Raw genomic sequence first — 1,147,281 nt, forward strand, 5'->3', positions numbered from 1 at the left:
ATCCTATCTTGGTGTGGTTTAGGGATATTTCTAGTCATTCTCGAACTGTTGCGCGCCTTCACTCAGTGGAGCACATTGTGAAGTGCTGGCTTGTGGCTGAACTTCAATCGAACAATAACTGGCCTGAAGGAAGAAAGAACACCAGAAGTTACAGCTTTGAGCTTGCTTCCCTCGGTTTATTCAGTCAGGTTTTTTTTGCCTTTCCGCGATAGTTTGCTCCACACTAAGACTTGAATCGGCTTTGCCCTCTAGCGGCGGTTTTCCTCCATGTGTTTTCCAAAGCGCTGTACCATATCCTTTTTTCAGAACATTGGTATTTAGTACCAGGAACCTCCAACAAATCCACTTATTCCACTTAGCAAATGATTCGATTTCATTATGATTTTAATTCAGTCTTAGAGCACTAGCTAAAGGATTAGACACCCGGTTTTAGTCCTTTTTTTGATAAAATGTAACTAACAAAGTTTAATTTTCATATACTACTTTTTCAGTTTTGCTTTAATCCATTCATAAATGTTTATCCGTTCAGTTGTTATTCAATTTCTGTTGCAGAAATTCCAGAACAGAATCCGTTATCATATAATTCTTCCCAACTGATATTAACAACATACAATATACTTTCTAAACTTTGGTAAATTATCCAAATGGCCACTGGTCATATAAATATTTTCAATTAACTTATTTAGGCATGTTCTAACTCGCCTCTGGGCCAGGTGTGACTTGAATGTGGACCTTTTAACCGAGAGATCGGGACCTCACCACAGTGCCACAAGAACCCCCAATTTTTATGCATACTAGACATTGATTGTCAACAGCTTTCAGACTATGGAAGGCATCACAGCTGGATTCCATCATATCATCAAACAACAGCCGCACATCTGGATCTTCCAGTAGGAGCCACTGTATCGCTATTTGACAGAACGCTATCACGGTTAATCTTTTTCTGACCCACACACACAAAAAGACGAATCCAATTAAGGAGCAGTCCTGATGCTGTCTGAATTAATTCGGGTGCAAATGTGTTGCTGGTCAAAGCACAGCAGGTTAGGCAGCATCTCAGGAATAGAGAATTCGACGTTTCGAGATGCTGCCTAACCTGCTGTGCTTTGACCAGCAACACATTTGCAGCTGTGATCTCCAGCATCTGCAGACCTCATTTTTTACTCGATGAATTAATTCGGGGCATGTCAAGAACTGAATCTGACTTGTGATACACGTACCTTTGGAGACAAGGCTGTAACCACTCCTAACTGAGAATATTGGGGCAGTGAAACAAATGCAATGGAAGCTTATAACATCCCATCACATTTTGTATCCATTGCAGTTAGCAGCTTAAACAAACCGAGGATAGGTTGTGGGAAAGGTCATTGGTGCGTGATCTTAATATTGAGAAGCATGGAGAAGTACCGACAAGATGAAATAACAAAGGAAATTGAGACCTTTTTGGTCCAGATATATTTGTTTGGGTTGAAAATCCTACCTGAAATAATTTGTGGTAATTTCCAATTATCAATGCCAATTAAAAATGATTGTTTTAAATTTAGACATGGTTATAGATACATGACTTTCTTAGACATAGACATAAATAGAAGATTATAATGTATGTTTCTGATTAAGCACTATGTCTTTATTCTTCCACTGTTTTCTGTTGCTACTTCTCTTTCAAAGTAATGTTATATCATTGCCTTAAGTGCAGGCGTAACATTTCCCAAAGACTTCCCACAGAAGAATACCGTAACCGTCCACCAGGAGGTATACTAGAGTAGCTTGAGTGTTGCATTATGAACCAGTTTGCGTCAAAAAATAAACGCTTTCTAATTCAACCCTCCTGGGGTAAGTTGATTGACATTCAGATCCGTTCCATTTGTTTTAATCATTCATGCGGTGTGGGCTTCAACCGCATTTATTGCCCAACTCTAACTGTCCTTGACAAGATGATGGTAAGGCGTCATCTTGAATCTCTGCAATCCTTGTATTGCAGGAACATTAAGTTCGGAGGTTCAGGATTTTGACACAGCAAGACTGTAGGCGGAATGGTGTTTAGATTGCAGGAGTAAGTGTTGTCTTTATTTTCTGGTGATCGTGATTATAGGTTGGGATTTGTTGAAGATGGAAAGAGTGACAGTTGAACATGATGGCTCACATGGCATTCAAACAGAATGCTTTGGCTTGGGTCGTGTCAAGCTGTTTGAATGCTGTTAGCGTTGTACTCATCCAGCCAAATGGGAAATCTTCCATCACACCCTTGTAGATGAAGGTGAGTAACTTCAAATTACTCAACCTCTGATTTAGTCTTGTAATTTTGGCGTTTGAGAAGCTAGTTCGGTTATTTTATGATCAGTAGCTACCTTAGGATGTTCATGGCAATGGATTTGTTAATGGCCATGACATTGAATTTCAAAAGGAGATGCTTAGATTCCCACTTCTTAGAGACGGTCATGACCTAGCACTGTAATGACAATTGCCATTTATTCGCCCAAGGCTGAATGTTGTCCAAGGTCTTGCTGCATGCAGCCCAAACTGCTTTATTATCTGAAGAATTGAAAATGGAACTGAAGACTGAACAATCATCAGAAAACATCTTGCTTCTGACGTATGACGCAATGGAGGTCATTTATTGAAACAGTTTTGCCTAGGTCACTACCCTGAGAAAATCCCATGCAGATGTGTATTAATACATTGATTACTGGACTTCAATTGGTAAACTTAAGATATACATAAAACAATATGATAATGCAAAATAGTTGTACTAAGGTGATCATTTGTACTAAGAGTTTAAGGAAATTAGTTAATTCTTGTTCTTCTCCACCAGGTCCAATGTTGGCTATTACACGGAAAGGGTAAAAAGCAGATATCAAGCACTATTGCCAGAAGATCAAAATTGGAAAGTAAGGTATGCTAGGTCCTTCTTGTACACCACAATGAGTAGGCTGCAGACAAATATTTAATGGCTGTCTTCCCTTTGGCTTTGTCAAGAGTGTGGTGCTGGAAAAGCACAGCCGGCCAGGCAGCATCTGAGGAGCAGGAGAGTCAATGTTTCGGGCATAAGATGAAGGGCACCACATTCTCCACTCTGATCTCCAGCATCTGCAATCCTCACTTCTTCCTTCCCTTTGTCTGTGTCATAGATAGTATAGAGTGTTAGCCAAATTAATGCACAATTAAGATAGTGCTGTAACTTAAATACTCCATTACATAGTTTTAGAAATTGTAGATGACTAGCAGTAAAAAAAAAGTTGTCATTATTACAATAGCAAAGAACTGGGAACACATTTTAAGGACTCAATAAAGAAAATGTGAGCTGTAACAGTAGAAGTGGAATTCTGAAGTAAAGACAAAAAAACATTCTCTGAAACCTCAGCATGTCTGCTATCATCCATGGAGAAAGAAAGAGTTAATGTTTCATGTCTGTCCCCTATCATTTGAACCCAGACCGAAACCCCCTATCAAATATGGGTATTTTAAAATAGAAATTCATGTGTTGCTAAAGGATTTGCCTCAGTAAAACAGTGGCAAAATAACAAATAAAATGTCTTCCATGGAACAATTAACAAGAACAACTGTTCCCTTGCTTTAGAAATTGTTAGTGTTTATCTGAAAGAATTGTCTATCCAAAGGTCTTGAGATGTTCATATGTATCATAAAATCTATGAAAGTGCATAATATATCAATACAGAAAGTAACGTAAGAGTATTGGTAGCAGTGTGCCACCATTTAAAAGTAATACTTTCTCATCCCAAGTGCTTTTTTGTATATTTTACTGGCAGCATGGCAGTTTAACGCCTGGTAGAAGTTCCACAGTCATGGTGCAGTGTAATAAACAGGCTGTAAATATGCACTTTAAATCTCTTTACAAGTGCTCCGCTCTTTATCAAACATTTGTTTATTTAATGAATGTCTCACTGTTACAAGCTGATGTTCTGTTCAGATCCATTTTCTTTTGGAGGCAATAAATTTATGTCAAATGCAATAAAAGTTCTGAACTGAGAAAGACAGACTGGCTATCAGGTCAGCATAGGCAGATCACTCACAAATTATGCTGTATGCAATTCTCTTACATACCTTGATAACATTTATTTCCCTAGTTGACAATACTATTGAAATATACACCTAATTCTGCTGTTTTGAAATAAAACTTGTTTGTTTCAGAATTTCTAATTGCCAATCTCCATCACAAATGCTCAAAAAACAAAGCAAAATAAAATTTAGAAAAGAATCAATATCACACTATTAATAAAGACTAATGCAAAGACAGCCATAGAATCCTATTGAAATCTAACGTTGCTAAAGGTTGTTAGAACAAGGTAAACAAATCATACAATTTGTACTTGGAAAAGTTTAAAGCAGTACTTTCAAGACATCAAGGTTCAGCTCGGTGTAAAGGAAGATGTAATTCCGGTGCAAAAAGTGAATATCATGAATCCATGATACATAAAAACAAAAACGAGGTAATCAATCATATTGGGAATCTAAGAAATAAGTGTGTCCACGAAGAAGAATAAGGTACAACTAACCTCTGTCTCTTCTAATGAGGAGAAGGAAGCGTTACATCTGAGACCAATCCCATAGAAAATTCAAGATTTAGTTTAGAACACAAGGAGTTAAGATATTGATGAACTCAGTCAGGGTGTCCAGTTGCCACATTGTGCTTATAGCAGCTGAATAATTCTAGGAAACTTTATTGTGTAAGTGCAGTTTCCTCAGAAAATGGGAAATCACTTAGCTATGGGAAGAATCAGAATGGCAACATAAACTGGACTGTGATCACCTCTGACAACAAATATGACATTGGGCTCACAAGCCCCTGCTCAATACAAAGCCATCCTATGGTATCTGTCTCAAACTGCAGACATATTTTGAGTTTACTCCTTTGATGGATGCTCAAGGATATGGGTTAAAAAGCCAATTTGAAGTGATGGATTGTACTAGTTGTACTGGCATTCTCACATATGTCAGTGGGCTAAGGTACCCATGTACACTAGCCTAGATTCAAGCATGAGCATCTGTGAAAATCACAAAGAAGTATGTGATTAACTATGTGTTACAGGTAAAGAGACATTCCTCTCTGAGTTCTGATAATCAGCTAACTAGCATGCCAGAAAAAAATGAAACCAGACAACAAAAGGACTTTCTCTCACCCTCAATGCTGGAACTCATTTATGATCAAAAGGAATTAGAATGATAGGATCTCAACCAACCTGAAATACTAAGAATCTTCAAATTGACTGATCGACTACCAACATAGATGTTATCAGTAATCTCCACTGCAATGACTGAAATGTTCAACTATTCGTTTTTCATGAATAGTTCAGACACTTACCATTTTAAACCGTTTTTGCTAATGAGTGTGTTTCTTTTTTTTACTGTGGTAGTGCTTATATTTTCCCCAGCACCCATGTTGTGTGTGTGCAAGTGTGAGACACAGTGAAAGACAACAGGTGTACAAATCTTTATTCAGTTTCCACCACCAGGAAGAAAGGAAACATTCAAGTGGCCAATGACAAGCAATGCCCTTCTCATCAAAGGGCAATGCTGTGTTATCAACTGTGAAGGGGAGAGCAGGGGTTAAATCAAAATAGAGTTGGAGGGTGAAATAAGACACTCCATTTCCTGCGGTTCCCACCTCTCCCTGAACAGTTCGAGGGTGTTGGTAGACACCACGTTTTCCCTCTCCAGGGACACCTGGGCTCGAACGTATGTGTGTGTTTCATTACTAATTCTTATTCATTAAGTAATTAATACACTCACACTTTCTTAATTCAAGCAAGCCTGTTTAATTTGGTGCCTTTAAAAACATAAGTTTCTTTGGGTCTGGGAGTATATCCACAAGGGGAGGAATGTGGAAGGAATAACTCTTAAATTAACCTTGCTGTGACCAGCTGAGAGGTAAGTGAATAAAAAAGGACATCCTGTATGGAACGATAACAAATTGGGAACCTCAACTGGAGTTTGAGAATAATGTAATATTAAGGATTACAGAAAGGACGATGAGAACATTTTTCTGACTGTAACTCAGTATTGTCAAACACGCAGTAAAGAAGTCTCCACTGAGACCTTCAGTGCAACGGCAGGTCTTGTCAAGGAACAAAAGCTTTCAGTCCAATACGGGTGAACACAACTACTTAATGGGATCACTTTGATATCTTACTGTGATTTTGTAGTTTGAAAGACAATCATTTGACTACAGCCAGCTTGGTTGCTACTTGCAGAAAATAAGGCCCTACTTCTATCCAGGACTTATGAACATTAACTTTTAGTTTATCTTCCACCATCTTTGTATTTTGTCTGCATGTGTGTGTGTGCACTGAGGGATGACTTTTTTTTAATCTTCTAATAACTCTCAATTCATATATATTTTGATGAGGAGTTGGAGGTTGCAGCAGCATTGGTGGCGGTTACACATTTGGATGATCTGGAAACCCATTGAAGCAGGGTCCTTCCTCATCCGTATGTAGAGAGTGTCATGTCCTTTTTTGGCTAGTTGGTGTTCATGTATCCTGGTGGCTCGTTTTCTGCCTGTTTGTCCAATGTAGTGTTTGTTACAGTCCTTGCACGGTATTTTGTAAATGACATTAGTTTTGCTCATTGTCTGTATAGGGTCTTTCAAGTTCATTAGCTGCTGTTTTAGTATGTTGGTGGGTTTGTGGGCTACCATGGTGCCAAGGGGTTTGAGTAGTCTGGCAGTCATTTCCGAGACCATTGGTTTGTCTGTAAGTTTTGTTGTTGAAGGTGAAGTGGGTGGTAAGGCATAGGTCCACGAGCTTGATGATAATCTCCTTGTTGATGAAGTTAGTGGTGTTTGGTGTATGTGTCTTTGAGTCTTCTAATAGTGTAATCAGTGTTTCCTTTGCCAGGTTAATGTTGATTGAAGTAAACAGGGCTGTAACATCAAAGGAGACCATTATTTCATCCTCTTCTATCTTAGTACCTTTGATGGTCTTCAGGAATTCTTGGGTGGAGTGGATGGAGTGGTGGGAGTCTTCTACTAAGTGTTTTAGTCTTTCGTGTAGCTCCTTGATCAATCTGTCAGTTGATGTTTCAGGTAGCGAGACTGTAGGTCTGAGGGGGGTTCCTGGTTTGTGAATTTTGGATAATCTGTAGAAGCGTGGTGTGTTGAATCCGTCTGGTTTCATTTTTTGGAATGAACACAGTCCGCCGATTTCTCAGCAACAAACCCAAACAAGCAGACAAAACACATCCAGAAACCTTAGCCACTCTCCCCTACACCAAAGACATCTCGGAAATGACTGCCAGACTACTCAGACCTCTTGGTATCATGGTAGCCCACAAACCCACCAACACACTAAAGCAGCAGCTAATTAACTTGAAAGACCCTATACAGGGAATGAGCAAAACTAATGTCATTTACAAAATACCGTGCAAGGACTGTAAAAAACACTACATTGGACAAACAGGCAGAAAACTAGCCACCAGGATATGTGAACACCAACTAGTCACAAAAAGACATGACCCTCTCTTATTAGTATCCTGACATACGGATAAGGAAGGACACCACTTCGACTGGGACAATACATCCATCCTAGGACAAGCCAAACAAAGACATACACGAGAATTCCTAGAAGCACGGCATTCCAACTGGAACTCTATCAACAAACACATCAAGTTAAACCCCGTCTACCACCCCCTGAGAAAAGTAACAGGAAGTGACTTCACCACAGAAATAACATCATCACAGGAAATGACATCACCAATCCAAAGAAACCCAAACATATAAATAGAAAGCAGGAATTTTCAGCATTGCTTCGCCAGAGGTCCACTGAAGATGTTACCTAGTAAGGTAACAAAATGTCTGGAAATGAACCTTTCAGCTCAGCGAGTAAACCTACATCCAAAAGGAAAATACTATCTTCACAATTGAATGACTGATATTATTCTTCAGAACTGAAGAGTTACACTGGACTCAAAACATTAATACTGCTTCTCGCTCCACAACTGCTGCCAGATCTGCTGAGTGTCTCTAGCCCTTATTGTTTTTACTACACATTAGCATATCCATTTCACCAAAGGGAAGAAGGGTTACTCCATCAAATATATCTTTCTAATTTCTGTGTATACTTTAGTTTCACTAACTCTTACCAGAAAATAATCTGCTTTTCTATAAAGTTAAAATATACTTCTACAAGTTTTACTAAATTGGATTCAATTACAACTCCAGGTACAGCCACTTCCTTTTTAAACACACCTTTAATGGAATGGTGCATAAATATTTGTAACAAATAAAAGACAATGTTGGGGTGGAGCAGGGAAATGTGAGACAGTGGAATTAATTTTGATTTGCAATAATATGGTCAGTAGAGACAAGATAATGCACAGGAAAGATTGACTAAAATGACTGTTGAATGAGGAATTAGAGAAGTATAGATTGGGCAATCATTGGTTATTTCTCCCGGAAGGTTAAAGGGAGATTTTATAGACGTGGTTAAATGTTTTAATTACTGATAAGTTAATTACCAGAGGGTAGGGGCTAGGACAAAAATCATGAGCCATCGTACTACCAGTCCTGACCCCCTCTTGACCTGAGCATCATTGGTATAATGATGGTGGCCCTGCCTCCAATCCTGAAACTATGAGCCCTCTCTCTTACTCAAGGATAGAGAGGTTGCCGTTGTTATTTGGCCCTGATGTACACCTCCTGTCCCAGCCCCTGCCAGAAGACATTGACGAAAGATAGTTTGCAAAACAGGCTGCTGGAGGAAAAGTGTTTTGTGCAGTAGGTGATTAGGATTTTAAATACATTGCTTGATAGGATAGTGGATAAGGATTCAATAGTTTCCCAAAAAGTAAATTGGATATATACTTAAAGGATAATGTTGCAGGTTGTGGGGGAAAGGGTGGGGAGTGGGATTAACTGGATTGTGTTTAGAAAGAACAGGTCAAATATTCTTCTCTTCTACTGTAGTATTCTGATTCTAAATTTTAAACTGCAGCCTCGAAGGTTGAGCTCCCAGAGGCATAATCATTATGGGCTGAAAATTGATTAAGATTTTGTGAATGGTCTTCAAAATCTAGGTGATTGGCTGTAATTCTGTCCCTCCACATTAGTTACCTGAGCAGGAGTTACACCTTGCTATGTTTATGGTGAACACATATTTCCCAAAGTCAATATGAGAGTAATGAGTAAAGTATGTTGCTAAAATTAACAAACAATTACAGTAGATATTTGCTGATTTCAGAGTTAGCTGTGTACCTGGGAGAAAGTGAAGACAGCAGAGTCGAGAGTGTGGTGCTCAAAAAGCACAGCAGGTCAGACAGCAGCCGAGGAGCAGGAGAATCAATGTTTTGGTCATTCACCATTCCTGATGAAGGGCTTATGCCCAAAACGTAGATTCTCCTGCTCCACGGATGCTGCCTGACATGCTGTGCTTTTCCAGCACCACACTCTTAACTGTACACGTGTGGGTTAATCCATAGTACTTCAACTTAAGCATCTTAAATTTAAAAATTATATTTGATGACCAGAAGTTGAATGTTCTTTGATCTGTTTATGCAGATGACAATGTTCCTGAGTCAGAAATTATTTGTGTTTATACATCTGAGGCATTTAATCTCAATCTGCTATAGAAAAATGTTGTTAAACTTGAAATGGTTCAGAAAATATTTACAAGGACATTACCAGGATTGGAGGATTTGAGCAACAGGGAGAGGCTGCATAGGCTGAGGCTTTTTTCCCTGGAACATTGGAGGCTGTGGGGTGACCTTATTAAGGTTGATAAAATTATGAAGAGCATAGATAGGGTGAACAGCCAAGGTCCTTTTCCTAGGGGGGCATAGGTTTACGGTGAGAGGGGAAAGATTTAAAAGGGACCTAAGGGGCAGCTTTCTCACACAAAGGGTGGTGCATGACTGGAATGAGGTGCCCAAGGAGGTGGTGGAGGCTTGTACAATTACAACATTTAAAAGGACTCTGAATGGGTATATCAATAGGAAAGTTTAGAGGGATATGGACCAAATGCATGCACATGGAACTTGATCAATTTAGGATATCTGATCAGTATGGGCTAGTTGGACTGAAGGGCCTGTTACCACGCTGTATAAGTCTATGATTCTATGGCTCAAAGGATTTCATTGTTGTTTTCCTTTCATCATAAACAATGAAGAATTCACAAACACACCAAGTAAAAAAAGGAGTATCTTATAAAATCCACAAAGTATGTATCACATTTTTGTGATATCATCACTCTTCTCACAGTAACAAAATCAAAATCAAAATCAAACCGATTGGATGGTTTACTGAGGTCCTTGGATCAGCCCTGCCAGTGTTGGACAAGGTCCTGGAGGAGCAAAAAAAAAGAAAAAAAAAGGGACGACACAGTGGCTCAGCGGTAAGCACTGCTGCCTCACAGCATCTGGGTCCCAGGTTCGATTCCAGTCTCGGGCGACTGTCTGTGTGGAGTTTGCATGTTCTCCCCATGTCTGTGTGGGTGTGCTCTGCTTTCCTCCCACAGTCCAAAGATGTGCAGGTCAAGTAAATTGGCCATGCTAAATTGCCCATAACTTAGGTGTGTTAGTCAGAGGGAAATGGGTCTGGGTAAGTTACTCTTCGGAGGGTCGGTGTGGACTTGTTGGGCCAAAGGGCCTGTTCCCACACTTTAGGGAATCTAATCAAAAATGATAGTTGGCATCAAATGTGTCACCAGAGTCCCAATACTGTTGGGAAAAGCTCACTAGGAATCAAATCCCACTCCATTCAGAAGAAGGGTCACTGGACTGATTTCTTACCAGAGATCTGTTCCCAGAGTTTTATCAGCAATTTCTGTTTTTGTCATAGAGTCATAGAGATGGACAGCATAGAAACTGACCTTCTACTTCATAAATGATTCTAAAAGTGTGAATGACTGATCTGACACTAAGATGGTTAACTTGTCTAACTCTGACTGCTATCTAAGATTAAAAAAAAACTCACACCAGGTTTAATCAATAAACATAACTTATTTAACTATAGCGATCTATCCTTTAACAAGTGACAAAAATGGATTATTAATGACTATTATGCAAATTAAACTATACCCCCATTAAATCCAAACAGGCACATAATTATTCATATGATAAGACAGAGAGTTTTCAGAAATATCATGTGAGAAACAAAGAGATAAAAAAGGAACATATTCTGTGGATCAAGAGGCCAAACCACAAAGAGGGATGAGGTGACTTTCTTACAGCTCTTTTATTTTTGGGAATGATATGTAGTTGTCAACCAAGGCAATTCTCAATTCACAAGTGAGTCATTTGGACTTCAACTTTTAGTTGAGTTATGAGTTCTTGTTTTTAGTGTTGGCTTTCTTCCACCATTAGCGGAAGAGAGGTCTAGCTTGCTTGCAGGCATTTGGAGATCTGAGTGCAACTGTCTGTAGGTCTGTGGCAAACTAACTTGCAGCAAATTGATAAACTGTTGCTGGTCAGTTGTTTTCAATCCAAAACCTGGGGACAGTATGTCACACAAAAATATCAAATTCCCTCTGTTACATGCCCTTTGTAACCATTAAGTCCCTGCCAGTCTTCCACTTTTCTTTTGAGTTGTAAAACAAGCTAATAATTCAAACTTTCATATTTTAGATTATATTTCAAAATAAAATATATGTATTCATTACATCAATCAACACTAAAACAATGCCATAAAAATATATCTTAGAATGATTTAATTAACTCTGCCACTGAAGGTGGGTAAAGATAATATTTACAGCACTAATTATCTGCTTGTCTTTAAATATAACTCAAAAACAAATGGTTGGATTTCACTAAAACCTGGAATACAGTTTGGGTATGTTCCAAGGAAGAACTAATTAGTTTTTGGCAAAGATACAACTCTGGATTTGGTTCATTATTTTAATCTAATCCATCCATTAACAACCGGAAATGGGACAAGCTGTTTTTATTTTTAATTACGGTGGATTGTTCCATTTGAATTTATGCTTGCTTTAGAAAGTTGTGAATTCTCTCAGTGCTGTTGTACAATTTGTCACAGTTATCAAAACACGGGAAGAGTTTTCAGAGCAGGTTGTTGAATATGCATTGGTCTGAAGCCTTCTTAATAAGTTGTTCGTGAAAAGAGTTTACCATCAGTTTTTAGAGGCAGAGCCTCAAGTCAGCAGGGAGAAAGCCTCAAGGAAGAACTGTGAAATCCTAATAACAGAGTTAGCATGTTGAGTTGGAGATATGCACACTTATTTCTTTGTTCCACTTTGTTTTCCTTGCATTCAAAAATGACATGTTTTTCAGTTCACTTTTTTTTCAAATTACTATACTGATTTATCTTTTAAGTTATGAACAGATGGCCTGTGGCATTGTGAATGGTGAGTCAGAAGATCTCTTGTTTAAATGCTATTATGTCACCATTTGTTTGAATAAGTCAAATGCTACTTTTAATCAAAAGCTTTGTTAGCAGTATTATTTTGACATTTTGACACTGAATTTTACGTTAGAAAGAATACTACTGTAGCTTAATTATGTTTTGTTTAACTGTGGAGCTTTGACCCTTCATTCATGTCTGTAGCTGCCAGTCTGCTGAACCATACGCTGACCTCTTTCATTGATGCACTAGTCATCGTTAACCATTACTCCCTCTGTCTATTCACACTGGTATATCCTTCCTTATTCACTTACGGATGTGGATGTCAATGTGCCCATCCCTAATTGCCCCTGAGAAGGGGATGGTCAGCTGCCTTCTTGAACTGCTGCAGTCCGTGTTCTATAGGTAGACTCACAACACCACTAATGAGGGAATTCCAGGATATTGACCCAATGACAGTGAAGGAACGACAATATATTTCCAAGTCAGGATGGTGAGTGGCTTGAAGAATAGGTGGTCGACTGATGTAGCTGCTGCCTTTGTCCTTCTAAATGAAAGAGATCATGGGTCATCTCTGCTCGCCTAAGTTCAAATGATAGGAGACTTTACATACATGGCAGACAACTGGTTCAGCCATCACCTTCAATTTTATATAGACCACATAAAACAGAATTAGGACTGCCAAATCTGTGGCCCTTGATTTCATTGCTCATGTTTGCCTGGTACAGCATATTTCTTCCCTCCCTCAGACTTGATTCAATTCCTTATTGACTGCCATGAATTAGTTTATCATCTTTCCTCTCAATTCTTTCAGGATAATGACTCTATATCCTCTGGGCAAAATGCCACCTGAGGCTATTAATTCTTTATGCTTTGAGCCATTCTTTCATCACTACATTCCGCAACAATTGGGAAGTTGTATTTTGTTGGGTACAATTTTGCAAAGTGCTCGTCTGCTAATTTCATTGTCTCTACTAAGTTGATGATGGCCAGAGCAGAATAAGTCACTGCTCCACATTGTATTTGGAGGATTTCACACTTAGTTCTCAGAAGAACTATTCACAACAGCATGACAGTGATGTACATTTCCTTTTGATACAGGATGTCATGTACCAATGGTACTTCTCTAACAAGGGTAACATTCTTTGAAGTTGCTTTGGTGCTGATGGTAGAAACTTCAGCAAAATGCTTTGAAATGGCTTGTGGTTGGAACTTGATCATCACTTTGTCTCTTACAAGAAGTTATTGTTGAAAACATTCACAAGCAAAATCAATGGTCAAGCACTCTTTCTTGATCTGAGCATTGCATCATTTGTGATAATGGCATGCATGCAAATGCAACCAGTTAATCTTGCTGCATTAGGACTGTAGCAAGTGCTGTCTAACTGACATCACACTGCACGGTAACATCATCAGAGTATTTCAACACTGACATTGCCATCAATAGTGTTTGATTTTTGCAAATGTTGTTTCTGGCTCTATGCCCTAATATATCACATCATTGGTTGTGAGTTAGTGCAATGGTTCACAGATGACAAATTAGACAAGAATTTTGTCAAAGGTTTCACAAGTCTAACAAATTATTGTACTGCTTTTATATCTTACGATTACATTGTTGCTACAGTTCCCAACTTTTCAGGACAGAGGCAAAGACCTTTTGCTGTTGCTACACCGCCTACATTCTTGACTTTGGCCATCTTTAATTGTATTTCTTTCTTGTTCTGCTCATGGCCTAGCCCTTAAGTATTTTGGACATTTTAAACTTGTAATCTGCTGTATTTGTGTCTAGTGTAATGCTATACAGAAGGCTGACACCTGTTCACCCAAAGTAACTATAACATGGTGTCACTCTGTCTGCTGTCTGACCTTTCCAGGGGTAGGATGAGGGTAATACGCAGAGGTTCAGTGATGCTGCTGGATTACAGAGAGTGTCTTTTAAGATTTGAAGCCTGGAAGGTCATGGCAGGGGATAGAACCTCTTAACTGTTCACCAGAAAACTTGTCCTTTTACTCGTACATGAACATGCAATGAGCTGAGAAGAATGTAATTGAGTGGGAAAACCTGATCTTCCTCTAAACAGAAATCCCTTCTGCTTCTAAAACTACTTCCACACTTGGAAATTAAATTCTGCTCTTGGTCTCCATCTCTGTCCCAAAAAAGATTTCTCTTTTCTGTGTCAAGATGGGGTAAACTCACTTGAAAATTCAATCAGTTTTGGTTTAGCTTTCACTCCCAGTGACAATGAGATCACACAGACCTGTACAAGCCTCCAATAAACAGAGAAAGTTACCCAAAAATCTCAGAGATTGACATATATGTCTCTGGCCACATGCCTTACCAGGTAATGTAAGAAAATTGACCTCCAATTTGAATCTCAATAAAAGAGCTCAAATTTTTCAGCCAACTAAGAGCACATGGCAGATCTGAGCTTTCAATAGTATTCAGTGAACCATTTTCAGAATAACTAGTCTTAATTCTGTCACACCTACATCCAATATCCAGCTCCTAGCAAGTAAAACTGCTTTCAGTGTGAAGTGATATTATCTCTAATCAAGTTTTCACTGACCTACTCTAAAATGAACTTACATGACAGAATTTGGTTGATGATATTCCTTTGAAGCACACTGAGATGATAGCTGCACTTAGATGCAATATATTAGTAAACTGTCGATCAACATTGTACAACCAGGAGGTCTTGGGTGCCGTGACCGAACATCTGACTGTGAGCCATAAGTTCCAGGACTTGGTGGCTTAGGAACGTGTGCTCAGGAAGTGACAAAACAAGTTAAGTATCAGTTTATAAATCCTTCCAATACACTAATAGCAGGCAGTAAAAGCAGGAGAGACTCTTGGTCAGCCATGTGATGATAAGAAATTTAAGCCTCTACCATCACTATCTATAGCCTGAGGCTAAAACATCAATATAGAAGTGTATTCTTTTGCAGCCACCCAGACTTGCTGGGGGCCAACTGGCTCATTTGGCTGGACATCTGGTGTGGATCAGATTGGTGCCAAGGGCAGCAGTTTGATCCCTGTTGTGGCTGAGGTGGATTCGAAGCTTGCCACTTTGCCAGGCCAGTGGGTGGAGATCCTGGTGCTGTAAGATGGTACTGCCTTCAGGCAGAAAACTCAAGAAGATTACACAATCAGGTTATGATTTTTTTTATAATGCAGAAGTGTTTCTGCTTGTGAAAAAAAAATCAAGACACTTGAAATATCAAATTACTGTAACTTCCTGAAGTTCTCAGACTGTGAGCTAATATGACCTTGTTGCTCACTCTACGCAGCAATTTTATCAATCACACATTTATTAAATAGACTGAAACATTTAACAAGAGAAACTAGACAATTCTTCCTGATTTAAAAGCAGTCACAGCTGTAGTTAGTTTATAATCTCGATGTTTCTCAAGCACCTTTCGACTATAAATTGGAAGTACACCATTTTAGCTGCCTAGGCCTTTACAGGTTTTGCAAAAACACTTATATTTCATCACATAGTGTCTTCCAGAACAAATCAACTCTTCAGCAATCTAATGGACCTAGTTGATGAGCACACTGATAACAGAATGCCAATGCATGGATTTTTAAAATTATCTCTATGGGAAGTAGCATTTACTGGGGAAAGGGAATATTATTAAATGGCATACCCCACTTTTGTACCAGGAAACCAGGGGTCAAATTTAACATCTTACAGGTTTTGGATGAATACATGAGTGCAAGATATCTTGGAAGGCGTTGGCCTGAGGCTCAGGGTATTTTAATTTCTGGCCATTGCCATCCTAAATAGGAGGTAAACATTTGGACAGTTTATATGAAGGCAAGCTCAAGTTCAGGACAGATTTTTGAGAGGGTCAACTTATTATGCTTCAATAGGGTAGCACACTGGAAATCACCTGAAGTCATCACAAGTGTTTAAAAAGTATACAGAATTCCCCAAATTATCATATTTTCAGACTTTTTTCACAGAAAGCAGGGACCAAGCTTCTGTACTTAATTACTATTATAAGTAACTAGGCTCTAGCAACAGGTAGGATGAATTCTATTAGGTTTAACTTTAATTCGCTGATAAATACCCCTTTGCATGCACAAGTGCATCTATACATACACACACAAACCCTGGTATCATGGACAATAGAAAAACTGGGAAAGCTGTTCAGTGGCTTCTGATTACAGCATCTGCTGAGATAGTTCGAGTGCTAATCAAAACGTTGCCTCTCAGTCATCCTTTATCAGATTTACTAGAGACACAGGGTGCCGATTCACTGATACATGTCTCTGAATTATCAAATAAAGCTTACAACAACTACTGAAAGGAAGATAAACTGGTTTACATCAGGCTTAAAGGGGCTTTTATGACAGTGAACAGAAACAGGTCCAGAGCTGGTGGAGATCTGAAGATGCCTCTATATCGTGTTCTCAGTCCCAAACAGTTTAGCTACCTGATTATCAACCAAGAAGTGTTGACAAGCAGAAGGCCTATGTCATTGATAACTGGTCACTGGTTCATAAACCAATCAGCTTTTTGTTGCCAACTAAAGTCCCATTTGTACATTCAACACCGAGTCTATTAACTTTTGAGCTTAATTCCATCGTTCCACACATTTTACTCACCCCACACCCGATCCCATCATGATGTTGGTTGATTTTAGCACCTGATGAAGGAGCAGCATTCTGAAAGCTAGTGCTTCCAATTAAACCTGTTGGACTATAACCTGGTGTTGTGTGATTTTTAGCTTTTAGCAGTCACCCATTATCACATTATATCCATTGTATTCAGTACTGCTCACTCATTTTGTCCTACTCATAGCTCTGATTTCACTTATTCAGCTTTTCTTCTGTTTATCTAACCCTTATTATCTTCTTGTTTATCTAACCCTTTCATATCTCTCTCCCTTTCTGGGCTCCATCTTCACCCAACCACTCACATCTCCTCTTCCCCAAGTTCCCTCTACCCCACCATTTCCGCTTCACCATAAACACTACTTTTTTTTTGAGAAGCTATCACTTCTGATGAAGATTTGAAACATTAATTCTGCTTTCTTCCCGCAGATTCTGACTAACGCGCTGAGTTCCTCCAGCAATTTCTGTTGTTTTGCTCCATTAGTGTGCAATCCTTCAGCTTCAACCTGTCTACAAACTACACTTTAATTACTGCTTGAATGAGTTGTTTGGAAAATTATGCTTGTAATTGATGCTTGCTGCAAGTCAGCTTCCTTGCATCCAAAACATGCAGCAAACCTCTAGAAATCCTTGTTTTTTAAAACTATCCATTTCGCATTTCAGTCCACAATTGAAAATGCAGAAAAGTAAAAACACATTGTCTTTATAACTTGGAATACTGGAATTTTGAAGGAGCTGGGTATGGGGAGATGGCATGGAAAGTTAATGGAGCGGATGGAAAACAGGGATAACAAATAAATATCATTCAGCCATTTGTGATTCTTAAATATTTACAACAAACATTAATAATTAAAAAACCGTTACTGCTGAAGTTTAAGAATTTTATCCATTGTCATGAGCATATCACACGTGTAAATTCATATTACTCATGATAGCTCCCTTTTCTGACTGCTCCGATTGAAAAATAACTAGAAACAAAGCTTTAGTTTTATAAAAAATCAAGTGTTAGTTTATTGCATAACTACTGAAAATTGCAAAGTAAAAAATGTGATTGTTATTCAATAGAGGACACATTCAAGGATTAGAGTAGATTCCCTACAGTGTGGAAACAGGCCTTTCGGCCCAACAAGCCCATACTGACCCTCCGAAGAGTAACCCACCCAGACCCATTTCCCTCTGACTAATGCAGCTAACACTATGGGCAATTTAGCATGGCCAATTCACCTGACCTGCACATCTTTGGACTGTGGGAGGAAATCGGAGCATCCGGAGGAAACTCATGCAGACATGGGGAGTGTGTGCAAAGTCCACAGTCACCTGAGGTTGGAATTTAACTTGGAACCCTGGTGCTGTGAGGCAGCAGTGCTAACCACTGAGCCACCGTAGATAAAGATAAAAGATATTTATAAAGATGAGATTGGCCTATTGTCACTGCATGTCTATATTATTTATTTGAAAATTCGTCTTTGCAAAGTACAGGGGTTAAAAACCTGATGTCAGAATTCAGCAGCTATATAGACTACTCTAGTTGAGTAGTTGAAGTAGTTTCTTCCACAGATGAACTGAACAGAACAACTTCTAGGAGGGAGTGCAGACTCCTTTGATTCACTTTTATGACACTACATGTTTTAGCCCTTGGTGACCTTGTTCATCACAGCAGTTCTCAGTTGGTTTGCCTTTTTCTCCCCTTCCACGTTGAAAACTCTTCCTCTGATACTGTCCCATCAAAGTTCCACTTGGTATTCAGTTTAAAACGGTGTATGTTAACCTGCCTTATTTAGATAAAAACCTAAAATGGCTGTTGTGCGATCTTTGACAAATTGTGCTTTCACATTATGTATTTGGTGAGATAAGAAAAAACACATTTCGAAAACCCCAATGAAGCCATTGTCAATGAGTTTCTGTTTATATCTCGTGGAAATGTGTGTTGAATTTCGAACACCTTTACATGGCTAAATATATCTGTCTGTACTTCATTTATAGCCTTCCAGGAACTTAGTAACACTGCAGTTGCAAAAGGTCAGGTGGCTTTGACAGCCATTTCTCAAGGCTCACTATGTTCATTTGACAAAATGTATAATATCACAGTTACTTGGTTTGTGAAACCAGAAATTTGCTGATTTAGAATCATGGACAGGTGACAGTATTGAAAGAGAGCATTCGACCACAGAGTCTATACAACTGCTGAAAAATGCAATCCACTGATTGCCTTCTCTGTTTTTACCAATAGTCCTGTAATTATTTTACACCTCAGGAATTATTCAATTCTTTTTTGAAGGTCTCAGCTGAAATAATCACCACACTCTCAGGCAGTGAATTTAAAACCTTAACAACTTTCTGCATAATATCCTCATACCAGTCATACATATTTGCTAATCACTTTGAATCAGTGTCCTCTGGTTCTCAACTCTTCTACCAATGGGAGGAGTTTCTCTCCATCTACTCTGTGCAAACCTCTCGTGAGTTTTGAAAATTTCTAACTAATCTCCTAACCTTCACTTCTCCAAGGAGAACAGCTGTAGATTCTCCACCTTATTCATCCAGCTCATTCCTCATTCCTTCTCCTGAATCCTTTCTCTACTCTCTCCAAAGCCTTCACATCATTTCAAAAAGTGTTGTCCCAGATTTGGACAGAATACTCCAGTTGAGGCTGAACCAGCATTTTATGCAGGTTCATCATAATTTTAAAAGAAAAACAGAACATGGCAAATGCTGGAACTTTGAAATAAAGAACAGAAACAACCGGAGAAACTGAGCAAACCTAGCAGCAGCTCTGGAGAGAGAAAATCAGAAGGAACTAACTTGACTGTTCTTCAGAACGAAAGAGAGATGTGGAAAAGTGGTGAGCTTTATACTGTAGAAAAATGTTGGGAGGAGCCCATGTTGAAGCAAAAAGGGAAGGTTAGCATTTGGGAGATTAGAGATCACAGGATTGCAGAACAAAAGACTAAGGGAATGGTAAAAACTGAAAGAACTGTGGATGCTATAAGTGAGAAACACAAACAGAAATTGTTAGAAAAGCTCAACAGGATCTGTGAAGAGAAATCAGAGTTAATGCTTTGGGTTAATGACCCTTCCTCAGAACCACTAAGGGAGTGGTAATGCTCATAAAGAAGAGACAGAAGGATAGAATATCTGTTAATGGTAGGTGTCAATGGCAGGATATAGGCCAGCTCTACTGAAAGCAAAATCATGTAAACTAGAGAATGGTGTGTGCAGAAGACAGGAGAAACAAAAAGTTGTTGAATTCAGTGTTGAGCTTTCACCTTCCCCTGACCTCCCTTTGGTCTGCATGCTACTCCCCACATTTTTCTATCATATAAAACCTATCACTTTTCCGCCTCTCTCTTCAGTTCCAAAGAACAGTCACAATAACCTCAAAACACTAACTCTGAACTGAACAAAAAACTGAAAGAACTGCAGATGCTGGAAATCAGAATCAAAAACAGAAATTGCTGGAAAAGCTCAGCAGGTCTGGCCATAACCGTGGAGAGAACTCAGTTAATATTTTGGGTCCAGTGAACTCGAACTCTGAACTGAGTCTTCCTTTATTTTGGCTGTGTCAATTTTGTTCAGTTTCATAGAGAGTTGCCCTCTGTGAGCCCTGGCAACACTTCACACACAGTTGTCTGCTGTTTAGCTTATTAATTATGCATCCCACCTCCATGGCTGTACTCTACTGCAAGCTTACATTCAACAGAATTGGAAATTTTCATCAGTGTCAGAACCTTAAAGCGTTCATGCTGTGGATGCCATATATAAACACCATTTCAAATGCTGCAAGCTGGGATCTGTCCTCAGTGCGTTGCTGTGCAATTCCAAATGACATGACTGAGAGAGGGACATTGGCACTCTACTTCCGACCTGGAGGTCCTGCTGGACAGGGGAAGAAGAGGGGCCTTCTCACCTCCCAGACTCCAGAGGAGATCACAGTATCTGACCCCGTCAGCTTGGTCAAGTATCCACTACAGTATAGTATCCACAATTAGAAGGAAAATGCAGCAATACTGCCTGAAGATTAATGGCTCCTGTGCTCCATAATGCTAAAATCTTCTCTCTGCTATCTCACACTCACTCTACCTCTGCCACTGTACCCACTTTCCATTTAGAGTTATAGTCGACCGCTCTTGATGTTGCATGCAGTCTTCTCACTCAATTGTTTTGTCCCCACCCCTCACCCCAAACTACTGTGCCTCCTGCCCTCTGCACTACCTACTCAGTCACCCGGGACATCTCGCCACCTTTTTTGATTTAGAACAGACAAGTCCCCTAACTGATATCTTTGCAACTTCCCAACTGTATCATTGGTAATTCCCAGGTTTATTGCACTTGACATGTTGGACTGTTCTGAAAAAAGATTTTGACCTGAAACTTGATGCTGCTCGATCTATTGAGAATTTCCAGCGTTGTTTATCCTTCATTAACTGTTTCCTGTCACTCAGCCAATGATACTGTCACTAAGTGCCTTCCTGTAACTCCATGCTGCCATTTTGTTTTTATTTTCTGGGTTTTAATGTTACTGGCTAGTTTTTGGAAATCCATGTAAACTACATAACCCTCCTCAGCTCTTTTACATTATAAAAAAACTTAAAGTAACTTAAACCCACTATCCTTTGTCAAGTCCATGCTACTTCCCTTAATTATGTGACTGTTAATTCTGTCCCAAATTATTTTTTCTTAAAGCTTTCTCACCATTGAGGCTAAACTTTTCTTGATATCCTGAAGAAGGGCTTATGCCCGAAATGTCAACTCTCCTGCTCCTTGGATGCTGCCTGACCTGCTGCACTTTTCCAGTGACACATTTTTCAGCTCTGATCTCCAGCATCTGCAGTCCTCACTTTCTCCTAGCTAAACTTTTCTTGCAAGTGTTACTGAACTTATCCTCACAGCCGTTAATTAACAAAGGTATAATATTTTGGTAATCAAGAGGTAAGTCACGTCTAAGAGGAAAGCCAGTCACCTTTGCTACAGTGTATATGTACAGAGTGGGACTGGCCTTATCTCTGATGTTTCCTTTGAGTGAATGCCCTACAAATGCTCAATGATGTATCTAGCAACATAACAATAGATGGCTACATCTGTGAAATCACCGACATTAAAAATAAATGATCTTTTGGAAGAGGGACAAAATAACAGGGACAAGAAAGATTAGAATTAATGAAAGATGCATTCATTTCTATTTTTTGTGGCTTTCCAGTGCTTGTTTCTGTCTTTTGACCAAAACAAGGATTGTTGCTAATAAAGGGACAGTACCTTCACTCGAAATGTCATTTAAGTTTGTTTGCTGAAGATCAAGATCATAGAGTATTTCAAAACATATCACACCACTTGTGTGTGATATATCTTATGATATTATCACAGCAACAACTGGATCTCCTTGTTCCCTTTTCCTCAAGGACAATGCCCTTACATAATTGAGGTCCTGATTTATATGTTAAACATACATAATTCCAAACTATTTTAATATCCTTGTTGGCTTTGTTCCTCTTTTCTTGTTGAACTTAAACCTCATAGTTGTATTCTTTTTCACATTCCTCGCTTTCAGCTGTGGCCAACACACTGTTTTTACTTCACAGGTTTCACATTGAAAACCAGCCCTTTTGATTTTGGCTTTCCCACTGGAGAGGGAACGTGTACAGGTTAGAGATTTCCCAGCAGAAAAGAGGTTAAAATCAAAAGCTACAGATGATAGGAAGCTGAAACAAACAAGAAAAATTCTGGAAACACTTAATAGGCAAGTCCACATCTGTAGTGAGAACAAACCAGTTAACCTTTCAGGTGAAAATTTTTATCAGACCTGGAAGAAAATTGCAGATGAACAACATTTGTAGAAGAAACATATCAAAGAATATGGGGGATGTGAATAGGCAAGAAAGACATGCACTCAAATACATATGATGGATGAAGTAAAATTACTAAAGTTCTTGAAAAGAAGATTAGAGATGTTTAAATGATTGGTGATAATAACATGGTATATTAGGATGAAGCACAATATTATAAATTAAAGACATTTAAGAGACATAGATATGTGAATAACTGAAAAATATGGAGGGGGCGTGGGAGACACAAGGTCAATGGTCATCAGAAAGGAAAATAGAGTACAATGAAAAACAGGTGCTGATTTGTCATCCTCTCTCCCATTTGTCTGTATGGAGTGCATTGTCTTTATCCCATATCCCAACTTGACAAGTAGCCAAGACTTGGAAATTAAACCAGGAAGTGCTGGAACTACTCAGCAGATCCTGCAGCATCCGTGTGAGAGGAAATAAAAAACAATGAAACATTTTTAAGCAAGGCAAAGATGTGAAGTAATGGGGGTGAAAGTGGTGTGGAGGGGAGAAACGAAGAAACGGGAAGGACTGTGATAGAGTGAAAGACAGGAGCAATTCAAACACAGAAGAACAACAGTGAGCAGCAAGAAGAAATGGGAACAGGGCCAGCAAGAAATATGTGCTTAGAGATTTGATTGGGAAATAAAGTAGAATCATCACCAACAGTTACAACCTTCCATGAACTCATTCCCTTTGCTTAAAACCTAGGACATGTCTAAGAACTTTCATTCACTAACTTGAAACTCGAACGCTTTTTCTTTTTCCACAGATGATTCTACACCTGTGACTATTTCCAAAATTTCACACTTTTATTTCAGACTTCCAGTATCCACTGTACTTTGTTCTTATAGCCAAGGTAATAAACTCCCTATATGTGAAACTTTAGTTGTGAACACATAGTCCCTTAAGTGGAAACAGCACTGGGGCACCAGTCTAGTGTTAAGCAGAAGTTATGGGGTAGATAATGCTTAGTGATAGCACGTTTACCTTTGAATTACATGATTGTGTATTCCAGTCCCATTCCAAATACTTTAGCACAATGTCCATGAATGCTAACACTTCAGCACAGTACTGAGGATGTTCTGCACTGTATTTCTAATAAGGTGTTGAACTGAGGCTCCATCTGCTGTCTCAAGTGGACATAAAATAATTCATGGAATTATTTCAAAGATGGTCCTCCTCAGTGTCCTGACCAATATTTTTCCCTTGGTCAACATTGTTAATTTGATTATCTAATTATTATCACATTACTGTTTGAGGGACTGTGTTGTGTGCAAATTGGCTACAACAGTCAAAAGATTTTCCAGGTCAGGCCAGGATGACAAGGGAGAGGAAAAGAGATTCAGTGGGGTCTTCTAGTCTCAGGATAATGTGCAAGCCTGAGGCAGACGGGAGGAATTACTTTGGTCAGAGGATATGAATTCTCTATGCTGGAGGGCTCTTCAAGCTCACTTATTGAGTATATTCAAGGTTGGGATAATAGATTTCTAAATATCAATAAATCAAGGGACGGGGTGTGATGATGTTGTCACTTTAAAGGTTATTTTGTCCTTTTTTTTGAAGAGACGTTGTAGGACACAGGTATTGAATTGGCTACTTGAAGATGATTTAAGTAAATAACTTGTGAAGCCTTTAGGATTTAAAAAAAATTGGAACGATGGAAGCATTCTGGGTGTGGTCAGCTCTCACACACCAGGCTTTCCAGTTTTTTTTACTTTTCAGACTGAGTTTTAATCAGAAGCTATTTGGGGTCTCAAAGAATTGGAAGTGTCAGTGAATGTCATTTGGCTGCTACACTTTCTGACTTTTCTTTTGATGTTTCTTCCTCCTGGATTGGAAAACCACATGTGAGGAACTGTGTCTGAATTTGCCTGTTTGCAAACGGATTTGGTTTTGGCAGATTACTATGTTAGAACACTTAATTAGTAAAAGGTACTGTATCTATTATTCTATTAGGTTTTCCAACAGTTAAGTTATTCTAAATTCTTTTTTCTTTTGTCTGTATTGTAATTATAGTGTTTAAATAAATTGTTTTGCTTAATGTCGAGTCGTTTGACAAGTAGCATCACATCACATTTACCTTTGAAATTAGAAAAGGTTAGGGTCTAAGCTACCTTCTGAAAATACTTTGAGGGGGATCTGGTCTGATCCATAACAGAGGGATAGTGCAGAAAAATGGCATTGAGGGAGATGATCAGCCATGACATAAAATGGCCATTCAGCTCTACAAGCCCGCTCTTCCTCCTATGGTTTATATTCAGCCTGCTTATTTTTCAAGCTTTCTAAAGCTCCTAACAATATTCCTACAACATATGATGAAGCTGAATGACTGAATTACTCAAATAGCGATCTCCCTACAAGCGGCTGGCACATTACTTGGAAAATGATCTATTGCTCCAAATAGAGCCTTTTTCATTACTTCCACTTACAATAGCAGGGCCCCCAAACTATCAGCAATTGTGTGATAGTATTCCCAAATTTCCAAAATGCTTCAGTGAATAACTACCTACAATTTCTGTTTCCACCACAATAATTTTCATCATAAACTGTGGTTTTAGAAGGGTTCCTTTGCAGGCTCTAACTTGTTCAACAAGGTGCAGCTGCAACGAAAAAAAAAATGCACGCTGCTTCTTCAAGTATAGCTGCAAGTGCACCTAAGATTCAGGTCAGCACAAATTAATGAATGTGGTGACTGGAAAAATAGATCCCAAATCATATTCGCAACTTGCATTTTGCCTGAATAAATTAAGAAAAAGGAATTAAGCTAATAAATCCACAAGGACCTTGCTTTTATTTTATTCCTTCACAAATTGTAGGCATCAGTGGATAAGGCCCATGTATATTGCCCATAACAAATTGGTAATTAAGAATCAACCACATTATCATGGGTCTGAGATATATGTAAGCCAGACCAGGTAAGGAAGCAAATTTCTCCCTAAAAGGACAGTAGTGAATGAGATGGGTTTTTACAATGGTTGATAGTGGTCACATGGATGGCATTAGTTTAGCTTCTTTACTCCTGATTTTTATTGAATTCAAATATCACTATAATTTGTTTATTGAGTTCTGACATCACCATTTGCCATGGCGGGATTTCAACCCATGTCATCAAAAACATTATCTTGGATTTCTGGATTACTAATTTAGTGACATTATGACCGCAACTGTCTTCTCCCTTAAATCACTGCCAACAATGTGCAAGACAGACAAGATTCAATATATCCTACTTAATTCCACAAAGCTTCACTGTATTACCAAGCACTTAAAACACAGAAATAGGCTACTTGATTGAACAGTTCCACAACTGTACATATTATCTACATGAACCTCAATCCATCTTTCTTGAACATAATCTCCTAATCCTTGCACTCTCCAGAGTGTATCCAGCTGGCCCTAAAATGCACCTCTGTCATTCAACTCAAATACCTCTCTTCACTGCAAGTTCTACTTGTTAGACAATATTGCTAGACAGAATATTAAAAAGAAACAACTGGAGTTTCTAACAAAAGATGGAGTATTAATTGTAAGGGTCTGACTGTTTATATAGACTGAACATATCAAATTGGAAGAGGTATTTGTAGACTGCTTTTGTGACAATTCCCTGAAACATCAGGTTTTGTAATCAACTAGGGATAAAGTTATTTTAGATATAGTATTGTGCACTCAGACAAGATTAATTAAAAATCCTATAGAAATTATCCTCTGCAAAAAACAATCATTATACATTCAAATTCCATATCAGACAAGCTTGAGAGCAATGTACTTCAGTCCAAACTACATAGGATAAGGAGAGAGTCGAGAGATAAAGTCTACCTTAGCTGGAATGGGATTTGAACTTTGCGCTGTTGGCATTACTTTAAATTGCATTCTAGTTGTCTAGATAACTAGGTTAAATTGGACCTTCACTTAACATTTATTCAACGTAATTTAAGTTATGAAACAAAAATGTGCATGCAAGTAGATGCAAATTAATTTTTGATTACGAAAAACAACAAGCTGGTGGTTTCAAAATTAAAATCCTCACTTTTCATTTCATGAAAAATTGAATGTTCCTGTTTAAAAAGATTTTAACTCTTTCACTTGAACAAGTCTGGTCAGAAAATGCAATTTACAATAATAACTTTTTCTCTCAAATTTTTCATTTATTCAACAACTTATGTGTGCAAAATTTGTATTCAACTGTTTAAAAATGTAACATTAAACTGGAAACTTCACACCCCCTAAAATCATAAATTTAGTTTGTACAGGAATGGATAAAGTAAAAATCTTGAAATCAAACTTGTATCAAAAATATGGTATGTGAACTTGGAGCAATGCTACTTCTTCACGCCAATTACCGCATAACATCTTGGGGACTTCAGGGGATCAAACAGCTGTACTAATGCTGACCATGCTACATTTGCCTGCAAAAGACATAAGTTTAAGAAACATTTCAGATGGTTCATTAAAATAAAGCTTCAACAAAACACGTCATTTCACATTGAATACATATGTGTCCCTGCATTTGTACTCATGTGTATAATGATAAAATCATATTGTAATTACAGTAGTTACCATGTGTAGATAATTTATTGTAACTAATACAGGTAATTCACAGCAATCAAGGTACTGTAATTTCACCATTTTATTCTATTTTTAACCCAACCATTGTAAAATATATCTGTCAGTTGGACTGCATACTGTCTTCTGTCTTATAGTTGTATTTTAAATGCCACTTTTTTGATTAAGTGAGATAAACAAATGTAACCATAGCAAATATATAGAACATCTGTTAGCCATACGTTTTAAAGAATGCAAAACTACACAGATCAATTTAAAGAAATAAAGCATTTTCTGAAAATCTCCATAATTACATTAAAGACATGAAATCTTTGGCAGAATGAAGTACCCCATATACACCACCCAGTGAGAGACAGAGGTACCTGTTCTTTGAGGTAGCAAAGCCGGTCCAAGAGAATCAAACCCTCTATACAAGGGGATAAGGCTACCTTCAGCTGAAAGAAAGATGCATACAATAGTTCCAATTGTCGATTTAAGTGTTTCATAACTATCTGTTCATCAGCTATCCAAGTTGAATAATGCAGTCAACAGTTTTAATTATTAATCTATTTAAACAGCTGTCGCTAATTGTATTTAATAGAAAGTATTTTTTACGGAGGTTCACGACTTTTGCTCATATGGAATGGATTCTTATGTCAATATAATATTCTGAAGTTCCAAGATAGTTCCAAGTTCCAAGTTTAGCATCAAGCAGGCCTTAGTAGAAGTTAATTAAGTATGCTACACATAAATATGCCAACACATTATATGAGTAAAATGACCTCCTCCTTTTCCTTGCTCCAATTAACACAATCTTGGAATGCACAAGACACAATATGTCTTGCCCACAGACACAGTATGCTCTTTGTTGGACTCCTCAGACTGACTGCCAACAAAATTTCAAATACATGTGTATAGAGTCACTGTAGCATAGCTGTTAATGTGCTCCCTTCTCACTATCAAGAGCATCTGAATATCAATATTTCTTATTCGGACTATTTTCAGATAGAAAAACAGGAATGTAATAAAGTTTGCTACCCTGTTCATCAAACTCCACTGGGTCAGAGCTCCCAATGGCAAGAACTGGGCATTAGAATTTCCGGAAGAATTTATGGTTTGTTCACTGTGACTGTAAACTTCAGGGTTAAATGTAAGTGTAATTTTTAATTGCTTAATTGTAAAAACTTTTTTATGGAATATGGGCATTACTGGCAAGACCTTAATTTGTTGTGCATTGCTAATTGCCCTTGAACTTTGTGGGTTGCTAGAAGTCAGCCACAATACATTGTAGGCTCAGCTCTGTGATGCAGATTCCTTCTGTAAAGGACATCAGGGAACCTGGTGGATTTTACAATCAATGATAGTCTCGGTAGTAATGACTATGAAACTTTCTTTGCTATTCCAGATTTATTAACTGAATTTAAATTTCCCCAGTTGCCATGGTAGGTTTTGAAGCCATGTAGCCACAGTATTAGCCTGGGCCTCTCAATGACTAATCCTATGACATACAACTATGCTACCATCTCCCCTTGATGTAGTAGCCAAATTTTGCCACCCACGTTTCTCATCACAATATTGACTTAACTCCATTTTTAGCTAAAGAATTCCTATTAACTTACAGAACTGAATTAAATTAAGTCAGACTATATCGCTAGAGATCTAAAATAATTTGTACTGAAATGAAAATTTCTTTAACTACAAGTACACCCAACAATATTATACTGACAAGTGTTTGCCTTAAGTCTTAGAGTGAGTATGGGCAGCAAGTTGACCAAGATATCTGTGTAGCATTAATTGTCATAGTAATTGGAAACTTAGCTCAATTATTGATTTCTGCACCTGCCTATAATTTAAAACAAAATGTTTTTGTTGATCTTTTTGGTTCTGGTTAATGTAACATGTCAGTGCTGGGGGATGAAATGCTCTCTTAATTTTACCACTTTTGGCACCTTGTCAGCACTATGCAATTTTACACTGGTACCCCTCAGCACTAGAATACCAATATGTTCTTTCTTCTTTTCCTCAGTCCCTGTGGCATCTGAAAATGGGATGAACATTTTAGAACAAATTACCAATTTGTGCCACCCTTGAGTGGATCCAAATTCCTTCGTCTTATGACCACATAGAGAGCACCACTTGTCCCAAGCCAGAAACCAATGGACACATTTATAGCCTACAAATAAAGGCCAGTGTTTCCTTTGAATGGAGAGCTGAAATTCTTGTCAAAGGATACTAAACTCCATTAGTCAGAAGATACTAAAAATCCTCTCCTGGTCTGCTTTTGACTGTGCTTAATTGGGATTCATCTTATTGAATGAATTTTGCTTCATGCAGATCTTTATAATGTTAGAAAACTATTGCTATCGCAACAAACTTTTGTTTTGACTGCACTGTCAGGTCAACAGTGTTTAGGGCAGTGATCCTGGAAAAAAAATCGGCATACTTCCCTTGCTTCTCATGTGCAAATTCTTTTATGTTTATTCCCCAAAGCTTACCAGGTTAAATGCTTCCAACTCTTTCATTCGGGGCATGTATCTGTCATAATAGCCTTGTATTAAACTGTCTGACATCTGAAAAAAGGAAAAAAAAAGCACATATCTAAGTCGAATTATAACCATGTGATCAACTGGCATTGTTCCAACTAATATCATAAATATACCTGTCAGAGTACAATTGTTACAATATGTAGTTAGTGTACCCCATACAGATAATAAGACATAGTTTTGGCTAAAAGCTTGTTACTTAAGTTATTTGATTTGGTCGAGGTCAAGTATGTTTTATGCAGACATGCGTTCTTTTCTATTTTGCCAATAGTCAAGTAAGACACAACAAAATATTGTCTGCTTACATTTTGGGACACTAGATTTGTGAAAAGTCTTCAGCTACTGACTGAGTATGGAAAAATCTAGACAGTCCCTTATCACTTTAATCATATTGTTTCACTAAGATTCACTTAAATGGGATTATTTTATAACATTCAATGTTAATAAGTAAATCAAAAAACACACATACAAAACACCACTTTAAAGTATCACTGGCAGCAGTTCTCTAATACTTCTAGTTAATAAATAATCTTTTGGAACATCTTATTACCATAAAATTACCCCATCATAAATGTTAAGTTTAATTATTGCCAATTAGCAAATTTCGGTAAATTCAAAACAGTTCAAACCATATAATTTTACAAGCATTTTGTAGAAGACAAACATAATATAAAATCATTGTATGGAAAAACTCCATGAAAGATAAGATGTGGAAAACAGAAAAAGTAAATAATCAGATTAGTCTCCACAAGTTTTTGTACAGTCCTATCAAATCAAAATAATTGGTTCGTTTTGCAAGGCAGCAAAACATCATTCTTTTCTCAAGTAATTTATGGAGAACTATGACAAACCTCAGGAAGTTGGGAAAAAAAACTACTTTTAAGGATGATTCTGCTAAAAAACAGAATATTGAAATTTTCTTGGATTGTCTTTCAAAATCAGGTCATACTAATTGATTTCAAAGCCACTTTGCAAAAGTGGCAATATAACTTCAGCATAGTTGCCAAACTGGCAGCATTTCACATTCTAATCGTGGTACAAGGCTACATCAAGGAGGTATGGTCAAATGATTTTGATTTTGAGGAATGCAGCAGTTCTGCAAAGTCCCAGACTGGGCCTTGACTGCTCAACGGACATGTCACAGGACATCACTGCAGAAATTCCTCAGGATAGGTATTTGCAATCAAGATGGAAGCAGAGTAGGATGCTCCAATTGGAGCTCCTCCACTCCTTCTGTTTCTTTCTGTTTTATCCCCCCTTTCATCTGTCGGTGGGTCCGGACCCGGTCTCCAGGTGACTGGTGGTGGCTCGGCAGCAAGATGGCTCTCAGCCCAGTCTCTTGATGGCTTGTGACAGGTCCAGGACCTGGTTTCTCGGCAGCTCGTGGTAGGTCCCTGGTCTGGTCTCTCGTCAGCTCCTGGCGGAACCCATCCTGGTTTCTCAGAAGTTTGTGGCGTGTCTCAGCCTGGTCTCCCAATGGCTTAATGTCGGTCCTAGCCTGGTCTCTTGATGACATGGTGGCTCTCAGCCTGGTCTCTCGGCAGCTCATGACAGGTCTCAGCCTGGTCTCTCAGCCTGATCTCTTTGTAGTTCGTGGCAGGTCCCGGCCTGCTCTCTCAGCAGTTCATGGCAGGTCTCAGCCTGGTCTTTTGGCATCTCTCAGCCTGGTCTCTCAGCAGCTTGTGGTAGGTCTCAGCCTGGTCTCAGCCTGATCTCTTTGTGGTTCATGGCAGGTCTTGGCTTGGTCTACTAGCAGGTTGTGGGGGGGTCTCAGCCTGATCTCTAGGCAGCTCGTGACAGGTCCTGGGCCTGGTCTCTCGGTGGTTCCCAGCAGTATGTCGGTCAGTCTGATGGCGGCTCATGGTGGTGCCTCAGCTTGGCATGTGAGTGGATCCTGCGAGGGCATGTTCCCAAGGCACTGGGGGAGAATGGAAAAGTGGCAGTCTCAACAACAGCAACAGTATCTGCTTTAAGAACAGACAGCTAAGGCCTCCCAGAGAGTGAGATAAGCAGAGGATTCATCAAAGACTGTTGAGCTTTTACCATATTCCTTTATTTAATAAGGAATTTAAATATCTGGGGAGTCGTAAATGATGCTGAACATTGTGCAATCATCAATAAAAATCCCTACCTCTGAACTGATGGTGGAGGGACAACAATTGATGAAACAACTAAAAATGGCGGCTATTGCATATCTGTTGACTTTAACGTAAACCATAGTCTATTTCTTTATTTTTCTACTATTCTATGAAATAAGGCTTAACTTTTTAACTCTTGCTTCTCTTACTACTTTGTACCTACATTTTTTTTGTGTATAGGCACTTTTGTACCTAAAATGGCACCATGTGTGGCGACATTATACAATTTTCACAGTACAGAGGAACCTCGATTATCCAAACAAAATGGGTGGGCAGTATTTCATTAAGATAATTGATTATTCAGTTAATTGATTCAATGCCTCTCCTCTGGGACACGGAGTTTTCTGAAGTTTCCTTTATCCTTGCTCTGCTTGCCTGCTCCTTCTGTCTGTATCAGGGTTTGTTTCTGAGCAGACACACACTTGTGTGTAAGGGACCTGCAGCACTGCTGAAGCCCTTTCCCCCAATCAGTTCAATGTGATTGATACAGTGAGCACTTGCTAAGTCCACTCCCCATTCAGGAGACTAGGCAGCAGTACACTGCGCACAAGCCCCCACCCCACCCCTTTCTGCCCCCATAACCTCGTTCCAACTCTGCCCACCACCACCCTTGCCAACTCCATCCAAACCTACCCCCTCCCACTGTCTGCCCCCTTCCCCCCCGCCTCCCACGTCTGAGCCGGACCCCTACTTGCCCTCACCCCCTCTCCGGGGCAGCAGGACTGGACACCAATAGTAAGATTGTTGCTGCCTTTGTGGGATGAGTCTCAAAATAGCGCACGCGCACGCGCGCGCACACACACTTTTTACTGAAACTTTTGACAAGTTCCACCTTTGTTTTGTTGGAGAGATTATCAGGAGGAGAGGTTTAGGGTACACCGCTGTGTAGAACTCCAGGGAAAGTGTGGGGAGAGAGAGAGAGAGAGAAGGCAGTCATTTGGAGATGTGCTTGGGCTCCCATCGATGTCCAGGACTGTTCTCGGCAGCATTTCAGTAAGCCAAGTTCATTTTTAATCATTGTTAACAAAAGACACAATCAGTGTTGGAACACCTCTTTGATGTAATGTTTCTATCGGGACCTTGAGATCTTCTTCAGATACTCCGAAATTCGGATAATTGATATTCGGATACTCGAGGTTCCTCTGTATTCCTGTGCTTGAGTACATGAATGACAATAAAATCTGAAGTCTCAATCTAGTGTCTTAAGCCTAATCCTGTTTAGTAGCTTCATCAATTGCTCTCCCTCCACCATAAGTTCACAGGTAGGAATATCACTGATGACTGCACAATGTTCAGCGTGATTTGCGACGCCTCAGATAGTGAAGAAGTCCATATCCGTACACAGCAAGACCTGGACAATATTAAGGCTTAAGCTGATAACAACTAACATTTGGGCCACATTAGTGCCAGGTTATACAACATGTCCAAAAGATACTCCAAGTATTGACAATCAAAGTCAATACCATCACTGAATTATCTAATAACAACATTCCGTGGTACCACTGACCAGAAATTTAACTTGACCTGCAACATAAACACTGCCATTACAAGAGCAGGTCAGTAATTCTGCAGTAAGTAATTCACTTTATCACCCAGCTCAAAGCCCATCCATAGTCTCCAAGGTATAAGTCAGGGGTCTGACGAAATACTCTCTGCAATGACACTCAAGAAGCTCAATACCATCCAGCACCCCATCCAATACTTTTGACTGCTACTCTCTCCTCTACCAATGCACAGTGTCAGCACTGTGACCATTTTCATGGTGCACTGCAACAACTGAGCAAGGCTCCTTGGACAGCACCCTCCAAATCTGCAATGTGTAAACTGAGAAGGACAGGGCAGCAAGCGTACAATGAGGCAGTATCCAAGGAGCAGGAGAATCAACATTTTGATCATAAGCTCTTCATCAGTAATAATGAAGATAAACTAGACTGGTTAGGACATTATTCATGATAGTTTAGAAGAATGAGGCAGGATCTCATAGAAACCTATAAAATTCCAACATATATAGACACAGAGTAAACGTAGGAACAACGTTCCCGATGACCAGGGAGTCCAGAACCAGTGGCCACATGCTAAACATATGGGTTAGGACATTTAGGACTGAGATGAGGACAAATATTTCTTCACCTAGAGCCTGTGAAATTCTCTGTCACAGGAAGCGATTGACGTCAATACACTGAATGCTTTCAAGAAGCTAGATATAGTTCCTAAGGATAAATGTATCAAAGGGTAAGGAGAGATCAGGAACAGAGTACTGAGTTGGATGATCAGCCATTATCATATTACTGATAGAACAGGGTTTGAGCCTCAAAGGACTTGGGCTGACAATGTTTCAGTTAAAAATCACAAAAACCTGAGTTTATCACATGCATATCAGTGCACCCAAACATGGTAAAATGTAAATTTTCAGCCAAAAATCTACATAACAGTGGTATAAGTTCCAACTTATTATATCTGACTGCTTTTTGCAATGTTTTGCATTTCTATGTGTTCTTTGAAGTTTCTTTTCCTCTCTTCTTTTATCTTCATTCTCAAAGACAGCACACCACTCATGTTCTTTAGCTTTTTTTATTCATTCCAGACAAATGAATAATGCTAGTAGTGGAAAGGATAAAAATTGATGTCCAACCTTAAGTTCGCTTAAGAAGGCAATGGTGAGACACCTTCTTGAACTGCTGTAGTTCATCTGCTGTAGGTACATCCACATTGTTGTTTGAAATGGAGTTCCAAGTTGTTGACCCAGCAATATTGAAACAGCAGCAACATAGGTTGAAGTGAAGAGTGTGTGGCTTGGAGACGAACTTACAGATGATGTTGTTCCCATGCATCTGCTCACTTTGACATTCTACATAGTAGAGGTTGGAGGTTTGGAAGATTTTATTGAAGGACCCTTAACAGATTACTGCTGTTCATCTTGTTGATTGTATGTACTGCTGTCATGGTGCACTGGTTGTAAAGTGAATGAATGTTTAAAGTTAACAATGGGGTTCTGATAGAGCAGGCTGCTTTGTCTTGGATTATGTCAAAGTTCTTGAGTGTTGCTGGAGTTGCACTCATCTAGGCAAGTGGGGGCACTTGACTTTTGCTTTACTGATGGAGACAAACCTCAAGAGAATTATCCAGTTACTCACTGGATAATTCCCTGTCTCTGGCCTATCCTTGTAGCCTGGCCTATTCTTATATGCACTTACAATATGTTGCCTGCCATTCTTAAAAGTGTGGAGTGCATCACAAGGCAATAGATATATACCAAATTTAGAGAAAAGTATCTGGATTAAAACGAAAAGGCAGTTAGAAAGGTGAAAAGATGTGTAGGTGGAAATGAGTTTTACGCTAAGCATTGTGGCCAAGAGGAAGCACGAGCACATGGGAATGCAAGGACGGGAAGAATTAGGGGTATTTTTGGAAATTTTGCTCATGGGACATGGGGATCACTAACTGGCCAGCATTTATTGTCTATCCCTAGTTGCCCTTGAACTAAGTGGCTTGCAAGGTAATTTCAGAAGGCAGTTGGGAGCCAACCACATTGTTGCGGTTCTAGAGTCACATGTAGGCCAGGCCAGGCAAGAATGAGAGATTTCCTTCCCTGAAGGACATTAGTGAGCCAGATGGGTTTTTCCTGACAATTGACAATGATTTCATGGTCATCAGTAGATTCTTATTTCCAGGATTTTATTTTCTCCGCATTGAATTCAAACCTCACAGAGACTAGATTCAAACCTAGGTCCCCACAACATCAGCTTAGTTTCTAGATTAATAGTCTAGTGATTATACCATTAGGCTATCTCCTCCCCCAAATGTAATCTGGAGTAAGGAAGACTTGAGATATAGGGTTACTTGCAGACAAGCTCAAGGGAGGTCAAGCCCTTAAAGTACATCTTTTGGATAAATTTACAACAGAACATCAGCCATTTTATGGGCATGTTTAATGATCGGTAATGACTGATTGTTTTTACATTATAACCTTTATTGCCAACCATATATAATCATTGGCTGAAGAAACAGCATGGTTACGTATGCAAGTTTGACAAAATCTGGCAGTTGCTGTTTCCTGTCTGGCCACTTTGAAAACATTTGAGTAACTTGATCAGTTATTTATTTTTCCAAATGGAGTGTGTTCTTTTGTGTTGGGTAATGTTTCTTCCTTGTCTACATTTCAGCAAATGTATGCAGTTAACAAGCAGATAATGATTATTTTGGCCAATCAAACGCAAGAGAGCCTGATCTTTTAGAACATGAGGAACAACTTCCATAAATGATTGATACAAACTAAACTGAAAACTTTAAATGCTGTATAGGAGTATACATTACTGATAATTAGCATCTCATTGTCCTTCTACAAGTCACTAGATATAGACAGGCTTCCAGGTCATTTTGTACAATTCTCTCCATTTCATAAAACAAAGAACTGCAGAGATCTAAAACAAAGAGAAATTACTGGTAAAACTCAGCAGGTCCGGCAGCACCTTTGGAGAGAAAGCAGAATTCACATTTGGAGCCAGCTGAGTCTTCATTAGAATTCCACTTCAAATTATTTTGCGTGAGATGAATAATTCAGCTTATTAATTTGCAATTTTCTATATTATAGATTGATTGCATTACTTCCTAAAGAGTACTTGCTGATTTATCAAGTTGCACAGTGCAAGAAGTTGAGCTACAACTATTCTATAAATGATCAGATTCTTTATTGGTGTGTGGAAGACAAGGTATAAAAATAACTATAATTACCAACATTTATAATAAGAGGCCTGGGTCCTTTTGTTCTGTTTGGTTGTAACCTTACCATGCTTAATTCTTAGCTTAATTATGTCCCACAGTGCATATTAAACAATAAACAGATTTTTTTTCAGCAAATTATATAGGTTTTGAAAAAAATAACTTGAAGAACAGGAGCAAATAAAAATGTCAGTAAATTTAGAACACTGGTTTTTAAATGTTGTTTCAGTCTTTCCCATGGAGTGACATCAGACTTAACTGAATAGAATATGTGGATTAGATTTAAGTAACTAAGCTCATCAACCTTATAGGAATCAATCTGGATCTGCCCTGCACAGTTCATGTGAATTGCGCATGACGCGACCAGACAAAGGAAAATTGCGTGTTATGCTTTGCAGACAGGGAGGTGGAGGGACAGGTGAACAGGGCACCTCAGAGGAGGTCTGTTCTCTTTCCCCTACCTCATGGACAGGTTAGAGGCTGCCATGGAGAGCTAAATCAGCACATTCAGTGCCTGCAGGGTACAGGCATGGAGATGCACTCCTTCGCTTTAGGCATTGGGGCTCGGCATGAGCAGCAAAGCGACAGAGAGATGAGGGACCTTGACTTCAGACCAGGTTCGTCTGCACGAGGACCAGTGTGGTGTCAGTATGCACCCAGCTGGAGAAGGAACCCCATACAGGCCTCACAAAAGTTTGCGCTCATGACAATCCTCAGGGGGCCAGCTCTTTCACTTCCAACCTGTCTGCTGCCCTCAGCTGTGGGAATTCAAGCCAAGAAGGGTGCACCTGCAAGTCACACACACATTCAGCAAGTCTGGACCCTCTGGCTACAACACCCAGGCCCAGGGATCACCTAATCAAAACTTCAGGCTCCCTCCACTCTAGCCTAAAGTGGGAGACATAGTGGGAGACAAAGAAAGACTAAAACATCTGAGAGCACATAGGTGGCATGGGTGTTGCATTTCTGTAAATATGTTCTCATATTATAAATGTTTACTTTCCAGCATCAGCTGCCTGACTGAATGTCTTTCTAGCAGCAACTACAACATTGCAGATTTTAGCCACCTTGTGTGCTACACAGCTATTATAGTCCAAGGTTTGAAGTAAGCAACTACATCATATGGGGACTTGGTAAGTGCTGACTACTTTGTCAATTGGGGGGGGATCTTTCCCGCAATACATTGCTCGTGTGTCATAGGAATTCATGGGTTTGATTAGTAATGATTAATGTAGTAAGGAGTGTTTGGAGCCAGGAGATGTAGTACAAACAGCAGGTTCATGTTCATATAGTATGCAGTGCCTAGAGGTGTCGTTCACCTGAATTGTATGGATGCTTGTGCAATGCTATTTTGAGTGGCCTCCCATTGCTCGAAAATGAAACCTAACTCTCAGAAGCAAACAGTTAGTCTATTAAACTCCTGATGCGTTGGCTTCTAATTTTAGCTCAATTGCCCACTTGCTATAAGTATTATAATGGAAGAAGACTGCAGTTACACTTAAAGCAGTGAGTCTCACGTTCAGTCTTTTAAGTTGGTGAACCCCAAAATATAGATACTCCCTTCTCAGTATTCCAGTCAACCCCATCGGCTTAAAGTTCCACATGTTCTCAACCAAACGGTCAACTACTTATCTACCCATTTTAGCCCAAACCTGAGGCCTATCCAGTCAACAAGCCAGATATAGTCACCATTGTTGCAGCCAGCTCTTGCAGATGCTCCCACCTTCCAGATTATCCCTCTCCCTGCCATGGTCCTTTATCTCTCCCCTTCATAATCACTATACCCTCTGTACCCCAGCATGCTGCTTCCAATCCGTGAGTTTCACAGCATCCATTTCACAGCATTGGGCCCTGACAACTACCCCTCCCACCCCTTTGTTTGTTAATGGATGAGACCCCAGGACTAAACGAGGTTCACCCCCTTGACTGAGTTGGATGGACAGCCCTGACTGAAGACTGGTCTCTGTGCACCACATGACTTCCTATGATGTCCCAAACCATTTGCACTGGAGCCACAGGGTTAACCTGGCTCACCCCCGGACTGTAGAGGTATGGAGTTCACCAAACAAGCAGTCAACGACTGTACCCAAGCCCCTGAACTGATATCAAAGGATGCTCTTGATTTACTCAACTTGAGTACCTGACTAAAGGCTGTCACTCTAAACTGGACCAAGAAGTACTCCCACAGACTTTGAGACAATAACCACTTGGTTGATACATATAGAGTTTGCTTGCTTTGTACTCCACTGGCACACGGTGCAGATGTGAGCTGATGTAACAACGTGCTATGCAGCAATAAACCCACCCCTTGTCTGATGACTGCTGACAACCATGAAAAGCTGTCCAGGTTTGTTCCTGTGCTGAACAGTAAGGCAAAACAGAAGTACTGTGAGCCTTTAAGCTCTGGTTTAAGGAGTAAAGTGCAAAAATGTGAGGCAAGGCAAGGATGCTGTGAGCATCCAGAATCACCAAGCAAGCAAACTCTACAAGCCAAAGCAATGACCTTGAAAGTTGTTCCAAGTCATGAGATGAGTGCTTGTCCCTGCACACAAAATGTTCTTAAAGCAGAATTTAATTGAAAGTTACTAGCGTGTTCTAAAGTGAAGCATGCAAGCTCAGAATTGTCTTGCAAGTGGATCAGAGATGTGCCATGATGATATGGTGAGGCTGGTAAGGTATTGGGTGCCAACACCCGTGGGCAGGGAGTGCATGTAGGCACTGATCTGGAATCGCTGGGTAACTACTCTTGATTGTTGTATCAAGAATTTTCACCATCTAGCTTCTAACCAGCAAATGTGAGAATGAGAGAACTGCATAATAACCAGGTGTGATTAACGCTTGCAAACAGACCTTTCATTGCTCACCAGTGAGAATCTCATCTCACTGCTCATCGCTGGGTTGGAAAATTAGGCTTTTTATTCTTAATGTCAAGAAGTTTCTTACTGTCTGTTTCCGTGATTATCCCAACTTTCACACCAATGTTCACATTGATCTGTGCGAGGAAATATTCTGCTCTTTGTATCATATAACTGAGAAAACCATAACTATAGGATAAAAATAAGAAATTTGTCAACATACAGGAAGGCCTAATGTCCTTTATCCTTAACCTAGTCATATCCAAATTCAGGTGAGAATGATAATACCTTATTCTGCTTTAACAGAGGTCTGTGCAGCTCAATCCTTTGTTGGAAACCAAAAAAATCAAAGATAGATCTTCTTGCACATCGCTGCAATTTTGCTACACCTTAAAGAAGGTCTTTCTGATAGTTTCAATCCAACTCAAACTTTAGGAAGTCAATTTTCAGCACCCAAAGCCGATACACTGCCATTTTTTGTGTCTTTAACTAAAACAACAGATGCCAATATCATGGATTCTCTGGACAATAAAAATGAGGTTATCATTTATTCCATTTTTATCATTAGGCCATCTGCTCAGAATAAAGTAGTGATTAATGATTGCAATAATCAAGTTAAAGAAGTCTTTTTGTGTTTAAGAATATTCATGAATAAAGCACTTTAGAATGTATTACAGTAATAGAGGCCCTATACAAATGTAAATTGTTGCTGTTGACTGACATGTGGGTAAAAGTGAACCAATTTACATTGTCATTCTTTTGAAAAAAATGAGGAGAGATTGCTTGGTGCAATTTATCCAGTAGGTAACCTTTGCCGCTGGCTTCATTAAAATTCTGTAACAAGAGAGGTACAGAGGAAGGTGCCAATTCTTTCCTTTAAATAAATCCAGATGAGTATCTATTTGTTGAGAACCAATTGATTTCTCCAGTTCTTCTATTATAATTGATAAGTACTTCGCTAATTGTAATAGTTTGGAACAAAAATAAAAACTTCAGCATCAGGACACTCAATTGTTCGTTTACAATACCACAGTAAAAAAAAGCTATTAATTCAATGTGGATTTACATTTAAGTCATTAAGGAGTCTGCTAAAATTAAAAAAAAAGTCTTGTTGGTTTCCTAATTAAGTGAAGGTGAAAATATCTGATTTTAAAATTAGAAACAACTTAGTGTCAAAAACAAACAATCAAATTCAATAGGTTAGTATTCCAAATTTTTATAGGAAGAGGGAAAGGATATTTATTAATTTATGTTTATTTTTACTTTTTCACAACTTGCCACGATATACTCCAAATCCAATTTAAGGGAGTTAGTTATCTGCTCAAGATAACTTAAATCTGACATTAGTAGATTCCTGAAAGCAGATTGAATAGATTTTTGCTTCCTGTCCACAGAAACAAAACTGGCATAAATTCAGCACATTGCTGTAGAAGCAAAACACTGCACATGCTGGAAATCTTAGACAAAAACAAAAACTGCTAGAAATATTTAGCTGTTCATCTAGCATGTGAAGAAGGGTCATCAACCTGAAACACTGGTGAGGGAGACTCAATTAATTTAAATATTTGTCATTTCACTGACTGGATTGAGAACCTCAGTGACATAAACATTATTCCCACTCACTGACAAGGGCTGCCAGTCCAATTTTCCTTTCCAATTTCCAGCAGCCTCATTGGGAACAGTGACTGCCACCACTGTTGCGCCTACCAGAGACCTGGGATCTTTTGACTGACAGCAAGTGTCTTTGAAAGAGGGACCACCCAGGAAAGCCACTGGAAAATCCAAATGCTTTTGCTGAGCAGCCTTCAGGAGACATGGGAATCTATACAAACTCAGGAGAATCCCTGAACCACCACTAAATCTTGGTAGGCTCATGGATAATGACCCCTAAGTGACATATTAGTGAACCAAATTAATTAACGGATGGGTTTCCTGCGTGAGTCCAATTCACCCATTGATTATTAATTAAACATTGATTTCCTGCTGATGGGAAAAGAAAATGTGGTCTTCCCTGCAATTATGCTCACTATTTAGCTCACATCAGTGGGATCCATTAAATCCAGCCCCTTAACTCTCTTTTTCTCTCCATAAATGCTGCCTGCCCTGCTGAGTATTTCCAATAATTTCTGTTTCTATTTCAGCATATTTCTAGTCTGAGTCCTCTGAGATCAGGAGAACAATGACTGCAAACATCTACCAGCACAGTTTGAGGGCATCCATGGAATGGTCTGCAACTACTTGTCAAACTTTTTTTCTGACAGTGTCTCTGAAAGCTTGAAACCAAAAAATACAATATTCATAAGATCATAGTAAAACAATCACCTTCACAATCATCTCCAAGTCTGGCTCTGTCATAGCTTGACTTTATAATACCAGCTGTTTATTGCTGTTCAGTCAATAAGAGAGTACTTCTTTCTTAACACCATTAGGACTATACCAATTAAAGGATGCTACTCACACATTTTCTCATGGGGTTAGACTTTAAGAGGAGCTATCTCCCAGATCCTTTATTGATGAGGATCCCCTCTGGCCAAGATCCTGTTGGTTGCCCTGTAGAAATTTAATGCTGAGAGCAGAGCTACTTGCTTTAAGGAGAGATTTCTGCCCTAGTCCGCCTCAGAAAGCCGCCATTCAATTCCTTTGACCAGCAACTCCATAGTCCCAGTAATGCTGAGACTACTAGCAGTCCCTGATGCTAAGGAACTTGGAATAACATGCAAATCTGGGTTAAAGGGCAATGTAAATGGGGCGACTGGACGATACATTCAAGAGGACCGGAAAAGTAATAACCATAAGATGTAGAAATAGAATTAGGCCACTCAGGTATCAAGTCTACTCCATCATTCAATGAGATAATGGCTGATCTGATAATCCTCAATTCCACTTTCCCGCCTTTTCACATAACTCTCAATTCCCTTACTGATTAAAAATCTGTCTGTTCCTGCTTTGAGTATATTTAATGATTCAAGCTCAATAGCCCTCTGCGTAAAGAATTTCACAGATTCACTACCCTCTAAGAGAATAAATTCCTCCTTCACTCTTCCTTAAATGTGTGATCCCTTATTCTAAGATCATAGTCTCTGCTCCCTCTGGTCCTAGACTCTCCCACAAGGGGAATCGATTTCTGCATCTGCTTTGTCAAGTCCCCTAAGAATGGAGTGAGATGACCTTTAACGGAACTGCTTCCAATGGGCAGAGGTGGCATCCGAAGGTTGTTGCCATCCAGCCCCCTCTGCTACCCAGGCTTCCCACACAGTGTGAGCAAAATACTGGCATCAACAAAATGAGGCACTTAAGTGGCCATTAATTTTCCTGAGGTTGGGTAGATTTCTAACATCTCCTCTGACCTACTGTAACATTTCAGACAGATTGGGTGTAGATGAGTCGCCAGCTGCAATCACCAACTTCAAACTCACTCCTGGGGAAACACAAAATCAGCCCATGGCAACTGAAGATAAATGTAGTTCTATCAGCATCACCGACATCAGGGAATAATTATACAAAATGAAATTCAAAAGGAGATGCTTATCACCAGGGGATTGATATTCTAGATCCTCACACACGCCTAGCATATATTAGAATGTTATGGACAATACACCAACAACATTCGTACATGCTAGTGGCAATTGAGAACTCAAATGTCTAACCTTCTTAGCTGTTCTACAGTAATAGAAAACATAAAATGTGAATATTTGTAAGACTTACTTTCTTACAAATTAGCTTTGAATGGACAGTCTACTATAAAACAAAACTGTTTTCTACAATAAATAACTTTGGATAAACCTCTGCAGATTCTAACAAATCCCCAATAATATGTATAATCTATTCGCAAAACTTTTTTGTTTTCTTTCCCGTTGAAAACAGCTGCAACACAATCCATGTATTAGTTCATATAGAGTGCCTTAGAAGTTGACAATTCTGAATGCTTTTCAACATGAATTTGTATCACCATTGACTCATTCAGCTTTAAACTGGGCATATTCAGGAACTTGAATCCCTCAGTGCATAATTTAAAGCAGAAAATCTGGGGCAAAGTGCGTGCAACTTAGAAATTCTCGGCATATAACTTGGTCTGAATTTTTTTTAAACTTCCAAGGGAATTTCCTATTTAATGATTATTCTACCAGCTACCGGTACACACCGAACCATCACTACCACAGTTCAGTAGCATCAATCACTCTCACGACAATCTGACAGTATTACTTTCAATAATTACCCTATCAATTAATAAAATAGAAAACTGCATTGCACAACAACTTCTCCTGTGCCTTCGAATAAATAGTGTCTTTAGCACATAAATATTTTTAATCTCTTTGAAGACGAAAGGAGCAAACATTCAGTGAGCCTAAAGTCAAATACAAATCACTGATCTGCTTTACTTCACAGAATGGAGAACATACCAAAGAACTGTTCTAATCAGATTCAATATGCATAACTAATTTTAAGCATATTAAAAATAAAACTTTGCCACATAAATGGATCACAGCACTTGGTTTAAAAATAACTTCTAATCATGATCCAGCATGTTAACCTCTTTACTTTTGCAAATGTTATCATATATTTTCTTAAAAATCTTTAGTTTCAAAAACTTCTACTAACTGTCTGTCATTCTAGGCTGAATTTCGCTGGAAACTGACACTGTTATGTTTAGCATATTTCATGAAGAATTTCTGAGAGTCCTCATGGGTTTCTCATGCTGCCTTCCCAAATTTGCTTCATTACCATTGCATCATGCCCCTATGGTGCTCCACTCACCATTTTCCACCACTCACAACAGACAAATATTGGCCACGTTCATGACATTTCAGGATTACTGACACCAACACCATCATTAAAGCCCAGCCACACATCTGTCAAGCACTGGCAGTCCATAATTGCCTTGCAAAAAACCTGTCAATTGCATCATATGTGTTGGACAGAGGGAAATCAGCATCCTGCTTTGCTGATGGTGACCTACATGTCTTGTTAGATGGGGGTGCATGTGGTCAATGTCCACAGAGCATGTCCTGAGATATTGGAGTCTGGTGTCTAAGATAGAGGGCCAGAAGAGCAAATGATGAGCTGAAGTCACCAGATTACTGCTCTGAACATCATGTTAGGAACTGTCACTATTTAGTTCCTAAATTGTGGTTCAGAGAATGGGAAACTGCATCTTAATGAAGCAATGCAAACAGACCTCTCATCACTCGCCATTCAATGCTCGGTGAGAAAAGGGAACTTCTTTCTCTTGACATTGGGAATCTCACTACTTCGCATCTCAGACAATTTTCCAAACTTTCTTTTCAATACCCAAGTCATTCAGAGGTAGAAAAGATTCCACCCTATATGTTTTAACTCCTGCTGGTCATAAATAGGAGTGGAACACCCACCAACCCTCCTGATCACACCTCAGTGAGTAGCTCCCTAATAAAAATGTGCAAATCAGTAGAGCAGAGGGCTGATAAAACTTCAGCTGAAGAGTGTAACAAATATTAAGGTTGACTTCATGTTTGGCTTCTCCTGATTGTGTACTATGATTTTATCAATGAAGTGGTTATAAAAAAACAAAAATTCACCAGCAGATATTCATCCCAACACTGTCAGTATTTACATTCATAATGAATAAGAATTTATACCTTGAAATATATTGGAATAGGTTTGCCAACTTGAAGTTAGATATTTGTTTTTCTATCAGCTTTTCTTTCCTCCGTGTTAAAAGTACAAACTGGAGTTCTCTTGGAAAACGGTAAGAAAAGAAAGTTTGAATTTAAATAATTTGGGGGTGAATTTTACTAGAAATAAGCTGAGTTACATTTTTATGAAGGTTCATGGAGGGTTTCTCACTGAGGCTGTGAGCAAGCAGCCTTGGACTGCTGAGACAAGATTGGGAGCAGGGACCCTGGGGCAGCCGGGGTGGTGAGATTGGGAGCAGGCAGCCCAGAGCGGCAGGGGTGCTGAGAATGGGAGCAGGCAGCCCAGGACACCTGGCAGTGAGAGTGGGAGCAGGCAGTGGGGGTGGTAGCGGGAGATGGAATAGGTTTCCTATGGCAGTGGCAGCAGCAGCAACATACTGCTAGGTGGCGAGAACAAGCAGCCTACGGCAGCGGTGGGAGCAAGGGCAAGATCGAGTCCAAATTGGAGGAGGTTGAGCCTTTGTGAGGAGTGTAGGCCCAGCATGGCCAGACACTTATGGACTGTGCTGCTAAGCTGTTAGCTGTGTTTCTTTGTTTTCCAATTTTTAGTAAGAAGGACTATTTAACTTCTTAAACTTCACTTTCTTTATTTTTCTGCTCTGTACCAAAGATTCTGCACTGTAGCCAGGATGGTGCCGTGTGAGTACATGTGAAAATACACCTTATTCAATGCATATAGCACAGAAACAGACCCTTCGGTCCAACTCATCCATGCTGACTAAGTTTTCCAAACTAAATCAGTGCCACTGGTCTGCATTCGAACCATATTCTTCTAAACCTTTCCTATTCATGTACCAATCCAAACATCTTTTAAATGTTATAACTGTACCTGCATCTACCACTTCTTCTGACAATTCATTAACTACATCCCAATGGTACCATGCTACTTCAATGCTAGCCCAATTCTCTCACTCACGGTACCCAGAAATATTCATTACTGTCAGGATATCCTGTAATCCATGGCACTGGAGACATCTCTAACCCTCAGCCTTGCACCCAGTCAATTGTTGGCAGTCCAGAATTGTCCTTCGCCTTGCACGCAGTGTGATAGCAATCACTAACCAAAGCTTATCACATATGTGGCATGGCTGGCACTTAACACACATTCCTACATCTGTTGCTGATTAAGCACTAGACCACACAGTTCTCATGTCCATAGCTATATCATGTCTTATAATCCTTCTTAAGTCAATGTTTCTCTTTCTCCAATGCCCATGTAACTCAGCACCCTAGCATTGGTCATTGTGGCACCATCACATACAGATAAGTCTTCAATCACTTCAAAATAGTAACTTTTATTCACCAATACCAAAGTGTAAAGAGATCAAAGGGAAATTGTCTTTGTCACTTGGAAATGAAACAAAGTGCTTGCATGTCGAACATCAATAATTCTAAATCAATGAATGATCACTGCACCCAACTCTCAGCTATTTGAACTGGGTGTCGATAAACTCATGTATAGTTTGGAGTGCCAGACATAGCCACTGGGTTCTTGTCCATGCAATGTATTTCCCATATATGCGCTTGATACATGCTGTAGATGTGAGACTGACATGGCACTGCCATATAGAAACATGCCCAATTAGAGTAAGAATCATATAGCACAGAAACAGACCCTATGGTCCAACTCATCCATGCTGACCAAGTTTTCCAAACGAAACCAGTTCCACTGGTCTGCATTCGAACCATATCCTTCTAAACCTTTCCTATTCATGTACAAATCCAAACATCTTTTAAATGTTATAACTGTATCTGCATCTATCACTTCTTCTGGCAGTTCATTCCACACACAAACCACTATCTATGTGAAGACCGTGCCCTTCAGGTTCCTTTTAAATCTTCCTCTTCTTACCTTAAAAAGAGTGTCCCTGGTTTTGAAATGTCCCACCCTAGGGAAAAGAACTTTGCTATTCACCCTATCTATGTCCCTCATGATTTTGCTGACAGGGATGACAAGCTGCCAAGCTTGGTATCAGTGCTAAGCAACACAACAAGACAGAAATATTATAAGCTCTTAAGTTCTAGATGACAGGGCAAAACACAAAATGACAAGGCAAGGCAGGGACGCTATGAGCATCCAGAGGTGCAAAGTGAGTGAGTGCTAAGAAAGCAATTGAGCAGCTCTGAGATGCTGCCTGGTCCCATCCTGAACTGAAACATAGAATCCCAGTACAGACAGAGGCCATTCAGCCCATCAAATTTACACCAACCCTCCAAAGACCATGCCACCCAGACTACATTCCCACCCTATCCCCATCACCCTGCATTAACCATAGCTAATCCACCTAATCTGCACAATATGGGACAATTTATCCTGGTCTATCCATCTAACCCACACATCTTTGGACTGTGGGAGGAAAGGGGAGCACCTGGCAGAACCCTACGCACTCACGAGGAGAGCGTGCAACACCACACAGACCCAAGGCTGGAATTGAATTCAAGTCCCTGGCATCATTAGGCAGCAGTGCTAATCACTGTTCCACCATGCCACCCTATCTTCACAGCAGCGTTGCAATAAAAGATGCAGTTATGTTCCAAAGTACAGCACTGAAATGCAGAAGTGTACTTTCAAAGGTTCAAACAGACAGAAGATATCTATTCTGATTTTCAGGTTGGGAATTCTTGGTGTCATTTTCTATCCAGCAGGTAGAAGACTTGGAGATTAATGAGGTGGGATTAAGTCCTAATAAAGGTAACAATGAGTAACAGTCTATGCTAATAAACTTCTCACCACTCACTAGTGAGAATTCCAACATCCCAACATTTAGTTGGGAAATGAGACTTTCTGGTCTTGATGTTGAGGAGGAAGTTGCTGGTGTCAGGTTGGGCCTTGCTGGACATCATCTTACTATAGCCCAAATTGTTCTGGGACTGAGAAAATTCTGCCCTTGGTTGCACATTACAACCAGTGTTTCAAAACAAAAAGCAAGTAAATAATAATAAGAAAAAGGTTGATTCAATCATTTCCATGACAACATAAGTTTAAAGATTCATTCTATGAAGATTCACAGTTGTAGCCAATCAAAAGAGTACAACATATTAAAAGTATTTTTTTTTCAAATATCCTACAATTCAGTTGAAGGAAACAGCTGGTACCTAAGTTTTGTCATTTCATTATGTAGCTTGATCTTTCATTGGTAATATTTGATTGATCGCTGCATTTGGAGAATAGCCAAAGTAACCAGTCATATTTTAATAATTTCTCCCTACTCAATTTAAAGTTCATTTAAACTAATTAGATTTTCCTATTGAAATTACAAGAAGGTGCAAATTAATTGTGTTTCCCTTAAATGTTGCTGGATTCTGAGATATACCTTTCTTACTATCTTCTCTTTTCAATGAGAAATGCACAAAAGCCATCAGACTGTGTGGTCTGTTAAATTTTAATGGTTCACATTGGCACAAGCTTCAAATTAGATTACATTTGTCTGCTGATTGGTGCTGATGTACTGTGTCTGTGACTAAGCTGAATGCAGGGAAAATCATCTGCTGAGAATTGTATCATTCAGTGTCAGCAGAAATCCAGATTCCAACTCATTCTAACCAGCCCACTTCCCACTCTAGTATTATCATACTTGTACCAAATTTCTCTGCATGCTTTTCAAATTCAAGTGTTGGCCAGTTAATTTTAAACAGAATAACAACCGGTTTTTAAAAAATATAGTGCAAGTTATTACTTCAATCTTGAGCTTAAGCAAGACTAACAGACCACTAAAACACTCGAGCAGCATTTTGTAACAGACAGCAAACAGTGCAAGACAATATTATCATTATCTTGTATGTGATAAAATTGTTACACTGTGCTGGTCTGAAACAAAGAAATAGGTGAAGAAATAAATTAAACAACTAACCTTTGAATTATCCATTCCCAGCTTTTCTACTGATTTTCTGATGTAATCCACAAAGGATGAAGACTTAGAATATATCTTGCCAACGTTTTTGTTTCTGTAAAATACCAAACTTCATAAGATACAATCATTTTGGTTAAATGAGCCATAAACAGTTTAATTGCAATCACTTATTCTGACAGAGGGAATCCTTGTTTAAGTAAATTTGTGTTATTTAACAAGAGATGAGACAGATAGGTAATATGCTATTACTGTACATAGAAATTCCCTGGATTTACCAAGTCCATATTTTCACATTCAATCTCAGTGTTTCTTCATAAAAGTGAAAGAATTAGATTTCCAGCAGCTGCAATATTTTGCTTTTGTTGTATAAAGATGTGAAAGATCTTTCTCAATTAGCATGCAGTTCAGCTGTTCACTCAATATTCATTTTCAAAGATCGAATATTTTACAAAAAGATTTTAGTCTTACAGACTATGGAGAAAGATCCCATCGATGCCAAAGCATTATATTTTTCATAACTGTTGACACTTGCATATGACAAAGCATTGTCCTTCTGGGTGAAATACTTCCAAACTACAGTAAATTTTACAGCACCATTACATTTAAGTCAATGGCTCAGATTTTCTGCCCATTTTGCCACCATGATAGTGAGTGGTCTTCTAAGCAGCAACTGCAGTTCCTCCATGACCAAGTGAGAAAGTTACTGGCCTCTGACTGGTTACCAGTTCTCACTAGGCAGCATTTCCATCCCTGGACTCTTCATTCCAGGTGAAAATCTGCCCAAGATCTCACTAATGCCTGATGGCATTAGATTCAATGTGCCTTCCCTGGAAGATGCAGTGTGGGTTTATGCTAGTTCATCAGCCACTATTGCTCAACAAGATTCCACCAACATTTTGAGCTAAATATGGTTTGTTCATAACTGAAGGAGGGAAGAAAGGGAAGTAACAACAAAAGGGATGGTCTGGGCAGACGATATTAAATGACAAACTTGTCATGGAGCAAAAGACAAAGTGAATGGAAAATGCAGATGTTGGAAATCTCAAATAAAAACAAGTGCTGGAGAAACTTGGCAGGTCTGGCAGACTCTGTGGACATAGAATTTTTCAAGTCCAGTATGACTTAGAACTGAAGACAATGAAGATATTCTATTCTACAGAACAGATGGAAGAAGAGCCACACTGGACTCAAAACATTAATCTTCTCTCCACAAATAGTGCAAAGGGAATGGTATGGGTCACAGTAAAGAGACAAATTATTTTTTCCAGAATGTAAGGCCAGAATAATGAACAGCTCTGTCCAAAAGTCAAAATATTAGAAACAAGACTCAAACTGCAAATAGGCAAACGTGAGGACTGCAAATACTGGAAACCAGAGTTTAGATTAGAGTGGAGGTCGAAAAGCACAGCAAGTCAGGCAGCAGCCGAGGAGCAGGAAAATCGACATTTCGGGCAAAAGCCCTTCATCAGGAATGGAGGCAGGGAGCCTCTAGGGTGAAGAGATACATAAGAGTGGGGTGGGGCTGGGGAGAAGGTAGCAAAGAGTACGATAGGTGAATGGGGGTGGGGATGGAGATGATAGGTCAGAGGGGAGAGTGGAGTGGATAGGTGAGAAGGGAAGTTGGCAGGTAGAACAGGTCATGAAGACAATACTGAGCTGGAAGGTTGGAACTGAGTTAAGCTGGGTCGGAGAGGAAATGAGAAAACTGGTGAAGTCCACATTGATGCCCTGGGGTTGAAGTGTTCCGAGGCGGAAGATGAGGCGTTCTTCCTCCAGGAGTCAGGTGGTGAGGGAGTGGCGGTGGAGGAGGCACACAATCTGCATGTCCTCGGCAGAGTGGGAGGGGGAGTTGAAATGTTGGGCCACAGGGCGGTGGGGTTGATTGGTGCAGGTGTCCCTGAGATGTTCCCTGAAACGCTCTGTGAGGAGGCATCCAGTCTCCACAATGTAGAGGAGACCGCATTGGGAGCAACAGATACAATAAATGATATTAGTGGATGTGCAGGTAAAACTTTGATGGATGTGGAAGGCTCCTTTGGGGCCTTGGATGGAGGTGAGGGAGGAGGTGTGGGCGCAGGTTTCACAATTCCTGCGGTGGCAGGGGAAGGTGCCAGGATGGGAGGGTAGGTTGTTGGAAGGCGTGGACCTGACCAGGTAGTCATGGAGGGAACGGTCTTTGCGGTAAGCGGAAAGGGGTGGGGAGGGAAATATATCTCTGGTGTTGGGGTCTGTTTGGAGGTGGCAGAAATGTCAGCGGATGATGCTGTTTGCGCAAAGTTTGGTGGTGTGGAAAGTGAGGATCGGGGGGTTCTGTCCTTGTTACGGTTGGAGGGGTGGAGTTTGAGGGTGGAGGTTTGGGATGTGGATGAGATGCATTGGAGGGCATCTTCAACCACGTGGGAAGAGAAATTGCGGTCTCTAAAGAAGGAGGCCATCTGATGTGTTCTGTAGTGGAACTGGTCCTCTTGGGAGCAGATATGGCAAAGACAGAGGAATTGGGAATATAGGATGGCATTTTTGCAGGAGGTAGGATGGAAGAGGTGTAATCCAGGTAGCTGTGGGAGTCAGTGGGTTTGTAAAAAGTGTCAGTGTCAAGTTGGCCATCATTAATGCAGATTGAGAGGTCCAGGAAGGGGAGGGAGGTGTCAGAAATAGTCCAGGTGAATTTAAGGTCAGGGTGGAATGTGTTGGTGAAATTGATGAACTGCTCAACCTCCTCGTGGGAGCATGCGATGGCGCCAATGCAGTCATCAATGTAGCGGCGGAAGAGGTGAGGAGTGGTGCTGGTGTAGCTATGGAAGATGGACTGTTCTATGTAGCCGACAAAGAGACAGGCAAAGCTGGGGCGCATACGGGTGCCCATGGCTACCCCTTGGGTCTGGAGGAAGTGGGAGGATTTGAAGGAGAAATTGTTACGGGTGAGGACCAGTTCGGCCAAACGAATGAGACTGTCAGTGGAAGGGTAGTGTTGGGGATGTCGGGAGAGGAAGAAATGGAGGGCTTGGAGGCCCAGGTCATGGCAAATGGAGGTGTAGAGGGATTGGATGTTCATGGTGAACATGAGCTGTTGGAGGCCGGGGAAGCGGAAGTCTTGGAGGAGATGGAGGGCGTGGGTGGTGCCTTGAACGTATGTGGGGAGTTCCTGGACTAAGGGGGATAGTACAGTATCGAGGTAGGTGAGATGAGTTCAGTCGGGCAGGAGCATGCTGAGACAATGGGTCGGTGGTCAGGCTTGTGGATCTTGGGAAGGAGGTAGAATTAAATGGTGCGGGATTCCCGGACTACGAGTTTGGAAGCTGTGGGTGGGAGATCCATGGGCACCCGTACGGGCCCCAGCTATGCTTGTCTCTTTGTCGGCTATGTAGAACAGTCCATCTTCCGTACTTACATCGGCACCACTCCCCACCTCTTCCTCTGCTACATTGATGACTGCATTAGCGCCACCTTGTGCTCCCACGAGGAGGTTGAGCAGTTCATCAACTTCGCCAACACATTCTGCCCCGACCTTAAATTCACCTGGACCATCTCTGACACCTCCTTCCCCTTCCTGGACCTCTCCATCTCCATTAATGACGACCAACTTGACACTGACATTTTTTACAAACCCATCGACTCCCACAGCTTCCTGGATTACACCTTTTCCCAGAGTTTAGATCAGAGTGGTGCTGGAAAAGCACAGCAGGTCAGGTAGCATCCTGATGAAAGGCTTTTACCTGAAACGTCGATTTTCCTGCTCCTTGGCTGCTGCCTGACCTGCTGTGCTTTTCTAGCTCCACTCTAATCTAAACTCTGGTTTCCAGCATCTGCAGTCCTCACCTTTGCCTTACACCTCTTCCCACACTACCTCCTGCAAAAATCCCATCCCAATTCCTGCTTCCGCCATATAATCTGCTCCCAGGAGGACCAGTTCCACCACAGAAAATACCAGATGGCCTCCTTCTTTAAAGACCGCAATTTCCCTTCCCACGTGGTTGAAGATGCCCTCCAATGCATCTCATCCACATTCTGCTCCTCCGCCCTCAAACCTCACTCGTCCAACTGTAACCTCCCTGGTTCCTCACTTTCCACCCCACCAACCTTCGCATAAACCGCATCATGTGCCGATATTTCTGCCACCTCCAAACAGACCCCAGCACCAGGGATATATTTCTCTCCCCACCCCTTTCTGCCTTAGAAGCCTGGAAGAAGAATGCCCCTCCCCCAGCTTATCCCAGTTCCAACTTTCCAGCTGAGCACTGTTCTCATGAACTATCCTACCTGCCAGTCTCCCTTCCCATCTATCCGTTCCACCCACCCCTCTGACCTATCACCTCCATCCCTACCCCTATTCACCTATTGTACTCTTTGCTACCTTCTCCCCAGCCTCCCCACACCCCCATTTATCTCTCCACCCTGGAGGCTCCCTGCCTCCATTCCTGATGAAGGGCTTTTGCCCGGAACATCAATTTTCCTACTCCTCAGATACTGCCTGACCTGCTGTGCTTTTCCAGCACCACTCTAATCTAAACTCAAACTGCAAATGGCAAACAAAACATGAAATTTCAGGGTAACAGGTTCTGGTGTGAAATTATTCAATTCAATGTTAAATTCAGAAAGCTGTGAAATGTCTAAACAGAAAATAAGCTGCTGTTCTTTGAGCTTGTGTTGAGCTTTAGTACAATACTAACAAGCCAAGGATAGAAAAGTAGGTGTGGAAGCAAAAATTTTAAATTAAACAACAAGCGACTTTAAAGTCAAGGTTAAGCTTGTAAACTAACTGGGGATATTTTACACAGGAACCAAAAGCCTGCATTTCTCTCCCTCAAGGTAGTAGAGACCATATTGTGCTTTCAATGTCACACATAAATTTCAAAGAAGTACCAGTAAATCATTGTTCCACATGGAACGAGTGTTCGGGTTTTGAATGATGAGGGAAGAGGCAGAGAAAGGTGATCGCTAGGCAAGATACAATAGAAGAAGACATAGTGTTGAGGGTCATTGACAAGCAGACTAAAGTGTAATGGAGGAAACACCTATTTGCAATGTCGACAGATGACAGCAGGGAAGAGGTGGCAGCATGCTGGAGGTGCTATAAAAAAAGAACAAATGCCGAGTTGAATGTTGAAACTTGAGGGATGGAAAGAGAAGAGAAGGAAAAGCCTCTCACGGATCTGGAAGAGAGTGAAATAGGTGATGTAAATCAGTAAAGATTATAATAGGGTATGTATAGAAAGTTTAACTTGCTCTGACGCTCAAGTCTAAAAGGGGGGGGGGGGGGTGGAGGGGGGTTGTGTGATTTTACTTTAAAATAAGAATCATGTCTTTCAGGTGACATCAAAAAATACTTCTTCATAAAGAGTGGTGGGAATCTGAAACTCCAGCCCCCCAAAAAATTGATGATGTGAGGTCAACTGAAAATTTCAGAACTCAGGTTCAGAATATGCATGTGTAGGTAAATAAATATCAGCTACGGTTCATCAGTGCAACAGAATTTATGTATCTGTGTGTGTGCATGGTGCACTGAATGACCTAATCTTGTTCTTATGTTTCTACAATTTTGGACATATGAGAGTAGTGTAATTGGCAATTTTCTGTTGGTTGCAACACCAAATGACACTGCGACTCTGGACCAAAGATATGTATTAACAAGAAGAACAGATCATCCTTATGCAAAATTCATTTGCAGCAAGTAACATTTGTGCCATACAAATGCAAGGCAATGACCATCTCCAGTAAGAGTCAATCTAAACACTGCACCTTGACATTCAATGGTGTTACCATCACTGAAACCCCCACATCAACATCTTTGGGGTTACCACTGACTAGAAACTCAACTGGATTTTCCATTTAAATACAGTGCCTGTATTTATAAATAAATAAAGCACATCAGAAACTAGGAATATTAGAGCAAGTAACTCGCCTCCTGACATGCCCAAGCCTGTCCACCATCTACAAAGCATAAGTTAGGAGTGGGATGGAATACTCCCCACTTACCTGGATGGGTGCAGCTCTGACACCATTTAAGAAGGTTGACACTATCTAGGCAAAGCCACATGCTTGGTTGGTGCCACATCCATAAACATGCATTACTTCCACCACCAATGTTCAGTAGCAGGAGTTCATACTATCTATAAGATGCACCACAGAAATTTGCCAAAGATCCTTAGACATTATCTTGCAAACCCAGAAGCACTTCCATCTAGAAGGACAACAGTAGCAGGCACATGGGAACAGCATAACCTGCAAGGTCCTCTTCAAGCCACTTTCCATCCTGATCTGAAAACACATTGCCATTCCTTCACTGTCACCAGATGAAAATCCTGAACTTTGCTCCCAGGGGCATTTTAGATCAATTCACAACACGTGGGCTGCAGTGTAGCAAGCAGGCAACTCACTACCACCTTCTCTATGGCAACTAGAGACAGCCAAGAAATGCTAGTCAGCCTGTGATGGCCATATCCCATGAGTGAATAAAAAAAACCTTTTCTGCCAAATTATGAACACTTCTGAGTATAGACTCCTGGACCTAAATTGAAACTTTCCAAACTTTTCCCACTAGGAAGTTGTCACAGCCAGCACACAGAGTTGTTTTCTTGTCCCATCATTTTAGGCTTAATTAATTGGATGTGAAACTGGAAAATACAAGTCAATCCTACCACCTAGTCCTCTAGATCTGTTTTGAATAATCATCTTCAGATGCTGTGAAATAAATGCACTGTTCTCCATTAAATCTATATCAGAAAACATTCATGACATGCTAATTTTAATATTCTTCAAATTTCATGCAAACTTTCAAAACATACTTTGTTCTTTGCAGTGTGGTATATGCCTTTCCATTTCCAAAATGCTCTTTGATAATAACTTGCAGAACTGCACGATAAAATAAGGATTCGGAAGGAAGCTGCCAACAATAAAAGAACCAGACACTGTCAATTCAGGATAAATCAACAAATGTAATTTAGCACATTCACAGCAAAAGGATTAAGAATGTAATAAGTTTAATAATAACAATCCCCAGTGATCTTAACAGCTGGTAAGAATACTGTAAAAATTGCATAATCACAGAAGTACCAGCTATCTACAATGCAGAGTTTATCATTTAATTTTTTCATGCCAAAATCAATCCCATTTTGAGTTTTCATTTTGGCCCTGTTTTGTGGTTTTTGCTGCTGTTTTGTATAAAACAGCCACGCTGCTGGAATCAGTTTGGCAATTCTGAGATATTCTGATTAAAAGATAAGTACCAGATGAATTCTGAAATTTGTCACACACTCGCAGAAATGATGCAAACAACAGTAAATTCTACAAAATGATCTTCTGAAAAATAGGCAACAGGTCCTCAAAATAAGCAATAAAACTAGCAAATAATTACTCATCAGCAAATAAAATCTGAATTTCTCTTTACTTTTACAATAAAATATGTCACAGAGCATTTCCTTTACCATTTGCAGTATAAGTCAACTGTAAAGACTTTGACTTTTTATTTTTCTGTATTTTTCATTGTGAACTGAACTGTGAAAAGGACTGTTTTAAAAAGATTGCTGAAGAACTACTGCTGTTTTTAAAAGCAAGCAACATGACACTAAATATTGTTTATACAGCTTTTGCCCAAAACGTCGATTAAATGCCATCCCGCATTCCCAATTCCTCCGCCTCCACCATATCTGCTCCCAGGAGGACCAGTTCCACCACAGAACACACCAGATGGCCTCCTTCTTTAGAGACCGCAATTTCCCTTCCCACGTGGTTAAAGATGCCCTCCAACGCATCTCGTCCACATCCCGCACCTCCGCCTTCAGACCCCACCCCTCCAACCGTAACAGGGACAGAACACCCCGGGTGCTCACCTTCCACCCTACCAACCTTCGCATAAACCAAATCATCCGCCGACATTTCCGCCATCTCCAAAAAGACCCCACCACCAGGGATATATTTCCCTCCCCACCCCTTTCCGCCTTCCGCAAAGAACGTTCCCTCCATGACTACCTGGTCAGGTCCATGGCCCCTCCAACCCACCCTTCCATCCTAGCACCTTCCCCTGCCACCGCAGGAACTGTAAAACCTGCACCCACACCTCCTCCCTCACGTCTATCCAAGGCCCTAAAGGAGCCTTCCACATCTATCAAAGTTTTAACTGCACATCCACTAATATAATTTCTTGTATCCGTTGCTCCTGATGCAGTCTCCTCTACATTAGGGAGACTGGGCGCCTCCTAGCAGAGCGCTTTAGGGAACATCTCCACGACAACCGCATCAATCAACCACACTGCCCCGTGGCCCAACATTTCAACTCCCCCTCCCACTCTGCCAAGGACATGGAGGTCCTGGGCCTCCTTCACCGCCGCTCCCTTACCACCAGACACCTGGAGGAAGAACGCCTCATCTTCCGCCTTGGAACACTTCAACCCCAGGGCATCAATGTGGACTTCAACAGTTTCCTCATTTCTCCTTCCCCCACCTCACCCTAGTTTCAAACCTCTATCTCAGCACTGTCCTCATGACTTTGTCCGGACTTGTCCTACCTGCCTATCTCCTTTTCCACCTATCCACTCCACCCTCTCCTCCCTGACCTATCACCTTCATCCCCTCCCCCACTCACCTATTGTACTCTATGCTCCTTTCTCCCGACCTCCACCCTCCTTTAGCTTATCTCTCTACGCTTCAGGCTCTCTGCCTTTATTCCTGATGAAGGGCTTTTGCCCGAAACGTCGATTTGCAGTCATTGTTTATACAGCTGTTTGATCAAGCAGTTGAAATATAGTTTGTAGATTACCTGAAACTGAAGCACATGTACAAATGGAGATTCAGCGAGCTGACTGGTCTGTGAACTAGTGACCAGTTATCGATGACCAAGGCCTTCTGCCTGCTGTGTGATTAGTTTTTAGGTAGCTGAACAGCTTGGGGCTAGGAACACAATATTCAGAAGCCTTCATATCTCCACAAGTTCCGGAGCTCTCTATTTTCTGTAGTAAAAGCAACTTTCAGTCTGAAGAAAGTTTATCTTTCCTTCAGCAATTGCTATAATTTGTGACTTTTAATTAATAAGTCACAGATCTTCTGTAACTGAACCAGCCACTCTATGCCTCCAGCAAACTAGTGAAAGCACCTTGATAGGCAGGAATCAAAAGCATTGTTCTGACCAGCACAAGAACCAGCTCAGCAGGTTTTGTGAACAGAGACAACACAACTATTTTTCAAATTTTTCCTCCATCCATAACACTTGTGTCTTTTTTTCCTATCTGTGCCTACTGTGTGGATCAGAAGTTTATAAGTGGACTAGAGATTTAACTTGTAGTGTTGTAGGCTGATAGTTCACAATTATTTACCAGTTGCCACAATCTATTTACCTGTAAATAGTAATTCTGGTTACGTACAGAAACCTGGTCCATGTTTTCTGTCAACCTCAGTCTAACAGACAAATTGTGCAGATTTTAAAACCTTTTGTAACCACTCAGGGAACAGTTAAGCATGATTTCCAGAGCGCTACCCCAGTGCACTTACCACCACACATAATAGAAATTTTTGTTTACTACTGAACGAAGAAATGAACCATAGTTCAAAGCAGGGTGAGGGGAAGGTTTATATTAACCTCTTAACAATTTATTCAAAGGGACAACAAAGTGCCCAATTTAAAAGGGACTTAATATCTTTCTAAGAAGAAATAATGTGGAATTTATATGTGTTCTTGCTTGAGATAAACTTCTTGAGATTTCACATTTGATCTAGCGTGTCCTTTAAGAACTCTTAAGAACAAGCAAATATTCCTACATAGCTTAATCTTACAAGTAATAAAAACACAATGTTTGTCCAATATTCTCAAAACACAGTTCAAGTTGGAAGTATTTTAAATGACATCAAAAAACATTTTTCAACATTTTTACACAACCAAGGATAATTTTTCCTCCAATTTTTGAAGCTGTGTTATTTTGAAGTATGGCTCCAGAAGCACTGACAGTTCTGCAGTACCTCACAAAACATTATTCTTTACAATGGACAAAGTTCAACAATTGGAAACGCTTTATCATCAAACTACACCAATTACAGAATAAATCATACATAAAACAGCAACAAAAAAAATTCATTTACTTTGTAGCTTTAAGACAGAAAAATAGATGAGGTGAGCCTACGTGAAGGTGATTACTCTTGAGAATAAAACAGTTTGTATGAATATAGATTTATAAAATCATGAGGCACATGGATAGGGTAATTAGACAAGGTCTTTTGGAATGGGGAAATCTAGAACTAGAGGGCATAGGTTTAGGGTGAGAGGATAAAGATTTAAAAGAATCTTACATTAAGGGGAAACTTGTTCACACAAAGGGTGGTGCGTGAATGGAATGAGCTGCCAGAGGAAGTGATGGAGGCTGGTACAATTATAGCATTTAAAAGGTATCTGAATGGGTATATGAATAAGAAGGATTTAGAGGGATAAGGGCCAAATGCTGGCAAATGGAATCGAATTAGTTAAGGATATTTGTTTGGCATGGATGAGTTGGACTGAAGCGTCTGTTTCCATGCTGTAGATCTCTATGACTTTATGAATCAATGAATAATAACATGAACAGGCCTAAGCAAAGTGAAGTGAATGGAAATTGAGAGAAAACTCTCCATTGATTGGACTCTTACCCAATGTAAAGGAAGATGGTTGTCATTGTTGTTCAATCATCTTAGCTTCAGAACATCACTTCGAGAGTTCTTCAGGGTCATATCTTAGACTCAACCATTTTCAGACTTCCTCCAGAATTATAACAAAAGTGGGAATGTTGCTGACAACTGCACAATGATTAGCACCATTCACAATGCCTCAGATATGGATACAGCTTGAGTTCATATGCAGAAAGACCTGGACAAAATCCAGGCTCCAGCAGATAAGTGGCAAGTAGCATTGGTACAATGCAAGTGTCATGCAATGACCGTCGCAAACAACAAGTGAGAGAATGTTTGAAGCAAGTTAATGAAGTGAGTTTCAGAAAATTGTATGAGAAAACCTTTGCCTAGTGGAGAGAAACAACCAATGAAACATGCCAAAAATGACACAGACAGTTCCATGTAAGATTCAGCCCATGGTGTTCCAAACAAACACAATCGTGCATTGATTAGATACGCTTGGTCAAACAGCTAGTCTAAAGGAGGATGTTAAGGAGAAAAATCAGTGTCAGACAGAGATATTCTGGGAGGAAATTTCATGGCATCAGTTCTAGAGGACTCAATTGTGCTCTAAATGGTAGGGCAAAGTGACTGGATATTAAATAAAAGGTCAGAATCAGAGGTAAACAAAGTTTTGGAAACATATAGGGCTGGAGCAGATTACAAAAATTGGGAGTGCTGAGGTCATGAAGGAAGATAAGAAGATACCAAGAAATTAATATCTTTAATTTGAGGCAGTGAGGAGGAATTTTGTTGAGGCATTGGTGATCTTATCTAACAGCAGAATCGGTAAGAGTCCCATGCTGCATGTTCTCAGGAAGGCCAATGAATGACAAGCCAAACAGGTAGTGGCGAAGCCAGTGGCAGGCCTTCCCATAGAATTAAGACTCTAAAAGTAGAAGTTTCCCAACTGCAACAGGCCTATGTGCAGTTGCGGCATGAGGCCCTTAAGTGGTCAGTAATTGGCAGTATATACGAATAATGATCAGGAGCAAGAACATTGGTAAACTACACTTCCTCTTTCCTGTTAATGCCCCAGAGTTCAACTGGGTTCAGGTAGCTAAGCGTAGATTTAATCTGGGACTTCCATGTCTCATTGTTCAATAGCATACTGTGTAACATTAGGCCTCAGATATGATGATAAATTGGGAACCCACACATTACATCTATTAGTCCATTCCAATGGTTTTCTTCACAACAAAATGCTTGGTTTGGAGCACAGTACACTTATCACATGACAAGGATTTAAATCACTGGTTAATATGCAGAAGGAAAGAAACTTTGTAATCATTGACTTCATTGGAAATTTTTTCTGACTATTGAAGTCAGTCCTTAACTTTGTTCCAAAGCTGGGAGATTCTCATATCGAGGACATTCTATACTGCTATCAGTATTTAAAGTTACATACATCATTTGATTAGAAAAAGCAATTAATGCTCCAGCAAACATAATTACAGTGAAGTTTAAAATAAAATGGCCAATTCATTTGTTGTCAAAGGTGAAATATGATTGAATAAAACTTACCCCCTGGCCAAATGTCACTCTTTCCAATGGCTACAAAGTAAAATGAAAACAACATTTTTAAGCTCTTTATTGGATGACTCTGCAAAACTATAATTTACTTAAAGTGATGCATCACGTGTAGTAAATTGCAAGATGGATGTGAAAAAGTACCAGACATGCAGACATTCTAGCATTCCGTCCACAACACCAGATACTGCTTCTCAAATACTGGCTCATAGGAAATCCCCATGGCCCATGACAGCATTCTGCAGAGAAAGAAGAATGAAAAACTCATTATTTTTCCTTTTGATGTTTACAATAGACAATAGGTGCAGGAGTAGGCCATTCTGCCCTTTGAGCCTGCACCACCATTCAATACGATCATGGCTGATCATCTTTAATCAGTACCCTGTTCCTGCCTTATCTTCAAAGAACAACCCAGATGGCTTCTTTCTTCAAAGACAACCCAGATGGCCTCCTTCTTCAAAGAAGGACCAGTTCCAATACCGAACAACCCAGATGGACTCCTTCTTCAAAGACTGCAATATCCCCCCAGGCATGATCGACGATGCTCTTCACCGCATCTCCTTCATTTCCCGCTCCTCCACCCTTGAGCCCCGCCCCTCCAATCGCCACCAGGACAGAACCCCACTCGTCCTCACCTACCACCCCTCCAACCTCCATATACATATCATCCGTCGTCATTTCCGCAACCTCCAAACGGACCCTACCACCAGGGATATATTTCCCTTCCTTCCCCTATCAGCATTCCGAAAAGACTACTCCCTCCGTGACTCCCTTGTCAGGTCCACACCCCCCACCAACCCAACTTCCACTCCTGGCACCTTCCCCTGCAACTGCAAGAAAGGCAAAACGTGCGCCTACACCTCCCCCCTTACTTCCCTCCAAGGCCCCAAGGGATCCTTCCATATCCGCCACAAATTCACCTGCACCTCCAAACACATCATTTACTGCATCCGCTGCACCCGATGTGGCCTCCTCTATATTGGGGAGACAGGCCACCTACTTGCAGAACACTTCAGAGAACACCTCTGGGACACGCAGACCAACCAACCCAACCACCCTGTGGCACAACACTTTAACTCCCCCTCCCACTCCACCAAGGACATGCAGGTCCTTGGACTCCTCCATCGCCAGACCATGGCAACACAATGGCTGGAGGAAAAGCGCTTCAATCTTCCGTCTAGGAACCCTCCAACCACAAGGGATGAACTCAGATTTCTCCAGTTTCCTCATTTCCCCTCCCCCCACCCTGTCTCAGTCCCATCCCTCGAACTCAGCACCACCTTCCTAACCTACAATCTTCTTCCTGACCTCTCTGCCCCCACCCCCACTCCAACCTATCACCCTCAACTTAACCTCTTATCACATTTCCAACGCCCCTCCCCCAAGTCCCTCCTCCCTACCTTTATCTTAGCCTGCTTGGCACACTCTCCTCATTCCTGAAGAAGGGCTCATGCCCGAACCGTCGATTTTCCTGCTCCTTGGATGCTGCCTGACCTGCTGTGCTTTTCCAGCAACACATTTTCAGCGGCTTCTTGTTTCTAACTAACATTGTAAACGACATTAGAATAATCTTCTACAGGACCCTACATATTTTAAAATTTTACTTCAAAATTCCTTAGCATGAAAAATATCAATGGCAGGGAATAAAATATTTCCTAAGGTCTTCTTCCAATGTCAGTTTCAAGTACTGCTGTGTCACAGGAGTATACCTTAAGTCAACTTTAGAAGAACACACATTATAGCTCAACTGGGTATTGCTCAAAATTTCCTACCTTATAGTCTCTTTCACAATCAACTAATTTAGTGCCAATCTCTGTGAATTGTAGGAGACTTATGGTATGTATTGATAAATGTATTTAGAGTGCTGCAAATTGCCAATAGACATATGACACATTTATTTTATAGCATAGGTTAAATCCCAATCTGGGGTCTTAGATATTCTGCAGTAATATGAATTTTTTTTTAAACTACGTATTACAAAATCATACTTTTTCTGTGCAGTACAATAAAGTAGCATAATAATAATGGACTGATATGACTGCTGGTTAAACCTGGCCAAATGCAGAATCTTCACTGATCTTCATTTGACTTAAATGCCAAATGTTGAACTGAAGTTGAATAAGTTGTATCAAAAACAAAAGATTGCTGCAAAATCATTTGTTTCAAGACAGACTTAAACTGAAACGTCCTATAATTCTATGTATTAAATGGGAATTATCTACTCGTACCTTTCATCTGTTCCTTACTAATGTATTGTAGAGCATTCTTCAATAGTGCTCCCTGGGGTTCCAGATATGACAAAATAAATAAAAATACAATTTCTGGAGGTACTGAACCATTTAAATTGGGATTACCTCGCAGGCATCTCAAGGTTATGACTGAGTTAACTAATCTTAGCCAGACCAGCAATTAAGTCATTGCAGTTGGTCTGAAGAGAAAGTATAAATCCCTTAACAAAATGCAGTCTGTTAAAAACTGCAAACAACTGAACAAAAGGTATAACCAGGATTGGACTTAGTGTTGATACTTTGACGGTCCAATAGCTCAGTCATATTTGCTTCCTTTGGGTGATGTGCAGTTAAATTGCACGCACAGCACCAATCATCAGTTTGGGGAGAAATCTTACAGAGATAAGGCTACCTCACAGAGATAAGACTTTTAGATCTGAATGTTTCCCCCTTTCTTCTTGGCTCTGTGTTTTTTTAGGCAAAAGTGAGGACTACAAATGCTGGAAACTAGAGTTTAGATCAGAGTGGTGCTGGAAAAGCACAGCAGGTCAGGCAGCATCCAAAGAGCAGGAAAATCGACGTTTCGGGCAAAAGCCCTTCATCAGGAATAGAGGCAGGAAGCCTCCAGGGTGGAAAGATAAATGGGGAGGGGGGGGGAGCTGGGGAGAAGGTAGCAAAGAATACAATAGATTGAATGGGGGTGGGGATGGAGGTGATAGGTCAGAGGTCAACTCAGCACCATCATCATGACCTGTCCCACCTGCCAATCTCCCTTCCCACCTATCTGCTCCACCCTCCCCTATGACCAATCACCTCCATCCCCACACCCATTCACCTATTGCACTCTTTGCTACCTTCTCCCACCCTCCTCTCTGACCTATCACCTCCATCCCCACCCCAATCACCTATTGTACTCTATGCTACCTTCTCCCCAGCTCCCCTCCCCCACTTTATCTTTCTACCCTGGAGGCTTCCTGCCTCTATTCCTGATGAAGGGCTTTTGCCTGAAATGTCGATTTTCCTGCTCCTTGGATGCTGCCTGACCTGCTGTGCTTTTTCAGCACCACTCTGATCTAAACTCTTTTTATATTTCTGCTTTTGGAAAAAAAACTTTTAAAAAAATCTTAGATGGTTGTTTTGGTTTTTGTATCTAGATGGGACTTTTTAATAATTCGGACTTTTGTACATAAAATGATGCCGGTGAGTGACATTTTAAACAGTATTCACTGTACTCCTATAGTTCTCTACTTGAGTACAGTTGACAATAAAACCTAACTTTATTTCTAAATCTGGACTTAAGTGAGAATGCACACATTTGTTTCAAGGCTGGTTCAAACCAGCAGTCTTGAACTGAGATAACATTTTTCCTTGCTAATATTTAGAATCACATGACCTTTCAGTACGCTTCTCCAGTAATATTTGATAAAAATGAAAGTCAATTTCCTGTAATAATAGTTTTTTTTCTAATATAAAAGCAGATCTTGGTAAGCTGAAACAATAACATACACAGCATAGGCTGTAAACATTCTGACAAAACCAAATCCCTCAAAAGGTAAGATATCACAGTCAGGTTACTGACTATTCTCAAGGTACCTCGTGGGAAATAAATGATGGTGGAAACCAATGAAACAGCACAAAGACTTCTACAGGAAGAAAGAAAATGGCTAAATTGTTGCCAGATAAATAGAATAAAAATGAATGCAAAAGAGAATCAACCAAGGATCAGACACAGCTGCAAGTGAGGTAGTAGTCCAAAACTCAGTACATCATTAAATCCAGTTACTGGCAGGGATTATGTTGAAATGAAAGCCAAATTCAAGCTATGGGGAGTAATATGAGAGGGTGGAAAAGCATGTATGCAGCTGAATCCACAAGACTGGAATCAAGTAGTTTTCTCTGCTCTTTAATTATAACAAAGAATTCTTTGGAGGTATCTGGAATAATTTGAAAATAGTGAATTCTATGGTAGAATAGTGTGGAAAGCAATCAGTGAATCCATAAGAGTGGGGTAATACTTAATGCTGTCAGTGCAATGTGATGTTTTGATGTATATTTGTAGGTCCATCTTGAAACTTTAAATGAAATGATGTGGTTGTGATTACGGTCACAATATTAGAGTTTAATCTAAATGCTCATAAATAATGTGCATAAATCTAGTGCTAAAGTAATATCACCACTGGTGAATCATAAGTTTAGTACCAAACTTTAAGAAGGCTTTTGATCTGACAGCAGTTGCAATGAAAATAATGCAAGGGGAAAATGAAGCAAACCTCCTAAATCAGCTCTATATTATCCTTTTCATGACTTCAATTAGTTTTCAGCATGTAATAAATCTAAATTGGAGCATACTCTTTTCTCCCCATCACTCAGGATGAAGGAAAATACTACAACTAGCCTTTTTGATCAGTACACAGTGAACAAAAGTTACAACTCTACACTGCTTGCAGCAAAATAAACTCTAAATCCTCATTTACTTAATTTCTGTTCAAGTGATTTAGTTGCATGTAATATACAGTAGTTGTCAGTTATGCCTATCTGATAATAGTTACTGCACTTCAAAACAATTAATTGCATCAAAATTACTTTAAATGTTGCTCAGAGGTGTTAAGGAGTGCTATAAATGTACAATTTTTTTTACTTTCTCTCTATCCAGATACATAGCGTAGTATCACTTTTGTGATACCTGATACCATCAGGTATCTTTATAACATCACATAGGAAAGAACTTAAACCCGGAATTAGGAAGTCTAAAAGGGGTCATGAAATGTCTTTAGCAAATTTAATATAGAACAGGGTAGAAAGGGAAAGAGTAGGCCCACTCAAGGACAACGGAGGAGCAACAGGAAATGGGAGAGATCCTTAATGAGTACTTTGTATCAGTATTCATCAAGGAGAGGGACATGAATGATGCTGAACTGAAAATGTGTTGCTGGTTAAAGCATAGCAGGTCAGGCAGCATCCAAGGAACAGGAAATTCGAAGTTTCGGGCATAAGCCCTTCATCAGGAATGCCCGAAACGTCAAATTTCCTGTTCCTTGGATGCTGCCTGACCTGCTGCGCTTTAACCAGCAACACATTTTCAGCTCTGATCTCCAGCATCTGCAGACCTCACTTTTTCCATGAATGATGCTGAAGTCAGGGATGAGTATGTGAATACTCTAGAGAATGTCAGTATATTGAATGAGGAAGTGTTTTTTTAGATTAGATTACTTACAGTGTGGAAACAGGCCCTTCGGCCCAACAAGTCCACACCGACCCGCCGAAGCGCAACCCACCCATACCCCTACATTTACCCCTTACCTAACACTACGGGCAATTTAGCATGGTCAATTCACCTGACCCGCACATCTTTGGACTGTGGGAGGAAACCGGAGCACCCGGAGGAAACCCACGCAGACACGGGGAGAACGTGCAAACTCCACACAGTCAGTCGCCTGAGTCGGGAATAGAACCCGGGTCTCAGGCGCTGTGAGGCAGCAGTGCTAACCACTGTGCCACCGTGCCGCCCACACTGGTATCCTAAATTGCATTCAGATAGATAAGTCTCTGCAGCCAGAAGGAATCTATTCCCAGGTTACTGTGAAAGGCAAGGGAAGAAATAGCTGGGGCATTAGTAGATATCTTCACATTTTCTTTGACCACAGGCAAGGTTTCAGAGGACTGGAGATTAGCCAGTTTTTTAAGAAAGATAGCAGGGATAATGCAAGAAATTATAGGCCGGTGAGCCTAACATCTGTGATCTCTTGGGGAAGGTACTGAGGGGCAAGATATATGCACATTTGTAAGAAAATAGATTAGTTAGTGACAGGCAGCATAGTTTTGTCTGGGGGAAGGTCATGACTCACCAGTCTGATTGAATTTTTTGAAGAGGTGACAAAGATAATTGATGAGGGAAGGGCTGTGAATATAGTCTATATGGACATTTGATAGGATTCAAGGTGGGCTGGCTAGGCGGATACAAGGAGAAAGGAAGACAGTGTTGTGCTGGAAAAGCACAGCAGGTCAGGCAGCATCCAAGAAGCAGGATACAAAACTGGCTTGGTCATAGAAGGGTGTTTTTCAGAAAGGAATCTGGTAACTAGTGGTGTTCCACAGGGATCAGATTTAGGTTCTCTGTTATTTGTAGTATATATAAGTGATGTGGAGGAAAATGTGGGTGGCTGATTAGTAAGTTTGCAGATGACACCAAATTTGGTGGAGTTGCTGATAGTGCTAACGATTGTGAAAGGATACCAGAGGATATAGATAGATTGGCGACTTGGGTATAGAAATGGCAGATGAAGCTTAATCCAGACAACTGCGAGGTGATACATTTTAGAAGATCAAATTTAGGTGTAAATTATACCCTAAATGGCAGAACTCTTAGGAACATTAACTTACAGACGGATCTGGGCGTGCAGGTCCACAGTTCCTTAAAAGTGGCAATACAGGTGACCAAGGTGATTAAAAAGTATATGGCATACTTGCCTTCATCAGCCAAGGCATGGACTATAAGAATTGGAAAACCATGTTGCAGCTATATAAAATCCTTGATAGACCACACCTGGAGTATTGTGTGCAGTTTTGGTCACCACACTACCAGAAGGATTTGGAATCTTTGGAGAGAGTGCAGGGAAGATTCATCAGGATGTTGCCAAGTCTTAAGGGCATTGGCAACGAGTAAAGGTTAAAAAGACTAGGATTGTTTTCATTGGAAAGAAGACGGCTGAGAGGAGACCTGATAGAGACCTGATACAAAATTAAGAGAGATATAGATAGGGTGGATAGGCAGGGTTATTTTTCCCAGGCTGACGTTTCAATTACAAGGAGGCACAGATTCAAGGTGAGGGGGGAGCTTTAAAGGAGATGTAAGAGGAAAGTTTTTAAACACAGAGAGTGATAGGATCTTAGAACGCATTGCAGGCATGTTGGGAATATTTTAGAGATATCTGGATGGTTAAATGATTATGGAGGGAGTACAGAAATACAGACCGAAGAAGATTAGATTAGATTCCCTACAGTGTGAAAACAGGCTCTTTGGCCCAACAAGTCCACACCGACCCTCCGAAGAGTAACCCACCCAGTCCCATTGCCCTCTGGCTAATGCACCTAACACTATGGGCAATTTAGCATGGCCAATTCACCTGACCTGCACATCTTAGGACCTGTGGGACAAAACCAGACCACCTGGAGGAAACTCACGCAGACATGGGGAAAATGTGCAAACTCCACACAGACAGAATCGAACTTGGGACCCTGGTGATGTGAGGCAGCAGTGCTAACCACTGAGCCACCGTGCCACCCAGAGCAGAAGGTTTGTTTTTTAGTTTAGTTAGGGCATGATGATCAACACCAACTTGGAGTTCCTGTGCTGTACTTCTTTTGGTTTTTTTGTTCACTTGTCTGTCTCACTGACATGACCAAACTGCCTCTGTGAAATGAAACAATCCACACCTGATGCACTGCCAAAGAAGCTTTATCTAGAAAAAGAGAACATTATCAGATTATTTGGTATATATCACATTTCTATTTGTGGGACATCATTGTATGAAAATTGGCTGCATGTTTCCCACATTGCAACAGTGACTACCAAAGTATTTCATTGGTTGTAAAGCACTGTGGCTACATCATATTAGACACTATATACAAAAAGCCAATTCCTTCCTTTCTTTTTCAGATATACGAATACTTAATCCTCAGAGACAAAACAACAATGGTATCTTCCAACTATTTAGTGGAAACAAAGTTAAAAGAAGGAATGCCAAGAGGTGACACAGTAGAACAGCATGCTGGAGACTTCCAACATACCATTTCAGGAGATGTTGTATAGTCATCTTTGAACGGTCATGCATATGTCATGCACTGATACCTTAGCAAAGGGAGCAGAAGCTTGGGAGCAAATGGAGTTGGGTGGGCAATTCTTTGAGTCATTGAGATATACAAGGATGAAAATATTCATTTTTGACAAATTAATACAGCCCTGATCCCAAAAGATTGGTTTCCCAACAGTTTCAGTGCCTCATTTTATTCCTAGGCTACACCTAGGGAGGAAATAGATTTTTAGAACATCCTGCAATCTATGAGGCCATTTTTTTCCCCCAATTTTCAGATGTCATTTCAGCACTTGAACAACAAATTTAAAAGTGAGTAAGAACATTAGTTTGTCAGCAGGAATCTTCAAGCCATTTAAAATATATTTGTTTGTACCACTTGTACACTAGATATTTCCATCTTCAAAACAGAGGCTGCAAATAAAATGAAAATTATCTTGTGTAGTACACAAAAAGATTTGACTAACAATCCTAAGATTGCTGTGTTTCTATGTCAGCTATGCATTAATCAACAACATAAGAGCACTATATGGGTGGTTTCAATTAAGTCATATGCCTGTGTATTCTGAACTACTTTTAACTTGATAATCACATTAGTGTTACTTTCCCCTCGAGAATACTATTTCATTAAAGGAGAATGACTGCTCCACTGTGCCTTTGTAATCTGACGTTCTGCTAAAACAGACCAAGTTCTAATTCAGGCATTTGTCAGGACTCCACGTTAGTTGTCCTTTAGCTTACATTGTAAGCATAAGAGGTTTTACCGTTTGTTTTTGACCAAAATTTTGCACCTCCTGTAAGTCAACTGGAACTTACATCAAACGTTCACTATGGGCTGTGAAATAACAGTCAAGACATGACACTCGGCATGACATCACTGGCAGCTAGTGTGCAGATGTATGCCTGGCCAAAACAAGCAAATAAATCTTTGTGAATGTACTTCAGAAGAAAATTAGAGCTGAAATTATAGCTGAAAAAAACATGTGCAGCAGCAATAAAACATAAAAGGGATGAACAGATTAGAGAAAATAAGCCACTTGTGATCTGGCCCCGATAAGTACAATTACAAATTTTGAGCCTGCCTGAGTATCTCTGACTTAACAGACTAACATGATCAAAAGCTTGCTTTCTCAAAATTTTCCATTTTGGGCTACAATCCAGGTCCTGACCCTCCATCACTTTGGGAACATGCACCCAATGGCAATTTTTGCAGGACTGGCTGATTATTATGTAGAGAGTGAAATTACCATCTAATTGAAGGGGGCTTGTGAGCTTTCAAAACTGAAAGTCCCATAAAAGCCATCTTGAGGCATCCTCTCAAAACCTTTCACAAAAATGCAGAAAAGCAACTGCCTCATCTGTAGGACCACTATCACGGAGGGAGCCAGGAGACTCATCCATATTCAGGTTAATATTATGGCTACAAGGTATCTCCAGAGGAAAGTGAAGAGTTAGAACCCCAATCCGTCACTACAAAGCCACCTTCAGAAAACTGCTGTGATCTCAGTACCATGGGGGACTTCACAAGCCAACTAGAAAATTCCACTTAACCTCTGATCAATGTTCTTATTTGAATGAACAAGCTGTTCTCTATTTATTGTCAGGTAACCCTTCTGTACCTTAACTGGCCTCCAGGAAATGGTGAAGCATTGGCATAGTTGTGGGGGATCGCCACACTGACAGACGTAGCCAACTTCTGTGACTGCCTGCCTACATTCCTACATCTATATCAACACCAAAGTCCTGTCCGTGGCTGGAAAGGGTGGAGTTGAGGAGTAAAACCCAACATTATTCTTTTGTTTTATGACTTGGATAAAACATTCCTCTCATTCTCCAATATTCTGAAAAAAGTATCAACAATAATTTCAGTCAGTAAAAAGGAAGAACAGATTAGAGAAAATAAAACACTTGTGATGTGGCCCCAATAAGTACAATTGCGGTTTACAAATTGCCTGGGTATCTTGCATTTATTAGCTTGGATAAATCACCCAGATAGATGGACTACATCCCAGAGCTAAGAAGGAGATGTATGATGAGATTGCAGAGGCATTGATGGTGATCTTGGACAGTCCCATTTACAAAATAATCCAAGGTTTCTTCAGGAGTGTTGATTTCTTTCTTAAGTTTATTGGCTAGATTTTACCTGTCTCTTGATCAACAGTCCTTCCAAATAACCTGTAGAAGGTATTATTTGGCAAAGGCTCTCTCTCTGCAGTTGAGTTGCCAATTAAACTATTCTCATGGCCAACTTTTACAAAATTCAGAAATGTGATACAACATAGTGCCTATGTTATGGATACTCAATCCATTTTTTAAAAAATAAATTTCAGTTTCTTGAAGGCACCTGGACTGGTACTTTGGCTGCAAATCCCTAATACATAGCTGCCTTGCAAAGGCTTAGTAAAATTAAAGCAAACTTAACTTAAAATCACATCATTACATAAATTATCACTCAGCACTTAGTTACATAGCTTCATTCTCAGATAATTTATTCAGAAAATCAAAAAGAGGTTTATTCCATGGATTTTCAGTTTTTAGCCTCTTGGCTGCAATTTGAACATTTTCCAGTAAATGTATTAATTAAAATGGTTCAGTGGATGAAAGTACCACATGGCATTGTATTCAGTATACCATTTAATTAATAGTATTTAGGTCCAATTCCTTATCGGTGTTGGATATGTTAATCACAATTGGGAACATTTAGATGCACAGATTAGTCTCAGCAATAGCTGCTTTTCATTTCTTGATTGTGGTTTTATAAATCTTTCTCCCTTTACTGCATCCTTGTCTCTTACTAGTGGAAATATCTTCTCCACATCCACTTTATCCAGTATTCTGTAATTTCAATGTGGTTCAGATTTCTGCCTTTCCCTGTATAGAAAATAGACAGCCTCTATTCTTCCTACCTCACACTTTCACACATTGTATTCCATCTGCCACTTCTTTGCCCAGTCTGTTCAAGTCTTCCACTTACTCAACACTACCTTTCCCTCCACCCGTCTTTATGTCATCTGCAAACTTAGCAACATTGTGCTCAGTTTCTTTGTCCAGATTGTTAATGTATAACATGAATAGTTGTGGCCCTGACTCAGACCCCTGTGCAACTCCACAAGTCACTGGCTGTGGTAACCCCTTTATCCCCATTCTCTGCTTTCTGCTAGTCAGCCAATCCTCCATCCATGCCAGTACCTTGCCCTAACACCAGGAGCTCCTATCTTTTCAGCAGCCTCCTGTGTGGCACGTTATCAAAGGCATTCTGGAAATCCAAACGGATCACCTCTGTTGGCTCACCTTTGTATAACTTGCTCATTAACTCCTTAAAATAATTCTAACAGTTTTATCAGGGCATGACCTCCCCTTATGCTGACTCATGAACTTCAGTATTCTCACCTTTAATAATGACTCTAAAAACTTACCAATAACAGATTAGGCTATCCGGCCTAATTTCTGGTCTTCTGCCTCTTTCCCTTCATAATCAGGGGTATTAAAGAGCCAACTCCAGGTCCCTAACACCTTGCTGACTCCAATGATCCTTGAAAGATCACCACTAATGCCTCTGCAATCTCCTCAGATATCTCCTTCATAGCTCTAGTGTGTAGTCCATCTGGGTCGGGTGATTTATCCACCTTCAGGCATTTCAGCTTCCTCAGCACCTTCATGTTAGTGATGGCCCATACTCACCTCTACCCCTTGACTCCTGAAGTTCTGGTATGCTGCTGGTGTCTTCCACTGTGAAAACGGACACAAAATACCCACACCTTATGCAGAGATGATGGCAATTAAAAGTTGATGGATAGGTGCAATAAATGGCTAATTGTTCTGGCTACCCTCCAACAATTTTTCTAAAATTCTTATATTTCACAATTTATATTTCTATAGCATTCCTAGCATAAAAATGGTTCTCAAGAGCATTTTACAGGATGGAGGAATAAAAAGGAGATTAAATAGGAGTGAACAAGGGAAAAGAATTGCATGTTAGAAAACAGAACAATTCAGGAAGGTTAGGATTGCACTGCAAAGACATACTTTGAAGAAGCTTTTTGTCTTGTGCTAACCAGGATATTTTGCAAGAATACCAACTCAAGCAGGAAACTAATATTAATACTGTATGAGAGGAGAATGTTAATTGGTTGCCGAGAAGAATCTGAAATAAAATCATTGCCTTGGAGACTGCGTGCATTCATGCTAATTGACAGTTAACAGCCAGGCTTTCTTTAAATTTTAAACCAAGCCAGTTTCTTCTGATTGGTCAGGGTACTGTCATAAGAAATGAATCAGCGAATAGGTTGCCACCCAATTTGTTAAGTTGAAACAGGTGCAGTGTATGTACATATCATTTCTGTCTGCAAAGAACATGGCACTGTGTGTTAATTTACACAGCTTTCAGAATATTTAACTGTGAGTCTGACTCAAGTTGTCAGCATAATTTGTTGCACATTCAAAATGATCCAGCAAAATATATCCAATTGCAGAATCACATCTAATGGTAGACACTGCATTGCAGGATTTCCAAGCACAGGCTGGTTGGCCGTGGTCGGTACTTTGCTTGTTGTGAACAGCAGGAGGGACTTGCATTCAATATATCTGGCATCACAACAGAACTGAGATTCATATATCACATTAATCATTTTATGATAGGCAAAACACCTTTTTGGTTTGACAGCAGTATCCTGTTGATGGTGGCCACTCATGTTACTACAGCATAAGCTTCACTTGTTGCACAAACATTTGAAATACATTATCTTTCCAGGTTAAATTGAGGCTGAGTAAAGAAGTAAACTTTTAGGAGGTTTCAGAATAGTATTTACAGTATATGGTGGAAGTGAAGGACAAGCACTAATCAAGTAATCACTGTGTGTGCAGAGATGATGGTTGGAGGGTTTACTGAGGCTGAGTAACCAAGTTTTATGCAGGCTATGAAAACAAGAGTAAGAATTTTAAAACCATAACTAAAATGTAATATTGAATGACCATACCTGGTCCTTTCAGATGTAAATAAGTAGCACAGGGAACAACAAATCTTTACATGGATGTGTAAGTGTTTACAAAGGGGGTGACATGGCCTGTTGCCTTCTGGGTAAGCTGTATGCTAATGAGAGTCATTGTCAGCAAGGTAAAATTGGAATAGGCAAGCATCTTGATGAGTAAAGATAAAATTTTTGAAGTAGTGGAGGACAAGACAGTGGTAATCAATATTTTAGAGAAAAAAAGAAAGTGAAACTTGGTGCTGGTATGATATAGAATACAAGTTCCAATGACTGCAAATCATCACAAATAGCATGTCCCTTCAGCTGTCCACAATAAGCGAGGTACTGACCGTACCCAGACTATGTTTACAAGACTTGCAGTGCAGTGTGTAACCTTTGATGTGATTCTGTAGATGCCAGCTTTTACCAAATAATCTTGAATGTGTGAGGAATTACACTGACAATCAGTTGGATGAGGAAGAAGGTCAGCTAAAGCAATAAACTGAGTATCAAGGTTTCTCATCTCCAAACTAAGCTGTGTGTTGTAACTGGGCCTGTTAATTTGAAGTAACAGCTGCCATCAAAGGTCAAAGAGGTTGAAGTTGGTTTATCAGCATATGGGAAACTTAATTTATCCAAATATATCAATAACATCCAGTTCTAATTTTGCTGCATGTGATATCAGCTTCGAATTGGATGAATTTATATTTCCTTTAGCTAAATATCCAGAAACTGGAGTCACTGACTTCAATCTCCACCTCAACCTCCATTACCATTTCAATGATTTTGGCCTCTCCTTCTATTCTACTTCTCTCCATTGTCCCTATCTCAGACTGAATCAAACTATTAAGAATTTCAGCATCTAAATCTACCCTGTGTTCAGAACATAGCACTATTTTGTCTCCATTATCTGGTCAACCACTTTTAAATATGTTTCAATGTCCATCCCACTACTTGCCTTATCCATTTGCCGTCTAACCCTTATCCACGCCTTTGTTCCAGTCAAACTCAACCCTTGAATATGAATCTTATTAGCCTTCCAAACTCTGGTGTCCATACGTGTCAATTGAAACTTCTTAACTGGTTCTTGTTTTATACAATCACCCTAATAATGTCATCTATTCGGCTGCTAGTCCAATGGCACCAATTTAAATTCCAATCCTTGGGTATATATACTTCCATGGCCCCATACCTCAGCAAAAGGCAAATTCCTGTCACTTCATTTTGTTTCAAAACTTTTAAAACATAAAATTAATCTTTTACAATATCAGAAATTGCTGGAAATGTTCAGCAGGCCTGGCAGCGTCAGTGGACAGAAATCAGAGTTAACGTTTCGGGTCCAGTGACCCTTCCTCAGAACTGATTTACAGCATCTGCAGTTCTTTTGGTTTAAATTCATCTTTTAGTTTGCTAATACCATAAGGTTTCTTGTTTCATTTAGTATACATGGTATTTATTACCTTTGCTGTCATCTGACAATTCAAACTCTTCTGAGAGAAGATGGTAGCAACAGCCCACACTGCAAACAACTTTAAGCTCCTGTTTAGTAACGAAGATGCGCAAAATATCCGAGGCAAGATCACCACAAGTGTGCAGACCGACCAGCATAGAGTCCTGTAAAGTAAGCAGTTTCATCTACATGACAAATTGAACAAAACAATACTGACTGGGAGGAGGCTTCTAAATATTGATTATTTTGTATATTAAATAAAGTAATATTTTTAATTTTAGCAAATCTCTTATTTGTTACAAGTGTTGTCCTCCCAAATATTTCATTTCACATGGTCAATTTTGAGAAAGTGCAATTTCCAGTAGGCAAATACTCTCATTTAACAGGTAGTTAAGATCGTGACATGGAAAGAGTATAGGATAAGTTACATGGACCAAAATCTCACTTATTTGTACTTATCGGTGTACTCCTTTATTGCAACTTTGCCTGATTTCCTTTCCTCCAAGTGAGGAAGAACATAATGGGCTGCTAATCCAGAAATTCCCTGGGTCTATACAGCTTAGTATTACCTGCATAATGCATTTACCCTTGAGCAAACTCAGTCTTTTGACAAGGTTTGACCTAGATAACAACCACATTTTACAATGAGTGAGTGAAGGTAATGCTATGTACTGTTTATTCTAATCTGGCAATAATTCAAAAACTAAAATTTGACTAAATCTTCTCTTTGTGTTGTAGCTATGAAGAATCTCAATATTTATTAAATGAACAATTAAAATTAATTCAAAACTAACTCATATAATTTGTTCAGATGCTCATTAAAGTTGTAAAAAAGTCAAGCATCTGCCACCTTGTGGCAGTCGCTTGACTTTTTTTTACAATTTTGAAGAGCATCCGAACAAATTATCTTAGTTTTGAAATAATTTTAGTAGTTCATTTAATGAAAACTGAGATTGACCTTGTGGCAGTCACTTCAGGATGCATAAATAGCCCATTTTGTGAGATTAGCAATATATGTAACTAACAAATGTAATTTAAACGTTTTGAAGACTTAGAAAATTAAACACAACACATGTCCAGTTAGCAAATTGTGGAGTTCATCAATTTGAGAGATGACGGCATCAAAGAAAATAAATCGTATTTTCTACAATTATATTGCATTTGCAAATAAGAGATAACAAACCTGAAGGAAGGCCTTGTTGACTTTTCACAACCAACAAGACGTTTCAATCCCAGACTCCAAACCTTGGAAAAACCATCTTCTAATTATAGCTGATTGTATATTTTTACATTCCACGGAAACTAACATATGGATTCACTGGTAACCTAATGCAAATGGCATTATTTTGGCTAAGGACAGTGCTATGCATGGCTATACATGTACCACATTTAGTAATCATAATTCAACTTGTCAATGAATGACTGCAGGACATTCTGAAGGAGGGAGGGGCGAGCAGACAGAGATCATGGTACATTTTGGTACCAATAGATAGGTAGAAAAAGAGAGGAGGCCTTGCCAGAAGTTTAGGGGAAATGAAGTAGGTTAAAGAACAGGAACCAAAAGGTAGTTATTTTTGGACTACTTCAGGTGCCATGTGCCATTGAGTAAAGAAATAGATTAGTACAGGTAAATGTGTGGCTGGAGACATGAGGAGGGCTTTAGATTTCTGAGACATTGAGACTACTTTTGGGGGAAACAATACCTGTACTAGGTGGATGGCTTGCACCTAAACTGGAATAGGACCAGTATCCTTGCAGGGAGGTGTGCTAGTGATGTTGGGGAAAGTTTAAACTAAATTGGCAGGGGAATGGGATCCAGAGTGAAGGATCAGCAGGGGAAGATGAATAGCCAAAATTAGAACAGAGGGCAAGGAGTCAAGAGACATAGAGATTATTCGCCAGTTAAAGCATAAAGACATTTGGCAAGGTTAGATGGTATTCATTTTAATGCAAAGAGTTTGATTAACAATGTCATAGAGTCATAAAGATGTACAGCACAGAAACAGACCCTTTGGTCCAACTCGTTCATGCCAACCAGATATCCTAAATAAATCTACTCCGATTTGCCAGCACTTGTCCCATTTCCTTCCAAACCCTTCCTATTCATATACCAATTCAGATGCCCTTTAAATGTTGTAATTGTACCAGCCTCCATCACTTCCTCTGGCAGCTCATTCCATAAACGCACCACCCTCTGCATGAAAAAGTTGCCCCTTAGGTCCCTTTTATATCTTTCCCCTCTCACCCTAAACATATGCCTTCTAGTTCTGTACTCCCCCATCCCAGGGAAAAAAACCTTGTCTATTTACCCCATCTATGCCCCTCATGATTGTATAAACCTCTATAAGGTCACCCCTCAGCCTCTAACACCAGGGAAAATAGTTCCAGCCTATTCAGCCTCTCCATATAGCTCAAATCTTCCAACTCTGGCAACGTCCTTGTAAATTCTTTTCTGTACCCTTTCAAGTTTCACAACATCTTTTCTATAGCAGGGAGACCAGAAGTACACACAGTACTCTACAAATGGCCAAACCAATGTCCTATACAACCGCAACATGACCTCCCTACTCCTATACTCGATGCACTGACCAATAAAGGCAAGCACTTTACTTCACTATCCTATCTACCTGTGACTTCACCTTCAAGGAACTATGAACCTGGACTCCAAGGTCTCTTTGTTCAGCAACACACCCCAGGATCTTACCATTAAATATATAAGCCCTGCCCTAATTTGTCTTTCTAAAATGCAGCACCTCACACTTATCTAAATTAAACTGCACCTGTCAATCTTCAGCCAATTGGCCCATCTGGTCAAGATCCCATTCTACTCTGAGCTAACATTCTCCGCTGTCCACTACACGTCCAATTTTGAAGTCGCCTACAAACCTACTAATCATACCATTGCAGATGAGTTGAGGGCACAAATTACAACACAGGGATGATATAACTGAGAGAGAAGCAGAACTGGCAGCTCGATATTTTATGATATAGGGTCTTCAGGTCAGAAAGGGAGGAAAGAGAGAAGAGGAGGTGGTGTGTCAGTATTGATCAGGACATCAATTGCAGCAGTAAGGCGGGATGACGTTTCTCAAACAAAGGTGTGCAGAATTTACAAACCAAAGATGAGCAATCACATTGCTGGGAGAGTACAATAGGGCTCCTAACAGTTCAAGAACAATAGAAAAGCAGAAGACGTAGGCAGATTTTAGAGAAGTGTAAAAGGAATAGGGTACTGATAATAGGGGATTTCAACTTCCCCTACATTAACTGAGATAACGTGAAAGGTTTATAGAAAGTGGAATTCTTAATATGCATCCAGGAAACCTTTTAAAGCCAGTCTATCTAAGGCCATACAAGAGAGGGGGCAGTCCTGGACTTAATTTTATGTAGTGAAGCTGGGCAAGGCAATGCTGAATACATTTACAGACAGTGATAGTAACTCCATGAGACTCAATATTATGAAAAGGACAAGGATAGACCTGAATACATTTACAGACAGTGATAGTAACTCCATGAGACTCAATATTATGAAAAGGACAAGGATAGACCTGAAATCAAAGTTCTAAATTGGGGTGAGGAGGAAGATTAATTTTAATAAGATCAGGTATGATTTGGGAGCAGATACTTTGAGGTAAATCAAGAAGGAAATAGAGAGAGTACAGGGCCGATATGTTCCAATAAAGACAAGAGATAGGACTGATAAATCTTGTGAACCCTGGATAGCAAGGGATATAGAGGAATGGATAAAGAGAAAAAAGGAGGTTTATGGCAGATACCAAGGGCTCAAAATAGCAGAAACCCAACAAAACATCAGAATGTGCAAGGGGAAATATAAAAAGGAAATTAAGAGAACAAAAAGGAAGCATAAAAGAATAATAGCAGGAAAACTAAATGAAGGATACATATGGAAAACGTAAGGCACATTAAGGATTACAGTGTCAATTTGTTCATGGAGCCAGAGGATGTTGGTGGGGTTCTAAATTTTGTTTTGATGTTTACTAGTGAGAGAGATGATTTGGCTACAGAAGTCAGGGAGAAGGACTGTGATATACTTAAAGAAATTAACGTAGATAGAGAGGTTGCTCTGAGTGGTCTGGTAGGCTTATAAGTAGATAAATCTCCAAGGCCAGATGAAGTGTGTCCCAGGCTGTTAAGTGAGGAAAGGGAGAAAATAGTAGGGGTCCTGACAATAATTTTCAATTCCTCTTTGGTCCAGGAGAGGTGCCAGAGGACTGGAAGACAGACAATGTGTTACACTTACTCAAAATGGGAGCAAGAGATAAATCAGGAAACTATAGGGTAGCCAGTGTAACCTCAATGGGAAACTAATGGAAGGAATAATTATTCTGAAGGACAGAATTAAACTGCAGTTAGAGAGGCAGGGATTGATCAAGAACAATCAGCATGGGGAGGTCATGTCTGACCAACTGATTGAACTTTTCAGAGGTAACCAGGAGTGTAAGTGAGGTCAGTGCACTCAATAAAGTCTACTTGGACATCAGCAAGGCTTTTGATAAAACCTCGTATGGGAGACTAACAGCGAATGTCCAAGAGTTCCAAGGGAGTTTTGCTAATTGGATACAGAATGGGGTGAATAGCAGAAAGCAGAGAGTGATGGTCGAGGGTGCTTTTTTGACTGGAAGCCTGTGTCCAGTGGAGATTACAGAGATCAGTTTTGGCGTTCTTGCTGTTTGTGGCATATATAAGCAATTTGAATTTGAAGCTGAAGGACTAATCAATAAGTTTGCAGATGATACAAATTGGGATGGAGGATAGTCTTAGATGACACAAAGATATAGGCGGAGTAGTCAGATAGGCTTATCAGTGGCAAATTGAATTCATTTTGGATAAATGTCTGATGATGCATTTTGGTAGGACAAACAGGACAATGGAATATATGATGATCAGTAGGACCTGGGCAACACAAAGGATCACAGGGTCGACTGGTGCCTTAAGGGGTCAGAACAGATAGATGAAGTGGTTAAGAAGGTATATGAGATACTTGACATTACTAGAGAGGCAAAGAGTTTAACAGAAGGAAGGTTATGTTAGAACTGTATAAGATTTTGGTTTGTCCACACCAAGAATATTATGTGCAGTTCTGGAATCCACATTAATGGAGGAATGTGAATACACCAGAGAGGGTGCAAGAGGAGATTTACTAGGATGTTATCCGGACTGGAGAGTTTTAGTTATGAAGTTAAATTGGATAGCTCAATAGATTGGGGTTGTTTTTCTTAGAGTAGAGGAGACTAAGGGAAGCATGATCGAGATGTATAAAATTATGAAGGACATAGCCAAGAACAAAGTTTTCCCCTGGTGAAGGGATCAACAACCAGTGGACATAGATTTAAGGGACAGAAGATTTCGATGGGATGTGAGGAAACCTTTTTCATCCATGGGGTGGTAAGCATCTGAAACTCACTGCCTGTAAGACTGGTAGAGGCTGAAATCCTCATAACATTTAAGGAATATTTATATATACAGTTGTGATGCCAGGACAAACTAGGCTATTGGATAAGTGCTTAAAAAATAGGTTTAGAATGGTTAGGTGGTTGCTTTTGAGTGGCAGCCAGTTGAAAAAGTTGCCTTTAAGTCGTCATTGTGGGCTGAATTTAAACTGGGTTCCAAAGTTGAATGAAGAGTATGTTAACCCAATTTGTCACCCACACAATCTTAAGATATTAGTTAAGTCTGTAGAACCATAGAAACTTTATGGCACAGAAAAAGATCATTCAGTTCATTTTGTCTGAGCTAGCTGAATAAACCAGCCACCCATTCTATATTTATACACTGCAGTTTGACTAAGGAAGGCTAACCTTTATGTCAGAAATGATGTCTTGGAGTTCAGTTGTAGAAGTAATATGCAGTGTTAATGGAGAGTAGAGATTAGCTTCTTTGATTTGTTTTGCTTTCGCATCCAAACCTGCAGTTTTCCTTCTCTCTTTCTCTTTATCATCAAGATCTCTTTTTTTCCTTGACAGTGAATTCATTTCCACTGCATCAGTTGACAGAAATTCCAGAAACAGATTGTCAGTACCATCAAATTCATTTTCTATTGATCCCACAAACTGTGTAGATACAACATTGTTACTTCTCTCGCTGGTCTCTAAATCTAAGGAAGTATCCATCACAGGAGTTTGTATATGGCTTGATTGATTTTGTGGACTATTCTCTTGCTCCCCACCAAGGCTAATTTGTTCCTTGGCTTCCTCAAAACTCTCCATTTTATTTGTTGGTTCTTCTTCCAGATTTTGTGGTGCAGCGTTGTGTTGGTTCTGACGCTTTGTTTGACGTTGGTAAACCTTCCAATATCTTTTTAATTTTCTGTTCCTTTCATTTGCCCCACTCGTGTTGGTACTAGAAGAATCTATGCCATACACATTCAAACCATACTGCATGGACAAGTAAGAACTCAAATATCCCTTTCCTGATCCGATATCAATTACCTAGAGGAAATCAAAATAAAACATTCAAGCTCATTATCATAATTTAAAACAACAATGCAATTTATAACACCCTGAGATAAGCAGTATCAATTGCAATCCAAATATATATTCATAACTGAATAACATTTTCATGTTTTCTTTTCATGTAATTCCTTTCTTATTGCGCTCCATACTGGACACAAAGGAATACTTGAAATATGAAGCATTATGCTTCATTTGGAAAAATATAAAAAACTTACATTAATAAATAAAATATTAGCTTCATTCACATCTGTAGCAATAATATTAAAATAGTATTATTAATACATCAAGCTGGAACTGAGACAGGGCAATTAGCACTGTGCAATATTATGCCTTAGACTGTAACATATATAAACATTATCAATGCTAACCCTTCCCAAATAACCAGCTGACTTATTGGACAGGAACTTACCTTTTTGGATGTGACCCTGACAGTGGGGCCATGACCGCACATCATGCGGCAAACAGTGACTTGCACTAATTAAGGGCAGCAGGAGGGCTTGCAAAACTGATTGAACTAATAGGAGGTCCTCCAGTTCAGAATGAAAACAAACTTGCAGTTCCAGGTAAAAGATAAAGAGGGAGAGTCTTCATTTTGAAAGCATTTATCTCCAACTTCTTAAACTGCAGCCTTTTAACCACTGATCCTATCTCTGGAAGAATGTCCTGAGTAAATAATGGAGCTGGCAAACTGGCTTGCCAGCAAAACCTTTTTTTTTGCCTATATGACCATCTCTCATCAGTGGCTGAAAACCCTGCCCATAGTATCTTAATTCTACAATGGAAAATTAAATGATGACAGGATTTTAAGCATATTACAATTATACCAGCAATCAAAACTTTAACTGTCACTCCTGTCAAATCTTGTATCTCTTTTCTCAAGACAACATCAAAGTAATAGAAAGAAAATAAGACAGCGAGGCAAATAAATAATAATATATATAGAATATCTATATTTGGGATAGCCAGCTGGCACAATATACTTTCTTTCAAATACTTATTTGTTATTGCTTCAGTAAAGAATAGCTGAGAACATTACAGCAACTATCAGTATAACGTATATTACACTTTATAGTGAATAATCATTTTTGGTTATATTGCTGCAGTTTGGTAATTGGATCCACATTTAATTTGCCCAAGATTCAAAATAGGGATCATTAGTGTAAACTTAAAAGATTATGTTCAGAGTTTTCCCTGTTCAGTGCTTTAATATACTAAAAATGCATATTTAAATTAATTTTAAAGCAATCTTTATATGCAAAATCAACAGAATGCAGGCTTGAGAATGAGCAAATGTGCATATTAAAGTGTTTTATGTTTGGGAACTGTATGATGAATAAATAAAAGCATTCAGGCAAGCTGTTCATCTATATTTTTTAATTCAAAGAGTAATTGATGGAAAAGATAGCTGAGAAGGTCCAACGGCTATATTCCAGCACATTAGACATCTTGTGCTAACCTTCTGCCAATCCTGCAACACTGACCAAAGCATGTATCAAAATGAAAATGTGGAACACTCATGTCATATACCTGAAGACTATTCCACTTACAGTTCGGGTTACTTTTTTGTGCTACCTAAGGCAGGAAGACATTAAGGAGAAATTGAAAAGGCAAAGGGCACAAATACTCAAAATGAGTGATGAAGAAATTGCTTAAAAGTTTGGTAAAATAAACAGTGTTCATTTGTTGAGTGTGACTAATTATTATGACCACATATTGCAGAAGGAAACAGTCTTACATATAATTCCTGCTCATGACTACATACTAAATCTGCTTCTGTGCCAGATTAACTGTCATTAATGGTATATGGTGCTTATTTTTGATATTATGAAATTTTGTAAGGAAAACATAGCATTAGTGAAGACAGTTGTGGAACATTCAGACGAAAAGCAGTGACAATTGAATCACAGTTCCATTATACTACATGATTTGTACTGCAGTGATATCAAGTTTTACTTCACTACACGTAACACAGTTACAAGGCAGTAATTCAATCAAGCCATTCTAATCACATCATAAACCGCAAGGGTGAAGCTTGAGGGTTCCTGATTCTCAGCAGGGCCTCTGAGATTAAATTACTGCCTTATATTGAATTCTTTTTCATAAAATATATTGAAAAGTCTTGACAAAAAGTTCTCAGCTTTCTTTTTTTAGAGTCCACGGAAAGTGCTTGAGTCCTTACGACAAGTAAATGTAACCAAATCATCTGGGATGTCAGCTATAAAACTATGTAGCACAACATGTGTATAATATCATGGAGTGGATTTTTTTGTGGGGCGTGGTGGGGGTAGAACATTTTACTGGGAAACAAAATGTTGCACGCTTTATAGAAGGCACTTAAAGGAGTTCCATGGAATACTGCTTTATTTCTCATGAGTGATGAAAGCCTACTCATTCAAGAAAAAGACAAACAGCAGCATAAAAAGTTTCCCTCACAACTGTTCACAGCAGGAACTTTCTATGTTTACTTCCTCTTTGGCAACTGATTAGGTGTTTTCTCAGATTGAATAAAGCTGCAGTAGAGTCCAATAAAAATTGATTTTGACAATCAAATTTGTCAAACATAAGGTAAGAGTGTGTGAAATTGGGTTAATGATAGAGCAGCAGATCTCAGGAAGACATGATAATCTCTCACAGTCAAAAGTTAAATGGTACTAAAACCACTACAGTGTTGACTTATCTATATTACATAAAGAAATCCAAACTCTATAAGTTCTAAAAGTAATCCCACAATCTGTATTCTATTTCACATTATTAAACTTCTTCTAATCAGAACTAAAATTCAAAAATTTTTCAAATGTTTTTCAACCAAACCAAAGTAGCACATTATATTACAGTACATGGTTAATTTCAACAAATATTAAGCACAAATTTGAGTCAGCTGTGTGTGCAAATGGAAAGCTAGACCTAGGGAAGGAATGAAAATAGTGAACTAAAGATTTCAAGGATGCTGTCAATTTCAGATAGACAAGTTGCCAGATTAACATTGTTATAAGGTTGAGGATTGGTCACTGTTTCACATATTGTATTGGGTGCATTGTTGAGGATAGGAATTAGCAAACTAACTCACACTAAAAGAAAACTAAAACACAGACATAGTATATGTATGTTACTTTTTAGGAAGACAATGCAACCTGTATTAATACAGCAAATTTAACAAGTAAAATTACCCCCAAGACATTTTACTGAAGCATTATATGGAAAACATTGACATTGAGCCACATAAGATATTAGCACTGGTGAACAAATGCTTGGTCAAAGAGGCGAGTTTTACAAAGCATATTAAAGTGAGAGAGGTAAGGAGGTTTAAGCATGGGATTTCAGAACTTTGATCCAGACAGCTGTTGGGACAAAGTAAATTACAGTTGCTACATAAACTGGAATTGAAGGAATACAGATCTCCGAGGAACAAGGCAGCAGTTTAATAGAATAGTGCACGCTTGACTGAATGAGTGCAACTCCACAAAATGCTGAAGAAACACAATACTATCAAAGACAATGCAATGTGCTTAATCAACATCCCATCCACCAAATGAAACATTCACTCCCTCCACCAACAACACACAGTGGCTTCAGTGTATATTATAGTAAGCATAAAATGAACAGCAGCAAACTCCTTCTCCAAACCCATAACTTCAACACCTAGAGGAACAGGGCAGTACATGCCTGGGCACACTATTATTTGCAAGTTCCCCTTCAAGCCACAAACCACGCTGACCATATTTCCTTCACTTTCACTGGATCAAGATCCCTGAAATTCTTTATTAATAGCTGTGTGTGAGAATCCGAACCTGAATGGTTGCAATGGTTCAAGATGGTGTCTTCCATCTGAAAGGCAGAGATGGGCAACTGTTTGCCTTGCCAGCAATATTACATCCCAATAAAGGATTTTAAAAAGCAAAAAAAGGCTTTAACCAACATATCAATGTCACACTGAATGACCTGAATGACAATAAACTGGTTTCAAAGTGTCTAAATTAATATATAAGTTGAAATCTTTCATAGTAACCCCAATCATTAGCCACATGATAAAAGGATTCACAACGTAACTAGTTTCAAGATTTAAAGTTTCAAAAAGCTAGAATAGTAGGGATACACAGCTTGCCAGTCTTGGTAAATTTTTCATGTTGTGCAAAAATATCTTCAGACCATTAATTCCTTCAAAAGGGAAATCTTACACAAGTTAGAGATTTTTAAGAAACTTTAACTGTGATTCAACACTGCTTATACAGAGGGAAGCATTAGATTGACCTTTGCCCAATCTTATAATCCTGCAGTGAGTAACTTACCCCCTAACTCCCCAAAACCCATCCACCACCTAAAAGAGACAAGTCAAAAGCAATGTTCCCTCTAAAGTGCAGTGCAAACACTAGAAGGTTCCATGGAGGCCATAAGATGGGCTACTGCATAACCTTCTACTTATAAAAGCTGTGCCCTTAAAGATCCATGGAGTAGAAAAATGATTTGTGGTAACATTGGTCAGGGGTGTAATGGAATACCCCTCATTTGCCTGGATGGGTGCAGCTCCAACAACTCTCAAGACACTTGACCATGGTTCATCCGCTATCTCAATGCCATAACCCTGCTTTCTCTATAATCTCCTGGATGCCTTTTAATATCTAAAACATTATCAATCTCTTTCTTTAATATACTCACTGAACCAGCTTTCACAGCTTTCTGTGGTAACAAATTGCACTAATGAAGCACCCTCTGATTGAAGATGCTCCCTCATCTCAATCTTAAATGGCCTACTATTTATTTAGTTCCTGCCTTCAACATCATCTAAATGCTGTGCTGAGGGGATCAAGGACTGGTTTGTGTCAATGTCTGTCAGCAAACCTGACACCATGGATATTCTCAAAATAACTGAAGTATTAGAAATACACAATACAAAAGTGTATGTCCAACAGTGCCTTAGGACATTTGGCTACCTAAAAGACATTACATAAATGCTCCCCTAATTTGTTTTTGTTCTGGTGCAGCATGGTACATGGAACCATTACATCCTTGAAACAGTTGTAACCCGATTAAACCACAACATTTGGGAATTTGAAATTCAATTCGGAAACAATAAAGAAAACTGTTGGAAAGGTTAAATGTATGTTGTATATTTGGATTTAAACTTAGTTAACTCTCAGAAAGAGAGAGCCTGGGGTGGCACAGAAAGGAGTTGGAACACCTTTAGACTATGAAAAATAACTTTGCATTAAAATTAACTACAGTTGACTCAAAGGTCATTATCAAACAAACTCTTTGACATAAAACAGTCTTGATCAGGAATCTTATGTCCATATAATTAAACCATGCAAGTTTATGGCATTGTTTCCATTCTTCTATATTTTTCATTTGTTTGGTATTAGAACCATTATCTTTAAGGAAAATAACAGTTAGATAAATATTACCAGATTTATTTGGAAGGTTGTGCATTAATTTGAAAAACTGTTTCTGGTTATAAGGTTTATGAATCAAATTATTTTTTGCATATTTGTTCAAGAGTACCTCAAAGAACATAATGGGTCATTGTGTGGGACTAATTTTGTTCAAGACAAGTCTATCAAGATAATCTTTGATCCCATGTTGTGAGTTGGCAAAGTACAAAATCTGACTTAAGTGTACTTAAATTATAAAATTAATATCTGGAAACTTATACAAGGATTTTACATAGAACGTTAGTAGCTCGCTGACCTATTAACATACACTGATAATTCCGCAGCATGTGGTTTGATGCAAGTGAAGTTTAAATCCTGAGAATGAATTCCATCAAAAAATAATCCACCCTCACAGAATCTCTCACCTGCAAAGTTTCTAGGCTACAACATTTTTATTTCTGGTTTCTGCTTAAAATGCTCAGCACTCTCTCTCCTTTTTCTGGCATTGCGCAGGTCTTGTTCAAATTGCATGCCTTCATTCTCACATCCTACTTCAGATTTTTAGTCAACCTATCACACCTATAGATTGTATTTTGATACAAATGAAAAACGGGAACTAGTATGACTTTACTGTAATGTAGAAGGTACTAACAAAACTGTGGGACTGCATAGTTTTCAAAAAATAATATAAACATACAGCAAGGGGAAAATTTTATGTAACAATAACACTGCCTGGGTAGCTATTTGATTATAACTTTATAATCAAATTTGACACCGAACAGCAGGCACGGATTAAAACAGATGGTGTATCCAATACATGAAGGAATTGATGCCACAAAAGAGCTTCCTTGGAAGGAAACACCAAGTAAATACTGAGTCCATGGAGCTGCTAAGTTTGAACAATGGTATAGATTCTATAATTTACATAATATGGTAATTGAGTTCTTTTTTTCTTGTTCTTTCTTGGGATATGGGCATAATTGACAAGGCCACAATTGTTGCACAACCCAAATTCCCTTAATTTTCCTTCAGTGGATAAGACATGGAATGGAGATACATACACAGATTCAAAACATAGTATTAATTCTTAAGGCAGACCAAATAGGGCCCAGTAATTGATTGGGTACAAATGAAGAGCACCACACCCCTCACTTCCATTAGAAACAACTATCACCACTGAATCATCTAGAATTAAAAATAGAAAAGTATTTACATTCTCATGACTTCAGGATTCTTTATAACCACTAAATACTTTTGAAGAGCAGTCAGTATTGTAATGTAGGAAATTATGCAGCCTCACTGCAAAACCCCAAAAACAGAATGTGATAATATTCATATCTTTTTTATGATGTTGAATGGTGGATAAATATTGCACTGGACACTGAGGATTCCTTCCTTGCTCTTTCTCAAAATAGTGCAGTAGGACCTTTTAAATCCACTTGAGAGTAGGTGGGTCCTTAGTTTACTATGTCATCTGAAATAAGATACTTTCAACCATATAGCATTCCGTGCAGAGAAAGACCCATTGAAGATCAGAGGAGAGAAGGATTGTTTAGCAGTTGGAGGTACTGAGGCTGATATGGCCAGGTATAAGAGTAAGAATGCATCTCTACCCAAACATAAACAAGACACCAGGGCGTTTCTGGAATTCACTTATGTGTCCAAGCGTACCAAGTACCTTTCTTAAAGATCTACAGATTCCACAAATTCACTGCCTATCCACATGTCTGTCTTCTGACATTTCATCCAAGCTAGCAGTCTCCTGTTTCCCTGTTTGGTGACAATTTCAAGAAAAATTCACCTCAGAACCAAACGCACGAATTGAATTAGTGCATGCCAATTTTCAAACAACCTATGCCACAAGTTTCCCGTCCACCTCTGACTCAACCTTGAAGGTAAGACTTAATTTGAAAAAGGATTTAAGGTACTGACTATTCACGGGATGCAGACAGATTGAAAATAGATAGCAATCACAAAACAATATGAAGCTCAACCCACCTCTGACTTAATTCCTACACTTCACCCCATCATTAGGGTCCCACTGAATTAAGTCTTTCTTAAAGCAGAAGTAGGCCATTCAGCCCATTGAGTCGGTGCTACCATTCAATGAGATCATAGTTGATCTGATAATCATCAATTCTATCTATAACATTTGTTTTCCTTACTGATTAAAAATCTGTCTACCTCAGCTTTGATTATTAAATTTCTCCTCATCCCTGTCTTAAATGTGTGACCCCTTATTCTGAGATTAAGAACACTGGTCTTAAGACTCGACAAGGGGAAACAACCTCTCAATACCTGCCTTGTCAAATTCCCTCAGAATCTTGTTAGCTTCAATCAGGTTGCCTCTTACTCTTCTGAACTCCAATGAGTATAGGTCCAACTTACACAACGTCTCTTTATAAGGCAGTCCCTCCATATCCAGTATCAATAGTGAACTTTCTTCGGACTGTCTCAAATCTTTCCTTTGATAAGGGAACCAAAACTGCACAGAGTGATCCAGCTGTGGTCTGACTAGTACTATGTACAGTTCCTTGCTTTCCCTTTGAAATAAAAAATGAGATCTGCAGATGCTGGAGATCACAGCTGCAAATGTGTTGCTGGTCAAAGCACAGCAGGCCAGGCAGCATCTCAGGAATAGAGAATTCAACGTTTCGAGCATACCAACATTTCTTTTGTCTTTCTTATTACCTGCTGAACTTGGATCCTAATTTTTCTAATTCATGCATGAAGATTCCCAAATCCAATTTTTCTGCAGTATTTTGCAGTCTCTCTCCATTTAAAGATGTGCAGGTTAGGTGAATTGGCCATGCTAAATTAACCATAGTGTTAGATGCATTAGTCAGAGGGAAATGGGTCTGGGTGGGTTACTCTTCAGAGGGTTGGTGTGGACTGGTTGGCCCGAAGGGCCTGTTTCCACATTGTAGGGAATCTAATCTAATCTAAAAAAGCTCCTCTGTTCTTCATGTCAAAGTACTCCTAACGGCCACATTTCCATTTTTACAACCCGAATTAAATATTGCCTAAAGATAAAAGTCATGGAAAATATTACAAAATGGAGAATTTGAAAAGATTACATGGAAAATATGTTAAGGTTTAAAATCAAATCTTCAGTTATGTCCTGTAAACCATCTACTAAAGCTTTAATTCATCAATGTCTAGCATTTGTAAGCTATCACACTGAATTCAAAGTTTCTTTTTCAAAATATTATTTCATGAAAGGGCTCTTACTCTTCTGAACTCCAGTGAGTAAAGGTCCAACTGACACATTATCATTATATGATTATGGTAAACTGATGATCTAAAATAGTGCTTTTCAAAATATACCTCGCATTAATTTATCTCAAGACTAATCTCCTGAAACAAATCAACTGATTAAAAGGGAAAAAAAATTGTCTGCCAATGAAAAAGTCCTATCATAATGAATCAAAATGACAACACTCACCACTGGCCTTTTAAACAGGATTCCCGAGCAGTATATGCATTATTTGACTCCTTCCTCCCATCTGGCTGCTGTATACGTGCACAGCAAAATTTTCAGGGAGAAAGGAACCATTTATCTATGATCAATGTCAGTTTTGAGCTGACTGCAAAAGTAGTCTCTGGAACTCATTCCAATTTCCCTTCTGTGGGAGACACATCTTGCATCTATGTACTTACTCTTTCTGTTCAAAAGCCGAACAAAATTGACTAACCCATGCACCAATAAATTTCATCTACAATTTATCTACGTTTTAAGAAAATGCATACATATTTGCATATTTGATGGGTCTTAATTTCAGAAAACTTCCCAACAGTCAGTTTGTTCTTCTGAAGATACAAAACGATGTCATCATTAGAGCTGCAATCAAATTTATAACAAGTGCTGCCAAATGATATTAGAGCCATTATTTTCTTAAATAAAGAGTATACATTGCATATTAGCAAATGATTATGATATCATGGATGAGGTCACATCTGGAGTTGAGAGCTTTGAATAATATATTGGAAACATCTGGAACCACGATAAATTTCTTCAATTCTTGTTGAAATGTTTTCCAAAATTTTTTGGAATATATTTGGTCATTACATGGATACATCAGCTATAGTTTGGTGACCTTTACTACTAGTTTCAAAGTTAATTTAAACGTACAGTTTTTTTTTATCATAGCAAGTTTTTGGAGGAATGTATATTGCTTATGAAGGGGTCAGTGCTATGGACAGTTTTTAAAAGCTCCTTCCACCCATTATTAGAATGAAACATTATCTGATTATGGGTGAAACTGTTCCAATTGCCTCAATTCAATCAGAAAAGGCATTCTTGTAGCACCACTGACATTTCCATGAGATACCCTTAGGCACTCTTATAATTAAAATTCACAATTGGTCCAAACTTTGGCTGCACTGCTCTTTTTCATTTTATCTAAGAGCCTTCAAAGCTGGCACAGAGGACAGTTCACCCCACAGAAAATGGTGTGTGCTAATCATAGAATCCCTATAATGTGGAAACAGGCCATTTGGTCCAACCAGTCCGCACTGACTGTCTGATGAGCATCCCTACCCCATCCATGTAACCCTGTATTTCCCACGGCTAATCCACCTCACCTATACATCCCTGACAGTACGGGCAATTTAGCAGAGCCAATCCACCTAACTTGCACATCTTTGGACTGTGGGAGAAAACAGGAGCCAACCCATGCAGACATAAGGAGAATGTGCAAACTCCACAGTCACCCAAATCTGGAATTGAATCCGGGTCCCTGATACGGTGAGGCAACAGTGCTAACCACGGAGCTTTCATGCACTACTGCATTACCCAATTTTTTCACTATACACTTCATCTTTCCACATTAGCTAACAATCTAAGATTGGTTAATATATATTTAGAACACCTGCAACTCAATCTATTTGTCAACTTCCATTGACAGACTGGGAGACATAAATCTGATGTTGTAAATTAAGTTTACTCCAATCAATTAAATAAGGGATACATTTTTCATCTGCATTATTCAGTATCAATGGCCAGAAAATCTATTTTCAAATACCTTTACGTAAAAAGCCCCAGTGAGATCCATATATTCTGAAGAAGGGTCACTGGATGCGAAATGCTAACTCTTTTTCTCTCCACAGATCTGCTGAGTTTCTCCAGAAATTTCTAATTTTGTTTCAGATTTCCAGCATGTTTCAGTTCTTCATTTTATTCATCCAGAAATATATTGGCCATTAGAAAGATAAAAGCATTTATACAAATCTTGTATAATTGCACACATTAGATCTCACAGATAGGTATACGTTACTAGGCAAAATAAGTGCAACCAGCACATTAAGCTCCAAATCGTTTTAAGTAATTCATACACCACAGGCTAGTTAAACATCCCTCGTCTTTTTACAGTAGTCTACTTACTTTTCAAATCACACTTCTTAGAAGTAACCTCTGATCTCACTGACAAACCTTACCACAGCACACCAAAAGCAGTATTGTTTTAAACAGACTGTGGGATTGTTTTCTTTGTAGTTAAATGGCCTCACATCATGCTGCTTAATCAGCTATAATCTCTGAACATTTAATAGTTGGTTTCAACATCCATCTTTTGCTCCAACCATCAGCTCATGATTGCTCAGAATCTGGCCCCTATTCTTAAAATTTGGAGGATATTCCTGGTATTATTTTGGGTTAGATCAAACACAAGTTTAATGCTTATTATGGATCAATAAACCACTATTAAATTAAGCTGACTTGTGAGGCAGGGCAGAAAGTTAGGATAGGGTCTATTTCCAAGTCTTAAATATACCAATGCAGGAAAATTTTACTGGCTTCAATGTTTGTGAGGGCATCCCTTTATTATCCCCTTAATTGGCCTGTAGTTGGGTTTGGCAGACAATTAGGGACAAGAGAGATGGGAATGGATGCTTCACTGTACAAGTGTAAAACAATTTCAGCAAAAATAACAAATGGGATGGCTGCAGTTACATCAAGTTGCCTCCTGTTGAAAAGATATCTCAGAAGGAGCAGAGGGCTGATTGCCTTCCTTATCTCAGATGACCCTGAACGCCAGTGCACAACCCAATTTGTGCCTGGCAGTTTTGTGCCCTCTATGAGTTCATAATTCCAAGAAGGTGACAATTTCCTTCACTAACTGAATGCTTATTGACCATTCTCACCTGTGTACTAACGGCTGAGACCCCTTCTTACTTGTATCTCCCTACTGGGGTCCACTGGATTCGATTCTAGCAACTTTCCCATAAAAGACATCAAGCTAATTGGTTCTCATTTCTTCTTTTCTCCCTCCCTCCCTTCTTGAAGACATGGATCATATTTGCTATTTAACAAGTTGATGAAAACTTTCTAGAACATGGTGAACTTTTGAAAAATTAACACCAAGGTGACTATCTGATTAGTCAACCCAAAGTCCATCAGAATCAAGGAACTTCAGCCCATAACTCCATCAGCTTGCACATTATCATGTCCCTGGTGATTGTAATTTTCACCAATTTCCATTTTCTGATTTACAGCTATTAATGGAACATTGTAGGTGTGGGGGATTGGTGCTGGCCAAGGTTGCAGGACAGGTGGAGGGGGGTGATGGACGGTGTTGGGGGGTGGGCGGGGGCGCAGTGTTGGATTGGGTTGAGTGCAGGCGGAGGGCGGGATTAGTGAGCAGGCGGGGAGGCGGTGTTGGACAGCGGGGAGGTTGTGGTGTTGGATGGGATTGGGTCGTGGGCGGGGGCGCAGTTAGACGGAGTGGGGTTGGGCGGGGACACTGTGGATGGGATTGGAGCGGGTGGGGGGCAGGGTTGGACGGGATTGGGGGGGCGGGTGGGCGGAGAGTGATGTTGGACAGGGTTGGGAGTGGGTGGGCAGAGGGTGATGTTGGACAGGTTGGGGGTGTGCAGGTGGGTGGAGAGTGGTGTTGGACGGGGTTGGGGACAGGCAGGGGCGATGTTAGACGGTGTTGGGGGTGGATGCTGGGCGGGATTGGGGTTGGGTGGGGGCGATGTTAGACGGTGGGGGTGGGCGGGGGCCCGCGTGCTGTGTGCTGCAGTCTCCTCTCCTGAACGGGAAACAGACTTAACAGAAAATTCTGAGTCGCAGAGCAGAGACATTGAATCGATTAATCAAATAATCAATTATCTGAACGAAACAGTGCTTGCCCATCTTGTTTGGATAATTGAGGTTCCTTGGTTCTGCTTTGCTTGCTAAATTCACCTATCAGATCTTCTAAGGTAGCAGCGCTGTAGGACTTAAGCGAGCAGAATTAAAGAGAATCCCAAAGCATTTTATTCTTATATAAGAAGCAAGTGGGTAACTAGAGAAAGGATTGGTCCACTAAAGGATAATGAAGGAAGGCTGTGTGTCGAACCTGAGTGAATGGGTGAGTTTATGAATGATTACTTTGCATCAGTGTTCACGGAAGAGAGGAACATGATGAATATTGAGGTTAGAGGTAGAAGTTTGATTAGTCTGGATCACGTTGACATAAGTAGGGAAGATGTGTTGGTTAGGCTGGAGGTTATTAAGTTGGACAAATCCTCAGGACCGGATGGGATCTATCCCAGGTTACTGAGGGAGGCGAGAGAGGAAATAGCTGGGGCCATGACAGATATCTTTATGGCATCCTTAAGTACAGGTGAGGTGCTGGAGGACTGGAGCATTGCTCATATTGTCCCCGTACAAGAAGAGTAGAAGGGATATTCCAGGTAACTACAGACCATTCAGCCTGACGTCAATGGCAGGAAAGTTGCTGGAGGAGGTACTGAGGGACAGGAGCGATTTATATTTAGAAAAGAATGGGCTTATCAGTGATAGGCAACATGTTTTGTGCAAGGGAGATTTTGCCTGACCAACTTAATAGAGTTCTTCGAGGAAGTGACCAAGTTGATAGATGAAGGAAGCGCTGTTGATGTCATATACATCGACTTTAGTAAGCCATTTGATAAGCTTCCCCGTGGTAAACTAATGGAGAAAGTGAAGTCACATGGTATTCAGGGGGTTCTAGCTAGGTGGATAAAGAACTGGTTGAGCAATAGGAGACAGAGTAGTAGTTGAAGGGAATTTCTCGAAATGGAGAAAGGTGACCAGTGATGTTCCACAGGGGTCAGTGTTGGGCCCACTGTTGTTTGTAATATACATAAATGATCTGGAAGAGGACACTGTTGGTATGATCAGCAAGTTTGCAGATGACACGAAGATTGGTGGAGTAGCAGAAAGCATAGGGGACTGTCAGAGAATACAGGAGGATATAGATAGACTGGAGAGTTGGGCGGAAAAGTGGCAGATAGTTTTCAATCCAGACAAATGTGAGGTGATGCATTTAGGCAAGTCTAATTCTAGAGCGAATTATACAATGAATGAAAGAGCCTTGGGAAAAGTTGATGGGCAGAGAGATCTGGGAGTGCAGGTCCATTGTATCCTGAAGTTTGCTACACAGGTGGATAGAGTGGTCAAGAAGGCATATAGTATGCTTGCCTTCATTGGACGGGGTATTGAGTATAGGAGCTGGCAAGTCATGTTAAAATTGTACAAGACATTGGTTCGGCCGCATTACCAAAAGGATGTGGACGCTTTGGAGAGGGTACAGAGAAGGTTTATGAGGATGTTGCCTGGTATGGAAGGTGCTAGCTACGAAGAGAGGTTAAGTAGGTTAGGTTTATTTTCATTAGAAAAAAAAGGAGATTGAGGGGGGACCTGATTGAGGTTTACAAAATCATGAAGGGTATAGACAGGGTGGATAGAGACAAGCTTTTTCCCAGGGTGAAGGATTCAATAATGAGAGGTCACGCTTTCAAGGTGAGAGGTGGAAAGTTTAAGAGGGATACACGGGGCAAGTACTTCACACAGAGGGTGGTGGGCGTTTGGAACATGTTGCCAGAAGAGGTGGTAGAGGCAGGCATGGTAGATTCATTTAAGATGTGTCTGGACAGATGCATACGGAGGTGGGGAGCAGGCGGAAAAAGATGCTTAGGAATTGACTGACTGGTTTAGACAGTCAGTACATTTGGATCGGCTCAGGCTTGGAAGACCGAAGGGCGTGTTCCTGTGCTGTAAATTTTCTTTGTTCTTTATTTCTTTGTTCTTTGATTCCTCAGCCGGAGCTTGTCCGCTCCACCTGTTTCTTTCCTTTTTTTCTCTATATATTTTTATTTTATTGTTACCTTCTTTCTTCTGGCAAACTCCCAGCCTTAACGTAGACCCATCGTAATGGTCTCTTGGCCTGACATGGCAGTCTCCCACTCTGGGGTGACAGTCTCTTAGCCCGACCATCTCTTGGCTTGGTGTGGCAGTTTGTCTCAACCTGTTTGGCAGTTTTGGCAGTTCAATGTGGTAGTATCCTGACCGAGCGTAGCTGTCTCTTGGCGGCTTGGCATGGTGGTCTTTTGGCCTGGCATGGACTGGGCATGAACTTCCAGCCTCAAGATGATTCCAAAGCAGTCTCACAGCCTCATGAGGTGAAGTTCAGTGCAACCTGGGGTCAAGGCCTGGTGTAGACTAGAGGCTAGGTGCCAGCGAGGGCGAGGTTGGATGGACTGTTATTCTGAATTTTTCATTTCTTTATTTTTCTGTTTTTCCGTAGGAATTTGTCCTCAAGAATCTGTACCTAGGTACCTTTGTACCTAAGATGGTGCCATACGTGGTGACTTTTAAACTTTTCACTGTACTAATTTCAGTACATGTGACAATAAAGCTAATTCTAATTCTATTGGATAAGGTTGGCAATCATCAATTATCAGATTATATTTTAGAATTTTGATAAGCACTGCTCAGAATTTTAAATTAAACATCAAGCTCTTTATGTGTCTTGTTGTCACTCAGGGCATTTAAACAGGGCTCTCTAAAATGACAGGTTCCTGAGGAAGCCCTTTACCCCATCCTCAGTTTCCTTTCTTGCCCACTGTCAGTTCACTTCTTTACGGGTAGTCTCATGCCTCTCACAGCTTGTTGCACAACAACAGCCAGCACACAAGTAAAAATAATGAACAGCAAAAGATCTGTCTGCTTATTTAAACCATCCATATCCCTTTGTACGCTCCCTCTGCCCTCTTCGCAACTTAGTTTGGTAACTATTTTTATCTCATCAACAGACTTAGAAACTATACATGCGTCTTTTTACCAAGTCATTTAGATAAATTGTAGATGGCTGAGCCGCTAGCTCATTCCCGCAGCACAACACCAGTTACTTCTTGCCAATCCAAAAATGACCGAATTATCTCTACACCCTGTTCCTTATTACACTATTGTTGTTCCCAACACAATGAGCACTGTTTCTGTGTAGAAGCCATTAATGTGGCATCTTGTCAGGTGCTGTTTGGAGCTCTAGCGTCAGTGTATCCACTGGCTCCCCCAAATCCACATTCCTTGCTGCTTCCTCAAAAATCTCCCATTAATTGAATCAAATATGATTTCCCTTTCACAGAACCATGTTGACTTTGCCTGATACTCTCGAGATTTTCTAAAGATCCACTATTCCCTATAACCCATAGTTTGCTGATTTCTGTTTCCCCTCTTTCTGAAACAAATGAATCATATTTGAACAAGGCAAGGAGGATGTGAGAAAAACCTGTTTCACTCAGTGAGTATTTAAGGTACAGAATGCATGGTCAGGAAATGTGGTGGGCAGATTAAATTGAGGCATTCAAGGGGGCATTGGATGATTACTTGGATAAAAACGGCTTTCAGGGATATGGGGAACAGACAGGGGTTTAGCCCTGCATAATAGAGCCGGACTAAGTAATAGCTGACACCAGCACAATGGCTGAATGGCCTTCTCCTGCAACAAAATAATTCTGTGATTGCGTGATACTTGCTATTTTACAATGCAATGGTACCTTTTCAGAATCTGGGGAATTTTGGAAAATTAAAACCGATGGATCTACTATCTCTGCAGCGAGGCTGAGATCTTTTTTTCCCTGGAGGGTGGAGGTTGAGGAGTGACCATACAGAGGTTTGTAAAATCATGACAGGTATAGATAAGGTGAATAGCTTTTTCTTTTCCCTAGTGTAGGAGAGTCCAAAACTAGAGAGCACAGGTTTAAGGTGAGAGGTGGAAGATTTAAAAGGGACCTGAGGAGCAGCTATTTTACACAAAGGGTGGTGCGCATATGGAATGAAATGTCAGAGGAAGTGGTAGTTGCAATTACAGTTATAACATTTAAAAGACATTTGGACAGGTACACAAATGGAAAAGGTTTAGAAGTATATGGACCAAACATAGCCAAATGGAATTAGCTTAGTTTGGAAAACCGGATCAGCATTGACAAGTTGAACTGAAGGGTCTGTTTCTGTGCTATATGATTCTATGACTCTACAAGATCCAACCTTTAGAAGTAAAGGTCATTCAATAGAACACTGGATGATTCCTTGGATAAAAATAACATGCAAGGATATTGGGAAAAAACAGGACACTGGCAGTTGGTAATGATGTTCATTTAATGAGTTGGTGCAGATGCAATGGGCCAAATAGCCTCCTTCTGCATCATAACATTTTGATGATTCTATAATAGTGTTTATCAAGGTCATGTGTTGAAATAGCACAACGAAATTTCACGTGATCATATGTCATGTAATCAAATTGCCATATGATCAAAGCTCCATTATTGCCCAGAACTAGAAATAGAGTTGGCATTACATTGGCAACATCTCTGACTTCCTGATTTTAAAATGTGAGTAGCCACATCCCATCTCTTTTGATCAGGAAGCAGCATGCTAATTAGGGCTAGCTATTAAAATCAGCAAGGCTGCAAAAATAGTTCCCATTCAATAGATAAAATCATCCCAAATGCATAAGGAGAGTTTAAAGAACAGATTTAGTATTTCATAGTACAACCACCTTTGCATCAAGTTCTAAATTTGCATGATTACTAGATACTAAATTGTTACATCACCAAAATGTAGCACATATTAATTTCATAGAAGTTGAAAATGTTGGCATTCCACCAAAATTACTGTCACACCATCTCATATTTATATGGAAAGAACTTCAATGAAAGCAAAACTAAATTCAGAAATTAAGCATTGTATTTTCCTTGCATATTCAATGTCAGATTTGTAACTTCCAGGACACACTGCTTTGAGAAAACTAGTTATTTAAGCAGACTTGGAAATTGTCCTGTGACTACCTGATTAGAATGATTGGAAGTTCTCTCACCTGTTGAATACTGCAATATTTGGCAAACGATACAATGACTTCAGACATCAACTCAACCTCATGGGACTTCTTTGAACTCATAAATGTGCTGGGTTTTAAGAATACATCTGAGAAGAAAGACAAAAAAAATTCAAATTCTTCTCTTCTGCTAAAATAATTAAAATTGCCTCACCTTTACACAAGAAAATTTCCTATGTTTATCATCTCAGAAAAAAAAACTTGTGATCACATGATGTAATGAAATAATATTTAGATGAAAGATAACTTCATAGCAACATAGAGAAAGAAATTAACTTTACAACAACCTGTAAAATGGTATTAGGTCTCTCAATTTTGCAACCCGTAGTGCCAGATTTCAACAGAAAGGCACTAGACACTATATTTCCTTGAGCTGTCTTTCGTCATCAGTGTTCCAGCAGAACAGTGGTTAGGCTTCTTACATACCGACATACAAATGTGGATGTTGCAAAATGCAATTATGGTATCCAAGTGTGAATGGGATGGGCTTACGGTCTCCCTGGTTGGACCATACTTTGAGTCACCTTCCAGCTATTCTCAAGGGTCCAAGACGCTTGATATGAAGAAATTAAAATATGGAGAAAATGCTGTTTTTGTAAGAACACAGTTGATTGCAGGATGAAGTGAAATGTACGAAACAATGTAAACCTGGAGTTGAGTACCTAAAAATACAATGTGAAGATATAAGACTGGAAGCAATAATAATATTTTTGCTGAGGGCGGCAACGCTTTGAATTACACACAGGGTTATTGATTGAAGCTGTGACAATGATCTGAATTGTCCCATTTTTAGCAAAATGCCACTTTTGTCAAGTTTCACTGAGGATTTCCCTGCCCGAGGCAGCAGGTTTGTCTGAAGCTTGCCTTGTTAACGACCTACCGCTTAGTCTTGGTACCCCCATTGTCAAATGTGAGTCAGACTTTTCATACTCATAGTTGCTGGAAGTACTTGCCACTGTTAGATATCCCCGCATCCTTGATGCCAGGACCATCTTGTAATCTCAGCTATGCACCCAGTCAAGCACAGGCAGTCTGCCACTGGCTTTCACTGTGAAAAGTGACACAGAAGCCACAAACTACCTCTTCTCAGAGCAAATAGTTGGCATGTCTGGCACTTCAATGCACGACACCTATACATTCCTATTGCTATTGCTGTTTGAGCACCATGCCACACAGGTCAACTGTCCTGATCCACCTCCTATCTTACAATCTTCTCTGTGTCAGTGATTTGGTTTCCATAATGTGCACCACAACAATTTATCACTGTTGAATGTGGGACCATCACATAAATGAAACATTCAGTCATTTCAAAACATTTGGTTCTGTTTGCAAGCACCAAAAGCAAACAGAAATCAAACAAACAGAAGCTATATTAACCTTCCAGAAACTAAACAAACTGTTTGCATGTTAAGCATTAACATTTTTTGTAGAATCACTGAAACCAGCTTTCATCTACTGGAACTGCATGTCAATTAAGTCCTGTGTGGTGTGTACTGCCAAATGGTGCTGTAGTCTATAATGAGCAAGGTGGTCTTCCTCCTGCTCAGAGTCCTAATTACCCTTAGAAGAAGACTGCTAAACTCACCTAGTCTGTCAGCATCCAACACATTTCCTTGGTGCCTATTTGAGTTGTACAGAACAAAGCTTGTGAGGGTTATGAGGCACACTTTGTCTGGAATATACTGCAAGAAAACATTAGATTGGTCCAAGCAGCAGAACCTCAGCTGCACCAGGCTTATCATCTGCTCCAAGTCTGATCCTGGTTGAAAAATGGGCTGCAGTGTTTTTACACTCCTTTTCTGCCAAAGAATTGCACAAATTATTAGCCAAAGCTGCAGTGGGTAGCCCTATAAGGCTAGACTCTTAAATGCAGCTGGAACATCAGAGATCTCAAGAATAATGACTTCATGACAGTTGCTTGTCGCAAACTTCTAAGATGTGGTACCAATAATCACAGATGACTTGCACATTGATGGAGTGAAACCCTTTTCAATTGATGAACTCAGTTGCGTTATGATATGGTGTACAGTCTTTTGTATCCTGCATCTGGAGGAAGCCAGCTATGTTGCTGCAGTCCTCTGCCCAACTGCAACACTGACCTCGTCAAGGGGAAATGAGATGAAGAAATGTGATCTGACATAAATGACAACAGTTAGAGCCTTGATGTATTTCTGCGTGAATACGTGAGAGATTCCACACAGGTCCCCAGTGGCTCCTTGAAAGAAGTCAGTTGCATGAATGTTCAAAGCAGCTGTCATCTGACAACCATTGGAGTAGGATGGCCATGCATTTGGCATTGTTTAGGGACTGTGTCCCTTGACATCCTCAGCCTGTGCAAACACTGTGCTTTACTCATCGGGATAAATGGCTTCTAACCTCTGGACATTCTGCAGGGACCTTTAGCTGAATTTCTTCATATCCTCTGCTGGAGGATACCTCTGGTCTTGGGCCTGCCGGTACACTAATTCTTCTCCTATTTCTCTGCACCATCATTGCATTGCAGAAAAAAAACAAGGATAGTCTGGAGCCCCTGACAACTAATTTGTGTGGAGTGCAGAAGAAGCAAAACAGGCCATTAGCAATGTGAGCAGTCACCATTCATATCGCTTACAACTGATGGCTTAAAATATTCCTCCAAGAGGAGAAAGTGAGGACTGCAGATGCTGGAGATCAGAGGCAACAGTGTAGTGCTTGGAAAAGAACAGCAGGTCAGGCAGCATCTGAGGAGCAGGAGAATCAATATTTCGGGCATAAACCCTTCATCAGGAATGAGGCTTGTGGGTCGGAGCTGCGAGACAAATGGGAGGGAGGTGGGGAAGGTCGCTGGGATAGGTGGATGAAGGTTGGTGGCTTGGGACCGGGATAATGTGGGGCAAGGGGAAATGAGGAAGCTGTTGAAATCCACATTTATCCTGTGTGGTTGCAGAGTCCCAAGGCAGAATATGAGGTGTTCCTCCTCCAGGCGTCAGGTGGTAAGGGTTTGGTGTGGAGGAGGCCCAGAACCTGCATGTCCTTGATGGAGTGAGAAAGGGAGTTCAGCCAGAGGGCGGTGGGGTTGGTGGGTGTGGGTGTCCCAGAGATGTTCCTCTAAGAGTGTGACATGGAACATTTTAACAAGGAAGGTCATGGAATGATTTTTTTTTAGAACTACGGCATTGGGCTGTATTCTAATTAATGCACACCACCAATCATGTGGCAAAGAGACTGTCAGAGAGTGCAGTTGCTTCATGAGCACTGAACTCACATCCTTCCAGTCCCACATCATCCACAAGTGGAATTATTACATTTAAGAGCACTCTGCATAATGCCCGTAGTTTAGGTTGAGAGGGAATCAGTTCTGTGCCATTGTACATCCTAGGTAGCCTTGCATTAAGTGGGTGCTTTGAAGCCCACAGAGTCTCTTTTCAGGGTGCCTGGGATCACTTCTGCTTCACAGGGATGTTTATCTGCAAGGTTAAATGACACAGCCAACACTGCTTGCGACCAGCATTTGCAACGACCCAGTTGTATAATGCATTTATTTCATATGCATAATGATATGATTGCCAGCAACTTCAACCAGCACTCTGCAAGTGTCCAACTGATGCAATTACCCTTGAACATACTCCTATCAAACAGAAGTAGAGCCTGCAATTCTGGCCAACAAATGCACAGCCACTCTTGATGTGATTGCAGCCATTTTCCCCTCACAGGTTATATTTAACACTTTAATGATCATGGGAGGCAACATAAGTCTTGTTGGACACCAAAGGTTTGATTGTCAGGTTCTCCCCCCAACATAAAACCTCTAAGAACTGAAGACTGACCAGACCCCTGACTGATCTCTGTGTTGCTAAGATTCTCCCCGTCTGATGATTCGGTAATCTCTTGACCACATGCACAGGACTTACTGAACTGTCCATGGCCACTCCCTAGACTGTAGTGAGATGGACTCTCTGGATCCTGACTGCTCCATGCAGCTGCCTGATCATGATCATGCCTCTGGACTGATAGCATCTGCTGCCGTTGATTATGTGTTCCAGAAACCTCTGACTAACAGCAATCTCCCTTGATTTGAGTGAGGAAAATCCCCTTCAATTTTGAGTTATAGACATTTAGTTAACGGACATACAGAGCATTTGCCACATAGTCTACTGGCACATATTTTGATTATGAGATTGAAAAACCACTGTGACGTACAGCAACATATCCAGCTCTTAACTGATGACTGTTGACCAGCATATCAAACTGACTGTCATTGTGTTGACACGAAGGAACACGTGATATGGGGGTGTCGCTGCTGGAATGGAGTGGACAAAGTTAAAAGTCACACAATACCTGGTTATAGTCTAACAATTTTATTTGGAAGAACAAGCTTTCAGAGCACTGCTCCTTCGTCAGGTAACTAGTGAGGAGCAGCATTCCAAATAAACCCATCAGACTGTAACCTGGGTTGTGCAACTTTTAAACTAAGGAATACAGCAAGGCAGAAGTGGTGGAAGCCTTAAAAGTTTAGCTTACAGGGCAAAACACTATTAGGCTAGGCATTGTCCAGGGATGCTTTGAGTATCTAGTTAAACACAAAGTGAATGAATAATCCAGTCTGTGAGCTGGGTGCATGATGTTGCAGCAAAGTTCCAATGAAGGTGCTCGTATTCCAAAATTCTGAACTAAAGTACAGTGTACTATAAGTGGATCAGAGGAGTGGTGCTCAAAGGCTAGCACATGCTGGATGCCAGTATCTATGGACATGGGGTGCGTGCGCTGGACATCCAAAGGAGCAAGCAGTAATATCTAATCACCAGGTAACTGCTCTGACTTTCATATCAGGAATGATGTCTAGTTTCTATACAGCGGATGGTAAAATAGGACAGTGCTATATGTATTAAACAGGTGAGATAAAGTTATAATGAGGGCAAAAGTTCCTGTTACCAAGCCTTTCATCACTCACATGCAAGAATCTTGTCTCACAGAACATAGAACAGGACAGCACAAGAACAGGTCCTTCGGCCCAACATGTCTTTGCCAGCCATGATGCCATTCTAAAATAATCCTATTTGCCTACACATGATCCATATCCCTCTGTTCTCTGCCTGTTCATGAGTCTGTCTAAATGCCTGTTAAATATTGCTATCATATCTGCCTCTCCCACCTCCACTGGCAGTGTGTTCCAGGCACCTACTACCCTCTGTATAAAAAGCTTACCTTGCACACCTTCTTTAAACATTTCCTCTCTCACCTTAAACATATGCCATGTGGTATTTGACATTTCCACCCTGGGAAAAAGACTCTATCTACTCTATCCATGCCTCTCATACTTTAACTCTTATCAGGTTGCCTCTCAGCCTTCAATGTTGAGCAAAAACAATGCATGTTTGTCCAATCTTTCCATACAATTACTACATTCCAATCCAACATCCTGGTAAACCTCTCTTGCACCCTCTCCAAAGACCCCACAGCCTTCCTATATGTGGTGACCAGAACTGTATACAGTAATCCAAATGAGGCCTAACTAAAGTCTTATTCAGCTGAATCATGTCTTGTCAACCTTTATACTCAATGCCCCAACCAATGATGGCCAGCATGCCAAATGTCTTCTTTATCATCTTATCCACTTGTGCTCCTATTTCCAGAGAGCTATGTACTTGCACCCAAGATCCCTCTGTATTTCAGTGCTTCTAATGGTCCTGGCATTTACTGTATACTTTATTTTTGCACTTGACCTCCCAAGATGCATCAGCTCACACTTGTCCAGATCCAAGTCCATCTCCCACATCTCATCTAACTTTCTAATTGGTCTACATTCGGTTGTATCCTGTTAGCTTTCCTCACTACAAAACTTAGTTGGAAAATGTAACTTGGCAGTCTCAACATCAAGACTGGCCTCACTTGACACCTCATGCAATTCGCCCACATTTGTCACCATAGCACAAATAGCTCAGGGCCTGGGAAGATTCCGTATCATGACAACATTTAAGATCAGCTTACACTGGTTGATGCAAATGCATATGAGAACATAATGGGTGCTTGAGATTAGGATTTCAGCATAAACATTTATTTTGTCTTTTTTCATGTTTCTGTTTCACTTTTGTGTAATTTGATGAATAAATATATATTTATTACAAATAAAAATCAAACAGTGCAATGTGCCAGTTCACTGTTCTGTCACGAAGTGTACTCAGCTTTTCTAAACCTGTGGAGCCTCCAATTTAACTGGCTTTCACAGGCCTGAAGTTCACCTATAATCAGACCCTGTGTCCACTAACCACTTGCCGCTGCCCACACTCCCCCATCACAAAAAAACATGCAGTTCACCCACCCACAAACTAGCTTCAGCAATCAGAAACCACATTGTGAAGAGCAAAGATTGGACTTTCCATTGGGATCAAACTTGTCCTGAGATGGTAGCCCTACTCCTCTCCCCATGCTACCGTACTATATGAAAGACCAGTAAAAAGCACCTCAATCCACCTTTCTCCCAAGTGTTAAGACATGGGGTAAATCCCTCTGCTAATTTAAACCAGCAACACAGATAAGATTCATTCAGTGTTGTAATCTCAAAAGTCACTATTTAAAGTAAAAATTAACAACTTTATTCTTTAGTCTAACAGGGAATATTAATTAACAACTATTTACAACTACTTTCTCTTAAACCTATCTTTTACCTCTCCCTCTACAATACCAGTCTGACAAAAAAAATCCTAATTATGATTTACAAAAAAGTCACATTTCAAAACCAGTCAGCATTGCCAAGTTTCCTCTGTAGATTTTTCTGTCTTCTTCTGTGCTTCTTAGGGATTCTGCTTCACAGCTCTTTGATAGATAAAGGTACCTTTTAGAGAGCAGTTCTGCTGGCAGTCTATTCTAGCTGGTGGCTTGCTGCTCTGGCTTACTGTTCAAAATGTATGATATTTATACACCGAAAGTTGGGATCGTTTCATTGGTTTTAATATTGTCAAAATACTAAATTCAAACTTAATTGGGGTTTGGTATCTTGGGGCATAATTTAAATTGATTGGCCAAATTTGAATTAGTTTTTGTCTCATTGCAACCCAGTCACTGCTAGCTGTTCAACCAAATGTTACATTTTAAATTTTCCAGCACTCTGTGTGCTTGCTAAGTCCTTACCAGTCTTTCAACTCTCTTAAAGGTACAGCATATCTACAACTTCATAACACAAGTTTGGGGCCAATGTCATCCTCAGGCTTAGGGATTGGGCCTACCTGGTCCTGTGCCCTCTATCAGAATGATGCCCATCCAACTATAGCCAAAGCCTGCCAAATCATGTTGGCATTCAAGTGAAGATCCTGAAGTCATACAATGTGCAGTTAGAACACAAGAACATGAGGCAAAACATATAAACAAAATCCCTCAGTACCCAATCCGTTAGTAAATCAAAATTCCCTCCTTGAAACCATATGCAATGTCATAGAACACACCAGGTTCAGAAGAGACATGGTATGCTGTACAAGATGACTTGATATGTAACTGGAAAGCTAGTGATTTATGACTGTGATAAAAGACAATGATATAATATTAAATGATAGAACAGAGGGCACATGAAAAGGTTGAAATAGGTTTCAAAATTAAATTATGTGAAAAAGAAATCAAATATTCAGCAAGATAAATCAGAAAATATGAAATCTGAAAATGTGCAAAATGACATGATGGGTCAAAACTTAAAATTGAGTTTTGGACTAAAGACAAGATGGTAAAATTGATTTTTTAATCAGATTCTGAAACAAAGTGAAAATTATAATTTAATAAATTAACAGGAAAACCAACATAACAATAACAGCATCATAACATAAAAACTAATAAATCATTTTAACTTGAGCATGGCTTACCTAAACCATTTTTAACTACAGATTGAAGGCTAAGGAATAACCTAATAAACGTTTTTAAGTTTATGAAGGATAGAGGTAAAGAAGAACTTTCCCGTGTGGGGAGAGTAGAACTATGGTTCATAATTATAAGCTAGTCACTAATAAGTCTAGTGAAACATTGAGCAGAAACTTCTTTCCTTAGACAGTGGTTAGATTGAGAACTCATTAGTGACAGGCAAAGTTGAGATGAATAGCATCAATACATTTAAAAGGAATCTAGAGTTAGAACTTAAGGCAGAAAGGAATAGAAGATTAAATTGATAGGATTAGAAGAAAGTGGGTGGAAGAAGGCATTCTGAGCAGCATTAAGATGACATTGACTAAATTGAATAGCCTACATCTGTGCTGTACATATGAAATATGTGCAGCAATCCATATTACACAAAAAAACACAACACAGATTTGCAAACCTTTTTGCTTATTTCCCCACATCTCCTGTAGCAGGTCATTCAGTGATGTGCATACTCCAAGGTTTGGCAGGGAGTGATCCTGAGTAACTCTCTTGTAAGCAGCCACATCTCTAAGTTTTTCAGACTCATCCCATACCGAGGCATCGATTTTTTCTGGCCATGAGAAGAGATAAAGTTTAAGCATAGACTAAATCTTAGCTCTAATTACCACTATTGCTTAGAGAAGAAAAACACAAAAAGAGAGTTTTAAGTATTTTGTGCATTCTGGCTCCACTGTATCTTTCGTAGTACCAAATCCACATTTTTTCTGCTTAAGAATCTAAATATCTATTCTTTACATATCCAATGAGGAATGTAGAGTACAAAGCTGTAGAAAATTGAATTTGCCAGAAACATTAGGGGCATGAAAAATTATTTTAGCAGAGTAAAATACTGTTTTACAATATTAAAGCAAAGCTTTATTGAAATTAAGGTTCTGGGTTAATAACCTTCAGTTAGTATTTGTCTCATAATTAATACACGAGAGGGGAATGAAATGACCTAACATTATTGAACAAAAGGATTCTCTGCACAACTGTAAGTTATGCCCAATCAAAATAAAAATAGATTTTTAAATTGATTTATGATGTGACTATCACGGAAAAAAAACAGAATTTCTTTTTATAGTAGTATGGGTTGCAGGTTTAGGTGTGGTCAAATAAGGTTTAGTTAATTATTACTTACACATGGAATAGGCTGCTGCGACTGCATGATAATAGTGGGGGGTGCAAATGTTAAAACTGGTAGGTAGGATGCCAGTCAAGCAAGCTTGCTTGGTTTGAATGGAGTTGAGCTTCTTGAGTGTAGGGAAAACTGCACTTATCCAGACAGGTAACTAGAGTTTTCCTTCACACTCTTAATTCTATCTCACAGATGGTGGACATGCTTTGGAGAGTCTGAAGGTAAATTAGACTTTGACTGGCTCCTGTAACTATACTATATATATAAACTTTCTGGTCAGTGATAAATGCCAGCTGTTGATGGTTGGGGATTCAGTTAAAGTATTTTTCATACTAGTGGCAGATTTTTAAGATTCTCCCTTGTTGGAGACAGTCATTACTTGTCATCTGGTGACATGATTGTTGCTTGTCATTTGCAAGCCTCAGATTGAGTGTTGTCCAGATTTTGCAGAACACTTGCACGGCCTAATTCAATCTGAAAACTTCACAAAAACCAACAAATATCACTACTTCAAAGTTAGGGAATGGAGAAACAGGCATTGATTAAGCAGTTAAAGGTGTTTGTGTCTAGGACAGTTATGAGAGTCAGGAAATTGATTTTTTTGTTTATCAAAAGGCCAGATGTAAGAAATTTGTTGTAAAAATAAATACATCTTAAAATGTAATACTGAAAAAAAAATGTAGGTACAGGTATTGGATTATATTTTAAGATGTATATAATTTTATACAAGTGACAATTTTAGGTTTCCTATGGTGGAAAATTCAAGCACTAATTGATGAAAGTTTGTTTTATATCCTGTACCAAATGATCTCCAATATCTGTACCTACATGTATTTTCTCTGCACAATCAGTATACCTTTAATTGAATGGCAGTGACCAGAAAAACAACTCCTACTTTACCTTGAAATATACAATGTGAGAGCACATTTGTCCCCCAAGAAAATTCATATGTGAATAATTTAAAGTTATTTCACAATGCTATTTGTAACTTTCATCAATTATCTGCCCTGCTTTCAAGATACATCCTTTAAAAGCCTCTGTTACTCTTTTAAGTACCTCTGTGCCCCTTGAAAAAGATTATATTTTGTAATTTTCCTGGAATACAAATACCACTGAGCATATGTTTATAACATGTAATACCTGATAGATTAACTTAGATTTCTAGAACTGGAGCCACACTACACTGAACAAAATTGCTGGCATCCTTAGTGCACTTCACATTTTCAGATCTCCAATCACACGCTTGCCCATTCAGAATAGTTAAGCATCTGGATAGCATATTGCAATGGCCACACTCCTCTTTACTATAAATTTTGGAAGAGGTAAAAAAAGTCAGTTTGAGAATGAGGTAGCGCAGCAGAAAGTAAGCATAGCATAAAGTCATTACACTACCAAACATGAAACTATATCTGGTAGGGATGTCAATCTCAAAAGACAGTTCAAGATAAATTACACTTTAACAATTTTTTCCACAGGAGTTGGTATTTGTCTAAATTAATAACATAATAAAGGTTGGGGGGTGGGTTCTGTTCCGTGATCGGTCAATAACCACTCACAATCAGTCTGGTCCTTTAAGATTTCACACTTATTTAACATAGCCAAGCACAGATCATCCAGAAACACAGAGATTAAACACTTAACCTCTGTTTCCCATAGGAACTGTGCACATGGCTTAAAACAAAGACATTTTTATACTTTTCTTAAATAGAGGTACAGGCCACAATCGTACAGTTCATTCAAACAATTACTAATCAACTTAATGAAATGGTTTTATTGACAGTAATTGAGATATTTCCTGGGAACCAACCTTGTTTTCCAATATCCAAGTTTCTCTTATCACACAAACCTAGTTCCTGCACCTGCACTTGAAGGTCAGTTAGGATAGCCAGTAATGTCTTATCTAATCCAGTTATTTCTATGTGGTAAAGGAAGCATTTTCTCCTAATCTCTGTAGAGGCAGACTGTGGTCAAGTCAATTATGCACCTTTAGCATGTTTAAAAGCCATTTTATGCAGCTTTAAGTAGAATGGTCAATTTGCAGCCTCAAAGTCATTTTGTCATGTTATTTGCATTAAGAAGCCATTTTATTACCACCTAAGTTAATAAGAGCATGTATTAAGTGGTTGTTCCTGACAACAACTAGCTACCTCAGCTTGTACTCAGGTTTCAGATCCTCAAAGGTACACAAATTAATCTTTTTATACTAGACATAACAATGGAGGCATGAATGCTTTTAGAAAACTGAAGCATCATCACTGTTGTCAATTAATTGCTCTCCTGTCTTCCATTTTACCACATATTTCTGTTTTGCCCTTCCCAGCCTCCATATTTGCTTAAACAAACCTAACATTTCCTTTAAGTTTCACAGCCACACAGTTGGGAATGTGATGAGTCATGGACAAAAGGCCACACAGAAGCACTGGTTCCTTTAAAATATGTGTATGTGCAGCTGTGCGGTAATCTTAAGAACAGTTGTAACATCTTTAACTGCTTCTAGTTCTGCTAAGAGGTCATGGATCTGAAATGTTTCGCCCTCCACAAATGCCTTGACCTGTTCAGCATTTGTAGTTTTATTTTCAGATTTGATCTCATACTGCCTATTTCATTCCCAGTACTTCCTTTTGTAATCCAAACCAGGTATAAGGCTTTTTCCAGTAAGCATGGTAATAAAATGCCATTGATCTAAATTTGATTCCGAGTTCAAATCCAGTGTAAGTACAGTCACACTTTATTTCCTTTGTTGTGCAATGTTTTGATGATTCTCAATTTTTATACCACATAGCAACCTATTTGCACACACTGAAGTCCCGAATAAATAACCTGATTATCTGGTTGTGTGGTGAAGATTGAGGAGTAATATGTCCGAAGCAACAACAGAGACCTTCCCTGCACTTAAAATCAGAGAGATGTATAGCACAGAAACAGACCCTTTGGTCCAACTCGTCCATGTCAACCAGATATCCCAAACTAATCTAGTCCCATTTGCCAGCACGTGGCCCATATCTCTCTAAACACTTCCTATTCCTATACCCATCCAGATGCCTTTTAAATGCTGCAATTGTATCAGCTTCCTCTGGCAGCTCATTCCATACATGCAACACCCTCTGTGTGAAACAGTTGCCCCTTAGTTCCCTTTTATGTCTTTCCCCTCTCACCATAAACCTATGTCCCCTAGTTCTGGACTCCCCCACCTCAGAGTCTATTTGTCCTATCCATGCCCCTCATGATTTTATAAACCTCTATAAAGGTCACCCCTCAGCCTCCGATACTCCAGGGGAAATAGCCCCAGCCTATTCAGCCTCTCCCTATACCTCAAATCTTCCAACCCTGCCAACATCCTTTAAATCTTTTCTGAACCCTTTCAAAGTTTCACAACATCCTTCCGATAGAAAGGAGACCAGAATTGCACAAAATATTCCAAAAGTGGCCTAACCAATGTCCTATACAGCTGCAACAGACCTCCAAACTCCTATACTCAATAGTCTGACCAATAAAAGGAAAGCATACCGAATGCCCTCTTCACTATCCTATCTACCTGCGACTGCATTTTCAAGGAACTATGAACCTGCACTCCAAGGCCTGTTAGTTCAGCAACACCCCCTAGGACCTTACCATCAAGTGTATACGTCCTGCTATGATTTGCTTTTCCAAATTGCAGCACATTGCATTTATCTAAATTAAACTCCATCTGCCACTCCTCAGCCCATTGGCCCATCTGATCAAGATCCTGTTGTACTCTGAGGTAACCTTCTTCACTGTGCACTACACCTCCAAGTTTGGTGTCAGCTGCAAACTTACTAACTATATCTCCTATGTTCACATCCAAATCATTTATATAAATGGCACAAAGTAATGGACTCAGCACCGATCCTTGTGGCACTTTACTGGTCACAGGCCTCCAGTTTGAAAAGCATCCTTTTACCACTATCCTCTGTATTCTATCTTAAAGCCAGTTCTGTATCCAAATGGCTCATTCTCCCTGTATTTCATGACATCTAACCTTGCTAATCAGTCTCTCATGGGGAATCTTGTCGAAAGCTTTACTGAAGTCCATATAGATCATGTCCACTGCTCTGCCCTCAATAAACTTCTTTGTTACTTCTTGAAAAAACTCGATCAAGTTCATGAGGCATAATTTCCCATGCATAAAACTATGCTGACTATCTCTAATTGGTCTGTGCCTTTCCAAATACATGTAAGTCCTGTCCCTCAGGATTCCCTCCAACAACTTGCCCACCATCGACATCAGGCTAACCGGTCTATAGTTCCCTGGCTTTTCCTTAGCACCCTTCTTAAATAGTGGCTCACATGAGGTCCAGTCTTCCGGCACCTCACCTGTGACTATTGATGACACAAATATGTTAGCAAGGGAACCAGCAATCATTTCCATACCTTCTCACAGAGTTCTAGGGTACACCTGTTCAGGGCCTGGGGATTTATCCACTTTTATGTGTATCAAGCCATCCAACACCACCTCCTCTGTAATATGGACATTTTTCAAGATATCACATTATATTTCCCCACATTCTATATCTTCCATGTCCTTCTCTACAGTAACACTGATGCAAAATACTCATTTTGTATTGCCCCCATTTCCTGCAGCTCCACATGCAGGTTGCCTTGCTGACCTTGAGGGGCTCTATTCTCTCCCTAGTTACCCTTTTGACCTTAATGTATTGATAAAAACCCTTTAGATTATCCTTAACCCATTTGCCAAAGCTATCTCATGTGCCCTGTTGCCTTCCTGATTTCCCTCTTAAGTATACTATTACTGCCTTTATACTTTGCTCAGGATTCACTCAATCTTTCCAGTCTACACCCGATGTATGATTCCTTCCTCTTCTTAACCAAAATCTCAATTCCTCTCATCATCCAGCACTCCCCACACCAACCAGCCTTTCCTATCACCCTAACGGGAATATGCTGTATCTGGACTCTTGTTGGACCCATTTTCCAGCTGTCGTTCTACCTGCAAACAACTTCAAATAAGGTGCTGATGATTAATTTATTTAATTGTTCTTTGTGGAATGTTGCTGTGTACAATTATGCTGGATTGTCCCAGCCCTGTGGATACATGTAGTCAATTAAGGTGTTGAAGGGCTTAAGTATAACTAGTTTTAAGGCATTGCTGGAAATTTCCCACAGGCACAGTTTCCCCACCCACTTTATGCAGAAGAAGCTAGATTTTTGGAGATGGTAGGGTGAATGACAATGTTGTGGGGACAAAGGGCTGCAGTGGCGATCTGATCAAATCTTGTGGAAAGGTTTCTAATGTTTCTGTCAAAAAGTTTCAGTGCGACACTTCTTGTTGGCTCCTTTCTATGTTGAGGAAAGCCTGCTCAGCAAAGCCCACTTCTCCAGATTGCCTTCTGATTGGACTTGCACCATTTAAAGTCCGATTTGGTTCCTTAAAAGGTTGGCAAGTACATAAGCTGTTGCTTCCTCGAAACTGACCACCTTCTAGAAGATTGTGGTGCCATTAATGCCACCAGCAAACGCAGATTGAGGTTCTCCATTTGGTCTTGACACTGAGGTCCCAAAACCCACAAGAAAATCCAGCCCTTAACTCCTGCATCCTACGTTACTAAAGTGACTACACTTCAAAAAGTGCTTTTGTGAAACAGGGGTGTTCTTAAGCTGTGGTCTATAAATGGCAGACTTCTTGAGTGTTTGTTAATCGCACACATCACCAGATATTCCGTTATCAGCAAAACTCTGTTCCGTTTGCTGATTGGGCAGCATCTAAAGAGCAGGAGAATCGACATTTCGGGCATAAGCCCCTCTTCAGGCTCAAGCCCGAAACGTCGATTCTCCTGCTCCTTGGATGCTGCCTGACCTGCTGCGCTTTTCCAGCAACACATTTTTCAGCTCTGATCTCCAGCATCTGCAGTCCTCACTGTCTCCTCCGTTTGCTGATGGTCAGTTGTTGCAACTAGCTCCTTACCCGGTGCAGTCCGGCCCCCCTGCTGACAGAGGAGCTGCGACATGACAGCTTCAGGCGGCAGGGCCACGAACTGATTCCAAACGTCGTTGGTGTAAAAATCGACTGTGTGCACGTTTGCTATCTTGAGGTAAACGTCCAGGAACTCGGTGAGGCTTTTGATTTTGCTCCGCACCAGGTCTAAGCCGACATCCGCGGGGAAGAGCATCGTGAGTGGAGGTGGCTGCGGGCCCGGCCTCGGCCTCCCAGACTAACCAAGGCACCGGGGGGTGGCAACAAAATGAAGAACGTTGTCCGTAAATCTATTAACAGTAATCGTTACACAAGATGAGAGGGCCGATGCTCCACGTTCCCCGTACCCCCCCCCCCCCCCGGAGTCAGGGATGGTTTGATCGCTCGCGGCCGCCGTCTCCCTTTCCCCTTGCGCCCCCGGTCGCAGGTTGATGACGTTACCATCATGGCGCCCAGCTCGAGGAACGGAGACGGCGGCTCCTTTCGGAAGAAGGTTCCCCCCGGCCCCGGCCCCGCTCCCGGCGGCCGGCAGAGATCGCAACAAAAGCAGCGGTGGAGAGCGAATCACTTCAAGAAAGGTTGGGGCAATGTTAGAGAAGGTGAGGGCTCCCTTTGCGGCCGCAGCGCCGGTCCAAAGGCGCGAGATCCGCCGGTTTCACTCTTCACTGAAAAAGAATCCCCAAACAAATCAGAAACAGAAATTGTTGAGGGGACTCAGCAGGTCTGGCAGCACCTGTGGAGAGAAAGCAGACAAATCTTCTCAAAACTCGCTAAGAGAAAGCAGAGTTAACGTTTCCTGTTAATGACCCTTCTTCAGAAGTTTCTGTTTTTGATTCGCCCTTCACTCACTTGCATTAACGATAATAATAACTGGGTTAAAACTTATAATCAGAACAATCAATCCACAGCAAACCCACCAGTCTTCCCCGCCGAGGCGGTTAGGGATAGTGGAGCTGAAGCTAGAAGATTTACCATCATCTTATTGATTGTTGGAATAAGCTCGGAGGCTGCACGTGGTTCATTGCAACTGCTAAAAATATCGAAAATTACCAGTCTCTCCTAGTCATTATCTCCTTAGGAATTCGTCCCAAGTGACCATTTTCACCTTAGGCATTGATAGTAAATAGTTCAGGTTATTAATACCATCATCATGCCCTGCAGTCCTCCAATGGGTATCTTGCAGCACAGCGCTAATGGCCCTTAATTCAGAGCCAAGGGCCAAGGTTTGAGACTTGCCTCAAAGAAGCGTATTGACACCTGAACTGATTGATTATACATCCCTATTAGCATTGCTTCATTCGATGACTACCAGTTTGAGGAACATTGGATGATTTTACCCCTTCTTTAGCCTGGTGACCCCATTTATGTCTTAGTTAAATTCAGTTGCCTCGCAAATTTGGGGCACTCTAAATATTTCATGTCACTATAATTGTGTAAAGAAATTCAAGATACCTGTTAGGGCATCACAATTTCCTATTGGAAAAGAGCAAAAATGAAGGTCTGTGATTGCATGGGATACAGAAGAGATTAAATAATAAAAGTAAAAGGAGATAATAATGTGACAAGTACAGAAACAAAAAAAAAATGCCCAGTGTTAGTGAAATCAGGAGTAGTAATATTTTTGCCAGCAGCTGTTGGCTCAAAAACTAGGGGCAGTTGTTAATATGAAACAGTTATAGTTAATAATGTCAAAATGTGTGGCACTGGAAAAGCACAGGTCAGGTGGCATCTGAGGAGCAGGAGAGTTGACATTTCAGGAGTGAGTCATTCATCAGAAGTGTTATGGTTAATGTTGAGTCCAAAGAAACTTTGCAGTCTTTAATGGAAAAAATTAGGTGCTGTTCAGATTTGCTTTGAACTCCACTTGAAGTTTGGAAGCTGAAGTCAGGTCAGTTTGAGAATGCAGTGGATAATTAAAGTCAGAGGTCACTGAAAGCATTAGTCACTGAAACTGAACAAAAATGTTTCTCAATAGCAAAGTATGTATTCCCAATACGTATTCCCCAATGTTTGAAAGATTACACTCTGAGTAGTGACTAACTGTATACTAAATTGAATATAATAAAGTAAATTACTGTTTCACCTGAGACAATTACTGGGTATGTGGATGGTGTGAATGGAGTGGGTGAAAGGTGCTGCATTTCCTGTGCATGTCTTCGATAGGAAAGAGTTTTGTGGGTAATGAGGGAAAAATCTATGCAGTGATGCCATCAATCTATAAGTTGAGGGAAATCACAAAGGAAGATCAGTTGAATATGAACATTACTGGGTGAGGGCAAAGGGAGCCATGTAATTTTGGTAGGAGTAGGGGATTTTTTTTGTCTGAATAGTTTAAAATAAATTATTGGAAAAATCAACATCAAATGTATAAAGACCTTTTTTTGTACTTTGTGGATGAAATTGGGCAAATAAACTGTTTTAAAAGGAAGTAACCTGACATATATTATAAGTGCTATTTACACAGCTGCTGATTCAGTCAGTAGTGATTGCCTAGTTCCAGATGAAGTGGAGCCAGCATCTGTGTATACATTAAAATTTAGCCAGCAATAAATAGCTGATTTGTCTGTAGACTACTGACTAACTATCAATGACAAAGGTCTTCTGCCTTTGCCAACACTATGTGATTGGCTCCCAGATAGCTGAATGACTTGGTAGCGTGTATATTTGGAAAATGTCATGGCATTGCAGAAAGGACAGGAGCGAACTCTTTTCTCTATGATTAAAAATTGAAGGGTATTTCCTTTTTCCTTCTGCTGCTGTAAGATGTGGCTCTTGTAAAGTCCTTATTAAATGTGAACCAGCCCCCTGAAAGCAAGAGAAAGTATCTTGAGGGAGAGAATCAAGGAGCTGCATGCACTGTCAAGCCAAAAAAAGGACTACCTCAGTGAGTCCTGTGAATAGGGACTATTGAACTGCCTTCCTCGTCTTTCCCTTTGCCCATCACACGTTTTGTTTTGCTGTCTCTGTGTGTAGGGACAAGTTTATAAGGGGATTAGAGTTTTAATGAGTAGAGTTATTGCTGACTGTTCATAATTGTTTATCTGCAATTAGAGTATTCATTTGTAATAAATAGTAATTCTGATTATGTATGGAAACTGGTTCATGCTTTCTGTCAACGTTAATCTGAAAGACAAGTTAATTGGGGAATTCTGAGTACTTTTAAAATCTTTTAACATTGCGATGACTCTGGGAATTGTAGGGCTTGATTTTCAATGCATTACCCAATGAGATGTGACAAATGTCTAAATTTAAAACTGAAGTTAAAATTAAAATTAAAACAAACAAGGTCAGCACTTATACAATTAATGGTAGGGCCATGGGTAGTGTTGTAGAACAGAGACCAAGGGGTTCAAGTTCATAATTCTTTGATGGTTGATAAGGCATTTAGCATGCTTGCCTTCAATACTCAGATATTTGACCATAGGATTCGGGTTATCACATTTGAGATAGTACTGGACATTGGTGAGGCCTCTTCTGAAGTATTGTATGTAGTTTTGGTAATCCTGTTATAGGAAGGATATTATTAAATTGGAGAGAGTTTGGAAAAGTTTACAAGATGCTGCCGGAAGTGAAGGGTTTAAGTTATAAAAATAGGCTGGAGCGTTTTTCACTGGAGTGTAAGAGGTTGAGGGGTGACCTTAGATTTATGAAATCATGAGGGGCATGGATAAGGTAAATGACAAGGATCTTTTCCTAAGGTAGGAGAGTTCAAAACTAGGGGGCATACTTTTAAGGTGAGAGGAGAAAGTTTTAAAAGGGTCACGAGGGGGGCAACCTTTTTACACAGAGAATAGTTCATGTCTGGAGTTAAATAGTGAATGCTGGTACAGTTACAACATTTCATGCATTTATCCAAATGTCATTTAATAGGAACTGTTTGGGGGCATGTGGGTCAAATGCTGGCAAGTGAGACTAATTCAGTTTGAGAACATAATTGGTGTGGATTACTTGGACCTAAGGGTCTGTTTCCATGCTGTATGACACTCTGACTATTATTTAAGGTCCTATTCAAGCATGCTTCCTTTATTTTATCCGCTACCTTAACTTAATTGGACTGACAGGATCAACAAAGTAAAATTATGTTCTATTCAAACTGGATGAACTCCTTCAAAAACTTCAGTAGCCTGTCAAATTGTTTCCTAAAAGCACATTGTCTAAAATGTTAGCGATTAATCTTTTCCCTTTATTTGAATATTGGTGCTCACCACGTGAGTTCATTATGAAATGTGTGTTACTGTGCTGTCCTTCCAAATTTCTCATTATGTTCTCAGAAATGGGAAAAGTCATGTTAATTCTGTAAATTGTGATGACTAAGGAAATTATAAATTCAGTATTACTATCAGGTTGATAGCAGATGAAAGAAGGTAATCAGGATGCTAATACACTTCTAATAGTATTATCTTCTTACAGGGCAAGGCTTTGCTTTCCAACAGAAGGAGAAGATCAAGCATGACTATAAGAAAATATTGAGAAAAGAAAGGAAAGCCCAGCGTACTGAAGAAGTACAGTTTACTGAGAATTACCCAGATCATTTGCGGCACCTGTATCTAGCTGAAGAAGAGCTTGTTAAAAAACAATCCGAGAAAGCCAAAAAGAAAGAAACTGAAACAAATGATCAACCAACTTTACAAGCAGAGGGGGGGAAAAAGTATGTTTTTTTTAAAAGAATTAATGTGAAAAGAAAGAATGGCACAGTGGTTAGCATGGGTGGCATGGTGGCACAGTGGTTAGCACTGCTGCCTCGTAGCATCAGAGACCTGGGTTCAATTCCCGCCTCAGGCGACTGACTGTGTGGAGTTTGCACGTTCTCGCAGTGTCTGCGTGGGTTTCCTCCAGGTGCTCCGGTTTCCTCCCACAGTCAAAAAATGTGCAGGTTAGGTGAGTTGGCCATGCTAAATTGCCTGTAGTGTTAGGTGAAGGGGTAAATGTAGGGGAATGGGTTTGAATTGGGTTGCACTTCGGTGGGTCAGTGTGGACTTGTTGTGCCGAAGGGCCTGTTTCCACACTGTAAGTAATCTAATCTAATCTAATCAAATAAAACACTTGCTTTTCTGTTAGGCCTTTTACAACCTCAGTTGACCCAAAGCATTTCATAATCAATTAATTACCTTGTTCATTGTTTTAATGTAGGAACTGTTTGAACTTTTGTTTTACTTTAACCACTGCCGTATAATACTTGGCAATTAGTATTCTGCAGTGACATATTACAGTGTTGGACTATTGTTTCCAATGAAGTAGTTTAAAATGGGCTTAGAGATTTCTGTCCAAAGTTCAAAATATTGCATTTGCCCATGTTGAATGACATCTGCCAGATGTGAGCCTATTCATTTAATACCATTTATGTCAGAGGCTGGTTTATTAATTTGGTCTAGATTATTTGCATATTCTTGTGTCATCTGCAGGTTTATAAATGGTCTTAACTATGCAAGTTATGTCATTAAGTATTTTTTTATTTTGATAGATTAAAGGAAAACCTAAGCAAATTGGGCAAATGTTAAATATGGCAAATGTAACTCAATTCAGATAAATAGATAAAGTATATTTTGTGGGGGGAAAACACAATGAGAGCAGGAGATTAAAATTCACTGGAGTTAATAGACAATAGGTGCAGGAGTAGGCCATTCAGACCTTCGAGCCTGCACCGTCATTCAATGTGATCATGGCTGATCATTCCTAATCAGTATCCGCTTCCTGCCTTATCTCCATAACCCTTGATTCCACTATCTTTGAGAGCTCTATCCAATTCTTTCTTAAATGAATCCAGAGACTGGGGCAGAGCATTCCACACAGCCACCACTCTCTGGGTGAAGAGTTGAGGAACTGAAAGCTCTGGGCCTACTGTTAAGGGACTTTTTAAAAAATGACATGTATTATTGTATTGAATACAATTCAGGGAACAGATGGTCAAAACAATTTAAACACTACGAAGCTGTGAGGGGCTGATGGTGGCAAATGACCGAAGTGGACACTTTGAGGGAGGAGTGGTGAAAGAGTAAGATATTATATTATCCTTGGTGGTCATGGGTTTGGAGAAGCAAATAACAAAGTAACTAAGACACTCTGGTTTGCCATGCCTTACCAACTGGTAATAAATACTAAACCATGCTAAATACTTATAAAAAAACTTCATACCAACAGTGAAGAAACCCACTTATTACCTATAATAACCGTAGTTGAAAAGAACAGCTGGGCTAAGGTTAGTTAGAGAAATAACACGAAGAAATTGAAAATGGTATGCTACCTTCATGAGGAGAGAGAAAATTGAAGTAAGTAAATGGTGATGGCATGGTCAAGAAGATTATAATGGTTTAGGACCACATAAAAAGATAGTTTTCATTGACTGGATGAGGGCATCACTGGCTAGGCCAGCACATATTGCCAGTTCCCTAATTGCCCAGTGGGCAGTTAAGGGTCAACCATATTGCTGTGGGTCTAGAATCACATGTAGGCCAAACCAGGTAAGGACAACAGTTTGCTTCTCTAATGGGTGGTTTTTCCTGACAATAGACCAGTTTCATGGTCATCATTAGACTCTTAATTCCAGGTTTTTGTTGAATTCAGATTCTACCATCTGCCATGCCAGGACCAGACCAGAGCATTACTTGCATTTCTGGATTAAAAGTCCAGCAACAGTAGCACCAGAAAATTGTCTCTCCTGTTTTTTTAAAGAGATTGAAACACAGGATTGGAAAAGAAAGACATAACTGACTGGAGTAGATAGAGAAGGGTGATTACCAACAGTGTGGCAATCTCGTGTAAAATGGGAGAAGCCAAAACAAAATTGAGAAAATCATAAGGGTAAACAGAATTCTGCACTTTATTTGTAGGAATGTTGAATATAAGAGCAATGTGGATATGAGGAATATCTGCAAAGCAGCTTATGTTGTCATGTCCACTTCTGGGTACCCTATTTCCAATGGAAAAAGAGCACATAAACTCACTAAAATGGTTCCAGGGATTACTACCAAATAAGAGGTTTAAGGAGCTAGGTCTGTGCTCATTAGGGCAGAAATGAAGCTTTATTTGTGTGATCAACATTTTGAAACAATTTCAGAGGGGAAAAAGAGAAGTTAGCTTCAACTTTTGAAGAATTGATAATAGTGTAAGTGCATGATTATTACTAGAATCACACAGAAATATCTTAGGGCTCTTATGTAGAAGAGTCAGTATAATATGCAACAGCAGCTATTTGAAACTAAACCACTCATGATTCAAAGCAGAGATAGCTTTTTAATCATAAGGAAATCAAGGGTTAAGGAGAAGACAAAAAGTGGAGTTGAGGATTTTAAGGTCATCTGTGATCTCATTGAGCAGCAGACTAAATGGCCTCCTTCTGCTTCTGTCTCTCATGGTGTTATTTTAGAATGCAGTAAGATTTTTTTTATGAGATAACACAAAAGATGGGTTTCTCCTCAGTAATTCTGATCTGGACCTAGCAGAGTGGGACAGTTGATAGCCATCTACTGAAATTTCCATGATTCTGACATTGGACAAATCTGTAAAATTGGACAGAGTTGACTAAAGTTCTGGAAGAAATATCTGATGGATGTCTTGAGGCTGAAGATATTTATCTAAATGCAGACATTATCCCTTACTTTCTGATTTTAGGAAGAAGATTAAGTCATCATATCAAAAGATCATAGAAGAATTTGAAAGAAAGCAGGCGGAAAAATTAAAACAGAAAGAGGTAAGTGTCATACAGTGTTTCCTGGATCTGACCTGTGATTCTATGAACTATCATTTAGATTACATTTCTAATCATGGTTTTAGAAAAGCAAGAATACCCCAGGATTTTGAAGTGTAGAATTAATACATGTTTCATTGACATAACCAACAATCATTTAATGAAATAGTTTTATGATAACTGGAAAGAAAATGTGAATATTTGAATTAAATGTTTTTGCTGGTACTCATATGTACGTATGGTTCTGAATTAAGATATCAAACATTCTTGTAAGAATTCAAATCACCAGTACCATAATGAATATGGTCATGTTATGACAAGGATACAGCCAAACGAAATCAGCCTTTCGCCCTCTGTATTCAGGACACAGTGAAATTAAAACATTCAAAGACCCTCAAAATTGATCAAAAAGGTTGCTAACCAGACTCTTTTTTTTTAATAATCAATCCCAAACTCTGGGGAATCACAAAATTCTCAATGCTAATTTGTAACTTGAACAAAAGACAGCCAGACAAACTACAGTTAACGGATAAATAAAAGAAAATAACAAATCTGGCCAGGTACTTAAGTGGTTTTCATGATGTGTTGTTCCACAGCCATATATGATTATTCCTTGGTTGATTTTCTGAAATTGTGGATCAAGGTAACTTTTTCAACTCATTCAAAGGGAGTCATTAATACTTATAACTTACTTTCTTTTCTCTAAACTTCCAATTGCTCATATCAGGCAGATAGGCAGAGACCTTTCAGATCTTCACACTGCTGCATCAACAACCAAAATCCTTCACCCAGAACTAGTTCAAACCCAGTTCAAAACTCTGGCCTCTTCCTGACAAACTAACTGTCTTCTCATGAGATGCCAGTTACTATTCAACATCTGCCTCTGCTGGAGCAAAAGGTCTGTCCCAGACTTGCTGGAATCATTTCCCAGGTGCTGACCTCATTAGTAGCCAACATCTGCTATCTGTTTAAACATACTGCTCTCTCCCAACTTTGAAGTGTCTATGGAATCCTTTCGATCAACAACTAACCTAGAACTCCCTCCTTCATAGCACTGTGGGCATAACCACGTCATGTGGATTGCAGTAGTTCAGGAATAGAACTGACCATCACCTTCTCAAAGACCATTAAAAATGAGCAATAAGTGTAAACTTTCTCAGTGGAGCACACATCCATAAAAAAGAATTTAAGAAGAAAAACAACCTCCAACAACTGCTTTTGAGACTCTGAATTATACTGATGTACTATATGTTTTGCCAGAGAGTGCTTGCAAAGGATTGTCATAAATCTCTTAATCCCACTGCAGACTATAATGAGGGGTGTAGATAGAGTTAATGGTAGTCGTCTTTTCCCTAGGATGGGGAATTACAAGACTAGGCGGCACATTTCTAAGGTGAGAGGGGAGAGATTTAAAAAAAGACGTATAGGGCAAATTTTTTCCAGAGGGTGGTTTGCATGTGGATGTTTCCTGAGCATGTGGTGAATATCGGTACAATTGCACCATTTAAAAGGCATTTGGATAAGTACATGATAGGAAAGAAAGGAAAGATTTGGAGGGATATGGGCCAGGAGTAGGTAGGTGGGACTAGTTTAGTTTGAACTTATGTTCATCATGGACTAGTTGGACTGAAGAGTCTGTATGCATGCATGCTGTCGGACTTTATGACTATGACTCTACTTGAGATCTAATTGTTAACTTTGTAATTTTCTCATAAAGGCAGCTGAAAAACATCAACGAGAAAAGGAAGAGGCGCAGAGAAAATACAAGCAAGATAAACTAGAGAGGTACAGAATACTCAGCAAAAAAACAAGAAAAGGACAGCCAAACCTGAATCTACAGATGGAATACCTGCTTAAAAAAATACAAGAGAATCAAGGCATAAAATAAAATCACATACTTTTGACCTCAACATTGGCATTATTTTGATCTTCCCCCAGTTCTGATTTTGTTGATACCCAAAATTTCCCCTGTAAATAGTATTGTTTCTACTAGAGTTGGTCCAATCTAAAGAGATCACACAAGACTAAACTACAACTGGAAAAATAACAACAGTAGAAAATGCTGGAGAAACTGAAAAGACAAAAAATCTGCAGATGCTAGAATCCAAAATAGACAGGCAGAAGGCTGGAAGAATACAGCAAGCCAGGCAGCTTCAGGAAGTGGAGAAGTCGATGTTTCGGGTGTAACCCTTCTTCAGGACTGGGGATAGGTGTGGGGGGTGCTGCAGATAAAGGGGGTGATGGGTCAGGGTGGGGAAGTGGGGATAGGTGAAGACAGGTAGAGGGTATGACGTGGTAGGTCAATGGGGGGAATGAGTCTGATTGGTGACAGGGAGCAGTGGAAGGGAGAGGGAGGGTATTTGAAATTGGAGCACTGAATGTTGAGTCCTCCAGGCTGCCCAGGCAGAAAATGGGGTGTTGTTCCTCCAATTTTGCGCTGTGGTTTGTTTTGGAATGGAAGAGGCAAGGATGGTCCTGTTGGAAAGAGAGTGGTTGGGGGATTAAAATTGGCAGTGACTGGGAGGTCAGACTCCTGCAGACCCTGCTGCAATGCTCGGTGAGCTATTCCCCAAGTTTATGTTTGGTCTCCCCGATGTAGGGAGCACCTGATGCAGTAAACTAGGTTGGAAGAGAGGCAGGTGAACCTCTGTCTCATCTGGAAAGACTGTTTGGAGCCCTGGATGGCAATGAGGAGGGTGGTATACAGCAGGTATTGCATCTTTGCACATTGAAACTGAAACGGTCAGACCTGCTAGGTTTCTCCAGCGCTTTGTTTTTATTTCAGATTTCCAGCATTTCTTTGCATTTATTTAACTGGAAATTTATCTTTTTTTAAAAAATAATTGTTCTGCTCATCAAAACAGCTTGCTGGACCTTTGAGATGTACTGGATATGTTTTATGTTTCTAAGTTTTGAAGTATTTGATTTAAATATTTATCCTAAGATCAAGGAGTTTTCTACCATTTTGTTCAAAAACTATTTTTCCTATGGAAAGTATTGTTGATGTTGATGTTATAAGAAGCAATCCACGGGAGTTGGACAACTTTTCTTTGTTATTTGTTATCAAAAGTTTGATATGCAATACAAATGCTAATCTTATACTTGTGAAGTTGAACTATGTCTTGAGTTGAAGAAAGCAGCACCTACCCTGTATTTGCAAGACAATGTTGGAATGGTGTAGTTGAAAATCACCTTCAACAAAGCTAGATGCAAAAAAAATCTTAAGGTATGATTTGAACCCAATCTGAAAAGAACATTCATACAATCGGTCTGAATTTTTCCATCCTTTTTTATATCTATATTCAGATTACACTTTGTGTAATCTGTGATTTTTTTTTCTTGAGAAGGGCCACTCAAAACTGATTAAAACTATGCATTTATTTTCCATAGGATCTAAAAACAGTTTTCATTTCCATCTATCTGGATTAGATTTCAATTATTTGAGTTGAAAGGGAAATGGAACGTGTTAAACCTCAGGCTATCATTTTTTACCTGTTTCTGTTTAACATGAAGAGACACCACCCACTGATTTTTAATAGGCTTAGATTTTATCCTCTTATAAGCCATAATATTATTTTTTTGAATGATGCAGTACAAGAGCTGATACAAAAATGGAAGTTTCAAATACTTAAAATTTGCAAGTGTGTATGCTTAAGCCTGCATATTACACTAATCAAGAATGACAGGTATTATTTGATTTGTAATATTTTGTTTGTGAGTTTAAATACCAATGATTATGCTGGGATTCTCATTTTCTATATATTATCACAAAACCTTTTCAATATGTTTTTGTTTAAGGTATAAAATAATTACTTTATTTCTCTTAATGTATTCAAAAATGCCAAATTCATTAGAGCTTCTGATATTTTGATTTCTTATATGAAATATTTTTATCTTCTGAGAGAGAGAAAACTGGTCACTGCCAGTTTTGTGCTGAGTTTGCATTCACTGGAAAAGGATTTAAACTTCCAAAATTAACTTGTTTGTACAGTGCTACTCAGTTTTCCAGTTGCCAAATGGTTGGTGTGCATTGCTGGCAGTTCTTGCAGGGGAAGCTTTATTTTAAAAGATTTGAGTTATATCTTAAGAAAATGCCTAAATCATTGCTAAGAGTCTTTTGCACCTTTAGTTTCAAGCACAATATAGACAAAATTAGTATAATTCATTTCCTGGTTCTCTGATTGTACTTTAGCTTATTTTTGTTATGTTTATTTAGCCTTATCTACTGATTATAAAAAATTCATAATTGTGTTTAATTTTATGAAGTCTGAAGTATGAAACACACTGAGACGGCAAAGATGTTAAAATCTATACAATGAGACAGAATATGTCCTGTTTTTAAAAAAAAAAACAAATGGAAAGCATGTAATCTTAACATGATGACCTCTAGGATTGGAAGTACTATTTCCAACGCTGATCAAACAAAAAAGCATTTCTGAGGGGCCTCTAGCTCATCTTCCAAGGTACATCTTGTCACCAATCATTTGTAGAGTAAACAATGTGATTTAATCTTTGAAATTAAAAATACAAAAAACTAGAAAGAGGCTGTACAATAAATGTTCTTCAGTGTAGTGGGTTTAACGTTGCTGATACAAAACAAATGTACACTAGTTATGACATTAGACTTCTAACATTTTGGTATTCAATTCCAACAGAGTATATGCATTGCTGCTACAAGATATTAAAATATTTTCTTGAAATAAAGGACTTGTATTTCTCATCGGACTTTTCACAACATCAGCAGGTTCCAGAATATGTCAAAAAGTGCAGTGATTGTGAGAAAGTGCAACCACCAATTTGAACACAGCAAAATATTATGAAAGAACGCAACAAATAGTTAACTGATCATTCATATAAATGTTGCATGTCAAAAGATAACTTTAACAAAGGATTTTGATGGGTCTTTGTTCAGTGGTATGGCATAGCTTTGAGGCAGATTTGTTTGCTCGATTCCTATTGGTTTTCTTTTTACTGAGGAAATGCACCATTCTGCCTCAATTCACTTGAGGCCTTAAAACAAAGTCCTGTCTGTTTAAGATGATGTAAAAAGTTTCATACATTCATCAAAGATGAACCACAATTATGTGTGGATCCAGCCTGGTTGCAGACCAACATCTATCTCAAAACTTTCACAAAAAGATTTGTTATTTATCTCAGCTCTTTTGAACAACTAGCTATCATGTTTGTAAACTGATAATAGATTTCATCATGCAATCCATCTGCTGTGTGACACATAACGAAACCTCAACCTGCGCTACAAACCTTGCACATAACGATATCCTGAAAATATGGTAATTGCAGGTACAGTTTCAACATTTAAAAGACATTTGAACAAATATGTAGAGGGATATGGGTCAAATGCTGAGAGGTGGGATTAGTTTGGGAAACCTGATTGGCATGAACAAGTTGAACTGAAGGGTCTATTTTCCATGCTGTAAGACTTTCACTCTATGTCAGATACAGGAACTCGCTACCTCTGACAATGATGAAAGCAAAAATTTCAAAAGGGAAGTGGGTGGGTACTTGAGAGAAACAAAAGCTGAAACAGGGGCAACAGAGAGCTAGCATGATCTGGATGGACCAAATGCTTAACCTCTGCAGTAATTTAGGGGTAAATGTCTGCACTTTGAAAGAAGATATAATGAAGGTAGCCAAACCCTGCATGGTTCTGAATAACTGCCTCGATTAGATGTGGGAGAAGCTTTCCATTGGTGGAAAGGATAAGAACAAAAGAGCACAGATTTAAGGTGAATGGTACAAAAGAATCAAAAGCCACATAAGTATTTTTTTAACACAGTAATTAGGAATGTGGAATACACTTTGAGAGTGCAGTAGAGCCAGATTCATTCTGTTTTTTTCTGCTTTTTAATATTTGAAATGAGAAATAACTATTTGAAAGCCATGTATTTACAAGGATGGCTGCATGTTTGAAAATAAATAATTTTGTATCTGTTGTGAATACTGTAGCTGTAGATTCCAACAATGTGCAGATGAACCAGAGTCAAGGAATTGCTTACAAGTGAAGATTTGTGGTATAGGGACCAATTATCAATGACTAGGTTCTCTGCCTGCCAACAATGTGATTGGTCTGTGGAGCAAGACAGTGAGTGACACCCAAAAGGAACCCATCAGATCTCCATCAGACACTTCAAGCTGAGGAAAACTAGCTCATCTTTCCTTCAGCAGATGCTGCAAGTTGTGACTTTGAGTTGGAGGATTCAGCGACTTTTTATAAGTGAAACTGCCACCCTGTGCCTCTTGCAAAACAGTGGAAGCATTTGCAAAATGTAAGGTTGAAGAGAAACCTTTGTATCACGGAGAACCATCTAGTAGATCTTGTGAACAAAGAATATACGACCATTATTTTTCGGTTTTCACCACACCCATGTATTTCCCTGTTTGTTTGTATAAGGAATAATTGATAAAGGGATTAGAGTTTACTTAATTGTAGGTAGAATTAAATTACCTGCAATAATCAGTGATTATTGTTTTAGACAGAAACCTAGTTTGTGAGTTTTGGTGTTTTAAAATCTTTAACTTTTGTGACAACTCTGAATACCGTATACCCAGTGACACTGCAAACCAAAACAAAAAATGCAGGACTACCGAAAAGAGCGAACTGGCAACAGCTGAGTTGCTTTTGCAAAGAAACATGCCGAATGACCTCTTCTGTGCTGTAAATATTCTACGGTTCTAAACGAAGCCGTTGGATTTTTGACAGTTCAAGATATCACTCGAGCCTTTCCAGATCTTACAATAAGGACTAAAATGACCGCTGCCAGAACACTAGTTTTGTTTTCATCTTGGATTAATGCAAAAGCTATGACAACGACCATGAATGGGTGTGCAATTAAAACAGTGGGGCCGTAGCCGTTTGATCGGTACAGGGTGATATTGACACCCCGTGTAAGAGTGGATTGGAGCGAAATGCCTGGAAAACCGCGAGTTAAGGCAGCGGGTTCTTTTGGAGTCATAGAAACTGTAAACAATGCTGCAACTCTCTGACGCGAAAAATCACAGCGATGTTCACCAATCGCAAGAGCGGGATTCCCACGGTTGCCGGGAGGCCCCGAATGTTGTCTTTTCTGTAAAAAGGTGCAGAACTCAGCAGCGAAAGTCAGGATATTTCTCCTGAGGACGTCAGCGTCCGGTAGGCACTGTTCTTTCAGTTGGTTATTAAAGATTGAAGAGAAATTTAAAGTGCGTATTTTTAACAATGAATGACAGTTAAAAGAAATAATAGGGAACATAGGAATCAGTCATTCTGAATTGCTAGGTGGTAGGCTGAACAAGGTCAAAAGTCGCACGACACTATATATTTATTTGAAAGCACTAGCTTTGGGCGCGTTGCTCCTTCATCAGGTGTTAGTGAGAGACTACAATGTGGAGCTGGAAAAGCACAGCAGGTCAGGCAGCGTCCGAGGATTAGGAGAATTGACGTCGAGACTTATTTATCAAAAATATGGTGGGCAGCAGAGAGATAAAAGGAAGGGGTGGGGTTGGTCATTTAGGTAGCTGAGAATGCCACAGGTAGATGAATGAGGGGGGAGAAGGTGATAGGTCAGAAAGGAGGGTGGATTGGGTAGATGGGAAAGGTGTTGGATAGGTCACTAAGGTTGTGCTGAGTTGGAAGCTTGGGACTGGGAGGGGAAATGAGGAAACTGGTGAAATCCACATGGGACCCTGCAACCACACAGATCAAAGGTAGAATATGAGGTGTTCGTCCTCCAGGTGTGTGGTGATAAGGGTTTGGCAATGAAGGAGGCCCAGGACCTGCAAGTTCTTGGTGGACGGGGAGTTGAAGTGTTCAGCCATGTGGCGTCAGGTTGGTGGGTGCTGGTGTCCCAGAGATGATCCGCAAATTGGTATCCTGTCTCCCCAGTACAGAGGAGACCACATCGGATGCAACGGATACAGTAGATGACATTGGTGGAGGTACAGGTAAATTTCTGTCAGATGTGGAAGGATCCTTTGGGGCATTGGACAGAGGTGAGAGGGGAGGTGTAGGCGCAGGTTTTGCATTTCCGGCGATGGCATGGGAAGTTGCCGGGAGTGGGGTGTGGGCTAGGGAGGGGCATAAATCTGACGAGGGAGTCACAGGGAATGGTCTCTCCAGAACATTGATAAAGGTGGGATGGTAGTGAGGTCTGTTTGTAGATGGCAGAAGTGGCGGAAGATGATTTGATGCATGTGAAGGCTGCTTGTGTGGAGCAGAGGAACCAGAAAGAGAATTGTTGCTGAAGGTTTCGGATTTGTAGTACGTACTGTTTGTCCTGTTCAGGTCCAAATTCTGTTGCTTTGAATGTAGTCCCACGTCCATGTGGGATCAGTTAGTTCTGCAGGCAGGCACCGAGGAAGTGATGTGGCTGTGGTAGCGCGTCTGCTTCAGGACGTGGCTAAGAGCTTGGGGGCAGAGGAGATGATCTGGAGGGTGCAATGAGAGAGACACTCAATTAGATCCTTGTAGAGGGAGGAGGAGAACTTCTTCAAGGTAGACATCCTTGGAAGAGGCTTCGCAATAGTGTTGAAATCAACTTGGAGATAGTGAAGACTGCAGATGCTGGAGATCAGAGTTGAGAGTGTGGCACTGGAAAAGCACAGCAGGTCAGGCAGCATCCGAGGAGCAGGACAGTCAACGTTTCATGCATAAGCCCTTCATCAGGAGTAGACTTGTGGGCCGGGAGCTGACAAATAAATGGAGGGGGGGGGGGCGGGGGGGGTTGAGGTTGGGTGGAAGGTAGCTGAGAATGCGATAGGTAGAGATGCGCAGTGAGAGACACCTACATCCATCCCCCAAAATCTCAATCAATCAGGAAGAAGCTAGCCCAGGTTTCAAAGTTTAATTTCAGTCTTACAGTAAGAAAGTCTGTCATTCAATAATCAGAGCTTCCCAAAACACTGCTGATTTGAAAATTCCCGATCAGAATGTTGTAATATAGGCAATCAATAGATAAATGTGAGGTGCTGTATTTTGGAAAAGCAAATCATAGCAGGACTTATACACTTAATGATAAGGTCCTAGGGAGTGTTGCTAAACAAACAGACCTTGGAGTGTAGGTTCATAGTTCCTTGAAAGTAGAGTCACAGGTAAATAGGTTAATGAAGAAGGTGTTTGGTATGGTTTCCTTTATTGGCCAGTGTTTTGAGTATAGGAGTTAGGAGGGTGGCATAGCAGCATGTGTTAGCACTGCTACCTCACAGTGCCAGGGACCTGGGTTCAATTCTAGCCTTGGGGGACTGTCTGTGTGGAATTTGCACATTCTCCCTGTGTCTGTGTGGGTTTCCTCAGGGTGCACTGGTTTCCTCCTACAATCCAAAGATGTACAGATTAGGTGAACTGGTCATGTTAAATTGCCCATAGTGTTCAGGGATAGGTAAGTTAGGTGTACTAGTCAGGAGTAAATGTAGAGTAATGGGGAATAGGTTTGTTTGGGATACTCTTTGAAGGGTCGGTGTGGACTTGTTGGACCAAAGGGCCTGTTTCCACACTGTAGGGTTTCGATTAAAAAAAAACATGAGTCAACTATGTCATCAGCAAAATGATGTAAGATGTTGTCTGTAGTAAAAGATTACACCTTTTCACCAACAATCTATGCATCCATGTTCAGTAAAGTTAGAAACTTGAGTGTTCAGTTCCAATTACAACTCCTCATATAATGAAACAATTCCGCTATACATTAATAATCTGGAAAAAGGAACTGAGTGCATTGTTGCTAAGTTTGCAGATGACAAAGGAGGGATAGGTAATGTTGAGAAAGCACAGAGACAGTTGAAGGACTTAGACAAACTAAGAGAAATGGCAGATGGAATACAATGTGGGAAGGTGTTGAGGTTAGGCACTTTGGTCTGAAGAACAGAAGTGTAGACTATTTACTAAATGGGAAAAGACTTTGAAAATCTGAAGCACAAAAGGACCTAGGTGTCTTAGGATTAATTGCAGGTTAACTATGCAGGTTCAAAGGGGTGAGAATGGAGGAGCCATGAGTAAGGGGACCAAGAGTTACAGGGAGGAGGCAGGAGAATGCGATCAAATGGTGGAGCAGACTTGATGGGCCACATGTCCTAATTCTGTTCCTATATCTTATGGTCTTAAGGAAATAATCTGCATCACATTCGGTGAGACTTGGAATACATTCAGACTTTGGCTGAATAGTGGCAAGTGGAATTAGTGTTGCAAAAGTGCCCAACAATGACCATCTCCGAAAAGAGTCTAATCACAATCTTTTGACATTCAATAGCATTGGTATCACTGAGTTTCCCAGCATGCGTGTTCTGGGACTCAATATTGACCAAAAATATAACTGGACCAACCATAAACATGTAGTGTGACAACAAGAGCAGATCAGATGTTGGATATCCATTATCAAATGATCCAGCTCCTGAATCTTTAAAGCCTTTTCACTAGCTAAAAGACACAAGTCGGAGTGTGATGAAACATTCTCCATGGGCCTGGATTAGTGTGTCTTAGAAGCAATGTCAGAATATGATACCGTCCAGAACCAAAAAGCTGATTTGATTGGTATCTATTCAAAATCATCAACACTCAACCCCCTATCATTGGAACATCAAAGCTGCAGTGTGCACCTTTTACAAGATGTAGTCTAGCAACTTGCCAAGACTTTTCCCACAACAACTTCCAACCCATGGTCTCTACCAACTGGAAGAACAGAGTAGTAAACATGTTTGATTTTGATTTTGATTTGGTTTGATGTAGTCACATTTACCTAAGTACTGTGAAAACGTTGTTTTGCGAGCAATGCAGGTAGATCATAGTAAACAAGGAAATACAGATCACAGACTGCTTAGACAGAACTAGATAAACAAGGTAACAACTCCAAATCATACACTACTGACCCTGAACTATATCACAATTCCCACATCTTTGCTGTATCAAAATGCTGTGTCAAATTCCGAACAGCATTGGGAGAATACTTCATTGTGAGATTGGAACCGTTTAGAAAGATGGCACTGCACCATCTTCTCAAGGAGCAGTTACAGTCTGAAATACATGTTGACATTAATGAAACATAGAAAATGGATGCAGGAGTAGGCCATTTAGCCCTTCAAGCCTGTACCACCATTCTGTATGATCTTGGCTGATCATGCAATCTCAATATCCCATTCCCACCTTTGCCCATTACCCCTTGATCCCTTTAGCCGCAAGGACCCTGTCCAGCTCCCTCTTTAAGATATCTATTGAACTGGCTCCAACATCTTCCTGTGGGACAGAATTTCACAGGTCTGAAGGAAGAAATTCTTCCTCATCTGTCTTGAATGGCTTACCTCTTATTCTTAGACTGTTACCATTAGTTCTGGACTTCCCCAAAATCAGGAACATTCTTCCTGTATCTAGCCGGTCCAGTCCTATCAAGATTTTATATGTTTCTGTAAGATCCCTCCTCATTCTTCTAAATTCCAGTGAATAGAAGATCAATCGATCCAGACTTTCCTCATATTTCAGTCCTGCCATCCTTGGAATCAGTCTCGTGAACCTTAGATGGACTCCCTCAAGAGCAAGAATGTCCTTCATCGGACCAGGAGACCAAAACTGCACACAGTACTCAATGTTGAACCATATCCTGTGAATGAGTAGTTTAAAACAAACTTTGTGGAAATTAAAACCTCCCATTAAAATCCTGTGCAAGCCATTTCATTTTGATTATTAGAAGTCCTGTAGATAACACATTACTGTTTTAATCCCTGCCCCCTTCACCGACACACACACACACAGACACAGAAAGGGCAAAGTGAACCTCCACCACTTCCCCAGCCCCAAAGCTGTGGCTTATAGAATTGCTGATATGGAAGTCTTTTTTGCTTGGATCCAGAACTGGCACGAAGGTAGAAAACAGAGGGAAGGTTGTTTATCAGACTGGAAGCCTGTGACCAGTGGAGTGCCACAAGGAGATGGTGTTGGATGGCTTGATACACATAAAAATGGATAAATCACCAAGCCCTGATCAGGTGTAACCTAGAACTTTGTGAGAAGCTAGGGAAATGATTGCTGGTTCCCTTGCTAACATATTTGTATCATCAATAGTCTCAGGTGAGGTGCCGGAAGACTGGAGGTTGACTAACGTGATGCCACTGTTTAAGAAGGGTGCTAAGGAATAGCCAGGGAACTATAGACCGGTGAGCCTGATGTCGATGGTGGGCAAGTTGTTGGAGGGAATCCTGAGGGACAGGACTTACATGTATTTGGAAAGACACAGATCAATTAGGGATAGTCAGCATAGTTTTATGCATGGGAAATCATGCCTCATGAACTTGATCAAGTTTTTTCAAGAAGTAACAAAGAAGTTTGATGAGGGTAGAGCAGTGGACGTGATCTATATGGACTTCAGTAAAGCTTTCGACAAGATTCCCCATGAGGGACTGGTTAGCAAGGTTAGATGTCATGAAATACAGGGAGAATGAGCCATTTGGATACAGAACTGGCTTTAAGATAGAATACAGAGGATGGTGGGAAAAGGATGCTTTTCAAACTGGAGGCCTGTGACCAGTAGAGTGCCACAAGGATCGGTGCTGAGTCCATTACTTTGTGCCATTTATATAAATGATTTGGAAGTGAACATTGGAGATGTAGTTAGTAAGTCTACAGATGACACCAAAATTGGAGGTGTATTGGACAGCGAAGAAGATTACTTCAGATTACAATGTGATCTTGATCAGATGGGCCAATGGACTGAGGAGTGGCAGATGGAGTTTAATTTAGATAAATGCAATATGCTGCATTTTGGAAAAGCAAATCTTAACAGGACTTATACACTTAATGATAAGGTCCTAGGGAGTGTTGCTGAACAAAGAGACCTTGGATGTTCATAGCTCCTTGAATGTGGAGTTGCAGGTAGATCAGATAGTGAAGAAGGTGTTTAGTATGCTTTTCTTTATTGGTCAGAGCATTAAGTATAGGAGTTGGGAGGTCATGTTGCGGCTGTACATGACATTGGTTCAGCCACTTTTGGAATATTGTATGCAATTCTGGTCTCCTTCCTATCGGTACGATGTTATGAAACCTGAATGTGTTCAGAAAAGATTTGAAAGAATATTGCCAGGGTTGGAGGATTTGAGCTGTAGGATGAGGCTGAATAGGCTGTTTTCCCTGAAGAGTTGGAGGTTGATGGGTGACTTTATAGAGGTTTATAAAATCATAAGGGGCATAGATAGGATAAATAGACAAGTCTTTTCCCGAGAGTGGGGGAGTCCAGAACTAGAGGGAATAGGTTTAGGGTGAGAAGGGAAAGCTATAAAAGGGACCTAAGGGGCAACATTTTCATGCATGTATGGAATGAGCTGCCAGAGGAAGTGGTGGTGGCTGGTACAATTGCAGTATTTAAAAGACATCTGGGGGGGTATATGAATACAAAGTGCTTGGAGGGATATGGACCTGGTGCTGGCAGGTGGGACTAAATTGAGTTGGGATATTTGGTTGGCATGGATGAGTTGAACCGAAGGGTCTGTTTCCATGCTGTATATCTCTATAACTCTATGACTCTATGCACAGTTTTAACCTGACTACTAATTGGTTTCTCTTATCCATAATGTCTGCTACAAATTTTGTAACAGTACCTTCAATGAATAAAACTTCACTTCTTCCTCTAGCTGATTCTACTCTTTCTAAAGACCTTATAACATGGAATATTTAACTTCCAATAATGACTAGCTTGCAGCCATATTTCAGTCCTGCTGGTACAATTGCAGTATTTAAAAGACATCTGGGTGGGTATATGAATACGAAGTGCTTGGAGAGATATGGGCCGGGTGCTGGCAGGTGGTACTAAATTGAGTTGGGATATCTGGTCGGCACCATACCCTCTATGGAATTGTACATTTTGTTTATTTTACCTCCGTAAGTACTTGTCTCCATGAAATTTCACTCAAGTTTTTTGACTTGATTGCTGGATCACGTACTTATTATTGTGCTGATATATTTGTTTATTATTTAAGTTGATAAGTAAACATCCGCAAGGTACTTCATGCACATTGTACAAGAGGATTGTTGTACTGCAGTAAAGAAAAGAAGTAAATTATTTGTACTAGAAGCAAAAGGTGAGAAATGGTGAGGATAGAGCTCGAGACTAAATTGAAGAGAACGTAAAGTTCCTGGGCATACATGATCAGTTGAAAGCAAAAACTCATATAAAGTAGATATTGTTCCTTTGTCAGGTCTGGAATTTGTATATGAAGAGAGAAATTCTGAAATGATCCTCCTTTGCTGTCTATGAAAGTTCTGCTGGATCTCCTGTGATGACTGGTGCAAGTCATGTTCCGAGGTTTTTGGAAATTTAGATTGTTCAGGTTACCAGGTGACAATGTGTTCCTGTAGAGGATTTATATGTTGAATTAGGACAGTGTTGAATTGGGATTGGTAGTTTTTAGGAAACTCAGCATGGTCTGGGGAATAGTAAAAGATCACTGTATTAAAAAAGAGCTGAGCAGGCTGTATCATCTTTTTGCCATGTATGCTTACCACTAAGCTGCCAGTGTCAGTGAAAGTATCTAGTAACATAGCTACAAGCAATTGGTTAGGTTATTCTGTCCATGTTGCCTAAGAAGAAAAGTTTTGGTTTTAAGAGTGAAATTGAGAAGTAGAATAGTTATTGTTGAACATTTCAGTTAATTACTTCTTTATTTACAGATATTGAAGGAATTTCAGACTAACACTTTGGAAAACATATAATTAAATGCCTCAACAATCAAAAATAACATGTTACACAGCCTGGGCAAATGTGCGATGTTCATCACTTGATCGACCACTCAGTAATGTATTTACAGACCTATTCACAAACACTCATTTGAAATCCTTGGTAGAAGGTAAGTTCAAATAAATCAAGTTTTTTTAAAAAAATGTCTCCTTAGAATTTGACAATTGGAAGTATAGATGTACTGGGTTAATGCCACTGCAAATATTTCTATGAAATGTATGAAGTATGACTTGGTATCTTTTCTTGAAAACCTGTTGCATAAACATTATTAAATCAATTTTAATCTGCTGAGTGGCTACCATAATGTCTAGTCTACAGGCCACATCTTCATATATACTTTTATGAACATTAAATGAGATTAGCATATTCAGTGTTATTGACAGAAACAAGCGAAGAGGCAGAATTTACTGTTAATTCCCACATTTACTTAAAAATAATTGTTGCACCTTCTCTTGAGAAGATTTTAAGGAATAATATTATGACAAATATTCCTGAATTGAAAATTTAATGTTTGCATTATTTAACTATTGTAAACATTGATTTGATCACGTAAGTAAGGAATTTGACAGAATTTATGTAATTATTTTTCTTTGATAAAGACACATTTTGAGCCCTGATTTTCCAAAATATGTGTTTTATTTCTGCTAATTGTTGATTGAGAGTTATTGAAAAAAAAGATTATTGTCTTTTTATTAGGCTTCACTGGACGGTCACCAAAGAATATGCAGAGCATGACTTGCTGCCACTCAAGCCGACAAGTTGCTGCACAGTTTGAGTTGTTATTGGTCGAACTGCGGACAGCAGGCATTATACCAGAGAATAGCAAAATTGATTGTGGCATAATTGCCAAGAAAAATATTAAACGTGTATGTACCAAGATATCTTCCAACTTTAATTCTCTTGCTTGGGTGACACTATATTAAATAACATTAACACCTTGAGAATTGATATTTTGATAATTCTAGCAAACATGTAATAACTCCTTTCAATGCTATTGGGGTTGATTGAAATCATACTCAATAGACAGTACATGGCTGAGAGAGATAATTGTGCTCACAGATATGGTTGATCACAGAATCAGCTCTATTCATTGAGTGTGGGCTCCCCTGTTGGAGAATTAGTAGTCAGGTGTTCAAATAAATTTGAAAATTTTGATTTGGAATCTGCTACATAACTACAGAGATCTGTGTGATATGGTTTCAAAACAATGTGCCAACACCTTAAGACAATCATGTAATATTGTGTTGGCTTTGCACCTCTTGTGATATGATTGCAATTCATGCAGTATTACAATCAATTTAGTTTTAAAGTGTAAAAGTTTGGCTTTAATGTTTAATGCACCAAAGGTTCTCCTCAAAAATTAAGAATTTTGCTGACATTCAGATTGCACATAAATTGATTTTAAACAGCACTCTTTTACTGACAGGAAACAGAATGAAATCAGCTCAAGCTGCTATTAAAAGGTGCTATTTTTCATGCTTTGGTGAGAAGCTGTTGAGAATTCATTAAATGGAAAGTCGTAGAAATTAGATTCTTAGATGGACTGATGTTAGAAGTTGTAAGGTTGCTTCAGCAAGCCTTTCGATATTCGCTTTAAGACTTTAAATTGCTCATTCGTATTTTCAATTTGCTCCATGGCTTCACCTTACACAGTTCTTGTAACAGTTATAACACAGTCCATTCTGTCCATGAATTCTGCATATTGTGTTTCTGCATTAGTTGTTATATTGGTGATGATGTTCAAGTGGTTAATTTTTTGCTTTAAAGTCAAATGGAATTTTTTTCCTCTATGGTTACCTTGAGTTATTTATGGAACAAATCCACTGCTAATCACCATGTCATAGTTTTCATTACCACCACTGGCAGCTTATGTTTGGGATAGAATGTGGCCACTAGTTCTTCTTGTTCCTCTTTTAAACAGCAAATTAACAATGAGCTCAACAGCATGACACAACACTGAAACAAAAGCGTTATCAAGCAGCTAACAAGAACCAGTCTTTCTTTCCATACTTTATTCTTAAACTTCCCATTTAACCCATTTTCCCCCCAAGTCTCTGACTTCACAAGTTCAGGCTGCCTGAAGGTTTTTCAAATCTTCTCAGAACATGTTCCCATGGACTTGTTAGGACTGGCAAGGATTTGGCCTGAGGATTGTGGATCTTGACTGTGATCTTTGTAAATTATTTCTCCACCGGTATAATCTTTTATCCCTTGAATGTCCTTCCTGGAGAGTGTTGCTCCTGCTAAACCTTGTAGTTGTCTCCTTACCTTATAGAGTAATTAAGTTATAGAGTTGTATTGCATGGAAACAGACCCTTCCATCTAACTTCTCCATGCTGACCAGATATCCTAAATTAATCTAGTCCCATTTGCCAACATTTGGACCAAATACCTCTAAACTCTTCATATTCATATATGGAGTCATAGATTTGTACAGCATGGAAACAGACCTTTCAGTCCATCTGCAAGCTTTTGATCTGAATTACCTTCAAAAGGAACTTTTCCTGACAACTCATGCAGTTGTCCCCAATATCATCTGGAGGATTTTTAATCTCATCAATATCTCTTATAGAAGACAGCTGCACTGTTAAAACTAAGTTAAAAATCACACAACACCAGGCTATAGTCCAACAGATTTATTTGGAAGCACTAGCTTTTGGAGCGTTGCTCCTTCATCAGTTGGTTGTGGAGTATAGGATCATAAGACACAGAATTTATCATAAAAGATTACAGTGTCATGAAACTGAAATGATATATTGAACAAATTTGGATTGTTAAGTTTTTCATCTTTTAGAATGGGTTGAAAGTTTGGTTTCATTCATATGTAAATCCTAAAACTTCTTTTAAGTCACCTTCTCGAGTTAACTTAAGGTTTTATTACAAAAGGTGACATCTCAGCTCAGACAATGCATTAAAGGTATGAGGTCAGAGTCTGTCTGTATCCCAATCTTGAGTCAGACTGGTTCTATTTCCAAAGTGGAATTTACAAAATATTACATGGCTTGACTGCCTGCATTGACTGCCTGCAGACTATGCATTTTTTGAGCAAAATAGAATGTATCTACAAATATAATTCTGTAAATACAAATTCACCCATAGACTTATATATGTGCATGAGAGAGAGAGTGAGTGAGTGTGTGCTTATGGGTGTGCATATAAAACCTCAAGTTATCTCGAGAAAATGACTTAAAAGAAGCTCTGGAATTTACATATTAATGAACCGAAACTTGCAACCCGTTCTAAACGATGAAAGACTTAACAATCCAGGTTTGTTCAATATATCACTTAAGTTTCATGACACAGTAATCTTTTGCTATAAATTCTGTGTTTTATGATGTTATACTTCACAACCACCTGATGAAGGAGCAGTGCTCTGAAATAAACATTTTGAACTATAACCTGGTGTGTGATTTTTAACTTTGTCCACCCCAGTCCAACGCCAGCCCCTGTACGTCATTGTTAAACTAATTTTTCTTTCCCTTGCAGTGTCCTGGATTTTCAGTCTAGACCCTTTCTTCTCAATAATATCCTGAACTATCAGAACAGGAAATGTCTTCTTTGAACTGTATTCTGAATCTGTAGACATTGATCTGCATTTCATGGACTCGCAAGCAGTTCATCTCCATTTTGGTCAAGCAAATCATTACATCCGATCTGATGATATATCCGTGCTGAAGTTCAAAAGCACTTTACTGCAAGTTGTTGACCAGGCTGGATATCTTCCTTTATTCTCTTTATTTCTGGTGACCGAGATATTTTCAGTTATTGTAGTAGAGGATTGCTGTCATGAGAGAAGAAATTCCTCATCAGCTGTCTTAGTTGGGCACCTTTCTCTCAGACTATACCCTCTGGTTCTACACTCTCCAATTACCTTCCCAGTCACCTGCTGATCTTGAATGTTAACTTTTTCTAAATCATTCACAGGACTCCCAAATTACTCTGTGCTGCAGATTTCTGCATCCTTCTCCATTTCAATAACATTCAGCATTTCCATTCTAAATGCATAGAAAGTGCATAACCCCACATTTTCCAACATTACATTCTGCCAAGTTTATGCCCACTCAGTCAACTTTTCTATATCTACCTGTAGAATTTGTATCATCTTCACTGTTTGCTTCATCACCTATTTCTGTGCAATCTGCAAACTTGGCAATAGTATGTTCACTTCCTTCAGCCAAGTCATTAGTATATGTTGTAAGTAACTGTGGCCATAGCATTGATCCCTGTGGTGTTGCCCTGGTTACAGGTTGCCATCCTGAAATTATCCCTTTTATCCCAACTCTCTGTCGTCTATTAGTTAGCCAATCTTCTATCTATGATAAAGCAATGACCCCTAACACAATGGCCTCATCTTATAAAGTAGCCTCTGAAGTACCTTATGATTGCCTTTTGGAAATCCAAATATGCTACATCTACTGTTCTCTTTTATCTAACTTGCTTGTTAACTTCTCAAAGAATATGATTTCCCATTTACAAAGCCATCAAGACTCCATGTGGATATATAATATTTCCAAATATTCTACTATTATAGCCTTTACAAATACAATGTATCTCTGATATGCTGACTGTGCATCACACAATACAATTATTGATCTGAGGTTGATGACAGTAGTGCACCTGGATAGAATAGAAATCAAATTCAGAGCAAATAATGATGTTATTCCGCTTTATCTTTAATCATTTTTCTTTGGTTGGTACTGTGCACTTAGAACAAATCTCAAACATTACAAATATTCATCATGTTCACCTCGTAAGTTCTGTTACATTAAATTCACATTTTCACTCTGTTGTTTCAGGCTAGATGGCACTGGTTCTATCTTTCAGTTAATTCTTTATATTTTCAGAGAAAATATTGTTAAGACCCGTTTAACCAGTGGTTATAGTGGAGGAGATACCTTTAATTAGCTTGACAAGATTTAGAACTAGCCAGAGTTGGAACTGTCAGATAATTCAAGTATGAAATAAAAATGCTGAAAATGGTTAAATGAATTTGATATATTTTTCAATTGAAGCAGAATACTGGCATTTATTTAAATTATTTGACATTTATATAGTCAATCTCTCCAAGCAAAGGGAATATGATTTTTCAATTATCGTCCCTGAGATACTTTTATGTTATGATGTTGTCCATCTGTCACAAATCAAATGAACTCTTAGAAGTAACTTAAAACTACAACTAGCTCCACTTACCTGCTGTGATTCATAACTAACTACTTCTCATCAGACAGTGTTCCATTTGTTGGAGCTATCTTCTGTCTGCCCAAGAACATTAGCCTTTTTCGCTAAACCTTATTTTGAGACTACTAGAATATCTTTATACTCCAAAGATTCTTATGATTCACTCTTTAAGTGATCTGCAATCATGGATTCGAAGTTGCATTGGCATCGACCTGACAATCTGAAATGTTGTCCAGACATGTCCTATACACAAAAGGTAGGACAATTCCAACTCAGCTAAGTATCACCCCCATCAGTTTATTTTTGATCATTAGTGAGATTACGATTCTGCCAGGGCCACCCAGCTCCTGAAGTCATTTCAGCTTTGTTTACACATGGACAAATGAGTCGAATTCCAAATGTGATGTGAGAGTGAGTGAATTTGATGTCAAAATCACATTTGAATAAGTGTGGTTTCAAAGAACCCGAGAAAAATTGGAGTCTTCAGGAATAAGAGGCAAAACTTTTCACTATTTTGAGTCACATCTAGCATAAAGGAAGATGGTTTCGATTGTTGGAAAGTAGTCATCTCAGTTCCAGGACATTTTTGCAGAGTACATAAGGGTTGTTTCCTAGACCCAAACATCTTCAGCTGCTTCATCAATGATCTTTCCTCCATCATAAAGTCATAAAAGAGGATGTTTGCTAATAATTGCATAATGCTCAGCACCAAGCATCAAATACTGAAGCTGTCCATGTCCAAATGCAGCAAGACCTGGACAATATTCTGGTTTGGCTAACAAGTGGCAAAGAACATTTGTGCCACACAAGTGCCAGACACTAACCATCTCCAACAAGAGAGAATCTAACCATTGCCTCTTGACATTCAATGACATTACTATCACAGAATCCCCCACTATCAACATCCTGGGGTTACCATTGAAAATAAACCAATTTGGACTAGCCATCTAAATTCAGCAGCTACACCAGCCGTTCAGAGGCTAGGAATGCAGCAGCAATTAACTCACCTCCTGATTTGCTAAAGCCTGTCTACCATCTAGAAGACATGGTGATGGAATACTCTCTACTTGGCTGGATGATTGCAGCCTAACAATGCCCAAGAAGCTTGATACCGTTCAGGTCAAAGGAGTCCACTTGATGGCACCCCAGCCACAAACATTCACCATGGACACTTAGTAGATGCATTGAGGAAATTCACCAAGGTTCCTCACAGTTTCTTCCAAATGCATAAACAACACCATCTTGAAAGACAAAGACAACATGGTAACACCACTACCAGCAAGTTTCCCTCCGAGCCACACACCATCCTGATTTGGAATTTTTTGAATTCATTCATGAGATGTGGGCATCACTGACTGGGCCCATCATTTATTGAAGATCCTTTGCTGCCCTTGAGAAAGTAGTGTGAGCTGCCTTCTTGTCATGGGTTGACCCACAATGCTATTAGGCAGGGTTTTGCTTAGCTTAATATATCACTATTTTATCAATGCTGCTGGATCAAAATCCTGAAATTTCCTCCCTGATAGCATTGTAAACACATTTCTCTTCCCTGGATGAGACCACTTCAATATTCTAGAAGTTTAAAATTACCCAGGATAAAACTGGCACCCCATTCATCATATTCAACATTCATTCCCCTCATCACTGGATCCCACACAGGATGTTCATAAACAACATGAGAGTTTTTTGGGATTGGGGGTAACATACTAGTGTGGATTAATATGACATTTTAAAAGGTAGGTTTTTTAAAATCATTTATAAATACGAAACAGGATACCACAAGGCTATCCATGGATTCATTACAATTGATTTTGGATTTAAGTATATAACTATGCATGTGCTGGTACTAGGCATTATGATATGAATGCTAATGGTCTTACCATGATTAAAATTGTGAAGGCCAGCCAATGTGCAATTTTTCTTGAATGCATCAGATGATGGCAGTGTTATTTAGTAATTCTTGGCAATGAATATTTGGATTTCATGATGACTTATGTTGTGAGGTTTGCATTTGATTTGTACTTTAGATAACGGAACTACTGTGGAGGTTAATAGTGCATGATATTCAATTCACCTGGGAACGATCCAGCCAACTCCAGCTTGACAATGATAAACTGGTCTGCTCTGTTTGCTTCATGGTATGAGCGTTACTATTTACGTTCTCTATGTTTTCACAGCATTCGCCATATTGCTATAATAGAAAAGGGATATAATCTGTTTGTTTCTGGAATGTTTAATCTATTCCTTTTTATTGGATCTTTTAAATTGGGATAATGTAGTTTGAGATTGTAACAGACAGAATCCTTATATTATTGATTTTAAATGGAACGTTGCAACATTATTCTTGACTTTACTCGATATAACTGTTGCTATAATTCTTCAAAAGGTTTTCTTTTAAATGAAATTTAGTTGTTATTAAAATATTACTGCTAACAGCTCTCACATTAAAGCCAATCCTGTTCTCATTTTAAGAAATACATTTTTCCTTTATTCATTTGTAGGAGGGAGGCATTGCTGGCAAGGCTAGTATCTGTTACCCAACCCTCATTGCCTGTGAACAGAATGGTTTACAAGGCCACTCGAAGAGCTGTTAAGAGTCAGCCATGTTGCATGTGATTCTAGAATCACATGAGGTCTGACCAGGGAAGGATGACAGAATTCCTCCCCAAAAGGATGCAAGTGAATTGGACATTTTGTTAAAACTAAGTGATACTTATTTTCATAACCAAAAGTAGTTGCATATTCCAAATTTATTAATTGCATTTGATTTCCACTGGCTGCCGTGTTTGAGCCTATGTCCCCATAGCATTAGTCTGGCCCTAGAGATTACTAGTCCACTGACATTACCAATATATCTATCATCTCCCATCTTCAAAACAATGTGGATAAACAATAGTGAAATAACTTTGAAACAATGTAGTTAAGAGCAAAGTAGTACACATAGCTTATAATTATGTGACTGATGTATATGGTAATTGTGGACTAGGAATTCAAGCTAAGAAAATTGTTTTATATTTTGAATTCAGTGGACCCCAAAGGTTCGATCACCAGACCAGGAAAAGTCTATACAACAAACAAGCACACCTCTGTCATTTTTTGATGATCTTGAGATATTAATAGATTCCACAGAACAATCTTCTATTTCTTCCCTGATTGAATCATTACAATTGCAGGATTTTGAACCTTTTCCAGGTAATTATCACCATCTTAGTTTTTAAGTACTCATATTTATACAAGTATTAATACAGTAAAACATCCTGAGGCATTCCACATTCAGATTATGCAACAAAATCTGACAAAATATGTCTTAAATGGCAGACACTATCTTACCCTGAAATTATATCCTCCAGTTTTTGGTTCACCGGTAGAGAAAACAATCTCCTGTAGAGTCCGATAAATGCAAAATAATGCGGGTGTAGAAAATCTGAAATGAGGACAGGAAGTGCTGGAGAAACTCAGCAGCATCTGTGAAGAGAGAAATAGAAATTTATAATAAATAAATATAAATATATTGACTCTAAGGGAAGAATTGTTTTGCAGTGTAGTTGTAATTATGTTTTTCTTGAAAGCATGTTAAGACATGTTAAGTAAAACAATTCTTGCTCCAAATCTTAGCCTAAACATTAGAAATTCCTACTTATGAAATGTCATTATAGTTTCATGTTATTGTGGTCAATTTTCAAAACATGAACAATTGAAATGAATAAATACTGCATTAAAAATTATTTAGGTCTTTAGACTAGTCTTGGGACTTTATTGCAATATTTTATATCAAAATATCATTTACTATTATCTCAGAGCAAAGAAAAGGATAAACTGTATCCAGAATAAATTCAATTTATTTTTGGTGATTATGTTTAGTGAGGTAAAAGACTGTGGCTATGGAATCTCTCTTGAAAACAGCATAGAATATTTGACAAGCAACTTCACCTATTGAGTTTTCAGGCAATAATCAGGAGTGCAACATTACAAAAGTTATCATACTATTTCTTTACAAAAAATGCTAGTTGTCCTGTGATGAGAAAAGTGAAAAAAAACTAATTTTTATTGCATTCTGTCTCTAAGGTCGTGAGGTAGCTAAAATTTTTAACAGGAAGATTCCTAAAGAAGGCTGGGATTACTACCCTTCCGGTGTTGAATGCATTCTGGATCTTATTAATGCCCATTTACAGGTGATTTTATTCAACACAGAAGCACTTATTTTTTGTAGAGTCACAGAATGCAGTATCAATACCATAACTGAAACAATATAAAATATTATTCCTGTTGCAATATGAATGAGAGTATATCAATGGATACTTTATGAAAAGAAAAGTTGATCAGAAGTAAATTTTAAATTGTTATGAAAATTCATTTTGACGATTCATGATTTTACCATCATTTTTTCATGAAAAAATATCATTTGTTATTCAACAGTTTGAGCTAAGTCAAAGGAAACAGCTCAAGAAATTTTTAGTTTTGATCTTTGTGTGGCCAAAGAGTTGAAGGAGGCCAAGACAAAAAAATATTGTCTGATGTAAATCTTTGTTCTTGCTCAGCGCTGCTAAACTGTTGCCCTACTCAAAGTTCCTAGACTCTGTTCCCCATCAATACTCATAGATGCTGTTCACATTCAATGCCACTAGGTTCTGACCCAAAGTGGTTATCAGTTCCTTCTCCATAATATAATAATTATCAAATTAATTTCAATCTATTGAAATTCATTCCCTTTTTTCTATCATTTACACAGATTGCATCAGAAGGTCACAAACTCCTTGTGAAAGATTTAAGTGACTTGATAGATAGTCATGTCTGGTGCTATCTGGTAAACTCCTTCATGCCTGGCACGTTCGTTGTGGAAATGCTGCCATGTGACAGGTCAGGCTACTCACTATAAATTATAGCATGGCTTCTTATTTCTCTCTGCTCTTATTTTATTTTTGAATGTGATTGATTTTATAGATGGATAACAAATCTTGCTTTAAAAACGATGGAAGAATTGATTTGTACATCGACCTCTTTTACATCACAAGATCTGCTTGAGGTAACAATATGAAAATTGTAAGGGAAAAGAAAAACAGAAAATAAAGCTACATTTCCTGTTACTGTCATGTAATGTTTTTAAATTAAATATTTTTTTATGAAGGTGGATTCTAAGGCTCTCTGTGCCTATATGTGTTTTATTTTTATGAGCGGCTACAAGTTCAAGCAATCCAAAGCGGTCACAAACTGCATTGTGAGTAGAATCATAGAAATTATCGCATAGTGGGAGAAATTACTGCATAGTGGGAGAAATTACCGCATAGTGGGAGAAATTACCGCATAGTGAGAGAAATTACCGCATAGTGGGAGAAATTATTGCATAGTGGGAAAGTATTTGGCTCATATGGATTTATTGAACAGCTATCTATGTTCCTTTCACCATTTTCTTGTCATTTCATCACACCTATTTTGTTTTGCCTTTTCAAACACTTGACCAATTTCCTTTAAAAATATATTCTCTCCATCTGTATCCATTAGTTGTAATGGCCTTATGAGAGCAATCTGTACTAACTTTTCTCCTACTGATGATTTTGGAACTATGACCAGCATCCTTCCATTTTCTGATTGTCTGAAACTGGGAAAGGTTATTGGAAAGAATCTCATTCCGTATTAGGATTAGAAAGTCTGTTCCACATTCAGGCATCTAATGAGTGGTCAGTGTAATTTCTGCTAGATCTTGGTGACCCCAAGTGAAGGAATCGCACCAACCAAAATCTGCCATTAGTAGAGGCCAGCAGCTCCAGCACTCAGCAGCACTATGTTAGCCACTGGTAAAACATCTGCCTGGCCTCCTGGAATTGATGACTGACCATGTACAGGTGAGTGTTATTGTGGCTGGATCTCACGGGCAGAGGGAGGACCATGGGGTTGGAAGCAAGGGCAGCGCTTTGGCTGTCAGCAATCATCCCCTGTCTCTCTCACCCTAACTATTTTGATCGGTGGAAACAGTCCCTTAAGTGCTCATTAATTGACCACTTTGAACCTCAGTTTGAGGCAGTGCAGGAAATTTAAACAAAGAGCTTCCCAGTAAAATTTAGTCCCAATGGAGGTGAGAGGTGGCGAAGTTTGGATCCACCACCATTCCGCCATTTAAGTTGCTTTCCCATCACCTTAAGGACTGGAAGATTGCACTCTGCATTTCTTGTAACCAGCAGAAATAACCTTTAGCAACTTGTCCTGATAAAATCTTTCATTATTTTGGAAGTCTTTGTTAGATCACCCAATTACCTGTCTGTCCCAGTGAAAAGAAAGCAATTTTTCAAGCCCTTCTTTGTAACTGTAAACTCTTATTCCTCAATGTTCAAATGGGCTTTTGTTGTACCTTCTCCATGGTTCTGATATCCTAAGGAGTTGACAGCTACAATCATACTGTTGTGGTTCTGTTCGCCAAGCTGGAAGTTTTTGTTGCAAACGTTTCGTCCCCTGGCTAGGCAACATCATCAGTGCTTTGGAGCCTCCTGCGAAGCGCTTCTTTGATGTTTCTTCTGGGATTTATAGTGGTCTGTCCTTGCCGCTTCTGGGTGTCAGTTTCAGCTGTCCGCTGTAGTGGTTGGTATATTGGGTCCAGGTCGATGTGTTTGTTGATGGAGTTTGTGGATGAATGCCATGCCTCTAGGAATTCCCTGGCTGTTCTCTGTCTGGCTTGCCCTATGATAGTAGTGTTTATAATACATAAATACCGGAAGAAACATCAAAGAAGCGCTTCGCAGGAGGCTCCAAAGCACTGATGATGTTGCCTAGCCAGGGGACGAAACGTTTGCAACAAAAACTTCCAGCTCGGCGAACAGAACCACAACAACGAGCACCCGAGCTACAAATCTTCGCACAAACCTTGAACAATCATACTCTTGTCTGTACTCTAATATGTACTTGTACAAATGTAGTATTTTTCTTGTTTTTACAATAATTTTCTGCATATATTGAAATCTCGTTAGCTGGTCCCATGATCCTTTCTGCCTATTCTCCAGCTTTTTGACTCTCTGTTATTTTGTTGTATGATGGAACATTTTGACAGGCTCATCCGTGAAACTCATTTGAAAGGAAACAACGCACTATGTTCTTTATTCAGCTCACCAATAGAGGCCTGATGATTTTTCAGCTACTCTCACACCAAGTAGGCCGGCTTAAAACCTGCAGGAGACAACTCGATGGAAGTAGCAATTCCAAGGATGCTTCACCCAAGCTAGTACTATGCACTTTACTTTTGCGGACCCAGCAGGAACACTTCTACTCAGGACAGATTCCTAAAGACGTAGATTTGAAAACAATTGTGTGGTCATTTTGTGAGCATTTCCTAGATTACCCTTTAGGATTGCTGGTTAGATCATTAAATCCCACAGACTGACAACATCCTTGTGGCTCTGACCTGTTGAAAGAAGGTGGACCTTATGTGTCATAACTTCCTACAACCACTGTAGGGCATCAAATAGACAAACCAGCTGCTCTTCCATTTGGAAACTCCACTAGTCAAAGCATTGAATGAACCTTGACTTTTGCCTCCTGGCTACTTGTTTCTTGGGCACAAACTGATGGCAGTGAATTTTCCCCACAATGCATCTTATTTCCTTTAGGATTCAGCAGCAACCTTGGAAACAATCTGCTTAGAAACGTAGGTGGAATGTATATTTCATTAATCAAGGAGGATGTCCCTCCGCTTCCCACGTCTCTTTGCTTTTGTGGTGGAAATAAGAACAACAGAAGCTGGAAAGCTTCAGTGAGTCAGGCAGTATCTGTGGAGAGCAGTGGAGTTAACATTGCAAGTCAGTGATTGTTTATCAAATCTGAACGTGGATGTGAGCTGTAAATATAGCTACATGGTATGATGGGTTTGTTGAGCTGATTTTTTGGAATAAATTATTGTTTGTTTCTTTGAGCCAGAGAGACCTGCATCTTTTAAAGAAAAAGTTAGAGTCACAATTGAAAATCTTCACTGCCAAAGGCCAAGAGTCAGACCAATCTACTCAGAGAAGCGAGTTACAGGAGAAGCTGGAGAAAATCAAAAATGGTAAATGGACTCGTCATTTGTATTACAAAAGCACAAACTGTGTACTGTTTATCTTATGTTTATCATTTTGTGTAAAGTATTTTCTATTGCAGACATTTTAAGTTCTTAAGAGTATGAAACAAGCAAAATTGAAGGATTAAAAGGATTTGTAATTGTCAAAACAGAGAAAATAAGGATCGTTGTTTAGAGAATGTATCTTCTTTATTAAAAAAAATGCAAGAAATTATAGGCCAGTTTGCTTAATGTCTGTCAGATGGAAAATGTCAGAAACTATGATTGAGGACATTAACAGGGTAGATTAGACTTACAGTGTGGAAACAGGCCCTTCGGCCCAACAAGTCCACACCGACCCGCCGAAGCGAAACCCACCCATACCCCTACATTACCCCTTACCTAACACTACGGGCAATTTAGCATGGCCAATTCACCTGACCCGCACATCTTTGGACTGTGGGAGGAAACCGGAGCACCCGGAGGAAACCCACGCAGACACGGGGAGAACGTGCAAACTCCACACAGTCAGTCGCCTGAGTCGGGAATTGAACCCGGGTCTTCAGGCGCTGTGAGGCAGCAGTGCTAACCACTGTGCCACCGTGCCGCCCACTAAGAGTACTTAAGAGAAATGGTTTATAGTATAATTTACTATAAACCGACCGACTCCCACAGCTACATAGACTACACCTCCTCCCACCCTGCTCCCTGTAAAAACGCCATCCCATATTCCCAATTCCTTTGTCTCCGCCGCATCTGCTCCCAGGAGGACCAGTTCCAATACCGAACAACCCAGTTGGCCTCCTTCTTCAAAGACTACAATTTCCCCCCAGACGTGGTCAATGATGCTCTCCACTGCATCCCCTCCACTTCCCACTCCTTTGTCCTTGAGCCCCGCCCCTCCAATTGCCACCAGGACAGAACCCCACTGGTCCTCACCTACCACCCCACCAACCTCCATATACAGCGTATCATCCGTCGTCATTTCCGCCACCTCCAAACAGACTACACTACCAGGGATATATTTCCCTCCCCTCCCCTATCAGCGTCCTGAAAAGACCACTCCCTCCATGACTCCCTTGCCAGGTCTACACCCCCCACCAACCCAACCTCCACTCCCGGCACCTTTCACTGCAACCGGAAGAAATGCAAAACTTGCACCCACACCTCCCCCCTTACTCCCCTCCAAGGCCCCAAGGGATCCTTCCATATCCGCCACAAATTCACCTGCATCGCCACAAACATCATTTACTGCATCTGCTGCATCCGATGTGGCCTCCTGTATATTGGGAGACTGGCCGCCTACTTGCGGAACGATTCAGAGAACACCTCTGGGACACCGCACCAACCAACCCAACCACCCCATGGCTCAACACTTCAACTCCCCCTCCCACTCCACCAAGGACATGCAGGTCCTTGGACTCCTCCATCGCCAGACCATGGCAACACGACAGCTGGAGGAAGAGCACCTCATCTTCTGCCTAGGAACCCTCCAACCACAAGGGATGAACTCAGATTTCTCCAGTTTCCTCATTTCCCCTCCCCCACCTGTCTCAGTCCCAGCCCTCGAACTCAGCACCACCTTCCTAACCAGCAATCTTCTTCCAGCCCTTTCCGCCCCCACCCCCACTCCGGGCCTATCACCCTCACCTTAACCTCCTTCCATCTATCACATTCCCAACGCCCCTCCTCCCTACCTTTTATCCTAGCCTGCTTGGCACACTTTCCTCATTCCTGAAGAAGGGCTCATGCCCGAAACGTCAATTCTTCTGCTCCTTGGATGCTGCCTGACCTGCTGTGCTTTTCCAGCAACACATTTTCAGCTCTGATCTCCAGCATCTGCAGTCCTCACTTTCTCCCAGTACTTAAGAGAAATGGTCAGGGTAGCCAACAATGTCAACATTGTTTTGTAAAAGAAAATTCATATACAACCAACTTATTTGAGTGCTTTATAGAAATAATGTAATGTAGATGGAAGGCACCTGTGGATGTATTGTACTTAGATTTCCAGAAGACCTTTGCTAAAGTGCTGAATTAATGGTTTTTGTGGAAAATAAGAGCTCATGGCATAGGATTAACGTAACGTATATGTAGAAGATTTGCGAGCTAGCAGGAAACAGAGAGTAGTCATGAATATGTCATTCTCTGTTGGCAAGATGTAACAGGTAGTGTGTTGTAAGAATTAGTTCCTGAGCCAAAGGTGTATCATGTGAAATTTTCTATTTTGACACAATGAGTAAAAAGAAGCGAACTATCTGAATATTGAGAGATTGTGGAGTTCTGAGATTTAGCAGCATTTGGGTGCCCAAGTGCATGGTTAGTGTACAGATTCAACAAGTAATTAGAAAAGCTAACAGAGTAATATATTTTTGGCCAAGAGGAATTGAATACAAAAGTAGTGAGGTTATGCTTCAGCTATACAGGGCACTGATAAGACTACATCTGGAGTACTGTGCCCAGTATTGATCGCCGTATTTAAAGAAGAATTGAAATGTGTTTGAAACAAGTGAAAAAAAGTTTACTAGGTTAATACCTGGAATGGGCAGGTTGACTTCTGAGAAAGGTTGAACAGGTTCAGCTTGCATCTGCTGGAATTTAGAAGAGTAAGAGGTGACTTGATTGAAACATGTAAAATCCTGAAGGGGCTTGATTGGGGGATGTATGAAAGCTGTTTCCTCTTGTGGAAATTCAAGAACAAGGAGTCACTGTTTTAAAATAAAAAGCCAACCATTTAAGGCAGAGACTAGGAGAATTTTCTTTATCACATACATAAGCCTTAAGTCTTTAGAACCTGTCTTTCTCAAACATGTTGCAAGCAGAGGTTGGAATCTTACAAAGGTCTGAACAATGTGATCTAAGAAGAAGTGTGGTAGAACTCTGCAAGAAATCCAGGGAGAACATTCTCAATGTTGAATTTTTAACTAAGTTCCAGGCATTCAAAAATTCTTGCTAAACAGCAATAAGCTGTCTATTACGGAAGATTATTACTTGTTAACAACCTGATTAGGTGCATGTTTTGCCTCATTCATGTGCAGCATTCCAGCCTACCATCCACTGTGAGCAAACTAGACATTGGCATTTCTCAACATGCAAGTCAAAGTAGGTATCTAGCTCACTGCCTGTGCCAAAGGATCCCCATGTTAGACAATAGACGCCAATAGTTCAGGGCACAAAAAAATGGTCAGTGGCCACATGCAGCTCACCATCATGGCTCTGGCATCCAATGTGTTTCAGCCTCTGAGGTCATAATAGTATACTTCTGCACATCAATGCTCTACCTGGGGCCACTCCAGCAACTATCATTGTAGTGCTGCAGCAAGGACCCTTGCACTCTGCAACATGCACCCAGCACATGAACAGAACAAAACTAAATCTTCAAGCTGTTTGCTTGCTCTCTTAGGGCTGACTTACTTTGAGTCTACCTGATGCTCATAACATCTCTGCCTTGCCTTGATTGCCTCTCATTCAGAAATACCAGGCTCACAGTGCTTATGTATGCCTTGGCTGTTTAGCATTGACACAAAGCCAGAAGCTTTGACATGGTTATCAGGGTCCTCAATCAAGTCAAGAGAGATAACCTTTGATCAAGTGGTCCTGGCACAGGAAGCCAAGGGCAGCCTTTGATACCAGTCCATGGACTTGGACTGATTATTCAGCCACTCTAGACAATCAGAGTCTGGATACTCTCCACATAATGGGTTAGGAGCTGAATCTCGGAAAGCTCACCACCTGTCTTGAAGTGGTGGGCTGATTTCCTCCTGGAATTAGTAAGGGGCAGGTATTATGGGAGATGAAAGTGTGTGGCACAACTGTTACTGTTGGTGCAGGTGGAGAGGTAATCCTGGAGAGTGAGTAGGCAGTGTAAAGGCATACACAGTTTATAGTGTTGGAGGTTGGAGCAGGTGAGAGTGAGTGAGGGAAGATATCAATGGTGAGAGGGATAGACAATGAAATGTGGTGAGAGGCGGGGACCACTCAAACCATTCTTAAGCAGGCAGCCCTAGATCTACCTTTGCAATTTGTTTCAGTAAATGTACAGTGAAAATTACCCAGGATAAAATAGCTAGGTTGAGTACTAATTTTAAAACAGACAAAAAAAAATTGACCAAATTACACAATGAAACACACAGAACAGAATAAAAAAACTCTTACAGAACTCAACCTATCTAGCTAGACTTAATTATGTTGTTCTGAATACGCAAACAGTCCCATAAGCAAACTCCCTTTAAAAACCAGTATAAATGGAACACATACTTACAGGTTGACATTGAAGTGTAGAAAAGAAGAAAGAGTTTCCACACAGCTCAAGACTGGACTAAAACAGCTTAGGTCAGCTCAGCTAGCTAGAGAGCTGACCACTTCCCTTCCATTATACAGGTTCTAAAAACATGACCACTTTGGCCTGAAGTCTCACCTGTTGACATATAAACAAAAGGCCTCTCAAAATCCTTTTCATCTCTGTACCAAACCAGACTGATTGGAATCCGGCCCAGTTTATTGCCCCTCTGAAAACAATTGAGGGCAGAGTCTCCTTGAGAAAAGGAACAGAGTCATAGAGCCATATAGATGTACAGCACAGAAACAAACCCTTTGGTCCAACGCGTCCATGCTGACCAGATATCCCAAACCAATCTAGTCCCACCTGTCAGCACCTGGCCGATATCCCTCCAAACCCTTACTATTCATATACCCATCCAAAATGCCTTTTAAATGTTGCAATTGTACCAGCCTCCACCACTTCCTCTGGCAACTCATTCCATACACGTACCACCCTCTGCGTGAAAAAGTTGCCCCTTAGGTCTCTTTTATATCTTTCCCCTCTCACCCTAAACCTATATCCTCTAGTTCTGGACACCCCCACCCCACAGAAAAGAATTTGTCTATTTATCCTATCCATGTCCCTCATAATTTTGTAAAATCTCTATAAGGTCACCCCTCAACCTCCAACGCTCCAGGGAAAACAGCCCCAGCATGTTCAGCCTATTCCTATAGCTCAAATCCTCCAACCCTGGCAACATCCTTTAGATATTTTCTGAATCCTTTCAAGTTTCACAACATCTTTCCAATAGGAAGGAGACCAGAACTGCACACAATATTCCAACAGTAGCCTAACCAATGTCCTGTACAACTGCAACATGACCTCCCAACTCCTGTACTCAATATACTTTGACCAATAAAGGAAGGCATACCAAATGCCTTCTTCACTCTCCTATCTACCTGCGACTCCACTTTCAAGGAACTATGAACCTGCACTCCAAGGTCTCTTTGTTCAGGAACACTCCCTAGGACCTTACCATTAAGTGTATAAGTCCTGCTAAGATTTGCTTTCCCAAAATGCAGCACCTCGCATTTATCTGACTTCAACTCCATCTGCCACTTCTCAGTCCATTGGCCCATCTGATCAAGATCCTGTTGTAATCTGAAGTAACCTTCTTCGCTGTCCACTACACCTCCAACTGTGGTGTCATCTGTAAACTTACTAACTATACCTCTTATGCTCGCATCATTTATATAAATGACGAAAAGTAGTGGACTGAGCACCAATCCTTGTGGCACTCCACTGGTCACAGGCCTCCAATCTGAAAAACAACCCTCTGTGTTCTACTTTTGAGCCCGTTCTGCATCCAAATGGCTAGTTCTCCTTGTATTCCATGAGAACTAACCTTACTAACCAGTCTCCCATGGGGAACTTTGTAGAACAAAAGAAAAGAGACTAGATTCGTGACACCTCCCCCCTTAAAAGAAAATCATCAATATCTTCATTTTTAATTCTTCAAAACCTGGTCAGTAGTCTGAACACGCGTCTACACTATACTAACTATAAACTTGCAAACATGCTCAGCCATATGCAAATTAGGCCACGGCACACCCACCACCGAATACCCCCATATCTCATTCAAGTCTTGATTGTGCATCAGTAATGACGTTCTCGCAACCTGCCACATGCACAATTGTCACATTGAATGGCTGTAACAACAAGTTCCATTTAAACAGTCTGGCATTTTTGTCCTTAAATTTTTCCACAAAGGTCAAGCTTTTTGTTTGAGGTAGGGAACCTATACAATCAATCAAGATTCTTGTGAAAGGTTCCTCAAATGCTGGAATAGGTATTAAAGGTGCAGATTTTATTACTCCCTGTGTTTTTCCAAATAGCTGACATGTATGACATTTCTGGCAAAAGTCTCTGAAATGTGGCTGGAAGATTTTTATATCAAATGACTTTGAACTGATTGAGTCCATTTGGCATTACAGAGGCCAAAATTGACTTTTCTCTCTCTGACAGAGGTACTTGCCAGTAGCCTCTGAGCAAATCCAATTTAGAAATGTAAGCTGCCTGTCCCACCTTTTCGACACAGTCCTCAATCAGGGAATTGATATTCATCAAGTTTTGTAATGGCGTTGACCTTGCAATAGTCCACACCCAACCATTGGGTACCATCTGGCTTTGGAACCATGACGATGGGTGAGCTCCAGTCACTGTAACTCACTTCTATTATGCCATCTTGGAGGATGCATCTATCTCTTTCTGAACTTGTGCCAACTTTAGAGAGTTATGACTATAAGGATGTTGCTTAATCGGAACAACATCTCCTATATCTCCATCATGCACAATTAGGTTCAAACTTCCCAGTTTATTTCCGCATATCTCCCCATGACTCTTTCAGGTTGTTTCGATTTTCTTGTGGAAGGTAATTCAATTTATCCCAATTTTTGACAACTTCCTCATTGTCCAATTTGTTTTGAGGAATGTCCAATTCAGAATCCTTTGAACCTGGTTCTCCCTTCTGTGCTGTAATCATTAACACCTCCTCTTGCTTTCCTTCCCTATCAAGATATCTTTTGACTATAGTCACATGACACCACTCTGTGAGATTAGATTACTTATAGTGTGGAAACAGGCCCTTCGGCCCAACAAGACCACACCAACCCACCCTCCTACATCACGGGCAATTTAGCATGGCCAATTCACATAACCTGCATATTTTTGGACTGGGAGGAAACCAGAGCACCCAGAGGAATCTCCACACAGTCAGTCACCTGAGGCAGGAATTGAACCCGTGTCTCGGGTGCTGTGAGGCAGCAGTGCTAACCACTGTGCCACCATGCTGCCCAGATCTCTTCTGGTCTGGAGGACTTATCAAGTGGTTCACTTCACTCAATTTCTGCTCAATTTGATACGGTCCCCCACTAAATCTTTCTTTTAAAGGTTCACCTGTTACTGGAAACACAAATTTGTGCTTCTTATCACTTCCTGTTTCATTATATGCTGTGTTACTTTTAAATGCTGTCTAGTCAACTCTCCAGCTCTATTTAGTCATTCTCTAAAAGTTGACACATAGTCCAAATGGGTGGGCTCTGAACTCTCTCTTATTAATTTCTCCTTAATCAGTTTTAATGGTCCTCTTATTTCATGCCCCAAAATTAATTCAAATGGACTGAATTTGGTCGATTCATTCAGTGCATCTCTGATCGCAAAAGTACATACGGAACTCCCTTATCCCAATCATCTGGATAATTATGACCATCAGTCCTTAACACGGTCTTCAGTGTTTGAAGCCATCTCTCTAGCACTCCCTGCGATTCCAGATGGTTGTTACACAGCAGATTTGAATCTACTTTACTCTCAAGTTATCCATAACCTCCTTGGATGTGAAGTTTGATCCTTGATCTGACTGAGTCTCTATTGGCAGTCCATATCTAGTAAAAAATTTAAGTAATTCTTCTACAACTCTTTTAGCTGTGATGTTGTGTAATAGGATTGCCTCTAGAAATCTAGTCAACACATCCATTATGGTGAATAAATACTTATTCCCACTTTTTGTTTGAGGTTGTGAAAGGTTCCTCAAATGCTGGAATAAGTATTAAAGGTGCAGGTTTTCTTACTCCCTGTGGTTTTCTGATCAGCTGACATGTATGACATGTATGGCAAAATTCAACTACATCTTTGTGTTGTCCAGGTCAGTAAAAATGTCTTTGTGTTTAAGCGTCTGTTTTCCTCACTCCTAAATGACTTTCAAGTGGTAGCTCATGCACCACTCGCAGCACTTCCTTTCTACACCCTTCTAGCTAAAAAACAATTTGATGAATCTCTGCCAAGTTTTCATCAGCTTGAATGTGTAATAGTCTCCATTTCCTCATTAAGAGATCATTTGTTAATTAATAAAACACAGGAATACATTCACTTTCTTTCTCAGTAAATGCCTTTTAATATAACTGTTTTAACTCCTCATCTTTCTGCTGTAATTCAATCAGCAAGCAGTGCTAAAAATACTATCTTGTTTACTGGCTCCTTCTCTGTTCCACTTACCTGATAAAAGAAAGTTTTGAATAACACAACTGTCAGCTTCCTTATCTGTACCTTTTGATCTCTCCTGTTTCAACTTGTGCCTCTGTGATCTTGTGATCATACAATCAGGGAAAATTCCTGGATAAACATTCTCCAGGTCTGCAGTTGCTTGTGTCTCCACTGGCTTTTCAACTAGAGTAGGCAGCACACCTACCGGTGAATCCGTTATATCATTTGCAAGGACAATTTGTATTCCTGGAGCTGAGCGTTTGTCCAGTACTCCTACCACAAATTCTTCACTCTTCTCTGGACTCTCTTGCCTCACTTTACATAACTGAGCACTTTTTGTCTCACCATGTATTCCTGTTACCAGTACCTTCTCTGGCAATAATCTCTCAGGAGTACATATCTCCTCATCCTTCAACATTACAGACTGAGAGTATCCTGTGTCCCCTAATATTGTAACCTCTTTACCTACTACTCCTGGCCTATGTGAATAAACTTTACCCTTGCATGTATATTTTATAAGCAGATCTGACACTTCCTCCTTAATCAGCCTCTGATCATCTTGTACACTCTGAGGCAGTTGTCTAACTTCCCTTGTGCTTTTTGTTACTAGTCTAACAAAACTTCCAGGCTTGTCTGGTTTTCCTACATCTGGCTTTCTCCTAGCCCACCAACACTGATTTTTGTGTGACCCAATGAAAACACCGGAGCTTTTTAATTTCTTTGTCCCCCCTCAAGGTGGTAAGTTCTCCTTACGATCTTCACTGAGATCTACCTTTCCCTTTCCATGTGAGGATTTCTCTTTGCCCCAGTGTCTATCCCTCATGGACTGAAATTGATTCTGGAAGCCAAACCACGTTTTATGGACCAATTCATAATCACCAGCCACTTCAGCTGCAAATCTTGCTGTTTTACCTCCCTGCTCTTCCACATGAGTTCACACTATTTCAGGCAGTGACTTTTTGAACTCCTCCAAAATAATTGCCTCTCTAAGGGCATCATAGGTTTACTCAAATTTTAAAGCTTTTATTCATCTATTGAAATTACTCTGTTTGATCCTTTCAAACTCAAGGTAAGTTTGACCTGGGTCCCTCCTTAGGTTCCTGCAACATTGTCTGTAGGCTTCTGCTACAAGCTCATATGCACTTCAAATAGCTTTTTTTCACCTTTTCATGCTCCCCAGATACCTCCTCTGACAATGGTGCGAATACCTCACTAGCCCTACCTACAAGTTTCATTTGGATCAACAACACACACATTGTCTCTAGCCACTGCATTTGTTTAGCCACCTTTTCAAATGAGATGAAAAAGGCTTCCACATCCTTCTTATCAAATTTAGGCAATGCTTGAACATAAGCAGTTTCTCACTAGGCTTCTGATTACCAAGGGTTTACTCCTCCTCCTCTCTCTTCCCCACTAAGCCTACCCTCAGCCTTTATCTCCAACCTGACTTTCCTTTTTAAGTGTCAATTTTTGAAGTTCAAAAGCTCTCTCTTTTCCTCTCTCTTCTGCTGCTCTCTCTCTTTTTCACTCTGTTCGGTTTTTAATCATAACTCAAACTGTTTCATTGTTGCTGCCCTTTCCTTATCTCTCGCCTCTAACTCAACCTGCTGCATTTGCAATTGAATTCTTGCCATGTCTATAGATTCTGATGCTTTCTCCAGCAAGTTTAACTGCTGACCTACTACTGTAATTATCTCTCCTTTCATCACTGAAGCAGACAGTTCCAATTCCAACTTCCCTGCTAATTCTTGTAACTTGGTCCTATTCACTTTTTGTTAAACTTTCAAAGTCACTGTATCCACATCCAGAAAACTTTTGGCGACTGAAAGAGCCATTACTATCCCAAGCTTTGTCTACCCAACCAAACCAACACCTGAAATAAAGACCCTAGCACCTACCACTTGCTGTTTAAAATCCCGCAAAGAGCCCCCAATCTGTTATGGACTAGCCAGACCATTCAAAATATTTTCAAGTTTGCAGCCCTCGACATAACTTTGCAATTTGTTTCGGTAAATGTATAGTGAAAACTACCCGGAGTAGGATAGCTAGGTTGGCTACTAGATTTTAATGATTTGGAGATGCTGGTGGTGGACTGGGGTGAACAAAGTTAAAAATCACACAACACTAGGTTATAGTCCAACAGGTTTAATTAGATGTACGAGTGTTCGGAGTGCTGCTGATTGCAGAGTCCCAGCAGTGAGTTTGTTCCAGGTGCAGGCAAGTCATAGACTTGGGCTAGAATTGGGCAAGATTGGTGCCATAGGTGTGGGCTAGGTAGTTAATGAAGCAACTATAGTCAGATGTAATGAGAAAACTTGTCAGGCCTCATGGAAAGAAACACTCCATGAAACTCAATGTAATTGACACAGCCAAAAAACGCAAGATTTGGCCCACGGTCTTGAAATCATTTTAAGGCAGAGATTGGTACTGTCTTGATAAACAAGGGGTTAAATGTTCTTGTGGGTAGTGGGAATTTGAAGTGGTCAGATGAGCCATCACCTTATTGAATGGCAGAGTAGGCTCAAGAAACTAAGTGGCTCACTCTTGCTCCTACTTCATATGTTTTTATATGTTTCATTTGTAAAGATGGTTAATATTTCAGGATTGTTTCTATGAATGATTCTATGCCAATAGGACTCATTCCAAGATATAGAATCTACAATCTTTTTTCTATGAAATGAAGCATGGACTAATAAAATAGAATTTGTCTTTTATATACTGCATGTGTCCAGTAATAATTGCCTTTCCTGCTATTTTCATTCCAATGTTTGTTACACCTGGGTGTCAGGCTTAAATTTGTTGGCAGTGAGTTTCCATAAGGGATCTTCTGATTGTTCTGTGGATACCCTGGAGTAATGTTGTAAGTAGTTTTTATGGTGTTTCTCCAGCGTGTCAACTCATCTTCTGGCAAAAGGACTATGGATAATCGGAAAAATAGCCACCCAGATGAGAACCTGCTGTTCCTTATTTTGTTTACCACAGGCTTGTACTTACTACATGACTGACTGCAGATCCATGACCTTCTCAGCTTTTAAAATGTAACACCAAGTAGGATGATGTTATTTTCTACAAAGCAACCCCTTGAACTCTATGAAAAATTAGGTTAATTGTCCAATGCCAACTTCTGTCTCTCACCAGTCCCATCAGCAACATCTTCCCACCTTTTCCTAGCTTCTAGCTAGTTGAACAGTTCATACATCGATGACTGTATCGGCGCTACCTCGTGCTCCCACGAGGAGGTTGAACAGTTCATCCACTTTACTAGCACCTTCCACCCCGACCTGAAATTTACCTGGACCATCTCAGACTCCTCCCTCCCCTTCCTAGACCTCTCCATTTCTATCTCGGGTGACCGACTCAACACAGACATTCACTATAAACCGACCGACTCCCACAGCTACCTAGATTACACCTCCTCCCACCCTGCTCCCTGTAAAAACGCCATCCCATATTCCCAATTCCTTCGCCTCCGCCGCATCTGCTCCCAGGAGGACCAATTCCAATACCGTACAACCCAGATGACCTCCTTCTTCAAAGACCGCAATTTCCCCTCAGATGTGGTTGACGATGCTCTCCACCGCATCTCCTCCACTTCCCGTTCCTCCGCCCTTGAATCCCGCCCCTCCAATCGCCACCAGGACAGTACCCCACTGGTTCTCACCTACTATCCCACCAACCTCCATATACACCGTATCATCCTTCATCATTTCCACCACCTCCAAACGGACCCTACCACCAGGGATATATTTTCCTCCCCCTCCCCTATCAGCATTCCGGAAAGACCACCCCCTCCACGATTCCCTCGTCAGGTCCACACCCCCCACCAACCCAACCTCCACTCCTGGCAACTTCCCCTGCAACCGCAAGAAATGTAAAACTCTCGCCCACACCTCCCCCCTCACTTCCCTCCAAGGCCCCAAGGGATCCTTCCATATCCGTCACAAATTCACCTGCATCTCCACACATATCATTTACTGCATCCGCTGCACCCGATGTGGCCTCCTCTACATTGGAGAGATAGGCCGCCTACTTGCAGAATGTTTCAGAGAACACCTCTGGGACACTCGCAACAAACAACCCAACCACCCCGTGGCTCAACACTTTAACTCCCCCTCCCACTCTGCCAAGGACATGCAGCTCCTTGGCCTCCTCCATCGCCAGACCATGGCAACACCTGGAAGAAGTGTGCCTCATCTTCCACCTAGGAACCCTCCAACCACAAGGGATGAACTCAGATTTCTCCAACTTCCTCATTTCCCCTCCCCCCAACTTATCTCAGTCCCAACCCTCGAACTCAGCACCGCCTTCTCGACCTGCAATCTTCTTCCCGACCTCTCCATCCCCACCCCCTCTCCGGCCTATCACCCTCACCTTAACCTCCTTCCACCTATCGCATTCCCAGTGCCCCCTCCCCCAAGTCCCTCCTCCCTACCTTTTATCTTAGCCTACTTGGCACACCCTCCTCATTCCTGAAAAAGGGCTTATGCTCGAAATGTCGATTCTCCTGCTCCTTGGATGCTGCCTGACGTTCTGCGTTTTTCCAGCAACACAATTTTCAGCTCTGATCTCCAGCATCTGCAGTCCTCACTTTCTGCTAGTTGTAGCTATCCTGCTTTCCTTTCTGAAACACATTCCCAATCTCTCAAATGCTTTGACAGCTGCTGTAGCATTAGTCCACAAACCAATGTGTTCAAAGCACAACGTTCCCCTGACTGAAATCCCAAACCTGACCATTCTCTTCACTAATGGCCCGAGATTCCAGCATTAACTCTGCTGATCTCACACTCCATTGATCACTGCTTCCAGAACTTCAACAAAAAAAATTCCTGCTGTGTCAGAAACTGCTTGACTCCACTTGTTACCATCTACTTGATTCCACTTCCAATGCTTTCACAAAGGGGACAGTGCATGTATGGAATAAGCTGCCAAAGGAAGTAGTGGAGGCTGATACTATTACAACATTGAAAACACACCAGATAAACACCTGACCAACTGTGCCACATTTCATAACTGCCAATCCCTATGAGTCTGCACCCATAAATCTCCCTGTGACCAAAGCTAAAAATGGCTAATGAGCGAGAGATATGAGAACAAATCTCACCAAAGAAAGTAGGTAACTTAAATGCAAGTTAATTAAATAAATTAGAAATGAAAAGCAAGTAGCCAGTAATGATGACCACAAAAATAATGGTTAGTTCCATAAACCCAAATTGTTCATTAAAGTCCATTCAGAATGGAAAATTTGCTATGTTAACTCAGTACAGATAGACAACCCTTTATCCAAAATCCCGAAATCTGAAAGGCTCCAAAATCCAAAGGTTTTTTTTGTGAAATTTTTATCTCATTAACTAGGTTTTTTGGCATGCAAACAGTTAACCCAACTCCATGCGTGTCACTCAGATGTGACATGGGTGGGCATGGCCCAGCACGGGCAGGCCTCAATTCTGTCTCAGGGCCCATTACTCTCACTGAATCTGCTGTTCAGTAAAATTTTTAAAAATTTCACCATTAAACTATCACTTGTTCCGAAAAAAATTCTGAATTCTGAAAACCAGCAGGTCTCAAGCGTTTCAGATAAAAGATTGTATACCTGAATCATAATGTGGGTAAATGTTAACTTCCCTGGAATGATCGAGCAATACCGAGCCTGATGCCATACTTTAAAAGACCTAAGTTGTCTGATGGACAAGAAGGCTAGTTTTGCCAATGATGCCAACGTCACATGCATTGAACGGGGAAAAAAAACACACTAAACTCTGCAATGACATCATTCATAATCTGCCCAGATTCCTCTGCTTTTCCATCAACCTTATATGTCAGTGTAGAGAGTTAATGGATCAGCTATCAAAGTTATGTTATGTTACAGCCTTTTATAGAGCCATAGAGTAATACAGCACGAAAACAGACCTTTTGGTCCAACTCGTCCGCATCGACCAGATGTCCCAATCTGATATAATTGCATTTGCCAACATTTGGTCCATATTGCTCTAAACCCTTCCTATACATATACCCAATCAGGTGTCTTTTCAATGTTGTATTTATACCGTCCTCCTCTACTTCCTTTGGCAGCTTGTTCCATACATGTACTGTCCCCTCTGTGAAACAATTACCCCTCGGGTTCTTCTTAAATTTTTCCCTCTCATCTTAAACCTATGACCTCTAATTTTGAACTCATTCGTTCCAGGAGAAAGACCTTGGACATTTGCCCTATCCATGATTTTATAAACTTTTATAAACCTCAGCCTTCGATGTTCTAGGGAGAAAAGCCTCAGCCCACTCAGCATCTCCCTATAACCCTAACCCTCCAGTCCCAGCAATATCCTTGTAAATCTTTTCTGCACCCTCTCAGGTTTAACAGCATCCTGTTTGAAAGACAACCAGAATTGAACACTGTATTCTAAAAGTGGCCTCACTAATGTCCTGTACAGCTGCAGCATGACATCCCAACTCCTATACTTAATGTTCTGGCTAATGAAGGCAAGTATGCCAAATGCCACCTTCGCCATCTTGTCTATTGTGACTCCACTTTCAAGAACTTATACACCTGCAACCTTAGCTCTCTTTGTTTGGCAACTTTCCCCAGGCCCCTCCCATATAGGTATAAGTCAATTTACCACTTCTCAGACCATTGGTCCATCTGATCAAGGTCCCATTTCACTATTTCACTATCCTCTACTCCATCTATTTTGGTGTCATCTGCAAACTTACAAACCAATACCTCCTATATTTGCATCCAAATCATTCATATAACTGAAGAAATGCAGTGGACCAAGCACTGATCCTTATGCCACACTACTGGTCACGAGCCTCCAGTCCGAAAAGAAATCCTCTGCCACCATCTTCTGTCTCCTACCTTAAAACCAATTTTGCATCCAATTCTGAAATAACGGCACCACATTAGCTAACCACCAGTCTTCCAACACCTCATCGTGGCTGTCGATGATACAAATACTACTCATCCACAAACTATTTGCAATCTGGAACATCTCGCCTACTCCTTTCATTGCCTCCTAGTGTTAGTTCAGAAATTTCTGTATGTTTTTAAACAATAATAGAATAATGATTCAGGCCACAGATTCATATTGATCTGTCCTTGAGTGAGTTTTCTATAATTTGCACTTACTCAAAGACTATTTATAGAAGCATGATTAGATTTTCAGCTATAAGAGGAAAGAAATCTTTTTCTAGTGTTTTCCTGCAATTATCTGAGGCACTTTTTAAAAATATAGCACATTATTTTGCTTAGAATGACATATCTGGTAAATTCCACAAGCAATGGGGCAGAAAGTCTGTCATTATTTAATTGAAAATTAACCATTGTATTGCAGAGCTGAGCTGGCTTCATGCTTCATATGATGTGCCATTCTGCCAGAATTGGAGTGAGTGTGCTTACAAGGTACAAAAAAAGACAAAGGAGACTATTTCTCGGAAATTGATAGAGCTATTTGAAACAGTTATTGTACCGAGGTAATGAATTATATACTTTATCTTCTACAATTAATACGTTTTGCTGATAGTTAATTACTTACAAATGCATTATTCATTCGCACCTGCAAATTGTTTATTATTTTGTGATGTTTACCATTTGCAAAAAGGCAATTCTGTGACCCATTCTATATGATGGACTGGTAGTGCCGCCTCAAATGAGTATATTGGATTGCGTGTATGCAAAAGCATCCTCCTATGCAGCAGCTGGTGCTTTTAATGCTTTTGAAGGCTTGAATCAGTCCCCAGACCTGTTCAGTTTCTGTCCACCTACCCAATATTCTATGTGATATATAACATCAATTGTCAATCCATTTTCTCATGAAGAGATTCTGCCAATTTCTTGATGCTCCCATATCTGATATGAGGTCAGGTCCAATTCAGTCAGGATCCTAAAGAACCATGGATTGGACAGTCTGTTGAAATTACAAATTTTTCTTGAATAATCTGTGTAAGTATCTATTAGGCACATATGCTTGCATTAAGTTCTTTTCTTCTGCAATGTACTCAAAATGGTGCATGAGGTGGATGTAAAAGAAAGAAAAGGGTTAGATTTTTAACTTACAATCCCAGGCATAAAATTGATAATATGGATTTGATACTGTCCAATTTGTATTTCCAATTAAATGTACTCCTAAAAGGAATTGGAGCTGTTTGGTGGGATTTTTATAGCATCATTTCATCTTTGGGAGTATTTAGAGTCATAGAATCATAGAGGTATACAGCACAGAAACAGACTCTTCTGTCCAACCCGTCCATGCCGACCAGATATCCCAACCCAATGTAGTCCCACCTGCCAGCACTCACTCATATCCCTCCAAACACTTCCAATTCATATACCCAGCCAAATGCCTTTTAAGTGTTGCAATTATACCAGCCTCCACCATTTCCTCTGGCAGCTCATTCCATACACGTTCCATCCTCTGTGTGAAAAGGTTGCTCCTTAGGTCCCATTTACATCTTTGCACTCTCACCCTAAACCTGTGCTCTCAAAGTCTAGACTCCCCCACCCCGTGCAAAAACTTTATCTATTTATCCTATCCATGCCCCTCATGATTTTGTAAACCTCTATTAGGTCACCCCTCTGGTGCTCCAGGGAAAACAGCCCCAGCCTGTTCAGCCTCTCCATGTAGCTCAAATCCTCCAACCCTGGCAACATCCTTGTAAATCTATTCTGAACCCTTTCAAGTTTCAAAACATCTTTCGATAGGAAGGAGACCAGAATTGCACACAATATTCCAGTAGTAGCCTAACCAATGTCCTGTACAGCCGCAACTCAATATACTTTGACCAATAAAGGAAAGCATACCAAACACCTTCTTCACTATCCTATCTACCTGTGACTCTACCTTCAAGGAGTTATGAACCTGCATTCCAAGGTCTCTTTGTTCAGCAACATTCCCTAGAACCTTACCAATAAATGCATGAGCCCTGCTAAAATTTGTTTTCCCAAAATGTAGCAGCTCACATTTATCTAAATTCAACTCCATCTGCCACTTCTTAGCCCATCGGCCCATCTGATCAAGATCCTGTTGTAATCTGAAGTAATCTTCTTCGCTGTCCACTACACCTCCAATTTTGGTGTTAAGTGCAAATTTACCAACCAAACCTCTTATGCTCACATCCAAATCATTTATATAAATGATGAAAAGTAGTGGACCCAACACCATCCTTATGGCACTACACTGATCACAGGCATCCAGTCTGAAAAACAACCCTCCACCACTACTCACTGTCTTCTACCTTTGAACCAGTTCTGTATCCAACCTTGCTAACCAGTCTCCCATGTCGAATGCCTTACTGAAGTCCATATAGATCACATCTACGCTTCTGTCCTCATCAATCCTCTTTGTTACTTCTTAAAAAAACTCAATCAAGTTTGTGAGATATGATTTTCCCATGCACAAAGCCATTTGTTCAGAAAGTCTGGAGAATCTTTATATTAACACAAGGATCTGAAAAGCTGTTCTGAGCAAACAAGCTTTCACTTAGTCTCAGGGCATCTAATTGTATTGTTATAGAGTTCATGCGGGTTGGAAATTTCACATGAAATAAATGAGGACAGATGGTTTTAAAGTGCTCAATTCATTGTACTTAATGACGAAGCCATTTCAAGATGAAGCTTGGCATGTCAGAGTGATAATTAGTGGAAGAACAAACAATACTTGTGTCAGTTACTGAGAAAAACTGACCAATGTCTGGTCAGTTGGATGATAGATATCAATATCTAGTTTTTTACAAGGACCACTCCAGCCTTCCTTCAATTTGTAACCTCACCTGAAAGGCATTGTGTGGTACAGTGGTACTTGTGAGCCTGAGATGCTTTGGTTCAAGTAGTCCAGGCAGTGCAGAGATATGCATGTTGGGTACTTGGACCATGCTAAATTACCCATAGTGATCAGGGATGTGTAGGTTAAGCAGATTAGCCAGGGGAAACACAGAGTGACAGGTATAAGGTAGCAGGATGGATCTGGGTGGGATGCTCTTCAGAGGGCCAGTGTGAACTCGTTGGGCTGAATGGCCTGTTTCCATACTGCAGGGATTCTATAGAGTATATGTTAACATCTCTGAACAATTTCATTCGACAAAATCTACGAGCAGTCAAGTGACCAGCAGTCTCAATGTTATGGATTTTCTCATTCTTTCTCAGGGAGTCTGCAGATCATTTAAAGAATCAGGCAAGTTACTTTACAGAGGTAGCCAACTGATAGATTCGCTAACAAAGAAAAATATTTTAAGATTCTTTCTCATTTTTGTGTAGATCTGGACTGACAGTCTAAGCAATATTTAGTGGGAGGTGGTGGACTAGGGGTAATATTACTGGGCTAGTAATCTAGAGTACCAGGTTAATGATCTGGTGACATTTTTTAAGTCCCACCTATGGCATATGGTTAAAATCTATGTAACCACTGTCAGTTATTATTAACAAATCTGATTCATTAATTCCTTGCAGGAAGGAAATCTGCCTCCTATATTTGAATAATTTTCTTGTGCCATGTGCTTTAGTTGTAAATTGCAATGTAAGATTTTTGCCCTGTTGAAGTATGTGCATGCAAGGTAAACAATTAAAAAAAACTTTTAAAGCTCAATGAGGGCTTTGCATGAGCTATCAGCAAAAGTATAGCAGGTTGACAGGCAATGTAATGTGTATAAAAATATATATATATGCCTGTGGTTGGGTACATTGGTAACTTGTTATGGTCTTCTAACCATTTTTAACATTTCCCCAGCTCCTGGCTGTAGGTCCTGTAGCACTGATCCTGGGTGATGACAAGAGTGCCTTGAGGGAGAGCATTTTTGTACCTATTTTATGCCGCAGCATTTCTAGTTCACTATCCATCAAATGAGTTTGTTGTCTATGATTCTGGCGGGTATGCATTTCATGCTTTCCCTTATTTTCTTTTCCTATTGACAAGACTCTGAGCAAAAATGTTTGGACCCCCAACATCATTTTTGTTCATTTTAATTTTTGCCACATAGTAATTTTGGACAGATTTATTGTATTCTCCCCTTCACTTAACAACTGCTTATTGTTAAATGGCCACATCACTGCATTGTAGCAAAACTGGATATGTCGTCCTCCCATTGTGCAAGCTGTCAGTCGAGTGCCCTGAAAGGGGATAGCCTTAGGGTCAGTTATGTGCAGTATGTTAAAGTGCAAAGTTTCCAACACAACATTTACTCTAAATGCCATGAACTTTGGAAAATTAGTCCATAAATCACAGCTATTTGTTTCATAGAGCTATCAAAAATTACAGTCCAGATATTGAAAACTGAGTACAGTCAGAAGGTATTTTTGTGTACTGAATAGGAATTTCTTTTCAATAGTTTTTTTCCCTTTAAGTGTTGATGCTAGATTTCATGAGGAAGTGAAAATTGAAGGGTGAATAAGCTTAAATTACAGTTGTGTGTCAGTGAGCAGCTGGTTATGAAGCATCATTGGTAAAGGATTGTAAATTGTTTCTCAGTCTCTCCCTTTTTATTAAGTACACACTGTGTGGAGGGTTAAGATGATATTGCAAAAGATGGTACATTGAAAAAAGATTAAGATATGTTAAAATAAATATGAAAGATAAATAAAGAAATATTTCACAAAAAATTATGATTTCAAAATTATATAAATAATGGCACCATTTTCTGGTCAGGAGAGAAACAGGGTTCTCACATTGACCACAAAGTAAATCTCACAAAATCTTTCTGATGACCTTTGCACACCTATCCCTGTACAGCAACTGATTGCTATGTTCTTTACCGAGGAGTCACAGTGTGACGCTCACTACGTACCCTGTTTTGGAACCTTGAGTGACAGTTCACAGCTTTAAAATTTATGTGTTAATCTGCGCATGTCAGGCACCTTGAAGTTTTGATCAGTGTCCGAGACAATCATGCTGAATTCTGACAGTTCATTATCAATGACCATACAAGTCTGGCCAAATTACAATACATTCATGCATTGCGAATGACATTCTACACCACAAGGTGGTGCAGTTCTACACTTCTGTTCCATTATTCCCCATTCTCTGATGTTCTTGTTTACAGTTAACTTTACAGGGAAGAACAAGATATTGTTGTGATACTGCTGTGTTCATGATGTCATTATATAGCAGCCATAGTGAAATTGAGGAAATATTCTCGATGATTTCAAGACTCCCATCTGCTACATTCTAATCTCAACAGTGTTGAGACCAGTGTAACATCATAATCGCATCCTCAAAAGCCTGATAAAATCAGAGAAAACATTAAAATGACGAATGGCAAAGAAATTGTCATGACCAGCGGTTAAAGAAAAAGATCCTTCTCCAGCGGGTGCAATATTTGAAGTCAATATAAGATATTACAAATGTGAGGATAAATATAGTTGTGGAGATTAAGTGCTGAATTATATATTTCTTTGACTATGACTGAATTGTGCTGAGTTTCACATTAATTATCTACTCCACCCTATGGCATCTATCACATCGGATTTGCACCCCATCTTGCCATTCCTGAAATGACTCCCCACGCAGCAGATATCTGCCAAAAGACCAACATCTCTTGCATCTCCTGTTCAGTGGGACAAGTGCTGACAGTCCGAAGTTGCCCTGTCCATCAAATGATATGGTTAGAACATGGTCAGAAGTCACGTGACACCAGGCTATAGTCCAGCAGATTGATTTAAAATCACAACCTTTCGGAGTGCTGCTCCTGCATAAGGTGACTTCAGGTTGACTTCACCTGACAAAGGAGCAGCACTCCGAACGGTTGTGGCTTTAAATAAACTTGTTGGATATAACCTGGTGTTGTGTGACTTCTGACTATGTCCACCCCAGTCAAACACCGGCATCTCCACTTCATAGTTGGAACATGGATGAAACGGGAAAGATGGCACTGAGATTCTATGAAAGGGACCCAGAGATCCTGCTGGATGGGGTGGTGAAGAGGAGAGGAGTTCTTTTCCTGGAAGACTGGCAGAGGAGGCTGTGCCATCAGATCCTGCCAGCCTGGTCTACTGTTGTTATCCTGGTCAACACCATCTCCAGGATGTGAAGAATTGGCCAGAAATGCTGCAGCAAAGTCAGTGACCTTCTCAGCTGTGCCTGGGTCAGTGTCACACATTTCTGTCTGCTCCCTTGCACTCACTCTAACTCAGACAATAAACCCACCTCTCACCAAGGTTCATGCTTGCCACTCATTATTACATACAGCAATTTCCCTCATTCATTCCCTGCCAACCTCCCACACTACTAACCCCGCATTGCCCTCTGTGCTGCCTCCTCATTTCCTCAAAACACTTCACTATCTCATCGCCATATGCAGCAGCACTATCAGTCATGTCTTCCACTGATGTCTCACTCACTCTGCTCTTTCTGTTGGTGCAGGAGAAAAGAGCAATTAACAGGAAAGAGCAAAGCTGCCTGTACATGCAAGACACAAGAGAGAGAAAGATGACATTGGAGCCATGATTGTAAGTAGTGTGCAATGAATGAGACCTGCAGTGTATTTAGTGGGTGTGTGGCAAGGGAATGAAGAGTGGTACTTCTCGAGAGAGGTGTGTGTGTGTGTGTGTGTGTGTGTGTGTGTATGTCGCACATAGTGGTGGTAGTTCCCCCAACCTTCAGCTTCTTGCCCCCTACAAGGAGAAGACCACGGCTGCAGAAACATCCATATCCCACCAAGTAGATGAGTTCCACTCTTCATTCTGCTGCCACTCTCCCATTAACTAAACTGTAAGTCTCATTCATTGGTTCCAATGCCTTCTTTGACTTTGTGCCTTGCAGGTACAGTCAGCCACTTGATCGCCTATGCAGAGAAACATCCTTGTCCGGCAGAGGCCATCCCCTGGATGTCTGAAGACATTAGTACTAAGGCCTCAGAGAAACCATTGGCAAGACTACAGCCTGCATCTTGCAACATTCAACCAACCCACATACTGTCACCTTGGTGGGAACATTGGGTTTCAATACAATCTGTGACCACTCTGCAGCTGGTGAAGGATGAAACACCACTGGCCCTTGGATGACTGTCAGAGTCCAAGCAACTGCTTAGCCCAAGGCAGGAGAGGTCCCTATGGTTTCAACAATCAGGGATTTCATCTACAAGCACAGAGATAGCAGACAGGCATCTGAATGCAATGGCTTGCATTAATCAGAAGGTGCATCAGTGCAGGGCACTCCACCTCTATGCTATATGCCATCCCTGAACGCCTTGGAAGCTCAGGCTGAGGATGGACAACTTGCCTCTGGCAGGAAGACACTCAGCATCTGTGACCTGTCAAAATATAAACATCCCCAGATCACCTCACTAAACCTCCAGGGCTAATTGACTCCACTTCCAAGTAGGATCCTTTCCACCAAGCTGCAGAACAAGGAAGTACACTGAGACATAGTGAATGGGAGAAAAAGAATCAAATCTATTGAGGCCATTTTGGTGAAATGGGTGACAATGGCTTGTATTTTATCCTCAATTTATGCATAAATGTGTGTGCTTTAAACATGCATGTGGTCATGAATCTTTCTGTGTAGACCCAAAAGGAATTGTCACACCATCCAGCTTCACTTCATGGCCATGAGTAAGATTCAATGGATGGAGGTCTGCGTTTAGAACCTACTGCACCATGATGGAGGCAGGAGATTGATGCATACGCAAGATGTTGGGTCACACTGACACCTTTGGCCCTCCTTGTTCAACATCCCTAGCGTTTAACTTTCTCTATGCACAAAGGTGTAGGTATCAATAAGTTGTCCAGTAATGGCTATGCATTGGAGATGCAACATATGGAGAGATGCAATGCTACAGAATGTTCAGGGAGTAGGCAGTCTTCATGTCTGTGTGTTGTACACTGAATGTTCTTTCCATTTTTAAGGTCTATGATTGGTGATTGCAGCAGCCGTTTCACTCACATGCCGAGTCACTTACCCATCCACTCTTATTATGTTCCCAGCCATTTTTTTCCCCCATTGTGCATTTTTGCTTTACATCATGCTGGAAGGTGACAGTGAGCCCTCAACATGCCTGACCGTGCTGGTGAGCTCACAAACATTAACATCCCTTTCCTAGTAGACCACATCACAGAAACCTCATTTCACTAAGTTCCAACTCAACTTTTGCACATGAACTTATACCTGCCAACTTTTCTTATCCAGCCCTTACATAGGAGTTGGCCCTGCATGATGTGGTCACCAACTGCACCCACCTTGAAGCTAGGGTGTTCCTGACTGTTCCCTCATTACCCCCTTCCCAGCTAAACATTACCATATCACCCTCTTGCAGATCATGCTGCCACCCACTCCCTTTCACGATTATATTCTGGATATTTCCAGAGCCTGAAGGCCTCACTCCTGAACAGTAACCGGCTGAAGCTCAGTCCCACAATACCATCTATTCTTGCACCCCTCCAACACAAATTACTCCATGCCCTTATATTTTACAGATGGAAATGACCGTGTTCATACACCTCTAGCTGAATATATAGCCCCAAACGCAACATGCTCAGACCCCTGACTGGGGTGTATACATCCCCCTGAACATGTTAGCCCTAACATACCCAGTCTGGCCACTATGGAGCTAAAGGAGTGCCCATGACCCACCCTTTAGACTGTAGAGGCAAGTACCCCTGACCAAGGTCATCTTAGACAAACACATTACCACAGCAGTCTCCTGGGTTGTTGTAGGAGGCTGCCCTTGACATAATCTGACTGTCAGAAAGCTCAATGGACTTCAGTGAGAACTACTCCTGAAATAACTCCTCAGAGACCAGTATCCCAACGTCAACGTCACCTTTTATTTCCATGTGGAGATCCTTGACACTGATCCAGTTTCCTCAGAGCCAGCTCTCAGAGAGTGAACACTGACACTCCTCTTTATTCTTTATTTTCTAGTGTTCTTTTTTATGTGTGTGCAAGTGTGAGACACAGTGAGAGACACAAACTGCATGAATCTTTATTCAATTTCCACCACCAGGAAGATAGGAAAGCACCTGGGTAGGACACTCCTGTTTTTTTTTAAACCCCCGCACTACCGCCTAACTGTGGTCGCCTTATTTTTTCCCCGGCACCCATAGTGTGTGTGCAGGTTTGAGACGCAGTGAGAGACACAAAGTGCACATATCTTTATTCAATTTCCACCACCAGGAAGATAGGAAAACACCCGGGGACACTCCTGTTTATATCTGTCAGCCAGGGGTCCCTGAATGGACCAGGCTAGGAGCCCCAATCAGGAAGCACATTCTATGACGTCCACCTGGCTGGCCTTGTTACAATCACTGCACCGCTCACCAGACTTTACGTTAGTTGCTATTTAATCCTGCAGTGGATGTCTATTCATTGCCAATGCATCAGAAAATTGCTAGGAATTTTCAAAAATCAGTTTCCACTCCATAGTAGCTTCATCAGATTGTGGAAGCAGATACCTCAATTTTAACCTGCCCCACCAACAGGCAAGAGAGATTTGGGGGATAAATTACCGGAAGCAAAATGAGTAGTATCTGTAGAAAGAACAGTTGAGTTCATTTTGTGGTTATGATTTATAAACAAAACACAAATTACTCTGTTTGATAAAAAAAGGCTTCCCTACTGCCATACCTCTCCTCCTGACAATTTTTTAGCTTGTAGCTATGTTGATTGGAACTGGTTACAACTACAAAGCTACCGATAGAGTAAAAAAAAAGGAGAGAAATTCTGAGGTAAGTAACCTGGATGACTCTTCTAGGAGCTACTTAAATGTTGCAGTCTGGGAGTGGTTTTGGTCAAGTTCCTCAGGGAAATTATATACATTTGTAGTGTAGGCATAGAACTCGAGGAAAGAAATAGGAGGAAAAGAAACAATAATAGGAAAAAACAGAAATGTCAATGTTGCCCTCTGGGCGATCCTATTTGAAGCAGTGTGCTTGCAGTGAATCGTTGTCACGGTGATATCCTGGGGGCATTCCCACCAGCAGGAATCGCTGTCAATTCTGTCAAAATAATCCTGTGCCTGGAATAAAAAAGGATGGTGCAGAGCATCTTTTAATGCTTTGCTGACTGTAATAGTCTAACAGTAATTAAACCTTTCTCTAAATCAGACAAGTTTATTGTCATGGTAAAAGGGGGTACTTTGCTTGCAGGCGAATGTTAATTGCTCCCGGTAATGCTTGAAAGCATTTGAATAGATTTATTAAGCCAGGAGAAACCTGTGTTCATGTTCTGTGTATCTGTAATCTGCAATAAAAGCAAGAGAATCCATTTAATATTTTTTATCTTCATTTACGGATTTACAATTTGTTATCTATAGTAATATTGTCTGCCACCAAGAACAAATTTCAATTAGAAAATGTCTCTTATCCTTGATAGAATTTGTATTTTACCCATATATCCATTGTTCAAACAATGAATTAATATTACCACACATTGGAAATAGAATATTTCATCCTACATCTAGCTTGGAATAAGCTATTTTCCAGCACTGAGCTGAGAAACAATGCAATTATCCAGCTTTTCATAAAATCATTATAACTATCCCAGCTTCTATAATCATCTAGCTGTAAACTATACTATATCTGATCCTTTGCAGTTTTCTACCTCTTATAACTGACTAAGGAAACTTCTTGTGCCTTCTCAGACATTGATTTTCTCAAGTGACAGTTAAATAAACTATTTTGGCCAGTAAAATGTTAAATCAGCAAATGAAATAAAATTTATCATCAGCAAGTGGTAAGCAATATTTAGAACATCAGTATTGGTGTATTTGCAAGGAAATAATTTTGAGCTAAAATGGCAACAATTTATTTGCACATGAAATATAGTAATGCACTAAGTCTGCAATTATCACAAGGACTGTATACACATACCATGAGAAAGTGGTGGAACGTTTTCTCCTTGGATCTTCTGAACCTTTTCTACTGAAGATACTTGCCAGAATGATAATAGGATTTCCGGGATTATGCTCGATCAATAACCAGGGCGCAGTAGGGTGTATATCATGATGTGATGTATATCATGATGTATAATTTGCAAGAGAATCAGATGATATGCTCCGTTTTTTTGTCCTTGGTGAGAGGGCTGAAAAGGTTCGTCCAGGTATGTTTGCTGAATTGTTGTACCACATCCTATAGATATTGCATATCTAAAGAGCTAGCAGAAATGCCTAGAAAATTCATACTCTATTCAGGGAAACATTTGGACAATTTAGATGGATCATTAAACCTCATGCAGCTGTTTTTGGCACATACCTATGCATTTCCCATTGAGCTAGTAATGGGTTATTTGTTTGATAATAATACAGGATTAAGGGATGTGCGAGGATATAATATTGTGGTTGTGTATAATCATGCTGTTACAAGTGGCTTGTAACCTCTCATGGATGCCAATTTTTGTATTGCCACGTCTGCCATGCTAGGCAACATAACGCATGTGACTTGTAATTATGACTCATCTCATCATACCTTGAGGATCATTATTGTACAATATGGGATGAGAGGATTAGCAGATTTGGTTTAAGCATCTCCAGTCACTTGCCATTCCTTCATAAGATTTCAATAGTATTTTGTTTAAATTATGTGAAAGAAACCCTATTTCATACTCTGTACTTGGAAATCTCATAAATTTTGGTCTTGCACATTTTCATTGTTGGGCTTAGCGTTGCAATATGATTATGCACTTATTAAAATGATGTTGCTACTATATAAGTTTTCACTGCAGATCTCCATTACATATTCTCACAGCCTACTACATTTTCAAACCACCAGGGTAAGACAAATATTTCACCAGCTGAAAAACAAAAGTTCTACCTTCAGCTTCTAAAAGAAAATGTAAATCCTTACTCCTGTCTTGATTTATTTTCCGGAGCATTCAATCAGGCCAAACAACTTTTATTTAATTCATTTAGCCATTTGCTGTTTAACACCTTAAGTGCATATTTCAATGCCTGTACCATTGTCAATCTTTTCCCAATTCATATCATCTCTGCTGAAAATCTTAGTCCTTATTACTTCATGGTGACTTTTTAAATGCTTTTTCATCATCTTGTATCCCACAATAAATTTACTATAGTCTTGCTGGACCATTGGTTTGCTTTTTCATTCGAGGTAGATATGTGGTAGATTAACTTCAAAATTACCATATCTCAGCTGAGGGGAGATTGTACAACTGGGCAAAGTCAGATCACAGCATTAAACAGCTATCCAGTTCAGCCCAATTGACTACATGGCTAGCTTGCAATGCAAAGTGATCTCAAGAGCATGAACTTAATTCCTGCACAGGCTGAGCTGACCACTAAGGATTCTTCTTCTCAACCTTTCCCTTGCCGATGATATGGTGATCCTCAGGTTAAATTCACTACTGGTTGTATGTGTTTGTCTCTCACTCTCTAATGAGAGAGCAGCCCTATGGTCTGGTAAGACTAAGGTAACTTTATCTTTATCTCACAATAACTTTTTTATTATTGCTGATCACCGTTAATTCTGTGTCCCCAAGTGTTTCAACTTCCTCCTTCTTATTTGAAAATTATGGACTTCAGCACCCCAACAGCCCTAATTGGATTTTTTTCTTTCATTTTTATTTATTTTGTTTTTAGAAATATGTCAATGAATGATCTATGCATGTCATTGGCAATTGCTTTCAAACAAACTAATTGCTTCTATCTCGCAACGGAGAAAGAGACCTTCCCGGAAAGTCGAAAAATAGTTCTTCAGGATAAGAAGACCAAGAAATTTGTTGAAGATTTCTCAGGATATCAACTTAATGGTAACAGTCACAAGTCAACATTTACCAATATAGTACATTTTAAACTGTTTGGAGACAAACTAAATCTGCACATTAAAAGGGTTTTATAATGAGATAGAATGTGCTGAATGGTCATTATTTTCCACTTCTCATTCAGGAATTGACAATTTATTGTATCTTAACAATACATAATCGTGTTTCAGCCTGAAATATACATCATTTATTCCTTTTGTACCTCCTAGTCAGACAGAGTAAAAGAGGCTCCAACCACATTTGAAACAAGTGCAGATTTCTAACTTAGTTACTCACATTTCAAAAGAAGCTTATTATTCTCTTATGTAAGTACAGTCCAGCGACATGTACAACACCATGTGGAAGATTTATTTTGGCCACTTCACTTAGCTACATACATATATAAATATGTTGCACAAAATTGATAGCATATCTCTATTTAAACTTTGAAAGCCTGACTCCAAAGTGTCTTACAGTGCGACTGATGGTTTAGTTATTCACACCCTTACCGCTGAACCTGAAGGTTGTGAGTTCAAGATTTAGTTGAGGGTTTGAGCACAAACACCCAGGCTGACATTCTACAGGGAGTGCTGTAATAGTAGAGGTAATGTTGTTCAGGTGAGATATTAAATCAAGGTTCTGAATGTCATCCCAGGCAGATAAAAATGATCCTGGGGAAATATTTGAAAGAAAAGCTGGGGTGTTATCTCTAGTGTCTGAGCAATATTTACTCATTCATCAATATTTAGACAGACAGCATTCACTGCTGTAAAATGGTTAGACCTGAAGCACACTCAGTATTGATCTGTATCTTAAGTAAATTAGACCAGCAGGCTGAGGAATACTGTTCCACAATAGCTTACTGATGGCACCAATGTAAATTTTATGCCCGCCTTCTCTGTCCTTCCTCTTGTTTATTCCTCAATCCTCAAATTTCATTGGTCATGTTCTGAGATTGGAATTGGGTCATCGGGAATACGCATTTGCTCACATCAAGGTACCTCATTGTGCTCACTGTGCCATAAGGATCTCACACCTCTAGCAGCTCACAGGGCAAAACAACTTTAAGCTTTTGATAAAAGTTGTCAAAAGATACCTTGCTCTAGTAAGTTTTGGAAGAATCATTTTGGAAGGTTTTGGTATCAAGTTTCTGGAAACATTAAAATTATCTAATTTTTTGAATGATGTAAAGATTCTGTGGAAAGATTAGATTTACTGTCATTTTGATTTTGCACTCAGTCTCAGTTCGAACGATCTTGAAACTTCCATTAACTGGTGTGGTTGAGGTTAATCCAAATGCTTATCCAGATTATCATGTAAGTACCATATTGGGTTAACCTCCCCATTTTTGTTACATATTAAATTTATCACATTGCATCAACTAAAGTTTGTTTTGTTTGCTGATAGTTATTTTTTGAAAGTAAAACAAGAAATAAGAAACTGAAGATGAACATGTGGTAAGTACAGAAACAATGATGGAAATGACTTGCATGTGAATATTGTATTATAAGAGATTTGTAACCTTAGTTAACCTCATCCATAACCTCATTGCTTGGGATATCACCACTCTACCATCAAGCCAGGGCCTTAACCCTAGTTGAATGAAGGATGCAGGAGGGCACTTCAAGAGTAGTACCAGACATACGGAAAAATGAGGTGTCAATTTGATGCAGTTACAACAGAAGATTAAAAGCAAAATGCTGTGGATGTTGAAAATCTGAAACACAGGGAATGATGGAGAAACTCAGTAGTCTGGCAACATCTGTGGAGAAAGTTAAAATTCTGAGTCCCATATGACTCTTCTTCAGAACTACACTGTTGCTAGGTTAAAATTCGGGAACTCCTTCCGAATAGTATTTGGGTGTTTATGCAACCTAAGGAGTGCAGTAGTTACAAAATGCAGCTCATTACCATCTTCACCAGGACAATTAAGAATGCTCAATAAATGTCAGCTTAGCCAGTAACACCCACATTGCATGAACTAAGAAAAAAATTTTGTAGTTCACTGAATAGCTTCCGTTTTAAAAATTGTCATGTAGTAAATAACTACAATATATTTCTTTATCAATTTTTTAACAGTGTTTTGTACCAAGTATTTCCTGGTAGCCCAGGCTATTGGCAGCAAACTTTCTTACAAGCTATAAAAAATGGTGACTTCCAAGTTGTGAAAAATATGGTTCAGTTTTTCAAGGACTCATGTATTGATGTTATCCATTCAAAGGAATCAGTCTCTGGCAATGGATCACTGCATCTGGCATGTCAGAGGGGCCATTTTGTACGTATTGATAATATGTTTTATCTCATCTATATATTTTGGTATTTATAAATATTTTTTCCTATCGTGTTTTGCCACCAGCATATCTCAGATTTTGTCCAGTGTACATTCTTTCTGACAGATGCTAACAGGTTTTATAATTCTTCTTTGTTTGAGAAAGCCATTAACATGTACAATGGCAAGCTGAAGAATCATAATGTATGTCCGTGAAACATTAATACTACTTGTGGGAGCAATTTGTTATTTATCAGTCAAATTATAGCTGATATAATATTATAGAAAATGTTGTAAGTATTATATTTTATTAAATTATCATATACTACCACATGTAATGGCCAGAGATGTTCTTTCACATCACAAAGATGTGGAAATGCTAGATCTAGCCTTTGCAATTTTTTCTTCTGATTCTCCCTTGTATCACAATTGGCAGCTCCAATCTCCTCTTAGACCTCCCAGTAGGCTTGAAATTTACATCCATTCCAATGTAATCTGAGTCCTGCACCAGAATTCTGTAGTTTCCTGAGGTGTGGTGTTCATATTGTGTATGTCACAAGCCTAACCATTCTAGTGCAGTAATTGTTCATTTCAGATTACATCAATGATACAACACCTTTGTTCATTGGCAGCCCGATTACACCAATCTCTCAATTTATAACCTATTTTTTGCATAAATCTACTAAGCAGATTCTGAGTCTCAAACAGATGAGGGTAGGACACCTATGGTGATCAGACATAGGTGATCTGATGTAATCTAATAACACTAATGTGCAGTCTATCCATTAGCACTTAGCTATTGATCACACATGCTACACCTCTCCCTAAATTCACTCAACCCAGACACTGTTTACATTTCCATCCTACTCTTACTTCCCACCCTCCCATCAAAGTCTATTTCACTGAAGACATAACTCTCCAACGTTGTTCTTGGCTTATTTTGAGGACAAAGTTAAAAATCACATGACACCAGGTTATAGTCCAACAAGTTTGTTTGCAAGTAAAAGATTTCAGACCACTGCTCCATCGACAGGGAGTTAGTCAAGGGAGACATTATTTTCATCTTTTTAAGAAAAGCACATCAGCAGAGTGAAATGTCAGTTTCTCACAATAGCTGGTTCTTGGATTGAGACACTGATGATTTCTTTAAAGCAAATGCAGTGAAGACTGTTAAAAAAAAAACATAATACAAGAGACTAATCTTCAGGACCTGCCATTAAAATGCCATAAAGGAGAAGTAAAATCACTGAAATTCCCATTTCTTCTTCTGCTTTTCCTTCTTCTCCATTATGCATTGAAAAGAGGTTAAAACACTGGCTTGAAAAATGCAGCATATTCAGCTCTTATGAAGAACCTCACAACTGCATCATTCTCCAGTGTTGTGACAATGAAGGATTTATACAACATCTCATGCAAGAGCAAATCTGGTAAATTAAGAAAGACATTAAAAACATTCTGAGGACAATTCTGAAGATGATGAAATGATTATTTCCCTATAACTGAAATGATATGCATTTATCTTTCTTGCAACAATGTTGCTATTTCAGTATTCTCTTCAGCTTGAAACTGCCCTGTGTAGACAATGATATCTTGGGAGCTCCAGCAGAAAGTAGGGTCTCACCATCATTAATAATTAAGTTACCTTGAAGATTTGAAGAAATTAGAATCTCTTGGACAAATACACCAGGTTTAGGATTATGGGTAACTCTTCCATAGCGCTCTGATCTGCAGACTTGCTTGAAAATTCACAAATTATATCTTACAGAGTATCATTAGCTATTTATTCTGAGGGCCATGTTGATCATGAAGAAATTTAGTTTTGGCACAACTTCACTCAATGGAGTTTCTGTAAAAGATTGTGGAATACTTCCTGCACTCTGAAGTTGAATTGAAGACATTTGTAGAAATTCAGTCTTCAATAATGGTGTAGCATCTAAAAGAATAGCTATGCCAACTCCTGTGTCTAATTTAAAATTAGTTTCCATCTCATTAACCATGATAACATATGTAATTTAACTGTTCTTATGGGTCTTTTATTTTCTATAAGAAGAAATACATCTTGTTCTTCAGTATCATCTACTTCCTGGATGGTTGGTAATTGGGATAGTCTGGTTATAAAGCTGAAAAGTTTCTACTGTTGCTTCAGTAAACCACCTTAAAATGTCCCCTCCAGAGACATGCAAATCACTCAGCATTCATACTTCGACAGGCTGTGCCAAGGGAGTGTTTTGTTGCCAGAACATGGAAACAAAGCAATGCTGGTACCATGCCCTCTTCTCATTTTGTCTTTCTCGCATATTGGCAACCTCCTGACTTTTGAATTGAACCAAGTCAGATTTAGTTATCAGATCCCAGGAAGTCTCGCTGTGCTCTTGGAATAAAGTAAAAACTGAAAATGCTGAAGAAATGCAGCAAATTTGGCAGCATGTGTGGAAAGAGAAGCAGTTAACATTTCAATTCCATTATGACTCTTCTAAGAACAAAAGACAAAGAGAACAAAAAGTAATGGGTTTTTAATAATTGTAAATGGTGGGATGGAGCAAGTCAAACAAAAGGGAATATCATGTGAGGTTGAAGAAGAGAGGGTTTAGAGATTACAGTTTCCACAGAACAAATACTAAGAGAGTGATGTTGTTTATAGAGAAGAGAGATAGATCCAGGGTAATTATTAATAGAAGATGCTAATAGCAGAATATTGGTCAGCTCTGCTGAAAGCGAAGCCAAGTAAACTAGACAATAGAGGGAGTGGGGAAGGGGACAGACAGAAGAAACAACCTGAAAGAAGGAGTTCATAGTCTGAAGTTGTTAAATTCAATGCTGAGTCTAGAAAGTTGTAAAGTTTATAAATAGAAGATAAGGTGCTGTTCCACCCACTTTTATAGGGGGCTTCACTGGAGCCCTGCAGCAGACCTGGACTAGAAATGAACACAGTAAGATGGTGTATTAAAATGTTTAGTAACCAGAAAGTCGGTGTCAAGTTTACAGACTGTGTGGAGGTGTTCTGCAAAGTAGTGACCCGGTGATTGTATTTTTGGTTCCCTAATGGGGAGACCACATCCTAAGCAGCGAATAAAGTAGACTAGATTGAAAGAAGTAAATACAATCAAAGTTACTTGAACAAAATGGAGTCTTGGATATTGAGGAGGGAGGAGATAATAGGACACATTCATGGAAATGTGCCATGCAAGGGAGATGAGGATTAGACTCCCTACAGTGTGGAAACAGGCCCTTTGGCCCAACAAGTCCACACCGACCCGCCGAAGCACAACCCACCCATACCCCTACATATACCCCTTACCTAACACTACGGGCAATTTAGCATGGCCAATTCACCTGACCCGCACATCTTTGGACTGTGGGAGGAAACCGGAGCACCCGGAGGAAACCCACGCAGACACGGGGAGAACGTGCAAACTCCACACAGTCAGTTGCCTGAGGCGGGAATTGAACCCAGGTCTCTGGCACTGTGAGGCAGCAGTGCTAACCACTGTGCCACCGTGCCACCAGAGGATGATAGAGCAGTTAAATGTTATGGATGTTATGGAGGGAATGGTCCCTTCAGAAATATAACAGGGGAACGGGGTGGGAAAGACATCTCCAGTGGTGCAATAATGCTGGAGATGGTGGAAATGGTGAAGGATGATCCTTTGAATATGGATGCTGGTGGATGGAAAATAAAATCAAGGGGAATCCTGTAATTTTTCTGGAAGAGAGGAAAGGTATGAGGAGGCAGGACACAGGGAGGATATTTCCAATGCCCAGGAGTCTAGATCCGAGGGTCACCAACCAAGGATACAGGATAGGTCTTTTTGGACATAGATGAGAAGAAATTTGTCCACCTGGAGTTTAGTGAGCTTTTGAAATAATCTGCCCAGAACAGGGTTGAGGCCAAATTATTGAATGTTTTGAAGAAGGCAATAGACATAGTTCTTTCAGCTAAAGGGATTGAAGTGTTTGGAATAAAAACAGGAATAAGGTAGCCATGATCATATTGACTGGCAAAGGGCTGAATGGCCTATTCCAATTGCAATTTTCTATGTTTCTATGTGAGCGTGGAAGGCAGGATATATGTCAGATACTGATATACTCTGTCCGTCACAGTGGGAGAGAATGAAAAGATTGGATAAAAGTCCTGTTTTGCTTTTGAAGTTCAGCCTCTCAGATAACCTGCACTAACTTAGAGAACATAAGATCCTCTTTGGACTCTAAAAATTCTGATAAACCCTCATTCATCACCCCACTATAATGTGGTCCCTTCTAATTTTATCATATAAAATTCCACATTGGCAATTCTCAGCAAGATCACACAGGTCATATCAATTGAGATAGTGTTCCCTGGCTCTTGACCGCACCAATTAAACTTTACATGGTCTATATTGGGATTGTCTACTAAACTGAAAGAAGAATCAAAGGCCTTAATTATTTCTTTATATTTGGTAGTTTCTTCTTCTATGCCCTGACTGTGGTTGCCAATTCCATAGTGCTGCAATAACAAGACTTGGTTGGGCTTCTGTTCGAGGCCAGAGAGGGTATAATACCTCTAAGTGGCAATGCCAATTAATCCAGTGTGCAGCTACATTTGACCTGATAGCCCTTTGAGTCCTCCCCAGAAATTAGTGGAGGAGGTGTCATTTAATTTATTTAATGCCAAAACGTGGATTTTTGTTAGACAAGGGAGCCAAGATCTGTGGGGGCAGAATGGAAAGTTGGGTTGAGATCATAATCAAAGCAACTGTGATCTTGTTGAATGACCAATCAAAGTTGGTTAACTGTTTGGCCTTCTCCTGCTTTGAAGTTCTATCGAATTATGATGCAGTCTACAGTCATATATACCTAAAAAACATCTAAACTACAATTTTGGCTATCATATCAATTTAATCTGTTCTCTTTTCCCTAAATCATAAATGCATTATCAGGAAATTGGAATGGAATCCACCATTCATTTGTAAAATTTATGATTACGTTGATAATTGCATAAAATCAGCCATGGCAGGGTCATAGTAAACACTGAACTGAATCTAAATTGGACACTGAACAGTATTACTTAACAGCAATAACAAATATTCTAAATACTCTCCTCAGCAATTACAGCAGGCATGCTGCTGTTAACATAATTTCAGCTATCATTCTAACCTTAATAAAATTTGGCTGTGAGCAATGTTGTCAGTATTGATGTATCTTCAGTATTTCTGAGGCTGTATTTGGCTATTTTTAATTCTATTCCCACTTAATAATTGAGAAATTAATCAAAACTTGAAATAAAATAAGAAACATTAAAGTGCCCATTTACATTGTTTATGCAACGCCAACAATAAGACTTAAAAGTAAGGACAGTTTTTGAGATGCTACATGGATAGATCCAGGATAAAGACTAAAGTCCTTGTTCAAATGCAACAAGATCTGGACAGTATTCAGGTTTGGGCTGACAAGTGGCAAGTAGCGTACATGCCACAAAAATATCTGGCTATGAACATCTCCAATAATAGACAATCTAACCGCCATCCCTCAACTGGGCTCACCACATAAACACTTTGTGCTGTTTGTGGGCAGCATGATGGCACAGTGTGTAGCACTGCTGCCTCACAGCGCCAGAGACCCGGGTTCAATTCACGCCTCAGGCGACTCTCTCTGTGTGGAGTTTGCATGTTCTCCCCGTGTCTGTGTGGGTTTCCTCCGGGTGCTCCGGTTTCCTCCCACAATCCAAAAATGTGCAGGTCAGGTGAATTGGCCATGCTAAATTGCCCGTAGTGTTAGGTGAAGGGGTAAATGTAGGAGAATGGGTATGGGTGGGTTACGGTTCGGTGGGTCGGTGTGGACTTGTTGGGCCGAAGGGCCTGTTTCCACACTGTATGGAATCTAATCTAAAAAAAAGATCGGGTGAGAGGCTAGGAATTCTGTGGCAAGCAACTCACCTCCTAAACCATCCACAAGACACTTGCTTGGATGGGTGCAACGCCACTCAAGAAAATTCTTAGACAGCACCTTCCAAGCTCATGGCTGCTTCCATTTGGGAGGACAAGACTGTGGAGACATGGGAAAACCAACATCTGTAAGTCTCCCTCCAAACAACTCACCATCCTGACTTGGAAATATGTCATTGTTCGTTCACCATCTCTAAGTCAAAATCCTGGAATTCTCTCCCGAACAGCATTTTAGATCAACTTACAGCACATGGACAGCAGTAGGTCAAGAAAGCAGCTAATCTACACCTCAAGGGCAATAAATGTTGGGCAGCCAGTAACATCCATGTCCCATGAGCAAATATTTTAAAAAGTAACTTTTTTTTAAAACAAAGGCTTACCAATTAAATGTTTTTCTTGTGTTCTCAGTCTGTCGCAACCCCAAATATTGTTATTTTGGCTCTGATTGCGTTGGAAATGTCCAAAATATATTTTGCCATGTAGCTTATCTTTTTCTGTAAAATGCATTTGTTTTAATTCCTAAATGTTATTGATATATTGAGATACACCACCTCCCTTCCCAAATGTTGCAGTTGTACTGCTTACACTTCTCTCACTGCTGGGTAGTTTATTTGCTTTGGTTTTGAGTGAAAACCAACAAACACTATCAGTGTAATACAGCTTAGAGTGTAATTGCTGGGGAAATTAAGAGTCAAAAATAAAACAACCATTTCTCTTTTGTATTAAACTGTTTTAAGGATAATGTTCACTCCTTTAAAATGAGCTGTTCCGTGGGACTAATGTTTGTGTTATGTTTGATTGACAGGATATAGCTCATGAGCTGTTAGAAAATGGAGTGTCTCTTGATGCAAGAAATCCCAATGGATTAACTCCATTCTTCTTTGCAGCAGGGAGACAGCATCGTAAAATATGCCAGGTGAGATTTATTTTATGACTGTACAAAACAGTTTGGTTAACTGAACTTAAAAGATTAAAGATTTGTAAACAGGGATTCACTGGGAAGTTCCCTCTGACTGTGGTCCCTGAGTTTCTGCAGGGGGAGTTATCGTCACTTGGACAAGTAGAGCAAACAAGGGTATGAGATTAGCAGAAGATGATCTCAGATGCTTCACAGTCCACACTGCTCATGCTAGTCTTAGGTTGGCCTTTAGGTGGTTTAGCTAGGGCTTGCTCATAAAGTACAACAGTTGTATATTCCAGCAACACTGTGACACCAATGTAAATGTCCTGTTAAGGGAATACAGCTCTTCGTGGATGGGAGCAATATTCCAGACCACTGAATGAAGCATGTACCCTTTGCTGTGTTCTTGCATCCACTCCGATGATGCTGCAAGTAACTTTCATGTTTGGATCTCATAAGGTCCTGATCACTGAAGCGAGTCACAGCCTCACCACTTCTTTTATCTTGTGACATTCTAAAAAAAACAAATTGATAAAGAAAAGGGAATGTTTCAAGCCTTGAATGATTACACACATACATCTGCTTCTTTACATAAACTATATTTTTCATTTCATCAACATCTACTATTCAGGGGTTGGAGTTTGGTTAGTTCAGTGGCAGGACAGGTGATTTACAATGCAGAATGATGCCAAAAAAGTGAGTTCAATTCCTACATCAGCTGAGGTTACTATGAAGTATTCTTTACCTCAACCTCTCCCCTTTCCTGAGGCATGCTGACCCTCAGGTTAAACCACAACCAATTGTATCTATCAAATGAGAGAGCAGCCCTGTGGGCAGGTAAGACGATGGCAACTTTATCTTTTAATGTCAAGAGTAGACAGTGGGAATGGTGCTGAATAAACACAGGATGTTCTGGATTTTTTTCCAGTCACTTATGTGTGGTAAATTATGCTCCTGACTACTAACCACCCTCCTCGCCTGCTCTCACTAAGTCACACAATCCTGCCACAATAGTATGTTCTTGTGAGGCTTCTAGTCAAGATTCATTTGTATAGCCACACCCTGAGAGTTGAGTGGAAAGAGGTCGGATGGAAAAGCAAAGATTCATGGCAAATGTATGTCACAGTACTCCCTGAGATATATAATAGTCTGAGTCAATTCCATGCTTCATCATTACAATATGAATAGGCAGAAGCAATAACTATATTTTCCCATGATGTATTATTTCTTGCTGTATTAGTAAATAGTTGCACTATTAAAATAGTTCACAGGTCGGCACAACATCAAGGGCTGAAGGGCCTGTTCTGCGCTGTATTGTTCTATGTTCTATTATTAGTTAGCACTCACCAGATAGTTAATTGATGTCTCCTCTGAGCAACAGAAACACTTGCAACCACTTCCTGTTTCACGACAGGGTCTCCTTGGGCCCTCGTTTTAAACAATGATCGAGTCATGTAGCCCATGCCAGTCTGCCTCTGTATCTATACTACTTATAGGGATGGCAAGCCTAATTCCAGTACATCCCAAAACCCCTACAAAACAAAAATCTGACCATTCAGGGAAATTTCTCCCATGCTGGGCAAGCAACTCTCTGCAATAGAGAAAATGCAGACAAACATTTTAGTGTTCTAAAAAGCTGCTACATGAACCATAAGAATAGTTTTTTAAATTTACACTTGCAGTTAACCAGCCTCAGGAATAAATTACCAATTTAGCTAATGTATGAATATGCTCATGCGTTTATGAAAAATGTTCCAGCTAGGATATCATGAATTCTTAATTAGTTGTTATTCTTGCACATAATGAAGCCATTAAAGCATGCATAAATGTCATTCATATACGGTCTGCATTGCTCAGCAAATTCAGTTGCATTTTATTTATTACATTGATTTTGTTTTATGGTTCGACTTAACAGCTTTTGATTGAATGGGGTTGTGATGTACAAGCAAAGGACTTGAAAAATCACACAGCATTTGATGAAATTCGAAGTGAAAAATTCAGAAAGTTCTTGCTGAGTAAGATAACATTCTTTTATGTAGTTGCTTGTAAAATACATTAATGTTTTGGTTTCATATAGGACTTTCGCCTTGGATATATATCTGATTATCTACTAATCCTGAGAAGAAAAAGCATAATTTTCCAAATTAAAAATCACACAACACCAGGTTATAGTCCAACAGGTTTAATTGGAAGCACTAGCTTTTGGAGCGCTGCTCCTTCATCAGGTGTTTGTGGAGGACACAATTGTAAGACACAGAATTTATAGCGAAAGTTTACAGTGTGATGTAACTGAAATTATACATTGAAAAATACCTTGATTGTTTGTGAAGTCTCATCTGTTAGAATAACCATGTTAGTTTCACTTCTTTCATATGTAAATCACAAAATTGTTATTACAAGTTACATTCTCAGGTTAAACTTAACAATTGGTGTCAGCCCAGATAATATGTTGAAGGTATTAGCCTCCTGTGTTCTCTGTCTGTGCCATAATGTTTAGACTGATTCTAATCTAAAAAATGAGTTAACAGAGTCTTACGTGGATTCATGCAGTTTTTGAGCAAAGTACAATGTAACTCTGCAAGAACAAATTCACCCACAAATGAATATATGTACGTGTACGTGTGTGTGTGTGTGTGTGTGTGTGTGTGTGTATGTGTGGTTGTGTGTGTCTGTCTGTCTGTCTGTCTGGGGTGGGGGTTGTGAGTGTCTGTGAGAGAGAGTGTACAGAGGAACCTCGATTATCCGAAGGAGATTATCAGAAAATCGGATTATCCAAAGGAAACATTACATCAAAGGCTTGTTTCCAACAGTTTACAGTGATTAAACAGGCACGTTCTCCAAATGACTGACTGCCCACCCTCTCTCTCTCCCCACACTTTCCATGGAGTTCTACACAAGGGTGTACCCTAAACCCTGAATTGGCCATGCTAAATTGTCTCATAGTGTTAGTGGGCAGCACGATGGTACAGCAGATGGCACTGCTGCCTCACAGCACCAGGGTCTCAGGTTCAATTCCAGCCTTGGGCAACTGTCTGGGTGGAGTTTGCACATTCTCCCTGTATCTGCATGGGTTTCCTTCGGGTGCTCTGGTTTCCTCCCACAATCCAAAGATGTGCAGGTCAAGTGAATTGGCTATGCTAAATTGCCCCATAGTGTTAGGTCAATTAGTCAGCAGGAAATGGATCTGGGTGAATTACTCTTCGGAGAGTAGGTGTGGACTGGTTGGACCAAAGGGCTTGTTTCCACACTGTAGGGAATCTAATCTAATCTAATCTAATCTAAACCCCCTTTGCCTCCCCATAATCTCTCCAACATTGTTCTGTACAGGGCAAAGGTGGAACCTGTCAAAATTTCCACTAAAAAGTTGTGTGTGTGGCTGTGGCTGCATAAGTTGTGTGTGTGCTATTTGGACACTTACCCCACAAAGGTAACTGCAGCAGTCTTGTTGTTGGTGTCCAGTCCAGCTGCCCCGGAGAGGAGGCGAGGGGTGCAGTGTTGCATGGGATTGGGGATGGTGGGGGTGGTGTTGGGGGCATGGGTCGGTGTTGCATGGTGTTGGGGGCGGGGTCGGAGTTGGGGGCTGGGGGAGGTGTTGCACAGGGTTGGGGACAGGGATCGGAGTTGGGAGCAGAGAAGTGTTGCACAGGGTTGGGGGCGGTGTCAGATGGCCTCAGGGGTGATGTTGAGGGTGGGGCCTCGCGCACCGTGTGCTGCTGCAGTCTCCTGAACAGGGAACAGACTTTAAAAACGCCCAGCCTCAAAGGAAAGATATTTTATCGATTAACCAAATAATCGATTATTCGAACGAAATAGTGCCCACCCACCACGTTCGGATACTCGAGGGAAGTGTGTGTGTGTGTGTGTGTGTGTGTGTGTGTGTGTGAGAGAGAGAGAGAGAGAGAGAGTGAAGGGGTCTACATCTGTGAGAGGGTGCATGTGTAAGTGTAGGAGTGTGTGTGTCTGTAAGAGTATGTGAGAGTATCTGTGTGCATGTCTGTGTATAGGAGTGTCTGCGTGTGTGTCTGTGTGTGTATGTGTGTGTGTAGGAGTGCCTGGGTGTTGTGTGCGTAAGTATCTAGGAGTGCCTGTGTGTATGTATAGTGCAATGGTGGTCACCCGTCATGTGACATGAACCCAATGTCCTGGTTGAGGCCTTCCCAATAGGTATGGAACCTCGCTATCAGCCTCTGCTTAGCTACTTTTCACTGCTGCTTGTCCCAAAGTCCACCTTGGAGAATGGTCACCCGAAAGTCTGAGGTCAAATGTCCTGGACCGCTGAAGTGTTCTCCAACTGTGAGGGAACACTCCTATCTTTTGATTGTTATGCGGTGCACATTCATCCGTAGCCATAGCCTCTGCTTGGTTTCACCAATGTACCATGCCTCAGGGCATCCTTACTTGCAGCGTATGAGATAGATAGCGTAGGCTGAGTCGCATGAGTTCCTGCCACGTAATAATTTACAAAATTATTTTCAAAGTTATTTATGATTAAGTACCTGAATTAGGAAAATTGTTACATCTTTCTACAGTTTCTTTTGACAAATAATAACCAAACCAACCACCTCATTTGCTTTATAGTTTTCAAATTTGAGGGATCATTATTTAGCAACTCTCCAAAAAGGAATTGTACAGTAACTAAGTCGAATCAACCTAGTCACTTTCTACCCTATCGGCTAAACCCTCCTCATGAAATATCAGAAAAATTGATGGAATGGGTCAACAATAACTTACTCTGCTGATACTTATTTTGGAATCTCCTAGAACCACTTACTCCAGATCTGATTACAGTCATGATTTGAGCAGGGACACAAATTCAATGCAGAAGGAAACATCATTTCAAGTGTTTTGACATTTAAGCTGAAAATGTGTTGCTGGAAAAGCACAGCAGATCAGGCAGCGTCCAAGGAGCAGGAGAGTCGACGTTTCGGGCATGACCCCTTCTTCAGGAACTGGAGAAGGGCTCATGCCCGAAACATCGTATCTCCTGCTCCTTGGATGCTGCCTGACCTGCTGCGCTTTTCCACCAACACATTTTCAGCTCTGATCTCCAGCATCTGCAGTCCTCACTTGCTCCGTTTTGACATTTAAGTCAGGTTCAATCATGTATGGCACCCAGAAACTTTGAGGTTATGGAAAATCCCTTCAATGACACAAAGGACAATATTTGTGAATGTCCAAACTCGGTCTTGTATTCTCAATTATGGTATTGATATAGTTCCCAGGATAGATAGTACTCTTGGCATAAACATTCATAAATTTTCTGTCAATGAAGAAGAAAACACTCTGGATGCTGGAAATCTAGCAGAAAAGTATAAATGCTGGAACCATTTGGCACATCTAGCAATATCTGTGGAAGTGAAGGCAAGATGGTGTTGAGTCCACTACCTCCAGAAGTCAGTGCGAGTATGAGATGACAGTAGAGGCCATAGAGTCATAGAGATGTACAGCACAGAAACAGACCCTTCGGTCCAACTTGCCCATGCCAACCAGATATCCTAACTTAATCTAGTCCTATTTAGCAACACTTGGCCCCTATCCCTCTCAACCCTTCCTATTTATAAACCTATCCAGATACCTTTTAAATGTTATAGTTGTACCTGCTTCCACTACTTCATCTGGCAGTTCATTCCATATATGCATCACCCTCTGTGTGAAAAAAGTTGCTCTTTAAGTCCCTTTTAAATCTTACCCTTCTCATCTTAAACCTATGCCTTCTAGTTTTGGGCTCCCCTCTCCTGGGGAAAAGACTTTGACTATTTACCTATGTATAGGAGGTCACCCTTCAGCCTCTGACACTCCAGGGAAGATAGCCCCGCACTATTCAGCCTCTCTCTGTAGCTCAACCCTCCAACCTGGCAACATCCTTGGAAATCTTTTCTGAACCCATTCAAGTTTAAAGGTAGATGGATGTTCAAGGCGGCAGGTTAGTATGCCCTTCCCCATTACTGGTACCCCAGCCCCGTTTTAGTGATGATGTTAGGCCCTCAAACCCTCACTTCTCCACCAATACCACATAATAGCTCCTTGCCCCTTACACTTCCCATGTCACTTCTATGTCCCCTCTATGTCAACTATCTACTCTCCATAATGACTCACCCAACATCTGCTATGGGCTAACCTCTATATACATGCTTTTGAAATGGAGATGAAAAAGAAATTAAACTTTTAACAATCTAACAGAGCTCTCATTCAAGCATACTTCATACTGTAAAAAAAATAAAATTTACACAACCAATTTAATCCTCTCAAGTAGTAAATCAATTATAAAAACAAACATCTATTTCACTAACACATTACAGATAGGTAAAAGATAATCCTTTAGGAAATTCTTTATGTGAATGCAGCCCTCCGCTGAGATGAGTGATTCAGTAGCTCAACCCTCACAGCACCTGAGACCCGGGTTCAATTCCTGACTCAGGCGACTGACTGTGTGGAGTTTGCACGTTCTCCCCGTGTCTGTGTGGGTTTTCTCCGGGTGCTCCGGTTTCCTCCCACAGTCCAAAGATGTGCGGATCAGGTGAATTGGCCATGCTAAATTGCCCGTAGTGTTAGGTAAGGGGTAAATGTAGGGGTATGGGTGGATTGCGCTTCGGCGGGTCGGTGTGTGGACTTGTTGGGCCGAAGGGCCTGTTTCCACACTGTAAGTAATCTAATCTAAAGTAACTTCAACAAATTTAAGTTCTATCAGCTGAGCATAACACGAGACCATGGATTACATGTCCAATGATGCTATCAACATACCATCATTTCTCTCTAAATGGTTGACTGATTTTTAAAAGTTACAAAACCACTTATCTCACCAAGGGCTGTGTTCACTTTATGGAGTCCTTCATCAGCCCTTCCTGATGAAAGGTTTTGTCCGAAACGTCGATTCTCCTGCTCTTCGGATGCTGCTTGACCTGCTGTGCTTTTCCAGCACAACACTGTCATCTCTAATCTCCAGCATCTGCAGTCCTCAATTTTGCCCTGTGTGTTCACTTAATAACAGTTTCAAGAGATTAATTAAGGAACTTCTTCAGTTTTAAATTCATATGAATATAAAAAGTACTCTGTTGCATCTCAACACCTTACTGGTAATCACTTTAATAGTCAAGCTACTTTGAGTTGCAGAATAGAGTCCTACAATCAATCACTGCAGTAAAAATACATCTAACTCTGGAAACTAAAATAAGATAATTTTGTATTTCAAAACACGTCAATGAAAGGGTCCCAGGAACAAGGTTTCCAAAATTGGTACAGATGGTCTCCTATGGATTACACCTCCTCTGAGAGTCTGAGAACTATATCTACTTACAGAAGGAACCCAAATTCAATAAAATTGTGGGGGTGTAAAAACTGCCCATCCTTATCCCAGAAGGTGGACTGCTGGAATGAACTGCTTGTCTTATGAGAAAAGGTTGAGGAGGATGTGCCTATATTACTTGGAGTTAGAAGAATGAATCTTATTAAAATGTGTAAGACACTGAGTGAGCTTGACAGTGTAAATGCTAAATTTATGTTTACTTTAATGGTGGAATCTAGAATAAGGAGCACAGTTTATTAATATGATGTCCATAATTTAGAATGAAGATGAATATCTTTTCTCAGAGGGTCATTTGACTGTGGAAGTTCTCTCAGAGATAGCAGTGAAGGCAAATATTTGATAAACAAGGAAATTCAGGATTTTGAGCTACAGGCAAGAAAGTAGAGATAAGGCCACAAACAAATCAGATCAGCCGTGATCTTACTAAAGGACAAAGGAGCTCACTGGGCCAATTGGCCACTCCTGCCTCTATTTATTATGGACTTATTTATCTTAGGCTTTTCAATATATTTTGTCTCAGAGAAGGTTCGAAGTATCAGTGATGTATGGTTTCAATATAAATTTTGTCATGCTGTATATTTTAATTCAGTTTTAGCATGAACTAATATGGGCTATCAGTAGTTCTTTTAAAATGACTGGAGAAATCAGGAATATATGATAGGCAGCCTGTATTATTTCCAGTGTAGTCCAGTGTCTGAAGGGTTAGTTCTAAGGGATGCTATATCTTGTTTATTGCATAATAAAGAATAAATTCCAACTTCATAGAATATGCAGCCTTGTCTATGGAACTGTCTTTTGTGATAATCACGAATATAATGTTTGGGTCAAGCTCAAATTGTAATATTTCAGTTACCCCCTCACCCAGTAACATTTTCTTTCAACAGAAGAACCTGAGGCTCACCATAAATACACAAGTTTTGTTAAAGTGTTCAGAAATGTTTTGTCTGTGTGATTATCAGCCATTGGTTGCTAGTTGTATTGCTTGAAGGAAGAGACTGCATTCATATCAAAAGTAGGTCACTATTTTTAATTCTTTGGTTATTAATAGAAGTACTGCTGGTGAGACTTACTTTTGTTTGGAAAATACAGTAGTAGAGCTTTCCCATAGCAAACATGATTAAATTATTTCAGTCTGAATAGTGATTTAAATTAACTTGATACTTTACAGTCAATAAATGAGTGCCAAATGGAAAATAGTGTTCTAAAATACACATTATTTCACCACAAATTATTGAATCAAGCTTACGTACAATATGGCATCAGAAAAATGTAACTTCATGCTATTATTCTATTGTGCACTACACCCTTAATGTTTTGAGCTCCCCATGTTTTTATTTGTACCTAGGTTACTATGCTTATTGGTCATCAGCAATCCCCCTGATTGTCCATGGGGACACAGATATTCTTGAAGATATAGTTCACAATCACTTAACAAATATGAGTTTCATGAGTAGTCCAAGAAGCAGGTAGGTTTTCTTATACAGTTGCTACTGAAATCAAATGCATTTATTATGACATTTGTCTGTAGACTATACACAGGACCACATCTTTAGACACACAACAAATTTAATCTATTGCAACTTCCAATCACCAAAAGGCTTTCAGAGAGATCAAATAATTACCATCAATAATCTTGCTTATGAAAACTGACTGAAAGTTTCATGATAAGGACTATGCTCAAAGTGGCAGAATGTGACTCAGGACTGCTTGGAACTGACCCCAGGGTATAGAGGGTATGGGGAAATTTCACATTGTTGAGTTATCTTTAACTTTATCTGAGTCACTGGAGCCTCATATGAGGAATCCACCGATCAGCAGATGTTCAGAATGAGATGACAGCTGCCTGTGCTCAAGGAATGGCTGATGTAAGGGGGCAGGTAGGGATTGGCTAGTGATATCTTGTCCAGGAAATATTTCCTTAGTAATCCATATTAACAAGGTACATGGGACTGAAAATTGCTTTGAAGAAGTTTTTTTATGAAGTAGGAGAGTTCCCAAATGACTGCTTCTGGTTATTGCAGTATTTGCCATTTCCACCAAAATGTGGCACTTGGTAGATTGTATTCACCAATTATCTTTGTCTTTGTTTGCTGATTACCAATTATAAAAATACACCAGTAGAGAAAAAGAGTCAAATATCATCCACATGGAAAATGAGTCTTTGTTTTTCAATAACCATAGGAAGATAATAGTTGAGGAACAATCACAATTTCTGGGTTGCATCCATCCTAATGTTGAGAATCCTGCAGTAGCATGCCCTGCATTCCTAATGATCCCTGACCTGAGCAATGGAGCTAAGGTTGTGATGAACAGGGAAAAAGTAGCGATGGTATAGGGCTGAAGGAGATGCTGAAGAGTTAGATGGGATCAGCATACTTATGGAAACCAACAGTTGTCAACAATTGTCAGGATTTTACCTTTGGTGATGGTCAAGGAGACAAAATGACAAGTAAAACTAGTGGTTATACATTGATCTATGTTAAAGGAAAGGTGTTGACTAGTGGTGCCCCTGCTGCTGTTTCTCCCTGTGCACAGGGTCATCTGAATGCTTTTGTCAAGCAACTCACCTTGCTTGAGGCTCTGAGCATGGAGCCACTTGTGAAACTGTCTCCATGAGCAATGCATTTTCTCATTGCATGCCTGGCCATCTCCTAATACTTCTTGTCGTTACACTGGGAGGATTTTGTACTTCCTCTTGGATGCAAGATGCCCCTCAGTCTTTGCTCCTTCTGGATTATGAGCTACATGTTCTTGTCCTAAACTGGTGTGTTCTGTCTCCCTCACATTCTGGAGCAAACCACCTCTGCAACATTCTGAGATAACAATGAGGAAAAACACATGGGTAAGTAAAATTTCTCACTTTATACTGTGTTTTGTGTATAATCTGTGTTCATTTACATTCTGAGATTTGAATAACTAGTTGAGCACAGACTGATGTTTCTAGGAGTGTGGGATGCATTAATGCTGGGTGGGTGGGGTCCCATTTGCTCAATGCATACCAACCTAGGCAGAATGGTGTGTTCCTGAATACACATAGCCCTGTTGGACTCCTTTCAAAGAACAGTAAGATATTTCCAACTCAGGATGTTAAGTGGCTGGCAGGTGGTAGTATTTCCTTGTCTATGCTGCTGTGGCCCTTCTAGATGGCAATGATCTCAGATTTGGAAGCTGCTATATAAAGAGTTTTGGTAAATTTCTGCAGTGCATCATATAGATGGAATGCACTACTGGTACACTGAGCTTCAGTGGTGGAAGGAAGGAATGAATGTTTATGGATGTGGTGCCAGTTAAGTAGGCTTCTTGGTCCTGATGGTGCTATCGGCCGCTGACCTGCTTCTGTAACCGCGAAATTTAGATGGGCCTTCCAGTCTCTCCACCACTGACAGGCCATAGCAACAATGTGTATCACTTACAAGATGCACTGCAGAAATTCATATCTTCTGAAGTCGTGACCACTTCTAACCAGAAGGCCAAAAACAACATGGGAACATCATCACCTGCAAGTTTCCCTCCAAACAAACCACCATCCTGACTTAGAAATATACTGCTGTTCCTTCAGTGTTGTTGGATCAAAATCCTGGAATTCCCTCCATAATAGCATTGTAGGTCTACCGAGAAAACATGGGCTGTAGTGGTACAAGAAGGTAGCTCGTCAGCACCTCCTCCACAGTAACTAAAAGCGGGAGATAAATACTGGTCCAGCCAGCGACATGCATAAGACCATGACAAATAGAAACAGGAGCAGCTAAATGGGTAATTGAGCCTGCTCCACCATTCAATACGATCATGGCTGATTTGACATTCCTCATATCCACTTCCCTGCATTTTCCCTGTAACTCTTGATTCCCCGACTGAACAACAGTCTATCAATATCAGCCTTAAAGATCCACAAGAACTCTCCCATAGCTCTCCATGGAAAGGAGTTCCAAAGACTCTCAACCCACTAAGAGAAGTAATTCCTCCTCCTCTCAGTCTTAAATCAGCAAACCTTTATTCTGTGACCATGCCCTCCGGTCCTAGACTCTCCCATGAGGTGAAACATTCTCTCAGCATTAACCTTATCAAACCCCTTAAGAATCCTATTTTTTGCAAAAAGACTATTCCTAATTCTTCAGAACTCTGCTGAGTCAAGTCCCAAAATGTTTAGCCTTTGCTCATAATACAATCCCTCCATTCCAGGAAACAAACTCGTGAAACTTCTCTTAACTGCTTCCAATGAAATTATCCCTTTTCTTAAATAAAGGAACCAAAACTATGCACAGTTCTCCAGCTGTGGATTCACCAACACCTTGTACAGTTTCATTAAGACTTCCCTTCCTCAAAAAACTCAATCAAGTTCATGAGACATGACTTCCCACACACAAAGCCATGCTGATTATCCCTAATCAGACCTTGCCTTTATAAATACATGTAAATCCTGTCCCTCAGGATTCCCACCAACAACTTGCCCATCACTGATGTCAGGCTCATCAGTATATAGTTCCCTGGCTTTTCCTTACCACCTTTCTTAAATAGTGGTACCACTTTAACCAACCTCCAATCCTCTGGCACCTCACCTGTGACTATCGATGATACAAATATTTCAACAAAGGACCCAGAGTTCTAAGTAACACCTGATCAGGCCCTAGTGATTTATCCACTTTTATGCGTTTCAAGACATCCAACACCACCTCCTCTGTAATATGGACTTGTTCAAGATATCACTGTCTATTTCCCCAAATTCCACACCTTCCATGTCCTTCTCCACAATAAATACTGATGCCAAATACTCGTTTAGTATGTCCCCATCTCCTGCAGCTCCACACATAGGCTGCTTCGCTGATCTTTGAGGGGCCTTATTCTCTCCCTAGATACCCTTTTGTCCTTAATGTATTTATAAAAACCATTTGGATTCTTCTTAACCCTGTTCACCAAAGCTATCTCATGTCCCATTTTTGCCCTCCTGATTTCTGTCTTAAGTATAGTGCTAGTGCCTTTATATTCTTCTAAGGATTCACCCAATCTCTCCTGTTTATACCTGACATATGCTTCCTTCTTTCTCTTAATCAAGACCTCAATTTCTCTAGACATCCAGCATTCCCTACACCTACTAGGCGTTCCTTTCACCCTATATACTGTCTCTGGACTCTCGTTTTCTCATTTTTGAAGGCTTCTCATTTTCCAGCCATCCCCTTACCTGCGAACATCTGTCAATGGTAACGACAAGGTTGTTGACAGGGGAGGAATCAGCGATGGTAATACTGTTGAATGTTAGCGGGAAATATTTAGATTCTCTCTTATTGGAATTGGTCATGTTTGGGTCTAAGACACTACTCTGTGGAACCCCTACAGAAATGTTCTGGAGTGGATTTGACTGAATGCCAACAACCACATTCATCTTCCTTTGTACCTTGTAGCTGTCAACTGACATGTAAACAAATAAATAATCACTAAATATTCAAATTGTTTTGAATTTGAACATAACTCATTATTGAAGTGCTAGCTTCCAAAATGTGTGGCATCTCTTTAATTATTATCAGCAGATAAATTACTTGTAAATCAAATTCTTAAAAATATTTTATTTGTTACTAATGCACACATGTAATATCTTGCAATGAAGGAGTACAAAACTGGCTTTGCAGATTAAACCCCCATTATGTTACTTCAGAAACTCTTCCCTCCTGAAGTAAAGGGCTAAAGTTGCCTATAAATAATTAAACATCTCTTTCTGGGTCAGATGTGTTGCCTCTAGTTTGGCTGCAGACATTATGGAGTTGATCAGTTGCATCCTTAATATTTTTTATTGTTTGTGCAAGTGGTGTATAAATTGTTCAGAAGGTGTTGCCTACTCTGGTGGTATTGCATTTTGCATCCAAATGTTGAAGTTCATTTATACCTGATTCGAACCAACATTGTTTTAATTTATAACTCTCTCCTAGTAACTTAATAACTGATGTATGATGGTAACTTACAAAATTTGTTTTGCATTAAATTTATTATTTTTTTAAAATTTCTCTTTCTTGTACTGTGACATTTAGTAACCACAATTTTATGTAGCATACTTAAAGTTGAGATTTAGAGTCCATGAACAAATTAGGTAAATCCATCTTCTAGTTTTATTTGTATAAAATAGAATTGCAATATAATTCTAATTGCAACTTCTCTGTTTTAAATAGATGCATTAATGGCAGCACATTATTACATACTGCTGCATACTTTGGGAAAACAGATGTCATTGAAGTAAGAGTCACTCTTGATTTCCATTTTAGCAATGGTAACTAGTATGTTTTCACTTTTATAAATATAATGTAAAATTTAGGGAAGATGTAGAAAAGTTTCAGTGTGATTTGGACAAATTTAGCAAGTAAGCAAATAAATGGCACATGAAGTATAATGTAAATAAATGTGAGATTATCTATTCTGGTGGCAAAACAGATTGGTAGATTATTATCTTAATGAGGATAGATTGAGAACGTGGGACATCAGTGTCCTTGAACATCAGCTGTTGAAAGTAAGCACTCAGGCACAGCAGGTAGTGAAGAAGGCAAATGGTATGTTGAATTCAACAGTGAGAGGATTCTAATACAACAGCAGATATGTCTTACCTCAGTTGTAAAGGGCATTGTTAAGACCACACCTGGAATATTGCTTCATCTGAGGAAAGATATTCTGATTATTGAGGCAGTGCAAAGAAGATTCACCAGACTGTTTACCCAGTTGGTAGTTAAGTCTCAACCACATTGCTGTGGGTCTGAAGTCCCATGGAGGCCAGGCTACAGATTTATGGTCATTGTTAGACTCTTAATTCCAGATTTTCATTGAACTCAAATTCCATAATCTGCTGGGAGGGGTGTTTGAAACCGTGTCCTCAGAACATTACCTGTGTCTCTTGATTAATTCTCTAGCAATAACACAATTAGGCAATTGCCTTCCCTTCAAAAGGGATTCAGATATCATTCTTACAACTAAAGGAATCAAAGGAAATGGAGGGAAAGCAAGACCAGGGTACTGAGTTGGATAATCAACCATAATCACAATGAATGGCAGAGAAACCTCAAAGGGCTGAATAGTCCATTCCTGTTCCTACATTCAATGTTTCTATGTTCTGTTTCATCTGATTTAAGTCAGGGGGCTAAATAGACCTATTGGAAAGATATTAATACATTTTAAAGAGTAAATACCAATATCATTGGGAATACAGATTTGGTATATATTCCATTGCAGATAAATTTCATTTTTCCAAAGTCTAATTGTTCGTTTTGTCATCCTAACAGATTCCCTGTGATGTTGTAAATTTTTCTTTTTGCTATCGTAGCAGACCCCCTATGATGTTGTAAATAATATGTTGGACATTGCATGATTTTATAATAGCTATAGTGTCATACCAAATAATTATGCTAGAATCTGAGTCCTTAAGCTCATCATATCTGACTGTTTTATGTTAGTAAATCTCCCTAAGCCATTCAGAGTTCGATTGCTTGGTTTAGAAACTCTGCTATTTGGAATATCTGTGATTCAAGACCTACGTAAGGTTGATTGGTTTTCTTTCTCTCTTTAGAAAATTTGTTCTGCATTGAAGCAAGGCTATCTTGTTGGAGCAGGATGCATGCACATTGCTCAAGACTTTTCTGTAGCTAAATATATATATATACCACAAAGCCAATGGGAAAATTTTAATTTTTTTGCCATTTTTAAAAGCTTTTTATTATGCCAAATTACATTCCTTTGCTGACAATCTTTGGATATGATTCAATTGGTACCCTGGCCATGATTCAGGTATGAAAGTAATCCAAAGATTAGTAGCAGGCAATTTAAGCCTGTGGTGTATCACAGCCAATCTTTAACCAGTCTTCATCCCACACCCAGAGATGCATATGTCATTGGCTAGCAATTAAAAGCAGTGAATCAGGCTAATTGCTTTTTCTTTCTTGATCCAAATACACTGAAACCAATTAAATCATCTCTTCCTTGAATATTATCAGCTGACTAAGCACAGATATTGTATTTTTTTTACCTTTTGTCCTTTATGCTGAGGAATATATCACTTGGAGACTACAGTCAGAAGGCTTGTGAAAGAACACTTTAAATAAAACTTCAGTATCGATTTAGAAATTCATTGTGGGTAAAAGGCTTGTTTGTTCATTCAAATGTGATTTTAGTACTTCTCATGAGCTGACAGAGGAAGTGGTGGAGGCTAGTACAATTGCAACATTTAAAAGTCATCTGCTTGGGTATATGAATAGGAAGGGTTTGGAGGGATATGGGCCAGGTGTTGGCAGGTGGGACTAGATTGGGTTGGGATATCTGGTCAGCATGGACGAGTTGGACCCAAGGGTCTGTTTCCGTGCTGTCCATCTCTATGACTCTATGCCTTGAAAAATTACATTGTCACAAAACAATCTGACTGATTGATTAAATTTACATTAAAAACTATTATGATGCATTCAAAAATATCAATAGTCACAAAAAATATCACGCGTTGAATTGATATTCTTCAAATATTCATAAAGTCCCTGGAATTGATTCTCCCTTTCCATAAATTGGGCATAAACAATAAATTCTGCCTAGCCAGCAAGTAAATCATTATAGCAATAATCTGATTCCCCCTACCAGTATTTATAAAGAATAAAGAAAAGCAGGGCATATATTTCATCAGAATGATATGGAAGAAATGAGAGAGAAAAACAAAGTGCTCGAGAGGGAGAGACAAATAGTTAGAAAGGCATGAAGCTGACAGTATTTAAAATATATAAGAATAGCCATATGCAACTTTTTATGGAGTTAGTTATGATCGTTCTCATGTTTCAGACCCCTTGGACCTACAAATGTATTGCTCTAAACTTTTTTAGCTCATTGCACATCATTTTTATTGCTCATTATTCTGTAGCAGAAACTTCTTAATGGTGAGAAAATGCTTTGTGCACTTCTTACAAGAGTCTATGGAGAATTAATTGGTGAGTGAGGAAACATTCCTATTAAAATTGTGCCTTTACAAAGACTTTTGCTTGGATTTCATCATTTAGGATAATTAGAAGGTATAGCGCAGCCTCCTGTGAGCTGACTCTCTCTGGGAGTTGTGGGGGGTTGGGATGGAGTAGGTGTTGCTGATGACCCTTGAATGTCTGAAAACCTGTTGACTAATGGCAATGCTTGCCCACCAGGTCCTCTTGATTTCATGAGCCTAAAGATCTAAATAACCTGCTATGAGAGTTTAGCCTTTTGAAACACTGATGTTTAGAATAATTAACAGAGCTGACTCTCTACCTCTGGAACAATGTTAGGGTCTCACAGCCTTTCAGTTGGATCTCAGTGTCCATTCTGTCTGGCCTGTGTGACACTCACTTCATGATTGTAAAACTAATTGGGAAATCGGCACTGATAACTTTTTAAGACACGGAGGCAGCAACATGAAATATTGACCTAGTACTGTCACAAAATTGGCTCTGTGAAGTCAGTTGGCTCTGTTTGTGTTTCTGAACACAATGATCCAGACATGATAACAGTGTTTCTCTTGTTAATACATTGGAACCAGTGTTGGTGCTGTTACATCATTATTGTGGGACCATGGTTCCTTATCAATGACCCACTTACCAGTCCCATCACTGACCCCCACTGGTGAACTGTTTTGCTGCCTTTGTGATTTGCTCCTTTGTCCTTACATTGCTCACATGCTGCTTCCCTGCCATCCCACCTTGTGAAACCACTTTCTGTTTTCCGCATCTTCCCATCAGTTTGTCTCCATCAGGGAATTTTTATCAGAAGTAGCAAAACTTATATTATTCTGTGAAATATAAAAAAACAAGGCGTGGAAAAGATGGTCTTAAAAGATCCACAAACATTCATTATAGCTCACTAAAAGACATAAGTATCACCTTCATAGATACAGAGGTGTCTGGAATAAAGCTAGCTATGAATTTATAAATAGTAGTATGCTTCCATTTGTTTGTCATGCTTCAAGTGATCCTATGTCAGCACCTGAGATATACCCTCAAGTCATATGCACAGATTAAGTGATGATATTATGTGTATTCTCTTAAAGAAACAATAACATATTGTGTCTCTTAAAGGTATACTTACTTTTGGACACAACATGTCATCACTCACCTTCTGTGCCACTTGGAAAAGATGGGATCACATTGGAATCCCAACCTGACTTCAATTACCAATATTTTGGTTGCAGCCAAACCTGGGAATATTTTTCTCAATATGTTTGCAGATATTATATAAACGTCACATCATGGAAGAGAAATTTATAACGTATCCTTTTGTGTCCTCAGTAGGCTGTGCAGTTAATAATAGACACAAGTAGGCTTTCTTGTCAGTTGAAGTGAAAAGCAAATATTACTATCTATTTTCACAACACCCTAGATAGAATAGATGGGGAGAAACTAATCTTGCTTGTAAAAGGTACAAGAACAAGGGACATAGATTTAAAAGAAGCAAGGATGAAATGAAGGAAAACAGTAGGTTTCTCAACCACTTCTCAGCCAATTTCTTCTTTAAAATCAGGGATATTAATGTTGCTGGCTACATGAGTATTTATTGCCCATGTTCATTGCCCTTAAGAAGGTAGTGGTGCCTTTTTGAGACACTGCTGTCCATGTAGTGTAAGTATACCCTCAATGATGTTCACGGTTGACAGTGTTGCATGCGTTATTGTCATTTTGGAGGCCTTGGCAGGTGGTATATATGATTTCATTTCATCATTTTATGACACTTTGTAGCTGTTAGATATAATTGTTTGGCTTGCTGGGGAATTTCAAGGGGCACTTAATAGAGTTTAATTCAGATAAATGCAAGGTGCTGCATTTTGGGAAAGTAAATCTTAGCAGGACTTATACACTTAATGGTAAGGTCCTAGGGAGTGTTGCTGAACAAAGAGACCTTGGAGTGTACGTTCATAGCTCCTTGAAAGTGGAGTCACAGGTAGATAGGATACTGAAGAAAGCGTTTGGTATGCTTCCCTTTATTGGTCAGAGTATTGAGTTCAGGAGTTGGAGGTCATGGTGCGGCTGTACAGGACATTGGTGAGGCCACTGTTGGAATATTGTGTGCAATTCTGGTCTCCTTCCTATCGGAAAGATGTTATGAAACTTGAAAAGGTTCGGAAAAGATTTACAAGGATGTTGCCAGGGTTGGAGGATCTGAGCTACAAGGAGAGGCTGAACAGGCTGGGGCTGTTTTCCCTGGAGTATTGGAGGCTGAGGGGTGACCTTATAGAGGTTTACAAAATTATGAGGGGCATGGATAGGATAAATAGGCAAAGTCTTTTCCCTGGGGTCAGGGAGTCCAGAACTAGAGGGCATAGGTTTAGGGTGAGAGGGGAACGATATGAAAGACACCTAAAGAGCAACATTTTCATGCAGAGGGTGGTACATGTATGGAATGAGCTGCCAGAGGATGTGGTGGAGGCTGATACAATTGCAACATTTAAGAAGCATTTGGATGGGTATATGAATAGGAAGGGTTTGGAGGGATAAGGGCCGGGTGCTGGCAGGTGGGACTAGATTGGTTGGGATATCTGGTCGGCATGGATGGGTTGGACTGAAGGGTCTATTTCTGTGTTGTACATCTCTATGACTCTATGACTTAAGTGTCAACCAAATTGCTATGGATCTGGAGTCTAAATCAGGTAAGGATGGACTAATGTTCATTCCACAAAAACCATGCATGACCTCGACTAGTTTTCAAATACAAGCTTCAGTGGACTTATGGTCACTATTTGACTTGCTCTTACTTCTAGATTTATTACTTTAATTCAAATTATGTTATCTGCTCTGGTCGAATTTTACCCCATGTTTCAGTATCACTAACTTGTGCTACTGGATTAGTACCATGATACTACTACCTTCAAACTTTTGCAGTGTCATAACGTACCGTGTTAAATGCAGGAGCCAGTTGGTACACAGCATTTAATCTGATATTGGTCATATTGGTTGATAGCTAGATTTTGGTCAGGGTATCCCTGCATTTGCAGATACACACACAGATATGTGGAGCTCTCTCCAATATTTTGTCCCAAAGACACAATTCAGAGCAAAACAGAAGGTGTGAATTGGGTTGAAATTATGTTACAGAGGGTGTAGGGTGGCGCGGTGGCCCAGTGGTTTACCACTGTTGCCTCACAGCACCAGAGACTCGGGTTTGATTCCACCCTGGGCGACTATCTGTGGAATTTGCACATTCTCCCCATGTCTACATGGGTTTCCTCTGGATGCTCCAGTATCCTCCCACAGTCCAAAGATGTGCAGGTTAGGTGAATTGGTCATGCTAAATTGCCCATTGTACTCAGGGATGTATAGGTTAGGTGCATTAGTCAGGGGAAATGTAAAAGTAATAGGGTAAGGAAATGGGTCTGGGTAGGATACTCTTTGAGGAGTCAGTGTGGATTGTTCGGCTAATGGCCTGTTTCCACACTGTAGGATTCTATACGGTAAAACTTTCAAAACTGTATGTAAATATAAAGTGTTTTGTAAATTAATACTGGCACTCACATTAAGGTAATCCACATTATATGGTCATTATTTAGAAATAGCAAATAGTGTTCTGTGATATACAATCATTCCCTGAACAATCGATCTTTCAATTCTTCACAATGTGAAAGATTGTTGCTACTTTTCTTGTAGGAACCATTTACATTACATGTTATTATAAATCCCTTTTATTCACCACAATATCCCCTGAATGTGTATAAGGTTACATATTTAGGAGGTAGTGTGGACATTCATCTCGCATTTACTTTTACAATGGAATATTAAAAATCAGCTGCATGGAATAGGGCTGGAGTCAAATGTAGGATAGAGAAAGTAGAGTGGCAATTTCCCTTACAGTTGATTATCTAATTCAGTAGTGCTTCATATTGTTAACAAAATATTTAATTTATTGGATTCAATCCTACAACTTATTACGACTATGAATTCACAGAGAGGTGGAGAGGAAGCACAGAACAAAACACAGCAAAACTGGGTTTACTAACCTGTCTATTGGAGTCTGGTCTTAAATGGATGGAGGGGTCATTCCAAGAAGGAATGAAACTCTATAATTTAACTTGTTCATGTTCTGTGTAAGAAAGGCAGATTGGCAGACATCAAAAAGGATTTTGTCATCAAATCAGTACATTTAGATTAATTCACCGTGCGGGCGGCACGGTGGCACAGTGGTTAGCACTGCTGTCTCACAGCGCCTGAGACCCGGGTTCAATTCCTGACTCAGGCGACTGACTGTGTGGAGTTTGCATGTTCTCCCCGTGTCTGCGTGGGTTTCCTCCGGGTGCTCTGGTTTCCTCCCACAGTCCAAAGATGTGCGGGCCAGGTGAATTGGCCATGTTAGATTGCCCGTAGTGTTAGGTAAGGGGTAAATGTAGGGGTATGGGTGGGTTGCGCTTTGGCAGGTCGGTGTGGACTTGTTGGGCCGAAGGGCCTGTTTCCACACTGTAAGTAATCTAATCTAATCATAGAATGCGCTTGCTGTCGTAATTGATGTGCAAATACAGAAAAAAATCATAGGCATGTTAATCTAAATTACTGTTTCCTCTAATCAGCCAGCAACATGCGGCAATCCAAAATTAATGGAGTTTTGTCTTCTTCACGACAAGTTATGAATGCTTGTTTAATTTACATTCTGCAATTTTTTTCTGCAAAATCTAGGCCAATCTTAGTAGAATTTAATTTGCAGTTGAGATATTGAGGTCACACTATGCCTTAATGTACGTTCAGTGATAATGAACCAGTGTACAATTATGCTTGAATGCATGCACAGACCTTTATGCCTGGCAGTTAACTTTTAAGGTTTCATCTGTGCATTGTCATTATTCTCTCACATTCTGGATGTAAGTAGTCCAAAGGATTGCCTAGACAATTAAATAGAAGTTCATAAGCTTAGTAGTTTGTATCTATTCATTGGAATTCATCTTGCAATTCTAGTTTTCAGAATTTTGGCCTGAAATCATTCTGCAGAGACCAATATCCTGTCATCAAGTCACCCTATCTTTACATACAGAGAGTCCTTGACACTGATCCAGCTCCCTCAGAGCCAGCTCTCAGAATCTCTGACACTCCTATTTATATCTGTAAGCCAGGACTCCCTGATTGGCCCAGATTAACGGCCTCAAATGGGGAACTCGTATTCTATGAAGTCCACCTGGCTGACCTCAATACAATCACTATATCCCTCCCCCTCTGAATCCCAGGATATAGGGCAGTTCTTATTTTTTGTAGATCCTCCTGGGGGATTTTAGCACTGGGCCAGGTTCCTCCAACACTGTCTCTGTTACAGGCAGGGTGTAACATACAATAGCTTGCCTTTTGCACCTGGAGCATCTCAGAGGAAATTCACTCCCCACTTCAGGCGGTAAAGGCATCAAGGCAACGATCTCTGCCGTGTCCATTTCAGATTCCAAGATATTCCCAACCCTTGACAGAGAGAGAGAGAGAGAGACGCCCCCAGGTTCTGGAACGTTTGGAAAGGCAGTGAAGCTGGGCACTTTTTGCTACAGTGCTGTTCACAGGTTTGCAGCTTTCATGTGGTCCACATGCTTGTTCAGGACCATCCGCCTACCTGAACTTTATATGTCACTGGACCTGACCTCAGCTTGACCATGCCTCTTACCCATTGCGGAGTCCAGACAAGGTTCAAGAGGAGTGATCCCAGGAATGAAAGGCTGAATGTATGAGGAATGTTTGAGGACTCTGGGACTATACTCGATGGACTTTAGAAGGATGAGGGGGACCTGACTGAAACTTACAGAATTCTGAATGACTTGGAGAGAGTGGACATTGATAAGATGTTTCCATTGGCAGAAGAGATGAGGACCCGAGGGCACAGCCTTAATGGGAAGCCCCTTTAGAATAGAGAATAGGAGAAACTTCTCTAGCTAGAGAGTGTTAAATCTGTGGAATTCATTGCCATAAATGGCTGCAGAGGCCAGGTCATTGAGTATATATTAAACAGCTATAGATAGGTTCTTAATTGGCAAGGGGATCAAAGATTACAGGGAGAAGGCAGGAAAATGGGGTTGAAAAACCTATCAGCCATGATTGAATGGTGGAGCATTCAATGGGATGAATGGCTTAATTCCTGCTCCTATGTCTTATGGTATCATTCCCGTGGTTCTCACACCAAACTTCATCCCCTGAAATAAACTGTCTCTCACTTAACGGAGCTTTTTGGCTGGCATTGGCATTCATGAGGCCATTTCGCCCTTCTCCCTATGTTCGGGAAGATCAGATTTAATATGGTGCAGGGTCTTCTCTCCATTATCAACTCTGGTGGACCTATCCCTATAGTTGCATGATGGGTAGTCCTATAATCAAATAGTAACCAAGGATGTTTGGGGTTTAGTGAATCTGTAGGCTGTTTCTTTAAGCGTGGCTTCTATGTTTGAACTGCTTTTTCCACCAGACCAGTGGATGATGGATGGTATGGAGCTGTCCTTATATGATGTATACCATTCAACATCAGGCAATACTCAAATTCCCTGCTGGTAAATGGTGTGTAATGATGATGGACCTTGTTATTCTGTGCTTGGCTTCTTTTTTCAGAGAGGTCGTAAAAGCAGTGATTCTGATAAGTCTCGGTTTGGAGCCAATTCGATTATAGCTAACAGATACTGCCTCAGACAAAAGGCTTTCAAGTTTTAAAAAGAACTTGTACGATGAAAGGGAAGTGGCTAGTTCTCCCAGCTCAGCTTTTCTCGGGTTTGGATTGGTTTGGTTTTTAGCAGTCTGGCTGTTCACTGAAAGCAGACAATTAGTTTGAGTCTCCTGTTCCAAGAAACTGCTACATGGAAGAAGGTGTTCCATACTGAATCCCTCTGCCATCTCTCTCTCTCTCTCTCTCTCTCTCGTAAGACATTTGTTTGATTCTTGCCTTTTGTGCCAAAGGTGTTTATAGGGATTGTTGCAAATATTTGGAACAACATCATTCAGTTGGAATAACCTGTTGGGTTTTTGGATAAGTTAAGTTGTTCAGTATTCTGTTCTCTTTTGTTTGCATTTCATTTGGTAATCTTGCAAATAAATTCTGTTTTGCTTAAAACTAAATGGTTGGGCTGGCTGCATCCCTCCTGGAATATACACCGCACACCTGCTTAAAACGACTAGAAAAGTTAGAAAGTAGCCTGGACTTTCTTAAAATGTTTTGAGGGTGTCTGGCCTGGTCCATAACAGATGACCAACACTTCAGGGACTCCTTATACCGCAAAAGATGTGGACAATTTTCCAACAGGTGTAACCTAGTCTTGGCAACTCTGTAGCCTAAGTAGGTCACTTGGGTTGCCTAGAACACACATTTTTCCCTTCTAAGGCGTATGCCCACCTGGGAGAAACATCTAAGGACTATATCCAAGTTCTCTAAATGCTCCTTATTTGTCTTCCCTGTTATTAGCAGGTCATCTAGATAAATGGCAACTAGGGGTAGACCTTGGAAAATGTTCTCCATCATCCACTGAAAAATTACACAGGCTAACAATACCAAAAATGACTGTCTTGGTTATTGGTACAAACATAAAGGTTGCATTTGACTGAGTGTGGCATCACAGAACCCTAGCAATTCTGGAATCAATGGGTATAAGAGAAACCTTCTGGTGGTTAGAGTCATACCTGACGGTTGTGGTTATTGGAAGTTCAATCATCTCAGCTCCAGGACATCTTTGCAGCAGTTCCTCAGGATAGTGTCCTAGACCCAACCATCTTCAGCTGCTTCATCAATGACCTTTCCTGCATCATAAGGTCAAAAGTGGGGATGTTTACTGGTGATTGCACAACATTCAGCACCAACCACAACTCCTCAGACACTGAAGTAGTCCGTGTCCAAATACAACAAGATCTGGACAATATCCAGGCTTGGGCTGACAAATGGCAAGTGACATTTGTGCCACACAAATGCCAGGCTATGACCATCACCAAAAGAGACAATCTAACCACTGCCTTTTGACATTCAATGGTATTACCATCACTGAATCCCCTACAAGCAACATCCTGGGAGTAATCATTAATCAGAAACTCAGCTTTACTCACCATATAAATGCAATGGTTACAATAGCAGGTCAGAGACAAGGAATATCACAGTGCGTAACTCACCTCCTGACTTCCAAAAGCCTGTCCACTATCCACAAAGCACAAGTCAGGAGTATAATGGAATACTCCCCACTTGCCTGGATAATGCAGCCCCAGCAACATTCAAGAAGCTTGACACCATCCAGAACAAAGCAACCTGCTGGATTGGCACCACAGCCACAAGCAGCCACTCTCTCCACAACCAATGCAGTAGTGTGTACTATCTACAAGATGCAGTGCAGAGATTGACCAAAGATCCTCAGACAAATGGAACTCTTTTTCTATCTCGAGTCCAAATACCGGCAGCAACTCCAATGGCTTTCCAACCCAGATCATGAGAAAACTTTAACTATTTAGCCAAGGCTTAGCTTTGTTTTGGGGTTTTGCTGAGGGTTGACCTGGAGTCCTTCTGTTCAGAATAGGTCCTGAGTGAGGCTATGCAATTGCATTCACTTAAGTGGCGTTCCCCAAGTTCAGTCAAACTGGCGCAGGTGTCCACTTTCATTGGAATACCTTGTAACTCATATGCTCCACTTGGTGAATTTTCCAATAATAAAACCAGTTGTAGTGCCTGTTTGACGTCCAGTTGAGCTTCAGCTAGTAGGCACTAATCCCACATACCAAACAGGGTGGCATGGTGGCTCAGTGGTTAGCACTGTTGCCTCACAACATCAGGCTCCCAGGTTCGCTTCCTGCCTTGGGCGACTGTGTGGAGTTTGCACATTCTCCCCGTGTCTGCGTGGGTGTTCTCTGGGTGCTCCGGTTTTCTCCCACAGTCCAAATATGTGCAGTTCAGATGAATTGGCCATGCTAAATTGCCCATAGTGTTGGGTGTATTATTCAGAGGGAAATAATGGGTCTGGATGGGTTACTCTTCAGAGGGTTGGTGTGGACTGGTTGGGCCGAAGGGCCTGTTTCCACATTGTAGATAATCTAATCTAATCAAACCGTCTCTCACCATCTCATTCAAGGTTAAATCAAAGTCACACACCTCTGATAGTCATTTTAATCTCAATAAGGATTTCTGTAGTTCTCCAATTGCGGAGTAAAACTGATAGCATCTCAGAATTAGAGGAGTCTTGGGGTCGTAATATTCCTTAACTAAATCCTTGGAAGTTTTCAGTATCTGGTGCTTCAGGGAAAGTTAAACTCCTAATAACCAAAAACGTTGTAAGTCCACCAGCTGTTTATCATCTGCTCCAATGTCATTTTTCCAGAAAAAATGATGAATTCTTTTTACATACTGAGCCCAGTCTTCAATGGCAGGATAAAACAAGTCTGGCTTCCCCAATAATGGCACGATGCCAGAAATGCTTACCCCAACTCAAAGATGACTATTGTGAGCAAATTTCTTCAGAAGTGTGTTTTATCCCATCACCACTGAACTAACTCCACAGAGGCCAGTATCCCATCACCAAGTCATGCTTTATTTCCACGTGGAGAGTCTTTAACACTGATGCAGCTCTCTGAGAGCCAACTCTCAGAGTGACTGGAACCTCCGACTCTCCTATTTATATCTGTCAGCCAGGGCTCCCTTTTGGACCATGTTAACAGCCCCTATTCGGGAGCTCATATTCTGTGAGGCCCACCTGGCTGACCACACTTGAGGGCCTATTGCCTTTGCTTATACAATGACTTCAGCAATTTCTTGACACCAGTGGATTGAATCAAATTGACTGAAAACTAATACTATTCATGGTGGGAATTCCACTTCAGGAGGAAGCCAAGAAGGATTATTCATTTGGCACGTCTGGCTGAAAACCCTCACAGCGACTTCAGCCATGTCTTTTGCACTGTTGGGCTGGGCTCCACTGTCATTGAAGATGGAGATATTTGTAGAACTGCCCGGTCTGTTGGTTGTATGATTGTCCAGCAACATGCTCAACGGAATGAGAAAGGATAGAAGAGATTTGAACTGATCCTTTGCTTGAGGGATTACTTTGCTCAATCTGTGTTTTCTGTCAGTGAGTTAATATTGTTACAAACACAGGACTATATACGACAGTTTTGTTTTATCTTTATGACTCCTTTGACTTAAGGTCATAACATGGGAATTTCAGTAACAAATCAATTCAGGGACTTGATTTGTAATCTGGCTAGCACGGAGGAGAAACCCAAGCAAAAAGGTTTTAAAAATCAGGTGGTAGCTTTCACAATTAAGATAATGGCATTTTGGAACACAGAGAGAGAAAAGGTAGATGCTATTTTGTAGAGGAACATAGTACACATACTAACCTACAGCTGGAGGGGAAAGAAATAGTGCATTTTCTAACACTCTATACAAACTGTAAGTGAACAACTCATGTTGAGCCCAGGACAGATGATGAATCTCTAAACTTGGCTATTAATGGTTTAGATGGCTCACTACCAGGAATCAATCAGCATAGTTCGTTTCAGTGATAGATGAAATGAAGGTTGAGTTATATAAGCGCATATGTTATATAACCCCTATGTAATGCTCTTTAACTCTGTATTGATGCTCTGGGCAGAAAAATGAATAGGCAGTTATTGATGCATAGGAAATAAATTAACTCACGATTTATGGCAAACAAATTAGCGTAATGTTTTAAATTTATCAATCAAGCATTCCTTTGAGGGTATGAATGTCTGTGAGTCATAATTAGTTCATCATGTTTCCGCTGATGGGTGAGTGCCGAACCAGAGGACACAGCTTAAAAATACGTGGTAGACCATTTAGGACAGAGATGATGAGAAACATCTTCACCCAGGGAGTGGTGGCTGTGTGGAATGCTCTGCCCCAGAGGGCAGTGGAGGCCCAGTCTCTGGATTCATTTAAGAAAGAGTTGGATAGAGCTCTCAAGGATTGTGGAATCAAGGATTATGGAGATAAGGCAGGAACAGGATAATGAATAAGGATAATCAGCCATGATCATATTGAATGGTGGTGCAGGCTCGAAGGGAAGAATGGCCTACTCCTGCACCTATTGTCTATTATCATTCTGATAGTCTGAATAACATTAATACAAAGTGGTCCATCCACAAAACCTAACTACTATTAGATTCTCTTGTGACTAACTGCCTGATTTCACTATTTCCTTTACTTACACAGCATTTTCCTTGTTAATGTTGACTTCTTCAGCATCTCAGAGAAAGTGAAGACTGCAAATGCTGGAAATTAGAGTTGAGAGTGTGGTGCTGGAGAAGCACAGCAGGTCAGGCAGCATCCGAAGACCAGGAGAATCAATGTTTCAAGCATAAACCTGATCAATGGCTTATGCCTGAAATGTCGATTCTCCTGCTCCTTCAGCATCTCCATCAGATTCCTTTCATTCTTATCTGAGTAGACGTGTGGCTGGTCCATCTCCTCTCTTCTAAATTCTCATCCATTGTCAAATTAAGTCTACATGAAACAATCTAGAAGAGACCCACACCAGTGAGTACTAGGAGGTTCCATCTAAACAATCCAAATAACAGAAGCACATCTTCAGAAAACCAATTGTCTTGTCAATGATGGCCCCAAGGGTTACATAGGCAACCTTGTAGTGCTATTTGGCATAAGTCTAAGGGTTTGTACTGTGGTCATTAACCATGTCTTATGGGAGTACACTTCATCCATGAGCCAGCCCTGGGCATGATGCAGAATTGAAGCATTGTGAAAGTTCCCTGAATAGCAGATGCAGACGCAAGAATTGTCATCTTTGGTCTCAAACCAGGTAGACATTGAGGGAATGAAATCCCATCCTGTTCAGAAATCTGGCTGGATGATGTCATGGAATTTTATATGTGCATATATGCAATGGCATGTTGTATTCGTGGGAAGCCAGTGGTGACAGCAAATATAATTGCTTGGGCCATCTGGGTGTTTAGATCAGTAGTGCACTGAACAAACTCTACTGCTTTCTTGTAAAGACAATTGATGAACTCACAAACACACCTGTGGGCTGCTGTTTGGGAGATGTCAGCCTCTCTTGAGAGTTGAAAGGAACTGATGATATGGAAGTATCCCTGCTTCTCTTTCCGTTCCTCTCCCAATCAGATTCCCATGCCCAAATATATTCTCACACCAGGCCTTATTCAGTTCACCTGTTTATTCTCCCTCCCAGCATACCTAAATAACCCCAAATCAAAGGAAGGTACTGCAGATTCTGGAAATCTGGAGATCTGAAATTAAAACAGAAAATGTTAGAGAAACTCAGCAAGTCTGTTATTATTGAAACAGAATTAATGTTTTGAGTCCAATATGACTTCACTTTTGTGTACTCACCAGAGTTTGGAGTTTACTCCGCGAGGCACATGCCTCAGAAACACCTTTTCCATTTTTGGCTTGTGAGTGTAATTTTAGTGGACTGGTATTAATGAGTATTCATATAAAGCCAAAAAGTTCAATTTATAAAGCCAATAAATCGAGAAGCTTGGGAAAGCCAACATTTCAAGAAACTAATAGCAAAACATTAACCCTTTGTCAGGAAACTAAATTTTCAACTCCCGCCCAATTAAAGTTCATTTGCCTGCTTTTTGGAAAGTTCTGGCAGGTGGACATATTCCACCTAATGGGCCAGTGAGTGTGTCAGTCATCCTAAGAACATGTGAACTTGGAGCAGGAGTAGGCGATTCAGATCCTCATTCAATGTGATCATGGCTGATCTCATTTCAGGCTCAATTCTACTTTCCTATCCACTCCCCATAACTATTCAAACCATTGTTAATTAAAAATCTATCTATCTCTTCCTTTAAATTTATTGCCCCGGCATCCCCCACACTCTGCAATAGCAGACTTATCAGATTCATGACTCTTTGGGAGAAGTAATTCCTTCTCATCTCTGTTTTAAATCTGCCACCCCTTATCCTAAAACTGTGACCTGTCATTCTAGATTGGCCCACAACTGGAAGTATCCTCTCTTTGTCTACTTTGTCAATCCCCTTTAACATCTTATTAACCTCAATTAGATCCCATCTCAGTCTTCTAAACTCTGGAGAGTATAGTCCTAAACTTCTCAACATCTCTTGATAAGATAAACCTCTTTGGGATAAATCTGGTGAATCTCCTCTGAACCATACCCCTCTTAAATAAGGGGACCAAAACTGTATGCTGTACTTCAGGTGTGGTCTCACTAATGTCATATATTTGTATCAAGACTCCCCTATATTTATACTCACTTTCTTTAGCACTTGCTGCCAAATTTCTACTTGCCTTTCTTATTACCTGCTGTATGCTCACATACTTGTTTTCTGTGATTCATGATGACAGCCATCCTATTCATTTTTTATTTCTGGAATGTAAGCCCTAGCCCTAGACAGAAGGCTAATATTGTCTCTTCTCACTTGCACATGAGAAGATGTTGATGACCTGCATTTTGAGCTTCTGTAGCCCATAGGGATTATCACACCAGCTATTGCCTCATTGAATGTGAAGCAGCCTTGATGGCCTGAATGATCTGTTTCTGCTCCTATGTCTCATGGTCATAGAATGTAAAACTTGCAGATTCTGTTCTGATGCATTGGCTGCTCTTGTTGCCACAATATGGCTTGTTCAGTAAAGTGTTTCATCAATGGTAAGCCCTAGGATGGAGCAATTTGCCCACAATCAGCGTAAATCCCAAGATGGTGATAGCAATACCCTTGAATGTCAAGGGGTGATGGTATGATTCTTTTCAGTTGAAGATGGCCATTGCTGGCACTTGTGTGGCAAGCATGTTACTTGTCCCTTATCAGCCCAAGCCTGAATGCTGTCCACTTCTTCCTGCAAATGTACACAGATTACTTCACTACCTGAGGAGTAGCAGGTTGTAATAAACAGTGCAACCATCAGTGAATATCCCACTTCTAAGCTGTGATATAAGCAGCTGAAAATGGTTGTGCATAGGACTTTACCCTGAGAAGAACATGCAGCAATGTCCTAGGGCTAATTGGCCTTCAACAATCACAGACATCACCCTTTGTGCTAGGCATAACAGTAAGCGAGAATAAATAAAAATGAAAAGTTAACAATTCTTGAGCATTCTGACATTTACGTGTATATCAACAAAACAGGGATGGTTAAGAAGTAAACGATAGAACTCATAAATTTAAAGTTGTCAATTTGAGCTTTCTGGGACAGATTAAGCTTATAAAAATGTTATAAAAATGCAACATCTGACATTTAGTTCAATTGCAGTTAATGCAGTAAATCTAATCCTACCACAGGAAGGACGTCTACACACCAGGATTCAATTGTCAAACTGGCTGGGGCATGGCCTGAATTAGGGGTGCAGCCAAAAATCCCAATCTCAAGTGCTGCTCGTGGACTGGGATTGTGGCCCACTTGTCAGTACCTGACCTCAACACAGCAGGTCTCCTGTAGCCCCATTATCAAGCAGTGATGTGCTTCTCTGCCTTGACCCTTGAATGAACCAGAAGGAGGATCAGTGCATAGTTTCAAGGGAAGTCTGATTTCTCGTAGGATCGATTCCTAATGTCCAATTTTGAAAGAATCTCTCTCCAATTCTGTAGGTTTAATGTTGAATTTTGGTCGGGTGGCATGTGCCTAAACTTGTGGAACATTGTATCTGGCAGGGAGCTTGTACACAGTGATGGAGGAGTTTGGGATCCAGGAGGAATTCCACAAGTAGACATTTGTTTCCTCTCCAGGCTATCCCTCTTGGTGCAACTGCTAAATTTTACAGGGGATGTTTTGCTGGCTATAGTTAAATCATTAATCCAAAATAGCATATTTAAAATGCCAAACAACTTTCTGTTTGTGAGTTAGTTTCCTGGCTCCTCTTTTACTTCTGAAAAACTCAGGGATATTTGAACCAGCATATTGATGCACAGAACCTTCACCCAATTAATCTTCCTACCTGTAACCACACAACCAAATCCCCCAGATTAAATTTCCCCTGTGGACGTGAAAAATTCACAGGTGCTATTTTTGAAGAAACGTAGATGGAGTTTTCCCAATGTTCTGCCCACCATTTATCCTGAAGCCAACATGATTATAAGCAAATTAATTGTTGTTAATTACATTGCTATTTGTTGGACTCTGCTACCCAATGCAATTCTACCTTTTCCTGTATTACAATCTAACTGCACTTTAAATAATAGACTTAATTGACAGCTAGGCATCCTGGGGTTGTTCAAGATGCTACATAAAAGTAGGCCCTTAATTCTTTAATTGAAAATGTCAGATCAGATAAATGAAATTTCTTCAATAAAACATCTCTTGAATTTTAAAATGAAAATTTGTAGCTCAACAAAAATGAAAATGAAAAAAATCATTATCAAAAACAAACAGTAACATGATAATATAAGGAAACAAAATTAATCCAAAATTAAGGAGGAGAAAACACAGCATTAATCAGGTCAAATGTTGCATTCAGACTAAATACTGCAAGACCATACGGTGAACTTGTTGAGCAGAGCTTTGACATTATGTCATTCTCACACCATAAGGTTTGCCATAACACCCCCGTTCAGGCCCAGTGTTAAACTTGGGACAGTGAATTTGAAATGTAAACTGGGCACCAGGCCTAAAGTTGCTGTACAGTAATACTGCTATTTTTGGTGCAATTTGCCCATAATCAGCATGAAATAATTGAGGGACTTCATATGCAAATTTTGTTAAACGCAAATCAAATTTACACAATCTATTGCACTACTTTAAAAAAGTTATGCTGAAAACCAATCCACTCTGGGTGTAAGTTTGCTTGCTGAGCTGGAAGGTTCATTTACAGATGTTTTATCACTGATGTTACTAGGTAACATCTTCAGTAAGCCTCCGGTGAAGCACTGGTGTAATGACCTGCATTCGATTTATGTGTTTAGGCTTCCTTGGGTTGATGATGGCATTTTCTGTGGTGATGTCATTTTCTGTTCTTCTTCTCAGAGGGTGGTAAATGGGGTCCACATTGACGTGTTTGTTGACAGAGTTCCGATTGAAATGTCATGCTTCTATGAATTCTCATATATGTTTCTGTTTGGCTTGTCCTAGGATGGATGTATCACCCCAGTCGAAGTCATATCCTTCCTCACCCGTGTAAGGATACTAGTGATAGTGAGTCTGCAGTGACTGCCAGACTACTCAGACCTCTTGGCATCACGGTAGCCCACAAAACAACCCAAAACACTAAAATAGCAGCTAATGAACTTAAAAGACCCTATATGGACAACAAGCAAAATGAACATCATTTACAAAATACGTTGCAAGACTGTAAAAAACACTGTATCGGACAAACAGGCAGAAGAATAGCCACCAGGGTACATGAACATCAATTAGCCACAAAAAGACATGACCCACTCTCACTAGTATCCTTACATACAGCTCAAGACATCATTTCAACTGGGGCAACACGTCTATTCTAGGACAAGCCAAACAGAGACATGTACGAGAATTCTGTGAAGCCTGGCATTCCACCAGAATTCTATCAACAACACACATCGACTCAGACCCCATATGCCACCCTTTGAGAGAAAGAATAGGAAATGACATCACAGGAAATTACATTGCCAACCCAAAGAAACCTAAACACATAAATAGAAAGTGGGTCAAAGCACCAGTGCTTCACTGGATGCTCACTGATGATTTTACCTAGTATGGTGACAAAAACGAACCTTCCAGGTTAGCGAGCACACTTACTTCCAGAACCTCAACCTGAGCTACAAATCTTCTCTAAACTCGCTAACTAATCCGTTCACTAACTGGGCTAGATTCCCTGATCAAATCAATCTCAGTGACAAATTTCAGCTAATTGCACCCATTTGCATGCTTTCTAAGAAGCTCTTAAATTAAACTTTTACTGGAAGAAGTGCACTAATAGGTACTTTTTCAAAAACTCATTAATTACCTATTAATGAAACCAGTAAGTGGAAAGTGTACTTTTCACTTACTTAATATTGATTACTCACGGATAAACCAGACACTCTGATTAAAACTCATTTTTAACTGCGTTAGTAAAGAACAGATTATTATTCTCAAATGCATCAAGAAAATTTAAATACACTTTTAAAGGAGAATATTCTATATTGCTGCCACATAACTTTGTTTTATGGCAGATTTTATTTATGTGTCACGCAAATAAGTTTGAGTGAAAAGCTTTGAAAAAAAAATCAGTTCTTGAAACTGGAGCAAATGGCCTTGTATCCCAAAAAACAAACTGTTTGATATGGTCTCTGCAACCCTATTTTTAACTCTTCCCCCTCAGCCAGCTAAGCATCCCCTATAATTTTCCAGCTTCTGCATTTAGGAAATAATTGCATTATATTTCAGTTCCAAAGTCTAAGTTGAGGTAGTTGAATTAAGGACATTTTGCACAGTAAAATAGAAGAAATGTTAAAGTCAGCATCAATTTTGTTTCAATATATTTCAATAATTCTTTGCCACCAAGTATCAAAGTATCTTGATAATCTCTGTCAGATTTCATAAGCTTCATTCTAGTATCAATTAAATAAAATCATTTGTGAAAAATTGTTTACTTTGTGTAAACTATATATATTTAAATATTGAACCACCATTAGCAATGGATTTCTCTTATGTTTTCATTTCAGACACTTCTACAATTGAAAGTTGCCATTAACCTATTGGATTACAAAGGAGCAACTCCATTACATCGGTCACGCGATACAGAGACAATGCAGGTAACTTTATTATAACAAGAGAAGCATTTGAAACAGGGCAATTGAATTTGGTGCTTATTTTTCTTGGTTAATTTGAACTTAGCTTAAACATGGAGTTATGGAAATCTAAACAATGTTTGCTTCTTTCTGAACTCATCTTATTGTTTTACTACAGTTCATTAGTTTCATAAGGATTATTGATGAAAACAATGGATGACAGGAATTTCATTTTAATGGGCTGTTTTGAGCTATTATTTTTAACTTTGTGTCTTGTTATTTCAGTTGTTGATATATCATGGAGCTGATGTAAACAGGTCAGATGCAGACGGCAATACACCATTGCATGTAATATGTTTTGGTGAAATGAATAAACCAGCTAGATTGGACTGTTTAGAAATTTTGGTAAGAATGCTGTTGCTTAAAAAAAAGTTAATAAAAATGAACATTATTATGCAGAGGTATTGTTTTGTAACAGGCTTATCTGTGTGTACATTTCATTAAAAATATATTAAGAATATATTAAAGTTACCCATGTCAGTTTTAGTTAGAAAGAACCAATTTTTATGATACAAACTTTATTGTTTATTTTCAAACAAACCCTCATAATTAGCAGACACATGTGGGAAAAAGAAATGAGATTTGTATATGTTTATAGTGCAATATCTACACCCTGCTTTACCTATCTTTAGTATTCCATATTAATATTTTAAATACATATTTTCAAGTCGATGCATCATCAGTTAACAAAATAAAGATGTCAATATGAGAAAGCAGAATGGGTGGGATGTGTGTCAGAATATCTTTATAACTAATCTGTCCAAAAATGGAACATATGATGTCTTTGTAAGTGGTGCTACTCTGCTATTTTAGTTAGATACAATAACACTCATAAAAATTATTCCATCAACCATTACAAAGTAATTACAACAAATTATTCTATGTGTGTAGCTGTCTTGTAAAGCTGCAATAGATAGATGGAACAATAAAGAGCTGCTGCCAATCCATTGTGCTGCGATGCAAGGTAGAATAGATGTTATTCAGCTTCTCTGCAAATTCGACTCTGAGGAACAAATGGTCACAAAATTAATGAAGGGGAGTGCTCCAAGTTTGCTCTACTTGTCTCTGGCCAATAATCACATTGAATGTGCAAAATGGTAAGATTGTGTAATATTTATTTGCAATTGGAATTAGATTTTTGAAAACTCGCTCTCTTTTTCAATAGATTATCATGAGCTACTTTTAGCACTATTGGAAGCAACATATGGTGTTGCTGCTTGCCTGGTTTTATGAGGCTAATTGCGCAATCATGGAATTTTAAGGCTTTAATTTTTTAAAAAACTTGTTATTGAGAAATATTTAGTGTCCATCAAAAATCATTGAAAATTGTAGTGGAAACCTCTGAATGGAAAATGAAAACCCTTGGTGCAAGCAAACATTTCTATTTGAGCAATTACTCATAATGAGCAAGCATAGTAGAATGGGTGGTAAATTGTAAAGTCACCATTGTCCCATTAGCAAGAGATGACTAATGGTGGTTTAACCCAAAGGTCATCACAAGTCAAGCTACGGACAAGGTTGAGAGAATGGGACCTTCATAGTAATCTCATCAGGAACTGAATCTGTGTTGTTGGCGTTAGTCTGCATTACAAACCAGCCACCAAACACTTGAGTTAACCATCATATCCTTCCAAGAAAATGTTTCTATTGACAACTTCAGACTGCTGTATCCTGGATACCAGACATCTTGCAATTATTCTCTTTAGTTTCTTCAAGCCAATAAGAAAGCCCAGAACAAAAATTGTTCCTCACTTCTTAAACTGCCCCCGTTATGGACAACTCGTCTGCAAATTAGGAGAATCAGAGAGATGTGTATACCTTCAATACCATTTCTCTGTAGCAGGAATTTATTTTACCTTCTGTTGAAATTTCACTGAGGATTTCTGTCTCAATCTCTTTATTTAATGTTTTATCAGAGATATTTTGGTTTGGTACCCTGAAAAAAGACTTTGACTATCAGTTATACAAAATTTTATATTTTTACTTTATTGATCTGAAACTTTGTGGTATAATTTAGTGAAGTACATGAGAGCAAGAATTGTAAAAGGAAACAGGTCTAACAGGCCTGTAATTGGGAGTTTCAGGTGGAATCCCATGGGTGGCAAGAAGGCCTTGTAATGTGGCAAAGCTGCATGCAAGTGGTAGCAGAGAGTTTCCAAGCATTCTCTTCAGTTTCTTCAAGCTAATGAAAAAGCCCTACACAAGAATTGTTCCTCACTTCTTAAACTGTCACTGTTTTAGACGGTAAGTCTGCAAATTAGGAGAATTGGAGAGAGGTCTTTCCCTTCATTACCAATAAATAGTCAATTAAAGTGATTGGAAAGGTTGTTATTTGTGTTATTTGCAGATTATTTGAAGGTACAGCATGGACCTTGTAGCTGCTTCTGGGATTACAGGCTTAGTTAACATTTTATTATAGTGTTATTGCAGTTATTATTTTTCACTAATATAAGATTTTTAAAAGATATTTACATAAGTACATGATTAGGAAAGGTTTGGATGGATATATGCCAGGAGCAGGCAGGTGGAACTAGTATAGTTGAGGATTATGTGCGGCATGGACTGGTTGGACTGAAGAATCTGTTTCCGTGCTGTGCTATGACTCTATCTCAGAATAAGAGCAACTGACATCTTCTCAATTCAACAGGATCACAGGCTAAAAGCCAAAGAACTGTGGAAGTTGGAAATCTGAAATTAAATCAGAAGTTGCTGGAAAAACTCAACAAGTCTGTCAGCATCTGTGGAGACAAAGCAGAATTAATCTTTCAGGTCTAGTAACCCTTCTTCAGAACTGGACACAAAGTGTTAATTCTGCTTTCTGTCCACAGATCCTGCCAGACCTGCTGAGTCTTTTCAGCAATTTCTGATTTTAAATCACAGGCTGTCTGTTACCCAGGCATCATAGAGCGGCCCACAACTTGACAGGCCACTCAAATGTGGATAATTAGTTAGCTGACTGTGATCACAGTCAATTGTAAAAGTGTCTGAAAACAAAAACACAAATCAAGGTGAATACAGTTATATAGCTGTATTTATAAAAAAAAACCCATCAAAAATGGTGATCTCTGATCACAGTTGGCCAGCCACTTCCTGGTTCACTGTTAGGGTCCATAAGACCATAAGTTATAGCAGTAGAAATAGGCAATTTAGTCATTGAGTCGGCTCTGCCATTCAATCACGGCTGATATCTTTCTCAAACCCACTCTCCTGTCTTCTCACCATAAGCCTTGATCCTCTTAATAATCAAGAACCTATCTATCTCTGTCTTAAATACATTCAATAGCTTGGCCTCCACAGCTTTCTGCAGCAAAGAGTTCGACAGATTAGCCACCCTCTGAAGAAATTCCTCCTCATCTCAGTTCTAAAGGATCATCCCTTCACTGTGAGGCTGTGCCCTCAAGTCCTACTCGATCGTAATTCTGCAAATACTTTTTAATGTCCAATCTATCCAAGCCTTCCAGAAGCTTCAATTAGACCTCCCACTCATCATTCTAAACTCCAAGGAATACAGACCCAGAGTTCTTAGTTGCTCCTCTAATGACAAGCCCTTCACCAAGGGATCATTGTAAACCTCTTCTGGAACCCATCCAACACCAGCACATCCTTCCTTGGATACAGAGCCCAAAACTGCTCATATTATTCCAAAGAACTCCCAAATCCCTTTGTACTTTAAATTTCTGAAGCCTTTGCCTATTTACAAAATAGTCCACGCCTCTTTTCTTCTGACCACAGTGCATAACCTCATGCTTTCACACATTGTATTCCATTTGCCATTTCTTTGCCCACTCTCCTAGCCTGTCCAAATCCTTCTGCAGACTCCCTTCTCCCTCAACAAAAGTTACCCTTCCACTTACCTTTTTGTCAAATTACTCTCATTAAATACCACTCATTATGTATGGTAACATAGGGCAAAGTCAGCATGGTTTTATCAAAGGGGGGTCATGCCTGACAAATCTGCTAGAATTCTTTGAGGAAATAATGAGCAGGTTAGACAATGGAGAGTCAATGGATGTTTTCTACCTGGACTTCAGGAAGGCCTTTGACAAGGTGCTGCACAGGTGGCTACTGTATAAGATAAGGTCAAGGTGCTAGCATGGATAGAAACTTGGCTGTCTGGTAGAACGTAGAGAGTGGAGATAAAAGGATCCTTCTCAGGATGGCAGCCAGCGACAAGAGGTGTTTCACTAGGCTCAGTGTTGGGACCACAACTTTTAACTTTATACATTAACAATATAGACGAATGAACTGAGGGCACTCTGGCTAAGTTTGCAGACAATATAAAGGTAGGTGGAGGGACAGGTAGCATTGAGCAAGTGGGGAGGCTGCAAAAGGATTTGGACAGGTTAGGAGAGTGGGCAAAGAAGTGGCAGATGCAGTACAATGTGGTAAAGTGTGAAGTCATGCACTTTGGTAGGAAGAATAGAGGCATGGATTATTTTCTGAATGGGGAGAAAAATTCAGAAGTTTGAAGTTCAAAGAGACTTTAGAGTTTTAGTCCAGGATTCTCTCAAGTTACACTTGCAGGTTGGGTCAGTAGTTAGGAAGGCAAATGCAATGATGGCATTTATTTTGAGAGGGTTTGAATATAAAAGCAAGGATGCACTTCTAAAGCTCTATAACGCTCTGGTCAGATCACATTTGGAGCATTGTGCAAAGTTTTGGATCCCATATCTTTGGAAGGGTATACTGGCACTGGAGTGTGTTCAGAGGATGTTCACAAGAATGGTCCCAGGAATGAAAAGCTTAACATATGAGGAATGTTTGAGAACTCTGGGGTTATACTCGATAGAGTTTAGAAGGATGAGGGGTGATCTAATTGAAATGTACAGAATACTGAAGGGCCTGAACTGAGTATATGTTGGGAAGATGTTTCCATTGGTAGGAGAGATGAGGACCTGTGGGCACAGCATTAGAGTAAAAGAGAAACCTTTGAGAACAGAGATGAGGAGAAACTTCTTCAGCCAGAGAATGGTGAATCTATACAATTCATTGCTACAAAAGACTCTGGGGGCAAGGTCATTGAGTATATTTAAGACAGAGTATCAAGGGATCAAGCATTATGGGGAGAAAGTAGGAGAATGGGGTTGAGAAACTTATCGTCCATGATTGAATGGTAGAGCAGACTCAATGGACTGAATGGCTTAATTTCTGCTCCCGTGCCTTATACTCTTATGGTTTTATTCTTCTGAAAAGCATCTGCACGTTGTTCAGAATTTTTGCTAGCCTTCATTTAATTGATAACCCGATGCCTTGGTTTCTAAGAGCACCACCAATGTCTTCATTCCCATCAACCCCAACTCACTTGACAGGGAAACTGCAGTTGAATGCAAGGATTGATTGGTACATAGAGGTAACCTTGGGACATGATCCCTGCACAATTCAAGCTACATATGCCTAATGAGTCTGATAGCTGGGCCTTTGGACATTTTGCCAAAATTGATTTTTATGGGTTGTATTTTAGATTTAGATTTGAGAAAGTAAACTTTAATCATGATGAGTGCAAAAATGGGTGCAATGTCTGCACTAAATATACTATAATTTGGTTATCTCTTATGTTATTTGAAAGAACATCAATAAAGACAAAACAGACTTAAAACTTTAATTAATTGGTATCTTACGCATGAGCCAAAACATCCAACCCTTCACTATTGTGGTACCTTGATTGTAGGGTGAACCCCATCAACAGGATATACTACAACAACTCCCCATGTGGGACCTTCATCATCTGAAAGGAGAAAGGCATCCAGCACATGGGATCACCAGTTCTCAAGTATCCTCAAAATAGATCCTAATTTCAAAATAAATCATTGTTCTTTCATCAGAGCTGTGTGAAATTCCTAAAACTTTCAACCCAAATGTATCATTGGAGCATCTCTTGAGAATCTGGGCATTTTTAAAATCTGAATTGATTGCATGATTTTGCTTAGAGGAATCTGCAAGGGAAGAACTTTCAATATAATAGGAGCATTTGCATCCAAGAGTTGTTCATTGACTTCCTGACCACATAATAAGTATTTATATTTATAATGGAAAAAGTCAAGATATGCAAAGTTAACACATTTATAATTTCCAAATTTCTTCTTATTCTTCAATTTTTGTTTGGTTTAATTTATAGGCTCAGTGAAAAAGACTTCAGCTTTAAAGCTGAAGAACAGGAAGAATTGATGTTTGGATTACTACATGATGAAATAAAAGTGTATGTCACCCACCAAACTTTTATGAAAGTCAATAAAACTTTGCACATGAATGATAGTGTCATGCAATTGATGTTCTAAAAAAGAACTTGTTTTGGTACAGGCCAGAAAAAGTTGAAAGTCTGGAATTACTTATAAAGAATGGAGTCAATATTAATGCATTTAACAAACATGGGGACAGGTAAAATAAATTAAATGTTACATTTGTTACTTTGATAATCAGACTTACATAGTACTACTTATGTTTACTCTGAGTTGCAGTGAAGAATTTCAGCTTATTGTACTCTATATTTCAAATGAAAAGATTTTAAATAAATCAAGAAAATAAACAACTCAAGGGAACTGATAAGGCATTTTGATATAGCTCAGTTATTCAGGTAAAAGATGTAGCACCTTTAGTGTAGTTTTAAACAAATTTACATCTGATTTGGGTTAAAAGGTTTCACACTCTAACCAAGTAGCAATTACTGAAGATTTGTGTTTCATGGCTACCTGCACTTCTAGCCAGGCTATTACAGTACAGCTACAAAACTGAATCTACCTGGCAATGTGGAAAATTGCTAAGCTATATCCTGTGTACAAAAGAAAGACACAAACAACCTTGCCAATTGCCCCTTTGTCAATGCATTTTCGATCATCAGCAAAGTGATGGAAGGGTTCATAGTACTGTCATGCAACACTTAGTCAGCAATAACCTGCTCACTGATACTCAGCCAGGATTCAGCTAGGGTCACTCAGCTCTTGACCTCATCAGAGCTTTAGAAGAAAGAGCTGAACTCGAGAGGAGGTGAGGGATATGGTCCTTGACATCAAGGCATTATTTGACTAAGTTTGGCATCAAGAAGCTTCAGCAAATGTGGAGTCAGTGGAAATTGAGGGAAAACTCACCACTGATTGGACTCATACTTAGAACAAAGGATGATAATTATGATTGTTGGAATCAATTGTCTTACACCAGAACATTGCTCCAGGAACTCCTTAGGCTAGTGTCTAGGTCTGATCATCTTCAGCTGCTTTGTGAATGACCTTCCCTCCATAATAAGGTCAAAAGTGGAGAAATCACTAATGATTGTATAAGTTTAGCATCATTTGGGCCTCTTCACATCCCAGAACAATCAAATCCACATCAGTAAGACCTGAACAACATCCAGGCTCAACCAGATAAGTGCAAGAAACATGGACACAACACAAATACCCAGTCAATGGCCATCTGCAACAAGAGAGAATCTAAGTCTATTTGCTGAAATTCCAATAGCATTATTATTGCTGAAACACCTACTGTCAACATCCTGGGAATTGTTACTCATTAGAAACTGAACTGTGCCAGCAATATCAATATTGTGGCTACAAGAGCAGAGGCTGGGAATGCTGTGATGAGTAACCTACCTCCTACTTGCCAAAGTCTGTCCAACACCTACAAGGCATTCATTTTCTACTTACCTGAGATGAATGTAACCCCAATAACACTTGAACTTGATACCATTCAGGGCAAAACAACTTGCATGATTGCCACCCCAACCATAAGCTTAAATATTCAGTCCCTTAAACAGATGGATAGTGCAGCAGTGTGCATCACCTACAAGATACACTGTAAGAACTCATCAAGGCTCTTTAAGCAGCAACTCCCAAACATAACCTCTTCCATCTAGAATGACAAGGTGGTAGATGAATTGTAACTGGATCACCTGTATGTTTCCTCTCCAAGCCATACAGCATCCTGACTTGGCACTGTCTTGCTATTCTTTCACTGTAACGGGATTAAATTCCTGGAACTTATTTCCTAATTGCACTACCTACACCAGTTGGGGTTGCAGCAGTTCAAGGAGGTAGCTCAGTTCTCAAAGTCAATTGAGGATGGAAAATAGTTGCTGGCTAGCAATACCTACATCTTTTGAAATAATAAGTTATAAAAAAAGCGAATTTTATTTCATTCTTAATGTGATTAGTATTTTTTTGTGTACAATATTTGTTTAGTTAATCAGTTGCTCACACCTATTGTGATAGAATATATAGATATAATTGATATCAGTACTAATCTAGAATGTTTTAATGATACTTACCTTTTGTAATAACCCATTTATAAAGACAATACAGTAGAATTAGATTTTAGTTTAGAAGAAAAATCTTAATTAAAGTTCCAGATTGCCAGCTTCCCATTGTAGCATTATTGTGCAGCAATTTGTTTGGACTGATTATCTCCATTTTGTAGTACTTTCAAAACATATTTTGCCAACACATCATCCATTTTTATTTTGTTGTTATGTTAGAAATGGTATCAAGTATGGAAAGCATGGATAAACCAGGGGTTCTGGTGAAACACTACAATGGCAAAAATAAACTTGAAAACATGTTGCTGTTGTGACACATCATCACAACCACCCTTACTTTGTCTTTGACATTAAGGGTTGTTATTTTGTCTTTAAATAGATCCACCTCTATTATTTCTCATATCCACCCCTGCTAGGCCTCAGACAGATTTTCAGTGTTACTCAGCCTATCTACTTTAGTTCAACTCCAATCACGCCCACACTAACTCCCTGACCTTCCAGGAATGGATATGGTCTTCGCATGACCATTTGTTTTCTTTTTATTTAATCAGTGATCTTTGTCATTTCAGTAGCCCCTTAATCATAAAATTATACATTTTTGAACATATACATTTAACTTATTTAATTTCCATGAAGGTGCCAGAATGTAACTAATCTATTAGCTTCATTTTATTATATTTAGCTTAACATTTTGTTGTTCTGTGATTTATTCTTTTATGAAATATAAAATAAAGTTTCTTCTGCTTTTTACACACAGTGCTTTGCACCTTGCTGCTGTTAAAGTTAGTTGCAATGAACTTCTGACATTACTGCTATCGAGCAATGCTCAGGTGAACGTATTGAATCGTGATCACTGCACTCCTCTGTTCTTTGCAGTTCAGACATCGAACTATTACGGAGCAAGTCTTCTCATAAAACATGGTACTTGAAAGCATTTTGTTATGACAGTACATACATTCTTTTGTGGCATTGCTCCTCGATAGATATAAAAGAAATGTCTTTCACTTTTTTTTATGTTCCCCTTGTTTGTCACACACTTTTATTCCTTTTGTCTTCCTTTTATCAGTTAATAGTGTTCTTTCAGTGTCTTTGCTGTACCCCTGGCTTGTCTCCAACTGTTTCATATTGTACAAGTTGGCGTTTTCCCGAAAACAAGTACATGGTAATGGGTCACCTACTCCACACACCATTATTCCAGTACAGTTATTCCAGGGTATTATAACAAGAGTGTTATATTATTTTAGGGAGCTTTCTGACATATAAGTCAATGATTTGTACTATAGTTATTAACACTGCTAAATATTGCCTGGTGTGGCCCGCAATTCCACTCTCGCAGATAAGACAGTTGGTTGAGAAAACATCTGTTTCTTCTGTATCCTATTCTTGGCCATCTATGTTTATTGTTTCTGCTCACCACTTCCAGTGTTTTTCCAGACTGTCAGCCTTTTGAGGTAATGACTGTCAGTGACTGTCTCCCACTTATCATAGAGTCAGAGAGTCATAGAGATATACAGCAGAGAAACAGACCGTTCAGTCCACTCTTCCATGCCAACCAGACATCCCAACCCAATGTAGTCCCATTTTCCAGCACTTGGCCCATATCCTTCTAAGCCCTTCCTATTCATAAATCCATCCAGGTGCCTTTTTGATGCTTTAATTGTACCAGCCACCACCACTTCCTCTGGCAGCCCATTCCATACACGCACCACTCTCTGCATGAAAAGGTTGCCTCTTAGGTCTATTTTATATCTTTCCACTCTCACCCTGAATCTATGTCCTCTAGTTCTAGACTCCCCCATCCAGGGAAAATACCTTGTCTGTTTATCCTATCCATGTCCCTCATGATTTTATAAACCTTGATATGGTTACACCTCAGCCTCTGACGCTCGAGGGAAAACAGCCGCAACCTATTAAGCCTCTTCCTATAGCTCAAATTCTCCAACTCTAGCAACATCCTTGTAAATCCTTGTGAGCCCTTTTAAGTTTCACTACATCCTTCCGATAGGACTGAGATCAGAATGGCACTCAATATTCCAAGAGTGACCTAACCAATCTCCTGTACAACCACAATATGACCTCCCAACTCTTACACTAAATACTATGACCAATAAAGAAAAGCATACCAAATGTCTTGTTCACTATCCCCTATCTACCTATGACTCTATTTTCAAAGAACTAAGAACCTGCACTCCAAAGTCTCTTTGTTCAGCAAAACTCCCCAGGACCTTACCATTAAGTGTATAAGTCCTGCTAAGATTTGCTTTTCCAAAATGCAGAACCTCACATTTATCTAAATTAAACTCCATCTCCACTCCTCAGCTCATTGGCCCATCTGATCAATAGCCCATTGTAATCTGAGGTAACCTTCTTCGCTGTCCACTTCATATCCAATTTTGGTGTCATCTGCAAACTTATTAACTATACCTCTTATGCTCACATCCAAATCCTTTCTATAAATAATGAAAAGCAGAGCACCCAGCACCAATACTTGTGGCACTCCACTGGTTCCAGACCTCCAGTCTGAAAATCAACCCTCCACCTTTTACCTTTGAGCCAGTTTTGTATCCAAATGGCTAATTCACCCTGTATTCCATGAGATCTAATCTTGCTAACCAATCTCCCATGAGGAACCTTGTCAAACGCCTTACTGAATTCCATGTAGGTCACGTCTACTGTTCTGCCCTCATCAATCCTCTTTGTTACTTTTTCAATGAACTCAATCAAGCTCGTGAGACATGCTTTCCCACATACAATCCTATGCTGACTATCCCTAATTAGTCCTTGCCTTTCCAAATACATGTAAATCCTGTCCCTCAGGATTCCTTCCAACATCTTGCCCACCACTGATGTCAAGCTCACTGGTCTATAGTCGCCTGGCTTTTCCTTACCACCTTTCCTAAATAGTGGTAACACGTTAGCCAACCTCCAATCTTCCGGCACCTTGCCTGTGACTACCGGTGATACAAATATCACAGGAAGGGGCCCAGCAATCACTTCCCTAGCATCCCACAGAGTTCTTGGGTACACCTGTTCCGGTCCAGGGGATTTAGCCACTTTTAGGTGTTTCAAAACATCCAGCACCACCTCCTCTGTAATATGGACTTTTAATTGTCAATGCCTACCAATTAAATAATTGGTTTGCACACTGGTGATGTATAAAAGCAAACAATTATTAATGAAACTAAATTAAAATTATATCTTTAAAATGAGAAAGGTCTGTAAATTCAATAGTGCAGTTATAAGAAATATGGATTCTATTTCTGCTAATCAACATAGATAAATGTATCAAGATAAAAATAGGAATTCTGCTTAGATTGTATTCCTCTTTTTATTCTACTCTTACATTGATGTAAACAATGGTAGTTCTTCTATCTCCTGGTATAGATGATCCATGTGTAAAACTTGTCTACTTCTGAATAGTACAGCCACTTCAAATCTCCTTGCATGATCACCATTACTGCCTTTATATATAATTAGCTCCATGGCAAGCTTCGTCATAGGATCAATACCGGAGGTTAAGACAAAAAGTGGTCATACAAATTGAGATTATATGGACTTCTGTGTGAGAAAGTATGTAATGGTTGACTTGTATCTCAGAAATATAGAGTATTTTCTAAACTGTAAGAAGCTGGAAATCATGAAAGACAGGAAGATGTCAGGTTGAAATACAGAAATAATTGAAAGCCAGTGGATACGCAAAAATACAATGAAAAAACATGGAAAAGATTAAAATTATGTTCCTCTTGCACAAAATTTTGATTCGACTGTATCCAGAGTACTGTATCCACTTCTGGACAGTACATCTCAGAAACTAGATATATTTGCCTCTGAGCCAGTTCAGTGGAACTTCACTGGTATGATACTTGAGAAATTACAAGGACTAGACCCAGACATAGTTGTATTCACTTGAATAAAGAAAATTAATGAATGATTTAATTGAGATGAGCAAGAGTATCAAGTAGTTTGATTATTTCGATAGTTTTGCTGTATTTCGTTTGGTGGGGTGTTCAGAACAAGGTGAATATCCTTAACATTGGACTACAATCATTCAGGGATGATTTCAGAAAGGATTGTTCACACATAAGGTAATGGAACTCTCAAACTTTCTCTCCTAAAAATCTATTAAGCATGACTCAATTAAACATTTCAAAACTGAAATTCAAAACTGAAACCGAACAAACTGACTATTCTCTTATAAGGGTACTGGGGTCACGGTACAAAAGTAAGTAGAGGGAAAGATTTTCATTCATTTCATGAATGTAGATATTAGTGTGAAGACCTAAGAATCATGGTATTCATTCTCAAGATAGATTCCTTTGACCATTTCCAGTCATACAAATTTCATCTGAAAAATCTGAGAAGACCTAACACATTATCTGCTGCTGCTTGAGGATATTTATTTTCATTGTCGATCTCTGAGTTTCAGTAGCTGTGTTGAGCCGAGGAGAGATCTGATTTTTCCTGTATCCTATGATAGATACTTTTATCACCTTCTTGTACTTTATTTTAATGGGTGCTTCTGTGTGACAACACTATTAATACTTCAGGAGCCCCACTAAGATGTGCACTTGAGCTGGTGGAAGGTAGATGTTAATGATTTGAGGCAACAGAGTGAGTGAATTCCTCTGAGCAGTCTTTCTCCTTGTCCAAAATCACCATCCAAGGGATGTTCAAATCTAAGCCTTTGACAGAATAGATTGAAATAAAACTGACAGGGTGAAGGGGTTCTGAGTCATCAGTATGCTGAAATTCAGAAACAAACACAAACAAAAACTGGAGAACAATATGTCTGGCAGCATTTGTGAAGAGAAAAACAAAGTTAATGTTTCAATCTGATACAACCCTTTTTCACAAATTCCTGTCAGATACAAATGAAATGCTCAACTCTTAAAAACAAAACTCTGACAGATATGCTGCTGAAAGTTTTGGGTTCCCACTGCACTGTTGGCCACCCTTGCTGCGAGCTAACTTGAGTTTATTTCAAAAATGCCCCTCTCTTTCGCCCAGGGGCAATGTTGTTTGGCTAAGTGCAATGAACTCAGTGCAACTGCACCTGACCTTTGTGACCTCTCTATTCGGCTACACAAATCTGGTGCATTTAGCTGCAGAGTTGTCAGAACTTATCATTAGTGTTTTTTAAAAAATTATTTGCGAATGCTGAAATGACTAGATAAAGATAAAGTTGCCATTGTCTCACCATAGGACTGTTCTATTATTAGAGAGAGATGACTGGTGGTAGTTTAGCCTGACAGTCACTGTGCCTCAGGTGAGGGGGGAGGATGAGAAGGAAAGTCCTTTGTGGTAATCTCAGCAAGTGTAGGAATTAAATCTGCACTGTTGGAGAAGAGAAGGTTTAGGGGAGATCTGATAGAAGTGTATAAGATGATTAGGGGTTTAGATAGGGTAGATACTAAGAACCTTTTACCGCTAATGGAGTCAGGTGTTACTAGGGGACATAGCTTTAAATTAAGGGGTGGTAGGTATAGGACCGATGTTAGGGGTAGATTCTTCACACAGCGGGTTGTGAGTTCATGGAATGCCCTGCCCGTATCAGTGGTGAACTCTCCTTCTTTATGGTCATTTAAGCGGGCATTGGATAGGCATTTGGAAGTTATTGGGCTAGTATAGGTTAGGTAGGATTCGGTCGGCGCAACATCGAGGGCCGAAGGGCCTGTACTGCGCTGTATCCTTCTATGTTCTATGTTCTATGTTGGTAACACTGCATTGCAAACCAACTGAGCTAACCAACTTCCTTAAATAACTCCATCCTATTAGAACATAACTTTAAAAGAAAAATTGTTCGTGGAAGGCAGGCATCACTGGCAGGCCAGCATTTGTTCTCCATCTCTAATTACACTGGAAAAAGTAGTGGAGAGCTGATTTCTTAAACCATAGCGGTCCATGAGGTTAGATGCATCTGCAATGCTCTTATGAAGGGAGTTTCAGGATTTTGACCCAGTGACAGTGAAAGAACAGTAAGTCAGGATGCTGTGTGACTTAGACATGCACCTTGAGGCAGGATATATACTGCTTTTGTCGTTCAAGGTATTAGTGGCCGCAGATTTGGAAGAGACTTTGTGAGTTACTGTAGTAGACGGTACATACTGCTGACACTGTGTCAGTGATGAAATGAGTGAATTTTGAAGGTGGTGGATGGGGTGAAAAATGAGCAAGCTGCTTTATGCTGGATGGTGTCAATGTCTTGGATATTGTTGGAGCCGAGCCGATGAAGGCAGGTGGAGAATATTCTATCACACTCCTTACTCATGACTTGAAAATGGTGGTCAGACACTGCGTGACAGGAGGTGAATTACTCAATGGACAAATTTGAATTTTGTGCAGCTCAACCAAACCTGAGGATTTAATGTGAGCATTAAAATCAGATATAACTGACAATATTGGTAGAAACTTTTCAAAGTCAAAAGCCAAGCTGGACCTTTGATTAAATTATTTTGTTTAATAAACTCTCTCTGGCTTTTATGTTTAAAATGAGTCATGTTCTGTCCAGAAAACCAGCAATGTTTCATTTCTTTTCTTACATCATAGTACAGTTACTAGAGTTGTATGGTTTTATCTGCTACAATGCACAAAGAAGCCATCATATACAGTTTGATTAAAGCAGATTTTACACATAAACATACCAAATAGGAGAAGAAGTACACTATATGGCATCTTCCACAATTCAATAAGATCATTTTAGTGAAAAAAAATTAAAAGTGTGATCTTTACAATTTATTTGGTTATTTTATTTCTCTCTAGGGGCAGATATAAAACAAAAAAATAATCAAGGTTTTAATGCATTTGATTTAATTCAAGATTATCATGAATGGATTGAGAGTGGTTGCTTCACAGAGGAGATAGTTGTTTTATTAAAGGGTAAGTAGCAATTATTAGAGTATGGCATCAGCTTATTTATATTTACCAAGGAATTTCTATTGCACAATTTACATTTCATTTTGTATTATTTAATGGAGAAATATTGCTGTACAGTATTACATTATACTCTATCATTGATCCATATTACTCTAGGGTAAGTAAAAGAAAGTAAGTTAATTACAACTTGTTAGAATGTGTTTCTTTTGTTTTCTATTTTACTACTTGTAAAAAAGGAAGATTTGAATCTATATGGCATGCCACAGCAAACCGAGTACTTTTGTAACTGATGTAGTCACTGATGTGATATTCAAAATACAGAAGCCAGTTTGCGTACATGATATCTTTTACATTGATCTGAGAGGGTAGACAGCATCTTTAGCTTTTCCTCTCATTCAAAAGATGACGTCTCTGACAGTGGAGCACTAGATTACCAGCTTTGAATTCTTTTGCCTGAGTGGAACTTTAATGCACGTGAGTCAGAGTTGAGAGTGCTATAGGCTAAGCCACAGCTACCACCAAAACAGCCAAAATAATTGGTGATACAGTAGGTTGAAATTTCTTTTTTCACTTCTGTCAATAAATTCAGCAGTACTAAATTCAGTATATTCTGATGAACTGAAGACTTTTCCCTCTGTTTGTACATATGCACCCTGTTTGAATTTAATATTAAAGTGGATTGTCACAGCATAACAGTAATTTTAAAAATGTCTTGGGTGAACATTGTCTTGTATCTAACTCAGGTCTATTAATGTTGATAATCAGTATTAAAAATGGAACAAGTTCCATTCCTCAGCACTGATACATGTCATCCAAGCATGCAAAATAATCAGAAAAATTGGAAATAGACAAATGAGTTTATGGTGTTAAAATTTACTATGTACAAATGAGTACTGCCAATGGACTGAGTAGTAGTGTATAAATGCAATGGATTTCATTGTATTCCAGAATCTTTGGCATTGATCCAATGATTCTAATCATAGTACAAGAGCAAATAAAAACATGAGTTATTTTGGGTGACTGTGAAAATCAACAGCGGAACAATTTGATCATTGTTAACTCTGTTAGTGGAAAGGCCCTTCAGTTGAGTCATACCAAGTTTCTTTTCCTTCTATCAGCATTAACAACATTGAGCAGTACAATGAATTAGTTCTTCATAAAATTTCTCATGATACTCGGCCTTCAAAAGGATCCACAAGCAGAGGAGCATGAGGGTGGATTTTTACTTGCAGCATCACATAAAAGGATTAAAGGTGTGGAAACTGACCATGTGTCAGGAAGCCACGCCCAACCTGCTGACTTTGGCAAGTTTGGTAGGATCTCAAAATGTGGTAGGTATCACAATTAACCCGGTGTTTAACAAGCAATAGCTACCATCAGCTGGGAACTTGCTGCTTTCGAGCGAAAATTCTACTGCATGATTGTCAGAAGTAAACAAGATGCAGCAAAGTGATTTCGACATCAAGATGGGCTGGACCTAATATCTCATCTAATTCTACCAATCATCTCATCATAGCCCACAATGCTCAGAGCTGAATAAGCTTCTGCCTAACATGTTTCTCAGCTAAAAATAACTCTATGTTCCTTTGTTAGAAAAGAGCTTGATTTTTTTAAGAGTCAAAGCCACCTATTCCAGAATTAATTACAAGGCCATACTATAAAGGATGATGATGAAGCCTGGTCATTGCCCATATCACTTCAAAAGTGTTACTTGGATCATAAATTCAGTGAGATGCATATCCAAAAAGTAATCCGTATACTTTAATGATGATACTCTGCCATAAGCAATTTTCTGTAAATGTAACAATAAATCACCACTCTCCCATTGACCAGAAACCTCCTGAATTAATACATGAAGTCAGTTACATTCTCCATAGAAATGATTGAAGTTGGACGGTTCACCAAAATAGAAGCTCTGATTTATTGGAAGTGGGCACTGACATTAGTTTTCTGCAGCAATGAGTGAAATCACAGCATTTCTTGTGTCTGGATATTGATTAACTTTTTAAAAAATTCATTCATGGAATGCGTGCATCACTTAATAGACAGCAGCTTTATTACCTGTCCTTGGTTACCCTTAAGAAGGGGGTGGTGAACTGCCTTCTTAAAGCACTGCAGTCCACATGATGTAGGTTGACCCGCATTACCATTAGGAAGGGACTTTCAGGATTTTTACCCAGTGACAGTGAAGGAATGATGACAGTCAGAATGGTGAGTGGCTTGGGCAATTTTAGTATGGCCAACTCACCTGACCTGCACATCTTTGGACTGTGGGAGGAGACCGGAGCACCCGGAGGAAACCCACGCAGACACAGGGAGAATATGCAAACTCTACACAGACAGTCGCCCAAGGCTGGAATTGAATCTGGGACCCTGGTGAGACAGCAGTGCTAACGAGTGAGCCACTGTGCCACCCCAACTGTGGTTATGTGGCAAGTCCAATTGAGTTTCTGGTCAATGGTAAACCCCAGGATGTTGATAGTAGGGAATTCAGTGATGGTAACACCATAAATGTCAAGGAGTGGTGGTTGAATTGTCTCTTATAGGAGATTGTCATTGCCTAGCAATAAGCTAATATTACTTGCCAGTTGTCAGCCAACCCTGGATATTGTCCAGATCTTGTTGGATTTGAATATGGACTGCGTCAGTATTTAAAGAGTCATGAATGGTGCTGAATAATGTGCAATCGTTGGTGGAACATACCCTCTTCTGACCTTAAAATGGAGAGAATGTCATTGTTGAAGAAACCAAAGATGCTTGAGCCTAAGCCACTATCCTGAGGAAATGCTGCAGAGATGTACTGGAGCTGAGATGCCTGATCTCCAACAACCACAACCAGCTTCCTATGTACCAAGCATGACTCCAACCAGCACAGAGTTTGCCCCTGGTACCGCTGATTCCAGTTTAGCCAACACTCCTTGATGGCACATTTGGTTCAATGTGGCCTTGATATCAAGAGATGTCATTCTCACCTTTAGCTCTTTTGTCTGTGTTTAACAAGTCTGTAAAGACAGCAGGAGCTGAATGGTCTGGGTGTAACCCAAACGAGGCGTCACTGAGTAGATTATTGCTGAGTAGGTGCTGATTTATAGCACCATTGCTGACACTCTCCATCACTTTATTGAGCAAGGACTTAAAAGACACTGTGCTGAGGCCATGTAGTACTGCAGGGACTCTGTTCTCAAAGGTAGGTTATCACTCTCGAAGAAATGTCAAAAGTGACTCTGGAGATGAAGCGAATCACAGAAAGAGCAGGTATTGTTCTTTGCAAATTGGCCCAAATGATACTTTGTCTTCTGTAACATCAGGTCAGATTACTTGAAGCTGTTACGAATATGATCCTGAGGGATATGCAACAAAAGCAGGAAGAAGTGTGTTTTGCTGGTAAACTGAATTGGATATGTGACAATTATACTCCTTCTACACTATGTGCCCGCATTGGGAACCTGATATGAGGTGTTCTTGATATTGCTCAATGATGAAGCTGAAAATGTGTTGCTGGAAAAGCGCAGCAGGTCAGGCAGCATCCAAGGAACAGGAGATTCAACGTTTCGGGCATAAGCCCTTCTTCAGGATCAATGATGTGCAGGTCTGTCCCTGCATTGCTCTGGTAAACCAAGCTGTTTTTTACTAAATCAGGAGATTGAAAATAGACCATCTCCACAGGGAGCTGATGTACAAGCTTTGGTATAAAGCATGAAGAAAGATACAATGTTGTGCTCATTCTAACAGAACCTTTGTGTGTGGCTGCATCAGGTTGTACATAGACTTTTGGAATGTAAATTCAAAGTGTCGCTACATGCTGAAGTTATATCTGATGTAATGCTGTGAATGATGCCGCAAAGCATGACTGGAGCACACTGTACTCATCATTCCTCATGCAGAAAGGACACATTTGCTGATAATTCCTTCAGGCAATGGTCGACATGTAATGTTCTTCAGACCCTGCAGAAGAAAGAAATGGTGGATCCTGTCGGATAATTTGCTGAGCAGATTGCAAAGCCATTTGGCAGAATACCTCATTGCCATGAAATTTCAAACATGTACATAGCTTAGTTTGTGGTGAGAAGGATTCCTGTCATCAGATTCTTTCTGCACAATCAGAGTCCCCAGCCCTCACTGCATTGTCTGCTCTGGAGAGGGATGCAGTATTTTTTGTCGAGGTTCATCCCAAGTGCTCCATAACATGGGAATCTCTGCTCTATGGCCTGTTTATTTTTCTCCTAGACACTCCACCAAGGTAAATACTCAGTGCAGCTGTTGAAAGGTGAGCAGGTTGATGAAAGACATTCTTGGCTAATTCAAAACTTGTTCCTCTAATACAAAAAGCTGAATGGTGAGATTTTGCAGATACAAATGAAAGGATATACTTAAGCTTGGGGCAGCTTCGACAATAGCACATGGGGAATGGATATAGTCTAAAATTCTCCTGCCAGAGTATACTGAGGGGTTGTTGGAAGTTATCATTGTAATTGTAAATGTAGTGAGGCATGTCGCAGTGCCACATGATGTTTCAAAAGAAATTGATTTCACTTGCATTTTATGTAAAGGTTAGGAGTGACATATCTTTTTGGAGAAAAGCAAAGCAATATCTTTAGAACATGGCCAACTGTGTCAGTGACTCTTAGTGATTAGCACTAGAGTTTCACACCAGAATAGGTTCTGTGGCTATGTTGCAATCAATGTTTTCATCCAAGTGATATTCGATGTGAATAAACATTTACTTTGCAGTACAGAGAAGGGAAAGGTGAATAATTATCAGCAAATTTCATTTCAGATGTTTGACCTGATACCTTGTGTCTTTATGGGATTTAGAGTTATTGTTGAGGTGCCATTCCATCTAACCTGTTCTCTGACTGTGATGCACATCTGCTGAGTCTGTCCTGCCAGGGAGTCATACCAAGGATGGTTAGCTAAAAGAAATTATGCATTGAGTATGAGTATCAAGTTGTACATAATTTGTTAATTGCCACTAGATGAACTCTGACACAAAATTGTGAACCATTTTGTAATATATTTACAGCCATTTTGTCAAGATGCAGACAGGGCTTTTGATTCTTCCTTGTGTTACAGCATGATTTTTTCTGTCCAGCTGAATTAATTTATCTGAACATATTTCAGTCATGCATTCCTGGCTAAAAACACAGGAATTATTCCAATAATGAACCATGTCTCTTAGCAGAATGTGGCAATTTAAAGAATAGAACTCATGCACATTGTGATAGTTTTACTGATTTGTGACATTTGTATATTTTGTATTTTTTACCAGCTCTTTGTCCACTTTAGGCAATATGATCTCTGTCAAATAGTTGCCCACTGCAATAAAATAAATGTTCCATTTAGATTACAAAGTACTTCTGCAAATCACGGCTTCTTATTTTAAATGCCATTGAGTACAGCCAACTATGGGTTTACAGTGTACACTTTCAATTCTGATTAAGCTTCAATTGTCTGAAAAAAAAGTATGTTATACTATTTATATGCCAATCTCCTGTTTGCAAGATGCTCAAATTATTAATATTTGATATCAGGTGACACAAGATGTTTTCTTCTGATACAGTTGAAACTGCAGACTGTCTTAACTATGTCTCTTTGTATTCTAGCTTATGAAATCAAGCAGGCTTGCAGCCTTGTTCGAAATATTAACAGGAAACTGAAGTTAGAGGAAGCAAGTCAGCAGTCATCTATCATGCGACTGAGACGGACAACTTTAAGCCAACCTTGCTTTTGGGTTCAGATGTAATCAAAAACATTCTATCTTCAAAAAATGTAATTTCTGGTGCTCTGATACCCAATGATTATTTTTGGTACTAGTGACATGAATAGACTATAGCAGGAATTTGTGGATATTAAGCAAAACTGTCTACAATACTATTCAATCATTAATTTGAGTCTTTTTTCGATTTTGACATCATTTTGTCAATCTTATTACATTCAAAAACTAAGTTTGGCTTCAACATAAATTTTATTTTGTCCTTGGAGCTTTATTTAATTAAGACTAGAATTTTTTGTTCCTAGCATTGCACTACCAGAAACTATTAAAATATTTTGTGGCTCACTTCCTCTTTAGTCTTTTTTAAGCTTTTGGCCATCATGTCAATTTTGGAAAGGGTGTAATTATTTTTGAAATATTACCATTTTTTTTCCTTCCCGTGTCAGTCAGCAGTTTAAGTAGCTGGGTGAAGCTCATGATAAAGCAGATTCCCAATGGTTTGTGGAATACATTGCTTTGATGGTTTAATAGGTCCTTCATGTTTTTCACTGAGAGATGCTCACCAAAGCTCAGGGCCAGTAATTTATATGTAGTATGTTTAAAATAAAAAAAAACTCATAAAGTAACATTTGCATTATCTGCATTCTAAATTGGAATCCTCCTCCAACCAGCATCACCAAGTGCTTCTGAGAAGTGATTATTTAATCTGTTGCCAGGTTACAAAATGTAGTATTCCATGAGCAGTCACTCCGCCAACATAGATGTAAGTATTGAAAACTGTACGTACAGCACTTATGACTTAGAAGTGGTGCTCAGACTCTCACAAAGATTTGAAAATCAAGGATCAGGTCAAAACAAGATTATTGTCTTCCTGGAGCTCTGCATTATTATTATGACAGATGGTGTGACAATGTTTGCTCAGAATACTCCCAGATATAGGACCATGATTCTGTTTTGAGCATTGATTAGTTTTAACCAAAGTATGAGATGCTGAAATTATATAAAATGTTGATGTTATAGGTCAAAAGTGATTGTAAAAAATGTCAGCTATGATCAGTTACCTGAGTAGGATTTTTATTAACTGCACAGCTAATCAGTATTTTTGAGTTAACAGAACAGTCTGGATATTGGCAAATGTAGTGCCACTGTTTAAGAAAGATGGTAAGGACAAGCCAGGGAACTATAGACCAGTGAGCTTGACGTCGGTGGTGGGCAAGTTGTTGGAGGGTGTCCTGAGGGACGGATGTACGTGTATTTGGAAAGACAAAGACTGATTCCTGAAGAAAGGCTTATGCCCGAAATGTCAAATCTCCTGTTCCTTGGATGCTGCCTGACCTGCTGCGCTTTTCTAGCAACACATTTTCAGCACTGATTAGGGATAGTCAACATGGCTTTGTGCATGGGAAATCATGTCTCACAAACTTGATTGAGTTTTTTGAAGAAGCATCAAAGAGGATTGATGAGGGCAGAGTGGTAGTTGTGATCTATATGGACTTCAGTAAGGTATTTGACAAGGTTCCCCATGGGAGACTGGTGAATCAGGTTAGATCTCCCTGGAATACAGGGAGAACTCACCATTTGGGTACAGAACTGGCTCAAAAGTAAAAGTGGTGGTGGAGGGTTATTTTTCAGACTGGAGGCCTATGACCAGTGGAATGCCACAAGGATCAGTGCTGGGTCCACTACTTTTCATCATTTATATAAATAATTTGGATGTGAGCATAAGAGATATGGTTAGTAAGTTTGCAGGTGACATCAAAATTGGAGGTGTAGTGGACAGCAAAGAAGGTTACCTCAGATTACAACGAGATCTTGATCAGATGGGCCAATGGGCTGACAAGTGGCAGATGGAGTTTAATTTAGGTAAATGTGAGGTGCTGCATTTTGGGAAAGCAAACCTTAGCTGGACTTATACACTTAATGGTAAGGTCCTGGGGAGTGTTGCTGAACAAATAGACCTTAGAGTACAGGTTCATAGCTCCTTGAAAGTGGCTTTGCAGGTAGGTAGGATAGTGAAGAAGGCATTTGGTATGCTTTCCTTTATTGGTCAGAGTATTGAGTACAGGAGTTGGGAGGTCATGTTGCAGCTGTACAGGACGTTGCTTAGGCCATTGTTGGAATATTAAGTGAAATTCTGGTCTCCTTCCTAACAGAAAGATGTTGTGAAACTTGAAAGGGTTCAGAAAAGATTTACAAGCATGTTGCCAGGGTTAGAGGATTTGAGCTATAGGCAGAGGTTGAATAGGCTAGGGCTATTTTCCCTGGAGCATTGGAGGCGGAGGGGTGACCTTATAGAGGTTTATAAAATCATGAGGGGCATGGATAGGATAAATAGACAAATTCTTTCCCCTGGGGTGGGTGAGTCCAGAACTAGAGGGCATAAGTTTAGGTTGAGAGGGGAAAGATATAAAAGGGACCTAAGGGACAACTTTTTCACTCAGAGGGTGGTACGTGTATGGAATGAGCTGCCAGAGGAAGTGGTGGAGGCTAGTACTATTGCAACATTTAAAAGGCATCTGGATGGGTATATGAATAAGAAGGGTTTGGAGGGATATGGGCCAGATGCTGGCAGGTGGGACTAGATCGGGTTGGGACATCTGGTTGGCATGGACTAGTTGGACCGAAGGGTCTGTTTCCATGCTATACATCTCTATGATTCTAAGTATATATTGGATCATGCAATTTTGACTGGATTTTTCTGATGTTTTTGAATTACACTTAATAATGTATTCAACTGCACACCCAGATGGAATTTCAATATACCAAACATATTTCTACTTGTGGTTATTTGAAATTTCTTACTAATCAACGGTTATCCCCTGTTCATCAACAGTCTAAATGAAGCCAATGTACTGCCATAACTGTCTTATAAGTACAGATTACTTTTAAAATGTGTCTAACAGTTTTTTTTAAGAAAAATTGTATCAGTATAAAATTCTAATGTGTACCACTTATTTTTGAAGTATGCATAGGAAGAAGATCCTCAGCACTTCAACATGTCTAAACATATTTTGATTTGTATTTGCTGGTGGTATGAAAGTACAAATGTTGGTGCTATCTGGCATTCTTTAAAGTTGGTAAAATTGATAGGAAGTGTTGTGCCATCTGCAAGTAAACACACAAGTGTGTGAGCATAGACAAAAATAACTCTAGCATGGAAGATGTTTGCTCAGTTGCAAAAGAAGCAGCAAAACTGAAAAGATTCTGAAGAAGTCATCAAAGACTCATAATTACAAACTGACATCTGAGTGCTCTAACAGAATACAGCAATCAATGGTGACTTGGTGACAAAGACTTCCACTGCCTGGGTAAGATCAGAAGGACTCTGCAGCATATAACAGAGTGGTATGCATATTTGAGTGGTCTGCCATATAACCTCACAATCATGAGGGTAAAGCCAATGCCACCAACGCTAAGCCAGAACAGCTGAGGAACAGGACAAAGAGCAAAACCTAGATATCCCTTGTTTGGCGAGGCTGACAGTGAACAACAGACCTGATTGTAAATTTAATGAATGTAATCCCAATTCCTCATACATCAATAGTTCCATATCTTAACTTTGGTTGATTACTGATCATCACAGCATGTATTTGGAGAAAATGCAAATCTAAAAGCCATCATAAAATAAATATTCCAATCCAAAGTTACATACAATATTGGATACAAGCTTCAACTAATCAATCTTGTGCATTCTCTTGGTGGTTGTTTTCTATGCGCATTTGCCTACCCTACTGGTCCCACACAGTGCTACAACTGCAACTACATAATTGGTGGTGGAAAGCTATTGACTTTCTGAGGTGGAGACTTTAAATGGACCTGCTTGGTGGCTTCAAAAGTAGGCAGAAGACACTTCTATTTGAAGCAGTATGACTTAACAGTTGCTAGCCTCTCACAGAGTTGGACCTCCTTCTGACACATGCAGCTTCTCAACAGTGCAGTATTGCTGGTTTCACACTGCAGTCATATTTGTTAGTAGTCACACAACGTTATACTTTCTGTATCAGAAATAAAGGTGCAGCTTGATCACGCATCATGATCTACCCATTCATTTTTGGAGGTTACTAAATTTACCACCCTACATTTTTATTTAGAATGAACATTTGATTAGGTTGTAACAGAAAGTCTTAAAAATTAGGTATTTTTATCTGTAGTTTAGAGAAATCCTGATCTGACAGAACCATGCAATTTCAAAGAAGAAGCAGCTGTGTTTATTTCCCTGTTCCTCTGAACTCCACGCTCTTGTAAGATGCTCAAACACTGATGTCATTTGCCATCAATCAAAATCTAAAAATAGAGTAACAGTGAATTGTACAACAGCAAAGGATCTGCAGTATCATTTCTTCACTCAAATCATGAGTGAATAAAAGTGGGGCTTAGCTATCATATCTACAACTTTGAAATCTGTTGGAATCGTGAATTACTACTTGCTGCTATAATTGGGACTATGAATACAATAGTGACTCATTAAATATTATATATAGTAGTCTGAAGTAGAAGAAAATAATTCTTCTTAATTAAAAAGAATAGACCAGTATTTCAAATATTATGAGATGATTCATAAGTTGAACAAAATATATAGTTAAAGAGATGTCGATTTATCTGATGCAGTTAAACAGGTACTAGACTTCCACAGTTTTTGGGTCCTTTGCTGAGACCTGTGGCCATTCAGAGATGTGGTATTGTCAACTGAATGGCATAATCATGTAAATTAGTAGCCACTCTGATCTTGACATGTTTCCTGCACTGGGTGCTTCTTGATCTCACATCATGATCTCCCTGTTTCTTCTTGGGGTAACTAAATTTAACACCCCATATTTTTATTTTGAATAAATCTCTGATTGGATTGGAATAGAAAGTTTTGAAAATGAGTTTCCTTATCTTTAGTTAAATGTACACTTAAATATGTTTCCGATCATTATTTTCAACACCATAAGTAGACTCAAAACTATTTCCTTTGTTGAATATTAAAGGTTACACTTGAGGGCCTACTAACATAACTTATATCAAGCTGTTGTCATGCAATAAATTACATTCTTCTTAAGATAAGAGCATTTCCTCATTAGAAGACCAGGTCATTTTTTTTCTCCCACATTAGACCAAGCTGTCATTGTAATTCCCAATCAGGAAAGAGGCTGGTGACAGCAAATCTACCAGATGGATCTTACGTAATGATGAGTTGTAGCAAGGATCTACCTTACAACAATTTATTTTATTATTTTACTTAAATGATTAAGTTGTGTTGGATGCTATACCTTGTCTCTAGTTTTCTTTACCATACTCTAAGGTCAACGGATCACACCATAGATGCTTTATCAGTTTTATCATGTTACTAAGTTGCACTCTCATGGTTCTCAATGGACAAGTGCAAAACAATTCTGGTAAACTATGATCAGGAATTTTCAAATGTGGCAAGAAAATATCCAAAGGAATTTGCTCAAGATTTCATCATAAAAGGACATGAATAACTTACCTCAAAGGGGTTGGTAAAATACATGTATAAAATATTAATGAGTTTCAACATTCGAAAAAGTAGGAAACAAAATTCTCCAAGGAGGCTATTAATTTTAATGCCTGGAACTTTTGCAACCAACAGTTGAACAGGCTCAGGTGCAGTTTAAAGATGGCAACCAGGTCTGAAACAGCAAAATGAATGCAGGTCCGACTGCATCACTTAAAAAATACTTTTGCGTTTAAATAATCTCATTGTCATTGGTTAATACATTGAAATCTGGCTTTTGTAATAACTAAAGCTGAAAACGATGCAATGGCACACAGCATGTAGCTTAATGTTAAGGTCAAACTGACAGTGATCTCTCCCTTCATCAGTATTATTAATTGCCAGAAATTGGCTTAATACTCATTCATGACACAAGGTGGTTTTTACTCTTCAAGTTCTGCTAACAGTTCCCATGTATACAGCTCTCCGTTATAGTTCAGTACCTAGTTTGGGGTCAGCACTTTACCCTAAAGGTTGATTATGTCTACATTGTGCTACTTACCATGGAGCTCTTGTACTGGTTTCTCAGCCATCTTAGTGTCCATGAGAGGTTGTAAACACTTATTTAAGTCCATGGATATGTTGTAACCTCACTGTAGCCAGCGCAAGAACAGGTTGTACAGGGTGGTGGATAAATTATTCACTACTAGGTGAAGATGTCCCCAATTTCTGATAAGGTCAGCACCCTTCACTCTCAATTCTTATTGGTTACATTGAGGTTTTCCCACAGGTCCTTGTATTAGTATTATGGATGCAAATGACATCATTCTAGTCAGTGATTTAAGATGGTACTGAGACAAAGGAGAGTGTCATTAAAATTTCAATTTTAACATGCCCTTCTGTAAATTTTTATGGATCATTCAGATTCATGGTTTACAGGATGAAGCTTATCTCCACAATATGGATTCCAATGTAGAAGGGTGGTCACAGAATGCCACTGTTTTCTGGTTGCAGTAATGGGAACTGATATTTGTGCAATATCAACACAGTTTCCCATGGATATTAAAATGTAAGTGTATGAATTTCAACAGGACACCTATTTGCTTACTGCCCTCAGTCAAAACATCAAATTTTGCAAATGAAAACCTTGTTTCAAGTTCAAATGAAGAATTGGAGAGGAAATGGAAAATATGAAATTGGAGCCTTAAGGGTGATTCAAGGTCAGAGCAGTAAATTTTGTTGGAACAGGAGTTTTATTTGCAATTTACTCGTGCACAAGGCAAAAATGTTGAATTTTAAAAATAGCAGTCAATTCATTGCACATATATCTGATGTTATGCTAGTAGGTACTTTTCCTAGTTATATTTTGCAAGGGCTGGAAAGTCTAATGTGAGAAGAATTGAATTTATGTTCACACCCTCATTTCTTTCACCATTTTTTCTAGTTAGTTGTATGCTAAACATTAAACAGGTTTTCAGGTTTTTCTTGTAATCATGATGTTGTAATATGGTCAGCCAGGTGAACCTCAAGGAATATGAGTTTTTTGACTGAGACTGTTAACCTGGTCCAATCAGGGAACCCTGGCTGACAGATATAAACAGGTGTTTCAGAGGTTCTGTTCATTCTGAAAACTGGCTCTGAAGAAGTGGGACTAGTGTCAAATTCTATGCACATGTAAATAAACAGTGACTTGGTGATGGGATACCAGACTCTGGAGTTATTTCTCCTGACATTTGGTATTATGGTCTACATTTCCTGTCAAAATAACATGAAGGGCCATGTAGTAACTTGTGGAAAGGAAGTAGTATTCAGTAAACTGCAAATCACCACAAGCTGCTGGACAATTCAGATTTCCTGCCATTAGATTTGCACATTAGTATATCAGCCTTAACTTTCCCAGTATCTTTAAGACCTTGTTGGATGTGTACATTAAAATTCTAATGAACTTACTATGTAAAGTTAAGACTGGTAATTAGCATGATAAGTATTCTTTTAACGGCACAGTAACTAACGTGAGTCAATAAAATTCTCTGAGCGAGAGTGAATAATTTAAAACAATTCTCAATTCTCCAAATAGTGAATTATTGTCAGAGTTTTTTATATATGTCAAATGATTTCTTTTTAAATTTCACTTTTCTTTTCCTTTTTATATCTTGTTCTTAATCTAATCTTTCCTTTACTCTCTTTATTTCTTTCTGTCCCCCATTTGACTCTAGTTCATTCACTCTAACTCACCATTCATTTCAGTTATTCTATTTATTTCTCACTCTTTACATCTTAATTAATACAGAAATGTATGGTTGATTTTACCATTCATTGGCTCCCAGATTTCCTCAACATGTTATTATTCATTCACACTTCAATCAGCAAGTTGCAGCGCAAATCACTTTTGAGTTGAAGAGTAGAGGAAAATGTATCATTCCAAATGTCAAGAGATATTCCTGTTACAGCAATTTCTGACCCATTGCTCAATCAACTTAGCTCTGTCCAAGTGTATTTTTCCCCAAAGTCTTTCGATAGGTTTACCTATCTCTTAGGCTCAATAACACCAACCCTTGCTTCTTCTAATATCCATCCAAATGCTTCAGAAAGAATACCATAATCTGAAAAACTGTTGGTGCAGTTCACTTCTTATATATCTCTAGTTAATAACGAGCCCATAACTGTTACAATCTTTCAGCCAATTCTTAGAATCCAATGTTTATGTTAAGCACTCACTGCCTTAAGCTTGTGTTACAGTTTTTAAGTGAATCTTTATTCAAGATTTGTGATAATATAGATGTGTAAATGGTCTTGTCAATGTTTGTTAGAGATGTTACTTCTTTATAAATGCAAAGGCTTGTGGGGTAGAATTCTCCACTTCAAAAGTTTGTGATAGTTAGATACATGGCATTGCTAGGTTTATTTTTTTTACAAATAATTCTCTGGTTTTCCCAATTACCTGTTATTTTGCCAGTTATCAATGTGAGCCTGAAACATCTATAGTTACAGTAGTTTGTTTATTTCATTTTTGAAAACACATATAATTTGTGGATTTTTTTTTAGATTAGATTACTTACAGTGTGGAAACAGGCCCTTCGGCCCAACAAGTCCACACCGACCCGCCGAAGCGCAACCCACCCATACCCCTACATATACCCCTTACCTAACACTACGGGCAATTTAGCATGGCCAATTCACCTGACCAGCACATCTTTGTGACTGTGGGAGGAAACCGGAGCACCCGGAGGAAACCCACGCAGACACGGGGAGAACGTGCAAACTCCACACAGTCAGTCGCCTGAGGCGGGAATTGAACCCAGGTCCCTGGCGCTGTGAGGCAGCAGTGCTAACCACTGTGCCACCGTGCCGCCACTAAACTGCATAAATCCATGTAAGATTCTATAAGCCCCACTTTAGAAATAGAATTGACTCAATATTGGTACAGACTTTACCTTCACACGTTTAATGCATTGCCTGAGCTGAGATGACACCTATTATTAGATAAGCTGATGCCATCTTGAGAATGTAATTCTGGGACTAAATATTAAAGAATCTAAACTACCATATACCATTCTAAAAGATGAAAGATTTAATCCAAATTTGCTTAAGAACTATAACCTGGTGTTGTGTAATTTTTAACTAAAGTTGCTTAATATATCATAACTCCATGACACTTTAAAACTTTTGCTATAAACTGTGTGCGATATGGTCATGTTCCACAACTACCTTTGAAAAGGCAGGGCCCCGAAAGCTAGTGCTTCCAAATAAACCTGTTGGACTATAACCTTATGTTGTGTGATTTTTAACACTTTATACAGGAAGTTTTAATGTAACAGACTCCATATCTTTCTTTTTTTGGCATTGTAAACTGAAGTTGAAGTCGGACTGCTTTCTAATTGAAATACCACACGAGGTTTGCAACTTGAAAATCAAGTATTGTATATTTTTGAGCTGTGCTGTACAATATTGGGCTTTTTGAAGTACGGAAGGGGAGAAATTGAGTCTTTTAAGTTAAGGAAATTCTGCCTTCTGATTGATTGAGCTGCACAGTGTTAAAAGCTGTAAATGCCAGGGCAGCAGACAGAAACATTCAGACCAGACAAATTGAAAGCATCCATCTTTCCATCCTCTGGGAAATATACAGAAAAACAAGAAACCCCATTTTTATACTATATTCCCTTTGAAATAAAGGCCAGCATACCATTTGCCTTCCTTCATAGCTGCTAAACATGCCTGCTTTAAGTGATTTTTTATAAATTCCACTGTGCTATAACTTTATGCAATCTTCCTCCATTTCAATGATATTCAACTCCTCTATACTTTCTGCAAATGTGCATAATATCTTAGTATCTCACATTATATTCCATGTGCCAAGTTTTTGGCACTGATTCCCTTGTCCATATGTGTCATCTTCACCACTAGCCTTCCACATATTTTTGTATCATCCACAAATTTGGGTTTAGTATAGTCACTTTCCTCATCCACATCATTAGTATATAATGTAAATAATTGTGGCCTCAGCACTGATCCCTATGGCAAGTTGCCATCATGAAAATGCTCCCCTTATCCCAACTCTCTGCTTTCTATTGGTTAGCCAATCCTCCATCTATGCTACATCCAACATTACAGACTCCTAATGTAACCTAATGTACGGTACCTTATCCAAATATGTTACATCCACCACTTTTCCTTTACCTGTCCTGCTTGTCTGGCATGATTTCTCCTTTATGATGCCATGTAGTCTCTATTTGATCAAATGCTGTATTTCAAAATCTTTCCTAATACATCTTTTATAATAGACTAACATTCTTCCAGGAACAGATTGTAAGCTAACATATCTATTGTTACCTATTATTCTGTTTCCTTCCCTTTTTGAAGAAAGATCTTATACTGGCAATTTTCTATTCATCCACCACATAGGTATTTTTTAACCATCCTGTTCAAGGATGCTATTACACAATTTTGGAGCAGGTAGTGCTTATAAATGACCTCCTGGGTCGTAAGTAGAGACACTACCATTACATTGCGAAAGCACTGCTCCAGCATTAACAACTACAAATTCCAATTCACAACAACTGAAGAAAGAAATTTCTGCCTTCTTTCTAGACAATTCTAGTGGGTTGAAGTGATTTTGCAAGAGTTTAACATTGAGACTGATATAAGATGAACGATGTAATGAGAAATTTATCCAAGTATGCACACTTACCCTTCTGCTCTTCTACTTGGATCAACAGGATTTGCATATTAAATTTAAGTGTAGAGTGTCAGTTTGGGGAAAATAATTAAGTTAGCTGTTAATCAGATTTTCAGAAATTCAATAAAACTAATAAAATATTTGCGTGCTTTTGTATGATCTATCATACAATTGGGATTGCACACATGATTTTGTCTGCTTAAATGAAGAATTAGAAGTTATCGCTTTTGTCATGCTACTTCTGTATCATCAATACTATTATTTCTTAATACTCTCAGTGAACAAGGCTTCAACCTTAGCACCAAGTATAAAGTATATCAACCGCCTTAGATTGACGTAATTTGAAGTCTGGCAACCCCTTTGTCCTTTGAAATAAATCCAAATCTCACATTTGTTGTAGTAGGCAGGATTTCATCAGTTATGAAGAGTAAAGTTTCTGTAACCTTTCCTTTCATCAATAGAATAACTAGAGGATTTGGGTGAATAATTTACAAATACATTTATGACCTCCAAGACAAGTAGGTTTATGTTTTCCAGCTGGAGTATTGATTTTTAAAAATCCATTCATTTTCAATGGGCAAACATGATCATTTAATCTGCAATATTAGACCAGGATGGGAAGTCCATATCTTTCAGGAGAAGAATTTTGAGAAAATTGAATACGTTGTAACATGAAAGCAGAAAAGATCATCACTTTTTAGATGAACACAAATGCATTTGGATTAAACCTCTCCCTCTCCTTTTAGAATAAGGCGCATACTGTTGTGTTTGGGGTCATGGTTATCTTTCACTTCAAAAGTTGAGCTAGTGGATCTAGACACTTTCTTGTCGGAATTTGTTCCTTTAAAGGAAGAAAAGAGAAATTGAATATTATTTAAATGGAAAAAGATCACAAAAAGCTATATTGCAAAAGGGTTTGTAAATTATAAATCACAAAAGGCTAGGATATATGTTCAGCAGCAAATAGGGAAGGCAAATGAAAGTTTGGCCTTTACTTCAAAGCGAATGGAGTATAAAAATGGAGAGGCCTTGCTAACATAATACAAGGCTTTAGTTAGAACACAGCATGAATACCAAGAATAGTTTTGGGTCCTTATCTAAGGAAAGATACACTGGTATTAGTGGCAGTTCAGAGAACATTCACTAAATTGATTCTGAGTAAGGAGGGATTTTCGCATGACAGACTGGGCCTTTATTCATTGGAGTTTAAAAGAATGAGAGGCATCCTTCTTAGGGACATGATTTGGTAGATGTGGGGAGGTTATTCCAGATGCTGGAGACTATAGGACCAGAAAGCACAGAATAAGAGGTCACCTATATAAGACACAGATTGGAGACGTTAGTAAATCAGTGGACTTCATTATCACAAAGGTCTGTCAAGGCTGAGTGGTTACCTTTATTTAAGGTTGAGATAGATTTTTCATCAGTCAAGTAATCAACCATTATAGGGAAAAGACAAGAAATTGGAGATGAGAATTGTCAGATTTTGTTCAATTGTGGAGCATATGCACTGAATCAATTACTTCTGCTCCTATATTTTATGCTGTTACGATAATACAAACAGTCTAGTCAAATTCCAACATTGTGTGTGAAGTATATTTTTCCAAGGTAATCTGGATAACCAAATAGAGTTTTAAAACATCAGGACTCTACTGTAACCACAGTCACTTTTTAAAAAGCAGAATAATTTCATGAATGATTTCACTACCTCTGTACAATCATTATACTGTATCACGTGAAACTCAACTATCTGTTCCTGACTATTGAAACATTGTAATCTAGGTGAGTTGGGTATAAGGATTTTGAGAGGATAGACACAGAAAAACTGTTTACTTTTGTGAGTGAGTATGGACAAAGGAAGCATGAATATAAACTAGCAGGATCACATCAAATTATTTGGAAGAAATTATTTTACACAAAGTGCTGAGAATGTGAAACTTGTTATCATATGGACAGGTTGAAACGGGCAACATTGACACATTTAAGAAATGCTTGATCTGGCTAGTTTTACCAGGCCCTACAGCTAGGATGGGAGAGTACACAATATTTTGCCTTCAGGCTTTACAGGATTGGAGAACTCCATTACTGCACACTCCGCTGTTCTATTTGTTGTTATTCTTTTCAGGAATGTAATTCCTCTCCTTTCTAATATACATCTCCCACTGTATTCTTTATCACACTGCAGGCTATTTCCTGCATTCACCGCAGTTGTATCGTATTTTATTTTTTTACTGACTCATGGGATCTTGGCACCACTTGCTGACCAGCATTTATTGCCCATCCCTAGTTGCCTTTGAGTAGGTTGTGGTGAGCTGCCTTTTGAACTGTTGCCATCCACAAGCTGTACATTGAACCGCAATACTGTTAGGGAGAGAATTGCAGGATTTTCATCCGGCAAATGTGAAGGAACGGGGATATATTTCCAAGTAAGGTTGGTGAGTGGCTTGGAAGGGAACTTGAAGGTCATGGTATTCCTATTATATCTGTTGCTGTTGTCCTTCTAGATGGAAGTATTTTGGTTTTGAAAGCTTGTGCTAATGATTAAATGTCTTATTTTTTCACCACTGCCACACATTATGCTGATGGTTTGGTTTTCCCAAACCTCATAGATCACTCACCATTAGTCATTTCCTGCATTCTGTCTTCATTTATTTCATATTTTGACTTTTTTCTTATATTTCCTGGACTTCATGTTGTTAGACTTCTTAACATCAAACAACAGCCTATACTTTTTAGCCCACTCTTCCAAGTTCCCACACAACTACCTTGGGTGTGACCACTCCTGATGCAGCTCAACAGTCTTGGACCTGAGAACTGAGGAATTTCAATTGACTTCTACATTGAATAACCCTGCAGCTAGATATTGGGAAGTGCAACAGCAAAAGAAATGTAGGAACCTGCATTATTTTAGTGAAGCCAGGATTTGCAAAACTACAAACATTAGAGCTTCAGTGTTACCAGGAAGGCAAGTCCACAGATTTGTTTTGAGACCCTTTCTGTCCAGTTAATGTTAACTTCAGTCAAATAAAATGTGCTTTTCTTTATTGTTACATCTTATGAAAAAGGTTTTTCTAAATTATAAGTACAGTAGATAAGATACTGATTCTCATTCATTTCTTCAGATGGAAAATACATGTTTATTGTATTTAATGATAAATTTATCTTTTATGCATAAATCACCTAGCCATGAATAAAGAGCTGCACTAAAATAGTTGGTTTCCGACTTCATTACCTTTATCAGGATATTTGGCAGATGATCACAGGATTGCCACACCGAAAAACATCTGTGAGAAGATTTTCAGTTGCTCTCTTGGTAAGGCATATGGGAGTCCATCTGGTATCAGATAAATTCAGTTTAAATATTTGCTCTGTTTTGATTATAAACTTTCATTACTGAGTGGGATGAATACGGATTCATTCACCAACTGTTTTTTCATGGTTTGAGAAAAAATAATTACTGGAGCACTTCTCTGAAAGAAAAATCATGGGCAGATGCTATGACAGTAGATTGGAGGGGAAAATAGCAGCAAGAGGCAAAAGTACAGAAGTCCAATGTGTTTTTGCTGTCGGGGAATAAATTCAGGAAAAGGAACAGGTGTGATGTGCTGCCTGCTTACTGGATGTCACAGGTGGCCAAATTACATAATTCAAAAACTAATTGACGACCATTTTGCAGGACTGCTGCCAATTTTCTTGTGTAAGATGGCCTCGTCCTCCATCCCCTCACTAAGTATAAGGCTGCCAGTTACACAGAGGTGGTCTTTGGAGGTTCCATATACTGCAGAAGAGCTCTTCCATCAATAGCAGCCTCCATGCTCCAGGAACTGCATATGGAGGAGTTACCCCTCTCATAAGCTTTTTACAGCTTCTTTCCCTTGCATCTCAGCTACTGACACATTTATTGGTGGTGATGCTGAGGCTGCAGACTGATCAGAAAACAATCTGCCATCCTTAATTGGATGGCAATGCTGTGTATGACCTCCTAATTGGGCATTGCCAATAGACTACTGTTGGAGTCCTGTCACCTTCGCACAAGGATTGTGATCCACATTGGGTCATGATATTGAGAGTTACTCAGGCGTTAGAATAATCCTTACATTTCCTTTTGGACATTCACTATGACATTGATTTGGGGAGTTGCTGGCTAAGATCATTCACATAATGAAATTAGTCAGAGCTAATGTATGTGTCTCATATCTGGTATCATCACAGATGATCTGTAAAGTTAAGGAGCATGACATTAAGACCATAAGACCATAAGAAGACCATAAAATATAGTGGCAGAAGTCAGCAACTTAGTTCATCAAGTCTGTTCTGCAATTCAGTGAGATCATGACCAATGATAATCCTTAATTGTATTCTCCTGTCTTTATCCTATAACTCTTGATCCCCTTGCTGTTTAAAAGTTTGTCCATATTAGTCTTGAAAATACTTAATGACCCAGCCTCTATAGTCTTCCGTGATAAAGAACTCCACAGATTCACTACCCTCTGAGAAAAGAATCTCCTCATCTCTGTCTTAAATTCCTTAAAGATTATGCTTTCTGGTTCCATACACCACCACAAGGGAAAACAAGCTTTCTGCATTACCTTGTCATGTCCCCTAAGAATCTTGTATGTTTCAATAAGTTGCCTCTCATTCTTCTAAATTCAAATGAGTACAGGCTCAACCTACTCAACCTGTCCTCATCAGATATTCCTTCTATATCTGGTCTCAGTCTAGTATAGTTGAAAATGTGTTGCTGGTTAAAGCACAGCAGGTTAGGCAGCATCCAAGGAATAGGAAATTCGACGTGTCGGGCATAAGCCCTTCATCAGGAATGAGGAGAGGGTGCCAGGCAGGCTAAGATAAAAGGTAGGGAGGAGGGACTTGGGGGAGGGGCGATGGAGATGTGATAGGTGGAAGGAGGTCAAGGTGAGGGTGATAGGCCAGAGTGAGGTGGGGGCGGAGAGGTTAGGAAGAAGATTGCAGGTTGGGAGGGCGGTGCTGAGTTGAGGGAACCGACTGAGACAAGGTGGGGGGAGGGGAAATGAGGAAACTGGAGAAATCCGAGTTCATCCCTTGTAGTTGGAGGGTTCCCAGGCGGAAGATGAGGCGTTCTTCCTCCAACCGTCGTGTTGTTATGTTTTGCCGGTGGAGGAGTCCAAGGACCTGCATGTCCTCGGTGGAGTGGAAAGGAGAGTTAAAGTGTTGAGCCACGGGGTGGTTGGGTTGGTTGGTCCGGGCGTCCCTGAGGTGTTCTCTGAAGCATTCCGCAAGTAAGCGGCCCGTCTCCCCAATGTAGAGGAGGCCACATCGGGTGCAGCGGATGCAATAGATGATGTGTGTGGAGGTACAGGTGAACTTGTGGCGGATATGGAAGGATCCCTTGGGGCCTTGGAGGGAAGTGAGGGAGGAGGTGTGGGCGCAAGTTTTACATTTCCTGCGGTTGCAGGGGAAGGTGCCGGGAGTGGAGGTTGGGTTGGTGGGGGGTGTGGACCTGACGAGGGAGTCACGAAGGGAGTGGTCTTTGCGGAACGCTGATAGGGGAGGGGAGGGAAATATATCCCTGGTGGTGGGGTCTATTTGGAGGTGGCGGAAATGACGGCGGATGATACGCTGTATACAGAGGTTGGTGGGGTGGTAGGTGAGAACCAGTGGGGTTCTGTCTTGGTGGCGGTTGGAGGGGCGGGGCTCAAGGGCGGAGGAGCGGGAAGTGGAGGAGATGCGGTGGAGGGCATCGTCGATCATGTTTGGGGGGAATCTGCGGTTCTTGAAGAAGGAGGCCATCTGGGCTGTGCGGTGTTGGAACTGGTCCTCCTGGGAGCAGATGCGGCGGAGACGAAGGAATTGGGAATATGGGATGGAGTTTTTACAGGGGGCAGGGTGGGAAGAGGTGTAGTCCAGATAGCTGTGGGAGTCAGTCGATTTATAGTAGATGTCTGTGTTGAGTCGGTCGCCTGAGATAGAAATGGAAAGGTCTAGGAAGGGGAGGGAGGAGTCTGAGACAGTCCAGGTGAATTTGAGGTCGGGATGGAAGGTGTTAGTAAAGTTGATGAACTGTTCAACCTCCTCGTGGGAGCACGAGGCAGCGCCGATACAGTCATCGATGTAGCGGAGGAAAAGGTGGGGGGTGGTGCCAGTGTAGTTGCGGAAGATGGACTGTTCCACATATCCTACGAAGAGACAGGCATAGCTGGGGCCCATGCGGGTGCCCATGGCAACTCCTTTAGTTTGGAGGAAGTGGGAGGATTGAAAAGAGAAGTTATTCAGGGTGAGGACCAGTTCAGTCAGTCGAAGGAGGGTGTCAGTGGAAGGGTACTGGTTGGTGCGGCGGGAAAGGAAGAAGCGGAGGGCTTTGAGTCCTTGGTGGGAAAGGAAGAAGCGGAGGGCTTTGAGGGCGGGAAAGGAAGAAGCGGAGGGCTTTGAGGGCGGGAAAGGGAAGAAGCGGAGGGCTTTGAGGGCGGGAAAGGAAGAAGCGGAGGGCTTTGAGGGCGGGAAAGGAAGAAGCGGAGGGCTTTGAGGCGGGAAAGGAAGAAGCGGAGGGCTTTGAGGGCGGGAAAGGAAGAAGCGGAGGGCTTTGAGGGCGGGAAAGGAAGAAGCGGAGGGCTTTGAGGGCGGGAAAGGAAGAAGCGGAGGGCTTTGAGGGCGGGAAAGGAAGAACTCGGATTTCTCCAGTTTCCTCATTTCCCCTCCCCCCACCTTGTCTCAGTCGGTTCCCTCAACTCAGCACCGCCCTCCCAACCTGCAATCTTCTTCCTAACCTCTCCGCCCCCACCCCACTCCGGCCTATCACCCTCACCTTGACCTCCTTCCACCTATCACATCTCCATCACCCCTCCCCCAAGTCCCTCCTCCCTACCTTTTATCTTAGCCTGCCTGGCACCCTCTCCTCATTCCTGATGAAGGGCTTATGCCCGAAACGTCGAATTTCCTATTCCTTGGATGCTGCCTAACCTGCTGTGCTTTAACCAGCAACACATTTTCAACTGTGATCTCCAGCATCTGCAGACCTCATTTTTTACTCTCAGTCTAGTATACCTTTGCTAGACTGCCTCCAATGCCAGTACATCCTTCCTCAGATAAGGGGCCCAAACTATATTTCAACTGTCATCTGACCAGTGCATTGTATAATTTTACTTGTATAATTGTAATAATGTGCAGTAACTTTCTGCAGTCTTTCTCTATTTACAAAATATTCAGCATTTTTATCCTTCCTGCCAAAGTTCAAAACATCATATTAGATTCTATCTGCCCAGTTTTGCTGTTCATGTATACAGTATTTGTCCCACTGCAGGCTCTTTATACCATCCTTACCACTTGCCTTCCCATCTACTTTTGTGTCATCCACAAACTTGGCTATAGTACTTTCACATTCCTTATCGGTGTTATCAATGTATATTATAAATAATAGTGACCCCAGCACTGATTCCTGTGGTATTCCATTAGTTACAGACTGCTATCTGGAAGATGTCTTTTAGCCTAACTCTTGTATTAGTTAGTCAAATCAGTATTCAATATTACCTCAATACCATGGGTTCTTATCTTATTAAGCAGACATTGTGTGGTACCTTCTCAAATTTCTTCTAAAAATCAAAATATATTACAACCATTACTTCCCCTTCATCTATACTGCTTGCTATCTCCTAAAAATGTTTTAGTAAATTTGTCAGGAGCCATCCAGTTTTTGGTGAAAGTTGCAAATATTTGCATAATTTTCTCTTCATGAAGCCGTGCAGACTCTGCTTGATCATTTAACATTTTACCAACATCAAATGTTAAACTAACTGGCCGATAGTTAGTTTTCCAATCTTTTTGAACATTTCAAGAATCTAAGGAATCAGTTAGGTGACCAACCAAGATCGTGTTGCATAATAGAACAAAGTAGAAGGGCCGAATGGCCTACTCCTACTCCTGTTTTTTTTAATTTGCAATCTAATTTCCTCCAACATTTCGAAAAAAGATTTAGGACGAATATAAAATATTCATTTAATAAAGTTGCCCACTTCATCCTTCAAAATTGGAATTAAAGAACTTGCAATTATATAATGTCTTTCATCACCTCAGGGCACCTCAGAGAGATTAACCACAAATAAATTAATTTTGAAGTGTAATCTCTCATAGGTCAAAGGCAAGAACAGCCAGTTGTAGAATCAGAGGACAGAAAACTATCTCTGAGAAGGAAGGAGATGCATTGCTACATGCTTCCCTGATTTTTCCACCATCACAGTAACTCTAATGTTGAAACTCTCGTTGTAACTCTTTTGTAACTCTCATCTGAATAACAACCTGTCTCACTAGGGCAGGTGGCAAAGGCTGGGACTGTTTAAGTCACTGTTGATTGGAGGTGTGCTGGAGGACTCAATGATGCTGAGTATCATGCTGATAATATGTCTTTGAATTGTCAGCCAGGTGACAGATGCTGAGATGCTGAGATTAATGGGCGGCACAGTGGCACAGTGGTTAGCACTGCTGCCTCACAGCGCCAGAGACCCGGGTTCAATTCCCGACTCAGGCGACTGACTGTGTGGAGTTTGCACATTCTCCCCTTGTCTATGTGGGTTTCCTCCAGGTGCTCCGGTTTCCTCCCATAGTCCAAAGATGTGCAGGTTAGGTGAATTGGCCATGCTAAATTGTCCGTAGTGTTAGGTAAAGGAGTAAATGTAAGGGAATGAGTGGGTTGTGCTTCGACAGGTCGGTGTGGACTTGTTGGGCCGAAGGGCCTGTTTCCACACTGTAAGTAATCTAATCTATCAAGATATGAGGCAAACTCTGTCAGAGATCCCAAAGCCTATGTACACCCATGCCCAGATGATCGAAGTTCTGACATGTCTCTGTTGTGTGGGTACTTGGCCTCTCCTATGGAGAGATTGACAAACTTTGTGAAGACCAGCATTAAGCAAACCACTCTAGTGGGTGCTAGAAATGTATACAGACCTTTATGCCACTGCCAACTTCTTGAGATTCAAGCACAAATGACTTGGCAAGAGGATCTGGAACAACAAGCAGGTTCTCAAACATTCTAGATAATCAGGATGTACCTTGAATGCCATAAGTATCTAGAAGCTTCTCGCAAAGTAATTCTGATCTGAACAGTAGTTTCTCAATGTCTCTGTTAGTCATACCCTCCCAACTATGATGATGGAGAAAATACCTGCATATGCAGGAGATTCTTCATGTACTGGGTTCCCCATGCATTAGACAGCCAGAGGATAACAGTTAAATTATCCCTCGAAGCATTGTCAGCAGCTTACCTTTTGCACAGCATCAAACCTTGCGTCAAACACATAGAAGAAATTTAAGAACAGCACCTAGCCGCACTTGAGATTCACAGGTCACTTATTTTTGGATTCATAAAGCTTGTAAATTATTGTCATACAATTTTATTTCTAATGTGAGCAAGACGTGAGTTCTCCATGAATCTCAATACAGGCTGTTTAGATATAAGGAGAACTCTGGCTCCTGCATAGAATTTGATGGATGGAAGCACATTAGGGAGGTTGAATCATTCACTATGCCATAGTTGCATTCTTCACTAGGACCAGGTAACTGATTTAAAAATCACACAATACCAGGTTATAGTCCAACAGATTTATTTGGAAACACTAGCTTTCGGAGCGCTACTAATTCATCAAGTGACAACCACCCGATGAAGGAACAGTTCTCCAAAAGTTAGTGTTTCCAAATAAACCCTGTTGGACCATAACCTGGTGTTGTGTGATTTTTAACTTTGTACACCCCAGTCCATCATCAGCATCACCAAATCAGGTAATTGATAACATTAATGAAGTAGGAGGCACCAAGTGCTTTTTATTGGTTTGCATTAATTCATATCTAAGGATCATGTGAACCATGCTGTCGGGTTCTGGGTTGCATGCTGTAATTTGCTGATTTTAAGTGGTTTGAATCACCCCCAGCTCACTGATTCTGACACTGGACTTACTTAGGCAATGTAAAATGAAGAACGTGTTGGAAAGGTGCGTCAGGGCAAAATAATCTCTGCATTTATTGAAATACAAAAAGGTAAGTACAATACATGAAATAAAGGTAAATGTGATAAACAGTGAAATTAACACTATCAATTATACAGAAAACAGCAATTCAATACACTATTAAATTAAACACAGATTAAACACTATTGGAACATAAACAGCAGTTTTAATCACGGAAACTAATCAGGCTTCCTAACTTTAGGGTCCCATGCACTGTTGTCACCCGCCTTTCCTTGCCTGCTAGCTAGTTCGGAACTTTAGGGTCTCAGTAGTTTCACTCACTATCAAGGAAAAGGAAAGTTTTAAAGTTGGTTGCTGAGGCTCTTTCTGTCAGTTCTCATGGTATGAAACAGGCCCATGTCTGGAAGATCTTGTTCAGATAGCACTTAGCTGGCTTCCTCCTCAGATGTCCTTTGTTCCAATGATGCTCTCAGTTGGCTTCCCGATTCAGTTTCTCTGTTTGGCCTCTGTGGGTTTTGGTTCCGAAGCTGCTTGTTGGGGCTGTAAATCTGTGGGGAAACTACTTGTGCGGAAGCTTGTTGTTGAAAAAGGTTCTGTTTCAAGTGAGATCAGGGCTAGCAGTAATACAGACTGATTGCCCTGTTGTCTACCCTCAACTTTGTATTGGTCATTGTGTTTCTGGTGTTTCCTTCTGAAGTCAGTTTGTTTCCCAATAGTTAAGGGTATGTGTGAATGTATTTGAATGATGTTAGTGTTTGGTATCTGTGTAGAGTCCATACTGTCTGTGCTGTGCAGCCCAAGGTGTAAGAATTAATTTCAATCCAGAATGTTAGATTTGGTTGATTGTTCTCTGAGAGTGGAAGTGTAAATTGGAATTCCAGACTAAACAATAATCCCAGACTGAAATCATTCTGGCTCTGTGTATATTTGTTGCAGCCAGAGCTCAGGCTTTTGTTCAGTATTTTAGATGTTAGAAGAGTCCAGGGTCTTACCCAGTATTTTTGGGGATTTTTTACTCAATCTTTCAATGCGTATATTAATGAAGTTAAAAATCACACAACACCAGGATATTGTTCAACAGGTTAATTTGGAAGTACTTGCTTTCAGAGTGATGCTCCTTCATCAAGAAACTAGTGGGGCAGGATCATAAGACACAAAATTTATAGCAAAAGATCATAATGTCCTGCAATTAAAACAATATATTGAACAAAGCTGGAAATGAAAATGTGATGCTGGAAAAGCGCACACCCAAGGAGCAGGAGAATCGTCGTTTCGGGCATGAGCCCTTCTTGTAGAGGGAGGAAGAGAGCTTCTTCAAGGAAGGCATCCTTGTAAGAGGATTCGCAGTAGGTTAAAATCTTCTAGGAGAAAGTGAGGACCTCAGATGCTGGAGATCAGAGCTGAAAATGTGTTGCTGGAAAAGCGCAGCAGGTCAGGCAGCATCCAAGGAGCGGGAGAATCGACGTTTTGGGCATGAGCCCTTCTCCTGCTCCTTGGATGCTGCCTGACCTGCTGCGCTTTTCCAGCAACACATTTTCAGCTCTGATCTCCAGCATCTGAAGTCCTCACTTTCTCCTAGAAGATTTTAACCTACTGCGAATCCTCTTACAAGGATGCCTTCCTTGAAGAAGCTCTCTTCCTCCCTCTACAAGAAGGGCTCATGCCCGAAACGACGATTCTCCTGCTCCTTGGATGCTGCCGGACCTGCTGCACTTTTCCAGCAAGACATTTTCAGCTCTGATCTCCAGCAACTGCATACCTCATTTTCTCCTAATATATTGAACAAACCTAGATTGCTGTTGAGTCTTTCATCTTTTAGAATGGAGTTTCAGTTCATTAACATGCAAATCCCAAAACTTCTTTTAAGCTACATTCTCAAGATAACTTAAGGTTCTATAAAAAATGGTGGTATCTCAGCTCAGACAATGTATTGAAAGTGTGAGTTTAGAGTCCGTCTGTCCCCAATCTTGAAAATCACACAATATCAGGTTGTAGTCCAACAGGCTTATTTAGAAACACTAGCTTTCAAAGCCCTGCTTCTTCCTCAGGTGGTTATGGAGAATAAGATAATAAAACACAGAATTTATAGCCAAATGAGTACAGTGTTACAGAGACGTGATGATACATTAATATTTGATCAAGTCTTTCATCTTTTAGAATAGGATGTGTTGGTTTCTGTTCTTTGATATGTAAATCCCAGAACTTATTTTAAATTACATTCTCAAGAAAGATTTGGAGATGCCGGTGTTGGACTGGGGTGTACAAAGTTAAAAATCACACAACACCAGGTTATAGTCCAACAGGTTTAATTGGAAGCACACTAGCTTTCGGAGCGACGCTCCTTCATCAGGTGATTGTGGAGCGCTCGATTGTAACACATAATTTATAGCAAAAATTTGCAGTGTGATGTAACTGAAATTGAAAAATTGATTGTCTGTTAAGCCTTTCATCTGTTAGAATAAAGTGATAGTTTCACTTCTTTCATGTGTAAATCACAAAACCCTTTTTTTAAAAGTTGCATTCTCAGGTTAGCTGTTAACAATGGTGATAGCTAGACAACATGTTGAAGGTGTTAGCCCCCTGTGTTCTCTGTCTATGACCTGATGTTTAGATTGATGCTAATCCAAAAAGTGAGATAACAGAGTTTTACATAACTTCATGCAGTTTTTGAGCTCAGAGTTCTACATGAACGTATCCAGTTTTTGAGCAAAGTGCAATGTAATTCTGCAAGTACAAATTCACCCCACAAAATATATGTGTGCATGTGGGTCTTTGTCTGTGTGTGTGTGTGTGTGCTTGTGTGTGTAGTGAGTGCAGAGTGTCTGTGAGGGGGGGCATATGTGAGTGTGGGAGTGTGTGTGTCTATAAGGGTGTGTGTGGATGTCTATGTGCGTGTCTGTGTGTACCCATGTCCGTGTGTATGTGAGAGTGTGTGTGTGTATGAATATCTCTCTGTGTGTGTAGTGCAATGGCAATCACCTGTAATGTGACATGAACCCAAGGTCCCGGTTGAGGCCCTCCCTATGGGTACCGAACTTAGCTATCAGCCTCTGCTCGGCCACTTTCCTCTGCTGCCTGTCCCGAAGTCCACCTTGGAGGATGGTCACCCGAAGGTCTGAGGCTGAATATCCTGGACCACTGAAGTGTTCCCCAACTGGGAGGGAGGTGTATGTGTGTGCATATGAGAGAGAGCTTGTGTATGAGAGAGGGTCTGCGTGCTTGTGTTAAAATGTAGGTGTGTGTGTGTGTGTGTGTGTGTGTGTGTGTGTGTGTGTGTGAGAGAGAGCGTATATTGCAGTGGGGTCACCTGTAGTGAGACATGAACCCAAGGTCCCAGTTGAGGCCATTCTCATGGGTACCGAATTTGGCTGTCGGCTTCTGCTCAGCCATTCAGCATTGCCTCTCTCTCTCACTCACTCACTCACTCACACAATCCTACATACTCACATACCCATACAGACCCTGTCTCATACATAAGCTCACTCTCTCACATGCACACACATCCACCCCTCGCACTCACACCCTACATGCACCCTCTCACGTATACCCCATTACCCTCACACACACTTAACCAAACCTACACATATCTGATGCAGGCAGGGATGCCCTGAGGCTTGGTACACACTGAATAGATGCTATGACAAGGGATGAATGGACACCATGCAATGATCACCAGACAGGACTGTTCCCTCCCAGCTGGGGAACACTTCAGTGGTCTGGGACATCTCAGCCTCGGAACTCTGGGTGACCATCCTTCAAGGCAGATTTTGGGACAAGCAACAATACAAAGTGGCCAAGCAGAGGCTGATAGCCATGTTGGATACCCATGGGGAAGTCCTCAACCAGGACCTTGGGTTCATGTCACACTACAGGTGACCCCACTGCACTGTACACTCTCTCTCACTCACGGACACAAACACACACACACACTCCTACATATTCACACACTTATGCAGACCCTCTCTCATACACAGGCTCTCTCCCATACGCGCACACATACACCCCCCCACACTCACGCACTTATTCTCATACAGGCTTATACCCCATCACACTCATACACAAGCTTGCACACACACTTTCACATGCACTCTCATCCACATGCACACACTCAGATACACACATCTACTCTGTCTCTCAAGTACGCATACATATAACTTTATGGGGTGAATTTGTATTTGCCGATTTACATTTTATTTTGCTCAAAAACTGCATAGATCCGTGTAAGATTCTGTAAGCCCCACTTTAAAAATAGAATTGACTTAATATTGGTACAGACTTTACCTTCACACATTTAATCCTTTTTCTGAGTTGAGATGACACCTATTATTAGATAAACTGACACACCTTGAGAATGTAATTCTGGGACGTACATGTTAAAGAACTTAAACCACCATACCCCATTCTAAAAGTTGAAATATTTAATCTAAATTTATTTAAGAATTATAACCTGGTGTTGTGTGATTTTTAACTAATCATTACAATTCCATGATACTGTAACCCTTTCGCTATAAATTCTGTGTCATAGGGTCATGTTCTACAACCACATGATGAAGAGGCAGGGCGTCGAAAGCTTTTGCTTCCAAATAAACCTGTTGGACTGTGCTGTGTTATTTTTAACTTTGTCCACTCCAGTCCAATACTGGCACCACCAAATCATCACAATTGTATACATACACACTCTACCACATGTACTCACACCCACATACACACACTTGCTCTGTCTCTCCTATGCATGCACACATATAAATTTATGGGGTGAATTTGTTTTTGCAGAATTACATTTTATTTTGCTCAAAAACTGTATGAATCCATGTAAAACTTTGTTAATTCCGCTTTAGAAATAGAACCAGTCTAACTCAAAATTAGGACATTGACAGATCTCACACCTTAATGCATTGTCTGAGCTGCAATGGCACCTATTGTTAGAAAAGATAGACCTTTCTTGAGAATGTAATTTAAAATAAGTTCTGGGATTTACATACCAAAGAACAGAAATCAACACATCCTATTCTAAAAGGTGAAAGACTTGATCTAAAATTATTTAATGTATCATCACGTCTCCAGTGACTATAAGTGCTGTGTCTTGTTATCTTATTCTCCACAAGCATCTGAGGAAGAAGCAGCACTTTGAATGCTAGTGTTTCCAAATAAACTTGTTGGAGTATAATCTTTGTCCACCCTAGCCTAACACCGGCACCTCCAAGTCATCCCAATCTTGAGTCAGACTGTTTCTATTTCCAAAGTAGGAATTTATAAAATTTTATATGGATTGGCTGCCTGCAGGTGTGTGCCTTTTGAGCCAAAATAGAATGTATCTGCAAATACAATTCAGGAAAAATATAATGCATTTGCAATTGAACCAGTCTGACTCAAGATTGGGATACATAGAATCTTACCTCATAACATTAATACATTGTCTGAGCTGAGATATCACCTTTTTTATATAAAACCTTAAGTTATCTCAAGGATGTGACTTAAAAGAAGTTCTGGGATTTACATATTAATGAACTGAAACCCATTCTTAAAGATAAAAGACAATCCAGGTTTGTTCAATCTATTCTTTTAATTGCATGACACTGTGATCTTTTGCTTTAAATTCTGTGTCTTATGATCCTGCCCCACTAGTTACCTGATGAAGGAGCAGCACTCTGAAAGCTAGTATTTCCAAATAAACCTATTGAACTAGTACCTGGTGTGAGAGACATTTTGAACTGTGCAACTGTACTAATAGTAGATTTATTGCAAATGCAAGGGATGCGTTAAGCATATCAGGTTTTGTCACAGGGCCAAACAAGAAGGAAAGGCACCCTTTGGCCTAACTTATCCATAGATTTTCTGAACTGAACTAGTCCCATTTGCCCATATCTCTCTAAATCTTTCCTATCTGTGTACCTGTCCAAATACCTTTTAAATGTTGTAATTAAACTACCTCTATCATTTCCCCTGGCAGCTCACTTCATATATGCTCCACCTTCCGGAAAATGTTGCCCTTCAGGACCCTTTTAAATCTTTTCCCTCGTACCTTAAACCTATGCCCTCAAGTTTTGGAGTCTACTACCCTGCGAAAAAGACCTTGGCTATTCACCTTTTCCATGCCCCTCATGATTTTGTAAATTCCTGTAAGGTACTACAGCCTCCTACACTCTAGGTAAAATAGTTCCAGTCTATCCAGCCTCTCCTTCAAAGTCAAACCTTTCAATCTCAATAACATGCTTGCAAATCTTTTTTGCACCCTTTCCAGTTTAACAACATCTTTTCAACAGCAGAGCAACTAGAATTGTAAACAGTATTCCAAATGTGGCTTTATCAATGTCTTGTACATATGTAAACTTATGTCCCAACTTGTGTATTCAGTGGTCTGACCAATGAAGTAAAGCATGCCAAATGCCTTCTTCACCATCCTGTCTACCTGTGATTTCACTTTCAAGGAATTATGTATCTGCACACCTAGGTTACTTTGTTGATAAAACTCCCCAAGGCCCTACCATTAATCATGTAAGTCCTGCCCTGGTTTGGCTCACCAAAATGTAACACGTCACACTTATCTGCATTATACTCTATCTGCCATTTCTTGGTCTACTGGCCCAGTTGATCTCCTGTTGTACTCTTAGATAACCTTCTTCACTGTGTAAACATCCACCAACCATTTTGTAAAAAGAACACTGGTCTCATACTGACAAAAACCAAACGTTTCCAGGAAGTGACGTTTTACAGATACATGCATTTTTCTATTATATTAATAATTAATGGAAATTTTTAAAGACATTAAAATTGCAATGATTTTGCAGAGAATACATTTTATTGCTACATGTTTAAGCAAAATGAAAGATAATTTAGTCATTAGTGAGAAACCTGTGGTTGAATTTCATTGATCTGGATATTCTTTGCATTCTACTGGTTAAGAAACACTGCCTTAGACGGTCTAATTAATTCTAAGATATAATGGAATTGAGGTCCAGAGAATCACTAATTAATTTCTACTTGGATACAAGGTCCACCTGATTCACACTGCCTTGATAGGTTTTAAGGTTTGGAAGCCATTGTATGATCAGATAGCAGGTTTTCCAAAATATTATTGAACCTCACAGACACACTCAGTCTGCAAGAATCTATAAGCAGGAAGACAGAGAGAAGCAGTAGTTCTCTGGTGCTTATAATTCAGAACATAGCTGGGAGCTGATGCTGGGATTGAAAAGACCAGGTCTGCAAGGATTTGAACAAGACTGGATGCTTCCTTTTGTTTTGGCTAAAGGAAATAATTTTAATTTGTTCCTCATCGTGAAAGCCAATTTTGGGATTCGTAGTAACTGGGTATGAAACTTCAAAAAAAAACCCCAAATGCTTGTGAACTAAGAATCACCTTGGACTGGCTCCAGAAGAATGAGTTGTCCACTTAATGGCAGAGTAAATTGTAACCATAGAAGAGGATTTTTAATCATTTTAAGTTAAAGGGAAACATTTCTATAGTTTAGAGCACAAGTTGCCTATTTAAATAATATCTAGTCAAAATTGGTTTTAGGCTATTAGAATGAAGATCTTAAAACTTGAATTCTTGGTGTGTGATCTTTTCAGTTTGTGACTGGAGGTTTGAATTTCTTTTTAAAAAGTTATCAGTCTCTAACAGGATTGTAATACGTTGATGAAGGCAGCAGGTTGGCTAGTGGGAGCCTTGATGGCCACGTGTTAGAAATTGGGCTCACTTTTAAAAGCAAATATTTGTAATATTGTCCAATACATTGTAAGTAAGATTTTATAAAACTGCTGCTACACTTATTTCTTTGTCCAAATTGAACAACTTCCAACAAGTAAGAAATAAAGTTGTCAGTAATGGCCACTGACCACTGAAGCTACTATGTTGTTTGGAATTGACATCAGAGAACTATCTGGCACCATATGTTCTCTATGATCAATGAACTGTTTAAGGAAATAAATGTTTTGTTCCCAAAAGAATGAAAGCCATTCTGAAATTGGGCAAGCTGGTAATCACTATTCGGAAATTGTGAGCAGTTTTCCCTTGTGCATTGGCTAAAAGATTCAGATGATTGACTGCCATAGCATGAACTATCAAGCCCCAGAAATGCCAACAAGTTCTCAGAGTTAAAGTGAGGAGGAGCACAACTCATTAGGTGGTAGTGGTCACCAATTTTACTTTTCATCACCTCACTACACTGTTTTCAGTCTTGTAAACCTAAACCTATTGTGTGCTTTCAAGTTTCTTTTTAGTTTTCAAACTTAGTACTTCGACATATCTGATTGTTATTTTTTAGGAATGTATTTATTCAATTCTCCTGGACATCTCATAATTACATATTTCCACTGCAAATGGATAAACTTGTTTGAATACTTTTAGAGTCACAGAGATATACAGCATGGAAATAGATTCTTTGGTTCAAATCATCCATTCTGACCAGATATCCTAAATTAATCTAATCCCATTTGCTAGCAATTGGCCCATATCCCTCAAACCTTTCCTATTCAGGTACCCATCCAGATTTCTTTTAAACATTGTAATCATATCACTTCCACCACTTCCTCTGGCAGCTCATTCCATATATGCACCTGTCCCATGTGAAAAGGTTGCTCCTTCAGTCCCTTTTAAATTTTTCTCCTCTCACCTTAAACCTCTAGTTTTAGAATCCCCTACCCCATCTAGTTATTTATTTACCGTATCCATACTCCTCGTGATTTTATAAACATCTATAAAATAACCCCTTAGTCTTAAATGCACGAGGGAAAATAGCCCCAGCCTTTTCTGCCTTTCATTGTATCCCATTTTGCTGAATTGTGCCTTTTTATCTCTCCATCACTCTTCATTATAATTGTCAATACTTGCATTGAACTTACTTACATTATGATCTTTATTTCTCAATCACACTTGTATTTTCACGTGATTTGGTGTTGGGCTAGAAATAGTCTCGGATATATATTAGAACAGTAATTTCGTCTTATTTTGTACAATTTTTAAAAAGGGGCGGGGGAGCTTATGGTTTGGTTGTTGCTTCATTAGCAGGTGCATTACAATGTAACTTTTATTCTTACAGAACATCATTCCCATTTGCAAATCGGAATTGCACCTTCCCGGAGTTTTTCGACAGCTGCTCATTTATTTTACGACCGTTGGAGTGTCGTTTGTTCGGTTTTATCATCGAAAACTCACCTGAAAACGCGAACTCAAGTTTTGACCGCGTTTTATATATATATATATATACATGTGTGTGTGGTTTTTTTTTGCTCAACCATATTTAATAGTATGGTGGTATTAACCAGAGGTGGATTAACCCACATGACACGCGACAGTGACATGAGTTTGTTGGCACTTTAATAACATGCTTTCATTGGAACACTATAGTAGCTTTTAGGCGATAAACATCTCGACTCCTTAAATTACCATCGCTTTTCGCGATAGATCAGATTAGTGGGGAAATTTATTACAGTATTCGGAGAACACGACTCGGAATTTTCAAGTGGCGAGAGCGATGGCTATTGCCCAAGCCTCTGGAAGGCTCCCTTTGCACTTCAGACTTTTTTATGCTTTGCATTTTGTGCTCTTTGCTTTCATTGGAATTGCAACAGTCGTTTGACAGGCAAACTATTACTTCTGTGCAACCCTAATGATTTATTTTTCGCGGCACTAAAGGACTTGGCTGTTTGAAAATTAAAGATAACGAAACGCACGGCCACGCGTGTTAGATTAATTCTAATGAATGCACCCAAGATTTTGGATCCATACTGTACAATTACATCATTGTTGAGAAGGGATGCAGCTGCTTTAGAGGGCGCTCACAGAGCAGTGACATTTACAGATTCTACAGATATTTCTACCGTAGTGCTCCAGTAAGTGGCACACGCCCTATATCTATTTTCTGCTGCCCGTTAGATCTTATTCTAACACAGGGCGATGCTTTACAATACCGGGGTCACCGCCAAAGCATAATTTGTTTCGCAGAAGCAGCAAGGAAACAGAAGGGGATAAAAATGTAAAACACGTTCGGGGCGGGGTGTATGAAATGCTACCTGGACATCAATTCTACATACGGTTGTCCCGGTTGAAAAAGAAAGGGAGATGCTAAACAGCTGGATGGAGAGTCTGGAGGAGGTTTGCAGTTCCCGTTCGGGAGTTGACAGCTTCCAAAGCGGGGCATGAGGTAATGCCAAATAAACTCAGAAGCCGCCCAGATTGGCGAGGGCATAACATGAATGAGGATTACCATCACATGTTGCACACATGCACAGACACACGCACTATATATATATATATATGAGGTTTGGTGCATTAAACTGTACGGTGTTGGTAACGATGATATTAGTTGAGTAGGTGAGTGAAAATGCAATCAATTCCAAGGAGCCAAGTGCACACACGCACTCCCTAAACAGGGGTACGTGACAGCAGCAGAAACGTGCCTGCAGGGACGTTGCTTTGGGGGGGCTCACGCGCTCCTCTGCCCCGTCACCCGGCGCGCGCCCTCCAGCTCGAGCCGCCCTCCGGCACGAGCCCACCTCCCAATCGCTCTTCAATTTTTAAATATAAAAACCCACCCTCCTCCGCACACAAAGTATCGGAATGAGAATCATTACCGTCTGATTATTCTTTACCCCGGCTCTCGTTGGTCGCACATTAACCCGTGCACCGTATTAACGCCGTCAGTTCAGGCGGGTGGAGAAAGGGGGAACCAACCGCCAGAGTCTTTCTGGCAGAAGCGAAACATCTGCCACGGTGACCGTTAGCGCCGACCGCGGCCGTTTGTTTTTTAAAAAAAAAATATTTTGGAAGGCGGTGGGGGTGATACCTCCTGAGGTCCATCGGAGAAGATGTGAGCAGAGAAATGCGCAGGAGGAGAGTAGCAGCGTCGGGGGTTGATGCGGCTGTCATTGTTCATCTCTGAAAAGAGAAGGGCCGAGAACGAGAGGTTTTCGTAAATAAATAATAAAAAATAAAGGGTGGGTGCACAAGTGACCAGAGGGCTGTTCAAACGGAATGGACGGAAATGGCGAGCTGAAATATACACCCTTTTGGTGTGAGTGAGTGAGTGTGTGTGTGTATGTGGCCCGAAGATTTTGATTTGCATCTGTTTGTTTTCGGCTGGAAGCTTCTTTGCCCAGTCGCCTGCCCGAAGGACTCGGATTCGGACTCGGCACGACCATGATGTGCGAGGTGATGCCCACGATCAGTGAGGACACCCTCAGCCAGAGGGGCTCCCAGAGCAGCTCGGAGGACTCCAATTTCGAGCAGTTGATGGTCAACATGCTGGATGAGCGCGACCGGTTACTTGACACCCTCCGGGAGACCCAGGAGAGCTTAGTGCTAGCACAAGGCAAACTTCAGGATGTCATCTACGACAGGGACTCTCTGCAGCGCCAACTTAACTCCGCATTACCCCAGGTAGGCACCTTGATTTCTGAAAGCAAAATCTGCAGTGTCGAACAGCAATGTGCATTAATTGCAAACACATAGCCTTCTTTCTGCTTCTCTATTTTATTACTAATGTTCTGTGTTACTCATGACTTTTACCACCAGGTCCAGTTGTTTGCCATTAGGCTTTCTGAACTGGGTGCATCTTATAGCCTGTTAACCTGTAATGCATTTGACTGCTGTACAGCACAGAATTGACCAGTGCGGTTTAGTTTGGCAGATGGATCGCGGTAATATGACTACGCGCAGTATTTTAAAGGGGGATCTTGGTGAAGGAAACATGGCCAATTTGTGAATTTATAAATTTCATTTCTGTAGAGATATGCATTTTTGTTTGTAATCTGGTTCATTGTGATTTCTTTGCATAAACAATTTTTAAAATTTTTTCCAAAGCAAGCTGTGCAAATCCAATATTTAGCAATTTATTAATATACAGTCTAACAAATAATTTAAATTATATGTTAATCAATTGTATTTAATAGATTTGAAAAGCTTCTCAAAGTCCAGAATTTAATTTATTGATTAAAAGCTATGTATAAAATATTAGAAATGTTGAGTTAAACAACGACATATAATTTATGTTTTAATGATTAAATTATTATAAAACTATGCTATGATTAAATATTTAATAGAGAATATATTTCTGTACTTATATAAAATTCTTGTACAATTGGTTTGTGATGGTCCTGCGCAAGGATAATAAACATTCAAGCAATACCTATCATACTTGAGATTTTGAGTTCATTGTTATTGTTCTGTCTATATTCTTGTGAAAAGTGAGGATATAAACAACAGAAATGCATTGCAAAGGGAAATGTTCAAAGGTGAAATCAATGTTTACATGCTGAAGATTCTAAGCCATTGATATGGATGATGTGGAGATGCTGGGGTTGGACTGGGGTGGACAAGGCCAAAAATCAAACAACACCAAGTTGTTGAAATTGCAAGCTTTTGGAGCTCCAGTCCTTCCTCAGGTGTGGTGTGATAGGGAGGTTTAAGATAAAGTATTTATAAGCAAAAAAATTAACAACTTTAAAACTAGCTACCCTTGTTGAATCCTTTAATCAGTTAGGAAGTGGACTGCTGATTAAAGTACAAACTCCAGATTCCTTTCAAGTCTTTCTCTCCAGATAATTTAAAGGTTTTAACAACGTCCAAGGGGTGATATTCAGGTTAGACAATGAACTTTAGGTATGATGCCCTGCTTTGAATCTGTTTTAAGTTGAGATCCATTTTTTTGACAGAAAAAAAACTTTGAATGTAAGTTCTTTTCCGTCAAAATAAAGAAAACAGACTTCAGCTTAAAACATAGATTTGAAGGAGGATCTCACAGCTAAAGTGCATTGTCTAACTTGAGCTATCACCCCTTGTAGATTAGATTAGATTAGATTAGACTTACAGTGTGGAAACAGGCCCTTCGGCCCAACAAGTCCACACCGACCCGCCGAAGCGCAACCCACCCATACCCCTACATTCACCCCCTACCTAACACTATGGGCAATTTAGCTTGGCCAATTCACCTAACCCGCACATCTTTGTGACTGTGGGAGGAAACCGGAGCACCCGGAGGAAACCCACGCAGACACAGGGAGAACGTGCAAACTCCACACAGTCAGTCGCCTGAGTCGGGAATTGAACCCGGGTCTACAGGCGCTGTGAGGCAGCAGTGCTAACCACTGTGCCACCGTGCCACCCATGAACTTTGATAAAACCTTTAATTATTGAGGGAGAAACTCTTGAAAGGAATCTTGATTTTGCATTTTAGTCAATAGTCTGCCACCGAACTGATTAAAGGATTCAACAAGGGCAGCTAGTTTTAAGGTTGTTAAACTTTTACTTATAAATACTGTGTTTTATACCTCCGTATTATACCATACCTGAGGAAGGAGTGGAGGTCCAAAAGCTTGCAATTTCAAATAAACCTATTGGGCTATACTGGTATCGTTTCATTTTTGGTCTTGACATAGATGCTTCATGGAGGTAGTTTTTTATCTTGAGGATCTAAAGATATTTATAAAAGGAACCAACTCAAATATTTACAGGTATAGAATTTACTAGCAAACTATATAAGTATCCATAGTGTATACCTAATTGGCATGGTGCTAACTGAAAAGTAAAACTGATTTGAGAAGATATACAATAGCAATTTAGACTTGGGAAAAGTAGTTGTTGAAATTAGTGAGTTTTAAGAAGATTTGTAGCTCATGTTGAGGTTCTGGATGTATGTTAGCTCACTGAGCTAGAAGGTTTATTTTCAGATGTTTCGTTACTATACTAGGTAACATCATCAGTGAGCCTCTAGGGAAGCACTGGTAGTATGGCCCGCTTTTTATTTCTGTGTTTGGGTTTCCTTTGCTGTTTTTCTCTTTAGTGAATTTTATGCCAGGAAGCGTATTGTTGATGGTGTTGAAGGTTTCCTCTAATTTGTTTCGTTTAATGATGACAAAGGTGTCATCCATGCAGCGGACCCAAAATTTGGGTTGGATGGTTGACAGAGCTGTTTGTTCAAGTCTCTGCATTACTGCCTCTGCTAAGAACTCTGATATTGGAGATCCCATGAATGTTCCGTTGGTTTGTTGTTGAAGGTGAAGTGGGTGGTAAAGCATAGGTCCACAAACTTGACGATATTGTCCTTGCTGATGAAGTTGGTGGTGTTTGCTGAATGTGTCTTGGTTCTTCTAATAGTGTGATCAGTATTTCCTTGGCCAGGTTGATGCTGATGGATGTAACTAGGGTTGTTACATCAAAGGATACCATTATTTCATCTTCTTCTATCTTGGTGTCTGACAGAAGGCAGAGAGTTGGGATAAAAGGTTCTTTTTCGGAATGGCAGCCGTTGACAAGCGGTGTCCCGCAGGGTTCAGTGTTGGGGCCGCAGCTGTTCACGTTATATATTAATGATCTGGATGAAGGGACTGGGGGCATTCTAGTGAAGTTTGCCGATGATTTGAAGTTGGGTGGACAGGCAGGTAGTACTGAGGAAGTGGGGAGGTTGCAGAAGGATCTAGACAGTTTGGGAGAGTGATCCAGGAAATGGCTGATGGAATTCAATGTGAGCAAATGCGAGGTCTTGCATTTTGGAAAAAAGAATACAAGCATGGACTACTTTCTAAACGGTGAGAAAATTTATAAAGCCAAAGTACAAAGGGATCTGGGAGTGTAGTCGAGGATTCTCTAAAGGTAAACATGCAGGTTGAGTCTGTGATTAAGAAAGCGAATGCAATGTTGACATTTATCTCGAGAGGGTTGGAATATAAAAGCACCGTTGTGCTATTGAGACTTTATAAAGCTCTGGTTAGGCCCCATTTGGAGTACTGTGTCTAGTTTTGGTCCCCACACCTCAGGAAGGACATACTGGCACTGGAGCGTGTCCAGCGGAGATTCACACGGATGATCCCTGGAATGGTAAGTCTAACATGAGGAACGGCTGAGGATCCTGTGATTGTATTCATTGGAGTTTAGAAGATTAAGGGGAGATCTAATAGAAACTTACAAGATAATACATGGCTTGGAAAGGGTGGACGCTAGGAAAGTGTTTCCTTTAGGCAAGGAGACTAGGACTCATGGACACAGCCTTAGAATTAGAGGGGGCAAATTCAGAACAGAAATTCGGAGACATTTCTTCAGCCAGAGAGTGGTGGGCCCGTGGAATTCATTGTTGCAGAGTTCAGTGGAGGCCAGGAAGCTAAATGTCTTTAAGGCTGAGATTGATAAATTCTTGATGTCACAAGGAATTAAGGGCTATGGGGAGAATGCGGGTAAGTGGAGTTGAAATGCCCATCAGCCATGATTATTTGGCAGAGTAGACTAAATGGGCTGAAAGGCCTTACTTCCACTTCTATGTCTTAGGGTCTTATAGTGTCTTTGATGGTCTTCAGGAATTCTTGGGTGGAGTGGATGGAATGGCGTGAGTCTTCTACTAAGTGTTTAAGTCTTCGGTGCAGCTCCTTGGTTAATCTATAAGTTGGTGTTCTGGGTAGCAAGACTATGGGTCTGGAGAGGGATCTCCTGGTTTGCAAATTTTGTGTAATCCGTAGAAGTGTGGTGTGTTGGATCCGTCTGGTTTCATTTTGTGGAAGTCTGTCTTATTTATTTCTCCAGATTTCTTAGTAAGAAGATTAAATTACAACGACCAGGATACGGACAAGAACAATTTCTTAGCTGCAGTATAAACAACACTGAAAGACAACAAACTCACAGAAGAAACCCAGCAAACCATCAGACCGACAGCTGCACCAACATTAAGGAGGAAAAAGGAAGGAAGCACACTCAATACACAAAAAATAAAGCACTAGAAGGACTAAAAAAGGATAAAATTGTTATCCTACCTGCAGACAAAGGATGCTTGGCGGTCATTTTAAATCAAAGACACTACATTTGAGAAGGTGAACGTACAGCTCTCAGATACCAACACTTCCCAACAAGTGGCAATAGACCCGACCCCTTAACTAGAGAATCGAATCACAGCCCTACACAAAAAACTTCAGAAATCTGGAGAAATAAGTAAGACAGACTTCCATAAAATGAAACCTGACGGATTCAACACACTGCGGCAGATTACCCAAAATTCAGAAACCAGGTGTCCCCCTCCGACCCATAGTCTCACTACCCGGAACACCAACTTACAGATTAACCAAAGAGCTACATTAAAGACTAAAACAGTTAGCAGAAGACTCACGCCACTCCATTCACTCCACCCAAGAATTCCTGAAGATCATCAAAGATACCAAGAAAGAAGAGGATGAAATAAAGGTCTCCTTTGATGTAACAGCCCAATTCCCATCCATCAACATCAATCTGGTCAAGGCAACACCAACTACACTATTAGAAGAATCAAAGACACATACAGCAAACACTATCAACTTCATTAGCAAGGACAATATTGTCGAGCTAGTGGACCTATGCCTTACCACCCACTTCACCTTCAACAACAAAACCTGCAGACAAACCAACGGAACACCCATGGGATCTCCAATATCAGGATTCTTAGCAGAGGCAGTAATGCAGAGACTCGAACAAACAGCTCTGCCAACCATCCAACCCAAACTTTGGGTCCACTACATAGATAACACTCTTGTCATCACTAAACGAAACAAATTAGAGGAAAGCTTCAAGACCATTAACAATACCCTTCCTGGCATAAAATTCACTAAAGAGAAGGAAAGCAACAACAAACTGCCATTCCTAGAAGTTGCAAAAGAGTGAACAGCCAATGGGGAACTTCAAACCAGCATCTACAGGAAAACAACACATACAGACCAAATACTGAACTATAGAAGCAATCATCCCAACATCCACAAACGAAGCTGTATTAGGACATTTTTTTCAATGAGCCACCACACACTGCAGCACAGAGGAACTACAAAGAGCAGAGAAAAATCACCTATGCATTGAATTCAAAAATAACGGTACACAATGAACAAAGTCTGTTGATTTCTCAGCAACAAACCCAATCAAGCAGACAACACATGTCCAGAAACGCTCGCCACTCTCCCCTACATCAAAAACATCTAGAAAATAACTGCCAGACTACTCAGACCCTTTGGCATCATTGTAGCCCACAAACCCATCAAAACACTAAAACAGCAGCTAATGAACTTGAAAGACACTTTACAGACAACAAACAAAACTAATACCATTTACAAAATAGCTTGTAAGGACTGTAATAAACACTGCATTGGATAAACAGCCAGAAAACTAGCCACCAGGATACATAAACATCAACTAGCCACAAAAAGACATGATCCACTCTCACTAGTATCTTTACATGCAGATGAGGAAGGACATCACTTTGAGTGGGACAACATGTTCCATCCTACAGACAATCCAGACAGAGACATGCATGAGAATTCTTAGAAGCATGGCATTTCAATTTCTGGAACTCTATCAGCAACCACATTGCCTTGGAAACCACTTACCCCCCCCCCCCCGAGAAATAGAACAGGAAATGACACCACCACAGGAAATGATGTCACCAACCCAGGGAAACCTAAAGATATACATAAAAAGTGGGCCATACCAGTGCTTCACCGGAGGCTCACTGATGACTAGTATAGTGATGAAACATCTGAAAACAAACCTTCCAGCTCAGTGAGCAAACTTACATCCAGTTGTTGAAATCTTTGAGATGTATGAAAAATACACTGTTTACACTCTTGAATCTTCAACAGCGGCAATGTATTGAAGCTGTATTGCATGAAATTAGGATTATATATAACATATAACATGGCATGGTATCAATGTTATGAACAATAGTTTTATTTCACACATTCCTTTCCACATTCTTTTGCTTATATTTTCGAATGTAATATGTATTTAGTGGGTCATATGTCCCTTTTGAAAACTGTAATATGGAATGTTTATTTTAATGCTGATTGCTATGTATATGATAATCTGGATGTTGATGTAACATTTTCGTCATATTTGAATTACCCATTATATATTTGTGCAGAAGTAGCTACTAAAGCTAGTATATGTGCGAAGATCTGTTTTTGTGGTATCGGTAATTCTGGTAGTTTGGAAAGTATTCCTTTTCTTTGCATTTCATAGGTATACATCCAAAGGCCTAGATTAATAATTCAGAAATGTGAGTTCAAATCCAATTATGGCAGTTTTAATTTTAAAATTGATGTGATAGGAATGGGAAACAATAAATGGTACCATTAAAAATGTCCATCAAGCTGCTGGATTTTCATAAAAACACAACTGGTTCATTATTGAGAAGGACTATTGCTACCTTTACCTGGGCTGTTTCATATATGACTCTATACTTATGGCGGTGGTTGACTCTTAACTATCTTTGGAATTAACCTGCAAAGTCACCGACTTGTATGCAGCCTTTGAAGAAGGCAGCTCACCATCAAATTGTCTTGGTACGTATGGACAAGCAATTATGTCACCTTTCTTGTATGCCCACACCTTGCAAATGAAACTGTTAACAGGTTATCATCTGTACGATTATGAAATGTGCAAGTGGCAGTACGCCAGCCTGTCATTGGTGGAATATTCCCAATCCACATTTGGAATGTCGACCTAACCTCATTGTTGGCCGTTTTGAACTGATGCTAGTGTGAAATGGACCCATTAGAAGGACAGATGCTTTGTTTCTAAATTCCAAACGGTTATGCTGATATTAATTCATCCCAGAGGTTATTTTAAATGCAAAATATAGAGGTTTGTTCCAGAGGTAAACTTTGTAAGTTTAAACAAAAGTGAGATTGGCTTTACAAATTATCTGATATAACTACATGCTGAATTAAAAAGGCACTCAACTGAAGATAGTAATATCATTTTCTGAGCTTTCAATATACTTTCTGACATTTTTTTTGCTCTTACCTATCTTTGTTAATCACTCTTTTTCATAAATATTACTTTTGCAGTGAAAAGTTGAAGGAAAATGAGCAGCAGCATGTTACGTTTACGAATGTGTATATGAAGTCATGTCCACAAAGGACAACAGGCATTAGAGAAAAACAATTGATTATGTATATCTTGAAGTGAAAAATTATTCGGTGGGGGGAGGGGGTGGGGGACTTAGTTAAGTGAGGCAGACCTTGATGAACTACTGCAGCCAGTGTGGGATTGAAGCAGCACCCTGAAGAAACCAATTCAGTCGAAGTGGAGACCACTCAGAGAAGGCTTGAAACAAAATACAAAATCTATTGGAGTTTTCTTGAGTGATGAAGAAGGATCTTGTAGGTAATCAGGTATTCTGTCAATAGCTTATGCAACTTCCAGAAGTGGAACCTGTTGCTGAGGGTCATCCTTCACTGTTGTTTGTTAAAGTCACTTGCAGGTTTCGGTTGGGTGATCACCCACATCTCTCAGGCCACAGTATAGAGTTGCATTAAACAATGCACTTCTTGCTAGACAAAACCAGTGCATCACCTTTGCAATGGACGCCAACATTAAATTACAGATGGAGGGTGAGAGTGTAAAATCCAGTATCAGTGTCTTGTGCTTGAAGGAGGCTACAATGGGATGAGGGAGGCATTAGCTAAGGTAGACTGGAAGCAAAGACTACATAGTGGGACAATTGAGGAACAGTGGAAAACTTTCAAAGTGATTTTTATTACTGTGCTCAGCAAAAGTATATACCAGTGAGAAGGAAGGACTGTACGAAAAGGGAAAGTCAGCCATGGATAACTTAGGAAATAAAGGAGGGTATCAAATTGAAAGTAAGTGCATAAAAAGTGGCAAAGATTAGTGGGAAACAAGGGCATATGGAAAATCTTTAAAGGTCAACAGAAAGCCATGAGAAAAGCTTTGAAGTAAAGTAAAATGGGTTATGAGAGTAAACCAGCTTAGAATATAAAAACAGATAGCAAACATTTCTATAAATATAAAATGAAAATGAGTGGCTATGGCAAAACTTGGTCCCTTAGAGAATCAAAAAGAGGATTTAATAATGTAGAATGAGGAAGGTAACTATAGATCCGTTAGCTTAACTTCTGTAGTAGGAAAAATGCTTGAATAAGGGATGAAATAGCAAGACATCTGACATCTGGATAGAAATTGTCCAATTGGACAGACACAGCATGGGTTCATGAAAAGCAGCTCATGTTTAAATAATTTACTGGAAATCTTGGAGGACATTGTGAGCATGGTGGGCAACTAGGAACTGGTGGAGATGGTGCATCTGGATTTCCAAAAGGCATGCAACAAGGTACCGCACCAAATGTTGCTGCATAAGATGAAGGTGCATGGCATTATGGGTAATGTATTAGCATGGATAGAAAATTGGTTAACTAGCAGGAAGCAAAGAGTCAGGATAAATGGGTGTTTTTCTGGTTGGTGATCAGTAGTTAGTGATGTGCCTCAGTGATCAGTGTTAGGACTGTAATTGTTTACGATTGACATAGATGATTTAGAATTGGGGACCAAGTGTAGTGTGTCAAAGGTCTTGGATGATACTAAAATGAGTGGTAGAGCAATGTGTGGAGAGGACACTGAAAGTCTGCAAAGGGAGATAGATAGGTTAAGTAAGTGGACACGGATCTGGCAGATGGCGTACAATATCAGTAAATATGAGATCATCTATTTTGGTAGGAGTACCAGCAGAATGGACTGTTGTTTAAATGGTGAAAAATACTGCTGTGCGGAGGGACCTGGGTGTCTGTGTACATGAATCACAAAAGGTTGGTTGCAGGTGCAACAGGGATATTGTCCTTCATTGTTAGAAGGATGGAGTTTAAGAATAGGGAGGTTATGCCAAAGCTATCCAAGGTGCTGGTGAGGTCACACCTGGAGTACCGCCGACAGTTTTGGTCTTACTTGAGAAAGGATGTACTGCACTGGAGGTAGCGTACAGAGGAGATTCATTAGGCTGATTCCAGAATTGAGGAGGCTGCCTTGTGAGGAGAGATTGAGTACACTGGGGCTGTACTAACTAGAATTAAGAAGAATGAGGGGGAATCTTAGAGAAATATATAAAATTATGAAGGGAATAGATAGAATAGAAACAAGAAAGTTGCTCCCACTGGTGGGTGAAACTAGAACCAGTGGATATAGCCTCAAAATAAGGTGAAGCAGATTGAGGTTTCAGTTGAGGAGGAACTTCTTCACCCAAAGGATTGTGATTCTGTGGAATTCCCTGCCCAGTGAAGCACATGAGGCTACCTCATTGAATGTGTTTGAGGCAAAGAGAGAGATTTTTGAACAGTAAAGGAATTAAGGGTTATGGTGAGCAGGTGGATAAGTGGAGCTGAGTCCATGAAAAGATAAGTCATTATTGAATGATGGAACAAGCTTGATGGGCCAGTTGGTCTACTCCTGTTCCTATTTCTTATGTCCTTATGTTCTAACAGCCGAATTAGAGAATTCTGAAATTTGTGCCAACAACTGGCTCCATACATGTCTGGAGCACGATTGCTAAGACAAGCTAGCAGCTTATTTCAATAGTAAAAACTATTCCAGTGTTGTGCAGCTGTATGATCACTGTAGGATAATGCAAATTAGTTGGATTATGCTGACTGGTGCCATGCATCTTCATTTTGCTGAATATCTATGGATGGGTTTTAGGAGATGATAAATTGTCCTTCTGCTCGTTACTAATAACAGCTATTGCAACCCACAATGAATGCAACTACTGCGTGATAAATGGGATACCTAGGGCCACAATAGATCTTCTAAGAATTGAATAATGGCAAGAAAAAAAACAACATCAGAAAGCAAAAACAAATTGCAACTAGAATGGACAGATCAGATTAGATAGTTCAGTGCTTCCAATGATTTCTTTAATTCCCAAATCATGAAAGTAAAACCCAATCATTAACAGTTCACATCTTTACAACTATCTTGATTTGCCTTTCTAATGAGCATGGACATCATTTAGCGAACCTCTGTGTCAATGTATCTGGGGTGGGGTTTAGCAGGAATTACAGCACTTTGACTGTTTCTTAGGCATTCTACCCAATATGGTTTTCTCGTACTGAACTTGATATTGGTTGAGAGGTTGATAATACAGCAGGTGTGCTAATATCCTGAGACCAGGCAGAATTTGCCACTCCTGCTGCAACACTGTCACTCCTCAGGTGCTGGGAAATAGCACTCTTGATAATCATGTGAGAGAGATATAGTTTGGAACAGAGGAACATATATTGGCAGCTTAACCCCATTCAACCTCTGCAATCTGCTTGTGACATTTTAATGAGTCAAGGAAGTCAATTACCTCTGACCTGATATCTGAGGAAATGGAAGTTTTGAATAAAGTTGATTATCTACCCAGCAAAAAGCTATCTGGTTATAATTTTGCATTACTTGAGACTGATTATTAGCCTGTAGAAATGCATGTGATAAAGTAATCAATAATGATCTGAAAGTTTTGAGAATGTACTGACAGGTACTAATTAATTTCTTCACATAAATCCAAAATGTTTAACTAAGACTTCGGATATGTTTGATTTTAATTCTATCTGTAGAGGAAAATAAAATCAAATTAACTATGTGTGGATGAAATTCTCTTTTTGTATCCATAATCTACTATGTAAGTTAGTAATTTGCACATGACACCAAACTGGTGGGAAGAATGGTATCCAGGAGGACTTGGGATAGGCAAAGTGAATGTGTTCGAACATGGCTGGTGGAATATGGTGATAAAATAAAAAGAAAAGGGTAGAATATTTCTTAAATGATATGAGGTTGAAAAGTGTGGATCTCCAGAGGGATCTGTGTGTCCTTATCCATGACATACTAAAAGCCAGCATGCAAGTCCAATAGACTTTTGATATGGAATCATTTCTTTAGGAAAAGCAAGGGAAGAAGTCATGGATGGGAGTTGTCTATAGATCCCTAAAAAGATGCCTCACTTGGACAACGTATAACCCAGGAAATATTGGAGGAGTATAAAAAGGGCAGCACTATAGTTGCCGTGAGTGATTTTAATTTGCATATTAACTGGAAAAATCAGATGGATGGGGTAACATGGACGACAAATTTTTAGAATGTGTGAGGAATACATTGCAGAACCTACCTAAGAACAGACAATTTCAGTTGCAGTAATGTTTAATGAGATAAGATTAATAAAAATCTTGTAATTAAGGATCTTTTAGAGGGTAGTAATCACAAAATGGTAGAATTTCAAATTCAGCTTGGGGGACAGCCAGCTGAGTCTTAGACCAGTATCCTCAACTTAAGTTAGGGTAATTACAGAGGTGTGAAGAAAGAATTGTCTAAAGCGGCTTGCAAAATAAACTAAAGAGAAAGTCAGTGGATGACCAGTGGCAAACATTTAAACAGGTATTTCATAACTGTCAGCAAATGTTAATTTTGGGAAAAAAGATAGAGAAGGGTTAACAGCCTGTGATTAACAAAGGTAGTCAAGAAGAGTATCCAATCAAACGATAAGGCATGAAAAGGACAGACAGAAAATTGATTATGAAAGTAAATTTGCAAAAACTATAAAATCAACAGGTCTATAAAAAGAGATTAGCTAACTGAAGTGCAGAACCCTTGACAAAAGAGGTTCAAGGGTATGTTATGCTAAGGACATAGATAGTCTATAAGGGGATATCGATAAGTTGAGTAAGTGGACAAAAGCTTGGCAGATGAGGTTTAGTGCAGGAAGGTGTGAAATTATGCACTTTGGTAGAAAGAATCAGAGGGCAGACTGTTATTTAAAAGGGGAGATAGTCCAAAAATAAAGTGCAGTACAGAATGATTTGGTGGTTGTACTGCACAAAAGGTTACTATGCATGCACAGCAAGTAATTAAGGAGGTAAAATGACTTTTCACTAATATCTTGTTGCAGTTGTTTTGAAACTTCATGAAGCCGCTTTGGATTATTACATACAGTTTTGGTCTGTTTATCGAAGGAAGGATGTATTTGCTGTAAAGGGAATGGTCAAAGGTTCATCAGATTAATCACTAGGATGGTGGGATTGTTTTATGAGACAATATTCAGAAAACTGGATCTACAGGGGTCCTCAGTTCATGGATGTCTGACTTGTGATTGCAATCTTTGTAATTTTTTAGATGTGACATGCAAACATTGCCTATATTTATGTAGTCTCCTTTATGTTGTTTTTCATTGTTGTCCAACTTGCGTACAAATTGACTTGCAAATGACCTCAAGAACAAAACTCATTCGTAATACACGGATTACATGTACAATGCTTAGATTTTTGAAGAATCATAGAATTCCTAAAGTGTGGAAACAGGTCATTTGGCTCAACAAGTCCACACTGAACCTCTGAAGAGTAACCCACCCATTTATTCCCCTACCCTCTTACTCTACGTTTACCTTACACATCCCTGAACACTACAGGCAATTTAACATAACCAGTTCACCTAACCTGCACATCTTTGGATTGTGGGAGGAAACCAGAGCACCCAGAGGAAACCCACATGGAAATGGGGAGAATGTGCAAACTCCATGCAGTTGCCTGAGATTGGAATTGAACCCAGGTTCCTAGCACTGTGAGGCAGCAGTGCGAACCACTGAGTCACCATGCCACAAATGAGAGGTGATTTCATTGAAACTTCACAAAATCTTACAATTTATGACAGGGTGGTTCTAAATAGGAAATTTTCCCTGGCCTGTTTTCTCTAGATCAAGGGACATCAACTTAGGTTAAGAAGCAGCCTATTTAAGACTCAACTGAAAGTAAACTACCAGAATGTGAAGTGTCATTGAAGGAGCCCATAATGGAATTGCTTTTGTTGGAATTCCAAAGCTATATCTTCCAAAGAAAAAAAAATGGATTCCCTTGTACAGTTTAATGGGATTTGATGACCCATAGTATCAATAATGTCTAGGGAGTTGCAGAGAAATCTCTGCAATAAATCTTGACTGCATTTGTTATTTGACATACTCTATGGAATGCTCACACCCATTTTAATTGTTACCTTAATTGCCCCTGTTAATTTGGGATATTGTAAATAATTTGTAATATATGTACTAAATGTATTACTATTCTAACTTTATATAATAAAGGTTATTTTGTGTATGTGTGTGTGTTCAGAGACAGAAGGGGAAGACAACGAGTTGTAGGAATTGTATACAATCCCAAACTGTAGTGATAATATTGGGAAGGCGGTAAACAACAAATTAGAAGCACAAAACATAAGCCACAAAAGTACAGCTCTAACTATATGTGAATTTCATCTGCACATAGACAATCAAATTAGTAACAACACCGTAGATGATGAATTCATGGAGTGTTTACAGGATGGTTTTCTAAATCAATATATTTGAGAAACCAATGAGATAGAGAGGAAGATAAATGAGGTGAAGAACTTCCATTACTAATCAGGGAGAATGTCACATTAGCACTCAGAGGGGCCATACTGGAGGATAGTGAGATCTGTGTGGAGCATGCTGATTCACTTAGGCAATATGAGTACAGCTCAAAAATAAGGTGGGTGCATTCATTCTGATAGGTTTATATAAGAGCCCCCCCCCCCCCCCCCCCCCAGTAGCCATTGAGACATTGAGGAACAAGGATTCCCTTCGAGCACGACGTTTAGACAGGGTAGAATTTGTTAAGTGCATCTGAGAGTGTTACTTGAAACAATATGTAATAGTCCAACTAGAGGAGGCTTTTGCCCGAAACGTCGATTTCGCTGCTCATTGGATGCTGCCTGAACTGCTGTGCTCTTCCAGCACCACTAATCCAGAATCTGGTTTCCAGCATTTGCAGTCATTGTTTTTACCAACTAGAGGAGGGGCCATACTGGACCTTGTATTTACTAACCAGCCTGGCTAGGTGACTGACTTTTTAGTGGGAGAGCATTTTGGAACCATGATTATAACTCCTTAAGTTTTAAGATAGCTATGAATAAGGATAAATCAGAATCTTGTGGGAAGGTACTAAATCAGGGAAGGACAAATTGCATCAGTATTAGACAGGAGCTAGAAAGTAGATCCCATGCATGTTAATCTTGTGGGTGAGCTGACCACATGGGATGTTGTTGAAAGCCTTACTAAAATCCATGTAGACAACATCCACTGCTCTACTTTGATCACCTTCTCAAAAAATTCAATCAAGTTAGTAAGATATGACCTGCCCCGAACAAAGCCATGCTGACTGTCCCTAATTGGGCCATGCTTGTCCAAATGTGGGTAAATGCTATTCCAAAGAATTCTCTCCAATAGCTTCCCAAAAACCGATGTGAAACTTACCAGTCTATAGATTCCCTGGATTGTTCCTATTTGAACAGAGGAGCAATATTAGCAACTCGCCTGTCCTCCAGGACCTCTACATGAGGATACAAAGATCTCGGTCAAGGCCTCAGCAATTTCTTCTTGTGCCTCTCTCAAAATCCAAGGGTAGATACTATCAGGCCCTGGGAACTTATCCACCTTAATACTCTTCAGGAGACTCAACATCACTCCTTTCTAGATCTCAAAAAGTCCTAGCATATCAGCATGCACCACACTAATCTCACTATCCTCCATATTCTTCTCCTGAGTTCTCCTGGAATTTTAGCCTTCTAAATCTTACATTGGCTTCTTTTTCCCTTTTGACCAAATTCACAACCTCCCTCAGTATCCAAGGGTATATTACTTTGCCATCCTTGTCCTTTGTCCTGACTGGATCATGCCCGTCCTGAACTCTGATCAGTAGGTCTTTAAACAACTCCCATGTGTCAAATGTGGGACTGGCCTGACAATAGCTCCACCCAGTTTAGGAAGCTAAACTCGGACAGACTCTTCAGGAATATAAAGAAAGTAAGAAAGAAATCAAGCAGGGAATTCTGAGAACAAGAAGGGGCCGTGAAATGACCTTGCCACATAGGATGAAAGAGAATCCCAAAGCATTCTATGCATATGTTAAATACAAGATGATAGCTAGGGAGAAGGTAGGACCACTCAATTATAAAGGAGGGAACTTGTGTTTGGAGACAGAGGATGTGGGCAAGATCCTAAATGAGTACTGTACATCAGTATTCAACCAGGAGAAGGATTTGGATGATCGTGAGAATAGTGTGGAGCATGCTATCATAGTTGTGGGTATGTTAGCATCTTAATATGCTAGGGCTTAATGACATCAAGAAAGAAGTAGTGTTGGGTTTTTTGAAGAGCATTAAGATGTAAAAGTCCCCAGGGTCCAGTGGTATCCACCCCAGGTTATTGAGAGAGGCAAGAGAAGAGATTGCTGGAACTTTGACCAAGATCTTTGTGTCCTCGTTAGCCACTGGAGGGTTCCTAGAGGACTGGCAAGTGGCTAATGTTGTTCTTCTGTTCAAAAGGGAAATAGGGATAATCCAGGAAATTGTAGACCGGTGATTCTCACATCGGTGGTTGGGAAACTATTGAAAAGAAATCTTAAGGAGAGGATTTACATGCATTTGGACAAGCATGGCCTAATTAGGGACAGTCAACATGGCTTTATGCCGGGCTCATGTCTTACTAACTTTATTGAGTCTTACTTACTAAATTGAGTACTGCACTCAATTCTGGTTACCACTTTACAGAAAGGATGTGGAGGCTTTGGAGACTGTGCAGAAGAGGTATATCAGGATGCTACCTCGATTAGATGGTATGAACTGTAAGGAGAGGCTAGAAAAACTCGGGTTTTCTCTGGACCGGCCGAGGCTGAGGGGAGACTTGATAAAAGTCTATAAAATTATGAAATCCATAGCTAATCCATGGGAGGTTTATCTAGAAGATTAAGATGCATGGGATCCATGGTGACTTGGCCACATGGATTCAGACTTGGCTTGCCAGACAAGGCAGAGAGTAGTGGTGGAAGGGTGTTTTTTTTTGCTGGTTGTTCGCAACGAGGGGTGTTCTGTCGCGATCTGTACTGGGATCTCTGCTGTTTGTGGTGACTTGGATGAAAAAGTTGCCTTAGTAAGTTTGGAGGTGACACAAAGATCTATGGAGTTATGGATAGTGTATAAGATTGTCAAAGAATACAGCAATGTAGAGATCTGATGCATATATGGGTGAAGAAATGGCAGATTGAGTTTAATCCAGGCATGTTTGAGGTGCTGCACATTAGGACATCAAATGTTAAGGAAAAGTATATAGTTTATGGCAGGACCCTGAACAACACTGATGTACAGAGGGATCTGGGGGTTCAAGTCCATAGCTCCCAGAAAGTGGCCACACAAGTAGATCGGGTGGTCAAGAAGAGCATATGACATGCTTGCTTTCATTGGTCAGGGAATTGAGTACAAGAGTCAGTATCTTTAAGACTTTGGTTAGGCCACACTTTGAGTACTGCACTCAATTCTGGTGACTATGTTACAGGAAGAATGGGGAGACTTTGGAGACTGTGCAGAAGAGGGTTATTAGGATGCTACCTCGATTAGAGATTATCAACTATAAGGAGAGGCTAGAAAAACTCGGGTTGTTTTCTCTGGAGCAACAGAAGCTGAGGGGAGACTTGAAAAAACTCTCTAATATTATGAAATCTATAGATATCAGAATCTTTTTCCCAGAGTTGAAATATCTAATAATAGGGGTCATGCATTTAAATTGAAAAGGAAAAGGGGAAAAAGTTCAAAGGAGATGTGTGGGTAGGAGTCTGTAATATGCTACCTGCAATGGTGATGGATGCAAATATGATAGAGGCATTTAAGGGACTTTTAAATAAGCATATGAATAAGCAAGGAATGGAGGAATATCGACAAAGTGCAGGCAGAAGGGATTTGTTTAATTTGGTATGTTTAGCACAACATCGTAGACCAAAGGACCTGTCACTCTGCTGTACTGTTCTATGTCTAGAATTAGATTCTGGAGTGGGTATTATGTAATCTGAAATGAGTAATTGGATGATAAGCTGTATGAGTCCCCTGGGAAAGAGTGACTATATTATGATTATATTTTTCATTAAAATGGAGAGTAACATAGTTGATTTGAAGAATAGGGTCCTGAATCTAAAGGAAATTATGATGGTATGAGCTGCAAGCTGGCTGTGATAATTTGGGGATTACTTAAAGGGATGAGGGTGGATAGGCAGTGGCAAACATATATTTTAAAAAAATGGAAGAACTGCAACAATTATTTGTTCCTGTCTAGTTAAAAAAAAACAAAATGGAAAAGATAGTCCAACGAAGGCAAACAAGGGAAATTAGAGATATATTTGATCCAAGGATGTGGCATTCAAATTGGCCAAACAAAAAAGCAGGAGACCTGAGGATTTCAAGCAGATTAGATTTTAGCAAAGGAGGACAAAATTATTGATTTAGAGAGGGAAAGTAGAATATTGTAAGCTCATAGTGAACATGCAAACTAATTGCAAATGCTTCTATAATTGTGTGAAGGTCCCTTGCAGCCAGAAACAGGGAAGTTACAATGGGGAGTGAAGAGTTGGCAGACTGATTAAGTATATATTGTTGTTCTGCATTCACAAAGGAGGACACAAATAATACCCAAAAAGTGCAGCGTTTAGTTGAGAAGGAAATGGTGTTGGGGAAATTGATGGGATTTAAGGCCAATAAATCCCCAGGACCCAATAATCTACATCCCAGAGTACTTAAGGAAGTGACTCTGGAAATAGTGGATGTATTGTTGTTCACCTTTCAAGATTCTATCGAGTCTGGAACAGATTGGAAGGTGGCTTATCTCCAGCATCAGCAGTCCTCCCTTTCTCCTGACAAATGTAATTGTACTGTTTTAATTTTTAAAAAGAGGTAGAGACAAAACAGGGATTCATTGAATCCCTACAGCGTGGAAGCAGGCCATTCGGCCCATCAAGTCCACACTGACACTCTGAAGAGCATTCCACCCACTACCCTAGGTCTGTAACCTTGCATTCTCCATGGCTAATCCACCTAAACTGCACATCTTTGGACTATGGGAGGAAACCAGAGCACCTGTTTGCCTGAGGGTGGAATCAAACTCAGGTCCCTGGTGCTGTTAGGCAGCAGCACTAACCAGTGAGCCGCCCCAAGGAGCTATACACTGGTAAGCCTGGTATCAGTAGTGAGGAAAATGCGAGATTCTATTATAAAAGATCTTATAGGAGAGCATTTGGCAAACAGTGACAGGATCAGGCAGAGTCAGAATGGATTTATGAAAGGGACCTCATGCTTGACAAGTGCACTTGACCTTTTCAAGATGTGACTAAGAGAGTTAATAAAGGGGAGCCAGTGGATATGGTTTATCTTGACTTTCAGAAGGCTTTAGCTAAGGTCCCACATAACAGATTAGCATGTGAAATTTAAAGCATATATGATTCAGGGTAGTATACTGACATGGATATAGAACTGATTAGCAGACAGAAAACAGTAGGAAAAATGAGTCATTTTTCAAAGTGACAAGCAGTGACTAGTGTCATACTTTAGCTATCAGTGCTGTGACCCTGGCTATTCACAATGTATATTAATGATATACTAGAATCTAAATGTAATATTACTGTGTTTGCAGGTTACACAGAGCTGAATGGGAGGGTGAACTGTGAGGAGGATGCATGATTGTTTTGGTATGATTTGGACAAGTTTAGTAAGTAGGCAAATGCATGACAGATTAAATATAATGTAAATAACTGTGAGATTATTTACTTTGGTAACAAAACAAAGAGGCAGGTTATTATCTGAATGCAGCTGATTATGAAAGGGAGAGGTACAATGAAACTGGGTATCCTTGTTCACCAGACACTGAAGGTAAGCATACACTTGGAGAAGGCAATGAAGAAAGCATTGTAGCCCTTTACAATGAGAGGATTCGAGTACAAGAGCGAGGATGTCTTGCTGCAATTGTACAGGGCCTTAGGATACCACCCCGTAGTATCTTTGCAGCTTTGGTCTCCTTATCTGATGAAGGATATTCTGGCTATGGCAGGAATGCAGAGTGCAGCAAAGATTTGCCAGACTGATTCCTGGATGGTAGGACTGACGTATGAGGAGAGACTGGATCTGTTAGACTATGTCCACTGGAGTTAGAAGAAGGTGGATGGATCTCCTAGAAGCTTATAAAATTCTAACAGGTCAAACTCAGAAAAGATGACTGAGGAGTTCAGAACTGGGGTCAAAGTTTACAAATCCAGCATCGGTCATTTAGGACTGAGATGACAAACATTATTTCACCAGACAGCAATTAGCCTGTGGAATTTTCTGCCTCAGAAAGCAGTTGAGGCCAACACTCAAATATTTTCAAGGAGTTATAAATAGTTCTTAGGGTCAAAGGGATCAAAGGGTATGGGAAGAAAGTGGGAATTGGATATTGTGAAGGATTATCAGCCATGATAATTTTGAATTGCAGAGCAGGCTTGAAGAGCTCAACTGCCTACTCTTGCTCCTATTTTTGATGTTTCTATGTATGAAAACTTGGTATTCAAAAGCTTTATTCTCTTAGTAAGCACCTGAATTTGTCAACTTAAAAAGGAAACTTATTGCTCGCTAGTTAGATCTTCATTTTTGTGGTCTGATCCAAGCTCATCTCAGTACCGTAGTAGGGAAGTATATGAGGAGAGGATTAACTGATATTTATGAATTGTTTTATTTTGGTATGTCTTAATTCTTGGTACTTTCTGAAAAAAAGTCAACTCATTTTCAAATTAAATTTTACTGAATACTCTGTTGACTATTTTGACTTCAATAAAACAGCTGGAATTGTACATTGAATATTGTTCACATTCACAATTTTATTCACATTAAAGTTCTGAACTGAGAGATATGATGTAATAATGGATTGTTGTGTGTTGATTCAGTGAATCTTGTATTAACTAATTGACATAACAATAGTTTTAAAATAGCATTAAACTGTATAATGTTATATATTATACAGTAATTGTTTGATTTATTTCAAAAGCAGCCAACACATATGATGTACTAATTTTAGGTAATGAATTTACTAAATGAGTATTCATATCTAAAGTAAAATGCATTTCTTACAGAGGACCTTGAGTACAATGTATTGTCCATGTAAAAATCTAATTCAAAACTTTTTTTGTTTTAGACATTAAACAATTTGAACTGGGAAATAGTGTGCACATATAAAGAAGTCTCATAACTAACCAGCCATTATCACCAGCTTTATTAATATATGTGAAATGGGCATTACTACATGTTTGAATTCTTCCATGGTGCTATTTTAAAATAAGAATAGGGTTGTCCAGGTGTCCAGTCCAATGCTTCTCTCTTAATCAACAATATTAAAACAGATTGGCTGATCATTGCCTTATAACAGTTGCAGGATCTGGCTTTGTGGAAATTGGTTCCTGCATATTCCTACATGCATCAGTGACTACAGGTGGAATGCTCAGAGTCTTTGGATGGCGTGAGCATTGGCAAGACATTTGAGAGAATGTGACAAGAATGAAAATCAGATCCTTGATATTGGGTTTAAAAAAAAGTATGATCTTCCCCTTGAGAGTTTAACAGATAGTTGAGAATCTTGCTAGTCAGCTAAAAAGACTTTCTTTCCACAAATTTATATCTCATTATTGGCTAATCTCATCTCAATTATATGCAGTTCATGATTCTCCCAGGCACGAATCAGAAGCAAGACCACATCAATTTCTGACTTGAAATTCAAAGTGGTTACTTGGTGGCTACAGCTGACTGTTTGCTTCTCCAGGCTACGTGTTCAACTTCATTCCCCAACATGTCATGACATGCTCCACGCCAGCAACTGCCCCATCCATTGTCTACAGAAGTTGGCATCTGCAGAACACCAGCTTCATCACATCATCTTCACCTATCTTGAACTAACTCAGAATATATTTCAACACTTTAGTACAGCACTTTGGACTTCCATGGATATCTTACAGTAAGGAATCTGCCAGGCCATTGTGCTGAGGGATGCACACCCATATCATCTGTCTGCACAAGATGTATCTCAAGGTGTTGAGTTTGCTTTCTTAGTGCTTGCTCACTCTGCAGTCACTTCGATGCTTACAGCATTTCTGACTTGTCTTGCCTTTTAGTGCAACTCCAAATATAAGGAAGAGATCTGATTTCACAGGGGATGGCATAGGGTACTGTGGGCATGTGGAGGGGAGAGGCGTGGCGGAGTGGAGTTTTGCAAGTCACTACCATCTTGGTTTCAATGAGGGAACAGACGTAGTGGCAGGGGGCATGGTAGTGCAATAGCCCAGAGGCTGAGAGGGAATATAGGGGATATGGATAATCAAATAAAAAGAACAAAAACGGGTATTTCTGGTGAAACTCAGCAGACATGGCATCAGCTGTGGGGAGAAAGCAGAGTTCTGATGAAGTTCTGAGCTTTGATTAAGAGTTACTAGACTCAAAATGTTAATTGTGCTTTCTCCCCACAGATGCAGCCAGATCTGCTGAATTTTGCCAGCAATTGTTGCTTTTGTTTCAGATCTCCAGCATCCCTTTCGTTTTTCATTCATTTTTGAATCAAATTAAAGATTTGGATTGGAATGCAGAGCATTTCAAAGCTGATAGTGTTAACAAGGACACAAAAGGGTACATGAAGAGTGGGAGAGGGTGTGCAGAAACCTTGATTTTCAGGCAGAGCTCATTCATTCGGAAGCATGACCTGGATTGAGTTCATATTGTACCAATTTTTAATTTCGCAATTAGACAGAAAAATGACATCCAACACATCACAGTAGGCAGAGTAAGCTGCTTGTTTTTTTTTTGTGTGGCTACGATGGACCTGTTTGTGCTTTGAGGCAGAATTTGGATGCTAATTGAGCATTGGAATCTCCCGTCTTTAAATAAGTGTGCATAAATAAGTGTGCATTCCCTTGTAGGACAAATGGGTAAAAGGAACATTTGCCCCGAGAGGAGAGTGCACTCCTGAATTATCATGTAGTCTCATATACACACACTCAGAGCGGCCAGAAGTAGAGGATATAAATGGAGACAAGTACTTAAGACAAGGTAATCATATTAAGTTTGAACTCAGTGAATTTCTCATGATAGTGCTCCATTTGGGTTGAAGGACGTATGAAATCTTTTGGTATATAGAATGTTTTGCCACTCTGACCTCTATACTCCTTGGGGTGTATGAAGAGGCTGCTTAACTCTGACACAGTAGCCAGATAACCAGATATTACAGCTAAGGTGACAGTCATGCAGACATTTAATGATTTAAAGCACACATTTGTTTGCAGATGCGCAAGTGTACTTAAAATGAAGTGTCATCTACGTGCTGTCCGAACATTTTTTTTTTCCTCATCCTCCCACTACATCTAGGTGCAGACTCGAGATCTGCAGCTAATGAGGATGGAACCTCAACACTGTTGGAGCCTGTTGGCTTGAAAGCTGTTGGCAGAGAATCCAAGGGCAATTGTGAGTAGAGAGTCCAGACGTACTGAGAGTATTCTGTTCAGATGCAAGCTCACCTTCCATTGAGTTGGGAGTTGCTGGAAGGATGGAAGTGAACGTGCCTGGCATCACTGCAGTGTTCTGAGAGGAGATTTCTGGGAATTAGTGTAGTTTCTCCTCTGTTTGGGTGCCTGCTAGCACCACCCTGTTTGCTTGAGAGGAAGCAGCACTTGGATGAGATCAAGGTCCCTCATTCCCCTCTCACCTTGCTATTGATGTTGAGGCACCAAAGACTAAAGTAATGCAATGTGGGTCTGCATACATTTTCAACAGCCACTGAATGTTTTACTGGACCTATCTCCATGACAGCTGCCAGTCTATCCATGTGACAGCTAGATGCATGCATTTGAAATCAATATGGTATGGTATATAATTGGTGGACACTTCCAATTTTGGAAGTTCATCAGATCATTCCTGATGAAGGGGTCCAGCCTGAAACGTCGATTTTACTGCTCCTTGGATGCTGCCTGACCTGCTGTGCTTTTCTAGCAACATACTCTCACTTCCAACTTTTGATCCAGTTTAAGAAATTCCTCCAATAAACCTGATTGCTGTTCCTGTGGTTGTTCATTTGCACAAAGTCAATACTGCCAAAACTATGGTGCCATCTTCTGCCTGGGGCTGTGCAGGTTCCAGATCTCTGGGTGCCAGTGACTTGAGATGTTTCTTCCTTGACCAGCTGTGGAGATGTGCCACTGACATACTCCCTAGATTGTGTTTTCAAACCTCAAATAACTCATCAGAGTTAGTCTCTGAGCTGGTAGAGGGTTTTGGTGGTGTATCCTCTGAGAGATTTGTGTTTTCTTCCTCAGAGGTGGAGGAAAAGCTGATAGTGTGAGAGGCTAGCCTCCTTGGGCTTGTGGCCTTGTGGATGCTGCTGGTGCCTGTACAAGAAAGAGAGACCATTTGTTGCTTAATGGACTGGAAGCCTGAGCATATTAAGAATATATTCATGGTGTTGGTAATGGGAGAGCAGCACAGCACAGCACAATGAAGCTTTCCTGGTTGCTTCAATATGGCAGATTCGGCATCACCACATCAATTGTCTCCAACTCCTTTGAGGATCTTCTCCTGATAGGGTGAGGTCACAAATGTTAACCACTCTGCAACCTGTCTTTGCACTCTCCCAACTATTGTGTGGCATTTTTTCTACAATTTGGCAAAAGAAGGAATTGAGCGTGATAAGCTGTTAGTGGATGTGCAGGAACAGGCAAGGTGATGAGGTGTTCCCAAAGAATGAATACGAAGTGCTTAGGACAGGGAGCGTTCGTAGTTGGGGATATGTGAATGAGGGTCATTGTGTGAAGATGCTGTATGCAATAGTGAGAGTGGTAAACCATTGGCCTTGTTGGGGGAATATATGCAGTTACAGAGTTAAAGTGAGTGTGAGGCGGAGAGAGAAGATTATGGTACTTGCTGTTGTGGAGCACAGAAGGTCGCTGATCTTCTTTACACATTGTTAGGCTTTTCTTTTTACATTGGAGACAACACTGGCCCAGAATGCTATCTCTGTCTAGGTTGGCAGTGTGTGGTGCCATGGCTGCCTTGGTGGCCTGGAGAAAACAGCCCTCCTTTCCAGCACACGTGCACCTGGACATCCAGTTCCTTTTCGGAGGAGTGATGTGCTAGCTTCCTTCTTTCAGCCATTTCCGCAGAAATAACAATACAGCAGCAGAGTGTTTAGGTGAGATCCTAGGTTTTAACATTAGAAGTGTTCTGGAATTGGGATTTAAACATAGGGCCTGTCTTTTGAAAGGCAGAAGATCCTGGCGGTAGCAAGCAATTCTGCCTCGATGAACACAGGATTAAATGAGAAGGGCACTGTGGAGGCTCATGCATAATTAATGAGGTGAGCAACAGAAAATTTGCAAAGAAAAGCCACCACCTGGGAAACACACCTTGAAACACCCTGAAAATGACACACACAATTTAAAAAATTGGCAAGTTTAGCCCTCCATTTCAAAAGTACTTCACTGCCTAGAAAGAATATCTTGAAGTCACGTAAGTTCAATCTCAGTAATGTATGTGGTAATTTTAATTGAAGATAAGTAGAAAAACCGAAGACTGAGAACGATGGAGACTTTGTTGATGGTTGAAATGATTATAGTAGTGGAGGAGGCCATTCATCCCATTGTGTTCATGCTTGTATTACTCCCATCCTTGCCTTTTTCTAATCTTTTCCTTTTTTTTTAAATCAAGTGTTATTTCTTCAATTCCCTTTTAAAAGCCATGATTATCTGCCTGAGAATGCGCTGAATCCTAACCACTCACTGCAGAAATAGGTCTTTCCCATGTCACATTACATTTTTTGCCATTTCTCTGCTGTGATTTCTGGTTCTTGAACCTTCTGGTACTTGGAAAGTTTTGTTTTGCTTTATCTTCTTCCATAATTCTCTATCCTTCAAGATAATAAATACCTCTCACCAAATCATCTCTCAACCTTCATCAGCGAACAGCCCAAATGTTACTTCACAGAACTGAAATCTATCATTCCTGGAAACACTCTCATGAAATTTCTCTGCATGCTTTTTAAAGCCTTCACATGCTTTCTAATGCATACTGTCCAGAATTTGACAGTATACTCCAGCTGAGGCTGAAAGTGTTTTCTTTGAAGTTTATCATAGTTTACTTGTTTTTGTACATTTATGCCTCTATTTATTTAAAATCAAATAAACTATACTCTTTAATTATACTTTCTCAATTTACACTCCCATAATAAACAATTTGTGCACATGTATCCCAGTTCTCTGTTTGTACACATACTTTAGAATTGTACTTTTCTTTATATTGCCCCTTCTCATTCTTCCTACAAAAAAATCCCCTCTAACTTCTTTGCATTTATTTCATCTGCCACATGCCCATCCACTCCATTTGCCAATCCTCTCTATGTCCATATTCGGAATGTGGAGCTTTTGAATAAAAATCCAGGGAGCCAAGTATAAATAAGTGAGTTACTAGGCAAAATTTAAATTCTGCACTTCACAAAGTAAATAATTTTAAAACTTTTTGTGAAGATTTGAAACCCAAAATTCCTTGGAGGTTCTGCTAGACTCCTGCCATAATTCTACTGAACCCTCAGGAAAGTTTTGATAATCTGTGTGCCCCTTCCAAATTATAGATGGAGGGCCAAACAAGGGTCAGGGACTTCCTAAGCCTGGAGACCCTCTCCTGATCCACAGTTGGGGCCTTGCAAAATAGAGGTACACAGTTTGTTGAATGAGTGGAGAAGGTGCTAATTTCCACAAGACCTTCATCAGTGAGAGCCAGATCAGAGTTCAGATATAGATACCAAAATAAACCAAAACATGTATTTTAAATTCACAGTTTGTACCCTTTCTTTGAAGACAAAGTAAAAAAAAAGGTGAAGTCAGGGAAACTCCAGGTAATCTATTGCGCCTTGTATTAAGATATATTGAGAATATGGAGAGATGCAAATCTATCCTTATAATGTGAATAGCAACATTTATTAATTTTACATTCTATTCATAAGTTGGTAAGAGAGGGTATTCTTAAACTGTGCAGGTCTGATCCTTGTCCCAATTGTGTCCCCTATGTCAGCATAGAATGATATAATTCATTCACTACCATGAAGTGACTTATCCATTATTTTACATTTTGCTTAAAATCTTTCATTGTGTCCCTTTAAATCATTATAATTCAACCAATAACATTTAATTGTTAACATTTTTCTCAGTAGTTAGCCATTGACAATCTCCTTATTCTCACACTCCCACCATCCCAAATCTGTTTTTGGTCTTGTTCTCAGCTCATATTGGAGAAGGATGTGATGTTAGTGATTTACTTTCTGCCGATAGGAAGTAAGAATCTTGAGTAGGCTTGATGTGCAATCTGATACAACCACTAGTCATGGGTCATACTTGTCACAGTGATCAAAGATATTGGCGGTGAACAAAGATCGCTGAAGGGTGGACTCGAGAGGCAAACCATCAGCACCTGGAAAAAGAAAGAGAAAAATGGAAATGGAAGGTGGCTGTAGTAAGTTCTCTTTGTACTCTTCTCTGTATCCCAGGGGAAATCTTCAACACCTGCTCTGGGAAATGGACCATCTGCATCTCCTGCACTCTCCCATAGGAAGACCATAGAGGAATGACTGAATTCCATCTCTGGGGACAAGAGGACAATTGCTGCTAAAGGTAAGACACTCTAGGAAGTCCATCGATCTCTTAGAGTTGATATGTCAGTTGTAGGTAGTGGTGTATCTCCACTGAGAGGCCTTCTTCTTCGATCCAGGCTCTGCATTCAGGAAATTTTGAGTGCTTTAAAGTGAAGGCGTAACTGTGAAACATTCATCCTCTGGAAGACACATGAGCAAGACTGGATCCTTAAGAAGTATTGGCTGGTTAGTATGAGGAGTGTGGAATTCTGTATGCTCCTGAATCTGAGAGGCTATACTTTGAACAATGACAAAACTCCTGGCCAATGGAATATTTTGCTTCCTCTAGGATACCAACATTAAAATCTGCAGAAGGTGGGCCTGCTGTGTATTAGTGAGCATGCATATATAGTCTGAATAGGACCCTTGTACATTACTCTGAATTGTAATTGAGGATCAATAAGAAGCATCTCTGTATTATCGAGAAGAATAAATTCTACGTATGCTACTGCAGCTTCAGGAAGGATATCCAGATCGATTGTCTCTTAAGTCAAAAGGAGTGGGGCATCTAACTGGCTGCTGTTGTACGACATTCGAGTTCACTCGCTCTGTGCACACCGCTGTATCAGTACAGTTTGTGTTGGTCAAAAGAGAGGACAAAGTATGTATGATAATTGTTGGTTTCTATGCTGTGTTTAAACAGCATGACAGAATCTAGGACTTCCTCTATCAAATCATCAGCAGTGGTTGTGCCTTCCTTCTCATATACTCTGTCATCAAAGAGTAAATTTAGATCTCAAATGGTATCCTGCCGCTGTTTACCTTCATGCCCATTGAGCTCTTGTTCTGCTGCCTGTGGCCCGTCCTAAAAAAAACTAGAAGATGCAGAAAGTTCATATGTGGTCCTGAGGATAGAATACCATTAAAGTAGGATACATAATTGGCTTCTGATGCTGCTGATTAATGAAGGCTCAAGGCAAGATAATGTTCTCTGTTTAGTAAGGAATATCGTTAATTAGAAGTAAAATAGAGAATATTTGTAAACTGATGTTCACAGTCAATTGTGGCATGTGATTGTCCCATGACTTTCAGTGAAATATCTCCTCTTTCTTGTAAGTGTAAGGTAAAGACTGAAGAAACTATGGCTTGACTACTGAAAAAATTGACATACTGGCCCTGTAATCTGATTAAAAATGAAGCTTCCTGCTATTAACAAAGCAGTCTGAATACCAGAGTTATCGTGATGTTCTATAATTTCTCTCAGAAAAAAAAATCATGTTCTTTATTAACATGTATTTCTTTAACAGAAATCAATTATTAGGATTTATTCTTGCTATTTATCCAACTGTTGGCCTGTACTGTTTCTCCTGCATGGTTCTGAAATTGCCTCTACATTACCAACATGGCGCTGGACATTAATGGCTGTCAACTTTCCCTCTGATGTGGATGTTTCTCTCTGTACCATGAACAAATAGCAGTCCTCTTCCCATTGCTTCCAAATTCTATGTGAATTAACTGTCTTGTGGTATATTGAACCTGACAGACTCAGCTTTGGGCTTCCAGGCAAAATCTTTGTCTCACTGAAAAAGGGATTTGTTATGTTTATGGAATTTGCCCACCAGGGTATTTCACCATCCTTGGACACCGTGAAGTCCTCTCTGCAAAAGAAGAGTGAGAACCCCATCCCAGAAACCAACTACAATGTGGTCTTGCATAGGCCCATCTCAGAGAAAGTTGTAGACATATGGTCAAATAATTGTGATTATTTCAGAAAGAATTCATACCCCTGGTTCCTGCCTGTACCAATTAAACATAGCACAGTTGATAACTGCTTCACCTGAGACTGAAATTAGTTTCAAAAGCCTTAACTTTCACAACATACTTTCCCATTTTTTTCCTTTATTCTGAGGCAGCCAAGAATTGCATGAGTCATGTTACCGTTTTGTATTTAAAACCATGCTAACCTGACCTTTATCAGTTTTTTAAGCAAGGCTTCAGATATACTGTTGCCATGACTTACCTACAGGGAGACTGTCCTTCAGGGAAAAAAAATGCCATTCTTACCTGGTCTGGCCTACATGTGACTCCAGACCCACAGCAATGTGGTTGACTCTTAACTGCCCTCCGGGCAATTAGCGATGGGCATTAAATGCTGGCCTAGCCAGTGATGTCCTCATCCCATGAATGAATTAAAAAAATGACTGGGTCTAGATCAATCTTATGGTCGAAAGACTTGGTTGGGATGTCATAAGTGATGTACCTAACTTTTGTGGGGATTGGTTAGCTCAGTTGACTGTCCTGCTCCCTTATAAAACAAAGTAGCGCCAAGACCATGGTTTCAGTTCCCATACTGGCTGAGGTTAGTCTGAGGGGCTCTTCTTCTCTGGCTATTTCCTTGCCTGAGGCATGGTGACCCTCAGATTAAATTACCACCAGTTGTCTGTTTTTTTAATGGGAGAGCAGCACTATGGTGTCTTTACTTATCTACTTCCTGCAGTTAAGTAAGTGTGTGAGTTAATTCATTTGTGTTTGATTGCTATCAACTGAGCTTTTGTTTGCCAGCTTCTGCAACCTGTATTGGAAAGTTTCTAGGCATTCTCCCAGTGCCTGGACATCTACTGCACCTGGACATTATGTGTGGCTGATTGATTCTGTTTATTTCTGTTGGGATCAACCGAGTCTGAGTGTGGTTTGTTACTTCAACTTCGAAAGTTCCTCAGGACTGTGTCTTATGTTATTGACACATAATGTTGATGGGAACATTTGAAGCAATCTGGAAGTTTTACCAAGCAAGCGTTCTACTGGAAGCCAAGTAGTGCAGAGAATGTTGGAAGAGACAAGTATGCCATGATACTAATGAATAATGACCTTTATTAACTATTTAAACAACATACATATGTGAGTAATAGAGGAAATTCATAGAACATTGCAGATGTGATCCTAGTACCAATTCTGACCCCTCTGTAAGTAGACATTACTGAATGCATGCATATATTGTTTAATAATGTAATGGAACTTCCCATTGTACTGATTGTAATGAGGTCAGCCAGTTTGACTTCGTAGAATATAAATTCCCTGACTGGGGTTGTTAACTGGTCTAATCAGGGAGCCCTGGCTGACAGATTAAAACAGGAGTGTGAGAGGTTCTGAGAGCTAGCTCTGAGGAAGCTGGACCAGTGTTAAGTGCTATGCCCATGTGAATAAAAGGTGACGATGATGGACTCTGGCCTCTGTGCAGTTATTTCAGTGGCGATGAGAGTAAAGTATGTTCCCGAAGAAATTTGCTTGCAACAGTCATCTTTGAGTTGGGGTGAGCATTTATGGCATCATACCATTACTTGGGAGGCTTGACTTGTTTGATCTTGGCCTTAAAGACTGGGCCCAGTATGTAGAGAGAATATATTATGTTTTCTGGGTAAATGACGTTGGGGCAGATGAAAAGTAGTGAGTAATTCTCCTGATAGTTTGAGAACCTGCAGCTTTTTTGGTCATGAAGAGACTAACTTTCCCTGAGGCACCAGATACTAAAACCTTTCATGAATCATAAAATCCCTATAGTGTGGAAGCAGGTCATTTTATCCATTGAATCCACAGCAACCGTCTGAATAGCATCCCACCGAGATCCATCCCCCCCCATCCTTTCCCGGTAACCCTGCATTTCCCATGACCAACCCATGTAACCGGCACATCTTTGGACTGGTGAGAGGAAAGTGGAGTAAACACACAGATATGGGAATAACGTGCAAACTAAACACAGATAGTTACCCGAGGGTGGAATTGAACCCAGGTCCCTGCTGCTGTGATGCAGCATTGCTAACCACAGAGCCAACGTGCTGCCCCCAGTGTTAATGGCTTTAGTTGAGGAATATTCTGACCCCAAGCCTCCTGTAATTTCTGCGATGCTATTAGCTTTACTCTCTGATTCGAGAGCCAGAGGAATCCATATCTGGATTTTTAATGAGGTTAAGTCAACTGGCAGAGGCATGTCACTTTGGTTTAACCATTAATGAGATGCTGAGAGACTGTTTGGTATGTGGGATTAATGATGTAACTGTGCAAAAGTGCCTGTGAGAGGAGGCCCAATTGGACTTCAAACAGGCACTACAACTTGCTTTATCATTGTAAAGTGCGGCAAATGTGTTGCAGGGTATTTCAATGGAAGTGGACACATTTGCCAGTTTGACTAAGCTCTTGAAGTGCAGGCAATTGCATAGCCTCATTCAGGACATGTCTTGAACAGCGGGACTCAAGGCCAGCCCACAGCAGTACTCCAAAACAAAGCCAAGTCTTGGCCAAATGGTTAAAATTTCCTTCAGGGATCCAGACTGGCAAGCCATCGTAGTTGCTGCCATATGCAGATTCAAGACAGCAAAAGAGTCCCACTCAACCTAAATTGAGTAAGAATACTTGTAGGCTGGGATCCTTGAAAATCCACCAACATCCGGTTTGCAATAGTTAAATTGCTTGGCAACATGTAAATCAGAACCAATCAAAATAAAAATCTGGTTCAATGTCACCCATTTCTAATGGTGGTTGATAATAGCACAGTTGTGTTAGTGATCGCAGAACCAGTGTTCAAAAAATTTGCTTGGACTCCAATCCTTGAGCTTGCACAAGGTCTTGGCTAGACTGAGAAGTTCAGGTCTGTTGTGAGAAGCAGCTGGTTCAGTTACTGCTGATTTGTAGTAAAAGGCTCAGGCCCAAATTTGATGGGGTGAAATTGGTTATGAAAGATTCACCTAGATTGGCTCAACATTTTCAATGAGAAAATGGCTTCCTGAATGATGTCCGAAATAAATACCCAAAAGCTTTTTGGAAAGGTCTAGGGACTTTCAAAGGTGCCAAGGCCACCTGGCATGTTGACCTGGAAACAATTCCACACTACAGTAAGGCCCATCCAGTGCCATTTGCCTTACAGGCAAAAGCAGAGGCAAATATCAGAAGGCTGGGAAAGCAAAAGAATTGTCATTTCAGTCCAGTTTGCGGAATGGACAGTATCGGTTGTACTGATTATGAAGCCTGAAAATGTGTTGCTGGAAAAGCGCAGCAGGTTGGCAGCATCCAAAGAGCAGGAGAATTGACATTTTGGGCATAAGCCCTTCTTCAGGAATGAGGAAAGTGTGTCCGGCAGGCTAAGATAAAAGGTAGGGAGGAGGGACTTGGGGGAGGGGCATTGGAGATGCGATAGGTGGAAGGAGGTCAAGGTGAGTGTGATAGGCCGGAATGGGGTGGGGGCGGAGAGGTCAGGAAGAAGATTGCAGGTTAGGAAGGCAGTGCTGAGTTTGAGGGATTTGACTGAGACAAGATGGGGGGAGGGGAAATGAGGAAACTGGAGAAATCTGAGTTCATCCCTTGCGGTTGGAGGGTTCCTAGGCGAAGATGAGGCACTCTTCCTCCGACTGTCGTGTTGCTATGGACTGGCGATGGAGGAGTCAAAGGACCTGCATGTCCTTGGTGGAGTGCGAGGGGGAGTTAAGTGTTGAGCCACGGGGTGGTTGGGTTGGTTGGTCCGGGTGTCCCAGGGGTGTTCTCTGAAACGTTCTGCAAGTAGGCGGCCTGTCTCACCAATATAGAGGAGGCCACATCGGGTGCAGCGGATGCAATAAATTATGTGTGTGGAGGTGCAGGTGAATTTGTGGCGGATATGGAAGGATCCCTTGGGGCCTTGTGGAGAAGTAAGGGAGGAGGTGTGGGCGCAAGTTTTGCATTTCTTGCGGTTGCAGGGAAAGGTGCCAGGAGTGGAGGTTGGGTTGGTGGGGGGTGTGGACCTGACGAGGGAGTCATGGAGGGAGTGGTCTTTTCGGAATGCTGATAGGGGAGGGGAGGGAAACGTATCCCTGGTGGTGGGGTCCGTTTGGAGGTGGCGCAAATGACGGCGGGTGATACGCTGTATATGGAGGTTGGTGGGGTGGTAGCTGGGAACCAGTGGGGTTCTGTCCTGGTGGCGGTTGGAGGGGCGGGGCACAAGGGCGGAGGAGCGGGACGTGGAGGAGATGCGGTGGAGGGCATCGTCGATCACGTCTGGGGGAAAATTGTGGTATTGGAACTGGGAGCAGATGTGGCGGAGACGAAGGAATTGGGAATATGGGTTGGTGTTTTTACAGGGGGCAGAGTGGGAGGAGGTGTAGTCTAGGTAGCTGTGGGAGTCAGTTGGTTTATAGTAAATGTCCGTGTTGATTCGGTCGCCTGAGATAGAAATGGAAAGGTCTAGGAAGGGGAGGTAGGAGTCTGAGACGGTCCAGGTGAATTTGAGGTCGGGGTGGAAGGTGTTGGTAAAGTGGATGAACTGTTCAACCTCCTCGTGGGAGCACGAGGCAGCGCCAATACAGTCATTGATGTAGCGGAGGAAAAGGTGGGGGTTGGTGCCAGTGTAGCTGTGGAAGATGGACTGTTCCACATATCCTACGAAGAGGCAGGTATACCTGGGGCCCATGCGGGTGACCATGGCTACTCCTTTGGTTTGGAGGAAGTGGGAGGATTGGAAAGAGAAGTTGTTCAGGGTGAGGACCAGTTCAGTCAGTCGAAGGAGGGTGTCAGTGGAAGGATACTGGTTGGTACAGCGGGAAAGGAAGAAGCGGAGGGCTTTGAGTCCTTCGTGATGGGGGATGGAGGTGTACAGGGACTGGATGTCCATGGTGAAGATAAGGCGTTGGGGACCGGTGAAGTGAAAATCATGGAGGAGGTGGAGGGTGTGGGTGGTGTCCCGAACATAGGTGGGAAGGTCTTGGACTAAGGGGGACAGGACCGTGTCGAGGTATGCAGAGATGAGTTTGGTGCAGCAGGAGCAGGCTGAGACAATGGGTCGGCCGGGGCAGTCGGGTTTGTGGATTTTGGGCAGGAGGTAGAAACGGGCAGTGCGGGTTGTGGGACTATGAGGTTGGAGGTGGTGGATGGGAGATCCCTTGAGGTGATGAGGTAATGGATGGTCTGGGAGATGATGGTTTGGTGGTGGGAGGTGGGGTCATGGTCAAGGGGGCAGTAGGAGGAGGTGTCCGCGAGCTGGCGTTTAGCCTCAGCGGTGTAAAGGTCAGTGCGCCAAACTACTACCACACCTCCCTTGTCTGCCGGTTTGATAGTGAGGTTGGGATAGGAGTGAAGGGAGTGGAGGGCTGCATGTTCTGAGGGTGAGAGGTTGGAGTGGGTGAGAGGGATGGAGAGGTTGAGGCGGTTAATGTTGGCTATGAAGAGATCGAGGGCGGGTAAGAGGCCAGCACGGGGCGTCCAGGTGGATGGGCTGTGTTGGAGGCGGGAGAAGGGGTCATCAGAGGGTGGGCGAGAATCTTGGTTGAAGAAGTAGGCACGGAGGCGAAGGTGGCAGAAGAATTGTTCATGAAGCCTGATTATGAAGCCTGACAGGTTGGTTCCCTTTATGGGGATTTTAAGTAAAGAGTGAACCATTTTTTAAAGTTGGATAAATATCCAATCCCTTACAAGGAGGATGTATTGCAAAGCTGGTAGGGGGGCTGTTCTAGACAAAATTTGACATAAGCCATGCGTATTTATAATTGCAGTTAGATGAGAATTCCCAGAAGTATGCTGCAGTTCATCTCCATAAGGGTTTATATCAATATACAAGACTGCATTTGGGATATTGTCAGCCTGTGCAACTTCTCTGATGATGGAGAGCATTTTACAAGGTTTATTCCAGGTCACCATTAATTTGGATGATGTGGGAATAGCAGGGAAGACTGTTGAGGAACAGTTAGAGAACTTGGACATAGTCCTTAGATGTTTTTTCCAAGTGACCATTCACCTTAGAAGGAAACAATGTGTGTTCCAGGCACCCAATATGACCTACTTCGGCTAAAAATTCAACAAGACTGGGTTATACCTATTGGTGATCAAAGGTGCCCTGCTCCCATGTCTGCAATGGAGCTTAAGTCTTTCCTTGAGCTGGTGAATTATTCCAGAAAGTTTATAAATAACCTGTCCTCTAACCTGGCAAGTTTGAACCAACTCCTAAAAAAGTGTCAGCTTTGGAAATCTTTGCATAGCCAAGCTATAGCTTTCAGGGTATTGAAGAAGCAGCTATCATTCTTTCAGGTGTTGGCTCACTGTGCTCAAAAGTGAAACTTGTAATGACATGCGCTGGCTCTCCATATGGCACCGGGGTAGTATTAGCTCATAGGTGGCCTACTGGAGAGGAATACTCAATAGCATATGCACCCAGGACTTGTGCTATTGCAGTGTGTAAATACATCGAGATAGAGAATGAAGTTCTGGCTGTCATATTTGGAGTCAGTAAGTTCTATCAATACCTCCACGGATGTAAATTTGTCATAATAAAAGACCACAAACCCCTGCTAGGTCTACTTAAAGAGGACAAGACAGTGCCATCAATAGCGTCAGGCTGAACTCAGTGGTAGGCTGTAATACTAAGTGTGTAGAATTACAAGTTTGAACACCATCTGGGAGGATAAGTTGCAAATGCAGATGCATTGAGCTGCCTGCCACTGGTAGATAAAAACAAGCAGTTACCGCCCTTGGAAGAGTCTATAATGGTTTTAAATTTTCTGGAGATATACCCAGTCACAGCTGATAATATCAGACCATGGACACAGATCCAGCCCTGGCAAAATTGAAATAGCTCATGGTGATGGGGTAAACCACAGGACAGTCTCAATCAGAACTGAACCTTTTTTGGACTTAGCAAGTCCAGATTATAGTCGAGGATGGCATATTGTTATGGGGAACAATTGTAATTGTTCCAAGCAGGGTCATCTAGAGGTTTCCAAAATGAAATTATTGGTGAAAAGCTATGTCTGGTGACCAGAATAGGATGCAGACATAGCCATTTCAGTAGGGCAGTACCCAGAATGCCAACAAAGACAGAAATTACCGCCAACAGCTCCCCTACTGGGGTGTGGAGGGCAGATAGAGCTGGCATTGTGATACAGGACACAGGAGGGAGATGGGACACAGGTATGCTGCAAATGTGTTGCTGGTCAAAGCACAGCAGGCCAGGCAGCATCTCAGGAATAGAGAATTCGACGTTTCGAGCATAAGCCCTTCATCAGGAATAAGAGAGAGAGCCAAGCAGGCTAAGGTAAAAGGTAGGGAGGAGGGACTAGGGGGAGGGGCGATGGAGGTCGGATAGGTGGAAGGAGGTCAAGGTGAGGGTGATAGGCCGGAGTGGGGTGGGGGCGGAGAGGTCAGGAAGAGGATTGCAGGTTAGGAGGGCGGTGCTGAGTTGAGGGAACCGACTGAGACAAGGTGGGGGGAGGGGAAATGAGGAAACTGGAGAAATCTGAATTCATACCTTGTGGTTGGAGGGTTCCCAGGCGGAAGATGAGGCGCTCCTCCTCCAGCCGTCGTGTAGTTCTGTTCTGCCGGTGGAGGGGTCCAAGGACCTGCATGTCCTCGGTGGAGTGGGAGGGAGAGTTAAAGTGTTGAGCCACGGGGTGATTGGGTTGGTTGGTTCGGGCGGCCCGGAGGTGTTCTCTGAAGCGTTCCGCAAGTAAGCGGCCTGTCTCACCAATATAGAGGAGGCCACATCGGGTGCAGCGGATGCAATAGATGATGTGTGTGGAGGTACAGGTGAACTTGTGGCGGATATGGAAGGATCCCTTGGGGCCTTGGAGGGAAGTGAGTGTGGAGGTGTGGGCGCAAGTTTTACATTTCCTGCGGTTGCAGGGGAAGGTGCCGGGGGTGGAGGTTGGGTTGGTGGGGGGTGTGGATCTGACGAGGGAGTCACGAAGGGAGTGGTCCTTGCGGAACGCTGATAGGGGAGGGGAGGGACATATATCCTTGGTGGTGGGGTCCGTTTGGAGGTGGCGGAAATGGCGGCGGATGATACGTTGTATGCGGAGGTTGGTGGGGTGGTAGGTGAGAACCAGTGGGGTTCTGTCTTGGTGGCGGTTGGAGGAGCGGGGCTCAAGGGCGGAGGAGCGGGAAGTGGAGGAGATGCGGTGGAGGGCATCGTCGATCACGTCTGGGGGGAATCTGCGGTCCTTGAAGAAGGAGGCCATCTGGGCTGTGCGGTGTTGGAATTGGTCCTCCTGGGAGCAGATGCGGCGGAGACGAAGGAATTGGGAATATGGGATGGCGTTTTTACAGGGGGCAGGGTGGGAGGAGGTGTAGTCCAGGTAGCTGTGGGAGTCAGTCGGTTTATAATAGATGTCTGTGTTGAGTCGGTCGCCCGAGATAGAAATGGAAAGGTCTAGGAAGGGGAGGGAGGAGTCTGAGACAGCTAGGAAGGGGAGGGAGGAGTCTGAGACAGCTAGGAAGGGGAGGGAGGATATTTGGAGGGGTAGATCAGAAAGATTGGATTTTCAGGATCGGAAGGGTTTGAGTGAGGATTAGTTCTTTCTCTTCAGTTATTCTGCCATGCTCTTCCAAATCTCTGCTATCAACACTCTGTCAAAAATGTTATTTTATTCCAGAAAGCCAGTTTATGGGAAAAGATACTGGAGCCAACCTTTACTCAGTCTTCCATTTAATTACAGAATGAGACCTTATATGCTTTCTAACTCAAACACATCACAGTTTCAGTAATATCTTTCCATGTGCTCAAGTGAAACCTCAATTAATGCCTACAACTTTCATTTAATTAGACGTTATTTATATGCAATTGTTATGGTTGCAATTGAGACCATAATTTTTTTAGAATTCAAAAACCTAGTGTTACACCGCAGAGGCCGAACCCCTCTGTTAATTAAAACCAAACACACAGAAAAACTTGCCTTGCCTTGTATTCTGCTAAAATGTAAGTGACAGAGAACTCCTAAATTCCATTATTTAAAGAAAAACAGTTTATTTTCTTAACTCTAATATTGAACACTAACAACAACTAATCACAAGTCCAAGCACCCCCTTTTCTCAACTACTTACTATCTGAATCCAACTTTATAAAAATGCTGTTCTAATAACACACTTATTAAACATTACATTAACTTAATCTCAAGACCACACAGTCTTTGTCTTCTCTGAGGTCTTCAGTCTTCTGACTGCTGACCTCCCTGGGTCATCTTTCCTTTTACTGTGAGCATGTCATACGTGAAAAAGTACCTTTGATAGACAGTGTTTTCTAATTCCTTTGAGAGCAAGATGTTAGATGAGCGGTTAGCTCTCCGGCTCTATAGCAGTTGCTCTGTTGCTCGATGGCAGTTGTTCTTCCTTTAATTTTCAAAATTCCGGGTTCATGACACAGTAAATTCATATAATTTGATTGATTTCCAGGTGTCAAAACAATAAAATTCAAAGTCCATTGGCTTCTGGTATTCTGGGCATAATTTAAACTAATTGGTTAAATTTGAATTGTTTTCAGAATAACAACCAGTACTCACATATCCATTAAACAGCCCATTGTTAGATTTGGAACAGCCTGACCTTTAGCTGGCAGCTTTGGCTGTACTTTTAATTTAGAAAAGCACTTTCTATCTCTAAGTGACCTTACAAGCTTTCGACTTTGAAACACTTCCTCCCTAAAGAAAAAAATGAACCATCATAGTGAAAAGATGGCATCATTTTTTTCTCTATTTGCTAATACCATTACTATGAAAACATATATCATTAACCTAAGTTATACTTTTCATATTAATTCTGCATACTTGTCAAATCTTATCGACACTTTTTCCTTCAAATCCACGATAATGCATCTGCTAGCATATTTTTGTGGCCCGTAACGTGTCCAATTCGTAAATTAAGTCTGTAACATAAGACTCCAACGATATAGTCACATATTTTTGACTTTAAATGTTTACAAAAATGTGAGAGGATTGTGGTCCATGTACACACTCATCTCTGACACATTGTTAGTCACATAGACATTAAAATGTTGTAAGGCCAGTACCAAACTCAATAATTATTTTTTGATAGAGGAGTATTTTTTCTGGTGGATATTGAGTTTTTTTCAAAACATAGCAAATTGGCCATTCAATTCCATCATCATCTTCCTGCATCAATACAGCTAGAACTCATGTATCACTAGCATCGATTGCAACTTTGAAGGGTTTCAAAAAACTTGATGTAACTAAAACTGATCAATAGTTAAAATGATTTAAATTTTCAAATGCCTTCTGGCATTGCTCTGTCCACTGAAATTTCATGTTCTTCTTTCGTAAATTTGTTAGCGGTGCCACCACAATGTTGAAGTTTAGAACAAACTTCTAGTAGGATTCGCTAAGTCCCAAAACCCGAAACACCTCTTTCTTAGAGGATGGTCATGGAAATTCCTTGATAGCCTTCATCTTCGTGTTCCTCTCGGTCAACTTTCCATGTCCAGTTATGTCCCAAGAATGATTCTGCCTTCGCAAATTCTGTTTTCTTTATGTATATGACCAGTTTTGCTTCTCCTAATTGTTCAAAGAGCTCTGCCTACAGTACCATATGATCTTTCCATGACTCGCTAAAGATCACTATATCATGAAGATAAATGCACAGTGTGTTAATCCAGCCACAACTCTGTTCATGAGTCTTTGGAATGTGGCTGGTGAATTCTTCATTCCAAAGAGCATCACTTTGAATTGATATACCCCAATGGAGAAACTTATTTTGTTTTCTCTGATAAAGGTACCTGACAATAATCACGCAATAAATCCAACTTCATGATATAAGTGGCTTGTCCAATTTTCAGTAGACAGTCCTCCAACCTTGGTATTGGATAGGATTCTGATTTAGTTGTGGCGTTGACCTTCCAAAAGTCCACACAAAATCATTGAGTCCCATCAGATTTGGTAACTAATATGATTGGCGAACTCCACTCACTCTGACTCGATTCAATGATGCCTTTATTGAGCATCACAACCAATTCCTTCTGGACATGTGCGGCTTTAAGAGGATTAAGCCCGTGGGGTGTTGTTTTATTGGAACAGCATTCCCTACTTTAACCTCATGCACAATAGTATTAGTCCTCCCCATTTTATTCTGCAGAGGAGAAAGTGAGGTCTGCAGATGCTGGAGATCAGAGCTGAAAATGTGTTGCTGGAAAAGCGCAGCAGGGCAGGCAGCGTCCAAGAAACAGGAAATTCGACGTTTCGAGCATAAGCCCTTCATCAGGAAAGGCCTGATGAAGGGCTTATGCCCGAAACATCGAATTTCCTGTTCCTTGGATGCTGCCTGATATTCTGCAGAGGTCCTCATACTGCTGCAACAAAACTTTCAACTTGATTCTTTGCTCCTGAGACAGAGAGCTCACATTCCTCAAGGACTTCCTCATTATTTAATTATTTTGAAGCACATCAAAATCCATCTAGATTTGATTCCTCACTCTGTGAGGCAGTAACTAACACCTGTTTCTCCACTTCCCTGTCTCTGTTATAGTAAGGTGCCAACATATTCACACGATTTACCCAATACAGCTTTTCTTTCTATCCGGCATCCTTTCCAGCTCGTTTACTTGACTCAACTTTTTCTCAGCTTGATAGGGACCACTAAACCTGGCTTTGAAGGGATCTCCTACCACTAATATGTTATCCCCATGGGAAAACGTCCAAGTTTTTATCTGCCACCTGCTTCATTCTATATCCTTCCCTGTTCAGGTGCTGTTTAGCTCACTCACCCTCTCTATCACTTCAGATATATAATCCAAGTGTGAGATTTCCAACCTTGGTCCTATCAATTTTTCTTTAATTAGTTTCAAAGACCCTTTCACTTCATGTACAAATATTAACTCAAAGGGAGTAAACTGAGTAAATTCCTCTGGGGCCTCTCTAATGGCAAACAAACAATACCAATGGAACACCTTTGTCCCAATCATTTGGGCAATCCTGACAGAATGCTCTTAACATGGTCCTCAGGGTCTGATGCCAATTTTCCAAAGCTTCTTGAGATTCAGGATGGTGCACACTTGACTTAAAGTGCTGTATGCCGAAACTATCCATGAATTCCTTAACCAACAGTAAAATTAGACCTTTGCCTGACTGAATCTCCTTGGGTAGCCCATGCCTGATAAAGAAAGTTACCAACTCCTCCACCACCCTTCTTGCCTTAATACTCCATAACAGAATTACCTCTGGACATCTGGCAGATATATCCATTATGGCTCGCAAATATTGCTTCCGACTTTTAGTTTTAGGGAGGTGACCTACACAATCAATCATAACCCGTGTGAAAGGTTTTTTGAATGCAGGAATTGGCAACAAAGTTGCTGGTTTTATCACTGCCAATGGCTTACCATTTGACACATATGACATGTATGGTAAAATTTAACCACATCCTTATGAAGTCCATACCAATAGAAGTGACTTAATACCTTAGCATGAGTCTTCCTCACACCAAGATGACCTCCTTTTAGTAATTATGTGCTACCTGTAATACTTTCTGTCTGTATGCTACTGGCAACACAATCCAATGCACTTCTGCCCATTTCTCTTCTGCACGAGCTGTCATGGTCTCCATTTTTATCTTAGGATTATGTTCTTAAGGTAATGATCCTTGGGAATAAATTCTGATTCCTTTTCTGAGTAGGCATCAATATGTATATCTTTTATTGTTTCAATTTTCTGTTGTAAGTCCATTAGCCTTTTGGGACGAAACATCTCTACCTGACCCTCTACCTGTTCAGGTTTTTCCTGCACCCTTAGATCAAACAGGGTATCAGCTAACTGAACCTCAACTCCTTGGACTTTCTCTTTAGTTTTTGCTTCTTGCTGTGACTTATGCAGTGATACCTTGTTACTACATAGTCTGAAAAAATTCCAGGGTATTTTTTATTAATTCCTCAGTTCCCTCATTTTCCTTAGGCTTCTCCACCACAAGAGGTGTCACTCCCACCTTGCATCCTGCTAAATTGTTCCCAAGAACAAACTGTATTCCTGGAACTGACACTCTGTTAATCAATTCTACTGTTACTTCCCCCAGTCTTGATTTGGCTCTCTAATGTAATCTTACACAGGGGGATGCTAAATTTCTGTCCATCTATTCCACAAATTATCACCCTCTCTGGTGTCATGTCAGAAAGAGTGCTAAACCTTTCATATCTTACTACTAGAGACTGACCAGATCCCATATCTCTTAAAATTGTAAGTTCTTTCCCTTCTCCATACCCTGTTCTTCCTGAGTAAACCTTACCCACTGATGTGAAGTCTTTATAGTGATCAGGCTTTAACTCAAACCCTAGCCTCTGCAGCTCCTCAACTTTGCCTGCGGTTTCCTTTACTACTTTCACTAATCCCACTGATTCAGCCTCTTTTATCAAACTTTTTCCACAGTACCTTTCTTCAATGACCAGCACTTTGGCTTTGAGTGTCCCACCTTATGGGAGTGAAGACATCTTTTCCCAGTGCCTTTCTTAAGCCACCAGCACTATAATTATGTGTCCCACTCCATTACAGTGAAAACACCTGAGGCCTTTCACCTTCTTTCCACCCTCTTGGGATTCTTTTTTCACCTGTAGTAAACTATTGTCAGTGTGCTCTACTCTTTGTTTTGTAGTGACAGATCTCAGCTTCTCTGAATTTCTATCCTTCACGGGATGAAATTCCTGCTGGAACCTAAAATTCACTTTATGCACCAGTGCATATTCATCTGCCATTTCTGCCATTCTTCTCACTTCTTAAGCTTTCTGTTCATCCACATAAATGCTTATCATTTCTGGATGTGAGTTTTTAAACTCCTCCAGCAGAATTATCTCTCTTAGAACCTCATATGTCTGTGACGATGCTGCACTTTGAACAAGGTTATGCTATCCGTGGCATTTTTTCATTAAAGCAGCGATTCCAAAAGGTCATGGTCTGAAGGATGTTCAAGCCAATTTGATTATAACTAACAGGTACTGCCTCAGGCAAAAGGCTTTCAAAGTCATTAAAAAAACTTGAAAGGGGAGTGGCCAGTTCTCCCAGATCAGCTTTTCTTTGATTTGATTTGGTTTAGTTTGGTATTTAGCAGTCTGTCTGTTCACTGAAAGCAGCCAATTGTTTTGAGGCTGCTAGTCCAAGAAACAGCTACATTGGAGAAAGTGTTCTATACTGAATCTCTCTTCTATCTCTCTCTCTCTCCTGTAAGACGCTGTGTTTGATTTTACCTTTTTTGCCAAAGGGTATTTATGGGGATTGTAGCAAGTATTTGGAACAGCATCATTAAGTTGGGTACTCTGTTGGGTTTTTGGAAACATTAGTTTATTCCATATTCTGTTCTACTTTGTTTGCGTTTCATTTGGTAATCTTAGAAATAAATTTTGTTTTGTTTAAACCTAAATGGTTCGACCAGCTGCACTACTTGTGGAATATTTGTTATAGCTGAAAATGTGTTGCTGGAAAACCGCAGCAGGTCAGGCAGCATCCAAGGAACAGAAAATTCGAAGTTTCGGGCATAAGCCCTTCATCAGGAAACCGATGCCCGAAACATCGAACTTCCTGTTCCTTGGATGCTGCCTGACCTGCTGCGCTTTTCCAGCAACACATTTTCAGCGCTGATACTCCAGCATCTGCAGACCTCACTTTCTCCTCGAATGTTTGTTATACACCTCTTTAAAACAAATAGCAAAGTTAGGGTCTGGGCTATTTTCTTCAAATGTTTTGAGGGATCTGGCCTGATCCAAAACAAATTGAGGGCTCTTTGCAGGATGTGTTCTGTAGTTCCGACTTGGGGTTAGGGTTGCTGGACTTGAAGGCAGCAAGTGGTATGTGTTTGTGTCTTTTGTTTTGGGTATTGATTTCATTTGGCTTAAACAGTGTTTGGAATAGCATTGGCTCTTTCAGTCACTAAGAGTTTTCTGGGGGTGGAAGAAGTGACTTTTGGGGGTTTTGCAAAAAAGGTGATTAAGGCCAAGCTGCTGGAATTACAGACAATCTGGAGTTAAAGCTGCTTCCTTCTGTGAGGAAAGGAGAGATAGTTGCAGCAATAGCTCAGCATTTAAATTTGCTGGAAACACCATCAGAATCTTTGGAGATAGCTAACATTCAATTGAAAATGAAGCAGCTTGAGGTAGAGGAAAAAGTCAAGGGAAGGGCAACAGAAATGAATTATGACTAAAAGCTGAGGAAAGCAGAGACTGAAGAGAGAGAGAGAGAGGAAAGGAAGAAAGGTGGCTCAGTGGTTAGCACTGCTGCCTCACAGCGCCAGAGACCGGGTTCAATTCCCACCTCGGTCTGTCTGTGTGGAGTTTGCACATTCTCCCCGTGTCTGCATGGGTTTCCTCCGGGTGCTCTGGTTTCCTCCCACAGTCCAAAGATATGCAGGTCAGGTGAATTGGTCATGCTAAATTGCCCGTAGAGTTAGGGGAATGGGTCTGGATGGGTTGCTCTTTGGAGGATCAGTGTGGACTTGTTGGGCCAAAAGGCCTGTTTCCACACTATAGTGGAATCTAAGAAAGAAATTTGAACTTCAGAAATTGGCACTTAGATAGGAAAGTCTGCTTAAAAGGATGGAGATGAAAGCTGAAGGTATGCTTAGTGAAGAATCGAGTGAGGATGAGCAAATCCATGGTAGCCAAAGACCTGGTGAGAAACTGTTTAAATACATTAAAACTTTTCCTAAATTTGATGAAGAGTATGTGGAAGCCATTTTCATCTCATTTGAAAAGATGGCTAAACAAATGCAGTGGCCACTGACCATATGGGCTTTGTTGATCCAAACAAAACTTGTCGGCAGAGGTAGTGAGGTATTTGTATCACCCATCTGAGGAGGTATCTGGGACGTATGAGGAGGTGAAGAACACCATTTTAAGTGCATCTGAGCTTGTGCCAGAAGCTGACAGACAATGTTTCAAACCTACATTGAGTTTGAAAGGATCAAACAAAGTAATTTTGATAGGTGGATAAGGGCATTAAAAATAGAGCAAACCTATGATGCTCTTAGACAATTATTTGGGAGTTCAAAAATTCCTTCCTGAAGTAGTTAGAACACATGTGGAAGAGCATAGAGTTAAAAATGACAAGATTAGCAGCTGATGATTATGAGTTGATCCAAAAATAAAAGTTTGGCTTCCAAAATCAATTTCAATCCATTAGGGATAGAAATTGGGGAAAAGAGAAATCCTTACGTGAAAAGGAAAGGTAGATTTCAATGAAGATCATAAGGATAACTTAGCAAGGGGTAAAAAGTAAACCCTTGAAGGGGAAAGAGAAGTTAAAAAGCTCAGGTGTTTTCACTGTAATAAAGTAGGCTGCATGAAATCACAGTGTTGGTGCATTAGGAAAAGCACTGCGAAGCCAGATGTAGGAAAACAGAATAAGCCAGTGTATTTTGTTGGAGTGGTAACGGAAAGCACAGCGGAGGCTAGAAAGCTGCACCAGAATGTACAAACTGGTCAGCGGTTAAAGCAGAAGTGCCAGAACTTGAACCATTTACCTGCATAGGCCAGGATCAAGAGGTAAAGAGGTTACAATATTAAGAGATACAGGGTCCTCTCAATCTGTGATATTGAAAGATGAGGATATATGTACTTCAGAAAGACTAGTGCAGAAAAAGTTCGAGTAATAGAATTCACATTGAGACAAGAAGTGCTGAATTATGTAAAGTGAGGTTAGCGTGTCCAGTGAAAAGTAGCAAAGTCATGTTAGGAGTATTGGACAAGCTGTCAGCTCCTGGAATACAATTTGTCTTTGGTAACAATATAGCTGGTTCATATGCTGGAGTGCTGCTTATTGTGGTTGGAGAGCCAGTGGAAACTTAGGCAACTGAACTATTGCAGGACACATATCTGGGATTTTTCTGGGATGTGTGGTAATGAGGTCACAAAGTCACCAGGAGAGATCAAAGACTACAGATCAGAAGGCTGAAGTAGAATAGGAGAGACCCTGTTTGATCAAATAGTTGAGACAAGCCAGGAGCAGATTGTGAGAAACAAAGCTCACTCACTTCAATAATTTCAGTCCGAGACAAGATCTGAATCAGGTGTCATTTATTTCGCACTTGAAAGTGGGTGTGATGTCCACAAGGCAGGGACAAAACACACTGAATTCAACAAATACTCGATATTTATATAATTTGGTTCCTACATTTTTTTTCTTATTTCATTGTTTCCCCCCTTGTTTACATCCTCCACTTCCCTAAGACCGGTACCCATTACTCCTATTTATCTCTTGTCTTATCCGGCCTTGTCTGTGACAAAATGCTTATTCCTGGTCTCACAAGGCCATTTGACCTCATCCTGTTGTGGATACATCCTTGCCTTACCATTATCTACTCCTTCCATCTGTGCTGCCCCTCACAGCATCTTATCACTAAGCCCTTTTAATTGGGGTTTGTTCTGTAAAAGTGAGAAACAAATGTTTATAGCTACTGTTTATACAGGCATATCTAGTTTAACTGCCTCACTTCACAGCATCTTATCTAGTGCCTGTATTATTTACCATTATTTTGCAGTCCCGTTTCTTTCTTGCATACATTTTTAGCTAATACAAAAAAACAATAATGCATTTCCTCCACATAGTTTCCATTCTTGTTGACTCAGCTGTTGGCTGAAACAATTACACACTGATGTGAGTTCACTTATTTTTATATAATCAATTATAATTGCAGAATTGCAGAAGTAACATTAATTTACCTATATCCCACAATTACCCCTTTTTCTTTAATTACCATTTGTTATCTTCTGCATTTTTCTTTTAAGCATCGCCCCCGAAATTCGCAAGCATCATTCCAGAGATTTCATCCATCTTGGTCTCATTCATCCCCTCATTTTTTAGTCAATAAAGTTCTTCTGCCCGATTTCCTTTTAGGGGCATCTGTTTCATCAAGGCTGACTCAATTAGTCTTTGGGTGAGCCCTCGTATACAGGGTATGATACAACAGCCAATGGCTACCAATACCCCGACTACTACTATCAGGGAAGTAAAGATGGAAACTGCCACCCCCTTCCATTTTCCAAACCAGGATTCAAGCCATCCCGTGAGAGATGTGTCTACTCCTGAATTCTCAGCCAGTTCCTCTGCTACGGTAGTCAATCCCCTTAAGGCCCAAGTAATTGAACCATCAGGTGCAGTGTTATTAGGAATAAAGGTACAACAGCTTCCTCCTAACATCACACACACACACCCTTTTTCTGCTAAAATCATATCAAGGGCCATTCTGTTTCCCCATGCCATCCTACTTGTCGCGTCAAGCTGTTCTGATATTCCTTTAACCGCATCTTTTGTATAATTTGTAAATCGCTGTTTATTATAGAAAATGTAATTTATCCAATCTATATTTTTATTAATTGTTACCCACCAAAAGAGAGCTGACTCAAAGCTTGCTGCAATCTGGTTACGAGCCTTGAACTCATCAGGTACCCCCCTAGGGACTCCTACCGAATTGAGATAAATCCTGTCATCGAAAGAAGTGTCCAATCCCTTATCCCTTCCCCTTTTCCCTACTATCTTTTCCTTCTCAAATGCCAGGGTAAATGGAATTGCCAATTGTACAATTGCACATATCCCTCTCCAATCCGGAGGTAGGGTGGGTCTCAATATTTTGCCTCCACAGTACCACCACAGATCCACTCGGGGAACCTTTAGTGCTGAGTAGTTCCCTCCCTTCTCCGTTTCAGTAACATTTTTAATCCCTGTACATAATTTCAGCTCCACCAAATCTCTAGACCGACTTGTGCCTCATCTACGCACACACGATGTGTGATTTCCACCTGCAGCGGAAAATGTGGGGGGACCTTTTGCATCTTTCTTCTCCAAGGGAGGGAACATCAGAGATAGAGAGGTGCAATTCCTATCATTCCATGCAGTCTCATCCTGATACAGGGCTATCATACATTTCATGCCCTGCCTGTTTCGCTTCCACCCGAGCGGAAAGGGAATCACCGGCCTACCGGAGGCACGTGCATAGCATTTGCTTTTGTTCAGACTTTGTACAGTATACTTTACCCATTCAACCCAGGCATTTGCATCCCTGTCCCCAGTTTCTATTTCGATAGTCTGTTTCCAGTCCTTTACCTCTATAATCTTTACTACTTTAGGATCAGCGGGAGGGGTGAAAGGTTGTATCTCATTATCCAGTAATTCAGCCCGTTTTCCCTGTCCTACGCTAATTTGAAAACAACAGCCCGAGAAGTCCTTTCCATTTGCTTTCATTTCTATCCCAATTGATTCATTTAATTGTATCTCATAGGTGCCCCCCCACCCCCCAAGAATTGCTCCGTGCCATGTGCTTTTCTTTATTGTCAGGTATATTGGGTTACATTTTTTATCGGGACAATTGCGAGCTAGTCAGAATGGTGTCTGGTGAACTGTGACGAGACCATTATACCAAGTACCATTCCCAAGGCCATCCCCATAGGACTTAAGATGTATCTCTGAGCTGTGGTACTGTCCCTGATTATCTACATCCCCACAATTTATTAAACTGCATGCATCAGCGTCTATTACTTGTAGATTATCAGACTCAGGAACCATTAATAATACATATGAAAATGATATTTGACAAATACTAAGAGGGCTAGCATCATAACTCTAAGCATTCCCAGTACTCTAAACATCATGCTGAAGCACAAAACGACTTAGTATACAATCCTACAGAAATAATCCCGCGCTCGCATCGCCACTGTATAATCAGTTTCTCAAAGTCTCTTTAGTCTGCGTTTCAGCGGGTCTTGCATTGATTCGGCTGTCCAGACCTCTTCCTCAACTGGAGATTCCACTGGCCCTTTGATCCGAGTGTAGTGAGTCTAGCCGTTCTCCGCTGTCCTTTTTGCCGTTTCAGTAGTCAAAAGAGCCTGGTATGGCCCTTCCCAGTCCGGCTGCAATTTAGTCTCTGTCCATGATTTTACTAAGACCGAACTCCCGGCTGGATGGGATAAATGGTGATTTCAAGGGGTGGAGTCTGTGCCAATAAACCCTGTTTCCTGAGGAAAGACAAAGAGGAGGACAAGCCCAGTATATACTTCTTTAAGAACAAATCTTTAGTTTCGGGAATTGGCAATTCTCCATTCGTTCCCAGATAAGGTAATCCAAATAAGATTTCATAGGGGGATAGTCCCAAATCTTTCCTCCGCCAAGGGACAAGCCCAAAAGGCATCCTTCAAATCTATCACACTAAACCATTTGTGGTCATGGGGTATCTTACTTAATCTCTAATCAGTCCATCAATTACTGGCTGCAGTCCTTGTTTACCTTCTATGGAAATGGGATATTGTCGCTCACAGACACTGTCCCCTTTCCTTTTTAAATTTACTTCAAGGGTTCCTGGTGGGTCCCTGAAGGCAGGAACCCCTGATACCCCTATTCTTCATCAAAATTCATAAGCGGAATTGCCGTTTCTTCCCTTTGTAGATCAGGACACTCCCACCTAAAATGTCCTATCTTTCCACAATAATAGCATCCTTCCTGTAGAGACCTCCATCTCTGCCCCTGTCGCTTGAACCCTCTATCAAATGCTCCCCCTTGTCCTCTCCCTCTCCCCTTTCCTCTCTGCCCTACATGCTGCCACCCGCTGCTCCGGTTGCTCAATATTGGTTTCATTCTTTTCTTAACTACCTCATCAACCGTAGCTACCATCATTTTCACCTTCTGTTTTTGTCTCTCATCCTCTCTCTTTACAAACACTTTCTGTGCCTCTCTTAACAATTCATCTAATGGTTTTTCACTCCACCCTTCTATCTTCTGTATCTTTCTCTGTATGTCTGGCCATGTCTTTGTCACAAAATGTACTTTCAAAAGACCCTGTGCTACTGGGTCCTCGGTTCATTCCAGAATATTTCCGCATTGAATCTCTTAAACTCTGCAAGAAAGCTGAAGGAGTCTCATCTTTCTCCTGTCTAACTTCAAAGGCTTTAGTCAGATTCTGCGACTTCGGAACTGCCTCTTTTATTCCTTTTAGAATCAGGTCTTTCAATTCCCTCATTTCTTCTCTATGCTCCGGGTTTTGATTTTCCCACTGGGGGTCTCTGAGGGGAAACTTCATCTCATCCTGTCCAGCATCCCCATCACCAATCGGGTGTTCCCTGTCCCATATTTTAATGGCTGCTCCTCGTATAAGTCCCCTTTCTTCCCCAGTCAATAGTATGTTCAAAATAGACATTAACTCAGCCCACGTATACAAACTGGGCCCCAAAAATTGATCAATTTGTTCAGACAACCCTACCTCATCCCCAACCAGGACCTTCATTTCCTGTTTAAATGTTCTGACCTCCCCACTGGTTAAGGGGGCACTTACAAACCCAATCTCTTTGTCCCCTATTGGTACCTCCCGAAGGGGATAAGTCATTACGTTCTTCCCCTTTTTCTTTTTTTAAGAAATATTGCAATATTTCTAGCTCCCCATAACTTCAAATACCAATTCATCAATTCATGCTTGACTAACTTTAAAGCCTGTTCCTCACTTGTAAATATATTTATATATTTACATTCATTTATTCAGTATTTAATATTTAAAATGTAAAATGCATACAGTTCCCAATTTTGAAATTCACTGCAATCACCCAGTTTTATTCCCTTAATTTAAATCCAAAATTAGTTTTCTTAAATAGTCCTGACCAATCATTGCATAATTACAATACTATAGGTCGTGAAATAATCAGAGCTGACTTAAAAGAATCTGTCTATTCAAGTTAAAAAAAACTTCTAATGCATGAACAATGGCCGAATCCAAGGTCACAGATATTAACCATAGGAGTTTTGTTTTTACTACAATCTAATGTTGAACTGAAACTTCAACTGTCCTCCATAAATCACTTTTATGTAAGGATAAAAGAGATTAGTTAGAAACTGATAGTAAGGCAGTCATGACCTGTAAAAAGAACAGGAGTTATCACCATTTTTTTTCATAATCCCTATAGAATCCTTAACCTTAAAAGAAGTCATGTTAAGTTTCCATAATAAAAATCAGATTCAAAACAGTCCTGGAACTCAAGCTCCAGGGAATAAAACGCAAACATTCAATCACCAACAAACAAATGTGCATTTAAACCAAATCACAAAGGGTTAAACTTACTACCAGCTGTCCAGCACTTTTCATTCTCTCTCTCTCACACATTGACATATAAATTCAGATAATTACAAACCCAGTCTTCGTCTGACCTGTACTTTGACCAGAAGACGGCGGGACGAAGAATGGATTTCTTAGTCCATGCAAAGCAACAATATTTAATCATCTTTTTCCTTTGTACAAGTATTATTTTTCCAATTCCACAACATCCTGCCCAACGGATTTTCTGGAAGTATGTTGTAAGGGACCCCGCCTCCATCTCCATTGCCTTGTTCTTCTTTTGTTTTCCCGGAGGCTTTTTCCTTACCCACAGCACAACCCATATTGAGTTCCTTTGTTTGTCCCTTATTAACTACTAACACTCAATCCCAGCCACCAAGGCAATACTTAAAAGTCAATTTTCTTACCTTGGTCTGCGCACAGAGTTGCCTGGCCCCTTTTTGCCGTATTTTCTATCGACCTCCTGTCACTGTCTGATTCAGATGTCTCTCTTGTAGGATTCGTACCAGTCGTCCAAGGGAGCGGACCAAACCGGGATACGAGACCGCTCCTCAATGGGGAACGGGTCGCGTCTTCCCAGTGTCCCGGGCCAGCCACTCCCCCCGGCGATGGAAGAACATCCCGGACGAGCCCCCAGTTGTGAGAAACAAAGCTCACTCACTTCAATAATTTCAGCCCGAGACAAGATTTGAATCAGTAGTGTCATTTATTTCACACTTGCAAGTGGGTGTGATGCCCAGAAGGCAGGGACATATCACACTGAATTCATCAAGTACTTGATATTTATATAATTTGGTTCCTACATATTTTTTGCTTATTTCATTGTTCCCTCCCCTGTTTACATCCTCCACTTCCCTAAGACTGGTACCCATTACTCCTGTTTATCTCTTGTCTTATCCGGCCTTGTCTGTGACAAAATGCTTATTCCTGGTCTCACAAGGCCATTTGAACTCATCCTGCTGTTGGCACATCCTTGCCTTACCATTATCTACTCCTTCCATCTGTGCTGCCCCTCACTTCATCTTATCTTATTTATACCTACTGTTTATACAGACGTATCTAGTTTAACTGCCTCTCTTCACAGCATCTTATCTAGTGCCTGTATTATCTACCATTATTTTGCAGTCCCGTTTCTTTCTTGCATACATTTTTAGCTAATACAAAAAAACAATAATGCATTTCCTCCACATAGTTTCCATTCTTGTTGACTCAATTATTGGCTGAAACAATTGCACACTGATGTGAGTTCATTTATTTTTATATAATCAATTATAATTGCAGAATTGCAGAAGTAACATTAATTTACCTATATCCCACAAGATAGATAACACAGCAGACATCTTTAGTTGAGATAAAATAACTGAGTTACAGTAAAAAGATGAAAATTTAAAGCAATTGTATCAAAATGCTTCACAGAAAAAGAATCCAAGTCTATCCCTGAATGCTGTTATCTTGAAATTGATATTTTAGTGAGGAAATGGAGACCATCACATATTGAGACAGATGAGAAGTGGGCATCAAGTCATATTGGCAGTCGGTTATAGAAAGGAGGTGTTGTGGGTAGCACACGAGTTACCAGTGAGAAAAACACAAGCTAAAACACAAAATCATTTTTTACTGGCCTGCACTACACAAGAATGTAGTTGAATTTTTCCAGATGTGTCATACATGTCAGGTAATTGGAAAACCACTGGTACCTTTAATACCTATTCCTGTATTTGAGGAACCTTTTGTAAGAGTCTTAATTGATTGTGTACGACCCTATCTAAAATAAAGAGTGGGAATAAGTGTTTGTTAACAATAATAGATATGTCTGTTAGATTTCCAAAAGCCGTTCCATTACGCAATATTATAGCTAAATGTATTGTCTAGGAGTTGCTCAATTTTTTCATGAGATATGAAATATTCCCAAAGATACAATCAGATCAAGGGTCAAACTTCTCATCAAAATTATTCAAGAAAGTTATGGACAGCTTCAGAATAAAACAATTCAAATCTACTGCACACCATCCAGAATTGCAGGGAGTGCTAGAAAGGTGGCATCAGGCATTAAAGACCATATTGAGGCGTTATAGTCAAGACTATCCAAATGATTGGGAGAGGGGAATTCCGTTTGTACTTTTGCGATCAGAGATGCACCAAATGCATCAATTATATATAGTCCATTTGAATTATATATAGTCCATTTCGTGGACACGAAATGAGAGGACTGCTAAAATTGATTACAGAGAGATTGGTTAGTCATAATTTTGAGACCATATATTTGGACTATGTGTCAAATTTTAGGGAGCATTTAAATAGAGTGGGGGAATTGACTAGACAGCATTTATAAGTATCACAGCATACAATGAAACAGGAAGCAGATAAGAAATCAAAACCTCACCATTTTGCTAATGGAGGTAAGATGTTACTTCCAGTGATAGTTGAACCTTTAAAAGCAAGGTTTATCAAGGCAAAAGGGGATTGAGTGAGTGGAAGTATTTGAAACTACTCACGCTAGAAAGAAATCTCACAGAATGTGTCATGTGAGTATACTCAAAATGTATTTTGACAGGGAAGGAAAGCCAAAGGAGACTGTGGTAGTGATTACAAATTCAGAGGATTCTGAATTGGACATTCCTCAAATTAAATTGCACAATGCGGAAGTTGTAAAAAATTGGGATAAATTATTGAGTTAATTTCCAGAGGAAAATCAAAATGACCTGAAAGAGTTATTACTATCACATGGGGAGATATGTGCAAAATAGCTGGGAAGTACTAACCTAATTATGCATGATTTAGATACAGGAGCTACTGTTTGGATTAAGCAACTTCCTTATGGGCATAACCCACTCAAGTTGGCACGGGTTCAAAAGGAGATTGAATGTATGCTTCAAGATGACATAATTGAAATGAGTTACAGTGACTAGAGCTCACCCATAGTAATGATGCCAAAAACAGATGGTACGCAGTGGTTATGTGTGGATTATCGCAAAGTCAGTGCAGTTACAAGGACTGATGCATATCTGCTTCTGCGTTTGGAAGACTATATTGAAAAGATGGGGCAAGCAACTTATATTTCTAAGTTGGACTTGGCCAAAGGATACTGACAGGTACCTTTGTCTGAAAGAACAAAGACAATTTTGGCTTTCATAGCGCCAAATAGACTGTATCAGTTTAAAGTCATGCCCTTTGGTATGAAAAATATGCCAGTCACATTTCAGAGACTAACCATTGCCGGATAACCCAATTGTTATCATACATATAGAAGACCTGGTGATTTTTAGTCACACATGCAAGAAACATTTACAACATCTTTCTGAATTGTTCAATCGAGTTCGGGAGGCAGGCTTGGTGGTAAACCTGGCTGAACATGAATTTGCCAAAAACCAAGTTGCCTTCTTGGGCCATGTTATTGGACCTGAACTTATGGCCCAATGGAATGGAAAAACAAAAGAAATTGGAGATTACAATGGACAAAGACCAGCGCTATGATTCCTGGGATCGAGTGGATTTTATCAAAATATCGTACCAAACTTTAGCAGTGTGGCTGCTCCATTCACTGAATTGCTAAAAAAAAGGCAAAAGTTTCAGTGGACTGCGGACTGTCAAAAGGCACTTGGTAGGCTGAAAACTGTGTTAACTAGTATAGGCCACACCTAATTGTGCAAAGACATTCAAGGTGACTACTGATACAAGTGATAAGGGTGTTGGTGCTGTCCTCTTGCCGGGAAATGACGAGTAGATAGAAAGACATCTGGTATTTCTCCAGGAAATTGAACATTCATCAGCAGAAATACATGACAGTTGAGAAGAAGACTTTGAGCTTGGTGTTTGTAAAATCACAATGTTTATGTTACCAGTATTGTATCTGAAAGAATCATATACACTAATCATAACCCATTGATGTTTGTGGAGAAATTTAAGGACAAAAATGCCAGACTGTTTAGATGAAGCATCTTGTTACAGCCATTCAATTTGGAAATTATACATGTGGCAGGACATGAAAACATGATTGTCGATGCATTGTTGAGACTTGAATGAGAAATGGAGGCACTCGGTGACAGGAGTAAAACAAACTGGAACAAAATGTCGTAGTGCATGTTTGCATGATTATTGACAGTGAAAGGGGACTGGCCAATTCCCCCGGATCAGCTTTTCTTTAGTTTGGTTTGGTTTGGTTTTTAGCAGTCACTGAAAGCAGTCAGTCGTTTTAAGGCTGCTGATACAAAAAAAAACAGCTACATGGAAGAAGGTGTTCCAATCTGAATCTCTCTGTTGTCTCTCTCTCTGTTGTCTCTCTCTCTCTCTGTCTCTCTCTCTCTCTCTCTCTCTCTCGTAAAACCCTGCATTTGACTTCACCTTTTTTGCTAAGGGGTGTTTGTGGGGATTGTTACAAGTATTTGGAACAGCATCATTAAGTTGGGTTACTCTGTTGGTTTTTTTGGATAGGTTAGGTTATTCTATATTCTGTTCTATTTTGTGTTTCATTCGGTAATCTTGTAAATAAATCCTGTTTTCTTTAAAATTAAGTGGTTTGACTAGCTGCATTACTCGTGGAATATATGCTATACATCTCCTTAAAACAAGTAGCAAAGTTAGGGTCTGGGCTACTTTCTTGAAATGTTTTGAGGGGGTCTGGCCTGGTCCATAACATGTCTTTGGATTAGTGGTGCTGGAAGAGCACAGCAGTTCAGGCAGCATCTGAGGAGCAGTAAAATCGACGTTTCGGGCAAAAGCCCTGTCTATTTTTAAGGCCCACACCCATCTATTGAAATCGCTCTGTTTAATTCTTTCAAACTCAACATAAGTCTGACCGAGTTCCTTCTTTATGTTTCTGAACTGCGGTCTATAAGCTCCTGGTACTAATTCATAGGAACTCAAAATAGCCTTTTCGACATATCTTGACCCCTCATCTGACAGCGCTGTAAATACCTCATGAGCTCTGCCTACCAGCTTAGTCTGAATCTACATTACCCACAAGTTCTCTGGCCACTCCATCTTCCCAGCTAATTTTTCAAATAATATAAAAAAGGGCTTTGATATCTTTCTAATCGAAATGTGGCAATGTGTTAACATTGCTATACACATTCCTACCTTCTCACTTCATCTCCATCCTGTTAACATGACTTTCCTGACTAGTTCACAGCTTCTGAAGTTCAAATTCTCTCTTTTTCTTTGCTCAGTTGAGAACCTTCTCTCCCTTTCTCTTTCCTCTCTCTGTTTCCTTTTGTGCAGTTAAGAATTTTCTTTCCCTTTCCTTATCTTCTAACTCCAGTTGCCTCATTTTCAGTTGAAGTTTTTCTAACTCTCCTGTACTTGTCTGTTTCTCTGATATACACAAGTGCTTGACCAATTTCATTACAATTTCAGCTTGCCTTTTGTCCCTCGTTAAACCGAATTCTAACCCGTTTGCTAATTCTAAAAGTGTATTCTTTCTCTGTCTTTCTAAACTGCCTTGGCAGATTTGGGAAACATCTTCAAATCCCAAAATCTCTTTAACAATGTTAAAAGAGTCATTTCCCTCACTTTTTATTTAACCAACCACAAGTAATCGAAATTAAACAAATTTTTGCACCTAAGTTTTATTAAAAGATTTAGGACTGTAATTGGCAAGTGTGTAAATCTGCTAGGAGCTTTCATACCCCAAAATTGTTCAAATCTGTCCGAATCGATGACAATCCCCCAAACTGTTACGATGCAGTGTTAATTAAAACCAAATACCCAGAAAATCTTGCCTCACATTGTAATCTGAAAAAAAATGTGACTATAAGAGCTACTTCTTTTCTGAAGTACTACAGATGTTGGAGGTGATTTTCTTGAGTTCCAGGAGCAGCAATTACTATTTTATATGCTGTTGCATTGTTTTGGAACTTTGGAGGGAAAAAAACAACAGCACTTTTAAAAGCGAGAAGGACAGACAAAGACAGCACATGGTCAGTGAAGGAAGAGAGAAAGAAACCGACACCTCTGTCTGACCTAACAGTGAATCTGCACAGCTCCTGCCTCTGTGATTTTCAACTACCTCTGGACATCAGAGTTTGTCCAAGAAAAATTAACCAACAGCAAAATTCACAGCTGACCTTTGAGGAACCTGTGTGGGAGAGCTCACAGCACAGGAATGGATAAGTGCATAATGTTTAAGTGTAGCCTTGCTGTAAATCAACGATAGTGAGTAGAGTGGGTTCTTTCTTGATTATGTGTTTTATTGAGATCTGTCTTTTGATTAAACTTTAAAAATATAAGCCATAAATATTAATTTAGCCTGGAGCAGTGTGTTTTTTAAGAGCAATAAGACGGTGCTATTTTCTGGGTCTGCAGATTGTGAAGGAGCAAGATGGCCTTTAGTAGAGTGATATGCCCTTCTTGTCAAATGTCGGAGTTTAGGGAGAGTTTACATGTTTTTGAGGATTATGTCTGCAAGAAATGTCTTTGGTTGCGAACTTTATCAGATCGAATGGTTCGGTTAGAGTGACAATTAGAGTCATAGAGATATACAGCATGGAAACATACCCTTCCTTCCAACTCGTCCATGCCGACCAGATATCCCAACCCAATCTTCTCCCACCTGCCAGCACCCAGCCCATATCCCTCCAAACCCTTGCTATTCATATACCCATCCAGATGCCTTTTAAATGTTGCAATTGTATTAGCTTCCACCACTTCTTCTGGCAGCTCATTCCATACATGTGCCACCCTCTGCATGAAAACGTTGCCCCTTAGTTTCTTTTATACCTTTCCCCTCTCACGCTATACCTATGCCCTCTAGTTCTGGACTCCCCCACCCCAGGGAAGAGATATTGTTAATTTATACTACCCATGCTCCTCATGATTTTATAGACCGCTATAAGATCACCCCTCAGCTTCTGACCCTCCAGGGAAAACAGCTTTAGCTTATTCAACCTCTCCCTATAGCTAAAATCCTCCAACCCTGGCAACATCCTTGTAAATCCTTTCTGAATTCTTTCAAGTTTCACAACATCCTTCTGATGGGAAAGAGACCCCAGAATTGCACGCAATATTCCAAAAGTGGTCTAACCAACGTCCTGTACAGTTGCAATATGACCTCCCAATGAGCAATTTAGAAGAGCTGGGGCTGTGATGAATGGCAGTTATAAGAGGGAGAAAAGTTGCAGATACAGTCAGAAACATGGGTTAACTCCAGGAAAGGTAGGAATGTTCAGTAGGTAGTGCAGGAGTCTTCTGTGGTTATCCCCATTTCAAATAAGTACACTGTCTTGGAAAATGAAGGGGGTGATGGACTCTCAGGGGAATGCAGCATGAACAGCAAAGTTTCTGATGTTGAGACAGGCTCTAATCTAATGAGGGCACATTGGGTTCTAAGCGATCGATTGTGATAGGAGATTCTGTAGTCAGAGGCACAGGCAGACATTTCTGCAGCCAGCAACGAAATGTCAGAATGGTGTGTTGTCTCCCTGGTGCCAGGATCAAGGATGTCTCAGAGAGGGTGCAGCATGTTTTAAAAGGGGAAAGGGCCCAGCAGGAAGTAATTGTACACAAGGGAAAAGGAGAAGATTCTGAAATGAGAATATAGAAAGTTCGGCAGAATTATAAAGGAGTTTCTCTAGGGTAGTAATATCTGGATTGCTCCCAGTGCTTCTAGGGTAGGAATAGGAGGATAGAGCAGATCAATGTGTGGCTGAGGAGCTGGTGCAGGGGAGAAGGGTTCACAGTCTTGGATCATTGGAATCTCTTCTGGAGTAGAAATTACCTGTACAAGAAGGATGGTTTGCACCTAAATTGGAAGGGTACAAATATACTGGCAGGGAGATTTGCTCGAACTGCTCGGGAGGATTTAAACTAGTAAAGTTGGTGGGAGTGGAACCCAGGAAGATAGTGAGGAAAGAGATCAATCTGAGACTGGTACAGTTGAGAAAAGGAGTGAGTTAAATAGTCAGGGCAGGCAGGGACAAAGCAGAGGACAAAGCAGGACTGATAAATGAAACTGCATTTACTTCAATGCAAGAGACCGGACACGGAAAGCAGATGAACTCAGGGCATAGTTAGGAACATGGGACTGGGATATCATGGCAATTACAGAAACGTGGCTCAGGGATGGACAGGATTGGCAGCTTAATGTTCCAGGATACAAATGGTATAGGAAGGATAGAAAGAGGAGCAAGGGAGGAGGGGGAGTAGTGTTTTTGGTTTGGGATAGCATTACAGCTATTCTTAGGGAAGATATTCCTGGGAATACACCCAGGAAAGTTAATTGGGTGGACCTGAGAATTAAGAAAGGGACTATCACCTTTTTGGGATTGTATTATAGACCCCCTAACAGTCAGCAGGAAATTGAGAAACAAATTTCTAAGGAGATTTCAGTTATCTGTAAGAATGATAGGGTGGTTGTGGTAGAGGATTATAACTTTCCAAACTTAGACTGGTACTGACTTAGTGTTAAGGGTTTAAATAGAGAGGAATTTGTTAAGTGTGTACAAGAAAATTTTCTGATTCAGTATATGGATGTACCTACAAGAGAAAGTGCAAAACCTAACCTACTCTTGGGAAATAAGTCAGGGCAGGTGACTGAGTTGTCAGTGGGGGAGCACTTTGGGGCCAGCGACCATAATTCTATTAGTTTTAAAATAGTGATGGAAAAGGATAGACTGGATCAAAAACTTAAAGTTCTAAATTGGCGGAAGGCTAATTTTGATGGTATTAGGCAAGAACGTTCACAAACTGATTGGGGGGCAGATGTTCGCAGGTAAAGGGACAGCTGGAAAATGGGAAGCCTTCAGAAATGAGATAATGAGAGTCCAGAGACAGTATATTCCTGTTAGGGTGAAAGGAAAGGCTGGTAGGTATAAGGAATGCTGGACGGCTAGAGAAATTGAGTTTTTACCTATTTATTTTAGTCAACAAATCACTTGTTACGGATTCTCCTTTTGCTCCCATTATGGTCTTTGAAGAAATCAGAAACATTTAAGATATAAATTATTGATATTCAATGGCACTACAATTGCTGAGTACCAGCATCAACACCCCAGAGGTTACAGTCGACTAGAAACTGAACTGGACTAGCCCTTTAAACACTGGTTGCAAGAGCAGATCAGAGACTAGGAAATTGTGGCGAATAACTCACTTGCTGTCTCTCCAGTACTTGTCCACCATCTTATAAAGTGCAAGTCAGGAGTGTATGAAATATTCTCCACTTGCCTGTATGGATGCAGCTCTAACAGCAGTCAAAGATGCCAGACACTATCTAGGACAAAGCACCCTATCTGTTTGGTATCACAATCAATGCCTTCAGCATTTGTAGCAGGTGCATAGTGGTGGCAGTGTACCATCTACAGGATATATTACAGCAACTTGCCAATGTTTCTTCAGTGGTGTTCTTTAAACCTGTACCATCTACCATCTAGAAAGTTAAGGACAGCAAATGATTGGGAACAGTACCACCTGCAAATTTTTCTGCAAGCTACAATTCACACTGTATCATAATTTTTCATTGCCACTATATTTAAGATCATAGTATTCCCTTACTAACACCACTGCAGGTTCACCCACACCTAAATGACTATAAATGTTCAACAAGGAGGTCCAGCTCCTCCTTCTCAATTGCAACTGGGGATGGGAATAATGCTGGTATAGTCTGTAATGCCACATCTCAGGAACTAATTTTAAAAAATGAAAGAGTTATGCCATAAGATTACATGTTTGAAACAAACTTCTATTGTAGAAATGTTATACAAAGTACTTCCTATTCCTTACAATGTATTTCATAAACACTGAATTTTAAGTGTTCTAAAAATCTCAATAAAACTCTCTCCATTCTTCTTTAAATTCCACCCAAAAGTTCTCTCTACTCAGAGGTATATGTGTTCTTGGGTCCTTCCATTCACATACAGCTAGGAACCGTTCAATTCTTCTTCATCACCTCATGTTTGTAGATTTCTCAGCTCAAGCATTGACTTCTTTGCCTTCTTGCCTAGTGACTCCATATTTTAACAAAATATTTTTTGGGTTCTAATAAGCTTCTGCTACTATTCCACAGCTTCTGATAGACAGTATTTGCTTTTCTCAAAGCTGCTTCCAGGCTGACTTCTTCTACTTGTTTCCAATAGATAAAATCCAAATCAAAAAGAATTCTCCCTATAATCTATCATCATGGCAGTGTGACACATCTGAAATGTCTCGGGTAACGATTTAATTATCTCAAACATATTCTTTGTTCTCGGGATCAACAAGAAACCATTGAAGGATGACTTCCTTGAAATTTGCATACTTTTTACTGGACTTGACCGTTTGGATGGAATAAGAGTTCCCCCGACTAAAATCAGGGAGCGTAATCTCAGGATAAGGTGCAAGCAATTTAAAGTGAGATGAGGCAGAATTTTTTTCACTCAGGAGGTGGTAAATCTTTGGAATTCTCAGTTCCAAAGGGGTGTGGAAGCTCAATAATTGAATATGTTGAAGTGAGAAATTGATGGACTTCTGGAAATTAATGATACCAAGTGAACTGGAGATAATGCAGGAAAGTGACATTGAGATAAAAGAACAGTAATGGTCTAATAGAATAGGTGAGCTGGCTTGATTTGCTGAATAGCCTATTCCTGTTCTATTTCCCTTATTCTGACAGCTGTCGATTCTCTGTTTCTGCAAAGAAACTCAGAGACGGATCACCTGTTGCTTTGTGTTTCCAATTTCCAACTCTAATTTTATTAAAGTGGCATAGGCCAATCTTTGAATTCCCATTCTTTTAGGTTTGTTTGCCAGCTTGTCCAGCTAGGGATTTTCATTTTCCTTGCATGCAGTGAAGAGGAGCATCAAAGAGGTAAAGTCATAGACAGTGAGATGACAATGACCAGAGAACACCATGAACATGAACCAGGCAGAGAGTAGAGAACTTAAAGAGGATGCATGATGCACACTGACTTCTACTGTTGGAGTCTTAACTTGCTGCAATCCTTGAGCAGCCTGTTGTTGAGGCTTGTGCCTCAGCCGCAGAGTGGTCCCAGATGATAGATGAACCGACCCTATTGGAAAGTTCACTGAGCTATATTGGCTACCATTTAAGTGATGCCTCGATGTAAATAATTTCATCCTAGTTTTGAATTCCTCCATTAACCTTCCCTTCCCTATGCCTAGAATCTCCTTAAGTATCAGAATCTTCAGAGATATCTTTCTTCCTCTAATTCTGGCCTCTTGAGCATCTCTGATTTAAATTCCTCCACTCTTAGAGAAATGTCACCAACCACCATGGTGTTATGGCTTGGAAATTGTTCTGTGATCTGTCTGCCTTTCTACATTACTTTCCTTCTTTATGGTGCTTCTTGGAATGTAGTTCTTGAATCAAACTTTTTATTAATTGCCCTAATATTGCCTTATGTGTTAATTTTAATTCTGTAAAGCATCTTAGGCAATTTATTATGGTAAAGACATTGTATAAACAGAAGTTGTTGGGAAGATAGAAGGATCTTGGGAGATTGGAGGCCACAAACAATCTCTGAACATATGAACATATGAAACAAGAACAACAGTAGACAATTTCAGCATCTTGAGCCTGTTCTACTATTCGGTAAGATCATGGCTGATGTGTTTTTATGCTTTGAATTCCATATTTCCATCTAGCCTCAGTAATGCTTAATTCCCTAGCCTAACAAGAATTTATCCACTTCTGTCTGAAAAATATTCAATGACCCTGTCTCTTTCTGAGGCAGAGAGTTTGAAAGTTGTAAAACCGTGAAAGTAAATTGCTTAAAGGTAAGCCTGCAGCTGCAATAGGTGGCGAAGAAGGCAAAAGTTTTGTTGGCCTTCACTGTGAGAAAAGTTGAGTACAGGAACAAGAATATCTTGCCGCATCTGCACAGGGACTTGGTGAGACCACACTTGAATATTGTGTGCAGTTTTGATCTTCTTTTGTGAGGGAAGATGTTCTGGCAGAAAAGGGAATGCAACAAAGATTACCAGACAGATTCCTGTGATGGCAAATCTGATTTATGAAGAGAGACTGGGTTAGTTAGGACTATATTTACTGGAGTGAGAAGAATGAGGGGGGATTCCATAGAAACATACAAAATTCTCTCAGCAGTAGGCAGGATAAATATAGGGAGGATGTGCTCAATGACTGGGGAGTCTAGAACTAGAGGTCACAGTCAGGATACAGTGTAGGCTAATTAGGACTGAGGTGAGGAGAAATTTGTTCACCCAGAGAAGGGTGAGCCTGTAGGATTTTCTACCACAGAAAACGTTTGAAGCCAAACATTGAATGATTGCAAAGAGAGGTATTGTTCTTAGGGCTAAAGGGATCAAAAGTACAAACTGAGTGTTGAACAGGATGATCAGCCATGATCATATTGATTATTGGAACACTCTAAGGGGTGAATGGCATATGTTCCTTTTTATATTTTTCTGACCTTCTGAGAGAAAAATAATTTCTCCTCACCTCAGTCTTGTTCCTGCAACCAGTAATTTTAAATTGGTGCCCACTTGTTCCGTACTGACTTAAAAATGGAAACATTCTTTCAATGTCCACCTTCCAAGGCATTCAAAATTTTGTGTACTTAATGAAAAAAACCTCTCATTCTTCCAAATTCCAGTAGAAACAAGACCAACTTGTCCAACCTACCCTCGTAAAACCCACAAGTTTCAGGTATCAATCTAACAACTTTCATCTGAACTGCCTGCAATGTTTAACATTGTTCCTTAATTAAAGAGTCCAAAATTGCATACAGCATTTGAGCCATAGTCTTGCCAGTGCACTGTATAACTGAATAACATACTTACTTTTCTGTCCGATTCCACTTGTAATAGAGCAGCTTGGTGGCTCAGTGGTTAGCATTGCTGCCTTATAGTGCCAGGGACCCAGGTTTGAATCCCACCTCAGATGACTGTCTGTGTGAGTTTGCACATTCTCCCTGTGTCTGTGTGGGTTTCCTCCCACAATCCAAAGATGTGTAAGTTAGGTGAATTGGCCATGCTAAATTGGCTGTTACGTTCAGGGCTGTGGTAAATGTAGAGTAATAGGGTAAAGGAATGGGTTTGGGTGGGATACTCTTCAGAGGGTCAGTGTGACTTGTTGGGTTAAAGGGCCAGTTTCCATATTGTAGGTTTTCAATAAAAAATAGAAAGTCATCCCACGAACCTTCTTGATTGCATGCTCCACCTATTCACTAACATTGTGACTCATGCCCTAGAATGCCTAAATCTTTCAACATCTTGGAATTCTTCAGTCATTTAAGTAATAGTTTGCTTTATCATTCTTGTTGACAAAGTAAATAACCTTCCATTTTCCCCATTATATTTGACATTTGCCAGATTACTGGCCTCTCACTGAACCCATCTATATCTGCCTACAACTTCCTTATGTCTCCTTCACAACATACTTTTCTACATACCTCGGTGTCAAAGAGTAGAATCATAGAATTTTGTGGTATGGAAGGAGACCATTTGACCTCTGTACTGGCTCCTAAAAGGGTTACGCAGCCAATGAACTTATTTGTTTTTTTATTTGTTTTAATTTATTTTATTGTTTTGTTTATTTGTCAACTGTGAATTTATCTCCCATGCCATCACTCGCCTCCTTCAAGGCATTGATGTAAATTGTAAAATTAAAGTCCCAGGACAGTCCTGTGTGAGATTCAATTTGTCACATTCTGCCAATCAAGCAAAAATCTATTTATGCATCATGTTTATTTTTTGCCAGTCAGCCAACCATATTTATGATAATAAAACTGAAATAACTGCAGTTGCTGTAAATCAGAAACAAAATCATAAGTTTCTGGAAAATCTCAGGAGTCTGGCAACATCTGTGAAGAGAAATCCAAGTTTACATTTTGGGTCCAGTGATCAATCCTTCCTCATTCTGAAGATCTGTTAAGTATATCTGTGGTAATGTGTTACCCACTACACCATCGATTTTAACACTTCACCATGAGAGATGTAAAGGTAACTTTGCTTCTCTCCCTTCCTGAATAGAGGGGTTATATTTGTGTTTTTTCCAGTCCAATGGACCCCTTCTTGAATCTAGGGAATGTTCACACCAATGGATTTACTAACTAATCAGTCACCAGCATTCCATAGAGTCATAGAGTCATAGAGATGTACAGCATGGAAACAGATTCTTCGGCCTAACTCGTCCATACCGACCAGATATCCCAACCCAATCTAGTGCCACCTGCCATATTGGAAGTCCATATCCCTCCAAACCCTTCCTATTCATATACCCATCCAAATGCCTCTTAAATGTTGCAATTGTACCAGCTTCCAGCACTTCCTCTGTCAGCTCGTTCCATACACGCACCACCCTCTGCGTGAAAATGTTGCCCCTTAGGTTTCTTTTATATCTTTCCCCTCTCATCTAAGCCTATGCCCTCTAGTTCTGGACTCCCCGACCCCAGGGAAAAGCCTTTGCCTATTTATCCTATCCATGCCCCTCATAATTTTGTAAACCTCTAAAAGGTCATCCCTCAGCCTCCAATGATCCAGGGAAAACAGCCCCAGCCTGTTCAGCTTCACCCTATAGCTCAAATCCTCCAACCCTGGCAACATCCTTGTAAATCTTTTCTGAACCCTTTTAAGTTTCACAACATCTTTCCGATAGGAAGGAGACTAGAGTTGCATGCAATACTCCAACAGTGGCCTAACCAATGTCCTGTACAGCTGCAACATTTTCTCCCAACTCCTATAATCAATACTCTGACCAATAAAGGAAAGCATATCAAACGTCTTCTTCACTATCCTATCTACCTGCGACTCCACTTTCAAGGAGCTATGAACCTGCACTCCAAGGTCTCTTTGTTCAGCAATCCCTCGGACCTTACCATTAAGGATATAGGTCCTGCTAAGATTTGCTTTCCCAAAATGCAGCACCTTGCATTTATCTGAATTAAACTCCATCTGCCACTTCTCAGCCTATCTGTTGTAATCTGAGGTAACCATCTTCACTGTCCACAACACCTCCAATTTTGGTGTCACCTCAAACTTACTAACTGTACCTCTTATGCTCGCATCCAAATCATTTATGTAAATGACAAAAAGTAGAGAACCCAGCACTGATCCTTGTGGCACTACACTGGTCACAGGCCTCCAGTCTGAAAAACAGCCCTCCACCACCATCCTCTGTCTTCTACCTGTGAACCAGTTCTGTATCCAAATGGCTAGTTCTCCCTGTATTCCATGAGATCTAATCTTGCTAATCAGTCTCCCCTGGGGAATTTTGTCGAACACCTTACTGAAGTCCATATAGATCACATCTACTGCTCTGAACTCCTTATGGATCTGAGTCCACGTCAGCCTGTAGCTCCCTCAATTTACCTAGTTTTGCTTCTCTTGTGATTGTAATTTCACTAAGCTTCCTTTCCCCTTCCATTTGTCAATGTATCTATTACTGCCATGTTTTTGTATGCTCAGGGCATTTGTTTCAGCCACCATTTCCTTATTATCTACCATTAACTGTCCAGAGAACTAACAGTCACTTTACTTCTTGTTTTCCTTTTTAGATACCAATATATACTCCTTGCTATCTGCTTTTACATCCTTAGGTAGCTTCCTCTTATTCTCTAACATCTTTCTCCTGATTAACCTTTTACTCATTCTCTGCCAGTCTTTCTACTCTGAACAATCATCTGACCTGTCACTCACCTGTCTACAGTTATATGGTTTTCCTTAAATTTGGTATTTCTGTGAACAACTTTAGTTAACCACAGATGGTGGATTTTCCTTTCTCCGAAACATCTGCCTCTATGTCTGTATTGATCTAGTTCTTAGGATGTCAGTTCACTTCAGCTAGATCAGCTTTCATGCCCACATAGATACCCTATTTCAGTTTAATAGACTAGTCTTACACCCAATTTACTCTTTTACAAACTGGAAATAAAATTCAGTCTTATTGTGGTCTCCTGTTATCCAAGGGTCTCTTTGTTCTGAGGTCACTAATTATTTCTGTTCCATTATACAACATTAATCCTTCTATATTTACCCTCAGCTTGGTTCCAGAATGTGCTCCTTGAGGAAATACCTCAAAAGCATTCTATGAACTTCTCATCCAGGCCTCATATTTACACTTTATATGTAGATTGAAGTCATTCATAATTATTGCTGTCCTTTTATGACAAGCACCAAATATTTCTTCTTGTATATTGTGTTTCACAATGTGGTTATAGTCAATGGTCCTGTAGATCATTCCCACACGTGATGTCTTTCTCCTACTATTCCTTATTTCCATCCAAACAATTTGTACACTAACTGATCTGCTGAATCAAGGTCATCTATTGAATTGCATAGATGCCATCTTGGTTAATAGTATTTCATCTCATCTTGAAGATAAAATAATTCTTTTTTTTACTTCAGTTTGTGCAACCAATTCATTACTTCTGTTTTGAATGCCATGCACATTTGGATTCAGAACTTTTAGTTTTGACTTTTTGTTATCTTGGTAAGATATAACCTTGACTGTTGATGTATTCCTAGTTTTTTTAAATCTGTGCCCCTCTGAATCTCATTTCTCATTTTACTGTTTTTCTCACTTAGCTTGTCTCTGCTTTTGGATCTCCTATATCTTTCCACCTTTGATCCCTAGCCCCCTGGTATTTAAAACTCTCCTCACTTCTTTAGTCATGCAGTTCACAAGATAGTTCAGGGTAGACCATCCCATGGTACAGCCCTCAATTTCACCAGGACTGATGTCCCCAGTGGCCCATGCACTGAAACCAATTTCTCCAACACCAGTCTTTGAGCCACATACTCATCTCTCTACTTTTATGTACCCAATGCCAATTTTTACCTGGCTCTGGTAATAACCTCCTGGAAGCCAGGGAGGCACAGTGGCTCAGGGGGCAGCACAGCAGCTCAGGGGTGGCACGGCGACTCAATAGTTAGCACTGCTGCCTCACAGTGCCAGGGTCCCAGGTTCGATTCCTGCCTCGGGCAACTGTCTGTGTGGAGTTTGCAATTCTCCCTGTGTCTGTGAGGGATTCCTCCAGGTGCTCCGGTTTCCTCCCACAATCCAAAGATGCGCAGGTTAGGTGAATTGGCCACGCTAAATTGTCCATAATGTTAGGTGCATTAGTCAGGGGTCAATGTAGGGGAATGGGTCTGGGTGGGTTACTCTTTGGAGGGTCGGTGTGGACTTGTTGGACCGAAGGGCCTGTTTCCACACTGTAGGGAATCTAATCTAATCTAAAACCCAGCAATTATAATCTTTTGAGGTTCATCTTTTTAATTTATTGCCTAGCTCCCATTCACTCTGTACAGGTGGTATTTCCCAGTTCTACCTATGTCATTGGAACCTATATAGACTATGATAACTGGATTCTTCTTCTCCCATTGCAAGTTCCTTTCCAGCCCTGAGCATATTTCCCAAACTCTGATAGCAGACAGGCAGTGTAGTCATATGGACACTATTGGTTTGCTGATGAGAACGGTGCCAATCTCACTCCCTTTATTATCTTCTACTACTACGACTACTACTGTTACATTTCTCATAGCACACTTCACTTGAATGGCTCCTACATAATGATATCAAGTTTACTCATCAATCTTGCAGTCCTCATACTCATCTATGTAGGCTGAGTGAATCTAAAATTGCAGAGGTTAACAATTTTGCATTCCTGCCTTTTGAGTCCCTTTACCTATCTCATTCAAAGTCAAAATCTTCTGACCCTGATTTGCTCACTGACCAAATCTAAGACCCTATCATAAGTGGTGTGACTGCATCCTGGTAGAAAGGATCCAGGCAGTTTTCCCCCTCAAAGATGCTTTGCAATGGTTCAGCCACCAGTTTGTTAACTCAAGAGTTAAAGGACGTTAGTGCAGACATGTTTACCCTGGATCACAGTAGTATCCAAGCATTCCCAGACCCTAGCAGAGGAAGGAGAAATTGAAAAGACAAAAGATTAGAGACAGTGGAGTTTGGAAAGGCTAGATATGAGCAAGATTGCAAATCTGGGATTATGAAGTGTTTACATAGGTGTGGGAGTTACTTGATTTCCGAAGCCAGATACAGGAGGAGGTGTTTGTTTGGCTGATAGCAGGAGTGGTTCAGATGGAGTTTTGGGGGCTGGGAGAATGCAGTCCTGCTCCTTCTAGCTCACAGTCAAAACTTAACTGCTGAATCCAGTAGTCCTCACCTGCTGGGCAAGCACTCATTCAGGCAAGTATTCCATCACACACTTTATTTATGCCTTGCAGATGATAGATAAGCTTGAGGAGTCAGGAGATGAGTTATTTGCTGCAGAATTTCCCGATTTCCTTCTGTGCCCACATTATTTTGTGTGGCTAATCCAATGGAAATGGTGGCTTATGACGGTTGGTGAAAAGTGAGGACCAGGGGAACCCTATCAGTGTAATGGGAGGGAAGTGAAAGGACGAGGGCAGAAGTATGGGAAATTTGATTTTGGTGAGTTGTGGGTAATGTTATTTAATTGGTTCCTAGATTATTGTCTGTAGTTGATAAGGTTCATAATTCAGGGGAACTTGGCCCCTTGGAATGCTCCTCCTGCAATATGTGGGAAATCAGAGGCACGTCCAGTGTTCATGGTAACTTTGTTTGTGGTAATTATGTTCAGTTGCGGCTCCTGATTTGTCACATGGAGCACCTGGATCTGTGGATGATGTAGATATGAAAGTGGTGAAGAAGGCATACTGCATGCTTGATCAGTCAGGCCATTGCGTATAAAAGTTGGCAAGTAATGGTGCAACTGTATATGACTTTAGTCAGAACACATTTGGAGTCTTATGTGCAGTTTTGGGTTGCTGCAGAGTAGAAGGATGTGGAGGCTTTGGGGAGGGTGTAGAAGAGGATACCAGGATGTTGCCTGGATTGGAGTGTATTAGCTATGAGGAGAGGCTGGACAAACTTGGATTGTTTTTACTTGAGTATCGGAGGCTGAGGGGCACAACCTGATAGAAGTATATAAAATTATGCAGGACATGGATAGGGTGAATAGTCGGGGTCACATTCTCCGGGTGGAAATGTTGAATACTCTACATAGGTTAAGATGAGAGGGAGAAAGTTTAAAGGAAATGTGCGAGAAACGTTTTTTTAAACATAGGATAGAAAGTGCCTGGAACATGCTGCCAAGGGAGGTTGTGGAAGTAGATGTGATAGCAAGTTTAAGAGACATTTAGACAGACACATGAATAGGCAGAGAATAGAGGGATTTGGACCATGCACAGAAGAATTTAGTTTAGAATAGCATTATGGTCACCACAGACATGGTGGGCCAAGGACCTGTTGTACTGTTCTAACAAATGGATTGGACATAGCTAAGCGCCAAATTAATCACGGTGTGGGGAATCATTTGTTGAGGGTAAAGATGGACACTAGCTTTGGAGGGGGTCCAGAGAGGTTTACAAGAATGATCCTGGAGATGAATGGCTTGTTATTTGATGAGCAGTTCAGAACTCTGGGTCTGTTCTCAATGGTGTTTAGAATGATGAGGGGCTCTGATTGAAACTTATGGAATGCTGAAAGGCTTGGATGGAGTGAATGTGGAGAAGGTGTTTCCAGTAGAAGGAGAGACTAGGAGTAAGGGTATAGTTTCAGAGTGAAGGGATAATCCTTTTGAACTGAGATGAAGAATTTTTTCAGGCAGGGATTGTGAATTTGTGGAACTCCATGCTGCAGACGGCTATGGAAGCTAAATCTCTGTGTGTATCTAAGACAGAGATAGGAGAGTTTTTGACTATTAAGGGGATCAAAGATTATGGGGAATAAAGCAAGTGAATAGGGTTGAGAAACATTAGCCATGATAGAATGGTGGTCGGAAGTACATAACGAGCCAGACACTTCAGGAAGTGTCAAAGTCGATATTTCAGGTGTAACCCTTCTTCAGGACTCAGGGCTACACCCGAAATGTTGACTTCTACACCTCCTAATGCTGCGTGGCTTGCTGTGTTTTTCCAGCCTTCTGCCTGTCTGCTTTGGATTCCAGCATTTGCAGTTTTTTTTTGTTTCTATCTGTGATAGAATTGTGAAGCAGACTTGGCCAGATGACCTATTTCTGCTGCTATTAATTATAGTCTTATGATAATTTCTGAGCAATCTTCCCTGGAAGTTGGCATGATCAGAACAGATGGTTTTCATTTTTCACCCCACCAGCATCTGGAAACCATCATTTTTTGCCATTTCCAGACACATAATCCCCTCCCCTTGTCAGCATTTTATGAGGACTGTTCACTCAGAGTTGCCCTGGTCCACTCTACTTTTGAAATCTTTAAGATCAGTGGCCAGTTAGTGATTCATGGAGCTCTACAGGCCCTTCTGCCCACCATGTTTATGCCAACCAACAAACACTAAACTAAACTAAACTAATCCCATTAACCTGCATTTGGTCCATAGCTAACTGTGTCCTGCCATTTAAATACTCATTCAGATGTTTCTTAACTATTGCAAAAGTACTTGCTTCCACCACCATCTCAGGCAGCATGTTCCATATTTCTACCACCCTTTGGTTTTTATTTAGTAAAATTATTTTGATTTAAACTATGAACCTTGTGGTTTCATACTATTATCTGGATATCTCGGTATAAAAATGTTGTTGGTCTCTACTGAGCTCATAACAATTGGCCGTCTCATTGGGATTATAACACAACAAAAAGTTAGCTCACACATTTGGAAGCACCTGAGGCCTTTAATTAAAATCTTTGATGATAATAAAAGATAATTCAGTGAATGAATACAAACAAGCCTGTTATTGTGAAACAAGTCTTTTTTAGGACTTTATTTTTGTCTTTTTTGGACATTAAAAATTACTGGTACAGGTAGTTCTTCTATAACACAATAGTTGTGTTCTTGTGTGACTCCATGTTGGAAATGCAGTCAAATTATAGCCAACACATGCTTTAAAGTTTATGCTTTAGAAACAGTATCCGCTATTTGTCAGTCACATTATAGCCAATTTGAATTGACAAAACGTATGTTATAGCAGAACAACCTGTACTGGGAAACAAGTTGAAAGATTTTATTTAACAAAGTATTTTGAGTGCCACCTGGTGTGCAGATTCTGCAATTACATAGTAATAACAAAGTTACAGATAAGTTTCAATTATCGACTTGGATGTATGAGGTTATATGGGAAAATTGTCATATCAGTAACAGTAGAAATTAATGTTATTTAGATGGGAATTGCAGATAGAAATAATTAAGTTTAAAAAAAATTTGTGACCTTCTATTTTCAGATAGCAAGCAAACTTTGCACTGCTCCTCATTTGCCTGATTGTGATGTTGAGCTGAGTGAGAATCATGCTGCAGGTTGACCGAATTCTCAGCAGGTGACTTAGCAATGTGCAGGGTGAGCATGTTTTGTTAACATTCATCTCTTAAAGGCAACCTGCCATTCTTAAAAAGGGCCAAAAATTGGTTTATTTCCACCTTAAATATATTTAGAAATGGACCATCCACAATCCTTTCGTGAAAGAATATCTTCACATCTGAGACCAAAGTCCTGGTGAATGTTGACGTTGGGTCAAAGAGGGGTCAGCATAGGTTATTAAAGTTTCTACAGCATGAAATAGGACAGAGAGTATGGAAAGGATCAGGAATAAAGCTTCAGGCATAGCAGAAAAATAGACAACTATGATGGTGGGTGGGGGGGGGGGGGTGGCAATCAGTGCAGCACTGTGGTTATTGTATAAAATGCATGCTATGTACAAAGCAAGATAAATGAGTTTGTAGTGCAGATTCAAATTGGCAGGTATGATGTTGTGGATATCACAGAGACGTGGCTGCAAGGGAATCAAGGCTGGGAACTAAATATCCAAGGATAGGTATCCTACCAAAAGGACAGGCAGATGGGAAGAGGGGGCAGTGCTTTCTTATCAGTAAGAAATTAAATTGAAAGCAAGAAACAATATAAAGTCAGAAAGTACAGAACCTGTGCAAGTTGAGTTGAGGAACACCAAAGGAGAAAAGACCTTGGGAGGAGTTATGCACATGTGTCCTAGTTATAGTCAAGAGGTGGGGAAGACAATAAATCAGGAAACAGAAAAAGGCATTAAATGGTAGGCATTATTACAGTAATCATGGGGATTTTAGTATACATTTGGACTGGGAAAATTAGGTTGGTGGTGCATCTCAAGAAAAGGAATTCATGGAATGACTACAAGGTGTTTGTTTTTGGAGCTTCTTGTGGTAGATTACACTGGGGAACTGGCAGTTCAGGATTTGGTGATGTGTGATAAGGCAGACTTGATGAGGGAGCTTCAGGTGAAGGAATCCTGAGGTGGCACTGACCATAATATGATAGAATTCACCCTGCACTTTGAGAGGGAAAAGCTGAAAACAGAAGAAATAATATTACAATTGAATAATGGTTACAGCAAACACATGAGGGAGAAGCTGGTTAGAGTTGTTTGGAAGGGAAGCCTATCAGGAAAGACGGTAGATCAGCAATGTCAGGTGTTTCTGGGGTAATTTGGTTGTTGGTGATTTTTGGAGTCTATTATTAAGGATGAAATTGTGGGACACTTGGAGGTGCATGGTCAAGTGGCAGTGAGTAAACATATCTTTGTCAAGTGGTGGTCATGCCTGACAAGTTTTGTTAGAATTCTTTGAAGAGGTAATGAGCAAATGAGATGAAGGATAGGCGGTGGACTTGTTTGGATTTCCAGAAGGCCTTTGATATGTTACTGCACAGGAGGCTTCTAAATAAGATGCCCATGTGTTATGGGTAATATACTGACATAGATAAGAGGATTGCCTGACTGGCAAAAGACAGAGAGTGGGGATAAAGGGGACTTTTTCAGTTTGGCAGTCAGTGATTAGTGGAGTTCTGCAGGGGTCAATATTAAGACAGCAACAATTCATGTTATACCATTAAGAATCTGGAGGAAGGAACTGACATAAAGATGTGTAGATGAACAGGTAATATTGAGGAAGCAGCGAGACTGCAGAAGGACTTGGTCAGGCTACAAAAAGAAGTGATAGATGTAATATGGTGTAGGAAAGTGAGATGTTTTGCACTTTGGTAGGAGGAATAGAGGCATAGACTATTTTCTAAATGGGGAAAGGCTTTGGGCATATGAAACATGAAGGAATTTGGGAGTCCTAGTTCAGATTCCCTCAGGGTTAACATCCAGGTTCAGCTGGCAGTTAGGAAGGCCAATGCAATGTTAGCATTCATTTCAAGACAGTCAGAATACAACAGAAGAGATGTACTGCTAAGAATGTGTACAGCTGTGGTCAGACTGCATTTGAAATATTGTGAGCAGTTTCAGTCCCTGTATCTAAGTAATGATGTGCTGTTGTTAGACTGGGCCTGAGGATGTTTACAAGACTGCTAACAGGAGTGAAGGGCTTGTCATATGAGGAGTGGTTGAGCACTTGATGGCGTTCAGAAGGATAAGGGGGCTCTGATTGAAACGTAGAGAATACTGAGAGGCCTGAATAGAGTGGACATGGAGAAAATGTTTCCACTTACAGGAGAGATTCAGACTCAAGGGCCCAGCCTCAGTGAAGGGTTGACTCTTTAGAACAGAGATTAAGTGGAATCTCTTCAAGGGTGGTGAATTTGTGGAACTCATTGCTACAGAAAGCTGTAGAGGTCAAATCATTGAGTGTATTTAAGACAAAGATAGATAGGTTCTTGATAAATAAGGGGATCAAGGTTTAACAGGATAAGGCATGACAATGGAGTTGAGAAACATATCAGCTATGGTCAAATGACCTAATTCTCCTCCCATTTCTTAGAATCTTATGGTCTTAGTCTGAAATTATTAGCCTGTATATTGTATGACTGTAGCTCCTGTGTTTTAGATTCCCTAACCAATAAAAATCATCCCAAAGCTTCTGTCCTATTAAACCACTTTGGAATGTCTCTCTGAGATTGCCTCATTCTTCTAAACATCAGAGAATATAGGCCCAATTTACTCATCCTGTCATTACAGACCACCCTTATTTCAGAATCAATTTAATGAACCTTCATGATGCTGCCTCCAATGCAAGTACGTCAATTCATAAATATGGAGACCAAAACTATATGTGACTTCATGTGGATGGTCAAAGTTAGTGAATGCGCTTGAAATGATATTACTGCTCACCAACCTTTTTTGCTGCTCAATGCACTGTACCTCCATTATGCCCCCATCACTGATTGTAATCATTATCCCAGGCAAAGGCACCAACAAAGCAGGCACCAAGAAGTTGAACAGGGATGAATCATTAATTTATGTTTGTTTAGTTCAATGTGTATTTGGATGAAGGTGTTAAGAATCATAGCATCCCTACAGTGGCGAAGCAGGCCATTTGGCCCATTGAGTCCACACCACCCCTTTTAAAAGATTCCACCCAGACTTCTCTTATCCTACATTTCCCATAGCTAATCGACCTAGTTTGCACATCCCTGGATACTATGGGCAATTTAGTGTGGCTAATCCACCTAACCTGCAGATCTTTGGACTGTGGGAGGAAAACAGAGCACCCAAAGGAAATGCATGCAGACATGGGGAGAATGCGCAGACTCCATGCTAAAGGTCCCTTAAGGCTATGAGGCAGCAGTGCTAACCACTGAGCCACCATGCCACTTCTTTTTTGGTTTTTGTTGGCATCTCTAATTGCAGAAGCTTAACCAGTGGTGTTAGAATCTGAGTATGCATTCCAGGATAATCTGTTTTGAATAATGTAGACCCTTCAAATGATGACTTCCTGTCTCCTCTTCCTTCTGAAGATACATCAATGTGTCCTCATGATAGCGGGGTTGTGCAGCAAACAACAGGCCGGCAATGAACTTTGATGCACATTTCAGTGAATACTACTGAATAAGTTCATCACTGCGGAATCTGAAGTGTCTCAGCCCTTGCATCTGGATGAAGTAGATGTAGGAAATGTGCGCCCTGAAAGCCAGAGAGTCCTTCCATATAAAGCCCTTCTCTTTTTGCTCCTCCTTCTGTATATTGTTTCACCATATTTGCAGTCTCAATTCTGTTAAACACTATAGTTGCTACTTCAAAGTACCACAATTATAGTCTCTCAAAGTACAAGTACTTGGTATGGACAGGCAACATCCACTGTCTCTAAATGGATGAGTTAACTCAAACTTTCAAAAACAATCAATAATGCTGAAACAAACTTTCCAATAGATATAAGTCAAAAGTAACTCACTTGAAATTTGAATGTCCCTCTTTAAATAAATAGTGCTTGTGGAAGTGAGATTCCTTGTGCAACTGAATGCATGTTCAGCCAAAAATGATTAGCCCTGGATATTGTATGGTGCAAATTCTAAAGCCATGTATCAAATTGGTTGGAAAGGCTGACCTTTATCTCAATCTGAGAAGATCTTTCACCTTCAGCCTGAGCACGTAATGCTCATCCAAGCAGCCTTCCCATATTGGAGTAGACCATTGTATCCACTATTTACATATGTTAGGGCACATGGAACCCAATTATTTGGTCCTTCAACAATTCAAATGATGTTAATGAGGGCTAAGTACATAAATGATCTTCTTCTTAGCCATTTCTAGATATTTTCTAATCAACTTGTTCAAAGATGTCATCATAAACTTCTGGAGTAGGTAGGATCGAGACCCTGACCTCCGAGATCAAGAGGTAAGGATACTACCACTGCCCCACAAGAGCCCCAAATGCAAATTTCACCACCTGTAATTTGATTTCTTTAATTTAATGTCTCGTGGGTATGCTATGTTGATTACTGATCCAGTGAAGTTACCACTATGCTACTGCCTCCCCCTTAGTCATTGCTATAGTATGAATATTGAAATCCTAAATGATCACCCAATTTATACTCTGGACCCTTCTTCTCAACTGCTCTACATTGGGGAGACAGGATGCCCATTCGCAGAGCGCTTCAGAGAACATCTCTGGGACAACCGTACCAACAAATCCCACCACCCTGTGGCCAAACACTTCAACTCCCTCTCCCACGCCACCAAGGACAGGAAGGTCTTGGGCTTCCTCCATCTCCACTCCCAAACCACCCCACACCTGGAGGAAGAACACCTCATCTTCTGCCTCAGGACCCTCCAACCAAATGACATCAATGTGGATTTCACTGTTTTCCTCATTTCCCCTCCTCCCACCTTATCCCAGTTCCAACCTACCAGCTCAGCACTGCCCTCATTGACCTGTCCAACCTGTCCATCTTCTTTCCCACCTATCTGTTCCACCATCATCTCCGACCTATCACCATTACCTCCACTTCCATTTATCTATTCCAATCTCAGCTACCTGGCCCCACCCCCATCCCATTTATCTCACCACCTGTTCGGCTCACAACCTCATTCCTGATGAAGGGCTTTTACCCAAAGTGTTGATTCTCCTTCTCCTTGGATGCTGCCTAACATGCTGTGCTTTTCCAGCACTACGGTTTCGACATCCTTCTTCTCAACAGCTTGTCAGTTTGAGTAGCTGTTTGTACAAATACAATCAGGGTTCACTAAGATATAATTACTTATTAACATTTAAGCCCAGATTTTGGAGCAATTTACTTTGGGAGTAAGTTCAAATTGGGAAGTTCAATCATGGAACTTGTGCAGACCATTTTAAAGGAGAAAGGGAACAATAGAAGTTGTGATCCAGCATAATGACTGTTATCATGTAGGAAAATTTAAGTAGTATTCAAATATTAGTACTCCCAGTAGCACATGCAAGAAAGTACAGAAGGAATGAAATATGGCAAATTAATATATGACTGAAGAGGTGGTCCAGGACTGTATCCTAGGCCTAATATTCTATTAGGTTAACTAGCAGAGGAGGGTTTATATGAGTTTGGCAGCAGAGCAACCTAACTTCTAACCCACTTAAAAACAGACCAGAATTGATTTTGGAATTTCTACCGCATTCTCTGTATCCCAAATTTTTGCTGGTAGGGGATGATGCTGTGAGTAGTGAGCCCATACTGTACATTCCTGACCTGCTGGTTCCATTGCAGTGATGATATCTCCTAGTCATTGCAACTTCTGTGGAATCAAGACAGCTTCCCTATGACTTGTGGTTCATGGCCCGTCAGAGGAGTCATGAACTATCATATGCTTTTAGGAGCCTGTTAAAAGTTGAGTTCAAAAGATCTTATGCCCCCATAATTCTTCTATGCTCACCCATGGACCTGTTCCACTCCAATATCCCTTCAAATCCTCTGTGCCATTTCATGAGTTCTGTTATGACCAGATTCTAGGTGAAGTCTCCAATTCTTTACAGTTCCAAATGGAATACCCCAAATTGCTAACCTCCCAGGCAAGGAGAGGTGAACTGGCTTCTGTTCTTTCTTCACACTGTTGTTTGGTTGCAGCAAGATTAATTTAGAAAAGATCCCTTCCTTTTTGGATACCTTTCTCCCAGACTCAAATGGAAGCATTTAAAATAAGTAATTTAACCAATGAAGTAGCTAGGAGCACAACATACATGCACAAAGATTAGAAATAAGAGACAGGTACGAGATAAAAGGTTATACAGTCTCAGGAATGCAATGAAGAGGAAGTGAGGCAATGTTATAACCAGTTTTCAATCGCACTGTTGATTTTTTTGAATTTCTTGGATTTGTAAGCGGATTTAGATTCCTTGGTCCTGAAAAAGAGCACCTGTACAATTTAAATACTGCCCTGCAGAAATGAAAAGTACAAAATTATTGTCGTTTACCTGCCATTGAATATTTATGTCATGAATGCTAAGGGTCTACAAGTCACCTTCAAAAGTAAAAGGCATAACTGATGCACCAGTTAAAATGCAAGCCAACTATGATCATTTTTGGGCTTGCTAAATTACTATGACAGGTTTGTCACAAATCTTGCAACCATTCTCAAGCAGTTGCACAATTTATTATGCCAAAGTTAGAATTGGAAATGGGAAGATCAATGTGAAAGACCTTTTATCCAAGCCAATAAGGCTTTATTGAAGTCAGAAGTCCTGACCCAAAGTTACCTTTGGTCTGATTACATAAAGTACTGATCTAGCCTTGCAACATTTTTCTTTGATTCCCATAATTGATTCTCAATTTTCTAGAGACTTTTTCCATGCTTCCCAGATCCCAAATGAAAACAATGGCATATTTATTTAGAATTTGTGATAGTTCCGTCTCAGAATCTGGTAAGCAATTTACTTCAGCCTACGTAAGTTTTATTTTCTGCAGCCACATTCTTCCCAATAAAGCTGGAAGATTTCCTTTGACAACGTGTAAGGACAAATCTTCAGACAGATTGTATAATTGGACATTCTCATTGATACAGTCCCTTAAACTCACTGTTTTACCTGTGTATATTCTTAATGCAATTTTTGAGTTGCAGATCAATGTGAGTCAACTGCTTTACATAACCACTTTCAAGTCTGAGTGAAACTGCTGCTCCAATGTCCAACTCCATTCTGAGTAGTTTACCACTCAGTAAATGACTGTCTGAGTATTTGATGATGTCATGCCAATAGCCAGACTGAAGGTCTAACCTTTTCTTAAGCCATTTTTATATAATGGAGAAAGTGAGGATTGCAGTGGTAGAGAATCAGAGTTGAAAAGAGTGCTGGAAAAGCACAGCAGGCAAGGCAGCATCCAAGGACCAGGAGAGGCAATGTTTCAGGCATAAATCTTTCCTGATGAAGAGCTTATGCCCAAAACGTCAACTCTCTTGCTCCTTGAATGATGCCTGACCTGCTGTGCTTTTCCAGCGCTACACATTTTGACCCTTTTTGTACCATGCAGATTTTTTCATACTCTTTTTGGTTTCCGTACTTTTATTGTATGTTGTTCATGTCTCTTCCCCAAACATACCCGTTGAACGTGGCCTTTTTTCTGTCACAATTCCTGTATATAGCTTGCTTCTACCAGCAATTTGCTGCTGCATGATCTGTTTTGTTCCACACCGATGGTAGTTTTGAGTCTGCATTTATGCTCCTCTCTCAGATTCCATTTTGGAAACTCTCTCAGATGTTATTTTGTGAATTCTCATGCTCAGACCTAGCTGTTGAGCATTTTTGGCTACTAGTTCCTTCGAGACTGCTATTTCCATCTTATTGTACACACCAGTCTATCTAATAGCATCATTTAAGTTGTTTACATATTCAGAAAATTCTGCTAACATCTTTAAAATTGCTTCACACTGGGAGATAGATAGATTCATTATCATGTTGATCACATTTGTGGAATCTGAACCTTTCAGCATTGTCAATGGATTTTGATGAAAACTAGTTCCGTAGGATTCCTGCTGTTTTTTCATGAGTTTTGAACCTAGCTTCTCTAGCTGTATCAGACTCCTTAGGACAATAAATGTTTATTTTCCCAGAATACTCAAGAAAGCAGCAATGACTTTATCTGCTTTAATTTTGCTAGCTTGGACGAAATAATAGAATCTCTCTATATTGGTGTTCCAGTTCTCTGTATTTATATCATTTGATCCTACAGCACCAAACTTTCCTGCCATTTTATATATTTTTTTAAAGGCAAAAGAATTTGTGTTGTACATGTACCATAAACATTTTAGTGATGTCTTGCTTTTTTCTATTCAAAATAAGATATTCCTGAGGGTCTACCTGTTTCTTTTGAATCTACACCACTAGCTCAAAACATGTTCCTCTAAGTACTGTACTCGTTGCTCACAATGCTCCTTCAGAGTGAAGAATGCAGCAAACCTTTCTGCACTCATATCTGACCCACGGTGAAACTTTTTTTCTCCTTGCTGACTGTATTTGTCTTATGTTCTGTTCTGAAGTGCCTCAGAGATCTGTAGTAGGACCATTTTTTTGATGAATTAGTGTATTGCTTTAGAAGATGTAAAAGTACTTTTTATCCTAGTCGCCAGTTTTCTTCTTGTGTTACACTCAAAGAAGGCTGCAGTGTTTATAACAACAAGAGCTTTTATTAAGGAGTATTCATTCTACAAGGCAGCAAGCAAGACTGTTTCCATCCAAAATGGCCGATGTTATCATGACATTACGTGATCAGACTTCTAAAGTTCAACATACTTAGATAAATACACAACAGGATATTTTACATTTAGCTCCATTATTTAAATCATTTATATATATTATGAATACCTAAAATGCTAGCACTACTGCCTGCCATTTGGAAAGACAATTTTATTCTTAATTTTTTTGTTTTCTATCTACCAACCAATTTTCTGTCCATCTCAATACACTATCCCCAACAGCATGCATTTTAGTTTACACACTAATCTCCTTTATGAGACTTATTTGAAAGCCTTCTACAAGTTCAAATACACAACATCCAATGGCTCCCTCTCATAAACTCAATGAGTTACATCTCAAAGAATTCCAGTAGGTTTGTCAAACCTGACTTCTCTTTTGGTAAATTTATGCTGATTCTATTCAATCCTGTCCCTGTTTTCCAAGTACTCTGCTGCTGAATCTTTTCTGATGCACGTTGGCATTTTCTCCCCTTCCAATATCACGCTGACTGGTCTATCATTTTTGGTTTTCTCTATACCTCACTTTTTAAATAGGGGGGTTACATGAGCTACCCTTCAATCTGTAGGAACTGTTATAAAGTCTGTAGCATCTTAAAAGATGACCACCATTTCATCTACAATTTTTAGGGCCACTTCTTCAGTACTCTATGATGTAGATTATCCGGCCCAGGGGATTTATCAGCTTCCAGTCCCATCAATTTCCCTAACTCCATTTTGCATAAGACCATAAGAATTAGGAGCAGAAATTAGGCCATTCAGCCCATTGAGTCTGCTTCGCAATTCAATCATGGCTGATATATTTCTCAACCTCATTCTCCTACTTTCTCCCCAAAACCCTTGATCCCCTTGATACTCAAGCACCTATCTATCTCAGTCTGAAATATACTCTAAGGCTTGGCCTCCACAGCTTTATGTGGCGGTGAATTCCATAAATTCACCACTCTCTAGGTGAAGATGTTTTTTCCTTACCTCCATTCTAAAAGGTCTTCCCTTTACTCTAAGGCTATGCGGTCAGGACCTCGTCTCTCCTGCCAATGGAAACATCTTCCCAACGTCTACAGGCCATTCAGTATTCTGTATGTTTCAATTAGATCCCCCCTCATCCTTCTAAACACTGTTGAGTATAGACCCAGGTCCTCAAATGTTCCTCATATGCTAAGCTTTTCATTCCTGGTACCATTCTCATGAACTAACTCCGAACACACTTCAGGGCCAGTACAACCTTCCTGAGATATGGAGCCCAAAACTGTGCAGAATACCCCAATTGCGTTCTGACCAGAGCCTTATAGAGCCTCAGAAATATATCCCTGCTTTTATATTTTCCTACTAACACTCAACTCTTTCAGTTCCTTCCTCTCACTTAACCCTGTTTATTACATATGTCTTCTTTTGTAAACACAGAACCAAAGTAAATATTTAGCTATCATGTGATGGAAGCTCCCCATTGTGAAAAGTTGTGATTATAAGATAATCTATTTGTTACAAAGTGTAGCAACATCAAGAAGGACCGAAAAGAATAATAAATTTCTTAGTAATGACAGTACAAAGTAATTAGTAATAATCTTTTAATTATAAACTGCATTGCTGGGCATGTGATTTCAATGCTGATTTGCACAACGTATGCGTGAGCAGTTTCATATAAATATCTATTTTTTGGAAGAATGGTCAGATAAAAACTGGAATGCGAGTACATTGGGTGTGCTTTACTTCCTTGGTTACTCTCTGGTGGTCAGCATTTGCTCAAATAACTGTATTGCTTTGAAGTACATTTTACTGCTATTGTGTGCATGTGAGTAAACTGTTTTCTGATATAATTACAACAGCTAAATAAAATGATGCTGACCATCACATCAGTTGCTGCTGAATGTATTTGGGCATTGCAATTAGTTTCAAATTTAATAATTTATTTTACCTGTAGATGGTGCTATTAAATCATAGTTAAAAATCACACAACACCAAGTTATTGTTCAACAGGCTTATTTTGAAGTACTAGCTTTCAGAAAGCCGCTCCTTCATCAGGTGGTTGCGGAAGATAAGATCATGCTCACAGAATTTATAGCCAAAGGAGTCCAGAGTCATGGAGATGTAATACAGTAAACAATCTGAGATTAAAACTTTCATCTTTTAAAATGGGATATGCTGGTTTCTGTTCTTTAATATGGAAAACCCAGAACTTCTTTGAAATTACATTCTCAAGATAGCTCAGCTTTTTAAATAATAGGTGTGAAGTCTGTCTGTATCCCAATGCTATGTCAGACTAACAAATCCTCTGGATAGTTTTGTAGAGTTTTGCATAGACTCATGCAGTTTTGAGCAAAATAAAAAGTAATTCTGCAAAAACAAATTCATGCCATAGACTTATATGTGTGCGCATGGAGGAATGACAGATTGAGTGTGCATGTGAGTCTGTGGGTGTGTGTGGGTGTGAGTGCACGTGATAGAGTGTATGTGTATATATGTGTGTGTTGTCACAAAGCTGGTCCTTTTTTGCTAAAAGCTGTTCCTTTTTTCAAGGATACTGTGTCCTTGGTTGTTTTCAGAGGGGTCATAAACAGTTCCCAATTCCAATTAGACTAATTTGGTACAGAGATTAAAGGGTATTGATTGGCCTTTTTATTTATATGTAAACAGATGAGACTTCAAGCCAAAGTGGTCATGTTTTAGAAGTGACCAGTATAATGAAAGGGGAGTGGTCAGCTCTCTAGCTGAGCAGTTCAGTCCAGAACTGGATAGGAATTCAGCTGTATGGAAATAGGCTCTCCTTCTGCCCTTCTAACTTCAACCTATAAGCATTGTTCCATTTTTACTGTTCTTTTTAAGGGTGTTTGCTTATTCAGGCTGTTGTGTCCATTTAGAACAGCATAATTAAGTCTCGTTTGGATAGATTGAGTTTTGTAGGGGTTCTTTATTCTGTTCTTTGTGTTTCATTGTGTAATTTTGTGAATACATTTTTGTAGATTTTAAAAACTGGGAGTCAACCTAGCTAAATTACTCCGGGAAATTTTCACCATACTATTACAGAAACAAGTTGCAAAGTTATGGTCTGGGATGCCTGCTTAAGAATGTTTCGAGTGGTCTGGCCTAGACCATAACAGTGTGTAAGTTTGGTTAAGTATGTGTGTGAATGTGATGATGAGAGAGGATGCGTGTGTTGGTGCGAGTGCGGGGGTGTATGAGTGTGCATGTGAGAGAGAACTCGTGTATGAGGGAGGGTCTGCGCGGGTGGGTGTGTGCGTGTGTGAGAGAGAGAGAGACACCGCACAACAATCACCAGGCGGAAGTGTTCCCTTCCAGTCAGGGAACACTTCAGTGGTCCGGGACATTCGGCCTCGGACCTTCGGGTGACCATCCTCCAAGGCGGACTTTGGGACAAGCATCAACGCAGAAGCTCATAGCAAAGTTTGGTACCCATGTTGATGGCTTCAACCGGGACCTTGGGTTCATGTCACACTACAGGTGGCCCCACTACACGATACACTCTCTCACACGCACACACACTCCTACATAGTCACGCACCAACACAGGCCCTCCCTCATAGAACACAGAATAATACAGCGCAGAACAGGCCCTTTGGCCGTCGATGTTGCGCCAACCTCTGAATTAATCTACGCCCACCAACCTACACTATCCCATCATTATCCATATGCTTATCCAAAGATTGTTTAAATGCCCCTCATGTGGCTGAGTTAACTACATTGACAGGCACAGCATTCCACATCCTTACCACTCTCTGAGTAAAAAACCTGTCCCTTACATCTGTCTTAAATCTATCACCCCTCAAATTGCAGCTATGCCCTCTTGTACAAGCAGATGTCATCACCCTAGGAAAAAGAATTTCACTGTCCACCCTACCTAATCCTCTGATCATCTTGTGTGTCTCTATTAATTCTTCCTAGCTACTCTAATTTTCCATCACTTCATCTGAACCATCTTGCTTGAACGTCGCATAAACCCCCCTCTTCCACTTAACAAGACATACAATTTCTTTAGTAAACCTCGAATCCCTCACCTTATCACCTTATCACTTCCTCCCTGACTGACAGGAACATACCTATCAAAGACATGCAATATCTGTTCCTTAAACCAGCTCCACATTTTGATTGTGGCCATCCCCTGCATTTTGCTGCCCATTCTGTGCCTCCTAAGTCTTGCCTAATCGCATTATAATTGCCCTTCCCCCATCTATAACTCTTGCCCTGTGGCATGTACCTATCCCTTTCCATCGCTAAACGAAATGTAACCGAGTTATGGTGACTCTCTCCAAAGTGCTAACCTATCACTAACTCAAACACCTGGCCTGTTTCATTACCAAGTACCAGATCCAGTGCGGCCTGCCCTCTTGTCGACCCTTCAACATATTATGTCAGGAAACCCTCCTGCACACCTTGGACACAAACTGATCCATCCGACATACTAGAGTTATAGCATTTCCAGTCAATGTTGGGGAAGTTAAAGTCCCCAATAATGATCACCCTGTTCCTTTCACTCCTGCCCAGAATTGATTTGCCAATCCTCTCTTCCACATCCCTGGAACTTCGCGGAGGCCTATAAAAAACTCCCAGCAGTGTAACCTCTCCTCCCGTTTCTAACCACAGCTCAGACCACCTCAGTAGACGAGTCCTCATCAAAAGTTCTTTCAGAATCCATTGTACCGTCCTTGACTAGCAAAGCCACACCTCCCCCCCTTTTTTTTTACCACCTTCCCTGATCTTAATGAAAGATCTAAACCCTGGAATGAATCTGCAACATTCATTCCTGACTTTGCTCTATCCATGTCTCAGAAATGGCCACAACATTGAAGTCCCAGGTTCCTATCCATGCTGCAAGCTCAGGTACCTTATTCCGGATACTCCTGGTGTTGAAGTAGACACACTTCAAACCAGCTTATCTGCCAGCACACTCCTATGACTGTGAAATCCTGTCCATGTCCTCCTTATTCTCATTCTCCTGTGTACTGCAACTACATTACAGGTTCCCATCCCCCTGCTGTGCTAGTTTAAACCACCTGAATAACACAAGCAAATTTCCCACCCAGGATATTAGTACCTCTCTGGTTCAAGTGAAAACCATCCTGGTTGTAGAGGTCTCATCTTCCCCAGAATGAGCCCCAATTATCCATTAACCTGAAACCCTCCCTCCTGTGCCATCCCTGCAGCCATGTGTTCAGCTGATATCTCTCCCTGATCTTCACCTTGCTATCACATGGCACGGTAACAATCCAGAGATAACAAATCTGTTTGTTTTCACTCTCAACTTGCACCGTAGCTCCTTGAAATCCCTGCCTTACATCCCTGTCCCTTTTTCTACCTACATCGTTGGTACCTATGTGGACCACGACATGAGGCTGGTCACCCTTTCCCTTCAGGACTGAAAATGTGTTGCTGGTTAAAGCACAGCAGGTCAGGCAGCATCCAAGGAACAGGAAATTCGACGTTTCGGGCCAGAGCCCTTCATCAGGCTCTGGCCCGAAACGTCGAATTTCCTGTTCCTTGGATGCTGCCTAACCTGCTGTGCTTTAACCAGCAACACATTTTCAGCTCTGATCTCCAGCATCTGCAGACCTCACTTTTTACTCGAAGACTTTCCCTTCAGGACCCCAACTACCCGATCCGAGACATCACAGACCCTGGCACCTGGGATGCAGCGCACCAACCAGAGTCTCTTTCATTCCCAACAAACCTTCAATCTGACCCACCAATTGAATCCCCAATGACTAACACTCTCCTCCTTTCCCCCCTTCCCTTCTGTGCAACAGAGACAGACTCTATGCCAGAGACCTGACCCCCAGTGCAGTTTTAAGTCCCCCCCACCCAAAACAGCATACAAAATTGTATCATACTCAAGCTCTCTCTCATACGCACACACATACACCCCCCCTGCACTCACACCAACACACGCACTCTCTCACACATACCCCATCACACTCACACGCACACACTTAACCAAGCTTGCACACATACACACATATATATGCACACACACACACTATCATGTGCACTTACACCCACACGCACATACTCACAAGCACATTCAATCTGTCGCTCCTACATGCGCACACATATAAGCCTATGGGGTGAATTTGTTTTTGCAGAATTACATTTTATTTTGCTCAAAACTGCATTAATTCAAAACTGTAAAACTATACAGAGGGTTTGTCAGTCTGTCATACTATTGGGACAGAGACAGACTTCACACCTATTATTTAAAAAGCTGAGCTATCTTGAGAATGAAATTCTGGGATTTCCATATCAAAGAACAGAAACCAGCACATTCCATTTTAAAAGATGAAAGTTTTAACCTAAGATTGTTTACTGTATCTCATCTCCATGACTCTGGACTCCTTTGGTTATAAATTCTGTGAGCTTGATCTTAACTTCCATAACCACCTGATGAAGGAGCGGCTTTCTGAAAACTAGTGCTTACAAATAAATCTGTGAGACAATAACCTGGTGTTGTGTGATTTTTAACTTTGTCCACCCCAGTCCAACACCAGCAGCTCTGAGTCGTAGCTATTAAATCATTAATTGTAAATGGGTTATCCAAACTTCCTGAAGCTGAGCAGACAATAATGGGTTACCAAAATGTGATTTGAAGGTCCAGTATATTTTTATTGATGGACTTGGTTTGTATACTGTCAGTCAGCTGTTCAGTCATTTCTGCTAGAAGGTACCAGTTAGTTGTCAGGGAAAGAATGAATAATCAGGAAGTCCAGACATTATTTCCTGATATCAGGAAAAGGATACCACAACAAGGAGCTTGCCTGGGTGGAGAGTGGTTACAATTTTCAGAATCTTGAATTTGATTAGATTAAATTATTTACAGTATAGAAACAGGCCCTTCAGCCCAACAAGTCCACACCGACCCTCCAAACAGTAACCCGCCCAGACTCATTCTCTCTGAATGATGCATCTAACACTATGGGCAATTTAGCATGGCCAATTCACCTGACCTGAACATCTTTGGACTGTGGGAGGAAACTGGAGTACTCGGAGGAAACGCAGACAGTCGCCCGAAGTGGGAAGTGAACCTGGGTCCCTGGCGCTGTGAGGTAGCAGTGCTAACCATTGAGCCACTGTGCCGCCCCCAGGGTTTGGTAATTGGAGAGGAAGACTTAGTCCTGGACAACACAGACCTAGATTCTGGATGTAAGCTTGCTCGCTGAGCTGGATGGTTCATTTTCAGACTTTTTCACCATCCTAGGCAGCATCATCAGTGAGCCTCGGTGAAGCTGATGATGTTACCTAGTATGGTGATGAAGCGTCTGAAAATGAAGCTTCTAACTCAGTAAATAAACTTACATCCGGAACCTCAACCTGAGCTACAAATCTTCTCAAATCTTGCTAACAGACCTAGATTATTTTTGTGACCCTCGAGGAGGACACTTGCTTTTTCTCACTCTTTATTGGGAAGTTTCATACCTTTTCTTAAAAAAAAATTGGATTTGCTATGCAATTGCTCAGTTTTCATTATTTGCACACCCACTAATAACACTGCAGTGTGTTGGATTTTACTGTGCAGGACTGTGTAGGTGGTGTGTTAAAACTGGCAAAGTTGACACCAGATTGTGGATCTGGTTTCAAGCTGTCAGCTTTGGAATGTCAGTGCATTAGCAGTGGTGCATAAATTCCCATCGAAGTGGCTTGTGAATTAGCATATGTTAATGACTAAATTAGGAGATAGTGACACAATCTTTCCTTATTCCATATTGGATCTGTGTGTTTCCTGGTCCCTGAAACATTCCAGTGAAAGCAAGGTACCAACTGAAAGGCCAATTAATCTCAGAGAATGTTATTTACATTTATTGAGGAGATGCAGGCTTTACTGGCCCAGCTAGCATCTATTACCTAACCCTAATTGGTCTTGAGAAGATGATGCTGTTCTGCCTCTTGAACGATTGCAATCCCTTTAATGTAGGTGCATCCACAGTACTCATCTTAATTGAGGAAAACAATTTTAATTATTACTTCAAACTTTTTTAGATTACTGAAGAGCGAGAGATTTTAAGCTTACTTTTTTTTTGCAATCATCTGATTTCTCAGAAGGTTAATCTGTTTTTTTAGAACTTACGACTATCCAGTTATCGTCTGTTGATGTATTTTGAATGGTTTCTTAAATTATTTTTAGGTGGAATGCCATAACAGTCGAACTACAATGCTGTTTTGTTATCCTTCACTGGGGGGATATTCTGAAAATCAAGTCCTACTACCCCTGGAGCAATCACAGAAGTTAAAAAAATGTAATAAACTTCAAAAAAATCCAAAATGTATATCTTTTAGACCTAGGTTTACAGAAAGCACAGACCAGATTTCTCTACTTAACAATCAGTACTATCTATTGTAAATAAATAGACTATAGTTACAGGTAAACAATTATGAAACATCAACATATAACTCTACCAGCTAAAACTCTAACCCCTTATAAAATTTCCCTTATACACACATTCAGACAGATCCAAAAAAAAAGGTGTCATTGGTGAAGGGAAAATCTCAGAAGATAATTCAATGTTCCTCTTCTTAGGGCTCTCTGAGATGATCATTTTGCCTTGTCAGATATGTTGCTTCTCAATCTACCTTTCCAGATTTGCTTTCAGGAGGCAGAGGGCTATTAATTAACATTTTTCATGTCTCTGACTTAAGAGCCACAGTTTACAACAACTAATGAGGGAAAATAAATTGGCTTTCTTCAGACTTGAGGTATCTTTGACTGCAGAGAGAAGAAGAACTCCTTCCTTTCTGGTGGTCCAATTACTACTGATTTAAGCATTCAAACCCACAAGCTGTTCAGCTGTCTGGGAGCCAATCACATAATTGTTGGTAGGCAGAAGATCTTCGTCATCAACTTGGCTCCAGCTTGTCTGTATTGACTTCCTCTATTGCTTGAAGAAACAAGTGTTTTTTGCAGGTACAATGTGTCAGGTGTCTTAAAAAGTGCATCAATCCTTTCTACATCTTCCAATTCTTCCCTGTTTTAAAATAGTCCTTTTCCCATTTCAATCCACAATCAAAAATGTAGAAAAAATAAATTGATACTCTTTTTACAATTTTGACCCAACAACAATGAAGGAATGGTGATTGACTTCCAAGTCAGAGTGATGACTGGCCAAGAGAGAAATTTGCAGATGTTGCATTCTCATATATCTGTCACTCTTATCCTTCTAGATAGTAGTGCTTGTGCGCTTGGAAGTTATAGTTTAAGGAAGTTTGGTAAAATAACATTTTGCTGGTCCTAAACTTCCTTGTAATCTTCAGCACTATTATTGTCATTGTATTGTTAATTCACCAAAAATATTGGAGAAGTTAGGAAATTACCATTTTGTAGCAATTAATGAATTTACGTTAATCTGCAGTAAATTGCACAGAAAGCTTTCTATTTTTAGTTTTATGACTTCTTCTGTCCATCAACTTCCTTTGAGTTTATTTACATAGCTGCACTGTTCAACAGCACATATGTTCTTATCGCAAGGTTTGTGAAGGTTTGTAGCTCAGTTTGAGGTTTAGGGTGTAGTTTTGCTCGCTGAGCTGTAGGTTTGATATCCAGACGTTTCATTACCTGGCTAGGTAACATCATCAGTGGCGACCTCCAAGTGAAGCGAAGCTATTATCTCCTGCTTTCTATTTATATCTTTCTCCTGGGTGGGGTTCCTGGGGTTTGTGGTGATGTCATTTCCTGTTCGTTTTCTGAGGGGTTGATAGATGGCATCTAGATCTATGTGCTTGTTTATGGCATTGTGGTTGGAGTGCCAGGCCTCTAGGAGTTCTCTGGCATTTCTTTGCTTAGCCTGTCCCAGGATAGATGTGTTGTCCCAATCGAAATGTGGTTTTTTCATCCGTGTGTAGGGCTATGAGGGAGAGGGGATCGTGTCTTTTTGTGGCTAGCTGGTGTTCATGTATCCTGGTGGCTAACTTTCTTCCTGTTTGTCCTACGTAGTGTTTGTGGCAGTCCTTGCATGGAATTTTATGCCTCACCACCCACTTCACTTTCAGCAACATAGTCTACAAACAAAACCCATGAGATCTCTGCTATCAGGATTCATAGCAGAAGCGGTAATGCAAAGGCGAGAACAAACAACCCTACCAATCATCAAACCAAAAATCTGGGTTTGCTACGTAGATGACACCTTCGTCATCACAAAACGAAACAAGATAGAAGAGACATTTAACATCATTAACAACACCCTCACAGGTATAAAGTTCACCAAGGAGGAAGAAACTGACAACAAACTCGCATTTCTGGATGTCACAGTAGAAAGAAAGGACAAGGGAGAATTACAAACCTGCGTATACAGAAAACCGACAAACACTGACCAAATATTCAACTACACCAGCAACCATCCCAACACACACAAACAAAGCTGTATCAGAACACTATTCCATGTTCTGATGATGATGTTACCTTGCCAGGTAATGAAATGTCTGGATATCAAACCTACAGCTCAGCGAGCAAACCTACACCCTATATGTTCTTTTGTTTGCAGCATCCAAGAAAACTTTTTAACTCCTACCTTTATCATGTTTGCTCATTGATGTCTGCGCTTCATCTATCAAAGCACTTTCCTCTTTTTGAAGAGTTAATTTGAGCACCTGACATCCTTCAACCCAAACCCACACTCAGTTATGCTTTAGTCACTGGCTTGCCCTGAGACTGCAATTTTATGTTGTAATGGCATAATAAAAGTTTCCATCGTCAGTGTGTCTGAACCAGGAGAATCAGACATCTGTGTGAGAACACAATAGGACCAAATACTGCCCTCAATGACAAATGTGCAAACCACACTGATTCTAAAAAGAATTGTGCGTCTGATTACTGTCTCTCCAAGTATACCATTGGAGATAACTTGCAAATTAATCAGTGTTTTGCAATGCTTCATTGTCTTCAGCAGTTAAAGCACCAGAGGTCTTCAACTATAAAATATATGCATTCTTTCAGAGTGTCACAAGGTATCTTGCCCAGACCTCTCATGGCAGGCATTATGCAACGACAGATAATTGTTTCAGAAAACAGATGTACTTCTTTGTGTGGATACTTTCTCAAGCAGCAGGCTCACAAGGCTGGATTTTATGGCCCTTCCACATGTGTGCTTTCAATGGAGGTTGCACATAATATCAGGTGGCCTGCCCCATCTTCTTCAGTTTTGACCTGTTACCTGTAGGACAAGGACTGGATCAGTCATCAACAAGGCAGCCCACCTTTAAACATCACTGGTCCCTGATGCAGTCTTTACCTTACAGGACAAGGTCTTCTCGCACTTGTTGTGATTTTTTGTTTAGAAGTGCTGCCTTAGCCAAGATGAAAGCGACATTTCATTGTTTCCTCTCTACTCCATTTTGTTGGAGAGGCTGAAGTTAGGATGTCCTTTGAATAGCTTTGGTAAGGAAGAACTGCTTCTTCAGATTTCAGTCCTAAAAATGGTGCTGTGATTGTGTTCGTAGTTTAAAATTAGTTTACACTGCTCATGAATTAAAATCAATTAACTCTCCTTAAGACTTGAAAATATATTAAAGGATGGTATACACATCTCCAGCTTATAATACATTTCCTATGTATGGACATCCCTGTGAACACCAAAGGTTAGCCTGCTGATACAGTACCTACTGCTATAACATGATAGTTGCATTTTTATATGACCTTGTGCAAGGTCATATAAAACCATGCAATAAAGATAACAGGGCTTATGGAAAAAAGAAGGTTGGGGCAGACCACCAAATATACTTCAAAATCAAAACAAATACAGTACTTAGCCTAGGATAGCCTAAAGGATAGCTTAGTTTTAAAAAATGTTAAATTCATATCTAATAATGAAATACTACAGTAAATGTAACACTTTGAAAAATTTGAAAATAACTCGGGGTGAGGAGGGTGGTTTTGAGGTTGCTGAGTTATCAAGGCAGGGACTGAGGGGATCATCATCATTGTCATCATCATCACCATCATCATCATCTTCAGGTGCACTTGTGGCTGTGGGGTAAGGATAAAACATAGTTAATTTAGAAGTGGATGGCTGTGGTTCATAGTCTTCTGATTATTTCTTGGGGGTTAGCTTAAAAACGACGTTTAGTTTTTGCTGCTTTGCCATTTTTCATAAAGAAGCTGTTCATAGAGTGCCAAATATGACCTTATTCCATAAAATGCTTTCCTGCTGCGTTCTGCATTGTAATCATTGTCTTCTAAGAGCTGCAACTTCTTCTTGACTTCCCTCAGGAGAGGAGACAAAAGAGAAGTGGAAAATTCTCATGGTGCTGCATCTTGGACTTCATCTTCCTTGTCTCCTGTTTCCATTTCCCCCTCAGGAACAAATTGTTGTAGATCAGCTATAGAGAGGTTTCACAATGGAAGTCAAGCAGCTCTTCAACATCCTCACTGTCTACTTCTTAAAATCCAACTTGCTTTGCAAGGGCAACATAATGTCCTTTGATTCTTGGAAGCTCCTTTGACGGTTCAAAACCTTTAAAATCATGAATAAAATCTGGGAGAAGCTTCTGCCAAATTGCATGCAAGCAGTCCTTACTGACATCTCCACCAGTATTGGCACCCAACAGCACAGTCATACAATCCTTTGCCACCTTAAAGCCTGGAGTGTGTGCTTTACTTTTAGAAATGTAGGCTCTTGATGGAATTCACTTCCAGTATAAACCTTTCTCATCCAAATTGAAAATTTGATCTAAGTTGCAGCCTTCTTCCTCAATCAATTTTTTCACCATGAGAGGCAATTTTCCATTATGAAAAGCACAGCAGTTCTTAAAACCAGCAACCCAGACACTACTGTCATTAAAGGCAGGCACATCTGCAGGATCTTCAGCTTTTTCTTTAGGTTTTCATAATTTGATAAGTCTTTTTCTTTTATGGTGAGAAAGCTGGTGTCAGATCACTTTTTAGCTTGACCTTCTATCCACACATTTAGAAGCTGCTTCATCTCCTCAAGGAGCTTTGACTGTGATCTCACAGATTTGCTCACAGTCAGGCTTGTTCCAGCAATGCAGTTTGCTTTAATTTTTCTGCATTGTCTCTAATGGTATGTAATGTAGACTCCTATATTCTTGTTACACGAACAATATCACATGTTCTTTCATTACCTTCAAAATGCTTTGTAACATCTAGCTTCTCTTCCGGGATTATGGCCTTTCTTTTACGTTCACCGCCCGCAATTTTATTACCAGGATGCTTCTTGTAAACATTTTTGTTACTTTGTCCTCCCATATTTTTGGGTAGCACAGCAAAATTTGCAAAACAAAGAACGAAAATTGCGAAATATCTCTCAGAAAGCATTTACAAAACACGAGTCAATTGGTCACATGATGTCGATGCAGAGAGTTTTGTGTAAACATTGTATTCCTCAGCAAGTGTGGATGGAATCACATAATTGCCAACACATGGGAAACTTCACATTTTACAAACAAAGTTCACCTATTCATCAATCATGTTACAGCCAATTCGCATTGACCAAAAACATGTAATAGCAGAAAGGACTGTATTTGGAATGAGGTTTTTCTTGGATAATTTAGGACAATCCCAGAATTGACTAGAGCAGAAAACTTGAAACATTTAAACATCAAAACTACAACTGGATTAACAATATTCAACATGTTATATGTATTAAGTTCTGCAAATGGTTAAATCAAAATCATCGAGTTATTACTATTATCACATTACTGCTTGCCTGATCTGTTGCATTCTTCAAATCATGTTTCAAGAGTTCAGCTTTTTGCAGTTTTATTAAATGATGAATTTTCTTTTCAGTATGAATGCAAGGGCAACTGATAATTGGCAAAATAAGCAAGTTTAGCAGAAGAGGTCCCTTGTCTTACAGTGTTCATTTCTGTGTGAACACTGACACAATATTATTGGTTAGATGAGTTCTGATGCTGAGCATAATCACTAGCTGTGATGGAAGCAACTGATTGTAGTTGGGAGCAGATAGGCAGGTTCGCGACACAGTATCAGCATGAGCTTTATTCACAGATGATCTTTGTAATTTCAGCAGCTTCTCCCTTTATTTTTACATTAGCCTTCAATTCCAGTGGCTATTATAAAAGGCGTAGTGAATTTTATCTTTAGATCAAACACATGCTTGTGAGAACATGCTGTTAACATCAGCTGCCGCTACAGAAGACCATAGGCAAGAAAATGAAAATTTAATTTGCACGTAGCAAAGAATCATATATTACAGGATTTTGAATGAACTGAGCTTTGTATATTTTTACATTTGTGTACACTTGTGGATTACATTTCTGTTGCTTCCAGTATGATTTTTTCTGAAATGAGCACGGGTGCTGACTCTGTTAAGGTTCATCCACCAAATGGAACACGATTTTGTACTTTTCAGGTAAGCACAATAGTAGTTACAAAATGTACATCTTAAATGATCATCTCTTCAGGATTATGTAAAACAGCAGGAAATCAACAAAATGGTATCATAAGTACTTTTCCAGTGTGCTATATATTTTAATTTAGTATTGTGGTTTTTATTAAAGAATGAGTTTTTTTCACTAGTCTGAGAGAATACCATTTTTGAAGGACTGAAGGCTGCATGAACAACTTGATTTAATTGATACATAACCGTGGTGGAGAAATTTTGAGATAAATGCAATAATGCATTTTAAACAGATTTTCTTTGTAGCCATGAACTAAGTCGTGCACCCTCTGAAATTGAATTTGTCTTTGTAGAATAATTCAGCTACATCACATCTGTTGTCCATTTTGTGATTTTTGTCTCATGCTTTATAATTGGATGGTAAGATTGTCAGAGATTTTTTAAATGCTATGAGGTTCAGAGGAAATGTCTCAACAATTTTGTGTGGAGCTACATAAGGTTATTATTTAAGTCTTTCTTGTGTGGTTCTTTTAAATAAAACATGCCTTCAGTAACTCTTGCTGTTTTTTTGAAAATTTTTGTTTTGTGGAGAATTGGGATCATTTTGAAGAAATGTCTAATTATTCAGCTTCCATTGCTAAGCTGCATAATAACTACAAAGATACTGACATTTCACCAGTGCAACAAAATTAATCTAATCTGTAAGAGGAGATAATGTTGCAGAAAACAAAATGCAAGGTAGATTGAAAATACTGAATGATTTCTGTGGGCTACTCTGCATCAAGGAAATTTGGTGTATGATATGCTGCTATTTTGTATGATATCCCTTAATATCTTGTACGTTAATTTCAAATCTAAGCAGTTGGGCTGATTTATGTCTGATTGTACTAGTGTTGGCATGGTGGCTCATTGAATAACACTGCTGCCTTGCAGTTCTAGGGACCTGGGTTTGATTCCACCCTCAAGACGATTCTATATTTGGGGTTTGTATGTTCTCCCATGTCTGTGTGGGTTTCCTCCCACAGTCGAACGCTGTGCAGATTAGGTTGATTGGCCACGCTAAATTGCCCATAATGATTTGCAGACTAGGTAGATTAGCCATGGGAAATGCAGGGTTACAGAGATAGGATAGGGATGCAGGTTTGGGTGGGATGTTCTTCAGGGGGGCAGTGTGGACTCGATGGGCCGAATGACCTGCTTTCACACTTTAGGGGCTCAATGATTCTGTAAAATAAATAAAATTTGATTAAGGAATTTATGCTTAAATTTTGTTATTAATTTGCAGTAAAATCTATTCTGAAGTTGTAAAGAATGCTATGTCTTGTGAATTTAGGAAATAAAGGACATAATGATATTACAATTTTGAAAGTGTAAATGTTACATCCTGTACTAGCAGCTAATGATGAAAAGTGGTTAACTGCAGTGTAACAGAAGTAAATCATCTTGATGTGTTGAATCTGATCTATTTTCATCAGTTTTGTTTGTTGTTTATTCTTAGATATCCCGACTTTAACCAAATTTTGACCATTTACAAGTGAAACATATCAGCCTTATCATAGTGAAAGCATAGTTTATGAAGGCAAAGTAATTAATTCTAGTCAAATTGTGAAAAATTGTAAATACACAAAAAAGTACTATTGATATTTATATTTATATGTCCTACTCAGAAATAATATATTTTCAATTAAAAATGTACTCCTTTTGTCCTTCTGATCTTTTAAATTGCTGTAGACTATTCAATTCTTAGCAAATGGGCAGATTGTGTGTTTGAAAGTTTTTTTTGATAGCTCTGTGTAAAGGATCTCTAGAAGGAAATCAAAGAAATATTATTTAACAAGTATTAGTCCTTTCTTTATTTGAAACATTGTTTCTGCTTACTAGTTGCCATTTATCAAGCATCAGCAGAGATAAATTTCTAAAGACCCCTGTACAATTCATTGTCACTTGGAGAAGTAAGGCTTTAAAAGGGTTAAATACAAATCATATCAGACTAAACTGTTCAGCGTCTTTGGAAAAATAAAGGATTGATCGTGGTGAAGTTGATGTTACATTTATGGACTTTCAAAGTGCGCCTAATAAAGCAACTGTAATAATGCTGTCACTTTAACAAGGTTATTTTATCTGTGGGTTTTTTTCAAGAGAGGTTGTAACGGCAAAGGTTCTGAAATGTCTGGAAATGTCAACTTTAACAATTACAGAAGAGTGGCCAGTTCTCCCAATTCAGGTTTTGTTTCTAGTTTGGTTTAGCTGTAACATTGAGAAGCTACTGCAGTCCAGAGAAAGGTTCCAAGCTTTAGCAGATAATTCTTGATTGACTTTTCTCTCTGAAATAACTGAGTTTGAAGTTACCTTTTGCCAAGGAGTGTGTTTATGGGATGTTATAGGAATTGGAACAGCTCCTTAGTTAAGTTGCTGTATCAAGTCGGTTGAGTTTTCAAATAGTTAAGTTATTCTAAATTCTGTCTTCTTTTGTTTGTGTTTCAACTGTAGCGTTTAAATAAACACTGTTTTGCTTAAAGCCAAGTGGTTTGACCAGCTGTATTACACTTGGAACATCCACTCCACATCTACGTCTAAAATAAGAAAAAACTTAGGGTGCAGGCTACCTTCTTGAAATACTTTGAGGGGGTCTGGCCTGGTCCATAACAGATTGGATGGAATCAATTTTGTCATTTCAATTTGGGATTAGGGTTGTTGACAGCAAGTGGTAGTTATTAATGTCTTTTGTTCAATGTGTTGAATTTGGTTGTTTTAAAAAATGCTTGGTGTAGTAATGATACTATCAATCACTAAGAGTTTTCTGGGGGTGGAAGAAGTGACTTTGGGTCTTTATAAAAGGTGAACAAGGCAAAGCTGCTGGAATTGACAGACAAGCTGGAGTTGGAGTTGCCTTCATCTGTGACAGAAGGAGAGATAATTACAGCAATAGCTCAGCATTTAAATTTACTGGAAATGCCATTGGAATCTTTGGAAATGGCTAAAATTCAACTGAAAATGAAGCAGCTTGGGTTAGAGACAAAAGAAAAATAAATAGAAAAAGAAATGAAATAGTTTGAATTATGGTTAAAAGCATAGTAAAGAGAAAAAGAATGAATCGCTTTAGCAGAACAAAAATGAAAAGAAAGGAAAGGGAGAAAGAGAGGGAATTTGAACTTCATAAATTGGCATTTTGGGAGGAAGGTTGGCTGAAAAGGATGGAGCTTAAGGTAGTGTTGCGACTTGGAGTTAACCCCCCACTGCTAATTTAAACCTGCAACACAGAAATTATTTAACTCATGCTGTAATCTGTTAAAATTTGAGAGGCCAAGAACTATCCTAAAAGTCACTATTTAAATACAGAAAATATAAAAACTTTCTTCTTTAAGTCTAACATAGAATATTAGCTAACAACTATTTACAACTGTTTTCTCTTACCTATCTTTTACTTTCTCTTCTACAATACTGGTCCCATAAAATACCCAATTAAGATTTACCAGAAAATTAAATGTCAAAATCAGCCAGCTGTCAAATTTTCTCTTTGTATCTTCCCCTGTCTTCTTCTTTTCTTCTTAGGACTTCTGTTTCACAGGTTGTTGGGAGATAAAGGTACCTTTAAGAGAGCTATTCTGCAGGCAGTCTGCATATGTTGGTGGTTTGGCAGTTCTCCCCCAATTGTTCAATTTGTTTAATGTTTAGACTGCAAAGCATCAGATCGTTTCATCATTTTAATGTTGTAAAATGACCAAATTCAAACTTGATTACAGTCTAGAATCTTGGGGCATAATTTAAACTGATTGGCTAAATTTGAACTTATTTTTGTCTCATAGTAACATACTGCTAGCTGTTGGACTAAATGTTACATTGTAAATTCTCCAGCACTCTGTGTGCTTGCCAAGTCCTTCAATTCTCTTAAAGGTACAGTACCCCGTACACCTCCACAACAGTAGAAAGTAGGCTTCGTGAGGAAGATAATGAGAATGAGGAAATCCATTACAGCCAAATGCCTGGTGGGGATCTGTTTAAATATATTCAAATATTTCCTAAATTTGATGAGAAGGATGTAGAAGCCTTTTTCATCTCATTTAAGAGGGTGGCTAAACAAATGAAGTGGCCAGTGACCATGTGAGTTTTGTTGATCCAAACAAAGCTAGTAGGTAGAGCTAATGAGGTATTTGCATCACTTATCAGAGCAGGCATCTGGGGAGTAGGAGGAAGTGAAGAAAGCCATCTTAAGTGCATATTAGCTTGTGCCAGAAGCCTGCAGGGAACATTTCAGGAATCTAAAGAGGAACCCTGGTCAAACCTGCATTGAGTTTGAAAGGATCAAACAAAGCAATTTTGATAGGTGGATAAGGGCAGTAAAGATAGAGCAAACCTCTTGGACAGATGATTATTTGTGAGGAGTTCAAAATTCACTTCTTGAGGTAGTGAGAACTCATGTGGAAGAGCAGAGAGTTAAAACGGCAAGATTAGTAGCTGAAATGGCTGATGGTTGAGTTGATTCATAAATCAAAGTTTGGCTTCCAGCATCAATTTAAATCCATGTGGGATAGAAATTAGGGGAAAAAATGGGATCCTCACATGGTAAGGGCAGTGTAGATAATAAAGATAGCTCACCACAGGGTAAAAAGGAAACCAATGAAAGGGATAGAAAAGTTAAAAAGCTCCGATGTTTTCACTGCAATAAAGTGTGCCACATGAAATCACATGAAGATGGGTGCAGGAAAACAGGATAAGCTAGTGAATTTTATTGAAGTGGCATTGGAAAGCATAGTGAAGGGTAAAAGCTGCACCAGAATGTACAACCTGGTCGGAGGTTGGTTAAGGAGGAAGTGCCAGATACTCTTAAAGTATTTACTTGTGAAGGTAAGGTTTATTCACAAAGGCCAGGAGCAGCAGGTAAAGAGTTTATAGCATGAAGATATCCAGGAACATGTCAATCTTTGATGTTGAGAGATGAGGAGATATATAACTCAGAAGGACTGTTCCCACAAAAGGTGCTCGTATATGGAATTCATGGGTGAGACAATAAGTGCTTAATTATGTAAAATGAGGTTAGAATGTCCAGTGAAGAAGTGATGGTAAGAGTACTGGAAAACCTCTTGGGTCCAGGAATACAATTTGTCCTTGCTAACAATATAGCTGGGTCACAGGTAGGAGTGTGCCTACTGTGGTTGAAAAACCAGTAGAGAATCAGTCAACTGTGGATTACAGCAAGTATATCCTGGCATTTTTCCTGACTGTGTGGTAGGGTCATAGAGTCAGAGAGATGTACAGCATGGAAACAGACCCTTCAGTCCAACCTGTCCATGCTGACCAGATATCCCAACCCAATCTAGTCCCACCTCCAGCACCCGGCCCATATCCCTCCAAACCCTTCCTATTCATATACCCATCCAAGTGCCTCTTAAATGTTGCAATTGTACCAGCTTCCACCACTTCCTCTGGCAGCTCATTCCATGCATGCACCACCCTCTGCATGAAAAAGTTGCTCTTTAGGTCTCTTTTATATCATTCCCCCCCCCCCCATCCGAAACCTATGCCCTCTAGTTCTGGACTCCCTGACCCCAGGGAAAAGACTTTGCCTATTTATCCTATCCATGCCCCTCATAATTTTCTAAACCTCTATAAGGTCACCCCTCAGCCTCCGATGATCCAGGGAAAACAGCCCCAGCCTGTTCAGCCTCTCCCCACAGCTCAAATCTTCCAACTCTGGCTACATCCTTGTAAATCCTTTCTGACCCCTTTCAAGTTTTACAACATCTTTCTGATAGGAAGGAGACCAGAATTGCATGCAATATTCCAACAGTAGCCTAACCAATGTCCTGTACAGCTGCAACATGACCTCACAACTCCTATACTCAATACTCTGACCAATAAAGAAAACCATGCCAAACGCTTTCTTCACTAACCTATCTACCTGCGACTCCACTTTCAAGGAGTTATGAACCTGCATTCCAAGGTCTCTTTGTTCAGCAACACTCGCTTGCCATTAAGTATAGTTCCTGATGAAGGGCTTTTGCCCGAAACGTCGATTTCGCTGCTCCTTGGATGCTGCCTAAACTGCTGTGCTCTTCCAGCACCACCAATCCAGAATTAAGTGTATAAGTCCTGCTAAGATTTGCTTTCCCAAAATGCAGCACCTTGCATTTATCTGAATTAAACTCCTTCTGCCACTTCTCAGCCCATTGACCCATCTGGTCTAGATCCTGTTGTAATCTGAGGTAACCCTCTTTCGCTGTCCACTCCACCTCCAATTTTGGTGTCATCTGCAAACTTACTAACTGTAGCTCTTATGCTCGCATCCAAATCATTTATGTAAATGACAAAAAGTAGAGGACCTAGCACCGATCCTTGTGGTACTCCACTGGTCACAGGCCTCCAGTCTGAAAAAGAACCCTCCACCGCCACCCTCTGTCTTCTACTTTTGAGCCAGTTCTGTATCCAAATGGCTAGTTCTCCCTGTATTCCGTGAAATCTAACTTTGCAATCAATCTCCCATGGGGGACCTTGTCGAACACCTTACTGAAGTCCATATGAATCACATCTACTGCTGTGCCCTCATCAATCCTCATTATTACTTCTTCAAAAATCTCAATCAAGTTTGTGAGACATGATTTCCCACACACAAAGCCATGTTGACTACATCTAATCAGTCCTTGCCTTTCCAAATACATGTACATCCTGTCCCTCAGGATTCTGTTCAAAAACGTGCCCACCACCAACGTCAGGCTCACTGGTCTATAGTTCCCTGGCTTGTCCATACCACCCTTCTTAAACAAATGCATCACGTTAGCCAACCTCCAGTCTTCCGGCAACTCACCTGTGACTATCGATGATACAAATATCTCAGCAAGAGGCCCAGCAATCACTTCTCTAGCTTCCCACAGAGTTCTAGGTTATACCTGATCAGGTCCTGGGAATTTATTCACTTTTATGCATTTCAAGACATCTAGCACTTCCTCCTCTGTAATATGGACATTTGGCAAGGTGTCACCATCTATTCCCCTACATTCTATATCTTCCATATCCTTTTCCACAATAAATACTGATGCAAAATACTTGTTTAGTATCTCTCCCATTTTCTGCGGCTCCACACAAAGGCCGCCTTGCTGATCTTTGAGGGGCCCTATTCTTTCCCTGGTTACTTTTTTTGTCCTTAATGTATATGTAACAACCCTTTGGATTCTCCTTAATTCTATTTTCCAAAGCTATCTCATGTCCCCTTTTTGCCCTCTTGATTTCCCTCTTAAGTATACTCCTACTGCCTTTATACTATTCTAAGTATTCACTCAATCTATCCTGTCTTTACCTTGCATATGCTTCCTTCTTTTTCTTAACCAACCCCTCAATTTATTTAGTCATCCAGCATACCCTATACCTACCAGCTTTTCCTTTCACCATAACAGGAATATACTTTCTCTGGATTCTCGTTATCTCATTCCTGAAGGCTTCCCATTTTCCAGCCATGCCTTTAATCTGCGAACGTCTGCCCCAATCAGCTTTTGAAAGTTCTTGTCTAATACTGTCAAATTAGCCTTTCTCCAATTTAGAACTCCAACTTTTAGATCTGGTCTATCCTTTTCCAATGAGGTCACAAAGTCAGCAGTTGAAACAGGAGAAGATAGCGAAGAATATAGAAAAGGAAGTTAAAGTAGAATGGTCAGAGACCACGTTTGACCGAATGGTTGAAACAAAACATAAACAGGTGGCGGAAAAAGTGGATATTTTTATCTCAGAGAAATTAAAAGAGTTACAACAGAAGTATGAAAAACTGAAGCAATTGTATCAAAAAGTGTACATGAAAGGAGAATCTGAGTATATTGCTGAGTGCTAATATCTTAAAAGAGGATGTCTTAGTGAGGAAATGGAGACCATCCTGTGTTCAGGCAGATGAGAAATGGGTGGAAGTTCATCAAATCGTATTACCAGTGGTTTAAAGAAAGGAGGTGTTGCAGATAGCGCTTGAATTACAGAGGAGGTAACTTGGGGGTAAGACAACTTCAAGCTGAAATACGAAAACATTTTACTGGCCTGAACTGCACAAGGATGTAATTGAATTTTGCCAGACATATCATACATGTTAGTTCGTTAGAAAATCGCAGGCAGTAATAACATCCACACTTTTAACATCCATTCAGTTATTTGAGGAACCATTTACAAGAGTCTTAACTGATTGTATAGAATGCCTACCTGAAACAAAAAGTGGGAATCAGTATTTGTTAACAATAATGGGCGTGTCTGCTAGATTTCCAGACACCATTCCAACACCACAGCTAAAAGGATTGGAGAAGAGTTTTTCATGAGATATGGGCTACCCACAGAGATACAATCAGACCAAGGGTAAAATTTTACATCAAAATTGTTCAAGGAAGTTATGGACAGCTTGGGAATAAAACAATTCAAATCTACTGTGTGCCATCCAAAATCCCAGGGAGTGCTAGAAAAGTGGCACCAGACATATAGACCATACTAAGGGCTTATAGTCAAGATTATCCAGACGATTGGGATATATGAATTATGTTTGTACTTCTTCCCATCAGAAATACAGTATGTTTTACTTAGTTTTTGGGCAGGAAGTGAGAGGATCACTAAAATTGATTAAGGGGAAATTGGTGATTCAGAATTCTGAGACATATTTGGACTACATGTCAGATTTTCAGGAATGGTTAAATAGAGTGGGGGAGTTGGCTAGACAGCACTGAAAAATATCACAGCATATGATGAAGCAGGAAGCAGACAAGAAATTAAAAACTCGCAATTTTGCTATTGGAGATAAAGTGTTAAGAGTTACTTCCAGTGATAGGTGAACCTTTATAAGTAAGATTTAGTGGATCTTATTAAGTCAAAAGGAGTTCAAATGAGGTAAATTATTTGATAAGGGCTCCAGATGGAAATAACTCTCACAGCGTGTGCCATATTAACATGCCCTAAATGTATTTTGATAGGGAAGGAAAGAAAAAGGAGAATTGTCACTGGTTACAACAGAGTGAAGAATGAAGTTCAGAGGATTCTGAATTGAACATTCCTCAAATTAAATTGGATAATGAGGAAGTTGTCAAAAATTAGAATAAATTATTGAGTTACCTTCCAGAGGAAAATTGAAATGACCGGAAAGAATTATTGCTATCACATGAGGAGGTATGTGGAAATTAGTTGGGAAGTACTAATCTAATTATACGTGATGTGGATATTGGAAATGCTATTCCCATTAAAAAAAATCCTTATAGACTTAATCCTCTAAAGTTGGTTCAAAAAGAACACAGGCTCCAAGTTGACATATTTAAAGTAAGTTGCAGTGACTGGAGCTCACCCAGAATAATGGTGCCAAAACCAGATGGTACCCAATCGTTATGTGTGGACTATTGCGAAGTCAGTGCAGTTACAAAGTCTGATTCACATCCAATTCCATGTTTGGAAGACTCTGCTGAAAAGGTGGAACAAGCAACATATATTTCTAAGTTGATTTACTCCAAGGGTACTGGCAATTTCCTTTGTCCGAAAGAGCGAAGAGAATTTCAGCTTTTGTAGTATTGAATGAATTGTATCAATTTAAAGTCACGCCATTTGGTAAAGCCAGCCATATTTCAAAGGTTAACCATTAAAGTCATTTCTGGATTACCAGTTTTTGTGGTTTGCCTCGATGATTTTTCGTCACACATCGAAAGGCCATTTGCAGCATTTATTAGGATTATTCAATTGACTTTGGGAGGCAAGTCTGGTAATATACCTGGCTAAGAGTGAATTCACCATGCTCAAGTCACATTCCTGGGTCATTTTATCGGACATGGACAGATGGTCCCATGTAATGTGAAAACAGAGGTTACTGGGGAGTTTCCTACACCATCGATGAAAAGAGTAGTATTACGATTCCTGGGATTGAGTGGGTTTTATCAGAAATTCATTTCAAATTTTAGCAGTGTGGCTGCTCCATTCACTGAATTATTAAACGAATACAAGAAATTTCAGTGGATGGCAGACTATCAGAAGGCATTTGACAGCCTGAAAGCTGTGTTAACCACTGTCCCAGTATGGGCCACACATAATTACGCAAAGCTATTCAAGGTGGTTATCAATGTGAGTGATGTGAATGTCAATGCTGTACCCCCATATTAGGCTATGGCACTTCATTACCAACAACACAACATATCGAATGATGAACCTAACAGTGGCAATGAAATGTAGAAGAAAATGATCAGAAGTTGGCAAGGCCTATTGGATACCAACTGCTCTGTGGCTAACCACTTCAATTCCCCCTCCCACTTCCCAAAAGACATGCAAGTCCTGGGCTTCCTTCACCACCAAATTAAATCCACCCACTAACTGGAAGTAGAATGTCTCATCTTCCACCTTGGCACCGTCCAACCACATGGCATCAACATTGACTTCTCCAGTTTCCAAATCTTCCCTCCCCCACCTCATCCCAGATCAAACTCTCCAACTCGACACTACCTTCTTGACCTGTCCTTTCTGTCCATCTTACTTCCCACTTATCTGTTCCATCCTCCCCACCGACCTATCACAATTACTTCCCACCGGCATCCACCTATGGTCTTCACACCTACCTCCCCCCGCCCCAGCTACATCCCACCTCCTATTTACCTCTCAGCCTCCTTCCCCCTCCACATTCCTGATGAAGGGCTTATGCTCGAAATGTTGAATCTTGTGCTCCTCGGATGCTGCCTGACTTGCTGTGCTTTTCTAGTACCACACTTTTTGACTTGGATATTTCTCCAGGAAATTGAATATTCATCAGCAGAAATATTCAACAGTTGAGAAGGAGAATTTGAGCTTGGTGTTGGTGTTACAACATTTCAACCTTTATGTTGCCAGTAATTTGTTTGAGACAATCATATATACTGCTCATAACTCATTAAAGTCTTCGGAGAAATTTGAGGACAAAAATTCGAGATTGTTTAGTTGGAGCTTATTATTGCAGGCATTCGATTTGAAAATTATACATGTTGTAGGATGAGAAAATGTAATTGCTGACACTTTGTCGAGATTTTGACAAAAAACGGAGGTGTTCGGTGACGGGAGTAAACAGACTGAAATAGAATGTAGTAGTGCATGATTGCATGGTTATAGTCAATGTAATGTAGATGTATTGTAGTGTACTAACAGAGTAAGACTCGGGTTTAAAATCAAGCCATCTTTTTACACTGATGGTTCAGTTTTTATAAGGGGGAAGGTGTGACAATGCTGTAACTTTAACAAGATTATTTAGTCTTTGGGTTGTTTTAAAGAAAGTTTGTAAAGGCAGAGTTGCTGAAATGTCTGGAAATGCCTACTTTAACAATTGTTAGGGAGTGGTCAATTCTTCCAGTTCAGCTTTTTTTTCTTAGTTTGATTTAGTTGTAACAGTGAGAAGCTGCTGCTGTCCAGAAAAAGATTTCAAGCTTCAGCAGATGATTCTTGACTGACTTTTCTCACTGAAATCCCTCCTGCCTGTAAGAAGTGGCTTTTGAATTTACTTTTTGTCAAAGCATGTGTTCATGGGCTGTTATGGGAATTGAAACAGCTCCTTAATTAAGTTGCTGTATTGAGATGGTTGAGTTTTCAAACAGTTAGGTTACTGTAAATTCTGTTTTCTTTTGTTCGTGTTTCAACGGCAGCGTTTAAATAAATGCCATTTTGCTTAAAGCCAAGTGGTTTGACCAGCTGCATCACACCGGGAATGTCCACTTCCCATCTGCCTTTAAAATAAAAAAACATTCGGGTCCGGGCTACCTTCTTGAAATATCTTGAGGGTCTGGCCTAGTCCATATCATAACACATTTATCAGACATATCAAATCATGAAAAGTCATCCACTAAATGGATCGTAGTTGAGTGAAGATTAAGAGGTAGACAATAGAGTTGAAAAGTTCCTTTTCTAATGGTAGTATGATAAATATCTAACGGGATAACTCAGGGTTGGTAGAGGGCCCATTATTTTTGTTAAATATAAATGATATGAATTTTGGTATAAGGGGTACAAAAGTCACGGATGATATTAAATTTGATGGAATAGCAGAATGAACAAAATTGTAGTAGACTACAATAGGACTTACGTAGGTAAAATGGACAGATGCATTCAATTTATTACAGATTCATGTGAAATAATGCATTTTGGGGGAAGCAACATGGAGAGATACCATTATAAGGTGTGTTCAAATGCAGATACCTGGTGTACACATTTACATAGATTGATATAGCAAGTATAAAGGAATAATTTCCTCTGGTAAGTAACTTATGAAGTTGTAAGTGCACTGTACCTTCAAGAGAGATGAAAAGCTAGCAAGCACTTAGAGAAGCACAGAGAGTCTGGAACAAGGTAATGTAACATTTAGACAAAACAGCTATAGTAGATGGGTTGCCATGAGACAGAAACAAATTCAAATTCTGCCAATCAGTTAAAATCATGTTCCAAGACACCCATCTCCAATCAAGTTTGAAGTTAGTATTTTGATAATATTTAATCCAATGAAACAATCCAATGTTTTGGGGTATCAAAACTGAATATTCTTGAACAGTTGAGGGAGTACTGCCAAAAGACAAACAGATGTAAGCTGCCAGTTTAAGACCTCTCGTAAAGGTACCTGTCTATGGAAAAAGTTTGTACAGAAGAACACAAAAACCGACCTGGAGAGAGAATTTACAGAGAAAATATACAGGGGAAACTACAGAACAAAGCTGACTGGTTTTGAAACATGATTAATGTTTTTGTAAATCGTAATCAGGATTTTTTTTCATCAGACCTGTATTGCACACAGGGAGGTAAAAGATAGGTTTAAGAGAACAGAGTTATAAATCATTATTAGCTAATATTCTCTGTCAGACTTTAAGAAATGAAGTTGTTAATTTTTACTTTAAATATTTACCTCTGGAATAGTTCTTTGCCTCACGAGTTTTAACAGATTATCGCACGGGGTGAATCTTTTCAGTGTTGTTGGTTTAAATTAGCAGAGGGGTTTACCCCGTGTCATAACAGTGATCATTGGCAAAATAAATCATGGGCAATTAACAGGGTTTCTTTTTTACAGAGATGTTGGTTAAAATCTGTGATGTGTTGTCTGAAAGGACGGTTAGAACTGATTCCACAAGAATTTTCAAAACAACATTTGATATTAATTTGCATAAAAATGGGGGAAAACACAGAGGTTTGAGATGAAAGTGTACAGATTTTTGTAAGGACTCACACATACATGAGGAGCTGAATGGCCTCCCTCTCTTCTTTAAGGGTCTGTGATTCTGTGACTCCCTGCATTAGAATTGTAGAGATGTGTTGCACGGAAACAGATCCTTTGGACTAATTCGTCCATGTCGACCAAATATTCTAACCTAATCTATCCCTATTTGCCAGCACTAGTCCATATCATTCTAAACCCTTCCTATTCATATATCCATCCAGATGCCTTGTAAATGTTGTAATTGTACCAGCCTCCACCACTTCTTATGGCTGCTCATTCCATACATGCACCACCCTTTGGTGCCCCTCGGGTCCCTTTTAAACTTTTCCCTTTTCACCCTAAACCTATGTCCTCTAGTTCTGGGCTCCCCCACCCCTGGGAAAACACCTTGTCTATTTACCCTATTGACGCCCCTTAAGATTTTATAAACCTCTGTAAGATCACCCCTCAGCTTCTGATGCTGCACGGAAAACAATCCCAGCCTATCCAGCCTTTCCCTGTACCTCAAATCCTCCAACACTGGCAACATCTTTGTAAATATTTTCTGAACCCTTTCATGATTCACAACATCCTTCTGATGGGAGGGACACTCGAATTGCAGACTATATTCCAAAACTGGCCTAACCAATGCCCTGTACAGCCACAACATGACCTCCTGACTCCTATACTCAATGCTCTGACCAATAAAGGAAAGCACACCTTTTTCAATATCCTAACTACCTGCAATTCCACTTTCACAGAACTGTGAACCTACACTCCAAAGTCTCTTAGTTCAGAAAGACTCACCATTACGCGTATAAGTCCTGCTCTGATTTGCCTTTCTAAAACGCAGCACCACACATTAATCTAAATTAAACTCCATCTGCCACTCCTCAGCCCATTGGCCCATCTGAACAGGATCCCGTCGTAATCTGAGGTGACCATCTTCACTGTTCACACACCTCCAATTTTGTGTCATCTGTAAACTTACTAACTATACCTCCTATGTTCACGTCCAAATAGTTTATTGAAATGACGAAAAGCAGTGGACCCAGCACCAATCCTTGTTGCAAACCACTGGTCACAGGCCTCCAGTCTGAAAAGCAACCGTCCTCCACCATCCTCTGTATTCTACATTAAAGACAGTTTTGTATCCTGTATTCTGTATTCTCCCTGTATTCCATGAGATCTAACCTTGCTAACCATTCTCCCATGGAGACCTTGTTGAAGGTTGTGTGATTGTCAATCATGATAAACAGAATGGCATTAGGTTATATACTGTATAACCCAGTGAGGTGCTAATTTTGGGAAAGCAAATTTTAGCAGGACTTATACACTTAATGGTAAGGCCCTCGGGAGTGTTGCTGAACAAAGGTAGACATTGGAGTGCAAGTTCATAGCTCCTTGAAAGTGGAGTCATGGGTAGACAGGATAGTGAAGAAGTGTTTGGTATGCTTCCCTTTATCGGTCAGTGTATGAGTATTGGAGTTGGGAGGTCATGTTGCGGCTGTACAGAACATTGGTTAGACCACTGTTGGACTATTGCATACAATTCAGGCCTCCTTACTAGTGGAAAGATGTTGTGAAACTTGAAAGGGTTCAGAAAAGATTTACAAGGATGTTGGCAGGTTGGAGGATTTGAACTATAGGGGGAGATTGAATAGGCTGGGGCTGTATTCCTTGGAGCATCGGAGGCTGAGGGGTGACTTTATAGAGGTTTATAAAATCATAAAGGACAAGGATAGGATAAATAGACAAAGTGTTTTCCCTATGGTGGGGAAAGTCCAGAACTAAAGGCATAGGTTTAGGGTGAGAGGGGGAAAGATATAAAAGAGACCGAAGGGGCAACTTTTTCATGCAGAGGGTGGTGTATGTATAAATGAGCTGCCTGAGGAAGCGGTGGAGGCTGGTACAATTGTAACATTTAAAAGGCATCAGGATGGGTTTATGAATAGGAGGGTTTGGAGGGATATGGACCAGGTGCCAGCAGGTGGGACTAGATTGGATTGGGATATCTGGCCGGCATGGATGAGTTGTACCGAAGGGTCTGTTTCCGTGTTATACACCTCTTTGAGTCTATGACTCTATGACCACCATCTTCACAAGAGCTACTAAAACGGGAAAAATAAATGCACCAGAGTCCTGAAACAATAGTTCTATTCAGAACTTGGTCATGACACGTGACACCAGCTAAACACTTTAAAGGTGACAGAAAGTATTCCCGAAGAAGTCAAACATCACCTCTAGGTTCATGGAAATCACAGGTTTGTGATCAATCAACATTAAGAAGGCTTATTTGAGAAGGTAAGAAACATATTGAGAGATTGTTTTAGGAATATTCAGAAGTGAAGTTGAGGAATTAGAGGGTCCACACAAGTCTCCAAACAACCCATTGATACAACTATTCCAGCACCACCTGTCATGCATGTGACAGAGTCTGTGGATTTTGCATTAGATTTATCAGCCACAATAGAATGCGTCAAACAAGGGGGGAAGCATGTCAAAACAACTGCCTAAGAAGAAGTTGGTAGTGGATTCAGAAATAGCAATATCTCTCTCAATGCAACATGGCCAGTTGATGAATGTCAAGAAGAGTTCCATTGCCTGGAAGTCATGCAGCACCATTGTTACCTACTAGTAACCGGTCCAAGCCTTAATGTTGTCCAAGTCTTGCTGCATGCAGGCATGTACATTTTCAATGTCGAAAACATTGAGAATGATGCTGAACATTGTGTAGTCATCAGTGAGCATCCCCAATTCTGACATTACAGTTGAAGGCAGGTCATGGTTGAAGCAGCCAAAGACGGTTGGGACTAGGTCACTAACTTGAAGCAATATACTAAAACTAAAATGATTAAGAACCAACAACCACAACCTTCCTCTTTTGTGCTAGATAAGACTCTACTAGTGCAGGGATTTTCTCCTGATTCCAGTTGACTTCAGTTTTGCCAGGGAACCTTGATGGCACAAGCAGCCAAATAGGTTTTGATGTCAAGGGCAAAGCTCTTACCGCTTATCTTGAGTTTGGCACATTTGTCCATGGTTGGATCAAGGCTGTTACTGAGGTCACCTGACCTTGTGAACCTATCCTGAACATTAGTGTGCGTGCTGTTGTGCAAGTGTAACTAGATAGTACTATTGCTTGACAGTTCTTCTGTTACATTATTGATAATTGAGAGGAGGTTAATGTTTGATAATTAGCTGAATTGTGAGGAGACAGATTGCAAAGAGGGGACAAAGAATCTGTAAAGGGACGTAGAAACATTAAATGAGTGCACAAAAATGTGGCAATAGTAAGAATAGCACAGTACGGGAAATTGTGACATTTTCCATTTTGGCAGAGAAATACAAAAGCAGAATATCATTTAAATAGAGAGAAACCACTGATGCTGCAGTGCAGAAAGGTCTCTATGTCCTTATACAAGAATCAAAAAAAGTTAGTATGAAGGACCAGAAAATAACCGGAAAGGTAATAAGAATGTTGGCCTTTAGTGCAAAGGAGTTGGAGTATCAAAGTAGGAAAGTCTTGCTATATCTGTCCATGGCATTGATGAGACTGTAACTATAGTCCTGCATACAGTTTTGGTCTCCTTGATTAAGGAGCAATGTGTTTGCATTAGAAACAGTTCAGAAAAGGTATATCAACAGATTCTTGGGAAGAAGAGATTGTCTTGTGAAGAAAAGTCTAGCAGAATACACCTATACTCATTGGAGTTTAAAAGATTGAGGGGTGATCTGATTTTAAAAAAAAGATTCTGCATGCAGAATGTATGCTGAGAGGATGTTTTCTGTCATGAAGGAATCTAAACTTGTTTAAACGTCAACTGTCTGTAAGGAATTATAGGTGACATGCTGGAAGTAGAATTATGGCTACAATGATATCAGCCATGGTCTTATTGAATGACAGAGCAGCCTCATAAGCTAAATGACCTACAATCATCCTATTTCTTATTATTGTCATCTGCAGTAACTATCTTCATCTCAAGGAACTTCAGCTCAGATCAGATGAGCTGGAATCTGAGCTTCAGACACTTTGACACATCTGAAAGGGGGAGAGTTACCTTAATGTTTTGTGCCAGTCACACCCTATAGCTTAAATATGTCTAATTTGGCAATTGTCAAGGACAGGAGGGTGTGAAAACAATTGAATCAGATAGAGGAATCTGAACATAGCATTGGAGGAGCCTTGGCTCATAATCTTATCTAACAGGTTTGAGGTAATTGCTCCTTGTATGAACGAGGGAAGGGTCTGCAGAGAGGATGGGAAAGCTGACCACTGCGCCATGGTCCAAGACATCATTCAAGCAGGGACAGCATAAAGGAAAATAATAGTGGTAGTGATTGTAGTGTGGTAAAAGTAGGCAAGAGCTCCTATTTGGGGAGTGACAGGAATTAGGACCAAATAAAAATCAGGACCTCAAAGATTGTAATCTCTCAATTATTACCCGAGCCATGTGCAAATTAGCAGTGATAAGAAGAATAAGGAAGTAAGCATGTGGCTAAAAAGAATAGTGCAGAAAACATGGGTTTCATTTCGTGGGGCAACAGTATTGTGACTGTACAATTGGGACGGGCTTCACCTGAATTAATCTGGGACCAGGATTCTGGTGGAAAGGCAAAATAGGACTTTAAAGACAAAGATTTTAAACTGGCTAAAGACAGGAAGGACTCAGAAGAGGTTATTAAAGTTTTCAGAACTAGTAATAGGACAGAGAATGTAGAAAAAATCAAGAATCAAATTTAAGGAGCAGGAGATAAAGGGTCAGCTATGAGGAGGAGGCAGTCAATGCAGAACTGAGGGCGTTTTATTAAAATGTGTACAGTAAATGAGCTTTTGATGCAGATTGAAATTGATGGGAACAATTTGGCTGTAGAGGGTTCAAGGCTGGGAACTAAATATCCAAGGATACCTGTCTTATCGAAACTACAGGCAGCTGGACAGAGGGGAACATTGCTCCCATGTTAGTAAGGAATGAAATTAAATCGATTGCAGGAAATAGTATAGGGTCGGAATGTGTAGAATCTGAATGGATAGAATTGAGGGACCGCAGAAGAAAGAAGACCATAGTGTGAATTACATACAGGCTGCCTAGCACTAGTCAGGCTGTGGGGCAGAAAATAAATCAGGAGATAAAAGTATGTAAGAAAGGCACTATTACAGTAATCATGGTGGACTTCAATACACAAGTGGACTGAGAAAATAAGGTTGTTAGTGGGTCCCAAGAAAAGGAATTTGTTGAATGTCTACAAGATGATTTTTTTTTGGTGAGCTTGTGACAGAGTCTACTAGGAACAGGCAATTCTGGATTTGGCAGTGTGTAATGAGGCAGACTTGATAAGAGACCTTAAATTCCAGGAACCAAAGTGGTCAATCAACATATTATGATATAATTCACCCTGCAGTTTGAGAGGGAGAATCTGGAATCAGATACAATGATACAATCGAGTAAAAGTAACTACAAATACATGAGAGAGGAGTTGTGCAGAATTGATTGGAAGGGGAACGTATTGGGGAAGATCGGAGAGTAGCAATAGCAGGGGTCTGTGGGATAATTTGAGAGACGTAGCAGAAATTCATCCCAAGGAAAAAGAAACATACTGAGGAACGACAAGGCAACCAAGGCTGACAAGGGAAGTCAGGGACATCATAAAAGTGGAAGAAAACCATACAATATGATGAAAATTTGGGGCAAGTCAATGGATTGATAAGTCTTTTAAAACCAACAAATGATCACTAAAAAAAAAGTAGTAAGAGGTACAGAAGATGAAGGAGGAGAATAACCTAGCTTGTAAAGTAAAAGAAGACTGCAAGAATTTTTATAGATATATTGTAGGTAATAGGCAATGGTGGATATTCAACTGCTGGAAAATGAGGATGGGGGAGGCATAATGGGGAACTGAATAGGTACTTTGCATCAGTTAGCAAGTTTTGAGAAGATTTATAGCTCAGGTTGAGGTTTTCGATGTAAGTTTGCTTGCTGAGCTGAAAGGTTCATTCTCAGACATTTCATCACCATTCGAGGCAACATCTTTCGTGAGCTTCTGAATGAAGCACTGGTGGTATAGTCCGCTTTCTGTCCAACACATTGACTTGGATCCCATTTACCACCACCTGTGTAAAATAAAAGGAAATGACATCACCACAAGAAATGATGTAACCACAGGAAATGACATCACCAACCCAAGGAGACTCAAATATATAAATAGAAAGCAGGCTACACCACTACTACTTCATGTGGAGGCTCACTGAAGATGTTATCTAGTATGGTGATGAAATGTCTGAAAATGAACCTTTCAGCTCCGCAAGCAAATCTACATCCAGAACTTTGCATCAGTTTTCAGAATGGGAGACACCAGTAGCATACCAGAAGTCAAGAGTTGGGTGGCAAAGGTAAGTCTAATGGCCATCATGAAAGAAAAGGTGCTAGGGAGGCTGACAAGTCTGAGCACGGATAAATCATCCAGCCTAGATGGATGACATTCAGGGTTTTGAAGGAAATAGTTGAGGACATTGCAGAGGCATTGGTGGTGATCTTTCAGGGATCACTGAAGTTATGGGGAATCCCAGAAACTGGCTAAAGTAGCACTCCTGTTTAAGAAGGGAGAACAAAGAAGAACAAAGAAAATTTACAACCCAGGAATGGGCCCTTCAGCCCACCAAGCCTGAGCTTATCCAAATCTACTGTCTAAACCTATCATCCAATTCTTAAGTAAGTGTATTCCTCTGTTCTCCACCAACTCATGCATCCTTCCTGATGCACTTTAAATGAATCTACCATGCCTTTCTCTATTACCTCTGCTGGAGATGCGATCCAGGCATCTACCACCTTCTGTGTAAACTGCTTTCCACATGTATCCCTCTTAAACTTTTCTCCTTTCACCTTGAATGCATGACCTCTCATTATTGAATCCCTCATCATGGGAAAAAGCTTACCTCTATCCAGCCTGTCTACCCCCTTCATGATATTGTAGACGTCAATCAGGCCCCCCCTTCGATCTCCATTTTTCTAATGAAAACAATTCTAACTTACTCAACCTTTCTTAATAGCTAGCAACTTCCATACCAGGCCATATCCTCTTAAAGCTTCTCTGCACACTCTCCAAAGCGTCCACATCCTTTTGGTATTGTGGTGACCAGAACTGTACACAGTATTCTAAATGCAGCTGAACCAAAGTCTTATACAATTTTAACATGACTTACCAGCTCTTATACTCAATACCCTGTCCAATGAAAGCAAACAGACCATATGCCTCCTTGACCACTCTGTCCACCTGTGCAGCCACCTTCAGGGTACAATGGGCCTGAACTCGCAGATCTCTCTGTGCATCAACTTTTCCCAAGGCTCTTCCGTTTACAGTATAGCTCGCTCTAGAATTAGGCTTCCCAAAAATGCATCACCTCACATTTGCCTGGATTGAACTCTATCTGCCACTTCTCCGCACAACTCTCCAGTCTATCTATATTCTCCTGTATTCTTTGACAGTCCCCTATCCTTCTGCTCGTCCACCAATCTTCGTATCATCTGCACACTTACTGATCAGACCAACAATGCCCTCTTCCAGATCAGAGGGAGGGAGGCAGAAGATGGTAAGTTATATGTCAGTTAGTCCAACCTTGGTTGTTGTTAATATTTTGGGAGTTCATTATTAAGGATGAGATTGTGGGTACTAGGAAGTGCATGGTAAAATAGGGCTGAGTCAGTGGCTTCATCAAGGGACTAGGGTGTCCTAGTTGGGATTGTCTGAAGGTTAATATGCAGGTTTTGTTGGCAGTTAGGAAGGCAAATGTAATATTCGCATTAATTTTAAGAGGTCGAGAATACAAGAACAGGGATGTACTACTGAGGCTGTATAAAGTTCTCTTCAGACAGTATTTTCAATATTGCGAGCAGTTTCAGGCCCTGTATTTAAGGAAGAACCTTTGGAGGTGGTCCAGTGGAGGTTCACAAGAATGAGTCCAGACATGAAGGATGTCATATGAAGTGTGGTGGACTCTGTGCCTGTACTTGATGGAGTTTAGAAGAATGCTGGAGGGGGGGGGGGGGGGGGGGCGGGGGTACCTCATTGAAACTTACAGAATACTGAGACACCTGCATACAGAGGATGTGCAAGAGATATTTCCACTAGTAAGAGAGGCCAGGACCTGATGGCACAGCCTCAGAGTGAAGAGATAATCATTTAGAACTGAGATGAGCAATTCCTTCAGCCAGAAGAATTTCTTACCACAGAAGACTCTGAAGGCCAAGTCATTGAGTGAACTTAAGACAGAGATAGGTTCTTGATTGGTAAGGGGATCAAGCGTTACAGAGAGAAGGCAGGAGAATAGGGTTGAGAAACATATCAATCATCTTTGAATGGTGGAGCAGATCTGATGGGCCAAATGGCTTAATTCTGCTCCTGTATAGTGACCTTTGGATTGGATTTGTCTTGATTTTTGTGGGCAGTACATACCGAAGTAATTATCCACATTGTTGGGCAGATGCTAGTATTACAGCTATGTCGTAACAGCTTGGCTCGGATTATGGCTGGTTTTGGAACATAATATCTTGCCAAAAATAACGAATACTTATCAGGTCCAATTGTCTTGGTAATATTCAGTACATCAGTTATTTCTTTATCACTTGGAATGGACTGAACTGACTGAAAATTGGCATCTGTGATGCAGGGAATCTCAGTGGATGCTGAATGGGCCATCCACTCAGCATTTCTGGCTGAAAATGGTTACAAATGTTTTTAGTTCATCTTATGTCATACATGCAGGGCTCCCCAGTCATTAGGATGAGGATTTTTGTGGAGTTTCCTCCAGTAAATTGTTTAATAATCCACCATCATTCATGATTGGATGTGAAAGGATTACTGAGCTTTATTCTGTTTTATTGAATGTTGAATTGCTTAGCTATTTGTATTACATGTTTCTTCTGCTGTTTTGCAGTGTGCTTGAGCTTCATCAGGTTGTGGTCTCATTGTTAAATATGCCTAATGTTGCTGTTGTCTGATCCCTTTTCTTCCTGGTAATAGCAGAGTTGGGACAGTGGTCGAGAGCCATAAAACCTAGCCCCAGAATAGGGGATAAAACATTTAGGATTGAGATAAGGAGGGATTTCTTCAGTCAGAGGGTGGTGAATTTTTGGAATTCTTAACTCCATGAGGACTATAGAGGTTCAGTCACTGAGTACTTTCAAGACTGAGATTTATAGATTTCTAGGTATTAGAAAAATTAGGATTTTGGAGTATTGTGAGAAAATACTTTCAAAAGATCAACCATGATCTACTGGAATGGCAGAGCAGGCCTAAGACATGTAATGGTCTACTCCTATTTCCTATGTTAGACAACATGGTTTGAATGAGGAAACTTCTTAATGTGAAGCAATAAACTACTCAGTTATTAGTTACATCAAGAGTAAACAAGCAGACAGCAAGTACCACTGGAATTTCAGGTGAGCATCTTAAAAAAAGATCTTATTAAATGAATCTCATAGGAGCTCTGCTTTCATATTCAGTTGTGTTTCCATCTTAAATAGCGCTCACTAAACTGAAAACACTAATGTTTTCACCCATGAGGTGATCCGTTATATTAAAGATAAATTATAAGTTCATTAACAAGGGTGTGTGTGTTTGTGTGTGTGTATAAAGTATTTTCTACTAAAAGCAAATGCAATTGATAAATTAGGACATGGGCACAACATATAAACAGATGTAATCTTAGAATGTAGCATTAGAATATCCTTTATTGTCACGTGTACTCAAGTACAGAAATAAAGGAGTACAATGAAAAGTTTTGCAATGTTGCCTCTTATGGTGCCATCTTAGGTAGCTATGGACCAGCCAAACCCCCTCAAACAATTTCAAGAAAGTAGCCCGGACCTTAACTCAGCTAGTTGTTTTAGGCAGGTTGAGAACAGATATTCCACGAGTAATGCAGCTGGTCAAACCACTTAGTTTTAAATAAAACAGGATTTATTCACAAGATTACTGAATGAAACACAAATAAAAGAGAGCAGAATATATATTAACTTCACCAATCCAAAAACCCAACAGATTATCCCAATTTAAAGATGCTGTTCCAAGTACTAGCAACAATCCCCATAAATACCCTTGGCAAAAAAGGTAAAATCAAACACAGGGTCTTATGAGAGAGAGAGAGAGAACACAGAGATTCAGCATGGAACACCTTCTTCCATGCAGCTGTTTCTTGGACCAGCAGCCTCAAAACTGACTGACTACTTTCAGTGAACAGCCAGATAGCTAAAACCCAAATCAAACTAAACCAAACCAGACCAGAGAAAAACGGAGCTGGGAGAACTGGCCACTCCCCTTTCATTGTACAAGTTTTTTTTAAAATTTGAAAGCTTCCTAAAGTAGATCAATCCCAGTTTCGGAGACTGTGTCATTACGACCTCCTGAAAGAAAGCCAAGAAAAATCTAACCATGATAAAAGAGCAGCATGGACATTACAGTCAGATAAACAAATTACAAATAGACATTACATTATAATAACTCAGCGCAGAGGCTTCCACGGGATTTCTGACCACCTCCACCCTGCCCCAGTACGACAACCATCCCTGCTCTGCTCCAAGCCTCCAGTCTGCTCCGTACCAGCTCTTAGCTGTTCAAAGTTACGTTTTCTGCGGGACTTACTCCCCCCACCGGCCTCCACACTAGAACTTAATTTCCTGTGCCAATCTTAACTCCAGGACTTGCTCCCTGCACTGTTCCTCATTCCAAGATTCACTCTCCACAAACAGCATGGGTCCCAGTATGGATATCTGCAGAACACCACTGGTCAGTGGATCTCCAGCCAGAAAAATGCCCTTTAACCCCTACCATCTGTCTCCCTTGGACAAGCCAAATCTGACTCCAAGCGGCCAACTCACCATGGATCCCATGCCACTTCTGGATGAGGGCCTTATTGAAAGCCTTACTAAATACAATGTAGACAACATCCACGCTCTACTCTCATCATTCACCTTTGTCACCTCATCGAAAATTTCAATCAAGTTAGTAAGACATGTGAAATAAAAAAGATTAGGAATAAAAATTGGATATAAACTGGACCTAAGGAGTAACGTTTTCACGCAGAGGGTGGTGCATGTGTGGCATGAGCAGCCAGAGGAAGTGGTGGAGGCTGGTACAATTGCATTATTTAAAAGACAACTGGAAAGGTACATGAATAGAAAGGGTTTCGCGGAATGTGGACCAAATGCTGGCAAATGGGACTAGATTAATTTAGGATATCTGGTCAGTATGGACGAGTTGGATCGAAAGGATTGTTTCCATGCTGTACATCTCTGTGACTCTAAGGGGACCACAGTACTCCAGGTGTGGTCTCACCAAGGCCCTTGTGCAATTGAGTTAGATGTTTCTGCTCCTGTACTTGAGTTTCTTGTTAAGAAAGCATTGGCCACCTTCTGAACCGAAATGTTTATTTTCAGCAACTGATGTGCAAGGAGCCCTGGTCTCATTATCAGCATTCAGATAATAATCTGCCTTCCTGTTTTTGCTACCTCACATTTACCCACATTATACTTTATCTGCCAAGCATTTGCCCACTTATTCATCTTGTCAAAATCACACTGAAGAATCATCATCCTCACAATTGACCTTCTCAACCTGCTTTATGTAGTCTGCACATTTGGTAACATTACATGTAATTTGGTCATCAAAATCAGCCATTCTCAGTGGGGCCATATGGCCCCTTTAGGGGCTCTGGCACATTTGAATTGGGCCACAGACTAAAAACTGAAAAGGGGAGCCCCAAGGACTTATCGGAGCCCTGGGAATTGAACCGGTTACAGAGCAAAAACATTAACCTCATAGATTGTAAGGAAGCCATTATTTCTTTTAATAAGAAACTCAAAGTCTATTGACACAATATAGGATGTCAAGAATTTTTACAATTTTCAAACCTGAAGCCAATCACAGAGGCACTGAAGGATGATAACCTTACCGTTTATCTGGAACATCTAAAGCAGGTACACAAAGATATGTAAGAAACATTTAATGACCTGTTAAACCTCGGTATCCCAGTTTAGATTTTGAATCCATTTGAAGTACCAACCCACACAAGTTGAGGCAGAAATTCCGGAAAGGTTGGTTGATCTTCAGAGCGATATAATTACATGTTGTCAGTTCAGTCAGTTTCAAAAAGACTTTTAGATCAAGAGATATCTGCCAGATAAATTTACAACACTGTGGGGAAAAAGCCCAAATATTTTTTATTGTCTTTCCCTCAACATATTTGATTGAGAGCAGATTGTGCAAGGTGGTTTCCTTGACAAAATCCAGAAACAGAATTGATATCGCAACAAGAGGTGATCTCCAATTGTCAGTGTCTAATTTGGAGCCCGATATCATGAAATTTGCAGAAAAGCACTAAGCTTAAGGATCGCATTAGGCCTAATAGATGTTTAATTTCATACAGTCTTTTTTTCAAGTTTTTTCCACTATGTCGGAATGGTCACATTTTCTTGGTGTTCAATAATAAATGATTTTCTGTCTCTGTTCGTGTTGTCTGCCTGTTTGAAAGGGAGGCCCTGGAACCTGAGAAGAGTTCTTGGGGAGCCATGGCCAAAACACAGTTAAGAATCACTGATCTAAATCATTAAAAATATAATGTGAATAGCTGCCAGCCAAATACTGATGCCTGCAGTACCCATTGAGCCTTTATTCCTATTCTTTGTTTCCTGTCTGCCAGCCAATTCTCTATCCATGTCAGTGCACTATCCCCAATGTGTTGCACTTTCAGTTTACGTGCTAATCTCTTCATATGTGACCTTATCAAAAACTTACTGAAAGTCTAAATAATACACATGTACAGTTCCCACTTACCAACTCTACTAGTTACATCCTTTGTGGTATTATGGGGAACATTTAACATTGCTTGATGGGAAAAACATTGGCCAACTCTCGAGTTATAGATCAGTAAGTTAAAAAGGACTGGGAAAATGTTGGAGACAGTAAACATGACACAAGCTGAATGCATGCAACATCTCTAACCTTGTCATGGCTCCTTATATATTTTGAACTCCAGATTTTAGTCTAAACAAAACGTCCGTACATAGAAACAGTTATGGAATGACGTGAATAATTGATGTTTTGGAAAACTAATAAGTCAAATTTCAGTGTTATGGATGATAGACATTTCATGATAATTTGTCACTCCTGAGCATACTTTAAAGTATATAAATGTTATTCTTTCTTTTGTAAAGGTGCAAAAAACATGGAGAGTTTGGGATCCTTTGGTTTCTCCCTCTCTTATGTCTTTTAACAAAAAAAAGCCGCATGTGGTATTTGTTAATAAAGCCTGAGCATTTTTCAGTTCAAGGTTGTTTTTGAATCTTTATCTAACATGTTGATTTAGCTCTCATAGATACCAGCTAATTAAAATCCAATTCAACACCTTGAAAATTTCCAGTAGATTTATTGAGCGTGATTTCTTTTTGGGTTAATTTTCAGACATTTCATCACCATGCTAGGTAACATCATCAATGAGCCTCCGCTGAAGCATTGGTGTTCTGTCCTGCTTGCTATTTATCTGTCTTGGTTTTTTGTAGTGGGTGACATTATTTCCAGTTCTGTTTCTGAGAGTTTGGTAAATTGGGTCCAATTTTATATGGTTGTTAACGGAGTTCCAGTTTGAATGCCAGGCCTCTAGGAATTCTCATGAATGTTTTTGTTTGGCCTGACCCAGGATGGATGATTTTTCCCATTCAAGCTGATGTTCCTCTTCACATGTGTGTATGGATATGAGTAATAGTTGGTCATGTCTTTTGGTGGCTAGTTGATGCTCATATATCCTGTTAGGTAGTTTCCTGCAGGTTTGTCCATTGTAATGTTTATTGCAGTCCTTGCGGAGTATTTTGTATATTATGTTTGTTCTGCTACCTGTGGGCATGGGGTCCTTTAAATTCATCAGTGGTTGTTTTAATGTAGTAGGAAATTACCAGGACTGAAAGCTTGCCATTTCCTCCTTGCAAAATGTTCATGTCATTTCCTTTTGGAAGCTGCTGAAGGAAGATGTAAGTGAAATGGTGATTGGTAGGAGAGGATGGCAAGGGACAAATATGGACAGCATGGATCAGACAATTAACAGAAAACATTTGTAAAATCATACAATGCAAAAAAAATCACATTTAGCTCATCCTGCCAATAGAAGCACTTTTAAAGAGCTATATAATTAGTACCAATCCTCTTCTGCTTCACAGCACTGATTTTTTTTCCCTGTCCAAGCAGTTATCCAATTCCTTATGAAAAGCTTTCTCTGCTCCAAGAAGAACAACTCCACTATTTTGAGTTTCTCCACGTAATTAAAGTCTTTCATTTTGGATGTCTAGCAAATTTCGTCTGCACTCATCATAGGCTTGACATTATCCTAATCTGTGATGCCCATAAATAACCACAGTATTCAAACTGGAGCCAATGCATATTTTATAAAGAATTAGGACAATTTTCCTATATTTAGGAACATGAATAAACCATACAACCCTGCATGAATTTAGTGAGATGATGACTGATGTATTACCTCAACCACCCACCTTGTCTCTGTATCCCTTAATATGCTTGGGTTGCAAAATGAAATTCTTCTCAGATTTGAAATTAAAATTTAAATAAGAGCATACAACTTTTTGTAGCAAAGAGTTCCACATTCCTAACACCCATTATTTCAAGACAGTCTCACTAACTACTACTTCCCCACTGATTATGAGGTAAGGAACCCCTGTCCAAGATTTTCATGCCAATGAAAAACATTCCTCTTTCTACTCTATAAATTCCATTCAAAATTCTGAAAAAGTTCAACAAGATTACTCCTCAACTTTCTATATTCTGGGGGAGGCAAGGCCAAATCTGTCAGATTTCCTCTGAATCTTTGCTGGTGAATCTTTGCTGTACTCTTTCCAAAGCCAATATATTTTTTCCAATGTGCAATTTATTCTGTTTTAATTTATTTACAATAATGATTTCTGTTGATAAAAATATACTGTTATTTGTTCTGAAATCCATCTCCATTTTGTGTTTCAACAGAACAGTATTTGTCATAGGTCAAAGATTATACCTACTGTCAGCATATAATGTTTGTTCCATTTGAATAATATTGGTAGGGTGGTTGTCTGCTACCTACTTTGACTTTGACTAGGTGAAAGTGGGTACTGCAGATACTGGAGATTAGAGTTAAGGTTAGAGTGGTGCTGGCAAAGCACAGTGGGTCAGGCAGCATCCTTTTGCCCAAAACGTCGATTTTCCTGCTCCTCGGACGCTGCCTGACCTGCTGTGCTTTTCCAGCACACTCTAATCTTAACTACACTTTGACTTTAGTAAGATAAGCTGTCTATAATTTTTATTCCTAGGCAGAAGATGCTGAATTGTTAAACATAATTGCACCAGGAAATGTAGGTTAATTTTGAAAATTGATTAAAATTTGATTTGATGTAGTAGTGGAAGATCTGAATATAAAAAATAAAAATAGCATTTTCAAGTGTCACACTTTGAGACCTGTATATTTTCATGGATATTAATCTAAAAACATTTTTTTCAACAAAGTATCCAAAAGCATATTAATGACACAACTATGGCCATTTCTAAAGTAGTTACAATTTCTAAGGAGTTAAAAGTTTTTAAAAAATCAAGAGCTTGTATTAACAATACTGATGACAGTTAATTCCTTAAGGTAACACTGTTTCAATCCGCCAAGGGACTGATGCTTAGAGCAAAAGCATGGCATACTTGGTGCTTTGGATTTTCAGTTAATTTACTGTTGATCCGAACAATCTTTGAACATTGAAAAGGCACCTGCAACCTTTGCAATGCTGATTTTGGTACCAAGGGACAAATTATTGACTACCTCTCAAATGAGATTGTTGATGATGATTGAAGATAGAACTTTCGTGGACTGGCCAACAACTTTGATGTTCCTGACACTGATTCTCAATCATAACCATGGGTTGAAATAGGAAAACTAATCCACAGCTGTTGCAAGTGAAGGTCAGTATAGGATAACAGTGCAACCTTATTAGCAAACAGCTTTACATACTGTCACTCATTGTCAATGTGTGCAACTTGGGGTGGCACGATGGCTCAGTGGTTAGCATTACTGCATCACAGCACCACGGACCTGGTTTCAATACCGTCTTTGGGTGACTATCTGTGTGGAGTTTGTACATTTTCACCATGTGTGCTTGAGTTTTCTCCAGGTGCTCAAGATTTCTCCCATAGTCCAAAGATGTGCAGGTTAGGTGGATTGTGCAAAATTGTCCATAGTATCCAGGGACGTGCAGGTTAATTGAATTAGCCATGGGAAATGCAGGGTTACAGGGATAGGATGGGTTTGGTGGGACACTATTGATCATCAGATGGCAGAAAAAACAGCCTAATGGAAGGAAGAAACAGTATTTATCTGTGCAGAAGGGACTGCCACTTGTAAATCAACCCTTAAAGCCTCAACAAATGATGTACATTCCAGAACTGACATGCATCCTGCATATAGTCAATAGTCTCCTGAAACAGAGAAACTGGTAACTCTTAAAGTAAATCAAACTTTCAGCTAACAGCTGAAAAAAAATGATATGACTAGATTTTACAGTTAAGATTTTTTTTGTATTAGATGACTAAAATATGCTATTCAGTAATCACTTTTTTGTCAGCAGTTTATACTTTAAGCTATAGAAAGCAACTTCCTCTTATGTGCTTTTCACACATTGTACAGAATTACCATCCTTATACAAAATAGGTCACAATAGCCTTCCAAGACATTCACATTATCCGGTTCTGTGGGATTTTAAAAAATATTTGTCTGTGAGATGTAGATGTTGCTAGCCATACTAGTAGTATTGTCTATCCTTTTAAGAGAAAGATGTATTGTACTCCTCCTGTCTCAATTGTAAACAATAACAATAGGTACAAGTTACATTGACTAGTTAATCATAATTACAAAGAATATCAGAAACTGGAGATGACACGTCAGTCTTCATCAAGACCTTGTACCAAACTGTTTTCTTCAGCCAAAGATGGTGACATCATCAAATTAGGTGGAGCTTTATGCAAGGACTACACTAACTTCAACTCTTTCAGAACCATTATCTTATACAACATCTCACCGCAAGCTTTTCTTTTTCACATACTGGTAGTTATCTACCTGTATGTATAAATTATATTTGCATTTACTACTATCTCATCATCCCTTAAATCTCTGCCTACTTAAATTCAGACTGTAGATTTCACCCAGGCCAAATTCTCCCAGAACAAAGTTTATTTGATTTTGGAAAATTGTTGTGCATTTGGTTTGTGGACGATTGGATTTTGGTCTTCTGTAAATCATTTCTACACTGTATCTTTTGTGGAAAATGTTATTCTTGCTAATCCTGGTCTTTGTGAGAATAGGCACTGTTCTTACTGAATAAGTGTAGTTTACTGCATGATAGCAATTGGTACAAGTTACATTGACTAATCAGGCATAATTACAAAGACTGTCAGGAGGCAGAGATGATGCTTCTGTCTTAATTGGGTCTTCATGTTAGGTGCTCCTTCTCCACACAAAGACTGTGCGTCATCATAAGATTGGGTGAAATTGAATGCAGCTTCAACACTAATTTTTTTCAGACTCATTATCTTTTATAGCAGAATGGAGTCAGTAGCTAGAAAACGGAGTTTGGAGTGTGGACCAAAATCCTAGGCTGAAATTGTAATAATTTAATTCAAAGAATTTTTTGTTCCTGAGGTACTCGAAGTCAGCTTAGTATTTTGTCAATAGTGGATGAGTGAAAAGAGGTGATGGTTGTAATGTAAAGGGTTAATGTCAATATGTAAATATGATAATCTACATCATCAATGATGCAAGGTCACATGACTATAAGAACTGTTGGCAAATAGTTCTATGCGAAAGCTTCATTAGATATCTGGTCCTATAAATACTTCGAAACTGTGTTCAATAAAAGGTTATGTTACCAACAACCTGGTTTCCACAGTCTGTATCAAGCACATACATGGACACAGCCACATTATAACCCTGAGAGTGATAATAGAATTGTAAGACAAAGAGATCTGGATGCATCAGTATAGTTTTGATAACTACTGCCATACACTCATTTGATGACAACTGAAGGTCAGCATTAGATGAAAAATAGCACAGGCTATTAGGGTACATCAGAAGTAATGGTGTGGGAGCAGGATATGAAGCAAATCTAATTTATTTTCTGACTTTGACTGAACATTTAAGAATGGAACACTGGTAAGAGCAGTTCCATCCCCTCGGACCACATTGGAAAGACTTTAGAGGAGGATGGTGTCGTTCACCATATCAAAAGGCTGCAACAGGTCAAGAAGAGGAAGTTTATTTTTATCCCAATTATTCAGGATGTTATTTATTAGGCAGAAACCTAATTGGAGGGATTCAAGTGTGGAAGACTGAGAAAGATGTGACTTGATGTGGAGGTGACAACAAAACACAACAAGAGTAGTTGGACATTAGACTGTAGTTTGAGGATGGTGGATTTGAGCTTTTTTTTGAGGAGGGAGTGATGGTACTTTAAAGTAGATATAAAACACGAGAGAGAACCATTAACAATTTGGGGATGAACTTTGGGGTCAGGAGTGAAAGTTGGTTGATCAGTTTCACAAAAATAGAATTAAAGGGAAAAGCAGCATCTCATTCAAATAATCAACTCGGGGCTTGAGATTAAAATTGGAAGTAAAATAGATATGGAAACTAGAGGAAATGAGTTCAGGATTAGAGTATAGGAGCACTTGAGGAAGTTTTCTCAGGTCAAACTGTGGAAGAGAGGGACATAAAACAGACATAACATAAAGATAAGTGAGTTGTGGTGCAGCTTTGTAGAACTTTAGTTAGGCCACACTTGGAATACTATGTACAGTTCTGGTCACCACACTACAGGTTGTTTTGCTATAATGTGACAGTTGCATTCCTCTGCAACCTCTCGCTACAGAAAATCGCGCTATGGAAAACTGCTGTAGAAAATTGCACTGGAAGATGGCTATAGAAAATCACTATACACGTTCAGTAGAAAGTTCACATTATCCAAATAGCGTCTGCAATTTGTCAGTCATGTTATAGCCAATTCATGTTGATGAAATGTATATTGTACCAGAACAACCTGTATCAGAAGGATGTGGATGCTTTGGAGACGGTATAGAAAAGTTTTACTGATGTTGCCTTGTCTGGGGGATTTTACCTATGAAGAAAGGTTGTATAGACTGGGTTTGTTTTCATTGGAATATAGGAGGTTGAGGGGTGACATACTGAGTTAGAAAAGCTTCCTGGACACACTGCACAAACATCGCCCCGTCCAATCTACTTGATCTAAAGAGCTTCCAATCAATATTTGGGAAGTTGAAATCGCCCATGACTACTACCCTGTGGTTTCTGCACCTTTCCAAAATCTGTTTCCCAATCTGTTTCTCCACATCTCTGCTGCTATTGGGGGGCCTATAGTAAACAGCCAACAAGGTGATTGCTCCTTTCCTAATTCTGAATATTGAAACATCTGTAACCAGGAACCTCCAACAACCATTCCTCCCCTCTTCTATCCACGTTTCCGTGATAGCCACAACATCGTAGTCCCAAGTACCAATCCACGCCTTACACTATATTTCTGATACTCCTTGCATTGAAGTATACACACTTAAGCCCATCTCTGTCTGCAAGTATTCCCTGTCAATGCTACCTTCTACACAGCCTCAAATACATGAATAAGAAAAGAATAGAGGGATATGGACCCTGTAAATGAAGACAGTTTTAGTATGGAAAGGCAAAATGTGTTGGTCCAGACTTGGAAGGCTGAAGGGCCTGTTCCTGTGCTGTATTAGAACATAGAACAGTCCATCTCCGTACAGGTCCTTCAACCCTCAATGTTGTTCAAACCTTTTATCCTACTCTAAGATCAGACTAACCTACATGTACTGTCTTCCATGTGCTTATCCAAGAGTCACTTAAATGTCCCTAATGTAACTGACTACCACCACTGCTGGTAGTGCATTCCATGTACCCACCATTCTGTGTAAAGAACCTACCTCTTCTTTCTTCTTGAAAAGGGGAATCACATTAATCACAATAATCTGTTTGAACACAAACGCCCCCACTATCTCTACAACCACTTCCATTAAAACCACTGATGCAGGTCATCAGGACTTGGTCATTTGTCTGCCTTTTCCCCTTGTTCTGATTGTACGTTTGCTCACTGAGCTAGAAGGGTCATTTTCAGACATTTTGTCACTATAGTAGGTAGCATCTTCAGTGAACCACTGGACAAAGCATTGCTGGTGCTTCCTGCCTTCTATTTATATGTTTGGGTTTCATTGGGTTGATGATGTCATTTCGGGTGGTGATGTCACTTCCTGTTCTTTTTCTCAGGAGTCGTAAATGGGGTCCAAGTCAACGTGTTTGTTGATGGAGTTCTGGTTGGAATGCCATGCTTCTCGGAATTCTTGTGCGTCTTCTGTTTGGCTTGTCCTAAGATGGATGTGTTGTCCTAGTCGAAGTGGTGTCCTTCCTTATCTATATGTAAGGATTCTAGTGGGAGGGGGTAATGTTGTTTTGTGGCTAGTTGATGTTCATGTATCCTGGTGGCTAGCTTTTTGCCTGTTTGTCCAATGTGGTGTTTGTGGTAGTTCTTGCACGATATTTTGGAAATGACATTAGTTTTGCTTGTTGTCTGTATAGAGTCTTTCAAGTTCATCAGCTTCTGTTTTAGTGTGTTGGTGTGTTTGTGGGCTACCATGATGCCAAGGGGTATGAGTAGTCTGGCAGTCATTTTCGAGATGTCTAGGACAAACCAAACAGAGACACGCACAAGAATTCCTAGAAGCATGGCATTCCAACTGGAACTCTATCAACAAACACATTGACTTGGACTCCATTTACCACCCCACCCACCTGAGGAAAAGTAAAGGAAATGACATCACCATAGGAAATGATGTCACCACATGAAATGACATCACCAACCCAAGAAAACTCAAACATATAAACAGAAAACATATAAACATCTGGAGGCTCACTGAAGACGTTACCTAGTATGGTGATGAAAATGTAGCTTCCAGCTCAGCGAGCAAACCTACATCCAGAACCTCAACCTGAGCTACAAATCTTCTCAAAACTTGCTTTGTCACTTGTGTTAAAGACTATTACAAGACCTTTTCTGTCTTTAGACCTTGCTTACTTATTAGCTTTAGGATGTTTATTGTGTCCTCCATCACAAAGATTGATGCAAAGTATTGGTTTAAATTATTTGCCATTTACCTGTTCCCCATTATTAATTCCCTAGTTGCATCCTCCACTTTGTTTTTGCATGGCCATAAGCATTTGCTATCTGCTTTCCTATTTCTTGCCAAATTACTTCCATGATCAATTTTCTCCCTCTTTCTTAGCTTTTTACTCATCAGTTGCTGGTTCCTAAAATATCTCAATCCTTTGGTTTACACATGTTTTCACTACTTAGTATGCCTTTATTTTTGTTGGATATTCTCATTGACTGCCTCTGTTAACCACAGGTGATTTATCCTTCTCATTAAGTATGTCTTCTGAATTGGAGGAAATTTCTGCTGAGCATTATTAAATATTAGTTTAAATGTCTGCCACTGTTCATCCATTGACCTTCCCTTTAATCTATTTTTCCAGACCAGTTAAGACAATTCTTTTTTCATACCTCTACAATTGCCATGATTTAAGTTGAGGGCACTTGGTTGTGATCTGAGTTGCTCCCCTCAAATTTAATTTGAAGTACTACCTTGTTGTGATTGCTATGACTGGAGGATCCTTAATTGCAAGATCTCTTAATGCATTTACTCCATTACTATATCTAAACTAACCTGTCCCGATTAGGTTCTGCAAATGTTCAGATCAAAGAAACAATTCCTGATGCACTATACAAATTCTTGTTCTATTTTATGCTTGCCCATCTGTTTTGTTCAGTCAATATAGAGATTGAAATCACTCAAAATAATTGGTGTCCTCCTTTCATTATTTCCTGATTTATACCTTTTCCTACAGTGAGGCAACTCTTCAGGGGCAATAGATGACTCTGACCTGTGACTTCTTTACCATGCTGTTCCTTATTTACTAGGAGAAAGTGAGGACTGCAGAAACTGGAGATCAGAGTCAAAAAAATGTGGTGCTGGAAAAACACAGCTGGTCAGGCAGCATCCGAGGAGTAAGAGAGTTGACGTTTCGACTGTATTGAGTTCCCGGTCTTGGTCACCTTGCAAACATCTCTCCAGCATAGCTATAAAGTCATATTAAGATGTTTTAATTTGTGCTGTCAGTTCATTTATCTTGTAACAAATGCTGCATGCACTTGGATTAAGATTCTTAAACTTTTACTTCTTACCATCATTACTTATTCTGGTTTGAATTTCTGTTGCACTCTTTTCTACATATATTTTCTACCCATTTCTGTCACACTTTGATTATCATTTACCTCTCCACTACCATATGCCTTGGTTCTCTCATTTTTAAAGATTTTTAGAATACCCTCCACCTAACTAATTAGTAACCCTATTTTTAACAATTTGCCCGGACTCCAGTTTCAGCTGGTTCAAATTAAGCCTGTACAATTGGAAAAGCTGTCTTTTTCCTCAGTGCTTTTATCAGTGCCCAATGAATTGGAACCCATTTCCAAAGAATTGAGCCTTTAATTGAACTTTCTAATCTTATGCCACACTAATTTTCCCATGGCTGAGACAGTAGTCCAGAATGTATTAAGTTTGTAGGTCTGCCTTTTCTGAGCTGAGCATTTCAAAATCCGTGAGCAAAATTGCTTTCCTCGACTTAGCAATGCCATTGGTACCCATTTGAACCATGAAAACCAGATTATTCAACTCTCACTACAAGATACTCTCTAGCCCAGAAGAAATGTACTCAACCTTGTCAACAAATAGGAAACACAGCTTGTAGGACTCTCTGTCTATGCTGAAGACCAACAATGCCATCCACTACTGCTACTACATTTCTGTTTTTACCTCCCTCTTGAATGAAACTCTAGATCAGCCATCCTCAATGGGTGCATATGGCCTCCTTAGGGCCATGGCACATTTGAAGGGGGCCACACACTAAAAACTGTGAGAAGGGGAGCTCCAAGGGTTTATGGGAGCCCTGGGAACTGAACCATTTGCAGAGCAGAAACAGTAATCTCGTAGATTGTAAGGAACCCATGATTTCTTTCCTTAAGAAACTCAAAGTCTATTGACACAATATGGGATGTCGAGAATTTTTACAATTTCCAAACCTGAAGACAATCGCAGAGGCACTGAAGGACAATAACCATACTGTTTATGTGAAACATCTAAAGGAGGTACACAAGGATATGCAAGAAACATTTAATGACCTGTTATTCTTTGGTATCCCAGATTAGATTTTGAATCCATTTGAAGTACAACCCACAAGTTGAGGCAGAAATTCCGGAGAGGTTGATTGATCTTTAGAGTGATATAACTGCATGTTGACAGTTCAGTCAGTTTCAAAAAGATTTTTGGATCAAGAGTGATGTGCTGAATAAATTTACAACATTGTGGGGAAAAAGCCCAAATATTTTTTATTGTCTTTCCCCTCAACATATTTGATTGAGAGCAGATTCTGCAAGGTAGTTTCCTTGACAACATCCAGAAACAGAATTGATGTCACAACAAGAGGTGACCTCCGATTGTCATTGTCGAATTTGGAGCCCGATATCATGAAACTTGCAGAAAAGCACTAAGCTTAAGGATCGCATTAGGCCTAATAGATGTTTAATTTCATACAGTCTTTTTTCAATTTTTTTTCCAGTACCTCAGAATGTTCAAGTTTACTTGGTGTTCGATAATAAATGATTTTCTGTCTACCTGTTCATGTTGTATACCTGTTTGAAAGGTGATGGTGGGTCCTGGAACCTCAGAAGAGTTCTTGGGGAGCCGTGGCCAAAACAGATTGAGAATCACTGGTCTCGATCATGGTGCTGTGTTCACTTTGCTCATCCTTCCTGCAACCTGTGTCCTCATACTTATTGGACGAAGGCACTATTTGAGGTTCCTCCAAAATAAAATTCTGGATCCCAATACATGCCTCACTCGCAGTCATACCTGCCCTGATCATAGACCAAATTTGATGCAATTAATCCAAGGGGTGTGACTGGCCCATGAAACAATGTGTTTAGGTATCTCTACAGTGTTCACAATTCTGACTCTGGTTCATCAACACTCAGTCAAATTTTTTCTTATCTAAGATTAGATTACTTGTAGTGCGGAAACAGGCCCTTCGGCCCAACAAGTCCACACCAACCCGCCAACCACCCAGACCCATTCCCCTACATTTTACCCCTTCACTTAACACTACGGGCATTTAGCTTGGCCAATTCACCTAACCTGCACATTTTTGGACTGTAGGAGGAAACCGGAGCAAACCCGGGCAGACAATGGGAGCACGTGCAAACGCCACGCAGTCAGTCACCTGAGGGCAGGAATTGAACCCGGGTCTCTGGCGTTGTGAGGCAACAGTACTAACCACTGTGCCACTGTGCCGGCAACACTTCTTACAAATGCGCTCACCATGGATTGCATCCGTCTTCTCTAGCTCACATATATAACTGCTGCAGTATATTCCCTGCCCAGCTGTCTCTATTCAATATATTCATTAATTGGATGTTAAATATTTTACACCTAAATTTCTTATCTATATTCTTTCACTGTAATAACATCTCCTGTTTAAAGTAGTTGACCAATCCAAAGAAACATGGAAGAAATACTAATCAACACAAACTTTGTTTTCCTGTCATGTCACATTTGAAAGGTAGAAGCAACTCTCTGCCACCAGTTTATCTTCCGCCACAGTTGCCCTTCTCATGTGGATCTGCTATCTCTGCTCAAATAGGAATGCAACGATAAAAGTGAGTTGGACAAGAAGAAGCAAAAACCAAGTGAGGGATAAACTAATCAGGTCTGGTAGAGAGAACAGCCTGTCAAATTGTCCCTTGACGTTAATATTTTTATCTCCGCAGACGCTGCTAGACTTGATAAGCTTCTCTGCCACTTTCTGTTTCTGTTTTTGTTTCCGATCTCCAATATCTGCAGTTTTGTTTTATTCTTTTGGACAGGAAACAGTTTGGAAAAGTTAGCAGCAGCAAGTGTATCAGCTGGTAAGTTTAACTGGAGAGCGGTATAATGTTATTGGATGGTAACTTGTAATGTGCCTTGTTGAACTTGCCAGAGGATGCCAGGAAAGGTACGGGAAGAAACTGTAGGTTTATCTTATAGGGAGTTAAGCCTGGAATGGCAGGATAATAGCAATAAGATTGAGAGGTACTCAAGTGTTGGGGTAATGAATTACAAAGGCAGAGTACGTCACAGTGGAGAAGTAAAAGGAAGCATGATAACAGAAGAAAACCTGATGGGTAAATAAAAGTAGTTCCGAGGAAGAGCAACGTGGAGTATCGATTGATGGGCTTTGATCTGGACCAGCATTGAAAATGATCACATGAATTGTAACTTGAAGAAATGAATTGTGGTAGTAGCGAAGATTGCAAGGACATCTGCAATACAGTAGACTCAACAGGTGAAAGAAATGTTGTTGACCAACTGCTGAATCCTCACACTCAACTCCATCTCCAATCTTTCTGCAGCTTTTCAGATTAGTTCTAATCAATGTGTTCAGAGATGTTATAACTGGAGCCTCTTGCCTCAAAGGTAGAGCTCTAATAAATCAATTACATCCTACTGATTTTAATTTTCTTCTTTATCCTATCCTATGTTTTACTTTTACCACCTCAACATTACCCATGCTGGTTTTTAAGAGCTTTTTTCTCCACCACCAAATCGCCAGTTCACATGCACACTTATCAGGCCCTCTGCTGCTTTTCAGATATTTTCTAATTAACCTGTTCAGATATGTTACAACACACCTCTGGAGCAGGTGGACCTGAGCCCTTTAGGCTCAGAAACAAAAACAGAAGTTTCTGAAAAAGCTCAGCAGATCTGGCATCATCTGTGAAGTGAAATCAAATTTAACATTTTGGGTCCGGTGACCCTTCCTCAGAATCATTGTGCCACAAGAGTCCTCTCCTGTTGCTTTTCACTTTTTGTTGCTTAGAACACCCCAGACAAAATGCTTACCTCTCTTAGTTAGATATTTTCTCAAACAATCTGTTCAGAGATGTGATGATTCATATTTGGTGCTGGTGGGACTTGAACCTAGGCCTCCTGGCTCAGAGGTAGGGGCACTGTACCACAAAATGCCTCAGATTTAATAGTTTATTTTGCTTTATAATCCAGCTGCTTTCTCTTTCCTTCTTTCTTTTATATCCATAAGTGCTCTTAACATAACTATTTTTTCCCTATCACCAATTCACCCATAGTATTTTTTTTCATTTATTAGCCACTACCAGTAAATCACCCACTGTTTACAATTATATAATTTATATGCAAAGCCTGTTGAGGGGCAATACAGTCTTGCTCCTTTTAATTTTCAAAAAATCAATCTGTTGATATGCTGTGACACACATCTGGAGCAGATGAGACTTGAAATCAGTTGGATCTTCTTGCTCAGAATATTCAGATATTTACTAGTGCCAGCAGGTGGGCAGTATGATTACTCTCCAAATTGCTCAATTGGCATTTACTCGACCTGAAAATTGCATCTTGGTTTAAGCTTTGTATTTGTGACAGATACAATACTCTGAGATTTATTACATTCTTCACTCAATGGCATACACAAGCAAAAGAGTAGCCTCGAATTGGGAGAAGAATGATAAAGATTTACTAGAAAATAAGACACCAATAAAATGTATATCCAAGGCAAAAAAAAATGTTATGAACAGAGAGTAAAAACTACAATGCACTTAGAAGAGATACTAATTGCAAAATGGATTCATATTTAATGGTCGCTTGCCAGATTTTGACCCACTTACTCAACCTATCTATGTTTGTCCACTAATCCCATATGTCAACTTCAAGCATTCTTTCCAACCTATCTTTCAGTCATCTGTGAAGTTAGATTGTGTGCCTTCACTTCCTTCATCGAAGTGATTGATGTGAATTGTAAAATGTTGAGTCCTGAACATAGATCCCATGCCAATTAGACAAAGACCTGTTTTTATTCCGCCAACTAATCTTCTATCCATGTTAATATGTAAACTGCTACACAATAAATTTTTATTAATCCGTTAATATTTTACAGTGGTAAAAGTAGGACTTTGATTCCCACAATTGGTTAGATGTCTACGGTGTGGGATATAAGGCTAATAGCACATGTCAAATTCCATCTGTGGTAGTTCATGGATGCCCTGTCTCCTCACTTTGTTGCTGCAACAGAGTTTTGCCCCTTAAACTACATGTAACCGATTGCTTTTCTCTAAGGACGAGAGATGACAATGATGGAACAACTGCTAAAGTCTGTTCTAACATATAATAAAATCATAGCTGATCTATTCGTGTTTTAAATTCCACCTTCCCATAAGCTTTGGTAAAATATTAAGGCCTCAACAAATCCCTGCAGGATTTCACTTATCAATGCTTGCCTATTAAAAAGAAGACATATTTGCGTGTACAGCCTATTTTCTGTTGACTAACCAATCTTCTATCCATGCTGACATGTAAGTCTCAACATAACGAGATTTTATTTTCTGCAATAACCTTTGATGTGGCACCTTATCAAATACTTTCTAGAAATCCAGGTACTGTATTTTGTAGGTTCTTCTTTCTCTACAGTAGATATTCATGTTTTGTTAAAAGAAAGTTCAAGAAATGAAGATGCCTTTTTTAAATTAAAATCTAATGACCCCTCCTGATCACCTGTGTTTTCTATGATCCTAGAGATTGATTCTAACACCTGCTGCATGACAAATGTCAAGTTAACTGGCTAACAGTCTGCTTCTCTACCTCCTTGAATAGAGAGGTCACATTTACTATTATAAGAATTCTCACTTTTTTTTAATCATTGTGGTTTGAGGATGTGAGCTGAGCACTAAAGGTAAGAAGCAGCTTGTCTTTTTTATAAAGCGAACAAACAAACTGATTTTTTTGATGCCAGGTGTGAAGTTTTTACAGATATATACTTATTCAAATTATGAGAAGATGTTTTGACTCTGGCGAGGCATCGTGCTCAAACAAATGGCAGATGTTTGAATGTTGACGGAGGCATCACAGGGAAGTTGGTGGCAAAATAATGTTGGGGAAAAAGACAGAAACCAAAGTTAGTACTGGTTTTGAACTGTGTATAAGGAGTGTGAATGCAAAATTTACAGGGTAGAAGTTTGATTGCTCCCTGGTTATCCTCCGATTGTCTGCTTATTGTAAGTTCAGAGAGTAAAATTTCAGGCAAAAAGAATTAAGTGAATATTTCTCAGAGCTTGTTGGAAGCTGGTGCATTGCCTTTTGCTTGGTTTCTGAAGACCATTGTCAATCTTCTGTACCTGTAATATTACGTATTGTGGAGATTGCTTCTGTGAACCAGCCAGTTACGTTTCATTTTACTTTTGATTTATCCATTAATTTATCTGTTTGTTTGCCTGTCTGTCTTTGTATAAGTGGGAGATAGGATTGAAGTGAACTGGAAACTTGTGTTAAAAGGAAAACAGACAAATCAAACTTTTGTTTATTCATACCAGGCCTGGACATTAATCTTAGGTTAGTTCCTGGTCAAAAGGCTATTCACAAGGTTAGTATCTAGGAATTTGTTCGATCAAGTCTGGAAAAGACCTTATGCTCAGTCAGATGGCAGATATTTAATAGTAACAGGGATTGATAGAAGAGGTGGTCATTCTGTCAGGGAATCATCAGAGTTTGAATTGGGTTTTGGACTTCTCCTCTGTAAGAAGGAATTTGACTGTTGATATTACGACATGAAGAATTGAAAGCTCCCTGCATAACCTCCCATAAGCAGCTCTTGTCAGCTCAGAGAATAGAAAATGAAGCTATAAGTACTACTATCTTTATCTGAGAGAACTGTAAAGGTGACCCTGACCAACATCTTCAGAAAATCTACCAAGAAACCATCATCTATGCCTTTGGAACAATGCATCATGAAAACTAGCCAGTAATGTAGCCAGTTTTTTTTTAATTTTCTCTTATTTATTCCTGTGTTTGTGCTTTTGTTTTTTGAATGAATAAGGCTGGAAACAAAGATTTTTAGGTTTAAAGCACTGATAAATTAAAGTAATTTATTGTTTAATTTTGCACTGTTAAAGTTACTATATTGTGAATAAATCACAATATCTTTTATTTAAGATACAAACCAGTGTCTGGAATTGATTTCTTGGCAGAGTCTGGGATTCTTTTATTCAAAAGTCTGGTTTGGAAACATTGAGTTCAATTTTGAGAGTCATTGGGTATTTTAATTTTACTGTGTTGCAAATACAGGGAACTGATTTAATTTGTCCTCTCTCCACATCATCACATCATTTTCCAGTTTGAAGTACAGGTAAGGTGGGGTTACTAGTCCTGCAAATTAATGTGGTTGAAATGATGGTGTTCATCATCTTACCAGTTGCATCATATGGTAACCCTTAATTTTGGTATTGGTTAATGACACGTGAGGAAGAACTTTTGAATCTGTTGAATGGGAGATCAGAAGTGTGTAGGAGCTGAAGATCGAGTCACTGCCAGCATACATACTGTTTCCCATTGGCTTTAATGAGAACAGTTACATTGGCCAAGCCCTGACAACCTGCCCAATTCTGCAATGTGGCTAATTAAAATAGCAAAGAAGCATATCTAGCACTCACTGAAGTCCTGTTTGGTTGTGGGAGGAGGGGAAGCAGGGTATGTGGATTGCTTGGTGGATCAATGGCATTTAGAGTCATAGAGTCACAGAAATGTACAGAACAGAAACAAACCCTTCGGTCCAACTCGTCCATGCCGACCAGATAACCTAACCCAATCTAGTCCCATTTGCCAGCACTTGGCCCATGTCCCTCTAAAACCTTCCTATTCATATACCCATCCAGATGCCTTTTAAATGTTGCAATTCACCAGCCTCCACCACTTCCTCTGGCAGCTCATTCCATACACGCACCACCCTCTGTGTGAAAAAGTTGTCCCTTAGCTCCCTTTTATATCTTTCCCCACTCACCCTAAACCTATGCCCTCTAATTCTGGACTTTCCCACCCCATGAAAGAGACTTTGTCTATTTATCCTATCCATGACCCTCATGATTTTATAAACCTCTATGAGGTCACCCCTCAGTCTTCAACACTCCAGGGAAAGCAACCCCAGCCTATTCAACCTCTCCCTATAGCTCAAATCCTCCAATCCGGCAATTCTTGTAAATCTTTTCTGAACCCTTTCAAGTTTCACAACATCCTTCTGATAGGAAGGAGACCAGAACTGCACACAATATTCCAAAAGTGGCCTTACCAACGTTAATGTTCTGTACAGCCGCAACATGACCTCCCAACTGCTATACTTAGTGCTCTGACCAATAAAGGAAAGAATACCAAACACTTCTTCACTATCTGATCTACCTGCAACTCCACTTTCAAGGAGCAGTGAACCTGCACTCCAAGGAATCTTTGTTCAGAATACTCCCTCGACCTTACCAATAAGTGTGTAAATCCTGCTAAGATTTGCTTTCTCAAAAATGCAGCACTTAGCATTTATCTAAATTAAACTCCATCTGCTACTCCTCAGCCCATTGGCCCATTTGATCAAGATCTCGTTGTACTCTGAGGTAACCTTCTTCGCTATCCATAACACCTCCAATTTTGCTGTCATCTGCAAACATACTAACTATACCTCTTATGCTCTTATGCTTACATCCAAATCATTTATGTAAGTGACAAAAAGTAGTGTACCCAGCACCGATCCTTGTGGCCCTCCACTGGTCACAGGCCTCCAGTCTGAAAAACAACCCTCCAACACCACCCTCTGTCTTCTACCTTTGAGCCACTTCTATATCCAAATGGCTAATTCTCCCCATACTCCACGAGATCTAACTTTGCTAACCAGTCTCCTATGTGGAATCTTGTCTACGCCTTACTGAAGTCCATATAAATCATGTCCATCGCTCTGCTCTCATCAATCCTCTTTGTTACCTTTTCAAAAAACTCAATCAATTTCGAAGGTGCATTCACTGATTTTACCTACTCATGAGGTTATTAAATGTATTCTAACACTGAGTCACATCCTTGTGCTTCTCTCCTTGACATTATCTTGCTGACTCACTGTTCACATTTGTTTAGCAATGTGCCCTGTAGACGTGCTGATCTTTTCTGAAAACATAGAAATTAATTTTACCAGAAATTGGCTTAGTGTCAGCTTTTGTGAGTTTCACGGATGGTACCATTCTATGATCCCTAGTGATGTTTCTCATGCTATTCTCCCAGCTCACCTCATTAACTATATGTTGTGTGTGTAGTTGGGGTGCTGTCCGTTTAAGAGATCTAGTCAGGTGACTTAGAGGGGTGGAGCTTGTGTGAAGTCTAGAACTGGCAGTGGAAATATGAGCATCATCAATAAAGTGTTTCTGTTCAGATTTGCCATTTGTCTACCAGTTATGTAATGCCTGGTTCCAAAGAAAGCACCAACATAACAACTAGTGTCAAGGATGGGATGCAGCCTATGAACTGTGTGCAACAGCCATTTTTTTTTGTCCAGAGTAGATGTCATCTAGACTTTGGAAGCAGCACAACATTAAGGAGATAACATCAAGGGAAGCAGTCATGAGAGGACCCAGGCCGCCGTTGATGCCAGGAAAGTACATACTCACTGGGAAGTAGGTGAGACCAATCGTGAGGGGATTTGGGCCGGCAGCAGAAGAAAATTGTATACACTCAGCAACTACCAAAGCCGCTGTGGAAATCGGTCACAAGGAAACTCAGGCTGCAAGTGATACCAGGGAGCAATGGCATGCTAGCTGGTGAGGGAGTGCCCCACATGGGCTGCTTGGAGGAACTCTGGCTGCAAACAGCTACTAGACTGGCATGGTGGGAAACATTCCTGCTGGCAGGAAAATAAAATAGGACCATTTGATGAAGAGCCAGAAAATTGGGTTTTATGTATGAAATGCTTTAATTTCAAAAGCCTGCAGAAAAAGCCATTCCAAGAGCTATGCAAAGTTAGGAAATTATTTTGCAACCAACTTGCTGATGATCGTGGAATGTTTCCATTTTTACACACAGGTACATCCCATTGTCCATGGCTTCATTAAATTGGTGAGTGAAAAATTGTGAATTCAGAGTGTTCCTCCAAGATGCCTTGTGGGACTATTTGGATTATGACATCTGACACAAAGCCATCCAATGGATACTACTGACAAAGGGAGAACTGGATTTCAAGGCAGGTTTAAAAATTGATACCTTGACGGAGTTGGCTGCCAGTAAAGCAACCCAGTTCGCTAACAATGGTTGAGTGCATCAAGTTCTGGAAACATGGAAGAGTGCAGTACCAACTGTAGACTGCCACTAATGTGACAAGAGTGGCCACCAGAAGACAACGAGATCCACCTGAGAGGCCTAGTGTCACAGGTGTAAACGAGTACATCATTTTGCCCGAAATTAGCAGGTACGATCTGAACACGAGAAGTGCAGTCAGAAAGAAACAATCCTGAGGACAATGTATAAAGTACATGCCGCCAGCCAGAGAGTAAACAAGGAGTCAGCTGGGCCTGCAGAAGAGCCAGAGTCAGCAGAGTTTCAGTTAAAAACCCATGTCAGACTCCTGATCATTGTCTAAAACTCTGCCTTCAACACCATTATCGCCTCCAGACTGATCTCAGAACTCCATGACGTGAAGGTGCCGATTTTGGACTGGGCTGAATACAGTTAAAAATCAAGCAGCCCCAGGTTATAGTCCAACAGGTTTATTTGGAAGTACAAGCTTTCGGAGCATTGCTCCTTCGTCAGGTGGCTAGTGGGGCTAGTGACGAAAGGCATAACAGCAATCTAGGTTTGTTCAATATAGCTCATCAGTTATATGACACTTTGATCTTTTAAAATAAATTCTGTGCCTTATAATTCTGCCCCACTAGCCACCCAACAAAGGCGCCGTGGTCCAAAAGCTTGTACTTCCAAATAAACCTGTTGGACTATAACCTGCTGTTGTGTGTGTGCTTTTAACTTCAAAACTCCATGAACTTTGGTCTCAGCACTGCCCTCTGCAAAGGATCCTCAGCGTCCTGACCCACTGATTGCAATCAGTGAAGGTAGGTAACTGCACCTCTTCCATAACACAACACTGGAGCCCTCCGAGAATGCATCCTCAACACCCTACTATACTCCTGACTGTGTTGTCAAATTCTGAATGAATGCCATATGCAAGTTCGCTAATGACATCACCATAGCAGGACAATTATCTAACAACGAGTCAAAATACGGAAGGGAGATAGGGGGCTTGGAGACATAGTGCAAGGAGAACAACCTCTTTCTCAACATCAGCAAAACTAAAGAACTGATCATAGACTTGAGGAAGAAAGGAGGAGAACATGCCCCCATTTACAGCAACGGAACTTAGGTTGAGAGGGTGGAAAGCATCAAGTTCCTTGGAGTGAAGATAACCAATTTCCCAAATAGGTGTGAAGGTCAAGAAGACACAACAACACCTCTTCTTCCTCAGATGCGTCAGGAAATTTGGTAAGTCCATAAGTATCCTCACCAACTTCTACAGATACACCATTGAAAGCATACTGTATCCGTGCCTAACAGCCTGGTATGGCAACTGCACTGCCCAGGAATGTAAGAAACTTCAGACTATTGTGTGCACACCCCAGACCATCATGGAAGTCAACCTCTTTTTCATGAACTCCATTTACACAGCTCACTGCCAACATGTGAAGAAGGCGTTTGTTATGCTTTCTTTTATTGGTCAGAGCATTGAATATCGGAGTTGGGACACTGGTTAGGCCACTTCTAGAATATTGTGTGTAATTCTGGTATCCCACCCATTGGAAGGATGTTGTGAAACTTGAAAGGGTTCAGAAAAATTTTACAAGAATGTTGCCAGGGTTGGAGGCTTTGAGCTGTAGGGAGAGGCTGAATAGGCCAGAGATGTTTTCCTTGGAGCACCAGAGGCTGAGGGGTGACCTTTATAGAGGTTTATAAAATCATGAGGGGCATTGATAGAGTAAACAGACAAGGTCTTTTTCCTGTGTTAGGGGAGTCCAGGACTGGAGGAATAGGTTTAGGGTGAGAGGGCAAAATTTTAAAAGGGACCTATGGGGCAAGCTTTTCATGCAGAGGGTTGTGCATGTGTGGAATAAGCTGCCAGAGGAAGTGGTGGAAGCTGGTACAATTACAACAATTAAAAGGCATCTGGATAGATATATAAATAGAAAGGGTTGAGAGGGATATGGGCCAAGTGCTGACAAATCACACTAGATTAGGTTAGGATTGGAGCGAAGGATCTGCTTCTGTGCTGGGCATCTCTGTGGCTCTAAAACATCATCAAAGATCCATCAGACCTTAGCAATGCTCTCCTACAATCTCTTCCATAAGACAGAAAATACAGAAGCCTGAACACACACACACACACACACACACACACACACACACCACCAAGTTCAGAATCAGTTTCTTCCTGGCCGTTAATAGACAGATTAATGGAATCTGTCTAAGTCTCTTTGATCTGTACATCCTTGCTTGTATGACCTGCCTGTACTGCTCGTAAACAAATCTCTTCATTGTACTTCGGTACACACAACAATAAATCAATCAATAAACATACTGCTGATGTTGGTTGAAACTGGCTGTTTCTAGGTTTTTCCCAAAGGAGAAGACAGTAAAAATCGAAGTGGATTGGTGTACCTACTTCATGAATCAGTCTACAAGGAGAAGTTGAGAGCATTACCATTGAAGCCTGCCAAAATTATATCACAGAAATACACAGAACAAGTGATGCCACTGAAGGGCTATGAACTGGTGCCAGTAGAGTTACGGGACCAAAGTGCAGAATTTCTACTTTCTGTAGTAAAAGGCAAATACTCTGCATTGTTTGGATGGTCCTGGTTACAAAACTTAAAGTTGAACTGGGCTGTGGATAACAGGCTGGCACACTCGAACATGAGTTGCAAGAGACCCTGGACAAGCACAAAAGTTTTTTCAAAGGAACCTTGGGGAAGTGAAAGCAGTCAAAACTAAATAACAATGGAAGTCAGAGACTCGTTCTAAGAGTTTGAAGGTATGTCCAGCACCATATGCCAGCTGACCTAAAGTGGAGGTGGAACTGGAACAGCTGATGAATCTGGGAGCATTGAAACCAGTAACCACTAGTGTTCTCGTACTCCCATTGTTCCAGCCTTAAAAACACATGATGCAGTGAGGATTTGTTGGGACTTTAAGGGCACAGATAACCTAGCCTGGAGTCCGGATCAATACTCCCTTCCAGTCATGGTAGTGAGATGGAGGTGGTTGAGAGCTTCAACCTCCGAGGAGTAAATATCGCCAACAATCTGTCCTGGTCCTTCATGTCTTTGCTACAGCCAAGAGAGTACACCAATGCCTCTACTTCCTCAGAAGGGTAAGGAAATTTGGCATGTCCACAGTGATTCTTTGTAATTTTTATAGATGCACCAGAGAAAGCATCCTATCTGGATGCATTGCAGCTGGGTTTGGCAACTGCCCTGTCCAAGACCCCGAGAAGTTACAGAGTTGTGAATACAGTCCTGTCCAGCCTTCATTTAATTGACTCTCTCTATACTTCCCACTGCCTCAGGAAAGCAGCCAATATGATCATAGAACCCTCCCAACCTGGTTATACTCTCTCCTGCCTTTTTTCTTTGGGCAGATGATACAAAGGTTGGACAAAACATACCAACAGATTCAAGAACAGCTTCTTCCTTGCTATTATTAGACTTATGAATAGACTTCCCTTTTTAAAGTTGATCTTTCTCTGCAACTTCTCCGTAATTGTAACATTTAATTCTTTACTCTTTTCTAGTACCCTGATGCACTTATATAAGCTTTGATTAGTATCGATATAAGGAATGGATAACACACAAAACAATACTTTTTGCTGTGTCTTGGGAAATGTGACAATAATAAGTCAAATCACATCATAAAAGATCTATTCAATGGACTGGCAGGGAGAAAGCAATTTTCAAAAATGGATTTGTCACAGGCCTACTTACAGATGGTGCTTGCAAAGGAGACTCAGCCACAGCAGATGATAGTGACACAGGAGACCTTTCCGCTGCAAGTAACTTGCTTTAAGCTTCACAGTTCTGTTGCCTTGAATATTTATGTAGGTTGCCAGGAATCTAGTGTTATCTGGATGATATTTTGATTACTGGATCCTCCAAAGAGGAGCATTTGAAGAATTTAGAAGGAACCCTAAAATGATTGTAGGAGCATGGCTGACGAGTAAGAAAAGAGAAATTCAAAGGTTGTAAAGACTCCAGAGAGAATTGGGCCATGTAATCGATGGCCAGGGAGGACACAAGGCCCTCAGCAGATAGGTGTTATGCACCAGGCCTGACCCCTCAAAACATTCTTAAGCAGGTAGCCCAGACCATAACTTTGCTATTTGTTTAGGTAAGTGTATAGTGATATTCCCAGAGTGAATTAGCTGATTTGACTGCAAAGTTTAAAACAAACAGAATTTATTTCCAAAATTATGGAATGAAACACAAAGAACAGAAAATAGAATATGGGATAGCTTATCCCATCTGAAAACCCAACAGACTATCTCGACTTAATGATGCTGCTCCGAAAATACTTGCAACAGTCTATAAACAGACCCCTTAGCACAAAGAGTAAAAACGAAACAAACCAGGTTTGTTAGAAGTTAGAGAGAGAGGGCTGGACATGGCCCAGCAGCCGTTCTTCACACACACTGCTGCTGAACTGAATCAAAATGAAGGCTCACTACACAGCTAGCTGGCCACTCCCCTTTGATTATGTCAATTTTTTTAAGACATGAAAGCCTTAGGTGGAGGCATTATCTATTAGTGGTAAACAGGGGTAAAGGGCCGCAATAAACCTTTCAAATCTAGCCTAGATGGAGCCTGGCCAATTTCCCCTTCTCTTGAAAAAAACCTCAAGGGCATAGTAACCTTGTAAAAAGACCAACATTGTGACAATAGAGACTGTCGTGAAAGCCCCGCGACAACAGAATGTGTCTCAACTGAGATCTTTCTTGGGACTTGTAAATTACTCTGGCAAATTTGTGTCTGATCTGGCAACTGTGTTAAAACTTTGCATTGTTAGTTGGGAAAAGGGTAGCCATGGAAATGGACCTGGGAATGTGACGTGGTTTACCAGAAGGTAGAGCAACTCTTAAAAATGTCAGAAGTGTCAACATATTTCGACCCGAAGTTGCTACTGCAGTTAGCATGTGACACTTCACTTTCAGGGCTTGGTGCTGTACTGTTGTTCATCTTGCCGATAAGCAAGTAAAGATCCATTCGAGTACTCATAGAGGTCACAAACAAGGACGGTGGAGAATCATACTCAAGTCAAGAAAGAAACATTGAGCATCGTGTGTGGCATTAAGAAGTTCACCCATTCTCTTTTTGTCAGGCCCTTCATGCTACAGACTGACCACAAATCGCTAACCTCCATTTTTGGCCCATATATGGGGATACCATCTTGGAAGAAGCATGTGTACAGAGATGGGCACTGGCACTGTCAGCTTATTCATGTGAGATCACATACGACTAGCGGAGAAGCATGACAATGCAAATGCCCTGATAAGGCTTGCTGCTTCCAGGCAATAAAGATGTTTCTGACTGAAATCTGAATATTATGTACTTTTCCAGGATGACAAAATTCCGGTGTTATCAAATCAGGTGCAGAATGCGACTTGGAACTAACCGTTTTGAGCCGAGTGGTGGATTTAGTCCTGAGCGGGAGGACCAGTCACAGAAACTAGTCAAAATATATGTCTTTACCTACCCAGAAGTTAGAAATTGTCTGTATTTCATGGGGAAATAAGAGTAAACTCCTTCTCCAGTAAAATGAATGTTGTCAGAGCAAGTGCACCCCAGCATGGTGCAAATGAAACAGATAGCCAGGAGCTATTTTTGGTGGCTGAATATGGACTTCCAGATCGAGGAGAAAGCAGGAGCATGCAAAATCTGCTCATTGGTGAGAAAGGCACTGCCGTTATTGCCCCTTTACCCACGGTATAGGCCTCAAATACCATGGCAACGAATTCACATTGATTTCACGGGGCCAGTAGAGGGACAGATACTACAAGTGGTCTGGAATGCTACACCAAGTAGCCTTAGGTGGTGGTCATGAGGTCAGTATCAGTAAGCAATGATAGATTGACTGGGTGAAATATTTTTCAGGTTCAGGAACCCTGAACAAGTCATGAGTGTCAATGATCCATAGTTTATGGCGCAAGAGTCCAAGGAGTACCTGTAAAATCACAGAATCACACATGTGAGATTGGCTCCGTATTACTCTGCAACAAATGGCCAGGCAGGGTAATTTGATCAAATCTTGAAACAGGCATTAAAGGCTTCACAAGAGGAGGATCGCTAGGACAGTGAATCAACAGGTTCCTCAACTTGTGTAGTAAAACACCACACGCGATGACCCAGTATTCACCAAATTCCTTATGTTTAACTGCGAGCTAAGAACCATGTTTATGAACAGAATGTCTTGTATAAAGGAGGAGTGGTAATTCTTCCATGGTTGCCATGCTTTGGTAAATATTTCTGACTATATACAAGTTATCTTCAATGCTTGTATAATCTTGATAATTGTGGTTTACGTGTATTAATGGGAGTTTGAAGACTCCTCCACCTTAATTTTATGTACCTATTATGGGTGCTGCAACTTTTCCGTGAGGTCATCAGGTGATTCAGAAGGGTGAAGCTTGGTCCACCCTAGAATCAACTGCGGAGGTGTGAAAGTCATCAATAAAGTGTTGTTGTTGAGATTTACTATTTGTTTACTTGTTACGTAATTCCCTGTTCCAACGCAAACACCAATATAACACATTGTAGATGCCTCTATGGTGCCTCATTTGTTCCATCTACCACTCAGCAATAATGGTAGTATACATCATTGCCAGGACCTCCTGAAATTCCCATCTTTGGCACCATTTTTAGAGCTTAGGCATGCATCAGATTCAACACTGCCAACCAGGAATTGCCTTTCACAGGCTCTGTGGGCAGAAAGGTGTTGATATTTCATTGCCTATACAAGTGCACAATCATAAAATGTATAAATAGTTGAGAAGCAAGCTACACAGATTACCCATCACTAGTATCATATCATCTTAGAGGAAGGAGTGCTTTCCTTTCCCAAACACACACTGTTAGGACAGTGAACCCTTCTGTTAATGAAACCAAACATCCAGAAAAGCTCACATTGCCTTGTAATCTGTTAAAGTATGTGTGACAGAGAACTCCAAATTCTACTATTTAAAGAAAAAAAAATCAGTTTATTCTTTAACTCTAAAACTGGACATTAAACTACAACTATTTACAGCTCTATGCCTCCTTTCTCTTAAATGCTTGTTTTTTGCTTCCCACTCTATATAACAATATATCGTTCCCATAAAACCCCACATTAAAATTACATCAACTTAATTTCAAATCCACACAGTGGCCGTTGTCATCGGTGTCTGTCTTCCTCTGGTTGAAGATTTCCCTGGGTCGTCTTTGATCTTTTGCCACAAAGATGTTTTATATGGAAAAGCTACCTTTTATAGAGATTGTTTTTGAATGGCAGTCTCTCTATAGTTGGCAGTTACTTTCTGTCTCACTTTAAAAATGTCTGCTTCTTTATATCCCTAACATTGGATCGTCTCATTGGTTTGAGGTTGCCAAAAATAATAAATTCAAAATTGATTGATTTTAGTATCCTGGGCTATAATTTAAACTAATTGGTTAGATTTGAATTATGGTCAAAACAACTCGGGTATCTAGTTTACAGCCAAATGTTACATATTTTCAATTTTCCAGTCAACTCTGAGACTGCTAGTCAGTCACATGGCAGGTGCTTGTAACCTCTCAGTGCAAACAACATTCATTGTCTCTTAAAGGTACAGTACACACCTTCAACTTCATAACACCCAGTTTAGTCTAACATTTTCTGATCATTTATTATGGAAGTGTCACATACTGGAAAGCCTTCAAACAGTCGAAAACATTTAGTTTTATTCAGCAACAGCAAAAATAAAGCAAAGTCAAACTGGGGTAGGATTTATCAGTTAATTATAGAACAGAGAGACATACATAATTCTTGATGTTTGCATCACATATATGCAGGGAGAAAGTGAGGACTGCAGATGCTAGATATCAGAGCTGAAAAATGTGTTGCTGGAAAAGTGCAGCAGGTCAGGCAGCATCCAAGGAGCAGGAGAATCGACGTTTCGGGCATAAGCCCTTCTTCAGGAATCCTTTCTCTTAAATGCTTGTTTTTTGCTTCCCACTCTATATAACAATATACCGTTCTCATAAAAAAACCCACATTAAAATTACATCAACTTAATTTCAAATCCACACAGTGGCTGTTGTCATCGGTTTCTGTCTTCCTATGGTTGATCACATATATGCAGGGTGGTGAAAAAGGCTTTTAGCACGCTTGCCTTCATTGCTCAGTCCTTTGAGTGCAAGAGCTAGTAAGTCATGTTGAGGTTGTATAAGACATTGGAGAGACCTCTTCTGTCTAGTCCTGGTTGCCCAGTTATAAGAAGGATGTTATTAAGCTGGAGAGAGTTCAGAAGAGATTTACCAGGAAGTTGCCGGGTTTGGAAGCATCGAGTTACAAAAAAAGGCTGGATAAGCTGGGACATTTTTCACTGGAGCATATGAGATTGCGAGGTGACCTTATACAATTTTATAAGATCATGAGGGGTATAGATAGGGTTAATGGTAGGTATCTTTTGCATTGGTCATGCAATTTCAAGGCTGGGCGCACATTTTTAAGGTGAGAAGAGAGAGATTTTAAAAAAAGACACGGGAGCATTTTTTTTAACAGAGGATGATTCACACGTAGAATGCACTTCCTGAGGAAGTGGGGGATATGGCACAATTACAATGTTTAAAAGACATTTGGATAAGAACATGTATGGGAAAGGTGTGGGGGGATATGAACCGAGCAGGCAGGTGAGATAAGTTTAGTTTGAGATTATGTTGGACGAGTTTGATCGAAGCATCTGTTTCCATGCTGTAAGACTCCATGACTCTATAAAAGCTTCATCTGTTCGGGACAATTTGTCTTTCCAACAAAACATATTTACAGTCAAAAATAATTACTGGACCCAACTTAAATCTATGAGAACAGCATGGTAATTAAGCCCTTTATGGCTTGTTGTTTCTAATTGGTAGCATATGAAAGTGAGGTTCCTCCTACTTAATGTCCTCATCTTTTTCCTCAGAAGATTGCCTCTAATTTCCCAACTCTTCAGAGTAAATAACATCCTTTTTGCCCGCTTCAGTTGAGCAGAGCATAGTGTGGTTGGATTGGGCAGCCCATTCTGTTTGGTGCAGATGTCATCACATGTTGATCATGAGTGACTGGTAGTTTTATCACCTGACAGTGAGTTGTGCACATTAAGGTTTGAAAGAACAGCCAGTAGGATTACAGGATTCCGGCAAGATAATTAATTTCCTGCAACAAGCTAGCTTACTCATTGCCAACCTTGTTCCTTTGTGTGTTATTGCTATGGTAACACTGTGAGCTTTCCTGATAGGTAACTAAATTGTGTGGGAAGAATAATCTACTCTTGGTAACGACATGAATGCAGAATAAAGTCCATCCATCAACCAAACAAAATGCTACTTCCACAAAGAGTGGAAGAACATTTTTTGTACAAAAGACAAGTATGTCTCTTTAATCTGTTATTTAGAGTTGCAGTCAGATCAACAACAATGTCAAGAAGCACTTTGCAGTGGTGCACAATGACTTTGAGAAGAAGTTCTTCGAAGAAGCAATTCTACAGTTACAAGCAGAGAGTGACTTAGAAACTGCTTGCAGAAATAGCAACCATTTTCACCAAACCACCTAAGAAAGCTACTGTGACAACAGAAACATCTTCCAAAGTTTTTCATTGTGTTATGGACTAGGCTAGACCACTCAAAACATTCTTAAGCAGGCAGCCCAGACCATAACTTTGCAATGTATTTTGGTAAGTGTACAGTGAAAATTACCCAGATTAAGATAGCGAGGTTGACTGCCAGGTTGTAAAATAGACAAAAATTTATTCACAAAATTACATAATGAAATACAAAGAACAGAACAAAGAACCCCCACAGAACTAGACTTAATTATGCTGTTCTGAATATACACAACAGTCCCAAGAAGCAAACCTCCTTACAAAACAGTAAAAGTGGAACAAATGCTTACAGGTTGAAGTTAGAAGGGCAGAAGGAGAGAGAGAGCCTTTTTCCACATAGCTGAACTCCTAATTGGGTCTGGACTGAACTGTTTAGAGAGAGAGCTGACCACTCTGCTTTCATTATACAGGTCACTTCTAAAACATGACCACTTTGGCCTGAAGTCTCATTTGTTTACATATAAACAAAAGGCCTCTCAAATTCCTTTTCACCTCTGTACCAAACTAGTCTAATCAGAACCGGGAGCTATTTACGACCCCTCTGTAAAAAACCCAAGGACATAGTACCCTCGAGAAAAGGAACAGCTTTTAGAAAAAAGGGACCAGCTTTGTGACAATTGTTTAACCCAAAACATTTACGGATGTTGCACTCTTTAGAATTGCACTGATTCTGATGGCTGAGTCCATATTCTGAAATTTTAATAACAACCCTGAAATTATGTGTATCATTTTAAACATTCAATTCGGAGCAAATGCCATGGTATGTAGAAATCTGTTATCAGCCAATGTCATGGAGTTCTTAGAAAGAAGTGAATTCAAGAGGTTGTCTATTCAACGTGATGCATCAGTTGACACAAGAGGTATTGCTCAGTTCACAGTGGTTGTTTGAAAGATAATAGAAGACTTCACCATCAAGGAGGAATTCTCGATATTACTGCCTCCAAATCCACAACCAATGGAGTTGATATCTATAATGAGGTCAAGGGTTATTTTACAAAATTGAATATGCCATTGGAGACACAATAACCTCTAATAGCATTGCACCAATGATCGGGCAGCATGCTGGTTTTCTAGCAATGTATAAGCAGACTCTGATATCCTTCCTTTCTTGTACTGTCACCATCCCATTCAATAACAACAATTTGTACCAAAGTAATGGGGTTTGTTCATATAATGTCTCCAGTAAGAACTATTAATTTGATTTGTGCAAATGCCAAATATCGCCACAGTTTCATTACATTTCTTAATAATTATTTAAGGGTGAGGCATTCTTTTGCTGCACATTGAAATCCATTGGCTTGGCAAAGGAAAAACATAGTACCAATTTTTTCACATTTTATCAGAAATTATAATTTTTAGGAAGTCAAGAAATGAAGATATTAATCAGTTATCAAACAGTGCATGGCTGCTTGATTTTTCAGTTTTAACGGTTGTGACAGAGAAATTGAAAGTTTGAACTGTGAAAGACAATTTCCAACATGACTTGTTATTCAGTGAAAATTTTCAAGTTGAAACTTAACCTTCTGTTACAGCAAGTCCAGAAAATGAAATACATGATTTTCTTTGTGTGCTGCAAAAGCTGGTGCAAATTAAACTGTTGTTGGGATCTTGTACATAGATAGGTATAGTAATTTGCTGACCAGGCTTGGCCAAGGGTTTAGAGGCAGATTTGAAGATTTTGAGTAGCTGGAGCTTGATAAGATGATTACTCCAAACTGTTTTATGAAAGTGGATATTAGTCCCATTTCTGATCAAATGTGTATGCTGGTTAACTGGATTGTATAACTTTGGAAATAGAGACTCTCAACTTTTCAATTAAATTCAATTGAAATCAAGGCAATCCGCCATTAACTTTTGGAATCTCGTGGATACTGAGATGTATACTCACATGACCAAAGCAGATTTGGTTCTACCTATCTTTGCAAATCTATCTTTTTCAATGTAAACTTGGTTAAATCCAAATTTCAAACCCGCCTGACCAGCAAACATCTGAATGACTCCAACTGAGTTGCCCTGTCATGATACAGACCAGATTAGACAACGTTAGTTCACATTGAAATAAAAGTAGCAAAACACAAAAAGACAAGGTGAGGCAGAGATGCTGTGAGCATTCAATTCGGTGCAAAATGAGTGACTGCTAAGAGAATAAGAGAGTAGCCCTGAGATGCACCATAACTAATTCATGAGTTGTATGCCAGCACCTTGCGCATTGTATCCTGCAGCAACATTACCATTGAAAGGAGGCATCATACTCCAAAGCGCAGTAAGTTACTCCATAACTGCACTGGAAATAAATTTGAGCATGCAATGGTGATATAGTGAGGCTGGTATATGTCTGACAGCCTCCGTAGACAGGGAGCCATATTGTCCATTATGTTGAGATGCTTTCCAGAAGGGAGACCTGAATGATATCTGGGAAGCTGGAGTCTGAAGCTCTGACTTACAGGTAGACAATCATAGTTGTTCATTTTCTCTGTGGAGCCTGGAAAAATATGAAAAAGCATATCAATGAGGTGAGATGACACGATAAGTCATGCAAATACATCTCTCACTAATGAGATTCAGATCTTGCCATTCAAAACTTTGGACAATAATTGTGAAAGAAAAGGGCAACTCAACATATTAGGTAGGAGATGACAGCACATTGGCATACATGGAAACTGTGCAGCATGGTGGTCGACATAAATCAGTGAAATCCTGATGTTACCCTGTCCCATGGCATTGTTCCAGTATAATTTTTTACAGTACTTTTTTGTGCATGTATATAAGACTCATCTTCTGTAATTATGCAAATTTTTGAGCAAAGAATTGTGCTGCTTCATTGCATTGCCGCATCCAAGGGTTTTAAAGCAAGGCTGGGAAATTGGTTGAGTGGCAGGTGAAAAAAAATAGAAATACTGGGTAGGTACTCAAATTCGCAGGATGTGACTTATGGTGTCCTACAAGGATCTGTGTAAGGGCCTTAATTATCACATTATTGATTATCAACTTCGGTAATGGTACAGAAAGTCATATATCTAAATTTGCAATGACCCAAAGTTAGGTGGCATTGTAGACAGTTTCAATGATAGCAAAAAATTACAAAGGGATATTGATAGACTAGGTAAATAGGCAAACTGTGGCAAGTGTAAGTTTATCCATTTAGCACCAAAAAGGATAGTTCAGGGTACTTTCTCGATGAAGTTAAATACAGTGAATGTCCAAAGTGGTAAAAGGTGGAGGGGAGGTGTGGCATTGCTAATCAAGGACAGCATTAGGTTGCAGAAAGGACATTTGAGGACTCGTCTATTGAGATAGTGTGGGCTGAGATGAGAAACAAGAAAGGAGAGGTCACCCTGTTGGGAGTTTTCTATAAGCCTCCGAATAGTTCCAGAGATGTAGAGGAAGGGCTCGCAAAGATGATCTTGATAGGAGCGAGAGTGATAGGGTAGTTGTTATGGAGGAACTTTAACTTTCCAAATATTGACTGGGAATACTATAGTGCAAGTATGTTAGATGGGTCAGTTTTTGTCAAATGTGTGCAGAAGGGTTTCCTGGCACAGTGTGTAGACAGGCTCACAAGGGGCGAGGCCCTATTAGATTTGGTACTGGATAATGAACCCGCTCTGTGTTAGATTTGCAGGTAAGCAGTTTGGTGACAGTGACCACAATTCAGTTACATTTACTTTAGCAATGGAAAGAGATAGGTATATACCACAGGACGAGAGTTATAATTGGGGAAAAGGCAATTACAATGTGATTAGGCAAGATTTAGGATGCAGAGATTGGGGAAAGAAACTACAGGGGATAGGCACAATTGAAATGTGGAGCTTATTTAAGGAACAGCTACTGCGGATCCTTGAAATGTATGTACTGGTCAGGCAGGGAGGAAGTTGTCGAACACAGGAGCCGTGGTTTACGAAGGAAGTTGAATCTCTTGTCAAGGGGAAGAAAAAACTTATGATAGGATGAGATGTGATGGCTCAGTTTGGGCACTTGAGAGTTACAAATTAACCTGGAAGGACTGAAGGAGAGAGCTAAGAAGAGCCAGGAGGGACATGAGAAGTCATTGGCTGATAGGATCAAGGAAAACCCTAAGGCCTTCTATAGGTATACCAGGAATGAAAGAATGATGAGAGTAAGATTAGGGCCAGTCAAGGATAGTAGTAGGAAGTTGTGTGTGGAGATAGGGGAAGCGCTAAATGAATTCTTTTTGTCAGTATTCACACTAGAAAAAGACAATGTTGTTGAGGAGAATACTGAGACACAGGCTACTAGACTAAATGGGATTGATGTTCATAAGGAGGCTGTGTTAACAATTCTGGAAGGTGTGAAAATAGGTCAGTCTCCTGAGCTGGATGGGATTTATCCTAGGATTCTCTGGGAAGCCAGGGAGGAGATTGCTGAGCCTTTGGCTTTGATCTTTATGTCATCATTGTCTACAGGAATAGTGCCAGAAGACTGGAGGATAGCAAATGTTGTCCCCCTGTTCAAGAAGGGGAGCAGAGACAACCCTGGTAATTATAGACCAGTGAGCCTTACTTCAGTTGTGGGTAAAGTGTTGGAAAGGGTTATGAGGATTGGATTTATAATCATCTAGAAAAGAGTGGGCTGATTAGGGATAGTCAATATGGTGTTGTGAAGGGGAGGTAGTGCCTCACAAGCCTTATTGAGTTATTTGAAAAGGTGACCAAACAGGTGCATGAGGGTAAAACAGTTGATAAGGTTCCCCACGTTAGGCTATTAGACAATATGGAGGCATGGGATTGAGGGTCATTTAGCAGTTTGGATCAGAAATTGGCTAGCTGAAAGAAGACAGAGGGTGGTGGTTCATGGGAAATATTTATCCTAGAGTTCAGTTCCTGGTGGTGTATTGCAAGGATCTGTTTTGGGTCCACTACTGTTTGTCATTTTTATAAATGACCTGGATGAGGGCGTAGAAAGATGGGTTAGTAAATTTGCAGATGACATGAAGGTCCAAAGTGAATCATGACAAAGAATGTTGTAGTTTACAGAGGGATATAGATAAGCTGCAGAGCTGGGCTAAGAGGTGGCAAATGTGGTTTAATGAGAAAAAGTGTGAGGTGATTCACTTTGGAAGGAGTAACAGGAATGCAGATTACTGGGCTAATGGTAAGATTGTTAGTGTGTGGATGAGCAGAGAGATCTCTGTGTCCAGGTATAAAGATCCTTGAAAGTTGCCACCGAGGTTGATAGGGTCATTAAAAAGTCTTGTGGTGTTTCAGTTTTTATTGAGGTTTGGAACCATGAGGTCATGCTGCAGCTGTACAAAGCTCTGGTGTGGCCACACTTGGAGTATTGCGTACAGTTCTGGTCATCGCATTATAGGGACGATGTGAAAGCTTTGGAAAGGTTTCAGGGGAGATTTACTAGGATGTTGCTTGGTGTGGTGGAGGTCTTCAGAGGAAAGACTGAGGGATGTGGGGCTGTTCTCGAGAGAGAGAGAAATAAGTTGAGAGATAACTTAATTGAGACATATAAGATAATCAAAGGTTTAGATAGGTTGGATAGTGAGACCCTTTTTCCTTGGATGGTGAAGGCGAGCACGAGGGAACATAGCTTTAAATTAAGGGATGATAGATATAGGACAGATGTCAGAGGTAGTTTCTTTACTCAGAGAGCAGTAGGGGTGTGAATGCACTGCCTGCAACAGTAATAGACTTGCCAACTTTAAGGGCATTTAAATGTTCATTGGACAAGCATATGGACGGGAATGGAATAGTGTATGTTAGATGGGCTTCAGATTGGTTTCACAGGTCGGCGCAACATCGAGGGTCAAAGGGCCTGTACTGCACTGTACTGTTCTATGTTCTATGATTTGGGGATTCTCATACATTGATTATTAAAGTGCCAGAAACAGGTGCAGAAAATAGCCACAAAAACAGAAATTGCTGGAAAAGCTCAGCAGGTCTGGCAGCATCTGTGGAGAGAAATCAGAGTTAAAATATTGGGTCAAGTGATCCTTCCTCAGAACCTCAGATAATAGTCAAGGAGGCTAATGGAATTCTGGTCATTTTATATCTGAAGGATAGGAGTATAAGGACCTAGAAGTCATACTGCAACAATACAAATCAATGATTTCAGCATTGGCTCTTATTTTTGTTAGATTTGTGAAAAGTGAGGAAACTTGTAATTGGTCTAAACATGTGGATTAAACATAAGTAACTTCTTTCTGGTTTTCCCCACACCATACTTTGCAATGCTGCTCTAATACTGTGAGAAAATTCACATTATGAATGTTTCTTCAAGTGGAGAAATTAAGTTAACTTGTCAAACTATTTTTAACATGTTCAGTTTCAATGACTTAAATATTTTAACCTTATAACTGCAGTCCATATCTCAACTGCAAGTTCCCATTCATATGTTTTAATTTTAATTGTTTACTCAATTTTACTATCAATCTCCACCATACCTCTAATAACAATTTGATAGTCTCACCAATCCACTCTTCATTAAAAGAATTGCAGACCTTGCCAACTCTGTTCCTTGCCAGAATTTTGTGGCCTCTTTTCCAATTCGAGAAGTTGGAGAGCCTTGTTCCCATACAATATATTTGGAAAGCTCTTCCCTATTATTCTTGGTGAGATCATCCAATTCTCTTTGCACCCAGTACATGGGTGCACGCCACCCATCACATCAAGATATTTCAGTAGCTCAGCCAATTTGTTCCAGTGTAATGAGAGCTTCATATAACCTTGCCCAATAGCAAAATTTGGCATTTCAAATTCTACTGAAATCATTGAAAATCTCATGCTGCTACTCATAGTGTTTGGCACTCATCCAGTGAGAGCTTTGATACCTCACTCAATCATGGGAGCATACGCAGACTTATCAACTGAGAACATTTCCTGTCCATTTCTCCTACACTATTTCCATGCCACTTTCCATTCATTCTTTTTATCTTTCAACCTTTACTTCTACTTTCTATTTCCATATGTCAGCTGCATCTCTTCTGCCTGCTCTGGTTCCTCTTCCTTCTATTCCTTAGGTGTGCTGAAAATCCAAAACTCTTCAACCTCAGTCCTATCATAAGTCCAATGTAATTATCATGGACCAGAAATGCTAGATTTTGCATGCCACTGCAGTTCCATGGTTGATCTCAGATAGGTGAGTTCTGTGATAAATCATACCCTCATTTGAAGGTAGAACAGAGGGCTAATATGTTGAATTAGAGCTTCTGTATCAGTTTGCCAGCTAACAAAAATATGGATGTAAATGCAGGCCTGAATTGTGGCCAAGAGCCCAGAAGATTGTTAACACTTTTAAAATTTATCATCCTTATGAAATGTTGGTGATATAGTGAGTGTGTTTTCCCTCCCTTCAACAATGCATGCCTTTTACCCTCTCTGGCATTTGCCAAAGGTGTACTCCAATGATTTGGCATCATCCTGTAGTATTAAATGAATAAACCCTCCCAAGCCCTACATATTTGGACAGAGAAAGCATCCTTGGTCACAAGCAGGCACATCCTCACGCTAATACTGTAATGTTGGTGTAAAGGCTACATGTTGAACATATTTAACTTCACGGCAAATTGGCAATGAACAAACAATTTTAATTCTATAGATATTATGTGCAATTGATCTATATATCAGTTTGTTGAAATTGCATTTCTAACACACTTCTACCCATCAATCAATTATTAGTTGGAACTGAAGCTGTAAACCCCCATATTCATCTCAATCCCAGAGCATTAGTATAGGAATTCCTCAAGGCTTGGACTCATAACTGCCAGGGAATGATCTTAATCAAGAGAGAATCTGACCATCTCATTCAAAGCATTACCATTCAATGCATCACTATTGCTGAATTGTTGACTGTCAACATCTTGCGGATTACCATAGACCAGAAACTGAAGTGAATCAGCTATGTAAGCAGGTGTCTACAAGAGCAAGTCAGAGACCAAATACTTTGCTGTGAGTGGTTCACTTTCTGACTTCAAAAAAAACCTGTCCAAAATCTATAAGGATCAAGTCAGGAATGTGATTGAAATTTTACATTAGTCTAGATGGATCCAACTCCATCAACTCTCAAGAATCACAATACAATTTTGTTAAAAAAGCCAGATTGATTGACACCCCATTCATCGCCTTAAACATTCAATCCCTTCACCACCAGTGCACAGTGGCAACAGATTATACACCTAAAAGGTGCACTGTAACAACTTAACAAGGTCATGTTGCTGATGTTGCTCTTAACACCTTCCAAACCCAAGATTTCTACCACCGAGAATATCGCATCATGAAAGTTCCCTTCCAAGCCACATGCATGCTGATTTGCAACAATAACATTCAGTGTCATGAGATCAAAATTCTGGGACTCCCTAACAAAGCTGTGGGTATACCTACACCATGTGGGCTATAGTGTTTCAAGATGGCAGCTCACCATCTAATTAGGGATGGACAATAAATGTTAGCCTTCACAGCAATCCATATTTCCCAAAAAATGAATAAGTAAAAGAAGATGAGGGGATCTACCTGAAGCTTAATTTTGTTGAATTAACTATCTCTTCAGTGAAAGAAAGAAAAAAACCATTATGATGTATCATAGGAAAGCATACTTTTTCCTGACACATTTGGTTCTTTTAATTGAAGAAGTTTGCCAAGACTGTAGATCATTAACTCCAAATATATAACTAATGTCATCTGGACAGTAGAAAATACTCCCGACTCATTCAATATAACCTTATGTTGCTTGTAAAATTGTACTGACAAGAAATGTATCATATCTAACATTAATCTGCAAAATTTTATTGTGAGATATATTATAGGAAAAGATTCGTATATCTGGTTAATTAATCAGCAACAGTAAGTTGAAAAGCATTACAGTTTTATTTGATTGGAAGCTTGATTATAATTTTGAGTTGCAGTGGTTCAAAAATGGATCCATCTATTTTCTCAGTTATGAATGGACAATAAATACTAATCTTGTTACTGAGACCGACATCCCATGAATTAAACTTAAAAAAAGCTGGGCACTATGAAGCTATTTCAGAAGACACCAATACTGCCATGATGCAATATAATAATATAACATAATATACTACAATGATATTACAATGATGCAGACATGGAAACACGAATATGAATTGAGGAAACTATTGGGAATGCCTGTTACTACATACTGTCTTGCAACTTACGTTGTGTACTTCATAGCTTTGTGATTAGACAATAGATGCCCTGGAAGGTGTCAAAGACTGATTATGACACACCTGATTGCTGAAAAGTCAGCCCAGTGATGGTGATTGTTAGACAACTGAGATAGACAGGCTTTGTAAGATTTTTCCAAATAGTTTACTATTTACTTGTCTCCACTCTTGCTATGCTCTGTGCTATAGTATTAAAGTTGTTGTTCGATCAAGCCATCTGATCCCCAATTTTGAGCTTCAATTTAAACATACTACAAGATGGTCAAAAAATGATCTGTTCTCATATAAAATAGTTTGAGTTTAGTACAACTATTCCTTTGTCTGCTTCAAGAGCCTTGAATATTCCTTGTGACCAAGAACCTTTTTCTTTTCCATGCTATAGAACCATTAAAAAGTTATGGCACAGTAAAAGGCCATTCAGCCCATTTTGTCTGCATCAGCTGCTGTAAATAGTTACACATTTCAATCACACCTTTCAGCACCTGGTCCATATCCTTGCAGGTTACAGTATTTCAGGTGGAGATCCATGTATCTTTTATGCAAATTTATGCCTCCACTATCAAACTGGACAGTAAGTTCCAGATACCCATCACCCTCTGGGTAAAAATATTTTTCTCAATGTCCTCTCCAACCTTCTGACTGTGGCGTAATCTGTGTTTTATATCATACTAGCATTAAGTCACTGCTTTTCTTTCTATACGTTACCCAATAATGAAAGTACTCCATATGCTTTCTTCACCAACTTATCTACCTGCCCTGTCACCTTCAAGGGCCTGTAGGTATGCAATTCAAGATCTTTCACTTGCTCTTCACCTTTTCGTCTGAGGCTATATGGCTTGAGATGTAAAGAGTTGCTATGAAATACTATGGCAGACTTGAGATGGAGCGGTTCCCTTTTTAAAGACCTAAAAATTGTGACTAGCCATGGAACAGACTGATTATTTGTCTTGGTTTACTTTGGAGACTTTGCCTGCAAAGATGACAGATTTTAACACTGGGGGTGGGGGGAGTGCAGATGGATTATTCTTTTTCACAGTGCTGCCATGAATGGGAAGTAAATTCTGAGGCATAAACACTTCACTAGAATTGGAAATAGGATATACTTGCCAGTAATCCCCAGGACAGAGCCAACTGAATATTCTTTAGTTACTCACAAATATCTAAGAGGTGTTGCTCAGCATATCTTTCAATTCAGTTGACTGTAGTCTTGAAAGATGGTCACCTAAGACCTGCAAATTTTCATTCAATGGATTTTATTTTAATTCGTACATATGATATTAGCATCATTTTCTAGGTCTGCGTTTAATGTCCATCATTTCTTGCTCTGGAGAAGAGGGGTTTTAGCTGTCTTCTTTAACTGCTGCAGTCCTTTGAATCCAGGAACACCCACAGTGCTATTAGGAAGGGAGTTTCATGATTTTGATTCACAGTGAAAGAAGTGAACATTGAAGATGGTGGATAGGATGCCAATCAGGCAGGCTGCTTTGTTCTAGATGGTGTCGAGCTTCTTGCATATTATTAGAGCTGTTGTCATTCAAACAAGTGATGATTATTCCATCGCAACCCTCACTTAAACTTAGAAACCAGGAGCCGGAATAGGCCATTTGGACCTTTATACCTCCCCTGCCTTTCAATATGATCATGGATTATACCCAATTTCTGCTCTGTCAACCAATTTGCAATCTATGTCAGTACATTAATCTTTAGTCCAGGTGCTTTAATTTTGTTCAGTACCTCTTAGATGGACTGTATCAATAGCCTTGAAATTCAAATACACCACATCCACTGGTTTTCCATCATCTATACCATCAGTTGCATACGGAAAACCCCCAGAAGATTAATTAAGCATGTCTTGCCTTTCATAAACCTATTCTGACTTTGTCTCATCCTGTTCATGCTTTCCAATTTTCTGTTATCATGTCTTTATAATAGACTTTAGCATTTTCCTCACCATTAAGCATTTTTTAACTTGTCGGTCATGGGTGCCACCTGTCCCTAGTTTCCCTTTAGAAGGTAGTGATGCTACCTTTTTAAAATTCACTTCTGAGGTGTGGGCATCGCTGACTGGCCAGCATTTTATTGCCTATCCCTAGCTGCCCTTGATAAGGAGGTGATGAGCTGCTTTCTTGAACTGCTGCAGTCCACATGCTGTGGATCGATCTGCAGACCCACAAATTCCAGGATTTTGACTCAGCGACAGTGAAGAAATGGTGAAACATTTCCAAGTCAGGATGGTGAATAGCTTGGAGGGGATCATGTAGGTGGTGATGTTCCCATGTATCTGCTGCCCTTGTCCTTCTTGATGTAAGTGTTCATGGGTTTAGAAGGTGCTATCTAGGGAACTTTGGTGAATTCTTGTACATCTTGTCGATAGTACACACTGCTGCAACTTATCATCAGTAGTGGAGTGAGTTGATGCTTGTGGATGTGCCAATCAAGCAGGCAGCTATGACCTGGATGGTGTCCAAGGACCTGCCATCGTCGGACCATAGCAACACAATGGCTGGAGGAAGAGCGCCTCATCTTCCGCCTAGGAACTCTCCAACCACAAGGGATGAACTCAGATTTCTCCAGTTTCCTCATTTCCCCTCCCCCTACCTTGTCTCAGTCTCAACCCTCAAACTCAGCACCACCTTCCTAACCTGTAATCTTCTTCCTGACCTCTCCGCCCCCACCCCCACTCCGGCCTGTCACCCTCACCTTAACCTTCCACCTATCACATTTCCAATGCCCCTCCCCCAAATCCCTCCTCCCTACCTTTTATCTTAGCCTGCTTGGCACACTCTCCTCATCCCTGAAGAAGGGCTCATGCCCGAAACGTCGATTCTCTTGCTCCTTGGATACTGCCTGACCTGCTGAGCTTTTCCAGCAACACATTTTCAGCTCTGATCTCCAGCATCTGCAGTTCTCACTTTTTCCACTTACAAACCCAAGCCTGGATATTGTCCAGATGTTTTTGCACTTGAACATGGACTGCTTCAGTATCTGAGTAGTTGTAAATGGTGCAGAAATTGCTATCATTGGTTAACATTCCCACTTCTTACCTTATGATAGAGCAAAAGTCATTGATGAAGTAGCTGAAGCTGATTGGGCCTAGGACACTACCCTGAGGAATTCCTTCGGAGATGTCCTAGAGCTGAGATTTCTGATCTCTATCAACCACAACCATCATCTGATATGCCAGGTATGACACCCACCAGCAGTGTTTGCCCCGATACTCATTGATTTCGGTTTTGCTCAGGCTTTCCGATTCCACACTCAATTGATTGCAGCCTTGATGTCAAGGGCTGTCACTCTTGTCTCACTTTGAGAATTCAGCTGTTTTGTCCATGCCTAAATGAAGGCTATAATGAAGTCAGACGCTGAGTGGCCCTGGCTGCCGCATCTGCTCGGATGAGAAGACATTCCACTCATGAGCATCCCAGATGTCCACCTGCAGAAGAACCTTGATTATCCAGCATTTGATCTCCCGCATATTGGATTATCCGGCAAGATCGCAAGGTCCCGATGCTTGGCTAAACGATGTTATCCAGCATTCGATTATCCGGAATTTGATTAACTAAGTGAAATATTCCCTGCCCGTCTCCTTTGGATTATCGAGGTTTCTCTCTATTTTAAACAACAAGCTTTTCCTCTCTCCGTATTCCAGACAGCCCTCCACCACACCACCTCCATTCCCCATTCCAATTTTCTAAATCACCCCCCACAATGCAATAAAGACAGAGACCCCTTGTCCTCAACTACCCACTCCATCAGTCTCTACAACCAATGCATCATCCTCAAACACTTCAGTCAGCTCCAAATAGACACCACCACCACCACCACCTAGAAGATCTTCCCCTCCCCTCACCTCTCTACCTTCCACAAGGACCGTTTCCTCCAACAATCCTTGGTTCATGACACCCCTGCCTCTGAACACCCAGGTACCTTCCCCTGCAACCAGAAAAGATGCAATACCTGCTGGTACACCAACCCCCTCACCTCTATCCAGGGCTCCAAATAGTCCTTCTAGGTGAGACAGAGATTCACCTGCCTCTCTTCAACCTAGTTTACTGGATCAGGAGCTCCCAATGTTCTCTTCTCTACATTGGGGAGACCAAACACAGACTTAGTGAATGGCTAACCGAGCATCGCAGCCGGGTCCGCAGGGGCCGATCAGACCTCCCAGTCACCGCCCGTTTCATTTCCCCAATCACTCCCTTTCCGATATGACCATCCTTGGCCTCATCCATTGCCAAAACAAGCTACAGCTCCTATTGGAAAAACAAAATCTCATCTTCCACCTGGACATGCTACAGCTACATGCCACATATCCTCCCTCCCCATCCCCCAACTCCCCAGCCCCTCCCCATTTCTTCCACCGCTCCCTGCCACCAACTGGATTCATTCCTCCCATTGATCAACCGCACCATACCCTCTATTTGTCTTCACCTATCCCCACTTCACCATCCTGCCCCTGCCACCCCTTTTATCTGCAGCTCTGCCCACATCCACCCCCAGTCCTGAAGAAGGGTTACACCTGAAATGTCAACTATTGCACCTCCTGATGCTGCCTGGCTTACTGTGTACTTTCAGCCTCCTGCCTGTCGACTTTAGAATCCAAAGCTAGGCATCAGTGAACAGGTTATTGCTGAGCAGGTGCTGCTTGATTGCACTGTTGATGATATCTTCCGTCACTTTACTGATCATTGAGAGTAGATTGAAGGGGCAGTAATTTGCTGGAATAGATTTGTGTTGCTTTTTGTGCACAGGATATGACTGATAATCTACATTATCAGGTAGATGCCTGTGTTGTAACTGTACTGAAAAAGCGTGGCTAGGTGAGCAGCAGGTTTTGGGATAGTAGTTATCACTATTACTGGTGGTATGTTGTCCAAACACAGAGCCGTTGCAGCACTTAGTCTCTCCAACCATTTCTCGTTATTACATAGAGTGATAAACTGAAGACTGGTATCAGTGATGATGGGCACTGCTACAGGAAGCCGAGTTGGATCATCCACTCTGCTCTTTTGGTCGAAGTTTGCTGCCAGTGCTTCAGCCTTCTCTTTTGAATTGCTGTTCAGGGTTCTTCCATCATTGAAGATGTGGATATTTGTGGAGACTTCTCCTTTAGTGAGTTGTTTAATTGTCCACCACCATTCATGACTAGATGTGACAGGACTGCAGAACTTAGACCTGATCCATTGGTTGTGGGATCACTGAGCTCAGTTTATCACTTGCTGCTTATATTGTTTGGCAAGCAGTAGTTTGGTAGCTTTACCTCATTTTTAGGTATGCCTATTGCAATGGAGGGTATTCTCAATCTGTAGGCAGGACTTCATTCCCACAAGGACGGCAGTGGTTACTTTAATTGAAAGTGTCATGGACAGATGCATTTGCAGCCGGCAGATTGGTAAATATGAGGTCAAGTATGTTTTTCCTTCTTGTCGGTTCATTCACCACCTGCTGCAGTCACTTTGGCAGATATATCATTTAGGTCCTGACCAGCTCAGTCAGTGGTGCTGCTGCTGAGCCACCCCTGGTGGACATTAAAATCCCACACCCAGAGCACATATTGTACCCTCAGTGCTTCCTCCAAGTATTGTTCAACATGGAGAAGTACTGATTAATCAACCAAGGGAGGCTGGTACAGGTTGTTCTGGTATAATGCACATTTTATCAATGCAAATTGGCTATAATGCAATTGATAAATAGTGGACCATATTTGGATAACATAAACTTTCTGCTGAACGGGTATAGCGATTTTCTATAACGATCTTCTACAGTGCGATTTTCTATAGCACGGGTTTGCAGAGGAACACAACTGTCACGTTATAACAGAATGACCTGAATGTGGTGATCAGCCTATGTTTAACCTGCTCAACTATATTCAGTCCCTTGCTCCTTCCTGAATTTTCCAGCTGCTCTTAACATGTCTGACTTCCTGCTGGCAGAACCTCATTCTTGTTTGCCAGGATTATTTAACTTAGCAGGCAGTAGGATTTCTGACAGCTTCTTGTAATTTCAGGAAGTGTAATTCTCGCCTGCATTTGTCCATCACATTTGAGAACCAGAATTTCCAGGGCACGAATACAGTGAAAGGGAAATGGATTTCTGATTTTGACATATAAAATTATTTTATTTGAGTTGGAAAAGGCAAAAAGGCAAACTGATAGCAGATCTGGATGTTTCATCTCTCACTATAACCATTGCCTCTTGCTACTATTAACAACAGCAGGAGCAAGAATTACTATTACATTTTATGATTTGAAATGGTGGGGGAAGGCAAAGTTAAAAATCACACAACACCAGGTTATATTCCAGCAGGTTTATTTGGAGTGTTTCCACTATAACTTGGTGTTGTGTATTATATTTTAGATATATTTGGAAATATTATAAAATATCACAAGAGGCATTATTGTATATCACAAAGATGTAGATAAGTGTTACTAAAATATTTTTATTTTTAAAATTACATGAATAAAATGTTACTACAGGAATTAGGAAGCTTCCAGAATTGTAATATGCAGAATATTATGGATATATCCGTGCAGTATTGTGCAAGTGGATAGACTGCCTGATATTGTAGTAGGGGATTAGTGCAATCCTTTATTTAAAATATTAGTATGATGTTACCTGATGTTATTTGACATTAGAATTGACAATGCTGCCCATCATTTTAAAGCTAATTATTATTGATAAACAAAAGGTTACTGGTAATAGAATCAGCCTAAAGTAAGAAATTGGATGCTTGATAAGAATGAAGTGCTCTGTTATTGTGTTCACGTCAGTACTTAAAAATGTTTTTGCTTTTTTTTAAAATAGAGCCTCTCACTTCCTCAAAGTCTTTTGGATTTTCATGACCAATTTTATTTTTTAGCTTAAGATCACAAAATAAATAAATTCATAATAGTGCTCAATCAGTTTGTTTGGTCTAACTGAGAAGAATATGCTTTGCTTTGAAATGTTGAACTGAATTTTAAAGTCTAAGTAAAATGGCTAAACATGTATGCTCTTAACATGTTATTGGAATATACATTTTGGGCAACTATGAATTGCTTTTGAACATTGTAGAAATTTCAGTAATGCCAGTTTAATAAAAGGGAGCAGAGAGCTGAAAAATATAGTCAACGTTACAATGAAGCATTATTTTCGGTAGCTATATAAATCATTCATAATTGATTTTCAACTTAGATGGAAGGCAAAGCATTCTGCATTTGTAAACTGAGGTTGGATTTTTTTTCTGACCTAATCTGCAATCTTCTGTCAGATTCATCCTGCAAAGTCAGGGGAATGGGAAGCTGGCTGACAAGCAGGAGCTGATTGTGGGGAATCTGTAAATGATCTGTATAGTTATGAGAAATAACTGTGGGTGTTCTAGAAGATCAAATTACATCAGTATGGGTGGTCTCGCCTTTCTTTGCTGCACCAAAGGAGTATATAAAGTTATCTATTAAATCTGGTTAGATCAACTAGATTTGAAATACATGTTGACCTGCCTTCTCAGTGGCTCCAATTAAAGTATCAATCAATGATCTTAATGATTGAAGCATAAGAATAAAGATAACTTGTCACAATTGCACAGGGCTTTGTTCAAGCTGCATTTGGAGAATTGTGAACTATTTTGTTGTCCATCTTTAAGAAAGAATATATTTGCTATACAGACTGTACAGCTAAGGCTCACTAGATTGATTTCTGGAATGAGAAGTTGTACCTACAATGAGACACTAAGTAGACTGGGTCTATGTTTCTGGAGTTTAAAAGAAGGAAAGATCTCATTGAAATTCATGATTCTGAAGGATTGACAGGGTATGCATTGTTTCCATTGGCTACACTGAGAGTGCTGTTAGTAAACAAGTGAAAGAACTGACCCAGGAACATTTGAAGGAATGACAATATAGTTTCAAGTCAGGATGTTGTGCATTTTGAAGAGGATCTTGTAATGTGATCATGCTCCCATGCATCTGCCAACTTTCTTCTAGGTGGTAGAGATTGCAAGTTTGGAAAATGGTATTGACTTAACTGTTATAAGTTGCTGCAATTCACTTTATAGACTCGACAAATAAAAGCAAAGTGCTGCAGATGCTTGAGTTTTGAAATAAGAAAAAGTACTGGATAAACTAAGCAGATCTGGCAGTGTCTGTGAAGAGAGATACAAAGTTAACATTTTGAGTCTAGCATGAATCTTCTTCAGAGTGCTGTCTTTTCTGAAGAAGTCATTTTGCACTTGAAACATTAATTCTGTTTCTCTCTAAACAGATGATGCCAGTCTGTGAGTTTCCCCATCACTTTCTATTTTCATTTATAGACAATAGACACTGTTGCTACTATCCATGAATGGTGGAGGAACTGAATTGTAATTAAGGTACCAATCAAGGAGCCTGTTTTGACCTGGATGGTGTTGAATTTCTTAAGTGTTACTGAAACTGCACTCATCAAGGCAATATTCTATCACAATCATGACTTGTACATTGCATATAGTGAACAGACATTGTGGCGTCAACTAATGTGTCACCATAGAATTCCTGGCCTCAGACCTAGCCTTGTGGTCACAATATGTATATAGCTGGTCCAGTTCAGTGCATACGTGATGAATGGCTTACGCCCGCAACATTGATTCTCCTGCTCCTCGGATGCTGCCTAACCTGCTATGCTTTTTCAGCACCACACTCTCAACTCTGATCGCCAGCTTCTGCAGAGCTCACTTTCTCCCAGTTCAGTGTGTGATCAATGATAACTCCCAGAATGTTGACACCTATCCATCTTTCTTCCCACATAACCGCTCCACTCTCCTCTCTGACATATTACCATCACCCAACCCCCCCCCCCCCGGCATCTACCTGTTGCCTTCCCATCTACCTTCCCCCACCCCCCCAGCCCCATCCCCTCCTAATTATTTCTCACCTCCCTTCCCACCTCCCCCACCCAGCCCCACATTCCTGATGAAGGGCTTATGCTGAAAACATCAACTCTCCTGCTCCTCAGATGTTGCCTGGCCTGTGCTTTTCCAATGCCACACTTTTCGACTCTGACTCTCCAGCATCTGCAGTCCTCACTTTCTGTAAAACCTAATCCTGTAAGTTTTGAAGCTGGGATTTAAAGGATTATTCCCAAGGAAACATGGAATCATTGGATTTCTAGTCATCTTCAACTAGGGGTGTTCTGTGCTGTGAATGCAATGTGTCAAAAACTGTGGATTTTACAGGGTTAATTTTCATGCTGAATTAAGAAAATGTATTACATTAAGTTTAATTTATGTTTTATACTTTATGTTTTATGAAGTGGCATATATGGTTTTTGTTCCATTTTAAAGATGTTCTTGTGGATTTGGTGCTTGAGTTTCAGGATGCCTGTTTTTATACATGCATTTTCAATGAGGTTTTACAACTCTTTAAATGAAGTAATGGGTGTAAGTGGATTAATGCAAGGAAAAAAGAGGTAAAAATAAACTGTTGCTGAGTAACAGATCTGGAGACACACAAAGTCAGAAAAGTCTAGAAGGCGTCAATCAGTGTGTGCAAGAGTACTAAACTCTCTCATAACAAATCCTGCAAGATTTCTGGAAGCTGATTTTAGACATCTCATATTAGAACTATACTTAAAGTAATAGAGTCTTAATTGAAAGTTGTTCTAGATGTCTCAGAAAAAAAGATACCAGTTGAAGAAAAATCTCCTAGTGAATGCACAGAAATTCACCAAAAGAAAACCAGCTTGAGCAAGAAGCCTTGTGTCGAGCGGGTAAATCTTATATTCTCTACAGTGTGGAAACAGGCCCTTTGGCCCAACAAGTCCACATCGACCCTCCAAAGAGTAACCCACCCAGGCTCTAATGCACCTAACACTATGGGCAATTTAGCATGGCCAATTCACCTGACCTGCGCATCTTTGGACTGTGGGAGGAAACAGGAGCAAACCCACACAGACAGTGGGAGAACGTGCAAACTCCACAAAAACAGTCATCCGAGACTGGAATCAAACCTGGAACCCTGGTGCTGTGAGGCAGCAGTGCTAACCACTGAGCCACCGTGCTGCCCATAGGTATGCTGGCTCAATAGGGTATTGGTGTTTATAAGAATATTACTGCGATAAAAGGAATGGTGTGAGTTTAAATCCTTTTCCGGTGTTTGTCATAAACTCTTTCCATCTCTTTTGCCTGCCCTAATGCAGTTAATGTTTGACTTGTCCATATCAACACCAGCTGGAATATATTAATAAGGGCATTGTTCACTACTAGCACACCTTCGAAAACATGTTCCTAGCTGATATTCTGTTTGGGAAGCCAAGAGAAAGGATTTCAGGGGTCATGTTGAATATTTACAGAGTGTTTTAGTGAATATTTCAACATACACTGGGGAAAGGGGCCAAACTAGAAAAGATTGTGACCGATTGGTAACAATTATTAGAGCACAACAAATACCATCATATTTAATACATATGAATGTACTTCAATTTGAATATTACACTGGATTATTTCTGTTACAACACATCAAAATCTTAATTTTAGTTTATTGACAAGGGATCTGCAACTCTCCAGAATCTCATTGTACTATTAAAATGTTAGCTCCCATTTGAGCATATTTATTTAAATTATTTGTTAGTCACAAGGTTGAAGGTATTTTAATCCACAGATGCTATTTTTGATTTGCTTTAATTTGGTTTGATTAATGCCTAACATATATGGAGAATGCAGTTTCAAAATGGTATCTATTGATACATTGACCTGAAAATCCGCAAACGTTTTTGAGATGCCCTTAGTGTAATTTTGACAAATGTGCAATGAAAGACACAGAAAATTAGCTGGGTCCTGCCTATCTAAATTTCGGCAGACTTATTTAAGGAATTCATGGAGTTCAGGCTGAGAGAGGTTATTTACATATTACAGGCATGTGTGTTACTGAAATTCAATGCCGTTTATGACTCTTCAGATACTGAAGTAGCTCATGTCCATTTGCAGCAAGAGTTGGGCAACATTCAGGCTTGGATTCCAAAGTGGCAAGTAGTATTCACAGTACAGCAGTATCAAGCAATAATCATCTCCATCAAGAGCAAATCTAACCATCTCACCTTGATATTAGATATTAAATCCCACACTGTCAACATCCTGTAGGTTACCATTGATGAGAAACTGAACTGGAATAGACATATAAATAGTGTGGCTGCAAGTGCAAATCAGAGGCAAGGAATTTTGCAGACAGTTACTCATTGCATTCTGTCCTAGCAATGCCTGTTCTCCACCACCTACACAGCAGAAGTCCTGAGAATGATGGAATATTCTGCACTTTGCTGGATGGATGAAGCTCCCACATCACTCAAAAATCTTGACAAGTGGTAGAAGTGTGTACCATCTGCAGAAACTCATTAAGGCTTCTCAAGTAGCACTTTCCAGACCTGTGACATCTCACACCTAGAATGACAAGGGTAGCAGATGTATGTGAACGCTACCTGTAAGTTCCTCTCCAAGCCATGTACTATCCTATTTTAAAACTAAATTGCCATTCCTTCACTGTTGCTAAGTCAAAATCATTAAACTCTCCTCCTCACTGCACTGGGCACCTATATGCCAAGAACTGCAGTGTTTCAAGACAGCATACTTTCTATAGACCAATTAGGGATGGACAATAAATGTCAGCCTAGGCCAGTAATGTCTGGATTCCATGAATGAATTTTTACAATATAGTAAATAGATAAGGTTCAATAAGATATATTGGTGCTTCGCATTGTGCAGCCCTAGCTCTGCTGAGCATCCATACTTTGATCCATACCAGGCAATGGGAAGCTTTACCCTGACCTTAAACTTACCTGGACCATCTCTGACACCTCCCTCCCCTTCCTGGACCTCTCCATCTCCATTAATGACGACCGACTTGATACCGATATTTTTTACAAACCCACCAACTCCCACAGCTACCTGGATTACAACTCCTCCCACCCATCTCCTGCAAAATACCATCCAGTATTCCCAATTCCTCTGCCTCTGCTGTATCTGCTCCCAGGAGGACCAGTTCCACCACAGAACACACCAGATGGCCTCCTTGTTTAGAGACCACAATTTCCCTTCCCACGTGGTTAAAGATGCACTCCAACGCATCTCGTCCACATCCCGCACCTCCGCCCTCAGACCCCACCCCTCCAACCCGTAACAAGGACAGAACGCCCCTGGTGCTCACCTTCCACCCTACCAACCTTCGCATAAACCAAATCATCCGCCAACATTTTCGCCCCCTCCAAACAGACCCCACCACCAGGGATATATTTCCCTCCCCACCCATTTCCACCTTCCGCAAAGACCATTCCCTCCGTGACTACCTGGTCAGGTCCACGCCCCCCTTCAACCCACCCTCCCATCCTGGCACCTTCCCCGCCACTGCAGTAATTGCAAAACTTGCGCCCACACCTCCTCCCTTACCTCCATCCAAGGCCCTAAAGGAGCCTTCCACATCCATCAAAGTTTTACCTGCACATCCACCAATATCATTTATTGTATCCGATGCTCCCGATGTGGCCGCCTCTACATTGGGGAGACTGGACGCCTCCTAGCAGAGTGCTTTAGGGAACATCTCTGGGACACCCGCACCAATCAACCACACCGCCCTGTGGCCCAACATTTCAACTCTCCCTCCCACTCTGCTGAGGACATGGAAGTCATGGCCCTCCTTCACCACTGCTCCCTCACCATCAGACGCCTGGAGGAAGAACGCCTCATCTTCCGCCTCGGAACACTTCAACCCCAGGGCATCAATGTGGACTTGAACAGTTTCCCCATTTCCCCTTCCCCCACCTCACCCCAGTTCCAAACTTCCAGCTCAGCACTGTCCTCATGACTACCTGCCTATCTTCTTTTCCATCTATCCGCACCACCCTCCCCCCGCCGACCTATCACCTTCATCCCCTCCCCCACTCACCTATTGTACTCTATGCTACTTTCTCCCCACCCTACCCTCCTCTCACTTATCTCTCCGCCCTTCAGGCTCTCTGCACTGCTGCTCGGATGCTGCCTGAACTGCTGTGCTCTTCGAGCACCACTAATCCAGAATCTGGTTTCCAGCATCTGCAGTCATTGTTTTTACCTTTCCTGAAATTAGCTTGCTTATTGAAAGAGAACTAATGCTCATGGCATTTTCTAGCTATGAATGATTGTTCTGTCATGCATTTCTTACTTGATTCCCTACATCATCCTCAGTGAGCACCAAAGATATATATGCAGAATTTAATAATCTCCTTACAGTCTTGATCAAAATGAGGTAACTTGTTATTGACTTCTGACATCTAAATTTTCCCATGAAAGTTCTGCATGCAGACCATTGTGGGAATTACCTGCTAAATTTCATCTTCTGATGGACATTTCCCCGGATTTCTGGGAAATGGAGCAAATTTCTACAGATTTTGCTGACTTTGGACAGTTCAATTCTGCTTACCTGAATAGTACGCAGGAAATGTTAATTTACAAAAAACTATCCAAAGTCCTAGGTAACACCAGAATTGACACCATCATTGATATTGACACCCAACTCCATTTTGAGCCCTTTATTTTAACAACACACTGACCAACCCTCTGACCCCTGAATATTTCTTGAGCCCTAACTATCTGTAAGACCCGAATATGACACTACTCACCTGGAACCCTACCCAGGTGTGCCTTACTCACCTGGTTCCTTAACCACCACCTCCTCAACCATCTAGCACCTCATCAAATGACCCAGCTACTATCTCACCAACTCCCCATTCAACTAACATTCACATGTGACTTATAACTTAGCACAAGGCTGCTAATGCTATAAATAGAGGACACGTTGTGTCTTCTCCCCGACTCAACTCCACTTGAGACAGAGTTCTTTGATAGTTCTGCACTTCTGATAGAGCTGGGTTCTGAACTTCCAATGAAGAAATACAGAATTGAGGGAATGTTTGAGAGATTCTAGGCCAGAAATTACTGTTGTTGATCTTGCTATACTTCTTCAGGCAGAACATTCCAATGGATTTTCAGGGTCATTATCATGTTGTATTTGAGCATGTAATCTTTGCACTCTTGGCATCTTGTTCATTGTTAGTTAGACAGTTGACGCATTCTTGTTTAAATTAACAGAACAAAAATACTTCCTCTTCACACATTTTACACTGAGATGCAAAGTAACTTCACATAAATTAGCACATTGAACACTGAATTTTTATTACTGTTGGCAACATATTAATTATTTATGTACATCATCAACAAAGCTAGGAAGGAGGTGGCCAACTGCAGTATTTTTTACTCACTTAACAAAGACAGAGTTAGAGTAATTTGAATCAATATAAAATATGGAACAAAAACAGAAATTGCTGGAGAAATTTGGCAGAGTCTGGCAACATTGTGGGAAGAAAGCAGAGTTAACATTTTGAGTCTGGTGACTGATCATCAGAACAGTTAGCAGCTTGGGAAAGCAGACTTTATGATGGAGCCCAAAGAGACAAAGAGAGATATGCAAGGGGAACATAAACAAGGGGATAATGGAGAGCAGGCTAGGACAGAGGAAAAACTAAATAAAGGTGCTCAGTGGTTAGCATTGCTGCCTCACAGCGCCAGGGATCTGGGTTCAATTCCAGCCTCTGGTAAGTTTGCACATTCTCCCTATGTCTGCATGAATTTCTTCCAGATATTCTAATTTCCTCCCATGGTCCAAAAATGTGTAGGTTAGGTGGATTAGCCATGGGAAATGCAGAGTTACAGAGATAGGGTAGGATACTCTTCAGAGGGTCGATGTGGACTTGTTGGGCTGAATGGCCTGTTTTCACACTGTAGGGATTCTACGATTCCAGGATATAAGAGTGAAAAAATGGGTTGACTTTTCTGAATGGAAGCCACATAATGTGATAATGAGCCTAGGAGTACCCGGGAATAGATGACTGTGCTAAAAGCAATTTATATCATAACAGGACCAAGTATAAGGTGGGTAAAAAATATGGATGGATGGACTCAGGTTCTGAATTATTGAACTCAAATGTTGAGTCCTTCAGGATCTCCAAGTGGAAAATGAGATGTTATTCTTTGAGCTTGTGCTGAGGCTCGCTGGAACACTGCAGCTCACTCTCTCAGCAGAGCAAGTAAGGGCTGTTTGGCAGTGGCTGCTTGAAGGCTCGGTGACGTTTGTTTAACGGTTTAAATTTGAATTTGTTTTTTAAAAAAGCGCGGAGCGGACCCAGAAGCTGGTGTAGAGCAAGCTTACCTGGGTAAGTTGGGTTTTTTTCCCCTATAAAGGTGTGCAGCTTCAAGGCTTCGGCCTCACTCTCTCAGCAGAGCAGGTAAGGGCTGTTTGGCAGTGGCTGCTTGAAGGCTTGGTGACGTTTGTATGATGGTTTAAATTTGAATTTTTTTTTAAAAAGCGCGGAGCGGACCCGGAAGCTGGTGTAGCGCAAGCTTACCTGGGTAAGTTGTTTTCCTATAAAGGCGTGCAGGAGAGGAACCCGAGGCACTACAGAGGTAGAGCCTCCCACCCGCCCTCCTCCTCTCACCTAATAAGACCCGTTGTGGTAAGAAGGTAAGTGCTGCATTTTGCTTATTCTACTGTTTAGATCTAGTTTTTTTTTAAAAGGTGACTTTTAGAGGGATGGTAGTGAAGGCAGTGCAATGTTCCTCTTGCAACATGTTTGAGGTGAGGGATGCCAAGGTCGTCCCTGCTGATTACACTTGCAGGAAGTGCACCCATCTCCAGCTCCTCCAAGACCGTGTTAGGGAACTGGAGCTGGAGTTGGATGAACTTAGGATCATTCGGGAGGCAGAGGGGGTCATAGATCGGAGCTTTAGGGAAGTAGTAACTCCAAAGATTGCAGACAGATGGGTGACAGTGAGGGGGACTGGGAGGAAGCAGCCAGTGCAGAGACCCCCCTATGGCCATTCCCCTCAAGAACAAGTATACCGTTTTGGATACTTGTGGGGGGGAACGACTTACCAGGGGTAAGCAATGGGGTTCAGGCCTCTGGCACGGAGCCTATCCCCATTGCTCAGAAGGGAAGGGTGGAGAAGAGCAGAGCAAGAGTTATTGGAGACTCGATAGTTCGGGGCACAGATAGGCGTTTTTGTGGGGGCGAGAGAGACTCACGTTTGGTATGTTGCCTCCCAGGTGCAAGGGTACGTGATGTCTCTGATCGTGTTTTCCGGGTCCTTAAGGGGAGGGGGAGCAGCCCGAAGTCGTGGTCCACATTGGCACCAACGACATAGGTAGGAAGAGGGATGAGGATGTTCGGCAGGCTTTCAGGGAGCTAGGTTGGAAGATCAGAGTTAGAACAAACAGAGTTGTTGTCTCTGGTTTGTTACCCGTGCCACGTGATAGAGAGTCGAGGAATAGGGAGAGAGAGCAGTTAAATGCGTGGCTACAGGGATGGTGCAGGAGGGAGGGATTCCAGTTTCTGGATACCTGGGGTTCTTTCTGGGGAAGGTGGGACCTCTATAAACAGGATGGTCTACACCTGAACCTGAGGGACACCAGTATCCTTGGGGGGAGGTTTGCTAGTGCTCTTTCGGGGGGTTTAAACTAACTCTGCAGGGGCATGGGAATCTAGACTGTAGCTTTAGGGTGCAGGACCTGGAGTGGAGGGAGGTTAGGAACATGGCATCAATCTCGAAGGAGGGTGTCTGTAAACAGGAAGGTGGCTTGAAGTGTGTATACTTCAATGCGAGAAGTATACGAAATAAGGTAGGTGAACTTGCAGTGTGGGTTGGTACTTGGGAGTTTGATGTTGTGGCCATTACGGAGACATGGATAGAACAGGGACAAGATTGGTTGTTGCAGGTTCCAGGGTTTAAATGTTTTAGTAGGGTCAGAGGTGGGGGTAAAAGAGGGGGAGGTGTGACATTGTTTGTCAAAGATAGTATTACAGCAGTGGAAAGGAAGATGGATGAAGACTCGCCATCTGAGGTAGTTTGGGCTGAGCTTAGAAATAGGAAAGGTGAGGTCATGCTGTTAGGAGTTTTCTACAGGCCTCCTAATAGTCCTAGAGACGTAGAAGAAAGGATTGTGAGGATGATTCAGGAGAAGAGTGAAAGTAATAGGGTGGTTGTTATGGGGGAACTTTAACTTTCCAGATATTGACTGGGAAAGCTATAGCTCGAGTACGTTACATGGGTCGGTGTTTGTCCAATGTGTGCAGGAGGGTTTCCTGACACAATATGTAGACAGGCCAACAAGAGGTGAGGCCATATTGGATTTGGTTCAGGGTAACGAACCAGGCCAGGTGTTAGAATTGGAGGTAGGTGAGCACTTTGGCGACAGTGACCACAATTCGGTGCCTTTTACTTTAGTGATGGAGAGGGATAAGTGTGCACTACAGGGCAAGAGTTATAGCTGGGGGCAGGGAAATTATGATGCGGTGAGGCATGACTTAGGATGCGTGGCTTGGAAAAGTCGGCTTCACGGGAAGGGTGCGATCAATATGTGGAGCTTGTTCAAGGAGCAACTATTGAGTGTCCTTGATAAGTATGTACCTGTCAGGCAGGGAGGAAAGGGACGTGTGAGGGAGCCGTGGTTTAATAAGGAATGGGAATCCCTTGTTAAAGGGAAGAGGGCGGCGTATGTAAAAATGAGGCGTGCAGGTTCAATTGGGGCGATTGAGAGTTATAAGGTAGTCAGGAAGGATCTAAAGAGGGAGCTAAGAGCAGCAAGGAGGGGACATGAAAAGTCCTTGGTTGGTAGGATTAGGGAAAACCCAAAGGCTTTCTATAGGTATGTCAGGAATAAAAGAATGACTAGGGTAGGAATAGGTCCAGTCAAGGATAGTAGTGGGAAGTTGCGTGTGGAGGCTGAAGAAATTGGGGAGACACTGAATGAATACTTTTCGTCAGTATTCACTCAGGAACAGGACATTGTTGCCGATGTGAATATTGAGCCACAATTAATTAGAATGGGTGGCTTTGAAGTATGTAGGGAAGAGGTGTCGGAAATTCTGGAAAGGGTGAATATAGATAAGTCCCCTGGGCCTGATGGCATTTATCTTAGGATTCTCTGGGAAGCAAGGGAGGAAATTGCAGAGCCATTGGCCTTGATTTTTATGTCCTCGTTGTCTACAGGAATAGTGCCAGAAGACTGGAGGATAGCAAATGTGGTTCCCTTGTTCAAGAAGGGGAGTAGGGATAACCCTAGTAACTATAGGCCGGTGAGTCTCACTTCTGTTGTGGGCAAAGTCTTAGAGAGAATTGTAAGGGATAGGATTTAAGAATATCTGGATAGGAATAATGTGATCAAGGATAGTCAGCATGGTTTTGTGAAGGGCAGGTCGTGCCTCACAAACCTTATTGAATTCTTTGAGAAGGTGACTAAGGAGGTGGACGAGGGTAAAGCGGTAGATGTGGTGTATATGGATTTTAGTAAGGCTTTTGATAAGGTTCCCCATGGGAGGCTACTGCAAAAAATACGGAGCTATGGCATTGAGGGTGAGTTGGAGGTTTGGATTAGGAATTGGCTGGCTGGAAGAAGACAGAGGGTAGTAGTTGATGGAGTGCAGTTACTAGTGGTGTTCCGCAAGGATCTGTTTTGGGACTATTGCTGTTTGTCATTTGTATAAATGACCTGGAGGAGGGGCTAGAAAGTTGGGTGAGCAAGTTTGCGGATGATACGAAAGTCGGTGGAGTTGTTGACAGTGAGGAAGGATGTGGCAGGTTACAGCGGGATGTAGATAAGCTGCAGAGCTGGGCAGAAAGATGGCAAATAGAGTTCAATGTGGGTAAGTGTGAAATGATTCACTTTGGTAAGAGTAACAAGAAGATGGAGTACTGGGCTAATGGTCAGATACTTGGTAGTGTGGATGAGCAGAGGGATCTTGGTGTCCATGTACACAGATCTCTGAAAGTTGCCACCCAGGTAAATAGTGCTGTGAAGAAGGCATATGGCGTACTGGCTTTTATTGGTAGAGGAATTGAGTTCCGGAGTCCTGAGGTAATGTTGCAGTTGTATAAGACTCTGGTGCGGCCGCATCAGGAGCATTGTGTGCAGTTTTGGTCGCCATACTATAGGAAGGATGTGGAGGCACTGGAACGGGTGCAAAGGAGGTTTACCAGGATGTTGCCTGTTATGGTAGGAAGATCGTATGAGGAAAGGCTGAGGCACTTGGGGCTGTTTTCATTGGAGAAAAGAAGGTTTAGGGGTGACTTGATAGAGGTGTACAAGATGATTAGGCGTTTAGATAGGGTTGACCATAAGAATCTTTTTCCACGTATGGAGTCAGATATTACGAGGGGGTATAGCTTTAAATGAAGGGGTGGTAGGTATAGGACTGATGTTAGGAGTAGATTCTTTACTTTGCGAGTCATGAGTTCATGGAATGCCCTGCCAGTAACAGTGGCGGACTCTCCCTCTTTATGGGCATTTAAACGGGCATTGGATAGGCGTATGGAGGAAAGTGGGCTAGTGTAGGTTAGGTGGGCTTGGATCGGCGCAACATCGAGGACCGAAGGGCCTGTACTGCGCTGTATTTTTCTATGTTCTATGCAGCAGGCCTGTGACAGAAATGATGCCATGGGAACATGGTGGTGTGTTGAAGTGGTCAGGCAACTGGAAGATTGGGGTCATTTTTGTGAACAATATAGGGGTTCTGCAAAGTGGTCACTCAGCCTGCATTTCGTCTCCCAATGTAGAGGGGACCACATTGTGAGCAGCAAATACAATAGACTAGGTTGAGTAAGGTACATGTGGATCACTGCTTCAACTTGGTGGTATGTCTGGGGCCTTGACTGGTGAGCTGGTAGGAAGTAAACAAGCAGGTATTATATCTTCTATGAGTCTATGCAAAGTTGACATGCGACTGTGAATAAATGTTGGGAATGGAGCAGGAATGTAGCAGAGTATCCAGAGGGAAGGTACCTGCAGAAACCTGACAAAGAAGGAAAGGAGAATATGTATCTACTTCTGGCAACTCATGGAGGTAATGGAAATAATGACTTATAAGCCTTTGGACATGGAGGGTAGTGGGGTAATAAGTGAGGACCAGAGGGATCCTATCATTGTTGTTCTTCCTAGCTACTAACAGTTCTGATGAAGTATCATCAGATTTGAAATGTTAACTCTGCTTTCTTCCCACAGATGTTGCCAGACCTGCTGAATTTTCCCAGTAATTTCTGTTAATATCAACAGAAATGATTTAGGGTTCATGCTGAAAATTAGATTTGCACACTTAAGGAACTAATAAGATATTAAGTAATCAGTTTCTGGCTTTGCTTTGAGAACTGATAACATCTGAAGATGGGTTTTCTGGAAAATTATTCAGAAGTAAGTAGCAGCATTTGATTGTTTTAAATTAAAGTCAAAACATGATGCATTCAAAACGACAAATGTGGATTTAGGGTATACGATGTAGAGCATATGAATGAACAGTATGTTCAGAAATCTAATTGAGATCAGCAATCAATCAACTGAATGAGAAACAAAATGTTTAAATATCACCATAGCAATGACGAGCAAATAATGTGTAGGAGTTTTCCGGCACACAGCATGAGTGCACCAGCAGTTGCTAAGCATTTTTAGTACAAGAGGCAAGCCATAGAGGACAGTCTTGAAATGCAGAAGACATGCTCCTCATAGAACATACAAATTCAGAATATTCCCTTTGGTGGATCTACTAAAAAAAAAATGCATTTCCTGTATACAGAAAGGAAAACAACAATAATTACACCATTGTCTTATCACCTGCTTCAATCTGGTTTTCAAATCTTTTCATCCTCCTTGTTCTGAATATTGTTTTTGGTCAAGTGTCTTATATATACTATGGGAGACTGACAAATATTAAAAACTTTCATTTTGCTCAGAAGACAAAAATGTAAAAAATCTTAATGAGAAATTTTCATTCTGATCTTTATATGACTTTTGAATGATTGATCTTCAACTAGATATTCAAAAGAAAAACAAAGTATTTTTAATCTACTCACAATTTAGTCAGCAAATGGACTGTAGCTCTGCTAACTGAACCATAATCAAATTACATGAAGCAACATTGGACGTTATGTAGAAGGTTTACTTTCCTGGATAAGTATAATAGTGTGCAGGTTGATGAATGCAGCATAAAATATATTTACAGGCAATTCATGTTAATAGAACAGCTTCAAACTAAGGGAGGGTAAGGGAGGGATTAAATTATGGATAGTTAAAGAGAAAGGACAAGGTAAGTTTCAAGGTAAGAATACAGGAAATTATATTCCGGAAAACAAAAGGAAGGGGAAAGCATACAAATATAAAAGCATGCCAGCATAAAAGGACAGAGTAGGGAAAAATAGTAAAAAGACTAAATTAAAGGCTCTTTATAGAAATGCATCCAACATTTGTAACAAGTTGAATTAATTAACAGAACAAATAAATATCAATAGGGCCGATATGACCATCATTTGAGAATCAAGATTAGTGGGATGAGTAGGGATAAAGTGTTCTTTTTCAAGTCGGGGTTCTACAGAGATCAGTGCTGGGGTTGCAAATGTTTACAATACATATCATTGACTTGGAGGAAGGAAGTGAATGTACCATATTCAAAATTGCAAAGAACACAAAAATAGGTGGGAAGGCAAATTACAATGGGGATACAAACAGTTTGCAGAGTAAATTTATTTATGTGGAGAAAGCTGCAACACAAAGGGACTTGGGGATAATTGGGCGTGAAACCTAGAAAGCTAGCGCACAGTGCTTCATTTAATCAGCAAGGCTAATGCAACATTGACTCTTATTTCAAGGAGATTGGAGTATGAGAGTAAAGAAGTCTTACTGCATCTGTACACAGTGCTAGTGAGACCACATTTGGAGCACTGTGCATAGTTTTGGTCCCCTCATTTAAGGAAATATATTGTTCAGAAAACATTCACTAGGATGATTTGCAGTATGGAGGGATTGTCTTATGAGCAAAAGTTAAATACGTTGGGATTCTACTCACTGTAATTTAGAAGAAGGAAAAGTGATCAATTTAAAACAAAAAGGATCCTTAATAGTCTTCACAGAGTAAATGCCAAGAAGATGTTTCCCCTTCCTACTGTCTAGAATCAGAGGGCATAGTCTCAAAATAAAGGGTGCCAATTTAAGACTGAGATGAGAATGAACTTCTCTCAGAGGCTTGTAAGTCTTTTGATCTCCTTGCCACAGAGCAATGAAGGCAAGAGTCCTTGTGTAAATTTAAAACTGAGATAGATAGATTCTTGATCAGTAGGTGAATCAAGGATTATGGGAAAAGACAGAAAAGTGGACACGAGGAATGTTGAATTATTCTATTATTCTATTGAGTGAAAGAGCAGACTCGCGGAGCCAAATGGCCTAATGCTGTTCCCATTTATTCTGATCTTATTATGGGCTTAAAGTGAATGAGGCTGGTATCTGAGTAATCAAGGGTCTTTGACATTCCAGAAGGTCAAGATGAAAGAAGAAAGTACATAGGGTAGCTATGTTAATAAATAATGAGATCAGTAGAGAGAAATGAACTTTCGGAAGGCCACAGTAGCGAATCTGAGTAGAGATAAGAAACAGCAGAGGAAAGAGGTCACAGCTAGCAGGAGTTCAAATGCTTGCTGTCAGTAGCTCCACTGTGAGTTGAAGGAATAGCCTGTAAGAAAGATACCACAATTTCTATGGAAGATTTTATAAATTGGACACATCAAATTGGCAGATGATTTCATAAAGTGACATTAGGACAGTTTCTTAGAGTACAATGGTCTGGAAGTGAGCAGGAAACAAATAATTTTTGACCTGGTAATGTGAATTGAGATAGCATTAATTATTAGCTGCAAAACAAAAGGTGCTCTCATTTAGAATTATCGTAGCAAGATGGAACTTCACATCAGTTTGAAAGTGAGAAATCTGTGTTTGCAACTAGCATCATAAACTTAAAATCAATTACTAGGCAAGAGCTCAGGTGAATGTCACAGCTGCAGGGCCCTCATGATGACAGAGATTTTTGCCTTGACTCCACTTTCTGGAGGTGAGTGAGACACAATGTAAAAGCAGGCTCTGTGTGTCCCAGGACACTGCAACATAACTGTACCAAATGCTACAGTGGGACCAAAGACCTGCAAGACTGTTCTTCAAGGAGTGACAGGTGACCTGTGTGGGATCTCATAGTCATGCTCCCACAAATGTAACAGGACAGTAACTAATGCTATCTGTGCAAGATCAGATTGGTTCATTTTGTTTCCCCACGATAAGGTCAGTGCTGCTGCCTGGCAGGATTCGGAAGCTTCCTTCAAGTGCAGGGTCCCATCAACTAAAAACAAGTGACAATGAGAGGATCATATCTCAACACTGGAATTTGTCAGTAAGGAAGGGTTCCAATTGATCAATGTTTCTGTAATCTGTGATTACCGTTACTAATTCCTGAAGGTGTCTGCCCACTAATTTGACAGCTGCCATGACTCCTACATCCTGGAGCACTCTTGTCTACCTTTTTGGGTTTAGGTTCCTTATAAAGCTGCTTACTAGGATAAAAGGCTTCCCACTGCAACCATGACACATGACACCATTGCACAACTGCCTGATTGATGTGGAGTGCAGACACAATGTCATCCACGCTTTGAGCAGAGCTATAGCATAACAGATGATATGGCTGCTGAAGTTGCTGTTCCATTGCTTTGATTAATCTAGAGACCTCTCCAACATAGTCTGGACAGAGAATACCACATCATCCTGATGTGCTGTGCTGTGCTGTGCTCTCCAGAGCTGGAGCAGGCAATGAGGTGATGTACTGGATAAGAAGGACTGGAGGAAGGGGAACATTGTTCCAAATAAGGCAGCAAGGATATTGGAGAAAGGAAATCTCTCTTTGTGCATGACTGAACTCAGGTGCATTTGGTGCTACAAGCCAGTCAGCAAAGGACCTGGTTAATATCAGTTTTCAGTAGTTGAGAGTTGGGTGCATTGATGTAAAATAGTTATTGGCAATCATTCCAGTACTTGTTTTTCATTCTGGGATGCATGGCAGCCTCCTCACATTTTGTTATTGTTTATTTTTTTCTGGCTGTCAATAAAAGCTCACATTTGGAGTTGTCCAGTTGCTTGCATGTATGTGATGTTCCCCTACTGAATAATGACAAGATGCGAGTCCACTGTGGTCATTGGGGACAGAGAAACAGTGACTTGGAGGTGAATGTTTCAATGAGATTAAGCATTACCAAGGGTGAGAGAATAGGGTTGTGCGTGTAAGGGAAAGACAGCTTTGCCATCAGCAATTTGGCTTTATGGCTGCTGTGCTGTGACATTGCTGGTAAGGGGTGTTACCATACCAACATTTGTCGAGGTACACAGTGATCTTTTAACAATGGCACATGTGCCAACAATACTGATCTTTTGGCAGATCTCTGGTGAGTGGCAATTGTTCAGGAATTGGAAATGGTAAGATAGGGCTAGAATCAAGTGAGTGGTTTGCCATTGGGGAGAGTAGTTCATCAATGATATGAGTTTGGTAAGACAAGATGTGAGATCTCTCAAGGCTTCACAGAGAGAAACCCTACATGAAACTCAACAAAAGTTACATTTGAGAAAAATAGAGGATTCTGCCCTGTATCTTTGATTCCAAGAGCCAGGTTTTAATGTCATATATGATCAGCAATTTTCCAGCACTGATCTTTGTGGAAGATCGCTTCCCAGCCTTTTACACTCTTGAATAACTATCCTTTATTTCCACTTCTACTCTCTACCATAAAGCAAGCTAACAATTCAATTTGCCACTTCTCCCCGACTCAGTATTCTCTGAGCTTATTTATTAGTCCATTATTTGGCAATGGAATACATCACAATATGTATGTCTTATGACTACGTCATGTAATAATGTAGCACAACATCATTAGATTAGATTAGACTTACAGTGTGGAAACAGGCCCTTCGGCCCAACAAGTCCACACCGACCCGCCGAAGCGCAACCCCCCCATACCCCTACATTTACCCCTTACCTTACACTACGGGCAATTTAGCATGGCCAATTCACCTGACCCGCACATCTTTGTGACTGTGGGAGGAAACCGGAGCACCCGGAGGAAACCCACGCAGACACGGGGAGAACGTGCAAACTCCACACAGTCAGTCGCCTGAGTCGGGAATTGAACCCGGGTCTACAGGCGCTGTGAGACAGCAGTGCTAACCACTGTGCCACCGTGCCGCCCAAACCACTGTGCCACCGTGCCGCCCAAACCACTGTGCCACCGTGCCGCCCAACCACTGTGCCACCGTGAAAATGATAAGCACTACTGGAAAGTGTTGCTATTGTTTCACGGGGTATTGGCGGGATTGCATCTGAACACTGTGTACAGTTTTATTCATGGAATAGAGTCATGTAGCACAACAACAGATTCTCTGGCTCAATTCATCCATGCAGACTAGGTGTTCTAAGCTGAACTAGTCCTATTTGCCCACATTTGCCCATATGCCTCTAAACCTTTCCTATCCATGTACCTATTCAAATATCTTTTAAATGTTGTAATTGTACCCATCGCTACCATATCCTCTAGCAGCTCATTGCCCATGTGCACCACCCTCTGTGTGAAAACTTTGCCCCTCAGGTTCTTTTAAATATTTCCCCTCTCGCCTTAACCCTCTGCCCTCTAGTTTTGGACACCTCTATCCTGGTGAAAAAACCTTAGTTCTTCATATTATCTATGCATTTATGATTTTATAAACCTCCGTAAGGTCACCCCTCAGTCTCCTATGCTCCATGGAAAAAAGTCTCAGCCTATCGAGCCTCTTTGTTTAACTCAAACCTTCCAATCCGGGTAACATTCTTGCAGATCTTCTTTGCACCCTTTCCTGTTTAATAACATCCTTCCTAAAGCAGGGTGACCAGAATTGTATGCCATATTCCAAGTGTGGTCTTACCAATGAGTTGTGCAGCTGTAAAACAACTCCTGTACTCATTGATGTAAACAATGAAGACAAGCATGCCAAATGCTTTCTTCACCACCCTGTCTACCTGTGATGCTACTTTGAAGGAATTAAATAGCCTCACCCCTCAGCCTCTCTGTTTGACACACTCCCCAGGGCCCTTACCATTAACTGTGTAAGTCCTGCCCTGGTTTAAAAGGAGATAAAAGTGCAGAAAAGGCATTATGGTGTCTCAGTGGTTAGCACTGCTGCGTCACAGCATCAGGGACCCAGGTTTGATTCCAGCCTCAGGCAACTGTTGGTGTGGAATTTGCACATTCTCCCCAGGTCTGCGTAGATTTCTTCCAGGTGCTCCAGTTTCCTCCCCACAATCCAAAAATGTGCAGATTAGGAGAATTGGCCATGCTAAATTGCCCAGAGTGTTCAGGGTTGTGTGGGTTAGGTGCATTAGTTAGGGTAAATGTAGAGTGTAGGAGAATGGGTCTGGGCGGATTGCTCTTTGGAGGGTCGGTGTGGACTTGTTGGGTGAAATGGCCTGTTTCCACACTGTAGGGATTCTATAAAAAGGTTACTTTGACTTTTATTTGAAGAAGGCTGCGCAGGTTGAGTTTGTATTGAATTGCTTTAGATGAACAGAAAGTTATGAAATAGAACAGAACTAAACTATTCGGTGTCTTGAGCCTACGACTCAATTCAATAAATTCAGGGCTGATGTTTGCGTTTCAAATTCCACATTCCCAACTACTCTGATATTCTGATTCCCCTGCTTGACAAGAATCTATCCACTCTGTCTTAAAAATATTTAATGTCTTTGCCTGCATAGGCTTCTGAGTGGAACAGGTGGGGTGATAGTTGAGGACAAGTGGAACTCTGTCTTCATTGCATTTGGTGGTGGTGGTGAGGGAACGGTGGTTTAGAACAGCGGAATGGGGAATGGAGGTGATGTGGTGGATGGTTGTTTGGATGACAGAGGGAGGAAAAGTACGTTGTTCCAGATAAGTGGGCATCTGAGATGCTTAAGAGTGGAATGTCTCCTCGTTCAAGCAGATGTGACAGAGACGGAGGAATTGGGAGAACAGGATGGGGTCCTTGTGTCTTTATTGCATTTGAAGTGGGGGTGGTTAGAGCAGTGGAACGGAGAATTGGGGTGGTGGACGTCTGTCTGGGTGACGTTGGTTGTGTCTTCATTGCATTTGGAAGGGCCTTCTTTTGCATAGCCTTCTGAAGGAGAGTTCTACAGTTGCAGAACCCTCTGCGAGATAAAACAATTCTCCCCATCTCTGTCCTGAAATGGTGTCCTTTGCAGGGGAAAGGCCCCAAATTTGGGAAGTTGATGTGAAATAAAGTGAGGAAAATGCAATAATGGAAAGAATTATTATGGGTAATGATAAACAGATAAAAACAGAAAGGGACAAAGAGTGCAGATTTAAGAACAAATAAGACTAGTGGTTTCAAAAATACTAAAAGGGCAAAACTTAAGGCAGTGAATTTGAACGCTTGTATCATTCAAAACAAAACAAATGAACTAGTACAGATTGAAATAGATATGATCTAGTGGTCATAACTGAGATGTGGCTGAAGGATGACCTAGATTGGGATCTGAACATTGAAGGGTATGTGACACTTAATGAGGTTAGCAAGCTAGGCAAGGGTAGAATAGTGGTTCTGTTATTTAAAGATAATATTAACACAATTGAGAGAGATATGAACTAAATTCAGGAAACCAGGATATAGCAGCATTCTGGGCAGGGATAAAGGTAGGAGGTTACTTTTGGGAGTTGTGTATAGCCCACCGAACAGTAACCACATGGTAGGATAGTATTAATGAAGAAATAATGATAACTTCTCAAAAGAGTGCAGCATTTATCATGAGGGATATTTAACCTACATATAGACTGGAAAAATTAGATAGGGAGAAAGTAGTCTAGATGAAGCATTCATTGAATGTTTTCAGGACAGTCTTCTTTTAACAGCATGTTATAACACCAATCAGATCAGGCTATACTAAACCTGGTTTTGATCAATGAGATGGAATTAGTGAGTTTTGAGAAGATTTGTAGCTCAGGTTGAGGTTTTGGATGTAGGGTTGCTCGCTGAGCTGCAAGGTTCATTTCCAGACATTTCGTTACCCTACTAGGTAACATCTTCAGTGGGCCTCAGGCGAAGCAATGCTGAAAATTCCTGTTTTCTATTTATATGTTTGGGTTTCTTTGGGTTGGTGATGTCATTTCTTGTGGTGATGTTATTTCCTGTGGTGAACTCACTTCCTGTTCCTTTCCTTAGGGGCTGGTAGATAAGGTTTAACTCGGATGCTGCCTGGCCTGCTGTGTTTTCCCAGAACCACACTTTTCACCTATAGAGTTGGACTGCCATGCTTGGATGTCCTCAAAATCCCCATGAAATCCCATGGCATGAGGTCAAAGAAGGAAATCTCCAATTGATTTGTGGCTCAGTCATACTACTGACTGAGTTGGTCCAGTACTAACAATGTAGCCGCTGATTGGGCCTGTAAGTTGGAATAACCCAAGAGGGGAAAATATATTTGACCTCATCCTCACCAATCTACCTCTTGTAGATGCATTCATCTCTGAAGGTACCAATAGGGGTGACCACTACAAAGTTCTCATGGATACATAATTCCATATTCACTTCGAATGTACTCTCCATTGTGTTGTATAGCATTGCCATTGTGCTAAATGGAACAGACTTTGAAAAGATCTAGCAGTTAAAACCTATGCCTCCATGAGATGCAATGGGCCATCAGCAGAAACAGCTGCACAATTGTATTCAGTCACAAAATGCAACCTCATGGCCCAGTATATGCCCTACTCTAACATTATTGTCAAGCTGGGAGATCAACACTGATTCAACTCAAAGTGTGTTTTTCAATGAACAATAAGGGTAAGCCAGGAACAGCATCAGGCACACCCAACAATAAGATGTCATGCTGCTGACGGTACAAGTCAGGACTATTTACATTGTAAACAGCAGAAAAGCAGCATGCAACAGACAGCACTGAGCAATTCCACAACCACCAGATCAGATCTAACCTCTGCAATCCTGCCACACCTAGTCATGAATTGCGGTGGTCAATTTAACAACTAATAGAAAATGGACACGAGCCAACTCTGCCTGTTCTCAATGATGGGGTAGCCCAGCACATCAGCACAAAAGAAAAAGTTGAAGTATTTGCATCCATCTTTAGACATAAGTGCTGAGTGGATGATCCATGTTGACCTCCTCCTGAGATCTTGAGCATCAATTACGCCAGTCATCAATCAAGTTGATTCACTCCGTTTGACATCAAGAAATAGTTGAAGACAATGCATAGTACAAAGGCTATGGACACTAGAAATACTCCTCCAGTAGTAATGGGTTCTGTGGTCCAGAAATCTAACTGTTCCAGTCAGCTACAACATTGGCATCTACCCAGTAATGTGAAAAATTGCCCAATATGCCCTGTGCATAAAATTCAAGCCAAAATTATCATGCCTTCCCCTAATCACCAGCAAAGTTGTTGAAGAGGTTGTTGTTAGTGATATCAAACAGCACTTGCAAAGAAATAACCAACTCACTGATGCTCAGTTTGGGTTCCTCAGGGTCATTTAACTCCTGGCCTGATTACAGCCTTGGTCTTACCATGGACAAAAAAAAGAACTCTGGAGGTGAGATGAGAGTGACTGCCCTTGACATCATGACAGGGCAATTTTGGACTGAGTATGGCATAAAGGAGCCTTAGAAAACTGGAGAAAATCTCTGCAAGAGTTACTTAGGATAGGGTCCTAGGTCCAACCACTTTCAGTTGTTGCATCAATGACCTTCCCTCCTTAATAAGGTCAGAAGTAAGGATGTTTGCTGATGATTGCACAATGGTCATCATCTTTTACAATACCTGAGATACTAAAATCATTCGTGCCCAAATGCAGCAAGACCTGGAAATGACCAAGCTTGGGCTGATAAGTAATGTTTGCACCACACAAATGCTAAGCAATGACCACTTCCAAAAAGAGAAAGTGTAACTATCAGCCCTAATCTTCAATGGTATTACCATCGGTTAATCCTCCACTATCAACATCCTGGAGGTTACCATTGACCAGAAGTTGAATGGCTATTATGGCTAGAAAAGCAGGTCAGAGCTGGGAATTCTGCAGCAAGTAACTTATCCCTTGTCTCTCCAGTGTCTATCATATACCTACAAGGCATAAGTCAGTAGTGTGTTGGAATACTCTGCACTCGCCTCAATGATTGAAGTTATAAAAACGTTTAAGATGGTTGAAAAAGCACTCTGCTGAATTTGCACCTCGTCCACCAATTCAACAACCACTTCTTTCATTATCAACACAATTGACATCAGTGTGTACCAACTACAAAGTGTATTGCAGTAATTCATGAAGATTCCCTTGACAGCACTTTCCAGACTTACAATCTCTATCACCGAGAAGAACGAAGGCAGCAGAACACCTCCACTTACAATTTCCACTACAAGGAAGTCCTAACAAATGATTGGGAAACAGCATTTAGAAATTTGATTTAATGCATTTAAAAAGCATTTGATTAAGTTCCACACAAAAGGTTACTATCAATTTCTACAGCAACCTTTCGTACCCAGTTATTGTTTTGAAAGCTCCCAAAACAGGCATGACATACATTTTGTATTTTTCAAAAGTCACAGAAAAGAGCATTAACTTTATATTTTAAACAATATATTCTCTATCATTAAACATTCTGATTTTCTTTGATAAACTACAAAGCTAATGCTAAAACAAAAACAGAAATTGCTGGAGAAACTCAGCAGATCTGGCAGCATCTGTAGAGACAAAGTGGAGTCAACATTTTGGGTGCAGTGAACTTTGATGTTAATGTATGCTGAATTATCAGCAATTTTTGAGATTTGAAATTACATTAATTAGAAACTGGGCTGTGATTGCATGCATTGAGTATCACTTCACACCATTACAGGTAGCAGATGGAAGAAATTTTAATCTTGAAAATGTGATATTTATTCATAATCAGTTTTTTGGAGGTGAAATCTTGGTGTCTTGAACTACTGAGTCACCTATTCTCCCAACAGCTTCTTCCTCAGTAATAGTATTTTCAAAATGTTGTTATAGCACATTGGTTTGTCCCTTTGCATTGTCATTGGTTATCCCATTTTTTTATTTTGCTACTGAGAATGTTTATATCTATAGAATAGTATTTGTATGAAATACTTTCACTTGGCCCAAGGAAATGTTCTAAGTGACTTTCGCAATATTTTGTGATAAATCTGACACAATGCTTACTACAAGAATAACAGGACATCATTAAAACCATGAATTGCTTAACACAGCAGATGTTAACCAATCAGGTATGGTCTATTAATAACAACATTTATTTACTATATAACCACTTTCTCATCATCTGTAATCAGAGTTGCCTCAGCGCCTGGGGCCCAGGTTCATTTCCAGCCTTGTGTTACAACACGCAGTAAACCCCTCTGCTAATTTAAACCAGCAACACAGAAAAAATTCATCCCGAGTTGTAATCTGTAAAAATTCGAGAGACAAAGAACTATCCTAGAGGTCATGATTTCAAGTAAAAATTAACAACTTTATCCTTTAAGTCCAACAGAGAATATTAAGTCCAGCAAATATTTACAATTCCTTTTTCTTAAACCTATCTTTTACCTCCCACTTTAAAATACTGGTCTGATAAAAAAATCCCAATTAAGACTTACAAAAAAAAATCATGTTTCAAAACCAGTCAGCTTTGCCAATTTACCTTTCTAAATTTTCCTCTGTAGATTCTCTCTAGGTTGGCCTTGGTATTCTGCTGCACAAATTCCCCAAAGACCTTTCAGCTAGCAGTCTACATTTGTTGGTCTTTGGCAGTTCTCCCCCTAACTGTTCAAAACGTCTGATTTTATACCCCAAAACATTGATCATTTCATTGGTTTTAATATTATCAAAATATAAATTCAAATTTGATTGGATTTTGGTATCTTTAGGCATAATTTAAACTGATTGGCCGAATTTGAATTTGTTTTTTGTTTCATCGCAAACCATCTGCTGCTATTTGTTTCGATCTAGTTACATTGTTACCTTGTTCAGGACTCTCTGTGCTTTGTCAGTCCTTGCTAGTTTTTCAACTCTCTTAAGGTATAGTACACCTCTACACCTTCATAACATCTCCACCCCTTAAGGAAAAATGAGCCATCATTCTGAAAAGATGGCTTCTTTTTTTTCTCTCTATTCCTTAACCACATATATATAACATTGAACAGATACCAATCTTCTCTATACTTTATCAGTTAAATCCGCGATAATGCCTCTGCATAACATTCTTACGTTCCACAACATGTACGATATGTAAATTGACTCTGTAACATAAAACTCCAATGAAATAGTCGCATATCCTTGTCTTTAAAGCATTCCAAAAATGTAAGAAGATTGTGATCTGCGTACACAACTGTATCTGACATATTGTTTGTGACATGCACATTAAAATGTTGTTAGGCCAGTACCAAATTCAATAGTTCTTTTCTGATGATGGAGTATTTCCTCTGGTGGATGTTGAGTTTCTTCAAAAAGTAACTAATTGGCAGTTCAATCCCATCATTGTCTTCCTGTAGCAGTACACTCCAACTCCTATGTCACTAGCATCGATGGCACCTTTAAAAGGTTTTGAAAAGCTTGGCGTAGCTAAAACTGGTGCTGTGGTTAACATTGCTTTCAAATGGTTGAATGCCTCTTGGCTTTGTTCTGTCCACCTAAACTTTGTGTTCTTCTTCAGCAAATCGGTTAACGGTGCCACTACACTGCTGAAGTTTGGAACAAACTTCTGATAGAATCCGCTTAGTCCCAAGAATCGAAGCACCTTTCTTCGAAGCTGGTCATGGAAATTCCTCAATGACCTTTGTTTTGCGTTTCATGGGATCAACCGTCCATGACCGATGTTATGTCCAAGAATGTCACTTCTGTTTTCGCAAATTCAGTTTTGTTGAAATTTATTCACAGTTTTATTTCTCATAGTCATTCAAAGAGCTCGGCCATCTTTCCAGGTCTTACTAAAGATCACTACATCATCCAAATAGACTGCACAGTTTGTTAATCCAGTCACAATTCTGTACATGAGTCTTTGGAATGGGGCAGGTACTTTCTTCATTCCAAAGGGCATCACTTTAAATTGATGTAGCACATTTGGAGTTACAAATGCAGAAATTTCTTACGCCGTCTTTGATAAAGTTACCTGCCAGTAACCATGCAGTAATTCCAACTTGGTAATGTAACTGGCTTGTCCAACTTTCTCGATACACTCCTCCAATCTCAGAATTGGATCTGAGTCTAATTTTGTTACAGCGCTGACCTTCCGATAATCCACGCAAAATCGTTGCAGAACTTGGCAACAAAGGTGCTGGTTTTATTATCTCCTGCGGCTTACCTACTATTTGGCATTTATGACACGTATGGCAAAAGTTAGCCACATTCTTGTACATTCCAGGCCAGTAAAAGTGTTTTTGTACCTTAGCTTGATCCTTTCATACCTTAGGTGACCTCCTACAAGTAGTTAATGTGCTACCCGTAACACTTTATGCGTGTAAGCTACCGGCAACACAATCTGGTGCACTTCTGCCCATTCCTTCTCTACACTAACCCACCGTGGTCTCCATTTCTGTCTTAGGATTCTATCTTTCAGATAATAATCCTCAGGAATATCCTCTGCCTCTTTTTTGGAGACACATCCACATATATAGCTTTTATCGTCTTGTCTTTCTGTTGCAAGTCCCTTAGCCTTTCAGGACTAAACACTTCTGTCTGACCCTCTGCCAGTTCAAGGTTTTCCTGCACAATTACATCAGACAGGGTGTCTGCTAACTGAACCTCAACTCTTCATCTTTCTCGTCACTTTTTTCTTCATTCTATGATTCATGATAGTGGGATCTGCTTACAACACAGCCTGGGAAACTATCAGGATATTTCTGTTTTAACTCCTCAGTTTCTTGGTCTTCCTCGGGCTTCTCCAAACAAGAGATGTCACTCCCACTTTGGACCCGGCTAAATCATTTCCAAGAACTGACACTCTGTCGATCATTCCCACTATAACTTCCCCAGTTTTGAGTAGGCACTCCAATCTGATCCTCTATAGGGAAACACTAATTTTCTGTCCATCTATCCCACAAATTACCACATGCTCAGGTAACAGATCAGAAAGAGTGCAAATTTGCTTATCTCCTACTATTAGCAACTGGTTAGATGCTGTATCCCTCAAAATTATAACTTTGTGTCCTTCTCCCCCTGTTCTTTCTGAGTAAGCTTTACCCAAAGAGGTGAATTCTTTATTGAGATCAGGTACTAACTCCAAACCCAACCCCTGCATAGGCTGTACACTCTCCTGCAGCTCCTCTGCTTTTTTGGGGGTTTCCTTTGCTACTTTCACTCATGCCACAGGCTGAGCTTCTTTTACCACACCTTTTCCCAAAGTGCCTTTCTTTAACAACCTGCATTGTGGCTTTACGTGTCCCACCTTCTAGCAGTGAATACACCTTTTCCCTGTGCCCTTCTGAAATCACAGGCACTGTAATTTTCTATATCTCACTCCATTACAGTGAAAATACCTGAGGTCTTTCACCTCCTTTCCACCCTTTTTGGCTTGTTTAACCTGTAGTAAATTCTTACCAGTGTTCTCTACTCTTTCTTTCATAGTGTAGGATTTTTCCTGCTCCCAACTTCTGTCCCTCACAGGATGAAATTCTGGCCAGAAGCTTGTCTTATGCACTACATGTATTCATCTGCTAATTTTGCTGCTGTTCTCACTTCCTGAACTGTCTGTTCCTCCACATGAATTCTTACCATCTCTGGAAGTGAGTTTTAAAACTCCTTCAGCAGAATGCTCTCTCTTAGAACCTCATAGGTCCTATCTATCTTTAAAGTCCACACTCATCTATCAAAATGACTGTTTAATTCTTTCGAACTCAACATAAGTCCAACCTGGTTCCTTCCTTATGTTTCTAAACGGCTGTTATCATTAAGGATCCTCTTGGGAGTGGTGACCATAATATGATAGAATTCAAAATTCAGTTTGGGGGTGAGAAAGTCGAGTCCCACAGTGGTGTTCTGGAATTAAACAAAGAAAATTATATTGGCAAGAGGCCAAATCTGGCTCGACTAGGTTGGGCTAGAAGGCCAAAATACAAGATAACACATGAGCAATGGCTGTTGTTTAAGGAGGTACTCAATTCCTCACAACTAAAATATATCCCAGTGAGGAAGAAAGATGGTAAAGGGGGTAAAAAAAAATCCGTTGCTGAACAAGGATGTCGAGGACAATATAAAGTTAAAAGCAAGGTTTACCGTATTGCAAAAGCCAATGGCAGACTGGAAGATTGGGAAAATTTAAAACATAAACAAGGGGTACTAAAAAATTAATTAAAAAGAGCTAAGGTATATTAAGAAAGAAAACTAGCACAAAACATCGAAAAGGATAACAAAAGCTTCTATAGACATATAAAAGGGAAGAGAGTTACAAAGGTGAATGTTAGCCTCTTGGAAGATGAAACCAGAGAGTTAATAGCGGGGAACATTGAAATGGCAGAGATACTAAATCAATACTTTGCCTCAGTTTTCACAGTAAAGTACCACGCCTATTATCACAGGCAAGTCAGAGGCAATAGAAAGGGTAGAACTTAGAACAATCAACATCAATAGGGAAAAGGTACTCAGCAAATGATTAGGATTGAGAGCAGAGAAGTTCCCCAGCCTGATGGCCTACATCCAAGGGTATGAAAGGAAATGGCAGCAGAGATGGTAGCTGGTTACAATATTCCAAAATTCCCTGGACACAGGAAAGGTTCCAGTGGATTGCCAAAATGCTAATGCAATGCCCTCATTCAAAAAGGGAGAGAAACAATATGTGGAAAATTACAGACCAGTTAAATTAACACCTGTTGTTGGGAAAGTGTTAGAATCAATTATCAAGGAAGCAATATCAAGACATATGGAAAGTTAAAACGCTATCCAACAGATTTGGCATGGTTTTATGAAGGGCAAATCATGTTTGACTAACTTGCTGGAGTTCTTTGAAGATGTAACAAGCAAAGTGGATAATGGGAATCCTGTAATTGTAATGTATCTGGATTTCTGGAAGGCATTTGATAAGGTGCCACACAAAGGTTAATTTACAATGTTGGATCATATGGGATTAAGGGTAATTTATTAGTTTGAACAGGTGACTGGCTGATGGACAGAAGATAGAGAGTTGGGATAAATGAGCTTTTTTCTGGATGGCAAGAAATAACTAATGGGGTGCCACAGAGTTCGGTCCTTGGACCACAGCTATTTACAATCTACACTAACGACTTGGATACAAGGATAGAAGGCTCTATAGTCAAATCTACGGATGACACAAAAATAGGCAGGATGGTAAATTGCAATGAGGAAATAAGAACCTTACAACTGAATACAGATAGGTTGGGGAGTAGGCCAAAATGTGGGAGATGGAGTTTAATGTGGATAAGTGTGAGGTCATGCATTTTGGTTGAAATTATGGGAAGGTGACCAATAATCTAAATGGGAAGAGATTTTGGTGTGTTCCTGTGCAGAGGGATTTGGGTGTCCTCCTTCATGAGTCACAGAAAACTGGCATGCAGGTACAGCAGATAATAAAGAAAGCAAATGGAATGTTGGCTTTTAAACCTAAAGTAATAGAATATAAAGATAATGAAATATTGTTGCAACTATGCAAGGAATTGGTGAGACCGTGCCTGGTATTGTGCACAGTTTTGGTCTCCTTACTTGAGGAAAGATGTAGTGGCATTGGATGCAGTTCAGAGGACATTCACTAGATTGATCCCAGAGATGAGTGGTTTGTCGTATGAAGAAAGATTGAATGGTTTAGGCATATACTCTCTGGAGTTTAGAAGAATGAGGGGAGATCAAATTGAGGTATTCAAGATGATAAAAGGTATGGATAAAGTGGATGTGGAGTGGATGCTTCCTCTTGTGGGGCATTCTAGGATTAGATGTCATAATCTTAGGCTAAGGAGTAACAAATTTAAAACATGGTTGAGAAATTACTTCTCCCAAAGGGTTGTGAATCTGTGGAATTCACTAGTCCAACATGCGGTAAATGTTGAGATAGTGAGTAAATTTAAGGAGGAGTTAGACAGTTTTTTAAATTGATGATGGGTTGAAAGGATATAGGGAGAAAGCAGGAAAATGGGGGTGAGGAGCATAACAGCTATGATCGAATGGCAGAGAATAGCGTGGGCGGCACAGTGGCACAGTGGTTAGCACTGCTGCCTCACGGCGCCTGAGACCCGGGTTCTATTCCTGACTCAGGCGACTGACTGTGTGGAGTTTGCACGTTGTCTGCGTGGGTTTCCTCCGGGTGCTCCAGTTTCCTCCCACAATCCAAAGATGTGCGGGTCAGGTGAATTGGCCATACTAAATTGCCTGTAGTGTTAGGTAAGGGGTAAATGTAGGGGTATGGGTGGGTTGCGCTTTGGCGGGTCGGTGTGGACTTGTTGGGCCGAAGGGCCTGTTTCCACACCGTAATAATCTAATCTAATGACCTAATTCTGCCCTATATCTTATGAACTAATTTCTTTCTTGTCTGAGTCCCTAATTTCCTTTTTAATGCATTCCTCAACATTACTATTATGATTTGAGGATTTATATCCAAACCCCATCAGAAATATTGGCTGAGTAGTGGTCCTAAGATCTCCTCACATTTCACCAGAGGTAATATCCATCCTCACTATTGTCTTAAAGCTCCTGAACCAGCAATGCTACCCCACCTTATTTTCCTTTCTTTCTGGCTCTCCAAAGAACTGAATGCCCTTCAATATTCAGTTCCCATTCCTGTAACCCTGCAGCCATATCTCCATACTCACAACTATATCTTACCTGATATATCTAATTGTATGACTGAATTTAACAAAATTAACTACTTGCAGTGTTATAAAAGCTGAAATTTGCAAGCTTGTAGTTAGCTACAGTGAAAGTCTAGTAGTATCAGGATTGGTTCTTTCAGCTTGAAGTCATTAGTTTCGGAGATAATTGCAAATTTGTGTGATGATCTTCAAATAGCTTGGAATCAATTAAGCTAAAACACAACTTCCTGCCTATCAGATTTCCTTTCAGCATGAGAGCTGCAGTAGCTTGGACCTCTGAGGAAGGGAGGAAACATGATCCATCCTAGCAGCCTCATGAATAGGGGCAAGAACAGCAAATGAAACAGTAACATTTGAAGTAACAGTCTGCTTTCTCCATATCCACATGCAGTTACAAAGGACTGGGCTACAGCATAGGATCTAATGGTGAGCTTGGTCAATATTTCAAACCTCAGAAGGCTCAAGCTTTTGTGACAGTAATGACATATGTACGCAGCCTGGTAGCAGACCTCTACTCAAGCAGATCAGGTGTAATGCATTAAATGTGGTTGGATTTCTTTGCTTTCAGCTCCTTCCAGACATTTGTGAGAGACTCTGCAAGACTTTTACACTAATATGCTCCCCACAATTGAATCACTGAGGACACGGATGCCATGTTTCTAAGGTCACCAGTTATTTCCACTCTTTCATAGATGTGGTGACACAAGCCCAGAATATTGTCAGCTTTACAGAAGTGGGAGGGTTTCCACTATCTAAGGGATGATTAATTGTAACTATGTTTAGGCAACCTGAACAGGCATGCTACAGTTCTTATCTGGAACAGGTGGGACTTGAAGCTGGATCTTCTGCCCCAGCCATTACGACTGTTCCACACACACCATTAGAACAGCAGCCAGTTGTGGGGCACGAACCCAGGAACTTAAGATTGAAAGCATCATGCTCTACTGACAGAGCCAATCAGGCTGAAACTTACTGCATCTCATATTCTCAATTGCTCTTCCATCCAAGTGCAAACTGAGTCTGCTTAGCTTCCAAGACCAATTGTTTTCAGACTAGTATGGGCATAACCAAAGGTTTGCATTTATAGTTATTTTTAACCAACTTGTAGAAAGGCACATCTCTGGAGGAGGTGGAACTTGAACCTGGGCCTTCCAGCTTAGTGATAGAGATAATACACTTAACAGCATTCAGAAGAGCGCTTAATTGATTAATTGTACGTATGTGTCATCAGATTTGATCTTCACTAAACTAAAGGGATTCGCTCCCTTAATGTGCAGCTAGTCTGTGATTGCCGCAAGGTCATTTGCTTAGTTGTTCCCAGCCTCACCGTCCTCCAAGTTGAGGTCTGGGCTCCAAAACAGCAATGACAACTATGAACCACAGATTCGTTTGACAGTTTTGATATAGGCTGAAAAAAACACATTTTGCCTGAGGTTTGATTTAATCCAGTGTGTTCTGAGGCCCAACTGCTGATACCAAACAGAACCTGCAAAATGGTAAATGCCTCAGTTTTTGGGCCTGTATCCTCACCATTTGAACCCCTGCTCTGCTTTCCAACTCTTTTCCCCCAGGCCAATTTTAACCCTGGGTTTGTACTTTTGTACAAAGCTTTAAAATGGTTTCACAACAGAAAATAAATTGGAAAGTAACACATGATGCATATCGACATAATAAATTATGGCAAGTAGAAGTGGGCCTAGTATCCTGCATGTGGCCTAACTAGAGCTTTACAAAGGTTCAGCATAACTTGCTTGTTTTTTCACTAAATACTGCTGTTATGAATTTCAAGGTCACATCCACTATGCTAATCATACTCTCCGTAAACTCTACAATCTTTAAATGTTTGTACATATGCACTCTAGGTCCGTCCCTACACACTCTAGAACTGTGCCATTGCATCTATATTGCCTCTTCCTATTCCTTCGTGCAAAATACATCGCATTACACTTTTCCATATTAAATTTAATTTAAATGTCCTCTAATTCTGAAAGTTCATCTGTCTTTTGGAATTTTACTTTGGAATGGTGGTCCTAGCATTTGTGTCACCATTTTCCAGCCTGAAAAATAACAATTTACCAAGTCTCATTGTCTTCTCACCTCAACACGTTTTTTTAAATCCAAGGTGATGCTGCCTTTTATGTGGTATTTTGTTAAATATTTTCCTAGAATCAACATAGACAACATCTATTGTGCTCCCATCAACAGCCTCCTATTACTTCATTATATTCATATTTTATTTGATGTCAAGTTCAGTTTGCCTTTTAGAAATCAGTACAAATTAGTCAGGTGATAAAATTGTGACAGGGTAACATAAATGCTGAAAGGCTGTTTACCTGGTGGAGGAGTCTAGAAGTTGGGACAAATTCTCCGGATAAGAGCATGATCATTTCAGACTGAAATGTCTTCACTAAAAGGGCTGTGAGACTTTGAAATTCTCTTCCCCAGAAAGTTGTATGTTCAAGGATGATGTCAGAAGATTTTTGTACTATGTTTAGATTTGGGAATTGGATTAAAGATCAACTATGATCCTATTATAGCTCAAGATGTGGTATAGTGTGTCCCTGCTCCTGGTTCTCATTGTCTTGCTGTTCATGTGGAAGCATCATATAATTGAAGTCATATCTCCTGTAATTCATTCTTACATTCAACCTCTGAGTAAATTTTCATTGAACTAAGCTATGTGTTATATTTTAATGTATTTCTTAACAGGAATTTGCTGCACTGACAAAAGAATTAAACACTTGTAGAGAACAACTGCTGGAAAAAGAAGAGGAAATTTCTGAACTTAAAGCTGAGAGGAACAATACACGAGTAAGTTGTCAAAATGTGTGGCCGAGAAATTGCTGTTGCTGCATATTTAGGGGAATCAGATAATCAACAGTTTCAGGAAAATTTATTCACAGATTTTTAATTGATGGCAAAAATTTCCTCTAGTATGCCAGTGTATCGACCAATAAAAAGGGAGTTCATTAAATTCACTGTGAACTTTAGTTAAGATCCAAGGAAAACCCACTTTGTTGTACTATAAAATGTTGCAAGATCTGGCTGATAGTGAGAGAGAAAGAGCAGTGTTTTTCTGAGCAAATGTTCAAGAACAGGAGATATGAAATTTCAGACCTTGAGGGTCACCTCTTCAGCTCTCTCTTGCTTAGACTGAGGCATCAAACATGATAACATAGTTGAAAGCAGCAACACAATTAAGTTTTGGATATGACTGAATCATGTGCATGGTCATTTCAATGTGTAACTCACCAGGTTCCAGTTACATCCATTATAAATTTGAAAGTGAACCTCACTTAAATTTGGCTGGTAAGCAGGATGTACCAAAACGCTATAATTTTGTTTTCCATAGCTATTGTTGGACATAAGTTCCTACCTCTATAAAAGTGCCTTGACTGTCTACTCTACATAAATGCTTGTAGATTGAGCTTTCAAAAAATAAAAAAGAACTTAATAAGCTACAAAGGATGATCTAAATAAACAGAAGGATCAGTCAACTGAAAATATTTTACAGCCATTCCTATTACAATCTCTTCCAAACACTTCTGATGGTTCTCTGTGACTTTGGTTTCATTATGGAGCCTGGTTAAGAATTACACCGTTTATGCACAGCCCATAGGTCCTGATAGTATTAGATAACATTGTCCTACATATGTTGTAGACCTGTGAACCTTATGATGTCCATTTGGAATAGTCCTTTTTTCATTAAGTGTCCATTATTACCTTAGTACTAACACATTAATATGCATATATTTTATTACTAACATTGCTGTTTCTATCACTTACTTGCCACATAAACCAACATCTGGTCCTAAGAGTCAGCTTGGATGTTCCATGCACCTTTAATGAATTATCCAAACATGGCAGCTGCTTTCCCAATACATATATCAAGTTCTGCATAACAAGACAGACTATTTATCACCATGCATCCTTGGTAGGAAAATTTAAAACCACTTCCTACACCATGTTTTTTTTGGAGTGATCAAGGGCAGAGATATGATGCCTTAGCCCATAACACTGTTTCCTTTTTACTTATGGTAAGAAGGATAGTTGCAAACATGGAAAAGAAAATCTCTAAGTTTTTGTTCTTGAATTTCCACATCAATCATTAATCTATCATCATAAGCATAGAGGACCAAAATGAGTCTTCTTTTGTCCTCAGTCTGGACAGATGTAGTGCTTAACAGCTGACCTAACATTTAGGTATACTGCTTCCATGTCTGCAGGAATAACTAAGGTCAGGAACATGAAAAAGAAAATACACAGTGGGGAGTAGAACAGTAGAAATTGCCAGAAGTGGTACCATAAAACTATATAATACCATGAATGTTCTCATTAAAATTTTGAATAAGATTCAGCAGCAGCGATAGATAGCACAGCCAATTTTATCCAAAATCTTGGACAGTTTTTGCCTGCTGATGGCATTTAACGTTTCAGTAAGATCTGGGAAATCAAGGGATAGAGGTCTCTGCTCTTTCCTACACTTCTCTTGTGGCTGGTATATGGAGACAACAATGTCCACAATTTCAAGCCGCGGTGCTTTTGCTGGCTTAGGTATGTCCACTGGATGGAAGATGGATGCATTGCTAAGAATCATCTGTAGAGTGAGATAACTGGATCCAGAAGATCAGTAGGACACTGACATTTCACTTCAATAATGCATGCAATAATGATACTAAGCCTCTGAACATCAATGTTCATATCTAGGGAGACTCTAGCCAATGATACACCTAAATGCTGGCATTGTCCATGATTTGCTGTGTGCTACCATTACAATACAATGACCTGACAACAGGTGCCAATTATCAAAAGCCATGAGCCAGATGTCACCTAATAGCCACCACTTGTGACAGAGCACCCTTTCTTGGATTGGTATCTCTAGCTATCAGCAAATGAGCACCATATGTATCTATGCCAACTCCAGTGGATTTGCAATATACCTCTTGTCTTATTCAAATGGAAGCATACCGCGATGACATTGATTTGTCACTAGTGTTAGGTTTTATGCTGAAAGCCATTTATATATTTTAAAAATCTAAATGTGTTTCGATTATCTTTGCCATCTGCAATATACATATTAATAGCAAAAATGTATGTAGTTATTGATTAATAGATTGATTTAGACTGATGCTGAACATTTCTAGAGAATACTGATGGAACCCAAGAGGGATCTGCAACACCTTCCCCCCACCCTCCCATCCTGGTATCTACATTTTTCCCATTGTCTACTAACTCTTTCATAGAAATAACTCTAAGAGATTTGTAAGTTAAAATCTACAACTTATTATACCACTTTGATTTAGTTCTTATATGAACTTATGAAGAATGGCAGTCAGGAGAGTCCATGTTCGTTCAATTTGCCCCACAAAACTGGAATGCTTTGCGTAGAAGTTAGACTCCATATTCTATGGCAATGTCGTGGGAGAAAGTTAGCTTAGATTCCCTACGTGTGGAAACAGGCCCTTTGGCCCAATAAGTCCATACCAACCCTCCAAAGAGTAATCCACCCAGACCCATTTCCCTCTGACAAATGCACCTAACACTGTAGGCAATTTAGCATGGCCAATTCACCTGACCTGCACATGTTTGGACTGTGGGAGGAAACCGGATCACCTAGATGAAATCCACGCAGACATGGGGAGAATGTGCAAACTCCACACAGAACAGTCGCCCAAAGCTGGAATCGAACCTGGGTCCCTGGCGCTGTGAGACAGCAGTGCTAACCACTGAGCCACTGTGGCGCTCCTGAATGAAAAAACAACTTGGGGGAAAGGAATCAAGGAAATTCTTCTTTGAAGCAGGCTCAGTAGTCCAAATAGGCTACTGTTGCTCCCTTGTTTTAATCTTATCACCTTCGGCTAATTGAACCTAGTTCTGAGAATCACTCTGCCCTGATGATGTCATACTACAATCCCATGTTTGTCCTGAAACCTCGCTGTTCTCTCTTTCAGGATATTGTACTGACCACAAGGTGTCAAGTCGGAGGTCTGTAGCTTCCAAGATTATCCTTTCATATATTTTCTAAATTTGCACAATTCATACTTCTTGCCAGGCTCTTGGAACAACTTGCATTAATTGATTCATCTGAAAAAATATGTCTGAAATGTGATCTAAGCTGCTGCATAGCAGTGTTTCTTGTACATTTTATTTTGCATTTAATTTATTAAAAATTATGCATATTTCTTATACTTCTGCAGAGGCATATACCTTTATGATGCCTACGCTTTTTCAGTGTGCCATTTGCATGTAAGCTATGTGCACTTTCCATGACCCAGTCTTTTTGGATGATTATGCCTTCTTCATTACCCATTCATTTATAATCTCTCTGATATATAACTTTGGCTGTGGAAATCCTCAGGTGAATGCTTGCGTACTAGGACTTCAATATGGCAGTCAAGAATTGTGCACACATTTTCAGTTGGTGATAGAACTTGTCATACTTACGAAGAAACCATAAGATCAGACCTGAAAAAAATCATCATCAATCTGGACTCCATATTCCCCTGGTCTTCCCACTTCAGCTCCCTATCCAGACCCATTATTACTCTTGTAAGGAAAGGAAGTATTGACATGACAGAGCCTTCCTCAATTTCTTTAAGACTCTGACAATGTCCAACTGATGTCACGATATAGAACCAGCATTATTTACTTTGATTATGTGAAGGAATTTGATTAAGCTCTATATTTGATGGAATTAATGATATTTTACCCGGATTGAGAACTAGTTTGGTAGTAGGTAGGCAAAGATGAAGATCAGTGAAAAAGCTTAGTCTGGAGGGCAATATTTCACTTAAGTCTGTTTTCGTCCTTCGCTAATCAGATTATTGAAAAGCGAATCGGAATAGAGAAATGTTATTAATTTTTATGAGAATACGAAATTAGGTGAATATGTGAGAGATAAATTATATTCAACATGTAGTTAAGGTGAACAAGTCAAAGAACAATTATATCCTGATTTAGGTGTATTTATAATGATAATCAAAATCAATTATGGTTATTAAATTTTAAAAAGTATGTATAATTTTTATGTCATTTCTTTCAGCTGTTATTGGAACATTTGGAATGCCTTGTGTCAAGACATGAACGATCACTGAGAATGACAGTGGTGAAACGGCAAGCTCAGTCCCCTTCAGGGGTTTCCAGCGAAGTTGAGGTTTTGAAGGCATTAAAGTCACTTTTTGAGCATCATAAGGCTTTAGATGAGAAGGTAAGGGAATAAGTTAAAAGAAGCAATGATTTCATGAGCAATATTTCCCAGTAGGGATGCAGTGGAAATGTATTTGAAGGATTATGAAATAAATATTTTGTATTTATTTATTAGTTTAAATTACAAATTTATTAGGTACAATGTATTTAATTCCACTGATACCTGTTGTTTGTAAAATGTGTATTTGATTTCTGATTATTTGCTGAAGTCCAGATTGTTAAAATCAAATGAAATCAAGAAGTACAAATGTTTCACTGTAAAAATTGAAGGATATTTTGTCCTATTAAATTGTCATTTATTTGAGTACAGTTAGCAATTGTACCTGTATCAAAACCAGAAGTCCAAGATAGCAAACACGTTCTGGATTTATAAAATTGCTCTGCATGCTATATCTACCTGAAATACTTGGTTTGTGTTCTAGCTGTAGTTGTAATGTGTACAAATATATGCTATGTACAGTATTTTCCTCCCTTCAAATTGTTGTACATAAGCTACTGTTGCCAATTTGATACCTTATTTTATCATTCTTATTTTATCACTCTTATTATGATTTGTCTATAGCAAAATAGCTAAAATATCCTGAGGATGTTCCCAGCACTTGGCACATGATGTGTTAGGTATATGTCCAGGTCTGGAGGTAGTTGAACTATCACCGGCAGTTCATAAAGACATTTTGTTTGTTGCTTGAATCTATACCAATGAAAGTAATTAGGAGGTGCGAGGTGCAGTGAAGTTCACTGATGAGTCATTGTGCAACTGCAGCAGTAAATTCTGCAATATGAATAACACCTTTGGAGGAGCAGTGCACCCAGTTACAAAGAGATTTTCTTGAAGAGTTAATTTCATAAATTATAGAGCTTAATGAGCTCTGCACAGAATGCATTGAATGATGTTAGCTATCGCATTGATATATTTATTTGGAAAGTCTTATGAAAAGCATCTTGGAAAGGCATTTCAAGAAATCATAGAATGATTATTTTGCATTTCCATATCCCTTTCAAACTTACGAATTTGTTAAACAGAAAGTATTTAATTTCTATTATCTATTATTTGTAAAATGCATATTTATTGTTTAATATACAATATTTACTAAGTTGAGTATAATCCCAGATTGTTAAAAACAAAATGGACTGAAGAAGTAAAATCTTTCATTGTTAGAATGGAATATTGCTGTGTTATGTTGAATTGCTGTTTAATTGATTACTGTTTAATCTTCATTTCTCATGAAGGTGTCAAGCCTCCATGCTCTATAATATAAGGCTCCTGCAAGTGATTCAAATGCCTATACCTTGTTATGTGCCTTGTAGTGTTTGCAATATCATAGAACAAGCTCGAATTAACTTTTGTGCATCTGAATGTGCCTTAAAAGGAGAGAGAAAAAGTAACTCATATCTTAGGAGGAGCAAATTACTGCAGATGCAGAATCTGTACTGAAAACAACAAATGCTGGAGATCACTGCTGGGCAGACAGCGTCTGTGGAGAGAGAGCAAGTTATTGTTTTGAGTCTAGATAACTCTTAATCAGAGCTAAAATGAAGTGTGGAGGGGCTAGCATTTATGCTTTAGTTGGTGGGGGAGGATTATGGCAGTGATAGGGTGTAGAATGCTGATGGGCAAAGTGCAGCATGGTAGCTCAGTGTTTAACACTGCTGCCTTACAGTGCCAGGGACCCAGGTTCAGTTCCAGCCTCAGGTGACTGTCTGTGTGGAGATTGCATGTTCTCCCTGTGTCTGTGTGGATTTCTGCCAGGTGCTTCAGTTTCCTCCCACAGTCCAGAGATGTCCAAATTAGGTGGATTGTACATTTTAAATTACCCGTAGTGTTCAGGGATGTGTAAGTAAGGTGCATTAACCATGAGAAATGCAGGGTTACAGTGATAGGTTATGGTGTGGGTCTGGGTGGGATGCTCTTCGGAGGATTGGTGTTGAGCCGAATGGCCTGTTTCCACACTGTGGGGATTCTATAAAAAAGTTGATAGTTCAGATTAAGTGATTCGAGTGTGAGAACAGCAGAACAATGGCATATCTAACTGCGAGACCTAAAAGAGAAGACAGTCTCACTGGGGTAGGGAGAGGGGAGAAAGGACATGGTGACAAAGAATGTAACAATTAAAGATGAAAGAAAGGAAAAAAATGGAAGTTGCTTCACAATTTGAAGGAGTTGAACTCAGTATTAAGCCCAGAAGGCTGTAAAGTGCCAAGACTGAGGATGAGGATGTTGTTCTTCCAGTTTGCACTGTGATTCAGTGGAGGACTACAGCATGCTGAGGACAGACAAGTGGGCATGTGGGAAGGATGTCATATTAAAATTTCTCAGCTATTGTTGGTGGGTAGTGCTCAAAGTGTTAAGATCATAGGTACACAAATAGAACTCTCTTAAGTCTTTTTTCTGTTCATTGAGATCGTAGTTGTCCTGTATCCCAACTCCAACCTTATGACATGGTCTATATCTTCTCATTCCTTTAATCAGCAAAAATCTGTCAACCACAGATTCAAAATTATTAAACCTAAAGAGAAGCACTTGCACTTAGCGGTTTACTCCTTCGCTATGCACCTTCAAATCTCTTATGAACTTATTCCCTGACCTCACCTCATATATTCATTATAGGCAAAATCTTATCGGGGCCAAAGTGATATGGCCTTTAGCAAGATTTATGGCAGAATCGCATGAGAAATCCACAATGCCAATCTCAAAGTCGGAAACAACTCACTCCTTCTTTTATAAATTTTTCAAGTGATGGGATGAATTTCTCGCTAGGTAGCAGTGCGTTGCCAATTAAGGAGTATTATAGCTTGTTAAATGCCATAGTGATGCCACAACTCACCTCATAAATACTGAGCTTCTTATCTTACCAAATGTGCCAACCAAGCGAGACATTGTGAATCCTTGACACGGAAGTCAGAACAAGTACCTAACAACTTCAGCTCACCGCTGACGACAAACAACGTTCATGTTGTTCACCATCATAAACATGTCAAGATATGATCTATGGCCACTGGCCGCATGCACCCATTGTCCATGATCCCTCATGAACATTAGGACACCTATCCAATCCACTTGCAGGCTGCTTAGAAAGCACATAATTACTTTACTTTGTATGCATGAACTGTCACACAGCTCACAGATTAGACTAGGCCATGTTTAAGAACTTCTCGCTTACTCTCTTAGCACTCAGCTATTTGCATGATTTTCTTGTCATGCATTACTGGGGCAATTAGCATACTTACACAACGAGGCAGCTTATTGTACTCCATGCTACTTTCTCCCCACCCCCACCCTCCTCCAGCTTATCTCTCCACCCTTCAGGCTCTCTGCCTTTATTCCTGATGAAGGGCTATTGCCCGAAATGTCGATTTTGCTGCTCCTCAGATGCTGTCTGAACTGCTGTGCTCTTCCAGCACCACTAATCCAAAATCAAGCTTCCCTTGTTAGTCAGAAATCTTCAGTCAACAGGGTTTACATCTTGCTGTAGACCACCATGCTCTGTAAATCTCATATCTGCACAGTGTGCAGCAAGCAGCAGCCATGTACTAAATATTTAGGGGAATAGCCCTCTCTGAAGACCATGATGCAGCTGTCAGTCAGTGTTTGCTGCCATCATAAGTTAAGGGCAAATTCTGATACTAGTTGGCCATGGTCAGACATCTGATTAGGATGAAAGTGAGGACTGCAAATGCTGGTGATTAGAGTCGAGTGTGTGGTGCTGGAAAAGCACAGCAGGTCAGGCAGCATCTGAGGAGCAGGAAAATCAATGTTTTGGGCAAAAGGTTTTTCCCTGAAACATCGATTTTCCTGCTCCTCGGATGCTGCCTGACCTGTTGTGCTTTTCCAGCACCACACTCTCGAATTTGATCTTAGTCAGGGAGTTTATGCCACTGCAGGCCAAAGAATGGGTCATGGTCCATAGGTTGGTAGGGTAGGGTTAATGCAGTCAGGGAGAAATACAACCATCAGACAGAGGCCTGGTACTTCTCCACTAGGGCTGTCTGATTAGGTCAATCAAGGGGGTGAGCCATAGTAAGTCGATCGGGTCCATCCATAGAAACTATGAAGAAAGGAGATGGCAATGGGATAAGTGGGGCCACTACACTGGGGAAAGAGACTCTGGATTTTATTTTTTTCAGTATTGGAGGCTACAAAGGGTTGGGAAAGGGAAGATGATAATTGTGAAGGAGGATATTGGCATTTGTAGGCTTGGAAAGAGTAAAGCATGGATGGGAACGAGGGTCATGCGGAAGGGATAATTTGTTCACAGTCAAGAGCATTCTGGGTGCAAAAGGCAGAGAGAAGGGTCCATGACCACATGTGACATAGTCACCTAAAATGGCATGGACGTGGGGATGAGGTGAACAAATGAAGGCTTGCATTGGGTGCAGCTCTGGGGAGATGTAAAGATTTATGAGATTCATGAAATGGGCTCCCAGGTTGGGATCTGGATATTCAGAGTCTCACCAACATGTAGAGGCAGAAGCTGTATGCCCCTGGCTGAAGAGTGTTTGAAGAACATTTATTGTCCTAGAATTTCAATGTATACAGTGGAAAGGAAAATGGCTGCTTCCAAAGTGGGCATGGTAAGTGTCCGGACCTGAGAGAGAAGGGGCTGCAGGACCCACAATATGAACCTCTTTAAGGGAAACAACATTACACCTATATCCATGCACTTTTTAGGGCATAGCTCTTCACAACCTCAAATCCTTACCATTCTAACGTATTAGCGCACCACATGTTGCACATCTCCGTGTCCCAGACATAATTGGTAGCCTCATTCACAACAGCACTTTTGGATGCAAGAGGCTAAGGAAATAAAAGGCCTGTTTTAGGTCAAGAGACAGTGCTGTCAGTAGAACCCATTACCCTGTATATGTCTGATTCATCTTGCTTCCATGTGCTGCTCTCGACACATATTGATCGGGTACATCCTGTGTCGAAATAAAACAGAGTAACATGATAACATTCAGGGCTATATAGAGGCTAAAACAAATAGATGTAGTGCCAGAACAATCAAATTTATACAACATTAAGACTTCATACATTGTACAATTTCAGGCATGCCACCAAAGTGTCTTCATTATTTTTTTCTTCCCTTCCTACTACATCTCATGTAGTCCTTGGTTCCACAACTGGGGTGGAGGAAGCCTGCTTGATAGTAGTGTCCATTAGCCTTAGCCATATGATCAGGTAGCCATGGGGCCATTTGTGCCTGGACAGCTGGACATGCAGAGTTGAAAAGTATAGCGCTGGAAAAGCACAGCCGGTCAGGCAGCATCCAAGGAGCAGGAGAGTCGACATTTTGGCCATAAGCCCTTCATCTCCTAACAGCTAGACATGTAGATGTTCTTATTGCCAAAGGAATTTCCCAGGGTCGGAGCAAGGCAGGCAGTGTGGAGGTGAAAGACCCTGTGCTAATCACTGAGCCACCGTGCTGCCTGCTGAGCCACTATGCCACTTGTTGAGCCACTGTGCTGCCCATGTCTAAGCTGGTGAGGTATGCAGGAGGCAGTCTTTTGCTGATTCTTTCTCTGAGACCTTCATACTCTGGACCTTAAAGGTCAAGGAGGTGACTTCTGGCAGAGCAGCTATTTCATCACAGAAGTTCCCACCATCCTGCTAGTACCTGCAAAACAAAAGAGAAACAAAGCATCACAGCCAGTTGTTAGCAGTGATGTGAAAAAAAATGACACAGTGGGGTTACTGTAAGAGTTGCAGTAGAATGAAGAATGGTACTTAATTGGTGAGACACAGATGTCTCTGAATTCCTGCAGGAGTGGTCTCAGTTGTCTTCTGTGAAGACAGGGAATTTCTCCATGTCGACACTGAGGATTCTTGTGCCAAGTCCCTCTGTGGGCCCTTTCTGCTTGTTGTATGCTGTCTTCTTCTGTAATGAGAGAAATGAGTGGAAAGTGGGTAGCACAGTTGCTACTGCTGGTCCATGTGGGAAAAGTGATGAGATGTTCAGAGTAGGCAGCACAGACACAACAGTCATTAATGTGAGGTAGTGTGAAATGAGAGCAAGTGAGGGAAGATGTTGCATACGGTGATGGGACTGTCAGAACCAGAGCCTTGATAGAAGCTGTGTACATAAGCAGAGATAGAATGGTGCAAAGTAGCAGTAAGAAGAGTGTGACGCTAATGCTGACAGAGTTGGCACTGCTGGCTGTTCCTCCGGACTGAGGGCCCACACTGACCCAGGTGGAAACCTCATGTCAGGCTGTTGTTGTCTGGTGTGTGGTCTCCTCTTCTGATCCTCTGAAAGGAGGATACCCAATCCATTGCAGCAAATTGTCCACCAGGAGTTCCAGGTCCTTATCAGAGAATCATGGCACCATCTTCCCTTTCTCCAACATATTCAAAATCTGTCCATCAATGAATAAGGAAGCTTCAGAATGCCAGTGCTCACCCAGGTGCACAGCATCCTTTGAAATATCGTCAGGGCATGAAGGATGCAAGTCTTTCAGTGAAAATCCAGTGAGTAGCGAGTTTTTCTGGGAACAGCGCATGATACAATGAGGATGAAATTGGACGTGACAAAGACTATGGGGTGGGTTTGTAAAGATACAGGAGAAAAATCTCATGAGGCATTGCAAAGAGAAGTCCTCCAAAATGATTGATTCAACTCAACTTCGCCAAAGGAAAGTAAGATTCAACCCTATAATTCTTTCTGTCTTTCATTGTAGATGTGTCTCAATCTTCCTATCACTCTGTTGTTAATTAGTTTGGCTCAATAACAAAGTTCTGAAAATAATGAAGATGTTGAGAATTTATCCGGCTGATTTGCCCAAGTGCTGGAGACATTTGGGAGGATGTTGAAAAGTATGTTGACTGTATTCACAAAATGGTTCCTTGAATCTGTTCTGATTTTGGGATGCTTCTGTGTTAGCAAGTCAGAGGGTCCCAAATGCAAGGAGTCTGCAGGCCCAGTTGGAACTCTGCCACAGAACTACATCGAGTTGCATATTTGTAAATATGTTTGTGATTTGCATGTAATTTGTGTCATGTAATTTTATTAATGCTATATGTAGTGGACTTGCCGTACAGTTTTATATTGGAAACAGCTTATTTGCTGTGTTTGATAAATTATAATAAAATCTAAATAAATAAACAAGAACAAAAAATAAAAAGGCAAACCAAAATCTTAATTAGTGAGTACAAGTTCAGTAAAATCAAATAGCTTTTTGTCAAATTTTTGAATCTGTTCTATTTTGATGCTATTTTATTACTTTAATATAAATTTAGATTTCTCAGGTTTTCACTTTGCCACAATTTGGTAAATCTGGTCAATGAATGACGTGATATTTAAAATATTTTTGATTCAGTGAATTAATATGAATAAATGGACATGAAGGTGTAAAGATTAGTAATCATTACATTCATTTTTCAGATATAGAACATAGAACATAGAAGGATACAGCGCAGTACAGGCCCTTCGGCCCTCGATGTTGCGCCGACCGAATCCTACCTAACCTATACTAGCCCAATAACTTCCAAATGCCTATCCAATGCCCGCTTAAATGACCATAAAGAAGGAGAGTTCACCACTGATACGGGCAGGGCATTCCATGAACTCACAACCCGCTGTGTGAAGAATCTACCCCTAACATCTGTCCTATACCTACCACCCCTTAATTTAAAGCTATGTCCCCTAGTAACACCTGACTCCATTAGCGGTAAAAGGTTCTTAGTATCTACCCTATCTAAACCCCTAATCATCTTATACACTTCTATCAGATCTCCCCTAAACCTTCTCTTCTCCAATGAGAACAGCCCCAAGTGCCTCAGCCTTTCCTCATAAGATTTTCCTACCATTCCAGGCAACATCCTGGTAAACCTCCTCTGCACTCGTTCTAAAGCTTCCACATCCTTCCTATAGTATGGCGACCAAAACTGCACACAATACTCCAGATGAGGCCGCACCAGAGTCTTATACAACTGCAACATGACCTCAGGACTCCGGAACTCAATTCCTCTGCCAATAAAGCCCAGTACACCATATGCCTTCCTCACAGCACTATTTACCTGGGTGGCAACTTTCAGAGATCTGTGTACATGGACACCAAGATCCCTCTGCTCATCCACACTACCAAGTAGCCTACCATTAGCCCAGTAATCCATCATCTTGTTATTCCTACCAAAGTGAACGACTTCGCACTTAGCTACATTGCCACATTTCCGCCCAGCTCTGCAACTTATCTATATCCCGCTGTAACCTACCACTTCCTTCCTCACTATCCACAACTCCATATGGATATATATGGACTCCAAATATATATGGGTTATATATTATATCAGAACCGAAAAATGTGTTGCTGAAGAAGGGCTTATGCCCGAAACGTTGATTCTCCTGCTCCTTGGTTGCTGCTTGACCTGCTGTGCTTTTCCAGCAACACATTTTTCAGCTCTGATCTCCAGCATCTGCAGTCCTCACTTTTTCCTATATATTATATCAGTTTAGCATTGGGACCACCTACAGCTAATCTACATTGGTCTCATTACAAAAGTCAGCCAATGATTTACTTAAGTGTTTCAGTAGATATCTAAAAGAGTTTTGAGTTATGGAAATTCAGGCTTAAAACCTGTTTAAAGATTCCATCAAGAAAATTGCTGTCAATGAGCAGTTCTGATGAAAATCACGATTTATCAACAGCTGCCAATGAAAATTAAGTTAAAGAAAAGTTGGAGATAGTTCTTTAAAAACCATTCCTTTGGAACAGGAAAAGCAAGAATGCACTACTGAGATCAGTAGTGCGTGTGTGCCCCAATCTACAGGTAGTCTGCTCCAGTACCTTCTCGTGGAACTTATGTGAGGACTATTGTGCGTAACCAGCAGAACATGGACCTTTTCATTTAGATAAATTACCTCTGGAGGTGCATCTAGGATTGGCAGCTCATATGTTTGTTTAGCTGAAGGGCTGCTTTCTTTGGTCCTGTGACTTCACAGTTTTGATGTACACCAGTCATGACAAATCATTAGTGCCGACATTTCAAATATACATTCTGAAATGAAATCTCACCTACTGAGAACATACTTCAGAAATTTGCATTCTGTTTTGTGAGAATTTCTGTTCATTATTTGCAGATAGTCCATGATGGCAAAAATGTTAGCGCTTGAGGAGGGGCTGGGAATCATCAGATAAATCCCCAGGACCTGATCAGGTGTACCCGTGAACTCTGTGGGAAGCTAGGGAAGTGATTGCTGGGCCTCTCGCTGTGAGAGATTTGTATCAATGATAGTCACAGGTGAGGTACTGGAAGACTGGAGGTTGGCTAAAGTGGTGCCACCGTTTAAGAAGGGTGGTAAGGACAAGTCAGAAAACCATAGACCAGTGAGCCTGACGTCAGTAGTGGGCAAACTGTTGGAGGCAATCTGAGGGACAGCATGTACACATATTTGGATAGACAAGAACTGATTAGGGATAGTCAACATGACTTTGTACGAGGGAAATCATGTCTCACAAACTTGTTTGAGTATTTTGAAGAAGTAACAAAGAGGATTGATGAGGGCAGAGCGGTATACGTAATGTATATGAACTTTAGTAAAGCATGCAACAAGGTTCCCCATGGGAGAGTGGTTAACAAGGTTAAATCTCATGGAATACAGGGAGAACTAGCTATTTGGATACAGAACTGGCTCAAAGGTAGAAGACAGAGGGTGGTGATGGAGGGTTGTTTTACAGACTTGAGGCATATGACCATTGGAGTGCCACAAGGATTGGTGCTGGCTCTGCTATTTTTCATCATTTATATAAATGATTTGGATGAAAGCATAAGAGGTATAGTTAGTAAGTTTGCAGATTACACCAAAATTAGAGGTGTAGTGGCCAGCGAAGAAGGTGACCTCGGATTACAACGGAATTTTGATCAGATAGGATAATGTGCTGAGAAGTGGCAAATGGAGTTTAATTTAGATAAATGTGAGGTGGTGCATTTTGGGAAAGCAAATCAGAGCAGGACTTCTACACTTACTGGTAAGGTCCTAGGGAGTGTTGTTGAACAAAGTGACCTTGGAGTGCAGGTTCATAACTCCCTGAAAGTAGCGTTGCAGGTAGATCAGATAATGAAGAAGATGCTTGGTGTGCTTTCTTTTATTGGGCAGAATACTGAGTACAGAAGGTAGGAGATCATGTTGTGGCTATACAGGACATTGGTTTGGCCACTTTTGGAATATTGCATGCAATTCTGTTATCCTTCCTGTCAGAAGGATGTTGTGAAACTTGAAAGGGTTCAGAAAAGATTCACAAGGATGTTGCCAGGGTTGAAGGATTTAAGCTACAGGGAGAGGTTGAATAGGCTGGGCCTGTTTTCCCTGGAGTGTCGGAGGCTGAGGTGTGACTTTATAAAGGTTCAGCAAATCATGAAGGGAATGGATAGGGTAAATAGACAAAGTATTTTTCCTGGGGTGGGGTAGTCCAGAACTAGAGGGCATAGCTGTAGGGTGAGAGGGGAAAGATATAAGAGACCTAAGGGGCAACTTTTTCCCGTGGAGGGTGGTGCGTGTGTGGAATAGGCTGCCAGAGGAAGTGGTGGAGACTAGTACAATTGCAACATTTAAACGGCATCTGGATGTGCATATGAATCGGAAGGGTTTGGAGGAATATGGACTGGATGCTGCCAGGTGGGACTAGTTCGGCTTTGGATATCTGGTCGGCATGGATGAGTTGGACCGCAGGGTCTCTTTCCATGCTGTACATCTCTATGACTCTATGGCTCTCATAAATAGCAAGTATTGTATATATAATCCATTTTGGGATGTCATAGACTTCACATTTGATTTCTGAATTTGTTTGCACAACACCACTTTACAAGTTGCTCATTAGTTGTGAAGAGATTTGGGACATTCTAGGATTGTGATAAGGTGCATTAAAATATCATTTTTTTCCTCTCTGTGGCAAGCAGTTCAATCCAGACAAATGTGAGGTGAATGCATTTCAGCAAGTCTAATTCTAGAGAAAATTATACAGTGAACGGAAGATCCTTGGGATACGTTGATGAGCAGAGAGATCTGGGAGTGCAGGTTCATTGTACCCTGCATAGGTGATAGAGTGGTCAAGAAGGTATATGGTATGCATGCCTTCATTGGACGGGGTATTGAGCTGGCAGGTCATGTTAAAATTGTACAAGACATTGGTTCGGTCGCATTTAGAATACTGTGAACATTTCTGATTGCCACATTAACAAAAGGATGTGGATGCTTTGGAGAGGGTGCAGAGAAGGTTTACGAGGATGTTGCCTGGTATGGAAGATGCTAGTTATGGAGAGAAATTGATGAGATTAGGTTTGTTTTCATTAGAAAAAGGAGATTGGGGGGGACCTGATTGAGGTTTTCAAAATCATGAAGGGTATAGACAGGGTAGATAGTGGTAAGCTTTTTCCCAGGGTGAAGGATCCAGTAACTAGAGGTCATGCTTTTGAGGTGAGAGGTGGAAAGTTTAAGGGGGATAAACGCGGCAAGTACTTTACACAGAGGGTGGTGGGTGTCTGGAACGCGTTGCCAGCAGAGATGATAGAGGAAGGCGCGGTAGATTCATTTAAGACGCATCTGGACAGATGCATGAGTAGGTGGGGAGCAGAGGGATACTGATGCTTAGGAATTGGACGACATGTTAAGACAATAGATTTGGATTGGCTCAGACTTGGAGGGCCAAAGGGGCTGATCCTGGGCTGTAAGTTTTCTTTGTCTTTGGTGCGATAGTCCTTCAATATTAACAGTGAAATATGGTATCAGAATGAATGTTGCTTTCAGAATTGTGCATCACTTTTATTTTAACTGATGTGAAATAAAACAATAATGTGAAAGAACTTGAAAGTGTACTGAGTACACTTTATGTTTTTACCTTGGTTGGTTCAGCATTTTGTATTGGGCTATGAGAGAATTAGAATGATGTGTTTGATGTGCAATGGACATCCTCTGTTTACTTACTTGTAAAATTAAGGTCTCACAAAGTCTCTGATTCATTGTTTTATAGTACAATAAACTGTTTCTTCATCAAAACCATTACGCACATATCATATATAGGATTCAGTGTACTGTAATGTCACTTCTGGAACCAGGAAGGAGTTTTAACTCACAACAAGGTAGTAGGTGTAAGTGCATACAAGCTGTTCAACAAGGATAAAAATATGATCATAGTATGAACCTGGCATAAACCTTTACCCTCATGGGATAAAAAGGTCAGTATTTAAATTGTAAAACAGACAAATGTCTAAGGATATACCCCTGCATTCTGACATAACTACTGTGAATAGGTTTTCTGGGTTGTCATATTCACTAAGTCTCATAGGTCAAGAGCACAGTGGGGATTAACTGGCTATGAAATTACAATTTGAAAAACCTTTAAAGACTGAAACAGGACAGCTGCTTCTCCACCAAAGTGAAAAGTTTTCACTCACATGTGTTCTTCTGAGAGAGTGGTTTCATTGTTTAATTTTAATTTCTAAGACAATAGAAGGTATTTCTGCAAGGTATTTACTTTGAACAGTACTTCCCAGCTGCTGGCTTTCACGGCACAATGGTTTCAGTTTATGCAGCTCTACCTTGTACCTCTGGTGAGAAGCATGAGGAGCGTCATCATGCAATATATGACTAACTACACCAAAATAACCAATAGGAACAATAGCTTTTTAGCAACCTGTTGTTCCAATGCATAGAAAGGGATGAACACAAAGATCTGACTCACAGAGGCAACATCCCCAATACAGGAAATGCCAACTGATAATAAGATTTTTGAACATCACTGAGCACAATTGCCTTAGGAGACTCAACTCAGAAGTCGCAGCAGAGAGCGGCAGGAACTGGGCGGAAGTGAAGTCGGAGCGCAAAGTCGGTCGGGAAGGTAAGTGATTGTTATTTGAGTGGAGAAGGAACCTGAGACACTACACATGTAGTGTCTCCCACCCTCCCTCCTCCTCTAACCTAAAAAAAGGTAAGCTACTTGGTGTTTTTGTTTTGGAGACTAAGTGTAGAGTTATGGCAGCGCAGGCAGTTGAATGTTCCTCCTGCAGGATGTTTGAGGTTGGGGTGACCACCTATTTCACCTGCAGGAAGTGCAGCCAGCTCCAGCTCCTCACAGACCGCATTAGGGAACTGGAGCTGATTTTGGATGAACTGAGAATTATTTGAGAGGCTGAGAGCGTGATAGATAGAAGCTACAGGGACATAGTTACGCCAGAGAACAGAGGTAGCTGGGTAACAGTTAGAGGTGGGAAGGGGAGGAAGCAGGCAGTGCAGGGATCCCCTGTGGTCATTCCCCTCAACAATAAGTATATCGCTTTGGATACTGTTGGGGAGGACGGCCTAGCAGGGGTAAGCTGCAGTGACCGGGTCTCTGGCACAAGGTCCAGCTCTGAGGCTCAGAAGGGAAAGGGGGAGAGGAGGAGAGTGCTAGTTATAGGAGACTGTATGGTTAGAGGGACAGACAGCGGTTCTGTGGACATGGGCGAGACTCTCGGATGGTTTGTTGCCTCCCGGGTGCCAGGGTCCGAAACGTCTCGGACTGTGTCTTCAGAGTCCTTAAGTGGGAGGGTGTGCAGCCAGAAGTCGTGGTGCACATTGGCACCAACAACATAGGTAGGAAGAGGGGTGGGGAGGTCATTCAGGAGCTCAGGGAGTTAGGCTGGAAGCTAAAAGCTAGGACGGACAGAGTCGTCATCTCTGGGTTGTTGCCGGTGCCACGTGACAGTGAGGCAAGGAATAGGAAGAGAGTACAGTTGAATACATGGCGGCAAGGATGGTGTAGGAGGGAGAGCTTCAGATATTTGGACAATTGGACTGCATTCTGGGGAAGGTGGGACCTGTACAAGCAGGACTGGTTGCACCTGAACCAGAAGGGCACCAATATCCTGGGAGGTAGGTTTGCTAACACTCTTCGGGGGTGGGGGGGGGTGGTTTAAACTAATTTGGCAGGGGGATGGGATCCGGACTTGTAGTTCAGCAAGGTAGGTTAGCTGTTTTTCAGGATGTCCAATAATGTAGGGAGGCTGTGGAGAAGGTAGCACTGACAGGGAATACTTGCGAACACAGAGATGGGTTCAAGTGTGTATACTTCAACGCAAGGAGTATCAGAAATAAGGTGGGTCAACTTAAGGTGTGGATTGGTACTTGAGACTACAATGTTGTGGCCATCACGGAAACATGGATAGAAGAGGGACAGGAATGGTTGTTGGAGGTTCCTGGTTACAGATGTTTCAGTAAGATTAGGGAGAGTGGTAAAAAAGGAGGGGGTGTGGCGTTGCTAATTAGAAATGGTATAATGGCTGCAGAAAGGCAGTTCGAGGGGGATCTGCCTTTGGAGGTAGTATGGGCTGAAGTCAGAAATAGGAAAGGAGCAATCATCTTGTTGGGTGTTTACTATAGGCCCCCCAATAGCAGCAGAGATGTGGAGAAACAGATTGGGAAACAAATTTTGGAAAGGTCTAGAAGCCACAGGGTAGTAGTCATGGGCGATTTCAACTTCCCAAATATTGATTGGAAGCTCTTTAGATCAAGTAGATTGGACGGGGCGATGTTTGTGCAGTGTGTCCAGGAAGCTTTTCTAACTCAGTATGTAGGAGGAGAAAGTGAGATCTGCAGATGCTGGAGATCAGAGTTGAAAATGTGTTGCTGGAAAAGCGCAGCAAGTCAGGCAGCATCCAAGGAACAGGAAATTTGACGTTTCGGGCATAAGCCCTTCATCAGTCCTCATGAAGGGCTTATGCCCGAAACGTCAAATTTCCTGTTCCTTGGATGCTGCCTGACCTGCTGCGCTTTTCCAGCAACACATTTTCAGAGCTAACTCAGTATGTAGATTGTCCGACCAGAGAGGAGGCCATATTGGATTTGGTACTCGGTAACGAACCGGGACAAGTGATGGGCTTGTTAGTGGGTGAGCATTTTGGTGATGGTGACCACAATTCTGTGACTTTCACCTTAGTTATGGAGAGAGATAGGTGCGTGCAACAGGGTAGGTTTTACAATTGGGGGAAGGGTAAATACGATGCTGCAAGACAGGATCTGACGAGCATAAGTTGGGAGCATAGACTGTCAGGGAAGGATGTCATTGAAATGTGGAAACTTTTCAAGGAACAGATACGACGTGTCCTTGGTATGTATGTACCTGTCAGGCAGGAAAGAGATGGTCATGTGAGGGAACATTGGTTGATGAGGGAGGTTGAAAGAGGAAGAAGGAGGCTTACATAAGGTTGAGGAAACAAGGATCAGACAGAGCATTGGAGGGATAGAGGATAGCCAGGAGGGAGCTGAAGAAAGGGATTAGGAGAGCTAAGAGTGGGCATGAAAAATCTTTGGCAGGTAGGATCAAGGATAACCCCAAGGCCTTTTATGCGTATGTGAGAAACATGAGAATGACGAGAGCGAGGATAGGTCCGATCAAGGACAGTAGTGGAAGACTGTGTATTGAGTTGGAACAGATAGGAAAGGTCTTGAATGAGCACTTTTCTTTAGTATTTACAAATTAGAGGGACCATATTGTTGAAGAGGAGAGTATGAAATGGACTGGTAAACTAGAGGAGATACTTGTTAGAAAGGAAGATGTGTTGGGCATTTTGAAAAACTTGAGGATCGACAAGTCCCCCGGGCCTGACGGGATATATCCTAGGATTATGTGGGAAGCAAGAGAGGAAATTGCAGAGCCGTTGGCAATGATCTTTTCGTCTTCATTGTCAATGGGGGTGGTGCCAGGGGACTGGAGAGTGGCGAATGTTATGCCCCATTCAAAAAAGGGAATAGGGATATCCCCAGGAATTACAGGCCAGTTAGTCTTACTTTGGTGGTAGGCAAAGTAATGGAAAGGGTACTGAGGGATAGGATTAATGAGTATCTGGAAAGACACTACTTGATTAGGGACAGCCAGCACGGATTTGTGAGGGGTAAGTCTTGCCTTACAAGTCTTATTGAATTCTTTGAGGAGGTGACCAAGCATGTGGATGAGGGTAGAGCAGTGGATGTAGTGTACATGGATTTTAGTAAGGCATTTGATAAGGTTCCCCAAAGTAGGCTTATGCGGAAAGTCAGGAAGCATGGGATAGTGGGAAATTTGGCCAGTTGGATAGAGAATTGGCTAATCGGTCAAAGTCAGAGAGTGGTGGTGGATGGTAAATATTCAGTCTGGAGCCCAGTTACAAGTGGGCTGTTTGTAATTTTTATTAATGACTTGGAAGAGGGAGTCAAAGAGTGGGTCAGTAAATTTTCAGACGATACGAAGATTGGTGGAGTTGTGGATAGTGAGAAGGGTTGTTGTCAGCTGCAAAGGCACTTAGATATAATGCAGAGCTGAGCTGAGGAGTGGCAGATGGAATTCAACCCTGTTAAGTGTGAGGTTGTCCATTTTGGAAGAACAAATAAGAATGCGGAATACAGGGTTAACGGTAGGGTTCTTAGTAAGGTGGAGGAGCAGAGGGATCTTGGGGTCTATGTTCATAGCTCTTTGAAAGTTGCCACTCAGACGGATAGAGCTTGTAAGAAGGCCTATGGCATATTAGCGTTCATTAGCGGAGGGATTGAATTCAACAGTCGTGAGGTGATGTTGCAGCTGTACAGGACCTTGGTAAGGCCACATTTGGAGTACTGTGTGCAGTTCTGGTCGCCTCACTTTAGGAAAGATGTGGAAGCTTTGGAGAGGGTGCAGAGGAGATTTATCAAGATGTTGCCTGGAATGGAGAATAGGTCGTAAGAGGAAAGGTTGAGAGTGCTAAGCCTTTTCTCATTGGAACGGTGAAGGATGAGGGGTGACTTGATAGAGGTTTATAAGATGATCAGGGGAATAGATAGAGTAGACAGTCAGAGACTTTTTCCCCTGGTACAGTAGAGTGTTACAAGGGAACATAAATTTAAGGTGAAGGGTGGAAGGTATAGGGGGGATGTCGGGGTAGATTCTTTACCCAGAGAGTGGTGGGAGCATGGAATGTGCTGCCTGTGGGAGTGGCAGAGTCAGAAACATTGGTGACCTTTAAGCTGCAATTGGATAGGTACATGGATAGGTGCTTAAACTTGGAGAAATGTTCGGCAGAACATCGTGGGCCGAAGGGCCTGTTCTGTGCTGTATTGTTCTATGTTCTATGTTCAACTCTCTCAAAAGGTCATCTCCCATTCTTGGAACAAAGCCTGTTCCCTTCTGGACCAGGAAAGCATGCATTGCCTGTGGTAGTCAAGATAATCACAGTCCTAAATGTTATTACCTCGGCCTACTTCTAGAGATCAGCTGAAGACATCTGCAGGATGTCACAACTTGTGATGCAATGTATAACTTCAAGGTTACTGATGCCATGTTTGTCACTTTACAACTGATGAAGCCAGTCAGCACAAGAACACCCTTGGATTTTCTGCAAAATGTCTGCATTCTCACAGATCCATGAAATCATAGTGTACACCTATGAGGTAACCACAGTATAATGATATGTGGTTAGAAATACAGTTTGATTGAGAAATATATATATAAATATCAAGTCACTTAAAAATTTATCCTGGAATTAACCATTAAAAACACCATTGCAGCTAGCAGGTACAGTCAGAAAGGTCCACTTTGAAAGTAGGATACACCAAAAAGGGGACATGGAAATGACATGCATAGAGTATTAATTAGTTAATAGACTATATCTTTGCTTTGCCTGTGTATTATTTTATTACCTTAATTAATTGTTGTCCACGTTGAATCTACAATGAAGACCTGGAAAAAGACATGACAACATCACACCTGGGCGTGAAAACACAATACTAATTTTAGAAGGAATACAGGAGCCTTTCGACTGGTAAGATATGAGAATGGCCCTCATTAAACAAAAACTGCCGGGAACCAGAGTAAGATAACAAATAAACATAGAAGAGTGAAATGTTTTTACTGATAAATCTTTAATTCAGGATTCTTTCAAAATTGAAACAATAAGAGAGAGCTGAAATGCGTATCCATAAAAGAGTTCAAAATGTCACAAACAAATTCACTCAACAAAAGATCAAATGTTCATAAAGGAATCATCGCTGAATAATTAAGGAATAATGTAAAATATTGCAGTAACACATGAAAATGGGAGCACCTTTACACGGAGGGTTAACATCGACATTTACAATGCAGGAGGAATTTGAATAATATGATAATAAGACCCTTTCACTGAAATTTCAGACTACTGGAAGAAGATATCTTACTTGTTTGGGATTTTAAGGTAACACATTACTTTAATTGTTGATGGATATTCAGTGGTAACTGTTCAAGTGGGGATGTAAGGAGTTGAATCAAGAAAGAGAAATGGATGAAGCAGCAACTTGGGCTGTTCTGAGGAGTTCTGTGCAGAAATAGGCTGGTGAAGACAGAATAAGAGGTTGGCGTTTAGATATAGCATGCTTCTCACCTTTTATGCCATGAGGCCATGGCATTCAACATCATGAAGATTGGGACAGATTATGTACACGGAAATTGTTAAGATTGGTGGAAGGGTCAAAAATCAGAGGACATCAACCTAAGGTATTGATAGAGCCATGACAATATCCCCATCAGTGAATGGTGAGAAATTGGACTATCTGAGATTGTAACAAACTTATACTCAGTGGTTTCCAGTATGAATTGTGATCATGCTCCTCCTTTCATTTGTTCAGACAATGCAGATGTACAATGCTACAATCATGGTTAGATTTAAAGGCACAATCAGTTTGGTCAAAGTTTCTTGTCTAAGTAAAAACTGAAATAGAAAATCAGAAAACGTAATAATTCACAAGTTCATGATTAACATCAGAAATGACCTAACTACCAATAGTAACAATAACTTGCTTTTATGTGACACACTTAACAAACACCCTAAGGTGAGCAATACAATAAACGTATGTTGAAAACTGAACCCTTAAAGGGGAAGAGAGGTCAAGTGTTTTAGCAAGCAACTTCCAGAGCTTAAGGGGCTCAAAAGCATCATACTTCTGGGTTCTCTGAACAAATAGAGTGGGTATGCAAGATCATGGCCTATACTGGAAAACAATGATTTTAAGTGCATTACAATCTCAGGAAGTGCATTCCAGATACAAACCACTCACCACATATGTTTATCCTAATATTGAAATCATGATTATCAATGAAAATCCAAACTTGCCTTTGCTCTTTCCAACAAACGTACTTACCAGTATCCTCTGAGCAAGTCCAACTTAGATCTGTAGACCATTGGGATAAAGTGAGGACTGCAGATGCTGGCGATCGGAGCTGAAAATGTGTTGCTGGAAAAGCGTAACAGGTCAGGCAGCATCCAAGAAGCAGGAGAATCGACGTTTCGGGCATGAGCCTGAAGAAGGGCTCATATCCGAAAAGTCGATTCTCCTGCTCCTTGGATGCTGCCTGACCTGCTGCGCTTTTCCAGACCATTGGGATACCTTCTGGGACAGGTGGGACCTGTACATGAAGGACGTGTTGCACCTGAACTGGAGGGGCACAAACGTCCTGGGAGGGAGATTTGCTCATGTCATTTGGGAGGGTTTAAACTAGATTGGCAGGGGTGTGGGAATCAGAACCACATATCTGAGAGGGGGACAGTTGCAGATGGGCAGTGACAGGATGTAGTGAAACTATCGGGAAGGTTTCTCATTTGATGAAACAAAGGGATTGGTTAAAGTGTGTCTGCTTCAATGCAAGGAGTTCAGAAATAAGAGTGACGATCTTAAAGCATGGATCAGTATCTAGGGATATGATGTGGTGACCAGAACAGAGACATGGGTTTCACAGGGGCAGGAATGGTTGCTTGATGTTCCAGGGTTTAGAACATTTAAAAAAGAACAAGGAGGGTGGAAAACGGGGAGGGGGTGCAGCATTGCTAATTAGAGAGTGGATCACAGCTACAGAAGCGAGGAAGGTCTGTCTGTTGAGTCAGTATGGGTGGAAGTCAGGAACGAGGTAAAAATAATGACTGCAGATGCTGGAAACCAGATTCTGGAATAGAGTTGTGCTGGAAAAGCACAGCAGTTCAGGCTGCATCCTAGGAGCAGGAAAATAAATGTTTCGGGCAAAAGACCTTCATCAGGAATACAGACAGAGTGCCTGAGGAGTGGAGAGATAAATGATAGGAGGGTGGGGATGGGGAGAAAGTAGCATAGAGTACAGTAGGTGAGTGGGGGTGGGGATAAAGGTGATAGGTCAAGGAGGAGGGTGGAGAGGAGAGGTGGAAAGGAAGAAAAGCAGGTAGGACAAGTTATGGGCACAGTGCTGAGTTGGAAGTTTGGAACTGGAGTGAGGTAGGGGAAGGGGAAATGAGGAAACTGGTGAAGTCCACATTTATGCCCTGGGGTTGAAGTGTTCCAAGGCGGAAGATGAGGTGTTCTTCCTCCAGGCGTCGGATGGTGAGGGACCGGCAGTGAAGGAGGCCCAGGACCTCCATGTCCTCAGCTGAATGGGAGGGGGAGCTGAAATGTTGAGCCACAGGGCAGTGTGGTTGATTGGTGCGGGTGTCCCAGAGATGTTCCCAAAAGCACTCTACTAGGAGGTGTCCAGTCTCCCCAATGTAGAGGAGACCGCATCGGGAGCAACGGATTCAATAAATGACATTGGTAGATGTGCAGGTGAAACTTTGATGGATGTGGCAGGCTCCTTTGGGGCCTTGGATGGAGATGAGGGAGGGGGTGTGGGTGCAGGTTTTGCAATTCCTGCGGTGGCAGGCAAAGGTGCCAGGACGGGAAGGTGGGTTGTTGGGCGTGGACCTGACCAGGTAGTCACGGAGGGAACGGTCTTTGCGGAAGGCAGAAAGGGTGGGGAGGTAAATATATCCCTGCTGGTGGGGTCCGTTTGGAGGTGGTGGAAATGACATCGGATGATTTGGTTTATGCGAAGGTTGGTAGGGTGGAAGGTGAGCACCAGGGATGTTCTGTTCTTGTTACGATTGGAGGGGTGGGGTCTGAGGGCGGAGGTGCGGGATGTGGACGAGATGCGTTGGAGGGCATCTTTAACCATGTGGGAAGGGAAATTGTGGTCTCTAAAGAAGGAGGCCATCTGGTGTGTTCTGTGGTGGAACTGGTCCTCCTGGGAGCAGATACAGCAGTGCGGAGGAATTGGGAATATGAGATGGCATTTTTGCAGGAGGTAGGGTGGGAAGATGTGTAATCAGGGTAGCTGTGGGAGTCGGTGCGTTTGTAAAAAATGTCGGTGTCAAGTCGGTCATCATTAATGGAGATGGAGAGGTCCAGGAAGGGGAGGAAGGTGTCAGAGATGGTCCAGGTAAATTTAAGGTCAGGGTAGAATGTGTTGGCGAAGTTGATGAATTGCTCAACCTCCTCATGGGAGAACGAGGTGGCGCTGATGCAGTCATCAATGTAGAGGAGGAAGAGGTGGGGAGTGGTGCCGGTGTAACTACGGAAGATGGACTGTTCTACGTAGTCAACAAAGAGACAGGCATAGCTGGGGCCCATACGGATACCCATGGCCACCCCTTTGGTCTGGAGGAAGTGGGAAGATTTGAAGGAGAAATTGTTAAGGGTGAGGACCAGTTCGGCCAAACGAATGAGAGTGTCAGTGGAAGGGTACTGTTGAGGATATCAGCAGAGGAAGAAACGGAGGGCTTGGAGGCCCTAGTCATGGCGGATAGAGGTGTACAGGGGTTGGATATCCATGGTGAAGATGAGGCGTTGGGGGCCGGGGAAACGGAAGTCTTGGAGGAGGTGGTGTCTCGAATGTATGTGGCGAGTTCCTTGACTTGGGGGGATAAGACAGTGTCGAGGTAGGTAGAGATGAGTTCAGTGGGGCAGGAGCAGGCTGAGACAATGGGTCGGCCAGGTGGTCAGGCTTGTGGATCTTGGGAAGGAGGTAGAACTGGGCAGTGTGGGTTTCCTGGACTATGAGTTTGGAAGCTGTGGGTGGGCGATTTCCTGAGGTGATGAGGTTCTGTATGGTCTGGGAGATAATGGTTTGGTGATGGGGTGGGCTCATGGTCGAGGGGGCGGTAGGAGAAGGTGTCCTTAAATTGGCGTCTGGCTTCAGCAGTGTAGAGGTCAGTGCGCCAGACTACCACTGCACCCCCTTTATCTGCTGCTTGATGGTGAGGTCGGGATTGGAGTAGAGGGAGTGGAGAGCAATGCATTGTGAGGGTGAGAGGTTGGAATGGGTGAGGGGGGTAGACAGGTTAAGGCGGTTAATGTCCCGGCGGCAGTTTGAAATGAAAAGGTCGAGGGCAGGTAATAGGCCAGCACTAGGTGTCCAGGTGGATGGAGTGTGTTGGAGGGGGGCGAAGGGGTCCTTGGAAGGTGGGTGGGAGCCCTGATTAGAGAGATTGAAGAACGCATAGGAGGGTATATTCTGGAAAAATGCAGAGGTAGTAGGTTTGTAGTTATGGGTGATTTAAACTTTCCCAATATCGACTGGAGCCTCCTCAGTGCAGATGGTTTGGATGGAGCCGATTTTGTCAGGTGTGTTCAGGAGGATTTCCTTACTCAGTATGTAGACAGATTGACGAGAGGAGAGGCCACTTTGGATTTGGTGCTCAGCAATGACCCAGGACAGGTGTCAGATCTCATGGTGGGAGAACACTTTGGTGACAGTGATCACAACTGCCTAACATTTAACATAGCCTTAGAGAGGGAAAGGAGCAGTTACTGAGGGAAGATATTTAATTGGGGAAAAGGAAATTATGATGCTATCAGAAAGGATTTGGGAAGTACAGACTGGGAGCAATTATTCCACAGAAAGGGCACAGCAATCATGTGAAGACTGTTTAAGGAGCAGTCGTTGCAAATGATGCACACATTTATTCCTCTGAGACAGGTAAGAAGGGGTAAGATTAAGGAACCTTGGATGACGAGAACAGAGGAGTTTCTCGTCAAAAGGAAGACAGCAGCTTATGTAAGGTGGAGGAAGCAAGGATCCAGCACAGCTTTAGAGGATTACAGGCTTGCTGGAAAGGAGCTCAGAAATGGACTGAGGAGAGCCAGGAAGGGGCACTAAAAAAGCTTTAAGGATTAAGGATTAGAGAAAACCCAAAGGCATTTTACTCATACGTGAGGAATAAGAGAATGATCAGGGAGAAGGTAGCCCAATCAGGGATAGCGCAGGGAACTTGTGTGTGGAATCTGAGCAGATTGGGGAAGCCTTAAATGAGTATTTTGCTTCAGTTTTCTCTAAGGAAGGGGACCTTGTTGTGAATGAAAACTTTGGGGAGCTGGGATACAGGCTTGACCAGATCAAGATTGATGAAGGTGATGTGCTGGAAATTTTGGAAAACATTAAGATTGATAAGTCCCCAGGGCCAGACCAGATTTATCCTAGGCTGCTCCGTGAAGCGAGAAAGGAGGTTACTAAGCTGCTGGCGAAGATCTTTGCCTCCTCACTCTCCACAGGAGTCGTATTAGAGGATTGGAAGAAGGCAAATGTTGTTCCTCTTTTAAAGAAGGGTAATAGGGAAATCCCTGGCAATTACAGACCAGTCTTACATCTGTGGTCAGCAAAGTTTTGGGAAGAATTCTGAGGGATAGGATCTATGACTATTTGGCAAAGCATAACGTGATTAAAGGCAGTCAGCATGACTTTGTGAGGGGCAGGTCATGCCTCACAAATCTTAATGAGTTCTTTGAGGAGGTGACAAGACAGGTCGACGAAGGTCGAGCTGTGGAAGTGGTGTATGTGGACTTCAGCAAGGCATTTGATAAGGTTCCCCATGGTAGGCTCATTCATTGTCAGGAAGTATGGGATATAGGTCGATTTGGCTATTTGGATTCAGAATTGTTTGGCTGACAGAAGGCAGAGAGTGGTTGTAGATGGAAAGTACTCTGCCTGGAGGTCAGTGTTGAGTGGGGTTCCGTAGAGCTCTGTTGTTGGGCCTCTGCTCTTTGTAATTTTTATAAATGACTTGGATTAGGAGGTTGAGGGATAGGTTAGTAAATTTGCAGATGACACAAATGTTGGAGGTGACGTTGATAGTATTGAGGGCTATTGCAGGCTGCAGCGCAACATAGACAGGATGCAGAGTTGGGCTGAGAAATTGCAGATGGAGTTCAACCTGGATAAATGCGAAATGATGCATTTTGGAAGGTTGAATTTGAATGCTGAGTATAGGATTAAAGACAGGATTCTTGGTAGTGTGGAGGAACAGAGAGATCTTGGTGTGCGAGTACATAGATCCCTCAAAGTTGACACCCAACTGGATAGGGTTGTTAAGAAAGCATAGGGTGTTTTGGCTTTCATTAACAGGAGGATTGAGTTTAAGAGCCATGAGATTTTGCTGCAGCTGTACAAGTCCCTGGTGAGACCACACTTGGAATATTGTGTCCAGTTCTGGTCGCCCTTTTATAGCAAAGATACAGAGTCTTTGGAGAGGGTGCAAGGAAGGTTTACCACGATGCTGCCTGGACTGGAGGGATTGCCTTATGAAGAAAGGTTGAAAAAAACTCAGACTTTTCTCTCTGGAGACCTGATCGAGGTATAGAAGATAATGAGAGGAATAGATAGAGTCAATAGCCAGAGACATTTCCCAGGGCAGGATTGACGGGTACAAGGGCTCATAGTTTTGAAGATATTAGGGGAAGGGTATAGAGGAGACGTCAGAGGTAGTTTCTTTACGCAAAGAATTGTGAATGCATGGAATGAATTTCTTGTGATGGTGGTGGAAACAGAGTCATTAGGGACATTTAAATGACTGCTGGACATGTACATGGAGTGCAGTGAGTTGAGGGGTGCGTAGGTCAAGTTATTATATTTTACATTAGGATTAACCCTTGGCACAACATCATGGGCCAAAGGGCCTGTCCTGTGCTGTACGTTTCTATGTTCTAAATATAAGTTGCTTGACCCACTTTCTCAAAACAGTCTTCTAAATGTGGAATCAGAGATGCATCAATCTCTGTAACTGCTTTGACTTTGCGATAGTCCACACATAATGTTGGGTACCATCTAGTTTTGGCACCATTACTATGTTGATCTACAGTCATAGAATGTAGAACATAGGACAGTACAGTGCAGAGCAGGTCCTACGGCCCTCGATGTTGCACCGACCTGTGAATTAATCTAAGCCCATCCCCCTACACTATCCCATCATCATCCAAGTGCTTATCCAAGGATTGTTTAAATGTCCCTAATGTGGCTGAGCTAATTACATCGGCAGGCAGAGCATTCTATGCCCTTACCACTCTCTAAGTAAAGAACCTTCCTCTGACAGATGTCTTAAATCTATCACCCCTCAATTTATAGCTATGCCCTCTCATACAAGCTGATGCCATCATCCTAGGAAAAAGACTTTCACTGTCAACCCTATCTAATCCTCTGATCATCTTGTATGTCTCAATCAAATCCCGTCTTAGCCTTCTTCTTTCCAATGAGAACAGATCCAAGTCTTTTAGCCTTTCCTCATAAGACCTTCCCTCCAGACCAGGCAACATCCTGGTAAATCTCCTCTGCACCGTTTCCAATGCTTCCACATCCTGTAATGGAGCGACCAGGGCTGTACACAATATTCCGAGTGTGGCCGCACTAATGTTTTGTATAGTTGCAGCATGACATTATGGCCCTGGAACTCAATCCCATTACCAACAAAACCGAAAACACTGTATGCCTTCTTAACAGCACTATCACCGTGGGTAGCAGCTTTCAGGGATCAACATACATGGACTTCAAGATCCCTCTACAAATCCACACTGGCAAGAATCTTTCCATTGACCCAGTATTCTGCCTTCCTGTTATTCTTCCCAAAGTGAACACCTCACATTTATCTGCATTAAACACCATTTGCCATCTCTCAGCCCAATTCTGCAGTTTATCCAAGTCCCCCTGCAACCTGCAACATTCTTCCACACTGTCCACTCCCCCTTCCCTCTGATATTAGTGTCATCTGCAAACTTACTGACCCATCCACCAATGCCTGTGTCCAAGTCATTTATAAAAAATGACAAACAGCAGTGGTCCCAAAACAGATCATTGTGGCACACCACTAGTAACTGGACTCCAGGCTGAATATTTTCCATCAATCACCACTCATTCCTTCTTGCAGAAAACCAGTTCCTAACCTAAACTGCTAAATCACCCTCAATCCCATGCCTCCCACATTTTCTCCATCAGACTACCATGTGGAACCTTATCAAAGGCTTTACTAAAGTCCATGTCTACCATCTCAACTGCCCTACCCTCATCCACATGCTTGGTGACCTTCTCAAAAAACTCAATGAGGTTTGTGAGACATGATCTGCCCTTGACAAAACCTTGACTATCTGCCATCAAATTGTTGCTTGCTAGATGATTATAAATCCTATCTTATAATCCTTTCCAAAATGTCTCCAGCAACAGACATAAGATTCACTGGTCTATAATTACCTGGGTCATCTCTACTCCCCTTCTTGAACAAGGGCACAACATTCGCAATTCTCCAGTCCTCTGGTTCTAAACTTGTAGACAATGATGACTCAAAGACCAAGGCCAAAGACTCCAACATCTCCTCCCTCGCTTCCCAGAGAATCCTCGGATAAATCCCTTCTGGCCCAGGGGACTTAGTAACACCTCCTCCTTACTAACCTTGATCCTTTCTCATCTAATATCCTGTATCTCATTCTTTTCCTCAACAATGTTCTCTTTTTCCTCTCAGCCCAATTCTGATTAGGAAAATTTATCTAGCACCTCTCTGACCTCCACAGGGTCCACAAACAATTTCCCACTTCTGACTTTGACTGGCCCTATTCCTACCCTAGTCATCCTTTTATTCCTCACATACCTACAGAAAACTTTAAGGTTCTCCTTTATTATTCCTGCTAAAGACTGCACATGTCCTCTCCTTGCTCTTCTTAACTCTCTTTAAATCCTTCCTAGCTAATCTATAACTCTCCATCGCCTCATCGGAACCATCTTGTTTCAACTTCACATAAGCCTCCTTCTTCCGCTTAACAAGAGATGCAATTTCTCTAGTAAACCACGGTTTTCTCACCTTATCACTTGTTCCCTGTCTAACAGGGACATACCTATCAAAGACACGCAATATCTGTTCCTTAAACCTCCATATTTCGATTGTGCCTATCCCCTGCATTTTGCTTTCCCATTCTATGCATCCTATGTCTTGCTTAATCGCATTATAATTACCCTTTCCGCATGTATAACTCTTGCCCTGTGGCATTTACCTATCCCTTTTCATCGCTAAACTAAACGTAACCGAATTTTGGTCACATTCTCCAAAGTGCTCACCTACCACTAAATCAAACACCTGGCCTGGTTCATTACCAGCACCAAATCCAGTGTGGCCTCCCCTCCTGACAGCGCTTTGACATACTGTGTCAGGAAACACTCCTGCACACAATGGACAAAAACAGATCCATTCAACGTACTAGAGTTATAGCATTTCCAGTCAATGTTGGGGAAATTAAAGTCCCCCATAATGACCATCCTATTCCTTTCACTCCTACCCAGAATCATTTTGCCGATTCTCTCCTTCTCATGCCTGCAACTCTGTGGAGACGTATAAAAAACACCCAGCAATGTGACCTCTCCTCTCCTGTTTCTAACCTCAGCCCATTCCACCTCAGTAGACGAGTCCTCGTCAAAAATTCTTTCAGCCACAGTTATTCTGTTCTTGACTAGTAAGGCCACACCTCCCCCTCTTTTACCACCTTCCCAGCTCTTAATGAAAGATTTAAATCCTGGAACGTGCAACATCCATTCCTGATGGTTCCCGAGTCACTGTAACTCACTTCAATTATGTTGTCTTGGAGCATGAGTTCGATGTCCCTTAACCTGTGTCAACCTTAGAGGATTATGTCTATAAGGATGTTGCTTAATCGGAACAGCATCTATTACATCTACATCATGAATAATTAGGTTAGATCTTCCCAGCTTATTTCCACTTATTTGCCCATGTGATATTAATAAATATTTCATTTTTCTCTGGAAGGTAACTCAATAATCTATCCCAATTTTTGACAACTTATTCATTGTCCAATTTAAATTGAGTAATGTCCAATTCCGAGTCCTCTGAACTCGGTTCTTTTCTCTGTGTTGTAATCAATAAAACATTCTCCTCTTGCTTTCCTTCCCTGTCAAAATATCTTTCGAGCATATTCACATGACACATTCTGTGAGATCTCTTTCTGTCTGGAGGCCCATCAAGTAGTTCACCTCACTCAATTTCATTTCAACTTGATAAGGTCCATTAAACCTTGCTTTTAAAGGTTCACCTATCACTGGAAATAACACTAATACCTTGTCCCCAATAGCAAAATTGTGAATTTTTTATTTCTTGTCTGCTTCCTGTTTCATTGTATGCTATGATAAATTTAAATGCTGTCTAGCCAGCTCCCCAGTTCTATTTAATCATTCTCTAAAATTTGACATAGTCCAAATGTGTGTTGTCTGAATTCTGACCAATTTCTCCTTAATCAATTTTAATGGTCCTCTCACTGCATGCCCAAAAATCAATTTTAGTGGACTGAATTTGGTCCATTCATTGGTGCATCTCTGATTGCAAAAAGCACAAACGGAATTCTCTTATCCCAATCGTCTGGATAGTCTTGACTATAAACCCTCAACATGGGCTTTGATTCTGATTACACCTTTCTAGTGCTTCCTGTGATTCTGGATGGTATACAGTAGACTTGAATTGTTTTATTCTTTAGCTGTCCATAACTCCCTTGAGTAGTCCATATCTACTGAAAAATTTGAGTAGTTCATCTACAATACTTTGAGCTGTGATATCACATAATGGAACGGCCTCTGGACATCTGGTCGACACATCCATTATTGTTAACAAATACTGATTCCCATTTTTTGTTTGAGGTAGGGTACCTACGCAATCAATTAAGACTCTTGGAAAGATTCCTCAAATGCAAGAATAGGTATTAAAGATGCGGGTTTTATTACTGCCTGTGGCTTTCCAATTACCTGACATGTATGACATGTCTGGCAAAATTCAACTACATCCTTGTGCAATTCAGATCAGTAAAAATGTTTTTGTATTTTAGCTTGTGTTTTTCTCACTCCTAAATGATCCCCTTAGAGGTAGCTCATGTGCTAACCGCAACTCCTCCTTTCTATAACCCATTGGCAATACAACTTGATGAAATTCTGCCCATTTCTTATCTGCCTGAATGTGTGATAGTCTTCATTTTGTCATTATGACATCATTTTTTAAGATAATAACGTTCAGGGATACATTCAGATTCTTTTTCTATGTATGCCTTTTGATATGATTGCTTTAATTTTTCATTTTCCCACTCTAACTCAGTTAATTTATCTGAGCTAAATATGTCTGCATTCTCATCTATCAGCTCCTGGCTTGTCTCAACCATCTGATCAAACAGGGTCTCTGCTAATTCCACATGAGTTCTCATTACTTCAGGAAGTGAATTTTTGAACTCCTCCAAAATAATTGTCTCTCTAAGAGCATTGCAGGTTTGCTCTATTTTTAATGCCCTTATCCACCAATCAAAATTACTTTGTTCCTTTCAAACTCAGTGTAGGTTTGACCAGGGTCTCTCCTTAGATTCCTGGAATGTTGTCTGTGGGCTCCTGACACAAGCTCATATGCACTTAAGGTGGCTTTTGTCACATCCTCATTTGCCCCAGATACCTCCTCTGATAGTGATGCAAATGCAAATGAAAAATGTTTCCACGTCCTTCTCATCAAATTTAGGCAATGCTTGAACATATTCAAACAGTTTCTCATCAGGCCTTTGACAACCATGGATTTGTTCATCCTCACTCTCTTCCTCGCTAAGCTTACCTTCAGCCTTCATCTCCATCCTTTTCAGCTGACTTTCCTAAGTGCCAGTTTCTGGAGTTCAAACTCCTCTTTTTTCCTCTCCTCTCTCACCTTTTCTCTCTTCTCTCTCCCTCTTTCTCTCTCTTTTTCTCTCTCTTGACTCTCTCTTCTCTCTTTTTCTCTTTCATCTGCATTTAATCTTAATATCTTATCTTTTGTCTCTAACTCAGGTTGCTTCATTTTCAATTGAATTTTAGCCATCTTTGAAGATTCTGATGGTGTTTCCAGCAAACGTAAATGCTAAACTATTGCTGTAATTATCTCTCCTTTCCTCTCAAAAGGAGGCAGTTCTAGTTCCAGCTTGTCTGCTAATTCCAGCAGCTTGGCCTTAATCACTTTTTGCAAAATCCCCAATGTCACTTATTCCACCCCAGATAACTCGTGGTGACTGAAAGAATCATTGCTCTCCCAGGAACTGTTTAAACCAACCAAATTCAACATCTGGAACAAAAGACACTAACACCTACCACTTGCTGCTTTTGAGTCCAACAACCCTAATCCCAAATCAGAACTATAGAACAAATCCCAGATGAGCCCTCAATCTGTTAAGTACCAGGCTTGACCTCTCAAACCATTTCAAGAGGGTAGCCCAGACCCTAATTTTGCTAGTTGTTTTAAGCAGGTATAAAGTGGATATTACAGGAGAAATGCTGCTGGTCAAACCACTTAGTTTTAAACAAAACAGAATTTATTAACAAGATTGCTGAATGAAACACAAACAAAAGAGAACAGAACACAGAATAATTTAACCTATCTGAAAACTCAACAGATTATCTCAACTTAATGATGCTGTTCGAAATACTTGCAACAGTCCCATTAACATACTTGGCACAAAAAGTAAAAATTAACACTGGCTCTTACAGGAAATAAGTCAGAGAGAGAGTATTCGCATGGGCCTGCTTCTTTAGGACCAGCAGCTTTTCCCACACTTTAAAACACAAACCAAATCAGAGTAAAGCTGAGCTGGGAAAACTGGCTACACCCCTTTTATTGTACAAGTGATTTTTTAAAACTCGAAAGCCTTCTGCTTGAGGCAGCTATTATCAAATTGGCCCTAAAATCCTTTAACCCCAGACCTTTTGGAGTCTGTGTCATTTGCGACATCTCTGAGAAAAAAAGCCAAGGACAGCACAACATTGTCAAAGATCACCTTCGTCACAGTAGCCCACAGTATACTGATCATGGGAAATGCTGTCACTGATAGTAATGGGAACAGTCTTATTCCTTTCTGTCTGGAGATGATCGATACTTGGCAATTATGAGGTGTGAATGCTGTATGCTTCTTGTCAACGTAAACTGTCAGTCTAAGACCTTCATGTCAAGTAACATCTTACTTCTGGGCTGTCTGAACAAAAAAGGTAGGCAGGCATAATCACAAACCACACTTGTCCAGGACTGACTTTAAGCTGGCAAGGGACACTCCATAGTCTGGTAAGTTGTGAATGGAATAGCTCTTGACTTAATCAGGGGCAGGGGCATTGATAAATTTAAGTGTTTAGGCCATGGGTGGTTCCCTGAGGAAATGTGATAGTAATATCGCAAGTTTATAATGGTTGCCTCCATTACTGACTGGGAGAAAGTGAGGATTGCAGATGCTGGAGTTCAGAGCTGAAAAATGTGTTGCTGGAAAAGCGCAGCAGGTCAGGCAGCATCCAAGGAGCAGGAGACTCGGCATTTCGGGCATAAGCCCTTCTTCAGGAATGAGGAAGGTGTGCCAAGCAGGCTAAGATAAAAGGTAGGGAGGAGGGACTTGGTGGAGGGGCATTGGGAATGCGATAGGTGGAAGGAGGTTAAGGTGAGGGTGAGAGGCTGGAGAGGGGGTGGGGGCGGAGAGGTCGGGAAGAAGATTGCAGGTCAAGAAGGCGGTGCTGAGTCTGAGGGTTGAGACTGAGATAAGCTGGGGGGAGGGGAAATGAGAAAGCTGCAGAAATATGCATTCATCTCTTGTGGTTGGAGGGTTCCTAGACCATGGCAACACGACGCCCGAGGAAGAGCGCCTCATTTTCCGCCTAGGACATGGAAGATAAAGAATATGAGTAAACAGGTGGTGACTTCTTGAAAGATGTCCATATTACAGAGTCGGAGATGCTGGATGTCTTAAAATGCATAAAGATGGATAAATCCCCAGGATCTGATCAGGTGTACCCTAGAACTCTGTGGGAAGCTAGGAATCTGAATGCTGAGTCCCTTGCTGAGATATTTATATCATCGATAGTCACAGGTGAGGTGCAGGAAGATTGGAGGTTGGCTAATGTGGTGCCACTGTTTAAGAAAGGTGGTAAAGAAAAGCCAGGGAACTGTAAACTAATGAGCCTGACATCGGTAGTGAGTAAGGCAGATGTGATCTTTTGGACTTCAGTAAAGCATTCGATTAGGTTCCCCATGGGAGACTGGTTAGCAAGGTTCAATCTCAAGAAATACAGAGAGAACTAGCCATTTGGATACAGAACTGGCTCGAAGGTACAAGACAGAGGGTTGTGGTGGAGGGTTGTTTTTCAGACTTGAGGCCTGTGACCAGTGGAGTGCCACAAGGACCTGTGCTGGCTCCACTACTTTTCATCATTTATATAAATGATAATGATGTGAGCTTAAGAGGTATAGCTAGTAAGTTTGCTGATGACACCAAAATTGGAGATGTAGTGGACAGTGAAGAAGGTTACCTTAGAGTACAGCGGATCTTGATCAGATGGTCCGAGGAGTGGCAGATGGAGTTTAATTTAGATAAATGCAAGGTGGTGCATTTTGGGAGAGCAAATCTTAACAGGACTTATACACTTCATGGGTAAGGTCCTAGAGAGTGTTGCTGAACAAAGAGAACTTGGAGTGCAGGTTCATAGTTCCTTGAAAGAGTCGCAGACAGATAGAATAGTGAAGAAGGCGTTTGATATGTTTTCCTTTATTGGTCTGTGCATTGAATATAGAAATTGGGAGGTCATTTTGCCTCTGATCTGGACATTGGTTAGGCCATGTTTGGAATATTATGTGCAATTCTGGTCTCCATGCTCTCTGAAGGACATTGTGAAACTTGAAAGGGTTCAGAAAAGATTACAAGGGTGTTGCCAGGGTTGGAGCGTTTGATCGATAGGGAGAAGCTGAATAGGCTGGGGCAGTTTTCCCTGGTGCTCAGGCCGAAGGGTAAACTTATAGAGGTTTATAACATCATGAGTTGCATGGATAGGATAAATAGACAAAGTCCCTTTCATGGGGTGGGGGAGTCCAGAACTAAGGGGCATAGGTTTCGGGTGAGAGAGAAAGAATTAAAAGGGACCTAAGGGGCAACTTGTTCATACAGATACTGGTGTGTGTATGGAATGATCTGCCAGAGGAAATGGTGCAATTACAACTTTTAAAAGACATCTGGATGATGAGTAGACTAGTTTAGGATATCTGGTTGGTGTGGACAAGTTGGACCAAAAGCTCTTCCATGCTGTACATCTCTATGACGCTATGACTATGTAGAACTTAATGAGATTAAGGATTACTGAGCTATAGAGAATAGCTTTCCTCTTAACTACTTGGAAAGTAACTGAAGAAGATATTCTCTACTCATTGCTTAGGCCACCCAATTACTATCCTATAAACAGATGCAAATTAATCAGATTCAACAATGGTACATTAATCAGTTGCTTAATCATGAAACCACAGAGATTTACAGCATGAAATGAAGCTATTTCACCCATCATTTCAATTCTGATGACAAGTAGTCATCCAGCTTCACCCTAATTTTCAGCTCTTGGTCAATAACCTTCTGGGTTATGGCAAATCAAATGTATAATCAAGTAGTTTTTTTAACTGATATGGTCCTGCCATTATCACTTGTTTATGCATTGAGTTAAAATTCCCACTACCATCTGGGTGAAAATAGATCCCCTTGAGTCCCCTCTCAGCTTCTATAGACTTCCAGAAGTCTATAAACTTCCAATCCAATGTCCCTATGTTCCACTATATTCCTCAGTATTATACCAATTATTATGTCTGATACGGCCTTGTTAACATTTCCCAAATGCATCGTGTCAGTCTTCCTCAGATTGAATTCTATTTGCCACTGTTTCATCCATCTGATTGATTCATTGATAGCTTCCTATGGGTCTACAGATTATTTTCTATATTATCACCCCTATGGCTATGAGTCAGATTATTGACAAGCTTATTAATTATACATTTTGGAATGAAGCCATATTTTTTGGTATCTGCTGCAAACTCTGTTCCCTAGCTTTTGAATCCAAACCTCTCCCTGGTAATAGTCCAAAATTAAGCCATTTTTGTGAGATGAGTTTCTGACCACATATTTAGGTCATTGCTAAGATTGCCTATTTCACTTCTGCTGTCTAACTTCCTTGTACTTCATTTAAACTGTTGCTAAAACCCTTATTAGTGACTTTATTATCCCTTCACTTGAATATTCCAATGCCCTCCTGGCTGGTTGACCAGACTGAGTCCTCTCTAAAAATGAGGTCATCCAAAACTCTGCTGCCTGTATCTTGCAAAAAATCCTGTTTCCTATCATCTCTGTACCTATTTAACGAACATGTTGAGCTGACCCTTTCATTTTTTTGGCTAAATGCAGGTTTCCCAAGTTTCGGAGGGATTCTTCTCATGAGGACTGGGGAGCTTTCTCATGATATGTTACCAACACATCTCATTATTTACAAACTTGTCCCTACAGTGTTGCTTACATCTGGTTCTAGCCACATCTTACCATGTGTCATTCCTGGAACAACTTGCCACTCACCAGATATCCTCCAAAAGACCAGCAACTCTGGTACTTGTGTGTATTTAGAACATAGAAAAATACAGCACAGAACAGGCCCTTTGGCCCACGGTGTTGTGCCAAGGATTAATCCTAATGTAAAATAAAATAACTTAACCTATGCACCCCTCAACTCACTGCTATCTGTGGGCATGTCCAGCAGTCACTTAAATGTCCCTAATGTCTTTGCTTCCAATGCCTCCACTGGCAATGCATTCCATGCACTCACAACTGTCTGCATAAAGAATTTACCCCTGATGTCTCCTCTATATCTTTCTCCTAATATCTTAAAACAATGACCCCTCGTGCCAGTCAATCCTGCCCTGGGGAAAAATCTCTGGCTATTGACTCTATCTATTCCTCTCATTATCTTATATACCTTGATCAGGTCTCCTCTCTTCCTCCTTCTCTCCAGAGAGAAAAGTCCAAGCTTATTCAACCTTTCTTCATAAGGCAATCCCTCCAGTCCAGGCAGCATCTGGTAAACCTTCTTTGCACCCTCTCCAAAGTCTCTGTATCTTTGCTATAGTAGGGCAACCAGAACTGGACACAGTATTCTAAGTGTGGTCTCACCAGGGACTTGTCGAGCTGCAGCAAAACCTCACGGCTCTTAAACTCGATCCCCCTGTTAATGAAAGCCAAAACACCCTATGCTTTCTTAACAACCCTATCCACTTGGGTGGCAACTTTGAAGGATCCATGTACTTGAACACCCAGATCCCTCTGTTCCTCCACACTACCGGGAATCCTGTCTTAAATCCTATATTCAGCATTCAAGTTCAACCTTCCAAGATGCATCACTTCGCATTTATCCAGGTTGAACTCCATTTGCCATTTCTCAGCCAAGCTCTGCATCCTGTCTATGTCGCGCTGCAGCCTGCAATAGCCCTCGATACTATCGGCGTCACTTCCAACATTTGTGCCATCTTCAAATTTACTAACACACCCCTCAACCTCCTCATCCAAGTCAGTTATAAAAACTACAAACAGCAGAGGCCCAACTGCAGAGCCCTACGGGACCCCACTCAACACCGACCTCCAGGCAGAATACTTTCCATCTATAACCACTTTTTGCCTTCTGTCAGCCAACCAATTCTGAATCCAGATAGCCAAATCTCCCTGGACCACATATTTCCCGACTTTATGAATGAGCCTACCATGGGGAACCTTATCAAATGTCTTGCTGAAGTCCATATACATCACATCCACTGCTTGACCTTTGTCGACCTGCCTTGTCACCTTCCCAAAGAACTCAATAAGATTTGTGAGGCATGATCTGTCCCTCACAAAGCCATGCTGACTGCCTTTAATCACATTATGCTTTGCCAAATAGTCATAAATCATATCCCTCAGAATTCCTTCCAAAACTTTGCTGACCACAGACGTAAGACTTAAAAGGCTTCTGTGTCCAGATGAGCACTGACATACTTAAGCTGCCGTACCCAGCCAAGGATGGAATCAGAAGAGGGGAAGGTAACACCCACAGTTCTCCAACAAGGTCCTGGAGGTCCCACTTGATGGAATGGTACAAAGCAGAGGAGATCTGTCCCCAGAGGACCAGCAGAAGAAGCTATGCCACCAAACCAGTCTGGGGTTGCCACGTTAGTCAGTACAGAATGAAGGGAGCAGAACAATATCTGCAAGAGTGAATATAGTGAAGCATGAATAGAAAGAGGATTATGTGGGAGGATGATTCATCCATGGTCAGGAACATTCTGGCTTCAAGTGAGGGAACAGTGGATGATACCGCAGTCCTCTTGTCACCATGCTATTTTGTTCATCAAGGCAGATGACAGTCACATAACTCAGTGCACTCCTGCAGTCTCTGGGTAATGAGGGCCATTATACCCCATATAGTTTTCTACCAACGCTGTTTTCCCTGTACAGAACAAAGTCCTTGATTGCCAACACCACAGTGACCTCTCTTGCCTGGGTTGAGTAGATGACTGGTGTTCAGCAGCCCTCCAAATGCCAGTATCTTGGATCATTTTTTCATTAATTAGCCATGCAGGTGTTGCAGTAAGGTGTTGAAAAGAACATACTCTCCAACTTTCTAAGTCTAACATTTGTACCAAGGTGTCAGTATCTGACCTGATGGGAAATACAGAAGAAAACCTTGTCAATTCTTCCTTTGAGGTCTTGGTTTTATTGACTTCAGAGGTTGAGGAGGTGATTTCTGCCAGAGCTGGCCATTTCGCCACCAAGATGGTTGTCATTCTGCCAGTACCTGGAAGGCAAAAAAAAGTGGTCCTCACAACCAATGGTTAAAGGTCATTTGCAGTGAGTTAGACTGCCATTCGAATCACTTTGAGAGCTGCAGTGGAATGAAGAATACTCGCTCTTATGCCATGTCATGGATGACCCAGCATCCCTGCAGGAGCAGTCCAGCTTTTTCCTGTGAGGGCCAGGATTCTCCCTACTCAGGGGATGAGCAGACGAATGTGGTGATTCCCATCATTCCCCCCGCTTAGAGTCCTGAATCACAAAGAATAGGCCACAAGTCTCATTCCATTGAAAATGCCCCCTTTTCCCCCTCATGAACATTGCCACTAATTATTTTTTTCTGCTGTGCAGATCTCCAAAGTCTGTGCATGACATCTTTTACTGGAAACTCTCAGTGATTCCAATATATTGAACCTTTGAGCGGCTGCACAGCCACGCATCTGAGATTGCATGTTCTTAGAGGGTTGGTGAGCAGGTTAGTGTGGACTTAGTGGGCTGAACGGCCTCCTTCCGTGTTGTAGGGATTCTCTGATTCTATTCTATGAAACAGAAGCTAATGTGTTATCATGCCAATTGGCACGTACTGAACCCTTGAGGGGCTGCACAGCCATGCATCTGAGAATGACTGTTCTTAGAGTGAAGTTTCTAAGGTCAGATCTGACAAATTGACCATTGGCAAACCGCTTGATTGACTTAACCCGACAGCATCAAAGGAGAAGTGCTCAAACCTGTGAAAATGGCTGTATAATTCCCTGACTCTATTAGTCCAACTCCCCAGACTGACCACTATACGGCCACAGGAGTCACTCTGACCTGTTCTCTGGACTGCAAAAACACAGATCCTTGACTGAGTTCATCTGACTACAGCTAATCTTCTGGATTGATATAAGGCACTGCTCTTGACTTATTGTGCTGAGACCCCATAGCTGACAGGTGCCTCAATGAATTTCTATACCTGACATATGCTTCCTTTTTCTTAACCAAACCCTCAATTTCTTTAGCCATCCAGCATTCCCTACACCTATCAGCCTTGCCTTTCACCCTAACGGGTATACTTTCTCTGGACTCTCATTATCTCATTTCTGAAGGCTTCCTATTTTCTGGCTGTCCCTTTACCTGCGAACATCTGTCCCCAATCAGCTTTTGAAAGTTCTTGCCTAATGCCGTCAAAATTAGCCTTTCTCCAATTTAGAACTTCAACTTTTAGATCTGGTCTATCCTTTTCCACCACTGTTTTAAAATTAATAGAATTACGGTCACTGGCCCCAAAGTGCTCCCCCACTGACACCTCAGTCACCTGTCCTGCCTTATTTCCCAAGAAGAGGTCAAGTTTTACACCTTCTCTAATAGGTACATCCGCATATTGAGTCAGAAAATTTACACACTGAACAACCTCCTCTTCTTCTAAACCCTTAACACTGACAGTCCCAGTATATGTTTGGAAAGTTAAAATCCCCAACCATAACCACCTTATTATTCTTACAGATAACTGAAGTCTCCTTTCAAATTTGTTTCTCTATTTCCCACCGACTATTGGGGGTCAATATTACAATACCAATAAGATGATCATCCCTTTCTTATTTCTCCGGTCCACCCAAAAAACTTCCCTGGATGTATTTCCGAGAATATACTCCCTCACTACAACTGTAATGCTACCCCTCATCAAAAATACCACACCCCCTCCTCACTTACCTCCCTTTCTGTCCTTCCTGTAGCATTTGTATCCTGAAACATTAAGCTGCTAGTCCTGTCCATCCCTGAACCACGTTTCTGTGATTGCAATCATATCCCAGTCCTATGTTCCTAACCATTCCCTGAGTTCATCAGCCTTTCCTGTCAGGCCTTTTGCATTGAAATAAATGCAGTTTAATCCATCAGTCCTACCTTGTTCTCTGCTTTGTCCCTGTCTGCCCTGACTGACTCGTTTCTTTTATCAACTGTACCAGTCTCAGATTGATCTCTTTCCTCACTATCTCTCTGGGTCCCACCCCCCACAATAATAGTTTAAATACTCCTGAGCAGCTCCAGCAAATCTCCCTGCCAGTATATCAGTCCCCTTCCAATTCAGGTGCAATCCATCCTTCTTTTACAGGTCGCTTCTACCCCAGAAGTGATTCCAATGATTCAAAAATACGAATCCTTCTCCTATACACCAGCTCCTCAGCCATGCAGTAATCTGTTCTATCCTCCTATTCCTACCCTCACTAGCTCACAGCACCAGGAGTAATCTAGATATTAGTGCCTTACTCTCTTCTTCTCCCCTCAGAATCTCATCCTTTTCCCTTCCTGTGTCATTGATTCCAATGTGTACGATGAACTCCTGCTGGTGCCTCTCCCCTTGAGAACATTCCGCATCCTCTCTGAGACATCCTTGATCCTGGCACCAGGGAGACAGCACACCATTCTGATTTTTCACTGCTGACCACAGAAATGTCTGTCTGTGCCTCGGACACGAGAGTCCCTTAACACAATTGATCTCTTGGAATCCGACATACTCCTCATTGCATTAGTGCTATTCTCAATACCAGAAACTTGGCTGCTCATGCTATATTCACCTGAAAATCCATTACCCCCTACATTTTCCAAAACAGCATACTTGTTTGAAATGGAGATAGCCATAGAAGACTGCTGCACTGCCTGCCTACCACTCTTACTTTTCCTGGAGTTAATCCATCTATGTGACTGTGTCTGCAACTTTTCTCCCTGTAACTACTATCCATCACATCCTCTTGCTCTTGTAAATTCCTCATTGTCTCTAACTGTCTCTCCAACTGATCCATTCGATCTGATAGGATTCACAACCAATGGCATTTATTGCAGATATAATCCTCAGTAACACATAAACTCTTCCTAAACTCCCACATCCAACAAGAAGAGCATATCACTCTACTAAAGGCCATTTTTGCTTCCTTCAGAAAATAGCCCTATCTTATTCCTCTACAAAACATTGTTCCAGGCCAACTTAGTGCTTACGCCTTTTTTAAGCTTAATCAAGAAGCATATCTCACTAAAAATATAATCAACAAAGATACCACTGTACACACTGCAGAATTACTGTAAGACCACAGTTAAAAATATTGACTTATCTGTTTCTGTGCTGTGACCTCTCCCAAAGAGGTTCCTCCAAGATTAGTTGTGAAAATTGGCACAACAACGCAAGACAAGGCAAAGCATAGATGTTACTCGCTCACAGGTAGGCACTAAGTGAATGAATGCATAGAGAAAGCAACAGCAGCACTGAGATACAGCCTGGTCCAATCCATGAGATCTTCCTACAAAGTGCCCTTGCAGCAGCTTTTCAATCCTAGTTGCTAATGTACACTGCAATGCAAGACACTGCTTCCTAAACCTCCTGCAAAGATATTGAAGAGGTGTCCTGGGATGTTGGCAAATGTTGGACGCTTTTGTCCATGAATGAGAGGCGTGTCTGACTAGTGCCCATGGATCGTGCCCTGAGATGCTATTTGGTGCTGAGCAATATGGAGGCACACCGCAGCAAGGCACAAACTGGAGTCTCCAGATAGTTACTTCCACGATGACATTTTTTGACGTCAAGGTTATTTGGTGAGCTTGGTAAGATAGGAAGCTGAATATGAATGAGGCAAGTTGGATTTTCATGAAATATTTAATGAGCATCAATCTCCCTAAATTGGCAACTTGACACTGCCTCGCTAGATACTGCCTACAAGAAACTGCCTGGTGAGAAACGACCCTCATTCTCATCTAAAGTATAAAAGATGTAGTGAATGCTCTCAATTTCAAGGTAGATCTTGTTGAATTCCTTGTCCAACTCTGTCTTTGATGTAGGCACTGCAGTGCAGTGACTTATAAAACTTTTCACTGTATTTTTCATGTAAACGTATATGTGAAATAAATTTCTATTTTATTCCTTTCAAGTTACACAATCAGCTACATTCCTCAGACCTCTATAAGATTTCAACCCTTGATCTTAAAAGTCTCATCCCTCTATTCAAATTCTTTGAATACCTTGCCCCATCTATCTCTGTGATCATCTCCATAGAAATATATCTGTGTTGCTGACATGGTCATGTCTTTAATTGCTTCAATTCCAAGCTATTGAGTATTCTTCCTATTCCTCTCTGCCTCTCTATCTCACCTAACTTCTTAAAACCTAACACTTCAATCAAGCTCTTGGTATTTTTTTACATGGCTCAGACTTCCTTTATTTCATAATGCTTTTGTGAAGTGACTTGGGATGCTTCATTCTTTACTGGTACATAATAAATATATTTTGTTATTATTATGACCTATCAACAGAGATTTATTGTATTTTAAAGATCTGATCGGTTATCTTCAGAAGCAAGATGACACAATCCTGAAGGAGTTATATGTCTTATTTTAATATATTTATAACTGAAGAACATAATAAAGTTGATCTCACTCTGCAAATTATTTTGTCTTAGTATATGAATTATACATAAATAAAGTAGTTATTGGTTTGAAACTGTGCTGATTTTAGCATATCTTTTTGTCTTCTCTTTATGAAGAAAGGCATCATTTATGATTTTGCAAGACCCAACACATGAAGGAACAATTCTCTTTTTAAAACTCTTGATCCATGCAACTGTTTAGTTAGGTCATTGGCAGCGAGTTATCTCTTCCACCACTTACAGAATAAGATAACAGCTTTGTGGACTGAATGTAAGCTTTCAGAACATCAAATGCATTGTTGTTCAACAGTATAATTTTGAGTTTCAGCTGATTTAATCTCCTGCCACTTTCTTTCCAGATTCAAGTTGGAACTGCACATATTTTATTTGGTGAAGTTTGCTTTCTTGGCTTATGCAGTAAATTTGTGTGATGCCAGGTTCTAATTTTCCGGCAGAGTTGAAATTATTCTGTTACTGTCAACCAGCCAATATTAATGATCCTGTTTGTTGCAATTTACAGTTTCAGTTAACTAAGAGTAAAGTAACTTCTTAAAGTGAACTGAATTACTAATATTGTTTAGTCCATTTTTTTGTAAATTTGAAATGTTTGCAAAGATTTTTAGAAATTTCCAGTTATGATTTTGTCGATTTTTGTGTCACTTAGGTTTGATTTCTAGTGTCATGAGATCATTAAAAAATACACACAGAAGGGGAATATTTGGGCTATCATGCCTGTACTGGTTCTTTAAGAGAAACTGAGCCAGATTTAGAACAAGCGAAAATCACACACGGATTGTCACTTCGCTACTTTTTTGTATTAAGAAAGAGCTCTAGTTTCTGAGAGGTGATCTAATCTGTACCCCTTCAGAGATGCAGAGTGTATTTTAAATCTGGCAGATCCTTCATAGTGCAGGTTCATAGAATCATGTAAAGGAGATGCCCTTCTATAGGAATACATGTCTACAGAAATAGTGCCAGAAGCCTGGAGGATAGCAAATGTTGTCCCCTTGTTCAAGAAGGGGATTAGAGACAACCTTGGTAATTATAGACCGTGAGCCTTACTTCAGTATGGGTAAAATGTTGGAAAGGATTACAGGAGAGAGGATTTATAATCATCTAGAAAGGAATAATTTGATTAGGGATAGTCAACACAGTTTTGTGAAAGATAGGTTGTACCTCGCAAACCTTATTGAATTCATTGAGAAGGTGACCAAACAGGTGAATGAGGGTAAAGCAATTGATGTGATGTATATGGATTTCAGAAAAGTGTTTAATAAGATTCCCCATGGTAGGCTAATGCAGAAAATACAGAGGCATGGAACTAAGAGTGATTTAGCGATTTGGATCAGCAATTGGCTAGCTGTAAAAAGACCGAGGGTGGTGGTTGATGGGAAATGTTCATCCTTGAGTTCAGTTACTAGTGTACCGCAAGGATCTGTTTTGGGGCTGTTGCTCTTTGTCATTTTCATAAATGACCTGGATGAGGGCATAGCAGGATGGTTTGTAAATATGCGGTTGACACTAAAGTCAGTGGAGTTGTGTCCAGTGCAGAAGGATGTTGCAGGTTACAGATGGACATAGATAAGCTGCCAGCTGGGCTGAGAGGTGGCAAATGGAGTTTAATGCAGAAAAGTGTGAGGTGATTCACTTTGGAAGGAGTAGCATGAATAAATAGTACTGGGCTATTAGTAAGATTGTGACCATTGTGGCACAGACAGACTCACACAGGATGGTTCCTCAGACCTCTTGGCATCATGGTAGCCCACAAACCCACCAACAAACTAAAGCAGCTGCTAATTAATCTGAAAGACCCTATAGAGACAACAAGCAAAACTAATGTCACTTATAAAATACCATGCGAGAACTGTAACAAACACTACATTGGACAAACAGGCAGGAACCTAGCCACCGGAATACATGAATATCAACGAGTCACAAAATGACATGGCCCTCTCTCAATAGTATCCTTGCTTATAGATAAGGAAGGACACCACTTCGATTGGGACAACACATCCATCCTAGGACAAACCAAACAGAGGCACACATGAGAATTCTTAGAAGCATGGCATTCCAACCTTAACTCTATTAACAAACACATTGACTTGGACCCCATAAACCAACCCCTGAGAAAAAGAACAGGAAATTACATGACCACAGGAAATGACATCACCAACCAAGGAAACTTAAACATATAAATAGAAAGCAGGAAACATCTGCAGTGCTTCTTCCAGAAGCTCACTGAAGATGTTACCTAGTATGGTGACAAAACATCTGAAAATGAACCTTCCAGTTCAGCTAGTAAACCTACAACCAGAACCTCAACCTGAGCTACAAATCTTCTCAAAACTTGCTAGAAAAATCTTAACTTTTCAAAGCTCTTCTCATAACTGGAGTTCTTTCACTTTAAATTTCCTTTCATGGAATGAGGGTGTTGTTGGCTGAGTTACCATGTATTGCCCATTCCTTGTTGCCCTTGAGAAGGTGGTTGTGAGCTGCCTTTTTGAAACACTGCTGTCAACATACATATATTGTGATGTTAAGGAGGACATTTCAGTGTTTAAAACCAGTAACAGTAAAACACTGGCAAAATTGTTCCAAGTCAGGTTGGTGTGTGGTTTGAAGGTGAATTTGCAGGTGATAGTGGTGGTGTTCCCATGCATCTGATGCTCTTGTCTTTCTAGGTGATAGAGGTTGAAGCTTTGAAAGATGCTGTCTAGGGTGCCTTATTGTGTTGCTGTAATGTATCTTGTAGGTGGAAAACACCTGCTGTCAATGTGTGTCACGATTGAGGGAGTGAATATTTAAGTTGTCGATGGAGTGCTAATCAATCAGTCTGCTTTGTCCTGGATGGTATCAACTTCTTGAGCAATGGTCCATATTCTCCTCCCTAACAATATGGTAACCCATATGTACTTTTAATCAATTTTAACAACTGGCCCTGTCATTTTAAGAATTTGCTTCAAAACATTGAAATCTTTCTGCTCATCTGCACTTTTCAAAATGACTATTTATTGTATGCTCTATTTCCATATTGTTTTTTCCAAAGTAAATTTATCATACTGCTTTGTATTGTATGCCACTTATCTGTTTCTGCTTATTGGACCATTATGGCTTTTATTCTGGAGTCTACAAATATCACCATTGCCTTATTTACCAACTTTTATATGATCAGCAAGCTTAATAATGCTTCCTGATATATTAGTTTATAAATGGTATTCATAATAACTGAAAAGAGTAATGCATCCAAAACTGACACTTGGTGAAAAGAAATCAATCTATTCCCACCTTCTGCTTCCTGTAACTAATCCAATTCTATATCAATATCATCACTTTCCCCTTATTATTATTTTTCAATAACAACAATGTTTTGGTCTTGTACTGTAGAGGATTTGGACTGATTGAAGTATTAGTGGATTGACATTGCTAAATTGCCCCATAGTGTGCAGTCTAGGTGGGTTAACCACGGAAAATGTGGAATTATGGAGATAGATTGGAATGCTCTTCAGCAAATCGGTGTAGACTTGATGGGATGAATATCTGCACTGTAGGGATTCTATGATTCTATATTGATTCTAATTATAAACCATCTGTTATGATTTCTGTCAAGACTAGCAATTAAAGTATAGAATTTTGCAACAAGCAAAACTAATGTTATTTCCAAAAATACTGCACAAGAACTGTAACAAACACTACATTAGACGAGCAGGCAGAAAACTAACCACCAGGATACATGAACACAAACTAGCCACAAAACAACCTGACCCTCTCTCACTAGTATCCTTACATACAGATAAGAAAGGACACCACTTCGACTGGGACAACACATCCATCTTAGGATAAGCCAAACAGAGACATGCACGATAATTCCTAGAAGCATGCCATTCCAACTGGAACTCTTATCAACAAACACATAGCGTTAGACCCCATCTACCACCCCCCCAAGAAAAAGAACAGGAAATGACATCACCACAGGAAATAACATCACCAATCCAAAGATACCCAAACATATAAATAGAAAGCAGGAATCATGTACACTGCTTCGCTTGAGGCCTACTGAAGATGTTGCCTAGTAGGGTGACGAAACATCTGGAAATGAACCTCCCAGCTCAGCAAGCAAACCTACATCTAGAACTACTACAAGATCCCTCATTTAGCTTTTAAATCAACTACCCTCTTTGCTCCCCCTCCAGTTCAATCATGTCCTTCCTGTAGACTCAAGATTGGTGTTTAATATTGTCCATTCATCACAGATTGACTTTATGATGGAAGAAAGGTCAATGATGAATTGACTTTATGATGGAAGAAAGGTCATTGATGAATTAAAACTACCTTGAAAACCTCCTGCAGTGATGTTCTGTTACTGAGCTGATTACCATTGTATAACCGTAACCATCTACCTATGTGCTAGATAGCTTTTGCATCCGCTGCAAATGCTTGGTCTCTCCAGGTTTTCTTACTGAATTTTCTAAGGGGAAGAAATTTGTTTGCTTCCTAACAGAATGCATTGGAGCCAGAAGATGTGAGTTTAAAATTCTCTAACTTTATTCATGCACACGTATACTTATACAGTACTGTGAGCTGTACACAGATGATGAGCACATAGAGACTGATAATTGCTTTTCTTTGTCTAAAGTTAAGACAGGATCGATTAACTCTGTTGGCTCAATGGCTAGGATGTGAAGAATAAAGTGAACAGGATAACTTCAATCCACATACTGATAAGGCAGTGTTACCTCACAGAAGCCCAACCTTCTCACCTTGCCACATATTGATATCTGACGGAGGAAGGAGTGGGGGCTGTGAGAGCTTGCAGTTTCAAACAAACTGTTGCACTATAACCTGGTGTCGTGTGATTTTTGATTTCGTCCACCCCAGTCCAACACTGGCATCTCCACATCGTATTTATATAGTTATTACCCTCATAATCAATTGTCTTTCTCTAATGGACACAGATGCCTCTTGTCCTCTGTGGACTATGGCCTCTTACATTATATTAAGACATAGCCATAGTGACAATTGTAGTTCAGTTTTAGCTGACCTATAAGCTAAAATTAAAGAGTTTTCTCTTAGTTTTAGATTTAGCATCCAGATCTTTTGAGTATATCTTGCTTTATTTATACAGCAAGTACTTGCTTAATTGGGTTAGGTGTAGGGTTATTTCTACTTCAGCTGTCCTATACCTTACACAATGTTCTTCTCAAATGCATTCAATTGAATGATTTCATAAATAAATTTAGAAACAATTGCCTCACATTTTTTGTGCAGGTTCTCAATGGAAGAACAGTGTTTTGCCAAGGTTTCTGTTAAAGTTATGACAAGAGTTTGGGAAAACCCTATTCAATTTTTCCCAAAGCTCATGAAATAATTTACAAAAACTAAAATACAGGTAAAAATAACAGATTGATAGCCTGTGTGTCTTAAAATAGTTTGAAAACAGACCGATAATTGGCTATATTTTTATGCTGTAACTAGTGGACCTCATTTCCAAATGAAATAGTATTTGTATACCTTCTGAAATGTCATAAGTGCATACCTGACCTTTTTGCAAAATTTTTTTTTGGTTTGTTGATGCCCGAAATCTTGAATCTGTGTATCGTATTATTATTCATTGCAGTTATGTAAGACAATGGACCAATAACTTCTGCTCTTTTGCTTAAAAGTTAAAAGAAAAAAGGAGAATTAAAGGAAAGAAAAGGTAAGAAATGAAAAGAGAGAATTTCAAAATACTGGTAGCTCAAAAAAATCAGATACTCACAGGGACGTAGGACATTCGGTTCTATTGTTTAGATGCAATGCAACATAAGTGCAATCAATGTGGGCTTCACAGTACCTTGTAACTGCCTACTCAGATTCATCAACAGGAAGGGCTTCCATTCCCTCAGCATTCTAAGACCACTATAGCAGCTTCTTATCTTTATGCACTCACTTTCCTGGCTACCTCTACCATTCAACACTGCCTCAAAATTATTACCACAAAATTGTGTGGTCAGATCCTAGGGGACAAGGAATATTTTTGAAGATATGACTACTCATTCCTCTGGAAATCTTCAAACAGCGATATAGAGGCAATTTAGCCAATATCACCTTCTCAGTAGGACAACCATTGTACAAGCTTCTGAAGATATGGCGTCTGGACAGGTCAGTTGGCACCCTCCAAAAAGGTGCTGCTCTATCACTTTGGGCTGCATCTTTTCTGAGAAGGCTGTTCACAGAGCTGTGGACCTCAAGGAAAGTTATGCCCTGAAAGAAGGAATTTAAAATTTAAAAGAGAGCTCATAAGTGGAAGAAGAAGATTTGAGAGAGGAGAATGAAATAAAAGTGGAGGATGATGATATTGAACATAAATATATTAAGGATCTCCTGATTCAGCAACATTTCAACTGAGTCCCTCTGACCCAGGTTGAGGAGTGTAGTATGAAAGGGAGTCTGAGATACATATTAACACATACATGTAAAATGCAGCTTGGAATATACAGTCATTTAGCACAATGGAAGGAAGCTCATCTGACCAGTCACCTTAACCTCACTGAAGAGTATCCCATCATCTCTTTGACTATCTCATGCCATTTTACTTATCATGGAGATGTTAAACGTAGTTCCAGAAGATGGCTTAAAGTGTCCTCAAGTATACAGTATAAATATAGGAAAACATTGGACGATGACAGAGGGAAGATACCCCGTACTTTCTCAGTGTTTTGCACTGGGCCTTTCTGGACAAGACTGCCCTCCTTCACAGTTTCTGACATTAGATCCAGTTTGGCATCAATGAAGAGAGAGGGAGCCCTGCTTCAGGATTTAGGTCATCAACTCTTCACTGACATCGTGTCTCATTTTCATGCTGTGGAAAATTTCAGCATAATTTGAAAACTTCTTTCTCAGAGCAATCAGCAGTTATGGCTGCCATGGGAGTCCAAATCAGTGACATACTTCTTGTAACCCATCTCCATTCCTGTCACACAGTCTTTTTGAACAGGAAATACATCTTCATATTAGTTAAGGGTTCACACCTCATGGAATCTCAACTTTATTCAGTTTACTACAAGAGGCATGTTTTTGACCCAGTTCCTTTTTCCTGCCTCTGTGGTGAAAATCCAACCAATAGTGTTTGATTGTCAACCTCACAACTTGATCCTTACCATACTATTTGCATGTTATGAGATAACCATAATTAGGTAGTTGAATTCAATTTTTTTACTCTCAATACTTATAAAGGAAAAACTTGTATTGGAGAAGTTATATTTTCCATTGAATGCCATTCGGTTAGATACATGCTTGACAAATTTGAGTGCTAGTTTAAATCCCAAAAGTTTAAACTAAATATTGCTGCGGTACCAGGTTGGAATATTGCAGTATTGTGCTTAGTTTATCAAAGAAACAGCTGAACCTGAAGTGTACTGAATGCATCAGTACAGAATTAGAAGATACCCAAGACAGAGGCAAAAGTGGACTAAACTGAGAAATTTGGATGACTTACTCAGCAGTAACATTGGACCTAATTAATCACTTACGGAACCATAATGTTGAACTACATTAGTTCAATAAGTAGCACTACGATGCATTTGCACAAGAAAATGCCTACAATTTATACAAATTTGTTGTCTTTTGTCTGAAGGTGAGGGAACGCCTACGAATTGCTCTGGAGAGGGTTTCCACACTGGAAGAGGAATTGGCAGCTGCTAACCAGGAGGTAACAAGTTTAAACACAATTCTCTTCGGTTAGACTAATTTTGACTTTATTTTACCACATACCGTCTGGCTTAGAGGACAATTTCATGAAATGTCACCAAATTTTGAGTTATATTCAATAGACTCTAGCCAAGCTTCACTGCTACCAACGTGTGATCGCAGCAACATATTGTACCACCAACAATAGAATCAAATGGGTATTGATAATAGGCAGTTGTATTTGTTTGTAATGTTTCCTTTGAACCTAAACTGTGAAATCTGTTATGGCCACCTATATGCCAGTTTATTGAGACATCATCTATCAGTACTTACAAAGATATTGCAGACATCATTTGTGTAGCATCTAATATTTCAATAATTTTTCTTTGCACATTTAACAGTAGTAAAACCAGTTTCATTTCTAGAAATCAATGGATAATTTCAAAATTGCATTAATTGAATGTGAAAGCCACATTTGAATACTCTGTGGTTCAAACATTAGGATATTGCAGGAAACAAATGTATTATTTAATGCATTCATGAAATGTCAATGTCACTGACCAGGCTGCCTCTAATTATCCCTGAGAAGGTGGTGGTGATTCTTAAACTGCTGTATCCTTGTAATGTAAGTAATCCCATAGTGCAATTGTGTAGGGAATTCAGAATCCAGAAACACTGGAGAAGAGAATGGATATTTCCAAGTTAGGGTAGTGTGTGATTTGGAGAAAGATTTTGGCTGATTTTTTACTTTTGCAATAAAAACAGGAGCCAAGCCTTTGTCTTAATGCCAAGCAGTCACTGTTTGGAATTTTGTCTGGGCTGCTGCTTTAATTGTCATGGAGACAGGTTCCCAATCTAATTAAGGATGGCAGGTGGAGTCTTGAAATTGCATTATTTTCAGAGTGACAGAGATCCAGTCACATAGTATAAAAACATAAAAACATGGGAGCAAGAATAGACCACTCAGCCCTCAAACCTGTTTTGTCATTCTGGTTAGGACTAATTATCTAACTCAATTCCATATTTCCACTCTATACAAATTATCCCTTATTGTCCCTAATAACTAAAAATCTATCAAGTTTGTTTTTGAACTTACTTAAGAACTGAATTTCCACAGTCCCCTGGGAAAAGGAATTCCAAAGGTTTTATCACTGTCTCAATGAAGATGTTCCTCCTCATATCAGTGCTAAACGGCTTACATTTTATTCTGATATTTGCCCCCAGCAATAACACTCATAACCAGAGGAAACATCCTTCCTGCATCTACTTGCTAGTCTATTTTAAAAATTTCGTAAATTTCTATGAGATTGCCTCTCATTCAACTAAATGTGCCCACTTTCCTCAATCTTGACTCGTAGGTTAGTCCCACCATCCAAAGGATCAGTCTGGTTAAATTCCATTGCACCCTTTTTATAATAAGTATATTCTTCTTCGGTAGAGTGCACCAGAAAGGTACACAGTACAGAAAGGTACACTGTCTAACCAGTGTTCTATACAACTGAAGAAAGATTTCTTTGTTTCTGTATTCAAATCCACCTGCAATTAAGGTTAGCAAACCACTTGCCTTCTGGATTGCTTACTATATCTACTTGCTAGCTTTCAATGACTTATGAACACGAATGTCTAGGTCCCTTTGAGCAGCAATATTTTCCAGTCTCACAATTCAAGAAATACTCCAAGCATTCCCCACCCCACCCCTCCCCCAACCCACCCCTTTCCTCCTATCAAGATGGAAAACCTAACATTTTGCAGGGCCTAAGAAATTGAAGGTGCCAATGGAGTGAACAACGACTATGCATGGTTGCAAAAGAGCAGCCTCATGGTTTCAGAAGGTGTTCCAACACTAAAGAATATACTGTCAGACACTCAGCTTCATTGAAATGTCCCAGCATCAATGTCTACATTAAATGCATCTCTCCAGGCTGGTGGTAGAACTGTGTGACATGCTTGGACAGGAGTTGATGCCATTGGAAAATGACAGACAGCTAATGACTTTTGCTTTAAAAGGGAATGGTATTCACCTTTTTAATCCAATTTCTTCCAGAAATTATTATTTGGTGTCTCTCAGTCATTGTCTAATCACTAAAAGCCACGTACTGTCAGGCTGACCAAAACAGCAGGTTGATGATCAATCAAGCCAGAACTTGAGAAGGAAGTTGGCTTCAAGACCTTGACCGGAATTCCTTAGTTGCTGGAGATAATTGACCATCTTCATATGGCTGTCAAGTCTCCCTCAGTGCAACTAGATGTATTTGTGAACATTCCTTGAACGTTCATACCATGCAGTTATGTTGCAAATTTCTGGGAAGCAAGAGCAACTCATACCTTCTTTAACCAATTCAAATTCTTCCATATGAATGCCTTTGTGGCTGTATCCTCAAGGACATGGGGTTTCCTAACTCACAATCCCACAGCACAGGGCAAATGAAATTGCTGTCCTAAAAGTACAAATGGCATTAAGCAGTCTATTTAACTCCTACAGAGAAGGTTTAAATGCCATAATAGATCTGAAAGAAGCCTTCAAAGACATCCCACAAGTTTATCATCTGTTACCTATTACAAAACCTCATGCTGTTATAAGAACTAATGCTGGAACCAGAGGAAGACACTGAGTGGAGGACAGAGGAGCATGATTATAAGGTGTTGTCTCATGATTACTGGAGCTGGAATGTAGTGCCCATGCACCAGACAACATTATGTGTAGAAGGGAGACATACGACTCTCTGATCAGCAAATCCATCACATGAGGTCAGAGTAAGGTCCTATTGAAACAAGAGGTTCTCTTGCAGAGGCAGTTTTGGTGACGTTTTAAAATATACCCTTACCAACTCTCTAAGAAGTAGGAGGAACAGCAGACCACATTATGTGTTAATCTTATGCTACCATTCAAGATAATTGTGTCTGATCTAGGGCTTCACTTTCTCACCTGCTACCTACAGCTGTCTTGGGTAGGGAATTCCAAAGGTTCACAGGTCTTTAAAAAAATTCTCCGCATCTCAGTCTTAAACAATCTGCGCCTTACTAAGAAATTTGTTCCAGATTATCCTTAAAGATAAATCTCTCAGAATCTACCTCGTCAAGTCCTGTCATAAATTTCATAGCATATGTCATGTGCTATGTTTTCTGTCAACATGCATTGTAAGGCATTCACCTTTCCACAGCATCCAGCACATGTAGCCATTGTCAATATTCACAAGTCATTATCAGTTATATCACAAGACTTTTAATTTTCAGCACATTAAAGTCCTTTGCATTGAACAAGTAATTATCATCAAGTGAAATACCAAGTACCGAGCCATGCATTTAAATGTTGACTTATTATCAATTTTATGGTATACTTTCCCTACGCCTATAGTTGGTTTGATGGTTGCCAACAACCTATTTTTGTTCTTATTAATGAGATGGCTGTCATTGGCACCCTGTGATGCCTGACCCTGACAAATTAATGCCATCTTTATCTGTGCAGGATTGATACAATCATTGGATCAGCATTGATGTTTGTTCTTATCATCAGAAAAGTTAAGGATCCATCTTCCAAGATCAAAGTGCCTTGAAAGAGACCATTATTGCTTACAGCCTGCCCTTTCACAGCTCTTCTGCTTGTTCCCTTGCATCCCTGAGTCACCCGTTGCAAAAGGAAGATGAGTAACTGGACCAGCCCACATGCTTATCACCAAGAAAGATGCCATGCTGTGGATGTCTGTGCGCAGCATTACATCCACACAATCCTATAGTCCATTTATCTCATCAGAAGTCTTGTCCCCTCTCAATGTGTTCACATGTGGAAACATGGCACCACTCATGTTTGTGGATGGGAATACAATGCCTATGGAAACTTCACAGATATTCACACATTTCAAGCTGCTCCTTAAACTCCTGCTTTGTTGATAGTACCTGAGGTCCCTCATCTACATGAAGCTGAGTGTGGTTGGGCTTTTCCTCATTTCTCTGAGGCCACAACAGTTATTACCTTTGTTATTTCCTTCTGTTCATCTCGGTCACGTTCAGCAGGTCATGCCTCATCTGTACATATACAACAAAACCAACTTATGTGAATTTATTTGCACTGGTGGAAAATACAATGGAATAAAATTGAAGTGTCCTGATATGACAATAGATTAATTGAGCTGAGAAGTGAACTAAGAAGCCTAATTTCTTCCTCCTCTACCTCAGAATCTGCTGGAGGGACCTGATTTAAATGAAACAATGGTTCCATCAACCGTGAGGATGGCTCATGACCCTTAATCTGAAACTTCTTCTGGCATCAACAATCTATTCTGTATAGCTTGCTCATGGTCGAAGGACTGATGGATGACAGTAAGCACTTTACAGGACTCCAAAGCCACCCCATCATCAGTGACAGTCTACCCTGTTGCAGTTTACCCAGTGTCCATGTCCTCTGCCTCCACTGATGTCACCATCCTGATGAATAACACTCCACCTCCCATGCATTAATGCCCTCTTGTATTGTGAGCAACCCTTTTCAGAAAGCATTGACATATGTACTCTCATTGCGATCTCATTCCTTATCAATGCTGGTCACACTGAGGGACTGTAAACACTAACTATTTGAGTGGTATTGTGTGGTGCATTTTTAACCATCCAAGTTAACTGATAGTGTTAACTGATCTCTGACCATGATCTAGCCATTTTAGTTACAGCGTTGGTGTTTGGTATTGCCTCATGCATCAGTCTCTTATTTCATGGGCTGTTTAATTCATATTGTGTTTCCAGTATGTGGTCTTAAGTGCCACTATCTTTCAAGACAGCAAAAACACATTAAATTTATTTGGTTTTGAATTCATATTCTTGCAACCACTTCTCTGCTACTGACTTCCCCTGCTATTTTCACCTATGCTTTCTTCATTAGGCTTGCTTGCCTCCTCTTCTTGTGTGTTGGATTTAGGACGTCCTTCCTTTGCAGCATCACTGGAGTTTGAATGATTTCTTTAGTTGAAGCAATTTCTCTGTAATGACCATTAATCTATACCACTTCCTTTGAATCTTTTCTCTGCAGCATGCCTGAATACTGCAGACTTCCATTTAAAATGACTATGATTCATCTGCCATCTGAAATAAGTCCATGAAGGCCTGTATTCCATCACAAGTCACTCTTTATTTACATGTACATAGTAAATGATACTGACCCAGCTAACACATTGCCAGCTCCTAAAATGAGCAGAACCCCTGACATTCCTATTTATTTTTTCTTATTTTTACTATACTGTACAGCAGTAGTGCTTATTTTCTCCTCTCACAACACCTACGTTGTGCGTGCATATGTGCAGTGACGCAGTATGAAGACACCATATGTAAAAAACTTTATTCAATATTTCCACCACCAGGAAAGCTACCATGTGCCAGTGAACTCAGCACCGCCTTCTTGACCTGCAATCTTCTTCCCGACCTCTCCACCCCCAACCCCTCTCCGGCTTATCACCCTCACCTTAACCTCCTCCCACCTATCGCATTCCCAATGCCCCTCCCCCAAATCCCTCCTCCATGCCTTTTATCTTAGCCTGCTTGGCACACCTTCCTCGTTCCTGAAGAAGGGCTTATGCCCGAAACGTCGATTCTCCTGCTCCTTGGATGCTGCCTGACCTTCTGCGCTTTTCCAGCAACACATTCTTCAGCTCTGATCTCCAGCAACTGCAGTCCTCATTTTCTGCCAGTGAACCAGTAACAAGCAAAGTCCAATAAGGGTATGCTAACATGAAGAAAGTCAAGGGAGAAGGTAGGTATTAAATCAAAATAGAATTGGTTACGGGAACACTTCTGTTTATATTTGTCAGCTAGGAAACCATGTTGGAACTGATTAGCAGCTCCAATCTATATTCTGTGAGATTCACCTGGCAGACCTTGTTCCAATCGTTATATTCCTTCCCCTCTAAGCCCTGGGATATAGGTCTGTTCTTTTTCCTGTAGCTTCTCCTGGGATGTTTTTGCACTGGGCCCAGGTTCTCCGACTCTGCCTCAGATATTGGCGGCACGTACCAGACCGTAGCCTACCACTTGCACCAGGAGTGTCTTGGCTGAAACTCATCTTCAGGCGATTACGGCATCATCTGCTTGTCCATCCCGTCCTCAGATTTTTTTTCGACATGAGGTGGAGGGGAAGAACTCCCACGTTCTGACAGCCTTGCTGGATGTCCTGAGGGGCCGAGTGTTTTGCTCCTGCCCGGTTTGTAAGGTTGCAGTTTTCATGTCATCGTGTGCCCATGTAGAGAAGGAAGGTTTGGCAGTCATTTTGGGTGTGACAAAGTTCCATTAATATCTTTACCGACTTAAGATTTGTAATAGTAATGGACAACAAACCTCTACGAGGGATACTTAAAGAGAACCACAGCTTCAGGTCAAATACAGCAGTGGGTTCTTATTCTGAGTGTGTCTCAATTACTTTTTCTACCTAAACTTTGTATGTCATGGTACCTGACCACATGTTGAACATGCCTCTTACCCATGAAGGGCCATTTCCTGGTTTTGATACCAAATTTTGTTCCCTGAAATAAACTTGATCTCTTGCATAGAGGAGTCTTGTGTCCAGCATTGGCGTTCCGATGCCATTTCACCCTCCTCTCCAAGTCCAGTAAGATCAAGATTGACCTGGTGCAAAGTCTTTTCCCTGTGAGCAACTCTGCTGGAGCTATCCCTGTAATTGTGTGACTGTGGTCCTGTAATCAACAGGAACCAGGACAGTTTGGTATCAAGTGAAGCTGTAGGCTGTTTCTTTAAGCCTGTCTTCAAAGTTTGGACTGCTCTTTTTGCCAGACCATTGGATGATGGATGGTATGGAGCTGTCGTCACATGTTGAATGCCATTTGACTTTGAGTATTTCCCAAATTCCCTTCATTGGCTGTGACCAACACCTCCAAGAGTCATTGTACCGCGAAAAGGTGCTCGTAACTTTTCAGTTGTCATCCCCGTGTTTGACAAATGGTCTTTGTGCACATCAGCCAGTTTTTATGGGTGTCCACAATAACTAAAAACATAGAGTCCATGAATCGAACTGCATAGTTGACGTGTAATCAAGTCCAGTGGTTTTCCTGGCCATTCCCAGGAATGTATGGGAGCTGCTGGCAGTAATTTTTGTCCTTGTTGGCATTCTGGGCACTGCGCCACTATGCCAGCATCCAGTCCTAGCTACCAGACATACTTGTCATCAGCATCTACATTTTGGAAAACCCTGGATGAGCCTGGTGTGTTCAGCCAGTATCTGGCAGCGACCATTACTCTTGCAGCCCATAATAGTATGCCATCCCCTACTGAGATCTGGTCTGTCTGGGTCCAAAAAGGTTTCAATTCTGATTGTGATGGCCCTTTTCTTGACTCCATCATCAATTGTTTTAATTTGATTCTGTTTGTTTCCACCAGGACGGTGTCCAGAAAGTTTAAAACCAGAAAAGACTCTTGTGGTGGCAGCACCACTAGTGGTGTTATCAACCAATGTGAGGGGGCTCAAGGCATCCACATTTGCCACTTGGCCACCAAGACAGTGTTCCAACTTGTAATTGTACTCACACAGAATAAGAACCCAGTGCTGTATTTGACCTGATGCTATGGTTCTCTTTAAGTCGCCCTAATGGAGGTCTGTTGTCCACGACTATTACAAATTTAAGTCGGTAAAGATATCAATGGAACTTTGGCACACCAAAGATGACCACCAAACCTTCCTTCTCTACATGGGCATATTTTAATTTGGCATCAGCCAAAGTCTGGGAAGCATATACTTTTGAGTGTTCCTCCCTACTGAGCGAGCTGTGAACTGATACCATATGGGGAGGCATCTCATGTCAGTGCCAAATCTCGCTTGGGATTGTAATGTGTCAACATCTTAGATAATGATAGTTGCATCTTCACTTTCTAAAGGATACGAGACCACTTCAAAGGCTAACCCTTTCTCAATGGCAAATGTAGGGGTGTCAGGATGGAGACTAGATTATGTATGAATTGTCTGTAATAATTCACCAACTTGACGAAAGACCTAAGTTCGAGTACAGACATGGGAGCCGAGGCACCTTTGGTTGACCCCACTTTACCCTCCAATGGGTGTAACCCAGTCTCATCAACTCTGCAGTCCAAGTAGGTCATTTGGAATGACTGGAACACACTTTTCCCTCCCAATGCGTGCCCCAGCCTTAGAGAAACATTTAACTACTCCGTCCAAATTGTTTAAATCCTCTTTATTGGTCTTCCCAGTTATTTACATGTCATCCAGATAAATGACAACCTGGGGTAAACATTGCAAAATGTTCTCCATCATCCAATGGAAAATGGCACAGACTGTTGACAACCCAAAGGGCAGTCTCATATATTCGTACAAACCCTTATGGTTTTAATTGTAGCATACTTCTGGGAATCCTTATCCAATTGCAGTTACAGGTAAGAATGGCTCATGTCCAACTTCGTGAAGGACAGCCTTCTGGTCAGTTTTACAGGTACATCCTTAATGTAAGGGATTGGCTATTTATCCAGCTGCAAAAAGCAGTTCACCCTTTGTTTAAAATCCCCACAAAGGTGAACAGACTGATGAGGCTTCTTAATCAATATGACTGGTGCGTTCCATTCTGCAAACTGTACTGGTTCGATGATTCCTCCACTTCCCAACCTCCCATTTTCTGCCTTTACTTTTGCGTATAAGGCAAATGGCATTGGGTGGGCTTTGCTGAATCGTAGAATTGTTTCTTGTTCAACATATAAGGTTGATAGTCCCAAGACGACCATGAAACATCTCTAGATATTTAATTAGGACTTCACTCAGGGAGCCATTTTCTAACTGAAAAATGTTGAGCCAATCAAGCTGAATCTTTCTGAACCAATGTCACCCCATCAAGGTTGGACCTGAGGTTTTTACTACAATCAGTTGTAAATGAACCGGCTGCTTCTCATGGCAGATTGGAACCAAAATTATAGCCTTAATCTGTAGGAGTTTCCCAGTATAGGTTCTCAGCCTGGCTGAGGTGTAACACAAATTTAAGGGTAGAAATCCAGAACGAATTTTGATAAAGACTAGTTCTGCAATCACTTATTTGGCTGTACCGGTATCAACCTCCTTTAGAACTGGGTGATCATTTAACCAGATGTTTATTTTGACTGATTCTGAATTGGATGTTATTAAGCAATTTAACTGTTCCAAACCAGCTGGAGGTGGATTTTCCAGGGTGTGTATTCTCCCAGATACTGGCCTATGAGTCCTCTTACTCAATTCAGACCTACTGGCACTCTTTTGCTGTCTTGAGTCTGCATACTGACAGTAACTACAATGGCCTGCAGGTCCGGATTCTCAAGAAAATTGTAACCGTTTGGCTGAGATTTGGCTTTGTTTTGGGGTTTTGCTTGGGCTGACCAAGGGTACCTTGGTTCAGGATATGTCCTGAGTGAGGCTATGCAATTGCCTTTACTTAAGTGGTGTTTCTTAAGCTCAGTTGGCTTGGTGAGGGTGTCCACTTCCATTGGTGTACTCTGTAACTCATAAGCTCCACTTGCCACATTTTATAATGCCAGCAGTTGTACTGCCTAACTGAAGTTCAGTTGTGCTTCAGCTAATAAGTGATTTTGCATGGACACATGATTAATCCCACACACTGAATGGTCTCTCAGCATCTCACTTAAGAGTTAAACAAAATTAAATGTCTCTGCCAGTCATTTTTACCTCAAAAATCTTGACACAGATTCTCCTGGTTCTCAAGCTGTCAAGTAAAACTGATAGCATCTCAGAATTAGAGGAGGCTTTTGGCCCTAATATCCCTAAGCTAGATCTGTAAAGTCTTGGAAGGTTTTCTTATCTGGCACCTTAAGGAAAGTTAGGCTCCTAGTAACCATGAAAGCTGAGGGTCCACATGCTGTCAGGAGAATTATCATTGCTTTTCATCTGCCCCAATGTTATTTGCCTGGTAAAAATAAAGCATCTCTTCCACATACTGGGCCCAGTCCACCACAGTAGGATCAGACAAGTCAATTTTCCCAAATAGTGGCATGATGTGAGAAATACTTACCCTAATTCAAAGACAACTGTTGTGAGTGATTCTTTTTAGGGGCGTGTTTTTCTCTCATTGCCACTAAAATAATTCCACGAAGGCCAGTGTGGCATCACCAAGTCACCATTTATTTATACATGCTTAGTACATGACATTGACCCAGCTCACACAGAGCTGGCTCCTAGAATGAGCAGAACCCCTGACAGTCCTGCTTTTTTTACCATAAATTCTGATTCTTACTGAAAAAGACTACATGAAGGCCAGTATCCCATCACCAAGTCACCCTTTCTTTACACATGGAGAGTTCCTGACACTGACCCAGCTCCCTCAGAGCCAGCTCTCAGAGTGAACAGGATGTCTGACACTCTTGTTATTTTTCTTCTCTTTATTTTCCCCAGCACCCATGTGTGTGTGTGTGTGTGTGTGTGTGTGTGTGTGCAGATGTGAGACACAGTGAAAAACACACGGTGCACATGACAGTCCTGTTTATTTTTTTTCTTTTTAACAGAACCCCTGACCCTTCTGTTTATTTCTTTTTTCTTTTTTCTTTTTTTTCAGAACCTCTGACACTCTAGTTTTTTTTTTCTCCCCACACTACCGCCTAACTGCTGTAGTGCTTATTTTTTCCCCAGCACCCATGTTGTGTATGCGCAGGTGTGAGACACAGTGAAAGACACAAGGTGCACGAATCTTTATTCAGTTTCCACCAGGAAGAAAAGAAACACCCAAATGGCCAGTGACAAGCAGTGCCCTTCACATCAAAGGGCAATGCTGCGTGATCAGACAATGAAGGAGAGGGCAGGGGTTAAATCAAAATGGAATTGGACGGGAAAATAATACATTCCACTCCCTGCAGCGCCCACCTCTCCCTGAACAATAACAGGGTGTTGGTGGACACCGCATGCTCCTTCTCCAGAGACATCTGGGCTCTAACGTAACCACGGAAGTGAGGATAGTCCTGCTTTTTTTTTGCATTTTTGTCTTTTTTACTGTTTTATTTTTTAAAATTTGTTTTCTCTATTTTTGTTTTTAATTGCCCCCACACTGCAGCCTAACTGCGATAGTGCTTATTTTTTTCCCCAGCACCCATGTTGTGTGTGTGCAGGTGTGAGACACAGTGAAAGACACAAGGTGCATGAATCTTTATTCAGTTTCCACCACCAGGAAGCAAAGAAACACCTGAGTGGCTAGTGACAAGCAGTGCCCTTCTCATCAAAGGGCAATGCTATGTGATCAAACAGTGAAGGAGATGGCAGAGGTTAAATCAAAATATAATTGGACAGGGAAATAATACACTCCACTCCCTGCGGAACCCACCAGTCGCTGAACAACTCCAGGTTATTGGTGGACACTGCGTGCTCCTTCTCCAGAGACACCTGGGCTCTAACATAACTGTGGAAGAGGAGATGGTCCTGCTTTTTTTGTAGCTCTCTCAGAGCCAGCTAGCCAAGTCAGCAGGATGTCTGACACTCCTGTTTTTTTTTGTTTCCCAAACTACCGCCTAACTGCGGTAGTGCTTATTTTTTCCCCAGCACTCGTGTTGTGTGTGTGCAGGTGTGAGACACAGTGAAAGACGCAAGGTGCACAAATCTTTATTCAAATTTTCACCACCAGGAAGAAAGGAAACACCCAAGTGGCCAGTGACAAGCAGTGCCCTTCACATCAAAGGGCAAATGCTGCATGATCAAACAGTGAAGGGGAGGGCAGGGATTAAATCAAAATAGAGTTGGAGGGGAAAATAATGCACTCCACTCCCTGCGGCGCCTACCTCTCCCTGAACAACTCCAGGGAGTTGGTGGATAGCACGTGCTCCTTTTTAGTCCTGCTTATTTATTTTATTTTTACTCCCACATTACCGCCTAACTGCAGTAGTGCTTATCTTCCCCAGCAACAATGTTGTGTGTGTGCAGGTGTGAGACATAGTGTAAGACACAAGGTGCACGAATCTTTATTCAAATTTACACCACCAGGAAGCAAGGAAAAACCCGAGTGGCCAGTGACAAGCAGTGCACTTCACTTCAAAGGACAATGCTGCGTGACCAAACAGTGAAGGGGTGGACAGGGATTAAATCAAAATAGAATTGGATGGGGAAATAATGCACTCCACTCCCTGCGGCACCCACCTCTCTCTGAACAATGCCAGGATGTCGGTGGACAACATGTGCTTCTTTTTAGTCCTGTTTATTTTTCTTTTTTTTTCTGGATGTGGGGCAGCTGGTCCAGAGACAGTTCCCTTCCCCTCTGACACCTTGAAGGAGGAGAGTCCTTGCACACGTACTGATCCAGCTCCCTCAGAGCCAGCTCTCAGTGACTAGAACCTCTGACACTCCTGTTTCTTTTCTTTCTTTTTCTTTTTTTTAATTTATTTTTTCTTTTCCCCCCCTTTTTACTCCCACACTACCACCTAACTGCAGTAGTGCTTATTCTTTCCCCAGCACTCATGTTATGTATGTGCAGGTGTGGGACACAGTGAAAGACATAAGGTGCACAAAACTTTATTCGGTTTCCACCACCAGGAAGAAAGGAAACACCCAAGTGGCCAGTGACAAGCGGTGCCTTTCACATCAAAGGGCAATGCTACATGATCAAACAGTGAAGGGGAGGGCAGGGATTAAATCAAAATAGAGTTGGAGGGGGAAATAATGCACTCCACTCCCTGCGGCAACCACCTCTCCCTGAACAACTCCAGGGTGTCGTTGGACACTGCGTGCTCCTTTTTAGTCCTGTTTATTGTTTTTTTATTTGTAGGTGTGAGACACAGTGAGAGACACAAGGGGTATGAATCTTTATTCAATTTCCACCACCAGGAAGAAAGGGAACACCCGAGTGGCCAGTGCCAAACAGTGCCGTTCACAAAGGGCAATGCTGTGTGATCAAACAGTGAAGGGGAGGGCAGGGATTAAATCAAAGTAGAGTTGGAGGGGGAAATAACGCCCTCCACTCCCTGCAGCGCTCCACCTCTCCCTGAACAACTCCAGGGTGTTGGTGGACACCATGTGGTCCTTTTTAGTCCTGTTTTTTTTTATATTTTAAACCCCCACACTATTGCCTAACTGCAGTAGTGCTTATATTTCCCCAGCACCCATGTTATGTGTGTGCAGGTGTGAGACACAGTGAGAGACACAAGGTGCACGAACCTTTATTCAAATTTCCACCACCAGGAAGAAAGGAAACACCGGAGTGGCCAGTGAAAAGCAGTGCCCTTCACATCAAAGGGCAAATGCTGTGTGATCAAACAGTAAAGGGAAGGGCAGAGATTAAATCAAAATAGAGTTGTGGGGGGGGGAATTAATGCACTCCACTCCCTCTAGCGCCCACCTCTCCCTGAACAACTCCAGGATGTTGGTGGACACCGCGTGCTCCTTTTTAGTCCTGCTTATTTTTGAAACTTTTTTTTTCCTTTTTCCACACTACCGCACAACTGCGATAGTGCTTATTTTTTCCCCAGCACCCATGTTGTGTGTGTGCAGGTGTGAGACACAAGGTGTACGAATCTTTATTCAATTTTCACCACCAGGAAGAAAGGTAACACCCAAGTGGCCAGTGACAAGCAGTACACTTCACATAAAAGGGCAATGCTGTGTGTTCAAACAGTGAAGGGGAGGGGCAGGGATTAAATCAAAATAGAGTTGGAGGGGGAAATAATGCACTCCACTCCCTGTGGCGCCCACCTCTCCCTGAACAACTCCAGGGTGTCGGTGGACACCGCGTGCTCCTTTTTAGTCCTGCTTATTTTTTTTCTTCTTTATTTCCACAACTAGGATGAAAGGAAAACACCCGAGTGGCCAGTGACAAGCATTGTCCTTCACAAAAGGCAATGCTGTGTGATCAAACAGACACTCCTATTTATTTTTAAAAATTTTTTTGTGCAGGTGTGAGACACAGTGAGAGACACAGGTGTATGCATCTTTATTCAATTTCCACAACTAGGAAGAAAGGAACACACCCGAGTGGCCAGTGACAAGCAGTGCCCTTCACAAAAGGCAATGCTGTGTGATCAAACAGACACTCCTATTTATTTTTTAAATTTTTTTTGTGCAGGTGTGAGACACAGTGAGAGACACAGGTGTATGCATCTTTATTCAATTTCCACAACTAGGAAGAAAGGAACACACCCGAGTGGCCAGTGACAAGCAGTGCCCTTCGCAAAATGCAATGCTGTGTGATCAGACAGTGAAGGGGAGGGAAGGGATTAAATCAAAATAGAGTTGGAGGGGGAAATAACGCACTCCATTCCCTGCGGCGCCCACCTCTCCCTGAACAACTCCAGGGTGTCAGTGGACACCGCGTGCTCCTTTTTAGTCCTGCTTACTTTTTTTCTTTCTTTTTCGTAAACAAAACCCCACACTCCCGCCTAACTGCAGTAGTGCTTATTTTTTCCCCAGCACTCATGTTGTGTGTGTGCAGGTGTGAGACACAGTGAAAGACACAAGGTGCACGAATCTTTATTCAATTTCCACCACCAGGAAGAAAGGAAAACACCCGAGTGGCCAGTGACACGCAGTGCCTTTCACAAAAGGCAATGCTGTGTGATCAAACAGTGAAGGGGAGGGCAGGGATTAAATCAAAATAGAATTGTGTGGGGAAATATTGCACTCCACCCCCTGCGGCACACACCTCTCCCTGAACAACTCCAGGGTGTCAGTGGACACCGCGTGCTCCTTTTTAGTCCTGCTTTTTTTTCTTTTTCTTTCTTTTTCTTTCTTTTTTTCTTTTTTTCCTCTTTTTTTAACCCCCACACTACCGCCTAATCCCCAGCACCAATGGTGTGTGTGTACAGGTGTGAGACACAGTGAGAGACACAAAATGCACAAATCTTTTATTCAATTTCCACCCCAGGAAGATAGGAAAACACCCGGGTGGCCAATTAGTCCTGCTTATCTTTTTTTTACCACCAGAATCTCCTGTTTCTTTTCTTTTATCTGTTTTTTCTTTTTTTTTCCAGCTCCCTCAGAGCCAGCACTCAGAGTGAACAGGACACCCAAGATTCTTGTTTTTTTCATCCCAGCCCCATGGTGTGTGTGTGTGCAGGTGTGAGACACAGTGAGAGACACAAGGTGCACGAATCTTTATTCAATTTCCACCGCCAGAATCTCTTGTTTCTTTTTTTCTCTTCTTTTTTAAATTTTTTTTAACCCCCACACTATTGCCCAACTGCCGTAGTGCTTATTTTTTTCCCCAGCACCCATGGTGTGTGTGTGCAGGTGAGAGACACAAAGTGCATGAATCTTTATTCAATTTCCACCACCAGGAAGATAGGAAAACACCCAGGTGGCCAGTTAGTTCTGTTTTTTTTGTGTGATCAAACAGACACTCCTTTTGTTTTCTTCTTTTTTAAAAGCCCCACACTGCTGCCTCACTGCAGTAGTGCTTATTTTTCCCCCAGCACCCATGGTGTGTGTGCGTAAGTGTGAGACACAGTGACAGACACAAAGTGCACGAATCTTTATTCAATTTCCACCACCAGGAAGGTAGGAAAACACCCGGGTGGCCAGTTAGTCCTGCTTTTTATTTGCCTAACTGCAGTAGTGCAACACTCTTGTTTATTTTTCTTTAACCCCCACACTACCGCTTAACTGCGGTAGTGATTATTTTTCCCCAGCACCCATGGTATGTGTGTGCAGGTGTGAGACACAGTGAGAGACACAAAGTGCATGAATCTTTATTCAATTTCCACCACCAGGAAGATAGGAAACACCCGGGTGGCCAGTTAGTCCTGCTTATATCTGTCAGCTAGGATTCCCTGATTGGACTAGGTTAATAGCCCAATCAGGATATTCGTATTCTATGAAATCCATATGACTGATCTCATTTCAATCACTGCACTATCTTTATTTAGCCAACTTCCCAACCTTCCAGCCCCTAATTGGCCCTTTCTCATATTACTGCTGGAAACATCCCACTTGTCTGTCTTACATATTGACAACCCCAATATCCCTTGATCAGTAAATTCATGCCACATTTCTGAAATTAGTGTACTACTTTTACCAGTATATTAGGAACAGTGGAGCTTTTTAGCTCAGGGAAAGAGAAATGCCACAAATCATAGAGAATTCTAAGTTTTGAAAATTAAACCTTCCACTCTCACCCAAATTCCCAAAAGGGTAATGCCAGCCTATTGCATCATCCCTTTCAAACTTTTTTTCGTAGGATATGGCTTCCTACTAGCTGGTGGGAGATAGAGGAATAGATATGTTGGCAGATAATGGAAAGGTGTAAAAATAACAATTGTTGTAGTGAGTGATTTAACTTCGCTAATATTTACTAGGTCTCCCTTAGTGCCAGGGGCTTGGATGGAGCAGAATTTGTTACATGTATCCAGGGGAGTTTTCCTGAAACAGGTTGTAGACAGTCCAACGAGGGAAGGGACTATGCTGAAACTTGTATTGGGGAATGAACCTGGCCAGGTGATCACAGTTTCAGTGAGAAGCATTTTTGGAACAGCGATCATAATTCTGCAAGTTTTAAAATAGTTATGGAAATGATAAGACTGCTCTTTGGGTGAAAGTTGTAAATTGTATTGCTTACAACAATATCAGGGAGGAACTGAAGAAATTAGATGGAGTGTGCTTTTTGAAGGTAAATCCATATCTGATGTGGGAGTCATTTAAAGGCCAGTTGATGAGGGTTCAGGGCCAGCATATCCCTATGAAGATGAAAAAGAAGGACAGAAGGATTTGGGAGCCTTAGCTGATGAGACATGTTGAAAAATAAGGATGTCAAGATTCAGGAACCCTGAAAGATAATATTGAAAATTTAATCAAAAAGAAAATGGAAGCCTATGTTAGGTTTAGGAAACTGAAATCAGACAAGGCTGCTGATGAATATAAGGAAAGCAGGAAAGAACTTAAACAAGTAATTAGGATGCTCGAAAAGGGGCAATGAAATACCCTTGGCAATTTGATTAAAGAGGAGCTCTCGGCATTTTGTATCAATATTAGCAGCAATAGGATAACTAGAGAAAGGGTAGATCCACTCGTGGACAAAGGAGGAAACTTCTGTGTGGAGCCGGGGAAATGGATGAGATTCTTAATGAGTGTTTTGCATTGGTATTCATCAAGCAAAAGAAAATGGATTAGGGAAGGGTATGTTGATAATCTAGGATATGTCAGTATTAAGAAGGAGGAGATGTTGGGGTCTTGAAAAATATTATGGCCCTGATTGGATCTATCACAAGATACTGAGTGAGGCAAGGAAGGAGATCGTTGAGGCCTTGACAAAGATTTTTGTGTCCTCTTTATATCTGCAGGCAATGTCCTAGAAGATTGGAGAATAACCAATGTTGTTCTGTTGTTTAAGAAGAGCTACAGGGATAATCTAGGATATCATAGGCCGGTGAGCCTTACATCAGTAGTAGAGAAATTATTGGAGAAGATTCTTAGATACAAGATTCATTCACATTTAGAAAATAATAGATTTATTCGGGATTGTCAACATGACTTTTACAGATTGGTCTCGTCTCAAATGTAATTGAGTTTTTTGAGGAAGTGATGATGTGACTGATGTTGTTGATGTTGTTAAATGGACTTTACTAAAGCATGAAGATTAAATCACATGGGATCCACAGTGAGTTGATAAGTGGATACAAAATTGATTTGGCCATAGAAGACAAGTATGTGTCAAGGTGTGTTTTGCTGACTGAAGGTCTATTATCAGTGGTCATTGCTGGAACTTCATATATATATATTTGAATGAAATCTTAGTTGATCTGAATAGTAAGTTGGCAAATGACACAAAAGTTGGCAGAGTTGTGGTTAGTGAAGAAGGTCGTCAAAGTTACAGCAGGATATAGATCAGTTGAAAAGTTGGGCAGAGAAATGGCAGATGGAGTTTAATCTAGACAAGTGGGAGGTCAAATGCAAGAGACAAGTACACAGTAAATGGCAGGAGTCTGGGAAGATATATGAGGAGATCTTGGGGTGTAAGTCTGTAACTCCCTGAAAGTGGCAATACAGGTGGGTAAAGTGGTAAAGAAGGCATATGGCACATTGTGTGGAAGAGCTGGCAAGTCATGTTGCAGCTGTAATAAACATTAGCTAGACCACATTTGGAGTATTGTGTGCAGTTCAGGTTGCCACACAATGGAAGGATGTGGAGGCCTTGTAGAGGCTGCAAAATATGTTTACTGTGATGTTGCCTGTATTTGAGTATACTAGCTGTAAGGAGAGTTTGGACAGACTTGGATTGTTTTTGCTAGAATATCGGAGGCTGTGGTGGAGGGAAGGGGGGTGAGTTAGTGCGGGTGCGACCTGATAGAAATTTATAAAATTATGAGAAGCATGAATAGCGTGAATAGTCAGAGACTTTTTTCAAGAGTGGAGATATCAAATACTTAGGGCATAGGTTTAAAGTGAGAAAGAGAAAAGTTTAAAGGAGATGTGCAAGAAAAACCTTTTACACAGAGGGTGATAGGTACCTCAAATATGCTGCAAGTGAAAATAGTAGAAGCAGATATGATAGCAACATTCAAGAGATATTTAAACAGGCACACGAACAGGCAGGGCAAGAAGAATATGGACTATGTGCAAGGATTAGTTTAGACTGACATCATAGTCGCCACAGATATGGTAGGCCAAAGGACCTTTTCCAGTGCTGTACTGTTCAATGTTCTATGTGAAAGTCAGAAAAAGCCAAAACTGATTGTCTATCTCTAACTGGTCTTGAGAAGGTGATAGTGAATGGTGAGTGGCTTCTTGAACTGCTGCAGTCCATTTGCTGCACCATGGAGCGAGTTCCAAAATATTGACTTAGTGACTGAAGAAATGACAATTTTTTTTAAGGTCACAATGATGTTTGTATCAAAACTGATCTTTAGAAGATTTCCAGGTAGATGTCAGTGTTCTAACTATGCAGGAACAACTCGAATAGGGCCATAGCTAGTTCTGAAACACAGGACTTCAGCACGACAGCTTGGATGTTGTTGGGAGCCACTGCTTTTCCTCATTATGCTCAGCTATTTTTTTGACACAGTGAATCAAATTTGCTGAAGATTGCTATCTGAACTGTAAGGAATGTCAAGAAGAGGCTGAGATGTGCCATGTGTTTGGCTCTTTGAAGATAGTTAAGGTGGACAAAAATCAAATAGTTACCCTCTTTGAAATGAATTGTACAAATAGATGGATTTGTGCAACTGAAAATTAATGCTTATTTGAAGTTCTTCTGGCTTAGTTATAACCATGAGAAACCAGCAGAAAACACAATACCGAATATTTGGAATTAGATTTGGCTTGAGGTTTCATTTCTTTTAGAAAGCAGACAATTTGTTTCTATATCTAACCTGGTTATTTTTGAGTTAGAAATATATTTGATAATAAAATTCATAAAATTAAACCAGTAGAGAGGAGAAGCTGGAATCTAATAAAACTATGTTATTATAGGAATCCTTTCTCCATTAACTTATTGGAAATGTTAATTTAGCTACTATTCTTGTTAAATTTTAAGTGGGAGGGGTTTGATATGAATGAGTTAAAGTTCTGTTGATAACTTCACTGACAGTAAATTCCAAGCTTATATGTTAAGATGCACAATGGTTTCACCACATATGGGTGAGCAAGTGTGAAGTATAGGGTAATGCCAAACAATGGCAGATGATAGATATTGCAAGTGTTTAGATTATACCACTGCGTATGTTCTGTACAGTGCATCCTGTCCTGCTGCAAATCTGTGATGACTCATTTCACAGATTCTGAACTACAGCTGATACATTAAAGGGGCTGATTTATTTTACATGTACAATATCAAATATGCAGTACAGATTATTTATCTGCAGTATAAGGCATTTGTTTCTACACATAGCAAATTATTCCCTGAGTTCTTTACAGATTTTTGCTCACTACTGAGGATTTTTAAATATCTGATTATATGGTTATTTGATTGCAGGCAATTTATTGTACTATGGATATTAGTAGTTGGTTGGGTGTTGTAGCTTTTAAATCATTTGGCAGTAAAATGCAATAATTGCTAGATGGCAATTAAATGGAATTTACTGACTATTTACCCAACTAATTAGGAGGGTGTATTTTGTGTTTTGCACTCAAGCACAATGGTTAGTCCTAAAACTTATGTATTCATTTATGAATTAGCTGAGGTCATCGTAACAAATGATATACATTGAACAGAATCTTCTTGGTCCACAGGGCCATTTTGGGGGCAGAACCATGGCGAACTCAGTGGAAACTGATATCGGGCTAGTGGGTGAACATGTTCTGCAGTCTTTGTACAGAGGCTACTCGTCTGGTGAAGATGGGGTTAATCCGCATAATTATGTATCCACATTTGGGTTTACTGTGGAGACTGATGGCAGGAGCCTGAATATGACTAAGCTAGACCTGCTACAGCAACCTCCTCAGAGTCAGAGGCTTCAGCAGATTGTAGTTACTGCTTCCAGTCACCCTCAGGTGGGGTTTCACAACTGTCATCACTGTTTGTTTCATCAAAATGTAGCCTCTTCAGAGACTACCTTAAGATGGAGGCACCCTCCCAACAGTGACAGCACCCATGTCTGTTGGTGAGGTTGGGCACTTCTAAGGCTGCAAGTCCTTTGATTGGTCCTACCGCCTCAGTGGCTCATCAAACAACTTTGATGATCATAGACCCAGCACCAACCTCTTAATTGATCACTTCTGGGCTGATCTCCTACCCAGGTCCCCTGACAGACTGAACAGAATCAGGACTCAAATTCAGTGCCTCAGGACAGAAGATCACCTCTTTCATTGTGTACAAATTGAAAAAGTTAGTTTCCAAAGAACAGTACAATTAAGAAAATATAAATGCTTAGAAGCACAAACTTTTTTTAAACTCATATTGGTGGCATGTTGGATGTAACTGTTCCATGATTCTCTTGTTGAAATTTTTTTATATATACTTGACATGCTTAGATGAATGCTCTCATAAATCTACTAAAAGTAGTCTTGTAAAGTAACTACTGAGAATAATAAGATTTTAGTTAAATCTTACTTTGGCTTCATATTTTATGGCAAAGGTCTTCTACATAATATGTATTTTGCTTTTGTAAGATTGCCTAACCTTTATGCAACATATAACAATGGCAGCAAGGAACAACTCAACTGTAACCTTATTCCTTGGACATTCCTTGGACCCTAAAATCGACAGATAAATAACACATATCTATGAAACTAACTCAGTGGCCATGTGAAATTCGTTATGGCAGTATTCTATGATAGAGCAGGCATTAGATACAGACATGTGGACATGCAAATTAGAAGCAGGAGTACGGTATTCAGTCCCCTAACCTACTCCCTACTCTGTCATTTAATAAAATTGTGGCTTATCTGATTGTGGTCACAAATCCATTTTCCTACCACCACCAATAGTCTCTGACTTTCTTTTTAGTCAAAACACCACCTAAGTTTGTCGTCAAAATATGCAATGATCCTGCATTCACCATTCTCTGGGGAAGACAGTTCCACAGGCTCACGCGGCTGAGAGAAAAAAAGGTCCTCTCCATCTTTGTCATAAATAGGAGACCGTTTTTGTTTTAAGTGGTACCCTTTAGTCCTAGTTTTTCTCACAATGGAAACATCCTTTCCGTATCCAATCTGTCAAGACCCGTCAGGATTACGATCAGCTTTATTCTTCTAAACGCCAAAGGATGTAGGCCTAGCTTGTTCATCGTTGCTTAAAAGATAACTTTCCCATCACAAGTGAATTTTCTTTGAAATGCTGCTGATGCTTTTCCATCTTTTCTTAAATAAGTAGGCCGAAAATATACAAGTTTATCCAGATGTTACTTCACCAATGTTCTGTGCAACTGCAGCGATACTCCCCTATTTTGTATCCCATTACCTTTTCAATAAATTACAACATTCTGTTTGTTTTTTTAATCACTTGCTGTACCTGTCTACCAATTTTATGATTTATGTATCCATACATCCAAGTCCCTTTGTCCCTCAGAGTTCTGCAGTCTCTTTCCTTTTAAATAATCTGCTGCATTTCTATGCTTAGTGGCTAAATAGACAGATTCAGCCAATTAGTCAAAACTATCTGCTACTGGTTGTTTGCCTATTTGTGGGCAAAAGGAACAGGAAGTCAGAGTTTCCACCAATACTTAGAAACAGTCAATTCACAGCGGCTTTCAACCTTTTGTAGCAGCTTCCTTTCAGGGTGCAACTGTTAATAATATCTCATAGTTTGCAATGAGCTGGTGGATCAGAGAAGTAACCAAAGCTTTCTATAAAAGGGAAACATGAACATCTCCTTGCCTATTGGCATAACAACAGAGGACAAGAAAACCTTAGTTTTGCATGCATGCCAGACTTACCAGAATAACTGAACTTATTGCCTGCTTACTTCCTATTGGCAGCCTGGTATTTTTATTAATTGTGTGAGATTCCACTACTTACACTTCAAATTCCTTGAGCTGTACTTCACATTCTATACTTTACCATCATGAGGGGCTGTCCTTATCTTGGAACAACTACAGGTGGGAAAGCTAGAAGAAGAGGAAGAGGACAACGAAGCAGAGGAAGAAGCAATGGAAACAGAAGCAGCTAATAACTACTCGAGTTGCCAGAGACGAGTTGATTTGAAAAGTGCTTCCTCCTATTCATCATTCACCAACATCTGTGTGATAAAACATGTCCAGCCTCATTACTTGAGCATAATCAAATAAAATTTAACACTGAGCAAATATAGATATAGATGATCATAAGATATAAGTTTTAAAGAATGTCTACATAGAAGATTGGACTGTGGGAGGAAACCCACACAGATACAGGGAGAATATGCAAACTCCACACAGACAGTCACCCAAGGCTGGAATCAAACCTGGGATCCTGGTGCGATGAGGCTACAGTGCTAACGACTGAGCCACTGTGCTGCCCAAGTATTGAGAAGTTTCTGTTTTCAACATTATAATGGTGACTACATTTCAGTGAAAATATATCATACAATTCTGTTTGATGAACAGCTCTGAGAGAAGTAAGCCAAGTTTTAGACTGGAGCAATTTTGACCCACTTGTTAAATTCCATCAGTGAAGTCACTGATGGAATATCTAGCTGGTGTCATTGTTTTTACTTTATTCTTTCATGGAATGTAGGTGGCGCTGGCTAGCCCATCCGTAAGTATCCTTGAGAAGGTGAGAAAGTCATGGTGAGTCAACTTCTTCAATTGCCACATAGTAGGTACAACCTACACAATGCTGTCAGAAATGATTTTCACCATGAAACAACAAAGGAATAGCGATGTGGTTCCAGGTAAAAGTGTTGTGGCTTGAAGGGGATCTTGCAGGTACTGACATTCCAATGTTGCTGCCTTTTTCTTCTGAGTGGATATTGCGAATTTAGAGGGTGCTGTCAAAGGAGACTTGATGTATTGCTGTAGCTCAACTTTTATATCACAGGATCACAGGAAAATAATTACAGCACAGAAAGATGCAATTTGGCCTATTGTATATGGGCTGTCTCTCCAAAATAAGCAATTCACCAAGTGTAATTATTCTGCCTTCTCCCTGTAACCTTACAAATCCTTCTTTTTCATATAATTATACAATTACCTCTTTATTGCCTTAAATCTGTGCCCTCTCATTCTCAATCCTTTCACCAGAGAGAATAGTTTTCCCCATGTTTTTCTGTCTAGATCCCTTGTGTTTTTGAAACCCCTATCAAATTTCCTCTCATCAATCTCTTTTCCAAGGAAAGCTATTCTCATATGTTCAGTTTATCTACATAATTAAGTTGCTCATGCCTGGATCTATCCTTGTGAATCTTTTATGTATTCTCTCTAATGTCTTTGTATTTGCACAAAACTGGATGTAATACTTCAGTTAAAGCTGAACCACTGTTGTACAGGTTTAATATAAATTCATGCTCTTATCCTATATGCCCCTATTATTAAAGCCTAAGTTAATGTATGTTTTATTAAGTCACATGCCCTATCACTTTCATTGACAAATGCAGTTATGCACTTATGCACCCACGTCCCTCTGCTCCTGCATTTCCTTTAAAATTGTTCCCTTTATTTTACATTTTGTCTCAGTGACCTTCCCACAAAAGTGGAACACTTAACACTACACTCTTCATTGAATGTCATCTGCCATTTGTCTGCCATTTCACCTCTTGTCTATCTATGTCTTTTGAAGTTCTACATGATCTTTGTCACAGTTCACGATGTTAATAACTTGCATATCATCCGTAAATGTTGAAATAATGCTTCATTTGTTAGGGTCTTGATCATCAATATATTTCAGGAAGAGCCTTAACACTGACCCCTGGGAAACTCTAATACAAAACGTCCTCCACTTTGAAAACTTTTGATTGACAGTGGCCAGCAGCAAAAAATCAGAATGGTGTGTTGTTTCCCTGGTGTCAGGATCAAGGATGTCTCAGAGAGGGTGCAAAATGTTCTCAAGGGGAAGAAGGGCCAGCAGGAGGTCGTTATCCACATTGGAACCAACGATATAGCAAGGGAGAAGATTGAGATTCTGAAGGGAGATTGCAGAGAGTTAGGCAGGAATTTAAGAAGGAGGTCCTTGAGAGTAGTAATATCTGGATTACTCCCAGTGCTACGAGCTACTGAGGGCAGGGATAAGAGAATAGAGCAGATGAATGCATGGCTGAGGAGCTGGTGTATGGGAGAAGGATTCACATTTTTGGATCTTTAGAATCTCTTTTGGGGTAGAAGAGACCTGTACAAGAAGGATGGATTGCACTGAAATTGGAAGGTGACTAATATACTGGCAGGGAGATTTGCCAGTGCTGCTTGGGAGGATTTAAACTAGTAAGGTGGTGGTGGTGGGGGGAGAGAGAACCCAGGGAGACTGAGGAAAGAGGTCAATCTGAGGCTGGTACAGTTGATAAAAGAAGCGAGTCAGGCAGTCAGGGCAAGCAGGGACAAGGTAGGACTAATAAATTAAACTGCATTTATTTCAATGCGAGGGGCTTAATAGGGAAGGCAGATGAACTCAGGGCATGGTTAGGAACATGGGGCTGGAATATCATAGCAATTACAGATACATGGCTCAGGGATGGGCAGGACTGGCAGCTTAATGTTCCAGGATACAAACGCTGTAGGAAGGACAGAAAGGGAGGCAAGAGAGGAGGGAGAGTGGCATTTTTGATAAGGGATAGCATTACAGCTGTACTGACGGAGGATATTCCTGGAAATACATCCAGGGAAGTTATTTGGGTGGAACGGAGAAATAAGAAAGGATGATCACCTTATTGGGATTGTATTATAGACCAACTAATAGTCAGAGGGAAATTGTGAAACAAACTTGTAAGGAGATCTCAGCTTTCTGTAAGAATAATAGGGTGGTTATGGTAGGGGATTTTAACTTTCCAAACATAGACTGGGACTGCCATAGTATTAAAGGTTTAGACGGTGAGGAATTTATTTAAGAAGGGTGGTAAGGACAAGGCAGAGAACTATAGACCAATGAGCCTGACATCGGTGGTGGGCAAGTTGTTGGAAGGAATCCTGAGAGACAAGACGTACATGTATTTAGAAAGACAAGAACTGATTAGGGATAGTCAACATGGCTTTGTGAATGGGAAATCATGTCTCACAAACTTAATTGAGTTTTTTGAGGAAGTAACAAAGAGGATTGATAAGGGCAGAGCAGTAGATGTGATCTATATGGATGTCAATAAGGCATTCGACAAGGTTCCCCATGGGAGACTAGTTAGCAAGGTTAGATCTCACGGAATACTTTTGGATACAGAACTGGCTCAAAGATAGAAGATAGACGGTGGTGGTGGAGGGTTGTTTTTCAGACGGGAGGCCTGTGACCAGTGGAGTGCCACAAGGATCAGTCCTGGGTCCTCTACTTTTCATCATTTATATAAATGATTTGAATGTGAGCATAAGAGGTATAGTTAGTAAGTTTGCAGATGATACCAAAGTTGGACGTGTAGTGGACAGCGAAGAGGGTTACCTCAGATTACAACAGGATCTTAATGAGCTGGGCCAATGGGCTGAGAAGTGGCAGATGGAGTTTAATTCAGATAAATGCGAGGTGCTGCATTTTGGGAAAACAAATCTTAGCAGATCTTATGCACTTTATGGTAAGGTCCAAGGGAGTGTTGCTGAACAAAGAATCTTTGAAGTGCAGATTCGTAGCTCCTTGAAAGTAGAGTGGCAGGTGGATAAGATAATGAAGGCAGCATTTGGTATGCTTTCCTTTATTGGTCAGAGTTTTGAGTATAGGCACTGAGAGGTCATGCTGCGGCTGGACAGGACATTGGTTGGGCCACTGTTAGAATATTGCTTGCAATTCTGGTCTCCTTCCTATCAGATGTTGTGAAATTTGAAAGAGTTCAGAAAAGATTTACAAGGACGTTGCTAGGGTTGGAGGATTTGAGTTATAGGGAGAAGCTGAACAGGCTGGAGCTGTTTTCCCTGGAGCATCGGAGGCTGAGGGTGACCTTATTGAGGTTTACAAAATTATGAAGGCATGGATAAATAGACTAAGTCTTTTCCCCGGGGTCAGGGAGTCCAGAACTAGAGGGCATAGGTTTAGGATGAGAGGGGAAAGATATAAAAGAGACCTAAGGGGCAACTTTTTCCACACAGCGAGTGGTACATGTATGAACATAGAACACTACAGCGCAGTACAGGCCCTTCGGCCCTCGTTGTTCCGCTGATCTGTCATACCAATCTGAAGCCCATCTAACCTACACTATTCCATGTACATCCATATGCTTGTCCAATGACGACTTAAATGTACTTAAAGTTGGTGAATCTACTACCGTTGCAGGCAAAGCATTCCATACCCTTACTACCCTCTGAGTAAAGAAACTATCTTTGACATCTGTTCTATATCTATCACCCCTCAATTTAAAGTTATGCCCCCTCATACTCGCCGTCACTACACTTGGAAAAAGACTCTCCCTGTCCACCCTACCTAACCCTCTGATTATCTTATATGTCTCTGTTAAGTCACATCTCAACCTTCTTCTCTCTGATAAAAACAGCCTCAAGTCCCTCAGCCTTTCCTTGTAAGACCTTCCCTCCATACCAGGCAACATCCTAGTAAATCTCTGCACCCTTTCCAAAGCTTTCACATCCTTGTTATAATGCGTGACCAGAACTGTACACAATATTCCAAGTGCGGCCGCACCAAAGTTTTGCACAGCTGCAGCATAACCTCATGGTTCCGGAACTCGATCTCTCTATTAATAAAAAGCTAAAACATTGTATGCCTTCTTAACAACCCTGTCAACATGGGTGGCAACTTTCAAGGATCTGTGTACATGTACACCAAGATCTCTCTGCTCATCTACACTACCAAGAATCTTACCATTAGGCCAGTGCTTTGCATCCCGGTTACTCTGACCAAAGTGAATCACCTCACACTTGTCCGCATTAAACTTCATTTGCCACCTCTCAACCCAGCTCTGCAGCTTATCTATGTCTCTTTGTAACCTACAACATCCTTTGTCACTATCCACAACTCCATCGACCTTAGTGTCATCTGCAAATTCACTAACTCACCCTTCTACGCCCTCATCCAGGTCGCTTATAAAAATGACGAACAACAGTGGACCCAACACTGACCCTTGCAGTACACCACTAGTAATTGGACTCCAGGGTGAACATTTCCCATCAATCACCACCCTCTGTCTTCTTTCAGCAAGCCAATTACCGATCCAAACTGCTATATTTCCCGCAATCCCATTCCTCCACATTTTGTACAATAGCCCATTGTGGGGAACCTTATTGAATGGCTTGCTGAAATCCATTTACACCACATCAGCTGGTTTACTCTCATCTACCTGTTTGGTCACCTTCTCAAAGAACTCAATAAGGTTTGTGAGGCACGACCTACCCTTCACAAAACAGTGCTGACTATCCCTAATCTAATTATTCTTTTCTTGATGATTATAAATCCTATCTCTTATAACCTTTTCCAACACTTTACCAACAACTGAAGTAAGGCTCACTGGTCTATAATTACCAGGGTTGTCTCCACTCCCCTTCTTGGAATGAGCTGCCAGAGGAAGTGGTGGAGGTTGGCACAATTGCAACATTTAAAAGGTGCTTGCATGGGCATACGACTAGGAAGGGTTTGGAGGGATATAGGCTGGGTGCTGGCAAATGGGACTAGATTGGATTGGAATATCTGGTCGGCATGGACGGGTTGGACCGAAGAGTCTGTTTCCATGCTGTGCATTTCTACGACTCTATGACTGCTATTCACTGATTCCTGTTAATCAATTTCGCATCCATGTTGCTATTTTTATACATGAGCTCTGAATTCACTTAGAATTGTGTTGTGTGACACTGTAGCAAATTTGTTTTCAGAAGTCCAAAATACTACATTAACAATATTGCACTCACCAAAGTTACCTTTTCAAAAAACTCCAGCATGTTCGTTAAACATGATTTTCCCTTAACACATTTTTCTATGCTGGCTTACCACAGTTAAACTACATTTGCCCAAATGACTATTTTATCCTGAATTATTTCTTCCAGAAGCTTCCACCAATGGGCTTGTCTTAAAATGATTTTTTGACTATTTGTGTCATATTTACAATATTCTGACGCTATTCCTGAGTTTAAGGAAGATTGAAGAATTATTATATATTTTATGCACTTCAGTCACTACACATTGATGGTGGAGTGATTGAATGTTTCAGGTGAGGGATGGCACACCAGTGAAAGTGAGTTGCTTTGTCCTGGATGCTGCCTTTTTTTTTGGTTTGTTGGAGCTGCATTCACCCAAACAATTGGAGTGCAATCAATTGCACTTGAATCTCATAACTTTGATGTGATTTAATTTGAGTTACTATTGTAACGTGTATCTCAGTACAGTGAAGTTTTGTTTTGCATGCAGTACAGACAGATATGAAGATCATAGTGGGATTGGACAGAGGGAGGAATACATGTTATGGCTGCAAAGAAGATGCTAAAAAGCAAGATCAACATTAAATTTGAAATTTGAGAGGTCTATTCAGAAGTCTCATAACAGTGAGGAGGAGGCTGTTCTTGAACCTGTTGATACGTGTGTTCAAGCTTTTATATCTTCTGCCTGACGGAAGAGATTGGAGGGGATTATAACCAAGGTTGGGGGTGGCTTTTGATGATGTTGGCTGTGTTTCCAAGGCAGCAAGAAGTGCAGATGGAGATGTTAGACATGTTTGGAGAGGTAGGAAATGAGTTGGCGCAACAAAATTCCTAACTTCTGACCCACTTTTCCATGCACAGTATGTATATAACTGGTTTAGTTCAGTCCCTCGTCACTGGGGACTCCTGTTGCTCTTGAAAGAGAACAGTAGATGCATCTCACATGGAGCCACTCTTTTGAGGTTTTGTCTTGTCACTCCTAATGCCCTGCTGGAGAACAGACTGCTGGATTGATTTTACATAAACTTGAGAGTGTGGTGCTGGAAAAGCACAGCAGTTCAGGTAGCATCCAAGGATCAGGAAACCCTTTTCAATGGTAGCCCTCAAGCAAAGATGGAAGTGATCTATCTTGGATATAAAATTTATAAGAATTTTTTAAATTTAATACGTGTAATTAAGTTTTTTCGTGAAGCACATGATAATGTCACCATCATATACACATAGGACTAAGTATGTTAAGATAATGTTTATATTTGAGACTGATGATGTTACAGTGATATTGCTTTCACACATTTTATTTAGATTGCATCTTGCATGAAGTGTAAAAAATTGCTTTCTTTTAAATGGTTCACTGCAGACAAAAAAATCTAAAGAATATTTTCTTATTGCCATCATTGCCATAATTTTCAATCAATTTCAAAGATTAATTTTAATGAAACTTTATTTTGCTGCACTTAAAAACAGTGATGCTGATTTCATTGCAATCACCTGTTTAGTGATGGCAGATGAATAGTGGTTGTATTATATTCTATTGTAAAGTCGACTAGGGATTAACACATTGATGAAGCCTAGGGAGTGTTTCAACACTCCTCATCTGCACTTCTGTTTCAAGCCTTTTGTGGATGGTGTTGATTAATGTTTTAAAAAATAATGAAAACGTGTTATTTATGAAATTAATTTTAGAAGAGCCATTGCAAACTAAAGAGTATAATTAAATAAAACTATATATAGATATAACATAAGATAACTAAGAATTATTAGAGACTAATGCTAAATTCTCAAAATTCTATACATATCCTTACTGATCAAATATAAAAATAATATGAAGTAATTACAAAAAAAATGTTAGCACTCAGGTACAGCAGTTAATTATGAAGACAAATGGAATGTTGGCCTTCATCGTACAGAGCAGAGAGTTTAAAACTAGTGAAGTCTTGATACAGCTGTACAAAGTGCAAAGCCACAACTAAAGCACTCTGCACAAATTTGGTCTCCCAACTTCAGAAAGGAATTACTTGCAGTGGAAGCAATTCACAGAAGTTTCACTCAGCTAATTCCTGCAATGAAGAGGTTGGCTTATGTGAAACAATTTAGCAATTTGGGCCTACACTCATTAGAGTTTAGAAGAATGATAAGTGCCATTACTGGAACATGTCTGATTCTGAGGGGGTGGGGGGTGTACTTAACAAAGTAGGTACTGTGCAATCTAGATCTAGGGAGAACAATTTAAAATTAAACACTATCCCATTTGAGATGGAGATGAGAGGAATTTCTCAGAAAGTTATTAGTTTATGAAATTTTCTTTCAGAGAGAGCAGTGAAAGATGCCCTAGTGATATTATGGCTAGACTATAAATCCAGAAACATAGCTAATGTTCTGGAGACCAGAGTTGGAAACCCACCAAAGCAAATGGTGGAATTTGATTTCAGTTTTAAAAACATCCTGAATTAAGAATCTACTAATGACCATGAAATGATTATTGATTGCTGGAAAAACCTATCTGGTCCACTAATGCCCTTCAGGGAAGTAAATCTTACATCCTTGTCTGGTCTGGACTGGTCTACATGTTACTCCCACAGAATGTGGTCGACTCTTACTGCCCCTCAGTTTTATCAGTGGCTAATAAAGTCTCAACAAAGAAATGAAGCCAAAACTGGGAGAACTGTCTTAAGATGAGTGAAGCCTCAGTCGGAATATAAAAATTCTCATAGAATCATACTTTACAGACAATGTCGCAGACTCTGCCATCACCATCCCTAGTTATGTCCTGTTCCACTGGTAGGACAGATGTAGTAGAGGTGGCAGCACAGTAATATACGGTTAGGAAGAAGTTGCCCTAGGACTCTTCAACATTGACTCCAGACCTCATGAAATTTCGTGGCATCAGATCAAACATGGGCAATGAAACATGCTGATTACCATGTACCAGTCCCTCCTCAGCTGGTGAACCAATATTCCTCCATGTTGAACATCACTTGGAGGAAGCACTGAAGGTGTCAAGGGTGCACAATATGAGGTGAGGGATTTCAATGCTGGCCACCAATAGTAGCTTGGCAGCAGTACCACTGATGGAACTGATCAGATCCTACAGGACATAACTGTTGAACTGGATCTGCAACAGATGGTGAGGGAACCAATAGAGGGAAAAACCTACTTGACCTCTTCCTCACCAATCTGCTGGCCAAAGATGCATCTGCCAATGGCAGTATCAGTAAGAGTGAACACCAGACAGACCTTGTGGAGATGAAGTCCCAGCCTCACATTGAGAATACCCTCCATTGAGTTGTGTAGACCATCACATCTATAGGACAGACTTTAAACAGATCTAGCAATTCAAGATTGGGTATCCGATCGGTGCAGTGGACCATCAACAGCAGCAGAATTGCAAGACAATCTTCAACCTCATGGCTCACATATCCCCACTCAACTATCACCATCCAGTTAGGGGATCAACCCAGGCTCAATGGAGAATGCAGGAGGACATGCTGGATGCAGCACCAGGAATACCAAAAAATGAGATGTCAAAGCTACCAAATAGAACTACTTCCATGCCAGACAGTATTAGCAGAAGGTGGCTGACAGAGCTAAGTGATTCCACAAGCAATGGATTAGATCTAAGCTCTGTAGTCCTGCCACATCTTGTTGTGAATGCTGGTGGATAGTTTAAAAAAAGTCACAGGAGGAAAAGGCCACATAAACACCTACATCCTCAATGATGGAAGAGTCCAGCACATTAGTGCAAAAGATAAGGCTGAAGCATTCACAACAATCTTCAGCCAGAAGTGCTGAATGGATGATCCATCTTGGGCTACTCCAGTGGTCCCCATCACAGTTGCCAGTCTTCAACCAATTTAATTCACCCATGTGATATCATTAAATGATTTGAGACACTGGATACTGCAAAAGCTGTGGGCCCTGACAATATTCCAATAATAGTATTGAAGACCTATGCTCAAGAATTTGCTGCTGCTGTGGCAAAGTTCTTCCAGTACAGTTACAACACTGGCATCTGCCTGACAATGTGGACAATTGCTCAGCTATGTCACAAAAGAAAGTCAAATCCAACCTGGCCAATTATCTCCCGATCATCAGTAAAGTGATAGGCGGCTTTATCCGAGCATCAGTTGCTTAGCAATAATCTGTTCATTGACCCCCCACCCCGCAGTTTGGTTTCTGCCACAGCCATTCAGCTACTGATCTCATTAGAGCTTTGGTTCAACCATGGACAAAACAGTGAAGTTCCAGAGGTGAGGTGAGAATGACAGCTGCTTTGGACCAAGTGTAACATTTGGTAAGGCAAGTCAGGGCAGGACTTATACAGGTAGGGGAGTGTTGCTGAATAAAGAGACCTAGGAATGAAGGCGTATATTTTCTGGAAAGTGGAATCACAGGTAGACAGGATGGTGACAAGGGTGTTTGACACACTGGTCAGAACATTGAATACAGGAGTTGCAATGTCATGTTGTGGGTTTACAGGACATTGGTAAGATAACTTTTGGAAAACTACATACAATTCTGGTCATCCTTCTATGGGAAGGATGTTGTTAAATTTGAGAGAGTGCAGAAAAGATTCATAAGGGTTTTGCTGGGACTGGAGGATTTCAGTTACAGGGAGAGGCTAAATATGCTTGGGCTTTTCTTCCTGGAGCAAGGGAGGCTGAGGGGTGACCTTGTAGAGGTTTATAAAATCATGAGGGACATGGATTGGGTGAATGGCCAATGTCTTTTTCCTAGGTTGGGTCAGTCCAAAACCAGAGGACATAGGTTTACAGTGAGAGGGCAAAGATTTAAATTGCTGAAAATGTGTTGCTGGTTAAAGCACAGCAGGTCAGGCAGCATCCAAGGAACAGGAAATTCGAAGTTTTGGGCCAGGGCCCTTCATTCCTGATGAAGGGCTCTGGCCCTAAACGTCGAATTTCCTGTTCCTTGGATGCTGCCTGACCTGCTGTGCTTTAACCAGCAACACATTTTCAGCTCTGATCTCCAGCATCTGCAGACCTCACTTTTTACTCAAAGATTTAAATTGGACCTGAGGGGTAACATGTGTGTTGCATTGTGGAATGAGCTGTCAGAGGAAGTGGTGGAGATGGGTACAATACAGTACAACATTTAAAAGATATCTAAATGGATATGAATAGGAAGGGTTTAGAGAGATATGAGCCAAATGCTGGCAAATGGGATTAGGTCAGATTGATGTGGACGGGTTGGATGGTAGGGTCTATTTCCGTGCTGTATGACTCTATCTTGACAATATATAGCCTTGGGCTGACAAGTCGCAAGTAACATTTGTGCCACACAAATGCCAGGCAATGACCATCTTTAATAAATGTCAATCTAATCATTGCCCCTTAACAATCAATGATGTTACCATCGCTGAATCTCCCGCTATCAAGATCCTGGGGTTTATCTTTGACCAGAAACTCACTGGACCCACCATATGAATGCAATGTTTGCAAGAGCAGGCCAGACACAAAGAATATGGCAGTGAATAAGTCATCCCTTGACTCTCCAAAGCCTGCATCTGCAAAACACAAGTCAGGAGTAAGATGGAATACATACTACTTGCCTAGACTGGTGCAGTTCTCACAACACTTAAAAAGTTTGACAATATCCGACTTAATAGGCTCCACATCCACAAACATCCAGTCCTTGCACCACCAACTCTCAGTTGCAGCAGTGTATACTATCTACATGATGCCGCGCAGAAATACACCAAAGATCCTTAATCAGCACTTTCCAACTTCATGACACTTCTCTCTAGAAGGTCATGGGAAGCAAATACAATGCATCTGCAAGCTTGCCCCCTCCCCCCCTCCAAATCACTCAGCATCGTGACTTGGAAATATATTGCCATTCCTTTACTGTCTCTTGGCCAAAGTCCTGGAGTTTACTCCCTGAGGGCATTGTGGGTCTATTTTCAGGACATGGACTGTAACAGTTCAAGAAGGCAGTTCACCACCATTTTGCATGGGCAACTAGAGATGGTCAATAAATATTGTACAGTAATGCCTAGTCCCACAAGCGAATTTAAAAAAAACAAGTACACTTACTATGCCAAGGCATAATGGCTATGGGCCAAGTGGTGGAAAATAGGATTAGAATGGTTAGGAAATTGTTTTTGATTGCCATGGACACAATGAAATGAAGGGCCTTTTTTCTGTGCTGTAGATCTATATGACTCCATGACATCACTAAATGAGGTAGCACCGTCACCCTTGAAACTCACATGCAACCTGAGATATTTATTATTTGGGATTCCCACATCGTGAGCACCTCTTCCTCCATTTGCCACTGGGTATATATGAAGTCCCCTAGGTAAGCATTGATAACTTTGGGACCTCAAGTGGTGGGCGAGGCAATGTCACCAACTTAATTGAGCATGGCAGGAAGGCAGTGGGACCTCACGTGTATTTAACCCATTTTCTGATCAAAGTTACTCCATAGAACTTGGATTTTCATATTTCACAAGTATGTTAATGTGTGATTTGGCACAAGTAATATGTTCAGTTATTTAATTGGAGAGGAAGCTATGAACATGCACCAGATATCAAAGCTCTGATAGTATTGGATAGGCAGGAATAGGATGAAGTGGTGGTTTTTTGATGAGAGTGGATTGGTGGATGATTATCACAGAATAAAAAGATTGTGGGAGTCACTAGTGAAGAAGTTTTGTTATAAGTAGGAATATCGTACACTGTTCCTCAGAAAGTTTTGGAAGTATTTTTATCCAATGGACATGTGGATTGTACCTGGTATTTGATGAGCAATTCCCACACCTGCTATTTTTCTCTTTCTTGTTTCTTGTGATGGCAGGAAGAGGTTGCTGCTGCTTGTTACCTTCCTTCAATTGTTTAGTCATTCAAATGAACCAAACAAATACAGTATTCATGGAAAGCAGTGTTCTTGATAAAGGTATGCAAGAGGAAAATGGAAAGATGCAAATGACTTGCTTTGAACTGACCTGGAAATTTACTACTCACAATCACAAACAAGTCTTGTTGATTCAATTGCCTTCAGAAGATTGCCTATTTAAATGTAACTTTTAAATATGTCACTTATTTGTACTTAGAATCCCATTGGTGTTGATTTGACAGTTTTTCCAATAAGAGTCGCAACTTCAAATATGTGACATTATCCTTAAGGCATTAAAAATCCCTAACGTGATTTACTAACAAGATATCTGTTTTTATCTTGTGGGTGCTTTAGGAACCTCAGTTACCTGCTATATTAGGTTTGCAGTCAGTGAGTTTTCAAAAACAGTATGTCACTTTTACAATTTCCAGCACTTGTCAAAATCCTGCCAGGTGAAAATGGTTCAAAACAGGGCCTTGATGTCAAACAAGCAGAAGAGGCACAATTAACATTCCATTAAAAAGTGTATTTTCTTCCTCCTAACATCCAGAACATGATGTGTTTCCTTTGAGCAACCATGTGTTATTTGGACCAAGAAAGTGAAAAACAATTGACTTTTAAAATGTTGTTGATGAAATAACATCGACTCAGTGAAAAAAAACATTGGGTTAAGATTTGGTTTTCCTGAGGGTTGAAAATGTGTTGCTGGTTAAAGCGCAGCAGGTCAGGCAGCATCCAAGGAACAGGAAATTCGACGTTTCGGGCATAAGCCCTTCATCAGGAATCCTGACGAAGGGCTTATGCCAGAAACGTTGAATTTCCTGTTCCTTGGATGCTGCCTGACCTGCTGCGCTTTAACCAGCAACACATTTTCAGCTCTGATCTCCAGCATCTGCAGACCTCACTTTTTACTCGAAGATATTTTCCTGAGGGTGGCTTACAAGTCCAGCAGTGTTGTACCTTGCAGGACCCATCCATTGAGGTAATTTATGAGACAATTAAAATGCTTTTCAAGCATAGAATCCCTCTTTCCAATAGCACACAGATCACACATATGCTATGTTGAAGAAGCTGAATACGCAATGGAGACTCAGCATGTAGTGAAACTCACCGGATAGGAACAGTATAAAGGGTGAAATTTACAATCAGCCACAATGAAAGATTTATGTTGACTAGAGCAGTTCTCTCAGTTAGTTTAATGAATTGTTGATGGCAGTAGTTTTATGCAAGTTGTATCATGTGGTTTGTATCATATCACAAGAAAGTAATCCTACCTTTTTGCCAGGAGGGAGGAAGTAATGCTATTAGCATAAAGTCTCTATGCCAAATATCGTATATGTTAAGCTTTCTGAACAGCAGTACCTACAAAGACTTAGGTTCTCATGGTAGGTCATCATAGATCTCTTCAACCTCTTAGAATAAAACTTCTATCCAAAAGGAGTGGATAGACATTCACTGTATGTTGTTAACTTTAGCTCTCAATGTTTTTATGAAGTTAAAACTCTCACAACATCAGGTTATAGTTCAACAGGTTTATTTGGAAGCACTAGCTTTCGGAGCACCGTTCCTTCATCAGGTGGTTGTCAACCAGATGAAGGAGCGGCGGTCCAAAAGCTAGTGCTTCCAATTAAAACTGTTGGACTATAACCTGATGTTGTGAGAGTTTTAACTTTGAACACCCCAGTCCAACACCAGCATCTCCAAATAATGTTTTATTACTGATTCTGCCAGGATTCAGCTGCTGACATATGTAAGATCTCATAATCTGCAATCAACAACTGCATTAGCACCATCATTGATGCCCTGTTCATGTGGGTTGCACATCAATCTTGAGACTATCTGGTCAGTCAAATCAAGAGAGCTGTTAGCTTTACTTTACTTATAAAATTTCTACACATTCAAGGGTCATAGATTGAAGGGGAAAGACATATGTAATCAGACCAGCCAGGCATGTTTGAAAGGGATTCCACTTTCTTAATGAGTAACCTTCATTTGACATCTCAATATCTGACTGATGACGCTAATGAGTAAACTGTCCACAAAAGCACAGAAGAGGTAGAAGTTAGAGCCACCAGTACTACAACAGAGAATGCTGTTGGGTAGGTTCAAAATGAACTTCTTTTATGTTGTCTAATCTGGAAATACTCTATAGTATGCCCCATTAAACGTCATCCAGACTATAATAATCTGCTGTGCTGTACGCAACATGGTGCAGCAAAGAGGACAGGATTTGGTGCCTGCAGGAGGAGCAAATCTAACATTCCTGAAAGGGGAAGAGAAAGATCTAAAATTATCATTTATGTTTACATTTACAGAGCTGCCTGTCAGAAAAGTTCATGATACTATCAACCTTAACATGAAAAGCGTGTTTACTACTTTGAAAACTTCCCATATGATCCCTGTACTAATATCTACCCACACATCCCACTTCTATAACAGTAAATCTTCTCCCTTCAGTCATCCACACAGCTACCCATCTCTTTATCAAGGCTGCTTGTGCCATTCAAAGAAATGAACTGACCAGTGTCAATATAATTCCACAAAAAAGGCTTTTGCAACAATTAGTTCAGAAAACCTATTTGGTTTTCAGAAAACCAAAATGAAGAACATCACTGAAGTATTGACAAAGTAATAAGCACCTAATCTAGAACCCTTTTCTCATACTTTTTTCATTTACTTCTATGTGGGTTACTTCTGTGACTTCAACAGAATTATAGAAAGGTGGCTTATTATCCTGCTCTGAAGAATGAGATGCCTTTAGAGAACATCTTCTGGTTTTGAAGCCCACACAGACTTTGCCAAAGACTGTGCACAGATGTTAGGTGAGGCAATCAGATTTAATCACTGGCAGGACATAATATATATGTATGTTAGATATATGATGTGAACTGGTGACATTTTGAGTAGAGCCCTCACTGCAAACAATCTTTTTCCATCTTTGCTCGCAGGGCCCATCTACCAGCCATGAGCAGGAGAACACTTCGCTGTAAGTGTTCAGCCATTACGTATTGCTTTGATCAATGTTATGCAAATTAGAAGTCATAATGGTCAGGATATTACTGTGTCTGCATGAATTTGATGACTTGGCACATCTGACCCTCCATTAAGTAGGCCATTGCATCAAGGGAGATTGTTATCAGTGAAAATGCCTGAGACATTACAGTGCTCATGCCAGGGATGGATCCTCCATTTCTATGCAAGGCTGTGGACTGCCTCTCGAAATTGTAACATTTGTTACTATACAAATATCTACCCATTGTACAACCTGTGAGGCTCACCAGCTGTGTCTAGCTATGCAGAGTTGGAAGTGTCTGATTGGTCTCTGACAAGGTCTCTCAACTGCTGTTCCTATCTCCAACATGTGCCCCCACTCTCATACTGTTCCCCTCACCATATGCTATCCTATCTATCTGAGAAGTTCGACCTGCCAGTATATATGCATCGACACTGGTGAAGGGTGCACAGGAACCACATGATTGCATATCATCAGGATACTGAAAAAGATTTTCAAATAACCTTGTGCAAATCATGAAATTTAATGAGTGACAGTTGAATGTCAAGAATCAATACTTATGCTTTCACCAGGTTACCGGTCCTGCACTATATCACCATCAGGAAAGAATTGTATTTATGTCACCCAATCGATCTCCGGGACTTCCTCCTCCATCGAGGTCAGGTTGGCAATGACACTCACTACTGCACCATAATCCAAATGGAGTACTAGCCTTAGCATTGTTGTGACATGAGTAAGAGAGTGGTAAGAGGATGGAATGCCTTGCCTGCCAATGTAGTTAACATTAGGGATATTTAAACAATTCTTGGATAAGTGCATGGATGATAATGGAACAGGCTTAGATTAGGTTAGGTGGATGGGCTTAGGTTAGTTTACTGGTCAGCACAACATCGAGGGCCAAAGGGCCTTTTCTGTACTGTATTGTTCTATGTTCTATTTAAAGCAGCTACACAGAAAAGATTTATACCATGCAGTAATCTGTAAAAATCTGAGAGGCCAAGAACTATTTAAAGTAAAAATTAACAACTTTGTTTCTTACTGTGAGAATAAATAACTCACAACTATTTACAACTCCTTCCTCTAACATTTTACCTTCCCCTTCTACAATACTAGTCTAATAAAACCCCCAATTAATATTTACCAAATTTCAAATGTTCAAAACCAGCCAGGTGTCTATATCTTCCTATATCTTCTTGCTATATCTTCCTCTTTCTTCTTTTCTTCTTCTTAGGGATTTCTGTTTCATAGGTTACTGATCAATAAAGATACCTTTAAGAGAGCTATTTGTCAGGCTGTCTCTCCATGCGGATGGCTGGCAGTTCTCCTCCCAACTGTTCAATTTTCCCCAGTCTTGTATCGGATTGTGTTATTGCCTTTTAAGATTGTCAATATACTAAATTCAAACTTGATTGGAGTTTTTTTTTGGAATAGTGTAAACTGATTGGACTAATTCAAATCTGTTGTTTCCAGGCAACCAGCTACCCTAGCTATTGGACCAAAGGTTACATTATATCTTGTTCAGAACACTTAGTGCTATCAGTTAGTTTTGCTAGCTTTTAACTCTCTTAAAGGTACAGTACAACCACATCTTCATAACAGCCTGTTGAACTCATGCCTTCTTACTGAGGCTGATTGGTCTCCTTATACTGTCTGAAAATGTAAGCGCAGCAGGTCAGGCAGCATCTAAGGAGCAGGAGAATCGACATTTCGGGCATGAGCCCTTCTTCAGGCTCATGCCCGAAACATCGATTCTCCTGCCTGACCTGCTGCCTGACCTGCTGCGCTTTTCCAGCAACACATTTTCAGCTCTGATCTCCAGCATTTGCAGTCCTCACTTCCTCTTTATACTGTCCTCAGGGAAGAGAACTTCACACTATGTCATCTCTACTTGAATCTTCACCTTCAAATATGTGAGCCTGTAGGCAATGTTTTTGTGTCTTCTACTCGTGTAGCACCTCTTTCTTACTTCATGTTGAATGTTTCACTATAATTACTGCTGCCTTTGTAAGGTTTACTGGGGTTCCTATCAATAGTGATCCATCCTGCTGCTATTCTGAAATGACCCCTGGAGCTGACATATGATCACTTCCATAGACCTGTCTGCAAATCAGCCATTTCAAGGGGTGATGCCTTGTTTATATACCTTACCTAGAAGAGGATTTTGCCTCCCCACTACAGCAATATAAATCCTCCAGTGAACCACAGAAGACCATTTAATGAATCACGAGACTGTACTCACCAAGCCAGATGGAAAGAGACCACAAAGAATCTGAATTTTATACTGAAATCTGAAATGTGGTGAGTCCTACTCTATCTCGTAACAACCTAACAATCAACAATATCCTGCCCATTGTATTTGTCTATCTGGTAGTGAATAATTTATTCACATGGGGAAAAAGAACACTGGAAAGAAACAGTGAAGAAACAAATTTGAAGTAAATTAAGATCCTTCCATATGCTCCACAATTTCAGGCCTTCACCTTCCTGGAACTAGACAAATGACACCAAGGTAGTGGCGAGACTGGTCATGTTGAGGAAGTAAGGAGGATGCAGAAGGATTTGTACAGGCTAAGAGAGTGGTCAAAGAAGTGGCAGACGGAACATAATGCAGGAAGGTGTGAGGTTATGCACCTTGGCTGTAAGAATAGCGGTACAGACTATTTCCTAAGTGGAGAAGGGCTGTGGAAATCTGAAACACAAAGGGATTAGAGCTTTAGGTCAGGAAGCTCTTAATGTTAACATGCAAGTTCAGTTGGCAGTTAGGAAAACAAATGCAATGGTAACATTCATTTCAAGAGGGCTAGAATACAAGAGCAGAGATGTATTGCTGAGAGTGTATAAGGCTTTGGTTAGACCACTATTGGAATATTGTGAGCAGTTTTGGGTTCCATTTAAGGAAGGATATGCTGGCAATAGAGTGAGTGCAGAAGATGCTCACAAGAACAATCCCGTGGATTAGTTGCTTGCCATATGAGTAGCAGTTAAGAACTTTAGATCTTAACTCAATGGAGTTTAGAAGGATGAGAGGGGAATATCACATTGAAATTCACAGAATACAGAGGCCTGGATAATGTGGAATGGAAAAAATATCTCCACTAGTAGGAGAGACAGAGACATGAGGGCATAGCCTCAGGCACCACCCTTTTGAACCCAAATGAGGAGAAATTTCTTCAGCTAGAGGGTGGTAAATCTGTGGAACTCATTGTTGCAGAAAGGAAGCTGTGGAAGATCATGTCATTAAGCTTATTTAAGACAGAGATAGATAGGTACTTGATTAGTAAGGGGATTCAGGATTATAGGGAGAAATCAGGAGAATGAGTTTGGGAAACATATCAATCATGACCAATGGTGGAGCAAACTTGATGGGCAAAATGGCCTAATTTTGCTCCTATAGCTTATGATGTTACGGATAAAGTACCCCAAACTGTCAAGCTGAGCGCCGCTGCTGGCTACAAAAACATCCTCCCTGATTCCAAAAAATTTATGTAAAGAAAATCAGCCAAACTCATCACATGTTTAAAGTTATCGGCCTCCCAGAAGAAGCAAAATTGTTTTCAAACAATTGATGAATGTTTCTACTGTCAGGATGTTCAATGTAGTAGAGCTCCTAATCCTGTAGTGAATCATGTCTAAAGTTGATTCCATCCAGAGTGAACCTTTGACTAAGAAAAAGCACTTTTTATCAGATCCACGTTCATTAAGAATAATTTTGAAAGGAATCTCAAAACAGGGCAAATGCTACGTATGATTCAGTCTGATATTTTGGCCTATTTGTCAAAATACCAAGAGGTTCCCCTCCCCAGGTTACTGACACCATTGAACTAATACTCCAAGGTAGATGCTTCAGGGTGCATATAGGTTTCAAGACTAGTGCCTGGAGGAGACAGATAAAAATGCTACAAAAAAAGGGGAATTGACAGAGAAATTAAGCAGGTCTGGCAGCATTTACAAAGAGAAAACAGGTAATGTTTTGAGTCCAGTAAATCTTCTTCAGAATACCTGAAAAAGCCACCCTGGATTCTATCCTAACACCAACACTGGTCAACATTTACACCCACAAGCTACCCTCAACTTAGTCCCAACTTAGTCTCAACTTACCATCAACATAGGTTTTGATCTATGCTGACTACATCAGACTATTCCTGCAAGGAAATAACAATATCTCAAAGCTGGTGGCTACTATTGCTGGTGGCTACAGTGCCTCATGGATGGTCCAGTCTTGAGGTACTTAATCTGTTTGAAATCAATCCTATTCAGCATGGCAGTAATGCAACACAATACAATGGAGGTATCCTCGATGTGAAGGTTGGACTTGTTCTTCCCAATGATTGAGCAGTGGTCATTGCTACTGATACTGTCATGGATAGGTACATTTGCAACAAGTGGATTGGTGAGGTGAAAATCAAGTATATTTTTCCTCCTACTATCCCCTCCCCCCTCCACATCACCACCACTGGACCAGTCTAGCAGCTATTTCCTTTAGAATCTGGTTAACACAGTAAATTGTGCTATTACTAAACCATACTTGCTGATGGACATGAAATTCTGTCTTTTCTTTATGGAAGGAAATCTGCCACCTTTACTGGTCTAGCCTGCATATGACTCCAGACCCACAGCAACATAGCAGGAGGATTGGCATGAGAAAACATTCACTTGAACCCACTTTCTTATTATAGGGCTCTTTGTTTGTTCATTTAATTTTGATTTCACTTGTCAACAGTAAAGCCACCCAACATCAGTGGGGTCATTATGATCATACAGGCTGCAGCTGTGGTGCATCCCAAGCAATGATCTACAATGTAAAGAAGTTTCTGCGAAACCTGAGGGTGAATTTGAAGAATCCAATCAATTCACTAAGAGTGCTTTTGCTTGACATTGTGATTCTGTAAGTTGGCTCTATAAATAAATAAATGCATAGATGATTTAGACATGATTAATCAGGGTGTCCAGAGGCAAGTTGATAATTAGTTTGCTGTAGGCAAAGCAACTAATAAAAAAAATTCTCAGAACAAGGAGAGATTGCAAGTTTATTGTCATTGCTACCCTATAGTTCAGTTGCAGATGTCTATCTTATTTCTCGAAATGTTGCATGTAATCATCTTTCTGTAACAGCATAATGACTTTGTGAGAACAGTGCATTGATTTGAATTATTTTTTATTATTGACCATTATCCATTTTGAGGCATCATTGAAGTATAGAGGATCTGTAGTTCATGTAATACTTTATCAAAGGACCCAGAGAGGCAGTTCAAGAATTTCAGAGTCCTGCCATTCTGCTGTCATATTTTTCTGAACATTTTGAATGAATGTATTTCTGTCCTGAATAATGACTGGTGGTTTGTTTGACCAGTGAGGCATATGACCCTATGAAAATCTGAAAGAATCAGTAAACATTAATATTTTTGAAATTTTGACCTTGACTGCCGCTATCTTCAGATCAGAAAACAACAGTTAGCATAGTTCCCTCATGTCGTCCCTGGGAATTATTGCCTGTGAAAGACGTTTTCTTCTGACAATCCCAGACAGCAGTGTCTGAACTTGTTTTAACAGTGTAATTATTAATGCTGGGAGTAGACCATTTCTTTTATTGGTTAACCATGTTGGCATCCCACAAACTATTTTCCTTGCCTCCAAACTTCAGGGATGAAAAAGCAGTGAAAGCTTTACTTATTTTCAAAATATAAAAACAAAATGCTCGGATATTGAAAATTTTAAATGGAATCCAAAAATGCTAGAAATACTCACCAGATCAGGCTGCATCAATGGACAGTAGATGGCACTAATTCAGATATTTTACACTGGGAGTGTGAGTTTTACACTGGCATTGCTGCATGGTATTCATAGAAGCCCTTTGAAAAATCTTGCTCTGAATTAAAGGAGCAGGGAATTGGTGTAATGTGTGCCTGTTTATGGTTTCACATCGGTGAAACAATGGAAATGAAAAGGCAACATTGAAAATCCAATCCCATGCTGGAACTTTATAAAAAAGTTTGTTAGGCCATAGGGAGGTGTTGTCTGCAGTTCTGGAATCCATGTGATAGGAGGAATGTGATTTCTGTGCTGTGGAGATTTGCCAGGATGTTGCCTGGGGAGGAGAGTTTTAGTTACGAAGAGAGTTAGATAGCTTGGGGTCATTTTCCTTGGAACAGAGGAGACTGAGGGGTGTCATGGTTGAGATGAATAAAATTATAAGAAGCTTAGTCAGAGAAGACAGGAAGGAACTTTTCCCCTGATAGGAGGATCAATGAATAGGGGAACATAGATTTAAGGTAAGAGGCACGATGTATAAAGAGGATGTGAGAATTTTCTTTTCACTCAGAGGGTGGTGGGAATCTGGAACTCACTTCCTGTAAAGGGTGGTAGAAGCTGTAATGCTCACAACATTGAAGAGAGGATTCTGGGTAATCTAAGATGGAGGACGAGAAAAATTTATGGCTGTAACAGCTGCTCCTTTTTTAGAGGTATTTTAGGTGCTGAAGGTGATTTCCTCGAATTCCAGGAGCAGCAATTACTGTTTTATATGCTGTTGCATTGTTTTGGAACTTTGGGGAAAATAAGTCAAAACAACAGCAGTTTTAAAAGGGAGAAGAACAGACAAAGGAAGCACGTGTTGAGGACAGTGCAAGTTTTCTCTCTCTCTTATTTCTTCTGCAGACAGAGCAGATGAATGTATAGCTGAGGAGTTGGTGTATGGGAGAAGGATTCACATTTTTGTATCATTGGAATCTCTTTTGAGGTGGAAGTGACCTGTACAAGAAGGACGGATTGCATCTAAATTGGAAGGAGACTAATATAGTGGCAGGGAAATTTTCTAGAACTGCTTGCGAGGATTTAAACTAGTAAGGAGGGGGGCAGGGGGAAGAGAGAAGAGGTGGGACACAGGGAGACAGTGAGGAAAGAGATCAATCTGAGACTGGTACAGTTGAGATCAGAAGCGAGTCAAACAGTTCGAGCAAGCAGGGACAAGGGGGGGACTAATAAATTAAGCTGCATTTATTTCAATGGAAAGTGCCTAACAGGGAAGGCAGATGAACTCAGGGCATGGTTAGGAACATGGGACTGGGATATCATAGCAATTACAGAAACGTGGCTCAGGAATGGGCAGGACTGGCAGCTTAATGTTCCAAGATACAAATGCTCCAGGAAGGACAGAAAGGGAGGCAAGAGAGGAGGGGGAGTGACATTTTTGATAAGGGATAGCATTACAGCCGTGCTGAGGGAGGATATTCCCGGAAATATACCCAGGAAAGTTATTTGGGTGGAACTGAGAAATAAGAAAGGGATGATCACCTTATTGGGATTGCATTATAGACCCGCTAATAGTCAGAGGGAAATTGAGAAACAAACTTGTAAGGAGATCTCAGCTATCTGTAAGAATAATAGGGTGGTTATAATAGGGGATTTTAACTTTCCAAACATAGACTAGGACTGCCAAACTGTTAAAGGTTTAGAGGGGAGGAATTTGTTAAGTGCATACAATAACATTTTCTGATTCAATATGTGTATGTACCTACTAGAGAAGGTGCAAAACCTGACCTACACTTGTGAAATAAGGCAGGGCAGGTGACTGAGATGTCGGGGGGGAGCACATTGGGGCTAATGACCATATTCTGTTAGATTTAAAATAGTGATGGTAAAGGATAGACTAGATCTAAAAGTTGAAGTTCTACATTGGAGAAAGGCCAATTTTGATGGTATTGGGCAAGAACTTTCGAAAGCTGATTGGGGGCAGATGTTTGCAGGTAAAGGAACAGCTAGAAAATGGGAAGCCTTCAGAAATAAGATAACAAGAATCCAGAGAAAGTATACTCCTGCCAGGGTGAAAGGAAAGGCTGGTAGGTACAGGGAATGCTGGATGACTAAAGAAGTTGAAGGGTGGGATAAGAAAAAGAAGGAAGCACATGTAAGGTATAGACAGGATAGATCGAGTGAATCCTCAGAAGAGTATAAAGGAAGTAGGAGTATACTTAAGAGGGAAATCAGGAGGGCAAAAAGGGGACATGAGATAGCTTTGACAAATAGAATTAAGGAGAATTCAAAGGGTTTTTGCAAATACATTAAGGACAAAAGGGTAACTAGGGAGAGAATAGGGGCCCTCAAAGATCGGCAAGGCGGCATTTGTGTGGAACAGCAGAAAATGGGGGAGATACTAAATGAATATTTTGCATCAGCATTGACTGTGGAAAAGGAAATGGAAGATATAGACTGTATGGAAATAGATGGTGACATCTTGCAAAATGTCTATATTACAATGGAGGAAGTGCTGGATGTCTTGAAACGCATAAAGTGGATAAATCCCCAGAACCTGATCAGGTACTCTGTGGGAAGCTAGCGATGTGATTGTTGGGCCTCTTGCTGAAATATTTGTATCATCGATAGTCACAGGTGAGGTGCCAGAAGACTGGAGATTGGCAAATGTGGTGCCATTGTTTAAGAAGGGCGGTAAAGACAAGCCAGGGAACTATAGACCGGTGAGCCTGACCTCGGTGGTGGGCAAGTTGTTGGAGGGAATCCTGAGGGACAGGATGTATGTGTATTTGGAAAGGCAAGGACTGATTAGGGATAGTCAACATGGCTTTGTGCGTGGGAAATCATGTCTCACAAACTTGACTGGGTTTTTTGAAGAAGTAACAAAGAGGATTGATGAGGGCAGAGCAGGAGATATGATCTAAATGGACTTCACTAACGTGTTTGACAAGGTTCCCCATGGGAGATTGATTATCAAGGTTAGATCTCATGGAATACAGGGAGAACTAGCCATTTAGACAAAGAACTGGCTCAAAAGTAGAAGACAAAGGGTGGTGATGGAGGGTTGTTTTTCAGACTGGAGGCCTGTGACTAGTGGAGTGCCACAAGGATAGGTGCTGGGTCCTCTATGTTTTGTCATTTACATAAATGATTTGGATGCGAGCATAAAAGGTACAGTTTGTAAGTTTGCAGATGACTCCAAAATTGGAGGTATAGTGGACAGCGAATAAGGTTACCTCAGATTACGACAGGATCTTGACTAGATGGGCCAATTGGATGAGAAGTGGCAGATGGAGTTTAATTTAGAAAAATGCGAGGTGGTGCATTTTGGGAAAGCAAATCTTAGCAGGACTTATACACTTAATGTTAAGGTCCTAGGGAGTGTTGCTGAGCAAACAGACCTTGGAGTGCAGGTTCATAGCTCCTTGAAAATGGAGGCACAGGTAGATAGGATAATGAAGAAGGCGTTTGGTATGCCTTCCTTTATTGGTCAGAGTATTGAGTACAGGAGTTGGGAGGCCATGTTGCGGCTGTACAGGACATTAGTTAGGCCACTGTTGGAATACTGCGTGCAGTTCTGGTCTCCTTCCCATTGGAAAGATGTTGTGAAACTTGAAAGGGTTCAAAAAAGGTTTACAAGGATGTTGCCAGGGTTGGAGGATTTGAGCTATAGGGAGAGACTGACCTGGCTGGGGCTGTTTTTCCTGGAGCGTCGGAGGCTGAGGGGTGACCTTACAGAGGTTTACAAAATTATGAGGGGCATGGATAGGGTAAATAGGCAAAGTTTTTTCCCTGGGGTCAGGGAGTCCAGAACTAGAGGGCATAGGTTTACGGTGAGGTGGGAAAGATATAAAAAAGACCTAAGGGGTAACGTTTTCACACAGAGGGTGCTACGTGTATGGAATGAGCTGCGAGTGGAAGTGGTGGAGGCTGGTACAATTGCAACACTTAAGAGGCATTTGGATGGGTATATGAATAGGAAGGGTTTGGAGGGATATGGGCCAGGTGCTGGCAGGTGGGACTAGATTGGGTTGGGATATCTGGTCGTCATGGATGGGTTGGATGGAAGGGTCTGTTTCCATGCTGTACATCTCTATGAGTCTAAGTATTTAGGTAGGCACTTTCGATACCAAGGCATATAAGGCTATGGGCCAAGTGCAAAAAAATGTGTTTAGAATAATGGGTGGTTATTTTTGACTGTGGCGGATCCAGTGGGCTGAAGGGCCTTATCCTATACTGTGGGCCTCTGTGACTTTTTGGATCTGAACCAGTGGCTTTGTCTGATTCAATGACAAAAAGTTCTATTCCATGGATAAGCAGCTGTTTGTTAATAATGTATAGGTTAGTTCCCAGTTCTGAAGCTACCATCACATTATGCATTTGAAAGAGAAACTACGTTGCAAAGATAATCACATAGAAGTTCTAGCAGAGAAGCAAACTATTGAACCTAAATGATCTATGTTCATATTGTGTTTTACTCCAGTCTCTCAGCTGAGTTAATCTAGTCCTATGATCATAACACTATATTCTTTCATCCGTCATATATTCATTTTGCTTCACCTTTGAGGTCTATTTGCATCCTTTATGCCATGAACTGACAAGTTTCACATTCAAAACACCCTCTCAGTAAATTTCTTTGACATTATATTTGCAATACAAGTTAGTTAAATATTGATGAAAGGAGTGATATGTTGCCAAAGCTTTGTGTATTGTACCCATCAGGAAAAATGCAAGAATATCAAATTTCAAATTTTCATTTTTTTTCTAATATGACAGTAGCAGTAGCAACTTGCTAATTAGTATATATAACAAAGAACAAAGAAAATTCCAACACAGTAACAGGTCCTTCGGCTCTCTAAGCCTGTGCTGATCCAGATCCTCTATCTAAATCTGTCAGCTGTTTTCTAAGAATCTGTATCTCTCTGCGCTATGTCCATTCATGTTTCTGTCTAGATACATCTAAAATGACACTATCATGCCTGCTTCTACCTCCTACACTGGCAATACATTCCAGGCACCCTTCATGCTCTCCATAAAGAAACTTCCATGCATTTCTCCCTTAAACTTTTCTCCTCTCACCTTGACCTTGTGATCCTGAGTAGTTGACTTGCCTACTCTTGGAAAACGTTTTTTTCTATCCACCCTGTATATCCCTCAATGATTTTGTAGACCTCAATCACATTCCCCCCCCACCCCCCCCCCCCCCCAACCACCCACCAAATCTCTGTCTTTCTAATGAAAATATTCCTAATCTACTCAATCTCTCTTCATAGCTAGCACTCTCCATACCAGGCAACAACCTGGTGAACCTCCTCTGCATCCTCTCCAAAGCATCCACATCCTTCTGGTAATGTGGCGACCAGAACTATACACAGTATTCCAAATGTGTCTGAACCAAAGTCCTATATGACTGTAATGTGACCTGCCAATTCTTGTACTCAATGCCCTGTCAATGAAGGAAAGCATGTCATGTGACTTCTTGACCCTCTATCAAGCTGCGTTGCCACATTCAGGATACGATGGACCTGAACAACCAGATCTCTCTGTACATCAATTTTCCTCAGGGTTTTTCCATTTACCATATGGTTCGCTCTTGAATTGGATCTTCCAAAATTTATCACCTCGCATTTTCCCAGATTGAACTCCATCTGTCATTTTTTTTGCCAAACTATATATGCTGCATTCTCTGACAGTCCCTTTACTATCCGCCACTCCACCAATCTTAGTGTCACTTGTGAACTTGCTAATCAGACCACCTGTACCTTCCACCAGGTCATTTATGTATATCACAAACAACAGTGGTCCCAATACAGATCCCTATAGAACACCGCTAGTCACAGTTGTCCATTTTGAGAAACTCCCTTCCACCACAACTCTCTGTCCTCTGTTGCCTAGCCAGTCCTCTATCCATCTAGCTAGTACATCCTGGATCCCATGTGACTTCACTTTCTCCATCAGTCTAATCTGGGGAACTTTATCAAACAGCTTACTGAAGTCCATGTACATGACATCTACAGCCCTTCCTTCATCAACTAACTTTGTCACTTCCTCAAATAATTCTATTAAGTTGGTAAAACATGAATTTCCCTGCACAAAACCATGATGCCTATTGCTGATAAGCCCATTTTCTTCTAGCAGCTTCGCTACCACTGACATCAGGCTCACCGGTCTGTAATTACCCAGATTATCCTTGCTACCCTTCTTAAACAAGAGGAAACATTAGCAATTATTCAGTCTTGCAGGATCTCACCCATGTTCAAGGATGCTACAAAGGTATTTGTTCAGTCCCCAGCTGTTTCCTCTCTCACTTCCCTCACTACCTGGGATAGATCCTATCTGGACCTGGGAACTTGTCCACCTTATTCTAATACCTTATGGAATACCAAACACTTTTTCCCACCTTAATAGACAGTAGACAATAGATGCAGGAGTAGGCCATTCTGCCTTTCAAGCCAGCGCCACCATTCATTATGATCATGCCTGATCATCCTCAATCAGTATCCCCATAACCCTTGATTCCACTATCCTTAAGAGCTCTATCCAACTCTTTCTTGAAAGTATCCAAAGACTTGGCCTCCACAGCCTTCTGGGGCAGAGCATTCCACACTCTCACCACTCTCTGGGTGAAGACGTTTCTCCTCAACTCTGTTTTAAATGGCCTAACCTTAATTTTAATCTTGTCCTCTGGTTCGGGACTCACCCATCAGCAGAAACATGCTTCCTGCCTCCAGAGTGTCCAATCCTTTATTAATCTTACATGTCTCAATCAGATCCCCCCTTCACCTTCTAAACTCAATGGTATACAAGCCCAGTCTCTCCAATCTTTCAACATAAGATAATCCCGCCATTCCGGGAATTGACCTCGTGAACCTATGCTGCACTCCCTCAATAGCCTAGAATGTCTTTCCTCAAATTTGGAGACCAAAACTGCACACAATATTCCAGGTGCGGTCTCACTAGGGTCCTGTACAGCTGCAGAAGAACCTCTTTGCTTCTATACTCAATCCCTCTTGTTATGAAGGCCAGCATGCTATTAGCTTTCTTCACTGCCTGCTGTACCTGCATGCTTGCTTTCATTGACTGATGTACAAGAACACACCTAGATCTCGTTGTACTGCCCCTTTACCTAACTTGACTCCATTTAGGTAGTAATCTGCCTCCCTGTTCTTGCCACCAAAGTGGATAATCACACATTTATCCACATTAAACTGCATCTGCCATGCATCTGTCCACTCACCTAACCTGTCCAGGTCAGCCTAACATCCTCCTCACATTTCACCCTGCCACCCAGCTTGGTATCATCAGCAAATTTGCTAATATTACTTTAAATGCCATCAACTATAACATTAATGTGTATTGTAAAAGGCTACAGTCCCAGCACTGATCCCTGCAGTACCCCACTGGTCACTGCCTGCCATTCCGAAATGGAGCCGTTTATCACTACTCTTTGTTTCCTGTCAGCCAACCAATTTTCAATCCAAGTCAGTATTTTGCCCCAATACCATGCACCCTAATTTTGCTCACTAACCTCCTATGTGGGACTTTATCAAAGGGTTTCTGAAGGTCCAGGTACACAACATCCACTGGATCTCCCTTGTCCATCTTCAGAGTTACATCCTCAAAATATTCCAGAAGATTAATCAAGCATGATTTTCCTTTCATAAATCCATACTGACTCTGACCTATCCTGTTACTGCTATCCAGATGTGTCGTAATTTCATCCTTTATAATAGACTCCAGCATCTTTCCCACCACTGAGGTCAGACTAACTGGTCTATAATTCATTGCTTTCTCTCTCCCTCCTTTGTTAAAAAGTGGGACAACATTAGCCACCCTCCAATCCACAGGAACTGATCCTGAATCTATAGAACATTGGAAAATGATCACCAACGCATCCGCGATTTCTAGAGCCACCTCCCTCAGTACCCTGGAATGTAGACCATCAGCTCCCGGGGACTTATCAACCTTCAGACTTAACAGTCTCTCCAACACCATTTCCTGGCAAATATAAATTCCCATCAGTTCCGGTCCTTCAGCCACTGTTACCTCTGGGAGATTGCTTGTGTCTTCTCCAGTGAACACACATCTGAAATACCAATTCAACTCTTCTGCCATTTCTTTGTTCCCTGTAATATATTCACCTGTTTCTGTCTTCAAGGGCCCAATTTTAATCTTAACCATTTTTTTTCCTTTCACATGCCTAAAAAAGCTTTTACTGTCCTCCTTTATATTTTTGACCAGTTTACCTTCGTACCTCATTTTTTTCTCTGGGTATTTCCTTCTTAGTTATCCTCTGTTGTTCTATAAAAGCTTCCCAGTCCTCCGTTTTCCCACTCATCTATGTTATACTTTTTCTCTTTTGACTTTATATGTTTCTTAACTTCCCTCGTCAGCCACAGCTACAGCCACCCTGCCTCCCTCTTAGGATCTTTCTTCCTTTTTGGAATGAGCTGATCCTGCATCTTCTGCATTATACCCAGAAATACCTGCCATTGTTGCTCCACTACCATCCCTGCTAGGGTATTGCACCATTGAACTTTGGCCAGCTTCTCCCTCATAGCTCCATAGTTCCCTTTATTCAACTGAAATATTGTCACTTCCAATTGTACCCTCTCCCTTTCAAATTGCAGATTAAATTTTATTGTATTATGGTCACTACCTCCTAATGGCTCCTTCACTTCGAGGTCCCTGATCAAATCCGGTTTGTTGCACAACACCAGATCCAGAATTGCCTTCTTCCTGGTAGACTCTAGCACCAGCTGTTCTAAGAATCCATCTCGGAGGCACTTCACAAACTCCCTTTCTTGGGGTCCAGTACCATCCTGATTCTCCCAGTCTACCTGCATGTTGAAATCCCCCATAACAACTATAGTAATATCTTTGCAACAGGCCAATTTCAACTCCTTATTCAGCTTACTCCCTACATCCAGCCTACTGTTTGGGGGCCTGTAGATAACTCCCATGAGAGTTTTTCTACCCTTAGAGTTTCTCAGCTCTATTATTACTGACTCTACATCCCCTGATTCTAGGTCCTCCCGTGCAAAGGACTGAGTACCATTCCTTACCAGCAGGGCCACCCCACCTCCTCTGCCCGTCAGTCTCTCCTTACGATAGCACGTATAGCCTTGAATATTCATTTCCCAGGCCCTGTCCACTTGAAGCCACGTCTCCGTTATCCCCACAACATAGTAACTGCCAATTTCCAAATGAGCCTCAAGCTCATCCACCTTATTTGTAATGCTTCGTGCATTCATATATAATATTTTTAATTTGTTACTGCCCTCACCCTTCCTATCAATCCCTATTTCACTTAACCTTACGACATGATCCCAAATTGAGTTTTCTGCTACATTGATACCGTTGTCTTTCTTGGCTTCCCTTGTTCTAACTTTCCCTTCAATTTCCTTCTTAAACTTCCAGTTTGTCCCCTCCCCCCCCAACTATTTAGTTTAAACACAGCTGTGTTGCAGTAGCAAACCTGCCTGCCAGAATGCTGGTCCCCCACCTATTACGGTGCAACCCGTCCCTCTTGTATAATTTATCCTTACCACAAAACATACCCCAGTTATCCAAGAATTTAAATCTTTGCTTCCTGAATCAGTTCCCCAGCCACAAATTCAAGTCCATTAAGCTGACTTGACCGAGAGTAATCAAACATTTCTCCATAACCTCAGCATCCATCATGGCCCTCTCCTCAGTGAATATCGGCACCAAGTACTCAAAGAATCTCATGCATTTTCTCTGACTCCACACATTTTCTTTGACTCCTGTGTTCTTGAGTGGATCAACCCTTTCTCTAGTTATTCTCTTACTCCTTATATATGAGTAAAAGGCTTTGAGATTTTCCTGAACCCTGTTTGTTAAAGATATTTCATGATCCCTTTGAGCCCTCTTAATTCCTCGTTTCAGATTGGTCCTACTTTCCTAATATTCTTCCAAAGCTTTGTCTGTCTTCAATCATCTAACTCTTATGTATGCTTCTTTTTTCCTTTTAGCTAGTCTCACAATTTCACCTGTCATCCATGATTCCCTGATTTTGCCATTTCTATCCCTCATTTTCACAGGGACATGTCTATCCTGCACTCTAATCAACCTCTCTTTAAAAGCCTCCCACATATCAAATGTGGATTTATCTTCAAACAGCTGCTGTCAATACACATTCCCCAGCTCCTGCCGAATATTGGTATAGTTGGCCTTCCCCCAATTTAGCACTGTTCCTTTCGGATGACTCTTATCTTTGTCAATGAGTATTCTAAAACTTAGGGAATTGTGATCACTATACCCGAAGTAATTCCCTACTGAAACTTCAACCACCTGGCTGGGCTCATTCCCTAACACCAGGTCCAGTATGACCCCTTCCCAAGGTGGACATATTTTACATACTGCTCTAGAAAACCCTCCAGTATGCTCATTAAAAATTCTGCTCCATCTAGACCTCTAACACTGAGTGAATCAGTCAATGTTAGGAAAATTAAAATCGCCTATCACTACCACCGTGTTGCTTCTACATCTTCCCATAATCTGTTTACACATGTGTATCTCTGTCTCACACTCGCTGTTGGGAGGCCTGTAGTACAGCCCAACATTGTTACTGCATTCTTCCTATTTCTGAGCTCTGTCGATATTGCCTCACTGCTCAAGTCCTCCATAGTGCGGTCCTTCAGCACAGCTGTGATATTCTCTCTGATCAGTAATGCAACTACTCCACCCCTTTTACCTCCCTCTCTATCCCGCCTGAAATATCTATATCCTGGGATATTTAGTTTCCAATTTTACCCTTCCCTCAACCAAGTCTCAGTAATAGGAATATTATCATATTACCAGGTACTAATCCGAGCCATAGGTTCATCTGCCTTACCTACTGCACTTCTCACAGTAAAACAAATGCACCTCAGACCACCTGTCCCTTTGCGTTCATCACCTGCTCCTTGCCCACTTTTTCCCTTAGTCACACTGACCTCATTATCTAGTTCCTTACAGGCTTTAGTCACTACCTCCTTACTGTCCACTAGCCTCCTCCATACCCTTGCTACATTTGTTTAAACCCTCCCCAACAGCGTTAGCAAAAGCAACCCTTTGGATATTGGTTCCAGTCCTGCCCAGGTGTAGACCATCCAATTTGTAATAGTCCCACCTCCCCAGAACAGGTCCCAGTGTTCCAAAAATCTGAATCCATTCCTCCTGTACCAATTCTCAAGCCACTCCTTCTTCCTGCCTATTCTTTCATTTCTACTTTAACAAGCATGCGGCACTGGTAGCAATTTTGAGATTACTACCTCTGTTGTTCATATTATTCCCATGAATGTCAATGCATGTTATTATGACCCACTGGGGTAATGAACAGTAAATCAAGTCCCGCTGTTCCTGGAGTGATACCAAATGTTAAAGTTTTTTTAAATTTAAGCACATAATCTGTAGGCTTTTATTCCCACTTTCACAAGCTTTACTCTACATATCAAAAACCGAAGGCAGTTCTAACAAGAGAATATACTCAATATTCTTTATTAAAGCAAAGTGCACTCCAAAAAAAAACTGCAAAAATCTTACCCACACAATGCTTACAGTCACTAGTGAATCAGTTTACAGAGACTTGTCTGAAGATCAGACCAGAACATGTAATCAGCATATTTTGTCCCAATATCTAGCCATTGACTCGCAAGCCTATTCTCCAACCTAGCTAAATATGCTGTAAGGCACATTGTTCTCATACACTTTCCATACAATGAAGTCAGGCATTCAAATATTTACATTATTCAGACTCTCGCAGATGATCAGTTTGACCACTGGCAAACACTAGAAATGTGCTATGTGTAATGGACCAAGCCAGACCTCCTCAAAACATTTCAAGAAGGTAGCCCAGTCCCTGACTTTTCTAGTTATTTTAAGCAGGTGTGATGGTGATATGCCAGAAGTGATGCAGCCGGTCAAAACCCCTTGATTTTCAACAAAACAGATTTTATTTACAGAGTACCAAATTAAACAAACGAAAGAGAACAGAACACAAAATAACTTAACCTATCCAAAACCCAACAGACCATCCCAACTTAATGATGCTGTTCCAAATGTCTGCAACAGACCCCATAAACTCCTCCTTGGCAAGAAGGAAAAATCAAACACAAGTTCTAACAGGAGAGAGAGATGGCAGAGAGATTCAGCTTCTTTCATGTAATTGTTTCTTTTGATTCCCCAGCTTAAACTGGCCAGTAACTCTGAACAGCCAGACTGCAAAAATCAAAACAAACCAGAGAAAAGCTGAGCTGGAAAAACTGGCTACTCTCCTCTCATTGACCAAGTTTTTTTTAAACTTAAAAGTGTCTTCAAGTAGCATAATCAGACATCTCAGAAACCATGACTTTATGACCCTTCTTAAAAAAACAAGGACAACATAATCTTGTTAAAGAAGCAGCATTGTCAGACCTCCCTTGAACAAATGAACCTTAATATTCAACGGTGGCTTCATTTTAAAACTCCTTAATCTTACAATACCCATATACATTACATTGACTATAAACTTGCAAACATGCACTACTACATTCTGTTTCAGTCCATTTACTCCTGCCACCGAACGCCTCCATTTTCATCCAAGTCTTGACAATGCGTCGGCAATCATGTTTTCTCATCCTGCACCAACACCCACATCACTTGCATTGATAGCCACCTTGAATGGCTTTGCATAATTAGGTATGCCTTATCCTGGGGCAGTGGTTAACACAGCTTTCAAGCTGTCTAAAGCCTTCTGACAGTCCGCTGTCTACTGAAATGTCTTGCCTTTCTTCAGTGGAGCAGCCACACTGCTAAAATTTGGTATGAATCTTTGATAAAAATCCACTCAGTCCCAGGAATCGTAGTACTGCTCTTTTTGATGATAGTAGGGGAAACTCCCCAATTAGCTTTTGTGTTCTGTGGTGCTATTTGTGCATGTCCAGTAACATGGCCCAGAAAGGTGTCTTAAGCTTTGTCAAATTCACTTTTAGCTAGGTTTATCACCAAGTCTACCTCCTGAATTCAATGGAACAATTTGGATAAAATTTCCATGTGTGACTAAAAATCATTAGATTATCTATATATACACAACAATTGGGTAATCCAGAAATTATCTTATTGGTTAGTCTTTGAAATGTGGCTGGTGGATTTTTCATACCAAACAGCATGACTTTAATTTGATATAGTCCATTTGGTGCTTAAAAAGCTGAAATTGTCTTCATTCTTTCAGTCAGAGGTACCTGCCAGTATCCCCTGAGCAAGTCCAACTTAGAAATATAAGTTGCTTGTCCCACCTTTTCAATTCAGTCTTCTAAATGCAGAGTTGGATATGCATCAGTCTTTGTAACTGCATTGAATTTGCAATAGTCTATACATTTGGCACGATTATTATGGGTGAGCTCCAGTCACTGTAACTAACTTTGATTATGTCTTCTTGGAGTACACGTTCAATCTCATTTTGAACCTGTGCCAACTTTATAGCATTATGCTTATAAGGACTTTTTTGAATTGGAACAGCATCTGCAAAATCTACATAATTCATAATTAGGTTAGTGCTTACCAGCTTATTTCAACATAGCCCCCTATGTGAAAGTAATAACACTTTAAGTCATTTCAATTTTCCTCTGGAAGGTCACCCAATAATTTATCCCAATTCAATTTGAGGAATGCTGAAAATATGTTGCTGGAAAAGCGCAGCAGGTCAGGCAGCATCCAAAGAGCAGGAGAATCGACGTTTCGGGCATGAGCCCTTCTTCAGGAATGAGGAAAGTGAGTTATTCCTGGAGCTGAGGATTTGTCCACTACTCCCTCCTCTACTTCTCCACTTCTCACAGGACACTCTAACCTCACTTTCCTCAAGAGGAAAGTGAGGTTAGAGTGTCCTGTGAGAAGTGGAGAAGTAGAGGAGGGAGTAGTGGACAAATCCTCAGCTCCAGGAATAACTCACTTTCCTCATTCCTGAAGAAGGGCTCATGCCCGAAACGTCGATTCTCCTGCTCTTTGGATGCTGCCTGACCTGCTGCGCTTTTCCAGCAACACATTTTCATCTCTGATCTCCAGCATCTGCAGTCCTCACTTTATCCTCAATTTGAAGAATGTCCAATTCAGAATTCTCTGAACTTGAGTCTTCAGTCTTGTAACCAATAACACAGTTTTCTTTTGCTTTCCTTCCCTGTTAAAGTACATTTTGAGCATATTCACATGACACTCTGAGAGATTTATTTCTGTCTGGAGTCCTTATCAAATAGTTCACCTCACTCAACCTTCTTTCAATTTGATAAGGTACACTAAACCTTGCATTTCAAGGTTCACCTATCACTGGAAGTAACATTAACACCTTATCTCCGATAGCAAAACTGAGTTTTTGATTACCTGTATGCTTCCTGTTTCATTGCGTGCTGTGATACCTTTAAATGCTATCTAGCCAAGTCCCCCGCTCTACTTAATCTTTGCCTAAAATCTGACACATAGTCCAAATATGTGTTCTCTGAATTATGACTTTCCATTTTCTCCTTCATCAATTTTGGCGGTCCTCTCACTTCATGTCCAAAAATGAATTCAAAGGGACTGAATTTGGTTAATTCATTTGGTGCATTTCAGATGGCAAAAAGTACAAATGGAATTCCTTTATCCCAATCATCTGGGTAGTCGCCTATAAGCCTTTGACATGGTCTTTAATGTCTGATGTCATCTTTTTAGTGCTCCCTGCGATGCTGGATGGTATGCAGTAGATTTGAATTGGTTTATTCCTAAGCTGTCCATAATTTCCTTGAATAATTTTGAGGTAAAATGTGACCCTTGATCTGATTGTATCTGGTTGTAGATAGTCCATATTGCATGAAAAATTTGAGTAACTCCTTTTAGCTGTGACATTGCATAATGGAATGGCCTCTGGAAATCTAGAGGACGCATCCATTATTGTTAACAAATACTAATTTCCTTTTTTTGTTTTTGTCAATGGTTCCTCAAAATCAGGTGTGATATTAAAGGTACAGTTTTTATTTCAGCCTGTGGTTTTCCAATAACCTGACATATATGACATGTCTGGCAAAATTCAACCACATTCTTGTGCAATCCAGGCCAGTAAAAATATTTTCATATTTTAGCTTGAGTTTTTCTTACCCCTAATTGACCTCCTACTGGTAGTTCATGTGCTACCTACACCCCCTCTTTTCTATAACTCACTGGCAAAATGACTTGATGAACTTCTGCCCATTTCTCATCTGCCTGAATATATGGTGGTCTCAATTTCCTCATTAAGACATCATTTTTTAGATAATAGCATTCCAGGATACATCTCGATTCTTCTTCTGTGTATTCTTTTGATATAATTAGTTTAGTTTCTCATCTTTCTGCTGTAATTCAGTTAATTTCTCTGAACTAAACATGTCTGCTTTGTCATCTATCTGCTCCTGTTTTGTCTCAACCATTTGTCAACCTGGGTCTCTGATAATTCCACTTCAACTTTCTTATTGGTACTCTGTGATCTTTCTTGTTTCAACTGGTGACTTTGTGACCTTATTACCATACAGTCATGAAAAATCTTTGGATATGTTTCTTTTAATAGCGGATTTTCAACCACAGTAGGCAGCACTCCTACTTGTGAACCTCTATATCAATATAGAGGTTCACAAGGACAAATTGTATTCCTGGAGCTGAGGATTTGTCCACTACTCCCTCCGCAACTTCTCCACTTCTCACAGCACACTCTAACCTCACTTGCCGTAACTGAGCACTTGTTGTTTCACCGTGTCTAGTATTTTTCCTGTTACTAGCATTTCTTTTCTGGCAATAGTCCTTCCGAGGTACATATCTCCTCATCTTTCAACTTCAAAGCTTAAGTGGATCCTGTATCTCTTAATATTTTAACCTCTTTAGCTGCTGCGCATGGCTCATGCGAATAAACTTTACCTTTGCAATTATATGGTTTAAGAAGATCTGACACTTGCTTCTTTACCATCTCTGACCAGATTGTACATTCTGATGCAGCTTTTTAGCCTCCACTGTGCTTTCCATTACCACTCCAACAAAATTCACTGACATCCTGTTTTCCTACATCTGTCTTCCCAAAGCTTTTGCTAACCCACCAATACTGTGGTTTCATGTGGCCTACTTTATTATAGTGAAAATGCCAGAGCTTTTTAACTTCTCTTTCACATTTTTACCCTGTGGTAAGTTATCCTTATTATCTTCACCGAGATCTACCTTTCCTTAACCACGTAATGATTTCTCTTTTCCCCAATTTTTATCCTTCACGGTTTGAAACTGGTGTTGGAAGCCAAACTTTGTTTTATGAACCAACTCATAATCATCAGACAAATCAGCTGCTAATCTTGCCATTTTAACTCTCTGCTTTTCCACATGAATTCTCACTCCCTCAGGAAGTGAATGTTTGAACTCCTTCAAAATAATTGTCTCTCTCGAAGAGTGTCGTAGGTTTGCTCTATTTTTACTGCCCTTATCCTTTCAAACTCAATGTATGTTTGACCAGGGTTCTTTCTTAGAAGTCTGAATCATTGTCTTTAGGCTTCTAGTGTAAGCCCATATGCACTTAAGATGGCTTTTTTTCACCACCTCATATGCCCCGGATACCTCTTCTGATAGTGAGGCAAATACCTCACTAGCTCTACCTACAAGTTTTGTTTGGATAAAAAAAACCCACATGGTCACTGGCCACTGCATTTGTTTAGCCATCTTTTCAAATGAGATGAAAAAAAGTTATCGCGTCCTTCTCAGCAAATGTAGACAATCTATTTAAATATATTTAAATGTTTAATTAAATATATTTAAACAGGTTTGCATCAGGCCTTTGGCTACCATAGGTTTGTTCATCCTCACTCTCTTCCTCACAAAGCTTACCTTCAGCCTTTATCTCCATCTTTTTAAGCTGACTTTCCAGTCTAAGTGCCAATTTCTGAAGTTCAAATTCTATCTCTTTCTTCTCTCTCTCTTTCTTTTTGTTCTCATAAAGTGATTTGTTATTTTTCTCTTCCCTCTGCTAGTGTCCTATTCTCCTTTTCTTTTTGTTCAGGTAAAAACCTTTTCTCCCTTTCCTTATCTTCTAACATGATTCTTCTCTACCCTTCTTTATCTTCTAACTCCTGTTGCCTCACTTGCAATTTCAGTTTTTCTATATCCACTGCATTTCTCTATTTCTCTAATATACCCAAATGCTTGACCAACTCCATTACAATTTCAGCTTTTCTTTTGTCCCTGGTTAAACCTAATTCTAACTGGTTTGCCAATTCTAAAAGTATATTCTTCCTCTATCTTTCTAAACATTCTTGGCATATTTGGGAAGCAAACCCCAGTACCTCTTGAGCAATGTTAAGAGCCATTTCCAAAGATTTCAATGGCCTTTCCAATTTAAATTTGAGCTGTTTTGATAATAATCACATCTATTCTCGTAGACACCTCCAATTTCAGATCCAGCCTACTTGCCAATTCCAGCAGCTTTGTCTTGTTTACCTTTTGTAAAACCCACGAAGTCACTTCTTTCACCCATCAGAAAAGTCTTAGTGACTGAAAGAGCTATTGCAATAGCAAGCACTGTTTAAACCAAACAAATCAACACCCAGAGCAAATAACACTAACACATACTACTCGCTGCCTTTGAGTCCAAAAACCTTAATCCAAAATCAGAACTTTAAAACGAATCCCAGATGAGCCTCCAATCTGTTATGTACCAGGCCAGACCCCCTTAAACATTTAAAGAAAGTGGCCCAGATGCTAACTTTTCTAGTTGTTTTAAGCAGGTGTATGTGGATATTCCAGGAGTGTTGCAGCTGGTCAAAACTCCTCGATTTTCAGCAAAATAGAATATATTCACAGAGCACCAAATGAAACACAAACAAATGCAAACAGAATGCAGAATAACTTAATGTATCCGAAAACCCAACAGACTATCCCAACTTAAAGATGCTGTTCAAATTCCTGTGAACGTTCCCATAAACCCTTTTGGCAAAAAGGAATAATCGGACACAGGTTCTTACAGGTGAGAGAGACGGCAAAGAGGTTCAGCAGGGAACACCTTCTTCCATATCTCTGTTTCTTTTACTTAGATTTGATTACTTAGATTACTTACAGTGTGGAAACAGGCCCTTTGGCCCAACAAGTCCACACAGACCCGCCGAAGCCCACCCAGACCCATTCCCCTACATTTTATCCCTTCACCTAACACTGCGGGCAATTTAGCATGGCCAATTCACCTGACCAGCTTAAACTGACCAGCATCACTAAATAGCCAGACTGCAAAAACCAAAACAAACGAGAGAAAAGCTGAGCTGGGAGAACTAGCCACTCTCCTTTCATTGTATGTGTTTTTTTTTAAAAGCTTCTTCAAGTAGGTAAACCCAGACATCTCAGAACCCATGACTTTATGACCCTTTTGATAACATAGCCTTTTTTAAGGAGCAGCATTTTCACACATGTTTTCCATGCCAAATTGATTCATTAATTCACTAGAACTTGCTTGTGTCTCCTGGGAAAGAGGCTTATCTTTTGCTTTTAATGCAATTTGACTTCAGCTTTAATTTGCTCTCACTTTACCTCATCCACTCAATTGTATGATATTTACACAGCGCAATTCTGTGATAGTCATAAATTCAGCTGATAGATGGTTCATTTCCATGCTGAAACAATCAATATGTCTGACATTTCCCAATTTATCACTGATTCTACAGAGAGATGACTGAGACTCTCTTTACAAGGAGAGTGATTTCAATGTGCTCTGTCTAAACAGGAAGAAATGGATGTAATGCATCAGGATAGCCAGCTTATCCATTGCAGGATACCACTGATTGCACCTGCATATCTTTGTGTGCATCTAATCCCAATGCTGAAATATACCACAACTGCAGGGATTATTATCTGCTGTGCAATTGGCTTGCATCCATATTCTGAATATTGTACTGGTGCTTCCCGCTAACCCAGCAGAAGCCGTGTTGCATTTTGTTTTAGCCACTATGTCAAATTAAAGGATGACTGTTGGGCATCCAAGAGGCATCTGCTCTACAACTAGCTCATCATTCATTTTCACAACCCAATCACACATGGCCAGCATGCAATCAATGCAGATGGCTTTGCAGAAAATTCTTAAACTGCTTTGAGCCTAAAAGATCCAGCTTTTTATTACAAAATGGGTCTCTGGTTGATAGGAAAAGGTCTACCACAAAACCGTTGTAAATCAGATCGTTGAGATGCTAATACAATTAATATGCTTCTTTGGTTGAACTAGAGATCATCTCCAAAACTAGCTGAAGCAGTTGTTTCCATTTATGGAGTTTTGCAGGTCTACCACACCATGAAGACAAAGCTGTTACAACAATGGATTTGGTGGCTACTTGAAGAGGAACACAAGGAGGATGAGAGATGGGAGGATGAAACTAAAATATCCATGTTCCATGAGCGCCTCATGCATAGAGTCATAAATACAAGTCTATTTTACAACAGTTCCACTCATCTCTGTTACAGGACATCACAGGATTCCCCAGACCACAATCCTGAAATAAAAGCCACTACAAAATGACCAGTCCATGTCACCTTTATCTAATAGAATGTGCAATATCCATACAAAACTCAACTAATTACCTTTAGATGTATCCTTTGTGGCAATTAGTGGGCATCTTTTTCTGGTTTTGTTCTCTTACACAGTGCACCCTATGTCTGGTGGAAGGCGACTGAGTTATTGGAAAAAGATTGTAGATAACCTTACAGGAAACCCTCAAACAACTCTTGTGCTTAAAAGACCCAGCTTTGGATCACACAGTTTTAGCATGGGTGGCCACCATCCAGGCCAGATGGCTGACAGGACAAGATCTGTTGAAAGGTCATTGATATGAAGCTTTAGCTCTGTTACTCTCTAAAAATGATGCCAGACCTACTGAGTATTTGCAGTATTTTCTGTTTTAGTTCAGATTTTTGGCATTCATAAAACTTTGATACGAATGTCATTGGTGAAGTGGCAGGGATTTGGGCTTCATGGAACAGCTGTCATTACTTTGGGTCAGTGTTTCAACAATTCAAGCAATATGCTGCAGTACACAGTATATGTAGATCTCAGGATGCAGCAAAAATAGAAGTTCAAGGAACATTGAATGCCTTGGAGATACCTGTAATTAAAGTGAGATTTGAAATACAAAGAATAATATTTCAGTTGAAATTCATGTAGAAACTGTCTTGAACTGAATATTAACTGTTCCTCTCTCCACAGATGCTGTTAGACCTGCTGAGTTTTTCCATCATTTTCTGACTTATTTCCAGCATTTTGTGATTTATTTCCTGCATCTCTGCTCTACTGCTGCAGGATACAAATTGTTGGACAGCTATCAGAGAAAGTAGCTTCAGCACAGGTATCTAAAGCTATGATAGCATGAAATTTTATTACTTCAATCTGAACTCCCATTACAGCACTCAAACACTATGTGCTCTGCTTGTGCTGCACTGGAAGCTGAGACGTTACCCATCAGATGCTGCAACTTAGTTGGGTCCACAAGTTCCATGTGGATTTGGTCAGCACTTCCATGCTAGAAAGGTTAGATTCCAAGACTTGCAAGAAGTCTAGTGCCAAGTTGGAGCTACAACCTTCTTGTTCTTCAAAAGCATCATGAAGTTTTGGACTGGCTTTACAATATGTAAGCATTTCTCTGTATTCATTACCTTTTCCTAAATGTCATTACAATCCTCATCTGAGTCTTCTGGAGCAGAATATATGTGTTTCCTCACCTTTCATAGAACTTGCAAATATCTATTCTTTCTCTTGACCCAGTTACATTCTACTGATGGTCAATGACTCACTACATACAGATTGCACCTCTATGTTTACCATTTAATATTTGTAGAATGCCAGAATTCAAGCTGACTTGGTTGTCTATGTGGGATTCAGTGAAGCAAGTGATACATAGTTACACCTCCTGTGGCTTGCAAATTACAACAGATTATTGGGATAACAGTGAAGTGCGATATGAGGAGGATTAGGTAGGCATATACTATTGATAGCTTATTCCATGCACTGGTTGTGTCCTCAGTCGTGGCGGCACCAATGGGACTGAGTAACCATTCCAGTTATTTGAGTTCCAAGTATGATCCACAATGCCCAGCAAGACTTCTCTCTACGTATGTCAGTGAATCTGCTGCATTGTGTTCAAGTGATGTGACTGTCTGAAGTATACATAATAAATGTCAACTTTAGTTAGAAGTGTGCATCTGCAATACTAAGTATGAGAATGAGATGAGGTATGAGTCATAGTTGGTAAAAGTTGTTGTTAGATTCATGAATGGAATGTATGAATGGTGGTGAATGGAAGCTAGTGGTTTACAGTAATGAAATGGCATGTGAAGATTTATAAACTTATTGAGGTACTACATATGGATCAACAGAACTAAATTGTTGAAATTGATTATGACAACTATCTGGTCCCATTGTCTTCTTAGCATTTATTTGAAGGGACACCTTTTGAGGGGTTAATGTTCATGTTAAAACAGCTCCACTCATTGCACAGATATCACACACAGTCAATAGGTGGAGAAAAGGAATTCTGTTCTAGCTATCAGAGAAACAGACATATCTGCACAAACTGTGTAATTATGTCCAACCAGAAAAACCTTCTTATAACCCAAGAAGTGTCTCTTCTGTAGATTCTCTACAGTGGTGTCTCCTCAACCATTAATCACTCGATATGCCCAAGATAAAGCAATGATAAAAGAGTGAATCACCTCAAACAATTCTTACCATTAGTATAAGTGACAAATACCGTTAGATGTCAGTAGTGACAATTGCCCCCTACACAGCTGATGCACAGTATTGGTAATGTGTACCACCTTCGAGATGCACTTCAGCATGTTACCAAAACTTCTTTGATAGCACCTTGTAAACCCCTGACCTCTACCACCTACAAGGATTAGGGCAGCATATTCATGGGCGCACATAACTACTTGCAAATTTGCCTCCAAGTCACATGCCATCCTGACTCAAAACTATTTTCCATTCTGTCACTGACACTGAGTCAAAAGCCTGAAGCTCCCTTCCTTACAGTGCTGTGAGTGTACTTAGACCTGAAGTCTGGTGCAGTTCAAGAAGGCAGTTTCAACATTTTCAATACAAATTTGGAATGGGCAATAAATACTGGATCAGGAAGTGGCACACACATTATATGGTATTATAAACTATATCATTTCCTTTAACTTCCACGTTTTAAAAGTATGATTTATTTAGTTAGCAAAAATGATGCCTTATTATAATTGTGCTATCTTTGCGAATGGTTTGCACTTACTGCAGGCCGGATGGAAGAATGGAGCGGGGACAAGATGGTACTTCTACCTCTTGCCCCGATCCTACCTTGACCCTGATTCAGTTTGCTAGGTTTGCACATAAGTAGATTTCTGGAGGAAATCCACTGCCATTCCACCATTATTGGAAAGCAGTATTTCCTATGTGCTTACAATGTTAAGAATCCACTAGTGGGCATCCAAAACCATTTTATCTCCTATTGCAGTTTTACTGCTTAACTACAGCTACAGTTGGTATAATAGAATTAAGCCAGACCTATATACTTTTCCATCCAAATTCAAGAAGTCATGGCTTCACTGACAATAGAACATTTAAAAAATATTTTCAAATTATATGTTGTCTTCGAGATTACATATTTCTTCTAAGCTGTGTTGTAGATTAATGAAGTTTAATTATATAATGAACATTGATTATATAAGCTGATTTTCTTAAAATTCTATTTAATTTGATTTGTAATAAGGTTCTTAAAAAATTTACATTTACAAAACTCTGTTTGTTGTATCTTTAATGTGCCAGTAAATATTTGTCTTATCTCATACTTTATTTGTGAGAGTAGCTTTGTTTCATTTATTTACAGATAGCAATACAGCAAGAGCAAACAGTCCATGCCCAGAAGAATGAAGAACTAATTGAATTGGAACCTACCGAGGGAGTGGAGCAAAGTCAAAAGATGCACGGAAAGGTTAGTAAATAGTTACTTCATTTATAGCTATTATTCTTTTTATGGACATCAGATTGTTTTGCAGACATGTAGTTGATTTTAAATGTCTTATATTCCAAACAATTTTTGCAAAAAAAGTCTTGACTTCGTTATTATCTTATCAGAAGCATAAATGTTTGTATTTGTATATAACAGTAATTACTTACTGATTTCATTTCATATTCTCAATTAACTACTCTTCATTACTGACAACATTTACTTCAACTATCTGTTAAACTTCCATCCACTCAACAATTGCTCAAGCATGAGGAAAAATTGAGAAAATTCTTTGGAGCTGCTTCCCCTCTGCCACGATAATTTGGCAAATACTGAGCAGGATTGTTATTTGTAACTGTAGCACATCCTGAGAACCTACTACAATCAAAAGAGAACACATCTGAAGAAATTACCAGCGCACAAATTTTAATTTTAAACTTAATTTTTCAGGTCTGTGCAGTGGAGATTTCATGAAGATAACATTTCCCAGCGTTGAAAGACAATTGCATTACTGTAATTTATAATCCTAGCTTATACTATAATTTTTTGAGAACTAAATCTGAAAATGAAACTAGTGTAGAATGATTGTTTGCATTTTTCAATGATTATGCAAGCATGAACCTGACACTGAAGTAGTTCTTTATCATGTAGGAGCAAATTACTGTAGAAACTAGAAACAGCAAATGCTGGAGATCACAGCAGGTCAGTCAGCATCTATGTAGAGCAAGCTAAGGTTTTGTTTCCAGATGACACTTCATTAGAACTGAAGTGAAGTTTGGAGTGGGCAGCAGTTATGCTGTGGTTGGTGTTGGGGTGGGGGGGTGGTTTTGGGGATGTGGGGTGTAGAGTGCTGAGGAGAAAAGATGTTGACAGTTCAGATTAAGTGATCAGAATGTGAGAACAGCAGAACAATGGTGTGTCTAACTGCCAGACCTGAAAAAGAAGACAGTCCCACTGGGGAAGAGAAAGGGTAGAAAGGCCATAGTGACAGAGAATGTAACAAGTAAAGCTAAAAGAAAGGGAAGAAATGAGAGAAAATAACAATTGAAGTTCACCATGAATGTCCAATCCTTCTATAATTCCATTCTCCAACCGGACGGTTTGCAAGCTCTCGCCTTCTTCCTTGACAAGAGGCCTGAATACTCTCCATCCACTATCACTTTCTTCCATCTGGCTCAACTTGTTCTCTTATTGAACAATTTTTCCTTTAATTAATCTCACTTCTGCCAAGTCAAATGAGTGGTTATGGGCACCCACATTGGTCCCAGTTATGCTTGTTTCTTTATGGGGTAACTTGAACAGTCCTCATTCCAGTTCTACACTGGTCCCCTCTCACAGCTCTTTTCTCAGTACATCAATGACTGCTTCAGTTCTGTTTCATGCTCCCACCAGGACCTTGAAAATTTTCATTTTGCCCCCAATTTCGACCCTTTATAACTTTACAAGACTTCTGTTCCTGTCCTTGACCTCTCTGTCTCCATTTCAGGGAATATACTGCCTACAACCATCCACTATAAAGCCACCGACTGCCATAGCTACCTTCAATGCAGCTGTTCACACCTCACATCCTGCAAAGACTTCATCCCATTCTCCCAGTTCTTTTGCCTATGTTGCATCTGTTCAGATGATGCCACCATCTAAAACAGCACTGCTGATGTGTCTTGCTTCTTCCATAACCATGGTTTCCTGCCCATAGTGGTTCTCTGGGCCTTCAACCACATCCAACCTATCACCTGTGCTGCTGCCCTTTCCTGTTCCATCACTCAAAACAGTGTGATCCGGTCTCCCTTGTCCTCACTTGTCATTCCACCAGCCTCTGCATTCAAAAGATCATTCTCCATCATTTCAGACAACTCCAGCAGAATGGCACCACTAAACATTTCTTTCCCTCATTCACTCTATCTGTATTTCATAGGGATCGTTCACTCTGGGAAATCCTAGTCCGTTCCACAACCACTAACACCTAAACCCCTTACCACAGTACCTTCCCATGTAACCACAGAAAATGCAACATCTGCCCTTTCATCTCCTTCCTGCTCACCATCCAAGGGCAGGTGAAGCAGCATTTCACCTATACCTCCTCAAATTTTGCGTATTGCATTCACTCCACCCAATGTGGCATACTGTACATTGGAGAAACCAAACACAGATTGGGTGATCATTTTGCAGAACACCTTTGTTCTGTGTGCAAGCATGATACCGATTTTCCTACAGCCAATTGTTTTAACACAGCATCAGCTCGCATGTTCATTTGTCTGTTCCCAGCATGCTGTAGTGCTCCTGTGAATCACAGCACAAACTCAAGAAACAACATCTCATCCTCAGATGAGGCATTTTACAGCCTTCTAGACTTAAGATTGAGTTCAACACCTTCAAATTCTGAACCAACTCCCATTCTTTCCCTTTCTTTTAGCTTTAATTGTTACATTCTCTGTCACCATGTCCTCTCTCCCTCCTTCCCCTCCCACCCATCCCAGTAGGACTGTCTGTTCTTTCAAGTCTGGCAGTTAGACTCACCATTGTTCTTCCATTCTAACATTCTGATCACTGAATCTGAATTATCAACATCTTTTCTCCCCAGCACTGTAACCCTGCCGCCTGCAACTATAGCATAAATGCTGCCTCCTCCACACTTCACTTCAGTTCTGATGAACAGCCGTCTAGACTTGAAACCTTAGCCTGCTGTCTCACCATGGATGCTGTCTGATCTGCTGTGATCTCCAGCATTTGTGGTTTTCAGTAGCTCTTTATCATCATGGAATTAACCGTCATGGATTAAAGGTAGCCATGATTTGGAGGTGCCAGTGTTGGACTGGGATGTACAAAGTTAAAAATGACACAACACCAGGTTATAGTCCAATTGGTTTATTTGGAAGCATTAGCTTTTGGAGTACTGCTCCTTCATTAGGTGGTTGTGGAGTATAAGATCGTAGGCACAGGGTTAATGGCAAAAGCTTACAGTGTGATGTAACTCAAATTATATATTAAAAAAGACCTGAATTGTTTGTTAAGTCTCTCACCTTTTAGAATGACCATGTTGGTTTCAGTTCTTTCACCCTGAATCTATATCATAACTAAGTTGATAGTGGTGAGTAAATCCCTTTCTTCTCACTCCTGAAGTTCATTTAAAAGAGTTTTGAAGTTTTCAAAAGTATTTACTTCTACTTCCATCTGCATTTGAACTTGCATTCAACCTTTGAAGTACGCACCAGACAGATCTCCATGAGTCCTGAATTAAATGAGTTAGTTTGTTGAAACTTATACAAATGAAATAGAAAATATAGTTAAGCGGTGGAATCACACAAAAGAGTGACTAAGTCTGGATAAGATCTATGAATCCCTGCATGTCTTGATCATGCCTGTTCACACTCTGAATGATGATATGTTTGGAGAATTAACTTGGATTGCAAGACATTTTTGTAGCTCCTATTCTGGGTATTAGATTTTATGGAGTTGATTCTATCATCATGAAAATGTATAGATACTTTAACTTATATTTTTATATACTTGGTCATATACAAATTAACTCACAAATAAACTGCTCCTGAAATCATCCAATGCTCAGTTAGCTAAAATTGTGATCACTTTAAAGTATGTCCAGTGTTTAGCTTTCTTCTTTCCTTTAGACTAGGTTATGGCAGTTCCAGTTGACTGATAGAAGAAAGGTATAAACTGAAACAGAAATTGCTGGAAAAACTTAGCATGTCTGGCAGCATCTATGGAGAGAAAGCAAAGTTAATATTTCAGGTCCAGTGACCCTTCTCTCCACAGATGTTGCCAGACCTGCTGTTTTTGCAGGAATTCAGTTTTTGTTTCTGATTTCCAGCATCCACAATTCTTTGGATTTTTTTTTGTTTAGAGAAAAGCTAGCTATTGCTTATCACATTTCTTTTGTGAGTCTCATTGGCATACTCTGTTATTTGCTTCTTCACGTATGCCTACACCTTTTGTTTGTCATTTACTGGAATTACTTGATTATGAATGTCACTTGTAGCAACTTAATACAGCCCTCTCTCCTCACACCAGAATAACTTAAAAACTATCCATGCTTATAAGCTGCATTTGTATGACAGATAATGTCCACTAATCTTCCTTCTTGTCAACTTGTCAATTAATGTAGCTTAGCTCTAATTAAAGATCCTTTTAAAAAATCACATTTCCAGCATCCTTGTTATTTTGCTTTGCATTAAAGCTTTCTTTGGCTTTTCACTGTTGAAAACAGATTTTTCTTTCATCTTCCTGGCATTATACACAGCAATATGAGCAGCTGGTGTTAAATTGGCATCATCACCTTCCTCCTTCTTGTCTTCCACCTCTTCTGATTTACCGAGGATGACGTGCACCCTGCACTTCGTTTCTCCTAAAAATCCAAACTTAGTCATTGCAAAATGTTGTGTACAGTGTGGCACACCATAACCATTCTGAAAGCACTGACTAGTGGAACTTCAGGTCTTTTACAAATCTGTTCATGTACTTGAAGCTATCTTAATCATGGTGATAAGTTGTTCATTAAAACATCTGGTGCTTATCTGATATTCATAGTAGCATTCTTTGGCTTCATAGTTTGCATTTCTCATGTATCAACAGTCAACTTTAATGGGTGTACCTCTTATCAGAAATAGATCAGAGAGCATGCTTTGTCATCCAGAAACTATTGATAGATCTGATTCTCTTATGTGAAGATGTCAGTGAGAGCCAAATCATAAAGTATGGAGAAAGTATGGTAATTTTATCTATTTTGGATGATAATCTGAATGCTTAACAGGTGTTTTCACACACTTCAAGAACATTGAGGCAACTGGAGTCTAAGTTGTTTGATTTTGGTTCCTTACATAGTGTTTTGAACCCTTACATAGTGTGACTGCCATTGATTGGATCCTGAATCACGGAAAAAGCCAGGAACCTCATGAAAATACATGGTTTCTTGAAACACCTTCACAAACACTTGTGAATTTGCCTACCTGCTATAAATCCCTCTTCTTTTGTTTTTTTTCTAATTTCTCCCTTTTGAATTACTTTAAATTTACTGGCAATCCAAAATTTGTCATGGAAATAGATACTTGTCAACTTGAAACATTGGTCGGTATTGAGTCAATGGTTGTTTTACACACTGGTCAGAGAACTGGCAGGGAATATCTATCAGTACCATGGGAGGAGGTCAATGGAATCAAGTAATTTTCAGTAATTTATGTGATAGTTATTGAATCATGCAGAATCATCAAGTGCCAAGAGCTGTTGGCAGATCAGAGGTTGATGTTCCTCATATCACTAGCACCAGTGGAAGGAATGGCTGTTGGTGACAGTACAAGTAGCAGAGGCTGAAAATCATTATATAGTCCCCGACTAAATGTGCGTGAAGGCAGGATAGGACTGACTAAGTTGCAGAAGAGAACAAGATAGACTATCAGAGGCAATGGTAGTAGTTTCATTGGCCCTCTCATGTAAGGTGTCAGGACCCAATGGACTTCTAAGAGAGGCTGCTGATAAGCACAAAATAATTTGCTGAGCAGTCTTCTGAGGACATGGAAAAGTTATGCAGCCCCCATTCACTTAACGCCTCTGCGGGCAGTCAGTTAGTTCAGTTGGCAAGTTTGCAATGCAGATGATGCCAACAGTGTGTGTTCAGATCCCACACTGGCTGAGGTCACCGTGAAGAACTGTCCTTCTGCAACCTCTCCTCTCGCTTGAGGTGTGGTGACTCTCTGGTTAAGCTACCATCAGTCGTTTCTAATGAGAGAGCAGCCTGGTCAGGTAAAGGCAACTTTACCTTTTATTTTAACTGCATGTTTAAAACTCTACGAATTTGTCTTATAAGTAAATTGATGTTTTATTCTATTTTATCTCAATTTCTTTTGCTTAATAAACAGCTGTTTTATTGTTAAAACAAAATCTGCAACATTGTGTGCTCCTGTCTCATTGAGAGACCGATTTGTTAAAAGCAAAACAAAGCAAAATATGGTCTACCAAGCTAGATTTCAGTCTAGGATCTGACTTGTCTGGTAATAGCATAATTTGACAGCTTAACAAAAGTGTGGTATTCAGCAATGAACATCAAGTTCTAGCTGTCCTTAAGTCCAGCCTGTACAGGCAAAACCTAATAGCTGGAGAAGAAGGAAATAATCAATAAACTGTCAAATCCTGCAGAGTGGCATAGCTTCATTGCGGCAGTGAAACCTGGAAAGCTGAGAACATGCACCAACCCAAACGATCTAAATAAAATTTTGAAAAGATCCCACTATTCCATACTAAGCATTAAAGGAATTTTGCAATATCCTCACTACTGTAGATGGGAATGATGGTTACTGGCAAGTGAAACCAGATGAAAACAACAGCATTCTACCTACTTTCTTGGTACCATTCAAAAGATAAAAATATTTTGCATTTTCACAGCTCCAAAGGAGTGTCAACTCAGATAGTGTAATATAGTTGGTTTTTACTTCGGGGAGATCACAACAGTGAATAACCTGCAGTTTGTGAATGCAGAGACACAGTGAAGAAGCCATTGGTGACCACAGAAAAATGATTGCAAGGCAGAACTCACCAGAAGAACGTGAAGTGAACAAGAAAATATTGCAGTTCAAGACATCCAAAGTCAACTACATAGATCGTGTCCTGACAGCAAAAGTTATTTACCCAGATCCCAAAAAGGAGACAGCTGCAGCAGTGAAAGAGTGACAATGAAATGTAAAAACAGTGCAATGATTTGTTAGATTTATCAATGATTTAGCAAAATTCTTATGCAATTTCTTGTCAGACTGTGAACCATTATGGCAATTCACAGCCAAGAATGTCACGTAGTATTGAGGAATGCAGCAGCAATCATTTAAATCAAGCAACAAGTGATACAATGCCAGAACTCACATAGTACGACATAAATGTTGAAGTTGCCCTGCAGTCTGATACCAGTGAAAGAGGACTTGGAGCAACCCAGTTTTTGTGCAAGGACAACAATTTGCATTTACACCCAAGTATCAATATAAAGGGAACAATGCTGTGCCCAGGTTGAGGAAGAGTAGCTGACCTAGCCAGATTGGTGTTGTGGGATTGTAATGTCATGGGCCAATAAAATGTCACATTGGAAAAAAACACAATAGGTAAGGCAGCATCTGAGGAGCAAGAGTTGGCATTTCAGGCTTAACCTTTCATCAGTACTGGGGAGAGGGAAGAGGGTTGAGAAATAAATGGGGGGGGTTGGGGCTGGGGGGGAAAGGTAGTTGTGATGGCAATAGATGGGCGAAGATAGGAAGTGACTGTGATAGATTGGCAAAGACAGAGACCTGGCTGAAGGAAGAGTAGGTCTGATTGTTAAATATTTCTGGTTACAAAGAGTTCATAAAAAATAAGAACAGGAAACAAAGGAGGTGTTATGTTTTTAGGTAAGGAGAGCATTGAAACTGGAGAAAGAAAATGTTTCAGATGTTCAAGGACAGAAACAAGAAATAAGGAAAGTGCAATTACATTACTTAGTGGAATCTATAAAGTACCAACTAATGGGAAGGTTATGGGAGAACAAATCTGCCAAGAAATTACAGAGAGGTGCAACCATCGTCGAATAGTTTTTTTTCATAGATATTTTTATTGGGAATTTAACATTTTGACAAATTTACAAAAATAAGCAGAATTTTCAAGCACAAACATTAATATAAAAATAGATCTTAAATATATAATCATCAAAATTCAACTAATCCACAATCATCCAGAGTGTATAGTTGAGTCACTTACATCCTTCAAATAAGAGAAAATGTTCTCTAATACACTCATAACAGTATGATAAAAAGGAAGCTATTTCCAAACAATAAGAACAAAAAAACAAATTAAACATGTTTGAATGGAGATCTTCCCCCTTGTTCTCAGGGGGCCTTACTACCTTTCCAACGTTCCACCATATCCTCTCCCAAACAGTGTCCCACCCTCGACCTGGGCGCTCCTTAATAGGATTTAGATATAATACCGAGCTAGAGTTAACAGTGAGCGCCGCACCCCCACCCCTCCCCACCCATACCTGAGTATATCTAATAGCATCAATGCCACGTACAAACACACATAACTATAAAATTACAACTCCAACAGATTACAGTTAAGTATAATAACATAGCAAGGAAGACAACCCCGCTCCCAGAGGCAAAAGTAAAGTAGAATAAAGTATCCATTTCTCCCCACGGAGTGTGGGAGAGGCAAGCCAACATAAATTGTCTCTTACGATTTATTTAACCGAGTCTAAAAGTTTCTTGACCTCTTCCGATGATCTAAAATTATACTCGGATCCTTCGTGGGTAAAGCATAACGTCGCTGGGTAGCGTAAGGTGTATTGAATATCTAAGTCCCTTAAACATTTCTTCACCTCATCAAACGCCTTCCTTCTTCGTGCCAAAGCCGGGGAGAAGTCCTGAAATAACATAATCTTGGATCCTTCATGAATCATAGCTTTAGGATCCTTTCCAAGCTTTCTGGAGGCATCCAGGAGTATCTGCCTCTCCCTATAACTCTGCAGCCGGAACAGGACCGGGCGTGGGCGCTGGTTTGGGCCAGATCCGCGTACTGCGACCCGGTAGGCCCACTCCACCCTTACCCGATCAGTTTCAGCCCCCAGGTTTAAAAGCTGGGGCAGCCATCGCTCCAGAAATGCTGCTAACTGTCCTTTCCCTTCTTGTTCTTAAAGGCCCAGCAACCGAATATTCTTTCTCCGATTTCTGTTGTCAATATCATCCATGTAGATTTCAAAGGCCCTGATTCTCTGCTCGAGGGTTCGCACTTGTTCTGCAGCTGTTTGAGCTGCAGCCTCGGAGGTCGTGGCCTTTAGTTCTGCCCCCTCCACTCGGCCCTGTAATTCTCCGATAGTTTGATTCTGTTTCTGCAGCTTTTCTTCGAATGCATTCCATCTCTGTCGGGATTCTGCGATGAAATTGACGAGTGTCGATTCCAATCTGGCAATCATCTCTATAAGGCCTGTTTTTACATCAGCTGCAGCCGGAGGAGAGGAGGGTGGGGGAGGGGTCTTTGTTTTCTGAGAGCTGCGGGGTCCCTTTGATTTACTCATTATCCACTCAGTATTAGACTATTTAAATATAATATTCAGCAGCTAATTAAGATTAAAGAAATTTTTTGGGTGGTTTGGCAAGTGTGGTGGGGGCAGGAAACCCACTTTTCCCAGGTTTTGGGAAGGGCTCGTAGACTCAGACTTGCTGAGTCGCCGCCATCTTGGATCCCCCGTCGAATAGTTTTAATCGGGTCTGCATTTACTGATTGGGATAGTACTGTCAGGATCAGTAGGGAATAAATCATAATGTTTTGAGCTCAATATAACTCTTTGGAAGTAGAGTCTCTTTCCATAAATGCTGGCAGTTTTGCTGAGTTTCTCCAGTGCTTCATGCTTTTAGTTCAGAATTCCAGCATCCACAATATATTGCTTTAATTTGAGGGACAAACATTCCTGGATTGTGATAGGAAACTTTCCTATAACATATGCGTCCAATCCAACTGGAAAGGGTGCTCTGATAGTCTGCGTTCTTGGGAATAAGGTGGACCAAGCAGTTCAAGTGACAGTGAGGAAACGTTAAGGGAGAATGATCATTGTAGCATAAGGTTCAGGATGACATTGAAAAATGACATTGGTCAATTCATAATAAGAATAACTAACTGGCAAACAGCCAACTTGAAAGGGGAAAGAACAGAGCTGGACTGGACACTAAAGGTTGGCAGGGAGAAAGTTATTGAAGAATGGCTACGTTCAGAGAGCAGATGGAATGGAAAGTCAAGGTTTATTCCCTTAAGAATAGTCAGTGTGGATGAGTTAGACCGAAGGGTTCATTTTTGTGCTTTTTGACTTGATAAAAGGCAGGTCAACCATATCCAGGTCTTCCTGGATGACAAAGAAATGGAAATTAAAATTAAAGAAGAAAATGTATGCTGTTGACAGTTTCAAATAGATAATACAATTGAGAAGCAAATTGAATACTAAAAATTCAGCAGGGAGGTGAAAAAACAAGTAAGGGGGGATTCAAGATGGTGGCAACCCAGTAAGTCTGAGTCTGTTAAGGTCTGCCCAGAACCCAGGCAAAGTGGGGTACCTACCCTCCCCTCACCTTTTAAACTCCTAAAAATATTTTTTTTTCCCAGCAGCTACAGTCATTTTGCATCAAACTTTAGCAGTCTGATACATTTTAAAATGACTAAAGGTAAAAGGTAAAATTCGTAACAGGCAGGGGCCCCTCCCCTCCTGCAGCAACAGATGCGTCCATGGCTGGCCCGGGGGACTTACCTGCAGAGGCAAGCCTGATCCCAGAGTTTGTCAAGTTCCGAGACAAGATTGACGTGTCGATCGAAGAGATCTGGTCCAGGTGGGAGTCGATCTCGGTCATCCTGCAGAAGCAGGACCGAGAGATCCAGAAACTCAGGCAACAGTTGGAGGGGTGGAGCAATGGGCCGCGGCCTCCGAGACCACTGCTGAATCTTCCGTGGGTCAGGTCCAGACACTGGAAAATCGAGGTCGTCGGAAAAATATTTGGTTGCTGTGCCTTCCTGAACGTTGTTAGTAATATACGATACTAAAGTTTATTTTTATATATAGAGTCTTCTTTCTTATATCGTATTTTGTGTTTTGGTAGTTTGCAGAGTATATTAATAGTTAGTTTTCTTAATTTTATATTGGTGCTGTTATTATACTGTAAAGTGGTTGCACTATTTTGTATTAATTTTGTAATTTTGTAAAAAAAACTCAAAAATCTTTTTCTTTTCAATAAAATATTTATTTAAAAAAAGCAGATAAGAGAAGTGAAGAATGATAATGAATAAAAGACTGGCAAAAGAACGTACAGGAAAGTCCTAATGCCTTCTACAGGCCCTGCAGAAAACTGCTGACCTGTCAGATGTTCAAGCTCTATTGACTAGCTGAACAACTTAAAAGGCAGTGATTGTCACTGGTGATACACTCAAAGGAGGCCTAGGTTCCAAAGTGACAACAGGTAACAGGTTAGTAATTGGAGGAAAGGGGTTTCGAGGGAGAGACTTGTTGCATGGGACAGGGAGAGGCTTTATTCGTCTCCTGATCAGGCATTGAGTGCTTTTGAGTGAGGACTCTCTCCCTGGAAGCCTGAAGACAGCCTTGCATAGATTTATCTTTATCCTTTCTGCCCACTACTGGACAAGTACCAAAGAAAGCAGATGGGGGACTTAATGAGCATTAATTTCCCATCTAAGAACACCAACATCAAAATGGGCAAACCAATCATACACAGACTTAATCAGGGTGGAGATGGTCCTCACATCCTAAGGTGCAAGATTCCATTCAGTATCTTGAATTACAATCTGGAATATTAATATTTAATCACTTAACATTTAATTTTGAATCAATCCATTGAAACTCTGCAACACAATACAATCTGTTTCTGAATCCAGGAATGCTAGAAGGATATATAATGAAATCAAGAAAACAACAGGCTTGCTCTGAGTGAGACCCACAGAGCTAGAGAAGGGCAACTAAAGAAAGAGCAAGGTGAATATACCTTTCTCTGGAAAGGACTTGATCCTGAACAGTTGAAGATCCATGGAATAGGTTTTGCCATCCTAAATAGCCTACTCCAGAAGCTGATAGAGTAACCACTGGGAATCAATGAATGTTTCATGACTCTGCAAATCCAGCTCATCAAGAACCAACATTCCACCATCATCAGTGCCTGTGCTCCAACTCTGGACGCTAAAGACGAAGTAAAGGAGAACTTCCATGCCCAGATAAGGAAATAAGGAGAAACTTCTTCAGCCAGGGAATGGTAAATATATGGAATTCATTGCACAGAAGGCTGTGGGCGACAGGTCATTGAGTATATTTAAGGCTGAGATAGATAGGTTCTTGAGTTGAGTATCAAGGGGATGAAGGGTTATGGGGAGAAAGCGAGAGAATCCGAGAGAAGTTGATGTTCATTTATACTGCTGGCAAGTTTTCTGCCTGCTTGTCCAATGTAGTGATTGTAACAGTTCTTGCAAGGTACTTTGCAAATGACATTAGTTTTGCTTGTTGTCTGTGTAAGGTCTTTCAAGTTCATTAGCTGGTGGGTTTGTGGACTACCATTTCTACCAAATAGTCTGGCAGTCATTTCCAAGATGTCTTTTGATGTAGGGGAGAGTGGTTAGGGTTTCTGGGCACATTTTGTCTGCTTGTCTGGTCATGAACATCAACTAGCTACAAAAAGACATGACCCACTCTCACTAGTATCCTCACATACAGATGAGGAAGGACACCATTACAAATCTTCTCAATACTCACTGACACCTATAGGCGCAATATGCTAAAACTGACCTGAAAATGGGAAACCAACAGCATCCGACAGAGCACCATCCACGAACAGCTGTACTTCCTGTAAGAATGTTTTAGGAAACAGTTCTACCCAAATATCTTAAATACAAAACTCCCCTTAATACCCGACTAGCCAAAAGAATAGCAGAGCAAAACGACGCAGAATGCTTAGAGAAATGATTAATGATACCCACAACAGGCTCCGTAAATACAACTGGGAAATTTCATGCCAAAGACTTTACTCGTGAATGCAACCATGAATGGACAGACACAGTACAACATGCCATTGACATTCGACAGCGACAAACTCAGAAAATGAAAAAAAAGTTAGGCCTGCAGACAAAAACTAGACAAACTCACACAAAATAACAACACAGAAGCATGGATGAAAAACTTACCTGACTGACCCTTAACAGACACTGAAAAAGCCGTCTTAGTAAGAGGATTAAATTACAACTTCCAGGATGCGGACAAAAAATATTTCTTAGCGGCATTAGAAACACCATTGAAAGACAATGAACTCACAGAAGAAATCCAGCAAACAATTTGACACAGTCGCACCAACATTGAGCAGGAAAAAGGAAGGAAACACACTCAATACACAAGAAAGGCAAGTGCTAGAAAGACTGAAAAAAGATAAAAACATTGTTCTCCTACCTGCAGACAAAGACGCTCGACAGTCATTTAGATTGAACAGACTACATTAAGAAAGTGAATCCACTGCTTGCAGATACTAATGCTTACCAATAAGTGGTGATAGACCTGGCCCCACAACCAGAGAACCGAATCACAGCCCTACTCAAAAAACTTCAGAAATCTGGAGAATTAAATTAGACCGACTTCCGAAAAATGAAACCAGACAGATCCAACACATTGCGCTTCTACAGATTTCCCAAAATTTACAAACCAGGAGTCCCCCTCAGACCCATAGTGTCACTACCTGGAACACCAATGTACAGATTGGCCAACAAGCTACACCAAAGACTAAAACACTTAGTAGTAGACTCAAGCCACGCCATCCACTCCAGCCAAGAATTCCTGAAGACAAAAGACACAAAAACAGAAGAGGATGACATAATGGTCTCCTTTGATGTAATAGCCCTATTCACATCCATCAACATTAACCTGACCAAGGAAATACTGACTACACCATTAGAAGAACCAAAAACACTAAACACCACTAACTTTATCAGCATGGACAATATTGTCAAGCTAATAGACCTATGCCTTACCACCCACTTCACTTTCAACAACAAAACCTACAGACAAAGTAATGGAACACCCATGGGATCCCCGATATCAGGGTTCTTAGAATAGACAGTAATGTATAGACTTGAACAAACAGCTCTGCCAACCATCCAACCCAAACTCTGGGTCCACTAGGTGGATGACACTTTTGACATCACTTACCGAAACAAATTAGAGGAAACTATCAAGACCAACAATGATACCCTTACTGGCATAAAACTCACTAAAGAGGAGGAAAACAACAACAAACCACCAATCCTAAATGTCACAGGAGAGTGAACAGCCAATGGAGAACTTCAAACCAGCGTCTACAGGAAAACAACACACACGGACCAAATACTGAACTACAGAAGCAATCATCCCAATACTCACAAACTAGGCTGCATTAGAACATTATTTCAATGAACCATCACATACTGCAGCACAGAGGAACTACAAAGAGCAGAGGAAAATCACTAATATAGCGTATTCAGAAAGAATGGAGACCAAATGAACACAGTCTACCGATGTCTCAGCAACAAACCCAAACAAATAGACAATACACTCCCAGAAACCTCAGCCACTCTCCCCTACATCAAAGACATCTCAGAAATAACTGCCAGACTACTCAGATTTCTTGGCATCATGGTAGCCCACAAACCCACCACTAAAACAGCAGTGAATGAATTTGAAAAACCTATACAGACAACAGGCAAAACTAATATCATTTACAAACTATCTTGCAAGAACTGTAACAAATACTACATTGGACAAATAGGCAGAAAACTAGCCAGCAGTATACATGAACATCAGCTTGCCACAAAAAGTTATGACCCACTCTCACTAGTATCCTTACATGCAGTTGAGGAAGAACACCAGTTTGACAGGGACAACACATTCATCCTTGGTCAATCCAAACAGAGATATGCACGAGAATTCCTAGAAGCCTGGCATTCCAACCGGAACTCTATCAATAAACCAATTGACTTGAATCCCATTTACCACCCTCTGAGAAAAAAACAGGAAATGACATCACCACAGGAAATAACATCACCAACCCAAGAAAATCTAAACACACAAATAGAAAGGGGGTCGCTAACACGAATTCTTCACCGGAGGCTCACTGATGATGCTACTTAGTCTGGTGATGAAGCATCTGAAAATGAACCTTCCAGCTCAGCGAGCAAACTCACATCTGGCAATTGCTATGATACGAACATTTTGGATCTTTAGTTATTTATTCATGGGATGTAACCTTCAGTTTCAGGGCCAGCATTCATTGTCCAACTTTAGCTACCCATGCGAAGCTACCTACTTGAGCTGCTGCAGTCCATTTGATCTAGATACACCACAATGCTATTAGGGAGGGAGTTCCAGAATATTGACCCACAATACTGAGCAATATATTTTCGAGTCATGCTGGTGAGTGGCTTGAGGGGAAACTTGCATGTATTTGTGTGCCCATGTATCTGCTGCAACAAACGCAAAAAATGCTGGTGAAACTCAACAGGTCTGGCAGCATTTGTGGACAGGCAAATGGATTAGTATTTCAAGTCCAATATGACTCTTCAGAATGCAAAGGGGTTAGAAAATGGTATAATATGTACCATTGACAGAGCCAGAATAGTAGTGTGGGTAAAAGATGTTGTAGAGCCCCGATGCAAAAGACAAAGGGATTGTTCATGTGGTGAAGGATAAATAGATATATAAAATGCAGATGTATCTATTGCATTTGTCCTTCTGGATAATAATAATCATAGGTTTGGAAGATGCTGTCTAAGGAGTCATACGTTAGTGCATCTCATTGAGTGTAGTGCATTTGTAGATTATGCATTGGTAGTGGAGGATATGAAATTGATGTCAATCAATTTAGCTGCTCTGTTCTGGATGGTGTCATGCTTCTTGGTATGGGAGTTGTACTCATCCAGGCAAGTTAGGCATATTCCATCATACTCCTTACTTATACTTTATAGATGGTGAACAGTTTTTTAAGAGTCAGAAGGTGAATTACTCACTGCAGGATTCCTAGGCTTTTGACCTGTTCTTATAGTTACAGGACTTATATAGCTAGTCCCGTTCAGTTTCTGATCAATCCTGACCCAGTGATGTGTGTAGTTGGAGGGACTCAGCAATGGTAATGCCATTGAATCTCATGGGATGATGGTCAGATTTTCTCTTGGTGGAGATGGGCATTGACTGGCTCTTCTGTGGTGTAATATTGTTTGTCACTTGTCAGTGCAATTCCTGATATTATCCAGGACTTATTGCATTTGGATGTATACTGTTTCAGTAACTGTATCAATATCACAAATGATGCTGAATATTGTGCTATCAACAGCAAATGTTCCCATTTCTAACCTTAGGATAGATGGAAGGTCATCAGCGAAGCAGCTGAAGATAATTGAGATGGTTAGATATATCCTAAGGAACTCCTTCGAGATGTCATGAAGCTGGAATTGTTGATCTTAAACAACCACGACCATCTTTCATTTTGATAGGTATGACTCCAACCTGTGGAGATGATGGCCTCTGATTCTCATTGAATGTAATTTGCTCACTTGGTAAGTGCAGCCTTGGTATCAAGAATGGTCACTCTCATCTCCACTCTGACATTTAGCTGTTTTATTGACATTTCAACTAAAGCAGTAATGAGATCAGAGTGATTTTGCCAGAATCCAAGCTGAGCCTTAACAAGCAGGTTATTGTTAAGCATTGCTGCTTGATAGCATGACCCCTTCCATCACATTAGTAATGATCGAAAGTAAACTGATGGCATGGTATTTGGTTAGGATGGATTTGTTCCACTTTTCATGCACAGGATATACCTGGACAATTGACCATGCTGTTGGATAAATATCAGTATTGCAACTGTGGTGGAACAGAGTCGAAAAGTGTGTGCTGGAAAAGCACAGCCATTCAGGCAGCATCCAAGAAGCAGGAGAATCAATGTTTTGGGCATATGCCCTTCATCAGGAATCACATTCATCACATTTATGATGAAGGGCTTACGCCCAAAAAGGCAATTCTCCTGCTCCTCGGATGCTGCCTGACCTGCTGTGCTTTTCCAGTACCACACTTTTCGACTCTGATTTTCAGCATCTGCAGTTCTCACTTTCTCCTCACCAAGTACAGCTTGGCTAGTAGTATGGCAAGCTCTAGAGCACAAGTTTTCAGTACAATTGCTGGAATGTTGCCAGAGCACATAGACTTTGAAGTATCCAGTGTTATCAGCTGTATCTTGATGCTACATCTGTGAACTGAATTCACTTAAAAAGACTTCTGCAATGTTTGGAACTTCTGAAGGAGGAGAAGGATGATATGGATCATGCACAATGCACTACTGGCTAAAGATTCTAGCAATTGTTTGTAACATTATCTTTTCCACTAGTCTGGCTCTCCCAATACTGAGAGTAGAAATATTCATGGAACCTCCTCCGGAGTTTACTTATACACCACCATTCATGACTGGATGTAACAGGACTGCAAAACTTAGATCTGATCCGTTGGTTGTAGAACTTCTTAGCCCTGTCTATCATTTTCTGCTTAAATTGTTTTGTAGCTTCACTAGATCGACACCACATTTTCTGATATGCCCCCTGATATGCTCACCTGCACTTTTCATTGAAACAGGATTGACCCTTTGGCTTGATGGTAGTTACAGAGTGAGTGATATGCCAAGTCATGAGTTTGCAGGTTGTTTTGGAGTATAATTCTGCATGCTTATAATTGATCACAAAGACTCATGAATGCCCAGTATTGAGTTGCTAGATATATTTGACAAAGTCAAACAATACAAAGGACATTATGCTCAATGTGATGTTAGAACTGTTTGTCTCCACAAGGACTGTGCAGTGGTTATTATTCTTCATACTTTATAGACATATGCACCTGTGACAGGCATATTGGTGAGAATGATGTCAAGAATATTTTTCCCCCTTGTTGGTTTCTTCACCACGTACCATTGACCCAGTCTAGTCACAAAAGGATATGACCGGCATTGTTAGTAATGCTGCTACCGAGCTGATCTTGATGACGGGCTGAAGAATACGTTCTTCTTCAGTAATTCCTCCAAGTGTTGTTCATCATTGGGGAGTACTGATTCATCAGTACAAGTAAAGGTGCAATAGCTGATATTGAGCAGGATGTTTCCTTGCCCATATTTGATCTGAGTTGAAAAGTGTGGAGCTGGAAAATCACAGCAGGTCAAGCAGCAGCTGAAGAGCAGTAGACCTGACCCATCGAGCATAAGCCCTTTATCAGGAATGATGAAGGACTTATGCCTGAAACATTGACTGAGTCAATGTTAAAGACTTTGGGCAACTTACACCTGATTGTATGAACTGTGCCACCACTCTGCTGACATAAAGAGGACATACCCAAGTGATGGTGATAGTGATGGTCAGGGACATTTTCTGTAATGTACAATTCAATGAGTTTAACTATGTCAGGCTGTTGCTTGACTCGTCTGTGATACAGCTTTTCACTTGCCGCCAGATTTGATAAGGTGGACATCGCAGGATAGATGGGGCTGAGTTTGCAATTATTATTTCTGCTGCCAGGTGGTCTGTCTGGTTTCATTCTTGTTTGAAATTTCTTTGCCGTTTTCTACGGCTGAGTGGTTTGCAAGGACAGTTCAGAAGTCTGATAAGAATCAACCGTGTAACTTTGAATCTCGAGTCGCATGTAGTCTAGATCAAGTAAGGATAGCAGTTTTTCTTCCCTGTTAGTGAATCAAATAGGTTTCATGACAATAGACAATGGTTTATATGATTCAAACCACTGATTTTGCTATTGATTTAATTCATGTTGAAACATTTGAAGTGATGCTATGATTGCAAAGAGGCATTATGGTTGTATATCCAAAGCTACAATTGTTTGCAGTGATTATGGCTGGAGAATTATTTGGAGTTTCTTGTGCTCTGTCAGCACTGATTTGTTGGAAGTGTAATGGAAATCTGATTTCACATGTAAATAAGGTTCTCATCACCTTTCTGATGAAGGGTTAGCAGCAGATGGGGAGCAGTTCCCAAGAATACCAAGGCCTATTGATGTGAAGGGAAAATCTCCCCCATTCTCTTTTAACTAATCCTAAAATGACCAGATGCATCTTACTTTGGGTTACTAATATTTTCAGTCACTGAGTATTATAAAACTTGATTCTCACTGGAAGGAGAGAGACATTGTCAAAACCTTTGTCTTGCACTCATCAAAAGAGACACAAAATAAGGGTGCTTATTGAGTGGTGCATCAATTCAATTCAGTTTTGATTTATTCTTCATGTTCAGTTTGTCCCTGAATAATAGAAGCTTTATAATCTTTCACTTAACATTGTGTTATTGTGTTAGATTTTACTGTGAATTTTTTTCTGCATTAAATGTTTGAACTCCATGACTAAAATAATTTACTTTTCCTTTGCAGCCTCTTTCTAATGGTTCTATTGACACTAATAATAAAATGAATGAAGTTGTGGAACTACAAGAATTACTGGACAAGCAGAATTATGAGATGACACAATTAAAAGAGCGACTATCAACATTGTCTGGTCAGTTAGCTGAAGTGGAACAAGATCTAGAAACAGCCAGAAAAGACCTGATTAAGTCAGAAGAAATGAGTACTAAGTACCAGAGAGATATCAGAGAGGTAGGAAATTGAAAGCATTTTCTCTTGAAAAGAAGTTAAACATTTTCTCATATCACCTTTGTTTCTTTTATTAATCACCAAAACTCTCTGTACACTTTTTCTTAACCTCTCTGCTAAAGAGAATTTCTCCTCTATTACTTTGCCTGGACCACTCAAAGTTAAAAATCACGCAATACCAGGTTATAATCCAACAGGTTTATTTGGAAGTACAAGCTTTCGGAGCGCCGCTCCTTCATCAGGTAGCTGACAAAGGAGCAGTGCTCCAAAAGCTTGCACTTCCAAATAAACCTGTTGGATCATAACATTGTATTGTGTAGTTTTTAACTTTGCCCATCCAAGTCCAACATAGGCACCTCCACATCATAGACCACTCAGGACATTGAACACACAATGAAATCCTCAACCTTCCCTACTCAAAGGCGATCATTCATGGTTCTCTAACCCAGTCATGTATCTGAAGTCTCACTCCTGGACCCATTCTGTTACATTCCTTTGTTCAACCTGTCTAAAGTCGTCATTCCAAAATTATACACTTTACTCCAGTTGCTTTTTTTTTTGCTTTTCTACTCCACGTCTCAAATTATAAAACCCAGGGTTCTATATGCCTATACATTTAATTCCAAGTCATTAACATATATCACAAAATCAGCAGTCTATCGCCTAATGTTTTGCCCACTCATTCAATCTATCTGTACCCTATTGCAGATTCCTTATGTCTTCATAACAATATGCCTTCTCATTATTTTTGTATCATCAGCAAATTTGGATACATTACATTCTGCTTTCCCTCCAATTCATTCATATAGGTAGTAAATAAATAATTGAGGCCCTTGAACCGATCCTGTAGCACTCCACTAATTACATATTTCCAACCTGAAAAAGACTCCATTAATTTTAATTTCTTTTCATTAACTCATCCTCAATCCATGCTAATACAGTTTTCAATTCATTCATGAGGCAATCACTTATGTTTGCCCATCCCCAGTTGCTATTGAGAATTTGGCAGTAAGCTGCCCCAGTTTCATGAGCTGCATGTTGAGCAATAATCTTTTATATGACACCAAGATGAATCCATACTGAACATTAAAATACACTTCATTGACCAGTTCCCCTTATCCACCCTGTTTATTATATCCTCAAGAAAATTATCTGTCCATGAAAGCTGCTGACCAATCAGAGGCCAGCAACTCAATACTGTCATGAGGAGCTGTGGGAACTGCCAGTAATGCATGTGTCAGAGGCCCAGGACTGTAGGCGTACCCAAGCAAACATGAGGGCAGAATGGGAGGTAGTGCACATTTTGGAGGATATGGTTTATCATCACACTCCCAAGCACCTATCCTCCACCACAAACATACACACATTCTGCTGCCACCTATCAGGAATCCAGTGTCAGTTTCCTCCACCATCTGACTTAACTGGGAGGCTTTGATAACTCCTGTTGGCTGAAGTGGGCCCGCCTCTGCAATTAAGTGGGCCCCACCAGCATTAACTTCCACCCACTCTTTATGTCTATTATCATCCAGGGAGTTTTGCCTATAATTGCTTTATCTTTCACCTTGCAGAAATATTGCTTAATGACACACAAGCTCTCTTATCCGTAAAGGTAATCCATTGTTCCATTATCATTTTATCTGCCAGTTTTTCACTTCAACTTACCAAGAACCAGTCCATTCTGAGCAACTGAAGTTACCTGTCCTCTGGCTGTATATTTTTGCTTTCGATGGCTCCTTTTTATTCTATAGTTAATATAAACAGTATGATACTATCAAAACTGTTCCCTGAGGGATCTTTTTACTGACTATTGATAGTCTTGACTCATTCCCTGGAACCAGATCCAGCCATGTCTTCTTCCTTGTTGAGTCAAAACATACAGATCAAAATAATTCTTCTGAATGCACTTCAGGAAAACTTTCTCCTGCTCTGATTTGTACACTATTGTTATCACAGTCTACATTGAAATAACACCATTTTGCTTGCACCAGAATGTCTAAAAATAAAGAAAAGTAAAATTGGCTTCATTGATTTTCTCTAGGTAATCGCACAGAAAGAGGATATGGAAGAAAGGATAACCACTTTGGAAAAGCGGTACCTCAATGTGCAGAGAGAATCAACTTCATTACATGACATAAATGACAAACTTGAAAATGAATTGGCAAATAAAGATGCATTCTTACACCAGGTTCAGTAAATTTGTTCATTTGAGGTCATTCTATGAATATGTCACTTTCAACATTGAATTTTAAAAGGAATGTTCGAAGTTGAAAAAAAAACATACCAGCCAAGATCAGTCTATTTCCTTGTCTCTGCTGAAATATTCTTATCATCAACTAATTGTATGGAATATATTTTTAGAGATTTTTTTTGAATAATTCAGTAGACAAAGATCCCAGTCTGTACTTTACCAAACATTTCCTAGAACAGTAATTCATAAGGAACTCTCTATTTTCAATGGTTATGTATATGAGGTGCTGGCAACATTCGTCCTTTTTAGTATATTTAACTGCTTATCTGTTAAAGGTAGGTATATTAAGGTATGTTAATAAAGTAAGTGCAAAAAGTTTGGAAAGAATAAGAATGCAATTGGAAGCTATGAAGTATTTTGTATACAAGAGGAATGAATAGAATTTATTCTCCAGAAGATGTTTCAGGATTTCAGACATAGTACTTTGAAGATTGTTAGGTCAGAATTACTTACAGCTGCACGCACTAATCAGCATAAAATAGGGGAGCAAAATGCATGGCTAGAAAGACATAGGACAAAATGTACTTTGCAAATATCTTTTTTTTGTCAGTAAAATTGGTGGCTGGCAGGCGAAAAATGTGGGCTGAGGCACATTAGTTGCCTTTTGGGTGACTAAGGCTTAAATGTCACATTTTTAAGCACGCCAGTGAATGGATGCACACATGGCCACCTGAATCAGATAGGATTGCTCATGTAAACAAGACTGGAAGAGCTTGTGTGGTGCTGTGGTAGTGTCCATATTTCTGAGCAAGGAGGCCTGGGTTCAAGTCCCATCCGCCTCAGACGTATGCCTGAAAAAGTTGATTAAAATATCTATGCATGTATAAATCTGAAGTTGTACATGGTTTTGGCATGGCCATGTTTGTGTATTGTGTAGAGTTAGCCACTTCATTACAGAAAGGACATTAAAATACAACACTAATTAAAGCATAGATTTACTTGGAATATACTATGAATGTGTTGAACATACCATAGTTTTTTCAGGAGGCATGGCAAGATGGAAGGGAACACTTTGCTGGGCGGAGAGGTGGGGAGGGGCGCTTGATAACCTCCTGCTGCAGCAAGAATGATGAAGATTTTGAAGCCCTCTTTAAGTTTCCATTTTAAAAACTCATTTAGGGGTTGTAGCCTTTCCAGGCTGGGCCAATATTTATTGCCCACCCCTTGTAAACCTAGAGTGCCCTTCCACCTCTATGGGCATTTTGCTGAATGTAAGAACAATCCTTTCATTTTGCCAGCTTTCCTACTTTCTGCCCCTTAGGTTTCCTCAATGTTTTAGCCCTTTGCTTATTCACTATTTCTGAAATGCAGTTTTTCTAATGAGAAAACAAACAAACTATTTGATGATATCTCCACTGTCTCCTGATTCCCCTTGATAATGTTTCCTATCTCCACATCAAAGGTACCCATGTTTGCTTTTGCTACTCTCCTTTTTGTACACTTGTAAAAACTCTCTACAATTTGTTTTTTTTTATATGAATGTCAAGTTTCTTCACAGTTTTTAATGTTTTCACTTTTGTGTAATATTTTGATTCCCCTTACATTTCTCTTGATAGAACGCTCCAAATCTTCAGACTCAATACTATTCTTTGCAGTATTATAAGTGTACTTAGAACTTAATGAACACCTATAAAATGTTAACTAATTCAATTTCCAATATTGTTTACATCATAGTTCATACATGTTGATTAAACTTGTAAAAATATAGATAGGCATGCAATGATAATGCTGCATCAGGAAATTTGCATCAGAAGTTCAAAAGACCATATAAACAAATTAAATGGGATAAAGCCACACTAATCATAAAGAAAGTTGTTTGTTACTTATTACTGATTTGATATATAAAAGTAAGGTCACTCTACTTCAATAAATAAAACTGTCAATTTCATCTTTTGTATATTGTAGATTAGGGTTAGTTATTTCAGTCAGCAGCTGATTAGCATGCAGTTCAAAACATAAGCTGTATGAGTTGGATTCCAGTTACTTGGGACCTGTCTCCTCATCCTACTCCAGAGATGGCAGGCAATGACACAACATCACTATCAAACGTTGTCAAGAAAACAGCTCATGATGAAATGCCAGCAGACAATAAGGTGACTTCAGAACATGACTTTAAGCAGAGTATACATGAATGAGTAAATGAATGTCGTACATCATCAATCAGTTCCTTTTTTTATTATTATTCATTTATTGCCCATCCCTTATTGCCCTTGAATTTAGTAGAGTTCTAGGCCATTTCAGACAGCAGTTAAGAGTCAATCATGTTGCTGTGGTTCTAGAATCACACTTAGGCCAGACCAGATAAGGACAGCAGATTTTCTTTCCTAATGGACTTTATGAACCAGATGGTTCATATATGACAATTGGCAATGGCTACATAATTGCCATGAGCGAATATTTTTAGATTTAGCAGTGAGGTTATATGACACTTGGCATTGGCTGCATAATTGCCATTAGAGAATATTTTTGGAATCAGTAGTGAGGTCGTGCCATTATTAAATTGTGAGATATTTTTGAGGTGAAAAATATTTTTTATCGAGCACAAAATGTAATTTGTTTGATTCTTCCTCATTTTTAATGATGGTGTATACAGCCATTGTAATGCTTGATGGGATTCATGAGTTATATGTCCATATACAGTTTATATAATGTTCACATTTTTAAACTCAAAATATTGTGAAATATCATGAAATAACAATAACGGCTCTCTGAAACCAACACAGAGTTCTCTGTGTTAAGTGCCAGAAGAAGGTGCTGGCTGTCTTGAGCAACATATGTTAAAAATATTTTTTCAATTAGCTATCAATAAAGGGATACTCTACTCCCACCACATCTTCCCCACAACAAACAAACTGTGCTTAGTGAAGATATAAGCCAGTCCAGAAATTACTCCTTCCAAAACTTTGTTGGAAATCTCATCATTTAGTCATAATCATAGAGTTATACAGGATGGAAACAGACCCTTTGGGCAATTGCATCCGTGATGACCAGATATCCTAAACTTATTTGCCAGCATTTGACCCATATCTCTCAAAAACCTTCCTATTCATGTCTCCATCCAGATGCCTTTTTAATACTGTAATTGTACCCAACTCCACTACTTCCACTGGCAGTTTGTTCGATACATGCACCACCCTCTGTGTGAAAACGTTGCCCCTCAGGTCCTGTTTAAATCTTTCCCTCTCACCTTAAACTTATGCTCTCTACCTTTGGACTCCTCTCCCCTGGGAAATAGACCTTGGTTATTCATCTCATCCATGTCCCTCATGATTGTATAATTCTCTGTAAGGTCATCCCTCAGTCTCCAACGCTCCAGGGAAAAAAGCACTAGCCTATTCAGCCTCTCCCTATAACTCAAACCCTCCAAAACCAGTAACATCCTTGAAAATCTTTTCTGAACCCTTTCAAATTTAATAGCATTTTTCCTATAGCAGGGAGACCAGAATTGAACACGGTATTCGAAAAGTGGCCTCACCGCTGTTCTGTATAGCTGCAACATAATGTCCCAACTCCTATACTCAGTGCATTGACCAATGAAGGCAAGCGTGCCAAAAGCCTTCTTCATCACCCTGTCTATCTGCAACTCTACTTTCAATGAACTATGCACCTGCATCCCTAGGTTTCTTTGTTTGGCAACACTTCCCAGGGCTGAAAATGTGTTGCTGGAAAAGCGCAGCAGGTCAGGCAGCATCCAAGGAACAGGAAATTCGACGTTTCGGGCATAAGCCCTTCATCAGGAATGAGGAAAGTGTGTCCAGCAGGCTACCCTACCATTAACTGTATAAGTTTTGCTTCAGTTTATCTTACCAAAATGCAGCACTTCACATTTATCAGAATTAAATTCCATCTGCCAATCCTTAGTTCATCGGCCCATCAGATCAAGTTCCCATTGTGCTCTGAGATAATCTTCACTGTTCACTACACTACTAATTTTGGTGTTATCTGCAAACTTAATAACCATACCTTCTATGTTCATATCAAAATCATTTGTATAAATAGCGAAAAACAGTGGACCCAGCACGAATCCTTGCAGCACATTGGCCTTCAGTCCAAAAAACAACCCTCTACTACCACATTCCGTTTCCTACCTTAAAGCCAATTTTGTGTCCTATTGGCTAGCTCCACCTGGATTCCATCTTATCTAACCTTTCTAACCAGTGTACCATGCAGAACTTTGTTGAATACCTTGCTGAAGTCCATATAGACAACATCATCCTCTCTGCTTTCATCAATCTTTGGGGTCACATCTTCTCAATCAAGTTAGTGAGACACGATTTTCCATACACAAAGCTATGTTGACTATCCTTAGTCAGTCCTTGCTTTTCCAAATGCAATTAAAACCTGTCCCTCAGAATCTCCTCCAGTAATGTACCACAGGCTCACCAGTGTACAGCTCCTTGGCTTTTCCTTACCACCTTTCTTAAATAATGACATCACATTACCTGCGGCTGTCCATAATATGAATATCTCAACAAGGGAAAAAGTGAGATCTGCAGATGCTGGAGATCAGAGCTGAAAGTGTGTTGCTGGAAAAGTGCAGCAGGTCAGGCAGCATCCAAGGAACAGGAAATTCGACGTTTAGGGCCTGGCTTGTGCCCGAAAAGTCGAATTCCTGATGAAGGGCTTGTGCCCAAAACGTTGAATTTCCTGTTCCTTGGATGCTGCCTGACCTGCTGCACTATCTCAGCAAGGGGCCCAGCAAACTTTTCCCTTGTTTCCCACAAAGTTCTGGGAATACCCTGATCAGGCATTGATGACTGCCAGCATCTCCTCTTATGTAAAAAGGACACTTTTCAAACATCACTATTTATTTCCCCAAGTTCCCTAGCTTTCATGTCCTTGTCCACAGTAAATACTGACGTAAAATATTCATTTAGTATCTCATTCATCTCATGTGGTTCCACACATAGATGTCCTCATCAATCTTTAAGAGGCCCTATTCTCTCCCAAGTTAACCTTTTGCCGTTAATGTATTTTTAGAATCTCTTTGGATTCTCCTTAACTCTTTGCTAAAGCTATCCCATGTCCCCTTTTTACCCTCCTGATTTCCCTCTTAAATATACTCCTACTGCCCTTATATTCTTCTAGGGATTTACTCAATCCCAGCTCTCTATACCTGATATGTTCTTCCTTTTTTTTGACCAGAGGCTCAATTTTTCTAGTCATCCCACATTCCTTACACCTACCAGTCTTGCCCTTAGTACTAACAGGAATATGTCGTCTCTGAACTCTCACTACCTCATTTTTGAAGGCCTCACACTTTCCAACCATCCCACTACCTGTGAACAGCCTCTCCCAATCAACTTTTGAAAGTTCCTGCCTAATACCATCAAAATTGATCTTACTCCAATTTAGAACTTTAACTTTTAGATCAGGTGTATCATTTGCTTTAGCTATTTTTAAACTAATAGGATTATGATCACTTGGCCCAAATTGCTCCCCCAGTGACACCTCAGTCACTTGCCCTGCCTTATTTCCCAAGAGAAGGTCAAGTTTTGGTCCTTCTTTAGTAGGTACATCCAGATGTGGAAGAAGACAGTTTTCTTGAACACACTTAACAAATTCTTCTCCATCCAAGCCCTTAACACCGGCAGTCCCAGTTCCCTATGTATGGAAAGTTTAAATCTCCTACCATTACACCCTGTTATTCTTATAGATATCAGAAATGTCCTTGCATATTTGCTTCTCAATTTTCCGCTGCCTCTTGAGGGACCTGTTGTACAATCCCAATAAGGTGATGATCCCTTTCTTATTCCTCAGTTCCACCCTTATAATTTCAGTGGACGTTTTCCTAGGAATATCGCCCAAAGTACAACTGTAATGTTATCCTGAATCAAAAAATGCCACTCCACCTTCTCTCTTGCTCCCCCTTCTATCCTTCCTATTGTATCTATGCCCTGGAACATTAAGCTGCCAGTCCTGCCCCTCCCTGAGCCATGTTTCTGTAATAGCTATGATATCCCAGTCCCATTTTCTCAACATGCCCTAAGTTCATTTGCCTTACCTGTCATGCCTTTTGCATTGAAATAAATGCAGTTTAATTTGCTAGTCTTACCTTGTTCTTGCCTGTCTTGACTTTTTAACTTGATCCCTTACCTACTTTACCAGTCTCAGGCTTATCTCTTCTTTCATTATCTCTTTGGGTTCCTCCATCCTCCACCCCACCACACCCCCGCCCGACCAGTAGTTTAAAGCCTCCCGAATAGCACTAACAAATCTCCCCAAGGATATTCACCCTCTTCCAATTCAGATGCAACCCATCCTTCTTGTACAGGTCACTTCTACCCCAGAAGAGATCTGAATGGTCCAAAAATATGAATCTTTGCCCCTTACACCTGCTGCTTAGCCACCCATTCATTTTCCCTTTCCTCCTAGCCTTACTCTCACTAACACATGGCACTAGGAGTAATTCAGATACAACCTCGAGGACCTATTTTTTAACCTCCTGCCTAATTTCTTATATTCTCTCTGCAGAACCTTATCTTTTTCCCAATCTCTGTCAACATGTACAGCCTTCTGCTCATCACTCACCCCTTTCAGAATGCATGAGAAACTTCATAATGTCCACACAAAAGGTCCCAAAACTTTACCAAGCAATGTTTATTTACTCTGGTGCAGGTCAAACGCTTAAAATTCCTCACCTTAATGCTTACCTTTAGATATGAAATATTTGGTACCTTTTTAAACTTTGGCTCCTGCATGTCCTCCATTGCTCCCAAGTAGAACAGATTTCTAGTACACCATCGTTACATGTTCTTGTGGATACTAATTTACCTACCTTGTCAGCCAATCCTGACCATTTATGGGAAAGTATTCCTTAACTTGGAGCATTAAAGTGCACTTTCTACTAATGGAATGGAATGATTGGAACATTGGTCTCTGGGTCTTTTAATAATTCAAGATCTTAGAATAAATCCAAGCTGTTATTATGTACTGTAATTGGCATATTGTTAACATTATTCTTAATGAACACTTCAGTCAATTTATGAAGTCACAAAGTTATTTGTTATGCTTTGTTATTAAGTCTTAGGTTCAATGTACTAATAATTACCCTGTAAAAGATTTGAATAGTTTTGACATATTAATACTTAATATAATTTTCAGTAGTTCGGGTAATGCATGTCGTAAAAGCTATAAGTTATAGGAAAACTACATTACAGATACAATAGTATTGGGATTATGTTGAACACATTTATAAAGTATATTCATTTTAGATAATTATAGTTTATTTATAAATATTAAACTCTTCAGTGTAATGATGTAGGAAAAGCCTATCATCAGATACTTATTTAAATTAATATTCTTCATTTCTGTTACATGGAAATTTAGCTCGAAGATAAAAATAGACAGTTGCAGGAACGTCTGGAGCATGCTGAACAGAAGCTACAGCAAACAATGAAGAGAGCAGAAACATTACCAGAGGTAGAAGCTGAACTTGCCCAGAGAATTGCAGCTCTGACAAAGGTAACTGCGCTGATTTGAAGATGACTTTAATCAAGACCTTATTATAATATCATATTACTAAGGTCTGTGCCATTTCCCCCAAAAACCTGTTGATAACTTGTTTGATAAATTGTTATAAAGATTTTAAGGAAGCTTTTGTGTACTATTTCACATTGGTCACATTAGGAGAACTACCATTTATAAACAAATGATACTTCTTGAATATTGTTCATGTGAACTTACATATATTTTGAATCCCTATGACCTGTGGTGCATATCCCAAATGTCTGATCCAGGAGAAAGTGAGGTCTGCAGTGGCTGAAGAATCAGAGTTGAAAAGTGTGGCACTGGAAAAGCACGGCTGATCAGGAATCATCCAAGGAGCAGGCGAATTGACATTTCAGGCATAAGTCCTTCATTATTTCTGAAGCAGGGCTTATGCCCAAAACATCTACTCTCCTGCTCCTCAGATGCTGCCTGACCTGCTGTGCTTTTCCAGTACCACACTTGCTGTGTCAAATTCTGACCCTCTTAGCCAAAATATTTAAGTGCCCGTGTCCCTGTGATAAATGCGGAATCCAATAATAGAATCTTCTAGTGATAGAATTGAACCACATTCATTTTATTTTAAATTGGGTTCTTAAAGTTGTAGGATTTATACAATTATTTAAAAGTACATTATATTTCAGGAAGCCTTCTATGATTTTTTTTCCCAAAGACAAAAATGAAATATTAAGAGAAGTTGTTGATAAACAGTACTGGATGAGCTAAATATCTTCCAACTAAATATTGGAACGACAGAAACCAGTATCTATTTAATTCTAAAATGCAAGGAACATGGGATCAAAGGTAGCCAACTAGAAATTCTAAAACAAAAACAGAAGTTGCTGGAAAAGCTGAACAGGTCTGGCAGCATCTGTGAGGAGAAATCAAAGATAATGTTTCTGGTCTAGTGCTCCTTCTCTTCTCAAATGCTGCTGGACCTGCTGAGCTTTTCCACAACTTCTGTTTTTGTCTCTGATGTACAGCATCCACAGTCCTTTTGGTTTTTAACTAACAATTATACTTTGATACAATGGTAGTATATTTCACACTGCCATGAAGAAAGGGCAGCGGAAGCTTTTCTTGAGATCAATTTATAGGCTTCCTTCCAAATCCTTGAAGACGACCCAACAGACAGATCTTTGGGGTTTTCTAAAAGCACGTAAGATGCACAGAACAAGAAATAGAGGCACTATTCCTCAACCTGAAACAGAGAAAATGCTAATTTTGTTGACCACCAGGCAAATGTTGATGGGAGCTTGTGGTCAGATTGGAGATTCTTCTAGCTTAGAATTAGAGGGAAAGAATCTACAGAGTGGCCCTTATAGTGTAAATCAGATGTTACCCAAACAGGAAAATTAAAAATAAGCAAGCCACTAAGAACTTAGAGATTTTTAAGTTGGTTCCTGGGTAATGAAGTGGCCACCTTAAAGGGCAATCTAACATATAACAGTAGATTTTTAATTATGCTAATTTCTCTTCTGGAATTTAAAGTATAAACTGCCACAGAAGCAAAAATATGGCTAGATTTTCTTTGTGTTGAGAAGACTTCATGAAGGAGTGAAAATGGCAGCCTGGAACTAATCCCAGGATTCCCAACCCCTTCCTGGGATTTTCAGTTTGCAACAGGACTGTTAATTGCAGTTGATTTGATTTTAAGTCTTACTTGCCGTCTGGCCAACTTCATTATAAAAGTAGAGATGCTGTCCTCCACAGTTTTCATGGCATTGATCCAGCTTGAAGTACTTATGTTTCATGGAATATCAAGCGTACACCTGTTTCCAACTCCGCAGCATCACTTTATGGTACCATACCTTAGCTCAATTCTGCGGAAACCATCATGCATACCTTTGTTGTTTGTAAATTTGACTATTCTAGTGTAGGTCCAGCTGGTCTTCTATGCTCTAGCTATCAGAAACTTGAGATAGCCAAACCTTACTGATGATGTCCTAAGTCACAATAAGCTAAGTGTATCCATCCTTCCTCTACTTCCTGATCTATATTAACTCCTACCTTTACAACCACAATTTTAAAATTCTAATCCTTGTTTTCAAATTACTCCATAGCCTCATCCTTCCATATCTCTGTAGTTAGTTTTATTTCTATGTCCTTCCTCCTTACTGTCCTCTTAAGTATCTTAGTTACACCATCATTGATCGCCATAGCTTCCACTGACAAGGCCTTAATCTCTATAATTCCCTCACTAAACCTCACCACATTTTTCCTCTCTTATTTTGAGGCACTCTTTCTAATCTCCTCCTTGCTGTTCTAATATTTTTATGAGGCACAATACATTTTTCTCATGCTTCTGTGAGATGGCTTGGAATTTTTACTAGTGTAAAGGTACTGTTTAAAGAGAATTTTTATTGTTGATTGTCTGTGATATCCTTCAACAGCACCAAAATATAGACTTATGAGCAGTGTAGTAGTTTTTAACTTGACAGAGCATGGAATTCAGCATTGGAAGTCTCAGTAAAGCAGACACAATAAAACAAAATTTTAAACATTACTATTTACATTTGAGTTTTTTTAGGAGTAAAGTTAATATGTTTAGCACTTTACTACAAATCATTTATTTTAGTGTGGCAACTCCATTCAAGAAAGAGTTCAGGATATCCCTAAGCACAACCAAGTATTTTAGAGATCATAGACTCAAAGAGTTGTCTCGCATGAAAACAGACCTTTTGGTCGAACTGTTCACGCCAACCAAGTATCCTAAATTATTCTAGTCCCATTTGCCAGCATTTGGCCCATATCCTTATAAGCCCTTTCTATTCATGTGACCATCCAAATGGCTTTTAAATGCGGTAATTGTACCAGACTCCACCATTTCCTCTGGCAGCTCATTCCATACATGCACCACCATCTGTGTGAAAAAAGTTCCCCTTAGATCCCTTTTAAATCCCCTCTCATCTCAACCCTATGCCCTCAAGTTTTGGATTCCCCTACCTTGGGAAAAAAAACCTTGGCTATTCACCATTCAAGCTCCTCATAATTTTATAAAGTTCTATGTGTCACCCCTCAGCCTCTGACACTCCGAGAAAAAAGCCACAGTCTATTCAGCCTCTCTCTATAGTTCAAATCCCCCAATCCCAGCAAATTCCTTGTAAATCTCTTATGAATCCTCTCAGGTTTCACAATATCTTTGCTATAGCAAGGAGACTAGAATTGAATGCAGTATTCCAAAAGTGGCCTAACCAATGTCCGTACAGCCATATTATGACCTGCCATCTCCTATGCTCCATACACTGACCAGTAAAGGCACACGCACTCTTCACTACCTGTCGACCTATGACTCACTTTCAAGGAACTATTAATGTGCACCCCTAGGTCTATTTGATTAGCAACACCAACAAGGATCTTACCCTGCCCTGATTTGCTGTACCAAAATGCAACATCTCACTTTGTCTAAATTGTGATAACTTTTTTAAAAATTGTCATAATGCAGGAAAATGTGCAAGCCAATTTGCAGATAGTAAAGTACCATATGCAATGCTGAAAGAAATAACAAAAAAACTATGAAATTTGTTTTGAGTTGGAGATAGATAGTGACCAAGAAATCTGCAGTGTTCAAGTAATGCAATTAAGTCTTCTGTACGTACCTGAGTTAGCACACAGGGCTTCATCCACAACTGATACTTAGATGGGTAGTTCATTTGTCGAAAGCAAATTTTTATTTTCTCAGCATCCTAAAAATTTGTATGGGTTTCAAGTGGAGACCAATGGATTTAACCAAATAAATGAGAAGAAATTAGTAATATTGTTTTTCACTTACAAGGAACAGTAATTAATGTTACCACTGGTATGGGCTCTCTATACTGAGTTCCTGCTTCAGTTTCTAATTGGGAATTAATAGTCTGAAAGAGTATACCAACTCCTGCGAAATAAAAGAAACCCACATAACAGGACAGAGTCCACAAGATACCCAAAGAAATCTGTGTTTTAAAAAAAACCTTTTAGGCATATACATACTCTGGTTCAAATCTGTAGCACAACAATGACAATCCCTCCCAATGAACAATTGGCAGGCACCAAATTTTCTGCATTGGACCAGAAATGCACTCACCGTGATCCTTCAGTCATTGTTCATTTAAATTAGGTACACTACACCAATCTTATAAATTCCTGCCAGGTAAATTCTGGGAGACACCATCAGGCATAATTCTGGTACAGTTTTGGCTCCCAGATATGGAGGGTTTTTAAAGTATTACACTGAGTATTACATTTAGAAATTGAATGCACACATGCACTGCTGTGTGGGGAAAAAATACAAACAATTTCAAACAATTTTTATTTGATGCCTGGTGATCTGCTCCCAAAGTTACAGAAAATGCGTGACTATCCTCATGAAAGTCCATCCCAATAAATTCCACACAGAAAATATATTAGGTATGTTTGATGAGGCAATGGCCTCTGGGAATTAACACTGGACTGTTAATCCAGAGACCCAGATAATGTTCCACTAACCCACATGCAAATTAAATGCACACATGCAGTGAGGTTTCCTTCCCCCTTCTGTGTGCGAACATGCAAATTAGAAGTAGGAATAGATCATTCAGCCCGTTGAATCTGATTCAATAAGATCATGGTGTCAATTCCACATTCCCTCGTAGCTCACTACCTTTCACTGTTTTATTAGTCAACATGTTTTCTATCTCTTCCTTATAATTATTCAATAACACTGGCTCCACTGCTGTGTGGGGAAAAAAATACATGCAATTTCAAACAATTTTTATTCGATGCTTGGTGATCTGCTCCCAAAATTACAGAAAATGTGTGACTATCCCCCTGAAAGTCCATCCCAGTAAATTCCACATAGAAAATATACTAGGTATGTTTGATGAGGCAATGGCCTCTGGGAATTAACACTGGACTGTTAATCCAGAGACCCAGATAATGTTCCACTAACCCACATGCAAATTAAATGCACACATGCAGTGAGGTTTCCTTCCCCCTTCTGTGTGCGAACATGCAAATTAGAAGTAGGAATAGATCATTCAGCCCGTTGAATCTGATTCAATAAGATCATGGTGTCAATTCCACATTCCCTCGTAGCTCACTACCTTTCACTGTTTTATTAGTCAACATGTTTTCTATCTCTTCCTTATAATTATTCAATAACACTGGCTCCACTGCTGTGTGGGGAAAAAAATACATGCAATTTCAAACAATTTTTATTCGATGCTTGGTGATCTGCTCCCAAAATTACAGAAAATGTGTGACTATCCCCCTGAAAGTCCATCCCAGTAAATTCCACATAGAAAATATACTAGGTATGTTTCATGAGACAATGGCCTCTGGGAATTAACACTGGACTGTTAAGCCAGAGACCCACATACAAATCCTGCCACAGCAATTGCTGAAATTTGAATTCAATAAAAATCTGGAATTTAAAGTCTAATGATGACTATCAATCCAAAGTTGATTGTCAAGAAAGAACTATCTGGTTCACTAATGTCATTTAGGGAAGGAAATTGCTGTCCTTACTTGGTCTGGCCTACGTATGACTCCAGACCCAATGCAGTTGGCTCTTAAATGCCCTCTGGACAAGTGGACTAGCAATAAATACTAGTCTAGCTGGCAATGCCTTCATGCCAGGAATGAATAAAGCAAATGTAAATTGATTTTTGTTTACAGCTGCGCAGAATTTTAAGAACAGATTTATGTGGGAAATATTTATTTTGATTGTTTTTATTTGGAATGTGAGCATAACAGGGAAATTTGTTATTACCATAATTTCTAATAAAATCTAAATGTGCTGTTTTGGAATATTTTTATGATTTTGTATAATAGTTAACATAGAAAATCTTCCAACAAATTTTGAAAAGCCCAATTGGAGTTATTTTAATTTACAATTTGCTCCATGTGTTGATTTTTTAATCTTAGTGGTCTTACTGATCTTGCATTCTTATTTTACTTAAAAATTTTTCTTTAGTATTCTTGCCGCTGCTGTAATTTAAATTACACCAAAATGCCATGGGGTAAGGGAGATCATAAAATAGGAATGGATTTCAATATCTAGGGGAACAGGATGCCATTCTTTGGCAAAAAACATAATTCTAGGATGGTTTGTTGGCTCTTTGGTTCCAGAATCAAAGGTGTCACTGAAAAACATTCTGGGACTGGGAAGAGGGAGGTGGGCAATAAACGATAATCCTCTACATAAATGCCACTGATACAGGTAGAATGAGAAATGTACTGGCAAATTTTAGAAAGTAAAGTAAGAAGGTAATTAGGTTGAATAGATTATCCCTTATGACACACACTAGGAATACAGGAATTAGAGGAGAATGGTACAGAAGGCATGGTTTTATATTCTGAGAGCTTTGAACCCCATTGTGGGAAAGGTGATACAAAAAAGGTGGTTTGCACCTCAACAGGGTTCAGACCAGTATTGTCATAAAGACATTTCTTAGTTTGTTTTAGAAAGAATTTCAACTACCTTGACAGGGGAATGGGAACTTGAATATAGATACAGAAGGTAGGTACGTAAAGTTTGAAATTGAAAAGAGGAAATCATTAAGAGGATATGGAAAACTATAAAATAGTTAACAAAAGAGGTTGAAGTAAATACCATTGCACCTTGACAATACAAGGAGTTGGATGGGGGTAGGGCTGGTGTTGGGGGGGTGTGGGGGGGGGGGGGGGTGGGGGCGGCTTGTTTTGGGGGTCGTACTCTCACACGTGGTGTGCTGCTGCCTTGTCTCCTGAATGGGGAGCAGCCTTAGCAAGTGCTCACTGTGTCAATCCCATTGAACTGATTGGGAAGTGCTGGAGGCTTCAGCAATGCTGCAGGTCCCTTACACACAATTGCTAACCTGCTCAGAAACAAACCCTAATACAGACAGAGGGAGCAAGGCAGGCAGAGTGAGGAAAAAAGAAACTTCAGAAAACTCTGAGCCCCAGAGGAGAGGCATTGAATCAATGAAGTGAATAATCAATTATCCAAATGAAATTGTGCCCGCCCATCTCATTCGGATAATCGAGGTTCCTTGTAGTTGCATATGATGTTATGGCTCCCGAACTCAATCCATCTACCAATAAAACCTAACACACCGTATGCCTTCTTAACAGCAATATCAACCTGGGTGGCAACTTTCAGAGATCTATGAACATGGATTCCAAGATCCCCCTGCATATCCAATTGCCAAGAACTTTTCCATTGACCCAATATTCTGCTTTCCTGTTATTCTTCTCAAAGTGAACACCTTACATTTATTTGCATTGAACTCCATTTGTCACGTCCCAGCCAATTCTGTAGTTTATCCAAGTCCCCCTGCATCCTGCAACATTCTTCTACACTGTCTACTACTCCACTGACTTTAGTGTCATCTGCAAACTTACTAACCCATCTACATATGCCTTTGTCTAAGTCACTTATAAAAATGACAGACATCGAGTAACTGGACTTCAGGCTGAATATTTTCCATCAACCACCATTCGCTGCATTTTCTAATCCAAACTGCTAAATCATCCTCATTCCCATGCCTTTGCATTTTCTCCAACAGCTTACCATGTGGAACCCTTTCAAAGGGCTTACTGAAGTCCATGTACACTACGTCAACTGCCCTACCCTCATCCATATGTTTGATCACCTTCTCAAAAAATTCAGTGGGGTTTATGAGACATGACCTGCCCTTGACAAAACCATGTTGACTATCTGCAATCAAATTTTTGCTTGCTAGATGATTATAAATCCTATCTCTCATAATCGTTTGCAAACCCTTTGCTAAACAGACATAAGGCTCACTGGTCTATAATTACCCAGGTCATCTCTACTGCCCTTATTGAACAAGGGTACAACATTTGCAATCCTCCAGTCCTCTGGTACTAAACCTGTAGAGAATGATGGTTCAAAGATCAAAGCCAAAGGCTCTGACACCTCCTCCCTAGTTTCCCAGAGAATCCTCGGATAAATCCCATCCGGCTCAAGGGGCATGTCTATTTTCACTCCTTCTAGAATTGATAACACCTCTTCCTTACTAACCTCTTCCTTACTAACTTCAATCCGAGTTAATGAGGGAATTAATTTTGGCAAGGTGGAATAGTTTATGGGGGAGAGTATTTTAGTGATACGGTCATAACTCAGTTATGTAGAAGGATAAAGTTAGATGAAGAGTAAATTTCTCACTTGAGGAAGCACAAATTTAACTAACCTGAGATGTGATTTAATGTAAATGAATTAGAAATAGATTCTTGAGGGTAAACCAGTTCCAGAAAGGTGGAAGATATTCAAATGTGAGATAAAGAGTCTTCGGAACAAGTATGTTCCCAGAAGAACAGAAATACTAGAAAATCTATACCTTTAGATTTCCAGAAACATGCATGGTAGTACAGAGTAACACAGGGAACCTTATGTCATATAGTAAGAGCTCATTAGACCAGTAAGTCTACAGAAGTATGGATAATAGTGCAGGAATTACATTTTAAAAGTTAAGAAGAAAAGGAGGGGGATCCAAGATGGCGGCGACCCAGCAAGTCTGAGTCTACAGTGCTCCTCCCAAGACTTGGGCAAAGTGGGTCACCCGCTCCCACCACACTCACCAAATCATTTAAAATAGTTTTTACTTAATGTAATTAGTTGCTTTTTTTTTGTAGATATTTTTATTGAAATTTAACATTTTTGCAAATTTACAAAAATAAACAAAATTCTCAAATACAAACATTGATGTACAATTAAATCATATATACAATAGTCATAATTTAACAAAGAAAAGAGAAAGAAAGAAAACAAAAAGAGAAAAAAAAAACGAAAAAAGAAAGAAAAAAAAAACTCAACTTTCTACTAATCTAACCTATAACTAACCAGAGTGTATACCTAAGTCTCTTACATGCTCGGAATGTATAAACATCAAATATAATAAAACCCGTATTCGCACAGGATTCCTCTCCCAAGGGGCCCCGGAGCAGCCCGGTCTGAAATCTTCACTAAATAAAAGCCCTTGTTAGGATAGCCGAAATATCTGCATTTATATGATTCAAAAAGGGCTGCCATATTTTATAAAATAATTCAGTCTTTCAGTGCACCATATTTGTGAGGAAGTCAAGGGGAATATATTCCATAATTAATCTGTGCCAATTTGAAAGTCCAGGGGGCCCTCAGCCACCCAGTTCACCAAAATATTTTTCCTTGCACAGAAAGAGAGAATAGAAAATAGTCTCTTCCCATGCATATCCAGAGATGAGAGGTTCGAAAAGCCCAAAAGGAGAGATACAGGGTCCACCCTAATTTCCGTTCCTAAAATTTCTGTCAGGGTATTTGCCACTTTAGTCCAGTATCTGCGGATTTTCTGACAAGTCCACAGACAATGTGCAAGAGTACCCACCTCTATTTTGCATTTGGGACACATTGGAGATGCTCCTGCCTTAAATTTTGCCAGTCGAGCCGGAGCTATATGGGCCCTATGAAGTATCTTTAGTTGGATAGCCTGAGTTCTGTTACAGATAGCAATTCTTCTAGCATTTTCCCAAATGTCATTCCACATATCCTCAGAGATTTCTAGCCCCAAGTCCTGCTCCCATGTTTTAAGCAGGTCATCCATGTCTCCTGAGACTCCATCATGTAGCAAATGGTATATAGTACTAACGGAGGATGCCCCCGCTGGTCGTAAGACATTACGTTCTCTGTCTGATTTATAAAGACTATCTATTAATGTAGTCTTCCTCTGTATATAATCTCGAACTTGGAAGTATCGAAAGAGATCCCCATTAGGTATTCCGAATTTCAGACGCAGCTGCTCAAAGGACATCAGGATCCCATCTTTAAATAGGTCCCCTAAGCATGAGATGCCCCTGGATCTCCAGAGTTTAAAGGTGGCATCTGTAATCCCCGGTTGGAATCCCCATGCGCCTACTATTGGTGCATGGGGGGATGTTTTATGTGAGTTACCCTCATTTTGCCGCATTATATTCCAGGCCTTAATTGTGTTTAATATTATGGGATTTTTACAGTGGCCTGTAATGATTTTCCTCTTATCTGAAAATAAAAGGTTAATAAGTGGGTATTTTACTTGGGAGGCTTCGATATCCAGCCAAATTGATTGTGGATCAGATGAAACCCAATCAGCTATGTAACTTAGTAGGGAGCTTAACTGATATTTCCTAAAGTCTGGGAAGTCCAGTCCTCCCCTTGCCTGTGGAAGCTGTAGCTTCTTCAGCTTAATAAGGGGCCGTCTATGGTTCCAAATAAAGGAGCCCAACCAGCCATATAATTTACGTAGGGCTAGCCTTGGCAGCATCAGCGGGAGCATTCTCATAGGATATAAGAGACGGGGCAGAACATTCATTTTAATTAATGCTATTCTCCCTAGCCAGGAAGTCAGAAGGTCTCTCCATCGCTGGAGGTCCTGCCTTATCCTTTCCATTAATTGTACAAAATTAGCCCTATACAGCTGATCAAATACTGGCGTGATAAAAATACCTAAATATAAGAAGCCCTCCAGGGATCAACGGAAGGGAAAAGGGGATCTGTCCATTAAGTGGGGTATCATAGCCAGACCACCCATTGGCATGGCTTCCGATTTTGAAAAATTAATTTTATAGCCTGAGAATGCACTAAATGTATTAATAACTTGAATTAGACGAGGCACTGACATTAAAGGATTACTGAGGAATAAGAGAACGTCATCTGCATAGAGGGTAATTTTGTGTTTACCTGTACCAATCCTCGGGGCCGTTATATTAGGATCAGTCCGGATGGCTTCTGCTAATGGTTCGATTATCAGTGTAAACAACAATGGTGAGAGAGGACATCCTTGACGGCAGCCCCTACCCACACTGAAGCCATCCGATCTTAACCCATTAGTAATAACAGCTGCTTTGGGGTCATTATACAATGTTGAAACCCATTTGGTAAACACCTGTCCAATGCCAAACCTTTCCAATGTGTAAAATAAATATGACCATTCAACCCCATCAAATGCCTTTTCCGCATCCAATGAAATTATTACTCCTGGTATCTTTCCCTGATGACAGGCTTGGATCATATTCAAGACCCTTCTGATATTATTGGATGATCTGCGGCCCTTAATAAATCCCGTCTGGTCCTCCTTTATAATATATGGCAGTACCCTTTCTAGTCTTAGTGCTAACATTTTTGAGAGAATTTTAAAGTCTACATTTAGTAAGGATATTGGTCTGTAAGATGCACAATCTTCTGGGTCTTTTCCTTTTTTGAGGATAAGAGAAATATTTGCTTCTTTCAGCGTGGGCGGGAGACAGACCTGACTATGCGCAAAATTATACATATCCATAAGTGGGTCAACCAATATTCCTGTAAATTCTTTATAGAATTCAGCTTGAAAACCATCCGGGCCCGGTGCTTTTCCGCTCTGAAGTTGCCTAATTGCCTCAAGTATTTCTTGGACTGTTAAAGGGGTATTTAGGGCCGACACCTGTTCCGGAGTCAGGCGCGGGAAGGTCAAATTTTTAAAAAATGACTGCATCCTCCTAATCCTATCTTTACAATCCTGCGATCTATATAGTTCAGAATAAAATTCTTTAAAGGTCGCATTGATCTTTTTATGATCATGAGTCAGGGTACCTGTACTTTCCTTGATGGTCGGAATAGTTTGAGGGGCTTTCTTTTTCTTTGCAAGAAATGCTAAGTATCTACCCGGTTTGTCGCCATATTCATATAATCTTTGTTTCGCAAATAATATTTCCCTTTTAGCCGTTTGAGTAAGCGCGGTGTTTAAAGCTGTCCTAAGAGCTGTAATCCTCTGCAATTTTGTGATAGAAGGTCTATCAGCGTATGCTGTTTCGGCTGATTTTAGGCGAGCTTCGAGCAGACGCTGTTGCTCTCCCTTCATTTTCCTCTGGGTCGCTGAATAGGAGATGATCAAACCTCGTGCATAAGCTTTGATGGTCTCCCACATCATTGACGGATTGCTAGCCGTACCAGTATTAATTTCTAAAAAAGTTTTAAGTTCTTGGGAGAAGTACTTTAAAAATTTGCTATCTTTTATCAGGAAGGGGTCCATACGCCAATGCCGAGCGGATGTCCCATTGTTCTTTACCTTAGTTTCCATGTATACAGCGGCATGGTCAGAGATTGCTATAGTACCTATTTTACAGGTTGCTATAGAATTTAGAAAAATTGATGGGGCAAAAAACATATCAATTCTTGTGTGACATTTATGTGGATTAGAGTAGAAAGAAAAATCTCTACCCTGTGGATGGAGACATCTCCATACATCTACCAATCCTAATTCTTTATTCAAGTCCGCCAGTTGTCTAGATCTGGGAGATACTCCAGCAGCACTCTTGGGAATCCTGTCTATTTCCGGATCCATAATACAATTAAAGTCTCCCCCTATAATTGTATGACGGGCACCAAAGGCCATCAGTTTTGAAAAAGCTTCTGTTATGAATTTAAAGGGGTGTGCCGGGGGGCAGTACACATTTAAGATCCCATATTCCTCTCCATTTATGAGGGCTTTAATCAAAATATATCGTCCAGATTCGTCTTTTATCTGATTTAGAATTTTCAAAGGGAAGTTCTTCCGGACAAGGATAACGACTCCCCTGCTTTTTGAATTAAAAGAGGAAAAAAAGGCCTGATCAAATCCGCCCTGTCGTAATTTTAAGTGTTCTTTATCCGACAGGTGTGTCTCCTGTAGGAGAGCTATATCAACTCTCTCCTTAAGATTTGATAATATTTTCTTCCTTTTAACTGGCGAATTACTCCTCCTGACATTCCAGGTGCACCACTTAACCGACTGTTCAGCCATAATCATCTGGACAGATCCGAGACCCCTCGGGAGGGGAAACCCTATCTAGAACATCCCGAGCATGGAGCATACAAGATTTACAAAAGTAAAGACTCTCTGATACACTCAAAACAATATAACAAAAAACTCTTTCTAAGTATAAAAGATATAAAACATTCCGAATTGGAGATTTTCTCCCTTGTTCCCAGGGAGCGTCACTTCCTCTCCCACAGTCCATCTTACCCTCTTCCAACCAGTGCCCCACCCTTGACCCAGGTGTTCCTCAATAAAATGAGGAGAATTCAAATATAATATAAAGCTAGAGTTAACAGTGAACACCCCAACCCCACCCACACCCACATCTAAATATATTTGGGAATATTAATACCATATATAACTATAAGATTACAATCTCAACATGTAATACTTAAATATAATACCACAAAATAACAGGGGAAAGAAAAACAACCCCGCTCCTAAAAACAGAAGTAAAATAGAATAAGGTAACCACCTCTCCCCATCAACATTAACCAAACGCCCCAACATATATATATATATATATATATATACATACACACATAGGGGGAAAGATAAGAAAAGATGAAGGGATGTAAACCAAAATAATGGGAAAGGCAGACCAGCGTCCACAATCTCTTACAGTTTATTTAAGAGAGTCCAAGAATTCCTTAGCCTTCTCCGGTGATCCGAAGTTATATATGGATCCTTCGTGGCTAAGGCGTAGCGTCGCTGGATATCGTAAGGAGTACTGAATATTTAAGTCCCTTAAACGCTTCTTCGCCTCATCGAATGCCTTCCTCTTTCGGACCAAAGCTGGGGAGAAGTCCTGGAACAGCATGATCCTGGATCCTTTGTGGGTCATAGCTTGGGGATCTTTTCCCAGATTTCTTGAGGCTTCCAGGAGCATCTGCCTCTCCATATAGCTCTGCAGCTGGAACAGGACCAGGCGTGGGCGCTGGGTTGAGCCAGGCCCACGTACTGTGACCCGGTAGGCCCATTCCACCCTTACCTGGCCTGATCCATTATGCAGATTTAAAAGTTGTGGCAGCCAATGCTCTAAGAATGCTGTCAGCTGACCTCCCTCTTCCTGCTCGGGAAGGCCCAACAACCGAATATTTTTTCTATGACATCGATTTTCGAGGTCATCAATGTGGTTTTCTAGGTTCTGGACTCGATTCTCGAGAAAACGGATGTGGTCGGCTGCCGATTTTATCGCAGTCTCTGAGGCTGCGGCCTTCGACTCCACCTCTCTGACTCGGCACTCCAATTCCTGAATGTCTCTGCCCTGCTTCTGCAGCTCGGCTGATAGTGCTTCTCTGCTCTGCCGAGACTCATCGATAAAAGCATCAATCTTCGCCTCCCACCTGGCAAACATCTCCTCAAAGCTCATCTTCATTGGTAAATCTCCTGAAGTAGCTGAAGACACCTTTGTTGCAGCTGAAGAGGGAGAGGGTGGGGGAGGGGTCCCTGCTTTCTTAGAGCCGCCTGTTCCCTTCCCTTTACTCATTTTCCAGCTAGTATTAGACTATTTAAATGTACTAATAGGTAACTATTTAAGGTTAACAACTATTATAAATGGTTTAGTGAGTGTGGTGGGGGTGGATAGCCCACTTTGCCCAAGTTTTGGGTAGAGCACTGTGGACTCAGTCTTGCTGGGTCGCCGCCATCTTGGATCCCCGTAATTAGTTGCTTAGTATTGAATTTAAACAATTTAATCTCCAGTAAAAATGACTAAAGTGAATGGAGCCCGCAGCTCTCAGCAGGCAGGAACCCTCCCCCACCCTCTCCAGCTACAACAGAGGCGTCTGGAAGGACTTACCTAAGGTGGCGAGCCTTGTGGAAATAATCTCCAAACTCGATGTGAAGATCGACGCCTTCATTGAAGAGTCACAAAGCTGATGTGACTCACTCTCGGCCGCGCTGCAAAAGCACGACCGAGACATCAAGGAAATTGAGCGCCAAGTCAGAGGGGTGGAGCTAAAGGCCGCGACCTCCGAAACCACAGCAAAATCGGCGTGGATCAGGTCCGGACTCTCGAACAGCAAGTCCGGACCTTAGAGAATCACATTGATGACCTCGAGAATCGAGGTCGTCGAAAAAATATTCTTTTGCTGGGCCTTCCCGAACAGGAAGAGGAAGGCCAGCTGACAAGTGTTCCTTGAACAGTGGCTTCCACAGCTTTTCAATCTGGAGGCTGGATCAGGCCAGGTAAGGGTGGAATGGGCCTACCGGGTTGCAATATGTGGGCCCGGCTCGAACCAGCGCCCCCGCCCAGTCCTGTTCCGGCTGCAGAGCTACAAGGAGAGGCAGATACTCTTAGAAGCCTCCAGAAATCTTGGGAAAGATCCCCAAGCCATGGTTTATAAAAGATCCAAGCTCATGTTATTCCAGGACTTTGCCCCAGCTCTGGTCTGAAAGAGGAAGGCATTTGATGAAGCAAAGAAGTGTTTAAGGGACTTAAATATTCAGTACTCCTTGCGCTACCCAGCAACGCTACGCCTTAACCATGAAGGTTCCGTATATAACTTCGGATTGCCGGAAAAGGCCAAGGAATTTTTGGACTCTCTTAGACAAATTGTAAGAGTTAATTGATGTTATTTTGCTTTCCCCCCACTCCGGTTTACATCCCCCCTTTTTTAATATATTAATCCCCTTTTTTTACCTTACTGTTTAATATTATCTTGGGGGGGTGGGGAGAGGGATTTATTTATTTGTTCTCTACTTAACAATTTTCTCCCCCCTTTTTAACTAGACCCCCCTATATATATATATATAGGCCGGGGGGTCTAGTTAATGTCGGTGGGGGGAGATGGTTACCTTATCCTATTTTATCTCTCTTTAGGAGCGGGGTTGTTTCCTCTGTTATTTTGTATTATTATATTTAATTATTACTTGTTGAAGGTGTTGGTATGGGTGATGGGGGGTGGGTGCGGATGGGTAGGGTGCTCACTGTTAATTCTAGCTCTGTAGTATATTTGAATTTTCTACATCCTATTGAGGAGCGCCTGGGTATAGGGTGGGGCACTGGATGGGAGAGGATACAATGGACTTTTGGAAAGAATGTGATACCCCCTGGGAACAAGGGGGAAAATCTCCATTTAAATACGTTTTTTTTAAATTTAGAAATAGTTTTTTTATTATATTGATGTGAGTGTATTAGAGAGCCTTTATTTTTGTGAATTTTATATGCTCTATGCTCGGAATGTTCTGGATAGGGTTTCCTCTCCCGAGGGGTCTCAGATTTGCCCGGATGATTATGATTGATCAGTCGGTTAAGTGGTGCACCTGGAATGTCAAGGGGAGTAATTTACCAGTCAAAAGGAAGAAAATATTATCAGACACACTTACTGGATAAAGAAAACTTGAAATTACGACAGGGTGGATTTAATCAGGCCTTTTTTTCTTCTTTTAGCTCAAAAAGCAGAGTTATTATTCTTATTCGGAAGAATTCCCTTTCAAAATCCTAAATCAGATAAAAGACGAATCTGGATGATATATTCTGATTAAAGCCCTTATAAATGGAGAGGATTATGGGATTTTAAATTTGTAATGCCCCTGGCACATCCTTTTAAATTTATAACAGAAGCCTTCTCAAAATTGATGGCTCTCGCTGCTCGTCATACAATTATAGGGGGAGATTTTAATTGTATGATGGATCCAAAAATAGATATGATTCCCAAGAGTACTGCAGGAGTATCTCCCAGATCTAGAAAATTGGTGGATTTGAACAAAGACTTAGGACTAGTAGATGTATGGAGATGCCTCCATCCACAGGGCAGAGATTTTTCTTTTTACTCCAATCCACACAAATGTCATACCAGAATCGATATCTTTTTGGCCCCCTTGATTTTTTAAAAATTCCATATCATCTTGTAAAATAGAAAGTATAGCAATTTCCGATCATGCTGCTGTATATATGGAAATCAAGGCAAGGAACAATGAGACATCCCCCCGGCATTGGCATATGGACCCCTTCCTGATGAAAGATAGTAAATTTGTAAAGTACTTCTCTCAAGAATTTAAAACTTTTTTAGAAATGAATTCAGGTACGGCTAACAACCCATCAATGATGTGGGAGACCATCAAAACTTACGTGCGAGGTTTGATCATCTCATACTCAGTGACCCAGAAAAAATTAAAGGGAGACCAACAGCGTCTGCTCGTAGCTCGCTTAAAAGCAGCTGAAACAGCATACGCTGACAGACCTTCCATTATCAAATTGCAAAGGATTACGGCCCTTACAACAGCTCTAAACACCACACTTACCCAAACAGCTAAGAGGGAAATATTATTTGCAAAACAAAGGTAATATGAATTTGGTGACAAGCCTGGTAGATACTTAGCATTTCTTGCAAAGATAAAGAAGGCCCCTCAAACTATCACGTCAATCAAGGAAAGTACGGGTATTTTGACTCATGATCGTAAAAGGCTTAACACAATCTTTAGAAAATTTATTCTGATTTATATAAATCGCAGAATTGCGAAGACAGGACTAGGAGGATGCAGTCATTTTTTAAAAACCTGACCTTTCCGGACCTAACTCCGGATCAGGTATCAGTCTTGAATGTTCCCCTAACAATCCAAGAAGTACTTGACGCAATCAGGCAACTTCAGAGCAGTAAAGCACCTGGCACAGATGGCTTTCAAGCTGAATTCTATAAAGAATTTACAGGCATATTGGCTGGTCCACTTACGGACATGTATAACTATTCATGTAGTCTGGGCTGTCTCCCGCCTTCACTAAAAGAGGCGAATATCTCTCTTATCCTCAAAAAAGGAAAGGACCCAGAAGATTGTGTATCATACAGGCCAATATCCTTACTAAATGTAGATTTTAAAATCCTCACTAAAATGTTAGCATTGAGGCTAGAAAGGGTATTGTCACATATTATAAAGGAGGATCAGATGGGGTTTATTAAGGGCCACAGATCATCCAATAATGTCAGAAGGGTTTTGAATGTGAGTCAAACCTGCCATCAGGGAAAGATACCAGGAATAGTAGTCTCATTAGACGCGGAAAAGGCATTTGACATTGGAAAGGTTTGGCATTGGAAAGGTGTTGACCAATGGGTTTCAACATTATATAATAATCCCAAGGCAGTTGTGATTACCAATGGATTAGGCTCGGATAGCTTCAGTGTGGATAGGGGCTGCCGTCAAGGATGTCCTCTCTCGCCATTGCTATTTACGCTAATAATTGAGCCACTAGCAGAAGCTATATGGCTGACCCTAATATAACGGCCCCAAGGATTGGTATAGGTAAACATAAAATTACCCTTTATGCAGATGATGTTCTTCTATTTCTCAGTAATCCTTTGATGTCCATGCCTCACTTAATCCAAGTTATTAGTACATTTAGTGTATTTTCAGGCTACAAAATTAATTTCTCAAAATCGGAGGCTATGCCAATGGGGTGGCCTTGCTAGCATCTCCCACTTATTGGACGGATCCCTCTTTCCCTTTCAGTAGTCCCTGGAGGGTTTCTTATATTTAGGCATTTTTATTACCCCAGTATTATAAAAGGCTAACTTTGTGCATTTACTTGAAAGGATAAGGCAGGACCTCCAACGATGGAGAGACCTTCCAATTTCCTGGCTAGGTAGAATAGCACTAATTAAAATGAATGTCCTGCCCCGTCTCCTATACCCTATGAGAATGCTTTCAATGATGCTACTGAGGCTGGCATTACGTAAATTATATGGCTGGTTGGGTGCCTTTATCTGGAATCATAGCTGGCCCCTCATTAAGCTGAAGAAGCTCCAGCTTTGAGAAGAAAGTGAGGGCTGCAGATGCTGGAGATCAGAGCTGAAAATGTGTTGCTGGAAAAGCGCAGCAGGTCAGGCAGCATCCAAGGAGCAGGAGAATCGATGTTTCGGGCATGAGCCCTTCTTCAGGAATGAGGAAAGTGTGTCCAGCAGGCTAAGATAAAAGATAGGGAGGAGGGACTTGGGGGAGGGGCATTGGAAATGCGATAGGTGGAAGGAGGTCAAGGTGAGGGTGATAGGCCGGAGTGGGGATGGCGGCCGAGAGGTCAGGAACAAGATTGCAGGTTAGGAAGGCAGTGCTGAGTTCGAGGGATTCAACTGAGACAAGGTGGGGGGAGGGGAAATGAGGAAACTGGAGAAATCTGAGTTCATCCCTTGTGGTTGGAGGGTTCCTAGGCGGAAGATGAGATGCTCTTCCTCCAGCCTTCATGTTGCTATGGTCTGGTAATGGAGAAGTCCAAGGACCTGCATGTCTTTGGTGGGAAGCTGCAGCTTCCACAGGCAAGGGGCGGATTGGATTTCACAGATTTTAGGAAATGTCAGTTAAGTTCCCTATTAAGTTCCCTAACTGATTGGGTCTTGTCTGACCTGCAATCAATCTGACTGGACTTTGAGGCTTCTCAAGTAAAATGCCCACTTATTAACTTTCTATTTTCAGACAAGAGGAAAATCATTATGGACCACTGTAAAAACCCTGTAATACTAAACACAATTAAAGCTTGGAATATAATGCGGCAAAATGTGAGCAACTCACAAGAAAGATCCCCCTATGCTCCGATAGTGGGTGCATGGGGATTTCAACCGGGGCTTACAGATGCCACTTTCAAACTCTGGAGATCCAGGGGTATCTCATGTTTAGAGGATCTGTTTAAAGAAGGGGTCCTGATGTCTTTTGAACAGCTGTGTCAAAAGTTTGGATTACCCAATGGAGACCTGTTTCGATACTTCCAAATTTGAGATTACAAACAGAAGAAGACTACATTATTAGATAGTCTTTATGAATCAGACAGAGAATGTAGAGTGCTTTGGCCAATGGGGGTATCTTCCGTCAGTACTATTTATCATTTATTACATGATGAAGTATTGGGAGATATGGACAATCTGCTTAAAACATGGGATCAGGATTTGGGACTAGAAATCTCTATAGAAACGTGGAATGACATTTGGGAAAACACTAGAAGAATCACCATCTGCAACAGAACTCAGCCCATTCAATTGAAGATACTTCATAGGGCCCATATAGCACCGAATCAATTGGCAAAATTTAAGGCAGGAGCATCTCCAATATGTCCCAAATGTAAAATAGAGGTGGGCACTCTTGTACATTGCTATGGACTAAAATAGCAAGTGGTCTGACAGAAATCTTAGGAACGGAAATTAGAGTGGACCCTGTATCTCTCCTTTTGGGCTTTCCCTGGATATGCACGGGAAGAGATTATTTTCTATTCTCTCTTTCTGTGCAAGGAAAAATATTTTGGTAAACTGGGTGCCTCAGGGCCCCTCTGGACTTTCAAATTGGCACAAATTAATTATGGAATGTATTCCCCTTGACTTCCTTACAATAGGTGCACCAAAAGACTGCATTATTCCATAAAATATGGCAGCCCTTCTTGAATTATATAAATACAGATATTTCGGCCAACCTAACAAGGGCTTTTATTTAATTGAGATGGTGAACCTGGCTGGTCCAGGACCCCTGGGGAGAGCAATCCCATACGAATACAGGTTTTGTTATATTTGATGTTAATACGTTCCGAGCATGTATCTCACTACCCAATTTCTGTGTTATCCGTCGGTTGTTTTTTTCTCTTATTTGAATAATGTAAGAGACTTAATTATACACTCTGGTTAGTTGTAGGTTAGATTAGTAGTTAGTTGAGTTTTGTTGTTTTTCTCTTGGTATTTTTCTTTTGTTACATTTTGGTAATTATTTATTTAAGATTTAATTGTATATCAATGTTTATACTCTGGGTTTTTTTATTTGTAAACTTGTAAAAATATGTTAAATTTTCAATAAAAGTATCTATATAAAAAAAGAAAAGGAAAGCACAAAAGTTAGTGAATAAAACCAAGGAAAACCCTTTTAGAAATTTTAGAAATACATAAAGAGCAAGAAAATAGCTAAGGAAACAGTGGGGTCCATTCGCAAACAAAAAAGATAATGTCAATGAAGACAGAAGATATGAGCAATATTATCATTGTTAATTGTATGCTTTCCTGAAACTGGGCATCATTGTTGAGGCCTGCATTCATTACCCTTCCCTATTTACACTTAAGCAGGTGGTGGAAAGTTGCCTTTGGGTGTAGATGGAGAAGTGCTATTGGGGAAGGAGTTCTGGGATTTTAGTTCTGCAACACTGAAGAAACATGATATAGATCTAAGTCAGAATGACGTGTGGCTCACAGGAGAACTGGCCAGTAGTAGTCATGATGCTTATGCTGTTTTATACCTTATGCAGATCTTACACCCGGTTGTAAAGGTTGCAGATTTGGATCATGGTTGAAGATTTTTGAGTATGAAAAACATAGCTCCCACTGTGCACCAGTGGTTGAGAGAGTGAATTTTTTTTTGGTAGATGGGGATGTTGATTACGCAAGTTGTTTTTCTGAGATGTCATCAAGTTCTTGAGTACTGTTACAACTGCATTCCTCCAGTCAAGTGGAGAGAATTGTATCACTCACCTGACTTGTGTCTTGTGGAAAAGAGGCCAGAGGTGGTTATTTGCGTCAGCAGTCCTATCCTCTGACCAACTTTTATAGCCATCGTAGTCATATAGTTGGTATAGTTCTGTTTCTGGTCAATGGTAGCTCCCAAGATGCTTATAATTGAGGATTCAATGGTGGAATTATTATTGAATGGCAAGCAGTGATCATTGGATTCTCTTATTGGATGGTCATTTTCTTCACAAGGAAGGATGTGTCTCTTGCCATTTATAATCCGAAGCCTGAATGTTAGTCAGGTTTTGCTGCTTTTGGACATGGTCTGCTTCAATATCTGATGAGTTGTGAATGGTTCAAAACATTGTGCATTCATCAGTGCAAATCCCCACCTCTGACATAATAGCATGGAAGGCATTGATGAAGCAGCTGAAGCTGTATAGGCCCAGAACACTACACTGAGAAACTCCTGCAGTGTTGCCTTGTAGGGAAAACGATTGAACTCTAACAATCACAATCCTTTGTGCTCAGTGTCATTCCAATCAATGGAGAGATTTCCCAAAATTGTCATTGACTTCACTTTTGCTTCGGCTCCCTGATGCCAAGCTCAATCAAATGCTGTTGCAATGTGAAGGGCAGATGTTCAGTCCCTCAAGCACCCTTTCAGGCAGTGAGGTCAGGGTTTTCTCAACTTTGTCCCCATTGAATGGCATGGCCATTTGCAGGATTGAAATTTTGTGAAATCCCCCACAGGTATTTGCATGGCAATCTGACTGAAATTGTTCCCTGCAATCAAATTGTAGTTCCAAGGACCCTTTAACCAGAATCATAAAGAAATTCAATGACTTCCCCCCAACTTAGAACTAACAAGGTTTCAATTTCACTTTTAGTTGACAACAGACCTTTTAATTGCACATATTTATTTCTCCTCAGATGTCTCCTCAAATGTTGAATACTGACACACCACTCAGACTTCCCCTCATCCTATTGCACTTCCATATCAGTTCCTCATAATCATCCTCCTCAAGTTTGTTAATTTCATTATCAACACTCATTCTTAAAGTCAAGACTCTCCAACTCTTTCATGGTAGAAGAAGAAAAGCCATAAGGAAAGGAAGAAAACTGGAGGTGAATTTTGAGCCATTCCCAATGGAGAAGGATATTCTTACTATCAACAGAATGGCTGAAGTAAGGGGAGAGTCCTGCATCAACTCTTACTGAGTAATTTTCCACTCACTTTCTTGACCAGCAAGTGGTAGGCCTTTTGTCAGGATCAAAAACCCTAGGAATAGAAGTCTTGCCTGGAAAGAGCTACTTACCAATAATAGACCAGCAGCTCTATTGAATCATAGCATCACCAATTAAATTAAATTCCTTACAGTATGGCAACAGGCCATTCAGCCCAACAACCCAGCCAGACCCATTACCCTATATTTACCCCGAATAATGCACCTAACTCTATAGGCAACTTAGCATAGCCAATTCACCTGATCTGCACATCTTTTGGATTGTGGGAGGAAACCCACACAGACACAGGGAGAATGTGCAAACTCCACACAGATCGTTGCCTGAAGTGGAAATCAAACCCAGGTCTCTGGTGCTGTGAGGCAACAGTGCTAACAACTGAGTCTCCATGCCGCCCTTAGGTACAATTATCACTCACATGGGTGGTTCCTTGGCCAGAGGTGCATCATGTGGTGGAGGTCATGGGAGAGAGGAATGAATGGGTCTCAAGCAAGACAGGACATTGGTCTCAGTATCTATCTTCTCCACATCCCCCTCTTCCATTACCCTTCCCTTAATTAGGCACTGAATGACTTTGAACAAGGGATGATCCCAAGAGCCAAGAAGCAAACATGTCAGTTCTGCCTTCTTATCGTGAATTTGGTAGAGAGTAGAAGCTGAAAGTAGTATGGACCCCACTCACGATCTTCATAGCTGACTAGATTTGCCCTGCCACCTAATTTACCAAAAGGGGGAACACACAATTCCAATCAGATGTGAGCTAGATCAAATGATGGAGTCAGGGATATTAGTGGAGAGTCCCAATTAAAGGGATCAGGATGTTCTAAGTCTGTGCAACTGGGCACATGCTGAATCTCAGGGGCCAATGCCAAAGAGGGAAATTCTGAAAAAAGGGGAAAACGTCGATGTTAATCCAGAATTTCCCGAGGCCATGTATTTCCTTAAAGAGGGATCAGTTCTGATGAAAAGTCATTGACTTGAAATATTGGATTGGATTTTCACAGTTGCATAAATTCCACAAAATTCCTATATAACCCAAGTAAAATTATTGAAGTAACTGGCAATGTGATGAAGGAAATTGCCCATTTTCAGTTTTTTTATATGAAGAGCAGTTGAATTTCTTTTTAAAGGTTCTGGGCTTGGTTCATGGCAACACTTTTACTTCAGAGTCTAAAGACCATAGGATCAAAAGCCAACCTAGAAGTTTGAGCACACAATTCAGACTGCACTTTGATGCTATACTGAGGGAGTGATGCACTGTTGAAAGTGCAAACCATTGAATGAAACATTATACTGAGACCCGTTCTGCCCTGTCAGGTGGATGTAAGTGATCCTATGTTCACGAAGTGCCTCTCTCATTATCTTCATCCACATTCTTCAAGAAGGAAGTAGAGACAATCCTGGTAATAATCGAACAGTGAGCCTTACTTTGGTTGTGGGTAAAGTATTGGAAAAGCTTATAAGAGATAGGATTTATAGTCATTTGCAGAGGAATAAGTTGATTAGGGATAGTCGACATGGTTTTGTGAAGGGTAGATCACGCCTCATAAACCTTATTGAGTTCTTTGAGATGATGACCAAACAGCTGATGAGGATGAAGCAGTTGATGTGGTGTATGTGGATTTCAGTAAGGCATTTGAAAAGGTTGCCCACAGTAGACTATTAAAGAAAATACGGAGGCATGGGACTGAGGGTGATTTAGCTATTTGGATCAGAAGTTGGCTGGCTGAAAGAAAACAGAGAGTGGTGATTGATGGAAATTGCAGTTCAGTTGCTAGTGGTGTACCATAAGCATCTGTTTTGGGGCCACTGCTCTTTGTCAATTTTATAAATGACCTGGATGAGGCCGTAGAAGGATGGCGCTAAGGTCAGTGGAGTTGTGGATAGTGCTGAAGGGTGTTGCAGGTTACAGAAGGATGTAGATAAACTCTAGAGCTGTGCTGAGAAGTGGCAAATGGAGTTTATTGCAGAAAACTGTGAGATAATTCACTTTGAAAAGAGTAACAGGAATACAGAGTGCTGGGCTAATGGTGAGATTTTTGGTGGCATAGATGTGTAGAGAGATCTCAATGTCCATGTGCACAGATCCCTGAAAGTTGCCACCAGGTTGATAGGGTTGTTGAGAAGGCATACAGTGTGATAGTTTTTATTGGTAGAGGGATTGAGTTTCGGAACTATGAGGTCATGCTGCAGCTGTACAGAACTCTGGTGCAACCGCACGTGGAATATTGCATACAGTTCTGGTCACCGCATTATAGGAAGGATTTGGAAGCTTTGGAAAGGGTTCAGAGGAGATTTACTAGGATGTTGCCTGGAATGGAGGGAAAGTCTTATGAAGAAAGGCTTAGGGACTTGAAGCTATTTTCATTAGAGAGAAGAAAGTTGAGAGATGACTTAATAGAGACATATAAGATAATCAGAGGTTGGATAGAGAGAGCCTATTTCCTTGGATGGTGAGGGCCAACATGAGGAGACATAGCTTTAAATTGAGGGATGATTGAATAGAGAATAGATATCAGAGGTAATTTCTTTACTCAGCGAGTTGTAGGGGCATGGAACACACTGCCTGCTACAGTAGTATGCTTGCCAACTTTAAGGGCTTTTCAATGGCCATTGGATAGACGTATGGATGAAAATAGAATAGTGTAGGATAGATGGGCTTCAGATTGGTTCCACAGGTTGGTGCAACATCGAGGGCCGAAGGGCCTGTGCTGTGCTGTAATATTCTATGTTCTAAATTTATCATTCAATAATCACCAGAAACAATCTTTCTAGTTATTTATCTCATTGCTGTTTGTTTGACTTTACTGTTCACAAATCAACTCTAGCATTACTTATGTTTTAGCTGCGGCTATATTTCAAAACTACCCAATTGCCAGCAAAATATTTTGATCATAGAAAAAGGAGAGAAAGTAGGCCTAGTGGCCTGTTCAGCCTGTTCAACATGTTGAGGTTTTAAAAGAAAATATATAAGTTCAGGTTATTTATTTGTTCAGGAAATAGTTATAACAGTAATCTAAACAAGAATTGAAACATGACTAAGTAAATATTAAGCAGTTCACCTACTGACTCAACTGAAGCACATAATTAAAGTCCTTTGTGGATTATTTTGCTCTATGATGTACATTGTTTAATGTTTAGATGGACATTTTAAATGTTTAAGTCCCACAATAGTTATCGGTATGGATATAAACTAACCAAGTATACCACGATAAATGGTAAACAATATTAGTAGAAGATTTGTGATTATGAAAGTATTATACCATCAATAAATTATTCATAAAAGCAAACTACTGGAAATACTGGGAATCTGAAATACAAACAGAAAGTGTTTTGAAGTCTCAGCAAGGCAGACAGCATTAGTGGGAGTGGAAAAAGAAACTAAATTAATGACTGATTGATTTGATGTGCCCGTCTAACAGCTAGAGGGGTGGTAGCAATTAGCCAGAGGCCTCAAAGACATTTAATTCTAATTGGGCAATCTGAAGGCTATCATTGGGGTTCCTAGCCCCTGCAATCTGAATATCCTAATTTAGGGTATAGCTTGATGATCAAAGGCCATCATTTTTTCAACACTGACAATGAGGCCGTTATGTAGCCTGAAGTGGCCAAGTGGGAAGATTGATCTCAACAATCCCTAATTTTCTTGATCATTTCCCTTTACCACCCTCATATCACCTCCCAGCCCAATTCCAGGGCAGTGGGGATTAAATTCCGATCAATGTTTCTGTTCAGTAACATTTCACTAAATGGTCCTAAGCAGAACAGTAATAAACAAATGTTTATATTAACAATTAGCAGTTGATTACAGGAAAATGCTGCATCCATCATTTGCAATAAGTTTTTATTCACAGAGGTGACCAAATTGTTTTCCCTCCATAAACTTGCATTGAACCCCAGCTTACATTTTGAACTTGCTATAGAAAAATTAATTACAGAAACGAAAATCATTGCAACAACGTTTTGATATTTGTTTCAGTTGGTGAACCTCCATGTAATTAACTATTTTTGTATAACTGTCATGATTTTAGAAATGCTACTGTTTGTGCAGTTAGTGTTTGGCTTTTTAGTCATTCTTTTTGTTTTCAACATTATGTGTTGTATTTTATTAAGCATTGGTGTCTTTAGTTCTGATTTTCGATTTGTCCCTCTTTTCCTTGACTTGTCAGTCTGACCCAACCTCTTCTACTTCATCTGATGATTATCCCTATGTTTTGGAAGCAAACCTGCAAGAAATGATCACCATGCTTAGGAAGGTAGTCTTGCTGGTTGATAATTAGATTCTTTTTTTTTCATTGTGCAGCTTTGTGCTTGACAAGCTTGATTTGTTAAAAATAGCAGGATTTTGGTTTAACCATGAAAATCCAGCATGTTGTTACATATGGCTGAACTCATTCATTCATGAAAATATTTTTGAAATTTATAAGAAAATATTGCTAATGCTTAGGTGTTATAGACTACAAGTTCACAAACATTAAGCAATTATCTCCAGCTGCCTGCTTAAATCTGAACATGAGTCCTCGGACCGCGTAGGCTTGAGCTTGGCTTGTTTCTTTCTTGTTTAAATTAATCACATGTACATTGACTTGGGTAAAATAAAACTGAGGTTTATTCAGCTTTTTCAATTTGTGTTACAGGCTGAAGAGAGGCATGGCAGTATAGAAGAACGTTTGAGGCACTTAGAGACTCAGCTTGAAGAAAAGAATCAGGAACTTCAGAGAGTAAGTCATATTAAGAAAATGAGACAAAAGAGTGAAACCTAGATTACGCTACATTAATTATTTCCATTTTTACTCATTGTATTATTAGTTAAAGGGTTACTTCTATAAACGGTTGTGAATGGATTGTTTCTACTCCCAGACTTGGGAAATATGCTGACGGTACTATATTTTGAATTTAATTTGTGGCTCCTGTGTAATGCTAATGTTTGAGATACTTTGACAATAATTGGATGAGTTTCAAGTCTCAGGGCTCTTATGGTGCAGTGGTGTATCCCTATCTCTGCCTATTTTTCTGGGATGTTGAAGACCCTTGCAATCATCGATCACCATAGCCCATTCCATTAACAATATCACCGTCCTGTCCCCCATGTTTTTCCAATAGCGACTCACCCAGTGCTTCACATTCCATACATTAACAATGGAAATTGCTTTATGTTACTTTTCACTTCTCACCACTTAGTAAAATCCTTTACCTCATGGATACTGAGAAAATGATATATTGCGCAATGTGAATAAGACTTGTAATACTTGTAACACTTAGGTGGGAACTGCAGGGGATATAATATTTTATTTGTCCCTCCAATTCCATTTGATTTAGACTCCTCCATTTCTCCACACCATCCATTGATGTTAGCACTGTTCTTAATAGGCTTTACCTGCAAATATTCAATAAGTCACACAAGTGTTTTCCTGGTGGTGGAAAAAATATATAATAGTACTGTCTATTCACAATGCTGTCTTCATTTTTTGTCTCACTCTAAAAAAAATTTAAAATCTAACCACCATGATTTGGAGAAGAAAAATGTAAGGGAGCACATGTTTAATTTTTTTTCCAACTGTTGTAGCTGTTTGTTTTTTTATCAGCCAGCCCCATTTAACTCACAGCAAAACAGATGACAGCACTGCCTAACAGGACATCTTATAACATTTTTCAATGCATTGTGGTACCTTTTCCATTGGAAAAGAACTGCAAAGTCTGTGAACAAATCAGTAAGACTGGTCAATATAAGGGACAACTTGCATTTGAAAGACAAATTCCACTGATGAATAACATTTAAAACAAATCAATGCTACCTTAAAAGTGGGATTTGAGAAAATGCTTTATACTCACCTGTCAGAATGTTCTAGTGGAGAAGGGATTCAATTGAAGAGAAGGTTAAAAATATCAAAGAGAGGAGAGTTGCAGTGTCATGGCGATGTCAACAAAAATCAAAGTGTCACAGGAAGGGGTTGAAAATCTATGGAGGTTGGTTAGCTCAGTTTGCTGGTTGGCTGATTTGTGATCGAAAATGCACCAACTGTATGGGATCAATTCCTGCACCTGGCTGAGGTTACTATGAAAAGCTCTCCTTTCCAACCTCTCCTCTTATCTGAGATATGGTCACCCTCAGGTTAAAATATCACCAGCTGTCTAATGGGAGCGTAGCCCTATGGGCTGGTAAGGATATGGCAGCTCTACCTCTCTTACTGTTAGGAAAATGTAAGCAGAAGAGTCCAGCAGTATTTGAGTAAATAATAATGGCAAAAAAAATCAAAGCTTAAGTCTCTTTATCTAAATGCACGCATCATTTTTAACAAAACAGATGAATTGACAGCACAAATAGAAGTAAATAAATAACACTTGATAACTATTATGGACATGGGGTTGCAGGTTGCCCAAGACTGGGACTCAATATTCAATGACATTTGACATTCTGGAAAAAAAAAGGAATTGACGTGGCATATCATTGTTAATAAAGAAAGATATTGGTATGGTGGTGACTTGTGATATAGGTGCAATAAATCATGATATAGAATTAGTTTGGTGGAAATAAGAAATGGCAATGGAAAAAAATGGGTGGCAATCATCGAAATGCCCTCAAAGATTTTTCTCACTCTAGGACAAATTAAGACTCAGGAACTAATAAAAATGTATAAGAAGGGCACTTCAACTGTCATGGGTGATTTTCACCTTCATGTTGACGAGACAAGTCAGATAGAAAAGGTAACCATGGAAGACAAATTTGTGGAGAAATTGTTTCTTAGAGTATACTTTGCAGAATCTACACAAGAACAGGTTATTTTAGATACAGTAATGTGTAATGAGGTAGGATTAATAGAGAATGTGGATTAGAAGTGGCTGTTTGAGAATAAATCCACGTTTGGCATATGGAATCTTTTAAGGACCGGGTGATTAGTAGTGGGAGAGCTATGTTCCTGTGAAAATGAAGGACAGGAAAGGCAGGATTCAGGAACCTTAGATGACAGGGGAAATTATCAGCTTAGTCAAAAAAAGGAAGCACATGTAAGGTCTAGGCAACTAAAACTGGATGAAGAATATAGAGAAGTAGGAAGGAGTTAGGAGAACTAAAATGGTCTATGAAATGCCCTTGGCCAGCATGGCTAATGAGAAGTTTATTGGGAGAAGGCATTATATTAGGAGCAAAAGGGTAGCTAGAGAATTAGTAGGCCCACACAAGAATAAAGGAGACAAGTTATGTGTGGAACCAGAGGAAATAGATGAGATACCTAAAGAGAGGGGCACGAGGACTGTTGAGTTTAGGGAAAGATGTGTAAATATTCTTGGGCAGGTATATGAAAAGAAGGATGAACTGTTGAGGGTCTTGAAATACTTTAAGGTAAACAAATCCCCAGGGCCAGACAGGATCTATCCCAGAATACCCTGTGGGAGGTAAAGGAGGAAATAGCTGGGGGCTTAACAGATATCTTTACATCCTTTATGGCCTCAGGCAAGCTTCCAGAGGATTGGAGAATTGTCAATGGTGTTCTTTTGCTTAAGAAGACAAACAATTATTCCAGATAATTACAGGCCAATAACCTTATGTCAGTAATGGGAAAGCGGTTGTAGAAAATACTGAGAGACAGGATTTATTCATATTTGGATGCAAATTGACTTGGTCCTGATAGGCAGCATGGATTTGTGTGGGGAAGGTCATCTCACCAACTTGATTGAGTTTTTTGAGGAGTTGACAAGAATGATTGATGAGGGAAGGGCACTGAATGTTGTCTGTATGGAGTTTAGTAAAGCATTTGATAAGATACCTCATGACAAGCTGAAACAGAAAGTAGTATCTCAAGGGATCCAGAGTGAGCTGGCTAGATGGATGTACAGTTGGTTTGATCATAGAAGACAGAGAGTAGTGGTGGAAGAGTGCTTTTTGGAATGGAGATCAGTAAATAGTGGTATTCCCCAGGGATCAGTGTTGGGACCTTTTTTGTTTATAATATATAAATTATCTGGAAGAAAATGTAGGGAGTCTGATGAGTAAGTTTGCAGATGATATCAAAATTGGCAGAGTTGCAGACAGTAAGGATACAGTGGGAAATAGATTGATTGCAGATTTTGACAGAGAAATGGCAGATGGAGTTTAATTGAGACAAATGCAAGTTAATGCATTTTGAAAGATCAAATTCAGGTGTGAATTATACATAATTAGCAGAACCCTTAAGAGCATTCACATACAGAGAGATCTGGGCATTTGGATTCACAGTTCCCTGAAAGTGGCAACGTAGGTGGATAATGTGGTCACAATTGCAGACAGCACACCAGGGCATCGAATATAAAAGTTGGCAAATTATAGTTGTACATGACTTTAGTTTGGCCACATTTGGAATATTGCTTGCAGCTCTGGTTGCCCCACACCACAAGGACATGGATGCATTGGAGAGGGTGCAGAAAAGATTTCCCAGGATGCTGCCTCTGGAGGGTATTAGTCATGAGGAGAGGTTGGATAAACTCGGATTGTTTTCACTGAAAAGGCTGAAGGATGATTTGCAGAGGTCTACAAAATTATTAGAGCCATAGATAGGCTGAGTAATCAGAGGCTTTTTTCCTAGGGTGGAAAGACCAACTAAAAGAGGACAGAGATTCAAGGTGAGAGGGAGAAAGTTTAGGGGAGAACTGCGGGAAAACTTTTCACACAGAGGATGGTTCAGTGCCTGAAATGTAGTGCCAGTGGAGGTGGTGGAAGCAGGCACGTTAAAAATATTTAAGGTGTTTCTTGATAGACACTTGAATAGGAGATGAACAGAGGGATAGAGGCCGCGCACGGGCAATAAGTAGGGGTTTAAATAAGCATTAGGAATCAGCAGAAGCTTGGTGGGCTACCGGACCTGTTCTAGTGCACTATTGTATTGTATGGAAAGAGATCTCATATTTAAGGATCTGCCAGGAGGCTGTGATCACAATATAGTAGAATTTTATGTTAGAATTTGAGAGAAACCATTCGGGTTGCAAACCAATGTCTTCAACATAAATAAGGGCAATTACTGAGTATGAAGTAACTCTACTGGGAAAATGGACAAAGTACAAAAGTAGATGAGGCAGACCAGTAAAAAAAAATCATAACTGTGCAATAATTTCTTCCAATCAAAAAGAAATTGAACCATCAAAACCAACATAAATGTTGAATTCTCCATTGTTAACAGTGGTAGTCAAGGAGAGTATGCAATCAAAAACTAAGGTAGACAATGTGGTAAAAAATTTGTGGTAGGTCAGAGGATGGCAATTTTTCAGGAATGAGCAACAATGACTAATAAGCTAATAAAGAGAGAGAAACTTGATTATAAAACTAAATTGGCAAGAAACACAAGAAAAAGGCAGCAAGAATGTCTATGGGTATGTAAAAAGAAAGAAGCTAAAATACATGTAGGATCTTTGGAGGATGAGGAACAGGGAAATAGCAGATAATTTAAATCAATATTTTACATCAGTTTTCATGGTAGAAAACTCTATAAATGTCCCAAAAGTTTCAGAAAAGCAAAGTTTGGATTGAAAAGACTTGGAACAGTCACTTTTGTGAGGGACAAAGTGTTTAACAAGTGAATGAATGACAGACAGACAAATCATCAGACTGGATGGCTACATCCAAGAGTTTGAAGGAAGTGACTGTCGAGAAAGTGGTGACATTGCTCCAACTTTTCCACAACTCACTGGATTCTGGGAGGGTTCCAGCAGATTAAAAAAAACATAAATGTAACACCCCAGTTCAAGAAGGGAGGGAGACAAAAAGCAGGAAACTATAAGCCAGTTAGTCCAATGTGTCATTGGGAAAATGCTAGCGTCTATCATTGACAAATAAATTACAACACATAAGATCATTGGAAGTGGGAGCAGGAGAAGGCCATTCAGCTCATCGAGTCTGCTAGACCATTCAACGAGATTATGGCTGATCTGATAATCTTCAAGTCCATTTTCCTGCCTTTTCCCGATAATATTTAATTCCTTTACTGATGAAACATCTGTCTATCTCTGTCTTGAAGATAGTTAGTGACCCAGCCTCAACCCTCTATGGTAAAGAATTCCACAGAATCAGTATGCTCTGAGAGAAGAAATTCCTTGTCACCTTTGCCCTAAATATATGACCCCTTATTCAGAGATTATGCCCAATGATCCTGTACACTCTCACAAAGGGAGAGTGTTTTGCATCCACTCTGTCAAGTCCCTTGAGAATATTGTATGTTTCAGTAAGGTCACCTCTCATTCTTCTAAATTCAAGTGAGTAGAGGTCCAACCTACTCAACCTCAGCTTGTGTTGTACTATTCCATGGTCTGTTCTTGTGACCCACTGTTGATTTTAGAAATTACTGCTCAAAACAAATTGACTTAGATTATTCTTTTCATAAAATATCACATTTAAAATTTACTTTTTTTTTCCTGACCTCATAGTTTGGATTCAGAACACATGAGAAAATCTGTGGTGTACTGATGGGATTCCATTAGTTTTTAGTTTAGACAAGTACAATAGGAGCAATACAAGACTGTAATGATCATTGCAAATCTGGGATATTTAGTCTGAAACTAAAATATGTCACCAGCAAATCAGTGACAAGTTGATGCCTTCAAATAAGTGGAATCAAAAGACAATGAAAATATAAGGAAGCAATCTAATTCGAAAATTTGTGTCCAAATGCATATCAAATGAAAAATGGTTTCATGACAAACGCAATACCATATGAAGACAAATTGGTCTTGCTAAATTGTAATAAAATATAGAACACTATATAGCAAAAAGATTCATCCACAGTACTGGCTGAATCCAGTTTGAATAAATGACAGAATCACCAAGTGATTATAGTACGTAAATTGCTGTTTTCTTGGACTTGTCAAATAAATTATGAAGTGTAATTATTCAAGCCTGTGATTAACTTTCAGCATAAATTTAAATGTTTTGGAAAGCTGCTTTTTTAACTTTCGTGCTTTAGGCCCATCAAAGAGAGAAAATGAATGAAGAGCACAATAAGAGACTGTCTGACACAGTGGACAGATTGCTCACAGAGTCAAATGAGCGACTTCAACTGCATCTAAAAGAGCGAATGGCAGCATTAGAAGACAAGGTAATACTTAAAACATTTGATATGATATTCAAACTTTTAATGTTTAATTTCAAAATAATAATTTACTTTTGCAATGTTGACATAGAAGTTAGTCTGAAACAGTATTAGAAATTGCTGAATTCTTGACAGGCCTGACTTTTTGTTAATCATATTCGTGTGCTTAAATGATTATGAACCATCTAATATTGAGATGGCAGCATAATAGGATTCTTCAGCCAGAGGTCCTAAGTACTTTTTCTGTTTCTCTTTTGTTTCCCTTTTCTGAATTTTTTTCAAAATTTTTAGTTTAAACTTGCAGGTAGTTCTCCCATAACACACATTTAATAAATGTGATTTGTCTGTAACATGGTTTGTGAATTGCCAACATTTGTTTTATAAAGCGAACTCTGTTCGCTGTTATGCGATTCTCATCCCCGGTGCTAGGTGTCATGCTGTGTAGAGAATAGGACTCCACGTGTGTCAGCATCACGTGATCAGTCTGCTCGTGCCCTTTCCCCTGAAGAGCTTCATGAAAGGTATTGTGAAATGTTTGTGCTAGTGGTCTTGGAAAAAGCATTGTGAAAATGTCTCTACAGCCTGAGAACTAGATGCTGGGAACAATCTGTAATTTAAAACCCTAAAGAGTTGAGATAAGAGTGAAATTTACTGGAATTGACAGTAAAAGGACAGTATTGGGGAGCAGTTTGAAACTTGGCTTTGTTGTTTGTATTAAGAGCTTTTATCTCTTTTTGTTTAAAAAAATGTTTCGATGTTAAAGAATATCTGTAAATTCATGTGAATCTCTTTCGATGACCAATCACAATGGTAACCAATTGCAAAAAACTACCAGTACAAGGGCTTGGATATGGTCAGTCAGCTGCTCAGGGTGGTCAGAGTCAAGAAACTTGACACATAATGTGTGTGGGAGAGAAAGGTGGGTGGCACACTGTTACTTCTGATGCATGTGTGGAGATGTCCTGAGGGGGTGAGTAGGTTGTGCAGAAGATATTCAGGATCAGATGTTAGCGAGGATGATAGTGAGTGGGGAAGATGTTGCAGGAAAGGGTGGGTACAGTGGCAGAGATAGGGTGAGGTATCAATGAGAAGATGGTGACACTTTCACTGGCAGAGTGGAGGAGGTTATTGATCATCTTCGTACATTCTGTGCATTCCTTCAGATGGTTTAGCCTGCACTGACCTGGATGCTAACCCTGGTCCAAGTTGGTATGGTTCCAGAAGAGTAGTGTCGTCTGTTGTCCTGGAGAAAAAGACATCCTGCCTCTGCATCACCCCATGCCATCAGCAGCATCACTATTTCCCTGCCCACAAAGAGAGGCACCAATTTTCCATTGTCTGCCATGTCCAGGTCCAATGTCAGTAACCATGCAGGCTGCTCTGGACTGACAGCGCTTGACTGGGTGCACAATATCTTTTTAAAGATGGTGCTGCACCACGGATGTTAGTCAATTCTGGACTATCCAGGAAGTGGTGAGTTGTTTTGGAAATGGCAAATGATATGATGGTGCTAGAATGTGAAAGAGAAGTGGTTTGGGTAATAAATCAGGTGGGTTTTGTAAATTATGGTGATAAATGTCCCCAAGCAACTTAAAAAACTTGACAAAATTCTCACTTAACGAAAGAGATTAAGGTTCAGCCCTTGAAATGTCAAGCCAGGTTTCATTTTGGGATCTGACTTGCGCAGTGTTACCACTGGATGAGATCAGAAGACTGGCTAGAATGTAGTGCAGCCAGCAGATATAGATGCTAATCGAGAGTAATCAGTTGAAGATTGCACTATATATTACCATACAACAGGTCAAAATTTACTTAGACTGTGCTATAGTTTGTGTTAGGCTAACAACTAATATTTTTGTTTCAATTTTTATTGGTATTTTTGGTGGTTCACCCCAACCTTGTTTTTCCCATGGGCTCCATTATTTCTATTGCATGATTTTCTATAACACAGTATCACAAGGGAATGCAACTATGGCGTTATAGGAAAACTGCCTGTACTTGGAGTGGAATGGAGGATTTGACCTGCAGACCGGAGCCTGTCTGAGGAGAGTCCCAGACCAGGCCGGCATAGAAGGCAAGTCCCAGACCAGGCCGGTGTGGAATGCGATCCCCAGACCAGACCAGAGAGGAAGGTGCATCCCAGAGGCGAATCCTGGTCTGGAGGCTGGTACAGGAGGCGAGTTCCAGACTGGAGGCCGCTGCAAGAGGCAAATCCTGGATTGGAGGCAAGTCCCTGAGGCAAATCCCACATTGGGCCACAGTGGGTGTCAAGTCTTGGAGCCGAAGCCAGAATGGGAGATGAGTTCTGGACTGGAGGCCGACGTGGGAGGCAAGTCCCAGACTAGAGGGCAATGTGGGAGGCGAGTCCTCATTCGAGTGCACTTGGCAATAAAGCTAATTCAATTCAATGGAGTCCAAATTAAGGCATTCATCTTGTGTGTTGAAAAGGAATATTCAGCAATCATTCGACAAATTCATGGAACACATCTACTAACCAATGTAGAGTAACTGTGAAATGAAAGAAATGGTCCTTTTTGGATCAAGAAAATAATGTATTTAATTTCACAAGTCTCCAAGATTTGGGGATTTGAGCTGTATGGAGAGGCTGAATAGGCTGGAGCTATTTTCTCTGGAGCAACAGGGCTGAGCGGTGACTTTGTAGATGTTTATAAAATCACGTGGGCATGGATAGGGTGAATAGTCAAGGTCTTTTCCCCAGAGTAGGAGAGTCCAAAACTAGAGGGCATGGGTTTAAGGTGAGAGTGAAAAGATTTAAAAAGGACCTAAGGGATAACTTATTCATACAGATGGTGGTCTGTGTATGGAATGAGCTGCCAGATGAAGTGTGGAGGCTGGTACAAATACCACCTTTAAAAGGCATCAAGATTGGTATATAAATAGGCAGCTTTTAGAGAGATACAGTTCAAATGCTGGCAAACGGGACTAGATTTATTTCAGGTGTCTGGTCAGCATGGACGAACAGATGACCATGTTTTACAGCTCTACATTGTAAGTGCCATTGTCTTTTTACTGTTCACTCACACATAATCTAATTCTGCCACTGCACATTAACATCACCCCAAGATTAATAATCCAAGATATTCAGATTGTGAGTGGCATCTCTACTCAATGATTGTTATCCACCTCATCTTCTTAAACTATTAACCCTTCCTGCCTTCTTCACTTCCTATTAATTCATTGAGGATCTCACCCCTCTCTTATTCCAACACTACCAATGGTCTTCCTCCATTTTCATCTCACTCAATCCCTCCTTTTGTCTCATTGAAGGAGAAAATGTCTCATTACTGGGCAGGGAGGGTCAAGACAGTGTAGCTGATATTTGATTTCTCTCCCCTTGTGAGGAGAAGATCCATGAGACAACTGGAGAGGATTGAGACCAACTATGTGGGAATGTGAAGAAGTCCATGTCTAAGCAACCCAGCAAGTTTCTTTGTCCTCTGGGTGTGTGCGTGCTATGCTGTCAGCTGCAACAACCCCTATTTTCTGGAGCACTCTCATGTACCTCATGTGTTTGAGGGTCCAGGTGCCTTAAAACATTGGTTACTGGGACTGAGGGAAGTCCACTGCAACCATGGTTCACATTATAATTGTACAGTTCCCTAACTGATGCAGAACACTGATATAATGGCACCCAAAGATTTGACCAGGCCTTTAGAGGAGCAGTGTAGAGGGCTGTTGAAAATACTCTATGTCACTTGAACCAGTCTGCAAAGAACCTTCTATTGTGATCAGGATTGAATGTGCTGCATTATCCAGACACTCTGTGCTGTGATCAATTGGAGCAGGAAATGAGGTAATGTGCTGGAATGCTGAGAAACCAGAGGAACTGGGAGCAGTTTTCCAAAGAGGCAAATGAGGTCATTGGAGAAGGAGAAGCTTTCCTTCTATTTGACAGAGTTCAGCTGAATTGATCACAATGAGGCAAGCAGGATGTGATTCACACCTGGTTCAAATACATATCGATCTGGGTGCGGAGACAAAAGTGCATTATAAAATAGTCGTTAGTCATAATGGCAACATTTGGTTTGCAATGTGAGGGCAGACTTTCAATCTTTTTTTGTTTTTTTTAGTTTCTTTTTGCTGTATGGAAATAAAAAAAATCTAATGTTTGGAGCTGACTGACTGCATGGCTGTGTGTGATGTTTCCTTCTGGACAACGACAAGCTGTGTGTTTGTAGTGGGCACTGGGAACTGAGCAGTGGTGACTTAGAGTGTGGTGCCATAATAGTGTACATGCAGTAACAATACACTGCCAGTGATGGGCAACACTGGTTTGCCTTATAACAGAAAGCACTAAAAAAACACAGCAGGTCTGGCAGCATCAGTAGAGAGAGAGAGAGAGAATTAGAGTTAATGTTTTGAGTCCAGTGACGGTTCATCAGGATTGTCAAGGTACAATAGCCTTATGATAGCTTGGTTGGATTGGTCTTTTCGCAAATATCTGCAGAGTGGTGAGTTGTTCTAAGAACTACATGTGGGAAGAGGCAGATGGAAACGAATGTAAGGGGCACTCTGGGTGGGCAGGTGGTTAATAGGTTGTGTTTGCTAAGTTACGGCACAAGGTCTTGGCAGAAGTCTCCTGAGACACTCTGTCCAAAAAAACTCAACACTACTCTCATGTGAACAAAAAAAAGTAAATTTCAGCCCCTTAAGTTTCACCAGATATTCTCTCCTTGCCTTTCCCAGGATAAGTATTAATTAAACCAAAAGAGTGAAATAATGAATAAGTAAATAAAGCATCAGTGCTGAGGGACAGGTTATATTGTATAGCCCAAATAAGAGTTCTGTACACAAACGCACAGAGTGCAAGGAATATATCAAATGAGTTGCAGACACAAATTTAAATTGGAGATAACAATATATTAGCCATTCTGAGACATGGCTACAGGTTGCTCAAGATTGGAACTAATTTACAAGGGTGGTAGATTTACAAAACAGATATGGAAAATGGTAGAGTGACTGCTGTATGGAGTACCCTTACTGATTAGGAACAAAATTAATTCAATGGTAAAGAGGGATATAATAAGGGAAAAAACATCTAGTGAAGATCACATGGGTGGAACTGAAAAAACTGTAAAGATTTTAAAACTGTATAGTTACCCAGTAGCAGCCCTAAAGTGCTAGATTGTATAAATATTAGACAAGTGTACAGCAAAGGCATGGGGAGAATTTGAATTTTAATAGATTGGGAGAGGCAGACTATAACCTGTCAGAAAGATAGTGATTTTCTGGAGCATATCTGGAATTGTTTCTGACAGCAGAATGTCCTGGATGCAACAAGCGGGGATGCAATGTTGGATATTATAATAATAAGACCACAAGACATAGGAGTGCAAGTAAGGCCATTCAGCCCATCGAGTCTACTCCATCATTCAATCATGGCAGATGGGCATTTCAATGCCACTTACCTGCACTCTCCCTGTAGTCCTTAATTGTTTTCGAGATTAAGAATTTATCAATCTCTGCCTTGAAGACATTTAACATCCCACCTCCACTGTGCTCCATGGCAATAAATTCCACAGGCCCACCACTCTCTGGATGAAGAAATGTCTCCTCATTTCCATTTTAAATTGACCCCTTCTAATTCTACGGCTGTGCCCACGGGTCGTGGTATCCCCGCCTGAAGAAAACAAATTCCCAGCGTGCACTCTTTCTAAGCCATGCATTATCTTGTAATAATGAGTAATGAGCCAGATTTAATTAGTAACCTAATTGTGTGTCAACATTTCTCAAACAGTGATTTGAAAGAGTTTAGTTAATATTTGAAAGCACAAGGCACAAATCAACTACGAGAGTTTTAGATATAAGGAAGGCTGAGATGAGACAAAGACTGTCCACAGTAAACAGAAAATTTGTCAGTCCGTAAAACAATTGAAGAACAGTGGAGGATGTTTAAAGAAATATTTAACACAATACAAAACAGTTTAAGCCCCTGAGAGAGAAAAGCACTATTCACAGTAAAAACAGCCTGGGACAACTAAAGAGATAAGGACGACATAAAACTAAAAAGGCTGACAGAAAGTCAAAACTCAGTGCAGATACTGTCAAATGGGAATGATACAAAGACGAGCAAGGCCACAAAGCAGCTTATATTAGCTACTAAAAGGGATGATGAAAGGAAAGTTGCAAGGGACATAAAAATCAATAAGAAGTTTTATAGTTACACAAAGGGAAAGCAGGTAGTCAGGAACGATCAATGTTGGCCTGCTAAAGACTGAAAGTAGGGATATTGTCAATAACTTTGGGAAATGGCAAATATGTTGAATAATCATTTTGCCCCAATTTACAGTAGAAAGGATAGCTTGCTGGAAGTCAAGAAGAATTAGTGGATTGGGGACTAGGACTGAATAAAATTAACGTAAATAAAACATTGATAATGAGGAAATTAATGGAACTGAAATGTGCCAAATCCCCAGGACCTGACAGTTTCTGTCTGAGTGTGTTAAAATCTCCCATTGTGGATACCGCAATTATAAGCTGTCCGAGTTCCCTAGATACAGGAGTTATCCCTCAGGATTGGAACATTGCATGTCATTCTGCCTTTTAAAAATGATGAACGACGAAAACCAGGGAATTAGACATGATTTGGAGACGCCGGTGTTGGACTAGGATGTACAAAGTTAAAAATCATAAAATACCAGGTTATAGTCCAATACCCGTATTTGGAAGCAATAGCTTTCGGAGCGCTGCTCCTTCATCAGATGGTTATGGAGAATAAGATTGTAAGACATAGAATTTATAGCACAAGTTTACAGTGTGATGTATCTGAAATTATACATTGAAAAAGACCTTGATGGTTTGTAAAGTTTCTCATCTTTTAGAGTGACCATATTGGTTTCAGTTCTTTCATATGTAAATCGCAAAACTTTATTCAAAGTTACATTCTCAAGTAAACTTTAACAATTGGTGTCATGTCTGACCAGATAATGTACTAGTTCACCTAACATTTGTGGTGGGGAAGTTGTTGGAGTCAATAATCAAGGATGGGGAGTAATTGAAAACCTAGAAAGGTTTCAGATTATCAGGGAGACCCAGTATAGATTCATGACAGGTGCATCATACCTCACGAACCGCATTTTGAAATGGTGAGTCGGCTAGTAGACAGGGGAATGTCTATAAATGTTGTTTATCTAGACTTTCTTAAGCATTTGATAAAATTCCATATAAGAAAATATTAAGTAAGGTAGAAGCCCATGGAATTGAGGGCAAATTAGTGACATGACTGGGAAATTGGTTGAGTGGCAGTGGACAGACAGTAGGGATAAAGGGTTGGTACTCAAACTGGCAAGATGTGACTCGTGTACCACAATAATCTATGTTAAATTATTCATATTATTTATTCATAACTTGAATAATGCCATTGAAAGTCAGATATCTAAATTTTCTGATGACGCAGGTGGCAGATTAGAAAGTATCAAGATAGTCTATCAATATTACTTTATAATGTTTTGCTTTGTGGATGAGCAAAATTGTGGCAGATGGATTTCATTGTATACAAGTGTAATGTTATCCATTTTGGACCAAGAAAGAATATATCTGGGTACTCTATAAGACCATAAGACATAGGAGTGGAAGTAAGGCAATTCGGCCCATCGAGTCCACTCCGCCATTCAATCATGGCTGATGGGCATTTCAACTCCACTTACCAGCGTTCTCCCCGTAGCCCTTAATTCCTCGGGACAACAAGAATCTATCAATCTCGGCCTTGAAGACATTTAGCGTCCCGGCCTCCACTGCACTTCGTGGTAATGAATTCCACAGGCCCACCACCCTCTGGCTGAAGAAACGTCTCCGCATTTCTGTTCTGAATTGACCCCCTCTAATTCTAAGGCTGTGTCCACGGGTCCTAGTCTCCTCGCCTAATGGAAACAATTTCCTAGCGTCCACCCTTTCCAAGCTATGTATTATCTTGTACGTCTCTATTAAGTCTCCCCATAATCTTCTAAACTCCAATGAATATAATCCCAGGATCCTCAGCCGTTCCTCATATGTTAGACTTGCCATTCCAGGGATCATCCGTGTGAATCTCCGCTGGACACGTTCCAGTGCCAGTATGTCCTTCCTGAGGTGTGGGGACCAAAACTGGACACAGTACTCCAAATGGGGCCTAACCAGAGCTTTATAAAGTCTCAGTAGCACAACTCTGCTTTTATATTCCAACCCTCTTGAGATAAGAGACAACATTGCATTCACTTTCTTAATCACGGACTCAACCTGCATGTTTACCTTTAGAGAATCCTCGACTAGCACGCCCAGATCCCTTTGTACTTTGGCTTTACTAATTTTCTCACCATTTAGAAAGTAGTCTATGCTTTTATTCTTTTTGCCAAAGTGCAAGACCTCGCACTTGCTCAAGTTAAATTCCATCAGCCATTTCCTGGACCACTCTCCCAACCTGTCTAGATCCTTCAGTAGCCTCCCCACTTCCTCAGTACTACCTGCCTGTCCACCTAACTTATGAAGTTAAATACAATGCATGTCCAAAGAGATTTGAGGTTCAGGTGCAGAAATCTTTAAAATGCCATGAACAGGTGCAGCAAATTATCAAAAATGCCAAATGGATACCAGCCTTTATATCTGGTGGAGTGGACTATAAGGACACAGATGTTATGCTGCAGCTATACGAAACCCTGGTTAGACCCTACTTGATGTATTATGAGTAGATATGGGCACCACACCTTGACAAGGATATATTGGCCTTGGAGGAGTACAATGTATATTTATAAGTATGATATCTGGTATTCAGAGGTTAAATTATGAATGGACTATTTTTATTGTCACTTGTATTTTACAGTGAGAAAAACAGTAAAATATAGTGATAAGCTTTTCCACTGTGCGATAATCCAGTGCCATTTTGAATATTTTAAGAATAAGAAAAATAAAGATATAACTTAAAAAGAGCCCATCAGTCTTGAGCCAGCTCATCATCAATGACACCTGTGCCACCATCCCTCCCCTAGAATTTAGAAGATTAAGGATGATCTGATCGAAGTCTTCAAGACATTAACAGGAAAAGACAGAGTAGAGAACAGTAAACTATTTCCACTGACTGCAGATTCCTTTTAACAAATTCCACTTTAGCCATTGTTGGCATTGATTGGCTAGCATGTTATGATGTCAAAGGAATCTTGTGATTATAATACATAAAGTATTTACATACTTTAATAAGAGCACAGAATAGTTCATTGGCACCTCTCATAGTATGAAACCATTACTAATGGACTGGAGTGAGAAATTTTTTTAACACTTCATTAAATGTATGAAATGGTTTGTCTTAAAAATTTAATCTATGCCAACTGTTGAAGTCCTTCATATACAAATCTTGATAACAAATGTAAATGTACTGTTTGATCGAATTTGCCATTGTGACTTAATTTACAAATAATTATGCTTTGTTACCTTAGAACATGTTGATTCAAGAATCTGAACTACTAAGGAAACAATTAGAGGAGTCGCTTCATGATAAGGTAATATCTTTAATACATAAGAACATATGACATCACAATACTTGTTGAATCCCCATAATAGATATGAAGTTTCAGTGAGATATCAATGATTAAAAATAATAATTTATTTTCTTACTGCAATATTAAACATAAAGTACTTGTGAAAAATTAAAACATATATATGCAGGATTTTTTTGCCACTTAGCTCAATAGCAACTGAAATAATTTCCAATTAACAGAGTAACTTGGGTCTGCTAGCTTTCACAATTATGTCAAAGCCACCTAAAAGAGAAGGGTTATTGGACTATGTAATAAAACTGTCAGCTGAATGTTGCTTTGAATTTTGATAAGCATGGTTTTTAAAAGTTCATTCAGGAGATGTGGGCATCGTTGGCTTGGCCAGCATTTATTGCCCACCCTAGTTGTCCTTGAGAAGATGGTAATGACCTACCTTCTTGAACCACTGCATTTCTTGGGGTGTTAGGACACACACAGTGCTGTTAAGGAGGGAGTTCCAGGATTTCTGTAGAGCGATACTGAAGGAATGGTAATATATTTCCAGTCAGGACAGTGAGTGGATTAGAGGGAGTCTTGCAGGTGATGGTGTTCCCATTTATCTGTTGCCTTTGCCTAAATGATAGTGGTTACAGGTTTGGAAGATGCTGTCTAAGGAGTCTTGTAGGTGATATGTACTGGTGCAACTGTGTTCAGTTTGAAGGGACTAAATGTTTCTGAATAAGCTGTTTTGTAATGGATAATGTTAAGTCTCTTGAATGTTGTTGGAGCTGCATACATTCAGGTAAGTGTAGAGTGTGCCCTCATAGTCCTAACGTGTGCCTTATAGTTGATGGATAGACTTTGAGGTGTCATGAAGTGAGTTACTGATTACAAAATACCTAGTCTCTGATTTTGTCATGTCACCACAGTATTTATATGGTGGTCCAGTTCAGATTCTTGTCAATGATAATCCCCAGGATAAAGATAAGTGGGATTCTGAGAAGGTAATGACTCTTCTTGGAGATGATCATTTCCTGCCATTTGTTGCAAATGTTACTTGCCACTTGTCAGTCCAAGTTTGGCTATCATCCAGGACTTGTTATATTTGGACATGGACTTGTTCCTTACCCAAGAAGTTGTGAATTGTGGAATGATCAGTGAACCTGCTCACTTCTGACCTTATGATGGAGGGAAAGTCATTGATGCAGCAGCTGATGATGGTTGGACCTAAGACATCACCCTGAGTATCTCTGCAATGTTGACCTGGGATTGAGATGACTGACTTCCAGCCACAACCATTCTCCTTGTACTAGCTATGATTCTGACGAGCAAAGAGCTTTTCTTCCACTTCCTGGTGACTTCAATTTTGCTGGCTCCTTGATGCCACACTGATTCAAATGTGGCCTTAGTGTCAAGGACAGTCACTCTGAATTCTTTTCTGGAATTCAGATTTTTTTTCATAATTAAATCAAGGCCGTAATGAGGTCAGGAGCTGAGTGGGCCTTACAGACACAAAACGGAATGCCTGTGAGCAGATTATTTCTAAACAAGTGCTGTTTGGTAACACTTCCTGATGAAGAGCTTATTCTCAAAACGTTGTCTCTCCTGCTCCTCGGATACTGCCTGACTGGCTGTGCTTTTCTAGCACCACACTCTTCGACTGCTTGATAACACTGTTGATAACTCTTTCCACCACTTTATTGTTGATCAAGAATACACTGTTGGAGCAGTAATTGGCAATATGAGATTTGTTCTGCTTTTTGTACACAGAACATACCTGGACATGCTACCATGTTGCTGGTTAGATGCTAGTGTTGTTGCTGTACTGGAGTGTTTTGATTATTGAGGAGAAAGTGAGGACTGCAGATGCTGGAGATCAGAGCTGAAAATGTGTTGCTGGAAAAGCGCAGCAGGTCAGGCAGCATCCAAGGAACAGGAGAATCGACGTTGGGCTTATGCCCGAAACGTCAATTCTCCTGTTCCTTGGATGCTGCCTGACCTGCTGTGCTTTTCCAGCAACACATTTTCAGCTCTGTTTTGACTATTGGCACGGCAAGTTCGGGAGCACAGGTTTTTCGGACTGTTGCTGAATCTCAGGGTCCAGAACCTTTTCAGTGTTTCTTGACATCACATTAAATGAATCAAATTGTTTGAAGACTGGCATCTGTGATGCCGTGAACCTCCAGAGGAGACCAAGATGGAAATCCACTCATCACTACTGGCTGAACATTGTTGCAATTGCTTCAGCCTTATCTTTTGCATGATATGCTGTGCTCCGCCATCATTGAGGATGGGGATATTTGTAGAGCTTCCTTTTCAAGTGAGTTGTTTAATTATCTAACAACATTTGCAATTCAATTTGGCCAGACTGAAGAGCTGAGGTGTGATGCATTGGTTTTGAAATCACTTAACCCTGTCACTTACCCAAAGTTGACACCTACTTCATCAGAGTGGCACATCTTGTTTTAGGATATCTATTGAGACATGACTTGCAAATTTTTACCAATTGAACTTTTAGATATAGTTAGGTTAAAGTCAGATGCCCAAGCCAAACTTGCCACCAAACCACTCACTGCCAGATGAAACTGAAGTTGGAAGACACGTAGCAACCAACTGGCTCCTCTGAGGTGATTTAGCACATCAAGTATTAATAATAAAGATGTCAGCCTCATTGCCATTTTCTGTTCACATGTAACTGCAGTCAGTCAGATGTTCTGATGTTGGGAAAAGTGGCGGTTCATCCGGGCAAGATAATGGCAATTCTAGGAATGAATGAATTTACACCTACCTCCTTCATCCTGAGTGCCTGCTGGAAGTACTTCTGATCAGACACGAACCCTCCCATAACTCCTTACTCCAGAACTTTTTCCACAATGCCTCCAATTCTCCTATTAATATTCCATCTAGTTATTTTGTTATGATAACATTTATGTTATTCATGAATGACATAACTTCCTGGAATTATAGTGGTAGCAATAAGGCCTTCATTACTTTTGTGTTGATGAAAAAAGACACATTGTGTCTTGTACTTGTCAGTGTCTTTTGTAGGATTGCAAATTTAAGGAAACTATCAATATTTATACTGAATAAGAAAAGAATGCTGATTGGTAGAGGTGTTGCAATGGAGAATGCACATGTTAATAATGATTGACAACTAACTGCAAAGCTTTGTTTAAATTCTGTACCAGATAGTTTGACTCTAATCAGTCAACCATTGCCCTGACAATTGCAGCAGCAAATGGCTGCCACCTATTTTGTTGAGTTAAAACACGGTCAGCATGTTTAGATTTTCTTTCTGTCTGCAAAAAACAGAGTTTTGTATAATACTTATGTATGTAGCTTCCAGTGCATACAATTGCAACATACTGCAAACATCATTAACATACCTAAATTGGTTGGCAGTATAATTCTTCATACATTCAGGATGATCCAGAAAATGTAGTTTTATTGCCGAATCACATCTAACAATGAATACTGTGGTTGCAAGTGTGGATTAATTGGTAAGGACCAGTCCCTTGTGTATTGTAAGCAATCAAAAGGATATGCTGTTTGATATGATCCTCTAATCTTTAGGGCCTACAGCTTACAAAGATTGCACCATACCAGTGCTGAATCTCCTCAATTATTGTGTTTTACAGGAACGATTAGCAGAAGAAGTTGAAAAATTTCATTCTGAGGTTCAACAAATGAAAATGCAATCTGTTGCTTTGTTGGAACCGTCCATGTCCAGGTAATTTGAATGTAAATAGTCAATTAAAGGCAAGTGCCTTGTAACGTAAAAAAAATCACTTCTCAGGTAAATGAAATCATTCATCTACAATTCTAATAAAAATACAACGTGTGTTTCTTTATCTTCATGTTACCTACTTCTTATCATGGGCTGGATTTTGCCAGCCCTCTGGAGAAGAGTTGTGATGTGAAAGTGGCAGTGGAAGGCATCTGAAGACAATGTGATGTTTTCCCTTGCTACAGGATTTTCTTAATGACAGGCCAATTAAACCAATTCAATTGCCAATCATTGATCACTTTCTGGCTCTCTTGGCATTTTACCAGCATCTGAAGGAGCCACTACAGTATGGGGAGACAGCCGGATAAGTCACGATGGCCTTCTACCAGATTTCACCAGCACTGACAGTGAAAAGTGCACCCCTCTGAACATGGGTTTGCTTGTATGAGACCAACACATTCAATTAAAATTTTATCTTGTCTTTGAGGGCATCTCAACATAAAAGTGCCTTCTACATCTCTATGTAGCCATTAATGGCACTGCCAAGGCTTGCAGGTTGCTGGCCCACTACATTCTCAGTTCAGCAATCTTCCTAGTAGCAGCCTCTCAATTGCTTCTGCTAATAAAATGCTACCCTGAGTCTCATCACATCAAGTACAGGCTCAAATTCTGCAAGACTGCATACTTCTTTGTGTCACAGTATCAGTCCATTGTGTTATTCTCATTTGTCACCTTTTTTCTCTTGAATCCACGATTATGAAACACTTTTCTTGTTGCCTCTCTATCTACTAGCAGTCATGTTTTCTTTCATTCATTTGCTGCCTTTTTTGTGTGAATGTTACCATTCATTGATTTCCTTTCACTTCAATACATGTTCAGTTAATGTTCCTGATCTCTTGTAAATTATCAATCAACATTTTTCCCAATAAGTCATTGTGTTTTTATAAGTCAGTGTGCACCACTTCAGCAACACTATGCATCTGATTGTGTTGATGTCATCAAATGCTACTGATGGACATGACAATAGTACATAGATTCACTATAGCATCAGGCTGCAAATGTATGAAAACATAGCAAAATAATACATTATAAGATACATTACAGGAGGCAAAAACAAAGACTAAGTGATAGTGAAAGGCCTTTGACAGTAGTATTGGCAGAATTGGAAAATAAGCAAGAAAAATAGTAACATTATGCATTTTGTTTTATGTTTTTTAGGCTCTTTAATTTCTTTCAGATTTTAATAGGATACATTTTATTTTTGAGAGTAAAGAACACAATGGTTGGGCAGTCATTGCCAAGGAGTTGAATTTAACGCACACCAGAAGGAAATTTCTCCTTAGGAGGGAGACTTCAACTAGGAGACATTATTTAAGAATAGGAGGTATCCCTTTTAAGATCAAAATGAGAAGTTTTTTTCACTCAAAGAGTAATAAAATTATGAAATTCTCTTTCCAAAGAGCTGGTGGAGGCTAATTCTTTAAATTTACTGGTATAAGTTATAGTTTTTATAGACAAGGGAGTCAAAGATTATAGAATGCAGTCAGGAAAGTAGAGCTGCGACCACAATTAGATCAGCCATGATCATATTAGATGGTTTGAAGGCTTGAAGGGCCAAATGATATTCTCCTGTACTGTTTTACTAATCTGATCCTGCCTGACACTAGATATTCAAAACTAATTATCTACTCCAAACTATGTAATAGCAAGTGTTTATCAGGAGGGCAGACAAGACACTTCAAGAATGTTCTCAAATTCTTCCTGAAGAATATTCAATATCTCCACTAATTCATAGGCTCTCTACCCTAAGACCTTTCAAAGGAGAGAAGGAGCATCCATGAAGATGCCAAGCTTTTCAAGTGTCTCCAACAGATGCAAATGGAGGCTAATCACAAATAGCAGAGAAGCAAGTAAACACCACCACCTACTTCAATAAACTACATTCCCTAACTATGACAGGGTTTGAGGATTCTTCATATGTATGAGATATATGATGCCCTTGCATGAAAAGTGACCTGGCAAAAACATGTAACTCAAAGATTTCCATCAGCTCCAAAGTGAATGATTGAAAGCCTAAAATGGTGGCTGAGTTGCTCCAAGAGCTTCTGTGGTGAGGCTAGTGGTTTGCCAATGTGGAGTTGAGAAGTTGAGATGGATGGGGGCCCTGGAGCAAACAGGAATGATGTTCAGAGAAATAGTTGTCAGGATTAGAAATGCAAGCCCCTTCAGCTCAAACAGAACAGCTCCAGCATTGTATTGAGAGCAGGTGATGAGACTTTGTATTTAAGAGCTGTATTCTTCCTCAAAGGGATGTTGGCTTCTATAGAGGGAAAAGGTTCGGAAGGCAAAAATGGAAACTGATATTTGTGCTGAACTATAGGTTTATAATAAGCCCTTGTAAATCTCTGAAATACCTTTGCTGCCTAATTCAACATCTGGATATCGATTTATGAGGTGTGATAGCAGATTATTAACCTTGATTTCTTCAGGTGGAAAGGTAAAAAAGGCAGAAGGTAACTCCTGTTTTTGGCAGAAGCAAAGACCCTGGTGATTTTTCAGAATGAAATAGCTGTGTCATGCTTCAGGTTCACAAATTATGATTATCTACTGGTGTTTTCAGAATTGGAACCATACAAGCAGTGGAGAATGACATGAAAATGCAGTCTCAGTTCACTTCTCTAACCAAGAAGAAGCAAGGTATGGTTTTGACTTTATCCTTGCCAGGAAGGAGTAAAACTAGAAATAAAGTATTTTTGGACTGAATATAAAGAACACCTGAATATTGAACAGGAATTGAAGATTCTTATATAAGTTATGGACAGAATTACAAAAAGGATGACTTGTTGGAAGTCTACAAAGTATCGTTAGTATTTGATAAATTTAATAAGGTGGACAATCAGTGCATGGAAGAACATGTCATGCAGGTTTCATAAAAGGCTAAAGAAATTCAAGCTAGAAATTCCAGAGTCTGCTAGAAATTCCAGTGTCTTTCAGACCATGCACAAATCTGCAGGGATCGTGCACAAGTAAGCAGATGAATATCTTTGTTGATACATTCAGTCGTTTAATATCAGATAGTGGCTGTATTTCAATACTGAGTGGTGTCAGTTGGCTGAACTATTATTTAGAAATTCTAGACAAAACAGCTAAAAATAAGATCAAAGAATACAATAGCTTGACCTATTTTAGATTCAGTAATAATTTCTGCCTTGGGAAAAGACAAGAAAATGGAGTTGAAGTTATCAGATTAGCCTTAATCTCATTGAAAAGCAGAGCAGACTTGATGAGCCAAATGGCCTAGTTCTGCTTCTATATCTCATGGTCTCATGATTATATCCTTTAAAAAACTGGTTCTCTCCTGTGACATTGCAGGACTACATCATTTCTTAAGTACTGATGTCTTCCAGAGTGACACAACATTGTTACTGAATAATGCTTTGATAAAAACAGGAAAAATGCATTAGAACATGATGAATGATTAAGTATTTGTGTTCAGTTAAACTGTCAACTTTCAATTCATGAGATCTGGACATTATTGTATTCCATTGAGGAAACCTGGATATTCTCAGTAAGGTGTCCAAGAAATGTTATTGACCTCCGCAAATAAGAGTCTGACTGAGAAGGAGAGGATTTATATGGAAATTGCATGAACAATGGAGGTTGGTGTCCAATGGTGTACAATAGGGACCAGTGTTGGATCCATTATTGTTCATGGTATGAATAAATGTTCAAGAAGAAAATGTGGAGTTTTGACAAGTAACTTTGTGGATGACACAAAGATTGGCTATCCACATGAACAATGAAGAGTGGTTGAAATGAGGAAGATGATCTTAGGTTACAGGAGAATAGAGACCGATTGATCGGATGGGCACATCAGTGGCAGATAGAATTGAACAATGAAAAATGTGAGGTGATGCACTTTGAAAGAGTTAAAAGACAAGGAAGAATTCAATAAATGGCAGGAGACTAGGAAGCTCAGAAGAACAAAAGGATTTTGGGGTGCTTGTCAACATATCAATGAAGGTAGCAGGACAGATTAATAGGGCAATTAAGAGTGTTGAGAACATTTGTAGCTCAGGTTGAGGTTCTGGATGAAGGTTTGCTTGCTAAGCTAGAATGTTCATTTTCAGACGTTTCATCACCATACTAGGTAACATAATCAGTGAGTCTCTGGAGAAAGCACTGGTGGTATGGCCCAGTTTCTATTTATGTGTTTAGGTTTCTTTGGGTTGATGCCATTTCCTGTAGTGATGTCATTTCCAGTGGTGATGTTATGAATATGGAACACATGCCTTTTTCAGTTAGGCCTGAATTATCAGAGCAGGGAGCTTTTGTTGGAACTGTATGTGCCTTTGGTTAGGCCACAGCTAGAGTACTGTGTCCAGTTCTGGTCACCACACAATAGGAACAATGTGAAATCATAGGAGGTGATGCAGAGGTGATTCACTAGAGTGCTGTCTGTGAATTAGCACTTCCACTATGAAGAGAGGCTGAATAATCTTGAATTATTTTCTTTAAAGCAGAGAAGGCTCAGAGATGTATAAGATAATGAAAAGCATGGTCAAGAATGATAGGAAGCAACTGTTCCCCTTACTAGAATGGTTAATAACATCAGGCTCAATTTTAAGGTCAAAGGCAAGAGGTTTTGAGGAGATTTGAGGACATGATTTTCGACCCAAAGATTGGAATCTGCACTGCATTCTATGGAAGGATAGTTGCTTCAGGAAACCTGCCAATCTTTAAGAGGTATTTGAATGAGCACTTCAGATGTCATAGCATTCAATGCTATGGGCCAAGTGCTGGAAAGTGGGCGCAAGTGTCAATTTAGTGCAGTTTTGTTTACTCAGACTCGATGGGGTGATGGGCCTGTTTGGTATTGTATGATTTTATAAGTGATCTTATCCTTCCACACAAAAATAAAGCTTCTGTTAAAGAATGCTGGACTTGAGGATAAAGAATGCAAGTTCCTTGTAGAATCGAGCCTGTTATGAATTAATATATGAACTAAATACAGTCAGACATCACTCCACCTGTTTCTAAGTACTCCTTTAGCTCAGGAATTTAATGAAGTTGGAGCACATGTCTGAAGATGTGGGACAAAGAACTGAATATCTGTCTATTACATTTACAGAGGAACCTCGATTATCCGAATGAGATGGGTGGGCAATATTTCATTCAGATAATCGATTATTTGGTTGATTAATTCAATGCCTTTCCTCTGGGGCTCGGAGTTTTCTGTTAAGTCCACTCCCCGTTTAGGAGACTAGGCAGCAGCACACCATGCATGAGCCCTGGCCCCAACCCCATCCCACACTGTCCCCTGTCCACCCCTCCCACCCACTCCTGCTCCCCTCCCTGGGGCAGCCCGACTGGACACTAACAAAGCTGCTGCTGCCGCCTTTTGTGGGGTGAGTCTCCAAATAGCACACGCACGCGCACACACAGGCACACGCACAACTTTTTACCACAACGTTTTGACAGGTTCCCCCTTTGACAATGTTGGAGAGATTATTTGGGAATGGGGAGTGTACTTAACAGAAAACTCCGAGCCCCAGAGGAAAGGCATTGAATTAATTAACCAAATAATTAATTATCTGAATGAAATAGTGCCCACCCATCTCGCTCGGATAATCAAGGTTCCTCTGTAAATGTAATAGACAGATATTCAGTTCTTTGTCCCACATCTGTATAGAACTCCAGAGAAAGTGTGGTGAGAGAGAGAGAGAGAGAGAGAGAGAGGGCAGGAGGTCAGTCATTTGGAGATGGTGCTTGGGCTCCCATCAGTCCAGGACTGTTCTCGGCAGCATTTCAATAAGCCGAGTTCACTTTTAATCACTGTAAACAAAAGATATGATCAGTGTTGGAAACACGTCTTTGATGTAATGTTTCTATCGGGACCTAGAGATCTCCTTTGGATAATTCGATATTCGGATAATTGATATTCGGATAATCGAGGTTCCTGTGTGGTAGAAAAGACAAACAGTTTAAGATATCCTCAGTGATAAACAATAAGAACAGCCAGATAGAAGTGGACAAAGTAGCCTTAGAACGCAAACAAATTTTTGCTGGACAATGATTCTGTGAATAGTGAATGTCAGGAAGTATGTGAGAACTTAAAATTACACTAATGAGTACTGCTAAAGAAAAACCATACAGCAATGGATTGTGTGAAAGGATCCATGCAATATTGGAAATGTTGCATAAAATAGTAGCAAAACAATCAAACTATAAGTTGCAAGCAGCACTGATGTCAGCAGTAAATGTAAACAAAATCCTTATCGATGTTTAGTGGATTTAGCACATTGCAATTAATATATGGTTGGAATCCAAAATTAACTTCATACTGCATGATGAGCTTCCAACACTAGTAGCAACAAGTTAACTCAAATTTTTGCAGATTACAAAGGCCAATTCCTCACAAATTAATATATGAATGCTGAGAATGTGGGAGGAGGTGCTGGTGATAACACACAATGTACTTCGCATACCATCGAGCTGTACAATTTGGAACCAGAAAATCAGAACTTGCCATTTACACTCTAAGGGAATAATCAGAAATTTTTAATATAAAACAGTCTTTTAACATAAAACAGTTTAAAAAGAAATAAATAGAACCTCTCTTACATAATTTAAATTGTTTTGGTTTGGATCAGTTGATACACCCTCATACCTCTGAGTTATAGGATTTTGAATTTCGAGTATTGTCCACCAAACAAGAGACACTTCAGTGTATTTCTGGGATATTATTCCATTATCTGACATGCTTTTGTTCAGATGAGATATTAAAGAAGGCCATTTAATTAGATGGATATTGTGATACTGTTCGAAAAAGAAATGCAGAGTTCTCCTCGTATCTTGAACAATTTTTCTCCCGACAGCAATACCAGGAAAGAAGATCAACCCATGATTCCTCCTTATTTGCTATTTGTGTCATTGTATTGTTCAAATTGTTTGCCAGGTTTGCTTATATATCAAGAATTATTATAATGCAAAAGATTACATCAAATGAATGTCTAACATTTATTATCTAAGCTGAGATGTCCTAAACCAATGGCTTCAAAATGCAATTTCAAGTCAATCATCTTGGTGAGAGTATAGAGTCACTAATGTTGCAGACTAGGTTTAGAGTACCAAATAAATTCTTCCTTACAAGATATCAATGAATTAGTTGACCACATAAAAACTCCTGGACATGTGTTTTATATACTTATTAAAATGTTTTCATCAATTGATTGATTTATTGTCTTGGCTACCTAAATACAATGAAAAGCTTTGTTTACCAGCAGTACAGGCAAATCATAGGAAGTAAAGGCATACAGATCTCAAGGTGAAAAGAAACGTAGACAAAGGCATACAGATTACATCGCATAGGGCATGCACTAGGCAAAATCAATATTAGCAAGATCAGCGTTTTTTTAAGTTAGAGAGACCATTCATTAGTCTGATGACAACCAGGAAGATGCTGTTCCTGAACCCACTGATCCATGTGCTTAGGCTTCTGTATCTCCTGCCTGACAGAAGAGGTTGTAGGAGAGCATTACCGGAGTGCGATGGGTCTTTGATGATGTCGAAAGACTTTTCGCGGCAACAAGCCATGTAAATGGCGTCCATGGATGGAAAGTTGGCTTCCATGATGGTCTGGGCAGTACACGCAACCTTCTGTAGTTCCTTATGGTCCTGGACAGAGCAGTTGCCATAGCATGCCCTTATGCACACGGACAGTATCCTTTCAGTGGTGCACCTTCAGTAAGGTTGGTGAGGGTCCTTGTGGACATATCAACTTTCCTGAGGCGTCTGAGGAAAAAGAGGCATGACTGTTCCCTCTTGACCATCACATCTATTTGGAAAGTCCAGGACAGGTTGTCAGTTATCATCACTCCTAGGAACTTGATGCAAAACTAAAGAACCCTGATCACTGATTCAGAAAGAAAGAAGGAGAACATGCCCCCACCTACGGCAATATAGCTGAGGACGAAATGGTAGACAGCATCAAGTTCCTTGTGGGGCTCCAGTATTAACTGTTATCATGGAGGAGGTGCAGTTATCTTTAAAACGTTAATGAAATACTACCACATAAATCCAATGTGATCCTGCATACATTCACCTTTAACTTATGCACATAGGAAACTCCTGTGGAGTACTGAGGTCTGAGATTTAACCATATAGAAAGACGATTGAATTAAGTTTCAATCCCATAATCTGTCTAATCCCATAATCTGTCCCTGTTTGCCAGAGGGTTTCCAGGTGGCTCAAACTCAAGATCAACAAAAGGGGTTAACACATTTGATACCCTTTAAATATCAAAGCAGCACAGCTACTTCCTTGCCTAAGTCAAAGGCATTTGCTATCAGTGCTTCTTTAGAGCATGTGCTTTCACAGTCCTTGAGTTAGATTCCAGTTTTGTGCAAGTTAATTCTACTATCTTGGAATTTGTTCACCTGGATCTACATTTCTCTGTTGTCAACTTTCACTGCAGTGCAATGGTTTTCACAGTTCTACTTTAGGTCTTAAGTAAGGTTCAGGAGGAGGAAGAGCAGTAGCGACAACAACACTAAACACTCTAGATCATAGGACCATCACTAGCAGCAGCATCTATTTCCTGCTGAATCATGTGCGACACCAGCGGACAGAAAGGGTGGACGCAGAGCTTCTGCTGTAAGGAGAACATACACATGGCTCATTATCGACAGGCAGATTATCAGCTTTGAAAATGTGTTTCTGGAAAAGCACAGCAGGTCAGGCAGCATCCAAGGAGCAGGAGAATCGACGTTTCAGGCATATTCCCTTCTTCAGGATTCCCTTCTTCTGATCTCCAGCATCTGCAGTCCTCACTTTCTCCTAGAAGATTGTCAGCTTTCCCAATGCAACTGAACAAAAGTGGTTCAAGAGACTCAGACTCCCATGGCAATTTAGCTCTGAAATCTTCAGCCTCTTGGAATAAGATCTATTCTTCAGGGGACTGGGTGAATATGAATTGCCAGTCATTATCAAGGTCACCACAGCCCTGAATTTCTCTGTCACTAATTCCTTTCAGGGATCTGCTCATGGAATCTCCAGGACTTCACAATATGCTGCGCAGAAGCACATCTGCTTGGTGGCCTATGTCATGCTTGACTAGTCTGTCAGTTAAATCCATTTTGATGAAACCAGTCAGAAGGAGAGGAGCCTCTCAGATTTGATTCACTGGTTGTTTTCTCTTTGATTCTTTGACAGTGAGCAGCAGAAGCAAATCTAGAATTTGTTGCATATCATAAACTGCTTACATGGGCAATCAAGGTGTCCTCAGTATTTTTCATTGATGGAATGAAATCACTCAATTAATGTTCAGCTGGGATGTGATCACCAGAATGTGCCACATGGCAGTGTGTTACCTAATTTTGTAAGTCAGGGATTGCTTTTCTCTCGTGACCCCAATGTTGGGACCAAATCTGATTCCAAACCTGGTACTGGACCTGGTGATAGCTGCCCAAAAGGATTTTCAAAGAAATGGCCAATTAATGGCAGAAATTAGCTCTTGACACTGTAGTAGCAATAAGAGGTCTTCCAGGACTTAAGGAGCCACAGGCTAAAGTTGCAGATAGGGGAGAAAGAGTGTGCCATAAGGTATTGTTTCTTTTTTAAAAAGGCAATTACAACTGCAAGCCTACAGTAAGCCAACTTCTGTGTAAGTACTCCAACTGCATAAGACCTCAAATTCATCCTAGAACACTGATACTCCTGTTGACCTCCAATTTTTGATTTTACTAAACTTTCTAACTATATTACAAAGCTGCTTGTCTTTTGCTCCCATTGCCCAGACTGACTCCTTAAAAATGGCCTAGAGGAAGAAAGATGCCCACAAATTCTCCTCTGCCAAATGGCCAGCAATTCATGAGAACCTTGTGATAAATATACCTACAGACGTATACACACCAAAAGAAATTATCTCAGGGTCCAGAGAGAAAACTGGACAGAAGAAAACTCAAATAAAGCTGTTGCTGTGTGTTTCCACAGATTTTCTTTTCATGGAATGAAGGCTGAGCCACTTTAACAGGCAACACTTACGGTCATAGTGGAACTTGATGGACTAAATGGCTTCTTACTCTGCAGTTATTTTTCTAGTTGCTCAGTGATTCTTGGGTAAATTGTGGGGGGTATTTTTTTTTCTGTAAAGAAAGAAGTGACTTACAATTAATACATTTTTGACCTCAGGACATCAAAAAAAAAGTTCATAGCCAATGAAATATTGCTAGGGTATACAACTGTTGTAATTTGCATTAACATTGCAGCTTTTACAATATAAAAATAATACAATTGCTCTACTAAAACAATTTAATTTTAAATACTGAGAAGACTGCTCCATTATTCTTTCTACAAGATAATGCAAAAACTATTACTTTCCAGGCAACGTTTGGATACTTCACCTGATATGCGATATTCCATGGGCTCATTGATAGATAGTCAGTCTGACCATTATAGGTCTTCCAAAGTGCGAAGAAGATCGCAGAAGGGGCGTATAGCAGGACACAGAGAAGAACCAAAGGTTTGCACCTTATATTTGAATTAATATATAATTGAATAATCTAAAAACGATTATTATTGTTCCTTGAATTTTTCAATTAAGTTTGAAGTAATAAATCAGAATACTTACAGCAAAATATTGATTTGATTTATTGTTGTTACATGTACCTAAGTACAGTGAAAAGCTTTGTTTTGCATGCAATACAGACAGATCATACATACAAGGACATACAGATCATAGGGTGATTGAACAGAGCGAGGCATACAAAGTTACGGCTGCACAGAAAGTGCATTAAAACCAAGATCAACATTAGATTTGAAATTTGACAGGTCCATTCAGCAGTCTATTAACAGTGGGGAAGAAGCAGTTCTTGAACCTGCTAGTACATATGTTTTAAGCTTTTATATATTCTGCCTGAGAAAGACGTTGGAAGAGCTTATAATTGGGTGAGAGGAGTCTTTGATAATGTTGGCTGCCTTTCCACAGCAACAAGAAGTAGCAATGGAGTCAGTGGATGGGAGGTGGGCTTGCATGATGCTCTGGGCTGTGTTCACAACTTTTTGTAGTTTCTTATGGTCCTGGGCAAAGCAGTTGCCATACCAAGCTGTGATGATGATTTATACCATGTTTTACCTTTTTTTTCAAAATACAATTTTTCAGACATTATGGTCAAAGCAAACTAATGTAATTTGCAGTCAAAGCAGAAAGAAAACAGTTTCAAAAGCCTTCAAGGACTTCAACTGCATAAAGTTACCATTGGATAAGGTGAAGGAAAGGTGTGTAATTGATTTCTTACTAACAGATGTGGAAGACTCTTCTATAGGGTTCTCACTAGCCTCTAAGGCCCTTAGTATATCGGCTATCAAAGATGCAGGAAGCAGCTTTGAATAGTTTCCACTTTGTGATAACCATCTTCTTAAGTCCATGAGTAACAGTATAAACTCACAGTAGTAGTTTCTTAATGAGGTGATATGTACAAGAATATGGTCACTCTGCCAACAAATACTCCAATGTCTTCCCATGATTGTTTGAGTAAAGCTTCCAGATGCAGCAGAGATGTCCTTGAGAGTTATGGTTTTGTGCAATTTCCTCTCTCTGGTTTATGGCATATGATGCAATACCTTCAAATAAGTTATCTGATATGGCTATCAATCTAACCCTGACTACCCAGGGACACCTACATGTGATCATACTTTGTTTCTAGCAGGGGTGTCTCAAGGTATAGCAATACAGGAGATGGATATTGTTTAGGTCATTTGCTGTAGACAAATGTCTGTATGTGTATGTGTCTGTTGTGAATGTGCATTTTAGTTTAGTTCAACGTTGTTTTTTTTTGTCTCTTCAGACCTGACTTTAAGCTCAAGATGGCCCACCTTACAACATTTTAACACAAATCTAATTGCAAGACATATTTTTAAATGATCTTATTGTGCAGTATGATAGAAATACACAAAAATGTCAAAAAACTCTTACACCATAAAAACATGATAAATACACAAAATATAAAAATACCTTGGAGTGGAAAAATACAGGAGAAAACTACACATCCAATTTTTTTTGCTTCTTTGATTTGTTTCTATTCTTAGCTTTTATCTTTAATTAAAAAAAAGAAACAAATGCTATTTAACAGACAATGTGTTCAAATATTTTTCAGAAATACTGTTTAGCTTTCATATATAAAAGTTGGTTGATATCTCAGAATTGCCATCAAAGAGGCATGGAGAGTGTGTGGTTGCAGTTTATCACTCAGGAAGAATAGATTTCCCTTGTACTTTTATTAAGTCCCATGTTTAGAATACATAACAAGTACTCTGTATAGAAATTCTTTCTGAGGTGCAGGTAACAATCTGAGAGCCTGGTTGGTTGTTGGATAGTATGCAATCAACACTGGGGTGCAGCCGAGAAGCCTAGGAAGACTTGAAGAGACCAGGAATAAAACTATTAACTGCAGATGCTGAAGGTCTGAACTAAAAATAGAAATTGCTGAAGAAACTCAGTAAGTCTGGCAGGGTCTTTGGAAACAAAGCAGAATTAACATGTTGATTCCAGTGACCCTCCTTGAGAATATGTGTTATGTTAAAGGTTATGAGAAACACTGTAGAATTTTGACTTTTTCTGTATTTCAGATACAAACAATTGGCGACAAAGAATGGAGCAGAACTCAACATATTAGCATGCTGAGCAGCCAACAATTTGAGAGTGACACTGAAATGTCAGACATCGATGACGATGACAGAGAAACCATATTTAGTTCCATGGATCTGCTTTCACCTAGTGGGCACTCTGATGCTCAGACTCTTGCGATGATGTTACAAGAACAACTTGATGCTATTAACAATGAAATAAGGTGACTACTGTTCTTTTGTCTATCTGCCATGTTATATTTCATTAATGAGCTATAATCTTACAGATTGCCTGAGGAATGACAGATACATCTTGATGTCGATATTCATAGGATAATGCTTATTGCTACAGGGTTGTAGAAATAGGTACAACGTGAAAGGGTTCTATTATATACATAGAACATAAAAGAATACAACAGAGGAACAGGCCCTTTGGCCCATGATGTTGTGCCAAACATGATGTCAAACTAAACTAATGCCCTTGGACCATATCCTTCCATCCTTTGCATATTTATGTGCTTATCTAAAAGTCTCTTAAATGCCCATATCGTATCTACCTCCACCACTACCCCTGACAGTGTGTTTCACACTCCTACCACTCTCTGTGTAAAAGAAATTGCCCCTTACATCTTCTTTGAACTGTCTCTATCTCACTTTAAATGCATGCCTCCTAGTTTTAGACATTTCAAATCGGAGGAAAAGATTCTGAACCATCAACCCTACCTATGCATTTCATAATTTTATGGACTTCTATCAAGTTTCGCTTCAGCTTCCACCACTCTGGAGAAAACAACCTGAGTTTTTATAGCTTCTCCATATAGTTCATACCTCATCGGCATTTTCATCCAAGTCATTTATATATATCACAGACAGCAGAAGTCCCAGTACAGACTAGGCACAGACCTCCAGCCTGGAAAATAATCTTCCACCACTACTCTATGCATGTTATGGGCAAGCAAATTCTGAATTTGTGCGCCAAGTCACAATGGATCCCATGCATCTTAATATTTTGATTGAGGCTATCATGATGGACCTTGACAAAAGCCTTCTTAAAATCCATGTAGACAACATTCACTGCTCTACCTTCATGGATAATCTTCGTTACCTCCTCAACAATTCCAGTCAAGTTATTAAGACATGACTTGCCCCACACAATGCCATGCTGGCTGTCCCTAATTAGGCCATGCTTCTCAAAATGCACATAGATCCTATCCCTAAGAATTTTCTCCAGTAGTTTCCCAACCATCCGTGTGAGACTCACCAGTCTATTAGTTTCCTGGATTGTCACTATTTCCCTTCTTGAACAGAAGAACAACATTAGCTACTGGCCAGTCCTACAGTGACCTCACTAGGATACAAAGATCTTAGTCAAGGCCCAGCAATCTCCTGTATTACCTCTCTCAATAACCTGGGGTGGATACCATCAGGCCCTGGGGACTTATCTACTTTTGTGCTGTTCAAGAGACCTAACACCACTTATTTCTTAATTTCAAAATGCTGTAGCAAATTAACATTTTCCAACACATCTCACTATTCTCCATATCCTTCTTCTAGGTGAATACTGACACAAATAATTCATTTAGGATCGCATCCATATTCTCTGCCTCCAAGCACAAGTTCTCTCCTTTATCCTTGAGAGGTCCCACCTCCTCCCTCGTATCCTCTTGTTTATAGTGTATGTATAGAATGACTCTCTTTAACCTGACTTGCCAAGATCATTTCATGGCCCCTTGCTCTCCTAATTCCCTGCTCGAGTTCTTTCCTGGTTTCTTTACATTTGTTACAGGCCCTGTCCAATTTTAGCTTCTTAAACCTTATGTATTCTTCTTTTTCCCTTTTGACTAAATACATAACCTCCCTTGTTATTCAAGGGTCCCTTACCTTACTATATTTGTCCTTCCTCCTTACTAGAACATGCCGGTCCTGAACTCTCGTCAGCATATCTTTAACCAATTCCCACATATCAAATGTGGACTTGCCTAATAACAGCTCCTCTCAATCATCACTCTAGCTCCTGCCTAATACTGATGTAATTTGCCGTCCTCCCAATTTAGTACCTTGCCACAAGGTCCTAACGTATCCATATAGCTATCTTAAAACTTAAGGAGTTGTGATCACTGAACTATATTAACAGCTGCAAAAGTTTTAAATAGGGACAAATTTGAAAGGGGAGTGTGTCTGGAAAACAATCAATTAAGAGTCATACTTGTATCAACTAAATGGTGAGCCACATTTTGGTGTATAATATATAGTCTAGGTCAGTTTATTTCAATAAGAATATAAGTGCCTTAGAAGAAAATCAGAACAGCATAAACAGGACATTTCAGGAAGAGATATTTGGGCACAGCTTGACTTGTGTGGAGCTTCTTAAAATATTGGAAAAATATGAACTTGGTAGGCATTTTCTATGTTTTAAGATGGCGCTGGAGAGTGGCGACACTATACAAAACTTTTCACTGTATTTTGTAACATGATACACATGATAATAAATCAATAAATTCCATTTTCGTAGTGAAATTGATTGTGTTGAATGTTTTATCCAAATGAACCTTTTCAAACTCTGCCGAAATTCCTTTGATATATCAGTTCCACCAATGAAAACAACAGCTTGCTTTTGATTTGTCATTTTAACACAGGAAAATCTTCCATGGCTCTTCACAGGACTGACAAATATTGAGACTGCACAAAAGCAGGAAATACAGCTGTTCAGGACATTGGTTAGACGACTTTTGGAATACTGCATGCAGTTCTGATCTCCTTCCTATCAGAAGGATGTTGTGAAATTTGAAAGGTTTCAGAAAAGATTTGTAAGGATGTTGCCAGGGTTGGAGGATTTGAGCTATAGGGAGACGTTGAATACGCTGGGGCTGTTCTCCATGGAGCATTGGAGGCTGAGAGGTGACCTTATAGAGGCTCATAAAATCATGACGGGCATGGATAGGATAAATAGACAAAGTCTTTTCCCTGGGATGGGGGAGTCTAGAACTAGAGGGCATAGGTTTAATGTGAGAGGGGAAAGATGTAAAAGAGACCTAAGGGACAACTTTTTCACTCAGAGGGTGTAACATGAATGTTTGAGCTGTCAGAGGAAGTGGTGAAGGCTAGTACGATTGCAACATTTAAAAGGCATCTGGATGGGTACATGAATAGAAAGTGTTTGGAATGATATGGGCCGGGTGCTGGCAGTTGGGACTAGATTGGGTTGGGATATCTGGTCGGCATGGACGGGTTGGACCGAAGGGTCTGTTTCCGTGCTGTACATCTCTATGCCTCTATGACTCTATAACATATATTGGTCACTTTTAAAATAATCATTCATGAACTTGCTAGAAATTGATGACCTATTTCTTTTAGTGCTTTTGACTTTATTTTCTATCAAGTTCTTGACTTTATTTTCACATTTTCAGAAATGGAATGGCTCTTGCACCTTCTAATAGCTTTTAAATTGATTATTTATATTTTTCTGCTGCCCCAAATTACTTTCTTTTCTGTTTCCCCCTTTTTCATGCCAAAGTAATGAGATATTACAGGCTCCCTTTACGTGGTGTCTTTCCTGTTTTAAGCTCGCCATCAGGAAATCAAGAGCCATCAGACCAAAACTTGCATAACAGTTTCTGGGGTTTTTGTTGTATTATCTTTGGAAGTCTCAAACCCCTGTTCTGGGGAATATTAAAAAGCTTGTGAGTTCACAGTACAAAGAATGGGCATAAGTCAGCATTATAGCTCTTCATGGCACAGTGTATCGATAATTTAATTGAACTTCATTGAACGACATTTTAATGAATTGAAAATGTATCTTTAGAGCTAATAATAGTACAACCTATTGCTAGCACATGTGATAATTTTATAGGTATGCACAGTAATGCATGATTTTCTTTCTCAATTCAAACCATTGTGGATTTTCCAGGTTAATTCAGGAGGAAAAAGAATCAACTGAACTTCGTGCTGAGGAAATTGAGAATCGAGTGGGTAGTGTTAGCCTTGAAGGTCTAAATTTGGCCAGAATGCATCCAGTGAGATCTATTACAGGTTCTGTCACTGCTTCATCATTAGCCAGCTCCTCCCCTCCAATCAGTGGACATTCAACACCCAAATTCAGAGCTCGTAGCCCTGCTCGAGACATTGATCGTATGGGTGTCATGACATTGGTGAGTTTGGGGATGACGCCTGAATCAATACACTATTTTTAAATTTTAATGCAAATGCTGACATATGTTTTTAATAGCACTAATATGTATTTTTGTGGTAACTTATTTATGATCACATAAGATAAACGACAGATAAATCTTGTGTATTTCAACTTTTTAGATCACAGAAAGCATGGGCCATCATCATAGTTCAAGCTTAAAATAGAGACTTACATGATATTTTTGAATGGAAAACCTAGGAGTCAGGGTTCCTAAGCATGTTCGAAGCTCTGGTTATAAACACCTCTATTGGCTTTTTATGTATGACACATGGTAAACACTTATTCAATGTCAAATTGTAAAATGAAATAATATTTTCACTGGCATTTTGCACTTCAGTCTAATTTATGTTTTTGCTGTTTTGCAACCATCAGCCTAGTGACCTAAGGAAGCATCGGAGAAAGGTAATTACATTAACAACATTCCATAAGAAAGGTGTATGTTTAGATTTTCAAGATAGTTATTCTTTAAGTTCCACATTTATAAACCTTAAAGGATATTTCCATACTTATCCAATGTCATTTTTTTGTTTAATATTGCTGAATGTATTATTCTCAGATTATTTATGGTCATACGTGAATAAACAAGTGTTAGTTATCAAATTCTTGTCATATTTAAATAAACTTTCAGCAATCACTTGCAGCTAAAACATTGCATGATTTCAGAACGAAGTTGGATATAGCACTTGGAGCTAAAGGGATTGAAGGATATGGGGGAAAGCAAGAACAAGCTATTGAATCAGATGATCAGGCATGATCATAATGAATGGTGGAGCAGGCTTGAAGGGCTGAACGGCCTACTCCTCTTATTTTCAATATCAGAATATATGAATATAAGGAGTTTTAAATAACAAGCGAAACGAGTGTATTATTAATGCTTCTTTTTACTGCAGATTGCAGCTGTGCAGGAAGAAGGTCGTGAAGATAAAGCCACAATAAAATGTGAAACATCACCACCATCAACACCAAGAGCAGTAAGAATGACACACACCCTGCCTTCCTACCATGATGAAGTACGTAGGTAAGCCATCTAGAACAAGGATCTTTGCTGATCACTTGATTTGATAATTGAATTGATAGGTTTACCTATTACATCATTTGTTAAAGTGTAATATGTAATAATGTATAATCAGTATATCAATAAATTTATTGTATGTGTAGGGTAATGTACAGAATTATATTAAATTATTCCCAGAATGTAAGTGTTTTAGTGAATCATATTTTTCTGCTTAATGGAAGGTTATTTTTGGAATAAATGTAAATGAGACACTCCTGTGAATTGTTCTGTTTATCCGCACTGAACTTATGGTTAAGAGTTTAGTTCAGAAAATATATTTTTAAGTAATTATTTTACATCTTTTTAAGTTTGAAAAAGTTTGGACGAATGAATTGTTGATTTTTTTAAAACTTTGAGTGTAGTTATATTTGTATTTTGAAATTTTCTTGGTACTTTATGACATTGCATGATTTATGAAGAGTAATGCTTGGTGATCCATTCATTTGTATACATTTACTGAAATCTTTTTAACATCAGCAGAAATATACAACAGCAATATGTGAAACATTATTTGTAATAGTTTGAATGAGAAGAAATAAGACAAAATGAAAATCTTTGAACTGATTCTTTACAGTTTTTCAGCATCGATAGAAGCAGAAATGGGCAACTATAGCAGTACAAGTAGTCAAGACTCACTTCATAAAGCACAAAAGAAGAAAGGAATCAAATCTTCTATTGGCCGTTTATTTGGCAAAAGAGAGAAAGGACGGTTAGCACATCTTAACAAAGACCATTTGGCCTCGGTTCAAGGTCAGCAACTGGTTTATCAATAGTCAGTTTGCTATAGTGGATTAATTATCTTTCAATTTTCAAATCTGTGTATGTATTTGTCTTCCTTTAAATTAATTTTGTTTAAAACTTGAGAATTTGGATTGCTAGAGAGAAGCTTTTTGTCCATTTAGATATCCTAATTTAGAAAGGTATAACTGCTGCAATTGTTTTTTTTTAGATACTATGACACTTTATTTATCAGAATGAGCTAATAAGTGAGAATATTTTCAAGTGTTAACTTTAAGCCATTCTTTGATATTTCTTGTGAGATAGCAATTTTTTGTTGGGATCCAATTTGCATAAAACCTTAATAAAAATGAGTTCTGATTAGCTCTATATTTCCTCTGTGAGGCAACCTGAAATAAATATTCCTCATTTAAAACTAATCAAAAAATACTTATGTATGATCAAACTTGTAATATTCTGTAATTCTTTAATTCCTCTCTCCATAGTCTGCAGATTTTCACTTTTATCTCACTACCTTTACGTTCCCAGTAGTTTATACAGAATAGTATCCTTCCTTTTTGTTTTAAATGTATCTGTAGAGATTATGTCTTGATAAAAGTAGAATATCCTTATATTCTACTGTTGTAATAGAAACACTTTATAATATCCTAACCACTGTTTTTACTTCCCATCTCTGCTGAAAATCTTAAAACCAAGAACATTATAATCCCAGTTTTGTCTCCACCTAAACCATGTTTACATTAAAGTCACTACATTATAATGTCTGGAGGTCCGATTCAAATTTTGCAGTTTTGATTTGGATGCTTTTTTGCATTTACACAAAATGAAATCAATACAATATTTTTAGAATTCCATTCCTGATTCTCCTTCCTGGTTTACTCATTTAAATTCATTGCTTCTTTTATTACAGAGGTCCCTGCATTCTTGGGCTTGAAATGGAAACAATTTTGCTAGAGTAGTGAGGAGACAAATTTTAGAATGGAACTTGGCTGCTCTAAGTCTCTGCCTTACGTAAAGTGTAACCCAAATTTGCTTGTTTACAATAGCAGGAAGGAAAATACCCATTCACTAAAATGTGCAACTCCTTCCAATCACAACCATAACCCATGCTTCCCTTGTCGATGAAGTATATGTCTAACTCAGCCTTGAATTGATTGAATGATCCAGGGAAGAGACACAGACGCACTTATCTGAGGGGAAAAATATTCATTTCCAACTTAAACAGGAGTTGTTTATTTAAAACTGTGTCTCCAGTTCTTAGTCTCTCCTGGTATCCATTGTGTCAAGTCTCACAATCTTATTCATTTCAGTACAAAGATGTGCAGATTAGGGGGACTGGCCATGCTAAATTGCACAAATTGTCCAGGGACGTGCAGGCTGGATGGATTAGGCATGGGAAATGCAGGGTGCCAGAGACAGGGGAGGTTGGGGTGAGTCTGGATGCGATATTCTTTGGAGGGTCATTGTGGACTTGATGGGCTGAATGACCTACTTCCACGCTGGCAAGGATTCTATGCTTCTTTGATTGCAACTCTCATTCTTCTAAACTGTAATGCGGTTAGATCCAGTGTGTTCAATCTGTCTTCATAAGGTAAACTCTTCTTCCCAAGAATGAGTTGACTAAACCTTCTCTGAACTGTTTTGAATGAAATTATATGCTTTTCCAAATAAGAAGGCTAAACTGCACACTGTATTACAGATATGTTGTTACTTAGGCCTGGTACATTTGCAGCAAAACTTCCTTACTTGTATATTCCATTTCCCTTGCAATGAACTCCAGCACTCTTTCTGCCTTGCTTAGCTGAGTTTGCATGATTTTTCATTTTGTTTCAATGTACCAGGACACCAAAACTTCTTCATACCATTTAGTTTGTAGTCTGTTTCTATTTAGGTTTCTTTATTCTTCTTGCCAAATAAGCCATGTTAACATTTTCCCATGTTATGTTCCATCTACCAAATTTCTGTCTACAGCTTACTATCTTCCTGTCCATCAACAAATCGAGTTCCCACTCCTCCAGTCCTTTTCATTTAAGTAATTGACATAGATTGCAAGTAGCTGAGGCTCCAGCATTACTACCTTGGCACTCTACTTGCCACCCTGAAAATGGCATTTATTTTTACTCCCTGTTACCTCACACATCCTTTATCCATGATAATATGTTACCACCTAAACCAAGAAATCCTGTTTTGTGTAGTAACGTGTGATGTGGGATCTTATGAAATGTCTTTGGAATTCCAGTAACACCATATTTACATGATACCCTTTTCCATTTTCCTTGTTATTTCCTCAAATAATTCTGTCAATTTGATGATTCCCCTTTCATAAAACCAAGTAGACGCTGTAGAATCACATTATGATTTTATGCTCTGCTATAACCTCCTTTAAAAATGGATTACAGCAATTTCACTGTCAGATGGTACACTAATTTGCCTTTGTTTCCTGAATCCTGTCTCCTCCTGACTTGAATGGAGGTCTAGCATTTAGACCATACGAAATAAAAACAGGAGTAGGCCATTCAGTCCCTTGATCCGCAATTCAATAGGATCATGGCTGATCTGACATTCCTCACCACCTCTTTCCTGTGTTTTCTATGTAACCCTTGATTCCCCGACTGATCAAGAATCTATCTATTTTGGCCTTAAATATACACAACGAGTTGACCCCCAAAACTCTTGTTGCCATCGAGTTCCAAAAACTCTTAGCCCAGAGAGAAAATGCATTTTTGTCTTAGTCTTAAACTATGCCTTCTGGTCCGAGGCTCTCCCATGAGGAAAAACATCCTCTCAGCATTTACTCTGTCAAGCCCCTTAAGAATCCTATAAGTTTTAATGAGATCAACTCATGCTTCTAAAATTCAAGGAGTAGAATCTGAACCTGTTTAGATCTTGCTTATCAGACAATCCCTTCATACCACTGATCATCCAAGTGAACATTCTCTAAACTGCCACCACGGGTGGGCAGCACGGTGGCACAGTGGTTAGCACTGCTGCCTCACAGTGCCACAGTGCCTGGGTTCAATTCCCACCTTAGGCGACTGACTGTGTGGAGTTTGCACATTCTCCCCGTGTCTGCGTGGGTTTCCTCCAGGTGCTCCGGTTTCCTCCCACAGTCCAAAGATGTGCGGGTCAGGTGAATTGGCCATGCTAAAATTGCCCGTAGTGTTAGGTAAGGGGTAGATGTAGGGGTATGGGTGGGTTGCGCTTCGGCGGGTCGGTGTGGACTTGTTGGGCCGAAGGGCCTGTTTCCACACTGTAAGTAATCTAAGTAATCTAATCTAATCTAATCTAATCTAATCAATGCAATAATATCTTTCCGTCAATAAGGGGACCAAAATGGCTCGCAGTACTCCAGCAAGTTTGTACAGTTTCAGTAAGATCTGTTCACTCTCATACCCCAACTCTCTTGAAGGGCCAACATTCCATTAGCTTTCTTGATTCCTGCTGCAGCTGCGTGCTAGCTTTCTATGTTTATGCACAAGTACCCCCAAGTCACTCTATGTTGCAGTTTTCTGCAGTCTTTCTCATTTAAATAAGACTCAGTTCTTTTGTTCTCCCTTCCAAAATAAATAACCATGTTTTCTCATATTATATTCCATTTGGCAATTTTTTGCTCACTTCACTTAATTAATTTATCAATAACTCTATAAACTGTTTGTATCTCTCTCTTTCTCAATTTGCCTTTCCACCTATTTTTGTCATCCCCAAATTTGGAGATGGTAAGTTTGCTAACTTTTGCCAGATTGTTAATATATATTGTAAACTGAGACAATGACCCCTGTGGAACCTTCCTGATTACAGGTCGCCAGCCAGACAAAGAATCCCTTTATCCACTCTTGCTGTTTCCTGCCCATAAGCCAATTCTCTATCCAATATACTATCTCCAACTTCATGGGCTCTTATTTTATGACCTTTGTGAGGTCGAATGCCTTCTGGAAGTCCAAATAAAACAAATAGAAGAGGAACTGGTGACTGCACAAGAAATTTACCATATAATGCAATGCCAGAGAAGATCCAAATCAACTCGTTTTGTGAGTTTGAAGTCCTTTTCAAGTCTCTCTGGAGTTATTTCCATACTACCCTATTGGATATTTTCATGTCAGAAGTCCAAAACATGCATCAGGCCCTTTTCAACTTCCAACATGCACATTAAACTCACTTTGCGTCAGGTTGTGTCTTTTGAGTGCAGATGGGTGATGGATACAGATGCAGCCTGGTTAGAAGGACTGCATAAGTTCTTGGAGACTGCAGCTCAGCTCCCCATGTTATTCTGTATATGTCATCTAAACCTGACACCCAACCCTTTCCCGACCCATCAATCCTCATGTCCTGTCAAACTTCCTTTGCCTCCATATGTCTGTCATATCCCCATGTTCTTTCCAACCCACTAAGATCTGCAACACATCTCATTTTCCCTCTATATCCCCTCATATTCCTATGCCATCCTTTTCCCCTCCATGCCCCCATGTTTCTTCCAAAGTGACTCACCAAGTATATATTTGCACAATCATCAGGAGCTATGAAATAGCAATGGAATGCTATTTTAATGCAGTTTAAAAATAATTAAACTTCCATCAATTTAATAAAATTCTCTTTTGAAACCATTGTCATTAATATTATAAAGAACTGTTCTCCTGTTGAAAAGAAATAGAAAAATATCCCTTCAGTGGCTGTGAAATTATATAAACAACCACATACTCAGAAAATGCAATGAAGAAAAATTGTTAATATAATTGTTCTTAACCATTAACCTTTTATCAGATGGCTCTGTCATTCGTAGCTGTTGGGCTAAGCACTTCTGAGGAGCTTATAGAACTCTTCCAAGCATTCATAATAGCCAAAGCTTTCACAATATTTAATTGCAGCTCCAAGACCCTGAATCTGAAATAACAGATGGCATTATACTTCTGTTTCGAAACAATTGGAAGGAAGGAAGTGCTTAGATTTATTTTAAAACTTGAACAGCAGAAACATTTTTTAAAGTAAAACGTAAAAGAATATTTAAATATCATCACAAACATGGCAGAAGAGTTTGCTAGCACATTGTTTTGGGAATTTGAATGAATTATGGCACTTCCTGTATTAGGAAACATATAAAAATGCTTGTCAATGCTTAAATAATGCTTAATATAATGGTCTGACCTTTGCAGGACAGAGCGCTGATCGACAATTTTATTAAAGACACAGTACATTACATTATAGCCTATAATAGAGACATTTTACAATTACTTGTCACAGTGTCACTGTCTCTTCAGCAAACCTCTCCCAGTAGCCTTGAATTTTCCAACCAAGTTTTTTTTCAGGGAATGGGGAGGGGTTCCAAATCTGCACCAGCAGATAAAAATAATTTACAGGACAAATCCAGTTTTCCTGTGGTCTTGATAATGGGGAGCATGTTTTGTACCCAAAGCCTTCCTGAACAATGAAAAGACCACAGAAAAATGGCACAAGAAGCACAGAAAAATTTGGTCAGCTGCAAACAAAAATATCTTGTCCATTTTGTTAGCCAATTGATGCTTCCACAGGAGATGGAAATCTGTGTCTGTGTTTCATCCGTCAAAGTCTGGAGAAGCTAGCAGTCCTCATGCAGTTCATGGACCTGTTGTTTTCAGTAGCCTTGCTTGCCCCAACTTAGCTTGTTAGATGCAAGGGTAGTTTGAGAAAAATTATTAGCACAGTTACGCTGTCATTGAATGACATGCACGTTAGCTCATACAGCCAACAATTTTATTACAGCACTGGTCTATCTCTCATATGTTGCTATTGTTCCAGGATTTCAATTGTGCCTTATGTAACCATAATTTAACATTCTCAAAGAGTATGTCTCCTACTACTAACCCCACCTCATTGTTAAATTCATTCTTATATTGAACTTTTATAGACTCTGCACACCTCTAATCTCTTACTCACAATTTCATTGAACTTCACACACAAAATGCAATTTCACATCAGTGTGAATCCAGAATTGTTACGGCTATCTGGAAACCCATTAACATAAATAATTTAGTGTTCTTTAAGATGGAGTTTGATTGAATCATTTGCTCCTTCCAGTAGTTCTCAAACTAACAAGGACAAAGCAAATAAGATTGAAAAGCATGCCATTTTTATTTCTGCAGTATACCATTTATACTTAATTGGCTAAGCATATTGATTCTGCTGTTCCTGTTGCCCTGACCTTACACTTTCTTTCAACAGGCATTTTTGACACAGAGATTGGTAATCCAGATTCCCTTGGGCTGGGAAAACTCGGAACTCAAGCTGAAAAAGATAGAAGATTGAAGAAAAAGTAAGTGTTCAGCAAAGCAAGTTTATTATGAAAGAGAAGCTTTGATAAAATTCATCTAAGTATAATCATAAGATGTTTAGACAAACATATGTCTGGTTTGATTTAAGGTGGCATATGGAGGGTTGGGGCTGATTAGGTGCCAAAAGGGGAATTTACACGAGTCACCCTTGGATACTTTATTTCTGTCTTTACCAAGGAGGAAAATGCTACTGATGTCATGGCAAAAGAGTAAGAAGTTTAATTGCTGCAGGATTTTAAAATTGATAACATTGGGGCATTAGATAGGCTTTCTGGACTTTTATGATAAGAAAACAGGAACTGATTAGATACACTCAAGACACTGCGGGACATGAAAATGGAAATTGCAGAGATACCAGCAATTTGTTTTTGCTCTTTGTTAAACTGGGGTAATGCCAGAGGACATTATGTCCTTTTCAAAAAAACATGGTATAAGGATAAGGAGAAAGCGAGGACTGCAAACGCTGGAGATCAGAGTAATTAGGAGTAAGGGATAGCCAGTTTTATGGGGAGGGGGGAGGGAGGGGAATATTGGGAGGAAGTGTAGTCCAGGTAGTTGTCCGTGTTGAGTCGGTTGCTGGAAATGCAGATGGAGAGGTTTAGGAAGGGGAGGGAGGTGTCTGAGATGGTCCAGGTGAACTTGAAGTCAGGGTGAAAGGTGTTTGTGAAGTTGATAAACTGTTCAGCCTCCTCATGGGAGCACAAAATGGTGCCAATACAGTCATCGATATAGTGGAGGAAAAGGTGGGGAATGGTGCCAGGGTAACTATGGAAAATGAACTGTTCCACATACCCGACGAAAAGGTAGGCAAAGCTGGAGCCCATGCAGGTGTCCCTGGCTACCTCTTTGGTCTGAAGGAAGTGCGAGGATTTGAAGGAGAAATTGTTGAGGGTGAGGACCAGTTCAGCCAATCAAGTGAGTGTGTTGGTGGAATGGTACTGGTTGGGTCGATGGGAGAGGAAGAAATAGAGTGCTTGGAGGCTTTCATCATGGCAGATGGACGTGTACAGGGAGTGGATGTCCATAGTGGAGAGGAGGCATTGTGGGCTGGGGAACCAAAAGTCATGGAGGAGGTGGAGGGAGTGGCTGGTGTCCCGAATGTATGTGGGAACATCCTGGAGCAAGGGGAACAGGATGGTGTCAAGGTATGCGGAGATACGTTCTGAGCGGCAGGAGCAGGCAGGGACAATGGGTCGACTGGGGCAGTCAAGTTTATGACTTTTGGGTAAGAGGTAGAACCAGGCTGTGTGGGGTTCCTACACAATGAGGTTGGAGGCTCATCACCTGAGGTGATGAGGTTGTGGATAGTCTGGGAGATGATAGTTTGGCGATGGGAGGTAAGTTTGTGGTTGAGGGGGCAGTAGGAGGCGATGTCTGTGAGTTGGCATCTCGCTAAAGCAAATTCAGCTTAACTTCAGTAATTGGAAAACTTCTGCAAATAATAATTCAGTACAAAATATTAGATGTAAAAATGTGGATTGATTAAAGAGATCAAACATAGATTTCTTTAAAGAAAATTATGTTTAACTAACTGACTGATGACAGGTAACAGAGAGTGTTGATCAAGGCAATCCTGTTGATGTGATGTACATGGAAGGCATTTTATACTGTACCACACAACAAGCTTATGAGCAAAGTTAGAACTAGTGGAAGAACAGAGAGAGTAATAACATGGGTTTAATAAAAGTCTGAGCAAAAGGAAACTGTAATGGTTAGTGAATGTTTCTTATGTACAGGCACACTTCTTGTGAAGTCTTCCGAAGTCTGTTTTGGAAGTCTTGCTTTTTTTTGTGATATATATCAATGATCTAGATCTTGGAATACAGGCCACAGTTTGAAATTTGAAAACCTGCAGGTATAGTGAACTGTTCAGGGGATAGTGTAAAACTTCAAAAGGATACAGTAAAATTGGTGGAGTGAACAGATGAGTTGCATATGAAGTTCAGCGTGGAGACGTCTAAGGTAGCAGATTTTAGTCAGATGAACATGGAACAACAATATAAAATAAGTGATATAACTCTAAGGGGGGATACAGAGACAGAAAGGGCCTGTGTGAAGCTACAGAGACAGAAAGAGCCTGTGTGAAGCCCTTTAAACGTGACAGTACAAGTTGAGAGAATAGTTAATAAAGCATAAAGTTTCCTAAGATTGTTTTAAGTAGGATATAAAGTACAAGGGAATGGAGATTATGTTGAAGTTAGACATGATATTAGTTCAGCCTCATCTGGACATTGCATCCAGTTCTGGTACCATGCTTTCGGAAGGCTGTAAAGGCATTGAAGACAGTGCAGACTGGTTTTGTGGGAATGCTTTCAGGCATGAAGAATTCCAGTTATGAAGATAGCTTAGAAAAGGTGGGACAATGCCCCTTGGAAAAGAGAAGGCTCAGACAAGAGCTGGTTGAAGAATTCAAAATCATGAGAGGCCTGGAAAGAGAAAATAGGGAGATAATATTCCTACCCATAAAATAATCAAGAATGTGAGGGCTCAGATTTAAAATTACTAGTAAAAGATGCAAAAATGATGTGAGGAAAAGTTCTTTCACACAGTCAGTGATTAGGGTCTGGAAACTACCACTTGAGACTATGGTGGAGGTAAGTTCAATTAAGAGATTTAAAAGAGATTTGGACTGTTATTTGAAAAGAAAGAACATGCACAGTTAAAGGGAGATGGCAAGAGAATAGCACTGTGGAATGCTCACCTAGAGAACCAGCGCAGACACAATAGGCCAAATGGCCACCACCTGCACTGTAACAGTTCTGTGAGTTAACATCTTTCTCACTTATCCATGTAATGTGGGCATCACTGTCAAAACCATTATTTAGTGCTCTTTACTATTTCCCTTATTGGATGATGACTTGCCATTTTGTTGAAGTCTTTGTGATATAGGTAAACCTGCAATGATGTTCGAATGTGTCAGGAATAAGTAAGCAATAAATGCTCACTGATAATTATTAACAATTTTTACGCAGATTTCTCACAGACAATTCATGACATCAGGAATGCATTTTAAACTGGGTCAAAAATTGAGGTATTAATTTTGACAATTATCTTTCCAATATCCTCAGTTCTCTTTTTTTCTAATTCTAAATTTTGTTTTCTGTCTCACCCAAACTACATATTTTTCAGCCTTTATTTTCCCTAGAAAACACAGTTGAAACCTTTAACAAACTATTTTCTTCAGATAGTAATTTACAATTATTAATAAGCTTTGTTTTAAACAAACCTTATTGTTTGAAAATTAGCTTCAAAAAAGTTATTTTAATTAATCAAAAAACAGCACTGAAAATCGATAGTTACATAATGTAAATACATCACTATTCTCAATATTTTTATGTGTGAAAATATACTAAAGTATTCAACCAATTTGCTGGCAATCCCCAAATTCCATCTACACACAGGGCGAATGTATTTTTTCAATTAAAGAGTTTTGTTGAGAGATTCATGGAACCTGTTCACATCGCTTGGAATGACTTTTCTCATGCAACCTTCCACTCATCAAATCATTAATTAAGCATGCAAGTACTGTGGCACATTTCTTAGGAAATTCTGTGGCTGGAATGACACAAGTATTCGCCACTGGTGGGATTTTCCAGCATTCATGCAGTTGACACCATATTCAATGTCTAGCTGCACACTATTTCAGATGCTGCACCCAAGGCGGCAGTGTTCAAGTTTCTGCATTCAGGATATGTCCCAGATAAAATAAAGTAAATCTTGCTCCTTGCTTCATGGACAAGGATGTGGAAGTGTTGATAGAATGGTAGTGAAAAAGAGGGTAGTTGTTTTTCCAGTTGGCCAACCCAGGAGGCCACACCAGCAAACCAAACCAACCTGGGCAGAAATTGTAGCCTAGGTCAGTGCTATTTCCTGAATGAAGCAGAACACCCAGCAGTGCAGAAAAAAATTCAATGATTTTCTGGGCTCTTCAAGGATTGGTGCCACTGTCTTCTCTCTGCTACCAGAAGCTCATAGGCCATCATGCCACCTCGAAATGTGCCATTACACTTGAATCTCAAGAAGGCTCCTTGGACTATAACTCTCAGTATTGCATGCAGCATATCCATTCAGCTGGACTCACCGCCTCATTCTCCCATATGTTTAACCCTTCCTGCCCCCTGCACTTCCTACTCACTCACTGTGGACCTTTCATCACCTCTCTTGTTCATGTATCACCACGAACTTCTGTTTCATCCACTTCCATCACAATTAATCCACCATTTGTCTCATTGCAGGAAGGCCTTGTCCATCTCCTGAGCTGATAGATCAGGCAGGGTACCATGGAGCTAACTAATCCATAGAGTGGTAACACTTGCTTGCAGGACTGACTGTGCCACAACCCTATAATGCATGGATATGGAGTCCTGCAGTTTAGTAGAACCAAGTGCCTTACTGGCCATGGGTAAAGACCCTGGACTGGAATCAGATGAGCCTGCTGACTGACTATGGTAGTAGCCCTAACTGACCACAGTGCCCCTTCACCCCAAGAAGGATTGGTTACCTTTGACTTTTAGTGATGGTTGTTGTTTTACAGTAGCGGCAATGTGTTTGCCATGTATTCTACTGGCAAATGCTATACGCATGACATTGACATAGCACTGAGCTGCATTGCTATGTGTCCACCTCTTTGCTTGTTCAGTGCTTCTCATATAATAAGCCTCTCTTTCTGCACAAAGAAGCAATGCAAACCACAGAGACCAGTAGCCCATAACTAAGCAGTAAAAACCTTGTGCATTAAGAAAGCAAAGTGAGCCACACATACACTGTCAGCATATCAGTCAATATTGAAGTCAGTGAGTGTATGCTCAGAAAGCAATGTTAAGCACACGGAGGCTTGATAGCCCCCAAATAAGCACAATGTGAGTGAGTGCTAAGAAAACAAGCTACAAACTGTCTGTGAGAAAGCATGAGATGTATTTATGTCCTTTTACATATATAATGACCTGGCAGAGGTCTCAGTGTTCCTGAATTCCAGAGTAAAGTGTTAAAGCACAGAAGTGGTGTGGAAATTGGTTGAGGACCAGTGATGTGGTGGAGCTGGTGGCTTGCTGATGTTGATTTGCATGGACAAAGGGTTGAGGAGTATGGTGACCATGGAGGATGCAGTTACATTGTTATTAAGAAGTAGTTGGATGATGGATGGGAGAAACACCTAGCGAGCTGCAGTAGCCAGGTTGCATTTTTTCTAATTTACATGTCAGAAATGTTCACCTTCTAGATTTTCAGGGAAGGAAAAGAGAATTGGAATTGGCTTACAAACAAGGTGATCTGAACCTTTAATGAGATGGAAATGCATAGAAATAAACTAATTGCTGCAGACAGCATTTAATGCTTGACAGGCTCATTATGAAACTTTTTCTCACATCGAGAATCAGATTTTCTTAATTCTCACTTTATTATTTTCCTGTTCTCAGCATTACTAATGCCATATTTGGAAGAAGAAATGTCTGCCAACAGCCAAAACTCATTCATTTTTGAAACTGCTAGAGCCAAAGCACAACTCATTCTGAGCTGAAATATTTTGATAATTTAATTTGTCAACTTTAATGTGCTATTTGAGGAAAACTGTATATGGTTATGAATGTCTCAAATTTAAAACTATTTCTGTCTTTTATTATATTTTGATGTATCTGCCATACATTTATTACATTTTCAATTCAATATCATGATATGCTGATAATTAAAAACTAAGGCCTCAGCTATGTAATTCTTCTTGATCTCTTCTTAAAATGTTTCGTAGAGCCCTGTAATGAATACATGTATAAAATAGTGAGGAAGGTCAATCAGATTAATATTTCCTAAGATTATTGACAACTGTGTCTTGTAATTTGATATTTCCCCTTTTTAAATAACAAAAAATAAATCTCTTCTCATTCAGCATTTGAACTGTGATTGTAACACATTCAGTTCTATATACATCAAATAATGTAAATGTAAATCACAACCAAATAAGACCATAAGACATAGGAGTGGAAGTAAGGCCATTCGGCCCATCGAGTCCACTCCGCCATTCAATCATGGCTGATGGGCATTTCAACTCCACTTACCAGCATTCTCCCCGTAGCCCTTAATTCCTCGAGACATCAAGAATCCATCAATCTCAGCCTTGAAGACATTTAGCGTCCCGGCCTCCACTGCAGTCCGTGGCAATGAATTCCACTTGAATGGTCCACTTCCACTTCCAATGGTCGTGTAGTGATTGTAACGAGGTCAGCCAGATGGATATCGTAGCATGAGTTCACTGTTTGGACTAGCTCAACAACCCCGATCAGGGAGCGCTGGCTGTTGGTAAAAACCGGAGTGTCAGACAACCTGGGGGTTGACTCCTTCAAGGATCTACCAGAGTTAAGGACCCTCCATGTGTATATAAAGGTTAATTTGGTGACAGGACACTGGTTTCTGTGGGGTTATTTCAATGGCGATAGGAGTAAAACATATCCTGAAGAGACTTGCTTGCAACAGACATCTTTGAGATGTGGTAAGCATTTCTGACACCATACCGTTGTTTGGAAAGCTTGACTTGTGTGACCCTGCTGTCTAAGACTGGGCCCAGTATGTGGAAAGGATGTATTATTTTTTCTGGGCAAATGACATTGGGGCAAATGAAAAGTAACAAGTAATTGTTACTAAGTAATGAGGTGCGGCCTCATCTGGAGTATTGTGTGCAGTTTTGGTCGCCATACTATAGGAAGGATGTGGAGGCATTGGAACGAGTGCAGAGGAGGTTTACCAGGATGTTGCCTGGTATGGTAGGAAAATCGTATGAGGAAAGACTGAGGCACTTGGGGCTGTTCTCATTGGAGAAAAGAAGGTTTAGGGGAGATTTGATAGAGGTGTACAAGATGATTAGGGGTTTAGATAGGGTAGACACTGAGAACCTTTTACCGCTAATGGAGTCAGCTGTTACAAGGGGACACAGCTTTAAATTAAGGGATGGAAGGTATAGGACAGATGTTAGGGGTAGATTCTTTACACAGCGGGTTGTGAGTTCATGGAATGCCCTGCCAGTAGCAGTGGTGAGCTCTCCCTCTTTATGGTCATTTAAGCGGGCATTGGATAGGCATTTGGAAGTTATTGGGCTAGTGTAGGTTAGGTAGGATTCGGTCGGCGCAACATTGAGGGCCAAAGGGCCTGTACTGCGCTGTATTTTTCTATGTTCTATGTTCTATGTTCTAATTTTCCTGATAGCTTGCAGACACAAAGCTTTTTTGATTATTAACTTTCCCTCAGGAACCAGATACTAAAGCCTATCAAGAGGTCATGGATTTAGTTAATACATGTATAAAATAGTGAGGAAGGTCAATCAGATTAATATTTCCTAAGATTATTGACAACTATGTCTTGCAAGTTACGAGTTGTCTCGTAAGCATTGTTACGACCCCAAGCTGCCTCTAATCCTGAGATGCGATCAGTTTTATTCGGCAATTCCAGAACCAAGGGAATTTTGGGAATTTTGACTAAGTTAAAATGACTGGAGAGGCATGTGACTTTGGTTTAATTCTTAATGAGATGCTGTGGGATCTGTTGATAATGGGATTAATGATATAACCATAAAAAAGCACCAACTAACTGAAGCCCAATTGGACTTCATACAGGCATGACAAATTCTAGTTGGACTAAACAGGATAAACAGAGAAAGATGTTCCTGATGACCAGGAAATTCAGAACTAGGGGTCACAGTTTAAAGATAGGTATATCTAAACCCCAAGGACTATGGCAGTTCAAGGAGACACCTCACCATGATTGTATGCACTGTAGACCAAACCACTACCAGCTAATGAGTTTGTAGAGTGCTGCCCCCAATCATGATTTCCATACTTGGTCTAATGGCCAGCTTGCCTAACAATGTTAGGGGATGAACCGTAGTAAGTCTTAACAATAAGACACTTATCTTAACAAAAGATGTAGCTTATTATGTGATAGCAAGAGGCACAAGTGATATTGGTTTTAATCTTATGAACCTATGAGTAACTCACTTCCTGTCTCCTCAATAACTGACCAACATCCACAAGCCATATGTCAAGAGTGTGATGGCATATTTTCCATTTGCCTGAATGGATGCAGCACCAACAACACTGAAGAAGGTTGACGTCAAGGAAAAACCAACGTACTTGATTGGCACTTTATCCACTACTTTCAGCGTTCACTGTCTTCACCACAGACATACAGTGACAGTAGTGAGTAGCATCTACAAGATGCACTGCTGTAATTTATCATGCCTTCTTTTACCATCCCTTGCAAACCCACAAGATTTACCACTTAGAAGGACAAGAGGATCAGTTGTATGGGACCCATCATCTTTCTAGGTTCCCCTCCAAACCACACACCAAAACTAAATTGCCATTCCTTTGTTGTCAATGGGTCAAAATCATTGAAATTCCTTCCTAACTCCATCATGGGTGCCTCGACATTTTTAAGTACTGCAACATCTCCATAAATATTTTAAACTTATATAAAGGTAACTATTTGGTCATGAAAAGGAGATAGCTGAACTGGCACATTAATCTAAAAGATAGATTATTGGAGAAGCAGGCGGCAGACATTTAACGGGCTATTTCAGATTACTCAAAATAACGGTATTGCTACTATAAAGAAAGGGAAAACCACCATTTGTGGTTGATTAGGGAAAGCATCAAACTTATGGGAAAAGCATATACATGCACTACGACAAATATCAGGTCAAATGATTGTCCAGAAAGTAAAAAAAAGAAGAAAATGACTGCAACATGAATCAGGAGGAAGAAATTACAATACAAGTGAAACTATCTAGCAATATAAAAACAGATAGCGAGAGCTTCTCCAGGAATTTAAAAACAAAAAGAGTCATTAAAATGAGTTTTGGTCCCTGAGAGTTCACAATTATGGAGTTAATAGTAGGTAATAAGGACATGGTAGATGAAATGAACAAATATTTTGCTCCTTTCTTCACTATTAAAGCATTAAAAAAATTCAGTAACAGCTATGAATTCGGAAGTGAAAGGGAGAGAGGACCCTCATGAAATTATATGAGTAAAATGGTGTTTAGAAAGGTGAATGAGCTATTAGCTGACAAGCCTACTGGTCCATATGAATTTTATCTTAGGCTTTTAAAAGTGTGACTAATGACCCAATAGATACATTGGTGTTCATTTTTCAATGTTCAGACTGGAAAACTGTAAACATATTCCATTCAAATAGGGATAGAGACAGAAACAGGACACCAGAGGCCACTCTGTTGTGGCCTATGCATTTGTTGTAAGGAAGGCATATGAATTGACCATTAAGGTGATTATAGCTCAGCACTTCAAAAATATTCAAGATAATTCTGATGAATTGGAATGGGATTATCAAAGTAAAATCATATTTAACCAAGTTATTGGAGTTCTTTGAAGGAGTAACGTGCAGTGTGAATAAAGCGCCGTCTTTAGAAGTACTGTACACTGTATTTGAATTACTACAAGGCACTTGATAAGGTGCCCCATCAGATATTATTGTATAAAAGCTCCAGGTACAAGGGGTAACATAGTAGCACGGATAGAAGGTCAGCTAGCTGCAGGAAAATAATGGCATAAACGGATCCTTAGGCGAAAGTAAGGACTGCAGATGCTGATGAAGGACTTTTGCCCGAAACGTCGATTTTCCTGCTCCTTGGATGCTGCCTGACCTGCTGTGCCTTTCCAGCACCACATTCTTGACATAATGAGTCCTTGTTTGATTGATAGGATATGATGAATGGAGTCCTGCAGTCTGTGCTGGGTCCTCCATGTTTTACAACTTACAAATTACTTAGAAAGGCACAGCTAAATTTTGCAGATCATAGAATTCCTATAGCGCAGAAAGTGACCATTCAGCTGATCGAGTGTGCACTGACCTTTCAAAAAGCATCTCATCTAGACCCAGCCCCCCCACCTAATCCCCGTAACTCCACATTTTATCATGCTAATCCACCCAGCTTGCACATCGTTGGACTGTGGGAGGAAACCAGGGCACCCAGCGGAGCCCCACACAGACGCAGGTAGAATGTGCAAACTCCACACAGACAATCATCTAAGGTTAGAATCAAATCCAGGTGCCCAGTACTGAGACAGCAGTGCTAACCAGTTCGCCATAGTACTGTTGTGTCATCAAAGAGTGTCACCAAAGAGGTAGGAAAGTACCCTGTGAGGAAGACATAAGGAGTGTGCAGATGGGCATAGATAGGTTGAGTGAATGAGCAAAAATCTGAACCTGGCATAGTTCACGACTCAAGATGTTAGAATGCAGGTCATGTACACAGTCAAGAAAATTATGGGATGGTATCCATTATTAAGAAAGGATTTGGAAATAAAATTAAAATTGTATGCTTCAGTTATACAGGGTATTGCTGAGACAACTTTTCAAATTCTGCAGTTCTGGTCTTATTTAAGCAACGATGTAAATGTATTGGAGGTAGTTTAGAGAATTAGATTGATACCTGGAACATATGGGTTGTCTGATAAGGAGTTTAGAAGAGTGAGGGGATTTCAGGTACATATATTTGGAAGCGGCTAAACCCCGAGATATTACATGTGTAGTGTCTCCCACCTGCCGTCCTCCTCTAGCCAACAAAAAGACTCTCGTGTTGCAAAGGTAAGGCGTTTCAATTGATATTTCTTGTGTTTCGTGTGATTGAGTAAAAGTTTACTATTAGTTGGTTATTTGAATAAGACCATAAAGAACTATTAACAATTGTTTAACTCATAAATTTGTATAAAATTAATAGGTAGAGATGACTGGACAGGTGATGTGCTGTAGCTGTATGATGTGGGAGCTGGCTGATCCCATTGTGAACAGCAGTGATGACATCTGCAGCAAGTGTTGGTTGCTGGAAGAACTCTGGATCAGAATTGATGATCTGGAATCTGAACTTCAAATGCAGCAACACATCAGGGAGGGGGAGAGTTTCCTGGACGCCTTGTTTCAGGAGGCAGTCACACCCAGCAGATTAAGTAATTCAAATTTAGTCAGTGATCACGAACAACAGAATGTGACTGCAAGTGAAGCAGGTAGGAAGTTCTGAGTTCAGGAGAAAGTGAGGACTGCAGATGCTGGAGATCAGAGCTGAAAATGTGTTGCTGGAAAAGCGCAGCAGGTCAGGCAACATCCAAGGAGCAGGAGAATCGACGTTTCAGGCATGAGCCCTTCCTGAAGAAGGGCTCATGCCCGAAACATCGATTCTCCTGCTCCTTTGATGCTGCCTGACCTGCTGCGCTTTTCCAGCAACACATTTTCAGCTCAGATTCTGAGTTCAGCAGTGGAGGAGCCTCAGCCATTGACCTTATCCAACAGATGTGAGATTCTTGCTGTGTGGATGAGGAAAAGGGCTGTGGGGAGGAAGAGCCAGCTGACCACGGCACCGTGGTGCAGAAGGCCATTCGGGGGGGGGAAGCAAAAAAACAAGTAGTTGTTATAGGGGATTCTATAATTAGAGGGACAGATAGTGCTTGATAAGCTAAAAAGTCTAAAAACTGATAAATATCCTGGTCCGGATGGGCTACATCTGAGAGTTCTAAGTGAGGTGGCTGAAGAAATAGCGGAGGCATTGGTTGTAATCTTTCAAAAATCACTGGAGTCAGGGAAAGTCCCAGATTATTGGAAAATCACTGTTGTAACCCCCTTGTTCAAGAAAGGATCAAGACAAAAGATGGAAAATTATAGGCCGATTAACCTAACCTCAGTTGCAGGTAAACTTCTAGAATCCATTGTTAAGGATGAGATTTCTAAATTCTCGGAAGTGTAGGTTCGCATTAGAACAAAACAGCATAGAGTTAGTAAGGGGAGGTTGTGCCTGATAAACCTGTTAGGTAACAAGTAGCTTAGACAGGGAAACCCAGTGGATGCTATCTACCTAGACTTCTAAAAGGCCTTTGATTAAGTGCTTCACGGGAGGCTGCTGAGTAAGGTGAGGGCCCATGGTGTTCGAGGGAAGTTACTGGCACGGATTGAGGATTGGCTGTCTGAGAAGGCAGAGAGTTGGGATGAAAGCAAAGTTTACAACCTTTATCTTTCTCTGAATCATTTTTCAAAAAAAGGTCTCCCAAATTGGGAAATCAATGCAATGCAAATAGGAGGGAACGATTTGTTTGCATGTGTGTCTGCACAATGCAAACACACCCATTGGAGGGAATTGAAACAGAAACTAGCAAATACAATTACAGAAACATATGTTGTAACCACATGCAACTATTTCTGTAGTTCTGTGTACACATTCCAGAAAGCTCTGAATGCTTACATTTTGCATAACTTCCAGATTCCAAGAATGTTTGCAATCATCTCCACACACCTGCACCATTTTTTTGCATTTGCTCATGTGTTATGAATAAAATTATGTTACTTCAGAAGGTATGGATAATGACCTCAGTGCAAAATTAGCAGTCCAATGGCAAACATTGCTACAATGTTTTCCTTTTAACTTCTAGAGTTTTCATTGAACAGAATTTTTAAAATGTGCAAAATTTATAAAAGACGGAGAGTAAAACAATTACCAGACCTGGAAAGGAAATCAAGTTTAAAGAAAAATTACTGATTGAATCTGTTGAACTGACTTTGCAAAAGTTTTGACTGAATTGCCTAATTGAAAGCTGAGGTACTGATCTTCGAATTTACATAGAGTTTTATTGGAAGTTAATAATTCTGGTCTTGCAATTACATTCAACTGAGGTATTCCTTGGATTACTTGATAGCAACTTAATCTCTGGCCAGACTGTTAATTTCTTTTCCACATCATGACTTCAGTTTATTAAAAGCATGCAGTATGTCAGGAAGCTTTGTTTAGTTGAAACTTTCGAAGAAGTCATAAGAAAGTGATCTGGTAAAAAGATTTCTGTTGCCCAATAGCATCAAGAATCATTTGCTGATAATTTGCTGTTTGTATACCTTTACTGAGTACAAATAGGCTCATGTTTTTGCCAATAATAGTGTAGTGATTACTCCTCAAGAAGCATAAATGGCAGCTTTGAAATGCCCTGAAGACATGAATGCTGCTACTTAAAAACAATGATAATGAAACTATTCCTCCAAGGTGATGCAAAATGGATGATCATGAATTAGAAGTCTATGCAATCCTGTTTTGCTTGTCATGGTAAATTAAATCAAATGGGGTTAAAAAAAACGCTGTTCAGTTATTTCTCCTGTTGTGCTGTGCATTACATTTCACGTTTAATTCTTATAGAATCATACGGCAAGTAAACAGATCCTTTGACCTAACTTGTCAATGTCAACCAGGTTTTCTAAATTGAACTCGTCCCACTTGACTGCGTTTGGCCTGTATCCCTCTAAAATTTTCATATCCCTGTACCCATCCAAATGCCTTTTAAATGTCATAATTGTACTCACCCCTACCATTTCCTCTGGCAGCCCGATCCACATATACACCAGCCTTTATGTGAAAAGGTTGCCCCTCAGGTCCCTTTTAAATCTTTCACCTCTCATCTTAAATGTATGCCCTCAAGTTTTAGACTCCCTGACCTTGGGAAAATAACTTGGCTATTGCCCTTATCTAGGCCCCTCATTAATTTATAAACCTCGTTAAGTGTCCTGTGCTCCAGGGAAAAAAAGTCCCAGCCCATTCAGCCTCTCCTTATAACTCAAACCCTCCAGTCTCGGTAACATCCTTGTAAATCTTTTTGCACACTTTCCAGTTTAATACCTTCGATAGTAGGATGACCAGAATTGTATGCAGTCCTCCAAATGGAGCCATATTAATGTCTTGTATAGCCAGAACATGAAGTCCCAACTTCAGCATTCAGTGCTCTGCTCAATGAAATCAAGCATGCCAAATGCCTTCTTCACCACCAAGTATACCTGTAATGCCACTTTCAAGGAACTACGTGCCTGCATTCTAGGTCTGTCAGTTCAACAACACTCCCCAGGGACCTACCATTAACTGTGTAAGTCCTGCCCTGGTTTGTCTTACCAAAATGCAACACCTTGCATTTATCTAAATTAAACTCCACCTGCCATTCCTTGGCCCTCTGGCCCAGTTGGTCCAGATTCCATTGTATTCTTAGATAACCTTCTTCACTGTGCATTATACCATCAATTTTGATGTCATCCACAAACTTACTAACCACGCCATCTACATTGTCAACCAATTTGTTTATATAAATGATGAACAACAATGGATCCAGGATGGATCCTTGCAGCACACTGCTGGTTACAAGCCTCCAGTCTGAACAACAATTCTCTCCCACCATCTTTCTTTGTTTGAACTGAGAATCGTGTCAAAGTCAAGCTGCGAATAACGGCTATATATAATTCAAGACCAATTTCAAGCTGTGGCTTTTTGGCTTTCTTTACAGGCATGATTTGTTAGAGGAAGCTCGGAGAAAAGGTTTGCCATTTGCACAATGGGATGGACCGACAGTTGTCGCATGGCTTGAGGTAGAACTGAATAAAAACAGTGCACTCACAAATTGTTTCACTAATCTGTATGAGCAATACGTGCTATTTATAAACAACGGTGCATTTTTAAAAAAAAAACGCCTCTGGCATTTTATTGTTTGTTTTATTGACATTATAAGGGTAACTGTGAATTTCAGTCTCCAGAAATTTGCATCTCAGATTGTTTGAATGAACTTGTTCAGCCAACAACCTCCCTGCCCTACCCAATTCAAAAAATAATTAATTAAATTAAAACCATGGTGTTGCTAATATCAATTCTCAATATATATCCTCCCAGCTGGTAAGACTTCACAACAGAAATATAAAGCTATAAAATTGCTATAACAGATTATTTCTCTGGGAGGATAACTGCAAAAATTAATTTTATTTAAAATGGACCTTTATTTTACTTTTGTTGTTATATACTCTGGTAACACAAAACAATGTTATTCCATTACAGAATAATTAGTTTTTGATAATGCATTTATAATATTAATTATACCATTCATAAGATTCCGAAATGCTTCAAAGCTTTTGTTTAATGCTCTTAAGATGTTGATGAAGTTGATTTACATCTTTTCTAACCTCCAGGACACCACTCCCAATTCCAAGACACTTGGAATTCCAAGTGTAAGACACTTGGAGTGCTGTTCTAGCTTCTGAGATTACTGATTAGGTTCTAAATGCTCAATCTTGCCTCTTGCCTGAACTTCAGTTGTGAGGAAAGTGTGAGAAAAGGTCATAAGAATTAGGATTTATAATCAGCTAGAAAGGAATAATTTGATTAGGGATAGTCAACACGGTTTTGTAAAGGGTTGGTCATGCCTCACAAACCTTATTGAATTCTTTAAGATGTTGACCAAACAGATGGATGAGGGTATAGTGGTTGATGTGGCACATATGGATTTCAATAAGGCATTTGGTAAGGTTCATGTGGTAGGCTATTGCGCAAAATATGGAGGCATGGGATTGAGAGTGATTTGGCAGTTTGGATCAGGAATTGGCTGAAAGAAGACAGGGGGTGATGATTGATGGAAGATGTTCATCCTGGAGTTCAGTTATTATTGGCCTCCCGCAAGGATCTGCTTTGGGGCAACTTGCTGTTTGTCATTTTTATAAATGACCTAGATGAGGGTGTGGGAGGATGGGTTAGTAAATTTACAGATGACACTAAGGTTGGTAGAGTTGTGCATAGTGCCAAAGGATGTTGCAGGTTACAGAGAGAAATAGATAAGCTGCAGAGCTAGGCCGAGAAGTGGCAAATGGAGTTTAATGTGCTAAAGTGGAGGTGATTCACTTTGGAAGGAGCAACAGGAATACAGAATACTGGACTAATGGTAAGATTCTTGGTAGTATAGATGAGCTGAGAGATCTTGGCGTCTATGTGCACAGATCCCTGAAAGTTGCCACCCAGGTTGATAGTGTTGTTAAGAAGGCATACAGTGTCTTGGCTTTTATTGGTAGAGGGATTGAGTTTTGGAGCCATGAGGTCATGTTACAGCAGTACAAAACTCTGTTGCAGTCACACTTGGAGTATTGTGTACAGTTCTGGTCATCACATTATAGGAAGGCTGTGGAAGCTTTGGAAAGGGTACAGAGGAGATTTACTATTTTGTTGCCTGGTATGGAGGGAAGGTCTTATGAGGAAGGCTGAAGGACTTGAGGCTGTTTTCAGAGAGAAGACGGTTGAGGGGTGACTTAATTGAGACATATACGATAATCAGAGGATTAGTTAAGGTTGGACAGTGAGAGGCTTTTTCCTTTGATGGTGATGGCAAGCGCAAGGGGTCATAGCTTTAAATTGAGGGGTGATAGATATAGGACAGATGCCAGTGCTAATTTCTTTACTCAGAGAGTTGTAGGGGTGTGGAATGCCCTGCCTGCAACTGTAGTAGACTTGCCAACTTTATGGGCATTTAAATAGTCATTGGATAAACATATGGATGAAAATGGAATACTTTAAGTTGGATGGGCTTCAGATTGGTTTCACAGGTCGGCGCAGCCTGTAATGCACTGTAATGTTCTATGTCCTTTATTTTTAATGTGGTGACCCTTGGGTTAAACCACCACCAGTTGTCTCTCTCAAATGAGAGCATTGAAGACTGGGCCCAGAAGACTGTGGAAAGAATGCATTATATTTTGACATTGTGACAAATTAAAAACAATGAGTCATTCTCCTGACAGTCTGTGGAGCTGCATCCTTTTCTGTCTTATTTTTCTGCCTAGCTTTCCCTGAGGCACCAGATACGAAAACCTTTCAAAAATTTACTGACACAAGTAAAGAATATTACAAACCCAAGTTTCCTCTAATTCTGAAGTGCTATCACTTTTACTTGGCAATTTGAGAAACAAGGAAATCCGTATCGGAATTTTTGACTGAGAAGCCTGCGAATTTGGTTTAACTCTTCGAGCGATGCTGAGAGACAGCCTAGGATGTGGGATAAATTATAAAGCTGTGCAAAAGCGCCTGCTAGCTAAAGCTCTACGGAACTTCAAACAGGTTTTTCCACTGGCTTTATCAATGGAAAATGCAGCAAGTGCAATACCTGAGTTGCAAAGTATTCCAATGGAAGTGGACACTTTTGCCAGTCTACCTGAGCTTGAGGGACACCATTTGAGTGCAGGCAATTGTATAGCCTTACTGAGGATATATTGTGATCAGATGGACCCTAGATCAACCCATGGAGAATCCACAAAACAAAGCCAAGCCTCAGCCAAATGGTTAAAATTTTCTTCAGAATCCTGGCCAGCAAGCTATTGTAGTGGTTGCTGGTGTTTGGACTTGAGAAGTGTCCTACTGCACCTAAATTGAGTAAGATAATTTATAGGCCGACACCCAAGAGGATGTCCGGGAGAGTTCATATCCTGGAAAATCCATCTGTGCCTGATTTGGAACATTTAAATTGCTTAGCAATACCCAAATCAGAGCTAATCAGGATAAATGCCTGGATAAATAATTGTCTGGTTCTGGTGGAGCTCAATACTGGTACGGCCACATCAATGATTGCAGAACCAGTCTTTAATAAAATTTACTCTGGACTCATATTGATTTTGAAGCCCGATGGATCAGTTTGTCTTAGTGAGGATTTAAATAAACAATAAACCAAGTTTTTGCAACTGGATAAATATCCAATCCCTCAGGATTTATGTGCAAAGCTGGCCAGGTGAGTGGGAGTGCTGCCCTTGACAAAGATTCTTGAGACGTGCTTGGTTGCAGCTACATTTCAACCAGGATTCCCAAAAAAAATGCTACAATTAATACCCATAAAGGTTTGTGCCAATATGTGGCACTGCCTTTGGGGGTATCACTGGCCTGTTCAATTTTTCAGCAGAAGATGGAAAACATTTTACAAAGTTTACATCAGGTTGCCATTTATCTCAATGGCATTCTGATAACAGGGAAAACTAATAAGAACACTTAGAGAACTTGGACATAGTCCTAAGGCATTTTTCCAAGGCAGGCATATGCTTTTGAAGGGAAAACTGTGTGTTCCAGGTTTCCTAAATGACCTACTTGGGCTACAGAGTTGACAAGGCTGGGTTCCATCTATTGTAAGATAAAGTGTGAGCAATCAAAAGTGCCCTGGCTCTCACAAGAGGCCAGGAGCATAAGTCATTTCTGGGCCTAGTAATTATTATGGAAAGTTAATAATAACCTGACATCCATCTAGCACCTTTACATTAACTTCTAAAAAAGGGTCAGCCTTGGAAATGGTCTCATTGACAAGCCCTAGTTTTCAATGAAGAGAAAAATAGCTAACATCCTCGAATGTGTTAGCATGCTGTGATCCCAAGGAGGACCTGGTGTTGACATGCGTTGCCTCCCCATAGGGAATCGGGGTGGTATTAGCTTATTTTGTTGTCCACTGGGGAGGAACATCCAAAAGCTTATGCATCCAGGACTTTGGCAAAGGCAGAGCATAAATACTTCCAGATATAAAAAGAAAAATTGGCAGTCATATTTGGAGTCAGGAAGTTTCACCAATACCTTTATGGATGGAAATTTGTGATAATCACAGACCTCAAACCCCCTCTTAGTCTGCTTAGAGAGGACAAGACATTGTCACCCATTGCTTCGGCCTGTATTCAGCAGTGGGCTCTAATACAAAGCGCTTATAATTATAACTTAGAACACCATCCAGGTGGCCAATCAGTGAATGTGAATGCATTGTGCAGCCTTCTATTAGCGTATGCATCACTGGTTTTAGCCCAAATTGAAGCGTCTGTAATGATATTAAATTTTCTGGACACTCCCATTCACAATATCTGACTTTGGACACAGAAAATTCCAGTCATTTCTGAACTGAAACAACTGGTATTAATGGGGGAAACCAAAAGGCCATCACAAGTAGATTTGAAAGCTTTTTAGACCAAGAGAGATTGGCTCACAGTAGAGAACAAAATATTTTTCTGGGGAGCAAGAGTGACTGTCCCGAGCAAAGGTCCCTATCAAATACTGGCTGAGCTCCACCAGGGCCATCCAGGGGTCTCCAAAATGAAGATGCTGATGAGAAGTTATATCTGGTGGCCAGATATATCTATGTCAGTGGGCAGTGCCCAGAGTGTCAACAAAGACAAAGGTTACCACCAGCAGCTCCCCCACAGCTGTGGGAATGGCCAGGTAAATCTTAGACTTGGTTGCATGTTGACAATGCAGGTGTTTTCATCAGTTCAATGTTCTTAGTCATTGTAGAGGTCCACTCAAAGTGGTTGGATCCAGTGCATAGGCTCCATTTATCAGTCACTGGAATGATGATAGAAAAGCTGTATACATCTTTTGCAACACACAGAGTCCTGGAAGTGTTAGTCACAGATAATGTGTCATCATTTATCAGGAGGGAATTTTGTTATCTTTTAAAATCAAATGGTGTCCAACATATAAGAACTGTTCCATACCACCCATCATCCAATGGCCTTGCAGAAAACGAGGTCAAAGTTGGATTGAAGAAACAGCCTGCAGCCTCACTAAATACCAAGCTGTCATGATTTGTGTTTAATTATAGGACAACACCACATGGAACTACAGCGATAACATCTGTAGTGTTGCTAATGGGTAGAAGACTCCACACCAGGTTAAGTTTCTTCTTCACAGACCTGGTGGGTTGCAGGTGAAATGACATTAGAAACTCCAATGCCGCACCTGAGACTCTGCTAAGTGAAGAGACAATTTGATAGAGAGGATGAAGTTTGGTGTAAGAATCATGTAAATGGCCCTGTACGGGAAAGAGGCATAGTTGAAAAGAGGTCAGGACCAGTGACGTATAAAGTTCAGTTAAGTGCAACGGTCCTGAATAATTATATGGACCATATGAAAGCCAAAATTTGTAAACGGTGTGGGAGCAAAATGTGCCCTGCCTCTGGGAACCTTTGGAAATACTATTGGAACCCTCTCCATCAAAAATTGTTGTGTTTCTAATTCAGAGGACAAAGACAAAAACATTAATTGCTTGGAAAACTCAGCACATCTGGCAGTATCTGTGGGAAAAAAACACAGTTAACATTTTAGGTTCAGTGACCCTTTGTCAGAACTGATGGTAGCAAGGGAAAGGTTGCTATTTACATAGATGTTGGTTTGGGAAATGTGGGGAAAGTAGGTAAAGATAGAGCCCAAAGAGACAGAAAACAGTTGGACAAAGACATGGTTAAAGATCAGTCTGGGGGATTAACTGTTAATTGGGATTATTAGTACAACCATGACAATGGGTTGTGTGTGCAAGCAGCCCATGTGATGACGAGGCCTGGTGTGTGGCAGTTGGGGTAAGGACATGGCTTCAAACCCTAAAATTATTGAACTCGATACTGAGTCCTGAAGGCTGCAGTGTTCCCAGCAGAAAATAAGTGCTATTCTACCAGCTTGCACTGAGTTTCGCTGAAGTACTACAGCAAGCCCAAGGCAGAGATGTTGGCTGAAGTGGCTGGCAACTGGAAGCTCAGGGTCTCTTTTATAGACAGATTGCAGGTGTTTTAAAAAACAGTCGTCCACTCTGTGCTTCAAATTTTCACAATGTGTGCAATGAGTATAGTAGACTAGATTGAGTAAAGTGCAGGTAAAGTGCTGCTTCATCTGGAAGGATGTTTGGAGCCTTGGAGGAGGGTGAGTTGGCAGGTATTACGCCTTCTGCAATTGCAAGAGAAGATGCCATGGGGCTGTGGGGATGTGTTGGAAGTGAAGGAGGAGTGTACTAGGGAATGGTCCTTGCAGAATGCTGAAAAAATAGGGGAGGGGAATATGTGTCTGGTGATGGCATCCCACTGGAGGTGGCAGAAATGGTAGCTAATGATCCTTTGAATGTGGATGCTGGTGGGATCGTAAGTGAGCACAATGGGGGACCCTATTGCTGTTGTTGGATGGAAGAGTGCTGGTGAGGGACAAAATGCAGAAGAGATGTGAGGGCTGAAATGTGGGAGATGGGTCAGACATAGTTGAGGGCCCTGTCAACCACAATGGTGGAAATTCCTCAATTGAGAGACCTCCTTAAAGAAACCGGTATCATTGGAACAGGTGCAGCTAAGATGGAGAAACTGAGAGAATGGAATAGTAGATTCTTGGAAGCATGATATGAGGATATATAGACAGGGTAACTGAGAAGTCAGTAAGTTTGTCATGGGTATTGATTAGATTACTTACAGTGTGGAAACAGGCCCTTCGGCCCAACAAGTCCACACCAACCCGCCGAAGCGCAACCACCCATACCCCTACATTTACCCCTTACCTTACACTACGGGCAATTTAGCATGGCCAATTCACCTGACCCGCACATCTTTGGACTGTGGGAGGAAACCGGAGCACCCGGAGGAAACCCACACAGACACGGGGAGAATGTACAAACTCCACACAGTCTGTCGCCCGAGGTGGGAATTGAACCCGGGTCTCTGGCGCTGTGAGGCAGGCAGTGCTAACCACTGTGCCACCGTGCCACCTATGCAACAATATTGGTGGCCAGTCTATGCCCAGAAATGGAAACAGACATGTCAAGGAAGCGAAGGGAAGAGTCAGAGATGGGGCAGGTGAAGGTGAGAGCAAGGGATGAAAATTGGAAGCAAAATAAATAAACTTTTCCAATTCATGATAAGAGAGGGAAGCAGTATCAATGAAGATATTGCTATACTGTGAAAGAGTTGTGGGTGAGGGCCAGGGCCCCCAGAAGAGCTACTAAGGACAAAAGAACTACCAATCTTGTAAGCCTGAATGTTTGACTGCAGAGACATTGGTATTGTAGTCAAGAACTGCTGCTTGCTGTTGAAACAAGAAACTTGACAATTGGAACAATGAATTAGAGAAAGAATGGAGAGGTAGATTAAAATAAAAGTATATTGAAAGAAATAAGAAACAGGAAGAAAATATGGAAAGCAAATGTAATAAATGCATGGGGTTTCATTTGTTGTAAAAACATGCCATGTACAAATTAATTTATCGAGTGAGTAGAATGAATTGTTACTGCTGATTATAAGTATCTACCTGTACATTAATTTTTTATTATATAATCTGCATTAGCCATTTAAACATTCTTTCGTAATCTGGATAATGAGTGAATTATGTTTTTTTTTGCTATACAGCTGTGGCTTGGAATGCCTGCATGGTATGTTGCTGCTTGCCGCGCAAATGTAAAGAGTGGTGCCATCATGTCTGCCCTGTCTGACACTGAGATCCAAAGAGAAATTGGAATCAGTAATCCTCTTCATCGCTTAAAACTCAGACTGGCAATCCAAGAGATGGTGTCACTAACAAGCCCATCAGCCCCTCCAACATCGAGAACAGTGAGTGTCATTTATCATATTTTAATAAGCTTGCTATTCTGATAATATTGGTATCCTTGTTTTCACACTTTTGAATGATGCCAATACATATAGAGTCTTCATTAGCAGGGAAAGAATTACAAATTGGAATCAGATGTCAAATTTAACAGTATAAATGATACATGAGGGATTGTGAGTATCTGAAACCAGAGATCAGAATACATTGCTGAGATTCCTCCTCACTACCTGCTAACTGTATGTGGCTAACTATGATTTTTTAAAACGCAATTGATTTTTAAATATGAATATTTTACAGTGCGATAACATTGTTCGCTAGATTTTATGTGCTCTTGGCAGGCTTGTTTTTGATGGTCAGTTGTGATGATCATCTTCACACCAACTCCTAAACTTAGCTGGTGATTGTCAAAATGATCATCCCATTCATCACATGTAAGTAAATAATTAAGTGTCAATTGTTAAAAACTCAATTGACCTCTCTTTTACCATGCCAGTGCCATTACTACAGTTAACATAAGCAGGTGGATGGGAGTGAGCAATATAATTTTTACAAAATGTTTTTAAAAAGACAGGAAGGAAATGGGATTGCTATTTTCAAATGTGTCTTTCATGGATACTGAACTGGCCCAAAGGTAGAAGACAGAGGGTGGTGGTGGAGAGTTGTTTTTCAGACTGGAGGCCTGTGACCAGTGGAGAGCCACAAGGATCAGTGCTGGGCCCTCTACTTTTTGTCATTTGCATAAATGATTTGGATGCGAGCATAAGAGGTACAGTTAGTAAGTTTGCAGATGACACCAAAATTGGAGGTGTAGTGGACAGCAAAGAGGGTTACCTCAGATTACAACAGGATCTTAATCAGATGGGCCAATGGGCTGAGAAGTGGCAGATGGAGTTTAATTCAGGTAAATGCGAGGTGCTGCATTTTGGGAAAGCAAATCTTAGCAGGACTTATACAATTAATGGTAAGGTCCTAGGGAGTGTTGCTGAACAAACAGACCTTGGAGTGCAGGTTCATAGCTCCTTGAAAGTGGAATCGCAGGTAGATAGGATAGTGAAGAAGGTGTTTGGTATGCTTTCTTTATTGGTCAGAGTACTGAGTACAGGAGTTGGGAGGTCATGTTGCAGCTGTACAGGACATTGGTTAGGCCACTGTTGGAATATTGCGTGCAATTCTGGTCTCCTTCGTATCAGAAAGATGTTGTGAAACTTGTAAGGGTTCAGAAAAGATTTATAAGGATGTTGCCAGGGTTGGAGGATCTGAGCTACAGGGAGAGGCTGAACAGGCTGTGGCTGTTTTCCCTGGAACATCGGAGGCTGAGGGGTGACCTTATAGAGATTTACAAAATTATGAGGGGCATGGATAGGATAAATAGGCAAAGTCTTTTCCCTGGGATCGGGGAGTCCAGAACTAGAGGGCATAGGTTTAGGGTGAGAGGGGAAAGATATAAAAGAGACTTCAGGGGCAACTTTTTCACGCAGAGGATGGTATGTGTATGGAATGAGCTGCCAGAGGGTGTGGTGGAGGCTGGTACAATTGTAACATTAAAGAGGTATTTGGATGGGTATATGAATAGGAAGTGTTTGGAGGGATATGGGCCAGGTGCTGGCAGATGGGACTAGATTGGGTTAGGATATCGGGTCGGCATGGACAGGTTGGACTGAAGTGTCTGTTTACATGCTGTACATCTCTAAGACGCTGTGATTCTATGCGTTGGGAGCAACCATCCAGTATGACACAAAAATTATGTCAGGGTATTGTGCAAATATTTAGAGATCAATTTCATAACTTATTTGGTTTTATGTTTTCTTTATCTAGCTTTATTTGTAAATTTAATACACAGATCAGAGTATTGTTAAATCAAATAGACCTGTTTACCAGGTTACATTGATATGCTATAATTCGATGACTACTTGACTGTGAATTTGGAGCGCAGTATACTCAAGTAGAAGATTGTAATTTGAAGTATTATATCTAGTACATGCTGAAGGCATAACTTTTATTTCAAATTATAAAGTCTAATCATAAATGTCTATACTGTTTGTTCTTTTACTATGACAGCATTTCCAGTCCATTTCAATTGTAATAATACATGCATTCATGGCTGTACCACTGTGTTGATTTCAGTCTGTTTTATTTTGTACCCAGGCAATAATTGTTAGAAAAAGCCTCCATTAAATATGCCCCATATTGTTTGTTATTTTTAAATCCTAATACACCCAATTGTATAACATATTTTTGTTAACTTTAATCGATTTTTAAAATTCCAACAATGTATTCCTTAATTATTTTATGGATGTTTTAAATAAACTGAACTGTGTGTCAAGAATTAGGAGGTCAGGTGATGTGATGGGGAGCATTCCTGCCTAAGTCAAACCTGAGTTCCACGTAATAGCTGTCAAAGGTGCTATGACTTTCCTTGGATTAATTAATGTAGCAATATTACAGCAGAAAGGAATGCAACTTCAGAGTAAACAAGTTAGTCTGGTCCTTATCAAATTTTAACTGCTCAAAGATGGAGGATTAAGCTATGTTTAGTACTCTATCTAATGATAAAAATCAAAATTCACCCAACTTAACCAAACATCTCAAAGTTTGACCATACCATAACATATTGTCAACAAGCAATGTTTTTCCATAGCAAAATTAACATTAGTGAGTGTTGTTGAAAACATTACATTTTGTTAAAGAGTTGTATCTTGCATTCATCAGGAAAATCTTAAGAGTCCCAATTTACACAGTTAAATTAATCCCAATTTAATACATTATAAATGCTGGTTTTACACCTTACAGTGTTTTTCTTGTGAATCACCCCAATCAGTGCAAAACATAAGCTTCAATAAAATATGTCCTTTCTCAGCAGTACTTAAGTTCTCACTTTTTAAATGTCAAAGAGAATGTAAATTCATTTCTGCAAATAACTGGCACAAATTCATTTTGAAGGAGAGTATGACTATGTAATCAAACCTGCCAAAAGAATGGCATTGTTATTGTCTGGCATTCTGACCTCTACATTGCAGTGGCTGAGTGCCACCTCCTCCTGTCTCTGCCTGGGCCATGACTCAACCATTGCACACCAGATTATTGTGTTCATAATGGTCACTAATCTCATTTCATCTGGGGAGCTCCCTCCCACTGCCTCCCAATTCATTGTCCCCCAACCCCATATAGCCCATTTCTACCTCGTTTACAAATTTCTCAAGCAGGACTGCCTATCCCTGCCCAACAGAACTTATCTCTTCCTATCTTGACTCATTTTTTCTCCCTTGTCCAATCCCTTCCGATTTACATTTGCTTTCTGACACTTTATGTCAGTTTCAGAATTTCCAGTTCATGGATTCCAGCTATCTTCTCTTCATCATGGACCTGTAAATCCCTTTAGACATCCATCCTCTATCAGGATGGTTTAATGGCTTTTGTTTCTTCCTGTAACACCTCCCCATTTACTTCCTCCCTGCTCATTAACCAAGGCACTAGGCGCACCTTCCAAGGGAGGTAGCAGTTTGCCTATATGTCACTCAAAGTAGTCTAATGTATTCACTGCCCACACTGTATCTGCCCTACAGTGGGGAAACAAAACACAGGCAAGATGACCACTTTGCAGATCAACTGTTCGGTCCACAAAAATGACCTTGAGCTTCCTGTTACTTGCCACTTCAAAGCACCATCATGTTCCCTGGCCAACATCTCTGTGTCAGGCTGAGAACAGCAAAGTTGAGCACAAGCTGGAAGTACAGCATTTCATTGTCTACTTGAGGCCCCTGCAACCTTCAGGACTCAGTAACAAATTCAATAATTTTAGAGCATTAGTACCTTCTCCCATTTCCGTTCTCAATTTCCTCATGCAACTTTTTCTGATTGTGACTGTCAGTCACAGATGCAGCCCACATCCTCCCTTCCCCAACCCAATCCTACCATCACCTCTAATACTACCTCTGATTGTCACTGTCATCTGCCTTATCTTAATTATTGATGACCTATCTTCCACTCATCTTTGTCTAGGTTTTCCATTGCACTTACTAATTACCCTTTCCCAATTCTGCTTCCTTCCCACCTTTGTTTGATATCAAGTTTATTCATGAAATTGAGTCATATACTGAACCCACTGTGGCACAATAACCTATAAGCTACAGTTGGCTTGGCCAGATCCAGTGGGGGCAGGTGAGAGGTCATGGATGTCCCAACATCTGTTTGATTGTGGTCAGAGTTAGCTAGAACAAAGATGCCCCCAGGAAGGTGGGACTTATTGATCACCAAGGGCAGAGCCAATGTTTGGTCAGCAATGTTTTGGGCTAATATCACCAAGTTTGTTGAGGATCTTATCATCAATTGCAGGACCTGTGCCATCAACAATGAGAGCCATTGATACCCGCCATATTGCCAACTAAACTGTGGAAACATATAGGCACAGAGCTATTGAGAGTCATAGAGTCATACAGCATGGAAACAGACTCATCCATGTCGACCAGCTTTCCCAAACTAAACTTGATACATTCGCCTGCGTCTGATACATATCTGTCTAAGCCTTTCCTAATCATGAACCTGTCCAACTGGTTTTTAAATATTGTAATTGTATCTGCCTCTACCACTTCCTCTGGCAGTTAATTCCATATATGCATCATCCTCTGTATGAAAATATTGTCTCTCTGGTCCCTTTAAAATCTTCCCCACTCACCTTAAACCAATGCCCTCTAGTTTTGAACTCCTCTACCCTAGGGAAAAGACTTTTGCTATTCACCTTATCTGTGCCTCATAATTTTTTAAGCCTCTATAAGGTTACCCCTCAATCTCTAAGCTCCAGCGAAAAATGTCCCAGCCTCACCAGCCTTTCCTTATAACTCAAACCCTCCAGTCCCGGTAACGTTGCAAATCTTCTCTGCACCCTTTCTAATTTAATAACATCCTTCCAATAAGGTGACCTGAACTGTACACTGTACTCCAAAAGTAGCCTCACCAATTTCCTTACAGTCATAACATTACATCCTAACACCTATACTCAATGAACAATGAAGGTAAACTTGCCAAATGCCGCCTTCATGCCCTGTCTGCCTGCGGCGCCACCTTTGAGGAACTATGTACCTGAACCCCTAGGTCTCTCTGATCGATAACAGTGCATAGGACTCTACCATTAACTGTGTAAGCTCTGCCCTGGTTTGTGTGACCAAAATGCAACACCTTGCATTTATCTAAATCAAACTTCATCTGTCACTTTTCGGCTCATTGGCCCAGCTGATCAAAATCCTGTTGTACTCTTAGATAACATTCTTCACTGTCCACTATACCACTAGTGTTGGTGTCGTTCACAAACTTACTAATCATGATGAAGGTCTTACCTTATTACATCAAATATTTCTTCAGTAAATGAAGGTTCAGAAGCTGCTGCCATGACTTAGGGTATGGTTATCAAACTCTTACATGATATATTTAAGGGCTTGGTATTCCTGATCTGATCATTTCAGGTGATAAGCCACCATTTGCAAAAGAGTGTTTCAGCCAATTTGCAGCTAGTTCTGGATTTGAATATGTCACAAGCTGCCAAGATATTCACAATCAAGTGGGGAAATGAACCTCCGGTCAGAACAGTTAAGTCACTCTTGAAAATAAGTACTAACTTCTACCTGACACTGTTAATCTTTGATGCTGCAGCACCATGAGAGTTGCTGATCAGCGGTAAGCTGAAGACTCAATTCCATTCCTACCGAAATTCAACATTTATATCAATAGGACTATCAAGACATATATATTAAGTACCAGTCATATCGTGCACAACAGGCCTCACTCAATTTGTGCCAAAGTGCAAGGTGGTTGTTACATTTAGGAAGGGCAACACATGTGGTTCAGGGATCTGAACTGAAAAGGTACATTGATCCAAGAAGTTGCAGACTATCGGAGATCACATAATGTCCGTATTACCAACGGGGTCATACAAAGAAACTGTAGGAATCTTATCCCATTATAGTTAATCATCCAATACTAATTAGCTGGTACAAAGTTAATGGGGATCTTGAAAACGCAATGGTCCTGCAGGCCTCACACTGTCGGGAAGAGAGTCAAATCAAATGTCATCTGCCCAGTAAGCTAACAATCTTCCAAATCCAAAGACAATTCCATGAGAACAGTGAAAACTCCAGATTTCCTGAATTTGAAAAGTCAGAGACTTTGGGCAGATAAGATAGTGGTAAATGTAGTTACGTACATAAATATATCAGTAGTAATGTGAAATATTGCTTGTATATGGGAAATATCATATACAGATATGAAAGTTTTAATATTGAAGGGTGCCATAAGCACCACTCACTATGATGATATAATCTTGAACTGAAGATAAAACTGTTTAGGATTTTGCAGGAGTGATGCATAACATCTGGTCATCCTCAAAGTGCCTGTAACAGCATCTATGCTACCACTGTAATGTGTAACTAGTTCTAAACATGCAATAAGCTATATTATGTAAACTACAAGAGATCTCTAGTTAGACCAGAAATTTTTTTTCTCTACCACACTGTACCAACAGGATCTGTACTTTCATACATTTAAAGAGGATGGTGGCAGTAATTGTCACCATGAGCAACAGCTCATACAGCATTGTGAGCTGACACCTTCAAGGCACTCCTCTGGCAAACTGCCTGGAGATAACCATTTGGTGTATGCACCTTGCTAGTTCAATGATAAAATGGCCCTAGACTATGAAATGTACCTTGGGTGTGTTTTTATCAGTGGAAAGATCATTCCTTACCTCCCTGTATTTCTGTGCCTGTGCACAATTTAATCTGAATTTAAATTTTCTCTCTTATATGGAGACTTTGTCTATCAGTTTTGATATATACTGTTAATATTTGCCTCTTTCTGAATCTTTGTGAAGTAATTGTGGAATGCATAATGTGTTACAATAAATAGACTGCAATTTGTTGGCATCTACATCCTCATTGGTAACAAATTGTTTGCCATTTTTATTGGATAAGCACAGGTGTTGAAGTTCACAAGGATTCAGATAGTGTAGACCTCTTCAACAATTGAGAAATAAGACAATAAAGAATGAGGATGTGGTTTAGTGAAGTACCCGATTTTTGCATTAATTTTGATGGAAATCTGTGGAACCCTCTGAAAAACAGTGGAAATGCTAGAATCCCAAGATTATGTCCCTACATACTTGGTAGCTTCTTCTGCCCATTTTGTCTTCCCTTTCTTAAAAATAACTATTGTTGAGGGTGAATCTATGTACCACTTCACCCATATTGAAATTATTCATTTGTGAGCCTAATAGTGAATGCTGGTGAGCTAATTGACTGGATATGTATCATAACTAAGTCCAGTTCTATCCTTGAATGTTGTCTACATCAGAGGGACAACACTAAATAATTATTGAACAACAAGATCTTTCACAATTTTTATTCTCCATAACACAAAGTGCTGAGGCTAATGGTGCCATTTGTGTTTTCATCTTAGTTATATTTTTAACATATTTAAGAATTTTCTTCCCTTTCCCAAATCTATTTAGATAGTCTTTATTGAATGTACACCATGTTAAGGTTGTAAACTGTGGTCTCAATACTCTTAAAAAAAACACCTTTTGAAACACTTGTTAACTTACTACCAATGTAATATGCAAATTAAAATTATTTATTTAAACTTTAAATGTTTTAGGAAGAATATTAACAGGATGTATTTTAGTCAACCATGAACTGTAGTTGTAAGCAGACCTGGAGATTTGATAACATGATGTCTGACCATATGTTTAACTGATCATATATGTTCTTGGGTCATGTCATATTGGCAATATACTGCAGTTACTTTTCAGGCTGTATCCTTTATTGTTGTGTAGCTTTATGCATAGATTTGTGCAAAGTGCTGTTGGGAAAGAAATTTCAATAGCAGGGTGACCTCTTGAGCTGTTGGAGTGCTAAAATTGACGATAAGGAATAAATGATGTTGGTGTGATCTGATGTGAGGAAACCAGAGATGGAGGGAACATTGATTCCTTCTGTAGCGAATACCAATTCATGAAAAATATACTGATAACTAATAGCGATAGTAGTCAAACTCAAATTCCTTTTCTTATTCATGGAACATGGATGCGACTGGCAAGGCATTTAATGTCCATCCTTTATTGCCCTTGTGAAGATCTTCTTGAAACACTGTAGTCGATACAATGACCATATTACATCACACTGTTCTTTTGGGAGTTCTGAGACGATGGCCCACAAATATGAGAAAACACTGGCAGTATATTTTCAATTTAGGATGTATAACTTTAAAAAGAACTTATATGTGGGGAAATCCCCATGAGACTGCTGTTCTTGTTCTTCTGTGTTGACAAGTTACTGTGCAGTGCATCCCTTAAATTATACACACTGTATATTATTGCTTATTGATCAATTTCCCATACTGATTCCAGTTAGCACCACTGAGGTGCAAATAACAAGTTGGTAACTTGATTTACATTCCTCTTGGTTCTACTGAAAATAGAAATTGAAGATGGTAAATAAGGCTGGGATTTTATATCACCAATAATGGTAAACTGTACTAACATATTTTCAGGTGGGTGTTAACTAGGGTTTTACTTTAGTACATACAAAGAGACAATTAGGGAAACTATAGTGTGATTGAATTTGGAGATATTAGTTTGTAATACTTCATTCTGAATGAATATAACAGTAAGTAAAGATTGAGTCCAGTATTATCTTTCAACTTGCTGCAAATTAACATCACCTGTTTTACTCTATTAACCAAAATCAGAATCTGCACCTGACAATTTTTCACTTTAAAATCTAAAATGTGTAATTAATGCTGACAAATCCTTGAATCAATGGTAAAATCTTTTCATGCACTTTGCACTGTGACAGTGGGTAAGTCTTTCAAAAAAATGTTCTGAAATTAAGTCAACAACTTACACCATGCAACCTAATATATTAATATTTGAATGTATGAAGTCTTCCTGAAATGCATCCCAAAATAAATTCAACCCTTACAGTTAGTTTCCCCAAACCATGTTTGCTAGCCATATCAGAAAAAATCCCAATCATTTCATTTTAAGTGCAAAGGAAATCATTGATGGCTTACTTCTGAGGAACTTAGGCATTGAAATAACTTTAGATGTTTTGTTGTAAAATATTTCTACAGCCAGAATGTTCACTGATAAAGCACATCTAAGATCTCAAAACAAACTTATGAGTCTAATAGATATGCAGATTCATCCCAGAGCATGAATTTGGAAACCTTAGGCATGCTGCACTTTGAAGGTCAAGGTAGTTCAAGCAAGACAGAAGAGATTACCTAATGAGATATTTATAATGAGATTTGAAGAGTTAATACTATGTCATCAGTAGTGGAGAAGGGGAAGGTTGGAATGCATAATAGCATAATCTCAAAACGTATCAAAATCCTAATGAACACATATCAAAAATGTCTTATGCTGTGCCTCTAAAGCCTCAGTGCAGTTGTTAAAACTGTCTGGTTTAGCAATAAAATGATTTTGAAAGCTTTGATAAAGTATTCCTATTTGTGTTTTTTTTAATTTCCTGTTCACTGTTCCCTGCAACAGAATACTTGTGTAGCAGTTACCAGATTCATGAATATATGCTAAGCAGAGTATGAACATGTTGGGAACTTGGTCAGTTTAGCAGTGAGGCTGTTGTTCTCATTATGATGCTATACGCTATTGGCTTACAGTGGTGCTGCCTTTCTTCTTTAACACTGCTTGCCTCACATGGATTGTGATTGGTTCTCTGTGGGCTTTATAATTAGCCCTCAGGAAATGTCTGGGTGACCCATGAGGAAATGGAAAACTTGACATCTGCTACAAGAATGGTTAGTCTTCACTTTATTGTTGTATTTGCGTTATTGCAGATTTACTTGACAATGACACAATTTGGTGCTTGCACGTTTTAAGTGCCTTCCTGACAGAAAAATTTCATTTCTAAATCTCTTTGATTTGTAGCTTATAAATGGAAATATATTAACATAGTACCTTTGGATAATACAATTTAAAAACCTGTATGGTAAAAGCAATCATCCATTGTTTTCAGCTGATGTGATCTTACCTTACTTTCACTTTTGGAAGGATTAGAAACATTTGCATCATAACTCTGTACATTGAAAGCAAACTAAAGAGATTTGTTAGGGGCTGTGCAGATTTCTCTGTAATTTTAACATTTGTCTGAGTTATACTGTACCATTCAGTTATGTTTTTAGAGTAACATAAGTAAATTGGTCCAATATATCTTTAATGAGAATGCAATCAAAATTTTGACATGAAAATTTCTTTCATTATCTTGTATTTGCCTGCTCTGAGTTATTTTTATATGCTTGCAATTTGAACTAAAGGTGAGATCTTTTAAACTCATATTAGTAACATATAATGTTCATTTTTATATATATATAAAATTTTCATTTTCAGTTGCCATGATCTACTATATATTAATGTACTGTTCAATAGTATATGAACAATTTAAGTTCTTTAGGCTGCAAACATCCTGAGTAATTACCATTCCTTTAGTCGTACAACATAAACCTTGGTTTCTCTGCTTTTTGTCCAGTGAAGTCATGAATATAAAAGAAGAAACTGATTTTAATACATTCACAATCTTGGTTTTCTGGCTTGCATAATTGCAAGGCTCTTCAAAAGTGCTCACAGAAATATTTTGCCACCACAATTCTAATAATTTCACTAGATATCTTTTTGCAATCAGACAATATTTTACTTTTTTGCTGAAAGCACATTTTCGTAGATCTTCTAAAAATCAAAAGAACTGTGGATGCTGTAAATCAGAAACAAAAAGAACAATTGCAGAAAGAGCTGAACAGATCTGGCAGCATCTGTGAAGAGAAATCAGAGTTAACGTTTTGGGTCAAGTGACTCTTCCTTACAACTTAAGCTTTTCCAGCAGTTTCTATTTTGGTATTTCTTTGTTGACAAAGTACTGGTGTATTACGAATTCTTATAGATATAATAACGCTTGCTTTTTTTTTAATAGAACTGGCAATGCTAGAACTCTGAAAATATTATAACCAGGCAATAACTATCTTAGGAGAAAGGGAGGACTGCAGATGCTGGAGATCAGAGCTGAAAATGTGTTGCTGGAAAGGCGCAGCAGGTCAGGCAGCATCCAAGGAGCAGGAGAATCGACGTTTCGGGCATGAGCCCTTCTTCAGGAATGAGGAGAGTGTGCCAAGCAGGCTTAGATAAAAGGTAGGGAGGAGGGACTTGGGGGTGGGGGGGGCGTGTTGGAAATGCAATAGGTGGAAGGAGGTTATGGTGAGGGTGAAAGGCCGGAGTGGGGATGGGGGCGGAGAGGTCAGGAAGAAGATTGCAGGTTAGGAAGGTGGTGCTGAGTTTGAGGGTTGGGACTAAGACAAGGTGGGGGGAGGGGAAATGAGGAAACTGGAGAAATCTGAGTTCATCCCTTGTGGTTGGAGGGTTCCTAGGCGGAAGATGAGGCGCTCTTCCTCCAGCTGTTGTGTTGCTATGGTCTGGCGATGGAGGAGTCCAAGGACCTGCATGTCCTTGGTGGAGTGGGAGGGGGAGTTGAAGTGTTGAGCCACGGGGTGGATGGGTTGGTTGGTCTGGGTGTCCCAGAGGTGTTCTCTGAAACATTCCGCAAGTAGGTGGCCTGTCTCCCCAATATAGAGGAGGCCACATTGGGTGCAGCGGATGCAGTAAATGATGTGTGTGGAGGTGCAGGTGAATTTGTGATGGATATGGAAGGATCCCTTCCATAACTATCTTAGTACCTGTGGAAAAACAGAGAAATTAAAACTCTGATGTAAGTCTACATGTTAAAATATTTACTGGCATTGACTGACCTGCCTTGCATGTCCAGCATTCTCTGTTTTTTGTTAATATGTCATATGGATTTATTTTACTACACACACACTGGTTGACATGGTACAGTACATAGGATTTCTTTACACAAGTTTTAATATAGTCCCAATCAGGGCTTAACAACTGTTTAAAAATAACACAAAAATGAATATTATATGAAATAAAATTAAGTCTTGAACCCAATCTGCTTGAAGCACCATTACTCAAAGCTTGACCTTCAAAGAAAACCTGAAAATCTGTCACAGGAAAACATGAATTCAACTTGTGTTGTCACTGCATGTTAATGATTTTCTACGATAGTGTAATCAAATACAGACGCACAAGACAAGCCACTGCATAAATTTAAAATCTGGTTAAAAGCGATGTGTAAAGATAATTCAAATGAGCTGTATCATGCATGCACAAATATGTTTTTGTTGTTAATGTGTAGCTTCAGTATCTATTTCATTATATTAATGTTACATTTTATATTATTAGATCTTAAAACATACAGACTATAAATGTAAATCTATTTCTAGTACTTAATCCATAATTTCTAAAAAGTCCTACCAATTTACGTAAGACTAGATGTCCTTAGAGAAGAAATCCAAAAACAAAATTCAAGACTGGCATATTTGGCAATTATAGAAAATTAAATTACACTATATATTTCACCAGCAGATACTGATATACTGTACAAGAGATCTGTTTGATATTTTAAAGTTGTGCATAATACTCAAAGGTTCTGTCAGTAATGCTAGTATGCAAACATAGCAATTTTTCCTCTGTATTTGAAGAAATAATGTACTCATTTGTACTTTTGATAAAAATATAGAAGAAAATATTAAAGATAAATGGAATGATTGTCTATGGCAATTTCCAGATTATTGTATTCTTGGAAAATAGTATAGGGAGTTGGAATAATCTTAGTTTTTGTGTTTGAAATAAGTCATACAGAATAGAAACAGGTCCTTCAGCTCACCATGTCTATGCCAACCAACAAATACCAAACTACACTAGCCTAACTTATCTGCACTTGGTCCACAATCTACGATGCGCAGGTATTTTAAGTACTTATCCAGATACTTCTTAAAAATCAAATGCTTTGACAGCTGTATAAAACTTTAGATAGATCACATTTGGAATATTATGTGCAGTTCTAATTGCCACACTATAGGAACGATGTAGAGGCCTTGGAGAAAGTGCAAGCAAGGTTTACCAGGATATTGGCTTGGATTGGAGTGTATTAGCTATAAGGAGAGGTTGGACAAACTTGAATGTGTTTTCACCAGAACATTGGAGTCTGAGGGGTGACCTGATGGAAGTATATATAATTAAGAGCGGGTTGGATAGGATGGATGGTCAGAGGCTTTTTCCCAGTGTGGAAATGTCAAATATTAGGGAACATAGGTTTAAAGTGTGAAGGGAAAGTTTAAAGGAGAGATTGCACGGTGCCTGGAATGTGCTGCTGGGGAGGTGATAGAAGCACATATGAAGCATTTGTGCAGACACATGAACAGGCAGGGCATAGAGGGATGCAGACCATTAGTTGTGATTAGTTTAGAATGGCATTGTGGTTGGCACAGGTGTCGTGGGCCAAAGGGCCTGTTCCCGTGCTGTACTAATAAAACAAAAATTCAAGAGAATATATGGTTGACTCAAGCACAATATGCCGGAAGGCGTGTTACTGCACTGTACTAACAAAAAAAAAACAGGAGAATCTGTCCAGCAATTTCAGGCACATAATTTTAATGTGAGTCAAAGTGAAACCTATGAACAGATCAGATGCGGATGCAGTTAAGTGAACATAAACACACTTTGTTAAACGTTGTCTCAGCTCATTTGTCTCTCACACCAACCTTTCCCCAAAATCTTTTCCAGCCAAGACACCAACGTCTAACTATATTCTCAGCTCCTTTATGAAATGAGTGGGCTAGATGAACTCTATATAGTCCTCTTTAAAGGGAAATCCTTTGGCAGTTTGGAGTGCAGCCTCTGACAGTGAGCTGAATATAAAGACAACTCTCATGGGCTTGAGGCTGGGTTGAAATGGATAATAATATCTCTGGATCCATGATATTTGCTGCTTACTTGTTAAATACTAGTCCTGAAGAAGAATCATGCCAGTCAAAACATTACCTTTATTTCTCTCCACAAATGCTACCAGAACCACTGAGTTTCTCTTGCATTCTCCTTGCTTGTTTCAGATTTCCAGTATCTGCAGTACTTTGCTTTTATTATATGAAACAAAAGAACTACAAGGCTATTGCACACAATAACAAAGAAACACAAACTACTTTACAATATATAGAAATAATTGAAACAGTCTTATTCCTTTGCTCCTGATATTTGTAATAATCTTTTTATCCTCAACCACAACCATACAAATATATAAACCTCAGTGAAGAGACACCCTGTTTCCATGCTAAAGAGGTGTAATCCAGGTAGTTGTGGGAGTCGGTGACGACCGACTTGGCACCGACATTTTTTACAAACCCACCAACTCCCACAGCTACCTGGATTACACCTCTTCCCACCCTACTTCCTGCAAAACTGCCATCCCGTATTCCCAATTCCTTCGCCTCCGCCGTATCTGCTCCCAGGAGGACCAGTTCCACCACAAAACACACCAGGTGGCCTCCTCCTTTAGAGACCGCAATTTCCCTTCCCATATGGTTAAAGATGCCCTCCAATGCATCTCATCCACATCCCGCACCTCTGCTCTCAGACCCCACCCCTCCAACAATATCAAGGACAGAACGCCCCTGGTGCTCACCTTCCACCCTACCAACCTTCACATAAACCAAATCTTCCACCGACATTTCCGCCACCTCCAAACGGACCCCACCATCAGGGATATATTTCCTTCCCCACCCCTTTCTGCCTTCTGCAAAGACTGTTCCCTCTGTGACTACCTGGTCAGGTCCATGCCCCCCTACAACCCACCCTCCCATCCTGGCACCTTCCCCTGCCACTGCAGGAATTGCAAAACCTGCGTCCACACCTTCTCCCTCACCTCCATCCAAGGCCTAAAGGAGCCTTCCATATCCAAAGTTTTACCTGCCCATCCACCAATATCATTTATTGTATTCGTTGCTCCCAATGCGGTCTCCTCTACATTGGCGAGACTGGACACCTCCTAGCAGAGTGCTTTAGGGAACATTTCTGGGACACCCGCACCAATCAACTACACTGCCCTGTGGCCCAGTATTTCAACTCCTCCTCCTACTCTGCCGAGGACATGGAGGTCCTGCGCCTACTTCACTGCCGCTCCCTCACCACCAGACGCCTGGAGGAAGAATGCCTCATCTTCCGCCTCGGAACACTTCAACCCCAGAGCATCAATGTGGACCTGAACAGTTTCCTCATTTCCCCTTCCCCCACCTCACCCCAGTTCCAAACTTCCAGCTCAGCACTATCCCCATGACTTGTCCTACCTGCCTATCTTCTTTTCCACCTATCCACTCCACTGTCCCCCCTGATCTATCACCTTCATCCCCTCCCCCACTCACCTATTGTACTCTATGCTACTTTCTCCCCACCCCCACCCTCCTCTAGCTTATCTCTCCACCCTTCAGGCACTCTGCCTATATTCCTGATAAAGGGCTTTTGCCCGGACCGTCGATTTTACTGCTTCTCGCATGCTGCCTGAACTGCTGTGCTGATTCAGCACCACTCTAATCTAGACTCTGGTTTCCAGCATCTGCAGTCATTGCTTTTACCCCTTTGTTTCTTTTCCAGCAAATGTTTGCATTCAATCAAAGCTATTTCTCGAGTCAATATTCTCTTCCTGTGATCATTAAACAAATGCTTTGCTGTATTAATTAGCACAGACACACAATAAGACAGCATGTCATGCTGCTCAGTATTTGTTAGTCAAAGGAATATGCATCTCGCTTTCAGTTCTATGCTACATGAATCTCTTACTTGCACCATGTGCCAACAGCATGCACACAGCAAATGGAAAACACTGCATGTGCAGCGAGACAGCAGCCAAAGTCTTAGAACATAAGAACTAGAAGCAGGAATAGGCAAATCAGTCTCTCAAGCCTATTCAATATGATCATGGTTGATCCCATCTTGGCCACAACACATTCCTGCCCATTCTCCATAAAATGTTACCCCATTACGAGTTAAAAATCTGTCTACCTCCTTCTTGAATGTATTCATTCCGGTGTCCACCACCCTCTGGGCTGGTGAATTCCACAAATTGATGACCTTTGAGAGAAGTGATCCTTCTCCTCTCTGGTTTAAATTTGCCGTGCCTTAGACTAAAACTATGACCTCTCATTCCACAAGGAGAAACGTCTTTTGAACAATGACTGGGATGATACACCTACAGTTTATGTGCCTCTCCAACAAATCTTGAGAGTGCTGGATCTGGTTCTCTCTTTCAGCTACCAACCAATCCATAGAGACAGACAGTCAAATACTTGAGGCAGCTGGACCCCAAAGTATATCTGTACTCCTATAAATTCTGGCCTATCAGGGCCATTGCATTACAGATATGCAATTGCCACCCCTGTTCTCCTCCTGTGCGTATGCATAAAACCCTGATTGCCAACATCACTGTGTCCTTTGCGACTGGGACTAAACAGCCGGAAGTTCTCCAATTGCCAACGATCGGGAACATCCTTGGCCAGCTACAGAGCTTTTACAGGGAGGTGCTCACCAGGTTGTATTCCGAAAATTTCTAAACGTGATATTCCCACCTATGTATAACTCTGTGGCCAAGATACTCTTGTCCTCAGAGGTCAAGCAGGTGAATTCAAGCAGAGCAGACAGTTTCTCCACCAAAGTTGTGGATATCCTGATGGTTCCTGCAAAGCACAAGGGAGACAAGGCAAGCAGCTAATGATTGGAAACTGTGTGCAATGAATTACACTGACAGCAGGGTATCTGTGGGAAATGCAGTGGAATGAAGAATAGCATTTATTGAGTCGGAGGGTCATGGATGTATTAGTATCCCTTCAGGAATGTTCATTCTCTTGCGAGAGACAGGATTTCACTTCATAGTGGATTAAGAGCATGATGTCAAGCATCCCGTCCCTCTTCTGCACCCTTTCTGCTATACTCTGCTTTCATTCCAGCAGAAGATTAAACAATGGAGGGAATATTTGAGATGTAAGTGGTGACATTGAATTGGTAATTGGTGAAATTTTGGGAGGTGTGGCTGGTGAGTGAATAGGCAGGGCAGAGGCAATGTAGGGATAATGGTGTGGGAGCTTGGGAGAATGACAGCAAGTGAGAGAAGATGTTGAGTGCAACCGTGAAAGTGCCATAGCATAAGCCATGGTATAGATGGGATAGTAGTTGAGATAGACTGAATGTTAAATAGAGAGAAGGGTGAGGCACTTGCTTGGAGGAAGTAGCAGTGCTATCCATTCCTCCATGGTGTGGAGACCAGATTGCCATGGGTGACAACATTGGGCCAGTTACCAGAATCTGATATTGTGGCCTCCTATGCTAGTCCACCACCATGTAGGGCAGATTCCGAGTTCCAGTACTCATCCTTTTAAAGAAAGTAGGGGTGCCAAGAATGCTGATCTTTCAGCAATTATCCACTGTTCTAGGAATGATGCATAATAAGATGGGGCTAGAATTGTACAAAACAGACATGGTACGTTGTTAATGAGGTGACTTTGATGAGATATCTCAAAGGGTTTCACTTGGCCTCAGCAAAAATAGCTGCAAAAACATGATGCAATTGACATTTAGCCAAAAAAAAACAAAAAATTGAACTCAATTAATTCAATGATGTCATTATCCATTAGGAACTTGATCTTTTCTACCACTTAAGCTAATTTCTCTGGATTGAGTCCATAGGATGCTGTGTTATGGGTAACACATCCCTTACCTTATATTAACTGCGACGTAACATTACATTACATATGGCCAGAGATGTTTTTATCCTGACCTATTTAAATAAATTGATTCGCAAGTCTGTTACAGTGTTTGTAAGTCACTTCAATAGTTCGCTGAGAAATAGCATAATATTCCACTTAACTATTCAGGTACCTTGATACTATCTCATAATTTCTGAGGTGCCAACTTTCTGATTAATTTTCCAATCATTTGGATATTTTATATCATTCCTTACTTCTTTCACAGCTGCACTGCCTCCCCAGAAAGATAACTGCACTTAACATCTTGTCTCCAACAGCATGATTCTGAGATTTTGTCTTTTTCCCAGCAAATAATTTTCATTGTTTTCAAATGATTTTTAGCCAACTTACATGCTTTCATTAGTTTTTTTCTCTGAATCTTGAGATATAAATAGCAAATTTAGTTCCTGAGCTTGGAAAATGTTTTATTCTCTGATTAATTTAAAAGATTCTCTTGTTTTATAGCTGTGTATCAGTTCAAAAGAGCTAAATCCAGTGGACATATAGGGACGTTTCTGATGGTAAACAACAAAAGGGAATTACTTTATCCTAATCACCAGGATTGTCCTAATATTTAAAGTTTGGCACCATACTTCCAATTCTCCTTGAATTTGTGGATGATAAGGTGAATATGGAATTAGTTTATTCTCAGACTGTTCATTACATCTATGAATATTTGCAACAAGAATTTGAACCTTGACCTGATTATATTTCTTTGGGTAATCTATAACTTGTTAAAAAAAAGTCTGTAACATTGTTAATATAGTTTTGCCCAAAAGCACGGTCTCAGAAAATCTTGTTGAAGCATCCATACTTGCTAAATTAAATTGATTCCCACTTTTGGTTTTGGGTAAAGGTCAGGCACAATCTATTAACAATCCACTAAATGTTTCTTCAAAAGCTAGTATTAGAATTAAATGTACAAGCTTAAGTGAGAGTTGAGGTTTCGACATTACCTGACATATAGAGCATATCTGGCAAAACTTAACCACATTTTTATGTACGCAGAGCAATAAAAATGTTTTAATATTTTAGCTTAGGTTTTCTTACTATCTAAGTGACCTGACATTGCAAGTTCATGGATCTCTTATAACATTTTATTATAATTCTCAGATGGAACTACCATCTGATGGACTACCGTCATTATTCATTGACTGGTGTTCAAGGTGATCTTGACTTCCTCATGAGGACTTTATCTTTTCTTAAAAAAAGACCTATGGCTGTTGGTCCTGGTTCAGTTTCTGTGTAAGCTGTTTAAAACAGCACTCCCATTTCAAGATCCCTCTGCTGCATTTCTATTAAAGGAGATGAGCTAACTGTGTCAGCCTCATTTTAATTTTTATAGTGTCACATAATTGCATTTCCTTATCATCTCCAGTTTTCTTACACTTCATATCTTCCTTGTTAAACACAGTCAGAAAAACATCCAGGAAATCCCTCCTGTAGCATTTCAAATTCTTTTACTTTTACTGTTAGTTTCAATATCCTTGGTGCAGCCATTGATCTTTCATCCCAGAGATTAAATCAATGCTATCTATTGGGATTTGTTGCAAGATACAAACTACAATTTCTCCATTTATTAAATCACTTTTTAATCTAAATTAATACAATGGGACCAATTTCTAACTTCAGTGTATATCTCCATTTTTTTTCCCTTCATTCGCCCCACTGGAAGACAAATTGTTTCATCAGCCAGCACTGTAACTGACTTGCTCCAGTGTCTCTCAACACAAGTTAAGTTGCGTTTTCAACTTCCATTTTTATTACAATGTAAGTATGTTATTTTGTTGATATCACGTTTATTTTTATATCTCTTGATTTTACTTTCTCCTTTGTTTTCTCAGCATCCGTCAATTTGTTTCTGCAAATTCGATTCCCAAATTTTCTATTCATCCAATTTCATTTCTATATGATAATTTACCCACATTTCTATATGAGTCATCATAGATATTTGTCAGAATTGTCACTTCTTAGATCTTTGACGTCTGTCCAAGCAGCAACAGAAACTGAGCGAAGGAGAACGAACCTGGGAGTGTACAACGGCAGCAGGATAAACACCTGAGGAGCAGGTCAGTCAGAGTGAATATGGAGGTGTATCTAGGCCAAGCTCTAGAGGTGACATCACCACTCAAAAAGTGACTTAGGCCTGGTGTTCATGAACCAGGTTTATAGAGTGACAGAATAGTGTCTGGAGAGAGATAAAGTACTTGGTTTTTGTAGTTGTAGTCTGTTAGGAAGTGAATGCAAGAATGAGAGATCTGAGTTTAGTGACAAGTGGGTAATGTTATGTTATTAGTTCCTGGATTAATCTGAAATTAATACAGATTATTAATTGTCTGTAATTATTTAGATTGATTAAATCAATGAGGTTTCAAATGACAGAATAATTGGCCCCATGGAATGCTCTCCTGAAACGTGTGGGAAATAAGGGTCACTTCCAATGTCTGTGGTGACTATGTATGCAATATTCAACAGCAGCTCCTAGTTTGCTGTATGGAGCATCTGGAGCTACAGGTGGACTCATTATGGGGCATCCATGATGCTGAGAATGTGATGGATAGCACATTTAGCAAGCTAGTCATACCACCAATCAGGGCTACACAGACAGTGATCACCATATCAGTGACCACCAGGAATATGAATAAATGTGGGCAGGCAGTACAGGAGCACCTTATGGCCATTCCCTTTTCAAGCAGTTTTGAATGTTTTTGGAGTATGGCCTATCAGGGGAAGGCAGCAGCAGCTAAATCAGTAGCACCATGACTAGCACTGTTTTACAGTAAGGAGCGTCAAAGTGAAGGTGAGCAGCAGTGACAGAGGACTCTATAGTCAGGGACACAGGCATTTCTGTGGCCACAAGCAAATCTCCAGGATGGTGCGTTGCCTCTCTGGGGCGAGGGTCAAGAATATCTCTGAGCACACACACAATATTCTGAAGGGTGAGGGTGAATCACTAGAGGTTGTGGCCAATATTGGTACTAACAATAGAGGCAAAAAGAGAAATGAGGTCCTGCAAAAGGAGTTCAGTGAGTTAGAAAGTTGAAAAGCAGGACCTCCAGGGTAATAATCTCAGAATTACTTCTTGTACCACATGTCAATGAAGCGAGGAATATGGAGATTGTCCAGTCAAATACATGGCTAAAGAGTTGATGTAGGAGGGAAAGTTTCAGATATGTGGATCATTGCTATGTCTTCCAGGGCAGGTGGGATAGGAACTGCCCCAATATCCTTAGAGGTTAGCAATTGTCACTTGGATGGGTTTTAACTACTGTAGCAAGGAGGCTGGAACCAGCGCAGTAGATCAGCAAGTAAAATGACAAAGGAGTACTCAGAGACTAAGGCCAGTAAGATTAAGAGGAAGTGCAGACAGGGAGAGATAACTGATAAATTGAGGTGCTGCATTTTGGAAAGGCAAGTCAGGGCAGGATTATACACTAAATGATAAAGGACCTGAGGAGTGTTGCTGAGCAAACAGACCTTGGCGTGTAGGTTCATAGTTCCTTGAAAGTGGAGTCCCAGGTCGACAAGATAGTGAAGGCAGGGTTTGGTCTGCACTGAGTATAGGAGTTGGGAGGTCATGTTGCAGTTCTACAGGTCATTGGTTGGGCCACTTTTGGAATACTGCATGCAATTCTTTTCTCCCTCCTATAGGAAAATGTTGTGAAACTTGAAAGGGTTCAGAAAAATTTACAACAGTGGCTAACCAATGTCCTGTACAGCCTCAACATGACCTCCCAACTCCTGTACTTAATACTCTGACCAACAAAAGAAAACATATCAAATACCTTCTTCACTATCCTATCTACCTGCGACTCCATTTTCAAGGAGCTATGATCCTGCACTCCAAGGTCTCTATGTTTAGCAACACTCCCTAGCACCTTACCATTAAGTGTATAAGTCCTGCTAAGATTTGCTTTCTCAAAATGCAGCACCTCACATTTATCTAAACTCTATCTGCCATTTCTCAGCCCATTGGCCCATCTGATCAAGATCCCATTGTAACCTGAAGTAATCTTTTTCACTGTCCACTACACTCCATTTTGGTGTCATCAAAGTTACTAACTATACCTCTTATGTTCACATCCAAATCATTTATATAAATGACGACAAGTAGTGGACCCAGCACCGATCCTTGTGGCACTCCACTGATCACAGGCATCCAGTCTGAAAAACAACCCTCCACCACCACCCTCTGTCCTCTACCTTTGAGCCAGTTCTGTATTCAAATGGTGGTTTTTCCTGTATTCCATGAGATCTTACCTTGTTCACCAGTCTTCCATGGGAAACCTTGTCAAATGCCTTACTGAAGTCCATATAGATCACATCTATCGCTCTGCCCTCATCAATCCTCTTTGTTACTTCTTCAAAAAACTCAAGGTGTTTTTTGAGGTTAGGCAATGAAAGTTACTCAAGCATGTAATCGCTGACCACAAAGTAAACAAACACTTAAGCACTGAACAAACATGGCCAGATGGGACACCTGAAATTAACAAGGCAAGCACTCAGTAACCGCAGAACAAGCAGACACACCCAAAACAAATACTTAGAAACCACAGGACAGAACAACACAGTTGGGGCCCTAGTCAATTTTGTTCTGCTGTGGAGCTATTAGTATTAAAGCGAGAATTTGATAAGCAATCTCTCCATACTTTCTCTGCCTGACCGTCTTTCTTCTGGCTAGATCAGGTTTGTGACATGTGTCCTGTCTCAAGACAGATCACGTATGGGCCAATTAATGTTTTTTTTCCTTTGGAAGATTTAGGTAATGAATTTAGTGCAGCTGACTACCCCCACAAGCTGCTAAATCCTGAATTACTGACTGCCAATTAATTAACTTACTCGCTCAACAGACTATCTCCACAGGCCAAATCATGGCAGCCTAAAACTTAGTTAACAATTTGGAAGCCCAAGTGACTACCTCCACAGGTCAAGTCACTACTCAGTTTCCAAATTGCAGTAGCAACCGGCTCGCAAATAGTTAAAGTTGGTGATGAATTTATTTGCTTACCAGAGTACCTCCACAGGCCAAGTTGTGGCAGCCAAAGCCAATTTGCCGCATTCACTGGATCAGAATTGTGGTCACCCTCCACAGTCCTCCAGCCTTTCTCTGGTCTGACCCGCTGAGGTAAGACTGGCAGTATCGATGGATCTAGAGCTCTCACTCCTCTTCACAGATAGGTGCTGATGTCTCCTCTGACGTGGTGAACTGCTTCCATTGTCTTAGCCTGGGAGTAATGCTCTTACTGGTGTCTCTCTGTCTGACCTGTCCTTTGTGTGGCTTTGGTATTGATGGGTTATGAAACTGCCCTTGGGGCTTTGGGATAGCTGTGATGCTCTGTCATTGCTCATGGGAGCTTGAAGTGTATTCCCTTGTCTGTGAGTACTGTCTCGTTTCGCTTGTCAGCCTGCTTGGTCCCTGCTGAGGCATTCTGGGTGTTTTAGTACATTTTGGCCACTTTTGCTTTTGTGGGCCTGTTATGCATTGGCAGGGTGACAGATCTTTTCCCACACTTATCAACACATCACAGAGTCCTTTTCTGTGTTTACAGAAGGAGGGCGGGTGGGAGATACTACACATGTAGCGTATCAGGTTCAACCTCTGCCCAAATTATCAGTTCATTCACCTCCCCATAGTGCAATTCGATTGCTCCCACTCAGCTCTCCCTGCTCCTACCACTACTCCCGAAAATGGAGCCTACTGATGCCCTATCTAAGTCCGTTTAAGAGGGAAACTTTACCTTCCCAGCAGCCCTGGTCCTCTCTCTCCTCCCGAAAATGTCATAGGAGGTAGAATCATAGAAACCCTACAGTGCTGAAAAAGACTATTAATCGTATCAAGTCTGCACCAACCCTCTGAAGAGCAAATCTATCCAGACCCGTCCTACCTCCATAACCCTGCATTTACTATACCTAGTCTACCTAGCCTGCTAATCCCTGGACACAATAGGGCAATTTGGCAGAGTCAATTTACCTATCTTGCACATTTTTGGACTGTCCGAAAACAAAGCATCTGGCAGAAATCCATGCAGACACAGGGAGAACATGCAAACTCCACACAGAATGACACCCAAGGCTAGAATTGAATCAAGATCTCTAGCACCGTGAGGCATTACTGTTAACCATTGTACCACTTACCACCACTAGTTCCCCTGTGCCACCCTTGGTGGTGCTGGATGCAAAAGAAAAGCAGCATTTAAGTGGCACCTAGGCAGATTATACGAAGACAGGGAATAGCGGGATACGGACTGTGTAGAGGAGCTCAATCCTCCATAAACTTTTGAACTTTAACTAGAAATGTATAACTAGAAATTTATCAAAACAATTCCCTGAACAACTACCTATACTTTAATCTTGGCATCCATCTTTGTCAGCATTTCCCCACATCTCAGGGTATGCACCATCGACAGCAACCACACGTACACCCCATCCACAGAATTTGGTATCGGACATGGACCAGCCTCACCATATCATTTAGAAAGCTCACACTGACTCACATAATAGGTTCACTACTTCAATAATTGGTTTGGAGCTCACTGACACTTTTCATTACAAGTTCCTGTCAGGCCATTTTTTGCACAGGGTGTCATCTCATCCATTGCAACAGGATATATCTCAGACATCTTCTCTGGGGTGGGATGGTGGCGGAAGGTGGGGGGGTGGGGGGGGGGGTGGGGAGATGGGGTGGTGATCTCTCACAATGCTCACTCTTTTTGTACATACTATGTTCTCACAGCATCTCTGCCATGCCTCATTTTACTTTTTTGCATATTGCTGCATCATTCAGAACTTATAACTTCACAGTAATTCTGTCAGTTTGCCTTTAAACTCAGACGCAAAGCCAGGCAGCTTCTCATGGTTGCCAACAGTAATCACGCAAGACTGGATATATTACTGTGTGAAATACATGTGCCAGCAGCTTACATGGCAAGAACACTGAATGTGCATCAACTTAATTCCCATGTCTCAAAATCCAAGAGGAGTAGTCCTCAGTCAGGTCAAGTGGATCTGTCATCAGTCAGGTGATCCCACATTGACAGTCAAGGGCATCAACTGATTTCAGTATGGACTTGGACATGGTCAGTTGATTGTTTGGAGTTCATCATTCCTGATGAAGGGCTTTTGCCCAAAACGTCATTTTCTTGCTCCTCGGATACTGCCTGACCTGCTGCGCTTTTTCAGCACCACTCTAATCTTGATTGTTTGGAGAGTGTGAGTTTATCACTACATGCTGGGGAGTGTGCCAGTCAGTCCTACAGAATTCTTGCAGTTCAGGGTTTATTGGTAAGCCAGTCAGAGAGTAGCACTCAGATCAATCAGGAGCCTGGCCACTCATCAGTTGGGAGTATCCTTCTAAGTTGGCAGTGGGCTTGGCCACAGTCAGTTATGAGAGTTGTTCACTAGAGGCCACTGTTGTATTAAGCAAGTTGGGTGAATGAGTTGGGATTAGAGCCAGCATGCTGGGATACAAAGAGGACAAGAATTAATGGGCTTGGGGTTGGGGGGGTGGGGGGGGAAGGCAGGGCAAGGAGAGATCTCAACGTAAGAAGAAGAAAGTTGATCGAGTATTGGAACAAGCAAGTTACTGAAGGCTGGATGTAATCAACGATCACAAAAGTATTTGCTTCAAATGGAGGAATAATGTATCACAGTGGTTGACATAACTAAGCTGTAGACCTAGGCTTCAAAGGGTAAAGTGTGGTGATGAAGACATATATGAAAGAGTTTTTGTGGGAATATCTAGAAACCCAAAACTGATGGGATTGACTGGAGTGGAAGAAAGAGAAGAACATTAAATATTTGAGGTGTCACCTGCACTGACATACTGAGCCTGCAACTATTTGTGAAGCATTATCTGTGCTGCCTTCCATCCTTATTTAAATTGCAAATGTGCAATGGAAATGAAAAATAGCTGCTGCTATGTATGGAGTAGGTGGAAAATTGTGTTTTTTGGTCCAAGGAAGCAGACTTAACTTGTGAGTAATATGAAGCCTTTCAAAGGGCTTTGCATTAAGCAGGCAATTATCCAGTACAGGTCTAAGGCAGCTGCAATCTTAAATTTTACATGTGAACTGTATGTGGTGACCAATTGTGTCAAATTGACAGAGAGCTCGATTATCCGAAGGACATGGGCAGGCAGTATTTTGTTCTGTTAATCAAATTCCGGATAACATGGTTTAGCCGAGCATCAGGCTCTTGCAATCTTGCCAAATTATCCAAATATTGGATTATCGAATGTCAGAAAATTGAGGTTCCTCAATCTTGACCCTGTCATTGGTTATTACAAACTGATCATAGTAATCTCTGGCAACTTCTAACATATCATGATTGGGCTACAATTCGTGAGCTAAAAATGTGGTGCTGGAAAAGTGCAGCAGGTCAGGCAGCATCCAAGAAGCAGGAGCATCAACATTTTGGGCATAAGCCCTTCTTCAAGAATGAGGAAGGTGTGCCAAGCAGGCTAAGATAAAAAGGTAGGGAGGAGGGATTTGGGGGAGGGGTGTTGGGAATGCGATAGGTGGAAGGAGGTCAAGGTAAGGGTGATAGACCAGAGAGGGGGCAGGGGTGGAGAGGTCAAGAAGAAGATTGCAGGTCAAGAAGGCGGTGCTGAGTCTGAGATAAAGTTGGGGGTGGGGGGGAAGAGAAGCTGGAGAAATTTGCATTCATCCCTTGTGGTTGGAGGGTTTCTAGGCGGAAGATCTCTTCCTCCAGGCGTCATGTTGCCATGGTCTGGCAATGGAAGAGGCCAAGGACCTGCATGTCCTTGGCAGAGTGAGAGGGGGAGTTAAAGTGTACAGGCACGGGGCAGTTGGGTTGGTTGGTGCGGATGTCCAGAGGTGTTCTCTGAAATGTTCTGCAAGTAGGCGACCTGTCTCCCCAATGTAGACTTTTGCTAGATCACTTTTCATTAGTTGTTTGTAATTATTGATTCATCTCTTAGTGGGTTATTTCTGTTATTTGAATTTTTTCTCTGAATGAATCCAGTTCATCTTGATGTTGTTTTCTCATTGTTGTACGTTTGAGTCACATAGATTTGATTCCTGAGATGCTAACCACCTTGCCCGAAATTTCGGTACCCATCAATCTCTGTTGGAGCTCTATGACCTCTTTCATGTGTAATTGAAGTACCCTTTTTAACTCACATTATCCAAGACTTCTCACATATTGTAGTTATCTTGCTGCCTGTAGAAAGTGCTGAAGCCTCACTGGTGTTCATTCATACTTGAACTACTATGAGTTCAGCTGCTGTGGTTTTAAGCATCGAAGTGTTTGCAATTTGTGTCTCTTCATTGTCTTTAGCCTGCAACAATGGCAGTTGAATAGTTCAGTTTAAGTTTCCTTAACTTTGACAAGATTTTGTCCATCTCTAACATGTATTGAGGTACACCTAATAGTAGTTGTATTGTTAGCATATTAGTCTCTTACTCCTTTATTGTGCTTCAGTACTTATTGCAGGTAGGAATTTCTATGTCTAATTGCAATTGTTGCTGTTGACATATGTCATTAATAGGTCCAGTAGTATAAAATAGATACATTCACCTCCTCATTACCTCCTTCAACAAAAGAGTGATTCTCCTCAAATGAGATAACAGAGATTTCACAATTTTTGGTAATGGAGTCAAAGAATAACAGAAAATCCAGGATGTCTGCTTCCTCCAAATCATTAGAAGCAGTGGCAGCTTCATTCGCTGTCACTGTTTCCTGAAAAAACAAACTAATAACTAGAATGTCCAGTTGTGGCTATGGTTTCCTTTACAATTGATGTCTTTTATGCCTGTTGCTTGTTACACTCTAACAGAAATGAAAGGTCTACACTACCTTCTTGTGGCTCTAGAAATGAACTTTCTGTGATGTAGATTAGTTCACAGCACACTTAATCAAATTCAGTTTCTTCTACAAATACGAAACAATGGTTCAAAACTACACAGGTGTCTCTACTTAAAATGGAAGAGTGGTGATTAGAAATGACATACAAGTTATTGGTGATCTCGCTCTCATACTGAAATAGAACCTGCAAACCAATTATCTAATAAATCAGAATTTTAAAGATGAAAATGACAGTGAATAAAAATTGTAGCTCACTGCTGGAGTAAATGTGTACTCCCATTCCTAATATCTGAACAGTTGAGCCCCAGCAATCTAAACTTCAACCTAGAGTGCTCTGCTTTTATGTAATTCAATGTTATGATTATGATAACCATGTATAAATTTATAAAACAAATCAAAATCATCATTGGAAATTGCTGTAACAACTAAACAGGTCTGGCAGCATTCCGGTCCCGGAACCCTTCTTCAGAACTGATTGTAGATAGGAAAAGGTAGATGCATAAACTTGTTATGCACTGAGCAATTTCTAAGCTAACAAGCATTAAGTAAATTGGGTTCCCAAGTAGAAAATAAGATGCTGTTCTTGCTCTGAACTTTGCAGGAGCACTGTAGTAAGCCCAACACAGAGATTTCTGTCTTGGAACACAGGCAACCAGAAGCTCAGGGCTATTTTTGTGGAAAGAATACAGGTGTATTGAAAAACAGTCACCCCAGTCTGTGTTTCTTCTCCCCAGTGTAGAGAAGACCATGTTGTGAGAAGCAATTATGGTAGTCTTAGATTGAGTAAAGTGCAGGTAAATTGCTGCTTCACCTGGAAGGTATGTCTGGGGCCTTGGACACTAAGGAAATTGGAAGTAAATTGGCAGGTATTACACCTTCTGGAACTGCAGGGAAAGGTGTCCTGGAGGTGTAGGGAGGTGTTTGGAGAAGTGGACCAAAGTTTTCCAGAGGGAACAGTCTTTGAGGAAGACTGACAAGGGAGGGTAGGAGAACATATATAGGTGGTGGCTATCCACATCTGCTAGAGGTGGTGGAATGGCAACTAATAATCGTTGGGATGTGGTGCTGCCCTCATCCTCACTCACCATTCCACCTGAAGTTCTGGTTGCTTAACATTTCAACACACCATCATGTTCCCTGGCCAACATTGCAGCCTCGGGCTTGCTACAGTGCTCCTATAAATCTCAACGCAAGCTGGAAGGACAGCACCTCCTTTACTGCTTAGGACCCCTGCAACCTGCTGAACTCAATATCGAGTTCAATAATTTTAGGCCCTGAGCACCTTCTCCTATGTCTTTACCCCAACCTCCATACCCCAGGCCTTGTCATCACATAGTCTCCTTCCCATCTATCTATTCCACCCTTCCCACTGACCAATTAGTATCACCTTCTACCTGCATCCACCTATTACCATGGCACCTACCTTCTCCCAGTCCCACCCACTCCCTCTATTTGTTTCTCAGCCCCCTTTCTCCTCCCCAGTCCTGATGAAAGGTTCCGACCTGAAAAGTCATCTCCCCTGCTTCTCAGATGCTCCGTTCCCTGTTGTGGTTTTTCTAGTCCCACATTCTATTGACTCTGCTACCAAAAACAACACATTGTTAGCCACTAACAGTCCCCTTTAGTAGCTATTAAATTTTTCAGGCTGGCCTTTACCCAATGGGTTGTGTGGCCAACCGTTTTTTTCTCACTATAAGCTCCATTTCCACCTATTATTTACTCCCTCCCACCCCTTCTCGAGCATATATACCAACCTTTTCCAAGTTACAATCAGTTCTGAAGAACAGTCACTGGTCCCAAAAGATTGACTCTACTTTACAGATGCTACCAGATCTGCTGCGTTTTTCCAGCTATTTCTGACATTGTTTCTGATTTCCAGCATCCGGAGTTCTTTTTTTCCTCAAAGTCATCATCATTCTTTTTCTTCTTTCTCATATCAATGCTCACTCTAAATCTCTTTTTTCCAGATTGATAATCCAATTAAAATCTCGGCTTGCTACCTGGTGGCCATGATAATGGATGCAATAAATTCTATCAACCAACAACTTCAAACATATTTTTAAACAAGCTATAACAATTTTATAGCAAAATTAGGTATTTATCACAGTATCTAAATGCTGAAGTTTTGAACTTTACCTTGGAGCCATTTGAAAGCAAATTGAAATAACTCAGACAAAACTGAAGTTCCAGAGAAATGACTGACAATTCTTGAATACTTCTGGAATGCTGTATGAAATGTCACATTATAATTCTTGCATGTTTCTTTTTCAAATGTTTGACTCACCTTTCTGTGCTTAATAAGATTGTTCATTTCCATTGAATAACATATAGAATTCTGATGGGATATGAGTGTATTTAAGCTGATTATTATTGAATAGGGAAATCAAAGTTTGAATAAAAGTCAACACAGATAAAAGTGAGATAATGCCTATTCATGGGAAGAAATAGGGTGGTCACTTATTACTTGGAATAAGCAGGTTAGAGAAACAACCTAATCTGGATGGGTTGGGTGAGTACATAAACATCAATTACTAAAAGTTATGTCAAAGATTATGAGGACCATAAAAAAGCAAACTAAGCAATAGACTTTACTTCAAGAGGGATAGAATTTGATGTAACAGAAGTTACACCAAACCTTTCTCAAAACTTGATTAAACCCGATGTAAAGTACCATGTATAATTATGGTCACCTTATTATAGAAAAGATATAGGGGCACTGGAGAGGGTGGGGGAAAATTTTACAAGAAAAATCTGAACTGTGTGGATACAAATATTAGGAAAAAATTCAGAAACTCAATCTCTTTTCTCTTGATATTGAAGTTGATAGGTGATGTAACAGAGATCTTTAAAATTATTAAAGGTTTTGATCGATTGGATACAGAGAGAATGTTTCCTTTTGTGAGGAATAGCATTACTGAAACCCATCAAAATAAAATATTCACCAAGAGATCCAACTGGAAATTCAAACAAAACTTCTTTATCCAAAGAGTATTAAGAATTTGAAACCCATTAACAGAACAAATGTTTCAAACAAATAGTGTAGGTGCATTTAATGGGGAAGCTAGACAATAATTTTAGAAAGCAATCAATATAGAACTATTTGAGAAAAGATCAGAGAATGTTCGTGAACGTTAGGCTGAATAGCCTGTTTCTGTTCTTTATATCTTACATAATAATATGTATTTACATAACATAATTTATACAGTTTGTAAAAACATTAAGATATACAATAGTTCATTTTGAAAGAACCTTTTATATAATAATAATCAAACTTACAGCTTTTTACAATTAAATGAACAACACTCATGTGAAACTTTTGAAACTGTTTTGTTCATAAATACATACTTTACAATTTTCATTTTCAAAGCCTGTTAACTTTGCATTTTTATTAATTGTACTTTCTGGTAATTCTTAAGGAGTCTGAAGAAGGAAGTTGGGCTCAGGTAATGCATGTTAAAATACATAATTTAGTTTGAAAATTTTAGTGCATATGTGATTTAATCCTCAGTGTTATGAAACTGATTTTATACTGAACAGTGGAAAGTATCTAACTAGCAGTCCGTTTTTTGTATATTATATTTATTCAGACTATCATTTCTAGTTTCAATGAGCTTGAAGTCAATAATGTTTCTTATCTGCAAAAAGAAGTGGAAGAAATGGCCTGAATATCTGCGGGATTATTCCATTAGCATAAATTCAGCAAAGGTCCAGTCATGAGCTTTTACTCACAAACCTGGAAAGGTATCTAATGTCAGGTGGATATTCTGTAAGGATAAAACATAGGCCTGAATTTTCAGTGCTAAGTTGGAATACTGTGTTAGGAAAATACTCCACAAACCTGACTCTGGAGAAAGTATTTTGGGTAGACAGACTTTCATTCTGGACTGACAGGTGTTAATGGGAGTCAGTCGCACTGTCCCGAAGTACGTTGCAGAAGCAACAACAGGGACTGCCAGATGTGGAAGCAGGCTGTATGAACAGCTGACCACAGTGCACTGGCACTTTGACCCAGTGGAAAATAAAACAAAGAATAGCCATCCAAACCTCACAGATCATAACCCTCTCTCCTCCCATTCATGTTCTTGTTACCCCATGTCAACATATACCTTTCTACACATGCACATGGCTCTTCATACCCTAATTCCAAATTTTGCCCTTCTACCTGCCCCAACACCTCTCTTATTTTCATACCAACCAACCTTTTATAACCTCTCTGCCAACTCAGTACCATCTTATACTGACTCATGGACTTCGTGAAACCTCTTGTCCCTTTGTTGAACAGTTAGTAGACTTGGTTTCACAGGAGCCATCATATTCAGACGTTGGTCCCTCAAAGTATAAATGTGTTTCCTTGTCATATAAAGTTATCACTTAAATTTTGGGGACTATCAATAAATGCTTAAGCAATAAATGAAAGACATGAAGTAAGATGGTTTCACCTGTGTTTAGATGGCATTTCTCAGAGTTGCTTTGACACATCTGGGAGTTTTTGACATCTATATTCCCATTTTTTCATATTGTGCTGTTTCTCATATTTATTTTCCCTAAACACTGAAGACACAGTAAATATAAGCCTATAACTTGTATTTGTGTGCTCACAGGTGCAAAAATTCTGCATGTACTATAAAACTGAATAGCACACAGTTTAAAGTTGCTGTGAAATGAATATAGACAGTAAAGGGAAATTTTAAAATTTGCATATCTCCTTGTTTCCCTCTTCCAAGTTATTCTCCCACTTGCTTTGCTCAAGTAAGATTCATTATTTTAAAACTGCTTCTTCATCTGTGCTATTTGCTTCTACATGTATTGTGATTTCTAAATTTTTCCACTTTTCTTAAGTTGATTGGATAGAATTTTTCACAAATTACATGATCCCCAACAATGCAAGCAGAATGCAATACACCTGCTAGCTGCTTAATGTTCATTGCCAGTTTCAAGAAAGCAAATACATGCAGGTATTTTGTAGTGAAAATGGAAATGACAAAAGTATATCATTTGATTTATTTCCCTTCATTTGTGATCTAACAATGTTGGACCTAGAAACACTGGTGTGTTCCTGACATCCAGGTTGCTCTAACAGTGGGAAGTGATTTATAACTTAACTTAGGGTCTTAGTCTGTGATGAGTATTTGACTCAAGTATTTCTTTATAAATGTAAAACTTTTCCACAGGTCAGAAAGACGATTGAAGGTGCTACAACTGGCCAATTTCTACCAGTCCACATATGCAAAATAGTCTCAATAGTACTGTGGAAATTATTTCTCGCAAACATAATAACAATATGTCAAATATCTGCTATTACAATGTGTCAGTACGAAATGCTACTCAAATCCCTTAATAGTCATAATAATCACATTTTTCATTCAGATTTCTCAATCTGTCCTTGAAAGGTGGGCAGTGTTCAATACACTGTAATAACAGAAATATTCCTGTAATACTTTTTCTTGACATACTGTCACTGTTTACTCATGCTGTTTGTTAAAATTCGGAAATAGAAGGCTACATGATTATGTACTATAAACTGTTTGTTCCTTTAAAACTTGTTTTTATTTGTTAACTCGTAATGGGCAAATGAATTTGGATAAACATATTCTTTACATTTTCTGTCAGACATTGGCTTATGGTGACATGAATCATGAATGGATTGGTAATGAATGGCTTCCTAGCCTAGGATTACCACAGTATCGTAGCTACTTCATGGAGTGCCTGGTAGATGCTAGAATGCTGGATCATTTGACAAAGAAGGATCTTCGTATTCATTTAAAAATGGTTGATAGCTTTCATCGGTATGTTTAATTTTTTTAAAAATCTCTCTCCATTTGTAAAATAAACTGGTTTGCAGCTGTGGAAGTGTACTTTTATTTATTAATGGGTTGACTTCAACAAATTAAAATCTACAGATCTTCCAGTATATTCCTACCAAAAGTTATATGCTGGGCCCCAAGCTCATGGCATTCTCTAGCTGACTCTGCCTGCTCCAAAGAACATTATTGATGTAAGACAAGACAAAACTAGAAAGGAAAGTATGCATTTCAGTCATCCAAGGCTGGTAGGAGAACAGTGATTCTGTATCTCCATTTGAACACAAATGATCCAGCCCATTTTCTGACGTTTGTGGGATCCAACTTGGCGTTCTGATCGCATTCTAGATCCCTAAAGATGGGAAAAATGCTGGCTGCATTTTTCATCCACCTGTTAACTGGGACAAATCGCGCGCCCCCTCCCCCCCCCCCCCCCCCCCCGCCAATTTGTGGTTTGTGGAATACAGAAATCGGGAATTGCCGTCTGCAGTTTGCAAAGTTGAAGAATTCTTCAAATTGTAACAATTGTGATGTGAAAACCCATCTAGTGTGTTTAATTTCCTGAAGCTTTGGTGAGATCATCATGAGAGATCACTGACATGCAGATCTCAACATTCAAAAGGACTTTGATTATTTTTTGAATTTTATTAATTTATTTTGAAAGCAACTTGTAAATATTGTCAAAACTGTTGTATTGTTTTTGTTCAGGACAAGTCTACAGTATGGTATTATGTGCTTGAAACGTTTGAACTATGATCGAAAAGAATTGGAGAAGAGAAGAGAATTAAGCCAACATGAGATTAAAGGTGAGAGATCTATTACTGCTGTTTGAAAAACAAGTGATTCATTAAACATTTCCTTTTAGCTTAATGGAAAAACTGTATACATGTGTAAAATATGTGGTATTCCTCAGAATAGGTCAGAATGTATGCTGAAGTACTATGTTGGAAATCTAATGGAAGTGTGTGAGGTAGTTAGTTTAATATTTCCCGGAACCATTGCTATGCGTACAAATTTTAATATATTGTATAATACATGTCTCTGTTTATGTTTTATTTGTGAATTTATTTATGGATCCATATAGTAGGCTATTTTTAAAATATCGATACATACTTTTAAGACATTTTTATAAATGTTTTTAGAAACTCACTGTCCTTTGAATATAAGAAGGCTAATAGTGTACTAAAGGTATTCCCCTCCAGCTGTGAAAGAAAAATACAAAAGGAACAAATTTCAGATGACAGGGCCTTAAGTTAAGTAAATCAGAAACGTTCAAATGTGTCTGTGTCTAAAACCGGGAGTTTTTCAGAGACTACCAAATTTGCAAAACATCCACGGGAAGCTTCAACTTCTCGGGCAATTCTCACAGCATCAGTTGTGTCAGGATATTCATAAGGTCCTGACAAGCAACTGTAGTTGATGCTTCAGCAATGGCAATTTTCCAATCAGAAGATCTAGGCCACTGTATTTACATAATTATTTATGCTTTTTTTCTCTTTTTCTTTCTCCTCCATTAATATTGATACCTATTGATTCCCCATAAGGATAGCTTATATAAGCACTAAAAAAGTTTTATTTATTTGGAAATATCAGGTCAGGGAGAATGTGTGGAGAGAGGAAACAATCAACATTGCAAATTGTATTACTGACAATAGACCATCAGTATGAATTGTTAACTCTGTTTCTCTCACTGAAAATGCTTTCTGACAAGCTGAGTATTTTCAATATTTGCTGTTGTATTTTCAAACTTTTAACATCGACAGTTTTACACTTTTCAAAATAAGAATTCCTCGTTCTGAATAAAGATTAGTATTTTATTGAGAGGAGGAAGTAACAGAATTTTAAACTATCAGATTGAAGTCTTCCTTCACAAATGACCAATGCACATAAAAAGAGGCCTTAAAATAGGGTTGGAAATAAGAGGATGAGAAAAACAGTGATTTGTGTGAACTCAGTGTGTAAAATGTATCTTTGTGCCAGTTTCACAGTGTTAGTTCAAACAAAATGTATCTGTTAGTCACTCACTCAAAAGTAACCTTTCACCATGTTTTAATAACTATTTAGCGAACATTTAAGTACTAGTGGAATAACTCTAATTATTTGTAAAATTTTGTCTTTTTATCGAGAACTGTAACAATTTTTAGGACTTCTTATGAGGTTTTCTGGAGTATTTCTGTTGGATTTTTTTGGAGTCAGTGTCTTGGTTTTCAGGCTCCTTTTTCATTTTCACTAACTTATGGATTAGGTGATACAGTCACCTTGTAACAATACTTCTCTGTATTGACATATGGGGTATTTGGAATTGCATATGAAGCCGAATTAGAAAAATTCAATAATAAGCCATAGCAGTGGAAGTAATGCCATTTGGCCCATCGAGTCCACTCCTCCATTTAATGATGGCTGATGGACGTTTCAACTCCACTTACCCGCATTCTCCCCGTAGCCCTGAATTCCTTGTGACATCAAGAATTTATCAATCTCAGCCTTGAAGACGTTTAGCGTCCCAGCCTCCACTGCACTCCGCGGCAATGAATTCCACAGGCCCACCACTCTCTGGCTGAAGAAATGTCTCCACATTTCTGATCTGAATTGACCCCCTCTAATTTTAAGGCTGTGCCCACAGGTCCTAGTCTCCCCGCCTAACGGAAACAATTTCTTAGCGTCCACCCTTTCCAAGCCATGTATTATCTTGTAAGTTTCTATTAGATCTCCCCTTAACCTTCTAAACTCCAGTGAGTACAATCCCAGGATCCTCAGCCATTCCACGTATGTTAGACCTACCAATCCAGGGATCATCTGTGTGGATCTCCGCTGGATTCGCTCCAGTACCAGTATGTCCCTCCTGAGGTGTGGGGCCCAAAACTGGACATAGTACTCCAAATGGGGCCTAACCAGAGCTTTATAAAGTCTCAGTAGCACATCACTGCTTTTATATTCCAACCCTCTTGAGATAAATGACAACATTGCATTCGCTTTCTTAATCACGGATTCAACCTGCATGTTTACCTTTAGAGAATCCTCGACTAGCACTCTCAGATCCCTTTGTACTTCGGCTTTATGAATTTTCTCATCGTTTAGAAAGTAGTTCATACTTGTATTCTTTTTTCCAAAGTGCAAGACCTCGCATTTGCTCACGTTGAACTTCATCAGCCATTTCCTGGACCACTCTCCCAAACTGTCTAGATCCTTCTGCAGCCTCCCCACTTCCTCAGTACTACCTGCCTGTCCACCTATCTTCGTATCATCAGCAAACTTTGCTAGAATGCCCCCAGTCTCTTCATCCAGATCATTAATATATAACGTGAGCAGCTGCGGCCCCAACACTGAACCCGTGGGACACTGCTTGTCACCGGCTGCCATTCCGAAAAAGAAGCTCTTATCCCAACTCTCTGCCTTCTGTCAGACAGCCAATCCTCAATCCATGCCAGTAGCTCACCTCGAACACCATGGGCCCTCACCTTACTCAGCAGCCTCTCATGTGGCACCTTATCAAAGGCCTTTTGGAAGTCTAGATAGACCACATCCACTGCGTTTCCATGGTCTAACCTACTTGTCACCTCTTCAAAGAATTCTAACAGGTTTGTCAGGCACGACCTCCCGTTACTAAATCCATGTTGATTTGTTCTTATCTGACCCTGCTCTTCCAAAAATTTAGAAACCTCATCCTTAATGATGGATTCTAGAATTTTACCAACAACCGAGGTTCGGCTAATTGGCCTATAATTTTCCATCTTTTGTCTTGATCCTTTCTTGAACAATGGGGTTACAACAGCGGTCTTCCAATCATCCGTGACTTTCCCTGACTCCAGTGACTTTTGAAAGATCTCAACCAACGCCTCCGCTATTTCCTCAGCCACCTCTAGGATGTAGCCCATCGGGGCCAGGAGATTTGTCAATTTTAAGACCTTTTAACTTTTCTAGCACTATCTCTTTTGCAATGGCAACCATATTCAACTCAGCCCTCGGCCCTCTTTAATTGTTGGGATATTACTCATGTCTTCCACTGCGAAGACTGACGCAAAGTACTTATTAATTTCTTCAGCTATTTCCTTATCTCCCATCACTAGTCTCCCAGCATCAGTTTGAAGTGGCCCAATGTCTACTTTTGCCTGTCATTTGTTTCTTATGTATTGAAAGAAACTTTTACTATCATTTGTAATATTACTGGCTAGCCTACCTTCATATTTGATCCTCTCCTTCCTTATTTCTCTCTTTGTTATTCTCTGTTTGTTTTTGTAGCCTTCCCAATCTTCTGATTTCCCAGTGCTCTTGGCCACTTTATAGGATTTCTCTTTTTCTTTGATACATTTCCTGACTTCCTTTGTCAGCCATGGCTGTCTAATCCCTCCCCGGATAATTTTTCTTTTCTTGGGAATGAACCTCTATACTGTGTCCTCAATTATACCCACAAACTCCTGCCATTTTTGCTCTACTGTCTTCCCTGCTAGGCTCTGGTTCCAGTCAATTTTCGTCACTTCCTCTCTCATGCCCTCATAATTACCTTTGTTTAACTGTAACACCATTACATCCGATTTTGCCTTCTCTCTTTCAAACTACAGACTGAACTGTACCATATTATGATCGCTGCTTCCTAAGTGTTCCCTTACTTTAAGATCTTTTGTAAAGTCTGGTTCGTTACATAGCACTAGGTCCAAAATAGCCTGCTCCCTTGTGGGCTCCATGACAAGCTGTTCCAAAGAGCCATCCTGTAAGCATTCCAAGAATTCCCTTTCTTTCGATCCACTGGCAACATTATTTACCCAGTCCACCTGTAAATTGAAGTCCCCCATGATCACCGTGACCTTGCCTTTCTGCCATGCCTTTTCTATTTCCCGGTACATGTTGCGCCCCTGGTCCTGACCACTGTTAGGAGGTCTGTACATAACTCCTATTATGCTTGTTTTGCCTTTGTGGTTCCTCAATTCCACCCACACAGACTCCACATCATCCGACCCTATGTCATTCATTGCCATAGATTTAATTTTGTTCTTAACTAACAAGGCCACTCTGCCCCCTCTGTCCACCTCCCTGTCTTTTCAATAAGTTGTAAATCCTTGGATTTTTAACTGACAGTCCTGAACCCCCTGCAACCATGTCTCTGTGATGCCTACCACATCATAATCATTCACGATGATCTGTGCCTTTAGTTCATCTGCTTTGTTACGAATGCTACGAGCATTCAGGTAAAGTGCCTTCATGCTAACATTCTTATCATTAGAGATGTTGGAAGTCATAAGATGTCCTAAATTATCCTTCCTTTTTGTTGCATTCCTAATCTGCCTCAAGGTTAAATCCACCTGCATACATGCTATCCTCCTGCTTATCTTTCCATTTAACTCCATACTCCCTGTCGCTTTCACTTTCCCTTCCCCCCAACTCAGAAGTTTAAAGTCCTACTCCACCCTATTTATCCTCTTCGCTAGAACATTGGTACCAGATCGGTTCAGGTGGAGACCATCCCAACAGTACAGATCCCCCCGGTTCCAAAACTGATGCCAATGCCCCATGAAATGGAATCCCTCTTTCCCATACTAATCCCTTAGCCACGTGTTTACTTCCCTAATTTTCTTATCCCTATGCCAATTGGCACATGGCTCGGGCAGTAATCCGGAGATTATGACCCTTGAGGACCTGTACTTCAATTTCCTTCCTAGTGCTTGATAATCCCCAAACCGATCCTCCACCCTAGCTTTGCCTATGTTGTTAGTCCCAACGTGGACCACAACAACTGGATCCTCCCCCTCCAGCTCCAATATCCTTTCAAGCCGGTCGGAGATGTCCTGCACCCTGGCACCGGGCAGGCAACACACCATGCGAGACTCACTATCCGGCTTGCATAGGATACTATCTGTCCCCCTAATTATAGAATCCCCTGTGACAACTACTTGTCTTTTTGCTCTCCCCTTTTGAATGGCCTTCTGCACCATGGTGCCGTGGTCAGCTGGCTCATCCTGTCCAGAGCCCTTAATGATCATTAACCTTTTTATTTAAACTTAAAACTGCAACACTCAAGTGAAGTATTAATTTTCTAGATGTCACAATATTTAAATTACAACTGGCATAAGTTGACAACACACAAAGCAGAAGAAGTCATCAGCTGAAACAAATTTCCACAGACTTGAGGTCATAGCTAATGAATTTCAATTTCATAGACAATAGCAGGAATGCTATTACTACCCTTTTTTTGGCATCTCCAGTCACAATCTAAGATTCAAAGTTAACAATCGCAGCCACTACATTTTCCCATATAGAAACTCCAGCTAATGACTGCGGGCAAACATCATAGTCTCTGGCCCCTGGTAAAACCCTGACTCCAGCAAGACCCCCAGTTCATGGTGTTTGGGGAAAAAGTACCACTCCATCAAAACACAAGACGTCTGCAAAAGGCAGAAAACTAATTATAGAAAATAAGGTGATGGAAGATGAATTGAACAGATATTCACTCTGGAGGTTACGAATAACATCCCAGAAAGAACTGTAAATTAAGAAGTGAAAAGGAATGAGGAACTCAAGAAAACTACAATTACCAGGGAAGTAGTACTGATAAATTGTTGAGGGTGCAAACTGAACAACCCTCAGGTCCTAGTGGATTTCATCCTATGGTCTTAAAAGTAGTGGCTAATTAAATAATTATTACATTGGTTCCAATTTTACAAAATTCCCTAAAAATGAAGAAGATTCCATTAGATTGGAAAATAGTGAATGTAACTTTTTATTCAAAAAAAGGAGTGACTTAGATAGCAGGAAACTGCAGGCCAGTTAGCCTAACATCTTTCATTGGGATCCTCTTTGACAACAAGTGAGGTCTCAAAGGATTGGAGAAAGGCCAATGTTGTCCCATTGCTTAGGAAGAGTAGCAGAGAAAATCTAGGCAATTACAGACCTGGGAGCCTAATGTCAGTGTTCGGGAAATTATTGGAAAAGATTCTCAGAGACAAGATCTGTATGCATTTCGAAGCAAATACAATTATTAGCGATAGACAGCATTGTTTCATGCTGGGAAGATTGTGCCTCACCAGCTTGATTGAGTTTTTTCAGGGAGTGACAAAGATGATTGATGAGGGAAAAGCCTTCATCAATGTTGTCTAAATGAACTTCACTAAAGCCTTTGACAAGTTCCCTTCTGGCAGACTGGTACAAAAGGTGAAGTCACATGGCTTCAGGGGTGAGTTGGCAAGGTGAATACAGAACTGGCTTAGTCATAGGAGACATAGGATAGCAGTCTAAGGATGCTTTTCAGAATGGAGGGTTGTGATTAGTGGTGTTCCACAGGGATCACTGCTGTTTGTAATGACTTGGAGAAAAAAACATGGCTGACCTAAATAGTAAGTTTGCAGATGTTACAAAGAGTTGTGGGTAGTGAGGAGGATTGTCAGAGGATACAGCAGAATATAAATCAGTTGGAGGCATGATCAGAAAAATGGCAGGTGGAATTAAATCCGGACAAATATGAGGTGATGCATTTTGGAAGGTCAAATATGGGTAGAAATTATACAGTGAATGGCAGAACCCTTAGGAATATTGATATGCAGAAGGATCTGGATGTGCAGGTCCACAAATCCCAGCGAAGGTAGACAAGGCAGCAGAAAAGGCATAAGCATGCTTGCCTTCATTGGAAGTGGCATTGAGTACACAGTTAGGCAACTTATGCTGCAGCATTATGGAACTTTAGTTCGGCCACACTTGGAATATTGCATACAGTTCTGAGCACCGTACTACCAAAAGGTTGTAGATGCTTTGGAGAGGATACAGAAAGGTTTACCAGGTTGTTGCCTAGTATGGGGGATTTTAGCTATGAAGAAAAGTTGGATAGACTGGGTTTGTTTTCACTGGAACACAGGAGGTTGAGGGGCAACATGAAGTAGTTTACAAGATTGTGAATGGCGTGGACAGAGTTGGAAGAATTAGGCTTTTTCCCAGAGTTGAGGATTCAATTACTAGGAGACGCAGGTTCAGCGTGTGAGGAGGGGCGTTTAAAAAAGATGTGCAAAGGGTGGTGAGTGCATGGAACATGCAGGAGGTGGTGGAAGCAGACACAATCACCGCATTCAAGAAGCACCTAGATGAATATGTAAATTGGAAGGGATTACAGAGATACAGATCCTCTAAGTGACAACAGTCTTAGTATGGAAATCATGATTAACCAATTTATTTTGAGTTATTTGATGATGTAATATGTGCATTGGATAGAGGGGAATGGTGGATGTACTACAAATTTCCAGAAGCCATTTGATTAGATGCCACAGCAAAGGTTGTTTGGGAAATAAAAGCTCACGATGTAGCTCATGATCCCTCACTTAGGTAGAAGATTGGCTAGCTAACATGAAACAATTGATAAGGTGTGATGTTGCAAGAATGCAGGTAGGTGCTAAGTGAGCGAGCACTTTGGGAGAAAATGAGCTGGCCTGCAATCCAGCCTGGTCCAATCTGTGAGCTCAGTACATGTCCATCTGTGTTAAGTGACTTTGCTGCAGCTATTTAATATGAGTTGCTAGTGTGCCCAGCAATGCAATGTTGTCCTTCTTGAATGACCTGCAAGTGTATTGGAGAGTTTTATAAAGGCCATGAGAAGTTGGCAACTTCTGTCTGCCAGTGTCATTGGATGAGGAATATGTGTGGCTGTTGCCCATGAATCATGGAGTAAAAAATGAGGTCTGCAGATGCTGGAGATCACAGTTGAAAATGTGTTGCTGGTTAAAGCACAGCAGGTCAGGCAGCATCCAAGGAATAGGAAATTCGACGTTTCGGGCATAAGCCCTTCATCAGGAATGAGGAGAGGTTGCCAGGCAGGCTAAGATAAAAAGTAGGGAGGAGGGACTTGGGGGAGGGGCGATGGAGATGTGATAGGTGGAAGGAGGTCAAGGTGAGGGTGATAGGCCAGAGTGGGGTGGGGGACGGAGAGGTTAGGAAGAAGATTGCAGGTTAGGAGGGCGGTGCTGAGTTGAAGGAACCGACTGAGACAAGGTGGGGAGAGGGGAAATGAGGAAACTGGAGAAATCTGAGTTCATCCCTTGTGGTTGGAGGGTTCCCAGGCGGAAGATGAGGCGTTCTTCCTCCAACTGTTGTGTTGTTATGTTTTGCCGGTGGAGGAGTCCAAGGACCTGCATGTCCTTGGTGGAGTGGGAGGGAGAGTTAAAGTGTTGAGCCACGGGGTGGTTGGGTTGGTTGGTCCGGGCGTCCCTGAGGTGTTCTCTGAAGCGTTCCGCAAGTAAGCGGCCCGTCTCCCCAATGTAGAGGAGGCCACATCGGGTGCAGCGGATGCAATAGATGATGTGTGTGGAGGTACAGGTGAACTTGTGGCGGATATGGAAGGATCCCTTGGGGCCTTGGAGGGAAGTGAGGGAGGAGGTGTGGGCGCAAGTTTTACATTTCCTGCGGTTGCAGGGGAAGGTGCCGGGAGTGGAGGTTGGGTTGGTGGGGGGGTGTGGACCTGACGAGGGAGTCACGAAGGGAGTGGTCTTTGCGGAACGCTGATAGGGGAGGGGAGGGAAATATATTGCAGAACACTGATAGGGGAGGGGAGGGAAATATATTGCGGAACGCTGATAGGGGAGGGCCCTGAGATGCATTTTGGACCTAAGCAACAGAGAGGTTCTTCGGATCAAGCAACAAGCTGAGGTTGCCAGATCAAGATTAGAGAGGTGCTGGAAAAGCATAGCAAGTCAGGCAGATCCGAGGAGCAGGAAAATCAATGTTTCAGGCAAAAGTCCTTCATCAGGAAGTATGTTTCCTGATGTATGTTTCCTGATGAAGGGCTTTTGCCCGAAACAACGATCTTTCTGCTCCTCAGATGCTGCCTGACCTGCTGTGCTTTTCCAGCACCACTCTAATCTTGACTCTAATCTCCAGCATCTGCAGTACCCACTTCTGCCTGAAGTTGCCAGGTACCCACCCTCATTTCCATATTGAGTTTCTCAGCATCAACATGTTTAGCATGTTTGGTAAGATAAGACTCTGAATAATAATGAGTAAAGTTGGTCCACTAATCAGGCAAATTGCCACTGCCTAATGAGAAAAACATCACACTACTAGTCAAAAGCATAACAGATGGAGCAGCATGCTCCCAGTGTTGAAATAGGCCTGACTTTACTTCATGCCAGATACTGCCACATTTCTCACCACAACCTACATCAGTCAGATTCCTATAAGATTCCACTCATTGATAATACCCCCCAACCCAGCTATCTACAATCTCATGCTCACCTTCATTCAGTGACACTGTTCATCCCTCTTCACCTCAAAAAATGCTGAACCCTCTTCATCCCTCTGCACACTTCACCAATGCTGACTCTTCTCACATCAGCCAGACTTAAGTCAGAGATTCCAGAAAGTACTGTATATCATGAGTTTCTGGGAGGTTGAGCATTTTCTGGTGAGGGAATGGGTGAGTAATGTTGGAGGTGTCAAGGAGTTGAGGTATTGAACTCTATTGGTGTTGGGAGTGAAGACATCTAAGTTGGGAATAACACTGCCAGGAGAGACAGTAACATGGCTGGGAGGGAATTGAACATGGCAGGATGTATATGGTTGCCTTTGTGCTTGACAGCCCAATTGGTTTACTTAGAATTCCATTTTATATTGGCTATGTAAAATTCTAAGTAATTGTGCAGAATTTGTGCAGTAATCTGGCTAAATGTAGTGCAAATATTGCGTGTCTCCATTGTTCTGCCTGTCTGATCGCAGTCATAGAAATCATGACGTCTACTAGGCAGAGGAAGCCCGGCATTCGTAGTTTAAATTCCTGCATAAGTCATGTAGATGTGCATATGTTGGGAGTTCCTCAGGAACCCAAAGTACACCAGTGACTTCAGTTGGATTGAAGGTGTTTTCCCATATCAAGAATATTCAGGATGTAGTTCTTGTTGAGGGACATTTTGGTGAAATTAGGCACCAAATGAGAGTGACCAAGAATAGGACTGAGGTAAGTTACATTTGAAGTTTTTATGAATTCAGAAGCAGCATGAATTTTATGATGGCCACAGCGCCTACAGATAAGCGTGACACCTCCCCCCACAGCTGGTAAAGTTGCAGTAATGAGGTATAACACTGAGTACCATGGTAGTGACTCAGTATTTGCCATTTACCCACCCTACTGCACTCCATCTGCAATTTTCTAACAAATTCTGGTTCATGGAAGTGACAATCATGCCTGTAACTTACTCCATTTCCTGCATCCTGAGATAGGTGATATGTTATTGATATTTTGATTTGACTGAGCTGTCTGCAGAGATGCAATTAGTAGTGAATGCTGAGCATGAAGATAGGACTAAAAGTCTTATAGCTTGAACACATGAAGTACCAAGTTTGACTGTGCCCAAAATCTACTTCTCTGACATTATATTGTATTTGTCAGTTGGACATGCATAACTACTTATAAAATTTACGAGCCAAATCGCTGATTTTGCCATTTTACTCTTTTAAGGAATATCTCAGTGGTTGGCACTGCTGTCTCACAATGCCAGAGGCCCGAGTTTTATTCCAGCCTTGGATGATTGTCTAAGTGGCATTCTCCCCATGTTTGCATGGGTTTCTGCCAAGTGCTTCAGTTTCCTCCAAAGATGTGCAGTTAGCCATGGTAAATGTGAGGTTAGAGGGATAGGGTGTTGGGAAGAGCTGGGTCTGAAGGGGATGCTCTTTGGAGGGTCGGTGCCGACTCGATGGGCCAAATGGCTTCTTTCAGCACTGTAGGGATTCTATGATTTTATATGACTGTGATACATTTATTACAACCTCTGGAATATTTGAATAGTGAAAGACATTAAAGTTTTAGCATCAGAGAAGACTAGTGCATAGCATATTGTGATATAACAAAGTCAAAGAAAAAAATTAAAGCATTTGATAATCAGGGTATCAATTCTTTTGCAATATAAATTGGAACAGAAGAGATTGTACCTTATAAGTTAAGAACTTGATGTTATTAAAATCTAAAAGAAAGTTCATGCTCATTTTATAGTTTCACATTTTTCAGATGCAATTGTGTGGAGCAATGACCGTGTCATCAGGTGGATACTGTCCATTGGCCTTCGAGACTATGCAAACAACCTCATGGAAAGTGGTGTTCATGGAGCACTCTTAGCCTTGGATGAAAACTTTGATTATAGCAGTTTGGCTTTGATCCTTCAAATTCCCACTCAAAACACACAGGTAAACATAGCCCAATTTCATTTACCCTAAAGATAATTTTTGTTTGTTTGATTTTAAAGTAGCAATTTCACTTATTTATTGGAAAATTTTGCAGCTTTAAAATAGGATAATGTATTAGTTTTACAAACGTTTTGTTTCTGATATCTAAATTTGATTCAGACCTATATACTTCTGTTCTGTTGTTACTTAAAGAATTTCTGCTATTGAAGGTTCTCAGGCAATATTTCTCATATTCACACACAGTAATTAAATGGGCATGTTTTCTCAAGAAGGAGATCAGAGTGGGTCATACAATTATTCATCCAGGTTTGGTTGATTTGAATCTGAGATGTAGGTACTGAGTACCTGGCTTTTGCCATTCTTGATCTGGCAGTATATGGCAATAATGTTAATTAAAACATATTGATCAATATAAACAAGTAACATGTAAATGTCTTTTTTAAAACTGTTCAAGAATTGTAACACAATATTCCATCTTGATTTCATTCTAAAATAATTTCATGTGAATTTCTGAGTGAATGCCTCTTTCATTCTGGTAGTTTCAGCACCAAACGACCCAGTTAAAGTCAAAAATATTAATTGCTCTTCTGCATTTCCAGAGTGGCCCTGCACTAATTGCCATGTTTTAGAATGCAATAGCATGTGTTATAGTATTTTCTCATATATAAAACTACCAGTCACACACACAGAATGGTGAAATAATAAAGTGAGTTCCTTATTTAAATATAAAATTGAATGGAAGACAATGTACAATACACCTTACTTTTAATATTGCTGCTTCAGATACCAAGAAATCAAGACTGACACTGGCTTAAAATATGATTAGTAATACGCATTTCATGTGAGTGTGAACCAGAAGCATGCAGTATGCACATATTGTGACATACTCCAAGTCTAATTCGGTTTTGACAGCTGATATGACTTTTTGAACCCTGCTACTCTAGTCAGTACTTTCTCTTAAATATGCACAGCTGAGTATGCATTCAGCAGCATCTCTTGCCAGCTCTATTTTAAAGGCATCACATCCAACGTACGGTTGAGTTACTTTAAACTGTTTACTTATTGATCCTAATGTGGAAATACACGGAGTTGTTGGAGGTCCTGTGAAATGTCAAACAAATCATCAGAAAGTGGTGTTGAATGTTTGGAAGTTTTTGGATGTTTGGAAGAAGTTGTGTACTCAGGAGTGCCTCTAAGCACACCAATTTTTCCCAAGCACGAGAAGCAGAGAGAGTTTATGAATATATGACTGGCAGTTAATGTAGAAGACTTACATTAATTAATTAATTACTTAATTACATTAAGTACTTATCAGCACAGGAATGGTAAAAGTATGGAAACAGAAGGAATTGGGATATTTAAAGACCAAATTTTACATGGATCTTTATGGAGGCAAGAGGCATGGCTGATGTATTAAAAGTATGCTTGCACCTGTCTTTACCTGCAAAGCAGATGCTGCTGAGACCATGGTAACACATTAAGAAATGCTGTCACTAGAAGGGTTTAAAATGGATAAGGATATATTTTATACATTGTCAATACTTCTAATTGGTTAGGCACTAGGACAGGATAAGATGCAGCAAAGGATATTAAAGGAAGTGAGACTAGAAATTGCTGAGGCACTGGGATAAACTTTCAATCTCCTTAGTTTTGAGGTTGGTGCCAGAGGATTGGAAAATTGCAAACATCAAACTTTTGTTCAAAACAAAGGTTGTAAAAATTAGTGCAGCAGTTACAGACCAGTTTAACTTCAGTGATGGGGATAACTTCTGGAAATAATCACTGAAGGTAGAATTAATATTCATATAAAAAATGTGAATAGAGTTGGAATGGATGGTGTGGACTTCTTGAGGAAATGTCATGTCTAACTTGCTGGAGTTTTCTGAAAGGATAACAGGGAGGATTGATTAATGCAAGGCTAATGATGTAGTGTACACAGGCTTCCAAAAAGTCTTCCTTCCAGTGCTACACAACAGGGGGGTAAGGAAAGTTACAGATCGTGGAGGAATAGTACCAACACGGATACAAAATTGGCTCTATACTAAGAAGCAGAGGTATTTTTCAGGCTGGAAGAAAGGTTGCGATGAAGTTTCTGAGGGTCAATATTGGATCTCTTGGTTTCCCTGGTACATATAAATGATCCAGATCTTGATGCATGGAGGCAATTTTAAAGTTTGTAGAGAATGCAATACTTGGGAGAATTGTAAACTCCAAAGAGGACAAAATACAAACTCAAAAGACATTTATGTATTGTTGGCATTGGCAGAGAGGTAGTAGATGAATTTCAAAGTAGAGAAATATGAGGTGATATAGTTGGATACAAGGAACATGGAGAGATTGAATAAAAGAAAGAGCACATTTCCAAATGATGTGCAGGAACAGAAAGACCTGATTGTAAGTGTACATAAGCATTAAAGGTCGCAGGAAAGGTGCAGTGAGCTATTTCTAAAGCATACAGGATTCTTGGATTCATGTACTGGGGTGTGGCATACAAGATGAGGGGGATTATGATGAATTTATGTAGGATGCTGGTTGGACCTCAGCTGGAGGACTCTGTACTTTTCACAGCACCTACTGTAGGAAGGATATAAACGCATTTGAGATCATGCAGAAGAGGTTTACGAGAATGGTTCTGGGAATGAAACAGTTCAGTTGTGAAGAAAATTTGGAAAAGTTGGATCAATCTTACATGGACAGGAAAGTGCCTTACTGGGCACTGCAGTGGCTTCAAGACAGAAATGTGAGCCAGGGAATACGGTGGTCTGTTAAAATGGCCAGGAAATCAAAGCTTGGGGTTATTTTTGTGTTTCTTCTCCCTAAAGCAAGGACCACATTGTGAACAGTGAATGGGAGTAAATTGCAGATAAATTGTTGATTCACTTGGAAGATGAAGAAATTCCTGGGCACCTTGCTGAGACATTTGTATCATAGATAGTTACAGGTGAGGTGCCAAAAGTCTGGAGGTTGGTTAACATGGTGCCACAATTTAACAGAGGCAGTAAGGAAAACACAAGGAACTTTAGACTGGTGAGGTTGACATTGGTGTGGGTAAGTTGTACAGGGAATCCTCAGGGACAGGATTTCCATGCATTTGGATAAGCAAGCACTGATTAGGGATAGTCAACATGGCTTGTGCTTGGGAAGTCATGTCTCATGATCTTGATTGAGTTTTTTGAAGAAGTGATGAAGAGGATTGATGAGGGCAGAATAATGGACATGATCTATATGGACTTTACTAAGGCATTTGACAAGGTTCCTCATGGTACACTGGTTAGATCACATGGAATACAGGGAGAACTAGCCATTTGGATGTAGAACTGGCACAAAGGAAGAAGACAGAGAGTAGTGGAAGAAGGTTGTTGTTCAGACTGGAGGTCTGTGACCAGTGGTGAAAGTGAGGACTGCAGATGCTGGAAATCAGAGCTGAAAAATGTGTTGTTGGAAAAGCACAGCAGGTCAGGCAGCACCCAAGGAGCAGGAGAATCGACGTTTCAGGCTTCCTGAAGAAGGGCTTATGCCCGAAATGTCGATTCTCCTGCTCCTTGGATGCTGCCTGACCTGCTGTGACCAGTGGTGTGCCACAAGGATCGATGCTAGGTTCACTGGTTTTCATCATTGAAAGAAATGATTTGGATGTAAACATAGGACATATGGTTAGTAAATTTGCACATGACACCAAAATTGGAGGTGTAATATACAGCGAAGAAGGTTACCTCAGAGTACAGGGATCTTGATCAAATGGGCCACTGGGCTGAGGTGTGGCAGATGGAGTTTAATTTAGATAAATGTAACATGCTGCATTTTGGAAAGCCAAATCAGGGCAGGGCTTATACACTTAAAGGTAAAGTCCAAGGGAGTGTTACTGAACAAAGAGAGTGCAGGTTCATAGTTCATTGAAAGTGGAGTCACAGGTAGATAAGATAGTGAAGAAGTTGTTTAGTATGCTTTCCTTTATTGTTCAGTACATTGAGTATAGGAGTTAGGAGGTCATTTTGCCGCTGTACAGAATGTTGGTTAGGCCACTTATGGAATACAGGTATCCCCCACTTTTTGAATGTTCACTTTACGCAATTTTGCTTTTACAAAAGACCTACATTAGTACCTGTTTTCGCAAATCCAAAGAGGATTTTTGTTTTTACGAAAACTGGCGATACATTTTCCCATATAAATCATGTACCTTCATTTTCTGCCATTTCCGGTTTACGAAAGGTTTCCTAGGAATACTCTAGTTTCAGATCACGGGTCTACCTGTATTGTGTGCAATTCTGGTCTCCCTTCTATAGGAAGGATGTTGTGAGACTTGAAAAGGTTCAGAAAAGACTTCCAAGGATGTTACCAGGGTTGGAGCTATAGGGAAAAGCTGAATAGCTTGGGTCTGTTTTCCCTGGAGCATCGGAGCTGAGTGGTGACCTGATAGAGGCTTATAAGATCATGAGGGGCATGAATAGGGTAAATAGACAAGGTCTTTTCCGACAGTGGGGTCATCCAGAACTAGAGGACGTAGGTTTCGGGTGAGCGGGGAAAGAATTGAAAGGGACCTAAGGGGCAGCTTTTTCATGCAAAGAGTGCTGCATGTATGATGCTGGAGACTACTGGAGGAAGCCAAGATGGACCATCCAGATGGCACTTCTGGTTGAAGATTGCTGTGAATGCTTCAGCCTTATCTTTTGCACAGATACGCTGGACTCTTCTATCATTGAGTATGGATTTGTGGAATCTCCTCCTCCAATTAATTATTTAATTGTCCACTGGATATGGCAGGACTGTAGAGCTTAGATCTGATCCATTGGTTGTTGGATCACTTAGCTCTGTTTATCACTTGCTGCTTATGCTGTCTTGCATGTAAGTAGTCATGTTTTGTAACTTCAGGTTGACAACATATTTTTATGCCTGGTACTGCTCTGGGCATTCTCTCCTGCACTATCTATGGATTCAGGGTTGATCTCCTGCATTATGATAATGGCTGAATGGATATATGCTAAGCTAAGAGGTTGCAGATTGTGCCAGAGCACTATTCTGCTGTGTTGATGGTCCACAGCATCTCATTGATGCCCACTCTTCAGTTGCTATATCTGTTCAAAATCTGTTTTATATTGGCAATAGTGCCACACAACACAATGGATAGTATTCTAAATGTGAAGTTAGGGCTTTGTATCCACAAATACTGTACGGAAGGTCACTCTAACTGATACTGTCACAGACAGATGCACTTGTAGCAGGCAGATTGATAAGGATGAAGTCAGGTATGCTTTTCCTCTTATTGGTTTCCTCACCACATGCTGCAGACTCAGACTAGCAGTTGGATCCTTTAGGACCAGCCAAGCTCAATCAGCAGTGCTGTTGCTGAGCTAATCTTCGTGGTGGACATTGAAATCCACTACCTAGAGGATATTTTTCAACCTTGATACCCTTAGTGCTTCCTCCAAGTGTTGTTCAACATGCAGGAGTACTGATTTATCATAAGAAGGAGGATGTGACAATCACTAATATCCTTTAGGGAAGGAAACTGCTGTCCTTACCTGGTCTGACCTACATGTGACTCTAGACTCACAGCAATGTGGTTAACTCTTAACTGCCCTCTAGGCAATAAATGCTGGCCTAGCCAGTGACGCCAGTAGTGATTGTAATGAGGTCAGCTAGATGGACAATATCAGTTCCTTACTGGGCTATTAATCTGGCCCAATCAGGGAGCCTAGGCTGACAGATATAAGCAGGTGTGTCAGAGATCCTGTTACACTGAGAACTGGCTCTGAGAGAGGTGGATCAGCATCAAAGACTCATGTGCAAATAAATGGTGATGGGATACTGACCTCAGTGGAGTTATTTCAGTAGTGACGAGAGAAAAAAAGTGTCCTGAATAAATTCGCTCGCAACAGCCATCTTTGACTTGGGGTAAGCATTTCTGGCATCATGCCATTATTTGCAAAGCTTGACTCATTCGATCCTAAATTAGATTACTTACAGTGTGGAAACAGGCCCTTTGGCCCAACAAGTCCACACCGACCCGCCGAAGCGCAACCCACCCATACCCCTCCATTTACCCCTTACCTAACACTATGGGCAATTTAGCATGGCCAATTCACCTGACCGGCACATCTTTGGACTGTGGGAGGAAACTGGAGCACCCGGAGGAAACCCACGCAGACACGGGGAGAACGTGCAAACTCCACATAGTCAATCGCCTGAGTCGGGAATTGAACCCGGGTCTCTGACGCTGTGAGAAGGCAGTGCTATCCATTGTGCCACCGTGCCGCCCACTACCATCGAAGACTGGGTCCAGTATGTGGAAAGAATATTTTCCGGGCAGATGACATTGGGGCAGATGAAAAGCAATGAGTAATTCTCCTGACAGCTTGTGGACCTGCAGCTTTTTTTTAGTAATTATGAGCCTGACTTTCAATGAGGCAACAGATATTCAAACCTTTCAAGAGTTGACAGATTTGGTTCAGGAATATTATGACCCCAACACACCTCTAATTTTAAGATGCTATCGCTTTGACTCTGCGGTTTGTGAACTGGGGAATCATTTGGAGTTTTTTGATTAGGTTAAGGTGACTGGCAGAGGCATGTAATTTTGATTTAACCTTTAATGAGATGCTGTTGGTGTGATTAATGAAATAACTATGCAAAAGCACTTACTACTGAGACCCAACTGGACTTCAAACTATAACTGGCTTTATCATTGTAAAATGAGGCAAGTGGAGCAGATGAGTTGCAGCATATTCTGAATAAGCTTGGGGAATACCACTTGAGTAAAGGCAAGACAGCAAAAGATTACCCCTAGATCTAAATTTGAGTAAGAGAGCTTATAGGTCAGTATCCAGGAGAGTGCACTCCCGGGAAAGCCCAGCTACATCTAGTTTGGAGCAATTAAATTGCTTAGCAACATCCAAATCCAAACCAATGTAAATAAACACCTGGTTAAATGGTCACCCAATTCTAATGGAAGTCAATAATGGCACAGACTTTACAGTGAACACAGAACCAGTCTTTAACAAAATTCGGTCTAGACATGAATCTTTAAGTTTGTGCAAGATCTCGACTAGATTAAGGACTTACACCAGGGAACCTTTATAAGTTAATGATGTAACTTTGATTTTGTAATCTTATGAGAAGCAGCTGATTCCCTTATCACTGATTGTGGTAAATGACTTGGGCCCTAGTTTGTTGAAGCAAAATGAGGAAGATTGGCTCAATATTTTTCAATTAGAAAATACCTACCTAATTAAATACCTAGAATATTTTCAGGAAGATCTAGGGATAGCAAAGGAATCAAGGCCACTTTGCATGTTAACCAGGAAGGAATTCCCCGATCTGCAAGGCCTACCCAGTGCAGATATCATCAAACCAATCCAGTTTGCAGAATGGCCAGTACTGGGCATACCAATTGTGAAGCGTGATGGATCAGTTCACCTTTGTGGGGATTTTAAACAAATGATAAACTGCTTTTTGCAACTCAATAAATATCCTATCCCTCGCATAGAGGATTTATATGTAAAGCTTGAAGCAGGGGAGACTATCCTTTATGAAGGTCGACATGAACCATGAATACTTACAATTTCAGTTAGACAAGGATTCCCAGACTTATGCTACATTAATACTCATAAGGGTTTGTATCAAAACACAAGACTGTCGTTTGGAATATTGTCAGCCTGTACAATTTTTCAACAGCCAATAGAGAATAGCCAGTATTGTCCAACTGTTTAAAAAGAGTTGCAGCGATAATCCTGGAAATTACAGGCCTGAGAGTCTACTGTCAGTGGTAGGGAAATTATTGGAAAAGATTCTCAGAGACAAGATCTATATGCATTTAGAAGCAAATGAACTTATTTGTGAGAGACAGCCTGGTTTTGTGTGGGGCAGTTGTGCCTCACTAACTTGATCAAGTTTTTTAAGGAGATGACAAAGATGATTGAGGTAAAAGGGGTTGATGTTGTCTATGTGGACTTCAGTAAAACCTGTGACAAGATCCCTTATGGCAGATTGGTACAAAATATGAAGTCAAATGCCATCAGAAGTGAGTTGGCAAGATGGATACAGAACTTGCTTAGTCATAGGAAACAGAGCGTAACATTGGAAGGATGTTTTTTGGAATGGAGGGCTGTGACGAGTGGTGTTCCACAGGGTTCAGTGCTGAGACTTCTGCTGTTTGTGATCTACATAAATGATTTGGAGGAGAATGTAACTGGTCTAAATAATAAGTTTACAAAGATTGGTGGAGTTGCAGATAGTGAGGAGGATTGTCAGAGGATACATCAAAATATAGATCAATTGGAAGCAATGGGCAAAAAACTGGCAAATGGAGTTTAATTTGGACAAATGAGTTGATGCATTTTGGAAGGTGAAGTACAGATAGAAATTACACAGTGAATTGCAGAACCATTAGTATTGATATGCTGAAGGATCTGGGTCCACGGGTCCACAGATCACTGAAGATGACAGCACAGATAGATAAGGCAGTAGAAAAGGTGAATGGCATGCTTGCCTTCATTGGAAGGGGCATTGAGTAAAGGAATAGACAAGTTATGCTGCAGCTTTCTAGAACTTTAGTTAGGCCACACTTGGAATATTGCATACATGTAGGTTTGCCCACTGAGTTGGAAGATTCATTTCCAGACGTTTTGTCACCCTACCAGGTAAGATCTTCAGTGGACCTCCGGCCGAAGCACTGCTGATAATTCCTGCATTTTAGAGTCATAGAGTCATAAAGATGTACAGCACGGAAACAGACCCTTCAGTCCAACCTGTCCACACCGACCAGATATCCCAACCCAATCTAGTCCCACCTGCCAGCACCCGGCCCATATCCCTCCAAAACCTTCCTATTCATATACCCATCCAAATGCCTCTTAACAGTTGCAATTGTACCAGCCTCCACCACATCCTCTGGCAGCTCATTTCATACATATGCCACCCTCTGCGTGAAAAAGTTTGTAAGACATGATTTCCCACGCACAAAGCCATGTTGACCATCCCTAATCAGTCCTTGCCTTTCCAAATACGTGTATATCCTATCCCTCAGGATTCCCTCCAACAACTTGCCCACCACTGAGGTCAGGCTCACCGGTCTATAGTTCACTGGCTTGTCTTTATATATTTATATATTTTGGTTTCTTTCCCCTCTCACCCTAAACTGTGGCATCTAGTTCTGGACTCCCCAACCCCAGGGAAAAGACTTTGTCTATTTATCCTATCCATGCCCGTCATGATTTTATAAACCTCTATAAGGTCACCCCTCAGCCTTCGACGCTCCAGGGAAAACAGCCCCAGCCTGTTCAGCCTCTCCCTATAGCTCAAATCCTCCAACCCTGGCAACATCCTTGTAAATCTTTTCTGAACCCTTTTAAGTTTCACAACATCTTTCCGATAGGAAGGAGACTAGAGTTGCATGCAGTACTCCAACAGTGGCCTAACCAATGTCCTGTACAGCTGCAACATGACCTCCCAACTCCTGTACTCAATACTCTGACCAATAAAGGAAAGCATACCAAACACCTTCTTCACTATCCTATCTACCTGTGATTCCACTTTCAAGGAGCTATGAACCTACACTCCAAGGTCTCTTTGTTCAGCAACAATCCTTAAGGCCTTACCATTAAGTGTATAAGTCCTGCTAAGATTTGCTTTCCCAAAATGCAGCACCTCGCATTTACCTGAATTAAACTCCATCTGCCACTTCTCAGCCCAGTGGCCCATCTGGTCCAGATCCTGTTGTAATCTGAGGTAACCCTTTTCACTGTCCACTACCAATTTTGGTGTCATCTGCAAACACACGAACTGTACCTCTTATGCTCGCATCCAAATCATTTATGTAAATGACAAAAAATAGAGGGCCCAGCACCGATCCTTGTGGCACTCGACAGGACAGAGGCCTCCAGTCTGAAAAACAACCCTCCACCACCATCCTCAGTCTTCTACCTTTGAGCCAGTTCTGTATCAAAATGGCTAGTTCTCCCTTTATTCCATGAGATCTAACCTTGCTAATCAGTCTCCCATGGGGAACCTTGTCAAACGCCTTACTGAAGTCCATATAGATCACATCTACTGCTCTGCCCTCATCAATCATCTTTGTTACTTCAAAAAACTCAATCAAGTTTGTGAGACATGATTTCCAATGCACAAAGCCATGTTGACTATCCCTAATCAGTCCTCGCCTTTCCAAATAAATGTACATCCTGTCCCTCAGGATTCCCTCCAACAACTTGCCCACCATGAGGTCAGGCTCACCAGTCTATAGTTCCCTGGTTTGTCTTTATATATTGTGGTTTCTTTGGGTTGATGATGTAATTTCCTGTTACTTTTCTCAGGGGATGGTAGATGGAGGTCTAACTGGATGTGTTTGTTCATTGAGTTCCAATTGGAATGCTATGCTTCTAGAAATTCACATGCATGTCTCTGTTTGGCTTGTCCTAGGAAGGATGTATTGTCCCAGTCGAGGTGGTGTCCTTCCTTATCTGTATGTAAGGATACTAATGAGAGAGGGTCATGTCATTTTGTGGTTAGTTGATGTTCATGTACCTGGTGGCTAGTTTTCTGCTGTTTGTCCAATGTAGTGTTTGTTATTGTTCTTTCATGGTATTTTGTAAGTGACATGACTTTTGCTTGTTGTCTGTACAGGGTCATTCAAGTTCATTAGCTGCTGTTTTAGCGTGTTGATGGGTTTGTAGGCTACCATGAGGCCAGAGGGTTTCAGTAGTCTGGCAGTCATTTCTGAGATGTCTGTGATTTAGGGGAGAGTGGCTGAGGTTTCTGGACATGTTTTGTCTGCTTGTTTGGATTTGTTACTGAGAAATCAGTGGACTGTGTTCATTGGATAACCATTCTTTTTGAATATACAGTTTAGGTGATTATCCTCTGCTCTCTGTAGTTCCTTTGTGCTGCAGTGTGTGTTAGCTCATTGAAATAATGCTCTGATTTTGAAGTTCAAACCATCGTCTACAGGAAAACAATACGTATGGACCAAATATTGAACTACAGAAGCAATCATCCCAACATCCACAAATTAAGCTGCATCAGAACACTATTTCAACGAGGGGACAAGTTGGAAAGATGTGCGAGATAGATTTGTCATACAAAGGGCAGTGAGTGCCTTATACATGTTGTCAGAGGAGATGGTGGAAGCAGACGCAATAGCAGCATTCAAGATACACCTGGAATTGGAAGGGAATAGAGGGATATGGATCCTGAAGTGAAGACAGTTTTAATATGGAAAGACAAAATGTGGTAGTGTAGGCGTGGAGGGCTGAAGAGTCTGTTCCTGTGCTTTATTGTTCTTTGCTGAAAATGTGTTGCTGGTTAAAGCACAGCAAGTCAGGTAGCATCCAAGGAACAGGAAATTCGACGTTTCGGGCAAAAGCCCTTCATCAGGAATGAGGAAAATGTGTCCAGCAGACTAAGATAAAAAGTAGGGAGGAGGGACTTGGGGGAGGGGCAATGGAGATGTGATAGGTGGAAGGAGGTCAAGGTGAGGGTGATAGGCTGGAGTGGGGCGGGGACAGAGAGGTCAGGAGGAAAATTGCAGGTTAGGAGGGCGGTGCTGAGTTCGAAGAAATCGACTGAGACAAGGTGGGGGGAGGGGAACTGAGGAAACTGGAGAAATCTAAGTTCATGGTAAAAAATGAGGTCTGCAGATGCTGGAGATCACAGTTGAAAATGTGTTGCTGGTTAAAGCACAGCAGGTCAGGCAGCATCCAAGGAATAGGAAATTCGACGTTTCAGGCATAAGCCCTTCATCTGGCAAGGCTGGGAGCTAGGACCTGGTGTGGGACTGGGGGTTGGGGCGGGGGCGGGGACCGAGATCGACGTAGGGGCGGGGTTAGACGTGGTGACGAATCTCGGTGTGGGGGCAGGGTCACGCGTAGTGACAGAGTTACTTGCGGAACATTTCAGGGAACACCTCTGGGACGCCCGAACCAACCAACCCAACCACCCCGTGGCTCAACACTTTAACTCTCCCTCCCACTCCACCAAGGACATGCAGGTCCTTGGACTCCTCCATCGCCAGAACATAACAACACTACAGTTGGAGGAAGAGCGCCTCATCTTCCACCTGGGAACCCTCCAACCACAAGGGATGAACTCAGATTTCTCCAGTTTCCTCATTTCCCCTCCCTCCACCTTGTCTTAGTCGATTTCTTCGAACTCAGCACCACCCTCCTAACCTGCAATTTTCCTCCTGACCTCTCCGTCCCCCACCCCACTCCGGCCTATCACCCTCACCTTGACCTCCTTCCACCTATCACATCTCCATCGCCCCTCCCCCAAGTCCCTCCTCCCTACCTTTTATCTTAGCCTGCCTGGCACCCTCTCCTCATTCCTGATGAAGGGCTTATGCCCGAAACGTCGAATTTCCTATTCCTTGGATGCTGCCTGACCTGCTGTGCTTTAACCAGCAACACATTTTCAACTGTGATCTCCAGCATCTGCAGACCTCACTTTTTACTCGACTACTTTATTGTTCTTTGTTCTTTATTCAACATTTTACAAGGTTTAACCCAGGTCACTATTTATCTAGATGTGCTAATAACAAAGAAGACCAATAAAGAGCACTTGGACATCATCCTCAGACCATCCTAGGTGGTCTGACTTAGAAGGGAAAGATGTGTGTTTCAGGCACCCCAAGTGACCTACTTGGGCTACAGAGTCAACAAGACCATGTTACATCTGTTGGAAGATACAGTGAGAGCGATCAAAGGTGTCCTGGCTCCCATGTCAGTATAAGACCTTAGGTCTTTCCTTGAGTTGGTGAACTATTCCGAAAAGTTTATACATAATGTGGCCTCCACCCTGGCGTCTTATAAAATACGATCAGCCTGGGAAATGGTCACCTACCCAAGTCCTAGCTTTCAGGGAAGTGAAGAAACAGCTCTCTTTCTTGAAGGTATTGGCACATTATGATCCCAAGTAAGAACTGCTGTTGACATGCCATGCCTCCCTGAATGGCATCTGAGTTGTATTAGCTCATAGGTGGCCCAATGGAGAGGAACGCCCAATAGTATTTTCATCCAGGACTTTGGCTAGTGCAGAGTGTAAATATGCCCAGATAGAGAATGAAGGTTTGGCGGTCATATTCAGAGTTGAGGAGTTCCACCGATACCTTCACAGAAGTAAATTTGTAATAATAAGACTACAAATCCCTGGTAGGTGTACTTAAGTAGGGCAAGGCAGTGCTGCCCATACCTTCAGGCTGAATTCAGCAGTGGGTTCTAATATTAAGTGTGTATAATTACCACTTGAAACACCATCCAGGAAATCCGTAGCAAATGTGGATGCTCTGAATCGCCTGCCACTGGCAGATACACCACCATCGGTACCAGCACTGGAAGAATCCATATGTTTTTACATTTTCTGGCCACACTTCCAGTCACAGCTGACAATATCATAATTTGGATGCAGAAAGATCCATTCCTGGAATAACTGAAAGAGCTGGTGGTGATGGGGAGGACCAAAGGGCCATCAGAATTGAAACCTTTTTGAGCCCAAAGAAACCTGATAGAGGACAGCATATTCTTCTAGGAGCAAGAGTAATTGTTCTGAGCAAAGGTAACTACTGGATAATGGCTGAACTCCACCAGGGTCATCCAGGCGTTTCCAAAATGAAGATTCTGTTGAGGTTGTCTGGTGGTCAGGATTAGATGCAGACATAGCCATGTTGATAGCGCAGTGCCCAGAGTGCCAACATGGACAAAAATACCACCAGCAGCTCCCCCATGTTCAGTGAAATAAGTATGTAAGTTAGCTCGCTGAACTTGAAGATTTGTTTTCAGATGTTTCATCACCATACTAAGTAACGTCATCAGTGAGAGTCTCTGGTGTAGCACTGGTGGTATGTCCTGCCTCTATTTCTAGGTCTTCGTTTCTTAAGGTGGGTGATGCCATTTCAGTTTTTTTTTCAAGGGAAGACAGATAGGATCTAAAACGATGTGTTTATTGATGTAGCTCTGGTTAGAGTACCATGCCTCTAAGAATTCTCGTGCTGGCCTCCATCCAGGACTCTCTCTGTCTCTGCTCCAGGAATCGCCCATTTGCTCTGCTGCTGTTGCAGGACCCGGCCTGTACTCGTTCCACCACAGGACTTGGCCCATGCTCGCTCAGTTACACCACAAGACCTGGCACGTGCTTCGTCCCTCCGCCACGGGACACAGCCCATGCTCGGTCTGTTCTGCCATTAGAACACAGCCCACTCACTCCGCTCCTCGGACTCCAACAATTGGCAAGTCATTCAGGGTGAAAATGTGAAGATGTTTTCACTCAGCAACTTCTGAGCATCTGGAACAGTCTAAACAGCAGCTGGATGCAGACTCAGCAGTTATTCTCAAGAGATTTGGAATTTAACATTTTAAGGAAGTATTTGGAAGACTTTGGGCAAATAGCAGGGGAGTTGGGAAAGATTTGCAGCATCTCTAGAGGGAGAGTATAGCTCCAATGGGTTGAATAGCTAGCAACCCCGTGCTCGTGTGCTTGTGTATGGTGAGCTGCTACCAGAATCTGAAATTACTTTGACCACTTGTGTGCAGTAATTTAATTCCTCTGGGCACTTTACCCAAGTGCTCAAAACCAAACTCCTGGCAAAACATCCTGCTCCCATTGACAATGTTGTGTTTGACTGGAGGATTTTCTGACTCCTTATGGTTACAGCATCTCTCTCTTCCTTTCAATATCTTGTATAAATGCCTCTAGCAATCCAACAGATAACCTATCAACCTTCTCTCTGGCCTTTTATATCATCAGTCAAGTTCACTTCTGTTCATGAAATATTATTCAACCAGTTGAATGAACTGTAATGCAATACAATATGTATTACTTTAAAAATCATTTATTAAATACTGCACTTTTCTTCAGGCAAGACAGGTACTTGAAAGAGAGTATAATAACCTTCTTGCACTTGGAACAGAGCGGGCTCTTGATGATGTGAGTAATTTCTCCACGCCACATTCATTGATTTTAAGTAATGATAGATTTAATAACAATGTTATAAAATATGTATAAAATTTGTGGTTTGAAATTTGTTTCTAACAATTTTTGACTATATATCCTTTAGATTCATCAATGAAGTAATTTTTGCTAATGTAGGTTGATTTTAAAACCAGGTAATAATTTAATATATGTTAGCCTAGAATTTCCTAATTAATTGGGCTGCTTTCACTGGTCCAATTTGCCTCATTGAGTGAACAGTGCAAAACATCACAGAATTCTAAATATAAATCACATTCAGAGCAATTTAAGTTTCCATAACCATTTGCACTAATGTTATGGACTAGGCCAGACCACTCAGAACATTCTTAAGCAGGCAGCCCAGACCACAGAGTCATGGAGATGTACAGCATGGAAACAGATCCTTCGGTGCAAATCGTCCATGCCAACCAGATATCTCAACCCAATCTAGTCCCACCTACCAGCACCCATTCCATATCCCTCCAAAACCTTCCTATTCATTTACGCATCCAGATGCCTTTTAAATGTTGCAATTGTACTAGCCTCCATCACTTCATCTGACAACTCATTCCATACAGGTATCAACCTCTGCATGAAAAAGTTGCCCCTTAGGTTTCTTTAGTATCTTGCCTCTCCATCCTAAACCTATGCCTATAGTTCTGGACTCACCCACCCCCAGGAAAAGACTGTCTATTATCCTATCCATGCCCCTCATGATTTTATAAACCTCTAAGAGTGGCACGGTGGCTCAGTGGTTTACACTGCTGCCTCACAGTGCCAGGTTCAATTCCAGCCTCGGGCGACTGTGCAAACTCCACACAGACATTCTCTCCACGTCTGCGTGGGTTTCCTCTGGGTGCTCCAATTTCCTCCCACAGTTCAAAGATGTGCAATTTGTGAAACAGCCATGCTAAATTGCCCATAGTGTTAGCATTAGTCAGAGGGAAATGGGCTTGGGTGGGTTACTCTTCAGAAGGTCGATGTGGACTGGACTGGCCAGAAAAAAGTAGCCCCAGCCTATTCAACCTCTACCTTGGCAACATCCTTGTAAAATGTTTGTGAGAAGATATGTAGCTCAGGTACTCGTTGTTGTGGTTCTGTTTGCCGAGCTGGGAATTTGTGTTGCAGATGTTTCGTCCCCTGTCTAGGTGACTTCCTCAGTGCTTGGGAGCCTCCTGTGAAGCGCTTCTATGTTGTTTCCTCCCGTATTTATGGTGGTTTGTCTCTGCCGCTTCCGGTTGTCAGTTCGAGCTGTCCGCTGCAGTGGCCGGTATATTGGGTCCAGGTTGAGGTGTATGTTGGTAGAATCTGTGGATGAGTGCCATGCCTCTAAGAATTCCCTGGCTGTTCTGTTTGGCTTGTCCTCTAATAATAGTGTTGTCCCAGTCGAACTCATGTTGCTTGTCATCTGCGTGTGGCTACTAAGGATAGCTGGTCGTGTCGTTTCATGGCTAGTTGGTGTCCATGGATATGGATCGTTAGCTGTCTTCCTGTTTGTCCTATGTATTGTTATGTGCAATCTTTGCATGGGATTTTGTACACTACGTTGGTTTTGCTCATGCTGGGACAACACTACTATTATAGGACAAGCGAAACAGAACAGCCAAGCAATTCCTAAAGGCATGGCACTCATCCACAGATTCTATCAACAAACACATCGACCTGGACCCAATATACTGGCCACTGCAGCGGACAGCTGGAACTGACAACCGGAAACGGCAGAGACAAACCACTATAAATGCCGGAGGAAACAACACAGAAGCGCTTCACAGGAGGGTCCCAAGCACTGAGGATGTCACCTAGACAGGGGATTAAACATCTGCAATACAAATTCCCAGCTCGGCGAACAGAGCCACAACATCCTTGTAAATCTTTTCTGTACCATTTCAAGTTTCAGAACATATGAATAGTCACTAAAACGGCATCCTCACAGTTGCTCTCTCAAGACAACGTCAACTATACTTTGCCCCATTTACAGACAGGTTTTGCTAAAGGCCTGCCACGAGATTGAAATAAAGTCTGAATCCCAGAATTCAGCCAGGTTAATGCAGCATACCACTTTTTTTTTAAAAGGGCTCTTCTTGAGATGTTCTCAAGGACTACATTTTGATTTTCATGGGCTATGTTTTGGTTGTCAGAGGATCCTTGTTCATTTTGACAAACTAATTTGTTAAATGATAAAGTCATGAACAGACAATACTTTTTGTGTTTATGTTGACATGCTGGGTATTTAAACTCTCTCAAAAGCAGAATTTGATTATTCCATCAACATCCTCAATAAATAGTAACCCTCCATTAAATTAATATTGTAGCACATGAGGAAAGCATTAACTTTCCAGACACCATAGCACTTAAGTTGATACAAGACTACAGACATAATATTATAAAACTTCTTATTTCAAAATAACACACTTCTAAATACAAAGCATCCGTGTTTTCAAAGTTTTCCTGATTCACACTTAGCAGTGTTTTTCTTTGTTGCTGGGTTTGGAAACTATTCTCTCTTTCATAACCTCCCTCTTCCCTCTTTCTCTTTCACCCCTCTTGCAAACTCCACCTGCTCTTGAAGCTTCCTTCTCCCTGCACCTCTCTTTCAGAGGTCCTCCTTCTCCCTAGGCCTCTTATTGTTCCTCCTTATCCCAACTCCCTCTTGTAACTGCTTCATCCAACCCACTCCTTCTTGCACCTGCCTCCTCCATCCCACTCACTAAATACAGCCTCCTTACCAATTTCCTCCTGCAGCTTTCACATCCCAGCCATTCTCTTGTGGCCTCCTCCTAACCCAACATTTACCATTTCTTTCAGCCTCCTTCTTCACTCCACCCCTTTTGAAGCTATCACCAAACCTCTTCTGTAGATGCCTCTCCCCATTATCCCCACTTGCAGTCCCTTCCATATCCAACCACAGTAAAACTCCAAGCTTCTGGCAAAAAAAGCATATACCTCAGCTACCACCCAAACAGCATGGTTCTCAGATCCTTGTCTCAGCCTTAGTCTATGATTTTGACAAAGGTCCCAGTCTCTTGTCTCAAGCAAGAGGAACAGCTTCCAGAAAGGTCCTCAAGTGTTTGAGCTGCCAGCAAAAACACCATTATACACTCACTGGCAGGTTCTTGGCCACCAGCACTAGATCTTCCCATAGCCTCCAGGAAAACACAGCTCTGCCTCCCTTCATTACTGCCACTGCATACCTTTTAAATGCTCACTGCTGATCCAGTCACAGATCAGTTCCTTCAGTGATTGTTGATAGGCTCCTCTCGCCTATCACCAGCAAACACAGGAGAGAACCAGCCTATGAGTTCTTTCCACCAATTCTGTCTGTTCTACCTGTACAGGTAACCTTTGTCTGATCTCCCCTATAATTGAATTTCCTGGTCCATTTGATGGATTTCAGAGCAGATTCACCTATTGTCCCCAGCTGTTTTGAATCCGCATTACAGGCATTTCTATTTTCTGCCTGATATCCCGATGTGGGGAGAAAACAAATTGTGATTTAGATTTAGATTTGTCATGTTTATATAAAAATACAGTGATTTTTGCATGTTATCTGCAAATTATAAACCATGTAAATATGCTGCATTATTTTCTTTACATACATTACCACAAGGATGATGAGAAAAATTTTCAGCGAAGGCCGTCCTGGAGAAAACAGTTCCCTCCCCGTGAAGTTCATGGAATCAGCATGATGCCTGGATCTTCTGAAACACTTCCTGCAGGTTTCAGATTAACAACCACATCTACAAAAAGATCATCTGATGGTTTGTATTATTAAATTGCACATGTCCCTTTCAAATTATCAAAATACTTTAAAACTGCTCTTGCCAGATTCAAATGGAATCCCTTTCTGAAGCAGTGCATGTGCTTTGCTTCCTTAAAACGGGCCATCATTATGGCTTTTGAACTCAAAATACTTGTCATCCATGATCCTAATTTAAAGTGTTGCATTACAATTCACTATTACTGCAAAGTCAGTGGGGAAATTTCGTAACTGTAAGTTCTTCTCAGCAAGTAACTTGGTTGGAAATCAGTTGTTTATGTCTTGTACTGTTTACAAGCTTCACATAGGTTCTTGCATTTTTGAACTTTTGTGGGATTTACCTGCCAAATTGTATCTGTTTTCATTTGTCTACTGTATGTCAGCTTTAAGGCCAATTGCATGTAGCAATAGGTTTCCTTGGTTGGCACTATTGATCCAATATGGTTAAATTAGACTGAGTTGTATCTGGCCTAGCTGGAATCAGCCATTGAAGATGAAATAAGGAAACTTTCAGTCAAAAGCTTGAATTTTCACCATAGTGGTAGGTTTGTTTTTGAAGCAAAAAAACCACCTCTGATAGGAAACTAAAGTTAAGGTTTTTTGGGGCAGTAAACCCTTAATTGGTAGGAAAATGCATTTCCTATTCACTTAGATCTAGTCATTTTCATCTGATATGGTCTGAAAGAATGCCTGAGAGCTATTGGAATGAGGGAATAGGTGATGGATATATTAATTAATGGTTAATTTTGTATGAATTGGCTATAAGAATACTGGGACTTATAATTATTGGGATGTGAGTTTTATGGAATGTAACTATGAAATAAAGCTGTCATCGAAAGTATTTAAATATGGAGAAAGTGAGGAGTGCGGATGCCGGCGATCAGAGTCGAGAGTGTGTTGCTGGAAAAGCATAGCAGGTCAGTCAGCATCCGAGGAGCAGGAGAACCGACATTTTGGGCAAGACCCCTTCATCAGGAATGAGAGCTCATTCCTGATGAAGGAGTCTTGCCCGAAACGTCGATTCTCCTGCTCCTCAGATGCTGCCTGACCTGCTATGCTTTTCCAGCACCACACTGCCAACCCCCATATTTAAATACTGTCATCTTCTAATGTGTAACACGCATGGGAATGGGATGGAGACAGATCCGATATACAGCAGTGATGTCAGACCACATGGAATTAGAGGCTACTGAGAGATGATTTTATGTGAAACTTCAAGTGTTGTTTAAAGACCGTTTTCAATGAAAGGTAAAAATTGCCAAAAGCCTAGCTTCCCACCATGTTATCCCAATCAAGGACACAACCCAAGCCAAGACACACAAAAAATGAGTTTGTTGCTCAGAAATCATCATCACTAAATGAAACAGATTAGAGGAGACCTACAAAACACCAATAATAGAAGAACAAAGAAAATTTATAGCCCAGGAACAGGCCCTTCGGCCCTCTAAGCCTGAGCCGATCCAAATGTACTGTCTAAATCTGTCGGTCAATTCCTAAGCATCTGTGTCCCTTTGCTCCCCACCTCCGTATGCATCTGTCCAGACGCATCTTAAATGAATCTACCATGCCTGCCTCTACCACCTCTGCTGGCAACGCGTTCCAGACACCCACCACCCTCTGTGTGAAGTAATTGCCGCATGTGCCCCCCTTAAACTTTCCACCTCTCACCTTGAAAGTTGACCTCTTTATATTGAATCCTTCACCCTGGGAAAAAGATTGTCTCTATTCACCCTATCTATATCCTTCATGATTTTGTAAACCTCAATCAGGTCCCCCTCAATCTCCTTTTTCCTAATGAAAACAAACCTAACCTACTCAACCTCTCTTCATAGCTACCACCTTCCATACCAGGCAACATCCTGTAAACCTTCTCTGCACCCTCTCCAAAGCGTCCACATCCTTTTGGTAATGTGGCGACCAGAACTGTACACTGTATTCTAAATGCGGCTAAACTAATGTCTTGTACAATTTTAACATGACTTGCCAGCTCTTATACTCAATACCCCGTCCAATGAAGGCAAGCATAATATATGCCTTCTTGACCACTCTATCCACCTGTGCAGCAACCTTCAGGTACAATGGACTTGCACTCCCAGATCTCTCTGCCCATCGACTTCTTCCGTTCATCGCTCGAGAATTAGTTTTGCCTAAATGCATCACCTCACATTTGTCAGGATTGAAATCCATCTGCCATTTTTCTGTCCAACTCTCCAGTCTATCTATATCCTCATGTATTCTTTGACAGTCCCTTATGCTTTCTGCTATCCACCAATCTTCGTATCATCTGCAAACTTGCTGATCATACCAAAAGTGCCCTCCTCCAGATCATTTATGTATATTATAAACAACAGTGGCCCCAACACTGACCCCTGTGGAACACCACTGGTCACTTTTCTCCATTTCAAGAAACTCCCTTCAACTATTACTGTCTCCTGTTGCTCAACCTGTTCTTTATCCACCTAGCTAGAACACCTTGCACACCATGTGACTTCACCTTCTCCATTAGTCTACCATGGGGAACCTTATCAAACGCCTTATTAAAATCCATGTAATGTCCTCTCTCACCATTGTTGTTTACACTGATAATCGAACCATTAGCAGAAGCCATCCGGACTGATCCTAATATAACGGCCCCGAGGATTGGTACAGGTAAACACAAAATTACCCTCTATGCAGATGACGTTCTCTTATTCCTCAGTAATCCTTTAATGTCAGTGCCTCGTCTAATTCAAGTTATTAATACATTTAGTGCATTCTCAGGCTATAAAATTAATTTTTCAAAATCGGAAGCCATGCCAATGGGTGGTCTGGCTATGATACCCCACTTAATGGACGGATCCCCTTTTCCCTTCCGTTGGTCCCTGGAGGGCTTCTTATATTTAGGTATTTTTATCACGCCAGTATTTGATCAGCTGTATAGGGCTAATTTTGTACAATTAATGGAAAGGATAAGGCAGGACCTCCAGCGATGGAGAGACCTTCCGATTTCCTGGCTAGGGAGAATAGCATTAATTAAAATGAATGTTCTGCCCCGTCTCTTATATCCTATGAGAATGCTCCCGCTGATGCTGCCAAGGCTAGCCCTACGTAAATTATATGGCTGGTTGGGCTCCTTTATTTGGAACCATAGACGGCCCCTTATTAAGCTGAAGAAGCTACAGCTTCCACAGGCAAGGGGAGGACTGGACTTCCCAGACTTTAGGAAATATCAGTTAAGCTCCCTACTAAGTTACATAGCTGATTGGGTTTCATCTGATCCACAATCAATTTGGCTGGATATCGAAGCCTCCCAAGTAAAATACCCACTTATTAACCTTTTATTTTCAGATAAGAGGAAAATCATTACAGACCACTGTAAAAATCCCATAATATTAAACACAATTAAGGCCTGGAATATAATGCGGCAAAATGAGGGTAACTCACATAAAACATCCCCCCATGCACCAATAGTAGGCGCATGGGGATTCCAACCGGGGATTACAGATGCCACCTTTAAACTCTGGAGATCCAGGGGCATCTCATGCTTAGGGGACCTATTTAAAGATGGGATCCTGATGTCCTTTGAGCAGCTGCGTCTGAAATTCGGAATACCTAATGGGGATCTCTTTCGATACTTCCAAGTTCGAGATTATATACAGAGGAAGACTACATTAATAGATAGTCTTTATAAATCAGACAGAGAACGTAATGTCTTACGACCAGCGGGGGCATCCTCCGTTAGTACTATATACCATTTGCTACATGATGGAGTCTCAGGAGACATGGATGACCTGCTTAAAACATGGGAGCAGGACTTGGGGCTAGAAATCTCTGAGGATATGTGGAATGACATTTGGGAAAATGCTAGAAGAATTGCTATCTGTAACAGAACTCAGGCTATCCAACTAAAGATACTTCATAGGGCCCATATAGCTCCGGCTCGACTGGCAAAATTTAAGGCAGGAGCATCTCCAATGTGTCCTAAATGCAAAATAGAGGTGGGTACTCTTGTACATTGTCTGTGGACTTGTCAGAAAATCCGCAGATACTGGACTAAAGTGGCAAATACCCTGACAGAAATTTTAGGAACGGAAATTAGGGTGGACCCTGTATCTCTCCTTTTGGGCTTTTCGAACCTCTCATCTCTGGATATGCATGGGAAGAGACTATTTTCTATTCTCTCTTTCTGTGCAAGGAAAAATATTTTGGTGAACTGGGTGGCTGAGGGCCCCCCTGAACTTTCAAATTGGCACAGATTAATTATGGAATATATCCCCCTTGACTTCCTCACAAATATGGTGCACTGAAAGACTGAATTATTTTATAAAATATGGCAGCCCTTTTTGAATTATATAAATGCAGATATTTCGGCTATCCTAACAAGGGCTTTTATTCAGTGAAGATTTCAGACCGGGCTGCTCCGGGGCCCCTTGGGAGAGGAATCCTGCGTGAATACGGGTTTTATTATATTTGATGTTTATACATTCCGAGCATGTAAGAGACTTAGGTATACACTCTGGTTAGTTATAGGTTAGATTAGTAGAAAGTTGAGGTTTTTTTTCTTTTTTTTTCGTTTCTTTTTTTTCTTTTTTTTGTTTTCTTTCTTTCTCTTTTCTTTGTTAAATTATGACTATTGTATATATGATTTAATTGTACATCAATGTTTGTATTTGAGAGTTTTGTTTATTTTTGTAAATTTGCAAAAATGTTAAATTTCAATAAAAATATCTACAAAAAAAAATCCATGTAAATGACATCAACAACCTTTCCTTCATCTATCAACTTGGTCACTTCCTCAAAGAACTCTATTAATATGGTAAGGCACAATCTCCCCTGCACAAATCCATGTTGCCTATCACTGAGCCCATTCTTTTCTAAATATAAATAGATCCTTTGTGGGCGGCACGGTGGCACAGTGGTTAGCACTGCTGCCTCACAGCGCCTGTAGACCCGGGTTCAATTCCCGACTCAGGCGACTGACTGTGTGGAGTTTGCACGTTCTCCCCGTGTCTGCGTGGGTTTCCTCCGGGTGCTCCGGTTTCCTCCCACAGTCACAAAGATGTGCGGGTCAGGTGAATTGGCCATGCTAAATTGCCCATAGTGTTAGGTAAGGGGTAAATGTATGGGTGGGTTGCGCTTCGGCGGGTCGGTGTGGACTTGTTGGGCCGAAGGGCCTGTTTCCACACTGTAAGTCTAATCTAATCTAATCCTATCCCTCAGTACTCTCTCCAACAACTTTCCCACCACCGATGTCAGGCTCACTGGTCTGTAGCTAGGAATATCCCTACTACCCTTCTTGTACAGAGGGACAACATGAGCAACTTTCCAGTCCTCCGGCACCTGACCTGTATTTAAGGATGCCACAAAGATTACTGTCAGGGCCCCAGCTATTTCCTCTCTTGTCTCCCTCAGCAACCTGGGATAGATCCCATCTGGTCCTGGGGATTTTTCCACCTTAATAACCACTAGCCAACCCAACACATCTTCCCTACTTATGTCAACGTGATCCAGACTAATCAAACCTCTAACTCTAATCTCAAAATTCATCATATTCCTCTCCTCAGTGAACACTGATGCAAAGTAATCCTTCAGAATCTCACCCATTCTCTCAGGTTTGACACACAGCCTTCCTTCATTATCCTTTAGTGGACCAATCTCCTTTCTCTAGTTACCCACTTGTTTCTTATGTAAGAATAATATGCTTTGGGATTCTCCTTAATTCTGCTTGTTAAAGCTATTTCATGACCCCTTTTAGCCCACTTGATTCCTCACTTAAGATTTGTCTTACTCTTCTGATATTCCTCCAAGGCCCGTTCTGTTCTTAGCTACCTAGTCCTTATATATGCTTCCCTTTTCCTCTGGCTAGCTGTACAATTTCTCCTGTCATCCACGGTTCATGAATCTTGCCTTTCCTATCCTTTGCCTTCAACGGGACATGCCTATCCTGCACTATCCTTAACCTATCTTTGAAAGCCTCCCACATATCAACTATGGGCTTCCCTTCAAATAGCTGTGTCCAATCCACATTTCTGAGCTCTTGCCTAATTTTGATATAATTGGCCTTGACCCAGTTTAGTACTCTTCCCTTAGGACCACTCTCATCTTTATCTACGAGTATTCTAAAACTTACAGAATTGTGGTCACTGTTCCCAAAGAAATCCCCCACCGCAACTTCTACGACCTGTCCTGGCTCGTTTCCCCAATACCAGGTCCAATGTGGCCCCTTCCCTCGTCGGACCATTGACATATTGCTCTAGAAAACTAAAACTCTCTTGGACGCTTCTTACAAATTCTACCCCAACCAGACCTCTGATGCTAAGTGTATCCCAGGCAATGTTGGGAAAATTAAAATCTCCCATCACCACTACCCTATTGCCTCTACATCTTTCCATAACCTGTTTACCTATTTGTTCTTCTACCTCACGCTCACTGTTGGGAGGCCTGTAATACAGCCCCAACAATGTAACTGCAGCTTTCTTATTTCTCAGCTCCACCCATAATGCCTCCATAGTGTTTTCCTTTAGCACAGTCATGATATCATCGCTGACCAGCAATGCAACTCCACCCCCCACCCCTCCTTTTATCTCCCTCTCTGTCCTGTCTGAAACAATTATATCCTGGAACATTTAGGGTTGCCAATCATCATGCCCTTCCTTCAACCAAGTCTCTGTGATTGCAATAACGTCATACTCCCAGGCACCAATCCAAGCCCTAAGTTCATCCACCTTACACACTATACTCCTTGCATTAAAGTGGATGCTTTTCAGGCCACCAGTTCTTTTGCACTCATCTGCTCCCTGCCTACTCTTCCCCTTATTAATGCTGTCTTCATGATTCTTAGTCTCCAGTCTCCACCCCACTGCTTACTTGTTATCTCTTCTGGTTCCCAGTCCCTTGCCACATTAGTTTAAAACCTTCCCAACAGCAGTAGCAAACCTTCCCCACCCCCACACCAAGGTCATTGGTTCCGGTCTGGTTCAGATGTAGATCGTCCATTTCATAATAGTCCCACCTTCCCCAGAACCGGTCCCAGTGTCCAACAAATCTGAATCCCTCCCTCCTACACGATCTCTCAAGCCACGTGTCCATCTTGCCTATTTTTCCATTTCTACATGGCTAACACATGGCATTGGTAGTAATCCCAAGATCACTTACTTTGAGGTCCTCCTCTTTAACTTCTCTCCTAGCTCCCTGAATTCTTCTTTAAGGGCCTCATCTCGTTTTCTACTTATATTGTTGGTGTCTATACGCACCAAGACAATAGGCTGTTCATCCTCCCCTTTTAGAATGCTCTGCAGCCGATCGGTGACATCCCTGACCCAAGTACCTGGGAGGCAACATACCATTCGGGAGTCCCATTTTCGGCCACAGAACGTCCTATGTACTTCCCTCACAATAGAATCCCCTATGACAATGGCCCTACAAGTCTTTTTCCAACCCTTCTGAACAGCAGTGCCCGTCACAGTGCCATGATCTTGACAACTACTGCCCTCCCCTGGTAAGCCATCTCCCCCAACAGTATCTAAAACGGTATACCTGTTTTGGAGGGAGATGACTGCAAGGGACACCTGCTCTGCCTTCCTACTCTTTTTCTGTCTTTTGGTCACCCATTCATTGCCTCCTTCAGCAATTCTAACCTGCGGTGTGACCAGTTCACTAAACATTCTATCCACATCTGTCAAAGTAATACCCTTTATTGGCATAAAATTTACTAAAGAGGAGGAAAACAAGAACAAACTGCCATTCCTAAATTTCACAGTAGAACAAACAGCCAATGGGGAACTTCAAACCAGCATCTACAGGAAAACAACACATACAGACCAAATAGTGAACTATAGAAACAATCATCCCAACATCCACAAAAGAAGCTGCATTAGAAAATTATTTCAATGAGCCACCACACTGCAGCACAGAAGAACTACTCAGAGCAGAGGAAGATCATCCATACAGTGTATTAAAAAAGAACGGGTACCCAATGAACACAGTCCACCGATTTCTGAACAAACCCAAACAAGGTTTCTAGGAATTCTTGTGGATGTCTCTGTTTGGCTTGTCCTAGGATGGATGTGTTGTTCTAGTCGAAGTGGTGCCCTTCCTCATCCGAATGTAAGAATACTAGTGAGAGTGGGTCCTGTCATTTTTTGGCTAGTTGATGTTCACGTATCCTGGTGGCTAGTTTTCTGCCTGTTTGTCCAATGTAGTTTGTTACAGTTCTTGCAAGGTATTTTGTAAACGACATTAGTTTTGCTTGTTATCTGCATAGGGTCTTTCAAGTTCATTAGCTGCTGTTTTAGTGTGTTGATGGGTTTATGGGCTATCATGATGCCAAGGGATCTCACTAGTCTGGCAGTCATTTGAGATGTCTTTGATGTAGGGGAGAGTGGCTTGGGTTTCTGGACATGTTTTGTTTGCTTGTTCCATATGACAGGCGACTAAGAAAAATTAAAACTGATAAGATACTGGAGAATCCAGTGAATTAATTACAAATTGACTCAGTGAGGAGAAATAAGGATAATGATTGATGGAAATAGAAAGTAAGAAATATATGCAAAGAATGCAAATGGAAAGTGGCTTCCAGTTGGTTTCAACAGGGCACAGTGTTGTATCCCTTGATGCTTGTTTTATACATATGAGTAATTAAGACTGTCAAAGACAAGGTTTGATTAGAAAACTTGCAAGCCACACAAAAATTGGCTGGGTAGTTAATAGTGAAGAGGTTAGCTGTTAACTGTAAAAATTGACTGTATTCCAGGCAATGGTTTTGTTGGATGGGCAGAAAAGTGGCAAATGAATTTCTTCAGTCCAGAGAAGTACATGGTTATGAATTTGGAGAAGACAAACAATTAATGCAGAAAGCTTTGGGGGGGATTCGAGAAAATGAGAGATGTTGGGGTGCATATCCACAGGTTGCTGAAGGTAGAAAGACAGTAGCTAAGGTGGTAAAGAAGGCATACGGGATGCTTTCCTTCATTGTGCGAGATATTAAAGCAAGAGCAGGGATGTAATGTTGGAGTAACATAAGATACTGGTTAGGCCACAGCTGGAGTTTGTACACAGTTATGGTTATCCCCTTACAGGAAAGACATAATTGCTCAAGAGAGTACAGTGGAGATATACAAAAATGTTGCAGGACTTTAAAATTGCAGGTAGAAGAAAACATTGAATGGACTAGATTGCTTTCATAGAACATAGAAAAGTACAGCGCAGAACAGGCCCTTTGGCCCAGGATGTTGTGCCGAGCATTAATCCTCATGTAAAATAAAATAACTTAATCTACACACCCCTCAATTCACTGCTATCCATGTGCATGTCCATCAGTCGCTTAAATATCCCTAATGACTCTGCTTCCACCATCACCACCACAGGCAATGCTTTCCATGATTCACAACTCTGTGTGTAAAGAGCCTTCCTCTGACATTCCCTCTATACCTTTCTTCTGGTATCTTAAAACCGGCGTGCCAGTCAGTCCTGCCTTGGGGAAATGTCTCTGGCTATTGACTCTATCCATGCCTCTCATTATCTTGTATGCCTCAATCAGGTCACCTCTCTTCCTCCTTCTCTCCAGACAGAAAAGTCCAAGCTTAGTCAACCTCTCTTCATAAGGCAGCATCCTGGTAAACCTTCTTTTCACCCTCTCCAAAGCCTCTGTATTTTTGCTATAGTAGGGTGACCAGAACTGGACACAATAATCCAAGTGTGGTCTCACCAGGGACTTGTAGAGCCTTGGCATAACCTTGCAGCTCTTAAACTCAATCCCCCTGTTAATGAAAGCCAAAACACAATATGCTTTCTTAACAACCTGATCCAATTGGGCAGCAAATTTGAGGGATCTATGCACTTGAACACCAAGATCCCTCTGTTCCTCCACACTGCCAAGAATTCTGTCTTTAATCCTATATTCAGCATTCAAGTTCGACCTTCCAAAATACATCACTTTGCATTTATCCAGGTTGAAGTCCATCTGCCATTTTTCAGCCCAGCTCTGCATCCTGTCTATGTTGCGCTGCAGCCTGCCATAGCCCTCAATACTATCAATGACACCTCCAACCTTTGTGTCATCTACTAAACCACCCTTCAACCTCCCCATATAAATCATTTATAAAAACTACAAAGAGGAGAGGCCCAAGAACAGAGCCCTGTGGGACCCCACTCAACACTGACCTCCAGGCAGAATACTTTCCATCCACAACCACTCTCTGCCTTCTGTCAGCCAACCAATTCTGAATCCAGACAACCAAATCTCCCTGTATCCCATACTTCCTGACTTTATGAATGGGCCTACCATGGGGAACCTTATCAAATAGGAGAAAGTGAGGACTGCAGATGCTGGAGATCAGAGCTGAAAATGTGTTGCTGGAAAAGCACAGCAGGTCAGGCAGCATCCAAAGAGCAGGAGAATCGACGTTTCGGGCATGAGCCCTTTCCTGAAGAAGGGCTCATGCCCGAAACATCGATTCTCCTGCTCTTTGGATGCTGCCTGACCTGCTGTGCTTTTCCAGCAACACATTTTCAGCTCGAACCTTATCAAATGCCTTGCTGAAGTCCATACACACATCCACTGTTCGACCTTCGCGATCTGTCTCTTCACCTCCTCAAAGAACTCAATAAGATTTGTGAAGCATGACTTGCCCCTCACAAAGCCATGCTGACTGCCTTTAACCATGCTATGCTTTTCCAAATAGTCATAAATCCTATCCCTCAGAATTCTTTCCAAAACCTTGCTGACCACAGACGTAAGTCTGACTGGTCTGTAATTGCCAGGGATTTCCCTATTACCCATCTTGAAAAGAGGAATACCTTTCACCTCTTTCCAATCCTCCAGTTCAACTCTCATGTGGAGTTAGGAGGCAAAGATCTATGCCAGCAGCTTGACAACCTCCTTTCTCGATTCCCAGAGCAGCCTGGGATAAATCTGGTCTGGCCCTAGGAGCTTTTCAATCTTAATGTTTACCAAAATTTCCAGCATATCAACTTCATCAATCTTGACCTGTTCAAGCCTGTATCCCAGCTCCTCAAAGTTCTCATTCACAACAAAGTCCTTTTCCTGAAAACCGAAGTGAAAACCGAAGCAAAAACTCATTTAAAGCTTCCCCTATCTGCTCAGACTCCTCGCACAAGTTCCCTATGCTATCCCTGATTGCCTGACCTTCTCCCTGATCATTTTTTTTTATTCCTCACGTATGAGTAAAATGCCTTTGGGTTCTCCCTAATCCTTATTTCCAAGCCTTTTATATGCCTGCTCCTGGATCTCCTCAGTACATTTGAGCTCCTTTCTAGCAAGCCTGTAATTCTCTAAAGCTGTGCTAGATCCTTGCTTCCTCCACCTTACGTAAGCTGCTTTCTTCCTTTTGACGAGAAGCTCCTCTGTTCTCGTCATCCAAGGTTCCTTAATCTTACCCCTCCTTACCTGTCTCAGAGGAATAAATGCGTGCATCACTCGCAACAGCTGCTCCTTAAACAGTCTCCACATGTCTGCTGTGCCCATTCTGTGGAACAATTGCTCCCAATCTGTACTTCCCAATTCCTGTCTGATAGCATCATAATTCCCTTTTCCCCAATTAAATATCTTCCCATGGTACCTGCTCCTTTCCCTCTCCATGGCTATCGTAAATGTGAGGCAGTTTTGGTCACTGCCGCCAAAGTGTTCTCCCACCACGAGATCTGACACCTGTCCTGGCTCATTGCCAAGCACTAAATCCAAAATGGCCTCTCCCCACATAGGTCTGTCTACATACTGAGTAAGGAAACCCTCCTGAACACACCTGACAAAAACGGCTCCATCCAAACCATCTGCACTAAGGAAGTTCCAATCGATATTGGGAAAGTTAAACTCACCCATAACAACAACCCTGCCACATCTGCATTTTTCCAAAATCTGCCAGCCTATGAGTTCTTTAGTTTCTCTACTGCTATTGGGGGGGGGTCTGCAGAAAACCCCCAATGAGGTGGCTGCTTCCTTGCTGTTCCTAACTTCTACCCATACTGACTCAGTGGACAAAACTTCCGCAACAACATTCATTTCTGGAGCTGTGATGCACTCTCTGATGAGCAATGCTACACTGCCTCCTCTTTTTCCACATTCCCTGTTCTTTTTAAACATTTTAAACCCTGGAATATCAAGCGCCCATTCCTGCCCCTGTGAAACCCATGTCTCTGTTAGGGCCACAACATCATAGCCCCAAGTGCTGATCCATGCTCTAGGTTCATCATTCTTATTTCTGACACTCCTTTATTAAATCAGACATACTTTAACTGATTCCTTTGTTTCATCCTGTGAGAAACCTTCCTGATAGATTCACTACATCCTGTCACTGCTCTACCTGCAACTGCCTCCATCTCAGGTATGCAGCTCTGATTCCCACCCCCCTGCCAAACTAGTTTATACCCTCCCACACTTCCACCCATCCTGACTCAGTAGACAAACATTCCTTAAACTTCATTTCTGTAGCTGTGATGCACTCTCTGATTAGCAATGCTACACTCCCTCCTCTTTTTCCACCCTCTCTAAATGTTTTAAACCTGGAATAGCAAGCAACCACATGAGAAAATCTCCCACCCAGGACATTTGTGCCCCTCCAGTTCAGGTGCAACCCACCCTTTATGTACGGGTTCCACCTTCCCCAGAAGACATCCCAATGGTCTAGGTATCTGAAGCCCTCCCTTCTGCACCAGCCTCGCAGCCATGTGTTAAGCTGCATTCGCTGACTGTTCCTCACCTCACTATCTCATGGCACCAGTAGCGAACCCAAGATCACTACTCTACTTGTCCTGCTCTTCAGATTCCAACCTAGCTCTCTGTAGTCTATATCATTGGTGCCAATATTGTTGGGACGGACCCGTAGGGTCTCGTCTCCACGTGTTCTTTGGAAGGAGAGATCAAACCGGCTAGAGTTTGGAGCAAAAACACCGTTTATTACAGAATCAAGACTGGCAAACTATACAACGAATTCAAAAGCATGCAATTCGTTGGAGAAGGCGTTCTGTCTTTCTCTTCGGATCTGGTGCAGTTATACTTCGCGCTTCCTCAAGTTCCCGGTCAGTTTTCCCTCGTTCGGTTCTCTCATTGGTCGGTTCACCTGTCTGTGAAGGGATTAGTGTCTCTATTGGCTGCCCCGAGATACCTGTCCAGCTCCTGCTGTGCTGAACAATGGGTAGACATCCTGGGTTCAGCAGTTTCCGATCTTGTAATTTAAAAGTTTATTGTTTGGAAGGGTTTCCTCATTGCTATGCGCCTGGCTGTCTGGGCGTTCACAATAGTTCTCCATAGTTGAATATACAGGTATTATCATTTAACACAGGACCCGAATGAGTTTGACGTCAGCGGAGGCATTAGCAAGTACTTTATCAATCAAGCGTAGTATCGGTGCGATTTACACTATCCGATAGTTACCGGTTTCCTTTATTAACAATGAGATTGTAACAGGATGATCTGAAACTGACGGACATGTTCTAATCCCCAAGGAATGTGGCCTGTAGTGGCTGGGTTTACTTTACATGGCTGTGTTTTAGCTGGTACCTGACAGTGTCTGCTTTAATAATGGTGCTCCGCTCCCTAGCCCCAATGTAGGTACCCCGATAGCAGATTATCCCCAACATTCCCTCCCTTGGCCTCGAAAGAGGCCACACCCCCTTATCCCGTAAGGAACGCAACCCCACGAGGCGACCGGTGTCCGGTGTTGTATCGACCAGACTCACCGGTTCTAAGGAGACAGTCATGTGGGGATGAAGGGTGCCCTGAAAAACGCGCCGCTACACAATTAAGCAATAGATGGTCACAGCTGCATGCTAAGCTAAACTAATAGTTGAAGTAATTGAGGCAGTGTCTGCAGAAATAACGAAAAGCACAGGATTAGACAAGCATTGCAATAAGTCATTCAGAGCTGGCGAACTGTATGCGAGTGCGTTAGAATGAGTAAGCCCTTTAGTAAACGCAAGTCTGTAGTCCAAAGAGCCGGCAAATGTAAATAGGCGTTGTAAGTTTGGAAAGGGAGTAGGAACAGCCTGGTACCAGCAGTTAGGTACCCGCTAGAGATCTGAAACCCAGTGTTAAACTGTACTGTGCCCCGGTGGTCCCGTAGATCAGTATGCTCCAGAGAGCAGCAGTGCTGTCCAACCGTCCGACACGGATGCAAGCAGGCAGAAATCTCATCAAATGGAGACGAACGGAGGCCACCCGTTCCGATGTCAATGCGCGACTGTGCCTGTCTTAGGTTGTCCCTCACCCGAGGGATCTTACCCGTCATTGGCTAACCAGTCGTGCTGCATTGGGTAATAGATGGCGACATCCATGTCACCGCCACAAGGACAGACGTGGGCAGCTCAGTAGCATGGTCAGTGGCCTCCGAGAGTGGCTGAGGCCGGTCAGGAATACTGGACAGTCTGCAAGGGCCGCTTGCGAGAACAGCAGTGTTTCGATTGCCAGGGCGCACAGTACATCTCACCTACCCGCTGTTATGGAAGGATCAATTCACATATCCCCAATTTAGACGGGCAAAATAAATGAGTTGGGGCTCTTTGGACAACCAGGCTTCATTCAATGTACATGAAGGTGAAAATTTAGTCATGAGTATAACAGGATCAGACGAATTCGAAAGAAAGCCATTGAGGGAGCCGACACGCACCGGAGAGATAGCCTCTACTACGCCCGAGCCGCGAGCTCATGCCACGGCGGTAGTATACCAATGGAGAAAAGAAGCTGGGAGGTCCCCACTCGCCCGCCCTTATCGCAATTTGCGGTGGTGCGAAGTTGGACCAATTCCCTGAGGGGGCTTGTTGCCCTGAATGAGGCGCAGAACGAGAGGTGTAAGGACGATCCTGGCCTAATGAAGAACCTGCTTATGAGAGGGGCCGTGTGCTCTAGCCAAAGGAGTGTACGCAGGTGCTACGGGCGTGTTGGAAAGGAGACAGAGAGAGAGAGAATCTCAAAAAGCTGGTCAGACAGATCAGGGCAGAAATTGGCTGTGTAGCAGTTTCCTACGTGAAATAGATGAAGATTTGATGAACTTGGGGGAAGTAGCAGCGTTTAAAAGATACCCCTAGGGGTGGATTCAAAGAGGAACCTGGTCACCCTGCCGTTCTCAGTGCGAACCTGTGCGTCGCAAAAGATATGAACAGATGAATTGGCGAGGAGTACTCGCAGTTGAGACTGAAGGATTTGGGCAGGGCATGAGGGTTGGGAAGTCCTGGTAGGAAACCTCAGGGAGCATGAGAGCGGGGAAGGTCCTGGTAGCAAACCTCAGGGAGCATGAGACTTTGGAAAGAAGATGGGGCGCAGAGCACGGCAGTAGAAGCATAGTGAGTGAAATGCCCTAATGGAGAGATGAGGCCAGAAGATGAGTTACTGTGTCCTGGTAGAAAACCTCAGGGAGCCTAAAACCTTAAAAAGAGATGGAGCGTAGGGATCAGCGGATCCTCGATTCAGTGAGAACCAGGTGAATTCAATGCAGGCTGAGTGAAAGACAAAGCTAAGACGACCTCAGATCCGGCGGTGAACATAAAGTGTGTAGGTTTGGGAGGAGACGATGAAGGGGCGTGACCACGGTGTGGGGAATGGAGACCGGGGTGTAGGATAGGGCAGCACAATCGGCAAGAGGAGTCTGTACTAGATTCCACTGGGGAAGGTCTGGTAGTGTCTGGCAGTTACAGGTTGCATATTCAAAGTATTGGAGAGTGTAGCCTCAGACAGGTAGACTGGCTGGCATCTTCACCCCGTATGGTTGCCAATACCCGCTTTAGGGACAGGAAATGGTAGTGTCTGTGGCAGCAGTAGCTCAACCCTCCCTAGCCGCAAACTCAAGGAGTGGGGGGGGGGGGGGTGCAAGTACCAGGAGTAAATTGCTTTAAAATGAGCGTCCATAATGCTTCAGCGAAAGAAAAAATCTGTGGACTTGGGAGAAAAGATAAAAATGGGTTCGTGGGAGGGGGCAGAAAAATTTGGAGGGCATAGACGGAAGAAGGAGTGGTTGGGCCCCCCCTCGTTCTTGGCACTTTGTGAAGACGAGGGGAAAAGGGATGGCCTAAACACCCATGTCGGCGGACAAAAAGATGAGTGAGCGGCCGCAAGGAAGAGAGATGGGCCAAGCACCCTGCTGTGTGCTGAGTAGCAGGTACTAGTTGGAGGCCTGAGGCCTGTGACCAGCGGGGAAAAAGAGAGAGACAAAAATAAGTAGGTTGGGGGATATTCGGGCAGTGGGACGGCCAAACACTGGACATACAAAACATTGTAAATGAAAACGCACAATATGGCGATACGGCAATGCGCATGTTGTTGGTCGGGACGTTATAGTTAAAAAGGTACAACCTGTCAAACAAGATGTGGTTAGAGGCATGATTCACATCGACATCCCAGTAACTGAAGAGGACCTGTTCATCGAGTAATCCCATGGAGTAGGGCAATGATGCTTGAGAGACCCATCGGTGTAGTGGTGGCGCGGTAGTTGAGCTAATAGGGTCGCGGAACGTCCGCAGGCGAGCAGCCCCTTCTAGACTGTGCAATCCTGCCAAGAGTGAGCATTCGCGCCAAAAGCGAATGGGCACCGCCCCAACTGAGCGTTCGCGCCAAAAGTCAGCTGGCCCCGCCCAACCTGAGCCTTCGCGCCAAAAGCAAGAGAGCCCGCCAAGAACTAAGGTGACCCGCCCAGAGAAGGGTGACCCGCCAAAACTAGGGTGAGCACGGGACACTCCGGGATTTACCGTCTTAGGATTCCACAACCGTAGTGTTATTAAAATAAAAAGCTCCACCATCCCTTCCTGCGCCCCCTCCCTACATCCAGGTATTCCTTTCCAAGTAAAGAGTAAGTAAAAGTGATAGTGGGGGGACAAGCGGTATTTAATCCTAAAAATCAAGACTAGAGTATGGAGAAAAATCCCAGACCGTTAAGTGATCAGTCCCAACCCGCTAAGTGTAGAGAACAACACTCACGTACTCCGACACCAGTAAAACTGTTTTCGGCTGCCAGGCGGCTTCCCACGGTCCGTCTCCGTCACTCAGGCTGTCGGCGCCGGTCCACTGTACACAGAGACCTGGGATGAAACATTTGCTGCGACACCTCCGTTCGCCACGTCTGTTAAAATCCCTGCACTCGCTCACTCACTCCCTCTCTCACTGGGCCGGCCCCACACTGGTTTTCATCCACATACATGCCAACCCACGCATACTGTCGGTGTGTCCGTACTCTCGTCTCAGCCTGTCGCAGTCCCTTGCCCCCAGTTTTAGTGACATGTTTCGAGGCATTACCTCCTCGCAGAAACTGACAATCTGTGTGAAATCGTAGCCTAATACCGGTTTCTATAATCCCGAATAAAGTCGGCCGTGCAAAAACATGTCGTTGCTTGGTGTTTAGTAAAAAAGTGAAGATTACAACGTGTTGGGAAGGATGTAATTGGAAGCATGATGTATAATCTCCTGTGTGTTGTTGTTGTGAAAGGACAAAAGATTGATTAAAAGGCTAATAGTGAAGCAGTTTTTTAGTTGTGGGAGGACAGAAGTTACCATCCCTAAAACAAATCAATGTGAGATTGTAGGGAAGTCCCAATTGAACCAGGGACGGACCGTGAGGTGCAAGGAGGAAAACTTACACAGTCGATCCCCAGTAAGACAGCTCTTACTAGTTGCGCAGCTCACCATGCTATCCCCATCTGTCATGGGCCCGTCAAGTAACCCTTGCGGTTCTCCATTCTTAGGCAAGACCCATCCACCCATTCCTGTATATCCCGCGTCCCGGGGCCCTTTTCCATAATCCCTTGGTTCTTTCCCCCGTTGTCGGGGTTTGACACGTCTATACTCAGGGTGTCTATAAGAGGGTGAGCCAGCTGGGAGTGTGGACCCCGCTTGTTGCACCCTTTCCCTGCCGCAGTGGCGTGCTTTATGTCCTGTCCCATTACAAATCCAGCATGAGTCATCTGTCTCCATATCGCATCTATAAGAATTATGTCCAATTTCGCGACACTTCCAACAACGCCCGGGTAATGGATCTCTCCTTCCCCCCTTCCGTATCCCAGCGGGCGGTCGGGTCGGTCTACTGCGGGCAGGCATGTGGTACTGAGAACTGCCCGCCCTGTTAAGGGAGGGCGAGGGCAATAGTCCCTGGGCGTAGGGCGAAGGGGAACTACACGTCTGTGGAGCCGAAGGCATAAGCCCCTGCGCTGCGACCTTTGTCTCCAACAGTAAAAGTACCTTTTCGAGTCGCTCTATAAGTTGCATAGGCAGTTTGGAAGCCTGTCTCTCGGCTTCCGCCTTTTCTGATGCTCGGTGCCTGGATAGATAGTGGTGTATTTGTTTTTTGCACTGGTCCTCCGGCACTGAGTGTACCCCCACAAGGTCATTCAATTTGCTCTGTACTGGGGCGGGAAGTTCTTCCATTAACCCCCATTGAAAACGTGCTATTGGCAAGGGGGAGCCATTGGGCCTTTCCCCTGTGCCAGTCTCCCAGAGGTCCGTGGCCCTCACCAGATATTCATGTACACCATCCTTGACCTTTAGCCTGAGGGTGCCCAGCGCATCCAGAGAAGGGGGCGGCGGACTGGGCTTGAGCAGTTCAGCTGGGGCAGGGTGTAGGATAGTGGGCGTGTGAAGGGTAGGGGGAAGGGGGTAAAGTGGGGTCTGGTTGGGAACCCACTCGGGTTCATACTCCGGGTGGGGGTCGTGTTCGCTCTGACTGGGCGTCTCTGCGGGCGGGGCTGGCAAATGGGTCAGAGACCTTACTAAGAGCTCCCATAGGGAGACAGATTCGTCAGCTGCCTTAGCAGAAGGCTTTGACAGATTGAAAAGAACTTTCTTCTTCCCATCTCTTTTCCCATCTAAGTAGGTGTGGAGACTGGTTTGGAAGTTTTCAGAATGTACTGGTGTGAAAAAGGGCTGGTCAGCAGCAGGGAAGCAGCCCTTGCGCCGCCACAAATTGAGGTTGTTGTCGATGTGGCGGAGTGTCCGCTGAGCCTCTTTGGTGGTGTTGTTTTCTCTGAGCTGTGCACGAATCCCGTCTAGCACCTTTCCCATAAGGGGTGGCGGTTCCAGGGTCTTTGGGAGTGGGGTGTACTCGGTGGTGTGTGCATCAGTTGGAATGGAAACGGTGGCAGTGAGGTGGTGCAAATCTCGGTCGGGGGCATCCGAAATGGCTGGGGCTGTGGTGGAGGTACAGTGGCCCTCTTGCCACTGCGGGTTGAACGTGACTAACAGTTTCGTCTTCCACCCCAGGGATTTATCGGCGGTCGGTGGTGCCCAATCAGTAGTGGGTTTCCCTAGGGCTATTGTTTGCCGCACTGAATATTGCGGCGAGAGTAGGAGACCGTTTAAAATCTTGGTCATTAGTGCCGTATCTGTGAAGGTCTCTTTTAGTCTCGTCAATATCAGGTCTTTTTGGGCGGGCGCTTGGTTAAACACTTGATCCAGTGCTGTCTTGTGCACTGCTACACTGTCCAGTAATAAATGGGCATGCCAAGTCACGTCTGTGCCAACCGTGAGGTGCCACCAGGGCACTCCGGGGCGTAATGGTCGAAATTGGGTCATTTTTGGTGGTCCAAAGTTCAAGTCCCCCATGACGGATCTCACCTGGTGGGTACCGCTTTAAAAACAGTGCGTTTTTCAAAAGCCTGACCTTTGCGTGGCAGATCTCTGCTCTTAACAACCGGTCTAAGGCAAACGCCTGTGCAGGTAAACCCTATCCAGGAGATGAGATCCGCCCTCTGTCCCCTTAGGATGCTAGCAGCGAGTGTGTCTATCGATAGTTGTCAGAGTTAAAGTGCTTATTAAAAAGAGAAAGGATCCAATCAGTCAAGTGCGGTCAGCGCTGTATTAATTAATTTCAAAAAGCGTCCAGGCTCCGTAAGCCACGCTTTACCTTAACTCAGAAAGCTGCGTCCAGGATCCGCAATCCACGCATTAACTTAACTCAAAAACCGCGTCCAGGATCCGAAATCCACGCGTAAAACTCAACTCAAAAACTGCGTCCAGGATCCGAAATCCACGCGTAAAACTCAACTCAAAAACTGCGTCCAGGATCCGAAATCCACGCATTAACTCAACTCAAAAACCGCGTCCAGGATCCGAAATCCACGCGTAAAACTCAACTCAAAAAACTGCGTCCAGGATCCGAAATCCACGCATTAACTTAACTCAAAAACCGCATTAACTTAAGGCTAGCCATGGATCAATTAGTCACTTCAGTACCGCGAAAACAGGCAGGTATTAGTGAAGAAGTGAGAAAATAGCTTACCAGTATGGACTCTGCAACGTTGCTGCCAAACTGATTTAAAAGTACTGTTTGTGTTGGTGAGGATCAGGGAGCAGACAAAGACTGACTAACTAAAAAATTTACCTACTGGAAGTCTTTGCTTTAACAGGCGCTTCCTCACCTTTTAAAAGTTCGGCCGAAAGTTTGTCTGCCCTCCGATCCGCCAACGTGGCCAACTTGCGGTCGTCTCTTTCCCTTCCCACGTTCAGGCTCACCATCTGTTGGGACGGACCCGTAGGGTCTCGTCTCCACGTGTTCTTTGGAAGGAGAGATCAAACCGGCTAGAGTTTGGAGCAAAAACACCGTTTATTACAGAATCAAGACTGGCAAACTATACTACGAATTCAAAAGCATGCAATTCGTTGGAGAAGGCGTTCTGTCTTTCTCTTCGGATCTGGTGCAGTTATACTTCGCGCTTCCTCAAGTTCCCGGTCAGTTTTCCCTCGTTCGGTTCTCTCATTGGTCGGTTCACCTGTCTGTGAAGGGATTAGTGTCTCTATTGGCTGCCCCGAGATACCTGTCCAGCTCCTGCTGTGCTGAACAATGGGTAGACATCCTGGGTTCAGCAGTTTCCGATCTTGTAATTTAAAAGTTTATTGTTTGGAAGGGTTTCCTCATTGCTATGCGCCTGGCTGTCTGGGCGTTCACAATAGTTCTCCATAGTTGAATATACAGGTATTATCATTTAACACAGGACCCGAATGAGTTTGACGTCAGCGGAGGCATTAGCAAGTACTTTATCAATCAAGCGTAGTATCGGTGCGATTTACACTATCCGATACTTACCGGTTTCCTTTATTAACAATGAGATTGTAACAGGATGATCTGAAACTGACGGACATGTTCTAATCCCCAAGGAATGTGGCCTGTAGTGGCTGGGTTTACTTTACATGGCTGTGTTTTAGCTGGTACCTGACAGTGTCTGCTTTAATAATGGTGCTCCCCTCCCTAGCCCCAATGTAGGTACCCCGATAGCAGATTATCCCCAACAATATCTACCATGATTTCTGGCTGCTCACCCTCCCCCTTCAGAATCCTGTAAACCCGATTGGCAACATCCCAGATCCTGGCACCAGGGAGGCAACGTACCTTCCAGGAATCCCATTCCTGACCACAAAATCTCCTGTCAATTTGTCTAACTATTGAGTCCCCTACAACTAGTGCTTTCTATTCTCCCCCCTTCGCTTCTGAGTCATAGTGCCAGGCCCAGTGCCAGAGACCTGACAACGATGGCTTTCCCCTGGTAGGCTGTCCTTACCAGCAGTATTCAAAACAGTCTACGTATTGCTGAGGGGAACAGCCTCAGGGGATCCCTGTTCTGTCCGTCGGTTCCCTTTCTTCTCCCTGACTGTAATTCCTGATGAAGGGCTTATGCCCGAAACGTCGAATTTCCTATTCCTTGGATGCTGCCTAACCTGCTGTGCTTTAACCAGCAACACATTTTCAGCTCTGATCTCCAGCATCTGCAGACCTCCTTTTTTACCCGAAGATTTTAACCTACTTCGAATCCTCTTGCAAGGATGCCTTCCTTGAAGAAGCTCTCTTCCTCCCTCTACAAGGATTTCAGTGAGTCTCTCTCTCACTGCACCCCCCAGGTCATCTCCCCTGCACAGAAGCTCTTCAGCCACGTTCTCAAACAGACTCGTTACCACAGCCACATCTCCTTCCTCAGCACCTGCCTACGGAACCGACTGATCCCACACGGACTCCGAACTACATTCCAACCAACAAAATTTGGACCCAACCAGGACAACCTGTACCTACAACAAATCCGAAACCTCCAGCATCAGACCTCCCTCCGGATCCTACGCTCCACCCTTGCAGCCATGCGTCACTACCTACATTCCCTGCATTCCTGATGAAGGGCTTATGCCTGAAACGTCGAATTTCCTATTCCTTGGATGCTGCCTTATCTGCTGTGCTTTAAGCAGCAACACATTTTCAGCTTCTCCCTGACTGTAACCCAGCTGTCCTTATCCTGTGTCTGAGGAGTGACCACTTCTCTGTACATCCTCTCAATTTCCCCCTCAGCTTCGCATCTTATCCGCAGTTCATCCAGCTCTAGCTCCAGTTCTGTAACTCTGTTTTTGAGGAGCTGGAGTTGAGTACACTTCCCGTAGATGTGGTCATCAGAGACATGTGAAGTGTCTCTCATCTGCCACATTCTGCAGGAGGAACATGTAACTGCCCTAACATCCATATCCTGCTACTCTGAAAGCCAGAACAGGATTAAACAAAGGGAGAAAAGAAAAAATGAGAACCTGAAAACTTACCGAGTTTATAGATTCTTCGTAAGGTTAGAGGAGGTGGATGGGAGTGTAGGGTCTCGGGTTTAGATCTCACCTATTTAAAAACTTCCCGGCAGCCCTCATTTCTCTCCGTGCTCTCTCCTCGCCGCTCTGTTCAAAAAATTTTGTTTTTTACTCACGTTCCCAGCAGTCCTCTGCTCCTCCCTCACACCTCTTGGAGTAGATGAGGTCAGGAGTGAGTTAATCAAATTGTACAAACTAATTGGCTTGAATAAAATGGATAGGGAAGACATGTTTCCTCTAGCAGGATGGTCACTTGTCCAGGGGGCACATGATTGGTAGACAATTGGAATAGACATGATGTACAGACTTTTCACCAGAAACTAGTGACTGTTTGGAATTCATTGCTCAGTTTGGTGATTGAGGCAGAAAACTTCAACTCATTCAAAGGGAACCTGGATTTGCATCCGAAGTACTGTAACCTGCAAGGCTACAGACCAGGTGCTGACAAGTAGAAATGGTGTTGGCAGCTAGTTTATCCACCTAATGCAGACACAATGGGCAGCATGGCCTACTTGCATACTGTAACCTTTCTGTAGTTCTTTCTGAAGCAGCCTGACCAGTACAAGATGAAGGAGTCATAGAAGTGTCCAGAGGATAAAATGGTAGCTGTCTGGTGTGGAAGTGCATATACAGAGGAATCTTTTGGTGTGGTCACAAACTATATTCTCCCCGTGTCTGCATGGGTTTCCTCTGGATGTTCCAGTTTCCTCCCACAGTCCAAAAATCTGCAGGTTAGGTGAATTGGCCATGCTAAATTGCCCGTAGTGTTAAGTGAAGGGGTAAATGTAGGGGAATAGGTCTGGGTGGGTGTGGACTTATTGGGCCGAAGGGCCTGTTTCCACACTGTAAGTAATCTAATCTAGATGGGCATTAAGATAGTGGAAGCTTTTCCAGTTGATGGATCTCACTAACTGTTCAGTTTCTAGTCAGTGGTAAAACCAATTAAGTTTATAGTGGAGGATTCAGCATGGCAATGCCATTGAATGTCAAAGAGAAATGATGAGATTCTCCCTGGTTGAAAATGATCATTATCTGGCACTTCTGCGGAACAAGTATGATACATGCTGCTTTTCAGCCCAAGGTTGAGCAATGTCAGGTCTTACTGCATATCTGCTTCAGCATCAGAAATTGCAAATTGTACTAAATGCTATGCAATTATCAATGAACATTCTCACTTCTAACTTGTTGATGGATGAAGATCATTGATGAAGCAGCTGAAGATGGGCCTGTAACATGAGATGAAGTTTGGCCAAGGACACTAACCTGAGGAATTCCTGCAATGTCTGAGATTTTTAGCTTTCAACAATTTCACAATCTGCCTTTGTGTTAGATTTGACTGCAATCCAATGGGTGTGGTGATAGCCTAGTTAATCCAGAAACTGTTAATCCAGAGACTCTGCTAATGTTCCGGGGATCCAAGTTTGAAATCCATCATGGCACTTAGTGGGATTTAAATTCAATAAATATCTGCAATTAGGAGTTTAATGATGATGATTAAACTATTGTCGATTGTCAGGAAAAACCAAATTGGTTCACTGATATTCTTTAGGAAACTGAGGTAAAGGAAACTGCCATCCGTACCTGGCTTGGCCTACATGTGACTCCAGACCCACAACACCGTTACCCTCTGCCCTCTGGGCAATTGGAGATGGGCAATAAATGCTGGCCTAACCAGTGATGCCAGCAACCTGTGAACAAATTTGTTTATCAAAATGAGTTCTCAGCTTGATTACCATTGATCCCATTTTTGCTCGGGGTCCTGAATGAACTACCTGGGGTTGAAGCTCCCCTCATATCAAGGCAGTCACTCTCATCCTACCTCTGTAGATCTGCTCTTTTGCCCATACTTGAGACAAGGAAATAATAAGGTCAAGAACTGAGCTGCCTTGGCAAAACCCAAGGAACATCAGTCAGCAGATACTTCTTTTGCATGTGTCACTCGATAGCCTTATTGATAACTCCTGTTATGGATCATGCCAGACCCCCTCAAAAGATTTCAAGAAGATAGCCCAGACACTAACCTTTCTAGTTGTTTTAAGCAGGTGAGATGTGTGTGTACCAGGAGTAATGCAGCTGGCCCAACCACTCAGTTTTAAACAAGACAATTTATTTAGACACAAACAAAAGAGAACGGAAAATAGAATAATATAACTTATCTGAAAACCCAGTTGACTCTATTGCAACTTAATGATGCTGTTCCCAATACTTGCAACATCCGCATTAACACCCTCTTGGCAAAAAAATATAAAATCAAACACTGGTTCTTCCAGGAGAAATGTCAGAGACAGAGGATCAGTATGAAGCTGCTTCTTTGAGTCCAAATAAAGAACCTCTGGGTTCCCAGCTAAAACCTGACCACCAGCTCAAAATAGTCAGACTGCTATAACCAAAACAAACCAGAGATAAGCTGAGCTTTCATTGAACAACTTTTTATTTAAACTTGAAAGCCTTTTGTCGAAGGCAGTATCTGTTCTCCCTCATGAATTTGGCCCTGAAACCCATACAAACCAGACACATCAGAACCTCTGCATTTACTACTGCTCTCGAAAAAACCCAAGGACAAAATAAACTTGACAAAGAAGCAGCATCGTCACACTGCTTCCAACTGTTTACTGATGGCTGATAGAATGATAATTAACTGGGTTAATTGGCACTATTTTTTGTACAGATGAGATACCTTGGCAATTTTCCACATTGACAGAATAGCTTGACTCAGGGCATGGCTAGTTCTGGAGCTGAACTCTTCAGTGCTATTGTGTGTTGTTAGGGTCCATCACCTTTTCAGTTTTCGTGTCTTCAGCCATTTCTTGTTAACACGTGGAGAGAATAAAATTGAATGAAGACTGGCAACTGCAATGTTGGGGACCTCAGGGGGAAGTCAAGATGGATCATCCACTTAGCACCTGTGGCTGAACAGGGAGGCAAATGCATCAGTCTTCCCTTTTGTATTGATGTGCTTTGTTCCCCCATAATTGAGAATGGAAATAATTGTGGATCTTCCATCCCGTCTTGGTAGCTTCATTGTGGTAAGTATGACTCCCTTAACAGACTGTTGGCAAGCTCAGCTGTTGGCTCAGACTTTTTTAATTGTAATTTTGGGGAAAAAAAACTTCAAAAATATTTCTCAAAAGATTTTTAAAAATTTTATTTTGTTTTTATGAAGACACAACATAATGATTGTTGTTTAATCATACAGAACCTAAATATTGCTGAAAAGACACATTTTGTCAGTACTTTTTTATCTCAGACTCAGGATAATTTACAAGAATACCAACAAAGAGGACAACCAACACTTTTATACTGTAAGAGGAGCATTCTAAGTTTTGGCAAATGGGCCTTGATTGATAGAGACACTCATGGAAAATGTAGCAGTTAATGATGATTGACTGTTAATTGCCTTTGCAGCTGTCCTACGGGTGCAAGATGAAAAGCTTCTTTTCTTCAGCAATACAATCAGTTGTAAAATTTATTGTAAAGATTTTGCTACAAATGATATGTGAGTGCAATTACATAAGCAACACAACCATTCAAATCAAGTTGTTCTCAAATGTTTGATATCCAAGTATATTTTAAAAGCTATTGTATAGTAGTAAAAAGTATAGTAGTACTGCACATTTGTGTCTAGTTACCAACAAATGAATAGGCAACTTTAGCTGTATTGTATCACAAAGTCTGTTTGCAGTACTTACCTACAGAAAGGAGATTAGAAATCTTTTGAAAAAAACCACATTCCATTTCAATACTGAGAACAGTCAAGAAGTCTATCTTTTAGACAGAGGCCACAGTTATGCCATAAACGTAATTGAACTGGATTTTTTGAAGAGGTGATGAGGTGTCTAGAGGAACGCAATGGTTTTGATGCAGTCTAATTGGACATCAGCAAGGCTTTTGAAAATGTCCTGATAACAAAGGCGAGAGTCTGTGGGATCAAGAAAATTTGGCAATTGCATCCACAATTGGCTAATTGGCAAGAAACAGAGGATAATGGTTGAGGCGTGTCTTTCTGACTGGGAGTCTGTGCCCACTGGGGTCCCACAGGGTTCAGTGTTAGGGCCCTTGCTGTTTGTAGATTATATAAATGATTTAGATTTGAATGTTGGGGGAAGGGGGAGGGTTTATCAGTAAATTCGCAGACAATAACAAACAGTGAAATTCACAACTAATCTTGGAGGAACTGTTGGGCGAACTTCACAGCACAGATTCAGATAAGTTAATTGTTGTTTGAAGTCTGTCCAAGAGAAAGGCTGCAGTAGGGGATACAGTGGATTCTTTCTTGATTATATGTTTTTGGAGATAAGTCTCTTGATTAAACTTAAAATATAAGCCATAACTATTAATTTAATGTGGGGCAGTGTTTGCAGAGGAATAAGACGGTGTTATTTTCTGGGTTTGTAGATTGTGAAGGAGCAAAAATGGCCTTTGCAGTGATATGTACTTCTTGTCAGATGTGGGCGTTTAAAGAGAGTTTAAGGGTTACTGCGATTATATCTGCCATAAATGCTGTTGGAAGCGAATCTTATCAGATCGAGTGGATCAGTTGGAGAGACAGATAGAAGCGATGAAGAAATTGCAACAGCAACAGTATGTGATGGATGACCGTTTATAAAAAGGGGGAAAAGTCTCAGATACAGTCACATAGATGGGTTAACTCCAGGAAGGGTAAGAGAGGTAGGCAGCTAGACCAGGAGTCTTTTGTGGATATACCCATTTCAAACAGGTATGTTGTTTTGGAAAATGTAGGGGGTGATGGATTCTCAGGGGAACGTAGCACAAACCGCCAAGTTTCTGGTATTGAGACTGGCTCTAATGCAACGAGGGGTACATCAGCTTCCAAGAGATCAATTTGTGTTAGGGAATTCTGTAGTCAGAGATACAGACAGATGTTTCTGTGGACAGCAGCGAAAAAGTAGAATGGTGTGTTGTTTTCCTGGTGCCAGGATCAATGATGTCTTAGAGGGTGCAGAATGTTCTCACAGGGGAGAGGGGCCAGCAGGAGATCATTGTCCACATTGGACCAACGACATTGGAAGGGAAAAGGTTGAGACTCTGAAGGGAGATTACAGAGAGTTAGGTAGAAATTTAAAAAGGAGGTCCTGAAGGATAGTAATATCTGGATTACTCCCAATGCTACGAGCTAATGAGGGCTGGAATAGGAGGATAGAGCAGATGAATGCATGGCTCAGAAGCTGGTGTATGGGAGAAGGATTCACATTTTTGATCATTGGAATCTCTTTTCGGGTAGAAGTGACCTGTACAAGAAGGACGGATTGCACCTAAATTGGAAGGGGACTAATCTACTGGCAGGGAAATTTGCTAGAACTGCTTGAGAGTATTTAAACTAGTAAGTTGGGGGGGGTGGGACCAGGGAGATAGGAAAGAGATTGATCTGAGGCGGGTACAGCTGAGAACAGAAGTGAGTCAAACAGTCAGGGCAGGCAGGGACAAGATAGGACTAATAAACTAAACTGCATTTATTTCAATGCAAGGGGCCTAACAGGGAAGGCAGATGAACTCAGGGCATGGTTAGGAACATGGGACCGGGATATCATAGCAATTACGGAAACATGGCTCAGGGATGGGCAGGACTGGCAGCTGACTGTTCCAGGATACAAATGCTACAGGAAGGACAGAAAGGGAGGAAAAAGAGAAGGGGAGTGGCATTTTTGATAAGGAATAGCATTACAGCTGTGCTAAGGGAGGATATTCTCGGAAATACATCCAGGGACGTTATTTGGGTGGAACTGAGAAATAAGAAAGGGATGATCACCTTATTGGGATTGTATTATAGACCCCCTAATAGTCAGAGGGAAATTGAGAATCAAACTTGTAAGGAGGCCTCAGCTATCTGTAAGAATAATAGGGTGGTTATGGTAGGGGATTTTAACTTTCCAATCATCCTTTCCCACAATAAATACCTACTAGAGAAGGTGCAAAACTTGACCTACTCTTGGGAAATAAGGCAGCGCAGGTGACTTGAGGTGTTGGTGGAACAATTTGGGGCCAGTGACCATAATTCTATTCGTTTTAAAATGACTAAAGAAATTGAGGGTTTGATTAAGAAAAAGAAGGAAGCATATGTCAGGTACAGACAGGATAGATCGAGTGAATTCTTAGAGTGTAAAGAAAGTAGGAGTATGCTTAAGAGGGAAATCAGGAAGTCAAAACGGAGACATGAGATAGCTTTGGCAAATAGAATTAAGGAGAATCCAAAGGGATTTTACAAATATATTAAGGACAAAAGGGTAACTAGGGAGAAATAGGGTCCCTCAAAGATCAGCAAGGCAGCCTTTGTGTGGAGCCACAGAAAATGGGGGAGATACTAAATGAATACTTTGCATCAGTATTTACTGTGGAAAAGGATATGGAAGATATAGACTGTAGGGAAATAGATGGTGACATCTTGCAAAGTGTCCAGATTACAGAGTGCTGGATGTCTTAACGGTTAAAAGTGGCTAAATCCCCAGGGCCTGATCAGGTGTAATCGAAAACTCTGTGGGAAGCTAGAGAAGTGATTGCTGGGCCTCTTGCTGAGATATTTGTATCATCGATAGTCACAGGTGAGGTGCCGGAAGACTGGAGGTTGACTAACGTGGTGCCACTGTTTAAGAAGGACGGTAAAGACAAGCCAGGGAACTATAGACCAGTGAGCCTGACCTCGGTGGTGGGCAAGTTGTTGGAGGGAATCCTGAGGGACAGGATGTACATGTATCTGGAAAGGCAAGGACTGATTTGGGATAGACAACATGGCTTTGTGTGTGGGAAATCATGTCTCACACTTGATTGAGATTTTTGAAGAAGTAACAAAGAAGATTGATAAGGGCAGAGCGGTAGATGTGATCTATATGGACTTCAGTAAGGCTTTCAACAAGGTTCCCCATGGGAGACTGATTAGCAAGGGGTTACATTTCATGGAATAAAGGGAGAACTAGCCATTTGGATACAGAACTGGCTCAAAGGTAGAAGACAGAGGGTGGTGGTGGAGGCCTGCGACCTTTTTAGTACTGGAGGCCTGCGACCAGTGAAGTGCCACAAGGATAAGTGCTGGGCCCTCTACTTTTTGTTATTTACATAAATGATTTGGATGCGAGCATAAGAGGTACAGTTAGTAAGTTTGCAGATGACACCAAAATTGGAGGTGTAGTGGACAGCGAAGAGGGTTACCTCAGATTACAACAGGATCTGGACCAGATGGGCCACTGGGCTGAGAAGTGGCAGATGGAGTTTAATTCAGATAATTGCGAGGTGCTGCATTTTGGGAAAGCAAATCTTAGCAGGACTTATACACTTAATGGTAAGGTCCTAGGGAGTGTTGCTGAACAAACAGACCTTGGAGTGCAGGTTCATAGCTCCTTGAAAGTGGAGTGGCAGGTAGATAGGATAGTGAAGAAGGCGTTTGGTATGCTTTCCTTTATTGGTCAGAGTACTGAGTACAGGAGTTGGGAGGTCATGTTGCAGCTGTACATGACATTGGTTAGGCCACTGTTGGAATATTACGTGCAATTCTGGTCTCCTTCCTATCGGAAAGATGTTATGAAACTTGAAAGGGTTCAGTAAAGATTTACAAGGATGTTGCCAGGGTTGGAGGATTTGAGCTACAGGGAGATGCTGAACAGGCTGGGGCTATTTTCCCTGGAACATCGGAGGCTGAGGCGTGACCTTATAGAGGTTTACAAAATTGAGGGGTATGGATAGGATAAATAGGCAAAGTCTTTTCCCTGGGGTTGGGGAGTCCAGAACTAGAGGGCATAGGTTTAGGGTGAGAGGGGAAGGATATAAAAGAGAGGCAACATTTTCACGCAGAGGGTGGTACGTGTATGAAATGAGCTGCCAGAGGATGTGGTGGAGGCTGGTACAATTGCAACATTTACGAGGTATTTGGATGGGTATATGAATAGGAAGGGTTTGGAGGGATATGGGCCGGGCACTGGCAGGTGGGACTAGATTGGGTTGGGATAGCTGGTCGGCATGGTCGGGTTGGACCGAAGGGTCTGTTTCCATGCTGTACATCTCTATGACACTTATGACTCTAATTCTAAAATTGGTGTTTTAAATAGTGAGGAGGATAGCCTTAGGCAACAAGAGGCTGCCGACAACCTTGTCAGATGGGCTGATCAGAGGCAAATGGAATTCAGTTTAGATAAATGTGAGGTGATGCACTTGGATAGGACATACAAGTCTAGATATGGTATGATGAAAAGTAGAACCGTGGGACACATTGGTATCAGGACAGGTATTAAGAAGCCTTTATTAGTCGAGGCATAGAGTTTAAAAGCTGGGAGGTTAGCTGGAACTATGTAAAATCTTGTGAGGCCACAGCTATATTAATTTGCGCAGTTCTGGAACCTACATTAAAGGAGGGATGTGATAGCGCAGGAGAGGGTTCGGAGGATGTTGCCTGGTTTGAAGAGTTTGTTATGAAGAGATATTGAACAGATTGGAGTTATTTCCTTTAAAGCAGATGAGACTCAGAGAAGATAGGATTGAGATGTATAAAATTATGAGGAGAATAGATGGGATAGGTGGGAAGAAACCTTTCCCCTTGATGAAGGGACCAATGACCAGGGGGCATAGACTTACGGTTAAGGGGCAGAGGGTTAGGAGAGATATGAGGAAATGCATACTCACCCAGAGGATAAAGGGAATTCATTGTCTATAAGGGCAGAAATCCTCAATATTTAAGAAGCAGCAATATATGCATTTGTGATGCCAAAGCATTCAAGGCCATTTGCCAAGTTCTGGAAAATGAATAGTTAGGTGGTTGTTTTTGAATGGTGCAGATGTGACGGGCTAAAGAGCCTTTTTCTGTGCTGTCGATCTCTGTGACTCTAATTTGATGTCCACTTTACTGTAACAGCTGTGAAAGGAAATAAGGGTATGAAGTTGAATGTACGTTGAAAAGAGGGAGAATCATTGTATAAAAGCAGCTCTAGTCTTGAACTCAAACTGGAGTAAAGAAAATTTTAACAACTAGCATAATGCAAACAAAATAAGAAATTCATTTATTAGTTATCATTTCTTTAATTTGTTACATCTGTATTCTCATTGTTTAAATTTGTGCTAAATTATTTCAAGAGAGCAGACAAAGTACAATGGTTACATGACTTGTAAGGCAAGGTCATTAATGTATTAATTGATTATTTGTGCACATCTAGTTGGCACATCAGGAATGCAAAGGATAGACAATTCCACCATTCGGACTTATTCTTGCTGACAGCCAGAGAAGTTGAAACAGCAATATTTTGAGGTAACTGTTATTCTCACTCTTATCTTTCTTACGTTAACAAAGTCAAGAGCATATTTGAACTTTATTGGAAGAGCAGCTGTTTATATATATGAGAATGTTGTGCAAACTGAAAGAGCTTGAGCAATCACTGTTATTGGTTTATATGAATCTAAGTTTATCTCGTATATACACTGGCTTCAATTTCAATAGTAAATAGCTATACTCACAAGTTAATAATCTATAAGCAAACTCTAACTTCAATATTTCTATCTGCTTTTCACACTGTATTACATAAATTGGGAGCTAAATTGGATAATGTGTAATAATGTGTTCACATTAACATTAAGGCCAAAATAAGACAGAGCCACATAAACAGGTATTTGAGGAAATGGTCAAAAGCTGGGCAAAAATGTTAGGTTTTAACAATTAACTTTAAGGATGAAAGTGATTATCGAGATGTGGGAGGTGAAAGAGGTGAATTTCAGGGATAAGAACCCATGGTAGCATGGCCACTCAAGATGGGCTGATTAAAAGTGTAACAAACTTCAGATGGTGAAGGCCTATAACAAAACAAAGGTTGCTAGAGATACTCAGCATTTCTGACAGCATCTGTGAAGAGAAAGACGAGTTAATGTTTCAAGTCCAATGACCCTTCAGAATTAACAGGAGCTAGGAAAAGGAGGAATGCATACATTTATTATGCATACATTTACTATGCATTAAGCAATTTCTGTTTTTGATTAAAATTGGGAATGAGTGGCACACATTACATGAGACGTACCCCTCCCAATCCAACAATCCAATTTTCGTATATATATTAGGCAACATGGTGGTTCAGTGGTTGGCACAGCTGCCTCACAGAACCAGGGACCCACTTCCCTTGGGTGACTGTGTGAAGTTTTCATGTTCTCCTTGTATCTGAACAGGTTTCTGCTAGGTCCTCCATTTCCCTGCCACTCCAAAGAAGTGCAGGTTAGGTAGATTGGCCATGCTAAGTTATTCCATACTGTTTAAGGGTTTGCAAATTAAATGGATTAGCCCTAGTAAAATGCGGGGACAGAGTGGGGGTCGGGGATGTCTGGGTCTGGGTGGGATACTCTTCAGAGGGTTGATGCAGACTTAATGGGGCTAATGCCTTTCTCCACACTGTAGGAATTCTGAGCTGAGTCCCCAGTAAACGACAGCTACCTTAAACAGCTAATTAATATACAATGAATAGTCAAGCAATGTCAGCTCTCTGTCTTGCAAATTCAGGATGTAGCTATCATGACTGTGCCAAGAGGCTTCCAGGGTATTACAACTACCACTGAACCTTTTTTCCAACAAATTATGAGGGTTACTGAGGTGTCTCCCAATGGCTCAGTAAAGTGTGACCTATCATCTCTTGCTGTTGTCCAGACTTCTGTCAGGGTCAGTGCCAGATTACAAACAGAGTTTCCTGCAATTGATCTGGAGGCCATTTGCAGTCTACTGAAAGTTTATAGCCTTTCAATAGTTATTCTGCAGCTATTGTGCTGACAGTGTAGAAACACTTGGACAAAAACACTAGGCACTGCAAAAGGTTGATTAGCCAATGTGTGCGTGCAATATGGCATGATTCCATTTATAAATTTGGCCTATAGTATTTATTAATTTCAAACCACCACAAAATAGAATGTAACTTCCAAGCAAAAAATGTGATGATATCTTTTTATTTTTCTACATTTTTGATTGTGGACTGAAAGGGCTAAGGACTGTTTTAAAACCAAGGACTGTGATAGTGATTACTTCACTTTCTGAAAACAAGCTTCCAGCAATTATTGTAAGTGCAGTTTATAGAGTCATTTCTTCCTCCAGTAGAAATTTAGTTGTAGACAAATCGGCAGCAGGGACGGTGTACAAAATGAGATTCAGTCAGCAGCAAGTATCTGATTGGTCAATGGAGTGGTGACAAGTTGTTGATGATGTATAACTTCTGCTTGCCAACATATATGTGATTGACTCCTCGGTAGCTAAACAGCTTGTGGGTGTGAATAAAATAGCTGAAGCCATCAGAAAAGTGTTGTTCTTTTATCTGCAGTAAAAACACAAAGTCTTTCCCTCACCAGTTGAGATAAGTTGTAACTTTTTAACTAATAAATCAGAGAGCTTATAATTTGTGAACTAGTTGTTCTGTATTTCATAAGAGGAAGTTTAAAAAAAACACTTGAAGAGAGAGATTGATGAACAGTAAGTTCTAACAAACTAAAAGGATCATTTCAGCAAACCATGTGACTAGTGACCATTGAACAGCCATCCCAATTTTTCCCTCTACTCTGATCACCAATGTACATGTGCCTTTCTGTGTTGTCTGCATTAAGTTTTAACTTGTAAAAGAATATGTTGCCAGTATATGATTATTTACCTGTAGCTAGAATCTATTTATTGTAATAAATCATAATCCTTGTTAAGTATAGAAACCTTTCTGCTTTCTGCCAATCTGGATCTAAAAAATGCAGGTAAACCAAGAAATTTTTCATATTTTGATGATGTATTTAACATTTGTAATGACTTTGAAAATATCAGTGTTTGATTTTCAGTGAGGAGTAACAATGATCAGGTACAGATGGAAGGAAAGGTGTAGGACTGTTTTGAGTTATCCAATAGATTAGATTAGCTTCCCTATAGTCAGCCCAACAAGTCTACGCTGACCTTCCAAAGAGGAGCCCACCAAGACCCATTCCCCTACCCTACATTTACCCTTGATTAATGCACCTAACACCATGGGCAATTTAGCATGGCCAATTCACCTGACCCACAGCACATCTTCGGATTGGGGGAGGAAACAGCAGCACCCAGAGGAAACCCATGCAGACACAGGGAGAATGTGCAAACTCCATACAGACAGTCGCCTTAGGTGGGAATCAAACCCAGGTCCCTGGCACTGAGGCAGTGGTTCTAACCCTGTTGGTGAATAGGAAATTGGTTACTAGTATTACAAAATAATGAGAGTTATATGGCCCTTTCTGTTTTTGACAGCACTATTTCAGTTCCCTTTTCTTTTCCTTCTCCTTCCTCCACAGCCTCCTTATACTCGTATTCCACCTCCTCCTCATGCTTCTACCCTCATTGATTGCCTAATAGCTAGTGACATTGATAGTTCTCTCTTGCTGTTGAGGATTGCAGCATGCAGCACACCACCAAGGTTCTTGATATCTGCAATCCAAAGGTCTTCAGTTCTAGACAGCAAAAGCCATGGGTTTGCTCTTTCACATTTCATGTCTGCATGCCGTGTACTAGAGTCATCAGCCATATGGATGTAAGTTCCCTATCTATTTAACATTCAAGCTTTTAAATTCCATCTCCCTCTATTTTTCTTTTTCCTCACTTTCCATTATCCTGTTTTTTGTAACTAAAGTCCTTTCTCTTTTTCTCTCAAAATTAAGATTTTAATTTCTCACAGTATCTTAATTAATTCCTGCTGTGACACCCCAGTTTAACTTATTCTATTCTAAGTGTTGAATAAACACTTGAAGCTCATTATCTTTATGAAATCATGCTTTTACTTCTATCTTCAATTTAGCTGCTGACTCTTTTAGTTTAACTTTACACAAAGACTTTAAGTAACCACTGTTATATCTTCCACTTCCAGAAAATTCTTAGAAACGTTCAAAAACATCTTCAAATTCCATGCAATAGCGTCACCATAATAAAGGTGTTTTATTTTCAGAAACTTCAAATACCCATTACATCAAACAGAAAGACACAGATTCCTTTTAAATCCAAATAATTCAAACCCCAAAGGCTGTTATGATCCCAGTTGATAATACTAGTTGACAAGTCGGATCCAGACTGAAATCCGGCTTATTGATCATTTTTTAAAAAATTAGTTAGGTGGTGTTTCATTGAAAAATAAACACAATGCTGCAGATTTGAATTTAACAATAAAACAGAAGTTTTTGATGTAATACAATTGAAGATAAAATAGAACAATCATGCTATTTACATATGGCAGTAGGAGTCACCATAGTCACAGAGGATCATTGAGCATGTTCTCTCATTAGAAAAAGATAACTGGTGTTGAGTAAAGAGTCACCAAACCGCAGGCAAGGGATAAGTTGAGAAGGCAAGAATTTCATGGTAAATATAGCTATCATGGGAATTGAACTGCACTTTTGTCATCAGTCTGCATCACAAACCAGCCATTCAATCATACCAACAACCCCCCCTCCAACCCCATTTATATGTAACACAACCTGAAAGATTCAAAACCCATGGCCAAAAATATCGAATGTATCTCTATTCCATCATTTTGCAGTTCTCCAATATGAGAGGGAGTGTCTTTCTCTATCATATCTTAAGGTTTGACTTAACTGTATCTTTCAATTTTCAGTCGAATGAATTTGATTTTTTTTTTACTTGATTATCCACAAAACTGAATTTAGACTTTCTTGGCTTCAAATAATCCATTTAGGTTTCTAACCAAACACTTCTGGTCTGGCATTTTCAAACTAAAACCTTTATGCTGAGGTAGCCTAATACCTAACTGTTCTGAACTAAAATCATAACAAGGAGTAGACCATTTGGCCCCTTGACTCTGCTCTGTCATTCAATAAGATCATGGCTGATCCCCCATCCCTCATGGTAACTTTCCTTCCCTTTCCCTATAACCCTTGATTTCCCCCATTGATTAAGAATTTTTTAAAAATCAGCCTTCAATATATAGAAGATTTTTGTCTCTGTGGAAGGGAGTTCCAAAGACTCTCAATCTTCTGTGAGAAGAAACTCTGTCTCATCTCAGTCTTAAATTGGCACCCCTTTATGTTAAGAGTATGCCCTTTGGTCCTGGACTCTCCCATGAGGATAAATATCCCCTGTAAAGCCCCTTAAGAATCCAATATGTTTCAATGAGATCACCTCTCATTCTTATGAGTATTAGAGACCCATACTGTTTAGCCTTCACCCATAAGACAATCCTTCCATACCGGGGCAATCCTAGTGAACGTTCTCTGAATGGTTTCCAATAAAATATATATTTCCTAAGTAAGGGGACAAAAACTGCTCACCATATTACAGATATGATCTCACCTGCACCTTGTACAGATGTAATAAGACTTCCCTACTCTACATTCCAACCACCTTGAAATAAGGGTCAACATTTCATAAGCCTCCCTGATTATTTGCTGCATGTGCTCTGTGTTCCATATGCAAGTACATCAAGTCCCTTTGTGTTGTAGCTTTCTGCAGTTTTTCTCCATTTAGATAATACTGTTCTTTTTCTCTCCCAAAATGAAAACCATCACATTTCCCCACATTATATTCCATTTGCTAACTTTTTGTCCAAATCCTTAACCTATTAATATCTCTCTGTACATTGTTTGTATCCCCCTTGCAATTTGTTTTCCCACTTATTTTGTGTCATCCCCAAAATTGGCTATTTTCCTTCTTCCAAGTCAATAATATGTACTGGAAACAGTTATAGTTCCTGCACTGATCCCTATGGAATCTCATTGATTTTAGATTGCCAACATGGAGAAGGGCCCCTTTATGCCCACTCGCTGTTTCTTGTCCATGAGCATTTTCTCTATCCATGCCATTACACTATCTCCAAAACCATGGGCTGTTATCTTATGACTTAACCTTCTGTGAGCTACCTTATCAAGCCTTCCAAAAGTGAAAATACAACACACTTACTGGTTCTCCTCTATCCAATCTGTTTGAGTCTTCCTTGAAAAACTCTAATAAATTAGCTCAACATTATTTCCCTTTGATGAAGCCATGCTAACTCTGCTTGATTAGATTATGATTTTCCAAATGTACTGCTATTACTTCCTTAATAATTGATTCCAATATTTTTCCAACAATGGATGTTAGGATAATTGGCCGACAGTTAACAAATTTTTGCTCCTGCCTTTTTTGAAGAGTGGTGTCCCACTAGCAGTTGTTAGTAAAATCTTTTCTCCTAACTGGGATATCTTTTTGTTGAGAGTCATTAATTATCTCCTTAAATGTCCACCATTGCTTGTTTATTGTCTTTCATGTTAATCCATCTGCCCAACCAATTCAGCTAACTCTATCCTTATTTCATTGTAATTGTGGCTCCATGACTTATTACTCTAGGAAATTATCCCTTATGAACTCGATGAATTTTTTGTAATAGTTACCCTTTCCAACTTCATTGATTGTCCCAGTCAACATAAAGATTAAAGTCGCCATAATTATTTCTTTTTTTTTACACATTCCTGTTATTTGTGGATCTATACTCTTTCTTACAGTGGGGCTACTTGGGGTCTATACAGTACTCCTACCAGTGTCTTCTTCCCTTGCTATTATTTACTTCCACCTAAATGGGATCTGCATCCTCTAAGCCTAGATTACCTCTTGCAACCTCCTCATTTCATCTCTTATTGACAGTGTTACTCTTTCCTTCTCTCCTGTCTTTGTGAAAGGTCAAGTATCTCTGAATGTTAAGTTCCCACTTCTGATCTCCCTATAACCATGTACCCGTAAAGCCTATGAAATTGTATCCATTTACGTCAATTTGTGTCATCAGTTTGTCTATCTTATTCTAAATGCTATATGCATTCAGATTTAAAGCCTTTAAGCTTACCTTTTCTGGCCATTTTTAATCGTCCTAACTTTTCTTTTTCTGTGTCCCTATTTGACTCTTGCGTTGATAACCCTGTCTGCCGTGGTTTTGCATTTTACTGTTCTTTCTTTTATTACCATTGTTGTTTCTCTTTCCCTTGTCACCCTGCTTAGGTTCCTACTCCCTGCCAGTCTGGTCCAAATCCAGTCCAACTACACTAGCAACTTCTTGCCTAGGACATCAATCCTGATCCCAATGTCCCCAGGAATCTGAATCTCTCACCCTTGCACCATCTTTCTAGTCATGACTTACTCCTTTGAATTAAACCTTTAAAGAGGTCTTAAAATCACATAATATTAATTTTAGGTACCTTCTTCCCTGGACCCTGTTAAAATAGAGTAGAGCCCCTACAAAAGATAATCCACAAAGAAAACCCTACAAACTGTAAAGTAGTATAAATATTAACTTACTCAATCAGCAGCTTCAACTTGCCCTATGTCTCTTTCTAATCCTGACATTCCCTCAGGAGTTCTGCCTCTGCAAGGAGTGAAAGCACTCTGGGTTACTCCTTTGGAGGTTTTCCTGCTGTTCTGCTCAGCTGCTGTTTGCCAGATTCGCACTCCTTCATCTTGCTCTGTACGGTCAGAGTATCCTTAAGGTTACTCTTTCCCCTTGTGCTCCAAATTCCCCTGAGCCCTTATTTTTATACTAAAAGCAGAAGTACTCACCAGTGAGAAATGGAGGGTCTGATCACTGCTTCTTATCACTCCCTCTTTCACCAAACTCGAGTTATATTCCAATAAGACAAGGCAGTTTTTCGGTGCAGGCAAGGCAGCAACACTGAACCCTGAATTAACTCCTTTCCCCAGGGAAACTGTTTTTGCATCAAATTCAACCAGGGTTTCAGTGATCTGAAAGAAAGTTTTCCAAAAACTATGGGTTTTTTCTGAAACAGTAAATCAGTTATTTTTCTCAACTGAAAGCAAGCTAATGCTTTCTAAAATTTGCTCTCTTTGGACATAAAACTCCCACAGTGCAAACACATTTCCATTAGCACCACACAAGATGCTCAATGGCAAAAACATTTTCAAAATTGTGGTTTGTGGAAGACTGACAGCTTAGCCCTTAAACGCTTTCATACAGACCGAACCAAGTTCAAAATCCAAAAGCTAAAATAAATTATGTTACTATCTATGCATTAATCACGTAGTTTACATTACAACAAACTCACTCTTCCTGCTTCTCCCTGGCAAGAGAGAGTGAAAATTTGGGAGCTCTCAGTGAAAGGAGAATGTCGGTAACTTTACTTTCCCAACAATAGGAAAATGTGAGATGGTACAAACATCTCCAACTCTAGTTTGATAGGATCCAGCCATATAAGCATTCATTGCCATAATGCCTTTACAGCGACTGACAATGCAGTCATTGCCCTTTTCTGAAGTTGCAGTTGTGAGTGCAGGAATTGGCAAATTTCAGTCAGGACCTTATTGGAATACAGACATCTCACATGTTGTTGAATGCTGAGACTTGGATGGAGAATTGTTCCCAGTGTTCCATGTGCTGTTATATACATTGCTCCCCCTCATTCCTCTTCCTCTCTCTTCCAGCAGCTTGTTCCCCTCTATGTAAGTTGTGATCATTCCCTAAGCATTTCTGCTTTCCAAGGGAAATAACTGATACTGTACATTTATCTGGGAGCACTAGACTTGTGAGAGTCTTGAAATCAGCAATAGGTACCCGCAGCACTTTCTATACCATATCCTAGTGTTCTTGATATTTTCCAGTCACCTATTCAGAGCAGTTATTACACACTTCTGGAGTAGGTGGGTCTTGAATTTAGGACACCTGGCTTAGAGATACTACTACAGCATCACATTAGCCCTTACTGTTGCAACTTGAAGCTACCACAGAAAGCACAAAACACTTGAAAAATCACAGCAATAATTTAATGATTTCAATCAGCAAACATGCTTCCTTTAAATATCGGGGTCTATCTTGCTGCTGCTAGTCATGTGTTCTGTTGAGAAAATATTAGAGAGCACTTGTCAGACTGTTAATCTTTCATCAAAAATGGTGTTCTGGTACCAAAGCAGAAGTGTATGCAAATGGCACAGTTGGGATCAGAAGTGCATGTTTTCCTATGTTGTTAATCTGCTAAGTGGTAGAGGTCACAGGTTTGACAGGTATTGCTGAAGAAACCTTGGTCAGATGCTGCAGTGGCTTTTACGTCACCATCAACCCAGCCACTAAACAAAGCACCTGTATAATTGATTGTGCATTGAGGGGAACTGAATGCCACATTTTACCAATGATGTAGATGCCACATAAACTAGGTGCACTTGACATTGTTTTCCATCCTCTCTAGGAAGACCTGCAGTTTGCATGGGAGTTGTTACAATATCAATCAAATTCCAATTTGCAAGCTCTCCAATATGCTATTTCTTTCTCACTATGAAAGAAATCCAAAAAATGTGTTATTGCATAGAACATTGGTGAGACCACACCTGGACTATTGGATAGTGGATAGTTTAGTCTCCTTATTTAAGAAGAATGTATTTGTCATAGAGATAGTGCAACTGAGATTCATCAGACTAATTCCTATAATGGCTGACTTATGATAACAGATTGAAAAATAAGTGTGTTCTGTACAGTTTCAATGAATAAGAAGTTACCTCACAGAAATATAGAAAACTTATATTGATCATGACGGGGATAGGATGATAGTCCCAGGAAGTGCACCTGTAATTCAAAATAAGGGACAGGTTATTTAATATTGAGATGAGGAGGAATTTGATCACTCAGATAGTGGTGACTTGTTGGAATTCTCTACAAGGCTCTGGAAGCTCAATCTTCAAACACATTCAAAATATAAATCAATTGGTTTTTGGATGCTACTGAGATCAAGGGCTTTGGGGATAGTGGGCAAAATTGTGTGGAGACAGATGATCAGCCATGATCTATTTGAATGTCAAAGGAGGCTTGATGGACAGAAAGGACCAACCGTTTCTATTTCCCATGGTCCTTTGAAATAATTTAGCTGTGTCATTACCTTGGTAAAGAATTAATGGCATCCTGATGCTGACATTGTGCATTCCTTAGGATTGATATTCAAAAACCATCGTCAGTCAATTTCCAAAGAATAGTATTTAGAAAATCAACCTATAGGATCAGGTGTACACAGATAAAATCAGCAATTATGCTGTATTGTTGATTCAGTACTAATAGAAACTGTATTTGCTGCAATGAATGATACAGCCATAATACTTTTGATATATTTGTCAAATAATGTTATAATTATCAGGTTTGTACAATCTTCATTTTTTAATGGAGGTTAAAATGAAAGACCTAGCTATTCCTATTCTGACTGACAAATATCCTGGCTTAGACAAAAGTAATGGCTAATTGAGTTATAAAGTTCTCACATCTGGGAACTGAGGTAGCTTTGTTAATTGTAGGTAGGCTTGCTGGCTCCAGATGTTTGAGGGAAAGGAAAAGAGAGGGAGGAAAGGAACAGCAGTTGATGTAGTTAGCAGAGAGTTGAAGTTAGGCATCTTTATGAATTGCCAAAGCCAGATGTTGGAGAAAGCTGCTCTCTTGTCAATGAAACACATTCCATGGTCCTATGGAATCCTGGATATTTATCTTGTTGGAATCGGAGCAGAAGAAAAATTATTGAAAAGGGCATGTTTTCTGGCAGTGGATTTGGCAAACGCTGAAAAACTGGGAAGTATCTAGTAACATTGAGTGATCGTATCTACTTGGCAAAACAAGACAATCTATTAGTCACTGTTAGTCACAAAACATAAACAATGCTGGAGAAGCTCAGCAGCTCTGGTAGCATCAATGTTTCTCTCTTCAGAGTTAATGTTTCAAGTTTGATATGACTTCCTCAGAACTTTTAGTTTACTATTTGCTGTAAGAACTATAATTCTGTGGAGTACAAATATTCCTTTCTGTAAATGTACAAGTTGCCTACAAAATTGTTGCTTCATTAACAATGTTTTTAATCATTTGTTTATAGTAAAACTCCTAAAACATGAAAAGTTATCATTTCACCCTTTTCAGTGTTATGACCTGACCCCAACCTTCCAGTTGCTGCCCTTTCAATATAGCTTCTTGTTCTCATGTTTGCGTCTCTGTCCTACACCTGCTGCGGTATCCCAGTGAGTACCTCATTTTCTGGTTATGCACTTTCCAGTCTTTTTGCATTTCACACAAAGTCCAAAAGATTCTGTCTTCCATTTTTGTACTCCCCTTACTGTTTTCATGATTTTGTTTTCAATCAGAGTTGACTCATTCTGCTGTTAACATCTATATTGGACTAATACTTTCTAACTTTTCTGTAACCACTACCCCTTTTGTTCTAAGATATCTATGATCTCTAATTTATCTCAGCCTCTAACATTTCCCCTTTCTTTTTTTTCCACATGTCCCTTTGTCCTTTTCAATAGCTTACAAGCTATTGCAAATGTTTTTAATGCCAAAGAAGCCAAACTGAATTCAAAACATTAACTTTATTTCTCTCTATAGATGTTGCGAAACTGCTGAGTTTCTCCAGCACATGTTTTATTGCTATCTAATTGGTTTCCATTTATATAATTGAAACTGCAGACATTTTATCTATGTCACCCTGAGTAGACAATAGCCTTCTTGTGGCTTAAATACCTTCTTTTCTGATGGGGGATAGATCATTCATAAATCATAGCTGCAATATTAATACTCAAATCACTTTTGCTATCACAATGGCAAGCAGAACATTTATTCAGGATTATAACTGTATAGTTTGACACCTGCCATTTTTAAGGCAAGTTTAGGAAAAGGCAGGAAGCTATTTTTTAAAAAAAATGATAATATCCAGGAGAGTCTGCAGAATGTCATAGTTACAAGAATCTTGCAAAAAAATGTAACAGCATCCTCTCATTCTGCAATTCAAATCCAGTACTTCGTCTTTGATACATTTTGGAATATATTACAGCAATAGATAACTAACTCCAACATCTGGCTTTGGCAATTCATAAGTCCACCAAAGTAACATCGGAATGTAGAACTGTTTTTACTGATGGACTTCAATTTTTTTCTAATTCCACCACCTTCACCCTATAACTTGTTATGATTTTATTCATACTGCAATGTGTGTAAGTTGCAGGATTCAGGATGGGCTTTAGCTTTTAATAACTGTTGCACTTGAGTGAGTTGTACAATAAAACTAACTCCTTGTTTTGGTTAATGCGGGTAATCTGTCTGCCTCACTACTTCATAAAACTTTATATGGTTAAATACAGTGAATTGAGATTTTCTTTAAAAATACAAGCTGTGTTATAACCAACTTTAGCAGAAACATTTATTTACATCTTCAGACATGACCATAGCACAAAAGCTTGCCCACAACTAGGTAACTAATTGCCTTAGTTGGTTTTATTTCCAGAGAGTTGGAAAATTCTGCTCAATGTTTTGCATGCACAAATATGGCAGCTAATTTCCACACAGTAATGTTCTGAAACAACAAATTCATTTTTTTTGTTGTTGATGATTAATAAGGGAAGATTATTGACCAGGATACAAGGAGAGCGCCACTGACTTTAATCAAATATTGCCAATGGGATCCTTTATATTTATTTGAATAAGGAGAGAAACTTTTTTCACCTGAGTGCCGTCATCTATCACAATTGCAGCCTCAGCCTAGATTGTGTTTAACTGATTAAAATGGGACTTGGAACCCACAGGCATCTGACTCAGGTAAGAGTATAGCCAACTAAGACAATATAACACTGAAGTATGCATAAAACAAAAACTCATATTAGTGGATATAGTTCTCAGATAAATGTGTTATGAATGCAGAAAATGACACAAGCACACTAATGAATAGGAATATATTGCACTGAAAGGTGACAGCTCGGAGAATGCAAAATTAGAAAAAGTCTGTCAATGTACTTAACTACAATACAATCACCTTTGTTTTTTCAGTATATTCCTGATGCCTGTATGGAAAAACATAAATTGCCTTTGAAGACTGATACAATCAACAGCAATTCGCCACTTGGATGAATTGGATGTTATTGATGGTGGTGGGGAGCAGTTGCAAAGTTTAGAGGTGATTCCTGGGAAAATATTAGCATATTTAAGGGTTATGATTTGTAAATGTCAATTTAATATATTTCACTATCAACTGAGTTGATATTGTTCAGTAAACGTTTGACAAAAAGCACTGCACTCACCCTTTTCAGACATTACAGTGTAGTAATGAAGGTGTTTTAGCAACATTATATCACTGTCTTTTGTTCCTGACTCAGTTTATAAAAATACTCTTGTGTACTACTGGTTGAACATATGTACTGTGTATGTATTTATTTATCTGTTTGTTGTATGTAAATGAATATAAATATTTTCTAAAAACAAAAAAATACACAGAATTTACATATGGGTTTAATCAGAACACACTTCATTGTCAAATAATTCTGCTGTTTGTACCTCACCATTTGCCATAGAATTTGTGATATTTAATACATAGACAACAATCACTTTTACAAGAATTTAGTAAACAATTGCAGTTTGGAATGTACTTTTAGTCACTTTCCTAACTTTTTAACATGCAGTTGAAGCTGGAATCCTGCCACAATTCAGATTTGAACATCTGAAAACCTTACATACAGAAAAAAAACTTGGTTGTGGTCTTATTTGAAGTGATGAGACTGTATACAAATAGCAGAAAAGCGTTGCAATGGTACAATATCAAACTGCTGTTTACAAGCCATGATGGCAAACTTTGTTGCTGGATCTATTCTGCAAGCCAATACTAATTTGACTTGTGGATCAAGTTCTATTCTTCAGCTTTCGTCAGAATTGTGCTATTATGATCTCAAGATGTGAGCAAAGTTTTGCAACCAAGTACATTTGGTGTTGCCACTTAGAACAAATCCTCAGTCTTTTGTTGAATTGTCTCAAATTGTTTGCAAGCGTCTGCCAAGCTTGCCCTGTAAAGACTTTGTACTGTTAAATTCACTTTATTAGACAAAGTAACTGAAAGACAGAATGTTATGCAAAAAAATATAAAGTGTTAGAAATTTGATCAGATCTATTGGCTGATGTGGTATTATTTGTTATATTGTTACACTTTAATTGTAAGAAAGGTTGAGATATATTGTGATCGCTTTAATATTCTAGGTGCAAGCTATAGCTACTTTGACTTCAGCTTTATTGTCCTTTAGTTATTTCTCTTTGCTGTTCTTTTGCTGTTTTTGTATGATCAAACACTTTCTGTTTAGTTCCAGATTTGTTTACTGCCTGATTTCAATCAAAGCTAATGGTGATATAGTTATTTTGCACTGTCAATAAAGAGTACTACTGTCATGTGCTGTTTTGAAAGTCACTTCAATGAACAAATATGAAGTGGATTGTTCAATTGCTCTTTATGTAAAAGGACTCAATAGCTATTTGCACAATGTCTTAAGGGCTTCTGATGACATAACAGCAAAAGTTGAGAGAAACACCATCTCTCAGAACATTTTCCCATTTTCCGGCAACCATCTCATTTCAGGTTAAGATCATAATAGTCTGTTATAACTGTATATTTTAAAAGCAAAGTGAACACTTACTGCATCACGTTGAACAATTAGAATTCTCTATTCCATATGTATTTTGTTTGTGCTGTCCATATAAGGCTACTGGAAATTTCAGAGTGGTTTATTGCTGAGCAGTTTTATTTTATATAAAGCTCACCAGAAATGGGCAAAAAATACTTAATCTTGTATTGTCAACTCTTCTTTAAAAATTGTTTGACACTTAAATACTGAACAGCAGTCTCTCATTCAAGGTTCTGTGAGAAGAAATTATAGAAAACATGACAAAGGTTGCATTTACCGCAAATTTATTTCGTATTTGTGTACACATAAATGGGCCTACAAGTTTATTCTGACGTCACAGAAGTTTCCACCAAAACAGACTTGGGTTCTGAGCTATTTCCATGTTGTGGAGGTGCTGGTGTTGGACAAGGTTAAAAATCACACAACACCAGGTTATAGTCCAACAGGTTTATTTAGAAGTACAAGTTTTCACAGCACTACTCATAGAATATAGAATATTACAGCGCAGTATAGGCCCTTCGGCCCTTGATGTTGTGCCAACCTGTCATGGCAATCTGAAGCCCATCTAACTACACTATTCCATGTACGTCCAATGACAACTTAAAGTTGGCGAATCTACTACCGTTGCAGGCAAAGCATTCCATACTCTTACTACTCTCTGACTAGCTTCCTGATAAAGGAGCAGCACTCCGAAAACTTATACTTCCAAATAAACCTGTTGGACTATAACCTGGTGTTGTGTGATTTTTAACTATTTCCATGCTGATAGAAATCCTGTGATGCCTCAGATATTGTGCAGTACTATAAATAAACCTATTGTAGAATTAAAACTAGTTTCACTGCTACGTCACTCTGGAGATGCGCAACAAAACTGTGAATACATAACAAGGCCTCACAAGCAGGAAGACAGAAAAATAGAGTGATCTATTCATAGGGAACCATGAACGTCTGTAGACAAATTTTGGGGTTTGATGTTCAATCTAAAGAACCTAGCCCCAAAAATTTGGACAAAGCCTGAAGGAAGTTCAGCAGCCCCTTGGAAGTACTCCGGTAAATGTAGTTTCATATGCCATATCTTTTTCATTATACCACCACCCTCAGACATTGCTTAATTCACCACATCCCATAATTCACCTACTGACAATCTCTAGAAGTCATGACTCTTCCTGTTAATTTAAGATTCACTGCACCCTCAAATTTAGCACACTGCAACAAGTCATATGTACAGATATCTGATAGTATGTACTATTCATCTATGCCTGTCACCATAAGAAAGAGGAACAAGAGTAAGCCATCAGGCTCCTCAAATCTGCTCCACCATTCAGTACAATCACAGCTGATCTGACTATCCAAACAGATGGTACCACACACAGTAACACACTTTCCACAGTTGCATTTAATGAACAGGTGAGACATGGCTGCAAGTCGTAATGCCAAACAATGACATAGTTGTTGACATTAATAAAGAAGTTACGTGTGAAGTGGTGGCTTGCTCTGTAACCATCCAAGTTAACACTATGCTCACACTTTATCCTCCTCATATCATCTCACTTTTTTTCTTTTTCCACAAGCTCTTCTGATATGCAATCTACAAATAGACTAAGAATGCACCTCCTACTTTTGCCCAGGCATTTTATGACAATCTTTTACAGGCAGCAATAATGAGTGACTGCCCAATCTACACTGACCAAGAGAAAGTAAGTGGAGTACTCTGTTCCTCTTGCCATGCTATGGTCCCTTTGCACTCCTAAACTCCTGCTCCTTTATTACCTTCTCCAATTAGTGACCTTCCTGTCTGTCTGCTTTCCCTTGCCTCCTGCTTGCTCCAAATTTCAACACACTTATGTTAGACTCTCTCGGCATTCCTTGCCTCTATACTTTTGTTTCCTCTCTCCTTTGTTCAGCTGTGCTCCTGTTATCTCCATCTTCCCACTCCTTATTAATGTTTGCTGTATCCAGGTTCTTATTTTCTCCAGGTTTTATTGTTTCCATTCATCGGTGAATTTCTAGATATCCCTATATGCCTGCTTTTCCTGACCTCCTGCTGTCTTCAAGCTGTTGCTTCTAGTTTCTACTCTCTCCAAGTTATACTTTCTCAGCGTTCTGTTCTCTCAAGGACCTGATGACTCAGTTCTGTGTTTTTCCCACAATTATGCTCTCCCACTGCACCCTTGCTTTCAAAGTGTTCGTTTCTGCTCTCTCAGGTTTCTTAATCTTTGTCCTAAGTGGTACAAAATGTTCAAGGTGCTATTTGACTATATTATGGTTTCTGACTAAATGTGCTAATATCTCTGCAATTCTGCCAAAGGAAACTGCAGTGAAATGTGCATACCTGTAAGTAAATACCTGTTTTCTTAGATGTATTGTTCACTCTTTAGATGGAACACTTTTTGATTCTGGTATTATAATTCAGGTGGGATAGTGTGAGGGGGTAGGGAGTGGGCAGCATGTATGATTATTAATTCCTTTCAAAAGGGACCCTTCAATCAAAAATGTTTCAGAATCATTATTTTAAGCCATTCTCTAAAGGCAGAATCTGCACTTAGTGAGATAGTCATTGGAAATGTCTCTACCCAGGTAGTAGACAGGGACTTCCAGCTCACCAGATGATAAGGTAACACAATAATCCTACTTAGGAGAATTCAGATGAGAACTTTGATGGGCAGCCTTCAGAAGAAAGTTGATAGTTATTTATAATGTAATGATTGATATACTGACTCCTGGGTTTTCTGCAGATCTGCAAATGTCAAGCAGCATAAATCAGTCTGGCACCATTAGCACAAATGGCTTATGATGTCAAGTCCATTGGTTCCAGCATGCAAATGATGTCCAACTCTAGTAACACATTTACTGACCCAACTATGTAACTGTCAAAGGAGCTGTTGCTGAAGTAAATTTTGTAAATGCTACACGATGTTCAAGATGCTGTTCAGTAAGAGTCGATGTTGTGGCTTCAGACTAAATGTGCTGATTATATCTTTAGCCAGGTTAATTATGTTGGCCATATTTTCATATTTTCTACCAATTTAAGCTTCAAGCTATCTGCAAAAAGGTGAGTTGTTCAAGATTTTGATGTTGATGATTTGTCTTTATTTGTATAGTTATTGAAATAGCATTGTCATTAAAAACAATTCACTTTCTCCTTCAAAATAATACAGAAAAATAATACAACTGTCAGCAACACATTTTAGTGCATATTTAGCAAGTAGTAAATTTCTGCTGTTATTCCTGAAATCTAATTTAGTTGCATTGCATGTGCTGAAGCTTTATAGATCTGTCAGATTATTTAGGGGCCAGGAAAAATTTCATAATGGCTTAGGTTTCACATTTTATTTGTTAGAATATTAGGTAACCACATTAGAGAACAAAAAAAATTCCATGTTTTCTTACTTTTGTATTGATATGCAGGCTTGGATGATAAGCTATGTAAGGAATGAAATCAGGAGAAAGTGAGGACTGCAGATGCTGGAGATCCGAGTAAGCCAATGTGGTGCTGGAAAAGCACAGCCGGTCAGGCAGCATCCAAGGAGCAGGAGAGTCGCTGGTTTGGGCATAAGCCCTTCATCAGAAATGTGGCTTCCTGATGAAAGGTTTATACCCAAATCATCGACTCTCCTGCTCCAAGGAATGAAATCAATCAAACAAACATCAATATTTTGTCCATTTTTAGAGGCAACTGCTATTTTAAAATAGGAACTACTGTTCAATGAATCTAAATGGTTGCTTCTACTGGGGCTCCAATGAAAATGTAATAATTTTGCAACATTAAGGCAAGCTGCAGATTATTTACCATGTTTCATTTAAAATTTCAAGTACGGTAAAAACAATTTTGTTTATCTCATAACTAAAGCAGTTTTCAATCTACCTGGTTTAACAGAAAAACTGTTATGTTTGTCATTTATCAAGTAAAATGCAACAAACCATCCTTGATTTGTACATTAAATTTTCCATTTAGAATAAATAGCCATGTTATTAAATAAATCAAACTGAAGCATTTTTCATAAAAATGACAGTCCTCCTTTACCCCACATTGCCACCTTTCTGAACATGAGGTTAGAGGTTGCCATAGTATGTCCTAAATTTTACTTGTATATTGAGTGGGAACAGTAGGAAATCTGCACTTCCGTCTCATAGTGAGGATTGCATTTTTTGTGTTGATTTATAAGGTGTCTTGTAATTTTTGCACTAGTGGTTCAACGACATACACTAAAAGTATAATCCATTTCTGACAACTGCCACTTAAAATGGACTTTTAGTCTGTCCAAAGGTCCCACTACACTTTACAGGAGAATTAAATAAAATTGAAGACTGATCTACCTAAGGAGATTTTACAACAGATGACCAACATTCCACACTATCCATTTTAGGAAGTTGGTGCAGTTATACAAAATTATGCAAGAAAGCTAGATTCTTCTTGAGTTTTGATTTTTACAAAAAGCTTCTAGCATTAAAACCAGATAATTTAAATAAGAAATACATAACTCCTCAGCCCAGAAAGATATGAAAAAATAAATTCCAGAAACGACTGTTCTGAAAACAGGCAAGAAAATGGGGTGGCACAGTGGCTCAGTGATTAGCACTGCTGCCTCACAGTGCTAGGGACCCAAGTTTGATCCCTGCCTTGGGCGACTGTCTGTGTGGAGTTTGTACATTCTCTCCATGTCTGTGTGGGTTTCCTCCAAGTACTCCGGTTTCCTTCCATAATCCAAAAACATGCAGGTCAGGTGAATTGCCCATGCTAAATTGCCCATAGTGTCAGGTGCATTAGTCAGGGATAAATATAGGGTACCAGAATGGGTTTGGGTGGGTTACTCTTTGGAGGGTCAGATGGACTAGTTGGGCTGAAGGGCTTGTTACCATTCTGTAGGGAATCTTACCTAAAACAAGATGATTAAAACAAATTATTTAAAATAAAGTCTTTGGCCAAAGATATGACACAGAGAAGAGCTGCAAAATCATTAGATTTGAAATCACTTTACACTTCAAACAGCAAATAACAATTGCAATACTGGTTACTTGTCTTCATTCATGAATGAAAAATGACAGCAATAACTGATAATGACTTTTAACATAATCTAAGTCTAAAATTATGATTAATACTTCTAAAGTTATATCATACAGACACGACATACATTCATAAGAAAGTTCAACAATTTTGTTGCTAGTTGTGTCAACTAGGTTGTAAAATAATTTTCAACTCAAACAAGCGAATACACTAAAGAGGCATTTTAAAAGATCGTTTCTTTTTGTAAATTTCTTGGATTATGCGGACACCTGTTTCCTGACACAATATGTAGACAGTCCAACAAGACGTGAGGCCATACTGGATTTGGTTCTGGGTAACGAACCAGGCCAGGTGTTAGAATTGGAGGTAGGTGAGCACTTTGGGGACAGTGACCACAATTCGGTGCCTTTTACTTTAGTGATGGAGAGGGATAAGTGTGCACTACAGGGCAAGAGTTATAGCTGGGGGCAGGGAAATTATGATGCGGTGAGGCATGACTTAGGATGTGTGGCTTGGAAAAGTAGGCTTCAAGGGAAGGGTGCAATCGATATGTGGAGCTTGTTCAAGGAGCAACTATCGAGTGTCCTTGATAAGTACGTACCTGTCAGGCAGGGAGGAAAGGGTTGTGTGAGGGAGCCGTGGTTTAATAAGGAATTGGAATCCCTTGTTAAAGGGAAGAGGGCGGCCTATGTAAAGATGAGACGTGAAGGTTCAATTGAGAGTTATAAGGTAGCCAGGAAGGATCTAAAGAGAGAGCTAAAAGCAGCAAGGAGGGGACATGAAAAGTCCTTGGTTGGTAGGATTAGGGAAAACCCAAAGGCTTTCTATAGGTATGTCAGGAATAAAAGAATGACTAGGGTACGAATAGGTCCAGTCAAGGATAGTAGTTGGAAGTTGCGTGTGGAGGTTGAAGAAATTGGGGAGACACTGAATGAATACTTTTCGACAGTATTCACTCAGGAACAGGACATTGTTGCCGATGTCAATATTGAGTCACAATTAATTAGAATGGATGGTTTTGCAATATGTAGGAAAGAGGTGTTGGAAATTCTGGAAAGGGTGAATATAGATAAGTCCCCTGGGCCTGATGGCATTTATCTTAGGATTCTCTGGGAAGCAATGGAGGAGATTGCAGAGCCATTGGCTTTGATTTTTATGTCCTCGTTGTCTACAGGAATAGTTCCAGAAGACTGGAGGATAGCAAATGTGGTTCCCTTGTTCAAGAAGGGGAGTAGGAATAAACCTAGTAACTATAGGCCGGTGAGTCTTACCTCTGTTGTAGGCAAAGTCTTAGAGAGAATTGTAAGGGATAGGATTTATGAACATCTGGATAGGAATAATGTGAAAAGGATAGTCAGCATGGTTTTGTGAAGGGCAGGTCGTGCCTCACAAACCTTATTGAATTCTTCGAGAAGGTGACTAAGGAGGTGGACGAGGGTAAAGCGGTAGATGTGGTGTGTATGGATTTTGGTAAGGCGTTTCATAAGGTTTCCCATGGTAGGCTACTGCAAAAAATACGGAGGTATGGCATTGAGGGGGAGGTGGAGGTTTGGATTAGGAATTGGCTAGCTGGAAGAAGACAGAGGGTAGTAGTTGATGGTAAAGGTTCATCTTGGAGTGCAGTTACCAGCAGTGTTCTGCAAGGATCTGTTTTGGGACCATTGCTGTTTGTCATTTTTATAAATGACCTGGAGGAGGGGCTAGAAGGTTGGGTGAGCAAGTTTGCGGATGATACGAAAGTCGGTGGAGTTGTTGACAGTGAGGAAGGATGTGGCAGGTTACAGCGGGATATAGATAAGCTGCAGAGCTGGGCAGAAAGATGGCAAATGGAGTTCAATGTAGCTAAGTGTGAAGTGATTCACTTTGGTCAGAGTAACAAGAAGATGGAGTACTGGGCTAGTGGTTGGATACTTGGTAGTGTGGATGAGCAGAAGGATCTTGGTGTCCATGTACACAGATCTCTGAAAGTTGCCACCCAGGTAAATAGTGCTGTGAAGAAGGCATATGGCGTACTGGCTTTTATTGGTAGAGGAATTGAGTTCCGGAGTCCTGAGGTAATGTTGCAGTTGTATAAGATTCTGGTGCGGCCGCATCTGGAGTATTGTGTGCAGTTTTGGTCGCCATATAGGAAGGATGTGGAGGCACTGGAACGGGTGCAGAGGAGGTTTACCAGGATGTTGCCTGGTATGCTAGGAAGATCATATAAGGAAAAGCTGAGGCACTTGGGACTGTTTTCATTGGAGAAAAGAAGGTTTAGGGGAGACTTGATAGAGGTGTACAAGATGATTAGGGGTTTAGATCGGGTTGACCATGAGAACCGGGCGGCACGGTGGCACAGTGGTTAGCACTGCTGCCTCACAGCGCCTGTAGACCCGGGTTCAATTCCCGACTCAGGCGACTGACTGTGTGGAGTTTGCACGTTCTCCCCGTGTCTGCGTGGGTTTCCTCCAGGTGCTCCGGTTTCCTCCCACAGTCACAAAGATGTGCAGGCCAGGTGAATTGGCCAAGCTAAATTGCCCGTAGTGTTAGGTAAGGGGTAAATGTAGGGGTATGGGTGGGTTGCGCTTCGGCGGGTCGGTGTGGACTTGTTGGGCCGAAGGGCCTGTTTCCACACTGTAAGTCTAATCTTAAAAAAACCTTTTTCCACATATGGAGTCAGCTATTACGAGGGGGCATAGCTTTAAATTAAGGGGTGGTAGGTATAGGACTGATGTTAGGGGTAGATTCTTTACTCAGCGAGTCGTGAGTTCATGGAATGCCCTGCCAGTAACAGTGGTGGACTCTCCCTCTTTATGGGCATTTAAATGGGCATTGGATAGGCAGATGGAGGAAAGTGGGCTAGTGTAGGTTAGGTGGGTTTGGATCGGCGCAACATCAATGGCCGAAGGGCCTGTACTGCGCTGTATTTTTCTTTGTTCTATATCTAGCCACAGAATTGTGAGTTAAAGTAATTTATGCTCTGCGACAATAAATCTTACATGAATTTCCTTAACAAATTAAATTAGAAACCTAAAATAACATTATTTCCAGCATTTCTTTATAGAAGCAACTTATTTCAATTTTGCTCCAGGTTGCATGGTAGTGATTGTATGATATTTTTGCTAATAATTCTTTGTTAGATTTCGCTAAATCCGAACAAAATCTTAAAATTGTCCTTATGATAAAGAAAAAAGGCTACTTTTGTACAAAGTTATATTTAAATATATATTTTGTATAGAATGTTTAATTGGAAATTGAACTTTATTCATTCTTTTGAGAAAGCAAAGTGGAAAACTCCGGTTAGCAATGTGCAGCTCGTAAATTACCTTCATAATATGTATGACCATTTATTTATAGAAGAGATAATAACTCAAAGGAAACCAATCAGTAAAATATTTAAGTACAACTTAAACATACAATATTATGCAAATATACACTGTATTTGACCCTTTCAAAGTTACATCACTACAGAAATAAATGTTTATGGTATGTGTTATAAAGTTTAAAACATAGACAGAACTTAAAAATTGAGCTTAGGCATATCTCTGAACGCAATTTCCATATGGACGTGGAATTGTTTATCACCACTTACAAAAGTGATAATAGATTATATGAGGGGACCGAATGTTATGATGAAATTTTCCTCTGCTTCAAGATTGCTTCTATTTCTGAGAAAACACTGGGATCTTCAATGGTTGGTGTTATCTACACAAGAAGGTGGACACCGTTAGCCATAACAGTTTTACAGATTTTTAACATATGCTACTACTATCAGAACAATTTTAACCCAGTTTTTTCGGGGACACAGTTCAGGAAGAATTATATCCTGCTATTTTATTAGAAAAAACTAAGAAGGTGTTGACCATTCTGCCTCAAGTATATCTGTCAAATAGAGTCTGGTAATCTTGTGAATTTCTTTTTTAGATCTAGAATTATCATGAGTTAAATATGAATTAACAAGCAAATTTTGATAAAATATAAAACTACAAATTGCACATTAAAAGACAGATACAAACAAGACATACAATTAATTAGCTCAGCAGTCCACTCACATTTTGCTGATCATGTTCACCCATAAAATCTGATAAGCTCTGTCTTCTTCATCAAACAATTCAGAAATCTGATCTCCAACTGACAGTAGCTCACAATCAATATAGGTTCAACAGATCTGGTCTTCATCAAAAATACTACATGCCTGTATAAGTCTGAATGGAATAGACCCACCAATGTTATCTTCCAGTAACAGGAAAATCTGCATCAAAATGTATGTAGCTGGATCTGTACTGTTTTCTTTCGTCTTGCCTGTTCTGTATTATCTACTGTTCCTGCTCAGCTTGGACTGATCTGAGTCCTTGCATAAATCAGCTCCAATTTGCTAGTATCTTTAATTTACAAACAATAATTTGTTTATGTTCCTTTAGAAACTAGATGGATTAATTTCCTTTCTATGATATTTTAGCCTGTTCTGCTGCTTCTGTTTTAATTAGGATCTGCCTCAAAAAAATACATTAAATTTAAAGACAGAAGAGTTGCAGCATCAAATCTCAGCAAAACGCAAAGATTCTTCATGTGAAACATTTCCAAAAACATTAGTGAATTATGATCAATATAAATTAATGTCACTCCTTGTTCATCTCGTTTTCCCATTTTCATACAAGTGTTTTCTCAAGTGAGATTCTTGGTGCCCAACGTGCCATGCCTCATGATGACTTTGCTCATGCAACCTTCAATTCTTCAATCCATTAATTATGCATTTGGGCCCTATGACATCTGTCTCACGTAATTGCTTGGCAGGAGGTGGAGAGACTCATCACTAATGAACATCCCAATATTCAGTGTCAGTAGAAGGGTACTGATGGGGAGTGTCAGTGGAAGAGTTTTGGGACTAACACTCTAATTCATTTAGCTGAACTGGTCCTTACCCTCACTAATTTCTCCTTTGAATCCTCCCACTTTCTCCAGATGTAAGGGGTAGACATGGGCACCCACATGGGTCCCAACTAGGCCTGTCTCTTTGTCGGCTATATAGAACAGTCCATCTTCCGTAGTTACACTGACACCATTCCCCACCTTTTCCTTCACTACATTGATGACTGCGTCGGCACCACCTCATGCTCCCACGAGGAGGTTGAACAGTTCATCAACTTCACCAACACATTCCACCCCGACTTTAAATTCACCTGGACCATCTCAGACACCTCCCTCCCCTTCCTAGACCTCTCTATCTTCATCAACAGGGATTGACTCAACACTGACATCTTCTACAAACCCACCGACTCCCACAGCTACCTGGACTACACCTCCTTTCACCCTGACTCCTGTAAAAATACTATCTCTTGCTCCCAATTCCTCCGTCTCCACTGCATGTGCATCCAGGAGTACCAGTTGCACCACAGAACACACCAGATGGCTTCCTCCTTGAAAGACTGCAATTTCCCCTCCTACGTGGTTGATGAAGGCCTCCAGCGCATCTCATCCACTTCCTGCACTTCTACCCTCGAAATCCACCCCTCCAACCACAACAAGGATAGAACCCCACCCCACCAACCTCCATATACATCGCATCATCCTTCGCCATTTCCGCCACCTACAATGCCACCACCAGAGATATATTTCCCTCCCCATCCCTATCTACTTTCCGTAAATACCGTTCCCTCCGCGACTTCCTCATCAGTTCCATGCATTCCCCCACCAACCCACCTTCCCCTCCCAGCACCTTACCCTGCCACTGGAGGAATTGCCCATACCTGTGCCCACACCTCCCCACTCACCTCCATCCAAGGCCTCAAAGGAGCCTTCCACATCCATCAAAGTTTCACCCACACTTCCACATGTCATTTATGTATCCATTGCTCCCGATGCGGTCTCCTCTACATTGGGGAGACAGGATGCGCTTCAGAGCGCTTCAAAGAACATCTCTAGAACACCCGCACCAACCACTTCAACGAACACTTCAACTCCCCCTCCCACTCTGCCAAGGGCATGCAGGTCCTGGACCTCCTTCATCGCTACTCCCTAACCAACCGAAGAACGCCTCATCTTCCGCCTCAGGACCCTCCAGCCCCACAGCATCAATGTTGATTTCACCAGTTTCTTCATTTCCCCATCCCCCCTTACCCCAGTTTCAACCTTCCAACTCAGCACCACCCTCATGACCTCTGCTACCCATCCATCTTCCTTCCCACCTATACACTCCATCCTTCCCTCTGACCTATCATCATAACCCCCACCTCCATCCACCTATTGAACTCTCAGCTACCTTCCTCTCAATCCCACCCCCTTCTCATTTATCTCTCCACCCCCTAGGCTCCCAACCTCATTCCTGATGAAGGGCTTTTGCCAGAAACGTCAATTCTCCTACTTCTTGGATGCTGCCTGACATGTTATGCTTTTCCAGCACCATACTCTAGACTGGTGTCTGCATGGCACCCAACAATCAGCTGTAAACTCCAAGTTGTTCAGACTTGACCTGTAGGATTGACCATGGCCTCATTCCTGGACTGGAAGACCCAGATCCTCAGTTTCCATTTGGACTATGCATCTGACTGATCATGGCTGACCCTATGAACTGCAACTGGACCAGCCCATTGACTGTCTGGGTTGTATTCTTTGATTAGATTCTCTACAGTGTGGAAACAGGCCCTTCGGCCCAACAAGTCCACACTGACCCTCTGAAGATAAACCCACCCAGACACATTCCCCTACATTCACTTCTGACTAAGGCACCTAACATTATAGGCAATTTAGCATGGCCACTAACCTGCACCTAACCTGCACATCTTTGGACTGTAGGAGGAAACAGAGCACCCGGGGGAAACCCACGCAGTCACGGAGAGAATGTGCAAACTCCACACAGACAGTTGCCCAAGGCTGGAATCGAACCTGGTTCCCTGTACTGCTGTGTGGCAGCAGTGCTAACCGAGCCACCGTGCCAACCATGACTGCAATTCAGCTTCGCACCAGTAGTGACTGCTCCCCTTTGACTTTCAATACTGTCTATTTGCTTGAAGTACACGCAATGTGCTTGCCATATAAACAGCTGGTACATGTTCAAGTACTTAACATAGCATGATACAGCACTGAATCCATCTCCACGACTATAAGTTACCTATCTCTTCCTCTGTGCTAAAAAGTAATACAAGCTGCGAAGGTTAGGAGCAACCAAGAAAGGGCAAAGTGAGCAAGTGCGGAAGGAATCTCAAATAAAAATATGACATTAATGAAAACACAAAAGAGGTTACGAAAAAGAAGCCAGCTTTAAGTTTGAATGCACTGCTTTATACAATAAAGGAAAAGCACAAACGTACTTGATAAGGCTTGCCATTTGCAACTGCTGAAAGTGTAGAACGAGGTATCTTGCCAGAACGCGTCTTTGGTAATACGGGCACAAAGATCACTTTCCTAAGAGCGGCAACTGGACCAATGGAGTCACGAACAATTTTAACAATCTCTTCAGTGAGATCCTCAAATGTTTCAGTCACACCTGGTACATATGTTTCATGAATTAAAATGCGATGAAGGTTTAATTTTGAAGGCCAAGTACAACACTTTTTAAGGTGTAAAATGAATGATCTCACCAGTCCTTAAAACACATAAAGCTAGTGGAACATGCCCCTTGACGGAATCCTCGAGGGCCACAACGGCACAGTCTGTTACAGCTTGATGAGTGATAATAGCCTGCAAGAACAGCAGTGAATAGATCTAGTAAATTGTTCATTTTCCTTTGCAAACTCATGACCAATATTTTCAAATTGATTTTGCATTTCATGTTACAGAATTGAGATTTAAACGAAAGGAATTGGTGACAAAGTATTTTGGCTGTTGAATCATCAGGTGCAATGTTACCCAGAGGGAAGAGCAAAGACATTGTAGCAAGACAAGTTTCATATTCATATTGAGACAACATAACTAGTGATTCTATCAGAAACAGAGCTGATCATTCCTAGAGGTAGCCAAGATGGTGGATTATCTTTGTGCAGGAAGAACAGTTTTGGGACGGAAGATACAAAATGGAGGTAAAAGCTGTGAAAATAATATTACCTCTTCAACAGAACCAGCTGAAATCCTATGACCCGCCACATTAATTACATCATCCACCCGTGACATTACATACAAATAGCCATTATTATCCATATAGCCAGCATCCATAGTATCATAGTAACCCTGGGTAAAGAGGTAGGAAAAGGATTAAAATTATGGTTACATATTTACTTTAACTATTTCTGTACCTTTCATATTTTATGGTTGCCTGTTCAGTATAAGTCACAAATCATTCCCAGTTTCACTGCAACTTCCCTGATAAATATCCCAAAATACGTGTGAAGGGGGCACTCAGTAAAACGCATACTTCCACAATTAATTCAATAATATTTGTTTATCTTGAGGCATTTTTTCTGCCTGGTTGATGCTCTGCAACTAAAAAGCTGAAAAACAAAATTAATCAAGAGCTTCCATCTCGGTGAGAAGACTTCAGGCCAATCCACATCCAACAACCTTATTAGAAACTGTTCACATTTTGACAGTTGTGACAATTGCACTACATACAGCAGCTGAGACAATTCACAAAATTCTAAAGTAGTCAACAACTTGCTAATAAAAAAGTCATGCCAATCTAAAAAAAAAAGTCATTCACCCCATGCCTCTCTGTTTATTATTTAAACAAGCCAATATTTAGATCTGGATCTGCATTTCTGTCAAAAAATAATCAATTCTTTCCTTGGACCATACCTTAACTGTGGACAGAATATTGTTCAAATCTAGTTATTTCTTTTTGAAGTATATTGTTTCTGAAAAGACTAACAAATCGGCAAAACATTACTTCCACCAATCTTTATGGGTCCTTTTAGCAGCTGTACATTGGTCTAGCAAAATAGGTATACATTCTGGAGGGAATGATTCCTGGCTTTAAGAGAAGCAGTCAGGTAGTCTGACAATGCTTAGGGTCGTGGAGGCTCCAGACTACATTTACATTCCAGAGCAGAATTTCTGCTATCTCATACTAGCTTCCGGTTAGGACTGCAGGCACTTTCTGATGACATAATCAAAGCTCACTAAGTGGTGTCAGAATATCTGGAGTGTGGTGCTGGAAAAGCACAGCAGGTCAGGCAGCATCCGAGGAGCAGGAAAATCGATGTTGTGGGAATAAGCACTTCATCAGGAATTCCTGATGAAGGGCTTATGCCCAAAACATAGATTCTCCTGATCCTCAGATGCTGCCTGACCTGCTGTGCTTTTCCAGCACCACACTCTTGACTCTGATCTCCAGCATCTGCGGTCCTCACTTTCTCCCCGGTGTCAAAATGTCTCTCTAGATGTCAAAAATAGAAAATATTTCAAATACTGACACAAAAGAGTTTGCTCATCCTGCAGACTGTATTAATAGTAAAAGTAAAATGTTTCTGAAGTATCATGCTTACTGGATATTGAGTGAAGTAAAGCTCCTTGAACAGTTTATCATTTCCCCAAAGTGTAGCCAATGTACCTGGAGGTAAAGGTAACCTTAAAGGAAACAATATTGTTAAAATAGGGATAATATTATGTGCAGAAAATATGCAGCAACGGTAAACACCCGCATCCACTGCCAAAATGTCTGACTTTGGAAATGCATCTAATCAAATTTGCAAATTTATGAAATTTGTATTAAACATTCTCAAATATCAGTGAATGATAACTACTTCCCAGCTATGGCCAACATTGAGTAGATCTACTGCTGCATGCTTCCAGTGACAGCTAATGTTGCAATAATGCCTGTATTGGTTGGAGGCACATTCAAGAAAATTGCAGTGTTTGATTGTACTGGCAATTAGGCTGCTTGAGAGGTTTGCCATAATAAATATAATTACTAAAAACAGCAGTAGAAAGAGCTTTAAAATGTGATTGGATGAGGAAACTTTAAAATGTGATTGGATGATGCCACTTTAATGCCAGAATTGAAAAGTATACCCTAAGATACAGTTTAAAGGTTAATGAAAAGATTATAAAAGCTAATAAAAATAGATGTTACAACTTAAACTCGAACATGATTTGTTTTAATTCAAGTGTCAATGCCTCCATGAAGACATTGATATATATACACACCTTTTAGTGGACCCATTTGGCACATTGTATTGAAGACATTTTTCCTGTTTCTTTCAAATTAAATTTATTTTATTTCAAAATGTCAAATTAGTCAGATATAACCAAGTATCACTTGGTTAGTGAGGAAGTTGCTAGTTAGAGAATTTTATGAAAGAAATGAATTTTATGAATTATTGGAGAATGTCACAGAATAGTTCCCTCATGTCTATCAAAATATACATGGAGCTCATGCAGCTTCTTACCACTAGAATTCAGTCTATTGGGCAGCTGCCTCTGTAACGTACCAGCACAAGCTTCCTCAAAGCCTTCTCCTGACCTTACTCTAAACTTGCAAATTTTTATATATTTTCATTCATGCCCTCATCAAGTTACCCCTTTTTCCTCAAGCCTATTCGCATTGAAGAGTTGTCTATCCAACATTCTCTCCTGACTGCCACATTAGCTGATATTGTTGATGTTTCTCCTTCCTGAAGGATTATCCTTCATTTCTGCCAATATTCTTCAAAAAATCCAATTTTTGACCACTCCATCCAGATAAATTACTCTCCTCTGTCCAATGTCTTTGAAAGAGCTGACACCTCCTAGATTCCTGCACATCTTTCTCAGAAGCTCTGTCTAAATCCCACATATCAGGCTTGCCTTCCCACTCAATGATCTGTCTCCCAAGGATGTACCCTTGGTGCTGTACTATTTCCCATTTGCAGATCGTTCTGCTACAACACGCATTTCATTAATGCAAATTCACTGTAACACAACTGACAAATTGGGGACACTGTTTCTAAAGCACAAACTTTTAAAGTGTGTGTTGGCTGTAACACAATTACATCACCAACAATTTAAGCATTGTTTTTAAAATGCAATTTTCTATAATGCCCAGTTGCACAAGAACACAACCATTGCATTATAGAAGAACTATCTATACGTGATGTCTCTCAGTAATATTATGCAAGAGCAGAGTCATCTTCCACAGGTATACTGGTGACACTGAACTCTATCTTTTGCCCACTTCTCCTGATCTCTCCCTTCATTTCTCTAAATGTTCAGACTGTCTGTCTGACATCCAGTTCAGAATGAGCATACCATTTTCCAACTAACTACTTGGAAATCAGAAGCCATTGTCTTCAGTACAGAATGCAAACACCACTCCCTAACCACTAATTCCAGCCCTTTTCCTGGCAACTGTTGGCTGCTGAATCAGACTGTTTATGATCTTGTTGTGAGATTTAACCTCAGGTGAATTTCTCACCACACATCCACACCATCACTAAAACTGCCTATTTCCACCTCTATATTATCACTTAACTCCATATCTGCCTCAGTTTCTGCTGCTGAAATCCTCAGTCATACCTATGATAACTCCTGACTTACCTATTTTAAGATATTTCTCGCCAGTCCTCCAATTCAACCCTGTGCAAACTTGAACTCACCCAAATGTCTGCTACCTGTACACATTTACAATATTCAAATTATCCATCAGCCTTAATCTCATTACTCTACATTGACTCTGCACAACATAATTTAAAAATTCTCATTTTTGCTTTTGAATCCCTCCATGGAATCATTCCTTCTCGATCTTTGTAATCTCCTCAGCACTGAAACTCACTGAGATATCACTGTTTCTCCAAATCTGGCCTCTTGAGCATCCCAAAGTTAATCAATTGAAAAGGCCCTAAACGTGAGAATTCCCTTGCTAAAGCTCACCATCTTTCTTTCTCTCAATTCTCATTAATACACTTCATAAAGTCTCTCTCTGTGGCCAAGCTTTTGAGCATCTATCCAAATATCTTGTTATGTGGCTCGGTGTGATGTTCCGTTTGATAATGCTCTGAAGTACCTTGGAACAGTTCACTATGTTAAAGGTACTATATAAACAATTTGTAGCTGTGGTTTCCACTTGCTACATTGGAGGCTTTTCTGTAGGAATCATAAGGAAGAATGGTTGTCCTATTTGGACCTCTGCCCTCTGTGAATTAAATTTAGGAGGAAGTGGCTCAATAACAACATTGTTTTCACATCAAATCAATAGTAGAGCATAAGTATAACATTTCCATATTTTTTTCCCCAAAACAACAGTTTGGCATTTTCTCAATACAAAGATTATCACAAATACTCAATAATGCAAGACAAAATCTGAAAACATGATGCAGAAATTATGGGATAGTGTTCTAGAGCATGCATTATATGACAAAGCCTTTTTTTTAAATATAAAGTTAGTTTCTTAGGAGCATTTGTTTCAGTCTGCCTTCTCCTTCAAGAAGTATCAGACATGGAGAGTGGTCTTAATTCAAGACATAATCACATTCCCTTGGGAAATAAACATCGTCCCACTATTCCTGGTTTTTATTGCTGACTATGTGAATATTGGTAAATTGGTACAAGGAGGACATGGGATTATGAATAGGAGGCTGGAGAGATACAAAAGTGCTGTTAATATTGCTCTCATTTCAGGAATACTGCAATGTAAATAAATTTCAGTTTTAAGTTAAATTGGAAAACTTCTGCTCCCAGTTTTCCATGGTAAAAAAATGGATATAGTTATTTATCCCAGCAAACAATGCAACTGTGCCTTGAACATTGATTTACATTGCTTGTGTTCCTTTAATAACTTGAAACAAACCTGAGGCTTATGAGTTTAGGGTGGTGGGGGCCTTATTTATCGTGTGAACAAGATTATGGAGGCCAGCTTTAAATAGATTAAGAAAATCCATTACTATATGCAATGGTCGCTTTCATTAGACAATTCCCAGCAAGGCTTGCCTGTGCATGAACACATAAGAACAAGGAGCAGAAGTAGGCAATACAGCCCCTCAAGCCTGCTCCGCCAAGTGATCCAATCATGGCTGATGTCATCTTGGCTTCAACTCCATTTCCCTGACCACTGTCTCTTCAACTCATTAATAATTAAGAATCTGTCTATCTTGTACTCTGGGTAGTGAATTCCACAGATTTCACAACTCTTTGAGAGAAGTAATTTCTCATCTCAACATGTCTGTGTAGGTAACAGTGATCACAATTGCTACAGTAATCAAGACGGTGCCATTAAATATGTGAACAAAATGCAAAAATGAAAATATTAAAGTGTTTCTTTAAGATTCCAACTCTCTGAAGCCTAAAAAGTGAAATTCAATCACTTTTGCTTTTAGCAATTACATTTCTACACAGCACTAGCCAAACTCTCCTCACTTCATATGTGCAAACTATGTGCAATATACACCTTCCATGAGAAAAATTTGAATATTGCACAGTTATGCCACTGGCCTTACCGTTGATTTCAAAATTTATAGCTTTTCTGTGGGGAACACTTCAACCTGGTTTAGAAAGACATGGAGGAGAATGTGCATTCCATGGAACAAACAGGCAGCCAACTAAATGTTGATTTTCACACAATTACCTGGCCCGTTCACTTGTCATTGTCCACAATCAACATAACTGAAAACATACCCTCCAGTTATATTGCAGCTATACTATAACATTATTTCAATGACTAGAACGTTTGAATACCAACTATTAAAGATTACATATGGTACTTCTCAAAACAACTACCACGTGTCCACAGATTATGACCTCACAATAACTGTGACGTATCAACTTCAATTGATTTTCCTGGAGATTCAAAAATTGCAAAACATTCATCAAATATTTTTCATTTATTAGCTTTCTATCATTTTAGAATATATGTTACAACTTATGAAGTGCAATTAATCGATCAATAAATTATACTTTGCAAACTTCTCTTGTTTACTCAACATAATTTAAATTTGAATGTCCTGGTAATTCATTTATAAATTACGTAATCATTAAAATTTTAACAGGACTATTTAATGAACTTCAAATTTGAATTCAGCCAAATTTAATTCTAACCATCAGGTTTCATTCAACCAAGAGTAAATACCAAGAAGCTTGTGAAAATGATGACAATGGGAATCAAGGAGGAGATATTTTCTTATCAACCTGTTCAAAGATCCTATTACAGTATGGAGCAGATACGACTGAAACCCAGGCCTCCTGGCCAAGAGTTAGGGTACTACCAGTAAATCACAAAGACTTTCCATTCGCTAGTCACGCTTAACACAATGGAAGGTAACTGACTGCTTCCCATTTAGATCAATGTCAGTGACATAGAAACCGAAACAATTTTCTTTGTAGCCAGAGTTTATTAACAACTCAGTCTGACACCCCAGTCTCACATGACCCTTATTATATCTTACAGTCAATTAATCTATTAACTCCATCATTAGATTTTCCTCTTGTCTTTAAAGAAAACCTTCGAAGATGCAGAAACAATCCTTAAATAAAATAATGAAAAGTTTTTTTATACTTAGGTTACTTTTATTCTCAGTTCAATATTATACAAGCAACCACCCATGTTCCCTGATCTTTGAAGTAACAAAAATAACATGTTTAATTACAAAATAATCCTAATTTTTCTGTTATAACTCCACATATAATGGATCTCCTTCTCCAAGGAATCCTTGGAAAAAAGCACCTCTTTAGTGAAACCGTTTGACAACTGGTTATTTGCATTGACTGACTTTATTTGGAAAATGTCTTTACAATATTTTCTTTATGCCAGTAAGGTCAATCCTCAATCTTTTCTCAGCAACATTTTTGCTGAATACTCATTACCCCAAAACGGATGATTATCCGCTAAATATTCTATCGGTAAACCTTTTGCTTTTGCTTTTTGTTTAAGATTTACTTTAGATATTGGATAAATACACCCCGACATCTAGAGCTTCTACTCATACTAATGTTTCAGCTGCTAGAGTACTTGTAACTAGCTTTTTTTATTTTCATTGCTTCCCAGACGAATAGCCAACATTTGTTATTCTCCCTAATAAGAATAGGATAAAAGCCTGTTGAATTTGAAGAGTCATCATAACATTGGCGTACAAAGAATTACTAATAAAACAAGGACTATCTTCACATTTTCTGGGTCACCCAAGGCTGGACACTCGAGATTTTTTTTATTAAAATCAATTTTCTCTCTTTAATTTTTTTATTCATTCTCAAGACTTCCTCAACTGTAGTGTGTCACATCACAGTATGTAAGACTATTGACCTCAAGTCACAGCTTCATGTCTAAGTCAATATTTAAAGACCCCGCAGCCCGACTTATAAATTCTATTTCTATTTTATCTATCACACCACTCAAAATTCTATAGAACCAATCACAGGACATCATCAGGATGCATCATAATGATGCCTGCCAGCTTCTGTATGTGATACTATTACTGTGTCTGCTCTAAAGTGAATACAACCTATTTTCAGAAAGTTGGACCTAACTGAGAAATACAAAACCTTCACTGCAATATTCAACTTATAAACACATTTGTTCTATAGCACCTGTTTTTTTGGTTGCCATTTTGTAAAACTACTATTTTTCTATAACTACCTTTCTCAGATTTTTCCTTTTCTGCCTGTTTTGAAATATATCATGTTTCTAGATTGAGGTTTTTTCTAATGTCTCTGTACAATGCTGTGAGGTTCAGCAGATTTCCTCTGAAGCTAACTGTATTCCTTTCCTAAGCCAGGGATTGATTGCTCATTACCAAAGGAATTTTCAGATTTTTTTCTGCAGCCTTCAACAATTTGCAGTGAGTTCTTTGCATGGATTGCTCAAGCCATGTCAAATGTTCATCTACAATTTGGTTGGGCCACTAGGAATATATGAAGCAGCTAACCTATGGCTGCGTGATTTGTTTTTCTAATTTTAAGGTAACTTTCCACTGCAGTGCTCATTACCACAATGCTCATATTTTCACACATATTTTTAAATTCATTTTTGGTAAGATGCTTCCCATTGTCAATTGGGAATTTAGCCAGTGTTCTCATCCAGTCCTTATCCATTTCTCTACTACTGTGTCCACTCTTTATTCTATGCTATTACATAGCAACTAAGTTGCTATGTCTACAAAGTGCAAGATAAAAATCTTCTTTTCCCCTTTAACCCATACCTTCAAGTGTATTGCTACAACTCTGGAGATGTTATTAATGGAAGAGTCATGATAGACTGAGATGATGTCCTCCTTAATTTGTTCTTACATAAATCACATTTATTGTCGATCTCTTCTGTAAATTTACTCACTGTCCCTTACTCTGGCATCTTTTAGTAGGATTTAACCTGTGAGAAGATGGATGGGCAAACTGCCAATCTAATGTTAAGATAATTTGCCTTTTTCTTCCCTTAAATCTGTATGTCCTGATGCCAATAACACCTGCTTAATATTTTTATGATTTAAGTAAGGTTAGGTCCTGATAAAGGAATACAATTATCTCTGCATTGCATAAACTGCATATCCACTGCCTCCCTATAACAATTATCATCTTGTGTTCCATATCCAGTTTCGTTTTAGCCTTTTTCATAGATGACCTGGTGAACAGTAGGAGTATTTCCCTTATCACTGTATCTGAGCTGTTAAACTGGCTTACTGCATCTATTTTAAAGGGAGGTACCATTCTTTTTAGCATATGATCATCCCCAAACCTGAAGCAGGTGGAACTCTCAAATTTCTTAAACTTTCTTTGGTCCTTATTATTTAAAAAAGTCTGGATAATATTTTAACCAATTCACTCCACACACTGTCATACATCCACTGTCCAACACTGTTCAATTGAACTGTATGTTCAGCAGCAGCAGTATGTACCATCTACTTGAATGCATTGCAGAAATTCGCCAATGTTCATTAGTACCAAGTATCTTCGAAACCCATAACTATGCCATCTAGAATGACAAGGGCAACAGATACATGGGAACACAATTAATTGCAAGGTCCCTGTAAGTCGCTCAACATCCTGACTTGGAAATATTTCACCATTTCTTCAGTGTCACTGGCTCAAAATACTGGGACACCCTCCCTAATGGCATTGTTCATGTACCTACACCAAATGGACTGCAGCAATTCAAAAATGCAGCTCATCACCACCTTCTTAAGGGCAATTAAGAATGAGCAACAAACACTGGCCCAGTCAGCAATGCCTACATTCCATGAATGGATGCAAAAAAACGTGCCTATTCTAGGAAGCAAGAGTACTAAGACTGAACCTTTCTTTTGTATTAGTGAAGACATAAACATGTCCATCTATCCACTTCATTGGTCCACTGATCATGAAATTTAGCTTCACAAAGATCAGTGGAAAGCCATATCCTGACACTCCACATTTGGTTTCAGTCTTTCTTCTCCAAAGGAACACCAAATACAATCCTAAGTCTGAAACAAACTCTTAGTTTGCAATCTTCATCTCTGCCAATGTCAACTCAGTTCTAAGCCAACCTGTAAAAGAAAGCCAAGACCTTTGTGAATGGAGTTTATTAATTGTCCACAGTAAGGATCTTAACGACTCAAGTTTTACAGCTTCTTCAACTCAACGGTCTCTCTTTTATATTGACCAGTAAATTAACCAATTAACCCCAATCAACTGCTAAACTACTTGTCAGAAGAACAATTGCTGCAAGTAAATCATTTCAGCCCAGGGTCTTGCTACAACAGATCCTCAGGTCAGAATTCTGAGCCCAATTATTTTCAGGTTTTGAACAAGGATCTGCCCAGCAACAAAACATCATGAACATATTTGGCGATGAATAGTATTCTGTTTCATTCACAATTCTTCAGATAGTGAAGATTTGGAGGAGCTGGTGTTGTACTGGGGTGGACAAAGTTAAAAATCACACAACTCCAGGTTATAGTCCAACAAGTTTATTTGGAAGCACTAGCCTTCAAACTGCTGCTTCTTCATCAGGTGATCGTCATCAGATCGTGAAGTGTTTCATGTATTTGTGCAGCAAGACCTTGCCTGGATATGCAACATTGTAGTCCAGGCAATAGCCATCTATAACACAAGGGGACTTAAACCATTTCCTCTCAATACATAATGGATTATCATCACAAAATATTCCCACAGTTAAAATCCATTGGTCAAAACCTCAGCTGGGCTAAATACACTAAAGTAGATGAGAAGCTGAACATTCGTAATTGAGTGACTCACCTCCAAATTCCCCCAATCTTCTCTAGCTACAAGGCAGAAATCAAGAATGCAACTGAATACATTGGCTGAGCATAGCTGTGACAACACATACTAATTCACCATATCATCCTCAACAAAGCAGTATGTTTGATTGGTACCCTACTACTTTGATGTCTACTTTGTCTACAAAGTCTATTTTTTACAATGACTATAGCAGCTCGCTAAGGCTTCCTCAACTGCACTTTCTGAACCCACAAGTTTTATCATCTTGAAAGATGCTGCAATAGCTGCCAAGGTATACCTCCAAATTTGAAATCAAATTAGATATAATCTTGATTTAGATATATTTTGCTGTTCTTTAGATAGTGATACATTAAAACCCTGGAAATTTCGATGAAAGACAATGTAGAAACACTTTCACCACAATGACAGTTAGGATTCAAAAAGGTCACCACCACCTTCTCATGAGCATTGAAGGATGGGCAATAAATGCTAACCAGAGATGTTCACATCTTGAGAATTAAAAAATTCATAGAAAGCTGAATAGTCTGACTAGGAGAATTATGTATCATTCCTGAAAAGGGCATGATCTCTCATGGATTGGATTTTAAAAGTTTGGTAAAAATGTGTGAATAGATTTGCATATTTTACACAACAAAAGAAAGGTAAAATTAGTTGAATTAAATAAAATAATAATTTCAGGGTTGCATTTCAGAATAACTACTGTTGATGTGTAACACTCACTTCACTACAATATTTCCCAGACTGTTGGGGTTCATTTCCTTCAGGTTCTTGTCCAGAATCATAACTGCAAAATGATAGAATAAAAAGCAGACTCAAATTTGTATTCTAGATAAATCAATACTCCATTCACTTAGTTTTTAATGCAATAGATGCCTGCAATCATGGCCATAAAATTGTTCTATTCATCATGTTATGAACATTGCTCAAACTCATTAATTTGAACAATTAAAAAAAACTCAATATGATATTCCAAAATGAGTAAGCCATGAACCTAGATTATAGACCAGTTAGTAGAGTACCATTTCATTCATGACATTTTTAGAGTCATACAGCATGGAAATAGACCACTCGATCCTACTTGTCCACGCCAACCCTATTTCCCAAACTAAACTAGCCTGACTTGTCTGCACTTGGCCCAAATTCTCTAAAACTTTTTCTATTCATGTACCTATCCAAATAGCTTTTAAGTGTTCTAAGTGTACCTGCATCTAACACTTTCGCTGGAAGTTCACTGCACTTATGAACCAACACGTGAAAATGTTGCCCCTCAAGTCCCTTTTAAATCTTTCTCCTCTCACCTTAAAAATATGCCCTCTAGTTTTGAAGTCCCCTATCCTAGGGAAAAGACCTTTACTATTCACCTTATCTGTAGCCCTAATGATTTTATAAACATCTAGAAGGTCACCACTCAACCTGCCAGGCACCAGTGAATAAGTTCCAACCTATCCAGCCTCTCTCTATAACTCAAACCTTCCATGATGTGGAGATGCCTGGTGTTGGACTAGGGTAGACAAAGTAAAAATCACACAACACTAGGTTATAGTCCAACAGATTTATTTGGAAGCACTAGCTTTTGGAGCGCTGCTCCTTCATCAGGCAGCTGTGGAGCAGTATCATAAGACACAGAAATTATAGCAAAAGAATAGAGTGTCGTGCATGCAACTGATGTGTTATATTTAACAAATCTAGATTGCTGTTAAGCCTTTCATTTTTTAGAATGGGTTGCCATTCATTAATATGTAAATTCCAGAACTTGCTTCAAATCATCTTGAGATATCTTAAAGTTTTACAGAAAAGTGATATCTCACCTCAGACAATGCATTAAAATTGTGAGGTTAGAGCCTGTCTGTATCCCAATCTTGAGTCAGACTGGTTCTATCTGCTTGCAGATTGTGTGCTTTTTGAACAAAATAGATGTATCTGCTATTACAATTCTGAAAATGCAAATTCACCCCATAGACGTATGTGCATGTGTGCATGTGAGGGAGAGGGTAAGGGGGAGAGACAGAGAGAGTGTGTATGTGTGTGTGTGTGTGTGTGTGTGTGTGTGTGTGTGAGAGAGAGTGTGTGTGTGTGTGTGTGTGCGCGTGCACGTCTGAAAGACAGCATGTGCATGAGTGGCTGCAGGCAAGGAAGCCCCGAGGTATGGTACATTGGCAAGACCAAGCAGTCGCTATGACAACAGATGAATGGACACCACGCAACAAGAACCAGCCAAGGCTGTTCCCTCCCAGTCGGGGAATACTTCAACAGTCAGGGACATTCGGCCTTGGATCTTTGGGTGACCATCCTCCAAGGTGGATTCCGGGATACGCAACAATGTAGAGTGGCCAAGCAGAGGATGATAGCCAAATTCAGCACCCATGAGGATGGCCTCAACCACACTTTGGATTCATGTCACACTGCAGGTAACCCCACTACGTTATACACTCTCTCACACACACTCACACAAATACACACACACTCTTACACACTCACACATTCATGCAGACCCTCTCTCATACACATACACACACACATCCCCAGAGGCGCGCACACACAAACACACACTTTCACACTTACACACTCACATTTTCTCCCCCCCCCCACACACACACACGCTGTCTCGCTCTCCCTCATATGCATGCACACACACATAAGTCTATGGGGTGAATTTGCACAATTGTATTTGCAGATACATTCTATTTTGTTCAAAAATCTCACAGTCTACAGGCGGTCAATCCATCTGACATTTTATAAATTCCTACTTTGGAAATAGAACCAGCCTGATGCAGGATTAGGACACAGACAGACTCTAACCTCACACCTTTAATGCATTGTCTGAGTTTTTTTTAAAAATAAAACCTTAAGTTATCTCAAGAATGTGATTTGAAAGAAGTTCTGGGATTTACATATTAATGAACAAAGACCTGCAACCCATTCTAAAAGATGAAAGGCTTAACTGTAAGCGAGGTTTGTCCAACACATCAGATCAGTTGCATGCTTGACACTGTGATCTTTTGCTTTAAATTCTATGTCTTATGGTGCTGCTCCACAGCTACCTGGTGAAGAAGTAGTGCTCCGAAAGCTAGTCCTTCCAAATTAATCTGTTGGACTATAACCTGGTGTGTGTCAAACCTTCCAGTCCTGGCAATATCCTTGTAAATCTTTTATGAACCCTCTACAATTTAATAAAGTTCTTCCTATTGCAGGGTGACCAGAACTGTACACAGTATTGTGAAAATGATTGTTACCATGAAAGAAAGATCAATTGTACAGAAGTGACATCTCTTAATTCTATATTAAGCTGCCTGAGTAAATGGCAATTTTCAATTTGCAAAATATTTCTGATAACTATACCTCCCACCCAACCAAATATTTCCACTCAGACTATCACTTGTTAAATATTTAAAATGCATCCAAATTCCAAAGAGAATAAAGCAAATATATGGTATAGACTGAAAAGGTAATTATCATTGTGTATTGTAACCTTATATCTCCACACAGTCCTTTACTTGTGTTGCATGTCACTGCATTATGATCTGCTTATGGAAAGAAACAGGCCACAAAAAAACTGTACATTTACTGAATCCAGTGCCACCACAATGAAAATAGTTAAAAATTACACAATACCAGGTTATAGTCCAACAGGTTTACCTTGAAAATACAAGCTTTCGGAGTGCTGCTTCTTCATCAGGCAGCCGGCTGCCTGACAAATGAGCAGCGGTCCGAAAGCTTGTACTTCCAAACAAATTGTTGGACTATAACCTGGTGTTGTGAGATTTTTAACTTTGTCCATCCCAGTCCAACCCCGGCACCTCCACATAATGAAAATAGTCATTCTTATCAGAATAAAGTATGCAAGTATTGAATTTTTTAAAATTAATTTTTCATTTTGTATATGTTTTTAAATAAGTTGAAATCATGAGTAACTTAATTGAATTACAGCTGCTCCTTAAATAAATAAATTCAGTGTTTTTAATCTTGTAAAATCTAAGTAACACTTTTCAGAGAATACATCGTTGTTTACATACTATTTATGAAATAGTTGTCTATCAGAGTAATTTTAACAGCAATCAACCAAAATAGTTATAAGAAATATCAAGCTGTATTTCTGATGTGTTGATTTTATGCTAAGGACCTGTAGGGTGCAAATTATGTCCCAGGAAGCTGGCTGGATTAATATTGAACTCCTTTAGCATCAATCTCAGGGAGTTTAAAATATTTACCATAGATAACACGCTGCAGATTGCTTTACATAAAATCAGTGGATATTGAATGCTTATTGGATATATTCTAATTGTTGGTCCTAACAGACGCAATACCACTTGTCGCCACATTGTTGTGCTCTTTGAAAGTAAAACAACAAACTGCAAAATATATTACATGATTTTTGTAACCAAAGGAATGATACCATGTCAGCTGTAGTTAATCCTCAATATTTGTTTTTAATCATGTAAATGACCTACTAGAAATGTTAAACTGCTTGAAATTCGCCATCAAATAGCTTAAGCACACGCATTCTAGTGTACTGAACACTTAAGCAATATTAAATATTTTAATTTTAAAAATCGGTGCATATCATTCTGCCTCTCAGAAATAACTGAATCGCAAGGCATGATGTTTAACTCTCGACTTTTTACATTATGAAAAGAGACAATGAATTGTTATAGGGCTCTATTCATCTAAATACAGCTAAATATATAAAATGCTGACTAATTCAGGGCAATGAAGTATAGATGACTGATATAATTAAATGATGTGGCAGGACAAAAAAAATCCTTGCAAAAGAGGCTAATTTCCCAACTTTAGCATGTGTATGACATGGGTCTTGAATCCAGGTAGAGGTATGTATTAGTTACCTTTGTGAGCCAACTGTCTTGGAAGTGAATGAACAGTATACAGCACAGCTGTTTACAACATTATCAACATATTTCTAGAACTCTAGAGAATCAGTTTATTACTTCCACATATGTTGCTGTCATTGACTCCAAGTATAGAAACTTTGTACCTTCTACCCAGTAAAATGATCTGGGCCTTCTCTAATTTCAGACAATTAAAGCGGCCAGGCTTGCCACGCAGACTTCAGGACAGGTCACATGACCCTCTCCCTTTGATTCTGAAGACGGTCACTGGACCCGAAACATTAATTCTGCTTTCTCTCCACAAATGCTGCCAGACCTGCACAGTTTTTTCCAGAATTTCTGTTTCAGTCCATTCATTTGAATGGCGACTAATTGGGAAAGTGGGAGGTACAATGAGGCCTGGGAGTCAATTGCTAAAAGTAAGCATACAAGTGCAGCAGGCAGTGTAGAGACAAATGACACATTGGTCTTCATAGTGAAAGAATTTGAGTACAGAAGTAGAGATTTCTTGCTGCAATTGGAAAGGGCCTTAGTGACCAGATATGGAGTATTGTGTGCAGTTTGGACTCTTTATCTGAGAATGTTCTGGCCACGGAGGGAGTGCTACAAAGGATTAATAGAGTGATTCCTGGAATGGCAGAACTGACATATGAAGAAAGACTGGATTGATTAGGTCTATATTTACTGGAATCATAGAATCCCTACAATGCAGCTTGAGGCTTTTCAGCCCATTGTGTTTGCACCAACTTTTCAAAGAGCATCTCACCCAGACCCAGTACATCACTCTTACTTTGGAACCCTTCATTTTCCATAGCTAACCCATGTAGCTTGCATAACCTTGGACACTACAGGGCTGCACATCTTGGGCTGTGGGAGGAATCCAGAGCACCTGCAGGAAACTCACGTAGGGAGGATGAGTAAATCTCATCTTGACAGTTACCCAAGGCTGGAATCAAATGCAGATCCCTAGTGCTGTAAGGCAAAAGTTCTAACCACTGAGCCACCAAGCCACCCAGAGTTTAAAGGAACGAGAGGGATCTCACAGAAATCTACAACATCCTAACAGAACTAGACAGGTAAACACAGGAAGAATGTTCCCAATGACTCAGGATTCCAGGACTAGGGGGTCACAGTTTAAGGATATGGGATAGGCGATTTAGGATTCAGCTGAGGAGAAATGTCTTCACCCAGAAGTGAAAAGCCAATGGAATTCTCTGCCACAGAAAGTGGTTGATGCTAATATAGACAACAAAAGCAGGAGTAGGCCATTCCACTTCTTGAGCCTTCCCTGCCATTCAATATGATCATGGCTGATCGTTCAAATCAGTATCTACCCTGTTCCCAGTTTGATCTCTTTGCCCTGAAGAACTTTCTTGGAAACATCTTACTTGTATTGATAACTTAATAAATTGATCAATCTTGTCGAAACACACTTTGAAGCATGCATTCATGCCTAGTTAACCCAGTGTCTTAACGATTAAAGTTAAATCACATTTGGAATCAGACATATCTGCTGTAGAACGTGGACCTTGTAGTGTGCTGCTTTCTCAGATTTGCCCAAAAGGCTACAGGAGCAGAAATTATCCCACAAAGCCAGCCCCCTCCTTATGCCCAGACAATTGTGCAGCCCCAGTGATGGCTATGTGAGTTTGAGAGATAGAGTGCGAAACAGCAAGTGTGCATGAGTTCTTCTGTACACGTGCATAAGTGTATACATGACTGCATGCACATGAGATGGGTGCACAAATGTAAGTGTGAGAATGCATGTGTGCGAGTGCATTTGAGTGCGGGAGTGTCTGTGTTGTGCATGGCTTGTGTAAGAGCATGAGCTTACATTTGCACATGCATTGAGATTGCGCACATGCAAGTTTGTATGCATGCGTACATGAGTATGCACACAAACATGAATGGAAAGGCATAAGAGAATGCTTGCATACCATTGTGTACATGAGAGGATGTATAAACTTGTGTGCATGCATGTCTGAGATAGCACATACACTCATAAGAATGTATATTAATTGCACATTAATTGGACATGAAAATGCACATTATAATGAGTTTGTGAGTGATGACAGCATGTGCATGAGTGTGCTCACAAGTCGTGCATGTGTGTATAAGTGCATGTGCGCTTGACTGTGAGAGTGAGAATTCAGTTATGCATGAGTTCATGTGAGAAGCCAGTTCACGTGACAGTACATGGTGATTGTCTGTGGGTACGACAATGTGCAAGGGCTTCAAGCACTTTTGTGATATATTCCAGTTCTTTTTTTTGGATTTTGTCAGATTCCAGGGTGTTGAGATTCAGACCATAAATAACTTTTGATTCAAATTATTTACGTGAGTTTCATCTATGAATATAGAACACACACCTATCATGTCCTTTATGCATTTAATACAAGGTAGTTAGTAAATGAATCTTACCTGTGTTTTGAAGGAAAGCAAATTACTTGCAAGATTGCTGTGATATTTGAATATAATAACCTTTTGAAAGCTAGTTTTATATCCGCTGTCAACAATTTTCAAAAATAAACAATTGAGTATGTGTAAAAAACTACATAACTCAAGCATTTAAGAAATAAGTAGAAGAAAGACGAGACATCAACTACTCCACCTTTATATCCAGGCACAGGTTTTCCAGCTTGTCCTATTGGGGGATTTAGACTGTTTCCCAGTCCCACACATGATGCACTTATAGGAGATCCTGTTTCTATTAAAACAGAAAACAAAACTTCACAATTATATAATTAACACAATGGTTTTAATTCACAAGATTTTTTAAGTTACCTGTCTTAAATGTGTTTGGGATAGTATTTTTTTTAAGAACAGTACACTTTGGAGCCGACCAGAGAGCAGGCTGTCCTCGACCAGATATTGTGTAAAGAGATAGGATTCACTAAATTGGTGAAGGTATGGTGAAGACTCCCAAAATATTTGTGCTCCTACAATTCTTATGCATCTTCAAGTTTAGTCACTCCAACACTTGCAGCTGTAGCTTCAGCAAGACCCAAGCTCTGGAATTTCATCCTTAAGCTTTCTAAGTTTCTCTATCTGGCTTTGCATGTTTTAAAAAATCTTCAAAAAAACTTGTCTTTTTTGCCATGCTTTCAGTCATCAGTGGTGAAATTTGATGCTGAGCCACAATAGAAAGAATTTGTTTGATAATTCTTTGATAGAACACCTTAATAATTTTATTATGATGAAGGCACTATATAACCTGACATAGTTGTAAGCCTAATACAGAGCTAGCATGACAGGTGAGGATTAAGGTTCATCAAGCACATTTCTGCTACACCAACTTTTCAGTAATGGACTCCACTTTGGTTTGTGTGTCTCGTGCAGACTACTGAGATAGGGTGAGGTAGGCAGGGAGAGGTTTGGAAATAAGAATGAGAATTTTTAAACTAAGACTTTGTTAACTCTGTGTCCATATAGGTCAATGAATATACAGATGGTAGATGAACAGATCTTGTGGTGGGTTAAAATAGGCAACAGAGCTTTGGGTGACCTCAAATCTTGGACATGGCACAAAATGTTCCTCTTTTGAATGAGGTCAGAGGTGGGGAAAGCAGTTATAAAATTAGGGGTTACCTTTTAGGACAGAAATGAGGAGTATTTGTTTTTCTCTCAGGGGATTGTGTATCTTTGGAACTCCAGTGGAAGCAGTCTCACTGAATATTTCTAAGATAGAGGTGGATTGATTCCTTTCCCAAACAAGGTTAGCGTGGGTAGATGTAGAAGTCAAAATGCAAATAGATCGGCCATGATCTTACTGAATGGCAGACTAAGTTTGTCTAACTGGTCTACTTCTGCTCTGACTCTGTGTGTGTTCATATGTTCAGATGCTTTTGGCATTAAACAATTCACTCCGCACCGTAAAGTTAACACTGACTATTGGTATCTACCATTCTTACCTGTTTGCCACCAGTGGTCTAGAACAGGAACTCTGAAAACTTGTTTGGCCCATTCTAAAGTGCTTGCATCACAACGCTCCCCAGCAACAAACAAAGTCCTGAACCTGGAGCAGAACAGTGTTAATAGTATGGTGCAGAGCCATTGACTATTTTTATAAGCTTCATCCTGATCTACATCTGCCTCTCTGTTTCCAGACTCTTAAAAACCATATCCCATAAAGTTCAGGATCAACGATTCTTTTCACGAGGCACTTTACAACTTTCTAGTTTCAATATGAAGTTCAACAACTTTAGATTGTAACCATCACACCCATTTTCTTGGACAGTAGATATCAATTATGATTCTGCCATTACCATTTGCACCTCTGTATCTATACTTTGTTCCTTTATAATCTAAGTACCATCCAATTTTTGCCATACCTAATAATCCCTTTTATCATTTAATCACTCTTGCCCTCACATTTACTGGTGCATTCTCCTGTTCTTTCCTGACTCTATAATCCCAGTCCCTTTCATTTCCCTGGCTCTTTCATTGTTATTGAACTCATGAATCTCTAAATTCATTCAGTCTGAATGAAAAGATGTCAATCTGCAACATTGCATGTCTGTTCCCTCTAAAAAAGTTGCCTGTCCACTGAGCGTCTTAGACATTTACTGGTTTAATTACCACTCCAACAAAAGAGGTAAAGAAATAGCTCTGGTTTTCACTCCAAATGTGGGTAAAGGAGAGGAAGGAAATTTCCCAGTTTGTCACATCTGCTGCAGGGGAAACAATGATTGGTGTGCATTTTGGTCTGGGGTGGGTGACATTGCAGTACCAACAGCTTACCCCTCAGGACCTGGAGACAATGCATAAAGAAGTCTAGTGACCATACAGACAAATAGATCTTCAAAAGCTATAGCCTTAAAATGTATTGCTTCACTTACCACAAATTCTTCACTTATCTATCAAGGATCTTTATCAAACATATCATCTTCACAGACTCAGCTTTGTTAAACAAAAAGTCATTCACTGGTGTGGGCATCGCTGGGTATGCCCGAATTTATTACCCAACTCTAATTGCTCTTCAGAAAGTGGTACTGAGCCACTTTGTTGAACAGCTGCAGTCCATGTGGTGTAGGTAATCCAAATTGCTGTTAAAGAGGGAGTTTCAGAAATTTGACCCAGTGACTATGAAGGAATGGGGATGTAGTTCCAAGTCAAGGCAGAGTGTGGCTGAAAGAGGAACATGTGGCTGATGGGATTCCCATGCATATGCTGTCCTTATCCTCTAGATGATAGAGATCACAGCCCCAGCATTGTTTTCAGGTGTAAATTCACATTTTACACATATTGTTTGCTATTTCATCATGGCAGACACATCAGCGAAAAATATTACATCACACTCACTGATAAACTTACTTCTCTCTTACAAATGTGGGTTTCCTCCGGGTGCTCCAGTTCCCTCCCACAGCCCAAAGATGTGCAGGTCAGGTGAATTGGCCATGCTAAATTGCCCATAGTGTTAGGTGCTTTAGTCAGAGGGAAATGGGTCTGGGTGGGTTACTCTTCGGAGGGTCGGTGTGGACTTGTTGGACTGAAGGGCCTTTTCCACACTGTAGGGAATCTCATTTAATCTAACCTAATCAAATCTAAAACAAAGTGGCCACAATATCCAGCTAAATAGCATGGGGAATGAATTCACTTTCCAAAATAAAAATAGTGCTGAAATAACTGGATTGGTTGTGACTGAGGCACTGGCCAGTTACGGAGGTGGTGAACTATCAAATGATGATGGAGTCTTCCTTCCTAACCCACGTTCTCACATCCCACCTTAACCTCTTCCCAAAATGGTCTCTGTTTTACAAGCTGTAAATGATCATCCCCAATGCTGTATTTTTGTATTTAGACTTTCTGATATTCAAGAACTGCTCTCTGGGTAACCAATGTTGCCCGAGTCTGAAGGAATAGACAAGTAGGATGCTGAAAGAACACAGCAAGCCAGGCAGCATGAGGGGGTGGAGAAGTGAACATTTCAGGTGTAACTCTTCTCCAGTCCTGAAGGAGGATTACACCTGAAACGTCAACTTCTCCACCTCCTGATAACACATGAATACCTCCTCACGAACAAGAAATGATAAGTTTCATGAAGTTAAAAATCACACAACACCAGGCTTTAGTCCAACAGGTAAAATTGGAAGTACAAGCTTTTGGAGAACTGCTCAACTAACTGATGAAGGAGCAGGTCCTGAAAGTTAGTGTTTACAAATAAACCTGTTGGACTATAACCTGGTATTGTGTGATTTTTAACTTTGTCCAGCCCAGTCCAACATCAGCTCCTCCACATCAAGGTCCATGAAGTTCACCTTCTATCATCTGGATCTTTGTAACTTAAAAAGATAATAGAACAATGGCTAATCTTACACTCAGTTATTAGTAACCAAGCAATGAATCAAATCCCAGAGGTGGACGTTGGGCAGACCTAAGTCCAAAGTCAGCCAATCCTTCAAACCATGTCCAGGAAATTGCATAGCCTCACTCAGGCTATATCCTGAACAGGGGTCTCGAGGTCAGACCACAGCAAAACCCAAAAACAAAGCCAAGCATTGGCCAGATGGTTAAAATTTTCTCATGGATGCAAGTCGGCAGACCACTGTAGTTGCTGTTAGAATGTCAGCTAAAGTATTGCACTCGGCCTGACTTAAGTAAGAAAACTCATAAACCTGCATCCAGGAGAATGAACAGATCGAGTTAGACCCCATTGACAACACCCTGAGAAAAATAACAGGAAGTGACTTCACCACAGGAAATGACATCACCAACCCAAAGAAATCCAAACATATAAATAAAAAGCAAGAATTACCAGCAGTGCTTCGCCTGAGGCCCACTGAAGATGTTACCTAGTAGGGTGATGAAACGTCTGGAAATGAACCTTCCAGCTCAGCCTACAAATCTACATCCAGAATGTCAACCTGAGCTACAAATCTTCTCAAAACTTGCTGAGTCAAAACCATCTTGCACGTTGACCAGGAAGTGTCTCTATGGTTCTGCAAGGCCCACCTAGTGCCATTTGTCTTACACAGAAATCAGGAGGGTGGAAAGTGAAGGAATCATCAAACCAGTACAATAGGCAGCACCGGTCATACCGATGGTGAAGCCTGACAGGTCAGTACACCTTTGTGGGGATTTCAAATCAACAATAAGCCACTTTTCACAGCTGGATAAATTCCCAATCCCTCGCATAGAGGATTTATACACGTAACTGGAGGCGGTGGTGGTGGGGCGGGGGCAGTCTGCTGTGGGGGAATGGCTAGCTTTGACGATGCTGGATATGTGCCATGCATACTGCAATCACAGTTAGATAAGGATTTCTAGAAGTATGCTCCAACTAATACCCATAAGGGTTTGTCCCAGTGTACAAAACTGCTGTTTTGGGGTATCATCATTCTGTGTCATTTTCTAGCTGACATTGAAGAACATTTTACATGGTCTATCCCAGGTCACCACTTATCTGTATGACATGCTAATAACTGGGAAGACCAATAGGGAACATTTAGATAACTTGGACATATTGCTGAAAACATTTCTCCAAGACAGGCATATGCCTTGGGAGGTTAAGATGTGTCTTCCAGGTACGTTGAGAGATCTGCTTGGGTTACAGAGTCTATTAGACCAGATTCCTATTGGAAAACAAAGTGAGGGTGATCAAAGGTGCCCCAGCTCCCACGTCTGTACCAAAGCTTCGGTCTTTCCTTGAGATGGTGAATTATTAGGGACAATTGTTATATAACCTGGCCTCCATCTTGTCATCCTTACATCTGCTATTCAAAAGGGGTCAGACTTTGAAATGGTTTCGCAGCCAAAAAGTAGCCTTAAGGGAAGTGAAGTAGCAGCTATCTCGGGTGTTGAACACAATGATCCGAAGTGAGATCTGGTGCTGATATACAATGTCTCTCTGTATGATATAGGTGTAGTGTTGACTCTCCAGTTGCCCAGCTGAGAGGAACATCCCAAAGTATATGCCTCTGGATTGACTGAAGCCAAACGAAAATATGCCCAGACAGAAAAGAAAGGTTTGCCGGTCAATGCCAGACACAAGACTCCGCTAAGTGAGAGAGACAATTTGTTTCATGGGAGTGCTTGGTCCAAAACCATGGAAATGGTTCTCCATGAGTAAGTGGTAAGGTTGACGCGAGGTCAGGTCCCCTGATGTACAAAGTTCAGGTACGAGGCTGTCCTGAACAAGCACAAGGACCACCTGAAAGTTGCTAACCCGCACATGGGATAGGAACGAAACATATTCAGAAAGCTGGACTGATGACCTTGGCCATGCCATGTAGTTAGAGGGTCCCAAGGTGGAACTTGAGGCATTCTTCGTCCAGGTGATGGAGGGCTTGGATTTGATGGTGGAGGCGGCCCAGGACTTGGACGATCTTGGCGGAGTGGGAGTGTTCCTCCTGTAAAAATGCTATCCCTTAATCCCAATTCCTCGCCTCCACAATATCTGCTCCCAGGAGCACCAATTCCACTATAGGCCATTCCACATGGCCTCCCATTTAAAAGACCGTAATTTCCCCTCCAGTTATCAACAGTGCCCTCCAATGCATCTCCTCCACTTCCCACACCTCTACCGTTGAACCCTCCACCATTTCTGCTACCTACAATCAGACTCCAACACATTTCTCTCCCCACCCCATCTGCATTCCACAGAGACCATTCCCTCCGCGACACGCTCGTTAGGGCCACGTCCCCCACCAATCCACCCTCCACTCCTGGCACCTTCCTTTGCCATTGCAAGAGGTGTAAAACCTGCACCCATACCTCCCCCCTCACCTTCATCCAAGACCCCAAAGGATTCTTCCACATTCAGCAAAGATTTTCCTGCACATTCAAACACTTCATTGACTCTGTCTGTTGCTCTTGATGTTGTCTCTTCTACTTTGGGCAGACAAGACATCGACTGGTGAAACATTTCAGGGAATATCTCTGGAACACTCCCACTCCGCCAAGAACATACAATCCCTGGGCCGCCTCCACAACCAAATCCAAACCATCCATCACCTGGACGAAAAACACCTCATCTTCCACCTTGGGACCCTCTAACTACATGACATGGCCAAGGTCATCAGTTGCCACATCCACCATCCCCCACCTCATCCCAGATTCAACACTCCAACTCGGAACCACCCTCTTGAATTATCCTACCAGTCCATCTTCCTTCCACTGTCTGCTGCACCCTCCCCTTCAATCAGCCCCCACCTGCATCTATCTATTGCCTTCCCAGCTATCTCACACCACCCTCCTATTTATCTCTCAGCTCCTATTTCTCCATCCCCCAAACCCCCGGCCGAATTCCTGATGAAGGGCTTATGCCCGAAACGTTGACTCTCCTGCTCCTTGGATGCTGCCTGACCTGCTGTGCTTTTTCAGTACCACACTTTTCACAAGCATCTCCCCTCAGAACAGCCAGCAATTCTGCCAGAACCAACAGGTTCCCAGCCTCTGCCTAGCATCAAAGAAACATCCGCGGACAAGATGGACACAACAGATATTGCAAACAATGTTGCTGCCTGAAGATGAATTTATTGCAAGATGCTCCTGGCCCAAGAGTCACGATACTGTCCAATAAACGCCGCCAGTATCTGAGGAACCGGACCTCATGCAGAAATGCACAGGAAAAGCTACAGGATAAAGAATGGGCCTTCGTCCCAAGATTTAATGATTGGAATGAGGTCAGCCAGGTGGACCTCATAGAATATGAGGTTCCTGATTGGAGCTGTTGGCCTGGTCCATTCAGGGAATCCTGACTGACAGATATAAACAGAAGTGTCACCGCAGGGAGTGGAGAGTATTATTTCCCCCCCCAACTCTATTTTGATTTAATCCCTGCCCCTCCCCTTCACTGTTTGATCACGCAGCATTTGCCCTTTGATGTGAAGGGCACTACTTGTCACTGACCACTCGGGTGTTTTCCAATCTTCCTGGTGGTGGAAATTTGAATAAAGATTTGTGCACTTTGTGTCTCCCACTGTGTCTCACAACTGCACACACACACACACTATGGGTGCTGGGGTAAAAAAAATAAACAGAAGTGTCTGCTGGGGATAATATAAGTACTACTGCTGTTGAGTGGTAGTGTAGGGTAATAAAAGAAACAACAGGAATGTCAGAGCTTCTGTTAAGAAGGAAAGAAAACCCAGAAATGTTGGGGTTCTGGTCACTCTAGGAGCCAGCTCTGAACTAGATGGATCGGGATCATGTACAATGCATGTGTAAATAAAGGTTAACTCGGTGACAGGATTTGTGGAATTATTTCAACTCCAGTACCCTGCATTAGGTAAATTCTAAGGGGAATTACAGTGGATTAAAACCCATAATTTCTGTAAAACGTCACCTTGGAAACTGGTATGATCTTCCGTGTATAGTTTCAAAATCTTGCTGACGAATAGCTCTCAGTGCAGTTGGTGCTGTAAACATAGATACTACTCCATGTTCTGCTAATAAGCGAAAGTATGCTCCAGCATCTGGGGTCCCAACAGGTTTCCCCTGCAAAGAGGAATGGATAATTGAAATTATACAGTTGGACTGAAAAAATATCTACTCCAGGGAATAATTAAAACTCTTATTTTCTTTTGAATAATGCATAATAAGCTGCCTCATTAGGAAGACAAGAATTCATGTGGATGCAATCTACTGAGTACACAAAATCAACTAACTGGTCTCAATACTAGTATAAATAATTTGTCCTACTGCTGAGTATGAATTTTGAACATTTCCCATTTTTACATTTCCTAGAATAAGAATATTTAAATCCCTAAATCCTCACTAGGTAGTGTGCTGACGGAGATGTATTACTCATCCATTTTGAGGTGCGTTTTATGGCACAATTAAGTTTTAAATGTTACAAGCTGTTACAATTCTCGATTTACGCTGTGTTCTTGTTGTTCCAGCAAGGTCAAAGTTTTACAAGTAGTCTCGTTTGTCCCTATTAAAAAACATAACTGAATATTTTGCATATGTTATAGTATTATTACCTTCTTGCACAATTGAGATATTGAAATGTTATTCCATAATGGCTTGAAAGACACAGATTGTGAACAGAACAATTAAATGCTTCCACCTTTTATATAGTTGAAAATGTGTTGCTGGTTAAAGCACAGCAGGTCAGGCAGCATCCAAGGAATAGGAAATTCGACGTTTCGGGCATAAGCCCTTCATCAGGAATGAGGAGAGGGTGGCAGGCAGGTTAAGATAAAAGGTAGGGAGGAGGGACTTGGGGGAGGGGCGATGGAGATGTGATAGGTGGAAGGAGGTCAAGGTGAGGGTGATAGGCCGGAGTGGGGTGGGGGCGGAGAGGTTAGGAAGAAGATTGCAGGTTAGGAGGGCGGTGCTGAGTTGAGGGAACCGACTGAGACAAGGTGGGGGGAGGGGAAATGAGGAAACTGGAGAAATCCGAGTTCATCCCTTGTGGTTGGAGGGTTCCCAGGCGGAAGATGAGGTGTTCTTCCTCCAACCAACGTGTTGTTATGTTTTGCCGGTGGAGGAGTCCAAGGACCTGCATGTCCTCGGTGGAGTGGGACGGAGAGTTGAAGTGTTGAGCCACGGGGTGGTTGGGTTGGTTGGTCCGGGAGTCCCTGAGGTGTTCTCTGAAGCGTTCCGCAAGTAAACGGCCCGTCTCCCCAATGTAGAGGAGGCCACATCGGGTGCAGCGGATGCAATAGATGATGTGTGTGGAGGTACAGGTGAACTTGTGGCGGATATGGAAGGATCCCTTGGGGCCTTGGAGGGATGTGAGGGAGGAGGTGTGGGCATCCCATATTCCCAATTCCTTCGTCTCCGCCGCATCTGCTCCCAGGAGGACCAGTTCCAACACCGCACAGCCCGGATGGCCTCCTTCTTCAAGGACCGCAGATTCCCCCCAAACGTGGTCGACGATGCCCTCCACCGCATCTCCTCCACTTCCCGCTCCTCCGCCCTTGAGCCCCGCCCCTCCAACCGCCACCAAGACAGAACCCCACTGGTTCTCACCTACCACCCCACCAACGTCCGAATACAGCGTATCATCCGCCGTCATTTCCGCCACCTCCAAACGGACCCCACCACCAGGGATATATTTCCCTCCCCTCCCCTATCTGCGTTCCCCAAAGACCACTCCCTTCGTGACTCCCTCGTCAGGTCCACACCCCCCACCAACCCAACCTCCACTCCCGGCACCTTCCCCTGCAACCGCAGGAAATGTAAAACTTGCGCCCACACCTCCTCCCTCACATCCCTCCAAGGCCCCAAGGGATCCTTCCATATCCGCCACAAGTTCACCTGTACCTCCACACACATCATCTATTGCATCCGCTGCACCCGATGAGGCCTCCTCTACATTGGAGAGACGGGTCGTTTACTTGCGGAACGCTTCAGAGAACACCTCAGGGACGCCCGGACCAACCAACCCAACCACCCCGTGGCTCAACACTTTAACTCTCCCTCCCACTCCACCGAGGACATGCAGGTCCTTGGACTCCTCCACCGGCAAAACATAACAACATGACGGTTGGAGGAAGAACACCTCATCTTCCGCCTGGGAACCCTCCAACCACAAGGGATGAACTCGGATTTCTCCAGTTTCCTCATTTCCCCTCCCCCCCCACCTTGTCTCAGTCGGTTCCCTCAACTCAGCACCGCCCTCCTAACCTGCAATCTTCTTCCTAACCTCTCCGCCCCCACCCCACTCCGGCCTATCACCCTCACCTTGACCTCCTTCCACCTATCACATCTCCATCGCCCCTCCCCCAAGTCCCTCCTCCCTACCTTTTATCTTAACCTGCCTGCCACCCTCTCCTCATTCCTGATGAAGGGCTTATGCCCGAAACGTCGAATTTCCTATTCCTTGGATGCTGCCTGACCTGCTGTGCTTTAACCAGCAACGCATTTTCAACTGTGATCTCCAGCATCTGCAGACCTCATTTTTTACTCCACCTTTTATATAATCTATCAAGTTAACAACACATCATTAAATGTAGCAATTGTCTGGAAATTCCAAATCATTCTAATTAATTTACTGATAAAACAACAAATTGCTGAATCTTGTAGCAAATTTGTTAATTTAAAACTTTCCTCTATTTTATATAATCACTCAATAATTATCATAGAAAGGCATTGAATAATCAACATTCTAAAGGTACAGCAGTACCTTGGAACTTGCTGTAAAATGTTGAAATGGATATTATTTGAATACTGATGTGCTCAATATGTTATCATTCCATTGCAATGTAAATAAAGGGCAAAATGTAAGGAATTTTTGAGTATTTATTAGGTCCTGTTCCACAGGAGTAACTTGACTTTTGTTACAGCAATTTATTAAATGAGAATCAATCATCATAGAAGACATACTCTATGAAAATAGATTGCAACAGATCTGGATAATAAATAACTTCCTTTACCTGGTGCAATTGACAACTTCGTAATCATTATTTACTCAGGCAAAATCTAAACTTTATCAGGTAAGTCGATTATGTTACACTGGAGTTTCAAATTAGGCAATAAATATTTCCTATAGGAAATAACAGATCAAAAAGTTTAGCAACAATCAAAATTTCAATTTTAGTCGATAGGGTGCTACAAGTTTGGAATTGGTATTGTCACTCTTCAACACTCCTAATCACACCCATAGAGAGCCTCAGATATTGGGAGGAGTGCGAGGTTCAGCTCACAGAAGCATGAGTCACTGCAACTGTCAAAATAAGTGAACAGTTGACCTGAATTTGAATCACATTTTCAGATATGTGTAAATATGTCGTTGAGCACGGATGTGGGTATATCCAGGGCAGGGGGAGAGTTGAATCACAATCAGAAACAAGATGTGGATTGATAGTCACAGAGGATGAAGATCTGGGGAAGGGTCGTATCTGAACATTAGGAAATGGGAGATAGGTCATCAGGAACCTCAGAATCAGAATTTACAATGCTGTTTACTTGGTAAACATCATGTTTTATTTAAAATGTAGGAAACTTTAAAACTGGCCTGCTCTTAACTTATTTTCAGTAGGAATCCAAAGCAAACATCAAATTTACCAAGTTTATACCTTAATTACAGTTGTTTTTTCTGGATTGCTGGTACAACCAATATGAGGTAAGTTTACTGTATCTCTTATCAGGGACCTCCAATCAGTAAGTTGTTCTTCACCCCTGATACCTACTGCCTTTTACTTCCAAACAGAAACCATGCTTCTTTTGCCAGTTTTTATTCCATCCAGCTGTATGAATCTCAGGTACATTTTTTATTTCTCTAATCTCTCAAATAATTTTGCCCTTTAGTTCCATAACAACCTTGTCAATTCTTTAATCATTTTCTAACATCCACATGACCAGAGATCATTTTGTTTTCTACTTTTCCCTTCACCTTGGTTCCGTTCCTACTTCTAGTTATTCATCTGCAACATCTCCTGCTTCTGATAAGATAAATCAGTAAACTGAAAAATCAATCTATTCTTTCTCCACAATGTGGCCTACTTAACACATCCAGTATCTTGTATTTTTATTATATGAAAATACTTACTCACAAGCCAGTATCACCTTTGGATACATTTTCAATTTATTATACTTCAAGAACTGATTTAAATCCTGCACTCTCAATGGGCACACTCAATTACAGCAATAGTACAGTATTCCCTACGGCAATCCTAGCATCGCTGACTTGTTACAAATTTAATTGCTGAATTTCAAGTGCATCAAGGCTTCATTACTCTCTTGCCACTTCAGGGCATCTACCCCGTCTTAGGATTTCTTCTCTCTTATCTTAATTATATCTCACTCCCAACCTTAGATGGGGAACCATTTGCTCAGGACCCTACTGCCTCTAAACTTCGGAGCTGGGTAAATGTAAATGAAAATAGAACTGGAACAATACGGAAAAAGATCGAAAGGGTGTTTAAAATGCAACAGTCGAATCATTATTTTTGTACAGTGTTTATGATTGTTTATGATGTAAAATTGTTGAATTCAGTGCGGAGTCTGGAATCCTGTAAAAATGCCTTAGTGGAGGTTCAGGGGCTGCTTCTTGGGCTTCCAATGAGTTTCATTAGGAGTGTCGGAGACAAAGACAGACAGGGTAGGAGTAGATAGAAAATTAACGGGACAATGTTCTGATAAAATGTCACAACCTGAAGCATTAACTCTGTTTCTTTCATCAGACAACTTGCAATATTTTCTATTTTTATCATTCTACAGATAACTGTATACCCTACATATTCCCTAGTTACTATTAAGGTACAAGCACTGGGAGCCACAATAGCTTTTAGTTTGTTTATAAACTCTCTGCTGTCAACACTGAATTCGAGGTGTTAAGGCATCTTCTTACCTTTCATTTTTGTCCAATTCTCTCATCTCTGAAAAGCTGAATATGGCTTCAAATGCTCTGGATGCTTTCTAATACCTCATGCAATTAGCTATCCATCACATGAGATTCTAGACATTGGCCATCAGCAGACCTGTCAACTATTGGTGCATCAAGCAATACCACACCCTGTAGACATTATTAATCAACCTATTCAGATGTCTTATTGTACACCTCTGGAACAGGAAATTCGAACTCAGGTCTCCTGGCTCAGAGGTAGAGATAGTACTGTTGCACCAGAAGAGTTCAAACCTGACCCTGTACCTATTTTTCAAATCAACCTGTTCAGAGTTGTTATGCACACCTCTACAGCAGGTGGGATTTGAATCTGGGCATCCCAGTCCAGGGGATGGACACTACCACTGAACCAAAGAGGGGCCCCAATCTGATCCTGTGTTCATCTAATATCAATTAGATTCTCTAGCCAAGTATCAGAAGTGGAAACCTTGACTAATCATCTACTTCTCTAAATTTCAGCACTCAGACAGAGGTGATCTCCTCATGATAGTAACTAAGGCAGGTTAGCCTATCACAAAACCAAGTCTTATATGTTCATTATTCCAGACCACAAATGGGACTTTTGTCATTGACTTGCTTAATTTGCTTACACCTGCAAACTGTTCTGTGGAAAAGTACTCAATAATCTTTCACCTACCTCATACAAAATAGTTGTATTGCCATGAAGGAGTGGTCCATAGCAAATATATGAATGGCCCACTACCCAGCCTAGATCAGAAGCTGCCCACCAGACCTGGAAGATGCAAAACAAAAGATTACTGATATAAAAACACTACAAAAACAAGTTTTCATGAAAATCTGACACAAATAATAAGCTTTACCTCACCAGGCTTGAGACCATATACTTTTGACATAGTCCAGTTTAGCATGACTGCATAGCCACCAGAAGTACGCACGACTCCCTAAAAGAAATTATGACAATCAACTTCATTTGATCCAACTTGGGATGCTGTCATTATTTTGCAAATGATTTGACTAAAGAATACGAAAAAAAGGTTTTTGCTCATCAACAAATTATTCCTGGTGGAATAGTGTGCCTATACACATACAAAGCTTATTACTGGGTAGGGATTTTGGTCAGTGTTGAACAACCTGCTAATGCTTGTCTTGTTCTCAAGGAACATTACCAAATAACGTGTGACATTGGCCGCCTGGCACACACTGGGAGATATTACGGTAGATGGCCAGTGGCTTAGTCAAAGCACTAGGATTTAAGGTGATTCTTGAAGCAAGAAAGGTAGCTAGATAGACATGATTTGAAGACACCGGTGTCGGACTGGGGTGTACAAAGTTAAAAGTCACACAACACCAGGTTATAGTCCAACAGGTTTATCTGGAAACTCTAGTTTTCAGAGTACCTGATGAAGGAATAGTGCTCAGAAAGCTAGTGCTTCCAAACAAACCAGTCGGACTATAACCTGGTGTTGTGTGATTTTTAACTAGTTAGATAGAAACATTTAAAGTAAGGAATTTGAGAGTTTAGGACCAAAACTGCAGAAGATACAGCAAATGATGGTCTGTATAAAAACAGCATAAATACCCAAGGGTTGCAAGGCTGAAGGAGGCTTGAAAAACATTAAATGGTTTTAAAATCTAGGCATTACGCAACCAGTTGCCAATGTAGGTCAGCGAGTTTAGGGGTGAACAGTGGATAAGAGGTGGTGCCAGTGGGGAAATGGGCAGCAGAAGCGGCGATGTGTAGTTCTCTCCAGGACAGGACCCACATTAAATTCTGGCCACTGTAACTACAAGCCCATTTTGTTCAAACGTTCACTGTCCAAATCAAGTTAGGAGTGTGCAGTTTCTTACCTTTGGTAACCCTGTTGTCCCTGATGTATACAGAATATACAAAGGATGGTCAGAAGACACTGGGACACAGTCATGAGGTTGAGCAGCAGAAATCTCTTCGTCCCAATCTAACTCATGGCCAGATGTCAAATGAACTCTCTCCTAAAACACAATCAGAAATACAATGATTAATGTATAATGATTAACTTTCTTTTGTTCTGTCAAATTGGTGTTATCTTTTAATGAAGTCATGCAAATGCTTCTGACCTCTTCCCCATATAAAAATAATCTTGATGTATTTGAATCAAGCAGTTGATGTAATTGATATGATCGTGATTATTTGCATTGTGTTTGAATTCTATGGAAACAAGAACCTTTTAAAACTTAAAAGATTTAAGATAATACATGTTCAATTTTATTTAGATTCATTAGTAAATAGAATTCTAATATATAAGCTCATCATCAGTCAGATAAACATCTTGTCTAAAATACCCAACCCCAAAAGAATGTTGTAGCAGTTAAATATTCCACTTCTAACACATACAAGAAAATCCCTCAAGTGAGATGGTTAATATAAACAACAATACAAATGTAATCATATAACATTTTATCACACCATCACAACCTTTCAAAGCATTTCACACAATGTATGTAATATCAATTTTTGTATAAGGAGAGCCAATTTGTGCTGTGAATTAGCACCCACTCATGTTGGATCAAGACTGCATAAATTAATTTATTTCTAACTTACGTAGCCTCAGAAATTAACAGAAACCTGTTCTCTCTGCAATGCTCACTACTGTCCCCAGCCTCTCCATTATACACCTCTGCCACCATCCCACATTCAGGTGAACTCCAAACTAGGTCATAGAGGTGAAAGTACTCTATGCTAAATTACCCCATCTCATTATGGTTAAGCAAGCATCTCATAATGAACAGCGTCAAATCAAAAATATTCATTGCAAAATTGCTCAATGGTTCAATAAGTGGCTGTGCCATACGCACCAGAAAAACATCAAGCTTGAACTTTGAGGTATCTGTAATTAGATGAGCTCAGGTAGTAATAGGGGAGAGGTCCAGACCAAAGCTCTAGGGACAAGAGTTCAAATCCCACCACCGCTGCTGGTGGAACTTAAATTTAGTTAATAAATTTAAAGTGTCAAAGTTTATCAGTGACATTTCTAAAAACCCATTTGATTCACAATTGGCCTTTAGGGAGGGTAATCCCATTCCTGATGAAGGGCTCCTACCCGAAACGTCTGATTTTCCTGCTCCTCGGATGCTGCCTGACCTGCTGTACTTTTCCAGCACCATTCTAATTTTGACTCTGATCTCCCGCATCTGCAATTCTCACTTTTGCCTAATTGATTTTAACCTTACTGCAAACTCTTATCCAGACTGCCTGAAATAGTTTAACAAGCCACACAGTTCAAAGTCAATAGACGCACGGATGGACAATAAATGCTGGCCTTGCAAGCTACATTCACTTTCCACAAAAGAATGAAAACAAAATCTGCAACTTTATGATTTTGGAGGAATAATTTGTAATAGTTTTCATTTCCATTTTCTATTCAACAATCAACTTCAGAATCAGGTGCATTGATCAGGTGCATTGATATTAACAGGACAGTTGCTATAACAGCCTGCAGTTTTAATAACACAGAAACTGGCCTAAGATACTTCATAGAAGTGTTAGCAAAAACATGGATGCTGAGGAATAGGTAATTATAAGAGGGATGACCAGTAGCTCAGTTGAAGATGTGAATCTTATGTCAAAATGCCATTCATTTGATTTGGCACTCACCATGTTAGGTCGATTGTATATTATGACTTTATCTGGCTTGTGTTGAGCACTGTTCAAAGCTTTTTCCAGCAAAGGTATATATTCTACTCTTCTCCCTGGCTCAATACCAAATGATGATGTCACAATCAGTTTTGGCTAAAGTATAAGAAAATAAATAGAACTGTATTCAAGAAAGTATAAACTTTTATTTTTTATTTTGCCATGGAAAGCATGGCTAATGAGTCCAAAGTGTTTATGTAGTTAACATACAACGATGATGTCACTACTCAATAGTGTAGCATATCAAATCGACAGAAATAAATGGATTGGAAATAGATAACTGATACACTGAGACATTGTTTTGGAAGTTTTATAATTATCCTGTTATTGTACTGAACCTGCCAATTACTGCAACATGCCATTTATTAGTCATTCAAGACATTAATTTCATTTACTTTGCAATGAAAAGTCTTTTACATTTGACTAGTTTAGTAAATTATACCATTTATTCTTTTTAGGGATAGGAAATGTCAACAAAACAAGCAAGAGACACATAAATATTGAGTTGCACATGAGAATGTTAATACTTAACAATTTATTGCTTGTGAAATCTTTTCTAAAACATCTGATGATTTATAAATTTTAAACCAATTACTATTTATGACATCACTATGGAATATACGCCAAAATACAAAAATAATAAACTGCAGGGAAATGTATTCCTCAATCTTAACTTCAAAACATTATGAGAGATGGTAGCAAACAGTTACAATATTGTTCCACATTAATATATTGGATTTCTTGTCTTGGTTTTTCTAACATATACAAATTGATCTTGGAGACAAACATTCCAAGGGATTTAACTCAGGAATGTATCCAGACTTTTCTCACTACTTTATACAAAGCATGGAAAGAAGAATGTAAACAAAGAGAGAAACACAAATGGCCAGGCCTGACTATGATGCCTCATGTGGTTGCATAGTGGCAGCCTTTATAAAAGTTAATGCTTAGGAAACGAACCATTAAACAGAATCATATACAAAGAATTAATAACCAACAGAAGGGGGTGAAGAGAAATCTGACAAGAGAGATAGACACAAGAAATTTCCACGTTTTTCCTTTGTAATCAACATTTGTGAAACACTGAATTTTGAAACTTTAATCAAGATAGGTTCAGATTACATGGAACGGTTTCCAAAAGTTATTAATTGAAATGAGGAAATTGAGGCTGAGAACAGATAGAAACAGGGAATCTGGAGTTTGGGGCCACAGCAACTGCAGACGTGGCCACAAATGATGGAATAATATAGGAATGTATGAATGCAGAAGAGGAGGTCAAAGAACTAAACTAGAGATTAAAATGATACAAATAATAACACTGAAATGAGACACTATGATACAGAAATTTATGATACCTAATGTATTCAAACTCATAATTTTAGAAATCCAAAAAGGATTATATTTTTATTATATTCCCTACAGTGTGGAGACAGGCCCTTCGGCCCAAATAGTCCATGCCGACCCTCCGAAGAGCAACCTACCCAGACCCACTCCCCTACATTTACCCCGACTAATCCACCTAACACAATGGGCAATTTAGCATGGCCAATTCACCTAACCTGCACATCTTTGGACTGTGGGAGGAAACCAGAGCACCCAGAGGAAACCCATGCAGACATGGGGAGAATGTGCAAACTCTATACCGACAGTCGCCTGAGGCTGGAATCGAACCTGAGACCCTGGTACTGTGAGGCAGCAGTGCTAACTCAGCTGAACCATCGTGCCTGATTTCAATTCAACAGTCTTTTCTTTTAGTCTAAAGAATGAACATTACAGCATTGCAGCTGTCCTAGATCCAAATTTTATCCCATATTTGAGTTCACCATTTGCTTATACTGGAATTCATTACTTATACTGGAATTCATTTTGTATGAGTATGATTTTCCACATTGGTTCTTCTTAATTTTACCTTCGCATGGTTAATCCGAGTAGACAGCTCCTTTGATGCGAAGCCACCAAATATCAAACTGTGTATTGCTCCAATTCTAGCACAAGCCAACATAGTGTATATCGCTTGTGGAATCATTGGCATATAAATGGCAATACGATCACCCTTTTTGACTCCATGTTGTACCAGGACAGCAGCCAATCGCGAAACCTATAACATTTCAAAACAATATACGATACCAAAAGTTACTTTCAGTGAAAAATGGCAGTTACACTGTTGTAAGAAAATATCATTAAATGTTTATTCTTATCTATAAAACAAGCATTTGGTATGCTTGCCCTTCATGATCATTGCATCGAGTGTTGGAGTTGGGAAGTCATGTACAGGGCATTGGTTAGGCCACTACTGGAATACTGCATTTAATTCTGGTCTCCCTGCTATAGGAAGGATATTGTGAAACTTGAAAGGGTTCATAAAAGATTTACAAGGATGTTGCTAGGGTTACAGGGTTGGGCTATAGGGAGAGGTTGAAACATTTTGGGACTAATTTCCCTGGAGCGTCTGAGACTGAGAAGTATGGACGGGGTGAATAGCCAAGGTCTTTTCCCCAGAGTAGGGGAAGTCCAAAACTAGGAGGGCATAGGTTTAAGGTGAGAGGAGAAAGATTTAAAAGGGACCTAAGGGGAAACATTTTTCATGCAGAGGGTGGTGCGTGAATGGAATGAGCTGCCAGAGTAGGTGGTGGAGGTTGGTACACTAACATTGTTTAAAGACATCTGGATGGGTATATGAATAGCAAGGGTGTTGAGGGACATAGGCCAAATGCTGGCAAATGGGACTAGACTAGGTTAGGATATCTAGTCAGTATGAATGAGTTGGACAAAAGGGTCTGTTTCTGTGCTGTACAACGCTATGACTCTAGTGCTAGTCAAGTTAACGCTTACTATATTTTCCAGTTTTAGCATAAGAAATTGAACAATTGTGCAAAGGTATAACATCTCATCACATTTCTATGCCCAAACACAGCAATAAATACTTCAATGATATACATTCAAAATCAAAAGGCAAGTATATATTTTTGTCCTTGTTTCTGATCCACTATTAATTTCTTCAGGATTTCCAACAAGCTAACCCCATTTCCACTGTAATTATGGAGGCAAAGTAATTATTCAACGCGTCTGCTATTTCCCAATAGATTTGACAATATCCCCACTTTCAGTCTTTAGTGGGCCAACATTATTTCTGATGACATCCTTTCCCTTTATGTAACGATAATGTTTTCTTATTGATTTTGTTGTCCCTTGCAAGTTTCCTTCACCTTTGTACCTTTCCCATTCAGCAGGATCTGTGCAGCCTTTTACAGTTTTATAAGCCCCTTCTCTTAGTTGTATGCTATCCCATATCTCGTTTGTTCTACATTGCTTTTTTTCTATGGATTTCTTTTCCTGCTTGAGGTATTTGTATTGGCTTTTGTATTGGTTTAAATGATTCTTTAAACATCCCCCACTGTTCTTCAGTTGTTTTTCCCTATTTGCAGACTTTCCCAGTTTAAGTTCAAAATTCACTTTCTAAGGTACTCATATGGAACAGCAGAGCATTAAGATTGAAAAATTAGCAGCAGAAGTGGCAGATGATTATGAGCTGGTTCATAAATTAAACTGTGGCTTCCAACGTCAACTTCAATTTGAGAATCAGAAATTGGGGAAAAGAAAAATCCTCAGGTGATAAGTGAAAACTCCATTTGCCTCCTCTCAGCCCAGCTCTGCAGCTTATCTATGTCTCTCTGTAACCTACAACATCCTTCGTCACTATCCACAACTCTACTGACCGTAGTGCCGTCCGCAAATTTACTAATCCATCCTTCTATGCCCTCATCCAGGTCATTTATATAAATGACAAACAACAGTGGACCCAAAAACAGATCCTTGCAGTGCCCCATTAGTAACTGAACTTCAGGTGAATATTTCCCATCAACTAACACCCTCTGTCTTCTTTCAGCTAGCCAATTTCTGATCCAAACTGCTAAATCACCCTCAATCCCATGCCTCCATATTTTGTGCAATACCCTATCTTGGGGAACTTTATCAAGCAACTTATTGAAATCCATATATACCACATCAACTGCTTTTCCCTCATCCACTTATTTGGTTACCTTCTCAAATAACTCAATAAGGTTTGTGAGGCATGACCTACCCTTCACAAAATCTGTTAACTATCCCTAATCAACTTATTCATCGCGAGATGCTTGTAAATCCTCTCTCTTATAAGCCATTCTAACATTTTACCCACAACTGAAGTAAGGCTCACCGGTCTATAATTTCCACTCTACTCCCCTTCTTGAACAAGGGAACAATATTTGCTATCCTCCAGTCTTCTGGCACTATTTCTGTAGACAATGACGACATAAAGATCAAAGCCAAAGGCTCAACAATCGCCTCCCTGGCTTCCTATGGAATCCTAGGATGAATTTCATCTGGCCCAGGGGATTTATGTATTGTTACACTTTCCAGAATTGCTAACACCTCCTCCTTACGCACCTCAATCTCATCTTGTCCAGTACTCTGTACCTCAGTATTCTCCTCAACCACATTGTCTTTTTCTAGTGTGAATACGGATGAAAAATATTCATTTAGCACTTATCCTATCTCCTCTGACTCCATGCACAACTTCCCATTACTATGCTTGATTGGCCCTAATCTTACTCTAGTCATTTGTTTATTCCTGATAATAGCTATGGAAAGCCTGAGGGCTTTCCTTGATCCCATCCGCCAATGACGTCTCATGTCTCTTCCCGGCTCTTCTTAGCTCTCTTTTTAGGTCTTTCCTGGCAACTTGTAACTCTCAAGCAACCTAACTGAGCCATCACATCTCATCCTAACATAAGCCTTCTTTTTCCTCTTGACAAGAGATTCAACTTCCTTAGTAAACCAACATTCCCGTGCTCGACAACTTCCTCCCTGCCGACAGGTATACACTTATCAAGGACCCACAGTAGCTGGTCTTTGAATAAGCTCCACATTTCCACTATGCCCATTCCCTGCAGTTTCCTTCCCTATCCTATGCATCCTAAATATTGCCTAATCGCATCGTAATTTCCTTTCCCCCAGTTATAACTCTTGCCCTGTGGTATATACCTATCCTTTTCTATCACTACAGTAAACCTAACCAAATTGTGGTCACTATCACCAAAGTGCTCACCTACCTCCAAATCTAACATCTGGCCTGGTTCATTATCCAATACCAAAAATAATGTGGCCCCGCCCCTTGTTGACCTGTCTATACACTGTGTCAGGAAACCCATATTGAACAAAAACTGACCCATCTAAAGTATTGAACTATAGTATTCCCAGTCAATATTTGGAAAGTTAAAGGTCCCCAAAACAACTACCCTGTCACTATGTTGTAACGAGAATGTGTTACTCGTTATAACATAGTGGAGAACCAAGTTCAGATGCTTCTGAATTGGACATTCCTCAAATTAAATTGGACAATGAGGAAGTTCTCAAAAATTTGGATAAATTATTTTCCAGAGGAAAATCGAAATGACCTGAAAGAGTTGTTACAATCACAGGGGCAGATATGTAAGAATAAGCTGGTTGAAATATTCAAGGCAGGTTCAACAAAGTACAGAATGATTTATATAAACAATAAATGAGCTCCAATGTCCTATATCTTTTCAATTACATGGACACAGAGGGAACTTAGACAATTATAGCAATTTAAGGGACAAGATTACTTTCTCAAGAGTACCTCATCTCAGCAAAGCCAACACTCCTCCGTATCGAGTGAGCATATCTATATGGTTTGCTCTATCCAAAGCAGTACCAAAGACTAAAATTGGTATGTTCAACTCAGGATCTTTAAATTGTTTACAGAATAGCACAAGTGGTCAACTACTTTCTTCAAAATAGTATTAGTATGAGGTCTGTCTTGAAGGAACCTTGAGGCAAACTTCAAAAGACAATGACAACAGCATCATGGTACAATATATTCTGTATTACCTTTTCCAGGGCTTCTTTGTAGGTAATTATCTCTTTGGTGTCAGTAACAGGACTGTCATGAATGATGGCAATTTGATCTCCCAGCCCATTTTCAACATGGCGATCTAATGCATTGTAGCATACATTTATTTCACCATCAACAAACCTGGAACATATACCAGAAATACAAGATTTTGTTCACTTTCACATAAATTGCATATAATAAATGACTGGGAGGTGTTCCATCATAGTCTTGTCAGTGAAATGCTACAGTTAATGTTTGTGCTTTTATATTTAGGACAATATCTGCCACTGCTTGAGTGGAATGAATGGAAAATACAACTGTGACATTTACCCTGTGAGACATCTTCATCACTCCTGCCAGCTCCCATTATTTACCTGCTTTTGGACACTCCAGCTCCTACATAAGAGGCCACTGGACAGTGGTAAGGTTTTGCAAGTTTTGCATTACTGTATCCCAACATAGTAAATTTGGAGGACATCATACCATAACCAGGGTCCCAAGCTCTGTTAACCCTCTGTCTGCACTTCAGCCGGCAGGTCTCCCTAATGATGTGTCGTCAGGTGCAATCCTATAGCACAGCACCAATGAACTCCTCCTTACATTCTGCAAGATTTTATCTTGAGTCTTGATGTTAATGTTTGACATACTCTCATATCACTCCACAGAAAAAATTAAGCTTGCAAGAGTGTTTTTAGATTGGAGGCCCCTACTGCACAGCTGAAGGTGCCACTAAGCTTGTCATTTGGTCAGTAAATTTCATTTGTTCTTCAGACACATAACATGCTTCACCAACACAATTGCCTCCTAAAACTCACTGACACAACCAGTACCTATTTGCCACCTCCACTTCAAGCACAAGACTTTATAAGTATCATAAAAAGTTGAGTATTTTATAATTCATGTAGGATAACATCTCTTAAAACATGACTTCATATACCAAGAATCTCAGTGTGTGTTATAATAAACCACTGCCATCTCATCTCATGTATGGGGAGGGTAAGCAAGTGACTGAGGAAATAAGAAACAAATTTATTGGGCACTATATGTGAGCTTGGAGGATGCTTACACCTCCTTACGATGTCCAAGAACACAATGGCCCTGTTCTCACAAGGTGCCACAGGTTACAGCTTTGTATTCGCTTTTCTGAGTTTCAATTATTTTGCACACTTTTCTCCTACAAGTAACAAGGAAAACGAGATAAGTTGGAAAAAAAGAGGTGTGCCATCTCAGTGACCAAGCCAACAGCCAACATCTGGAAATTTCTAAACATGAACCATTTAGAGATATCCGCCATAATCTAATCTAAAAAAAAATTTCGTTAAGTGGCCCAAAATTGAACATTCTGAATTGACCCACAGCTGAAGAAACTGGACCTGACAGGAAATTGGCCAAACTAAACAGCAGCTTTTTGCCCCAGAGAACAATGGAATCCAAGATCAAAGAGGTCACACAGATTTAGGGGGAACAAGTCACAACAAGCCCAAGGATTGTGTATTGGAGAATTTTCAATCAAATTTGACTTCTGGCCAGTGCCTGAGGCCTTGCACTTTACACTCCCTAGCAAGGCAACTCTGAGCACAACCTGTAGATTTTTGCATTTCTTGGTCATCTCGTCCACAGCTCGATGATATTAAGGAGATAAAATTGATGTAAATGTGCCTGAGCCCCAAAATTTATTCTACCTTACTGAGGTATCCTCAGAATGTGGGAGGAAGGGAGCTCAGATCATGAAAACGACAATCCCAGCTGCTATAGGATACCTTGGGGGGACCTCATGAAGGGTGTAATTCAGTGTAGGCAGTGAAATGGGGGCTCACCATGCAACCACATTTGCCAGGTGCCCATGGACAAGGTTCATAGGAGCCTTCAGTAACCTAGATTGGATTGCACTGACACTATCAAAGATGTTAAATTGGATTCAAATGCTTGTCTCACATGTCACTGCGACAGCAAGGATTGCCTACAAACATTTTGATCCTACAAAAACACCCACACAAGAGGACTGAGTGATAAGGAGGTTGGTTTGGGATTGGGAGAAAGAGATTCATGAATTAGAGCAGCCTAAATCAGGCAAGGGAAAAATGCACTAAGAAAATCCTCAAACCCCATGTGAAGGGACAAATGGGTAACCAAAACAAGGGAATTTATTGAAGTCATCCACCTAATCTAAAAACCTCCACATGCCATACCATGGTGAGAGATAGACTTCAGCAGCAGAGTACCCAGGCAGTTAGCACCACCACAGAAACCAGGCTCAAAACCCCAGTCCATGCTGCTGGAAGGACCGGAGCAACAAACATTTCATTTGTTGAGGAAGACCACACAGTCAAAGTTAGTGGAGGAAATCCTACATCTAACTCCTTGTAGCCCTGGTTGAATACACTTGCCAAAGCATAACAGTGCCACGCCTCTCCTTAGTGGGTGCAATTGTCTGATTTCCACAAATACTGAGACACCACTCAAGGAGAAGAGGTGCCCCAAGGTTTAGAAAAACATTGCCAGGCTGTGACGTTAGCAGACCTTAGATCCTTAGCAGATTGAAATTAACAGTATACCAGATTTTTAAATCAGACTGCAGCAGGGTTGCAGAAAATGTTTAATTAAACCTTTGTTCAAGAGTATAAAAATTTTAGTCATGTGACAAGTTCATTAAGGATGTCATTTTAGGTAAGGGGACAACTTCTCTGCCTTCATCAAAAACTCATTACATGTATTAATTTTATAAGATAGCTATTACATTGTTGACACTGCTTCAGGCATAAGACATTGTGATAGCTTCCTGTTTATCTGAACCTGAAATGGAGACATATTGACTGTATCTCATTTGGGCTAATCATTAATCTACATTCTCCAAAGTATTTGTTATCCCTAGGTCTTGCCCATTTCTTCTTTTGAAAGACATTGATGGTAGATTCAAGTCAAACAGCACATTTCAGCTCAAAACTGAAGTGTTACTTTTTCACAGTTCTTAGGAAGAGGAAAGTGTGGGTTACTCAAATAAGAACAACTCAAGTGCCCGATCCTAACTACTGAGGTGTAATTCTGTTAAGTTTGAGGTTGCTTTAGATATTATTTGGAGTCAAGCAGTTCTTGTCAATTCATAAGTAATGTGAGAGTCTGGATGGCTCTCCAGTGAAACAATATTTCTTCAATTGCACCTTCCAAGCTCCGACCCATGTCATTTCAAAAGTCAAGGGTAGGTAATGCATGGAAATGCTATCACCACATAAAAGTAGTATTTCATGCCACATTTGACTTGGACCAATATCACCATTCATTGTCTAGCATTGGTTCAAATTTTTGGAACTCCCTTCCTAACAGTACTGTGGGTGTATCTATAATAATAAGACAACAATGGTTCAAAGTGGCAACTCACTACCATCTTCTCAAGAGTACTGAGACGCAAACAATAAACGCTGGTATCCAGACAGTGAGACCCAAATCTCATGAAATTTTTTTTGTTTTTAAAATGTCCTTGTTAATCAAAGTGTGAATGCCCAGAAGGCTGTGACCCAGTGGCCAGTTCACTTTACAGAAGGTATTTGGTATATGGCCTGTCATTTGCAATGATGGGTCACATTCATTATTGGCTTTACAATGAGTATATTTTGATGGAATTAACACATACCACCTCAAAATGTAGGGAGATGCACCCAAGAGATGATGGATCAGCCATGATCTTATTGAATGACGAAGCAGATTTGAGGGGCTTCTCCTGCTCCTATTCTTATGGCCTTCTAGAGGTATATTCAAGACAGCAAAGGTGAAAAGTGTAAAACCTTTTTATCCCTGCCTACCGTATGTTCTCTATGTCTCACCACTGTCATAGTATGCTGAGGATGCAGGATTAACAGGCTCACAGTTTGTGTTACCTGTCATGTTCCTGTTCCACACACTCTCACACAGCTTGGTCAGAGACATTGCAAAAGTTGCAACAGTTATGTTGATCTTATCATCAAAGTCAGATTGCTGGTAAATGTGGAGTCTCGATGTGTGAAGCAAACAACTAGCTGCAGCATCACTTTGTCAATGCTGATAGATGGTAATATAGGAGAAAGTGAGAACTGCAAATGCTGGAGACCAGAGTTGAAAAATGTGGTGCTGGAAAAACACAGCAGGCCAGGCAGCATCCGAGGCGCAGGAAATCGACATTTCGGGCATAAGCCCTTCTTGAGGAAGATGGTAATGTAGCAACACATATTGACATTGCCTAGAAAGAGTTTGGTTTCAGGAAGACAATGAGAGAGTTGTCTATTTGTTACTGAAAGATTCTTGGTATGGGATGCTCGTGTGAATCATCAGCATAGAGTAACTCTTGGTCTATGCTGAGGACTTGGCTCACCTTTGCCTTGGATCTCAGATGAGCAAGGCTGAACAGTTCTATCAGTTCTGATACATTAGACAGCTGACAGCAGTAATGCAACAAATATGCCAAAGAATGTCACAACCCAGTATTCTGATGTTGCCCCATTTTGGCTAATCGTACCCGTCATGTTGTCCCTGAAAAACGAGATCACAATGACCAGCTTCAGTGAACAACCAACATTTTCCAGCTGCTTAAACAGACCCTTCCTCTGCTCATATGCTCTAATGCATTGGAGAGATCACTGAAGACAATATGTAGTGATCATCTTTGTTGCAGCATTCATTTTGCTGTTGCTAGATTGAAAAGATCATGTCAAGTGTGGAGTTTCTCCTTCTGAAACCTCACAGATTTGAGAGGGATACATTTAGTCAGTGTCTGTGGTTGATAAGGTCAACACAAACAAATACGTTTTCCATGATGCCAGTAGGGAGATTTCTCAACAGTTGTTGCAATTGCTGAGTTGTCTTTAGTCTTGTACAATGCCATTATCTTGGTATAATTCACATCCAAAAGCACTGCCCTCTCTATATAGGAGTGAGACGGAATAATTTGCGCAGGTCATGCAGAAACGCCAGTTTCATTGCTTGATAAGCTGATAGTGTAACAGCGTTACCTGAAACTTGGCCAAAGAAAGTGGGTTGACAGCTTTAAATTCCCATCCTGTGGGTTCAATATAAGCTATGCAATAACTGGAAGGCTTTCTGTGCTGACTACAGCTAGCTTGATGAGTGGTCTCATTACAATTCAGTTCAAATTCCAGTTCCATCCATCTCTCCAACTCTATTCAGCAGTCAGCAATGATCTCACTGCCTTTGTTTCCTAACCAACCAATTTTCTTTGCTGAGGAAACCTGCTACCTTTTGGAACCATCTGAAGCCTAGAATTCCCTGTGCTTAAGAACAACTGAATGTTCTGCTCATTAGTTATTGATGTATTATCTAGCAGACGGTTGACCTTTACTTTGCCTAGTTTTTATTGCAAAATATATTTCATTTGCTTCTGCGATCTGTGTGGGAATGCCACTGATATTTCTTCAATTGAATCAAGTGCCTGTTGGTTTTAATCTCAGTAGACAGCACAGCATTTCCACTGTGAAGGAAAACGCTTCACAGGTTTGCATGCAATATCAGGGAGTGATGTCTCAAAGTCAGTCTTGCAGTAGTTGTATGCATTAAGAATGCTGTTTAAACTCATGTTTGTTGATTACGATCAGGTTTATCTCCTGCAAATCCCCTAATCTTGGGTGTTTGCAGAACACTGTGTGATATGGGTTGTTCTGAAAGACGTTAGCTCCACAAAGCTCATGGTAGCAGCAAAGCTCTAGTAGGCTACTCCCATTCTCATTTAGTTTACAAAGATGATCATAACTCATGGTGTGCACCTATTGTTGTCTTGAAATCCCCTATAGGTGAAGATGTTCTGACTTTAGGATTCTGCTGATAGTTAGCATTAATCACTGTAGGACTGACTTTTGCCTGTGTAATGTGGCAAAACTTTGGAGAATAGATATTTACGTGATTAGCAGACCCTGTTTGTAAAAGGAGGCAACTGGAGGGAACACATTCTGAACTGGTTGTGAGGGATTCTATCATTAACAGTAGCAATTTTCTGAGCGCAAACGCTGCACCTTTCTCACAGTTTTCCTTTGAAATCTATCAGATGAATGAATAATGTTTTACTTTCAGTGGTCCCTTCTCACTGAGCCTGGTCTCTCATAAGAAAGCTGTATCACTGTTTAGTCTATCAAATTCCATGATGATCATACCTCTCCTGTGTGCAATACTGAGCAGCTGTCACCTGTCATTCCTATGTGCATGATCTTGACCTTTCAGCTTGAATCCTTAAGAGTTGGCACCTTTCTTTTGTATGTCTGATGTAATGGAATCCATCCACTTGTGTAGAGATTCTAGGGTCCTAGGACCCACTGAGGCAGGTCAATTATGGAGGGTCAGCATCTAATCCTAGTCATGGTTGACCAGTGAGACAAGAGTCCCTCCCACAGTCAGAAAGAGCCCATAGTGCCTGTAACTGCTGTCTTCTGTGCTGAGCTAATACTGAAGGGTTATATCTGAAACGTCAACTTCTCCACCTCCTGATGCAGCCTGGCTTGCTGTGTTCTTCCAGCTTCCTGCTTGTCTACTTTGGATTCCAGCATCTGCAGTTTTTTTGTCCTGTGTTAATACTTTGCAGCAAGAGTGGACTAAAATCTCAAACATGGGCAAATCTGTGAAGACTCTGGGTTACTCAAACATCAAGGTCCCCATCCCAACCTCACTGGTTAAGTCCACAGAAATGCATATTATTATACTTGGCACAGGATGTACTGGAAAAGTAACATATTTAGACATCAGTCCATCTTTGGGCTCCACTGTAGATTTTTGTTTGTCACAGTCTCTTAGCCTTCAACTTGTTCAGCTATCCACAAGACAGTAGGTCTATTTCATACAAACTTAGAATCATATAGTTCTGAATGGCCCTTTGGCCCATTGAGTCTGTACTGCCAAAATACACTAAATCTACACTGGTCCCACTTTTCAATCCTCAGCCCATAGTTTTGAATGTGATGACAAAACGTCAGGGTATGTGAGAAGGCCATGACAAAATCTGTCCTAACATTTTTGGCCATTCAGAGTTTGATTCATATAAGTGCCAGTGCATGCACACAAGACAGGGGCTCATATGTTTGTAGGCCAAACCTCCTGAATTTCGAAGGTTCAGTCAGTCAGACATGTGGCACCACAAGGGGGCAGAGCTGATCGGTTGTTACTGAAGAAGCTGTGTACTAACAGGGAAAGATTTATACAACCGGCTTTTTTTTCCTATTGCTGTGAGCCAATGGTGCAGGCTGAAAATAAGAAGCCAACTAGCACATCAAGGGGGATAATATGGCAATTCTCTTCATCCAAGACCCTGCTGGACATAACTATACAATGGCAGACAGGAGGCAACTGTTCATTCTGAATTGGACATGAATGAGCTGATATTTATGGTGAGGAATCTAGCAGGTGGGGTAAGAAGATGGTAATAGCTTTCAGGAAACCTGGAAGTGCGGCTACCTCAATGGAAATTTAATGATAAAACCTTTAAAACATAATGGCCTCTACTTCCCAGCAGCCAGACTGATGACCTGGTTGTCAAACAGGTAAGCCTGCACCTTGCAGCCATCTGAAGGTACTGCTGAGTGAAGCCTGACCTGGTAAATGCTGCATGTCTGCAGACAATCATTGACATGTATTTCCAGTAAATTTACAGTTATCCAAGAACAATCAAAGAATCCATGACTAATCTACTGACCCAGACTGTGCACTGAAGAAAAGTTGACAGTAAATGCAGCTGCCCACAAAGCACGAGCGATTTCTGCACCATGGTTCTCCCTTTTTTTCCAAGCAGGGGGCACCAAGTTAAGAGAAATGGTTTGAAACAGCAGCAATGATGTTGCTCAACTTAACCAGCAAGTATTTCATAATTTTCATACAGCAAAATAAATTATTAGGATTGGATCATGTTAGAAGCTAAAATAACAAAAAGTGTTATATTTATGTTATTATAATGGCAAAATCTGACAGTGTAAAATAGAAAATTCACCTTTTAAGATCAAGGGGAGTGTTCAACTGTAATTATGAAGCTGGTACATTGTTAAATATACACTTACATCTCACTCAACAAGGGACAACGTTTTCAAAGCTTTTTACAGGGAGAATAATTGCATATGAGTGGAAACAGTCATTAATTCAACTGATTTCCATTGAGTGAAGAACTGGGAATCCTTAACAGCCTTGGAAAAAGCATTGAACCAGTGACAGCAACTTTGGATTTTCAGCTTTATTATTCCACACTTGTATGGATTCCAGTTGTATATGGAGTGTTGTCGGTAACAGTCATTATCAGAACAAAATGTGAACCAACGAACGAATTGCAATTGCACTACATCAGCTCAATGTGCTCAGAGTCAGATTTCTGAGGCAAGAATGTGTTACTGATAAAATCAAATCAATCAGCTAATACCGTTAGAAGAATGAAGTGCTGTAAGATTTGTTTAGACCAGAGATTTGTTAAGCCCATGAAAGGTTCAACCAGACAATGTAAAATCCCGAACAGGTTTAAAAAGGGAGGCATGCACTTGGAAACAGAGAAAAATGCATTGGAATATGGGGAAAGGGCGTCATGAAACTAATGGGCCTGCATTTCTAGGAATGCAAATTTCGATGTTAAAGTTAATCACATGGAATTGGACACCCTTTTAAGACCTTCTTGCACATTGCGGATCATTCCTCGGGTGGATCAAAACAATCAAGTCTGCCGAATTCACTCCAATTTGTCACGGTTCTGGAAATATTATCCTTAACCAAACTGTGGATGTGAAGTACAGTATAGAAACTTCACCTACCAGCGGGCAAAAGGTGGATTTGAAAATTCCAGCGTCTTTTGCCATGGTTTGAACCATGAGATCTCTTGGGCACATTCGCTCCAGAACTCTTCGGGTTCCTCGACAGATTTGCGAAACGCACTCTCGTAACTTGTCCGGAAATCGACGGTGCAAGCGGCGGAACGGTGAAATCCTCGCCGGATCTGAGCGTTTTGGAGAAGCCGGTGAGCTGCCGGTGAGTGAACTGAGGCTGTCCTGAAGTCTACTCTCAGCCGCTGCACGTTTCCTCCCCGGGGACTCTGGCCATTTCTGCAAACTGCACGAGCAACCGGAGCCAGGTCCACGGCAACTCTCCACCACCTCGTCAAACACAGCCCGTTCACCTTCAGAGCACACAGTCGCATTTTCTCCCAACTTTACCCTCAAGATGAGAAGTTTCACCCTGAGTTCAGGCTTGCAAAGCGCTGCCGTCACTTTTCACAGCTTTGCGTGGTAACCGCCCCCAGCGACAAGGAAGCGAACGTCACAGTGATCACCAGCGAGACCAGTGAAACTTTTGTCAGGATGAAGCAGAAACTGAAAGCACACAGGTGTTACTCTGAGCTTATGCACCAAACTTCACTATCTCGAACATTAGACGACTGTAGTCATGATTTGGAGATGCCGGTGTTGGACTGGGATATACAAAGTTAAAAATCACACAAGACCAAGTTATAGTCCAACAGGTTTAATTGGAAGCACATTAGCTTTAACCTGTTGGACTATAACCTGGTGTTGTGTGATTTTTAACATTAAACGACTGCACAACCTCCCACCTGGTCACAGCAAGCATTTGGCCCTGCGAGCAAAGGACTATGGTGTTAATATTCTATACAAAAAGGTCTCCTATAGCCCCAAATCGTGTTGTAGTCCAAATCTCATGAAGAGCAGAAAAAACAGACAGGAGAGGTTTTGAAAGCTTTGAGCCCGACGTCAATGTTACTTATAACATCAGAATTCAGGTGGATAGGGTTACTATTGATCAGTTAAATATTACAACACCAGGTATAGTCTAACAGATTTATTTGGAAGCACTAGCTTTCAAAGTGCTGCTCCTTCATCAGGTAGTTGTGGAGTATAAGATCGTATGACACATCAACTGCTGTGTGCTTTATGAGTTAGCACACTGTGAGTTCATGGAATGCCCTGCCAATAACAGTGGTGGAGTCTCCCTCTTTATGGGCATTTAAACGGGCATTGGGTAGGCATATGGAGGATAGTGGGCTAGTGTAGGTTAGGTGGGCTTGGATCAGCGCAACATCAAGGGCCGAAGGGCCTGTACTGCGCTGTATTTTTCTATGTTCTATGTAACCTCCAGCCGCCTGAGGAAAAGGGTGTTCAAGAACGAAAATACCAAGCTCATGGTTGACAGAGATGTGGTGGTTCATGTTTGGCTCTGAGATGTGGACTGTCTCCAGCAAACACCTCAAAGCACCGGAGCAATAGCATCAATGCTGCTTGCACAAGATCCTCCGAATCTGCTTGGAAGAAAGACACACCAACACCAGCATCCTCAACCAGGTCAACATCCTCAGAATTGAGGCACTGACCACTCTTGATCAGCTACAATGGGCTGGATGCGTCATCTGTGTGACCAACATGAGTCTTCCCAAGCAGGTGCTGTACTCCCAGCTTCGAAATGGCAGGGGAGTCCCAGGTGGACAGAGGAAATGCTTCAGCGATGCCCACAAGGCTTCACTGGTCAGTGCGGCATTCCCACAGACACCTGGGAATCACTGACCCAAGACCAAACTGGAGAAGGAGCATCCAGGAAGGTGTCAAACACCTCGAGTCGTCTCATCAAGAAAAAGTAGAAGCCCAGCAAAAACAGCGAAAGGAGCGCATTGCCACACCAATGCCCCACCCACTCTTCCTGTGAGCACCATCTGCCCTGAGTGTAAAAGAGCCCGCGGTAGCCATATCAGTCTGTACAGCCACCTATGGACTCACCTTTAGACTGGAAGAGAGTCATTATCATCTGTGAGGGACTGCCGATGATTTGCTTTATACTGGGCTAATCCATACAGAATGAGAATACTCAATTTGGGTAAAAAGGGAGAAATATTTGCAGGAAACCCAGCAGAAAACCAAGGCCAGAGGACAAGATGTGCATTTTGCTGAAGACAACACACAAAAGAAAAGTTTGTCTAACATGGAAATGTAGTGATCAAATTGCAAGCTTTGCACACAAGTGCTTATCTAGAAAAATTCCGAGTAATTCTAAAAAGATAAAAGCAAATTAAAAACAAAGTACTGGAGAAACTCAATAGGTTTCGCAGCATCTGTGAAGAGAGAAAAAGTTAATGGTTTCATTCCAACATGACTGAGAGAGGCTGAAAAATTGTTTTCTTTATGCTGTTGGCAAAAGAGGAAGCCAGTGGGAAGTTGGTGAAGGTGCCCAGACAAAAAGCCAAAAGAAGTGTTGATAGTTATAGAGGATGGACATGGAGACTAAATAGGAGTTAGTGGCGAGTGCGAATAGTAGATAATATGCCAACATTACTGAGGGCAAACCCATGCAAACAAGATACAGTGTTGGTGAGGGAACAGGGAAAGTAGTGGAATCAAATAGATGACTATATTTATTTTCTGTGAATATCAAACTTATTACTCAGCCCTGAAAGCTGTAAAAGTGTCCATGGAGAAATGAGGTGATGCTTCTCCTGATTGTGTTGGGCTTTGCTGGAGCATTACAGCAGATTTAGAACAGAAAAGTTAGCATGACACCATGATGATGTATTGATATAGCAGTGACAAGTCTATAAAAATGGCTGCTGAACACACAATAGCAAATTGAGTTTGAGGAATCACTCTGGATCATAAAACAGGTTGGCATCATCAGGTCCAGAGTGATATCAGGAATGTTACTGTTTGAATGATGACTGCAGAAAGGCATCAACAAATGAACGTACACTGTTAGAGAGACATCAATACTTCATACAACATCCAGAGTCATAAAGCCATACAACACAGTCCATGCATAGTGGTTCAAAATGGTTACAAAAAAAGGCCTCAAAAGTAAGGTTTACACTTTATGATGGAACAATTCTATGCAAAGAAGAGAAATGACTTTAAGAGCCAATACAATGGGAAGAATGAAGATCTGGACTTCCAGATAGTGGACATTTGGTGAAATTCCCTCTTTGCAAATGAAGCAAATCTAAAGCTTGGACCAGTATCCCTAAAACATGCCAGAATATATTTGAAATGGCTCAAAACCACTAACCCATTGGCTAGTGGAAAGATGAAAATATGCATCGACCCAGAGGATCTCAAAGCTTTTCAAAAACTATCACTATCCTATGCCAACCATTGAAAAAAGGTTAGTTATAACTTACCAAGACAAAGATCTTTACTACCCCCTCTGTGATGGATGATTGCTTGTAAATGAAGTTGGGTGAAAGCAGCAGTTTCCTAACAGTGCTCTGGATGCCATTTAAGAGCTGTAGGTAGCTGTGCACACCATTTTATTTCGCCTACTCTGGAAGAGTACCAACAGAATATAGTGAGTGGGTTTTTTTCTCCCAGAATGATAGCTATTGTGGGTCATATACTCATCTATGGATGTGGAAATACAATGGATGAAGGCAACACCGATAATGATCAGAATCTCGTGTAATTGCTGGAGCAAGCTTGCCCAGGTGAATGTGAAGCTGAAGTAGGAAAAGGTTTCTGAAGTCAAGTACGTACGTCATGTACTGTGATGTAAGACCTTTGATTTATATACATTAATGTTCGAATGCCATTTTACTTTAGCGTTTTGGCTTTAGTCTGTGTGTATGAAGATGTTTAATAATTGTCAGTCTTTCTGAAGTTATGTTTTTTAAATGAGTATGAGAGAAAAAGGATTCTTGGAGTGATAATGGAAATTTGTGTTATAGGAGTTTTACAATTGAAGAGAGTAAACATCGTAAAGCATTAGTGTGCTTTCATTTAGAATAATCAGTCATTTGATCCTCACTCTCTCAGCAGAGCAGGTAAGGGCTGTTTGGCAGTGGCTGCTTGAAGGCTTGGTGACATTTGTTTAATGGTTTAAATTTGAAAGTTTTTTTTTAAAAAGCGCGGAGCGGACCCGGAAGCTGGTGTAGCGCAAGCTTACCTTGGTAAGTTGTTTTTTTTCCTATAAAGGCGCGCTGGTTTGTTACCCGTGCCATGTGATAGAGAGTCGAGGAATAGGGAGAGAGAGCAGTTAAATGCGTGGCTACAGGGATGGTGCAGGAGGGAGGGATTCTGGTTTCTGGATAACTGGGGCTCTTTCTGGGGAAAGTGGGACCTCTATAAACAGGATGGTCTACACCTGAACCTGAGGGGCACCAGTATCCATGGGGGAAGTTTGCTAGTGCTCTTTGGGGGGGTTTAAACTAACTCTGCAGGGGCAAGGGAACCTAGACTGTAGCTTTAGGGTGCAGGACCTGGAGTGTAGGGAGGTTAGGAACATAGCATCAATCTCGAAGGAAGGTGCCTGTAAACAGGAAGGTGGCTTGAAGTGTGTATACTTCAATGCGAGAAGTATACAAAATAAGGTAGGTGAACATGCAGCGTGGGTTGATACTTGGGATTTCGATGTTGTGGCTATTACAGAGACATGGATAGAACAGGGACAGGATTGGCTGTTGCAGGTTCCAGGGTTTAAATGTATTAGTAGGGTCAGAGGTGGGGGTAAAAGAGGGGGAGGTGTGGTATTGCTTGTCAAAGATAGTATTACAGCAGTGGAAAGGATGATGGATGAAGACTCGCCATCTGAGGTAGTTTGGACTGAGCTTAGAAATAGGAAAGGTGAGGTCACCCTGTTAGGAGTTTTCTACAGGCCTCTTAATAGTCCTAGAGACGTAGAAGAAAAGATTGCGAGGATAATTCAGAAGAGTGAAAGTAATAGGGTGGTTGTTATGGGGGACTTTAACTTTCCAGATATTGACTGGGGAAGCTATAGCTCGAGTACGTTAGATGGGTCGGTGTTTGTCCAATGTGTGCAGGAGGGTTTCCTGACACAATATGTAGACAGGCCAACAAGAGGTGAGGCCATACTGGATTTGGTTCTGGGTAATGAACCAGGCCAGGTGTTATTTTGGAGGTAGGTGAGCACTTTGGGGACAGTGACCATAATTCGGTGACTTTTACTCTAGCGATGGAGAGGGATAAGTGTGCACTACAGGGCAAGAGTTATAGCTGGGGCCAGAGAAATTATGATGCGGTGAGGCATGACTTAGGATGCGTGGCTGACTTAGGATGCGTGGCTTGGAAAAGTAGGCTTCAAGGGAAGGGTGCAATCGATATGTGGAGTTTGTTCAAGGAGCAACCTTTGAGTGTCCTTGATAAGTATGTACAAGTCAGGCAGGGAGGAAAGGGACGTGTGAGGGAGCCGTGGTTTAATAAGGAATTGGAATCCCTTGTTAAAGGGAAGAGGGCAGCCTATGTAAAGATGAGCTGTGAAGGTTCAATTGGGGAGATTGAGAGTTATAAGATAGCCAGGAAGGATCTAAAGAGAGAGCTAAGAGCAGCAAGGAGGGGCCATGAAAAGTCCTTGGTTGGTACGATATGGGAAAACCCAAAGGCTTTCTATAGGTATGTCAGGAATAAAAGAATGACTAGGGTAGGAATAGGTCCAGTCAAGGATAGTAGTGGGAAGTTGCGTTTGGAGGCTGAAGAAATTGGGGAGACACTGAATGAATACTTTTCGTCAGTATTCACTCAGGAACAGGACATTGTTGCCGATGTCAATATTGAGTTACAATTAATTAGAATGGATGGCTTTGAGGTATGCAGGGAAGAGGTGTTGGAAATTCTGGAAAGGGTGAAAATAGATAAGTCCCCTGGGCCTGATGGCATTTATCCTAGGATTCTCTGGGAAGCAAGGGAGGAGATTGCAAAGCCATTGGCCTTGATTTTTATGTCCTCTTTGTCTACAGGAATAGTGCCAGAAGGATAGCAAATATGGTTCCCTTGTTCAAGAAGGGGAGTAGGGATAACCCTAGTAACTATAGGCTGGTGAGTCTCACTTCTGTTGTGGGCAAAGTAAGGGATAGGATTTATGAACATCTGGATAGGAATAATGTGATCAAGGATAGTCAGCATGGTTTTGTGAAGGGCAGGTCGTGCCTCACAAACCTTATTGAATTCTTTGAGAAGGTGACTAAGGAGGTGGACGAGGGTAAAGCGGTAGATGTGGTGTATATGGATTTTAGTAAGGCGTTTGATAAGGTTCCCCATGGTAGGCTACTGCAAAAAATACGGAGGTATGGCATTGAGGGGGAGGTGGAGGTTTGGATTAGGAATTGGCTGGCTGGAAGAAGACAGAGGGTAGTAGTTGATGGTAAAGGTTCATCTTGGAGTGCAGTTACCAGCGGTGTACCGCAAGGATCTGTTTTGGGACCATTGCTGTTTGTCATTTTTATAAATGACCTGGAGGAGGGGCTAGAAGGTTGCGTGAGCAAGTTTGCAGATGATATGAAACTCGGTTAAGTTGTTGACAGTGAGGAAGGATGTGGCAGGTTACAGCGGGATATAGATAAGCTGCAGAGCTGGGCAGAAAGGTGGCAATTGGAGTTCAATGTAGGTAAGTGTGAAGTGATTCACTTTGGTAAGAGTAACAAGAAGACGGGGTACTGGGCTAATGGTCGGATACTTGGTCGTGTGGATGAACAGAGGGATCTTGGTGTCCATGTACACAGATCTCTGAAAGTTGCCACCCAGGTAAATAGTGCTGTGAAGAAGGCATATGGCGTACTGGCATTTATTGGAAGAGGAATTGAGTTCCGGAGTCCTGAGGTCATGTTGCAGTTGTATAAGACTCTGGTGCGGCCGCATCTGGAGTATTGTGTGCAGTTTTGGTCGCCATACTATAGGAAGGATGTGGAGGCACTGGAATGGGTGCAAAGGAGGTTTACCAGGATGTTGCCTGGTATGGTAGGAAGATAGTATGAGGAAAGGCTGAGGCACTTGGGGCTGTTTTCATTGGAGAAAAGAAGGTTTAGGGGTGACTTGATAGAGGTGTACAAGATGATTAGGGGTTTAGATAGGGTTGACAATGAGAACCTTTTTCCACGTATGGAGTCAGATATTACGAGGGGGCATAGCTTTAAATTAAGGGGTGGTAGGTATAGGACAGATGTTAGGGGTAGATTCTTTACTCAGCGAGTCGTGAGTTCATGGAATGCCCTGCCAGTAACAGTGGTGGACTCTCCCACTTTATGGGCATTTAAACGGGCATTGGATAGGCATATGGAGGATAGTGGGCTAGTGTAGGTTAGGTGGGCTTGGATCGGTGCAACATCGAGGGCCGAAGGGCCTGTACTGCGCTGTATTTTTCTATGTTCTATGTTTTCTATGTTCTATGATCAGGATTTGAAGAACTCATTCATTGGAAAGCTTTTGGTTTTAGTTCACACAATTTTAGCTTCAAGTGAGATTTAAGAACAGATTTTCCTGAAGAGTTAGTTCAGAACAGTTAGGAAATAGGCTACGTCCAGTTAAGGTTTTAGTTTGAAAGTTTCAGACCAGAAATGTTTGCTTGGAACGCTTCCAGGGTTATTTGAAGCTGAAAATCTAAACTCAACTGTGTGAATAATCATTGACAAAACTGTCAAACTCTCAAGACTAGAATTGAAAGAAATCAAACCTATAGAAGTGATAGAGAAAGGAATTCTGTAGGCTATTTGAGTAATTGTGTCAGGATAGATAGGCATCTATTTTTACCAAAAGAGAAAATGCTGGAAAATCTCAGCAGGTCTGGCAGCATCTGTAAGAAGAGAAAAGAGCTGACGTTTTGAGTCTAACTGACCCTTTGTGAAAGCATCCGCAGTAATTTGCTTTTATCGTCTATTTTTACCATATGTTTCAGAATCTTTCAAATTTTGTTATAGCTTGGATTATTCTATACTGTCTTCATTTCTTTTGCATAATAAACTTGTTTTATTACTGAAACATAATCTGCAGAGATGTTTGCTTGTGCTTCAGAGAAAGATCTCTTTGTTAAAGTGATGTATCAATTCAGATTTCAGTCCAGGATCTGACTTCATAGAATCACAGATTTGTTACAGCTCAAAGGAGGATATTTAACCATTGTGTTTGCATTGGCTCTTCAAATGAGCATTGTTACCTCGTGCCAATCTCCTCCCTTTTCCCATATCCTTATCCAGGGATAACATCAGCTACAATCACAACTGTCCTAAATGCAAAAGGGCATTACCTGGATCTTGATAAGCTGAGTGTTGTGGGGGAGATACAGCAACCAACAGATGTGAAATCAGTGCAAAGGTTTGCTAGTTTATTAAATTATTTAGCAAAGTTCATACATAAGTCTTCACCAGAGTGCGTACCTATATGCAAGCTTATTGCTAAGGATGTCCAGTGTTACTGGAGCACAAAACAAGAAGCGGCTTTCACTGGGATCAAACAACTAGTGATGGTAATGCCAGTGCTGAGGTCACAATGAAGAAGTCACTTTACAGTGTGATGCCAATGAAACAGGACTTGAGTCAACCTTTCCCAGAAGAACGCTTCTTCATTTGCAAAGATATTATTTAGTTTCGAAATACAATTAAGGAAAACAGGTGTGCATTGCCAATGTACTGATAAGAGTGGCACTCCCTATTAAAACAAAAGTCATGAATGCTAAGTCAGAATGCGATATCTTTCAGATTCAACAAGAAGCAACAGTTAGACATATTATGGAATTCATTGACCCAATAGAAATATCTAATCTGAAAGATAAATGTCATCGACCATAATAATAGATGCATAATTAGGCCACTTAAACCGTCAAGCTGCTTCACTGGCTAATATGTTTCTCAGCATCATTCTCCTGCCTTCTGCTTGTAACTTTTGACCCCCTTACTAATCAAGAACCTACCTATCTCTGCCTTAAATACACTCAATTTCTTGGCCTACACGGCCTTTTGCAGCAATGGGTTGCACAGATTAACCACCATTTGGCTGAAGAAATTCCTCTTTTCTCAGTTCTTAACAGTTATCCCTTCATTCTGAGGCTATGCCCTTGACTCCTCGTCTCTCTGATCATCGTACATCCATCACCCTCAACAAAAGTCAGCCCATATGGCCAATGTGACCCGTGTTGAGCAATTGTTGCATTGATTTTATGTGCAGTGTAAATGACCAACCAGCTTTATACAGATTATTACAAGTGTAGACATTTAGTTACAAGTGGAGAAGCTGATGGGAAGATTTGATCTCACTATCTGTACACAATACAGAAAATCAGTCAGAGTTTTACTGTTCCTCAACAACAAAAATGGATCTGCAGCACTCATTATGGGAGAAAGCGCCTCAGAGAGACAGTATCACCTCAGGAGAGAAGAGATACCAGAGAAACAGCCAATGACCAAGCCAACCTGCAGGAATTAAAGACCAGGCATGCAATGCATGATCACCAATCAATGAAAATTGAACTGACTTGAATTAATAGACAGTTCTGTTCATGAATGATAATTTTTTCTGTGACCATGTATATTAGGTAACCTGGGTAATCTATTGTGGCAAATGATAGTGTATGCAAAATGTTTTTATTTTAATTAAAAGGTGGGAGTTTAAAGAAACACAGTTGTACTCAGTATATTGGCTGACTTGCTGTTGTCATGTGATCCCCCATCCCCACCTCTGCTGTAAATGTTCTCGTGTACATTCTATGACAAACATTAAAACACATCATTCACAGGTGAAAAAACACTTTGATCCGCTGAAGTTAGTATGAGATTGATACACACACACTGTTGTTAGAGAGGGGATATGAAGGATTTTGGCCCAGTGAGCAGCAAGAAACTATGATCTAGTTCAAGTCAAGCAGATGTGAGACTTAAAAAGGAACTTAAAGATTATGCTGCATTTGTATTCTTATTACTCTAATAGTTACATTTGTGGGTTTGAAGTGAGTTGTCACAGGACTGTTGGTGAGTTGCTACAATGCATCTTTCAGAGCTGGTGCACATTGCTGCGACTGAGTAATAGTGGTGGAACATTGGCATCCAATCAAGCAGACTATTTTGTCCCAAACTCTTCTTGAGTAATGTTGAAGCTGTACCCATCCAGGCAAATGGAATGTATTCCATTATCCAGTTGACTTGTGCTTTGATGGAAAGCCTTTGGGAATCAAGAGATGATTTACCCACTGGAGAACACCAAACATTTGGTCTGGTCTTATAACCAGAATATTTGTAAGGCTGGTCCATTTAAGTTTCTGGCTAATCAAAGGCTGGTCCATTTAAGTTTCTGGCTAATCAATGAGCATTAGGGTGTAATGGTAGGGATCAATGCTGTTGAATGTTATGAGGAACAAATAGACTCTGTCCTGATTTATATGTTATTTCTTGGCTTACATTCTTGCCACTTAGCAACCAAACCTATATGTTGTCCAAATCTTGCATGCAGGCAATAATTATTTCATTATCCGAGGGCCTGTGAAGTGATTATTCTGCAATAATTATGAAACATACCCAATAACATATCTGAACAGGTTGACAACAAAATATCAGCCCTGAGGAACTCCTGCAGTAATGTCTTTGAATTGACATGATTGGCCTCTAATAACCATGACCTTCTTTCTTTTTGTTAGACATGATACCAAACACAGCACTTTCTTTTTTGTGTGTTGACCAGACTAATGAGCTATCGGCATAAGTTCAAATCCAAATTTCAATTGGAATTTATCTTTTCAATCAATAAAATCTGGAATTGGAAACTAGTCTGATAGTTTCATGGTCATCATCAATCATCAATCTTAGTAAACCAGATGGGTTTTACAAATGTCCTTTGGAAAGGGAAATCTGTCATGTTTACCAATTTGGACCCATAGCAATGTGGTTAACTCTTAAATGATGCAGCTAGCCACTCAGTTCAAGGACAGTTAGGGATGAAAAATTAAGGCTTGCCTTGCCAGTAAAACTCATATCCCATGAAAGGATTTTAAAAATCTGTTTCTTTAGTCCATATTTGGATCAAGATTGTAATGAGACATTGAATCATATGACCATAGCAGCACAATATAGTCATGGCTCAGCAATTTCACAATGCTGGATCAAATCTCTACTGTTCTTCATAACCACTTGTGAGTGTTGGAAAACAATTAAACAACTTAGAGATAAGTAATGGGCCCAATAGACATCCCCATCTTCAATGATGTGCCCAGCACATAAATGCAAAAGACAAAGACTGAAGCATTTGTAATCAGCCAGAAAAACTCCAGTAGATGATCCCTTTCAATGTCCTCTCAATGTCTCTGCAAGTACACTTTTCAGCCAATGTTATTAATTCCACATATCAGGAAATGTTGCAAGTACACGTTACAGAAAAAGTTGTGTCTTGACTGAAATGTCTGTGAGCAATTTTTGAATAGTGTTGTAGAATAGAGAGACCTAGGTACATAATTCTTTGAAGTTTGCGTAGACAGGGTGGTTAAGAGGTGTTTAGCATGCTTGCCTTCATTGCTCAGATCTTTGAGTATAGAAGTTGAAACATTATGTTAAGGTTGTCCAGGATGTGGTGAGGCCTCTTCTGGAGTACTGTGTCCAGTTCTGATCATCCTATTATAGGAAGGATATTATTAAGATGGAGAGGGTTCAGAAGAGATTTACTAGGATGTTGCCAGGTATGGAGGGTTTGACATCAGGAGACTTGGTAGGCTGGGACTTTTTCACTGGCATGTAGGAAGTTGAGAGGTGACCTTATAGAGGTTAATAAAATCATGAGGGGTAGATGAGGTGAAAGGCAGGTGTCTTTTCCCTCGTGTGGGGATTTCAAGACTGGGGGTATATGTTTAAGGTGAGAGGAGAAAGACTTAAAAAGACATGAATCAAACTTTTTTTACACAGAGAATGGTTCGCATGTGGAATGAGCTTCCAGAGAAAGTGGTGGATGTGGGTACATTTACAATTTTAAAAGACATTTGGGTACGTCATGAATAGAAATGTTTGGAGCGATATGGGTCAAGAGCAGGTAGGTTGCACTAATTTAGTTTGGGATATTAGGCATGGATTGATTAGACCAAAGGGACTGTCTCTGTGCTGTATGACTGCACGACTCTATGTGAGTATATAGTGCTAATGGAAGCTGTCATTGACAATGCTATCTCTCTTCTGATGAGTGAGAGTCGACTGATACTTTTGATACTAAATGTCAGAAAACACATTGTGGAAGCAATAATTTGACCTCTAACCCTCCCCTCTCCTTTATGATCTACTGACAGTAATTGACCAGATTGGATTTTTGATTTTTTTTATTTGTTTTAATTAATGAGGACTGGAAATATCTGATCAGTTTTACACTCTGTTGAATGAAGCCATTGTTGTTTCTGTACCAAAATACTTTGACTGGGACCATGGCAATATTTGGAGCGAAAGACTTCATCACCACAGCCGGATCCATACGCTTTCCTGTATTCAGTATTGCATTATCTCCTTCTGTGACTTGGTATTTGGCAACACTCCTAAGCAATGTTTCTTCTAACCATCTTTACTGCTGCTGTCTGGACCTCCAATGTCCTTTGTGACAATGGTTTCTGAAACCACAAGTGAAAGCTGGGAACAGTATCAGCATGCACCAAAATCTCCAAATGACTGAGTGGGCACATAGCTTGCAGGGAACATTGCTCCTTGGAAATGCTGTGGGATAATTTGCAACATTAAAGGTAACAATACAAGTCTAGTTCCTGCAGCATTTCCAGTAAATCATTCTTTGAAATTGATAATCAAGTTTGTCAGTTCTGCTGGTTAGATTGAAATTAAAGACTCTGTAGCATTATTTCAAGAACTTGGATTCCTAAGATTTCAAACTGATAAATGTATTTTAACAAAACTTGCATTTAACATATGCAAAACTTTTAGAATACAAAAGAGTATCAAAATCTATCACAGAGGCATTTGGGAAGTGCCAGCTAATCAAAAGAGGAGGGTTTGGAAAAGGAGTTCAGGAATTTAGTTAGAGGGTAAGCTATGCAGTAGATCATAAAGGAGAGGGGAGGGTTAGAGGTCAAATTATTGATTAGATTTTTTTTTTAAGATTAGACTTACAGTGTGGAAACAGGCCCTTCGGCCCAACAAGTCCACACCGACCCGCCGAAGCGCAACCCACCCATACCCCTTACCTAACGCTACGGGCAATTTAGCTTGGCCAATTCACCTGACCCGCACATCTTTGTGACTGTGGGAGGAAACCGGAGCACCCGGAGGAAACCCACGCAGACACGGGGAGAACGTGCAAACTCCACACAGTCAGTCGCCTGAGTCGGGAATTGAACCCGGGTCTACAGGCGCTGTGAGGCAGCAGTGCTAACCACTGTGCCACCGTGCCGCCCATATTGCTTCCACTATGACATTTAGTATCTGACATTTAGTATCAAAAGACATAAATATAACAGAATCGCAATTTATTGTCACTCGTATTTATGAAATGCAGTGAATAGCACACAAATTACTATAATCCAGCAGCATCTTAACTGGTATTGAATTGTGTCATCATAGCCTTACCAAACCATAGGGGCTGCTGTCTCACTAAAGAGAAATGACTGGTGGTGATTTAACCTGAGGGCCACCAGACTTCAGATGAGGTTGGGAAGGAGAATCCTTCATGGTAACCTCAAAGCAGTGATGGGAATTGAACACATGCTGTTAGTGTCACACTGCTCTGCAAACCAACAATCCAATCAACTGAGCTAAACCAATTTCCAGCATTTTATTACATAAATTATAAAAAGAAATAATTGAGATAAAGTTAAAACAAAGTTTATCTTTTGCTTCATGTAAGTTTACAGCACAAAGTCGTCATTCAGCCCAACAGGTTCGTGCCAGCATTCATTGCCACCCAAACCTTCTGTTTCATGGTATCGATTTTCCTCTTTACTGCATGATTCTGCAATAGGAGCATCACTCATTGAATTTTTACATTCTTCTTTAATATATCATTCTTCTCAGCTATGATAGTTGAAGCAGTATGTTTGAATTATAAAGATTAATGATAACATTGTACAGTACAAATTTAAATAGATTGGAACCACTGACCTTGGGTGACTAGGCCTCAGCTAATATTTTCCCACAGCCTATGTTTCTGCCTTTGCTAAAGTTCAGGGGTCACCAAATTTAGCATGTGTACTGGATAATATTTCTCACCCTCACACAGTCAGCAAGCTCTGAATTTGATAATATGGAGCCTCTGGCCAGTAAATTCTATTTTTTTCTAATTTATTAGCTGTGGTCCAATTGAAAGCAGTCCCATCTGCGAGTCAGGAAGTGCTGAAATCAAATCTTTCTCCAGAGATTCAAAAGCAAAATCCCCTTCAGCATAATACTGAGGGAATATTGCACTGTCAAGGTACTGTAGGTTGCACAAAACATTAAACAATGGCCTCATTTGCCCTCTGAAGAGTATAAAATGTCCAATGATATTATGTAAAGAATATCGAAGGCATTCTCACTAATGAGCAGGACAATCTTTGTCATTTAAACAATATTTTAGAGTAAGTTGAAACTATGATGCAGTGTACTTCATATGATGTTATGGGAGAAATCTTGTACACCAAAATAAACAAACTCCAGTACAGAATGTCCGTTTGTTAATAGATTTTATAAACTTGAACTGCCTTTGTTCCACGAGTCAGAGAGTCATACACATGTAAACAAATCCTTCAGTTGGACTCATTCATGTCAACCAGATATCCCAGACGACTAGTCCCGTTAGCTTGCATTTGGCCCACAACCCTCTAAACCTGTCTAATTCATGTACCTGTCCAAATTTCTTCTAAATGTTGTAACTGTATCTGCAGCTACCACTTCCTCTGGCATGTCCCTTTTAAATCTTTTTCATCTCACTTTAAAATTATGCCCTACACTCCCCTTCCCTAGAGAAAAGACCTTATCTATGTCCCTGATAATTTGATAAACCTCTATAAGGTCATGTCTGAACTCCTTGTTGTATTGTGTATTTTAGAAATATTGACAATTTAATTGTACTTTTTTTCATCTAAAAGGTTTTTTGAACACACCAAATGACTTTCCAATTCTCTAGACAGATTACAAAGAAACGTAAAGAATAACTAAACCCGACAAATTTATCTCCTTTATCAAATTAATTAATGTTTTAAGTTCATGGCAAAAATGGAGTTCATTCGAATTAGAGACTGCTAATTCCAACCATCCAACAAGAAATTCTGACTGTGCGTGCTTACCTTTGATTGCATTTTTAAAAATGCATTTGTATATCATGCAGAATATAAAGCCATTTTTAAAATAAAAAAGAATCTATTTCATTTAAGATTATTTTCTCTGCACAAAAAATATTTTGTTAGGTTTTCATCAGTCTTTCAATCTGTTTCAGAGATTTTGCTACTCCTGGGTGTCAGCAAAAGCAGCCTTCAAATTATTGTATGGTGTAATTTGTTCTTTCAGATATGTCCCCTATCACACATTCAAACCCATCCAACAATCCCACATGATATAACTGATGCAAACGGCCCACAACATTTTAATTTTGTTGTACACATAATGACCAGATTCAGTTACATATTGCATCTGGCACAGATAATCTGTATGGAACTGGGTTTAGCCCAAGGTCTTCTCAGTGGGATTCAGCTTCACAATCCCTGTGTGGTAGAGATTAATTATTTTGCCATCTGTTGCCTGTTGTCCCAGATCCCCAAGCACATTGCCTGTAATACACTGTGCGCATGTGCACCTCTCTCTCTGTCATTCTGTTCCCTTCTTCTAAACTTTAATAAGCATTTTCCTTTTCCAAGACCTCAAACCCCAAAGCTTGGCTTTCTTCAACGTCTGCTTCAATAGGCTGTACAGGTGTGGTTTTCTGGATTCAATAAGAACCCTATTCAAATACTTTTCTTGTAGAGATTATTTATTATGCTTCCTAGATCAGATTAACTGTCTTGACTTTCAGTCAAACAACGTTCATTTTAATTTGAACACGTTTTAATTGAAATGTGGATTTGTTTAGTTCTGGCTTTCTTCCTAAATCCTGCAATACTTATCTTTCATCCTTGAATATGCAATATGTTGTCTCTAGCACTCAGAAATTCAAACAATTTCCCCAAAATCCTTTAACATTTTCTTACAAATTTCTTCAAAGAACAGTCTCTTTCTAGACGCTTCTAACACTCTACTTAGGCTGCCAAGGCTGTGGTACTTTGAAACTCTTTCCAGAAAAGTCTAACACACTGTTTTTGCTTCCTGAGCCCTGCAAGAGGGCAGATTTCCCTATAGATTCTTTAAATCCATTAGTTTGCTTCCAAAATCCTGTGATAAATTAAACTTACACAGATTCATCCAAGTTGACTGATCTCCTCTCTAAAACTCTTTCTTGTCCCTTAGATTTTTGTGCATGTTGACACATCTCTATCACAAATATTTTTGCCCAGTTGGCTTCTTGGAGTTCTTTTCATATGGCTTTTTTCCCTTTCAAACCTGATGCTGATCTCCTTCCAGTTCTACCATAACATACATTGGGCGGCACGGTGGCACAGTGGTTAGGGCGGCACAGCGCCAGGGACCTGGGTTCAATTCCCACCTCAGGCGACTGACTGTGTGGAGTTTTCACGTTCTCCCCGTGTCTGCGTGGGTTTCCTCCGGGTGCTCCGGTTTCCTCCCACAGTCCAAAGATGTGTGGTTCAGGTGAATTGGCCATGCTAAATTGCCCGTAGTGTTAGGTAAGGGGTATATGTAGGGGTATGGGTGGGTTGCGCTTCGGCGGGTCGGTGTGGACTTGTTGGGTTGAAGGGCCTGTTTCCACACTAAGTAATCTAATCTAATATAATTATCTCTCATAATTTTCCCATCTTGGACGCTTCTGACAGGCTGACACTTGAACAATGCTTTTTACAATCTCAACCTGCAAACTCTCCCTCCTTTAGCTGTAAACATATTATCACTATTGAAAATGAAGTTTACATTCCAGGAACATTATTAACATTTTCTAACAATAGTCTCAAAAATGAAAAAGCTTCAATATAAACCTTTCAGTTATTAAGCAAAAGCATTGTAAATTCACTAATAAAACAAAATTTCAAAACTGTTTCTGTTTGATTATGTCCCCTTTTAATGTGCATCCCATTAAACTACTGAAATTTCTTTTATCATTAGAAATGCCATTACATTAAAAATACATTGTCCAAATGGTATGCTAAACAGTATATCAATTTTATATGTACATAGGTCTATTTCCTTCCCTTACCTCTTGACTATCTTTAGGAATATCAGTTCAGCTAATTTAAAAATTGCTAAAATGTCAGTTTGCTTTCTAGACTGACAAACATTGCAAACTATTCAAAATTATAACTTTTACTTAGTTGCATAGCACTCAGTACTCCCGGCCTCAGATCCCTGAATTCGAAAAAGTTAATGCTAAACTAAAAACTGAAACTAAGATGCCGTGAGCGTCTCAACTTTTTCTTATTTCTGTTCAAGTTGTGTTATACCTTCTATCAGAATAAATGGGGGGAAATGGGTTGTAGAGAGTGAAGTTGAAGCAGTGATCTAATGGAGGAATTAGAGAAGAATGAAGTTGATGGATTTATGAACACACCAATGGACGAAATGATCCTTTAGTCCATCCAAACTGTTTCACATGACTGCAATGCCTTAAGCCCCGTAATACATCCATTCTTCATCTCAGCTGACAATTACTTAGATTCGAACTTGACATTCCTGGTGTTTTGTTCAATTATATCACGTACGTGCAATGAGTTTCTGTTACACATTTCATGATTGCAAAATTTTTACTGTTAGTTTATTGAGAAGATGAGCATGTCTGCCTGATGATGTAAAAATTTATTCTGTACTATCTTTTTTAAAAGTTGTAAACATTTTTGTTTAGCATTGGCAGCTGGATAGCACTAATGGTATTATGTGACGTGCAGAGCTCTGTGTCGTTAAAGTAAACATCCAAACCAGTAGGGGATCTGTTTCATCAAGCTTCCATCACATGGCTGGTTATGATGAGAATTATTAACGTTCCGAGGGATGTTACCCTGAACAGTAAACAGGAACTGTCTGTCACTTTAATTTGATTTCTATTGTATATTAAATATGAGGCCATGAAATGAAAAAGTCTTCTGATTTTTTTTTGATGTTACATCCCCTTAATTCAGATCAAAAAATAAGGTGAAATCAATCTACCTTAAAACAAAGTATTTTTTCGTAAGCAAAAGCTTCAATTTTGGTTGGATTTAATCAGAAAAGTAATTTCAAAAATGGTAAACATTATAAACTATTTTGGAATAGCAACATCTAAACCAACAAATGTTTTCAATTCTCTTTATTAAAATATAATCCTTGGAGTGCACTCTCTCCATGGAACATTATTTTTCACATGATGTGTTACTGGTGAATGAGAGTGTGTTCTATGTCAATGTTGTCATTTGCATTGGAGAGTAGATGAAGTATTCCTGAGCAAAAAAAAAGTGAATCCATGCATTGCACAAAAGCCGAATACGCTGAGTCTGATGTTCCCACATTACTTATTAATATATTTGTCCTAAATTTGAACCCATAATGTGACCACAAGCACTTAATTGTTCCAGAGGGGAATACAGTGATGCATTTCAGGTTAAGTGAACCACAATCATAAAGGCAATCATGTAGAAAAGGATAAAAGACTTGCTTTTGTAAATTGCCATATCTCATCAAAATGCATTACACCTGATTTCTTTCAGTGGAGTGTTTGTTATACTAGTTGTTTTCAAATAAGGTGATTCCACAAACATTATTTGGAAGAAACACTTTCGGAAAGTTTGATTCAGCAATGCGTGGCATCCAGGACTGTTCACTTTTAAAGAAATATTAAAATAAGGCATTGATTACTATGTTGAACAGACTTCCAGGAACTTGCTTTTAATGTCTCATCCATGATAAGGTAATAATTCTTGAGTACTGTACCATGTGCTCAAATCAAAGTCCGAGAATGTGTCAAAAATGCCTCTTGTCCTCAAAGGCAAGACCATAATCACCTGACCCATGCTAAATTGTAACCTATTTATTTTAATCTTTTGCAATGAGTTACAAAGTGTTACATCAAATACCTGCATTAAGTCAAAAGAGCAGATAAGGCGAGGACATTCTCAGAGAAACAGACTGGTGGTGAACCTGAATGGGATTTGCAAGAGTTAGATTGTTTTTGGAGTCAAGATACAATAAAAGCAAGGGCCTGTATTCTATTGAGATGTATCTGGTGAGCTCAAGCCCATGATTCACACATCCTGGTTTACGTAGGAAGTCCTGGCAATCTGAATGATTATTTGTGCAGGAGGTGCCTCCCGCTGGAATAACTCACGCTCTGGGCTTTTGAGGGTTATGACAGTGCATTCATGACCAGTTCATGTTTCATGGCATGTCTTAGGACATGGTTAACCTGAAGCTCAAGTAAGTGCAGGCAAAGAGGGAATGAGTGACCACCAGCTGAAAGAAGGGGTGTAGGCAGATAGCGAGGACATCCCCTGACTGCATTTCACTTGCAAACTGTTTTTTGACATTGGAAATAGATGACAGTAACAATTGCTCTTTGGAAACCAGTCAGGGCTAACACTATGACACTGTTAGCTGCTCGGTGGTAGATGAAGGAAGAAACATAGGAAGGGCAATAGCGATATGGGATTTGTTAGTGAAGAGAGTACACAGGTATTTCTGCAGCCATTTCCATGATTCCAGGATGGTATGATGCCTCTTGGTGCCAATAACAAAGCTGACACAGTTCAGCTGCAGGGAATTCTAAACGGGAAGGTGAATGACTAGAAGTTGCAGTCCATGTTGGACAACAATGATATAGGAAGAAAGAGAAAGGACTTCCTACAAACAGATTTTGGGGAATTAGGCCGGAAATTGAAAAGTGGGATTTCAAAGACGGTGATCTCTGGATTACTCCCAGAGTCATTCTTTTGTGAGTATAGGAGTGAAAGGAGAGATAAGATGTATGTGTAGCTGAAAAGATGGGACGTGCAATAGGGAGACCATTTCTGAGGGAGGTGAAAAACTATATAAATTAAGTGGGTTATTTATGAATAGGAATGGGGCCAACATTGCCACGAGGAGATGTGCTTATGACTTTGGAGTGGATTTAAAACTAGATTAGCAAGGAGAAGGGATTCTGACAAATAATTCACACAGGGGCTAATTAAATGTTTAAAATGTGAGTAAGTGAATCTGGAAGATAAAGGAAACATAACTAGATATGATAGAAGTGAGTTTAGCAAGGCAAAATGGAATACATTTAATTGCAAGAACTCTGAGGACGAAGACAAAACAGCTAAAAGCACATGTGCAAGTATAATTGAGACTTGGCTGAAATTCCCTACAGTGTGGAAACAGGCCCTTCAGTCCACACCGACCATCCAAAGAGCAACCCAACCAGACCCATTCCCCTAATACTACAGGGGATTTAGTAGCATGGCCAGTTCACCTAACCTGCATATCTTTGGACTGTGGCAGGAAACCCACACAGATACAGGGAGAACTCCACACAGACAGTTGCCCGAGGCAGGAATTGAACCCAGGTCCCTGGGTGCTGTGAGACAGCAGTGCTAACCACTGAGCCACTGTGTCGCCCATACAGGATTAGCAGCCCAAGCTTCCTGGTTAGAAAGTATTCAGACAGCATCACAATAGTGTTCAAGGAATCAATTATAACAGTGAGGAGGGTTACAAATGAGGCCATAAAGATAGGACCGAAAGCTACAAAAGGACAAAAACACTGATGGTCTAGATCTCAAGCTCCTAAATAGTTAAGAAGAGATAGATTATTAAATTTGTCATCAAATTTCAACAAACTGTAAGAATAATAAGGCAGTGATAGTAGGAGATTTTAATTACCTAAACATTATCTGGGATGGTTTTACTGTGCAAAGTATGAGGAACAAAATTTTTAAATGTATCTGGGGCAATTGTTTCAGCCAGTACAAAGAAAACCCACCAAGAGAGGGAAAAGTTTGGACCTTTTATTCAAAAATGAGTCAAGCACTTCAAAGGCACTACAGTAAGGGAGCACTTTGGAGATAATGACTGCAACTCAGTTAGTTCTATGATAGTTACAAAAAAGGATAATGGACCAGTAATAAAAGTTCTAAACTGAAAGGTGAATTTTTACTGAAACAAGACACAATTGACCCAAGAGAATTTGGAACAGCTACCTGCAGATAAACTATACCAGACACCTTGGGAGGCATTCCAGAAGGAAATAGCAAGAGTACAAGGCAAGGTGAAGGGTGGAAGGTATAGGGGGGATGTCAGGGGTAGGTTCTTTACGCAGAGAGTGGTGAGGGAATGGAAAGCGCTGCCGGTGGGGGTGGCAGAGTCAGAATCATTGGTGACCTTTAAGTGGCAATTGGATAGGTACATGGATAGGTGCTTAAGCTAGGACAAATGTTCAGCACAACATCGTGGGCCGAAGGGCCTGTTCTGTGCTGTATTGTTCTATGTTCTAAGGCAAGTGTCTTTCCTTTAAAACAAAGGATGGGGCCAAGAGCAAAAACTCCTGGATGTAAGGGGATGGAAAGTTTAGTATCAATATAAAAGAAAGAAGCTTATGGCAGATACTGAGGGTTCAATATGACAGAGTCCTTAAAGATATACAAAAAATGCAGGGAGATACTTATAAAAGAAAATTAGGACAGTAAAGAGAGTTCATCAGAGAGCATTGACAGATAAAATAAGGGAAAACCTAAGTGGGTTGTTTAAATGTATAAAGTGCAAGACAATAACTGGGAATGAGTAGGGTCCATTATGGATCATAGAGATCATCTGTGTGCAGGCCAGGAAGACAAGGGCACAGTCCACAATAAATACTTTGCATTGGACTTCACAATGGGAAAGGATAAACAGATGTAAACTGGATAAAAACAATGACTGCAGATGCTGGAAACCAGATTCTGGATTAGTGGTGCTGGAAAAGCACAACAGTTCAGGCAGCATCCGAGGAGCAGTAAAATTGACGTTTCAGACAAAAGCCCTTCATCAGGAATACAGACAGAGTCTCTCCACCCTTCAGGCATTCTGCCTGTATTCCTGATGAAGGGCTTTTGCCTGAAACGTCGATTTTACTGCTCCTCGGATGCTGCCTGAACTGCTGTGCTTTTCAAGATATGAACTGGAGGACTGGGAATTATTAGAAAAAAATTAACATAGAAAAAGAGGAAGCACCAGCAAGCTTTGCTACCTTAAAAGTGGATAAATTTGCAGGCCTGGGTTAAAAGTTTCCCAGACTGTTGTGGAAGGTGATATCAGGGGCCCTGGTAATAATGTTCTGTCCTTAGGTAAGGTGCCAGCGGGCAGCTAAATATTGTCCCCTTACCAAACAAGTGAGGAAGGCTTAGATCAAGTAATCAAGGCTAGTCAGTCTAACCTCAGTGGTGTGAAAGTTATTAGAATCGATTCAGTGAAATGTGATATATCTGCACAAGAGATATACGTTAATCAGGGATAATCAGCATGGATTTGTCAAAGGATAGTTATGTTTGATAAATTTGCTCAATGTTTTTGGGAAAGTAATCAGGTCTTTTGTTAAGTATAACAGAGTTGAAGTGGTCTACATAGATGTAAAGTCATAGAGTCATAGAGATGTACAGCATGAAAACAGACCCTTCAGTCCAACCCGACCAGACATTCCAACACAATCTAGTCCCACCTGCCAGCACCTGGCCCATATCCCTCCAAACTTTCCTATTCATATACCATCCAAATGCCTCTCAAATGTTGCAACTGTACCAGCCTCCACCACATCCTCTGGCAGTCATTTCATACACGTACCACCCTCTGCGTGAAAAAGTTGCCCCTTTGGTCTCGTTTATATCATTCCCTCTCACCCTAAACCTATGTCCTCGAGTTCTGGATTCCCCTGCACCAGGAAAAAGACTTTGTCTATTTATCCTATCCATGCCACTCAATTTTGTAAACCTCTATAAGGTCACCCCTCAGCCTCTGACGCTCCAGGGAAAACAGCCCCAGCCTGTTCAGCCTCTCCCCTGTAGCTCAGATCCTCCAACCCTGGCAACATCCTTGTAAATCTTTTATGAACCCTTTCAAGTTTCACAACATCTTTCCGATAGGAAGGAGACCAGAATTGCACGCAATATTCCAACAGTGGCCTAACCAATGTGCTGTACAGCCGCAACATGAACTCCTACCTCCTGTACTCAATACTCTGACCAATAAAGGAAAGCATACCAAACGCCTTCTTCACTATCCTATTTACCTGCGAATCCACTTTCAAAGAGCTATGAACCTGCACTCCAAGGTCTGTTTGTTCAGCAACACTCCCTAGGACCTTACCATTAAGTGTATAAGTCCTGCTAAGATTTGATTTCCCAAAATGCAGCACCTTGCATTTATCTGAATTAAACTCCATCTGCCACTTCTCAGCCCATTAGCCCATCTGGTCCAGATCCTGTTGTAATCTGAGGGAACCCTCTTCACTGTCCACTACACCTCCAATTTGGTGTCATCTGCAAACTCACGAACTGTACCTCTTTTGCTCGCATCCAAATCATTTATGTAAATGACAAAAAGTAGAGGGCCCAGCACCGATCCTTGTGGCACTCTACTGGTCACAGGTCTCCAGTCTGAAAAACAACCCTCCACCACCACCCACTGTCTTCAACCTTTGGGCCAGTTCTGTATCCAAATGGCTAGTTCTCCATGTATTCCATGAGATCTAACCTTGCTAATCAGTCTCCCATGGGGAACCTTGTCAAACACCTTACTGAGGTCTATATAGATCACATCTACTGCTCTGCCCTCATCAATCTTCTTTGTTACTTCTTCAAAAAACTCAATCAAGTTTGTGAGACATGATTTCCCACGCACAAAGCCGTGTTGACTATCCCGAATCAGTCCATGGCTTTCCAAATACATGTACATCCTGAAACAAGTCTTGAACTCACTGCCTAAAAAGGGTGTTGAGTGAGAGCATAAGAAGTACAGTTAGTAAGTTTGCAGATGACACTAAAATTGGAGGTGTTGTGGACAGCGAAGAGGGTTACCTAAGATTATAACAGGATCTGGACCAGATGGGTCAATGGGCTGAGAAGTGGCAGATGGAGTTTAATTCTGATAAATGCAAGGTTCTGCATTTTGGGAAATCAAATCTTAACAGGACTTATACACTTAATGGTAAGATCCTAGGGAGTGTTGCTGAACAAAGAGACCTCGGCGTGCAGGTTCATAGCTCCTTGAAAGTGGAGTCTCAGGTAGATAGGATAGTGAAGAAGGCGTTTGGTATGCTTTCCTTTATTGGTCAGAGTATTGAGTACAGGAGTTGGGAGGTCATGTTGCAGCTGTACAGGACATTGGTTAGGCCACTGTTGGAATATTGCGTGCAATTCTGGTCTCCTTCCTATCGGAAAGATGTTGTGAAACTTGAAAGGGTTCAGAAAAGATTTACAAGGATGTTGCCAGGGTTGGAGGATTTGATCTATAGGGAGAAGCTGAACAGGCTGGGGCTATTTTCCCTGGAGCGTCGGAGGCTGAGGGGTAACCTTATAGAGGTTTACAAAATTATGAGGGGCATGAATAGTGTAAATAGGCAAAGTCTTTTCCCTGGAGTGGGGGCGTCCAGAACTTGAGGGCATAGTATAGGGTGAGAGGGGAAAGATATAAAAGAGATCTAAGGGGCAACTCTTTCACGCAGAGGGTGGTACGTGTATGGAATGAGCTGCCAGAGGAAGTGATGGAGGCTGATACAATTTCAAAATTTAAGAGGCATTTGGATGAGTATATGAATAGGAAGTGTTATGGGCAGGGTGCTGGCAGGTGGGACTAGATTGGGTTGGGACATCTGGTTAGATTAGATTAATTACAGTGTGGAAACAGGCCCTTCGGCCCACCAACTCCACACCGACCCACAGAAGCACAACCCACCCATTCCCCTACATTTACCCCTTTACCTAACACTATGGGCAATTTAGCATGGCCAATTCACCTGGCATGGACGGGTTGGACCGAAGGATCTGTTTCCATGCTGTACATCTCTAAGACTCTATGTCTCTAGTGTTAGATATTCACTTGCATTTCTACAGGCGCCAGGGCTATGGGCCAACAGCTAGGAAATGGGATTAGTATAAACAGATCTTTCGATTCAAAATGGTGGCAGTCTGAAAAGTCTCTGCCATACCCTAGGCAAGGTGGGCTTCTAACCTCACCCCAACCATTAGCCATCCCAAAGAAAAATTGTCAGTGTAAAGCAGGCAGGGCACCTAAACTTTTTCAATTTAACTTCGGAGTTGAGGTGAAGGCAAACCATGGAAAGGGAAAGGGAGCAAGAGGAGCACAGCAGGCAGGGCTCTCCCTACTGAGTCGTGTACACCCGCAGCCACTGTTTCAACTCCCGCAGCGGCGCCTCTGAGCTCGGTGCAGCAGCAGCAACTACTCTCAGAGTTCGCAAAACTCCGTGAAAAAAAAATCGAAATGACGCTGGAACCGATTTCTGCCATGCTGAAAAAGCATGAGCAGGAGATCCAGTCACTAGATCAATGCATGGACGTGGTCGACCAAAGGACCGCAATGGAGAACTCCCAGGAGCTGATCCGAACATTGGAAGGCCAGGCCCGGGCCTCGCTGGATCAGGTTGTCGACCTCGAAAAATCAAGGTCTGAGAGAAAACTTACGTGTAGTGGGTCTTCTGGAGTGCGAGAAAGGTGTGAATCTGGCTGAGCACCTGGAGAAGTGGCTCCCAGAGTTGCTGGGGCTGGAGGTCGAGCCGGGCCAGGTGAGTGTGGAGCAGACCCGGGTTGAGTCAGCGCCCCACAGCCCCCGCCCCCGCCCCCGCCCAATCCTCGTGCAACTCCAGCACCGTCAAGAAAAACAGTTAATAATAGAAACATCCAGAAGGTTAGGGAAAGATCCACAGCTTCTGACATATAAAGGTTTGAAAACAATTTTTTTCAAGACTTTTCTAGGGCCATAATTAAGAAGAAGAAGACTTTTGATGATGTTAAGAAAAAAGTTAAGAGATTTAAATATTCAGTATTCTCTGAGGTATCCAGCAGGACTACGTTTTAATTATGGGAGATCTGTCTATGACTTCAACTTGGCAGAAGAGCAAAAGAATTTGTGAACTCGCTGAAATAATAGTCTTGGACCGAGGGGGAAAAGAGGAAAATATGTGTGTGTACAATGACATAATTTTTTTTTCTTCTCTTTCTTTGTTCTGTTCCCTTTCATTGTTTCGGGCCTTATAGACTTGGTATTGCTTTGGTGTAAAATCTGGTTTGTTTCATATTATATCTGTTTGGTAGTCATCTGTAATTTTACTGTCCTGTTTTTCTGGGTGGGGGTGATTACTTCTTTGTGTAAAGATGTGAGGGGTTGAGATATGGAGGGGGAGGGGAGGGCATCCATTGTTAACTTGCAGGAGTGCAAATAACATTTTTTTTCCCATTGCCTGGATTTGGGCCATGACCTTAACTGAATGGTGCCAGGATGGCTGTAAGTTTAGGAGTGAATTTCCCCTATGAGCGAGGTGGGGAGTGGAGGATACGGGGGTGGTGAGCTGGGAGGTTCAGCTTTAGACATTTTGTTACCATACTAGGTAACATCATCACTGAGCCTCCAGATGAACCACTGATGGTAGGCCTGCTTTTTAGTTTGTGTTTAGGTTTCCTTGACATCACCACAGGAAATGACGTCACCAACCCAAGGAAACCTAAACACATAAATAAAAAGTGGGCCGTACCACCAGTGCTTCATCTGGAGGCTCACTGATGATGTTACCTAGTGAACTTATTGCAGGTGGAGAATACAGTTGGGTATTCGTCTCTTCCTTCAACTTCAAAAGCAGTGGAGTGGCCATATTGGTACAAAGGAACCTCCCATTTCAGGTGATAGATCAAATCAAGGATGAGTGTGGACCGTTCATCATTCTCAAGGCTCTGGTACACGAAGAGGAGTATGGTATCCTGAGCGTTTACTGTCCTCCGGCACATCCTCTTAAATTTGTAGTTGAAGTGGTCTCTAAATTAATGGCTCTTGAGGTGCACCATACTATTATAGGAAGAGACCTTAATCGTCTCATGGACCCTTGGGTAGACAGGTATGTCGGACACACCTCTGCAGTCTAGACAGTTAGTGGACTTGTGTAAGGAGTTGAGGCTAGTAGATGTGTAGAGGTGTCTCCACCCTGCTGGGAGGGATTGTACTTTAAACTCCAACCCATACAAGTGCCACACAAAAATTGATATATTCTTTGTTTTGTCAGTTTATTTAGACTTGGTGTTGGCCTACAGGAGTGGGAACATTACTATTTAAGTGGTCTGATTTTTTCATACTCAACAATAAGAAAGAGGCAGAGAGAAGAGCAGCGGCGGATGCTTGAGGCCCAGCTAAAGGCAGCCGAGTCAGCAGATTATAATGGACCATTTGTGGTCTGGACACAATGCTCACACAAGCGGCGAAGAGATGGGTCTCCTTTGCACAGCAAAGGCTATTCAAATATGGGGATAAGCCAGGTAGACACCTGGCTTATTTGGCTAGGAACAAAAGTGCTCCATAGTCTATTATGTCTGTTGAGGAGAGAACTGGCAACATCATTCGTGAGCTGAAAAAGATTAATGCTAGATTTCAGGAACTCTAGTTGAAAATGTGTTGCTGGTTAAAGCACAGCAGGTTAGGCAGCATCCAAGGAATAGGAAATTCGACGTTTCGGGCATAAGCCCTTCATCAGGAATGAGGAGAGGGTGCCAGGCAGGCTAAGATAAAAGGTAGGGAGGAGGGACTTGGGAGGGGCGATGGAGATGTGATAGGTGGAAGGAGGTCAAGGTGAGGGTGATAGGCCGGAGTGGGGTGGGGGCGGAGAGGTTAGGAAGAAGATTGCAGGTTAGGAGGGCGGTGCTGAGTTGAGGGAACCGACTGAGCCAAGGTGGGGGGGGAGGGTAAATGAGGAAACTGGAGAAATCTGAGTTCATCCCTTGTGGTTGGAGGGTTCCCAGGCGGAAGATGAGGCGTTCTTCCTCCAACCGTCGTGTTGTTATGTTTTGCCGGTGGAGGAGTCCAAGGACCTGCATGTCCTCGGTGGAGTGGAAGGGAGAGTTAAAGTGTTGAGCCACGGGGTGGTTGGGTTGGTTGGTCCGGGCGTCCCTGAGGTGTTCTCTGAAGCGTTCCGCAAGTAAGCGGCCCGTCTCCCCAATGTAGAGGAGGCCACATCGGGTGCAGCGGATGCAATAGATGATGTGTGTGGAGGTACAGGTGAACTTGTGGCGGATATGGAAGGATCCCTTGGGGCCTTGGAGGGAAGTGAGGGAGGAGGTGTGGGCGCAAGTTTTACATTTCCTGCGGTTGCAGGGGAAGGTGCCGGGAGTGGAGGTTGGGTTGGTGGGGGGTGTGGACCTGACGAGGGAGTCACGAAGGGAGTGGTCTTTGCGGAATGCTCATAGGGGAGGGGAGGGAAATATATCCCATCCGCCGTCATTTCCGCCACCTCCAAATGAGCACAGAAACCCTTCAGGAGCTCTAGGCAGAGTTATACCGGTCGGAGGGCTGTGGGACTGGACTAATGAGAATGGAATCCTTTTTGAAAACCTGGATCCCCAGTATAAACAGAAAGCAGGCCTCCCTTTTAAATGTACTTCTGATGAAACACGAGGTGCAAGAGGCAGTAACTCAGTTCCAAGGTGGCAAGGCACCCTGTCCAGACGGGTTCCCGAGTAGTTTTACAAGGTATTTATACACATTAGCTGAATCCCTTCTGAAGATGTATAGTCATTCATATAGCCAGGACCGCCTTCCGCCCTCTCATAGGGAGACCAATATCTCCCTTATTTTAAAGAAAGGGATAGACACTGAGGATGGCGTGTCGTCCAGACCTATCCCGTTGTTGAAGATAGACTTCAAGATTTTATCATAAGTCCTGGCTCTGAGGTTGTTCCCTGTTATTATAAAAGGGGACCAGACAGGTTTTATCAACAGCCGCAATATATCTTCCAATAATATCGGGAGGATATTAAACATAGTGCAAGTATATCAGCAGCGATTGATTCCAGACTTGGTGGTCTCCCTGGATGCAGAAAAGGCTTTTGATCGGGTGGAATTATCATATCTCTTTGATGTTCTCTACTGTTTTGGTTGGGCGTGCCTTCAGCAGGTGGGTGTAGTGTTGTATAGAGACTCCAAAGGTGGCAGTTTTCACGAATGGTGTCAAATTGAACAATTTTGGTGGGGGAACAGGCAGCCGAAAGGGATGTCCTCTCTCGCCACTGCTGTTTACCTTGGTAATTGAGCCATTGGTGGAGGCCATCCAAAAGGACCCTGAAATAGTGGCACCAAAGGTGGGAATTGAGGAATACAAAATTATTCTTTATGAAGATGATGTTCTTCTGTTTCTGGCTAACCTGGAAAAGTCTGTACCCTGGCTAATACAAAACATGTGGCAGTTTTTTTGGGATACAGGATAAATTTTACAAAGTCAGAAGTCATGCCCGCGGGGAGATTGGTGAAAGTACTGAAGCTGGAGAACAGAATGCAGTTTCCTTTTAGGCACCCTCACACATTGCTTTTGGTCCTGCTACAAAATTCGCAGATATTGAGGTACCATAGTGAATGAGCTGGAGAAGATCCTGGGAATTGAGGTTAAGCAGGATCCATTATCTCTTCTTTTGGGATTACCAAATCTGCCCTCTCAGGGTGAGCACAGGAAAAGGCTATTTAACATTCTTACATACTGTGCGAGGAAGAACATTCTAATGAACTGGATATCAGAAAAACCTCCAGGTCTTGCAGGGTGGTGCAGACTTGTGATGGAGCATGTCCCCAAGATTATCTGACGGATATGGTGCACCATGGAACAGAGCAATTTTATGAGACATGGCAGCCATTTCTAAAATACGTAGACATGGACCTATCGGCAATACTGATTAGGGCCTTCATATAGCCGTGAGGGCCATATTTGGTGGTCCCAGGGACCCCAGGGGAGAGGGCCTACTAAATACGGGTATAATTGTTGCTCCTGTGGACGGGAGCTTTGGTGGAGGTGCGATGGAGTAGAATAGTGTAATGTAATTTAATTTTATTAGATTGTAATTTAGTTTAACACTATTTTATTTAATTTGAGTGGGACCCAGAGAGATAGTGAGGAAAGAGATCGATCTGAGAAGGGTACAGCTGAGAACAGAAGTGAGTCAAACAGTCAGGGCAAGCAGGAACAAGGTAGGACTAATAAATTAAACTGCATTTATTTCAATGCAAGGGGCCTAACAGGGAAGGCAGATGAACTTAGGGCATGGTTAGGAACGTGGGACTGGGATATCATAGCAATTACAGAAACATGGCTCAGGGATGGGCAGGACTGGCAGCTGACTGTTTCAGGATACAAATGCTACAGGAAGGACAGAAAGGGAGGAAAAAGAGGAGGGGGAGTGGCATTTTTGGGAAGGGATAGCATTACAGCTGTGCTCAGGGAGGATATTCCCGGAAATACATCCAGGGAAGTTATTTGGGTGGAATTGAGAAATAAGAAAGGGATGATCACCTTATTGGGATTGTATTATAGACCCCCTAATAGTCAGAGGGAATTTGAGAAACAAACTTGTAAGGAAGTCTCAGCTATCTGTAAGAATAATAAGGTGGTTATGTTAGGGGATTTTAACTTTCCAAACATCAACTGGAACTGCCATAGTGTTAAAGGTTTAGATGGAGAGGAATTTCTGAAGTGTGTACAAGACTATTTTCTGATTCAGTATTTGGATGTACCTACTAGAGAAGGTGCAAAACTTGACCTACTCTTGGGAAAAAGGCAGAGCAGGTGACTGAGGGGTCAGTGGGGGAGCACTTTGGGGCCAGTGACCATAATTCTATTCGTTTTAAAATAGTGATGGAAAAGGATAGACCAGATCTAAAAGTTGAAGCTCTAAATTAGAGAAAGGCCAATTTTGACGGTATTAGGCAAGAACGATTGGAAGCAGATGTTCGCAGGTAAAGGGATGGCTGGAAAATGGGAAGCCTTCAGTAATGTGATAACAAGAATCCAGAGAAAGTATATTCCTGTCAGGGTGAAAGGGAAGGCTGGATAACTAAAGAAATTGAAAGTTTGGTTAAGAAAAAGAAAGAAGCACATGTCAGGTGCAGACAGGATAGATCGAGTGAATCCTTAGAAGAGTATAAAGAAAGTAGGAGTATACTTAAGAGGGAAATCAGGAGGGCAAAAAGGGGACATGAGATAGCTTTGGCAAATATAATTAAGGAGAATCCAAAGGGGTTTTACAAATATATTAAGGACAAAAGGGTAACTAGGGAGAGAATAGAGCCCCTCAAAGATCAGCAAGGCAGTCTTTGTGTGGAGCCACAGAAAATGGGGGAGATAATAAATTAATATTTTGCATCAGTATTTACTATGGGAAAAGATACGGAAGGTATAGTCTGTAGGGAAATATGATGGTGACATCTTGCAAATTGTCCAGATTAAAGAGGAGGAAGTGCTGGATGTCTTGAAACGGTTAAAGGTGGATAAATCCCCAGGATCTGATCAGGTGTACCCGAGAATTCTGTGGGAAGCTAGAGAAGTGATTGCTGGGCCTCTTGCTGAGATATCGATAGTCACAGGTGAGGTGCCGGAAGATTGGAGGTTGGCAAACGTAATCTCATTGTTTAAGAAGGGTGGTAAGGACAAGCCAGGGAACTATAAGCCAGTGCGCCTGATCCCGGTGGTGGGCAAGTTGTTGGAGGGAATCCTGAGGGACAGGATGTACATGTATTTGGAAAGGCAAGGGCTGATTCGGGATAGTCAACATGGCTTTGTGCATGGGAAATCATGTCTCATGAACTTGAATGAGTTTTTTGAAGAAGTAACAAAGAGGATTGATGAGGGCAGAGCGGTAGATGTGATCTATATGGACTTCAGTAAGGCATTCGACAAGGTTCCCCATCGGAGATGATTAGCAAGGTTATATCTCATGGAATGCATGGACAACTAGCCATTTGAATACAGAACTAACTCAAAGGTAGAAGACAGGGTGGTGGAGGGTTGTTTTTCAGACTGGAGGCCTGTGACCAGTGGAATGCCGCAAGGATCGGTGCTGGGAACTCTACTTTTTGTCATTTACATAAATGATTTGAATGCTAGCATAAGAGGTACAGTTTGTGAGTTTGCAGATGACACCAAAATTGGAGGTGTAGTGGACAGCGAAGAGGGTTACCTCAGATTACAACAGAATCTGGACCAGATGGGCCAATGGGCTGAGAAGTGGCAGATGGAGTTTAATTCAGATAAATGCGAGGTGCTCCATTTTGGGACAGCAAATCTTAGCAGGACTTAATGGTAAGGTCCTAGGGAGTGTTGCTGAACAAACAGACCTTGGAGTGCAGGTTCATAACTCCTTGAAAGTGGCGTCGCAGGTAGATAGGATAGTTAAGAAAGCGTTTGGTATGCTTTCCTTTATTGGTCAGAGTATTGAGTACAGGAGGTCATGTTGCGGCTGTACAGGACATTGGTTAGGCCACTGTTGGAATATTGCGTGCAATTCTGGTCTCCTTCCTATTGGAAAGATGTAAAACTTGAAAGGGTTCATAAAAGATTTACAAGGATGTCGCCAGGGTTGGAGACTCTGAACTACAGGGAGTGGCTGAACAGACTGGGGCAGTTTTCCCTTGTACCAGCCTCCACCACTTCCTCTGGCTGCTCATTCCATACACGTACCACCCTCTGCATGAAAAAGTTGCCCCGTAGATCTCTTTTATATCTTTCCCCTCTGACCCTAAACCTATGCCCTCTGGTTCTGGTCTCCCTGACCCCAGGGAAAAGACTTTGCCTATTTACCTTATCCATGCCCCTCATAATTTTGTAAACCTCTATAAGGTCACCCCTCAGCCTTCGACGCTCCAGAGAAAACAACCCCAGCCTGTTCAACCTCTCCCTATAGCTCAAATCCTCCAACCCTGGCAACATCCTTGTAAATCTTTCCTGAACCCTTTCAAGTTTTACAACATCTTACCAATAAGAAGGAGACCAGAATTGCACGCAGTATTCAACAGTGGCCCAACCAATGTCCTGTCCAGCAACATGACCTCCCAACTCCTGTACTCAATACTCTGACCAATAAAGGAAAGCATACCAAACACCTTCACTATCCTATTTACATGCAACTCCACTTTCAAGAAGCTATGAATCTGCACTCCAAGGTCTATCACTAATAAGACAATGTGTTTCCAAAACCAGAGTGAATCCTATCCCTATGAATCTTCTCCAATAATTTTTGTTTCCACTGATGTAAGCCTATCTGGCCTGTAATTTCCTGGATTATCGCTTTTGCCCTTCTTAAACAAAGGAACAAGATATGCTATTCTCGAGTCCTCTGGGACTTCTTCTCTGGCTAAAGAGGATACAAAGTTTTTTTCTACAAGGCGCCAGCAATTTCCTGACCTGCCTCCCTCAGCATGCTGGGATAGATCCATCAGGTCTGGGGACTTATCTACTTTAATGCTTTTCAAACATCCAACACCTTTTTTTATATTGATATACCCTAGAAGTTCTACAAACCCTTTCCAAGACTCACCATCCACCATACCTTCTCCTTTATGAATACCGATGAAAAGTATTCATTGAGGACCTACTTATTTCCTCCAGCTATAAGTGTACATTCCTTCCTTTGTCCTTTAGTCATCCCCTCTTGCTCCTTATATATGTGTAAAATGCCTTGAGATTTTCCTTCATCCTGTTTGTCAAAGACATTTCATGGTCCTTTTTAGCTTTCCTTAATCCCTGTTTGAGTTCTTTCCTGCTATGTTTGAGCTCTGTCTATCTTCGGTTTCCTATGCCTCCTTTTCCTTTTGGTTAAGCTTTCAATTTTACTTGTCATCCAAAATCTTGCAATCCTTATCATTCATTTTCACAGGAACGTGCTCATCCTGAACTCTAAATACTCAGCTATTTTTAATAGCTGACAATCCAACTGTTTCAGGAGCTGTACATGCTGATGGTACCTTCAAAAGTAGTTCATAACGTTTGAAGCCATCAATGTCACGTAGCTCAAATGATAAGCCGATCCCTGAGCAAATGCTACAGGGCAAGAGATGGATGTGGAGAGGTGATCATGTAAGGGCAAACAGCAGGAATTCAAGTCTGAATCTTGACAGTACTTTCATAGAGTGTGGAAGAGCAAAAAAACTGTTCTGGCTAGAAGAGAGGTTAAAACAAAGGCTAGTCTGCTCTCTGAGTTGAATTGACAAGTTTGCATTAAAGCTGTCAAAGAAAATAGGAAGCGTTCTCCTATTGACCTGGCCAATATTTATCACTCAAGCCAGAGACCAAAAATTGTTTAACTGGTAATTTTTTCTCATATCTACTGCCTTTTCCGCATTACAACAGGAATGATATTTCAAAAGAATCTAACTGGGTGCAAAGTGGCTTAAAGTAATTAAAGGTACTTTTTTTTTCTTTTGATTGCCAAGTTGACAACGGTAACAATATTTCAAAAATATTTAATTTACTGCAAAGATATTTGGGGCAATTCAAGGGTGCTATAATTATGAAATAACTTTGGATGTTGGCTAATTGTGCATATGAAGTCAGAATTTTATACATTTTTGATAATACCCACAGACATAACTTTCCACTATCAATGTTGATTTTTCTTACAAGCCAAAAAAGGAGTGCTAGAAAATCTTAAGTTATGATATGTGAACATGGTATGCACAAACATTTTGTATATTTCCAACATGTTTTAGCAGTATTTTCTGAATTATCCATGTTAAGTTCCTGTGTGACAAAAACACCAGTGGAACAACTTCAAATATGAGAACCTTCCTGGTCACAGACACATTAAAAGCTACAAAACTGTACTCCGCACATTTTTCTTAACTTTGACAAATGACGCAAAATTAATAGAAAAAAGTATTACATTTACCGAAACAAGCTAGAGGCCATTTTGGGGAAGTCAACCCTAAATGTATTTGATAAAAAATAAAGGACTGAAATTATGTGTTTTGACATTTGACCTATTTGTTTCAGTTTCTCTCACAAAAATGATTTATAGTGTCTGTGCACAAAATGTTTTCACTATATGATACAAGAGTAAGGAATTCACCTTGAAGTCATGAACAAATGAAATGATTTTAGGTTTCAAGCATCACAACGTAAGGAAACTGCAAGAACTTGCAAGAAATCTTTTCTGTGGGACATGTAGAAAGGACGTATTACCCTAAATTAGTTACATTACACACATTTGCAAATCCAGCAGATTTGAAAAATACGTTAAACCATTACCATTAAAACATGAAGTCATTATTTTTAAAAAGTTTACTAGATTTAAAAGAGACCTCTTTATCCAGTTTGCTTTGTGAAATATATAATCATTCTTTTGTTGGCTGCAGGATAATCAATAATAGTTCACAGTGGGAGCTGTTGATCCTTTTCAGACAGCGCAAATCTGCATATAATGAATAAAGGTCATCAAATTGGATTATGTGTTCTCCCTGGCTAGGCCACAACCTTCCCTAGTAATATAGGCACCTTCTCTTCAATATTATGAACATTTTTCACTGTGTTGGGCTTGAGCAATAATGACCTAGCATTTTTTAAGAGAATTGACTTCCGGTTAACCGTATCTACTTCTTATTTCTGTGACCCATTGCTCAACCACAGGCAACTGTTTTAAGAAAATATATTTCTTATAAAGTTCATAGACTGATAGATCTTCCACTCTTGTCAGTGCCCTGTAACATTTTGTGTATTTCCAGTATGAATTGACTGTACAAAATATTTGTAGACCCAGCTCTGTGATCTTGGGTTATGGCATCTGTGTTTGTATTGTACAAAAAACAAAATGAAGTATTTTGATCACAATAACATTTAATACATCTGATATAAAAAGCTGAATTGCCTCGTAACGCACCAATATTTGACATTCTACATGATAATCATTTCATCCCTTCTCTCTATGTATAAATAGCATTTGCCAAAGACTTCATGCACCAATAAAGGTGCGAAGTAAAAATGGAAATTGCTTGAAATACTCAATAGGTCATGCAATATCTGTAGAGAAAGAACAGAATTAATGTTTCAGGCCAATTAACTTTAATGAGGTGAGAGAAAAGAATGAAATATTCCAACTTTTCAATTCCAATGCACCTCAGCCTCAAAGGCCTCATTCTTCCAAGAAGTGGCAATCATTGTTGGATTGTCACTCTACTCAAATGTTCATCTACCTTGACACTGCTCCACGTTGCTTTGCAGTTTTTCCAGCTCTTACAGTCCCAGAAATATGGAATGCAGTGTCCCTTGGAGAAGTTTGCTGCAGCAAAGCAGAATTGGGGGAAGACAGTATATGTTGACATTTTATGACATTTCCTGCCATCTGGTTATTTAAATGTTCAGTATGAATATTGGTAAATGGATGACAACAAGTGATGTGTAAGTGGGAGGGGGGTCAGATGACAGCTGGGTGTATTAGGTGAGTGATTTGGAAATTGCATAGGATAGCATGTTGGTTGAGGTGGAGGTAAGTAGGTGATTAGGAAGCTGCTGGGTGAGGTGGTAGATGTGTGAGACTGATATTTGGATAAGGGGATTGGTGGGTTGTAGATAGGTCATAGATAGATCATGAGCTAAACAAGGAGATAGTAAGGACTGCAAATACTGGAGAGTCAGAGTTGAAAAGTGTGGCACTGGTAGAGCACAGCAGGCAGCATGTAAGGAGCAGTAGAGTTGACCCTCCATCAAGAGTTCAGGAGATAGAAAAGTCAGGTCAGGGGCTGTTGTTTGGTAGATGTTAGGGTAGTTAGGTAATCAGGAGTAACATTGTTAGGGGTTATTGGGTTGAATTGGAGGACTAGTCAGAAGATGGTAAGAAATTAGGGTGGCATCATATTCAGAGGAGTAGTTAGTTTGTGTAAGATTCAGCTGAGGATTAGTTGATGTGGTGTTTGGTGTTAGGAAGTATTGGGATGAAGACTCGGGATTGGGGAAGTCAGTGTAATGATTGGGGGTCAACTTGTCTGATATTTCCTTCAAAACTTATCCAAGTAATGATTGTGGAACTGAGTCAAAGTGTTTTGCAGAAGGCCTTAGGAAGGAGACCAATTACCTCTTGTAAGCAATTTCCATGGAGGACAGTTTGTTGTGTCTTCAAGGATTCCCAATGTGTGTCTTGGGTCATACGTCTAGCTTCTAACGATCCAGAGACCAGATGATTTGTTTTGGTGAGCAGGTTTCTGGCATTCTGACCACAAGACCAGGCCAACTCAGTTGTGGCTTTCTCCATATGGTGTGCTAGCTGAGTTGATCACCTCAGTTACTGGTATTTTGTATTGCCATCTGAATTTCAGAAGCTTCTGAAGGCAGTTGAAGAAAAGTGGTTGAACATTTTGGCATGACGCAGACACATTGTTCCAAAGGTTGCTTATGTAGAGCTGAACTCTAATACTATAACAGGCAGAGGCTATGTAGCTGGAGGTTAACACTTGGTAAAGAAATTCTCTGAACTATTTTAATTTACATGGGAGAAAGGATCCATCCCATGAGAATACCAAGATGCTGCCACTATCCATCTGTAGAAGGGGCATTGGACTGACTAACTTTGCAACAATCATTGAGGAATCTTAATCCTCTCCAGCACCAGCAAAATCATTGTTGGGATCATTCTCAACTAATTAATGGAGTACTTCATCCTGGACATGTTGTCAGATATTGAATACAGTTTCAGGAATGATTGAGGAAGTACTGATATAGTTTGCATTTAGATAACTCCAGGAGAAGTGACAATAACCAAACATGAACCTCAACACCAGGCCTGTTCACCTGACCAAGGACTCTACACAGTCAATCACAAGGCTTTTGGAAGTTGGTAGAGAAATTCACCCCATACTGGTTTGACAGCTTCATAACAATATGCTTGCACATGCCATGGATGATGGTGTATTTACTGATTTTTTTCCCATTCACAAACCACATGTCTCCAAATGATATCACTCAGGGCACACATAGACTAGAAGAAGGTAGGAGCCCAGGATGAATCTTTGTTGCATGATCAAGAAGATTGTGTAATGGCAAGAAAAAGTCATTACAGAAATGTCCTGATTTCACTGGAGTAAATAGGAGTGGAATCAAGTTGGGGCACTACCACAGGGATAAAACACATAAGATAGCTATTGGATGAAAATTGAACAATTGATTTTGTTGAGTAGTAATTTCAAGGGATGAAAAAATAACATTCCATGATCTTTGTAATAACATTTTGCATTGTAATTTTAGTCATTTGGTAATACAGAACTTGAGTATTGCTGATATAAAAGATACATTTTGTTTAAAACTTTCATCTTGTACTCATCGAAAGAATTGCAAGAATACCAATATAAGAGGAATCCAACAATTATACTGTTACATGTCTTTTCAAACAATACTCAAGTGGTAATTTTCATTAAAAATTATAGAATTCTTATGGTGTTCATAGGCGTGGCCTAAGATCACTGGCAAAAAAATTACCTCTTTTCTGTCATTGAAAAAATACAAAGTGCCCAGATGAGGCAAAGTTATTAACTATGTTGATATTACTCCAGAGAGTTCCGTGGCACTTTGTGTACCCCTTTTATATTTGAGTGTCTATCAGGTGTTAATTAATGGCTTCCAGCATGAGAAAAGCTGAAGTTGACTGCAGCCAAACTGATGGACAGCAGGGAGGTGGCACCTTGGACATTTGACCTTTGGTCATTGGCCAATGCTATTCAAGCAAGTTGCCCTGCAAAAAATATAACAGGTACTCAGGAATAAATGATGCAATCTTGTCTAGCAATTGGGTTTTCAGATGGAGGAAGACCAAAATAAGAGCTTCTTAGCACCTCAGTTGGTTCAGAAAGTGGAAAGAAGCTGATACCTCCAGTTGCACAGATTAGCTTCATCAATCTGTTTGCCTCCTGGAACCAGTAAATTGCTGTCACCCGTTTGTGGAATTTCCCTGTCTAACTACATTATGGCTGAAAATGTGTTGCTTATTAAAGCACAGCAGGTCAGGCAGCATCCAAGGAACAGGAAATTCAACGTTTCGGGCCAGAGCCCTTCATCAGGAATTACATTATGGGACAATAAATTGTGACACTGGAAAAAGCACAGCAGGTCATGCAACATCTGAAGAACAAGAGAGTCGATGTTTCAGGCTTAATCTTCATCATTAAGCCAGAAATGTTGACTCTCTTGCTCTTCAGCTGCTGCTTGACCTGCTGTGTTTCTTCTAACACCACACTTTATTAACTGTGACTCCTCCAATATCTACAGTCCTCACTATCTCATTATGGACTTGAATTAACCTATTGATTGACATTGATCACTATTTTGGGGTATTCAATGACTCCTAAACTCAACCTTAGCATTGAGTAAGTTCAATTATTAGTGGCTTTAGCCATGATGATCTTGAAAATGGGTGAGCAGAAACCAGATTGAAATGATTTAAGGAAACTTAATGGGATACCTGGATATGGAGTTATGTGATAATGCCTTCAATTCAGTGATAAGTCTGGTTTGAATTTGCACTTCTGGTCTTGAGCTGAAAAATCTGGGCTGACATTCCAGTGAAGTCCCAGAGAGTTCAGCACTGTTGAACGTGCCTCTTTCAAATAATGTGGAGATGCTGGTGTTGGACTGGGGTGGACAAAGTTAAAAATCACACAACACCAGGTTATCGTCCAACAGGTTTATTTTGAAGTACAAGCTTTCAGAGAGCTGCTCCTTTGTCAGGAAGCTAATGGGATAGGATCATGAGACACAGATTTGTTCAAATAAGACGTTAAACCAAAGCCCTTTCCGTGTTGGAAATCAAATATTTAATGATGGCATTATTTGGAAGAGCAGGGAGTTATCCATTATATTTGGCCAATGTCTGTTCCTGAGTGAACATCACAAAAGCAGATTATCGAGTCATTGACACATTGTGCATAGTAAACCCTTCAAACTGCAATCTGCTATGTTTCCAATTAGCTATGCTTCCAATGTCCAATTCCAATCCACTTCAAAAGTAATTCATTAGCAGAAATCACTCTGAGATGTTCAGTGGTCATGAAAGGCAATATATAAATTACAGACTTCAAACATAAGTCAATACATGAGTGTATTTATGACAGGTTCTTATGAGTAAGGGAATCTATGATTACATGGAGAAGGCAGGAGAATGGTGTTGAGGAATATATTGGCCATGATTGAAAGTTCTGCTGTACTTTATTGTGGAAAGTAAGGTTAGAAAATGTTAATGAAACCCATTGAATTGCCCAAGCAATTTTGAAATGCAGCTTTAAAGAAATATTTGATGGATCTACCATTTTGTGTTGTCAAGATGCAATATTACATAATTCTTATTGAGAACATTGATGTTGGTTTGGACAGCTGCATGAACCAATGGAATAAGGATCTTGGTTGGCCCAGTGGAATGGTGTCTGTATTCTTCAGTGTTGAGTAGACATCTGACATTTCAACCTTCATCTCTGTCTAAGAAGGTAGTCGTTTCTTCTCATTTCCCTCGATGAGGTTTTTTTCCCACTGGCTTTGATTTTGGGCAGGTGAAGGAGAGAAGGGACCTCTTGGTAAATTCACTAAATTTAATGTCTCGAAATTGATATTTCGGATGTCTTAGCAGTTCTTCAGTCTCTCAATTCCGTCACAAACTTATGAAATTTTAAACAGATTTTGAATATCTGAACTTGTCCCTGCTGCTGCCAATTTCTAATCATCCAAGGAGTGTTGCAGTGGAAATGCATGATACTGAGCAGCGCGTCTGAGGTCGTTCACATTTCCAGTGTTACATAGTAATGTACGAGGAAGTGCCTCACTCAGGCCATCCTGGGTGAGGTGCTTTGGGGGTGGGTGAGTGTGTGTGCGTGCGTGCCTGATGAACGCAGTCTCTCTCTCTCTCTGTAAGCCCGTCGTGGCTGCAGTGTGAGCCGCGTCACTCCAGCCGGTGCTCTCTTTCTCACACTCCCCGCGATCTCCCTCCTCCTTTTCTGAGGCTGCTGCAGACATGGCGACAACACTGCAGCCGCTTATGCTGGAAAGAGGTAAGGCAAGAGTCTTAATCTATCCGCACAATCCTCCCGAGTGTTTCCTCAATCTGTCGCAAAAGAAATAAAATTGTAGTTTGGAAGGCTTGCAGCTTGAAGTGTGATTGGTCTTTACTTTTCAGTATTTATGTTCCCTGTAGCGTTGATGGACCACAGTGACGATTTGGCGAGAGATCTGCTGATGCTGGGGACGGCAGTGTGTGTGTGTGTTTTTTTGTGAATATGTTAAACGCGCGCAGAAGCTACTGATAGGTTACATTTCGCAATACATTTTCTTTAACGTCAATTTCCCGTTTGCTCACTGCAAGACTTGAAAAGAAGCAGATTGAAAAAGAACATTTTCTTCGCCCTTCTCCTCCCCTCCCACCAGAGTTGCAGAGGTTGCGGCTGATGGGGGACGGAGTAGTCTTTAAGAAACGCCGAGTCTTGGTGATAATTACAGTCGGTTTGTTTGATAACTGGACCGACAGTAAAATTAGAGCTGGGAGGCATCGGCGTTTTCCGTCAGTGCGCCCTGGACTGTTCTACTGCGAAAGAATGTCCCTGCCAAGTTCAGTTGTTAAAATCAGAATTCTAATATTTAAGCTGCGATTAAATATTTCGCGCTATCTGCTCATTACATGCAATACTTTCTAGTTGCATCTGAGGAGTGTGAAATTGCAAAGGTTAGCTGTGTGTTTCAACCGGGCAGATTGGGGCATATTTGAAATAGCAATTCAGGAATGAGGGCGAATAACCGCTGACCTTTAATTAGAAATGAATTTAAAAGGTTCATCCGATTTGCACGCTCTTTGAAGTTGCTATTTTAGATTAGTCTCAAACTAGGAGCCCTGGCGCTCATACTAGTTACAACCAGCAGTATTGACTTGTTTATGTAACACTTCACGTTAATACAATTTTGCACTCCCAACAGGAACATTGTGAAAGAAAAGTTTCAAGTGGAGCCACAGTTTTTTTTTAGAAATATTATTAGATTAGATGACCAAAAGTTTCCTCAAGTAGGTTTTAAGGAAGAACATGAGGTAGATGGACAGGATATTCGAGGGTTGGTGACCTAGACAATCAGAGGCAAACCCCAATGATGGAGCAAGTAAATTTGGCAAGGCTTGAAGAGGCCAAAATTAGCTGAGTGGGGATATGTTGGAGCATTGTGGGATTGAGGCAATCAAAGGGACAGGGAAGATCATGACATGGATAGTTTAAAAAAAAATCAGGATGTTATTCAACCAATTGCCAGGGTAGATCACCAAACCTGAGTTTTGGATAAATGATACGTGGTGCAACTGAAAACATGGGCAGTAGATATTTTGAAAGAATCAAGTTAGGAGGGTGGAACATAGAAAACCAGCCAATGTGACTTTGGAATAGTCAAGACTAGATGTGATAAAGGCACAAGGGCGAATCAAGGTCAGAATCACATGAGGTAGCAATAATGGTCTGTGGTCAGAAACCTCTATGTGTCAAGCATGACATTAAAGATGTGAGCTCAGTTGGTTGGTGAAGGAGCAGAAATTTTGGTGGGGACATAATTGATGGTTTAGTTTTGTCAATACTTAATGGAGGAAGTTTTCCTCATCCGATTCTGGATATCATTCAAGTAGTCCATTAGTGATGAGACAATGTAATGATTCAGAAAGTTGATACATTCTGTGACAGATGACTACTCTATATGTGGAAACTGGCAGTGCTTTTGTATACTGTTGTCAAAGGAAACCCAACATGCAGAAGCTCAAAGAGAAGCCATTGTAAGTGATGCTCTGACTATAACTGGATAAATAAGAACAAAAGCAATTGACTGCGGACCCAGCCACCTGGATGTCTTTGGAGAGGTGTTGGAAAAGGTTTGTGGGCAACTATGTCTGAGTCTGCAGAGAGATGGAGAAAGATGAGGGTTAGTTTACTTTTGCTGTAGTCCTGCATCATGCAAATCGTGACTTTGATAAGAGTAATATCTAGAAGTATTGATTTGAGGAATTTAAACATGAAGTTCTGGAAGATGTGTGTGGATTTGGGCGATGAACTTGAGGAAAGAGAATCATTTGACAATATCAGTTAACATGGGAGGCAGGAATTTGTGTTTGGCCAAGATTTAGTGGAAGTAGGGTTGAGGGAAGACGAGCTTGGAGAGAGTATTTGTAGAAAGAGCAAATAGATGAAAAACTAGAAACATTCAAATTTGGGAGGGGGACTTTCAAGGGAGTTTCGTCTGGGGAGGAATGGCAGTGACATATTCACTTAATGTCAGCGACACATTCACTTAATGTCAGCGACAACGAAGTCCACAAGCTTCACAATGCACATCGGAAAGAATGGGTGTTTGCAAAATAACAAAGAGGTTGTGGTTTATCTTTCTACTATGCAGTAGATTATAGTGGTTTATGTGGCCCAGCCACATCTGGCAGTGAATGACTATGATGAGAGAGAAACAATTAGTAGGTCGGGTCTGGAATATACTGCCTGGAATTATGATGAAGACAGGTTCAGTTGAGGCATAATGGAGCAATGGGAATGTGTATAGGAAGGCACAATGTGCAAAGGCAGAAGAATGCATAAGGCTATGTCCCTTAGTTGGAGAGCTGGTGCAGATATGATATGATTGATTGGTGGTCTTTAGTATTGTAACATTTGAGTCTGATTTTTGCCACAATGGTGGGTAGCTAAATCAGAATCCTTCTTCATGGGTTAAAAAAAGCTCCTGAATATTGTTAGCTTCACTTGGGAGAGGTGACATGCTGTCAGTTATTGTGAGATGCGAAATGAAAGCAGCCATTGAGACGATTGAATGATCAATCAAACTGGTTAGATCAGCCACTTCAGTTCTGAGATTTTGGTCCAGTGATGTTATATAATTTTAGGCTGTCGGGCCTTAACTCCTAGCACCCCCTCACCATTTTGGCCTCATACTTATTCCCATGACCCCTTATAGCCCCCATGTCACTTTATACCAGTTCAGGCTATTCATCTACCCAGTCTTCATGACAATGTATGCCTTCCCTTCAGCTTGTATCCCCATCCTTTCTCCCCCCAAGACTCTTTAAATGTCATATGGCAACTCACCCAGAAACTACCATATTCAAACCTCCGTATAGCAATGAGATAAAATAAAATTCAAAGTCGAATACAAATTTCATGACTGACTTTTTTTTTTAAATGTCCACTTCATGAAAGCCCATTCAAATCATTTTATACAGTTGAAGTGCTTCATCTCCTGTATAACAAACTTCTACTCATAACCCATGTCAAACACAATTAATCCTTTAATCTGCTCATTAGTTTGTCAATAAAACTGTGAACTCAAACTCTCTGACAAGATCTCTTAGATTTTGGAAGATAGCCATATAAGGACCTTATGGAAATGTTAGTAAGTTACTATTGAAACTGCAAGAAGAGGTGTTACACCAACGAGCAGCTGAAGCAACATAATTCAGATTTATTTTTAATCGTTACTGGTACATTCAGCCTATTTTTAAAATCTGTTATCTTTAAATATTTGGGAATTTAAACAATTTCAGGTCATTATAATTAAATAGACATTGTCCACACTTCAAGAGTGTTTTGATGTACTCCGTGGATTATGACCTTTGCAGTAGGGAAAATGAGATCTCTTTGAGTTCTGCATGGAGTCCAAATCATGATGCTAATTTCAGGTTTATCTCCTGTGTGAATCATGGCCCAAACCCTCTCCCTGGCAAAAATTGGATCTCTTAGATATTGGGGTGGGATTTCTGCGGTTGGACCTTGCCCATCAGTTTCATGGCCTGCGGAGTCTGCCTCCTCTGCACTTCAGTTCTGATGAGTGTCATGTAGACTCGAAACATTAGCCTGCTTTCTCTCTGTGGATGCTGCTTGATTCACTGTGGTTTCGAGCATTTGTTGTTTTCAGTACAGATTCCAGCATCTGCAGTAATTTGCTCCTCCATGAAAGTCTGGGACTTTGCCTCTTTTTCTAGGCTTTTCTCATTTTCTCAACTTCTCCTGCCAGCTTTAAAGATTTGTTTATGTACATAACCTTTCTTTATTCCCTTCAGAATTGTCCCATTTATTTAAAATTCATCAATAGTCTTAACACCAAAAAAAATGAATATTTCTGAAAATTAAATCATTTGGAGACCCCTCAAAGTACAGTGTAAAAGCATATGTGCCATTTCCGATTGAAAGTATTGAAGGTGACTTCATAAAGAATGAGTAGTTTAATGTTCCAGCTTAGCCTATGAGCAGTACAATGCATGGCAAGTCCTACACTGTACAATTTCCTTTGGTCATGTATTTGGCATTTCCTTTAGTACACATACTACTTGGATCAGTTTAAAAGCATGATCCGGAGCTAATCAGAATATGGAATTTTGCATATGTATAATTGTATGTTTCACAATAAAAGTCCAGTTGTGCAGATTCATTTTGCAAAGAGCAAGTGAATTTTTTTAACCAGTTAGTTTAATTAAATTGTATCATGAACAATAAATATTTAAGCAAATGGTGTCAGATTTCTGAGTGGTGTTATTGTTGTACAGAATAGTATATACACAAGCTGAGGACTATCATTCCATGAATCTTGCTGTTGTTCAGAATCTTACTCATTTAATCCCCTTAAGAACAGCCTCTGATAACCATTCTTGACCTCATTTGAGCAGACAGGCAGGTTATCTCTCCCATCTATACTAATTAATCTCAAGTGGCACCACTCCAGCAACCATGCCTCCTCTTAAGCTTAGTAATAAGAGATCCAAATATGAGTCTGTTGTTTTACTACCATTAGCTATAAAGTTGTGCCTTTTTTTTATGAAGTTGCTAGATATTGTTTGTAATGTCAAAAACCTAGTCATACGAGTTGACAGAATTTGTAGAATTTGTCCCCAGGTTTTGGAACGTAGTTCAAATCAAATAGTTTAATAACATTGTCAAATCCCTTTGAAGACGTATAAAATGCTAGAAAAAATACCTCACATACCTCGTATGGGTAGACAGCTGTCTGGGGATTCAAGATATTTGTCTGTTGCTACGTCAATGATCATGATACCACCCCCTTCTTTCACATTTTTTTTTAAAATATAACAAATTAGTTTTGTATCATTTGAAATACAGTAAACATTTTGGTTGAGAACAATTAAGTATATAGTTACTGAAAATCTGTACTTGGATAATTTAAGAAAGGTCAGTAGTAATTTATAAACACAGTATGGACTGGCAAATTATCTGATCTTCTCTTTATGAAAACAGGTACACTGCTTATGTGGTCAGATCAAATATCCAATAAGTACAATCGTGAGGGTTTAGAGGGATCACTATGTTTATCGGGCAGATGGAGTGTGAAACTTGTTTATGGGAAACTTCAGTGGCACCAAGTACTAAAGCCCTAAATTAGAACATCTCATTTTTGAGATGGTCTCACTGATGACCTACACAAAGTTAGAATGTTTTCATTTAATCAAATTCTTTTAAAATTCAGCCTTATATTTCATTTATGATGTTAATAGTGATTTTTATATTGTTATAAAGATGCTTTATAATTAACATTGTTTGGACCAATTAAGTTTTTCAAGATTGAGAAAAGGAATTTATTTCAACTTTTATGAGACAGTGAAGGAGAGATCTTCAGCATAAATACCACTTTTTCTTAGCAATCATTTTAGATGAAGAGTCATCCATTCGAAACAGTAACTGTTTTTTCCCCACAGATGCCTCAATGATGAAGGGCTCTTGCCCGAAATGGCGATTCTCCTGCTCCTCAGATGCTGTCTGAGCCACTGTGCTTCTCCAGCACCACTCTCTGGACTCTGATCTCCAGTGTCTACAGTCCCTTTCTCCCCACAGATGCTATTAGACCTGCTGAATTTCTCCAGCAATTCGCTCCTTTTTATTTCAGACTCCAGAGCATCCTTTACTTTGTCCTTCACACATCAATAATAATCCATTGGTCAGTGTTTTTTCTTTAGGAAGCCAATCTCTGCTGATAATGTTTGTCTTTTTCTCCCTTTTTTTTCCCTGGAGTGGAGTGTACATGCAGGGATGTTTAGAGGGATAGCATTTATACTTCTGTATGACAATGTGTTAACCAATTAGTGCATCTTCATTGAATAGGTTTTATATTGAGAAACCTGGTTGTTCGATCTTGTTGATTAAAGGCTGATATAGTTAAGATATTTAATTGGTCATATTAGTAACTGAGGAAAAAAACATTTTGATGTTGTGACCTGAGTAATGGGACTGGAACAACAGGGCAATTTCCAGGCTCTGTTGTAACAATTTCAGTTAAATGACATGCACTTGTTATTCTGTAGTAGATAATTCCTATTCATTGTGCTCAATATTTCATATTTTTCAGGGATGTATTCCCTTGTTTATTGTTCATCTATGTAGCAGCTGCATTTTCTTAATGTACCAGTAACATAAATATAGCCACCTAATCCTTTTTCCAGTTATTTTATTCAAACTTGATTTCATGCATGTTTATGACACACCTCTGGGGCAGGCGTTACTTGAACATGGACTTTCTAATTCTACTTTTATGTTCATGCTTCATATCAGTCATTCCAGGCTTATTTTCCTTTTCAGCAAGATCTTGTCAACAATGTCTAAAAGACAAGAAAGTAGATTGTTTTATGTTTAGTTAAACCTGTAGATTACTGAAGCTTTTGCCAAAAAAATCACTTTTATAGGCTAGCAATGCTGAGTATGAATACCATGGGAACAACAAAGTCTTAAAGGCACTGAATACTTAGTCAAGTGTGCTAAGCTGCATAGAATTAAATATGGCAGATAATTTGAAGCTTTATATGTATCAGAGAAGGAGTTTTTAAAATTGGTGTCAAAATATTGAATTATAATTTTTCAAACTTGTTAACAAAGTAAAACTTAAAAGTGGGTGGATTTGAGAATCATTATGTTCCAATGAACTATATGAAGAATCAATCTGAAGCAATATTGTCAATTTAGGTTGTCTAAGATAAAGTTTTTAAAGTGAGATTTTGGGGGGGAGAGATGAGGTGATGGTGGAGATTAGCCACACACAACTGGGCAATTGAGAAAAATTTAATGACAAGAAACAGGAATAGACTCATAGAGTACAGAAGTGTCCCTTTGGCCTGTCTAGTTTGTATGGTCAACAATATGCGATTACCTATGTCAGTCAGACATTCCCGTACTAGGCCCATTGCCTTGAATTTTATGACAGTTCAAGTGCTCACCCAAACACATTCAAGGAGTATAGTGTGGTGTGGTCTGTAATGCACTGCATGTTTCCCTCCTCAGGCAGTGCATTACAGACCACCCCACACTCCTTGAAGGAATTGACAGTGATGGTTTGTGATCATGCACTTTAGGTCAACCATATGCATGGTTCTTCGGCATTTTTGGTCGATGAGTTTTTGAGTTTAATTGTATTTCCCATTCTTTGTGTCCATTTTAGTTAGCCTGTGTGTTTTCCATGCAGTCAAAAAAGTGCAGATGCTGGAATCCAAAGTAGACAAACAGGACGTTGGAAAAACGCAGCGAGCCAGGTAGCATCAGAAGGTGAAGAAGTCAATGCTGTGGGGATAATCCTTCTCCCTAAAGAAAGGGTATACCTGAAACGTTGACTTCTCCACCTCCTGATGCTGCCTAGCTTGCTGTGTTCCAGCCTCCTGTTTTTCTACTGTGTTTTTCCATGAGACAGTAGTTCAAAACTACTTTCTGTATACCTCTTGCTGGTATAATTACCAAATGAAGAAACTTATGGATTTGATGAACTATTGCACAAACAATTAGACTTCTGATAATTGTATAGTTTTGCCTCTATTCTGTGCCACAACTATGTAATTACATACATTGGAATAAGTAATTTCTCGACCTTTTGGTTGCAGCAAAATTAGCTGGTGCTCATTGGAATGACAATTTCATTATTGTAGATGCCTGACCACCTCTGACCAATGGAGAATACATCAAAATAGTTACTTAATTCTGAGTGTTTCTGCTAGATAACACAGTGGGTGTTGTTAATATTATATTGAAATGAATTTATTACATATATTCATTTTGAGCATTTCTGTCATTTTACTTGTCATGGTTTGGAAATAAAATGGTGTTGCAGTTGGAATCATGATGTTTATTATCATCGTTTCTAAAAAAAAATTACAATGATCACCCTACTTGGAACTTTTGTGATGGTGATCTGGATTTTTTGGCAAGTTTGTGAGCACACTGTTGTAAACATTTAGGTGTTTTTGAAACCTAACTTGTTTATTGACTGGAGGTTATTTGATTATTTCAGTAATCATATGACACTTTGACACCCCTTGTATTCAAGCAGTCAGCATCAAAAGGGGAAATGTGAAATGTGGTATTAACGATCAGTGCACATTATAGTAAAGACATTGTTTGCTAGTAATTAAAATTCTTTTATCACTGCCTCTCACAAGTGTTATGGCCTAGAAGGAGACCATTCAGGCCTGTAAATGAGCTTCACTATTGACTGCCAGTCTCCTGATTTCTCCCCAAACCCTTGCACGTTATTTATATCCAAATAATCACTTAATGTAGTTTAGAATACCTCAGTTGAGTCTGCTCCATTATACTTCCAAGCAGTGCAGTGCATTCAATACACTAACAAGTTGCTGAGTGAAAAAGCTTTAATCACTTCGCTATGGCTTCTTATTTAGATTTACTTTAAATCCAAGCCTTCTTGTACCCTTTTATGAGTAGGAGCAGTTTTTCCCTATCTACTCTATGATTTTGAAAACCTCCATCAGATCTCCTCTTATTCTTCTCTCCAAGGAGATCATCTTCAATCCAGCCACATAACTGAAATTTGATATCCCTGAAACCACTCTTGTAAACCACTTTTGCATTCTCTCTAATGCTTTCCCAACGTTTCTGTAATATGATGCCTAGAATTGTACACAACATCCTATCTGAGGTCTAGCAAGTGTTTTATAGTGTAACAAGTTCAATATCAGCTCCTTACATTTATAATTCATGTCTGTATTAATAAAGTTGAGGATATTGTATGTCTTATTTACTCTTTACCTGTCTAACCACTTTCAATGATCTGTACATGTATGTACCAACATTCCTCTGCTTCTGTATTCCACTTAGACTTGTACTCCCTATTTCATATTGAAATTCAATGTTTTTCCTGCCAAAGCATTTGATTGAACAAGGTGCCACATCAAAGATTATTGCAGAAAGTAGAATCTCATGGTGTAGGGGGTAACATATCATAATTGGATAGAAATTTGGCTTGCTAACAGGAAGCAGGCAGTAGGAATAAGTGGGTCTTTTTCAGGATGACAGAGTGTCATGAATGGTGCACCACAGGCATTTTTGCTGGGGTTTTAACTCTTTCCAATTTATATAGATGATTTTGATAAGTGATAGAAGGTACGAAATTTGCTGATTATGCATAGGTAGGAAAGTGAGTTGTGAAAGCTTAACGAGTCTACAAAAGAATCTAGAGTGGTTTAGTGAGTGGCAAAGATCTGGTAAATGAGTTATAATGATGGAAACCATACAATTGTCTGTTTCGACAGAAAGAAAACTCAAAGTACCAGGAGGGTGCAAAGAGATGTGGGTGCCCGATTGTGTTTGATTTACAGAAGGTTATTATGCAGGTACACCAGTTAATCAGGAAAACTAATAAAATATGGCTTATTGGAATCGAATGCAAGATTAGAAGTTATCCTTTAGACATTCAGGGCATTGGCGAGATGCACCTGGAGAAGTGCATACAGTACAGGTCACCTTTCTGACAGAAAGATGTTATTGCATTGGAAGTGTTTAGAGAAAGTTTACTAAACTAATAACTAGGAATGAATGTATTGTTTTATAAAGAAAGGCTAGACCCTCTGGAGTTTAGAAGAGTCAGAGATTATTTCATTCCAACATACAAGATTGTGAGGTGACTGGACTGACTGAATGTTGAAAAAAATGTATCATAAGGATGGTCTAGAATTAGGGGCTATAGCTAAATGAGAGGAAATGGAAATGAAACATTTTTTTCCTCTGAGTCTTTGAAACACCCTTCCTCAAAAGGTAGTGGATTCAGAATCTTTAAGTATTTTTAAGGCTGATGTAGATAGATTCTTGATTATTAAGGAGATGAAAGATTATTGAGATTATGCAGGAATGTGTAGAGTTGAGATTGAAATCAGATCAGCCATGGCTTTATTGAATGGTAAAGCAGCCTCAATGGACTGGGTGATCTACTCTTGTTTTTTGTTCATGTGTTCATTTTGCATTCCTACCACCTCACCATTCAAAAATTCTCAAGACTGGAATTGACCGGCCTCAACTTTTTCTGTTGTGTTTAGTGGATAGTTATCACTTAACTGCAGCATCTTTACATTTTTCTATGTATTTCTGTACCTGTCTGTTATCTGGATAACAGTGCAGCAAAGCTTGTGGAGCAACATGGGAACTCCAACAACTATTGTATTTCTATCCATTAATTTTGACTGATAGGTGACATTACTAATTTTAAATGTAATGTTTGCAACAAATGAAGTGTCAAAAATCTAATTTTTTGACATGCTAAAGGTGGTTGTTGTCTTCATTCTGTCTCCAGTCTGTAACTTCTACATTAACCATGATTGTAAATGGACTTCTGTGTATGTTCTGTGCACCAACACTTCAAGTGCCAAATCATTGACTACTATACTTTATGAAACTTTATCTTTACGTGTCATAGTCTGCATTTGGGATTGTTTTTTGAAGAGGCACTTTTGTTTGAGACTGCTGATCAGCTTTTGTAATTTTTAGAACAATATTGTAACAAAAACTTTTTTTGCAATAAGGTTAATTTCACTGAGAGGTTATTAGAAATATGAAATGGACTGCAGAATTATTTAATATAGTCATTTTCTTTTCTATGATACTGAAGAATTTGAGGAAATAGAGCAAAGTTCAATTTTCCTTTTTAAAATGCACCTCAATTTTAGCTGCTTCCTTTGATCCAAGGCTAAACATTGATACATTTTAGAGTCCAAATCAGTTCATTTCCTTTTTTGCTTTCTTGAACAGTCGTGGAGCCAGAGTGCCTCTGCATGCGGAAATAATTTTGTATTTCATTACCTCAGTTCATGACTACTTCAAATTGGGGATATTTAGCTGTGATCTACATGTACTTAATGTTGTTGCATTTTGTCTGACTTCTGAGTTGGTGTAATAATTGCACAATGCGCTGTTTATTTGCTACATGGCTTATAGCATAAGGGAAACCAGTTGAGGCAATTTCTACTCAACTCAGTAAAGGTAATCCGAAAAGCATTGTGAATGGTTTTTAGATTACACCAGCTAACACTATGGTGGTATTGCAAACTTCATTACAAATTGAATGCAGAAGCTACAACCTTAGTTTTCTTTGAAAGAATAAGCAAAATAATTGAATAAATTATCTACAGTAATGAAGGTTACTTGTATATTGCCTAGTAATTAACAATGAGTAAAAAGGTTCAGTCTTATCTGACAAATTGCACTGTATTCACCCAATACAATGACATCCAAGAAAACTTTATAATGTGTATCAAGACTTCCAGAAAGTCCATGATAAAGTTGCTTGTGGAAGGCTGCAAATTGTCAAGAATTAAGAAATGGATATCCTGGCTGAAGTAAAGGAAACTGCTATGATGTTACAGCATGGTGTAACACCAGTAGGTATTGCATTTGAATCTCCACGCGTGGATGTAGTGGCAACAAGTGCCTTTTGGAGCTGTCCCATAGAATTAAAAAAATCTTGCATGAAATATCACTGAGCAAAGTAATAGCAGGAAAATATGCAAATATTCAAAATAATACAGGTAACGAAAAATTTCATTTAGGTGTGACTAGTGTGCAATCTTGACAAATGCATGGTTTTATTATTCATGCAGTTATCCATATATCTAAAAATAGCAATGATTCCAATATAGAAACAAGACAAACTGTACAGGATCCTTTGTTATATTCAAAGCAGAATTTTTTAGCAAAGACTAAACTGTTAGTTAACCAGTTGAAATTAATAGTTTACTTACACTTTAAATCCCAATGAGAGATATCTTAGCTAGTAAATATTACATGGGAGTCTTTGCATGAAACAATGTAATTAACTTACATTTGTATTTACAAACCTTTGAAATTGAGAGCAGCAGATAATAACTTGTGTATTATAAGAGAAGAGAAACTCTGATGTGATGAATAATGTATATTTTAATGCAAGGCTGACTGAAATTTGATATTGAAATTATAATTTAATATGAATACCACTTTTTTCCTTTGTTCAGTGGCCACTACATTTGTCAGGTTTTTTTGTATAAATATCTTACTAATTTATAGGAAGAATTAAAGTTATTTCAGAATACTTTGAATAACAGGGTGACTTTGATAGTTTTGTATGGTATTAGCACAATAGAGAGAAGAAGGCCCAAATTCAGGAAACCAAGATGTGGAAGAATTTGTGCAGAGACTTTTTTAAAAATGGTAATGACAAGATGTTACTTGTGGCAGTGGTACACATTCCATCCCTAATACCGTACTGTAGTAGGATGGAGAATGAAGGAAGTAATAGTGCAAGCTTGTCAGGAAGCGGAACAATAATCATGCCGAATTTTAATCAGTGCACTGATGAGACAGATAAGCAATTGTAGCCTAGATGAGGAGTTCATAGAATGTTTTCAGAATGTTTTCTTTTTAGAACAGCATGTTTTGGAACTAGGCAAGAAACAAGCACTACTAGGCCTGGTATTGTGCATTGGCATAAGATTAATTAATGATCTCATCAGTGAAGCCATCCCTTAGGTAGCAGCAATCATAATATGATTGAAGTTTACCTTGTTTGAGGTTGAGAAAAGTGGGTCTGGGATTATTTTTAAAAACTTAAGGGCAATAATGAGAGCATGAAGGTAGAGCAGGCTAAAGTGAATTGGCAAATTATATTAAAAGATAAGTCACCAGAGATGCAATTTAAGGGCAGGCTTTAGAATACAATGAATTGAAACATTGCAATGAAATTGACCCAACTTCTATATTTACCCGAGAAAGGCTAAAATATAATTATGCAAGGAAAAGTGACAAACCAGCAGGCAGGGCACAGTATTTAAAAAAAAAGACTCAAAAATTTAATAATGAGGGGAAAATCAGGTTACAATAGAAAGCTAGCCAGGTATAGATAGTAAGAGATTCTATCCTTTTAAAATGTTAAGGACATGAACATTGGTTATACAGTCAGTGAGTTTGTAGAATTAATCATTGAAACAAAGAGATGGCAGATAAGTTGAGCACATTTTTGCACTAGTTTTCACTAGAGAGGATACAAGAAGCAGAAACGATCATTAATCAGGAAATGAAAGCAGGGAAGAACACACGAAAATTACAAACAGAGAAATAGTACTGGAGCTGCAATCTAACAAGTGCCATGGTACTGATGGAGTTAGCGTCTTGAGGTGTGAAGTGAAACTGTTGAAACTACCCGATTTTTAGGAAGGTCCCTTATTTTGGAAAATAGCAAATCTAACTGTGTTTATCAAGAGGAAGACCAAAAAAGAACTGTGGGCTAATTAGCTTAGCAATCGTCATTAGAAGTGTTAGAAACTCTTATTATCAAAGATGTTATGGCAGGCCACTTGGAGAACTTCAAGGTAATCAGGCAGCATCAACAGGGTTTTATTACAAAGGGCCTTTAGAACACTCTTCCTAAAAAGATAAGCAGAATCTGAATATTTGTATGACAGAGGTAGATTCTCGGTAAGCAAAAGAGTGAAAAGATAACAATGATCTTACTAACTGACAGGGCAGGCTGTAGAAACTGAGTGGCCTATTTCTGACCCTTGTTTGTATTTAACAAAAAAGAAAATCAAGACTGGCTGAGAAAAGTACAGATGTACTGTATGTACAAAACTACATTAATTATTTAAATGATCAAAGTTGTCTTAAAAAATCTTGTCATCCAAAATGCTTTCATGATACTCCAGTATTTACTTGTGGCACCATATGGTTCAGGCAGGTTTGAAAGCCCACACTTTTAAACTTTATCTTGCATTAAGATAATTGTAAAGTCACCACAATCCTACGTTCTTAGTTAGAGTGAGATGACTGGTTGTCAGTTTAACCTGAGTGTCACCACACCTCAAGCAAGGAGTGCAGGTGAGGCAATACAGGAATTGAATCTGTGCTGCTGGCATCACTCTGCATTACAGACCAGTCATCTAGCCAGCTGTGCTAACCAACCCCATCCACTAGGAAGGCTGTGTATCATTGATTTTTTGAGTGCATTCTTGTACAATATGCAGTTATTAGTATGTAATGTTAACTCAGACAAATCAAGTAGGAACATGAATAACTTATGGATGAAGGATGCACTTTATCTCACTGTTTTTCCATCCAGAATTAATCTAGAGTGTCCACTGTAACACTCAGTTGCTTCTTAAAGGAAGTTAGGATGTTTTTCCAGTTGTCGAATACTCTTCAGGCAACTTCGAGCAAATCACAAGCTATGGTAAAAAAAACCCATGTGTTCACATTTTGGGTTGTGCTTTTCCTTTCAAAAATTTCAGCCCTGTTTGGATTCTATGCTGATATTAAATGGAAAAAAAAAGTTTTTGTGAAGTATATTGTGTAGTATCTCACACATGTTACATCTGTTGGTTAGCTAGCTCTCTAAGTTGGAAGCTATTTACTTTCCATGAAAGCTTACAATTTTAAAAAAGGTAAGAGTTTTGACTGTTTTAGTTTGGGAATTTAATTCAACAATAAAGGCTTGTATTTTTATAGTGCCATTAACATTATTGAAGAGTCAGTGCACTTCACAGCGATGTTCAAAGAAAGCATATTAAAGGTGGTGAGTGAGGTAATGAGTTGGTAATGAGTTGGTGACCTTTATAAAGAGAGATTGTCGATATTCTGATCCTAGGCAATCTATAATTAATATTAAGAAAAATGATCTGTATAATTCAAGTCTTGAGTGTAGTCCATTTGAATTATTACAGTTAAAAGTGTGGTCTCTAAGATGTCCCAAAAGTATGATTTCACTCTAGTTACAGCTTAAATGGTTATGACACATTCATTTGATTAATTTTAAACATAAGTAGTTCACAATTCAAATTTGAATGCATAACTGCACAAATATAAATTGCTCTTATTTCAATGCAAGAGGCCTAACAGGGAAGGCAGATGAACTCTGGGCATGGTTAGGACATGGGACTGTGATATCATAGGAATTACAGAAAAATGGTTCAGAGATCAACAGGACTGGGAGCTTAATGTTCCAGGATACAAACGCTGTAGGAAGGATAGAAAGAAGGGGCAAGAGAGGAGGGGGTGCAGCATTTTTGAATAGGGATAGCATTACAGCTGTAATTAGGGAAGATATTCCTGGGAATACATCCAGGGAAGTTATTTGGGTGGAACTGAGAAATAAGAAAGGGATGATCACCTTATTGGGATTGTATTATAGATCCCTTACTAGTCAGAGGGAAATTGAGAAACAAATTTTTAAGGAAATCTCAGCTATCTGTAGGGGTGATTATGGTGGGGGATTTTAACTTTCCAAACATAGACTGGGACTGCCATAGTATTAAGGGTTTAGATGGAGAGGAATTTGTTAAGTGTGTACAATAACATTTTCTGATTCAGAGTGTGGATGTATTGACTAGAGAAGGCGCAAAACTTGACCTACTCTTGGGAAATAAATCAGGTCAGGTGACTGAGGTGTCAGTGCGGGAGCACTTTCGGGCCAGCGACCATAATTCTATTAGATTTAAAATAGTGATGGAAAAGTATAGACCAGATCTAAAAGTTGAAGTTCTAAGTTGGAGAAGGGCTAATTTTGATGGTATTAAGCAAGAACTTTCAAAAGCTGGGGACAGATGTTCGCAGGTAAAGGGAGGTCTAGAAAATGGGAAGCCTTCAGAAATGAGATAATGAGAATCCAGAGACAGTATATTCCTGTTTGGGTGAAAGGAAATCCTGGTAAGTGTAGGGAATGCTGGATGACTATAGAAATTGAGGGTTTTTTTTAAGAAACAGAAGCATATGTCAGGAGTGAATCCTTAAAAGGGTATAAAGGCAGTAGGAGTATACTTGAGGGAAATCGGGAGGTCAAAAAAGGGCCATGAGATAGCTTTGGTCAATAGGATTAAGGAGAATCCAAAGAGTTTTTATAAATAAGAACAAAAGGGTAACTAGGGAGAGAATAGGGCCCCTCAAAAATCAGCCAGGCAGCCTTTGTGTGGAGCTGCAGGAGATGGGGGAGATACAAAATGAGTATTTTGCATTAGTGTTTACTGTGGAGAAGGACATGGAAGATATAGAATGTGTGGAAATATATGGTGGCATCTTGAAAAATTTCCATATTACAAAGGAGGAGCTGCATGTCTTGAAATGCATAAAAGTGGGTAAATTGCCAAAACCTGGTCAGGTGTAACCTAGAACTCTGTCAGAAGCTAGAGAAGTGATTGCTGAGCCCCTTGCTGAGATCTTTATATCATTGATAGACACAAGTATAATCTTTGTGGTGAATTTAATGGGTAATTCAAGTGCAGTAAGTTTATGAAAATCATAAACATTGAGCTCACGATTGTTTTCGTGAAGCTAATAGGAGACCGGTGCAAATCAACTCATAAGCTTTGGGGAGTGGACTTCATGGGGCCTGTCTTCCTTTCCACTAATTGATTGGGTTATATCATTGTTAGTGTACAAATCAATCAGGATCATATGCATCCTGCAAATTTTGGACAAGATGTATTGGAAACTGCACCTCAAATTAATCATATAAGAATAGTGATATTTGAATTAGAACATAAAACACAAAAGCACAAGAATATTTGAACCAAATGACTAACTGAACATTGAGGTCAGCATGTGGACTGTTGAACTGTTTTGCTAGTGGAACAATGAGTGCCTAGCTGAACTTCAAATTTACTAGTCTGTTAGCATTTGGACGGAGCACATTAGAGGTTTTTTAGTTTTGTGAAAGGCTAATAGAATTAATTTTCAAAGCAATTAACAGGGCTATTGGTAATTCAGACACTTGCACATTACAATTCTCAAATTGTATCTCTTTCTCTCTTGCTATTTTGGAATGTTTGTGTATACAAATGCCTTAAAACCTAAGCTTGGACTTTATAATCGCCTATTAGCTGATGATACCCTGTCCACACTCGGAAAGCTGACCCCAGGGATTTAGTAAACTATTTAATTTTTCTCTTTTCTGATGTTAATTTAATTCTGGTACCAGCTATAATGGGATCTCTAGCCACCAATAGTGAAGTTATCAAGCAAGCCACGCAACCAATTGGACTGAAGAATTCTCATGGAAGGGAAAACAACAAGTTTTATAAATAACAAGTCGGTTTAGCCATTCCCTTTTTTTCTTATTTTACAGAAAATAAAATAATGTTTGGGACATAGACAAGGGGTTCATGTATAAACTGAATCATCAGAAAATAAAAGTTTGATTATCTTAAATATCTGGAACTCTTATTGTAGAATGCGAAAAATTTACATTCTGTATATATAACTTTTAGTTTTTCAGGGCTAGAGATGTTATTTAACAATGAATTTAACTTAATACACTGTTAGGAGTGTGACTGTACCTCATAAAACATCTAAGGGTTTCTACAATGAGACTAATAGTTTAAATAATTAAAGTTTGTGTAAAATACATAATTATTGTTTGATTTCCATCTCTAAGGCCTTCAGTGCTTAAAATAAGGAATCAATCGCATAAACTTCTAGAGTTTTGCATTTTAAGGTTATGAGTGAGGATCCTAGATATTGCTGACATTTACAGACCAATGAAAATGCAGACAATTGCTGACATCTGAGCATTAATTACTTAAGATGGTATGTTATAGCCTCTTGTGGTAGAGTAAAGAAAAAAAAGTTTTTATTGAAATACACTTATTTGGTAACAGTTTATAGTTGAATTTGAAAATAATATTCAGCATGGCTTCAAATATTCATTCATTAATACAAGACTTCAATTTCCATATAATAATGATAAAAATTTACTGAACTGTGAGACTTTTTACTGTCTGAAAATAACACTCCGTGCATCAATGATAATTAACTAACAATTAAAGCTACCAAACCCGAAGATACCAATTTTTGATCCTGGGTCAAGGGCATCGAAGCAAGAGAAATTCCACTTCCACAACCTCACTGTTAAAGAGCAATGCCTGCACTTCAGATTTTCAGTCCAGAGGATTGAACTTGGAGTCAAGCCAAATGACACTGGAAGAGTGTAAGAGGTTGCCTAGCTCCTAAGGTGGATTAGATCGAATCCCTGTCTTAAGGCTCCAGCACCATGTTCAAACTTTAACATTTTAAAGTTTTAAAAAGAAAATATTCTCCTGCTCTCACACCGCGTGCCCTATCCATGCCGATCAATGTCCCTCTACTTCCAGCCCCTATGGTCCTCAGTATTCTGAACACTATTTACTTGTTTTCTCTATTACCCTCTTATCTCTATTCTAATGAGCAAGTGGAGCTGTGTGTCATAGATACCTTACTGTGCATATCAGATTTGCGGATCTCAACATTATTATAAAGCCAGTACAAATGACTTCATGCAGTTGCTGGGCTGATGTATTTGCACCTTTTCAAAACTCGAGATTCAGGAATTACAGCTGGTCTAAGACAGTATATATTTAGTAAGGTTTCACCAAACATTGCTAGGAAAAGTAAGATTGCATGGAATTGGAGATAACTTTGGTTTATAAATTGGTTGAGTGGCAGAAGGCAGAGAGTCAGTATACATATTACAAGGGAATGCACTGAAACTGGTGGTATGAAACAAGTGGCATTCCCCAATTACGTCAAGTGTACCCTCAGCTTTTCACCATTTCCATCCATGATTTGGCTGAGAGGAAGGAAAAATGCTTACATTTAGAACTGAAGTTCTAGTGAGTAATTTCTAACAGTCACGATCACAAATAGGATCCAACACAGATTAGTAAGAAAGGATATTTAAGATCAAATACATGAGAGGTCGGGGTTGAAGTTGAATAATCATTGATTAGATGTATTGCATTTAAATTGTGGAAGAAACAAACTTGATGCATCAAATGGTCTTTCTCATTACATTCTTTTTTTCTTATGTTGTAGAGTGAACAAAGCAAGAAAAGGATAGTTTTATTCAGAGCATGTAAAAGCAAAATAGCTGTCTTTAGTGGTTTTAAGTATTTTTAAGGAACTCTTTTTACCTGTTAATCAGCAACACAGGCAAGTTTTTAATAACTCAGTCAGCATCTTGAATATTTCAAGTGGTGCACATTTATTTGGCTGCAACCAAGAGATTGAGGTATATGGATTTAGAATTACTGAAGACAAGTGAAGTATCAGTTTAACAAAGGAATTTGTCTTGCTTTGCATAGGTAGCATGGTGGCTCAGTGGTTAGCATTGCTGTCTCACAGCACCAGGGTCCCAGGTTCAATTCCATCCTTGGGTGACTGTCTGTGTGGAGTTTGCACATCCTCCCACAGTCCAACGATGTGCAAGTCTGGTGCATTGGCCATGTTAAATTGCCCATAGTGTTAAGTGCATTAGTCAGAGGGGAAATGGACCTGGGTGGGTTACTTGTCGGTGTGGACTGGTTGGGCCGAAGGACCTGTTTTTATCTAATCAAATCATATAAACACAAACCATGAAAGACTTTGTTACAGATTACGCAATTCTTAATTGACTCTGATCAATTCTTTCATAATCAGAAAAACTTGGTTGCCCAACTATGAAATTAAAGTACATTTTGCACTTTTAATTCCAGTGTGATTTTGAGTGACTCCATGTTATTTAAATTGACATTCTATTGTCATTCAGGAGGAGGATTTTTAAAACTTTAAATACAAGTTAATGTCATATCTGTTCATCCTAAATAGAAATGAAAGCCATTTATTTTTTGCGTATTTCTCTTCTCAGATGTGGCTCGAGCCATTGAATTGCTGGAGAAGCTTCAAGAAAGTGGAGCAGTGCCAATCCACAAACTCCAGTCTTTACAGAGAGTTTTACAGAGTGAATTTTGTACTGCTGTCAGAGAGGTATGGAAGTCATTATCCTATTGCAAATAGAAAAAGACTTGCATTTGTGTGGCAGGTTTCATGACCATACAATTTTGCAAAAAACTTTATAATATTCACTCCATTTTTAAAGTGATAACAAGAGCAGCCAAACTATGCTATTGGTTGAGGGATAACTAATGACCAAGGCATTAGGTGAATTTCAGCAATGTTCTTTTGAATCATGAAGTAAGTTCTTCACAGATGATTTAACAGCCCTTTCTAATATGCAATATCCAGAGCTGTGTACGGTTCAGATGTGCTCAAACCTTTTTACAACTTAAACAAAATTTCCTCCACCTTATATTCTCAACCTCAAGTTTCTTCCTTTAGCAGTGTGAAAAATTGCAATTTTTTGAACATGGAATCCTGAAACCTATTGGCAATGAGCACAACTTTCTGGAAAAGTGAAATGGGCAAGAGAGGAATAAAGAAAGCAAACTCTTATCAGTTATCTTAATGATACATCTATAAAGAATACCATGTCATAACCAACACCACATTCTGCCAGTGAGAGAAGCACAAGACCTCACACAAACCTCATGGAACAAAGACTGGGAATTCCTTGAGTAACACACCATTACAGGATCACAGAGGTGTCCACATTGTCCAGTTTATGTGCTACCTGGTTTTTGTTGTCTCTAATTATATAAAGATGTTACATTTCTGGAATCTAAGGATTCTTGAAAAACCACTGTCAATGCCCTCTACAACCTCTGTAGATACTATTTTCAAATCCTACAATGTATCCCATCATGTACATGGAACTTATGGTCTTTAGCCCCATTAATTTTTCTACTAATTTTTCTCTACTATCATTATTGCATTTATTTTCTCTTCCCTTTTTGGCCCTAGACTGTTTAATTATTTGAAATAATCACATACGCCTGAATAATTATTTCCCAACATTGATTGCATTTCACCATGTCTATCTAATGGATTTCAGATCATAGCCATGAAGCAATATTCATGCTGTTAATTCATTTATTTTGTTCCATATACTATTTATACTATGTCTATTCAAGTAATGAGCCACTAATTTTGCCTTTTTAATTTTTTCTTCTCCTTTAACCCTAATTACTGGGTTTTTTTTAATGCTTGTACACTGTCTCCTCCTCTCCCAAACTATATTATCATTTAACGAACTGTAATAATGCCTTATCCTTAACTTCATTATGTGTCAGTCTACCTTAACAGCCCTAGTTATTTAGTTCACCAGGATATTAATCCCAGCATGGTTCTAGTGAAGCCTTCACACTGGAACAGCTTTCTTTCACTGGTATCATTGCCGAGGAATGAGATCCCATTGCATCCACACCAAGCTTTGAGCCAGAGGCAGGGATGTTAGAATATTAACATTGAAGGCCTCAAAGAATCCACTAAGGTGGTCTTCTCATTCAAGTCTCATGGCCAACCTCCATCCAACAGGAGCTGCAGTGCTTTGTCAAATCGAAAGGACACATTAAAAGCATCTACGAAAAGGTCCTTTAACATCATGTCTGTTTGGATGAAAATATTGAAAGAGAATGTTATTGAGTGTAAACACAAAGCAACTGTAGACTGAATGGTTCATTACATTTTGAGGAAAAGAACACTTTGACAGTTGGCTGACGGCAACATTCTAGCATAAAACCTGCAAAATTAAAAACAAACGATGGATAGGAAGAGCTTGGGAGATCCTACATTTGTGCAACACAGTGGCATGCGTGATTTCTTCCTGGCTATCAAATGATCTATGGCACAAACACACAAAGGTCCACTCCACATACAGGCAAACAAGAAGTGGAACTCTTTAAGGGCAAGGAGACAATTGTCTTTTGTTGGAGAGGATATTGTGAAGAACTCCTAGATTAAAACTTTTTCAACTTAAAAATCCACAATTCTGGTCCTCAGTATCTGCTCTGACTGTCTTGACAATATCTCTGGTTCAGAATGAATTTGAAAATGCCATTTAAAAGTTGAAAAATTAGAAAGTCATGGAATCATACAGCACAGAAACAGACCCTGCAGTCCAACTCGTCCATGCGGAGCAGGTTTCTCAAACTAAACTAGTCCCATTTACCTGCTTTTGGCTCATATACCTCTAAACCTTTCCTATTCATGTACTTTTCCAAATGTCGATGAAATGTTGTAATTGTACCTGCATCTACCACTTATTCATTGTGCAAACATACCACTCTCTGTGTAAATCTTTCTCCTTCCACCTTAAAATTATGCCCTTTGGTCTTGGAGTCACCTGTGAAAAGATTTGTAGCTCGGGTGTTCATTGTTGTGGATCTATTCGCCGAGCTGGGAATTTGTATTGCAGACGTTTCATCCCCTGTCTAGGTGACATCCTCAGTGCTTGGGAGCCTCCTGTGAAGCGCTTCTGTGATCTTTCCTCCAGCATTTGTAGTGGTTTAAATCTACTGCTTCCAGTTGTCAGTTCCAGCTGTCTGTTGCAGTGGCCGGTATATTGGGTCCAGGTTGATGTGCTTATTGATTGAATCTGTAGATGAGTGCCATGCCTCTTGGAATTCCCTAGCTGTTCTCTGTTTGGTTTGTCCTATAATAATAGTGTTGTCCCAGTCGAATTCATGTTGCTTGTCATCTGCGTGTGTGGCTACTAAGGATAGCTGGTCGTGTCGTTTCGTGGCTAGTTGGTGTTCATGGATGCGGATCGTTAGCTGTCTTCCTGTTTGTCCTATGTAGTGTTTTTGCAGTCCTTGCATGGGACTTTGTACACTACATTGGTGTACATTTAAACTGCATTTTAATGCTCAACAATGGTGTTTGTAAGTAATTCAGGTAATAAATTAATGATTCAAAGAGTTTAAAATACCTGAAAGAGTACTCTTAATTCAAAGAGAAAGCAAATAAAATATGAACTATCAATAGCATCAGAGTCCAAGTGCACTGCAAGTGCCTATGTTTGTTAATGGTACAAGTCATCCACTGTACATTGCTAATCAGTAAATGCACCAACAATGAGCTCAGTAGAAGAGCCGCTGAAGCACAATTGAAATTGAATTTTCAAAGCAACAAGCATTCTGAAGCACCTCTAAAACTTGATTAACATTTAAAATCCATCAACACATTTACTTTTTCATTTGGATTCTGTTATGGAGAAATTATTTTGTACCCTCTTGAATTCTAAAATCAATCTTAGTGTTTTTTTAAGTCTCAACTGGAATAAAATCGTGATACCTTATTTAGGACAGGGACAAAATTTTTGAAAAAAATTGTCCAGTGATCTGTCCAAATAACTGCATAAATGGGCCTCTCTATGAAAATCAGCATTCACTTTGTATGCGGATAGTGCTCCAAAAATGATCTGCAATGTTTTGGTGTATGAAATATATAAATTCATGCACTCAGTTGTAGATTGGAAAATAGCTTTGGATCCAGATTTTATGGGGAAAACATGGCATGTTTAAATAGAAACAGTACTCAAAGTCTCATGTCCGTGATGTTAATGTATAATCTAGAATGTGATTGAGGTTTGTAGTAAACAAGAGAAGTACAGATGGAGCAAAGAGTGAGAGGCAAAGGCCAAGGTCTCCATGGACAAACTACTGTACATGAGTTCCTGTTTACCAATAACTGTGCACTAACTACCCATGATTGTGCAATGCAGTATATAGACAGTTCTCCAGTACATCTGGCAATTTCATCTTTATGACCAGCACAAAGAAAGCCCAAACAATGTACCAGCCTGCTTGAGAAAATTCCTATTTCAAACTCGTGTTTTCAGTTTATAACCAGGACTTGATAGCAATGGATAACTTCACTAATCTCAGAAACACACTCACTTTATTGTATTATCTCTAACCACAAGACACGTGTAAGAATTGCCAAAGCCTTTGACAGGCTTCAAATAGCAGTCTGTGAATGAGAAGAAGTAAGTCTGCCTCCCAAGCTGCATATCTATTGACAGTAGACCTGCCTACTCTGCTCAAGGCAATATGAGACTTAGATTGTCGACCAATACATGCCAAGATGTTCAACAGCTTTTATTTGAACTACCTTCAGAGGCTTCTAGATCAGATGGACAAAGTGCCAAACACAGTTGATCTTCCAAGTTGGCATCCCAAGCATCAACAACATATTGAGACAGTCATAATTGAAATGGGTTGGTCATGTAGCCAGAATGCCTGACAGTCATCTAACAAAGTGAATTTTGTCTGGGACGCACACTCAAGACCGTTAAAGGAAGCACTAGGTGGACACTCCTAAGGTTTCATCTGGAACCTTTGATCTTGACTTTGTATCCTGAGAGTAGCTTACCCAAGATTTCTGCTCCAAGCACAACCAAATAAAAAAGGGTATGGCCGCCTTTTGAAAGCAACTGTATATTAGAGGCAGAAAGAAAGTACAAGTGGAGGAAATCCAGAGCCAACAGCTCCTCAAACTCAATTGCTTGTGGTATTCGATTTATTTGCAGCAGAACACTCTGGATGTAGATTAACCTTAGCAGTCATCCAGGTACACCATTTGTCTTAGTCTCTAAGTGATCAATGATATAAAAACAAAGGGTGGAGAGGGATATGGGCCAAATGCTGGCAAATGAAACTAAGTTAATTTGGGATGTTTGGGCGATATGGATGAGTTTGACCAAAGGATCTGTTTCCATGCTGTACAGCTCCATGATCTAGGCTTTTTGTAAATTCCTACTGTGGTCATATTCCTTCCCAGCAGATGAGATGGCCATTCTGCCCATTAAATCCCTGTCAGCCCATCTTGGATTAAACCAGTTGGTCACACTTTGCCCTGTTCAATCCCTGTAACCCTGCAGTTTATTTCTTTCAATTATTTATCCAATTTCCTGTTAGAAATCATGGCTTCTGCTTTCACCATCCTCTCAGGCAGCAAAATCCAGAATATTATCATTCCTTCTGTAAAAATGTACTTACCCTTCCACATCTCTTGTCTAAAATATTCCACATGACCTCTCACTCTATTTAACCTAGAACCCCTACAATGTGGAAACAGGCTCTTAAGCACAGCAATCCAAACCAATCCTTCAAAGAATATCCTACCCAGACCCATTCCAGTATTACCCTTTACTAATGCACCTAACCTACACATCCCTGAATACTATGGACAATTTAGCATGGCCAGTTCACCTGAACTGCACATCTTTGGATTGTGAGAGGAAACTCGCATCGACATGGTGAGAATGTGCAAATACCACATAGACAGTCATCCGAGGCTGGAATTAAACCCTGCGTCCCTGGCACTGTGAGGCGACAGTGCTAACCACTGAGCCACCATTTACTCTAATCATTTATTCTTCTCTACCCCTGTATTCTCAAATAATTTGAGTGATTATTATATGTGACAGAGTTGGAATCACAAATAAACTGTTTGCATTTACATTGCACCACAAAATGCTTTAGAAAAGGTAGTCACAGCCCTAAGAGGGAAATACAATAGTTTGCATGCAGGAATTTCCAACCATCAGAAGTGCATTAACAGCTAAATAAATTGCTTCTGTAAAACTGTGTGAGGAGTTAATATTGGGCAGAACACAAGAAATTCCATGCTAAGTTCAAATTGCCCAGATTGTTTCGGTTCATCTGCAAATGTAGAATGGTCAATGGTTATGGGGCATAGGCACAGTAGATGGCATATGTGGAATAGAAGCAGCAGGGGAATACAGGGCAGAATGGAATAAATAATTAGAGTGAGGTATTCTATGGAATATTTGGTACTGGTGTGGCCTAATTGGGCCAGCCAGTTTTGGGTTGTGAATTCATGGTAGTTTTTTGTAAATGATTTGCTACAACTGTAAAAATTACAATTTATCATCACTAATTCAGCACAATGCAAACCTTCTTTTAAACGTTAATTATTAGCTTAAGTTCAAGTCTCTGATCATGGTGTGAATTGTAATTATCATGCATGCTTTTAACTGGCATTGACTTTTTTTTAGGGATAAACAGATAAGAGATTCATGATCCAACATCTTACTACAAATAGTATTACGGTATCACAGTGATGATTTGATGTGAGTCAGGAGTCCAGAACTGCAATTTGATTTAATTGCAATTCATTCAAAATATGTTAGGTCATGATTTAGTACAGTTGTCAAATACTAATACTGTAGGACTTTGCATCTCGACAGGGTCTGACGCCAGTTAAAACATTGATATGTTCACTTTGGCGAGTTGCTCCATTGCCATTTAACAATTACAGTGAGGTTAATTGGCTCAGAATAAGATTTCAAGTCCCCCTCAAAGTCTTGCCTATAATATCTGCCAGCCAATCATATGGCTAACAATTCCATTATTCCAGCAATGACACCAAGAGCGATGGCCACCGTTGGGTCTGAACCCCAACCTCAATTAAGATTACCAATGAACCTGGATGGAGAGGTAACTGAGGGGCTGTGACAAGGGCTGATCAGAAGTGACTGGGAGAAGGGTTGGAGTGCAAAGAGCAAAGGATTTGGAGGGGAAGATAATGGTAGAATAGGTCGGGCGCTAGAGCTGGAGGAAGCCTTTTAAAGGAGACGTTTGAATCCTTTTTCCATATATATCCTGCAGAGTGACACCTGCGAAACTTCAAACTTTGCGACCTCCACTTCTGTGGCCAGTTAACTGACCCAGAACGGATGGGCTGCCTGCCACACTTAATATTGGAATGTCATTGGAACAGGTGAGTAAGCACCGGGAAAGGTATCCATGCCAAATTTACATCCTTCGGGTGGATGCCTGCCAATCAACTCACCGTTGAATAAAATCCTGCCCCATAAACATTAATATGGTCCATTATAGTAAAACAAAATACATTCAGTGCTTTAGAATAGATTGACTTATCAAGCAGGCAATTACCTTTATTTGAGCATCCAGTAATTGTTAAAATGAAGCAATTAACTCGAATAAATGTAATTACTTGGATGGTTAGGTGTAAATGATAATTTATACTACAGACATTACTTTGGTGATAGCTTGAATAATTTTACTTGTGAGTTAAATTATTTCATTTATTCTTTTTTTATATTCGTACTGAAATATTAATCTTGTCGAGCATTCATACAACTTCCTGAAATGTGTTGCAGTGACCGCAAATAGTAACTTTTAAAGTATGTATAGCTTTTAGATTGTAAATTGTTATATAATTCCAGTGGAGCAAAGGACCTCATTTACCAAAACAGGACCTGCCATCGACAAATTTTAATAATAGATCTAAGAGTTTAGATTAGATTCCCAACAGTGTGGAAACAGGCCATTTGGCCCAACCAGTCCACGCCAACCTTCTGAAGAGTAACCCACCCATACCCATTCCGCTCTGACTAATGCACCTGACACTATGGGTAATTTAACATGGCCAATACACCTGACCTACACATCTTTGGACTGTGGGAGAAACCAGAGTACCCGGAGGAAACCCACACAGACATGGGCAACCTCCACACTGATAGTTGCCCAAGGCTGGAATCGAACCCAGGTTCCTGGTGCTGAGAGACTGTAGTGCTAACCACTGAGCCACCCATGATAGGAGCTAAGCAATCCCACAACACATCCAATCAAAGTTCTGCAGTCATGCGACATCCGGAAAATGATAGTAGTTAAAAAAAAAACTGCGGAGGAGAAGGCTTCACAAATATCCCCATCCACCTTGGGGGAGGAGCCCAGCATATTAGTGCAAAAGGCCAAGCAGAAGCATTTGCATCTGCCTTCAGTGAAATATTCAGTGGATGTTCCAACCTGGCTTCTCCTGAACTCAACATCATATATGCCATTTTACAGCCAAATCTGTTTGGTTCAGATGATATTAATGAACACCTGAAAAATATTGCAGAGACTCCAAGCCATGACAATATTCTGCCAATAGTAACTAGGACTTGTACTCCAGAATTTGCTGTGTCCCTGCCGAACTATTTCAGTACAGCTACAATGCAGGCACTTACCCCCAAAACAATTGGTCAGCTATATCTCAACTACAAAAAAACAGGAGGAGCCTAATCACTACACCATCATTCTTCTCCCAGTTGTGCTAATAAGTAACACTTCCACAGAAGAAATAATCTGCTCATTGATACTCAAATTGAGTTATTCCAGGTTCCTGGTCTCTTTACAGCCTTTGTCCGAATATGGGAAAATGAGCCGAGTACAAGTAGAGACAAGAATGACTGACCTGGACATCAAGTTAGATTTTGACAGCTTATGGCATAAAGAACACCTGACAAATGCTTTAGGTAAACATTTCATTGGTTAGAGACATACCTCTCAACAGAACTGAAATAAAAACAAATTGCTGAATAAACTCAGCAAGTCTGGTATGAGCTTTGGACAGAGTAAAAGAGGAATGTTATGAGTTCAATATGACTCCTCTTCAGAACTGAAAGGGGCTGGAAAATGGTGTTTTTTTTATTGCTGTAAACCGAGGGAAGTCCCAGGATATTGCTTCAGGCGTTCCTCAAGGTAGTGTCCTTGGCCCAACCATCTTGGAAAGATCAGAAGGTTGTTTAGGTGAGGGAGTAACCATTATTTAGAATGGCACAGCAAACTTGAAGGGTTGCTGATCCTGTGTTCCGTGTGATGTTAATACACATTCATTACTATGAGGAAGAAAGTTCCACAATTTTGGTCCGATGACAGTGAAAGAAGAGCCATGTAGTTTTAAGTGATGAGGGTATGTGGCTTGGAGAAAACGTAGAAGTTATGGTACTGCCACCCACCTGCTGTTCTTGTCCTTCTAGTTGGTCATTCTCACAAATTTGGAAGGGGGAAATCTTGGTGAGTCATTGCAGAGCATCTTGTTTATTGTGTACACTGCTGCCACTGTTTTAGTGGTAGAGGGAGTGACTATTTAAGCTGGTGAATGGGGTACCAACCATGCAAGATGCTTTGTCCTGTTGGAGCTGTATTCATTCAAGCAAGTGGAGCTTATTTTGCTATACTCCTGACATCTGTTTTATTGATAGTGCAGAAATTTTGGGAAGTCAGGAACTAAATTAATTGGCTAAGACTATCTAGCCTCTAACTTGGTGTTGGAGCCATAGTACTTATGTGGTAGGTCCAGTTAAGTTTCTGATGAACGCTGATCTCCAGGATGTTGATGGTAAGGAATTTGGCAGTGGTAATGCCATTAAATATTAGAAAAGAATGGATAGATTCTCTCATCAGAAATGTTCTTTGCTGTTTTTTGTCATTTGAATATTGATTGCAACCTTGATATTGTGCAGGTCTTGGTGCATATAGATTAGGACCTTTTCAGTGTTGCAAATGGAGTTGGACATTGTGTAATCACCAATATATATGCACAGTTTTGACCTAATGGAGGGAAGATGGTCAGTGAAGCAGATAAAAATGTTTGAATTTAGTATATTACCTTGAAGAAATCCTGCAGTGATGTTCAGGGATTGAGAGGATTAACCTTCAACAGCCACAACTATCTTCCTTCATGTTGGCTGTGACTCCAGCCAGTGGATAGTATTCTCCATTTCCCGTTGACTTCAGGCTTTGCCAGGATTCCTTAATGTCACACTTGGTCAAATGATACTTTGATATCAATGAACGTTACCCAAGTCTCCATTACATATTGGAGATGTATATCTAACTATAACCTTAATCTTGGATTAAGAACCGGGTTCTTGAATAATGTTTCCTCAGTTGGGCAAAGGCAAAGCTGACATTTGGAGGCAATGATGAATTATTTGGTCTGTGTTGGCCTTCCAAGTTGAAGTTCCCAAGATATAGAAAATGGTCTGTATTTTCCAGGGCTTGATTGCAACCAACGAGGTAAGCTGCACCACACAGCATAATATGGCACCAATGATATAGCCAGGAAAAGGATCGAGGATATAAAAAGTGATTTCAGGGAGTTAGGGTGGAAGCTGCAGAGTAGGACGAACAGAGTAGTGTTCTCGGGTTTACTACCAGTACCATGAGATAGTAAGGCAAGGAACAGGGAACGGATGCAGCGTAACATGTGGCTGCACAGCTGGTGTAGGAGGGAGGGCTTCAGATGTGTAGATAATTGGGATGCCTTCTGGGGAAGGTGGGACCTGTACATGAAGGATGGGTTGCACCTGAACTGGAAAGGGTCCAATGTCCTGGGTGGAAGGTTTGCTCGAGTTGTTCAGGAGGACTTAAACTAGTATGGCAGGGGGGTGGGAACCTGAGCTATATACCGGTGGTGAGAGGTGATGGAGATGAGGCAATAGAAAGAAGTAGTGCAGCCTGTGGGAAGGAATTTCCTGGGAATGAACCAAGGGATCGGTTAAAGTGTGTTTGCTTTAATGCAAGGAGTATCAGGAATAAAAGTGATGGGCTTAGAGCATGGATCAGTACCTGGTGCTATGATGTTGTGGCCATAACAGAGACGTGGGTTTCTCAGGGGCAAGAATGGTTGCTGGATGTTCCAGGGTTTAGAACATTTAAAAAGAATAGGAAGGGGAGAAAAAGAGGAGGGGATGTAGCACTGCTAATCAGAGAGGGTATCACAGCTACAGAAGTTTCCATTGTCGAGGAAGGTCTGCCTACTGAGTCAGTATGGGTGGAAATTAAGAACAGTAAGGGAGCAGTCACCTCATTAGGGGTTTACTACAGGCCCCCCAATAACAGCAGGGAGATTGAAGAAAGCATAAGTCGGCAGATTTTGGAAAAGTGTGAATGTAGTAGGGTTGTTGTAATGGGTGACTTTAACTTTCCCAATATTGATTGGAACCTCCTTCAAGCAGATGGTTTGGAAGGAGCTGTTTTTGTAAGGTGTGTTCAGGAGGGTTTCCTAACTCAGTATGTTGACAGGCCGATGAGGGGAGAGGCCATTTTGGATTTGGTGCTCGGCAATGAGCCGGGGCAGGTGTCAGATCTTGTGGTGGGAGAGCATTTTGGTGATAGTGACCACAACTGCCTCACATTCTACATAGCTATGGAGAAGGAGAGAAGCAGGCACAATGGGAGGATATTTAATTGGGGAAAGGTAACTATGATATTGTCAGACGTGCGTTGGGAAGCATGGACTGGGAGCAATTGTTCCATGGAAAGGGCACTATAGACATGTGGAGACTGTTTAAGGAACAGTTGTTGTGAGTGGTGCACAAATGTGTTCCTCTGAGACAGGCAAGAAGGGGGTAAGATAAAGGAACCTTAGATGACGAGAGCGGAGGAGCTTCTCGTCAAAAGAAAGAAGGTAACTAACATAAGGTGGAGGAAGCAAGGGTCTTGCTCAGCTCTAGAGGATTATAGGCAGGCGAGGAAGGAGCTCAAAAATGGTCTGAGGAGAGCCAAGAGGGGACACGAAAAAGGCTTGGCAGGAAAGATTAAGGAGAATCCAAAGGCATTTTATGCATATGTGAGGAATAAGATAATGATCAAAGAAAGAGTAGGGCCGATCAGGGATAGCATAGGGAACTTGTGTATAGAGTCTGAGGAGGTAGGGGAAACCCTAAATGAATTTTTTGCTTCTGTCTTTACTAAAGAAAAGGACCTTGTAGTGAATGAAACCATTGAGGAGCAGGTAAACATGCTGGAGCAGATAGAGATAGAGGAAGCTGATGTGTTGAAAAGTTTGACAAACGTTAAGAATGATAAGTCGCCAGGGCCAGACCAGGTTTGTCCTCAGCTGCTTTGGGAAGCGAGAAACATGATTGCTTCGCCACTTGTGAAGATCTTTGCAACCTCGCTCTCCACTGGCTTTGTACCTGAGGACTGGAGGGAGGAAAATGTAATTCCTCTCTTTAAGAAAGGAAATATGGAAATCCCCGGCAATTACAGACCAGTCAGTCTCACGTCTGTCGTCTGCAAGGTGTTAGAAAGGATTCTGAGGGATAGGATTTATAACCATCTCGAAGAGCATGGCTTGATTAAAGACAGTCAGCACGGCTTTGTGAGGGGCAGGTCATGCCTCACAAATCTTATTGAGTTCTTTGAGGATGTTACTAGACAAGTTGAGGGTCGAGCGGGGGATGTTGTGTATATGAACTTCAGTAAGGCATTTGATAAGGTTCCCCATGGTAAGCTCGTTCAGAAGTTCAGGAGGAATGGGATACAGGGAAATTTAGCTGTCTGAATACAGAATTGGCTGGTCGACAGAAGACCGCGAGTGGTAGTGGAAGGAAAAAATTCTGCGTGGAAGTCAGTGGTGAGTGGTGTTCCACAGGGCTCTATTCTTGGGCCTCTACTCTTTGTAGTTTTTATTAATGACTTGGATGAGGAGATTGAAGGATGAGTTAGCAAGTTTGCAGACGACACAAGGGTTGGAGGTGTCGTTGACAGTATAGAGGACTGTTGTAGGCTGCAACGTGACATTGACGGGATGCAGAGATGGGCTGAGAGGTGGCAGATGGAGTTCAATCTGGATAAATGCAAAATGATGCATTTTGGAAGGTCGAACTTGAAAGTTGAGTAAAGGATTAAAGACAGGATTCTTGCCAATGTGGACGGACAGCGGGATCTTGGTGTGCAGGTACATAGATCCCTTAAAATTGCCACCCAGGTGGACAGGGTTGTTAAGAAAGCATATGGTGTTTTAGTTTTCATTAACGGGGGATTGAGTTTAAGAGCCATGAGATCTTGTTGTAGCTCTATAAAACTTTGGTTAGACTGTACTTGGAATACTGTGTCCAGTTCTGGTCGTCCTATTATAGGAAAGATGTGGATGGTTTGGAGAGGGTTCAGAGGAGGTTTACCAGGATGCTGCCTGGACTGGAGGGCTTATCATACGAAGAGAGGTTAACTGAGCTTGGACTTTTTTCATTGGAAAAAAGAAGGAAGAGAGGGGACCTCATTGAGGTATACAAGATAATGAGAAGCATAAATAAAGTTGATAGCCAGAAACTTTTTCCCAGGGCAGAAATTGTTAACATGAGGGGTCATAGTTTTAAGCTGTTTGGCGGAAAGTATAGAGGGAATGTCAGAAGCGGGTTCTTTACGCAGAGAGTTGTAAGAGTATGGAATGCATTGCCAGCAGCAATTGTGGAAGTGAGGTCATTGGGGATATTTCAGAGACTGCTGGACATGCATATGGTCACAGAAATTTGAGAGTTCATACATTAGGTTTACCTCACGTGAGGATCAATGCCTCGGCACAACGTGGGCTGAAGGGCCTGTTCTGTGCTAAGAAAAAAGAAATAATAATGTGGCTAGATAAAGACAGACTGATGGGCAGAGGGGGTGGGGTGGCCATGTTGGTAAAGGATGATATTCAGTCCCTTGCACGAGGTGACCTAGAATCAAGGGATGTAGAGTCAGTGGGGATAGAGCTGAGAAATACTAAGGGTAAAAAGACCCTCTTGGGAGTTATCTACAGGCCCCCAAACAGTAGTCTGGATGTCGGATGTAAGTTAAATCAGGAGCTGAAACTGGCCTGCCACAAAGATGTTACTAGAGTTGTTATGGGGGATTTCAATATGCAGGTAGACTGGGAGAATCAGGATGGTACTGGACCTCAAGAAAGACACTTTGTGGAGTGTCTTAGAGATGGATTCTTAGAACAGCTGGTGCTGGAGCCGACGAGGGAGAAGACAAGTCTGGATCTGGTATTGTGTAACGAACCAGAATTGGTCAGGGACCTCGAAGTGAAGGAGCCATTGGGAAGTAGTGACCATAATACAATCAGCTTCAGTCTGCAATTTGAGAGGGTGAGGGTACAATCGGAAGTGACAATATTTCTGTTGAATAAAGGGAACTATGGAGCTATGAGGGAGGAGCTGGCCAAAGTTCAATGGTGCAATACCTTAACAGGGATGACAGTGGAGGAACAATGGCAGATATTACTGTGTATAATGCAGAAGTTGCAGGATCAGTTCATTCCAAAAAGAAAGAAAGATCCTAGGAGGAGGCATGGGTGGCCGTTGCTGACAAGGGAAGTTAAGAAACATATAAAGTTAAAAGAGAAAAAGTATTATATAGCAAAGGTAAGTGGGAAAACAAAGGACTAGGAAGCTTTTTGAAGAACAACAGAGGGTTACTAAAAAGGAAATATGCAGAGGAAAAAATGAGGTACGAAGGTAAACTGGCCATTAATATAAAGGAGGATAGTAAAAGTTTTTTTAGGTATGTGAAAGGCAAAAAAATGGTTCAGACTAAAATTGGGCCCTTGAAGACAGAAACAGGGGAATATATTATGGGGAACAAAGAAATGGCAGAAGAATTGAATTGGTACTTCTGATCTGTGTTCATTGGGGAAGACACAAGCAATTTCTCCGAGGTAACAGTGGCTGAAGGACCTGAACTGAAGGGAATTTATATTTGCCAGGAATTGGTGTTGGAGAGACTGTTAGGTCTGAAGGTTGATAAGTCCCCGGGGCCTGATGGTCTACATCCCAGGGTACTGAAGGAGGTGGCTCGAGAAATTGTGGATGTGTTGATGATTATTTTCCAGAGTTGGATAGATTCGGGATCAGTTCCTGCGGATTGGAGGGTGGCTAATGTTATACCACTTTTTAAGAAAGGTGGGAGAGAGAAAGCAGGAAATTATAGACCAGTTAATCTGACCTCAGTGGTGGGAAAGATGCTGGAGTCTATTATAAAGGATGAAATTACGACACATCTGGATAGTAGTAACACGATAGGTCAGAGTCAGCATGGATTTATGAAGGGGAAATCATGCTTGACTAATCTTCTGTAATTTTTTGAGGATGTAACTCTGAAGATGGACGAGGGAGATCCAGTGGATGTCGTGTACCTGGACTTTCAGAAAGGTTTTGATAAAGTCCCACATAGGAGGTTAGTGAGCAAAATTAGGGCACATGGTACTGGGGGCAAAGTACTAACTTGGATTGAAAGTTGGTTGGCTGATAGGAAACAAAGAGTAGTGATAAACGGCTCAATTTCGGAATGGCAGGCAGTGACCAGTGGGGTACCGCAGGGATCAGTGCTGGTACCGCAGCTTTGTACAATATATGTTAATAATATAGAAGATGGTATTAGTAATAACATTAGCAAATTTGCTGATGATACTAAGTTGGGTGACAGGGTGAAATGTGATGAGGATGTAAGGAGATTACAGGGTGACCTGGACAAGTTAGGTGAGTGGTCAGATGCATGGCAAATGCAGTTTAATGTGGATAAATGTATGATTATCCACTTTGATGGCAAGAATAGGAAGGCAGATTACTACCTAAATGGAATCAATTTAGTTAATGGGGCAGTACAGAGAGATCTGGGTGTTCTTGTACACCAGTCAATGAAGGTAAGCATGCAGGTACAGCAGGTAGTGAAGAAGGCTAATAGCATGTTGGCCTTCATAACAAGAGGAATTGAGTATAGAAGCAAAGAGGTTCTTCTGCAGCTGTACAGGGCCCTGGTGAGACCACACCTGGAGTACTGTATGCAGTTCTGGTCTCCAAATTTGAGGAAAGACATTCTGGCTATTGAGGGAGTGCAGCTTAGGTTCACAAGGTCAATTCCTGGAATGGCGGGATTACCTTACACTGAAAGACTGAAGCGACTGGGCTTGTATACCCTTGAGTTTAGAAGACTGAGAGGGGATATGATTGAGACATAGAAGATTATTAAAGGATTGGACACTCTGGAGGCAGGAAGCATGTTTCCGCTGATGGGTGAATGCCGAACCAGAGGACAGCTTAAAAATACGGGGTAGACCATTTAGGACAGTGATGAGGAGAAACTTCTTCACCCAGAGAGTGGTGGCTGTGTGGAATACGCTGCCCAAGAGGGCAGTGGAGGCCCAGTCTCTGGATTCATTTAAGAAAGAGTTGGATGGGGCTCTCCAGGATTGTGGAGTCAAGGGTTATGGAGATAAGGCAGGAACAGGATACTGATTAAGGATGATCAGCCATGATCATATTGAATGGTGGTGCAGGCTCGAAGGGCAGAATGGCCTACTCCAGCACTTTTTGTCTATTGTCTACTGTCTATTAATGTTAAACAAAGTTAAATAAAGTGGCGATGAGTTTTATTTGGTAGCAGAAATTAAGAGATCCATTGCTTTCTTCAAAGCTACCAAACATAAGACCTTGCCAACATCTGGTTAGTAAGTTTGCAGATGACACCAAAATTGGTGGTATAGTGAACAGTGAAGAAGGTTAACTCAGAGTACAATGGAACCTTGATCAAATGGGCTGAAGAGTGGCACATGGAGTTTATCTAGATAAATGTGAGGTGTTACATTTTGATGGACATATCAGGGCCCAAGTAATACACTGTGGTAAGGTCCTGGGGATGTTACTGACCAAAGAGACCTTGGAGTGCCTTGTTCTTGAAAATGGAATCAAAGGTAGACAGGATAGTGAAGAGGACTTTTGGTATGCTTACCTTTATTGGTCAGTGCATTGAGTATTGAAGTTGGGAGGTTATGTTGCAGCATTCCAGAACATTGGTAAGACCACTTTTGGAATATTGCATGCAATTCTGGTCTCCCTGCTATAGGAAGGATGTTGTGAAACGTGAAAGGGTCCAGAAAATACTCACAAGGATCTTGCTAGGTTTAGAGCATTTTGAGAAATAGGGAGAAGCAGAATAGGCTGTGGTTATCTTAGCTGGAGCATTGGAGGCTGAAGGTTGACCTTATAAAAGTTTATAAAATCATGAGGGACATGGATTGGGTGAATAATCAAAGTCTTTTACCCAGCTTGGGGGAGTCACATACTTAGAGGTCTTAGGTTTAAGGTGAGAGGGGAAAGATTTAAAAGGGACCAAAGGGGCAAAATGTTTACGCAGTGTGTGGTGCGTATACAGAATGAGCTGCCAGAGGAGGTAGTAGAGGCTGGTACAAATACATCATCTAAAAGGCATCTGAATGGATATATGAATAGGAAGGGTTTTGGAGGGCTATGGGCCAAATTTTGGTAAATGGGACTAGATTAATTCAGGATATCTGGTCAGCATGGAGAAGTTCAACCAAAGGGCATGTTTCCATGCTGTAAATCTCTATGACTCAATGACTAAATAGATATGTTAGAGAGGAATGTTGGCCAGAGCACAGAGAGAACTCTCTTTATTACTGAATACTGCAGCTGAATTAGTTTGGCTTTCTGAGTGTTAAAGTAAAGACTTTCTCATGAGGATGCACAAAGATCTTTGGTTTGAAGTCTTACCTCCAAGTGACATCTTTAACAGCAGAACTCCATTAGTATTCCACTCTGGGGTCATTTTGAATGCATTTTCAGATCTTTGTATTATTATCCTATTTTTCTCAAGTGCATTTCTTTAACTGGATTGTAAAATTGTGTAAAAGAACACTCCTTTATAAGAGTAGTCTGATATCAGTAGGAGGAGATCAAATCTGTGCCCCTTGCTGCTATTATTGCCACATGTGGATGTAATAACATATTGTGGTGTTGCACATCATATAGTCAAGCAGTGAGAACAGAACTGAAGTCTAGTGTTCTTCCACTGGCAAGTTTCTATTTATGCATTTCATATCATGCCCTCCAATACCATAAACTTGCTCCTTTTCATACTCTTTTCAAGCCATTAAACCAAATTAACAACTGCCAGCTCACAGGTGACTCCCTTGCTAATGCTCATCATTGAAATGTAATTAAACATTTAATTAATATATAATTAATACACAATACTATGGTGTGTAGTGACCGTGTTCACATCACTGCAGGAAGATAAAAATGCCCTCCAGGAACAATTGAACCCTGTAGAGCTTTGATTGCAAGATGCTCGTTTATGAGCCATTGTCTGATTTGTAAATCTGTGCCTCTAAGTGCTGTTGTGTTCTCAACCAAGCAAAAGCAAGATGTCTCTGTCACTTTACAAAATGAATCATTGGTAATAAAAGGCACATTGAAATGAAAATTGTACACAGCTCCCAATAATGATGTCAGCAGAGCACATCTGCTCTCACTAAATGTTGGTTTGCTGACAGCTGCAGAGTGGGTCGTTCAATACGGTATTGTTGTTCTTAACTAAGGTTTGGAAAAGGCCAAGAGGTTGTGAAATGTAAGAGGTTAAATATGTTACAATTAAAGGTGGCACAGTGGCTCAGTGGTTAGCACTCTTGCCTCACAGCACTAGGGACCCGGGTTCGATTCTGGCCTTGGGTCTGTGTGGAGTTTGCACATTCTCCCCGTATCTATGTGGGTTTACCTTCCACAATCCAAAGATATGCAGATTAGGTGAATAGGCTAAGTTAAATTGCCCATCGTGTTAGGTGCATTAGTCAGAGGAAAATGTGTCTGGGTGGGTTTCTCTTCAGAGAGTCGGTGTGGACTTATTGGGCCAAAGGGCCTGTTCCACACTGTAGAGCATCTAATCTAATCTAAAACACCTGCACAAAATCTACCAATGGTACTGCTCTCAACATTTTCAAAGTCTTGAATAGGAAGTGTTTGTACATGTCTCTGTAAGAGTTGAACTGCCCATTAAGTGACTTTTACATCTGTAAATATCAACAGATCTATAACAAATCCTATCTGGTTGTTTGGCATCAATAAATATAAAACAGTGTTGTATTAATCAAAACAACATTCCTGAGAGGGAAGCAACAGTGCAGGGTTGGCTGTTCCTGAACAGCAGATTCCATGCATCAGAAGGCTGTTGTGCTGGAGGTTGGAATTTGGTGCTTGGTTATACTGTATGACTTCTTTGCCAGTACACTTTTGGTGTGCATGAAGGCACGATATTGAATCTATAGCCAGTGAGGCGAGGAAGTACAAATACAGACTGACTCAGAAAGGCTATCGACAGCATTGAAGAGACAGATGTAATTAAAGTCCCCATGCCAGGATTATATCAAATGATAATTGATATTGCAGCTAGGCAACTGAGTATTGCAACGCATTATATCAACTTGAAACATAACACTGACAGTCACTCCCATTCTTAATTAGGTTAAGTGATTGCCTACTGAGGATAACACTACTGTTTTGTGGCTGAGGAAGCAACATTTAAATCAGGGGTCTGGTAACCCTTGAAGTCTGCCTTGGAGAGAACTAGTAAGAGAGTGGTTCGATGGCAGCTGTCAAGTAATTAATAGTTAAGGGACAGAGGAAGAATAGATGCGAGAATGCTGGTATAGAAATAGGAGGATTTGTTTGACAGCAAGGCTTCTTAGTTTTCCAGAGGGTGTGGACAATATAAAACAAAATACTAGCCAGCCAGAGATCTCTACAACCTGCGCTTTTTTTTAAATGAAACTAGGCAACAGTGGATAGAGTTTTTATATATCCTTATGTTTTAGCTATGGTATAATTTGGTGAACACTTGACTGGATGTATATACGTGGTGAGCAAGCCATCAGTAGGCTGGTTTCTTTGAGATGCTTAACTTGGAATGAAACTAACTAGAAAAAAATCTGAACAACCTTTAACTGCTGATGTTTAACATAGAGGAAATGTTTGTTTGTTGAGGACAGAATCCTGTTCTATTGATAGCTCTAGAACCAGATAAAAGTGAGGACTGCAGATGCTGGAAACCAGAGCTTAGATCAGAATGGTGCTGGAAAAGCACAGCAGGTCAGGCAGCATCCGAGGAGCAGGAAAATCGACGTTTCGGGCAAAAGCCCTTCATCAGGAATAGACACTATTTCTGATGAAGCGCTTTTGACCAAAACATCGATTTTTCTGCTCCTCAGATGCAACCTGACCTGCTGTGCTTTTCCAGCACCACTCTGATCTAAACACATAGCTCTAGAACCACCCAGTGAATCTCTCAAGCAACTGCTATTCACTCTTTGCCTCGATTCAAATATGCCATTTTAGAAGCAGGGAGGATCAATCCAATTAATATATTCTTCAATAGTATAATGGGAAAAGTTCCAACTTCATTCTCTATTATGTACTGAAATAACAAAGTAATGTTCATTCAAAAAGTGAAATAATAAAATAATTGTACAGTCTCAAGTTTCTACATGAGATTTGGACTGTTATGGGGTTTGAACCTTTATCACATTTTTCAATCATAATTGTAGGCCAATCTTGCAAACTCATATCAAGCTATTACCTTTGAGAGAGTGTGAAAACTGGAGGATGAGGAGGCGATGGCAGAGTACTATTCTTGCTGGACTGTGAATCCAGAGATTTAGATCATGTTCTGGGGAACCTGATTTGAATCCCGCCATGGCAGATGGTGGAGTTTGAATTCAATAAATATCTGGAATTGAGAATCTAATGATCACGAATCCGTTATGGATTGTTGGAAAAATCCATCTGTTTCACCAATGTACTTTAGGGAGGGAAACTGCTGGACTTACCTGGTCTGGCCTACAAGTGACTCCAGACCCACAGCAACGTGGTTGATTCTTAACTGCCCTCTGGGCAATTAAGGATGGGAAATAAATGCTACCCAGCCAGTGACACCCTCCTCTTTTGAATGAATAAAGAATGAGTCAATATGAGCTGGCATTCTCAATAGATCGTAATGAAATACGTTGAATAGAATTCCAGAAGTAAGATGCACCTTAAAATAGAATTATGAAACATTCACTATTGTGACAGAAGAATTCTTGGCAAGAAAGAGCATTTCTTCTGTCTCATCAATACCACTAGAAATGCATATTATCTAGAGATGGTATTCCTTATTCTTAAAATATTTACTGAGTCTCGTCAATTGCCTTAAAATTTGTGATATAATTGCAGTTTTCTTTGAAAATCTTGTTCACAAACTCTGCCATCGAAGCATTTCGCTCATCCTTGGTGAATCAGGTGTTCGTTCATGTGATACAGATAAATCTGTGTCAGCATGAAGACGACCTAAAGGAAACATACACCAATGATTATATCTTCTTGAAGTTAACATATTTCACAGCGAATCACAGACAAGCGCCATAAGGAATAATTCAACTATTTCATTTATTATACTTAATGTTCTGGCAAGCAACCGGGCTTCACTCTTTAACCCAAATTAAACAATAAAAAATAATTTTAAAAGCTAAAATTGAAGTAGGGATTATAATCATCTTCATTATGATTGATTTAGTTTTGCTAGTTCTGAATCTTTTTCTTTCTGCTTCAAATGATAGAATCATAAAAATCGTACAGTACAGAAGGAGGCCATTTGACCCATCATGTCTGTACTGGCTCCTGAAAGCTACCCAGCTAATACCATTCTGCAGCCCTATGGCCATAGCCTTTTAAATTCATTACTTTCAAATATGTATCCATCTCTCTTTTGAGGCCTCCTTTGGAATTGTCCACCGCTCTCCCAGGTGGCACATTCCAAATTTTAAATAACTGAATAAAGACATTTCTCTTCATCTTACTCCTAAATCTCTCGCTGTCAATCTTGAAATTGTGTCCCCCCCCACCACCCAGTTACTGATATACCAGCTACTGGAAACTGAATATCCTCCTCTATCCTGTCAAAATTGTTCAGAATGTTCAACACTTCTAAGGCCAATCTTCTCTGTTTGAAAGAAAACTAGCCCAATTTCTCTGATCTTTCCATGTACCTAAAATCCCTCATTCCTGGTATCATGTTAGAGTTATGGACCAGACCAAAACCTTCCAAAATATATGAAGAAGATCGCATACTTCCTAACTTTTTCTTATTTTAAAGTTAAATGTAAGATGTTGCTTTGCAGTTGCAATTTGATTTGTCAAACTGCTTGACTTTAAGCAAAACCCACTTTGTATTTTAGCTGTAGCATAAAAAAGAAAAATAAAAGAATTGACTTAACTCTAACTTTAAAATGCTTAACAAAAATATATATTAACCATTACTAATTAATTGTTCCAATATAGTAACTTCCCATAGAAGGGTGGCACGGTGGCACAGTGGTTAGCATTGCTGCCTCACAGCACCAGAGACCTGGATTCAGTTCCTGACTCAGGCAACTGTCTGTGTGGGGTTTGCACATTCTCCCTGTGTCTGTGTGGGTTTCCTCCGGGTGCTCCGGTTTCCTCCCACAGTCCAAAGATGTGCGGGTTAGGTGAATTGGCCATGCTAAATTGCCCATAGTGTTAGGTAAAATGTAGGGGTATGGGTGGGTTGCGCTTTGGCGAGTCGGTGTGGACTTGTTGGGCCGAAGGGCCTGTTTCCACACTGTAGGGAATCTAATAGAATAGAAAAAAAATAAACAGACCCTTGTCAGGGGCAAATTTAGTAATATAGATTGTCTTACATGCAGTTGTGGCAATAGGAAGAGAATCCCAGTTTTTAGCTTCAGAGAGAGGAATAAGAGCTTCCACAGCCAGCTTCAAGATCCCAGCAACTGCTGGAAGCTAAAATTAAAAATCACCATTCTTGACAGAACCCATTCAGGCTGCTATGGTTCCACATTTTCTTAAAAAAAACACAAGGCCTGACAAGCTGTTTACTTTATTGGCTTTGGGCAGACTGCTCTACACCTCTGTCTCAAACTTTCTACATTTTAGAAAAAGGACAAAATACACCACTTAAAGCCAAAGTATCATCACACTACTAAATCTCCTTTAGACATTCCAGAGCTTTGACATTTATCCTCAAATCAGCTGCTCAGATCGAAACGCAATAATCCAAATGTCGTCTGACCAATGATTTGCAGTGATGTAACATTACTTCCACGCTTTTATACTCTATGCCTCTATTTAGAAACTCAAGAATCCTATTCTTAACAACTGATTTAACTTGCCTGGTTGCCCTTTGAGAATTAGGTACTTGAACCATGAGTTTTTTCTGCATCTGTACTCTCCTCAAGGTACCATTGAGCCTGTATTGTGCCTCCATGTTTCTTTTACAAAAATATATTACCTTGCATTTCTCTGCACTGAATTTCATCTGCCAGATGTCTCCCATTTGACAAACTTGTCATTTTTTTCCTGAAGTCACTTAGCATCATCTTCACAATTCAATATTCTCCCTCGCTTAGTATCAAATGCAAATTTAGAGAATTTGCCATCCTCACCCATTTCCAAATAGTTTACTTACTTCAGGAAAAGCATGGGTCCCTACACAGATCCCTGGGAACACCACTTGAAGGAAAACCTGAAAATCATGGAACATAACCCTAAAATGAGTATATACAACAAAAGCCTATACATTTTAGCATTTATTTTATAGTAAGGCATTATAAACCAAAATATGACACCAAGCACCTAAGGAGATTTAAGAGTAACAACAGGCAAGTTTGAGGAAGCGTCTTGAAGCAGGAAATTAAATCATGAGGTTTGGGTAGATATTCCAGAGTTTAGGGCTTAGGTAACTGAAGGGACAGCCGCCCTTGGTGGAATGATTCAGATTAGAGATGATTAGGAGGCCAGAACTAGAGGAGCATTGTAGACTGGGAGATTTGTTTTACCAGCTTGTGGTGATGTTATGAGTTGCTGCTCACAATAAGCATTCATTCCACCATTCTCTTTAATTGTAGGAAAGCACTGGATCTGCTTAGTTTACTGTGGTAGAGGAAGTTACAGATTACATTGATGTAGTGAACATTGTTCTGGAGATTTTAAGGAGGGTCATGTCCTTAGTCTCACTCCTTCAAAATCTAAAACTAGTCTGCATGACCTTCAAAGTGCAGCATTTCTTCATATGAACACTTTCAGACCTATGCAACATTACCCCCTCTTTTGTTTTCATTATACTTACAAATATAGTGTATGAATAATTTCATTTTTGCACCCCCACCTCTACCAGGTCTCTGATTTTACAAATACACAGGATCTGGATGTTTCACAATCCCTGCAGAATACATCTTCTGGACTTGGAAGACTGGATGGAAAGCTTTGATTCTCTTCTTACAGTCTGAGGTTTATAGATCCCCTTATACTGGAGAACTTCACCACTCTTGGATTCACAGAGGACATCTTCCCTGCTGAAACATGCAATTTATTCCTTGCTGTTTTTTTCAGTCATTGGACATCAGTCATCTGTTCTCATTGGTGGTATCCATGGGGTTTTATGCACCACATCTTTGATGTGCATTAGCAGATGTTTATTCTCCATCTGTCTGTAGATTTATACTGAAGCAGGTAACCATGTTAGTTCAGCGTGATGGCTTTCAACTCTCTCATTCCTCTAATTCACCCTCAGCAATTCAGTCTTTATGATACCACTATGTTCATTTCCTTGGTTATGCTATTTGAGGGTTAGAACATAGAATATTACAGCACAGTACAGACTCTTTGGCCCTCCATGTTGCACCGACCTGTGGAACCAATCTGAAGCCCATCCAACCTAAACAATTCAATTTTCATCCATATGTTTATCCAATGACCATTTAAATACCCTTAAAGTTGGCGAGTCTACTATTGTTGCAGGTAGGGCGTTCCACACCCGTACTCTCTCTCTCTCTACCTCTGACATCGATCCTATATCTATCACCCGTCAATTTAAAGCTATGTCCCCTATGTCAGCATCTGAGGAAAAAGGCTCTCACTGCCCACCCTATCTAACCCTCTGATTATCGTATATGTCTCTATTAAGTCACCTCTCACAAATGAAAACAATCTCAAGTCCCTCAAACTTTCCTCATAAGACCTTCCCTCCATACCAGATAACATCCTAGTAAATCTCCTCTGAACCCTTTCCAAAGCTTCCACATAGTGCGGTGACTAGAACTGTGCACAATACTCCAAGTGTGGCCACAAGAGATTTTTGCACAGCTGCAGCATGACCTCATGGCTCTAAAGCTCAATCCCTCTACCAATAAAAGCTAACATACATGTGCTTTCTTAACAACCCTATTAACCTGGGTGGCAACTTTCAGGGATCTGTATACATGGAAACTGAGATTTCTGTGCTCATCTTCACTACCAAGGATCTTACCGTTAGTCCAGTACTCTTTGCCCCTGTTGCTCCTTCCAAAGACAATCACCTCTCACTTTTCTGAATTAAACTCTATTTGCCAACTCTCAACCAAGCACTGCAGCTTATCTATGTCCCTCTATAACCAGCAACATCCTTCAACACTATCCACATTCCCAATTTTCTAATCCATCCTTCTATGCCTTCATCTAGGTCATTTATAAAAACAACAAACAGCAATGGCCCCAAAACAGAAATTTGCAGTAAACCGCTCATAACTGAACTCCAGGATGAACATTGCCCATCAACCACCACCTTCTGTCTTCTTTAGCTAGCCAAATTCTGATCCAAACCGCTAAACCACCCTCAATTCCCTGCCTCTGTATTTTGTGCAGTAGCCTACTGTGGTGAACCTTATCAAAAGCCTTACTGAAATCCATATATCAAAGTATGAAAATATGTAAGTCCCCTGTACCAGATGGGATTTATCCTCAGATTCTCTGGGAAGCCAGGGAAGAGATTACAGAGCCTTTGGCTTTGATCTTTATATCAGCATTGTTTACAGGAATAGTGCCAGAAGACTGGAAGATAGTAAATGTTGTTCCTTTGTTCAAGGAGGAGAGTAGAGACAACCTTGGTAATTACAGACCAGTGAACCTTCCTTCAGTTGTTGGTAAGTGTTGGAAAAGGTTATAAGAGGTAGGATTTATAATCATCTAGAAAGGAATAAGTTGAATAGGGATATTCAACATGGTTGAAAATGTGTTGCTGGTCAAAGCACAGCAGGCCAGGCAGCATCTCAGGAATAGAGAATTCAACGTTTCGAGCATAAGCCCTTCATCAGGAATGAGAGAGAGTAGCCAAGCAGGCTCAGATAAAAGGTAGGGAGGAGGGACTTGGGGGAGGGGCGATGGAGGTGCGATAGGTGGAAGGAGGTCAAGGTGAGGGTGATAGGCTGGAGTGGGGTGGGGGTGGAGAGGTCAGGAAGAAGATTGCAGGTTAGGAGGGCGGTGCTGAGTTGAGGGAACCGACTGAGACAAGGTGGGGGGAGGGGAAATGAGGAAACAGGAGAAATCTGAATTCATACCTTGTGGTTGGAGGGTTCCCAGGCGGAAGATGAGGCGCTCCTCCTACAGCCGTCGTGTTGTTATGTTCTGCCGGTGGAGGAGTCCAAGGACCTGCATGTCCTCGGTGGAGTGGGAGGGAGAGTTAAAGTGTTGAGCCACGGGGTGGTTGGGTTGGTTGGTCCGGGCGTCCCTGAGGTGTTCTCTGAAGCGTTCCGCAAGTAAGCGGCCTGTCTCACCAATATAGAGGAGGCCACATCGGGTGCAGCGGATGCAATAGATGATGTGTGTGGAGGTACAGGTGAACTTGTGGCAGATATGGAAGGATCCCTTGGGGCCTTGGAGGGAAGTGAGTGTGGAGGTGTGGGCGCAAGTTTTACATTTCCTGCGGTTGCAGGGGAAGGTGCCGGGGGTGGAGGTTGGGTTGGTGGGGGGTGTGGACCTGACGAGGGAGTCACTGACTGACTCCACCGCATCTCCTCCACTTCCCGCTGCCCTCCACCGCATCTCCTCTACTTCCCGCTCCTCCGCCCTTGAGCCCCACTCCTCCAACCGCCACCAAGACAGAACCCCACTGGTTCTCACGTACCACCCCACCAACCTCCGCATACAACGTATCATCCGCCATCATTTCCGCCACCTCCAAACGGACCCCACCACCAAGGATATATTTCCCTCCCCTCCCCTATCAGCGTTCCGCAAGGACCACTCCCTTCGTGACTCCCTCGTCAGATCCACACCCCCCACCAACCCAACCTCCACCCCCGGCACCTTCCCCTGCAACCGCAGGAAATGTAAAACTTGCACCCACACTTCCACACTCACTTCCCTCCAAGGCCCCAAGGGATCCTTCCATATCCGCCACAAGTTCACCTGTACCTCCACACACATCATCTATTGCATCCGCTGCACCCGATGTGGCCTCCTCTATATTGGTGAGACAGGCCGCTTACTTGCGGAACGCTTCAGAGAACACCTCAGGGACGCCCGGACCAACCAACCCAACCACCCCATGGCTCAACACTTTAACTCTCCCTCCCACTCCACCGAGGACATGCAGGTCCTTGGACTCCTCCACCGGCAGAACATAACAACACGACGGCTGGAGGAGGAGCGCCTCATCTTCCGCCTGGGAACCCTCCAACCACAAGGTATGAATTCAGGTTTCTCCAGTTTCTTCATTTCCCCTCCCCCCACCTTGTCTCAGTCGGTTCCCTCAACTCAGCACCGCCCTCCTAACCTGCAATCTTCTTCCTGACCTCTCCGCCCCCACCCCACTCCAGCCTATCACCCTCACCTTGACCTCCTTCCACCTATCCCACCTCCATCGCCCCTCCCCCAAGTCCCTCCTCCCTACCTTTTATCTTAGCCTGCTTGGCTACTCTCTCTCATTCCTGATGAAGGGCTTATGCTCGAAACGTCGAATTCTCTATTCCTGAGATGCTGCCTGGCCTGCTGTGCTTTGACCAGCAACACATTTTCAGCTGTGATCTCCAGCATCTGCAGACCTCATTTTTTACTCGAATATTCAACATGGTTTTGTGAAGGGTAGAACATGACTCAGAAACCTTGTTGAGTCCTTTGAGATGGTGACCAAACAGGTGGATTAAGGGAAATTGATTGATGTGGTGTATATGGATTGCAGTATGCACCACATCAATCAATTTCCCCTAATCCACCTGTTTGGTCACCATCTCAAAGGACTCTAAGGTTTGTGAGTCATGTTCTACCCTTCACAAAACCATGTTGAATATCCCTATTCAACTTATTCCTTTCTAGATGATTATAAATCCTACCTCTTATAACCTTTTCCAACACTTACCAACAACTGAAGGAAGGTTCACTGGTCTGTAATTACCAAGGTTGTCTCTACTCTCCTCCTTGAACAAAGGAACAACATTTACTATCTTCCAGTCTTCTGGCACTATTCCTGTAAACAATGTTGATATAAAGGTCAAAGCCAAAGGCTCTGTAATCCCCTCTCTGGCTTCCCAGAGAATTTGAGGATAAATCCCATCTGGCAGAGGAGATTTATCTATTTTCATACTTTCCATAATTGCTAATATCTCCTCCTTGCGAACATCAATCCCATCTAGTCTAGTACCCTGTATCTCAGTATTCTCCTTAACAACATTGTTTTTTTTTCCCCCAGTGAGTACTATTATGACACAGGTAAACCCTCCTGCTTAATTTAAACTAGCAACACAGTAAAGGTTTATCCCGTGCAGTAATCTGAGAAAATCCGAGAGGACAGGAACTATTTAAAGTAAAAATTAACAAATTTATTTCTTAAAACATAACATAGAATAATTAACAAACAACTATTTACCACTCCTTTCTGTTACCTATCTTTTACTTTCCCTTCTATAATATTAGTCCGATAAAACCCCTGATTAATATTTACTGAAAAATTTGAATTTCAAAACCAGTCAAATCTTCTCTTTGCAGATTTGCTCTCTAAGTCGGTGTCAGTGTTTTCCTCTGTGCAAACTCCTTCTCTGACAGGTACCTCTCAGACAGGTTGGACTGCCAGTCTACATCAGTCGGTCTCTTGGCAGTTCTCTTCCAATTGTTCAATTTTCCCCGGTCTTATACCCGAAAGCATCAGATTGTTTCATTGGTTTCTAATATTTTCAATATTAGAAACCAATACATTTAAACTTGATTGGAGGTTGGTAATTTGGGGTATAATTTAAACTGATTGAATTGTTTTTAATCACCATGCAAACAGCTACACTGATTGCAGGACCAAAAAGTTACATTATGTCTTGTTCAGAACACTTCGTGCTGTCAGGTAGTTCTGCCAGCATTTAACTTTCTTAAAAGGTACAGTACACCCACATCTACATAACAATACTGATGAAAAATATTCATTTAGTGCTTCCCCACCTCCTCGGACTCCAGGCACAGCTTCCCACTATTGTCCTTGATTGGCCCTAATCTTTCTCTAGTCATTCTTTTATTCCTGATACACCTATAGAAAGCTTTAAGGTTTTCCTTGATCCCACCTGCCAACGACTTCTCATGTCCCCTCTTGCCTCTTATTATCTCACTCTTTAGGTCTTTCCTGGCTAACTTGTGACTCTCAAGTGCCCTAACTGAGCCTTCATGTATTATCCTAACATAAGCCTCCTTCTTCCACTTGACTAGAGGTTCAACATCTTCAGTAAACCAATAGCTCCCTCGCTCAACCACTTCCTTTCTGCCTGACAGGTACACACTTATCAAGGATGCGCAGTAGCTGTTCCTTGAATAAGCTCCACATTTCAATTGTGCCCATCCCCTGCATTTCCTTCCCCATTCTATGCATCCTAAATCTTGTTTAATCGCATCATAATTGCCTTTTCCCCCAGCAATACCTGTTATCCTATGGTATACGCCTATCCCTTTCCATTGCTAAAGTGAACATAACTGAATTGTGGTCACTATCACCAAAGTGCTCTCCTACCTCCAACTCTAACACCTGGCCAGGTTCATTACCCAGCCTCGCCCCTTATTGGCTTGTCCACATCCTGTGTCAGGAAACCATCCTGCACACACTGGACAAAAACTGACCCATCTAAAGTACTCAAACTTTAGTATTTCCAGTCAATATTTGGAAAGTTAAAGTCCCCCATAACATCTACCCTGTTACTCTCGCTCCTATCCAGAATTATCTTTGCTATCTTTTCATCTACATCTCTGGAACTATTTGGAGGCCTATAGAAATCTCCCAACAGGTTGACTTCTCCTTTCCTGTTTCTAACCTCAGCCCACGCTACCTCAGTAGACGAGTTCTCAAAAGTCCTTTCTGCCACCATAATACTGTCCTTGACCGTCAATGCCATACCTCCCCCTCTTTTACCATCTTCTCTGTTCTTACTGAAACATCTAAATCCCAAAACCTGCAATAACCATTCCTGTCCCTGCTCTATTCTTGTCTCCGAAATAGCCACCACATCGAAGTCCCAGGTACCAACCCATGCTGTAAGTTTACTCACCTTTTTCTGGATGCTCTTGGTGTTGAAGTAGACACACTTCAACCCACCTTCCTGCTTGCCCGTGAACTCATATGACCTTGAAACGTCATTTCTGATCTCACTACTCTCAACCTCCTGGACACTGGAATTACAATTTAGGTTCCCATCCCCTTGCTGAAATAGTTTAAACTCTCCCGAAGAGCATTAGCAAATTTCTGCCCCCAGGATATTGGTACCCCTCTGGTTCAGTTGTAGACCAACCTGTTTTTAGAGGTTCCACCTATCCCAGAATAAGCCTCAATTATCCAAAGTATCCAAAACCCACCCTCCTGCACCATCCCTGTAGCCATGTAGTTTGATCTGGCTTAGCATGATCTCAGTCCTAAGTTACTGAGGATTTTTCTTGAGAATCATAGAATCCATACAGTGTGGAAGCAGGCCATTTAGCCCGTTACATCCATCCCGCCCATAACTACCCCCTTAGCCAGTCTCTGTAACCCTGCATATCCCATGGCTAATTCACCTAACTTATCCATTCCTCGACACTTTGGGCAATTTAGCATGGCCAATCCACCTAACCTGCACATTTTTTGCTGTGGGAGAAAACTGGACCAGAGGAAACCCACACAGACATTGGGAGAATGTGTAAACTCCACCTAGACAGTCACCCGAGGGTGGAATCGAAACTGTGAGGCAGCAGTGCTAACCATGGCCACCTTGCAGTGCCAAATAGCTGAAGAATAGTTTTGACCCATCAACCACTCGGTTATGTGCCCAGCATGCTCCAGCTGCACCACTTTGCTGCTGAATCGAGTAACAGAAGGCCAAGGTGAGAAGGTAAAGTCAAATACGTTGCTTGCAAATATTCCCCAAACATTGCATTCCAAAGCTCTCTCTAATGTTGGCAGCAGTGGAAAATATTTGTGCCATTCCATATAGTCACAGATTCCCATTTCATTGATGTTGTGAAAGAAATTTCTCTGTAAAAAATGAGAATTCTTGATTGTAAAGTACATACAGGCTTTCTGCTATTTGGCTTTCCTTATATTGAATAATTTTTCATACCTTGAATACTGGATTATGTTGTTGCACTAGTTGTACTGGGATAGGCTGGCCAATAATATCCACGAAGAGAAAGTGAGGACTGCAGATGCTGGAGATCAGAACTTAAACATGTGTTGCTGGAAAAGCGCAGCAGGTCAGGTAGCATCAAAGGGGAGCTTCTTCAAGGAAGGTATCCTTGCAAGAGGATTCGCAGTATGTTAAATGCAAGAGGATTCACAGTAGGTTTTTCTACTGAAGAAGGGCTTATGCCCGAAACGTTGATCCTCCTGCTCCTTTGATGCTGCCTGACCTGCTGCGCTTTTCCAGCAACACATTTTTAAGCAATAATATCCACTACAAACCAAAGAACGCCCATGGTTACCTTGACTATATATCCTCACAATCTACTTCCTGTAAAGATTTTATTCCACTCTCACAGTTCCTCTGTCTCTGTCACAACTGTTCTGATGATGTTAACTTCAATGAAGTGACCTCTAAGATGTCCATCTTTTTCCTCAAATGAGAATGCCCCATAGGTGACAGGACTATTAGCTGGGTCTGACCCATCTCCCCCACTTCAGCCCTCACCCCCTTTCTTCTCTCCCACAACAACAATAGATTCCCCCTTGTACTTACCTCCCATCCCACCACCACCCACATCCAGAAGATCATTAGCTCCCATTTCCATCATCTGCAGTGGGATGCCACCACCAGATACACACTCCCCTTCCCTTCCCTCCCCTGTCAGACTTCCACAAGTACCATTCCATCCAGGATACTGTGGTCCATTCCTCCTTCACTCACAACAACCCACAGACCCGTGGCACCTTCCCCTGCAATAGAAGGTGTAACACCTGCCCATTTAATTCCTTCCTACCTCAGTATCCAAGGACCCAAATATGCAACCTAGGTGAAGCAGCACTTTACCTGCACTTCACTCACTCCAGTCCACTTCATTTGTTGCTCACAATGTCATCTCTTCTATGTTGGAAAAATGAAGCCTAGACTGGGTGACCACTTCGCAGAACACCTACATTCTATCCGCAAAGAAGACCCTGAGCTTTTAGTTGCTTGCAACTTCAACACACCACCATGTTCCCTGGCCAATATCTATCTCAGGCTTGCTAGACTACTCTAGTGCAGCTCAAGCTGGAAGAACAGCACCTCATTTTCCACCTGGGAACTCTGCAGCCTTCTGGACTTAACATCAAGCTCAACAATTTTAAGGTTTGAGGCATCTTCTCCTGTGCCCAACCCCACCCACGAGGCCTTGCTATGATTTGGTCTGCTATTACACAGAACCTATTGCTAGGCAATAATTGTCCCTATTAGTCTCTTTTGGGCTCTATCTCCACCTATTGTTTGCTCGTTATGCCCCTTTCATCACCGCCACCACCACCACCTTATCTTCAGCATTATGAAAATGTTTGCCACCAGTTCTGAGGAAGGGTCATTGGACCCAAAACGTTAACTCTGATTTCTCTCCACAGATGCTGCCAGACATGCTGAGCCTTTTTGTTTTTGTTACATAGTTGCATCGTTGACTGCACATTGGTGCTAGTATTAATATATTTTTCTCAGAGTGTTTTGGTAGTTATGAATCACTATCTGATAATATCACAAAACTCTGACTTGAAATTCATGAGATGACTATTGATATAAATATCAGCTTGCCAAAATGTAATGTCTGTATCACCTGTATCCTCAGAAATATTTTAGATTTTCCTCCTGTCGTAGACTGCTCCATATGACTCGAAAGTGTGGTGCTGGGAAAGCACAGCAGGTCAGGCAGCATTCACAGAGCAGGGGAATCGCCAGTGTTATGGCTCGGCATATCCCCTACTTCTCCATTATCATCAAAACAGGGGATCAACGCTAGTTCAAAAGGAAGTTATGCCAGGAACAGCATCAGGCTACCTAAAAATGAGATGTCAACCTGCTGAAGCTACTGCACAGGACTACTTCCATGTTGGACAGCATATGCAGTGAGTCATCGAGCTACGCAATTGCATAGCCAATGGATCTGATCTAAACTCTGCAATCTTGTCACATCTAATCTTTAATTATGGTGAATTAATGAACAACTAAGTGGAGGAAAATGCTGCACAGAAATCCCCAGCCTTAATGATTAGATAACCCACCACATCAGTGCAAAATATAAAAGGCAAAGTATTTGCAAATATTTCAACTGGAAGTGCCTGCGACTGAAATATCTTTCACTGCATAAATACCAGCCTTCAGCCAATTCAGTTCACACCATGGGATTGTTCACTGATGACAACACAATGTTCAAAACCATTCAAAACTACTCATACTGAAGCTGTACGTGTCCAACAATAGCACAACTGATCAATATCCACGTTTAGTCTGACAAATGAAAAGTAGCATTCACAACACGTCTGATGTTGATCATCTTCAGCAGGAAAGAATTCAAACATTGCCCCCTGACATTCAATGGCATTACCACTGCTGAATTCCCCGCTATTGACATCCAGGGGCTCATCATTGACCAGATATGAACTGTACTGTTAGTCAGGCTGCTGCACAGAGAGAGACATTGGTACAAGTCAATGACATACTGCTGAAAATGAGATGCTAGCCAGGAGGCTGCAGTGAGACAGAGGTAGCAGTCACTGATAGATTAGAAATGCTCAGTGTAAAAACTGCTGACATGCTGGTTGAAATCTCTTGTGGACTGAGAATGACCAGAGTCCAGATACTTCTTGGGACCAACTATATTCTGCAAAAAAAATAAGAAAAATGAAATAATGCCTTATTTGGATGAGGAGCAATGAGTTAATGCTACCTAGGTCCCTGGTCTAGAGCCAGGAAGGTAAAGACATGCAATAAGCAGATGAGCCTGAGCCAACTGGAAAAAGACACCACAACTTGAGAAACAGAGAAGGGATGCAATCAGCAAAACATCCGGAGACCAACTATCTCAGAAGCAGACCCTATGTCAAGGATGTGGTTACATCTCAAGAGAGAGAGAGAGGGAAAGAGTGCACAGTCTGGCCAGCATCAGCTCTCATCAGCAGCAACAAGCAGTTATCTTGATTGAGTATTAGTTTCATATGCTGTGACTACTCGGGGTGTCAGAAAACTAATGGGCGTATAAATAGGTTCTAGTTCAGTTTGTGGGAAAATATGTCAGTTTTAGTTTGTAATAAAACATATAAGAAATATGTGCATTGTTGAATGAATTAATAAAGCAACTTGTGAAGTTATGAGAATTGACTCTTCTTTCTGTACATGCCAGCAGCTGCAGTTGGTGATTGCCAGAATCAAACAGGCACCAAGAGCACCAGCTGATTGTATAGTATGGAAACATGGTCACATTCTCTCATGTTGGAGACTAGGAATCCTTCAGCAATTAAGTCACCTCCAGACTCCCTAAGCCAATCAACCAGCAATAAAGTTCAAGTCAGTAGTGTTCAAGTCAGTAAGTCAACTCTGTGCACTTGCCTAGATGCATACAACTTCAACAAATCTCAATGTTTACTACTCTCCAGAAACAAAATAGACCGCTTGATTAGCACGACACCCATAGGCCTTCAGCCCCTGATCACCAACACTCAGTTGTGGCAGACTACCATCTGTGTGGTGCATTGCAGAATTTCAAAGCTTCTTAAGTAGCACCTTCCAAGCCAAGAACATTACCATCGAGAATGACAAGGACAGCAGATATTTGAAAATGCCACTATCTGCAAATTCCCCTCAAAGCCACTTACCATCCTTACTTCCAAATATATCACCATTTCTTTAGTGTGTCTGGGTCAAAATTCTGGAGCTGCCTTCCCAAAGCCATGTACCTAAACCAAGTCGGCTGTAGTGGTTCAAGAAGCAAGTGACAACATTTTTTTCCAGGGCAGTAAGGGAAGGGCAATAAATACTGGCCCATCCAATGAAGCAATCAGCCTAAATAACAAAAAAAGTAGCCTGTAATGTTCACACCACCGGCGTTCTACGTGATGTCCATCTCCAACATGAGAGAATGTGACCATGTTTCTATGGTGGACTCCAGTAACCACTCTGACATTTCCTTCATTTTCTGTGTAATGCCACACAACATACCGATGTTTTCTCTCATTTTAGCACTCTGAAGGGTCTGTTCTCTCTACAACATAACAACTCACCCTTCAATCACCCCTACAATCCCATCTGCTTCCGAATATACCTTTTCTCACCGGAACAGACAGTTTCATTTTACCTCTCCCTTCTTAGCACACAATTGAAAATTTATTTGTACTCTTTCAATTTAGTGCACTATATTCGCTGCTCATGATGTATTTTCCTCTACTTCAATGGCACCAAATGCAGACTGGATGGCCACTTTGTGAAACACTTCTATTCAATCTGAGCATCACTTTCGGTTTTCAGTCGTTCTCTACCTAGCGTTCTTTCTAGCCTTTCTCTATTTGTCCTGTTACAGTGTTCTAATAGAGCTGAACACAAGGTCAAGGAGCAATACTCAGTATTTGTGACTCAACATTGAGTTGAAAAAATTTTCAATGATGGTAATAATGTCCCTTTATTCTTTTCTTTGTAGTTATTTTTCTCACTCATTTTTCTCTTATTGCCTTTGCTTTTAGTTATTAGCAGCTATTCAGGGTCCTATTATTCACACAACCTCTAGACAAGGCCCAGGCTGGGACAGTAAATTAGGGCCCAATAACCAGTGTCCAGGGCTCTAGGCAGCCCAATGTGCGCTAGTCATAGGCGCCACTGTTTGGGTCAGGGCCGGAGGTTTCGCTTAGGTGGCGTGGACTAGGAGGAGAACAGTAACTGATTTATTTTCTCTTGATCTGTAGCCATTCGATGATCTTTACTCAATTTGTCATTTCCTTGTACAGTGAAACCTTTTGCTATTTAACCTGTCCTACCATCCATCCTGACTTATAGTTTCCCTTTTATTCTTTTCAACATCCCATCTTTCATTTATGCAAAAGCTTTTGCAATTCTGACTTTATCTCATTCTGATGAAATGTCACAGCTATGAAATGTTAACTGTGCTTTTCTCTTCCCAAATGATGTCAGACTTGATGAGTATCTTCAACAGTTTGTCTTTGTTTCAGATTTCCAGCTGTATTTTATCTTGGATAACAAAATGTTCTACCAGGCATATACCCAAATGCAATTACATTTGTAGAACCACATCTATTTACCATTACCAACTAAAAAGGCAAGACTATCATCCACTTTTTCTCTACATCGTTTGCTTTATTATATCTTTTTAGTTTCCATCTTTTCTCATACTTTATTGTCTTTTCTCATTATCTTCTTTCACACTTTTTTTTAATGCTCTCACTTTGTTTGCAATTTCTCTTGATCATTCTTTATCTCTCAAACTAACACTGTTCTAGAGTGCCCTTTTTCTAGAGATGGGAAGAGGCATTACCTCACCTTACAAACAATACAATTCAAGAGAAAAAAATTCAAGAGAGAAATGTTTTTACATTAAGGGAATCTTTTGCTGAACATCTTAATTTCCCAATTACTTGCATATAATATCTAAACTTCTCGAATATACATTGCGATAAATGACAATATAAAACCAAAACTGCTTGAAAATATTTTCATGATCTAAGCAAGATCTGTACTGCTTTAAGCTGTGAGTAATTAATTCTTCTGTGATTTGCAAATAATTTTTCAGGTTTATCAGTACATGCATGAGACAATAACCATCAGTGGCTGCCCAGAATTCAGAGCTCGTGCAACTGCAAAGGTATGCCATGTGGAGGTACCAGATAATGTGTTGTAATTGTGTTTTAATTTTGTGTACATGTGTATTTCAGGTGTTCGAGAGTATATATGAGAATTTAGACATCAGTGGCAGCCCAGAAGGTAGAGCCAGTGCTACTACCCAGGTAATATCTTTAATAGGACCCAGTATTCACTGATTTTTCTGATTAGATTAACAAATTCCTTTCATGGTCAATTGTACTAACTTCCTTGCAATGCTGGATGAAAATGGAAATTAATGTGTGATGACTTGCTGTCAGAACAAGACAGTGAAATTAATTTCACACCTTTTATATAGATACACCAAATTTGATCTGGTCACTTCTGGGCTTTCCAGACGTTTCTTTCTTACTGTACTGTAGCTTCATTTTGTTTTTATATTGCTGATTGTATAACTTGCTTTGCAAATTAAACAATTACTGATAGAAAGGCTACCTAAATATGTACCAGTATGTTTATAAGGCTCATAATTATCTACATGGAAAAGTCAATACGATTTGTGCAATTTACAATCATGGTGATTATTCACACAAAGAGCTCAACTTAGAGTCAGGAAATTTTGCATACTCAGCATATTTCAGAAGATGCAGATAGGACTTTAATCTTACAGTATGAAGTTTTGGGGTAAGTTGTCAACTAATGACTATCGGGAATGTTAAAAATCACAGTGCACACCTCTTTTAATAATATTGTATGTATTGTCTTAGCACAACAGTTTGTTTTGTTGTATTGGAAGCTGAATTTTCTGCTTCCTTCTGGGGTAATATCTGACTTTGCTTGTTGTCTGAGTGTTGAGCAAAGAGTTATTGACAATGCATTTTTTTTAGGGATATGGGATTCTGCCAGCTGTTACTTTGGTTTGTTTGCCTTGTGAAAGTTTTGAAGGGCTGAACGTAGAATTGATAAGTTGCTAATGAGGCCAAGTTCAACAGTACGTTTGATTCCTGACGTAGTGGTGGCAGGGGTGTGATCAGTATTTCTAACATGCAGAATTGCATGTGTACTCTGGCTGCTGTAATATTTTGCTTGCTGTTTCTTTTCCAGCAGCAGATAATTTACTAATCTGAGTGTTGGATCTGCTTAAAAGCTTTTTGTTTGTAGAACTTGGGAACAAAAGCACAACCCCACCTATCAGTTGTGTTATTTATATTTTATATCCTTCCTTGAGCAATCTTTATTTTCTCATTGTTTTTATTCACTCAGTGTTACTGGCTGGTCAGTATTTATCGCCCTTCCCTAGTTGCCCTTGAAGAGGTTATGGTAAGCTGCCGCCTTAAAGCACTGCAGCCCCGATTCTTTAGGTAGATCCGTGAACCCATTCTGTTGGGAATTCCAGGAATTTGTCCCAATGATAATGAAGGAATAACATTATATTTCCAAGACAGGAAGGTGCATGGTTTGGAGAGGAATTTGCAGGTGATGGAGTTCCCATGCATTTTACACCTTTGTCTTTCTAGATGGAAGTGGGTTTGAAAGGTGCTGTCTCAGCAGCTTTGGTGAATTCCTGCAGTGTATCTTATAGATGGTACACATTGCCGCTGCTGCTGAATGTCAGTGATGGAGGAAGTGGATGCTTGTGAATATGGTACCAATCAAGGGAATGTTTTGTCCTGAATAATGGTAAGCTTTTTTAGTGTTGTTGGAGTTCGCACTCATCCAGCCAAGTGTGGAGTACTCCATCACACTCTTGCCCTGTGTTTTGTAGATAGTGGACAGCTCTGTGAAGTCAGGAAGTAAGTTGCTCACTGAAGGATTCCTAGCTTCTGTAACCACTGTTTTTAAAAGGTGGGTCCAGTTAAGTTTCTAGATTAGAGTGGTGCTGGAAAAGCACAGCAGGTCAGGCAGCTTCGAAAGAGCAGGAAAATCGATGTTTCGGGCAAAAGCCCTTCATCAGGAATGAAGGCAGGGAGCTTCTGGGGTGGAGAGATAAATGGGAGGCGGGGTGGGGCTGGGGAGTAGGTAGCCAAGAATACAATAGGTGGATGGAGGTGGGGGATGAAGGTGATAGGTCAGAGAGGAGGGTGGAGTGGATAGGTGGGAAGGGAGATTGGCAGCTAGGACAGGTCATGGGGACAGTACTGGAGCTGGAAGGCTGGAACTGTGGTAAGGTGGAGGGAGGGGAAATGAGGAAACTGGTGAAGTCCACGTTGATGCCCTAGGGTTGAACTGTTCCGAGGCGGAAGATGAAGCGTTCTTCCTCCAAGCATCGGGTGGTGAGGGAGCGGCGATGGAGGAGGCAGAGGACCTGCATGTCCTCGGCAGAATAGGAGGGGGAGTTTAAATGTTAGTCCACGGGGCAGTGGGGTTGATTGGTGCGGGTGTCCCAGAAATGTTCCCTGAAGCGCTCTGCGAGGAGGCATCCAGTCTCCCCAATGTAGAGGAGACCGCATTGGGAGCAACAGATACAATAAATGACATTGGTGGATGGGTAGGCGAAACTTTGATGGATGTGGAAGGCTCCTTTGGGGCCTTGGATGGAGGTGAGGGAGGAGGTGTGGGCGCAGGTTTTGCAATTCCTGCATGGTAAGAGAGGGTGCCAGGACGGGAGAGTGGGTTGTTGGGGGGCATGGACCTGACCATGTAGTCACGGAGAGAACGGCCTTTGTGGAAAACGGAAAGGACTGGGGAGGGAAATATATCCCTGGTGGTGGGGTTTCTGATCACCGGTAACTCCCAGGTGTTAATAGTGGGGGATTCAGTGATGACAACACCATTGACTCTCAAGGACAGTGGTTAGATTCTTTGCTGGAGATGCTCGTTGCCTGGGGCTTGTGTGGCACAAGGTTACTTGCCACTTTTTGTCCCAAGCCTGGATATTGTCCAGAGCTTGTTGCATTTGGACATTGACTGCTTCAATGTCGGAGGAGTCGCAAATGGTACTGAGCATTTTGCAATCATCGGTGAAAATCCCTACTTCTGATCTTATGATGGCTTGACAGGATAAATACGAAGAATCTTTCTTCCCTTGTGGTAGAGTCTAGGACCAGATAGCAGAGTCTCAGACGAAAGGGGTGCCCATTTAAGATTGAGATAAGGAGAATTGCTTCTGAATTTTATGAATCTTTGGAACTCCTTGCCACAGAGATCTGTGCGGGCAGAGTTCTTAAGTGTATGTAAGGCTATGATAGCTTCTTGATCAGCAAGGGAATCAAGAAGGAAAATACAAGGAAGTGGATGTAGGGATTGTCAGATCAGCCATAATCTTTTTTTTATCCATTCACAGGATGTGGCTATTGCTAGCTAGGTCAGCATTTATTGCCCTTTCCTCAGTGCCCAGAGGGTAGCTAACAGTCAATCAAATTGCTGTGGGTCTGGAGTCACATGTAGGCCAGAGCAGGTGAGGAAGGCAGTTTTCTTCCTAGAAGGACATTAGTGAACCAGATTGATTTTTCTGACAATCCACAATAGTTTCATGGTTATCATTAGACTCTTAATTCCAGATTTTAATTAAATTCAAACTTTGCTATCTGCCGTGGTGTGATTTGAACCCAAGTCCCTAGAGCATTACCTGTATCTCCAGATTAATAGTCTAACAATAATATCACTAGGCCATTACCTGCCCCTTAATTGAATGGTGGAACAGGCTTGAGGAGCACAACAGCTCAGTCTTGTTCCTATTTCTTATTGTCTTCTGGTTAAGGGAAGGTCAATAATGAAGCAGTTGAAGATGGCTCGACCTAAGACACTATCCTGAGGAACTCCTGCAGTGTGCCTTGGCACTGAGATGACTGACCTCCAACAGGTACAATCATCTTTGTGTGCCAGTTATGACTCCAACCAGTGGAGAGTGTGCCTGCAATTCCCATTGATTCCAGTTTTGCAAGGTTCCTTGATGCCACATTCAGTCAACTGCTGCCTTATAGTCAAGGTCTGTCATTCTCACTTCTGTACTGAGACATGTCTCTGTACTAGATCTAATTAACCTAAAAGATGATCTCTCCACTGTTCCCTATTGATGCCAATGTCAGTTATCACAAGACATTGCTTTTCATTTAGCCATGTGACATGGTGAAATCAGTGCAAAGTGAGGAACTGAAAATTATGGCTCAATTCTGAAATTGTGAGCATTATCTCATGTAAAGACTGGGCCCATGCTAATGACACCTCCTGGCCTTTGGAATTGTATCATGTTTAGCTCTTGCAATATGGAGATACTGAAGTTCACTTAGAACTTAGATTTTCTCTCAGATTTCAAGACTATCAGGAATATTTTTAAGATGAGAGGAGAAAGATATAAAAAAGACATTGGGAGCTTTTTTTTTTGAGTGAAATGTGAGAAATTGTGTGAAATGAACTTCCAGAGGAAGTGATGGATGCAGGTACAGTTACAGTGTTTAAAAGATATGTAGATAATTCATGAATAAGAAATGTTTAGAGGGATATGGGCCAAGTGCAGACAACTGAGACAAATATAATTTGCGATGATGGTCAGCATGGACTGGTTGGATCAAAGGGTCTGTTTCTATGCTGTATGACTCTATAACAAAGGCCTTTCTCGCTCAGTCGTTTAAGGCATAATTAATTTATTTGTCAGCTTACACATTTACCGGCAACTGAAAGCACATTTTTTGATTGAGCAGCAGCTAGAATCAATATTATTCAAAGGGCTATTGAAGTGCAGTGGTACTGTCCATGTGTCTGGAATGCGTAGGCTTGGGTTCAAGCCTGACTTGCTCCAGATGTGTGCCATAACATCTCTAAACAGTCTGGTTGGTAAATATCTACCCACTGTCCCAAAACCAAGTTTCCTCACTGTGTAACTTTATGCGTTTGCAACATGGAAATTAGATGAGTGAAAAGCCTGAGTCTCAGATAACTGAGGTGAGGTCTCAAGTCGGTTTTACAGCCTATGAAAGTTGACACATGTTTTGACTTCTATTGTTTCAGAACTTTCTAGTAAAAAAAAGACAAATATTTTATTGTCATTTCAAGACAAAAATGTTGAACTTATCACAGGCTGATTTTAGAAGTATTGACCATTGCTATCAGTTAACATTTTTGAAACAATGTACAGAGATGAAAATAAAGATGTAGGTTGTGTGTTATAGGAAAAGTCAATATTTGATTTTGTTTCTGTGGAACTGAGTTTCAGAATTTCTTTTTTTCTTTCAGGCCACTGTTGCTGCTTTTGCTGCAAGTGAAGGTCATTCTCACCCCCGGGTTGTGGAATTGCCAAAAACTGAAGAAGGTCTTGGTTTTAATGTAATGGGTGGAAAGGAACAAAATTCACCAATCTACATCTCTCGTATTATCCCTGGAGGTGTTGCCGATAGACATGGGGGCTTAAAGCGTGGTGATCAATTATTGTCTGTCAATGGAGTGGTAAGTCAATGACCTCGTTCAGTTAAAGTGGACATTTACACTTGAGTCATGTGGTTTTTTTGGAATAATTTCAAAGTGATCAGTCTATTTTGTACTACTTACATCACTATTCCATTTAATTCATCCAATTTTATATTACAAGAAAGATCTATCATTTTGGAGTACTGTGAAAGAAGGGCTGAACATAGTCATCTGTGGAGTTCTGTTTATCAGTTCTCCAACGAGAATTTTTATTATCTACTGTTTGTTGCAAAAGCTTAACATTTATTTAATTTAAAATTAAGAAAGACAAACATAAGGCTGAATATATCATGAGCAACTTGCTGATTTAACTAGAAATTCAGTATTATTAATTGGAACAAAAATAATAGCTGGCATTTAACATATAACAAAGTGTTACAGGTCAGTGACCATGTTGATATTAAAGTGAAAAGTTGTGAATATTATTATGACCCATCGGTCCCCCTGCAATCCAAGGCCTAATAGCTTGCTTTAAAATTCCAAAAGTAGAGTACACAATCCCTTTCCAAGCGTATCATGTTAAATGTATCAAAGTGTAACAGAACCAGAACCAAGACCAAATAAATCCTCCATAGAGCAATTTTCCAAAAATGACAAATGGTAGGAATCTAGTCCAGAATTTAAGTCATGGTAACTTTGTTCTAGCCTGCTAGCTCTTGTTGAATGCATTGTATCGTCATGCTAATTTGTTTGAAACCTTTCTTTGTTTTTGACCAGTTTTCAAAAATTAGTGAAAGCAATAAGTTTTTTTTCTTTTTTGTGCATTTCATGATAATATACTGAGTTGACTTGCTGGCACTCCTATTCTCAAAGCTCAGGAGTTTAGTCAAGAATTTGTTTTTCATGACATAATGAAATTTTATTCAGTTTTATATTGGTTTCACATTAAATATCAATTTGGTGCTAAATGACTGAAAAAAAGTTTTATTTTTTAGAAGGGACTGCCAACATATTTGAAATTTATATATTTTCCATTGGGAACAAATGTGTTTGCTTCAGGCCATCCCTGAAATGAAATCACTTTTGCCTCGACTTCCTCCTGTGCTTTCTCTGCACCATTGTCTTGGGTGTGGAACTGTGAATGCCAACAATGCAGCTGTAAACTTTCCTTACCACTGGTCAAAAGATTTGTGTTCAAGCCCCATCTCTTGCAGATATGTATAATAACCTCTCCATGCAAGTTGATTAAAATAATCATAGCTGTGAGTTTACAATATTATTCAATGGCACAAAGTAGGTTTTCTGGACTTTGATTTGGAGTGTAGGGAATAAAATGTATTTGTTCTTTCAGAGTGTTGAAGGGGAACACCATGAAAAGGCAGTTGAATTACTAAAGGCTGCTCAGAACAGTGTTAAACTGGTAGTTCGTTACACGCCCAAGGTGTTGGAGGAAATGGAAGCAAGATTTGAGAAGCTGCGAACTGCCCGGCGCAGACAACAACAACAACTTCTGCTCCAACAGCAACAGCAGCAAGTCCAACAAAATCATATGTCATAGGTGAGAATATTCATCTTTATTTCAAGAGATGTGCTCAACTTGGGAGTTTAGACATATATAATTTCCTAGTGATATTCACCACAGCATCTGACCATGTTGATGTAATAACCATGCACATACTTTCAAGAGACTACTTTCATCAAAGCGTAGAATTCAATACACCAGAAGTACCCACATTAACTCAATTGTATCTTTTTTTTGCCCTCAGTGTGGATCAAAAACATCAAACAACTAAGCCAATCATTAATATCTAGCATTGTCAGTTTACATAGCCTCACATACAATGTGAGGTATGCATTAATGCACACACAGATTTTGACAGACAGCTTTACAATATCTGTTTTGGCCAAAGGGTCAGTTATTGTTACTCCTCATGGTAGACTGGTTAGCCCAAGATTAAATCACATGGAATAGAGGGAGAACTAGGTATTTGGGTACAGAACTGGCTTAAATGTAGAAGATGGTGGAGTGTTGGGGGTGGGGTGGTACTGTGGTGGAGGGTTGCTTTTCTGACTGGAGGCCCATGACCAGTGATGTGCCACAAGGATCGGTGCTGGGTCCACTGCTTTTCGTCATTTCACATCCAAATCATTTATGTAATAGGAGGTATAGTTAGTAAGTTTGCAGATTACACCAAAATTGGAGGTTTAGTGGACAGTGAAGAACTTTATCTCAGAGTATAATGGATCTTGATCAGATGGACCAATGGACTGAGGAGTGGCAGATGGAGTTTAATTTAGATAAATTTAAGGTGCTGCATTTTGGAAAAGCAAATCTTAGCAGGACTTATACACTTATAGGGAGTGTTGCTGAACAAAGAGAACTTGGAGTCTAGGTTCATAGTTCCTTGAAAGTGGAGTCACAGATGGATAGGATAGTGAAGGTGGCATTTGGTGTGCTTGTCTTTATTGGTCAGTGCATTGAGTGTAGGAGTTGGGAGGTCATGTTACGGCTATACAGGACATTGATTAGGCCACTTTTGGAATACTGCATGCAATTCTCGTCTCCCTGCTGTAAGAACGATGGTGTGAAACTTGAAAGAGTTCAGAAGAGATTTACAAGAATCTTGATGAGGTTGCAGGTTTTGAGCTTTAGGGAGAGGCTTGAATCGACTGGGGCTTTTTTCCCTGGAGCATCAGAGGCTGAGGGGTGACCTTTTAGAGGATTATGAGGGACATGGGTAGGGTGAATAGCCAAGGTCTTTTCCAAGAGTAGGGAGTGTCAAAACCAGAGGCAAAAGTTTAAGGTGAGAGGGGAAAGATTTAAAAGGGACCTATGAGGCAAGTTGTTCACGCAGAGGGTGGTGCATGTATGGAATGAGCTGCCGGAGGAAGTGGTGGAGGCTGGTACAGTTACAACGTTTCAAAGACATCTGGTTAGGCATATGAATAGGAAGGGTTTGGGGGAAATGAGACAAGTGCTGGCAAATGGGACTAGATTTATTTAGGATAACTGTTCAGCATGGACGAGTTGGAATGAAGGGTCTGTTTCCCTGCTGTATATCTCTGTGACTCTAATTATATGACAAACAGTGTATGTTTCTCGATTGGAAATATGTGGTTCTTTGGTTATTCATGCAATGTACATTATCCCAGCCTTCAGTAGGGATGTAAGTCCTTGATCTTGCATGCTATTCCTTATTAGAAGAGGAATTGAACACAAATGTAAGGCTGTTGTGTTTCACTTCTACAGGGCGTGGGTGTGACAACATTTTGAATAGTGTGTGCAATTTTGGTCCTCTTCAAGGTGGAATGCATTCAGAAGTTTACTAGATTGATAGCTGGAATGTGGTAGGTTGTCATAAGAGAGGTTGAACAGGCTGAGCTTCTTTCCACTGGAGGTTAGAAGAGGGATGACTTGATTTAAGTTTATGATCTTTCAAGGTCTTGACAAGATGGATGTAGAAAGATTGCCTCTCATGAGTTACTCCAAAATTAGTAGAGGGCACTATTTTAAAAAATAGGTCTTGCCCTTTTATTTCTGTTAGAGGGTTGTGAGACTTTGGAAATCTCTCTTCAGAGGCAATGAAGACGGGTCATATAATATTTTGAAGGTAGAGGATAGTAGATTCTTGTTAGGCAAGGGAATCAAAGGTAATTGGGAGAGGTAGAAACGTGGAATTTGAAACACAAATCAGCCATGACCTTATTGAATGATGGAGCAGACTTGAGAAAAATGGTTATTGTCTTTTCAATTTATGTATGTATATTCTATTTACAAATTTCAAGCAAAGTCAAGCCAATATCGTTCCCACATTCAATAAGGTCTGTTCTGTGTCATATTCTCACATCTAGCATCTATCTTTCACTAACAAAGATGCACATGTTGGGAAAGGTATCAAAGGAAACATAGGAGGCAGGATTGTTCAAGGACAAAGGGTGGCCCAGTGCTTAGCACTGATGCTTCATAGCACTATGGTCGCTGGTTCACTTCCAGACTCAGGTGATTGTCTGTGTAGAATTTGCACATTCTCCATGTGTCTGCATGGGTTTCCTCCGGTTGCTCTGGTTTCCTCCCACAGTCCAAAGATGTGCAGGTTAGGTGGATTGACCATGCTAAATTGCCTGTAGTGTCCAGGCTAGGTGGATTAACTATGGGAAATACAGGATTATAGGATGGGGAGTGTAAGTCTGGGTGGGCTGCTCGTCAGAAGGTTGGTGTGGACTCGATGGGCTGAATGGCCTGCTCCACAATATAGGGTTTCTATGACAATATTACAGTTCTCCAAAGATGAGGTGGCTGCAGGAGAAATCGAAGACTAAATTAATTTGCTTAGATCTAGATGTAGTCTGTAGGATGCCAACTAATGGAGAAGAAAAAAAGGTGCAAATTTGCAAGGAAGTTAGAGATACAAAAAGTTGAATTTCATAGTAATGGAGGTGTTCAGTTATCCTAATAGTACTGATATAGTATTACTGACAACAGAGATGGAGAAGAGCTTCTTGAATGTGTTCAGAGGAATCTTCTTAATTAATACATTCAGGCCCAAGAAAAGACACATTGCTGAATCTGGTTCTGAGGATATGATGGGCTAAGGACAGTGAGCGTCAGCAGGGAAAGAAAAAAAATATCGCTAATAAATTGTGTGGGATCAAGCCGGAGTAACATTGAAATGGTAGAGGGATAAATTTTAGTGCGTTGAAAAAAACTTGTGTAAATTGGAATGTAAGGCTGGCAGGAAAACCTGCACCGACACTGTCAGGCTGCATTCTCAAAAGGGGAGGGTTGGGCATGCAAAAGAGCTTTGAATGATAAAAAAGCTGGAGGGTAAGATGAAGTAATAAAAGAATGCTTCTGCTCGATGTCAGAGAATCTGATGATCAAGTGAAAATGGGAAATTCAGAGAGCCAATGCAAAAGCAGGTAAAGGAACTGAAAAGTTTGAAAGGTTAGTGGGAGTTAACTAGAAAGGGAGTCCAAAATGTTTTGATTGAAATATAACGAAAGTAAAGGGGTTGCAAAGGGAGAGAGAAAATTAGTTATGTACCAATAAAGGGGATGTAAACATTGACGTACCAGTCATGTTGACCGTTAGTAACACTTAAACCAAGTCAGACAGTCATGAATTCAAGCCCCATTGTAGGAATTTGTACATACTCTCTAACCTGGCACTTCAGTGTAGTGCTGAGGGAATATTGCATTGTTGCAGGTGCTGTCTATTGAATGAGGCATTAAACTGAGGTCCCTTCTCCCCCCTCAGATGGATGTAAAAGAGCTTGTGGCAGAGTGTCAAGAGAGTAGTTCCTGTATCTTGGCCAAAACTTTTCCCTCAACTAACAAAACAAATTGTGATCATGAATGTCTTTGCTTTTATGCAAATTGGCTGTAATGTTATCTTACATCAAGTGATTAAACTTCAGAACAAAACACGGAATGCTTTAGGGTGACCTGAGGTTGTGAACAGGTCTGCATGAATATGAATCCTTTTTTCCCTTCCTTTAAGCTTTGTGATGGTTTTAACCACCATGGGAGGGATGGGAAATCAGCCAGAATTTCCATTTCTGCTCAGTATACCATCCTTGAGAATAAAGCATGTTTGAAGTTTGTTATAAATGTAAGCATTATTAGATTACTATCGAGACAAATTAGCCTGATGTAGATTATTTCAATATATTATTGTTGAAAGTTGGAAAATAATATTTAACTTGATAACCAATTCAACCAAATGAAAGTCTTTCTTGAAGAAACAGTGCTGCTCTCAGATTTTGTCCTTCTTATTAAATTCTCAGATTTGTCAAGATCAATCTTCCAGACACCAAGTTCAGAACGAAACCTGGTCTACTTATGGCTATTTGCCATCTAAGAAGACTGTTACAAATTGCTGTGGGAGATGCAAAATGTTCAGATAGATCATTTGCGATAAATGTAGATAAATCAAATGCAAGATACTGTGTACATCATGTTGTAAATGATTGTGAAGTTTTAGCTAAGCTTATTGTAGCTTAGATCGAAATGGCACAAGGTTTTTTGCAAAGTAATAGAACAAAAGTATTAAGAGTCATAGTAAGTGTTACAATTTTTTTCAATATGATTCTGTTTCATTGCACCCTAATATGCAGAGTTTGGACAGAGAGGTGTACAAGATTTTCAATTCATTCATATTGGTTTGCAATTTTTAACTAGAAGAAGATTGCATTGTAATAAAAATAACCTTAAACAAATGGTATTTCTAAAGGAAGCATTAAAGAGATATCATATTTTAAAATTGTTATTCTTTTTCTAATGCACAATATAAGATTTTATTTTTCCAATTACTTATTTTAAATTAAAACCTTGTGCCTAATCATAAAAGCCAAGTTGTAGTTAGCTTTGTGAAAAATGTTTAGATACATAGTCAAATGCTCTTTGACGCAAGAGGAGCATATCATATTGAATGACGAGATAAAGTGAGACTGGTTACTCAGTCTGCTGTATTGCAATATTGCCAACCTTCTTTCTGTTGATTGAAAGATACGGAGTGCAAATGATAGACAGCTCATCAAGAAGGTTCCTTGCCCTTGTCATTTATATCACTGTATCCAATTTCATTTGAATCCTTACCTTATTTCCTTCTAGCTCGACTCACTTCAGCTGAAGTGCAGTGGCTGCCATTGATATGTGTTGTGAACGCTGAATTGCAGCAAAATAAAAGGTCTGTAAGATAGGGACATCACCACTGGTGAAATCTTTCATCATTGATGGACCAGTATTATGTACTTGGTGGTTATAGTGGAGATGCTGATAAAAATATCATCCATATACTCAGAAGTATCTATCAGTGATTCTTAAAGTAAGACAAATGTGTTCACACTGAATACTTAGAAGTAGTGACGAAGAAATGCATTAATCCATTTGCTGTCTTCCATAAAATGACAGCTGAAGAGTTTAGCTGATCTTGCATTCCTCCACTTCATTGTTTTATTTTCATTTTTCTACTTGTGAGTTACTAATTGAGAACTAACTAGGTAGTCATGTCAAGAAATTATATTTATGTTCAACTTGACATCAATGAATGCTTCACAGAAATGTGCACCTGACATCTGCACTGCTGTTTTTTTTTACAACACCATTTTATTTGATATTTCCATAACCACTTTTAAATTGAGAGAGAATGGGTGAGAGGGGAGGGAGAGGAGAGAGAAGGGGAGAGAGACAGACAAAGGGATGGTAGGGATGAGGAGGAAGATGAGAGAGGGTGAGAAGTGGTAGAGTTTCAAGGGAAGAGAGGGAGAGGCAGACGAGAAGAGAGTGGGCCAGGAGGTAGAGGTGGAAGGCGGGGAGGGTGGGGGGCAGTCAGATGAGGAGAAAGAGAGTGAAGAAAGCTATGATCAGGGGCAAGGAACAAGAGAGTGAAGGCAAGGGGCCAGAGAGAGGACAAGAGGAGGGGGAGAGAGGGAGGGGGAGAGTTGGGAGGAGACTCGGGGTGAAGAGACAAGGGAGAAAGAAGGCTGGTTGGTGAGAGTTCACAGCAAGAGTGTTACGTGGGAACGAGATAGTGAGGAGATGGGGTCAGGAGTTAGACTGACCTCAACAGTCTTCCTCAAGATTTTCTCCCTTCTGCCCTCTCCTCTATCTCCATATACCCATTCCCAGCACCCTTTCACTTGCCCATGCCCATCTTACACCCCTCCCAAACTTTCAACTCACCTCCCTTCCTCCCTCATGGCCTCTCTGCTTCAGTCCACTGCCAACACAAACGAGTTTCTGTGATCACTGCTTTCATGCGTATTAAGTTAGCATATTATTCCTTCTACTGTAAGGGCTTTTGACTAAAAGCGCATGCACAGGTTGGGAAGAGAAGGATAATGGTCATTTGTCAAGGTGTCAGCAAACATGGACTGTGCAAATGCTTTTAAAAATATGGTTTTGCAGAGTCGAGAAAAAATGTACCTGCATCAGCTATCTACTTTGCTGTTTTATTTTGTGATTTTATATATTATTTTGAATGCAACAATAAATAGAAATTGTTCTGTTTGATGTTATAAAAAGGTTTTTGTCCCAATCATTTTGATTGGCTTTTCCTTTACTAAAGCATGCTTAATTGGAAATTCATATGTTTGGCTTGAAGGAATAGTCAGTCTTTCATTGTTTGTGGAAAAGGTGATTGTCTTACTATAGTTGCATGTGATTTGTGAAATGGTTTAATGCAAACTTACTCTTAAAAATCTCAATTTGAGGTTAAATTTTATAGTGTTTTTAGTATGTTGATTTCAGGTTATGATAAAACTTTGGACTGTTATTACAAATAATGTTTTTATTTTCTGAAAACTGTTAGACTGTCTTGTAGCCCTCCTTGTGTACTCACATCTGTTTCCCTGCATTTCTATTAGGGTCAGCTTCCTACCTCTTTACTTAACCTTTGTGTCAGGAATTTCATTGCACTAAATACTACTGTATTTCATATGCATGTCAATAATACATAAATAGCAATGGATTTAATTTTTTATTCAGCTTAAAATTCCATGAGTAATGCTGAGTCATCAAATCGTCAAAGCCAGTGGAACAGCTGAATGCCCTGCTAAATTGCCAGAGCTAGGTTTAAATAGTGTAGAATTGTGCAACACCTTCAGACCAATTTCTGGAGCAGATTTCCACCAAAATCTGCAGCTTGTGAATGAGACGTGTCTCTCCAGTGATCTCATTTTTAAAATTTTATGAAACTCTGCTGCATTCATATTGTATGAAGCAGCGATAAACCAGTAATATTGTATTAACAAAATTGTGCACCTATAAAATGAGCAAAAATAGCCCACTGTGCTCGGCATCTCAATTCTGAGAACTGCCACTTAATACCTGTCTCACAGCTAGTGCAAGACCTTTGAATGAGATTCTCAAAATCCAGGACTGTTTATGCTGGAGAAGGAAAAGCTCATTGGAGCTATTTATTTATTCACATGTCATAAATAAACATGATTACCACGCATTCAGGAGCTTAGGGTCATGGGCTCAAGCTTAGAGGAACGACAGTGTCCTAAGAAATCAAATTTGACTACATTCTATGGTGCTTAGTGAAAGGATGAAACCAACTACTCAGAGACACAGAGGTAAATTTGCTGAAGAATCGTACAGGTAAATGGGGGTTTGGGTGATTGGTGATGATAGAAAATGGACTGCAATTTTTTTAACTGTCCTTAATATATACTTCCAATATTCCCATTCAGCTGAGAATAAGGTATTAATTTTCAAACCAAAGGTAACCATTAACAAGCTGCTGTACATAATGATACATGATTGCATTGACACCAATTTATTCCCATATATTTTACATTTGGATGCATACCTGTTCAACCGGTCTCTGAATTTCTATCCAATTGATTGCACGACCTGTTACCAGTGGTGTTGCATGCATTAATCCCCATGCATATCGTGCCATGAATAATTTACCGCCAGGTAAATTGTAGTGTTTGAAATATGGAGTAAATAAAACTACATGTGAATAGAGAATTAGAAATCTGAGGTTACACGACATCATTCAGAATAGGACTCTGTTTAGATTTGAACAATTACAATGGAGAAAATGGTTATGGGAAGAAAAATATGGATTTTTTAAAAAGCTGTTAATGGAGAAATTCTAATGTAGCTGCGTGATAGAGTTGCCAATTCCTGCTCCTGTTCAAATGAAGTTTGATTGTGTGCCATTACCTACAGTTTACAATTATTTCACACTTTAAAGTGTTGTCCCCTGTATTTGAGCACCTTTCCATAGAGTGTAACTCAATAAGAGTTAAGCTGTCAAGCAGGGATTAAAAAAAAGGAAAAATAAATACACAAAATCGAGGCTTCAAATCTTGAGGATATGACCAGAGTCAAGTAGCTACCTTAATTTGAAACTGTTTGTGACACCTTCAGGCAGAATTCATGGATTGCTGATAAGTACTGCCTGTCCAAAGACAGAATTACTTTTTAATTTGTTTTTGTGTTCAGTGATTCTTCTGCCCCATAGTTCTTATGCTAATACTTGAATTATCAAATATTTGACTCTATGTTACTTTTGGGATCTTTTGTGAATTTATTTGGTAGAACATAAGAGGTAGGAAGAGAAGCTTGCAATTTTGGCTCTTCAGCTTTCACCACCCTTTAATACCATACTGGCTGATCTCAACTTGGCCTCAACGCCATCTTCCTGCCTGCTCCCCATAACCTTTTAACCCATTACAAATTAAAAATATGTCTGTCTATCTCCATCTTAAATGTATTCAGTCACCCAATGTCCACCCCATCTGTGGTATTGAATTTTAATGAAAATTTGAGAGAATTAATTCCTCCTCATTTCTGTTTTACAATTTTTGTCCTTTTGTCTAAAACTGAGACCTCGCTTTCTCTCAATTGCCTCATAATGGGAAATAGTTGACTTCGTGAAAACATTTCCAACCTCAGTAGCTTTGGAGATGTAAGATTGTACTTTTGTTGGTGGGAGTAGAAAATGTTATGCATTGCCTGTTGGAAGGAGGTTGGGATCTATGCACAATGGTCCTACTCGTGTTCAGGCTGAGTGAGCTCCAGCCATTGAATTGGAAAAGATAGCCGTGGTACAAAACTGACTGGAACTCTCAGAATCTCTAAGTATAGAAAGAGGCCATTTGGCCCATAGAATCTGCACTGACTCTCCGAAGAGCGAGTTACCCCTGCACTATCCCTGTAATTCTGCATTTAGCACAGATGTCCATCTAGCCTGCACACTTATAAATGCTACAGGTAATTTAGCATAGCCAATCCACCTCATCTGCACACCTTCGAACTGTGGGAGGAGAAGGGAGCACCTGGCAGAAACCCACGCAGACACAAAGAATGTGCAAACACCCAAGACTGTAATCAAACGCGGGTCCCTGGCGCAGTGTGGCAGCAGTGCTAACCACTGAGCCACCATGTCACCCAACTTTACTTCATTGAGTGCGGTCAGGCCACATTAAAATATTCAGCAACACACTTTTTGGTGCCCTGCCACTGCAGACATGCGATTCCATATGATGGATTAAAGCAAGAGAGGGGCATTTATTAGATTCCCTACAGTGCGGAAACAGGCCCTTCGGCCCAACCAGTCCACACCGACCCTCCGAAGAGTAACCCACCCAGACCCATATCCCTCTGACTAATGCACCTAGCACTATGGGCAATTTAGCATGACCAATTCACCTAACCTGCACATCTTTGGACTGTGGGAGGAAACCAGAGCACCCGGAGGAAACCCACACAGACACTGGGTGAATGTGCAAACTCCTCAGACAGTCGCCCAAGGCTGGAATCGAGCCTGGGACAATGGTGTTGTGAGGCAGCAGTGCTAACCACTGAGCCACCGTGCCATTATCTTCCAAACCTCAGACCAACCTAAAAATATTTACAACCAATTAAATATTTTTTGAACCATAGTCACAGTTGTAATTTGTAAATCAAGAAATTGCAATCAAAATGATGCTCAGTTGTCTGCCCTTTTTATCAATGTCTAATTACACCCCCATTTTCTTTCAATATTAGTATTTACCAAATTGTAAATTTGGATATGAACTAATATAAATCACTAAAATAGTTGTACACTTACCCACTAAATGAGAGAAGAAAATTTCTGGAATGTTAGCACTGTGCCAAGACCCTGGGTTTGATTTTAGCCTTGGGAGACTACCTGTTGGAGTTTGCACATTCTCCATGTCTGCTTGAGTTTCTGCCAGGTGCTCAGTTCTCCTCTCAAAGTCCAAAGGTGTGCAGGTTGGGGAATTGGCCATGCTAATTCAATCAGGTTCACTTTCTAATCAACAGCAGAATAATAACATTTATTGAAATTCCGTCAGCCTCCAATATGTTCTCCCATTGAAAGTCTAAGGAAAGACATGAAAACAATTCAAAATAACATACCATGTTTATAGTTGCAAACTTTGCATTCATGGGATTAACTGTTCATGTCAATTCACACTGACAGTCATATGACTGAAAGTAAATTGCTGCCAAACTTGTTTGGCCAATCAATCTTACAAGACAATACATGGCTTGGAAAGGGTGGACGCTAGGAAATTGTTTCCGTTAGGCGAGGAGACTAGGACCCGTGGACACAGCCTTAGAATTAGAGGGGGTAAATTCAGAACAGAAATGCGGAGACATTTCTTCAGCCAGAGAGTGATGGGCCTGTGGAATTCATTGCCGCAGAGTGCAATGGAGGCCGGGACGCTAAGTGTCTTCAAGGCAGAGATTGATAAATTTCACAAGGAATTAAGGGCTACAGGGAGAATGCGGGTAAGTGGAGTTGAAATGCCCCTCAGCCATGATTGAATGGCGGAGTGGACTTGATGGGCCGAATAGCCTTACTTCCACTCCTATGTCTTATGGTCTTATACATAAATATCAAAAGACAATTTCACAGAAAGGCCTGCATGCTGGTGGATACAGAGAAATGAAATATTCATATTGGTGCGGTGGATTGAGGCAGAGAGGGATTTTACATCTGGTAGTGGCTCAATGGTGATACCAGATCAATAAATTAGGAATTTCTATTCAGCAGTACATTCTGATGTATCTTGAGCTACAAACCAAAACTTATGAAGAGTAATTGATTCTATTGTGGAAATGTTCAGATCCTTTGGTATTGCTTTCTCTAAATCTGCTCCACAGTTTTGATATTAATTACAGCCTCAATAGATTCAACATAACTGTGGTAGCACATTATATTCTTCATATTGGTAGCTAAGGGTACTGTCCATAAATATATAAACTGTAAAATTTTGGCATTACATTAATGTTTCAGATTGTATGAAATAATAGATCCATAGCAATGTCTTGTGAGTAGAATGTATAAATGCTGTATTTATTTGAATCTTAGCTGAATTATTTCAAAGTGGATATAAACTGACTTGTGTTTCAAGATGATGTTGGCATTGGAATAATATCATACAAATCGTAAACATGTCGCACAACCAGCCTTTTCTGTTTTAAATCATATAAAATCAGCCTTGTTTATCCCATTGAATCATCTTGCAATTCCTCAACTCCTTTAACGAGGCAATTTTGTGAATAAGATTAATTCATAACTTGTGGGAGAAAAAGTGTTCTTGTTCATTATCAGCATTTACTGCCTATCCCTCTTTGGTCTGAGAATTTGATCGCAACTGAATTGTTTGTAACGTTAGTTGAGTAAGCAGTTAAGAATAATTCACTCTTGTAGTACTAGAGTCACATAATAATCATAGGCTTCCTTCTTTAGAATACTGTGGTGAGCGTGTTGAGTTTTTGCTAGCAGTTAAGCAGCTTTATAGTCATTTCCACTGATAATAGATATGTTGGAAATGAATTCAAATTCTCAAATTGCAGTGTCAAGAAATTAGAAAGGGTGGCCAGCCTGTTGAGACGTTTGAAGTCAGTAATAGTTCCATTTAAAAGTTTCATCACCAGGACTTAACTAGTGGAAGAAGATATTTATGTAATGTATACAGCCCGGCAGGTTTCATTGTGCTGGTTGGTAGTAACAGGAGACTCCCTCCATAATGCCCAGATCTCTTTCCCCACATGGTTAGTCCCTTCACCACCTTCCCATGATAGAACCTCTCCAGCCATCTTCATAAAAGCAACGTATTCAACATTTATTCAAATTCAGATCCAATGCCACACACCACTGTTCCAAAGTGCTGAAGAGTTGTTTGATTTTAAAACAAAACGAAGAACTGTTTTATTTTGTGTAGATGCTGGAAAACAGAAACAGCTGGAGAGTCTCAACAGCTCTGGCAACATTTGTAGAAAGAAATTGCACAGGTGTTGTCAAACCTTTGAGTTTCTCCAGTTTCTGTTTTTGTTGTAACTACATGACTTTGGCTGAGGAACAAAAGTCTCACCTGACAATTAAGTCAATTGGGCATTAAATGGCTGCATTATGACCAATGGTCCCTGTGGCTGGCCTCCCTGCACACTGTCATCAACTCTTTAGCTGAGAGGGATTAGTAGTTGGGAATCTAGCACCTTGTATAATTCAACACATTGCAGTAAAGTAGACACTCTGTTACTGTACCTATAACATTTCAGCTAATATTTGCATTAAGATGTTTTCTGGAGTTCTTGTTTTAGAGATTGTGCTAGCAGTTTTAAGTGTTGGATCGCTTCAAATACTGTATACTAACTCAAGTCTTAACTCAAGGACTTGCATTTACAGAGAAATGTTTCATAGTATCAATTGGTCATAAAATAATTAGCAGCTAATGAATCACTTTAACCCCAATTATTTTTGTGATGTTGATAAATGAGATAATAATTTGCATTGAGCAATATGCCACAGCTAAGTAAATATCTAACTCGTTACTCCATTATTGATATTGGCTAAAGAAGGAATATTTGTCAAGGAGAATGCCACTTTGTAAACGATACCCAGAATAGTTAAATGATCAGATGAATTGGTCAAACATTTGAAAATCTGCATGTCTATTAGTGACTGATTTGTCTGATTCAATAATTTATTTGAATCGTACATTGGAGTTTAAACCCCACAGCTTTCTGGTTCAGGGACAAGAGCTGCTGGTTGTGTAAACCTACATTGAAAGCAGAGCAGTTATTGGAAAATGTCATAGGAGGTTTTTTTTAAAAAAAGAGGGAGTAATGTATTCAGTTTATGCAACATTCCTATTCAGTATTGCCAAAACTTGGACATTAAGGTATGAAGTTTCTGCTCACAATGCACTTGGCAGTATATAACCGAATGTGCTAGTTTTATTGATATGAAGTAACATTCGCAGTTGACATTTCCGTTATCCTCACTCGTTAAAAATACATGGTTCGGTATAAGTAAAATGGCTACTAAAATGTGAATCTGGTACAGATTTTTAAGTGCTATATGCCTGAATTTGTGTGACAGCCTGTTTTGCATTTGTTCAACAGGTTCACAATATCAATATGTGCTATTCTCATTAAAGATTGTTACTCTTTCCTTCCCCCATTCGCAAGGTGCAATTTTCATTAAATTATTTTTCATTCTAATTTGGACATTGTATTCATAGTCAGTTATTCCATCTACACGCTGAAGAAAATATCGCTTTAAGCAACATCAGCCAGTGTTTGACTGGCAAGTATACTTTTTTGGGGGCTGAAAAGTTAACCTGACCAAATAAGACATTCCATGGAATTGCAAGTATGATCATGACTGAACTATTCCTTTTAACTTTTCATGATGTCAGCACGTGCTATTTTAGTTTTCCTTGTTTTCTGACATTTGAATTAATAACTATTACATTTGTCTCTGTGTGATGAAGAAGGACATCTGTTGAGCTGTTGGGTAATGCACACGTTCACCCAATATAAATTACTGAGGACCAGCCTTGCTGCTTTTGTGACATAACTACATTTAGCTCATGAATAAATATAATTTCAAAATGCCCTCCTGTGTCTCTTGTGTTGCAGATTTCTGTCAAGGTTCAGACTTCAACCCAGATAATTTATTTGCAAACTGGAGTACAAAATACATAGGTTTTACAATTAATTCTGAATCATCAAGCTCATTGTGACAAGAAGCTGAGTGAAATGTTATTTCTGCATGGAGAAATATAAGAATTAATACACGGGTAATGTCTTGAAGGTTATGAGAGTATATTTGGAAGTGTATTTTCCTTTTTTTTCTACCTGGTTTTTGTGAGGCAATTGTGCAAATCAATAAAACCTGATTTAATAATGCTTTTATTATAATCAGGTGTGATACAACAATAAACCACAAAGAAAATAAATAAAACCTCTGTTTTTCAGACACAGACCAGTTATTGTATATCTGGTTGCTATGGAAACATTTACATGGAATTACAACAATCTCTGCTAAGATAATTACCTAAGTGAATTCCTATCTTAACCTGGGATCTTATCAAAAATACATTTTGATTGTTTTGAAATGAGTGCTGTGTTGGTGGACTAATGGCTCTCCTATCAGTATAGATCCTGTCAACATTTGAAAGTATTTAATGCAGATGAAACAGTGAAATGAGAGCTGTCATAACCACAGAACAAAGACTGAAGTCAGACTGGCTGGCAGTTTGCAATTAAATTAATTCTAGATCTGATCTCAACCTTTAAACCATTGATTTGTTTTCAGTTATTTCATCTTATTGAATTTTGGTATTGAATTAAAGTTAACCACATGATAGATTTCAATTAGAAAAACAGAAATTGCTGGAAAAACACAGCAAGTCTGACAGCATCAGTGGAGAGAAAGTAAAATTAATATTTCGGGTCCAGTGAACCTTCTTAGAACTCAAGATTACAGTTCTCTTGTTTTTACTAGATTTGTTTTGATTAAATTTGTTTATCCAAATGATCAAAACTAGAATATAATGAAGATCTTTAAAATAGCCACTTCCACTGTATGATATATTTCAACATCTCATTCTTAGACTATATTTCAATTTAATGCGGTTGTGGTGACTAACATTATTGACACAGGTAGCTTGTTGGCTACCTCATGTGATCTGATACTGCTTATTACTTGTGGCATACTATCTCTGCCTCTAAACTCTGGTCTGAGTTCAAGTCTCCCTTCCTTTGAAGGTGTGTCATGACATACTTGAACAGGTTGATGAAAAATATGTAACATTTACTACTTCTGGAACTTACAACTGAAATAAAACCATTGCATTAATGGAAAATTATCCTTTCCCACTTGCTTGGCCCTGAGCTGCAACTCAATTGATTGTGACTAGGGAATTGGTACTGTCTGACAATATCAAATTATATACATATCCAAATAACAATCTATTTGTCTGGTCTCAACAACTGTCCCAGTGATTAGATCAGGAAATTAATTTTTTTTTGTAATTGTTTGTGTGCTGTGGATATCTTTGTAATTGCTTGTACCTGTGGTATAACATTGACATTTCCATTGCAACCACTGGTTCAGTGGGAGTCTTGTTGAACAGCAGTAGAAAGAGAGAGAAAGATCAGATTCAAGTCCCACTTTAGAATGTAATGGTTGATTCTTGAAGCTTTGCTTGAGGCCCACTGAAAATGTTACCTAATAGAGTGACGAAATGTCTGGAAATGAACCTTCCAACTCTGCGAGCAAATCTATATCCAGAACCTCAACCGGAACTACAAATCTTCTCAAAACTCACTTAATTGCTGTCTTTGTATTTGGGTAACCTAATGCTCCAAAGCAGTATAGCTGGTGGAAACTGCAGATAGCTTACAGGATGTCCTCTCGAAGCTCTGGACCCAGGCCTTAGCCTTGGGCTGCACCACCAGGACATGGGTTTGAACTGGGTAATGTTAAAACCAATATATTCTATAAAACCTGTAGAAATATAATTGTATCTGGATTGTGCCTTGTAGCTAATCAGAACTAATAAACTTTAGATTTAGAGGCTCTCTCAAACTCAGTCAATAGCTGTAATTAGTTTATGTCTAACTTAAAGTGTAACCCAAAATCTTACAATAGGAACACAAACTTTCTCATCCTAACATGGCTAAGTAGGCTCATGTATCATTAGACTTAAGCAATTTTCAGGACGGATTGCTGGACTGCTCTGAAAGCCTCTGTGCCACTGTAAGCAATGACTTTCACAGTCGTAAATCAGTCTAAATTTCCATTGCAGCACTGAGATATTGGATGGCTTTTGTGTTGTGACAGAAATTTGAGACCTTGAGACATACCATCATGGGTGACTCCACATGTGGTATTGTGGAATTGACCATCACATCTTTGGTCAAATGAATAGACGCCATTTCCTATGTGAAGTCATGCCAAGTTCACAATAGTTTGCACTACCCAAGTCATTGTCTACATCCTCTGCAGCAGAATCTTCTCTGATCTTGTCCTGTTGGAGCCCGACACATGAATAGTCCATTATGGTGGCCTGGTGGCTGCTCAGTTGTGCCTGGTGGCTCACCACATGAGGTCCCTCTCCTCCAAAAACAAACTCTTGACTTCATCATCATTTCAAATTATTATTCAATTTTCAACCTCCCTTTCCTTAACTATGTTGTCCCTTCCCAAATTGATGCTCATCTTTCCTTGAACTCGTGCATGAATTCTCCAATCATGTTTGTCCTGAGCATAATATCAAAATAACTCATTAGCAAAGTCACAATACATCCTGTGTGATTGTGACAAAGGTGAACTTACCCTGTGTCTGACTTTAGCCTTTAACGTGGTTAATCAAGCCATCTTTCTCCAATGCCTCACCACTGTCAGCCATTTTGGGAAGCTGCACTTCCCTGATCCCATCCTTAAAAATCTATTTTTGACTAAAAATATCATCTGCACTGGTTTCTCCTCTTACTCCCACACTAAAGTATCTCTCCTTGGTGCATTTTCCCAGCCCACATGTTGCACCCAGTGGCGTAATCTAGATAAGCACAGGATCAAATCTTCGTGGAGTTGGAAAGGCACTGTTGACATTAAGTGATGGGCAGGATCCAGGTGTAAAAAGTCCCATCCACGTGTGGAGCACATCAAATTTTTTTGCAAATAATGGGAAGAGGACAGGACATGAAATATACAATGAAACTTCAAAATCGACAGATTATTTGAAATCTATGCCAAGTTGAAACAAATCCCAATTTGGCTGTTGCTAAGGCTTTGCCTGTCATGTGAGAGTCCTGAGTTGATGGAGTAGACTGAAATGCTATTCAAAGGCAGATAAGGTCTGTTTAAATTCACAATCTAAACTATTTTGAGTCACTTGCTCTTTAAGTATGAGGAAAGAAAATGGTAACTGACAAGAAGTTTGAAGCTTTTGTTGAGCAATTCCCCTGCACATTGAACCCTCTGGTAGTATCTATTCAAATTGGCAAATTTCAAGAATTCTGCTGCTCAGTAAATAATTACTTAGAAAAAGTTAACTCCAGAGTAACCATTAGGCATTTTGATTATATCTCATCAGGGCTTGAGTATATATGAAAATACAAACGTTTTGTTGAAGATATTTGTCTTGCACTTATCAGGACATTCCCAAGAATTCTACTATAAAGGGAAATGACATTTTTGTATTGAATGAAGTAATGCAAGTTTATTGGTTGGCAAGTTTACTTTGATAGAGGTGTTGCCATGTAGAATCAGCAGCTATTTGATGACTGACGGAGAACTGCCAACTTTTGTTTAAATTTAAACCATGAAGATTGATTGTGATTGGTCAAAGCATTGCCCTAAGTTATGACCTAGAGAATAGTTGTCACTCATTTTGTTGAATTGAAAAGGTGCACACTGTGTACATGTTATTTCTGTCTGCAAAGGACAGAGGTCTGTGTATTAACGTATGTAGACTCTAGTTCATGCATATTTAGTTTCTGGTATGTACAAGTGCCTTAAATCCATTATTTTATCAGTGCTGGCTAATTACAGAATCGCACCTAATGTTGACACTGTTTAAAGTTTTGCAAATACTGGGTGGTTGGGGGTGATTAATATTTTTCCTATCCTGACCTGCCAAAGGACTGTACTATTTGATAGGATTCCCCAATCTTTCGAATGTATGGTCACATAACTAGCATCATACTGGAAGTGACAGCTGCGTTGGTGAGATTGGCAACCCGCTCATCCAATGTATTATTAGACATGGGCATGATGACATGAGGTGGGTGAATTGATCTTGCATAAGGACTGAGGATGCACCCAATTTGAGAATGTGAAATTCATCCTCTCGTACTTAGTCTGCTTAAATCAGAGGAATGAGGGGCTTTGTTGTTGGGACAGTTGCCTGTTTCATTTCAGATTTCACACATGTAAAACATCCACATGAGAAAACAGTGGGCCAAAGGCTGGCAGTGTGATCATTCTTTGCAATGACAAATATTCTTTATGCTGTTTCACACTCTGAAGAGAACAGATGGTAATGGTGGGTGAGGGATGCTTATTTAAGTGCATACACAGCTGAACTGGAAATGTTCTATTCACTTTGATCATTGTTCCGCTTCAACAATGTAAATTACCAACCCAAAAAAATCACTATTTTCCTTATCTTATTTCCTGCTTGGATTCATACACATTCCCAGACATTTCAAATGTGGCAAAGAATCTCTCTTGCTGAACAAGTTCTAATCTAACAGTCAACTAAATTATGAAACTCTGTTTTATTGTTGGTCTTCCTCTGAAGATAAGCAGGACATCTGAAGCCCCCAGTGAAATTGTTACTGGTGCTTTACTGTTACATATCAGGATAAGTGCTGCTAGTATGGGAAAATAAAAAATAGGAGTAGGAAAAGCCATTCAGCCAATCAAGCTTGTTTTGCCATTCAGTTAGATTATCCTGATCTTCTACCTTAATACTGTTTTCCACTCTATCTCCATAGCACTTGATACCTTCAGAATCTGGATAAAGGTAGCCTGTGCCTCTCAATTGCTAGTCCAATGACATTACCATAATCCACCAACTCATCAAAAAAGTTATCAACAATGGTGAGCTGTATCTTTTTTCCTTTTTTCTGTACCATCAAGAGTGCAGGATTTCAAAGAAGGCAAAATACAGCCAATGCTGGAACTTTGAAACGAACATGGAGAATGGTAGAGAAACTCAGCAAGTCTGGCAACATACATGGAGAGATAAACAGGGTTAACATTTTGAGTCTAGTATGACATCCTTGGAACTGGTCTGAAGAAACATATGGAGTTGAAATGTTAACTCTGGTTATCTCTCCACCAATGTTGCCAGACCTGCTGACTTTCTCCAACCCCCTCTGTGTTTGTTGCAGGATTTCTATGGTGGAGACAGAATATCATCGAATCACTGCACACACTGAACAAAATCAATCTGATAGGTGCTTGAATGATGTGGGCTATGATGTGATTTGCAGCAGAATCAGACAGAGAAGTCTGACGAGGCCAATCTCAACATCAGGAGCTCACTCCATCTTTGATGCCTTTCACAAATGGAGAAGCAATTATCTCTCCAGGCAGCGGTGAACTGCCAAATAAGGAGGATTATTGCTTGGTAAACAAATGTTGATAGCCTTACTCATCTCATTAATATTCAGCTTTCTATTGTGCCAAATGCACCAAAAAAGCCAGGCATTGTGAAGACTCAACATGGAAACTTCATGAATTTAGCTCATCGACTGTTTCAAATAATCTCCGTAATGTACACTGGACAAAAACATTTCAGGGTATGTTGCATGAACACCAGCTGTGTGCACCCGACATCCATTGACATTGGCATTCGGTGGGTGCCTGCCTCTGAGAAACTCATGCTATGTTTCTGATCCACTGACCAGATGCTTTTGCACTTCAATGCTGCATCTCAGGCTGCAACGGCAACTGTTATTGCAATGCTGCAACAAGGACACTGTGCTCTCAGGGATACATACCCAACACATGGGCTGGATCAGCCTGCATCTCTGATCACTATCACAGCACTCACTCACGTTGAGCATACGTGGATGCTCACGGTATCCCTGCCTTGCCTTCACTTCTTGCAAATTTCCTCTCCAGCCAGCGATTCCAAGCTCATATTACTTCTGCCTTACCTTGTCATTTTGTACAGATGAAAAGGAGGGAAGCTTGTTTTAGTTGTCAACAGGTCTCAGTCAAGTCAAGTCAAGGGTCAGGAGTCCTACACAGTAATTTAACGATAGCCTCCAGTACCCTTCCAGGACTTTTAGCAGTCAGTCAACCTGTTGGGACAGGCAGAATCAGGATCCAGTCCACATAAAGTGTGACGAGGTAAATGCCTGGCAGCCTACCACTTATCAGATCTTTTGTGAACTGTACTCCTCAAAGAATGAGAGAGACGCAGTTATTATGAGCAATTAAAGTTTGTGGCATAGCTGTTACCTTCTGAGCAACTTGAGAGGTTTTTAGATTAGATTACTTACAGTGTAGAAACAAGCCCTTCGGCCCAACAAGTCCACACCGACCCGCCGAAGCACAACCCACCCATACCCCTACATTTACCCCTTACCTAACACTACGGGCAATTTAGCATGGCCAATTCACCTGACCCGCACATCTTTGGACTGTGGGAGGAAACCGGAGCACCCGGAGGAAACCCACACAGACACGGGGAGAATGTGCAAACTCCACACAGTCAGTCGCCTGAGTCGGGAATTGAACCCAGGTCTCAGGTGCTGTGAGGCAGCAGTGCTAACCACTGTGCCACTGTGCCGTCAGGTGTCCTGACTGAGTAGGCAGCACCCAGAGGGCATGTGGGTTACTGATGTCGGAGGTTGGAATGGGTGACAGTGAGTGAAAGAAGATGTTGCATACAAAAATGAGAAGGGTAGAGCATGAGACTTGGTGGGGTAGGTACAGTGGCAGAGATAGAGTGAGTCTGAGGTATCAGAGAGAAGATGGTAGCATTTTGCTGGCGAATTAGAGAAGGTCTTTTTCTGCATTACTATGTATTCCTGCAAACGGCTGAGAGTGCTTAGGTTAAAGTGGCAGCCTTGGACCAGGCTGGCATGGTCTGGTGTCCAGGCCTCCACTGGTGGTCCTTGGGGAAGAACAGGATCTGACTCTGCAGGTTCAACACCTGGCAAGCAGCACCTCCCAGGTCCCTGTCTGCAAAGCAGGATCCCAATTCCCCCATGTCTATCATGTCTAGGGCATCTCTGGACTGATAGTGCTTGTCTAAGTGCAAGAAAAGCTTTTAAGGATGGCATAATCGCAAGAAATGTCAGTGAATTTCAGGATATTCAATGAATGGTGAGCTCTATTTGGTAGACTGGGAAGTCAATCAGACAAGAGGAACATCATAAAGGTATGGTGTGTAGTTAATGAGGTGAGTTTATACAGCAAGAAAACTTGTTCGGTCGCATGGCAGAAATGTCCCAGAAAACTCAATCTAACTCAGACTTAGCTAAAAAAAACTGTAAGATTCAGTCCATTGTTTTACTAAGAAGGGCTTTTCAAGTGTAATTGTTAAAGAAATACTTTAAGATCCTATGATGTCCTACCTTTTTAAAAAAAAGTCATAATCTCTGATTTCCAATTTATTTATGATGTTGCAATTAACAGCAGAAATCAATAATTTTGAAAAATATTTTTAAAGTTTAATAATTGCTGCATTATAAAGTTTAAGCTTTTTGTCAGGGTGGGTCACACAGCTGCATGTTCAGTTATATGCAACTTAGAAAGTTTTTGCTTCACTTGTTTACTGACCGGGTTGAAAAATAAATAATACAGTATCATCCAATAATTCAGGCTGAATATGATGAGAATCTAGTGCCACCTGCAGGTGAAAAGGTTACATTGTTTTGAATAGCACTCATTTCTGATTCAAAGTTAAAAATCGCAAAGCACCAGGTTATAGTCCAACAGGTTCATTTGGAAGCATGAGTTTTCAAAGTGCTGCTCCTTCATCATGTGGTTATCCATCCCAGCCTTTGTACACTGGCACCTCCAATTCATTTCTGATTCAGTCTCACTCCACAGCCTAAATATGTAATCTAGGCTACAACTTCAGTATGTACTCTCTTGCTGAAGATACTGTCTTCTAATTTGGACAAAGTTCCATCCTTTAACTTCAAGACATTAAACTTGAGGCCCAAATATCTGCCCCTTCAGTGACATAAGTAATTTCATGGTACTATTTATCTCATCCAATTCCCTGTCTGACAATTAATCAGGAACACTGAAACTGATGATTAAGATATTCATAGCTGTTTGGGAAATCTTTCTCTGTTGAATTTGGCTGCCATGCTTCATATTAGGGTACTCAATGCACCATAAATCCACCTAATGTACCGTAAATGCTTTGGCATATCTTGAAAGCATGAAAAGTTGTGTAAAGTTTGTTCTTTGTTGCTCAGCTCACTTGAATTGGACATATTCAATTGTGAAATGATTTTTTTAAAATTGTAATACCATGTACAAGTTTAGTCTGGATTGCACATGGTCTACTTATCAAGGCTGAACACAACAAAGACATGGTTAAGGCTTTCAGGTGTCATGAGTAAAAGTTAGAGAAGGAGGATGAAACTCCCGCCTGCACAGCTTCTTCACATGAAGGATGTAGGTGTGGGAAATTGGAGGGAATCCAGACAAGCAGTGATGAGGAAATTCAAACAGAAAGGAGAGAGAACTTCAGACAAAGAGGCAAAGAGAAAGAGCTTCAGATTGGCCGAGGAAGGATTTACAGATTAGTAATACACACAAAAGTATGGATAGGTAAATAAATGCAAACATAAGGCATTAAAAAAAAGCAAACCACAATCATAAAATAATTTGTGCCAATAAATAGATGGTTAAATGTTTTAACTATGCAGATTAGTTTCAATCTTTTGTTTCACAGGTGGATTTGTTATGCATTACTTGTGAACTTTTTCAAACTCGGCATCATATTTGACTCCACACAGATCCTCCATGTCTTTTCCATTACCAAGACCTTTTACTTTCAGCTTTGTACCATCCTCCATCTTCAACCTCCACTCATGACAGCTTGAAAGCCTTAATTATGTCTTTGTTGTGTTCAGCCTTGATAAGCAAAATGCTATCCTAGTAGACCTGGTGCAATCCAGATTAAACTTCAGTTCATCCAAAACTCTCCTGCCCATGCCATTACTTGCATCATGTCATTCGATGAACTCACTCCACTCTAACACTATAACCTATGATAGTCCTCTAGTTGCCTGAGATCTTGCTGTCTTCTTATTCTGTCTTGTTTTCATCGTTCCATCACTTGCAACCTTGCCTTCAACTGCTGATGTTCTGAAATTCTTTGCTTCTCTAGATCACTCTCTCCTTTAAGCCATTCCCTAAAACCTATCGCATTTAATCAACATTTTGGCCTCCTCTCCCAATACTTCTTCATGTAGCTTGCCATCATATTTTGTCAGATAATATTCCTGTGAGCCACTGTTAGACATTTTACTTTTCTGATGGGACTGTACCAAGGCATTACTCAGCTTAAGATTACACCCAGAATGCAAAAAATGCATGTGGATTTGGATCAGTTTCTGGAAGACTTTTTTTCTGTCTTTTTTTTTAAAAAATCATTCATGAGATATGGACATCACTGGCTAGGTAAGCATTTATTGCACATCCCTGGGGAAGATGGGGGTGAGCTGTTTTCTTGAACTGCTGCAGTATTTAGGGTAAAGGAATCCGAATTGAACTCTACCAGCCAAATTAAGTTTGTGACTACAAAAAAAGATCAGAGGTTAGGAATCTTGTGGTGAGCAATGCACAGGGAATACCCACAGTGCTGTTAAGAAGCAAGTTCAAGGATTTGACCCAGTGACAGTGAAGGAATGATCCTATACTTCCAAGTCTGGATGGGTGTAACTTGATGGGAACTTGCATTGGGTAGTGTTCTCATGCATTTGCTACCTTCTGTGTCTGGGTGGCAAAGGTCAAAAGTTTAGAAAGTGCCACTGAGGGAAATTTAAGAAGTTACCACAGTGTGTCTTATAGATGGCATGCATTGCTGTCACTGTTAATCAGTTGCAGCAGGAGTGAATGTTGAATTTGGTGGGTGGAGTGTCAGTCAAGTGGGTTGCTTTGTCCTGGATGGTGTCAAGCATTTTGAATATTGCTGAAGCTTCAGCCATCCTGGCAAGTAGAGAATATTCCACCATACCCCTGACTTGTGCCTTGAGGATGGTAGAAAGACATAGGGGAGGCTGGAAGTGAGTTACTCACTTTTCTTTTGATCTTTTCTTGTAGTCACAGAATTAATTTGGTGGTAGAGTTTAATTTCTGGCCAATGGTAATTCCCAAGTTGTTGGTAGTGCAAGAATCAGTATTGCCATTGAACACCAAGGAGCAATGTTAGATGCTTTCTTGTTATCAATTGTCGTTACCTGAATATAGAGCCTTGGGAGGAGACAATGATTGTTTAACATGAAAAATAATATTAAACAACTTAAGTTCATTATCATTTTACAACAACCTTTCCTTACCTCCAGTACAGTATTTATCTTTTTAATATACTGACAATTACTTGATCTATCACATTTTTCCAATTTATTGAATTAATTAAACATAATAACAAAGTAAACTGCTTAACAATGAACAGTACATTAATTCTAATCTGGTAGCACAGATGGGTATCTTGTGATGACTTCTTTTCTGTTATCTATGATTACTTGATAAATTGTCACAATCTTTTCTGATATCTGGCATTTTATGTAACATTTCTGTGACACCCCACAATGGGATCTTAGTTACCCACATAGGTATTCAAAGAGTGCAGTGAGCCTAGACCTTGATGCCTAATGAAACACTGCCAAGGAGAAAGACAGTTAAGAGAAATGTACAAAGTGCCAGCTGCACAAGATAGACATGAAAGGACACCAGCAAATGATGATGGTGTGACAAAACACCAAGACAATAACCAGCACATTGACAACATGTCTGCAAACAATGACTAGCCAAGGACAGTAACCACAACTCCAGAAAGTTATATCAAAACAAGATCGGAAAAAGTTGTCATACCACCAAAATGATAGGTGAACTCTTAAACTTCTAATCACTTCATTTTTCTATCTTTATCACTGAACAACTCCTTTTACTAATACTCAGTGTGTTGTAAAGACTTCTTCTTCAACTTTTTTTAAAATTGTAGACTAAAACGAGAAAATCACTTTTAAAAACAAGGATGGCTGGAGGATTTTTGCAAGCAAGTAGTCTGACTGACACTCATTGCAAGCATCATTTATACAGCTGCTTGTGAACTAGTAATTGAGAGCAGTTTATAGACAAGCTGGTTTCAAGGGGTTGTGGAGGAATAGAGGTTTGGTTGTTAACAAGAAGCTGATCGGTTTATGGACTAGTGACCAGTTATTGATGATAAAAGCCTCCTGCCTGCCAGCATTCATGTGATTACTTCTCAGGTAACTGAACACTTGGAGCTGTGAAGAAGAGGCTATGATTGTTAATTTGATTAATGTAGTCTATGTAAATTTTAAAATCACCCATGATTGTTTTCATATTTTTCCTACAAGCCCCAAGTGTTTCCTGGTTTATACTGTGCCCCACTGCAGAGCTACTGTTTGGGAACTTATAAATTACTCCCACCAGAGATTACTTTCCTTGCTATTTCTTACTTCTACCCAGACTGATTCTATGCCTTGATCTTCAGAGCCTATTATAATTTCTCACTACAGCACTGATCTCATCCTTTACAAACAAAGCTACACCGCCTTGTTTTCTTTACTGTCTATCCTTCCAAAACACAGAGTACCTTTCAATATTCAATTCCAAAACCTGGTTTCCTGTAACAATGTCTTGATAATCACTACCAAATCATACCCATTTATCTCTATTTGCACTGTTAATTCATTAATTTTATTCCAAATGCTTCACGCATTCAGTTACAAACTTTAAGTTTATTCAAATTTTTCTCCTTTTGTACAACTCCTTGCTGTAATATTGAAGTCCAGATCATGCATGACCTAATGAAATTGAACTTGGTTAAGTGGCTGAATGGCTTACTCTGTTCCTAGAAAGGTTGTCTCAATGCCATCACTCAACTCACATTGGCAGCATCTTGTTGTACTCTTGAGTTGCAATAAGGAAAATTACAATGGAAATTCATAATTATGATGGTATTGTTTTACATTCAGACTCTATTTGCCTCTGCCATGATAATACCCACAATGAAATAATGTTTTGATTTCCTGTTCACAGAACTGACATTCTCGCCTGTACTAAGCAGAAAACTTGACTGGAAAAGAAAACAAAGAAAGCCAAAACAAATTTAACTTAATTAAGTCAACAATCCTGAAGCTATTTTTAGGTGATGTTAACAATTCTATTCTTACAAACTTTAGGAAACTTCTCCTTTCTTTTTTTATAACCATGGCGTGGAAAATATGACCACAAATGCCTCAGGCTGTCATTAATAACACAAGCTGGAGAATTAAATTCCTTCCTGAACATTGTATCTTCTTTATGAACATGCATTTTCAAGAATCTGTGACAAATCCAGTCAGAATACTCAGCTTCAACAAATACTGGTACAATTTCAATCATGATTCAAGCAAAATACTTGCTAAAAGATATAAAATATGCATTTTGCATCTTCATTCTCACAGGTTCTTTCACTATTTACTAGTTAGTTACTATTCAAACCTGTTAGGCCTATCTTGTTTCGTTGCCTCACTTTCAGAATGGCTTTGCTCTTGAAGCATAATAAATATGCAAGAATGTGTGACTAATATAGCATGCAATCTTGCTGATTTTGAAAGTATTTTCTGAGCTAGGTTAAAGTACCCCTAACACTGCACAGCTGTAAAATTTGTGAGGCACTGTAAACAGTGCCAACATGAAGAATTTGTTTTTGTTCGAAAGTCTGTCTACTGTTTTCAATAGGAGTATTAGATTTTTTTATTGTTTATTTCTCAGTATAATAGCCACTACTAAAATCAGTGATGGCTGTGTTTTTAATTTAGTGGGGAAATTTTCAGTCTTTACTGTTTAGATGTTAATCATGGTCTTGGCAAAGAACAAACACAAAGGTTTGATGGGAAAGACTTCACACAAAAATAAAGGCTGTCAGATTTTCTTCCATTGAATAAAATAGGTGGGAAACTGCTGAGGGGGGTGGAGGGTGGTAGAGTTATGTTCCAGCTATGTGTCCATCACTTACCCCAAATCCATGGATTTTAGAGCAATGGTGAGAAAATAAACCATGGGATTACTTTTGGATTAGGCGTAGAGAGCAGCACAAAATGATTTTTGCCTTGGTGAAAAGCATAAATAATCATAGTTTACCTTGCTCTGTCTGGTGAAAGCTGTGATATTTCACTTGTGGCACTGCAAACATATTGACTTTTTGATAGACACCTACCATGATTGTGTGGGCAGAAAGTAGGAAGCATGAAGAAATTGTGCGTTGTTAAAGTACTTGGTGTTGGCCATTTGCTATATCTAAAAGGCAACATGCTCAACACTAAGTCAAGCTATGTGCCATTAAAACATAATTATACCTGTCAGTTCAGAAATATGAATACTTATAAAACTTCACTGATATAGAGAGAGTCATTCTGCAAAGAAAGAGGCCCTTTGGCAACTATGTCAACTGGCAAGCACCAAACTACTTTAATCCCATTAAACCTCCTATGCCCTGCTATTTTAAGTACTCATCCAGATGTATCTTAAAAATTGTGAGTATACTTGCCTCCACCATCCTCTCAGGTAGTACATTCAGTATTTCTACCACCCTCTAGGTGAGAAACGTTTCTTCATATCTCTTCTAAATCATTTGCTCCTCACCTTAAACTTATACCCTCATGTCTTAGGCATGTCTATCATTGGGAATAGATTCTCATTATCTACTCTGTCTATGCTTCATAATGTTGTATGCCTTAATTATATTTCCCCCTCCTGTGCTCCAATGAAATGAATTTAGCCTATCGAGTCTCTTCTCACAACTGAGTCATTCCATCCCAGGCAATATCCTGGTAAATCTCCTCTGCACTGACTCCAGTGTAATTATGTCATTCCAATACTGTGGTAACCAGATTTGCACGCAATATTCCACCTATGGCCTAACCAATTTTATAAAGTAGTTACAAGACTTTGTTTCACCTACACTCTACACTCCAGCTAATGAAGGCAAGTATCCCGTATGCCTCCTTCACCATCCTGTCGGCCTGTGCTAACATCTTCAAAAGCCCACAGATTTGTACACCAAGGTCGTTTTGTTCCTCAACAATCCCTAGAGACCTACTCTTCACTGGGTACGTCCTTCCCTTATTAGACTTGCTAAAATGCATCACCTCACATTTATTGGGATTAAAGTCCACCATTGCCCTGCCCAAATTACCAGTTGACTGCAGCCTGAGACCATTCTCTTCATTATCAACACCATCAATTTTTGTATCATCTGCAAATGTACCAGTTACATTTTCTACATTCACATCCAAATTGTTAATGTATCTAACAAACAGCAAGGGACCTGGACTGAACCCTGTGGTAAGTTGCTGGTCCCAGGCTTCCAATTACAAAACAACCCTCCAACATCACCCTTTGCTTCCTATTTTTAAGCCAATTTTAGATCCAGTTTGCCAACTTGCTTTGAATCCCATAGATTCTGACCTTTTGGGCCAGCCTTCCATATGAGACCTTGTCAAAGGCCTTACTGAAGTCCATGAAAAACACATCAACTGCATTACCCTCATCAATATATCGATTAACCTTTTCAAAAAGCTCAATTAAATAAGTAAGAGAGGATCTCCCTCTCACAAATCCATGCTGACTATCTCTGATCAATCATTACCTTTCCAAGTATAGTAGGTTCTGATATAATGCGATAGTTCTGTGCGATCTCGTATTATATGAAAATCGCACAATAGCCACACCATTTAAAATACTGGGGCCAGAATCGTGTTATAGCCAATACAGGTAAGGAAAGTTTGCATTCTACAAATAACAGTCTAAAAATCTTCAATCGCGTTAAAGCCAATTCGCATTGAAGAAACATGCATTATAGCAGAACTGACTGTATCGATGAATCCTGCCCATCAGATTTATTTCCAATTATTTCCCAACAATTAATTTCAGACTAAATAGTATGTAATTACCTGGCCTACCCTTGCTGCCCTTCTTGAACAAAGATACCACGTTAGGTATCCTCCAAAAAATCTGGAACTTCACTTGTGGTCAATGGAGTATCTGGGGCCAGGGCCCCAGCAATCTCCTCCCTTGCCTTCCAAAGCAGCCTGGCATACACCTCATCAGATCCTGGGGATTTATGCACTTGTATGTCTGCTGAAACATCTAAGACACCGCTTTCACATTGTCTTCCAGCTCAATAAAGTTTTTGTTTTTGTTTTGGTTTTGATTACCCTGAGTAATCCTCCTGATATCCTCTGGCGGGAGGCTGGGGCACTGTGTGTCTCCATCTCAGATGGTGGAGTTAGTGCAGGACGAGTGCAGCATGACCGTCTCCAGCTCAGATGTGGCGGACAATGGAAGTGGTGGTGCCAGTGGTGGCAGGAAAGGAGCACATTGTCAGGACCCTGGGGATGATGTCAAACGTTGAGGAGCCGAGAGGGTGAAATCTTTGGAAAGGATGAAACTGTTTCATCTTCAGTAACAACAATTAATAATCATTTATTCAGAAGTTTACCAATTGTACAATTTATTCAGTAATTTATTCTGCAATCCAAGATGGCACCAAAATGTGACAATATTATATACATTTCACTGTACCTAGGCATAAGTGACAATATTAAATATATTTCAATCTGAATGAATTAGGTCTCGCAGTGCCCATCTACAATAGGACTATTTACATACTGGCGCAAAAGGCTCCCCTAGATTCACTCTAAAAATTACACCCCTCCTAATCCTTTCACATTCAGGCAATCCCAGTTAACCTTAACAAAGTTGAAGTATCCCGCAATATAAACCTGTTCCTCTCAGACTTCTCTGTGATTTGAAGAAAGAACAAAGATCTAAGTTACCACACAGGAACAGGCCCTTCGGCCCTCCAAGCCTGTGCCGATCCAGCTCTTCTACCTAATCCTGGCACCTATTTTCTAAGGATCTGTATCCCTCTGCTCCCTGCTCATTCATGTATTTGTCTAGATAAATCTTAAATGACGCTGTCGTGCCTGTCTCTACCACCTCCACTGGCAATGTGTTCCAGATACCCACTACCATCTGTGTAAAGAACTTTTCCACACATATTGAATTTTTCCCCTCTCATCTTGAACTTGTCATCCCAACTAATTGAGGCCCCCAATCTGGGAAAAAGCTTCTTACTATCCACCTTGTCTATGCCTCTCATGATTTTGTAGACTGCAATCAGGTCTGCCCTCAATCTCCATATTTCTAATGAAAATAATCCTAATCTACATAACCTCCCTTCATAGCTAGTGCCCTCCATACTAGAAAATATCCTGTGAACCTGCTCTGCTCCCTCACCAAAGCATCCACATCCTTTTAGTAACTATACGCAGTAGTACAAATGTGGACGAACCAAAGCCTTATACAACTAAACATGACCTGCCAACTCTTACACTCAATACCCCCTCCGATGAAGTAAAGCATGCTGTATGCCTTCTTGACCACTCTGTCAACCTGTGTTGCCACCTTCAGGGTACAATAGACCTGAACACCTTAATCTTTCAATTGGATCTTCCGAAATACATCACCTCGCGTTTGCCCTGATTGAACTCCATCTACCATTTATCCACCCAACTCTCCAATCAATCTATATTCTGCTGTATCCTTTGACAGTCCCCCTCATGATCTACTATACCACCAATCTTATTATCATCTGCAAACTTGCTAATCAGACCACCCCATACCTTCCTCCAGATCATTTATGTATATCACAAACAACTGTGGTTATACGAAGTTAAAAATCATACAAGACCAGGTTATAGTCCAACAGCTTTAATTGGAAGCACTAGCTTTCAGAGCACCGCTCCTTCATCAGGTGGGTGTGGAGGACACAATTGTAAGCAAAAGCAAAGCAGAATTTATAGCAAAAGTTTAAGGTGTGATGTAACTGAAGTTATACATTGAAAAATACCTTGATTGTTTGTTGAGTCTTTCATCTGTTTGAATATCATGATAGTTTCACTTCTTTCATTTGTAAATCACAAAACTTTTTTTAAAAAAATTACATTCTCAGGTGAACTGTAACAATTGGTGTCAGCCAGATAATATGCTGAAGGTGTTAGCCCCTGTGTTCTCTGTCTGTGCCATAATGTTTAGACTGATTCTAATCTAAAAAGTGAGTTAACAGAGTCTTTCATGAATTCATGCAGTTTTTGAGCAAAGTAAAATGTAACTCTGCAAGTACAAATTCACCTCACAAGCATATATGTATATGTGTGCATGTGGGTTTTTGTGTGTGTGTGTCTGTCTGGGGTGGGCAATTGTGAGTGTGAGAGAGAGTGTATATGTGTGTGTATGTGAGTGTAGAGTGTCTAAGTCTGTGAGGGGATGCATGGGGAAGTGTGTGTGTGTCTGTAGGGGTGTGTGTGAGTATGTGTTATAGGAGTGCCTGTGTGTGTGTATGTGTGTCTGTGTGTTTTGTATAGTGCAATGGTGGTCATCTGTAGTGTGACATGAACCCAAGGTCCCAATTGAGGCCCTCCCTATGGGTACAGAACTTAGCTATCAGCCTCTGCCCGGCCACTTTTCGCGGTTGCCTATCCCAAAGTCCGCCTTGGAGGATGGTTACCTGAAAGTCCAAGGTCGAATGTCCTGGACTGCTGAAGTGTTCCCCAACTGGGAGGGAGCACTCCTGTCTGTTGATTGTTGTGCAGTGCCCATTCATCAGTTGCTGTAGCCTTTGCTCAGTTTCCCCAATGTACCATGCCTCAGGGCATCCTTGCCTGTGGCGTAAAAGATAGACAACGTTGGCTGAGTCACATGAGTACCTGCCATATACATGTGAGAGGTGTCCCCCCATGTAATGGTGGTATCCATGTCCACACCCTGACACATCTTGCAGCGCCTACCATGACAGGGTTGTATGAAAGCCGGGCAGCTTGCTACGAACAATAATCTGTTTGAGGTTTGGCGGTTGTTTAAAGGCGAGCAGTGGAGATGTGGGGAAGGTCTTGGCGAGGTGTTCACCCTCATTGACAATGTGTTGCAGGTCACAAAGAACATGGCGTAGTTTTTCAGCTCCTAGGAAGTACTGGACAACAAAGGGCACCCTATCGGTTGCAGCACATGTCTGTCTCCTGAGGAGGTCATTATGGTTCCTCGCTGTGGCACATTGGAACTGGCGATCGATGATTTGAGCATCGTACCCTGTTCTTATGAGGGCATCCCTGAGTACTTCCAGGTGCCTGTCATGTTCCTCCTCATCTGAGCAGATCCGGTGTATGTGTAGGGCTTGTCCATAGGGATGGCTGTTTTAATTTGTTTCGGGTGGAAGCTGGAGAAGTGTAGCATTGTGAGGTTGTCTGTGGGTTTGCGGTAGAGTGTGGTGCTGAGGTGTCCATACTTGATGGAGTTGCTTGTGTCCAAGAATGACACAGGTAGTCGAGAGTAGTCCATGGTGAGTTTGATGGTGGGATGAAACTTGTTGATGTCACTGTGTAGTTTTATCAGTGACTCCTCGCCATGGGTCCAGAGGAAGAAAATATCCTCAATATACCTGGTGTATAATGTTGGTTGGAGGTCCTACATAGAGAAGAAGTCTTGTTCAAACCTGTGCATGAAAATGTTGGCATATTGGGGTGCAGATTTGTTCACTATGGCTGTTTGATGTGCCTGGATGAAGAACTGGTTGTCAAAGATGAAGATGTTGTGATCGAGGATAAAGCGGATGAGTCGTAAGACACTGCTTGGAGATTGTTGGTGTTGAGTACTGAGGCTGTTGCCACGATGCCGTCATTGTGGGGGATGCTGGTGTAGAGTGCTGAGCTTCTATAAGAAATCTGTAGTGTCGTGTTGTAGGGTGAATTTGTACTTGCATTGCACTTTGCTCAAAATCTGCATGAATTCATGTAAGACTCTGTTAACTCACTTTTTGGATTAGAATCAGTCTAAACATTATGACACAGACAGAAAACACAGGAGGCTAACACCTTCAACATATTATCTGGCTAACATCAATTGTTACAGTTCACCTGAGAATGTAATTTTTTTTTAAAGTTTTGTGATTTACAAACGAAAGAAGTGAAACTATCATGGTATTCGAACAGATGAAAGACTCAACAAACAATCAAGGTATTTTTCAATGTATAATTTCAGTTACATCACACTGTAAACTTTTGCTATAAATTCTGTGTCTTACAATTGTGTACTCCATAACCACCTGATGAAGGAGCAGTGCTCCGAAAGCTAGTGCTTCCAATTAAACCTGTTGGACTATAACCTTGTCTTGTATGATTTTTAACTTTGTACACACCAGTCCAACACCAGTATCTCCAAACTGTGGTAGTAGCATGGATCCCTATGGAACACCTCTGGTCATAGTTCTCCATTTTGAGAAACTCCCTTTCATTATTACTCTCTGACTCTCGTTACCCAGCCAGTTCTCTATCCATCTAGCAAGTACACCCTGGATCCCATGCAACTTCACCTTCTCCATCAGCCTACTATGGGGAATCTTATCAAACACCTTACTGAAGTCCATGTATATGATATCTACAGCACTTCTGTCATCAATCAACTTTGTCACTTCCTCAAAGAATTTTATTAAGTTGGTAAGACATGACTTTCCCTGCACAAAATCATTTTGCCTATCACTGATAAGCCCTTTTTCTTCCAAATGGAAACAGATCCTATTCTTCTGTATCCTTTCAGCAGCTTCCCTACCACTAATGTCAGGTTCACCAGTCTGTAATTACCTGGATTAGCCCGGCGACCCTTCTTAAACAAGAGGATAACATTAGCAATTCTCCAATCCTCAGGGACCTCACCCGTCTTCATGGATGTTGCAAAGATATCTGTTAAGACCCCCACTATTTCCTCTCTCGCTTCCCTTAGTAACCTGAGATTGATTGACCTGGGGACATGTCCACCTTAATTCCTTTTAGAATATCAAACACTTCCTTCCTCCTTGTGCTGATTTGATCTAGAGTAATCAAACATCTATCCCTAACCTCAACATCCGTCATGTCCCTCTCTTCGGTGAATACCAATGCAAAGTACTCGTTAAGAATCTCACCCATTTTCTCTAACTCCACACACAACTTTCCTCCTTTGTCCTTGAGCAGGCCAACCCTTTCTCTAGCTACCCTCTTGTTTCTTATTTATGAATAAAAAGTGTTGGGAATGGGTGGCACAGTGGATCAGTGGTGAGCACTGCTGCCTCACAGCACCAGGGTCCCAGATTTGATTCCAGCCTCGGGTGACTGTCTGTGTGGAATATGCACATTCTCCCCCTGTGTGTGTGGGTTTCCTCCGGTTTCCTCCCACAGTCCAAAGATGTGCAGATCTGGTGAATTGGCCATGCTAAATTGCCCATAGTGCTAGGTGCATTAGTCAGAGGGAAGTGGGTCTGGGTGGGTTACTCTTTGGAGAGTCGGTGTGTGCTGGTTGGGCTGAAGGGCCTGTTTCCACACTGTAGGGAATCTAATCTAATTTTCTTTAACTCTGTTTGCCCCCTTGATTCCTTGTTTCAGATTGGTCCTAATTTCCCGATATTTTTCCAGAGCTTCATTTGTTTTCAGTCACCTAGACCTTATGTATATTCCTTTTTCCTCTTAGCTAGTCTCACATTTTCACCTGTGATCTATGGTTCCCTAATCTTGCCATTTCTATTGCTCATTTTTGCAAAGGCATCTCTGTCCTGCACTCTAATCAACCTCTCTTTAAAAGTCTTCCACACATCAAATGTGGATTTATCTTCAAACAGCTACTTCCAATCCATATTTCACAGCTCCTGCCGAATTTTGGTATAGTTGGCCTTCCCCAGTTTCACACTCTTCCTTAAAGACCACTTGCATCCTTGTCCATGTGCATTCGAAAACTTACAAAATTGTGATCATTATTCCCAAAGTAATCCCATACTGAAACTTCAACCACCTGGCCAGATTCATTCCCCAACACTAGGTCCAGTATAGCCCCTTCCTGAGTTGGACTGTTTACATACTGCTCTAGAAAACTCTCCTTGATGCTCCTTACAAATTCTACTCCATCTAGACCTCTAAAACCAAGTGCCTACATTACCACACCTTCCTCTAACAGTTGGGAGGCCTGTATTATAATCCCAGAAAAGTAATTGCCCCTTCTTTATTTATAAGTTCTACTCAGATGGCTTCACTTGAAGACCATTTTTCGACATCCACTCTGATTACTGCAGTGATGGTTTCCTTTATCAATAATGCAATGCGCCACCTCCATTATATCTCACCCTATCATATCTGAAACCTCTATATCTTGGAATATTCAGCCGCCAGCCCTGTCATTCCTTTAAACACATCCCTGTGATTACAACAATATCAAATACCCACATGCTGATCAATGCTCAAAGTTCATCCACTTTACCAGTCAAGCTCCTTTCATCAAAATAGATATAATTTAGCTTTCTAGACCTTCTATATGTCTTATCCTGCCCAGGTCTTCTCCACGTACTGGGCTGTCTTCGCATTCCCTTCATATCTAATTGGCCCTTGCTCCTGACTTTATGCTAGTCTGTGCCCCATCACTGCCAATTCAGTTTAAAACCTCCCCAATTGGCACAAGCAAGTCTCCCAGCAAGATCAGGTGCAACTGATCCAGCTTGTATACTGACTCCAGAAGTTGTCCCAATAATCCAAAGATCTAAAAACCTCCCGCCTACACCATCTCTTTAGTCACGTATTCATCTGACCTATCTTCCTGCTTTGATAGTTGCAGTGGAATTAATGCAGAGATTACAACCTTAGTGGTCTTCCTCTTTAGTCTGCTTGCTAACTCTCTCAATTCCTGCTAAGTACTTCATTTATTTTTTACCCATGTCATTGGTACTGACATGTATCATGACAGCTGGCTGTTCAATCAGAATGCTGTGCAGATATTCTGAGATATCCCTGAACTTGCCACAAGGAGGCAATAAACATTTGAGAGTCTTGTTTACTGTCACAGAATGGCCTGTTAGTTTCCCTTATAATTGAACCCCCAATCACGAAAGCTCTCCCAGTCTTTCTCCTCCCCTGCTGTGCAGTGGAGCCAACTATGGTACAACAAACTTGGCTATTGCTATTTTCACCTGAGAATGCCCCACACATCCCCAAAAAATGTTATTCTAAAATGGTGTATCTGTTTGAGAGAGGCATGACCACAATGGGCTCTTACTCTGACTGCACATACTTCCTTGTGGTCCAACTTCTCTGTCATGTGTAGTCCTTATTTGTGGTATGGCCAGCTCCTAAACATGCTTTCCATGACATTCCCAACATCACAGGTGCTCCATACTGAGACCAGCTGCAGTTCCAGCTACACCATGCAGTCAATCAGGAGTTTTAGCTGAGCACACTTTCTGCATGCATGGTCACCATGGATATTGGTCATGTTCCTGACTTCCCACATATTGCGGGAGGAGTGTTTCATTGGCCAGTGTGTTCCTGCCAACTACAAACAATAAAGTAGGAAACAATCACTTAACCTTATCCATTACGTACCAAAATCAGACTTCTCTCTCTTCCACTGTCTCTGTCTATCTATTCCTAACAAAGTACAAAATACAAAAGTAAAGACATTGCTCTGTCCCCCTCTCTGTGATACTCACTCAGACTCTAAAGCTAGTTCATAAATAGCTGAAAATGTGTTGCTGATTAAAGCACAGCAGGTTAGGCAGCATCCAAGGAACAGGAAATTCGACGTTTCGGGCATAAGCCCTTCATCAGGAATGAGGAGAGGGTGCCAGGCAGGCTAAGCTAAAAGGTAGGGAGGAGGGACTTGGGGGAGGGGCGATGGAGATGTGATAGGTGGAAGGAGGTCAAGGTGAGGGTGATAGGCCGGAGTGGGGTGGGGGCGGAGAGGTCAGGAAGAAGATTTCAGGTTAGGAGGGCGGTGCTGAGTTGAGGGAACCGACTGAGACAAGGTGGGGGGAGGGGAAATGAGGAAACTGGAGAAATCTGAGTTCATTCCTTGTGGTTGGAGGGTTCCCAGGCGGAAGATGTTCTGCCGGTGGAGGAGTCCAAGGACCTGCATGTCCTCGGTGGAGTGGGAGGGAGAGTTAAAGTGTTGAGCCACGGGGTGGTTGGGTTGGTTGGTCCAGGCGTCCCAGAGGTGTTCTCTGAAGCGTTCTGCAAGTAAGCGGCCCGTCTCCCCAATATAGAGGAGGCCACATCGGGTGCAGCGGATGCAATAGATGATGTGTGTGGAGGTACAGGTGAACTTGTGGCAGATATGGAAGGATCCCTTGGGGCCTTGGAGGGAAGTGAGGGAGGAGGTGTGGGTGCAAGTTTTACATTTCCTGCGGTTGCAGGGGAAGGTGCTGGGAGTGGAGGTTGGGTTGGTGGGGGGTGTGGACCTGACGAGGGAGTCACGAAGGGAGTGGTCTTTGCGGAACGCTGATAGGGGAGGGGATGGAAATATATCCCTGGTGATGGGGTCCGTTTGGAGGTGGCGGAAATGACGGCGGATGAAATGTTGTATACGGAGGTTGGTGGGGTGGTAGGTGAGAACCAGTGGGGTTCTGTCTTGGTGGCGGTTGGAGGAGCGGGGGTCAAGGGCGGAGGAGCGGGAAGTGGAGGAGATGCGGTTGAGGGCATCATCAATCACGTCTGGGGGGAATCTGCGGTCCTCGAAGAAGGAGGCCATCTGGGCTGTGCGATGTTGGAACTGGTCCTCCTGGGAGCAGATGCGGCGGAGACGAAGGAAATGGGAATATGGGATGGAGTTTTTACAGGGGGCAGGGTGGGAGGAGGTGTAGTCCAGGTAGCTGTGGGAGTCAGTCGGTTTATAGTAGATGTCTGTGTTGAGTCGGTCGCCCGAGATAGAAATGGAAAGGTCTAGGAAGGGGAGGGAGGAGTCTGAGACAGTCCAGGTGAATTTGAGGTCGGGATGGAAGGTGTTAGTAAAGTTGATGAACTGTTCAACCTCCTCGTGGGAGCACGAGGCAGCGCCGATACAGTCATCGATGTAACGGAGGAAAAGGTGGGGGGTGGTGCCAGTGTAGTTGCGAAAGATGGACTGTTCCACATATCCTACGAAGAGACAGGCATAGCTGGGGCCCATGCGGGTGCCCATGGCAACTCCTTTAGTTTGGAGGAAGTGGGAGGATTGAAAAGAGAAGTTATTCAGGGTGAGGACCAGTTCAGTCAGTCGAAGGAGGGTGTCAGTGGAAGGGTACTGGTTGGTGCGGCGGGAAAGGAAGAAGCGGAGGGCTTTGAGTCCTTCGTGATGGTGGATGGAGGTGTACAGGGACTGGATGTCCATCGTGAAAATAAGGCGTTGGGGACCGGCACACTGTCCTCATTCCTGATGAAGGGCTTATGCCCGAAACGTCGAATCTCCTGTTCCTTGGATGCTGCCTAACCTGCTGTGCTTTAACCAGCAACACATTTTCAGCTGTGATCTCCAGCATCTGCAGACCTCATTTTTTACCCTAGTTCATAAATAGCCAATCCTCTTGCCCTATGTAACATTTGAATCCTGACAGCACGTCAAGAGTTTTGCCTCCAGTTTCAGTGAAAGCTAAACCCTCTCCCTCTCCCTCTCCCTCTCCCTCTCCGACTGAACTCGATCCTCTCCCTCTCCCTCTCTGACTGAGCTTAATCCTCTCCCTCTCCCTCTCTGACTGAACTCGATCCTCTCCCTCTCCCTCTCCCTCTCTGACTGAACTCGATCCTCTCCCTCTCCCTCTCCATCTCTGACTGAGCTCAATCCTCTCCCTCTCCCTCTCCGTCACTGACTGAGCTCAATCCTCTCCCTCTCCCTCTCCGTCACTGACTGAGCTCAATCCTCTCCCTCTCCCTGTCCCTCTCTGACTGAGCTTAATCCCCTCCTTCTGACTCTCTGAATAAGCTTCATCTTCTCTCTCCCTCTCGAACTGAGCTTGGTCCTACTCCCTCTCCTTCTCGCTGTTCAACTGAGCTCGATCTGCTCTCTCCCTCTCTGACTGAGCTAGATACTTTCCTTCTCACTCTCTGACTGAACTCAAACCACTCCCTCTCCAATTGAGCTCGATTCTCTCCCTCTCTCTCTCTGACGGAGCTCGATCCTCTCCCTCTCCCTCTCTGACTGAGCTCGATCGTCTCCCTCTCCCTCTCTGACGGAGCTCGATCCTCTCCCTCTCCCTCTCTGACTGAGCTCGATCTTCTCCCTCTCCCTCCCTGACTGAGCTCGATCCTTTCCCTCTCCCTCTCCCTCTCTGACTGAGCTCGATCCTCTCCCTCTCCCTCTCTGACTGAGCTCGATCCTCTCCCTCTCCCTCCCTGACGGAGCTCGATCCTCTCCCTCTCCCTCTCCCTCTCTGATGGAGCTCGATCCTCTCCCTCTCACTCTCTGATGGAGCTCAATCCTCTCCCTCTCCCTCCCTGACGAAGCTCGATCCTCTCCCTCTCCCTCTCTGACGGAGCTCGATCCTCTCCCTCTCCCTCTCTGACGGAGCTCGATCCTCTCCCTCTCCCTCTCTGATTGAGCTCGATCCTCTTCCTCTCCCTCTCTGACAGAGCTCAATCCTCTCCCTCTCCCTCTCTGACGGAGCTCGATCCTCTCCCTCTCACTCTCTGACGGAGCTCGATCCTCTCCCTCTCCCTCTCTGACGGAGCTCGATCCTCTTCCTCTCACTCTCTGACAGAGCTCAATCCTCTCCCTCTCCCTGTCCCTCTCTGACTGAGCTCAATCCTCTCCTTCTCACTCTCTGACTAAGCTTCATCTTCTCTCTCACTCTCTCGAACTGAGCTTGATCCTACTCCCCCTCCTCCTCGCTGTTCAACTGAGCTCGATCTGCTCTCTCCCTCTCTGACTGAGCTCGATCCTCTCCCTCTCTGACTGAGCTAGATCTTTTCCTTCTCACTCTCTGACTGAACTCAAGCCTCTCCTTCTCCAAGTGAGCTCTATCTTTTCCCTCTCACTCTCTGACTGAACTCGATCCTCACCCTCTCGCTGTCTGGCTAAGCTTGATCTTCTCCCTCTCCCTCTCTGGCTGAGCTCGATCTGCTCCCTCTCGCTTTCCGTCTCTTTCTCGTTCTCCGATGCAGCTCGATCTTCTCCTTCTCCCTCTCTGACTGAACTCGATCTGCTTCCTCTCACTCTCTGACTGAGCATGATCCTCTCCTTCTCTGACTGAGCTCGTTCCACTCTTTCTCCCACTCTGACTGAGCTTGAGCCTCTCCCGTACCTTCTCCCTCTCTGACTGAACTCGACCCTCTGCCTCTCGTTCTCCCTCTCCGACTGAGCTCAATACTCTGCCTCTCATCTCACTCTCCAACTGAGTTTGATCCTCTTCTTCTCTCTCTCCATCTGAGCTTAATCTGCTCCTTCCCCCTCTCTAACTGAGCTCAATCTCTCCCTCTTCTTCTTGTTCTCCAACTCAGCTCAATCCTCTCCTTCTCCCTCTCCAACTGAGCTTGATCCACTCCCTCTCCATCTTGTTGAAGAAGGGTGGTAAGGACAAGCCAGGGAACTGTAGACCAGTGAGCCTGATGTCAGTTGTGGGCAAGTTGTTGGAGGGAGTCCTGAGGGATAGGATATAAATGTATTTGGAAAGGCAAACACTGAGTAGGAATAGTCAACATGGCTTTGTGTGTGGAAAATCATGTCTCACGAACTTGATTGAGCTTTTATTGAAGAAATGACAAAGTGGATTGACGAGGGCAGAGTGGTGGACGTGATCTATATGGGCTTCACTAAAGTGTTCAACCAGGTTTCCCATGAAAGATTGGTTAGCAAGGTTAAATATTATGAAATACCAGGAGAACTAACCATTTGGATACAGAACTGGCTCAGGGATAGAAGACAGAGGGTAATAGTGGAGGGTTGTTTTTCAGAATGGAGGCCTGTGACCAGTTGAGTGCCACAGGGATCGGTGCTGGGTCCACTACTTTTCGCCATTTATATAAATGATTAAGATGTGAGCATAAGAGGTACAGTTAGTAAGTTTGCAGATGACACCAAAATTGGAGGTGTATTGGACAGCGAAGGAGGTTACCTCAGATTACAATGGGATCTTGATCAGATGGGCCAATGAGCTAAGAAGTGGCAGATAGAGCTTAATTCAGATAAATGCAAAGTGCTGCATTTTTGGGAAAGCAAATATTAGCAAAACATATATACTTAATGGTAAGGTCCTAGGGAGTGTTACTGAACAAAAAGACCTTGGAGTGCAGGTTCATAGCTCCTTGAAAGTGGAGTCACAGATAGATAGGATAGTGAAGAAGGCGTTTGGTATGCTTTCCTTTATTGGTCAGAGTATTGAGTACAGGAGTTGGGAGGTCATGTTGCAGCTGTACAGGACATTGTTTAGGCCACTTTTGGAATATTGCGTGCAATTCTGGTCTCCTTCCTATTGGAAAGAAGTGTTCAGAAAAGATTTACAAGGATGTTGCCAGGGTTGGAAGATTTGAGCTATAAGGAGAGGTTGAATAGGTTGGGGCTGTTTTCCCTGGAGCATCAGAGGCTGAAGGGTGACCTTATTGAGGTTTTTAAAATCATGAAGGGCAGGGATAGGATAAATAGACAAAGTCTTTTCCCTTGGGTGGGGGAGTCCAGAACGAGAGAGCATAGGTTTAGGGTGAGAGCGTAAAGATATTAAAAAGACCTAAGGGGCAACTTTTTCACGCAGAGGGTGGTACATATATGGAATAAGCTGCCAGAAGAAGTGGTGGAGGCTGGTACAATTGCAACATTTAAAAGGCATCTGGATGGTTATATGAACAGGAAGGGCTTGGAGGGATATGGGCCGGGTGCGGGCAGGTGGGTCTAAGATTGGGTTGGGATATCTGGTCGGCATGGACGAGTTGTACCGAAGGGTCTGTTTCTGTGCTGTACATCTCTATGACTCTAGCTCTGACTGAGCTTGAAATTTCTCTCTCCCTCTCTGACTGAGCTCGATCCTCTCCCTCTCCTTCTCTTAACCGTTCATGTTTTCACGATCTTATACCCCCAAAGCATCGGATTATGTCATTGGTTTTTAATATTGTCAATATACTAAATTCCAACTTGATTGGAGTTTGTTTTTTTTTGTTTGGCATATAATTTAAACTGATTGGCCTAATTCAAATTTGTTTTTGTCTGCAGACAACCAACTACACAAGCTGCTGGACCAAAATATTAACTTGTATCTTGTTCAGAACACTTGGTGCTGTCAGGTAGTTCTGCTAGCTTTTAACTTTCTTAAAGGTACCAACGCCCACATCCTCACAGCAGACTGAGCTCGGTCTGCCTCCTCCCACTCTCTGACTGAGCACGGTCCTATCCTTCTCCCTCTCTGATTGAACTTGATCCTGTCCCTCTCTGACTGAGCTCAAGCTGCTTCTTCTCCTGCTCCAACTGGGTTCGATCTGCTTCCCTCCCACTGCTACTCTGAGTCAGCTCTTACTGTATTGATCTTCAGTAAGAATGTTGCTAGAGGAGCGACAAAAACTAGGGTTAAACTTTTGTCATGTCTTTGTACAATTTTTGTGGCAAATTAAAATCCACCGTAAATTTTCTTCCACACTATTGTCCCAAAATTAGGTGATGTGTTACGTTGTTTTGAAAGACCCCTTTATGCATATCCATAATGCTATTATGTATTTTGTATTGCTGAGATTCCATCCTCTCTAATTAGGACCATTCTTCCTACAGCAATACCTAATGGCTGATTGCTAAATCAGGTTATTTTCCACCAAGCCATTTTTATGCAACTCTGCATTAAAAGCTGCAAGAATTCATCCCTTAATCCTAATCCAGGATACTCGGGTTTCAGTCCACCTGCTCCTGAGGTGATTAATAACATCTCCAAACAGGCTGATGAGAAAATATCTACTCTGACCATGTCGTGTGTTAAACCCTAGGAGCAGTCTCAAAATATTATATAAACTTCTGCAATTGTTCTCATGCATTTTCCTGCCTGTGGTCTAGCTCAGTTTTATCCATGACGAGGATTAAACGCGATAGAATTATTCTGAATAGCTAATCTTATCTTACCAGCATTTATGATATAGTCGTCATAGAAACTTGGAAAATAGGAGATGAAGTAAGCCATTTGGCCTTTTTAATCTGCTCTTCCATTCAAAATGATCATCCAATTCACACCCTGTACCTACTTTCTCCCCAAGCCCTTTGATCCCTTTAGCCCTAAGAAGGATATCTAATTCCTTTTTTAGAATATTCAATGTTTTGCCCTCAACCACTTTCTACGACAGAGAATTCCACAGGCTCACCACTGTCTGGATGAAGAAACATTTCCTCGTCTTGTTGCTAAATGACTTGCACCGTATCCTTAAATTGACCACTGGTTCTGGACTCCCTGTTTATTGGGAACATCCTTCCCAAATTTATAATAAAACACAGCAGCAGAGGCTGGAAATCTGAAACATATACAGAAATTGCTGGAAAAACTTGGCAAGTCTGGCAGCATTTGTGGAGCAAAAACCAGAGTGAATGTTTCAAGTCCATTTTGAATGTTTCAAGTCCAACAGGGTTTGGAAAAAAGTCTTTTTTTCCTACAGATGTTGCTAGACCTACTGAGTTTCTCCAGCAATTTATGCTCATTCTTCCTACATTTATCCTATCCAGAACTTTTAGATTTTTATAAGTTTCGAGGACAATAGACAATAGACAATAGGTGCAGGAGTAGGCCATTCAGCCCTTCGAGCCTGCACCACCATTCAATATGATCATGGCTGATCATTCCTAATCAGTATCCGCTTCCTGCCTTATCTCCATAACCCTTGATTCCACTATCTTTGAGAGCTCTATCCAACACTTTCTTAAATGAATCCAGAGACTGGGCCTCCACTGCCCTCTGGGGCAGAGCATTCCACACAGCCACCACTCTCTGGGTGAAGAAGTTTCTCCTCATCTCTGTCCTAAATGGTCTACCCCGTATTTTAAAGCTGTGTCCTCTCATTCTTCTAAACTCCAGTGAATGTAATCCTAACTGATCCAGTCTCCTCATACTCCAGTCCTGCCATCTTATGAATCAGGAGAAAGAGATGATGGTAGATGCTGGAGATCAGAGTCGAGAGTGTGGTACTGGAAAGCACAGCTGGTCAGGCAGCATCTGAGGGCAGGAGAATCGGCATTTCAGGCGTAAGTCCAGGCCATTCCTGAAGAAGGGCTTATGCTCAAAATGTCGATTCTCCTGCTCCTCAGGTGCTGCCTGACTGGCTGTGCTTTTCCAGCACCACACTCTCGACATTATGAATCAGTTTGGAAAGCCGGTGTTGCACTCCCTCCATAGCCAGAAAATTCTTCCTCAGATAAAGTGACCAAAGTACTCCACAATGCTCTGCCTGTGTCTTCACCAAGAGCCTGTACAATTCCAGCAAAACATTGTTACACCTATTGAATTTTCACACTATAAAGGCCAACATAACTTTTGCCTTCTCCACTGCCTGCATGGAGATTTTTATTGTAATAAAAATAAAATATTGTGGATGCTGGAAGTTAGAAAAAAAAGCACTGAAGCCTCTGGAGAAGTTCAACAGGTCTGGTGGCATCCATGGAGAGAGAAACAGAGTTAACATTTTGAGTCTGACATGACTGTTCAGAACAGATCTTTGTGGTGTCTCATTTAAAATATCATGTTTTTATTTTGACAAATCTATTATAATACTCCGAATAATTTCTTTCACTATTTCCAACCTCACCTAGAGCCATGTTTTCAATAAACAAATTCCTCCACTTAATTGAGCAAAATTATCTTCTTGAGGCAAATATAAACTTGTTGTACAATGTAAGGATGAGTACCATCATTATTTCTGCTGGAGCGATATCTCTAGCATATGCTGATAGAATTAAATACAACATTTATTCTAGTGGAGTACCACGACCTGCAATACCTATGGAGTTTTAGATGCTGCTGTTTGATAAGTAAAGAGTCATGCTTTGAATTTTTTTCGATGTTTGGATATTAGCAACATATTTTTTAAATTTCCAACAGGCATTAGCTGATGAAAAGCCAATAAGTTTTCACTTGGATGTTTTTAGGTGTCTAACTATAAACGTTAATGATGATTTATTCATGACCAGATAACTTTTAGAAGTAGTACTATGGGGGAGAGGACTGTAAGTCCAGGCTCTTTAAAGGGAGTAACACACAGACTCATGTACTGCTCAGGACACAGCCCTGCGGGTTCCTAATTTCAGGCCTTTCTAATGCATTCTCTCCCTGCCCCATTTTTGGGCACATAAACCAGGGAAAGTGAAGTAATGTTGAAGGGGCAACAGGACCCATTGTCCAAACATGCATTATTCATCTGGCTTCCACATGCTACAGCTCAAATATCAATCCATGGCATATCCTGTATGGACGTGAAGTTAGGTATAATGGCAGTACAGTTGGGTTTAGGGCTACAGAGAGACTCAAACACACAAATCAAAACACTGAACCTTATGCAAACATGAGAATTCATATGCAGTGCATAGTCACTGTAAGTGGCCTCAATAGGTTTTCTTCTTCCTCCCCTCCCAGTACACCTAAGTGTCATTCCTAGTCCTGCAGCTGGGGTGGAGAGACACTGCTTGGCAATGGAGCACATTATCCCTTGAGGTTTGATCAGGCAGATTGCAGGGGCTTCAGTGACTGGATGTCCCAGATAAACCAGGGGTCTTATCAGAGGCTAATGAAACCTCCTTGGCTATAACTTCGAAGATTTGGAGGGGGCCTGTTAGTGTAGAGGTGTAGGACCTGGCCACCTAACATAAAACATGGGTCATGGTCCTATTGAATGTTATAGAAGACTGGAAGGGACTGGAGAGAATGCATTAGAAAGGCCTGAATTAGGAACCCACAGGGTTCTGTCCTGAGCAGTACATGAGTCTGTGTGTTACTCCCTTTAAAGAGCCTGGACTTACAACCCTCTCCCCCATAGTTTGATTCGCCTATCTCTAAGTGTGGTTTCAGCTATTTTCCTTCGTATTGTATATTTTTGATTTTCAGCACGATGGGAAGAGATGGTGGTCAGTGGCCTGCAGACTCTGCCTCAGAGAGACCATGAATATCCAGGTTCTGGTCACCCTTTTTGTTAACCTAATTGGCTTCACAACTCCCCAAGTCCCCACCCAACCTGGCTATATGAGCCTGGCCCTTATCACCCACTGCCCTGGCATTGGAGATGCCCAAGCCATATGTGACCTCCCACTGAAGCCAGAGAACTCCTGACTAAGGACAAACACCCATTCCCATGAGTCCATGCATATCCGTGGTTTACTTTGCCCCCACCTTATAGATATTGTTGCCTTCCTTCACAGTTGTCATCACCCTCTTCCCCACAGCCCGCAGCCTATTACTCTGAAGAATTCACAATTCTCTTTCCTACAGCAGTGGCTCCCTGTGCCCCCATTCCCCTTTCCCCTTATTTTACTGTGGACTCACCCAAAGAAATAACCATGGCTCACTCCCTTGATCAACCAAATATAGAGCCTCAGGTAAGAAATGCCCAGATCCCTGCACATTTCCAGTCCACATTCATCCTACTCCTCAGACTGGTCACTATGGAGCCACAAAACTGTCTGTGACTCAAACCCAGTTGAGTCGCAGTTATACACACTTAGTCATGAGTCACAGACCCTGTAACTGAGAATATCCTGATCAAATACCTAACTGTGAGCAATCATCTTTGGTATGGGAGGTTGTCCTTGACTTACTGTGCTGTGACCACCTGACCAGTGGACTTTAGTGGGCTTAGGCCCTGAGATTTTGAGACATGGTTGCTTGTTTACTTCGCTTGCAGTATGCTTGCTATGTAAGCTGCCGGCACATGGTACACTGCCATACACCAAGAGGTCCGCTCCCTTGACTGAGACTGCTGACCAATAAGACAAACTGCCTGGCTGGTTGACTGTACTAAAATGTGTGGCAAGGCAAGGCAAGATATGGATGGTGCACACGTGCAGGTAAGTGCTAACTGGTGTACATGAAGAGAGCAAACAAGCAGTCCTGAGATGCAGCATGCTCTAAATTGAGCTGGGTGTCTGCCCCGTCCGCTAATTAGTCTTACAAACCAGTTACCAGTGCGCTTTGCAGTGAATTGGAAAGGTTGTCATGATGTTCATGAGGATAAGGCAAAATATCAAATGCCAATGTCCATGGACACGGAGTGCATGTACCTAGTGCCTGTGGATATTGGTCTGAGATGTTGTTTGATGCTGAGTAACACAATGTTTGCAGTTACACACACAGATTTTTTTGTCAAGCTTTCTCCCAGCTTGTTGGGAAAGTTTGGTATGATAGGAATCTGAAAATTAATGAGGCAAACTGCAGCGTTAATAAAGCATTTAACAAGCTATAATTCCCCATAATTGACACTCATAGCTGCCTAGGGAGATACTTGCCTCAGTGCTTGGCAAAGGCATAAAAGATGAAGTGAGATGTTACCGATATTGAGAAAGTCATCCCCGGACTTTGCATCCAATTCCGCCTTAACTTTTGCCATTTTTTTCAGACCCTGACAAGAATCTGCCCAATGTTACCATGTGTGTCATACAGTTGGATAGATCAGAAGTCTGAAGATAGAATTATGTATTAGTTAAGCACTACAGCTGCCATTTAGGTGGATTAAAACCTACCAGACCATCTAAAGGGTCTAGAGAAGACTATTTCTGGGGATTCTGTGCCATTAAAAGTATAATGATTCAAGACAGAGAGAGTTTGTAGATATGCACCATATCTGACAACTTTGCATGGAATGTGACTGCTGTTGATTATGAATCAAAGGTCAAAATGATTGAGCAGAAGTGCAAGATCCTAGATAGCAGAATCTGAGTTGGAAAGACTCTGAAATTTCATGTGGCACAGTATTGTTCAGGAGCTAATGCATGTGCTAAACTATATGAGGCATATCTTTGTTGTATTGACTATTTTATGGGGCAGGTAAAAGATTTTATGGGGCAATCTTTTAATTGAATTATCTTTTACTATTAATTAATGATTGAGTTATATTCATTTAGTCCATTTTCTGAGTAAACATTTTAAAAAAGAATATATTGCACAATGGTTTTCTTTCCATCGACCTGGTGAGAATTTCTTCCATTTTAAAATGTAATCTATCTCAATGGAGATGGTGAGAGCATTCAGTCTTGTCAAACCCTTTAAGACTGTAGACTTTTGCCACTTAAAGTCTTCCCCTAAGCAATCGTCCTATCCAAAGAAACAGTATATTTAACATTCATTTCACTTCATCGATCTATCCTTATGTTGAGAGCCCAAACTTCACACATCCAGGTTGAGCCTTACTCTAGAATTATAAAAAGACTTCTTTACTATTACACTCTAATTCCATTGTTACAAAAGCTAACACATCATTTGCCTTCCTGATAGCTTGATGTACTTTCTTGCTAACTTTGTGATTCATATATAAGGACTCTGGGGTTCTTCAGAATACAAGCATTCCCCAGTCTCCCATCACTCAAGGTTTTTTTTTCCCCTGTCAAGGAAGATAACATCACACTTCATCACATTGTATTACAGCTGCCATGTTCTTGGCACTCACCCACCATGTCTATACATAGGCGACTGACTGTGTGGAGTTTGCACGTTCTCCCCGTGTCTGCGTGGGTTTCCTCTGGGTTTTCCGGTTTCCTCCCACATTCCAAAGATGTGCAGGACAGGTGAATTGGCCGTGCTAAATTGCCCGTAGTGTTAGGTAAGGGGTAAATATAGGGGTATGGGTGGGTTGCGCTTCGGCGGGTCGGTGTGGACTTGTTGGGCCGAAGGGCCTGTTTCCACACTGTAAGTAATCTAATACCAGTAGCCTCGTTGCTTCATCTACTTTCCTGCCTAACTTTGCAATGTCAACAAATTTGAATACTTTGCAAGCAGTTCGCAATCTAAGTCATTTTGATTGTAAATACTAGTTCCAGCTACCGATCTGTATGGCTCTTTGTTGGTTACAGCCTGCCAACCCAAAATAACTCATTTATTCCTGTTCTAAATTTCTGTCCACTATCCAATCCTAAATCCATGCCAGCATATTACCCTCAGTTCCTGGTTGCTGACAATTTTGAAATGTCTTATATCTCAAGAGAGCTTGAGATTTTCAAATTGTGGATTTCTATTAAACTGTAACATAGATTTTTCTGTTTTAATATTATTTCCTAACTTGTTTCTGATGGGAGCAGGAGGAAGGACTAGGAAGGGGACTGACAACAGAATGCTTTAATGAAGACCAAGGTTTGATGCTCAGGCTGACCTCTTTGGCAAGTGGGAATGGAAGCGAATAGACTGAAAACATAAATTGCTGGAACTCACAACAGGTCAACCAGCATCCATGGAGAGGGAGCAAGCTAATGTTTCAAGTCTAGATGACCCCTTTTAGATTAGATTAGATTCCCTACAGTATGGAAACTGGCCCTTTGGCCCAACAAGTCCACACCTACCATCTGAAGAGTAACCCACCCAGACACATTCTCCTACCCTATATTTACCCCTGACTAATGCATCTATTACTATGGGCAATTTAGCATGGTCAGTTCAGCTGACCTGCACATCTCTGGACTGTGGGAGAAAATTCATGCAGACACAGGGAAAATGTGCAAAACCCACACAGACAGTTACCCAAGGCTGGAATCAAACCTGGGTCCCTGGCACCAGAAGGCAGCAGTGCTAACCATTGAGCCACTGAGTAGACTGCTTGCCAATCAGTAATTTGAAAAAACATGAGAATAAATTAAAATTGGGTTAAGTGATGTTTCTTGATCTATTAAAAATAAATATGAGTAAATTCAGACCGTGGTCAAAATTACGGTAAACACTTAAGGCATGGGACTAAACATAAAAAATTAAGCAAGGATTATATACTAAGGGGCAGCACGGTGGCTCACAGTGCCTGGGAACCCAGTTTAATTCCAGCCTTCGGTGACTGGCTGTGTGCAGCTTCTATATTCTCTCTGTGTCTGCATGGGTTTCCTGTTGGGTTCTCTGGTTTCCTCTCACAGTCCAGGGATGTGCAGATTAGGTGGATTGGCAATGCTAAAGTGTTCAGGAATGTGCACACTAGGGGGTTTAACCATGGGAAATGCAAGGTTATAGGGATATGGTAGAGGTTAAGTCTGGGCGAGATGCCATTCAGAGGATTGAGATGGACTTGATGGGCTGATTGACCTGGGTCTACACTGTAGGGATTCTTAAAAAATTCTTGCAATTTTCTTTTCTATCACTAGCTATCTTGCTCTCCCATCTCATCTTCTCCCCTTTATTACTTTGTTACTGTTAGGCTGAGGAGAAAGTGAGGACTGCAGATGCTGGAGATCAGAGCTGAAAATGTGTTGCTGGAAAAGTGCAGCAGGTCAGGCAGCATCCAAAGAGCAGGAGAATCGACGTTTAGGGCATGAGCCCTTCTTCAGCTCCTGAAGAAGGGCTCATGCCCGAAACGTCGATTCTCCTGCTCTTTGGATGTTGCCTGACCTGCTGCGCTTTTCCAGCAACACATTTTCAGCTACTGTTAGGCTGGCTCAGTGGGTAGCACTGCTGCCTCACAGCACCAGGGATCCGAGTTCAATTCCTGCCTCAGGTGACTGTCTGTGTGGAGTTTGTATATTCGCCCTGTGTCTGTGTGGGTTTCCTCCCACAATCCAAAAATGTGTAGGTCAGGTGAATTGGCCATGCAAAGTTGCCTGTAGTTTTAGGTGCATTAGTCAGGAATAAATATTTGATAGGGGAATGAGTCTGGGTGGGTTACTCTTCAGAGAGTCAGTGTGGACTCGTTGGTCTGAAGGGCCTGTTTCCAAACTGTACGGAATTGAATCTAATCTAATTATCCGCTTCTGGTATTTAAAGGTTTCCCAATCCTTTGGTTTTCCACTTATCCTCACCACATTGCATGATTTTTCTTTTGTTTTTATGCTGTCTCTGACTTCCCTTGTGAGCCATGGTTGCCTTGTCATCTCTTTAGTATGCTTCTTCTTCCTTGGGATGAATTTCTGCTATGCCTCCTGAATTAGCCTCAGAGACTCTTGACATTACTGCTCCACTATCTTCCCTGCTAGGCTTCCCATTCAACCAACACTTGCAACTCTTTCCTCATGTCTTTGTAATTATTTCTACTTAGCTGTTATACCATTACATCTGATTCCAGCTTTTCCCTCTCACACAGCAGAGTGACCTCTTTCAAACTGTGGTCACTGTCCCCTAGGGGTTCCTTCAATTTAAACTCTCTAATCAAGTCTGCCTTAGTACACATTATCAAATCCAGAATTGCCTGTTCCTGAATGGAGTCAATCACAAGCTGCTTCACAAAAACCCATCCCATAGACATTCTCCAAATTCCTTTCCTTGAGATCTGCTAAGAACCTGATTTTCCCAGTCCACCTGCATATTGACGTCCCTCATAATTAATGTAATTGTGCCTTTGTTGCAAACCTTTTCTATCTCTTGATTTATCTTCTGTCTACCTCCTGACTACTGCTAGGAGGCCTTTACATAATTCCCATCAGGACTGTTTTTCCTTTGTGGTTCCACAACTTTATCCACACAGATTCTGTACCTCCTGACCATATATTGTTTCTTGCTATCGATTTAATTTCATTTCCTCCTAACAAGACAACCCTGCCACCTTTCCAACCTGCCTGTCCTTTCCACAGAACACATATCCTTGGATATTTAGTTCTCGCAGACATCCCCGCAACATTATCCCTGCCAATTTCAATCTGCACTGTAATCACCTTTACCTTGTTTCCTATACTATGCACATTTAAGTACAAGACCCTGAGTCCTGTATTAACTGCTCTCCTTCCCACAGTTGTCCCCTTATCTGCTGTACCTGAATTAAAATTCCTCACCCTTTCCAAACTGTCTATCATATAACAAGCTCTCGAATCATTAATAACCCTTCCTAAGTTCTCCCCATCTTTACCTTTCTCCATAATTTTCTATTAAACTGAACCCTCCTCCCCACTATTTAGTTCACAGCCCTAATTATGCTATTCTCCAGGACTCTTGTCCCAACATGATTCAGATGGAGGCCATCCCATCAGTATATTTCCCAACTTCCTCACTATTGCTGCCAATGTCCCATGACTTTTCTCCCACACCAGTCTTTGAACCAAGTATTCTTGTCCACCCCTTACCAATTTGGTTATGGCTCAGGAAGTGTTCCAGAAATGATTATCTTTTGGTTTGATTCTGCTTTTTACTTTATCCCCTAGCTGTTCATAATCCCTTAGCAGAACTCTTTCCTCTTTCTACCTTTGCCATTAATACATACGTGGATCATAACTGGATCCTTCCCCTCCTACCCCAAGTTCCTTATCAGCCCAGATGAGATATCCTGAACTTAGGCACCAGGCAGGCAACACAGCCTTCAGGACTCTCAGTCCCGGCCAAAGAGAACAGTGTCTATTCCCCTGATACTATCCACAATTACAATTGCCATTTTCTTTTCTTCCCTCTCTTGAATGCCCCCCTGTACCATGGTGATCAGATCGGTTTTCTCATCCTGTTTACAACCTCCACTCTCATCCACACAAGAATCTCTAGCCAGTTAGACAAACTCAAGGGCTGAAGCACCTTCAGCATTACCTCCTGGATCCCTCTATCTGCCTCTTTCATAGTCACCCCTCCTGTCCCTAACCATTGACTGAATTTGAGATAGTTTTTCAGAGGGATGTGACTGCCTCCTGAAACACAATAAATACATCCTCCTCCCTGGTTTGTTGCAGTGTTCAATACATAGAATCCAGCTCATTAACTCTGTCTCAGAGTTCCTCAAACAACTAACCCTGACTACAGATGTGGTCACTAGAAACCACATTGGTGTAAACGAACTCTGACATCATGCAGTCACAACACATTGTCTGGTCCTGCATCTCTATTTTCAATACCTAGTTCTTAATTTGTTATTTTTATTTCCTAATGGTCTTTTAATATGTAATCAGTAAATATTCCTCCTATTTACTTTCAATCTGAAAGTAACCTATAATAAATAGTCAAATTAGCAGCTGTTACCAATCAATTAACTTATGGCCTTGTGCATGTGGGACAGCTAAATTGATCAAAGTGGAACACCATCTCCACAAAGACTTGGCTTGATGGACACACTAACAATACTGTCATAGACAGATGCATCTGAGATATGCATGTCATCCACCCTTTGACCAATTTATGTATTAACACTTTGCACAAGCACTCTTGTTGGTGAGGAAGATAAAGGGGCACAGAATCCAGTTCGTAGTTCAATTCGATTATATTAACAAAATATTCCTTCTTAAAAATATTGTGAACATCTCCCAAATTCCTACAATATTTATTCTCTCTCCAGCTCTATCCATCTGAGAAAGGCTATCACTCACAATGATCCATATGTTGTGCTGGGACATTGGAATCTTCTTTCTCTCCATCATAGGGTTGGTTCTCTTCCACAAAGGTGGGTCTAGCAGTTCAGCGTAGATCTCTCCTGAATCTTCTGCCACGAGACTTGCTATGATTCTTCCCTGCAAGTCTTCACTGTGTCTTCACTGAGGGTCTGGCTTCCAAGGCTGTGTGTTTTTCTCCCCTGTCACACCAAACCTTCCAGATTGTTCTGTGGTGTTTTGCTCATGCGGTCATGGGATGGATTCAAATCATTCAATGGGGTCACGCAACCATCCTTCACTGTTGCATTGCTGGGAGTTGTACAGTGCGCATAATCAGACAGCAACAATGTTAGAATGTCTGATCGACATTTCTCCAATCCACAATCCTCGGACTGATTGTAACTGGTTCCCCTTGATCCTTTGTAATCTCTTTGACTTTGGTTTCACTGTTCTCTATAATTGATAGCTGCTGTTTAATTTAGTTTGGCCAGTTTTCTGTCAGGCTTAATATCCTCTGCTGTGGTTCAATTTATATTGTTCAATTTTGGGCCCGTGGTCACTTGACCACATGCAAATAAATGAGGATGCGGTCAAAAAGACTTTCGCCTCATGTTGGTTCCCTCACCATCTGCTAATTGAAAAATTGTGTCTTTTGGATTCAGTCAAATCACACAGGAGTAGTACTACCAAGCCATTTGATGATGGACATTAAAATCCTCCATTCTAAGTGTATCTTGTGACTTTGTCTTCCAAACAGTGTTTCTTCTAAATTATGGAGTAGTACTGATTTATCCACCATTGAAGGGATGGGGTGTGCACTTGATACTTGGTAATCAGCAGGACGTTTCCTTGCCTACGTTTGGACTGATGCCATTTCATTTCATGGAGTCTAGAGTCAATATTAAGGAAACCCAGGCCAACTCCCTCCCTACTTACAATATAACATTGTATCACAATCTGGTTAGTGTGCCTTGCTGTATGGACAATTCATGCCCAGGAATAGTGAAGCTGGTACAAAATCAGAGAGTGCTAGAGAAACACTGTAGGTTTGGCAGCATCTGTTGAGACAAAATTCCAGAGTTAACATTTCAAGTCCAGTGACCTAGTGATATTGATGGTGTTGTTTGAGTCATTGTCTTAGTCATGGAATAGTACATTACAGACAATGTCAGGCTGGTGCTTGAATAGTCCGTGGGACAGCTTGCCTAGATGTTAGTGAGAAGGATCTTGTAGATTTGACAGGGCTGAGTGTGATTCCGGAAAGTCTAGGTTTGACTACTTGAGAATGCTTTCAAGTTTAAAAGAAAACACTTATACAATGAAAGTTCTTCCAGCTCAATGTTTCTCTGATTTTGTTTGGTTTTAAGCAAGCAGTCAGTTTTTGAGGTGGCTAGACCAAGAAACAGCTACATGGAAGAAGGTGTTCCATGCTAAATTTCTCTGCTATCTCTCTCTCTCTCTGTCGTAAAGGAGTGTTTATGGGGATTGTTGCAAGTACTTGGAAGATGAAATGATCTGTTGGGTTTTCGGCTAGGTTAAGTTATTTTATATTCTGTTCTCTTCAGTTTGTGTTTCTTTTGGTAATCTTGTAAATAAATTCTGTTTTATTGAAAACTAAGTGGTTGGGCTAGCTGCATCATTACGCAGGTCATTCTACACCTGCAAAAAACAACCAGCAATGTTAGAGCATGGGCTACTTTCTTGGCTCAGTCCATACCATGAGCGTGCCCCTGTCATTTGCACTGCCTTGATGGCTGTTGGTACGTCCATTTTCATGCCTTTTTTGACCTTTCTGAAAAAGGTTTATACATCTGATTGTTTGACAAAGGCATTACAGAGGACAGTTAAGAGTCAACCATTTGTTATGGAGCCATGTGTAAGCCAGATTAGATATGTATGGCAGCTTTCCTTCCCCAAAGAACATTGCCAACCAGAGACAAATAACATTGGTTTTACAATTGTGATTTCAGAGTCTAGTTTTTAATTCAAGATTAAATGAATTAAATTCCTGCAGCTGCCTTAGTGGGATTGAACCCTTTCCCCCCAGAGCAATGTCCCAGGCTTTTGGATTACTCGTCCAGTGGCAATGACAGTCCAGTGAATTGTGACAGGAACACTATTCCATCATTTCCCCTTCAAGTGTAAAAACCTTACAGTTTTGTTTAATTTAATTCACTTCTCCACTAATAATCTGTCATTTCTGCAGCTTTCACATCAAGTGCCAATAAGCTGCCTTTTTCGGTGTGGATGACTTGTGTTTCGGGAATGTCAGATTTACTTTACTGACTGTCGTAAACTAAAATTCCATCCATACAGTCTCATAAATTCCAGCCAGCAGTTGACTTTGGAGTTGCACTTTGACATAAGCTATCAATATCACCCCATTACGGGCAAAGCTGTTAGTTAGGATAGAAACAAATAACATATTTTGCAGAATTATCTTATTCATTTTCTTTCTTGTTTGATCAAGTTGCTGTGGTGTCTGATTATTGCTTATGTGTTCTTTAATGTATTATGTTGCTATTTTTGTGTTTTTAGCTATGCTGTGTCAGATGATATCTAACACTGTTGGTAATCTTGCAGTTATAAAGTGGACTCTGTGGGACACGTGTTCTTACTACAACCACATACATTGCTAAGCAGCATTCAATCTCAAAATAACTTATTGGAATAAACTGTAGATATAAAAAGATGATTACATGTAATGTTTTGAATAAAAGATGTTAATTATTATAGGTAAATTCCCACTTAAACTTTAAACAGTTCTTTCTCTAAAATTCCAGTAAGTAATAATATCTTTTGTCTGAAAACTGAATTTAAAATATATATTTACAGCTATTACTGTGTCTCACTATCCTTTCTTAGTGCCGTGTGTTGAATCACACCCTTCCAGCTGTTAATATTACCTCTTCAATCTACGGCATAAACTGCTTTAACATTTTACCGGACAATTATGATACTTTTCTTTACATTCATTAACTTTACAAGTTTTCACATGCTTTCTTTCTCAACTAAATCTATACTTGAGGAGAATTTTAATCTGATCAATCAGACAGTTAAAAGTGTTTATGCAACTCATTCCTCATCCTACAATTTTAACCTATTCTCCTGAGCAAATGGGGAGAAAAGCCACCGAAAAATGCAGGTTTCTTCTTCAAATATGCAGATTATTCCCTGATGCTGTCATCTGGCTCAATGTCTGTTTGAATTATTGACCTCAGTGAAGAAATGATTCTTTGTATCATGCCAAGTCCAGCGAGCAGAAAAAAGATCCAGGAAAGCAAAGGAGCAATAAGGTAAGTCTCTTCACTCCTTTGTTCACATTTCTTGTGGAGTAAAGTGCTGTAGCAAGCTCCATAAGAAATGTAGAAACCAGGAGCAGGAGTAGGCCATTTAGCCATTCATACCTTAGCCAGTATATTCATAGTTGACCCTCTATCTTGATGCGATTTTCCTGCGTTTTCCCCATGCCCCTTGATGTTTTTAATATCTAAAAAATTCTCTATTTCTTTCTTAAAATCCACAGCCTTCTGTGATACAGAATTCCACAGCTCACTACCTTGGGTAAAGAAAAATCCATCTGTATCTTAGTCCTCAATGGCCCACCTCCTAACCTGAGTGTGTGACCCCTGGTTCTAGACTCCCAACCAGGTAACTTTTCTCCCTTTAGTTAGTCTGTTCAGTTTTGTTAGAATTTTATGCATTTCAATCAAATTCATTCTCATCCTTATAAATTTTAGTAAATGCAAGCCCAGTTGCACTAATCTCTTCTCATAGGGCAGTCCTGCCATCTCCAGTATCAGCTAGTGAACCTCTGCTTCACCCCCTCTATGACAAGTAAACCCTTTCTGAGGTAGATTAGATTAGATTCCCTACAGTGTGTAAACAGGCTCTTCGGCTCAACCAGTCCACACCGACCCTCCAACCAGACCCATTTCCCTCTGACTAATGCACCTAACACTATGGGCAATTTAGCAATTCACCTGACCTGCACATCTTTGGACGGTGGGAGGAAACCGGAGCACCCAAAGGAAACCCACACAGACACGGGGAGAATGTGCAAACACCACACGGACAGTCACCCAAGGCTGGAATCGAACCTGGGACCCTGATGCTGTGAGGTTGCAGTGCTAACCACTCAAAAGTGCATGCAATACTCTTGATGTGATCTCACCAGGCCCTGTATAACTGTATCCCTATTTCTGAACTTGAATCCTCTTGCAATGACGGCTAATATACCATTTTCCCCCACTAATTGCTTGCTACACTAACCTATTTACTTGCATTGACTACTATATATGGACACCTAGTCCCTTTGTATATGCACATTTCCCAATATATCATAATTTGAATAAAACGCTGCCTTTCTGTTTTTCACATCAAAGTGTATAACTTCATTTCTAAACACATTGTATTGCATCTGCCATCTATTTGTCCACTCATTAACTAGTCTGAATCACCTCAAAGCTTCCTTGCATCACCTCACAGTTCACAATCCCACCCAGTTTTGTGTCATCAGTAAACTTGAAGATGTTGCATTTGTTTTGTGCATCCAGGTATATGTCATGAGCAATTAGGGCCCAAGCATTGATCCTGGCAAAACACTGGCTGCCACACAGAAAAAGACCCATTTATTCCCACTCTCCATTCCTGCCTCAACCAACATATTACCTCTAGTTCAATGGGGCTTTAATTTTGCTTTCTAACCTTTTCTGTGAGGTTTCATCAAAAGCCTTCTGCAAATCCAAATACACATCCTTCAATAGTTCTTTCTTATCTACTAGTTACATTCTCAAAAAACCTTCAGTAGATTTGTTAAGCATGACCTGCCTTTCAAAAATCCATGCTGACTTTATCCAACCCATGAAGAAATGCTTAGGCCTCACCAGCTTCAGTGTTCCCTCACCAAAAATGTCCTTAAAGTGAACTACCTGAGCATTTCTTTGGTAACTACCATCTTTGTCCTCCTACTTGGCACTGCATTCTTCCAGTAAGCTTCCTAGAAAGTTCAGGCAGTACACCTTCCATTAGCATGCAGATGAGGTTCAGGAGTTAAAACCTCCTGAAAGTGAAAAGGTCAGGATTACTGACCATCCACCTCAGGCCCAAATTATCTAATTTCTGCTCCAGATTCAAAATAGGGCTTCTGCACTTGATCAAAAGACAGAGAAAATGCAATGTTGATGATGAATTGTATACAAAAATTACCATTTTCTGCTTTCAGAAACATTGATTGGCTTGCTGCACAAATTGCTTTTGTTTCATTTTAATATTGCTACTAATGAAACCTGCTAATACAGCAAAACATCTCAAAGCACATGACAAGGATTAGAAGGAATACCAAGCAGTGGGTGATAATTAGAAGGAGAGACCAAAGGTATACTTAACTAGAGAGAACTTGAAAAGACTTTTGAAGAAGGATGGGGATTGTGGAAACATTAATTTTTGGAGACTGTGGTAATTGAAGGTGCTGACATGGTCAATGGGTTCACAATCTGTAAGCGATCAGCATTGAAAGAGTAGAGGATGTGAGGTATTATATCTGGATGGAAGATTTTACAAATTCAGAGGGAGCTTTGTCATTCAGAACTTTTGATATGAATTTGAGCGACTTGAGTTTGATGTGTTTCAAGGACATGGAGCAGGAGAAATCAATAAGAACAAAAGTGATGGGGATTGGGGTTAATGAAATGTAGAATGTGGGAGGCTATATTTTGAATTAAAACATAGGGAAAGGAATAGGCAATTCAATCTATGGAACCTGATTCTATCATTCAATCCAATCATAAGAACTTTTTAACCTTCATCTACCCTGTCTATCCTTCTAAGCATTTCATAGTTTTCAATGAGATTGTCTCTTATTCTTCAAATCTCTAGAGAATGCAGGTCAAGTTTGCTCAATCTTTCATCATAGGACTTTTCTGCTATTCCAAGAACAAGTCTGGTAAACCTTCATTACACCCTCTGTACAGCAATGATATCTCTCCTGAGATAAGGAGACCAAAACTGTATGTGATACTCCAGGTGAGACCAACGTAACACATGGACTGCAGTGGTTCAAGAAGGCACCACCTTCTCAAGGGCAACTAGTGATGGGCAATACATGCTGGTCAGCCAACAACACCTACATCCCACAAGTCAAGACAACATTTCCTCAAAAATCTCCAAGATTTCCCATGTGTAAATCTATGCTGATTACTCCCATTCAAATCATTATTATCAAATCATTTATCACATCCTGTATAATAGATTCTAGCATTCCTCTAATATAGATGTAAGGCTAACAGGTCTGACATTTCCTGTTTTCTATCTTGCTCCCTTCTTAAATTGTAGGATGACAATTGCTAGCTTCCAGTCTGCAGGAATCTTTTCAGAATCTACAGAATTTTGGAAGTCAAGCATCAATGAACCAACTATCTCTATAATTACCTCTTTCAACAACCTGAGATGTTTGAGTTCAGATCCTCAATTTTCATTCCAATTAATTTCTCCTGGAACCTGGAAGTCCAGCGAAAATAACATGGAAGAAATTTAGTCAAAAAATGACAACATCCTGTATTCTAGAGATAACTGGATAGGGAGAGAGGCACACCATTTTGTGGAGTTGGAAATAAGTATACTTACTGGAAAACAAGATCAAGTTTTGAAGCTCTATTTAAATTCTAAGGTCATTGAGGAGGAATACTGTTTTGAGTTCAGCCTGAGGAAATGGGTAGTGAAGGGGTGAAATTAAAGTCTATGATGCAGAGTCTTTGATGAGAATCAAGTAAAATGGTTTTACTCTTACTGATGTTATATATGTCACTCATTCATGACTAATAGTCATGGAGCTGAATAAGGTAAGAAAAAGATACATTTCTTGTCATCAGCATGTATAGATTGAACACAACTTTACAGGTTAAGCTGAACTTTGCTGTAAAAGTAAAGATGAGGTTAATGATATTCACTGTCAAATATGTACAAATTGGACAGTGTTTCAGGAGACAGCCTATGCTCAGTGAAGCACAAAAATTTGAATGTTGCTGTCTAAACTGTGCAACTCCTCCAAAAGCTCAATCTAAAGGACATACTTTAATCTGGTCCACATTGAAATGAATCAAGAGGCCGTAGATTGTTGTCTTAACTCATATATATGCATTAAAATTAATAAAATAGTTTGTGTTTGCCATTCCAGTCTAATGATTGTAATGTGATTGATGTGGTATACATGAACTTTCAAAAGGCATGGTTAAGATTGTCTCTGCTCTTACTATACTTGCCATAAAATTAGGCATTGGGAAAACTCAATGTGGGAACGAGAATGGGTTCTTAGTGGGTTTAACTCACTTCTTGCTTTAAATGACATCCATATTGAACATAGGGCATCAACATCTCGGACACGCTCCATTGCCACTGGCTGCACACACCCCACAGCCACAGATATTAGCATCTGATATGAGCCAATCTCAATAAATATGTCACGGGATCCATTACTTCTTCATGAAAAGACTCGATTCTTCTGTGGAATTTTACCTGATTATATTATATTGTATAAGATTAAGCTTAACAACAATGATGCTATTAACTCGTTAAGTGTCATGGGATCCGTCTACTTCTTCATGAAAAGACTCGATTCTTCTGTGGAATTTTACCTGATTATATTATATTGTATAAGATTAAGCTTAAGAGCAATGATGCTATTAACTCGTTAAGTGTCATGGGATCCGTCTACTTCTTCATGAAAAGACTCAATTCTTCTGTGGAATTTTACCTGATTATATTAGATTGTAGCAACAATGATACTATTAACTCTTTATTGTATTTTAGCCTAGCAACAATTAAGTATAACTATGACTACATGGCAGCTGCTCTTTACCAGCTACTTATCAGCTACTTATTGTTTTCTCAGCTAATTAAGTGTTTAACGCGACCTTTAAACAATGCTGACCGAGGCACAGTTTGAGATTCCAGTTCTTTAAACAAATGATGTAATTGCTTAACTTAGACTGTAAGGGATAAAAAGCAGAGCTAAACAGACAGAACTCACTCTTGTCTTGAAACACAGACAATGAGTCACCCAACCATCTCGGCTTAACTGCAGATCCTCTGAACCACCAGGCTTGCAGAAAAGACACATTTGTGCAAAATACAGACCGATCGGATGAAGCATACGGACGGCTAAGAGCTTGCTGAAATACGCCTGCCTAAAAGATTCTCGGTTGAGGCACTGCATTCTAGCCTGAAGAAGATACAATCTGAACCAACTAGCTGAAACACGCTAGTCTAAGATGATCCCATTTAGGACACTCAGGTATTAAGCTCTGCTTTTATCCTAGGTATCTTTTAAGAACATTCAAAAAGGCTGTAACGATTGTGATTAACTGAAAACATCTGATTGTGAGTATTCAACTTATTATATTGATAAATTTCTATTACATTTTACACCACACACCTCGTATTCGCCGAACCTTTATTTGATAAGATATGTTTACCTTTGTGTTGGTATGTTAAGTCTAGAACTTAGCTGAGAAGGCATTAGGATTGACTTAAAGTGAATCCCTCTCACTCCTAGGTGAAAGGATAAACTGAAGGGACCTAGAGACCTGCGATTAACCCAGCCGAGTTTGTAGCTATCAGGACCATACAGTCAATAGGGACCACTGGTAAACTTGACAGGTAACGGCCTCAGGTATATGCCCGAGGTACTGTAGTTTAATCCGGTAGTAACCCATACCTATTGAGGATATCCACCTGAATAACATAACAATTGGCGCCCAACGTGGGGCTCGAGAGATTGCACTATCTTGAACCTCACGGCGTAAATATTATCTTTGTCACCAAATAAACTCCTTCTGTAGGGATATAGCGAATAGTACAGAAAAAAATAAAAGGCCCTCAAAAAGAAAAAGAAAATGGCCAATATACCTGCCTATTATTTTAGAAATGATTGGGCAGAAATAGTCGCAGCAGGAAACGACAATATAGTCTCCCCACCTAACCTAAGAGGTCAGGAGGTAAGACTGAGGGCAGATGAGTCAGTCCTAGAAGGACTAAACAGACTCAATGGAGAACCTATAGCAGCAAGACTCCGATACAGGTTCAGAATAGAATATGTAGATGGAACTCACCATCACTATGATGGATGTATACCAGCAGATGGAACTGGAAACCCCCTAGAACCAGCCCACCAGCATACCGCTGGCGTTCTACCAGCTCAACATACGGTAACAGTAATTAGAAGAGAAACAGACCTAAGGGGAAGAGAAGTACCGCTAGTACCAGGCATGTCAGAACATGCCTGGGCAGAAGATATAGCTCAGCAAATTATAGTGGCAGCAGACAGAGTGCTCCAAATACCCCAACTAAATAGAGAAGCAGCACAAGTCCTAGTGGCGCAACATGCTGTAGAAAAAGCCCGATGGCTAATCAATAATCCCAGGCCCGGACAAGCCGGACAAGCACCACAACTGGTAGCAGCCCGCCGTGTGTACGGTGATCCCTCACTGAAGAATTTTAAAATCTGCTTCCTAGACTTTCCCTCAGATGACAGAGCAGCAATAAAATATATAATTCAACATTTCGAAAAACTAAAAGCCTTCTTGGAAGGACTAACCCCCCAAGAAAATTCAGATTTATTTAAAGCCCTGGATTGTCCTGCTTTAGATCAGGAACCGCACACCACCATAAATCTAGTTACCATACTCCATGAAGCCCACAACCGGGTATATGGAACCCAAAGAGCAGAAGCAGCCAACAAGATATTCAAAACACTCCTGGAATCAGGGAGAACAATGCTCCAGGTAGCACAATCCGCTGAAGATCTAGAAATAAACTATGTCCAAGTCAGGTCGCAATTATTCAGACAATTCCAGAACGAAGGCCATGCAAACAGGCTCAGGGAAGCCACAAACAGAGCACTAGGACAGGGACAGAACCCATGGCAAGTATTCAGACAAGAATTAATCAACTTAGGAGAAGTCCTCAATCTATCCCTAGATAGAATAGGAAAACAAAATCCCCACGGACCTCAACCAGAAGCCAAGGAAATGAAATCAGAAAAACCTAAATCAGAAACCCAGAAATCCAAGGCGCAAGGACGCCAACAAAACCAAAGGAAACCATTGGTTCAGGTAGTGGAAAAAGTCCAACCCAGAAACCAGGGACCTCCCCGACAGCAGCTACCTCCTAGACCAATTCCAGGAGTAAGCCCAAACTATTTAGGGAGAAACCCCATTCCGAATTATCAAGACCCAAGAGCTAGAGGGGGATACCAACCTCCACTACAGCCAGCCCAGCAACCACAACAACCTAGGGAATATAGGCCACCCCAACAAAATTTTAGACCTAGGCCTCCAAATGGACAAGTTCAACAAGAACGATACAACCTGAGACCCAGAAACAGTCAGGGACAAGCAATAACCTCTGGATCAGCCAGAGTGCAAGCACAAGGGGACGAAAGGAATACAGAAGGGCAAAGAATCCACCAGACAGGGATGGTGAGAAAACCCAGACAGCAGCAGAACCATGCTACCCTCAAGAACAAGGAAAAATAGAGGGGTATAAACCCCACAGACAGCAATGGCTCACAATAATGCTAGACACAGGGGCAGAAATGTCATTAATGGACAAAAGTTTGGCAGAAAAACTAAACATACCAAAAGTAGGAACAGAACCTTATCAGGGCATAGGAGCACCTGTAAAATGGGCAGATGTAGGAAAAATCAAATTAATCCTAAAAAATGGAAAACAAATAGAGACTAAAGCTCTAATTATAGAAGGTCTAAAAGACCAGGGAGAACCAGTAATATTAGGATGGGAAGACATTAAAGGACACAAACTACTAGAACAAACAGAAGACAAAAGAACAGAAGACTTAAAAGAAATTTTAGATAAAGAAAGCAACCCCAAAATCAGAGCAAAAATAAAACACCTAGTGCAAACTCACTGGGAAATCTGGCAAAAAGACTCATACCATTGCGGTAATCTAAACATTGATCCCACTCCCACAGGAATGGGACACTTCAAAATCAAAAAGAAGTATGGCATCAACAAACCAGAGATAGCTAGGGAAATCCAAAAAGTCATAGAAAGACTTGAGGAACAGGGAGTCCTAATAGAAAAAGGATCCCCATACAATACACCCATAATTGGAATACCAAAGCCTGATAAGCCAGGAAAGTACAGACTTGTCTGTGACTACCGAGACTTGAATTCAGGATCAGTGCCCTTCTCGTCATACTTTAAAGGAGCTCAGACTACATTGAATACCTTAAGAAGGGAGAAATATAAAACTACCCTAGACTTATCAAATGGATTTTGGAGTCATCCAATCCCAAAAGAAGAATGGCCATATACAGCCATAACAGACACCCTAGGGAGACAATTAGTTTGGACCAGACTCCCTCAGGGATACCTAAACAGCCCAGTAATATTTTCTGCAGAAGTCAGAAAAACAGTACAAAACTTAGCTCCGCCAGGACAAATAGAATGCTACGTAGATGATATTTCTATCACTCATGGTGACCTAGAAGAACATTTTGCCTGCCTACATAGAATAATGGAACACCTGTACCATAAGGGATATATAATTGGACTAGCAAAATCCCAGATCGCCAGAGAAAAGGTAAAATACTTAGGAGTGGAACTAACCAATGAAGGGAAAGGACTAACTGAAGAATACAGTGAAAAAATAGCTGATATTCAACCTCCTACCAAAATTAAAGAATTACAAGCAATATTAGGCCTATGTAACTATGCCAGAGACTTTGTCCCAGGATATGCAGAAATATCTAAACCCCTGTACAAAAAACTAACCGAGAAAGTATTCTCATGGACTGAAGAAGATCAAAATAACCTAAATGAACTAATCAACCAATTAAATAAAGCAGAGAACATGGGAAAGCATGAACCAGGGAAAGATATTACACTAGAAGTAATTATAGGGCAAGAAAATGCCACCGTAAGAGTAACCAGTCAAGGACAGAACAAACCCTTCCAATATATCTCTTTAAACTTTACAGAAACAGAGAGGAAATACCCAAAAATAGAAAAAACATGGGTAGCCATAACTAGAGCAGTGGAACCCATCAGAAAAATCCAAGGGGAAGGAAAGATAATTATCCTCACGGAATTGGCAGAATTACAATCCAAACAACAAAAAATAGAAAGGAGCCAAAGGGTCCACTCGGCCAGGTATGAAAAATGGGATATCCTACTAGCTGACCCCACTATAGAAATACAGCCCCTTACAGGAAAAACAGATACTTGGTGGACACCGAAATATAAACTAGCTGCTACTGAAGAAAAAACTGAATTCAATCCAGATATGTACATCTATACAGATGGTAGTGCCCAAAGAGGCCTGGATAAACAAGGTAAAGAAGAAAAATTAACAGGAATAGGAATAGTAATCGGTACAAAACTAAACAATGAGTTCCAAGAAGAAAAGGTCTTAGAAATAAAAGGACCACTGGGAGGTTCAGCCCAGAAAACAGAAGTAAAGGCGTTAGAATTAGCCTTAAAAGAAGCAAGCCAATTTCCTGCAGAACTCCAAATTCTCGTTTGTACAGATAGCTTTTATGCCAGTAGAGGCTATAACGAGGAACTAGATAAATGGAGTGAAAAAGGATTCCATGATTGTAGGAATCACCCCATACAATATAGACAAATATGGGAAGAAATAGCTAGATTAAAAGAAAACCTCCCAAATGTAAAAGTAATACATGTCAGAGGACACCAGAAAGAAGGTGAACACAAAAAAGGAAATGATCTAGCTGACCGAGCAGCCAAAGCCGCAAGTTTGGGAAAAGAATATAAAATAAGAGTAATAACTAGGCAAATGAAAAAAAGAGAATCAGGACAAAGAATTGGAAGACTTACTTCAGGGCAAGGAAGTAAAAGGATACCCTAAAAATCAGGACTACTGGGAAGAATCTGATGGGGTAGTCAAAACCAAATTTAAAGATCAAACCACAGAACAGGCTAAGATAATACCCCCTAGGAAAGGGAGAAGAGACCTTATCAAGACGGCCCACGAAGGCTTAGGGGCCGTGCATCCAGGAATAAAAACCACTCAGTCACACCTAAAGCAGAAATACTGGTGGCCTGGGATGAATGCAGAAGTTAAAAGATATTGTAATGAATGCAAAACTTGCCTAAAATATAATATCAAGGGAGGAACTAAAAAAAACCAAAAATTATTCGGTCACAAAATATGGAGCCCGGGGATAAATGGATAATGGATTTTATCGGCCCATTGCCGACCTCTCACGGGAAAAAGCCATTTAAAAGACCGAATAAATATTGCCTAGTATGTATTGATGAATGTACCGGATTCACCACCCTGATCCCAACAAAGAGTTGTAGGACACAAGATGCTATAGAAGCTAGTGAGTTGATTCTGGTCGCTAATGGGCCTCCCAGAGTAATTCATACAGACCAAGGACCTGGCTTTAAAAACCAGGACTTTAACATGTGGTGTACCGCTCATGGGATACAGCTTGAGTTTAGCACACCTTACCATCCTGAATCAGCAGGAAAGGTAGAACGGAGAAACCAAGATGTCAAACTAGCCTTGGCAAAATTATTGTGCACTCGCGGTGGTAGTTGGAGTCAATGGTTGAAGGAGGTGCAGCTGGCCATCAATAACACACCCATAGATCTCTTAGGAGCAGAGAACCATATAACTCCGCACTATTTGAGATATGGAGTACAAATGAATACAGAAAATAAGCCTGAAATAGAAACCCAAACTAAACTTAAAAAAGAATGGATAGATCTCCTAAAAACTAAAAAAAGAAGAATTAAGACAACAAAGGGAACAGAAAATTCAAGAAGACAGAAAATTTTGGCAACCTAAAGTAGGAGATTGGGTACAAGAGAAAAAACAAAATAAATCAGGAAGAGCCTTTAAAGCCCGCTATCATTTGCCTCAACAGATAATCCAAGTAGGAAATAGGACAGTGACAGTTGGGAAGGAAGGTAAGGAAAGGACTTTATCTGTAGATAATATAAGACGAGTTAACAAAGACTAAGAACATGGCAGATTGGATGGCTGTATATTTAGGAGAAGAAGAGAAACACAGGGAACAAATGGAGGGATTTTTAACCTCCAAAAGAGATGTAAACAGCAGAAATGAAAAAAATTGGAAACAAATATTTAAAGGAAAAAAAAACAAAAACAGAACAATATGGAGTTAGGACAATTAGGGAAAAGCAAAAGGATACCAAAAGTAAAAAAAAACCCTCCTAAACTTAAATCAAAAAAAAAACCCAAGAAAGAAGAGACTAAGACGATTAAACAAAAGAAACTCACGGCAGAACACTGCTCTAAGTGTAATATAGTTCAACACACCCTACTATTTATAGTATTAGCCTTTCTAACTATAGGATGGATACTTCAGGCAGTAATAAAGCGCAGCCTGGAATGTAACACAGGTAATAACCCCGACAGCAACAGTAACTCGACAAATTCAGCAGGAATGCCTCTAATAATAGGAGGATTAACCCTATCCAACATGGCCCTAGTAATGTTAGGACTAATTACGATAAATGTTGCGCAAGCTCAAAAATATGAAACTTGGACAGATCCAAGACCCTCAGCAGAAATAATAGGAGAAGAAATTATAGGACACACATACACCTTAGACATAATAGTCTTAAAACAGGAGCTTGGGAATGAAAACCAAGAACAAGATCAAAGAATAGATAATCTTATACAAAATTGGATAGATGAATTACTATCTTATAGTATACAAAATGTTACAACAAATGAAGAAACCTCAGAGAAAAATAGATGGCTCTACTGTTTATACAAAACGTATAACCGTTCAGACTATCAGAGTCCAGGATCGAAAAACCACTATAACTGCTCCTATCCAAATATTGGCAACTCCCTAACTAATATGAACACTCACCAACCGATAATACTATATGCAAACTCTACTTGGCACTACCAAGAAGGAGGTGACCAAGGACAAAGATGGAATGCCACAGGTGACACGGATCAGGTTTACCTCACCCTACTAAGACAAGATAATACGCAAGTTCAGGGGTTAGGAACTTATTACCAGAAGAAAATGTTTAAAGAAAACGAAACACTGATAATATGCGATCCTACCATCTTTAACCAATCCAAGTCCAGAGAAGAAATAGGAGAATTACTAAAGAAACCAGTAAACTTTACGAAGTTATTCAGACAAGATATAGATGTCTGTAACCACTTTGCCTTAGGGTATGAAGCAGAATTATCCATACCTAAAGAGACCCAAGGGAAAGAATGGGAAGATGTAAACCACAAGAGACAAACAAATGAATCCTGTTACTATTATTATAAAAATAACACCCATATAATTGGATGCACCGATAAAGCCACACAATGTTATAGTCCATCAGGATACAATACCGCTCTCCTCCAAAACTGCCCAAATGATAATAGAGCAAAAAGAAATGAAACCCATGGACCATGGTCCTGCAAGATTCCCAACTCAGGAAAAGTAGTATATATAGAACACGGTAGATTTAAATGTGGATACACTTATGAAGTTCCTTAGGATAATTACTATGAAAATAATATCAAAAAGTATAACACTGAGGCAGAAAACCCAGATGGAAATCAAACATCTAAATGGAAATCAGTATATCAAGACTGGGAAAAATTAAAATACTTCCTAAAAGACCCACAAAGATAGGGAACTGAAATAAAAGTAGAAAATACAACTCTGTACTGCTACCATTGGGGCAGGATGTACTGCTACAAAACAAAGCAGAATGCCACCTTTTGGGAACAATCTTCTCCTGATAGATGGCTGGTGATAACCACAAATCAAAAAAGCAGTAACAACAACGATAATAATGATAATAATAATAATAATAGACAACAACAGGCAGAAGCATATATTAAGGATTTATTCAAAAATCAGAAAATACAATGGGAAAACTCAAAAAACCTAATAATGGAGGTGATAACAATCAAAAAAGACCAAGCCTGGCAAATTGCCTTTAATGGCCTTAGAAATCAATTAAATGTAATAACTAGACGATGGTTGCATAACACCGTAAGAACAGAAAACAGGACAACAGCTGATTTAACCTCAAGGGTATACAGATCCCACGTGGAAAACAAAGATCAACAACTAAAGATCTCACTAGTAGAGATCAAATCCATTCTCACAAACGAAAATTACGAAACTAAAATAAAACAACCAATTTGGCAAAGCCTAAAAAATGGGTGGCTGAAAAAGGAAAAATGTATTCAAATTAACAATCAGCCTCAACTGATCGAATTCTCTAATTTAATCCTATTAAAACCCTGTGATAATAACAAGGTTCAATATGTTAAAAAAGATTGCCAGATAGAGTACTTCCATCTGGAAATACCTGGCTAACAAACCAGTCAGGAGAATTTAATGTTACGACAGGACATGTCGGATGTAATGGCAAAATTGTGAGACAAAACAGAGAAACTTATAAGAACCCGGCAGAAAAAATTAATCTAAAAATAGAAAAACCCAAACCTGACCTAGAACATTTAGAAAGAATGCTAACCATCTATTCAGAAAAGCAATGGATGGAGATAACCTTCTCGGGCCCAACGGATGACGAGAAGCTAAAGACCCTCCAGAACCTAATGTCAAAAGAAAGGAAGGCTGACCAAAAAACTCTACAGGAAGAGATAAAAATATGTGTAGAAGAATCAAGAAAAAATTGGTATGATAACTTGCATATTAATGCAGGGACTATGTCAGTATTACAAACTACTGCAAACATTTGGGTGCAAATCTATGATTGGATTTATTGGATTTTATCATGGCTTGGCCTAGAACAACATACACCGCTCTTAGTGGGACTTATCCTACTCTGGGTGTTTGTGGTCGTAATTTGGCCATTTCTCAAGCCATTAATCAAGGGATTGATTCCAGAACGAAAATAAACCACATTCTGCTTCCTCGACTGGCAAGCATGGATGAAACCACAACCAAATACCAAGAAGTCCTAGACTTCCTGGGAAAACAAAACCAAGACTTACTTGGAACTTTGAACTATTGTGAAGAAACGGGAATTCCTCGAACCAATGTGGTATTTTCTCCCACATGAAAGAACAATTTAGCCCTGTAGTCATGCCCGTAAGTCTATGGGACGCCTACTGCCACCACCTACCCATTATAGGAGGAAACATTCTGAAAGGACTCCAGCTCCTTTGGGGCTTGGTAAAATATAAATGGGTCCATTTGACCCTAGGTATAGGACTAATTCTCACAATTATGATTGGCTTTGAATTTAAACGAAGAAAATTTGAAATTACTAAGGGAGAATGGGGATCGTTTTTAACACTGATCTCCTCAACCATAATCATATCTTTTAATTACGAATCAGAATGGGCCATTTATTGTGCTACCATTCACTTGATTCTAAAAACATTAATTGTCTGTCATTCGGTCTTAACACAGACCTCGAACCAGGATAAACCTTCGTTTGTCCAAACCAAAAACCAAACCAAACCTTTGAAACACAGACGCGACCCGTCTCTGGGTGACGCTAAATCAGAAAAACAAAATAAGTCCAAGCAGCTACCACCTTGGAAGAAACCAAAACCACAGAAAACCTGCGTACCAAAATGGAACCAAAAACTTACATTACTGGAACTCAACAAACCCTCTGCATCTATGCGAAAAAAAAACACCCTCAATATTCCTTTATCAATATCCAAAAATTAAAAGAATGGGTAACTAGAAAGAAGGAAACCAACACCACACGGAATACGGATGGTGGACTGAGCCAAGAACAGTTCTAAAAGAACACAACATTGGACAATGTTTAAATTGTAATGGACGTAAAAAGGCACAGAGACTAATATGCACATTTTGCTCAATGCTATTCGAAGAATTGAATATGAACATATTACTTTCTGTATGCAAACCAACGAAGATGTTGCCAGACCCAGATTTGATCAAAGGGGAACGCATTCGACAAACACCCCTTTCAAAAGAATATATGGTACAGTATGACCGTAGAAGAGGCCATAACCTGGCTGAACACTTAATGATACTCTCCATAGGAAAATATACCTTTGTGGACTGTCTGAACTATGTTGCAAAACTACAAAAGCGGAATGAAGAAAACCTAACTGACCTAAACATGCTCCAATCCAACATAAAACAAGACGAGTTTAATTACGTAACCAGAGAAGCCAACAGACCGTTACCTCATCCACAAATCGATATGATAACCGAATGGTCAAAATGGACATGGTCACCTAAAGCCATAGAAACGGTGGTAACTTATACATCACCGACCCATGATTGGAAATGGACGGAAAGAGAATATAAGAACCCACCTGGATACAATGACTGCCTCCTGAGGGAACTCCGGAGACAACACAAAATATCCCCGTACATGGCATGCGAAAGAGACCGCAAACAGGATCTCAAAGACTACCATGAGTACAAAATGAGGATTCTGAATGAAAGACCAAAACGGATGGTCCAACAAACTTCATGGTACAGTTGGAAACACGATGGCTGTCAAGGCCCCGAACCAAAACCAACATGGAAACCAGAGGTCCGGCTCTTTGACCACCAACATGATTGGAAACGAAATCCACTGATGAAATTCGTCGGAACCCCAACAACTGAATCTGATCATGAAACCCGCCATGCTCTCATAATAAGAGCGTCAACTGCAACAAACTACACCGCTGATGAATAAAGTGAAGATAAAAATAATGGAGCGCAGAAAAACGAAAAACTCCTGATACATGCTGCTATTGGTACAACAATCATTGTAGAACTCTGTTCAGCTATCATTTGAACTTTTTAAAGACACATGGGGAAATCTCGCTTTTCAAAAGGGGGATGTCACGGGATCCATTACTTCTTCATGAAAAGACTCGATTCTTCTGTGGAATTTTACCTGATTATATTATATTGTATAAGATTAAGCTTAACAACAATGATGCTATTAACTCGTTAAGTGTCATGGGATCCGTCTACTTCTTCATGAAAAGACTCGATTCTTCTGTGGAATTTTACCTGATTATATTATATTGTATAAGATTAAGCTTAAGAGCAATGATGCTATTAACTCGTTAAGTGTCATGGGATCCGTCTACTTCTTCATGAAAAGACTCAATTCTTCTGTGGAATTTTACCTGATTATATTAGATTGTAGCAACAATGATACTATTAACTCTTTATTGTATTTTAGCCTAGCAACAATTAAGTATAACTATGACTACATGGCAGCTGCTCTTTACCAGCTACTTATCAGCTACTTATTGTTTTCTCAGCTAATTAAGTGTTTAACGCGACCTTTAAACAATGCTGACCGAGGCACAGTTTGAGATTCCAGTTCTTTAAACAAATGATGTAATTGCTTAACTTAGACTGTAAGGGATAAAAAGCAGAGCTAAACAGACAGAACTCACTCTTGTCTTGAAACACAGACAATGAGTCACCCAACCATCTCGGCTTAACTGCAGATCCTCTGAACCACCAGGCTTGCAGAAAAGACACATTTGTGCAAAATACAGACCGATCGGATGAAGCATACGGACGGCTAAGAGCTTGCTGAAATACGCCTGCCTAAAAGATTCTCGGTTGAGGCACTGCATTCTAGCCTGAAGAAGATACAATCTGAACCAACTAGCTGAAACACGCTAGTCTAAGATGATCCCATTTAGGACACTCAGGTATTAAGCTCTGCTTTTATCCTAGGTATCTTTTAAGAACATTCAAAAAGGCTGTAACGATTGTGATTAACTGAAAACATCTGATTGTGAGTATTCAACTTATTATATTGATAAATTTCTATTACATTTTACACCACACACCTCGTATTCGCCGAACCTTTATTTGATAAGATATGTTTACCTTTGTGTTGGTATGTTAAGTCTAGAACTTAGCTGAGAAGGCATTAGGATTGACTTAAAGTGAATCCCTCTCACTCCTAGGTGAAAGGATAAACTGAAGGGACCTAGAGACCTGCGATTAACCCAGCCGAGTTTGTAGCTATCAGGACCATACAGTCAATAGGGACCACTGGTAAACTTGACAGGTAACGGCCTCAGGTATATGCCCGAGGTACTGTAGTTTAATCCGGTAGTAACCCATACCTATTGAGGATATCCACCTGAATAACATAACAAATACTCATGGGATCTATCTGACCATCTACAGGAGACTTCTGCATTTCAATGATGCATCAGTAGCTATATTTGTAAAACTGGAACAAGGGCATTTTGCTCTCAGGGATTGAACTATGCTGAATCTTTGAGCTGTCCAATGGCTGTCAGAGTGCTCACTTTCTCTGAGTCTACATTTATGTTCACAGCATCCTTGCTTTGCCTTGCCTTTTTGCACATTGACCCTCAGCCAGATTTATCAGGTTCACACTACAACTATAATGCAATGCCATATAGCACAGACACAAAACCAAGAAGCTTATCATAATTGTCAGTAAGACCCAGTCCATTCAATAGAGAAAACCATCGCTAACCCATGTTAGGGAACTGGAGCTGGATGAACTTTGGATCATTTGGGAAGCTGAAGGATTGATAGAGAGGAGTTAAGGGAGGTAGTCACACCTAAGTTACCGAATAAAGGTAGCTGGGTGACCGACAGGAGAGGGAAAGGGAATAAGCAGACACTGCAAGCACACCTGTTACCCTCAATAATATGTATATTATTTTGTATACTGTTGGAGTGGATGACCTACCAGGGAAAGCCACTGGCCAGGTCTCAGGCACTGAGTCTGGCTCCGTGGTTCAGAAGGGAAGGGGGAAGGATAGGAGTGTGATAGTGATAGGAGATTCAATCATGAGCGAAGCAAACAGGAGATTCTGTGGTCGCAAAGAAGACTCCTGATGGTGTGTTGCATCCCAAGTGCCAGGGTCAGGGATGTCTTGGATCAAGTCTACAGGGTTCTTCAGGGGAAGGGAGAGCAGCCAAAATTCGTGGTACACATTGGTACCAGTGACATAGGTAGGGAAAGGGATGAGGACCTGAAAAGAGAATATATGGAGTTAGGTTGGAAGTCAGAAGGCAGGATGAGCAGAGTAGTAATCTCAGGATTCCTACCGATGCCATTGTCTAGTGAGGCTAGGAATAGAGCGCGAGGATCGATGACCATGTGGCTGCAGGGCTGGTGTAGGAAGGAGGACTTCAGATATGTGGATCATTGGGGCACCATCTGGGGAAGGTGGGTCGTGTACAAGAAGGATGAGTTACACCTGAACTGGAGGGGCACCAATATCCTGGCCAGGAGGTTTGCTAGAGCTCTTTGAGAGGGGGGTGGGAACCGAAGCTACAGATCAAATGATAAAGTAGGTAGTGAACAGTCAGGTACAGCATGTGGAGAGTCTGTGAGGGGGGATAGACACTTGATAAGGCAAAGGTGTGCAGTCACTGTGATTGGTTGAAGTGTGTCTATTTTAATGCCAGACATATCAGAAATAAGAGTGACAAACCTGGAGCATGGATCAGTACTTGGAACTATGATGCTGTGGTCATTACAGAGACCTGAATATCCTGGGGGCAGGAATGGTTATTGGATGTTCCAGGGTTTAAATGTTTCAAAAGGAATGGGGAGAGATAAAAGAGGTGGGGGAGTGGCATTGCTAATTAGGAATACTGTGACAGCTGCAGAAAGGGAGGTCATTGAGGAAGGTTTGTCTACAGGATCAGTATGGGTGGAAGTCAGAAACAGGAAAGGAGCAATCACTTTATTGGGTGTTTTCTACAGACCCTCTAATAGCAACAGAGACACAGAAGAGCAGATTGGGATGCAGATTTTGGAAAGGTGCAGAAGTAATAGGGTTGTTGTTATGGGTGACTTTAACTGCCCTAATATTTTTGGAATCTTCTTAATTCAAATAGTTTGGATGGAGCAGTTTTTGTCAGGTGTGTCCAGCAAGGGTTCCTGGCACAATATGTAGACAGGCAGATGAGAGAGGAGGCCATATTGGATTTGGTGTGTGGCAACAAACCATGCCAGGTATCAGATCTTTCGGTGGGAGTGTATTTCAGTGACAGTGATCACAACTCCCTAACCTTTCCTATACTCATGGAGAGGGATAGGATCAGATGGCATGGGAAAATACTGAATTGGGTGAGGGAGAATTATAATGTTATTAGGCAGGAACTGGGGCATCTAAATTTGGAACAGTTCTCAGGAAAATGCACAATAAAAATGTAGAGGTTGCTTAGGAAGCACTCACTGATAGTGCTGGACAGATAGCCAGGAAGGAACTAAAGAATGGACTTAGAAGAGCTAGAAAGGGGTATGAAAATGTTTTCATGGGTAGAATTAAGGAAAACTCGAATACATTCTACACTTATATGAGGAACAAGAGGATGGCCAGAGTGAGGGTAGGGCCAATCAGGAATAGTGGAGGGAACTTGCGCCTGGAGTCGGAGAAAGTAGGGAGGTCCTTTATGAATAATTTGCTTCAGTATTCACTACTGAGATGGACCTTGACATTTCTGAGGACAGTGTGAAACAGATGGATGTGCTAGAACAGGCTGATGTTAGGAAGGAGGATGTGCTGAAAATTTTGAAAAACATAAGAATAGATAAATCCCTGGGCAAGTCGGGATATACCTTTGTTTACCACAGGAAATGAGGAAGAGATTGCTGTGTCTTTGGCGATGATCTTTGCTTCCTCACTGTCCACTGGAGTCATGCCAGATGATTGGAGGGTGGCAAATGTTATTCTATTGTTCAAGAAAGTGAATAGGGGATAATCCTGGGAATTACAGACCAGTCAATCTTACGTCAGTGGTGGGCAAAGTATTGGAGTGAATTCTGAGAGACAGGATTTATGATTACTTGGAAAACCATATCTTGATTAGAAATAGTCAGCATGGCTTTGCGAAGAGCAGGTCATGCCTCAGAAACTTTATTGAATTATTTGAGGATGTGACAAAACACACTGATGAAGGTAAAGCAGTGGATGTGGTGAATGTGGATTTTAGCAAGGCATTTGATAACATTCCCTATGATAGTCTCATTCAGAAAGTAAGGAGGCATTGGATACAGGGAAACCTGTCAGCCTGGATACACAATTGGCTGGCCCACAGAAGACAAAGGGTGGTAGTAGATGAAAAGTATGCAGCCTAGAGCTTGGTGATCCTGTGGTGTTCCACAGGGATGGTTTCTGGGACATCTGCTCTTTGTGATTTTTATAAATGACTTTGATGAGGAAATGGAAGGGTGGGTTAATAAGTTTGCCAATGACACAATGGTTGGTGGAGTTGTGGATAGTGTGGAGGGCTGGTTGCAATGGAACATTGATAGGATGCAGACCTAGGCTGATTAGTGGCAGATAGAGTTCAACCCGGAAAAGTGTAAAGTGATTCAGTTTGGAAGGTTGAATTTGAATGCAGAATACAGGGTTATTGGCAGGATTCTTGGCAGGATCAGAGCAACCTTGGGGTCCATAGATCCCTCAATGTTGCCACCCAAGTTGATAAGCGTATGGTATGTTGGCTTTCATTAGCAGAGGGATTGAATTTAAGAGCCGTGAGGTTATGCTGCAGCTCTCTGGAGCCCTGGTTACACCACACTTGGAATATTGTTTTCAGTTCTTGTCACCTCATTTTAGGAAAGATGTGGAAACTTTAGAGAGGGTGCAGAGGAGATTTACCAGGATATTGCCTGGAATTGAGGACATGTCTTATGAAGAATGGTTGAGAGAGCTAGGGTGTTTCTCATTGGAGAGAAGAAGGATGAAAGGTGGCTTGATAGATGTGTGCAAGATGGTGAGAGGCACAGATAGAGTGGCTAGCCACAGACTTTTCCCCATGGCACAAATGTCTATCATGAGACAGCATAAGCTTAAGGTGATTGGAGGACTTCTTAGGGGAGATATCAGAGATAGGTTCTTTACACAAAGAGTGGTGGTCTCATGGAATGCCCTGCCAGCAGTGGCAATTGAGCCAGATACGTTAGGGACATTTAAGCGACTCTTGAATAGGCATATGGAAGATAGTACAATGAATGGTATGTTGGTTAGTCTGATGTTAGAGTAGGATAAAAGATTGGCACAACATCGAGGGTTGAAGGGCCTGTACTGTCTACGCTCTATCTTCTACAGATTCCGAAAAAGTAAGTAAAGCGCAGCATCTGAAAGCAAAAAAGGCTCTGTTCAAGGCTTTCAGAGTCGGGATTCTGTCCCAATAAGACCATAAGACCACAAGAAATAGGAGGAGAAGTAAGGCCATTTGGCTCATCAAGTCCACTCCGCCATTCGAAGCTGATGGACGTTTCAATGCCACTTGCCGCACTCTCCCTGTTTCACTTAATTTCTTGCGAGATTGAGAATTTACCAATCTCTGCCTTGAAGACATTTAACATCCCATGCTCCATTGCACTCTGTGGCAATGAATTCCACAGGTCCACCATTCTCTGGCGAAGAAATGTCTCCTCATTTCCGTTCTAAATCGACCCTCTCTAATTCTAAGGCTGTGACTACGAGTCCAAGTATCCCTGCCTGACGGAAACAATGTCCCGGCGTCCACCCTTTTTAAGCCATGTATTATCTTATAAGTTGTTATTAGATCTCCCCTCAACTTTCTGAACTCTAATGAATACAATCCCAGGATCCTCAGCCGTTCATCGTATGTTAGGCCTACCATTCCAAGGATCATCCATGTGAATCTCTGCTGGACACGCTCCAGTGCCAGTATGTCCTTCCTGAGGTGTGGAGCCCAGAACTGGACACAGTATTCTAAATGGGGCCTAACCAGAGCTTTATTAAGTCTCAGCAGCACATCACTCCTTTTACATTCCAAGACAAATGACAACATTACATTTGCTTTCTTAACCATGGACTCAACCTGCAAGTCAACCTTTAGAGAATCCTGTACTAGCACTCCCAGATCCCTTTGCATTTTGGCTTTATGAATTTTCTCAGCGTTTATAAAATAGTCCATGCTTGTGTTCTTTTTTCCAAAGTGCAAGATCTCGCATTTGCTCATATTAAATTTCATCAGCCATTTCCTGGACCACTCTCCTAAACTGTCTTAATCTTTCTGTAGCCTCCCCACCTCATCAGAACTACCTGTCTGTCCACCAAACTTCATACCATCGGCAAACTTCACCAGAATGCCCCCAGTTCTTCATCCAGATCATTGATATATAAAGTGAACAGCTGCGGCCCCAATACTGAACCCTACGGGACACCACTTGTCACCAGCTGCCATTCTGAAAAAGAACCTTTTATCCCAACTCTCTGCCTTCTGTCAGCCAATCCTCAATCCATGCGATTAGCTCACCTCAAACACCAAGGGCCCTCACCTTACTCAGCAGTCTCCTGGGAGGCACCTTGTCAAAGGCCTTTTGGAAGTCTAGGTAGATAACATCTACTGGGTTTCCCTGGTCTAACCTCTTCAAAGAATTCTAACAGGTTTATCAGGCAGACCTCCCCTTACTAAGTCCATGTTGACTTGTTCTAATTCGACTAAGCACTTCCAAACATTTAGAAATCTCATCCTTAACGATGGATTCTAGAATTTAACCTGCAACTGAGGTTAAGCTAATCGACCTATAATTTTCCATCATTTGTCTTGATCATTTCTTGAACAAGAGAATTACAACAGTGATTTTCCAATCATCTGAGACTTTCCCTGACTCCAGTGATTTTTGAAAGATTACAACCAACACCTCCATTATTTCTTCAGCCATCTCCCTCAGAACTCTAGGTGTAGCCCATCGGGGCAAGGAGATTTATCAATTTTTAGACCTTTTAGTTTATCAAATACTTTCTCTTTTGTAATGGCCACCATACTCAACTCTGCCCCTTGACTATCCTTAATTGTTGGGGTATTACTCATGTCTTCCACAGTGAAGACTGACACAAAGTATTTATTATGTTCTTCAGCTATTTCCTTGTCTCCCAACACTAGCCTTCCTGAAACAATTTGGAGCAGTCCAATCTCTACTTGTGCCTCTCATTTGTTTCTTATGTACTAATAGAAACTTTTACTCTCATTTCTAATATTACTTGCCAGCTTACCCTTATATTTGATCCGTCCTTCCTTATTTCTCTCTTTGTTATCCTCTGTTTTTGTAGTCTTCCCAATCTTCTGATTTCCCAGTGCTCTTTGACACTTTATAGACTCTCTCTTTTTCTGTGATACATTTCCTAAGTTACTTTGCCAGCCATGGTTGTCAAATTCCTCCTCCCCAATCCCCAAAATCCGCACCCCTCCCCCCTTTCCAACCCCCCAATAATCTTTCTTTTCTTTGGGACGTACTTCTGTACTGTGTCCTCAGTTACACTCAGAAACTCCTGCCATTGTTATTCTACTGTCTTCCCCACTAGGCTCTGCTTCCATGGGATTTTCATCAGTTCCTCTCTCGTGCCCCTGTAATTACCTTTATTTAACTGTAACACCATTACATCCGATTTTGCTTTCTCTCTTTTGAATTGCAGACTGGACTCTACCATACTATGATCACTGCCTCCTAAGTGTTCCCTGAGTTTAAGATCTTTTATAAAGTCTTGCAATAAGGACATGCATCCCATCCTGATCCTTGATGTTCACCTTGATCCTTTCTAGCGTTTTCAGTGCTGTTTTGTTCCTGATATGACAGAGGGGCAAGTATACCGGGAGATGAAAATATGTGGCACGAACATTACTGTTGGTGCAATTGGAGAACTTTATCAAGCGGTGACTAAGATGCACAGAAGGCATGTAGAGCTGGTAGTACTACAGATCAGGGTGGACAAGGACAAGTAGGAAAGAAAACTTGGGACATTTTTCATTGAATTTAGGAGATTGAAAGATGATCTTAAATAAGATTACAAAATAATTAAGGGTATAGATAGGTTTAATGGTTGTTGTCTATTCTCTAGGATGGGGATTTCAAGACCGGGGCACGTTTTTATGGTGAGAAGAGAGAGATTTAAAAATGACATGCAGAGCAAATTTTTTATACAGCAGTGGTTTGCATGTAGAATGAACCTCCTAAGAAAGTAATGGGTGTGGGTACAATTACAAAGTTTAAAAGGCATTTGGGTAAGTACATGAATAGGAATGTTTTGGAGGGATATGGAGCAGGGGCAGGCAGGTGTGCTAGTTTAGTTTGGTATTTAGTTCAGCATGTACCAAAAAGACTGCTTCTGTGCCAAATGATTCTATGACGCTATAACTGTACATGACATGCATTAGTGAAAATCGTAGAGCATGAACCATGGTGGGAGATGGGTAGAATAGCAGAGATGGAGTGAGTGTGAGATGAGAGAGAAGATGCCGATTACTGGAGAAGAACATTAACTCTCTTCCTACAGATAGCTGAGATTGCTCTAACCTAGATCACAACCTTAGACCAGACTGTCATGTTTAGATTAGATTAGATTACCCACAGTGCGGAAACAGGCCCTTCAGCCCAACAAGTCCACACCGACCCTTCGAAGAGTAACCCACCCAGACCCATTTCCCTCTGACTAATGCACCTAACACTATGGGCAACTTAAAATGGCCAATTCACCTGACCTACACATCTTTGGACTGTGGGAGGATACTCACATATGTTCTGCTGTCATGGCATCCATTGTTGGCCCGGCACATGAGGAAGTCCCAACAGTGTACTACCCTGTCCAGCTGGAGTTCAAGGACCCTGCCCACAAATCATAGTACTGATTTCTCCCACCTAGCATTTCAAGGGCAAATATCAAGAACTGTGCAAGGGAGCTCCAGACTAACAGTGCTTGACTGGGTGCACAATTGCTTTTTGAATGTGACAGGCACAAGGGATGCCAATCAGTTTGTGGATCTCCAATGGATGACAACTTGTTCTGGGAAAAACCAGACGTGATCCTTACTTTAAGAGCTGAAACATTGATTAATGTAACAGGTTTAGTAAGGTAAGATGAGAAAACTCACACTCCCTCACGTTGAGAATCACTGAACGAAACTCAACTCTATTTGCACTGTAAGATTCATATCAGAATTTATCGACATATTTAAGCCTGCAGCAAACAAGTCCAGAGGGGTGAATTAATTCCTCTCTTTTCATTCCTGTGGTTGGTATAACATCTTGACTTTTAAAAATGTCTGCTTTTCCATTCAATGTGTATTTGACCTTGTTCAAAACAACAAACAATCAAACCCAAATTTCCTGAGGCAATCAAAATTAAGGAGTTTTTTTTACTTACACTGACTCAACTAAGGAAAATACTTATTTCAAAAATAAAAACACATAATGAATTCTGTGACTTACACACACTCAATAGCATGTAGACATCTAGAAGAAAGGCTAAAAACAATGACTGCAGATGCTGGAACCAGATTCTGGATTAGTGGTGCTGGAAGAGCACAGCAGTTCAGGCAGCATCCAAGGAACAGTAAAATCGACTTTTCGGACAAAAGCCCTTCAACAGGAATAAAGGCAGAGAGCCTGAAGGGTGGCGAGATAAGCTACAGGAGGGTGGGGGTGGGGAGAAAGTAGCATAGAGTACAATAGGTGAGTGGGGAGGGGATGAAGGTGATAGGTCAGGGAGGAGGGTGGAGTGGATAGGTGGAAAAGAAGATAGGCAGTTAGGACAAGTCATGGGGACAGTGCTGAGCTGGAAGTTTAGAACTAGGGTGAGGTGGGGGAAGGGGAAATGAAGAAACTGTTGGAGTCCACATTGATGCCTGGGGTTGAAGTGTTCCGAGGCGGAAGATGAGGCGTTCTTCTTCCAGGCATCTGGTGGTGAGGGACCGATGGTGAAGGAAGCCCAGGATCTCCATGTCCTCGGCAGAGTGGGAGGGTGAGTTGAGATGTTGGGCCACAGGGCGGTATGGTTGATTGGTGCGGGTGTCCTGGAGATGTTCCTTAAAGCGCTCTGATAGGAGGCATGTAGAGGAGACCACATCGGGAGCAACGGATACAATAAATGATATTGGTGGATGTGCAGGTAAAACTTTGATAGATGTGGAAGGCTCCTTTAGGGCCTTAGATAGAGATGAGGGAAAAGGTGTGAGCGCAGGTTTTGCAATTCCTGCGGTGGCAGGGGAAGGTGCCAGGATGGGAGGGTGGGTTGTAGGGGGGCGTCGACCTGACCAGGTAGTCACGGAGGGAACGGTCTTTGCGGAAGGCAGAAAAGAGTGGGGAGGGAAATATATCCCTGGTGGTGGGGTCTTTTTGGAGGAAATGGAAGCGGATGATTTGTTTTATGCGAAGGTTGGTAGGGTGGAAGGTGAGCACCATTCTGTCCTTGTTACAGTTGGAGAGTTGGGGTCTGAGGGCGGAGGTGCGGGATGTGGACGAGATGTATTGGAGCTGAAAATGTGTTGCTGAAAAGCGCAGCAGATCAGGCAGCATCCAAGGAACAGGAGATTCGTCGTTTCGGGCATAAGCCCTTCTTCAGGAGGGGAGGTCTGGGGAGGTGCGATTGAAAAAAGTAGTTATGTCAAGGAAATATATGTTCAGATTCTGATATTATTTTCCAGTGGAGATTGCAGCTGAGCTGTTTCAGTTATTCTTCTATACGTGATCGTGCAGATCAAATGTCTATGCCATAACAGATCTCAGTTCACATTGGTTTTCATTCACAGCTGATCACTTCCACAGAGCTGGCCATACTGCCTTCAAAAGGAGAGAAGAGAGAGGTGTTACATTCTGTGATGTGTTCTTCAACTTGATGTTACTGAATGTTGGTTGTCTTCAGCAAAAACAAAGACTTATTATCATTGCTTCTGACAAGAGGTGTCTTCAGCGTGGACATTGGTTCTTGGCTCACAATGGGATAATCTGTTTTTAACAATCAGTTTCTTTGGTTCATTGTTATAGGTTTCCATCCATTCTTTCTTCTGTTTGTATCACAAATTTCCACATATGTTTGGTTTTGTACCAGCAAAATACTTAGCCAAGAAGTCTCTTGCCCACAGAATTTGGAAAGTCTTATTGTGAGGTATATATTTATGACATTTAATGTCCAAATAATTATCCATGGAAAACTTTTCAGTGTTTGGTAGACAATTTCAACCATGTTATTCAGACATTCCTTTATAAATTCCTGTGCAATTGGTTACTTCCAGGTCAGATGTTCCAGCTCATTTTTATCAGTCCTTTCAAACCAAAGTCCAGGAAATGCTGAGGAAGTTCTGAGGAAAGGTCATTGGATCCAAAATTTCAACTCTGATTTCTCTTCATAGATTCTGCCAGACCTGCTGAGCTTTTCCAGCAACTTCTGTTTTTGTTTCTGATTTACAGCATCTGTAGTTATTTCAGGTTTAATTTAATATAATCATTATTTCCTTTACTGAAAAAAAATCATTTCAAGTTCCATTGTCATACTAGGATGTGTAATTGGGGCTGAATCTGTTGTGGGATAGGTTGACACTCTGAAACCTAGGGAATGCTTACCTGGGGATGTCATCCTTTTCAGGCAATATTCTACTGAGATTCTGTCTGCCACATTCTCTAGTGAATATTAAGTAAGAGTGTAAAATTCTTAAGATGGCATGATCAATGTTACTGCACCAACCAATGCAAACAATGGCAGATTGATTACTTATTTAATTGTTAATGCCTGGTATAATGTTATATACAAAATAGTCTCCATTTTTGTTACAAAGCAACAAACATTGCACTTACAATTTCATTGCCTGTGTTGAAATCTGGACATTTCTGTGAAATATGATGAAGCCTGGTGTTGATCAACTACTTTATTTTCTTTAAATTAAATCCTGAAGAAGCTGTATTACTTCAATATTAATTTATGTTGTCTGAAATATAATCAGTAACAAAATCATATTTCAGCAACTTTTTGTCACTGAAAGAGAGATTGCTTTTCTCTTCTTGTCAGTTGAAAATGTTGACAGTACCCTTGTTTTTCTCCAGCTGACAAGCAAAATATGGCTGTTTGAGAAGGTAAATTCTGCTCAGTGCATTAGTTTCAGTGTGCATGCAGAGATCTGTCTTTCCACTTTGTAATGCTGCTCGTAAACGTGGCTGTTGTACTCCACTAAAATCATTATTCATTTGGAAATAGTGATGTAGTGGAATCATTGGTATGAGATACACAGTTCCAGTATACCTATGACTTTCAGAATGATTTTGCTAGCTTTTTCAGAAAATGTAAATACATGCAAACCTTGATAAATATCTTTATAAATAATTAAAGGGGCTCAGGGAATCACAAGCATTCTTTTTAAATTTAAACTTAAACCATTTGTCTTCCAAGATGCATGAAATGTCAAAGCGACGTGTTCTTACATCTTCTCGGAGATCTTGCACATAATGTAAGGATACTAACCTGATAAACTGCTTATTTTATGTTGCTATGGCATATAAATTGCCCTCACACTACTATTGAAATACCTTCACTTGTCTGGTTTCGGAAATACTCCTCCATTTCTCGACCATCTCCTTTTGTTCATTATTTCTTATTAGGTAAAAGCCCAGCGGGCAAATCTTCACCCATAAAAGTAGATTATTGTTACTGCTGGGCTACAGGAAACTATTACTTTCTTCTCACATTTCTAGGTGCAACTTGTTATGGGAGAATAATGTATGTTCAGTTAGTAACATTTTTGTAAAGTGGCAATGTTTTTATAAACAGAATGCCATACTATCATCAAGAAGTGTATGGAAGGCTTAATTTTAGTTAAGTATTTACTGTCAACATCTAAGAATTGCCACAAAATAAGTGCACACCTAAGGATTAGTTGAGTTCCCCTAATTCTCATGATTCAGGAACAATTCCAAAGGATAGTGAAAAATGACTGAGAAAAGGAAAGGTTAAACACACTCTTTGGTCCAGTCCTGAAGTAATGGAACAACTATGGCAAATTTTATTTGACTAAATCTTTCCACAGTATTTTGGAATCTTCTTCATGATGAAACAGCAGCTTATATTTATAGCATGGCCTTCAATGCAGTGAAACATCTGAAGGCATTTCACAAAGGTATTGTGAAACAAAGTATGATACCCAGCCACATAAGTAGATATTAGATCAGATGAATAAAATGAGTCAAAGATGTAAATCTCAAGGTGTGTTTTCAATGAGTATTAGAGGCAAGTAGGGAGGATATTTAAACTTTGGGGCCTAAACAACTGAAAGCACAGCCACCAATGGTACAGCAGTTATAATCGGGAATAAAGTAGATGTCAGATTTAGAAAAAACACTGATATGTTGGAAGATTTTGATAGTAGAAAGTGAGGTCTGCTGATGCTGGAGATCAGAGCTGAAAATGTGTTGCTGGAAAAGCGCAGCAGGTCAGGCAGCATCCAAGGAACAGGAGATTCGACGTTTCGGGCATAAGCCCTTCTTCAGGAATTATGCTCAAAATGTCAAATCAGATTGTGACAGTAGAACAGATTATAGAGATAGAAGTGGGTCAAATTTGAAAGTAAATGGTGAGAATTTTAAAATCAAGAGATTGCTTGACCTGGAAACAATGCAGAGAAGTGAACACAGGGATGATTGGGGAATGGGACTTGCAATGAGTTAGAACACAGGCAGCAGAGTTCTGGATGACCTCAGATTCAAAGAAGATAGAAGGTGGGAAGGCAGCTGGAACTCATTGGAGTGTTTGGAAGTAGAAGTAATAAAATCATTTACAAAGCAAATATGCTGAGACAGGGATGAAGCTGGGCAGCTGTAAAGGTGGAAATGCATGGTCTTCTTAGTGGCACAAGATTAAAGTTGAAGGCTCATCTAGGGATCAAGTGTAACACCAAGGTTGCAAAGGGATTATTACCTCTAGCTTAGATGAGTTTTTTAAAATTATTTTTAGTCAACCACTTCAAACATATTATGACACTCCTTCAGGGCAGGTGACATGAACCCAAATCATCTGGGCCAGGAGCAGGGACACTACCACTGAGCAACAAGACCCTGGTGGATTCTAAAGTTGCCGATGGTCTTGAATGGTAAGTCATAAAACTGTAATCAAAGCAAATGGAAGACAAAATATTTGTACATGAACTTCTTGTAAGAAATAGGTTTATTCAATAAATGAATCCTAGTGTATTAAAAATATAGGCAGCAGGAAATCTCAAGAAATATTTCTTAATCAGAAATGTGATAGATTTTCAAAACAAGTATGGCCTTTGAAATTGTTTTCTAGTGAAAAGGTAGAAGGCTTGCCTAAATCTCATGTTATTTTTGAAATCAGTTTCTAAATGCTCTCCCTTCCACAATGAGAATCTCACAGGTTTGAAACGCAGTTGTTATACAATGAATGTTGCAGGATTGGAACGGAAAAGCGAAGATGATGCGATTTATAAAATGTCTTTCGGGGTTTTATTCAGTTTTTAAATACAATTATTTTGTTGTCGACTAACGAATATTACGCTATTTACAAATATACAGTAGAAAGTGGTCTAACTTAGAGAACAACTTATGATTGAAGCTTTGAATACAAAGGCTGTTGTGTTCTGGGGTGGAAGCGGCCATACTGAAGGCCTGCGGCTTTTGGGGGGTTTAAAGAACGTGATAAACCGGCTGGCTGGGAGTGGCCGGCTGCGAGGAATCGCTGACAGGCGGAGACATGGTCCTTCCATCCTGACCTGAAACAGGACAGCGCTCCAGGGAAGGTGAAATCCGCTCCACTATGTTGGACAGGTAGTCCAGACTGGAAACAGCCAGACCACGGCTGCTGGGACAAACTATAGAAAAACAGAAATCGATCATGTGGCGATAAATGTGCAAACTTTATCAAACATGGAAACAATATACAAGTAACATATTTTGTAGAAATGTGCTTGACAAAAAAAAGCCCCATTGTTCCATTCAGCTATCCCAAACTAATTCCACAATTCCCGTCTCGTTCATAAAATTGCATTTAGATAGTTCTTCCTGGGTATCGAATCGCTTGACAGCCAGTGAACTACTTTTTTGTAACGTAATCATTATTGAAATGTAGGGAAGGTGACGGCCACTTCACAGGCCGTAAAGATCCCACTAAAAGGCAATATGTTGATGACCAGGTAATACTATTTTGATGGAAGGATAAATATTCACCACAGAAGAGATTGCTCTCCTGCTTTTCCCTCAAGTAGTGCCATGGGATCCTAGATGTTGACCTAGGAGGATAGTCAGGATCTTTATTCCATCACCACAAACATTGTACCTCTGACAGTATAGAGTTGGAAGATTAGCCCTGATTGTTTGTGCTCGAGGAATACAGCCAAATTAAGACTAAAACACTGTTCTCAATCTTTACATGGAGTCTCATGTGCTTGTCATAAACTGCGCCTTAAAAAGTTAATATCTAAATTCGTCAGTTTCAAGGTAGATTTATGATGAGATGTAAAATGATTTCACAAGAACATTAAAATGTACCGTTCTGTAATTCCGAACAATAAATGCGGTCAAAACTGACGTTCCTTCTAGACCAGACGGGGCTGTTGCATCCCATCTGCAAAACAAAAACCAAGGATATCAAAATAAAAATCTTCCAAACCTTTCAGTTAAACCTTTATGTAAATTCACCGTAACAAGTGACTTTATAGTGTATCCGTCAGGAGGCCTGGATCAGTAAAACAATGATTGCCCCTGGACGGAAATAAGCCCATCTGTTCATTAGACATAGTTGGCTTCTTTGCCACACCATGGTTTTCTCACATAAAGCATGAGGCCTGTCTGTTTGCCTGTACAGAAATGTGCATTGCGTTATCCATGGAAAATGAATTGCATGTCTCTGCAGTTAACGGAAGCTACATTAATTGTGCCAGGTCAGATTTTCCCATACTAAATTCATATTAAAGCTTTGGCTCCGATTGTCAAAACGTAGCGCTGTAAGAATGTTTCACTAGTTGTTGTTTCAAATAACAGCCTTTAGCTTGCTGCTGTTCTCGGCTCCTGTGGAGAGCAAAATGTGCAGAGGTGGGAAAGTCATCATCCCCGCATCCAAAGAGATCAATGTGTGTGGCAGCAACTTTGACTGAAGTGGCGAGAAGAAGCAGTCGGTCACACATAATGAGAGCCAGGCGCCACCTAAATCAAACCTTGAGCTCCGCAGAACATTTCATCTAATTTCCAGCGAGTACTAATGAAGTTGTTGAACTGTAACTCCTCACCTCCCTTTCCCTTCCCAAGTTAAATCAGGGAATGAGTCACAGAAAGACTGTCCGACAACTGTGAATGCAACTTTTTGACTATTCTCCTTGCTGTCCCCCTCCTCCGTGGTTTCCCTGATGCCGTTTTGTGAACGCAGAACCCATCCTCAGAGTTAAAACATGGATAAAGATCGAGCTGGTTGGGGCTGGAGCAGTGCAGTTATTCTGATGTTAATTAGGAAAAGTAACGGAAAGTTAGTTCACTGATAAGCGAATTGAAATGTTGGATGCACCTGAATAAACAACTCGATTGTTAAATTACTTAGGACACGACAGTGCTCCCTTGGACGGTACTGATGGATTACTCGTTTTTAAAGACACCGTATCGGTTTTTTTTTAAAGTAGTATTTTGGTAATTGCTCACTTACGTCCAAGAGAGGTTCACGACTATTTGAGATTCCAATGCATGTGGTAAAATCAACCTACTTGACCAAAATTGTAACAACAGTTCCGTTTGTTAACCATTGTAACCAATTTGTGAAGCCAATGAGCTGGTATCATTTCAGATTTCACACGAAAGGAGATGTCAGACAAAAGAATCTCCTTATACACCGTTCATCATTCTTTATCGGAAAGACAAAAAAAGTCATCAACTGCAAAGCTCTGATGAAACGACAAAGCCGCTTTTCCGAACAGACTTGTAATCGGAATGTTACACCGATACAGACCAGGCTTTACGCGAAGGCGAAAACTTTATTGGCAAGTATTTTAATGAGGAATGGATCACCAAAACCATATGTTCGCGACCTGCATTTGTAATACAAAGAAACACACTGGGCTAATGTCATAAACAGACGGGCGCGCAGCATGTTAGATCTGCCAGGGTGAGTGGGTAGATCGGTCATAGGAAAGACCGAGACAAACAAATGAATCAAACAGAATGATTCTGAACCAGATGCTGACTCCTACCATTTTTTCTCCTCATTAATACAGACAACTTCATGCAGTGCATGCTGTTTCATTTCTGCAAGGATACATATGTATATTAATTCAGTGTGTGTTAGAGAAGGGGCATGCGGGTTAATAAATTGTTGCTTACCATTTCATCCGAGCAATTGGACGTGGGACTTGCTGGCTCTGAGCTGACATTGTCAGGGAGACTGTAGTAACTCGCCACTTGTTCCCTCAGGAGCTCCTGCAGACTCTCGATGTAACTGATGGCGTTTCTCAGAATCTCCACTTTAGGCAGCCTCTGGTTCGGGTTGGAGCTGGTGCACCTCTTCAGCGTCTCGAAAGCCTGGTTGACTTTCTTAAGCCTCCTCCTCTCCCTCATGGTGGCCGCCTTCCGCCTGTCGGTGCTGGAACTTTTCCGCTTGCAGGCTTTGCAAGCCCAGAGGAGACAGTGGCCCGCAGCCTGGTGGTGGCTGCTCGGGGCCCTGACATGTTTCTCTTCCTCCGGGCCGCGGGACTCCAACTTATTATCTCGAAACACAAGTGCGCCGTGCTCAAACTCTTCTCCGAACTCTGGCTCCTCGGGCGACGAGAGACAAGAATGATCATAAAACAGGTCGGACGGAGAGAAGTGGCAGTCGACCATAATATCCATAATGAAATCCAACAGGTTTGGCTGCTGCTCAGAACTTGCCCAGCCTTTCGGTACAATTAAACGAGGCGATGGACTTTTAAGACAAACCTCGGTAAGGGTCAGAGAAAAGTGCCCTGGACGTACACAGAAGAGCTCTTTATATACACGCTGGGATCTGTTACACGGCTCACATCCAGTCCCCGCCCGCCATTAACCCTAGATCCATCCCATGGGACATCACTTTAACCCCTTGTTGGGTCGGGAAGGTCTCCTCCCACAAGGCAAATAGGACCAACATTGAACCAACAGGCAAGAAAACCACTTCTGTCCCAGATTTAAGCTAACCAGAAAATTAATTATCACTCTCTGTTTGAACAGATTTGTGCTGAAACCTAATAAGATGCAAATAACAAAAAAGCCATAAAACCTGAGACATTATTATGGTCAGTAACCCCTTGGCGGGTGCATCTATAAATTTATTTAATGTCCTGCAGCATTGCTGCATCTAATGAAGTTTTAGTACTATTCATGTCCCACTGGCTGATTTCTGCTTCAGAAAAAGGAAGTGCTAACCGACTTTATGTTGTATTCGGTGTACTTGATTACACAATTCACAATCAATAGGGAAAAAACTGCTGCTTAGACACATAGGCTAGTCATTTTAGCGCCATTACCGTTGGGTAGATTTTCCCGTTGCAATTCTGTATCTCTGACCAACAACATTTCAATGTTAGGGGGCGGGGGTGGTGTGAAATTAAAGCTTATCAGCATAATCTCCCAGCAGAGTCGTTTTAAATGTCGACATTTGAAATTACATCAACAAATGTAATTGCTGGTCGCGTTGGGGCTTTATTCATATAAATCCGAGAACACTGATTTCAAATGGGTGCAATGGTGACCTATTACAGAGCGCTTCTGCAATAAAGCACGCCATGAGGTTGTGGCTTTCTCTTTTAAGACCAAATGTGTTTTCCGCAACAGTGTAGCGCTCTTGAAGAGTGCGAGTCAGACCAAACTTGCCCCACCTTGAGGCACGCTGCTTCTCAGGCTGCAGATTGGGAGCCAGCAGTTTTACTGCTCCCCAGGGTATGCTCATTTCACGGTTGAAGCAAATTCACACCGTTACAGATGCGGGCCAGCTGCGCCGACACCAGTCCCCTTGAAGGTGCAAGTCCCTCCTTCACCAAAGTGTCAGGCAAACTCACAGTCCGTGCTCTCGCAAAGTGGAAACGGCTCAACGAAGCTCTTAAGTGATCGTCGAATTGGCAACGACGGTTAACGAATCCGAACTGTGCTATGAGCGGCAGTAAACCATTTGGCCGTAATACCATTTCATTTGTCGAATTTTCTGTCAAAATTTCGGAGTTGGTGTATTTTCATTCACACTTGTCTTAGTTTAAACACATCCCGAGCTGTTAGGACACACCAGTTTGTTATTTGAAAAACAGCAAAACCTCGTCAAAATACGACACGCTGGCGAGTATTTAAACACATTGAGAGTTGTTTGTTCAAATGGTCCTTAACCTGCTTTAAAGTTGTTAGCCTCTTTGTGTAATAAGGTTACACTGAATCCTCGGGCAACACTTGCAGCTCCTTTGGGACAAATAGCGGTGGCTTTAAGGAAGCGCCACTTTACAGCAGCGACTTGGTGTGTTTATTTCCAAGTCCGTTATCAAAACATAGAACATAGAACATAGAACATGGTACAGAATCAAATCACATCTTATCTGGCTTGACACCAATTGTTACAGTTAACCTGAGAATGTAACTTTCAAAAAGTTTGGTGATTTACATATGAAAGAAGTGAAACTACCATGGTCATTCTAACAGATCAGAGACTTAACAAACAATCAAGATATTTTTCGATGTGCAATTTCAGTTACATCACACTGTAACATGACCAGGCTTTAGACTCAGAACAGCGAGGGTGGAACGCACAACATACAGACCAGGAGGTTGCTGAGGAAGTTGACTCTTACTCTTTGCTGATTGGGGGAACTGAGGCACTGAAATTGTCTCCGAAAAAAAACTCCCAACAAACGCAATCTTTCAGTGGTACCTGTTAGACAACAAGACCAAACCTCACCAGCCCATTCAGCATTTGAACACCACAATCAAAAATACCTCTAGTTTTCTCCTTATAATCGAAACCCACTCTTCGTAATTCACTCCTTCACAAGTTTATGTATTGACACATGGTACAGAATCAAATCACATCTTATCTGGCTTGACGCCAATTGTTACAGTTAACCTGAGAATGCAACTTTCAAAAAGTTTGGTGATTTACATATGAAAGAAGTGAAACTACCATGGTCATTCTAACAGATCAGAGACTTAACAAACAATCAAGATATTTTTCGATGTACAATTTCAGTTACATCACACTGTAAACTTTTGCTATAAATTCTGTGTCTTACAATTGTGTACTCCACAACCAACTGATGAAGAGCGGTGCTCCGAAAACTCCATTTAAACCTGTTGGACTATAACCTGGTGTTGTGTGATTTTTAAATCAAATCATTGGCAACGTTTAATGATTGTGCTAACAACTAATGTTCTTTTTGCTCGTCTTAAGAGTCTGATCTCCCACAACCGATGTTGAGTGCGTTAAACCAGTTGCACTGTCAAATAAACTTCTCATGCGCCCTGTAAAACCAAGTGTCTCAAAGCTCATTGAATGCTTATGTCTCCCGTTTTTTTGTCCGCATCCCATTTAAATAATTTGGACCTGCCCAATCGATTTGAAATTTAAGTGGAAATCTCGCTGATTGTGAGCCAGAAACACAAGGACTGCGCAGTGCGCTCCAACTTCCATGGGGAGTGCAGCCAGGATTTGCATTACATCTGTTAGAACGTTTGGATACGTGTCTTTGCGACCTTTCCCCGTATCTCGAGAACTAACATTCAGGCCTACATTCAATCCGTTTAGTACTTGGCTGGGACTCATTGGAAGGACAGCCGAAGAAGACATTGTGTGATGCTGTTCTAACCGCCTTCCAAGAGAGATCAAAGTAAATTTCTTCTCCAAGGCTCCCACAAGGGGGAAGATCTCCTACATTTTCCTTCTGAAGGGCAAACCGGGCCAGCCACTTGCCAACTGTACAATGATTATTGCTTTTACCGAATTTACATGATCATTAAAGTGTTTACAGAAGGTCACGTGCGCTTTAAGAAAAAAACAGTAGTGTCTAGTGCCAGTAAAATACTGTGCTTATACCACGCAATCAACATATGGATCTGAAGTGGGGTTCTCATTGTACAACGCGATACTTGTACAGTGACCAGTGTGATCCAACTGCACAGCACTGATCCTTCCGGACTGCCGTGCATATTCGGAATGTTATCTGACTAGTGAGGAAACTCAATACGCCGCAAGGTTGCGTGGATCCGGCAATCTTACGACTCACGGTGGGCTCTCACTCCAGAATGTCCTTTTTAAAAAAAGACATCCAACATCACATCTCGCCAACAGAAGTTGAAAATTGATGAGTGAACTAACTTCTGTTTGTCACTAAAGTCTCCCACAAAGAATTACAGTGTTCGGAATCAGAGCATTGCACCTTCTCAGCTTGGACTCTGAAAACAAGGCACATGGTTTAGCAGCAGTTTGCAGACTTTTGCTGTCTACGCATCAGTCTGCCATCAAAGCTTGTCTAAACATTTTATCTGAGATTTTCATCTCGAATTATTTTGTTTGTTATTGCCACTAGTTAATTAATTTTCTAATCAGGAGCGTTGGAAGTTTGGTCGTTTTATGAAATAATCGTGACTAAGCCGTGTTTAAAATACAAATAAATACTCCCTTTTCGGGTTAAGCATTAGTGATTAGATTCTGAAAACGAAACCTTGGCTCTGTCTTTAAACACTGTGGACAGCAGATATGATCTCCAACTCGAATCACTTTTATTAGTTTTTCAGCAGAGAATTTTGCAACCAAATCCCTCTGGACAAAACATAGATTGAATCCCCATCTCTGATCTTGTGTACACCAGGACTTGCCTTTTGCATCTATCAAATGTGTTTTCTTTGGATGTAAAGTCAGATACTAATCGTCATAATTAATACCAAACAACCTTTTCAAGAGATTTTTAAAATGAAGCCGGGTTAAAGTTACCAGAGTTTGTTTCTAAAGAGATAATTTTTGTCCAATAGTAATGAATGTTTGTAGCAATTATTAGCAGGTGTTATAAGTCTTACCCAATAATAGTGCTGACGACACTGCAGTTGTAAACTGGAATTACAATGGTATTTTAAAGAGACATTGTGCTATAGTGGACAACGGATAATGGCCTTTAAACCGTTAAACAACTAAGAAACAAGCACTGGCCTTTTTCAAATAAAGTTTGAATAGTTCACAATGGCAAGTAAATATCAAACTTTGGTGATTAATTTCCCACGTCAAGTTATACTGGAATATTTATCTTCCCCAAATCCCTGCAACCTGAAGTTACCATTTATTGATTAAAGAAGACAAATGCATTTTTAAATCTTTTCAAAAGCAGCTTTGCTTGACCGTTCTTGAAAGCATGGTTAGTACTGTAATTAATACATTCCCCACTTTACAATTTTAACTGTTTACTGAGAGACGACCAAACCTTAGCAATCATTTGCTGTGAGAATATTCGGAGAGATTGCAAAGCACTTTCTCTATTCTGCATGTTCACCTGCCCTTTGTAAATGTATGGGATTTTCCTGAACTGGAAATTAATTCAGGAATGTTGAAGTACCGATTGTCTTAACAATGGATGCCCCACCTCCGTACTCGTGGGTTCGAGTGGCAGCGAGCGTGACCAGGGTTGGGGACGTGCTGGGTGCCTGAGGCCTGGGCTGGACGCTGCTGCAGGACATAGTGAGCAGGACAGCGGTAGACGTCACCGCCATCCGACGGCGGTGCTCGACCCGACGTAGTGTACCAGTTGGAGGATGCTCAGGTGTGCGGTGGGATCCCATCCGCGCTCACCCCTGCCCGGACAGAATTTCACATTGGCCCCAAGGTCCTGTACTTCCCGCGGGAGCCTGTGCCCCATGACCTGCCTCCAGAATTTTAATTTTGTCCCTTTTAAGGACGTAAAAATGTGGGCCATGTATAGACTACTGCTGCTCACAGCCCACCTCTTCTCCCTCATCCACCGCCTGGACATGCCTTGGCGTGCCCATTTGCCACTGAGCAGTGGGGATCCCCAGTGGAGGGCTCTCTATGCGGGAGTCCTCCCCCTTTCTCTTAGGGATCTGGGGTGGAGGGTGCTGCATGCAGCAGTCCCCTGCAACCGCAGACTGTGGTGGTTCATGGACTCCTGGCCCAACTGCTTGTTCTGTGGTGCTGTGGAGTCCATGGACCATGTGTATATAGGGAGTGGGTGTTTGCACTCTCTTTTTGATTTTCTTAAAAATCTCCTCCTCTGCTTTTGGTTGCACTTCAGTCCCACGCTCCTGATCTTCAGGCATCCTGTACGGAGGAGGGAGGGCAGGTCTGAATACCTCCTCGTGGGTCTGCTCCTGGGCGTGGCCAAACTGGTTATAAACAGGTCCAGGCAGCGGGCCGTGGAGGGGGTCGTTAGGGCCAACTGCCTGCCCCTCTTCTGCGGTTACGTTAGAGCTCTGGTGTCTCTAGAAAAGGAGCACGCGGTGTCCACTGACACCATGGGAGTTGTTCAGAGAGAGGTGGGTGCCGCAGGGAGTGGAGTGCACTTCCCCCTCCAACTCTATTTTGATTTAATCCCTGCCCTCCACCTTCACTGTTTGATCACGCAGCATTTGCCCTTTGATGTGAAGAGCACTGCTTGTCACTGGCCACTTGGGTGTTTCCTTTCTTCTTGGTGGTGGAAATTTGAATAAAGATTCGTGCACCTTGTATCTTTCACTGTATCTCACACCTGCACACTCAACATGGGTGCTGGGGAAAAAAATAAACACTACCGTAGTTAGGTGGTAGAGTGGGGGTAAAAAAAAGAAAAAAGAAACAGGAGTGTTAGAAGTAAAAGAAACAGGAGATTAAAATAAGCACCACTGCAGTTAAGCGGAAGTGTGGGGGGTAATAAAAAAAATTCTGTGAACTCATTAATTATTCCTGAAAAATCGTGATTACAACTTTTTTTAAAAATTCCATACTTCAACAGTGGATTTAATCCATCCTGGTCAAAAAGAATCTTACAGCACAGAAGGTGTCATTCAGACCATCTTACCTCTGCAGGCTCTTGTAGGAGCCATTCGCACTCTGTCACATTTCCATACAATCCAACAAATGATTCTTTTTAAAGTATGAATATAATCCCATTTAAGAACTCAATGTGTAAAATTAAAGCTTATGGGATTTGGTGTTGTGTGTTACGATGAATAATAAATTGGTCAGCAGACAGGAAACAAACAGTAGCAATAAACGGGTCTTCTGCTGAATGACAGGCAGTGGCTAGTGGGGTTCTGCAGGGATCAGTACTAGGACTACAGCTATTCACAAAATATGTTACTGATTTAGGTGACAGAATGGCATGTAATATCTCAAAATATGTAGGTGTGAAAGGGTGAGCTGTGAGGAGAATGCAGAGATGTTGCAGTCTGATTTGGACATGCTGTGTAAGTGGGCAAATGATGGCAGATGCAGTAAACTATGGATAAATGTGAGGTTATCCACTTTGGTAGCAAAATTAAGAAGGCAGATTATTATTTGAATGGTGAGAAATTGAGAGAGGGGAATATTTAATAAGATCTGAGTGTCATTGTGCAGCAGTCACTGAAATTATGTACGCAGGTGCAGCAAGCAGCAAAGAAATCAAACAACAGAGCGGGAGGATTTGAGGAAAGGAAGAAGGATGTCTTCGTGCCATTTTACTGGGCACCTGGAATATTGTCTTGGTCTTCTGATCTGAGGAAGGACTTTCTTGCTATAGAGGAAGTGCAATGAAAATTTACCATATTGATTCTTGGGATGGCAGGACTGATATATGAGGAGAGATTGAATTCGTTAGGAGTGTATTTACTAGAAATTAGGAGAATAACAATGGGGGGAGCTCACAGAAATGTATAACATTCTAACTGGACTAGACAGGTTACACGCAGGAAGGATATTTTTGATCGTGGGGCAGTTCAGAACCAGGGCCATAACTTTAGGATAAGCAGTAAACTTATTAGGACTGAGATGAGGCAAAATCTAATCTTCCCCTACCTGATGAAGGAGCAGTGCTCTGAAAGCTAGTGCTTCCAATTAAACCTATTGGACTATAACCTGGTGTTGTGTGATTTTTAACATTCCTTCTCCCAGAGAGTGATGAGCCTGTGAAATCCACTGCCGTAGAAAGTGATTGATGCCAAAACATTCTGTGTCTTCAAGAAGGAATAGATAAAGGGAGTAGCTAAAGGGATCAAGGGTTGGGGAGGGGGAGGTGTATGCGAGGTTGGGATTAGGGTATTGAGTTCAATGATCAGATGTGATCATATTGAATGGTGGAGCAGGCTCAAGGGGGTTACATGGTTTACTTCTTTTTATACCTTCTATGTTTTCTTCATCTCTAATTCCAGTTTGAAAGATACCATTAAATCTGTTCCCACTGTCCTTCCAGTCTAAGTATTCCTGATTATAACAACTCATGAACAATATTCTTACAATTCTTTCTGCCAATTACATCAAATTTGAACTTCGGACTGACCAACCCTTCTGCTAGTAAAAACGTTTACTTTATCAAATCTCATCATGATTTCAATCAAAGTTTCAGTTTACCTTCTCTGCTTTAGGGCAATGATTCCAATGCTCATTGGGATAAAAATATCAAATTGAATTGCTATGATACTTTTAATGGAGTAAACCAACCAAACATACTTTGCAGGTGGGTTATAAGGCATAATTTGACACTGAAAATTGCATAGATATGTCAGTGAGTATATTTAATATAGAGATAAGTAAGTTATTGATCAACAAGGGGATCAAAGGTTATGGGGAGAAAGCAAGATAATGGGGTAGAAAAATCTATCAGTCATGATTGAATGAGCAGACTCGATGAGCCAAATAGCCTAATTTCTGCTCCAATGCCTTATGGTCTTACGATGGTGTTATGGACCAGATTAAACCCATTCAAAATAAAGAAAGAGATAGGTTAATTTTTTATTTTACTTAAAGGCAAATGTAAGGCACTGTGTTCAAGATTGATTGATTCTTGATTGGTCCACTACTAGGCTTTAAACAAAACATACTTTATTCTAACAACATAGTTAAAATAGAAACAGAAAAAAAAATTGACATAACTTTAACTCTATTGAAATATTTAATAAAATGAGAGGAATAGATAGAGTCAATAGCCAGAGAGTTTTCCCCAGGGCAGGATTGACTGGTACGAGAAGTCATAGTTTGAAGATATTAGGAGGAAGGTATAAAGGAGACATCAGGGGTAGGTTCTTTAAGCAGAGAGTTGTGAATGCATGGAATGCTTGCCAATTGAGGTGGTGGAAGCGAAGTCATTGGGGACATTTAAGCGACTGCTGGACATGCACATGGAAAGCAATGAGTTGAGGGGTGTGTAGGTTAAATTACTATATTTTACATTAGGATTAAGTCTAAGCTCAACATTGTGGGCCTAAGGGCCTGTTCTGTGCTGTATTTTTCTATGTTCTATGTTCTAAATAATATTTCATTTAACTAATATTTCATTTAACACCGTGGGCGGCACGGTGGCACAGTGGTTAGCACTGCTGCCTCACAGCGCCAGAGACCCGGGTTCAATTCCCGACTCAGGCGACTGACTGTGTGGAGTTTGCACGTTCTTCCCGTGTCTGTGTGGGTTTCCTCCGGGTGCTCCGGTTTCCTCCCACAGTCACAAAGATGTGCGGGTCAGGTGAATTGGCCATGCTAAATTGCCCCTAGTGTTAGGTAAGGGGTAAATGTAGGGGTATGGGTGGGTTGCGCTTCGGCGGGTCGGTGTGGACTTGTTGGGCCGAAGGGCCTGTTTCCACACTGTAAGTAATCTAATCTAATCTACTAATCATCAACTATTCTAATATAGCAGCACCTCATAAACACCCTTGGCAAAGACAAATTCAGCAAAACAGGTTTTCCTCACTTGCGATGTCCTCCAGTCCATGAGAAAACACCAAAAGAAACAATCTAACAGCAGAGAGAGAACTCAAGCTTTTTGCTGTAGCAGAGAGAGAGCTGTATCTATCAGCTTCAACAGCCAAAAATCCCAAATTAAAGCAAAATTAAAACATTGGGTCCATGTTAGGCTGACTCCACCCACTCATGCTTCTTTTGTCTAATTTTTAAAAAATATCTCTGGGAGCTCAAATCTGTTTACCCTTCTGAAGCAGACATTCCCTACCACTGGCAACACCTCTCTGCAAGAGTAACACCACAGAACACATCCCTCTTCAGGGTGCAGAATCGTCACAATGGTCCAAAGTTTAAACAAAAAGGTTGACTTTAATGCGAATGGGTGAAAGAGAGGGAAAGCAATCCAGAACTTAGCATCTTGACAGCTAATGGAGTAGTTCAAACTGGGATATTCAAGAGACAAGAATCAGAGGACCTCAGATGTTAGACAATATCGTTGAGCTTTGTGCAGCAGAGACTAAAGAGGTGAGGAAACCTAAAGCTGGAATAGAAAACCCTGCTGACAATTTTAACCTTGCAGCGTTGCTAAAACTAAGACAAAGTAGGCCAACACACAGGAATCATGGGTGAGCAAGACATTAGCAGTGGTGTTTCAGATTACCTTAATTTTAGACAGCATAGAACATAGATTGATCAAGACCGCATTAGGATAGTGAAGTCTATAGGTAACCAAGGCATGAATGAGCAGTAGGTCATCAGTAGATTTACTCAAACTGGGGTAACATCAGGGGACGCTGTGGAAGTGGAAATAAAGAGTTTTAGTGATGGCATTGATATGTTTGTTGGAAGCCTGTCTAGGAGTCAAATATAAACAAATATGTGAACATTATGAACAAGAAACTAGTGCAAGAGTGTGTTCAGGAACAGAAAGCAATAGTTGGGTTTCCCAGTATTAATTTGGAAAAAATATTTGCTGAAACAGCACTGGATGTTGAACAGCAGTGTGGCAATTGGGAAACAGTGGAGGAGTCTAGAGAGCTGCTGGTGAGGTGGAGTTCAGTGTCATTAATGCATAATCAGAAAGAAGCATTGATTTTATCACAGAATAGCATGTTGATAAGAAACAAGGAGTAGGCAATGAGATTCCTGATGGGCTACCAAAGTATGGTATGGGAGTGAGAATGAAAGCTATTGAAAATGATTCTCCAGCTATGATTAGATAGATCATAATGGAGCCATGCAAGTGCAGTCTCAATTGGACAACAAAATAGGAAGGCAATAGAGAGAACAACGTGATCAATTATGCCAAATTCTGTACACAGGCAAAGAAAGATTAAATTGGTTCACCTTTGTCACAGTCACATGAAATGTTACTTGTGGTTTTGTTTTGAGCTGTTTTGATATTCTGGCACGGGCAACAGCCTGACTGGATGAGTTTCTACATGGAATTCTTTGAATAATCAGTACAAATTTGGGAGCTGACAACACATTTAAGTACTTTGGAGAGGAGAAAAATGTTTGTGTTGGCATGATAAAGTCATTTTCAAGTCTGAGGAAGCCAAGGATGTTTAAAATTATTTCTTGGGATCTGAGCATTACCATCAAGGCCAGCATTTACACCCCATACCTAAAAGCTCTTCAGATGGTGTTAGTGAGTCACTTATTCGAACTGCTATGGACAATGTGGCGGAAGTGCAACTGCATTGCAGTTGGGAAGGGAGTTCCAATGTTTTGACCCAGTGATAGTGACGGAGAAGGAATATAGTTCTAAATCAATGTGATGAATGACTTGGATTGGAAATTTCAAGTGGTGGTGTTCCCAAGAATCTGCTGGGTTTTTTTCTTCTAGGTAGTTTGTGTGTTACAGTGGTGCTGTTGAAAGAGCTAGAGTTAGGGAGAATTATTGCAGTGTATCTTGTAGGTGGAAAACACTGCTGCCACAGTGCATTGTGCTAAATGTTTAAAGTGTTTAAGATAAGGACTGATTGTGAATCAAGTCTGATGTTTTTTCCTCCATGATATGGAGAATCCTGACAGTTGTCAGAACATTGGAATAGATGGGGCCATTCAACCTGTTGAACCTGCTCTGTAGTATTATCATAGATGGTTGAACTTGTCAAATCCTCTTACTCTTCCCATCCCCATAACCCTCTACATTGATCAATGCCTATGGTGAGAAAGTAGAGTTAATTTTTTTGAATCCAGTGACCCTTCTGCAGAACTGGTTACTGGACTCAAAACATTAACTCTGCATTTTCTTTACAAATGTTGTGAGACCTTGATTTTCCTCAGCAATTTCTATTATTGTTTCCAATTTACAATTCCTTGTCTTATTTTAGAAATCCATCCATCACTACATTAAACATGGACAAAAACTGAGTTTTTACAGCCTTTGCAGTAGAGAATTCCAAAGGTTCACAAAATGTTGTGTAAATAAAATTCTCCTCACTTTGAACCTTGTGCTATCCCCATAATTTTTGAAATGTGTGTCCTGGGTCTAGACTCTCCAGTCAAGGGAAACAATTTACCTGCATCTGCTCTGCCTATTCCTTTAATTTAGAAGGTCTCATTCTTTGATACTTTCGAGAATACAGGCCCAGTTCTCCCAGTCTCTGTCCATAGGTTAGTCTTGCTATCCCAGGAACAAGTCTGGTGAACTTTTATTGAACTGTCTCCATGGCAATACTATCTTTTTTGAGATAAGAAAACCAAAGCAGAACAAGCACTCCAGAACCACATTCCTATATAAGTGAAGCAAGACTTCACTACTCCTGTACCTGAATCATCCCACAATAAAAGACTAGCATTCCATTCACTTTCCTGATAGCTTGCTCCATCTGCTGTTGGAGCTCCACTCACCTGTGGAGCAGATTCTCTGATACTGCTGAGTTGTGTCTTTCAGTTAGAGGTCAACCTGTTTGGAATCAAGAGTTGTGTTGCTCACGATGGAACTTCCAGTCCCTGACTTACTCTTGTAACCACTGTATTTACAAGGCGGCTTTATTTAATTTCACAATCAGTGGGAAGCCAGGGCATCAGCTATGATAATCACATTGAATACGAATGGGCTCTGGTTAGATTCTCTTTTTGGAGATGATTGAGGTTTGGCATTTGTGTGGTACAATGTGTTTTATTGTGGAGAAGGCAATGGCAGCAAACTTAAAGGGACAATAAGTAAATGGAGAAAGTGAGGACTGCAGATGCTGGAGATCAGAGTTGAGGTGTAGTGCTGGAAAAACATGCATGTCAGGCAGCATTTGAGGAGCAGGAATTCTGATGAAGGGCTTATGCCCAAAAAGTCAACTCTTCTGTTCCTGAGAGGCTGCCTGACCTGCTGTGCTTTTCCAGCACTGCACTTTTGATTAAGTAAATGAAGAAGCATTACTGGTACCAGATAATTTAGAAATAAGGAAGGGAAGTTGGATTGTCAGCAGCTTAGTAGAATAGGGTTGAGAATTGTGGATTTCATGGAATAGATGAGTTTGGAGAGGGCATGAGGGAAAACAGGACAGCTATTACATAGTTCACAATGAGGACAGGGTAAACTTTAAAGAAAGCTTGGCTTGGTGAGAGGAAGAGAAAGGAATAAATGAGGCAATTGATTGGATTATCTTTGTATTAGTAACAAAGAAGTCCATAAGCTCCTCACACTGTTCATTGAATGTGAAGGTGAAGGAGACAGAGTAGAGTGGTTTAAAATGATGATCTATGGGAAAGAAAAAGAGTTGGGGACTATATTTGCTTTCCAGGACTTTCCTAGAATAGCATACAGTTTCAGCAAATGATACCAACATCTATGAATGTTTCATCCTGATACCTAGAAACTAAAACAGCTATTCTTCACATCTGTTTGCATTTGGTGACATTGGATTTGTGGGAGTGGTGGGGACAGCCATACTAAGGAGAATGATCAATCAAACGGAGAGTAATAGTTTTAATGGGAGTGAGGGCATTAAAGGTAGAGTGGTGAGTGTGCTGCTCAGGCCTGGTAGCAAATAAAGGGACAAAGGTTAGACTTTTGGGATTTTGAAAGTGCATTGGTCAGTGAATTAGGGTTAGTTTTTATAGGGATGGATACAGAAGTACTGTTAGGGCTTAGAAAGGAAGTGTAGGTTGAGAACAATACAAGACTATTTTCAAAGATAGCTTTAATTGTGATGATACAATGGGAGTAATGAGGCTATATGTAATGTTTATGTGAATGTGGGTTAGGGAATGAGAGGTAAGAAGGGCACTGATTACTGGAAGGAGCATAATGAATTCAGATGAAAGTTTGAATAAATCGGGAGGAAGAAACAATCAGAGCAAAGGGAGCAAAGTTATGAAGATATATTGCTGAAAACATTTTTATTGGACTTTGATGGATATTAGAGCTTGAGGATTTTAAATTAGAGGTTAAAGGGTGAAAAAAAGATGAAATGCTCAAAGATACAAAAAGTCTGGAGGAGCAAACTAAGGTGTGATGGCAACAGGCACACTACCTCCACCATGGTGTTGACAGGACAAGAGATGAAAGTTATGGGAGGTGAGGAGGTTTCATTTCAGAGGGAGTCTCATCACCTCTTTGCAAGGCTTCTATTGAGAGCATGGTGTTAACACAATCACTAAACTGGGCTCATGGATTTGCAAAGGCCTTGAACAAACATTCTGGAGAGACATGCGAAAAGGGCAGAGATTACTGATCTACAGGCAGTGTCAACAAGGTCATCATTCTGTGAGCTAGTTGAGTGAAGATTATTAACATTTATCATTCGTTCCTTTCTTTTGCACTCTATAGTACTATGTATAAAGCCAAGAACCCTCTAAGTTTTTTTTTAACAGCCTGCTCAATTTGTCCTATCATCTGCAAAGATTTCTACAAAATTCCAGAAATCTTTGTCCCTACCAATTTATTTCAAGAGTCTCTGTGTGCCGGAACTCTCATCACACCCACTTCACTGTTAATGACATTTCTGAGGTTCATGTCATGTGCTAATTTTAAAATTATGCTTGGCAATGGTTCTAAATTTATCATTCAGAGCCAATACTTTATCATTCCTTACAGTTTGAAAATCAGCCATGCTCCACTCTTCTTCACTCTCTCTCCCTTACCCCATTTAATATCCATGCTGGTGCTACTCTTTTTATCTCATGGAATTCAATTCTGTTAACAGGGTGTTTTGTGGTATTTTGCTAAAGTTGGATCAAGTTTAAAACAATTTAAATAGCTCATTGTGAGTGGTTGATACTATTAACTCTGGAAGAATGTGTAAACATTTGACATTGTTACGTAAATCCTGCAGTAAAAATGATGTGACGGAACTTCCACATCCATTTGCCTCGGCTCTACTATTCTGACCTGGTACTATTTCCAGGCTCACAGTAAGCCAAATATCTATAAATATATATTTTGGGTTGTTCCCCAAGAAAAACTAGCAAGTGAACATTTGGTCATATTTGTGACGAGTATGTCTAGTCACACGTGCAATACAAAAAACTGTACCATATTCAATGAATGTGAAATATTCCTACCAACTGACAAAGCATTAATTAATCAGATCCATTGAAAGAGAAGGTAAATGACAGTCTTTGGAAACACTGATCTCCAATAGTGTCCTTGATTAAATGTCAAGGTTTATAATTTGACTCCACTGAGCCACAGGCATAAAATAGAATGTGCACATTCAAATGCAAACTCAAACTGACTCTGCTTTCAGCTTGAAATTAAGGAAACATTCTAGCAGTAAAATAAACTATTGAATGGATCTGCAACTGGTTTTGAATGTTAGCATTTCTAAATTAATGTATGCATCATTTAGAGTGTTACTGTGAGATGGATTTCCACTCGTTTCTGATAAACGAGAAATGGTGTTTCACTGAAACTTCAGATTGGAATCAAACATCTCGATGTAGCATTTCTCTTATTCATTCCACTTTGTCAATTGCACAACCATGCAAATTAAATATAAGTTTCTGCATTTTAAACTGTAAAGTGCTTAAATTCTAAAGATTGACTTGAACTGGACGACTGCATTCAAATATAGTCCTGTTTTAATTCAAATGAGACAAAAGATGGGAACAATGAGCAATCAGTGACTACAATATCAGATTGCATTATTTAATTATGAATGCTGAATCAAAAGGCTGCATTTCAAACTTGACAGACAGGTTTTAGCATTAACTCAATGCTTCAGCAAATACAAACATTGATTTTTATCTATTTAGAAAAAAAATGTTAAGAGAGCAATACAGATGCCTTAACTGATCATGGTGATATTACCAGTAGGATTTATGGCATGTGAGCAAAGCTGACAAGATGTACACTTATAGTCCATCCCTAAGTGCTGAAAAGGAGGCAGTGGTAAGCCACCTTCTGTCAGAGGCAAAATGTTAGAAGTTATTCTTAAAAACATTTGGATGTGCCAATTTTGGCACTTGGATAAGTTCCAGATAATCAAGCCAATCCAACATAATTTTGCCAAAGAAAAACTACTTGACAGGAGTTCTTTTTAAAGAAGTAACTTGTACCGTGGATAAAGGGGATTGTGCTTGGATTTCCAGAAGGCAGTTGATAAGGTGCTACATCAAAGGTTATTGTGGAAAATAAAAGCTGTTGAGGCTAACATATTGGCATAGTTAGAAGATTGACTGGCTAACAGAAGGGAGAAGGTGAGGACTACAGATGCTGGAGATTAGAGTCGAGAGTGTGGTGCTGGAAAAGCACAACAGGTCAGGCAGCATCCGAGAAGCAGGAGAGTCAACTTTTCGGGTAAAAGTCCTTCATAAGGAATGAGGTTGTCAGCAAGGAAGTGGTGAGGTAAATGGGAGGGGGTAACAGAAAGCAGAGAGTAGGAATAAATGGGTCTTTTTCAGGTAAACAGAATGTCATGACTGATGTGCCACAGTGGTTGATGCTAAGGCCTCAACTCTTTAAGATTTATACAAATGATTTATATGAAAGAATCAAAAGTTGCTGATGACACAAAGATAAGTGGGAAAGTGATATGTGCAAACAACATAAGAAGCCTACAAAGAGAAAAAGAGAGGCCAAATAAGTGGGCAAAATTCTAGCAAATAGAGCACAAAGTGAGAAAGTTGGAAATTGCCAGTTGGCTGAAAAATCTTTAAAAGCATATTATCTAAATGGTGATGCAGAGAGATCTGGGAATTCTCATGTACGAATCACAAAAGGTTAGTGTGCCATACAGCAAGTACAAGGAAAGCTAATAAAATATTATGTTTTATTGCAAGGGAGATTTAATGCAAGAGTAGACAGGCTATGCTTCAGTTATACAGTGTATTGGTAAAACCACATCTGGAATATTCTGTACAGTTTTTGTCACTGTACTTATGGAAAGTGTTAATGCATTGCAAGCAGCTCAGACAAGGTTTACTAGACTAATATCTTCCCCTGCCATCACAAGAAGTGCAAAACCTGTGCCTACACTTCCTCACTCACCTCTGTCCAAGGCCCCAAAGGATCCTTGCACATAAAAAAACCCAGCATCTGCAGTCCTTTCTCCTTATAACAGGAATATGAGCAGGTTGTTTTTGAGGAAAGGCTGGACAGGCTAGGCTTGTATCATTTGGAGTTCAGAAGTGTTAGAGGTGACTTAATTGAAGCATATAAGATTCTGAGGTGACTTGACATGGTAAATGTGGAAAGGATATTTCCTGTTGTGAGAGAATGGAAATCCAGGGAGATTAGTTTAAAAATAAAGGGGAGTTCATTGAAAACAGAGATGAGAAAAACAAATTTCTCTCTGAGGGTCTCATGTCTTTGGAATTCCCTTTCTCAAAACGCAGTGGATGCAGAAGCCATAAATATTTTAAAAATAGAAATAGATAATTCTTGATTACTAAGGGAACAAAAGACGATCAGTGATATGCAGGAATGTAGTATTGAATTTAAAGTCAGATCAGCCATGATCTTATTGAATAGCAAGGCAGGTTCAAAGGGCCGAAGACAGAACATACAAAATTACAGCGTGGTACAGGTCTTCGGCCTTCGATGTTGTGCCAATCGGTGAAATTAATCTGATGCCCATCTAACCTACACCATTCCATTATTATCCATATATATGTCCAATGCCCATTTAAAAGCCCTTAACATTGGTGAGTGTACTACTGTTGCAGGCACGCCGTTCCATGTCCCTACTACTCTGAGTAAAGAAACTACCCTGATACCTGTCCTAAATCTATCACCCCTCAATTTAAAGCTATGTCCCCTGGTGTTAGCCTTCCCCATCCAAGGAAAAAAGGCTCTCACTGTCCACCCTATCAAACCTCTGATTATCTTATACATCTCAAATAAGTCACATCTCAACCTTCTTCTCTCCAATGTAAACAGCCTCAGTTCCTTCTGCCTTTCCTCATAAGACCTTCCTTCCATACCAGGCAACATCCTCGTAAATCTCCTCTGAACCCTTTCCAAAACTTCCACATAGAGTCATAGAGATGTACAGCATGGAAATAGACCCTTTGGTCCAACCCATTCATGCCGACCAGATATCCCAACCCAATCTAGTCCTACCTGCCAGCACCTGGCCCATATCCCTCCAAACACTTACTATTCATATACCCATCCAAATGCCTTTTAAATGTTGCAATTGTACCAACCTCCACCACTTTCACTGGTAGCTCATTGCATACACGTACCACCCTCTGCGTGAAAAAGTTGCCCCTTAGGTCCCTTTTATATCTTTCCCCTCTCACCCTAAACCTATGCCCTCTAATTCTGGACTCCCCGACCCCAGGGAAAAGACTTTGTCTATTTATCCTATCCATGACCCTCATAATTTTGTAAACCTCAATAAGGTCACCCCTCAGCCTCCGACACTCCAGGGAAAACAGCCCCAGCCTGTTCAGCCTCTCCCCATAGCTCAAATGTGGTGACCAGAACTGTATGCAAAACTCCAGGTGCAGCCTTACCAGTGTCTTGTTCAGCTGAAGCATGACCTCGTGGCTCCAAAACTCAATCCCCCTACCAATAAATGCCAACACACCATATGCATTCTTAATAACCCTATCAACCTGGGTGGCAACTTCCAGGAATTTATGCACTTGGACACTAAGATCTCTCTGTTCATCTACACTGCCAAGATTTTTACCATTAGCCCAGTACTCTGCATTCTGTTACTTCTAAGTGAATTACCTCACATTTTTCCGCATTAAAGTCCATTTGTCACTTCTCAGCCCAGCTCTGCATTTTATCTATATCCCCCTGTAACCCACAACATTCTTTCGCATTATCCACAACTCTGCCTACCTTAGTGTCATCTGCAAATTTACTAACCCATCCTTCTGTGTCCACCTCCAGATCATTCATAAAAATGACAAACAGCAGTGGCCCCAAAACAAATCCACTGGTAACTGAGCTCCAGGATGAACATTTCCCTTCAAGCACCACCCTCTGTCTTCCTTCAGCTAGCTAGTTTCTGATCCAAACCGATAAATCCCCTTAAATCCCGAAACTTTGTATTTTGTGAAATAGCCTACTGTGTGGAATCTTATCAAATGCCTTACTGAAATCCATATACAATACATCAACTGCTTTACCTTCACCCACCTGTTTTGTCACCTTCTTGAAGAACTCAATTAGGTTAGTTAGGCACAACATACCCTTCACAAAACCGTTATGACTATCCCTAATCAAATTATTCCTTTCAAGATAATTATAAATCCTTTCTCTTATAACTTTTCTAACACTTTACCCACAACCGAAGTAAGTCTCACTGGCCTATAATTACCAGGGCTGTCTCGACTCCCCTTCTTAAACAAGGGAACAACATTGCTATCCTCGACTCCCCTTCTTAAACAAGGGAACAACATTTGACAATGATGACATAAAGATCAAAGCCAAAGACTCTGCAATCTCCTCCCTGGCTTCCCAGAGCCTAGTATAAATTCCATTCAACCCAGGGGTCTTATGTATTTTCAGATCTTCCACAATTGCTAAAACCTCCTCATTGTCAACCACAATTCCATCTAATCTAGTAGCCTGTATCTCTGTATTCTCACTAACATTGCCCTTTCCAATGTGAATATTGACAGAAAATATTCATTAAGCGCTCTCCCTATGTCTGCAGATTCCACACACAACTTCCCACTATTATCTTTAATTGGTCCTAACTTTATTCTAGTCATTCTTTTATTCCTGATATATCTATAGAAGGCCTTAGGGTTTTCCCTGATCTTATCTGCCAACAACTTCTCATGTCTCCTCCTGGCTCTTCTTAGCCCTCTCTTTCGATCTTTTCTGGATAACCTATAACTGTCAACCCCTTTTAACTGAGCCTTCATGCCTCATCTTCACATAAGCTGTCTTTTTTCTCTTGACAAGAGCTGCAGATTCTTTAATAAACCATGGCTCCCTCTCTTGACAACTACCTCCCTTGCCTGATAGGTATATACTTATCAATGACCAGCAGAATCTGTTTCTTGAATAAGCTCCTCATTTCAAGTGTGTCCATCCCCTACAGTTTCCTTCCCCATCCTCTGCATCCTCAATCTTGCCTAATCACATCATAATTGACTTTCCCCCCATTTATACCTCTTTCCCTGCAGTTTATACCTGCCCCTGCCCATTGCTATTGTAAGCATAACCAAATTGTGGTCAGTATCGACAAAGTGCTCACCTACTTCCAAATCTAACATCTGGTTGGGTTCATTCCCTAATACCAAATCCAATATGGCATCACCCCTTGTTGGCCTGTCTACATATTGTGTCAGAAAACCTTCCTGCACACACTGAACAAAACCGGACCCATCTAAACTACTTGACCTATAGTATCCCCAGTCAATATTCGGGAAGTTAAAGTCCTCCATACCAACTACCCTGTTACTCTCACTCCTATCGAAAGTCATCTTTGCTATCCTTGCCTCTATATCCCTGGAACAATTTGGAGGCCTATACAAACAGGGTGACCTCTCCCCTTCTGTTTCTAACCTCTTGTTGCTTATTCACATGACAATTGCTCAAAGTCGAACAGCTTCTGTTCATATGTTGTAGGTGAGGCCACACTGCTGTTAGGGAGGGAGTTCCAAGCTTTTGACCCAACAGCAAGTGAAGGAACAGTGATATAGTTCTGAGTAAAAAGTGAGGTCTGCAGATGCTGGAGATCAGAGCTGAAAATGTGTTGCTGGTTAAAGCACAGCAGGTTAGGCAGCATCCAAGGAACAGGAAATCGACGTTTCAGGCCAGAGCCTGATGAAGGGCTCTGGCCTGAAACGTCGAATTTCCTGTTCCTTGGATGCTGCCTAACCTGCTGTGCCTTAACCAGCAACACATTTTCAGCTCTGAGTCAGGATTTGTGCAAAATGAAAGGGGATTTGTAGGCTGTTGTGTTCTTACGCTTTTGCTGCCCTCTGTCTAGTTGGTAGAGATTGTGGGTTTGGAAGGTGCTGCCAAAGGAGACTTAGTGAGTTACTGATGCACGTCTTGAAGACTTTACAGACTAGTGCAAGAGAATTCCATCACTCCTGACTTGTCCTTTGTAGTCAGTGGATGAAGTGTGGCTGGAATCTGGACTGGAGCAAAGGGAGGTTACTCACTGCAGAATCCACTGTTTGGACCTGCCCTGATAGACACAACACTTGCATGATTTTTCATTAAGAATTCAGTCAATTGTAATCTACAGAATGTTAATGGTGAGGAGTTCAGTGGTGGCAATATTAAGGGGAAATTACTGGATTATCTTACGTTGGAGCTGTTCATTGATTGTCAGTGATGACATTATTTCCCCAAACCTGAATGTTATAGAACATAGAACATCGAACATAGAAAAATACAGCGCAGTACAGGCCCTTCGGCCCTCGATGTTGCACCAACCAAAGCCTACCTAACCTACACTAGCCCAATAACCTCCATATGCTTATCCAATGCCCGCTTAAATGACCATAAAGAGGGAGAGTCCACCACTGCTACTGGCAGGGCATTCCATGAACTCACAACCCGCTGAGTAAAGAATCTACCCCTAACATCTGTCCTATACCTATCACCCCTTAATTTAAAGCTGTGTCCCCTAGTAACAGCTGACTCCATTAGCGGAAAAAGGTTCTCACTGTCAACCCTATCTAAACCCCTAATCATCTTGTACACCTCTATTAAATCTCCCCTAAACCTTCTTTTCTCCAATGAGAACAGCCCCACGTGCCTCAGCCTTTCCTCATATGATCTTCCTACCATGCCAGGCAACATCTTATTCCTGATGAAGGGCTTATGCTTGAAACGTCGAATTCTCTATTCCTGAGATGCTGCCTGGCCTGCTGTGCTTTGACCAGCAACACATTTGCAACATCCTGGTAAACCTCCTTTGCACTCGTTCCAATGCCTCTACGTCCTTCCTATAGTATGGTGACCAAAACTGCACACAATACTCCAGATGAGGCCGCACCAGAGACTTATACAACTGCAACATGACCTCAGGACTCCGGAACTCAATTCCTCTACCAATAAAGCCCAGTACACCATATGCCTTCTTCACAGTACTATTTATCTGGGTGGCAACTTTCAGAGATCTGTGTACATGGACACCAAGATCCCTCTGCTCATCCACACTACCAAGTAGCCTACCATTAGCCCAGTAATCCATCTTCTTGTTACTCCTACCAAAGTGAATGACTTCACACTTAGCTACATTGAACTCCATTTGCCACCTTTCTGCCCAGCTCTGCAACTTATCTATATTATCTAGATTTACTGCATGGGAATACTGACTGCTTCTGGTATTTGAGCAGTTGTGAATGAAACTGATCAATGTGCAATCATATATGAATATCCCCACCCAAACATTAGAGTGAAAGTGACTAATTCATCCTCTGAAGGTAGTTGGGTCCAGGAGACTATGCTGAGGAATTCATGTAACCACCTCCTATGCCTGAAGTGAATGGTCTTCAAGAACCACAAACCATCCTCCTTTGTGCTCTGTATGACTCTAACCAGTAGTGAGTTTTCACTTTGATTTCAATTGACAATAATTTTGCAAGTGTTGCTTGATGCTGTACTTGGTGAAGTGCTGCCTCATGTTGAAGATAGTTACTTTCATTCACCTCTGGCATTCAGCTCTTTCATCTGTATTTATTCAGAGTTTGGAATGAAGTCTAAATCTAAGTGGCCATAAACACAAAATAGCTTCTGTTAGCAGATTATTGCTGTGTAGGTGATATTTGAAAGCATTGTCATTGATGACATCTGCTATCATTTTTTTTGATGACTGATAGTACACTAATAGTATGGTATGTGACCAACTGGGTTTGTATTGCTTTTTGTCAACAGGATTTCCCAGGACAGTTTTCCACATTGTTGTGTGGATGCATGTGTGAGTTGAAAAGGGTGGCACTGGAAAAGCACAGCAGGTCAGGCAGTATCCAGGAGAGTCTACATTTTGGGCACCAGTTCTCCATCAGGAATGTCCACTCTCCTGGTCCTTGGATGCTGCCTGACCTACTGTGCTTTTCCAGCTCCACCCTTTTTGACTTTGGCTTTCCAGCATCTGCAGTCCTTACTTTCTCCTAGATGCATGTGTGACTTCTTTTGACTGTGTCCTTCCAGGAGTTACCTTGTGATGGTGTTGGTGGAGTCTGGGACATTGGATATAAGCTATGCTTGAATGAGCCTGACTATATCAAACTGTTGTAATGGGTCTATGGGACTGTTGTCCAAATACTAGTGCAGGACGCAGTAAGGAGAACTTTGAGTAGTTGACTGAAGTGGTTGTTGGGTTAACAAATACTTTGAATCAAGGTCTTCAGTAGAGGCAGACATCAGCATGCAGACATCAAAAGCAAACTGATACTGAATCGGGGTAAGAATTCACCAAAGTTAATGGAAGCACCTTTATAGAAGTAAACAAAATGATGGTGCTAACTAGTGACAAAACCCCAGCAGGATTAGCCGATTTACATCCCAGTACACGTGATATTCTTTCAAAGATCTTTTGATTAAGGAGACATTTGTTTAGATTGAAATTTGTTTACTTAAAAAAATTATTCATGGGATATGGGCATTGCTGGCTGGGCCAGCACTTATTGCCCATCTCTAATTGCCTTGAGAAAGCAAAAGTGAATGGCCTTGTTGAACTATTGCATCCATATGCTGTTGGTAGATTCACAATGCCATTAGGGAGTTCCAGGGATTTCAGCACAGCAATACTGAAGGAATGCGATATACATCCAAGTCAGGATGGTGAGCTTGGAGGGAAGCTTGGAGATGGTGGTGATTCCATATATCTGTTGCCTTTGTCCTTTTACATAACAGTGGTCATAGGTTTGGAAAGTACTGCTTAAGTTATTTGAGAATTGTGAGCGAGAAACACTATAGAGAATCATAGAGTGATTAATCTAGCATCTCTTGGAGGGAGGTTTATGATGATGTTCTAGAAGATCTGTAGAGGGGTCTCAACTATTCACCATATTTATTAACAACATACATTAGTATCAAGGCAGCATTGCCAAAAGCAAAGTCACAACTAGAAAGTTGCAAAAAGGAGGGACATTTTATGCCATCATCGCTTTCCGCACGCCCCTCCCCCACCCCCAAAACTGGTGTAATTAAAAGCAAGGGAGTACATTGATACAACCAGGGCTAATCCTTTTTTTAAACACTGATCCATAATCTGCCCCCATATTATGATGGGCAAATAAAGTGTCACCCAACCTACAGACCTTTCAGTCTACTGAGGCATTTATCAATTTAAGGCCACTGAAGTGCCTGTTTTCAACTATGCCGGTATAATATGATATGCAGGATGAGGCAGAAAGAAAATAATCAGCCTGCTACTTTCCAAGCTCAGAGTAGAAGGTCTGATGGAAGCATGTTCCTCCACTCGTATGACTGTGCCTACTGGCTGTATATCTCTAAGACAGCACTTCCCCTTTATGTGTTGAAGCTTGGCCTCCAAATCTGACCACTCCCAGTCCCTTTAACCACCTCACTGGGGATCCTGGCCATAGCCCCAGACCTATTTGTAAATCCAGGATCCATTGATCATCTTCTCTGGGATTCCTTATAGTCTTTTCAGTAACTGTTACTGTGTTATGATGTAGCTGTACCAGAAAATCCAATTGTCTAGCAGCTTTCAAGGTTGGGAATTTCTATTTGTGAGAGCTTGAGATCATGCTAATTCAGTCTCCAACATATTATTGTTGCAGGGCAGCCATTTTTAAACTTGATGTACTCAAGACCAACTTTTCTACTGGAGTGGAATATATCATCTCTCTTCCATAAAATATACCCAAAGGTGTGAATAAATTTAGTGAATAGGTGAGTCTGTTGCAAAGTGCATGCCAATGTTAACAATTATGAAACACTTTGTCTAAACAGGATAGAGCAAACTACTTTCTAAATGGTAAAAAGATAGAAGGCATATGGTTCCAAAGAGACATAGGGAATCACAGACATGCACAATGAAATTATCTAAAAAAGTTAAGGGAATGTTGTCTGTTTATCTAGGGGACTAGAATACAGTGATATAGATGTCATGGTTCAACTAGACAAAGCCATGATTTGACCACATCTGGGATATTGTGTTTGCTTAGCACAGAACACAACAGACATATTGGCCTTGGAAGGAATGCAGCATAGATTTGCTAGAATTATATGTTGATTCCAAGGATTATATTACAAGTAGAGAATATACAAAGTAGCATTGTATTTCCTGGAAGTTATAAGGTTAAGGTGATGAATTGACCAAAATTTGCAATGAATCAACGAGAATTGATGAATAGGTTGTAAGTAACTATTGTCACTAGTAGGAGAATCTAGCAATAGGGGACATAGCCAATAGAAATACAGCCAGTCCTTTCAAAATTATTTTTGGAAACACATTTGCACAGGAAGTGTGGTAGAATTTAGAACTCACTTTTGCAAGTAGCAGTTATGCTGGAACAGTGGTTCATTTTAAATCTGAGATGGAAATTTTTTTATGAACCCATGTAATAAGAGATATTTTAAATCTGAGACGGAACTTCTGTTGTGTTTCAATTGTAATAAGAGATATTTTGCAAATAAAGACCTAGAGAGTTAGGTCATAACTTATCCATACCTTACTCAAAGGTAGAGCATGCTTGAAGACTAACCTGTTTCCATGTTCTTAATAATTTGACATCAAGCATTACTATTCTGTTGATTTCACTAAATTAACCACATTATTTTATTAAACATTCAAAATTGCTTCCATGTCATTGTTTAGCAAGTTTAGACTTTGTCATAATTGGGACATTACAGACAATGCATTCTCACATTCAACGTGAGTTGTGCCTCTTACCATTCTCTTAGAAAAATACATATGCCTTCTCCTCAGCTTTAACATTTGATTGCCCAATGAACAAATGTTGATAATCCTGTTCAAGAAGAGTGGTAAGTATAATGGAAAGTGGGACACTTAATCCAATTGTTCCATCAAGTACTCCAGGCTTACTTCAAGATACCACTGACAATTGACAAACCTGTCTCGTTAATAGATGGGAGCTGTCAGATAGCTTTGTCATTAGAGTCTTTTTTCCACTCAACTCTAACCATAATTATCAATTTTTATTAAGGTAAGGAGAAAGGTGAATAAAGGACTACCAATAGATGTCATGTGTCTGGATTTCCAAAAGGCATTTGATAAGGGTTGATGTCCAAGATAAAATCTTACAGTACTGGCGGAGATATACTAGCATGAACAGATGACTGGCTAACTAACTCAAAATAGCTTTAGAATAAATGGATAATTTTCATATTAGCACACTGAATTAAGTGGCCTGCTGCTGAGATCAGTGCTGGGGCCTTAACTGTTTATGAGCTATATTAATGATTTGGATGAAAAGACCTAAAGCATTGTGTTCAAACTTAAAATTATACAAAGCCATGTAGAAAAGTAAGTTGTGAGGAAAATACAAATAGCCTGCAAAGGGATATGGAAATTCAGTTTGCAAACAATTAGCAGATGGAGTAAAATTTAGAAAAACATGTTGACTTTCTCAGGAAAAAAATAAAAATACATTGTATTATTTAAATGTAGAGAGACTACAGAATGTTGCAGTGCAGAGAAATCTGGATTTCCTTTAACATGAATCATAGATAGTTAACATGGGGATACAGCAAGTAATTAGGGGGGCAAATGCAACAAGATTCTTTATTGTATGCGGGAGGGAGTAGAAATGTTGGGAGCTCTTCCACCATCTATACAGGGCATTAATGAATTACCTAGAGTATTGTATACAGTTTTGGTCTCCTTACTTAAGGAGACATGATGTGGAGGTGGCGGTGTTGGTTTGGGGTGGACAAAATTAATAATCACACAACACCAGGTTATAGTCTAACTGATTAATTTGGAAGTATGAGCTTTCAGAGCACTGCTCCTTCATCAGGTAACTAATCTGAAAGCTAGTACAGTACTTCCAAATAAACCTGTTGGACTATAACCTGGTGTAGTGTGATACTTACTTAAGAAGGGATCAACTTGTGATAAAAGCAGTTCAGACAAGGTTCACTGGGCTGATTACTGGGATTAAATGGCTGTCTTATGATGAAAGATTGAATAGATTGGGCCTGTAATCAATGCAGTTGAGAGTACATTTGTCTAACCAAGATAAAGTTACTAAGGGAACTGAGTTAGACAACTATTTTATCCACACGAGAGTCAAGAGTTATCGAGGGTAGGCAAGAAAGTGGATTCACGTCATGTGGCCTTAGTGAAAACAGACACACTTCAATGGGCTTATCATAGAATTCCTCCAGTATGGAAGCAGGCCACTTGGCCTATCAAGTCCACATTGACTCTCTGGAGAGCATCCCACATAAAAAAAACACTCCCCTACTTTGTAACCCTGCATTTCCCATGGCTAGTCCACCTGGCTGGCACATCTCTGGACACTGTGGGCAATTTAGCATGGCCAATCCACCGAACCTACACATCTTAGAGTTGTGGGAGGAAACTAGAGCACCCAGGTGAAGCCCATGAAGTCATGGTGAAAATGTGTAAACTCCACACAGATTGTCATTGAAGGTGGAATCAAAACTGGATCCCTTGTGCTGTGAGGTAGCAATGTTAAACACTGAGCTACTGTACCACTTAATGTTGGTTATACACCTATTTTTTATTATCTTATGTACAATACGTGAGTAAGCATAAAATGTTTGCCTTTGTCTGAACAAATGGGTGAAAGCAAATCAATAATAGCTTGTGTGGGAGAATTTGAAGAGCATTTTAAGTGGGAAAAAATACAGGATTATGGGGAAAGAGCATGAAGTAAGTGAATAACTCTTTCACAGGAGCATTGTGCCAAACCACTTTCTGATAAATTGGGTGATTTTGTTGGGTAAACTCCAGCATTAAATATACATGCACTTAAGAATCAGTAAATGTTGGAGCTTGTAAATCAGGTCCTAATTTTTCTACTTTTAGATATATCAACATACTTTGCAATAAAATTTCCACAAGTTGGCATTACTAGAGAGAAGCCAGTGAACAGAACCAGTGAAATTTTAGGTCAAGTTAAAAGTTGGTGCCAAGCAATGTTGGGTCAGTATGCATTTTGAGCTGGGAGTGTGGATTCAGGAATGAGGATTGCTGAATCCCTAGCAAAATGAAGAAAGATTGAATTGACAATGTCACAGCTTGGCTTCACGCTGCACTATGTACATGTACTGTTTAAAATACTCCCGTTCTCCAATTCAGCTTCCATGTAATATTTTGAAGATTGGAAGTTCTTTCCTAGTCACTTTGAGTTTTTAACCATACGGAAAGAACACTTGTGTTGAGGTCTTCTGGCCAAACTTGGTGAAATTCACAATCACACGTGAGCCAAGCAATTTCAAGGCGGTTTTGCCAGAACAGCAATGCCTACCGCGTTAATGCACCACTAGATTGTTGCTGAGATGGTTTCAATCCTATAGTGCACACTATATAACAAACTAGAAGTGTTGTACGAACATTTTAAAATGTTCATATCAGTCGTATTTGATTTAAGATTAAACACTTTCATTAAATACCCGTTAAAACCGGTTTATTCGGCATATGGTGCGTTTATGTTAAACCCTCTTCCCTTTCGGGTTCCTGAAATCACTGGCGCATTGGAAACGGTAACAACTAGGGCTTACTAACATGGGGTAGCGATTCAACAAATAAATTTGCAACAACGAAAGTTTTAAGAAAATAGTCTATACACGCCTTTAAACTACAACTAAAATAGCTTTTTTAAAAGTCAGGAGCTAGAATATTTATCCAACTGTATCATTTGTGACAAATGAAGCAATTCTCACATTAATCAATACGTTTTGTAATGTTATTGTATTGGGCTTTGAGAGGGAGGTTACAGATAACGGAGAGTAAAAAACTATTACCATGCTGGCGAGTCTTTATCGTTCTACACCTTTTGGTAAATGATCGCATAACACGGCTCCCAGACATATTGAAAACATCAAATAGAGATTTTTTTATTCCGTTTGTACAATGAATGCTAAACCCATATTGCTTAAAACAAACAAAAAGTTACTGTATAAAATTACGAAACATTGCTGGATATATGCGAACAATTTGTTTTTTTTACAAACATATTTACAACTTACGTTATTCAAACTTTATTTGAGAATTAATCTTGGTCAAATAATTCGTTTAACATGTTTGGCCTTTTCCTTATCTGAAGGGAATGATACTTTAAATCTAAAAATCGACACTTTCAAACAATATCGAAGTGTAGGTACAACACGGCAAAACAAGTTATTCGGTCGGCAAAAGTACAGCTATGGCGAACCGACGTCATCACAATTATATAAATCTAACTCAAGCCAATGGTTGGTAATAAATCAGATTACTTCGCATTTGTGTCTTGGGTATAGAGCGTAGTGGCCTCCTCCGTCGAAATACTGTCGACTATCGAGCTCAGATAATGAAGACTGCTGGTGCCTGATGATTCCGAACTATTCCCTGTTTAAAGCAAGACAGGCAACACCAAGCAAGTTAATGATGATTGTCAGAACTTTCTGTGTTCCTACCCATTAATTCGCGCGACCTATTAACCCATGTTCCTCCACATTAATAACGCAGTGCTCAAACTCGCTTTACAAACTGGACTGCCTGGGAAAGACACAACGCCAGGGTTTTTTAAAAAAACAAAATCCTCCAGATTGTTTGCTTTCTCTTTCCCGAGCACTTGATTTCGTTTTGATCAACTTTTCACGTCAAAAAGCTGCTTCTGCGAAGCGTTACACTTCGTTCACTATTGAGACTGAGAGCTTCCTGCCGACTGGAGAGGCAGGCAGACTGACCGCAATCTCTTTGAAAAGATGTACTTTCTGTGGCTGGATTACTTAACGGTTGACAGAAACGCATTTACCCTCTTTGTGGAGTTTATTTGGGATATTCGAATGATCAGAGAGATTCCCCCATTCGGAAGGACAGCTGTTAGTTCCCCAGCAGCCTGGAGTTGATACCTGTGAAGACATTTAGAACGGGGTTAGACAGTAGACACACTCTCAGATCTCAGTATGCACACCAACAGTTGCAGCACACGGAGGATGGCGGCAGTGTCTGATGCTCGCTTACCATTGAATGGGAGCTTTTGCAGCCGTTGATCGGGTCCACGTTCTCCTGCAGTTTATCCTGCTGGTCAAAGCTATGTAGCAGGTCCTGGAGTTTCTCAATGTAGTGGATGGCACTGCGCAGGATCTCCACTTTTGGTAACCTCTGGTTAGGGTTTGGCACCGTCCTGCGCTTTAACGCTTCGAAAGCCTCGTTGATTTTCTTGAGCCTCCTCCTCTCCCGGAGAGTTGCCGCCTTCCTCCTGTCGGTGGTGGCTGACTTCCTTTTGCACGCTTTACAAGCCCAGATCAGGCACTGGCCCGGGCAGTGCGACTTCAGGCCGGGCGGAGCGTAGACATGTTCCTCTCCGCCACTGTCACAGCTCGGCTCCGCCTGACTCGCGTCTCCAACTGGGGACAGGCCATCCTCGCTTCCCGGGTAAAGGGGGGACACCTCAGCCCCGTCCAAGTGCGGAAAGCCCATACTTTCACTCACCAGATATCGCTGATCGTGATAGTAAAAAGGATTGGTCTCAAACATCTCCATCATTCTCGATTGTGAAGTTTTGTGTGGGGTTTGCACTTATGTATGCCTTCGGGAGATTGAGAGACAGTGGATCAAAAGCCGCAGAGGGGTTTCGATGGCATTTAAAGAGTTGGATGACAAGTCCATGGGCTATATATACATACATACATATATATAGAAGCAGGTGAAATTCTATCCAACATTTAGCTGTCGCAATGTATCAAACTCTCAGGACTTGTCTTACTGAGCTGTCTGGCCGCTGTCATTATTACAGCGTTTCTATTTTCGAAACGCAACGTTTCCTAGGACAGAGAGACACATTCAGTTTATTCTTTGATGACCAAGTGATCTCTCTACCTCATGGGGGAATCTCAACTGCGTCGACTTCTTTTTCCTTCCAATGCTCAGTCCATTCAATTCTGAACAAAACTGGCATTTTTTTTTCCCGGCTTCCTTGTTAAGTTGTTAAAGTAAAGTAGGATACCCTTGCTGATATGCTGAATATCAACCGGTGTTTGTATACTATTGTTCGGAGATAAAGCGGGCACGCATTTTATTTCAGGTTTAACGTTACGCCACTGTTAAACGTGAAGCAACTTCCCAACAGTTGGGAGAAACCGAGGGAGAACCCATGGTCAAAATACCTCTTCACCAAGATCCAGAAATGAGTGTAATTGCAGAATATATAATGGTGATTTCAGATACCCTACTGGAATTAGCACAACCTTATTAATATTAAAGTCTTATTTTCTTATTGGTGCCGAATATCATTTAATAACGTGTCACATTACCAGTGACATGTTTCACCCTGAATTGAATTGGGTCTGTGATTGCAGAACAACTCTCTTGAAAACAAGAACACGCTGTAGTTTGTTACATTGCAATACATAGCCCCTTTTCGCTACAATGTGTAATTATTGCGAAACTTGTGTTCATCTTTTTCTTGACATGTTGCCAGGGCAATATTTATATCAGTGCAGAACTTCCGACTTACGTATTAAATTTGCTCCGGAACACTCGAATCAGATCATTTATCAGTCATTGTAATAACAATGCTCCCCAATATACCTAGGCGTAAGTGAGCACTGCAGATGCTAGAGATTAGAGTGGAGAGTGTGGTGCTGGAAAAGCACAGCAGGTCAGGCAGCATCTGAGGAGCAGGAGGATCGACGTTCATCAGGAATGAGGCCTACCTTGCAAAGAAAACAGAAATGACCTGGTGAAAGCTGAAAAGAGGCCTTTTATTGGGATGTAGGGTTGTCAGATACACATTTCTTGCTGAGAGATGGGAACTGTGGTCAGTTTCTTCACTGGTAAAACAGTGCGGACTGACAAACACCTGAGTGAGACAGTTGGTCAACTCCGAATGATGGTCATTAAACTAACATGATTTGGAGATGCCTACACTGGGGTGTACAAAGTTAAAGTTCATACTACTCCAGGTTATAGTCCAACATGTTTATTTAGAAGCACTGGCTTTCTGAGTGCTGCTCCCTCATCAGGTGGTTGTGGAGTGTAAGATCATAAGATACAGAATTTATAGCAAACATTTACAAAGTTATTTTCTTGTTGGTGCCAAATATCACTAAATAATGTGTCACATTACCAGTGACATGTTTCACCCTGAATTGATTTACCGTCTGGGCCTGTGATTGCAGAACAACTCTCTTGAAAACAAGAACATTCTGTAGTTTGTTCCATTGCAATACATGCAACTGAAATTTTATATCGAAAAATACCTGGATTGTTTGTTAAGTCTCTTGTCTTTTAGAATGACCATATTGGTTTCAGTTCTTTCATATGTAAATCACAAAATTTTTTTAAAAAATTTCATTCTCAAGTGGACTTTAGCAATAGATGGCATGTCAGCCCAGATAATGCATTGAAGGTGTGAGGTGCTTTGTGTGAGGCTATCTGCGTCCCAATGTTCAGACTGATTCCATTTCTAAAAAGAGATTTACAGAATCTTACATGGATTTATGCAGTCTTTGGAGCAAAATAAAATGTAATTCTGCAAGTACAAATTCACCCCACAAACTTATACCTCTGTCTATGCATGCGGGTGTGTGTGTGTGTGGGGGGAGGGGTGGGAGGTGGTATGACGATCTGTGAGAGAGTGCATGTATGTGTATGAGTGTGAGTGTAAAGGGGTATAAATTTGTGAGCGGGCGTGTGTGTGTGTGTGTGTGAAAGAGAGTGTGTAGTGTAGCAGGGTTACCTGTAATGTCACATGAACCCATGGTCCCGGTTGAGGCCCTCCCTATAGGTACCGAACTTGGTTATCAGCCTCTGCTCGGCTACTTTGCGTTGTTGCCTGTCCTGAAGTCTGCCTTGGAGCATGGTCACCCAAAGGTCTGAGGTTGAATGTCCTGGACCACTGAAGTGTTCTTCAAGTGGGAGGGAACACTCCCACTATTGATTGTTGTGCAGTGTCCATTCATCTGTTGCCCTCGCCTCTGCTTGGTTTGTCATTGTACCATGCCTAAGGGCATCCTGGCCTGTAGTGTATGAGATAGACAATGTTGGCCGAGTCGCATGAGTACCAACCATGTACTGGAATTAGCACAACCTTGTTAATATTAAAGTCTTATTTTCTTATTGGTGCCAAATATCATTTGATAATGTGTCACATTACCAGTGACATGTTTCACCCTGAATTGAATTACCGTCTGGGTCTGTGATTGCAGAACAAATCTCTTGAAATCAAGAACATTCTGTAGTTTGTTACATTGCAATACATAGTGGTGGTATCCATGTCCACACTCTGACACGTCTTGCAGCGTTCGCCGTGACAGGGTTGCATGGTGTTGTCCTGAAAGCCAGACAATTTGCTGTGAATAATGATCTGTTTGAGGTTTGGTGGTTGTTTAAAGATGGGAAGTGGAGGTGTAGGGAAGGTCTTGGCAAGGTACTCATTGATAAGTTCTTACAGGCTGCAAAGAACATGGTGTAGTTTTTTTGGCTCCTGGTAAGTACTAGACAATGAAGGGTACCCTGTCGGTTGCAGCTCATGTCTGTTTCCTGAGGAGGTCATTATGGTTTCTTCGTGTGGCATGTCGGAACTGGCGGTCGATGAGTTGAGCATCGTACCCTGTTCATATGATGGCATTCTTGAGTACTTCCATGTGCCCATCACATTCCTCCTCTTCTGAACAGATCCTGTGTACACGTAGGGCTTGTCTGTAGGGGCTGGCTGTTTTAATATGTTTCAGGTGGAAGCTGGAGAAGTGTAGCATCCTGAGGTTATCCGTGGGTTTGTGGTAGAGTGAGGAGCTGAGGTGTCCTTCCTTGATGGAGATGTATGTGTCCAAGAATGAGACAGATACTAAAGAGTAGTCCATGGCGAGTTTGATGGTGGGATGAAACTCATTGATATCACTGTGACATTGTTTCAATGACCTGAGTCCAGAGGATGAAAATATTGTCAATGTACCTGGTATATAGTGTTGGTTGAAGGACCTGCGTAGAGAAGAAGTCTTGTTTGAACCTGTGCATGAAAATGTTGGTATACTGGGGTGCAAATTTGGTCCCCATGGCTGTTCCATGTGTCTGGATGAAGAACTGGTTGTCAAAGGTGAAAATGTTGTGGTCAAGGATAAAGTGGATGAGTTTATGGGTAGTTGTTGGTGTTGAGTACTGAGGTTGTTGCCACGATGCCGTCACTGTGGGGAATGCTGGTGTAGAGTGCTGAAACATCCATTGTGATGAGGAATGTTCCTGGTTCGATTGGTCCATGGGTGCTGAGTTTCTGTAAGAAATCTGTAGAAATCTGTAGTATCTCGATGGAAGCTGGGCATCCCCTCTACAATGGGTTTCAAGATGCCCTGGACATAGCCTGAGAGGTTCTCACACACATGACACCAATAGTTAAAGTTCACTTGAGAATGTAATTTTTAAAAAAAGTTTTGGGATTTACATGTGGAAGAACTGAAACCAACATGGTCATTCTAAACAAACAATCCAGGTCTTTTTTGATACATAACTTCAGTTGCATCACAACTTTTTCTATAAATTCTTTAAATTACAATCTTATACTCCATAGCCACCTGATGAAGGAGCAGCGCTGTGAAAGCTAGTGCTTCCAAATAAACCTGCAGGGGTATAACCTGGTGTTTTGTGGTTTTTAACTTTGTTAACCTAGCAGGGAGCCAATGCTCTGTTACTGAGTGCTAAATACTCTATCTTGACATTGATACGACATTCGTTACCTTTATAATCCGTCATAAATTGTAAAGAAAAGACTCACTGTTAAGACATCTCAATTCATGCTAATAATCTAAATCTAAAAGTAATGATGAATAAAGTCACAATCAAATATTTAAAAACCTCTCTGGATTAATAATCCAAAAATCCAGGTTAATGTTCTGGGAACATGGATTTGAATCCCATCGGGGGTGGGGGGTGAAATTTGAATTCAATAAAATCTGGAATTAAAAGCGAACCTAATGGCAACCACATAATCACTGTTAGTTGTTGTAAAAACTTATCTGGTTCACAAATGCCCTTTTCTATAAAGGGAAGGAATAGGGAAGGATATCTGCTGTCTGATCTGACAGCCATGTGACTCCCATCCCACAGTAATGCTGTTGATTCTTAACTGCCTTCTGGCAATTAGGCCTGGGCAACAAATGTCGATTTAGCCAGCGGCACCAACATCTTATGAATGAATAGCAATAATGAGAAAAGTATTTCTCATCTTTCTGGTGTTTATTTGGAATATTGGAATGATCAAAAAAGGGCTGTATTCTGGAGGACCAATCGTTGGATTGGTCACTTTATAACATACAAATAAAATTCAGTTTGAAGATTCCATGACCAAAAGTGATATAGTTTGGAGTGCAAAAGTGAAGGTACTAGAAAATAGAAATTCAGTCCAGTTTTGTTTTGCTGCCAAGAGATGTGTCTGAAAATGACAGATGGGGCAACTTTCCGCTACATGCAAAGCTCGCCATTGGCTGACAGCATAACTAGCAAAAAGGAAGATGTATTATGGTTGTTGGAGTTTAATCATCTCAGTCCAAGAACATCACTGTAGGAGTTTCTTAGGTTGATGTTCCAAGGCCCAACCACTTTCAGCTACTTCATCAGTGACAGTCCTTTCATAATAAAGACAGAAGTGTGGACGTTCCCTGATCATTGCACAATGTTCAGAAATTTTTGCCACTGCTCAGATACTAAAGTTGTTCATAACATTCAGGTTCAAGCTGACAAATAGTAGTAATATTTAAACCACACAAGTGCTAGCCAAGACTATTTCCAACAAGAGAGAAGTTAACCAAAGTTCATTGACATTTAACAACATTACCATCACTAAATCCTCTACTATCATCATCCTGAGAGTTACAATTAATCAGAAACTGAACTGGACCAGCTATACAACTACTGTGGCTATGACAGTGGATCAAAGGTTAGTAATTCCCCACTGTGTAATTCACCTCCTGACTTCCCAAAGTCTGTCCAAGTACAAATTAGGTTTATGATGGCACAACACCAACAATATAAGCTCAACAAAATTCAGGACAAACCGGCCCAATTGGTTGGCACCCAATTTACCATCTTCAATAAGCAGTCCCTCAACCACCGAAACATTGTGGCAGCAAAGTATACCATTGACAATATGAACAGCAGTAACTCACCAAGCCTTGTTCTAAACAGCACATTCTAAATCAGTGATGTCTACTGCTTTGAAAACAAATGTTGCAATTGCATGTAAACTTCATCATCTGCAAGTTCCCCTCCAAACCCCTTGACATGCTGACTTGGAACTATTCTACTATTCCTTGCCCAGCGCTGGATCAAAACCTTGGAACTTCCTTCCTAACAGCACTGTGGTTTTCCCCACATCCTAAGAACTATAGTGGTGCAAGATGGCAACTTGCAACCTTCTCTAGGACAATTAAAGACAGGCAATAAATGCTGGCTTAGCCAATGCTGCCCACATTACATGAATGATTGTTAAAACAAAAACAGATTCATGTCCAATAGTGTTTTGAAAGTTATAATGCAATGTGATTTCAGAACATGCTCAGGCATGTTGTGCTCACAAACCTCTGCAGATAGGAATTTCTCTTTGTTTCCTCTTCAACTCTTTTAGCAATTATTTAAAAGTTGTCAGTTACTGAACCTAATGCCAAAGGAATCAATTTCTCCCACTTGCTCTGTCAAAATTGGTTAATTGTTTCAGGTGTAATAGCACAGTGATATATTCTTAATTACAATTTTGAGCTTTATCATATTGTCATGCATTGGGATTGTGTCATTTGGGATAAAATGAAGGGGGACATGTAACCTCCATTGAATTCTGCATGACAGTAAGTTTGAGCAGTATTGTGAAAGATTAAAGAGTGGGTTGGGCAATTGAGTTACTGGGTAAAAGGTGCTATTGTTTATGCTTGAAAACAATAGCTAACGCCCATTCATTAGCAATGGATTAAATGTTAATATCCAAAGTCACAGAAAACCTTTGAAGATCTTGGGTTGTGAACAGTTATACTTTAAACTGCGATCTGAAAAAAAAATTAAGGCTCGCAAGTTTAGATAATCACCATTTCTACCTGCATGTAAGGTCCACATGATTCATTTTGTCATTGTGAAGGGTACAGGGGAGCCATTGCAAATATTGTGCTACTCGATTTCCTAAAATATTACTGAATAGTAGGTAGGGTATTCTGCTAATGTTTTTGGCTTTTGAAATCATTTTCCACAGAGGGCAGTAGAAGCTATGCTATTGCATATATTGAAGGCTGAGCTAGACAGGCTTTTGATTGACAAAGGTCAAGGGTTAAAAGGTAAAAACAATGACTGCAGATGTTGGAAACCAGATTCTGGATCAGTGGTGCTGGAAGAGCACAGCAGTTCAGGCAGCATCCAACGAGCAGCGAAATTGACGTTTCGGGCAAAAGCCCTTCATCAGGAATAAACGTCAAGGGTTACTGGGGATATGCAGGCAAGTGTAATTGAGGCTACAGTTAAATCAGCTATAATTTTATTAAATTGCAATGCAGGTACAATGGGGATAATGGCCTACTTCTGCTTCTGTTTCTTATGATCTTAAGAGTAAAAGGCCTGGAGGAGCAAGAGCAGATAGAGGCTGAAAATCTCTGTGTTTCATTATTCTGAAATGTGGTGGAAGCTCATGCTTGGGTTGAAAAGACCACATTTATAAGGTGTTAAAACAAGGTTGGAAGATTCACTTAGCCTGTACTAGAGGGAGGGTTTCCAGTTGTACACTTTCCATAAAAGACAGCCTTGGGCATTGAAGATACCAGGCTATGAATTCATGGGAAAATTATACCTGGAATTGGAATGATGATCCCTTAAAGAGGTAGGTTTCTCTGCGAGAAGAATTCTTGCAAAAAAAAACGGCTGGTTTCCTGTAATTGAACATGACCTGAGATAAACAAGACAAAGATTCAATCACACATTAATTAAAAGTGTGATTTGTTAGGTGTGGTTCTGATTTCTGACAACAACGTCTCTTCTTCCTCAGGCAGCTGAGGAAATTTGGCATGACAGTGAATACCCTTGCCAACTTTCATAGGCGCACCATTGAAAGCATTCTGTCTGGATGTATCACTACCTGTGATGACAACCGTGCCATTCAAGATCGGAGGCCGTTACGGAGAGTGGTGAACTCAGCCTGGACAGTCACAAAGGCCAACCTCCCATCTATAGCATCCATCTACCAGGCCTGCTGTCAAGGAAAGGCTGCCAGCATTCTTAAAGCTCCATCTCACCCTGGCAGTGTTTTTTTTACCACCTCTATCATCAGGAAGAATGTACAGAAGCCTGAACATATGCACCAGCGGTTTTGAAACAGATTTTACCTTATTGTTGTTAGAATACAGAATGGACTCACAAACACTTAACATTTGCCTGTACCTGTGTTTTTGTTTAAACTGCTGTTTACCTATCATTTACTTGTCTATGCTACTTAACTATGTGATCTGCCTGTATTGCTTGCAAGACAAAGCTTTTCACTGTGCCTTGGTACACGTGACAATAAATTCAATTCAAGCAGTTTAGGGATATAATGGACAATAGAATTGCAAAACAGAGAACATCTCTTTCCAGCACAACTCAGTTGAAATTTTGTATGTCAGATAAAGGAGTTTAAAACTCTTATTAACTGAAGGACTCACAACAGGGACTGACTTTCTAGAGATAGCTAAGCCAGTTAGTGAGAGAGTTTATATGCAAGACTGCAGAGTTAAAGAATATTAAACAGGAGAGTTCTGAATGACCTGGGTTAGCTGCACAAAGACTAATACTTGTTTTTACAACCATAGGATTTTTGGAGGAGATTTGATGGGAAACACTTGCTGAGAGAATGCAGAAAGCCCAAGAAATCTCAACTCTTTGGCAAACGTTTTGAAACTGTATGCAGAGAAAACGGTTATGCTACAAATGTTTGATAAGTAGCTGATTTGTGTTTTGGGGTTCGCCAGTCAAATGGTTGTAGACAGAAATTTGAGTTAAGAGGTTGGTTTAGAGAATTAACGCTATTTATTGCAATTTTCCTGTCTTAAGATAGAGTTCCTGTTTTCAGATAGAGTACAATTATTATTATTCATGTCCTTTGATTTTTATTCAATAAAATTATTTTGATTTTTAACCGTGTAACTTGTGCCTTCATTGTTTCAGTAAAAACCTAGGTTTTCAGATTTTCAAACAAAAACAAGATGTCACTGGTGTCTGCCAAGATCATAACAGCTGCAAAAGGAAAAAAAAAATCCAGAATTAAATGCTCAGGAGCTAAGAATAACTTTTGTCTTGTGTTGGGAGAATTAAATATCTACTTAAATGACAGTGTCATGTTTACCTGTGAAGTATATTTTTATGGTTGTGTTAAAATGAAATGGGGAAGGGGGGTGATATTCTGTGAGTTAAAGAATAAAGTTGTCCACAAATATAATGCCTAGTCCAGAAGTTCCCAAACTCTGGGTTACAATAAAGTTGGAGATTTCAAGTTAGCAATGCTGGGTGCATTGTATTTTGACAGCTGTGAGGTGTCTTTAAGTTTGAAGTTATTTTTAAAATTTACTAGTCTCTATGAAAATCATAACATACTCAACTAGACATGGAGAGATCTGGACAAATAATTCCAAAGATGCCAGTTCAAATATCATTGCAGAAGTTAGCAAATTTGAATTCATTTGATTCAATAACTCTAAAGTTGAAAAGCTTGTTTTCGAATTAGGTTGTTTTAAAAACAAACTATGGGATAATTGTAAAATCCCTGTTTGTTTAGTAGTCTCCTATATCAAACAAAGCCTGTCACCCATATACAGTCTGGTGGGCAGTGCTGATGGGTAAAAAAAGCAGGAGATCCAGGAGTGAGCCTTACCCATGATGTGCACATCGACTGCAGTGGTTCAACAATACAGCTTACCACCATCTTCTCAAAGGCAATAAATTCTGACCAGCCAATGAAGCCCACATTCCATAAATTAAAAAAAAAGTGGTTTCTTCAGCCTGGTTACTTACAATCCATGTACCCATGACCTTCCTGCACTGTTGGCCATAAACAGAGTGGTGCTCATGAAGGACAACAAGGCAGTCAGCGCCCTCTATAAGGCCAATCACCAGCATGTAAAGACCAGGAAACAGTGGTGAAATAGCAGATAAAAGAGTGCCAGGAGAGGAGGAAATGGTCCAAGAGTAACATTGCAGAACAACAATGAGTTCCTTGTTGTTGAACAGCTGCTGTTCGGGACAATGTCTTAGTTCCCCTATGTTTGAAACATGTAAATTTTCATCCCACCACAAAGTATTAACTTGCATGCACAGGAGAGGGAGCTGATTTGTGGGTAAGGGGAAGAATTTCTACTTTCTAAAAATCATCAGTTTTTATTTAATCTTACAAGAGTTAAGTTAGAATAACTTAAAGTAACTAAAGTCACAGTAAGTAAAGTAACATAAAATGTAAGTTTAAGTATAGCAGGGCAACTCAATCAAGTGGATTTCCTATCCTGTTGGATTTAAAAAGTTGTAGATAACTATGACTTGGAAGAACCTGCATGTAGGAAATGCCATGGGCTGAACAAGATTGAGCTCCCTGTTTCAGAGTTAAGCAGCAGCAAGAGTCACTGAGGTACTCATATCAGGGAGTCAACCACATCGACAGTATGCTCATACAGCAATTAGAAGCATCCAGACAGTTCAGGAATAATTTCCCATCAGGCAGTCCAAGAGAAACAGGCATCTAGTGCAGGAGTCCACAGATATCCTGCTCGCTAACAATTTATCCCTTTTTGATATTAGTTAAGGTGATGGCTCCTCAGAGAAGTGCAGAAAGAGCCACACCTGTAGCACGGTGGATAGTTTAGGTGTACAGAAGAGAAAGAGGAAGAGTGAAAAGTCAGGGGATTGGCAATACAGAATTCTTTAGTTAGGGAAATGGGAAGGCATTTTTGCAAATGCCAATATGATTTAATGATGGTGTATCACCTCCCTGATTCTAGAGTCACGAATGTCACAGAACAGTTGTAGGATATTCTTCTGATGGAAGGTGAACTGCTTAAGGTATTGGTCCGCACTAATACTAACAAAAATGGTTTGGGAGGTGATTAATGTGATCTTGCAATTGGAATTTTAGGGAGCTGGATAAAAAAGTAGCAAATATAACTTTTAAAATAGTAATCTCTACATTACTCCCAATGCCACATGTAAGTGAGTACATAAATTGTAAGAAAAACAGATTATGTTGTAGCTGGAAAGAAGATGCAAGAGTGAGGGCTTTTATTTCTTGGACCCTGGGACTGGCTGAAGGGCAAATGACCTGTACAAGTCAAATGTTTTTCATCTGAGCATAACCAAGACTAAATTCCTTGCGGAGCATTTTGCTAGTGCTATTGGAGATACGGGCATATGGGAAACAGAAATGAATAGTAGGAAGTAATACCAAGATGCACAGAATATTGGAACATGCAACTAGCACCCGAACACTAAATAGTAAATGAATAAGTGAAATAGGCCTAAGGGAGAAATAAGTCTAAATCAGCATTATGAATAGTTAATACTGCTGGGAGTTACAGGCACAAATTATCACATTGGCTTATGATGTTGTGGTGATGACAGAGACCTTGGTCAAGGAGGAATAAGACTGGCTGTTAGATATTTCTGGTTACCAAAAGTTCAGAGAAAATAGCAAAGGGAAACAAAGTTGGAGAGGTGTCAATTTTGGTTAAGGAGAGCATTGACTCACTGGAGAAATTGAATGTTACAATGCATTCAAGGACATAATTGATTTGACTAGAGCTAAGGAAGAAGATGGGTTACATTGCATGATTGCATTGATTGGTGTTACCTGTAGACCACCAACTAATGCAGAGGAACAATCTTGCAAGTAAGTTACTCAGAGGTCTAAACATTGTGGAGTAGTTTTAATCAGGAACTTTAATTGCCTATCTGAACATTAGGATAATGACAGTGTAAAGAGTGAGAAATAGACGTTCTTCTACAGTAGAATTTCTTATAACGGTATGTGTCCAGTCCAACAAGAAAGGAGGTACTGCTAGACCTGATTCTTGGGAATGAGGTGGCCAAGTGACAGTGGAGAAATCTTTGGTCGACAGTGATCATTGTATCATAAGGTTTACATTAACATTGGAAAATGATATTGGTCAATCTGGAGTTAGAATAATCAACTGACAGATATGGGATATGAATGGAGCTGGGATGAGTGAACGAGTAAGAAAGATTGACAGGAAAATCAATGGATGTTGGACTAACTTCAAAGGAAAGATGATTTGTGTACTGTTAAGGTTCATTCCCTCAAAAGGGAAAGGAAGGAAAAATAATTTTAGAACTACCTGGATGACAAAAGAGATAGAAATTAAGTTAAGGCAGTACACATGTGCTTATGACAGGTGTCAGGTAGTAAATACAATTGAGAACAAAGAAAGTTCAGTGGGGAAATGAAAAAGTAAATAAGGCATACAAAAACAGATTATCAAAAAAAGACTGGCTGATAAAATAATGGGAAATCCCAAAGTATTTGATAAATGCATTAGAGATCAAAAGAGGATTTACATATGGAGAGAAGAGGTGTGTCTGATATGGTAAAAAAATACCTTGCATTTGTTTTTACCTTTGAGGCAGATGTTTCAGCAGCCATGATGACAAAAACGGAAACTCAGTCTACAGAAAGGTTTAAAATAATAAGGAAGAAATATTGGATAAGCTATCGATATCTAAATTGATAAGATGCAAGGACTAGATTAGATGTATCCAAGGATATGAAAGGATGTACAATGGAAATTATCTTTCAACTTTTCTTACATGAGATAACATTGGATCTGGTGCATAAGTGGCAGAAGCTGAACAGGTTCATGTTTGTTCTGTAGATTAGCTCCACTTCAGCAAGTAGCTGACTGAGAGTACGGTGGAACATTGCAGAAAGACAGATTGAGAAGCGCATCAGCATAATGACCAGCCTTGCCCGACCCTAGACCAAATGGCCTGTGGTGGATCTGTTGCTCAGTATCACAGCTTATGTGTCATTGTGGAGCAGGCAAAAAAAAACTTTGGTGTGTCGTACATCCTCCTGTCTCTCACTAATCCTTGCTGAGGCCAACATCCCCAATATTGGAGCATTGACCATATTCAATTAGCTCTACTAGGCAGGCCACATTTTTCACATATCTGACTTGAGGCTCCTGAAACTAATGCTGAATTGGGAGCTTCAACATGGCAAACAAGCCCCAAGAGAGCAGTGGAAATACTTAAAAGCTCATTCTCAACATGTCCTTGAGGAAATGAAATATCCTTGTCATACCTGACAAACCTTGGCTCAAGATCGCATGAAATGGAGGGAAATCATTTGAGAAGTATTTCCATACCTCAAGATTCATTGCCAATGACAAACCGAAGCCAAGTGTCAAGAGAAAAAAGCATGGAGTAACTTGAACATCCCACTTTCCTTTTCTCCTATTGTCTGCTCTGCCTGTGACAGAGACTGCAGGTCATGCATTGGACTCTTTAGTCACATGAGATCTTATTTCCATCTTGGAAGTAACTCACCCTCAACCATGAGGGGCTGCTTAAGAGAAAGCGAAGGAAGCTATTGAAGTTGTCAATAAGAATCTTAGCTCCAGTTCGTAAGTAAAATACACTGATCACATAATGCTATACATCACACAGTGCTGAATTGATGGCAAGAGTCATCCCATTTGTAATTGAAGCTGTAAGCTTCATTGTTTGGCTAGGAGTCCTTCCAATATATGGGTTAGTCACATATGTTCACATGCTGTGTTACGATTAGTGTTCACATATCAATGTATCATGCAACAAATGAAAAAAATCCATAAAAAACTAGTGAGTAAAATCCAGAGCATTTGACTTAGATTTTGCATTTGGCAAAACTGGCACTTGGGAATGTTGCAAGAGAAGACCAGTGTAGGAATTACGTGGGAAGTAATATTACAACAAAGAATAATTTGAGGTGCTCAAGTACAACTCACCTCCCGGAAGGAACAGATTACAGACTTAGTGGAAATAGCTGTCTGTTACATAGCACAACAGAAAGATTCATAACACAGGAAATATATTGAAATGTTATATATCTGATCACATCAGAATGAATGTCAGTTCCTGTTGCCTGGAATTAACGACGAATGGTTATTAAAGGAAAGTTTAGATACAAGTCTAGTATAAAAGTCTATGTTCAGATGCACATGCTCAATGTCTAAATCTCTTTTGTCGTGGGTTTTGTATGGAGGAGCAGGCTTATAAACTCTTTCAAGTCATATTGATTGTGAATGTGACTGCAGATATTAGGAAGGAGGAAACTTCCTTCATGATGTCAAATAAGGATAGAAATGTATATGTCTTATCCCTTTCATGAAGTGATGAATACTCTAAGAAAACAAGACCAAAGATAAGATTTTTATAAAAAAAGCTTCAGGCTTTGGAATTCAGTAACAGGCCCAGCAAATACTGTAAATATAAATCAATCAACCAACCAACACCCAGAGACAGGCAAGACAATATACTGCTTAACAACACAACTGGCAATTGTTGATACAGTAATAGTGGTCTAGTTTGCACGAAACATCGATTCTCCTGCCTCTCAAATGCTGCTGACCTGCTGTGCTTTTCCAGCACCACACTTTCAGTCTAGTCGAGTTACTTTACCTTCTTTCATTTTTTGAGTTATTGAGGGACATAAGCGATTAAAATGCCATCATATGGTATAACATGGAATTTGCTTCTTTGCTCCAATTATGTAGGGATGCTAATAACAGCATATTTTTTGGACATTCATTGTTGTCCATCTTAAATGATAGTAGGTCTGGTGTCCCAGCATGATATAGAATCTGATAATGACAGGCTTCCAACCCTCTTTCTTTTCTATGATCATTTGCTTCAAACGTCTTTCCTGAAGATTTTTAAAAAACTAATTTGTGGTATGAGAATGTCACTGACTAGGCCAGCATTTATTGTCTATCTCTATGTCACATGTAGGCCAGACCCGGTAAATGTAAATGTAAAGATGGCAGGTTCCATATGTATTTTTCTGACAATCATTGTTCTGACAACCAATAATGATTTGTGGTCTCATTAGACACTTAATTCCAGATTTTTATTGAATTAAATTCTATCATCTGCTGTGATAGGATTCAAACCCTGTCCTCAGAATATTACTTGGGTCAATGGATGAACAATTCAGTGATATTGCCACCGGACTATCACCTCCCTTATCTGCAATGATGGAGAATTGATAAACGTGGCATTATCAAAATTTTACTCAATTCTATTGCTTTAGAAGAGGGAGGATTATTCATTATTGTAGCAAATTGAAAATTAAGTTGTTTGGGTGTCACAATTGACCCTAGCAGTCCAGTTTACTTGTAGACCATGACAATTATTTGTGACCTGTTTCTGAGTTTATCCCTGACTGCCATCCACCTCTAAAACCTCAAATTAGAAATCATATCATCACAGTAGCTGAATTAAAATATGTAGCTGCAAACCAAATGTTTGCAAATGCTCTGTATATCAGTCCAGTCAATATTGAAATCTAGAAAACTAAGTTCAAGATTCTAGTTGCAAATTCAAAACTGACAAGTTATCTTGAGAGTAGTTATTTCAGAGCTACAATTAATCTGGCCTCCAAAGGTTCATTCCATGGTTAAAATAAACCCAACAAATAAAGACCTTTCTTTGCAACTTGTATTTGTTAACCTTGAGTATGACAGAAGTTTAAGATTGGATAACACCTTCTCATGTTTTACATTGATTATTTCTGTATGCCAGTATCTCTGATGTCAATTTCAATCTGAGCTGGAAGTTTTCTTTAGGCTGACCTCGATATTTCTGATCAGTATCCAATACAACACTAACACGTGTACACACACATACACACACACACACACACACACACGTGTACACACACATACACACACACACACACACACACGTGTATACACACACACAACTCGGCTCCTATTTTTCTGAAAGGCTCTTGCATTTTAAAAAATACATCGAATGTGTTTCAATTTGAATGCGACATGCTGTGACTGAACAGGTGCAAGCCATGCAGATGCAACATTTAATACGCCCTTTTCTGTAAAGTGTCCCTGGTAGAATTTTACTTGTTAATGAATTTAATAGTGCATTTATTTTGGATATTAACAATAAGCTGCTCATATCTCCTGCCATGTTCGAAATGCTTTAATCTGGCTCCGAGGATACCTGGAGCTGCTATTGCTGGGAACTGGTTATTTATATTGCGATTATGAAGAATCTGTTTGAATAATAAGACCTGATCTCATTGGACAATTTTAGCACAGCTACAGCCTCTCTCAACTTTAACTCTCTGGAGAGTGAGACCAACTGTGCAGTTACCTACTCACATGTCCCAATTGTTCTTCACTCAATAGCACCATTCTTCTACTCAGTTACCAGCTATTCAAGTGATATGATTTAGACAAGGGTTATTGTGTCAAACTCAAAATGCTAAGCAAAAATCATTCTGTGAAGGGAAAGAATCCATAATGCTGGCAGTGCAGTTATGCTGTTGGGTGGTATGGCATATTTTCCACTACGTGGTGATGCCAACCCTACCCTTTATTAAAGAAAGGAGGCAGCTGATGCATTTCTGACAGGAGATGCTGCTCAGGTCTGCCTCAGAAATGTGGAGCCCTACTTCCATTCTGACTGTCCCTTAGCAGTGTAGAATTGCCACAGGAAGACAAACCACATCCCACTTCCCACAGCAGTCAGTGGCTGTCTTCTAAAATTTAAAGGTCCATTCAGTCAGTTTGACAGCTGCAGTTAAACGATAAGGACACAAGGTAAGCGTGATGTTAGGATGCTGAGAGGGCAGGGTGCCAGGTACCTATGGTAACAAGTAAGAAGGGTTCCAACTAGGTAGTGTGCCAGCTGAGATGCATTAGGGTTCCAGAGTGCAAGGTGGCAAGGAGCATGTAGGTGTTTAGATTAGGTCACAGTGGGCTGAAGGAATTAGGACTGGCGGCCAATGGGAAGGATTTCGGTTTGGGATTGGTAGCTGTTCAGGTCAAGTCTGGTCCAGAGGGCAGAGGGGAATGGACAGTCATATCCAGCCACAGGGTTGGGGGCGTGTGTAGGAGTTGGGTCCAGCAGAGGTTTGGATCTAACAGCAGGTAAGGAGGGTGGGCATACAGTCCAGTGGGGTGACTGGAGGATGGACTGGTTTGTGGGGAGGGGTGGGGGGCAGATGGGGTCTAATGTGAGTACCGGAGACTCATATCTGGTAAGGGATTAGAGTCGTAGGGTAATGGGTATCAGTTGTGGAAGAGCACTGGCTCTAGGGTTTGGAGATGAAATTGGTTCTGTGGAAGGTATTGTCACTGGAGGATGGATGGGTGTTAGGTTACGGTCTGGGGTATGAAAGTGAGATAAGTATAGGGTCAGTTTAATAGTAACTCAGACTATTTAGACCAATAATCTTTTCCTGGGTAACTCCATACCTTATTATAAGAGAAGCACCTGAATTCTTTGATTCAAATAGAGACTTTTGTTCATTTCCAGGTATAGTAGAGAAATTCAGTTTCCCAGGCAGTTTCTTCAGAGTCTGCTATGATGGAGATTCCACAGGCTCCCCAAGCCCAAAGCTAATCTAGTCACAAAACAGCTATCTGGCCCACAGAAAATCTTCCAGTTACATAAATCATGTAAAAATAATGACCAAAAAAACCACATTCAGATTTGCTGCATGTTTTTTGGGTAATTACTTTATACTTAGGTACATGTTATTAATTGTACTGGCTTATATGTGCTGCACATCAAGAAAGTAGCTAAAAAAGAGAAATAGACTATATCAGTTGAAAACGAGCGTCACTGATTGCCTGCCTACAGTCCAAATTTTTCATGAAGGTTTTAATATCCTGGAATCAACCCATTTAATGCCTATAAATAAATATTTAAACCTATTCCATGTTGAGACCAGCCATGTCATTATAATGAGATGTCTGGACACTTTATTCTTGTTACTCTGAATACCACATGTAATGATCCCAACAGAACAAGTCAGATCCCAGAATGAAATGTGACTTTATAGATCATAAGCTTAATCTTTTTAGCTACACTGATTAATCTCTAAAACCTGCCCATGGATATTTTAGGCAATCTTTAACAACTGAGTTTATTACACAGGAAAACAAACCAATATAATTATGGCAGTCATAAGGACCTTAACACAAAAATTAAAGCAAGGTTTCACTATATTCAAATACCATCCACAGTAGAGGCTTAAGTGCAAAGAAATTACACTCATATATCAAATTTTTAGGCTTCCACTTATCTGAATTCTTCCAGGTTATTTTTTTTCATGTGTACATGTTCATATATTTGGGTAGTGTGAGATGTTGTAATTAAATATTATACATATTACACAATTGCTAAAGTAGAAACCATTGAGCCACTTTACACATATTGCACAGAGCTTACAACTCTTAACATAACATTACATCAGTGTCATTGATAATGCTTTCAGTTATTCTTGGAATTCATCACATTTTCATATAGAACCATAATGTCACCAATTATTCCCAGTCCTTTGCTTTCTCCCATACACCACATTTTCTTTCTCTTTTCAAGGATATATTCCTTTGTTATATTGAATCAGCTTCCATCAACTTGATCAGTAGTATTCCTGATCACAAGAACTCACTGCAATCTTTTCATCTCCCCAGCTTCTTTTGCCAATTTCTTAAAGTCTGTGCCCTCTAAGTGGACATTAATGGGGAAATTACCTCATCGTTATCACAACTGTACATTTATACCTCAGTGTAAAAAGTATCTTTTAATACCTGAATGCAAAAATGTATCTTTAATCAACTCATTCAAACATGTTATGACACACTGTGCCATTGAGAAGGTCATTAGTGTTAGGCAATGAATGATGACTCCGCCAGCAATGTCTACATTTCATGAATGAAAAAAGACTCTTTGGAGTTAGAAATATGCAATCGTCCATGTCACCAAGGATTTAATAAAGTTACACTACATCTGTAATTAGCTATATTTAGCTATAATTAAATCACTTTAAAAATACTTACTTTAGTTTCTTTGTGCCTATTCCAACTACTTATAGTTGAAAAGAATGAGAAGCATTAGTATCCCACTTGCTTATAATAATATTATGCATTTCAATAATGTTAATTGCATCTCACGCTTCTTAATAGTGCAACTGAAAATTAGTAAAATGGAGTGACAGTATAAGAAAATGTTTAAGACTGCTATATGTGAAAGAAATGCAAAAATTGGAAATATGATTGTAAAGTAATTGCATAAAGGTTCGTATCCTGTCACCAAGTCACCCTTTATTTACTTGTGCATTGTACACTGGCTATGCTCAGCCAACTCAGAGTCAGTACTAAACTGAGAAGATTCTCATCTGGTATATTTTCTTGTTTTCCTTATGTTGTGTGTGTGCAGGTGTGAGACACAGTGAAAGACAACAGGTGTACAAATCGTTATTCCACCACCAAGAAAAAAGGAAACACCCGAGTGGCCAGTGACAAGCAATGCTCTCCTCATCAACGGGCAATGCTGCGTGATCAAAAACGTGAAGAGGAGGGTAGGGATTAAATCAAAATAGAACTGAAGGGGGAAATAAGACGCTCCACTCGCTGCGGTGCCCACCTCTGCATTAACAGCTCAGAGGTGTTGATGGACACTGCGTGCTCCTTCTCCAGAGACACCTGGCTCGGACGTAGCCGCAGAAGAGGGGCAGGCAATTGGCCATAATGACTCCCTCATGGCCCGCTGCCTGGACCTGTTTATGCATCTCCTGATATTTATTTTCCTTTTTCCCCTTTCTTTACCCCCACACTACAGTCTAACTGCAGTAGTGCTTATATTTTTTTCCCCAGCACCCATGTTATGTGTGTGCAGGTGTGAGACACTGTGAAAGACACAAGGTGCATGATTCTTTATTCAGTTTCCACCACCAGGAAGAAAGGAAACACCCGAATGGCCTGTGACAAGCAGTGCCCTTCACATCAAAGGGCAATGCTGTGTGATCAAACAATGAAGGGGAGGGCAGGGATTAAATCAAAATAGAATTGGAGGGGGGAATAATACACTTCACACCCTGCGGGCCCATCTTTCCCTGAAAATTTTGAGGGTGTTGGTGGACATCGCGTGTTCCTTCTCCAAGGTCACCTGGGCTCTAACGTAACCTCGGAAGAGGGACAGGCAGTCAGCCCTAACGACCCCCTCCACGGCCTGCTGCCTGGATCTGTTTATGCATCTCCTGGTATTTTCTTTTCTTTTTTTCTTGCTGCGGTAGTGCTTATTTTTTCCCCAGTACCCATGGTGTGTGCTTGCAGGTGTGAGACACAGTGAGACACACAAGGTGCATGAATCTTTATTCAATTTCCACCACCAGGAAGATAGGAAAACATCCGAGTGGCCAGTGACAAGCCATGCCCTTCACAATAGGGCAATGCTGTGTGATCAAACAGTGAAGGGGAGGGTAGGGATTAAATCAAAATAGAGTTGGAGGGGGAAATAATGCACTCCACTCCCTGTGGTGCCCACCTCTCCCTGAACAACTCCAGGGTGTTGGTGGACACCGCGTGCTCTTTCTCCAAGGACACCTGGGCTCTAACGTTAACCTCGGAAGAGGAGCAGGCAGTCAGCCCTAACGACTCCCTCCATGGCCTGCTGCCTGGACCTGTTTATGCATCTCCTGGTACTTCTTTTTTTCCAGGTCAGAGAATTCAATATTTTATTTATAAATCAGGTATAGAATGCACAAGGCATATAGAACATAGAACATAGAAAAATACAGCGCAGTACAGGCCCTTCGGCCCTCGATGTTGTGTCGACCGAAGCCTACCTAACCTACTCTAGCCCAATAACCTCCACATGCTTATCCAATGCCCGCTTAAATGAACATAAAGAGGAAGAGTCCACCACTGCTACAGGCAGGGCATTCCATGAACTCACAACCTGCTGAGTAAAGAATCTACCCCTAACATCTGTCCTATACCAACCTCCCCTTAATTTAAAGCTGTGTCCCCCAGTAACAGCTGACTCCATACGTGGAAAAAGGTTCTCACTGTCTACCCTATCTAAACCCCTAATCATCTTGTACACCTCTATCAAATCTCCCCTAAACCTTCTTTTCTCCAATGAGAACAGCCCCAAGTGCCTCAGCCTTTCCTCATACGATCTTCCTACCATGCCAGGCAACATCCTGGTAAACCTCCTCTGCACCTGTTCCAGTGCCTCCACATCCTTCCTATAGTATGGCGACCAAAACTGCACACAATACTCCAGATGAGGCCGCACCAGAGTCTTATACAACTGCAACATGACCTCAGGACTCCGGAACTCAATTCCTCTACCAATAAAGCCCAGTACGCCATATGCCTTCTTCACAGCACTATTTATCTGGGTGGCAACTTTCAGAGATCTGTGTACATGGACACCAAGATCCCTCTGCTCATCCACATTACCAAGTAGCCTACCATTAGCCCAGTACTCCATCTTCTTGTTACTCCTACCAAAGTGAATGACTTCACACTTAGCTACATTGAACTCCATTTGCCACCTTTCTGCCCAGCTCTGCAACTTATCTATATCCCGTTGTAACCTGCCACATCCTTCTTCGCTGTTCACAACTCCACCGACTTTCGTATCATCTGCAAACTTGCTCACCCAGCCTTCAAGCCCCTCCTCCAGGTCATTTATAAAAATGACAAACAGCAGTGGTCCCAAAACAGATCCTTGTGGAACACCGCTAGTAACTGCACTCCAAGATGAACCTTTACCATCAACTACTACCCTCTGTCTCCTTCCAGCCAGCCAATTCCTAATCCATATATCTCCAGTTCCCCAGTGTAAGACAGAGGAGCAATCTTGCCATTCATTCCAAGGTTCCTTTGAAAGACTCTACTTCTTTGGTTTCACACTTTCAAATATACCAGCATCCCTCATGGTCTCAAAAGCCTTCATTGAATCATACTTCTTACAGAAGTCAGCATATACTTTCTTCCTGGATTCACCTACTACAAACTTGACGGTACCAGCTGCTGCAAAAGCTAAAGTAAAAACCACAGCCAAGTGAAATCATAGACGTTTGGCCAATAGACCTCACATCACAGGCTTGGCAATCACAGCAGAAGACATGGTTTATCCCTTCTCCTCCCAGTACAAGCAAATATCCTGGTATATTGGTCAGCCAGGACTTTTCTGATTGATTGGAGTTGTTAATCTGGGCCAATGACATCGTAATCAATGCGGTCAACTTATTTCCAGTCACTCCAGATAGAATGAACCATTTCAATGATGATACTGTTATGGACTGGGGAGAGAGGTAAGTTGAATTATTTTACTTTTCTGTCCATAAGTACAGGTGTCTTTTTAACTCTCAGTTGAAAGATGCTGTGGTGTGTTTCCTCAAAGGTTTTGTCTGTGAAGTCCAATCTTTAAAGTGACGCATAAAAAAAATCATTTTTAAATTAAGTCAGAGGTATGGTTGATTCAAACTTGGAGGATGACTGTTGTAACATGTATAACACACACATTCAAGGAAGGAAAAGGAAGAGTTTACAATTAAGACTAATGTAAAATCACCAAAGACATAAATATTACTTCACATGATTGCCTGAGTCCAGAAAGTTAGTGTCTAGTGAAGATTCTTTTTTCTGAAGGAGGTCAGACTCAGGTGGGTTCAGCTAGACATGGTATGAGATGCAAAATTCCTTTTAAAGTTGCTGAAAGCTCAGAAATATGAGGTTGGTAAACTCAAATGCAAGGTATTTTTCCAGGACATGGTTCCAAAGACGTTTACTTGTTTATGGGGCAGGCCTAGTTATTAACCTTGAGTCAGAATTACTGTTAATGGTCTTATAGACTCAAGTCACTTGGAAAGGTAAAAAGCAACGGGCATTTTGTTTCCAGGAAGTTAGCAGACTGAAACAAGGCTTCAGAAATTAATAGTAAAGCCTTTCAAAGACTGGGGGGAGTGTTGGTCCTGAGACATGGTTCTTGAATCAGACTGTTTCAATATATCAATTAGTATCAATCCCTCTGGCCAAGAAACCATTGCTCATCTGAGGAAACAGTTGGGGCTATTAGCATTTCAACAATTGTAAGGAAGGTTAAGGGTCCTCTTATGGTGCAGATGGAGTGTCCCCATCCCTGAGCCAAGAGACCTGGGTTTGAGTTCCCATCTACACCAGAGGTGTGTAATAACATCTCTGAACAGATTGATTAAGGAAAATAAATTAAATTTAAAAAAAAATGTAGGGTCAACGACTCTCCCATTATTATCAGTCCACATTCAGAGATGGAAAGTCTACTTTTGTCTTTGTCTTGCTGTGTTTGCAAAAAGTATGAAATCACTCCTGGCTTGATCTGTTTAGAATTTGAGTCAAAAAGTGTGGCAGTGGAAAAGCACAGCAGGTCAGGCAGCATTCAAAGAGCAGGAAAGACGACGTTTTTGGCATAAGCCTCGCTTTCTCCTAATTGGAGTTTTTCCTTGTAATTACTAAATTTCTCCAGAACTGTCATCGTCTTTCAAATCATGAAGGCACTGGGCCATCATCAGCACCTGAATTATATTCAATCATAATCTATCTTCTCATGGCTTGACATATCCCTACTATGTCATGACCATCCCTCCCTCTATTATTACCATCACCCTAGGGACCAATATCCATTCAATTGGGATGGTGGAAGGGCATCAGAGTATCACCTCTGATGAAGAGTCATTTTGACTCAACATGTTAGCTTGCTACTCTCCATGGATGCTGCTTGACTCACTGTGAATTCCAGCATTTTTTGATTTCTGGTGGGAGCAACACCAGGCAAAGCTAACAAAACGTGAAAAACTGGTGAATCTGTAACGCAACATGATGTAACATGACATGACATGCATTGTAAGTAGCTGAATTTGTTTTCAAAAGGCCTGCAGAGCAAAATAATCATACAACCAACATGTTCAATCAAAGCTCTGAAGTCCTGTAAAGTCATGAATGATAGAATACTACCTAAAATGTGGAAGATGACCCATGAATAACCCATCTTCAATCAAGTAGAGCCTAGCACACAAGTATAAAAGACAATGTTGGAACAATACCTTTTGCAGGAATTTCAAGTGGATGATCCACATCTCAGACTCTTTCTGAAGTCTGCATCCCTCATAGAAGCCAGTCTTTAGCCAATTAAATTCACTGCATATGACATCAAGAAATATATGATTGTACCAGACATAGAAAATGTAATGGATCCTGATTGACTTATGCCTTGAATAAGGCAAGAAGTTAAGGTGTATTAGAATACTTACCATGTGTCTGGATCAATACAGTTCCTACAACGTTTAAGAAGCTTGACACCATCCAGGACAAAACAGCCTGCTTGGTTGCCACCACAATCTCAATCATTCACCCCTTCTACCACCAATACACAGCAGCAGCAGAGCGCACCACCTGAAATATGCACTGCAGAGATTCACCAAGTTTCCATAGACAATGCCTTCCAAATCCACAACCACTATCGTCCAAAAGGACAAGGGCAGCCAACACATGGGAATGCCACAACCTTCAAGTTTCCTCCAAGCCCGTCACCATCCTGACTTGGAAATATATCACTGTTTCTTCACTGTCATTGCAGCAAAGTCCTAGAACTACCTCCCTAACAGCATTCTTGGAATACCTACACCAGATTGACTGCAGCAATTCAAGAGTGCAGCTCACCACACCTTGTCAAGAGCAATTAGGGATAAATGCTGGCCCAACCAGAAATGCGTATATTCTGTTGTGGTTCTGTTCGCCGAGCTGGAAGTTTTTGCTGCAAACGTTTCGTTCCCTGGCTAGGGAACATCATCAGTGCTGTTGGAGCCTCGTGTGAAGCGCTGCTTTGATGTTTCTTCTGGTATTTATATTGGTTTGTTCTTGCCGCTTCCGGGTGTCAGTTTCAGCTGCAGTGATTTGTATGTGGGGTCCAGGTCGATGTGTCTGTTGATGGATGTTCTTGTCGTTTCCGGGTGTCAGTTTCAGCTGTAGTGGTTTGTATATGGTGTCCAGGTCAATGTGTCTGTTGATGGAGTTTGGGGATGAATGCCATGCTTCTAGGAATTCTCTGGCTGTTCTCTGTCTGGCTTGTCCTATGAAAACACCACTATCATAGGACAAGCCAGACAGAGAACAGCCAGAGAATTCCTAGAAGCATGGCATTCATCCCCAAACTCCATCAACAGACACATTGACCTGGACACCATATACAAACCACTACAGCTGAAACTGACACCCGGCAACGACAAGAACATCCATCAACAGACACATCGACCTGGACCCCACATACAAATCACTGCAGCTGAAACTGACACCCGGAAGCGGCAAGAACAAACCAATATAAATACCGGAGAAACATCAAAGCAGCGCTTCACACAAGGCTCAAACAGCACTGATGATGTTCCCTAGCTAGGGAACGAAACATTTGCAGCAAAAACTTCCAGCTCGGCGAACAGAACCACAACAACGGATACCCGAGCTACAAATCTTCAATCAGATTTTATGCATATATTCCCTGAGCAACTAATACTAACAAATAAGTTGTGGGTGTAATTCTGAAGTCTATTGTTCCAGAGGTAGCCAAATTTGAGGAATTAATATCCAAATGAAATGGAGCAAAGAACAAAAGACCATGATGTAAGCAACACAGAATAGTTTGTTAAATATAAATACACACTTCAGTCAAGTGTAATTCTGTTCCAAAGTATGTCAAACACAAAGCACTTGCTATTAATTAACAATTATTTGACATTTGTGAAAACAAATTATACTGTCTGGTATAACAATAAAAACGTTTTCTTTTAATTAATTATAATTGTATTACTTAACATTTTTAAAATAGCCAACTTCTCGTTTGATGGCAACTATAGAATGCAGCTCATATTATGTGCAATGTTTCACACATTCACAATTTATGTCAAAATAATATTTGTGATATATTTAAACTACCAATTGCTTTAACTATATTCAAAATAAGCTTGAGTGAATCATGATCTAACACTAGAAATCTCCAGTGGATTTCTAGAACAAAACTCAATGGATGTATTTGAGGGAATAGGGATTTGTGGGTGTTAGAGAATCTATCCACTGTTGATTCCGTTTCATTTACAATCCACAATCTCCTTGAAGTGAGGATGTAAAATTTGCTGTAAGCTTTTTGCAGCCAGCAAATGATGGGTTTATAGTCTGGGACAATGTCACACATCATAAATTCCATAACATCCATACTGTGATGTGGTTCTCAGCTTAAAATGTGCCATTATAAAATGTGGGCCTTTTGGATGGACAACAATTGCTGTATTCTTAAAGGCAAATAATTACTTATCAGTGGAGATTCTAAACAAAGTCTCATTATTTTGGAATGGTTCTTTTAGAAAATATTTGTAGGCCCCAGCTTAATTTAGAAGCCTCCCTCAATAGTTATTTCTTTGTTGTTTGGGATTGTCTTGGAATCTTAGAGGAAGACTTAAATGTTTCTCTCATGGAGGTTCCCTGTTTCCTTATTTATCCAAAAAATAAATTAGAAGGCAAGTAGGAAAGCTTTGCTCAAAAGAAAGCAATTCAAGTAATCTAGACTTCTTGATGAACAGTCACTATGGTCCATAGCCTCAGAAAATAATTTCTTTATACATCATGGGGTTTTGCTTCAACTAATGTCTGCTTTTGGCAGATGATCTTGGATGTTCATCTTGAAAAAGAGGTATTCTCTGATCGCGTCACAGATACTTATATCAGACACAATCATTATTTGTACCACATAACTTTTAAGAGTCTTGATATGGCTCCAATACTTTGGAAGTGTTTATCTTTCCATGGCATGACAATATCAAACCAGTCCAAGCTTCTGTCAGATAGGTAATACTTCACAGCATCTACCTGCTTCTTCCCAATAGTGAAGCCATTTTAGATTGATGAACATAAATGGTAGAATTATATAGAATAACTAAAGTTCTGCTAATACTAGTGGTTGATGAAGTTCTGATATTTGATTTTTTTTCCATCTCTGTTTGGTTATAATAATACAAAATTGGTTTCCTGCTGACAACTTTTCTTGCTGAATTTACTTGAAGATCTATTTAGAGTAATAGCTTAAAATATAGTCTTTGGCCATTTACACGTGGCCAGCAGAAGCAAGCCGTAGGTGTTGACATTCATATGCTTGCATTCTCTACAGCATTAGTTAAGTGAATTTCCAGGAGGTGCACAATCACTTCCTCCAATTGCTTGCCCTCAGAAATTAAGAACAACCTTTTGTTGCCAGCTGAATATCTATTGTTGTGGTGCACAGCCTTTTAGTTTGATATTTATATAAAAATTCTCCTAATTTCTTTTTAAGAATTTCCACAGATGCAGTCAGATTTCAAGTAGTAGTCATGGAATTCAGCAGGTTATGCATTTTAAGAACTCCACATGAAAATGGTGTCACTGCTGTCCAGTTAGGGCTCAGGTTTATTACTGCTGAGGAAAGGTATATTGGTTCCTCATATTTCCCACACCTCAATTGATTGCAGTTTCTTTAAAAAAAACACACACTTGCCAATTCAGTGAGTGTTCATGTAGCATGGTATAGATCTCTCCTGGGGAAGGTGCAGTGGTTAATTAGGGTGAAGGTGACATGAGGTCAGTTTTATTGTTAACCAAGAGTTAGAGCAGTTTTTAACCCTTTAATGTTTCTTGGTTAACAATTAAGGCAAGTCTGAATCCTCTGAAGTTTCCAATGCAAATTCAAAGTAGAGGACTTTTTCAGAGGTCTCCAGGATAATTGCTTGTTTGAACATTAAACCACAAAGTGACCCCAATGTACATCTTTCAATGCCTGCACAACTTTACAGGTAGCCTGGTGGCTCAGTAGTTAGCACTGCTATCTCTCAGTGTTAGAGACCAGGATTCAATTCCACCCTTGGGTGACCATCTGTGTGAAGTTTACGTGCTTTTCCTTGCATCTGTCTGGGTTTCCTCCCACACTCCAACAGTGTGTAGGTTAGGTGGATTGGCTATGTTAAATTGCCTGTAATGTTCAGGGATGAGTAAATTAGGCAGATTAGCCATGGGAAATGTACAGTTACAGGGATAGGGTGGTTCTGGGTGGGAAGCCCTTCAGTGGGCTGGTGTGGAATCAAAGGGTTGAATGCTTTGTTTCCACACTGCAGGGATTCTAAGTTTCTGACTAGCTGGAGACTCTCAAATCAGGCCATTAAAAATGATTTGGAATCTCACACGTGTATTTAAGAGTTGGCAGGAGAAAGATTAAATTTTGTAATTTAATAAATCTGCCAATTAAACAAAACCAGCAGTCCCCATTTCATATATACAATAACTTCTACAGGGCTGAATGCATTAGCTGTTCTTGGAAATCAGCAAGCATTCAGATTGAAGCCATCTGGCATCTGCATTAACAGAAGCAGATTGAACAGACGGTCAGATATCTTCTTTCTTTGAACAGGCTTTTCAATACCTGTTTGCTAATTTGGACAAGGTTTCTTCAATGACACTTACATAGGCTGAATTTGATTGACAGTTTAATGTTCCTTAAAGGCAATATTTTATCACCAATTTTTTTTTAAAAATGAGCATTTTAACAACTTGCCTGTGTTCATGCGTCAATCATGAGCACCTAGTGGATACTGAGTGAGAGGGAATGGAGGGATGGAGCAAGAAATGTATTTAAGGGAGTACGGATGAGGTGGCACGGGAGCTATAAGCGGGCATGTGGGGCAGGTAGGGTCAGAGGAGTAGTGAGGGTTAGAGGCTCTAAAAACAACAAGAACAACTGGGCAGCTCTCTCCATAAATAAAGGTGCACATTCTAACTTATTGACTTTGCCATCAGCCTACCTCTACTGCTGCTTGGGTTTGCCTATGGAGACAACATACTGACCTCCCCATTATGTAAAACAGGTTTTGAAGGCTGCTTCAGCATAGGGACAGGATCACAGTGTTGGGAAAATTCCTAACTCCTCTCCTGGCCCTCAGAATTTTGCTGCTCACCACTTAATTGTTTCTCTTAAGATCAAGACTTCACCTCTCTGAACATTGATCATTCTTGAACAGCATTGAACTTTAAAGATTATAGATGTATTTCTCTATTTTCCACGAATGATATTTTCCAAGTCTTTTGGGGACTGTGCATTTATTCCTGGAAGACTTCACAGCAAAATCCAGCACAGCAATATTGTAGTTAATTGGCCTCTCAATTGCTGGCACCTTCCGAGGGTTTCGGTAAGGTAACGAAAGTCCAGCCCTTACAAAATTCTGATAAAAGATCTTAGGAACTGAAGTTTTGGGACATAAGTATCTACGTTTCAAGTACATGCATTAAATAGTAATGTACTGTATAGTGGGTTTCAAATGACATCTGTCTGGTTACAAGAGTTGAACAGCAATCTGTTAAATTGCTTCTGACTACCGCAGGGTGGCACAGTGGCTAAGTGGCTAGCACTGCTGCCTCACTGCACCAGGGACCCGGGTTTGATTCCAGCCTCGGGGGACTGTCTATGTGGAGATTGCATATTGTCCTTGTATCTGTGTGGGCTACCTCCCACAATCCAAAGATGTGCAGCCTAGACGAATTGGCCATGCCAGTCCAGGGATGTGCATGCTAGGTGGTTTACTTGTGGGAAATATGGGGTTACGTTGTGGGTCTGGGTGGAATGTTGTTCAGAAGGCCGGTGTGAATTTGATGGGCCGAAAGGTCTGCTTTCACACTACGGGGATTGTGTTCTATGAATTAGATATAGCATTAGGACACCTAGTGGGTAATAGTATAATACACTACATATATACTCCTAACACAGTTGTTAAAGAATGACTATTAAGACATGAACGAAAGGAGTAATTTGTTTAGAAATTAAAGTTTATGAATTCACAACTAAAGTTTTTTTCTGGCTAATATGGTTAGTTTTTAATTTTACCTTCCTCTTGATGTTGGCCCAAGTTCTGCGTTTATTGGCTATCCTGCAGCAACGATTGTGCCCTATAGTGTTCAAGACCCATAGAAATTGCTGTGTTTGTAGCAAATATCATCAAATCACAATGTCAAACTATACATTTCTCAATTTAATGCTTCAATTACAAGTTATGTTTTTCTCAGTGAATAAGATTATTATTTTCATAATTTTTGTTTTACTACAGTACTTTGTATTGCACAAACAATTTTTGTAATTTAAGATACTGCAAATTATGCATTATAGTGTTTGCCTATCATTACGCAATGGAATAACAATACAATGAATAGAATACCATTTAATAGTAATGGTTCTTAAAACAAAATTTGAAAAAGTTCCAATTCATTTGAGAATTAAATTTGCATCTTTCTGCTGAAGTATCCTTTACTTTTCATAAATCAGAGAGTTCTGCATTAAGCAAAAGCAATTCAGTGTTGTGCAATCTTTCTTTATTTATCCAGTATGGTATGATCCATTCATTTCAAGACGGAATACTTATTAACAGGGCCTGTGCGATCAGTCATTAAAAAAAAACATATAGAGTTGCCTAAATTAATAATATTTTTAGAAACATTTAATTTGCAATTATGTTATTGTTTGAGAATATATGAAAAACAGATAATGAAAGAACAAAGAAATACATTTTCACACATTAACTATTATTCTATTATTATAGTGGTCCCAGTTTCACAGCAGCACATTCTTGACTTTCGTCATGTAGCTGTATTTACACATGTAGGGCTGCTTGTTGTACTTCCAGCAAGTACAATGAAGCATATTTAATTATTAGACCGACAATACAAAATAAATGAAATATTATATTGAGTGGACCTTGAAAGGAATTGAAGAATGGAAGGAAAGTATATAATTTTCTAAAGGAAGTGGGAGTTAAATATCTTTTGGTCCATGAGCAAAGCCCAGGAGCTGAACTAATATAGGTTCTGAAATTACATCTTGGTTCCTAGTATAGGAATGCTTAGCTTGTCCTTCTAAAATTTACTCAAATCATCGCGAACAAATTTTTGCAAAGAGAGACATGATGCTGAAGCTTTTTTGCTTCTATTGATTGAGACAAATACAAGAATAGCAAATTTCAAATTATCATAAGCTTTTATACTAAGGAGAAAAGGGGTCACTGTTTGGTTGGCAAGTCAACTCTGCCAGGCCAAGGCATTGCCATGGAAAAAGCAATGTAGAAACTATGGGCTTCTCATGCTTCTAGGTAATTCAAAAGTGGCAAAGAAACAGTAAGTGCAAGAGAAACTCAACAGGTCTGGCAACTGTGCAGTGAGAAACGCAATTAACATTTCAAATCCAATGACTTTTTCAAGACATGAAACTTTTGTTAGCAAAGAATTCATATGAATTCAAGTTACCTCTGGTAAGTGTAAATGTATCATGTTACAAGCTTGACTGATTCCCATAAATTAGTTGTCAGTGTAGTTATTGGTCCACTCAGGATTGTTCACAAGTGCGGCCAAGTATAAGATCACAGCGAACAGGAAACACTTTGTTCTGGGTTTTGTAAGTGCTGGCCAGTAGAGTATAGTCTATACTCTGTCTGTCATGATGGCCTTAGGTACAGACATTCAAGCCTGCATCTTCATTCAGTTAGATCATGGCCGATCTTCTGCCTCTTCAACCATATCCCTTAATATCATGAGTCTATGCAATCTATTGATTTCTGTATTGATACTTTATGAAATAGCTTTTGCGGTTCTCTAGGGAAGAGAACTCCAAACATCACCACCCTCTGAATTAGGAAATTCCTCCTCATCTCCTTTTAAATATCCTATGCAAGCTTATATCCCTAGTTCTAGTGCCACCACCAGAGGAAACATCCTATTTAGATCTACCCTGTCTGAAACTATAAGAACTTTGTAATTTTGAGTGGGACTTCACTCTTTGCAACTGTCAAAAATACACATCCATTTTCCTTGCTGTCTCCTCAAAAAAAAATCCTGTCAACCCAGAAAACAATTTAGTGAACCTCCTTTCAATTCACTCAGTGGTCAGAACTTTCTTCATTGGATAAGGAGAACAAACTGCATTGTATACCCCATGTCATCAAGATTTTATACAACTTACTTCTGAGCTGAAATCTCCTTGCCAATATGTAGTATCAATATATCATTTGCCTTCCTAATGGTTTTTGGCACCTACATGCTAGCTATTAATGACCCAATAATAAGGACAGCCAGATCTCTTTGGACACCCACATTTAATAACCGCTCACCACTTAAAAAATATTCTGCCTTTCTGCTTTCTCCATAAACAGGAAGAACCTCAAAATCATTTGTATTACATTCCATCCCATGTTTTAGACCATTCACTAAACCTGTCCAAGTCCTCAAAGCCTGCCTGTATACTCTTCATATCTTTCAACCCCCAACCAGTTTGGTGTTGTCATGAGATTTGGAAATAATACAATAGGTCCAAATACATCCAAAGACATTGTGAACAGTTGTAGACCCAGCCCTGACCCAGTCCACTAGTAACACCCTGCATCCTGAGAATGATCCTAATTATTCCTACTGTCGGCTGCTTTCTTAGATTAGATTAGACTTACAGTGTGGAAACAGGCCCTTCGGCCCAACAAGTCCACACCGACCCGCCGAAGCGCAACCCACCCATACATTTACCCCTTACCTAACACTACGGGCAATTTAGCTTGTCCAATTCACCTGACCCGCACATCTTTGGACTGTCGATCAGTTCCCAATCCATAGTAGTGTATTTCCACCAAACTCCATGAGTTCTAATTTTATTTCTCAGCCTTCTGTGTGGGATCTTATCAAAAGCCACCTGAAACTGGCTTCATGATGGTTCAGCGGTTAGCACTGCTGCCTTACAATACCAGGGACTCAGGTTTGGTTCCAGCCTCAGGTGACTGTCTGTGTGAAGACTGCACATTCTCCCTGTGTTTGTGTGGGTGTCTTCCAGGTGCACAGTTTCCTCCCACAGTCCAAAGATGTGCACATTGGGTGGATTGGCCATGCTAAATAGCACATAGTGTTCATCGATGTGTAAATTAGGTAGATTAGTCATGGGAAATGCAGGGTTACAGGGATAGGATAGTGGGATGAGGCTGGGTGGATGCTCTTTGGAGAATCAGTGTGGACTTGTTGGGCCAAATGGCCTGTTTCCACATTGCAGGGATTCTAATGCAGAATCAAAATATACCACATCCACTGTTTATTCGGTATCTATACTACATGTAACACCCTCAACAAAGTACTTACAAGCTTTTCAAACATGATTTCCCTTTGTATCAATCCATATTGACTATGCCTAATTTTGCAATTCTTGTCTGAAAGTTCTGTTGTCACATAGCTTCTAATGTTTTTCCAAGCAAATAGATCAGTTATTCTCTTTTTTCTTCCCTTCCTAAGTAGTGGGGTTATATTTGCTGTCTTCCAGTCAGCAGGAACCTTTCTCAGAATCTATTGTGGCCAGATAGCTCAGAGCCTGAACAATTTGGTGAAAATCAGAATTGGCAACCTTTGAGCACCAGGTCCAATGGAATTTTTAGGACAGGTCAAGCACAAAGCAACTACACAAGACAAAGGCATGCATGGACAAACCCAGACTTGCCTTGGAAAATGAGACTGGTTTGTGTATTAGGGATACAAGTAGACTTGTCCGAGCCCTGAGTTCCTGTCATGACCACATATGGAGAGCGGGATATGCCCATCACACATTAGAGGATGGACACCAAGGGAACACCCAGTGTCTTTCATATTTGACATTGGGAATCCTGCTGTGATACTGACCTGGAAAATCACTTGGCTGAGTGAGGGACAAGAAGGGTCACCTGGTGGCCATTCCTTCAGCGAAGACTCAAAGCAGTAGAAGTTTGGCTACCAGGAGAGAGACAGAAAAGAAGACCAACCTTCACCAGGTTCATCAGAGCTGACAATGCAGCATGGCCAAGTTTAACATCCTAGATAGTACCTGGTCATAGTCTGGTAGCCAGTGGTAATTTTGGTAAGGATTGCAACAAAAACATAATGTTGCGATTGGTAGGGTAATTAATGTAAGAATTCAGAGTTTTATAGTGAAAGAGTAGGGTTTTTGGTAACATTCACCATATAACTCATTTTGTGTCTTTCATGAATAAGACTGTGCTGAATTGCAAGTTGACTCTGACCCTGTTGTGTACCTTACAAGTATAAAATCCAAATAAAATGAGTTTCCACAGAAACTGGCCAAAGTGTCCAAAACATGGACAACACTAAAGAATTATGAAAGATAACCACCAATACATCCATTTATTCTGTAGCTATTTCCTTCAACACTTCGAAATTAAGTTCACCTGATCTAGGAGATTTATCACTCTCAATCCAAATAATGTTTCAAGTTATTTCTTTATTAATACTAATTTCTTTTCGTTCCTTAGTTAAAAAGTTGCTTAATTGCTGAGGATTTCTGGGGGATTCTATCTTATCTTCTGTAAAAGGCAAAGATAAAGTAGCTACTTTGTTTTTTTTTCCATTTCCTTTTAGTTTGCTACTAAAAATTCTTCTGTCCCAATCTATAATGGGCACTCAATTGTCCTTGCTAATCTTTTCCTTTTCATGTATCAGTGCAAGCTTTTACCATAAACATTTATGCTTCTTGCTAGCTTACTTTCATATTCTCTTTCCTTGTCAGTTTTTCTCTCCTCCTATGCTAGGACGTAAGTTGTTCCCAATCCTCAGGTTTTTCACCGTTTCTGGCATTTTTACAAGCCACTTTCTTTGATATAATGCAATCTTCAACTACTCTCATTAAATTTGATTAATTCACCTTTCGATCAACCAATTGTTGCACTATACAACCTAGGTACTTAGTATCATACTGGCAGTTGAAATTCATATGTGACGTTGCATTATTATGTGATAAGCTGAATGGCTTTTTAGACTGATGGTAGCATCCCAAAAGTGGCATCATAACAATGTGAAATGGCTTGGCTAGCTTGTTATTCAAATTTACTTGTTGCTCAGTCATGACTTATTACAGCTCGACCAGCTACAACGCAACATTTTTGTTCCTCCGTAACCTCGTGCTATAAGAAAATGGCGCTGTAGAAGATCACTAATAGAAAATTGCTACACATGTTCAGTATAAACTTTGCATTATCCAAACAATGTCCACAATTGGTCAATTGCACTATAGCTAATTCACACTGATAAAACGCGTGTTACAGCAGAACCACCTGTATAAGCAGTACCACTCATTAGAAGTGACAGATATTCAAACACAGGGATCTGTTCTTTGCAAACAAAAAGAATGTGTGCAATGCTTCAGCCTCTTTTGAATACCTGGAGGCATGAAGAGCCTATAGTTACTCATTGCTTTTTCCATGTTCATGCCTCAGCTAATCAGGGTCAATCTGCCAATCAGTAAGCAAATCCTTTTCATTGTGGTATAAATTGGCACAATTGTTTGAAATTTGGAGTACTTGTCTCTCTTTTCAACAATTTAAAATGAACAACTTCACACTTATGTTAAAATAGAAAAAAGAATTCAAGCAAATGTGTACATTAGAGCTCCATTAAGTATCCTCAGAACTATGTATAAACCTTTTTAAATAAATAATAGTTAAAGATTCTTCCTAACTCTTATATAAACTTGTACAAAAAAATCTACTTGGTTTGGTTTACACTCAGTTTCCAGATTTATACTTAGATTGTTTGATGTTAACATCATTAGATTGTTTGGTTCACAATTCAAACTAAATTTAAAATGGATTGGTTTCTCAAAACAGAGTTTTTTCACTTCAGCACAGTAAAAAAGAATGCTTAGAATTACAGAATGGAATTACATCCAGATAAAAAAAAGGGCCAACTCAAAGCTTTATTTGAGCTGGTATGGGATAGTGTATGTAAACAGTAAAGCGTCCCTGAAGAGCTACAGTCTGATTTGCACTGGGAGATTAATCTCTATGGTGTCAGAGGGGTGAGTGTTCAGCTGTTCAGGACAACAGACTATTCTGCCAGTGTGAGAAGAGTTCAGCTACTGATACCAAAGGGAGACTATTGGATCAGAAGTGAAGATAAATCAAAAGTCACAATAAAACGTTGGTAATTAAAATAATATGCAGAACTCAAATTTATATTAATTTCCAAGCCAAACATGATTTGCACGTAAAGTTACACACTGCTATCTAAACTATGCACAGCAAAAGCAACAAGTGTCATGAAAAATAAAACTTTACAACTTATTTGGCTCACTTCACAATGAAAATTTGCAATAAATTACAAAAGAGCAAAAATAAGCAGCATAGTGAAAATAAGGTGCTAATGATAGAGAGGAGAAAGTAAGGTCTGCAGATGCTGGAGATCAGAGCTGAAAATGTGTTGCTGGAAAAGCGCAGCAGGTCAGGCAGCATCCAAAGAACATGAAGAAGGGCTTGTGCCCGAAAAGTCGAATTTCCTGTTCCTTGGATGCTGCCTGACCTGCTGCGCTTTTCCAGCAACACATTTTCAGCTAATGATAGAAATACAAGAATTGAAAATTAGCATTCAGTATATATGCGAAACTATGGAGACTATTAATTAATAGATCATTCTAAACCAAAC

General features: G+C 40.4%; 8 protein-coding genes across 12 annotated transcripts; 3 read left to right on the forward strand and 5 right to left on the reverse strand.

The window, feature by feature from the left end:
• Nucleotides 1-26,902: 26,902 nt before the first annotated feature.
• mettl25 (methyltransferase like 25) lies at nucleotides 26,903-114,974 on the reverse strand. 3 transcript variants are annotated; one of them, XM_060839753.1, is made up of 13 exons: nucleotides 114,606-114,971; nucleotides 107,942-108,094; nucleotides 99,649-99,755; nucleotides 81,507-82,136; nucleotides 75,698-75,851; nucleotides 72,952-72,999; nucleotides 61,377-61,471; nucleotides 61,227-61,256; nucleotides 55,859-55,956; nucleotides 49,077-49,170; nucleotides 29,794-29,868; nucleotides 27,682-27,753; nucleotides 26,903-27,162 (listed from the first exon to the last, which is right to left on the reverse strand). In XM_060839753.1, exons 1-13 carry the CDS (start codon nucleotides 114,808-114,810, stop codon nucleotides 27,076-27,078), a joined length of 1,848 nt encoding a protein of 615 aa, XP_060695736.1. In that variant the 5' UTR covers nucleotides 114,811-114,971; the 3' UTR covers nucleotides 26,903-27,075. The 3 variants fall into 3 exon arrangements, with proteins under 3 accessions (XP_060695736.1, XP_060695737.1, XP_060695738.1); XM_060839754.1 differs by lacking the exon at nucleotides 72,952-72,999 and having other exon boundaries at nucleotides 114,606-114,970; XM_060839755.1 differs by lacking the exons at nucleotides 26,903-27,162; nucleotides 27,682-27,753; nucleotides 29,794-29,868 and adding an exon at nucleotides 31,652-31,759 and having other exon boundaries at nucleotides 114,606-114,974.
• ccdc59 (coiled-coil domain containing 59) lies at nucleotides 114,470-124,208 on the forward strand. The gene is made up of 4 exons (XM_060839756.1): nucleotides 114,470-115,213; nucleotides 119,025-119,262; nucleotides 122,223-122,301; nucleotides 124,016-124,208. Exons 1-4 carry the CDS (start codon nucleotides 115,060-115,062, stop codon nucleotides 124,184-124,186), a joined length of 642 nt encoding a protein of 213 aa, XP_060695739.1. The 5' UTR covers nucleotides 114,470-115,059; the 3' UTR covers nucleotides 124,187-124,208.
• A 149,505-nt stretch (nucleotides 124,209-273,713) lies between these two features.
• Nucleotides 273,714-780,012, forward strand: ppfia2 (PTPRF interacting protein alpha 2). Its single transcript, XM_060840055.1, has 27 exons — nucleotides 273,714-273,953; nucleotides 473,240-473,341; nucleotides 477,573-477,737; nucleotides 526,378-526,452; nucleotides 612,223-612,444; nucleotides 614,480-614,626; nucleotides 622,019-622,153; nucleotides 649,208-649,291; nucleotides 655,496-655,627; nucleotides 665,047-665,109; nucleotides 668,724-668,815; nucleotides 679,196-679,334; nucleotides 681,440-681,660; nucleotides 685,344-685,584; nucleotides 685,998-686,027; nucleotides 686,516-686,643; nucleotides 687,254-687,429; nucleotides 693,610-693,700; nucleotides 708,017-708,098; nucleotides 715,656-715,856; nucleotides 725,596-725,658; nucleotides 746,778-746,804; nucleotides 748,972-749,147; nucleotides 749,871-749,968; nucleotides 761,131-761,306; nucleotides 776,148-776,216; nucleotides 779,848-780,012. The coding sequence occupies exons 1-27, from the start codon at nucleotides 273,714-273,716 to the stop codon at nucleotides 780,010-780,012; spliced, it is 3,540 nt and encodes a 1,179-aa protein (XP_060696038.1).
• A 54,352-nt stretch (nucleotides 780,013-834,364) lies between these two features.
• acss3 (acyl-CoA synthetase short chain family member 3) lies at nucleotides 834,365-887,742 on the reverse strand. 2 transcript variants are annotated; one of them, XM_060839303.1, is made up of 16 exons: nucleotides 887,333-887,742; nucleotides 878,576-878,720; nucleotides 874,596-874,784; nucleotides 872,648-872,782; nucleotides 870,865-871,005; nucleotides 869,877-869,957; nucleotides 869,693-869,788; nucleotides 864,046-864,197; nucleotides 857,672-857,775; nucleotides 856,372-856,467; nucleotides 849,637-849,700; nucleotides 840,267-840,348; nucleotides 838,891-839,013; nucleotides 838,428-838,527; nucleotides 838,158-838,333; nucleotides 834,365-834,555 (listed from the first exon to the last, which is right to left on the reverse strand). In XM_060839303.1, exons 1-16 carry the CDS (start codon nucleotides 887,713-887,715, stop codon nucleotides 834,478-834,480), a joined length of 2,145 nt encoding a protein of 714 aa, XP_060695286.1. In that variant the 5' UTR covers nucleotides 887,716-887,742; the 3' UTR covers nucleotides 834,365-834,477. The 2 variants fall into 2 exon arrangements, with proteins under 2 accessions (XP_060695286.1, XP_060695287.1); XM_060839304.1 differs by lacking the exon at nucleotides 872,648-872,782.
• Nucleotides 887,743-928,237: 40,495 nt separating this feature from the next.
• On the forward strand, nucleotides 928,238-996,237 carry lin7a (lin-7 homolog A (C. elegans)). Of its 2 annotated transcripts, none has more exons than XM_060839306.1 (6): nucleotides 928,238-928,296; nucleotides 948,161-948,279; nucleotides 984,587-984,658; nucleotides 989,788-989,997; nucleotides 991,310-991,516; nucleotides 995,745-996,237. In XM_060839306.1, the coding sequence occupies exons 1-5, from the start codon at nucleotides 928,260-928,262 to the stop codon at nucleotides 991,514-991,516; spliced, it is 645 nt and encodes a 214-aa protein (XP_060695289.1). In that variant the 5' UTR covers nucleotides 928,238-928,259; the 3' UTR covers nucleotides 995,745-996,237. The 2 variants fall into 2 exon arrangements, with proteins under 2 accessions (XP_060695289.1, XP_060695288.1); XM_060839305.1 differs by lacking the exon at nucleotides 984,587-984,658 and adding an exon at nucleotides 984,729-984,800.
• An 81,640-nt stretch (nucleotides 996,238-1,077,877) lies between these two features.
• myf5 (myogenic factor 5) lies at nucleotides 1,077,878-1,081,328 on the reverse strand. Its single transcript, XM_060839307.1, has 3 exons — nucleotides 1,080,734-1,081,328; nucleotides 1,078,919-1,078,994; nucleotides 1,077,878-1,078,242 (listed from the first exon to the last, which is right to left on the reverse strand). The coding sequence occupies exons 1-3, from the start codon at nucleotides 1,081,238-1,081,240 to the stop codon at nucleotides 1,078,058-1,078,060; spliced, it is 768 nt and encodes a 255-aa protein (XP_060695290.1). The 5' UTR covers nucleotides 1,081,241-1,081,328; the 3' UTR covers nucleotides 1,077,878-1,078,057.
• Nucleotides 1,081,329-1,109,822: 28,494 nt separating this feature from the next.
• On the reverse strand, nucleotides 1,109,823-1,111,337 carry myf6 (myogenic factor 6). The gene is made up of 3 exons (XM_060839308.1): nucleotides 1,110,761-1,111,337; nucleotides 1,110,552-1,110,648; nucleotides 1,109,823-1,110,142 (listed from the first exon to the last, which is right to left on the reverse strand). Exons 1-3 carry the CDS (start codon nucleotides 1,111,283-1,111,285, stop codon nucleotides 1,110,027-1,110,029), a joined length of 738 nt encoding a protein of 245 aa, XP_060695291.1. The 5' UTR covers nucleotides 1,111,286-1,111,337; the 3' UTR covers nucleotides 1,109,823-1,110,026.
• A 21,247-nt stretch (nucleotides 1,111,338-1,132,584) lies between these two features.
• LOC132824670 (cytochrome c oxidase subunit 6C-like) lies at nucleotides 1,132,585-1,132,888 on the reverse strand. Its single transcript, XM_060839310.1, is given in 1 exon segment — nucleotides 1,132,585-1,132,888. A coding segment is annotated over 1 exon segment (237 nt). The 3' UTR covers nucleotides 1,132,585-1,132,651.
• Nucleotides 1,132,889-1,147,281: the final 14,393 nt, after the last annotated feature.

This window comes from Hemiscyllium ocellatum, chromosome 19 (assembly GCF_020745735.1).
Source record: "Hemiscyllium ocellatum isolate sHemOce1 chromosome 19, sHemOce1.pat.X.cur, whole genome shotgun sequence".
NCBI classification, from domain to species: domain Eukaryota; kingdom Metazoa; phylum Chordata; class Chondrichthyes; order Orectolobiformes; family Hemiscylliidae; genus Hemiscyllium; species Hemiscyllium ocellatum.

Bases quoted from the DNA above. Each gene is read 5' to 3' on its own strand.
- ppfia2 (XM_060840055.1), top strand. From the start codon at position 273,714: ATGATGTGCGAGGTGATGCCCACGATCAGTGAGGACACCCTCAGCCAG. The intron at 473,342-477,572 runs GTAAGTTGTCAA...CATTTCTTTCAG, and splicing joins CTGAGAGGAACAATACACGA to CTGTTATTGGAACATTTGGA. The intron at 687,430-693,609 runs GTCAGCAACTGG...TTCTTTCAACAG, and splicing joins CCATTTGGCCTCGGTTCAAG to GCATTTTTGACACAGAGATT.
- ccdc59 (XM_060839756.1), top strand. From the start codon at position 115,060: ATGGCGCCCAGCTCGAGGAACGGAGACGGCGGCTCCTTTCGGAAGAAG. The intron at 119,263-122,222 runs GTATGTTTTTTT...TTCTGATTTTAG, and splicing joins CAAGCAGAGGGGGGGAAAAA to GAAGAAGATTAAGTCATCAT. The intron at 122,302-124,015 runs GTAAGTGTCATA...TTTCTCATAAAG, and splicing joins AAAAATTAAAACAGAAAGAG to GCAGCTGAAAAACATCAACG.
- acss3 (XM_060839303.1), bottom strand. From the start codon at position 887,715: ATGCGACTGTGTGCTCTGAAGGTGAACGGGCTGTGTTTGACGAGGTGG. The intron at 871,006-872,647 runs GTGAGTGCCAAA...ATTGTGTTTTAG, and splicing joins TATACAATCGACCTAACATG to GAGAGAGTTCATTTGACATC. The intron at 869,958-870,864 runs GTAAGAAACTGC...AATTTCTTTTAG, and splicing joins GGACAACAGGGTTACCAAAG to GGAGTCGTGCGTACTTCTGG.
- lin7a (XM_060839306.1), top strand. From the start codon at position 928,260: ATGGCGACAACACTGCAGCCGCTTATGCTGGAAAGAG. The intron at 928,297-948,160 runs GTAAGGCAAGAG...TTCTCTTCTCAG, and splicing joins GCCGCTTATGCTGGAAAGAG to ATGTGGCTCGAGCCATTGAA. The intron at 948,280-984,586 runs GTATGGAAGTCA...ATAATTTTTCAG, and splicing joins TTTGTACTGCTGTCAGAGAG to GTTTATCAGTACATGCATGA.
- mettl25 (XM_060839753.1), bottom strand. From the start codon at position 114,810: ATGCTCTTCCCCGCGGATGTCGGCTTAGACCTGGTGCGGAGCAAAATC. The intron at 73,000-75,697 runs GTAATAAATACC...CCGTTTTCACAG, and splicing joins ATTGTCAGATGACAGCAAAG to TGGAAGACACCAGCAGCATA. The intron at 27,754-29,793 runs GTAAGCTTTGGG...TCTTTCTTTCAG, and splicing joins AGTTGGAAGCATTTAACCTG to CTGAAGGTAGCCTTATCCCC.
- myf6 (XM_060839308.1), bottom strand. From the start codon at position 1,111,285: ATGATGGAGATGTTTGAGACCAATCCTTTTTACTATCACGATCAGCGA. The intron at 1,110,649-1,110,760 runs GTAAGCGAGCAT...ATGTCTTCACAG, and splicing joins GCAAAAGCTCCCATTCAATG to GTATCAACTCCAGGCTGCTG. The intron at 1,110,143-1,110,551 runs GTAAATGCGTTT...TGCTTTAAACAG, and splicing joins AAATAAACTCCACAAAGAGG to GGAATAGTTCGGAATCATCA.
- myf5 (XM_060839307.1), bottom strand. From the start codon at position 1,081,240: ATGGATATTATGGTCGACTGCCACTTCTCTCCGTCCGACCTGTTTTAT. The intron at 1,078,995-1,080,733 runs GTAAGCAACAAT...TTTGTTTTGCAG, and splicing joins CCAATTGCTCGGATGAAATG to ATGGGATGCAACAGCCCCGT. The intron at 1,078,243-1,078,918 runs GTACATTTTAAT...GTTTTTCTATAG, and splicing joins TTGTTCGGAATTACAGAACG to TTTGTCCCAGCAGCCGTGGT.